Raw genomic sequence first — 1,137,312 nt, 5'->3', positions numbered from 1 at the left:
TTCGATTCCCCTTGGCCAAGTTGTGTGCTTTTATTGTTTTACGAGGCCTTGCAGCAGCTGCGTGGGCAACTTTAAACATGACTGCCTTGGTCTCCTTCGTCCTGGATCCTGTCTACTGGCTACTGGCTACTGACTACTGGGTGCTGGGTCTTCAGTCTTGGGTCCTTGGGGCATCTTCGTGTTGCAGCTGCAACAATTTCATAAACTGCTGATGATGCACAGCGCACAAAGTTTCGCCGAGCTGCTGGAGAAATGGCAATGGGGGGGCACTTGCCTTTCTTTCAGGGCTTATCAGCTGTTTTTTTCCGAACGCTTTTGACCCGGCCAAGATTTAAATAAACGGGTCAGAGTTGCGAGTGATGTTAGATTGAAAAGGTTAATAAACAATATATATGCGCGACTTGCTATCAATATTAAGATGGACAGCAGAAAGTGATCCTTAAATCAGGATAGCTCTTTCTCATTTAATATATATATCCTTGTATATCCTTGAAACCTGAAGACTGGAAAATCCATAGAACTCACCTCTACAATCCATTAGCTGATTAATGGCATTTTGTTATACTGCCACCGATGAAATTAATGAACTGAATTCTTTCCTTCGGCAAGTCGACACTTTGTGCAATGCTTTAATTGTTTATGCTGCTTTGAGGACGACGACGCATTATTCACAGCAATTAAGCACGGTGAATTAATTAACTACCAATAATATTGCTACTTAGTGTGTGGGTGTGGGTGGGCATAACTCGAGTTGTCCACGAGTTTCAATCGAAGGTCCAGTGGCCTTTGTGCACAAATTATTGCTTATTGGAATGGACAAAACTTTTGATTGCAATTGTAGTGCTTGCATCTCTGTCGCGTTATTTTTTCATTCGCATTTTTTGCATAATTTGATTTTGCTGTTTTTGCATGATTTCAAAATAAACATGGAGAATTCGACGGCATCGCATCTTGCTGGCAGCCAAAAGGGAGCAAAAATTTCAAAATACTGCGATGGAACAAGAGAAAAAAAAAAAACAAACAAAAAATGCGCAAAAGTTCCTTTTTCGTGCAGAAAACTTTTCACTAGTTGAACTTCTTTGGATGAAAAGTTTCGCCGTATTTTGTTGTGTTTTTGCTGTCGTCGTCTCCTTTTCGCATTTCCCATTTCCCATTTTCCGTTCTACGTTCTCCCAAAGAAAATATCGCCGGAGACTTTGAGCCGTGAACTGGGGGGCGTGGCACAAAGGGGCCGCTCTAGCGTTGTTGTAAAATAAATATTTGCATGTGTTGTGCATATTGTTTTTTCGCATCCTTCTCCATCGAACTGAAAACTTTCCCTATTTTTGCCCGCCTCCTTTTGCCGCATAGTTTATAGAACACAGGGATATAGAGGGTCGGCATTTCAAGGGGTTTGGTGGAGGGGGGGGGCGTTAGTTGCCGGATGGGCTAAGGGGTCAAGTGTGCTCTGAAGGTGCATCTCGTGTAAAGTGCAATTGATTGCTGTTTAAGTGCGTTTTCATGTTTCATCCATTCAATTTATGCCCTGTCATATTTGCTGTTTGTCCGCTTCCTTCCCTATTTTATCCGTTTTCCATTCGTCCACCCAGCGCCCCACCCCCCCCGCCCCCCACCAATATTCCAGATGGTTAATCAGTCAAGTGACGTAAGCGAAATTATGTTTAATGCACGCCATCGACGCAACTCATCTCCTTTGTTCGGATTATGGGTATTGTTGCATGCACCACGTTGCAATTGTTGCAATGCGTCAATCTAACAAATTGCCCATCCAGCCAAAATAAATTGTGTGCATCTGATTACAAAGTGAAAAAATATACTGATGCACTTTTGAGCTTTCCAACAAAATTAATATAAAAATAGAAAGGTGAATTGTATAAGCCATAGGTAGGCGATTTTATATATTACAAAGGTTTTTTTTTTGGTGAGGGAACTATGCGTTTCTGACAGATGTTAAACATTTTCAAAATTAAATTAATTAAGAAAAAATATTATTAACAACTTAAATTCTGCCTAATCGTTTTGTAAACGACTTTAAATAATCGCAGACGAATCGAAGGAGCAAACTCAGCTCGTGAATTTGAGTTGGCTCGTTGATTTCCATCAAACTCTGTTCAACTATCGTCGCATGAAATTGTCTCGTTATCTTTGGCTTTTGTGGCAAAGCGCTTTCCGTCCATTCGAACGTATTTTCCAAAGAATTTGCGTTTGCATTTTTGTGCGGCATTTGCAATTTGTCTGCTCCTGAGCCATCCGAGTATCCTACAATATCCTCCTTGGCCCCAAGTTGCAATCTTTTGCTGCTGCTTCTGCTGCTGCTGCTGCTGCTGCTGCTGCTGCCTTCTGCCGCATCAGCAGAAATTCACAATAAGGCTGCATAATGCACAAAACTCTTAGCCACGCCCTCCTAGCAACACCGCCGCCCATCCGCCATTTTTGCTCAAGTGGGCGTGGCAAACTTTAGTGGCGACGGCCTACAAAAACTTTGCCGAGTCAAGCTGTTTTCCCCCGGATTTTGGATTTCCCTTGGCGGTGGGAAAAAACCCCAAAAGAAGCTCAAGAACCTTTTGGCAATGGCATAAAGTACACAAATCCATTTTCAGCTTAATCGCTTCCACTTCAATTTGCATTCGTTTGATTGTCTTTCGGCTTGATGGCAGCTGGCGGGGAAAGTGGAGAAAGTGGGCGGCCATGGTGCTCGGAAAAACCCAATCTGCATCGGCCATCAGTCGGGAGAGCATTGATGAATTCGCAGTTGTCAAAACAAAATGTTAAAGTGCAATGTGCAGACAGATTTTCCTGCTCGTCGATGAGGAAGAAAGCCACGAGTGTGTTTTTGTTGCAACGTAGTCACGTACTTGCAATTTCTACACACACACACACACACACAGAGAAAGACTGTCACGACGAACACAAAAAGGACCTGCCCCACCTACTGGAAAAATCCACACGAACTGCTGAGTGTGTGGGTGTGTGAATCTCCATCTCTGACTGCCACTTGATGACAGCTACTGCGACAACCACCCACTTTTGGCCACCCCACTTTCTCCTTGCGACGAGTGATAGCTTCATTAGCAGTTCAAATGTCAATCACGATGCCGTCTCGCAAAATTTGCATTTTGTTTTTCCCCAACTGTGCTTGTGTGTGGTCTCGCATGTTCGGCGGTGTTGGTGGTGGCTCCACCTACCGAGTACCTAGTTTTGATCGTACATGCGAATGGGTACTCTTCAGAAATCTATACAAAAATCTATCTTATAGATGTTTAAAAGTATGCTACATATAACCGAAATGCACTGTAATCATATGTTTGATTTTTTCCTATAATTTTGTATGATTGTATGTTGTATGTACACATTGCAACTGGCTGTACCTAGATGTTTTTGTGAAAGAATCCACCTGCATCACTGATTGCAGTCAAGTTGTGTGTGAGTTGAGTTTTCGGGTTGGCGCTGGGTGGTGGTAGGTGGCTTTTTTGGGGTTGGCCGCTGGGCCAAGGGAAGTGTGCACATTACGTAACCGTTACGTAAGCAGCCGCCGGGAACGGCAGGCGAGCTCCCGATGTTGTTACCTGGGCGTCAAGCCAGAAGGAAAGGCGCCTGGGGCGCGAATTCCATATCAAGTGGCAATGTAAATGAGAATCGAGAATCATTAAATCGTTATACGGCAGTTCCGTGCACATGTGTTTGTGCATACACACATGCATGTATGTGCAGCCTCGAGTGTTTGCCCGTCGCAGATGGAGAAATTGCATTGGCCAAGTGCTCGTGTTTTGCCAAGAAAGTGTTTCCCCATCCTTAATTTGCTACCTTGGTCCTGCGTTTAAGTTACTGTTATATTTCAAATCAGTCAAAGTCACTTTCGAATTCCACTGAGTGTTCGTTTCCCGCCCTTTTAGGCAATTTTTTATGCATCTAAGAAGCAAATTAGAATATATATGCATAATTACTATCGAACTAAAGCTCTCATCTACTATTTTCCATTAATAATACAAGGTAATTCCCTTTCACGATCTGATAAATTCACTTATACCATAACTCTCTCTCCTGGTCATTTATATTAATTTTCTGTAATCAGCGTAATTCTCGTGCATTTATGAGCCTATTGAAGACAATTTAAACAACCCAATAAATTATTTCTTGTAACGAGCCCAACGAAAATATATGGTTGGCGAAAAAAAAAACAGCAATTATCGATTTATGAATACCCAATTCATGCGGATTTAAAAAACAAAAAAGTTGTAGAGTCCAAATAAGAAGGATGGCAAAAATCTCGACTTCAAACATTTATCGATTTAATTTGCAAGGCATTTAAATGTTTACGAGTACAAACTGTGCCATCGACGCCTGTTGTTCGGTTATTTGCGGCCCATGGGCCGTTGTATATAAATACATATATATATATATATATATATAAGTTAAGAACCCTCTTCTTGCGCTCTTCGTCAGGACTCACCAGCGCTCGGCTCTCGTGTTTTCGGGCCCCGTCAGCAGGCGACTCGGGGCCTGTCTAGTAACATGTTCGTGTAAGTTACGAACCCTCTTCTTGCGATCTTCGTCAGGACTCACCAGCGCTCGGCTCTCGTGTTTTCGGGCCCCGTCAGCAGGCGACTCGGGGCCTGTCTAGGAACATGTTTGTGTATGTGTGCATTCGGAACAAGTGCCGTTGGTCGCACTCAGGGTGAGGGGTCAACGGGGGAAGCGGATATAAAAGCAGCGGGGCGGGAGAAGAGGCCCAGTCTCGAACGGACACATAACGGAACCGCTAGCAGATCGCGAACTGAATCTTAAAATAAAGCTAATCGTAAACTCGAACCCTCTTAACTATCTTGACTATTATTTGGAGAACCACAGCATGTTGGTTGTCATATCAAGGTGAGGTATGCGGCAGCGAGTGCCGAGAACCCTGATGCAAGTGCAACTTGCGTTAACTGGCGCCCGAACAGGGACGGCAATGTCCGGCCGATAAAAGTGATACGAAAAAATTGTGGAAATTTGTGCGTAAAAATAGTGGTGGTGTGCATAAGTCAGATTAAGATCTGAAATCCATAAATGAAAAAGAAGTGCTGCGTGAGCTGTGTATAAAATGATAAAATAGCAATTACCCGCTGCCGGGGGGAACTACGCCCATCCCGGGGCGCAACAAATATTGCATAATTCAATAAAAGGTGTAAAATTTCTAAAATAAAAATGTAAACCTATGTTGCGCCAAGACCTAATTTAAATTAATAAAACAACGACCCGCTACCGGAGGACGCCACGTCGCCCATGCCGAGCGCAAAAGTTGTACGATACCTATAACATAATTAAAACACGATCAACCCACTGCGGCGGTACGGCTTGTGGGAAAATTTTTTTTTTCTCTCCTTGCCAATTCGCGAGTGCAAAAGATTGTGTATAATAAACCAATAATTAACCATTGCAGCAGTTTACCTGCGGCAGTACGAGTAATATGAGCGCCCAGAGTGATAAGGTGGTGTGTGGCAGCTTGTTGGATACGTTAAGTGGTGTGGAATGCACCCAAAAAAAACCGCCCAACAAGTTGTGTGGCGGCCGTACCTTAGTAGGCAACCAGCCAAAAGGGATACTACGGAACCACCGTGCCCAGTGCCGAAATAAATTAGAGGTCATCAATAAAAAACTGTAACAGCACGCACGCAAGGAAAAAATATTGCAAAATGGAATAGCGCACAAAAATTGTATAAACACATGCACAACACCACAATTCAAAGGAAAACAAGTATAGTACAATTTCCCCAATTTCCCGAAACGAAATGAATAAAAATTCTCTACAATACACTAATTCACCTTTTTTTACTTATCCCAATAGAATATTCATGCTGTAGGGGTACAACCTAAACGACGAAAACTAATAAAGAGCATACAAGGGTGAGTGAAATATTTCATTAAACTTTATTGCCATATTTGCTAAATTTAGAGAAATAAAGAAAAAGCAAAGAAGAACAGATATTCTTTTTTATCGGGTTAAAACCGTTGTCTCACATTTCCGTAAAGTAATAACGAATTCTGTTGCCTTGAAAGCTTCCTGCATCTTTCCAACGCAAACTAAAAATCAAAATGGAAGAGACCCTGCGTGCTCTTAGCGAGTCCCTCAATGCCCTGACCAACGTGGTGACAGGCATTAAGGAAGATATTAAGAAAAATAATGATAGGTTGGCTATTTTAGAACAGGAGCGCGGGAACGCTGACCCTACGGTCGACCAACCGCAACCCCTGGTGCGCGCACGCACCGAGTATGAGCTGAGAGAGATATCGGTCCTCCCTGACTGCGTCAAAGAACTGCAGGCGTTCGAAGGACGGCAGGAGGCTTACCTGTCTTGGATAAACAGGGCACAGTCAATACTGACCGAATATGACTTGATTAAAACCAGACCCCTGTATAGGGCAATTGTCTTGCATATTAGACAGAAAATAAGGGGACACGCCGACATGGCCTTGGCGGCCTATGGCGTCCAAGACGACGATTGGGACGACATAAAACGAGTCTTGGCGCTGCATTACGCAGACAAACGAGACTTACGTACGCTTGAGCATGAGCTTGGCGCTATGTGCCAAGGTTCTAGACCACTAGATAGGTTCTATATGGACGTTAATGGCCATCTCTCGTTGATCTTAAATAACTTGAAGGCCAGAAACCACCCTCGTGAAGTAGTCAACGCTTTGATAGAAACCTATAGAGACAAGGCTTTGGATGTTTTTATCCGAGGAGTGGGGAGAGATTGTTCCAAACACTTACTTGTCCGCAGCCCGAAGAATCTACCAGAGGCTTACTCTTTTTGTATGGGATTGCAGAATGTAATGTCAAGAAATTTCACAGCTCAGAACTATCAACCGTCAGGTGCCCCAAGATTCGCAGGCCCATATCAACATCAGGCCAGGCCACCGTTCCGAACCCCTTTTTCTCCTGGTTCAGGCAGATTTTCGCAAAACTCCTACAGAACTCAGGGTCCTAGACAGGCCATAAAAATGGAATCCAATCGGTCGGGTCAATCTTACCAATCAGGATACAGTGGTCGCCAGGAAGAAGGCTCCGGTATTAAGAGAATGTCCGAAGGAAACAACCCATTCCAAAAGGCACAAAGATTGTACCACATGGAATTGGCACCACCCCCGCTAGCCCCGGCGGCTAGTGGAGATAACCAAGGACGTTCACACGAGGGTTACTATGATGACGAGTCTCAAGCTGTCGAGAGAAGCAACAATTATCCTCCGCAGAAAAACGTGGAAGGAGTTACAGATGCTCCACATAACCTTGAGACTGAGGGAGGGGCAAATTTTATGACCAACGCCTCTCCAGTGTACCGTACTTAGAGTATGCTACGGAGAGGGGAGAAAGGCTGAAGTTTTTGATCGACACGGGGGCGAACAAAAACTTTATTAGCCGAAGACTTGCAGCCGGGTGTACCACAGTCCGTAAACCCTTCTCCGTACTGTCCGCTGCGGGTAACATCATGATAACGCACCGCCTAGTTGGTAAATTCTTCAAACCACTAGGGAACGACTCGGATATTACCTTTTTCGTACTACCGAATTTACATTCCTTTGATGGTATCATTGGCGACGATACTCTCAAAGACTTAAAAGCCATAGTGGATAGGAAAAACAATTGTTTGATAATAACCCCAGGAATTAAAATCCCTCTTTTGGCGAGAGCTTCAATAAACGTTAACCCGCTACTCGCCGCCGAACACCCAGATGGTACACAAGAAATTTTGAATTCCCTTCTCGGGGAATTTCCCCGCATCTTCGAGCCCCCCTTATCTGGAATGTCCGTGGAGACGGCCGTCAAGGCTGAAATCCGGACAAACACACAAGACCCGATCTATGCTAAAAGTTATCCTTACCCAGTCAACATGCACGGAGAAGTCGAACGTCAAATCGATGAACTGCTGCAGGACGGTATAATTCGACCCTCTAATAGCCCTTACAATTCCCCTATCTGGATAGTCCCGAAGAAACCTAAACCAAACGGAGAAAAACAATATCGCATGGTAGTCGATTTCAAGCGGTTAAATACCGTCACCATACCCGACACTTACCCCATCCCAGATATAAACGCTACGCTAGCCAGCCTTGGCAATGCCAAATACTTTACCACCCTAGATTTGACTTCTGGATTCCATCAAATCCACATGAAGGAAAGCGACATTCCAAAGACAGCTTTCTCTACTCTAAATGGAAAGTACGAGTTCCTCCGTCTACCATTCGGTTTGAAGAATGCACCTGCAATCTTCCAAAGAATGATCGATGATATTTTGCGCGAGCATATTGGCAAGGTCTGCTACGTTTATATTGACGATATCATCGTCTTCAGTGAAGATTATGACACACACTGGAAAAATCTCCGATTGGTATTAGCGAGTTTATCAAAAGCTAACCTCCAAGTGAACCTTGAGAAGTCGCATTTTTTAGACACGCAGGTAGAATTTTTAGGATATATCGTCACGGCCGATGGCATTAAGGCAGATCCGAAAAAGGTCAGAGCGATTAGCGAAATGCCTCCTCCGACCTCTGTTAAGGAGTTAAAAAGATTTCTAGGCATGACCTCGTACTACAGGAAGTTCATTCAGGACTATGCGAAGGTAGCAAAGCCCCTTACAAACTTGACGCGTGGATTGTACGCTAATATAAAGTCTTCACAATCAAGCAAAGTGCCAATTACATTAGACGAGACGGCCCTACAGTCTTTTAATGATTTAAAATCAATTCTCTGTTCTTCTGAAATACTGGCGTTCCCATGTTTCACTAAACCTTTCCATCTAACCACGGACGCTTCTAACTGGGCCATCGGAGCTGTCCTCTCACAGGACGACCAGGGTAGAGATAGGCCGATAGCGTACATTTCCCGTTCATTAAATAAGACGGAGGAAAACTACGCTACTATCGAAAAGGAAATGCTCGCGATAATTTGGTCATTGGACAATCTTCGGGCTTACTTATATGGCGCTGGTACTATTAAAGTATATACTGACCATCAACCTCTAACGTTTGCCCTAGGCAACAGAAATTTCAATGCGAAGCTAAAACGCTGGAAGGCTCGTATAGAGGAATACAACTGCGAACTCATCTACAAGCCTGGGAAATCTAATGTGGTGGCTGACGCGCTTTCACGCATTCCGCCTCAGCTTAACCAGTTGAGCACCGATTTAGATGCTAATCCCGAGGATGACATGCAGTCTTTGGCTACTGCCCATAGCGCTTTACATGACAGTTCACGATTGATTCCCCACGTTGAATCTCCAATCAACGTTTTCAAGAATCAACTCATTTTTGACACAACCAGGTCAAAATACTTATGCGAGCACCCGTTCCCAGGTTATACTCGCCATCTGATTCCTCTCAAAGACGGATCACTTGCCGATTTAACCAACTCGTTACAATCGTGTCTACGACCTGTAATAATTAACGGCGTCAAAATCCCGGAAGCACATTTGCAACGCTTTCAGTCCATCTGCTTAGCGAATTTTCTTTTATACAAAATTCGGATAACGCAGCGCCTAGTGGCGGACGTGTCTGGCGCAGAGGAAATTTGTGAAATAATTGAAAAAGAACACCGTAGAGCACATAGGGGCCCTACGGAGATTCGTCTCCAACTTTTAGAAAAATATTATTTCCCGCGAATGTCCAGTACGATCCGTCTGCAAACTTCCTCATGTCAGTGTTGCAAACTCTACAAGTACGAGAGACACCCTAACAAACCAAACCTACAACCTACGCCAATTCCTAACTACCCATGTGAAATACTTCACATCGACATTTTTGCGCTCGAAAAAAGGTTATACCTAAGTTGTATTGACAAATTTAGCAAGTTTGCCAAACTTTTCCATCTGCAGTCAAAAGCATCTGTGCATTTGCGAGAAACTTTGGTGGAGGCCCTACATTACTTCACCGCCCCTAAGGTCTTGGTTTCGGATAACGAGCGAGGGTTGTTATGCCCCACAGTGCTCAACTATCTTCGGTCTCTAGATATCGATCTGTATTATGCTCCAACCCAGAAGAGCGAAGTAAATGGTCAAGTCGAGAGATTCCACTCTACGTTCCTAGAAATTTATCGTTGCCTTAAAGATGAGCTCCCTACCTTCAAACCCGTTGAGCTGGTACACATAGCAGTGGACCGCTACAACACTTCCGTTCACTCGGTAACGAATCGAAAACCAGCAGACGTTTTTTTCGACCGCTCGTCAAGGGTAAACTATCAGGGTCTGACAGATTTCCGGCGGCAGACTTTAGAGGACATCAAGGGCTTAATTGAGTATAAGCAAATTAGAGGTAATATGGCTCGGAATAAAAATAGGGACGAGCCAAAGTCTTATGGGCCGGGAGATGAAGTTTTTGTTGCAAATAAGCAAATAAAAACAAAGGAAAAAGCGAGGTTCAGATGCGAAAAGGTACAGGAAGACAACAAGGTAACAGTTAAAACCAGATCAGGAAAAATTTTCCACAAATCTGATCTAAGAAATTGAGACGTGGCTTTCACATTTAAAAAAGAAACGCGAAAAAGAATAACGAAAGTAATAAAAGTACGTTGTGGCAGCTAATGAAATATTCCACCCATGCATACCCTATATAAAAAAAACATTAATAAAAAAAAAAAAAAAAAAAAAAAAAAAAAAAAATGAGTTAAGAAATACAAAAAGAAATACAAAAAAAACTATAAAAAAAATAATATAAAAAAATACAGATTATAAGAAATAAGAAATAAGAAATATAAAAAAATAAAAATATAAGTACACAAAATGTACCGTACCCCCACACACTACGTAGTCTTAGAACAACTTAAACGACCAGATATTTACGAATTGTCTTTTTGTAAGCGCGATTTCTGCATGCGGCGCAAATCCCGCTCACTGGACTGGCTGGGGTCGGCTTGGAAATGGGTAGCTGGATCTCCAGATGCTGCTGATTGGAACGCCGTCTTGGCCGCGCAAGCGACGGCTTCGAGGAACTGCAAAAACTGGAGGAGGCTAGCTGTATCCCTCGGCTACTGAAGTAACCAACGAGTGGTTAAGCAAGTCGACGATGGAATGCTCCTCCTGACCAACTTCAACGGAACTCTAAGAACGGCTGCAGAGAACTACGACCTGATCGGCTCCTTTATCATCCAATTCGACAATGAGACGATAATGGTCAACGGTCAAAACTATTCCAGTTACTCGGTCAGTCATCTAATGGCGATGCCGGCCGTGTTGAGCCACATAACGGCCAGCAACTTTCAACTTTCTCTGGAATACGTCCACGACGTGAGCATGAAGAATTTGGAAAAGATGTCCAACATGGCGAGTGAGCTACTAGCCTCTCTTCTCACCGAGGCGGCACTCGCAATCTGCATATTCCTAGGCTTTTATTTCCTATGGAAGAAGCTGATGTCCACCAAAGGCATGCCCGATGTCCGCGAGATTGCCGCAAACTTAGAAGCATTGGGCCAAACCGAGCTGAACAAGGCTCACTAATCTGCGGGACGCAGATCTTGAGGGGGGAGGAGTTAAGAACCCTCTTCTTGCGCTCTTCGTCAGGACTCACCAGCGCTCGGCTCTCGTGTTTTCGGGCCCCGTCAGCAGGCGACTCGGGGCCTGTCTAGTAACATGTTCGTGTAAGTTACGAACCCTCTTCTTGCGATCTTCGTCAGGACTCACCAGCGCTCGGCTCTCGTGTTTTCGGGCCCCGTCAGCAGGCGACTCGGGGCCTGTCTAGGAACATGTTTGTGTATGTGTGCATTCGGAACAAGTGCCGTTGGTCGCACTCAGGGTGAGGGGTCAACGGGGGAAGCGGATATAAAAGCAGCGGGGCGGGAGAAGAGGCCCAGTCTCGAACGGACACATAACGGAACCGCTAGCAGATCGCGAACTGAATCTTAAAATAAAGCTAATCGTAAACTCGAACCCTCTTAACTATCTTGACTATTATTTGGAGAACCACAGCATGTTGGTTGTCATATCAAGGTGAGGTATGCGGCAGCGAGTGCCGAGAACCCTGATGCAAGTGCAACTTGCGTTAACTTATATAATATATAATGTATCCCCAAGACCCCGGAAAATTCAGGACCCTCGAGCCGATTCAATGGCCACTTGACGCGCACCGCATGTTTAAAATTTTCAACGCTCCAAACACACAAATTGTTGGTAAATTAAACGCAAATATTGCGGCGCCTGGCATTTGATTGAAGTGGCTGAGGGGAGTGGGGAGGTGGGTGCAAGGGCGGACGGAATGGGGTGGGGCCGAGTGGGCGGAAGGGTGCCTTTTTCGGACAAAGGCGTCGCGTTTTTTGGGTGGCAGCTTGTCGCTTCATTTTCTGATTGCTCAAAGTAGCCGCACTCCGCTGTGGAAAGTGCTTTTCCCCCTCTAATTTTCCTCGCAGCACTTCCTGTTTCTTTGGCCAAAACTGATTGCTGTTTTGGCCGCCATAAATTTTTCAGCAATATCGTCTCGTTTTCTCTTTAATTCCCTCTCAATACTAATTACAACATTTATGTGCCTCATGCTAATGAAGTCGTCAATTAAAATTGAATTAAAGACATTGAACATTAAAGTTGATTGGATATCTGCTCAGAAAACGGAACCAATTATAATGGCTGGTTGTATTTAATATAATATTTTTTTTTTAGCTTCGATACCTAACAACGATGTAAAGTATAAGTAAGTAAGCAATCAAGTTAAGGAACACAAAATATATATTAACACCATCACAACTTTTGCCACCTTTCCAAGTTAACCAGAAACTCAAAAGCTAGCTGTTGCTTTTCCCGTTTTTCTGAGAATGCATATTTACGTCTCTATTAGTTTTTCAATCCCCTGCTCGTTTTCCGCTTTTTCATGGGGCATACTTATGGTTGCCCTTCTGTTGGCTTAATCGGAATGGCAATACGGCAGCAATAATAATAATAACAATAATAATAATAAGGGGCCTTGGTGGCAATGGTAGAATGGTTGGTGCTTTGGTGCTTCGGTGCTTTGTGGTGTGTGGGTGGTGTTTTGCCACTAGTTGGGCGCTTAGATGGGGTGATGCTGCTGTTTAGCTCGTGCGTGGGTGGTTGCAAGTTGCACATTTACGCTATTTGCGCTAATTGCGCGCCACATGCACTTAACAACGCCTTCGCCATTGCCATCAGATGGCCGAAACGGAGCGAACCACAGCCTGCCAAGGATGCAGGATGCGGGATGCAGGATGCAGGATGCAGGATGTTGGATGTGGGCTGTAGGATGCAGAATAGAGAACCCAGAACCCAGAACGCAGAACGCAGAACTCAAATCGAGCTTATTTGCCATAATAAATTTCTCATTAACATTTCATGTTACATGAAATGGGCGGCGCAACCACAAGCAGCCGGTTGGCTGGTAGATGGGTGGCAATGGCAACTATGGCTGCCACATGAACAACACCACTGCTTACTACCAAACCAAGCAGCCAGCCAAACGGCTACACAAACTTTGAATTTGATGACTTGAAACTGTTTTTGGGCCTTCGAAGAGTGCAAGACTTTTGGCTTCCAGTGTCAAGTGGCAAGTTGCAAGTGGAAAGTGGCATGTGGCAAGTGGCAAGTAGCAAGTAGCATGTTGCAAGTGTAAGTGTTTGTGCACGTGAGTATGCTGACATCTAAGTGCATCATCAATGTCGACTAAAGTGGCTGAGGAGCTGTTCCTTGCGCTCCATCAAGTGGATTTATGTGTAATTACTTAGTTCTGGCCCACGAGCCCTCCAAAACGCACCGACATTTTCCAATTTCTGGCTTAAATCACATTCTTTACCCATTTTAGCCACAACATTCAGATGATCAGCCTCGGGCATTTTGATTGAATGGCACTTTGTTTAAAGAGTCTAGGTAGCATTTTTCATTTCTCGTTTGCTTTCATAATCAAAAATCTCTGCTGGCCAAAAATGTAAATCTACACATGCCTCTTAGTTTGCTTAAGTAAATAGAAACTGACAGAAATCGTTTTTGGGACATATTTTCCGTGCCCTTAATCAAAAATTAGTTCCATCATCTATGGTAAACTGTTTCTGGTTCTGGATTAAACGCGACAAACGGCGAGCAATCAAATCCAGATTTAGGCCCACATGTGGACGCGGTGTGTGTTTTATGAAGATTGAGACACAATCGACTCGTCCTGAAGTGTGACAAATTTGCCAATTTCCGAGTGGTCACTCCGCACGCCCTACTGCCCTACAGCCCAACCGTCGCACCGCCACGCCCCCACCTGCCAATTGCATCAACGTAAAGCGACGACTCATCATCGCCATCATCAGCTTGGCCATCATGGTCATCACGGCCATCGTCGTCGTCTTTTTTGGCCAGGACTCGCTGCTGTTGTCCTCGTCATGTTAATTTCTTGTTCGGCTTTCAGCTCACGTTCCCACCGACAAGAGGCAGTCAAATTGAGCCGAAAATGGTGGGGGACACTGAAGCGCTAAGGAAACAGCGATGACTTTTATCCATCCCAGATATCGCCAAAGTTTGTAAGCTCTCTTAGTATCTAACAGATGCACTGCAATCAAATTGTATATATCCTATGCCAAGTTTAATCAGCTTTAAATAATAGAATTTCATATTTTTTATAAATAAATTATCACTTGCATTAATCTGAAACATATGAATAAATAAAAATATATTTAAATGTATAATACGCTGCTGTTCGCAAAAAAATTGCTTAAAAAAGTATCTAATTATTTACATAAGGTCATAAAAAACTACAATTTTCAAATAAAGAATAAGCGAACAACAAATATATAAACAAATGCATTTTAATATTAATATGCAAGTTCATGCAAAATATGAATAAATAATATTAAGGTCTAAGAGAAAAGCAAATAAATTTTAAGCCAAGTAAAAAAAAATTTACCAAATTAGCCTTCTTTGGCTGGCCATAAAATTCTGCTCAATTTGCATGGCCAACTTGGCCAGCGAACTGAAGTGGCCAAGTAAACAAAAACTTGGCTAACGTCCGCAAATGGTGGCAATCAATCAAGTGTGGAGTGCACTGATCAGCCAAGGAGATCGATCGCATCCCCTGGCGGACAAGGAATCTCTACATCGATGCGAAAACTTTACTGGAAAATCCCAGGCCCCTCAAGAAAAGTCGTGGAAAAAAGTGAAACTTTTCACGAAGGAAATTTGGTGAAAACGTTTTGCATGTAGCTGGCTCGCATGGATTCTCTCTTATTCTTTGTGCGCGGAGACTACTTTTTGCCTTCTTGGGTTGGCTGTGCCAAATAACTTTCTAACTTTCGCCAGTTTCTAACCGAATCTCCTTGTCTTCCGCTTTCTCTGGATTTTGTAGATACTGGCGCTGCGGAGGCGGCAAGTTTATTAGCCACATCAGCGTTGCTAATGCCAGGTGAGCTACACGCAATTAACCCGAATGCACACACACACACACACACACACACAAACGCACAAAGCCAGGCAGAAAGGGGGCGGGACGAGACAGACAATGGGGCGTGGCAGGCGGCTTTTGGGGGTACAGTGAAAACCAAGCAGCAAGAGATAATATTCTAATTGTTTCTTTAACATTTTTGAAATTTGTAAAGACAAAATTCAATTTGACATAAATTTGTTATTAAATTCTTGTTAATTTATTAAAAAAAAAAACAAAGACAAACTAAATGACAATCTGTACAAGGTTGTGCTTAGATATATAGTTCCAAAACAAACTTAACTGAGTACAGATATTCGAAGTGTGCTAATAGTAAGTCGGGAAAAAACTTTAACTTTGACCTAGTCTGCGACTGAAAAGAAAAGTAATAAAGCTCCTGATTTAAAAGATTGGATCGAGAGCCCTTCAGAGGCTTCACTGTGCATCCGTTCGGCTTTCCTTTGCCACTTGTTAGGTGTCCGTTAGTGGGAGTCCTTCTGCTCTTCCATTCCCCGCTTGCCACGCAGGATTCTGTGTGACTCTGGTGCAGCTACTCGGCTCCTTGGCTGCTCGAAGGACTCGCCGTTGCTCCTGTTCTCGTAGCTAATTAGAAAAGCAGTCACGCTGCGCTTCGCACACACTAACAGCTTCAGTTGCCACATCATATTGTTATTAATTCGCAGCGGAGAGTTTCTGGATTTCGGCTGGCTCTCGCAGGAAAGCCGGTCAAAAGTATTGCTGGCCAAAACCATGTCTTCCATAATTGCTTTCATTCATTTTACAGAGAACGTCTTAAGACAAAGTCGCGACTTTAAGCCAGCAATTAATGTGCATTTGTCCTGTGGCATGGACCATGCTTTGTTTTCATTGTTGCAACCATTGCAACAAATCGGCTTTTGGCAGCAGAAATCTGGGCGAAGATATTTTATCTTTAAGAAATGAATTTAGATTAAATTAAAAGGTTTTTTCTAATAAAGTTTGGTTCGCTCTGATGTTTGATCTCTAATTTCGATTAAGGACTATTTATTGTAGTATATTTTTTAGTCTAGAATTTTCCTCTTTATTAGTTAAGATAAGTCGTTGCTAAATTTAAATTTATTTATTTTTTTTTGTGTACCGTTTTGGATGAGTTGAGTTGGCGATTTTGGACCGCAAGTAAACTGGAAGCTGGTGCGCGTCTCAGCTTATGCAACGCTTTCGCCAATAAAACAAACTGGATGAGGGGCATAAGGGGTGTATAAGTATCTGGGTGGCACCATAAAGGGGGCGGTGGGTGGTGTATAGTAGGCGTGGCTCGCCGCATGCGGTTGGCTTCCCGCGTCGACTTCGCCGTCGTTGCTGCCAGCAAACTAATTAAGTTTAGCAGCCAAAGACATTGCTGTAGTATCAACCGGATAAGGAAACTGAAGCTGAGCGAATGGTGAGCGGGGAGGGGAGCGGGGAAATTGCTGTGGAAACGCGGGGAAAAGGGGGGCGCAATTTGCTCATTCTGGCAGTGTGCATCATCAAGAGCGGCAGCATGGCTGCTCGAATTTACTTGCCAGCATTCACAACTAAATTAGATGCATAAACTTTTGTTTATTGTTTGGTTTATGTCTAGCTGACGTGAGCCAACTCACTCACACAGATCCATTCACATACATATATGCATCGTCGCAGGACGAGAATATGCGTGCATGTGTGCGTGTAAGAGAAAAACTTTAAGGTGCACGGCGAAAATTGGCTAAGAAGTTTCTACGTATGAAATCTGTACTTATCTTCGAAAAATATAAACTTTTGTCAATTCTATCCAAGTAAATTAAGTATTTTTATATCTGTTATTTAGTGTTATATTCTATATAATGATATAAGGACTAGATTCTATTATGCTGAATATTTACATATTACTTATGCGCCCAGTTGGTTACGTACAATACGCACATTACTGCTTTAATAAACACCATAATCTTGTTTAGACAAGTCCCACTTTTTTCTTTCTGTGTGCCATCCATTCCACTTTCTTGGCAGCCTCTCAATTAGTCTGCGTGGCATATTGTTTTCGCATTAAAAACTGTCAGCGTACGTCGTCCTTAAACAGTTTCGCCAAATTGGGAAAGTGGTGAAATGGGTGTGCAGTGGGGGGTTGGGCGTGCACGGTGCGTGCCTGCGGTTTACAGTGCGTGCCATGAACATAATTCAAAGCCGAAATCTGCCGCTGACACGACAGCAACAACACTGGAGCGCGAAAAATGTGCAACTTGCAATAGTTTAAACAACAAACTTGGCAGGACGCACATGGGAGTTTTGTGTGCGCGCTCGTGTGTAAGTGTGTGTGTGTGTTTGTTGCAAGTCATTTTGATTGCAAGTTGCAACAGTGTTAACCGCAAACTTGCTATTGCGTTTTCGCGGAAAAACACAGTGGCAACTTGGCCGACTGCCACAATGTTGCCGATCACAAGGTGGACCTACGGAGTCTTCAATGCTCTGATTTCTCCATCTGATTTAGCAGTACCACATTCCCATGGTGATTTTCTAGTTTATCTACGATTTTATTATGGGGTATTGAAAATTTCGCCTCCAGTTCACTTCGTACAGTTGCCACAGTTGCTGCAACAAACTGCTGCTTTGGCCGAGTGCTCGGCCATTTGAGAAATGGCGCCCAGTGTTCTCGAAACGGTGGGCGTGGCAAAAAACGGGCAAACTGACGTGAGCTGACAGGCGCCAAAAAAGAAACGACGGCCGTCTATTGAAAGCGACTGCTGACTGCGCCGCAAGTGTGAAATATTTCCCCAAAGCGAGAAAAGCAAACGTGCTCGAAAGGATTGACCCCGCACCGTCCCATTTCTAACCCGCTTTGATAACACCCCATCTCCAATAATCCACTGGCAACCGCAGCAGGTTGGGGCATAACTAAACTGAGGGAAAACTACACATCAACATCAACACACATCAGGCCTATAATTAAATATTATGTTGCTAGACTTGCGCTTGAATTACATTCAGATATCAAATTATCTAATTGTATACAATTATGAGCCTATGAGCGAGTATACAAAATGAATGTAAATGAAGTTTCGTAACGCCTACATTTTAACAACTTTTTTTGGTACAATTTTGTACACCATTGTGGCGAATATCCGATTATGACCACACTTTTTGCCCAGTGCAGTTCGCATTGCAGCTGCAACTGAAGCCGAAACTGAAACTGCAGCGGCGGTTGTGACAAGCGCCCCAATGGCTGCCGAATCACGGAAATTGTTTTGCCCATGCCACCGCCTCCGCTGCCCACCAACTGAACGCTCGTGTGGCACGTTTTTGCACCCGCTGTGCCATGTGGCATGTTTAAAGTCCTCCCACTGTCCCTTTTGCGACACTTCAACTTTCAGCTTGCCAGGACCTGGCCAGCGTCAATTGCAGCCCGAATCGCAAACAGTTGCGAAGACACAAACAGAAACACAAACCCCTTTTGACAGGACCCATGCCGGGATATACGTGATAGTGTGTGTGTGTGTGTGTGTGTGTTCGTATGCGTGTGTGTGTGTGTCATTGTTTGTGTCACACTGCCAAGGACAGGAAAATACAGGGAAAGACCGCTTTCATTGACTTGATTTTGAAGAGGGGTTTCCTGGTTGCATTGGCAACATTGTTGAGATAATTACAAGATTCCGCCATCACCAACACAACGCTCCACCGCTGGACGCCATTCGAAATCGGTGCAATCCCCTCGGCCAGCATGCCAAGTTAATTAAAAAATCTTTTGCCGCAACTGAGACGAGTTGCAAGCTGTTTACTATTCTAAGGTAGGGGGAAAGTTCAAAATGCATACATACAAATGCTTAAAGATAGTGTAATTCAGCATTTTCAAGTTGTAACCAATTAACATAAGCATTATAAACTTAAAACAAATAGTTATAAGCATATGGCATTTTCAATGCGGCTAATAGTTACCGCATTATACCATTAAACAAATGAGTTAAAAGTATCATTTATTTTGAAATGTCTAAGATTGCTGAATTTACTTTTATTTGGTAGCCATTCGAGTTCGATCAGACATTTACACAGCGTGGCCAACTTGCAACCGCTTGTTGCACAAACTGATTGATTGAACTTGCCCCATTCACTTGGCCATTTCCCATTGCCTTTCAGTGCTAAATTGTCGGCCATCAATGAGAACGGCATTTGGCACCTTATTGGCCCGGCTTAACCCCTCGGATGTGTGTGTATGTGTCTGTAGGTCCTTCTATTTGAACCACCCCACCCCTCTGGTAGCCAACAGGAAATGCCCTTTGACCTGCTCTAAGCATTCCAATTACTTTCAATTTGTTTAGCGCGCTTTGCGCTGAACTTGAACTTGCTAGACTCTCGAGCAAAATGACTGAACTGCGCAGCTCAGTTGAGTTAAGTTAAGTTTCCTGTTCGCCAAGAAGCTGCCACTTGTGGTGCACAGTGAGAAAATAGTGATTCTTAACTGGTATATTAGTACTTTCAAAGTCAATTCCAATCGTTAGATTCATCACAGTTCTTATGAGAAAAAAACACCTCAATGGAGGGGGAAAATTACAACTATTACCCATATGTGGATGCAACTGGGAATTTATCTCAGTGCGGATCCTGCCACTGGTTGCGGCTGCTGATAATATGGCGTCTAACAAAGTTATGGGCCAAGCCGAGCAGATGCGGACGAGAATGGAAAGCCAAGTCAAAAACTTGGCCACAGTTGAGTGGAAGCCGAAGGGTAAGGGGTGTGGCGGAGGGTGGAGGGCGGTAAACGGAGCTAACTAAATTCATTTAGCTGCCAGTCTGCTGCCATGGGCCACAAACAAGGACGAGTGCGAGGATATGTGAGATGGCTTCGTTTTGGTCGGTGCTCGGCCACATCCAGTGAGTCTGTTGTGGCGAATTTATTTTCGTGGCTAAAGGTGCAACCGAGCTGTCCTGGCCTGCATCGATGTCGTTGCCACATCATTATTTCACCCGGTGAGCAATTGTTGTTTTGCCCAAGGACACATGGGACAGGATACAGGTCCTTCGAGCACCCGACACATACACACAACACACATTGGCAGCAGAAGGAGCAAATTTATTTGTTCTGATCTCATTTTTATTGCCACCAACTAAGCAATGACTACAAATCGCTCATTTCTAATGGACTCGCATTTATTCCGGCCACATGGCGAACGGCTGTCTGCTTATTGCATGTGATTCATCTTCTGCAGCCAAGGACGATTAATTGAAACTTAAATTGATCAGGCCTATACCTTCAAGTCGAAATCAATCGCAAGATTCTCTTTGAAACGGATCGAATTTCAAATGCATTCTAAAGATGCTTTTTTTAGCGTCTTAAAATAAATTGCATTCAAGTAATAAACATGGGTCAACTAGAATACCAGATTTTGTAAGAAAGGAAATCCTATACAAACTAAAAATCTTCAGAAGTTAATAAACTCATTCCGCCTAATTAGTATTATATATCCAAGGGCTGGCTATTCAGAGTGCTCCTCTTGATTGATGTCGGCTAGTAGGTATCCGGTTTTATAGACCGTTCAATCTCTGTGGAAGTTGAATTCGGGAGTCCTGTGCGTTGGTGGTCATTCGATTTCGAGTGCTTTGTGTTGTTGCCTTAATTGAAAGCAATTAATAATATCGATACTGGGCCACGTGGATACATCTATACATCTGCACATCCGAGTGCCGAGTCACCTACAAAACAATACATAAAAAAGGAGAAAGCTCACACAGATACTTACATCCGCGATGCTTATGTGTGTGCGTGGGTGGTTGGTTCCATTGACAAATGGCGTTTTTAATTAAAGGTAATAAATATGTTTGAGTCGTGGCGAAAGAAAGAAATAATGAAAAAAGTACCAGAAAGAAATCCAAAGCGATATACATGGCCCCACAGGCATAAATCATAGCAGCCAGCGACATGTATAAATATGTAGGTAGAATACTATATATCTGGCAGCACATCTGTGCGAAAAAAAAAACACATGTAGAGAAATCAATGTGGCATGGATATGGAAATGGAAATGGGAATGGGAGTGGGTATGGGATTGGGAATGGGGGCTCCAACGTTGACGGCAAACGAGTGCAAAACTTCAAACAATTTCCATTAAAAATGAAATTTCCTTTGCATAATTTAATAAACTTGTACCACACACACACACCGACAGTTTGAGAAGGCTAAAGATGCTTAATGCTTCAAAGGGTTAATTTGTGTGCTGTGCGGGGGGCGAAAATCTAATAAAATATGTGGAACAGATAAAAAGAGAAAATGAGACATCTAGCAGGTTGTCGATAATCTAACTCAACATTGAAAATACATTCGTTTAAATAATAAACATACATTATTATATTATAATTCACATTAGCCTCGTTAAGCAGATATAAGAAATTACACTCAAAGTCATCTTTGGAGGCAATCATTTGGCCACTGCGATCAAGTTTTTGGTAACGACTTCCGGATTTGATGCGCCCAATTGCAGGAACTGTACCGCCATCGTCCGCTGTTTTGAAGGACCCTCTGCCACGCCCCTATCCACCATTTCCCGGCTTACGCCCTTAAGTCTGCAAAATTCTGATGCACAGCGGAGTGGAAGCCACTTTGAGTGACGACAAGTGGGGACAAGTCAACAATGTCGAGATGCCAAGTGGGAGGGTTTCTCCTGCCACCTTTGTCATTGCCTTCCTTCTCATTTTGGTCGTTGTGGTGAAGGAATGGGGATCCCCGACAGACCGATGGAGTCATTGCACTTCGTTTCCGTTGCACGAAATGTTTCAATTTGCTGGCGCAGCGCGCAAATTAGAAACGAAATAAAACCGAGAATCCTTTTGCAGAATGCCCCGTGCCCTTATGAACTCTCATCCGAGTGTCAGAGTACCAGGCATAACGCGGTGCAAATGTCTCGTCTCGTTGCAAATGGATTCGGATGGCCTCTCCTCTGGAAGTACTCTTTTCGGACCGAAAACTTTGCCGGTCTCACGGGAACTGAAACGAGCTAAACAGTACTGAACTGAACAGGACAGTACAGATATTTCCATCCGGCCCCATAAGTCCAGCTCTCGTTGTCAGAACTCATTCGATGGCACTTTCCGAGTGCAACTTTCAAATGCGTTTAATATTTAAATGGCGCAACGAGAATGGCAATGGCCGAATTTGAGTTAGCCCTCTTCCTTTGCGTCGTCATCGGGTTTTCTGGAGGAGATGCCCGGCGGCCAGGACGGACGAGCTATCCAACAGAAGGCCCAGAGCCAGAGCCACCACCACACATGCAAATTTGCTTTGAAATTTCGCTTGAGGAGTGCACTGCGAAAGAACTGTAGTCAAAGCGTAACTAAAAGCTATAAAAATCTAAAAATCTTTCCAACAAAATATTGCTATCCATACTAATAATAGCAGGCAATAATGTTAAATTTCGTGGTTAGGAATAACGATGCGTATGAGTATGATTTATATGCGTTCTTTCAGTACCCGAAATTGTTTAACTTAAACGTGACAAATGCATATTTTAAAATTTAATATAAGTTCAATTTTATGAAAGTTCTACGATTTGGTTTAGTCTAGGTTGTTTAGGATGTTTAGAGTAACGGAAACATTACTCATACGCATCGTTGGACTGGCTAAGTTTTCATCTTATATTTTTGCTATAATTTCTTTAAATATATTCAAGATACGTTTTTTTTGATATATTACTATTTTTTCTTTAACTGCAGTCGGAGGCCACAAAGTTCGTACTTTGAAGCTGGGTTCAGCGCTGCACGGCGATGGCCGCAACCTGCTGCCTTCCGCCTTCCGCCTCCTGCATGCCAAGTTGAGCGGAGTGGCAGTTGCCGCCCCTTCACTTGTCGACGCCCCTGGAAAACCACTTTCCGCCCCCGCCCTCTTTGGCCGCATATCTAGTGTGGCATTCAGTTGGCGTGCTTAAGCTGCTTAGCGGCAACTGCTCATCGTCATTTCCGGTACAGTGGTGCATATTGCCTTCGGCAATGGCTGAAATTTCCCCTGCCCAACCCTACACCATTCTACCCCATCCTACCCGCCTCTTCACGATCCACCGCAACTTCGCCGAAATGCAACTGATGACCACATTTACTCAATTAAGTTGCAAATTCATACGCACAGAGCGCCATACCGTAAAACCCGAGTATTCACAGGGCTCTGGTCGAAATGGAGAAAAGAGCAGTTCAAGCCTGACCAAAGTTCTGGACCGAAGTTCTGTATCCAGAATCCTGTATTCTGTATCCCGAATCCTGGGTTGACAGGGCAGGGATTACGCTTAATATGGTGTGAACATTTATTTAAATGCTTTAAAAGCACTGCCATTGGAGCAACTAATTGAAGGTGAAGCTGCCGCCCCAAAAAGCGAGCGTATTAAAATGGGAAAAACTTTAAAGGCCACTAATCCCAGAAACGAAAGTTCCACCAGCTCATATATCATTGGTGTGATGTTCGGGATTAGAAAACTCTGAATAAGTGTATTCATTAAAAGGCCTAAGTATTTTCAATTTGGGATTGTATTATTTAAAACTAAAATATAATACATTATTCCTGCTCGGCATTCATTCTGATAAACTTATTTCCAGTAGGGGGAGTATATAAATTTATATGAGGAATATTGTGAAAGTCAAGCTTTTAATTTGGGAAGTGCTAGAAATTTATAATAATGAAACACATACCGTGTAAATGCAGATTTCTGTTCACTTGTTTGGCGTAGCACAAAGTGAGCAGCCATGAAAGTTTCTGCGTCCATTCATAGAACATTTCCCTGCAATAATTATTTTGTGGCCGCAAGTTGGCAGGCGCATGCATAGGGCAGCTGAATGGACTGTGGTCTGTTCTGGGACACGGAAAAAAATATTTCGATCTACCGCCATAAATCTGCAAAACAACAGAGGAAATATGTATTTTTTCATATTTTCCTAAGCCTTGGAAAACGGCCGTCGCTGCGTAAAATGTATACATTAAATAATGAGGCATGTAATATTTAAGTTTAATATAGGTAATACAAATTCTACTCATTGGTATTACTTATTGAAAAAAATCGCCTTCGATATTATTCGATGATTTTCGCTAGATGAAAAACTTGAAGTAATTGATTTTAAGGCGAAGAACAATGACTTACATGGATTTTTCTCAGTGCAGAGCCCTAAGTTCGGACCGTGGCCGACTCGTTTATGTGCTTTTAATTAAAATAACCAACACAACACGGAGGAGGTACAAAGGATTGGCATCGGAGAAGGCCAAGATGGTAGGGTGTGCTAGGGAAATGGGCAAAGGAGCAAAGTGGAGGAGTGGAAACCATCTTTGTCTTACTCTAATGAACTTTTTGGCAAATTTAGAGGCCCACAATGGGCGGGACGCTGTGGCAAGGACACGTTGAAGGACCATTTCGAGTTGGACTTGCGGCGAACGTCTTCATTGCCACATTGCCACATTTCGAGAATTTCATTAATTTTTCGTATTCTTTGCGGCAATTGTTCATTTGTGGTGTTGGTCAGCCGTCCGAAAGGAGCGTTTCTTGCTCGAATCCCTGGCATTGCAAGTTAATGTGCTGCATTCGTTTGGCATTTTATATGCGGTCGGCGTCTCTATTTCAAACTCACAATGAAATCATTTATTCCGCTCGAAGGGTCTCCAAGGATCCAACGTATACTATACTTTAGCCCCAATCCCAATCCCACTCCCAATCCCAATCCCAGTGCCACCTCCACTCGACTCGACTTGGTCGAAATTAATTTGCATAAATACATTTCATAAATGAATTGGACAACATTGTCGCAATATCATTTAGCATGTTCCAAGTAATCTGTAATTTCGGCAATGGCAAACAAATTACGACTTTAATTTCAAATGACCAAATGTGCAACTGATTTATGCAATAATTTGAAATTTATTTGCCACCGATTGGGATCTAACATGGAAATACAATTTCAATAAATGAATCCTATGGCCGCCTTATTAAAGAATTCGCATTTGCATTCACATACGGACTTAGCTACTAATTGTAATTAATATTGTTGCTGTGGACTAGGACATCATAACGACTAAATTAACTCGGCACCAAAGAAATTGCGTTGTGGCATTTGTCAATCATTTCCTGCACAGTGGAGCATGTCCTTTTATTGTAAATGTAAAAATGATCGAGTATTTTACCCGAACATACATGTTTTCATAACCTTATAATGTTATAAATGGTTGATAATATTTATAAGAAATGATTATAAAATTGGAAGATTCTCCTTTATGATAGAATTGTATATTAGATATATATTTTTAAAATGTCTTTTAAATACTCGTACCACCACCACCGTGGCAATGTGACTCTCGAATTTTAGATTTCTACTATTTTGCACGTAGATATCAAAGTCATATCAGCCTTAGATTTGCGTTTTCAAAGCATTTCATAAATACGCTAACGAGTTTCGAAGGGTCAAAAGTGCAACATAAATGAGTGCACATTTTCTTTGTGTCATGTGCATGTCATTCAAGGATATTGCTTTACATGAAAAGAAGATTTCATGGAAACAATAATGTTTTTGTTTCTTAAATGCGTGTTTTCTTGGTAGCTAAAAAGTTACTAAAATCTGAAATTCTAAATGTATTACTCAATTTATTCTCAGATATAGCGTGCACCTATAAAGTTTATTTAAAAATCCCATCAATATTGTGGCCATAAATCGTGTTTAAAATCGCCAAAAAAAAAAAAGCGTCCAATTATGTCTGCTTTACGCGGGCACTCGCCAAAATTTAAATGATTTCGTTTTGAGTGCGTTTTGGGATTTGTCATGACTTCTGTCATAATATACATTTTTTGCTGAGCACTCGCCGAATTTGTCCGGATATACATATATATATTTTCAAAAGCCCATTCGTTATGGCTGCCTATTTGCGGCAGTTGAGTTGCCTAAATCACATCGTGTCATAAACAACTTTTACCGCATCGCATCAAATTCGAGCCACAAACGGTATGCCCCCATGCAAAGGCCGCTTCACCATTTTCCGTGACCTATGACCTGTGTACCATATCCTTAACCCCTGGCGGCGCCATAAAACATGCGACATGTTTGGCTGCTGTAAACAGTTACAATTACTGGGAGGGAAACAGTCAGTTAGTCGAGTGGACGATTAATTGCCGAGCTTGTGGGGTTTGTTGTGTTTATAGGTTGTGGGGTTTGTGGAGTTTGCTGGGCCTCTAAGCGCATGATGTTGCAGACGGAATCCCCTCTTGAAAAATCCGAAAATCCAAAAGCGCCACAGACACTACACCACACACACACACACACACTGGCGCACTAAAAATGCTGTTAAGTTTTCAATTTGCATAAATGGCAGTGGAAAAAGCAGCCGGCATTTTGTTTGGTCGTGGCACACGGCAAAATTTATTACCCAAACCATAGAAACCAAGTCCATGGATAACACTAGACGGAGCGGAAATAGTTTGGCGAACGGAGAATAGAGGCTAAAAATCTGACTAAGCCTGTTTTATGACGCACACATGGCACTCCCTTAATTTCAGTCATAATTACCTGGCCTAATGATGGATTAGAACGGCAAAAATCTGGCATCTGAATCTCTTTTCAGGCCCATCACGTATTTGCATTGTTATCGTTTTTATTATTGCCACCTTTACGTGTCTGGACCATTGAACCTCCCGAACTGCTGAACTGCTGAACTGCTGAACTCATGAACCCACCAGCCACCTAACCCCAATTGTCTGGTTTCGTTTCTATATATCTTTTTATGCTGCTGCTGTGTCTGCGGCACCTAAATCTTTCCTGTTTTTGTTGATGGCACCATTTTCCATGCTTCATAATCCAAAGTTGCAAAGTCAATTTTTTGCATAATTCCTGGCCGGGTTCGCTGGGGAAACGAGCAACATGTGAATGACAAATCCCCAACAAACCCACGCACAGTCTGGACCAAAAAAAAAAAAAAAAAAAAGAGAAGATTAAAGAAGGAAAAAATTGAAACACTCTTTTGGCTGGCTCACTTTTTGGGCATGTCACTTAAACGTCAACAATCTTGACAGGTTGACTTCAAAATTAAAAACCAAATCATGGGAAAGATTTTGAAAGGAAATTTGCCTTAGGAATTTCAATGCTATAAATCTACTTATATATACAATCAATTTAAAACAGTATCTACGCACTTTCGAAGCCCAGCATTAAATGGGATTACAAAAATTAGTCAGTTTTATATGTGGGAATTGGTTTTTGATTCTATTAAGTATCAAAGGTGTGTTCAAAGGTTATTCATAAATCACAAGCAAATGGGACTTTCTTTGAACAGTTTCTACTCAAATGCCGCAAGCCAGTGGCTCAAATGCTAATACCCCAAAGGAAAGGGCTGAAAAATAAATTTGATATGGGGGTTAATCGCATGTGGAGCCTTCGAGGAGGAGGTGGGTCGATGGAATGAACTTGCGGCGTATTGGGATTACCAATCGATGAAACTCAGACGATGCCGGCGGTGATGAAAAGTGTTTATGAAATACGTAAACTAGACATTAAAGGGGAAAAGCGCAAATTTTTGGGGCATCGCCGGATAAAACGGTTTTAGGTTGGGAAATTTTAAAAGATTCATACTTCGGTTCGATTAGCTGATAATTAACATAATTCTAAACACATTTGCATTCTAAAAGTTTGGCTCATTTTACTCGTTTTTATATATTCAATTATAAATGCTCAAATATGTGCAGCTTATTGTGTTACGAAATCTATTCACACAATCTCTCTGTTCAAATGAATTTAGCCAAGTTGAAATGAGAGTTAATTACGGTGGCTAATCTGATTTATTTGAAAAAGTAGGAAATTGTAATGAGTTTACATGTTATTTGTGAAGCAGACATAAATGGTAAAGGACATAGGGTTAAATATTGGTTTTGATAGGTTTCGAGAAATAAATACATATGATCTTCTAATCTTCTTAACTATTTTATATTCATACTGGCTTTAAAGGCAATTAAGTATGTTTTTATTAGTTATTCTTCACTTATTTAACATAAATCCGATGATTAATCTCTTTGCTTGCAAATTCCCAAATATCTTGACTATATTTCAATTTTTTTTTTTTTACTGTTCTGCACTAAAACCCTTCGATTTCCGCTTCCATTCCGGATATCTTTCTATAGCCGTGCTCCATCAGCATTCAGACAACTTGGCTAAAGAAATGAACTTAAAAAGTTACTTTGGCTTAGGGCGGCTTAAATGGGGGCCATGTGTGTGGAAGGATGTGACTGCGACTCCTTCTGCTCGACTGCCTCACTTTAATATTTTAATAAGATATTTATTAGAAAGTTTTCCCCAGCTGCTGGTGTAGGCTTGTTTTCCCTGCGCATTTCAGGCCAAAGTTTTCATCTGCCAGTTGTCAACACTTGGGGCTTATCACCAGCTGGCCCCCATTCCCCCGCTTTTCCGCTTTTCCGCGTTTCCCGCATTTTCCCACACTTTCCATCGCCTCATTACAGCCCTTTTGTGTTCCACAGCCATTGGAGCGTTGGAATTTTAGCCCCAATTTCTTTTTTATTTTGTTCTATCTACTTGTTTTTTGCTACATATTTTCTTGTTGATTTTGCACAGTGTCAGAAGTTATTGACTGGGTGGCTAAGCTGATTTTCAAATGATTTGCCGGGCGTGGCATAAATTACCGCTGCCGCGGACCAACTGAAATGTGCGAAATGCAAAAGTGAAATGTAAAATGTAAATGCAACTTTGAAAGCTTGGCTCTAATAAATTTAAATTAATCCGCAAGCACAAAAACTACAAAGTATCTCTGGCTCTCAAGTGCTGCTTAATTTCAATTAAAGCTGAGCAATTTTCACAGTTTGTTAATCTTAACTAGAAGTCCGCGCTTATAATTAATTTTCCTTTTGCCATCCAAAGTGTGGACAGTCGTTTTCCAAGAGGGGCACTTTTTATTGGTGGAGCTGTGGATGGAGCTGGAGCTGGAGCTGGAGCTGGAGCTGGAGGACCCATTCCCCCACTCACCATTTACCATCTTTCATTTGGCTTAAGGTACTGGGGGGGAGCTCCTTGAAACTCTTAGCACTTTATAACGAATGTTTTTTCACAGCATCAAGCGTTGTTGTTGGTGCGGCTTGAGTTATTAGAGTGCATAAAACGCACTTTTCGACTCTGAAAATTTATTGGTGCGCATTAGAAAATTCACCACGACACACAAAGGATCCCATCTTTCGAGTCCTGGAATCCTGTGATCCCTGTGCAAAACACTTAAGACCTCGGCCCACACATCATGTGTTGGGTTGGTAGCCAGTTTTGGTCATTTGGGAGTTGTAATTAAATGGGTGTAATGGCGGGAGAACCACAATTCTGCTGGCAGACTCTGGAAAATTTGGATAAATTATCAGAATTAAGAGCACATCCTGGGGATTACATATCTGTGCTGCTCACAGCGCTTACAACAATGGCTTGTGAAATCCGCATAAAATTATAAGGCAATAAAGATGTTGTTGCATTAGATTGTTCATTTCATTTATAGTTTGTTAAATTTGTAAAGATAGTCTTTGATTTTTATGGAAAAAATTGACTTGAATGGCAAATTATCTGAATGAAAAGGGGTGTTTTTGCCCGGACTTTTTTCTTCTTCTTCCAATTTTCACTTTTACCTGAGCTCTTTTTTTTTAATTTTCACCTTTGGCAAAGTGTTGACCATGCCAAGTTTGACACCAAATATCTGCGTGCCAGTGTGTGTGTCTGTGTTTGTGTGTGTGTGTGAGCGACGTCTGCCCCAAATCCTCTTAAATGTCAAGGCATTTGCCGTTGGCTGCTCTCGGCCGAATCGTCCTGGCTTAGTCCTGGCTCTTTAGCAGTCAATAATAAACTAGGATATGCCGGTGTGACTGTGACTTGCTGAGTGTGTGTGTGTGTGTGTATGTTTGTGTGTCGGTGTGTTTTAATGCATCATTTAAGCTGTAATCTGTCTTGAAGCTAAGCTCTACTATCAACGCACTTGGCAGGGAAATAGATACGGTAAGCGATTGTGGACACCCGGACACCTGTCCAACCCATCCACTTTTAAAAACTTTATCAGTTTATAAAATTTTAATTTTTGTAGCTCTGAAAAATCACAAACTATTGTTAATTGCATTTAAACAGTCGTAGAACAGAAAAATACTCTTTTAATATTTAGAGCATTTGCAAAAGTGCACCGTGATTAAGTGTGCACTGTTTCACTAATCAATACATATTGTGGCTTATTTTTAGACACCTGCAGAAATGATTTCAAAACGTTTGTGTCATTTTCTGTGGTTTCTGATGATTTTTATTCCGAGTGCAAAACTCAGTACAACATTAAACGCCTCAAGTGCTGACAGCCCTTAAAGCATTATAATTACCCACTGCTGCTTCTTGGTCAATAAATTAAGTCATGCATTTTGGAAATTTCACAAATTGCAGCCGTCCTAATTGGATGCATAAAGTAATCAATAAGTTCTGATGAAAGAAGTGCAACAAAACAGGCAACAATTATGCCTGATTGCCATTAGTGTGTAATTAAAGTGTGGCAAACTTATCCAATTATGGTTGTCGCACTTTCAGAGACCCTCCCCCCCGTCCCCACCCCTCACCAAACTTCTTCACCCAAAAAATAGGAGAAATTCTAATTTAAACAGCAATCACCGCTCATGGCACTTGTGGGCGATTAAAGCTTGCCAATTATTATTTAACCAATTACGGCCAGCACTCAGCATTTTCGATTCATCTTGGCTTTAAGAGCGGGCCGTGCTAATTGCCGCTTTTGCCGCAAATGCGATCTCTGCAAATAAATGCCCCGAAAGTATGCTGCACATATATTGGCATCCAGGACCTTCTCGAAAAACCAAACAAACTGGCTCGCTGCCTGGCTGGTTGGCTATAGAAAATTATTTGTTTGCGGCAAATCACGTTTCAGTTGGCTAAAAGTTAGCAAACCGACAACAGCCGCCTCTCATCTCATCCGCCTGAAAGCGACATTATTTGCGTACGTGAGCGGCCCTTAAACGGACCAAAAAATTCCGAGGGGCGCTGGGCGGGGGGAGGCGTGGCAGCGGCCATTAACGGGCAGCGCGTGCGCCATTGTACTCCTCCACGGGCGTCATCATCAGCACCACTACTCCCATCACCATCAAAATCCTGAGAAGCATACTCGTCCTCATCCCCATCCCCAATCCCATTCCCATCGGCAGCCACGGAATTAGCCTCGTCCTGACAGTGGATTACTTCCACTCGTTTTGATGACAAAAATCAATTGCATCGCTCCACTTTAAAATGGCTATATAATTTGATCTTTACGCCACAGCGGAAATCTCACTAATCCCAAAAAATTAATACATAGCATAAAGCCAAGCGATTTTTCTTCATGCCGCGCACAGTGGGCTAAAAAAAAAATGTCACAGATTGTGAGTAAAATCGAATAATCTATTTTGATTCCTACGAGAATTATTTCATAAAAATTTCAAATTTGACTAAAGATAATTGCATTTACTTTATTAAATTGTTGGTAGACTAATGCATTTTACAAGCTGGGCATTAATTATTTCCAGTGATTGTTTAATTCGCAAAAGTCACTCCACTGTGCAGTGGGATAAAAAACGATTATGTTGTTGTGGAAATTGGTAGGTATACAAGCCATCGCAAATTATCCGATCTGAATCAACCGCTGTTTGGTGGAATATTAAGTCAATTTTTCAATTAAGTTTGCATCCTGGTTGCCGCAGGATTATCGCTGCCGCTCCTTAAAAATAAGACCATTTCGATTACGAGAAATACTTTCATATGTATTTTTAAATACACATCTTTGTGCTTAGCTCTAATGCCACTTGATTTTTAACAAGTTCTATTATTAAGTAAACTTAGTAGCATTCAATAGTAGCATCAGTTTGGAACTTATAATGATTTTATTTTCATTTGAGACGGATCTTAAAATCTGCGCCTGTTTGATAGTTTAATTTGCTACAGAATGCTTCGTCTCAATATATTTTAGTGCCATTTTCATATCCTTTGGATAGAGTTGTAGGTGGAAGTAACTTTCGTAGCCCACTGTATAAGTCAAATGCCTGCAGCTTCTGTGGTGCGTGCAGACAACTAATGCATGCCTCAATTTTGTTTGATTAGCGGCTAAATGAATGAGCGAATGAGCACGACTGTTGGAATGGGGAAAAGCCCCTGCCTTTCTGTTTTCCAACCACTCGCATCCCATTTGCAATCCAACTGAACGAATGACTGACTGAACAACGGAATGACTGACCGAATGGCTGACTGACTCTGACTGCTCAAATCGGTGGACGAAGGCAGTAAATTCAAATTTGAAAAACGAGGCAACTTTTCGCCGGGCGGGATAAATGGGAGGAGTATTGGTGGATTGCAAGGACCAAGGACGAAGGACTAAGCCTGGCCGTAACCATTTCAGCTACCCGCACACACGACTGGCATACTAAAGAGCTAGTGGCTCTGGTTTCTGGGAAAACCGAGGAAAACAGAGCACCACTCGCCATCTGGAGGTCAGTCAATCAGTCAGTCAGTTAGTCCACAAACAGCTGAAGTTTCATTCTTCGGCACTTCGAGGCGGGCAGGCGAGCTTTTCACTATTGATAAGAATGGCAAACGTGCAAATTGAAATGGGCCAAATGGGGGCGTGGTTGTGTAGGGATGTGTGTGTGTGTGTGTGTGTGTGTTTGTGTGTGTGCACAGTACGACTCAATTTAACATGGAAATTCAAAACTTTAAAGGCTTAAACGGTAATGCAATTATTTAAATTCGCTAATATTTCATAGTTTTTTATAAAGTAAGATAAATAATGAAAATTCCATTTAAAATCTATGGTATTACAACTTTGAAAGCAGTTTTATTTGATTCGAATACGAATGTATAAATAATATGGAGATTTTCTTATTAACCATCTTTGGCTCTACTTAGTTGACCCCATCTGTACAATTTACCTCCTTCAGCTGCCTGCTTTTGAGGGCGTGGCAATGGGAGCGAGGCGAACACTATAAAAATCTTGTAGCTCAAGGGATAGAGAAAGCCAACGGGTTTGCACATCTAACTATTCGGAATTTACTTAGGGAAATTACTTTGACTTTGTTGCCATGCCCGACGGTCATTGTTGATGTTGTTTCTGTTGCCATACTGGGCACACCGATATGCAATATAAATGTGCCCGAATGCAAATAGGCATTGTTTGATGAACAACTCGATTTGGTGGCCTGCCAGCATAACACTTGAGTGAAAATCAATTTCTAATTTACTGCGATGCAGGGCGTCAGGTTTTGAAAACGGCCCCATGGGCGCATTCGTAAGTCCATTACATACATATAATATGCGATTTTGGTTACTAGCATTCACTCACAGGAGCTGGAAACCAACCAGCCTATACGAGTATGTATGAAAAGCATTGTTTATTTGTGACGTTGCCGAACTGCTGAAATTGTAAAATCGGATATACTGAAGGGGGATTGGATATTTCAACTGGTTTGTGGCAGGTACAAAATATACAAAAATCGTTTGAAGGCTCTCAAATCTATCAGTACATTTACCAAAAAATCATTTAATCCACATGTTTGCCTGTTAATTAGTAAATCAATAACATAATACCATAGAATTGCTTATATATGGCATTCTATTTGATTTCAAGTATTATTCTTAAAGCACAACTTATTAACCGCTTCGTTGGCAGCCAAATGGAACTGCTAATTCAATTTTGGCCCCCTTAGAAAATGTTCTCTACTCTCAAGTCCTTTGATGTGGCCAATGTTACAACGCTGATTTGGGCGTGAAAAGTGGGTGGTGTAAAACTAATTAATAAAATTGTCACTTGTTGCGTGGTAACAACGAGCAAGTCAAAATCATCCAGCGATGATCATCATCATTGCCAACTGGCCGAAAGCGAGAACTCTAAAAATGTTATGAGCCCGAAAATATTGCCATAAAATACAAAACGCCTCGTTTTCGCACACTTCACTCTTCGGCGAACAAATGCTGTTAATTTTTATTCGAGCCTTTTGTTTAGTCTATTAAAATGGCATTCTGCGGCTGCTGTTGTTGTTGTTGTTGTTGCCTGTCAGCCAGCTGTCATCGCCACACACAAATGAAGTCATTAAACGGCACGAAGACTCCGCATCCAACATGGCGTATGTGTGATTTTTGATGTTTGCTTAAACTCTTTATTTTCAATTAAAAATTCTCTGGCGGCATAAACATGGCTCATCAAGGCAAATGGTTGGTTTGTTGGTTTTGGGGTGATGGCGTATGGGTGGCATTTTCCGGCCACTGGAAAAATAACATAAGACAGGGGGCGGTGGGCGTGGCTGTGCGTTGCTTGTGTATTTGCTTTTTAATGAAATCGCGTCTAGACGTCGACGAAAACGACGGCATTGACATCGCTTAATGGACGAAAAACAAACAGCTAAAAATGTGATTTATGCATTCATAATACCAAGTTTATCAAATTCAAGTTATAGCCGCTTTATTGTTAAAAGAGTCAATCCCAGGAGAATCTAAAATAATATTTATTAGATCGTAATAAGCTAAAAATCTAGTCACCTAATGCTAATCTGAAGTTATACAGTGTGTAGTATAAATCATAAACTTATTTAGGCTTATTATTAAAGCTAACAAAAAAGATTGGCTTTCTGAGCTCACTGAATAGAGATCCTTGCTGCGTGGCAATTAGCTTTAATGCTGTTGACTGCCTAATACGAAGATGAAAATGCCAGGGAGTTTTCACAGTTTTCATTCCGCCCAACCCGTGGAAAACACCGACATTTTCTCTAGCTTCCCATAGTTTCATGTTGGGCAATGAATATGAAACTATGAAAGTTTTGCGCCAGTGAAACGCGAGCAACTTTTATGCAACTATTTATTTTACTCATTATTTGCGCATTTAACGTGGGCGCCCCAAAGGGGGCGTGCCAGGCCATTAGGCGCCGCTTAAGTGAGTTGTGCAGCTGCCAAAACAAAAAAAAAAAACAGGCCAAAAACAAAGTAAGCAGGTTTCAAGACACGACGAAAATTCCAGGATGAGCGGTCCAAACAAATAGACCAACTGAGGCATCAAATTCAAAGCATTTAAGAATGCAAAATGAGGGGATTTGGGCGAAACAAGGAGAGATGCAAATGTGAAAAGTCACCAAGGTGCCGGAAAAGGATAATGCCGGAGAAAGGACTCCGGATGAGGCGGCCAAAGTTTGGCTAAGTGTGGACAAACCTGATCTGCGATGCAAACGATTTGTAGATAAAGTTTGTCCCCTGTAATCCCCTATATATCCTCTATATACTGCGAGTCCAGTGGAAAGTGTAATTACAGTAGAAAATTGGGGAAAAAGGCAGAAACGAGTGGAAAATACAAGGCGCAGAGTTCAGGTTCTTAATAAACTAAAATAGTGATGGAGATGACGTTGCTTAATTGACGCAAAATTCTTAGACATTTCCAATTTATTATGTTTGGATGACAGATCATGTGGCACCTAACTGCACAATTTACCGCAGGAAAATAGTAGAAAACACGATACAAATGTACCGAATTCGAACTTGATTGCGGGCTTAACTGGGCCACAAGCAAAAATTGGAAAGCTTAGCTGAGTAAGCCAACCTCTGGCGGTTTTCCCAGCATCCTCACCCCAAACACATCCTTGTGGTCCAGGAGCTTTCTGCTCTCGACACGTACGCACAGTGATATTTACAACTTTTGGCTCGATTTTTATTGTGTTTTGCTTTTAACCCGCACTTATTTGTTGGGGATAAAACTCGCCCAGCTTAATGGCGGAACTAAAGAATACTAAACTCGCACTTTTAATTAAATTGTTTTGCATTAAACGCTCGACTTTGGGCGTTTGAAAGGGGGCTGGTTGGACACTTAACGGAAGCACATTAATATTTCAGAGGACCAAACAGTCCAAAAAATAAGGAGAAACACTCAAATGCGTAAGCTGCTAAACAAGTCTCATCCTTGGGTCTTTTGTTACCCAAAGAACCCGTGTCCAAAACTATTCTTATGCCCATCCCGAATCCCAAATGTTTTGCTTATTTTAATGCCGCCTCGGCTTCCTTCTAGCAGAAAATGGGCCAAATGCCTTTGTTTTCTTTTATGGGGCGGATTTTCTTGACTATTGAATTGAAAAGTTTATTTACTTTACTTTGTCTACCCAACTGGCCATCCCACTCCCAAGTCAGGCATCCCAAGTCAGGCCCTCGCCCAACGCACCTTTCCACCTTTTCTTCTTACCTTGACCATGATAGTCAATGTCCGATTGTGGGCATATATTTTCCCTGCCCCCCCCCCCCCCCTTTCTCGGGGGAAGTTCGCCCGGCTCACGACATTGTAAAATTTTTTGGCATAAAGTTAATAGCATTTTTGATTACTATCTAAATAGGTTTTTGTCCCATTGACCGCAAAAATGTTTTGCCATGCTCTGCTTAGTGGTGGTTGCTTTGGTCCTTCGACCGACCAGGCTCTAGTTGATGTTGTTGTTGTAGTTACGGATCCATGCATGTCCTGCGTCCTTCATCCTGTGTCCCGAATTCCGAATCCCATATCCAGAGTCCTCTGCACAGGCATGGCCAGTGAGCCGAGCCAAATTACGATTCTTCTTGTTTGCAAAAAAAAAAAAGTAGAGAAACAAACATACAGCGGGGGAAAAAATGAAAAATCTGCAATAGTATTTAAAGGGGATGAACTGGAGATACCCTTACTGGGGCTTCATATTGCATTGAATGCAAAGGCTGCACAACTTTCACTTTCTTAGTCCCATTCAGAACGAAGTTTTCTATTATTCTATTGCTTTTGTGCATTCCTCAAACACTTAAAAGCAGACAATATCTGTAGATAAACTTATTCGGTAAGAAATATTTTCATAAATACATTTGATATAAGCAGAAGTGCTTTTAGGACCCTTTTCTTCGGTTAGAGCATTTCGATACCAAAGGACCGAAAATATATATTCCGGATAAAACTGAAAGGAGGACAAAATCTGTGCCTAAGCCTAATTTTGACTCTGTTTTGGGACAAAGGTTGGGCGATTGTTGGAAAGAAGGACACTATTGCTGGTTCAACAATGCCAGGATTGCCGCTACATCCTGTGGCTCTGCCTCCCCCTCTACCCCCCTCACCAACAGCCTGCCGTGGAGATTTTTAAAAATATTTTCCCACATTCTGCTACTTTTCCCTTCACAGTTTGTGTTTCATGTTTTTTTTTTTTTTTCGAGATATGTTTGCCTTGGGTATTTTTGAGCGAATGACTGAAGCGGATTGGCTGCAGCTGCAGTTTGGTGGCCAGCCAGCGGGATGGGGCTGACTTATTTATGGCATTGCTGAAATTTTTATGTTTTTTAAATTGCCGTCAATTGGCGCCGATGAAGTTTGCAAAATTGGCTTAAATCTTTGACAAACGATCGACAGGGCATGCGAAAAAAAAGTGCAACTATCTGCGGGGCACGTTAAACTTTTTTGTTAAATCTTGCGGTTTATTTAATGGTTGTTTTCAAGTAACGATAATAGGGGAGAAATATAGTTGTTTTTAAAACTAATCGCTAAAAATATCAACATAGTATTCAAAGAGTTTATATTGCACACAAATGGTATTAAATGTTCACTTTACAAAGCCATATCATATTGTGGCACACGTAAAGTGAAAAATTTGTATAAGCACTCAGATTTCTTTACGCATAAAAATAGCAGTTAAAAAGTTCTGCATCTTTTTGCTTTAAATCTTATTTTCGGACTGTTCAATCCTGAAAAGTGTAAGGATCGTTATTGCCGAGGGCCAATCTACCTTGCTTCAGTAGCATTCTCATTTCCCATTTCGATTCCCGTTCGCTCCTTTGGTTCCTGATTTTCCATGGCACTTAAGTGGAACTGATGAAGACCCTTGCCGAAGGTGTGTGTGTGTGTGTGTGCGAGCAGATTCGTGTCAGTGTGTGGGAAGAGGCGCACGTTTGTGAAAAAGGCATAAATCTTATGTGTTTAAGTCGGTTTAACATACGAGATCCTAAAGTGTTGATAGCGCCAGACTATAAACTATACGAGTATATGTGTTTGAATGGTTGTGCGAGTGTGTGTGTGGTGTGAGTGGTGTGAGCCTGTCTCAAACTTTTCCAGCTCCTGTGTCTGTGTCCATGTGTGTGCATTTATAACAGACATTTCATTGCCTCACTAACGAAAGGGAAATATTCAATGAAGCATGCAGCAAATAAAGGTGAAAACCTTTTTCTCTCCGTCAAACAAGGCAGCAGAAAAGTATGTTCGGGATGCGGAAAACGGCACGTCAGTGCGAGGTGAGATTGAGGAGTTTATTGGAAGTGCAAGTGATCGAAGCACTTTGAAATTGGCGCAAATTGGCCATAAATTGAGCACGGAAATGGTCAATGTGGATGGAGTGTAGTTTTGCTTACTGGAACACTCAGGGTAAAAAATACTGTACAAGCCGATTTCATTCAGTATTAGACAACAAACTTGTGATGAGTAGTTAGTTAAAGGATTGAATTCTCTTTCATTTGGATTTGATATGGAAACGAAATGCCGAAACTGCACAAAGTACAATAATTACTTGTTAATAAGCTGGCAAAAGATTTAAGAAAATTTCTAATCGAAAGTCACTGAAAGTCCTCGAACGTCCCAGAAGTCCTGGCATAGAATCTGCAACTATTTGGCACAAGAGCTGCTGCCCCTTCGCAACTCGTTTGCCCTGCCGGCATCTACAATGCGTATTGGGCCATATTATTCACACCCATAATGAATAAAGGAAGTTCGTGTAGGTGTGTGCGGTGGGTTGGGTGGCTTGGCGTGGCAGGTCAGGGATTCCGGCGAGGATGACACAATGAAAGCTGTCCCGACTTCCTCCTTCGCAGTCGCACTCAAACTAGCACTCTCGTTCGCCAGATGGTAGATATAGGCTTATTGTACGGGGCCCAAAGCTAAAAATGCAGCCACAGAAACATGTCCTTCGTCCCTGTCTCCATATTCCACCCATTCCCAGCCCACTTAACTCCGTCCAGTCCCAGCGGCTCACTCACACAGAATGCGCTCAAGCGTTATTTAAGACACTTTGAAATCCTCTTATATCGAAGCTTATCAGTTGCTCGAAATAAAAATGCGAGACAGGGGGCAAGGGGCAAAGGATTCACAGGACTCACACAGGACTCGCCGGGCGACTAAGAGTAACCTCAAAGAATCGGGCGGGCACAGATGAGTGGATGAGTTCGGTTCGCTTCTGTTTGGTTCGGTTGAGATGCGACGAAGGTAAAGACAAAGGGCCGAATCAACGGGAAGCGAACAATGAAATAAGTAAAAAGCCGGAAACGGGCGAAACGGAAGTGTTAATCTGTGAGTGTGAGTGTGAGTGTGAGTGTGTGGGTGACGCCCGCTCTCTCTCTTCATTTTCTAGTCTTTTGTGTGTGTGGATGACCCTTGGCATGCTTCCACTCAGTGGAAAGTTGAGGCTACAGGACTTGAGACGTGGTTGACAAAGGGCCCACACACTCACTCGCACACAATGAAAATTCGACTGTGAACCACCCAAAGGTCAATAGCTCCATAGAAACACCAACTATTTGGGTCCACTCACAAAAGGGTTTGCAATAAGCAATCAATCAATGATTCTCGATGCATCTAACTACTTCAATAATATTTGAAGAAATATGTTATTAATAAATACTAAGTAACATCAGAAGTGCCATCTAGGTACGTCCCTTGATTTGACCAAAAATATTTTCGAGACATTTATTCTCGCGGTGCACTTTTCAGTTTGGCTAGGCCAAGCAAACAAACTGCTGCCAAAGCTGCCCCTTCAACCGTCGCCCCGCAACCCTTTTTTTTCGCTCGAGGCACAATATTTATACGGCCCCCTTCGGAGGTCCCCGAACCCCTGCGACGCCCCTGGACGCTTTTTGCATTGCATTGCCAATAAATAGCTGACCAAGTGAATGGAAAGCAAGCAAAAAATGTTCCGCTGCGCTTTCATTGTGGGTTAAGTGTGGGTGGATTGGTGGAGCAATGGATCCATGGATCGGTGAAAAGTCCGCTATAAATCCAAATTACTTGTGGCCTGCCAAGCGCTGGCTTTGATTTAATAACATTAAAGACTCAGCCACTCCAATGGGGGGTGTCTTTTCTTAACTTGCCGTCCCATCTCACATCCTTTTTTTTGGCAGCTTTTCCGCAGATAAATGAACTGTGCGTGTCTTAACTGTGGCAATAAAGGCACCACAACAACGCCTTCGGTTCTTTCAACTTAATTTAAAATCAATATTTTATTTTTTCATTATTATACAACATTTTCCTATACTAATATTTTTACCACAATAATTAATTTCATTACGGCTTGGGGTGGGAAAACTAATTGATAATTTTTATTTTTGTGAAAAGTGTAAGCGTATCCAGACTTCACCCTCTGGAATATACCACTTCGTAACCCCATCTAAATTTTCACTCACTCACTTGCCTCTTTGGCATTTGTATGCAAACTTGAGTAAATAGACAGACAACAGCCTAAATAAAGCAAACAAAGCTAGAAAATACACATGCCCATAAAGTGGAGATGGGAAATGGGTAAAAATGATAAAGGAAGGGCAAGTACGCTCCTTGTGTCTCAGTTGTTTCTGTTGCCCTGGCAAATTGACGCTGAAAATTGATGCCATTGGCAATGTTTTTGTTTTGCACGCTTTGCCATTTTTCTAGCTCGCTGACTGCCGAGGACAACCAGCCCAACCCACTGCCCATTTTCCAACAATTGCTCACGAGCACTTGGAGAAATATTTTCACCATTTTTTAATGCTATGAAAGTAGTAGTGAATTCAATATTATAACATAACATAAGCTTAATTTAATTTGATAATATATTGTTTTAATTGATATTTCTTATATTTTAAATGCGTTTATTATTACTTTTACTAGCTGTGCACTGTCCCAGGATCTCAGGATCCTCGCGAGTGTGCCATTTCGCGAAGGCTGCCTGTGGGCAAACAGACAGTGCTCATTGACAGTTTAACACAAAAAGTTCACTGCATGGCACACTTGACACGTGCAGGGGTGTAGAACACGAAAAAGGTGGTCTGGAAAAAAGGGGGGCAATGCAGTGATAGAATCCGGAGCGCTGTAGCCGAGAAATTTACTCGGCCCAATTTTACAATTAGAAAAGTTCACGCTACGCTTTTGACTCGTTTAAGCCGCAAATTGTTGTACTTCTTGTCTGTCTGACTGTCTGAAATTTTCTCTTTTTGGGCGAGTGACTTTTACAAGGGGATGGGAAATGAAACTTACGCTTAACATGCAGCACTCGTGTGTCTAGAAAGTTTTGCATTTGCAATTCACTTGACACAGCAAATAAATCAAACTGCTATGCGTCTGTGCCCAAAATGCAGTCACCCATACAGCCAATGTCAAAGCATTCGGTCTTTAACTATCTGCAATTTGACGGAAACTTTAATTAAATCAATTTTAATGTCTGCATTAGCCCCATAATGGGGATTTAATTATGGCATTTTTTTTTCGAAAAGTACATTTGTGAAGAACTTATTTTCCAATTAATAAGCTAATTAAAACGAAATGGCCAAAGCTTTAATCGAGCAGAAATAAAGTTTTCCTATGCAAATTGTACTTTTTTGTCAGGAACTTGATATTTTGATGTATTGCACATCACTTTCAACTAAGTAATAAAATTGTTTTTGAAAATTTATTATAAAATTATTACATTTAATATAAGCGTGCAAAACGTGATCCAGATTAAGGAGATTATTTTGTAGTTTTCTAGATTTCAAAAATTGCTTAAAAAACATAGATTCAACTGAAACTGAGTTTCCATTTTCCAACTGCCAATAAAATCCTGTATGATTACAAAATTTAAATTGAGTGCTTAACCGACCCTAATGTTTATGCAGTATTTACAAAAATGGCATATTTGCCAAGCTGGTAAATAATTGATAAATAATTGTCAATATTTGTATTGAGTTAGTTTACCATGTAATTAGGCAACCTGTTGTACATTTTTATCATAGCTTAAACCTAAATTTATTTAAATTTAACAGATTATTTAAGGTCAAAAAGCTAAAGGCTTAATTAGGCAACTGATAAAGGCTAATAGATGGAAATTGCGAGGGGCATAGATACGTATCCTTGAAGGGAATAAAAGTAAAGCAAAGGCAGCTAAATTTATGCAACTTTGCCGCTGCATCAGCTTAGCCAACAATTACTGTTCGCAGTTGTGTTCGCCATGCAAATCGCCAGGATCTGGGATCTGGGATCTGCTCGGCTGCCCTCATAAGTATGCAATGCTTTTTACTCCGCTGCCTTTTTTCCGCTGCTTCCGTATAAATCATTCGCATTTGAACTTTTGGTCATTTGCACAATTTTCTTACCGCACAAGCTCTCGTTTTTTTTTATTTTTTTGTTAATTCTTCTATTATTTTTTTTGTGGTTTTCCCGCATATTTCGCGCTCTTTTGGCTCAATGGGAATCAAGAGCAGCATGGCATAGCGTAGGTAACCGTAGGTAAGCCTTCAGCGTTGCCGTGTAACGTTAACTAATGTAAAAAGTTGCCGGAGTGTCGGGACGGACTCATTAAGAGTTTGTGGCATTTTAATTAAATGCAAATTTAATACGCAAAGAAAATGCAACACACAAAACTTGCAACTTGCAAAACCTGCAAGTGGCAGCGAAGTGACGGCGCCAAGGGTCAACGAGTGGTCGGCGGTCAAAAGTCATGGTTCAGGGGGTCGGCGGAGATAACTCCTATCAGAGCTGATTTCAGTGCCAGAAATCACCAGGTGTACTCACTTGGGCAACAAATCGCTTCGTCCATTTAGCTCACTTAGTTAATGTGCAAAAGGGCTCTTAATTTCTGTGCTCATATTTAATTCGCACGAGGGCAGAGTTCATGGCGAGTATGAGCAACGTTACATTTATATGTTTTACTTTTGAACTCAGGCAATAGCTTCTTGAACAGTTAAGTTTTCTCTTTGATATCGAAACCCAAAATTACTGACCAAACATTGCGTATACGCAATGTATCATTTATATCATACAAAGACTAATGTAAAAAAAAAAAAGAGTTTGAAGTGCACTTGACATAGTAATTGAAATTATGCCGAGACTCATAAAAACATAAGTGGCATCGCTTGAACAGTTTCAGTTCTTTTATTCACACATTGATTTATCTATTGCATTTTATAATGGCTTGCAAGGAATTCGTTTGGAAAAAGTATAAATACTTTTTTTAACAGCAGGCGGCTGCAGCATTTTTTCTCCACTTAATTTTTAATTTAGATGCCGGACAGCGTCAAAATATTAATTAAAAAATTATTTCCGGGTTAATTACAATTATTTACTCACAATGACATCGATGATTATGATGTCGATTGTTATGGCTTTATTAACAGCAGCAGCGCGCAAATGACAACGATATCGAAAATGGCAGGGAGCCATGCAACAAAAGCATGAGAGTAGCAATAATAATAATAATAATATTTACAAAAATGACACAGGCTAAATGAATGTCGAGCTGGAAATCAACCACATCTGCTCGTCTGACAATAGCCTCATTACAGAAGGACAACCTCCGTGATCTCGGCGAGCAGCAGCATAAAATGTTTTTTTTTTTTTTTTTTGAAAGAGCATTAAAAATTTAATTGCATTTAAAGTGAATTAACATGGCCAGAAAAGGCTTACATAACAAAATTGGTTGAGTTTTAATAATATTTTGAGCAATTGTGCGCTGAGGAATACAAATAATAAATAGCAGGCTTTAATAATATTAACCAATCAAATCAATAAGCTCTCTTGTAAAACTCTTTTAGAGGTATTTGCATTTAAAATGCAATTAAAATTGTGCAAACCAATATTGAAACAGACTTTTTGGTTCTTTGGATGGGTTTTGTATTGATCAACCAAAATCAATATCAATCAATCATCAACCATTTTTCATATTTACTGGCTAAATCGCTTGTTAATATAGTTACACATGAAAGGTGCTGTCTCTTTCTTATAGTTCCTCGACATAATTAAGTGAATCGTTTTCCATTCTGAACACGCCATTCGTAAATTCCTTCTTTTGTATTTAAACCCACTTCTATTCTTTCTTCTCACATTTTTTTTTGCTCAGCTTGGTCCATTTCCATGCATACTGATTCTGATTCTATGCATACACATGCCATTTCCCAATCGATTTCCACTTGTACTCCTCATTCCGATTAACTCACATCATTCATTCACTCCGCATGCTGGAATTCGTGGATGAGTCCTTAGCGGTTGCACTCCATAAAATACACCTAGAAAAAAAGGGGCAAAACCAATTTACTAATAACAAACAACCGCATGGCAAACAGAAGCTGCAACGCAAAAGGGCGTAATGGAAAAAATAGGAAAACAATAAATGAGTAAACATAAAGCGCGTAAAGCAAAAATCCATGTAATTGTAAACAAATTAATGGCCATTGTGGGAACTGTGCGTCAATGAGCACGCCACAACATCAACATTAATTTCAACAATAACAATGGAGAGTTGCGAATAAAAAATGAGAAAAGGTTTCAGCACTTTGACCCTGCCCCCCCATGGCATTTGTGAAATATTTGCGGCAATTTGCTTTATGCAATATTTGCATTATGATTATTGCGATTATCATTACTACGCTTCGAATCGAATAAATTTTAAGCTTGCCCTCTAAAGTGGCAGCATTTTTCTACCCCAGATATTCCCCATTTCTCTCCTTTGGTTTTTTTTTTTTATTTTTTTTTATTATTTTTCTCCCAGCAACGACAGCTGCACAAAAAGGAAACCGATAAAAAGTCCAGCAAGGATCTGACCCACAAGATATTAACTGAAGGTGTAAGCCCCATGCCGCTGGGGCTGCTTTTGAATTATGGCTGCCCGACTCTGCTCCTGAATCTGCGGAAACTGTGGAACTGCTACGAGTGCTACTACTGCTGAGCTAAGCTGACTGCATCGACTTGAGCGCATCCTTTGCAGGACGAGGCAAAGACATTTTTAAGGAGCTTCGCCAGACTCCAAAGGAGTATCCTTGCCCCTGGCGGACAACTAGAGGGTTGGGGACTGAGAGATGAAGTACTGAGTGCAACTTTCGCCAAACTTGATTATTTATTGGCCGCGGTCAACAAAATTAGATTGCTATAAAATGGATTCCTGTTTGTTACGATAAGGTGTCGAAACTGCTGAGCAAAATGCCATGAATTATAAATAAATGCTCAAGTTTTTAAACGATTCGAGCGAAGTTCTTTTTAATTAGTTGAGGATGCAATTTTAGAAGCGATTCTCTACGACTTGATTTTATGTGAATTGAGTCGTTTTGCGCGAGTTAACTGGGAAGTAAAAATAAAGATTGCAGTGCTCAAAAATAAAGTGCTAATCAGCTTGGATAGCGATTTAACAAAGCAAAAAATAATGTGTGCGGATATTGGAAAAATCCATCTATACTATATTCTTAAATACTTTAAATGAATTCCACAGTTTAAATATAATATAGGGATCTTGGATATTGAATACTTGTAGTAGTCAAGTGCATACTTCTTTGTTTTTTTTTTCGTTTTTTTTTTCTTAGCCCTTTCCAGCTGTTTTTCATGCCACTTCGTTTCTGGCCATGTCGGTGGAGAACCATTATTTATGAACTGAGCGCGCCTGCAAGTATGCAACGATTATAATAATTTTAGCTTATAATGTGTTTTTCCACGTCTTCACTCCGCTTCTGCTTTCCCCCCCACTACCACTCCACTTCATCGTCGTCTCGTCTGCAATTTGCTGATTTATTCGCACTTAGGTGACTTAAAGTATCCTGTCTAGGGGCTATATCTTGCCATCCTGGAGCTGCTCTTTGAGTGTGTGTGTGTGTGTGTGTGTGTGTCATAACTTTAGTGCTTACCTTGTTGTGGAAGCCGGAATTCGCCACAAAAGAGCGCCTGCATTTAAAAATGCATTAGCGTAAATCAATGAAAGCCATGCCCTTATGATTGGCACTAAATCTCTTCGAGTGCACAGAGGCTAGAGCTCTGGCCAGCAGACTTGTGTCAAAGATCCTTGTGTCCATGGCCCAAGGACTCACATTGGCAACTGACCATGCACTCAGGAAAAATTCGATTTTAGATCCGAAATTAATTAGTTAAATGTTACAAATTCATCCGCCGATATTTAGTCAAAAGGTATATGATCTGATGCTAATAGCATCATCACTTTAATATTTATTTAATATATATACATATATGATGTAAACAATAAAGTTAAAATCCAAATTTTTGAATTTTTATGGCTGACTTTGAAACATATTTCGAGTGTGCCTGTGTTTGTTCTGGCTAATGCATTTCTTGGCTAAATTTATGTATATATCCATTTCTCCAACTGGCTTTTCGAGTGCAGCGAAAACAATTTCGGTCGCAAATTCTGTCGGCGGTCAAGTGAAAAATAACCAAGCGGTGAGAAGGCCAAAAGCAGCTGGCCTGAGTGTGAAAAGGCCCATTTACACGAAAGTTGAACAATGGGCCAGGTCAACAAAGGGATGTCCTTTGACCCCCAAAAAAAAGCAGGGCAGTTGGCCGGTTTTCGCTTTCTGCGATCGGGGACTTTTCGATTCGATCAACTTTCTCCGCCGCTTTCCCGGACATTTTCCACCTTGGACTTTTGCCGGCTAGACAGGAATTCTGCCACTGGCATTTAAGGGCGTTTAAAGTCCTGGCGTTTTGGGCTCCAGCAGATGAAGGCGACAATGCAATAAAGTTGTTAATTTTATTATACAACACGAACACGCCACATGCCTTCACACACACACACACACACACACGTGAAAGTGTTAATGATGCTTTAAATTTGGTGCTTCAAGTTTTCATAAGCTTAATTGAATTGAGTAGAAAACGTGGAGGAAACCGGATGGAAAGGGGCTGAGGCGAAATTAATTGAAAATGAGCGTGTGTAAAGCTGCTACAGTGCGTTTCGGGACAGGCAATTCACCGGCGAGCCGCAACCACTTGGAAAAACCCGTCCGACCGCACCAGAATATGCTGGGTAATTTCTGGAGATCGACGAAAAAGAGCCGGGGAAATCATCAAAGGCAAAGCAGGTTGCGCAATTTATAAAATCATTAAAGAGAACTCAAATGGGAGACTAGGTGGTGCTCTATAGCTCTTTTTGTAGCTTGAGAAAATCATAGTTTGCTAAATTGTTGCAACTACTACTAGCTTATTCAATCTCTAAATTCACTAAGCACCAAGTCGCACTGTATGCAGTACAAACAGAGCGTAATAAAATCTATATATATATTTTTTTTTGTTATAATCCAATTCGTTAAAATGTATATCGAAGTATATGCCTGTTGGGCAACGCCTTGAATACGATTTACAAATGGCACGTAGCCGGAGAAATGCAATTGAAAAAGTTTTTAATTTATTTCGAATATCGAAAGATAACAACCCCAACCAAACACATTCCCATCCTCATCCGCATTCTGCCCTCATTCGATACGAATTCCAGGACTAGGCCTGTTGGCGCATCATTTATTTATCACTCATACGCCGCGTGTGCCGCACGTTCATACGGTGTAAGTTAATAGCCAGCACTCAACATAATATAACAAAGTATGTATACGTATGCCCGTATGTATGGCCACCCCGTCGAATCTGTATGCCATAAAGAACACGCTTATTATGCATTCAAGCCGAGTTTTGGCAACTGAAAAACAAAACCAAACTTAAGTGATTCCAGACACATACACACACACACACACGGGGAGAAAGGTGAAAAGGAGACAGGAGATACGTATAGTAATAAAGCCAATTGAGACATTAAAACTTATGCTTATCTGCTCAAGCTCAGGCTAAATCCCAAGAATCTGAGGATAAGCAGGTGACCCGAGCAATCCCAAAAAGGGGACAATATTCGCCAACATATGCCCAGCATTTAACTCTCTCGCTCAAGAGCATTGAGAAAAAGAATTGCTTGCAATTAAAAGTTTCCATTTTGAATTCGCAAAAGTGTCTTCTATAGTCTGCATTTCTTAACATATTCTTCATTATTAATATTAGCTACTTGCATTTATTGAGCAGTCATGAAAACTACAAATTTGACAATTTGCAGAAACAGAAAACAGAAATTCTAATATAACATTGAAAACCTTTTCTCTCTGTATAGTGTTTCTGCGTTTCTTCCTATTTGGACGTTGGGGATCCTGACTCATATCCTTGGACTCGCATTCTGGTTTCGGGCAGCCAGCTCCGTGGCTTCCAGTGTCCCAGGAAGTTGGCATAATTTATGAACTTGCACAGCACACCCACCCACACACACAGAGACGCAGGTATACGGAAATACACCCACACTGGAACAGGTACCGAAACACGTAGCACGACAACAATAATAATTCAAATATTCATTTATACGCACGACAATTCTGACATGAATCATATTTTTGCCTCAACGCCTCCGGTTGCACGTTCGTGGTAATGGTGGTTCAGCTGGTTCTGGTGGGTTTTGGAAAAGGGCGAATTCGGGGTCACCTTTTCGCAGATAAAAAGGTTCGCAGGCCAAATGAATGATCATTAGGAACGAGGTTCGAGTCGCCAATGAATCAACTGCGGCCAAAAACTGAAGAGAAACTTGGTGGTGGCTTCTAGCTCTATTAATGATTTTCTTCGACTCCGGGCAAAGTTGACACCTGAGCTATCTAAGCCATGTCTTTATTGCCGGTTTCTTTCAAGTTTGTAAATGCACTCTACAAAATATCGTTATAAGAACGAACTTATATATATGTATATCTATATCTTATAAATGATACACATGATTGAAGCACTTAATTAACGTATACCGGATAAAATTGCCCTAAGAACTGGCATTTAAAATTCAATCATGAAACTTTTCGTCATGTCAAAGCTGATTTTTTTCCGTGAGCCGTTAGGGATTTTCTCTGGTTTTTTGCCGAGATTGCATGCAGTTAGCGTCTCCAAATTCTAGGTGACTGCAATTGCTTGGGTCAGGTCACGCCAAGGCAAATTGCCGAAACTTCGTCCTTCGTCCTGGCCCGCACAAATGAGCACAATTTATGTAGCCCACTTATTTGCGCACAGCTTCTATTTGAGTTTGAATGTGTGCTGGTGTGTGCGAGCATAAATTTGCAAGGAAGCTTACGATGTTTCTGCGAAAAAATCCCGCAACCAGATATGCCAGCCAAGTCCCGATCCGGCGCTACATAAATGCCCACAGTCATGAACCCAATCGCACCTTCCGTGACAGGAGGCCCGATAATTGCTCGCTTACACTTGTCTCCGTTTCGGGTGGCAGTTAATAAAAACCAAAAGCAACTGTCATTCTGCCATCCTGCCATCAATTTCCAGCCTCCTTCGCATGACGCGTTGTAATGCCAACTATTACCAGGATATGCCACATATGTGTGCCTTCGTTCTTGTGCGAATGGGTGTGCGTGAGTGTGTTTGTGTGTGTGTGTGCTTCCTTCGACTGTGTGTCCTGTTTGTTGTTGTTGCCGCCGTTCGTGCCTGTTATGTTATTGTACGCAGCTACGTGCTGCAAACTGTCAATTGCGTATTTGTCAATAGACCAAGTTCCCAGTTAGAGCCTCAAAACAGCACGATGATAGCTAGTGATGCGAAGGATGCAAAGGATATTTACATCGCATTGATACTGACATATCAACATCTAATATTATTGCAGATTTGCATCTTCAGTGCTTATTGAGTAAATACGAAATGAGGTAACTTAGTGTGCCAATTTACCAAAAGAATCATTTAATTGAAAATTGGCAAACTCATTGTAGTAAAAATCCACCTGAAAAATGGCGAAAATATGTTTGCATAGCAGTAAAGGACTTACCATCACTGATGATAACGAGGAGCGAGGAGTCGCTTTGTTTTCCAAGGATCCTGCTTTTGTAACTGAGTGTGTGAAGAGCCTGCTAGTTAAGTAGACAACGCCTCCACGAACAACAACAGCTGCGAATATGACAATCGTGTGAGATGCGGAAGCCACAGAAAGCATCCTTTGGAGCTTGGTGACATTTTTCAGTCGGTATGCCTTAGTCCTTTGAGAAGGGTACGATAACTTCCTTATCAGGTTATGAGTCCAATCCAGTCCCATGCTCATTAATTAGGAATTTCGAATAGTAATTATTGTGGAAATTTTTCAGTAATAACTTTAATAAGGGTCGATTTTTTAACATTTTCATTTTTTGTGGTTGTTTGCGAAATAAGAGCATGTTTCCTTTATAAAAAATGTCAAAAATTAACAAAAAATTGTTTTACCCTGGGGTGACAACAAATTTTAATTTTTAATAAGATGCACACCAATATTATTCTTTTATCTTTATAACCATTTTAGTCAAGTTGTGATTAAAGAAGCCATCTTAGAATTAAAATTTTGGTAATAGTCTTTTTTGTCATTTTCCGTCTAAAAATAATAAGTTTTTTCTTCATAAAATTGGAATAAATAGTCCCAAAATGGAATGTCATACCTCGTTGAGCTCGGTATTCAATTTCTAATCTATGTGGATTCTAACTTTAAAATTTAAATTTTTTACCATTTTTTGAAAAATTTAATGATGTTACCCCTTATAAAAAATGCGAAAAATGACCAAAAAATTATTTTACTCTATGTTCCCAAAAAATGAAAGGGATCATTAGCATTGGTAATTACCTGCACAAAAATGTTATTCTTTTAGCTGTATCTCCATTTTTACTCAAGTTGTGATTAAATAAGGCACCATAGAAATCAACATTTTGGTAAAAGTCTAATTTCTCATTTTCCGTCTAAAAATAACCAGTATTTTCTCCATAAAATTGGAAAAAATTCTAAAAAAAATATTCTTTTAGCTGTATGACCATTTTTAGTCTAGTTGTGCTTAAAGAATACATTTTTTGCCACATTTGATGACCCTTTATAAAAGATTACAAAATTTACCTATTTTATAAGCGCGCCAAAAAGCATTCAGCATTAGCTACTTACAAATTGTTTTAATTAAGCTAATTCTTTAAAGCAACGTCTATTAAAGCTTTTATAAAAATCGTCAGTTGAGGAATAATTACCCATTATTAATAGTGTTATGCCATACAAGCCATATTGCCCAGTCAGATCTATATGTTTTCTAAAAGCGGGAAAGCGCAATTTTTACTGCAGGCGGAAGGAAAACATATTGTTGGTGCATGCCCCGCCACGCCCCCTCCTTTCACCGACTCTTCCTTGACATATGTCTGTCGTCCTTTGCCTCCAATATGGCCGGCAAACAACTTCAGACTGGAGCAGCAATCTTACGCTCGCCTTGCCCAGCTCAACCATATCCCAGCTCTGCTAACCAGAGGCGTACCGAAATATAACTAGATAATACCGATCAGTATAGTTTCAATTACTATAGTTACCATATTGTTAAATGTTAGAAGTAGGAACTGCTAATAGTGTTTATACAATGATACTATGATCCTTAGCAGCCCCCTCGATCAAATTTCTACACTACGCCCCTGATCCTGCCCCACACAGTCTTTGTCTTCGTCACTGCGCTGCATGAATAAATGGCGCATGTTATTGTTGCTCTAAGTGTTAGTGTCAATTTCGAGCGAAATGAATAATATGTCATGTCTGTCTGTATGTAGTCGATGTTGTCGGCCTTTGTCTTCGTTATTTCCACAACCGGAGTCCTGCTGCTCGGATCCGATCCGAGGCCAAGTGTGGGTATGGGTCATGTTTGACAATCCTTTTGGCCACAGTGAGCACTCGCTCAAGTGGACTTGGCCGGACTCGGGCACCTTCTATTCGGGCAGCATTTAATTAATTGGCATTTTGACATTTTCTTGCTGAATTTTCCGTGGCCACTCGGCCGTTCTGTCGATGATTAATTGGTCGCTTTTGGCCTGACCTCGGCTCGATAACTTATCGGCCATAGTCCAGCTTTGACCAGCTGCCCATTGTTGTTGTCCGGGTTGTCTAAGATGTCCTGGTTGTCCTGGCTTGGTCCTGGCTCCTATTGTTGCTGTTGTTGTTGTTGCCCATGCACTTGAGTTGGCTGCTCCGATGAATCGCTAGCCGCCTTGTTTGACTTAGCTTTTGAGCAACTTAAGCATACTTTTCATTACGTTCCATTTGCTGTGAAAATATTTATCTAATTCATTGATTGGCAGCCCACAAGCGAGTCCTTGACGACCCGATCGGGCCAAGGCACGGGCAGGAGGCGCTTCTATTGACATAGATGGGTTGTAGCTGAATCGCGGTGATTTGATACCACTACCCAGTTAATAATGACTTACAAATTTTTGAGTACGCTGACTGGGAATGCAACTTCCGTTGTTCCGCTGTTATGGCATTGAGATGCCAGATAGCATTCACGTACAGGTACAGGCTAATCACTCGAAGGATGATATGAGCAAATGGTGGAAATGGAAAAGATATACTCCTGTCCAATATTCAACAACTTTTGCCATATGGACGGTCATTTGTTGCTCTGCCCGGAAGAGCTAGGATGTGGATGTGAAAGGCAAAATGGAAGTCGAGGCAGATTTATAGCATTCAATATGTTTTCAATACTTCCGCGAAAACGTCAACGGCAGCAGAGAGAGCTAAATAACCACTTGAGATGAGACACACAGAGCAAGAGACAAGGTACACTGAAAGAAATAAGCAAGTAACTTACAGAAAAAATTAATAAAAGGCATATAAATAAATATTTGACCTTATATTTAGAAAAGGAGAACATTGGCTGCATTTTTACATATCGATACATTTAAAGCATATTGATTTTAAATGATATTTATAAATTATTTCAAAGATAATTATGTAGGCATTGAATGTGAAACTGAAATAAAAGCACTAAATCTTAAAAAAATAAGTAAATAATACAAATTGTAATTATTAATTCCATTCGTCGATTTCTCTCTGTGTATGGAACGGGGTGCATTTGGACTTCCTAATATATTTCTAAGCGCCTCGTATTGCAACGCATCCTTCATGGAATGCTGCCAATGGCAACAAGACAGAGGACCGCGGCCGCCAGGACACGGACATGAGAGACATGAGTTGGTGGAAAGGGTCCTTCGGTAGTCGGGCCGTCGGATCCTCGGATCCTGGCCAGAGACGGATGTGTGGATGAGCTTCGCCGGATGCGACTTCGACACATGTAAGCACACAATGTGCCGTGTGTGTTGCAGTGCAGGCTCCATCGGATTCACTGCTCGATGCACATGAATGCATTTTTCCACAAAATTTAACTTTTATGGTGGGGACTAGCCAGGATGTTCGTTGTGCATGAAGGGGGCTTTTGTCCTAGTCGTCGCGGTAGTGCTAGGCATCCTGACTGGCAACCTTTTCACTCTGCACCGCCCTTTGTATTCCCCATTTCGGTTCCGCTCGTTGCCATGGACTCTGCGGCGGCTGTCAGGTGGCCGACATTTCCCAGACCCCGAATTCCTTGTCAACGCGTTTATATTGCAATTGCTGGTTGATTGGATTTGCCAGAAGCCAGACAGGGCTCCCTCTGAGTCTCCCAATCCCTGAATCGCCCAATCTGTATACCCCTCCGATTTCCCTTTCATTTCGCTTATGAATTCTGGACGAATCTGTGTAGAACTTAAAGCCTTCGTTCGTAGAAGGGACGAGAAACTATTTCTGGTCTTGCAAACGATGTGTTAACAAGCATGAAATCTAAATCAAACCGCAAACACGCAGCCCATACCGTTGGGTCTGCAGAATCCCCTCTGGTCTTGCCATTGCAAAATGCTACAATTCATGATTGAAATTTAAATTGAATCTGTAATCTGAAACAAAATCTAATCGAATTATAGCAACAAGAACGCCACTCCCGGGCCGAGAGTTCGGATTCAGGAGGAGGTCTTCCAAATGCCAAATGTCTGGCAGGCTGGGCGGATGGGGCGGGGGCATGGTGGATTCAGGGTTCGCTGGATAGGGAAAGGAGCAGTCGACGAGGGAGCAACGCCACGCAGAAATCAGCAAAAGTTAAACCAATGCAAAAAGCAATGGCAATCAACTAGAGCCGGACAAAAACAAACCCATACACATGTGCGACAGGCGGATGCCCTTGATAAATTGGCAACACATGGAGTTGGAATATGGGAAACCCTAAACCAGAGCTTATTAAGTTCTGTACTTCTAGAATCAAGGTGTGTTTTCACATAAATCAGTAATAGTTGTTAAGCACAGATTCAAATTTGGAACGTTAATACGACTTAAATGAATTAATTTCTTAATATTAATACGCATCAATAATTGTTGGTATACAAATCACCGATTGGTTATGAGCTGGCCATTAAATATGATAAGTGTTGTTCGGCAATAATAAATCGGTTAAGAAGCGGTTACAACATAATTTAAATCAATTTAAAATCGTTTTTATGGTACTACTACTATTGTGATAATTGCCTCTGAGTGTTTTTCAGTGTTTCAGTAATGATGTTAAAGGGTTAAAGCAAATAAGAAAGCAAAGGGCGTTCGTGCTTTTAAACGTGTTTTTTTTTAAGTTGAAAAGTGAAAATAGTTATTTTTTAGTTCCTGTTTTTGAAGTGTAACTTACATAACCCGCTTTAATGCGATCACAGGCCTAAATCTATGCATTTCCAAAACACCAAAGTAGCTGGCAAACTTTTTTCACTTGCCGAGGGTCGAGGAACCTTAAAATTCGATGGCCAAATCCTTATGGAGGACAAAAAACACCAGTCAGAAGGTTGCCTGCCCCCAACCTCAAAAATTGCCCCTAAACCGCTGCCCTTTGGCCAATTTAAGCAGACAAACCCGAAATGGCAACATCATCAATGCCAACTACCAGCAGATAGAATCTTCCATCCGAACGGCTGTGCGTGTGTACTACTTCTGTGGGCAACGTTGAGTTCCCAAGCCATATTTAAGTCAATTTACATGCAACAATCAATATTTTTTGTGCAAATAGTCAACCCATGCCCCCGAAAACCGAAAACCCAAAACGAAAAGCAAGTCTAAGCCCCGAAAGCCCAGGCAGCCAGCAGTCAAACAAAAACCCAAAAATTTGTACACAATTTTCAATCTCGGCATCATGGGGGCCGGTCGACAAAATATATAAGCGGGTTGCGGCGGTACGGGTGCAGTGCGTCCGCTTTGATGGCCGGTCCATGTTTGAAGCCAAAAACTTAACTAATAACTCCTCGGTGTATCAGGAGACTAGAGGGAACCATCCCCAGTGCGCCCGTAATTCTCGGAATGGGATGGCGAAGACACTGTAAGAAAGAGTAGTGTAAACATATTGTATATATATTTGATTTAATTGAGCTTAATAAATCCAAAGCAATATGAAATATATTCTCATATTAAGAAATAGATTTAATTGCACCAATTTAAGCAAGGTGCCATCTAAATGTGGTCACTACCGCTTTGAATGCAACTTTATTCTTTCTAATGTTTTAAATTATTCTTTCATGAGTAAGTCGGTTTGATTAATGTGTAGCCATTTGTCTTTGTGACTTCCAAGTGATGTTTTTCTGTCAGTGCAAGCTAGAAACTCAAAGCTCCTGTTCCATGCGAGGGTTGCCACAGCAATGTCAATTCAAATAGGCAGCAATGCGAGATGAGCTCTGAACTTTTCAATGTTCACCTCGCCGGCCAATTGTTTTCCTTGTGGCACTGCAGCACCTCACCCCGGAGATCTTCGCCTGTGTCGGCTGGGCTGGCCAAATGTGATTTATCTGCTGGGCAAATTTATTTGGCCAGAATACACGAGGCTAAAAAGCCGAAATGAAATGAGAACTACCAGGCAATGTACTCGTTGCTGCTGTGGTCTCGTTGTCTGTGTTTTGCCTTTGCCTTCACGTTTGCTGGCCAAGAAAACAACTGGCCAGCAAGCTGGCTAGGACAGGGGAAGAAATGAGCCTTGTACAACGTTTATCGTGGCCCAAAAGTAACACTAACCCAAATGCAATTCACCAATCTCCGGACTGAGAGGACAATGACTGAGGAGCAGTCAAGGGGATGGTCACAGGAAGTACCGAGCTGTATAGGTAAAGTAACAATTTAATTAAAGTGTTTTATATAACTTTCTGGAATATATCTTAAAGCAATCCATGTAAAATGTTGCCTTATTACTAAATGAGATTAATTTTCTAATCGCTAAGTGATCACACTCGAAGATATTATTTTACCACGGAGATATTCGCCTTAAAAGTGGGGCACCCGTGGGATTCTTGAACGTGGCCAAATGTTTAGGCACACGCTTAACAAATAAGCAATCTTGTAGCAGCTTTCACGTGGCACACTTAATGGACACTTGCTACCCTTCCCACTTTTCCATTGCCCGCCTCTCGACACATTCTCCCACCTGCCCGACACATGCCTTTGTATGTTGTGCATTGTAAAATCCGCTTAAATTGTAGCATTTAACATCCGCCCGCGGCAATGGAAGCTCGGTAGTCCGCTCCAGGATTCTCCCAGATTGGTGGCACTTCGGAATGCCTTGTGTGCGGTTATTTTACGGTCAGCGGAGGGGAAATTCCGTGATGATAAGTGCGGAGTGCGCTTGTCGGCGGTCGAGTGTATCGTTATTTCCCCCCGCTGTTAAGCCGCTTACCCCGGCTCCAAAGGTCCGAAATTCATGAACCCAGAAGTCTGAAAATCCCACAGTCGAATTTCGGGAAACTTTTTTCTCCGATTCTCAAATTTTGTACAATAGTTCTATAAAACGAGCTCAACTAACACACTTTTTAAATATTTGTATCCATAATAATAAATAAAACTAAACCATATCTTTCAACACTTTTCTCTGCCAAAACTTGCCATTTGCCGGCCTCACAAATGAAGCCTTTCGGCATTAATCCTGCCGAGAATCCAAAGCAGTGTCCTTTATCCTTTATCCCTTAGCCCAGAACTGCTGCAATTAATCGGCGGAGCACAAAAGTGCAACGCATGCATTGCATGCACACGCTGCAGCGAATATATTTCCATGTCGATCGCTGTGGGGAATTGCAATTTATGCTCGGCCCCCCTTCCGCTGAATTCTGAATCTTGCAGAATTCGGTAGCTGTATCTGTATCTGTATCTCTGGCTCCTGTTTTGGCCAGGTAGCGGGCAATGACGTTCGGCTGCAATAAAACTGTCAATAGTGTCAAAGCGAGCGGGTTTCCCCGAAAAAGCGACCAAAATGCCAGACCCGTTGCCTACGCCATCTTACCACGCGGGGCATACAAAAGTTGGTAAGGAAAATGCAACGATTTATTGTGGCCTGGCTGCCGACGGCCGATTGCCTTGCAAGGACCTAGCCGCACAAAGGAATCCGCCCGGAAGATTCATGGCCATGTGAATTTAACAGGCATTCGCCATTTCCCAACCCTCGAATCCGCCATCTTTCACCTCCAGGGATTCGCAAAAAGGACGAAATACACGCGCCAATTGCACACATTCAATTCTTTTAGGCGCCACGCAAACTTGGCATACAAATTATATTTAAAATTGGAAATATTTTATTAAGCATTTTATAAATGAAATCTTAAATATTAAAAAAAAATCTTAGATTTCACCGAAAATTGCATAAGCAGACATAGTATTTAAGGCTACATAATCATATTTATCGAACTAAAAACCTGGCTTTTCTCGATTTTTCAACTTACTAAGCCGCAAATTTGCACGTATCCCAGTTGATATATGCAAATTAAAATCAAATAAATGTGAAATTCCCTAGCTCACGTATGTTTAATATTCTTTAAGAGTCCTTTCACAGCTAAATTATTTTCTCATAACGATAAATTTAAATATCAATTTTGCTTGGCAAAAATGGAGTTGGCCAAAGAGTTTACTGGAAAGCAATGAAAACAATACGATTACCTTTATCAGTTTCAGGTTTTTGTTTCGCCATGAAAATTCTTCAATTCCATTTTTTTTTTTATATTTTTGCAAATTTGTTTCGAATGTTTGAGATTTTTATCTGCGCCCCGTGTGTGTGTGTGTGTGTGGACACTCACACTCAGAGCGAGCGAAACGCACACACACGCGCAGGGGGCTCAAGTTTGCCGTTTTGAATGTTGTTGCATACTTGTAGGCGAGGAAAAGTTTTATGTAACTTTGCCTGATTCAATGATATGAAAGAAAGTTTGACATGTGTAGCAACCGTCAACGACAACGATGCCTTCCATCGAATGCAGCGGCAGCGAAAAAATTGTATTCCATTTGAAAAACGAAAGAAATAAGAACGTAGAAAGGGAGGAAAATGCGAAGCGGAAACTTTTTTCGTAATTTTCCTGGGGGAGGCGGAGCAGCAGCAGGCAATTGTCTCGTGTTCCGCCTGATAAAACACAACAAGAACATAATTTATTTCCACAAAACTTGAAAATAACATGAACGCACAAAATGTATAAAAAAATAATAAAAACGAAGGGGAGCCAAGGCAATGAAATTTATGGCCGAGTTTGAGGCACTCCCATTCCAATCGACCAAAGCACAGGCAAAAATATGTTCAAATGTGATCGTAACTTACATATATACTGAAATATTACACTTGAATTTTGTCAAAAATAAAAAGATAATATTTAAATAATGATTTTATTTTAATAATATTATTCATAATGTGCTAATAGCAACATAACAACTTATAATATATATGATTATATTCTAGTAGATTTTTGATAAGATATATGATAATTGATTCGAAAATGGTTTTCTAGTTGCAATGCCTATTTAAATATATGTCAGCCTACAGATGTGGTAATCATAATAAAACAGTATCACCCGTATTAAAAATTTCTAGAATAATCATATGTTTTTTTTTCTTTAATTTAAAAACGAAAATCGTTCAGTGCCTTTTTCGTCGTCGCCGATTTTAGCCGTTTGATTTTGGGCGCTAGTCGCCAAGGAAGAAACTCACGCAATTCACGCACTGCGGGCAATTAGTGCGGTATGGCCAAAAGTATCTGATGCAGTGGGTTGTTGGCGGTGGGCGGTGGACGGAGGGGCGTGGCTAGGCGGCTTGGTGCTTTGGCAAACGGTGCTGACAACTTTCGACAATTAAGTGCAACAACGTGACCAGCAAACACAAAATGGCAGCCGTTGCCCACAAAAATGGCGGCCGAGGCAGAAACAATAAAAATAGAGACAGCAACAGTCACAGCGAGACAGAGAGAGAGAGGGAGAGAGTGAAAGAGAGGGGGGTAGAAAATGGCTGAAGAAACGGGTTAAACAGAAGCTGGAAATGCAATTTTCGAAAGGCTGCAAAAAAGGGGCGCGGCAGGATCCAGTGGCCGTTGCAAATGATGCGAGAACGGAGGAAGCCAAGGCAACCGCATCATAACTGCCAATGCGAAACGCGTGCTGAAGGCAGCCGAAAATGCGAAAATTTTGGGCATGCATCAGTCAACCGGGCGGAGAAAGAGACGGACAGATGGCGAGAGAGAGAGAGAGAGAGAGAGAGAGAGCGATGGAGACTGTGAGTTGGTCATGGGCTTAATAAACTATGGCAACTGACTAACGATGCCAGCCAGCATCTGGCTGTTGTCGAGAGTCCTCTGATATTTCCGCCATAAATCCCAGTACGATCGCACTGGAAAACGACGAGGAATTCAAATTACCAGAAATGACACCACACCACTTTTGCGGAATTTTTCGATTCTGCACCTGCTGGCATCCGAAAACTGCCATTTCGTGGCAAGCGGTGAATTTTCAATCATTTATAATTGAGTCTAATAGTATGCAGTAACTCGCATTTCCGGGCTTTCGATTAAATTGTTGCATTCATGATGTTCTTTCACTTTCCAGTCCTATAAAAACGTACTTAAAAAGTTGCTTCTCACCAAGAATGTTTTGAAAAACACACACTGTGGCGCGAATATTTTAATTTTTCAAGGTGAACACTATGCTTTTACATTTTAATGGAAATATGCAGCCACTGACAGTTTCTTGAGAATTTTCGCAGGATATCTTCCACAAGAACTATTTGACAACAGTTGACAGGGAGCCAAAGCCGAGCTTAGGTCCACTTTTGATTCTGCCTTCTACGCCGGGTGTCCTTTTCTCGTCGTCCCCTTGTCCTTTCGGTTACAGTCGCCTGTCATTCTTATTGTTTATGAGTCGAAACAAATTTTATTTTATTTGTGTAACTTTAGACGCGTGAAAAAGAAATGGGGAAAATAAACAAACTTTCTGCGAAACTCTCTGGGCCATATGACTAAAGAACAAAAAAAATAAAAAAATAAAAAAGCACAAGACGCGGAGACAAAAAGCCGAAAAAAAAATGTAACATAAACTGATTTGTCCTGGACAGCGAAATTGAGGGGAACAGGGGCAAGATAGTCGTTGCAGGACTTCAAACTAGCGGTGAAAAATGTTTGCAGCTGGCAACTCGCAGGACATGACAAAGGACATGGAAAAATACACCGTCCGAACGAAACAAAACATAATAGAAAAATGAAATAATAATAATGCCTTGGCACACAGCCCCGGCAAACATGGAAAGAAAAAAAAAATGTGGGAAGGCAGAAAGGATGTGCAGCCAGCGAGAGGAGACAGCTAAACCCACTGGCTGGTATTTGCTTAGTTGATGTCCTTAGGAGAAATTACATTCAGTCCGTCTGACTGTTGTTGTCTTTGTTTGCATTGCTAAGCTCTTTCGAAAAACGCAGGGGAACGGCGCAGCAACAACAAAAATTGCAAGCAGCACTGCGAGAAAATTTATTAAAAATAAAAAAAATTATAAAAATAGGGATTACCTATTAATATTCAATTACTGTCTGTATTTAGCAATTACAAAATGTTAGTTGTTATATTACCTAGGTAATACCTTTATAACGACTATATGTCAATAATATGTATATATTTTAAAATGATTTTCCCTTTCAGTTAGTTACACTTGCATAACTTTTTCAACTCTGTGTGGCAAATTGTCCTTGTTAGGACCCTCAACCCAACCTCGACTCCCGTATGCACAAAGAAACAGTCCTAGAAGAAGGGCCAAAGAACAGACAAACGGCTAGAAAATGAGTGCGCAGCCAGGAAAAACTTCCACCAACGCCCCCACCCTCACCCATTAGCCCTGTTCCGAAAAAAAAAAAATGAAAGAAGAATTGCAAAAAACAGACAATGAACGTAGCGAAAAAGTATCTACAACTCGGATCTTTTGTTGTTGTTTTGTTTGGGTCAAAACAATTGCAGCTAACAAAGCCAACGGAATTCTGGAGATACTCTCTTCAGCAGGAAAACAAAGTATTTTAGACTGCTGCAAAAGTATTTAAGCCATATACTGCAACATTTAATTGAACCGATTAATGCAAAATGCAGGGATTCGGTGAGCTCTGCTTATAATTTGCAAGGTAAGAAAACAAGTGAGCTCTGTCTCTCTTCTGAGTATCTCAAAGTCCAGCAGATACTGAAAGGACCTCTTCGTTGCGAGATTTCCACTTCCGCACATGCTGCGAAAGAGACAGCGATATGTGCACCCACTTAGGCAGGACTTCCTCTCCAATACCCCTTCCATCCATCCATCCATCCATCTATACATCTGCCCATCTATCTGCGCCCCAGACAGTTGATCTGTCTTTCAGCTCATTGTTATTGGGAGTTTAATGCACCTCCGGACGGAGGTTGCCCTGTTTACCCAACCTTTCATTTGGTCACTGGCCATGTCCTGCATGGTGTCCTTTGTGCTTTTTGGCCTTTCGGCCATTGTGAATCATAATTGACCAAGGTTGATTTCTAAAAGCTAGCAGTTATATTGATAGGTGAATGAAGAGCACTTAATGGCGATTTATTAAAGCTTTAAAAGTATCTTTAAATTGTAAACGATTTGCACGTGAGTCAAAAGTATCGGAAAAAGGTTCGTAAAATTGTGCTTATTATTTTCATTTTAGTTGCGTCAGTTACATCTCTTCCGATTACTTTTCCGCGTGATTTGTATTCAATTGTTAGTTTTATGATTCATTCAAAAGTTTTTAGCATCATTACATTGTCGTTGCGGTGCTTGTATCTTTTCCAATTCAAGCCACTCGTGTCGTCAACTGTTTCGTCATCATTATCATCGTAGTCGCTGGCAAATTTTGATGACTCGGCGCGATTGAAAGTGGTTATGACCAGCTTTAAATGATCCCCCAAACTCACCAGCACCTAAAAGTTTTTTGCAGTTTTTCTTGCCATTTTAATGTGGTCTCATTTCTTTGTACACAGTGAGTAAAATCATATGTTATATAGTCTTTGCCAAACTGTTTGAAAGTCTATAAACAATTGCAATATAAGTTATTAAAAATGCAAAAAAATACTTGAAAATCTAAAAAGGAGTATTGAAATAAAGCATAATATATTTGAAGTGAATTTTTTTCCAGTGCTGGTAATTTTTCCACCGTCTCCCGACTTTTTTTTTTTTGTTGTCATGGGCCATTGGCAGCATTTTGGTTTGTTTTGCCCGTTTTGTTTCGGTTTCAGTTTCAGTTTCGTATCGTTTTTCTTGCTGATTTTGCTTATGCGAATTTAATTTACCGAAAGTGAGAAATGGTCACGGAACCGACCAGCAACATCGCCATTTCGTTGCCGCATCCTTCACGCGATCATTATAATGAGCTGCGTCGCTAATTATGTTTATATACGTCTAAATAATCCACCAGTTAATGGTAACTTATTGTCCAGCATTTCCCATCCGCCCCGTTGGCGTCTTCTATTGTCAATTTCGAGTGCCGACAGCATAATTTGTTTTCAAATATTTATTTACTTTTGCGCTGAGTGCGTGCGCCGTGGGATTGCATAACACCATTTGCGGTGATTACGATGTCTGATGTATTTCCCTTCAAATCGGCGGAGAAAGCATGGCGAAAAGTTAAGACTTCCTCGGAAATCGGGGAAATGGGACGGCAAGTCTTTGCAGTCTAACAAAATGCATAATGGACCGTGGTGTAGCTTTAAAATATGGCCTTTTACCATTCAAAATAGAGATATAATTGTTGAATATAAATTGAAAAATTATATTAATGGTTGCGTTGCATCAAATATTCAACTACAAATCATTGTATTCCAATTTGTACGTTTTACATTTGTTAATTCAAATTTATCGCATACTGATAAGCAACTTTGTCTGCTTAATATCAGTTACAATAGCTAATAAATTGTGAAACCCTATGAAGCCTACCAATTTTAATTTGTCTGTTTTAAAACCACAATCAATAAATACAGATTATAATTGCATTTTTTGTTAACAGCAGGCCTTTGGTTTATTATAGCGATTCAATCACTTTTATTTCTATTAAAGTAGTAGTATTTCTATTAAAGTATAACCAATTATTCATAACACATTGGAATATGTTATATTTAAAGTGCATTCCTAAGTTTAATGAATGTATTGAAATAAACTTTTGGAATGTGAGAAAATATTGTAGATTTCAATGCTACATGTTTAAATACAGTCGGTGGTGATTTCTATGTTTCGTATTTAAGAATACATTTATTTTTATCCAACAGCTAAATTAAAATCTGATCAAAAACAAATAAATTTGTATTTGTAACCAACAATTTTGCTTAGTTTAGCCAATCTCCTCGTTCGTCCATTTTGGGAAAACTCTTTTTCACAGCCTTTACGCACAGAACGTGGTTCATCAAATTTTCTGCATCAGAAGACTGCCCAAATATTGGCCTTACTGTTAAAATTTAGACGCCCTAGGATTTTGCTTCTCCAGTTCATTTGACACTTTTCAAAAATTTGTGCAATTTTTTCCGCTTGGCCAGAAAAGCAAAAGAGCTTTCACCTGCTTGGAAACGCCACACCCGTCATTTCCCCAGGTATCCACCTCACCCGTATCCACTGTCAGTTGGACATAGTTCAATGTCGAATCCGTTGCTTTTTTTTCGGGACTTCTTGCTGTTTTCCACCGAATGGTGGCGAATTCCCAAGCAGAGGCACATTCCGATGCTAATTCTAATTAAGCGCATTTGATGAAGTAAACGTGTCTCGAGTTTTTACTTCATAAAGACAAAGGCAACGCAGATCCGAAATGAAACCAAAGTGAAACTAAAGAGCGGTTGAGAAGGGGTGACGGGAAAGCGGAAAAGCCGGAAAAAAGGAAAATCGTAGAGGGTTGAGCTGGCAGATAAAATTTCAACGCGCGCTCATTAAAAACTTTTGGAAAGGCAATAAAAAAAATATAAAAAAAAAAAACAAAAACAAAATACAAAAAGCAACAACAAAAGGTCCTAAAGATGAATAAATAAAATGAAATGTGTAAGAGCGGCGAAAAGCAGAGAAAATTCATTGTCATTGTCAAAATAAATTTTTCTTTTGAAATCCATTAAAGGTTTCATTTGAAGCGAAATTGTTAGAAAAGTGCAAACGGCAAGCAAAATCCAGTTGACAAAAAAATAAGCAAGCCGAACCGAACCGCAGATAAAGGAGAAGAAGTGGCCGGAAAAAATTGAAATTATTACAAAACTTTTGTGATTATCTCGGTTGCCTTTGCCGCTGCCTTTGCCTGGGCCATGTCCTTCGTCTCGTCTCGGACCTCTCCAATCAGCCATCGTCCTGCGAAGAAAAAGTCAACTTTGTTTCGCCCAATAACTGTCAATGCGCCAAGTGTTTGGGCGTGGCCATTCGCTCGATTGCCCGGCCAATTGTTGCGCCAATCTGGCTAAGAGGCTCGAATCTGGTCAAAATGAAGCCGAAATCGTAAAACCCCTTCGTAAGCTTAAGAGGAATTGAATTCTAGGATTGAGATTCTTCGTTTCAAAGTTTTCAATTAAAGGGTAACCTTGAAGAGATTTTGAAAAATCTTAAAACTCAATCCAGGTGAAACCCGGATCAGACTCTTTTAGTCAGCGCTACACCAAATTGAAACAAATTGGGCGATGTATCACGGAAATAAACCGATTAGCAGCGACGCGGTATAAATCAGTTTTATAAATATTGAATAAACAGCTGGCCAGTTTAACCATTTCGTAATGTGCCATAATATGGTGTATAGGGTATGTAGCTTTCTCCATCCGCAAACGGCCTTGCCGCCTGTCAGTCGGATAGCCCCCACCCAAATCACCCAAAATCACAAAAAGCAAAAAATATTTATATGGAAGGGGGCAAGGCGAGCCACTTAATATAGAGATTTATGCTAATCAAGCAAAAAGTATTCGCCGAGAGGGGTCTCAACTCCGGTGACTTTGTCATCTCATCTGAACTCGGCTCGGCTCAAATGGAATGGAATCGAGGGGAGTGGATCCTACTCATACTAAATGAAAGTGAAAATTCTTATGTAATATGCTAATATTTCTTGGCGCGCCTTGGATTTGAATTTTTGCAGTTGTTGTTGCCAGATTACGAGAGATTTTTATAATTTAAGATTTATGGAAAGGGACTGAAGAAAGCGCGGAATCCAGAGAAGTTTGGACTCGTTGTTGTCATCTTCTCAGCGCTGTTATTTCTTCTTTCTGTCATCTAATAATCGCCAACGAAATTTTCAGATTTGTTTTTATTTTTTAGCAGGGGAGTTTGGGAAAAAGAGAAGAAATTATCGTATTTTATTTATTTGGCTCGGCATTCATTTCTTGGGCCTCATTTATTCACAATTGGACGCGTTTGTGCTCAAACTAATTAATTTAGATTTAAATGTGCGTGTAAATGGAAAGTTGTATACTTTATGGCCGCAGTCTCATTTAAAAATATACATGTGATCCTCTCGTAAATAATTTATTAAGCCACATAATTTGGGATTAGATAATGGAAAACACAAAAAAAAAAAAAGCCGTAGTAGATGCGTATTTGTGTGCCGATTATGGCTGCGTATTAAAAATCAATTAATGTGGAGAGAAAACATTCATTATGCTAATAACGCCGAGTGAGGCAAAACACGACAATTGATAAATGAGGCAGCGAATAGGTGAAATGAAAACAAAAGCCATGAATTAATTGAACACATTATTAATGCCGAATAATCCGGCGAACAACTCTGCGTCCAAATGGGCAAATGCAGTGCAGAATGTATTTAATTAAGGGCTTCGAAAAAGTTAAATCATATTTTTCCCAAAAACATGGCTCCCAATCTAATTTTTCTTTGGCAATTGCGGTTTAACAATATGCTGAGCTTATTAAAAATGGTTGCTATGATTATTCAAATTGTAACTAATGCGTTAATATATATAATATATATTATGGCTAAGTTCGCTGCTTAGCTTAAATTTAAGTTTCGCATAAAACCCTTCATTTTCCATCATTCAAAGAAAGCAGACACAAAAAACCTTGGGTTGTCAAATAAATTACTTAATTTAATTTAGCGCGCTTCAAGCAATCGCACGCAACTTAATTTTAAATCATAGCTGTACATGCATTTTAAATGTATTGAATAAATAAATGAAGCCGAAGTGCAAACAAATCACTTGGCGCTCCGCATTTCACATTTCCCATTTTCCATTTCCAATTTCCCGATACCTCACGATTTTTCCCGATAAATGGGCGCGTCAGTAGGGATTATTGCAGCAGCAGTTCTTGATGAGGGCGTGCTCGTAACAGGATTTGGCATAAAGCAGCGAGCAGTCGTAGTACAAACACTGGGGCGGTCTCAACTGCGGGGCACCGCCTGCGGGTTAAAGCGCATTACGGTCGGGCGTCAAATTGAATAAAATTAATAAATGCAGGCGATTAAAGAGCGTGCATAAATAATGTCGCCAAAAGGCATTCGCCACCAAGCCCTTGATTAATTACCTGGAAAATCGCAGCAACAGGCATCGTGTACCATCTTGTGCGAGCAGTACGAGTAAACCGACGAATCGCACAGCGGGCAGCCCGGCTGCTGCGCTGGTCCGTAGCCGCCTTGTCCCGGATATCCGGCTGCGGAACCGGGTCCAAACCCGGCCCCAGGCCCTAGACCACCAGCGCCCACGCCACCAAAGGAGGGGCCCAGGCCGTTGCCGAAGTTCTGGCCACCGCCGAATTGACGCGCTGAAAGAGCCACAAATCGGTTGTTTACTCGCCTAAGTCAAGCCTGGAGTTGGGTCACTTATATAATTGATTAATTTGAATGTGAGCAATTTGCTCTTCAAATTTAACTTAACACACACATACAAGAACAATTTGAAATGGCCAACTACTTAAATAGGAGTGAAAAGACGCAAATTACTAATTCATTGTTTAAGTATCTTTTTACTTACTTGAACTTTCCTGTTTTGCCGTCACCACCACAACGATTGCCATTAGAACGAGCAGCTGCACGTGGCTCACACGGCGTATGCGCAACATTTGGAATTGCCTGTAGAAAGAGATCCTCTGGGAGAAAAGTCGAGTATCGAGTCTCGAGCTTGGGTTGCCGAGTTATGATGCTGATGCTGGAACTGCCGTTTGTCGACTGCAACAAAGGAAACCTTTATAGAGTTGTTCGCCGGGCCGATCGACTGCGGCTTTCGCTTTCAACTTGTGACAAATTCATATATAATTTGATTTGATGGCTCTTCAGGCAGCACGACAACAAAGCATATGACACGACAGTTGATGCTCAGATCTCGGATTTCAGCTTTCCAGCTTCCCCAGCTGAAACCCCAAAAAAAAAAAAAAAAAAACATAACCAAAACCAAAGCCAAAAAAAGTCATCGAAAGTTACGGGGGCCGCCAATGTTGAACCAAATCGAAGCACGGGGTTTTATATTATTTTATTGTTCGGTTCGATTGGTCTGACAGCTTGATTGGCAAAACTCAGCTGAAAACTCCCACGCAGTCAGATTCAGATTCAGATTCAAAATTCAAATTTCGAATTTTAAAATTTCTGGCTGTTGTCACATTTCTTTCGTTTGGCAGCGAAATCAATTCGAATTCAGCCGCGGACTTTTGCCACCTGCAGCTGCAGCCTTTTTCAACTTTTACTTTTCCACTTCATCTCGGCCTGTTAATTGCTTCATCTGCCATGAAGCCATCCCATCCCAAAGTTATTTTCCCAGACTCACGGAAGCGGTCGCTTATGTAAAATTAATAAGACATAAAATAAATTTCGAATTATGCGCATAAAACAAAGATCAGAAAGGGTTTGAGTTCGTTTTTTTTTTTCGTTTCGAATTGTTAATCGTTTAAAGCGAAACGCGGAAAGCAAAGTAAAAGTGTTTCATTTTGATTGGATGCGAGTTGCTAATATACCTTTTGGATATTTGGCCATTATGCTAATGGATGGCGAGTGCAGAAAACACATTCTGGAAGATTAAACTATTTCAAAATCCCGATCTGTATCTTATACCATCCCCGACTACTTTCACCAGCGATAATCTCGGTGCAGCAGCGAAAGTCCCTTTGCATGTCGGTCGAAACTGCCGAAGTGGCTCCCAAATGTAATTTAATTTAATTAACTGGCAACTACAGCTGCTTTTGACCAGTGAATTGAGCCCGGTTTAAGTCTGGCCAAGAGCAATTTGAATGCAGCTGATGAAAGTGAGCATAAAATGGGAGCCCTTTAGAAAACAAAACAAATATGAATTGTACATTTCCACTGCCCTTTGCATTCATTTTCATTTTCGTTTTCATTTCAATGTTGATTTCCATTTGCACTTGCAACTGACTCGAGTATCTGAGTATCTGTCAGTACGTGTATCTCGTTATGTGCTTGTCGTCCGTCGCTCTGCGTTGATTATCTTGTAAATTTGTTGCACGTTTTTTGATGCAAATCCGCTTGTCATGTCTCTCCAAACACACACAAAAAATTACACAAGTGATGTCATCACCTGCTGCAGATGTTGATATGCTGATGCAGATACATCCCTATAGAGATACAAATGCGTACTTGTAGATAACAAGATGGATGGGCCTCCCTCTATTTAGATCTCACGCACGCAGTGTCACAATTTTCGGCGAGGGAAAGGTAAAATGTCCAATATGTAGGCCAGTCAGCTGAACAATTTGTATCTGTACCTGGAGATGTACATGGGCAAATTTTCAATTCGTTGGGCAAAAAGCTGTGAGATGGCTGTAAGCATATCAATTTTAATGGGCTAGATGATTAATATGTTAGTCTATGTTTTGAATATATATCTTAGATACTATATTTTACAATATTTTTCTATTCGCTTCCGCATATTCAGTGCATCTGCGGCCATGTATCTCAATTTGTGAGTTTAGCGCCGCACACCCAAAAAGAAAACCATAAAAACAAAAGAACAGTGCAACAACCGCTGCAAGCCACATTGGTTTTCAGATGGAAAAATAATCGAATTAAAAAGTTTTGAAGGTTTATAAATTTATTAGTTTAAATTATTGCAGATTATTTTTTAGTTGTACGATGTGTGTACGTGAGCTCTATAAAAAATGTTGACAATCAATTTTATCTTAGCACCAGATTTTTTTTTTAGGTCCAGTGTGCGCTGGCGATCGAGCGCGTATCTGACAGATACATATGACGTAACCGCAGACGAGGTCTTACTTTTACCACGCGCGCGTCATCGGCATTTCCCTCTCTCATCTCCCATCGGCTCACGGCATATTTATTGGTTTTCGTTTCGCTGGAATTTATCTCACTCTCTCCCCTTTTTTTCTGTGTTTTGAATGAGTATCTTGAAGTTCGTGTTCGTCTTGCAGGTAAACAGGTCACTTCTGCTTCTTACACGACGACCACTTTCCAGTCCGCGATGAGTGACCTCAATTAAACGCCCGCCACGCCCAGTTACCGCACCTCTGCCCCGCCAGCCCCCCCCTTCAACACGCCGTCCCGCCTCGTTTGCCTACCTGTTACCACCTGCGATTGCACGCCCATTGTCGACTGACCACAAAAATGGATGCCGCAACTGAAATTCCTTTCTGGCCAATTCAGAAATGGTGAAAGGGGCCACTTGTTGGGGGCATGGAAATGGGCATGGTCCACAAGGTATAAGCCAAATTAAACTCGTAAACAATGCACGGCGATGTAATGGCCATCGAAAAACCATTTTGTTTTGTATAAAATATTTATTTGTGGGCGCTTTGATTTATATGCCGGCTAAAAACCAATTGGCCACCGCCAAAATGCAATGGTAACAATCGTAACTTCCGCCGCACACTTCCATAATTGAACGTGTGAATGGCGATTAGTAATATAGTTCTAAAATTTCGAATTAATTTGTATGAAAATTACAAAGTTTTTAGAGAATTAAAGCATTAAATTTCGCACTTTAATAGCCAAATTGCAAAACGAAACTTTTGATAACCTTTCTGCTGGTCTACTTCAACTTATAGCATTTTAGTTACAAACTTCGGTATATAAACAGGCTAAAATCCATACACTTAGAGATATATCACTTTAAAATTAATTTTAATCTTAATTTTAATTTTTTGTCATTTTTTGCAAGACAAGAGAAACAAGGAAAAATGTGTAAATAATACATTTAATTGAATAGAATTAAACCACAAATAGTAGAAATGTTTCACTTTCAAAACGAAACACAATTAACAAAGTTACGGATTTCAGAAATATTGTTTTCGCGTACCTTTCCATAAAAACTACTAATTTAGAATGAACATAGTTTTTATAATAACATAAACAAACTTCTGTCAAAAAACTCAGTTCGCATTAATTATGTTATGTGTCGTCGTGGAAAATTTATTATTACAACGTGAATATTTTGTTTATTAGATATATTGTATGTTGCCGAACGAGTGCTGTGGCCGTTGTTATTCTTAATAATATTATTATTGTTATTTTTGTTGCTCTAGCTGCTTTTTGTTGTTGCTGCCTATGTTTTGTGGCACAAAACCAATATTTGCGCTCTGTGAAGTTCTTCTCGAATGTGTTGATGGTGCCACTGATGTGTTTGTTTATGTTTGTGCTATATTTGCCCAAGTTATTTGCAGACAAAATGTAAAAGTGCCAATATTTAAAGGAAATAATATGTTAACGGTTGTTGGGCTTTCGAACGAAATTATATTTTGAATAAAGCAGATGGCTCATAAATTCATTTAAAAATTTACGATAATCTAACAAGCGAAAAGAGCTGTAATTAAATTGTATCCCCAATAAATTGAATTCCATCTGCGCTCAGTGGGGTTCATTATTAAGGTCATGAAAAATAAGGCGAATCCGGAGCAATGCAGGGCATTCATTTAATATATACAGAATGCCTGCAGCTGTAGATAAGCTGTAAACTGAGAACTGGGAAATGCGACTCCACACTCACATAGTTTTTCCGAGAGCGGAGAAAAGAAAACGCCAACGCTTCTCTGCGGAAAATATGCAAATTAGCTTTATTATTTGACAGTTTCTATAAAATGCAAAAGCCACAAAAGGCAGAACAGCAGCTACAACTTCATCAACGTCAATGAAAACTTTTAGGAACGTTGGGGGAGTCGTTAGCTTGTCGTCCATCCAAGTGTTTTGCCGACCAGACCCGCTCCGCCACGCCCCATTTCCCTGCCCATTCCCATTCGCATTTTCCCGGAAAATGGCACCCACATCGCTCTGGCTTATATGACAAACTGAAATGCAATAAACAAGTTGACAACTCTGACAATTTGGACAAGAGAAACATGTTAAATGCTGGGAATTATGACAAGAGACGAGGAGTCGAATCCAGGATGAGCAGTCACAGTCAAAGTCAGGAGCAGGACCAGGACCAGGACCAGGACCAGGATCAACATTGAGCGGGGGATGGACGGCAGCCAGGGTAGCCTGGGGTTGAGGGGAAAATGGCCAAATGAGAGCAAACAAACAAACGGCATAAAGAATAAGTAATAAGCATGCAAATGCGTCAAGAGAGCAACTCTCCAGATGCAAAAGATACAAAAGCTCGGTTACTGCGGCATGAGCTTGCCATGGTATCTCATGGATACGATATACTTTTTCGGCTTAATTACTTTGAGGAAGGAAGCCAGTTAGTTGCCCGGCTCTGGGGACCCCTCTTCAAGTATCCAAGTATCTAAGTATCTGCCAAGGGAACTGCCCAACCATAAAGGGAATAGATACTAGATACTCGTTCTAGGTCACTGTTTGTTTCGACAAGCTTGCAGTGCACCAGTCTTAAGACTAATCAAATGTCAGTTTTTAGCTGAGTTCTGTTCGCAAATATGATTTGTTCTTGTCCTGGGCTCTGACAACTTCGCAGATAGACATAGACACTAACTAATAGTAATTATGTCAGAGAACGCCTTGGTTTAAATATTTGAAATATATTTAAATGCACTTTATATTATAGTCATGGACTATATAATTCTGTGATTTTATTATCGCTTTCGTTGAAATAGCCTGTGCTGCAACTTTTAATTTTCACTCACATCTCTGAAACTTCTTCTTTTTTCGAGTTCCTCAAGTTTCCTCGTTGATTGCCGTACAAAAATGTGGCAACAAACAGAAATTCGCTTCAGATACAAGATACTAGATACACATGGATATGACATCACATGGGTGCCTTTTACGGCCACCGATAACAAAGAAAGTTGTGCTAAATTTCGTTGCCTTTGGGTGCGGGAATTTATTTTCAACTTGGGTCAAATTGATTTGGCAAAATTTAGAGGAGCTCTCGAGTATCTGCGCGATTGCAGGGCCAACAAAAATTATTACGACCGGCGACTAAATAATTTTATTTGCCCACTATTGTTGCCTGATTTGTTTGTTGTTTATTGCGCTGCTGTTCACTGCTGCTGGCATTACAAAGTCAACAACAATGAAATTGACCAACGAGCGGTGTTGTCATTGTCATCAATGTTGTTGCCATGCTTCTGCCTGCCACCGCCATGGGCAATATTTTGTTAGGCTTTTAATTGTTTGCTCCCATTGTGGGGCGGCCAATAAAATGATGCAAAACTCTGTCGCACAATCGATAGGCGGGCAAAAAATCAGACGTTTCGATGGCAGTTGCATAAGCAACGCAGCGGGTTAAGCTGCGGGTTAAGAAACCCACTTAACGCTGCTGGCCAGAGAACAAATCAATCTTAAGATCTATCTATTTACGTATGCAACTTTTGAAAAACATAACATTGCATGGCGTTTTTTAAGCTTTTGAATTAATGTAGCCATTGAATTATGTGGAAGCGTCAGGTATTTTTTTTCATGCGTAGCCAGTTGTAACATCTTGCAGTTCACTTACTTAGGAATTATGAAACGCCGCACCCCAAACTCTTTTCCCCATTATCGTTAGGGAGCTGGTCCGCTGATTACCAGCGCTTTTCTCTTGACCAATTAAACAACAAACAAGCAAAATGAGGCGAGGTCCGATGGATAAACATCTAACAAGCGAATCTCTTTCGTTTTTCTTTCGGCTTAGCCTCTTTTCCCAGTTCAGTGTTTGTACATATTTTCAGGTCTAATCCCGGACATCATCAGATCAGCAGGGCCTCGTTTTATGCAACCCCTGGTTTTCTTGTTGATCCGATCACGCCCAAGTGTTAAGTGGCCCATTGTGGGTAAATTGCATCATGGGGTTCAGTTTTGAGTTAATTCGGATTGAGCAACCAGGGGAAACGAAAATATGAGCACTTGCACTTGAATTGCTGTTGTCTCCTGTTGAATTTTGCCGTAGTTTTTAGTATTTCTGATGTTGCAACTGCAGCCGGAACATCTCTCGGTATTTGCATTTCAATTATGCACTGTGGCCACGGCCAAGCACACGAGGGGATTGGGGGGGGGGGGGCTACGAAGACCCCGAGCAAGAGCAAGACCAAGACCAAGTCTAAACACACAACAGGTAGACAAACAAAACAGTTGCTGGGAAAGCGTGTCGAGATATCCGTGGGGTAATGGCGATGGCGATGGCGATGGGTACTGGGGATTTCGTATCTCGAATTTAGGGTTTGGAATGGGGAACTGGGGACCGAGATTGGGGCTACGATGCAGCATCCCAGAGTCAATAGATGTAGGCAATGCGAAATTTGCATACACTGACCTTGATGATTTCGAGATGGCCCCTCTTCCGAGTCGCATTTCCATACCGGTAAGTAGTAGTGGAGTTGGCCAAAAGTCAGGATTACTATGACTCGGACTTTCGCAAGTACCAAAGGAACCCTATATCAGGGCTTAAAGTATTCTGGACAAAGCGTTTGCTTATATGAAAGTTGTAAGCATCTTATAGACACCTTAAGGTACCAAACATTTTGCTCGTCATGGCTTTCTAAGTTTATCAAAGAGATAACAATATATATGCCAAGATGATCCGATAACTTACTTGAACCTTTAGCAAGGGCATTTGTTGGGCGAAAGGTGCGGAAGTGCCTTGAGATGATAAAATATTTGCGTACGCAAAAATGTGGCAAGGAAAGTGGGGACACGGGGCGTATTAGTGTTGGGATTGGGGTTTTCATAGTCGCAAGTCGTAAGTCCCAAGTCCATTGCTGATCCGAAGACATCGCCTGCAGCTTGTGTGTGCCAGTGTGTGTGTAAATAAATAAGCATAAATATAGTTGAGTACTTGTGTAATTACGGCAAATGTTATTTGATTTTGGCACCCCGTGCCACAACACACGCCCCACTTTACCGCTCTCCACGCCGCCGGAAAACCAACCATTGAAGACCGAAAAAACCGCAGTTGCGTGCTCCAAATGATAGTGGGAAATGCTGGATGTGGATGTCGGATGGAGGATGGGTGATTTTTGTGATGGTATATGGCACATGGTGGGGCAGAGGCGACCTGGGAGCCCACTGGCTGATATTTGCACATTTCGAGAGCGCTGTTGCTGCTGTTTGCACTTTCGCCCAAATGCCAACACAACCGAACAGCAACAGCGACAGAAAACGATGCGAAAACCGAGCAAAATAATAATAAAAGCAAAATAAAATTCGCATATGGCTGCCGCTTCTTGGGCAACTCACAATCTACTGCCCCATTATCCACCCAGCGCAGCACTCGGCCGACACAGAGAAAAAAAAAAAAAAAAAACGATACTGGCGATCATTGGGATCAGGCGAAAAATGCTTCTTCTAAGGAGGTTAAGTACATATGATTTTAAATGTCTTCTATATCTATCTATCGATTTCATAATGCTAATAACCGATCTCCTAACAATATTTCTTTAAAAGCTTATTGCATGTGATCTTAAATATGTTAGCATATATTTATATTGTCTCCTTATAAAATTTTTCTTCAAATTTATATATTTCATAATGGGATGTATTTAGGTTTTTAAACCACCAACTCTTTCCAATGACTCTCTTATTTTTGTTATTTATCTTATTGATTCCTATTTAATAGTCGCAAAAGAGGTATGGTGTATGCTTTCTTCTGACCTTCTCTCCTAAAAACATAAATGCGTGTTTTTTTTTAGTGATTCTGGTCTGAATGCGACAGCTTTCGTACTGCATGCATGCAGAGCAAACAAACAAGCTTATGACATATCAAACACAAAGCATACAGCGCATAATCAGCTGCTCGATGCTGGGCTCGATGCCAAGCTGGTGCGGCTCTCAAAACTTTCCATGACAGCCATGTTCCGCTGAAAAGGAGGCGGGGCACAGTGGGACCAGAAGATCATTTCAGCAAGCAAAAAAATCGACGTTTCAAGGGATTCTGCGGTATATACATACGCTGGAGCTGAATAACTATTCAAAGCGAACTTACTCTCTTATGAAATAACTTATTAAATATAGGCTGAATTATATTACTCCAATTTGCAAAAGTAATTTGAGGTACTTATATGATTTATATATAATATTATGATTAAGTTTACAATACACCTTCGACCTCACATTCCAGTGTGCCGAGGCTGGCTGTTTCGTGGATAAGAATGGATGGTGGTGCTGGGAGCAAACAGAATGCCGCACGTCCGGTGTGTGGCAACTGCAACTGCAACACCCCCACCACCGCCAGCGAAAGGAAGTCCTTGTTTGGGGCTATTTGTGTGATGCATTTGTTTTCGAATTTCTGCAAAGTTCACGGCGGAGCGGGAAAATGCGTGGCTAATTAACCAGACGTCGCAGCCAAAGGCAATCCGATTATGCCAATATGTAGGCCAAATGTTGTGTTGCCTTGGAAAATGTTCAATTAATTTACAGCATTGGTAGTAAGCAATGAAGAAGGGATTAGCCTTTCAAGAGAAACGTTAACCGAATATCAATGATTTCTTTGATTAAACTTAATTATAAATATTTGTTGTTTTCGTACAGTAAATAGATTAAATTATTAGAAAGTCATTAAATGTATTATTGTAAATGTTTAACTTATCTTTTGGCCAATTAAATAGATTTTTAACAGTCCAATCAAGCGACGTAATGATGTGAACAATATGGGAAACCCTTCCGATAATGAGTACATAATTGGCAATAATTATTTAAAACTTTCGATCCTCGCCGGCATTGTATTATCCCCGCTGACCCCTCCATGGGATACCGAACTCAGCCACGCCCCTGTTCAGCAGCTCGCCCCGGGGGATCATCTCGCATTGACGGCTTGATTGCCTCTTGAACTGCCGAGTGTCCATCAATGTGGCCAGACAACTACCTGTCTACCTGATTAGATAATAACCAACGACCCAACGAATGCGGACACTATCGGAGGTGTTGACCCCCAAAAGTATCCCCTCGATGCCCTAACGACTCCGCCCATGCTGTTGATTTTGGATAGCCGCTAATCGAAAGCAATGCGTGCAATGAAACCCATTTGAGCCATTTGAGAAGCTGAAAAGGGCGCCTCGAGGCGTTGGCCAGCTAACAGTGAAAGTTAATTGAACACACGGCCGAAATGAAATGAAAAACACGGCCAAAACAACTGGCTACCGTTGGATTTCACGTTGAAATCGAAATCGAAATTGAAGTTGAAGGCAAAGCACTTGAGTGATCAACGATGGCAGGTGACAGACTCCGCCGTAGGGAAAATCGCCGGATGACATAAGCGGGACAAGTGCGCGACTTCCACGAATTGCGAACCCGGAAAATGTATTATATACATACATCTTAGCCATCACTGAAGTGGCGACACTTTTTTTTTTTGTTTTGGGACCCTTTTTGCATTCAACAAGCCTTTATTTGTTTTGCGTTGATGGTGAACAGTGGTCCTAGTCCTAGTTTAAATACTTTTGAATATTAATTAAGAAATCAATTTGTAACTGCATGACTGATGATTTTGGCATACATTATTATACCTTTATTATATGAATTTCAATTAAATTGTTACCTGTCTAGTGCCGACCTACAGTGCAAGGTAAATAATGGTTGAAAATATCCGAAAAAGTGGTAAACAAAAATCACTGCTACTATCGCAGGTAAACACCATAATTTAAAAATCAGCTAAGCACTGTTAAAACATAAGTGTGCTCACAGGTAGTTACACAGTTTCGGGGAATTAAGTTTTGGCCATTGCGCAATTTTTAAATGCCCCTAAATTGTAAGGTACATCTGTGTCAAAAAATCTTGTGTAGGAAAAAAGAAGCAACTTTAAATAGTGTGCAATGATAACAATTTAATTAAGTGCTCAATGTAATAAAATATATTTTTTTGAACTTATAGACTTGATAATAAAGTTTATTTGTGAATTGAATTAAGAAATGTGATGGTTCACTTTTAAGCCAATAGTTAATGGCTTAATATGACTTAATGGGCTTACCGTGCTGCTATTTTCAAATACTTGAGCAAATTATGTTTACATAATTTGGAATATTATTTTAATTAAATAATTTGCATCTTAATAAATCCTAAATGCTTTCTCTGAACACTTTGGCGATCGATCGGTTGGCACTCCTCCATCTGAAGATCTCAATGGTTGGGCACATTTTGCGCAATGGGTGAAAGTCGAAGAGGGCCAAGACACTTGCTGTACGGCAGATGTGCGTTTCTTTTGGCCATTTCGAAGTCAGTCAAAAGCCGTACGCTTTGGATTTTCGGACATGGCCAGCTGCATAATGCGGTGTTCATATCTTCGACTTTTGGGGCTGAGATGGGATTTTCTTGGGGGCTGGTGCCGTCCGCTTCCGACTATAGCTTTAACACCTCTCGGCGATTAATATGGTAATTTATGGCCGTCGCGGCAACGCAACATAAATCTGCAGCCACCTCGAATTTTGGCTGGGAAATGTGCTTACGCCACATGAGCACGGAATTGGGAGTGGTTTCTACTACCATTTCCACATCGAAATCCACGCCCACTCCCACAACCACTTCGACTTACCCAATCGTTCTAAAAGGCGTACTCAAGTGTCATAATGAGGAATCCACGCAGTCCGCCCACTCCGCCCACTTTTTCCGGCCTGGAAAAGCTTTATTGCGAATGCAAATGAGATGCGTGCGCCCAAATTGAAATGGCAAATGTTGACAGCGCCAACACAGCGCCCGAAAATTCAAAGTTAATCAACGAGATATTTATGTAGGAAATGTTTGGCGAGGATGCGTTAACTATGCGAATGCCAAGGAATCACCATCCATGAATACTCGACTACACGCCAGGTTGGATCAATAGGCTGCAGGAGTCAAGTCAGTTAGTCACTAGCTTACGGCTTACATGCGGGGCCATCTCAATTATGGGGCTGATCAATAAGTTTGCCACTTGGCTTTCGGTTATGTGTTTTAAGCGAACAAAGATGGAGAAAAAATAAATAATCAATATAGGGCAAAGCTAAATTCTGAAGATTGTCAGATATAATATAATATTTAGACTATTTCCTAACCAAATATATATCTTAAAATATTCAAAAAGTGCTTTAGAGCTAACTACGAAGTAATTAGAAAGTTAAAATAAAATTCTAGTAAATTCCTTCCAAACACACTGCGTATGTACAATACTTTTCAAGCCCACCTCGTGCGATTTCTTTGCCAAAAAAGTGCCAACTGCTGGGCCCGGCATAAACATATTTATGAATTTTCTGTTCTGCATTGCGTTTTTTGATTGTCATAAGTACGAATATGAATGGGAATCCTGCAGAGGAGAAGGGCTATGGAATCCCCGAAGACGAGTCTCATTTGCATTGGCACTGGGAACAAAGATGGAGGCTGCAGAATGGATGGGGCTGGGGCTGATTAACATAAAATTAAGCGTTCGAAAGGCATGCGGCAAATGGGGTTTCGGAATCCGGAATGTGGGGAGTTGGGTTGAGTGGAAATGTAAGTTCCGGAATTGGGGGTGAGGATCCGGATTCAAATTGGAGTTGGAGTCGTTGTCGTAGTGCTGGGCACAGGCTGATAAGCCGAGGCGCGGCGATAAGCGCATTTAATTAGCATTAATTAAAGCGAATTGCGAGACTCTGGCTGGGGCACAAAACTAACTAACAGCAGCTAGAGAAATAAACAGAAATAAACTGGAATAAATAGGGCCCAAAAGCCGCGGGGCTTTGTAGAGGAGGAAGCATCAGAGAGTTGTGAAAGTGAGCCAATGGAAATGGAAATGGCAATTGTACTTGGCAATCAATGGTTTTTGGAGCACGGCACGCGGCATGACAAATTGCGAATCGCTTTAGCTTGGCCTCCATCTGTCTCCATCGCCATGTCCGTCTCCAATCTCCATCCCACTGGGTGTCGCCCTCGAGAAGCAAGCGGATGCCGCGTAGCCGAGATGCTGGGACACTGGGAAGCCGGAGCTCAAGTCGTCGATACACGGTAACGTCAAGTGTCATAGCAACAGGGCACAGTGGGTCTAGAGTGGTTGAAACTGTGTGGTAATGTCAAAGCCAATCTTCCATATTAAACGAAACATTTAAATTAAAAAAGACTGTAGATTTTGTATTACAAAATTACAAAAATACCGAAAGTTTTTTTTTTTTGCATATGATAATGATGATAATAAACTAACTTTCATATCTGTTATACATAAAGATATTTCTTTGTATGAACTGTGATATAGTATCTTATTATATTTCAATGATATTTTGGCAGGCACCTGCTAGATCGTTCGAACCTCGCTTTCCCATCGATTTCGTACCACTGTGCGTCTGTGGGAGAATGAAAGACAGCGAGAAGAAAGCGGATTGCGTAATACCTGCGTCATGACATAAAGCCGGTGGCCCCAGCGATGAATGAGATGCGGAGAAAGGGAAATGGGTGGCCGAAACGGGCGGCGAGGGGGAAGAATGAGGCAGCGGGAAGACTGGGACTGGACCCGCATAATTGTGCGGTTACACTTGAAGCCAAGTTAAGGGCTATCTCTCTCTCTCTCTCTCTCTCTCTCTATCTCTCTATCTCTCTTGTTTTGAGACTGTCTGAGAAACTGAAAACGAAACCGAAAATGTGGGCGAGGCCTAGGCGCAGCAGCTCCAAAAAATAAATATAAAAAAAAAAAACAACATAAAATCAACAACAGCATCAGCAGCGACGAATACACCTCATGCCGTTGGAATGCAATTTCACTTCTTTAAATATTTTACCAATTGTTTCAGTGCGTGCCTGTGGATCCGCGTCTCGGATCCGAGTCTTCGGCTTGGATTGGATATGGTTCGGAGGGATCAGGTTGGGGTTCGGATGCAGGTTCAGGTACAGGTACAGATACAGATACAAATACAGTTACTAGTGCAGTGGGAGGTGCGTTGGTTAATGATTTCAATTAAATTATAAACACACTATTCTTCACCATTTAATCCGGGAAAAGAATGGGCTTTGTGTTTGAGCAAACGTAATTAATGTTGTAAAAACGATACAGTTTCAATTTTGCATCCATTATTTAAAATGATTAAATTGTCAAGCAAATTATTGACGGTCGATAAGTTTGGTTAATGCCAAACTTGACAGCTCGTTTTTACAATGCAATCAACTGGAATGACCGTTTACTATAAAATAGTTTTACCATGGTTTATGGCAAATTGCGATGAACACGATTTATTGCAAAGGGTATATTTATTAGTTTCAAAAGAAATGCAAGAAATTTGAATCTCTTCGTAAGATTGATTCAACAGTTTGATATGGAAATGAAGTACCATGTAAGTTGACTAAATTTGGTAACCGAAAGATGCACCTACGTTGGTGCAAGACACTTAATAAAGAAAGTAATTTAGGCCACTTAGTAAAAAAAAAAATGTCAATAGAAAGTTATATTTCCTTTCCTAATTTTTAATTGGTAAGCACTCAAATAGATATGTATAAGTATATATTTTATTAAAATTTAAATATCCAACTATTTCATAGAGAATTGGCACTTCGGCTTAGGAGGCTCCTGTGGCAATAGCAGTTTGTCTTCGCTTTTTTGGACCCTTATCACCATCGAGCTGGAGGGCTCTTTCCAATGAACCCATTTAGAGCCCGAAACGAAAGTAGCCATCAACGCAAGACTCGAGGAAGTAAAAGCGCAAATAATTGCGACCGACCAAAAAACAAAAACTATACCTATGTACATTCATATATATATTTATATACCCACACAATCTTGCGGGCACCAATAGATATGTACATATATATTTATATTTTCGAGTATATACGTAAGGGGATATTTTAAATGTGTAATGACAAAAGCAACAGCGGGCAACAGATGCGGCCGAAAAATATTGCCACTTAGTTGAATGTTGCTGGTTGCAGTTGTTGTTGCTGCATGTTGCTGCTGTTTGCTGCTGTTGCTGTTGTTGCTGCTGCAACTGGTCACATGCTGGCCATGCGGCACCCGCAAGATGCAACAGCAGGAAGTCCAAACTTGGCAGCGGCAGCAACTGTGAAGTAACCTGGCTAGGAGGGAAGAGGGTCACCAGTCGCCAAATGGATGGCGTCTGGCGACTTGCGACTGGGTTGTGCGAATATTCGGATTTCATGCATACACTTACAGGGGGTATATTCAACTGAAGACAGCCTTGCTATTGCAGCGTCAATATAACTTGCCACCTTGGGATTTTTAGGGCGTTCTTCTAAGCGGAAGAACTGAAAGTCCGGAATCTGCAAGAGATAATACATTTTCAGCTTTTGTGGCAGGGTATTTTAAAGTTTGAAGTCTTCAGTTTAGAGCTCCTTTCTGGTTTTCAACTGCAGTCCGTCAATAAGGGAGAAAGAGTGGATTCCCATTTTCATTCCCCAATTCGAGAAAGCCAGCGCGTTTCTTTCCCGTTTTCTGGGTTTTTGTTTTGGCTGGAGAGTCTTGAGATAGCCATGACGATCATGGCGATGATGTTGATGATGCTGCTGGGATGCAGATGCCGATGAGGATGGGGATGACGACGATGCTGATGATGATGAAGATGGAGATGCTGACGATGGTGTGTCTGCCGCTGGGGCGAAATACAAAGTCAGAGAAAAGAGTGGCCCAAGAAATGCAAATGAAAGCGAAATCGAGTCACGCGAAGGCCGCACATCTCCAGCTCCATCTCCAGTTCCCCCAGAAGACGCTGAAATACCCCTTTGTTCGCCAAGATGAAAACTTGATCTCTCTGGCGGCTGCAACTTCTTCAACAAGTTGAGAGCCGTAGCACTTTTATGACTCAACTTTGTGGAAAGCAAAGGGGGCAAAACCTAATAAAAAACCAAAAAAAAAAAAAAAAAATCAGTTCCACTATCGGACATTGTGGCAAGTGTGTTGACATTGTTCTACTGCCGGTTGGCCCATTAAAGCGACTCATGAATACCGCAGAGCTCTTGATTTTGCAACCCAGAGAATCTGGCATGACTTTCGCAGACGACGCGACTATTAAGTAATATGAAATGGAAATTATGTAAATACCATACCATACATATTAATCGAAATAGAAATGGAATCGTATGAATTTCACATCCAATTTTGAATTGGATAGAAAACACAAGCCGCAGTTGTAAACGAAGTTAAAAATCTTATAAATATATTATAAATGCAGTGTGTCTTGGAAACATCTACATTTATTTTGTTAGGTAGACTTCATCATAGAGAGTTGATTTAAAAAACATTAAAGTGTAAAGAAAAATGTATAGGAAAATGCAACATTTTTCCAAACAAAAACCAATTGAAAAGCAAATAAATACAAGTATTGGTCCAACCCATTTGCAACTCATGATGAAACTCCCTTGTTTTCCTGACTAACACTTGGCGATCATGAGGAAGCGTTCGTTTGGGAAACCCATTAACTTAGTCATGTTTACATTGGTCAAGAGCCCCAGACTGAGCCACTCGAAAATCACCACTCAAGTCGGTGTTCAAGGCAAGGCTCTGAACTTTGACAAGGATCCTCAACTTCGACTTGCAAAAAATGACACTTGGCATCGCGGCACTGCGATGACGACGATTTCGATGATGATGGTGATGATGGGGCGGCGGTCTTGCCCCATGTAGCAAGGTTGCTCCCAGCGCTTCGATGCCAAGGTATCGATGTGAAAATGTTGCAAAACTGGTCGCGAGAGAGGGAAAAAGCTCTCAGCTTCAGTTCCAGCTTCTTCTGTCCCTTAAGACTCGGCACCTTGCTCTGGGTTTATGAAATTTCTTCACTTTCGGTTTCGATTCGAACTGGGGGACTCGGATATTCCGATTCCGATTCGGATTTGGATTCGGACTCGGAATGGGAATCGGTTTCGGTTTCGGTTTCGGTTTCTACAGCGGCTGCGCGGCGGCAGCGACGTCGACGTTTGGCCGGGCTATTACCTATATGAGCTGGCGTTATCATCTGAGCGGCAGCATTTTCAACTCGCGACTGACAAGCAGCGGTCGCCGTCGCCGATCCGTTGTCGAGAGATCAGATCCGAGATCTGAGTTTAAAGGAGATCCCCAAGCGATCCGTACCGATTCGAACCGTTCCGAACCGATCCCGTGATCCGTTTCGTGAGTGCCGCGATTTATTTGCATTTTTTTTCCAATTTTTTTTTTTTACGAGCTACGGATCCTTTTTGTGTGCAGTGCCTTCAACAATCGAATTGAAACAACAACATTTTTTGTTCGAGTGCTTTTGTGCCGAGAATAACCCACGAGGATAAGCAGCTGGCATGGTAAAGAATCGCTTTTCTAATTGGACTCGAGTGCAAAGGATTACGGAAGAAACTCAAACACAAGCCCAATTAGGAGTAGAGACTATGGGACTTGAGGGAAATGCCAGCGAAAGTAAAAGTTATCCGACCCCTTGGGTGCCAAATAGATTTCCCAAAACTTTGGAAAAAATCCAAGTGCACGGAAAACAATTTAGGATATTTAAATGGGCAGATTATTGTGATACAAACTTTGCCAAAGGAAATTGTAACTCTCACATTAAAAGAATAATGAAGAATAATAGTAAATGGTGCATGTAAATAGATTTAAGTATTGTTCGAAAATTAGATAAGCCGGTAAAATCGAAATCCTATAGCTTCGGTGCAAATAGACCTTTGTTTTTTTTTTTTTTTCGTTGGGCACGCCTGCGCCTTGGCCCTTTGACCTTGTGACACGACCTCTGCTAATTGATGAGGGTTACCCCGGGTTGGTCCAAACGAAAATTGATGCAGGACACGGATTGCCTGGCAAATCCTGGCCCAGATTATTCATTTGCTGGCAGAAGACGGTCGGAAGCTGGCCCTCCTGTCTCCGGACATAATTTATTCATTATCGAAATTGATTCATAAATAATTTCGCATTCACATTTGCCCGCTGTTGTGGGGCGCTGTGGTGGGGGAAATTTAATTAACGGAGATTACGATTCTCGACTTTTGGGAACAGAACAGGCAGCTGTGGCCAAAAACTTAGGTCCCCGTCCTCCCACCCGGCAACCCTTTTGGCATTCCGGAATCGCTTCCCGGCTGAACTTTTGCCTCGTTTTCTGGCCCCTTCATCTTCGAACTAAATTTACGTCTTCTCAGCGAGAGTGAAAGTTTTGCCGGCCCGTCTGTTTGTTTATATGTTGTTTTTTTTTTTTTGTTGCTGTTGCTGTTGCTATAGCCGGGGTTTTATTTGTTTGCCGTCTGCCGTTGTTGTCAATTGTTTAGCATCAATAACAAATATTTGTGGGCTATGCTAATGAACAGAAATCGAACACGCCGGCCAAAGAAAGCGGTGACTGAAGAAGTGACCGCTCGCAAAAACGGTGACCAGTGACAGGTGGTCGATTGTGGGTCACATATACATATGGTGATGAGATGGAAAAAAAATAGCCTTCTAGGCTTTAAAATTTTTTAAAACATTTACTCGCATTGCATTTAATATGATTGTGAAATAGTTTAAATGCCGAATTAAGCCATACTTAAATCGCTTAATACCCATTTGTCAAAATGGATAATTTTTCAATTTTTTGCTAAATGAATCCAATACTTTACATTCGAACTGCATTTCTAAGCCCAACTGTACATATGCGACCAAGTGGCTTAGTGACTCGAATACGGGACTGATGAAAAGCGATCCACAATGGAATTGAGTTGCAAGTGGTGGCCACATGCGGGTCACTTCACACGGTTCACAGACAATGGGCAACGGGGCAACTCCCCCGTCTCTCCCTCAACACCTTCGGCAAACAGACGCCCATGCCCAGCACACCATTACCAGCACCCCCTTTAATTGTTTGCCATTTCTTTTATAATGTATTTTCATTATGCGGCGCATAATTTCACTGCCAACATTTGTGACACCTACTCATCCCCACGAAGCGAACCTCACAGATACGCAGATACATGGAAAAAATAGAGATACACCCGGAGCCAAGTGAAAGTTACCTTTTCGGCGCGGCTCTTTTTTATTTGTATTTTTTTTTTTTTGTATCTTCTTCTCCGTTTCGACCGCTTATGACATTTTAACGCCGCCGCTGGCCAAAAAGTAAAAAAAAAAAAAAATAAAATAAAAAAACCCAAAAAGCGAAAAGAAGTAACAACACATTTTGTGGCTCATTGTGGTACTCGTATTCAATGCGCATCGCTGACCATTGAGGTGCACTTTTCCATTTCCAAAGATTGCTGATTGCCCGCATTATGCAATCCAGAAAGAGACGATGCGATCATGGCAAATGGCATAATAACTTGGCTATTACACTTGGCTAGTGGTTGGATGACGCTGGTTTGGTTCTTTTGAAGTCGGTTTTTTTCATCTTAAGCAGTTGAGCACGGTATTTGCATAAGAGAATTTCGTATATATGTGAGGTCAAGTGGAATTATCGAACTTAAATGAATAGCACATGTAATAGAATTTAAAAACTTCGACACTTAGGTTGCAAAAATTAAATAGATACATTTAAGATATTAGCGAAACAAATAATGTTATTAAACAAAAAGATAGTTATATAAATCCCAGAAATCTTTAACACAAACACAAACTTATCTAACTAAATCGTTAATAAAAAAGTCGTATTTACAAAATGCATGATTCATTCACTCATCTTCATGATACCTTCACCTCTTACGTAACGAAACCATCACTTTCTTATATAAGGGCATTCCAGCTTCGTCACCTTTTTGCGGTCGATCCGCGTGCCTTTTGCTACATTTATTGGCATTACAAGCGGCTAAATCGCGTGTTGTGCGTGGAATTTTGAAAGAAGCGCCGTTTTGATATCGTTTTTCTTTGGCCCGTTTTGATTGGCTTATTTGCTATTGTTGTTAAACATAAAACCAATTAAATACCCCTTTCCATTCCGACTTGGCCAATGGTTATTTTCGGTTATTTCGTTGATTCTGTTTTGGCTTTTCAGTTGTTTGTTATTTTGTTACATATTTAACTGACACAAAGTCGCCACTCGCCTGCTGAATTATTGATGATCACGTTGAGCGGCGACATCCATAAGGAAAGTAATGATGATGATGATGATCATAATGACGATGGTGGCAAGTCTGGCCGGGTTATGTTTTAATTAGAGCGTAATACGCCAACGTTTTCTGCGCAACCGCAATGCCAATTACACCACGCAACAAACTTGGCCTTAATGGATTAATTAGCGCCTCCGACGTTGGCCAAAAAATAATTCATGAGAAATGTTTTACGGCTCTCGAGTATTTAGCAATGTATTTGAAGTTTCGTTGGGATAATTATTATAAAGTTGTGTGCAATAATAATATTAATTATATGACACTCTATAGCATTTCTATGTGTCATGTCAAATTTGGCAATAAAATTGTTAAGCGATTGTCAAAGTTCAACTATTAAATTCAAATGTAAATGTTATATTACTACTTTAAATGTTATTATACAACCCAACCTTGCTGCACAGTGTTTTCCGAGAGTCAAGTAAATCGAGGCGGGTCGTAGGTTTGCAAATTAGCGCATATAATGGTTACATACTTGGGCATGGGGTTGGCATTAGGGTGACCCACACACACACACACAGAGACACACACACTGTCACCAGCTAACGGAAAACGACACCTGGCTGAAATGGCGAGCGAATTGAGGGGACCTGTGAGCCGCGGCCTGTGACCCATGACCTCTGACAAGCCTTGACAAGTTGCCGGCGGCCAAAAAGGTCACTGAGACAGCTAACAAATGGGTAGTGGTTAAAAGGGGTTGAGGCCGGATGATGGCTGAGATGGTTGAGATGGCCGAGATGGATGGCAACTGGAGACACTTTGTGCGGATGTCACTCAATGAATACTACGATGACTAACCCGTCATATTACAACTCTTTCTGTTGCAATCATTTGTTACATTTATGAAAAAAAATTGGCTGGACATAAAGTAACTTCAACAAGCTGAAGTTTAGATACCCTTGCAGTTATAAGATACTTTTAAGACTAGATAGAGACTTTATTCAGAATCACATTCAATTGCAATTTGTACGCTTACGATGGACCATCTTTTTTTTGCGAGTTTTGTAAACTTGATTTTCTGAGTTAAGTTTTTTATGGCTTGGCTCCCTCGAGGAGATTAACTTCCGGTCCAATCGCTCGGGGCTAGCTATTTTCCCGCCAGATGCTATCTTGACAAATGACTGACCCACATTTACCGCTACTTTCGCCCGCAGATGCTGCTCCGCCTGACTTTGCTGACCGCCTGCTGCCTCTGCGCCGCCCAGGCGGTGTTGCACGGCAAGGATGTGAAGCGCCGCGAGGCAGGATTCGACACATACGGTCCGCCGCCACGCCCAGCCCCCCAGTACGGCCCACCGCCACAGCAGCAGCACGTGCCCCACCGGGAATACGGCGTGCCGCAGCAGATTCCCTTCAGGGAGTACGGTCCGCCGTCCATCAAATACGGCCCACCCAAGCTGAACTTCCTGGGAGGCGGCGGAGGAGGCGGTGGTGGCGGTAGCTCGCTGCACGAGCAGATCAAGACCCACTTCGGAGTGCCCAAGCCCTTCTATGGACCCCCGCACATCCAGCACAAGCCGGCACAGCAGTACGGTCCACCACCACCGAAGCCTGCACCACAATACGGTCCACCCCCGCAGCCTGCCCCACAGTATGGTCCACCACCACCGAAGCCGGCGCCTCAGTATGGTCCACCACCAACACAGTACGGTCCACCGCCGCCATTGAAGATCCAGCACCGCCCGGCTCCACAATACGGACCACCGAAGCTTCAGTACGGTCCACCACCACCACCGCAGCTGTTGCCCTCGCCACATGCCGCACCACTCTTCAAGCCCGCCCACCAGCCAGCCACCTCGTACGGACCACCTGCCTCCGGACCGCTGAATCTGCCGCCCAAGCAGATCTTCGATGCCCCGCCACCGAACTACGGACCACCACCACTGCCTGTGTCCCTGCCCGGCAACGGAAACGGACCAGCCGCAACGATTATCCTGACGGGCGGACACTCCAGGCCAAGTGGACCCAGTGGTCCCGGACCAGTGAAGCAGGTGCAGATCCAGATCGACTCCTCGGGACACACACACAGTGTTAGCGGTTCACAGGCTCCATTCCACACGGCCTGCGATGGCTGGAAACCGATCCCGGCGCCAGTGGGAGCCTACGTGGAGCAGAACCACATCGAAACGCAGGGTGGCTATAGCCAGGTGGCCCAAGGACATGGCGGATCCTCCTTTGGAACGCAATACAGCTTGGGCGGTGGTACCACTGGTAGCGGCAGTGGTGGCAGCATCATCGACGGACTCACTGACGAACAGCTCGTGGCGGTGGCCCTTCAGGGTGGCGGCGATGGAGCCAATGTGATCACCGGACCAGGAGGCAACTCCATTGAAGCGGAAGCCTTGCAGGTGAGTTTGAGCCCAACTGGCTGGGCTGGCCCTTTAACTCTACCTTATCTCATTTTAACACCACTTTACTCACAGGCCGCCATTGGTTCCCTGGATGATTCGTATTCCAAGCCTCCTTCGGATTCCTTCGCTCCCGGATCTGTGCACGCCCAGAAGTACCAGACTATCGGACACTCTGGACCTCCACCACCACCACCAAGTGGTAACTATGGACCTCCACCACCACCACCCAGTGGTAACTATGGACCTCCTCCACCACCACCCAGTGGAAACTACGGACCTCCACCACCACCTAGTGGAAACTACGGACCTCCACCACCACCCAGTGGCAACTATGGACCGCCACCACCACCAAGTGGTAATTACGGACCTCCACCACCCCAGTTTGCAGCCCTCACCAGCAGCAGCAGCCATGCGCACTCGCAATCGCAATCCAATGTGAACATCCAGTATGGAGCACCATCTGGCAATCCCCAGCCCTTCCCGCAGCACGGCGCCGGTCAACCCAACAAGCCGGTGGCCTATCGTCCACCCGTGCCCGCCGGTCTCCTGGAGTCCATTGGAGCCACCGTCCAGCATCTGGATCAGTTCGGTGTAAAGCCACAGCAGCAACCGCAGACCTATATTCCCCCAGCGGCCAATGAGATTCCCGTTTCCGGATCAGCGACACAGCCACTGCCTTCTCCACAGGCCCTGTACCAGCCACCACCACCACCACCATCTGCGCCCCAATTGAGCCTGCAGCAGCAGCTGCCTGCCCCACAGCCTGGTCCCGCCTTTGTCCACCAGAAGCAGTTCGGACCACCGGGACCACCACCACCACCGGAGCCCCAGTATCTGCCACCACCACCACCACTGGCCAATGTGCGTCCCCTGGGACCACCACCACCACCAACTCAACAGTACTTGCCCGCCGCTCCATCCGGACCACTCTTCTACCAACAGCAACAGCAGCAGCAGCAGCATCACCACCACTCGGAGAACAGCTACAGCGCCTCACAGTTCCACTCCCAAGGACTTCCATTGCCGCAACAGGCTCCCCGCTTCAATTTGCAGCAGGTGCAGCAGCAGCAGCAGCCTATCATCGTGCACGATTGCGGTCACGGTCCGAATCTGGTGAGCAGCAATGGCTACCAGGTGCAGCAGCAACAGCAACTGCAGCAGCAACAGCAGTTTGTGCAGCAGCACTTTGGCAGCGTTTCCGCCGCATCCGCCGGTGCCTACAATGCCATCTCGCAGAGCATCCCAGTGGCGGAACAGCACACCCAGCAATTGGTCACCGGGCCGGCGGACAGCTATGGTCCACCGCCATCTGGAAATGACCTGGACTACGATCACACCGGATATGCATCGCAAAAGAACTCCGTGGCAGCACTGCCCGATGGCACCGATCCCCACCAGCTGCCCGGTTTGGATGGACTCGATGTTCTGTCCGCCCAGAAGTCGCAGAGCATCCAGCTGAATGGACAACAGCCGACGCAGAACTTCCAAGTGCAGTTCGGCGGTTCCCTGAACAATGCTCCTGGTGTCGCCCACGGCGATGCCAATCACGAGGAGATCCTGTCGCAGGGTTTGCTGCAGTCCATCCTCACGGCCATCGAGCAGCCCAACCAGCAGCAGCAGCAGCAGAACCTTCCCCAGAACCACAAGGCCCAAAGCCGCTCCGATGAGCACAATGATCACGAACACGATCTGGACCAGGAGCAGGCCAACGGCGAGGAAAAGGACGAGGAGCAGGAGCAGTCGATCAGCTCCTCGAATCGCGTGGAGGTGCGCGTCCTGCCGGACGAGGAGGAGACCCCCGCCGAAGTCAAGGAGATCGAACCGATCGTGGTCAACGAGGAGGAGGCCAAGCATTAGTCAGTCACTAGTTAGCATCGAACTCATCAGCGCCGCTTGAACCTATTTATTGCTGCCTCATCATCATCAACTAAGAGCTAAGAGCTGAGAGCTTAGAGCTCCATCTGTCCCCCAGTTGCCATAAAGTGAAAGTCCAGGGGACAGGGGGGCATCCATTAAAACAAACAAAGAAAGAAAACAAAATAAAAAAAAAGACAACAAACGCACACACACAAAGAGAACCAAGAAGCTAACATGCGGATCGACGAGGGTATGCCCCGCCGCGTGAAAAGTGCCTTTTCATGCTCGCAGCTCGTGTATAAAAGTTATTTAAAATAAATAATTAATTTATTATAGCATTGTATTGTATTTTATGCTTTAAACAATAAATAAATATGTATGTATTACAAAGAAAAAGCGCTGTGCTACTCGCAGAGAAAAGCCGCCGGCGACTGCAAGTCATCCAAAATCCAAAAGTTGAAGCGTCAGTCAATGGCATGCAAAAAGGCGAAAAACTGCATGACGACCCAAGGCAAATGAACTGGGTGGCCGGATAAGGGGGTGTGGCTGTCTTCGAAAAGCCGACAAAGAGCTAAGCAAAACAAACACTTACAAGTACAAGTACAAGTGTTACCAAAATAATTAAGTCGCAGTGATTTGGAAATTATTATAGTTTGCAGCTCATTTGCTTCTACTAAATATTGCATATTAACCAAAATGGTTTCGTGTCTATCTAATTTATTAAAGCATTCCATTCTCAAGCCAATAAATGTTAGCTTATTTACCAAACACAATAATCGGTTAGTGTATTTTATGAATATTTATTGTCTTCCCACAATTAAACCAAATTTATCGCTGCCTATTTTTCCATTTTCTTCCCCTATCAACGAAAGTTTATTTAATAATTTTTTTTTGACTTTTTGGCCAGAATTTCAAAGGGTTACGAACACAAGTTTTCTCAGGTTCAGTTCCGATTCCACTTCCAATTCCATTTCAATTCAATGGCATCCGCATCCGTATCCGTACCCGCATTCTCGTATCCGGATCCGCATTCGCATTCGTATTCGCAGATGGAATGGACTGCCCGCCAAAGAGCAACAAGAAACAATAAAAGACATTAAATTAATTAAATTAGCCATAAACAAAGCGAAAGGTGATTAATTAACTAGAAATTTATACCGTTATATAACCAAGGGAAAAGGGCATGAAAGACGTGCTCGGCTTCTGGGGCCGAGCTCCGCTCAGTGGGTGTGGTTGGGTGGTTGGGTGAAGCTGGGTGCCGCTGGATGGGTGAGTTAGGTGCTGAAGCTCTCGCCGCTTTATTTACCCATTCATTAATATTTGGTTCAGTTTGGGCCTCGACATGGACTCGCCTTGCTACTGATTTCGTTTCGTTCACCTACACTGAGCGAAAAAAAAACTCTCAAATTATACGGCAACGTTGCAGAAAACATCATTTGGATAAAAAATTATATACAAAGTTAGGCATTCAAAACAAAATGAATATAATATGAATAATTTTTTATACAAGATCAGTATTTCAAATTGTTATGTTTTATTTTTCCTCTGCATATTCCGACTTCTACTTCATTTTTGCCCCATTTGCGTTCCACGTAGCCGCTACCTTTGTTTGCCGAGGCGTCGAAGGGAACTGGCGGACGGAAGGCTCGTCAGACGGACAGAATGACGAACGGACGGACAAATGGAGGCCAATAGGTAGTTCATGGACGGAAAGGGCGGCGAAAATCGGAGGAAGGAGTTGGTGATGGTCCGCTGGCAGGGCTTTCATTCAGTTTGCGCACTTTTAATTAATGTTATTAAAAAGTCAAAATGAGCAGCACCTAGATGGGCTTTGTAGATGTGCGGAGGCCCTATTTTTCGTAGAATCGCAGAAGCAATTGCATGCAATTCAAACGAATAAAGTATTTTTGGCGAAAGGTAAGACTCGGATTTACAACCATTTTAATTACTCTATTCTACGGCCTACTACAATTTTGTGTGGCAATTAATATTATAAATAAGAAGAAATACTCTAGTCAACAGCATGATTACCAGGTGCATGCCTGCTAGCTATGCGCCCAAACAAACGCCATATATCGGTCTTAATTACAAAATACATAATGTTCATCTGTAGTTTGGTTTAATAACGAGCTCGACTAAGAATGCACATTTCCCAATTTGATGGAAAAAACAGATTACTTTGAGACGGAAAATGAGAAAAAAGACTTTTACCAATATGTTGAATTCTAAGATGGCTTCTTTAATCACAACTTGAGTAAAAATGGAGATACAGCTAAAAGAATAATATTTTTGTGCAGCTAATTACCAATGCTAATGATCCCTTTCATTTTTTGGGAACATAGAGTTAAATAATTTTTTGTCATTTTTCGCATTTTTTATAAGGGGTAACATCATTAAATTTTTCAAAAAATGGTAAAAAATTTAAATTTTAAAGTTAGAATTGAGATAAATTAGAAATTGAATACCGAGCTCAACGAGGTATGACATTCCATTTTAGGACCATTTTTTACAATTTTATGAAGAAAAAACTTATTATTTTTAGACGGAAAATGAGAAAAAATGCTTTTGCCAAAATGTTGATTTCTATGGCGACTTCTTTAATCATAACTTGAGTAAAAATGGAGAGAGAAGAATAATATTTTTGTGCAGCTAATAATGAATGCTAATGATCCGCATCATTTTTTGGGAGCATAGAGTAAAATAATTTTTTGGTCATTTTTCGCATTTTTTATAAGGGGTAACATCATTAAATTTTTCAAAAAATGTTAAAAAATTTAAATTTTAAAGTTAGAACCCAGATAGATTGGAAATTGAATACCAAGCTCAACGAGGTATGACATTCCATATTGGGACAATTTTTTCCAATTTTATGGAGAAAATACTGGTTATTTTTAGACGGAAAATGAGAAATTAGACTTTTACCAAAATGTTGAATTCTAAGATGGCTTCTTTAATCACAACTTGAGTAAAAATGGAGATACAGCTAAAAGAATAAAATTTTTGTGCAGCTAATTACCAATGCTAATGATCCCTTTCATTTTTTGGGAGCCTAGAGTAAAATAAATTTTAGGTCATTTTTCGCATTTTTTATAAGGGGTAACATCATTAAATTTTTCAAAAAATGGTAAAAAATTTAAATTTTAAAGTTAGAATCCGGATAGATTAGAAATTGAATACCGAGCTCAACGAGGTATGACATTCTATTTTCTGACCATTTATTCCAATTTGATGGATAAAAAACTGATTATTTTTAGGCGGAAAATGACAAAAAAGACTATTACCAAAATTTTGAATTCTAAGATGGCTTCCCTAAACACAATTTGTTTAATAATCAATATAGAACTAAAACAATAGCAATGCTAATGATCTATGTTAGGCTTGGAAGCCTATAGTAAATAAATGTTTTGATAAATTTTCGCATTTTTTTAATGGCAATCCATATTGGCAACAAAATATCTATTGTCATAGCCAAACTTTTGAGTGCATTTTGTATATACATTATTACGGATTGCAATACCAGTAACGTGCATTCCGACTGCCCAGAACCACAAATTAAGGCTGGTAGGCTCACCCATCCGAATGGCCAACGTCAAATAATTCTTTTAAGCCAGCAGGGAGGCTTTTCCGAAACACTATAAATCGAAATTCAGGAGGACCCAAGTGGACAAGTTGTTGCATGTATTTGCTGTGGCTTCGCTCGATTCTCACTTATTTCCATTAACTTTCGCAATTTGACTTTCGTCATGGTCATTGCCATTCGGTGGAGCCAATGCCTGATCGGCTGCCAATTGTGTAAATTTGTCATTTCAGTCAGCGAAAACGCGAAAAATGTAATTTCCAGCAACAATTGGGGGAAAGTGGTATTTTGATTAATCGTCGATTTGCATGCGAATGCGGAAATCCAACAAAAGTCCAGCCCAGAAAGTCCAGATTCATATAAAAAGGAGCAAATTAAATAAACATTTGGTTTTTAAACTATTTTTGAATGCCCTTTAAATATTCTTTCAAATAAAGTCAGAAAAAGCTTAAAATTTACTGTCATATTGAAAAAGAAAACAAAGAAAAGAAAAGAATTTTTTTTATATGTTTTGAGAAGCAAGACAAATCTTAAAACATATTTAAAAGCTCACCAAGGAATCTTATATTTTGTACCTGATTGAAAGTTTCAGTATGCTGTCACCAAGCCCTTAGTTTTAGGGTATATCAACAACTTCCTGCGAAATGAAACTATAAAGTGTTCGGGGAAAACCAGACTGAACGAGTGGTAAAATAAAAATAAATATATATATGTACATATATATAAAAAGAACTACAGCGGGCATAAAATGGAAGAGTCCTGAAAATGGTGTTGATTTTTCAGCATTTTATTGTTGTGTTTTTTGTACACTCTCCTTTACTCCTGATTCTTATTTACCATGCGGTGTTTTCGAAGTAACGTCCGTCCTGTTTACACGGCGTATACGTAATACGCATTACGTATACGCAGAACGTATATGAACGGTAGCTGCAAAATGCGGGTATCGGTGAGCGGAATCTTTTTGTTGTTGGTCCTGCACTTAGGTATTTACCCAGTGCCCATGCATTGGCCCCCTTTTACGCGTATCTGCAAGCCGCGGATCGGTTTCTTGGTCACTTTTTATTTTTTGGTAAGAGCGTCGTGAGGAGGGATGCCTATGGCAATCGGGCAAATGGCCCGCCTACTTTTTCGAGTGCTGGGTGCTTGTTTGCTCTGGTCACGCAGAAATGGGGCGACCCTAATTACAGTTAATTGGTGCCTGCTGAAGGGGTGGGGTGTCTCCAATGGTCGGTGGGCAGCGAGTTTCCCAAGCTGATGGGCCAAAGCTTATACGCACTGCGCGACAGGGCAAAAATACACAATTTTCCACTTTGTACTAATCAAGAACTCATTATCCTTCATTATGCTTTTCAAGTTGCCGTGTCGGCGTCGTCCTTCCGCCATCCTTACCCAGTTCTCCCCCATTCTAATGTCGCCGGCGCAGCTGCAATTGCAATGCGTCGACGCCGGAGACGTGAACCTTGCGCCACACACAGAGGAAAAAAAATTAGTCACCACAATCCGATCAGTTTCATTCAATTTGCTAAGTACCTTTGCAAATGAAATGGAAATGCTTACTGATATTTGACATAAGTATGTCCTACCATTCAATCACCATAGTGTTAAGAGCTATCAAAGAGGCTTTTATGCTGATTTTATAGATGTCTTCGTACATTTCTCCCTGTGCACCCTCTCCATATTATCCTTTAGCCGGCTCCACGGGAACCATCATTCATGTGGTCGGTCACTCTGGTTTGGCTTGGTTTGTTCTGCTCCGCTTGGCGAATGGGAGTCCGCAACTGCTGAGCTTAAATTATGCACAATTTTATAAATGCCACGGCAAATGTCGACACAAATACACCAGGCTGATGGCCAGAGCGAAAATGGTAGTTGAGGGGGGTCAAAGAACGCTGAACGAGGAGCACACATGAGCACTTAGCCAGGACGTGACTGCGGTCAGCATAAATAACAGGTCAAGGCGTTAGCTGCGCTAAAGAACAAGGAGCTTGCAGCTGAACAAGGAGACTCCAGCTCATGTGGACCCTTTGACCGATTACACCAGTTCTCCAGGGAAGTGGATGTGCCATATTTTCTGCCAGTCTCCAACACTTATAGAGAAAGAAATAGTTTAAAATGAACCAAGGCTGTTTAAAACTCAAATTTTCCTTCCAAATTCCATTATCTAAAATTGAACATAGATAGAAAGGACATATATAAATAAAATTATGATGCTTTACATGATTACAAATATAATCGGGTAGTCTGCTTTTAAGAACTGTAATAACAGTTTGTGATTCTTATAATTTATATTTTTCAAGGTTTGTCTCTCCGATGCACATTTTTCACCATCTTGCTTAAATGCTTATTAAAATATGTATTTTTGTATTAAAATTAATTAATGTAGGCGTTATTTCCTTACATGTTTCCCATATCAGCTACATAAAGGTATAGCTTTGTTAAACCCTTTTTAAAATATGCCACACAAAAGTCACATGACTACTTTAAGTACCTCGACCGCATAGCATCAATAACTAGGGTTACATGGCGTAAGTGCTGCCCGAGGCAAGGACCTCGACGAGTCCTTATGCTGACCCACTGCGGCGCCGTGTCAATGTGCCTTTAATGAACGCATTTATGCCAAATGGCTCTCGCCGAGGAGGGCAAAGAAAAAAAAGAAGGAAATATTCTCCACAGCAGGACACTGGGAGGCTTCGAAGGAGCGAAATGAAAAGCGCTAATAAAGTGCACTTGTCGCCGCGAAAAAGGCGAACAGCAACAACTAATGGCCATTGGCCAGCAACACCACCAACACCATCGGACAGGATGCCCATTCTTTTCTTTTTTTTTTTTTGTAAGGGAAGGTGGGCGTGGCACAGCCTTGTTTACTGCTGGCCAAAAAAAAAAAAAAAAACAAGGACACAGGGAGGGAAAGCGTTTCTAATTTCAGTCTGTGGCGCATAAATCTTGACTCCTGGCAAAAGGAAGCCAGTCAGGCAGCCAAGCAAACAGCCAGCCAGTATATCTCCCCATTGTCCACCCACTGCAGTTGGTTAAAATTATTGTTATTGCTGCGAGTGTTTGTTAAAATTTTTGCAATTAAGTTTCAATCCCGGCAGCCAAGGCGTCCATTACAAACCGTTTAGTTGGCCATTCGATGGAGCAGGTCGGGCAATCCTACCCAGCTTCACTCCACTGTGGCCAGCACCACCTCACCGATTCCCAAGATGAGTGGAGCTCATGCATTTATTCATTTCATTTTGCTTAAGTGACCTTTTGGCCCGGCTAGCGCGTGACCTTTGACCGGGGGGAGCCCAGGTGAGAATGGGTGGGGCGGTCGGGTGTGTGTGTGATGTTTAATGACTGCACGTAGTCGCATGTGTGAAATGTGTGTTTGTGAGCCTGGCACACTTCATTAAATGCGCATATAATTTGCAACTCGCACTGAACTTCGAACCCGCTTTTAATTGCCCACAGGTCAGAAGGGCACCGTGGAAAAAGAAGTGGGATCAGATTGCAAATGGCCAGAAGATTGGAATCACTACGCCAAAAATGATGTTTAAAATAGGAATTGTTGTCAAAATAATTATTCGTAACTGGATTCATTTAATAATACATTTTTCTTCGAGAAACGCATACTTTATCTCTTTTTGTTTTTAAATCATATTGGCCTTCTGTGAAGTGCGTCTGTTTTCTGCTTTCGCCTCTAATTTGATTTAGATTTTCGTATTTGCTTGCATTCACAGCTTCTTTGAGCAGATTTATCTTGGCAGCCTTTCTCAATTCCAAATCAATTTTACCTGACTTACTTTGACGACTGAGCACTGCAGCAAGGCTGTAATTACTTAAAGTTGTCCTTCGAAGAAAATCTCTCTGGACAAACAGACTTTCTGTCCCACGGTGCGAAAAGCCACCTTTCCTTGCTGCCATCATACCCAACCATTACTTTGATCCCCGGGGGCTTTCGCATTCGCACCGTTGGCCATTTTGTAGTTTGTTTTATTGCAATTGCATTACAAAGTCGCAGCTGCTGACAAGTTAGGTGAAGTGCGGGCCAAGGGGATTTGGCGCCAAAAATGTTATTCATAGCCGAAGCGGAACAAACGCTTATTACACCTTTTAATTGGGAATTTATGGCAGACTTGAGTGGATGAACGGATGGGCGAATGGGTGGGCAAGCGGTTAATTTACAGCTGGGGCGGACAATAAGTGGGTATCCCTTGTATGCCTTTGTTTACCAACCACCACCCACCGCCTGCCACGCCCACCTGCCGACTGTGAATTTATGTTGGCCGCCTTCCACCTCGAAGGATAAGCAAATAATCCCCTTATAATTAGCAGCAAGCAGGACACAAAAAAAAAACGTTGACAACAAGCCGAAAGCCCAAGGACAACAACAGGCCGCCAAGTGGTTAATGTTGAGCAAATTATTAAATTTTTTGGGGAGGGGGAGGGGACAACGACGGTTCAAGTGGGCGGCGGGGTCAGTAAAGGGGGGTGGGCGTGGCCTAGGCCATAAAAAGATTAAGCAGGCGAGCGGCGTGTTAATTTATGGCCAACAAATATGCTCGACAAAACGTTTAAGCAAGCCTCCTCCTTGTAGCGCTGCAAAAAAGGACTCGCCACCAAAAGCCAAGGCCGCATGTCCTTTGTGTGGGGTCAAAAGTGGGCGGTGGCTGGGTGGCTGCGAAGTTCAGTGGCAGGTGGCCGCAGTCGCTTAGACCCGCTTAAAAAGTTGTAAAATTTGTGAAAATACTTGAGCGCGTCGAATAAAGAAAGCATGCGAAAAATTAAACGAGCGTAAATAATATAAAAAGCAGCGACAAATGTACAATGTTCGGGAATGGCAGCATATTCCTAGGCTGGAAGGACTAAACAGATACCAGCTGCACGGGGCAAGTTTAGCGGGAATATTTGAAGGAAAGGACATCTTTGTTCCACTTGATCCAAAAGGGTTGGCTAAGAAACAAAAAGGAGACAAAGATGAGTGGAAGAAGTCAATGTACTTAATACAAATAATTGAGTAGACTGTTTTTGGAATGCATTGGTACCCTTTTCTGATTTATCCAATCTACAGCTTTATCGAGCTTGAAAGCTTTGTGTTATCCTCAAAAAAAAAAAAAAAAAACAAGAAGTTTTAATCCCTGTAACAGCTCTATAACATAGTATCCCATTTTTGTATTCGGCCAAGAGCCCCTCTGTAAAACCACAGGATTTTGCCTTTAGCTCGATTAATGGCCAATTAAGTTTTTGCAGGCCTCTTCGTAGCGAAGCCCTTTGCACTCTTTGCAGAACTTGACTTATCCCGAGTAATGGGACATTTTGCCGGTTACTGGCGCAATCTGATGGCTTTCAGCCGGCACGGCACAGAACAGAACAGAATCCAATCAAAATGAGCTGCACAAAGCCGGAGCTGCATTATCCAATGTCGCTGGCATTGTTTGGCCGGATGTCCAGTGCCCCTGCACTTTTAAAGGACGGACGTTAAGGTCCTTAATGAAAACTGTCAGACAATGACAACGATTTCAATCGCCGCTGCCAGTGCCGTGCCGGCATCCATTGATCTGGGATATAATTATTAATATTTCATATAGGAAACAGTCTCCGGTTCTGTCTCATTATAAAAACATTTAATAAAATTGCGATTAAATTCGCAAATAAAAGTGGCGAAGTGGGCGGGCGAATAACGTTCAACTAATTAAGTTAATATGCCGAGACAGTGGGGAGTCGTAATTTATGGCCATTTGCATTTACATCGATTTCTGGAGTATTGGTCGGGCTGCATTGGATTGGACGACGTGGTCATGGAGTTAAGGCTTCTTTCATGTCCACGTCCACGTTCATGATTCAAAAGTGTCGTGCATTATGCAAATTAATTTAACTATAAAAAACAAGGCAATATGCAAAAGTCCCGCAAAAATGTAAAGCGAAATGAATGAAAATAAAGGGAAAACCTCACCAGCGGCCGAAGTCAAATAAAATGGAAAAAAACTGCAGTGCAATCATATCTGACACTGCGAAATTAAATCAAATAAAACATTCAATGCGGCCACAGAAAGAGACAGATACAAACGGGTGAAACAGAAAGAAAGAGAGAGAGAGAGAGAGATGCAGAGCTGTTGGCAATCGAAGCCGTCTAGTAAATTAAATATTAATTACAATAAATTAAAATGGAGTGCACACAATCGGATTTCAACGAAAGAGTTTTCAAACAAAGCGGCGCGACTTTAAATGGAACGAAGAGTTTTCAACTAAAGGTAGACACAATTTAAGTATTTTTCATTGCAGACATCTGCTGAATTTGCATTTTCTAATCTGATATACTTTTCCAACCTATTACTTAAATACTTACTTCCTTTCTTCCTTAACCATTTCCATGAAAGCTTCCCTATTTACATTTTCCTCAAAGTTCACTGCTTTTGAACTGGCCATATTTTCAAATTTGTTTTCCATTTTCGTGCCGGGCGCTAATCGATTTGGTCGCAATTTTAACACCTGGCCCAGACGGCCATAACTTAATTGCCTAGTTGACATCATTTTATGCATGCACACACACACACACACACACACACACGTTGGCAAACACGATAGCCGTGTAGCTTTAATTGCACATCATCAACAGCTGGATGGAAAAAAAAAATGGCGTATGCATAAATTATATGCATTTTTCATATTATATTTTTTCCGCACTCTAATTCTGGGTGAATTCGTTTGGATGTGTCAACAAATTTGTGAGCTATCAAATTAAAGGCTGGCGAATGACGAATGAAATTCCGCTTCCCAATTCGACCGGAAATGGCCACAAAACGGTCACAAAGTGTTCACATCTGGGTGGCAGGACCATTGTTCTGAATTTCCAAATGAAAATACAACGTTAGAGTTTTTTTTTTTTTTGTTTTTTACACTTTTATTGAATTCATATTTGGTTTTTCTGATCGAATCTCTCGTCTTTCGGCTCAAATTGCATGGTTTTTACTTGGTTTGTCTATGTCTGTGTAAATGTGATGGTGTGTGTGTGTGTGTGTGCGTGTGGTGAGTGGGCATGTGTGAGTGTGGCCTGGTAATTAGCTACCTTAATTTGATCTTAGACCTATGCAATTTAATCCGTAACTCTTGTTCCACATGATGGTAGGATGCCATTCTCTTACCCTTTTTCGTAATTATAGTTATTATGAATTGTAATATTTCAAAGTGTCCCGTTTCAAATGGAACAACACACATATTTTCCATTGAATTCGGCATTTTTCTTATTTAACCACATTAAAATTGTTTGCTCTTGACGCCATTGTTTATGCTTAAAATTGTATTTAACATATTTACTTTAAAATTGTTTTTGCACTTCACGCACTTTCTGTTTACGTTTTCCTTTAATTAACTCCATCGCAAAAACAAAACACGCGGAAAAACAATAAAAATAAAAAAAAAACAAAAGCAAAAAAAAAAAAGAAGAAATAAAAAACATCACATAGAATGGTGGAACAACGATAAAAAGAGCTTCATAAAATTAATATACACATATCGAACAAACATAATACTAGTTACGGGGTCAACACATTTTTAATTATCGCTTATCATTTACATATTTATATCGGTTTCATTCAATTACAATATACCATATATTCATAGGTTTAGCATCTGCAACATGGACTTTATTTCACCTTATTTTATACATAGAAATTGTTGTCGTTTCGATTTGTTTCTTTTTTTTATTGCACTTTTGCTATGCGCTTTTTATCTATTTCGGTTTGATATTGAATTACATTCAATTTGCTTATAAACATTTAAACACTTGTTTTTTGTTTTATTGAGTTTAGCTTAGACTAGTGCATGCGGATAGATGGAGAGGAAAATCAAAATACTGACAGATACATTTACAAATACATTAACTTTAAATGCGCTTGCAGCTCCCTGCAAAGGGAATTGCATCTTGAATTCTGGTTGGGATGATGCTGATATTGATCCTTGGGCCTGTTGCCCTTTGGAAGGAGCTCTTTGAGTTTCGTCTGCCCAAATCTCGCATTTACATTCAACACTTTTATTCCGAAAATTTCCGGGACTTTTTCACGACTTTAATGGGATTTCTTGAATTTTTTGGTCTTTATTTGTGGGGGAGGGGGATCTTCCATTTACTTTTAATTTGCTAAACGTCATCACATTCATAAAATATATCCTTTTGGTTTTCGTTCTATTTCCCATCCGTCTCTTTATTATAGTTATGCATACTAAGTGGTACGATCATATTCAATATTCATATCCATATATTTACGCTTAGTATGAAGAGTATTCTGCATATTATCTTTCGTTTTTGTTTTTTTATCATTTGGAGCGAAAACGTATGAGAAATATCCAGTGCCTGGCTCACCAGATCTTTAGGGGCTGGGATTGGGATAGGGTTAGACCCTTTCTCTGGGGTGGGATCGCGGATCTGATGCAGTATGGATTTTTCTTCAGTGTATCTCTATCTTTCCACTAGCTTGGCTTAAAATTACAGTTACTGTGTGTCTGTGACTGGGTTTTTCTGCTTTTTCTGCATTTTCTTCATTTTCTTAATTTTCATCAATTTTCTGGAGAGAGTCAGTTAGAGAGTTTTAGAGAAATAGAGAGAGATAGAGATGGATAGAGAGAGACACTTAAATACTCGAGTTGAATTAGCAATACGCTTTACTGGATAGTTGGTTAGTTCTCTATGTCAATATCTGCTCTCAATGGCATTTGGTTTTATCCATTCGTTTCGTTTTTTTTTTTTCAACATACAACAATAATTAATATCGCTTAAGCCCTAAACACATCAAAATGCCCTATATATAGGTAGAGATTATTCTGATCTGAGTAGCCAAAAAAAAAAAACAAAAAAAATATCCATAGACTAATTATGCTGACTTGTTTAATATGTACACATTTAATTCAACAATCCATTGCTAATCTTAGCTAATCTGCCATCCGTTTTAGCTATTTTTCGGTTACTCCACTCAGTTTGCTTACATTTTACTATAGTCTTGAACTTATGCTAGTTATTTAAAAAAAATTCATTATCTTTATCGTACTTAGACACTCCGCAAATCGCACGGGGTTTTCCATCGAAACTTCCACTTGCAGTTTATTTATAATATGTTTAGACACCTATAGCTTATTCTTGTACTAGAGAATGTGGTTTGTATGTGTGTGTGTGTGTGTAAAAGTTGTTACCAACCGAAAGAAGTTAAGTAGATGAGAATTCATAAACTCGCCGTTTCCGTTTACCAGTTACTTATCAATGGAAGAGAAATCTCGTGTCAGTGGCTCTATTTACAACGTGTATTAGTTATTTTTACCTGCCCCCATGAACACGCCCATCTTCACCCATTACCATTACGAAAATCATCTGCTTACCTCTGCTATTTCGTTCTATCTCATACGTTCTAGCTCAATATTTCTTTTTGGAGCCCAATCTTGTTCCATTCTTACCCCGCTGCATTAGCTATCATCATTGGTTAGTTTTAGAAAAGTCTGATAAATATGTTGTATTTTTTTGTCGCGGACCAAGTCTGGCTACTTAATTTAGTGATAACAGGATAAGCTCCAGCCCGCTCACAAAGTCCGGTGGCGGTGGAGAAAGAGGCCCACAGGTGGGGCGAGAGAGCAGGATCAAATCGGACACTGGAAACCGGAAACCAAGGACCGGCAGCTGGAAAACCAGAGAATCAAGAAACAGGGGCGGGTGGTGTGCGCAAGAGAGGGCATCCTAAAATGCGATTCCTGTTGGCAATTCGTCAGCGCTTCCGGTTCTCGATCCGCTAAAGAGCTATGTCCCGGGCACCGCGCTCCTCTCGACTCCTCTGCGGCGAAGATCCTGCGACTCCTCCAACTCCTGCAGATCCTGGCAGTTCCGGTTGCTTCGTTGTCCCATTGCCTTTTCCTCGGCGAAGGTGCTTGCTTGTTGGACGGTCCTACAGCCGGGTGGCGTGGCCGGGACAAGGGTGGAGCAGCTGGCCACCAGCTGGAGGAGCATCAGTGTGCTGCAGGTGAGCAGGACCAGCGGCAGCAAGACCGGCGGCTGGGACGCCGTAGAGTTACCGTTGTTGCCCGTATGCATTGCCGCCGGATGCTCGCCTAGAACGAAACGGAAACGGAAATGATCAGTGGGCGGTACATGACGTTTAGTGGAACAGTGACACATACAACTAGAAGCGCTCATGCCCTTGTATAAGAAAATATTACACTCCGCTTATAATTAATTCTGCTAACTGACACTGAAACATTAAGTTCACATATCCTCAAAATGTATTATTTCTTCCCAAGAACTATTCTATCTTACTATAAATAAATATTTACTTTCTGTAAAAAATCTCACTGCCAAATGATTAACTCGCATGCAACCCAATCTGCTAGCCAAGTGAGCACATAAATCTCCACGAAAATGTTATTCAAATAGTTGGAAAACAATCAACAGACCGGATGCGATGAAAATCCGCCGCAGACCAATAAAGTCAGCACACAAGAAGTTAATTCGGAAGTGGACTTGCAGTGCAGTAAAGGCGAAAGCCCATTTCGCAGACTCAGATCCACTAAAATACATTGATTCGCAAGAAGACGAGCCGAGTGAAATGGAATGGAGTAAAATGGAATGTAGATGGGGGATTTTGGGCCTGCAGCTGTATCTGCATCTGCTGCTGGTGATGCTACTGCTGCTTCTGCTTTTGGAATTGCCAACCCCCCCTCCCCCTGGAAAATCCAGAAGCTTTATTGCCTATTAACTTAATTGCCGGCAATAAAAACGCCAAGACTGGCTAAAAAAAAAGGCGAGTGGCGGCAACAAAAAACAAGAGCCGCATTCAAAAACTGCCCAACTACTTGGCGGCACTCGACTAGATGGTTGTTCTTTTTCTGCCAGCTGAAAGGTGGTTCGGGTGGATTGGCTGGAGTGGGTGGCAGTGGGTGACTGGAGGCACAGATGGCAGATAGGGAGCCATAAATTTTGGCATGAAATGCGCGAGAGTCTTTCGTCGTGGCGGATACTATAGCATCATAGCTTCTGTAGCTTCTGCAGCTTCAATTATCATGCATCGTTCGTCCTTTACGAGTTCGTTGATGCCCATCATGAGCTGTTACTTAAGAGTCCGTCTGTGTCTGTGTCTGTGGCTGTCTCGGTATTTGTGTCTATATCTCCCACTGTCTTAGTGTGCGTGCAAGGGCGCAAGTGTGTGTGACTGGGCCGCACTGTGGGGCTAATAGACCTAGTAAAGGAACTTTCTCCCCCAACAGAAAACTGATTATGGCGCAGGCAATAAAACTCTAAAAATCAGTTTAAAAAATAAAATAACCAGCAGCATTTACCAGATATTAAATGGCATTCCTAATGAAGGCAAATAGAATTAGAGCTATCCACCCATTAAATAAGTAAAATAAAATAAATCATGAAATCATTACCTTCTATCATACTCTTAAATCATTTAATAAAACCAATAGTTTCTATGCTGTTGAATGGCAATACAGAACTTTTTTCTTATATTTTATTTTTCTTTTATGACAATAAGGACTGTACCACTGTTCATTACTCTACTCATTTCATCTGTGCAGCACCACGTGCCATACGCATTTCAAAAGTTTTCCATGCCGAATGCTAAACGACAACGCCAATAACTCCACACAGAGCGGATCGTCTAACGTCTCTAATTACTGACTGTGGCGGAAAGTGAAGGAGAGGAGGTCCTGGTTCCCCAGTTAATACGGTTTGACATAATTAAGCGTCCTGCGTCCTTAGTCCCCACCATCCATCCCAACCAGGACCAACTTGCAGAAGACAATGAATTGTCGTCGATTCGCCAGTAGCCAGTCGCCATTCGCCATTCGCCACTTATGACAGCCTCAGTCTCATTCGCAGTTTTTGGCATCAGAGTCGTCCTTTGAGTGCGTTAAAAAGCAAGCACTTGCAGATAAAAGCGCCATAGAAAGTACACTTAATTGGATTGGGGGTCGGATTGTGTGTGGTCCAGTGGTCCATGTTTGCCTCCACAGCTCTGTAACTTGGACTTCAACTTGACCATGGAGCTGAGACAGCAGTTCAATTAATGAAAACGACTTTGATGTCCTGCGGCCCACAGACTTCGACTTTTGTGTGTGGCTAGGTGTAATGATCGTCTTAAATGGCCAAGAAGTCCGGCAAACGGAAAACTCAGTATGGGAAAACAAATAGGCGTAAGCGGCTTTGTTTCAGCTTTGAAGCTAGTCGAAATTATCAATAATGCAACATACCGAAGGAGGTATGTACAGGGCGAAAAATAATCGTATATTATCTAAAACAATCAATTATAGATATAAAATTGCATAGAAAGTGTCATAAGAAAAAAGCTTTTTATTTTTAATTTGGTGAGAAATAAAAGTAGTAGTCTCATCACAAGATATCCCATTAATCTCTTTGTTTAACGAAACATTTTCCCAGTGTAATTCCAGTTGAAAGCGGGCAGCAAGGACGAGTTTGGTCCAAATGAGGTCCTGCAACTCTGAACTGAAGGTGAACTCTGGTTTCGAGAGTGGAAGTGGCAAGTGATGCCGAAAACGAAAACGAACGAATGAATTCGAGATGACAGTCGAGACAATGAAATGAAAGCACGCTTCTGTGGAAACTGTAGAATATTAAATTAAATGCTGAATGCATTTGTCCGTTAGCTGGCACTCACTTTCTGATTCGACCATTCACTCTGGACCCGCTATTGTTCACGGAAATAGCACGAAATCCAAAAGCTAACAACGAAAGGTTTTAGGTACATAGTTTAATGAGCACAACTCACGAGAACAGCAATTAATTTTGGGATGTCAATGAATGTAGTAAATTGAAGTAAGCGTGTTACCTAGATACTTTCACAAATAACTCATATGAAAGTGCTGGGAAAATTGTTGCAACATTTCATTGCACAGCTGCAGCTAAACATTTAATATTTCACTTTGCCCCAACGAACTTCAGTCGACGAAAGTAAGCTGAAATCGAATCTCTGACACAACATTGGAGCATGAAATGGAACTCAGTGCGACTTTCAGAACGAAATAAGATGCCAAAAACTTGCTCGACTTCGTGCTCTTGATTTCTTTACTCATTTGCAAAGATGCTGTCGAAAGCTCATTTACCGACTTAGGTATGCCTCGCCGCTCAAAGAGTTCGACTCCACCGGAAGGGGAAATAATCCCCGGCCACGCCCCCCCTCCTACGAGGCGCATTGGGGCGCATTGCCGGAAGGGGCGTGATCTCTCTATTCGCTGGCACTTGAACGCCTCTGTGTCGATTTCAATTTGGTTGCGCACTCCCAGCGGTTTTAGCACAGAAAAAAATGTAACAGTGCTGTGCAGAAATATTAAATTAAGCAAAATAATAGTGTACATCTGTCGTAACTTTTGAATAAAGTTATAGAAAACCACTTTCAATTATAGCCTGAAAACGTTTTAAATCAAAAAGTTTTTCTATGGGATTGTTTCAGTTGGATGTTGTGTGGGGATTAATGTACTTCTCGATATATTTATATCTATGTTTGTGCATGTTTTCACTTATTTATTTATATATTTTTTTTATTAACACTGTTTGTGCAAGTTCCATGATTGATGCAATCCACTTTGTTGCGGAAAATTGACCATTTCGTGATCGATCTGTTTGATTCTTTCTCCGCTATACAGTCTGTCAAAAAATTTTTTTTATCAAATAAACTACTTGAGAGGTATAGGTGTATGGGAGGGTGTTTCTGAATCAAACCCCCCCCCCCTTCGTTTTCCACCCCACTGGCATCAATACCCATGCCCTGCGGCGCTTTTGCCCGCAACGCTGAGCGCAAACAACTTGTGTTAATTACTTAAGTTTCAGCAGTTGTTCCACTTAACAAGTTGCTTCTTCTTCTTCTTCTTCCACTCTCTCAGATGCCTTAGCTACTACTATATACAGTGTTGCTGTTGTTGTTATTATTTTTGTTATTTTAGTCTAATTCCATGGCGTATTTGTTGTAGCGTGCCGCTTACACGCCAAAGTCATTTGCGCTCAAGTTGTTAAACTTTTTGCTTTGTAAGCGCTTTTTTCCGGCCTCAGCGGAAGCGGCGAACGTTGGGCGGAAGTTCGATGGGGGGGGAGGGGGGTGTAAATTCTGAAAAGGGGGAGTGGCAGCCAAAAGCCGGGGAAATCCTCCGGCGAAAAAGAGAAAGGCGTCTGCGGCATAAACGAGTCAAAACTTGCGCAAATGTTGATGCTCAAAGTTTTTCCTAACTAATTTTCTTTGACTTTACCATGTGCGTTTCAGTGTAGGTGTGTGTGTGTGGAAATTTGAGATATGGCAACAAATTGCGGAGATCTAACTTGCGTAGCCAATAGATTCAAGCATTTATGAATTCATAAATCACACAAATTAGCCATGGTGAAACCAATATACGTTGTATTATAAAATCAAGCGCTAAAATCTTTAGCATAATATATAAACAATTCTTTAAGTCGACATTGAAACGAATAAGTTTTCATATCGTTTAAACTTTGTGCTACATCGATTTTCATCCTTTCATTCATTTGGGGCACCAAACTAAAAAGCATATTGCTCATACGCAAAGTTGCCGGCTAATTGTTGGCAAGCACCCCCGGCGATTTTCCTTCCAAAAATCCATGCGATCATCCAGACTTTATCGGCTTTTAGAAAAAGTTGTCGTCAATCACTGGACGCGCTCGTCTGTCAAATAAAGCCAAACAAGCTTAGTTGACTTTTGGGGGCCGCACATTTGTCTTGCTGTGCTGTGCCCATTCGCAAAGTGACCCCTGACCCACAAGCCAGCTAAGCCCTGCACTGAGAGAAAAACTACTAGGATAAAGTGCAGAGAAAGCAAGCTACCACATAGCTCTTTTGCTCCTTACAGCCTAGCTATTTCCTGACTCACCTCTAGCTTTGATTCTGATCAGTAGCTTAGAGATTATCTATGATTTCACCCGGTTTCCTTTCTAAGTGCAAGGACATCCGGAGAGCAAGGACAACACTCATATTTAGGCAAGCCAAAGCGTTTTGCATACCGGGCTACTCACCATCGACGATATGCACGCGCACCGACGTCGGATTGGCATTGGAGGGTGTGCATGTGTAGAGTCCCGAGTCCTGGGTGATGGCCTTCTGCACCAGGAGCCGGCTGGTGGTCAGCACACCTTTCTCGGTGACTAATGATATGCCGCCGCGAGGTGAATCGAAATTTATGATCTGAAATAAATAACGCCGACGGAGGGGAAGGCAAACAGCTTAAGTGCCAGGACACACAACGTTCTTTTTTTTTTTTTTTTTGAATTCATTTTTCCCAGGTAGCTGGGCTAGATTGTTACCTTCGCAGTTGTTGTGGGTATAATATTTGGGTTTGCGTTTGTGTTCCTTTTCGGGATGCTGGGCGCAGAGCATGTTAGTTAAATTTTTATTAATGACAACGTGTTAGTCAAGCCGGTTGCGCTTTAGCTTCAAAGCTTCGTTATGCTAGGGGAAATTTCTTATTTCGCCAGCAACTCCCGAAAAATAACAGAAACATAAAAAATAGAAACCGGCAACAGAATTTCCTTGACATTTGCATAGCCAAAAAATGGAGAAAAAGTGGCCAACGAGATTGTGGTTGACCAAAGATTTTGTACCTTGTTAGTGATGCTGTACTTGGGAGGGTCTTATGGGACTTATGTAAATATTTCTTGGTCAACTTGGAACTTTTAGGCTTTTCTGAACCTAATGGTATCAGTACGAATTTTAAATTAAATAGTTGTCGTTACATTACTAGCATTAAGTACTATATACATACCAATTTAGTTCGGACGGACTCTTATGCAAAAGGCAAAAGTACTTTGAAAGTAGTTAGAGTGTTTAATTCAATATGACGAAGGCAAACAGAAGTTCCGAAAAGGTACTGTTAGTGTATCGTTTAAGAGTCTGTACTTTTGAAGAAAACATGGCCAGAACTGAAACTAATAATCGTAAAAATCCAAGAGACATCCTTCGCATGAAGAACCCTTATCAAACGTAATTATTGATGCGGCCCGTATTGTGGCCCGTATTATTATATAATATTATATGGTACTTGGGGTTAGCCATGAATATGTTAGCCTTGCAAAGACGTGCACATGTCAAGTGGTTTCGTTGCGGTTTCGCGGTATTTATACGTTTTTGTGACGGCTTTTTGTGGACTCACCTCGCGGTTGTGGGACCAAATGACGGTTGGCGGCGGTTCCGGTGCGAATTTCACAATGCAAGTCAGATTGATGGTGGATCCGCGGTTGATGTGCAGCTCGGGGCCGCCGATGATGTCGGTGACGGGTTCTGAAAGACAAAGGAGCAAAAAATGAGATATACGTATATACATTTAGCCAAGGATGGGGTAAAATCATTCCATAAGCTGCGGCGCACACACAAAATGGCGCATAAACCATTTTCAAAGCTCATTTCGGTTAAGCCCGAACAACAATAAAAGTAAAAAAAAAACAAAAAGTACACACACGCTCACGCACACAGAGATATGCCCAAGGCCATTAGGAGTCGTCCTGAGCCTGTTTAAGAAAAGTTTATCTACCGTTGCGTTAAATTGTTTTCTTTCCTGCTGCGTAACCAGAGCATATGTACTCCTAACCCTCTAAGAACTCGCACCACCCCACTAACCAGAATAAAAAAAAATAATACAAGACAAAAAAAAAAGAAAACCATGTGTATTTGACATCTACACGTTTGTTTACTTTCTTATTCATCGTAAAACAATTTCTGACTTTCGAGCAAGAGAACAGCGGTCAAAAAACTCAAGGATGGCTACAAAAACAGTTAGCTTGGATAAATGCAAAGTGACATCGGGAATGGAGGAGAATATACGAAAAAAAAAATGAGAAATGGGGAAGAACAGAAATCTCAAATTCAAATGCTGGCCAAAGTAAACAACAAATTGTGTCATTAGTTCAAGGACATTGATTGAAATCTCGGTTGGTCGTAACTAAAATTGGAAATTCCCAACTTGTCCCCCAGACACTTTCGGAAATTCTTACGTGCAGTGAGCGCAAAAACTTTCCTTTAAAATCATGGGTTTCATATTGAAAGACAGGATAGTTTCCTATTTAAAGTCTCAAACATCCAATTTAAGTGAATTCGGCATATTTAGAATTTTGGCTCAAAGAATTTGTTAAATAAACTCGTTATTTCGTTTAAAGTACTCTAAAAAGTATTTAATTATTTGTTGTATCATTTGTTTTTGTCTACACATTTCCAATTAATCTATCTTGTAATTTTTGTAGTGTATATCCTCCATTGAGCCTTTCCTGTTCTCTTCCCTTGTTCAATGCTAATAAATTGGGATTTCTTTGCTGCCTTCTCTCCTTCTCCATCTTCTTCCGCATCTCTCTCTCTCCGCCGTATTCTTCGCATTCCCCTTCGTCACCATTTTGGGAAGCAGCAAAATGGCTGCTTTAGCGCTTCCGGTTCTCAAAGAAGTTTCGTTAGTGTTTGTGTGCGTGTCAGTGTGTGTGTGTGTGTGAAAGTGCAGTTACTGTAGTCGCTAACGGTAATGTGCTCTCTTGGCTGAAAACGCCGCTAAAGGTTAGTGAAAGTTATGTACTGCCAAATGGCTGCCACTCGCCCAAAAGAAAGTGGGCGGCTGGATAGGTGGGCGTGGCGTGGTGCGGCGTGTGTCGGCGGTTTTCCTTCTCTTCACTGGATTTTTGTTTTTTTTTTTTCGTTTTGGGTTATGCCCCATTTTGCTATGCATCTCGTGCTCGTATCTCTCAATCTCCATTTGAAGTTCTTTATGCTCCGCAGTTATCTCTCGGCGGTACATTTCCCCCTCGACCCGCGTTAGTACCACATTTGCCAGAGATTTGATCTCCGGCTGAATGCTTGGATACTTAGATACTTAGATACTTGGATGCTCGGATGCTCGGATACTCGGTCAACCTGATGTGCAGTTAACTCTGCGAATAATCCGAGCTCTTCTCAGAAAAGTTTGCCTGCATATCCGTGCGCCACAAAAAGTAACTCAATGGGATTTCAGATGGGAAACGCCTCGCGAGTGCCATAAGCAAAAAGTTTGTAAAATGGAAGCATTTTGGAGCAAAATTCAGTAATCGAAAAATGCAAAGAAGCAAGAAGTCTTACATGGATATGGTTATTAGCTACAGACTTTGAAGTGGTCATGCTATTACAAACTGTGTAAGTGGCTTATTCTAATTTTATTTAAATATTTCAATTAAATAGTTGCTCAATGGAAAAAAAATCTGTAAATCTAATCACTTTGAGTATTTAAAACTGCACTTGCCCCTTAATAGCGAGCAAAATGAAGATCCTAGCACCTAAGGCAACTTGTTGAAGATAATTTTCGGCTGCACTTTGAAGTGTCACCTTAGTCTGAAAACTTTCACATGCCTGAAATATTCAGTCGGACGAACACTTGCCTTCACTACTATACACATATTCGCCTTGCATGTCCTTATTTATTCACTTTTTGGTTTCACCTACGTTGGCCGCCAGCTTTTATGGCAATTTAAACTTTGCCGTTCGCAACACATTAAACTTATTGATCCAAAACTCGGTTCGGCAACAAAAACCCTACGGAATTTGGCCGGAGCCTTTAAAAACAATGCCAAAAAGGACACGGCAGTTGGGAGAGGGAGTTGTGTAGGAAATTGCGGGTCATTCGGCACATGTGGGCGTTATGTGTGTGGGCCTGGGGGCGTGGCACATGTATATGTGCCAGTTAATATTAAACAAATATTACGCATACGACACAAGGGAGCAGCTGGAAATCATCAAACGCTTTCGCATTGTGTATGCGTTTGTGGTTGTGTGTGCTTTGACATTGTGAACGTGTGTGTGTGTGTGTGCGTGTGTGGCGCCAAGAAGTATGCAGCAGGTTTATTATTTATGCCATTCATGCGGTAGAACATTCAAATAACCCGCCATATCGGTCCGAACACCCCATGCCATCACACCCACATTCCATCCATCGAGTCCCAGCAGGAATTTATGACCTTTTTACTTTTAATTTGGACCAGATGCGGGGGCGATATCTGGTGGGGAATTCCATTCGATCCGGCGCTCGGTCATGCGCTCCTCTGAGCATTCCGAACGGATTATCTTTGCTGATTTTTAGTTTCCTTCGGTGCTCCAAGTGACCCTATCCCGTTCCCATCGCCACTCGCCGACTCAATTACCAACCGAATCCGGACTTTGAGAACTGTACAACGGGTGTCAACGTGGCAGAACCATTTAATAGATCAGCAATTAAGCCGACCAAAGATGTGCAAAGATATCACTTCAGTTTGGTAATCTGATGTTTTGAATTTAGATATACAAAAAGGGTCCAGCTTCCGCCATTACACAATGCGCTACCATATTTGCGATGCCACCATCTTGACCGCGACTGTACCTACCTTGGTCTGCGCCAAGTGCGTGACCAGACTGCAAACGGCGATGGGCGAGATATTAGGACAGTCCAAAGGGGCTGGGCACCAACTTCAACTCATTAATCAACGTAATTTGGAGTCCTTGGGAGTGTAAACGGCGCTTATGAATGATTCATGGCCCACTTTAGTATCTCTCGACCAATTCTTCCCCCTTTCGAATTGGGTAACTCCTATTTGGGCGCTCTTATCGAATTAGTTGCTGCATTTGCGCCTTGCACTTTGATTAATCGACATGTCAACATTTGAGCCTAATTTGCAACTTTTATGCCGGGGCTTTCGAATGTGATTTATGGCCTAAAGGCAAACACCAAATTCGCACACACACACACACACACATTTATTGGCAGATTGGCAAAACAACCCCCGGAATTTAAATGCCACAATGTGCTTCTGCGCCTCCGTTCGTCCCTGTCACTTAAAGGCATGTAAATCAAATAATAAATTTCAATAAAAAGACAAATAAAACCTATCAAACGTGTATGTGCCCAAAAATGATTCTAAAAAGGTCGCCATCACGACCCGCCCATTTGCGTTTTCTGGTTGTTTACAAGCTGATTTTTAATGCCTAGCGAAAAAGATTCGATATTTGATATGTGCCTCGATTTAAGATTCATTCTACGGAATGTCTAGGACCTCGTAAGTACATTCTAAGAACAAAATGACAAAGCTTACAAATGATTTTATTTCAGTAGCCGCCATCTCTTTAAATCACATAATTGAGGACAGACCATAAAATATATTTGTTAATGAATCAAGGTCTTTATGCTTATGTTAAATTATGAAATTTAAATTTAATATTTATTTTCAACTTTATATTAGTAGATCGTGCTTATCTCGTAACACTGAACCTATTGTTTATTAAAGTATTCCATATACTTGCCTTGCATGAACCAGCCTCAAAAACCCCTCGCACTCTTCGATGCGAACCATAAAAGTGTCAGCGTTTCGGTGCGGAATTTTATATGTTTTCTTTGCTGTCATAAAGGTTAACGTAATGCTGCCTATAACAACACACAAGCACCCACTTAGATAAAATCGGGGGCAGGGGCACGCCCAATTTTGCTGAAACTGAAACTCCGAGAAGGCAGCAAAGGCTTACACGCTCATAAACCTTTATGCGTTTTCAATTGAATTGTCCCAAAGTTTTGGGCGGATCCCGGACCTTCATTTTACCGTTGACTGTGGGTAATAAAATTTGTTGCCGTTGTCGCCATTGTTCTACGAGGCGCGATTTTATGATACCGTCAACATATTTCAACTTGGCAACGAGCATCAACGTTGAATGAGTCGACCGAGCGACACTCATTTTCAAGATTTCGTTCGGCAAAAGATTTATTTAGAGCAGATAATGGCGGTAAGTTATCATATTTTTGAGAAATCCTTGGCATAACCTTTTTTTTTTAAGATATTATATAACTCACTTGTTGACACCTTAAGCAGTGATTTAGTGCACCTTTCATCCTATATTAATATCATCTAACAATCTCGCTTGAACCTTCTTTTAAAATCCGCGTTCGCCTTGAACTTTTAGCCAATTGAAATGCTAAATGGCCAATGGCAAAGTGGTCCCTGGGCAAAGCGCAACAAGCTCTTTGGCGGGGAACAATGGGAACAAGGAGGACAATGAGTTGGCTGCCACGCTCTGTGGCACGTACACGATTCAACGGTTCAATAGATGATTGGGCAACGGCTTATGAACTTGCCCCGACACATGCATATATATATATATATATACATATTTATGCAAGATGCGAGCTGCGAATTGCAAATGGCGAATGGCTGTGGCTATGGCGAATTGCGAAATCAACTTTTGTCCGTTGATTGACTCCGCCTGTCCGAACAATCGGGACAAAAGGCAGTCCTGGCAAACAGCTTGCAGTTGACAGGATGCAAAGCCAGAATCTATCAACCGTGCATTATAAATTCAATATGCACCGCACACACGCACCCGAACTCCATGCATACACATTATACATACATGTATTTGAATGCACTGGATGTATAAGCGATGGATTCGATCCGAATCGAATGGAATCGAATCGAATCGATTTGGCCGAACGAGAAATCATTGCACATTTGATAATCATCGAGAGCTCTTGGCGCACGGAATTGTTGTGTGATTATGGAGTAGGACAAGTGTTGGCCCATATAAGCCCTTTTTTTCGAAGTAGCACGTTAATATTTCTGCACTCTACCTTGGAAAACCAATTAAAACCTTTTTTTTTAAGATTTCTGAAGGTATGCAAACCTACTGTTTGGTGTTCCATGTCCATTTTTACATACTTTGAGGTACATCCATTATTGTACCAATGACTGTCCACAATTTGTTTCAAGTGAATATACTGCAATGCTCTATTTCTATTTTCCCCCTTTAACTATATGTATGTATGCATATTCATTATATATCGCCTCTATTTGGCGACGTCTGTTGGTCGTACACTTCTGTCCCATAAACCTTCTGGCGTTGGGTTTGTCCAGGAAATTGACTTGAATTATTTGGCATTCGGCATATCGCATGTCGCACCCCACAAGCCAATAACTTAACCGGCGATTGCTCCATCGCCCCTCGTCGAATCGCCCAATTTCATGGCGTCTGTCGTCACTGACAAATGCTAAAAACTCACTTGCCCACTCTACATGTCGATTCGGTCGGGTTTCGTCACGAAGCCAATGACAGACGGACGCACTTTATTTGCTGGCATTTGGCATAACAAGAAGGACGAATGCCAACGTTTACCCCTCGACAAGGATACTCACAGCTACACTTGAAAGAACTGGCTCAAAGTTAAATGGATAATTAATATTTAATTTCGTTTCGTTACTAAACAAACTATAGTTGGGTACATTCTAGACGGTATAGTAGCAAGATAAAATGACCACAAGGATATATGAACTTTTCTCAGTGCATTAGACTCCATTTCAGGGTGTGATCTACAGTCAAAACCAGAATAATAGCTTAAGCTTGGGCAGAATAGCGCCGGTTCTCTGGCAAACAACCGCAAATGTGTTTGTGCGTGACTGCGGGCAGGGCCACGCCCCAGTTCGCAACGCCCCCCGTTCCAGTATCCGACCGAACCTGCAGCCCCTATCCACATCCGCTCCGCACAGACGTATGTACATACATGTATGTGTGTGTGTGTATATATGTATGTGCACAAACCACTCGAACCCCGAAGGCAAAGTGTTGAAAGTGGAATTATGTGTGTTTGTGTTGACATTATAATAATGGTTTGGTTTATGTTTATAGTCTGCTTCATGCAACCGTACACATGTTCGTCCTTTCGTCCTTTCCTCTGCTCCTACTCCGATTCCGATTCAGGTTCTGATTCCGATTCTGATTCTGATTCCGATTCCTATTCCTATTCCTATTCCTATTCCCATTTCAGTCCCTAACACCCCTTGCAACTTTTGCTGCCATGTCCGTGCGGCATGGCTGTTTGTGTGCTTTGATTACTATTCAAATATTGTGACAGTGTGAAAAATAAACAAATTTGCATTATTTATTTTCATATTTGTTTGCTTTCGGGCCTGACAGTGACTCCGAGTGTGAGTCCTGACTGAGTCCTGCCCAGAAATAAGCTTCATCTGCCACCTCTCCTGGAAAATCCCACCCCGCCACGTCCGGCGGCCGAAAGTGGAAACTTTTCGCACGCTTTGCCCGCCAGAAAAGTTAGCTCGTAATTTTTCCAACAATTAATAAAACAAATTATGCATTGAAAAGAGCCGGCGAGGGACATTTTGATTTAAATAAGATATGTATCTACAAAGAGCCTAATGTATGAGGGTGCAGCCGAAAAATGTTTGCCAAATGAGGAGCTAAGAAGGCGAAAGCGTGAAATATAAATATCTGGGGATGTTCGCTTTGGAGAAACATACTAATTGATTATAAATTTTAAATTTTAGAAACTAGAGAGCAGATGTATTTCTCTAGGGGTTTTTATTGTGTTTTTTGTTGTATTACTGACTCTGCTTTAATGCGGATTGTGAAACTTATCAATGGAAATTCGATATGTTTAGTTATCAGAGGAAAAAAAAGCAGTGGGCTTGTGAAAACTATATGACGGATCCCTTTCAGTCACCCAAAAGTAAGCACAGCTGCGGTCATGACAAAGTAAATCTAAAATACCCAAAATATTGTGTGTCGTGTCATTAGTTTGCGGCGCCTCAAAAAGAAGGCAACGTTTTCTTGGCATCGCCTTTTGTGCCGCATAAGTTGTGATTTATGAGCCGAGGCAGCCACACCGCAGCCCATCCCACTAGCACCAACTTTCAGCGGCCAGCAGCTCCTCTGGTATCCGCAGTATATGGTATCCACCATCTCAGATCATCACGCGCGTCCCCTGGTCGCTTGGGTGTTCATCGGATGGGCCAGGATGATTGTGGATGGGAGAAACTGGGTGGCGGCGGCCTGTGAAAAGCCATAAAGTGCAAATGGTGCCCAGGGGAATCATCAAACAGCAAAAAGCTGCCATAAAACGACACAAACATGTGCGCAACACCAACACCGCGCGCCAGAGTGGAAATGGAGGATGTGGATGGTGGACTCTGGGTGGCAGGATGACTGCGATGCGGGATGCAGGGCTACAGGGCAGCAGGGATACAGGGATGTCGGGATAAGGTAGCTGAAATGGAGACCCGGAAATAGATACCCCATCAAGTGGTCAACATTCGTTGGTGTGGCTGTATGTCGGTCTGTGTCTGCATGTGCCCACCATGCCAGATTGGATATCAGTGTAAACATCAAAGTAGTTGGCAAATCACTCATACGTAGCCAACTAAAAGCGCCGTGGAGCTGGCGGAGCAGGAGGGACTTGGTTAAGATGGTCGGGAGTGGGATGTGAGGTGTGGGAGTTGTGGAAGGAAATGTAGATGGAGGAGCCATGCCGTGCATGGCATACAAATTGGCGGCAGTTTTGGGGCCACACTGAGCGAAATAACGACGCCGCTTGATTAACTTGCCAAAGGAAGGGGAAAGTGGAAATGGGAATTAATAGAATAACAAGGGAGGGGGGGCACCTAAATGTAGTTGTTTTTCTAGTTTTGTATCGACCTATATATACATATTTTGTATATATATTTGTACGGCTGGCGTAAAGGTCTCGTACTTGGAGTAGCATTCGTAGAGTACACAAAACTCCAATTGAAACTATGTACACGCTGACATGCGGTTGCAGAGTATGAGTATAGGTATTGAATTGGTCACAGTCTTTCATAGTGTATTATTGAATTGTATTACAAAAATATGTGGAACTTGGTCCTCTATTGGTAACTTACAAATTATATTATTATCTCAGTTATATGAATATATTTGCGACTACTCACCAACAATGTTGAGGTAGACGGAGTGTCCAATTGGGGGCGTGGTCGATATCTGGCACTCGTAGATGCCGGAGTCCTTGCGCTGCGCGTAGCGTATACGCAATGTCCAATCCTCGGCGTGCGGCGAGTGCATTGCCTCGAATCTCTGGTCGGATGTGTATGTGTAGCGGCCGACGGTCAGCAGGTGTATATCCCTGTGGCGCACCCAGGACACCTGAAAGGACGAAAGAGGGGGTGGAAAGGTAGGCACTTAGTCCAGCGTCTGGCGATGGGTGAAATGGCGTCGCGTAGCCTCTAAAGTGCAGTGCCAAACTGCGCGCTTAGTCATCGATTTGACTTCTGTGCGTGTGCGTAAGCATGTGCGTGTGGTGTGTGTGTGTGTGTGGCTGACTGTACGAGTATGTGTTTATTGCACGATTACAGGACATCCTTTCCGCCACACTCACATACGCAAACACGCACAGAAGCCACTGGAGACCGTCGTACGATAAACAATTTAAATGCCAAATTGAAATCGAATGTGGCTGGGACCACTGCTTACACCGTAAGAAACTCTAAGTAGCTTCGTTGCAGTTGGAAGAACGTTGATTTGTATTGGCTAGTTTAAAAATTCTTCACATTCCAAATGAATTATAAAACAAACATGATGTTATACTAACTGAAAGATTTTCTACAAAGACTCAAAATAGGTTTCCCGCTTTGGTTACAGTGTCGGATTTGCTGAGCTTAGCGGCACGCTGCCTTTTGTGCGACTCTCAAAAAGTCCAGGACGAAAAGCGCAGGACTCGCCGCTCCTCTATGCTCTTTGAGTTTTATGGCGAATCAGCTGCCCCCTCGACGGCTCTTAACTGTTGGCCATAATTACGCGCCGCTTAACTCGCTGCCCAGGGGCGTGGGTAAATCGAATGGAATGGGAAGTGGGGCCTTTGGCTGGCATCGGTCCTGACAAATCAACAAACGCATAGAATTTTGGGTGCGGGAAAAAGGATTTTGGGCTGCGGAACGTTGACATCGCCTGTGGTCTGTGGCAATGGCGCGAAACAATCGCATGCCGAAGTGCGTGCCTGTGGATACGGGCCGCCATTGAGGATTTGGGATTTCGGATTGTGTTGACTTTGTCCCACTGCCCGCATTTACATACATGCATGCATACATACATACATACTCATAGTACATACATATATGTGCGTATTTATGTGTGTGCGGCTGACCAAGTTGCACCGCCACATGCACAAACGCCCAGCTTCTGCATGTTTAAATGCGAATTGGAATCGAAAATTTCGGATGATTGGCAAATGGAGCGGCAGCTGGAGCAGATGTCCCTCTGACAATCGTCCTTTTCCTCTTCCCTTGCAATTTTCATATTTCCTGTTCGGCCACACTCCAAATCAAAACGCTGGACGAAATTACTGCCACATGCATGTGATATAACCAATTATAAACTATTTCAATTGTCAAATTCTTATATTACATTTTATTGCCAATATGAATCACACAAACTCAATATCCTAGGTATTCTGCAAAGGTCTGCAGATTTATTCCGAAGGTACAAAAATTACTTTTAATTTTTTTTCTCTCTGCACATCGAACTGCACATTCGTTTTCTATGTCCTGGCAGTTGTAATTATTTTAAGGAACTCTCCCCGATTTACCCTCTTTCGATGCGGCATTTAATTGTACTTTTGTTTCAAAATTCAGTTTACTCGAATCCCACTCCCAAATGCACACTACAATGCATGTGTGTGGGTGGACATATATTAGTCTCTATGATTATTTGTTCCGAGCTGCTGGTTTTATGCATTACCCACTCACGATGGCCGTTTGAAGTTTGAATTTTGTTTTGCTCTGGGAATTGGAAATCCAACGAATGAGCAAAAAGGATCTAGCAGCATTAAAAAGGGGAAATTTGAATATGATTGATATCAGTTTGGACAACTGGGTTTGTGATGCTTAAAGACAGATGAATTTTAAAAGTTTGAATTGTGAAAGTAATTACTTTCAGAGTAGCCTATTTTCAAAATGCACTGCACTCGCAATCGCAGGAAAAAAGAACTAATGACCCCAAATTTGGCATGTTTAGAGCGTCATGTATTTTTTAGCTGTTTAAGTATGTTTGGTTTAGTCATTACGCACAGTTGGTAATTATTTTGTGCGGCTTTTGGGTCTGTTAATGAATTTGTTGTACAATTCGCACCACCAATCACCAAGTTGCATTCTGGGCATTCTATGTGAAGGCAATTAGATAATTACGACAACATTATTAGCAAATTAATTTTGATTTTATGCGGCGGATGCCACACGCCAAAAAGAGGATTGCACATTTTGCCCTGCCCTGCCCAGCCCCCCCCCCCTTGAATTTCCCCTTTCCCCGCACCCATATCCTTAGGCCCCCTTTACTGCCAACAATATAGAGATATTCCCTCTGTGTTTTCTCTGTGCAATTGCAAATTGCGCATTTTTGTTGCATTTACCAACGTTTTCGTTGTTGCCGATTGTGTTGGCGGCAGGCCAAATGATTTGGCAAGGAAATGTGTGAGAATGGAATTGGAAATCGGGGGATTTTGCGATTGCCTTGGCCCATTTAGCAGCGCCAACATAAATTTCCAGCAATATATAATGAAATAATATCCAGCCAGCTTACCTAATGAACACGTTACCCAGTATTCAGTTTAAGAGCGTACTTTTAGCTCATTTGGTAAGTCCCGAAGTCATATGGCAAAGGGAAAATTGTAAATCAATAGATAGTTTAAAAACCAGAGCTTGAACAAAGTGAAACATTGCTCCTAAAATGCTATTAAAATATCAAAGCAAAACGCTTAAGCTGCTAATAAAAATAACCAATTTTTATTCAATCCAAAAGAAAGGTTCAGAACGGAAATTGCATTAATCGTAAGAGGCAAAAAGCTACAAATATTTATGCGTAAGAGTGGAAAATTTTATGATGGCAACCTCAAAGTGAATTACACCAAATACAAGCCATTCAAGGCTTACATTTTCTCAAAATCTCTATCCTTTCAGTTGTTCTCCACTGTAATTGGCGAAAACTCACTCACATACTTTGCCAATCCTTGAGCTCGCCAAATATTGTTATGCATAAATTTGATTGCATTTTGAATTCAGCCGGATTTGGCCAAGTCCTCGCATCCCCGCCATCGAATTCCCCCTCATCCGAACTAGCAATGCAATTTATGGTGCTCCAAAAATGATTTCCGCTGCTCAGTACTTCAAAAATCGTAAGAGGGTCTATTTTTGTGCCCCACTTGTGTGTCTGGATGATGATCTGAAGCCATTATTGTCTGCTACAATATTTCCATTCAGTTTACGATTTGGATTTTGATTCTGATTCAAATTCAGATTCCGATTCATCTCAACTGCAACAGCAGTAGCATCTGTTTTTGCAGGCGCTCAAAATGAAGTGACCCACACGCCAAAAAACCTTAAAATCTGCAATCCAAGCCCAGATTCTCGACCCGTGGCATAAAAACAGTTGCCGGTTACAGTCATTTCAAATATGCCTCTGGCTTTTTTGGCATCCACGGGCATCCTACTGCTTTTCCGCCCACTTTCCCGCCACCTTCCGCCTGCTTTTGTGTGCCAAAAGGGGCGTGGCCCCTGGCAGGCGAACGACAGGAAGCGAAAATCCAGCAGCAGCAACAGCAGCAGCAGCAGAAATGAGCAAAATTATGAGTGCAGAATTTTCTAATTTAATGTGATTATTATTTGCACTATCTTGCCGGGCGAAAGCAGGGCTCAATTTATTTAGCAAAATTTTCTGGCCAACATCACGGAAGTGTCATTAGTCAGGTTTTCTGTGCCATCGGAAACGGATGAGCTGGAGAATCCTGGCGAGAATTGGGGGAATGGATCCATCGCCAGCAAAATTTTTGGCTTTAAACTTTCAATGCAATTACAGGACGGTAAACACGGTAAAATGAATTATATATATAATTAAATTTCATTCAAAATGGCTTTACTATATGCTTTAAGCCATCTCAACAGAATGCATTTGAAAACTACACCGAATTCAAACGATATTCAATAAACGGCAAATTTTACCAAATGAGCAAATTAAAATAAAAACTTTTTAAGAACCAGGCAGAGTATCTAGCATTTTTTTTAAACAAAAACCAAATGCTCACTTCAATTGCAGTAAATTCAAACCGAGTCGCATTAATTGTACTTCTCGGAAAGAGCAGACAATAATAAATTGTTAGTCCAAGAAGCTAGGAAATGTGTAACAAGATATAATAATAACAAAAATATGCTTTGTAAATGGCAATCATCAAATGTATCCCTCTGTGAGGCAACAACAATTCAGAGGATTGTTAGTCCCGGGAAATCTTAAGAGACTTTTTTCTTCCGTTTCCGTGAAGGAGATTGCCGAAATGACTTGTGAGTTTTGTCTGTTTTGTATGTGTGGGTGTCAGCCAGCGGGCGGAAGGTCGACCTGTGCCACCCCCTGTGCCGCAGTTGGGGGGTGTTTTGGCACTGATTGGCACTTCATTTCGACTGCAGTCGGACTCCCAGCTCAGTTGCCAGGTATCCAGGTATCGCCGGGTATTGCCAGGTAGTCCCAATCAGCAACCTCTCACGTGCAGCAACAATGGCAACAATAAACTAAGCAAACAACTTGGCAAAACAGCCGTACAGGTTGGGGAAAGTGAAAAATGTGCGCTGACGAGGGGGCAGGCGGGGGGTTGGGGGGTCTGAGAAAATACGCTGGAAATAGAGGAAATCGAGGAAATGGAGTCCACAGAGTGAGAGTGAAAAGAAACAGCTCCTTACATATTCAAAAGCAAGGACATCTCATAATTTGCGCTCGTTTCCATCGCCCAAGCTCGGTGCAATATAAACCAACTAAAAAGTTTCACGCAGCGCAAACTTTCAGCTTCCCAGCCACCTAAAAAATAAAAAAAAAAAAAGGAAAACCCACTGGATTCCCTAGTACATAAAAAATAAAAAAAAAGAACTAAAAGGAAAAATCGAGCAGCAGGACTGGGGTAACAAAGTGTCGCCGGAGCAAAGAAAAACAACCGCGCTGCAAAGCGTCGTGGAAAAAAACTTGTCAGCGCGGCTTTGGGGACATATGAAGCACATGCCGCAGTCCCGATTCGACTAAGGAATTCCCCCATTCCCCAAAAATAAAACACCAAAACAAAAAAAAACAAAAAACCCCACCTCGAAAATCCCCCTTGCCCAGGCAGCCAATCATCAGAAAGGCGGAATCCTGAAACCTCCTAATGTCCCTGTTGTCCGTGATATGTGTGCCAGCGAAAAACAAGAGGATGAGGATACATTTTAAGGAAGACGAATCTAAAAATACACTAACCAAGCCATATGCTAATATATATAGAACAGAACGGAGGATGCGGGAGAATGGCAACTAAAATGAATAAATTTTACTAAGTTTGTTTGTATTTATTTTCAAATCAAACATAGAACCTTTTATTTTCATTCCCTGCATATAATTATCACAGCTTGGTTGCTGTCCGTCTAAAAACTAAAGAGTTCTTTTTAACTAATTAACTTATTAATTATTAGTAAGAACTTTTGCAAATTTCAGTAGTTATGAAAGAGTATTTTTTGAGAAAAGGGCATGCGAACTCGACATCTTTTTGCCATAACAAAAAGCCCGGTTACAGACAGATCCTGTGTAGAAAGAAGATGAAGAAGGGGAAAAGCCATGCCCCGCATCCCGCCTTAGTTTCCCTTGTAATGCGATTTTCATTTCTTTATTCGCCGCTGTTATTGGCATTTTCCTTGTGCTGTTCTCGTTCCCCTTTCAGCGCCCACTTTTCATTCATTTCGCAAAATGCAGTGGGAATCAGCGCAGAGTTTCGGCTCCAATTCGTTGTCAAAGTTGAAAACTTTCCACTAGTTTTAAGTTGGCAAACAAAGCGATATATATTTTCTAAACTGCAATCAATCGAGAAACGAACTGCAAAGATCCTAAATGCGATCGTGAAATATTAAGAACTTCTGTGTAAATTTATGAAATAATTCTACAAGTGAAGGCTACTTTGAAAATAGAGCAACAAATCTGCAACGAATAGGATCGCTTTTTTAAGTAATTAAAAAACTAACTAGCATAATTCCGTATTCTATTTACCAATCTAATGGAGTAAAAAACCGTCACGAACTTGGTGATAAACCCTTATCAGTAACTGCTTGCTCAGCTCAAGTTTATTTGACTTTGGCAATTGAAACCTCCTCGTTTTTCTTTTTTTTGCGGCTGCTGTTTTCTTGTTTTTCTTTCCATTTTTTTTTTTTACTTGTTCTACGGGCGCCGCAACTGATGTTGGAAAATTTGCTACAACTGCTGAGCGCGGGGATAAAAAAAGGCAAACCAATTTGCAGCCACAAGGCAGTAGTACTCCGACTCCAAAGCCCACTAGCCCCCTTAAGATCCCCCCGCAATCCGCAATCGGTTTCCGTCTGGGTTTTCCCCGCTGCATGTTTATTTATTTACACTCTGGCTCGCATCGCTTTGTTTTATGCATGTCGCGCATCCTGTGCCCCCGTCGAAAAAGAAAAAAAAAAAAAAAAAAACGGCTAACGGGAGAAGTAACGATGGCGGGACGAAAGAAGAAAAACTGTGCAAAAAGCCACTTCCGGCACTTACAACGACACCTACGCATGGCTACCCCAACCGAAGGGCTTTCGCCGCTCACTTTTTTTCCCGCCGAAACCCACTTTCAGCTCACATTCTTCATTTACTTCAGGCACTCGGAGAAATCGAATAGTATTTTAGATTGACTAACTTTCATTTAAGGATATTAACTTATAACTTTAACTTTATAACTTTTTAACATGGCAGCACGATTTTAAATCTATATTTTCTATAACAATTTGCATGCATCAGCTCTTTTTCTCGCAGTGTACTAGCTCGAATTTTCAGCTGCTGCGGTAGCTGTCTCCTGTCACGGCAGCAACAAAACTACGGAGTCAAGTCGAAAGTTGGCACTCCACACCCAACCCACACTCTTCGCCCCCGCTGCCAACGCCCATTTAAGCTAAAAAGTAAACCAATTGTTAGTTTTAATGGAATTTATTGGGTAAATATTTGCTAAGCACAAGAAATTGCTTGTGAACATTTGTCGTCGTTTGGTTGATTTAAGATTAAAACTTTTGCAAGGACGACAGGGTGTTGGGTGTTTGGAGTGGGGAGGGGGGGTGGGCGGGTTGGTCAACCATCCCCATTCCATTGGATGCCAATCAAACCCAGTGCCTCAATGACATTATTGCTTTTAATTTATTTTGTATTTCCCCACGCTTCCAGTTCCCAGCCATACAGGCATCCAGTCCATCCAGAAATACCCATAACCATTCTCAATATCTATCCATCCATCCATCCGTTCATCCATCCCTTTGGTATCCCCCACACATTCATCCAGTGTTCTTTTCTCTCCATTTTCCTGTTGTCTGGGGGCTCTGTTAAAAGTTTTCATTACTGTTTGTTAGTTGACGACGTCGCTTTTAGTTAGTAAATGTCTTTCCAAGGCGATGGAGATGGGGGATTGCTTTTTATGAGTTATGCTCAACCAAGTTTTAAGACAGCTCCAGCAGCTCCACAAGCAGAGCAGCATGACAAAGCTATTGTTATGCATCTTTTAATTTGGTCAATAAATGTCGTCCCAGGAAGGACCTTGGGGACGAGGGTGGCTGGATGGGTTTGATTAGGCCATGGGTTTATGGTTCGGGATGAATGCCGTTAGGGCCAATTTGCTCGAACACGTTCACTCATTAGTTTGCCCCACGTTCCTCCTTCGCCGCCTTTAAAGAGAGATTGGCCTTGTCAAACAATGGCCTTGAGGGACCTGGTTTCGCCATTCAGTTCGGCTCGTCACTTGGTGGGTGGCCATCTGGCCATCTGGCTATCTGGTTATCTGGTTATCTGGCGGTCTGGGTCCTGGGTTCTAAGTTCCGGGAAGTCCTGCCTTTGTCTCAATCTCTCTGGGGGCAAGCCCTTTGCGTCACAACTTATTCCCAAAATCAAACAAGTAGCCAAATGATATATGATATTTGGCAAAAACAAAAAATGAACGCCCTAATTAAATGTGGGAAATGTGGGAAGCTATCTACTAAAACCGAAATGTGACTAACTCTTAAATATGGCACACCAACAAATTGAACTTTCACAAAATGTGCAAAAACGATTTTATATTAATTACATCCTACTGACCATTAAAAGTACCCAACATTTTGCCTTTGCCAGATTTCTCAATCATATAACAAATTGTCAAACTTTGACCGCACACCGTTGCCATTGCTGGCGCAGTTTAAAACAATTTTTCTAATTTTCGCCCAACCATGTCATAATCATTTCGAATAACAACTGAAATAAACTCAACTTCTGACCATGTTCCCGGCGTGTGGCATTTGTAAGTACGAGTACCTGAACCCGGGGCAACTCCCCCATTGTTCGCCAGTGGATTCACCGTCCAACATGTAATGCCACCCATCCGCAGCAATTGTCGTTGGGGCTCATGTGCCGCTGGCACTTTGCTCAGCCTGCTGTTCAATTATTTTACAATCAACTTCACTGAAAACATCAATAGGTATCACCCGGGGGTATCGGCACAGCATGAACGTGCCCCATTCCACCCATTAGTTGACAATCTTATTGTTGCTGACAGTGCTGCACTGGTACACTGTGAGAATCGGTGGTTTAAAATCAAAAGAACTTAACAACAAATAACTACCTCTTAATTGGAAATTTAATTCTATATATACTGAAGGGTGATATAGTGTTGCATCAATGTAATTTTGGAATTAGCATAGGTATACTATTGAAAGAATTGAACTTGAGAATCTATCAGTTTCTTTTACTCTTTCTCGCAGTGTACTCACTCATCTGGCTTGGTATCTTACAGAGGACTTTTTCTCGGGGCGCACCTTTTGTTCGCCTACAACGACAATGCTGATTATATCGAGTTGGAGCTGCCTCGCGCTGGCCACGCCCCTCTCGCCGCCAGCGTGGGCGCAAAGTCGCATTTGTTCCACTTATTCCACTTGAACGCTTCGTTAAGAGCAAACTTTCGCTCTAATGTTTTTCAGCGCTTTTCTTTGCTCGAAATGGGTGGGCACCCTGGAATTTCGCTGGGGGGAAAACTTCTTCGCGGCAATTGTCGAGGACAGCAGGACACGGGGACATGGCAACAGGGACATCGGTGCCAGGACATCGCGGACTAGGACACAAACACGTTCCACGTGAAGCCTATCAAGTGTAAGTACAACGAAACCGTACACGAGCGCAAAAACTTATCTTATTCTAAATTAATCTTGCGGAAGGGAAATCGATGGGATTTATTTGCATACTCGAAAAGAAATAATTTTAATCACTTAATGTAGAGATTTTTAAGATACAGTAGTCGCCTTAAGAGATATATACAATTAAATTAATAGCAAGAGTCAATTCTAAAATCATTAGATAGAATGATTGTTCAAAATGAACCAAAGAAGAGTAGTTACAAATTACGGAAACTTTTCAGAAATATTGTAATGTAACTGATAAATGGTAAAGATCTAATATAAATAAAGACAATGAACTACTGGTTTTGGAAATCCTTATAACGAACTCTTGGTTACTTAACTATTACCATAGAGCTGTCTCGACTAGCTTGAGTACTTTTTCTGCGAGTGTTTTTCGCTGAGAACTTGGATTTGTGTGAAAGGTGAGATGAGGCTGGATGGCGGAACTCCAACGGAATGACAACGAGCCGAGACCACCGAGAGGCGACCTTGCCCTGCGATGAGTGGGTCGGCGTACGTGTTTCGCTTAGCGCGCGTCGAATGTCCTGGGTGTCCTTTTATGGCACGCCCCTTTCGCCGGGACCAGCGTCCAGCGTCCGAATCCCCCATCGCCTGCTGGCCAAGATTAGCTTGATCCCAAGACCCGAGCCAAAAAGGCGACGCGCACTGCGGAGTGACATTGACAAAGTTTGCACAAAAACGATGTCTGAACTGACAGCTAAGTTGCCGCTGGCGACAAACGGAAATCACCTGCAAGGACTCGCCTTCGTTCTTTCTTTTCCTGCTTTCCTTTGCTACATTCTAGCCCCCTCTCGCCGAGAAATGCAACAAATACTCCCAACGCCGTGCTCAACTTTTATGACAGTTTTCATTTGCCGCCGCCGACAGTCGACAGAGCTCTCCTTTTTTTTCACTCCTGAATTTCCTTTTCTAGATATCCTGTGGCACATCCTTGCGGTTGTTTCGGTTTTTAGTTTCAAGCGCACTGCGTCTGCAGGTTCTTATACCGACCTACCTCTCATTTCATTTTTTGCCGTGTAAATGTTTTACGACAACATTGCCTTTGACTTGGCCAAGTTAAAAAGTGAAAAACAAAAAACAAAAAGGACTACGATTACGTGTGTGTGTATGTGTGTGTGTGCGTGCGTGTTTAAGGACGAGTGCCGCTGACAAGCTCGTCGTGTAATTTATGATTTATGCCATTCGGACTGACAGTTGCTGGCATTATAATTGCGACCCTCGCCCCTTTTTCGTCCTTTTTCGCCAGTTGTCGTGTGCAGTTGCTGTTTCAAATTCCACTTCGTTTCGTTTGACTTTCGCTCTTTGAATTGGAATTATACAATTAAGTAGCCACATTCTTGCGAATCAAAATTGCACGGGTCATTTGGGTGAATAGGCATCATCTGTCACATAGTTTAAACTGCATTTAAGCAGCAGATTTGATTATGATCACAACAATTTCTGGATTTATTTAAGCTGCTTGCATGTTTTCTCTATGATTTAAGACAATCCTATACGGAATTATGAATAATCCCTTACTTTGATTGTTGATATAATTTTTTTATTTTGGAACTTCCTCCAGCTTACTTCCGCCCTAATGAAGCTGAAGTTTGGGTTGTATTTTCATATTTGAAAACTTCTCAAGTGTAAGTAAATTAGAAAAGGGTAAAAACTAGAAGGGTACACTCTCTTTTGATTGAAGGCGTTAAAGTTCGCCCAAGCAAAGATAGTTTTCCAAAACACCCAGTTCAGTTGGGGGCCATTGTTTATTTGGGGGCTTATGCTTTGGTTTCCGGTTGCCATTGTTGTCTCTGTTTTTTTTTTCCGTCTGCCCTTTGCTGCTTAATAAAGCAATAAATAAGATGCACGACTGCTGTCGTATGAAAGTGGGAAAAGTGAAGGGGGAAAACACGTAGGGAAAATGCCGGAAAAGTCCCGGGGCCCGGAGATTTTGTTTGAGCCTGATTGGCAAGATGGCTGGCAGTCGATTGGACCTGAATCGAGAGATGTGTTTAAGGATGATTGATTGCGAGTCTTAACTCAATGGGCGGCTTGACATCGATAAATTTGCGATAGGTGGCGTTTTCCCCTATTGGCTTCTTGAGCACTTTGTACTGGAAATCAGAACTTTGTAAGCTGTTGATTTCAAACTATCAAAATAGTTAAAGGATTTATTGCTTAGGGGAATAACGAGAACTTACGAGAACTTAAGATGAAATTGAATAACATTAACATTTCAACATCATTGGCACAACCCGGCACAAGCAGCATTAAATACTAATTGGATATCAGTTATAGTAAGTAATTGGCAAGGAAATTGGAAATTAAAACCTTTATTTAGTTCCAAGTGTTCAAAAGCAGGAGATAATGATCACATGGAAATGGATAGATTTCATTCGATACCAATATACGTTTCAATTTCAAATCAGTTTCAAACACATTGCAATTGGATTTATTGACTTGGACGACAGGACTCAAATTTAATGTAAGAACGCACAGAAGAACACTCAATATTTAGGACCATTATCTCTTTGCACAGACCATTTAGAAAGTGGTCATTTGGGGCACTTTCCCCACATTCCACACTTTCCCCAATCGGTTACTCCCGCTGACCCTCGATCCAGTTTACCCATTTCGATTCGAAGCCAAGTATGCTAATAAAAAGTAAGCAAGACAAAGCTAACATAAAAGGAGGTGGTGCACATGGTATGCTGAAAGCCAATAAATATGCAAAGATATCGAAATAGCCTTCAAAGTGGGCGGATATAGATGGATGGGCGTGGCCTTCTTACCTGTTCAGAATATAGCTCATACATATCACATATGGTTACGCATTTTTCGATGCGAATATATTTGCGAATGTGTCTATGTAAGTGGATACATATACATATAGTATTTGTATTTGCCTTAAATCACTCATACGCAACGTTTTGCATTTTGAATAATTTATTATTCTGTTGCAAAAACGTTTTTCCATTGCCAGCCAGCTGGCTGCGAAGATGGAAATTTATATAGTATATATATATATAGCAAAAGAAAGGAGAAACGAGGTGAGCGATTGCAAGTCGCATGAATTTTTCATAGAGACACGCAAAATATTACTCATACGACTCATCGGTCACCCAAATTGTCTTTGTCTTTTGCGGCGCTGGCCCATAAAAAGTTTCCAACGAAATATAAATATGAAAATTTCACGGAAATTAGCATAAGAAGGCCATCAATGGCACATCGCTCAACGGGCTGGCTGAAAATTTATGGTTAACCAGAATAGCAGGATGCCAGAATTGTTTGATTTGCCGCGTGCTCTGCTAATGACACTCGCAGGACACGTTCCAGGATGCGCTGGCAACAGCTTTTCATAAACCGCAAGTGTCCGATCCTAACGAGCTAAACGATGGGCGGGTCTTCTGACTGTCCCCACACTGTTTCAGGTGATTGGAATGGGGCGTTCGGTTCTTTCCGGCAGGTGGTTGTTATCCCCTTGTTGTTTGCCCCTTTCCCCCTTTCGCTGACTTGTTTTCCGGCTTCAATTGCCGGGGGCGTCGAAAATTCGTAAGCGAAATTGAATGAAATTGCCTGGGCAACAACAACAGCAAGATGAAATAATAATAATAAGCTGGGGACCACTGCCCTTGCCCCATCATCCCTTCATCTCTTCAACATCCACGTGTCTTGGAACCTGGCACGTAACGCAATTTCGCTTATTTTATTTTTTTGTTTTCTTTTTTTTTTTGTTTAAGCTGCGGGGCAGGGAAATTGTATTTAAATGCCGGAATGGCCGCGTCTCAACCTTTGACCCGGCACATTAGCGGGGTGAAAGTGCCTAAAGGAAGAAATGGGATATACAGGATACATATACTCGCAAGGTGAAGCAATCGCCGGGCACATAAATCAGAAACCATTGACGAAGATAAACGATTCGGATGGGTGCTATATGTGTATCTGCATACATATGTCACCTGGCAACCCTGTCAAAAAAAAAAAAAAAGAGCCCAGCTCACAACCGAATCTAATTGCCGCAGCCGGAGCAATTTGTTATATTTTATTGGGTTTATTGTTTGCCGCTCTTTCTCGGGAAAAATACATTAGGAAAATGGGAAATGTATTGAACATTTGCATATTCATTAGTTGTTTTATTTATCTTGCTGTGTGCAGTGGGCTCAATATCAGAGAACTAGAGAAAAGCACAAGTTAAAATCATAGGTAAACATATTTTTCGTACAAATGCTTTTGTTGCCTTAGTTAAAGTTATATTATCAGAAATAAATAGAGTTTTGATAAGATTTTCCATGACTGACTTTCAAAATAAGTGATATTCATTTTATAATTGCAACTAATTGGAACAACACACCTAGGTATCTCCTCGTGTAAACCTTTCATTGAAGGCACAGAAATTTTCTGATGGGATAGGGTAAGCACACTTGTGATCATTAGCTGATTTTCCTTTGTACCCGCATGTGCAGAGACATTTTCCACGACATTTTCACCGCGTTGCCCCTGCCAGCTAAGTAAATGCTGGAAAATTGACAGCTGACACAAAGGCAGACAATTGTTGTTGCCGCCTGCGTTTTTCCCGACTTCTTTTTCGATTTTCCGGCTGCCATGATAGTCGCTCAGCTTTTCGACTTTCTCCTTTTGACTTTCCCAGTTCAGTTCAGTTCAGTTCAGTTCAGCCTTTCCCCTCAGATGTATTTTATGTCAACGCGCCCCGTGAAGCGGATAGCGAAAAATATTAAACATTTCCTTTGATTGATTTGCTTTTAGCCAGCAGGGTGCCACGCCTACTTTCGCCCACTGACGACTCCTTATATAATGCGATGACAACACACGCTTACAACGGAAGGAGAATGTGATTTCTTTTCGCTATGCAAACATACATTTTGATATCTGATTTAGGGGCGGCGACCCATCGGGCGTGGTCAAATGGGCGTGGCAATTGACGTGTTTAAAGCGATTTCCCCTTAGAAGAGCCGCCCCAAAACTTTCGCAACCCCAGAAAAGTGATTTTTTAATGAATGCCCGGTTTTTTTTTTCTTAGCGAAAATTAAAACTAATTTAATGAATGCACTACGAATTCTCCTTTTGGCACAAAGAGATGGGGGGATAGTGAATTTTTGGCGGGCAGAGTGAAAAGCGAGGTCATTCGGTTGACACTTTTTAATATATATTTTTTTTTCGCGCAAAGCAAAAAGTTCTCCTTTATTACTCTTTAGGATTCTGTGGCTCGTGGAGCTGCTTTTAGTCCTGAACCGTTAAACAAACAGACAGACAGTCAAGGCAAGCAAAAAGCGAGTGGGCGTGGCAATCGCACACACACACAAACACGCCCACAAATATACAGCTGCCTAAAAGAAAGAACGAAAAGTATAAACGCTATTTTTTAAATTTTTTCTTTGCGTGGAAAAAAGCTCTGACTTTGGCGAAAAAAATAGGAAAAAAAAGTGCAAAAACAAAGACAACTTTTTCACAGGGAACAGAAAAATATTTCAAAGCTATATCTTTGAAAATGCTAAAAACTTAAGAGTAGTTTGAAAGATTAATTTTGAGCCCGAAAAAACTCTAAAAAAAAATCGTATTATCTTATGATGTTTAATATACATTTATTATAGCCCGAAAGTTCCATTCTGTTTTCCTGTGTCCCCTGACCTGACCTACAGTTGGTCCTTTTTTCCCACATATGAAAGCGAAACGAAAACGCATCAAAATCGCTGTTCCTGCCACCTCAGAGGAAGGCAGGGGAAAATTGGAGGGCGCAGGTGATGGACCCGCTGCGGTGTCCATTCGGAAAACAAAAGGCCAAAGATTGGATATGGGGGTACCAAACGAGAAAAATCGAGAAAAAAGGATCGAAGGACCCAGCGGAACAACCAACAAACCAAACGGAAAAGGACGAGGCGCAGCGAAACCTCACACGCTAAATTGCATTTTCAATTGTTTCGGTGGCCAAAGGCTGAGTCCAGGGGGTTTTTGGGTTCGTGGAAAGTGGAAAGTGGAACTCGGTTGTGTTACAACTGGCAGTGACAATTTACTTGTAAAATCAACCGCAACAATTTCAATTGCAGTTGCACAGAAATGAACGAGGGCCACATCGCACCCACCAGCACCCAAAAAAGGAAACCCCTGTGCACAGTGGACTTTAAAGCCAATATATTGGAATTATCTTCTCCTATAGTACAACAACAAATGAAAAAGAAGGAGCAAGTAATTAATATAAAATGTAATTATAACAACATGGTTAGTTCTAAGGTTCATATTAGTATTATATCCTTGAGTATGAGAAAGGTTTCGGTGCTATAATTTTCCTTGTAATCTGTTTTTAATTGCTCTCTGCCTGTTTTAATTGCCATATTTCCATTCCGAAAAAAAACCAGCTGGTAACCAGAAGGAAACTTGGTAGTGCTGTGGTTTTGGTCACTGTAACCTGGCCACTGGGCTCCTCAGTCATCATGGTCACGATGTCGTTGTCGTTGTTCCTTCTGTGGCTGCGGTCATTGCTCAGGGCATTGACAATTCAATTGATGCAAATCGATGCGCATTCCATACACACACGTACGTACACTCACACACCCTCACAATTACACACTAATGAACTACATGCATTGAGAATTTGGAGCACCCATTAAAGACCCCGTCTTCACCTCCTCCAGCTGCTCCACCGTGTAATTCCCCATCTGCAGCCATTGGCATTCTGCGGTGTCGAAGAAGCCCTGACTTGCGGTCGCCGCCTCTCGAAGACCACAAATGACATGCTCCTTCAGTTGGCGCCACAAATCAAACCACCCAACCACCCAGCCAACCAGACACCACCCATCAAAAACCACCCACGCAAAGTTAAGTGGAGGCTTTGTTAATAAACACTCGGCAGCCGCCAAATCGCGTTTGCTAATGAATTGCAAAGAGAAATTTTAATGTCGCCCGTTTTCCGAGGCATTTCGAATACTGAGCCTCGCAGGAATTGGCCTACTACAAAGGATGCGTTGAAAATATGCCGATTTCCCTTGGTATTATGCGAGGTTTCTTAAATGATGGTGTACATATGTTAATTAGGACATCTTAGAGCGACAACTTCAGTTGTTGCTCAAAAGGAATTCAACTTTGTGAGCTCTGCATCTTAGATATTTTGTAGCGAATATGATAGAAGTATTTAACGACAATAATCGAACATATTCGATAAATTATTCTCTAAGAAGCTGTATAAATTATTTGATGCGAGAACCTTTCTCATCGGAAGGAAGCGAAAAAACTGCGCCGCATACTTGATGGCGCCATTTATTGTTTGGCATAAAAACGCTTTCGAAAATTGTTAAATCGCATGGAAAATTGTTGCCATTAAGGGACATGTGCAAGCTGCACGCCACAGGACCTCTCTGAAAATGGAAGTTGTACACTCTGTGGCGGGTATAATTCATGAACTAACATCTTCTGAGTAATTAGGCGTCTGGGAGGAAATCAACTGATATCCAAGGAATGGGCGACTGGCGAGTAATAAATGGCAGGCTGCTCGGCTAGTGATTAATTACACAGTATTTAGCCAGCTCATCAGCTTCGATGACCAACGCACAAATGCATACATCACGTTGGGATTTTGGCACATTATACGAGTACATATGTATGTATAACTATGTGAAAATTTGGGAAGAGAAAATATCAAGTCTCCCATGAAATCGGGATTTATGCCAGTCAGGTAGCATAAACTACTTGTAAGTGTAAATACTGCTAAGTAATGAAAAGGATATTTCGGCTTAATGAAGGAGTAATCGATTCAACTCTTTGTTGACCGTAATTCAAACCTTTGCTAATTTTTTGCATTTGGCAAGAAAAATGGAAATTTTAAAATTGACATCCAAGTAGATGAGGAATTTCATAAAGAGCTCGGCATTTCATTTTTGGACCACTATTTTGTATTCCAATTTTAAAAGCTTATTATTTTTAGACTCAAAATGCGACAAGCGCTTTGGCCAAAAAATTGATATACAATATTTATAAGATCAGTTGTTTGATCATAACTTGACTAAAAATTGATACATAGCTAAAAGAATAATATTTTTGTACTGCTAATTACCAATGCTAATGATGCTATAAGTTTTTTGGGAGCCTAAAGTAAAATAATTTTTGGGTAATTTTTCGCATTTTTTATAAGGGATAACATCATTAAATTTTTCAAAAAATGGCAAAAAATTTATATTTTAAAGTTAGAATCCAGATAGATTGGAAATTGAATACCGATCTCAACGAGGTATGACATTCCATTTTAGGACCATTTTTTCCAATTTTATGAAGAAAAAACTGATTATTTTTAGACGGAAAATGACAAAAAAGACTATTACCAAAATTTTGAATTCTAAGATGGCTTCTTTAATCATAACTTGAGTAAAAATGGACATACAGGCAAAAGAACAACTTTTTTTTGCAGCTTTTTGCCAATTCAAAGACCCTTATAATTTTTTGGTAGCCTAAAGTAAACTTTTTTGGCCATTTTACGCATTTTTATATAATAAAAAATTACAATTTCCCCAAAACTTGCAATAATTTAAAATCTTCAAATTGGTGTAAGCTTTTAGTTGTATTTGGGCTGACTGAAATTTGAATAAAATAAATGAAAGCGCTCGCACCAACTAATCATAATGCATCTCAGTGTGATTTGTAGTGAAAATAATATATAGCAAGTTTTGGCAACAACTAGAGGAGAAATGAGAAACACATTTGGACAGCAACCGAATCGGTTTTGATGTGATATCTTCCTAGGCTATACAATATTCTTTTCCAACGGTGCAATCCGATAGTTTCTCAGAGGAATAATTGATATTACGAGGAAAGTGTACTTAATTGGCGGTTGTTTGCTGAGGACTCGTAATTAGCTGGACGCGTTCATAACCGCCGTTTGACAGAATACCACACTCAGTCCGAGTTTTGCAACCGGGACCGCTTTTTCTACCCAAAATAGAAATAAAATAAGAGAGCTGTGAGCGAAACTCGAGCTTCAAGTCATTCATTCACTTTGTCAAACTGAAATTAAAACGGGAAGCGAGCGGCGAAAACTTTTTGTTTTTTGGTTTTTGTTTTCTTTTTTTTTTTTTGTATTTTTTTGCTTTTGAGGCTTTTAGGAGGTGAGCCGAGGGGCAGGGCAGGGCAGGACTCGAACTTGCTGGACTTACCACTCACCTAATAAGCCAGCGGAGCGTAAAAATTTTGAAAGTTTTATGGCCGCGCGACACTTGAGGAGGAAACTTGCTAAAAGGCGGGGGACTCGTTTGCGGCAACCACGGCATCCACGTCACTCATACGCAGCGTTGTACCAGCACCGACAAACTAAATTCAACTAAAATGAACTGAACGGAGCGAAACAGAAGAACATTCGCCACGGCTTTGTTACTCGCATTGTTTTTCCGATTTCGCTCGCCGGCTGCCAGAGTTGAAAGTTCAAAGTTTAATTTGCTAATTGTTTAACAGCTGCAACAGCAACAACAGCGCAGCAAATGCAACTGCATTTTCCAGCTGCATTTTCATAATGAAAAGCGGACGGCGGAGGGTGTTGCGTAGCAGCTTACAACTTTTCACTCAGAGCCCGGAGGGCCAGGCTAAAATCCGCAGCCAAAAACGACAGGCGACAGCTGCCTTCTACAGCCACGCCTCCTCCCAGAAAGGTGGCGTTGCGGGGGATGGTGCAAAGAGACGTTGGGGGGGGGGGGCGTGGCATGCTACAGCTGCAGCTGCCGCTGCAACAGCCACTGCAACAGCAGCAGCAGCACTCGCCGCCCTGTCAAGCGTAACGCCTTTTGACAAGTTTGCGCTGCGAAACTTTTACTTTTTTATTCTCTCATTCCTTTTTTGGTCAAGTACTTTGAAATTATTATGCACAGCTTCCACTTGCCGCATCCCCACGCTCCGCCTCCCTGCCCCCAACATTTTGGTGCGTACTCACCGTGCGATTGCCCAAATTCTTAACGCGGCAGGTCAGCTTCACCGTCTTGCCAACGAGTCCTGTGATGTTCGTGCCAATGGTCGTGTCGAAAGTGGGTCCTCCGGTTCCGGGCGTTGGCAGGTCCTGCAGGAAGTCTGTGAAGAAGCGCTTCGAGGCGCCGTCCGTGCAGCCTGAAAAATGATTGGGATAACAGCATTTAGTGTGGTCATAAAGTAGTTAAATGGTAAGAAGGAAAAGCCTTGAAGAGTATGCGCTAATATTGGCAGATCTAATATACTGATGTTATATATACATACATTCTAACAATTCTTTTGGCAGTGTAACGATTGCTGTGAATTGTTTTCTGACTTAATTCAATTCCATTTATTGGTCACAAAAGTTCGGTGCATCTTTTAGTCATTTTTCACATAATAAAAAAGGGATTTAGGCTTTACGGGCTTTGAAAAGATTGATAATGATAATGGTAGAACAGGAAAGAGTAAAATTATTTCTTGCTGCTTTGTTTTGCAAGTATCCACTTACTTATTTTCCGACTAACTGCTCCACAATTAACTACTAAACCAGCCATGGTTTTGAGTTACATAATAATACTAGTTACGACCTGCTAAATCACCTGACAGCCCTGTCAGGCTTATGTACAGAATTAGAAGGCAAGTCTCTCCCCCCCCCCCCACCATACAATTTCTCACCCCCAAAATCCCAGCCTTCTAATGACTCGAAATGACAGGTGGGCGTGGCTGTGGAAGGGGGTGGAAAATGGCTTTGTTATCGGATTTTATTCCTTTCCTAAGTTTTTTGCACCTGGGCGCACCTGTATGTTTTTCTGAGAAATGCATTCGTGTTGCTGTCGTGTCTCAGGTAATAATTTAAAAATTAGTACATTCGAGGCCCCCTGGCCGAACACCGTGAGCTCTCCTACCCTCAACTTATTTCTTGTACTCAAAAAAAAAAACAGCAAGGGGGGCATTGCAAAATGCACTTAACAAGTGTTGTAAGTGCTCCACATATCATCAATACGTGTGTGTGTGTATATGTGTGTGAGTGTGTGTGGGAGTGTTTGATGGTCTGCGTGCTTCGCTGTGGGTGGAGATGTGAATGTGAATGTGGGTGTGTAATGCCTAGCCAGGGCCATTTGTTGACAGCGTCATGTGGCGTTAATTGCCACTTTACAACGAGTGGCAATTTGGAGCCGATCGAAAGCCGGCTACCCTGCTCTACACACTCCCAACTTCCAAACACACTCACACTTAAGCAGGACTCTGCAGGACCTACACACACATGTATATATATGATATATGTATAAATATACACAAAAGAAATAATATATAAAAAAGCAATCGATGCCTTTGTTTTCATATTAATTTGTCAAAATCTTTTGTGTATATAAATCGAAATAACGAATATAGAATTCATGTTAGAAGCACTAGCACCGAAAAATGGATGTTATTGGATTCAAGAAAATGTGAATGTATTTCACAATAGTTTTTTGAAAATCTTTTGCATTGATAGCCTTTTAAAAGGCAACACATTTATCAGAGGCCATATTCTATATTCTATTCTGTAAAATAGAAACATTTTAAGATATATCAATTTGATAAACTATTTTTTTCCGTGCAACTCCAATAAGTACACATACAAGCTGGCTACATTCCACAGCTGTTGCCTCTCCGCTCTCGTGAATTTTCCCACAGCTTTTCCCTTCAAGGCAAGTGCAACAAAGAAAGAATAGACGAAAAAAAAAAAAAACAAAAGTAGAAGGGATGGAAGAATGGTGGGGAAGAGCAAACAACAGCGAAAGGCGAAAATTACTTAATGAAAATGGCTCCGAAAGGCAATTAATTAAATGATAAACGCCCATATTATATGCCCAGTAGCTTGTTTGTTGTTCTGTAAGCAGTTTATGTAACATGCTGTACTCTTTGGTGCGAATATTCGCTGGTTTGGTGGACTTGGGTGAGGGGGAATTGGTAACTGGTGTCTTCACCGATAAATGCCCCCAAGTAGCAAATTGGGGCTGGCCAGATACAGATAAGTTTCACAGTTTCAGCTGAAGCCACACACACACACATTTATACCGACTCCGCCATCCATGGACAAATAAGTGGTGCACATCCTGCCAACTGGACGTCTTCGAAACGCCACCGTGCCAGTTTCAATGTGCTGCCAACAGCCAGGTATCAGCAACCTGAAACCCAAGATCCGAACTCTGAGATCAGACACCTGCAACCTGCAATGTGCAATGTGCAATGTGCAACCTGCGACTTGCAACAGACATGACTGCGCACTGGCTGTCGGCAGATTAGCTTGAATCGGAAGCATTTTGCAAGCACCCAAGAAATGCGCAAAGAAGCTGAAATGATATCGCGAGCACTAAAAAAATTTCAAGTCAAGTGCCAGGCGGATAAATCTGCCTCTGTACGAATACAATCTGTGACTTCTAAGTTATAACTCGAAGAAAAGTGAAAAAATCAGCATTATGAAAACATTTTAGGAATATAACTGGTTAACCTTGGATAATTTTGACGTATTTATTATTAGAATAATAAGTTATTTGAAATCATAATAACAACTTGTACATACACTTTTCTAAGCACTCAAATCACGCAATTGCATTCAAAACTGAAAAACCCCAAGCTTAGTGGAAACGAGGGGAAATAAAAACGGAAACGGAAGCGAAACGGAACGGAATGAAACGAAGCGGAGGAAAATGGCCGCCCCAAAATGGCAGGGACATTTGCTAAGTGTTAAGTGCCATTTTTGGCATCCATGATTCGTGAGCCGTTGGCACTTTTCTATTTTGAAGCGTAGGTGTTGTAGGTGCGAGAACATTTTTGCGCCACGATTACACCGACGATTATGCTGATGAGCAGGGGCTTGGTGCTTGGTTTGGGTGGCTTGTGGCTGACTTGTGGGTGGGGTGGGCTGCCCAAGGCCCTTGGTGGCTGCCAGCCAATTAAAGGCGAAGCGTCAGTCCTCTGGGGTGACACACTCGCACACTCCCAGCCCCCTGATCCTGGCTACCCTTGGCTGTCGCCAGCTGATTTATGGCCACCATTCACATGCACGTCTCTACCGCGCACTCACACTCACACTCAACACTCACACTCTTCTTGGCACACTCACACCCTCAGAGATATAACCCAACAGCAGTGATGTGAAGGATCATCCAGTATTTCGCATTGTTCTTTACATAGGCTTATTAGTTTATTAAAAAAAAAGTTGTATATTTAGAATTTTTAAAATAGAATCTATTCATATGATAAAGTATTTAAAGTATTTGAATAGAATTGAATTACTCTCACAAATAATATCTCCATATAACTTGCCACATATAGTGGGTAACCCAAAGTGCCTTACACATTTTTTCACTTCCAGCTTGGTATTCTTTTGGCACAGCGTTGCTTACTTAGGTAAAAAGTGAGAGGACCCAGCTCATTCTCATTCCCGTCCTCGTGACACGTCCTCGTTTTGGGTTTATAGCTTTGCCAGAAAGAATTATGTTATGCAAACACATACACTTGCACACATGGCCCTCTTATCCTGGCTGCTGTTATTTGTTCAGCGTTTTATGCACTCGCTGCGGCGCCTCAAACTCAAACTGTCGGAGGAGCTCCTCTGCTCCGCTCCTGCGTAATTGAAGCTCATAATTTTTTTATTAAACACACATATTCAGACGGGGGCGAAAGGACACGGTGCGCCCAGCAATCACATGTCCTTTGTCTTTTGCATTTTTATGATTTTTTTACACACCATACACACCGACATATACCCGACATACCCACTCCTATGCCAACATTCTGGTATCCAACGACTTGTCCCGCTGTGCGTGATAATGTTTTGAGCATGCCATTCAAGGAGCAGAACAGCCGAGGCATCGTTAAGTTGTCAATTGCCAGGATAACAAAAGTGATGGCGGTGGACAGGGACAGGAACGAGGATGAAGTCAAGAATCCGGAGCAACTGCCTTAATGCCCGCTGACATTTGAGCAACTTGATTAAGCCCCCACTTGGCATATGAATTTTTCCAAACATACCATTGTAGAATTTCCACTAGCCGAAGGCTCTTCAAATGGAACGAATTTTCAACGAATCTAGTATAGCCTTTTACTCTACGAGTAATGTGTATAAAAATATGCCTTAAATATTCAATACATATTTTTGACTCTTGTTTATGTTTTATTAAAACTACAATCATGTTTTTACCGGTTTAATTTCCATTCGGTTAAAAACCTGCCGAATGGAATTGTAATTTGCACAGAATACTTAAAAATATCTGTCATATAAAACACAATTCGATCGCCGACGTGTGAAGACGTTTTTATCGTGCTCCGCACAAAATCGGTTGTTTTGAGTGAAGTGAACGCCAAATAAAATAAACTAAATAAAAAAATCTGAAAGCGAAAGAGACGCTCCATGCGATGCAAGATCGCTTAAATACATAGTGAATTGTTATCTTAAATAATAAAACTATGAGTCAGAATGACACTCGCGCCCAGCGTCAGCGCGAGCATGACGAACGCCGACTCTCAATTCAGCGCAACAACGCGTACTTCTCCTACGTCTCACCGACAATCCCAAACGCAGACATCGAGCGGTCAATAACCCATAGCCCAGGAAACCTTCTTCTACCAACAAATCAAGAAAGAGCGCGCTCCTGCTCTCCCGCTCTATTGGCTCCAACAGAAGCCCCGCTACCTCCAACAACAACAGCTGGAGAGGGACCGGCAGCCCGCTCTGCCTCGTCATCGGCTGCACCCGCTCACGGTCTGACTAAGTCAGCGAAAGCAAAACCGCTAGCAATAAACGGTACTGCTGCACTGCCAGCAAAACAAAACGAAAACGTAAACAAAAAAGCTGGGTCGACCTGGCAGACTGGAATGGACCGCTACATTACAATAAAGCGAAAGCTCAGCCCGGAAAATTCAGATTTGGGAAACAAGCCGAAAAATACACGCGACAACTCTACCTTGATCAAAAATGTAGCCCCTGCAAATACCAACAGATTTGCCTTGCTGGTAGATACCGCTGAGGACGTGCCGCTGGGATCCGTTGATATCGAACCGAAGAAAACAAAGCCTCCGCCAATATACATCCGCGAGAAGAGCACAAGCCGTCTTGTAAATACTTTGATTGGCCTTATTGGGAAAGATAGCTTTCATATAATTCCCCTCGTAAGAGGTACTATCAACGAAATCAAACTTCAGACGAAAACGGAGGACGACTACAGAAAAGTCACAAACTATTTTACCGCACAAAAAATAGGCTTCTACACCTACCAGCTTAAAAGCAGCAAGGGCCTGCAAGTAGTCCTGAAGGGCATTGAGTCTGATGTTACGCCCGAAGAGATAACTGAGGCGCTAAAGGAAAAGGGATTTTACGCCAAAAACGTGTTCAATATCAAAAACAGAAACAGGCAGCCCCAACCACTCTTCAAGATTGAGCTTGAACCAGAAAACAAGCCTCCTAGAAAAAACGAGGTTCACCCAATTTACAAACTCCAGCTCCTTTTGCACCGTAGGATCACGGTAGAAGAGCCGCACAAACGCAACGCTCCTGTACAATGTACAAACTGCCAAGAGTATGGCCACACGAGGTCATATTGTACACTTCGCCCGGTGTGCGTAGTCTGTGGAGATCTCCACGACTCCAAACAGTGTCAAATTAACAAAGAAAATGCATGCGAGAAAAAATGCAATAACTGTGGGGGCAATCACACAGCAAACTACAGAGGCTGTCCAATCTACAAAGAGCTGAAAATCCGTCTTCACAAAAGAATGAACACGGCGCGGGCACACCAAGGATCAGCTACCCTGATACCATCAGAGACAAATCCTGAAGTAATTTTCTCGAAAGCAGCTAGTTTCGCTCCCTGGCCTACATTCAACACTAACAAGACAACATTTGCTAACGTTTTAAAATCAGGTATGACGCCTCCAACCCAAAACTCCCGAACTCCACATGAAGTGCACACAAAATTAGACACACAACAAAACTATCACCCAGCTGCGCAGCAGGAAACAAAAACTGAAGCTATGATGCAAGCCTTACAACAGAGCATGATGGAATTTATGACATTTATGAAGACCACCATTCAAGACATGATGCGTAATCAAAACCTTTTGATACAAATGCTTGTAGCCCAACAATCAAATAAATAATGGCTACCTTACGCATAGCTACGTGGAACGCCAATGGCGTTTCACAGCGCAAACTTGAGCTAGCTCAATTCCTACATGAGAAGCATATCGACGTAATGCTTCTTTCGGAAACTCATCTCACAAGCAAATACAATTTTCAAATAAGAGACTACCATTTCTACGGTACAAATCATCCCGACGGAAAAGCACACGGTGGCACCGCCATACTCATAAGGAACCGTATGAAGCACCACTTTTACAAAGAATTTGCGGAAAATCATCTTCAGGCCACATCTATCAACATTCAGCTGGATGACAACACTCTCCTTACACTAGCGGCCGTATACTGCCCCCCCCGTTTCACAGTATTAGAAGCTCAATTCCTGGATTTCTTCCAAGCACTAGGGCCACACTTCATTGCAGCAGGCGACTACAACGCTAAACATACTCACTGGGGATCGCGACTTGTGAACCCAAAAGGAAAACAGCTTTATAAGACGATAATAAAAGCCACTAATAAACTTGACCATGTTTCCCCCGGGAGTCCTACATACTGGCCATCAGACCTCAATAAGCTGCCAGACCTGATCGACTTCGCAGTTACGAAAAATATTTCCCGCAGTTTGGTTAAAGCTGAATGTCTGCCGGATCTCTCATCTGATCACTCGCCTGTACTAATTCACCTCCGCCGATACGCAGAAAACGTGAAACCACCAACCAGATTGACCTCTAGCAAAACAAACTGGCTCAGGTATAAAAAATATATAAGTTCACACATTGAGCTAAGCCCAAAACTCAATACTGAATCTGATATAGAGAGCTCCACGTGTGCATTGCAATCCATCCTTACTGCAGCAGCTCTTACTGCAACACCCAAAATAACAAATAATACAATTAATTCAAAAAAGACCAACGTACAAATCGAGCAACTCGTCCACGTAAAACGTCGCTTACGCAGAGAATGGCAATCTTCCAGATCCCCAACTGCAAAACAAAAGCTAAAAGTAGCCACACGGAAACTGGCCAACGCTCTGAAACAAGAAGAGGACGACGATCAGCGCCGATACATAGAGCAACTCACACCAACAGGCACAAAACAAAAGTCACTGTGGCGAGCCCACACAACTCTTCGCCCACCGACTGAAACCGTTTTGCCGATAAGGAATTCATCAGGTGGCTGGGCCCGTAGTGATGAAGACAGAGCCAACACATTTGCCGCTCACCTACAAAATGTGTTCACGCCAAACCAGGCTACTAGCACATTCGCGCTACCGTCCTATCCCGTAAACCGCCATCAGCAACACACCCCAATTGTGTTTCGTCCTAAAGAAATAACTAAAATAATCAAAGACAATCTCAACCCGAAAAAATCCCCCGGCTACGACCTTATAACACCGGAAATGATCATCCAGCTGCCACATTCTGCAGTTCGCTACATAACCAAGCTCTTTAATGCCATCACCAAACTTGGTTACTTTCCACAACGATGGAAGATGATGAAGATCATAATGATTCCAAAGCCTGGTAAGAACCACACAGTCGCTTCATCTTACAGACCAATAAGTCTACTCTCATGCATTTCGAAACTATTCGAAAAATGCCTGCTGATCCGACTTAATCAACATCTGATATACCACAATATAATCCCAGCCCACCAATTTGGATTTCGCGAAAGCCACGGAACCATTGAACAGGTGAATCGTATTACAACGGAAATAAGAACTGCATTTGAATATCGCGAATACTGTACAGCAGTATTTTTAGACGTATCCCAAGCATTCGACAAAGTCTGGCTCGACGGCCTAATGTTTAAAATTAAAACATCCCTACCCGAAAGCACACACAAACTTCTAAAGTCTTACCTCTATGACAGAAAGTTTGCAGTGCGGTGCAACACTGCCACTTCCACTGTTCATACAATTGAGGCTGGAGTCCCCCAAGGCAGCGTTCTTGGGCCAACCTTATACCTCATCTATACAGCCGACATCCCTACAAATAGTCGCTTAACGGTATCCACATTTGCCGACGATACAGCTATCCTTAGCCGTTCAAGGTCCCCTATCCAAGCTACAGCACAGTTGGCACTGTACCTCATCGACATTGAGAAGTGGCTCTCTGACTGGCGAATAAAAGTAAACGAGCAAAAATGCAAGCACGTGACGTTTACGCTAAACAGACAAGACTGTCCTCCGCTCTTGTTGAACAGCATACCACTCCCGAAAGCAGACGAGGTAACGTACCTAGGAGTACACCTAGACAGAAGACTCACATGGCGCAGGCACATTGAAGCCAAAAAAACCCAACTTAAACTCAAAGCCAACAACTTACACTGGCTCATCAACTCTGGTTCTCCGCTCAGCCTAGATCACAAGGTCTTGCTCTACAATTCTATATTGAAACCAATCTGGACCTATGGCTCACAGTTATGGGGCAATGCCAGCAACAGCAATATTGACATCATTCAGCGAGCACAATCAAAGATTCTGAGAACCATCACTGGGGCACCGTGGTACGTTCGGAGTGAAAACATCCAAAGAGACTTAAATATCCCATCAGTTACCAACGCAATCACGGAACTTAAGGAAAAATACCATAGCAAGCTTCACACGCACCCCAACCACCTAGCGCGAGGTCTAATCCAGCTCAGCAGCCGTTCCCGTCTCCGGCGAAAGGACCTACCAACCCAGCGAATAAATTATTAGGGCCGTTTAAACATAGAACAGTTGGAAAAATAATACAACTGTTCAAAAAATACTTGTTATAGTTAAGATTTTTAAACTTATTGTTAGTTCTTATACAAGAAGATTCAATAAATAAAAGCAAAGTAAAATAAAAAAAAAAAAAAAAAAAAAAAAATATAAAACATTATAAATTGCTTCAAAAAAAATTTATTTTAAAAGTCCATAAATTTGAGAAACACGAATAAATGCAAAACGAATTAATAATAATATGCAATATGATTTAAGAAAAAAATCGCCATACTGCACCGACTTAATCCAATGTCATGGAAATATTTAAGCCGAAATGCGCAAAAAAGTCAACTGCAGCAAAGATCAGCACTTATTCGACCGTCAAACTCCCGATGGATAAGCCGAAAAAAATATGTTTTCAAGCAAAAAACTTTGGCCTCATCTGCATATGAAAAAGTGCAAAACTCGTCGATTACTTATAGTACCTATATCAGATTTATATATCAAATTAATAATTGTAATTTCTTTATTTACGCAGCCCGCGGTATATTTCGGTTTGCAAAAAAAAAAAATCTTGCGATGCGGCGCAAAAAACGCGCCAAATATATATGGCACATACTATTGATGGTATAATAAATTTGTGCAATTTTTTATTGAACTCTCTGGCGGAGCCATAAAAATGTGCGATTGAAGCATCAACTATGGACTTAATGCCCAAACACATTGTAGGCCCTCAATCGATGATTGTCTGCCGGCACTCAGCCCTCAGTTCTCAGCTCGCAACTCCCAATTCTCAACCCTTTTGCAATTCTAGGCCGATTGCATATGCATACACCTTTGGTGGGTTTTTTTTTTTTTTTTTTTTTGCTTTTCGCTTTTACCTCCGCATTTTTTCTGCCAAGCTCAATTTAACGGGCATTTTTATGTTACCGCCGTGCGATTTGAGCGCTTTTCCCCCATTTCCCCCTATCTCATTCATTTTTATTCCCATACCTGTTGCTGTCTGCCGTTGGAAAACTGCGAAACTGGGACATGGCAAATCCACTCCCAGTCTCAGATCAAAAACAACAACAAAAACAACAAAAAAAAAAAATCATGCTGCCGAAATGCGAGAACCGAAAAAGGCTGGCTCTGTGGTCCAGTGAACGCCGAGTTTTGCCGGCTCGGCCATTGCTTTTAACATTTATCATACGCAGTGTGGGCCGGACTAAGTGTGCACTTAAGCGCTGCCAGCGTAGGCGGATGCTCGGATAAAGGGGGGTGGTCATGTGGCATGCCAATTTTATGGTTTATAAAGCAAATAAAATAATTTATTAGCATACGTGGAGTGCTACGTGCGGCTGCACCGGTCGTCGGGATTACCAAAAGCACAGGACACAAAACACAGAACAGAACTTTGGCGTGGAGTTTGAGTTTCCACGAAAAGTCAGCGACTAAGCCAAGTCGACGACGCATCAAGTGCAGTGCGTTCGTGACTGTGGCAACTCTGGCGGGCATTTCCGGCCACTTCGAGAGGCATGTGGCATGTGGCGTATGGCGTATGGCGTATGGCATATGTGCCTGTGTGTGCGCATATATGCCAAACTGCCAAAAACTGCTACTACTCCGTGTCCGTGGGGACACTTTAATTGAGTTGGCAGCGCAACGAAAGCGTTTGCTCGCCAAAAAACACAAAAAAAAAAACAAAAACCAAATAAGAATAAATAAACCGAAACAGGGAGATGAAAAAAAAAACTAACACTGCGGCCGTAGTGAAATTTTTCCACCACCAGCGAACAAACAAAGGCCGGGAAAATGCTGAAGATCTGGCGGGAAGGGAAAAGTGTGGGGCACTCGAAGCGAGCGCAATCTTTCCGTCATGCGTCATAAGTCCCGTCGCCCTGTGCGCCAAGAAGTATGCAAATAAAATTGTCAACGGGGCTAGGCATCTGCCGCCGGCTCCTTTTCGTCCTTTTCAGCTGCTTCCTCTTCCGCATCGCATGTGCCTCTTCTTCAAAGATGTCTCTTTCTTATCGCAGCCAAAACCCTTGACGTCTATGTCGCGCCGCCTTAAATGTCTGCCCATCGAGATACATAGATCCGCGGCTTTTCCAGCTCTTTCATTTCCGATATGTGAGTTGCGCTGGCAGACAGGAAAATATATTTTTTAAATCGAGATTCGCACATAGAAATTGCAAGATTGAAATTAAAGTTTTCTCAGGGAACAGTAGTTTTATTTAAAATGTATTTAATGAGCAATAAAAATATTATTAGGATATACAATTATTTTAAAAGTAACATATATATGCATCATTAGTTTCAATTATATAAATATATAAGAATTTCCTATTCTACAACATTTTCCTCAGTGCACCTGAGGCACACATGAGTCAAGGCCTTGCCGCATAATTCGGAAAAAGGAGCAGCAGCAGGAGCAGTTGGAAAAGCGGAAAGCTCAAGGAGTCGGGCCAGCTGATAGGCATTTATGTAAAAGTTAATAGCATGATATGCTGATAAAATGCACAAAAACGAGCGCCCAAAGTAGCAGGAGATGAAATATATATCAATGGCAAAATGTGACTGCAAAAAACTTGTACGTAAACTTTTTAATGCTGAGCTTTAGCTTTCCCTTTGTATGCAAGAAAAGTGTGGGCGTTTGGGGTGTTGGGGGCGTGGTCCCAAAGATTAGCATTCAAACGGTACAGAAAGCAGTCGCTTTGCCTTGGCAATTGAAAGTTTGTCTTTGATTGAAATAGTTTTTGCAAAAAAAAAAAAAAAAAATATTAGTAAATTGGTACAGATAAATCAAATTTGAGCAAATCAGCTCGAAGGTGCACGACATAAGTTGACCAATTTACTGCTCGAATGCAGCTAGTAAATGGTCACTCAAAATTTTAATTCAATTAAAATTAAGAAATTATGCAACATTTTTTCACAGCTCTGAACTGGTGAACACACGAAAAAGAAGTATGTGTATTTTGCCAGCAAATTCCCATTTAATATTGGGTGAATGAAAGTTGGTCAGTCTAGCGTGCCGACGGGGAAGATTATTTTAGGGTTTCTTATGCAAATTTAAGCCACCCTATATGAAAAGCACACTCACACCCAAAAAAAAAAAAAAAAATGCTCAAATCCATACTGCTGGCGAGCAATTTGCTGCCCCTTTTTTGCCCTTTGCATAGATTTTCAATTTTTGCCGGGCATTTCCGCTCCTGCAGCTGCCTCTCAGCCGTTTTATAATTCACTAACTTGGCAATTTTCTTCAGCCACCAACACACCAATACCATCGTAAAAACTCCACCACCACCATCAAATATTCGCAGTCAAGTCCAGCAGTCCATAATGCTTTTTCGGTTGGTCAGAAATTGAACTCATTTGCATATAAGCGTGTAATATATTGTTGACCCGGTCTGAGAGGCTGTCGCCTAATGGCCCTGGCAGCCCATCAACCCATGACATTTATCAAAAAAAAAAAAGAAGAAAAAAAGGGAAGCAAAAAGTATGTATATGTGTGTAGGAAAAGTGGCCAACGGTCCGAACAAGAAACTAGCCAAAAGTCGCAGTTCGCCGTTAACTTTTTTGCGAAAATCGAGTGAGAATGCCACCCCCTCAATATCCTTTCAATGTGTTTCCCCCTCCCAGTTTTTCCCCGCGCCAACTGCCATTTGAATGTCAAATGAGTTTTGTGCCAAGTTCAGCAATTTTACATTTTCAATTGGCTCCTTTTCATAATTTCCGGGTCATTTTATTTTTGTTGGGGGCGAACAGCAAGATATTACCAAAATTGGCCATCAAAGTGAAAAAAAAAGCGAAGTTACGTTTGGGAAAACGAATATTAAATTAAATATATAAAGAATTTATGATAGATTTTAATTTAATAAGGTATTTACACACCCTCAAGTACAGAAAAGTGCATACGATTAGAATGCTAATAAATACTTGATTTTTTTATCTTGAAAAATAGTTATACAAATTGCCGCAAACAATATGAAACAAATATTGATATATTTTACACTGAAGCACATTGGTTCATTTTGAATATGTTACTTCAAGAATAATGACTGACACCCCGTTTGCATCTTTGCGTCTTTAACCATTCCAACAGTTTGTCTGCCTCAATTTTTCATTTCCTACCCGACACACACACATAACTCACAGTTTTCATGACTTTTGCCGACAGAAACAAACGATTCTTTGACTTGTTTTCAATGTTTTCGAAAAACTCCCATCAGCCGCAGCAGCAGCAAAAGCAGAAAAATGATGTATGGCCACGGCAGCAACAAATATCGGTTGAACAGCAACCAGGAATGGGAAGAACTATAATTGCAGTGTGGCAACAATGATGATGATGGAAATGGGAGCAAAGTCAGCGGCAACTCTGGATATTTAGCTATATAGAAGTGTTAAAAGTTTGTGTAACAAGAGGAACAGAAGTGGTAACAACATTGAAAACAGCTGCAACAGCAGCAACACGCAACATGCAACGAGGCACACGAGTGGCACGGAACCTATTGTATGTGGCAAATGTATCGACCCTTCTGCTGTCCATTTTATGCTCGCCTCGAGGACATCCTGTCAGCAACAGGACGAGTTCCGGGATCTCCTGATCCCTGACTAATGGACACGCCCGCAACGCATGCGCAACAAGCTAATCATGACGCCGTTATTCAGAACTCAAGTGGATGGTAGCGATGGTGGACATCGGATGCAGCAGCTTTGGCAGGATTCTCGAGATTCGGAATTTACGCATCCTGATGCCCGATTGCAGCCCGCCAAAGTTGTGGGACAATTGCTGCCACCCGATGCACGTTGCGCCTGCCTGATTTTCAATTTCAATTTGGACGATAAATGGGCACGGCTGGCTGCCTGAGCTCTCCACTGCATCCTCTCTCTCTCTCTCTCTCTTTCGGTGTCCTGTCCTGACAGCCCCTGAAATTCCTAACCGCCCTCCTCGCCGGACGAAAAACCCTATCCCAGCTCGTTTATCATGGACGCATATTGCTGACCGCAGCATGCAGCTAAATTTATGCTTAGACTGCCCACCCGCTGTCCACCCACTCGTGCAACGCCACCCACGGAGGCACTACACTGTGTTCAAATTTGATTTCTTTCTGAACACTTCGGAGGCATGGATACCTCAAATCGATGATCAATCACGCGAAATTATATGCAACATAGACCAGACGAAGTTGTAAATATTTGGCGTTTAATTCATTGCGTCGCATTTGTCTAAAATAAATTGGGAAATATATATACAATACATATGTACACAACAGCTTTGTTAGGTAAAAACAGAGAAAACTCATATTAAATACATTTTATGCCAGAAAATATGATGAACTTCAACGTCTTCGTGTAATTGATCGTTGAAAATTTAATACCTAGAGCAGTACACGGTTTTCTTTTTTCGGATACTTTAGGGTATTACAGCTTCTTTATGGCCAACTTGAAATGCCGCTCTTTTCGACATTTTATCGCTTTTTTTTTTGTGCGAGTTCTTGTCCCGGCATGTCATGTCAGCGTTGTCATTGTTGTCAGTGTCATCACAGCAGCTGGAGCTCTGGCTGGCAGGCAACACCCCACAGGACCTGCTGCTCCTCGCCCTCGTCCTTTTTCCTGGCGGTGGCTCTGCGGTCGCCGTTTGCCATTCGCCATTCGGCCATCGTCGTCATCGTCGTTCTGCTTGTCATTAGACTTATGTCATTGTTCAGCCAAGTGCGCCGGCGACGACGACGACAGACACAGAAGCAACATCAGCAGCAGCAGCAACAGCAACAGCGGCAACAGCAACAGCAACAGCGGCAACAGCAACAGCAAAATCAGCGATGTTGCTGCAACTATTGTGCTATATTTGCTGCACTTACACTCAAAAATGCATATAAGTATAAAAAAAATCAAAACTAATTTATAGAACTTAATTTTGTAGTTAACAACTTATATTAGATAATATTAAAAACTTGTAAACAAACTCTGATTTAATACTGCACAGATTGAAAAATATATTTGTGACACTTATGGTAAAAAAAAAACAATGAGTAGATGGTACATTTTTCTTCGTGTGTTTTCTGCAACATGTGCAGCTTGCCACGCCCCTCGCTGCGTGAAAGGGGCGGCAATGGATGTGTGTATGTGTCGCTTTGCGTTCGCATTTTACGTGCGCGCATCTAAACTGACATTCCAATTATTCTTATCGCATCAGAGGAACATGGCCCATGGCCCACGGAACCCCACCATCTAACCCAAGCCAAAACCCATCCCGGTTATAAATGGCCCGACGTCTTTTCAGTTCCACCAAGTCACTCATTCGGAGAGTCAGTAAGTCATTCATTCAGTCAGTCAGTCAGTCAGCCAGCGAGTCAGTCAGTCAGTTAGTCATTCGGTTAGTCAGTCAGTCGAGTTGGGAGTTCATTTCGCGGCATTTTGATGGCATTTTTCATATTTCACCCATATATCCCATATAATGGCCGTTCTCGAAACTATTTAACTTGCGGTTGGACAGTGCGGCGAGATGAGATTGTAATGTTGATAGAGTTGCGCTGGGAGGTGGTGGGAATGGCGGCGGTCCTGCCCTGATTTATGTCACTCGAGGAGTCTCCTCCAGATTCCGACAAGGGTTATGATGAGCGGCCTAGTTGGTGTGGGAAAATACTCGAACTTCTGGGACTTCTTGCTGGCATTCAAGGACTTACGACACTTGGAAATCACTGGCAATTTATGATGCTCAAAGTTGAGAGCTATTTGTTGAAGCTTTAAACTGCATTAGCGTCACCAGGTTTGCACCACTTTCATTTTAATTTACGAAATGTTTACTTTGCTTTCTAGTAACCATGTACTAATAACTAAGAGTTTATTATTTTGTGCTGCTAATAATAAGTAAATACTTTTCAAAGTAGCGCAAAAGTTTCATTTTCTTTGACAAAAGTTACACAAAAACAATAAAATGAAGCAACTTTCAGATAGTTTCCGTTTGTTTCACTATAATTTCATTTAGCTTATAATTGTCGGCATGATCAACCTGTTGACTTGGACTTATTTTATGAAATACACGCCATTCGGGGTCTCATATTTTTTATTAACGGGGTCACCAAAGCGATGACCCAATTCGTTTAATCTGAAAGCGTGGAAAACTCACGAACGAACTTTAATTGGTATTCAATTTACGTTTGCCATGCAACCACTACGATTACATTACGGCTTTTGTGTCCTTCCGAAATGCCTCACAAAATTATTGATTGCTTTCCATTTAGCGCTTGTCATTAGGCGCCTAGTATTTGCCTCACAAAAAAGTACGACCTTTGATCTTTTTTGAAAGGGGCGAAGCAGATAGAATTCCCCAAAAAGAACCAAATTAACTCGACACGGAAGTAGAAAGGCACGAATTTCCAGCTAAGCTGACTTTAATCAGACCAACAATTTCTTCTTGGTTGACATTTTATTGATTGCCATCCTCTGACTCGAACATTAATTTCCTCAAGGCGAAGGTGCTGTCTACCTCCAAAAGCCATTTAAAATGGCTGTAGCCACCAAAATTAAAAATACTATCGTATTTATTCAAATCTTATTTAGATTTAAATTAATGAAGAACTAAGAAAGGTTTCTGGTATGTAATTCTAATATAAATGCAATCAATCGCTATTGGAACCACTCATATTTTAACGAGCATTGTGTGTTGGCCTCCTATCTTCTGAATACTTGCACAAAAAACCGGGAATATAGCCTGTTGGCAATCCGAATCGCCTTCTTCTCCTGTAAATGTCGTCAGCTGAATGCTTTTCTGCTCAATTTGCAATTTGCGATGCGCTGAAATGCTGCTGCCTTTATTTTATCTCCATTTCTATTTCGAGTCCTGCTGCGATTCCTTCCTTCGTGCCACGCCCACAATAATCAAAGCACGCTTACAGCTTGTTATTTTAAATTTCAGCTTATAAAATAGATGGCGGAGTAGATGATTTAAAACAATTTCTGCACGGTATGCTGCTGATGAAGCTGCAGTCGCGGATGCCCGAGACGAAACGAAATTGTTTTTACGTGCCGCGCATGCAAACGAGATGTGTTCCGCTCGAAGGAGGGGGCGTGGCATCTGCCGTCTGCGTCTCGAAAACGCCCCTTCCAAAATCCTGAAACAGGTGTCCCTTTTCCTCATTGCCCTGCCCGAAGAATTGCCATCTCAATATATATTCAAGAGCCTAAAAAAAAAGGGCGGTGCGAACTAGAAATACTCGAACTCACCTGCCAGCAGACACAAAATGCCTAGAAAAATGATCCAATGTGTCGACATCGTGGTGTTTCTACACCTTATGTATGGCCAAGTCTGTTTGTGAGGAACGTGATTCGGTTTATGGTAGCTGCAAAATGAATGAAATAAATATTAAATACATTTACAAGCAATTATTCATATTGGTCGAATCAAGGTATAATATTCTTCCTATTTAAGTTAATACCAATTTAAAGCATTGTGACATTGCTAATTAGACTTCAGCATGGCATTTCGTATTCTTACAACCAAATTAGACGACCAAAGAACCCATTTCTTGGCATTTTGAACAAATTAGCCCTGCGGTGGAGTGCAATTAAAAGCAAATCATGAACTACCACCAACGGCCGAAAGTTCATAACCAGTTGAGACAGCAAAAACGGCAATATCCTGCAGTCGGCAAACAAACAAACTGACAAATGGACGAACAAGCAAACAAACATAACCGGGAAAACCGCAGACGAAAGTGTTGTTGCCCCGGAACTGCAAAACCGAAGCGCAACATAAAAATCCACTAAGGCAAATTGGTTTTGTTAACCAGCACAATGGACACATTAACATCGCCCAGGACACACGGCAGAGCAGATATCCTGCAGCTCCGGGCTCTGTAAAGTAAAGTGTGTGTGTGTGTGTGTGTGTCTGTGTGTAGATGCAAAGGATGTGTCGACAACAGCAGCAACAACAAGGGCATGCGACAATTAAAATTTTTGCGATTCTGTCGCAGCTCCCTGAATAATTTTGCCCACTTCACAAATGGAAGCGCAATGCGCGCAATTGTTTTTATTAAAATATAGTACATACAGTTGACGAAAAAGAGTCAAGCTTCTTCAAAAAAAAGTAATAATTTGCTGAAGACATAATTTTGACTACAAGTAACATTAATCTTCATTAGAATATATTACGAACGATTAGTTCAAAACTACGCATTTACAACAATGAAATGCTCGTATACAGAAAAACTAAATCAAAAATACTTTAAGCAATAAATATTGCTAATAATTGTAATAAATTGCAATAATGTAATGAAAATATATATTGGCATATTTTTGATAATGAGTTTACTCCATTTTCTTTTTCTAAGTGCAGCGAAGCTAGAGCAGCAGGGGAATTTTGGTGCTTTCGTTAACAAAAAATTATGGACTCCATCTTGCTCGGGGAGCATTGGCACATTTTAGAAAGTTTTTTGCTCATTACACGGCTTGATTTCATTTAGCCGAGCGACTGTCGAGCGGTCGAGAGGGAGGGGGGGGGGAAGCCCCGTAAATTAGATGAGATAATAAGCCGGGTCAGTCGCTTCAGCTGGGAAGCCACTGTGCAGTTTTTGGCTCAAAGGATGCAGCTGTGGAGCTGCAGGACCTGTCGTGTCCTGGCTGCTTGCATCGTCGTTGGTCATCTTAATTAGGCGCACAAAGGCAAGCTGCGAAATGCAAATAAAAAGGGGTTCACGAACCAGAGGGCCAGTAACCAGCACAGTCAAGGACCAAAACGGTGGAGCCGACCGACTCCTGTCAAAGGCAAACATTTGGGGTCAAATCTAATCTGTACATGCAGCAGATCATACATCCAGACGCACACATACAGATAATCATACTAGATACATACACGGACTGAACATTCTTCCTTTAAGACATTAACTAATAAATAATAATAAACTAATTGTCATCCAACAGATACAGATAGTCACAGGATCGCTTGACCTTCAAATTCGATTGCATTTACGAAGATATATCGTAGTTCAAATCGATGTAACCGATCCCGCTGGATGAGAGAATTGCATCGTTTTGGATACAAATGTCCTTGTCTATTCCTTCATACACAATTCATTTAACGCAAATTAGAAATCTGGGAGGTTGATCTGGGAGGTTGTGTTAATCCTGCACTTCTTGGGCTCTAAACCATCTAAACGTCGACGCAGATGAACAAACTTTGGCAAACAAGCCCTTTCCGTTTTAAAATATTTTTTGAGCCCTAGAAATCCTAATAAAACTAGCTGGTCCATATAAATTTCTTTGGAGCACTCGACAATTAGTCAGCCATGTAGTTCCAGAGGGAACCATTTGTAGTTCCAGAGGGAACCATCTGTCCCAATCCAAATGTAAATCCAAATCATGAGGATTTTTCTGCTTGACACCTCAAGAACTTGTATGGCCTTTGTATCCCGATCGCTTTGGACTTTCCCACCCGATTGGACCGACAATATTAATGATTGCAGCTATTTTTAGGCTTCTGTGTTACACTTTTTTTTACCTGAATTCTTGGCATCTTGATAATCATTTGAAGAACACCAAAGACTTGAGCCACCATATTATTCTATAACTTAATTGGCATGGTGAGCAAAGTGCTTGAGTTAGCAAGAAATTACAAAGAAGTGGTCATAAGTCATCAGGAGATTGGCATTGAGTAGCGGAGCTTTTCATCGTTTTCCCTTCGGACATTTCAGACTAAGCTGTATTTATGGGCGATCCAAGGGAGCAGAACCCCTTGTCAGAGTTATGTTAATACCATTTCGCATGAAAAAGATAAAGGCGAAAAAAGGTTGGGGAACGCGGATTGCTTCCATTTAATCAAAGTTAATTGAGAGCGTTTGGCAATTGGCGTTAACTTTACCGCTTTGACAGGCGAATATAAGTCGTGAAGAATGGTGGGATGAGGGGGGGGGGGGGAGACGGATGTGGATGAAAGGAGCTGAAGAACAGGGGATTATGTACGTACATATATATTGTACATACATAAGGATGGTCATCCCCAACAACTGACCACAGGATTTTTCACGCGAATCGACCCTGCACTGCGTGAATTCCTTTTTTTTTATTTTTTTTTTTTGTTGAAGTAAAACTTTGCAACGTTTTTCCTTTGTGGCCCCTCACATTTTTTGGGGCGAGAACATTGAAATTAGATTAAAATGTTGAGGCAAATACAAAATGGCTGCCACTTTAAGGTGTGGGAGTCAATTCGAATTTCATTAAAACAATATCAGTCGAATGCTTTGCTTTCCTCCTCGTTTTTTCCATACCTTCTACGTTTTTTTTTTTTTTTTGTTTTTTTCGAGTGAGAAAAGTTTGCCACGAATTTGAAAGTTCGATTAGGGGTTAGGGTTAGCCATTCGTGGAATTGGTTGAAATATATACATTTTGAGGGATTACCGTGGGCCGATGGCATTCCTCGCCGCACGCCAAATAATTGTACTTTGTTCTCGCCTCACTGAGAAAAAAAATAAAATAAAGTAAATAAAGAAAATTGAAATAAAGTCGCCTCAATTATTATGTAAATTACAATTAGCATTTTAGTAATAATAATAACTAAAACAAACACTTTTTTACGTTGTTTGAACTCATTAAAACATTTTAAAGCATAACAAAGCATACAATTAAGTGACATATATCATTAACTTCAGATTGCTACATAGTTTTAGAAACCTTTTTAATTAATAAATTCAATTGTTAACAGAAGTGATACATTTTCTAAGCTCTTATATGTTTATTTTAAATGTGTCATTTATAGAAGGTTATGAGCTATTTCAGAAAATTGAAATCCGCGTTAGTTATTAGTACCTAAAAGTACGTGCCCTTTTCGCTCAGTGCACATACTCGACTCTTTGTATTTACACAGTTCGTGTGAATGAACTTGGCTGCCTGGCTGACTGTACCGCAGTCCCCTTCGTCCTGCACCATCACTTTTCCACGGGGCTTGGCTTTGGCCGGCGCCATTTATCATGCGAATCCCAGGAGAGTGCTCAAAGCAATGAAATTAAAAGCTGAATTGTTATTTTTGCCCGCTTTTGCCTTTTTGCCTTATTTTTTTTTTTTTTCGTTCTCAAGTCCAAAGTTGGCGGTATGGGTACCGAAGGACGAGAAGAAAGCGCCTGGAGTCAGAGCTGAAGCCCTTTGGCCGGACTGCAATGATTGGCATTTATGGGCGCCCATTTCAGTTCGCCAGGAGCGGTTGCATTCAACGCGGGTGGGGCAACCGCGTGAGTTATGGGGAAAAAGGGGCAACCTTTGGGCTCTCGTCACCGCCTAATTGGCTTTTAATTTTGTGTGTGGGCGCATTACTTTTCATTACGATTAGAGGCATTAATTAAATTCCACGCTGGCAAATGGCAAATAAAATGCAAAATGGCTGGGTGAATTTTACAAGCCAATTTGGACATTTTAATGCCGTGCGACATGTGCGCGCGCATAAATAGCTTCTGGCAAAGTATTAATTCCCCCTTTGCCGAAAGGATTACAACAAGCGGCACACCCACGCGTCTTACGAGAAAATTGCTGGCTATAAATATCGAGTTACATTTTTGTGGCCCTCCTTAAATTCTTTTCCCCCACTCATATTCCGTTGATATCTCGGCGTCTCTGTGTGTGTATGATATTAAGAAAACATTAAAATCACATTTTTATTAGATTACGGTGCCAACAGAAGGGGTGTGGTGCACAAATCAGATGTAGATGGAAGATCGCCAACTCCATGCGTCTATGGTTGCACTTTTGACGGCGATACAATTAGACAATCAATCAGAAGAGCTCCAGCCAATTGGAGCGCAACGAGGCGTATACGTAACACGCCACTCGAGTTCCCGGGAAAACTGTTAGCACTCACACACCCACGGACAGATAGAGGAAAAGTTTTCCCCATTTCCCCGGTCGGATAAGTGAACAAAACTTAATTGAAATCAATACAAAATGCAATTTAATTCGCCCTTCTGAAGATCACAAAAACCCACGCCACGCCACACACACACACACGCAGACTTTTGCCCACTAGCATAGTTTTGCACATGCATTGCATACTTTGAGGCGCCGTTAGCTTATGATTATTCGAAGGGGGAAGAAGGATAAATGGCGGGGCCAAGGATGTGAAAGGATGGCCCCGGTGCTCGAGGAAGTTGTAAAGTGGGTTATAGCCAGAAAAAGCTGTGGAAAATAAAAACTCTGGATATGGCAGAACTGCAGCGAAAACGTTGAGTTTAAGGATGACAGTATGCTCATTGCCTCAAGAAGGATAAGAGCTTTATTATCTCCTTGCTGGCATTTTACGTTGCCTTGGCAAGGGTATACAGTTCGCTATTCCGACAGAAAGTGTCTTGATTCATGCTACATAAGGCATACAGTCAATTAAATATTTAAATATAATATTGACTGACATACTTCAATAAAAATTGCATTTTTTAAACACAATATTGAGCATAAGAAGGGCTTAGCTTGGAAGTTACTTATGTCTGCAGCCACAAGTAACTTCAAGTAAATCCTTATGTCCTATTTAATTGTAGTCCTTGTTTCTATCTGGTATCCTTTTACAGATGTCTGCATCTGGGGGTATGTAAGTCAAGTGCTTGTCGTTAAGCTGAATTTGATTGTTTCTGTTGCTCGGGGAGCTCGCTTGGCCAACTGAAGGCGAAATCACGTTGAAAACCCAGGTGTTTTCGTGGCTGTTGCGGGTGTTGTTGGGGGGGGGGGGGTTATATGTAATGCAAGCAACTTTCTTATTCTTCGCCTTTTGTTTTTACCTACTGTTGACCGGGACAAATATACAAAAAAAAAGTGGGTAAAAAATAATAGAGAAACCAAGTACACGCGACGCCTTTTGTGTGTTGAGTTTTCTTCTGCCAATTGCATGTGCGAGGAAAATGGAAAAGCGTTCTGGACGTTCAGGGGGCGGTGGCAGAGCTTGGGGGAGTGGCATGTCTACGACAGTTCAGTTTATTATGTCAGGGGAGCGACAAAATAGAAGGGAGTGCAATTGCGAGTGGGAGTGGCAGACTGAATAGTGTTTAGCTGTCGACTAAAAAAGACATTTTCCTGCTCACTTTGCGGTTAAGCACACAATACCCAAGCCCCTGTCCCCTCTCTATTTTTTTTTTTTTTTTTTTTTTTTGTAAGTTGATCCAAAAAACCACCCACAATCCCGTCACCCACACTTTCGAAACGAGAAAACGCATTTTATGGCATTCAAATCGTAATGATTTTGCGCTTTTCTCCATGTTCTTTCCCCAACAATTCTCCACAAATGTGCGGCCAAGTTGGCAGAAAATTGCACTCTCTGCATTTGTGTGTGTGCCAGTGTGCCAGGGTGTGCGTGTGTGTGTGTGTGTGTGTGACTGCGTGTCATTGGATTTTCATTTGGTGCGCGCCTGGAAAATCTCAAAGGCAGCTACAATGAGGATGGTAGCATGACGATGACTAGGATGCGGATGACGAGGACGTCAGCAGCTGCCTCATCATTGTGTTCGCAGCACACAAATGCTGGATGGATGGACAACTGGTTAACAGGGAGAAAAGGGAGCTGGTTAAGGAGCATAACATCGGGTCAGACATCCAGGGGTTCAAAGCGAGCTGGCTGGCATTCATGGCCCATTGATAAATAGACTGTTTAGCCGACTCCTGACCAGCACTCATTCCTCAGCCGATTCCGCAGAGAGACCCTTGCATCGTGTAATGCATATCCAATTAAAATGTTAAGCCCAATGGCTTCCAATTCGACTTCAAAGAAGGGCGAAGCCAGCAGAAATCGAGAAACATCCTAATGATGGACGTAGAAGACTACCAAAAATGGTTATTTGCCATTAGTTGGCAACTGACTAATGTATAACCATATGAAATAAGTGGCGAATGCACAAAATTGTTGATTTAATGTCCTGGGTCGCCTAAGCTTTAAAATTCTACAAAAATTTTTAAATTTTTAAAAAGTTTAAAAACTTTAAAATTCTACAAAATTCTATTCAATATATGTAGAAAGAAAAATAAACCATATTTTTTGAAAATCATTTACATCTTTTGCCCACACTCTCTTGCAGTTATTCATCCAGATGCTATATGCAAATTTAAATAAACGGGAAAATAACACGTTTCAACTCTAAACTGGGAAATTGGAAATTCAGTTCACGGCCACGCTGCGTATGCGCAATATTCATAATTGAGTAAACGTACCTCTTGCTATAAAACAGTTAAGCAAAAATGTGAATATCAAAGATATCAAAGAACTACTTTTAATTAATTATGATTATTAATTGGTATTTGAAAATCCTTAACCATTTCCCGGTATATTGTTCATCGAAGCAGTATCGATGACAATGGTGTCTTATATTCCGTTTGGGATAATTTGGCTAGTGATTATGAGCTGCCAATTTTCCGGCTAACTACATTTTGTTGAATTACTCAGAATCAATGTGACGTGGCCGGTAGGAAAGATAAGGCCCAGTTCATATTGTCTTAGACAATACCGCCTCGTACATATATAGTAGGATATACTATCCCATTCGCATATCGCCTATCTATCTCTTTGTATGCATATGCAAATTGCTCGCACATATTTATTCACACACACACACACACATACACACGTGTACCGTGGCATATAAAGTGGCATTTTTGCAAATGATGGAACCGGGCTTAATGTGGGGAAAAATCAAAATAGTCAGGCAAGCGAGAAGAATATAAGACAAGGACACAAAGCCTTTTGTGTGCCACAATAAACTATTTTTTATTGCCGTTGAAAGAGATGGGACAGCTGTGTAGTATGGGATTTTGAGGGGTTGGTGGTTTGGGTTGCACGGGGGGCTTGAGAGGGTCTGAAGGAAAGGTGCTGTCCGTTTGTCCGACTTTGCTGCCACTCCCCCTGTTCGTTACCTCACCCCAGAGTTCGTTTCTCTCGCTGCGTTGTCGACCGCATAAAAGTTTTTCAATTAAGTGCCATGCCCTACTTTGGACTTTTTGCTGAAGCCAACCCACACACACACACACACTCACTCACCCCTCACATATACACACACACACTCGGCGAAGAGGACTCTCCGACAGACGGACGAACATACACGCGCGGCATTGCTGCATGCATAATGCGACTGCTAAAAGCGTCGCCAGCATCGCCGTCGTTACCGTTACCGTCGCTGCGTAAGTGGAACGCACGTTCAGAAATCCACCCACCGCCAAGCCACCCACCCACCCACTTTCCAATTCCATTTCCATTCCCACATTTTCACCCACTCCGAATTCCAGGAAAGCAGCTCGCTCCGATTGCAGATTCAATTCCCATAAAAATATCCCCAAGGCGCTGTGAATGTATTAACAGAATCATAAACAATCGGGTTGCTCGCTTATAGCAAAAATAAACAATCAGAATGGACCGTACTGATAAAAAAAAAAACCTACCCAATTTGATTTTTAAAATGCACTCTCAACAAAGTAAATAAATTAATGTCTTATTTGGCTTGTCTAAATAAAAGTATATACTTAATAATATATATGGTAATATTCCAACACCTTTCCTCACCATCTGAACCCTTTTTTTTAGGAGGAAGGACATTTGCATCTTCTATTTTAATATGCGTAAAGCGAATGGCGACAAAGGAGGTGATGAAGAGCAAGGACTATAGCAAAACGAGTGAAGGAAACAGAAAAAAAAACGAGCAGTTTTTTGCTGCAGCTGAGCAATTTTCATTAAATACGGAGAAAAGCGTAGACAATGCGAAGAGTTACCAGTTGATGATGAAGTCGAAGAAGAACAAACGAGATGGGACAATTTTAAGCAACTGCAAAACAAATACGTGACATATTCGCAGCCCCAGCTCACTCACACACACACGCACACACACACGCTCACAGACACTCACGCACACGATCGCACATCAAACGCTTCTAATGAAGTAGCAACGCTTTGTTACACATTTCTGCATTATTTTTTTAACCCTGGTGTTCATGTGTTGGTTACATTTTTGGTTGGCTCGTCCCAAAACCCTATCCCTTCAACACGCCAGCTAACTCCAATATCTTAAATTTAATTAAAACTTCAATAAAAGAGATTTAGGCAACCTAACAAGAGTAAAGCCTCATTAATCATTATTTCATATGCCCGAAGGTTGAGAAACCTATAAAGATAGTTGAATATAAAATTCTAAATTTAAGTACTCAAGTTTCGGAATAGTTCCTCAACTGCAAACCACAACCATCTTGTTAAAATATTATAAAATAATTGTTTCCAAAAGCCGGCAGGCTTTCTTGATAATGAAAACATAAGTTTGGCAATGAAATAATTAAATTTCATATGAAAATACCATGTAAATTTATTCTATAATTTCCCAGAATTTTTCAGTTGCCCCCAGCAACTTTCCGGTTTGGTTTTTCGCTCAGGAGTCGTTTTTTCCTCCATTGCCCGAACTTTTTTTTTTGGTTTTGTTTTAGGGTTTTTGTCTTTGAATTTTCCTGATGCCACTCTTTTCTCTCTATCTTGGGTTATTTTGCTGTATTTAATTTGGCCAACGCTTGAACTTCAATCAGTAAACATAACGTGCACGCATTCTGTGGTCTACTCCGAGCACCCAGTAGTAGTACCAGCACCCCTTCGTATCTGGAGCCACATCCACATCCATGTATCCACATCCACATCCCCATCCTCCCATTGCTTCGCTGCAGGCAGTCAAACAAGGACAGCAGCCACAATCAACTTCAATAGCTTAGACACACACGCAGGAAGGAAGAATGGAAGCAGGGAGTGGGTCCTGTCGTGAGGAGGTTGGTTGGCGGAGGGGGGGGGAGGGGAGAGTGGCAGGACTAGGAGTAGGAGTTCCTGCCCCCTGGCATGCATGTTTATATTAGTTACGGGCCACAACAACTAAACGGGAGTGGAAAACTTTGCCCGGCAACTCCGGACGAAGACTTGATTTAAGTTCAGTCAAACACGGTGAAAACTGTTGCCGGCTCTTAGGCGCCTTCGTCTCTGATTGACTAACAACTGATTGGGAGGCGTAAAAAAAGAGGCTCCGTTTCCTGGCCAACTGGTACACACACACACACACACACGAAGAGTGTCCTTGAGCCTGCCACGTGAAATGATTAAAACACACGCACAAAGGATTGCGCCGCTTGAAACAGAAACATCTTCTTGGGCACCACAAGCACAGCACTTGGCTCTCTAACCGAAATCCATTCAGCAAACTAAACCAAACCAATTTGAAGTGAAAACCTCAATTCAGAACTCACACACCACACACACACACACTCGCACTTGCCAACATCCTTACATCTCAGCCCATCCTTTAGCCATTGATTATAATACGCGCCGGCTCTTAGTCTTTCATCAAGTTTTGCCAGCTCTTGCGGTCGGGAAGTGAATGTGAATGTGAATGTGTGGCAGTGGAATTGGGAGGTGGAAAGTGTTCGACGAATCCTGAAGCCGGCGTCTTATATGCAAATTTGATTTAACCCGCATAAAGTGGAATAATAAATACAAATCTCAAACACGATCTATTGGGGAAACTCTTTAGGAAAGCCAGCCGCACAGAAAACAACGCGGGCTTATCGTACACAAAGAAAAACTAGTGCTAATATTTTCTTTATGCTTTCGCATATCAATAAATAATGCAACAAATAAAGTGTATATAGATGGTTAGCTAAAACATCTTAAAAAAACTAAATAAATAAGATGTCAATGAATTTTACAAAACTCGAACTTTCTTTTTGTTATACAACCAACTTTGGTATATTTCTTTGAAATTTCAGATAAATTACGAGGATAAAATGTTTGCTCTGCACCCTTTTTACTTCCTGATATGTGTGTCCTAAAAATGATGGAAATTTTCACGTCAGTTTAATGCGAATACCTGTGACATTACTTTTTATTCCCCTCCTTTCTTTCGCTTCTGCGAAAGGAATATCCATCATTGGAGGGCATTGCAGAGTCGTGGCTGCAAACATTTATGCATATATATATATATAATATTCCAGTTTGTTTCTGTATAGAAATTTGATTTTCATAAGCTGACTCACGTGCCACGTCAAATGGCTTATGGATGTGTGCGGGCTTGTCGATTTTTGCCTTAGCATCCTGGCACGCACGCCCGCATATGCCGCGAGATTGAGTTGGATCCTGGATTCAGGACTCAGGACTCGGGACTCGGGATTCAGGACTCAGAAATCGGGATTCTGGGCTTGGTATTTTCGGGGTGGCCACGCATGAATTAAGCCAAAGATATGTTTGACAGGCAATATTTTCTATACCTAGACACGTCCTCGCACACACTCACATACACACACACACACACACTTTTACCGAGGGCACGTAATGCATTTGCATGGCGCCAGCACAGGAGCTTAAAATTATGCAGCATGCTTTTAGGGGCAACGGGATATGCTTTTAGTGCCGATGCTGGCCAAGAAGGGAACTGAAACAGGTGCGTAATAACACAGCAAATAAAGTATCCACACTCGAGATTCGAGAATGTGAATATGCCCGAACAGCAATAGATGGAGGAGCATGCATATGCGCATTCACAATACAGTTGGGGATTCAGTTGTCCGAGTGCCGGACTTATCACTCACTTAAACTCAACCCACACACACTATCCCATTCTTCCACCCGCCCATCCATTTTTACCACTTTTCCCCAAAAAGGTAAGCAACTAATCTATACACATATATGTACGTGCATGTATTTTCCACATTCAGGTGACAATTCCCGAGCTGAATGCATGCACACATGCGAATTTAAATGTAGAACGACTGCCTGCGGGCTGGCAATTTAATTAAGTCTCCAAAAATAACGCTGCGAGTACTGAAAATATGATAGATGATGATGAGTGCAATTTCAATTAAAAAAAACGGCATTTTCAGCCAGCCAGTACCGCCGCGAATGTATTCTATTTTCGCATGCATTTTCACATTTTTCGCATTTTCCACCCCCACCGAATTCGATTTTAATTTTCTTTTAGTTGCCGCCATGTTTGGTGGCATACTGCCAAAGGATATTTTAATCCTATGCAAAAAGCAAAAGGGGGGCGTTGCGATTTTATGCCATGGCAGGCAGCTCAATTAACTGACATTAAGTGAGTGGGCGGGGGAAATCTTTGTCGGCATTGAAATCCAATACGTGGCGCATAACGAAATACAGTCGAAAAAAGAGGATATTAATTAGAGAAATATTACGGCTTGTTTATGCCACCTAACACTTGTTTAGTATTGTGACGCCCTAGGTTGGACATTAATTATTATTAATATAAAATGTCCTAAAATAAAATATTTCTATCCCTATATAAATTTGTCAGGACAATTTAAGTAGCGACAGGACATCATCTAAATCAATAGCTCTTCCTTTTTTTTTTGCGTGGAATTTTGTTTACAGCTTAGTATTGCGCAGTAAAAAAATAGCAGCACTCATTGCAAAGAAATACACATTTTCCAGCGTGTAGCACCACCCGCACCACAGCACCACCCGCATCGCACCACCGCAAGGAAACCCAGCGAAAGTGACAGCACAAGTGACATTTCAATGATTTCGCTGTCAGTCAGTCAGTCAGTCAGTCAGTGAGTCTGTCGCTCTGTCCTTGCCGTCTGTCATTCAGGCACTCAGTGTCTGAAGAATTCGGGGTCGTGTGTCTGTATGGATGGGGGCGTGGCAGGAGGGGATGAGACAAACGGCTGTCACGCAATGGCGGCTCAAAACAACAACTAAACTGAAATTGGAGGGAGCTGCTGGAAAAGTGCTAACCACAGCAGAACTGCGGGGCAAGAAAACCATCAAACGGCTGTCGAAATGGCAAACGTTATTTTTATCAGTTTCGAAAAGGCAGCAGTGGCGAAAATAAAACACAAATATACATATATATATATATATATATATAGCTATCGCTTTTGGTTTTCTTATTCTGGCACAGCAGGCAAAAACTTTTCTGACATGGAAAAATGAAATCTGGGAAGTGGAATGACCAGATCAGCTTTGGCAATTAGTGTTTATTCGCAAGGTCTACATAAAATATTAAAATACACATTATTTATTTCTATTGATATATATATAAATATATATATATAGATACTATATAGATATTGATAATGCCGCAGCAGGTGGAGCTTTCTGCATATGCTAATTAGTCATTGAGTGGCTTTGATCCCATGTAAGCGGCTTGTATCGCTAGTGAGCTCGTGTATCACTCAGTGCTCTGTGTGTGGGGAAAATCTATGGGAAAATGTATGTAATGTATAGAAAATGTATTAAAAACTAATTAGAAAACAGCCACGGGGCGTGGCACTGGGTGTCTCATTACAGCCATCAGCCAGGTGAAAGTTTTAGTTCAGTTCAATAATTATGGCATGGAAACTGAAGGTGCGGGCAAGTTCGTCCTTTGCTCACCATTTTGCCATTCCCACATTGGTTGTATTTATCCGTTTGAGTCTCAATTAAAGCTATTTGCAATTAAAGCTTTTTAAAACTATCTACTTTTTTTGCACTTTTAATTGTTATATTTTATTAAAATCTATTTTTTTTTTTGAGCATACCATTTAATTAATGAAAATAGCAAAAAACCATTCAAGCATGCCCCATTGCATTATTTATTTTCATTGATTTCATAAACAAGTTTTGTATTTTTTAATCATTAAACAGTTCGAAAATGCCAAAAATTCTCTAGATTTTGTAGATACAAGTTTTCCCAACATTTTCAATACGTTTTGTTGCCTTTTAATGCGCTTTAAATAACTTTTCGCTAAAAGTCCTTTATAAATTGCTTATGCCACGGAATTTTAAAGAATTTTTTTTTCTTTAAGCTTCTTAAGAAAACTTAACAAACATCAAAATACAAATATAGGGCGTTTTACAATAACATATATTTTTATGAAGATTTAATAGTTCATTTTACGTGGCTGTCAACTATTTCTCTTATACTCTTATATATTTTCTTATATACTTGTAAAAATAAACAAGCTATATTTTTCCAATGGATGTGAATCGTAAAAGTTTTACAGCACCATTGAAATCTTCTAAGGTCCTTAATAAGTTGATTACTTTTGATTCAACTTGAGCATATAGTTAAGTGCAAAAAGTTTGGCCTCTGCTCCATGCACTCTCTCTTCATCTTGAGTCCTTTTGTTCTGTTTCTTAGTTTCCATTTCAATCATCTTTAGTTGACGCCTTCTGATTTGTCTAATGCAGAGTACACACACGCACACATTTTAAGGACAGCTTGGCTATTAGTCGACGGGCAAGAACGACACACATACGCCCCGTTGCCGAGTTTGTCTTTCGAGTTGTGCACTTTCGTTTAATAGACACTCTTCACTTGGTGCCATCCTCCATTCGGCTCGATCTCCTCCTTTTGGCAGTGCCTGGCCATATTTTAACTTAATTAACTTGCAACTATTTAAGTGAACAACACAAGTGGCTCGTTTTCGTGTCCTTCGCCCCCTTAGCTCGCCCAAGGATTTTTCTCATTTCTGGCTGTGTGAGAAATCTGGCTCTCCAGGTCGCCTGCTCCTTGGCACACTCAATGACTACAAATTGCGGTCATCAGAGAAAGCGGAGAAAGGTGTTGCAGGAGGCAGAGCAGAGCCGGCAGAATTAAAGGTAGAAATAGGAAATAGGAGATTTCGTTTGTCACGTTCCAATGGGGAGAACAGGAGAAAGTAGAAAGCCGAGATGGAGAACTGGAGAACTGGAGAAAGGAGGAGGTAAGACCATCAGTGTTCTATGTTCTATGAAGCCAAGGCACGTATGGCAGCGGTGCCACTCCCCCATTTACCCACCCCATCCACTTTTCCGCAAGTTTTCCGCCCGTCGGCTTCTCGTCTTGCCCTTTTCCGCCTGGCGATTGCCACTGCGATTTGTATAAAATTACAATTTCATTTGAAGCCAGAGCCCGTGAATTGAGGTCGATAGAAGGCCTCTATCTCTGACTGTTGGTCTCTCTCCCTCTTTCTATATATATATATATATACATATATATATATATATATATCTTGCTATTGCCATCACTTTCCTTTCCGAGTGGCTTTTGCTTCTGTAGTATTTATGCATGGCGAGTGAAGCACATAAGCTATGTGGGATCTTTAAGCTCTATGCCACTGAATCCTTGTACATCTAAAATGGCTAAGTATTATTGAATAAACCTCTTATACTGATAATTCATTATATTTTCTCAAAAATGCAATTATTTTACCATAAACGAGCATTTCGCAGTCGATCTTGAAGAAATGGCAAAATTAACAGATTTTCATTTCCTTAAGCGCTGTTTTTGCTCCGCGGGTGCAGATGCAGTGACTCAAGTCGAATCCACAGCTCATTATGCGACTGGCAACCACCCGACTTTACCCCCTGTCCAACCCTTACCATTGTCAATTGCAATTCTCTTAATTAGTTTCTGATGCTGGTGCGTTTCTCTGTTTTCCGTACTTGGCTGGGGTCCTTGAGCACCCCGGAATGCCAGGATCCCTGAATCTCGGTCCCCTGGCTGTCCTTCTGCTGTTTTTGGCATTTTCGTTCGACTTTCGGACAGTCGCTGATGTAATTTTCTGCTTGTTACGTTTCATTCGCTCTTTTTTTTTCTCATTTCATTTTATTTTATTTTATTTTGCCATTTTCTGCTACGAAGGCAGAAGGAAGATGGAGTTTGTTTTGGTTGCTAGGAATTTATTCAAATTGGAATTTAATTGAAATGTTTGTCATTTGGAAGCATTCCCACACACCCACAGTCCCACATGCACTAACATATATATTTGCCACATACATATATATAGATGTATATGTATCTATAGACATTTACATCTCTCGCTTTTGACTTTTTCCAATTCGTTGCGGTTCCCAATTTTTCCCCGTCTCCAATTGTTCTTGGCGGTCTGTTTATTTATTCTGCGGCTTACTTTTCCCACAGCTCGCACAGAGCAAGTAATTCTGGAATTTTAAGAATTTTCACTTGAAAATATCTCGGTAAAATACACAGTTTCCCTTACCCAACAGAAAACTTTTCCCACTTTTGCAGTGTGGCGTAAAAACGAAAGGATATTCCTTTGGGTTTTGCTTGTCAATGTTTTGCAACTAACCATTTGAAATAAAACGCACATATTTATCGAATGTAGCTATCTTGATCCTTGACAAGTAAATAACAGAATATCGAAATATATTTAAAATATATTTAAAATTACTATTAGTTCTTATTTTGTTTGTCTTTTAGTTCAGCTCAGTTTGGGACTACGATTTTACTCTACGGAAAAGGGCAATTTAATTGCACAATTAATTTTCAAGGGAATTTACGAATTTGTAATTTATATATATTTTTTTTCTGTTTTGTTGTCTCACATCCGTTCAGGACATGTGTTTCGTTTTGTAAGTAGGAAGTGCGAAAATCGTATGGTTAACAATGATTCGAAGCTAGGAAAATCGAATGGAAAATGGGGAATTGTGCTGGCGAAAGGGGGGGAAAATGTATAGATGCCGTAGAATGATGGTGAATCACAATATGCTATAACAGTTGCAAAAAAGGGGAGAATAAATATTTTGCCAGCAATCACAACAATAACAACTGCGTGCTCGACGCAGTTTTCTAGCCTAAGGATAGTAGTAGTAGTTGCTATTTTTGTTGTTTTAGTTCCTCTTTTTCGGCCTGTAAACCAATTTGCCAAAAACCCGAACAACAGCAGCAATGCAAAATGTTATAAACTGGCCAAAAAAGGAGCATGAGAAATGCAACAGCAACACAAATGCACAATGCACGCCAACACAAACGGCAACAAAAATTGGCATTTGCAAAATTTTTTGCCTACCAAATACAAATATAGGTACGTATATATATGCATATATATATGTGTACACACACATACAAGCCAAAGAAGAATCAGTAGTGAAAGCTGTGAGTATGAAACATTTTTATAGCGAGCTCGGCTAACGAAATTGAGCTGCCGCAATGCCCACAGAAATATAGAGTGGCATGGCCGAGTGAAAGCACCACCCAACGCCTACACCGCCCCACCTCCCCCCACCCACTCCCTCTCACTATGGCGATTTTGGGCCAACGGCTATGCACAACCCACTCGAAAAAAAACCACCCACTGCCAAGCTTCTGCAACATAAACCAAAAATGCAGTCAATACAAATATAAATAACTGGCAGGGGCAAACAATCAAAAGCATTTTAACCCTCCTCGCTGAAGAGCCACGCCCACCGCCCCCTTCGAGCACACACACACAAACAATATAAGCACACAAAATACAAACACTCTCACACACACACGCACTCACACATCGCTTGTGTAATATATGGAAACGAATTTTCGGCGTGATTGCATCGCGAATACACGGCGTATACGTAATGCATTTGCAAAATATAAAATGCATCATGTACCTTGCAATTTTGCAACCGGGCAGCCTTAATGAACATGCAAAGGAGCTGAAACCCTTAGATCAATGAAAATATTTTGTGGTGGCCAAATTGGATTCTTTTTTTTTTTTTTTCTTACGCTTTTGCATTTGGGCGCAACTTGATGAAAATGCAATCGTCCCAACGACGTAGCCCTTTCGTCCAGGAAAATAGAAATGAAAACGGATTCGGTTATCCAACCAACGGTTTCTGTTCATAAAAGTGTTTGCTCATTTCATCAGCAAATGCCTGGAAAAGGCTGGCATATTCTGGGCGCCGAGAAATCAAATCAGCGCAGTCAGGCACGTTTCTACGGGCCATTAGCCATTAGCCATCTCCGTTTGTCCAACCAGCCACGCCTTCGTTCGGCAGGCGAAGGGCAACCCAACAAATTTCGGGGAAAAACCCACGGCAAACCCATGGCAAAACCCATGGAAAACCGGGGAAAAACCCCATCCAACACGTTCGCCGGTTTGTTTAAATTTGCAGAAGCTGAGAGCGGCGCGATCATTTGACCATTTCGGTTTTGTGTACTTTATGCCTTCTCCACGTGCCCGAACCGCTTTTCCCAAAAATTGAAAAACTGGTAATAATATTGTGGTAATATCATTTCGCAATTTAGTTTTGCCCACAGACACGAATTCTCGCACAACAATGGTAGCTAACCGAAAAACTAATTTCATCTAAACGTACGTATTGTATACATATGTATTGTATGTATGTATGTACATACATATGTGTTCGATGAGTTTGCTGCAATATTCGGTGCGGAAATTCGGTCAGGATTGGGGAAATTGCAAATTAAATTATTGCGCACAGAGCGGTATCCACAGCTTAGTTGGCTCAGCACAAAAAAAAATATGAAAATAAATATTAGTACTGAGATGTTAAAATTTTCCACAGCATTAAATTTCACTTAGCATACAGAAGGTAAAGGCACAGTAAAAAAAATACAAAAAAAAAAAAACCGAAATGGAGACGAGAGCAAACGGCGAGTGGAAAAATAGTTTTCCCCATCGCGAAGTGCAGCTCGTTAAGCGTCTGAATCTCGACCAGCCCCTGACAGACGCTACAGATAGTGGGCCAGGATGAAGGAAAAAGGATAAAGGAAGCGGAATGCGGCGGGGGGGTGTAAAATTGGGCAAGAAGTTCATGAAGCGATACGAGCCTCGGGGCAAACACCCTTAGAAATTGTGGGGGGGGGTAAATACTCATTTATATAAAAACTACAGTCAATCACCTGTGCACTTTGCTTATATTGCTTTATTTAAAGCTGCACATAAAGTTCGTGATTTTTAATATTAGCTTAGAATTGGTTACGTTCTATCCAAATTCGAAAATGAGAAAAATGTTAGGGTATAGCCCCTTCGATCTGGCCCTACCAATTCTTGGCCAACTAAAATAAGTGGCTTAGCTGGAGCATCGCTGAAGTGCACGACAGTTTTGTGGGGCTTTAAGTGGTCGGATGGCCCAAGGTGGCCACACCACGAAAGTTTCGAGGCTGAATTTACCTTTTGTGTTAATTCCGGCTGCAGTTACCTTGGCGTCTTGCTCTCGTCCTCCGCTCGCTTTATTCTTTTTTTTTTCACCTGCAAATGGAAGATGGGAAAACAGAAATCAAATATTTGCCATATTAGCTTTTTTATTTTCAACCAAAGTGGGCGGCACTTTGAGTGGCCTTGCTGTTGGGTTGGGGGTGGCTGAAAACTCATTAGGAACGTGCACATTAAAGACATTGCAAATGATATTTACATATTTTATTTCACAGCGCCTTTATTTACGCAGCATTCAAAATAGAAACAGGGGCCTTTCATTAACATTCGGCTATTTGTGTGTCATCAGATGAACCGACCGGGGATGTAATTATTCTTTAGGCCCCAAGAAAAAGCCGTAAACAAATTTTTGGCGCTGTCGAAAGTCCCCGGGGATGAATTCATTTCAAGACGTTTTCTTTATCTTTATTTTTCTGACTTCTTTTGGGCAGGTGCTTTTTGTTTCTTGTCCCAGCTACATCAGGCACATAAACGCACCCTATAAATATATATGTATATATATATATATATATATGTATATATATGTATGTGGCCTTATAAAGTATGCTTGTACATTCAAAATATCTGTGCAGATCTGTTGTTGTTCCTGTTGGCTTTGTTGCTTGTTGGCTTGTTGCAGCCGAAAGATAACAACAGCTCATGGACGGAGTGAGGGTGGTGCGATGTCCTTGCCAGGATACCCAGTCACCTGGGAGCCGAGGACAATACAATACAGATCCTATCGCAGACTGAGGAGCGGAAAACGGCGAGGAGAGTTCATTGGGTGACGATGACAGCAAATTGCATTAAATGAACTAGAAGAATGCCTCCAGGCGAGACTGATTGGAGACCTGCCGAGCCATTCAAATGTAAAACAGTAAGTGAGCAGAAGAGGCTCCGTGCTCACTGCGATGCTCCTGGGACAAGGATAAAAGGAGTTTTGCGAGGGAAAACATCTACCAGGCAAAACGCAATCCCTTTCGGGGTGAATGCTAACTAGTTGGGACTACCTACTCAGCGAATAATTAGGGTCCTTCCGCTTTCCTCTTGTTGCAACATTTTTCGGGTTCGATTGGGAATTAAATTATATGCTCGACAAAGAAAAGCATTCCATATTTGGACTAATATATATAATGGTAAGGGAAGACAACTGTTTATTTTTAGGCGGACTTTCGGAAAACCTGCGTTGGCCCACAAATACGATACTACGAAGAATTCTGTTATCATTAATCGGCTAAAAATTGCCTAAAAGCTCTTAATATAACTGATTTACGCAGCTAATTAGCACTACTAACGATTCCTATAATTTTTTTAGAGCCACGGGTAATTTAATGTTTCGATCATTTTTCGCATTTTTTATAAGGGGTAACATCATCAAATTTTTTAAAAAAATGGCAAAAAAAATTAATTTTAATGTAAGAATCCAGATGGATTAGAAATTGAATGAGGTATGACATTCCATTTTAGGACAATTTTTTCCAATTTTATGAAGAAAATACTGGTTATTTTTAGACGGAAAATGAGAAAAAGCCTTTTGCCAAAATGTTGATTTCTATTGCGACTTCTTTAATCATAACTTGAGTAAAAATGGACATACAGCTAAAAGAATAATATTTTTGTGCAGCTAATTACCAATGCTAATGATCCCTTTCATTTTTTGTGAACATAGAGGAAAATAATTTTTTGGTCATTTTTCGCATTTTTTATAAGGGGTAACATCATTAAATTTTTCAAAAAAATGGTAAAAAATTTAAATTTTAAAGTTAGAATTCAGATAGATTAGAAATTGAATACCGAGCTCAACGAGGTATGCCATTCCTTTTTTGGACCATTTATTCCAATTTGATGGATAAAAAACTGATTATTTTTAGATGGAAAATGACAAAAAAGACTATTACCAAAATATTTTGAACTCTAAGATGGCTTCTTTAATCACAACTTGAGTAAAAATTGACATACAGCTAAAAGAATAATATTTTTGTGCAGCTAATAATGAATGCTAATGATCCCTTTCATTTTTTGGGAACCTAGAGTAAAATAAATTTTTGGCAATTTTTCGAATTTTTTATAAGGGGTAGCAATATTAAATTTTTCAAAAATGTCAAAAAATTAAAATTTTATTGTCGATATACAGATATATTGGACATTTAATAACAAGCTCAGCGAGGTATTGCTTTCCAATTTTGAACCATTATTATAAATTTTATGACAGAAAAGCTGATAATTTGTAGACCAAAAAAGCGAAAAACGCTTTTTCAAACACAACTTGCCTAATAATTGATGTGCAGCCAAGAGAATGACAGTTTAGTGCAGCTAATTACCTCTGCTTATGATACCTACCATTATTGGTAGCCCAGATTAAATAATTTTTTTCCAATTTTTCGCATTTTTTTTAAAAAAGGAACATTTTTGGAAAAATTTCAAAAAAATTTAGTTTTAAATCTAATCTATTTTTAAACCATTATTTCCAATTTTTTTGATAAAAAAAATGATGAAATGAAAAAAATGATTTAAAAATGACTCCTATTACTCCTATTAAAATATTAACTCCTTTGCGAGTTTATACCTAATATACAGGTTTTCAAAACTAATGTATTTCGCCACGCCACAGAAAACTAAATCAAATCGTCAAGCAGATGAAACCGATTTGATGAGCTTTCCCTGGGAAAGTGTCCCAGTTGGTGACTGTCGTTTTATTCGGCACTTGGCCACCAGGCAACCACAATGTTTCCCTGGCAACTAAGCAAGTGCTGGGCCAAGTAAATGTGCTCCGAAAACCATCCTTAATATCCATCTGCCATCTTTACTACCCACATATGAACCCAAGTCAACTCAACGAAATCCTATCTGAAGGACCCCCGCCCAGACATTAACCGCAACATTTTCGTCCTGTCAGCAAATTTCGGGAACAAACATCGTTTATACGATTCTGCATTGGTCATGTTCATATATGCCAACAGAATCCAGAATCCAGAATCCAGAATCGAGAAACCGAAAACCCATCCAGCCCGCAAATTGTCACTGCTGCTGGCTTATCAATTCTTGGGCTTCAGTTTCAGACTCCAGACTCTGACTGCTCTGATGTGACCAGTTTTTGGTGTTGGAGCTGAGCCTGTGGTTTTTCTTCGTATTTGATTTAGAAATTTGCAGGTAATGAAGCTGTTTAATGTCTTGGCCAGAAGCAGAGGAGGCTGCAGCGGCGAAAGTCCTGCGGCTAGCCACTCTCAACTAAGTTGGCCCATTCCGTTTCAGGCGGCGCAACTGTGTGGAACGCAGACATTGTGGCTTGGGGGAACCACTTCTCTGATCCTGACTGTGCTGCTCCTGGCCATTGATGTCATAAGTAGCAACGAAGGCCATAAACTAACGCGGCATACCATATCTGCCTGGGTTGGTTTCTGCGTTTCACAAATGCGGTTGCGTGTCACTCACATGCCAGAGTCCTTAGGACGTCGGGACGCCCTTCTTGTTGATTAAATTTTAAAGACAATTTTCCGATTGAGCGAGCCCAAAGCAATTATCCTTTTCCATTCGAAGGAATGGAAGGGAAAATCGACGAGTTGCTCGGATTACTTGCCGAAATTTGATACACCAATTGTCATTGGGTGTGCGCGTGAGTGTGTGAGAGTGTTGCAACTGGCAACTTTCGTCCCTCGAATTCATTTGCAATTAAACGCATAAACATTTTAATTATGCCAAAGCTTCGTCCGGGAAAGTTTTAACCCCCCCCCCCCACTTCACCGTACCCTACCACTTTCTTTGTTTGCCAAGTTTTTGGCGCACATGCATAATGAAAACTTTCCACGGCATTGTCAGTGCAAGGCAAAAGTCGACTCAGCAAAAGTCTGGCTATCAATTTGTTTGTTTGGCCTTTTGTCGGTGGGCGGCGAGTGGCGGCTTTGGTCGTGGAGGTAAGGAGGGGGGGGTGGGGGCGTGGCACAGGCGGTACAGGTGGGGCTACTAAGCCGCAGCAGCTTAGGCAGCAGCTTAATGAATTTACATAACGCACACACAAATCAAAAGCCAAAAAGGAAACGGGATGGTGGCCCCCCATCCACATTGAGAACTCAACTTTTGCCACCGCAAGCGGGCTAATCAGCTTGGGGCGAAAGTTTTGGGCGAAATTATGCGAGTTTTCTGTTATTAAAAGGCAACCTTAGAAGTGAAAGCCTTAGAAAAATGCGCAATAAATAAAAATCAAATGCAAACGTGAACAGGAAATAAATGAGAAACTTTTCTTTGCCCAAGAGCAAGGCATTCATCAATGACAAACTCGTGGCAGGATCAAGCTGCTGCATTCAATTGATGACAATGAGCAGCGAAATTGAATTGAAAATTAATGTTAAAATTAAAATGAAAAATGGTGGATATCGAGAAAGAGAGTACGCGCAGGCGGCATACATGCAGCCCCACTGAGTTGACATATTTTCATTAAGATACCCGAAATCAATTGAGGAACTCCTCCATATACTTATGCGGGCAGGCAATCATTTACAAGAATCAACTACATTTGGGCGCGCCAGTGATATATGAAGAGTCCGTCTACCAATTATTAGCTGACCCCAACAGCCAACAACAGACAATTGGCCAACATTTTAGTGAGCAAGAGGGGAAGATGTGTGTTTTCCAAACCATCGGACCTTGGCAATAAAATTAAAAGTCGCAACCGCCGAAAAGGACCTCTTTGCGATGGGAAATGGCAAAGGTTTTTCTTCCACTGCTATTTATGGTCATGTGTTTTTCGTGTGAGTGAGTGTGTGTGTGTGTGTGTGTGTGTTGGTGTGTCTACTCACTCACACATAGCCGGCTAAAAGTTAAATTTATTGCCCCAACCCCTCACCCTTTTTTCAGGATATATATCTCGTGTTTGTCTTGCGCTTTTGTTTTCGCCTCATTCCTTTTCTTGGTTTCTCGATTCTGTTTTTCCACTTCGGTACAGATTTTCCCAAATAAAAAAAAAAAACAGAAAAAAGGAGAAAACTCACCCCTTCAGCGCCTTACTTCTGCCACTGCATTTATTTCACTTGATTTTCAAACAAAATTTATAAGTTGCGCGTCGCGTCGTTTATTTTGTTTTAATAGCAAAGCAATTTCAAATATAAAGACATTACCCAGCGGAACGAGAACGTGTGCTTGCATTCGAGTGTATGTGTATGAGTGTGTGTGTGTGTGTGTGTGTGTGTGTGTGCCCAACAGAGAGTTGCCAAGGCCTGAAAGCATGCTGCAGTATAGTATTTTTGGGCCAGGTTACCTCGTTTCGCAGACACTGGTGGCGAAAGTTAAGCAAAGAATTTTTGGCAAGGACAAGGAATGTGAATTTGGCATGGAATAGGGGACTTGGAAAGGGAACGAGCGATGCAGAATAACTCTGCTAAGAACTCTTTCCGAAAACGAATCGAAAATATTGATATAAGAGCCTCTTAAAATAGATTACAATAATTGAAGAGCACTGAGGGCGAACTTTTCCCCTCCTTCCATTGCGAACTTCTCGCCAGCTGCTGACCCCATGACCTCTTTTGGAATTGTGAGAAGCGCGGCGGAGGGTGCAGTTCATAATTGCCGTTTCAAGAGCATCGCAGTTCGCAGTTCTCAGTTCGTAATTGTTCTTCGACCAGAATCGAATCGAATCGAAACGAATCGAACGGAATGGAATCCTGTGCTGTGTGCAAGGACTTCTTTTGAGTCCTTGCTGCGATACGTGCGTGTAGTGTGACCAGCTGTTGTCTTCGCCAAGCTCGATAACAATCACCAATGGCTTGTTACAATAACTACAGGCTGCGTCTTTTGGCGAATGGGACCTTATCAGTTACGGCAAAGTCAATTTAGGGGTCCAACACATGTCCGGGTTCGCACGATTCAATATTAATAAACACTTAAGCCGTGTGTTAGGGACAGGGATAGTCGACCGCAATACAATGTCCTCGAATCGGTTTGCCCGGGATGTGGCCATATGCCCGGGCGACACATGTGACTTAAAATGAATGGCATCGTTTGCGGATGACAGGCGAGGACCACGACCAAGGAGCCATCAGGAAGTAGAGAAGCGGGAACAGAAGCGATGTTTCCACATATTAAATTCACGCTGCCTGCCAGACAGTTGCCAAATAATGCGTATTTCATTAGAGTCCAAACAAAAGTGGCGACAATATAGCACAGGGCAGACCCACCCACAGCACTCTGGGATCGATACAAGTAGGTGTTGCGGATAGGTCTATTTTTCACTCAGCCTAATGAGATGTTCTTATGGCCCATTCATCTTCATCCATCAACCATTCGCCGCATCAACTGGATACGGCATTCTTTTATGAATTATTGTAGATAATGTTCGACAATAGTCATCAAATCGGAATGACAACTTTCATAAACGCCACTATTTCCAGAAATTTCCAGAGTTCATCATGGACGAAGAGGCAAAAGGCGAGCGACATAATCCAAATACCATTTGAACGTCTTTCCATTGCTTTTTTTTTTTTTTTCTTCAAAAGCACTCACATTACATTCCAAGGTAAAGTAAGCCACTTGGTGGAATGGCATCAGCTTAGACTTTTGGATACTTTTGATACTTTTTGAAATCCAACATTAAGCTCTTGGAAGCTTCAGTTCAGACCAACAGAAATTTTATATACCATAAAAATATCAAATAAAAATGCCTCAGAAGCATCGCCTTGACAATTTTAAGCTTTTATCATCTTCAATGGGTCTCTACTTTTTTATATTTATATTATTCTGGCATGTCTACGAGTATATGTGCTTTTAAAAACGCAACAAAAACGAGGAACTCCTATGCGAAATGTTTCATTTTGGTTCAAATGATTCAATTCTATTCTATATAAATATATAGGCAAATATCATACAACATTCCATGGGTATGTTTATATCTGCTTAAAATTTGTAAAATTTTCCACGTGCCAAAAGCGACGGGAAATACGAAAACAATAGGCAGATTTGCCACATGTAATTTCACCTTTTTGGTTCTTTGAGGCCCATATTTGGCTGTCGAACAATGTGCGGATTAATCAGTGTTAGCCACAGCCAATTTGGCTTTTAAGAATTGGAATGCGTATGCATTGTAGGGAATCTTGTGGGAAATTAAAGTGCAACACCCCATCCCCGTTCGGAAGAGCGATATCGTTGGTTTTCGTTGGTGTCTGTCGACAGACCATAAGTCCGCCCGATTTGGCCCCGATTCCATTGGGGAAACTCGCTACCAATTTTGCCAGAGTGCTGGCTCCCAGTTGGGATGAAGGCCATCCATTGTTGCCTCGAAAGCAAAAGGGGGAATAGCAAACGCAAAAGCAAAAGCTGGGACGAGAACAAGAGCTTGGGTGCTGATCATGGGGGATGTGGATACAAACAGGGGTGCAAAATTAATTATACACGCATGCATAGACAAAGGATACGGGGGAGAGCAAGAGCAGGAGCAGGAGCAGGAAAAGGAGCTGTGGCAGGACCTGGAGCAGAGGGAGGACACCTCATAATAATCACTGGTGGCATGTGCTAATACGATAATGGGCAACCAGTTGGCAGATTCCACATCCCCCCGGGATGTTTTTCCGTTTTTTCCTTTTTCGCTATCTGTTTTATTACCTTTTTGCTATTTATTTATTACCACTAAGAACACACACCATACACCATTCACCATACACCATACACCATACACTACACACTTATACATATACACACATTTCATGTTCCACATATACAGCACATCCGGTACGCCCACTCGTGTGCTCCGCCAGCTCCACCCTACCAACACCATCGCACTTTGAGGCTCCATAAACAAATATATTAAATTTTAATGCTTAATTTATGTGCAGATTAATTTCGTACATTTTTCGAGGCGCAGATTAGTTTTTGCCGCCCTTTCCACCTCCGCCACCGTGGAACGTAAATAGGGGCGTGGCATTTCCTCTTAAACGTTTACTAAATTAATTTTGCTCGGATTTCTTGTTTAATGCGTTCAAGAAATGCGGCACGAAAAAGCATTCAAGAGATCAAATGGATCTTTAAGCGACTCAATAGTTTATTAACTTTTCCAATCTTTAACTAAATGTGAACAGGAATTATGTTAATAAACATCACTTAATTTTAGAAGGATTTTCGGTTTTTGTGCCTTGTTTTGCGGCTTATAACAATGCAAGACGATTTTAGCAAATTAATCATTCGTTGGCCATTTCCCCAAATAATATTGACTAACTCTAAGAAATTCTAGAGAAAAAACATGTAAGGTATGCGAGGTATATGTACGTTAATAGTATGCGATTTATTTAGCAAATTGGTACAAATCTAGCAACATATGAATATGTCTAATCTTCGTCCTCGGAGACCTGAGCGCGTTAAGTCTTCGGATTGAGCTGCTCCGCCTAGGAATCATAGCCATCGGAGTAGAAAGATAGGTAAATCGACTCCTTACTGTCATCGTCCTCCTTGCCGTCGGAATCATCGCCGAAACTTCCCAGCGAATCTTTGTCGCAGACGACGGTCCGATCCACATCAGACTCATCCGATGGCACCTTCTCATTATCCGGATCGCTACCATCTTCAGAGGAGATCAAAATTGATTTACCATTGCTAAGCTTCGGCTCCGAATCCCCGCCAGCCATGGCTGCTTCCTCATTGTTTTTAGAGAGCATCATTTGGACCTTCTTGTTGCGAGGACGAACACGATTGCGCAGCTTCTTGGGCTTCTTGGCCACCACCTTAATGGTTTCCTCTGATTCTGGCTTTTTGACGGAAAAAGCTTCCGGCTTGGGTGTCATGGGTGCCATGGGTGCCATGGGTGCCATGGGTGCCATGGGTGTCTTGGGTGCCTTGGGTGCCTTGGGTGCCTTGGGTGCCTTGGCTGCTTTGGCCATTTTCGATGGGCCAGCTGTTGACGATTTGCGCACGAAATCGCCATTAACAACTAACAAACCATTGGCAGAGATGCCCTGAACCTTGGGCATGACTACCACAACCTCACTGGAATCGGTGAACTCGATGGTCAACTCATGGATTCCGCTGATATTCTTTAACGGTATCTTGGCCAATGTCGCCTGCACGCGCTTCTCATCGACCGCAGCTACTGATGGGATTCTCTTATGCTTGCGGCGCATAGATCCTTTGCCTCCGATGCGCACCACCTCCTCCATGTTCTGTCGCTTGTTGAAATCCATTGTTTTGTTAAGAAAACCTATTAACTTGTATGGGTAAAGTGCGTGGAAAAGAATTCTCTTGAAATGCTCACCTTGAAAATTCTGTGCTTTGCAAATTTATATTTTAATTTATATAATATTAAGTAATATCCGCTCCGAGATGTGAATCAACTGAAGTCCTCACGCCAAATCAGAAATGTGACTTGTAGACTGCAAAGTCATCGTCTTTTTTTTTAAAAAGGGTTGCCAGGGCTTTGTCATGTCCTTGCAAATGGGAACTCTAGACTCTAAAATTCTTATTATGTTCGGCTGGCATAATAAGTATTAGTGCTTTTTTTCATAATAAATTATACAATTTACAGCTCTGGTAGCATAAATATATTTTTTTTGAAATATATTCATTTTTTTATTTATAATAGATATGTATTTGGTTGTAAATTGTGATGATAGCTATTCCAATTATTTGTGGCCGATTAATTATTCTCTGGCCATTTCACCAAATAATTTTGACAACTCTAAGGTATTCCATGCGAAAGAGAACACGAAAGAGAACACGAAATAATGACTGGCAAAAACTTAACGCAGCGTAAGAAATCACGTTCTTGTGAGATAAACATTTAATGAAAATTTTACAATGATTAAACATGTTTTATAAGTATTTCCAAAAAATTTAGAGAAAATATATATGAAGTGCAGTATGTACGTATATAGTATGCGATTTATTTAGAAAATTGGTACAAATGTAGCAACAAATGAATATGTCTAATCTTCGTCCTCTGACACCTGAGCGCGATAAGTCTTCGGATTGAGCTGCTCATCCGCGGAATCATAGTAATCGGAGTAGGAAGATAGGTAAATCGACTCCTTACTGTCATCGTCCTCCTTGCCGTCGGAATCATCGCCGAAACTTCCCAGCGAATCTTTGGCGCAGACGACGGTCCGATCCACATCAGACTCATCCGATGGCACCTTCTCATTATTCGGATCGCTACCATCTTCAGAGGAGATCAAAATTGATTTACCATTGCTAAGCTTCGGCTCCGAATCCCCGCCAGCCATTGCTGCTTCCTCTTTGTTTTTGGAAAGCATCATTTGAACCTTCTTGTTGCGAGGACGAACACGATTGCGCGGCTTCTTGGGCTTCTTGGCCACCTTAATGGACTCCCCTGATTCTGGCTTTTTGTCGGAAAAAGCTTCCGGCTTGGGTGGCTTAGGTGGCATGGGTGCCTTGGGCGCATTGGCTGCCTTGGCCACTTTCGATGGGCCAGCTGTTGACGATTTGCGCACGAGATCGCCACTAACCACGAAGAAAGAATTGGGAGGGGTGCCCTGAACCTTTGGCATGGTTAACACAACCTCCCTGGAATTGGTGAACTCGATGGTCACCTCTTGAATTTCTCCAATATTCCTCAACGGTAACATGGCCAATTCGGCCTGCACTCGTTTCTCAACCACAGCCGGGGATGGATTTCTCTTGTGCTTGCGGCGCATAGATCCCTTGCCGCCGATGCGCACCGCCTCCTCCATTTTCTTCAGCTTCTTGAAATCCATTGTTTTGGTAAGAAAACCTATTAACTTGTACGGGTAAAGTGCGTGGAAAAGAATTTTCTTAATATGCTCACCTTGAAAACTCTGTGCTTTGCAAATGAATATATTAATTAATATAATATTAAGTAATATCCGCTCCGAGATGTGAATCAACTGAGGTCCTCACGCCAAATCAGATATGTGACTTTTAGACTGAAAAGTCATCGTATTTTTCTTTGCGTTTTTGACACGTGCTAAAAGGGTTGCCAGTGCTTTGTCATGTCTTTGCAGATGGGAACTCTAGTCTCGAAAATTCTTATTATGTTCGGCTGGCATAATAAGTATAACTTTTTTTTTTCATAATAAATTATGCAACGTACAGCACTGGAAATTTGTAGCTTCAGTAGAACATTGTCAAATATATTCATTTATTGTATTTAAAAAAGATATTTGGCTGTAAATTGTCAAGATAGCTCCTGCGATTAGTGCTTAAGGGTTACCACAATTACCAGAAAAAAATTCCATTCAACTATCGATATATTGTGAATGTCAGCGGTCTGCTGAGTTGGTCACACTATTCTCGAAATTCTAAGGAAAAGAACTTAACCTATGGGCTTTTAGTGATTGTGAGGATCCATTTGTTGCTGAGATTGGAAAAAGATTGGCCAATTTACAGCGAAGCAAGGGATGTACGACCAAAAAAATTACACTTAAAAAGCAGGTCAGTCAAAAGAAAAGAAGGGCAATGAAAAAATGAAAACACGTGGTTGACGCTTATGACAGTGGGCCACTTTTGGCGCCACTCCTGGCCAAAAATTCATGCCCAGTGTTAACCAAACAAAGTTGCTGTGGCCATTTGTCCATCATTTCGCTGCCGGGCTGATTAAATTGCCAGATTTTCACTACTATGGCTGTCATTTTGTTGTTACTCCCCCCCCCTCGAAATGACGTTGTTGTTTTTGTTGTGGCCTCGTAAACATTTCAGTGCAATAAACGTTTATTTGATTTTATTTGTTTTAATGCGGCGAGGCGACCTCAAGCCCAGGCCCAAACCCAAACCCAAACCTCAGCCCAGACGAAACCAAACCAAACCATTTCAGAACGCCTCTTAACTGGGCTCAGTTTTGGTTCAGACCGGCTCCTCGCTCAGCGCTTCAGCCAATTGCCAGTGGCTGTTTGCTTGGCACAGTGGAATGTTTTTTTCGCAGTCACTGTGGCCGCGTAAAGAGCTCGCGGCATTTTCCTCCTGCTGCTCATTTGTGACTGTGTGTGTGTGTGTGTGGGTGGGCGGGTGTTGCAAGGCGGAGATGGGGGCGTGTATCTGTGCAAGGATGCCCATTTCCTCCATTTCTTTTTGGCACCAAAGCCGCAGTTGTCAATAGAAAAAGGAAGAAACGGAGAGGGAGAGAGAGAGAGAGAGAGAGACAGTTGAGGAAAACTTTAACTTTGCTGCTGCACTTTTTGGTGAAATGAGAAAGTGCAAAAGTGGGCGGCGGTGGAGGTGCTGTGCTCAGTAGAAAAAACAAGAATGCGGTCATTGTTACGTTTATAAACAGAATAAAAGAGCGGGCCAAACTGAGATGCACACACACATACTACCAAACACATACTGACCGCATTACCAACTGCCAAACTGACCGGCAAAAAGGTGAATGGGCCAAAATGGAGGATGGGCCGCAGCTCAGCCTCAGCATTTTGGCCGATATATTTTCTGCAATGCTGCACATTTAAGCCAAGAGGAGAAGACTCCAGGCTCACCTGGCCCAAGCAACGTAGTATATATTTTGGTCTTTGGGTTTTTTCTTCCAATGCTCTCGCTCTCGCTCTTGAGTAGCATTTCGTTAGATAATTTTCGATTTTTTTTTTTTCTTTTACTTGTTTTGTGATTTATAACAAGTGCTGGGATGCCAGGTTGCCGTGTTGCCAGGTTGCCAGGTTGCCAGGATGCCTGGAGGAAAACAAGGATGAGGCTGTCCGAACTAGAGAATCCAGGCAGTGGCATAATCTACAGTTTGTGTTTTCAATGACTGTCAGCAAGTGCATTTGGAGTTATGTCAGCTGGAGCAGCTCTGTATGTGTGTGTGTGTGGGAATTTCAGAGAAATCCAGACAGTGAAGCAGGAAGTGAGAAAGAGAGAGAGAGAGAGAGAAGGAAAGGCGAGTGGGTGAGGAATGGAGTGCCAACTGGCGATGACTGCATCCTGATTGTGTTGACCACAGTGCCAAAGTGCCCTGGCATCCTGGGGAGCGGAACTCAATCGCCAGTCACAAATGACAAAAATTGTAGCACCAGATCTCTGCTCTGCCCAAAAAGCCAGCCAACGCAATTGGAAATCTAAATGCACGGAAGTGTTGATATGGGTTTTATTTCAATTTAATTGGTATCTTTCTAGTTCCTGTGAATTCCACTAGAGACAGAAGAAATGAATGCAGAACAACAAGAATATAAAGTTATGTTAGGATAACATTCTCAAATCGATAACCAACAAACGAACTACAAGCCAACAAATGTTGATTTGAAAACACGTAAATATATTTTTGTGTTTATTTAATTACTTAATGCATATATAATAACTTCATTTATTTTACAGATCGTTATCTATAATTCTACTTTATATAACTATTCATATAATACTAATGAGGCTTGCCGTTAAATCGTATAAATATGGGTTTGATTACAATTCCACTTGAAAATAGTATACAAAATGAGTGAGTATGTTACAACATAGATTACCTGTGTGTAAGTAGCCTGTCAGCAATTGAAATTTCGAAAAGAAAGCAGCCGTCATGTGCACGTACATATATATCCCCAGTTTTTCCATTCCCCCTTTTAATTTCCCATTTCCATTTGCTTTTGGTCCACAAAGCAGCAGAGCTGTCAACTGTTTGGCGATAAACAAAGGACCAAACAAATGAACAATTGTCACCTTCTTCTCTGTCTGTGGCCTTCAACTTTCGCAAGGAGTGGGTGGTGTCAGTGGGTTTAAGGGACATTTCCGCCCCTCGCCCCCTTCGATTATCACAGATGAGCAATGGATCTCACACATGTGCTCATCTGAAAGCTCACCAAGTGGAAGGTCCCTTTCTTCAATCAAAAATATCCAACCTGTTTGGCATTTCACATAAGAACATTTCAATCGAACTGAAACTTTGGTTTTGATTCCAATTTTCGATTTAATTTCATTTACTTGGCTTTCAAGCTCGCAGCTATGTGTAAATTACTATAACTTAATTGGTACATTTTATAATACTTTTGATAAAACTACAATCACGACTGAAATGATGGGTGAACCCAACTGTGTTGTGCTGTTGATTTTAGTCGAGTATATTTGCTCAGCGCCTGCAGGTCGAAGGCTTTTGGCGAGCTTAAAGAGCTCAGATGGATTCCCGGACTGGGGACGTTAAGTTGATTAATTGCAAAATTTTAAGAAAACAAACTGCAAGTCAAGACAGCCACTGGAGCGTACACCGAGAGAAATCTCCAAGGGCTTTTCCCCTGCCATTTGGGAGAGCTTAAAGTCCGTGGAAATTCGAAACAAAATGAAGTGAAAAGTGGGCAGAGGGAGAGAAGAGCTGAAACAGCAGCCGTTGAGGCAGGCAAAATTAAATTAAGCAAATGCCTGGCAAACTGTCTGCCACCCATACACTCACATACACACACAGACAGACACTCTGAAACAAAAGGAAAGTCGCCAGTGTGTGTATGTATGTATGTATGAGTGAGTGAGGGAAATGGATTTTGGGTTTTTCTGAGGCTGAGTGAACGATTTGCTGGCCGTTTTTTCATGTCACGCGCGCTTTGTTTGCCATTTTGAAAAATGCCCAATGCACACACACATGCAAAGCGAGTTGGCCAAGAAGCGTGCGGGTTGTGTGTGTAGGTGTGGCAGGATGTGCCAGCGTGTATGTGTGCATGCATGTGCATATGTGTGCGATAGACTCACGTTCTGCTCATAACTGAAATTCAGACTTTTAAAGCTCAACGACGGCAGAAGGCAGAAGGAGGCTTACAGGCAGCTGGATAAACCAGACAATGTCCGACAGGCAGGACACTCTGGCCAAGACTCAGGACACAGGCGATGTTGTTATTGCTGTTGTTCATATTTACGTCACCAAAATGCTTAACCCGTTTATGCCATTAAACGGATTTTACAGGCCGCTGAAGCCGAACCCAAATAGGAAATAGGAAAAGGAAGAGGCCCAAACCAGCAGGACAATGGCCAAGAAAAGTAAAAAGGCAAGGGACCCGAGTTAGTTAGAAAGAACCGAACACTTTTAGGGGGGGTTAATGAACGTGCCTAGCCACTGGCAGTGCCCAAAAACATTTCACCGAAAAACCAAACAAAAAATGAGATGATTGAGGAAAAATCTGGTATTTTTCCTTGCTAAACTCTGAGTGACACATAAAATCGCACGAAAATGTTGAAAGAAACGTGCCACTAGCAGTAGGCATTTATGTTGAACGCAAATTATCGATTTTACTTTAGTTTAGAAATTGAATTCTGCATTGTGACTTGAGACCCATGATGCTCATTCAATTATCACTTTCCCAGCTTGCATATTTCATAGCTGCAATTTCATCGAATGTTTTGGAAATTGTCATTAAAGTTCTGGAGACTTTAATGAATATTGCATTTTCTTTTAGTAATACGTACATATATTAATTCTACATATTAATTAGTATGTATTTTTTGAATTTACCAATATGTCAGATGTCTCTATTGTAGCTGCAATCGAAACAATAGTTTGCAAACTTTTTGCTAGATTTTGCTATACCAAAAATGTGGCTATCTTTCCTCTTTTTGAAAGATTTTAATTTAAAATCTCAGGCAGTGAAAATGTTGCACTTTGAATCATCCGCCCATTCGATCTGCAATTAGGGCAATGCAAAAACTGTTAATTGATTTTAAAATTCTGATTGCTGTTATTTTTGGCATATTTTCCTGACCTTCCCATAGCAAAGGGCATTCGTCAGCAAATTGAAAGGCTGGGCGTAACATTTTCCAAACCCCACTCTTTTTTTTTTTTTTGGGAAAAACCCCAACTGGCCCCTGCCGCTGTGTTGTTAGAAACTATTTTTAGTGCCCAAGTTTCTTAATAAATTTCCAGCGTCGTTCTTTTATGATTATTTGAAAGTGGGCGGCGAGTGGTGCGAGCAGGGGGGGCTTTTTCGATTGCCAGTGGTGCGGTGGTGCTGCTCATGAGTGTTTTTGTGGGTCTGTGGGTCTGTGGTTCCGTGTGCTGCAAATGCGGAATGTGGAAAAGTTCACCGACGAGGAGGCACACACAGCATGCACTTGGTACTTGGCCCTGGCGCGTGGCGAGTCAAATGAAAATGAAAATGAAATCGGCATAAAACACGACAAGTGGAGGCCATTAAAGCGGGAGCCAAATGGGGTGATCCGATGCCAAAGAGCTGGGCCAAAGTGCTTGGAAAAAGCTGGCCGTGCGTATAACCATATATATATATATACATACATACATATATTCGTAAAATGGATATGGTAACGGAAATGCAATCGAAGTTTTTGAAAGCGGAAGGAATATAATGAAGGGCGCGCTGAGTTGAATGATGGGGGCGGGGTGGAAACCTATTGGAGCTCCTTTTGCCATTCGTAATCGAAATTCTCTTTGATCAAAGAAAAGCGACTCAAGGCTGTTTAAGTTTCTCTCGCTCCTTTTCCATCATTTTTTTTTTTTTTGTTTTACTTTATTTGTACCTGCAATTACTTAACAATTTTAGAACTTATTTCTTGGGAGCGAAAAACTACACACGTGCACATGTCGCAGGACATTACTCATGAGCCCCATCTTGCCGCATTACTTATACGCCACATCGTCATTAGCTTTCTTGGCTACTTTCATCCTGCAGCATTTCTTTATCATTTCGGTATTCCCTTGTTGCCTGCACTTTTTATTTATGTATTTGTTTATCTATTTCTCTTGCTTTGCTGCTTCCAGGATAAACAAGTTTCCTTTCACTTCCTCTCTTTTCTTTTTTCCCTGTATGTGCGTGTGTGTGGGTGCGCTCGTGTGCCTGATGATATTTTTCGGTCAATATCAATATGTGGGCAAAGAGGCAGCCGCCCCACACACGAAAAACACCTGCCAATGGTGGATGGTGGGTGCCACCATTTTTATCCTGGGTGCCAGCGAAAATATTTTCGCATACCAAAAATCCCAGAAAAGGTATGGCAACTAAAGAGGAGGCGGGGCAGAACTAAAAGCGCATGAAGCATAAATTTCGCATTAACGTAAAGCGCGAGAAAAAAAATGGGGGAAAAAAAAGAGGAGGAGCGAGCGACACAAAATATGCAATAATAATGCCAAAAATAAATACCAAAAATACACCAGCACACACACACACACACACACACACTCACACAACATCATCACGGGTTGCTGAAATAAAAGTAAATAGAAAGGATGCAGAAGGGAATGAGTAAAGAGCGCAGGAAGAGCAGGGACAGAACGGAACGGAAATGCAAAGCACAAGCTGCCTAGATTACTCATGCGCCCCGTGTGCTCCGTCGCATAGGAGCAAGAAGCAGCAGCATCGCATAAAGGGAAGGGAGAAAGTCACCAGAGCGGGGCAAGTGAAGGTTGTGGGCGAAAAGAAAAAGCGGACAGCTTAGCGGCAGTGATGGCAGACCGGCGACACAGGGCTTTAACTTAACCAACTGAGGTATTACGAAAAGAATTTCGCATAAAACAGCTCAAAATGGCAACACAATGCGAATTTACTTAAACTTGACTTCTGCTTGATAGCGAATATCTTTTATAATATTAATATTTATTATTAACGAAAGAGATAATTTTCAAAAAAGTTACAATAAATAGGTGAAGAATAGGTGTCACAGGGAAAAATGTTTTTCAACTTTAAATTCTTCCTTCGACTGCTACTTTCTATTTCGTAATAATGCACTAAGTACTTATGTATTTAATAAAATTTCATTCATCCATTCTAGGGTATTGCCTCGTCCTGCCCAAACAGCACGACTTTTGCATCAGCCCATTGGCATGTGCACATATTATTCTTGCCTTTTTTTTTTTTGGGCTGCTGCTCTTGTTATTGTCTTGCCATCGCTGTTCTTGATAGTTTTTGGAGCGCATTGCATACACCCTGCCACACGGATATATTTATGCATATATACGCAGGTCTTTCGAGATCTAGGATATGCGGCTGTGTGAGTTTATGGACATGCATACATATAGACGGCGCTCAGGCAAATCCGAGGATGCATGTGAATATTTCCCGCCGCTTGTTGACGTTGCCACAGTTGCTCAGAACCTGATGCAGAAGCAGAACCATCAGCAGCTACAGAAGCTTCTGATGCTGATGATGTGGTCCCGTTTCGAGCTCGTTCTCCGCCACATCCTGCAGGATTCGCCCGACTTTGCCCCACTACTAACAACGTTTGACAAACAACAACAGAGGCAAGCCGCTACCGCTACGTATTTATAAGCTGTATTCCCGTAGAGGAACGAGCAAAATACTTTGCTCTGAAGCCTGATATGCTTATGTTTAAGTTGGCAAATAACACGATTTTTATGTGCTGATATCATTATAAATGTGCTGCAAATAATACACTTAAAGTGAAGGTGCGCTGGCATCAGCAAAATATTGTCATAGTCCTGCGACCAGGCATCCTGGATCTACAGCCATACTCCATTCATATACATATGTATGTACATAGGTGTGTGTGTTTTTGGGCTTTGCGTCGCTCGCAAACTGCAAACAATAATGGTCGCCAAAGATAACAATAGATAATGGGGCCAAAAGTCCTTACAACATTGCCTCATCTTATTTCAACATCTCGTTAGCAAGTGCTCAAAATTATTCGACTGCAGTCGAGGGAATTTAATTGATGCTCAATTGAAAAGTTCATTGTCAATTCAATTGTATTGCAAAAGGAGTAGGTTCAATAGTTTGAGTTTACATCAACTAGACCAGATTTACAGCCACCAATGCAAATACATTATTCCATCACTTAGACTCATTCATAAGTCAGTGCACTAGTCAATTGCCACTGTGGCCCACTTTATTCGCCTCGCGTTTCCTCATTTTCAAACGTTTTGCGCGTGTTTATTGCCACTGTCGCGTTTTTAAACGCGTCATTTGCCAAATTGCATGTGGCATGTGGCATATGGCACAAGCTGCTGCTTAATGCGCCAGCCGGCAGCCAACTAAATGCGACATGTACGAGGAGTAATGAGAGCGAACCATCTGCAGAGAAGGTTCACCCCTTTTTGTGTGCAAAAATTATTGCCTACTTTTGGGGCCAACTCTTGCGGTTGTGAGGACAACTTTAATCACTCTGCAGTCTGATTTGTGTGCTCCTGGCATCGTCACTTCGTTTGGCACTGCATATTGTCAACTGGCCACAGGTCACAAATAAACAAGGGGGGGGGGGTCAATGCCCCCCCCCCTTAAGCCCTCGCAGACCCCCATTAAACCCCCCCTTGGGCCATCCAAAATGCAAATGTAAAATGTAAGTGGTACTCTTGGTGCGAGCGTATTACATGTGCCTGTTAAGTAGTTAACGCTGTTATTGTTGTTGGCTCCTAATGCGTTCATTGGCATGGTGAAACGGGGGGGGGGGGGGGGCGTGCGGCATGTGGATAGAGGGGCGTGGCACGGAGCAAGGACCAAGAGGCATCCAAGCAGGGAACCAAGCAACCAGACAAACAGCAGTTTTGCATTAGTATGCGACTCATTTTGGCCTTGTCGCCTTTTGGCTTTGCCTTTGCCTTCGCTGCACTCGCATTTGCCACTATTATCCTTGTTATTGTTGCTGTTGGCCCAGACATTGTTGTTAATTTAATAGAAACGCGCCGGTCGACCCAAAAACAAACTAGACTGCTACCAAATAAACTAAAAGAACAGTGGAGAATTTGTAAATAGTTATACTCTTTCTGTCTGCGTTTATAAGAAGCATATTAATTTTAGTGATAATACAATATAATGAAACCAAATGGCAATTTTCAAAATACAAATAGTAGAAACTATCAGTACTTTCTGATAAAAAAAATGATTTGTTTTAATTTGTTCGTTTTACCATATTAAAAAGCCTTTTAAAATGTTTTTTTTTTCACAAAGTGCGAAGCCTGAGTCAAGCTCACTTCTGCTGAGCAAGAAGATCCTGACTTTGGACCCAAAGGAAGTCGCTTTTCTGGGACCTTATTACATATGCCTTTTGCTGACAGAACCCCAAAAACGAGTTGGTCTTGTTGCTCTTAAAACGCAATTTTAATTTTGCGCCAGTATTAAGCACACATCACAGCGCTTATATAATATATATGCGCATATATGTACACATGTGTATACCTTAAACGGCCTTGACTCTCTTTGTTGTGCCGCAGCCCGTGCCACGCCCTTTAGATTGGGGCGGAAAAAGGGGCAAATATGCCGCATTTATATGAAGAACATTTGAAAAATTTTATGGCATCAAAAATGAGAGCGAGAGAGAAATATGAAAGCGGCAGGAACATGGAAAGCGCAGATGGAAAATTATGCGGGGAAAACAGTGTTAAGCCCACGAAACTCTGACGGCGCAGGAAGATGTATGTTCATGTTAAGAAATATTTAAACCCTGCATTTTGACGCGTGCCACGGGAATAACGCACCAGAATGAAGGGCGCCAAAATGACGAAAAAAAGCAAAAACAAAAATGATACGAAAGAAAAACCAAGAACATGAACATTAATTAAGGTATATAAGTTGATTGTAAGACGAGTGGAGAATGGTAAAGGATTCGCCCAGAAAAAAAAGGACCTGGAACTGGAGACGAGTCGTAGAAGTTTTTGGTATGAAATGTGACAGCTCCATCACCATTGGAGCTTTGTGATGTTAGCGCCAGGACCGAGGTTAATTACATAATAACCTTTGAAATGTAATTAAGCGCAGACACCATGTGTGCGCATAAGTGTGCGTGTATGTTTGTGTGTGTGTGTGCGACAAGCGGCCCAAATGAGCAACAACAATGGAAAGCGCAAAACCCCAAGCGCCGCATGAATAATGCATCAATACATACATACATATATATATATAGATATATATACGTTTATATATAGACCTATATATGTGTCCATGCGATATATCGGTGACTGAGCTTATTGTCATAAGTGCTCATGTCATAATGCCAATGGCGGCATCGCAGCTTCTAACGGCCTTGAGAATCGCCCAACGCCCACGAGACGCCCAGTTTGAGGCCATGACCCCCATGATCCCACTTCAAGTTAATGACGAAAATTGATGAGCTGCGACTAATTTGGTTAGCCGGCAGCGGTTTTAGTTGCCTCAATGAATAACAAGCAAATGAGATTCCCAATTCACTTGCGAAATATCCCATTACTCAGACATTTGGGGCGGACTGGAGCAAGGAATCGGATGGCTAAGCACTGAGGGATCCAAATTACCGGATTCCGCACCAAAGTAATTTGCTTATTTTTTTAATTCATTCAATGAAGAGTTTTTAATATAAACCAATCAGTAATATAAATTGAACGTGACAGGAACTCTGCTTTGTGGTTGGGATGTATTTCAATTTGATTTCGATTTTTAGAGATTAAATTAATGATTAAAATGATTTAAGTATGGACCTTAAATAATAAATAGTATTTCAACTATTACCCACTAAAGCATAAGCTGTAGAAAGAAATGAGTTCGACTTTAATATAGGTGTAGCTTTGGTTTAAAAAGTTCAATTTACTAACACTTTTTGCCATCTAGTGAGAACTAAGACAGCCGGCAGCCCCATCCTATACATATATATATATATATATATATATATTAGTGTAAAAACCTAACTGCTATTATTGGAGCTACTATTAAATTCCGTGTTCCCTCCGTTGTAAACACGTACTAACAGCGAGGTAACTTAATCAGTTGCTATCCGTCGGCAGATTCAATTCACGAATAAAATACTTGCTGGCAACCGCAACTACTGGCATTCGCATTCACATTCGCATTCGCACATCGCTCATACGCCGTGTGGTACGCGCTGGCAATCAACCTGCAAGTTGCCAGCCTAATGTTTAATTAAACAGCTCACCGTCTGATTCGCAGGATAAGCGAGTTGTAGTCCTTGGCTCGCTGACTCCTCGCCTTGTTGCCTCTTTTGCCGCAACCCACACACACACACACACACTTACTAACACACACTCACGCATACACAATACGAATAAAAAGGCCGACTTGCTCTGAAGAGATAGTGGGTGGTTAAGGGGCTCTGGGCGTTGTACTGTGGATGGTAGTTGGTGGGTGGTGTGTGGGCTGGTCCTTCGTATCTCTTTCGCCGGCTTGTTTGCTGAGTTTGTTGTTGTCAGCACGTTTGTCGAGCACTGCGTTGTCACGGCTGCTGCACTTATCAGCAGCAGCTGCTGCGCCGACAGCGGCAGCAGCGTCCCGCCTCGCGTCGCGTAAATATGCCGCGCAAATATAGCGGAAGGAAGCAGATTAACACGGCAACCAGATACCAATAACTACAGCAACACCACGGTCGCGGAGTTGGAGGCGGTTTGGTGGCAGCGGCACGAGCTGCGAGAACAAAAGCAATCGATGGTGGCTACCAGCCAACACGCCCACACACCCGCCTTAAGCACTGAAACAAAATGACCCCCCGAATAGCAAGAGATTGCCTCACAATCACTAAAGCCTTTAAATAGCCAATAAGTAGTAGTATCGTCAATTGTTCGAAAACATATTTTGCACGTATGTGAAAATTCAAAAGTACTTAGTATGTTTTTTTCTGAAATTATTTAACATATCTATTAAATTTGCATATAAATATACTGATTTTCACAGTGCTTCCCTGCGCTTTTCCTCGCTCCTTGTTCATTCGAATTCTTCGCTTGGCTCACCGTTCTTTTTTTTCCATGTCTTCGTATGGCTGCACACACACACACCATCTCATGAACTCACTCGCACACATGGCCAGATAGCGCTGTATTTTTTGTCATTGATTTCAGTTTATCTCCGTGTGTCTGTGTGTGTGTGTGTGTGTGTGTGAGAGAGTGTGAGTATTGCGTGTGTTCGGTTTAAACTGTTCAGCACACTTTTGTGGGCGAGCGACTTTTGAGAAGGAAATTTCATTTCATTTAATTGCCGCCTGTGATTTAATTCGAACTCATTCCCATCACGCAAACGCCAAGGGGCGGCAGCTGTCCGACGGTGGGCGTGGCACGTCGCCACACGCAACTGCAACACACACACGAACACATGTGCTCTTAAGCCTCTTTGCAGCCCTCATGAGTATTACAACGATAAATACGATCGAGTAATTGTAGAATACCTTTTACATGGCTTTTATACATTAACGCGAATTCTTTGGTATAGCTTTTCAATTATTTATTTGAAATTTGGAGTTCATTTTTGTCATCTAAAACTCAGAAATCTGGAAATTTCAATGCATTTTAATTTCACAATCACAACCCGCTTTCAAAACTTCTGATTTTGCAGTACAGTGTATTCAGTTCAGGCTTTTGTAACACTTTCGGTAAATATTTGCAAAAAGTATATTTGTTTTTACTTTGAACTCTGGATTCGACAGCTTAATTTCAAGGAAACTTAATTAATTAAATGCAAAATGGCTGGAAAAACATTTTGAAAAGCGCGTAAATACTTAACATAATTTACACACTCTGAAATTGCATTTACTTCTTTTAACGCCAGACGACCCAAAATTGGACAGTAGACATGCTCTTTAGAAAGAGTAGTAATTCAACCATCCTACCCCCAAGATATTTGAAGTACCATGCTGTCACTAAATGGAAATGAAATGCACATTAGTGCGTCCTGTGAACAACATTAATCCGCGACTCCGTTAAGCTAGCAGAAGACCACACATAAAACTTGCAATAAATAAATGACGTATACGAAAGCCAGTTTTCATCGTGGTCATAATGACTGCAATGGATGCAATGGATCGGCTATATGCTGCTCTGATTTTGATTCTGATTCTGATTCCGAATCCGATGACGATGACGGCCCCAATGGAATTTCTCCACTGTCCCGCTGAACATGCAAATCAAATTGAAAATTGGCCCAGCATTGGATGACCATCGGTCGTTGCATCATTATTTTGCATTAAATTCCCCAGCAACTTGTTCGTTTGCATGTGTGTGTGTGTGTGTGTGCACTGGTGGCAATAATTTGCGAAAACAGCCAGGCTACAAATGCCATTAAATGAGCAAAAAGCGCAAAAATGTTGCACCAAGGGGGGGGGGGGGGTGTTTCAGAATCTGTGCTGCGTATCAATGTAATGAACGGTCACCGCAGAGTGAAAGCAAATTGAATGCATTCGGCTCACAGAGAAAATATTTAGTATTCAAAATATCAGAATTCGGCAGCCGCCAAATGAGAGAGCAGTTAGGTACTATTTTTTCGACCAGTGTACTTGCGCACACGGGCCAACAGAGCTTTAAACACCTGCCAAAGGATAAGCCAGTCCTGTCGATTAGGGATTACTTTAATTGTTTCAATCAATGTTGCATACTTTCGGGGGAATCAACTAACTGCAAAGTTTCCACTGCGCCACTGCCGCTGTGTTCACAACTTTCAGTTAAACTTCACTTAGCAATTACCCCACCATTTTGCCAGGCAACACTTGTTTCCTTTCCTTTTCTTCCCCTTCCCCTTCCGTTTCGTTTCGTTCCGTTTCGTTCCCCTCTCCGCCAGCCATTTCCCGCCGACAGTTGTCTTCGGCTGATGAGCAAACAAACATGGACCCATCCGCCTGCCATGAATATGCAAGGAAAAAATAACAAACAAAAAAAAAAAAAAAACAACAAGAAATAAAAAATATAAAAAAAACGGGGAAAAAAACGGAAGGACATCCACTCGCCCATCTGGTGGGCGGAGGGGGCGTGGCATGGCGCAGGCATAACTAGCGTTTAACATTAATACAAATTTGTAGTCAGCAGGTGGCAGTAGTGAGGGTTACAAAGATGGGACGGCAGGAAGGAAGGAAGGAAGGCAAGAAAAAAAGTGTCTCGCATTAAATGTAATTAAAATCAGTTGCAGCACAATGGGGGCGCTGGCGAAGGCAGTCTGTTAGGGGCGTGGCAGCTGCTAACGATGCCCGCGAAATGAAGTGAAAATGTTTGTTGAATATTTCGCTGCATAATGCCAGGCAGGCGCTTGCCTGACACGGAGAAGCGGAAATGGCGAAAAGGTAAAAGAACAAAAGCTCACACACACAAACACACACACACACCGCTAAACATCGGCACACACCAGTACAAAATACACGCATACATACATATATACATACATATGCAAATAGATTATACACCGCATTTGCCCTTTGCTAAGCTACCACTGATTGTGTATGCCGTCTCTATCATTCTTCTTCCTGCTTACTCTTTCGCTCTCCTCCTTCCATCTGGACTGCATTTTGTGCTGAGTTTAGAATTTAATTAAATATGCTGCTGGCGGCTGCCTCTGGCCTCCGGCAGCTTCCTTCTTTAATCGCCGTCTAACCACAGTGGCGGCCAACAAGTGTCAGGCGACCACCCGCCACCCGCCACCCACCACCCCCTCATTCCAGCAGCCGACCCCCCCCCCCCGCCACCATCCCTTTTCATTCGGGAAATTACAAGCCAAAACGTGAATAATTAAGCGGCAAGAGCATTTCCTGAGGCTTCCAACCTGGCCCAGAACGCCATAGAGACTGGAGAATGTGGAGAAAGCGGAGAAAGCGACGAAGGAGAGCGAAAGAGGACAAGAGAGAGACGCCCACTAATGCGTTGATAATTATTAAACGGCAAAAAGGGGGAGAAAAAAAAACAAAAAAAGCAGCAGAGTAGAAGGCTAACGAAGATTTTCATACCCATTTCCATTTTTTAAAGGGAAATTCAAGAATTATCATTCCTAATTAATGAATGTAAAACAACTATTATCTAGTTTCATAACAGATATTAAAATATATACAAACATAATTTCTCGACTTGAGTTGTTGATCATTGAAATTCATGCTTTTCTCTAAATTTCCGATTTTTATCTTGTATCTTTTATTCTTTGTTGAATGAAATATTGTACATAGTATCTCGCAACTCGATAATTCCAACCCCGGTCTAGAGAATTGCTCGTATCAAAATGAATAAACAAAAATAGGGGCGGCTGGCAGAAAATTGAAAGTAAAAATAAACACGAATGCGTCGGTTCTTTAACGTTGGCTCAATTCTTTTCCTGAACTCGTGTGGCCCTTTGTTCACACTAATATATATACGCTTTGAGCGGGTCTCGGAGAATCCCGAGAATTGTAAATATTTTATTAGTTGATTTACAGCAAAGGCCACGAGGCCCAAGAAATGAAAACAGACGCCAAAGCCGCCAAAGGCCGCAAACATCACGCACGGCATCCAATTGTAATGGGTATATGGGTTGTATCGAAAGAAAGTGGTAATCGCGTGGCTGAATTGTATTTCTTTCTTTTTTTTTAAATTTCCAGATATATATATGTATTTCCTAATTTCCCCTTACCACACTGCTGCCTAAACATTTCCGGAAAGCAATTTAAATTGAGTTGGTCTTAGCATGGCGCAATCGTTTTGTATCCTTTCATTTCCAAGAACTTCCCCTGCTTATTTGAGACTATTAAATCCTTGAGGAATCCCTCTACACATATCCATCGCTTCTTCAATGCATTTCACCGTATCTATGCGTTCGTGTATCTTTTTTTGTTGAGCTTCGCTTCGCTCAGTTTTGCTGCTGGTCAAGAGTTTGTTTTGCATTTTTTGTGCTTTTGTTTTTGTTTTTGGTTTTTTTTTTCTCGACAGCGATACATAATGTGTACATGTGTACATGCTCGTACACAAGACGATTTATTAAAACTGACAATGCAGAAAGTGTGTGTTCGATGTCGTGATGCCAGGGAGATGTTCTCTTGATGTTCTTGTTGCTGCCGCCTGCCAGCCGTTTGTTTTGATTGTTTAAAGCATGTTTAGGGTGACAACAGATCGAGGGACACAGGCGGCCATAGCACCAGAGTACCAAAGAGCCAAAGAACCAAAGAACCAGAGATTCCGAGAACTGTCAGTGCCGGTTGGCTGTGTGCCACAGCGGAAAGTGGAAATTGTCAAACATGCCATGGTCAACATCAACAACCAAAAAGAATGCGAAGCAAAAATGCTTCTGCTGTCTCCGATGCTTAAAATTGAACTATGGCCCAGGACACGCAGCACAGGACACAGGATGTAGGCAGTGAGGCAGTAAGGATGTTTGCAGGACATGACAGGTCCTAATCCTATCTCCGGCGACCTGCGAAGAACGAGAGCAACAAGTAAAAAGGTTAAACGTCTGCCCCATCTTGGAGCCACTGCTTCAAAGTTCGCCACTTTCTTGTGATGTTATTATGGAATTTTCACATTTCTTTGTTTTTTTTTTAATATTTTTTTTTTATTTCTATTTCCAATGGAATGACAACGAGCACAACTGAACTGGTGGCTAAATGCACTTACTACACCACTGCATCCATATTGCAACACCATACCATGGCCATATAGCATCATAATCCGCTCTGAAAATCTCTTGACATTTATGATGAACGATTTACCACGCCATTGCAAATTAAAGCAAAAAACAACGGAACCGGAGTGCCGGGGCTCCAAAATCGAATAAAGCACTCCCGACAATCATCGGCATGGCACTGCCACGCCCTTTTCGTCCCATTTCCTTTTTTTTTGGCTTTCTGCACAGCTTGTTTTTGGCCATCGCTCACACTCCCACATTATATGTACATCCAGTACTATTGCAGAATTGAGGGGCGTATTGCGATTGGGAAAATGCACATACACATACACAATATATATATTTATATAGATATATAGATATGTATTCTGTGTAAAGCAGGGGGAAATAAGTTCCAAGAAAAAGTTTATTTTGAGCTTTGACGGGACATTTACGTCTTTGCAATAGAAGTAAAATGTAAGAAAAACACAAAGCAAAAGAAGTCATATGAAAATACGATGTCAAATTATTTCATATCTCTGTATTCAAAATGTAATTTAATACAATTACATTAATTTACAATTCATTTAATTACAATACAATTTGTTTCATTTCAGAAGAATATTAATGCTTGCGAAGTATCTGCTAGTCGTGTCATTCGCCCTGGACTCTTAGCCTCTTCATCTTTTTTTTGTTTTTTTTTTTTTGACTGTTGCAACGTCAACAAGCGAACAAGCCAAAGCGAATCCCAAAGCTGCAAGTGAGGATGGATGTGGATGGTGGCCAGCACAAGTGCATCATCCGGAAAGCAAAGCAAATGCCCCATAAAACAAATGTGCAAATAAAAATGTTTATAAACAGCGTCGACGGCAGAGAGCACTTCACAGTTTTCGGGATGTGCGCGACAGCGATTCACTTCGAGGATTTGAAGGCGAAGATGGGTTAGAGTTTTGGCTGGATTGCGTTGGAGGACTCTCTCGGGAGAAGTGAGATTTCTAAAAGGGAAGGGGGAGCAACAGGATAAGCTGGTAATTCAAGCCAGAAGGTCACAAATTAAGTCAACAAAATCGGAGAAGCCCTAAAGATTTGGTTAAAGAGGAAGGAAACGAGCGTCAAGCTTTATAATTAAAAGTTGCGTGCCATAAACGATGGTTTGATTAAAGTTTTTGTCACTGAATCAAATTTAAATGATTTTCATATTAAATTTATGGAGTTTGGACTTACGATTGACACAATTGTAAAGTAATTATATCACTTATCATTTAAAAATCATCTCTGAGCAAGATATTTTGAAGTAAAATTATATACTGCTGCCATTTCATTTCGTACTCTTGCGCTGCACTGAGGGTCACGCATTTTAATTTGCCTGCCCTCCATTTACATTTTCGACCTCGCCGCAATTGAGGATACCGGAATAATTGCCTCATAGCCGCAGTGTGCCCAGAAATTGCTTTATTGACATTGCGGTCCTCCATCTTCTGGCCCGAAAAACTCAATCAGATTTCCGTTGACTGATAAAGTGACCAAAAAGTGTCTTTGATTTACATGGGATGGGAGGAGCGGAACCTTTGCCGTACGCCCGACCTTGCCACAAAATTCGGAGTGTGGTGTGTGTGGCATGTGGCGGCTGGGGGTTTGAGGTAGGCGTGGCAGGCCATGAGCTCTGCCGATTATAAATGACTCTGACTGTGAAGGGCTACCGCATACCCATTCGCATCCCTCATCCCTCATTCATCCTCCATCCTCGTTGTCCCTGTCTCGGCGATGGCCTTGAAGTATGCTACACAAAATGTTCGCACATAATTAAGTGCTTTCAACTATGGCAGCCGCAGCTGTTTCCATCCTAGCCTCCCAGAGTCCTGCAGTCCAAAAGTCCGAGCTGCCGGCCAGCCGAGTATCCCCCATCCTCATGCCAACAACAAGCATCCCATGCGATTCTTTTTTTTTTTTATTAAACAGCCGAACAGCCGAGCAGGCCGCATGTGGCATCTGGCAACTCATGGCTTTGAAGCTGCTCAAGTGGCCAGCAAAAATGAACTGGCCAAAAACCGAATTGGTCAGCGGCGGCATGACTGGCGATTTGATTGCCCTGCCGCATACGCTGAAATACACATCGAAAAAAGATCACAAAATACTAGTTTTAATGAGCCATTGAAAGTGCAACAATTTTGCGACGTAGAAAACAAAATACTTTCATTTAAAACTACTGTATACTTTGGTCAGCTTTTATAGCTAAGAAAGCCGGGTGCTTTTGTTTATTAAATTGTGTGAAAACCATTTACTTTGCATTTCCCAAGATCTTTTATTATCATAAGTAGCTCAGAGAGATAGAGAGTCCAGACTCATCTGGGCTTTCACAATAGATGCAATCCACATGATCGCTGCTTACATTTTGAGCAGCAAAATCATGACTTAATAATGCCATTTTCTCCATGTACTCGTGGATCCATGGTAGACCATGAAATCGGGTCCATGGAGCAACAACATTCGGAAGCGGAAATGAAGGCATCCATTATGTATACCCTAACAGAGGGCACAATAGCATTTGTCAACTGAACGCAACTGGACTGACTCACAAAGAGGAGCAGAGAACGATTCCGATTCCGATGCCTTGTCCGGAATTGAGGGTCAGAGGTCAAAAGTGGCTGCATTGTTGTCTTTTCACCTTTGAATATTCACTAAATTGCAAGGCATTTTGCAGTCGACAAAGTGAGGAAAATGCCATGGATCCAAATCGTTGATGCTATGCGGAATAACTGGAATTCCTTTGACTTCTAGGGTATGCTCGTCTTCGCCTTTGACTTTTACTCTACAGATTTCTTTAGTCACTTTTTTACGCTCTTTCTTCTGTTAATAATATTCAAATATAATGCAAACAATGTGCCAGAAAGTCGACGCAAAGTTGTCGCTTCAGTTGTAGGGGCAAGCGGAGGCGGAGCCACGCCCCCTTCCGACCGACATCGCTCATAGTTTTCACTCAACTGTTTGCATTAATTTGATTCCTTTTTGGTCCGTCGCCGTCGCCGCTCTTGTGGCTCGTTTTGTATTGTAATATCCGGCCGCTTTGGCCGCGCTTCCTGCCACAAAAAAAAAGTAGAAAAAAAAAACGTGGACAAAATAGAAAAAAAAAAATAAATATAGGAGGCGTTCATTTTTTATTCAGCGCCACTTTTGGCCACCAACAGTCGACTTTGCTTTGCGGCTGTGCGATTTCTGCCAACTTTATGCAGCTCTTTGTTTGCATTTTCCAACTCATTAAGAGTAATTCGCTTTGCTCTTCGTTATGTATTTTCTTTTTTTTTTTCGCTGCCAGAGTTTTTCCAATTTGGTTCAGTTTTTTTTGTTCAATTTGCTTTGCGTTTTTCAGCGGCGTGTTGAAGGTGCTCGAGTGGAAATTAAATACACCGCCAGTGCGCCCACTTTTCACCTAGGAAACCCCCGCCCACCCACTTCAGACCTGGCCTAAATATTTATGGGCGGCCTAAATAATGGCCAGAACTGTAGAGGATGGTCTGAGCGGACTGAACTGGACTGAAGCAGGACTTTAGTTAATTAATCATTGCATGAAAAATCACTGTATCAGTGGTCAGCAACAGAATCGCTGGTTGTGGATGTGGATGCGGATGCGGAAGTGGTTGTGGATGTGGATGTAGAGTGTCCAGAGTGTTCAGAGTGTGTGTAACTGAATGCGAAACTAAACCTGAACCACGACTGAAACTTGGGGCCTAAGCGAGCCCATAAATAAAGTGACAACAAACACACACACATTCTGTTGCGAAAATTACGCACGAGATTGTTGAACAAGCCAACAAACAACAAGGACGACGACGACGACAGCAAAATGTGGTCAAAACAGAGCTACAAAAAAAAAAAAAAAATGGAAAAAAAATAGAAAAAAATGCGGGAATGTGACATGAACAACAAGGCGACTGGCGGCTGCCCACTAAGTATGCGCAAGTAAGCGATAGCCTATGAAAAGTGTCCCAGGAACCCACAGATAGGCCAGATATATACATATATATATATATATGTATAGCGTACCGCACAGTGACCGAAATTCACATAATCCCATTGGCTCAAGTTTAATCCAAATGTAATTGAACGTTTAATCAATCGCCTTTGCACGCAGACACCAAACTCCACCTGGCTGTGCAAACTCAATTGGTCGTTAAATAAAATCACTTAAAATATCCGGAAAAATTTAACATAAAAAAAATTATTTTATGAGATATGTATATTTACACGTGTGGCCAGCAAAGATAGTAATGGCTGGAATAAAGAGCGATTTAATCATTCCCTTTTGCACATTCCAATGGCTAAAATACGTAGAATATCCATATATGCATTCAGTTTGTGTGCCAGACTTAAACTGACAGGGAAAAAAAATAATAATTGTTTAAAAAGCCACTTGCAAATATTATTTGTATGTCGAACCAATAAAGGCAATGTAAATGCTAAATTGAAAAGATGGTGCATGTGCATACAGTTTACACATAGTGCATTTATTGTACAATTTTAAACGTTAAACCCCAAGGCTTGAGTTTCTTTTCCTTTACCAATTTGCTCTTTCACGCGTATGTTCAATTTGCTGAATTGATTTCATAGCTAAGAGATAGAAACTAATATTTCTTCAATTGACTTTTGTTACACACAAATTTATATAAATTGAAATTTTCGGTTACTCAATATAATAAATTAAAAATATGTTGAACATTTAAAGTGAGCTTCTTTGGCACCGCGAAATATTTGATTTGTGCATAGCAATTAGTCAGTTGGCCCCACTGTGCCGAAGCCAGAGCAAAAAAGGACATCGTGAACGGACAGGCACCGCAAAGCATGCAACAATTTGTGGCACTTGAAAGGCAAGTCGCCCCCAACGCTTGACGGCTGACGGAAGTCCGTTAGCGTGGCCAAAAACTAATGCTAATGTATGTGTGAGCCAGTGTATAAGTCGCTGTCTCCCTTCGGTAGCAAATATCGTTGTGAAAGCATGGCCAGAACCAGAATAAAATAAATAATCATAAAATAGAAATAAAATGACAAATTATTTCCGTTTCCGTTGAGCGAACTTTGAGGCGTGGTGATGTGGGTGTGCCTGCCACTAGGCCACTGTAGCACAAACGGAGCTCTTTGCCATGTTTCTGATTCTGATTCGGATTCGGATTCGGATTCGGATTCCTAGTTCCTAGCTGCTCGTACATGTCAGGAAAAAGTGTAACGAACGGCGGCGTGGAGAAAACGTGAGCAGGGAGTCCTAGAGAGTCGGGCAAAACTTGGCTAATATATGCAGCTGCCAGTTGCCAGTTGCCAGTTACGTCCGCCCTCGCCAGGACCTCCGATGATCCTGGCAGCTTGTGTGACGGGAACAGAAGAACAGCAGCACCAAGTGCATTATGTACTTAATGCGCCCCTGGATTCCTTTACCACTAGCATAAGTAATTGGCCTTTCGGCTTTCCCTTAACCGCTCTCGTTTTGTCAGAAGAAAATGTGTGGTACAACGGGGCGTATACGTGATACTCATACGCACTGCTCTCAATGCCTTGTAGCCGGTTCTTTTTGATTCTGTTCTCCTCGGTGGGAACCGCTTTTAATCGACAAGCGAACATGTTCGGTGACCATTGCCAGGTCAGTTCTCACAATGGTTAAATTAAATATTTACACACGCCGCAAATAGAGCCTTCATGTATGTAAATGTGTGCTTATGCCAGTTCATAATTAATAATTATTTTATTACTTTTACAAACAAACGGAGAAAAATGGCAGAGCTAGGAGCCTAATGAATGCTCTATATATACTAATTAAATATTTGAAATACTTTCAAAGTTTCGTTGACAGCATATAATGGCATGTTAAATAGTTATTTAGATTTATTCAATCTATAAGTAGCACAGCAAATGTCAAAACTTTATTGCGATTTTCGATTGACAAACGCGCAGAGCGAATCAAGCAGACCCATTCACCACAAAGGGCAGGCCGTGAGCTACAAAATTATGACCGCAATTTGGGAAATGAAATGCATAAAGCAAAATAAGCAAATGGCACGCAAAGTGACCCGAGGCGGCGTCAAAACGCTCTAATTGGCCGCACAAAGCCAACGACAGGGGCTGCGGTAAGGGCTGAGATGTAGGTGGCGCGATGAGTTGGTTTTTTTTTTTTTTTTTTTGATTCCGAGAAGGGGATGCCGAGTGGGTGTGGCGATTTGTGGAATGAGCAAGGTAGTGGTACTTGGTTCCCTGCTCGGGCGCCATTGCGCATTTTGATTTTTGCACCACGTGCTTGGTTTTTGTGCTCAGATATCCCCTAGTCTGTGTTGCATAAATTTGTCTTAGCACAAAACTAAATCAGTTACATACATCGATACATAAATTTAAAAACCGTCTGCACTTTAAGCAAACTACAAACTAAGCAATCCAAAGAAAACAAATCTTTTACAATGTTGCTCGTTAACCGACCCCCATGACTTTTAGGATGAACCGCTTATTTGCGATTTCACGTGTGAGTGAAATGAGTGAGTTCAAGGACCAAGCCCCTCAGGTCGACTAAAGGCCCCACACACCTGCCGCTGAAGGCCTTCGGATAACTCACTCTGCACCCCCCTGATTCGCATTGAACTTGTTTTCAGACGACGCCCGCGACCAAAGTGTACACATAACCTCGTTTCGTATTTATCAACGACTCATCATTGTGATGGAGGGCGCCTGTCAGCGGGCCACGCCCCGCGTCGAATGTGTATTATGCCGCCACCCCGGGGAGCTGAGAACCTGGGACCTGGTAACTGGTAACTGGTAACTGGGAACACTGGTAGCTGGAAACGTGGACCGAGGCCGCTCCCGGCGGCCTCTTTTTTGGAAACGGGTCCCAAGAGCCCGACGCCACCGACAACGCCGCTGATGCGGCCAAAGGAATCTCAAAAATGGCGTGCCGAGCCAAAATTAAGCAAATAAACTTGTCAACACATTCAACTTCATTATCGAGCCAAAGGCCGCTCCCCGATGGTCGGAAACTTACCCGACTGCAAAACTCTTGTGTTTTTTTTTTGGTTTTTCCGTATGCTCGATTTTTTGGTCTCGGACCCGTCCTTGGGCGTCCTAAAAAGAGGCAAAACGAAAAATTAGAAAGGGAATTATTATGACCCGGCTCAAGCTGCGAGATCCCAAAAATGTCCGTCCAGGAATATTCATATGCGAAATATATTTTGTGGTTTAATTTAGAGTGCCTGCGGGCGACTCACGAGATGAACGAAGGGGTTCTCCCCAGCTAGCAAAAAGATTTGCAATCACGCACCCAACTTGGCAGCCGGCGGCAAGAAAACACACTCGAAAAATCCCTTAAATAATTCAAGAAATTCTCCTAAGCACGAACAATCGCTTGCACTGCGAAAATTTAATGTTTACTTAGCTTTAAGCCATTTTTATAATATTTCCAACATAAACCACAGTTTGTGGTTTGTGATAAATATTAAACATTTGAATAATATTTTGGCAACTGGTTAAGGCCAACAAATGATGCCACAAATTAATAATTAAACGCAAATTATTAGGGAATTAAATAATAATAGAAATTCAATTTGTTTCGAGCACTAAAAGTGTAATTATGGGTACATATTTGCAAATGAATTTCGGACACCTACATTTAAATGAGTGTATGGAATTGAAAGATGTCAAGATTATCAAATTTTTTTTTTTTTTTTTTTTGACAGTGAAGCCACTTCTGCTTCCACAGGGCTAAGCATTTTCCATGGCACTGGTGTCGAATTGAGATAAATCATGAAACTTTATAGTTTTACAAGCAGTTGGACACACAATGCCCAACATAATCAGGCGAAGCAACAGTGGGCATCAATTTTACAGCCCCCCAAGCGGGGATCCAAACAATTTGCGCAAATATTGTTGTTTGCATATCGAACCCTTCTCGCCATCGCCATCGTCATAGCCATAGACCATCGACCATCCACATCCACATCCACCATCGCCATGGCCATCGAATCCGACCATCGACATCGACATCCACCATCGCAGCACAATGAGCTGGGCGAGCAAACAAATTTATGACCATCATAACGGCCGGGCCTGGTCGAAGTGGAGTCGAGTCGATTCGAGTCCGGCAAACACGGGGCCGACAAAATGTCTATAGTGCTACATAATAATCATAATAATAAATAGCAATAAAAATGCTACAAAGGAAATTAAATTTCTGTATCCGTAAAGAATTTCAAAAGTGCACACAGGAAACGACAGCGAATCCTGCGTGGGCAGGAGCGAGGCCTGCGGAGTCCTTTCGTTCGTTTCGACACTTTGCGGCCCTTAAATTGGCCCATAAGCTGTTTAACTGAGTTATCAAGGAGGAGGCTTCGAAGACCTCAAGCCTCGGGCCCCGCATCCTCCGCCCCAGTTGCCAGTTGCCAGTTGCCAGGACTCAAGTGGCACTGCCCACACAGCGTGACAGGATGGCTATATTAATGTTAATTAATGTTAAATGCTTAGGCGTTTCAAAATCATCTACAAGGGAGTGAGTGTGTCCTGGAAGCCTTCGATTGCCAATCAACATCATTAATAATTGAGTAATTAGTTCGGGTTGTCAAGTTGATTTCACTATCTTTAATATCGATGTTTAAGTTATAGATCTAATATGAATAGTATCGATGTTTGATAGTCGTAGTAACGCTTTTCAAATAAAAAAGAGAATGCGTCTTTAGAAATGAAATCCAATAACGAAAACCAACCCAGCATTAATGGTTTTGCCACACCAATCGCATACATGTCCAGGTGATTTTTGTTTGAAAGGTCAGTTATGATGGACTTCCTCCAGTTTCACCTAAGTCCTCTTCCGTGGGAGGCGACGGATGGAATGTCCTTTGAACGAGCAGTGGCAAACCAATTCAGCAGTCGCATTTAACGGGCTGACAATGGCGCATATAAAGCGCTTTGTTCCACATCGCCGGCAATTGTGGGCGGTGGGGCGTTGTCCCGTGAAAGCAGGGGGCGTGGCCGGGCATATATGACGTGTGACAAATTTTTGCGGTTCCGAGGGTCCGAGAATTGGAGGTGGCAAATGGAAAACGGTGTGTGTGTGTGTGCAGCACGTCGGTTCCCTCTCGTCTATGGCCGGAAAATTGTCCAACATATCCGGGAGCGTTGAGGTTGGCTGCCCATTGTGGAAAATCGGTCGTCCGAGGAGGTGGAGAAAAAGGGGGGGGGGCAAAGGAGGCGGAAAAGAAGGAAGGGGCTGCCCGTTTTACTTGCAGTTAAATAGGGCGGAAAAATAATTGAACCATTATCAGGCGGTCTGACGTATCCATAACCGCACACACACACACACACACACAGACAGCCAGGTCAGTATATCCTTGCCTTGGTGAATAAATTTCGAGCTTGTTTTTGCCTTTGGTTTATTGTGCTTATTACAAAATATTTAACACCAGGCCATCCAACAGCCACGCCCACTGTCCACCGCTGCGGCACTTGGGCTCTCGCCGCTCCACCCGTCAGCAAATTGTTGCCTCATTGTAAAAATTTATGTTAATATTTTAAATTTTTATGCTGCGAGGCGGCGAGCTGGCTGAAGCGAAACTGAACGCCCCCAGTTGTTTGTTATTGGCCTGAATGGCCTCGGTGTCCCGGGCACAACGCCCCTTGTCGCTTGTAAAATGTAATGTAATTTCTACGCTGGCGGCTCTAGGCCACGGACGTTGCCAGGACAAACAGGACTCGGTACTCACTGTTCCGTATGCCATATTCAGTGTTCGGTGGCAAGGAGACCCCTTGCCTTTCACCACCTGCCGCCCACCTACTTTACTGAAACAGGAGAACCGCTTAAAGAGCGCTGCTGGTCATATTTAAAATACAAAAAAAAAAAAAAAAAAAAAGCCGCAAAACTGCAATGACAGTTAACGTTACTGGACACGCATGTGTAGTGGGATTTTATAAATATTTAACGCTCATATTTTATGCGCATTTTTCATGCGGACCAGCTTGAGCGGACAACGGACAAAAGGACAAAGGACAGCGGACGGCGGACGGCGGACATCAGGACGGCAGGACGTTCGGCATCATTAATTAATACCAAAACGTTGATCCTGATGGACCGCAGAAACCCAGAAAGCCCATGGCGTTTCGCACACACCGGTTGACAGGCTGCTCTGCTTTGGGCTTTAAGTGCTGGTGGTTCTGCTGTTGCTGCTGCTGGTAGGAAAATTCTTCACTGGAATTATGAAGGGAAAAATAAGCGGACACCAGCTGGAAAATGCTAAGGCTTCTGCTATTTTGCTCCTGCCTTCTGCATTGTGTGTGTGTGTGTGTGTGTAAGTGTTTTAACGTCACGTCCTTTTCGCCCAGCATATTGCGGCATGTTGTTGCGTTGAGCCTCATTAAGCGCACTTTGTCCTGCCGACTGTGTTCATTTAAAGGAAACTCCGTCGATCCAACCGCCAGCCGCCCAGCGTCGCCATCCTCCGCTGATTCATTCCTTCTCGTTTGCCATAAATTATTTTTAAATGCATACTTATGTGGAATTTTGCCACGCGCTGCCGCGACAACTTTTCATAATTTTTATTTACATGATGCGGTTGTGGGCGGCGGTGGCTACAGAGGTCCTGCCAGCAAGGACCAAGGATGGTCGCTGTATTGCGGAGGTGGGGCATTTTCAGTGGCGGCGTGTAACCGCATTAAAATGATTTGTAACGAGCGATGGCGTGCCCGTCTGAGGCCCGATGCCGTTGCAAAAAAAAAAAAAAATGAATAAACGAACAGTGCTGGAAAAGTGGCCAGGACGGCCAGGATGCATGCAGGATGTGCAGGGGTGTCCTGCGGCATTTACCACACGCATCACTTGCCACGGCGCCTGCATCTGAATCCCTGACATCCTCCGATGTCATCGCGTCCCTCGAATGCCATTGCATTTCAGCCGGAGGTCATTCGGGTCGGTCGATTGGGAGGTGGCGCTGGTTATCATGGTTCAAATGCACATTTAAGGACGTGAAGCGACGAAACAAGCCCCGCAGAACTTTAAAGTCTTTTCGTTAAAGATGTAAAAACTTCGAACTTTCAAGGCAAAGTTGAAGCATACATCAACATGTACATCCTTAACATAAAACAATGAACTGTTAAAGAAATTTAATGTTTAGGAAATTAATAGTTTCAATTTTGAGTTTTATGAAACTGGGAATATATTCGGAATAATAAGAAAAAGACAACAACTGGCAAAAATTTTATATTTTCCAAGGATTTTTTATTAGAAATTGACTAAAAATGGCCATACAGCTAAAAGAAAAACATTTTTGTGCAGCATAAAACCATTTTTAATAATCCCTATCATTTTTTTCGTAGCCACGAGTAAAATAATTTTTTCTTGGTAATTTTACGCATTTTTTAAAACATCACATTTTTCAAAAATAGGTAAAAAAATTAAAATTTAAAGTTAGAATCCAGATAGATTAGAAATTGAAAACCGAGCTCAACGAGATATGGCATTCCATTTTTGGACCATTTTTCCCATTTTTAATGAGAAAAAACTCATTATTTTTAGACGAAAAATGAGATAAAAGACTTTAACCAAAATGTTGATTTCTAAGATGGCTTATTTAACCACAACTTGACTAAAAATTGATATACAGCTAAAAGAATAATATTTTTGTGCAGCTAATTACAACTGCTAATCATGCATGTAATTTTTTTGGAGCCTAAAGTAAAATAATTTTTTGCTCATTTTTCGCATTTTTTATAAGGGGTAACATCATTAAATTTTTCAAAAAATTGTAAAAAATTTAAATTTTAAAGTTAGAATCCAGATAGTTGAAAAATTGAATACCGAGCTCAACGAGGTATGGCATTCCATTTTTGGACCATTTTTTCCAATTTTATGAAGAAAAATGTTCTATTTTTAGGCAGAAAAAGTGGAAAACGTGTGTTGTCAAATTACCAATACGAGTATTTACAAAGGGATTACAGGGATTTCTCATAATTTTTTGTCTTAAAGTGATCTTATGGTTTGCTGTAAATGGTGTCCATTTCACTCATATTTAATTTATACAAGTGAGCCAATTTTAATAATCTAATTGTTAGCTTACACATTCCTGGAAAAGCAATTTGCTTTACTTCAATTAAGCAATCCACTAACCAATCTGGCTTAGGGATAAATTTCTTTCCCACCCTGCACTTAAATAAAATAGTTACAAAAACAAAAGCTGCATATAAATTATTAACACAATTTCCAACAACAAACTTTACGAAAGGGGAACTGAACTTTTTGCTATGTCTGAAATTTAAGCTGAAGTAAGTATTGTGCAACTGGGCATAATCCCAAGTGCAGCTTAGTTGGTTCCTTCTTCAGCTGGTCGAGTGTACACCGAATAGTCCTCTTTGCTGCCCAGCAAATGGAAAGATAGACACCATGCCACACCATGCCACACCATCCCTATCCCTATCCGAACCCATCCCATTGTAATCAATCTAATTATTATCAACTTTGCATTCGCAAATCCGCTCACAGTAGCTTCCCCGCCTGGCCACTTCTACTTCCCCCTTTTGGATGCGAGGATTCAAGGACTCCACCATATGGTGAGAGCTTCGTCAATCTGCTCAGTTATAAATAATACCATCGAGCATATGTTCGGTTGGATGGTTGGTTGGTTGGTTGGTTGGTACCGCCCTCAATGGGTTGCCATCTTATACTACAATATATGTACTCACATAATATATTACGTAATATATATAAATGCAGGCATTTGCTGCTCCTTCTCGCTATCAATGGGTTTTTAATTGAGTTTACTTGGGTTTTTCCATTGCGACACTGGATATGCTTGCAAGTGTCTGCTGATTTCACCTTTCTGATGACATTTTAAGAGTCTTTCGTTCATAGACAAACTCGCACATCCAGGCAAAGGAATTACCTTAATTATTTATATTTAGGTTTTGCCCGGCCTTTGTGTGACGTGTGTGTGTGTGTGTGTGTTTGCCTCCCATAATTTTTCCCCACAAAAGTGGATATGATGAACTGGTAAAATATTCAGATTTGATGACAGCCAGGAGATATGGCCCCAAACCCCGCACTCTTTCGACCACTCAATCAACCGCATCGATCGATTTTCAATCTCAGCCCGAGTGGAAATTGTTATGAAGTTTGTTTATTTATTTATTTTCTGTGAAAACTGTTGCAGTTCATTTCGCCTCTTTCTCTTGGCATTTTTTTGTGAAATTTTTTTTATTTTCGTACTTTGAACTATTTATGCTTGACAGCTGACTTTTGCTTTTGGGTCTACAAATTCGTTGGATAAACAAATACAAATGCCGAATAAAAGATTCTGGATCAAATAGCCCCACCATTTAATTACTTAAGCTATCTAAGCGAGTATGTGCTTAGATATGTGGCAAAATTTGTGGCGATTTTCTGGCATTTCCAGCAAATCTGAGCGAATTCGAAATAAAAAAGAAATGCGTTAAATTCGAGAAAATGCACTGCTAATTCCAAAAACTTGAGAAGAAAAGTTGCCCATGAGTTTGTCTACAAAGGCCTGAAATGCCAGCAAGGGCTTTTATCTCTTTATTTTTTTTATTTTTTTGAGTAATTGCAAGAGTAAATTGAAATTGTTTTTATTTAGGTTACATTTAGACAGAAAAACTGATTTCAGTTAAGAACTCGATTATCGAACATGGCAAATACCCATTTATCCAAACAAAACCGGAATGTTTGAAGGCTTCAAGTGGTATGAAAATAGTTTTTTTTTTTCAACTTTCATATTTTTTGCACTTGTGAAAAGCTTAAAATTTCAATAGACTTGGAGTTTCTTTGAAAGCGTTTGTAGCAAAATAGCGCTCTGTAGCTGGATTTTCGATTGAATTAAAATTTAAACTGGGTTTTTCAATATTCTTTTCACTTGAATTTCTGGCTGGCTTTTGAAAATTATTTTAAATTTCTCTTTGACGGTCTATTAAACTTTCGCATGAAACAAGATGATTGAATTGTGGTGTGCTGGCCACCGAGAAATCACATGAATCATGGGGGCGTGGCAAGTAGGAGCACTCACCAACATTTCTACACAATTTCCTTTGACATTTTCGCCATTTGCGAAAGCATCAAGTTGTGCAAAAAACGAATACAAAAACATCAAATGGCGTTTAATGTTAACGCTTTGTTGCCGATGTTAGCCAACTCCTTTAGCCCCCAACTTGTTTTATTTTTTTCCTTCAGCTTGTTCACATAATTTAAATTCCATGCCTGTTTCGCTTTTTGGTCGCCAACCAAGCTGTTTTACTATGCGACGCACATACAAAGAGTGCCATAAACGAAAATGGCCGCCCCGTGACTATGTGTGTGAGTCTCTGTACTTGTGTGAGTGTGTGCGCGAGAGTGCATGTGTATGTGTTAGCCGCTGTGTGCGTGTTAGCCGCTGAAACTGGAACTTCAATTCAATCAATTACGCGCTAATGCACTTCAAAGTGTATTCCGTTATACAAAACAATATCGCGGGCCAGCAACAAAAATAAGAACCACTCCCGACCGCTGACCGAAACAAAGTCAAACGTCGAATTAAGCGGACACACTGAGCGAAAATGCTGGGCAGAATGGAAAGCACTATATACTGTGTCTAGATTTACAACATATATAATCCAGAACTAGCTTGTAAACGTATTAAGGTCATTAATTGGTTTTAATGCTTTAGTTGTATCTTAAATTCTTCTAAAGTTTTCCATTTCCATTTATACATTTTTTACTTAAATACAAAAATACTAAAATTCTTTTAGTTTGCAAATATTATACCAATCCTTCTGTCACTTCCTGCAGAAGTATAGAAGAAGTATTCCTATTTCATAAAGTATTTTTTAACATTTTCCAAATGTTTCCCATTTCCCCAAGTGCACTGAAACACCAGGTGAGCTCCAGATGAAAAAAGGGGCCGTTGCGTGAGATCTTTTTGTTTGCCGGCTCGGATGTCAGCTAAAGGGATGGGCTTTTTGGGGAGGGGTTAGAGCAGGATCAGGGGCAGGAGCAGACGTATTTGTGGGTGGCAGCTGCCTAACCCTTGTAACCCGTGACCTTTTCAACACCCATACACCCACCCAGAAAATGTGTGTGTGCTATTGTTTGCGTGCGTTGACAAGCGAAAGGAAAATCCATTGAAATTCAATTTAAAGAATGTTGACAAACGTTTGTCATGAAACTGCGACAATACGCCTGTCGACAGCTTAAAGAGAGTCTTGGCCAGGTGCTGATTTCCAGGTACTGCAATGTCATTGAAAAACTCACGGATCAACCTTGAAAATCATTTAATCTGATAAGAAAAGCCTGGCGGGATTTGAGCTGGGACTCATTACGGCTTGGTCTGTCATTTAAGCCAATACATTTTTATACAATGGGCTTGGTATTTCAGTTAAATAGGCGTTAAGTGTGCATTGAATGGGAAAAAAACTGATTCTCTAACATTTATTTTCTAAATGATATATAGATACAAGTACGTTTCACTATAATATAGATGGTGCCACTAATTCATGTTTCTGAAATCATTTCATTATGTACCACAAAGTATGAATTGAAATTAAATGAACATACATATCTTCAAAGGAATACATTTGGCTCCTGCATTGAACATCTATTGCTGCAAACGGTAAGCCACCTCAAAGCACCCTATAAAATTGCTGTTTGAGAACATAATTAAATGAAGTTTCATGTGTTGGGCAGCAATACACGTTCCCATTTATATATGATATCTGTTCAGTAAGAGCTATTTAATCGAAACACAACCCAATATCGATTACATATCAGTGGCAGGAGCACTTCAGTAAACTGCAGCACACAGGTCCTTAGCCATCAGAAGCAACAACAATCGGGTCTCACACTCGACTTGCCATGCACCGCACTTGTACCAATTGGTCATCACAATAACTTCAATACATTATATTACCTAATTACGGGCAACAGCTCTCCATTCCCTCCATTTTGCTGTCTTAAAGGACCACTGGACCCTCGAAAACATCCCATTCCATCGGCTCTGACGTGGTCAAATCATGTCGATGAAAATTTGAAGCTTTTAAACTACTTCAACTTCACAAAATACGCTAGACACTCGAGAAGAGGGCGATGGCATGGTAAGGAATGGTGGATGGAAGTGATGGAGCACTCGAAGAACCCGTCGGAACAAAAACGATGCGGGAAGTAGTGGGTCTTCGGGGTGTGAGTGTCCTGGCAAGCGAAGCGTTGACAGCATTTGAGCCAAAGGAATCAACTCTGTGCTCTAGTAGACTCAACTTCTTCGTTTCCTTTCTTTGTATGGCTTTCTTCTCTGCCTCCTTTTTCCATCCTTACAATGGAGGCACATATCGCACCTCCAAGGATGCGAATGTGTGTGTGTGCTGGTTATGGCACAGGGATGGGATCTCAAATTAACACTTGAAACGCAATGGGGCGAGGCAAAGGACGAGGTCCTGAGGTCCTAAGAACCTGAGAACCCATAAGGAGATTGGGTGGCTGAGTGGGCTTCCCCGGTTTTTCATCTTCTCCTTCTTTCCCCTCTTACTGCGGCTTGTTACGAGCGAATCGAGCGTATGACTTAACAAGTGTTCCAATCTGCGAGGACGCTCTAATACCCACACACTCGTACGCACGCACACATACGCAACTGGGGAAACTTTGTGGGTGGCATTCCTGGAAAGGCGCGTCCAGGCTTCTGTCCACTTTGGACAAGTCCAGGAGCCCACAGACGATCGCCTGGATAATCCAGTCTCCTTGTTTAGCCACTAACTTATTTAATCTTAGCAGGAGATATGACTAATCATACTAGCTGGCGAAACAGCCGTCCGCAAACTTTGAAGTTACAATTCCGACAAAAAAAAACGAATTAAAAAAAAACACACACACATACTGATACTGCAGCGGAATGTCCTTTACGAGTTGTCATCGGTTTTGCTTTTGGCCCAAAACATTCCCAAAACGAGATTGGCTTTGTTAGTGTGGCCTTTCCCTTGCAGCCCTCTTTGCGCTCATTCGTTTTAAAGCATTTTTTTTAACACTTTGCTAGCCATTAAGCGCGGGGGAGAAAGTGCCGGCGAAAAACATAGAGAAAAAGTACTAGGAGAAAGGGCAAAAACGGAAACGGCAACTGAGAGAAGGGCCTGCATGTGGTAATTGCCATAGGCCCTTAGCGATTTTCCTTCGTATTCGGAGCATCGTTTTCCATTCTTGTTTAACCAGCTGCCTTTCCCCGCTTTTATTATTTATTTTTACTACTTTATCAAACCCATTACTTGTAGAGAAAAAGTATAAAGTATATATATTCATGATCGGGATCACTTAAATTTATAAAACATTTTTTCGTTTAACATTCAGCGAAACAACTAAAGTCAACGGATACCGTAAAGCAGAGTGAAGGGTATTTGATAGTCGAAACATTCTGTTTTTTTTTTCTTTATTTCATTTTTATTTTCATTTTATTCTTATTCATTTGTGCGACGTCCCCTTTTTATTTTTATTTTGATGCAAGATTGTGTTTGTCTTTGCCACAAACAAACCGACGGCACAGCCAGTTTATCTACGAGTGTGTCTGTCGCATAATGCGATTATTTGCCGGATTTTCCGAGAGTTTTCCATTTCTGAAGAGCCCGCCTAACAAGCAAACCTATTTTTAATACGTTTTTGTGGCTCACAATTCCCTCATACAAGCGCTACATGGCAAAATTGATCTTTAGCATGCAACAAAATAAAATATAACCAACTATTTTAAAAATTTTAAAAATGTCGAAACTCTGATATAGTATATAATGAATGCCCTCCAAAAAAAAAGTTGTGTATTTTTACTGCACTTTTTTGTGGATTTCCCGAACATCTAATAATCATGCCATGTATACAGCAACAAATTAAGCTGTGTGCTCAAAAGTTAGAGACTAACCACTGCGCTGCCATATTTGGCTTCATTATCATGTGACTATGGGTTAAACCAGGATGTTAACCTTTTACTGAAAATATATATCGGATTACACATTGTCGGGTTAACTTTGTCCGCTTAACTCGGCGGAGTCTCGCGTCTCACGATTGTTGTTAACTGTTTGCTTGCCATTTTGGCCAAGTCTATTTGCCGTCGTGTCGGCCAAGAAAGGCAAAGAGGCAAAGACTGATTTGTGGGCCTTTTGCAGCGCAGCACTTAGCGGTGTTCAAACAATCGATTTGCCACCCTGCCTTTTGGTGCAACTCATTCACCTTGGGCTCAGTCAGCTGGCTTATGTGTCTAGACTCAAGACTCCTAGGACTTCTTCATTCCATTCAACTTGGACTTCGTCTTGGAGCCGAGCCCATTCTATGAATCCCACGCGACTTGTCAATCAAATTGGGCAGCAGCAGCGAATAGCAGCGGGCATCAATCAAGCTTGCCAATCATCCATCAATCAATCAAACCAGCTGCTTTTCGGCGGAGGCCCCTTTTCCTTTGCCTAGCCATGGTTGGAAATAAATATACAATATTTCCATTCCACTGATTGTCGCCATGCGTCTTAATCCCGAATGCCAAATTTCGCATTTTTGCTATTATTTCTCGTATCTCCGCTGTTTACGTAGATTTAATTTTGATGCTCTGCCCAAATGCAGGCACAATCAATTGAAATTCATCATTCATCCGGTTTTTGGCGACCCGGGGCCTGGGGCATGGTGTTTGGGGGGGGGGGGGGGGGGAAAAAGTTTGTAATCACAACACACCCTATCGCTCATCAAAGCTCATTAGAGTGCGGAAAAGTGCCCGCGGAAAAGTGCGGATGGAAAATGGTGTGTGTATATGTGTGTATTAGGGTGTGCAATCGTGGGGAAAGCGATGACTAAGTGCTTGAGGGGGTAAATGGGGGAAAATCGGGGGAAAATGTAAATTGATAAGACAAGTGCTAAAATGTGGCTAAGTCGATGTGTCGATGATTTTCACTAAATCCCATTGAAATTCAAAAATTCGCAAATTCAAGTGTTAAGTAAAGTAAATATATATCATCTCTAAAGCTAAGCAGCTCTCATGTGCACTCTGATCTTTAACCTAAACATCTACTATAAATTTATTATTTTTCGCTGTCAGTTGCATCCGGAGAACCCTCGTGTGGGCCGAACTAATAACTCAGAGCGTTAAGATGTCGCCTTTGATTATTTGTTTTCCATGTCATGCTATCGTCACTGTTCGTCGATTTGGCTTGGGATGTAATGGATCCTGGTGCCGCGAGCATTCCGAGCTCGTGACAGCTACTTGCTCGTCCGCTTGACTGGGCCAGAGCACCAGGACATCATAACAGCGCCTTGAAGGAGTCAGTCATTCAGGGCTGAAGAACAATGAGACAACAACGACGACAACAAGAGCGGCTGGGATTGGCGACGACAACGACGGCTACCTGACAACCCTGAGGTGTGTCCTGTCTGCTGATCTGCCCTGCTCCTTTGCATCCCTGTTGGGCACATCCTGCTCCTGTTTCTCGTCCTGCTCCCCATTGTCCTCCTCGTTCTCCACCCACTTTCCTCCTGCCAGTGTTGCCCCCCAGCGGACTGCTGTTCGTCTGTTTGTTTGCCAGCTTGTTTGCCTGCGCCATTGAGTTTTCCATTTCATATTCAAGGGCAAACAACACAGGACGAGTGCTGCCCAACAAGAACGACAGGCAGAACAAGTGAACACAAAGGTACTCAGAGTTCCGACCTCAAGATACCTGACTTTTTGCATCTCGAGATGGTGACCAGAAATTGCTATTGCCAAGGTGCTTAGTTGCTCAATTGATTGACTACTCTAAACTTTATAAGCCATTGGGAATTGTTTCGAAATTTGGATTATGCTCTGCAATCTGTGCTTTCATTCAAAATTGACTAATATATAGGCGTTTTTTGTTATATTCGAATAGTTTCAACATTCTATTGATAAAAAGCAACAGCAAACGATTCGGGCTTAATGGAAATCTCATAAACCAAACACTAACAAACTGAAAAGTTGATTAAAAATATATGTGTTTATATTTGGCATATTTGGGAAGTTTTATTAGCTGTTTTTAAATTTTTTTTCGCTTGATTTCAGCGCAGTACGATAAACATTTAGTTTTCATTTTAAGTAGTGTTGACTTTAAGGATATATTCAGGTTTTTATTGTTCCTTCTCAGTATAAAGCCTAACCCAGCACACCCAACTCTCGCATGAGTACTGGGTATGCGAAGACGTCGCCCCCGTGGCCAAAAATCGACCCAATCCCCAGCACCCAGCAGCCAACACCCAATTCCCAACCTGCGATCCCCAATGCTCCCCCTTCACCTGCAGTTGAGCCGCGGGCAGTGACTTGAGTTGAGTCGACTTGGCGACTCTTTCAATTGCGCTATTAAAAATCATTTAGAGTCTGACAAATAAACAGCTGCAGGGCGTCCTGTTTGGATAGCACCCTGCGCACAGCCACCCCATCCCCCTTCCCATTCCAAAAAAAAGAAAACACACACACACACAAAATTCTGCCCTTGGCTCAGGTGGGTTGAAGGTCCTTGGCCCATGTTTGCTTGCTATGTTTTCTTATTTTATTATATTTTTTTTTTTTTTTTGAGGGGGAATAGATTTCAAACAGCATTTAATTTTCAGTCGCACCGCAATTTAGAGATATTTTCCATTTCGCGCGAAGGGGGGAGCAAGACCAGCAGCAAATCAACAGTGATAATATTTTTTTAGCGCGGCGAATAGAAATATGGAAATTAAAATGGAATTAAAACATTTTTTTTTTTTTTTTATTTAAATAAAACACACAGCAAGAGAGATACTTCTATTTCGCGGCTGCACACGAAGAAAAGTTAATAAAATATGCAACTGTGAAATAAGAATAGAGCGAACAGGGCTGAAATAACAAACGCTGGCTACAATCAAAATACAATGCCACCCATCAAATGGGCCGAAAGTGGGTGGCTAAGGGTTATTTTCAACGGAGGGTGCCAAGTGGACACACACATACGCATCGTTGACTCAGCTGTGCGCCAAGTGAAATTTTCACACACATCTCAAAAACAGAGTCTCTGCGAAAATGGGCAAGGGTTGAGTTTTCCCACCATTACAAATTTGAAAACTAACTTCCATGTTTGGTTTACGCTCCACGTCCCGTAAGTAGGGTGCAAAAATTAGTTCGTCCTTTGTCTGAAAGTTGTGCTCAGTCTGAGTATGAGTATGAGTATGAGTATTTGGCTGCCTGGCAGGTATTAAGTGGGTAATGAAGTATCTATTGTTGCGCCGGATTGCGAGCTCATAAATAATTCACAACGCAACCGCTTTCTTTTTGGGCAACACGAATCCAAGACGCAAAATCAATAGATATTGACCTCGTTTACGGCACAACCCTCTAGGTTATGGTAACTATTTAAAGCGTAATATTAAACGAAAATAGCATATAATTAATGGGAATAAAGTCAGCCGGAATGCCTCGATTGCCGCACTTTTAGGGGTTGAAATGTGTTCTATTAATAACTAAACAAATACAGGAGAAGAAAAACCACGCACGAAAATTCTAAAAAAAAAAAAAAAATTACCCATTTAAAGGGGTAAAGGATTTGGGGTTTGCCCGCCCTTCAGAACATCAAATGTCTAATTATGGGCCAGACGTTTTAGAATTCTCACTCACTTTCGCTAGAAATTCATTTTTATATTTAACCAGCCAACACGGCGTATACGCAATGTCAAATGGCGAGAGCCAGTGTATGCATATATGTGTTGTGCATATGTGTGTGTGTGTGTGTGTGGCTGACAGGCTTGTGACTTGTGGACACTTTAGTTGGCATTTGCAACAACAAGAGGAGGGAAACTGAAACTGCAAATGAAACTGAAACCGAAACTTAAACAATAACAACGGAGACACAATTTTCGTCATTTGATTGTTTTAAATTTTGCATTAGGCTCTTGTCATACTGTTTGTTTATTTATTTGCCATTTGCCGCTCCCCATCTCATTTTTGCCTTTTGCTTTTCGCTTTGTTTCTATTTCTGTTTGGCAGCCCGCTAGTTTGTTTGTTTATTTGTTTGCCAGGAGTGTTTGCCCTGCGTTGGATGTGCATTAAATGCAATTGGAATTAGAATTTGGCTTTCGTTTGGTCGCCGAATGTCGCTCTTTTTTTTGGGGGGGAAACATCTGCATTCCGCTCGAATTTTTCATACCCGCGGCGTTCGGCGGCGATTGGCAGTTTAATTGGCCATTTTGTAGAACAATTTGTAGCAGTAGTCGCTATTTGCCGTCGGGTGCTGGCAATTTGTGGTTTGTTTTGCTTTGCCGCCTGTTATGGCCAGCTTTGGTTAAAAATTTAATGAAACTTTTATGGGTGCTGCATTTTGTGTTGTTTTTGCCGATATCGTTGCTGTTGTTGTTATGAATCAAAATTTTGGAAAGGCAATGAATTGGAAACATTACGGAATGAGATAACCACTGTCCGTGCAGAGAGAAAAATAAGTCCTTGATTATTATAAAATTAAATGTATTCAAAAAAATAGGGAGTGAATCATTATTGAAACCAGAACATAAACTAAATATCTCATAACCCAGTAGAAAATCTACTGATCAACTATTAACTCTAATTTTTCTTGTTTATCAAAGTGATCAATACATCAAAACAATCAATAATTTTCTTGTTTATCAGCTCGATATTTTTGCACATTTAAACATAGTTTTGTCCCAGTGTATGAAAGGCGGCTGAAAGTGAAAGCGAATTAAAAACTGGCAACTGGAATTGAATGAACAACGGATTCGGCCAAGGATTCATGGATCAGAGAGCCAGTCGAGCCGGATGATGATGATGATGATAATGCTTTTGGGCCAAGGCTGCCAGGCTATTAGAGATCCACGAGCATATTTTAATTAAATGCCTCGGCATAAAAATACTTTACGCATTTACCTCGGGCCCGCATTCGCTGACAGAGATGGATAGATATCTTCTCCTGCATTCCTATACTTGTATATATATATATATATATATATATATATATATATATGTATGTATTTATGTAGATGCCTGTCTGCGGACTATCACATTAATGCAGCTTAATTACGTGACATAATTTAGAAGGCGATGACAAAACGGCGACAGGCAACGACAATTCGCCTTTGTTTACGGCCAGCAAGCGTTCCGTTTCGCTCCGTTCTTTGGCATTGTAACTTCTTTTTATAGCACTACCTGGTCCAAACATAGATGGCATCCCTCTATCCCTCCCCCTAGAGAAACCACCCATTTCCCAGCTCATGTCCTGAGTTATGAGCCGCGCTTCACCGCTCCCTCATTCCGCTTTTCCACTTTTCCATTTCCCACTCACTCGCTGGCAGTTATGCTAAGCTCTGCAAATGAACATCATAAATAAGGGTCCTGGCAAAAGGAGGGCTATGATGGGGCAGGGTAGGCCAGGAGGAGGGTACCACCTACAGAATGGGTGGTGTTGGGTGGCAGCACCACCGAGACGCACGTGTCAAAGGGAGCCAAAAGACAATGTTGAGCAACACCAAAGAAAGTAAACTTTAACTCAAAAAACATGACACAACACTCTGGCATGACGAGTTATGGAATAGGTGGTACCCATTAAAATAAAATGGAGTGTATATCTACAATACATTTAAGTTTCAAATTAGGTGTAATTTTTTTATTGAGAAATAAAGGTTAAGCCAAAACGATTTGAACTATTAGTTAACACCATTTATATATAGCAATACAAAAATATATATGCATATATATTTTATCTGAATTATTTTCACCCGATTACAATGTTTTAATTAAGTTTTTAATTAGTTTTAACCAATTTCTTAACTGAAACCCCAAAATGCCTTATTCGTACCACGAGTTGTGACTAAAAAAGTTGGTTTCGAATTGCGCGCATGTTTAAATGTTGTTATGAATATGACAGCCGAGGAGGCGGAAATAGGAGGGGGGGGGTGTCTGTGGCGGTGGGCGTGGTGCTGCCAAATCAACCGCATGAGTCTTCAAGGAGGTAAAGTGCGAAATGCTCATGAGCAGTTTTTTGCCCATTTTTTTTGCCCGCGTTCTTCTCTCATTTCGTGAATTATTTTCGTAATATCCCCGAAGCCAGAGGAGAAAGACCAGAAATACCGCCTGTCGCTTGTAAGACAACTTCCGCTAATGCAAGCGCCCGCTTCCGTTTCCGCCTTCCTCGCAGACCCTCAACCCATCCCGTCCTCCCACTGAAAGCTCTTTAACGCTCGGGTTCTGGCTCCGGTTCCGTTTCGTTTCGTTCCGTTCCTTCCGCCCCCGAAGTTGCCACACATTTTGTTGGGTTTTTGTTTCACTTTCGGCTCATTTCTTATTTCACTGCCATCGCCAGTCCGCTGAATGTGTGTGTGTGTGTGTGTGCTTGTGTTTCTGTTTGTTTTGCTGCTTTTTAGAACCTATGAAAATGCAAATTGTGTTAAATGTTGATGTGTTTGTAATCAAAGCCCCACTGCTCCCGCATTTTCGAGGGTGGAAAAACAGGCCGGCGAAATATCAACAGCAATCCACTGACAAAAGACCGGCGACGGTGGCGTATACGCGATATGAGTGGTTTTCGTGTAGAAATAGCATTTCCAATTACCCGAATTTATTGCCAACGATATGAGTGGGTAGCGCCTTTTGGGGGATTTTATCCTGGCTCTAATCGCGCCGAAGCGGATTGCCTATTTTTGATTTCTTAAATTTCCCGAGCCTAAAAAAATGGCTCAAATCGTCACGGCTTTTTATTGATTTCTATTGTTATCAGATTCTTAAAGGTTTTTCTTGGCCTATTCGATAGATAATTATATCACATATATAACATTATATTACATTAATTATTAATTACAACAAATTAATGCAATTCTTTCGCTGACATATCCTATTTCATTACACTTTCTAGATCCTTCGACTTTGGCTATCAGAGAACTTATCTCACCCTGTCAACCTTTCGCTGTCCTCGAGATGTGTGAAGTCGTAATGCGCGTTCATTCACAATTTTAATATGCGCGATTTCGTTGATTATGTGCCATTGTCGGCATACCGTGGAGTTTGAGGACCAAAAGGAGCACAAGGACCTTGATGATGGGGCTGCTGAAGGCTACGGCAGAACGAGGAGGGGGGCGACGACAGGTGGCCAGGGTTGTCGGGGCAATCAAGTAAATTACGGAAATTTACAACTTGCTGGGGTCACATCTCTGGCACTTCCGCAACCACTTCGCATTCGCCTTTGCCGGCCTTATTTATTTTTTTTTTTTGGTTTATTTGTTTGATTGCGTTTCGCAAATTGGCATCGCCTCAGTCATAAAATTTTATGCTAGTGCGTAGGCCATGCGGCAAAAGTGTAGGGTGTTTTATTTTTGGGCAGGAGTGAGTATATATGATGTATGTGACTAAAAGAACCCCTTCCAATTTAATGCCACAGCAAAGCCATAAAACTGATGTCCTATTAAATTATTGAGCATAAATTCAAACAACCAGCCACAACAAAACAAAACACAAAAAAATGACGAAATAAGAGCGACGGGACAGGATAAAGCTGTAAGGCGAAATCGTTCGGCGAGTGAAAAAATCGAGTTGAACATATCAAATAAATAATAAATAAATGACAGTCGATAAAAAATGGCATCGTTTGTAGTTGTTCCCCAATCTCACAGTTGTGCGAATGCGTGCGTGTGTGTGTGTATGACAGGACATTGGGCAGGACATCACAGGATCACAGGACACAGCCATAATAGAGCGATTCATTTGCAGATTTCTCTCCCCCCACCCTGCCACATTTTATTTATTGTACATTCCAAAAAAACGGGCAAAAAAAAAATAAGAATAAAAACATAAAGCATAAATAAAACACCACAAAGAATAATGAAACGAATCATTGAGGCAAATATTTGAATGACGTTCAAACAACACGGACTACTGGCTGGGTGCGAGGCGGAATATTATAAAAATGTTATTGCTTTTCATTATGCTGAAAATGTCAAAAGTGTAAAATTTCGTCAGGCGACAAATATGGGCATGAAAAAAGAAAAGAAAAAAAAACAAACAAGAAAAGAGTGCGTCGAACTTAAAAAGTGGCAAGTGTTCATCGAATCTCTGGTAGCTCCAGCCTTAATGAGTTCTGTTCTGGCCAGAAAAACACCAAATTGTCGCTTTGTGCACATCGTTACAATTTTTTGCGCTTTTCTTTTTTTTTTTAAGAGACCCCATAATCGCAGTCGTCTTTGACAAATTGAGGCAAAATGCAGCCGAGCCATCGCAGAACTTCCAGGACTCACAGACTCCTTTTCACCATTCCCCAAGCCGAAATAGATTCATTAATCAAAAAAAAAAAAAAAACCAAAGGAGCAAGCTGGAATAAGCTGGCCAAATAAAAAAAATAAATAAAAGAACGGAATGTAAGCCAGTCAAAGAAGCCGTATTTAAAAGGAGTAATAGAAGATCTGTGCCGCAAAAGTAAATCTATGAATATGCAAGAGCAAAAGGAGCTCATGTTTTTATTATAGGTAAGCCGCAGATAAAGGATAAAGGGTTCTCTCTGTGCCAAAAGGATAATTCAAACAAAAGGCCCAGCAGTAAAGTCATCAAAAGGTTCTAAATAATTCAGAAGTTAGAAAAATATGTTGTACAAGACTTTGGCTTTGGCATTATAAAGTCGAAAAGTCCATAGCAGAACGATAGCTTTCCTATTTATGTATATTGCATAAATATCTTCACAAAACCATAAATATTCCCTGAATTTGAAAAAGCTTTGTCAATTTCAAACGAACCATCATCTGCTTGCAATTTCGTCGATAGTTATGAATAAATATTGAAATCATCGCTGAAAGTGTGGATAACTATTAAACCAAACACTACTCGCTTGTCATTAAACATTTGTATAACAAAACGTCATTCATCAACCAGCATTTACTCTCATTACGATGGCAAAATATGTAAACAAATATGCCAGCTAACAAATGTTGGGCTAATAGAAAAATGTTGTCGCAAAACGAAAGTTATTGACAAATGCGAATGCAACCACAGGGGACAGCCGGCAAAATGGGGAAAACAGGAAGAAATAAACATTTGAAGGGGGTGGGGAAACATGTCGAATTTCAATAGAGAGAGCCACCGACAGATGTAAAGGGATGCGGCAGGATCATCAGGACACAGGCAACTTTACAGGCAGCCACAAGTTGGCAACCCTGGCATAACCCTAAAACCGAAACCTTTAAAACCATTTAACGTAACTTTCAAAACCAGGCTTGCCAAATATGTGTGAGCGTGTCAGTGTGAGATGCTGTGTGTATTTCAGCATGTGTGTGTGTCTGTGTGTGTGTGGGCAAAGTTTTTAAAGTGTCAAAAAGTTTGGGCAACGTCACCCGGCATCATCAACAGCGCCACTTTCAGTGGCCATCGAGAGATATTTTGGGGCAAAAAGGGTTTGCACAATTTTGCATGTCGCACTTTGCATTCTGGCCCCTGGTCATATATATATATACGTATATATAAATGTACATATATATATATATATATATGTATATGTAGTACACCTGCCATCCGTTGTCCTTACGTCCCTCTGGCCCAAAAGCTCGAACATTGCAGGACGCAAATAGTTGCGGCCATAACTTTTAAATAGATTTGAAATCTGTTTCGAATTTTCTCTGCCCACCCTTCGTTTAGAGGTTTCATTTATTTTATTCCTTTGATATTAGAGGGTAGACAAGTTGGCTCTATATGCACCCATACATACATACATACGTATGTAACATATATTGACAGCAGAAGGAAATGGCCAGAAAATATATGAGCTCTTGGCAGGTGACTAGCCTAAAATCTGAACTCAATCCGTAAAATCCCAGCCACCAGCAGGCCTTCCATTTTTGTTTTTTGTTTTTCTTTTCTTTTTTTTTTTTCTAACTCCCCCTGTCAGTGCAATTATTTCGAAAGCAATTTGCATTCTGCCTTCGAAAGCTGGGGAAAGTTCAACGTTCAACGTTCAACGGAAGCGAATAGCATGCACCGAAAAATGGGCTTTGTTTACCCCGAAAATGGGGAAATGGGGATTTTCGGGCAATGATTTTGCGATAGGGCTAGATGGCTGACAAAAGGCCGTACTTTAGATATGGCCACGAGTTTGATCGACGGTGGGCCGGATGGCCAAGCTGGCTTAGATAAAGAAGCAGTCAAACTGGGGCATCTTTGGAAAACAAGTCATGCAACTGGATGAGTTTAGTTAGCCAGTAAAATAAGTATTAAAAGACATATACAAATGTTTGTATCATAATTGGGCGAAAAAAGGTCCTACAGCTAAACGAATAAATGTTTTGTCTAGGACATAAATTTCGAACATAACTTGGCCAAAAATGGCTTTATAGCCACAAGAAAATAACTGATTTGTGTTGCTAATTACCAATCCCATCCCATTTTTGACGTCTAGGAAAAAAATAATATTTTCCTATTTCCTGTAATTTTTAAGGCATCATCATCAAATTTTGCAAAAAATGAGGGAAAAAATTAAAATTAAAAAAATTGAAATCCAGATTGATTGAGAATTTAAAAACGAGCTCATTTTAAACCAATATTTCCAGTTTATAAAGGAAAAGGTGATTCTTTTTGAGACGGAAGAACACTACTTTTGCCAGAAAATTGTATATCTAAGATTTCTTCTATAATCATAATATGGCTAAAAATTGATATACATGCCATTGCCGGCCTAAGTGGCTCATCGAATCCACTCCTCCATCCAAAGCCACTTCTCTTGGCCACTGAGACAAAAGCCTAGGAAAATTGCCTGGCTTTCTTGGTTATCCAGCCTCTTTTAGCTGGCCACCGTGTGGAAAAGTGCGTGAAAAGCGCCATAATTTATGCAGCAACTACAACAATAAATCCATTTTGATATGGCCCAACAAATGGCATGTTAAATGAACTGAAAACGGGACTTCGGCGTGGCAAGAGGGAATAACTAAATGAAGTCAAGTTGGCGGGATGGATTTGGTTTGGTTAGGATGCCATGGTAAGAAAGATACCCCGACGGCCGGAAGTGAACGCAGTGCAGCGCTTCCGGTCTGCCACTGCCCCTTGTGGACTTCTGGTCCAGGACTCCTCTGCTCCTGATCCTGCGGCTTTTTCGGCTTCATTCTGGGAATGACAGGAGCCAACACAACAGCAGGAACAACAGTCCAAACCGCAAAACCATAGGCATCCCTTACCCCGACATCCTTTCGTCGACCGCAGTGGGGCGGCAACCGGAGCGGGGGCGTGGCCGCCTTGAGTAAGCAGACCAACCCAAAACATTTTTCCTTTGGAAAAAAAAATTTCAGCCCCCAAAAGGTGCGACAGCCTTAAATGCCCAAAAATCAAGGTATTAGAAGGATAAATACGAAACTGACGAACAAAAAAAAAAAAAACTTGGACACACATAGAAATTTAAGATCAGTAGGACCAAAAATTTATATTTGCCTTCCGACCCTTTCCACATATATTTGTATATATTATTGTTTCGTCAGAGAAAATGAACTTAAATGAAATGAAATTATCATTACTTGCAACACACATTTGTTTGCAGTGCATGCATGCCGTCTGAACAGTTTTGCAGCTTAGCGGCATGTTAAAAAATTAACTAACTCGGCCGTGTTTGTTTGTGTGACGCTCTTTTTTTTTATTGCGCCACCGCACCACTGCACCATGTGCACCACCCAACCACCCAGCAGCCCCCCCTGTTAACCACCGCCCTTGGAACCACTGGTGGCACCGCCAATTAGCACACATGGGGCCAAGAGGCTTTGGCTTTGGCTTCAGTTTCGGTTTCGGTTTTCGCTTGTTTTCCTCATATGGCGAATTAAATTTGCATGGCCACAGAAATATTTCAATATAAAGCGGCCAGGTGGTGGGTCGGGCAGGTGGTTAACATGGTATGTGGGAAAAAGGGTGGTTCAGTGGGTTAAGGGGTTAGTGGCGGGGAATGCTGCACGTTGCCGGCAATGAAATGTTGTTTATATACACTTTTTTAATCTTCTACCCGGCCCAGCCACCCAGTGCCCATTCCATTAGCTTTGCCCCTTTTTGGTTTGTGCTCCGTCAGCGGACAAGGCAAAAACATTTCCGCTGGCGCAGCACACTCGAATGCACTGTCAGAAATCGGTATATCAACCAAAATATTCTCACTTGCAATGTTGTGAATAAAAATAGTTTGTGTAACAAAAAGCAATCAAAAGAATATGAATTGATATCGTTATATATCGCATATACATTTGTATTAAGTATTTCTCTCAGTGCACCGCCGCTCACACACACACACACGCACACTCACGCGCACAGAGTCGGACACCGCTTAACCCTCATCAGGCTTTACACCTTTCGGCGCAGTTGGAAAATTCAAATTTAGTAAATTTTTTATTTTCATTTTCCTTGTTGTTTTTTCTATTTTCAAAGGGGGCGTCGGACGAGCGGAGGTGAGCGGGCTCCGGTTTAGACCCAAAAATGTCAGAGGCTTACACGCTTCTATGCAGTTAGCTTGTTTAAGTTCGGAGTGGTCGGTTGGGCAGGGATCTGGCTGGATTGGGAGGGGAATGGTGGAGAAGGGAAGCCCCGTTTGTATGAGAAGCTTATAATCAACATAACGGGCATAACAATGGCCATTAAAGTGCTGCGGGGGCGGGAAAAGTCATGAGGGAGGGTGGTGGAGCTACGGGGGGGGGGTGTGGCAGGGTGGCATAAAACCACTGGGGCAGGTTGAGTCGAGCAGCTGACGACCACCAACGGCAACTCATTTTTTATGGCCAACAGTTGGTGGGAAAATTGGGCGGGGAGACAGGCGGCATAAATCTGTGCACAATGCGTCTGGCATTTGCTTGATGGTCGCCTCTGTTTCACTCTCTATATCCTTACAGTGAAACAAAAAAAAAGGACTTTATGAAGTGAAGGGAAAATATTTTGGTTCCTCATGGTCAAAAAAAAGCCAAGATCCAAGTAAAGTTAAACATATTAATCAAAGTCTTGTTAGTAATGAATAATTTTCATTATACTGTATAAGTTGTTCCAACACAACTACAATTTTTTGCCGTGCATCTTTATCCGTGCTTGTATCTATACATCTGCAACTGTGTGAGTTAGTAATGGGCGAGTGTGCGTGTATAACTTGACCACAATAAAATTTATTTGTATTATTTTGCCGGCGTCGACATCGTTTGTATTGTCGCTCAAGTGCGAAAGCAACAACATGAAACTAGAACAAAAAAAAAAAACAAATAAAAATAAAAATAATAATAAACCCGAAATAAAAATTAAAAGAAACGACAAGACAAAGCAGCAAGGGCACACAGACACATTTTCAGCAGTTTTTTTTTTTCTTTCGTTTGTATTTTTTTGTTTTTTTTTTTTTTTTGGCAGGACCAAGACAAAACGAAACGATTTTCAAATGCACTTCAAAGGAAAAAAGTGTCTGTGACCCGCTTTAAAATGTCATCAACTAATGAGCAGAAAAGCCAAATGCTGAAGCAGGTTCATTTTAGCCATGTGTCCCGTGTCATTTGAGTTAATTAAATTCCAGACACAATCCTGGGAAAACGAACTGAATAGGATTGGCAATTGTATGTTCTATGTTCTTCTTTTTTCTTAAAGAAGCACATGAGTTGTTGGGTGCATTGGGGTTGTCAAACTTATCAGCTCCAATTTTCATTAGCACCTTACTTTCAAGGCCAACCTGAGATACATAAAATAAATATTAAATGCCTTGATAATTTCTTCCACATATTAAACAAAATAAAAAAAAAACAAGCGCCAAGAAATATTACGCATACGTCCTGTTGCACCGTTGTTTTTTTTTTTTTTTGTAACTACCTAGCTATTTTGCCAGTTAAATACTTTAATCATACACATATTAAATTTAAATAATTCGAGCTACATTTTATAGCACTCTCAAACCTTTTCGCTAGACTTTCTGGGGAGTGATCCAGAAAATATATCTCGGCACGAATGCAGCTGCCGTCTGTAAGACAATAGCTACCATTTCTCCTCATGGCCATATCCCTTGGCTTATTATACAAGGAGCCAACCAACCGTAACTCAGACACCGCTGAGACTGAGGTTGCAGCTCCTGCTCCTGCTCCATCGCCATCTCCAGTTCCATTCCCATTTCATGATTCCCTTTTGCCCGCCGGGTTTACTTTGCACGCAACATTTTTCACAGCGAGCGCTATTTTCGGTGTTTGGGTGTGTGTGAGTAATGCCATCCTCTTTCGCCCAGCAAAGGATAACCATTCCCATTGCTATACCCATACCCATGCCCATGCCCATGCCCATGCCCATACGAATGGTAACTTCTCATGTCCAGCGAGCTGGCATTCGCAGGACATGAGGAGTTGGTATTTGGTCAATGCGTCAGTTTTACGGCTCGTAATGCTTGTAATTGATTGTTAATGCCGCACTTAACCCAGACTCCAGCTGAGTTGGCCAAAAGGACAATCGTCCTGTAGCTCCGGCCATGTGCCCCTTTTCCCCCATCTTCACTCCATCTACTTTTCCCCACTGAGCCGTGTGCGTGGCTTGGCTTATTTATTATTTAAGGGCTGGATTGCGTGTGCAATTGTTGAAATTCCTTTTTAAAAATAACACACAGAAATCAGTTAAGAGTAACCAAATGAGGGGCAATATAAGCAGCGCTGAGCGGTGCAAAAGAAGCGGCAACAAATAAACAGGGCCAAGGATTGTTGGTTGGGCTTATCGGCCGGCTCAGGACCAGAAACAGAAACACAAATGGAATGAAAACCAGAATCTGAGCTGCAGCTTCGACAATGACATGCATATTTTATCTAAATGCACTGAGATAAACCATCGATGAGTTTATCATTTTGATAATTATGATAACAACATTTTATGTTTGTGAGTGCTATCCAAAAGTGCTAACAATTACCAACTATTATCTTATTTGTATTTTTGCACTGATATCGATAGAAAACTCCTTTTCTCACTGCACCACTGGACCAGGGCTCTTGTGGTGTCCTCCATGTGGCAGAAACAAACGGAAACGTTAATGCCGGCAATATAATAAAGGATAATGCAGCAGGAATTGCAACTCCGCGCCGGGATTCCTTGCTGCACACTAAACAGCCCGGCACAACTGAAATGACAATAAACAAAAATGCAGCAGCCACAACTGTTGAACTGGGCGAAAACAGAAATCCGAAGAGAAGAGTTGGAAAAACTGAAAGCTGGAAAAGTGAAAAACTGAAAGCTGGTAAGATGGTGCAATGGAAAGATGGACGCGTAGCTGGAATGGCCGAGAATGGCAATTTGGTATGGCTGAAATGCTCAAAATGCTGTTCTCGTTGCTTGGCCTTTTCATTTCTTCGTTTTGCTTGCGCTTTTCGTTTATTGAATTCGCAGCATGGCAACAATGGCAACAATTTCTGTTGCATACTTTTCAGAGCCACTCTGTGAGCTACCCACCCAATCACCACTGTGGATATCAGGATATCCTGGGCCAGCGAATTATAACAACAATGTGGTGAACAGCGGGCAACAGATTAGCCCTAGCAACAAATCATTATAAACTATGCAAGACAGCAAATAGATTACTGCAAACTATTAAAATATCATCGATGTGCAGTGCACGCCATTTACAATGCATTCGGATTCCGATGAAAATCGGTCAAGGTTCAAGGATTTTCAATTATTCGGATTTATTTTGCAATGTAATGAAATCCGTTGATTGGGCACTTCAAACCGAATACGAAACGGCCAATAATTTTGCACTAGAAATAGGCTTAATAGCTTGCAATGGAAACTTGACTCCTGTTCTGTATTTCAGTTAAATCACACCTTTTAATAATAAATCACTACTCGTGAAGTATTTTCTCAAAATCCCTATATAGATATTCAGTTGCATAACTGAACTACCATTCTCCACCAAGTGGCGATAGCAGTGACCCGAAAGAACCAAAAAACATTGCATACGATGAGATTACAAGCCACCAGGATGCCTAATCCTTTTAAATGACATTTCGTTATTCAATCCGTGTTCCAGTGCGGATCTGAAACAAGAATGTCCTGGCAGCATTTAGTCGGCTTGTTTTGTTGTTCCTGATTCCTGATTCCTGAATCCTGTAACCTGCAACTCGAATGCTGAATCCAGATGACTGGACCATTACGGCCCGGAATGGAAAGATAACCGATTTGCTTTCGTTGCTCTGGTCGCAGCAAAAACAATTACGGCAAATCAGATGACGATGACAATGGCCGGGGTCTAAAAATACAACCACGGCAACGAGATACGGAACGGAGCAGCTCGATTTCGTTGTATCCCGTATCTGTGAGATAGATGTGTTTTAAAGTAAGTAACTAGGCGAGCTTCCTTGCCGGTCGGCCATCCAGCTATCAGCCCATCAGTCCACAATCAAAATCACCCAAACACTCAAAACACCCCACCCTAAACAACAACAACAACAACAACAAACAACAGCAACTGGAATTCCTGGGCAAAAAAAAAAGTGGGCGAGCCAGTACCAACGCTATCAAAGTCGTTGAAATGAAAATGAAGATGAAATAAAATGGAAAGCACAAACAGTGAAAAAACTAAAATTTTCTATGCTGTAAACGAAATTGAAAATGAACAAGCGGAGCGAACACGGACATGGACATGGGAAGCGGACACCGACACAGAGACAACAGCACCAATACCAACACGGACAAGGACACGGACACGGACACGGACACGGACACGGATACGGACACGACCGGCACCCGGACGGAGACCCCGGACCCGAACCCAGACCTCCACCTGCACTGAGCAAAATGTAAACAGTCTTAAATGGATCAGGGTGGCAGAGCGATCAAAAGTAAACAAAAGGAACCACACCAATTAATACACAAACGAATTTCCTCTAATTGCCGGATTTCCAACAAGAAGCATCCGCTTTTTGATGGCTATACGGCCGGAAAATACACATCCATGCACTTATATCTTGTGAAAGATATATTGGCTGTACTTTAAGCGTCGTTTGCTTTTCGAATATATTGAGAAATCATTAAAGTCACAAATGACTTAAGGGATATTACTCTAAGTAAGGATATCCGAATTAAATCCGGTTTTCGATGACAAAGATACAAGTCAAAATTTTTAATATTTAAATTTATAATTACTGACACGATTGAAACATTCTTATTCTACTTTACTACGCCAAACGCAGTGGAATGTTTTTCCAGTGTGGATATGGTTTGCGAACCTAACATGGAATGTATGGGATTGTGTGCACTTCGAAGCGTTGGAGGCGTTGGCAAACAGCGCTGAGTGCCTGGATGTAAGAGTCAATGTGTTGGGGTGTGTGTGTGTTTGTCTGTGTGTGTGCAGATTGGAAAAGTCTGTGTGTGTGCGTGTGTGTGCTGCTGTACTTGTGCGTGGGGAAGGTGACTCAATGGTTTGAGTTTTTTCCGCTCTTACTTTCTTGTCTTGAAAACTATGCTCCTCGTGTAGTAATGAGCCGGCGAATGGAAAATGGAGAACGCTGATGAGCTGCGTCTTAACTAACCAAAATTGGGTGGTGAGTCGGTCATGAACAGGTGGGCGTTGAACTGGGGGCGGGGCAGAAAGGGGAAAAACCGACAGTCCTCACTAGGAATCGCTTAAAAGCAAATTGCGCTGAAAAGCAATCAGCGCATAAGTGCAATACAAATACAAACAAGTTTATTGCTTTTCCCGTTGTCCTCGCGGTCTTTCCGGTCAGGATGCCTTCTAAATGGATGCGGGGGCGGGCTTAGAGCCGGGGCGTGGCATGCCAGAGGGATTGCATAACGAAATGAGATGCCTGAATGGGAACAGCAGTATGTCCAAAGTGTCCGAGTGCCCCACTATTTACTGGCATGATATATGTCGGTTATTGGATCCGATGTGCAGCATCTTCAGTTCCGAAGATTTAGCGTGGCAAATTCAAATTTAATGCGGGTAGGTAGCTAGCTGGATAGAAGGCAAATTTATAGATTCCCCTTGACTAAAAGCCTGAAAGATGGCCAATGGATAAGACTCCCTGTAGTGTCAAAAAATGGGCAAGCATATTGATAGATGATACCACGCAGATGGAAGACAAATGGATAAAGTGCATGGAGCATAAACCCAATCACGCAGACATTCATTTAAGCAAATAAATTAACTTTTAATCTGCCTGAACTATTCCAACTTCTAACTACTAATGTTAAATATATATATATTATTTTTGAGGTGTTTCAAACTAGATTTTTTCAAATGGAACAGACCATCAATTTTATTTGAAGACATATGTATCAAATATATAATAACTTGCTAAAAACATACTTAATGCTAAAAATTTGCATTATTATGTTGTATAATTTCTATAATTATCACTTTAACATTGCTTTGCTGCTTGCGACAAATTACGCGGCTCAAATGCATTTGTAATGACCTATTATCCTGCAGAAGCGACCTCAAATCCAGCTGTGGCATGTATGTATATCCTTATACGTATACTTAATCCACCACCCATCCCAAAACCAAAACAAAGAGACCATCATAATCTGGGGCAATCAAATCGTGGATTGCAACGCATAACATAAAACATTACGGCGAATGACGACATGGCGAAATGAGGCGGGAGAAACCAGAACAGAACCAGAAACATTAAGTCCTCATCTTCATCACTCGAAGGACTCCAACCCAACGGCTGGCTCCTTGTTGTATGGCTGTCCAAAAACAAACTGTCGACACCTGCCATGAGTGATCACCGCTCCCGGCTCGCATTACAATGCAAATAAGTCGGCGAGTTCGGAGGTCGGAAGTGCGGGTTATTGCCCATATGGCCGCCGGAGTTGGCAACTCGTAACCCACTCGACGGTACGGAATACATACGGCAAACACATTTAGCCCGTAATGGACTCTTTTTTTTTATGGCATTTATAAGCGCGCCAAACAACGTTTCCCTGGGAGACAGACAGACAGCCAGACGGACAGAATGTTTAAAAGGTAAAGCTATATATATATATATATATATATATGTACAGACTTGTATTACCAAGTGGCTCGGCTGGAAATAAAATTGCGAAATAGCCCAGAGAACTATGGAAAATGCGTTCAGCTTTTTTTAAAGAGCTCATTCAATTGATAGGAAAAACGCACTTTCCCTGAATATTTCAGTGGAGTTCCCTTTCATGCGAAGTTCATTGTACCTTTTTCCGGATTTTAAAGCGCCTTCTATTGCCATTTCGTTCATTGAATATTTTATCATCGAATTGCACTGCTTCATTTAGTAATTTAAACGATAATTCAAAATCAATTCCCTAAATCTCAATAACCATAATTCCTTTGCAATTACATGCGCTTCTCGATTGAAGTTCGAACTTTAAGAGTTAACATGTGCAATTTCGAAACCCTCTATTAAAAATTCTGTTTACTATTCCCTTTCTAGGAGTTCTAGCACACTCCGCATTCTATAGCTCTCTATGGCACTGAGGATTTCCTGTTTATGCCCACACAGTAAAAAAAAATATATATATATATTTCAATACAATTTAGCAAGCATATACAAGCCATAATAATTGCCACTTCTTTTTAACTGATTTTTGCCCAACTTAAGCATCGCTAATATTCATTTTCAAGTAATGTTTTATATAAGCTTAACTTTTGTTTTAGCAACATAAGTTAGACATAAGTTATATAGATAGAAATCTTGCTGAAATCAATCTAGTTTTCGCTATGTGCACATTTTCGTGGCGTATCCAATAAAATGTGCGAAAAAGTTGATGCGCGGCTCGCGATTGCCATTTATTTTTATTGCCGCACTTACCTGCTACTTAGCGCCTGCCGCCTTCTTTTCGAGAGCACGTGGGCGTGCCCGCTCACTACGCGCGACACAGAAAACTTTTGAGTTTGAGTTTGAGTTTTGACTTTTGCTGGGTGCGTGGTGCCTGCTTTATGTATAAATATATATATGTACAATATATATATATATATATATTTACTCTAAGTGTGTGTGCGTGTGCGACTGGCACTTTAATCAGCAATGCCAGCTGCTTCTTTTGCCGATTTTCCAGCTTTTCCTGCGAGTGAAAAGTGGGCAGGTGTTGCTGCCGCTGCTTGGCCAGAAACCAGGAAAAAGGAAAATGTGAATGCGAATGCGAAAGGAAATTCGCACATAACACTTCCCAAAGGCCATAAAGTCGCGCATATTTATAAGCCTCGCCTGTCTCTCTCGATTTCCATCTAGGCGCTGCTTTATGCCACCTTTTTTATGACCCAGTCAGTAAATACACGCATACGTATATACGTATGTATATATATCATCCCAACTCACATGGATTGTATTGAGCCCCACCAAGCCATTTGCACTTCATGCGAAAAGCCCACTTCAATTGACATCTTGCAACCTTCGAATAGCCAAAAAGATCTTTTTCGGATCCGTCAGCTGCGTCACATTTGTTTCGCATTTGCCGTTTTATTGCGCAAAATTGAACGCGTACTTTATTGCCGACTGGATTTTTTTTCTTTTTGCATAAACACAATTTATGCATATACAATATACATGACTTGGAATACAAAATAAATTAAAAAAAAAAATGAAAAAAAACCGGGCCCAAAAAGACGTGACACAAAAAAAAAAAAAAAAGCAAAGGGAAATGTAGGGAGCAAAAGTTTTTAATTTGCTTAGACGCGACCAAAAGTCTGCTGCATAACAGCTTTACTCCTGGGAAAATCGAGCTATGTAGCTTTGGCCATAGCCTTCGCAGCTTTAACCAGATTAAATTATCGCATTTTTCTTTGTACACATCTATAAACATATATATTTTTATTTTGGCCCGCTGCTGTTGCTCCTGCCTCGCTGATTCGATTTTTGCTACCCAAAATGAAGAAAAGCAGCAAAAAAAAATATATATATATATATATATATAATATGTGTAGGCATAAAAAAATGAAAGCAAATCCGTAGGCAGGCGTGAAAAGTTCGAATAAATTGAGTAAAAGTTCGCAATTCGCCTTAAACATTTTTGCCTTCTTCGCTGGCGACGGCAACATGAAATTTTCTGCTCGCAGGTGTGGACTTTTTTTCGTCCTTTTCTTTTCAGGATCTGAAAATTTCTTGATACAAGTTTGCCACATTGGCAGCCCAAAAAAAAAAATATATGTAATATATGGAAGCATATTTATTAGTACAAGTTGGAGATCGCAGATCAAACTTTTTGCCACTTCTGGCGTTTTCTTTAAATTTTTCATTTTTCTTGCACTTCTGAGGACTTGAGAAGTTTTCGAACTTTGTAGCCCAATATATAGGCATATTTATGGTCCAAGAATTACGTACAAATAAGGCACATTCTCCAGAAATTAAAATTAAAGGTGAAGAGATTTTATATGTTAAAACACTTAAATAAAAATTTCTTTATAAGACTACGATGTTCTGTTTTGCCAGCGGCTTTTCAACACATGAAAGTTGTATAGTTAACAGTAATATTCTTCTAATACTCTGCTTCCGCTTCTTCAGCCAGCGGACTTTAAAAATTACGAAATTAGTTAAGTTAGGATTTTTAGTAAGTTTTTAGTTGTAATTGTAGTAAATTTCTTTTTGCCACATTTTTGGCGCTTTTTTGAGTGAATTTCCGTTTCAATTGGGCAGCAACAGCCTCGGGACTTTAAAAGGCTCATCCGCACACACAAACACGACAATACCAACGCACACCACCCGCACACGCACACACACACACACATCAGCAGTGCACACACACACAGGACACTTACGGCTTGAGTTATTGGGGCAGGCCCAAAAGTATGCTAAGCTTTTCGCTTTCGCTCTGCAGCTGCTGCCAACTGCAAACTGCAATCAACTGGATTTCACTTTTTCGCCAGCCGTCGTCTCACTTTTCATTGTTTACGTTTCACTTGTACGTCTCTCGCCTTCTTTGTTTTCGTGTTTTTCTTGTCAATTGAGGAAAACCCCAAAAAGAGAAACAACAACAATGCAATATAGATGGCACACTCTCACACACTCAACCGAAAAAAACAACAAACAACAGATGCAATTGGCGGCGGCACGCGTTTCCCGACGCGACGCGACGCGTTTTGAATTTCCCGGGGGTTAACGGGGGTTAATGTATTGGGCGGCGCGGTGAGGGGACAACGTTCCGTGTGGGGCGGGCGGGGGCGTGGGACGTGGGACGTTAGGCGGTTTAGGACGGGCCAGCCACAATTGCAATTTGATGATCGCGATCGCGACCGTTTCACCGCCTTTCCTGCAGCGTTTGAATTTCCCGAGATAAACAGTTTCGATGTCGGATGGAATTCAGTTGTCGAGGATTCGCTTTCGCATTCGAGTTCGAGTTGTGTGGCAAGACGATCCGAAACGAGACGAAACGAATCGAATCGAGAGTCGAGTCAAATGCAGTGAATATATCCGCCTTTAATCGCGCGGCACAAACCGTTGTGTTCGATAACCTAAACGAAACTGAACCGCCGAGCACTCGCGGCTCGAAACTCGGCCAAAGCTTCGTGTCGCCTCGTGTCGCGTCGTCAGTGTCTCGGCCCACGAGTTCCACACACACACACACACACGCGCGCGCGCCCACCTTTGGCAAAGCGCACACGAAGGATGCGTGTGGGTGAGGCCGTGTGTCCGCTGCTCCACTTCCGATTCCCGCTCCGCTTAACTGAAATCCACTTCGTGCGGCGCTTTTGGGCGATGCGCAGGCGCCATAGTGGCACTTGTGGAACGCGAGTGTGGACTGCATTCGCATGGGAGATGAGCAAAGGTTCGATAAATGCCGGGCCAGGGGTCGCCAGGGGTTAAACCACCCCAAAATAAATAAACACGTGTAATGTGGTTTTGCACTCGAAATTAACAAAAAAAAAAAAAAAATTGAAGGGGGGTTCTTTGAAAACAAGCACACCCACTTTATCAATGAAAAATACATATGCATATATGTATATGTAAATACTTACATATGTATGTATGTATGAAATATATATGCACCGCTCTGTTTGAATATTATTTGGATACAATGAACACAGCTACACTAATTCTTATTCATCATTCGCGTATTATCTTCCGTTATCCAAAGTAATTCATTCACAAACAGTTAGTTTTGCATGTTTCCTTCGATTTGCCCACTGATTCTTGCTGTCAACGAAAGCGATTTGAGACACATTTTTTACTTTGATCTCTCTCTTCTTTCAATTGCATCTCATTTCTTATTCTACAATACATACATACGGTTTCGGTGTGCTTTGTATGTTTGTACATACATATGGATGTGGTACTCATTTATTGAATATTTACTTAAATATAAAGATAAATAATCTATTATGGGTAAGTATTTAATAAATGAAAACAATTTTTCCTATTTCTTTTATATAATTTTAGATTTACAAATTGATAGGTTCGCCCACTTGTTATCGAAGGGGCGGGGCATCGCTGGCGGTGTCCGGTGTGGACTCTATTGGGCTACCTCAGCTCGTGTGGCGCCTCCGAGCGACAGTCGTGGCCGATAGGGCAGGCAGCGTTGCAATTGCAGCGGGCGGCACGAAGAGTCCTGCGTGTTGTCGGCAGACGCACGATGTGGCACAGACACAGGACGCAGGACACACGAGACGGACTGCTGACTGCTAACTGCTGCTCATGTTGCATGTTGCACGCTGCAAGTCCGCCTGCCGCTCCTACTGCCGCTCCTTACTGCTGGTTTTGATGGTGATGGTGATGCTGATGCCAGCGGACAAGTTCAAGGGAATTCCGCTCGCGCGACAAATAAATTACATACACACGCACCGCCAGCGAGTGCATGCAAATTAAGATGGCAGCCGCAGATCCTGCTTCCTGCACTCACACCCTCAACTTCAGCTTCAACTTCGCCATCTCGAGATACTCGAGTCATTTGAACTCGGCCAGTGTGTCACCCCGCCTGCGGATCCAATTGTGCCACCATTAACTTCCTTCCGCCGAGGGAAAAAGCGAATGAGCAATGATTATTACATATCAGCTGCATTTTCACAATATATGTACATGCATACAATATTCACGAATTTCTGAACTGCAGCTAAAAGTCCAGTCGTTTCTGATTCGATTATTAGCTCATTAAAATAAAATTATAATGACTGAATGGCTAAACAACCTAATTAACATTAAATTTGTTTCGAAATTATTGATTACGTATTCTATGCATGTATTACAGAAACATTCAATAGCGCAATTTTCAAAATTATTATTTCTGTATTGTGTATTTCTTGATTGAATTACTATCATAGAAGTCCTTCCTTCTAAGTCATTTTTCATTTAATTAAAATTTAAAGTGTATTCAATATATATTTTTCACACATTTCCTCGATTGATTACATATTCATGGCGTAGTTGTTTTTTTTTCCGGTGCATTCTGCTTTCAGGTTGTTTTCCCTGCGCGTTGCACTTTGCTGACTTTGCTTTACTTTTGCTCTGACTTGCCACTCGGATTCGAATTTCTTGGCTGGTGCGGCGGGGAAATCTCTTATGGCTGCTCACTTGAACGGTTTTCGCCGTTGTTGTTGCCATTGTCGTTGTTGTTGCTGTTGATGGTTTTCCCCTGATTTTTGCCATGTTTTTGCTGCTTTTGGCAGCAAGAGTCCTAAGCCCTTTGCACTCACTTCGCTCGGTTTGCGCATCGTCGAGCAGCATCAAGTTGATTTTCGACCATACCACCCACCCATCCACCCACTCACTCAGTCCCCGGCGAAAGTTGTCATTAAAAAATTGCACTCAGCGAGCCAAAAAGCGTTGCTGCAACTCTGTTGCATGCAGGTGGGCAAAAGTTGCGGGTTGGTTGGGCGTGGTGCGACGAGGCAAGGGGAATTTGCTGCGGCATGCGGCACAAAAAGTGCAGTGGCAACATCAAGGCTACCTTGGAGGAAACTTTCAGCATTTATGCAGCAGCAGCAGCTGCAATGAATTCATCCTTCCATCCTTTGCCACCTTGCCACAAAAGTCCTCTGTCTTGAGGGGTTTAAGATATGGCTAGGACGTAGAACACACACACCTCTGCGAAACTGAAAGTCTATGAGCCATTAAGGTCTCATTTAAATCAAGAGCAGTCTGCTAAGCGTTCGCCATCAAGTGTATTATATATAGACTACCCACGCATTTCTCCTTCCCTTTGAAAAGTACATTTCTTATATTATATTTATCTATTTTGCCCTTTCAGTGGGGTGCATGTCCATGAACTTTTGTATCCCCTGTGGAATCTGTTCTTCAATAAGCAAAATACTTGTATTTCGAGGCATTCACAAAAATGAAAACATTTATTTTAATATATATATATATCTATCCGAACGTATAGGCTGAACTTGTCCCTGAACTTTTGTCATTCCCATGGAGGCGATTTTTCAATAAGTTAAATTATTATTCATGCCAAAGAAAGTGAATGTTGCACGTTGGAATAAGACAAAAAAAGATGAATTGAATTGAATGTATATACATATATTACATAACTTGAATTGATTTGGAAATTCGGTTAGCTTATAGCTCTTTCATAAGTCCCTAAATACTATATAATCCCTCGGAATCACACAAATTAACAGATTTCCGATTTTGCCTTTAGCCATTAACCGGTTCTATAACTGCTTAATTTCCAAACGCAAACAGCTTATTAACTTAAAAATTGTAGCCAGACAAACATAGAAAATATGCCGCGAGCGTTTAGCAAAAGGAAGTCCATAATAATTCGCTTAAAATGTCGATTAATTATAAATGTGCAATTATACTTAGTTTCAGCATCGATTTTCTAATCGTCGAAGGCGACGCTGCACCCAACGGGTTAAGTGTATACCCCATTTTCAGGCGCCACTGCCTTTTGCACCCCTCGTGTTTTCGTCCTGGCTTTTGTGACGTTTCTGGTTGTTGCTTATCCTGCCGCCATTATCCTGGCAGCCTCCTTTGTTTTAGTGCAACAGCCACGAAATGCAACTACGACGACGAAGACGGGCCATTGTCAGTGGCGACGTTCACCTGAACGCCTCCTGTCGCCTCCTCAAGGTCCTTCTAGCCTCCCCACCACTTACCCTCCCTTCTAGTCCTTTGCATTTCAGAATCCTGCGAGTCCCAAGTCCCGCATTTGCAACATCTTCGTTTCGTCCCACTGCCGGCTTGTTCGACTACACTGAGCACAATTATTCATCATAGTTGCCACCAATTGAATAAAATGCTACACAATGTTTAGGACGAACAAAATTGTATGCAATATAATATATATATATATATATATATATATATATATATATATATATATATATACGATATGAGTAACAGCAAATACATCTGAAACTGGCATTTTAAAACAAAGCAACATACATCCATGGCAATCTGGACAGCTATCAACGATTTTTTTCCCAGTGCAGCTGCCAAAAGACGCGCAGCGCGTGGCTCCTTGCGATGCTGCCTTTCAACTTAAGTGAAATAAAATACAATTTATTTGTATATTGTTTTGCTGTTGACAATTGCGCGACTGCAGAGCGCAACTTCTTCGCGAAACGCGAAAAGGGGTTGTGGGTGTTTAAAAGTGGGTGTTCCTAATGGCTGCCAGCGGATGGGTGGCTGGTTGTGCGTGTGGCATGTGCCTCATTAGTGCTACATTTTCGGACGGGCGCCCATTGTCTTGGATTGCCTCCCAAGTGGCAACTGGACGACGTGACGATGTGCACATTTAATAGCGTTCCGGGTTTGATTAAAACAGAAAGCAGTAGTATTCGTGGCGAAAAGTAGGCCAAGATTTCCATGCATTGTCCAAACAAATGTCTGCACAAAAAAAAGTAGCTAATTATTCTGGCAGACTCTTAAATACGATAAAAAGCCAACATGGCCCTAGTATCAGACAAGAGATAATGCTCTAGTCGAGTTTCCCGACTACCCGTTACTCAGCAGGTGAGAATGCGAACGCGAACTTTAAAATTCTAAAAGATATTGAAATTGTCCAAAAATGGGGGCAATAGAATAGAAATCGAAAAAAAAAACAAAATTCAACCCATTATTTAAAAGTGTGGCCGTCGCAGTTTTGTGCAACAAACTTGCGGTGCAAGTTGAATCTCTAGCTCTTATAGTTCCTGAGATCTGATCTTTTCAACGAATCTAGTATAGCCTTTTACTCTACGAGTACCGCGTATAATTATAGAAAATAAACCGAGTTGTGTTTTATTTAAATTGTTAAGTGCTAACATAACTAAAGGATAAGTTTGTCAATGAATTTAGTGTTTAATGCCTTTACTCATCTTGTTATTCTAGGGTCTTTGCTCTTACTCTTCGAGTAACGGGTATAGAAATTAATATATTTGACAATATTCTCCTAAAGCTACCAAATTTCAGAGCTGTAAATTGTATAATTTATTATGAAATAAAAGAACTAAAACTTATTATGCCAGCCGAACATAATAAGAATTTTCGAGACTAGAGTTCCCATCTGCAAAGACATGACAAAGCACTGGCAACCCTTTTAGCACGTGTCAAAAACGCAAAGAAAAATACGATGACTTTTCAGTCTAAAAGTCACATATCTGATTTGGCGTGAGGACCTCAGTTGATTCACATCTCGGAGCGGATATTACTTAATATTATATTAATTAATATATTCATTTGCAAAGCACAGAGTTTTCAAGGTGAGCATATTAAGAAAATTCTTTTCCACGCACTTTACCCGTACAAGTTAATAGGTTTTCTTACCAAAACAATGGATTTCAAGAAGCTGAAGAAAATGGAGGAGGCGGTGCGCATCGGCGGCAAGGGATCTATGCGCCGCAAGCACAAGAGAAATCCATCCCCGGCTGTGGTTGAGAAACGAGTGCAGGCCGAATTGGCCATGTTACCGTTGAGGAATATCGGAGAAATTCAAGAGGTGACCATCGAGTTCACCAATTCCAGGGAGGTTGTGTTAACCATGCCAAAGGTTCAGGGCACCCCTCCCAATTCTTTCTTCGTGGTTAGTGGCGATCTCGTGCGCAAATCGTCAACAGCAGGCCCATCGAAAGTGGCCAAGGCAGCCAATGCGCCCAAGGCACCCATGCCACCTAAGCCACCCAAGCCGGAAGCTTTTTCCGACAAAAAGCCAGAATCAGGGGAGTCCATTAAGGTGGCCAAGAAGCCCAAGAAGCCGCGCAATCGTGTTCGTCCTCGCAACAAGAAGGTTCAAATGATGCTTTCCAAAAACAAAGAGGAAGCAGCAATGGCTGGCGGGGATTCGGAGCCGAAGCTTAGCAATGGTAAATCAATTTTGATCTCCTCTGAAGATGGTAGCGATCCGAATAATGGGAAGGTGCCATCGGATGAGTCTGATGTGGATCGGACCGTCGTCTGCGCCAAAGATTCGCTGAGAAGTTTCGGCGATTATTCCGACGGCAAGGAGGACGATGACAGTAAGGAGTCGATTTACCTATCTTCCTACTCCGATTACTATGATTCCGCGGATGAGCAGCTCAATCCGAAGACTTATCGCGCTCAGGTCTCCGAGGACGAAGATTAGACATATTCATTTGTTGCTACATTTGTACCAATTTTCTAAATAAATCGCATACTATATACGTACATACTGCACTTCATATATATTTTCTCTAAATTTTTTGGAAATACTTATAAAACATGTTTAATCATTGTAAAATTTTCATTAAATGTTTATCTCACAAGAACGTGATTTCTTACGCTGCGTTAAGTTTTTGCCAGTCATTATTTCGTGTTCTCTTTCGTGTTCTCTTTCGTGTTCTCTTTCGTGTTCTCTTTCGTGTTCTCTTTCGCATAGAACACCTTAGAGTTGTCAAAATTATTTGGTGAAATGGCCAGAGAATAATTAATCGGCCACAAATAATTGGAATAGCTATCATCACAATTTACAACCAAATACATATCTATTATAAATAAAAAAATGAATATATTTCAAAAAATATATATTTATGCTACCAGAGCTGTAAATTGTATAATTTATTATGAAAAAAAGCACTAATACTTATTATGCCAGCCGAACATAGTAAGAATTTTAGAGTCTAGAGTTCCCATTTGCAAGGACATGACAAAGCCCTGGCAACCCTTTTTAAAAAAAAAAGACGATGACTTTGCAGTCTACAAGTCACATTTCTGATTTGGCGTGAGGACTTCAGTTGATTCACATCTCGGAGGGGATATTACTTTATATTATATTAATTAATATATTAATTTGTAAAGCACAGCATTTTCAAGGTGAGCATTTCAAGAAAATTCTTTTCCACGCACTTTACCCATACAAGTTGATAGGTTTTCCTAACGAAACAATGGATTTCAAGACGCTGAAGAAAATGGAGGAGGCGGTGCGCATCGGCGGCAATGGATCTATGCGCCGCAAGCACAAGAAAATCCCATCCTTGAATGCGGACGATGAGAAGCGCGTGCGGGCCGCATTGGCCATGTTACCGTTGAAGAATCTCGGCGAAATTCAGGAAATGACCATCAAGTTCTCCGATTCCAGTGAGGTTGTGGTAATCATGCCCAGGATTCAGAAAACCAATCCCAGTTATTTCTTCGTGATGAGTGGCCATTTCGTGCGCAAGTCGTTAACAGCTGGCCCATCCAAAGCACCAAAGGCACCCAAGCCACACAAGCCGAAATCTTTTTCCGACAAAAAGGCGGAATCAGGGGAGTCCATTAAGATGGTGGCCAAGAAGCCCAAAAACAAAGAGGAAGCAGCAATGGCTGGCGGGGATTCGGAGCCGAAGCTTAGCAATGGTAAATCAATTTTGATCTCCTCTGAAGATGGTAGCGATCCGGATAATGAGAAGGTGCCATCGGATGAGTCTGATGTGGATCGGACCGTCGTCTGCGCCAAAGATTCGCTGCGAAGTTTCGGCGATGATTCCGACGGCAAGTAGGACGATGACAGTACGGAGTCGATCTTCCTATCCTCCTACTCCGATTACTATGATTCCGCGGATGAGCAGCTCAATCCGAAGACTTATCGCGCTCAGGTGTCAGAGGACGAAGATTAGACATATTCATTTGTTGCTACATTTGTACCAATTTTCTAAATAAATCGCATACTATATACGTGCATACTGCACATCATATATATTTTCTCTAAATTTTTTTGGGACTACTTCTAAAAGATGTTTATTCATTGTACCTAAAATTTTCATTAAATGTTTATGTTAAGTTTTTGCCAGTCATTATTTCGTGTTCTCTTTCGCATAGAATACTTTAGAGTTGTCAAAATTATTTTCAGGAGCTATCAACACAATTTAAAACCTTATGTTAATTATAAATAAAAACAAGAAAAAATGAATCTGCATGCTGAATCTCAATCTTCTCGCTTTTATAGTTCCTGAGATATCGACGTTCCTACGACGACAGACGGACATGGCCAGATCTACAGATCTATTAACAAGTTTGGTGCTAAGTTGCACAAATATTTCTTGTTTAACGAACACTCATTAAAATAGTTAGCAGAAAATCACAAGGCAAATTACACTAATTACAGCAATTGCATCGATAATGAAACTATTTCAATTTATGTGATTGTACAATTTCATTGCCAACACGAAAAGGGAAACAATTTTCGGAGAGTATTAAATATTATTATTATTATTATTAACTGCTGTGATTTTTCGACAGCCACTCGTTTTGCCACTAGGCTAATCAATAATTGCAAATGGTATGGAAAATGGTAAGTTCCGACTGAAATTAAAGTGTTTTATAGAGTCAAGAACAAAAAGCGTTTCGCCAGTATTCAAAAATCAATTCGACTCGACTATTACCTTAATCAATAAATTTCCAATAATGCATTGAACATCAGATACCATACCGAAATTCTTAGTTTATGGTGTGTGGAACAATGCAATTTCAAAGCTAACAAAACCAACAAAAGGACCTCGGCAGCAAAGTTAATTAAGCAGAAGACAAATGAGTATGAAGTGCACAATTGTTAAACAGTAGTAGTTGCAGCAAAGGCCATTACAATTAATATCCATCACTCGTGCGTGGCGATAACATGGTGAAAAACATATATACATATATGTATATATAAGTATACATATAAATATATATAGTTTTAGCACCCGTGTCCATTCAGTCGGTATAAGCCACAAAAGGGCTAAAACAATGACCGCAGAAACAATCCATCCACACACATCTGCCCATTCATCCATCCATCCATCTATCATAGTCAGAATCGTCTTCATCATCAATGCAATATTTTGTCCCATCCACTACTTATTATAAAATAATCAAAATTCGACAAATTTTGCATTGTTTGTTGCCTCCATTATTATTACGTGCCAAAAGCAGCAGCAGCAGCAGCCACCTCAACCTCAACCAAACCCAAAAAGTATGGGCGAAAATCCATTGAACACGTATCGACGACCACGCGGCGTATACGCGATGTTGCCTGCCTATTTTAATGCATCTCTAATGCGTTATGCAAAACTGTCCATTGTGGTACACCCTGGCCCATTGTTATTGTTGCTGGCGTTGGTGCTGGGCTGCTGTGTTGCTTGGTTGCAACAGACAAAACACACAAAACAGACAAAACAGTGGGACATCAGGTACACGTACCACACCACCATCACCTGAGTGTGAGCGTGTGGAGTACGCGGGAATATGTGAGCAAACAAAGAAATATGGTTGTTTAGGTGGCAGCCTACGAAAGTAGGCTACACTCGCAGTTCCAGTTTTTGGTTTTCCAAAAAAGGATATTGTTTAAGCAGATTCTCGGAGGTGTGAGGAAAGACTTCAACAAAAAAAAAAAAAAAAAACGAAGAAAATTTAATCAAGACATGCAGTTTTGGTCACCTTTTAGGGCAAGCAGTTAGTTAGCAATTTTGAGAAAGCTAAAATATATGAAAATGCAGAGTAAACTGGCAGCCAATGGATCAGGTTAAAAAATCTGGAAATATTATATTGTAACATATATGTATGTAAACATTTCGAATGCTGACTTGGCGGTAGTTCTATCGATATTTTCACATTTTTCTAATGGCCAGACAAGCAATATTGGTCGAGTGGCAATGCCCTCGGCCTACCAATTGCATTGGTCACAGAAATCTCAGAAATTCCTGCAGCCATTCATTCGACATGGCCCGCGAGTTAGTTACCCGCTTTGCGAGTAGAGGTATGGTGCAAATAGGAATAAAAAAAAAAAAAAATACCATTGCATATACACACACAGGCGGCGGCCACAGACGCCGCCAACGTCCTGCCATTTAACTGCCAACGGATGTTATGGTCGAGTGAGTGACCGGGGGCGTGGCCGGGCCGAGCCAAGCTGGGCGGGGACAGCGCCTAGTTTCATTTTTAATTTATTGATGATTTTATCAACGGCCAATAACAAACCACAATAGCAGAGCCAGCACCGTCGGCCAACAACAGCAACTAAACGGGTTGTTGGCCGACAATTGGAAACAAAATAGCATGGCCAAAATGCTAAACGAACAGAGAAAGCAGCATAAGAACACCAAATCACAGAATGTACACACACACTTCTTCTTATTTTTGTGAACATTAATCGCAAATTCCTTGGGTACACGGTATTCGATACAGAATCGCAGATATTTACATACTTGAAGATATTTTGTAGCTGCTCACGTAAACTACATATCTTCAAGGTCTGATCTTTTTTTTATTAATAACAATGCAATATATTTAAAAATTAATTAACTACAAGCAGTTTGATAAAAAAGGATCTTAAACGTGATAGATAAGATAGTCAAAACTCTAATAAGAAATCGATGATAGCCACAAACCGTTTTAGGCACAAGAACATGTTAGCAACATTACAATATGATACTTTACAGGGTATCAATCTGTCCAAGTTCTGCACAGTAAGCGCTCTAAATCTATTTTTTGTGTTTACTTTTTTTTGTGTGTGTGTGTGTGTTGAAACGTTTTTGAGAAATTTGCGTTGATTTGTAAAACGCGTCAGGTGCGGAAATGACGCCATTTTCGGTGTATATGTCCGTGGGGGAGTGGCAGGTGGGCGGTGAAAGCGGAAAGTGGCAGTGCAGGGAGGGGGGGGGTCTGGGTTTCGAGGGTAGCGCAAACGGTGTCGGCCATTTGCAATAAATGCCAAATGCCCGAAAAGCAGGCGAGAGAGCAGGGAACGTCATCAGCGGCAATCGGCTCAACGGCTCCATGCGAAACCTGAACTGAACTGCAGTGCTTACAAATGCAAATTGAAACATGATAATTGGTCTCACCTGTATGTGTGTGGCTGTCGCCGTGCGAGTGTGTGCGAAAAATCTCTGCACTGCAAATAAAACCGAAAAACAAAAAAAAGCTCAACAAAATTGTGCTGTTCTTAAAATGCCAAAAAAAAATTGAACAAATCCATCGAGTTCAGTACACTGCCCAGCAGAATTTTAACCATGATCGTTCATTATTTGAATTATTTTTTAGCGATTAATTATTGCAACACATTCGCCACTCGGCTGAAAAACAAAAAGTGATGTCAGAAAATGGTGTTTACAAATTCGGATGGACGTTAACTGATTCCTTTGAATTAAAATCTTCTAAGCATTAAAGTAAACAATATTTATTTGCACATTTTATGCACACTATGTTTATGCAAGCACTGCGAAAATAAGTTCTAAGATAAAACAAAAGAAAGTATTTTATGTTGAGTTCCAAATAGTTGGAAAGTTTCAACGGATAAATGAAAAAAACAACGCACGTTCAATTGCAAGTTCTACTGGTAGAACTTCAGGTAAAATTTTCTATAAAAATAATTTATATTTTAGGTAACATTTATGTATATCGAGTCGTTGGTAGAAACTTTTGCATTGACTTATTTTCTTTTATAATCTCCTTAAAACTGTATATTTATTAATTGTATTACTTTGATATAAAACAAGTTCTTGCCCGTTTTGTGCAGTGTAAAACGGGCTTGTATGCTTGCATGCCGCACATGCATATGTTTATGGGATTGTGAACGGTTGCGGGGCGTGTGAGCGCAGATTAATTCACTCAACTGTAAAACCGCTCATTGCTGTAACATTTACGCAGCGGCGCGTTCTGCGGTCAGCGGCGTTGACCAGGACATGCCACGCCCCATTCGACGTTGATAAGTGGGCGTACAGGCAAGTGGCAGTAGCACAGGACTCGCAGCAGATCGGATCGAATAGAATTGAATTGAATTGAATTGGATTGGACTTGGATTTGGATCCAAGTTGGAGCCAAGTCGAAGTTTAAGTTCTTAGAGTGCCATAATTATGGCTGCATTGCATTGTTAAATTCACAAAGGATTCGGAGTCCTGGGAACTCGGAGAGATTGAATTAGGATGGATTTTGAATTTAAATGTTGTACATACTATTTTATGATCAAATAATATATTTATTATATTTACTTAATACTTTTGATTCGTAATAACGTATTAGAACGCTAAAAAGTTTGCTAATATATATATATATAATTGCAAATAAATGGTTGCAATAAATAGTTTTGAGTCTATTAAATGGACCGTTCCGAATATGAACTAAGACCAACGCTGAAAATTGAGTTTTGCCAAAATAAAACGAATCAAAATTTCGGGATCGATTGTGTTGTTTATTGATTAACGTTCAGCTTAAGACTAAAAATCAAATGAAAGTGAAAATGAGGAGAAGCCTCTGTGCTTGCTTAAAGAATATGTTAGTGTTTTTGGGAGAGCATTGCTTTTGGATTCTTAAGTGGAGGAGAAGCCTCAGAGAGAGCAGGCAGACTTTAAGATTTGTTTACAAGAATGGCTAAGTGCCGCTGTCAAAGAATTTGTTTATTAGAATGCATACTGCGCAGATGGCATACAGTATGGGGGTGTCAAAATGCAGAGTGGATATTTTTGTTATTTGATCCACATTAGCATGGTGGTCACTTATTGTTTACGTATGCGGCTTTTCAATATGTTTACTCTACGTTATGTGGTTTTGTATGTGAATATGTCACTTCCCTTCCCTTAAAGAGAAGCCTATACTTGGGCTGGGATTGATGGATATAGTAGGGGTAATGGAACGTCTTCCATTTCTATTTGTTGTGCTGTGTTTTGATTTTGATTTTTTCTTAATTTTAGTTTTGCATACAGCATCATGAATGGGTTAAATGATACGTATCTTAAATATAAGTACAATAAAATAAGTATAATGATGACAGTAGTCATAAATATGTAAAGTGTAATATTATTTTGTGAAATCATTTCATTAATGTCGTTGTGTTTAACAGTTTTTATTTTTGTTATGTTAAGTGGTGTGTATAATGGTGTCAAATCTATTTCTGGTTTAAAGAGATTTTCACTTAAAATTATGCTATTGATTTCTATTTTACATTGGGTTACTTTTATCATTTTGTTTCCTTTTATTTTTATATTATTATTTGAATTTTGACAATTTTGTTTGAGACTTGTTTGGGTTAAATTCCAGGTTACAATTGTGTTTGGTTCTATGTATTTTATTATTTCATCTGTGTGGATTGACTCAAAATTACAAATTGGTTTTAAATGTTTAATAATGTTGGTGACACACTCATTGTTTATTTCTTTATTTTCGTTATTGTAAACTTTATTTTCTCTTTCAAAATATGATTGTGTGTCTGTGTATTCTAGCTGATAGCCGTTCGAGTCTGGGTAAGGGATTATTTTTACTGTATTTATTAATGAAAAGTTAATAGGTATGTGAGATATGATTAATAATTGGTTATCATTGTAATTAATCCAAGTGGATGTTTTAATGTTTAAAATATTTTGGCTGTTTACATTCTCAAGTTTATCGTAGTTTAGTAGTTTGGGATTACATGTCTGTATTTCGGTGCTCTGTTTTTGCCAGATTGCAAATACTGCACTCATTTATTATATTCTGAATAAGTAGCTGGCTATTAGGGAAATAGTAAGTTTCTCCGAAAAGTTTAGTAGTTTTCTGTATGCCTGGGTGTAGAAGTTTTTCATGAGCAGTCAAGATCAATTCCTTAAATTCCGCATAAGTGGTTATGTTTTTTAACAAAATCGTGCTACGCAGGATTTTTGTATATTTGGTGTTTATGGCTAATTTATGTGCGGCTTGAATGACTTCGAAATCAGCGTCACTCTCAATATACAACGCACTTTTCTTACCACAAAAATGGTCTATCAAATATTGTTCGGCTTTTTCCCTGGTCATAATGTCGTAAAATATTTGGGTGATGTGTTTTTTGAAATATTTCGTAACTTTAATGTCTGGTGGTCCTTTTGAAAATATAACTTGTCTGTTAAATGTATTTAGAGGTCTTTCTGTAATAAAAATTAAATCACTATTGTCCTCTTCTGCACTATGTTGGGTTTGTTCGCTCAAATATGTCTCCTCAAGTTTTATTCTGGACAGAGCATCCGCCACGCAATTTTCTTTTCCTTTTATATATTTTATATCAAAATCGAATTCGGATAATTTTACTCTCCATCGGGTCAGTTTTGAATTTGGGTCTTTCATACGGTACAACCAGCTCAATGGTTGATGGTCACTGGATATTTCAAAGTGTCTTCCAAGTAGGTAGTGTCGAAAAGTCTTTGTCGCCCATACAATTGCTAAGAGTTCTTTTTCAATTGTGCTGTAATTTATTTCGTGTTCATTAAGTGTTCGGCTAATGTAGCTAAGTGGGTGTCCATCTTGTGACAGTACTGCCCCCAAAGCGACATCACTTGCGTCTGTGGTTAAAGTGAATTTCTTTGTAAAGTCGGGTACTTTAAGAATTGGGTCTTCTGATATTAGATATTTTAATTTTTTAAATGCAGAGTCATATTCTGGGTTGGTAGTGTCAATTTTCATGTTCTTTTTTAAACACTTAGTCATGGGTTTGGCTATGTCTGCAAAGTTTGGAATAAATTTACGATAATATCCTGTCAGTCCAAGAAAAGCTTTTATTTCTTTTGGTTTAGTGGGAATTGGATATTTTTGAATGGCTTCAATTTTTTCAGGGTTTGGTTTTATTCCATCTGGTGTTAGAACATGTCCTAAAAATGTGGTTTCTTGCTTGAGAAACTCACATTTGTCAAGCTGTAATTTAAGGTTGGCTTTTGCTAATTTTTCGAAAACTAGTCCGAGCGATTGCAGGTGTTCATCAAGGGATGTCGAGAATACAATTATGTCGTCCAAATACACAAGACAGTGTTTGTTTAAGAGTGGTCTTAAAATATCATTCATGCACCGTTGAAAGGTGGCTGGCGCGTTTTTTAATCCGAATGGCATGCGCAAATATTCATAATGACCGTGCTTGGTAGAAAAGGCTGTCTTTGAAACTGATTCTGGATCCATTTCGATCTGGTGGAAACCCTTTGCCAAGTCTATAGTTGTGAAGTAATTACATCTGCCCAATTTTCCCAAGATTTCGTCCATGTTTGGGATTGGGTGTCTGTCTCCTACTGTTATTTCATTTAATTTTCGGTAGTCTATTACAATTCTAAATTTCTGTTTGCCTGATGCATCTTGTTTCTTTGGAACCACCCAGATGGGGCTATTGTAAGGTGAATTACTGGTACGTATAATACCTTGATTTAGCATATCTTGTATTTGGCTTTCGACCTCCTGTTCATAAGCCTGTGGGTAACTGTATTTAGAGTAAAGTGGTAGATTGTGCTTTGTATTGATAGTATGTTTGGTTTGATTAGTAAATGTCAACTTATCACCTTCATGGTACTGTATGTCATGGTATTGCTGCAGGAGTGCGCACAATCTTTGTTTTTCTTCATTATTTAAATGTTCCAATCTGTATAGGTCTGATTCTAAAATGGGTGAAATTTTATTTGGCTGTCTGAGCATGGTGTCAGGTATCATATTTACAATTTGAAAATGACTCTGTTCATGTGTTGCTATTCCTTCTATTAATTTGTATTTGTTGTTGTAAAGAGTTACCTCTTGATCGCGGTAACTTATTGTTGCTTTTGCTTCTGCTAAAAGTTTTCTTCCTAATAAAAGATCGTAATTCTCAGAGAAAGGGTGCAATAAAAATTCATTTGTTGTTGGGAACAAAATCTTTGAAGGTATGATTATACTTTTGTTGACAATGAGCGGTCCATTGCTGGTATGAATAAAAGTACTAGTATTCTGGATTGGTAAATCAAATATATTTTTAGATGTCATGTTAACTGTTGATCCGGTATCAATAAGGCATTTCAAATTATTTTCTTTGTATTTAATTGTTATATATTGGGGTTTTCCAAGGCTTGTGGCTGAAAATTTTCGGCCTGTTCAACATTGGGTTCTTGGTTGTCATTGTTTGTCTCGTCTGTATTAATCTGCTGTAACTGTTGTGTTCTTTGTAAATTTTGGTTGTTTTCGTCAATTTGATATTGATTTTCTGGATAATAGTCTGAATGGTCGTAAGTTGGATAATAAAAATAGTCATATGGAACACACTGCTGATAAAAAGCGTCCTCTTGATATAATGTTTCGTCAACACTCATCCCAGTCTGTCCACTATTAGCTGGTCTTAATCGTTTTATTGGTCGATTGGGTACATAGGAACTTGAATTTTGTGTTGATTGTTGATTTTGATATTGGGGTTGTTGTCCGAACCTATTCTGATCGAATGCATTGTTTCGATTGGTGTTAAAAATTGGTCGAGATGTAAAGTTTGTACGTTGATTTGGTTGAAAAGCATTGTTTTGTTGGCTTGGTTGGAAAACATTGTTTGGATTAGGGTGGTAGGGTATTGGATGACGATAAAGTGGGTTATTAGTTGGTGGTGTTTGATAAATTTGTGGAGCTTGATATGGTATTGGTGAATTATAATGTAGGAAAGGTGTTGGATATTTTCTGATATTGTTAGACTGATTAGTATTTTGATTAAAGGACTTTTGTGGCTTATCAGAGAAATTTTGTTTTTGGACATGTGTACTTGTATGATTTATTTGTTCGTACATGCCCTTCTCTTGTAAAAGGTTTATAAGTGATCGCAAATCTGGTATGTTGTGGTTATTTATTCTTAAATAAATGTGTGTAGGTAATTTTTCAATTAGTGATTCTATACTGGATTTTATTAATTTCAAATAAAAAGTCTTTTCTTCAAGATCTTGCTCTAATTCAAGCTTACTAGTAAGTGTTTGTCTGCGGCTTTCTGCTTCTTCCAGGAATGCTCGTACATTGCCTCGAAATGGGGTCTTTCGAAACTCTTCTAAAAGAACGTGGTTAGGGGTCTGGGGTTTATAGTTGAGTACCAATTGTCTTCTAAGCTGCTGCCAGGTGTACATGTCATAGGCTCCAATGCAGCGCATAACTTCTCCGCTGATGCTGCGTTCAATATGCCCAAATATGATCTGCTGTTGGCGTTCATCTCCGGTAGCATAAAGAGCCAGTATGTAATCAATTCGACTCACAAAGGTGTATAGTGAGCCTGGATCACCGTTGAATTTCTCCACATTGCCAATCTGGTAGGCAACCTGGGTCATGTTGCTGTCTGATAGTGGTGGCACAATTGCTGGTTCTTGAGCCATTTTTGATTTTTGGATTATTTATTTATTTTTTTTATTTATTTTTTTTTTTTATTATTATTATTATTTAGTTATTATATTATTATTATCGTGTATTTTTTTTTTGGTTTTTTTTTTTTTTTTTTTAATATAGTTTTTAATATTTTTATATTTTTTTAATATTGTTTAATTTAAAATGTTGTCTTTTTATTTATTATTCTTATTTTTAATTTTTATCATATAGAATTTTCACTTATTTATTTTTTATTCTTACTTTTAATACGTTTTAATTTTCGCTTATTAATTTATTATTTATATTTTTTTTTTTTTTTTTTTAAGATAGGTTTTGATTTTCACAAGGGTTGCACTATAGCTTTTTCGTGGGTCTTTGAGGTAACCAATTGGATTTACAGCCTCTCACAAATTCAATAGCGTCTTCCTGATAATAAATTCAGGTTTGTTTAGGCAAATTGTGATTTTTCGGTTTCACTTTATTGTCGAGGTTTAATTAAAAACTTAAAGCGATATTAACCGTCACGTGGGTGCCCGTTAGCGTGGTACTTTTGTCAGAGAACAAAAAGAACACAGGAATTGGCAAATCTGGTTACCGCATCAAGGAACTTTAACACTGATCACATCGACTGCGCCAATTGCAAATAAATGGTTGCAATAAATAGTTTTGAGTCTATTAAATGGACCGTTCCGAATATGAACTAAGACCAACGCTGAAAATTGAGTTTTGCCAAAATAAAACGAATCAAAATTTCGGGATCGATTGTGTTGTTTATTGATTAACGTTCAGCTTAAGACTAAAAATCAAATGAAAGTGAAAATGAGGAGAAGCCTCTGTGCTTGCTTAAAGAATATGTTAGTGTTTTTGGGAGAGCATTGCTTTTGGATTCTTAAGTGGAGGAGAAGCCTCAGAGAGAGCAGGCAGACTTTAAGATTTGTTTACAAGAATGGCTAAGTGCCGCTGTCAAAGAATTTGTTTATTAGAATGCATACTGCGCAGATGGCATACAGTATGGGGGTGTCAAAATGCAGAGTGGATATTTTTGTTATTTGATCCACATTAGCATGGTGGTCACTTATTGTTTACGTATGCGGCTTTTCAATATGTTTACTCTACGTTATGTGGTTTTGTATGTGAATATGTCACTATATATATATAATATTTATATATATATATAAACTACCTTTATAAAATAATATAAAATTAATTTTATTGCTGTGCAGCCTTTAACTTAAATATTGATTTCATTTTGTACATTTACCTTTTGGTGTATGTAATTATTAAGATGTTGCATGGCTCTTTTCTAGTTATCCAAAAATAATTAGCTCCCCGTCACCAAGGATGATACTCTCGTTTTGGTTTCTTGCCCGAGAGCCCCTGGTAGCATAATGGGTCTGCCAATTGATATTTCTGCTAATTGCCATTGCGTTGGTTCAATGTGAATCATCATCATCTGTTGGATGCAACATGCAACGTGCAACGTGCAATGTGCAACATGCAATGTGCAATATGCATTCAGCCATTCAGCCATTTGCAACTGGGTCCCGCAAAAGCAGGCTAAGTCCATGTGCGATGCGATTCTGCCGCCTGCTGACCAATTATGGTCACTTGGCCGCGCCACATGACCACCTCCGACCACCTTCATCCTCCTCCGACCACCACCATCCTGCCATTTTCGCCATCCGCGTTCCAATGCCTAAGCGCACAGGCTGAACTCTGACCTCTACGCTCGAGTGCGACTTTGCCACAGTTCACAGTTCATTTTAGCTCGGTTCAGTTCAGTTCAGGGCCAAATCCCAAAAACGCTCTAGTTGGCGAACACATTATGCAACAGCCGGTTTTGATTTTGAAAGCTGCAGTTTTGGGACGCAAGATATTCAATTTTTGCACGTATTAAAGCAGAACGAATTGAAAAAAGAAAAGATGAACAAATTTACTATATTCATTTCTTTTCATAGCCATTTACCTACCTAAACTTTTTGGTAAAAATACATTTTTAACAACACTGGCTATTAACATTACGTATACGCCATGCATGTTGCTACCACCGACTATGAATTTTGTTCAAAAAGTTGGAAAAGTCGAATAGTTATCGAATTCTTTTACTTTCGTGCAGCGTGCTTTAGTTGATGACTAATTTGTAATTGCTTAATCAAAATACACATTGTCATACAATTGTTGTTTGTGAAATAAAGTCCTGTGTCAATTTAGTCAGTTGCCGCAGTCGTCGCTGTTTTGCTTTTAATGAGCATGAGGCAGCGAGGCAAATGTTGAGAGCATTTTCATTCCATTCCATTCATTCATTACCCTCCCCGCCCCCGCCAGCCATTTAATTGTGATTAAAACCAGCAGCTATATTTCAATTCACAAATTTCGTGGGGGCGGCAAACGAGCTGACGAAAAACTTCTCCCGTGTCAAAGCGCGACATTCAGAGTTGCTACTTACCACTTTGCAATTGTTTTTCGGTATCACGTCGGAAGCTTCTTTAAAGATGATCCCACTTTTGTGTTCTCGACTTCCATGAAGACTTAAGCCGCCTGACTCCCAGTTCTCCGGCTTCCAGGTCACCCAAATCCACCCAGATCCCAGCCACATGCCAAAAAAAACCAAAAAAAAAATATGGAGGCACTGCCAAAAACATCAAAGATTCAACTACTAAACTATTACCTGAGATTTTGTTCAGTTTTACTTTAACAAATGTATATACAATTATACATGATAAATAAAATAAACTTATAAAAATCAAACAATAACTATCTTGTTGGATAAACTTTAAAGCCAGCGAACAAGTTGATTAGGCATTTAATTGAGCATCTTCTGCAATTTCTAGTTATTAGCCATAGTTTTTTCCTAACTTGTTTTTCAGTGGATTCCAGTGGATTCTCGCCACTGCTCACACAGCCTTTTCCTTTGCCAGTTGGTTATGTTGGCTTCGCGGCTCAGCCGTTCAAATGTTTGCCACCATATGCATAAAGTATACTTGCCGGAATCTAAGGGATCCAGAGAAGGGATATGGAGTCCTCTTTCTAATAAGCCGCCGTGCCAATTCCCTTAGCCAGTTTGCCGCTAATTGTTGCCACAGATTTAGGGGGGGGGGGGGGGGCCATCCCCCAGTTTGTCGACTCGCTTTTTAAACTGCCTTGGTAATTTTTAAACAAACTCTGCGACATTTGCGTGCGTTTTTCGTTTGAAGCGCCAACTCCGACCTTGTCGCTTGTAGGCGAACTAATTACATTTTCGTTTTCAATTAGAACACAGCGAAGTGAGTAGCGTTTCACGAGAGGATGGGCAAATTTTCATTGGGTGGAAAGTGGGGTCAATCACACCATCAGTCCAATTTTGATGCTCTTTTATTCGGATATCTGCAGATACTGCAAAGTATTCCGGAAACTTACATTTAATAAATCCAAGAAGATGGTACCAAACAGTAATGTATATGTATAAATCCATTTTATATACATATTTAAAATCTGGCTTTTAATATATTTAAAATCTTGCTATAATGCTCTTAGAATGGAAACACATATTTAATAGCCCAACATTCAAGTGAGCAAAATTTCCCCGAAAACAAAGGGAAAACACATTTATATTTTACATTTTTCTTTTTTTGCTTTAACAACCATGTTGTTTGCTTTAGTACCAAGCCCAAATAAAAATCCCATTTTGCAAAGTTCGACTACATTTGCTAATACGTTCGACTTCGACTTTGTCTGCCTGCAATTGTAATGCTCTTTCAAGAGTGAATAAATGAAACTTGTACTCACTTTTGCAACTTCCTCCATGGCAATTATAATTAAATTTCGTTCCAATCGTTGGATTATGCTGCTCCTGATGGACGACGACTGGTTGAGAATGGAGGTAACTTCGTTAGGCCAATGAATCCAATGTGGCCGACTCGGCTCCATCGACTGCCCCTAAATGTATGCATTAAAAATTTGTTAACCGACCGATTTTCCCAACGGGACCCGAATCAATTGTTTGCCTAATGCAATTTACTCTGCACCAGATGCAGATGCGGATGCGGATGCGGATGCCAATGCGAATAGAGATGCGGATGTGGAAGGAGATGGCGATGGCGATGGCGATGGAGATGCTACACTGCTGCTACTGTTTGAGCCAAGGTAATCAACAATCAAAATCCAAAGCCGTTGGCCGTGTGGGCGTGGCTGACCGCGCCCCTTTTCGAAAGGGGGCGGTGGTGGTGCGGGCAAGGGTAGGTGGGGTGATGTCGCCGCTCGTTTGGGTCACTCTTGATGACGACAATTTGCATGTCAAGTCCATTAGGAGCATGTTATCATCCATCCTAACACCCTCAGCACCCCCAGCACCCCTAGCAGCGCCATCCCTTTTGCAGGCACCGCAGGAGCTACGATTCTTCCCATTTCTTCATCTGCCTTTGGATTCTTTTCGTTTTTTTTTTTTTTTTTGCCCAGCTGCATTTTACACTACGTTCTTCGCTCGAGAGCTCCTTCTTTTTTGGCTTGTTAAGCGCAATTAGTCGGTATTGACCATTCCCTCACAAACACTCGCACGAACTCGCACACACACACACACACACACACACACACACACTCACAGTTGTGGTCAGGCAAATAGTAGCATCTAAAAAAGTATTTATTTATATATAAACTTAAAGTGGATTTTCAATGTGACTGATACACAGAAATATTTTGCGTTGAAACAAATTGAAACAAATTAGTTTCACAAACTTGGGCCGTCGAATCGATAAATAATAATAAATTTTAATATAATATCACAATTAAATAATAAATTAACATGACTTAATAACAATATATTTTGAAGACAGACTATTGAAGCTATTTAAATATGAGTTTTTCTAAAGTTTTTCAATGGAATTGTGAAATCTTTTTAGCCAAGCCTTAGTTTCTTAAAAACATAACTTTAATTTATTGTAGAAGAGCTTAGCTTTGAATATATTAATTTTTTAGAAATATTTATTTATATCTTGTATTTATTAAGTTCAAATGAAAGCTCTTCTACAATTCTGAGCCTCATTGTAAATGGAGTTTGTGGGTGCATCATTGATGTGGCATTGATGGTGGGTGTGGGCTGCCCTGATATTCTAGATGTTTCATTTTTGCCACTTTGCAATTTTTTTTTGCCCCACCTCTCGACCCCGCTCCCCTCACCACCCCTCATCACCCCTCGCCACCAACTGTTTTCAATCAACAAATTAAAACAACAACATGGACGAGCTTGTTGTTGCTGGCAGCACATACACTTTGTTTATTAAAATCCGCACAGTTTTTAACGAAAGTGTGCAAAGAATTAGGCAGCAAAAACAAAATGCTCTTTGCTCTCACAATATTTGACTTTGCATTTTTGTTTAACAGCATTGATGGAAACTGTAACATATATGTATTTCCTTTTTTGCCATGGCTAACTCAACTAAATCGGATAAAAAAAACGCACTGACATCGATTAAGAATGCGTTCCTTCTTTGTCTGCAGTGTTTTTTTTTTTACCTTTTAATTTCCTTTGCCAGCTGCCCTTTTGATTGAGTTGCTGCATTTAGTGAGGTGCAGCACTTGCGGTTCTATGCTCCTCCTGCCAGCATTTATCCAACGAACGGTTGCCTGTTGCGATGGCGACACTGTTGAATCCTTCTCTTCAATGGAGATTTCCACTGGAATGTCGCTGATAAGCACAAACGGTAGCCTTCGCCAGGTGCAGCATACTCGCATACACTGAGCGAAATCGATAGCTTTCTGTCCATATACAATACGTTTTACTCAATAAACATTACTTTCGCTCTTGAAGAAATACGTTTGTAATACCTTTTAGATAACATAACGTGAGTAAGTAATTTAAATTTAAAGCAAAATTATAATTTTATCGTTTGTTCATATCAATATACATACTTATATATATTTTCTTACCAAACGTTTGTCAACATATTTTGATATATTTTTTGCCGACAAGCGCCTTGATAATTTTGCATTTTGCCACAAAGATGCGGCTGCCGATTTCGGGTAAATTTTATCCTTGCCACGTTTTATGGCATCAAGACGAAGTTGCACTTAATTGCTTCGAGATAGATCGGTGGTAGGTGTAGATTTTTTGGCCGATTGCCAGTGGCAGGCATTGAATGTTTGGCGCCGTTGCATGCCACACTCTTCAGAATGTTGTATGCAATTTTCGGCTAAATATTTTATGATTTATTTCCGTGCTGCACTTAACAGCCGGGACATCAGGACACCGGGACACCGGGACACCGGGACACCAGGACATGACACAGGACGTACTGTCTGTCCACTTTTTGGTCTTTTGACCGATACGCCGGCTCGTCTGTGTATGCAAATATACTGATATTCAAAGATACAAATACATATACATACGTACATTTGGGTGTTGTTTCCTGTTTGTGTGTGCGTGTTGACGCATTTAACAAATTGGCTAAGCAAATTTCCCATTGATTTGTCCGGCACTCAAAATGCAAACCCCAAAGAACAGTTGTGAAGGAGAAATGGTCAAATGATTTAGGATAAAATATTTTACTGTCAAATTCAATCAAGCTGGCAATATGTGAAAACCCACCCAACTATGTATATCAAACAAACCCAAACATACAACCATGCGAATTGTGTGCCGGCGTATTAATGAGTAGCTCGAAGTGCATAAAATGTTCGCAATTTGCGGCACATTTGGGAAAACAATGCAAAAGGCATTTATTATTGAATCGTTTGGGGGATTGCCGAAACACTCGTATATTTGTAAATATCCGTATATACTATATATATATATACATATGTGTGTGTATGCTTGTTTGCTATAGTCCTTAATCTACAATGGAGCATTCCGTTGGAGGCGGCGGTCCAAATATAGGGGGTGTGGTCGAGAGCTGTGAAAGAGACAGATAAGTGAATTATATGGTCGGATTACAAAATCTGATTTACCCACTTTAAGGGCTGCTGAACAATCTGGACCAAATTTAGATCCTAATGCACATATTATGCATAAATTTCAATCATACTAAACACGTTTGAAATACTATGAAAAACTTCAGTTTTGAGGTAAGAATTAAATTACTATTAAGTTTATGAATAATAGAGATTTTGGTAATATTCTACATTATTTTTGAGCAGCAAAAAATGTTGGTAAAATGTTTGCAATATGCTTGAAAATTGTTTGTAAGAATGTAAAATAAAAAAGTAGTTTAAATTCGTTTATACAGAAGCACACCGTACTTTAAACCTATGACAACCATGACATTTATAAGTTCGCATGGATTAAAAGCAATTAAAAGTTGTATGAACTGAAAAAGCAAGAAGTTTCGATATATTAACATTAATCAGCCAGCTCGTTCGCCTTGCATATTGTAAAAAAAATAAAAAAATAAAAACAAAAATGTTAATGCATATAAAATACAATTAAACGGGCAATTTGAGAAGTGCCCACTTATATGAACGGCTTAATTTTCACTGATCTGACTTGATTTTCCAGCACCAGTGAGTAAAGACTTTCCACTTATCGAACCTTCGAAATATGACTCAACCTTGAAAGCTCTCCATTAAAATTGATTGTGACGGAAAGTAAGCCAACTTCTGAGTTCCGTTTCCAATTAGGGTTAATTACCCACTGCAGCCAATATATCAGTGCGTAATTTCACTTAATTATAATTCATTGGCTTATTGTTTACGGTGCTTAAGAAACTTTCGAGTTCGTCGCCATTAAGCAGAAATTGAATTGAATTGAATTGGTAGGACATTAAATAAGAGATATTTAAATAAGCCATTCGATTCGTATAAATCTAATTAATAGCAAAAAATATTTCCTTTTTTTTATAAGAGTTGCAATCCCATCACCTGGTAACTGAAAAGGGTGCATATTTTTTTTTTTTACATTTCATTTACTTTTTACTTAGCCATCAAACAGCCGTCAACAACTGCGACCAATCGCAGCTAATCAAAAACCAGTCGTGACCCAGAGCACCGTCTAGAAAAATAGAAAAAAAATAATAAGGTTTCACGGCCAAAGGGGATAGAAGAAGACAAGCGGGCCAAATGAACCGACTAAGTGATACCTTTTAATATATTCATAAAAGGAAAAAAAAAGAAAGTGGTTCCAAATGCAGATATTAATAGAATTTAATATACTACTCCATATCTACCAATTTCCTTAAATATCTATAATGTTCTGTAATATAGATATTTTTATGAAATCAATCTGATATTCTGCTTGTCATAATAAGCTCAAGTACTTAAATTGCAATTTGTTTTTTAAATTTTAAAATGATTTGATTTAGTATACCTTTTGGGACCTACGAGTATATACATACCATCACCGTGTATTCATGTGCTAGTCATAAATTCAACTTTTTTCGTTTTCTATGCGACATTTCATTAAAAATTTAGCTTTAGCCACCTTTAGCCAGGAGTTCGCCAATCGTCCCAGCCATATTCCCATATTCCAGACGGCACTTTTTGAAGGCTGTAAAGTGCGTTTGTTGGCGTTACTTTATGGCCGGAACGCATGTAAACACGTGGCCACGTGGCGATGGGGCTACTTGCCAATCCGGAATCCACGGATAAGGGATGAGGATTGGGGATTGGGGATGAGCGATGTAGACAAGAGGAGGTGGTCGGAAAGACGAAGACGGAGATAAAGATGGTGATGATGGAGGTGGAGGGGCAAACGGAGGACTGTGTGTTGTCCCAGCTGCTTCACAACACCAACGCATAATGACTGTCCTTGCCACATACACATGGAGAAAAGAGCAGCGAAAACTCAGTTTTAAATAAATGTTTTCGGCATAATTTAAAACATATTCTCAGTACTAAGCTTTCATCTCTTTTTTTTAAATGGCATAATAATTTCTAAAAATATTTACAAATACCTCAAGATTATTTCAAGATTAAAGCCAAATAGAATTATCTTTAAAATTTCAGATTAAAATAAATAAAAGTATATAAGTTAGTTTTTTGCTCAGTGCATTAAGAAACACACCAAGGCCCGCATAAAATTCATGCACTTCGACAACTGTGCCTCATACATTTTTATGACGCACAGTCATATTTATAAAGTCTCCGGGAATCGGGTGCCACTTAGCCAAGTCTCCTGTCGCAGAGGCAAGTCCGTATCAAGTCCGCCGGATAAAGGATAAATTAGGCAAAGGATGGCCAATATATACATACATATGTACAGATGGGTATCACCTACAGTCAAGGACAACGGAAAACTTGTCCAAGGACTGCATTAATTATGCTTATTTATTTGATGCCATTCGCTCATTGTCCTGTCCGGAACTTTCCCAACCGGTTCATTAACGTTAGTAGCCTGGCATTCGGGCACGTTGATGTCCTGGCATCCACGTCCTTATCGTCATCGGCTCAATTGAATTAATGCGCCCAATTGCATATGGAAATGCCGTAAGAATGAATGAGTGTTTGCCGTACGCATTACGCGGCAACGTAAAGTGATTACGTTATGATGTCCGCAGCTTAAGCAGGAGAGAAAAAAAAAAAACAGAGAATAAGAATGTCCAGGACATTTTCTCCTTGGCGCACTATTTACGCCATGCAATCAGGATGAGCTCAAATCAACGGACTTACGTTAAACACTCGACAATTGTGGGAAAATATGTAAAAGTCATGGGACGAGTAATGGGGCTGTGTGCCCAGTCCTCGGGCGATTAAGAATGGCTGCCCTGTCAAAACTCTGACACATAGATGTCATTAGTGGTCTGCCAGTCAACGGTGAAGATCTACTGCCCACGCTGTAAGGACGTCTTCCAGCCGCGATCTCGTCCAAAGCTGGACGGGGCTATGTTCGGTACCAGCTTCCCGCACATGCAGCTGCCGTAACGGGTATAAAAACGAAACAAGAATAAATAAATAATATGAAATACAAAATATCAGCGATATATATATAAAATAAAAAAAACCAAAAAACAACCAACCAGATACGTGAGAAACCGAGGGAAAAAATAAAAAAGTATCCAGACGGTTGAAAATATATGTATGTATATAAATCGAACAACGAAATCTCAGCCATTACTTGGCATTATTGAAGTAAACGAATTTCAAAATGCAAGCCATTCGAAGCAAGGCAAATGTCTTTAAAATCGAGCAATTTGAAAACGAGATTAAAAGCAAGTTGGCAGACAGAAGGCACAAAGTGGCGAGTGGAGAAGAAGGCTGGATGCCAGGATGCGGAGGGCATGACACTGGGCGCATTACACGGATACGTTGCACGTCCTTGGGCAGTGTCAATAAAGCGCAACAAAGAGCTTGGCCAAGAGCAAGTCGTGTCAATATTTTGACTGTGTTCTTAGCCTTGGCTTCAATGTCTCTGACCGAGTATTGTATCGAAATTGGTACACTGCCGGAAAAAAATATGCTTCAAAATGTTAAACTTTTCGCTATTACCAGACTTGTTTTTTCGCTAAGTGTGTTACATTCTATATTGCTTGTTAATTAATTAATTTGATTTTTAGATATTTACTATTCTACTTTACTTTACTTTACATGGGAATTTCTCGCGCAGTGCATCCGTGCGTCTTGGGAGCTTTGATGGCCCAACGACTGCCTTTCCTCGCCGAAGGTGGCCATCCGCGTCCAGCGTCGGGAATATTGATGCCCCTGGAGCGTGCCACTGGGAATGCCATGTGCCAGTTGACCATGTCGCAACCAAAAAAAAAAAAAAAAAAAAACAAAAACGGATAGAAGGCGCAGGGAGAAATGGTAACTAGAAGGGCGGCAGTCGGCGCCGTGGAGAAGGACTCCCTTTGGCCATCGGCCAGGATACATCTTCGGAGGACCGGGCAGAAGGACGAAGGATGACATAAATTAGAGGCAGGCCGGTCTCCTACACTCGCAACGCTTGGCCAAAAAGTTCTGCGGCTAGCTGCCTCATATTGCGGCACGCAGTTTATCATTGTGTCGGGTCAGCGTTGTGACCCCAGACTCCACACCCCTTAACCCTGAACCCTGACCCCTGACTCCCAACCCCCGATCACCAGATCCCCAGATCCTCTCTGCGGCATAACGTAACATAACCTACAAGCGGCTGCTGCTTCTGCTGCTGCTGTTGCACATCACGTGACTTGCCAGCCAAATGAAATCCTTGGCGGCGCCACATGGCGCAAAACGCTTCCGTAATTGAGTTGCCCTCACATTTGTGTTCATGCAATACACTTAATATTCGTGTCTTGAAGAAGGATACACCGCGCTTGTCAAAAACTCACTTCTATGTTTCAGGATTATAATTTTATGTCCAACAACAATCGTCTGTCAATCGTACAAAAATAAAAATAATAAAATATTAAACGCATAAATTGAGAGTAACAATACAATTATAAACTTTTGGCGAACTGCACGGAATGCATCCATTTTTTTTAATTTGAGTGTACAAATAATCCCATTTAGGCGCCATCACATCTAATTTAAGGAAAAACAGTTTAAAACCATTATTATTAGCTATTTCGCTAAATTAGCTAATCAATTGCCACTAATGATTACTTACCATAATCAATGCTTTTATGCACTCACTACATGAACATGGCGAGTATTCATTTAATCAAAATTCCACACTAGCAATCCAATTCAGAGAGATGTTGTTCTCATATATATGAATTCGCGTGCCAGTGTTCTGTAAACTATTCATATTTTACTTTCTTAGTTGGAATGCCATGTAATGCATCAATATTTGAATCGTTTTTGCGTTTAAGCCGCTTTCGCATTTTCGGAGATTCCATAATTGGAGAACCGGATCGTTTTTTATAGATAAGAGGTTTATCACGAGAATCAATAATAAAATTATTCATATCTTAAAGATATATCTTAGTTGTTTAGTGACTTGTTGAGAAGAGATATATAAGCTGAATGAAATTCAGAGGGCTAATGACAATGTGTAAATATCCATATAATCGACTAAATCAATGCCTGCTTATTTATTTACACGTAGTTGATAATCAACCGCAACACGGCCCCTGCATTTTCAACTCTCGCCCTCTCCATCAAACCACCCCACTTGATATTAGTTTTTAATTATGCCACATTTGATTGCATTAACTTGCCCCTGCAGTTGTTTACGCAAATACGTAAAAATACAAAATTAAATAAAACCAAAACAAAAACAAAAAAAAAGGCAGTCGGGCAGACGCAAGACGTGAAAGTGCAGTGAAATGCAATGAAATAAATAATAACCACAAAAATGCAATTTAATACAAATCTAATTCGAGCACATCAAAATGGCCAGCTGTCCGTGTGTAAAATTCCTTCCTATCTCAACCCCATAACCCCACAAAATCCGAACCGTTCATGGCGATTTTTAATTGAAAGCGCGACTTTTGGGCTTTCAACCAAACACACACACACACATGCACACACACACACACTCACCCACGCAGACAGCAGCATTGGCAACAGCAGCTGCATAAATTTCATTAGTAAACTTTTAATTAGAAAAATTTCAGCATGAATTTAATTAGTGCGGATACACACACACACACACACACACACGCACACATAGATGAATCGAGAGATAAAGCCGAAAATTAAATTTAATAAAACGAAATGAAAATGAAATGCAGCTAGCCCACTGCCAACACCTGACAACTGGCTGACAATAGTAATGGCAGCGAACAACATTTGTCGGCGGCAAAGTCAACAAACCACGTTTTGAAAAACACAATATTACTAGCTAAAGCCGAAATCCAAAAGCCGCGTTCCAAAATATATATCTAATAAATCAAATAATTTTCCAAAGTTAAAACATTGAACAACAAACCTTGTTCGCACTGAAAAGAATTTTACATTTGGTCCTTCGAACAAATAAAAATATCATAAATTTTTGATAATTTAGCTAGTGCAAAAACATAATCAAAGCGCTTACAGTTCGGTAGATTTAAGGGAACCTGCATCGTATAATTAAACTCTAGCAGATTCAACCAACTAATTGCCAAGGTAACAATCCAGGACACGATGTTGCCATCGCCATCGCGAACGCAAACGCAAACGTCACGTTTTGTTGCCAGCAATTATATGGCTCACAGAAGCACACGGACACAACGGGATCATCGCTAGCCAGGCCAAAATACACTGGACGAAATATGCTAATTATGATAAGAGCCTTCAACGCCGGCCATTAGAAAGCCAACTAGTTGTGCGGCCATGCCATTACCATGGCCAACTTGACCTGAGCTTTTTTAGCCAGATGGCTTCCATCGTACAGTTAGCTAACAGAAAAGGTTTAAACAATTAAACAAAACATTTAAGTTATTAAGAGCTTAGGTGTAGTTTGTTAAACTACTTAAATATTATCAGCCAAATATGAAAAGAGCCTCTATATATAGCATATTTTACTTTCTGAAGTAAAATAACATATGTAGATATGCAGCATATGCTTTCAAATTGCCAAACAATTGTTTATGCAACAAGAATGTTTGGTGACATCTCCATAGATCTGGCCTTCCAATATGATTATCGCCCGATTATCTGAAGGTCATTCGGCGTCACGCTTAACGTGATGTACTGCCGCAATTGGTGTAATTACAGAATGAGGAAGTGCAGCGATGGCGATATATGCTAATTATGCTGCCAATCATAACGCCAAGTGGGGTTACCCGGGCCCCAAATGTATTTTCGTACACATTTTTCAGAGTAATTTATGTTTAGTAGCTGCTAAATTTATTGTTTTTATTTAACAACTGCAGCGTTGACGTTGCTAACAACTAATCGCTGCGTGATTAATCATTTTCTATGCAAATTATATATACATATCTATATATATATTTATTCCTCTTTTTTTTCGAGACACACGCGAACTTCTCGAACTTCAGCATTCGCTTTCAATCCGAGTTTGACTAGCTGGCTGATCTATCTGATGACTGCTAAGAGATCTTTAATTACAACAGCAGTTAAGAGCCGTTGTCGACGAAATACGAGTACGAGGTCTGTATGGCCAGCGAATATCGTGGCTAAATAAATACTACTAAGCAACTATTGCGATTGCGACGCTATTGCCGCTCACAAATCATTCATAATCATAACTGGCTAATCATATACATATGCCGGAGAACTTCAATTGAGTCAGCCAATAAAACCCAAGACCTATTGAATAATTTTCTGCAATTTGAATGTGGCTTTAATTAATAAATAAATTTTTATCTGCGAGTGATGCATACATTTCTACATTCAATGAATAATGGGAAATTCATAGCCAATATATGGATCGAATAGTTTTTCAATCGATTTTAATGAATGGAAAATTCGCCTCTAACATTTATTCAGTTTCTAGTAATTTTCAAATAAAATAATATATATTTTTTTTTTGCAAAATTAAAAGTCAATGATCGCATCGTATGAGCCGAACTTCTTAAAGAAACTCAATGATGTGATAGGCCAATAAAAGCGAATCAACCAGCCGCATCGTAATTGGCCAATAAAAGAAGAAGCGAAAACTAGAGTTTATTACGGCCAACGGTCCGAAGAGTCCAATACCCTGCTAGATTCATGCGAAAATTATTTAAAAGCCATCTAAATTAAGTTATTTCCATTTACAATCCTACAACGTGGCACGTGCGAAGATATAATTTCTTATTCAGCCATAGATCACGTAACTTACAAGCTTTGTACATGCCAGACACATTTTTTAATGTTTGGCGCTTTCAAAACTGTGTAAATTGAATATTTTTCATGTACTCAAAACTGCTAGTGATGTAAAGTCGCATATGCAAAACCAATCAAGTTGAATTTTGATTTCGCCGAACCAAATACATTTTGACAACTGGGGATCTGGGGACCACAAAACCCATAAGATTATGAATAGAATTGACCCAGACTCGAATCCAGAATCAATAAACGTTTCGATCCATTCTTTCTTTCGCTTTATTTCGAGAATGGCCATTCGACGTCATAATTAGAAGAATTTTTTCGCTTATTTTTGGTCTTTTCGGTTTATTTTTTTTGCATATTTTGCATTTTGGTATTGTTGGTGTGTTTAGTGCGAAGCTTCAGCTGTCGAAGCATTGTTATTTTAATTAACGCCGATTAGGTGTGAGGCACGTTTCTGTCGACGTTTCATTAATTTCTGTATTTTTCTGCGTTCTTTACATTTGTTTTTTATTTTTACTATTTTTCCGTTTTTTTTTTCTTCTTATTTATTTTTTTTTTGGGTTTACGACGCTTGTCTCTGTTGTGTTAACGGCTTTTGGCCGGGCTAGTTGACTTGTAAAGCTGAACGAAAAGTCAATAATTCCCCGACTCAGCTACTTATCGGCAATTGCCTTGAAGCGAGCATTTTTCCCACACTGGCCGCCGGGTAACTGATTATACCACTTACACGGGGGCCAGTCCCAGACCCAGAGCCAGACGCATACCCACATCCAACATTAGAGCCCGGAGCGATGAGCCGACGCCAAACCGGTTCTCCACGGATCGGTGCAAATCGGTGGTGATATGGCGATGATATAGGGGTGATCTACTGGTGCAGCGAACGCGGTGCACTGCCGGAAGCTGGATGAGCACTGGGTGTCGAAAAGCCTAGCAGGCTACCAAGACTGCACTGCAAAAAAGATACTATGATACTATAGATACTATGTTTCAATGCAATTATTTCCAGAGTCTACGCCTTAATGGTTGTATTCTATAAATAGCTACAATAATTTCCATCTAATCAACTAATTTCCACGTAATAATAGCAAAGATTATAAACCAATGATTAAGATAATATTTTAAGAATGGCCCGATCCGATGTCCTCATATTAAAGCCCCACTAATTCCCATGGCTAATTTCTTTCTAAATAGAACCAGTTATGGACACCGCCGCGCTGCCCAGCCCAAAGAAGTGGGAAAAGCAGCGACGCCGGCGTAGGCAGCTATCCGATGGTTAGCCATAACCCATTCATAAACCCAAAGTGCCGCTCGACCTCAGTTCAGTAGCGTGTTGATCGTCGAGATGCCGAGATTGTTGAGCAAGTGCAGCGTGTTTGCCCTTTGGGCGCCTGCAGTGCTCCTCTTTGTTTTGGCTTGCGAAAAGGGATTAGCCGGAGCTCAGACCTTAATCGAAACTATAACCACCACTACTCCAGCGTCCTCTGGCGGCTACTGTGCGGCTGCACTTTGTGAGCTGTACAATGGAACGCATTTGGTGCATGTGCCGCATACCGCATGTGGCAACAATGGCAGCTTTTCACCCGCCTGTGGACCGGAACCCAAGCTCCTGGAAATGAGCGAGAGGCGACGTCAGCTCCTGTTGGACATGCACAATTTGGCCAGATCGAAGATCGCCAGCGGAAATCTGGATGGCTATAGAAGCGCCGCACATATGCCGCTTCTGCGTTGGGATACCGAACTGGAGCAAATGGCCGCCTTGCATGCCAAACGCTGCCAATTCGCGCACGACAAGTGCCGGAATACACCGCGTTTCAAGTTTAGTGGTCAAAATATTGGTTACTTTTGGATTGGAAGAGAGTTCAAATCGCATTCGCGACGCATGAAATCCTTCGTGATCAACTGGTTCCGCGAACATCAGGATGCCAATCAGAGCTTCATCGATAGATATCATCCACATCCGCAAGGGTAAGTCGCTAAAAACTAGAGAAAGAGTTCCCAAACTTTTTTATTAAAAATTGTTCCAGATTTTAAGAACTCTACAGGATTTCGAATTTAAGGCATTAAAAATGTCATGAAAACTCCATTCAATAATATTAAATATAATATTTTTTCCCCGCAGCAAGAAAATTGGTCACTTCACATTACTTGTTTCGGATCGAGTTAATCGCGTCGGCTGTGCCGGTGTCCGTTTCCTGGAGCCCAAATCCAATCGCTTCCAGTTCATGTTGACGTGCAACTATGACTATAACAACATTTTCAACGAACCCATCTACCAATCTGGTCCGGCGGGATCTAAATGCCCCCAGCATCGAATCAGCGAAAAGTTCCCCAGCTTGTGCGACTGGCGGGATGCTAACAATGATTTAGACAGCGAGGAAAGCGATGAAGATGGTAACACTTTGGACAACAATATACCCCTGTAAAATAAATAGGTCCCTAGCATATAAAACTAATACTCGTGGAGCCCCACCTGGAACCAGTTACAAAACAAACTTCTTTTTTTTTTGGTAATGTATAAGAAATCATTTTAAATGAGTTATTGTAAAATCTTTGGAATGTATCATTTTATTACTAAGTGGTTGTTGTTGATAGCTTACTAGAATTAAAATTTACATTAATTACGGATTCAATGGTTTATCACTACTGTAGTTCTGTTTGATGGTGCTTTATGAAATATTGAGCGTGCTTGGTAATGGTGTTCCAGTTATCACATCAAAGATATTAAACGGAGGAAGAGATTCGGTTGTCGTCTTCTCCGATGTTGGCTTCAAGGTTGTCGTCTTCTGAGAAGTCCGTTCTGGCGTTGTTCCGTCAGTTGGCTTCAGAGTTGTAGGCTTGGCCGTCGTTCCTTCCGTTGGTTTCAAAGTTGTTGGCTTGGCACTCGTTCCCTCAGTTGGCTTCAGAGTTGTAGGCTTCGCCGTAGTTCCTTCCGTTGGTTTCAAAGTTGTTGGCTTGGCACTCGTTCCCTCAGTTGGCTTCAGAGTTGTAGGCTTGGCCGTCGTTCCTTCCGTTGGTTTCAAAGTTGTTGGCTTGGCACTCGTTCCCTCAGTTGGTTTCAGAGTTGTAGGCTTCGCCGTAGTTCCCTCAGTTGGCTTCAGAGTTGTAGGCTTGGCCGTCGTTCCTTCCGTTGGTTTCAAAGTTGTTGGCTTGGCACTCGTTCCCTCAGTTGGTTTCAAAGTTGTAGGCTTCGCCGTAGTTCCATCAGTTGGCTTCAGAGTTGTTGGCTGGGCACTTGTTCCCTCAGTTGGCTTTAGAGTTGTAGGCTTCGCCGTAGTTCCCTCAGTTGGCTTCAGAGTTGTTGGCTTGGCACTCGTTCCCTCAGTTGGTTTTAAAGTTGTAGGCTTCGCCGTAGTTCCATCAGTTGGCTTCAGAGTTGTTGGCTGGGCACTTGTTCCCTCAGTTGGCTTTAGAGTTGTAGGCTTCGCCGTAGTTCCCTCAGTTGGTTTCAAAGTTGTTGGCTTGGCACTCGTTCCCTCAGTTGGTTTCAGAGTTGTAGGCTTCGCCGTAGTTCCCTCAGTTGGCTTCAAAGTTGTTGGCTTGGCACTCGTTCCCTCAGTTGGTTTCAAAGTTGTAGGCTTCGCCGTAGTTCCATCAGTTGGCTTCAGAGTTGTAGGCTTGGCCGTAGTTCCCTCAGTTGGTTTCAAAGTTGTTGGCTTGGCCGTAGTTCCCTCAGTTGGTTTCAAAGTTGTTGGCTTGGCACTCGTTCCCTCAGTTGGTTTCAAAGTTGTAGGCTTCGCCGTAGTTCCCTCAGTTGGCTTCAAAGTTGTTGGCTTGGCACTCGTTCCCTCAGTTGGTTTCAGAGTTGTAGGCTTGGCCGTCGTTCCTTCCGTTGGTTTCAAAGTTGTTGGCTTGGCACTCGTTCCCTCAGTTGGTTTCAGAGTTGTAGGCTTGGCCGTCGTTCCTTCCGTTGGTTTCAAAGTTGTTGGCTTGGCACTCGTTCCCTCAGTTGGCTTCAGAGTTGTAGGCTTGGCCGTCGTTCCTTCCGTTGGTTTCAAAGTTGTTGGCTTGGCACTCGTTCCCTCAGTTGGTTTCAGAGTTGTAGGCTTCGCCGTAGTTCCCTCAGTTGGCTTCAGAGTTGTAGGCTTGGCCGTCGTTCCTTCCGTTGGTTTCAAAGTTGTTGGCTTGGCACTCGTTCCCTCAGTTGGTTTCAGAGTTGTAGGCTTCGCCGTAGTTCCCTCAGTTGGCTTCAGAGTTGTAGGCTTGGCCGTCGTTCCTTCCGTTGGTTTCAAAGTTGTTGGCTTGGCACTCGTTCCCTCAGTTGGTTTCAAAGTTGTAGGCTTCGCCGTAGTTCCATCAGTTGGCTTCAGAGTTGTAGGCTTGGCCGTAGTTCCCTCAGTTGGTTTCAAAGTTGTTGGCTTGGCACTCGTTCCCTCAGTTGGTTTCAAAGTTGTAGGCTTCGCCGTAGTTCCCTCAGTTGGCTTCAAAGTTGTTGGCTTGGCACTCGTTCCCTCAGTTGGTTTCAGAGTTGTAGGCTTGGCCGTCGTTCCTTCCGTTGGTTTCAAAGTTGTTGGCTTGGCACTCGTTCCCTCAGTTGGTTTCAAAGTTGTAGGCTTCGCCGTAGTTCCATCAGTTGGCTTCAGAGTTGTAGGCTTGGCCGTAGTTCCCTCAGTTGGTTTCAAAGTTGTTGGCTTGGCACTCGTTCCCTCAGTTGGTTTCAAAGTTGTAGGTTTCGCCGTAGTTCCCTCAGTTGGCTTCAGAGTTGTAGGCTTGGCCGTCGTTCCTTCCGTTGGTTTCAAAGTTGTTGGCTTGGCACTCGTTCCCTTAGTTGGTTTCAGAGTTGTAGGCTTCGCCGTAGTTCCCTCAGTTGGCTTCAGAGTTGTTGGCTGGGCACTTGTTCTCTCAGTTGGCTTCAGAGTTGTTGGCTGGGCACTTGTTCCCTCAGTTGGCTTCAAAGTTGTAGGCTTCGCAGTAGTTCCCTCAGTTGGCTTCAGAGTTGTTGGCTGGGCACTTGTTCTCTCAGTTGGCTTCAGAGTTGTTGGCTGGGCACTCGTTCCCTCAGTTGGTTTCAGAGTTGTAGGCTTGGCCGTCGTTCCTTCCGTTGGTTTCAAAGTTGTTGGCTTGGCACTCGTTCCCTCAGTTGGTTTCAGAGTTGTAGGCTTGGCCGTAGTTCCTTCCGTTGGTTTCAAAGTTGTTGGCTTGGCACTCGTTCCCTCAGTTGGTTTCAAAGTTGTAGGCTTCGCCGTAGTTCCATCAGTTGGCTTCAGAGTTGTAGGCTTGGCCGTAGTTCCCTCAGTTGGTTTCAAAGTTGTTGGCTTGGCACTCGTTCCCTCAGTTGGCTTCAAAGTTGTAGGCTTCGCCGTAGTTCCCTCAGTTGGCTTCAAAGTTGTAGGCTTGGCACTCGTTCCCTCAGTTGGTTTCAAAGTTGTAGGCTTGGCACTCGTTCCCTCAGTTGGCTTCAAAGTTGTAGGCTTGGCAGTAGTTCCCTCAGTTGGTTTCAAAGTTGTAGGCTTGGCACTAGTTCCCTCAGTTGGTTTCAAAGTTGTAGGCTTCGCCGTAGTTCCATCAGTTGGTTTCAAAGTTGTTGGCTTGGCACTCGTTCCCTCAGTTGGTTTCAGAGTTGTAGGCTTCGCCGTAGTTCCCTCAGTTGGCTTCAAAGTTGTTGGCTTGGCACTCGTTCCCTCAGTTGGTTTCAAAGTTGTAGGCTTCGCCGTAGTTCCATCAGTTGGCTTCAGAGTTGTTGGCTTGGCACTCGTTCCCTCAGTTGGTTTCAGAGTTGTAGGCTTCGCCGTAGTTCCCTCAGTTGGCTTCAAAGTTGTTGGCTTGGCACTCGTTCCCTCAGTTGGCTTCAGAGTTGTAGGCTTGGCCGTAGTTCCCTCAGTTGGTTTCAAAGTTGTTGGCTTGGCACTCGTTCCCTCAGTTGGTTTCAAAGTTGTAGGCTTCGCCGTAGTTCCCTCAGTTGGCTTTAAAGTTGTTGGCTGGGCACTTGTTCCCTCAGTTGGCTTCAGAGTTGTAGGCTTCGCCGTAGTTCCCTCAGTTGGTTTCAAAGTTGTAGGCTTCGCCGTAGTTCCCTCAGTTGGCTTCAAAGTTGTTGGCTGGGCACTCGTTCCCTCAGTTGGTTTCAGAGTTGTAGGCTTGGCACTCGTTCCATCAGTTGGTTTCAAAGTTGTTGGCTTCGCCGTAGTTCCCTCAGTTGGTTTCAAAGTTGTAGGCTTCGCCGTAGTTCCCTCAGTTGGTTTCAAAGATGTTGGCTTGGCACTCGTTCCCTCAGTTGGTTTCAAAGTTGTAGGCTTCGCCGTAGTTCCCTCAGTTGGTTTCAAAGTTGTTGGCTTGGCACTCGTTCCCTCAGTTGGCTTCAGAGTTGTAGGCTTCGCCGTAGTTCCCTCAGTTGGCTTCAAAGTTGTTGGCTTGGCACTCGTTCCCTCAGTTGGTTTCAAAGTTGTAGGCTTTGCCGTAGTTCCCTCAGTTGGCTTTAAAGTTGTTGGCTGGGCACTCGTTCCCTCAGTTGGCTTCAGAGTTGTAGGCTTCGCCGTAGTTCCCTCAGTTGGTTTCAAAGTTGTTGGCTTGGCACTCGTTCCCTCAGTTGGTTTCAAAGTTGTAGGCTTGGCCGTAGTTCCCTCAGTTGGCTTCAGAGTTGTAGGCTTGGCCGTCGTTCCCTCAGTTGGTTTCAAAGTTGTTGGCTTGGCACTCGTTCCCTTAGTTGGTTTCAGAGTTGTAGGCTTCGCCGTAGTTCCCTCAGTTGGCTTCAGAGTTGTTGGCTGGGCACTTGTTCTCTCAGTTGGCTTCAGAGTTGTTGGCTGGGCACTTGTTCTCTCAGTTGGCTTCAAAGTTGTTTGGCTTGGCACTCGTTCCCTCAGTTGGTTTCAGAGTTGTAGGCTTGGCCGTCGTTCCTTCCGTTGGTTTCAAAGTTGTTGGCTTGGCACTCGTTCCCTCAGTTGGTTTCAGAGTTGTAGGCTTGGCCGTCGTTCCTTCCGTTGGTTTCAAAGTTGTTGGCTTGGCACTCGTTCCCTCAGTTGGTTTCAAAGTTGTAGGCTTCGCCGTAGTTCCATCAGTTGGCTTCAGAGTTGTAGGCTTGGCCGTAGTTCCCTCAGTTGGCTTCAGAGTTGTTGGCTTGGCACTCGTTCCCTCAGTTGGTTTCAAAGTTGTAGGCTTCGCCGTAGTTCCCTCAGTTGGCTTCAAAGTTGTTGGCTTGGCACTCGTTCCCTCAGTTGGCTTCAGAGTTGTAGGCTTCGCCGTAGTTCCCTCAGTTGGCTTCAGAGTTGTTGGCTGGGCACTTGTTCCCTCAGTTGGCTTCAGAGTTGTAGGCTTCGCCGTAGTTCCCTCAGTTGGCTTCAGAGTTGTTGGCTGGGCACTTGTTCTCTCAGTTGGCTTCAGAGTTGTTGGCTGGGCACTCGTTCCCTCAGTTGGTTTCAGAGTTGTAGGCTTGGCCGTCGTTCCTTCAGTTGGTTTCAAAGTTGTTGGCTTGGCACTCGTTCCCTCAGTTGGTTTCAGAGTTGTAGGCTTGGCCGTCGTTCCTTCCGTTGGTTTCAAAGTTGTAGGCTTGGCACTCGTTCCCTCAGTTGGTTTCAGAGTTGTAGGCTTCGCCGTAGTTCCATCAGTTGGCTTCAGAGTTGTAGGCTTGGCCGTAGTTCCCTCAGTTGGTTTCAAAGTTGTTGGCTTGGCACTCGTTCCCTCAGTTGGTTTCAAAGTTGTTGGCTGGGCACTTGTTCCCTCAGTTGGCTTCAAAGTTGTAGGCTTGGCACTCGTTCCCTCAGTTGGTTTCAGAGTTGTAGGCTTGGCACTCGTTCCCTCAGTTGGTTTCAAAGTTGTTGGCTTGGCACTCGTTCCCTCAGTTGGTTTCAAAGTTGTAGGCTTCGCCGTAGTTCCCTCAGTTGGCTTCAAAGTTGTAGGCTTGGCCGTAGTTCCCTCAGTTGGCTTCAAAGTTGTAGGCTTGGCACTCGTTCCCTCAGTTGGTTTCAAAGTTGTAGGCTTCGCCGTAGTTCCCTCAGTTGGCTTCAAAGTTGTTGGCTTGGCACTCGTTCCCTCAGTTGGCTTCAAAGTTGTAGGCTTCGCCGTAGTTCCCTCAGTTGGCTTCAAAGTTGTTGACTGGGCACTTGTTCCCTCAGTTGGCTTCAGAGTTGTTGGCTGGGCACTAGTTCCCTCAGTTGGCTTCAAAGTTGTAGGCTTGGCCGTAGTTCCCTCAGTTGGCTTCAGAGTTGTAGGCTTGGCACTCGTTCCCTCAGTTGGTTTCAAAGTTGTAGGCTTGGCCGTAGTTCCCTCAGTTGGCTTCAGAGTTGTTGGCTGGGCACTTGTTCCCTCAGTTGGCTTCAGAGTTGTAGGCTTCGCCGTAGTTCCCTCAGTTGGCTTCAAAGTTGTAGGCTGGGCAGTTGTTCCCTCAGTTGGTTTCAAAGTTGTAGGCTTCGCCGTAGTTCCCTCAGTTGGCTTCAAAGTTGTTGGCTTGGCACTCGTTCCCTCAGTTGGCTTCAGAGTTGTAGGCTTCGCCGTAGTTCCCTCAGTTGGTTTCAAAGTTGTTGGCTTGGCACTCGTTCCCTCAGTTGGTTTCAAAGTTGTATGGCTTCGCAGTAGTTCCATCAGTTGGCTTCAGAGTTGTAGGCTTCGCCGTAGTTCCCTCAGTTGGTTTCAAAGTTGTTGGCTTGGCACTTGTTCCCTCAGTTGGTTTCAAAGTTGTAGGCTTCGCCGTAGTTCCCTCAGTTGGCTTCAGAGTTGTAGGCTTCGCCGTAGTTCCTTCCGTTGGTTTCAGAGTTGTAGGCTTGGCAGTAGTTCCTTCAGTTGGTTTCAAAGTTGTTGGCTTGGCACTCGTTCCCTCAGTTGGCTTCAGAGTTGTAGGCTTCGCCGTAGTTCCTTCCGTTGGTTTCAAAGTTGTAGGCTTGGCACTCGTTCCCTCAGTTGGCTTCAAAGTTGTAGGCTTCGCCGTAGTTCCCTCAGTTGGCTTCAGAGTTGTAGGCTTCGCCGTAGTTCCCTCAGTTGGTTTCAAAGTTGTTGGCTTGGCACTCGTTCCCTCAGTTGGCTTCAGAGTTGTAGGCTTCGCCGTAGTTCCTTCCGTTGGTTTCAAAGTTGTTGGCTTGGCACTCGTTCCCTCAGTTGGCTTCAGAGTTGTAGACTTCGCCGTAGTTCCCTTAGTTGGTTTCAAAGTTGTAGGCTTCGCCGTAGTTCCCTCAGTTGGTTTCAAAGTTGTAGGCTTCGCCGTAGTTCCCTCAGTTGGTTCAAAGTGTTGGCTTGGCACTCGTTCCCTCAGTTGGCTTCAGAGTTGTAGGCTTGGCAGTAGTTCCCTCAGTTGGTTTCAAAGTTGTTGGCTGGCACTAGTCCCTCAGTTGGTTTCAAAGTTGTAGGCTTCGCAGTAGTTCCATCAGTGGCTTCAGAGTTGTAGGCTTCGCCGTAGTTCCCTCAGTTGGTTTCAAAGTTGTAGGCTTGGCACTAGTTCCCTCAGTTGGTTTCAAAGTTGTAGGCTTGGCCGTAGTTCCCTCAGTTGGCTTCAGAGTTGTAGGCTTCGCCGTAGTTCCTTCAGTTGGTTTCAAAGTTGTAGGCTTGGCACTAGTTCCCTCAGTTGGCTTCAGAGTTGTAGGCTTCGCCGTAGTTCCTTCAGTTGGTTTCAAAGTTGTAGGCTTCGCCGTAGTTCCCTCAGTTGGTTTCAAAGTTGTAGGCTTCGCCGTAGTTCCCTCAGTTGGCTTCAAAGTTGTTGGCTTGGCACTCGTTCCCTCTGTTGGCTTCAGAGTTGTAGGCTTCGCCGTAGTTCCCTCAGTTGGTTTCAAAGTTGTTGGCTTGGCACTCGTTCCCTCAGTTGGTTTCAAAGTTGTAGGCTTCGCCGTAGTTCCATCAGTTGGTTTCAAAGTTGTTGGCTTGGCACTCGTTCCCTCAGTTGGTTTCAAAGTTGTTGGCTGGGCACTCGTTCCCTCAGTTGGCTTCAGAGTTGTAGGCTTCGCCGTAGTTCCCTCAGTTGGTTTCAAAGTTGTTGGCTTGGCACTCGTTCCCTCAGTTGGTTTCAAAGTTGTAGGCTTCGCCGTAGTTCCCTCAGTTGGCTTCAGAGTTGTAGGCTTCGCCGTAGTTCCTTCCGTTGGTTTCAAAGTTGTTGGCTTGGCACTCGTTCCCTCAGTTGGTTTCAAAGTTGTAGACTTCGCCGTAGTTCCATCAGTTGGTTTCAAAGTTGTTGGCTTGGCACTCGTTCCCTCAGTTGGTTTCAAAGTTGTAGGCTTCGCCGTAGTTCCATCAGTTGGCTTCAGAGTTGTAGGCTTGGCCGTAGTTCCCTCAGTTGGTTTCAAAGTTGTAGGCTTCGCCGTAGTTCCCTCAGTTGGCTTCAAAGTTGTTGGCTTGGCACTCGTTCCCTCAGTTGGTTTCAAAGTTGTAGGCTTCGCCGTAGTTCCATCAGTTGGCTTCAGAGTTGTAGGCTTGGCCGTAGTTCCCTCAGTTGGTTTCAAAGTTGTAGGCTTCGCCGTAGTTCCCTCAGTTGGCTTCAAAGTTGTTGGCTTGGCACTCGTTCCCTCAGTTGGCTTCAGAGTTGTAGGCTTCGCCGTAGTTCCTTCCGTTGGTTTCAAAGTTGTTGGCTTGGCACTCGTTCCCTCAGTTGGTTTCAAAGTTGTAGGCTTCGCCGTAGTTCCCTTAGTTGGCTTTAAAGTTGTTGGCTGGGCACTTGTTCCCTCAGTTGGCTTCAGAGTTGTAGGCTTCGCCGTAGTTCCCTCAGTTGGCTTCAGAGTTGTTGGCTGGGCACTTGTTCCCTCAGTTGGTTTCAGAGTTGTAGGCTTGGCCGTCGTTCCTTCCGTTGGTTTCAAAGTTGTTGGCTTGGCACTCGTTCCCTCAGTTAGTTTCAAAGTTGTAGGCTTCGCCGTAGTTCCATCAGTTGGTTTCAAAGTTGTTGGCTTGGCACTCGTTCCCTCAGTTGGCTTCAGAGTTGTAGGCTTCGCCGTAGTTCCTTCCGTTGGTTTCAAAGTTGTTGGCTTGGCACTCGTTCCCTCAGTTGGTTTCAAAGTTGTAGGCTTCGCCGTAGTTCCATCAGTTGGTTTCAAAGTTGTTGGCTTGGCACTCGTTCCCTCAGTTGGTTTCAAAGTTGTAGGCTTCGCCGTAGTTCCCTTAGTTGGCTTTAAAGTTGTTGGCTGGGCACTTGTTCCCTCAGTTGGTTTCAGAGTTGTAGGCTTGGCCGTCGTTCCTTCCGTTGGTTTCAAAGTTGTTGGCTTGGCACTCGTTCCCTCAGTTGGTTTCAGAGTTGTAGGCTTCGCCGTAGTTCCCTCAGTTGGCTTCAAAGTTGTTGGCTTGGCACTCGTTCCCTCAGTTGGTTTCAAAGTTGTAGGCTTCGCCGTAGTTCCCTTAGTTGGCTTTAAAGTTGTTGGCTGGGCACTTGTTCCCTCAGTTGGCTTCAGAGTTGTAGGCTTCGCCGTAGTTCCCTCAGTTGGCTTCAGAGTTGTTGGCTGGGCACTTGTTCCCTCAGTTGGCTTCAGAGTTGTAGGCTTCGCCGTAGTTCCCTCAGTTGGCTTCAGAGTTGTTGGCTTGGCACTCGTTCCCTCAGTTGGCTTCAGAGTTGTAGGCTTCGCCGTAGTTCCCTCAGTTGGCTTCAGAGTTGTAGGCTTCGCCGTAGTTCCCTCAGTTGGTTTCAAAGTTGTTGGCTTGGCACTCGTTCCCTCAGTTGGCTTCAGAGTTGTAGGCTTCGCCGTAGTTCCCGCAGTTGGTTTCAAAGTTGTAGGCTTGGCACTCGTTCCCTCAGTTGGTTTCAAAGTTGTTGGCTTGGCACTCGTTCCCTCAGTTGGTTTCAAAGTTGTAGGCTTGGCACTCGTTCCCTCAGTTGGTTTCAAAGTTGTTGGCTTGGCACTCGTTCCCTCAGTTGGTTTCAAAGTTGTTGGCTTGGCACTCGTTCCCTCAGTTGGTTTCAGAGTTGTAGGCTTGGCCGTCGTTCCTTCCGTTGGTTTCAAAGTTGTTGGCTTGGCACTCGTTCCCTCAGTTGGTTTCAGAGTTGTAGGCTTGGCCGTCGTTCCTTCCGTTGGTTTCAAAGTTGTTGGCTTGGCACTCGTTCCCTCAGTTGGCTTCAGAGTTGTAGGCTTGGCCGTAGTTCCCTCAGTTGGTTTCAGAGTTGTAGGCTTCGCCGTAGTTCCTTCCGTTGGTTTCAAAGTTGTTGGCTTGGCACTCGTTCCCTCAGTTGGTTTCAGAGTTGTAGGCTTGGCCGTCGTTCCTTCCGTTGGTTTCAAAGTTGTTGGCTTGGCACTCGTTCCCTCAGTTGGCTTCAGAGTTGTAGGCTTCGCCGTAGTTCCCTCAGTTGGTTTCAAAGTTGTAGGCTTCGCCGTAGTTCCCTCAGTTGGTTTCAGAGTTGTAGGCTTCGCCGTAGTTCCTTCCGTTGGTTTCAAAGTTGTTGGCTTGGCACTCGTTCCCTCAGTTGGTTTCAGAGTTGTAGGCTTGGCCGTCGTTCCTTCCGTTGGTTTCAAAGTTGTTGGCTTGGCACTCGTTCCCTCAGTTGGTTTCAGAGTTGTTGGCTTCGCCGTAGTTCCCTCAGTTGGCTTCAGAGTTGTAGGCTTCGCCGTAGTTCCCTCGGTAGGTTTTAGAGTTGTTGGCTGGGCACTAGTTCCCTCAGTTGGTTTCTGAGTGGTTGGTCCTCGTGTTGTGATCTGAGTTGTTTTAAAAGTTGTCCCTATTGTTGTTTCCAGTGTGGGCTTTGGTGTGGTTGCCCTGCTGGAGCTCGTAGTGTCGTGACCACAATTATGCGGAGTAGCGGTGGCATGTGGACAATGCGGCTTCGTCGGAGCCGGACTGGTAATGCGGTGCTCACAAGCGGGCGTGGTGGGATGAGAAGGGCAAGGAGGCGGTGGCGGCTTCAGGGTGGTTGTGCTGGTTTTGTTGTTGCACGGATTGCGAAAGTGCAGGACTATCTCATTGGGTTTCTGGCCGGGCACGATGCGGATGTGGGGGCCAAACATCGTGAACGCGGCCGTGCTGGCCACCAGCAGGCAGATAACGAACAGTTGCATCTTGTCAACGTGGTGCTGCCTGAAACTGAACTGTCTGTCCTTGGAATATATGTCCTTGCTGAGCAGTTCAGTATGCTGTGTACACCCGAGCGACACCCTCGGTACTGAGCTTCCCAGCCAACCAAAGGGCATATTTAAGCCGTGGTTGCGGGGGCGGCATCAGGTCCCTAGTCTGTGCAAGAATTTGAATTCCGGACAGCGACCGAAAGCTCGATCGTTCCGGCAGCCGGAACGGATGCACTGCTCGCCCCCTGGCACGCACGCACCTGCTCCGTAAGGCGGGCACGGGTTTGCATAAGCTGCAGATTACGGTCAGTTCAATTCGTCTAATCCGAAGGGCGCACGTTCCCCCGAGACCCAGAGACCCATTCATTCATTGAGCAGCCAAGAGAGTGGTTTTTTTTAAAACGTTCTGCAATTTCAACGATTTTTATTACGCTCGCTTTTTTTGAACGTTGTTGTGTGTGTGTGTGTGTGGGGGGGGGGGGGGTAGGTCGCATTGAATGGGGAATTTGGCTATATATTCGTAGTAATAACTTTAATATTAATTTGTGCTGAGTTCTTTGGCTAATCTCAAAATATCTTAATAGGCATCTCTTTCGTTTCGGTGTCGGGAATTCTCTGTCTTTTTCTACAGCTACTACTTGTGGTATAAACTTGTTTGTTTAGTTCGAATCTGTACGATGGTTTTCTGTTTTTGACTTTCTTTAGCTACTTAATTGAGTTTTTGGGCAATTTACGAACTTCAATGCTCCGTTTTGGTGAGGCAGCGCGCTTATAAATTTGCACTATACGTAAGACATATGCAATTCATATGCGATGTACTCATTATACATATATATAATATATATTTCTTTATATATTTAAGCTATAACAAAGTTACCGACTTGACTGATCATATTTACCATCTAGCACGCAAACAACAACATAACATAAAACTAATGGTTGCCCTTTTTGTTTCCTAACTTCTGTTTCATTTTCATTTTTACCCAGTGCTAAACTATAGCTAAATCTCTCTATATATACTCGTTAAGAATTGTTAACCGTTAATTGTGAGGCCGATACATTTACACTTAATAGGCATATACAAAAAAGTTCTAGGCCACTAGTTGATGATAATGTTTAATAGGCTCCACCTCCTCTGCGGAACTTCCGGCTTCCGGTTTTCGTCCACCTACGAATGATGTTTGGCCATTGCTAGATCTCGTCATCGCTGGTCTGCGGACACAGGACCTGTTCCTGCCACCAGTCGTGTACCTCGTAGACGGCATTCGCTTGGTTATTGAACGGCAACAGCTTCCCACTGCCACCAATCATTTGGCTCATCATGGCCGACGGACTGCCCAGGGCGCCGCCATGATGATGATGCATCTGGTGCTCTCCATGTCCACCATGACCACCATGACCACCATGGCCATGGCCATGTCCATGTCCATAGCCATGCAGGGCAGCTGCGGCGGCTGCAGCGTTTATTGTCGGATAATGGAACTGACCAATCTCGCTGTTCAGCTGGGCAAAGAAACTGGACGATTTGGTGGCCTCACCACCACCGCCGCGTTGCTTGGCCAACTGACCCAGTTGACCGGCATGTGGCAATGTGGTCATCGAGTTCTTTTTCCGTTGCTGACTGGTGATATGCAACCGCTCCTTGTCGCTCAGCGTTGAACGCTGCTGGGGATCACTGGAGGTGGGTGCCAGGAATTTCCTGCCCGCCGAACTGCCCGTTGAATCGGATCGATTGAGGGCATAGCCCCGTTTGCCAACGGTCATCACATGGCGAGCGGTGGACTGAACAGTCGGTGGTCCTACGCCCAGTCCCGATGAAGTCCCCGTCGCTGTCGCTGCACCTGTCGCTGAACTTCCGGTTCCGGCTATCGATGTCTCCGAGTGGGGCAACTGAACCACCGCACTACTGCTGCCGTCCTTCTCCTCGTTTTCCGTTGAACTAAAGGTCGGCGAAAAGGCGTCACTGGTTGGCGGACAGGCGCCGGCCACTGCTCCACTGATCGTGCTGATCGCCGACTTGTCCACCGCACCCAGGGGAGCCTTGTCCTCCTGGATATTTGGCCGCATCACCGGCTGTTCGTTGGTTGCCCGCAGGCCAGCGATCAGCGAATTTTGCTGCTTCTGAAGGGTACATAACAAATTTAAATGTAATTCTTATATTATATTCACAATGAAGACCCATCGCTACTTACGCTGGCGTTTTGGGCCCTAATCTTTTTAAGGCACCCCTCCAGCCAGGTGCGAATGGTCATCTTGGCCACCTCCTCCTCAACCAGGTACTCGAACTCCTCGCGCGCCAGTAGCTCCTCCAGCTGCAGTGCCTTCCGGATGTCCACGGAGCGATAGCTCAGCATGCTTGAAAATAGTATGATGATAATGGGTATTACATCAAACTATGGATCACACAATCACCCACTTGATGACATCGTGAAAGGTAACATCCTCGCCGTTGTGCAGCTTGTCCAGCTCATAGCACATGTACTTGAACAGCAGGCGATCCTTTTGCGGATCGCACTCGAGTCGTCCCTTCAGCAACCGCAGGATGAACTTCACCCGGCGCACGGGTATCACTCCACGCTGATGGATGTCCACAATGTTCCAGGTGTTCTGGAAATTGCGTATATCCGCATACGAAAGCAGGGCATCCTCTTCGTTGGAGTAGAAGAGGGAAAAGTTCTCCATGATAATAGCTGCCGAAAGGGAAAGTCTTATATTAGTCTCAATTGTCGTTAATATATATATAAATAAATGTATACAGTTTGCAAGGATTTTTAATTATATTAAATAATTAGGAAGTTAGCTAACAATTTCACAAAAGATTTAAATGGTTAAGATTAATAGGAAGTTAGCTGACAATTTCACAAAAGATTTAAATGTTTAAGATTAATGTAAAAATTTCAAAGTTGATTAAAATGCTACTATGCATTTGGCCAAGTAAATAATTAGCAATATTAGAAAAGTGGATAATCACATATTCAACATACTAAACATGAGTGACCTACTAATTCCTAGGGAGACCTACCCACTAGCAAGTTGAGCACTATATATGTGATGATCACGTAGAAGGTGCAGAAGTATATCAGGCTGGCAGTGAAGTTGCCACAATCCGTCTCCCAGTAGTTGTTGCCCAAGGTGCAGTACGGCGGCTGGACCATGCAGTCGTGCATGATCTTATTCCAATCCTCGCCGGTGACGATCCGGAAGAGCATGGCCACACCGGTGACGGGTGAACCAAAATTGGCCCGTCGACCGATGCCCTCGCCGTATTTGACGGTGCCTGTAACGAGAATCAGCCGTGTGGAGTGGTCAGTAGGGATGGGGGGGGGGTTGGTTGTGGGGGTGGCCCAAGTTGGCCGACTCTGGCTCTAGCTCTTTATTCATGTATTTTCTAAATTAATTAACTTTTTATTTTTTTTTGGACACCCAGCTCACCGAAGAGAATCGTTCCGGCCAGCGCATAGAAGAAGACTAGCAGAAACATGCCAAAGATAATGAAGAAGGACTTGCATACAGACACGCCCACGGTCAACATGAGCATCTTCAGTGTGGTGTGCTTGCCGGTGATGGTGAAGAAGCGCAGGATGACCACCATGAAGCCGAAGAAGTAGGACAGATCGTTCTGTCAGAGATTAGAGGTCAAAGGTCAGAGGTCAGACTGGTCAGTGTTCATTGTTCATTGTTCAGCGGGGCATGTGTGGAATGTAAATGTTAATGTGAATCGTGTGTAGTGTGAATCGATTGGTTTTTGGTGTTGGTACTGAGTGGTGGTTTTGACAACAGCAGTTGTGGCAACATGAACAACTTACCCGCAGAATGGTCTGCAATATAATCCAAATCACACCGGCAACGGTGACGAGAAGGTCATAGCGATTGCGCCTAGATTGCCAATAGCCCCGCGGTGTAAAGGCAATGTTCTTCATCACCACCTCAACCACAAAGACAAAGGTCAATACCGCACTGACGATCACCAGGCGTTCCGTATGCACCTCTCCCTTGATCCACTGCAGCAGACAATTGAGACAAGAGACAAGACTAAGACTATGACGATAGAAGGTCAAGAGCTTTCGATTATAGCAACTGCTATAATCTCGAATCTCAAATCTTTAGAGCTATAAGCTCTAAACTCTAAACTCTAATCTGTAAACTCTAAACACTAAGCTAAGCAGTCGCATACTACAGTTTCAATTCATAACACCATACATTCATTATCTGGCTATGGTTTGCATTTCGGTTATTCGTAGTATTCGCTATCGTAAGTGGGTCACTCTAACCACCTTTGTTCTATATAGTATATATGCATTTGTACAAACGTGCTGGCATGCAGTTATTATGTATATATATATATATGACTTTGGCTCTCGAACTGCAAATTGTGAAAGTCAGAAGCATATTTTTTGGCGGCTCACTTATTATTGAAAATATATCTCTGGAAAATATGCGCAACTATAATAGTTATGTTATATGCTGGGATTTTTCTTCTAATTAATAATCTATTTAACCCTAAAGTTGTTGTAATGTGATGTACAAGAGATTAGTATATTTCCCTTCACTTTGCATCAATTGTTTTACTCAAATATATAAATAAATAGATTATTAGATGCAGAATCACAGAATAAATAGATTATTACGTACAGAATCACAGATGAAAGATGATTAGTTACTCTAATTTATGTTTGATCCATTTGGCTAAAGCTGGTGAGATTCAGGCATGCGGTATATATATCTCGTAAAATTATTATGTACGTATGTATATCCAACACATTAGCTATATTTCAGCATGGGCAAACAACTGAATATAACCAATCGAAATCTAGAAATTATTACACAACATTTCATATACATATGCATGCAGTTACTTCGTGATTCCTTTGACCACTGAAATGCCCAGGTACAAACCGTGATGCTGAGCAGCATACTATTGATCAGGACCACCACGGCGATGACCCTCTTAAAGATGATGTGCTGAGTGATGTCGTAGGTGAAGGCACGAATCTTTCGGCCATCGGGTCTGGGTGGCAGATGAAGCGGCTGAGCGATCTTCAGACGCTTCTTGAGGTCACACCAACGCCTCTGGTCGACGGTCAGCAGGGCAGTGCCCTTGTTCTCCGAATAATTGGCAATGACCACGCCGACGAACAAAGTCAGACCGATCATACAGCCCAAGAATATATAGATGTGAATATAGACGGCATGTACCTGTAAAGTAAAATATTTAGAATTACAAGATATTCTATTATAGCCATCATTTCGGATACATATGTATTGTCCAACTCACCGGACCCACGGCCTTGATCAGAACATCGCGCACGTCCAGCCATCCCTTGAATGAGAGCACCTCGAACAGCGTCAGCATGGCATCTCCAATGTTATCGAAGTTGAAACGCCTTGGATTGGCCCACACTCGCGGCACCAGCATTGCCGGATATGACTCATCCGGACCCGGGGTCAACTTCATTTTGGTCACAAAAACACGTCGCATAAACACACCGACACAATCCTCCCGCCGCGAGATCGTTGGATCATTGCAGCGGGCCAAGCGACCGCCGTACAACTGGACACCGTAGCTGGCGAAGATGAACATTAGGAGAATGAGCAGCGTGGATACGAGCAGGATCTCCTTGAAGCCGCGGCACAACTCGTACACCACCTTTCGCATATGGGGCACCAGGGTGAAGATTCGCAGCGGTCGCACGCAGCGCAGGATCATCAGGAGCTGGGCCGCCGAGTTGGTTGGTATATTCAGGGGCATCCAGCACAAGAACGACGTGGACACCACATAGATGAACACATCCAGTGCGGCGGCCACATCCTTGATATAAGCCTTTGGCGTAAAGAAAAGGCCATCGGCCAGAATCTTCAGCGCCAGCTCTAGGCTCATGAAAATAACGAACCCGTACTCGGCGATCTGCAGCGTCGGATGATCCATCACCCGATAATTGGGTGTCTCAAACATCATCGAGATGCAGGAAAGCGTTGTCGCGAATATCATCACCCAGTCCAGATAGGTGACCAGACCGAGAAAGTTGCTGTAAAGGATTAAAGTTTATATGCTTGCAAGCAATGTTTAAATAAGTCAATCCTCCAATTCGGAGATGGGTGCTCCACTTACTGCAGGCTTTTATACTGGACCTTGCGCTCCTTGCCGGTCAGCGGATCCTTGAGTCGGGCATCGTAGCGGGCATGCACGATCTTTTGGCAAATCTTCCGGAAGCGACTCTCGCGCGGCACCAGAAAGAGCGGTGTATCGAAGAATGGATGATTCTCGCGCAGATCCTCCTCCCGTTGATTGCGCCGCATCTCCGCCTGCTGCCGCTTCGCCTGCAGCAACTTGATGTCCAGATCGTGGGGACGTGCACGTCCAGAATTGGCACGTGGCGCGGCAGCAATGTCACCATTCTCCATAAGATGCTCGTACGTTTGCTTCAGCTTGATGGAACCGGAGCGCACGCTGCGACGGATGGAGCGGGAGCCAAACCTGCGAATTGGTAGTGGACACACATCAAACGGGTCGCGCCGCCTCGGTGGGGCAGGGCCCAGCTACTCACTTCTTTTGGTCAACGCGCCACGGTTTCGAGTGTGTGATGGTACCCTGCGACTTCAATCCACCGCCGCCCTTCGTCCCAACCACGGGCAACATGGCCGAATCGCCCAGCATCAGGCGTTGGTTGTTGCTGTCACTACGGGATTAGAGAAATTGATGCCATTAGTTTGCAGGGATCTCATGGATCAGCTAAATATGTCAAATCTTACTTAATGATATGCGTGATGGCCAATTTGCGCAGACTACTCCCGGCGGCCCGGACTTTGGCCGTCTTGTTCATGATCCGGACGGGCTTCTGCTTGCGAAAGACCACATTAGACTCCCAGCACTCGGACATGGGTCGCTTGCAGTTCTCGACCAGCGAGTCCTCCGTCTCAAGCTCGATGACGAAGTGCTTCATAAAGCTCTCGCGCACTTTGGGCAGCATAAAATCATTGGGGATGCGATGCAAAATGGTCATCTGTGGTGAATCGGGAAACTTTTCGAAGATGCGCAGGCGAAAGGGCAGCGTCTCCTTGATTTCGGCGCTCTGTTCTCGGAACTTAAGCTGCTTGAGCTTCTTGATATCCTCGTCCAGTTCCAAATTGTCCAAAATGACCGCCACGAACAGACTGAGCACGATGAGGGTGACGAACAGATGGTATAGTATAAAATAGACGGCCACCAGCGGCGTGAGAGTTTTGCTCGTACGGATCATTGTCTCATCCATCACCTCAACCCAGGCCTCCTGGGTGAGAATCTGAAACATGCTCATGAAGGCTTCGGGGAAGGATTCGAACTTAGTGAAATCGCAGAGGAAGCAAAACAGCTGCATTGAGATGCTCGAGCTGATGATCAGCAGGCACATGGTGAAGATGATCAGTGAGCCGAGTTTCTTGCCCGGTCCGAAAATCTTGTAAACGAATCCCTCCAGCATCGGTGAGGCCTTGATCAGTCGCACCACCCGTAGCACCTGGAAATAGGTCAGCCCGGAGGGATAGAACATCGGTACGATGTGCAACGTAGTTCCGGCGGCCAGGAGCAGTTCGAACTTATGAATGGAATGCTTGTAGTATCCACGCCAGCCCAAGCAATAGATCTTGAAAAGGGTCTCCAGGTCCAGCAGGCAGGTGAAGACCAGCTCGATGTAGTAGTACCGCTCGTAGAACACATCCCTCGGTCGTCCATCGTGCTTGAAGGTCATTGTGGCCGTCACAATGCCATTGGCCAGGATAACGCTCATCACTAGCATGCGAAAGTATGGTGATCTCAGGATCGCATGACACGTTTCCGGCGCCAATCCGCCGTGCTTGTTGTCATCGATGGTCACTAGTCGCCAGCCGGTATCGTTGCCACTCAGGATCTGCGATGCGGCCGTCTTCTGGATGTGACCTCGCGCCCCCCACATCTGTTGGAACTGCACACGGATCTCGTTGAAGGTCTCCGTGATCACCGCTATGAACACGTTCTTCACCAGCCACGCCAGGAAGAAGATCATCGTGCTGAAGTAGAAGGCGGCACGCCATGCCGGCAGTGAATCGATGGCCCGGTACATGATGAACACCCAACCCTCCTGTGAGGCTGCCTGATAAACCGTAAAGATACTAGTCGCAATATCCTCGAAACCATTGAATCCGATCACATAGCTGCTCAGAAAGTCCATTTTCATGCAAACCATGCCCGGCGAGCACTGGTAACCGGAGTCGGGATCCATCGAGCAGAACGTATCCGGAATGGCCAGTGAATTGATGGTCAGAATTCTGAAAATGAATTCTTATTAATTAACTGACCATGTTCTATTGGGATTTAACTGGGTTCTAACATTTCTCATTTGAATTTCTGTTAACTTACGGTCTTTTGTATAGATCGTACTCCGTATTATTCATTACACAATGGTTTTTTAGTTCGCCAAAGAACTGAACTCCTAGCAAACCATATAGGGACATGAAGAACAGGAAGAACAGTGTCACATTGTAAATTTGCTGGCTCGAACGTCTGTAAATCAAAGTTGATGATATAGTATAGCTGATGATGTTGTTAAAGTTTACAAGATACATACTTGAAGATTTGATTAATACGACTTTTTGGCATACTGAATTTAAGGAAGACGCGTAGGAAGCGGATCATGATCAAGGGTCTTGGTGCTCTCATAATGGATAAATAGGAAAACCTATATATTATATATTATATTGTTAGAATCGAATTATTATAACTATGGGGCGTCCACTTACTTTGGTACTATCTCCAGCACTTCGAAGATTTGCAGAATGATCGAAATCCACAGGAAGCTGACCATGGAAGCATCGAATTGGCACCAGTGATCTTTTAAATAAGGCACCTCACCCTGCAAAAGAGTATCGATGAAGTAGATGGCATTTCTCTCAGTGCACCAGACTCACATGCAACACGCCACGGATGTGCATCTTGGCGATCATCTCGGCGGTGAAGAGCAGCGTAACAGCCGTGTCCGATGCAAAGGTGATGAACTGCAGCGACGGATAACGCTCGAAGGTCTTGGGCGTGTTCAGTGATACGGAGGTCAGTGAGACGAGGGCACACAGTCGCATTAGGCGGCGCACCCACAGCTTGTTCACCCACTCGATGTCGGCGCTCTCGTTGAGCGATTCCTCCGGTCCGTAATCCGCGAGGAAAGGTTCGCCGCCCTTGAGGCTCTGCTTCCGGCCCAGCATGATCTTGTTGCCAATTCCGGTGGCAATGCCCAGCCCAATGGGCGGCACTCCGGTGATGGCTGCACTGCCCACGGTGCTGCTAATGCCGCCACATATGCCCATGCCGGCGGCAGCTGCTCCGCCGCCCATGCCACCCATGCCGCCCAGTCCGCCGAGCAGATTGAGACCACCTCCGCCGCCACCAACGACCGGTCCCAGCCCGGCACCATTGTTGTGGCCACCGCCCGAAGATGGAGCCGCCGTCGCCGATGAGCCACCGCCTCCTCCGCCGGCCAACGACTGCTGCTGCTGTTGCGGCTGCATTCCGAAGGCGACGCTGCTGCCGCCGCCGCTGCCGCTACCGGAGTTCACAATGGTCGTCGGACTGTTGAGCGCACTGGCCGCATCCTGGCGAGCGCCCAGTCCCAGTCCGTTGCCAGGACTGCTACCCGGCGATGGATTGAAGCTAAACTGGCTGGCGGACGCCGGCTGCGAGTGTCGCAGGTGTGGATACGAATGCGGATGCCCGTGCGGATGTGGATGCGGATGGTGCGAGTGCGGCGGCGCGTGATGATGCGTATGCTGCTGATGGTGTGCGTAGTGATGCCCGTGATGGGACTGATGGTGTGGATGCTGCTGCTGTTGCTGCTGCTGCGGCGTCAAGCTGTTGCCGCTGGAGGAACTGGTGCTGGCCGTCGCCGGCGTGTTGATGCCGCTCGTGGAATACGGATGCGAATGGTGGTGGTGCTGGTGGTGGCCACCACTGCCGCTGGATCCGCTGGCCGCTGTTGCTGACGCTCCAGTGATCGGTCCTGTTCCCGCCGCTCCAGCCGCTCCCGGTACCGCCCCTGCTCCTCCTCCTCCTCCTCCTCCGCCGGCGCCGCCGCTGCCTACTGCTCCGCCTCCAGCTCCGCCTCCGCCTCCTGCGCGTTTGTTTCTAGCAGCTGCACCCAAGCGACGAATCTGTAGGCGGTCAATCATTCAAGCGGCGCATCCTGACCCTGAAACGGTCGCTAAGTTATGCCTGCTGTGTGGAGAGGGGGCATATTAGTTAGTTACTTGACTAGATCAGTTAGAAGTAAACTTAACCGCCAAACTGCTGTCATATTTCAACATTACTAAGATTATTCTTAAGTTTTGAAGGGTAAATATATTGAATTATAAATTACATGTACAATATATATTATGTTTCATGTTCTCTACGTATTAGTATTTAGCACCTCCATGTTTCCAAGGATGCCCTCCACCAACTAGGCGGCAATTAGAGCCAAGACCTTTGTCAATATTTACATTCGAACAGCTGCCAAGGTGGGCTGAAGGTGCAGCACTCAAACCCACTCACACAGGCACTGAGTGCACTGCGTAAAAAAAATATTTAAAATAGCTCAAAGTGTTATATTATAAAGTAATAAAATATATATGCAAATGAATCAATCAATAGACAGACATTTCAATTCATTAGTTGCATATCCTGTGATATGTAATTTATAATCTTTAGCCTGTTTTACCCAATTTTTCAAATCCACAGGCCAAGTTTATTGATCTGCTTTTGTTTTGAGTGTATCGTTTGCATCAACTTTTTGTATAGGAATTTCAACAAAGATCTTCGAGAGCAACCAAAATTTGTTTCTGTGTGAATCAAGACAGTCAGCTCGGATGGCGGATGGCACTTGCAACCCCCGAATGAGCAACCACTTCTCGCCGTATATGCGTAGATATGTGTACTATACGACCCAGTCCCATCCCCACTGGCGAATCCATTGTCATTACCAAAGGAGCAGTAACCAAAAGCAGCCATGCCCACTCCAATTCAAAGCGAATTCAGTGGGCAAAACTCAAATCAGTACGATTTGTGTAAAGGTATTTTGCCTTTTTTTTTACCTTGTCTCTTTAACTAACACATTATCTACACATAGCCTACTCACTTTTCGCCTGATGGAGCGGCTGCTGGTGGATGGTTAACTTTTGATGGCGAAGATTCGCGCAATTTTTATCACAGAGTCCACATAAATGGATTGCACTGGGGAGACTATTGAAATCTAAGAATATATCCGGTTGCCGCACTTTCCGGTTTTCCAAATCTGTGCGGGAAGGAAAACGCGTTTTTTTTTCTTTCAACACCAAACACGCGCCGAGGTCCTCGTAAAAGAGTCCTTTTTCTTTGTTTTTTTTTTTTTTCTTGTATGTTTTTTTTTCGGACGCGGAGACTTGGAGTTACGGCCACTCAGTCTGTTTAGTCAGGCAGTGCTCCAGTCAGCCAACTGAACTGACAGCTCCACTGGGCCGTCACTTTGAATGGCTCTGGTTCCAAGTCGAGCAACCCCCAAAAATGGACGACGCCTGCGCACTTTCGCGGGTCGATTCGGTTACCAGTGTCGGAGTGGCAACTCCGCGCGGAGTGGCCAACAAGCGACCACGGCGATTTCAACAAATCCGAGCAGCAATCGCATCGAAATGGGTGCCACGGCCTCGTGCAAGAAAACCTCCGGCAGTGGCTATCCGGAGCACGATGATCCCAGCTATCGCAAGTGCCAGGAGCTCAAGGTGAGTCCACCGCTTTATATAATCCCCAAAACCCCGCATGACCAAAGCGACCGCACTCAGATGGAGCGCTGGATCCAGATGCACTACCAGATCAAGCAGCGGGAACAGGCACTGGCCATTGCCCACCATCGGGAGCTCTTCTACTGGCTGAGCGGATTCTACCTGAGTGCTGTGTACGGCTGCGCCAGTTACTACCAGAGGGTCAGGAGGGTATCCGCGCTGGCTCCGCTCCTGCCGCTCACCTTCGTCGTGGGTTACTATACGGACTGGGCGTACGGCAGCAAGATGCATCGCATTCAAGGTGGGTCTGGGATAGGATTGTTTGATTAAGTGCCATTAGAAGGATGATATCTTATACAAACCTATCCGATGATTACATCAATTGTAGCGGAGGCGAACATGATTATGGAACACGAGCAGGAGCTGCTCCACTGGCCAGGTGGTCTGCCCACTGTTGCCGGAATCGATGAGGCCCGCGTGGAGACCGAAATGGAGAAGAAAATGCATCCGCACCACATGTAGAGGCAAAAGGATGCCCCTCTCCCGGTTAGCCTGTAGGTGGGATTGGGTTCTCGTGCTCAGGTCCTCGTTCAAAAACACACACACACTCCACAATCAACAGGATTTGTCCCAGAGTTTCAGAAATTTGTAAGACCCCTTAGCTAGAATTTAATATATATTTTTTTTTTTTTGGCATTAACAGTGCTGTTGAATGCTGAAATGTGGGGACCATTCAATTACACTTCACAACACTCAACAGCATTCTAATTACGTTTCACAGCCCATTAAGCAACATTTTAAAATTTCTTACAACGAATATACATACAAATATCATTCATTACACACATCTAAATCCAATTTATGCGAAAATGTTCAGCATTTTTAAATTGAAATCACACGTTAGATAAAGGCTGCCAGAAAATTTATTTGAAACTAATAGAAATAATTGTAACTAGCAAGAAGGCATCATCATATCATATCCTGTTCCAAAGGAGCACTACTTTCACCAAGTTTAACATTTTTTGCACAGAACCCCAGCCAGCCTACAGCGCCAGATAGCTCAAATATAGGCCTATATATATATATATAAATTTATATTATATATATTTATATTCAGAAGTCCTCCATAATGACCATTTACTTAGCCGCAGTTTACTCGCTCTTTCTAAACTCTATCTATCTGTGTGTGACGCGCTTTACTTTTCCAGCAATTTTTTGAGACAATACTCCTTATATTGGATAGTTAAAATGATTGATATATATATATATATAGTATATATACATACATACACTTATGTACACTTGATAAAAATTGTAGTCTAGAATATCTAATAAATGTTTTGCTCCCAGCTCAAAAGGCCACATCATCGCAGTCGAGCAGTCCGTGCTCAATGAAATTGCGCGACTCCTTTTTGTAGTGGCGATCGCAGAACTCGGCAATCCTGGAGCACGCCTCCTCGATCATTGCCCCGGGCACAGTAAGTACGATCCGCACGTATCCCGGGTACTCAAAGCAGCTGCCCGGCAGACAGAAGACACTCTGCTCATTCACCATCTCCTGGACAAAGTGGGTGTCGTCCTTGAATTCCGGGAAGCGTTCGATGCTCACGCCTATCATCATGTACATGGCTCCATTGGGCATTACGGGATCGAGGCCACGCACCTGTTTCAGCATCTTGTAGGCCAGCATGGCATTCGACTGTGGGATAAAAATAATCATATAATAATTATCCATTAAGCTGATAATTACAAATGATAAACTTACGTGGAGCACATCAATCACGCCGTCAAAATAAGACTGCGGTGTCTTGGTCAGGATATCGGGCAGGGCACCCTGAATGATGGTATTGGAGCCCAGAATGCGACCACACATGTTCTTTAGACCGACAATGGCATCGCGCAAACGATTCTTGCGATCGTGCACTATGATCCAACCCATTCGCCAACCGGGAACCAGGAAGCGTTTGGTCAACCCGCCACAGGAGAGAACTGGAACCTCCGTGGTCAGGCTGCTCACGGCCAAGTGCTTGGAGCCGGGGAACACAAAGTGCTCATAGATCTGCAACGAAAGCAAAGGCAATTCAATTCAATTATTTCATGTGTGCTCGATTTAAGGGTCACTCACCTCATCGGCAATGATGGGCAGATAGTGGCGTTCGCAGATGGCTATCAACTCGCGCAGATGCTTCTCATCGAAGACGCTGCCACAGGGATTGCTCGGATTGTTGATCAAAAGGGCGGCGGTGTTCTCATCGATCAGGCTCTCTAGCTGAACGAGATCGGCGCGCCACTGCTGATCGGGCAGAAGATCGTAGTAGCGCACCTCGATATCCAAGCCCTGGGCCAGCGTATAGTACAAACAGAAACCCGGTCGCGGCACCAGAACATTCTGACCACGATCCGCCAGCGCCAGGATGCAGTACTCCAAGGCGGAGGAGCAGCCGCTGCACAGCACCACCTCGTTGGCATCGATCTCTCCGTCGGGACGCTGGTGGGCACTGTATTTGGCCACCGCTTTGCGGGCTATCTCGTGACCCTGGGTGCTGGCATACCCATTGTACTTGCCGCTCTCCAGGGAATGCAGCACCGCCTTCATTGTCTCATCGGCGGCTTTTAGATTGCCAAAGGTTGTGGGATCACCTGGTTGAGAAAAGCAAGTTTCAAAATGCATTTAAAATATATAATCTATAATATAAAATAACCTTTAAGCTAATAAAATAATACAGAAAATATTCCATCAGTGAATTGCCTAATTTATGGAATAAAGTGCATTTATTTTTGGAAACGGAATGCAAAATGGTGTTAAAAAAATAAAAATCAGGCGACTTCGCATCCGAATCTCTGATTGCATTGGGTCAATGGCTAACTCGTTCGTTTCCGGCTAACTTCGATTCCCGATTCCGATGGCTAAGCAAGCAGCAGCAGTATAATCTGGCTCAGATCCCGAGTTCGATTCCATTCCATTCGATTCGATTCGATTCGAATGGATTCTCGACTTTGTCAAACAGGTGGAACTACATTTTATGCAAATGCCCCACAAAACACAAATACAGTGCGCGTGCCTCGCTACAAAAATAATACGATATTACTAAAAACAAAACAAAAAAAAAACAATTAAATTATATACAAGAACAAGAACAACAACAATCGAAACAACAACAGCTTTACAGATTTTATATATCTGGTATCTGGCATATTTTAGCACAAATTTAGAAACTCGCGACAATCGGCAAAATTAGCTTCTCTGTAAATTTCCTAAGCCAGAAAGCCAGTAAGCCCGAATTCCCATTGAGCTCTAACATTTCAGGGAAGTCCAATGTCCCAACTTATATAACGACTTATAAGCATTATAGCCGAAGCACCGATCTCTGATTGGCCCGATTTTGTGGGTGTGTATGACCAATGGATCGCTTTAGTTCACAATGAAACCGAATTCATTGGGTTCATAAAGCTAGTTTTATCAAGTTTGGGACAACTCAGCTGCCAAAAATAAAAAAAAAACTAAGATATAAATATATATATATATATATTTATAAAACGGCAAGAGCAAAAGAGATCGCACATCAGAAATATTCAAATTTGGCCCAAAAACTTGTAGCAAAAACGTCAGAGGTGTTATGGGGATATGGTGAAATGAGGAGCAGGTTTCCCACGAAACTGGATAGTTAGCACTACCTGCTCAAATATTTTTCTATAATTTGCAAATTTTGGATATTTCAAATCATTGCTTTTAGCCACTATTAAAGGCGTACTTTTCAGATTAATGCATATATAGTAAATAGAAGGCGAAATCCTGATAATGTAAATATACATTATACATACATGCTAAATGCATAGCATACTTCTGAGAATTCTGAAGAGGAAAAGCTTTTAAGATAGATTTTTCAAACACATATGTAAGTTCTGCGTCAAAGGAAATTCAAGAATCAGTAATTTGCAGACAAACTAATAATAATTTATAAGGTTTATATAAAAAGCCCTATAAGTTTTAAGAACTTGAAAGTTTAAGATGTCAACTTTAAATATCTAAAATGAATCTATACAAGAAATATACTAAGTACCATATTTTAAAAGAAAACTGATTATATACGTACAGTTTTTAGAACTTTTACTCTTTAGATATATATTAGTTAATTTATATATTTATGGTGCTCACCAATGGACAGCGGTATCATGGGCTTCTCCGGATTCGGTTTGATCTTTAGCGACTCGACAATGTTCCGAATGCGATTGTGCGTGTTAAGGGATAGCTTGGAGCCCTTTATCTCCCATCCGGAACGCTTTCGGCTGCTGCTGCTCGTGGCTGTGGTGTCCACCAGGTCCTGTTGCTTGCGTATGTCCTGCGATTGGAGCTGCAGCTCGGCCAGCGCCTGATCGACTACATCGCAATTGGGCGTCACCGGCGCCGGGGATTCCGGCTCGCTGGGACTCCGGCTTGTGCAGCTGGCACGATTGCGGCTGCTCTGGTATCGGAACTGACTCTCGTTGGCAAAACTGCTGGGCATTATCACCAGGCCGGCCCTTTTCCCGATTCAACGAAAGAAAATCGAATAGCCAAACCAAACCAAACCAAATCGAATCAAAATAAACAAAAACAAAAAAAAAGCACAAACAAATATTGCTAATATTTTTGATTACGACGATGTCTCCGGTCCCGATTTCTGGCAAATGGAGCACTCTGCTCAAATGAATGAAAAATTTGTATCCTGTTTATCGTTCCAGACGAGCATTAGAGCTGTGATCTTTGGTCAATCACTGTGTTGGACAGACGATTCTTGTTTTCGTTGGATTCCCTTTGGATACACGGTATATGGTTGATATGGGCTAGTACTTTCAAGTCGTTTGCGAATTCTGTGCTAAACTGATCTACTTCGGCGATATCTTGGGGCTTTTATCGCCTCCGGCCGACTTCGTTTAGTCGATTGCTATATAGGCTCTCCATATAGACATCCATATACATATATACGCATATCTGGGTATATATAGCCCATACACTAACATCGCCGGTTATCACGCGCCTGACTTTGGCTTCGGTTCGAGCCGAGAGGGCCGATCGAAAGACTGAAATAACAACAACATAGGGGGCGTCGACTGATTTGAATACCCGCCGGTTCGAAATCATATTCATACTCGGAACCAGATTTTAGTTCGATACGATTCGTTTTGATTTGATTTGATATAAACAACAACAGGCGCCGCCGCCGCCGCATCGCATCGATATTCATTTAAATGCGCCAAAGTTGTCTATAATATAATATATAATCTTGGGCCAATTTGAAACACCAACCGAGCATCCAATCAACCAACCAACCAAAACCATTACCATTAATGCATATCGTGTGGTCGGTCGATCCACCGATCCAACCGACCACCACCTTTCCACCCACTAAACCACGTGCCAATCAACCCATAATATAGTTGGCTAGAGACACAATGTATCTGTAAGATTTTCCTGTTCTCCGATCTCAGCGGTCATCGATCCGAATCACTAATAAACTGGCTAAACTCGAGTATTGCTTTCGGAAAAATGTTGCTATTTGCTACCTATTATTGTATCAACTTCCCACAAAAATTATCAATAGAATACCAGAAAGTTACCACAACAATCCTGCACACATATTATAGATTCAATAATTTCATGCATTTTGTGATAATAAATAAATAAGTTATTTTCATTTGTTTCTGCAATATTTCTACTTTAAAACAAAAGAGAACGACTATCACATACCCGTTACTCAGCTAAATGATATTTAAATTTAAAAATATAAGTTACTTGTAAACAAATTGCAAATCTGGTTGATGGCAAACAAATCTATTTTTCCGCACAAGATAATTGCTACGTTTATAGAAATATTTACATGCCAAGTTGATATAATTTAAATATGAGTTTGTGCTCTTTTTGTAGTCTATTTAAGTTGATTTACTTTGTGAGGATTTTAAAAATCCTTGTTAAATTTAATAACAACTCAGACTTAACGATTAAATCTTTTGAAAGGTGAAAGTACAGAGTTCAAAACTAAAGTAACTCGGACAAAAAATCTGTTCAAGATCGTAGAACAATAAATTTAAAAAAAAAAAAATAGTGGGAAAATAAAAAAAAAACTCACGGCGCATTTAACAATTAATTCGAAAGTGTCCGCTAAATGCACATCTGGACAAACGTGGAATGCACTGCGATACCAAGTCCATAGATGTAATCCCATCGATTTGAATAATTGCATATGCATAAGCGACTATAGGATATATCTGTATCTGAACCCGATCAACTAGATCGGCTAGATAAACTGGCCAAGCACACCTGTTGACGATGACAACGCAATTTCTCAGAATCACGGAGCGGAGATTCCGGTCATTTTGACTCTGATCCCCGGACAGGAATAGGTTGCAAAATTCCAAACTGCGTTGCAAATATCTGTACATCTATATCTATAGATCTTAAGCCATCTGACGCAAGAACTCACAAAAAACAGACCCTGACAAAAGGAGATTCTTCGAAACAGAACAATGTGGTGTCGTATATAACGATTTATTTTGACTTGAAATTGGATTAGTGTCGCAAACACAAGGTGTTTCGAATTAAGGCATTCTTCTATTTTATATTTCAAGTGTCACTCTGGCTGCTTACATTTTTTTTTGAGCTGAAAACATATAAATATAGCATATATATTGCTCTAATCGGATTAGAATCTTAACTTAAATGTAGTTACCACGTCAATACAATTTATTTTCACCCTCGTGGAGTCACATATATATCTTGCTTATAATGAAATAAATGTTGGAATAAATACAATTAAAAATAATAAAAACCTCTAAATATTCACTGTATTCAATCTATTCAACTTTACAACGATTTTACATCTTTTTGAAACTTACAACCAAATCTTTTGAAGCCAACTAATTGTTATTTCAAATTCCTGGCTATTATGCAAATATTCTTCGTATTTTCACTATTCTAGATATTTGTTGTTTACTCAGCATTTACAATAAGTGGCCTTTTACTAAACGCGATAAACAAAAATATGTTTTTCGCTCTAACCTTGCCATTGCATCATAAACAGTCACCGATTTCTCGCAGGCTAGTCGGTCGTTTAGTCGGTTAGTCGGTGGATAAGTCAGCTGGTCAGTCGGTGGAGCGAGCCTCCTGCTCACCTCGTTTGGAGCAGGTTTTCTTGAACTTCTTTTTTCTGGCCACTCGCAGTCACACAGCTGGTCACGCCCCCTCTTCCAATGTGGATAACCAAGTTGCTGGCTGTGACAATTCCGATCATTGTGTAATTTCTTAAGCATCTTGGTGGATATCTCTTTTTATATTATATATATGAAATTCAAGCCAAAACCTTTCAGGTTTTTCTGCCTAACAATATAGAACAGAAAACCAAGATAAATCGAACGTTTCGCTGGCTGATCGAGTAAGCGATCAAATTACACTTTTTTTCGCTCAGTGATTTCTCGTAAGAGTATACGATAGAAAGAAAAAAAACAAAGTAAGCATTTCTAGAATATGTACAGACAATTTTATTTGCATTATTATGTTCGCCCACGATATTGTACCACTGCAACATATGCATACTTAAACTAAACTCTCTAAGTCCTGATGTACAAAAAAAAAAAAAATGGTTACATAAATAATAAGTCAAGAATTCAAGTTCCGATTGATGTACACGAATGGGGGAATATATGTATAATACTGCGACTGCGACCACGCCTACTTGCGCTTGAACATGTTGCTGAGGCGTCGCTTGGGCGGCGAGTTCTGTAAAGGAATAAGTGAACATGATTACACATAACGAACATACATATATCATCATCATAGATCATCAGCAAGATTTGTGCGTTTCCCATTGCTTTCGTTGCCGCTTCTAATTGCGTCCGGGGCACGAATAGGTGAGAAAGACGAGCCCCATTCCCGACAAGATGCCAGTGATCACCAGCACTAGCTTGTCCGCCAGATGCAAGGACAGCCCCACCATGACCAGCAATGCAAAGCCCATGACCAATCGCTGGCCAAGACTCAGATGGCGTAGGAACCGCCTGCACTGAGCCATTAACGAGCGGTGGCGCGTTGGCCTGCGCTGTTGCAAGTCCGATGGTTGCTGGACATAGGTGATATTGATCTGCGGCAGCGGCTGCATGTGCACACTGCCGATCGAATAGACTGTACAAGATGAGGCGCCGGTCATGTTGGTGGCACAGCTAGTCGTAGTGATATTACTGCAAGAGGCGGCCACCAGTTGTGTGAATTTCGGCTCAACTTGCTCCTCATCAAGCGGCTTGTAGTCCAGCGGCTGCAGCTGAAAGGGTGCCGTGGATTCCGTCTCCTTGCACAGCTGCTCGAAGTACCAGTCGTTCTGGGTCTCCTCCATCATCACACTTTCGCCACCATGCATTGCCCAGGTGACACAGTTTTCGTGCTCAAATTGTTGCTGCAGCAGCGAAGTCTCGCTGCGCTCCTCCACGTTGAATGTGGTGGACACGACCGGACTCAATCGCCTCTTGCCCACCAGCACTACCGTCTTGCCCATCACGTTATTCTCGCTGGGCAGGTGCTCCTCCTCGTTGCGATTGTGTAGACTGTAATTGTTATTTTCGGGCGACTTGGCCGCCTGAGCAGAGTGTGATAGGCGCATCTGATCCAGGTGACGGGCCTCATCGAAGCGTCCCATTATCCGATCACGGCGCAACTTCCGGCGTAGCTGCACCCTTTTCCCGGCTACGAACGACGCTGGCCGGCTCTTGGCAAAAATGTTGCCATGAAGGGACAGCGAAACGCGTCCTTTTTTCGACTTAGTTGTGCCAGTGAGACGCCGGGTATTGCCTTTGGTCAGGGCCAGCAATGCTGCAGTGGACAGATGCGGAGTGCCCTGTTGGTCGGCGTCTTCTAGAGGCTCCAACTCTGGCACAGCATCGGGCTCCACTTCGATCACTTCGTCTTCGGTTTCAACAGCCTCTGATTTGTCCGCATCACTGGCGCCGATCATACGCTGCTGATCGTAGTAGGAGCGGCTTTTGCGTGGCGTTGATGTACAAAATATGTCCACCGCATGGCGCAGCCTACGCCGGTGTATTCCGGTCAGAAGATTCGGCCGCTTGCGCCGCGGCAGCTGTGGGATAGGCTAGGCGTATTTGGTCAGTTGCCGGCTGCACTCGAGCCACAAGCGAAGACAACACGAGAACACCACGAGGACGAAGACACAAACATGGACGAAGCACGAAAGCAAGCAACTATGGCACATTTGACGTTCCCAATAAACTACAGCTTTTGACTACTCTATTGACCAATGACACTGAACTATGGCACGCACATCAAACATAACAATCTTCCCAATACTTACCTCGTCCCGGGGTAAACCGCTGCTGCCAACGCTGAATCGCTGCGTCAGGAACTTGAAGCGCGCCGGCGTCTTGGAGGTATTGTTATGGTCGCCGAATTCACGCAAAATCTCGCGTGGCGGCTCCGAGCTACCGAATGACAAACGGCCGCCGTTCTTGCTCGGCGTGGGCGGTCCAGGTCGTTTGTAGTGGGTGCCCATGGATTTCTTGCGCGTTCCGGTGCTCGAAGAGCTCAGCAAAGCACTCATGCTGTCATCCAGACTGTGGGGTCCGTCCTGCAAAGAATACAAACAGTATAAATAAGAATTGCAGAACTGAAGACAACGAAATTTTTGGACGGCAACTGGATTATTGTGACACAAAAATATATATACAACAAGGCACTGATAAGACGAGCACACAGCAATTTCTAGACACAACAGACACTTCTAACTACAAACGTAACGTGGACAAAAGCTCACTCGGTGTCTAGTTAGGGATTAAGATTAATGGTTCTATGGGCGACGCAAAATGCGTGCCCACTTAGCCTTCATGGCTGCCTGCTGTGCCTTTAACGGTGTGGTATTTGTGCCGTGTCTGTTGCTGTTGCTGCTGCTGCTGCTGCTGCCACTACTGCCGGCGTATCTGGCACTGGATGTCGGAGAACTGCTAACGCTTACTTTGAGATCTTCGTCCTGGCTGCCCAAATCATATTGGGCAGCATAAGTGCTCTTCAAATGCGGCGGTTGCAACGAATTCCGATAAATCAGCTCCTCGGCTCTGCATGGAGAAAAAAAGGGTACATTAATTTTGAGCATAGAAATCGGGAAGACCCAGTGCGCTTACGTCATGTCTGCCGGCACACGGCCCAATTTGAGATCCGTCAGGTAAGTGTTGTTAAATACCTCGCCCTCTTCATCTTCCATAGCCAGATTGGAGGACGGTACATTGGGCCGCTTGAAGGGCTGCCAGTCATCGTTCGGCGCCGACGAACTGGACGAAACGGTGAGCGTTGTGCTGGATGGTTTCGTTTCGCTGATGGGCTGCATCTGCAGGTGACGCAGATTGGTGCTAATGATCGCATGCTGCTTCTGCTGCTCCAGAATCTTCTCGTTCAACCGTACAATCTGATTGGATAGCTTGCGTGTATGCTCTTCGTATTTGGCATTCTGCAAGTAAATGGAATTAATAACGTAACTTCGCAAGCAGCGAGCATATCTATCTACCTGTGCGGTGAGTGCCTCCAGCTCCGACGCGCTTTTGGCCGCATCCCGTTCCTGCTTCTCCTTCATGCGCGTCACCTCCGCCGTATACAAGGAACGCTACAGATGGATGATGTTGTGTCAAGTGTCCGTGTGCGTGTGGGTGAACGTGGACGAGTTAGGGCAGTGTATATAGTCAAGTGAAGGTGCGCGTGTGGATTTCGGGCGGCACGCATTTTTAAAGGACGAAAATGAGCGAGAAACAGCAGTGAGGACATTGACGACAATACAAACAATAATAATAAAAAAACAACAAAAAAAACATTCTTGGAAATACAAATCGCTCATTTATCAAATATGACTTAGTACATATCACAAAATGTAAAAAACTTATAACAAAGTCTACCACGTCATGTGTGGCCCTAATACACGATAGGACTGCGCGACTTAAAGATTACATTGATGCCACTTATGTACAGGATGTAATACAAAAAAAAAACGATTAAAATAATTAGGCCAATAAAAAGCAGCATTAATTGCGGCCATCGCCGACGGCGTGACCCCTTCTTGGGTTATATATACAGTTTTCGGACCGACCGCAATTGTGATTTTAAATGGGTGATTTTCGTGGAAAGATATTGGGTGGAAATAGAAAGGAAAGATAAAGCATTTTTAGTTTTATTGATAAGGAAAAGTGAATTAAATAAATCTAGTTAGCTGCAATCGCTAAAGCAAATTTGGAAATCTAACTAGAATCTGCTTGGGTTCAGTAATTGATGATGCAGCACGATTATGGCTAATGTGATTGATGTGATTGATGCAATTGCTAAATGAAATTTTAATTAAACTTATGTATAACATCTCCTCCTTCTGAAACGTATGCATTTTCGCATTTTCAAACGGATAAGATTGAAAATTCACTATACATATAGTTTGAATACCTGATAATGCACTGTGAGTCATTTCGAGGAGCTTAAGTTTAATAGTTTACACTGAACATATAACATCAGCTACGTCCCATTTCAAAACTAGTTAGTAGTTAAACGAAACAATGACATAAACATGCAAAAGCAAAAGCAAAAAAAAAATGGCATGGTGCTAAAATAGGATGACATCTTTAGGTTTTGTCCTCCGCAGACAGCCAAGTAAAAAATGGAGACACCAATTTGTACTTGGTGGCACAAATCATGCGATTAAGGATAACAGTGACAACTCGCGACCATGCCATTTAATGGAAACCAGTAGTTTTCCGTTTTTGGAATCTCGTTCTAGTAGTTCGCAGCGACTTACCATCTTGTTTTTCATCTTCTCCAGCTTTCCCTCCATCTCAAGACGCTGGTCCTTTATCTTCTTCTCGCAGCGCTTAATCTCATCCTTGGCATCGCGATACTTGGCCTGCAATATCTTGCAGTCTAGCGCTAGCTTTTGGTATCTCTCCTTATCCTGATCCGACTCCGTTTGGCGTCCTTCAGCCGCGCTATATGTGTCGCCAAGATCTCTTACGCCCTCCGCCTGGTTAGACTGGATGGAATTTAGTTCTTCCAACTCTTGGTTGGAAGCGAGAAGCAGCCGTTCAAGAGCTTCCACGCGATTCCTATAGAATTCGATGAGTTCACACAACTCGGCATTTTTATTCCCAACTTCACGAGCCGTCTCCTCCATCCTTAGTATCTGGGCGCCATGCTCGAGCCGAGCGTTGTCCAACTCCCGGGTAATTTCGTCTAAACGTCCGGTGACCACAGCCAGTTTATTCTGGGCCTCTTCACGCTCGGCAGTCTCCGCTTCCAAGCGATGCTGCAGTTCGACTACCTTAGGTATATCGGTGATCTGGGCTAGTTGGTCCTTGACCTGGTTATGCTCGGCGATTTCAGTCATTAGGCGACTCTGAACGAAATCCAACTTACTGACTTTCTCTGCCAGCTTTCGGTTAAGATCTTCTACCAACGAGTTGTGGGTAGCCATCTCGGATTTTAGCTGATGATGCAAGCACTCGACCTTAAAAGTTTCCACTTGCAATTGACTTGACTTGACGTTGTCTTTTTCTTGGCAACGGTTCTCCAACTTATTGATCTGTTCGTAAGCAGTCGCACGCTCCTCTTCCATCTGAGTACAGCGCATCTCCAATGTTTCGATTATGTCTTCAAGGGTGGCCAATTTCACCTCGAACTCACGCTTTTCCTTCACCAATCGCTCCTTGACCAGGAAAACCTCTCGCTGTGCATCTTCCTTTTGAAGCTTCAAGTCATCTGATAGTTTGGTCTGTGCCTCGAAGGCCGAATTAACCTTAGCCAGTTCTTTCCGTTCCTTCTCCAGCTCCACTTTCAGGTTATCTACAAGCTGCTGGACGGATTCCTTTTGACACTCCAAATCATCTGATAGCTTGGTCTGTGCCCCAATGGCAGACTTAACCTGAGCCAGTTCTTTCCGCTCCTTGTCCAGCTCCATTTTCAGATTATCTACAAGCTGCTGGGCAGATTCCTTTTGACGCTGCAAATCATCTGATAGTTTGGTCTGTGCCTCAATGACAGACTTAACCTGAGCCAGTTCTTTCCGCTCCTTGTCCAACTCCACTTTCAGGTTATCTACAAGCTGCTGGGCAGATTCCTTTTGACGCTGCAAATCATCTGATAGTTTGGTCTGTGCCTCAAGCTGCTGGGCAGATTCCTTTTGACGCTGCAAATCATCTGATAGTTTGGTCTGTGCCTCAATGACAGACTTAACCTTAGCCAGTTCTTTCCGCTCCTTGTCCAGCTCCACTTTCAGGTTATCTACAAGCTGCTGGGCAGATTCCTTTTGACGCTGCAAATCATCTGATAGTTTGGTCTGTGCCTCAATGACAGACTTAACCTGAGCCAGTTCTTTCCGCTCCTTGTCCAACTCCACTTTCAGGTTATCTACAAGCTGCTGGGCAGATTCCTTTTCACGCTGCAAATCATCTGATAGTTTGGTCTGTGCCTCAAAGGCCGAATTAACCTGAGCCAGTTCTTTCCGCTCCTTGTCCAACTCCACTTTCAGGTTATCTACAAGCTGCTGGGCAGATTCCTTTTGACGCTGCAAATCATCTGATAGTTTGGTCTGTGCCTCAAAGGCCGAATTAACCTGAGCCAGTTCTTTCCGCTCCTTGTCCAACTCCACTTTCAGGTTATCTACAAGCTGCTGGGCAGATTCCTTTTCACGCTGCAAATCATCTGATAGTTTGGTCTGTGCCTCAATGACAGACTTAACCTGAGCCAGTTCTTTCCGTTCCTTCTCCAGCTCCACTTTCAGGTTATCTACAAGCTGCTGGCCGGATTCCTTTTGACACTCCAAATCATCTGATAGCTTGGTCTGTGCCCCAATGGCAGAGTTAACATGAGCCAGTTCTTTCCGCTCCTTCTCCAGCTCCACTTTCAGGTTATCTACAAGCTGCTGGCCGGATTCCTTTTGACGCTGCAAATCATCTGATAGCTTGGTCTGTGCCTCATAGGCAGACTTAACCAGAGCCAGTTCTTTCCGGTTCATGTCCAGCTCCAGCTTCTGGCTATCTACAAGCTGCTGTCCTTCCTGCAGCTTTGCCTGCAGTTCCTCTAGTTTTGTCGACATAAGTACACAATTTTCAAGTGCGTCCTCTTTGAGCTGTGTTAAGCTTTGATTTTGATTTCTCTCCAAGTGCTCGTTTTTCTTAGCCTCCATGTCACATTTAGCTTGAAGAGCTTTAATCTGTTCTTCATACGTTTCCTTTATCTGGGCAATTTTTTCATCAGATGACTTCAGTTTGTTTTTCAGATCTTTCAGCTCGCACAACTTCATGGAGAGGTTCCTTTCCGAAGCCTCCAGATTTTCGATTATTTTCGCACGAAGGTCTAACTCTTTTTGCGCTTTTAACAAACTCTCATTCAACTTTGAATGCACGGTATGCGATACAGTGTTGTCCTCGCTTAACTTTGCGTTGACCTTCTCTAGGTTTTGGATGGTGTCGTTTAGCTGTTTTATCAAGGCACCCGAATGCTGGTTGGTATCCTTATTTTCTAGCTCTACCTGTAGCTCAGCCACTTGCATCTCCAATTTTGCTTGAGATTCCGTGAGCTTTTCTACCAACGACGAGGACTCCTCGTATCGCACCTCCATCTGGTCATACATTTTTAAAAATTCGGTCATACAAGTGCCCAGCTGCTGTGGGGTGTTTACGCCATTGAAATCTTGCTGAAGGCGATCCCTAATGGTATTGATAAACCTAATGGCTTCCACATGGTAGTCCTTTATTTCCTGCTGTGCTATGTCTAACCTCTGTGCCATTTCTTTCGCATTGCTTTGCTCCTTGCTTAGAGTATTTTCCAGCTGGACTACCTTTTGCTTTCTCTTGAAAGCTTCTTCCTCTAGATCTGTTATGTATTGCTTCACTTTTTCGGTGTTGACCTCTAGAGAAGTGATGAATTTATTGCGTTTTATTATTCCATTGATGTTCTGCTTAGCGAGCTCCTCATTTTTCGACCGAAGATCATCCAACTCCCGCTTGAGATCATCAGCCGAAAGCAATTGCCCCTCAATTAACATTTCAATATTCTCAAACCGCTTTTCAATATGCATCGATTCCAGAAAGTTGGTCGCTGAGCCCATGGTCGTGGATTTCGGACAATTTCTACTTCTTAAGAGTGTAAAGATGCGGGTCAGAAAACGATCAAAATGATTGTTATGCTCATCGAATGCCATGATCTGTGCATTCTTCGTTTCCAATTCGATCTCCGTTCTCTTTACAAAGTCTAGATGGGAATGCGTCATGTTGTCATGTTTAGCGCTGAGTTCATTTAATTGCTTCAGCATCTGTGCATACATCTTGTTATGTTCATCATGCATCATCTCCAGATCGATCAGTTGGCGTACGCGCCCATTTAAGGTCTCCCCATCTGGCACCATCATCATCCGGACCAACTCATCTTGGGCCGCGTTCTTAGCAATTAGTTCATTTCGACACACTTCATACTTGGCTCTTAAAAGCTCACCGCACTGCTTCAAATGCTGTGCATGGCTTGCCGCACTGGCCTCTTTATCTGCAATTTGGCTGAGCATATTTTCAAGGTTTATATTCCTTTTGCGCAGCTCCTGAATTTCAGCGCCCACATCTTTTATCTGCTTTTCCTTCTCGATTAGCTGCAGATTGATATCGGCCAAATGTTGATCCCCGCGATCAATTATTGATTTAAGCTCAGCGCATTTATCATTAAGCCTTTCGTTGTCTAACTCCAGGTCGTTGTTTTTCGATGCTATATCGACTACCTTCATATGACAACAACTCAAAATGGTTTCACACTCACGGCTCGATTCGAAACCCGACTCCATTGCCTCCGGTATTGTGGCCTCGAATCCATCTAGCTCTTTTGGCTGGCATCCCAGCGATACAGATAACAGCTTGCATTTCTCCAGTAGTTTTTCGACGCACACAGACTGAACGTCGCATTCCTTCTTCATTTGCGTACTCTTCTCCAACGTGTTAACAAATTTACTTTCGATCGCAGAAATGGTGGACAACAGGGACGACGATGTCCATTCTACCGGAAACTCGTGATCGATATTGTGCTTCTGAAGGAAACTTGAAAGGGCCTGACATAGCTCCCGCTGGGAATTGTTCAGATTCAGCAGCTTCTCCTTTAGCTCGGCATTCTCATGCTCCTTCTCGCGCAACTGTTTGTCAATCACGGAACTGGCCAAATTCTCGGGCGTGGTGTTCGGCGACAGCGAACAGTCGAGTAAATCCGAGGATGCGTTTAAGACCTCGATTCGGTTGTGCAAGTCGTCGCGGGCTTCTTTAAGGCACTTATCCAATTCCTGTTTATCGGACTCCAGAGAGGAGATCATAACGTCCCTGGACGATACGATACGAGTCAAGTCGTCTACACGACTTTCAAGGAATCGAATGCGGTCCGTATACTCCAGCAATCGTTTTCCTGCCAGATTCAGCTATTTAATGAATGCAAGATATAACATATATTAGATTTCATTATGAATTGAATGTAAACGAATATAATCTATACAGTTGCTAGTTTTTCGCTAACATTCGCACAAGACCCGGTGGAATTTTCTTTATAGTATAGTCCCTATAAAATTGAACAGGTAGCTTACCTTCTCGGACAGCTCGGAATTTTCGACACGCAAATCATGCAGCTTATCGGTAATCTCAGCGATGAGACTCTCCTTTAGACCGATTTCCTTTAAAAGGCATCCCTTCATCTGAAATGAGGATTAAAAGTTTTATTAGTTTATAGCTCCCGCTCGCTACCTGTGACCATCTGCGCTAGTCTACCTACATGCTCAAACTCATATGGCATAATGTGGTGGCTCTCGTTATCGTGGTGCTCTTCGGTTAGCTTCACGTTTCTTAGTTTTTCTAGTTCCATCTTGGCCATCATTTTCTCTGAAATGCAAACGATTATGAAATTACTTGTAAAAAAATTATGAAAGTAATGCATTCGAAGCATTCTAACCTTTGTTGAGAACTTTAATGAGCTCGTCCTTCTCCATTTGCTGCTCCTCCAGCAAGGCCTTTTCGTAGCGCACCACCTCCAGCTGGGTACGAATACCGCGCAGCTCCTTGGTGCGTTGCTCCAGTAGCTCCGTTTTCGGGGTCGAAGGAGGTGGCATTTCGCAGCCATTCAGGCGAAGTTGTTCGCGATGATTGCGCAACTGTGGCGTGCTGCTCGACGGCTGTGACGATGACGATGAGGGCGTGGATGGGCATGGTGCATCATCGCTCCTCGGATCGGGACTCAGGCTGCTGCTGGGAAGACATGGGCTGACTGAGGTCGAAACCCCTTGTCGGTAAACAACTGCAACGTTGGCGATCGCCTGGCTAAGATATTCGCGCGTCAACAGCCTGTCCACGGTCTCTCGAAAGAAGGATGCGATGCATGTCTGTGTCAGCTCCGGCAGTTTATTGCAGATGTTGTGAAAGAACAAGCTGGGCTTCTTAACGCACGAGTAATGCAACAGGAGCGTGTAAACGTAAAGGCAATCCAAAGGCAGATCGACTTCCTTGTCATCCTGTTGTGCAATGAACTCGGGATAGTTATCTGCATGGGAAAATTTACAAGTTAGTGGGTTCATGAAGTTGGAAGTGCGCTAAATTCTCATACTAAGGCTTCACTATTTATTAATGTTTCCCTATACCCTATGAGAAACTAGGAAAATAGGTAAAAAAAAACTTACGTGCTAGGAATTCCTGCACAAGGGGGCTTTGTTCTGTGGGCTGATCCTGCAGCTCATTCTTCCCCTTAACATTTTCCGTCTCCTGGATCTTTTGAATGAAGACCGAAAAGAAGGAGTCCAGATCCGACTGCTCCAAGGTAATGTAGTTCGATTCGATGAAGTGGCACTCGCCAATCTGCCGCAGAATTGGGTTAATCTAAATGATTCCCAGTGCGTGATGCGCAATGCGAGATTTACATACCCACTGGAGTAGGACCTTGCGCCAGCTGCGCGTGTCCATTGCGAATTTTTGTGCGTTTTTATGGGTGTGTGTGCGCCCGTATATGTATGCTCAATGTCTGCGTAGACTAATCACACTATCATTGTTGGCATCCAGTAACGGATGTTTTCCAGAACACGGCACAGCACACAAAACAATGTACGCGAAACAAACGGGTTTCGATCGAAAACGCAATTAAACAAAAAATATATTTAGCACAAATGCTCACGAAAACCGAATATTTGTTTTTTTTTTTGTATTTTCCAACCAGAAGCACAACTGCTCCGAACGAGCAATGAAAATTTAATGACTAAACTGAAGTCCGCAGGGCAACAAACAATTTTGACAGTTCCACAAACGAAAACATAGGTAACTAGATACGAAAAAATGCAACAACTTCTCGTTTCGGCGGCGCGTCGTTTAATTCAAATGCCGCAGCGCGACGCCATGCGAGGTGCGCTCGGGTATTGTTATCGGGCGATCGATACTTTCCAGCTGCAAGCCAGGCCGCGTCCACTAGATGCGTTTCTGCTATCGATATCTGTGCGAAAGAAGTGGCTTGTGTTTCCACCATGGCATATTGCATAATTCAAGAAACAAATGTTTCACATGAAATTTGATAAATAATTCAATCTACTTTGTTACGAACTGCTTTCCTGCCTTAGTGGAACGGCTCCAACTGCAATAACCTGTTGCTTTAATACCAAAGTATCCAAAGTATATAGTGATATTTTCAATTGAAATTATCAATTAATATATTAATATGTAATTAATATATATTATCTAATGTAATTTTCCAAGTATGGAAAAACTAGTTGAATCCCGCTATGCTGAAAAACTAAGCAAATTCCATAATTGAAACCGCCTTTTGTGTTTACCCCAATCTCACACATAGATGGCGGCACTGGTCTACAATGCGAATTTCCTGCCAAGTAAACAAGCAACCAAGTGGCTTCTATTTTGGCGGGGAATTCCAAAATCCGATGGCCAATAGCGACCGAGTGTGGCCCACCACATGTAAACTATTAAATTGTAATAACAATAATCAATGACCGAAAACAATGTGCCCGGAATTGCCACCCACCCATCCTCGTTTCTGGGCACGCACACGAGCACAGGGTAGCCGAAAATCTAGTTATAGTGCTGATCGTTAAAAATAACGCCACCATTAATTCGGACAAACAATGGAAATGCACCGCTGATGTACATGTAAAGCAAAAAAAAAAAATCAGAGAAAAAACCAAACATTTTAACGTAAGGAAGTAGGCAGAATAAACAATATGGTGGTGCGAAAACGACAAGCGGTTCAAAAACTATTGTCTAAATTAAGCGTTACAAAAAGAAAGCCATCAGCTTGATCGAAAATCAATAATTACAATACTTGAATTTCAACTTGAAAACACCTCGCCAAAAAATCTCGAACTAAACTATTCCATAACTATTAGTTTTACAACTCACTTAAATCAAGTTGTAAACACACGATTTTGAAAATATTCAAAAGCCAGATGGGCTGAACTATGTGCACAATACAATTCTCACGTATTTAGCATTGATTTCGTTACGAAGATCGGAACATTTCCTTCCTTTTGATTGCCGTCTATTTATAAAGGCGAATTTCCTGTTTATATTTTTTATAATACATTTATTTAGTCGACACAATGGCGAGGTCGGGCCTCCGCCCCCCCCCCCCCAAAAAAAAAAAAAAAAGAAAGAACTACTCCACTTCCACATGCATATGTACATCCATCCAGATGGTTATATCTCACGGAATCGAGCTGACACGCACCACCTGCGCCAGTGGCAACGTGTCCAGGCGCTGTAGTCGCTGTCGTTTCTCGCCGGGATTGAGCTTGGCCGCAGCACTGGCCTGGCCACCTGGACTGGCGACCGTACTGCGACCTGATCTCGTACCCGGACCAGATGCGCCAGCTGAATCCGTGCTATCGCTCTGCGCCTCCACCAGTTTGACATGGGCGATGGTCTGACCGAAGAGCTTCTGCCGGAAACTGGGCCTCTTGGGCGCTCCACGATGCACGCCAATGTCCGGCGTATGCGAGCGCTGATGGCTACGTTGATGATGATCATCTCGCTCCACGGAGCGCTCCTTGTGACGATGGCGTCGCTGCTTCTTGCGGTGCTCACCGCCACCGTTGGGCAGCAGCTCGTTGACGTAGTGCAGCGAACTGGAGGCACTGCCCGTGGAATCGGTGCCGGAGTGACCATGATGCGATTGCGCCTTCTTCGCGTGGCGCGCATGCTTCTCCTCCAGCTCGATTTTGTTCTTTAGCGTCACCTCCTCGATGTGCCGCTCCTGGAAAATGAAAGAGCATCGCTGAGCATCATTCATTGGCTTTCCTCGTATTTGGTGTGTCCTACAAACATGGCACGCCTGTGCTTGTCCCTCTTGGCCAGGACGACCACCCAGGCGCCGTAAGAGAGCATGATGCCCGCCGGTACCAGGACGCCAGCCAGCGAGTTCTCCGACTTCCGGACGCAGGCATGGTAGACGGCCAGGAAGAGCACTGTGGAAATGGATTTGAGTTGAGTTCGTGGCTACAGTCGTGCTTCGCTAACAACGACCAATTCAAAATGAGCATGCGAAAGTCGGTGGCAATTCGATTTGCGTGCTCTAATTTAGTTTAGTTTTTAGTTTTGTTTACCAGTTAAGAATTCGAAAATGATTTTAATAATGGTTTTCTCAAAAATCTAAAAGATCTTTTCATGTAAGCATTATTAAAGAGATACTTATGAATTTATACCTATGTATGTGAATATTTTTCACTTGGCTGGTTTGTGTTAGGCAGGCCTGACTGTAGTATTACAAAAATCCCAAAAACTTACCCAGAAAACAGACGATCACAGCCACCAGACGTCCATTGGCTTTTCGCTCCTCCTGCAAAAGGACAACATGGATATATGGGAATATGAGAAACGGGGTCACCAATTCCAATCAATTTGCAAAGTTGCAAAATTGGATTGAGAATTTTTCAGGGCTTTTCAGGGTTGGCTCTCTTTTTGTTTTTGTGAGTGATGCCATAAAAACAATTGTTTACAATTTTCACGTTCCGTGCATATAGAGGCTTATACACGGCAAAAAAAAGTGCAAATAGGTAAAAGCAAAGAAATCTACGTGCATTTCTATGCTGGACAAAAAGAAAAAAGTGATAGTTTCTTGCAAATAACAAAAAGTTAAGTGCCTTGGATTTTGAAAATAAGATTTCAAAAATGCTTAAATCAACTTGGATGCCAATTAATTTGTTTTTAATTGCACAAAAGTTTCCGAAAGGGAAACTCAATACCGATTTGATTATCTTACACTTCATAAAATGGCGTGATTTACACAAAAACGCTTGGGCATTTTTTTTTTTTTTGTGTATATCTGGGACTTTTGTTGATTTCGCTTCGTTATTTGTTGATCGCAAAATGCGTGCCTGATTTTATACAATTTGTATTAAATAGGTTTGGAAATTTTCAAAAAATAATGCGTATGCATGTCAAACTCAAATCAATTAATTTGGAAACACGCTTCTTCCAGTGTCATTTTCTGCACTTGCTGTACATTTTCCAGTTAACTATTAAATGGCAAATGCATTCTTAACATCCACTGTATGTGCAAAAAGATCTAAGGCGAAAACTAAACGAACATTTCGGATTTTATGATCGGACACACATTCTATTCCAGTGATTCCCATCGATAATGATGGCGCCACAAACGATGGCGTCGTACAAACTTTGAGAGACGTCTGCAAATCTCGGAAAAGCTGAGGAAAATCTGAAAGTCACAGTGATCCATTCGTAAATGACGTGCACGTAAATCAAGGTGTTTCCAATGAATCACAACACGGTGAAAAAAAAAAAAAAAAACGAGAGCACTCATGGAATGTCCATATGGTTATTGTTCAAGTTTTGTTTAGTTTTAAGCGATTCAGTAATATATGTAGATGAATGAAAAAGATCACAGTCATTCGATTTTTAATTGAGTACTGAAAAGTTAATTATTAAGTTCAGGTTTCTAAACTTGCGAATTTGGCATATTTAAGATATTGTATCTTCATTTCGCTTCTTAAGATACTTTTCAAAAGCACCGCCTCAAATTCAAACTTACGCGCGACTTGAGGTCGAGGATCTCGTTGAGATTCTCCTGAATGATCTCCTCCTCCGACATGGACGTAATGCTCTTCCGGGCCACCAGGGAGGTGAGGGCATCCGGCGACTTGGGCACCGCCGGATTGGAGCACACTGTGCCCGTTCCACGCGGCATGGCGGCCGGAAATTTTGGCACCGGCTGGCGATTTGAGGCGGTCGCGGACATGGGCGTGGCTCTGCGACGGAATAAGTGGCTTACGTACTAGTTCGGTTTGAACGGACCGCAAAAAAACAATCGAGTTTCGGAACGGAGTGTATTCAAATTTTCGCAAAAATTTCACAATTTGTATGAAGTGAAGATCGCGTCCGGGCGGCGATCAAAAATCGAGTGAGAGGCGAAATTGTGTGGTTACGAGCCCAAACCTCCTCGTTCCTCTTTTTTTTCGCGACTTCGTTCGATTTCTGCGGGCGATTTGTTGTTATTTGTTGTTTATTTACATTGCAGTAAATAATTGTACGGCTGGCTGTGTGTGCCCCAAGTTCATATCGAAACTGATGCGTATATATATATATATAGGTATGTGCGTATGTGTGTATGCACACATCGACCGAAATATGCAGCAATTAAATTGTTTATTTTTATGCAAAAGATTCGCAGCTATTTTGAAAAACGATTATCGATACAAATGAGCGGCAGAAGGTAGGGGAAAAACATGTTTTTTTAATTCTGTTCTGTATATTTAAAAAAATTTTAATTTTTTTATTTAATTAATTTTAATTACACTAAAATTTATTATATATATTATTAAATACTTTTGTAAATACTTTCTCGTAATTTCCCCGTGAGAACAACTTTTTGACGAATTCCCCCAACAATATTTTCAAACAATCGATGCTATCGATGTAACGGACGCATCGATAATTTGGCTGGACAGTTCGATGATATATCATTTTTAATAAAATCATTAAAATGATAAAAGATATAAAGATTTAACTAGATTTGCTACAAACATTGCAGGTCGCGCTGTTGTCGATTATTCCAGAATAATAACTTCTGGCTGTGCTCATTTTATTTCCGTTTTATTATTAACGTCTTTCTTATTTGAATTCACTTGCATATTAGTGTGACCAATAAGAAATATGAAAAATATATTTAGCAAAAAACGCGATATCTTATATATATATATATCATTTATTTTTATAAAAAGGGAAACAAATAAGATATCGATATTTTTACATATATATTCCACATCTCTAGACAAATCCTACACAGAATTCCCAGGCCCGCGAGTTCTCGCTGCATCTGCATCCACCACAATCTGCACCAGCAATAAACCACCTAACACAAACGCAACGGCGTCGTCCCATCGCTGCGCCCGCCGTTTCCATCGTCGTCAGCAGTAGCAGCAGCAGCAGCAGCAGCAGCAGCAGGAGGAGGAGGAGGAGCAGGAGAGGCGGAGCCACTGTGGCACTATGGCCCTAACTAATCGGGATCGGGAACGGGGCTCTGGTCCATTGCCCAATCGCTGGCTATACTGTCCGCGCAAGAGCGATACCATCATTGCGGAACGCTTCCTGGCCTTTAAGACCCCGCTGAGCAATAACTTTCACGACAAGATGCCCATCGAGTGCACCTTTCAACCCGAGATGCTCTTCGAATACTGCAAAACGCTAAAGGTGAATGCAAACGCAACATCCCCCAATTTCCAACTCACTTATCCAATCCATCTTATGGTTTCAGGTGAAACTGGGCCTCTGGGTTGACCTGACCAATACGAAACGATTCTACGATCGATCCGCAGTGGAGGAGCTCGGCGCGAAATATATTAAGCTGCAGTGCCGTGGACATGGCGAGACGCCATCGCCGGAGCAGACGCACAGTTTCATCGAGATCGTGGACAACTTTATTAACGAACGTCCATTTGACGTTATAGCCGTGCACTGCACGCACGGTTTCAATCGCACTGGCTTCCTGATTGTCTGCTATTTGGTCGAGCGACTCGATTGCTCCGTTTCGGCAGCGCTCGCTATCTTTGCCAGCGCCCGGCCGCCGGGCATCTACAAGCAGGATTACATCAACGAGCTGTACAAACGCTACGAGGACACGAATGCCGCTCCAGCGGCACCAGAACAGCCCAATTGGTGCCTGGACTATGATGATGGCAACGGCGATGGTTTTGTGCAGGACAACTCCTCATCCACGTCACAGCAGGCCGGCGAGCAGGATGACGACGCCGAGGAGGTGGAGGGAGAGGATGCGGGCGGCGACTGTGACGCCTCCACGTCGGACGGTCAGCCGCGTAAGAAGCGACGGCGCGAAATGATCATCAAGAATGCCACCTTTATGGCGGGAGTGCCGGGCGTGCGACAGGTGAGCGATCAGCCGCGACTGGGCGATCTGCAGCGTAAGGTGCAGGACTGGTGCGACTGGAAGAAGAACGGCTTCCCTGGCGCACAGCCCGTCTCCATGGACAGGGAGAACATAAAGCGGCTAAGCGAGATACCGTATCGTGTGTCGTGGAAGGCGGACGGTACACGTTATATGATGCTCATCGATGGAAGGGACGAGGTATATTTCTTCGATCGCAATCACTCCTGTTTCCAGGTGGAGAATGTGACATTTGTGGAGAGCAGGAACCTAAACGAGCATCTCGACGGCACTCTCGTCGACGGGGTATGTGATTCTAGCTGGCACTCCTGATTGCAACTAAATTATCGTTCTATTTGTCCGTTTAGGAGATGGTGCTGGACAAGATCGGCGAGACCGTAACGCCGCGCTACCTCATCTACGACATTGTGCGATTATCGAATCGCGATGTGCGGGACGAGCCATTCTATCCAAATCGACTGGACTACATTAAGACGGAAGTTATAGGTGAGTAATTATTCGATGTTCGTTTATGAAGGACACATCCATATATCGCTGCAGGTCCCCGAATCCTGGGCATGAAGCATGGCATCATCAATCAGCGGCTGCAGGCGTTCAGTGTGCGCGGCAAGGACTTCTGGGACATTTGGATGTCTGCCCGGCTGCTGGGTGAGAAATTCTCGCGGACACTGGCACACGAACCGGATGGCCTCATCTTCCAGCCATCAAAGCAGCCCTACACGGCTGGCACATGCTCCGATGTCTTCAAATGGAAGCCACATGAGCTCAACTCGGTGGACTTTCGGCTGAAGATCATAACAGAGCGCGGCGAGGGGTGAGTTGTAGTGATCTATCCGTTCAACGGGCTCAATTCATACCATGCCATTCTCCGCCTCTGGCAGCTTGCTGACGAAAAAGGTGGGCTTCCTCTATGTCGGCGGACACGATGCACCCTATGGACGGATGCAAAGGTTAACGAAGGAGACCAGAGAATTGGACAACAGAATCGTTGAGTGCACCATGAATCAGTTTGGCAACTGGGACTTTATGCGCGAGCGAACGGACAAAAAGAATCCCAACAGTTATAATACAGCCCGCTGTGAGTAGTAATCTTCACCAGCAGTAGGAGGATCCCTATACTCATTCTCAACTCATCTTAATTTCAGCCGTTGTGGACAGCATAAAGCATCCAGTCACCAAGGAGTACCTACTAAACTTTATCGCAAGCTCTGGCTATCGGAATGATCATGTCATGATGCCGCCGCCGATCAATTCCCATAACCAAAACCACAACCATAACCACTTTTATCCCCATGGTCATGGCCAACACCAGCGTCGTCCCTGCGTGAACCCGACATTAGGAAATTAATCAGAGCGTAATAAAAAAAGAAAGAATAAAATTAATCGTGAGTTATGTACCGAAAAACTGTGTGAACTTGGGTTTTCTTGGATTAGCTGAACTACGAATTACTTAGTACTAGGAGCACTCCAACCAGCTGTACTCCTTATAAACTTAAAACAGCTCATATAATTTATTTATCTAAATACATACATATATTTAAAGCACTGCACACTTGCAGTTTTGTTTATTCAGATGCAAACTTTGTTAACCCAATGGAGGTAGTCCAGATACTGCTCCCAGCACCTAAGGCAGTTGCAACAGCCATTGCAATAATCAAAAAAAAAAAAAACAACTAAATAATGGTGTCCAAAACATAGCCAAAATGGATGACATTTACATAAAACAGGAGGAACTTTGCTGCTCAGTTGAGCAGGCTGCCATTGTCGCGCAGAACCTCCGCCTCCAGCTGGCCAAGATGGAGCAGGGCCACCAGAGCGGCGCCCTGCTCTGCCTGCTTCTTGTTCTTCTCCCAGAAGGAGCTACTAAAGCGCTGGCCATCGTACGTGCAGATGGAGCGAAACAATTTGTCACACTGCTGCGTTTCGTACGCTGGCGGGGATTTGCCAGTTTTGACAGCATGCACATATAGTTGCGTTTTCGGCAGATGATTATCTGTGGCATGAAAAATACCGAATGGGGATGATGGCTATCATGGCAAGAGATTGATCGAAACACTTACCACTGGGATAGGTGGAGCGCAGGAATGGCATGTGTCGGCAAATGATGCCGTCGTACTCGTCCGTTATGGCAATGGCCGCATCCTCCAGCTTCTGTCGCTTGGCCAGCGCCTCCGGTGGCTCCACCTCCGCCCGTCCCGAGTTGCCCATCGTCTTTAGCTCCCGCTGCTTGCGGCGGCAATAGTCGCCCAGCTCCCAGATCTCGCAGATCTGCTGCAGCGTCTGGCACTGAAGGAAACGCTTGCCACGCGGCGTCTCCTGCAGCTCCCTGAGTATGCTCTGCACACAGTACTTGGCGTTATGCGGCGCATTGTCGTAGTCGACGCACAGGCGCAGATACTTCTCGATTAGCTCGTCCATGGGCAGCAGGCCCTCCGGCCTGAAGATGCTAACATTGATCTGTGCCGCACGTGCGACCATCACGCTATCGGCGCCGCATTCCATTTGAAATTTGCGCAGATCATCGTAGCAGTGCATGTTTTTCGAACCACCGTTGGCGATAATCGGTATGTCAACCGCCTGGGCAACGGCACGCAGTACCTCGGGATGGGCAGGATGCTGCGGACGCTCGTCGCGCGTCCTCGCATGAATGCCAATGGCAGCGATGCCCGTGGCGGCCAGTTTCTGCACCAGATCGATTGTACCCTCCACGTCCGGCAGTATGCGTATTTTGCAGGTGACTGGAATGTCCAAGCCGGAGCACAGAGTGCGCAATATGTGTGCCGCCTTGTCGGGATCAGCGAGCAGGGCGGCGCCCATGCCGCCCTTGATGGAGAATTCCTTGGGACAGCCCATGTTTATGTCCAGACCGGAAATGTCGCGCTGCAGCAGCTTGCCCACGGCCAGAGCCCGTCCAGCGTCGCTGGTGCCCATTTGTAGTACCAGCCGTGAGGTTTCCTGGGCGCAGGTGCGGAACACAATCGTGCCATCCGACGGATCCACAAAGTCCACCGTGCCCAGAGCGGCTAAAAGGTATAATGCAAATAGATGAAGTATGCTGAGTTGGCTGGAGCTCTGTCCACTTACGGTTCGGCCTGCGTATGCTCTTGATCAGCTTGATGTCCACCAGCTCCTCGGTGTAAACGATGTCCGCACCCATTTCCAGGGCCAACAGTCGCATGGGCAGCGTGCCCACGCGCACCATTGGCGCCAGTATGAGCTTGTTGCGGTAGTCCAGCCTCTGGCGCGTCTTCATGCTGAAGGACTTCCTTAAAATCGTCGGCAGTCGCAACATGGATTGGAATCGCGGGAATCGAATTCAGCTGTTGCACGCCGTTCAATTTGGGGCCCTCTGCACGTCAGCGCATGGCGGACACTGCACGACACGTGGAGCCGTCATGCAAGGTACTATTTCTACGCCATATAAATATGATTGAATAATTATTGAAGAACTGCATATTCTATGCAGATATGATTTATTTGTGCTAGTGAATATTTTTGCATATTTTTGTTTGATTGTATTCCGCCTACTGAATATTGTTGATTATTATAATGTCTAAAAACAAAAATTTAAATCAGCTGCTTACAAGCTAAAATATAGGCATTGTTAATATTTATCCTGCATATATATACATACCTTTCCTTTGTTCTTATAGCAATTTCGCTTGGTGTGTTTTGGTATTTTCGAAAATATACTTCTGTATTCACGGTCTATTTTTCGATAGATTTTCTCGTTATCGATAGCAGTATTGTTTTTGTCATTTAAACCAAGCAAGCCAAAAGTTTTTTGTTTTTGTTTTGGCACAGAAATTTGCTGAATAACCGCGAATCCTCGAGAGAATTGCCACCCAAGCGCGACACACAGCACAAAGCAGCAGAGGTCAGAGGTCGGCGGACAGCGAACAGAGCAACAAGGCGAGGCGCGAATAAAGCTGCAAACCAAAGAGGACTCCGCAAGTGGCCATTAATTGGATTAGTTGCGCAGAAGAACTAGGAGAACATCGCTAGCCAGAGCCATTAAGGTCTGGCCCAGCAACGTGACCATAGCTAGGCGATCCACGTCGACGGCGCAGCCAAGCTCAATATCCGGATCATCTCGAGGAGCACAATTTGCCCGGACACAGCAGCGGCAATCCTTGGACAGCAGCGGCAGCGGCAGCAGCCAGGCGAGGACGAGCCGAGGAACCGGAGAAACAAGTGGCTCCCGCGACTCTGGCCCATCGGTTATGCCCAACGCGTGCCCTGGTACGCGGTTGGGGAACTGGGACTGGGGCGCAGCCTGCAGGCGGCGGTCGATACACTGAGGCTGACCTACGGCCAGCGCCCACGGCAGCTGGCGCTGGCCATGTCCCTGCTGGCCTACGGCGAACCAGCAGAGTCCAGCGAAACGGACAGCCCGGCGGCGGAGGCGGAGCCGGACGTACTGGTCGATTTTACGGCCATGCTGCAGCGGCAAAGGCAGAACGGCGATTACGGCGGTTGGTTCGGTTGCGACAGCAAAATGCAGACGACGCAATCCGATCAGGGCTACTATCTCGAGCAATATGTGCTGGGCGTGCTCGATTTCAGTTCACAGTATGGCATCGATTACAGCATCTCGTATACGGCGGCCAATGTGATTGGCAGGCCAACGAAATTTCCCGCCTATGGCGATTATCCGGAGACCTTTCCCATGGTGAGTCCATGCAGAAGCATCCGTACACGGTACCCATTCAACTCTCGCCCGCAGCGCACCTACGGCGACTGGTGGCAACGGGCACCGTCCGCCACGCGTGAGATTCAGCCCCAGAATCTGCCGAAGTTGGAAACACATGACTATGTTGGTAAGATGACTAGCTCAAGATAGCCGGATATCACATACCCTTGCACTTGCATCAGAATATCTAGCTCAATTTGCGCAAGGTTGTGATTGCTATAGAATTTCATCATCATAACATTTATTATCGATTTGCAGTTGTTTATTTCGAGGAGTTTGTAGTGCCCACCGAAGTGGCCATCTTTGAGACCTTCAATCCGGGCGCCGTTGTACGCATTTGGGCGTACGGCCTGACCAAAAACTGGACCTGCCTGTGGGAGGCAACGGAAAGCGATCTCTCCCGACCGCCGCCACTGGACTCGCGTCGCTTTGCGCCGTCACTGAAGAAGACCACGATGCTAACGAAGTAAGTAGTGGACAATGGTGGTATCATAACACTGGAATATATAGCACGCACTCTCTTCTTGGCAGAACGCTGCGCATCGATTTCAATCACAGCCGACTCAATTACTATACGGAAATCGATGCCATTATGCTGTGCGGTCGAACGGTCACCAAAACGCAAAACCTACTGGCCAAGCAGCAAATTACGCAGCACAGCCGGACGCTAGTGTCGCCGCCACCGGATGCTATTGGCTCAACGTCCGGCGACGGCAGTGGCGGATCAATTAGCCACAAGCTGCGCACCCTTAAGTTCCAGCCGAATTGCGGCGAAGACGGTGCCACCAAGCTGCACGAGTTCATCAACAACGATCTTAGTCAGTTTCTGGCGGACAATTGTGTGGATGGCGAGGCGGCGGCGCCACAAATCTGTCTAACGGATCTGCCATTCGAGATCCTATTGCGCATACTCAGCTACCTGGACCTGAAGTCGCTGTTCCGCGTGGGTCACGTGTCGCGCACCTTCTACGACATCTCCAGGCATCCGCTGCTCTATGCCGAGATCAGCCTGAAGCCCTACTGGGATGTGGCCAGCTCGGAGCTGTTGTGCACGTTGGCGCGTCGGGCCACCATGTTGCGCAAGTTGGATTTGTCCTGGTGCGGCGGCTTTGGCAATGTCTCGCCCACCGAGTTCAAGAAGTGGTTACATGCTAGCAAATCATACTGAGCTACTAGAACTAAAATTCGAACACTCGTTTCAGATTCCTGACCCAACGCGGCGATAATCTAACCCACCTGCGTCTGAACTCCTGCAAGTTTCTCAATGCCAGCTGCATTGAGAATGTGGGCATTGTCTGTGATAATCTGATAGGTGGGTTTTTCTCGCATCCTTATCGAAGGTTTAACTTAATATTTCGTCGCAGAGTTGAGCCTGCGCAACTGTGCCACTGAACCGCCGCTGTTGAACTTCTCCTGTCTGGCCAATCTCAAGAATCTGGAGCGTCTCGATCTCTTTCAAACGTACTTCGAAACGGAACTGCTGCTCAGCATGCTCGAGGGCAATCGCAAGCTAAAGCATCTGAATCTGGGTGAGCTTCTAGATAGCTTCAGTTTTGTTGCGTTTAACCAATTGCATTTGATGCCCATTGCTCAAGCATTTTGTGGTGTCTCGGTGAACATGGACAATGTGGCCGCCCATTTGGCCACGTACAATACGCAGCTGATCTCGCTGGATTTGTGGAAGGCGCACTTTCTGTCGTCCAGAGGATTGCAATCGCTGGCGCGTCTCCATCAGCTGGAGGAACTGGATCTGGGCTGGTGGTAGGTGTCATGCGCGATGGAATTGCATAATCCTTAAGTTAAACATGTTCTGTTCTTTTAGCATGAGGGAGGCATCGCTCGGAGATGGCCTGTTCCAGCTGCTGTCCAACTGTCCCAAGCTAAAGAAGCTCTTCTTGTCGGCGGTGCGCGGCACCACCGAACGCGATCTCATGCATATTGCCGCGCTGGGCAAGAATCTGGAGCAGCTTGACCTCATGGGCATTCTGAACATAACGCATGAGCGTGTTTATGAGTACGTCTCTCTTCCTTTTTAATCACTTTAAGATCATTAAGCATTCAATTCGATTCGATTTCAGCATTCTGGTCAACTGTCCCAAGCTGCAGTTGCTGGACTTGAGTTTCTGTGACAACATCATGGATCGGGATGTGAGTAGATGTTCGATGGAATTGCACCTTCTATTCCTTAGCTAATTCCATTTGTTACTCAGTTCGATTTGCTGGCGGAATGGTCGCGACAATTTAAAGTGGACATCAAGAGCAGTCGACGTCACTGAACCGGAAACGGAAATGGCGTAATTGAAACCGGAAATGGGACAATCCAGTCCTTGTAGCTACACTAATTATGCCTAGTACAATGCTAAGTGTACTTTTAGATCCCACATATTTGTATGTGACATTCTCCCTCTTCATTTATAGTAAAATGTTATATATATATATGCTGTTATGAATATGAAACATTTGATATTAAGCTGGGCGATTTTTTAATCACTTGAACTAATGCTAAGAATTAGAGAATTATAATACAAAAGTTGCGTATAAATGCACTTGTTTATTGATGAAAATTGGTTTGTTTTAATCTATATGGATATTTATTAATTTCATTTGCTTGCATTAACATTTTAAGCAAGAATTACAATTTCTTATTTTGATTATAAGTATACATCGATACTATCGGTAAATTCTGCCAACAGTGTGACCACACTCTTGCATTGCTCAGCGCTAATTTTCCAATTAGAATAATTTTTGTTATAAAGATGCCATCAAATATGAAATAAATAAATATATATATATTTAAATGAAATATTATATAGGTTGCATTACTAAATTTGCATTTCATCGTAACATTGGAAATCAAGAACTTCCATTCGATACTCACGACCGATTTTGCCACCTCCAGCTGTCATCTCCAACTTATTTTCCAATCAGAAACAGTAGCGCAGTGCGCTTATCAAAATTAGCTGTTAAATTCAATTAGTTGCTTGTATTAATTGCAATCGTGGGCAAGGGGATTCACTCGGAGCGACGGATGACCCAGCTCCTGGCCAGGAGTAGCCCGATTGTGAGTGCCAGCGGAGTGCGGGGCGTTTGGCAGCCAGCTGTGCAGCAGCAGCAGCAACAACAACAATAACAACAAAGTAACGAGGTCGCAGGACCAAAAAAAATAAAGGTGGAGAAGGAGGAGAGGGGGAGGAGCAGAAGGTATGTATGTGTGTGTGTGTGTGTGTACCCAGTTAGGGAGCCGCCTCCTCCACCGGCCACGCCCCCTAGCAGCACGTACACATCGTGTAATTGCCGTGAATTATTGATGTGGCCCGAGCATTCGACGCTTTGCGGGCGTGCCCGTCCATCTATGGAGTTGCTAAACGAGTGGTCCGGCCACCAATTGTGTGGCATTTGTGTATATCCATTAGATCCAGCGATAAGCAGCCATGCGCTTTAACAAGCCGGAACTGAACTCCCTGGCCAGCAATCCAGCAACGCGATTCGACAAGGAGGGCCTGCTCATCATCACCGATCGCCAGGAGGGCTTCCTGTGGCGCTCTAGCGAAGGTATTGATTGCACCACTACCATCTGATCACTCGCATCCATGCACATGCATTAGCAAACACACACACAACCGAACAAAACCAACCACCCACCCACCCACACACAACATCCAATCCTGTCCAGGCACTTGGCTTATGCACCTAATTCTACCGCCCACAGTCAGAGTTGAACGTTGGTGTAAACTGCGTGGAAATTTACTGTTCTACCTCAAGGATAAGGACCCCAAGTCAGCGGTGGCCGGCCTCCTGGTGCTGGAGAACTGTCGTGCGCGCATTCAGAATGAGGAGCGTGATTCCGAGGGCTACGTATTCGATTTAGGTAGGCAACAATGCACAATGATGCTATGCTATGATTACTACTACTAAATGCCTATGTGTTGCAGACTTCAAGGACAGCCCATCGGAACGTTTCATTACACGTTCGTCGGCCGAACGCCTGGCCTGGGTGCAGTGCATCGAGCACGCATCCAGCGAGAAGCTAAACGCGCTCATACGCCAGCTAAAGGAACAGATTGTTAGCCAGAGCCGCCAGCCCAGCAGCGGGGCGTCATCCTCCATGGGCAATCACATTGACCTCGGCATGCCGCTGGAGCAGCAAATGCAGGAGCAGCTACAGCTGCACGGCCAGCCGGCGGAGGAGTTGTCCGTGCCCGTGCCCACGGAGGTGGTGGCGCCGTTTGAAGGTGATCTTATACAGTTCTAACCCAAAAAACCAAATAAGAAAATCCAAAATGAAACGCAAACAATCGGAAAACGCGCGGCGGTCGTTGTTGTTTTTTTAGTTTTGTTAACCAAATATTTGGCCATGTCACTGTTCCACCCACTGCACCACATACCTCTCGCTCACTTCCATGCAACCACATCCGGTTTGAGTTCATTCGATTCCAACGCGTCCAACCAAAGACGTTTCAATCGCAAACATTCGGCTATCGAACTAATATTTCATTTTTCGTTTGTTGCATCGGTTGCATCCAATCGAAATCGATTGAACGCACTAAACCCATGATTTCCATTACTCCATTTTCGAATTTATATGTTGTAAACTTATGTGTAATCCCATCGGGAGCTGGTGTTGCATTGCGTTCCATGTGATTATGAATTTATTCTTGGAATAAACTTTGTTTTGCTAATGAATTTAAACGAAATTAACCAGTTGTTTGTTATTCAATCCCCTCCTGCTTTAGCTGTGCCACCTGCCGTTCTGTAACCATTGCATTCCCCCGCCTGCAATCTGACCTGGTCTGCTCTTACTTACAGAACTCGATCTCTCGGAGCTGCCCATTTGCGAGACGGCGCTCTCCTGTGATACCCTGCCCCTGGACACGCTGGGGCGACCGCCCAATCCGCAGGTGGTGTGCTCGCTGCTGCCGACAGCTGGAGAGGATTGCGTGTGGCGGGAGCACGCGCGCACCGAGCTGCAGGAGCGCACACGTACACCCCAGTTCCTGTGCACGATGCGCTTTCAGCGCAGCGCCGGATTGTCGGCCAGCACACGGCTGCGTTTCAGCGTCTTCGATGTCCGCGAACGGATGACGCTCACCGCCGTGCCGCTGGGCCATGCCGAGGTGGCCCTGGGCGTCATTCAGGACACCAGCCGGCTGCGCCTGCCACTGACATCGCCGCGCGGCGAGTGCGGCTTCATTACGCTGGCCTCCTGGTCACCCGACGCTGCCGTGGAGCCCGGCCAGTCGGGAAATGGTCCGCCGCGTTCCAGCACCCAGCTGTTCGATGGATCGGCTGGCGCCGGTGGAGCCACAACGAGCAGCAGACGAGGTGAGATTTGGGGCACTTATAGACCTTGTGCATAGCAGGGTTCCATTGAAATAGGTGCTTAGGATTCGGGTTTCTTGGAGTATCACTTCGAAAACGACAAGGAAAAGTATACAAAGTGGCACTTTGCGATCGTATTTAGGTTTTCCAGTTTCCAGATAAAGCATTCATTGGTTTTGGCTCGATAAAAGTTCCTAAAACTTAATGTATCTTGTATCTGTAAGCTTCAAAATCTCTCTTTCATTTAAATTGTATCTTGTATCTGTAGAGCTTGAAAATATGTACTGTGTATCTGAGAAGTACTGATAGATATTTCATCAAATATTTCATGACCAAAGTATTTGGCGTTACAAGTTGGTATCTCTTGGATGCCTCTAGCCTAGTGACTACCATATTCTTCCTCCATCCACAGCCCATCGTCGCACCCAGTCGCTGCCACCGAAGCTGGGCGTCCGCCTCTTTGTGCCGCAACAGTGTGGCCTGCAACGGGTGTGCTCCAATCCCCGCCTGCGCACATACCGACTGCACTCGTCGCTGGGTGCGGACATCAGTGTGCAGGAGACGCTGCTGGAGTCGCGCCTCTGCTGCCAGCTGCCCCAGCAGCTGCTCTCCATTTGGATACAGCGCGAGAAGGAGCTGCTGCAGGAGATCTCCGGCATGGGCGAGCTGAGCGGCGAGTGGCGTTGGCGACAGATGAATTTGCTGGAGGAGCATCTACGCCTGCTCAAGGACTACTCGCAGGCCAAGCAGAATATCCAGCAGCTTGCACGCGATGGTGTCTCCTTCAAGCGCTCATCCGCGAAGGCGGACGAGTCGCTGGAGTTTCTGCCGGTCAATCTGCACGTGCAGCGGATGTGGGCGCAGAATGACACGCTGCAGCGACGTGGCCTCCTGGACGTGGTCACCGTGGGCGCCTTCACGCGTCACGATCCCAAGGGACGCAAGTGTGGTGGTCTCATCAAGTAAGATGCACAATATATCAACATTTTGGAGCCAAGACTTCTAAATTCTTTTACTTTGGCCAGACTGCTGCAGGAGAGCAAATCGTGGAAACTGGAGCAGAGCAACGCGTGCAAGGTGCAGGCGGCCAACGATGCCGTCCAGGCCACCAAGCAGCTGCGCAAGGAGATCGTCGAGCTGATGTCACAGCTGTTGCAGTTGGCCAGTCGACGCAGTTCCATGGACATGATGCCGCTATGCAACCAAATGGTGGCACGCACACGCACGCTGCTGAATCTCTGGGAGCCGAGCATCGTCGAGGAGGCGGTGGCCTTTATCGAGCGCCATCGCATCATCGAGGAGCCGGAGAACGTGCTTATGGAGCCGATGTCGCCGTTCCGCAAGATAACCCAACAACTGACCGCGCTGGAACTAAAGTCACCGGAGCTGGAGGACTTTGCCACGCCGGTGGTAGCGCCACCGGATCTCTGGCCACGCGGTCAGCCGCCGCTGATGCGTTCGAACAGTTGGCATCCGAGCAATAGCTCGCCGTCCAGCTCGCTGGACATTCGGGCCATCGATTCGCTGCAGCATGTGGTTAAATGCTACAACGATCACTTGCGCAGCCTGGAGCAGGGCAGGCAACCAGGTCGCCAGGCCGATGATGAGGAGCAGGAGGAGGCCACATATCAGTCGCTGCCTGTTGCATGGCAAACGCAATCGGAGGTCAGCGCAGGCACGCAGATTCCGCCATCGGATAACCCAGCTGATTTATCTGTGCTGCAGCTAATCGATCTGGACGAGATCGGACGGCAGGCGCAGCGACAGCGGCACCATCAGCCACCGGCTGGCTTTCTGGACACCAAGTTGATGAGCTCCTCGCCGTCGGCCAACTATTATCGGCCCACGGAGGAGCCGGAGCCACTGGATCTCACCCAGCTGAATATCGAGGCGAGCGTTATGTGCCTGGTCAGCAAGCTGAAGTTCTTCTGCGGACGCTGCGACAGTCCGGCGATCCGGCTGCGTCATCCGAAGGCGCCCATCAAGCGGGAGGGATTCGCTGTGGCGCCACAACAGGCGCCGGACGTGATAGCGGCCTCGGCAGCCAGCGGCAAGCAGGCACCCAATCTCGCGCTGGATCTCAAGCCGCAGTCCGTGGATAGTGATGGAATCACCACAACCGGCTCTGTGGCCGTAAAGAAGGGCAACAAGTTCACCGACGGCCTGGATCTCTCGATGACCACGGACTGGGCGGCGGAACTGCGTCCCAGCATGCGAAAATTGCGCCACGCCATGGATCGCCTCCTGAAGACCGCACGACTGATGCACTCGGTGCAGCGGCTGCAGCAGGACATGCGCTGCAATCGCCTCCAGGCGAGCATCATGTACCGCAGGGACGTCTGCTTCTCCCAGGCGGTAAGCATAATGTCTTAGATATTCACGTGAAGTTTTCTAAAAATGATCGCTTTCCTATCAGCTAACTGCTCTGGTCAGCTCCTTGATGCTGCGTCTCTGGGGCAGTGAGTTGGACATGGGCTATCTGGTGATGCTGCGCGACCTGGGTCCATTGGCCTACTTCGAGGGCCTGCTAACGCTTTACGGCAACGAGGCGGACATGTGGAGCGACATGTGCATCGCCATTGAGGATCTGTCCGCCGTTAGCTTTCAGCTGGTGCGGGCACAGGGTGAGGTCGCCCAGACGCCCACGCCACGGATTACTGGATCGCGACAAGCGCTGGAGGTGCAACTGCCTGTGCCGGAGCACTCGCTGCCGGGCAATGGCAATTCCATTTCGTTCAAGATTACGCCCGTCTTCTTCAACATCGGCATCAACGAGAAGGCCAGCTTCGCCGAGACGCTGGGTCAGACCAAGGAGCAGCATCGGTCCAACTGGGACAACTACTTGCGGCTGAGCCAGTACTTTGGACGTTACCGGAAGCTGGGACTCGGTTCCGTCGACACTGGCGAATCGCTGCAATCTCTGCTCGGCTTCATGGAGCAGCAGCTGCGTGCCAATGTGTCCAAAAACGTAAAGATTCTGCATCTGGCCGAGGATGCGTGCCGTTTGATGGACGGTCTGCGATTCACCTCGTGCAAGAGCGCCAAGGATCGCACTGGCATGGCGGTCACGCTGGAGCAGTGTCGTGTCCTGGTGCGCGAGTTTCAGCTGCCGGCAAAGCATGTGCCCTACGCGCTCAGCACCATGCGAAGGTGAGTTCGGATTTTGAAATATGTGTATGATTTGGTGATTGCAATCGATGCTACTTGTTTTCAGCGAGGGCACGCGCATGGACAACGTGCTCAAGAACATCGGGAAGCGAAAGTATGCCTTCAATCGAACTCAGGTCTCTTTTCTGCCGGCCATGTACAGGCCGCCAGTTGGTAGTTACGGCAAGGCGCAGACTTAAGAACGCCACTGGGGATATCCGTTGCCGAGTGTTCCATTGGTGGAGATACCGATTTAGATATATCAGCGTAGCAAAGGATAACGTATAAAACTGTGCCAAAAATCCAAAAACAATTTAACCAATTTAGCGCTTGGCAAGCAGAGCGCGCATAACGAATAAGTTAATACGAATAGGTAACTAATTAAATTAGCACATTGAGATGGAGCGTCATTTTCCGGCGACAATTGTTAACGCATCACACGATTCCAATTTCGATTCCGTAGCATGGATCATATGTAATACGTCCTCTTCCCTAAACTTCCCATATTTATATTTAGGCTATATTCCGCGTAGTTATAGTTTGCAGATGAGGCAACCGTGTACTTTAGCAACTCATGTACTTCCAGTGAATAAAAAAACAAAACTTGTTAACCACTATTACACACAAAACTTAACAGCACCCCATTGAGTAGTTCTAGTAGTCCTGCACGCGACCAGTGCCCAGACGCTCCTTCCGAATCTCAGTGCGCAGCCACGAGGGCACATCGCGTATGGGATGGGCATTGGGGTAGCGCAGCGGCTTCTTTGGCCCCTCGAATGGATGCGTTTTGGCCAGCTTGCGCTCCAGATACTCCTTGTTCACCTGCTTCTGATCGCGGTGCTTGTCCATGTACAAATTGAAGGGCTGCTTCAGCGGGAAGAACTTCTGGTCGGTCAGGTACGGCTTGGGGAAGTCGTACTCATAAACGGGCTCTTTGATCTCTGCGCGACAGATGACCAGCATTAGTATGAGCTACGGATTGCTGGTAGAACTATGTACGTTTCTACTTACTCAAGACATCGTGGTAGAACTGCGTCAATGACTCGTCCCAGTTGGTCTGATAGAAGGCCAGGCCAGCCGGCGTCAGTTGCTCCTGGTGCTGACGATAGAAGTCCAGGGTGCTGAAGGTGCGCTTCTCCAGATTACCGTAGTCGGCAGCAGCCAACTGATAAGAGCCGAGATCAAGGCGCGCCTGCTGTTTGTAGAGCACAAAGACCATGCGTTGGTAACCAACGCCGCGCGGCGGGAACGGCGGTAGATACTCGGCGAGAACCTGACCCTCGCTCACCTTGCCGTTGGGTATGTTGGCACTGGAAGAATAGGGATGAATTAGCATAGGATGATGCGTAACAAAACGAAACTTACATGAACCAATGCAGACACTCGGCAGTTCCATTTGTGTAGTGCGCATCGGGATTGCTGGCCACCAGGGTCCAGTAAGTGTCCTGGCCGGCGGCTTGTCCCGTAATGGGATCCACTAGGCCATCGAAATCGATCTGAGGCGCCTTGGCTGCCTCCGTCGGCTTGATAACGTTGCCATTGTAGACGGGTGCCAGGCTATCGCCGTCCAGTTGGTAGCTTATGTTGAGCGGCACGCGGGGCACAAAGTAGGCGCTGCCAAAGAGGTGCTCGAAGATGCCGTAGTGGTCCGCCACCAGGCGAAGATCATGCTGGCCCGTGGTCTTCACATAGGTGCGCTGCACCTTGTCCAAATCGATGATCACTGTGGATAGACAAATAAACAGCAATGAGCACATATACATCAATAGTCCCCAGGATCGCTACTCACGCTTGTTGCTCCGCGCCAGCTGCTCCAGCTGCTTGTCACTGCGCTGGGACTTCAGGTGCTCCAGTCGCTTCTTTAGCTGCGCCGAGCGCGACTCCTTCAGCTGCGGGAAGCCAATGTTGATGCGGGCCACCACCTCCGGATCCTCAACGTTCTCCTCTGCGGAAAGACATCGATGATACGCTGGTTTGTGGGCCGAAAAGTGATCCCGAGTGGTTACATCAACTTACCACGAATCCGCTGCTCCAGAGAACGGGCCACGCCGGGCGGCTTGCCGCGTATGGTGTGTCCTTGCCGTGTGGCAGTCATCAGGACGGCGGCCTGCGCATCACGCACGGCCACAGTTAGGCCACTTTTCATTAACAAATTACTGAAAGACATGGTGTTTTGTAATTTGCCTTGCTTTTCAGGCGGCTCGCGTTTTTCTAGCGTTGCCGGATCGTCGACGAGGTGAAAGGTTGCCAGACTGTGAGCTTGTAGCGCTAAATGGTTTTGATGAGCTTTAAAACTATCGGAATTTAAAATTTTTTTAAAGTAGATAAGTAATTTGGAATAATTAAATAACTCATCGCTTGAATTTATCTTGGAGCAAAAAATCTCTTCATATTGAGCAGGTGAGCAAATGCTTATATCAGATGGTAACTTTTGTTTAGGCCCTGGTCAAAGTTTTTAAATATTATTTAATAGTTGGTCAAGTAACGAACACAAAATTGAATTTTAATGTTAACCATTAAGTAATTAAGGTACATTTTGACTGAGGTGTATAAAAAGAGATCTGTTGTCTTAAACAAAAAAGGATAAATTAGCAGCACTAACCAATGGACAGTTTTAAATTGAGCTTTTCTGGCAGTCCGCAAGTAACGGTACTGGTTTTCTCCAGTCGAACGAAGTGGAGCAACCCAAGTGAACTGAGAAACATGCTAGCGATGCACAGGTGGATCCTACTGCTGCTGGCCGGATTTCTAGCGACTGGTCGGGCGGAGGATCTGCTGGAGTTGTCCTGCAGCTCGGACGCACAGTGCGCCCAGTTTGAGCGCGGTCGCTGCGTGGACATGGCCTGCATCTGCACAGCACGTGGCTCCGGCGAACGGGTGCCGTGTACGCCGCTGGAGGAGCGCCTCAAGCTGACCAACATCATTGGTGGTGCCTGTCCATGTCCCATGCCGAATGCCATATGCCACACGCGATGGCAGCAGTGCCACTGCTCCGAGGGTCATGTGTCCAGTGACGACCGCAGACGCTGCCTGCCGGCGGTGGTCCCGGTGGGCGGAAGCTGTGAGTTTCAGCAACAGTGCCAGCGGGCGGATCGGTTTAGCTCCTGCATTGGCAACCAGTGCCTCTGCCTTAACCAATTCGAGTTCCACGAGGGACGTTGTCTTTCTGTTTTGCGTGAGTACACTGGCAGAAATAGCATAATTTACATGAAATTCCACCTCTGTATTTACCTTAGAATCAAGCTGTCTAGAGGACAAGGATTGCGGCAGCTGTGGAGCCTCGATTTGCCTGACAAAGACGAAGCGGTGCGGCTGCTCCAAAAACTTTGTGCACAACCACAACATGACCAAGTGCATCAAGGGCTCCGCTTACGGTGACACGTGCGAGCACAGTTCGCCGTGCAAGCTAAACCTGGGTGCCGATGGCAGGTGCCTGGATCACCTCTGCGTCTGCCGTTCGACCCACTACCCCAAAAGGGTAGCCAACGAGGTGGCCAAGGACGAAAACGACGATCTCGATGCGGTGAACAATCTGGAGCGGATCACTTGCGCACCCATCGTGCCGTTCGGGGCACTCTGTCGAAACGATAGCGAATGCCGGATGCAGCCCATGGACCAGGAGAATGCCACAGCATCCATTGGCCATCCCATGGTGTGCAATTGGGGCGAGTGCTCCTGCAGTAAGACCCATCGACTGGAGGACAACAAGTGCGTTTTTGTGGAGAACTCCGCAACGAATTATCAACTAAGAGGCTTTGTGGCCTTCCTTTGTATCCAGTTCACAATGATTCTTTATTAGGATGTAGCAAAAAAACTTGTTAAACTTAAATTAATACATTGAACACACGCTTCACACGGATATTTGTATCTGTATCTGCATCTGCTCAAAGGCCAATCCTGGCCGGCGTGCGTCGGGGCGTGGCATTGCCCGGTGTGGCGATCTCCTGCTTGGTGGCCAGCTGTTCCTCCCGTTCGGCGGCCTGCTGCTTGCGCTCCTCCATCTCGTGCTGCGCCTTCAGCATCTGCTCCTCCATCTCCTTGAGATGCTCGGCCGCCTGTTTCTTCTTCTCGCGCCCGCTGCGACCGGACTCCTTAACCGAAAAGAACATGGGACCCAATTCCGCCAGCCAGTAGCCATCGACAGCGGTGGCGCACTGCATATACTCCTTGGCGGTCATGATCAGCTCGTGATAGACGACATAGTCGGGCGTGGTGCCCAAGCCATACAGCGCGGACGTGGGATGCAGGTGGCATGGCATGCCAGTTCGCAGATTGACATACTCTCCGATACCCTTGAGCCTGGCCGCCTGGTAGAAGTATGCCGAGCAGATGCACTTCCTCACAATGTCCCAGTCGATGCCGCAGCTTATAACGCTCAGATTCTGTTGCGTCATGATGTCCTTAAGCTGCTGCCGCACCTCGCGCACCTTCCGCATCGCCTTGATGTGGATAAAATGTTCGTTGCACCAGGTCGAACTGTAACTGTGGGCGAAAGCAACGAGTTGTTCATTTCTGGCGGAGATTTGCCGCAATTGTAGGACTTACTTGTTCTGGCGCCACTGCTGATAAACGTTGAGGTAGGTCAGGTGATCGGACTCGGGCCTTTGGAACTTTTCGCGCACACCATCCGCCTCATCCTCGCGGCCCTTTGGCCGGTAGAAGATCGATGGCACGGACAACATGGAAACTATGATCAGCACCTCGGCACTGCAGCCCATGCGGCAGGCCACGATTAGCATCTGGCACTGGGGCGGATCCAACGGGAATTCGGCCATCTGGCGACCCAGTGTGGTCAGCGCACCAGTGTGGTCCAGTGCTCCCAGGATCCACAACTGGTACAGCGAGTTAAGAATGTTATCCTGCGGCGGTGGATCCATAAAGTGGAATTGCAGCAGATCGACGACGCCCAGTGACTTGAGCAACAGCACCGTATTGGCCAGATTGGTCCGCTGAATCTCGGGCACGGTTAGGGCCAACAGCTCGTCCTTGTACTGGCGCTGCGTATACAAGCGGTACGCCTGACCGGGTCCTGTGCGTCCGGCACGACCGCTGCGCTGATTGGCATTCGCCTGCGATATGGGATAGATCTGCAGGGCGTCCATGCCGATGCGCGGATTGTAGACCTTCAGTTTGCAGTAGCCGGAATCGATAACGTAGATGATGCCGTCGACGGTTAGCGATGTTTCCGCTATGTTCGTGGCCACCACACACTTGCGCAATCCATCGCTGGATTTCTGAAAGATCTTTGCTTGCAAATCGGACGGCAATTGCGAATAGATGGGCAGTATGCTTAGTGCCGGCGCATTATCGATCTCCGCCAGTCGCTCCTCGAGCACCTCGCACGTCACCTCGATGTCCTCCTGGCCGGGCATGAAGATGAGCATGTCGCCCTCGTTGGGCGTGAGGTGAACCTGCAACGCTTGCTTCACCGCCGATTCCACGTAATCCTCGCAGGTGTTCTTGCTGAACATCACGTCCACGGGAAAGGTGCGTCCCGGAATGGTGAACGTGGGCACGTTGCCGAAGAAGGTGGCAAACTTGCTCGAGTCCATCGTGGCGGAGGTCACGATCAGCTTCAGGTCATGTCGCCGGGCCACAATCTGAAAGGATAGCATTACAGATATGTATTTAGTACATAACACTATTTCCGTATGCCATTCGCATTTTAAGACAAAAATATAACCAACTGCCCATGGGATTTCTGTGCCGGAGTAGTGGGGGGGTTCACATAACATAACGCGGCTAACGGCTACAAATGTGACCCACATCCCGTCCAGCTTTGTGCTGCAGTCGTTGACCCTGCAGTGGGTCAAGGCGCCTCTCTGACAAGGCGCCCTATAAAACTGAATCTATTCGACTTAGACATACCCTCTGATAAAATTCCATTCATTGGAATAAGACTGAGCAACAAATAAGTAAATAAAATAATATTATTTATTATAAATAAAGCTATTTAAGGTATTAGGTAACATATATTATAGTAAACAAATCTATATACCTCCCAGCTCAATTTTCCACATGAATTATCTATTATATTTTTTGATAGCACATTTTTTCTTTTTTTTTAAATAAAAAAAAACAGTAAAATATAAAAACAATATGGCCCCTGAAGTAACAAGTAATGGATGGCAATTCTAGAGATTCTGCGAGTGGTTCTCGCAATTTCGCTTGGATAGGTCCTGGCTGGAGGTGGATATAGTGCAACTGAGCGTACTCACCACACCAAAAGGATACGCGAGTGCAAGAGAGAACCAGCGAGATGACCATTCGGGTCTTTCAGATTTTACTCGGCTCGTGGTGAACTTTCTTGTTCGTTGGTGGAGGGTTGATACGTTTGTCGGGCTTAAGGGCGGCGGGCGGTTTTATGAGGTGAGTTTGAGGCAGACGTGCCAACACACACGTAGGCATTTTCGAGAAACCCAACAAATCGAAGATAAAACATTTTGATTCAGAGCTATGGGGATTTTATGAAACAAATCGAGCGGAATGTCATTTTTAAATTATATTTTCCATTGTCCATATTTGAAAATAGTGCATAGCATTGTTCCAGGAAACTAAAAACATTTAAAGGAACTGTTTATATGCATGTACAATGTATAAGCATATCAAAGAAAAGTAGTTGGGCAAAATCAGTTGAACTCAAAATGAATCATTACTTGAAATAGGCCAAGGATTCTGAAGGTATTTCGAATCAAATTCCGAACAAGTAGCATCCAAACAATGTCCACAGAATCTCAACCACGCGATGACCTCATTCATTGTCCATTGACGATTACAATCGAATCCAAAATCCAATTCCAAGCAAACTGCGCATTAGAAGAACTTTCGCATACAATCGGAGCAACCCCAATTCACCACCGAACCAGCGAACCGCTAAACTACCCAACCCAACCATCACCCACAGGTTCACAATTTGCAACCCACTCGTAATGCGGTTTATTATGCAGCTTATCTGCTTGCATGTGGAACGCACAACGAAAGTGGTACGCATGTGGGTGCTATATGTGTGTACATACATACATGCATATTTATGATGCTGGCTGAAATGGCAGACATACATACACACATGCATGGACAGTTATCTACGGAAGAGAGAAGATGCGGAGAGAAGGTAACGGTGCCGCTATCGCTTCCGATGACGTCAGGTGGGCGTTAACGGTAATTACGATAGTCGGTGCATATATGCATGAGCGCTTATCGCTGATTTGGCAATATAAGCGAAATTCCTCAATAGATATTGCATGGATATAAATCACTATAAAATAAGCGAAAACGCAATACCAGTGGATGCTCGCTAAGTTGAAATCGCTATCAGGGAAATAAAGTCAAATGCAAACAATTATCATCATATTTGCTGATAGAATTTAGAAAACTTTAAATTTACCAGAAACAGCATTGGAATGAATAAAACACCATACAATCAATTGCATATGTATGTACTCCTTATAAATGGTTACAATCTCGAGATCATACTATTCAAGTACAAGGCAATTCAAGAGTTTACGATGTCATTTAACTGCAGTTCTATTTTTGCTCGCTTCACTATCTAAAAGTCCTAATTTCCGGACGACACGACGCTGTTTTAGTCTTTTATCTCACTTCCCAATCACAATCTCAAGGTCGCTGATAAAACTAACGTCTCTGTGGTCATGTGTTTTACGAACCCACCAGCTAATCAGGTTAAAATGTATAAAACATTGTAAACGTACACTATTCAGGCGAGTTAGACTATGACTAAAGATTGCACATAAGTTCTTTGGCGTGAATATGCGATTTAGGCCAGCTGATAGGAGTGCAAATAATATATAATACAAATGCACGTAGACCGCTAAAACTTTCCGTTTCTTTCGAGTTTTGTGGTAGACGAAGGATTTACGGATCGGTTTGCCCGATTCACAAAGCCCTATTTCATCAGTTTCGAATCGCATCAGCCGTGTGATTAATCTAACTGACTAAGATCACGAGCTTTATTCTATATCTGCACGAGTTATTCGCTACTGATATTGGGACTAATTCGATTGAAGTCGTAAAATAATATCAGCTAGAGCGCCACCTTATGTATAATTATTATTTTTTTTACGCATTGGTGTGGGTTGGACAATTTTAGATCCTGATAAGAGCCACTTATAAGTTCGGTTTTTTAGCTTTCCATTAAAAGAATCGAGTGCAGTGCCTTTGTTTTGTATATGGGGAAGGTGCAAAGCAATTTAATTTACAATTTCATATCTATGTTTGTGCATATGTACATATGTAAGTAGGGCTGGTCATTTGCACATGATCTTATTATAGAAACAGGAAACGAATATTAATTCGAGCAGATAATGCCCTTAAATATTCCCGATTGTCATTTAATCAACATGAAAACAAAAGCAACGGAAAGAACGCATCAATGTGGGGATTGAAAACATATGTACATACATACATACATATGTATATTATATATGTACTCACATGTGTGAGTTATTCGGGAGGAAATTGCATGCACTTTTGCCAATCAAAAATGCCACGAATTTAAATGAAATAATTTTATTTTTCATAGGCACTTTGCCAAAAAAGTTGCACCGATGACAACAATCCATTTGCATTTACAAAAACAACCGATCGTAAACAAGCATGTGAGCATAAACAAAACATATCTAAATTTATAGGAAATTGCAGGCATTTACTAAAGAAAGTTAGTTGCGAATGTAATGTAAGCACTATTCAATGAATCATAAAAATTTTCAATGGAAAGTATTCATATTTGAGAAAAGAAGCTCGATCAGTTTAGATAAGTTTACATCTTAAGGAAAGTGAATAACATAGAAGGACACTCTGTATGCCATTTAGTGAGGGTGCACTGTACAAGGCTTGGTCCTGTAACTTACACCTAAAAGGCAATGCACTCTTAGTTGCTAAGATTTTAGTTGATTATGAAGACTATTGATTATTATTTAGCCTCCATGGATGGGCGATAAGCATCAGAGAAGACCCGGCACTAGCCCCCAAAAACAGACTCATCAACCTTGTCGAGATTCGGGCAAACGTTTTCCTGGCGCCAAACGGAATTGTGTGTATATATGTATGTATATGTATGTACATATATCTCTATGCGTGGCGATATAGACAAACAAAAAAAAAGCGAGAAAAATACCATATAAATTGCAAATGTACGACCGTTTGTATGTTGGTAATTAAAAATGCCGCAGATGCAATTTACCGTGCGTTTGCATTGAGGCAAAAGCGTTTTGCTCGAGGTTGCTGGATGCGAATTTGAACATTGAATGGGTGGGGGGGATATGTAGGTGGATGGTGGGTGAGTTATGCGAGTCTGATGAACCGCGGTTCCACTGATCCCGGCGAGACTTCAAAAACATGAATGGATGTACAAAGTCCAAACATATGTATGTATATGCAGTTATTATTATCATTTCATAAAAATATGTACATATAATATCAGTAAATTGGTAAAAACATATACATTTAAGGGCGGAAACGATAAATATAAACCAATAGTTTCCATTTTCATGGTTTTTTTCACCTTGAAGTCCTACAATGAATAAATGGTTTCGAGTTGTAAAATTCCGAATTAGAAACGACGGCTGAAATGCAATGAAAATTACAGATTTTGAGCAAAGTATAAAAAAAGGAACTGGGAAAAGCGGGAGTGAATGAGGGAAGAGAGCGCAACCAGCGAGAGTGAGAACCGATTTTTGCAGTGTGGTGAGTTTTCAAGATGTTTGTGTTGTTGCTTCTGGCTTTTGGAGGTGTGGCGGCAACGTGTGTGTGTGTGTGCGGCGTAGTAGAGAGCAATTTATGGCATTTTGGCAAAAAACTACGAACAAAACAAATAAGCCGAAGCGAAGCGCACGATGTAAACAAAACAAGCAAAAATCCGCCAAAAAAAAAAACGCGAACGAATAAAGACAAATGCTCAATAGCTGCCAGACAGACGATCCATCCGAAACGACCAGTCAAAACATTTCAATGCAAAAATATCAAAACAGTCACGAACTGAATTTGCATTCTTTGTTTTTGGCACCAAGTCCCGCAAACAAGTTGTTGTGGGCGAAACTGAAAAATACAGCAAAAATGTAAAAAGGGAAATAAACAAACTTTTCTTTAATGTGCAGATGGCGAAGGTGAATACACTGTAACCAGTGGGAGAGAAGACAGAGAGAGAGAGATAACCAGCGAGAGAGAGTCTTCGAGAGGAGAGCAAAAGCCAACCGGCGAAACCAACTCAAGTTCTACACTGCTCAAAATTGAACTTGACTGCTAAATTTAAACAAATAGTTAAAAATTTCTTGATTTAGGTCATATCCAAATTAAATAAAAATTAAACTTATCAATCACTTGGATAAAAAAAGCTGAATCTTGGTTATATATATTTATTTTTTATGTGCACACATATTTGTCAGTGTAGTCGCTGTTTTTTTTATCATTGCATTGAGACTTGAACAGCTGTTTGGCAGGTCCTTCCGCCATATGAAAAACAACCAATAATACCCCCCCCCCCCACTCATGCACTACAGCAGGAAGCTGATCAGTTTAACCGGCGACTGTTAAAATAACCGAAAAAAAACTCATTGGCAGACAACTTTTTAGCATATTTTCATTTATCTGTTTGTATTGTATTGTGTATTATTTGGTTTTGTTTTGGTGCCTCGTGTCTCGTTTGCATGGCTATAAAATGTCTGAAAATAGCCATCAAAAAAGAAAAAAAATGCTGACTAATTATGATTAGGTGAAAAAGGGAAGGAGAGACGGGGGTTTTAACTTTGAAGCTCCAAAATCCGAAGAACGGATTAAAGTCGGAATTATGTACGATAGTTATAATGTTATTTATGTAAATACGCATCCAAAAAGCATGCTTAACTGTTTTTTTTTTCTATTCTCTCGGTTTAAGCTAAAAATAGATGCATTGCTTTTGTGCTCTTGCGTATTAGAATGTTGATTGATTTCATACTACCCATTTGAACCAATTAATATCGCTTATAAAAAAGTGGATAAATGGGTATTTAAACATATCTGTATATGTATATTTATAAGCCAGATATAAAAAGGATTTCTTCTTTTCCGCGAATTCCAATTTTATTTAACAAGTTATTGTTTAATCGAAATTCTGTAACATTTATATAAAAAAATAAGCTTTAAAGCTTTGAACTGTGAACATTGTGAATTCGTGTCGGCAAACAAACAAAACAACTGGACACCGAACAACACTCAATTGAATGTGTTCGCCCGTACCTTCCATCCTCGTCCTCCGGCGGCTCTTTTGTCACCTCCTGGTTATATTTCCCACTCCGGGTTGTTCTCCACTTCCATCTAGATCTATTAGAGGGTCGTAAGCTTGAACTTTAGATGGTCGCCCACAATCAGCAGTGGAAAACGTTTCACCCACCACAAAACTACACCGTACAAAAATTGCATACCAGTTGACGATTTTTTTTTCCTGCCTATAGAAATCTCTAGAAAATGCAGTAAGCTTTTTATAGTATATCTACCATTATTTACAGTATTTACTATTATAATAAGCTATGGTTAAAATTCGTAGTACATATAACATAGATCACGAATATGTCCCACTAACATTCCAATTAATTCTTTTGGATAAATTCATATTTACCAATCATTATATTCTCATATATGCATATTTTGTACTGTTATACATATTTTGTACTGTTATACATATTTTGTACAGTTATACACATTTTGTTCTGTTACACATATTTTGTACTGTTATACGAAAAGTTCATATCGGTGCGATTTTTAGTCCGTGTAAGGCGGCAGTGGCTTGAACACAATAGAAAGTGAACTAACTAATGTCGGAAATGAAAGAGGGTAGCAAATAGTGGAATATAATAGAGCCAAACGGATGTCTGAGGTCTGACTGAAGCTAAATGTCTGGATATTACCAGATTGCGAAGGCATTTGCCGGTAAAATGCGCAAAACGAAGCCTTTAAGTCCCCAAACGAAACGGGTTTCGTTGCCACAGATACTCCGCATGCAAATAAATGAAATGAATAAATAGATACATATGTACATACATATATTCATTATGTGTGTATTTAGATAGGTGAATGGTGGTAGATAGATAGTATGCCAGTTTGGCTGAATAAGCGAGTGGATTCCTATTTAGATGGATAGATTGGCGCACGTACGCGGTATTCATTTGTCACCGGACCTCAAAAGCCTCAACTAAGCCCAGATGACAGTATTATTTATTCGATTTTCATTCATTTCAATTTTTTTTTTTTTTTTAATAATTACTTATGCAACCCGAATCGAACGACCCGTGCATTTGCACCCACAAAAGGTAAACAAATACAGGTGGTTCGGGCAGCTCAGGTGGCTATTTCTTGTTCTCTCGTTTTGCGACCACATGCCAAGGCACATGCCAAAAATGAAAAAATGTCTAAGAGGAATTCTGAAAGCAGACACAAGAATGCTCTTTCCCAAAATATATACACACTTCTTTGCTCTTTCTTTTGGAAATTCCACGCAAAACACTGATTCAGTGTGGCGATGTGTGTGGGTCTTATCTTATCAAAAAGTACTCTGAATTATGTACTTAATACTCAAAATAAGTACTCGAAATCTCAAAACCAGAGCACACAAAATTCTTAAAATAAGTTCGAGGCGACAGGGAAAATATGCACATGACACAAGGAAAACGTGACGTCGCTTTAATACCCTTTAAAATGCATACATACGTATGTAAATATGTAGCGACTTTTCGTGGCGCGGAAAGGAAAAATGCCTAATTATCGTGATATATGCCCATTCTTATCAAATCTCACTCGAAATTAGTATATAAACCTAAAGATTCAGTTTAATAAATAATACGTGGCTGTGCTTTAATATTTTTTCAAGTTTAGCAGGGAATAAAAACAAAACTTTGTGCTGTTTAATTCCGAACACTTTGTGTAGGAAACTAAAATATGCACTCAAATTTATAATTTTTTTTTTGAGAAATAGCATCTTTTGTGAGGCACTGACCTACACACAAATGCGCTTTTAATTTGATTGCGCAACAAAAATGAGAGAACAGGTCTGCAGGTACATATGTTCATAAATAAAAGCAAATTGCAAAAACTGCAATTAGAGAAACTGCAGGTGGTTGAACGGGGGGGAGTACAGCAGCGGTCATAAAGGTAGCACCTAGCGAGTATTCGACATTTTAAGGAATATACTTAAGTAAATTATATGATTATTATAAAGTATATGTCAATAACATTCACTAAATTCACTTGTGCCGGTCGGTTTTGGACCAACCTTTAACCAAAAAGACGTTTTTGCATAATAAAATGTTTTTGAAAATCATGATTATTTGATAAATAAAATGTTTTTAACTTTTATGAATTTTATTTTTTCTCCCATCTAGTCCTATTATTGCGACCGCGAGTATATTTATGCTGCGTTAGTATGGGGAGGGGGGGGGGCTCTGGGGTTCTGGACCGGCTTCGCTAATTAGACGTTCAAAACGTTCCGTCAATAGACAATAACAATGTGGACCCCCCCATTCCCCTCCGCAAGCCAATCTCCTTTACGCTTCACTTGGCGATTCTCCACGACGTTTTCCGCCGACTGCCAAGGTTATAACTAAAAATAGATATGGAGAAAAATCAACAACAACAACAGCAGCGGACGGGCAACAACAAAAGCAGCGAGTTGCAAATTCTATTTTTAGCTGACGGCAACGAGACACCGACTAAAAAAAAAAAAGAGTAGAAAAAAACTGGATACGAAAACGAGACACGAAAAGTAACTAAACTTGCGCCAAAGCCGAACTCACAATGCTCTTAGATCAAAGTTATAGATTTGAAACGAAAGGTTAGCCATTTTACCTCCGCTTTTTTTACCACATTTGTATTTTGATTATTTTATGTAAATGTGTTTTTAAAATACTTTAAAGTTTGAAGCCTATCAAGCAACTAAGCGCTAACTTTCAATTTAATGAACTGCCATCTCGAGTAAACAACAACTAATGATAAGTTCTTTGGCAAACAATTTAAAGATAGCTGTGCTAAACATAGAAAAGTTTTCTTTCCTATTTTTGGCGGGCACAAACTGACCCATTATCATCAAATCTTTGATAGTTTGTTTGGAATGAATAATAAAGGTAGATATCCTTGGACAGAAAATACATACATATGTACATACATAGTTGTACTTGAGACCTAAACATTTTTGTAATTCGATTACAATGCTCAAGTTGTAATGCCTTGAATATAATTACCATTTACGTGCCAAATTTACCGTGCCACTAACAAATGAGATGGCCAAGCAAACTGGTTGCCCCAAAAGATAATGTACGAAATGGTGCTGACCCGCAGCATTTTCCCCATTCTGTTGCCTCAGCTGGCGGTTTTGGCCCAGTTTAAAGCTTTTGGCAGCAGCGGCAATGGGTCAAATTAGAGTGCCCCCCCCCCCCCCCCCTCTTCAGCTCCACTCACCGAACGAACACAACCAAAGTCGAATGGAACCGATTGTACCGATGTACGTGACAACGCACACACACGCACTCTCGAGAGAAAACGGGGGGAGAAAAAAAGCAAACAATAAAACACACACGCAACTCACGAGAAATCAAACTTGAGGACTACGTCACTACGAAAAGTTTCCAACTCGTCGTGTCTAACCCCGGTTTTCCCCACACCCCCGCCAAAATTTTCACCGCCCTCTATCGATCCATTGGATGCAGCGTTTTGTAGTATTGAAAATGGTTGTAGTACACAGCGAGAAACGTTTGATTTAAGTTTAGTCTACAATCTGAAACAGTAATAGCTGGCAAAGTTACGAATAATTTTGTAAAGAAAAAACATTTAAAAAAAACCAGCTTGCCTATCTTAAGGCGCGGCTCATGAAATGCAACCCTGTGTGGGGAGTAGAAAGAAGTTGAATATTCCAGAACCAAAATGTTTCTGGTTTACCGAATACGATATATCCCCCTTTACTCAACAAATAATCAATGTGAAAAAGACACATTTTCTCTTTTGTGTAATAGTTGAACTACTTAAGGCCAAGTTAGTTGGTATGAACACAAGGTCTTTGGCCATCTGATGATATGATTAGGCTGTGGCGATGCATTGCATTGTTCGTAAGTGCAAATAGAAGACGAATTGAAAGGGGTATGAATGGTGCAGAAACTTGTTAGCTTATGTGCGTGAGATATGTTGGCACTTTCATGGTAATTATGTATGTGTGTTGCTCGAGTTAATTAACGAATCAAATGCATTTCTCCAATTGCATTTTAAGGGTGCATTTCCCATTTGGGTTTCCTTTGGAAAGCAATACAATTGTTATACCAATTTCAATCGAGCGGAATTCCAATTGTAAATTGGGCATTGTTTGAGGCAATTTAATATGGCCCAGCTAGCAGCACGTCACTATCAAATATTTGCACAAGCGAAATATTCTAGCGCTGCTATAAATACAAATATCATCCGTGCTCCCATTTTCAAAGCGAGCTATTTTATTTTTAGGGGCTCCACCGAAACTTGCAATTTTTTGTATCAATCATTTAGATCGCATTGTTCTTTTTTTTTTTAGCTACCTCTGCGATTTCCGTAAGGCAATCAATTTATTGCACACAAGAATTTGCAACCAAATTTTCGAATGTCTTTGGATTAAAAGTGCGGAAGCAGGAAGATTAATTAATTATATATAATTAAGTGATTTTTTTTTTAGATTTTCATTTTAAGACTAGGACAATTTGTTCTTATTGCTATTTATCAATCGATAAGATAACCTATTGAATTGTAACAAGTTCTTCGAACGAAATGAGGGGGTTTGTTCGTTAATTTTGTCATTTCATACATACTATCGAGTGTTGCCCGTGCTCGATCACATGTTTCGTTTGAGATCGAACCGAATCGAAAACAAACCATTAAGCAATAAACCTCCATTCGCATCAATCAATTCACCTGGCCAGTGACGTTTTTGTCTACAATTGGGCTTCGTGACGAATAACTGCGACGTTGACGAAAGCCCAACAAATAATGCTCATAATTGGGGGGCCATAATCCAGTCGGTTCCACTCGAAGGATGTCGCCGCACGAGCCACACAAGGATCGAAATATTGGCCTTATAGCCGTAAAATAGATAATTATTTAGTTGGCGCGCCGTTTGCGGGGGAAGAGAATGGCGAAACAGCATAGCGGAATGCCATACTCACCACAGTTCACAGTTCGAAAGGCGGAGAGAGAGAGGGAAAGAGAGACAGACAGAGAGCCTCAGCGAGATTGAGATTCCTCTCTGAAATAAACCGGCTTCGGTTATAAATAATATCGCTCTCCGTTAAGTTATCTTTAGACTCAGTCCCTTGGGTGTTGGAATTCAATAACTATCTTAGTAGTTGCGGTTTGCATTTTCCTAAACTGCAATTTATAGTTTGCTTCAAAAAGCAGAAATTAGTATTTCCTATCCGATTAGTTGAAGACATATGAGCAACTTTACCATTTGATCTACTCTTGGTTTTTTTGCAACATGAATTTCATGACTGTAATATGAACAGTGGACTAGAAAAGCAGTTTTGGGCGCAAGACTTAAAGATTTAATACCAAGTTGTAATTGAATATCAATGATCCAGGTAAACATCATATAGCAAACAACAAGTTTTTTAAAAAACTTATTTTCTTATTGAGTTGCACACTAAAAAGTAATGCAAATGCACAGTCATATGCACAGAACAGTTATGGACATTGTTTGTGGATAGTTCAGATTTAATTTACTTTATGATTAATAAATTAACATATTGCTAGTCTTTCGCGCTCGAGCGGCAAGCTCGTTGTACTTTCGCAAGCACTTAATACATTTTTTAAAAACCTACATTGTTGGAGATAACAAATTTTGCATATTTAAATCCTGAATTCATTGCATATGTTGCTGCATTTCGGCCAATGTACTGTAAACAAATGCAACATTGAGAGCTGGCGCTCTCTTGCACTGTTAACGTTCGGTTAACAGTGCGTGAGCAGAGCGAAGAGCGCCGATGAGAGCAAAGTCGGCAGAGCTTGGGCAGAGCTCGAGCAGAGCCATATAAAGCGACGTGCCCGAAAACATTTGTATTTGTAAAAAGCAAACCGACGAGCGGATAAGGCGGAATATCTGAAGAGCAGCAGCGAAAAACACGAAAAGCCAGAAACAGAAACCAAAAACCCAAACCGAAACAACTCGAACTTCGTGTGCAGTGTGGCAAACTCAAAAAGAAACTGAAACAGATAACATAAGAAACCGAAAGAAGCAGCAGCAGCGAATCGAAGCGTAAAAAAAAAAAACAGAGCAAATTGAAAGAAGCACAGAACAAAACACAACACAACAAATTTAAATAAAATCCAACGCAAACAGCGAGAGAAAAGTTATTCCGGAAAACGCGCGGAAAAGTGCATTTCGAATTTCATTAATTTTTTTTCGAGTGAAAGTTGGGCGCTTCAGGCCCAACAACGCCCACAATGAACCGTTCGAACAGCTTTGTCAGCTCGCTGAAATGGTGGCCACTGCAGGGTCACAACAACCAACCGGTGGCGCCACCTGCCAGCGGTTACTCCCAATCGGCGCCCAGCTCGCCCACCTCCAATTGGCCACCGCCACTGCAGCAGCATCAGAATCCCACAACCGGCACCGCCCACCGCCTACTGCCGCCCAGCGGGCAAAAGAATGGAATTGCTGGCGGCACCGTGGGCGCCACATTCGGCAGCAGTGTGGCAGTGCAAAAGCTGCGCGAATCCAAGTGGTTCAAGCCCGAGGAGCAGCGCATCTTTTGCGCCGTCGTCGAGTGCGGTTTCGTGGTCGAGATCCGCAGCAGCGCCGCAGCCGAGGCGGCCGCAGCTAACGCAGCAGCAGCGGCCGCAGCAGCCGACACCGGTGACAACGACCTCGACGTGGACGCTCTGGAGGAGCTCGACTGCCCACTGACCAACCACCCATCGCCGCCGCATCGCAATCACAGCCATAGTCACAGCCAAATCCAAAACCAATCCCAGCGGCTGGTCATCCCGCGCAACGGTAGCAGTTTCCTGGAGACGCAGGACGAGAATGAGACGCCTGTCGCCTCTTGGTATGGAATCGTGCTCTGCAAGGTGGCCAAAGGTAAGTTCATTGCGAAAGACACAGAGAAAATGTTGCGACTTTTCAAGTGCAGACATTACGGAAATGCGAGTAAATCTATACATATTTATACTATTCTTATGAGATTTCATAGTGTGAAATTGTATGGATATAGATATAGAGTATAAACAAAATTAATAGTCCATTTTCATTTTGTTCATATCTATTTGATAAGTGGTAAAATTAAAACGACAAAAATGTGGCTCTTTATCACTTTAAGTGCGCAGATCAATTGAATGTTTACTCTGCTCATATCTTTGTGATAAGCGAATAATATTAAATAAGTATTAATATTTAAATTTGGTACTCGGTTTTTGCACTTGCAAGTTTTTATCTCCAAGAAAAGTCATCATAGTTTTCTTTTAGTGCACAAAGCAAAGTGATAATTTAAATTATATATTTTTTTTTATTTGAAGAGTGCTGAGTGATTAGGTGCATTTCCAAAGACACGATGCAAAAGTTTTGGGTTGAGGTAAGGGCAAGTTTAAAAGGTTTTATTAGTTGCGATAAGAGAAAAGGGGGTAGGGTAGAGCCACACACTCTTACGTCTTTTGACGAAATCGTACGGCGTCGTGAGGCTTATCTGTTATCTTAATAAAATGTACGATCCCCAAACACTTTTTATTACGTGCGAAAAAGTCGTGGTTCTTGATCACATGCACTTTTATATGCAGCCAGTTTTGCTGGGACTTTAAATATATGTAGCTCTTTGTGTTTTATCTTATTAATGTCTAATGCGCTCGTATCAAGTCGTGGAAAACAATGTTGATCCCCCACCAAAAGCTTTAATGAGGCTTTATTTACATTTTTTTAGAACTCCAATTCAAATTGATTCGGGTAATCCCCAACCACACACACACACATATATATATATATATATATATATATATATATATATATATATGTTCCTGTTGGGCTAACCTATTTAAATTTGTATTTCTTTTTATTATTATTCGATGGTCCTCTTCGGTCGAGGCTCCACTGTAGCTTCCTCTTCCTCATAAGACTGCAATTAAAGTGCAGAATTACCTGCTCAACTTTTCGGACTGATGATTAATCACAAAACTTCGGACGTCAGAGAGCCATTAAAAGTAATCTATGGTTTTTTTTTTGGTCGAGAATGTCTAAATTGTAGAATGTCATTCAATAAACAAACATTACACACATGCGCACTCTCTACAGCGTACACACAGACACACAGACACACACGCACTCAAGCCGAAGTACCGTGCTTTTATCTAATCGCAAAGAGAATCCAACAACAACAACAGCAACAAGAACAAGAACACGAAAGAGCTTATCATTTGAGACGCTGGCAGCGCAGTCGAAGTCAGCGTCGGCAGCGGCAGCGGTCATTCACAATGCTGCGCCGACAGCTGCTAGAACATTCCAAACTTTGAAGCCCGAAAAACCCTTAAAACAAAGCTGAAAACAAAAGAGCTGAAAATGGGACAGGGTAGAGGGGAAAATTGTAAATAATAAACACCTTTGCGCTCCCGTTTACCACAGTTCACTTTACTAATATTACGCTACAGTAAAACCGAGCTTGCAATGAATAGTAGTTAATCCGGCAAGAGAATGGTGGAAAACTAACTTATGTAGGAGGAAGAGAAAACTTGAAAAGATGTGAAAGATAATGGTTGCGCAGCCGGGTCTTCACTGTGTGTGAGTGTATGCGTGCGTGTGCGGGAGAGTTGGGTGGCAAGTGGTGAGTTTCGACTGCAGAGCACCACATACTCACCACGCCCACACGACTGTTGCATCTCGTGTGCCGGTCTAAAAATACACCACACTTTGCATATGCAGCACAGCAGAGGCCACAAAAATAGTGCTGCTCCATGATACTAAAATTTATGATTTTCCTAAGTTATAACTTATTGAGATATTTCAAGAAGAAATTTATTTTCAAAAAACTAAAAAAAATTTGAGAAATTGGAGTAATAAACACTGAATATAATTAATTTTTCAATAATGCACAAAAGAGAGCATGATGCATTAGTTTTTTTTTTTTTTTGATTGATTTCGACCTAATTGGGACTCTGAGAATCCGAATGTTTGCGAAACCAAGTTGCCAAGGGGCCCACTTTTGATTCACCTTGAAGATAATGCGTGACCGTGCTTCAGACCCATTACCTTAACCGTTATTTATACATACATATGTACGTTTGTATGTATGCATGTGGGAAGTGCAGGTACACAGTATGTGAAAATGTAAATATTCGTGATAATGAAAGCTGTTTTTTCTGGCCGGCCAAAGGGCTCAGCGCAGATCCAATCAATAAAACGCTGCACATTCTGGCGCTAATCGGTCTCCCTGCCACTTGGGGGCAGCCACTGATGGCTGTCCAAAGGCAAATTATCCGATTACTCTATGTACATACACATATGTAGGTAGTATATATATATATATGTGCAAATAGCGAAAGAAATGAAAATCGGGCCTTGCGCATGCGTGCTTATCAACGATATTTACAATGGAACCCATGACACGAAGAATAAACTTGCCCCATTAATTTTTTTTTTTTTATTTTATTTTCAAATCTGACGGGCAGTATCAAGTTTGATTGATTGTCTTGCATTAGAAAGTGTTATAGATAAGCAAATAGGCGGTAAACACATGAATATATTGAGCAGCTCTTGAGAAAGACAGGTGAAAGAAATTTGTGTGTTTCGCGTTACATTTTAATTGATATATCAAACCTATCGAAATTATCGAACAGTTATCGAAATGGCTTATATTCTTTCAATTACATTTTTTGCCCCTGTTCTGTTGCAAAACGAATGAAGCTCAATGAAAGTAAATATGGTTGGTCTACTCTGTTTGGCTTCAGTAATTTGCATATTTAAATATGCACTTAGTTTTAATTATGCACTAATTGGATTTTCGTTGAGGTAGCTCACTGAAAATGCATTTTTAAATCCATAGGAACTTTTGAAAAATGAGTCAAATGTTCGTTTCTAATGGAATGTAATTAGTAAGATAATGGGAATTATAGAGTTCGCTTTCGAAATTGCTGCCACAAGCGGGTAACAATGCAAATAACTCATTCGCACAGTCAGCCAACCCACCCACAAAGTGCTCTAAACAATTTAAAAGGCCTGCAAATTGGTTGAACATGGCAGCAAATGAACGTCAACAATATACACATATATATATATATGCATATATGTATTGTATTATATTGAAGTCGAAAAATACCATTAGAGCGGGAAGAAGCAGAGGCGGCCGAGTGTAAAAAAAAATCCAAAGGAGTGCTAATTATTGCATGGCACTTAATTCACAAATGCCATAACCAATTGTGCAATCAGCAATTCGAGCGGACAGCTAGAGGCCCATGATCATCCTGGTTGCCAGTGATCGTGACCAATTATGTCACCCGGTTAACCACAAAAGGAGCTGTTATATATTATTAGCATTATATTATATATAGATCTATCAAATCCCTGACTAAACTCGCAGTTTATCAATGAATGTTCTGTGCAAGATCTTTCGATTAGAAACCAATTGAATATTATTATTAACTGATTTGTTTTGCATTCCGGCATTGCAATGGGTTGCACCTGCTGTGGTAAATTGCTTGAATTGATATTAATTAAACTAACTAATTGTATTTAAACCTGATCTCCGATTCGTTTGCAGACAATAAACCCAAGCCGGAGACCATTGAGATATATTCGGTGAAAATCCGTGAGAATGGTACATACAAGTTGATCAAGATGCAATTGGCGGATATTTGGAGTCACGGATGGGAGCTGCGTATCAATAACTTTGCCGACAAGGAAAAGGTGCCGCACAACGAGAAGGATATTCGCAATCAGGTGAGCTAACGGATTGGTAATAGTTGGGGAAATATATGCAGATATAAGACCAAAATATCTATATATTGCTATATTCCTCAATTGAGGAGTTAATTGGAAAGTGTCTAATCTATTTCCATTTTTTGACTAGGTGTCGGTGGCGCGCAAAGCCAAACAGAGTCTGTGGAACAATAATAAGCATTTTGTGTACTGGTGCCGCTACGGAAGTCGTCAGCAGGATCTGCGAAAGCGACAGGTAACGACGAGTGCCAATCACGTGCTGCTGCACCTGATCAATTGATAAGTCGAGCCGAGTCAGCCGGAGTCCAATAAATGGACGTGGAGAAAATGAAATGAGAAATAGGAGCGTTTGAAGCGCCGACACTGAAACCCATCCTTTTTCCTGCTCCTGCTCCTGCTACTGCACCATACCACCACCTTAATCCGCCACCCAAAAACTGTGCATTGATTGCAGCAAAAAGACCGAAAAAAAACCCAAAGCAATGTAAAAACATGAAAAACCACACATCATACCGACCAAGTCATCATACATACTCAAAACTCTAGTACGCAACGTGGACTAAAAACGTCAAAAACGAACTGAGGGAACCGGAAAAAAAGAACCATTAACTTTTTCTAGGGCCCCGACCTATGCATCTATCTATGCACCCATCATTCAACTACCGATTCACGCTTGCTTTGCTCATACAAAAAATTCGCCCAAAAGAATGAAAAACCCCTGAGAATTTTCCGATCGTTCATCAGCTAATCAATCGAACTGAAGGCATTGCTAGATGCTAGACTCTAGATTCTAGACTCTTTTTCTGTGAGACTGCAAAAGTTGTCCATTCAATGTTGATGACATTTAGATTTACAATTTTCGTCAAGATTGCACTTCTTGATTTTCTCTCTCTCTCAATCAATTGCAGTTAGATTTTCCGGCTTCAAGGACCCAAGGACATTGAGTTCGCCTGCCTATCGTGGTGGTCTCAATGTCTGGGTAAATTGTACTGGATTATCTGGCGAGTGAAATGCGAGATTGGCAAGATCAGCGAAGTGGGCCATGGCTGCCACATTTATGGCATCTAAATAAGAAACATAAAACTTGCCATTCTTGCGGCATTTATATGTACAATATATATATATATATATTCCTGCCAGCTCATCGTTACCAGAGACGTACGTATTTTGTGTTTGTACACCGTGTCTTACAATCGAATCTATATTGCATTGCAGATGTCGGAGTGCGTGAAATGGGGCAGCGTGGGCATGAATGCGGGCATGCTGTTGGTGCTCAATAATCGGCAGAAATGCCATTCCCACTCCAAGTAGAACGAACGATACCGATACGATAATCAACCAACTTCACCTTGAGTTCCCATTTCGAAATCCGAACGCAAAGCATTGAAGAAATCGTGTGGCGTACAAGTCAAGTATTAGCGTATTTCAATTCGGATGATAAGATAATTTATGGTATGGCTTAAATGCAAATGGAGTGGAGTTGGCCAGGAAAATTCAAATCAGGGCGAGGGCTTACTTTTTTTTTTTTTTTTTTTTTTTGGCAGTATTAATTATAGTAATATTTAATAATGATAATGGCAATTTGGAGCAAAGTACGCGAATCATGCCTCACAATATACGTCATAGTCACAAGCAGCACACCCCCGCCAACAAATCTATATCCATATGTATGTATGTATATATGCATATATGTATGATGAACAAGCGGTTGCAAACTCCTGCATGAGTTGCAATTTTGCGATTTATAGAAAATACTTTTGTATTTGCTAAACAAACATTGTGTATATGATGACACACAGAACGAGAGAGAGAGACACACACACACACACACACTGTGAAATTCGAAAAGACTTATTAAATATTTGTTTGTTTTTTTTTTTTCGTCCTAACTTTTTGTTTTCCATGTGATTATATATATATATATATATATATGTATTTATATACATTGTGAAAATGGCACAAAGCATCTTATGCAAGGCAGCCACTTTTTTTGTTTTCTTTGTTATTTAAGCGTAATTAAGTAATACCCATTAAAAAAAAATAAAACAAAAAAACAATTATATTTATATATATATATCGAGCGACAGCTCCGCGTAGCCAGCTTAATAATTTAACAATCTAGCATTGTAAAACAATCAAAAACATTCGAAATGTTTCGTTATGTATTTAGCCTGCCCAAATGACCGACCGACCGACAAATTAATTAACACAGCAATTAAGACGACGACTCAAAAAAAAAAAAAACAGAAACAGAAATTTCCCCCAGAAATTCTAAACAAAAATACATATTTTTGTACATAAGGAACTGAAATGGACGCTCCACGGATTCTACAAATACGTAAAAATCGAAATCAAAGAGGAGCTCGCATCCCAAAACAAAAACAAAAACGATTTACACAAAAATAAAAAAAAAAAAAAAAAAAATGAAGCAAATCATCGCTAGTTTGTAAGCTATATATACATATATATACATTATTAATTATTTTGTTTAAGTTTTGTCTTTTTAAGCCATTTATAAAGTATTTATGGTAGTTCGTATATACATTTCGACAATGTGAGAAAATTTGAATATGAAACGTTTGTAAAATGCTTTATATTGATATTATTATTAAATGTTTACCAACGGATACAACAACAAAATTAAACGATTTTGCATTATTGTCTTGTTGAGGCAACAGTCGAATTAAAGGTAAAATATATTAAACTCAATGTGTTCCATTCACTAAAGATAGTAAACACCATTATCGTATAGATAAAAGTTATAACTTTCCATTTTGGGTTAAGATAAGCGAAAGTCAAGTTGAATGAGCCTAATAAGCGATTTGAAATGGTTAAAAAACAAAAGGATATGCACTTGGTTTTATATTAGCAATTTTTTGTTTTTGTTTTTTGAAGTTGAAGCGAGAAGAGCCCATGTGTAAGTTATTCGAAAGTATGGAGCACTTGGTGGCCAGCCACTCACCTCGCGCAGCAATCCAAAGAGCACGTCCGTCGAAAGGGATCGCTCGTGGGCCTCGTCCATAATGATGGCGGAGTAGCTGTCTAGTTCCGGATCACGCAGACTCTCGCGGAGCAGAATACCATCCGTCATGTACTTGATGACCGTGCGCTCCGACGTGCAGTCCTCGAAACGGATGGCATAGCCCACGTCCTCGCCTGCAAACAGAAAGGATGGCGTGGGATTAGGCTTAAGCTTAAGCAAAGATTGGAATTTCATGGTTGACTGTTTAGGAATCACTCTTTCACACAGATTGAGAAACATTGAGAAAGAAAGAGAGCGCTTCCTAAACACTTCTAGAGTAAATTGCCTACCCAGCTGGGTGTCCATCTCGTCGGAGACTCGCTTGGCCACCGACATGGCGGCCACACGACGCGGCTGCGTGCAACCGATCATGCCACGCTTGCTGTAGCCATCCTCGTGAAGATACTGGGTTAGCTGTGTCGTCTTGCCGCTGCCCGTCTCGCCCACGATAATGATCACCGAGTTCTCGCGAATAACGTTGAGCAACTCTTGACGCGATGCGAAAACGGGCAGGAAGCGGCGCTGCTCCGAGATGGTCTTTTTGCGCGAGAAATCGCTCTTGCCACCCGTATCCTGGTCGCGCATATGGTCGGCGAACTTCTGATCCTTGCGATAGTCGGCCTTGTCCTTCTCCTTGTCGAAACGCATATCGTCCTCGTCCTGCGGCCGCTGTACACCCATAATGTTGCCCAGCTTGGTGCCGCTCAGCTCCCAGTGCTTCTTTTGCGCCTTGCGCCGCTCCTTTTGCTCGCGATAGTTGCGCACCAGGGCGCTGCCCTTGCGCGCCAGCAGTGCCATATCCGAGGTGGGATCCTTGACGGGCACCACCGGCTCCGGTTGCTTGGTGAACACGATGCGGCCGTCGAGAAATGGCGGTATTATGTGATGCACCAGGAGATGCACTCGCTCCAGCGCCTCCTCATCGAAATCGTCGTTGACGCTGATCAATGTGACCACGCCCGAGGTGAGCATACGATTGCGCTCCCACAACTCGTTGTCACGGTTATTCTGGCGCTGCTGAGCGCTGATTCTCTTTGTTCTCTTCTGCTCCAGCTGCTCTTCGCGCTTGCGAAAGTACTCGGAGTTGGGGCCACCGAATGGATTGTTCTCATCGTCGTAGCCCTCGTCAATGTTGTACCACTCGCGGTCGAGGCGACGCTGCTCCTCCTCCCACAGATCCAGCGATTCGGGATCCTCGCCCCATGGCGTTGCGCCGCTTCGCTTGCGACCGTGTGCCCACTGATTGTAGCGATGCGCTGGCGTTGGCCGGACAGTGTCATCCTGGCGTCCGTGATTACGCCGACTGCCGCCGCTCCGCACTGACCAATCACCCGACTTGTTGCCATGGCGTCTGGGCGTTGGCATATCCCAGTCCGACTTGCGCTGTCCAAACTCGCCGTCCTCGTCGTCCCACGAGCTATTGGATATGCCACCGCTGCTGCCGCCTGGTGTTCCCGGCTCACGCGGCGTATGGACACTGCGCTCGGACATGGAGCGATCACGATCACGATCACGACCACGATCCCGATCCCAGCTGCGGTGCCGATCGCGCTCCCTTTCTCTGTGTTGGCGCCGGTCGCGGTCACGATCCCGATCTCTGTCCCGGTCCCTGCGTCGGTCACGATCCCAGTCGCGATCCCTGTCCCTGCCCTCTGCCGCTGTGCTGCTGACTGGGCCACGTTTTCTGTCCCGCTGGATGTGCTCGCGCAGACGCTCGCGTGCCTTCTCGGAAACGCCGCCGGTGTGCGAGGGTGTATCGTCTTTGTGCTCGCGCAGCTGGCCGCGCAGCTTTTCGAAGCTCTTGGTGTCCGGTTTCTTGAAGGCAAACTCACTGGAAGCGCCAGAGGCGTTGGCCTGCGGCGTGGAGCTCCCGCCGCCGGTGTCATCGAATTCGCTGTCCTTGAAGGAGATCAGTCGCTCGGATCGCTCCTTTTCGGCCCGTCGCTTGGCCGCCAGCTTGTCCAGGCCCAACATCGATCCCTGCGGCACCTTGAATCCACCGCCACCGCCAGCGCCGGCATCCTTGGGCTTCCGGATGACCAGGCCGCCGCGCGTCTCCTGGCCAGCGGTGCCCTCCAGCCGATGGACACCCGACTCGTCGTCGTCGGACATCCTGTTGTGCTGGTTAGTCTGTTGCTCCTTGGCTATTTCGCGAGTCTTGCTCGTTGTCGCAAAAACGATTCATTCGCGTTGGCGTTCTTGGGCACAGCTGATCGGCGGGGCTGCCATCCCGCTAAAAAAAAAAATGCTGGACAGCAGTAATGCCACTCTGGGTTAATTGTCGTTACGAATTTACATTTTATTCTAATGCAGAAAATTAGTTTTTAAATACTTACTTTTAAATATTATTTAGCTTGAAATATTTATGTGCATGTGCGCAACTGTAAAATTATATCTATTTCGTTTTTCCACTTATTATTTTCTTTGTTGCATTTTGTTTTGTTTAATTTATTGGTAGAACTTGTAACCGCATAATAAGATGGTAAGTTGTATTTGAAATGGAATAACTAAGCTTTATATATTGCAAGATACAATAATTATGATTATGTGATCAAATGTCCATTTCCATTTTCTCAAAACATTTAAATTACATTAAAAGTTTACAGCTAAACAAAGAGTGGCAATGCTAGAAAATAAAGCCCTTGTTAATTTTTAAAAAAATAAATTAATTTTCCAGATAACCGTTTTATTTCCATTAAATGGACTGCAAATTGAATTTAGTCTTTGCTCTCGGCCTTTGTGGGAACCGTCTGCGCGATCCAATCGAGATACGGCGGATTGCCATTCTGGATGGGCAGCGCGATGACCTCGGCGACGCTGTAGGGATGATTCTCGCGGATGAACTTGCTCAGATCGTCGATGCGGCTGGTGCGCGTCTTGATCATCAACAGATATTCGGAGTCCTCGCTAATCTCGCCTTCCCACTTGTAGATAGACTCGACTTGGGACACAATGTTCACGCATGCGGCCAATTTCAACTCAACGATGCTGCGGCCCAGCTTTCTGGCTGACTCCCGATCCGGAGTGGTCACAAATGCCACCGAGCTGCTGCCCGACTGATAGGCATTGCCTGTCGCCGCTGATTGTTGCTGGTCGCCCATTTTGGAGCATTCACTGGAATTGGAATTCGAATTCGAATTGGTACTGGAACTGGCGTTGGCGGCACTGGAAGAGAAGCAACAACTTTTGTGACTGCTCGCTGTGGCGAATGCCGGCGGGTTGGCGATGGCGGTGGTGACGCTGGCAGCGATCAACAGGTTGCGCACCAGCGACCAGCGAAGGGGCAAGCAACTGGCGGAGATGCGATATTGCATTCAGATGCACTTTGCACGGTGAAAAGCAAAACAATAATGAAACAAAAAACCAAGTGCCACAGTCGGCGGCGTTGCCAGACATTCCAGTCAAATGCGATGTTTAACATTAGGGCTCCTGCGCACGAGACAAGTGGGATTAACATAAAATGTAGTATTTTAGGTATCTATGTTAACGGTATTTTTTTTCTTGAAGAGAAAAGTAACGGTTCGTTTTTTAATAGATTTCAAAACTATAAAAAATAAACAAAAAAAAAAACTTTTTCGGGCCACAAGATGCCATTTAAAAAAAAAACGCATGTGTTCGATTTAGTTTTTAATATTTTGCTAGCTATATAAACTCCAATCACCGATTAACATTTAAATACAATATCATTTTAACGCTACAATAAATACATAGATATAATAAACAGCAAACAGCAGCAATAATAAAATAAATAAATAACCACTGCCACTCATTTACGACACAAATCGTGCATTCGCATCATTGCCTGCGTAATTTCCCCCGAACTGTCCGGCTGATTTGGCGGCATCGTCGTCCATGTCAGCCACCAGGATGTCCGGCACCTGCCGCCCAACTCCGCGTCCGCCATCGCCATCGCCTCCGGCCCCACCTCCGTCCAGCGCATGTAGTTTGCTTTCCTGTTGAGCAGACGATAGTAGTAAGGGGGCAATCGTCACATATCTTCCACGGCCATCTGACCCCCATCGCTACTCACTCTGCTGGGGCTCTCGAGAAGCAATTCCTGAGCCATCGGATCGCCGGACGCCGACTGTCGTGGACGGAGCAGTCGCTGGAGCGCATTCGGCACACTAAACTGCTGAGCCGCGAACGAGGACGTGGCGCTGGTGGTGGTGAATGTGTCGTTGCTGCCGCGGCTGGACACCGTTCCCGTTTCCGTGGTGAAGCCGACTCCCGCCTCGGCGCGTTCGTGCTCCAGGAACGCTTTGGTGCCGCCGAGCGTCGCCAGCGGATTCTGGAAATGCATGTTAATGTTGAGATCCGTGTGGCCGCGCTGCCGGTACTGATAGTACATGTACCCGAGTCCGGCGATCAGTGATCCGGCGGCTAGGACGAACAGTGCCATCAGCCAGTGAAAGTGACCGTTCTGCTCGTGTTCATGTTCCAATTCCAGGCTGTTGACCGCACCCAACACGGCCACCTCATTGCCAGAGCCATGGGGACACCGTTCGCCTTCGGCCACCAGACGATTGCCACACATGCATTCGTAACCGTAGTCCGCCTGCAGGCACAGTCCATGGCAGTGGGCATGGGCGCATGGATGCGACGCCTTCTGCGGCTGACGCGACCTGCCCGCCACCACAATGTCCTGGGCGTTCAGCACGTTAATGCTGATCTTGTGACAGATGCGGGATCCGTACAGTGCGCACTGCACCGCCTCCACGGAGCCCAGGTTCACGATGAACGCATTATTTTCGTACACACTCAGCCCAGATGGATGCATCAGAGCGTTGGACTTTTGCAGCATTATCTCCGGTCGACGCATGGGACCCGTTTTAAGCCTATAGCTAATCCTCTCCAGCGTGCGCATATGCTGGTCCACAAAGTACAATAGCTGCTGATGCGGATCGGTGGTCAGGGCGGTCATGAAGCTTTCGCTTCGCTGCAGCAGCATATCCCTGCGACTGCCGTCCAGTCGAGCCATGTGAATCTCCGAGCTCGTCTGGCCATAGCCCTCGGTGCGTATGACTATGTAGAAGATCCGGGCGTGATAGCCATCCACAGCCAAATGCTTAACGTGCCTGGGACTCTTCACGTGCACAATGCGGCCGCACATGCGTCCCACGAAACTGCACGCTTGGATCTCCTGCGCTCCACTGAGCACATAAACATTTCCGGTGACCCAATCCACGGAGAGTTTCGTCGGTGCGGGCAGACCCAGAGCCCGCACAATCACCTTCGTTTGCAGATCGATCTGATAGACGATGCCCTCGTCCTCGGCGGAAAAGTAACCCATTTGCCGGTGCATGGCCAGATCGAAACCGGTGATCCTCGAATCATTCGCCGACCAGGCCACATTGAGCATAACGGGCTGTTCGCTTAGGTTTCGCACTTCGTTGAAGCTGCTGAAGAGCAGAGTGGCGCCAGACTGCAGGCTCTTGCAGCTAACGCGATCCTGGCGCAGCATAAAGTCCGCATGGCACTGGCACTGATAGCCGCCGAGGGTATTCTCGCATAGCTGAGCGCATGGCTGCTGCTCCTGGCACTCGTCAATGTCTAAACAGCTCTTCTGATCCGCGTCCAGGCGATAGCCATCGAAGCAGGAGCACACGGCGCCGGCTGGTGTGGCGCGGCACTTGTGCTGGCACACCTGGCGACCCGATGCCGAACGGCAGGCGGTGGCGCACTTGGGTCCCTCGTCGTGGCCGTTGGTACAGTCCGGGAAATTGTTGCATACCCGCGACAAGTCCACGCACTCGCCGTCTTGACAATCGAAGAGATGTGGCCGACAGGATCGGCTCGAGGTGCTCCACGGCTGAATTTGGCTCTGATTGTGATGGCCCTTTTCCAGTTCGCAGCTCAACTCGTCACTGCCGTCGCCGCAGTCCTTCTGGCCATCGCAGCGGAACTCCCGCCGGATGCACTCTCGACCGGAGCGGCACTTGAACTCATATATGCTGCACACATCACCGCAATCGGCCTCATCCTCGCCGCGCGGACACTCGGTGGTGCCATTGCAGCGAACCGTAGACGGCAGACAGATCTTGAGATTGCTCGTGCATTGGTATTGATCTTCCGCGCAGGATATGTTCATCGTGGATGAGTCCGTGCCGCAATTCAGTTCGTCGGACTTATCGCCACAGTCGTTGTGGCCATCGCACACCAGACTCCGGTCCAGACACTGACCCAACAGACAGCGCTGCATGTCCGGCGGACAGCTGCGATGGACACACTTGTCGTGCTCGTCGGATCCGTCGCTACAATCGATCCGCCCGTCGCACTCCCAGCTGCCCGCTATGCAGGATCCGCTGCCGCACTGGAACATTCCCGGTTCGCATCGCGATGTCGCCTCGCACAGCAATTCGTCGGAATTATCGCCGCAATCATTGGTTCCATCGCACACCAGGCTCGAGTCCACGCACTTTCCATTGTCGCACCCGTGCTGATGGACATGGCACTTCTTGCTCTTGTCTGTGGAGTAGAGAGAGTATTCAAATTCAAATTATCCACCAAGTGCAGCTCGTTTCGCTTACCGAACTTCTCGCAGTGCTGCTCATCCGAATGGTCGTGGCAATCCTTGCGATTGTCGCATCGCCGCTCCTTGTCGACGCACTGCTCCCCGCTGTGGCAGGCGAATTGGTTGGGCGAGCACAGAACCTTTGGCTTGCGCCGATGCTCCTCGTCGCAGTTCATCTCATCCGAATTGTCCACGCAATCGCGTCGTCCGTTGCAACGGTGATTCATTGTGAGGCACTCGCCACTGTGGCAACGGAACTCACAGTCCAGAGCCTCCACGCAGGTGCGGTTACCCGCATCCCGGTAAACGAATCCGGCCGGACATAGACAGATCGAGTGGTAGGGTCCCTCGCCCACACAGATGTGCGAACAGCCGCCATTCTGCTGCTGGCAGGGATGCGATTCCTGGCCGACGGGTGAGCTGGCGGCCAGCGGAATTCCATTGGGCGTGGCCACAGGCACGTACGGCATAATGGCGGCCGGATCGTCCTTCTCCATTATATCGATCACCTTTCGCGGCCCCATATTGCTCTTGTGCGTCCAGTAAATCCTTGGCGTACCCAATTCATTCCAAAACAGATCGTGATGCACCATGGCCAGGCTATAGGGACGCCTAAGCTTGCCCCGAAAGATTTGGCTGTGCGGCACCCTGTAATTCGAGTAGCTAATCCTGCCCAGATCGCTGTCTGACCAAAAGATCGTTTGGGTCTCGTAATCGGTGACCAGCTTGATATCATCATCGCCCAGATCGTCCTCGAATACATGCACCTGTTCGCCCTTGCCGCTCAGCGGTATCTTGTCAATGTGGCTGTGCCGCTTGGCCTTGAGCACAACATACAGATAGCCCTCCGCGGGCATAACAGTGAGTCCAATTGGCACCTCCTGGCCCGGAAAGAAGCGGATCAGCGCACGATGGCGCGTCTGCAGTGAGAGCACCTCAATCACAGCCCGCTCCGTATCCGCCCAGTATAGATTCCTGCTCAAATGATCGAAGGCCAGGGCACTCACATTGCCCAAATTGGAGCGGACCAGGACGTTGCTCTCGTGCGACTCTGGCTGAAACTCCAGGATCAGTCGCTGGTCATTGTCCGCTATTATCAGGCTGCCATTGATGCGATTGTACACCATTTCGTTGATCAAGCAGGGCAGCGTGTATGACTTGCTCACCTGATGGCGCCCAAAGGCGGTGTGCTCGATCTCGAGCAGCACCTGACCGAGGCCAATGAACAATCGTTGGCGCTTCTCCATTAGCATGCAGCGCCGATGATCCGGCGCCAGCCGCATGCCATCCGGACAGGCGCAGCTGTGACCACCGATTTCGGGTTCGGCCAGCAGGCATAGGTGCGAGCATGTGGCATTTTCGCAACCATGCGGCGAGTTGGGCTGCTTGGCCGGATGATAGATGTGTACGGCGTAAATGGTACGATCCTTGGCCAGGATGCGATGATCCTTGCCGGAGAATTTGTGACACGCATGCACACTCTTCGTTGCCCAATCTGACCAGTACAGCTGATCCTCGAATATGGCCAGGCCATAGGGATGCTTCAGCATGCCGTCCAGCACCGTGCGCCGACCAGTGCCGTCGGGTCGAACCGTTTGCACGCTGCCCAACTTGGCATCCACCCAGTAGATCCTTTGCTGGTGCATGTCCAGCGCAATACCATTGGGCCATTCGATATTATCGCTGACAATCGGTCGCGACCGACTGCCGTCCATGGATGCGCGCCCTATCATGGGCTTCTCACCCCAATCCGTCCAGAACATCAAGCCCTTCTGGGGCCAAACAGCCAGTGATCGCGGCTGGTGAACATCCTGGGTGACCAGAACGGCACAGTTTAGTCCATCGTTCGAGCACACGGCTATGTGCCGCATTATGTTGTCCGAGAAGTAAATGTTCTGCGTCAGCCAATCGACAGCCAGGTCCTCTGGTGCATCCAGGCCGGAGGTCAGCAAAATTTCCGCATTCGAACCGTCTCCGTTAGCCTTCACAATGCTCTCCGCTTCGTTCTGGATGTTGGTCCAATAGATGTGGCTGCCATCGTAGGCCACGCCAATGACCTTGCTCAGATTCCCGGCCACCTGGTAGACATGATTTCGTACGTTATCCTCGCGCAGATGCATTCCCATAATCGTCATCTGGGTGGTGTACAGCAGAAGGGGCTGCTGTTCCTTAGAGCCGTAAACGACTGCGCGACACGTACGATTATCCTTGTCCAGCAGATAGCCCGCATCACAGACGCATCGATATCCGCCCGATGTGTTCTCGCATCCCTGGCTGCACAAATCATCTTGCTCCTTGCACTCGTCAACGTCCTCGCACTTGTCCTCGAATTTAGCCAGCCGGAATCCCTTTGGGCAGAAGCACTCGGCTCCGCTGGCAGGCATCATGTGGCATTTGGCTCCCAGCGCACACTTCTTCGCATCGCAGTCCGGCTTGGAGTGACAGAGGTCGGTCTCATCGCTGCCGTCGGAACAGTCGCTGTGCCCATCGCACACTTCGCTCAGGGTCAGACAGGTTTCTCGGTTCCGGCATAGGAATTTCCCCTTTTGTGGCTCACATAGATTTACTGAAATGATGCCGAGTCGCATGTTTCAAGAGCATCAGGCTTGGAGTATCCAACAAAGAATTTTAACTTACAGCATCCTCGTTCGTCGCTTCCATCGCCGCAATCGTCAACGCCATCGCAGACCCACTGCTTCCGGCGCAAGCACCGTCCGTTGGCGCACAGGTGACCCTCGCCGGGGCAGGTGATCTCCGCCTGCTTGCAGCCAGCCACCTCGTCCGACTTGTCCGTGCAATCCGGCCGGCCGTCGCACATGAAATCAATGGGAATGCAGGTGCGATCCTGCTGGCACATGAACTCGTACTTGCTGCAGCTGCGCATGCGATGAGCGGTGTCACCGAATCGGAATCCTGGCCGCACCGGGCAGTTGAGCTCATCCTCGCCGCCGGGACAGTTGTCGATGCCGTTGCACATTAGTTCCGCTGCCAGGCAGGCTCCGTGTGGCTGGGCACACGGGAACCAATGTGGCGGTCGGCACAGTCGGTAGTCTGGATATCCGGATTGGAATGAAGATTATATGTTATTCAACTACATATAAGATTGTCACAACACGTTTATATATTATTGGATATATTAGTCTCACTAGTAAATTCATTGGAATATGGGGATGTGGCATCTCTAGATAGGATTCCCTAACCATCAAAATTATAGCTAAAGAAATCTGGTTAATCCGACTCCATAGTAGCTATGCCCTCTCCATTTAAAGCCACCCCCTGCTGAACGACGGCATTGATTCCACCCATGCTCACCGCAGTCCAATTCATCCGAGCTGTCCTTGCAGTCTCCGCGTCCGTCGCACATCTTCGCCTGTAAGATGCAGCCGCCGTCTCTGCACTGGAATTGTCCCGCATCGCACCGCGTGTCCGCTGATCCCGGCGTGCCGGCAGCAGTACCACCGCAAAGTCCCACGAGCAGGAGCAGCGAGATTGCCACGTGGCGTCCATTGATGATCAGATGTGTTCGCTGGCAATTTCCGTATCGACTGGACGTTGAGCCACCACTGGATGGGTGAGCGCGTGTCTGCGAGGTTAGGTTGAATCCTCGCCGGCTGGCGGTCATCTTCGGGCTCTCTACCCGGATCCTTTGCTCGCTGGGGTGCACCTGGTGCTCGGCCTGGCACATTTAACACGAAACACACACAATTTGAACGATGATTAACACGCAGGACTGGTTAATTGAAATTAAAACGGGAATGGGAAACAGAAAGTATGGCTTGCAGCTTGGAAAGCTGAAAGCGAATTGAACGAGGAAAACCGTTCGGTTCCAACGGAACACGTCGATCAGGGCAGGGCTTTGGAAAAGCACCGTTATTTCGGAGTGACCAGATGCCAGATGGTTGTACACCGATATAAACCGTTTGGTAATAGTTTAATTGGTATTTAAAACTACATATTTTAAGGCGCCAAATTTGAAAACAGTTTCATCATAAAAGCTCACAGCAATTTATTCCAGTGCATGCCAAATACCGTACCTGGGTGGCAACGCCGTTCGACATCAATTTAAAAACTTGACCATCAAATATCGCAAAAGGATTGCACCAAATACAGCGTGATTAATTGCCCGTTCATGATGTCAGCGGTGTCTGGAAATTTACAAAAAAAAAAACCAAATTATTGCAGTGGGAAACGACGGGATCCGAAACAGAAACCGACACAGAAACATTTACCCATTTGGATGACCCATTGCAACAATTAATAACGGTTATGCCCGCAAGATTTATGAGCAACGACAGATAAACAAGACCGAAGCGTTTTGGCCGCCTCAACCGCCAAATGTCATAAAAAATCAGAGACAAAACCCGAATTGCTGAATTGCTTAGAAACCAGAAGAGCACTCAGAAATTTGTATAATTAAGGAAAAGAGCGAGTGCGAGTTCGAATTCACACGCGGTAGGGGGCGTGCCGCGCTCGTAAAAACAAAACTAACGCGAAGCCAAACCCAAATCTGGGAATACACTGGAAGAAATTAGCAGGTGCAGCTTATATTACATTTAATTTTCTTTACTAAGAATTCGAACATACATATATTTCTGAACAATTATGGAACTAGGGCAACTTACCCATATTACTTTAATGCAGTCGAAATTAAATATTTACAACTTCAATCAAATTTTACTTATTGTATTGTATCATTGTCTTGGTATATTTATTCCAATAAGAAAAAATACTGGCTTAGCACTAGATTTTCTCCGTGTGCATGGACTCCATAAGGCGAACGTGGTTTTTCCACGTCGAGACAATTTGTTGCTTCTATGCCGGATGAGTCGTGGGACATCGAACGAGCCGCGATGACAAGCGAACATGACGAACTTCTCGGAGCATCTGGGACTTCTATGGAGTCTATGGAGACCACTCTGCCGTCCGGTTGCCTGCCACCGCCTGGCCCGTTGAGTAATGGGCCCCGTCCGCCGTCGACATGTCCGTCGCGCCAAGGCGTTAAAATCATCAGTTGTAAAGTATCTGGGGTGCACATCGCGATTTGCGCTTGCCAGCGTATAAAAACTACACTCGGTCGATGGATCAGCAACAGTTGATCGCCAGCGTCCATCCGGTGCATACACAGCTACAGGAATTCCAATCCTCTCAAGCAACACACCGAGCTTACCCAAAAGTTCCCGCAATGGTAAGGGCTCAAGACGAGCGTGATTGAATGCTCCTCCTTGCAAGCAATTTTTTAAATTTTAACATATATTTAGAACAAAGCCTCTTTAAAGCACAACGTTGCATACTTTAAGTGACTCCCAGTGCTTTTTAATCCCACGATTCCTTGTCCGCAGAACTCCGTAACCGTACTCGCCATCTTCGCCGCCTCCTTGGCCTTCTGTGCCGGCGATGTGTCGCATTTGTCGCGCAGCTATCTGCCTCCTTTGAGCGGCGGCTACTCCGGCTACTCCTCCGGTTACTCCTCGTATCCATCGTACTCGAGCGGATCTGGTTATTACTCGGGTGGCGGCAGCTACGCCTCGCCAATCATCTCGTCCAGCTACAAGAACTACGCGGTGCCGCAGTACACAACCTATGCCACGCCATCGCGCACCTATTTGCCCGCGAATGCGGGCTACACCGGCTACTCCGGCTACTCGGGCTACTCCGGCTACAATGGATTGGACACCAAGTACGGCAGCAATGGTGGCTACGTCTACTAGGCGCTAATCAAGTTTTCGGGAGGCCAGCAACAATGGAGCCAGCAGACAAACTATATATTCCTCTAATCTTTTTTTTTTTTCTTGGCTAAGCAATTTTCTTTAATGGCTACTAAATATTTTCGAATACTTAATAACGAATAACGAATTTCATGGCGTATTTATTTGGAGAGGGAGTTGCTTATTTTCCAAACCACTCATTGAAGATCTTAATTTTTTGACATTTTTGGGGCGAAGCGAGTGGTTCTATAAATACAGGATACAGATCCTGAAGAAACTTTTTCGAAAATTTTGGTATTCTTACCTGAGTATTAAAAAAAATGTATTCAAAAGTGATTGAAAAGAATTGCTAATATCAAGTAACTGATAGTCGAGACTCTCGACTTCATCATTCCTGCTTGATTTTAGTTATGAAAATCTGTCAGATACTTGTAATACCCATTAGTGTTAAAGTATGCTAAGGTATGCTAGACTCGTTGATAAGTATGCAACTGAGCAGAGAAAATCGTTTCCAAGCGTAAGATCTAAATTTATATAGCGCTTCAATATCTAAGTAAAGGGTAGCTAATAGTCGCGACACTTGACTATAATACTCAAGTAATTCATTTCATGCCTTCCCAACTTTATTTTGATTAAATAAAAAAAAAATGCATACAATATAATCCGTTTTTTTTTCGAAATGATCCTCTCAATGCTTTAGGCGGTACTCGTAGCCACCATTGGCAGCGTAGGAACCCGATTTGTGTCCAGATCCGAAGCTAGATCCGTGGCCAGAACGCACTCCCGATCCATGGCTGGAGCCAGATCCGTATCCGTGGCCAGATCCTGAGCTGGAACCCGAGTAGCTGCCATGGGAGACAGCTGGGGCGGCATAGGTCTTGCTGGAAACCGATGGAGCGGCATACGATCCATGGGATAGCGATGAGGTGGAGTACGATGATCCGTGGGATACCGCTGGCGCGGAGTAGGATGAGACCGCTGGAGCGGAGTAGGATGATACCGCTGGTGCGGAGTAGGATGATACCGCTGGGGCGGAGTAGGATGAGGCAGCCGGAGCGAGATATTGCCTGGAAGGAGCGGCCACTGGTGCGGAATAGCTAGTGTGGGAGGCAGCTGGAGCGGAATAGGAGCTATATGATGCAACTGGAGCTGAGTAGGAGCCACTGGAACCTCCCGAGGAGGAGTACGATCCATGCGACACGGCTGGAGCGGAATAGCTCTTGCGGGAAACGACGGGTGCGGAGTAACTGCTGTGGGATACTGCAGCTGGAGCCAGGTACTTCCTGGATGGAGCAGCCACGGGAGCTGAGTAGCTGGTGCGGGAAGCAGAGGAGTACGATCCATGTGATACGGATGGGGCGGCATATGAGCTGTGGGCTGCAGCTGGCGCCGAGTACGAGACATGGGATGCTGATGCCGATGCAGCTGGTGCGGAATACGAGACATGGGACACAGATGGAGCGGCATAGGAGGAACCACCCGAGCTGTAGCTACCATGCGATGAAGCCGGAGCTAGGTACTGCCTGGAAGGAGCTGCCACGGAGTGGGACCTGCGGGCATAGGTGGCCGCTGGAGCTGCATACGATCCCGAGGAACTGGACGCCGCTGCACTGTATCCACTCTGGGCGCCCACTTTCGGCGGCAGATAGGTGTTACTCAATGGCGTCGCCAGGCCCACGGAGGCCAGGCTCAGAATCAGAATGGCAAAGGAGTGCTGCAATATAGAGTGTGAATACCAGATTCATTCGGGAATATAATTATATATATATATATATATATCTGTACCTACCATCTTTATTAACTTTTGGACTTCGAACGTTTTCTAGCTGCTGTTTCAGCGTTGTGGGAAGTGAAACTGATGGCACAACCGAAGTGAACCGACACTTTTATAGGAGACCTTAGGTGTGCAGGTGAGTACAAATCTTTCAATCCCCGAAAGACGCACATACCAAATAGTAACAAAAAAGAAAAAAAAAAAAAAAGATACTATAATGAAAGAAAAAGAAGTGAAGCGCAAAAAATAAAGCAATACCATTAGAACGCAATGGAATGGGGCGGCTAGAGTTAGTGGTTGGTGTTGATGATGATCAGAGTTTCGCTGACTGCTGTTGGTCCAACTAACACTGGACTACAGGGTATGGGTAAACACTTGACTTATCGCTAAAATGATATCTGAATAATTTAAGAATATTCTTAAAAATCTATATGTATGAATTCAAAGTAAATATATTTGTGTATTATGTCCTGGTGTGGAAAGCAACCTCAGGTTAAGCCTAGCTTTTTGCGTTTGTATCTGTTACTTTTATAGCAGTCCTGTATCTGCTGGGCCAAGTTACTTGTATCTAAAAGTTGATAGTTGTTAAGCATATTAAATTATGAAGTAATCTTTGAAGTTACAAGTATCTATAAGCAGAAATAACCTAGCGGTTAGTTGGTAGTATCCCTAAACTGAGCCATAGAAAGTCGGTATTATTATAATTATGTTTCTTAATCCCAAACCCGGTTGCTTAGTGCTTAGTGCCAGTAAAGAATGACGCGATTGGTGGATGGATGTCGTAGACTCTATTTATTTGATCGTTTATTTTTAGCCCTGTCCATTTCGGAAGTCGCCGAAAGTAATTAATGATTCGCTGTGCCGGCGGGTGAGAAGTTCAATCCCAGCTAAACCAAACCCCCCCGAAATGTTGGTTAAGTTTCACAGTTCAGCGACTGGGGATCATCGAATCGCAATGATTTGAATTCAATCTTATATTCTTATATCGATTGTTGGACCCTGCAATAATGTAAGCCCGCATTTTGAAGCCACGATTGCTCACCAACTCACATTAATTATAGTCCACAGATATCGGGCTTAATGTTGTTAGCTTGTACCCAAGTGTTTATATCTTTTGCGTGCGTTTATATAATTAAAACAAAATGCTAACTAAAGAGGAATTAACAACAAACAAAAAAGATAGCCGAACACAGAATATGATCATTGTGTGTGATTTTAAAAATACCCTTGTACATAGTATGTATGTGCATAGGTCTATATGGTCATGCAATTTGCATGCTCAAAAATTGTCAGAGTCATTTGGGGGAATTTCTTGTTGAACAATTTATTGCCATAGCAGCTATGATAAGCACTTAATTTACTACCTGTTTTGAGTTGTCAACAAAAGCTTGAATAATGCGATTATGAGAAATCATATAAGAGTATGAAAATAAGAGCCTAAACTATTTATTCTACGAAGATACATACATTTAAAGTTCTGCGTAATATACCAATTTTTGATTTATGAAAATGTGCTATACATTTTTTGAAGAGTACCTGAAATCACTATACCCGTTCGAATTAGAGTATATCGCTATAGTAAGAAAAAAAAAACATGGCTTGGCTTTGAGCTGCGTACTTGAATAAGGTGAATAGTTAATGTGGGTTGTTTTGCCAGTTCACTTTTGACTGAGGATCGGTTGGATGGAGTCACCTCGACGCAGAAAACAATTCTTCCTGTGCAGTGAATCACCCATTTTGTTTGGTATTTAAGAAAATGTGCTATATTATTTTATTTATGTTCCGTGAAAATGTATAACTAGTGAAGCTCAAGACATATGTATCTTAAGGTATCTTAAGATTTAAATCACTACGTATCTTGTGGTTTCAATTTGTCAAGATATGTTGATTCTATATCTTTCTTAAATTTCAAATATCATCGCAGCACAATTGAAGCATATTTTTCACTTCCGCTGTCTGGACTTTTGGGCCAGATCCTTGGCGTAGGCCACGAACAGGATGTTGTGCTTGCTGGCCACCGGTTTCCCGTCATCCTGATCGTATCGCACCTGCAGGGTATCCGAGTCCAGGGTAATACTGCCCACCGGCTGACCCGGTTTGATGTAATAGTTCTGGCCCAACGAAGTGGGTCTATGCTCGGTGACGAAGTGATAACGCATCGGTTCCATCTCCTCAATGACCAGCTTGGGTCTGCTTGTGGTCACATTGATGAGCATCGGTTCCATTTCCGTCTGGCTCACCGGTTGGGCGCCAGTTGAAGCTAACAGCGCCATTGCAACGATGACAACACTTGATTTGGTCCACATGACTGAAATCCGATTCCTGCTGCGAACGATGGCTCAATGCGTTCCCGAATCGAACTGCAGCATTCTTTTATATCCTGAGCCTGCAGGAAGAGCCCTCATTCGCTAAATGAATGAATGGCCTGATTCTTGGGGATCTCAGCGCCTTTCGATGGCTTCGCCTCACTGCCTCACTGCCTCTCGCTTTGCGCATAACAAGTTTTTGGACATTAACCCGATTTCGAGGTTTATATATATATATATTCGGTATATATGTGTTTATATCGAGTGTATATAATGCATACACGGCACTTTGGTCCATTCACAAGAGAAACCCCGATGAGGCAGTGGAAAGAGCAAACAGAAATGCAAATTCGGACATCCAATTCGCCATATGGGTATGTATATATTTATATATATATATATATATATATCCGTATAGGGAACATAAATTCACGTTGCCAGTTGCACGATATTTGTGTTTTGATTTGATTTTTTTTTTGGATTTTTTCTCCACCTCGATCCGTATAATTAATAAGCTCGACTTTTAATGGCAAATAAATGTTTGCTAGACGCGTTTATTTATCAATTTTGCTCGATATATGTATTTATGAGTGCTCGGGATGCGTTCCTTCCTCTATCGCAATGGTCTCAGATTTGTATAGCATTTGTCTAGCACATTTTCACGATTTTATAAACTCATAAATTGTATTGTCTTGGCACCGTTGACTGCTTAATTGGCTGTGATGTTGCGATTTAATGACAATTTTATAGGAGGATTTAAAGGAGAGACATGGTGAAATGAAAGTGGGTTGTTTCTCTTTTTTACTCATTGTTATGCTAAAAACATTGATTTGCAATTTTTGGAAGCTGTGCTATAAGCTGAATGGCCGTGATATTACCCAAAAAATAACAACTATCTATTCGATAAAAACCAGGTTCTAATTAAAAAAGAAATCGAATCTGTGATTGCCTTGTATTTTACGTTTCTTTAAGTGGCGATTTACATTTAAATTTTATGGACATTGTTTTCTAAATCAAAGGAATATATAAAATATTTTATTGTCTTCAAAGAACAAAAGGTGTAATTTTGTTTATTCCCGGATATATGAAAACGCGATTATGTCTGTTGGGAATTCTCCTTATGACCTAATAGCAACTTGGAACTTGACAAACCAGAAAAATTGTTTCTTTTATTGCAAAGAACCAGGATTAGGTCAGCAAATATGGAGCATTTAGGGTATATATTTTAAATAGTAGATAAAATATATAAGCATTTTATATATAAAAATGACAAATGTTAAGAATAATAATCGAGGTATTCCCATCAATTCAATAAATTAAGCTTCACATTAAAAAAATCCCCTACAGAACTTAATATTCAACCGCTAAATTCCAAGTATTTCCATTAATAAGAATGCGAGCTAATCGTCTAAAAAAAAATCCATTAAATTGCATAATTTTAAATCTAAAATTAAAGATTTCTCTGTTTTAAGCATATTCGATTTATTGTAAGAAAAAAAAAGGTTTTCGTCGTATGATTAGCTTCGTTTTGGGATGCAGTCTTTAGTAGACGTATCCGCCGTTGGAGCCGTACACGGTGCCGGAGGATCCGGAGTAGCTGCTGACCACAGCGGGAGCCGAGTAGCTGGACACAGCCGGAGCGGAATAGGTCTTGGTCACCACGGGAGCGGTGTAGGTGGACACAGCGGGGGCGGAGTAGGTCTTGGCCACAACTGGGGCGGTGTAGGTGGACACAGCTGGAGCGGTGTAGGTGGACACAGCTGGGGCGGAGTAGGTCTTGACCACGGCGGGGGCGGTGTAGGTCTTGGTCACCACAGGAGCGGTGTAGGTCTTGGTCACCACGGGGGCGGTGTAGGTGGACACAGCAGGAGCAGAGTAGGTGGACACAGCTGGGGCAGAGTAGGTCTTGACCACGGCGGGAGCGGTATAGGTCTTGGCCACAACGGGAGCGGTGTAGGTGGACACGGCGGGAGCAGTGTAGGTCTTGGCCACAACGGGAGCGGTGTAGGTCTTGGTCACCACTGGGGCGGTGTAGGTGGACACAGCTGGGGCGGAGTAGGTCTTGACCACAGCGGGAGCGGTGTAGGTCTGAGAGTATCCGGACACGGCAGGAGCAGAGTAGGTGGACACAGCAGGAGCCGAGTAGGTCTTCACAACAGCGGGAGCGGTGTAGGTCTTGGCCACCACAGCGGGAGCGGAGTAAGAGGAGTACGAGGAGACGGCTGGGGCGGAGTATGTGGTCTTGGTCACCACTGGAGCCACATAGCTGGCAGCGGGCTGCTCGTTGGTCTCCTCAGCGGCGGTCTCAACGGCGGCCTCGACGGCAGCAGGAGCGGCATAGGATTCGCTGGTGAAGGATGCAGCTGGGGCGGAGTAGGACTCGCTCTCGTAGGTGCTAGCAGCGGCAGCGGGAGCAACATAGGTCTCAGAGGCAGCGGCCTCGACGGGAGCAGCCTGGTAGGACTCGTAGCTGGTGGATGCAGCGGCCGATTTGGGAGGCAGGTAGGTGTTGGTCAGGTGGCTGACATCGGCGGAGGCCACAGCCAGAAGGGCGAGCGAGAGGATAGCGAAGAATTTCTAGAATCGATTGTAAGGAGCAATATTTAGTATCTCATTTGGCCAGCAGAATATCCTATATTATTCCGGGAATCGAGGATCACTCTGGGACACTGGAGCTTACCATGTTGCTGGGACCGAAGTTGTGAGAACACTAGTACCTTCTTCACAGCCAATCTGCCTATTTATAGTCACCGAAAATGTCTGGCCAACTTGATACACGAATGTCAAAAGGCGCTATACAAAACAAAAACAAAAAAAAAAAACCAGAACAAAACGCACACCGATGGCAATACAAACTATATCGTCTATACCCAAAAACCCGACATTAGAAAATAAAAGAGCCATAATAATGAAGCTTTTCGCCCGCGAAGCTCATTAGTCGCCCATAATATTCCGCAACTTTTCTCCGTTTCACTCTTCTGCTGATTTTGATTTTGATTTTGATTCCGATTCTCATTCTGAATCTAAATCCAATTCTGTTCGCTGATCGGAGATGCTGATGATGCTGTTGATATACTATATACTATACATGAGAAATGGCAAACACAGGCGGTATGAAACTCGTTATTGAACTCCATTCATAAGTCCGCGGTTCCGTCTTACTTACCCCATCATCCATCAAAGCGGAATCCAAAACGCTACATATATGTATCTACATATCCAAAAGCCCTCGATGAAGAGTAATATTAAGTCCGAGTTCTGAGCAGTTACTCCATTAATCATTGGCGGGGAATTACCCGGGAAAACAATGGCCTACAATGGGTGAAACTGGCATGGAAATTGACTAAAGTTGCACACTTGAGATCGCTTTGTTACCTCTTGTAACCTTGTAACATATTGGGTCATTCTTTCTGAAAAAATATATTATCTTAGTTCTAGTGAGTCCAGTAATTATACTCCATTAATTGGCAATAGAAACATCCATAAATATCAGCAGATTTGGTATTCGATTTGGCTATTAGATGATAATGTATCTACTTGATAATTTATTTTAATTTAAAACCGCTTTGGATTGATTTATAAATTGGTGGCTTAACGTTTAGCGAAGTGGTCATAATTTAAGTCACACATTGAAGATGAAGTTTAACGATAAGTACTGGACTGGAATTTCACGATTTATTGTAAATATATGGGATATATTTTAAACGGTATGCGTTGAGTTTCGAAATCAATGCCATCTGGTTACTGCTGTAGGTAATCCTGTGCCATCCTGTGAACTCTAAGAATTGTAATGGGTATCGGGTAGTCGAGCTACTTGACTATTATGTTTTTTGTGTTATTTTTTAAGCAATCTCGAATGAGCGGATATCTAAATGTCACCAAATTAGATAAACTTATCATACTGACAACAAATGTCTCACTTGCTCCTTTTTTCTGAAATATTAAGATGCAAAACTATTTTTTATAAAACAAAAACAATTTATTGATTAACAAAATTATAAGGTGCTAGAAATTGGCTACGTAACACTAAGTTCAGCTAAATCGTTGAACACCCAACTTGATGCGAGTTCGGACCTCCGCTGGGGTCCGTTCACAGGCATCCTAGTACAGGTAACCACCATTGGCGGCGTAGTTGGTTCCGATCTCTGCGGGAGCGGAAACCGCAACGGGAGCTGCAGCGGCAACTTGAATTGGAGCAGGAGCGGGCTGGGTGTAGGTCACCTGCTGTTGCACCACTGGTGGTGAGTACTGTACAATGGGTTGGGCTGGCTGTTGGATTTGGATGGGAGCTGGTGGTGCTGGCACAAAGGACTGCTGCAGTTGAACTGGAGCAGGAGCTGGAGCTGGAGCAGGAGCCGAGATCACCACGGGTGCTGGAGCAGGAAGGGACTGCTGAATCGGAGCTGGAGCTTGCTGAGGAGTCTGGTAGGAGTAACCACTGTACTGCGGCTGCTGCACAATCTGCTGCACGGGCTCAGGAATGGAAACGGGAGCAGGAGCGGTGTAACTCTGCTGAATCACAGGAGCCTGCTGAATGCTCTCTTGAACCACTGGAGCGGGAGCTGGAGCGGAGTAGCTCTGTTGAACCACAGGAGCGGGAGCCGGAGCGGAGTAGCTCTGCTGAACCACAGGAGCCTGCTGGATAACAGGGGCTTGCTGAATGGTCTCTTGAACCACAGGAGCTGGAGCGGAGTAGCTCTGCTGAACCACAGGAGCCTGCTGGATAACAGGGGCTTGCTGAATGGTCTCTTGAACCACAGGAGCTGGAGCTGAGTAGCTCTGCTGAACCACAGGAGCGGGAGCTGGAGCGGAGTAGCTCTGCTGAACCACAGGAGCCTGCTGGATAACAGGGGCTTGCTGAATGGTCTCTTGAACCACAGGGGCTGGAGCGGAGTATGTTTGCTGAACCACTGGAGCGGGAGCCGGAGCGGAGTAGCTCTGCTGAACCACAGGTGCTTGCTGAGCCACTGCCTGAACCACTGGCGCTTGCTGGACCACTGGAGCTGGATAGGAATAGGTCTGCTGAGCAACTGGAGCGGGAGCCGGAGCACTGTAGCTCTGAACCACCTGAGTTTGCTCCTGGACTGCTGGAGCTGGAGCGGAGTAAGTCTGCTGCGGTGCCGGAGCAGGGGCGGAGTAGGTCTGCTGAACGACAGGAGCAGGAGCTGGAGCAGAGTAAGTCTGCTGAATGGCTGGGGCAGGAGCACTATAGAATTGTTCCTGAACTGGTGCTGGAGCAGGAGCAGGAGCGGAGGAAGTCTGCTGAACCACAGAAGCCGGAGCGCTGTAGTATTGTTCCTGGGTCACTGGAGCGGGAGCTGAATAAGTCAGCTGCTGCACGGCCTGCACAGGAGCGGCAGCGGTGTAGGTCTGTTCCTGTACAACTGGTGCTGGTGCGGAGTATGTTTGCTGAACCACTGGAGCGGGAGCCGGAGCGGAGTAGCTCTGCTGGACCGCGGGAGCAGGAGCTGGAACGGAGTAGGTCTGCTGGATCACTTGGTGCTGTTCCTGCACTGCAGGAACTGGAATGGCAATTGGTGCGGGTGCTGGAACAGGAGCGGCAGCTGGGGCGTTGTAAGTGGTCGTGATGGTCTCCTGCTGTGGTGCAATGTTCGCAACCACTGGCTCCGGAGCGGGCACAAATTGCTGGACGGGAGCGGGTGGCAGATAGGCGTTCTTCGCCGCCGTCTGGGTGGCAATCACTGGCTTGGGTGCCTCATAGATCACCTGAGGAGCCGGCTGTTGAACCTCCACGGGAGCAGGGGCGGGAGCTGGAGCGGAGTTTACCACTGGAGCAGGTGCTGGAATGGAAACTGGAGCTGGAGCTGGGGCTGGGGCACTCTGATATTGCTGCTGTCCACTCGACTGGATGGTGAAGCTAGCCAGCGGAACCGAGGCCTGAATGGACTCCACTTGGGGATGGATTTGCGACTGGATGTGCTGCTGGAGCTGGGTCTGCACCAATTGCTGGAAGCTCTGCGCTGCGGACACCTCCTTAACCGGCAAAGGTGGCAGATACTGGGCACCCGGGCGTCCACTGACCACAACCAGGCTGAGAGCAGCCACAACGATAAATGCAAAGGGTTTCTGGACAAGAGAGCAAAAACGACACATATCACTTGGTAAATCAATCACTTTAAAAAAATATATACGAGAGGGATATGAGATGGCCACTTACCATCTTCACTGGGGGTCACTGAATCTGGGGAAGCTAGAGGTGCACCGAGCGAACGTAACCGATTAACTGATGACCATCTTGGAGGCCCCGTCTGCATTTATAGTTGGCAGCTCTCCCCTTAATTGGTGCGATATGCCTCCATACCATGAGGCATATGCCATCTGCCAGATGTTAAAACAACTCCATGGAGCGGGGGGAATGCTAATGCAGATGGCCAACAATGAAATCATGCAAAACACATCTCATTTCGGTGCGGATTATTAAATGGCCAAAAGCACGACTCACAGCGAACACTCGCCAAAGCCTCCGTGTGATAACAAACAGTTCACAATGGCCAAATATATGGTTACACATCCAAGTTTTTTTTTTATGGTGCATTTTTAATTTTGTTCACTGTGGAACTATAGAAATTTGCAACAGAAATTATATAAATCCTAATAGAAATTATTAGAAAATATTCGTTGTTAAAGAATAACGTTTTGTTGCAATATTGCTTTAGAATAAACCATATTTTTGATTAATACGTTCTTTTTGAACTTGTGGCATATCATTTTCGTATATGGTTGATTTGCTTGATTTTTGTGTACCATACCTCATTTTCTTTCGGTGCATCTATGTCAAAAACAAAGCTCAAATATTTATCAATCGCTTGTTGGCTTGGATTGTGTCCATTTGGTCAATTGACACCTTGGCCACTTTGACTTAAGTGCAATGCACTTATATTTTCAGCAGGTAATGCAAGTTACATTGCCTTACCAGATTATTACATTAGGTTTAAATACGTGAGGAAACCAAACTGAAAATTGCATTCTAAAATGATATTTATTGATAACATTTTTTTTTTTTGGAAAATTATAAATATTTATTTGCAACATTGGCATAATGAAATATAATTTATTTGTTCAGTGGCACCAACATTCTATGCACAAAAGCATCTGCGATTTTTTCCTGCGACTTTCGTCCATTGTCTTAGCTTTAGGTTTTGAATTTATGATAAAATGTTAATCGTTTAAGGGCCCGGGCCTACCAGGCCGATTTCCCAACAATATAGCATATCTACTGAGATCTCACTCGGTGGCAGAAACGTGTCCAACCTTCGGACATTTTCAATGGGCCATATATTATTGGTAATCAGGGGATCTCGATATGGATTCGATACGATTTCATATGCATCTCGTAGGCGTGTGTCGCGGTGATTATTATGATGGGCATGTCATGGGCTTACAAGATAATACAAAGACCATACTATGCGGATCTTCGGAGGCCATTCATTTGAATGCGAACTTCTTCTTCATCTTCATCATTGTCATCATCATTTTCTTCTTCTTTTGCACCTGGCGCCCCAAACACGCGCCCCGCACAAAAAAGTGAACAAAAACGCGCAGAAATGTGACAAATTGAAAACAAGTTAAGGTTCGAGTCCACAAAGGAAAATGTCAAGTTGAGGGCCTCTGACAACCGCGGGCACAGTCTGCCTTAATTATGACTAATTGCTGTGCGAACAGCCTCTATATATCCAAAAGCTATAGCTCACGATCGTGATGAATATTCAGCTGAGTTCGACTTTAGCGAAAATTGCAACAAAGCTGCTGAATTGATTTGGATTAGCCACTTTCGATTTGCATATACGACAAACGGAAGGGCTTGAGCTTGAGTGAAAGATAGAAAAACTCAGATGTATAAGATATAATATACATGTTCTAGTTACAATCTATATCTAAATAAGTAAGCAAATTGCAAAAAAGTTTGTTAAAAAGTGATATATTGCCTGAAGAGCAATACTGCTTTAATAAAATACTTTAAAATTAGTTCATTATTTTATATATTGTTTTACTTTATAAGGTTATTTTACTTGAAAGTGTAGTAAAACACTAAATACAAATGAATGTTAAGCAACCAGAAGTAAATAGCAGCACTAAACCGCCCAACTGATGTAAGTTGATAAACCACTTGATGTAAGTATATGAACCAACTAATGTAAGTTGATGAAGCGTGTCATAAAAGGTGACAAAAGCTCTCCCAAAAGACAAAAAGACATTTTTTACCATTTGGCAAAGCCATAAAAAAGTTGTTATAAAGACTTTTAATGTATTTACTGTATAACAACAACACAATCAAAAGCCACATATAAATAATTCAGTGGAGACATCAAAAAAAAAAAAAAAAGATGAATAAAAAATCAATTCGGGCTAGTTGAAGTCTATAGACTTTTGAAACCAAACATGGGAGTTGAATAAGTCTGGTTTTAAACTATGGAAAAATCCCCTTTTCGATAACCATCTTAAGTTCACGAAAAGAAGTTCATTATCATAAATGTATGTATGTTCTTTAGGGGAAACTCTTTGACGTCAGAAACTAGTTTGGCAAATTAAAAAAAAAAAAAAAAATATCGCGAAGCTAAAATTAACTCAGAAGGTTCTTTGAATTTCGCTGAAATTAACTTAAATCGATTAAGTTTGCCCTTTAGGTGGGCAGCTTCTTTCTCTACCTCTTTTCTGTGACGTCAATTCAAAATTTATACATGTAAGACAATCATTTGAATTTATTCGTTTTTAAGTTGGATTTATTTTAGAATATGAAATGATAAACATAAATCCATTTTTAATGATCCATTGTTGTTGCATGATAAACTATTACTGCTTTTAAGTTGTGGATGTTTTTTTTTTTAATTCTTGTACCATTTTGTTTAAACTTAATTCCATCCAGAAACATATCAGAGTTCAATAAACCTTGATGGTGAATGTGCATAATTATCGTAGGACTTCGGTTTTAGTCCACACCCAAACCACTAATCGTGTTTTTTATTTCAGCCTTTAATCGCCTTGTATTGACTTTTGAAGACAACATAGTTTATGAACACATATGTGTCTGGCCAGGGTATGCATAAAACATAGGTCTGTCTATATATATGTATCAATCACGACGATAGATTGTCTCGTTTATGGTTATCAGTCAGTTTTGGCAAAGATTTCGATTAGCATAGAGACAATCGTTTTGTCTGTCCGCATCTTTATGGCCAGCAGATCAAATAAATGAATAAAAACAAAGGCACAAAAAATACAAGAAAAAAAAAAAACAAAATATGGATCATAATTTATGGCGAACATGTTTGATGAACTCCCCAATTTGGGGCTTCGAAAGCCATCGCATTACTTGGCCCTCTTGTAGACATAGCCGCCATTGGATGCGTAAACCGTATCCGCCACACTCTTGGGATCGTCGGCCGATGGTGGTGCCACTACTGTCCTCTCACTGTCCTTTGGTTGCTCCTTCGCCGGCTCATCGGAGTAGCCCGGCGGAGCGGGTCCTCCGAAACCGGGTCCAAATTGTTGGTAGGGATTCTGGCCGGGCACAGGTCCGCCGAATCCTGCGGGCACATTGAATCCTGCTGGACTGGGTCCTTGGAAGGGACCCTGGGGATTTGTGAGGGGAAGTCCCTGGTTTGTCAAGAACTCCGGTGGATATGCGGATCCTGGGAAGGGCCCTCCCTGTGGCGGGAAGTTACCTCCTAGGAAACCATTGCCCGGTATTCCCTGTGGCCCGAAGGCACCTCCTTGTGATGGGAACACTCCCTGCTGTGGTGAGAAGGGAGCTCCTTGCGTTGGGAATCCATTGCCAGGGATGCCTTGTGGCTGGAAGCCAGCTCCTTGTGGGGGAAACCCACCTGCCTGCGGGAAACCACCTGGCTGGGCAAAATTACCAGCTTGCGGACCGAAAGGACCACCTGGTGGCAGTTGGAAGGCCGCATTCGTAGGACCCCCTGCGAATGCGCCTCCATTGGTAGGACCCGCCGGGAATGCACCTCCGTTGGGATAGGCCGAAGGCACTGGCCCAATACCATGTCCTCCTCCCTGCTCGACAGGACCTCCGCCGAAGCCGTAGAATGGTGGATAGATGGGCAGAGGGAAGTTTGGCGGCTGGACAGGCTGTGGCAAAACGTTGCTGCCCGTGGGAATGGCATAGCCCGGCGGCAGTGGCAGTCCAGTCGATGGATAGAATCCAGATGGATCCTTCTGCACCTCCTGGCCATCAGCAGCAGACCGTGTGGTTGGCTCCAGTTCCGCACTGGGCGGTATATATTCCCTGGGCAGGTGACTCACATCTCCGTTGATCAGGGGCAGAAGTAGGACCACAACGGCCCATGGCTGCATCATCTCGAGCTCCGGTTTGATCTCTGGGAACTTGCACGGCGACGGTGGCTATGCGGCCACGGGCCCCAAATCCGCCATATATAAGACGGCATATCAACATATTACATAAATTCGCGGCCGGCTCATTTCACTTTCGCATTCGGCGAACGGAAATTGCTTTGCATCATCACAAAGGTTCCATAAATAATCGCCAATCCAAAGGTGATCGAAGGTGCGAGGGGAGGTGCCAAAACTGAACTATAAAATTTAATTTAGCGGCCGGATTTTACATAAATAAACTAACGCCGAAATCGAATGTTAAATTCAGCATCGCACAAAGAAAAGAGGCGATAATGAAAAAGATTCAATAAACGAAAAGAAAGAACAATGAAAGGGTAACATTTTATTTGATTTAGATTCAAGTTCTTGCTCAGCTTTATGATGAATATTAAATTTTAAAAATTACTACCTGAAAGCAAAAGGGTGTTAATTAAAAACAGGAAAAACGTCGAGGAGGTTCGTTTTATTTACTGTAATATACTAAATAATGGTTTTGAATGATTTCAAAAAGTCTTGAGTAAATAATTTTTCAGAAATGCCAAGCACTCTCAGAAAATGTATCTGCAAGTCATAGTTTTGAAATACTCAAAAGCTTAGTGTTAAAACTAGGAAAACCATAAAGTTTCATGCTATATTTAAACTAAAAGCTCTTTGAAAATGCTTAAAATAGTCGCAGCTTCCAAGTTTAATCAAAGCTGCAAGCTGTTTATAAAAAGCCCAACTTAATTAAAGCTTTATATTATATTTTTTAACGCTAATACTTAGTTAAAACATTGATGTATGTTAAATGTTTATGTTCTTGTCCTACAGGTTTTAGTGTTAACTAGTCGAAGAATTAAGCTTTTTAATTTTGAAAATTACCATTATAGACTAATGCCAATAAATCTTCTTTACTTTGTATGGACATATCATTCGTATACTTTATTATATTTTTATTGGCTTATAAAGTGCCACCTTTTGTCTACTCTGAAGTATTAAGCACCAACAAGCACTTGCTTTTGACGTTCGATTTTGAAAACGAACCGCACTCAAACCGCATCAAAACCGCAACAAAACCGCACCTAAACCGCAACCAAACCGCACTCAAGTCGCGCGTGGTTTTTAGTACGCTATTTTGGTATCCTGGTCCGGAATTTTGATATAAAGTGAATAGGGATACACTTGTTAAAAATTTTATTAATATTAATATTAGACGCTTGTTTTTATAACTCTGAAACCCATTTTAAAAACAAAAGTATTTATTTGGATTATTGATGTTTCGGTTTATTTCGTTGTAAACAAAAGTTTACAAAACAAAAAAAAAAAATATATGGTTAATTTGGGCAGTATGTAGTTATGGACACTGTTTCGTGTTCAGTTGCAGGCCTCTTCGTTGAAGATCCCTACTTCCTGTAGACGTAGCCACCGTTGGAGGCGTACTGGGTGCCCACATCCACGGAGGGTGCAGAGTAGCTCACCGATGGGGCGGAGTAGCTGACGGCAGGAGCGGAGTACGACTGCTGGACAGCAGGGGCGGAGTAGCTGACCGATGGAGCGGAGTACGACTGCTGGACAGCAGGGGCGGAGTAGCTGACCGATGGAGCGGAGTACGACTGCTGGACAGCAGGAGCGGAGTAGCTGACCGATGGAGCCGAGTAGCTCACAGAGGGTGCCGAGTAGCTAACAGAGGGGGCGGAGTAGGTCCTCTGGACAGCTGGTGCGGAGTAGGTCCTCTGGACGGCCGGTGCGGAGTAGGTCTGCACAGGAGGCAGGTACTCGTTGCTGGGGGCGACATACGACTGCTGGATGGCTGGAGCGGCGTAGGTCTGCTGCACGGCTGGTGCGGAGTAGCTCACCGAGGGAGCGGCGTACGAGCTCTGGACGGGGGGCAGGTACTCGTTGCTCAGGTGGCTAACATCGGCGGCCACGCAGGCGAACAGGGCGAAGGCAATAAGGAATTTCTGCAAGTAGGACAACACACTTCACACATTACAAACACAGCAAATTTTTTAAGCACCGCAAAAAAAAAAAAAATTTTGTCAAATAATATTGTTAAATCGATGTATCCTTGTTTCAAGCTGAACTTGTAATCCTTCACTGACCATCTTGAGTTGAGGTTTCTGCGTTTTCAAGCGACTGTGCTGGATGAGCTAGAGGCTGCGACTGATGCCGGTCCCTACCAGCCGCCAGTCAATTTATAGCTGCCGGCCGTCTTCGAAGAAAAGCCCCGGTTTTGGAGAGCCCGTTCCAACTGCAGCGGTGGCACACCGGCACTAACGGCAGACGCCGGGCAAGAAGAAGAGCAGGCTTAAGCGGCCAGCGGACCAAGAAGAAGCCGCCGCAAAAGACGTCACCATGAAATCAAGACAAACAAACGGCTGACTGGTGCTGAGGGGCTGAGGGGACATAGCCACATAAGTTGGCAGCTAATTGTGAAAACTGTTAAAAAGTTTAAGTATTTTCAATTAAGAATATGCTTCACTTATAATTGTTTATGTACACCAGACCGTTTGCAATGTTCAATTAAGTAGTAGTGGTAGCACAATGCAAAATAAGTAATAATATAAAAGATTTAGATACTAACATTTGAGCTAATCACCTATTTACAACTTAAAACTGCCGACTTGTTAAATATTTACTTACTTCTTAAAAACTGAGTTTTGAAAAAAAAATGGTAACTTGAAACGTTAACTAGCATAGATCATTGGCAGAGCTTACTTAGTTAGATGGTTTTGGCAATAAAATGGCTAAAATGGCAACACTAATCAGGGCGGAGGTTAAAAAGCATATATAGGGAGGGGGCTGGCTAAACTACCAAACGGAAAATCACATTAAAATTAAATTCAACATAAAAATCGAACGAAATCGCACATGCAAACGGGTTTGGCTCATTTACGATATTATATTTTTTTCCATCCACGCAACGGGTTTGCGGCGGGTGAACTACTTTGGGACACCTTTTTGTGGTCTCTTCAATCTGGCTTATTAGCGTCGGACTCAAGGGGAATGGAGGGAGGGAGGGGGGGGGGGGGGGTTTGTGCCGCACAAAGCCCAAAAAAAAGGGGGAAAAAAACTAAGGGGGTTCCACTAATTAACATTCAATTTAACACATTATACACCGGAGCAACCATTTTTCTTGTTTCAACCGCAGAAATGGGCCGGCGCACAAAAAGAGATCCATTTGGCCTCGTTCGAGACACTCGCCCAGATTGATGGCCCCCACAGAACGTCGTGTTTCGAAAAACGGAGCCCCACTCGCACTTTCTAAAAACCCATAAACACACAAAACCCATCAGTGGAGACCGACAGAAGATGGCCTTGAGAACAGACGCCGGCCGCCAGAGTTACGAGTTCCCCAGCGGTCTTTACATAATAAGTAACAACTTTTACTTGCTGCCACATCTCGAGCGTCTTTCCACTGTCCGTGAACTTGAAATGCAGCACAGCCAGAAATTTACAATTCAATAAATTTTTAGCAAGACCTTTGCAATTTTTGAATTAATATTCAAATCCATCAAACGTATTGATTCTCTTGCAACATTGTAGCATAGAAACATAAAGAGTAATTTTTTAAGATTATCTATGTATCATATTCGCAAGGTGGGTAACCTATTGACGATTTATAGCCCGTTCACATATGATTCGCCTGTGATTCGCCTGTGTCAATAATTAAAATCCATTTTTATATCGATTTCATTTATGATCACGTTGATGAATTATCTTCAAGTGTAAAAAAGGCAGGAAATGTCAAGCATGACGATGCCAAGCAAAATGTGATGGAAATTTCAGAGTTCATTGGTGATAACTTAACTTAACCATGGCCATTCTGAGAACTGCAAACAGTTATCCTTTTCAACAAGAGGTAATTAATGTTGGAAAATAGTAATTAATATTTATATATTAAGTACATTCATATTTCAACTTATAAATAAAATAAAGTTTCGATCTGGAATTGTTAGTATTAATTTTTTAACTTAAAACATACATTTTCCGAAAAAAGAAAATATACACAATAAAAACTATATTTCATAAAAATGATAAAAAAACATGCATAGTTAAAAGTTAATATTTATATGTTTATGTTTAATGCAAAATTGATTACTTGAGGCACGACGTGCGGTCATCTGCACCTAAGAATCGATGTCGACAATATCTACTCTAGATATTTATATATTCGAGTCTAGAGTTCCCATCTGCAAGGACATGACAAAGCTCTGGCAACCCTTTTAGCACGTGTCAAAAACTCAAAAAAAAAAGACGATGACTTTGCAGTCTAAAAGTCACATTTCTGATTTGGCGTGAGGACCTCAGTTGATTCACATCTCCAAGCGAATATTACTTAATATTATATTAATTAATATATTAATTTGTAAAGCACAGCATTTTCAAGGTGAGCATTTCAAGAGAATTCTTTTCCACGCACTTTACCCATACAAGTTAATAGGTTTTCCTAACGAAACAATGGATTTCAAGAAGCTGAAGAAAATGGAGGAGGTGGTGCGCATCGGCGGCAAAGGATCTATGCGCCGCAAGCATAAGAGATTCCCATCCTCGGCTGCGGCCGAGAAGCGCGTGCAAGCCACATTGGCCATGTTGCCGTTGAAGAATATCGACGAAATCGAGGAGGTGACCATCGAGTTCACCAATTCCAGTAAGGTTGTGTTAACCATGCCCAGGGTTCAGAGCACCGCTGGCAATTCTTTCTTCGTGGTTAGTGGCGATTTCGTGCGCAAGTCGTCAACAGCTGGCCCATCGAAAGTGGCCAAGGCAGCCAATGCGCCCAAGGCACCCATGCCACCTAAGCCACCCAAGCCGGAAGCTTTTTCCGACAAAAAGCCAGAATCAGAGGAGTCCATTAAGGTGGCCAAGAAGCCCAAGAAGCCGCGCAATCGTGTTCGTCCTCGCAACAAGAAGGTCCAAATGATGCTCTCCAAAAACAAAGAGGACGCAGCCATGGCTGGCTGGGATTCGGAGCCGAAGCTTAGCAATGGTAAACCAATTTTGATCTCCTCTGAAGATGGCAGCGATCCGGATAATGAGAAGGTGCCATCGGATGAGTCTGATGTGGATCGGACCATAGTCTGCGACAAAGATTCGCTGGGAAGCTTCGGCGATGATTCCGACGGCAAGGAGGACGTTGACACTACGGAGTCGATCTACCTGTCCTCCTACTCCAATTACTATTATTTGACGGAGCAGCTCTATCCAAATACTTATCGCGTTCAGGTCTCAGAGGACGAAGATTAGGCATATTCATTTGTTGCTACATTTGTACCAATTTCAAAAATAAATCGTATGAATTGAGAAAGTTGAGACAGAAAAAGGTTCCATATTCTATAGATTTGTACTTTAATCTCTTGGTGTTTATTGAAAGCATTGGTTTTCTCTACACTTATGGAAATTTTAATGATCTATAGTTCCAAAATAAAAAAAAGTTATAAATTTAAGATTATATTAGACTCTGTGGCTCTCAGTTATTTGTCTTAGTAAATATAGCCGCCGTTCGACGCGTACTGGGTCTCCTGGACGGATTTGGAGTAGCTGGCCTGCAAATGGGCAGGAGTAATGGTGTCGGCACCAATGGCCACGGGCACATGGGTATCGGGATTGAACTCCTCGATGCCATTCGATGTGGGTTCCTCGTACAGATGGGCAGGTGTGATCGTGTTCGCTCCAATGACGACTGGGGTTTGTCCCTGGACATAGGCGGCGATGGGTTGGGCGCTCTGGTAGGAACTGCTAGACGATCCGGCCACGATTGTCTTGGCCTGGCTATTAACGTAGCTCGTCTGGGAAACGGCGGATTGATAGGAACTGGAATCTGCCCCAGAAATAGCAGAGGCAGCGGTTGAGGCTACAACCGACTTTTTGAGTTGAGCTGGAGTGTATTCAGCGGGCTGGTAAGAGCTCGAATCTCCTCCGGGAACAGCCGCTCCCTGCTCTTGCTCTTGCTCCTGAATGTACTTGTAGTGGGCCTCTTGAACGTCCTGGGGAATGAACTTTTCAGGGGTGTAGGTATCAGCACCAATAGCAGCCGGAACTGGGGCATAGGTATCAGCACCAATAGCCGCCGGAACAGAAGCCTTAAGATGAGCTGGAGTGTATTCAGCGGGTTGGTAGGAGCTGGAATCACCACCAGGAACCACCTCAGCGGCCTTCAAGTGCTCGGGAGTGTATTCAGCGGGCTGATAAGAGCTGGAATCTCCTCCGGGAACAGCAGCTCCCTGCTCCTGCTCCTGATTGTACTTGTAGTGGGCCTCTTGAACGTCCTGGGGAATGAACTTCTCAGGGGTGTAGGTATCAGCACCAATAGCAGCCGGAACTGGGGCATAGGTATCAGCACCAATAGCCGCCGGAACAGCAGCCTTAAGATGAGCTGGAGTGTATTCAGCGGGTTGGTAGGAGCTGGAATCGCCACCAGGAACCACTTTGGCATCGACAGTGGCAGAAGAGGTCTGCTTAAGATAAGCAGGAGTGTATTCAGCGGGCTGGTAAGAGCTGGAATCTCCTCCGGGAACAGCAGCTCCCTGCTCCTGCTCCTGATTGTACTTGTAGTGGGCCTCTTGAACGTCCTGGGGAATGAACTTCTCAGGGGTGTAGGTATCAGCACCAATAGCAGCCGGAACTGGGGCATAGGTATCAGCACCAATAGCCGCCGGAACAGCAGCCTTAAGATGAGCTGGAGTGTATTCAGCGGGTTGGTAGGAGCTGGAATCACCACCAGGAACCACCTCCGCGGCCTTCAAGTGCTCGGGAGTATATTCAGCGGGCTGGTAAGAGCTGGAATCGCCACCAGGAACCACCTCAGCGGCCTTCAAGTGCTCGGGAGTGTATTCAGCGGGCTGATAAGAGCTGGAATCGACACCAGGAGCTACATCGACTGTCCTCAAGTGCTCGGGGGTGTATTCAGCAGGTTGGTAGGAGCTGGAATCACCTCCAGGAACTACATCGGCTGACTTGAGATGAGCTGGAGTATATTCAGCAGGCTGGTAGGAACTAGCATCGCCTCCGGGCACGACTTCTGCGGACTTTGAGTACTGGTAGGAGCTGGAATCACCACCTTGTACCACTTCCGAAGAAGAGGAGGAGGAGGAGGAGGGAGCAGATGACAAGGCGGTGAGTCCATAGCCTCCATCGGCGGCCAGTCCCAACTTAAGATGACTGACATCGGCGGCGGCAAGGCCGACAAAGGCCAAGGCAATGACGTAGAACTTCTGCAATCGGATTAAGTGGGTGTGGACAAAAGGGTGAGCTTGAGATAGATCAGGGTGGTGGCTGTGTTGACCGCGGTGGTTCCCCCTAGAACCGAAACTTACCATGTTTGGGCCAAATCTGTTGTTCAAAAGAGGGACGTTTCCAGTTTTTATACCCACAAAAGATTATGGGCCTATGCTAATTGGAGTTCTGTTTTGATCATCGCTTGATTTGGTCTGCCCAACTGCTAGTTTTTACCTATTATTAATTTGGGTTGCAAATTTGCATAGGTAGCATAACAAAAGCGGCGATCTTATCAACTTGATTAGAACCTCTTGGCATCCAAGCGCCTTGGCCTTTCCGTCAATTAAATTGTCGTCTGGTTTATACACTGTAAGAAAACTGCTCACATACATGGTAATTTCAAATTATTGGGATTTGGAATCAAAAGATCAACCGACATTGTGCTTCTTAGAATGAACTGAACTGATCGTTGCATTGGTTTTAAACATTTAGTTTGACAATTTAATGTTAAATAATAATATATCCTTCATTCATTTTTGTCTGTGTACTACAGTTGTACATCCTACAGATAGTATGCTAAAGCGCTTTTTAGCGCCTGGCAAGTTCAGCTGGGTGTCATAATCGGCTTGGTCCGGCAACCAGTTCTCCAACTTTGGCCAACAGTCTTAGATATGCCAATAAGTCTGCTAATTGGGCTTGGGGAAATCAATCGATGGATGCCTAAACATAACTATTTTGGTTAATTCGTATGACACAAGAGCGAACATGCTGTATACCCCGTAAAAGTAAAGCAAATAAGGTATACTCTTAATTTAATTTAATTATAAGTAATTCAGTGTGCCAACAAGAAATATCCAGTTTTGAATTAGTTACGCAAACATTTTGGCTGAATGAATTATAAAGATAACCTTTATATAAAGTTTCGGCAAACATTTTATGGGTAAATTTATTCGCTTAAACACGGTTCAGCTGATTTTATGGATCTCATTCCGCAAAATTAGCTTATCTTATTAACTTACTGACTTTCATAATAACGGTTGAAAGTGTGCAAAATCTCCAAAATACTTTGAAGCCAAAAGTGGAGCAATATAATAAGAAGACAAAAACGAGGTATTATATGACTACCGGATTCAAAAGTTCTGGCACACAAAAATCTAGCATAATTAACGAACATTGAACTGGGAGGGAAAAATTCGAAACTCGTTTATACCAAATCGGATATTTGTTTAATGATTGATTTTGTCAAAAAGATGAAAATAGATGGTCCGTCAATGGAGCTTATAACTTAATTGTATAGAAAATGTCTGAATTACTAATGATTGTGGCGATATTCAAATAATCATTATAAAAATTTATTTTTTATTTAAATCGGTTTACTTTAAATTTATAGGAAATAAATTATAATGTATTTTTTTTTTAATATTTGCACATACATTTGGTTGATGATGGCAATCTATTGGGGGGCTAGAAATAAAATTAAATTAATTTATTCAAAAAATGGCCATTTGCATGCTAATATTAAAACTGTCTAATAAAATATTACTTTTGTTAATTTATGTATGCTATATGTATGTTATGCCTAATATAAAAATATATAATTGCTAATAAAGCTCTTTAGTTATAGTTCCTATTTGAATATGTATTAACATATTGTAACTTTCCTACCATTTCTTTTGTTATTCCTACAGATTCATTGTGTTAATTATGTACATTTTAGATTTGATCGGACCTATTTTTACAGCACTTTGTCGTCCCGAAAATTGACTAAGAAAAAACCAGGAATTATATTTTAAGACTATGCTAATTTGTAGACCTGGCCAATGTTTTTGGCTAACTCGATTCGAGTCGTGTCTAGTATGAACCACTCCGAATGACTGAGATTCTTCGGCGATTCGCTTCGAAGCATCCAAACTCGTTTCGATCATCAACTTTAGGCCTGAAAATGTTCAAACTTAATGTCTTGCCATGTCTCTGGACTCCAGTTTTATTTTTGTTAGCCCATTCTTTGTCTTAATTGCGAAAATTTATGCTTTGAGTGCTGTAATTAAAAAGCAAGAACACGATGAAATATAAGCTTTAAATACATGTATGGCCTTTATGTAAAACAAATGTCAAAGCCAGACCGAAAACGAAAATCAGGTTGAGCGACTCAAGATTTATACATACGTGTGTGGTTAGATCTAAAATGTATGTTTTTAAGTCAATAAATATTTGTTTTCGTTCTTTCTCTTTTGTTGCCAAACAATAGATCAAGTTTGAAGCAGTGTTTATTCATTTATTGATATTGATTATGCATTTGTGAGGCAAAACTCGTTGGTGACTTAATAGAGGTGTGTATTCCAGATGGGAGCTCAGCCCTCAAGTATTTTTGCTTCCTCTTGGACTTGTGATAAAAAACAGATAAAAAAAAAATATATATATATATATTATTATCGAAATTATTAATCTGGAGTTACACAGATCTGATGTTAAGAGAAATTAAAATTAATTTTGCAAATAAACAAACTATCATATTAAGTATTTTAAAAAATTGCAATTTAATGCAAAAGAAAAATATCTATAAAAATGTAATCTATACTTTTGGTTTTCTTTCAATCATTGCTTTTCTCACAGTTCGAGGTTCCTATACCAGACACTTTCGGTTTCGCCATTGATATAGTTGAGTATCTTCTGGTAGCCGGTGTGGTTGGCTCTTTAAATATTTGTGCAGTTCACTTGCTTGAGGATGATGGCAAATATTTGGCCGGGGTCTCGGCCCTCGCCAGTGGCCATAAAACAATTGCGGAACCAGCGAAAAGACGCGACAAATTGTTTGGCCCAACAGCAAATGCAATCGCAACTTGCGAACTGGAGGCTGGACCCCTTTTTGGAGCCCCACGGCCCACCATCGTCCCCTTTTTGAAGGCACACATGAATGTTGGGCACACATGGTTTACCATGTATTTCGGCCACGTCTGGAGTTCGAATCAGCGACGATCGTTATGAGAAAAACGATGCTTGAATAAGACAGGCACGGTGAGCTCTTAAATAACGTTTGCCGAATTGCATTTCAGTTAAACAATTTTGCAAAAGCCCACAAAACGTTGTTTACACGCTGCCTTTGGCCAATTCCCCAACTGGAAAACTTGAGATGTGGGTGTGTGCCTCCATGTCTGAATCATCGATCTGACCATTTATGAGTGGCAGAGACTATCAATCTTATAAGCAGTGCCGAAATTCGGTTTTTGATGTTAATTACTTGTAATTAGCCTATTTTGACGATGGATCCGTCAGCACTTCAGCACTTATGTGTGAAAAGCTAGTGGCTCTTGTACATTTCAATTTATTTTGATTTATTTAGCACAAAAACATTGATCGAGCTGATCGATTGTTAATGAATCTCTAGTGCTTTCCAAGGCATTGTAAATATAAATGTGTTTAAAACTCGATGCTAGATCGGTATGAATGCAAAACACATTGACTTTGGGTTATTTGTTTTGCAAATTCTGAGAGACTCGCCGAAAAGCAAATAGCTTCACAGCCTAATTCGTTAGGTATACACAATGAGAAGCGCATAGAACGGCGCTCGGAATTCGCGGTGCATTTTCCGATCGCGATGACCGACTTATTGTGCACCTGCCTGAGGTGCGTAAAATTAGCTGAAGCACACAGAATCGGAAGACAAGAAAAATCATTCACAGTGGAACTGCGTCATTTCAGATGCAACTCTTAATTAATTTTGAAAAAATCACGGTTGTACTATTTCGACATTTGCGTTAATTCGTCAAAAACGACGGAGATCAATAGAGATTCGAAGGCTTTTTTGGCTGGCAGCGATCTTATTACTTGTTTGATTACTCGACACAAAATAAGGTGGCTAAGTTCGGATCGCAAACCCTGACCTTCTCGCCAAGTGCGAAACGTGTCAGAGTCTGAAAAACGAAATGGAATTAAATTTAATCATTGTTTTACGACCATAATCCGCGAAAGTGAAGGGCAATCGAAGGAAGTCGTCTGCTGAGATCAAAAAAGACATTCGGTTGCTTGGTAGCTTTACGACCAAAGCTCGCTAATTAAAATCGTATTGAAAGCGAAATTAAGCCAACAATTGTTGTGCCTAGCGAACAAAGAGGCTTCTTTCTTTGCAGAATATCTATTTGTTTTGCACTCGCATAATAAACCCATCATGGTGACATCTTCCATAAACCATGGGAAACTGGACCCAAAAAAAAAAAAAAAATAAAAAACTAGTCTCGGGGGTAGCTACAAAAACCACTTTTGCGATCGCGTAACTCGGCCGCAATTACAAAATCAAGTTTACCAGAGCAGTAATACTGCCATGCGACACTTGAGCATCGAGATCGAAGTTATATTCCCGCTGATTGGCATAATTAGTGGCATTTCTGCTGTCATCGTTGTGTTTGTGATTGTGCCGCGAAATGCCATCCAATTTGTCAAATGATTTTACGATCGTACATTGAGCGATACCTGCGCAATTGGGTGAGACGGATTGGCACCTGTGGGAAATCGTGGCGAAATAGATTTAAAAGGCTTATTTCACTTGCGATTCTATGATCGGATTCACTTTCAACGAATTGTAGAAATAGCAGATGGGCTTATTGATTTTTTTTTTTGGCTTGATAATTGCGGGGATTTTTTTATGCTTCTTTGTTTTTTTTTTTCAAAAACCACAAAGAGCTGAGCTCTTCGTAATGCCACTAAAAATGCAAATGTAGTCATTGTTGCTCATCCATGGCAAAACCAAAATCTAAACTAATAGCTAAGCAAGCTAATAGGTTTATATACACATTATAATTATTAATATATATTTACTATTAAGCTAAGATTCCAATTTATTTCATATTTCTTATTATATTACATAAATATGTTTCTTATTTACAATTGAAAGAGCATTTGCACTTCGTTGAAACGATTATACATTAGTTTCCCTAACTTTTTCCGACACGTGTTCACACACTTGAAAATTCGTCAGACATATAGACATTATATACATATATAATGATTTATGAAGGCGATTTGCTCTTCGTTGGTCACTCGTTTTTTTTGGGGGGGAATCCCATGGATGTAGTAACCTCGAAACGCTCGTGTTCTTGTACCATCAGTTATTAACATAATTTTGCTTTAATTATATAAGTTTCGAGCAACTCACGCTGTTAATCAATTTGTATCTGAAGAATTTCTTGGAAAACCTGTGCGGCTAATGTCTAATTAATTTATGAGTGATTTATTGCTGTGGCGCTGATGAGAAAATTGGTTATGGATGTAGAGCGAATCCAATTTAAAGTCGTGTTGTTCCAGCTGAGTAATCTTTTTATTATAATTTCCCCACACTAAAAATGGCTTAATATTTTTATTTAATTGGTTATTAAGGAAATCACATATTAATGGTAAGTAATTAAATGCATTTTCTTTACACTCTTTAAAATTATTAGACTGTTTACGTTTTCTTTAAGTATTAGCAAGAACAAGTAATCAAAAAAAAAAAAAAAAACAACTAAATATATATATAGATTATTATAATTTCTTTTATTACTTCTTTGAGACTTTCATAAGATATAAAATATTGAACTTCAACAAAGCCAAACCAGTTATAAGCTAGAAAACAGCCTGTAAGTTGGCAAAATTACAGCGAGCTAATTCCCAAAAGGAGCCTAAAAGTAGGTAAGTTATTGCTGAGTACGTCTTTTCGGCACTTCACCAGCTATTAGCACTAAAATAAATTGTTAATCCTGAATTGGAAATCTTGGATGAAGCGCCGCCGCCTTTCAATTAAGCCAAGTGGCTCAGGTTGTAAAACAAAAATATGGTTGCCTACTTACAGGCGGATGCATTAAAAATTAAGCAAATAACAAGGGAACAATGCAAGGGGTAGAGGGGGGGGGTTGGAATGTAGTGACGGTGGCCATGGTTGTGGGTGGTGCATAAGTAAAAGGACACTAAAATATTATGTGCGCACATGTGGCCGCCCATACCACACCATGCCAGCCCATCTTATCGTAACTCAACTCATCCCCATCTCATCTGGAGACAAGACAAGCCCTAAGATGATGATGATGATGATGGCTGCAAAACGGCGACGGGCACAAATAAAAAAATCAACTTGGCAAGAGCCTCGAGCCCAAGGCAATCAACTGAAATGAGGTGCAGTTGCCACGCCCCCCCCCCCCCCCCCCACAAAGGACCGATGCGCCCACTTTTTCCAGCGAAACGCCGAAAATAATCACAAGGCGACAAAATGTTGCATATAATGCGGCTGCTTAGGAAGGACCATAAATAAATGCCTCATGGCAGAGGACCAGGATGACGCGACAGGATCAAAACAGTGCTGCCAAATTATGCGACAAATATATGGAATTAATATATAGCAGAATATGCATTCATAAACAAAGTTCCCTAAATAACAATAATAATAATATTTAGGCTCAATATAATGGTTTCCAAATGAATCTTAAAAACATATAAATATAGTGACGTATTTGGGTGGTCCAAACCAGCCACTTCCATTATTTCAAAGAAATCAGTAATGCACTCTAGTAATTTTCCATAACGTATCCCAGCTGCGCAGCATTCGTTTATCTTTGGCAGCGCAGCCGTTCTTGTAAACATCCTAAAGCCTGACCTAAGCAGATTTGACTGCCCTCTTTCAACGCTACCTAATCTTAAGAACCCAAGAGCGAGGCTCTCCCGAAATACAAATATTGTTCAAATACTGAGGCTTCTCCTCAATCCAATTTGCATTTGATTTTTAGTCTTAAGCTGAGATCCAAAGAATAAAGTCGTGAAACTATTTCTCCTAAAAATTATTTTTTATTTCTTGGCGTTGTCCTTAGTCAACTGACGGGACATTAGTTCGACTCATAAATAAAACAACAATTTTACTGGCGCAGTCGGTAGGATACAAAAGTATCCGAAAAAAAGAACCTTCGAGTGGAAAATAAGTTAAATTTTATAGTCCAGTGCTCGAAACATCTCCCAAAATAAATTCGTGAAAACTCTTCAACTTGGATTATAATTCCAATTCGGTTATCCAATAATAAGTGGAAGTGAAATACGAAACAAAAATATTAAGTCCAAAGGCAACTAAGTTTTAAAACCAACATATAAAAATAAAAAATTAAAACAATATAGAATTTTAATAATACAACACAAAAATTTACAAAACAAAAAAAACAAACAAGTGAAACTAGAAAGCTTAAAAATAATAATAACATTGAATCCGAAACAAAACAAAAAAATAAAACACAAAAGTTAAAAATTTTACAATAAAAATGTCACAACCAATTATTGCGCTGAGCGACATAAACCTTGCCGAAGCCCGTCGGCAGCTTAAAGACATTATGCCATTCAAGGGTGATCCAGAAACCCTTCACACCTTTATCAGCAGAGTGGATTACGTAATTTCGCTCTACCAAACAAATGATGTCCGACAACAGAGGATTCTACTGGGAGCCATCGAAAGGAACTTGGACGGACAAATTACACGATCTTTGGGACTTCCGAACATCGAAGATTGGCCTACCCTTAAAGCAAGACTCATCGCGGAATTTAAAATTCAAACACCAAACTACAAACTTCTGGAGAACTTCAGGGAGACACCATACAGAGGAAGCCTAAGAGCATTCTGCGAAGAAGCGGAGAGACGACGTCAATTACTAATTTCGAAACTACACCTGGAAGGTAACCAATCGGATTTTCTTATTTATATTCAGGGTATTAAAGAATCTATTAAGATACTGATAAGGAAACTACCAATACAATTATTCACTATTTTAGCCCATCACGATATTACAGACTTAAGATCCTTAATTACCATTGCACAAAATGAGGGAATTTATGAAGAACACATTAATTTTGAATTTTACGAAAAACCAGAATATCGTAATAAAAATTCAAATTCTAACCAGAATTCGAAAACACAAAAATTCAATACAAATGTTCAAACTCAAAATCGACCAAGTTACTCACAATATTCCCAACCCTTCCAACCTAATTTTAATCAATACATTCAACCATTTAGACCTAGCTATACACAGCAGATAACTAACAACCCACCCATGTGGCACGCACCTAATTATTTCAGACCCAACCAATACATAAACCCACAACCCATTATTCAAAAAAATCATTTCCAACAATATCCCAACAAAGCCCAATTTCCCCAAACAACGCATTTTAGAGGAAATACATACCCTCGACTACAACAACCCTCTACATATAAAAATACTAACTTCCCGATTACTAAACGACTAAGACCATCGGACAGTGAACAAACTAAAATGTCTATTGACGAAATTAGATTCCAAGACGCGCATGAATTCGAACAAGTCCAACCTAATTATTACGAGCAACAGTATTTTAACCAAAATCAATACAATCCGTATCAAAATCATAGCTTCATTAATGAAGGGCAACAACAAGTCCAATCTGTACAAATTAATAACAAACAAAACCAAAATAATTCTGAACTAAACGAAAATTTTCGGTTAACAGCCCCGGAAAATACGAATACATAAAAATAGTATACAAAGGGCGCTCATACAAATGCCTTCTAGACACAGGATCAACAATTAATATGATCAATGAAAATATATTTTGTCTTCCCATTCAAAATAGTAGATGTGAAGTTTTAACATCAAATGGCCCTATTACCTTGAACGACTTGATTATGTTACCCAGAAATAGTATTTTCAAAAAAACCGAACCATTTTATGTGCACAGATTTTCTAATAATTACGATATGCTAATTGGCAGAAAATTGTTGAAAAATGCTCAATCAGTTATTAATTACAAAAATGATACAGTTACCCTTTTTGATCAAACATACAAATTAATTACTTCAGAATCCGAAAGAAACCAAAATTTGTATATCCAAAGGACACCAGAATCAATTGCAAGCTCAGATCAGGAATCAATAAAAAAATTAGATTTTTCACAGTTTCGATTAGATCACCTAAATCAGGAGGAAACTTTTAAGTTAAAAGGCTTGTTAAATAAATTTAGAAATCTTGAATATAAGGAGGGAGAGAAATTAACATTTACAAATACAATTAAACACGTACTAAATACAACACATAACTCCCCAATTTATTCGAAACAATACCCACTTGCGCAAACACACGAAATCGAAGTAGAAAACCAAGTACAGGAAATGCTGAATCAGGGATTAATTAGGGAAAGTAATTCTCCATACAATAGTCCTACTTGGGTCGTACCAAAGAAACCGGATGCTTCTGGCGTAAATAAGTACAGGGTAGTAATTGATTATAGAAAGCTAAATGAAATAACCATACCTGACAGATATCCAATTCCAAATATGGACGAAATTCTTGGCAAACTGGGTAAATGCCAATATTTTACAACGATCGATCTGGCAAAGGGATTTCATCAAATAGAAATGGACGAAGAATCAATTTCTAAAACTGCATTCTCCACAAAAAGCGGTCATTACGAATACCTTCGAATGCCATTTGGCCTTAGGAATGCACCCGCTACTTTTCAAAGGTGCATGAATAATATCCTTCGACCGTTGCTTAACAAACACTGTTTGGTGTATCTGGATGATATTATAATTTTTTCAACATCCCTTACAGAACATTTAAATTCAATACAATTAGTTTTTACAAAGCTTGCAGATGCAAATTTAAAATTGCAACTAGATAAATGTGAGTTCTTAAAAAAGGAAGCTAACTTTCTTGGTCACATAGTTACCCCTGATGGTATTAAACCAAATCCTATTAAAGTTAAAGCCATAGTTTCATACCCAATTCCGACAAAAGTAAAAGAGATAAGAGCTTTCCTTGGATTAACAGGTTATTATCGCAAATTTATTCCAAATTACGCAGACATAGCAAAACCCATGACCAGCTGCTTAAAAAAAGGAGCAAAGATAGATACACAAAAACTTGAGTACATAGAGGCATTCGAAAAACTTAAGGCTTTGATAATTCGTGACCCAATTTTACAATTACCTGATTTTGAAAAGAAATTTGTTTTAACCACAGATGCAAGTAACTTGGCCCTCGGGGCTGTCCTTTCTCAAAACGGTCATCCTATATCTTTTATTAGTAGAACACTTAACGATCACGAATTAAATTACAGTGCTATCGAAAAAGAATTACTTGCCATAGTTTGGGCCACAAAAACTTTTCGACATTATTTACTAGGACGACAATTTCTCATTGCCAGTGACCATCAACCTCTTAGATGGCTTCATAACTTAAAGGAACCGAATGCTAAGTTAGAAAGATGGAGAGTTAGATTAAGTGAATACCAATTTAAAATAGATTATATTAAAGGGAAAGAAAATTCAGTTGCCGATGCATTATCAAGAATTAAAATTGAAGAAAATCATCATAGTGAAGCTACTCAACATAGTGCAGAAGAGGACAATAGCAACCTTATTCATTTAACAGAAAAACCAATAAATTATTTCAAAAAACAAATAATCTTTATTAAATCCGATAAAAATAAAGTAGAGCATTCAAAAATATTCGGTAACTCCATTACCACAATTCAATATGATGTAATGACACTTGAAAAGGCCAAACAAATTTTACTCGATCACTTTATCCATAGAAACATTACCATTTATATTGAGAGCGATGTAGATTTTGAAATTATTCAAAGAGCACACATAGAAATTGTTAATACCACCTACACAAAAGTAAGTCGCAGTCTTTTCCTATTAAAGAACGTTGGTTCATACGCCGAATTCAAAGAAATCATACTTCAATCACATGAAAAACTTTTACACCCTGGTATACAGAAAATGACAAAATTATTTAAAGAAAATCACTTCTTTCCAAATAGCCAACTATTAATTCAGAATATAATAAACGAATGCAACATATGCAATTTGGCCAAAACATTTTGAACATTAAAACATCCACTTGGATTAACTACAATGATAACCAAGTATTAATCATATCCCACATACCCATTTACCTTTCACTAATAAGCACAATTAAAATAATTCCTTACCCAGACTCCAACGGCTATCAGCTAGATTACACAGACACACAATCATATTTTGAAAAAGAAAATAAAGTTTATAATACCGAAAATAAAGAAGTAAAAAATGAATGTGTCACCAATATTATTAAACACTTAAATCCAATTTGTAATTTTAAGCCAGTACACACGAACGAAATAATAAAATACATAGAACCAAACACAATTGTAACCTGGAACTTAACCCAAACAATTCTTAACCAAAATTGCCAAAATTCAATTAATAAAATAAAAATAGAAGGAAACAAAATGATAAGAGTAACGCAATGCAAAATAGAAATCAATAATATAATTTTAAGTGAAAATCTGTTAGAACCAGAAATAGATTTGACACCACTATACACACCACTTAATATAACAAAAATAAAAATTGTAAAACACAACGACATTGTTGAGATGATTTCAGAGAACAATATTACACTTTACATACAAATGATCATTGTAATAATCGCACTAATTTTGTTGTACTCATATTTAAGATATGTATCATTTAAACCATTTATGATGCTGTATGCAAAACTTAAAATAAGAAAAAATCAAAATCAAAACACACCACAACAAACAGAAATAGAAGAAACTCCATTTCCCACACTATATCCATCAATCCCAGCCCAAGTATAGGCTTCTCTTTAAGGGAAGGGGAGTGACGTATTTGGGTGGTCCAAACCAGCCACTTCCATTATTTCAAAGAAATCAGTAATGCACTCTAGTAATTTTCCATAACGTATCCCAGCTGCGCAGCATTCGTTTATCTTTGGCAGCGCAGCCGTTCTTGTAAACATCCTAAAGCCTGACCTAAGCAGATTTGACTGCCCTCTTTCAACGCTACCTAATCTTAAGAACCCAAGAGCGAGGCTCTCCCGAAATACAAATATTGTTCAAATACTGAGGCTTCTCCTCAATCCAATTTGCATTTGATTTTTAGTCTTAAGCTGAGATCCAAAGAATAAAGTCGTGAAACTATTTCTCCTAAAAATTATTTTTTATTTCTTGGCGTTGTCCTTAGTCAACTGACGGGACATTAGTTCGACTCATAAATAAAACAACAATTTTACTATATGTATCTAATGCCTATTTCTATATTTATTAAGATGAACTAGTTTCTAAGCTAACCAAAGTTTTTGAGAACCAAGAAATAGAGATAATAGAGATTTATTCAAAAACTGACATCTCTGATTTGGACGAAGGACTAGGACCGGATAACCAGACTGACTGACTGACTGACTGATGGATGGATGGGTGGAAGGTTCGTGTTAATTATTTTGCTAAAATAATGCAAGAACAGCAACGAAAAATTTGACAAAATTTTATGCGCTCATATCCCCGAAACACGCCCCTGTTTTTCCCATTTTCTATTTTCGCCGAAAATAAAAAGCAAAACATTGAAATGAAAAATCGCAATTTCCTGGGCACCGATAACCGCCGGCTACGAACATTTTCTATATAGGAATATAAACAACAATAAAGAGCGGACGACAGCGACGGCTTAATGAGTGACGGGCGGTCATATTAGATGAGATGCGATGTCCTTGTGTTGTGCGAGTGTGTGTGTGTGTGGGAGTGTGTGTGTGTGCCCCTGTTAGTGTCACAGTGCCAGTGTATGGGTATATGGTGAGTTATGGCACATTAAGCCCAACTGCGACCACACTGAGAACAAATTTGCACAGAATAATGATATTTTATTAATCAAAAAATCAAATCAGATAATTAACTAAGCAGTAAGCATAAGAAAAATAGAAAAAAATAACATAAAATAATTATGAATAATTATTATGTATTCCGCATTGCTTTCCATACGCATTTATTAATTATTTACAAATTATACACTTTATTTTGCCCACTGTCTATGTGTGTGTGAAGGCTATATAGCTCCCTTTTTTTTTTTTTTTTTTTGGGGATGTCTGAACTGCTCTCGCATTCTCGGGCATTTGCATTATTCATGTGCTTGGCGGAGAAAGCTGGGGCGGCATGGGCGGTGAAATGTTTTGGGGGAAGAGTCGAGGAAAGTCGCGGTAGTTTTATTTTAAAGCCCAAGCGTTCATAAAAACCAAGCCCCAGACAAGTGCAGTTCGCTGTCGTGGGTGGCTCTGTGAATGGGAATATTAGGGATTGGGCCGATATGGGGACTATATACTTTATAATCAAGCGATAATCGGTTGATATAGCCTGGGTATATTTCGGGTATGTACTGTCTATTGCAAACTCGATATGAGGCACTCATTAAAAGTAATTATGCTTCATGATACTCAAATCTTATTAGCTTAGAAATAAACTCCTCTCATCTTATCATAAATGAATAACCTGTTGATGATTTGTGTTGTATTATTCTTATTATGTATAGAAATCAGAAAGCTCGGAATAGAGCATTTCGTTGGTATGGAGTGTTTTTCTATTTGGTTGAAAGCCTCATTCTCCGCCACATCACCTACGTCTTGTTGCATTTTAAGTTCGCTGGCTGAACGCTTTTGATGGCTTTTTTGGGTTCCTCGCGTCCATGGGACCACGAGTCCATCGTGTGTTGATGCTGATGACAGCATTCGAGGAGCTAAGAAGCTGAAGAGACCACGTCGACCCCATGATGAAGTTGTCGTTCATCGTTCATCAGGGGGGCTGCTCGTTAAGTTGCCTTTAAGTCAAGTTGTTTGACAATCTTCACAGGAAGAGGCAGCCGTCGCCGGGGGAGCAGCCAAGACGGGCTGGTCTGGACTGGGTTGGGTTGGGCTGCTGAAAAAAAGTGTTATAAATTGCATTTAGTGTCGGGGCACGTCATTGCTGATTTGTTACGGCTGCCATGGCTAACGGCGGACGGGGGGCCAAAAGGTCAACCTTCAGGCCATAACAATGGCTTCTGTCCGGATGCCACATATGTGTGTGTAGACCAGAACTCGAACCCGAAGCACAGATCGCACTGGCCCGATCTCTATGTTAGTATTCGCCCCCCCCCCCCCTGCACCATATGCAAATTGGCGCTGGCAATGATGCGTTCTGGAATTCCGAATTGTTTACAAATTTTCCAACAAAATGCTAGCGGGAGGGGCCTAGATATGCTAAAATAAAACTTCAAGTCATAAACTAAAGACTTTGTTTACAAATTAAATGCAGCATGCAACAAGCAACAAGCGACATCTTCATCGCGTCCAGTGGTACGTAGGAAACCACGGCTCTATATCCTCGCCCATCCAGATATGCGACTTCAGATACAGGCCTCTTGGTTTTGCTTATGAATTCGCTGGCTGGACCAACCCACCGCCATCCCGCCATCCCGCCTGTCCCCTTTCCACACCCTTTGGAGGGGGCACAACCGATCCCTCCTGGCGCTTGGGTGTGATGTGTCCGCTGCACTGTCCGCGGGTCCTTTTGTCCGTGCACTTGCAAAAAATATTATTATTAAATATATATTATTAAAGTTGATCTAAACAACATGTGTTAAATCAGAATTATACTTTAAGTTATGCCTGCATAGTTCATTAATTATTTAATTAAGTTAGTAGAAAAGTGGGCATGATAATATTATAGTTACTATTGTTCATATATTGATTTCATATCATTTTTGGAGACTTAAACTTATGGCTTATAGAAATGATATAAGTTATATTACTGATATGATGTACTTTTGTCCGTGTACCTGTCCGTTTGTCCGTTTTGTCCGCCGGCTCGTACTTTATGCCCACCGTATGCAAAGCAGCCCGCAGCCCAGCTACATGTGTTTTACATGAATTTTAAATGATATGTTAAATAAAAATGCGCAGCTAAACAGCCCAAGGCACCGCACCACAGTGAAGACAACGAAAACGGACACGGGAACGGGAACAAGAATAAAAACAAAAAAAAAAAAAAAGAAAAGAAAAACATTCACAGTGAGTGCAAAGAGTGCGTGGACAACTCACAGCACACGCAGTCATAAAAATGGTGGCTGCGTATGGGAAATCCCATCATTTCCTGATTTCCTGTCTTAAGTTATAATTTCTAAAGTTTATTACCTAATTATTTCAATCGGGTTTCTATTCTTTTTCTCTTTCAGTCCCTACAGCTAATTAAAATGTGTACTTTGGCTTAATAAACCCACTGTGCCTTCTCATCAAAAATCGGTGATACAGAAGCGGGGAGCTGGGTCCAAAACTATGCAAACTTTATGCGAATCTAAAATATTTGCACTGGCCAAGCGCATGCGCTGCACACTCAATTGTTCAAATACATTTATATATCTCACAGGCCGGACGAAGAGGAAAAATCCAACTTGAAGAGGGAAAACTGGGCAGCAGACGCCGTTGGCCGCAGTTTGCTGTTTGCAGTTTGCAGTTGGATACTGGATGTTGGATGTTGGATGCTGCCTGATGCTATCAATTCAAAGTCAAATGGGGGGACAACAAAACAAATCGGCGCTGCATCTATAATGAGCCCAGCCAACGTGGACGGCACTCCGAGATCCTGAGCTCAAAAAAAAAAAAAGCAGAAACAGGCTGGGGCCAAGGCCCCAAGTCGGAATTGATGAGAGCGGGGGCACCATATGGCCAACGGGCTCGGGTCTACCAAACGCAGACTTTGGTCCGATGTTTTGACTTGCATGTGCCTCATTGAGTTGTTCGGTGTGGAGGACCCTGCCTCCGTTAGCCTCCTTTGGCCACCATCTCGGCGAGCACGATCGGCTGCAGGGACACCCACCCAACGCACACACATCGGCCCACAGGTGGGGTCAACAAAATAACAGAGAGTTGCCCTTGGGGCGAACAAGAAAAATCCGAATGTTATGTTTGACAATTTAAAAAAAAAACACATACATTTAATATAATTTGTAATGCAAAAATTAAGAGGTGTTTCAATCAATGCACCCATTAAACTGTTATTAGTAATAAGTATATTTCCTTTTAAAAATAAAGATTTTCTTTAAAGATGGAAACCATTTTTCTAAACATTTTAAATACTTTCAAGAATAAAATGTAGTTAAATATTTTATATTGTTTTAAGTCCTTGTAAGCTTTCGCTATTATTTTGACCGCGAGTGTACACACAGATGCGCCCAATGCCCTGGGGCCATTGCATTATTCCCGTTCATAGTCCGATTCGCATTGATTGCAAAAATTGTTGAATGCCGCACAATTGAATCCGGTCGCGGGTCCATAAATGTCTTCATTATGATCTTGAGTAGTTTGGCCAATTTGCTGGCTCTCAACTGACCAACTGGTTATCGAGTGTATTGAGTAGATTTGAGCCCTAAGATTTCCAATATTTAATAAGTCAAGTTGAAAACAAATCGAAATATGTATAAATATGTTTATTATCCATCTGTTAAGTGTCTAATCTATTAACATGCAAAAACCAATTCAAGTTAATAAAACAATTAGTTGGCTGTTCCAGTTTGGCATACTCAATCATTTGCCGCCGCGAAAATTGGCAAGTGAAAAACTGTGCCAACACCCAAAAGAGGAATCACTTACATGGCTGGGCGAAAAGCATGCAAAATGCAGCAAAAACAAAGGCCAAGAACGAAGTTCCTTTTCGAAATGGCAAATGGTAGTTGGCAGTTGGGAGTTATAATCGCGCCAAGGAATGGCTAAGTCTAAGGCTAAGGCTAAGGCAAAGGCAAATCAGGCATTAAATTGCTCATGAGGCCGACAATTTCTTTAAACACAGAGCGCAGAGCAGCGGCTGAGTTGGTAATAGAAAAGGATTTGACTCGATTGAACACCCGAATTTGCAATTTTCGAGTTAAGCTCCGTTGCGCCCCCAAACGCCTCGCAAAAAACAAAAAAAAACAAAAAAAAAATTATACTAGTGGGCGGTGAGCCGAAATTATAGCCTAAGCCCAGGCAAGTGGAAGAGCAGACTGCAGTTTTGGCCGTCTTTTTGCCAATTGCTGGGTGTTTTTTTTTTTTTTTTTTTTTTCGGGGCCATCTCTTGGCCAAAGCACTTAACACGTCAACACGGTCGCCGGCGCTGTTTTCCCAAGCATTTGCCGGGCTTGGAATAGGATTTCGATGGGAGTTGCCATTCTAGCGGAGCCACGAAACGGAAATACGCTGCAGCGGAAGCGTAACAAATACGCAGTATAGTCAAATAATTGCAATTTTTTTTCTTTAATACATAATATTTTATTTCAAGCATGAACATTAAAGTAAAGGTTCATTAATTTATTTTTTTTTAGGCCTTATGCAGACATGAGTACCCAGCTAACCAAATGCCAAGTGAATGAAAGTTTGTAGCTGCAAGTTAAGTTGCACTGCAAGAATTCTAAAAAAAATTATAATAAAAAATATATTGCATATATATTATATGATTTTATATTATTAAAATTAATATTTCATATTATTTTTTGAATTTGAATTATAAAAAATTTAAGATTGACTGAAATTTCCTCTAAGTGCCAGCTAACTAGCATTGTAAATGGGATTGCGAATCGCGTGTTGCATGACCATATACCCACATAGATCGATCTTATCGACCAAAGATTGAGCCAGCGAGTGTGTTGCGATTATTATCTAGTTTTGGCAGAAATCGATCGTGATCGATTTATGCTGAGTTGGCTTGAACAAGGTGAAGTGGCTGCGGGCCATAAAAATGCCTATTTTGGCCAAAACTGAGCTGTTAAAAGTGGCAACAGGAGTTCTGGGTCAAAATGCCATGATCCCAGTGTGCTCTGATATTCTCGTACTAGTCAACAGCTTGTATGGTTTGCATTAGCCCTTTTCGATTCGGTTATTGTCGTAACATCTGGCAGCAAACAAAAAAAAAAAAAACGAAAAAATTAATAACAAATTATCTATTAGCAGCTGGCACTGGAGATTACTAAATATGTCGACTACTCCAGAGGATCGGCTGCGTGAGAACATCAATCGATGCCTCTCGGATTCCCTGGTGAAGGGAGTTGGTGGTCTGGTGATCGGATCCGTGGTCACCCTGCTCTTCTTCCGTAGGCGCATATGGCCCGTCTGGCTGGGCACTGGATTCGGCGTGGGCGTGGCATATCGTGGCTGTGAAAAGGAGCTCAACGATGTAAAGTTTGGCCAACGAAAGTGATCTTAAGCATTCGGACTTTGGATTTTACTGATGCTTACACGTCTTTGATTACATGGCTTGCGTTTATTTGGATTGTGCAACGAATTGAGTAAATAAACTCGAAGAAACAATAAAAAACAAAATGGAAATGTATGGTACAATTGCCATTAATTTTCTCTGTAATTTTTATAAAGCAAGAGAAAGCAGCTATGAACCGATTACCATTAGTTCCAAAATTAGTACCATTAGCCTTATCACGATCGGTGTGCGATCTGGTACACGTGATATATGCCAATCGGCGATGGCATACGACACCTATTTTTTTTTTTGGTCATCTTAGGATGCTCTTTCATGTTCACCGATGATGCTGATCGTCCAAGGGCCTCCATAAATCGTCCAGTCCCGTTGCTGGCTAGCTGGCTAGTTGGTTGGCTGGTGCTAATGCGACAAGTCCACCGGATTTCCCCACTGCCCACCAATCCGCGGCTCACTGAACTTGTACTCTTCTCGGAAAGATCGCCATTTGCGATCCATTTGCCAAGATACAGTCGAGGGCAGCGCTTTGAATCCAGTCTGCTTCCGAGGCAATCGGACGGACCATCGGTCGGCTGGGCAAAAAAAAAAAAAAAGCAGGAAAAAGAAATGAAGAAAAACGCAGTCGAAAACCAGAGGAGATTGTGTAGCACGGTCGGCAATTATAATATATACAAAATCCATTACGGTTCACAGGTCAAATGTAGAAATTGAGATAGATCCGCGGCCAGGGGCTGGATTTGGTTCATTGGCAGCTTTGCACGTTTCTCAGCCTTGTTTTAGTGCTGCCACAGTGAGTTGGGAAGCAATTCACAAAATATCAAAAATATGTGATGAAAACTTTAATATTTTAGTAATATATAAATTTTAACAAATATCTGGATTGTGAACAGTAAAGGTAAAGCTAATATACATATATTGTATATAAAGTTTAACTTATAAGAAGAGCACACACAATTGTTAATCTGTTGAGAGGCAGTTACTTTATTTAAATTAATACATTTATTAAGTATTAAATAATACTCTCTATTATTGCTAATCTATTAAGCTTTACGTTTCAACTTTGTTGACTTATTTTGGCCAACTTAATGTCCGAATTGGCAGCACTGATCCTGTCGACATCGTCATCGTCGATCAATGCTCAATTCAGCTCAGTTGAGCCTGTAGCGCCGCATCGCATCGCATCCCATGCCCATCAAGATAGTCGAAGACCCATTGCCTCCATCGGATCCCGGGTCCACCTATTGCCGATCCTCGATCACCAATCCTCGATTCGAGTGCAGTGGAGTGAAGTGAAGTAGAGAGGCAATCGTGATCGACTCGAACTCTGTATGCTGTATTCTGGATACTGGGATACTGGGTACTGGATTGTGGACTCTGTCGGTGGCTACCTGCTTGTGCCTCAGCTCAGAATTCGGCAGCAATTTTTATCCAGCGTTCCTCTTGCACCGTTTTCCACCATATATATATATATATATATACGATTTACACGATATCCGATGCGGCGACAGATTCGTTGTGGCAGCTACGCAGTCTTTCACAGAGATGATCTACTCGGTTCATAGTAACCTAGTTCATGTTTTGAGAACTACTTGGTTGTGGAAAATATACAATTATATAGTAGAACGCGAAATTGATAACAAATAAAGCTTATGAATCAGTTTACGAATGTGAATAAAATATGTTAGAATTTAATGAACTTTATGCGAATTAAAGTGGTTATTTCACATTAGATGACTGTAATTGGTTGATATACTTATATAGTAATATAAAATTAATTTTTATTTTTTTTTATAACAATTCCAGCACCAAACTGTTACGAAGAGACCTTCGAACTAGTTCCCAAGTCGCAGTCGGCCAGTTCTGACCACAACCAATTTTCAGCTACACACAATCCCACAAAAACTTAGGCCTAGACCAAGTGGCCAAAACCAAAAGCATTCCTCGAAGATTCGAAGCTCTCGCGCTCTCCACGTTTAATAAGCAATTTTGATTTGGAGCAGATTATGTGACGACCAAACGAGCTGCAAGTTCAGGTTGCATGCCACACTGCTGCACCGATGCACTGCACCCATCGCTGGCTGGCTACTGCTGCACTGAGATAAAATTCCCGTTTTAAAATAAATGGTAAATGAAAAAGATTTTTTTTTTTGTAACTTTTTGTTCAGCACAACTATCTGTGGAATATTTCTACAGTCATTTTATTTTTTGCCAGTGTAGCCCAGCCGAAGGAGCCGCCTGCTTGCAGCTTTTGACTGCGACTTGCACTTGACTTTGTCGCTGACCCGGCAAAGATTTTTAACTGGGACTTGTTGCCAGTTCCTCGGCTCCCTGATGCCGATACTGTTTACATGGAACTTGTACTGATTGCTCCTAGTCATGCCCCCGATTTGGAGATTCGCAATTTTGTGATAAGAGCTCACTGAGCGGGCCCGAGTTCATTTTCGCCGGAATTGCCTGAATTTTTATTGAATTTTAATTGGTCAACTGGTGACGAGCAGCAGCAACAGCTATTCTTTGGCCCTTTTCAGAGTCCTTAAAGATCGAGTAGCATATGCCTGATGACCGGGCCTTTATTATTATTTTTTTTTTTTTGTTCATCGTTGTTTTCGCTACGTTCGGGAATGGCAAAGGTTCCCAAGAAAATTTAGATCAATTTTCCTAATTTACCCGAGCCGCGGCGATTGCGTGTCGTGGCGTGAAAAACGGCACTTGAGGAAAACCCACAGATTTCGAGAAGTAGGAGGAGGAGCTGAAGGAGTTCGAGGAGCTGGTGGAGCTGGAGGAGCAGGCATTCCATTCAGCGGAGGAGGCCGAGGCAGCGGAAAATAAATCACGACTCAAGTTTCGAAAGCGCGAAACTGTTACCAAAGCACTTAAACTTAAATTGGCCAAAGCGAGCTGCGAGCTAATCCAGTCGAGGAGATCCCACAAAGCCTCCACTTTTTTTTTCTTTTTTTTTTTCAGGCCGGGCGGGGAGTCCCGAGTCCCAAGTCCCAAATTAGAAATAGTGTAGATAGATACGCCAATAGAATTTATAGCGAGCCTCTCGGACTGCGTTCCTTTTTCTGCTTTCCAACTGCCGCCGCTGCTGCTGCGGCTGCTGCTGCTCCTCATGATCATGCCCTGGTCAGGTTAATTTTGGGCACGACCATGACCAGGCGGCCATGTGGATGACGATGACGATGACGATGATGATGGCAACGCACGAAGGAAGCCGCGCTGCCTGCACTGCGAGAAACTGTGAGCTGCAGCGTATCGAGTGGAAAAGGCGATAATCGCAGGCAAGTAAAATTCTACCGATTTGCCAGGCCCATTCTAACGCCTTAAAAACGCTTAAATATTTATTATATTAATTTTTCATTTCTCACCATCTTTTCTTCGCAGTGTAGTGAGAAGGGATGAGCAGGGGCTTTGGGGTGTTGGTCATGAGGCTGCGGCAGAAACGTGCTCAGGGATCGCAGCTTAAGTTTAATGGAACCAATTGAAGATATTTTGTGGGCAAGTGATAAAGTTGTATGCTCAGTTGGTGGGTGCCTTCCTCTTCTTCTCGGGCCAGGCATACAAAAAAAAAAAAAAAAACTCGCTGGCTTTTCCATCAACAACTCTCGGCTGCAAGTTCACTTCACGAACCCATTAAATGATGCGTATGCCCAACGTGATCATGCGTCTCCGTGGGGCCAGATCACACGATCCTGATACGCAGAGTGGAAAACCTGAGGAGAAATCAGCGTGAAAATTGCCCACCTCCCCTTTGCCATCCAAACTTTGCTTCTATCTATCGGCAAACCCAGCCCCCGCGTTGAGTTATGTGAAAATTGCGGAAGAATTTCGTGAGGCGGCTTGTTAGTAGATGAAATGGAAGCAAAGCAAAGCAAAGCAAACCAAACTGAACTGAACCGTACCCCTTTACCAATGCAAACCGAAACCGAACTGAAGCCAAACCAAAGTAAACCCACATTCAGCCAGGTCCAAAGGCAATTGGCCTCCAATCAGTAGGGGGATGGGGGGGGAAGTGGGTGAAAGGTAATGCACAGGGGGTTTGTGAAGTAGGTTAAGGTAATTCGCAACATCACAAACATATGGCATGCAAACTTTTTGGCCCTCATTGAATTGAGAAAATCACCGTAGCTGAATTATTTCATAATCGGTTCGAAAATTGGGGCTAGTTTTTAAATGTATCATTCGAATTCCAAATGAAAGCAGAACAAATATGATAAAAGATATAACTCAGTAAAACATTTGATCAATTTTTAAGGTATACATTATATATGCTGTTTTCTTCTTCTACTTTGTGGTCTTGGGATTTCCTTATCTGCACGTGATGATATTCCATTTTCCGGATGGTGAAAAATCATGGTATGGGAAATGTGCCGCTTGTGACGTCACGCTTCCGCCGCCAACCAATCAATCAAAGGGCCGTCAACTCCACAGCCGTCGTCACTTTCTGCCGCCCCCTTGCCATCTCTTTCTGCGAGAAAAGTTCTTCAAGTTGTTGGTGTGGCTTCGTTTGCGGCTTTTCTTATTTATTTTGGCTCATTTTTACGCTTTATGCACTGCGCGTTTCCCGACACTCCCCGCCCCCCGCCCCACTTACCACTTTTCCAGATGGTTCTACTTTTCGCCAGTCTCATACCAAAAACCAAGAACCCCAAATCCTTCCTCTATTTCACTGCTCTGTTGTCCATTAAATTTGATACCCACTTATTTGGCCAATAAAATTAACCTACCTCAACTTGTTTGGCCTTCGTCATATACTCGTAGTAAAGGTGGGCGAGAGCGAGAGAGATGGTGAGAGGGTGCGTGAAAGAGACAGAAAGGGGGCGGAGGGAAAGAGACGCACAACAACACCCTCATTGCCATTTGCCTTAATGTCAGACATGCGAATGTTTACTCAAGTCTGGTCGGTCTGAAGATGGTTGCACTTTTCGAATAATTGGCAACCAAAAAAAATATCCCTCGATGGAAATACAAATGTAAAATTTGAAATTGTATGTAGTTTTGATAAAGTAAATATGTATATGTATAGTAAAAAATAATAGGCTAAATTCATTCTTATTGTCGTTAAAAATGGGTAGCACAGCAATGTTTTGAAGACCCTAATCTTCACTCAAACTATTTTTCCAGTAGTATTACCATCAATGCCATTCCAAATCGAGCGATTCGATGGACCGATGGTCCGATGCAATCGGTGACCCACCTCCTCCTGGGAAACCGCCACCTCATGTGGCGAACGCATCGGGCGCGCAAATAAATTAGCGGCCACCAAGTGTTGACATTTATTGTCAAGCCAAGCCCCAAAAAAAGGCAAACTGAGAGAACGCGAGTTCGAAACCGAAACCAAATTCCCGGCAGCAAAACAAAAAAAAAAAAACAAATAAAAAGAGGAAAACGAATCGAAACGAAACGAGCGACACTTGCAGCGGAGTTGCAACAAGATACGCGTCGCACGTTGCACGTTGCGAGTTGCAAGTTGCACATTGCACACTGCACATTGCCGCACGCTTTTGGTCAATTTCAATTTATTGCATCAAGTGACAATCGCGTTAAATGGGCGGGGAATGTGAATGGGAATTGGAAATGACAGTGGCAAGGACCCAAGTATCCTATTTAATTGGTGACCCCGACAACGTCTAAATTGTCGCACCTTTTTCAGACGCAATTTGCTGCGCTTCGGGCTTTCAATGCGAGTCCCTCGTTTTATGTTTTTTTTTTCTGTCTTGTGTAAACATAGTACGGCTTTTTTGTTTTATGTAAATGAAACTCATTGTTGATAATCAAAAATCCTATTTTATATTGGCCAATATTTAATATCGAAGTTAGCGAATGTAAACGAGAGAAAATTCTAGGCCTTGTTTTTTGTTGGGATAACAATTTTGTCATCCTAATTACGGAGCCCTAAATTTTAATTGCTATTTTAGAAGTACATTTGTACTTTTTTCTTTAGTTAGGCAGCCAAGCGCAGCGGCAAAACGCTTAAAACGAGCCGCTTTTTTATTGAGCAAAAAAAAAAAAAAAAAAGAAAAGGAGAGAAAAGCGAAGAGAGGTAACCAAATTTAGACCGAGCGCGTTGCAAGTTGCCAGTTTGCAGTTGCCGGTTGCCCCGTTGCAAGGCAATTAAAATTTTGCGCCAAACAAAAAGCGAACAGGGGTCCTCCTCCGAACCTTCGTCTCTTTCTCATTCTTGACGGCGTGTTGCCGTCTCTTTCTCGTTGTTTCGGTGCCAAAATAAGTCAAGTGTTGCACAGACAGCAACGCGAGGAACCTCAAAGTGGCAGCCAAATGGGCGTATGAAATGCAATTAAATTAAATTTGCAGTTTTCACGAGTCCAGTGGCGTGGTGTCCATCGAGGTGTTCAGCGTTGAGAGGGGGGTGGGCAATATGGGGGTATCAAAACTACCCGTAACCTGTCATAATGGTCAATGTCAATTTCGCATAATTAACATTTAATTGAAAAGTTTCAACCAAATGATGGTGCATCAATGGGAAATTAGAGGTAGAGCAATTTGAGGAGGGGCTTTCGGTTTTCTCTGGGGTCCGTGACAGTGCGTGTCCTTTGAGCAAAGGGGAAAATTAATATGACTGCGAACAGAGTTTAGGTAAAGTGTGAACATAAAGGTAGAGGGGATATTGCTTCTTCCTTATTATTAAGTAATACTATAGGTTATACTTTCGAAAATCCCGTTTTAATGATCGTAATAGATAGATCCGCTTGCCATTTAAGCAGATCTTTCTTATGGCCTTTAATCTACTAGTATTCGCTTTAGTATCTGCCGTTGTTTTTCCATTCCCCCAGATGGCATCATTTTTGGTTTCGTCGGTTAACTTTTTAGCCAGTTCTACTGTCTATTGAAATGTCAGTCAACGGCCCTCCGAAATGTTTTATAGCCAATTATAGTTGTCACAGTGTGTGTGCTAACAGCGTATGTATATATGTATATATGTATATGCGTGTGTGTATGCTTGTGGCAAAAGGCTTTTGGCCCCAACTTTGGGCCAAGTCTTACTTCCTGGCTATGTTTTGGCTGCGGATTTGGTTTCACCAGGCCTATCGATAACAGTTGATAAGAGGCTCAGCCCACAGAGCCACCCACTGACAGGCAATGTGTGTGCGTGCACTGAAAGAAATGTTCATGTTATATTGTTTAAAGCATATATCACCAGGACACTTTGAACATATCTTAAATATCTGTTATAAGTGAATTATATTCCTTGTTTATTTTTTTTATTAAAAGTATATATTGTACATATATAAATATTGAACATAAGGAAACTATTATTATTTTATGTATTACAAATATAACTTGTTTTAAGAACAACATTTTTTTTTCGAAAAAATTAGTTTTATGTATGAAATATTTCTCAGTGTGCTTTCCTATCGGCTGTGCATCCCCACGTCCCAAAAGCTCGCCTCCTTTCTCACAGTGTGTGATTTTAAAAGGTTTTCCATGTTGAAGCGATAAAATGGCAAAAATTGAATAACTGACAGAGTCAAGGGAGAGGGCCTCGTGGATTTTCAGTAACTGCGAGGGCGGGGTTCTTTTTTTTGTTTTTTTTTTTTTTTTTTGCCGATTGGTTAAATCGATAGCAAGACAAGAAGGAAGGCGAAGTGGGAGGGAAATTCAAGTGGCTAAAATCCAAATCAGCGAAGCCTAAACAAAGCAAAAGTCAGGCTGTGGATTAATTCGCATTTTCGCGCGTTTCTTGGCAGCTTTAGGTGATCCATCCCCTTTGGAAAATCCCTCAAGACCCCAAATCTCAAGCTTCGTCTTTGTTTTTCTTCGCTCTTGAGCCGCCACTTTGTTTACAAAAATTATGCAAAGCATGCAATTGTTTTAATTCCTCCTCTCGAGGGTCTTGCTTGTTTTTTTTGTTTATTTTTTTGTTATATTGTTGGTGGGTTTTTTTGTTTTCCGTTTTTGGGTCCCCTTTTTTTGTGTAATAAATTTAACGCCAGGCTGGGAAATCGGGAGGGGAAGTCCAGACTAACTGCTGGCCCCCAGGCCATTCGAAATGCATCACTGACCTAGCCCAGCCGAAAATATTCCATGGAAAGGGAATCTTCGTTCGGCGGTTCATATCTTCCATTCAAGTTGAAGTACTTGGTGGTCTATTAAGGTGCTTTGTACCAATTAAGTCAATTGTCTGATATTAGACTCAATGGATATAGAAACATATAGTGAAACAGGAAAAGTTATGATATTTATAACTTCATCAGCCATTTACTATAAATGCGTTTTAAACAAGACTTAACGGATTATATACCAATTAAAGTTCCCGACAATCAGGACTCGCACACAAGTGATGATTGCGGTGATTGTGGTGTAAGGGGGCGGGGCTTAAAGGGCGTTTTCTGATCCTGATTGAAAGACCGAAACACAAAATGCGGCATATTTTAGCGCGACTGTGTGCCACTTGACTCGATTGCACAAGAACAACAAAAGTTATGCTACAATTCATGCATGAAACATGACTTCTATACCCTGGTGCGTCCAAAACCCACCTTCCACTCAAAGCCACAGGCGTGGAAAGGGGTGGGGGGAGGGGGGAGGGGGGGTTTCCTAAACGCTTGATGGTGTTTAACTGAGGACTAAACAGCAGTGCGAGCTAATGCACGGTGAGAAATATTTGGCAAAATTACTAAAAGTTCCAAAAGTTATGTTATCAAACTTGAACATAAGTCAAGGTGTTTCCTGTATTCTAAAGTACTTATAAAGCTGCGTAAAAAAGCATTTATTATAAATTTTTTAGTTATGCTTTTTTTACAGATTTTTTTACTTATTTTCTTTAAAGATTTTTATATATTTTTACTCTATTTTCTGGCAGTGTTTGAAGCTCTATCGTCATCGTCTGCGGCTCGAAATCAAACGCACGCAGGCGAAAGCTTTTCAAGCTTTTCTAATGAGCATCGTTGCTGCGTTAACCCATCACACCGCACCTTGCACAGCCAGCCCCTTAACCCGCTTAACCCATTAACCCTATGGCGCCGATGGATGCCGACAACCGCCTTTCGCCGCAGGCGCAATTATTGCAACTTCAATAAATTTTCGACTTGATTACGCACAGAGCGAAATTAATCGCCAGCATACGTCATACGCCACCCGGTAATTCCAATTCCAATTAAGAACTGCGCCTCTGCCCATCGCCTATCGAGTGGTAGAAAATCGAGTGGCAGGAAATTCTAGGAAATTACTCACACTCATTAACATATTTACACCTAAAAACGAACGCTGACAAATGACAAAGAGGCGTAGCTGGCAGTTTGGTGTTTATCCAGTTCGCAATTAGACAAGGTGCCTCCATTCCAACTCCCATCGCCCCTTCTCACAATTTTGTCAACTGGCGATCCGAACAAGCTAAAAAAAAAAACACAGGCTTAAGATCAGCCAAGTCAAACTCAAACACTCCTTGTTCCCAATTCCACTCTCGGTGAATTCAAAGGCGAAATTAAATCTCAAGATAACTGAAGATAAGATTATATTATAAACCTAAAGAATTCGCGTATATGAGCAATGAGCGAATGTAATGTATCTGAGTAGAGTTATTCTACTACTGAAAATCCTGTAGAATTTGCGTTTCTTATATATAGCTATTTTCTGCGATTTCCAGAACACGTCGAATGCTAAACAGGAGCGGCAGGCGTCAAAGGAGCTGCACTGGAGCTCCAAGCAGATACACACGATGAGCAGAAGGGGTCAGGGCCTCAGACGATTACGATTAATGAGCAGGCACTTAAAAAAAAATTTTACACGGCACGCGCTCTACGCAGCTACCTTCTCCTGCCTCCTGCCGCCATCCTCCATTCTCCATTTCCCATCCTCGCCAGCCATTTCGCATTAAGTTGTCCAACACCTGCCCAGTGGGCAAAGCGATTGAAAGCGGCCTGATTGCCAATTTGTTGTTGGCCAAGTTTAGCATTCGCATTTGTCTCTGTAAATCCCGCACAGAGCAAAAATTATAAAACTTAACTTAAGATCAGGTGGATTTTCGAAAAACGAAAGAAAGATGCAATTCGATAGATATTTAAAAGCGACAACTTCAAAACTTTTCTTTAATTTTGAAGCTTGCAATAAACTTTGACAGGAAAAGGAAGTTTTGTCGAGAATATACTCACATACGATTGAATTTTTCCCAGTGCATTGGAAAGGCGAACATTTGCGATGGGCCAAAAGGGGGTGATGCAGTGCACCTTGCACCAATTAAGATGCACTCTCAGGATCTGAAACTAATACGCCTTAGCCATGGTTGAGCCCCCCCCCCCCCTCCAATTCGTGCGCTGTTGTGACAGATTTTCCCATTGACAGGGCCTTAATGGATTAACATTTGTCAGTGTCGTGTTAGGCCAGAAGTAACGAAAAAGAAAAAAAAAGGAAAAAAAGAGGGAAGCCACCATAACAATGCCCGCCAGGTGAAAATCGCAGGTGGGGAAGCTGTGGACAGTTTCTGATTTGCATAACCGACGATCGTCGCTTTATTCAAGTCTAGTGTGGCTGGAGGTATATGGCAAGCCAACCTGTACAACTTAAAATAAGCTAAAAAAAATATATATATATACATCAAGATGGACACTTAAATGATTAATTAGCAGTGGATTATAAAATTCGCAACTATTATGCCAAATGAAAGCACATCAAAAGCAATCGGAAAATATAAAGGCTAGTAGATTTGAAGTGACTCCTTTTTTTTGGACCAGTCCCATATTCATTTCGCTTTGAATAATTGGCGTGTTAATCCGATCGTTGTCCGTGTTGCAATCAGCGATTTAGACACAGTCACCTCCATTAGTTAGGCGACACGCAGTGGCAAAAATGAAAATGAAAATGAAAATGAAAATGGGGTTCTGTAGGCAGTCGTCGAATGGAATGGGAATGGGAATGGCAATGGATCGCATTGGTAGACGCACTTTGACAGCGGGCCCCAAAGTGAATAACTTGCGGCACGCTAAACTCGTATTAATTTTAATGATATAATATGAAGAGACACGCTAAATTGTTTACATCCCAGGCCCAGGCATATTGGGGATCTTGGGGATATGAGTGGAGAGAAGCGGTGCGTGTTCGGATCCACGGTGCTCTACCCATGATTATAGAGTTGAGGTGAGCCACTCTTCTCATCTTTTTTTTTTTTTTTTTTTGTTCCCCTTCTTGTGCCAGCTGAGCCGCAGCTCATTAACATTTTTAATTTTATTTTATTTAATTATACAGAAGTTTATTGCTTCCGTCGTGCCGATGCGTTATTTGATCCCCCCTCCCCTCAATTTTTTCGCGCTAAACTGCGAACTAAGCCGATGGGTGAATCGCGGGGGGGAGGGGTGGGGGGGGGGTGTACTGACGGGTGCAAGAAATGCAGTTTTATAAATTATAGTTAAGAGCTGATTACACGCACTATAAACGTTTACTCTTCGCACCACGCGAACCTCGAGGGGCAGTCGGGTGTTTAGGTCCTCTAATTGATTGGCCGACACACTGAAAACAAAAATATAATATACATTTTTTTGTAAATTTTGAATAGATTATTTACTTAAATTCGTATAAAATAGATACTCATTTGCCAGATGTTTTTATGCAAAATTAGTGACATTGAGCTTACATTTTCATATTTTATTATTACTTAGATTTTTATTATACGTTATATGTTATATATTATACATAGTTTGTATATAATAACAATATTTTAAATTACTTTAAATCGTTTCTTTATGTGTACTTCTGAACAGGTATGGCGATTGGTCAATGGCGGCGGGGCGAAGTGCAAAAAAGAGGATCTGAGCACATACTATTGTATATGTATGTAGATGCTTTCGTTACTATGTTTACGGCCACTTATCAGTGGTCGTCTCTCAGTCAGCACATTATACAAATTAATTAGCGCTGGCTCATTACAAGTTGAACACCCCACACAGAACATTGGATTCCAGACCATGTAACACATCGTACCCTCCACTAATTTACCAACTTTAACCATCTGAAAACACACACATATTTCACAATCAAGTTGGTAACAATTTGCCAAATGCCGTTGTTCAACAAGACAATGTCTCATAAATCCATCACTATGCTAAAATGTGTAAAGTGTGAGAATGGGTGGGGGGATTTTGCAGAGCATGTAAGGGTCTTATGGGGGGGTATTATAAATCAGGTGAGAACAATGGTTTCAAACGTTGAAACCACATCTAAATGCATTACCATAATATCGCTTCAAATATAGATTATTAATTACATTTTTAGTTAGTTAGATTTTCAACTAATGAATCCGTTTCCGTCCCATAAACTCAATAAGTGATAACTAATTGGATACATGACTGTCTCGATTTTAAATGGTAAAATTCATTTGCAAATTGCTTTAAGCCTGAATTTTGACCAACAAGAGAAGCAAGAAATTGGGCACAAAGGCGTAGATACATATGTATAAATGTAGATACATATATATCGAATGTGGGGATAGTATTCGAGACCCAATCTCGAACCCCCCATCAGCTCTCCACTGCCACTTGACTCCAGACAGACAGACCTACACTTGTGCGTGTGTGTGTGTGTGTGTGTGTGTGTGTATAGGGGATATGAATATATGGTCTGGAACAGGTCGGTCGGATGTGGGAACGGAGCAGAGTGGAGCGAATATCTATCAATGTGCTTTCGGTTATTCATCAACGAAAATGTCTAAATTATTCAAATGGAAATGTGGAAATGTCGTCCGTCCTCCATTTCCATCTCCATCTCCATGTCCACCTCCACCACCACCTTTATCTCGAATCTCCAATCTCCGATCCTTTTGGGCCACTCCTGTTTTGTTTCTGTTGGTCGGACATGGACTGAATTGATGAAGCGGCAGCAGACCGACAAACCGTTAGACGTAATGCGGACAGATGAGTGGGGGTGGGTGGTGCATGGTGGGTGTTTTACGGTGGGGCAACCGCTAACAATGGCCTCGTCTTACCCCACCACGGCGCCCACCCATTATTTCCCTTTTGGCAAGTGCCCGAAATGGTTTCGTTATTTGGTCCTGTCTGCCGCTCGCTCTATATACACATGTTGGCTGGATTTTATGTCTAGTCAGGGATTTCTATAAACGCACAGTCCCAAAGAAAATATCCTCCAACCCCTCTAAGCACTAAATGTTCCATGAAAATACACACACAGGCGTTCGTTGTGTATGTGTAATTACTATTTTTGAGCATTTTACTTCCGTTTTTAGAGGCTGCTTTTGGTATTTTATAAATTGGTTTTCACTATTTTCATTATTTTCTTTACCGGATCTTAGCCATCTTCAGTGTGTACTTTTCAAATATGGTCCTTCGCGACGGATTCCTGGCTTGTCTATCATATTAGGCTCACTCAAGAAGAAAACCACGATCATGTTGCAAGTTCTTCTGGAAATACACTTACATACAAGTCTTTGCATTTCTAAAGTCTCTGCTAATTTACTGTTATGACGTCAGAGAACGCCTTGCTTTTGGTTATTTTTTTTGTAATTTTCTACCCGAGGTTAAGTCGAAGGTTAAGGTGGAACTTGAATGGCTTGTAATTGTTTTTGTTGCCGGCCGCAGCGCCTGTTTAAATGTTTGTCAAAGGAAAAAGACGTGTCAACTGGCGCCGTTGTTGCTGTCTTCCCGTCCCCTTCCCGCTCCCCCCCTTTCCAACCCCTTCTCGCTCACCTTTTCTATCTCTTTGGACAGGTCCCAGGCCCAGGACAAAGAAAAATGGTCCACGTTTCATTGGAGCTTTGTTCATCTTGTTGTTGCACACATAACGACAGCACAGGTCGAGTAGTTGTTATTTCCTTGAGCTATTTGTTTATATTTGATTCGTAATAATTATTGATTGCTTACTTTAATTTACATTTATATCATATCGCTTTATATCGTATTATATCGCAGAAAAAGGAGCAATGGTGTTGCATAGAAATCTTTCAAATCATTATTACCATTCAAATTTAACCTTTTTTTGTTGTCATTTTATTTAATTGTTTAAGTATTTTTTTTTTGATAGTCCTGTAATATTGCCCTCTGCTGTGCATAAAAGTGTTGTTATTGGGGCTGCTGGTGTTGGCAAAGCAGCGAACAGGATAAAATTCGCTGTTTACATTCTCTAATTTCGCTTGTTCATTGTCCAGCGAAGCGTTTCGCGTGCATCGCCCGGGCCTCCCCCGACCACACCCCTTTTCCAGCGCCGCCCCCCTGACCCCCCTTTGAAGGCCAACAAATATAATAAAAAAAAAACGAAAAAAATAAGAAGCAAACTTTGTTTGGCCAGTTGACCAACAGAGCGCTGGTGAAATTAAGCCGAGTATCCATATCCGTTGTCTCAACTGCAGTCGCACCCCCTTGAAAAAAAAGCCACACTCAGTGGCCCCTCTTAACCCATTGAAGACCGTTCGTCGAAAATCGGATGAGGTACACACACTTAACTTACTTAAGCTAATAAGAACCTATTGACTTGCACTGCAATCAAATACACTTATTTCTTATTTTTGCACATGAATCTTTTTAATTTGGATACTAAAACGATAAAGGTGAGCGACAAACTAAGCTTTACTATTTTTTTTGTTTTCTATTAGGCATGCTCTTATTCCCTAATAAAAGAATTGGCTCTCAAGTTTATTTAGAAATCATCGGCTTGGAAGCCGCACTCAGTGGGTTAATCGCCTAGGAGCCCCCGTTTTTTTTAGCCGATCTGGGCTTTTGCTTCTCTTGGGCTGCGGCGAACATCTTCTCTTTGCTTTTCATTTGGCTGCCTGGCAAAAGATTTCAAAGTAATGTTACATCAAGTGGAAAACACTTGCACATACAGTAAAGCCTCGCCATCGCAATCACCTCTGAACCCCACCCATTTCAGCACCTGCCGACATCTCCTGACAGAATCCGCCTTTGTTCTTCTGCCTCAGTCAGCATTTTTGCAGACAGGACAGGACAGGCGCAAGGTTTCTAATTTTTTGTATCTTGTTTCCCATTTCACCTGCCTACCACTGTACAGTGTTCACATATCGATGTGCTGGCGGAAAAACCCATCTGATTTGGGTGCGAAGGTGGGCTCAGTTATGCCTTTCATTTCGGAAAACTCACTCAGGTGGGGGTAAAATATTTTTTCAAAAATATTACTTCGTCCTACACAGAAGTTGGAAATCGTTTAATAGACATGGGATTAAGTTAACCAATAATTAAAATTGCAAATAAATCAGTAAATATGGTCACACTAGGCCAAACAAATACAAATATATAAATATACTCATATATATATTTTAGCTATTTATTAATATAATAATTCCATTAGCAACTCTAGCATTTACACGTAAAACCCCTTTTCGGAGTTTCTTTACTACTGCTTCAATAATTCCTTTGGGCACACTGAACTAAAAAAAAAAAAGACTACAAATATCCAAAGAGGGAGATGTTGGCCACTAAAATTCCGTTGACAAGCGCAAGTTGTTCGGGTCGTTGTTGTAGCCACTGTTGTTTTCCAGTTAGTTGGCTGTTATAAAAGTGCAGAAGCTCAGTTGCCTTGTCGCCCTGTCTCTAATTCGCACAAATGGCAAAAATGTAAACGAATTTCCTATGTTCATTAACTCTGCCGGCGTCGACTGCGCTGCCCGGCACTTGTATCGTCGTGTCAAGTTGTTGTTGCAACTGCAGTTAGTGCAGCAGTTGCAGCAGCAGCACCATCAGCAACATTCACTGCAACTGCAACATGATGCTATTTTTATTAGCCTGACTTGACTGAATTCGGGACTTTGGGTTTTCTGTGTCAGCAAAAGGTTAAAGCCACCGGTCAAGTTCAAGGCGTGAGAAATAAGACAAAGTGCTGGGTGTTTTGAACTGGGAAACAAAGTTTCAGGAATCCAAGTTTATGTGAAATCTAAGCAATTCTTAAAGCTTAGAAACACCCATTTTGATTGGATGTATTGTATTGAATCAAGAGGATTTCAATTTGCAATGTAACTTTCTTTCTTAAAAATGCAATTTCAACATCTATCCATATTTTTGTTTCTCATTTGCTGAGACGTGTGCCAGGTTGGTGACCCCAAAAATACTCAACAGTTCAAATTACAGAACCAATTTGGTGGCTCTCGTTTTTGCTATTTCTGGTCTTTAAACTGTCAAAAGAGCCCAAAAGGTGGCAGTCCGGCGAAGGAGTGTGAATCGGGGGGTAAGTCGGGGATATATATGGGGGAACTGGAAGCCAGGGGGTTTTTGGGGGGGGAATCCGATGTGGGCCTAAAGCTGGTGCTGGGCAAACGGGTCGCAGCTGCATGGGCCAACTAAAGGACCCAAGTCGACTGCTGATCATGCTCTCAGCTCACGCAAAATAGTCGTGCACGATCCGCTTCGTGATTTTGTGTAACGAAGCGCCCAAAAAAATCTTTCTATATATTTACTATATATATATATACATATATATATATATATATATATATCTAGCTGGGTCCCATGACCGAAATGAAACCAAAAAGTAACAAAGCGAAATACGCTGGAAATTCATCTTGTCGCTGGCCAGTTGGCATCGCAATCGCAGCCAGTGCCAGTGCCCTTGACTGTGGATTGGACCGTCGTCTCCGTCTCCTGCTCCGGCAGCAGCTCCTCCAGCTCCAACCGAAATCCCGTCCTCTAAATCGGATTCCCCACTACCCCGGCTTACATAAGTACCATTCCCATAGCGCTGTGCCCTCGATCTTTCTCTGGGTTCTGGGGCGACACTTGCATCATCATCATTTTGGTGACTTTTGCTCTATGAGTTGTGGCAGAGGGTCACTGGAATAGCGCAGGAGTTTCGAACTATTGATTATCTAAGCTAATAAGCAGATATATGTCTAAGTAATACTTTAAATTAACATGGTTGATTTCTTTGAAAAATATTAATATAAACTGAAATAAACTTCATTTGTCCATAATTTGATTGTCTATTTATGCCGTACTAATTTCGTTTTGTGAACAGATTTTCCTTGACCAAAAAGGTAGCTGTCCATAATTCCCTCTTCAAGACACTTCCAGCCACTAGACTCGCACTCCTTGGGCGCAACTCAAGTGTATCCAGAGTTCGTGAGATTCGATTGATCGGGCTCCCCATTGCCGTTTTGGCCATGTCAAATCCCTGTCCCCTCGCCTGGTCGGTTGTCTTACCTTGAAAATCGCTGACTACTCGAAGCAACTGTTGCTGCTTCGGTGGTCGATGGATGTTGCTCCTCCGCTTCGTGTTTCATCGCTGGGAGACTCATCTGGAGACCATCTATGTCCATGTCTATGTCTACGTCTATGTTGTCTTCTTCGCCAGCGTTGCATCTACTTCGTCTCGGATTTGGATTTGGATGCGGAGTTGGATGGCGAGTGCAACTGCGACTGCGAAATGCCTGCCAGTTATTTGCTCCCATTGTTCGCAGTTCGTGGCTCAATATTGCGTTGTACACGCCCCCCTCCCGTTGCCCAGCGACCACTCTCACCTCGGGGAAGTGCACTGAGAGAAAATGGTGTCAAGAACTAGGTGTGCTCTTATGGATAATAATATCGTGTATATTATGATAGTTTTCAAATTCATTCAATCACATGTCACATATCATAGCCAATAAGAAATATTTTAAACGTTTTTTGGAAAGTTTTACCTCCTGCGTGGAATAACTCAACATTTTTGAACAGTTCCCCACTATTTCTCTCAGTGCAGGGGGAATGGGGGAGTGGCAGCGAGCGACGCACGCCAGCTTTCGTTTTTCGTGTCCTGCGTTCGCCTCGAGTCTTTTGTCTTATTTGATTTATGAGTTTTATTGTTGGCTCTTCGCAAGGCTCCGCTCTTCACGGATCTGCTCGTCTCTTCTCGCAGAGTCTTCTGTCTTCCCTCTTATACCCTCTCCCCCTATCGGCTACTCCACCTCCCCCCCCTCCACCCACTTCCACTTCGTTTTTCCCTGTTCATTTTGTCTAAAAAGTAGCGTGCTTTGATTTCCCCAGCAATTGGCTCGATGTTGATGTCTTTTCTCCCTTTTTTCCTCCAGCTGCCAAATTTGGTCCGACCATGTCCTATCCCCGTCCTTGTCTGCCGCCCGCTCGCCATCTCTTTCGCACAGCATTTGGTCCTCTCTTTCTGGCCATAGATCATTGCGATTTGTGGGAGACAAGTGCCTCGGTAGTTCGAGTTGCGTGGGCGTGGGAAAAATGTTGCCAACTAATTAGGCAATTGACAGGAGGGATGGCGATTTGGGTGGAAAGATGAGCAAGTGGGCAAAAAAAACTGGTAAAGGTAGGAAAAAAAAAAAACTGGTAAAGGTAGGACTTAAAGATCACTTGTCGATGATGACTTTGGCTGCCGTGCCTGAAAATGAGAATTACAGGCAATCTTTTTATTGCTTTATTGGTTGGTTGCTTAGGATTCCTTATAAACTTTTTTCGTTGATAAGAAAAGGAAAAAAAGACTACAGTTTAAAGACACGATTAGTTTAAACAGCTGTAAGGGCAGAGAGTTAAGTCTACAATTATTTCCAAACAAATTCGTTTAGTTTATGGGCATAAGATAGCTTGTTTTGGCCCAACTTCAATGAGGTTAGACAGCCAAAAGACTTTCTAAGTCAACTTGTCATTGTCCATCCGACTGGTCTGTCACCTATTCGAGAAGAGAGCACCCCATGTACTTCACTCAGTACGATGTCCCTGTCTCACCAATTCCACTGTTTCGCCGGAGAAAGAGGATGCGATTTGGGGATGCGACTTAGGTGTCACCTTGAGGAGCCGAGTATAATAAATAATTGTGTGCGTTTTTGGGGCTGGCAACTCGGATTTGTTTCGGCTCGCTGGGATTGCAGATTGGGATCGGACAACCGGGGCGACAACGACGCGTTTTCAAATACCCTTCCCAATCCCCATCCTCTCTCATATGTATGTATCTATGGCATGGAATGGACAAAGCCCATTCCCATTCCCATTCCCAATCCTATTCCCATTCCCATTCTCGATCCCAAGTCCATTTCGATGCCGAGACTTTTCTCTCGTCTCGCTGCGAATTAAGCTGTTGACACATAACATCATGTCGCACTTGTCTGCTGGCACAAATCTCGCCAGGTGAGTGGAAACGCGCGCGCAACATGAGCCCCATGATCGCAGGTTGTTGGTGGTACGTTGTGCTGGTGTTGCAGCTGGAGCTGCCCGCTTTGTCCCCGGAGCAACACGATGGCACCATGGCGAGTCCAGCAACAACATGCCACAGGACGAGGAACGACGGGCGGGCTCTGGAGTGGGAAATCGGACCGGCGAGCGAGTTGGCCAAAAAAGCTTTTGGCACATCTTGCCGCATGTTGTCGCTGTGCAGCGATTTTGCTATTGCTCTTGTGCTGTTGCGATGTTGCGTTGTTGCCGCTGCGATGTTGCGTTGTTGCTGTTGTGCCCATGACCACGACGACAACAACAACATTGAACGACGCTGGCAATTTGTGATTGGATTTTGTGGCCGGGCCAAAGTCTTGCTGTTCAGTTCAGTTTTGTGGCAGTCTAGGCGATCGTCAAATTGTTTTTCCTGGCCATAAAATTTGGCGCAGCTCTGTGTGAAGGCTTGGGATGGCTTCCATGATGACCCGGGCATGTCAACCTCATTTGACAGATTCTCAGCTCCTTTCAACGCTAGCATCTTGATGTTAAAGGGCCACATGGAGCCTTTCTAAAACGCTCTTGGGCATATTTTGCAATAAAACAGAATTCATAAAATGCAGTCAAATATTTCTCTTTTCATGGGTTTTCTACCATAAGGAAAAAGTTGTTATGAAATATGTTGGAATCTTTGGTAATTGGCATTCAAGGTGCTTGAACATTTAAGGTAGTTCAATATTATCTTTTAAATATACAGAATTCTTATGTTTCCTATTTTTTTTTTTTGAATCTCTAAAATATCTGATTTATATTAATGCCCTGTAATCCGTTAAGTACTTAAGCTTTACAAACATGATAACGATTAATTGAAACTCCTTCAATTTGGGATGTGGCAGTTGTGCAGTTGTGCATTTTCGCCCCGACTATCGGCTGTGGGTGACATCGTGGCCAGGAGGATTGGGATTGGGATTAGGATTGGGTGCCAGCGTTGCATCACTCATACGCCTCGTGGCCGAACCAGGGAGAATGTGGCGGAGGAGGAAATGCTCCTGCAGGAAGCGCCGCCATTTTTGTTTTCTGCCCAGCACCAGCATCATCAATTCCCACTGACACGTCATCCATCTTGGGCGGAAAGACGAAGGACGCAGGACGCAGGACGAAGCAGAGCCACGCACACACAGCGAATAGGATGGGGATGGGGAAAACGGGTTGGCGGGAGCAGAAGGCCTGCGGCAAAAGTCCTTTAAACGACCTCTGGCGCCAAAATGCTGCGACCCCCGAACCGAGAGCAACAAACAAGAGGAGCCACAAGGAGTTGCAGCAGGAGGAGCACAAGCAGGAGGAACAGGACGAGGCAGCAACTGGGGAGCCGTAGTCCGCACAAGATTAGAAAATTCGACGTTGTGCAGCAGGCAAAATTAAAATGGCGACGAGGAGCCAACACATGGAGAAACAACCGAAGCTATAAATATGTGAAACATACTAAAGAAATATATTGTACTGACACCTAGTCGTATACGCAACGTTTATATTCAATAATGAATATATGTATTTATATCGCTTAAATGGTAAAATTTCTATAAAATTATATGAAAGGGAAGAAAAGGATGAGCGAAAGTTGCCAAATAAATCCCTTTATATAATTTGTATGCATTATTAGCTTTTATTGTCATCTTCGAACTTTTTCGCTATCAAGAGCATATTGTTTTCAGTGCACTTAAGGAGATGTGGGACAAAGGGCACGAGGAGGCGATGGGCAAAGCCGGCCGCATCACGAATGCAAGGATGTGGATGCACTGCACACTGCGGGGACTCCCCGAGGGTTGCTGCAGCCATTAAAATCCACAGGCCAGTGGGTTCGGAGGGTGGGTGGGGGGTGGTTTGGGTTTGCATTCACGGGGTGGCACTAAAAGGGGCATGCCGGCAGAGGGGCGGCTTCAGTGGGGCCGGAGTCGTGGCACGTAAAATGGTCGTCGGCGTTTGCAACGCACGCAAGGACATTTGAAGGATAAAGTCGCGTGCAACAACAGCTGCACTGAGCTGCCGTTACTTGGCATACGAAATAAACTTGCGCCGCATCCACCCATCCTCTCAACTTGCCACCAGTGGAACCACCAGTAGCAGTACCATCCCCTTTCCCCCAAAGAGCAGCGCGACTAAAGTAGTAGAAAAATTGAGTAGTAAATAAATGATAAACGAAAATAAAATGCAAGGACTCCGCTCGCTTTTTTAGGGACCAAGTGGGCGGACTTGGGGGCGTGGTGAGCGGTTGAGGGTGTGAAGAGGGACACACACGTGCTCTGACAGGATTACAAGAATGCTCGAAGGACCAAAAATGCCTGCACACGGAAAAAATCATATGTCTTACCATTCATAGTTTTATTAAATAACATTATGGTTTTATGCAAAATTTCATCATCATTTAAGATATGTAGAAATTCTGATTTTAATCTGTTAACCTGTTAAATATGAACATCATGTTTTTTTTTGCTGTGCGCTGCAAAGCGGAAAAGTTGTGCGAGGTAAAGGCAACCGAATGACTGCAATGACGTTGTCCTGTTCCGAGTCCTATTGCCATCCCTCCTCACCCCTTCCCGCCGCCCAGCTTATTGCAGTTTTGGTGGCAACTAAATTCACATTTGCTGTACTGTCGTATAGCCCCTAGATACCGGCACTGAAACGGCCCATCCACACAGAATCCACCCACTGCACCCACTGTACCGCCCATTTCTTTTCACACACTCGCGCGCACCTGTCGCCCACCCAAAAAAAAAAAACAGATCCTAAACCTCCTTAGTTACTCTTCTTCCTGCGCGAGAAGATTTACGTGGAGTGAAGACTTACTGAGCACTCGATGTTCTTAGCTTTTGACCAGGATTATTATATTACAACTTTTACCAGAAATCTTTAAGCCTTTTATTGGTTAGATATAGATAGATTTTTATATAGATATTATATATATTAACATTTATATTCAGGGATAGGATAGAAGAACAGAGCATTAATACAAAAAAAAACCTCAAATAATATAAAATAATCAGCTTACAAAAGAGCATTGCTGCGTTGGTTTTCCAATACCTTTCATATCAATTCCTTTGCCTATACTTTTGTGCTGCTGTCGAATTTGTTAGAATAACAAGCAAATGTTACAAGGACCTGCCCCAAAAAAGGAACTCCTGCCAACCCACCCATACGGTTTGGTCACCAGGGGAATAAAAAAAAAAAAAAAAACAGTGGAGAACGTAAAACCAACCTGGTGACTGACCGACACCAACATAGTTTTTGCATTTGAAAATCGTAGAAAATGCGGGGAAAATGAGATGCAAACTGTGAGCTATAAGCAATTCGGTTAATTAAAGTCCCTCGATCCGCTGCCATCATCATAATCATTGTGCTGCCAGCGTTGACTGCGAAATAAATTAAATTCAATTTTCGAAGCGTTCGAAGCGATGCCCAGGCAGCATTTTCGTGGCCCAAACTGCGCTTTTTGCTGACCTTTTGCTAGCAAAACAGCCAACGGTAATCAGTGCCACATAACGCACATGGGCGGGGCGGCAGGGGGCTTCCCCGCCTATTTTTGTTTTTTGTTTTTGTTTTTTTCTTCCTTTTTTCGCGGCTTTAGCCAGGGCGAAACGATTCAGACTGCAACTGAGAACCAGGCCCATTGCCGCGGTGAAACGCGCCACGCAAAAATCACAAAAATCGTGCGTGCCCTTAAGACGCTCATAAAAAACGGAAAACAGCAAATCGCAGAGGGGGTGGTGCAGGGGGCAGGGGCAGGGCCAATGAGCGCGGATACAAGGGGCACACGGGGTACCATGGCCACTAAAAATGTTTTGCTTAGGCAACCGAAAAAAAAAAACGAAATGCAACAGCCAAGAGTGCATCATAGAAGAAATTCAAAAGAGAACAGAACGACTGCAAGTTACCCATTACCAGACTATCTAAATTTACTATTAATTTATATTAATAATATATACGGCAATTTTGTAAATTAAATTTATAATAAGAAAATATACAAAAAACATATATTTTATGTCAAGAAATCTATAGCATTTATAATTAAGACGTTGGCGAGTAGAATTCAAAAGAAGGCAGGAATCAATGCTACTTATACACCATGATATTAAAGTCGCGGTACCCCTGATACCCTGTACACCGACTGCAGTTCGCTGTGCGTGAGAGGGGGTTGGGCGTCGAGTGAAGTGGGAGCGGCGCTCAGGTGGGTGGAGCGGGGCTGTTGGTGGGCGCATTCGGGGGGGGGCTTTCCAACTGCTGCACGTAAGGCACGACTTTTTATTATGCTTTACGTTCTTGACTCTCGCGTTGGGGCCAACGGCGCCCACCCGCCTGCGCTTTTTGTTCGCCACCCCCCCCCCCCTCCCCCATCCAGACCAGAATTCCCCCTACCCCTCTGCCAACAACAAGAGCTGCTCTTCTGGACAAAAATCTGCGCAATTTTTCGACGATCCCCAGTGCCATCGGAATGCATAACAACAACGCGAAGAAGAGCAGCTACAAAAAAAAAAAAAAAAGAAAATATAATAAAATAAAATAAAAAATGGGGAAAAATAGTGCAACGAATGTCATTCGCATTGCACGCCGATCTTGAAGTTTATGGCGCCCGCAACTTGCTGAAAAGCGAATCAAAAATAGTACAGAAATATACAAACATACAATTATGATGCTGCGGAGTCTTTAATATCATGAATTGCATTTATTGCAATTTTTTGCAATAGAAAACTTATGCTAGTTGCATAAAACTTCAAGTTAACATCGTTTAAGCAAATATTTTGCACTTAGCTTTTGTTTTTTGAAACCGACATTTATACACATGTACAGGTCCATCCCGTGGATGGAAAATCTGAGCAATCTCTGACCTAGCGAAATCAAACAACGAAATCAACGAAATATGTAATTGGAATTAGCGTTAATTAAAAAGAACTCGACATGGACAAGAAACAAGGAAAATCCGTGAAAAATCCAAAAGAAGGTGGATTTCACCTGAATGCGGGCAGCGTTCAATCAATATGCCAGGGAAAGCTTGTCAAAGTGCTCCCCATTTTCCCGCTCCCCATTTTCCCGTTGCCCATTTTTCCTCTATGTAAATGTGTCCAGCATCGTCATCGGTAACCATTTCCCTCCTTTATTTTTAATTTTTTTCTTTTTTTTTCGCCATCGCATGTGACCAAATGGAACCCATCGAGTGGGTATAACATCTGCGGCACCTAAAGCTCGACATCGGCCCTGCATTGCCACGCCCCCGCGTGCGGCCGCCTCCGCCGATCTGATTGGCCGGCGATGAAGAGGAGCCCGCACACACTCGGAAAACGGAGCAACAAAAAAAAAAAAAAAAAAATAACTAAAAAATAAAATAAAAAAATAAAGGAAAAATGAAAACAAGGACAAAGAAAGGATGAAAATGAAAATGGAGGGAAAAAATGTTGCATTGCGAAAAAAGTGCAATTTTTATACCCTATATAGGGGCAGATGTGCAGGGTATGCGAATCGGGGTATACCAGTTACATTGGTAAGGATAATCAGGATAAATAATAATCAGGATAATCAGGAAATATTATATTCCAATTTTCGATGCTAGGATCCACCTTAAGACTTTTTTTATTCTTAGCAACAGCACTATAAAAATTATCCCTACTTATTGACTTGTAAATAATACATTTTATGAAATATTATTTGGTTCAATTTCGTTACCTGTATAAAATATTATATCGAGCATTGTTCTTTATTCCTTATTATCATTCTGTAGTAATATGTTTTAGAGAGCATTTTCCGATCGGTTGATTACATTTATCGCATATTTTTTACACTAAGGCACACACACACCCGCAACATACACGTTCTGGGAAATTTTAATTTTGCCTTCATCTCGTTCCTCATCTGCTTCGGATTCTTCTATTTCTTGTGCCATTCTTCTATATTTTTTTTTCTGTTCGCTGCTAATCAAAAAGCATAACAAGAAGCAGCTAAAACGCCCACAGCCACTCCCTCGATTTTGCGCCCCCTTCGCCATTTTGCCGGCCCCTTTTTGCTGCACATGCTGGTTATGTTTGCAGTCGAATAAACAGCACCAATTCATCACATGCTGCAACAACAACAACAAAAACAACAGCGACGACGGCGTCGGCGGCGGCAGGCAACAAAATGGCGCCACCAGTCTCAGCCACCCACACTGAGCCACCCTAAACCACCCTAAACCGGTGAAGAAAAAAACAAGGAGGTGCAACCTCCATTGGTGGCTGCCCCTTTTTGCCTCTTCTGTTCTGCATTTTGTGTGCTATCTTGTGTTTTTTTTTTTTTTTTTTTGCTGTTGCTGTATTTTTTTTTTTTTGGTGGCATCAGCTCGGGGCACTAAATCAACATTTCACTTTGATGAATGATGACCAATGTCCAGGCGCGGGTGTCCTCGCTTCGATAGAGTCCTGCAGCGCAGCATGCAACATCCTTGCCACGAGTTGCCTTGCCGGGCAACAAAGGCATACAAAAACAAACAAGAGCGCTGGCAAAATATGGGTGGAAAAATGGCAAAACAAGCAGAAAGCTGGAAAAACTGTTGGGCGCAGCAAGCAGCTCGCTCGCATATAGGAAAATAATACATGGGAAAAATGGGAGAAAAACGGCGGGGCAATAGTATGGGGTGGTAGGAAAAAAAAAAAATAAATAAAAAAAATGGACAGCACGAGGAGGCTGAAAATAGACACGAGCACTAATCGAATTATTGCCACTGCAGAGGAGCCGAAACCACCCAAAAACTAGCACTAACCTACCAAAAAAAAAAAAAAAAAATGAAAACAGCACCAAGCCGCCCACCGGAAAATATATGTGCACAAATAGCGAGCGAGAGGGATTTGGAAGGCGGCAAATAGCGCTGCATCCTTCTTGTTGCCTTTGTAATTAAAAAGGAAAAGGAAAATACGACAAAAATCGCCAGTTGGCGATGGTGGACAACGGGGCGTATGTGTGTATTCCCCAATGCATATGCATATGGATATGGATATGGATATAGATGCGTGTCGATGCGCTGACCAACCAAAATCGAACAGAACACGCCAGCTATAGGATATAGCCCGATACTTGCTGCTGCCTGTATGTGTACCGCAATAAACAAAAAAAGAAGAAAAAAAAAGGAACAAAAAAGCGAGCATAAATTAAATGTCCCCGACAGAGCCGAAACTCAGCGGAAAACCCGAACCCCACCCATATTGCAGTTTTCATCTGCATTGAATTGCTAATCAATGCACGTTGATGAAGGTGAACGGAAAAATTGTGCAGAGCTTTGAGCCAACTCTATCCTCTCTTTGCCAGCGATTTAAGCCTCTTTCGTTTTTCCGTGTATTTTCATATTTCCACTAATAGCAGATCAAAGCTCTTCGCTCTCATTTAATCCAAATATTCTGTGTAATGCACTGCTTTGTGTTTCCTTCTTATTCTCGGTAAGGATTACATACAGACGTGGTTCGTATTAAAAAGAAATGGAGTTCAACAGACACAGTTAAAGAAGCCATAGAATTATTTACACAGCAATATCCATACAAAATGCAGAATTATGTAACTGACAAAAAATTTTCTGTACATAGATTATCATGAATTCTTCAACTTGTTATTTTCGAATTTAAAAAAAATGCGAATATTTTGAAAAAACCAATCGTATATATTGAATTTTTGAAGATCATTTCCCTGATTTTCTGAAAAAAATCAGTTTTTTTTATCAGAATTTTTGTAATAAGGATCCAAATATGGAATGTTATGCCTCGTTGAGCTCGTAATTAAGATCCTAATCGAACTGTATGCAAAAAGGAAAATTCTAATATTTTGCCATTTTTTCCAAATTTTGATTATTAATTTAGTCCGTCAAAAAGTGATATTTATAGTTAATAATTAGGAATAAAAACGGTAATTCTTTTAACTGCTTGGCCATTTTTAGCGAAGTTATACAGAAACAAGAGTCAATGCTATAGTCAAGTTCCCCGACTATCAGATACCCATTACTCAGCTAGTGTGAATGTAAACGCGAAATTTCATAATATTTTTAAGATATCCATAGATATTGGAATATCAAAATGAGAAAAAATTTCTACACCAAGCACTTGCACTTGCAGTTGCACCAGAAGGCGTTCCGCCCACGTTTTTCGTATACTTTATTTAGTCCCCCTTCGAAGTGAGATGGAAAGTACTAACAATTGTCTTCTGTTAACTTAATTCGAATAAGGCTCAAGCAGAATGCAAAGCCACCAGCACACAAAAATCCCAATCAAAGACAACAAAAAGATGCCAAAGAACTGAGAACCATGTGCACATGAATGGTTGTTGTTGTTGTTGGCTGAAAATGCCAACGTTGTTGTTGCAGCCGCTGCTGTTGCAGTCAATTGCATTGCAACATTTCATTTTGTGATATGAAAGATTTAAAGTTTGCAACATAAAAATGTCACGTTTTTCATGGTCGCCACAAAGACCGACAAGCCATGTTGAACTTTTCTCGTTGACGTTGCAGATTCTGTTGTTGCAGTTTCTGTTGCAGTTGCGCATGTGCAGCAGCATTTGGAGGGGACCCCCCCCTCCACACCCCCTTTTCGGCTCATAGAGATTTCCCTTACCAACTCCCGCACACACGGCCCTGCCACTATTCCTCTCCCTAGAAGTGTGTATTTTTTGCACATAGAAAAAAGGAAGTGTATTTCTATTTACATACAAAGATATTCGATGATTTACTAGAAATCCTTCAAGCGCAGATAATAATTTTCAAAAAAAATGTTGTACAAAATATTCTTCTTGACTACTAAACACAACTTTTTCTTGCAGTGAACTACAACTGCACTAACTAACTTTTGCCAGTCTATTTATGTTACAATTTGGTGGCTGCCAAGCGAAAAAATGTTGCCAACTTTGCGTTTGTTTTTCAGCTTTTTGTGGGTTAGTGTTAGTTTGTGTGTGTGTGTGTGTGTGTGTGTTTGAGGTTCTTTACTTTCGTTGTATTTTTGAAGTCAGTTTGGTTTTGTTGCTCGCCTGGCTTGGATTTTTTTCGGGCTTGTTTGACAATGCGCGTCGTGACATCTGCCAAGGCTCACTCGAATCAGGCTCGAACCAGGGGCGCCGATCTGAACCCCTTTCGATTGCCATGGGCAGGGGGTGTGAGGGGATGTCCGGGCGTAGTTGAGAAACGAGTTTCGAATGCATGCGCCCGATCCTTATTAATTTAACAGCATCAGCAGTTGACGCAGTTGTACGCACCATCCGGTGAATTCCCAATAACACCCCCAACCAGAATTAACCCATTAGTTGTGGCAAGGAAGTAAATATATATATGTTTTTTTTTTAATATGATTATTTTAATAACAATTACATACAGAACCACAACCGAATTCTTATTTAAGATGTTGAAGATTATAATAATAAATAAATAAATCTTTATTGTTAAAATGAAGAAGTAACTGAATTGAAAACAAGACAAGTCCCTTTGTTAAGTGTTACACTTTTTTAACAGCATGTTCATTCTCATTGGTCATTAATGGGTTAAGCAGCTGAGACCCTGCCCCCGCCAGCATCCTCAGGCTTCATAAATTTTTATTGCCCCACCGTGGATAGAACCCACTGGAGGCTGGGTCTTCTCCACCGAGGTTGAGTCCAAGATGCCACCGATACTGATATGAGTCAGTAGCTCCGCGGGCCAACGTTGTTGGGAGATTTCTCTTCGGTTTGTCACAAATTAAACACGTTTTTCCGCAGAACCTAATGAATAAACAAGCTCGAGTTCTCCTTTTCTTTCAAAACGAAAGACTGTAAGTACGCCACCTGACGGTGAGTTGCTGAACTAGAAGTACTTCAGTTTTAAAACCAAATTAGTATGCATTTATAATCAAAAATATCATTCAATTTATAAATCTATAATTATTATACTATTAACTTGTTCTTAATCTTCAAGGTCATTAAAATTGCACGAATCGCTGTTAAACGATGCATTTTTACATCCTTTTACAAGAAAATTGCGATGGAAAGTATGGCCAACTGTTGGCTAGCAATCGCATTCCATTCGGTGGCGAATGTGGGCCACGCCCACTTGAAATGGTGTTGCAAAATAAACGCAATTACCAGGCTGTAAATATTGCGAAAATCCCACTTTAGAGCGATCCTGATGACATAAGTGTTAATTGGACAAGCAACTCGATGTAGTCAGGATCCATTTGGCGATACTCTCAATTTTTTTTTTTTTCGTTTCTGGCCCGGGAAATTACGCACATCTAATGCAATTCCAATAATTGGGCATCAAATTTATGGGGCGACATAGCCACAAATTACGAAGTGCGAACATCTCGACGCGATCATCGCAATATATTTGAGTACCTTGTACCCAACTGGCCAGGTGCGAATCTTGGCCACTTTCCACATGCGCTCCTTTTGCCTGCAATTATTTCTATTAAAAAAATATGTAGCTCAGCTGCCCAACTGCCCACCAGCCGCCCCTCGGTGAGCGCAAATATGAAAATGTTAAATTGTTGTCCATTAAAGTATTTCCTATTTGGCGCTGCCGCTTCGAATAATTGTTCGCAATTTGCATGCGGAGCGATGCACACATGGGATTCTATTAGGCAAAACATTTCGCAATTGCGTGCTGATTGCCGGTTGCCACCTGCAACTTGACCAACTCGCAACTTGCAACATTGTCAGAAGAATCGCGAAGAGAATCTTTGGCAGAGCTGAAGAGAAAGGTCTGAGGATGGGATCAGTGGCCAGTAAGTTAGAAGTTTGTACTGAAGCTGATCAAAAATGAATTGTATATATATTTTTGATTTGAGCTATTTTATAACCTTTCACAAAGTTTCACTTAGTGTAAAAAGCTTAAAATTGAACTCCATAACAGCTGGCTAGCTTGAATTCGAACTCTCTGTTCTGTGTGATCTTAAATGTAATGCTATAAATCTTTTTTTTTCAGTGCATCCATATAGCCGGTGGAAATTGGCCAAAGGGAACTACTAGTGGCCGTTTTTTGCATGCACGGCATTATTAGTTCCGGCCGCCTGAACGCATTTTCTGCGCCCGAACCAATCCACCCTTCCTTACCCCCCCCCCTCTTAGAACCCCCTTTGGCACGCCTCTGGTATTAATAATTTTAATTAAGTCTAGAACTGAGCTTTGCGCGTAATTATGCGAAACGCGACAACAAAGCAGGCAATGGCCTCTTGTGTGCGATTGTGTGTGTATGTATGCAAAGTGTATCCCCAACCCAACTGGAATTTACCAGAACCACAAACCCCCCCTCCACCCCCCCCCTAGGGCAATTACACCTTGCACGTGACCACGCCCACTTTCCTTTTCAAGCTGCCGCCTCTCGGATCGAAATCGGAATCCCTGTCTTTGCTTAGCCAAGCATAACTAATCTAATCGCTGGGTAATTTCAAAGATGTACATACACATATGCTGCGAAAAAATTAACTACCACGTAATCACACTTTTATACCGAACTTAATAGATGTCTCTGGGAAATAGTCATTGATTAGGAACACTGGGAAATGAGAAATTAAGAGCTTAGAGCATCGCTTCATTTTGAACTATCACATTGTGTTTGTGTTATGTTCTGTAGTAGCCTCTATGATTTTATGACCTTCACCCTTCTTCTTGTAAAAGCCCCCCACTATATTTAGCTTTCACCTCTTTTCAAGGACTTTAACATGTAATGACAGTGTAATTAAGCTGAAATCGTTTGGCATCAATGAAATGTGGCCCAGAAACCGTTTTAATTGCACTTACAGCAGCTGCAGAAGAACGAGGGAGGAAATCTTCGGAAGAATTGGAAAATAGAATGTTGCCAACTGTGCGAGATGTTGCCGCCCACGTTGTCAGTTGGCAATTCCATTCGCCGGCTCCTCACCTAGCACCACCCCCCCCCCCTCGAATCTACGTCCCTGTATAAAAGTGCGTAGAGAGCAGGCTGTGGAATGGTAACAGCAACAATCCAGTGAACAGTAATTGCTGGCGCGTCGTGTTTTTGGACCACCAATGGATTGATTAACTACGTGTTCGATATTTCAGCTGCCCCCTTCTCAAAGACCCGGCCGGCGCCCCGCGCTCCCCTCGTCACTCCAGCTGTGTCACTTGGCTATTGATGATGTGGCACAGGCTGCACTACACTGCGAGAAATGTGCACGAACATGGTGCTGAAGACGTGCAGGCATTGCTTTAAATGAATTCTACAAAAAAAAAAAATTGAATTGCATTTCAATAACGATAATAAAAAAAAAAGCGGATGATTTTTGTTCAGTGCTGATCCAGCCGGGCCAAGTGTTCAAAGTGTTCCAGCTTGAGCAAGGCAGCCAAGTCCAAATCAAATTTACTATAATGACCACTCAAATGGACAGCGTAATGGGCCATGCAGCGCGTGAACGAGACGGCTGATGGGGACAGAGAAAGAGACAGCGACAGGGAAGGATATACACATAGAGAAAGAGAAAGGCCGAATGAAGTTTGGCCAGCGAAAAGTGGGCGATACTCGCATAGAAGCTAATGGCATTTGGCTGGTGTTGCGTGCATTTGACATTCTGGCAGTCGATGCCTCCAATAAATAGATCGTCGTCAGCCGGGGGTAATGTGAAAAATCCAGAAAAAAAGGATTGAAAAGTGGTTGGAAAATGTTATCGCAACCTGTGGGCGAAGAATCTTGAAAGATGATTTGCTAGACCAGCAGGGTGATAAAATCAAGCACAAATTAAGCAAAAGATTAGATAAGCAAATGCAAATTAGATAAGACAGTGTGGTGGTTGCAAAGTAAGAAAGTTGAGCCAGTTAAAGGAGAAAGGATCAGTAAAAATAAAAAAAAGCATTAAGTATAAAAATATTTGCTAACAGGTGGCAAGCTAAATGTTTTATATTGTCAATGATAAATCATCATTTTATTTTATTCGTTATGAAGTAACCGACCGTATCAATATCAACAATTTTAATCGAAACGAGTTAACACAAATGAATGCTGAAAAGTCAACAATTTAGGGGCAAGAAGTGGAGCCCAATAAATCGATTTATGCTGACAAAAAACTGATGTAATAACGAGGGGAATGACCTGGTATGTGCCACGAATAATGATGATGATGATGATGATATCTGGAGGAGTGGGGGATTTTAAGAGCCCTACGAGATGGATAGTGCCGAGTTCAGGGGACGCATGTTTCCCCCATCGACCTAATCGCATCCATAAATTGCGTGCCCCCTGGGCGATATGGCGGTAATACGACTACCTCAGTGGCAAGGGGCAGCTGCCAGTTTTACAGTCCTGGATTTTAGGGCCAAAGTGCAGGAGGGCTCCCTCCTGGCGCTCCTCAATTTATGTGGATGTGGATATGGATGATGAGCAATCGGGTAACGGTTACGAAATTCGCAAGGGAGCCTCGCTGGCGAGCGTTTTTGGCAGTTTTCGGCTGCCGTGCGCCGTGGATTTCGCACCTCCTCCGGCCAGAAAAAAGGGGATTAGGGTTACCATATTGCACCTGCAGCACAGCAAGCGGCAACGGCAACAACTTAATTGAATGTTGAAGGGGCACCTGCTTATCGCCGGGCAATTAATTCCAGCGATTTGCTTAGCTGTACAATTTGTAATAGGGGGAAGCGCCATATCGTCCATAAACAGATACCCCATTCCCATTTTTTATCCCCAATCCACGTTCACATCCATATCCCACATCCAAATCCAGATCAAGGGGAACCGCAGTGTCTCCGCTTCGGGGCCTCGGGACTTTTGGTGTTTCTGGTGTTTTTGGGCTTCGCGTTGCCTGTCAACTGGCCACCACAAAACGTAAATCAAGAAATTTGCTTAACCCACGCGCCACCAACTCTCTACTCCCTAATACACGTGCCAAAAATGTGGTATAGAAATTTAATTAATGAAAATTACTAACCAATAAGTCTGATTGTGGCAAGTATGAAATATCTTGAAATTTTTGGAGAGTCTTAATATAGGAATACAGCTTCATCTAAAAATGTATCTCGTATTTCAATTATATTATATATATTTTCTACATTTATTTTATTATAATTTTTTCAGCTAGTGTATCAATCCCTATGGCTTAATCCCCTCAGGGCCCCGCAACAGGTGCTCTCTCTCTCTCTGCATATGCTGATTTGGGGCACATTTTTTTTTTTTGGGGAGCGGAGGAGCTTTGGCAGCGGAGGGCAGCGATCAAAAGTAAAAACAGGAACGGGGCGCATGCGCCGTGGTCTCCTTTCTGTCTTTGGGTCTGCCAAAGATCTGCCAGAGTTGCCAAAAGGCACAATGGGTGGTAAATTGAAGCTTTCAACTTGCCCGAGTTCGCTGAGGTTTGTTGTTTTTGCATTTTGCTGTTGTTGTTACTGTGGAGCCCCGTCTTGATTTCAATTCGTTGGCGGCTGTTTTGACAATGTGCGCCGCTTTAATTGGAGCCGTGTCATTAAGAGCACGCAATAAGAAAATCTGACAAAGCACCAGACATCGAATGGCAGCTGAAGGGATGGACAGAGGGGGGGCCTTGCGTTCCCACTTGAGTGGCAAACAAATAGATTAGAAATAGATTTCCCAAAGCGAGAAAGTTTATTTCAACAGCTGTGTGTGCTAAAGATAACATACTGCATTTCTAAAGGTGAGTCAATAAATCTGTCATAAATAGTTTAATTAACTGTGGCTTAACGGAAAGAAACCAACAAACTTCCAGTTAATAAAAAAAGCTGAACAAATAGCGTATTTAAATAGCTAACCAAAGTATCTATCAGATAGTATCTGCGACCCAACTATCTTGCACCTCTTGAGAACTCATTTTCGCCACCCACCCATCAAGCAGTCGTGGCCGAGCGGTTAAGGCGTCTGACTAGAAATCAGATTCCCTCTGGGAGCGTAGGTTCGAATCCTACCGACTGCGATATAAAGAGTATCTTTTTTATGTCAGTACTTTCATGTATCTATGGGATCAACGATCTTAAAGATATACACATAATTCAATAATTTTCTATGGCTTAAGTAGCCCATTGGTTAGGTTGTACGCATATGAAACCGCAGTTTCGAGTTCAATTCAATGCGTAGTAGTGCTTTATTTATAATGAACTGTTTGTTAGTAGTTCGTAATTTTTATTTATAGATCATATTCGGTTCTTTCCCTTTCTAATTCGTGACACTTCAGAAGAGTCTAAAATACGTATCTCTTTCTAATTCCTTAAAATAGGTGGTTTAAATTGGAGATACGAATACCTTCAGAAATCCTTCCGTTTGTTACTTACTGTGTGTTTCTTGCTTTTCAAATTGTTCGATTTTCCATAGCTTAAACGAGAATAAAATAAAAACAAGTCCCTGTACTGCCTGTGCCCGTTTTGACGACGATAAGCGAGGAGCAACCTCTTACCTTGGTGGCACCCACTCACAATTCCCGGCAAGTCGATGAAAAAGTTTTCGACAGGTCTCAGCATTTTAGGCCGTCTCGAATGCCACAAAAACAGGACAGAAATAAGCAAGGCAAAAAATTGGGTTGTCGCTGTCTTTTAAACTTCAACCAAATACACTAAGGACTAAGAACTGACTTTTTTCGAAGTTTAAACAAGTTAAATATTTATTGGCAATTACATTAAACATCGGTGGTAAAATAAAGAAGACTTAACCATTCATTTCTGCGTTACAAATGATTTAACGCTTAAGCTGAACTTACAGTGTTAAGTATACTAATTTAAAAAAAAACTTTACAAGCAGATTTAAGTCCATATTACAAAAACCTAGTTAAAAATATAATATATCAATGTTGAAATGCCCCTTTGTGATAGGGCATAAGAAGTCGGAGAAATTGTCGCCACAAAAGTTCTCGAGGACCCTCGTCCTCCGGTTTTATTTGGCCGGTCACGCCCCCTTTCTTTTTGCCGCCCACAATTGTGGCTTTTGGCCTGATGTTGCTGTTGTTGGACTGTGTCTGTTTCCTTTTTGGCAGACGCCGTTATGTCTCGCAAAGTTTCAAGAAACTGGTTCTGTCCCGTTCTCGTCCTGGCCGCTAACCCCCCGTCCCTTTTCCACCCACCGCCGATAACTTTCTGCGTCATATTTTCGTGGCTGTAGATGTGCCACTCGTTTTGATATAATTTATTGTAAAATTATTTCCGTTTCGCTGTTACTTTGTGGCTGCCTCGATTCCGGTTCTCGAAATAAAAGACAGAAAGATCAAAAACAGTTTTTTCTTTCAGTTTTACAAACCTGGGAAGACACACAATTCTTATTTAATTGACCAAACATAAATATATATATGTATACTAGTCGCCTTCGCTTTTCGCTCTCCTTGTGCGCTTCGTCACTACGTGGACTGCCGTCCACAGTGATTACAAAAACATTTTACCAAAACTTTCAAAGAACACTGAAGAATTCCAGACAGCTTTTCGCAAGTGTAAAGAGCGAATAAAACGTGTCCCATCAAAGGGCCCATTTAATTGGCGTCTATTTATGTCATCGCAGATAGTGCAGATCGCACCGATCGAGAACAGATCGTGAGTGACAAAGCCGAGGTAAGGATGTCTCTGGACCCTCGAAACAATGAAAATTGATATTGTGGAAAATCTTAAAGGCCGCAATCACCGCTATCGGTATACCGGCTCCTCTCATTACGCATATCGGTCGATGTGGCCAAACAGCAAGCGCCGACTCCCAGCTGCCAGTTCCCAACTCCCAGTTTTGGGCCTAAGGATTGCGACTGGACCAATCGAGTCCAAATCCAGCGGCCAGATCAAGCAACGCAGCCGGCGATCAGGTCTGTCCATCATTATGTCAACGCTCTCAATGCGCATGTCAATCAAGATGAAGTGCCGCTGATATGTTCGTCTCAGGACTTCGACTTCGCTCTGGCCTGGACGACTAGTTGATTGCCCCACCCTGAATCCCAGTTGGCCCCCAGAGTTATTGAGGAAGCATGTGCCAATATGGATGGGAACGAATTCCGGAATGTCCAAGCTGGCCAAAAAATATCAATATCAAGTTAATGAACATTCTACTTTATCCATCCAATAACACATTTATGTAACTTTCGAAGAAACTAGCAATATCCTTTAAGAACCCATCTTAAGCTTAGATATTTATGATTTTTACAACACATATCGTGGATTTATAACTTTGCTCCGAATAGCCGGCATCCTATGACGATGGCTCTCACTCATTTCAATTTATGAGAAGCGCCGAGAAGGGCTCCAGCTACTCCGGCCGGCAACTCCGTCCTCAGCCGCTATTTTATTATTTTGTGCAATCATTTTTTATTGTTTTGCTGGTCGGAGCTGATCCTGGCGGTGGCAGCAGGACGACAGCAGGATTCCCTCATCCGTTTCTCGTCGTTTTTCGTCCACTTTCAATTGTTTGGCAGCCCTTCCAGCGCCGCTGAACGCTTGATATTTATTTGTTGTGTGCCGGCTATAAACGTGAAATTTACTGCGGAATGTCATTTAAAGTACAAACATTCGGGCTCCCCACCCGTTGCTATACTTTATTCCTTCTTTTTTTTTTTGGATATATTTACTTGTATTTTGTCGAGGGCCGGACTAACGGTTTCTATGCACGCCAAATGACGCCGCTGTCGATGGCATCGTCCTGAGTCAAACGTTTTTTTTTTGGCTTATACTCTATCTGAGGGCACTGAAGGATCTGAAGAATAATATCAATATGTATTTGAAACATTACAGATTGTTGTAGATTAGGCACTTATAGTTTAATTTAGTTAGGTAAACATATACTTTCGATTTCAAGATAAACTTTCTAGGAATGCAAAATAAATTAAAAGGCCACTTATAATCGATTTATTTTCTACGGAATCTCCGAATTCGATGACAACTTCTGGCTTGTATATATTGCAAAATGTATTGAAAGTGTATTTGATTCTTCGGTGGACAGAGCTTACCAGCACTCTATTTTTTCTGCCGTATTTTATAATCCTTTTCCTCTTTACGGCTCGAGTTGGAACAAGGCATTTTGTCTGTCTCGTCCTGGATCTGCCCCCTCTCACTCGCCCACTGTTCTGCTCTCTCGCTTGCACACAGCGTTTGTCATTATGTGGCTGCTTCCGGATTATATTTTCGGTAGGAATTTCTGTTTATTTTGCACGTCTTAGCAGCTGTCGCCGTTACACATGACCGCCCGAGGACCTCTTTCGCAGGACAACGACGATAACGGCTTTGGCGACGACTGGAGTATCCCTTTAATTTCGTCAAGTGGCCTAATGCCGTTCCACTAAGTGCGGCTAATCAGCTACCAACAAAAACCGAAGCGGAGTGGAGCGGAGTGGACTGGCGCTGTGGAGATCCAAATCTGAAGCGGATGTCGCCGGTTGCGCTCAACAAGGCCTCTGCTCCTGCGAAAAGGACACGGCGCCAGAGGCTCGCCAAAAATTAATTATTAAGCCCGAATATATTCGCCGAGATATGAAATAAACTGTCTGTGTGTTTCGGCGACAAGGAGTTACGGTGGGTGTAAAATCCCAAATAAGAAGACTTTACTCGTTGAGTTTTTGTAAGAAACTGATTTTATTTGGAAATATCTTCGGTTTAAATAGGTGACATGAGAATCGCATCTTAAAGTAAATGGCCTACGCAGAGGCCTACGTAAATAGTCCCCGCCTTATCGAGGTCCCACGCTCGGGCACATCTGCCTATCTTGAGCGGCGAGGACCTTATCTGTGGTCTCCCACTAAGGGACTATTTTTAGGAGGCGGGGAACGATCTCAAGTGACTGACTCATGTAGTGTGCACTTAAATTACATGTTTTTGAGCAATGCACCCATGTCGCCTTAGATAACAAAATCCTAAATATAATTTATCGCTCTCGATTCATTTACATAAGATATGAACGGAGCCCAAAATTGTAAGTCTTTAAATATATTCGTGTTCATGTGTGAACATTCTGCCAAAGGGCCAGCAAAGCTGAGATGTACATTAGTATATTAGTTGCATTTATAACAGTAGTGGACTGTATTTATTTGATATATGTTCATTTATTTTGCAACTAAGATTTCAATGGGCCTAGTTTTTCTGGCTTTTAATTTTATTGGATTACAATTATGGTTTATATTATTTTTAATTCAACAATTTGTACTCAATTAACTTATTTTAAACATTTTGCTTTTTCTATGTAGAAGTACATTTTCTATTAGTGGACTGTATATTTTTATTTGTTATATTATTTTATTGTTTATTTACTATTGATATTTATAGTACTGGCAACGGACCTGCAAAGGTTATTGCTTGCATTCTTTGTTGCACAGCACATTTCCGTATGAAATATATTATTAATACTATCATTAGTATTAAAGCAATAATTAATCCAGCATGTCCGGAAATATGATGGAAATGTAAATCTTTCAATTTTTGATGGTTCTCTTTCATAAATTTAATTTCATTATTCAATCGTTCAAATTCCTCAGTATGATTTAATATTGATAGTTTCAGCGGATCCCAAATAATCTTCGGCACTCCACTAACTTCTCCTATATAAGGTGTTGATAATAATTCTTCACTTTCGGACTGAATGTTATGGTGGGCAACTAGAATTTTATCGTCGGTTCTTGCCGTACAATATGGCGCAATGCTTAAAACTCCTTGCTGAGGCAAATCAAACAATTCAATTTGAGAGCCAGTACATTGCAGACGGACTTTTGAATTCGCAGGAACCTTAAACAACCAACTACTTTTCTTTTCTAACTCTACCCAGTAACTTTTAGAGTCGACTACTGTTTTATAGATGCAGTTCGCCGCTTTATCTGGCTTTAGAGGCTGAATCTCACATGCATTATCATTCGCTGAATTCCAGGGCCAACTTCCTTTGCATATTCTCTTATTTAGTTGCCATTTCTGACATTGATTTAATGTGGCTTCCGTCATTATGTGATAGGAATCTATCTCAAAATTATAAATTAAATATTCGGACGTTGTATGCACCATTATTATCCGATCTTCATTTCGAATTGGCACCGGAATAAGCCTGAACAATTTGGATGGATGCCTGCTAAACAGAGGCACTTTTGCACTAATGATCAATTTATCGTCGATGAATAAACCCCTGGCTGTTAACAGTGTATACACCTCCTTAAGTTCCGTACCTGACCGTTTTCCTGGAATTACTAGGTTCTCCGAAAGACTCTGCTGAATTTTGGCAATTTCTTTTTTAAGCTGATTTGGCCTGAGAATATTTGTATTTAGCCTACCGTGATTAATATCAATCAACAGGCTTATAATGCCTGCTTGAATTTTTTCGCCTTCTTCAATCAATGAGTGTAGCTGTTTCGTAATCATAAAGAATTTTATTGATTCCTTATAAACATAATAATTTTCTTTAAGAACTTCTGTCATGTTCTCAATTCTTATTTGCATACTTCTAAAATTGGAGTTAACATCTTCTGTTGTTCTCTTTAATAGATTAGAAGTTGAATCAACCACAGATGTTTGTTTTTGAATTAGTTTATCAAGGTTGTTCTGGTTATCTAACAAATTCTTCATATTTTCTTCTAATTGCTCTCTATCATCTTCATCCATTATACCAAATAAAATATGATACAAGGAACCCATAAATTCGAAAGGAGCACGCTTGCTTCTAGATCTAGACTGCATCATAAACAATTTATTGTTTTCTTCAAGTTCCGATAACTGACTTTGCATATTATCTAAGACTAGACTACATTGCTCTTCAAAGCTATGAAGTCTTTCGCAAACTTTCCTCATACTTTGTATAAGCGCATTACCCTTTGTTAACATTTTAAAATATGGATCCATTTTATAATAGATAACCAAATTCCAAGAAGTACTCACAATCTCAACATCTCCTAGCGGGTCTAGATATATTGCTGAGGTTTTATTTATTTTGTCTATAGAATATCTTGGTGCTATATCTTTAGGTAATGCGCTAGAAACTTGACAACTTAACACAAACAACAACATTGCCATAATGATTCCGATCTTGGACATTCCCGATGTCGCTCTAGTTCGTCTTTTTGGCTCTTGGTCAGCCTCATTTTTGTCAACAGACTTTATTCCTTCCAAGGGACAAATTTTAGTAATGGGTCTAGTGATATATCCTTCCTGCATCTTTACTTTAGCCACTCGGACCTTATCATCATTCCCCTTATGCACCTTTTCCACCTTTCCTAAAGGCCATCTTGCAGGATGACAATTCTCATCCTTTAATAAAACTATTTGCCCTTCTTCTATATTAGGAATTTCCTTTTTCCATTTATTCCTTTGCTGGAGCGTATGCAAATATTCACTTTTTCACTTAACCCAGAAATCTTTCTTCATTTTTTGGATAAGTCTCCACCTATCCAAATTTCCGATTTTTTCATCTTCCATTGGTTCGACTATTTCTAAAGGTGGTCTTCCAATTAAAAAATGACCTGGTGTTAAAACTTCTTGTTGGTCCTTCTCACTAACTATAGTGTATAATGGCCTTGAATTTAAGCATGCTTCTATTTGACATAAAAGAGTTGACATTTCTTCATAAGTCAAAATAGTGTCGCCGATTATACGCTTTAAATGGTATTTCATTGACTTAACTCCAGCTTCCCAAATACCTCCGAAGTGAGGTCCTGCCGGGGGAATAAAATGCCAATCAATCCTGTCCTTTTCAAGCTGCGCTGCAATCGTTATATTTTCTTGTATTGCATTAAATAACTCTTGATCTAATTTTCTTGCAGCTCCTACAAAATTTGTTCCGTTGTCTGAATAGATATTGGAACATTTTCCCCGTCTAGCAATAAATCTTCTGAGTGCTGCTAAAAATGCGTCTGAAGTTAGATCGCTTACCATTTCTAAGTGTATGGCTTTGGTGGCCATGCAAACGAATACAGCAACGTATCCTTTAAATGTTTTTTGGCCACGATTTTTTGAACATTTAACATAATAAGGACCTGCGTAATCTATTCCAGTATTAAGAAACGGGAATGTCATCGTCACTCTATATTTTGGCAAGTTACCCATTATTTGCTGAGCTGTATTTTGTTTATACCTTGCACACGTTACACATTCTCTTAAATACTTTTTCAACGAATTTTTCAACCCGAAAATCCAATACTTTCTTTGGATATAGTTTCGCATTAGGTTTATCCCTCCATGCAATGTTTCCTTATGAGCATTTTTTATTAATAAGCTTGTTAGGTGGCATTTTTCTAAAATGATTGGATGTTTAACATTAAATTCTGCATTGGAATTTTGCAATCTTCCTCCAACTCTTAGAACCCCATCCTTGTCCAAAAATGGATTCAATGACAATATTTTATTATTTGTCTTGATTTCCTTTTTGATTTTAAGGCACTTTATCTCTTGCCTAAACTGGTATTCTTGTTGTTTCTTAATAACAACTGTTTCCGCTATTCTTATCTCCTTTACTGAAATAATTGATGAATAGGCTTTATTTCTTGTTTTCATCTGCACGAATCTATTTATGTATGCTATTATACGTATAAGTTTTTCTATACTGGAATACCTTTCTATTAATTCGTAAATAGGATCATCTATTTTGTCATTTAATACCGTATTTATTAAGACAGGTTCTTCTACAGACTGCTGCCGAGGCCAAAGTTCTTTTGGGTCTGCTAGCCATTTCGGACCTTTCCACCAAAAATCACAGTTGATCAACTGGTTAGAATCCACTCCCCTGGATGCTAAATCTGCTGGATTATCCTCTGACTTAACATGATTCCATTCAGTATTTTTTAATTTCCGAATGTCATCCGTTCTTCTTTTTATAAATTTGATCTTACTTTGACCACTGTTAATCCATGCTAAGGTAATCGTGGAATCACTCCAAGCATAGATCTCCATTATATTGTCAATTGATCCTTTTAGTCTTTGGATTAATTCACTAAGCAGGTGAGCTGCACACAGCTCGAGTTTGGGAATTGTCTTCCTATTTTTTATAGGGTTGACTCTACTTTTGCTAGCTATTATATTAACATGAGGTCCTACTTTAGCATAGACTACTGCAGCATATGCTTTTTCGGAGGCGTCCGCAAATCCGTGAATCTGAATGACTGAAGAACTGTTTGAATTAATCCACCTTGGGATTCGAATATTCTCTAACAATAATAAATTTTCTTTATATTTTTCCCAATAATTTTTATCTTCTATGGATAATTCCTGATCCCATTCACTTTTATTTATCCAAAGTTTTTGAATAAAAAGTTTTCCTGAAACCGTGACTGGTGCCAACCATCCTAACGGATCAAATATTTTTGCTAGCGTTGATAACACAACGCGCTTATTTATATTTTTTGATTCATCATTACAATTTACGCTGAACTTAAATAAATCCTTTTGAGGTTCCCATTTTAGTCCTAAAGTTTTAACACATTCATTTTCGATAATATTGAGAACCTTATTGTCCCCTGTGTCCTCCACAGTGGTTAATATTTTGGAATTGTTGGAAATCCATTTCCTTAAGTTGAATCCAACTTTCTGCAATTCATGGGGAATTAATGTTATTAATTTATTAGCTTCTTCTACCGAATCAGCTCCAGTCATTAGGTCATCCATATAGAAATCATTCCTAATTATTGCACTAATAACTTGGTTTTTACATTTATCTGCAATATCTACCAGAACCCTGGTAGCCAAATATGGTGCAGATGCAGTTCCGTAAGTGACTGTGGTTAATTTATATGTTTTAATTTTTTCTTTTGGAGAATTTCTCCATAAAATATATTGATATTTTTGATCATTATTATCTATTTTAATTTGTCGGTACATCTTTTCAATGTCTGCCGAAACAACAAATTCCCATTTTCTCCATTTAATAATAATGTCAAAAATATCTTTTTGAACTCGTGGCCCAACCCACATTATGTCGTTCAAACTTTTGTTATTCGTAGTTTTTGCTGAAGCATCAAAAACTACTCTCAATTTGGTCGTAAGGCTTGAATCTCTAATCACTGCCTGGTGCGGTAAAAAATATTTGCCTTCATCACTCACTTCAATCATGTGTCCTAAATCCATGTATTCATTCATGAATTTAGTGTAGTCAACCTTAAGTTTTTCATTTCTTTTTAGTTTTTTCTCCAGATTCATGTAACGAGCTATCGCTTGTTTCTTTGAATCTCCTAAGGTGACATCCTCCTTGAATGGAATTGACACAATGTATCGCCCATCTGAATCTTTTTTTGTCGTTTTGATAAATTTATTTTCACAGATTTCAGACTCGATATCATCTTTTTCTTCTTCTTCCACTTCCCAGTAGCGATCTAACTCTTTTATTTCTATTGTTGTGGCTACAATGGTTTCTTTTCCTTTGGATTTTTTACATCCAGAAACTATCCACCCGAAATCAGTTTTTTGCCCAAGGAGACCGTCTATTTTTATAACTCCATTTTGCAGAATGTGAGTATATACGTCTGCTCCAATGATTAAATCAATGCGACCCGGTTTATTAAAATCGGGGTCGGCTAATTTAAAGTTCTTCCATTTTTTCTGATCAACATTAATCGTGTTGACTGGAAGTGCCTTCATAAGTTTTGGGAGAATAATTGCTTCAATTTCTAAATTTTTCGGAGAATTTCTTATCGAAATAACCGCTTTGTGCTTGGAGATGCACGTTCCTGTGGAAGATACTCCACTTATTTCAGTATGAGACCGAAATTTTTTCAATTTTAGAATCTGTGCAGACTCTTCTGAAATAATTGTGCTTTGAGAGCCACTATCAATCAATGCTCTTAATTGTTCAAAGCCTCCATACCTCGACTTTACTTGAATCAAAGCCGTGGCCAACAAGGCTTGACCTGTTGTTCTACACGTATTCACTTTTTCTGGATTATGACCTGCAAAGTGAAGTAACGTGTGGTGAGGTTTACGACAAGTCGAACAAAGCTGCTCGCTTATACATTTTTTACCAAACGGATGCCTCAGACATCTTAGGCAAATCCCATTTTTTCTTACCCAGTCAGACCGTTCTGCTGGATTCATTATTTTAAATTTATGGCATTGAATTAAATAATGCCCTGGTAGTTTGCAATATGCACAATTGTCACTATAATTTTTATTCTTGTTATTATTAATCATTTTCTTTACAGGTTTTACTTCCTGTGAGAATGATGATATAGAATTGAGCCTTTGCTCTAAAAAGTCCATGACATCAGAAAGTGCCTGTATTTCTTTTGTCTTTTTAACATGGCTTTCATATAAATTGAGTGATTCTTTATTGAATTTCCGAAGAATTATGTGAGCGAAAATTGCATCCACATCTTCTGGTAATTGTGCCTTTAATTTTATAATATAAATTGACTCGTTAATCGTGTCAATAAATGTCTTTATTTGCTTATTGGATTCTAAATTTAAATTTGGCATATCCATAAGCCTATTCATATGATCTGAGAATATGTTTCTTTTATTCTCATATCGCTTGGTCAAAAACTCCCAAGTGGCTTCATAATTTTCTCCAGAGCCGAGCAGTAAATGAGTAACCACATTTCTGGCTTCTCCTTTTAATGCTGACTTTAGATAATTAAATTTGAGAGAAGGACTGAGATCCTCTCTCACATGTATGAGCTCTGTAAAGAGTTCATTAAAAAGATCCCATTCTTTGGAATCACCAAAGAAAGTGGGAATCTGTATTTTAGGCAGGGTTGGTAACTCCTCCGCCTTAACAACCGTCGACATTTCAGCTTTATTTATTGTGCCACTGAGTCGACTATTAATGGCTGTAAGAATATTTTGTTTGTCAAATTCAAGTTCGCTAATTTCTTCTTCGAATAGCGAACTCTCAAAATGACTATTCACCTGTTCAATCAGGTTATCTATTTTATGCCATAAAAATTCAATTTTATTTTTCCTTATTTTAAGGAAATCTGGACTACTGTCTATTAGTTTAGACGTATCTTCTAGATATACTCGAAATTGGCCAACATTATTACGAAATGCCTGCTCTACTTTTAAAGCGTTGTTTTGTGCTATACCCTCTTTTTCAGGGTGACCACGCATTTCAAGGTTTAATGTAGGGGGAGGGTTTGATTTAGGGACAGTGTTTGATTTAGGGAAAGTGTTTTCTACCGACTCGCCCTTAATTTTTTCATTTTTATTTTTAATTTTTTCTAACACCATCATTATTAAATCATACTGCTTCGCGTTAAAATATTCATGATCGACAACGCCGATCTTTAACAAATTGCTATGATTAGCAATGAAACATTTTTGAAGCTCATTTAATTTTAGAATTTCTACATCTGTTAATGTTGGTTTTACTTCCAACTTTCTAATTTCCAAAATAATTTCGGACTGCTTCTTAAGGAATTGAATAGTCTTTTCTGACATCATTTTGAAAATTTTTTGTAATTTCTTAATATATATAGTACGTGTATATGTATTTTATATGTATTTATATATATATGTGTGTTTGGATAAACAGAAAATTCTTGTTTTGACTTAGCTGATGTCGTTGTTGTTGCTGCTGCTGTTGCTGCTGTTGTTGCTGCTGTTGCTACTGCTGTTGCTGCTTCTGCTGCTGCTGTTGTTGCTGCTTCTGCTGCTGGTAGAGGCTCCTTTGAATTTGACTTCCTTCTCTTCTTTAAGGCTCCGTCGATGTTTAAAGATGATTTTTTTTTTTTTTTGGCACGTTTTATTATTTTTGTAGTCCAGTCAGATTTTTTGTTTTTTAGCCATTTATTTCGGCATTTATGCTCTTTTGGCATATACACTGCACTCTATTTATGAGCTGATTTAATGCTATTAGAGCATTTATAAGGCACTGTTTTCAGGCACTTTTTATTTAATTTATGCTCTTATGGCATATACACTGCACTCTCTTTATGAGCTGATTTAATGCTATTAGAGCATTTATAAGGCACTTTTGTTATGCACTTTTTAATTTCACAATTGCTGATGTATGGCCTCAAGCACGCCTTACCACAATTTATAATGGTACACAAAGCAACCTTTAGCTATAGACTATAAGGTGCTTGTTTTAAAACATAAAAGATTCTTTTGTATCTTTTTGCTTTTTATATTTATACTCTGTTCCTTACCTTTGGTAGGGGGAAACAAGAGTCACTTATTTTTGCTACCTTTAGCTGTAAGATGCTTAAAGGAGCTGGCCTTTCTCTGAGTTCCTTACCTTTGGTAGGGGGAAACTGCAGAGTCGATTAAAGGCTCGATTGACCAAATGTAAAATCCCAAATAAGAAGACTTTACTCGTTGAGTTTTTGTAAGAAACTGATTTTATTTGGAAATATCTTCGGTTTAAATAGGTGACATGAGAATCGCATCTTAAAGTAAATGGCCTACGCAGAGGCCTACGTAAATAGTCCCCGCCTTATCGAGGTCCCACGCTCGGGCACATCTGCCTATCTTGAGCGGCGAGGACCTTATCTGTGGTCTCCCACTAAGGGACTATTTTTAGGAGGCGGGGAACGATCTCAAGTGACTGACTCATGTAGTGTGCACTTAAATTACATGTTTTTGAGCAATGCACCCATGTCGCCTTAGATAACAAAATCCTAAATATAATTTATCGCTCTCGATTCATTTACATAAGATATGAACGGAGCCCAAAATTGTAAGTCTTTAAATATATTCGTGTTCATGTGTGAACAGTGGGGATACGGTAAGAGCTCTATCTGTCTGTCCCACAACCACCTGACCTCACCTTTGATTTAGTTGTTGTTGTGTGGGGCTGTGTTTTTGCGGTAATCTAGATTTGGCAGAAGTCCTAAGGACAACACTGACCCGTTGGATATTGCCAACAGGACGGTTAAGCTAACAGCGAAAAACATTGAAATGGCACCTCTAGATACCCTACAGATTAGCTGACTAAGATTAGTCTGATTTGTTGAAAAAATTAATTACTTTCTGTTTTATTTACTTATAAATGATATTCCATCATTGCGGTTTTTTTTTCTCAGTGTAAGTATCTAAATTAAGCTAAAATTATATCATTAAACGCAGCCGGTAGGATTCGAACCTACGCTCCCAGAGGGAATCTGATTTCTAGTCAGACGCCTTAACCGCTCGGCCACGACTGCTTGGCGAAGACATTTGCCATCCAGATCCAGAAATTCTTCTGTGCCCCCTTCCACACGTCAATTTATAGACCAAAATCGCAGTTCATTCGATTAATTCAAGTGATTTAAAGTCGTGACTCGGTTAATTTTTTCAGATTTTTCATTAATATTGAACGGTCAATGCAAAATGTATTAGTTAGGATAGCTAAATTATGATGTATAAATTTACTGACGCTTTACCCCATCAGACCAATCGAACAACCTCTCTCCCTCTATACCCTACAACTTCTCTCCCTTTCTCGCTCTTTTTCGAAGTCTTTACTCTTACGCATGTGTTATATATAATTTTATACATGGTAACCAACGTTGTAGAATCACAAAGATCACAACAGATAGTTTTAAATTATTATGATATTAAATTATTTTATGACAACTTAAGACTGGGTGCCATTTTTCAAAGTCACTGCTTAATGTTCGTACTCCGTTATTAAAGAGTCGAAATGTGGTTTTTAGCCACCAAATAAATACTTCCTTACTTCCCCTGATTTTCAGAATAATGTCACCACTTGACAGACTTAAATTTCCCCGCTTTCCCTGATTTTCAGAATAATATCACCATTTGACAGACTTAAATTATAATAGTATATCCCTCTCGCTCGAATTCATGATTTTACGCAGTGCGTGCGTGTTTAACGCATAATATTACGTGGCTCTTCTATTAGCGACGCACTAATGTTAAACTATTGACCATATAGCTGCCATTTGATTGGGGTGTCTTATGTGCGGTAATGACTTCTTTTCCTTTTGTATCCTTTTATGCTCGAGTCCCTGCTCAGCTAGTTGCTTTTCTTGGCAACTTAAGCCACGTTTAAACAACTGACCGTGTGGCCTAATGGATAAGGCGTCGGACTTCGGATCCGAAGATTGCAGGTTCGAATCCTGTCACGGTCGTACAAATCCCTTTTTGTTATCTTCCAAACTTTTTGGCTTTCATTTTTGAACAGTTTACAGCTAAATGCGGTGTGTATGTATATTTGGTTTTTCTAATTGCTTAGACATTTCTAGTATGTTAATCCTTTTATTATCCTTCAATGGATATTTCAATATTGGCAATAATTATTGTAGCATCATTTGATAGTTACAAATTATGTAAATTTTAGCGACAGTGGAAAAGTGAAAGTGCTCGACTTTCAAGTACGTAATTTAACACCAGCTATAACAAGAAGCAGTCGTGGCCGAGTGGTTAAGGCGTCTGACTCGAAATCAGATTCCCTCTGGGAGCGTAGGTTCGAATCCTACCGGCTGCGAATCGAATCCAATTTTTTACACTTCGCATGAGCTACCATATTTTTATGTGCGCCTCAATTAAACTTGATGACAAATTAAAGTCCGTCAGTACGGGTTTTGTTTCTCGAGCTGCTCCAGCGGTTTCCCAATTAGGAGACAACAAGTTTATTCAGCCATCACATCCAGCCACACACACCCACTCATAGATGGCCTGGACCTTTACCAACATCATATCCTGTTTAATTACAATTTTCCTGTGGTCGCGTAGCGTTAAACCAACCAACAGACCGCGTCCCCGTCCGCCCATTCGGTTTTTTCCAATTCAATTATTATGGATGAAAATGGTTGATGGGGTGGGGGCCCGATGGCATTTTCTGGGTGGTGATCAGGATCTGGTCTGGGAAATATATGGGATAACATAGTTGGGGAGGTGCAAAAACGGTGGCGAAAAAATACTAGTAAATGCCCACGACATTGGTGCATGTGAAACATATTGTTGGTGGGGCGACACTCTCGCCCTCTCTCACTCACTCCGCGCTGTTGCTGGCCCGCTCTATTTTTAGTTTCCGACTAGGCTGACCGGGGAAAGCATATATATAATACCATATAGGGTTCGATCTGAGATTGGTGTATGTCCTCCATGCGGAACTCTTTTTGGGGAGCATTTGAGCACTAAGCAATATGTCCACCTAAATAAACGATGGAAGTTTCCAAATTTGATTAATTTTATATACAGAATGGTCTTTCTTATTCTCCTGCATCGTACAAATTACTTTTAAAAATTTTTGGAATATTTAATAAAAAAGATAAAAATCTAGCTTGAAGAATTTTGTTTTTTCAAAATCGATATTCAATAAATCAGTAGAAATATTTAAGTGCGTCTGAAAGAGACATTTTTATTAATCGACAGGGTATTTGCTGGTTTTATTATCTGTCATGCTGAATTTTTTTAGCTGCTGCTTTTGCCACTGATTGAGACTTCACTTTTTGCAATCGATGGCAAATTGATGAACACAACACATCCGCACACACACGCACACACAGTATATAGTGGAAGAGCGTGATGGCTGTCGGTGAGGGGGGGGGGGGGTGTGTGTGTGTGTGTGTGTGTGTGTGTTTCTAGAGAGGGAGAGAGAACGAGAACACTGCGGAGTAATTAACGTGCACACGCGGCAAGGCAACGGCACATAAGCCACCCCCTGCACCGGCGAAGGGTTAAAGGGGGTGGCTGGACGATTGCGACGGCGACGCATGCAAATCGCAGGCGGGCACATGGGCGTAGCCTTTTGGTCAGCACTGTAGCTGCGTTTTTTTGCATTTGCTGCATTCGCGCTGCGATTGGTTGCGGCCAGCAGCGCCTCATATCGATGAGCCGCTAACACCCACCAACTCACCCATCCACCAACTCAGCCCACTCGCCCCAAAAAGGAAGCCCAACCACACACATATGGCAACTGGATCAGGACCGAAACGAGACCAAGCACCAAAAGGACCAAAAGGACCAAAGGACCAAGGAACGACATCCATCAAGCACTCTGGGCCTTTGTTATTCCCGTGCGTTGCATTGGGGTTGCAGTTTGCATCAAAACGCGAGGTGGATAGCACACCCATAGCCCATAACCCCTGTGCACAATTCCGGCCACAACCCAATCGGATTCCAGAGCAATCGCTGATAGGCCCACGACCTGCAAATTCCCCCCGGAACTTGGTGACTTTACTGGGTTTCGCAATTAAAGTGAAACAGTAACGATGCCACCACCCCCCATTCAAATTTCTGGAGGAACGAGACCAGACATCAGACATGCAAAATTCAAAACACAAAACAGAAATCCCAGAAAGAGCCACTCGTAGTAGGCACACGTTCATGTCCGGAATTTAATTTTGATAAAGGTACAAAATATTGACGATACATCACAGAGGTAATGGCCAAAATGGGCTGGGTACGCGGAGGTTGCCGTGGGGCTGTCTGAGTCCCCGAAAAGGACGAACAACAGCCAAAAGTGCGGAACTACTGAAAGATGTGGTAAGTGGGCCAAAGCAACTTGGAAAATACTCTAAAAGGATCAAAGCAGATTAAGGGAGTGATTTTGAAATTATATAAATAACATATATATTCATCTGAATTTCTTCCGATTTTATAATGGCCTTGTTGTGTTTATACCAAAAATGTATATAGCATATTTATATTTTTAATAACTTAAATTAATATGTTTTAAGTTCGACTTGAATTGGACTTTGGTTTGTGCGATTCATCTATTCCGATATGTTTTATATTTCTGACAATAGACAGAGAGTACCAAATCGAACAGATCAATGTAGGGAATTAACTTTTTGTCAAGAGATTTGGGGGCAAAGAAAAAAGCGCAAGCACATGGCTAGCATATTTTTATGGAATACTACCAACCCTACCCAGCACAACCACCCACACCATTTGCACCTTCTCCCGTTTACCAAAACAAGAACAAAGAGACTTTTTTACGTTAACAAAATTTTTGCAAAGTTTCTCGTTTTTTTTTTTCTCGTGTTATCCTCTGTATTTTTGAGGAGGAGCCGCATATAGCAGCCAAAAAAAAAAAAGAAAATGAAAAGGAGTGGTGAGGAGAGGAGTGGAGAGTAGAGTAGAGGATAGGAAACGCAAATACGGGAATACATAAAACGAGGCACAAACCGGCGCAGGATGGTCTGGGCAATGGGGTCGAAAAGCAAAGTCCGCATTCGCGAACCCCCAAACCCAGGCTCCAACGCCCTCCCCCACCCCCCCTCACTCCGCTTGGATCGTCCCCTATGTGAGTAATCGACTGTCCATGTACATATATCCGTAAATGTCAGACGACATCACGCTCCACTGGACACACTGACGACGACGGCACTGGCACTGGCGACCGATGGAGGCGCCTCCCCACGCTGACCAGGCCAGACCGTCGAAACCAAAGTCCCCCCCCTCCCCGCCCAACACGCCCCTCAATGGTTAGCCACCTCCATGGAAATCCCCTCCAGCTCCCAGTGACCACCTGCCCGCAAAATATTGGCGCAAACATTAACTAAGGTAGAGAGTGAGCCAATTCTGCACTAAACGAAATTATTTTCAAATAAATGAAGGACAACTTTTAGGCACAGTCTTCATGCTAGATAAATGTTTCTCAAATGGGAAAATAAAATAAATATAAAAGGTTTTGAAAAAATCTATAGTTGCTTGTAAAAGCCACATTGCCAGCTTCAATTCCAAGTCGTGCTATGCAATTTGATGAATTTTCTGAATTGATTGATCTGGCATTTAGAAATCGATTTATACAAAACAATTCTTTTAGCATATAAACTGAAATTCCTTTGAAGTGCATGGGATTTTTTTTATTTTTTGCGAAGTGTGCTTACAGTTTGAATTATTTGAAACAATATCCTTTAAAAAAATGCGATACGATTTGAAACGATGATGACAAAAAATCAGAACAGCACAGGCTTGGTCGCAGTAGCCACGAGCAGGAACAGAAACAGGATAGTAACTGGGATGATATTGAGGATGACGATGAGGATCAGGATGAGGACGAGAACGAGGAGCTTGGGCCAGACAGGTGTTTGTCAGGTGGCCGGTATGGGCAGCGTCTGTCGGCCTTATCAAGTCGAGGGAAAAAAAGCCGAGCCGAAATAAGAATGACAGAAGAAAAAGTGGCCCACGGATGACAGGGCATGTGTGTGGGCTGTTGTAATAACAAAAGCAATAACCAAAAAAAAAACTTTTGGCCAAGTCATTGACCCACGCTTCGCCAGTTACCAAAAAAAAAAAAAAAAAAAAAGGGGAAGTTGGAGGCGCTTTAAAAGAGCCATCGTTCGATACGTGTATATTATATGGGCAGACGGAAGTCCTGCCTTTTGAATAAAGATAAGCTTCAATCACTTTCAAATAATGGCTTGCATTTGGGTATTGATAGCATGCTGTTAGGCACTTGCATGACTTAAAATACATATGGTGATATTTAAATGGGGTTTTTGGACTTAGCTCTAGAAAGTATATTGAACCTTGAAGCTTTTGGTCGGAATAGTTAGTTTTCCTAGACATACTCCCACCTAATCTGTGGACCCGATACCTTGATCGATAGCCAGTTCTGGTGATAATGGCTCACTGGGGGAGCTGCTCGACTCGATGGCTGACCGCAGGACGTGGCTCCTGGCTGGGTATTCTTGGCTTGGCTCTTGGTAGTTGGCACTTGCTCCTGGCCAACTGTAATGGCGCTCCATTTGTCTTGGCCAACTCCGCCAGCTGTGCAATCTGTGTGCGGACGGTTGACAAACGACGGGGCCCCCTAAAGAAAGTTGCAGCAGGGTCCCCATCTTTGGGATGCAAAATTTTCGGGGCAGCAGTGAAATGGCTCAATCAATTAGGCGGCTGTCATAATGTCTCCCCCGGGATCTCCTTGCGGATCTCCTTGGGAAACAGCTGCCACAACCGCTCTGCATGTTGCTGCAACATCAATAAAAACAAAAGCAAAAAAAGCAAACGCAGACAACAAGTAAAGTAAAGGAATAAAAAATAAGGCACCACTGCGTGCCCCTTTTAACTGCATCTCGTATCTTATGTGATGAAATTTATGCTTAATTAAAAGCGACACAAGGCGTCACAAGCAACGCACAACGCGTTCGCCCAGATAAGATGCGAAAGAACCAAGCGGGCCATCGGCGGGTTAAGGGGCTCAGAATCAGAATCGCGCGGCAATCGCGTTCAAGTTCGAGAACTCGCGCACAATTAATGCGATTTTGAAACGCACAGATCGCCGAGAGCTGTGGACCAGCTTACACGGAGAGGAAATCGATTCATTTCATTTTCAAAAATTAATTTAGTTGCCTGCGAAGTTATTTTATTCTATTCTTTACAAATACTCATCGATTTTAATATTTGAAGTTTTTCTAAAATTGTAAACTTAAGAGCCAATTTACTTTTACATATGTAGTTTTTTTTTAATGCCTTTTCAATTAGCGCTTTTTGTGAGACAGTTCGTGCAAGTTTTCTCTCAGTGTGGGGCGCGGGAACGCGGCTTGGCTGACTGGTCCCACTAATTCAATTAAAGACGCAGCTTCCACAAGACATTCGAGTACAACTGCACCACTCAAAACCAGCGAACGCACGCATGTTGAAGTGGCACAGCCACGATGGATGAACGTCCGTCCGAATGGATGTGAATGTGGATGTGGATCCCCAAGCTGGCTCTGAAATCGGAATCCAAATCCAAGCTTAAGCCCACGGCCAAAATGAGTGGAGTCTGAGATTGAGAGAAAGGCCTCACGTTTGTTTTCGCTGGCTGTGGATGTGAATGTGGATGTGGATATTCTCCCACTTCCTCGACGGTTTGCACTCATTAGTCTCCCACAACGTGAATTAAGATAATCTGCCAGTTGGACTTGGTCGGGGTTTTGGGGTACTGCATATATATATATATATATATGTATACTGTATCCTGGATAGACGGAGTTCTGGACCCCTTTCGGATTCTGAAAATGGAACTAAAGGCTGGGCGCTTGTTGTGCAAATGAATTGTTGCTGATTTCGTTTGAACGATTAGCGCCAGTTTGTGCCTGCTGCCTCTTCGATCTGTCTTGGCCAGATTCGGTTGGCGAATGGATGGGGGATGGATGCAAATGGAAATAGTCCGGCTGGCATGCTTAGCAATTAGACTAATTGCATGGCCCCAGCCCCCAGATTCAGGTTCACAACTAGCTTCAAATATCTGTCTCCACTGCCTCACTTCACACAGTGGAAAAAAAAATGGGCATTAGAAGTAGTGGTCAAGTGAAATCGTTCTAAGTGAAGTGGCATAGAAAAAGTCACGATAAAATATTGCACGTTTTGAAAAGGGAAATGTTTTTATTTGAATTTTGACTATATGCTATAAAAACAAAAAACTTAATACAGTTTAAATCAAGCCTATTATAATCATGAAACTTAAGCTTAACAAAATCTAAATGTATTTATGGCATGCTCGTGCAGATAACACTCACTTTGTTTTTGTGCGTCGATTTTTCCATCATCCAGCTTCAACTTTTGGTGCTCCTTCACCTGAAGGTATTGCGCATACGCACTGTGCGCCCTGTGCACCCTGCAGCTTGCGCCTATTGCAATATATGCCTGCAGATTGGTCAGTTCAAACACTGACATCCGGCGGAACTCCCCCTCTCCATCCCCTGCTGAGATCACCACCCATGACACTTGCCACACATGCCACTCCAACGATGGCTCTGTGCATGCGTCGTATGGGCTGAATCCGGATGGCTTGGAGTCGCCAGTGGAGTTGCTGACTCTCGTGGCAACGTGGCAGGGTGGTCAGCGAGGGGCAGTTTAGGCGAGCCCAGGCCAGGCCACCCAGTTGTGCAGCGGATGCAGAGAGGCAGAGGGTGGCGGAGGTGGTGCTGCGTCAGTAGCAACGCCTTCGCATCAACCAGGACACCAGGACAAGAATTCGAAAAAAAAGGGAATTGCTGCAGCAAAGGGGTAGCAACAATTGGACATCAAATTGGTGTACGCAGAAATCAGCAAGTAAAATATGTACTCTATGCTATAGTCTAAAAAAAACTAGTAATCTAAATAAAAAAAAATGATAATTAACCTAATTACTATTATTATTATTTTTATTATTATTATTATGACTTTTCGTTTAATCTTTCGGGTAAGAGTATTTTCGGCGCTTCATCGATGCGACTTCCTGTGTCTCTGATTGCTGTCCACCCAAAGCCCATCTTCAATTTTTCGACTCCCTTCATTTTTTTTTTCGGCTTGTCGAGAATCGGGCAAAGGAGTGAATGTGGACGTGGATGTGGGTGGTTGGGTGTTATTGCAGCAACAATCGTCGTTCAGCTGCAGTGGGCTGCAAGTATCTGTGAGTATCTGTTGGTATCTCTGTGTGCGTTGAGTCCTGGGTCCATTCCATTTAGTTTTCCTTATTTTTTCCCTCAGCCTTTCGTGTTGTTGTCTGACTGGCAGGACCTGGCAGGATGCCTTTTGCCTGCTGCTGCTTTTGCTGTTGCCTTTTGGCCTGATGATTAATCGAATTAGTTTCTTTCTTTTTGTTTCGTGTGTTTCACTCGGTTCGTCCCCCCTCCACAGCAACACACGCTCTTTTCATTTACATTTTCTTTTGCACTTTTCCGGCGTGCATACATTTTTCAGTGTGTGTGTGTGTGTGTGTGGGGTTAGGGGGTGGCAGAAGCGGGGGATTTAGCTGACCAACTGCGTCCGGTTGGAAATTTTTTGGCAATGCTGGCTGGTTGGGGGAAAAAAGAAAGCAGAGAGATTCACATTTCCATCCTGACGAAATGAAAGCCTCTGCCAAAGGGGGGGTCCCTTTTTTTTGGTGCTATGCTTTGGGGCAATAACTGCAAATTGCATGGGCGGCACTCAATTTCTTTCCGCTTTTCCGGCTCCACCGCCCTTTTGCCTTGTCTGTGTTTTGGTGTTTCATTTGATTTGCTGTGTGTGTGTGTGTGTATGGGTGCATGGGTATGGCAAACGCAATAAGAGCATCAAAGTGCACACACACACACACACACACCCACACAAAAGCATCCACTTGCAGCTCTTGGTAGGTTTTCATTTTCATGCCATATCCAGCGACTTTTTTCCTCCCTTCCAATTTTTTTTCCCACCCATTTTTCCCCTATTCTTTGTGTTGTTTTCTCCCTGGCCTGCCATTTTCAGCGAATGACTGTTGCATAAACGTCGTCTTTGTGTTGTCCTTGTTGCATATTGTTGTATTGGTGTGTGTGTGTGTGTGTGTCGATGTGTGTGCAGCTAGTGCAGCCTCTCATCGATTGCCATTGGCGTCCCCGGTCCACATGTGGTATGAGCGATATTCTTTTGAGGTCCTCTTCAAAATGAACAAATGGCCAGCGTCCCGGAAGTCATAATGGAACTAATTGCCAGCGGGTAACTTGGCTTCCCCAACAGCAGCGCTAAGTGTATTTTCTCAGCCATCCAAATGAAATAATGTGATTTTCGCAAATAAGGAATATACAATAAATGATAGCATAACCATATTATAATATTATAGAAGTGTTTGTTTATTGACATGCGAACCAGCCAGCTAGTACTAATTTTTAAAAATATTATTACGAGACCATATTAATGCAACATTTTAATCTAACTAGGTCGCGTCAATTTGATAGCTCTGTGCATATAGGTTACTTACATTACCAATAGTTCTGATGGTGTTTTAAAATAAATGTGCCACACAATCAAATCTGAAAATGTCTTTGAATAGCTTTAATAAATCCAAGGCCTCCCTTTGGGAGTGCAGAACAAAGAAGAAAATAAGAAACTCCTGCAGCTTCTTTGGACCACACCATACAAAAGGACGGAACCCCCTCCCTCCCCCCTTCACCTATACAAGTGACAGGGTCGGAAAATGCGAGGGGGATGGGGGGAGGTTAGGTTTGGCGATGGAAAGTGTGGAAACGTGCTAAGCACATTTCATGCAGCTAAGTAAGGATATTAATATGCGTCCTTGCATTGCACACGCACCGAAGGACACAGGGGTGGCGAAAAGGGGGCTTGCGATGTGGTTGTAAGGGGGCAGGGGGCGGATGGAGGTGTGGAAATGGTGAGAGGGAGGCGCATAACTGCGAAGGGTCCTGGCCACTTTGCGTTGCGTTTCGTGCGGCAACCAAATGAAATTGCAATGAAAATGAAAATCTAACGACGACACCGAAGACGAAAATGTGGGGTAAAAAATGAAACGATATCCTTGAAACATAAACCGGTCGAAAAGCAAGATGGGCGGCGAGGCGAGGCGAGGCGTGGCAGCTCAAGGAATGCAGGCCGCTGACACCAAAAACAACAACGAGGGTCCTGGGATCTCCATCTCCATTCGCCAACCGTGTAACATCATTCATTTTGCCCCTCGCGCTGCGGATTAAGGTTATTTCAAGGATGCCGCTGCAGCTACAAAACTCCTTTAAAAAAAAAAAAAGGAATACATAGAATATAGGGGAGCTTGTGGGGCCAATCAGAGGGATGCGGAAGACCCACAAATGCAGCCAAAGAAAAATTCTCCTTTTGCGCGTAAACATCATCAAAATTCATCAATCTCTGCCAAAACTTGGGAAAAACTTTACGTTCGCCCTCAAAAAAAAAGAAAAAAGCTACGGCTTGTAGAAATAAATGCACAACCTGCTGATTGCCTACTCATATTTCACCTATTACCTAGTGTTGTCTAAAAATGTAAATGTTTTTCATGAATATATTATTCAGAAGGGTAAAACGTTTATGTTTAAAATGCAAAATGATCACTTGTGGATTTCGTTATTGTTTATTTATGAGAATATTGATTCAAGAAGTCTCTTAACTTCAAAATAAAATACATTTTTTTTTTGCCTAATGCTAATAATAATTTAAACTATTTTTGTGTTCCCTTTTAGCAGGCTAACACAAAATGTTGATACCCCGGCCATACCATCTGAAAATGTCACTCGTTTTGCGTTGCAAGATGTGTGTATGGCAGAGGGGATTCCGGGTATGGAGTGGGTATGCCTGGAAAAACGGCAATCAGTGGGGTTTTGGGGCGCCAGAAATGAGGAAAAATTGGGATGGCAATGGTGGCGGCTGGGCGGAGGTGGCTGGGTGCCGCATTTTGGCATTTAAGCGCAACGACGCGTGCAGCACGCAGGACTCTGGTATGATGGCATAGTATACAGAGAGCTCACCAGACGAGGACGAGGACGACGACGAGAGTACCGTTGCAGCTGCCCCCGTTCGTCCCTTCGTCCCACCGTTCGCCATGTCCTGATGAGCCTTATGAAGGACATGCCGACCCACGCGCCTTGGCATTTGTGTTCCGTATGCGAGGGAAGATGGGTGCCACTTCCTGTGGCACAGCAAAAAAAAAAATGCGTAATAGTGCTTACTATAGTTAAGAAACAAAACTATTTTTTGCTTACATTTTTATATATTTAGCTTAAAAAAAAAAAACTAATCAATATATTTTTTAAGGTTGACCTAAGTACCATTACACAATTTGAAGTAAGTTATGGACATATTATATTTTGACATTCAACTCCAGTTTTCGCCAGTGAGCTGCTTGTTCTCGTCCTTAACGTCCTGCCTTTGCTCCAGCGATAACCTCAATTTTTGGCACCCTGGCCAACAAAACATCCTGCCCGGCAACGTCTTCGCCCGCCCCTTGATCCTACAGAGATTTTATGCCAGCTCCTTGCAGTTTTCCTCCATTTTCATTTTTTTTTTTTTTTTCGGCATTTCTTTGCTTATTTTTCAACGTCGCCTTTTTCTGGCTGTTTTCCTTTTATTTTGCCTGATAAAACTCTTTTCATTTTGTTGTTTGTTGGGTTCGCTACGTCCTTTGCCTTAACGCTTTTAACAGTAATGACGAAAAAGTGTCAGCGTCCTCGACTCGAAGGATAATAACAAGTATGGACAGGCATAGACGCCATTTTCCACCCCATACCAAGCCATTTCTGGTCTTATTTCTTGGCTTGTTTTTCCACTCTTTGTTCTGGTTCGATGCTGCTGCATTTCCCACCGCCCTTTTCCCTCCCGTCAACTCGTTGATGTTCTTAATTGATGAAGAAATTTGGGTTGTGATACAAAAAAAAAAAAGAATAAAAAAAATAGGAAGAAAAAAATGACAGTCGAAAAAAAGATATAACATCGAAATAAAAGAATGCCAAAGCGAAATGCACAAGAAAGTAGCATCGTGAAAAAATGCACTAAAGACCAAAAAGTGGTACTGATAGGACTTGAGTAGTTGCACAGACGGAAAGTGGTACAAATAGATGTATTTTTGTGCCAAAAAACTATGCAGATTGGTTAAAATTTTAATGATTAAGCACAGGAAATATATAAAATCTACCAAATGTATATGTAGTTATAGTGCCAGAATTCTATTGAGTCAAACTTGTTAGTTTACAGCATTTAGATTAGCCCCACAATGAAAGCGAAATATATGGATAAAATATCAGCATTAAGCTCAAATTAAAACTTGCCAACCTAAACTTGCCAACTTATTTAGTTTATTATACAATTTCGGGCTCATAGCCCTTTTCCAGTTAACTGCGTTTGCTCGTCACTAAGGTGTTCGTCAGTCTATCTGAAATTACCTGGGTTCCTGTAATCTTCGCACTTTGCACGCCTTTTATTTATTTATTTCTTTCGCTTCTTCACATTTTCCTGTTTTATTTTATTTTTATTTTCCTCTTTGATTGTTGTTGTTGCTGTTGTTGTTGTTGCATTCGCTCAGTTTCAATTTCACACAAATTCTGCCTAATCTATGTAAATGCGATTAAACGCTTTCCGAAAAGCACTGGAGTTGGGTGAATGAAGCGGGGGGATGACTAAAAGACGTGGCGACTGCAGGGGCAGAAGGGGTCAGGAACCAGTCCTCAAGTTTAATGGGCAAAGCGTTAATGAACACGAAGTTGAACGCGACGATGACGACGGCTCAGTGAGCAGCGAATAGCCAGCAAGGTGGCCCAAGAAACTCAGCTCCTTCTGACCACCTCGCCCCATTAACCATCGGCCAGGGTCACCCTCTCCTGGACACTGAAAGAAAAAATTAGCTGGCAATGACCCTAAGCTGGGACCTTAAATACAGATTCTAGTAGCTATAGTTCGTTTTGAAGAGTGTTGATAGTTTAAGTTTCCCTAAAAATAAGCTGAATGAACTTATTTCCAATTTAAATATTATTACATAGAAATAAATCCAAACTACATACATAATTTATTAAATATCAAAGAATTCTTATACTTATAAATATACCTATCAAAGCGAGAAGATGCCAAGCTTTTCGCTCAGTGTAGCGGCAGGACTTGCGTGGCAGTGTTGCCGTGGTGCAGATGCCAGTGGACAATGCGCATGCGCAACGCATGTGTCTTGTTTGATTTGGAGATTTCACGGAAATTGTGGCCAAAACCCGGCCACAGACGAGCAAAAAGAACAAAAAAAAAACAAAAAAAAAATGAAAAACGCCTGGCAGTTTGCAGTCTTCAGTTTTGCAGTTTGCATTTCTGCGAGATCTGTTGAGCTGGAGCTGCATTCAATTTATGAACTGGCACACAACTTAATTACACATTCATCCAATTAAAGTGTGCAAAATGCAATTCATCATCATTGGGGGGATCCAGCGAAAGAGGGGGGTTGGGAAAGGGGGAGCGGTTCGGGTAGCGGGGGAATCGAGTTCCGAGGGGCAGATCAGCCGTTATGGCCAAGTTCTGTGGCCAAGTTCTAACAGCAATTAAATGCATTGCAGGTGCAGCTGGAGGTCCCACTAGCAACTTGTTCGTTTCACATGCAAGCGGCGCGTTAAATGCTCATCTACATACGGACAAACGGACATACAGACATGCGGACATATATCCAGAAATAAACATAAAGATATATGTATATACAAACACATATGTATATATGTGGCTATTGGAAGTGCATTTCTTCGCTTTCAACTTGCGTTACCTGGAAGTGCCAGTGGTCGCGGGGCATTTAATTTCACCGATATAATTCCCATCAATCGGGGGAATTTGCTGGAGACAGCTGCCTGCCACATCGCACTTCATATTTGTGGCAGCTCCTCAAGAGCTAATTTAAATGCATTATAATACTTTCTGCAATTGTATTTTAACTTGGAGGTTTATTCTCACACCTGATGTCAAATAAATACATTAATCCACAATTAAACAATTAAATGACTTGATGCATGATTATTATAAAAGGGATTCAGAAATACACCTGTATTAATTAGCATTATATTAAATGGGATTATATAATAAATAAACATATAGTATAGTTCTTGTTACAAAAAATTCATTATCCAGATACTCAAGATACTATAATATAGAAGTGTTGCTGTTATTCCTATATATCAATTAATTTATTATTTCGACATTCTTAATATTTAAACCTTGCATATGCATCTAGTATTTCATTAAAGTCATCATCGTGTCCCTCAATGAACAGCCTACTTGGAACTTACGTACAGTACGTATCATTCGTGCATTTTTCTATTCATATGGCCTGCGGTTAGGTCCATTATAAAACCATCCATTGGCCGTTTATCATGATCAGCCCCCGCCAAATGGACCCACTTAAGATCCCAATAATCTGCACTATATCTACGTTTGCCAAAGTGCGGGGAATTCTGGCTAATTGCCAAGGCAAACAGAGCGGTTGGTAGCACTGTGATTATGGCCAGCCGCTTATGATTGAACAATCAAACACGCCTCCCCGAAAACGCCCACGGCCCAGGGGCGATCAAAACGAGTGCCCACTGTACTTGGCATAAGGAGTGTAGCGTATGCCTCTCCGTTAGACGCACTCACTATCTACCAGTGTTAATTACAGTGGCGGGGGTTTTGCCTTTTTCTTTTTATTTTTCACCAAGATATAGGGCCTGGATCATAATCACGGGTTCGGGCCGCAATGAGTGCGTCAAGAACGGCGACGCTTCCGCCTTTTCAAGCTGTCTTGCCACATTTAATTGCCACCTCGGCGTGTGCGTGGGTCTCGTATCCATTATCTAGTGACCGCTCACGAGGATTACACTGGTCTCTCCCCCCATCCCCCAACGCCCAGTCGATCACGCACTTCATAAACGCAGAGTGCGAACATCCATAGAACTTAGCTACGAAATACGCTGCACCGTAATCAAAACTACACATTATCCTATTAATTCATTAGTTCAATTATAATAATTAATTTGGAATTTATAAAACAGTATAATAGTTGAATAAATACATACAATCCTTTAGATAATTTACCAACAGATTTTAAATATATTTTATCTATTAATTGACATCATATAATTGCATAGTCTATTCATAACTCAATTGAAGGCATTGAATGAACATAGCTTGGTGATAGTCTCCCAAAGAATATTCCCTCATTTCATTAACCTTTTCACATACATTTTTCTGATATCTCAGAACGAACCTTTCCCACTTTCAATAATCTAATCAAATTCATACAATTTTTTCTCAGTACTTAAGCCAGTGAATCAAGTGCAACTCCAACTCCACTGAGCTGAACTAAACTGCACTGAATGCCTGTCTTAGGGTTTCCGCTTGGATTGAGTTATTAATTATGTTCCGCACCTTCCCACATCGCAGCACCGCCCTCCACTCCTTGCCCCACTCCCCCTTTCATTCACCATCCAAAATAGCAGAGAAGAAAAGAAGAACGCCCCTGACTTTACTGCCATTCCGTTCTATTCACTCCTATTTTGTTTTTATTCCGTGTCCAAAGTTGCTGCGAGTTGAAATGAATGTGGTAAGCAAAACATTAACTTGGCCGTCATTATTGTTGGCTCGGAGCGAATTACGTTCTTTAAGTGAGAAAAATTGCAATTTAATCGCGATTATGATGATGATGATGGGTCTGCAGATGAACATGCCATTGCACAGTTGGGGATGATGATGAAGGTTTTTCTTCATTTTTTTTTTTTTTTTGTATTTTTGCTGGGAGGAGAAGTCAAAAGCGCGGCTAGATGGTTTTTATTTAAGGAAGATGAAGAATGCACTCGATGACGTAATGAGTGACGTAACAAATGATGGAAATGAAGGATAGCCGCCGGTCCAAAGATGTACACTTGTTTAACATTTTGATTTTCTAAAATCATGATTTTTTCACACTCGCACCTTGTACTTGTCATATACATAAATGGCTTTTAAGCTACGCGAATCTGCTGATGAATAATAAAAAAAAAAAAAACTGTGGCGAGATCTGAAAATTGGGTCATCGAAGTTTGACGCACTTTGCAGAGGACTCCCCATTGTCGCAAATCACCATGCGAGCCCAAACCCGAACGACATTCTGTCAGATACAATCCGAAATGCCGCAGAAATATATTTGAGATAGTTGAGAATGTCAAAATTGCGATTTACATAATTATAATATTATTTTCTCCAAGTAACAAAACTAATACTCTTAAAGCTAAAAAAATGTTTTTGGATTAAAAAAAATACAAGGATGTTTGTAGAGTTTTTTCACGATTTCAGCTTTATTAACTTATACACACAATTATTTGGCCAACTTTAATGATGGTGCCAATTTGAGCTAAAACTATCGGTTAGTTCGCTTCAAATCCGAGCAGCGAAAACCCATGTCAGTGCGTCTAATTTAACTTTTTCTATTACATTGCCCATTGGCCCCATGCATTTGTCACGCCAAAGTCAAAAGCAGAAAAAGGGGGAGATATTCCCCGGATGGAAGTGGCGGATCCTGGGAGCGTGGGGCCAACGACGAATCCTTGAAAGACACTGACATTCTTTCCGCAAAAACCCGCCCACCACCCCCACCCCCTCCTTTCCAGTCCACCATTTTTTTGCATTTACTGCGACTGCCATTTTAGCGCTGCGTCATTGTGTGACATTTTGCGTGGGGGTCAGAAGAGAGAAGAGGGCGAAGGATGCGGAGCCGGTTAAGTTTGCCTTACTTAACTTAACCCCAGTCAGCCAGCCAGCCCGAAAGCTACAAGAACACACACACACACACACACACACACACACACACACATACAAACGTACAGAGTGGGGTAAAAGTTTTAACCCATTTTGCGCAAACAATCGGACAGACAAACAAACGACAGAGGGTTAAAAAATTAGGTCAACATGGCTGCATGGAGATGGAGCTGAAGATGGCCAGTGGGATATGGATTCAAATGCGGGGGGGGTGGCGTCCATAACTGCCACGTTTATTTATATTATATTATTTTATTTATTTCTAGTTTATTCTATTCTTCCACTTCATCTGCCCGACCCTAAAGTGATGAAGTTTGACAACGTCACTGAAAGTGGGTACAAAAAGTTGAGAAATCTGTGGTCAAATGGCCAAGAAGATGGGAAAAATAATCGGGCGAAGGGAAAACTGCTCGGGGAAAACGCGAAGGGTTGCGGAAATTGTGGCAAGTTACTATACTTTAAAATATAACGAAAAATGTAAGAAAGCTTTCATTGCGTAGTTGTTATTCAAAAAAGTTATCAAAGTATATATACTTAATGTTTTATATGTGGGATGCGACTAACTATAAGGTCTAGTCTTCATTTTCTTGGTGTGCCAAGGGAATAAAAAGTAATTATAAAAAATGTAGCGGCATGCCAAACAATATGATTTGTATCTTCCGCAAAAACACAACTGAATCGAGTCAAGTTCGAATGGGAGCCTTGAATTAAGTCCGTAAGTTTGGCGCTATTTTGCTGTATTACGCTATTACCACCACATACTTCCCTAGCCATATTTACCCCCCCTTGTACTTTCCCTCCTGCCAACCAGCCAAATGCCAACCGACTTGAGGCCAAAACGCGAAGACGAAGTGAAGAAGATGATGTTGGCCCGAATGGAGCCAAGCGAGAAAATGGAGCTGCAGTTGGCCCCCGTCAACGTGGCTCAGATTGCTTGGCCCAAGGGCGCTAAGTTGGTAGCTTCCTCCCATGTCATTTGCACACTGACAAGTTATTAATTAAAGTAACCACCTACCCCCCACACACCCCCCCCTGGCGACCAACGCCTTCTATAACCACTATAGCTGCTGTTTTATTGGTTAAAATCAATCTTTTCTGGTGCTAGTCGGGCTGCCTGTGGGGATCGGATCTTGCCGATGATGATCCGAATTTAGTTGAAAAACTATCTGCAGTTTTCTTAGCCATGTGAATGGGATACTTTGATAATGGAATTGGCCAAAGCCGAACGCATTCAAAATAAACTGAGCGCCCGCATGGCGCATTTCTAAACGGAAATAAAATCTCATTTACCTGTTTCATATGGCCACATTTTCTGCAATTCGGTTAGCTATATACACATATACATATGTGCACTGTAAAAGTTTCCGTTTCTGAATATACCAAAGATAAATTGTATCAGTTCGTGCATTTTCATAGTATCACTAATTTCTGAAGAAAATCAGGGAATTGCCATGCCAACGCCTTGAAGTATGCAACACATTTTGTAGTTTATCAAAGGTCAGCTAAATGTTTACATAGGCAATAAATAAATAAACAATAATTCGAATTCTGAGTCTCATATACATACATATATGTGCAAATTGTATTGAAACTGATATGACTTATTTAGTCCTTGTGGAAAACGTGTAATTTTTGTTTTCGGTGTGCGTATTTTCGTGCTCATCCTGGCGTGTCCTGGCCAAAAGTTCAAATACGACAACGGTGCGGTCTGAGGGCTTTCGCAAAACAAACGAAACTTAATTAACAAAAGGAAAAAACCGGGGGGGGCAGAGGGCCGGCGATTCCACAAACCTTTTTTGGGCTCGTCTCGGACCTGAACTGGTACTCGGATTGGGATTCGGAGGCGGATTCGGGTTTCTCTGCTGCGGGTTGGCTAGGTTGCCGTGGCCACTACGCCCAGTCCCGATTCGTCTGGGATTCCCGGGACGGAACTGAACGGAATGGAACTATATCAATGCGTATATCTATTGGCCCCGTCTCAGTGTGTGTGTGTGTGTGTGTGTGTGTCTGAGTCTGGGCCACACATGCAAAGCATGTGGAGATCCTGCTCCTTTTTTGCTCCTTTGTCCGTCTGCGAATGCGGATTTTTGGGCCCATAATCGATAGCTACTCACACCTGGACGGGCGTTTCGGAATTTATTGCATTTTGTGTTTGTTTAGAGCGATTGCCGTGTCGCGACGAGCGCGCCGAAGGATTCAATTCGATTCGATACAGACGTGCCCAGGTACAGTTGTGCTCGGCCAGGTGAGTTTCGCCAGCCGGGCGAAAATTGATTCGTCCTGCCAATGAATGCGTGACGGGCGTGATGGGGTCAGAAGGAAATCGAGGAGCCTGGCCAAGAATATTTTCATTTATTTTGAAAGTCCACATTTCGCAACCGATATGTGTACTTAAGACTAGAAAAGGAATAGGACACCATTTTATTGCAAATTTGTTAAGTGAATGGGAATGGAAAGTATTTGTATTGCGATTGGAATCATTTGTGAAGCTCACAATGTAATTTTTCTATTTTAACTTGTAGTTTATTTTTTGAATACGACAAAGGAAAGTTCATCGTGTATTAATTTGTCTAACTTAATTCACGTTTACCACCATAATATTTATGTTGATTCTAAATAAATCCCTTCTAAATGTTATGTGCAACTTTCATATTAATAAATTTCCGTGCTTACCTTTGCTATCAATCCCCGCATTTTAGTCCAAACAGCCACAAAAAAGCTCGGAGTAATTAACCCGCAAAATATGTGAATGGGGAAATGGTCGCGAAAAATTGCATATTAACTTTGGTGGGGTCATCATCACCCCTCTGTCCCTCTCGCACTCGCTCACCCTCTCGCTCCCACACACGATTAGTTTTCGTAACTTATACTAAAAACTTTTTCGACTGCGACGTCGGCTGCGCCGCCTGCGTTGGCTGTTAACAGGCTTAAAGCCTCATTTATGCCGTTATGTCCACCCGCACACACACTTTCACACACACACACACACACACAGACACACGCATGCATGCCATCTCTCTCCGGCTCTCAATGGCCCTCTCTTTCTGGCCCGGTATTTGCCTCTCTTTCGAATGTGCTTCATCAATAGTTTTTAATATTTTTCATTTGCTTTTTGCGCTTGCCCACGGACAAAGAGGAGAGAAGACAAAAAAAAAAATTGCGAATGGTCGTGCGGGGAGGCAACGAAAAATAACAGTAGTTTTGCACCCCACAGTTGCTTACTCCCGCTTTGTGCTTTCTTTCTACCCCTCTGCTATTTGCCCCCTCTTTCGGTCACGTTTTATTTTGTGTTCCCTGTCTTCTGCTACCCTCCCGTTACTTTGCACCCTTTCACTCTTCCAACTCCCCCGCTAATAACCCCCGCACTCTTCTAACTCTCTTTCTTGCCTGCCCCGGACTTGCCTTTCTTCCCGCTCTCTCTTCTCTCCCAACTCTCTGGCACCCCTCTTTCGCCCAGAAACGCTCTCTCTCTCCAACACCTCTCTTCTAACCCTATTTCCACCCCCTACTCCTATTCTTAGTCTTCATTTCGGTGCGCCTCGCATCAATAATCCCCAAAAAATTTTACAGGAAAGGTCGACGCCAACGTCGACGGCAGCAGCGCCTTTTTACGCGCCATGTCCGAAAAAGCCCGAAGAAGAAGCAGAAGAAGAGGTTAGGGGAGACGGAAGGGCTGTAGAATTCGGGGGTAGAAGAGCCGACGGGGCGCGGGGGTAGTAGTATTTCTGTGGCAGTGTCCAGTTCGGCGCACCAATCCCAACCAGCGCCTCCACCGCCTCCGCTGCGTAGGCGTGGCCAGTGGGCTCAACTGCGGCTGCGAATGCGTGAGGGGGGGGGTTGGGGTTAGTCGGGGGTGTGGACAGGCTGCAGGGGCGCAGAATAGGTGAGGGGGCAGTGGTGGCAGTCGGGCTCTAACACCCATTGCAACGTCGAACGTTGTCGAAGTTTCGTGGCCACGTGCGCCGGCTCAATGCCTCTGCCGCTCGGCCGGCGTCGCAGTCAGCGCCGCTGCCAAAAATCGCACACTCAACAACTTTACAACCCCCACCCAAGCCCACCCACGCCCCCCTCTTCTACGCCCACAAACAAACAGCTGGTCAGCCAGTGCACTCGGAAAGCGGAGAGACTCTCTTTGAACACGCAATGCACTCAGTTTTCATATTGCACTCGGCCATCTCTTACTTTTCAAAAGGGACTCGTATTTAGACTCAATTCTTCACGGGCCTCTTTCTTCAAACGCTTAACAAAGACTTTCTCTTCGGGACAAGAGCTCGTAGTTTTGGCTAGTCCCGCTATTTATCTAAGCCTAAAACATATCTTGTATTTGTAATAATAGCATATCTAAATATGCTAATTCTTCGCCGCCTGGATTCTTCTGCATACTGTTATATTCTTCCACCCCGTACATTTCAATATATTTTCATTACAATCCCTCTGGTTCTAGCTCATACTTTTAAATATATAATCTATTATAATAAAGTTATTGTTCAAGGCAAGTATATCATAATCATAACTATTAATAACCATCATAACTATATCATAACTATTAAAAACCGTCTTCTAAATACAAAGTGTATTTTTAGATAATCTTAGTCTTACGGATTTTATTAAGAACTTAAATCTTAAATTGAAAGATGGAAAAAAGGAGCTTTAGCCTCTAATCGCACACGCACTACAAGTTGAGCTTGCTTTCTTTTAAACTTGTTGCTCATTAATTCCTGAACATCTTATCCTGAAGTTTCCTTTAACTTGGACAATCTTACCCTCCAAATAGGATTAACGCATACTTCTTGCAGATTTTTTCCAACACCCATTTTTAACTCACATTCTCTTCTAATAGTTTCGACTCACGTTTTTCCGGCAACATGCACTCACTTCCCATTTCCCGTTGCACTCGAACTGCACATTTTGCTCGCTTTTCCTAACCACTTGCCATTCTGATCTCTCTCTCTCTCTCTCTCTTTTGCGACACAGTTCTCTTTGAGCTGCAACGCCGACTGCGCTGCCTGCTGCGACGCTTGAGTGAAACTTCGATTGCATTTTAAGCTCCCGCTCTCGCATCGTGCCAGATTGCTCTCTCAATCAGTGCCTAAGTGGCGCTCTCTTTGGCAGCGCTCTTGAGCTGCAGTTAGCTAGCTCTTGGATTTGTTGATGCAACACGAAATGTTGCAAGAAAAAAAACCAGGAAATAGCCAAGACAATGATTTAAAATGTCACTAAATATATAAATTTCAATAAATATTTACACAAATTTCAAGTTACCAACCAAATTAAATGTGCAAGAAATAAAAAATGAGTTAAATAAAAATATTTTTAATATATATTAAAACTTCCAATTAGATTATATTAAACTAATAAAATTTTTTTGCATTTTTAATGGGGTAGTTTTATACCAACGAAAATTGTTGCATACCCAAAAGGCGCTTAAACGGGGAAGTATTGACCATATGTTTTCCATTCCATTGAACATGCCGATTTACAGTAATTTGCTCTCCATTGCAATTCTGTAATTGTTTCGAAAGCAGTTTGTTTCCAATGCATCATCCCCTTGAAATGGAAGTCAACCCCTTGCCAGTCAAATTACATGCACGTAACTACACTTGGAATCAATTTGGCGCCTCATCGATAATGCAACCAAACAAAATGGCGCCCATTGGCAAAACAAAAGTCTACGGTCCCCGAAAACTTATCTTTAATTCATTTTTAATGGCACAACAACGGTTGGGAATTTCTTGTTTGCTTTCAAGTGGTTTTCGATTCGATTTCGATTCGTCCTGTGTCTGCACTACGAGAAAAAAAAAATATACGATATGTATAAAGGAAAAACATTCGACTGCCAACTCACCTGCCATGTTAAATGTCGAATTATTTTGATGGCAGCTAGCAGCAAGCAAAAAATAAATAGACAATTAATTTGCCCTAATAGACATGAAGAGTCGGCAAATAAACATTTTTCCCCCAGCGAATGGAAGGCCGGTGGAAAATCGGAAAATCGCCTGCCACAGCAAAATTGTAAAACAGTCCGTGGATGTTGCATCCATTGCTGCGGCGGGGGGAAAATATGCATGAAAGCGAATAAAATAAATAAATTATGGAAAAATCGAACATTGAATGCCCGGTTAAAGGACACGAAAAAGGTGGAAAATTAAGTGAACTTTACGTTTGGCCTTTCTGTTGACTTTTAAAAAGTGAACAACGTAAATACGAAGTCAAGAAGTCCATCAACTAAATCAAACGTAACTTACATTATATAACATCGTATTGAAAAATTATGTATGATAATCCCTTTTATGACCTAGAGAACTATTAAACTCTAAAACTGAAATCGAAATTTCCTATGTACAACACGGCGGATGAGCAATATTTTATATATCTGTTTTATTTAACATACGATTAAACATAAGCATTAGCGAAGTTAAAGTTACAAATATTGTAAAATAAATGGTTAATGTTACTTTATATAATTTAAAATATTGCTAATTCGTTATTATTGGTATTTTCCCAATAAAATATTTGCAGTTTTTTTTGTAATCTTATCTTATAGAAAAAAATGCTTTATAGCTTTTGTCATATCTAAACTGATTTATTTATCAATAGATCAATAAATAAGCATTGATTGAGCATAAGTCGTGGCCGTATATTACCTTAATCTGTACTTTTAACTTGGTTTTAATTATTTTTCACTTCTGTGCTAGGTATTAATAGTTCGTATTATTGTATCTTTGGATACGTATTCTTTAGTTCTCAAAGGTTGCTTTCACAATTCTTATTCGTTCCGTACTTTTGTCCAGCTTTTCTATTTTCCTATCTCTGCTGGCATTGTTCGGGCAACTAATTAAATGGAATTACACAGTCGTAATGCAGTTTTCGTGTATTGACCAACAGCTGGACAAGTGTACACTTGAGTGAAAACCACTCGATGGGTGGGTATGCAGTGGCGTTGGTCAGGGGTCATGCAAAAGAGCATTTCATCACCTGCCAAGTGATGATGAGAGGGAGTGCGCGGGTGGGGAGGGGGGGCGCCGATTGGTAGCAATGGAAAATCGGAGTGATTTTGGGGGAAAACTAAACTGAGTCTCCGAAGGCAGCAACTTAACGCTTCAATAAATTTTCGCAGCCATGTCGCTGCTGCCATCAATAAGGCCCTTGAGCACGCCCCTTACCGCCGACGCTGCCGCCTCTTTTCTGCTGGGTGGTTGAGTGGTTTTTGGATGGCATGATGTGGTGGCTGGGTGCCTTTGGTGGGTGGTGCGGCTCCTTGGGCACGGAAATGCGTTAAGTTTGCGCTGCAGCACGTGACGCTACTAAGCCAAAGCTGCAGCACAGCGGCACGCAGGGAACCCTGAAAACGAAAGATTGCAGTGGACGGAAAGTGGGGGGGAAAATGCGGAAAAATCGCTAGGGCAGACGGGCAGACGGCGTTCTCATCTCCTCATCTGCCGCACACCCCGCCACCCTCATCCTCTTCTTCATCGGCGATCCCGTGAGCCAGCAAGCGATAAGAAGGACAAAAATTAATGGAATTTCTGCCTGTTTTTCTGTGTGTGTACGCTACCCTAAAAGTCACGCAGGCCATAAAGGGTTAATGTGGCTAATAAAGAAACTCGGTTTCGAAAGTGGAATAAATCTTTAAGATGACAAATATACATATTTTTTGGCTTTATGTAAATTGGCTTTATTTGATTAAAGTGTATAATATTCAGTTATGTAAATACCTAGCTGCTTTTAAATATAAATAATTAAATTATAACGAAACTATAAGCCGCTTTATTATATGCTGGTTTTAAAAAAAACTGTGCATAAATTATTTACATTTCGAAGGCTATACGTTATATATTTTTGTTCAATCTCTCAACTTTTCATCGGGTATTTGTCCGTTTTCTAACGCCGAAAGAAAATCGAACGCAATGAAAAGCGAGGGCATGGAAAAGTCTCGCTGTGAAACACTTAATTCCGTTGCTTCCTTGGCCTTTCGTTGGAGGAGCTCCTTGGGCCTCAGCCTGCCTGCCCCTGCCCCGCCCCTTCCGCTCTTCCCCCCTCCCTCGGAATTTCCCAGGAGATGCAACTGCAGGGCGACGGATTGGGGGAGGGGCCTGCTTTCCTTTTGGCTGCTTCCTTGGGCTGCTTTTCAGTTCAGTTTGTTTTTACGACGGGCTTGGCGCAAAAAACAACACACACACAAAAAAAAATTCCAAGGGAAGTAAAAACGCAGTCAGTGTGGTGCGAGGGGAAATGGGACGTGGTGGCGGTGGAAGGGGCGGCCAAATAGGGGCAACAAGGGGGTGGGACAAACATCGTTTTTGGCTCCTGACTCCATCAGCGTCAGGCTTCTCCAAACGCTTGTTGGATGTACGTGTCCTGGCAGCTGCTGGCTGCAGTTTTCCTTCGCTTTTCACCTCCCGCCTTTCGACTTTTCTTGGTCCTTGCCAGTTTCGATTTTTTCACCCACCCCCTGTCGACCCGTCGCTCACCCTCTCCCTCGGCGATATAAAATTTTTTTTTGTTGTATTTTTCCTTTTTTGGCCATCGTTTACGTCGGCAATTTTGCAGTTGATTGCAATTTTTCGGGGGCTGCGCCATTTTACTATTTTTTTTTTTTTTTTTTTTTGTATTTACCACCACGTTCCTGCCTCCCCCCAAACAACGCCACCCCCTCCGATGGCTGTCTCTTTTTCTGGGCCCGCCCACCGCCTACGTGACATTGCGTATACGTCCAGTGCGCCTACAGCCTCTTTTGGCTCCTGCTTGGCCAAAAGTTTTCGCAATCACACGGCAAAAATGCATACATAACTGCTTGCGTAATGAGTAATATTGTGAAAATTGTTTAGAATATTCCGAATTATATTACCTAATGGCCTAATTTCCATATATAAACTTTTATTACGTTTTTTTTTTTTTGTTAATACTTAAGTACAACTTTCCATTTATGCATCCAACCGTTTTGCAACATAACAAGCAAATGCCTTGTGATAGAAACTAAAAAAATAATATTTTAAGTGCATTTTTGAATGGGCGTGAGAAATGGAGAGAGGCCGATGGGTGGGACGTTGGGCGATGGGCAGACTAACATTATTTTCAATTAGGACGCCGCGGCAAACATAGTTTATCATCAAGTTGACGCGACGCTGTCAGTGCTTATAAATAATCGACTTGGAGCGGCCATTTTGGCCAAGACCTGCAACGCCTAACCACCCAAAGACCCCACACACACACCCACCACTCCCATTAGCCGCCCATCCACACACACACACACACACATACACACAACATAAATTTTGGATGCAATCTACAAAAAAAAAAAGGAAGAAGAGGCAAAAGACAAACTCAGACTAAGGCGCATGAAAATAAAAGACCAGGAAAGAGTGAAGAACACAGGAAAAAAATTGCGAGTAAATGGGTAAAATAAAAAATATAAAAAACCAATGCAGTGTGTGTGTGTGTGTGTGTGTGTGCCACGCCCCCTTCCGCACGCCCACTGCGTGTTGCTGGCGAACCAAAAGTTTTTCGCCATGTCACGTCATTCGCTGGGCTTGGCTTTGGCTTTTGGCCGACTGCCACTCCCACACCGCCCAATGCACTGAGAAAAATGCGAACATCGATTTTCTATTTTTATTCCAAAAGTTTTTGGATAACTTAAATTACTTGAATTACTATATTTATCATAAAAATCGATCACTATTATAGCCAGATTTTTTAGCATCTAAGCTCCTTGCTGGATCGTATTGTTTTGGATAGAAAATTTTTCCGTGTGTACACTACGATCCTGGCACTGCTCCTTTTTTCGGCACTATTACGCCCGAAGAGGAGGAAAAAGCAGAAATGGAGAAAGAGAGCTCGGTGGAGGGACATTTGTCACGTGATGGATTGCAATGGGAGTGACATTTTTATTTCACTGATGGACGACAGCGCACGAAATGAAGCGCAGGATGAGTGGGCGTTGGGCGGTGGGCGCTGCAGCAGGTCGTGGGCGGGGTCGCCGGAGGGGCGTGGCAGGGGTCACTAGGAGATGGCCAAGTCCAGCTTAAAACGAGATGCACGCAACTGGAAGTTAAAAAGTGAAGAATTTTAAAACATGAACGTAATTCACTCTGCTTAAAATCGGAGAATTTAATATGATAGATATTTATATGAGATATATAATTTATTAAATAAAAAAAATCGAATTAAACTAAAACTAAAGTAATTTTAAAGAGCAGTTCGATTTTAAATTACACATTTTACCTTGCATACATTTTTATACCTTGCACAAAGCACACAAAAAACACAACCCCACCATCAAAAGTTTTCGTTCACAGCAAATCGGCTGATAAATGCCAAAGACGAGTTCACTTCAAGCAGAAAATCATACACAAATGAGGCAGGCGGTATGGTTTCAAATGAAAATGGGTTGCGAAGGTGGGGCAACCGTAACAGTTGCACTGCAATTGTCATTGTGTCGCATCCAAAATGACGGCAAGATACGATGGCGATGTCATCGGGGGAAGCGGGAAAAGCAATGAAAAACTGAGGCAGCTGCCAGCGGCTGTTTGCCAAAATGAGCAGCATGATTCCCCATTCTACATCACTCCTTCTTTTATTCCACTCTTTTTGTTCTACTAATTTTCATTTCGCAATCGGGTTGGGCAAATGGTTAGAAAATATTTAAATTGCAACGTACAGGGGGGACAAGATTAAATTGCACCGAGCCGAATCGAAATGAACTGAAATGGGTATCTTTTGTATTTGGGCTCAATTGAAGTCATTCAGCAGGACAAGCGACGGGCGAAATGGCGTTCACATGTACGAAAATAAGTATACGACCGGAGGGCCAACTTCCCTAGTGGTCGCAAAACAAAGATTCTCCCTACGAAATTTGGTGTGGGTCGAATAAATTAATGTTTCAAGAAATAAATCCCAAAAAAAAAATTACGAAATGGTATTTTATTTAAAAGGGAATTGTTTCCATAACCCTTCTACATTTTTTTTTTATAAATCCCTTCCTTCAGTTAGATACCTGCTAAAACACCCGAAAATTAAATAAACGTTCTGGCAAAGGTAATGAATACACAAGAACATGTCCGCCATTAAATCGAGTTGAGTTGGCGACACCGGAATAAACGTATCTGCATCTTTATCGGTATCTGTATCCGTATCCGTATCCGTCGCTGTGACTGCATTATATTCCGCTGCTCCGGCGAAAAGCGAAAGTGTTCCACAGAGTAAGCAGCTAAAACCGCAGACAACTGCAATATATATTTTGTTATTCCCCCCGACTCGCACAAGTTACCCATATTTATATGGGATATATATATATATATTTAAACATGTACATGTACGCATGTACGTTTATGTGCGGTGTCTTTGGCTGCATCAGCTTTCTACCTACATTTTATTTGATTTCATTATGTTAAAAAGTTGTTCAAGAGTGAATCATGCGGCGAAATGGGGGCGTGCCACCGACCGTTGATGGTGGAGTGGCGGAGGGGGGCGGTGGTTGGTGGGAGTGGCAATGGCAAGGTTGCTGGCAAAAGTCCTTGTTCTTCATTCTCCGGCACTGGTTCTTGTTGTTGTTGCTTCGCAGGAATAGCAGACAGCGAGCAGACAAACCCAAGGACGTTGGCTTAGGGAGGTGGTGGGGTACTGGGATGTCGAAAGTGGGTGGTGGGCGGCGGGTACCTAAGCGAACAAATGAGACATCCACACACACACACACACACACACACATAAAGAGAGAGAGTCACAGGAAGCTGCTGCAGTCGACAGCATTTTATTATCCTTATTTAAGTTTGAAACTTATTGCAAAGTGGGAAACTGGGAAACTCTATCTGTCTGTCTCGCTCGCGCTCACTCCCCTCCCCACCATCTGCCCTCTCGCTCACACTCCCGCTCGCTGGCACTAAAAATATGGAAAACTTTTCAGACAACGCCAGACAAGCGAACAACAATAACAACAGCAACAGCGGCTGTAGCAGCAGGAAAAAGAGGAAAAGTTGGGCGGCGGATGTGGATAGTGGTGGAGAGGTGGGCGTGGCGGGAGAGGCGGGAGATTTGTGGGGCGGCAAGAGAAAGGCTTAAGTGCAAGCAGGAGAATGGCCAAGGACGTTGCTCAAGTTGCTCGCGAAAACAGCTGCGACGTCGCTGCGGAACATTGGCTAAAATACCTTTAAAATATGATTGAAAACTGGAAGACAAATACAGTAGACTCCAATAACAAAACGAAATTTACAATAATTATCATATCCAGTAAACAAAACATGGGTTTTACTTATTTTATTGCAGCGCTTTCAAGTGAATGCATTTTCGATTCTACAGTTTGTATATTCGTTCTGTATGCATATTGTACAAATCCAACTAATCCAATCCAAATATAAGGTAATTTGAAGCCTTTAACACCTGACAGTGAACCACTGTGCGATGCCTGGCATTGCGCTGGCATTCAAATAAAAAAGAGTTATATACACACTCCGACTCCAGACCGAGTGCATGCTTTATACTATGTACCCCCTGCGAATGCACATAGGTATCTATGTGCTTTGCCATTGAGATCTGAGATGGAGGAATGCATTGTGGCCGCCGCATTTGGGGCAAATAGTTTTTGCTCCAGTTTGAACTTTAAGACAAAGTTTTCCCACCCACACAGACACCGGGCTGGATGAAAGATGTTTGGGGGTTTGGCGTTGGGCGAAGGGGGATTTTGGATTTTCCGCAACTTCAACCGAAGGTCGTTGTGCTGGTTAAAAGTTTTCGGGGCAAGTTCAGCTAGCGAGATCTATATTCGTATATATGTATGTATATGTATATAAAGTTTATATAAACATCTTGCGGCACATTCAAGGTTGCTTAAAGCGCACCGACAGCACTTCCTACTTGTCAATCGAACTGAGGAGTCAGATAAACCAGAAATAAGCCATCGATATGAACGCAGTTGAGTTTCCTGCCCGACTCATAACTTTGCGACAATTTAACAAGACATCCAAAGCCGCAAAGGCCTCGGCCTCTAAGTGGTCAGTGTGGCAATGTGGCAATAGTGCACTGCAACAATATAAGTGCAACAAATATTTTATAAATATTTCTATATATTTTTTTACCAATTTTATTGGTATTTAACCGATACATAAATATATATGCCGCTGTTGGTTTCTATGTATTTATTTCCATATATTTCTTTCATTAAATTTCTAGAATTTATATTTCATTTTTATTATTCATTCGTAATCTTATATTTCTTTATTTTTAAACGAACCTTATTGCCTGGGCCTGCAGAATTGTGACATTTTGCGGCAGGTTAGTGCGGCTCAGTTCTGCAATTCTTGAATCGCCGTCACCTCCATCTGAGGAGTTGCAAACCGCACAGCAATTGCCGCAGCAGCAACAGCAGAAGCAACGCAACAGCAGCAGCAGCAGCAGGAACATCAGCAGCAACTGCAGCAGATAAAATTGCTGAAGGAGCAGCAGTAGTCAAAGCAGCAGCAGTGAAAGAAACGGTCGCGAAACCTGCGAAATAACCTGGACAAGAAGTACAGTGATCACTCGATATGAACATCGTTATGCTACTCATTCGATTTTAATGTTATATTAATTTTTAAGATCTGAATGCTGCGCTTAGAAAGTAATCAATTATTGTAGAAAGATAATATAGATTACTTTTTATTACCTCGTACACCTTCATATAGCTATCACCAAAATTAAAGAAAAATACATAAATAAATGACACAATACAATAAATACATGCCTTTCGTGTATATATTTACTATATATCGAGTGCTCACTGTAATTACAACAGCAGCAACAGTTGAGTGAAATGCCTTGACATTGCGTGTGGAAATTGTTGTTGTTTATATGGCTGTTGTTGTTGCAGGTAATTGGTGTGCGGTGCCCAAAGAAGAAGAAGAAGAAGCAAAAGAAGAGTGTAGAAAGACGCTCCAACAGATGATGTCGCTTGCAAGAGGAAGCGAGAGGGCGACAGATGGGTGAGCGAGAGGGGGGGACGCAACAAACGCGTTAGCAATGCAATTTATGTGCGTTTAGACGCATATTTTGCCAATTAAATATTGCGATAAAGCATGCAGCCTATACGAAAAACACACGCACACAGCAGTGCACTGCGAACAATTTTAGGAGCTAGAAAATGTATTTAAATTTTTCGTTGAAACTTTAATACATCATTACAAAAATAAGATTTAAAGAAAAAAAACGTGTATCTTTTATGCGAACATGTATGTACTACATATGTATGTTGAATAGTGTTAAGGTGCTTTCAAATTGCTACCGACATTTTCTTTTGAATTTAGTGCATGGTCTGCATTTCTCGCAGTGCATTTGAGCTCATCTGTGTACTTGAGAGTTTAAAGCCAACTGATAAATGCCGCTGATAGCGTCGCTGACGTTGGCAATTTGGCTGAAATTTATTTGGAGCCCGCAGATCGCCTCGTTTGTTGTTTTCCCAGCTCGTTGTTTGTGTCCCACTGCAGTTGTTATGTGCAGTTGTTTTGGCTGTTTTTGTTGTCTTGGTTGCTGCAGTTGTTGTAGCGGATTCTGGCCGTTGTTGCTGTTGCGCAACGCACTTTGTGCGTTTGCAAATTGACATCTTTCAATTAAAGCGAGCTGCGGAATTGAGCAGAGTGGGGATTTTTTCTTTTTTGTATTGCTTCTTTTTATATTTATTTTTGCTTTTTGGTCAAGCACGCACATCGATGTCCGCATTGCAGTTGCAGTTGCAGCAGTTGATGTTGCTGCTGCTGCTGCGTTGTCATCGTCTCCATTGTTCGAATTCTCAACTTTTTTATCTGCCTGTCAAGTGGCGCAATTGGAAATCGTTGTGTGCATACACTAAGCGTAATAAAATGACAATGCGAATCATTAAGCAATTAATCGCAAATTTATTGGGCTCTTCTTCTTTTTATTTACTATACGTATCAATTATTGATACCAAGAAATTATATTATTTTAGCCAATATAAAGTAACATCTTAATGGGTGATACATTTTAGAATTTTTAAAGAACACTTTTTTGAAAAATTAATATTAAAAAATATTTTTGTTTTAATCTTCAAACCCTTTTTTAATATATTCTTCGTCAAAGAATCAAACAATCTCTTTGTTTTTACTATTAGTTTTTTAGTTGTCAGAACTTTGGACAAGCGATCGCCGGCAACATGTTGCAGCAACATTTTGGCGGTCGCTCGAAAAGTGGGAAAACCTAGGCCAAAATAAGAAAACAAATCTTTTCATTGGCTATGACAAAAAATGTTGCGATATTCAAATCTTTGACACAACTTTGCCGTCAGAGTGGAAGTCGCCGTTGAAGTTGAAGTTGCGGCTAAAGACGTTGAAATGTTGCACATTTTGATGTTTGATGTTTGATGTTTGATATGCGCATTTGGGCAACAACACGTCAGGCTGACCAAATGCATAAAGCGCACACACGGCTTTTCCTAATTGTGGTTTTCCATCGCAGGTTCAAAGGAAAACGTCGAGTTCATAAATGGACACAGCTGTTTCACGGCATATGCAAACTAGCCGCGACTTTGACAACTCTCAAAGTGGAAATCCATCTAAAAAAAAAAATTATATTGCAAATTGCGTAATTAACTGAATGCGATATTAAATTTTAAATAGGCCTTTAATGAATCATAGAATATATATATACATATATATATCAATTTAAATAATATTTATATTATAATAATATTCTAATATTATGTTAAAAACATTTAATGTTTATTTCATCATTGTCATTAAGATGTAGTTATTTAATTTTGTAACAAGTATTCCACCCTAACCCAATCCTTACTTACTATTACTACGATTACTATTTCAATCTCAGAATCATTATAGATTTTATATTTTACCATTAGTTAGTAAATATATTAATGAGCTAGTGAAATTTAATGGCCAAATGTAATAACTTAATTATTTTCGTGTAAAATACACATTTTTTTTATATTCCAAAAATGATTTCAGGCAAACCAGTTGCGATTCGCAATCCCAAGACTTTTTTCCACCTGTCCGTCAAAGTTTCTCTTGTTCATTCCGCCTTGTATCATTCGGTTATTAAGAATTTTTCATAATTAGAATGTAATCGCAGTCAGTTAAAAGACTCCGGCTCTCCAACTCCAAATCCAATTAAATGCATGAAAACGAGCAAAAGCCGAAAGGGGAAAAATATGAAAATTAGCCGGGCCAACAATGACGATTTGCGTATAATCCGCGGCGGTTGGCGAAAAAGAAAATATTATGCAAAACTTGGTCTTCGCCAAGAGCAACTTCTATTTATCATAATTGAGCTGGTGGCAATTAAAATGGTAGGGGTTACTTTAACTTCCAAAGGGGCTGCAGATCCACAGATCCGACGACCCATCCACTTGCACTTAATCCAAATCGAAAGCGTTCCATACGGCCATATTGAAACTAATTTTAATGGATTCGTTGCCGCGATGTTCTCGTTTTTTTGTTGTTTTATTTATTTTTTTTTTTTTTTTGCGAGCCAGAGTAAATAATTCAATTTAATTTCCTTTCCCTCGTGAAATTAAATTAAAAATGCATTTTGGGCGATCCGGGCGAGCAAATGAATTAAGCCATCATTCGGTCGTCGTTTTCAGTCGTCACGCAGAAGTTGCAACAACAGCAGAAGTAGGAGCGGCAGCAGAAATGGCCAAAAACGTGTTGAAAGCCATGTGTGGCACGAAAAGAAGAGGAGCCCCCTTAACCCGCTTAGTCCCCACAACACGCACACACACACTCATGCACAGATACACACTCACACTCATTGGCGTGTCAGTTTCACGTGCAGTGGCAAAAGGTAATTCATCTTGTTCTCATAGCCATATCCCATATCCCATATCCCCATATACCATATACCATATTTCCCTTAACCCTACCCCTGCCCATTTGGGGATGTTCAATTTGGCTCATTCAGCTTGCCTCTGGTTAATTAAATAGCCGGGCGAGGCATTTTAATGCCTCTGATATTCCCCACAATTATACGCAAAAGGGTACAAATAATGAACATCACTTTAGCAAATGTTATGCTTATTATTATAAGAAAGGATTTTTTTGAGCAACATTTAGATGTATAGATTAAAATAGCTCAGCGGTAGGATGATGGCCATTTAATTGTATTTATTTTCGTGCGGTAAACAACACTGGAATGCACTTACATATACAATTTCCGCGGTGAGGCTACTATAATTATAATAGTATTTTTTTTTGTTTGTAAAAATACAAATTAAGCTTACAAACGCAGCCGGTAGGATTCGAACCTACGCTCCCAGAGGGAATCTGATTTCTAGTCAGACGCCTTAACCACTCGGCCACGACTGCCTTGATATATGCGCAAAAAATATCAATAAAATTTAAGAAACTAATATAAAGTTAAGAGTATTATATTAATTTACAAAAACAAAAAATATTTTCCATATCTTGTGCAAAATCTAAGCTGATAATATAAATTGGAATTTCAGAACTGATAACTAAATATAAATACTTTGGAATGCGCCTAAAAGAAATACTTAATAGATAAGAATTGGACTAATCTCATGCGTTATCTATCTTTGTCCAATTTAATTTGCGTAACTTAAGGTCCTTAATCCATAAGTAAACCATCTAAATACCTATACACGGAGCAAACCGATTAGAGTCCTAAACAATCGGACTCCATTGATCATTGCACCATTCTCTAGATTTAATGATTAATCCCGATGGGAAGCCTCCTTCAATACTGCAACACCATCACCACCACCCCTCTCCCCGCACTCGGCGATTTCCATCTCCTCCATTTCGATGCCAATGCCGATCCCAATTGCGATACCCATTGAAGATCGCAGCGTAATCAATTACATGACCACGCACATTGGCTTTGATCATTGCTGGAGGGGAGCTTGGGTTGATAGGAGAGGGGGGGGGGCGGCGGCGGCATGCCCCTTAACACTTTAAAACCACCGACTTTGCTGGTGACAATGCGTTCGCCGTACCCCAACTGCACCCGCCGCTTCGCCCTTGTTGTTGGCCATGATCAATGCAATCTCGATATCGAAACAGTTTTTAATGTGCACCTTTTGTTCTGTGGCAATTGCAGTTCGAATTGCCGAAAGGGGCGGCGTCGCAAACGGGGCAACATACGATACTATACTATAGTACACTATGCTATATTATACTACAACCGATCCGAACGATCCGACCGATGCGACCGACTACTACTGCCTGCCGAAATGTCAAATGCCAGGCCATATTTCTTAAACGCCAAATACTTTTTGACATAATAGTCCAATTACCTTATCGCGCGATCTGAGATGCGGTCGCCGTTGCAGTTGCTCGTTGTTCATGTTGTTGTTGTTGCTGTTGCTGCTGCTGTTGTTGCACCAATGTTGCTGCTGCTGCTGCTGCTGCTGTTGTTGCAGTTGTTGCTGCGACACCGCCACCATTGATGCTGCCTGGCCCGGCTGAAGTCCAAAGTTGAGGCAGGAACTGAAGCTGCGGCCACAGCGCGATTATTTATGGCGATCAGCGTTCGTGGGCCCAGTAGCAGAAATTCCATTTAAATTGCGTACCAACAAAAACAGCAGCATCACCACCACCACCACCAACAGCAGCAACAACAACAGCAATTGTTTTTATGGTAGCAGCGTTGGCGGCGGTTTCCTCTGAAGCGGCAGCAAACACAGCCAACAAACCAAAAAAAAAAAAAAATAATAAACAAAATAAAACCAAGCTCAGTAAACAAAAAAAAAAAAAAAACAACGATCCCAAGCCACTGAGTTTACATCTTAAGAAAGTACCGATCTTTTGGGGGCTTTCAAGCCAAATGCTGCATTGAATATATAATTTAAATATGAAAAGTAAGTGCCGCTTATAAATCTAAATGTACGATAATAAAAATTAATAAAAAAAAAAAAAACAATACATAATTAGAAAATTTATAGAGCTTAGAAGTTATATTTTGGTCTACCTATTTAGTTGATTTTTGAAGAATTGAAATCGATGTTCAACACTTAATGTCGCAATTCTATAACAGCTGTTTGGGGTCATATGTTATTTGGGTAATTTCTCTAAAAATAACATGTTGCCTTAAACTTACAGTAGAATTCCAGTGCAGATACTTTTGGCCCTAATTTAGCCACATTTAAAGACCGCAACATTGCTGGAAAATGGGCGGAAGGAACACCTCGTGCAGATCCCATGCTCAACATCTGTTCCCGGCAGGACAATCGATTTGGCGCAAAGTGTTGGACACACACAGATACACACACACACACACCGGCGGGGGATAGATACTTAGATACTCGGCCACTAAGATGCTGGGATACTGAGATACTTGAGCGCCTTCATTCGGTCAGTTGTAAATGAGTCTCGAGGGTCGATGTCTGGGCCAAGTTCTCTGCCCGCGCCCGTAATATGTCTTGTTGCTTGTTTGACAGTTGTTGCTGCTGCCGCCGCTGGTGTTGCTGTTGCAAGTTGCTGTTGCTGCTGCTGCTGCTGCGAGTTGCTGTTGCTGGCAGGAACAATCGTAGTTATATTTTTAAACGCAACTACGCGCTGCTCACCGCGATATTGATCTTATTTCAATATGCCAACCCATCGCCCCGCGCATCGCTTTTAATTTGCTGCTGCACATTGCGAGATGCAAGTTGCGAGTTGCGAGTTACGAGTTGCTAGTTGCAAGTTGCAAGTCGCCAGTTGCCAGTTGCAATTTCCTTGTGGCAGTTGACGTGCCCACTAGTTTGGGGTATCGCACCTTGGAACACAGTGTACCTTGTGTACCCCGAACGGCGGCATTTGGTCCATTGATCTTTGGCTTCTTGCCTTTTATTTTTAGTTATTTTCGATTGTCAACCCGATCGGTGGGGGGATCACTTTGATTTAGTAAAGTGTAATTACAGTTGAGCTGCCACCGTGCAGTAAACCCCATTTCGATGGGTGGATCGGCCACTTGGCAGCCTCGAAAGGATTTCTCCGCCCAGAACTGCATTTACATTTTAGTTGCCTGGGTCTGCGTTCAAGGTACTTTTGATTAATTGCTCTATTCAACTTTTATTGAACTTTGCCTACAGTTATTCAGGTGGTTTAATTATTGCATGTATTATCTACACCATACATATATGTAAATTGCTATTGTATATAGCAATAAACATACTTGTTGGCATTATAATTTTGATACAAAATTTTCTATAAATCTAAATAAGTCTAAATCTCCTACAAATAATATATAGAGTTTCTAAACAGTAGTTCATATCCCTTTTAACACCTTACAATGAAGTTTGAGGCATTTTTTTTTCGGCCGGAAAACTCTGTATATCTCGTAAAAATCCATGGAGTTGCATTTGGAATACCAAAGACTTTACCTTTGACTCCGACAAACTAGTTACACCAATAACCATAACAATAACAAATTAGCATCGCATGCTCCTCGGCGATTAATTTGGCCATATACACCGGCTTTTGGGCTCGACGTTTTTTACGAGCATTGTTTGTAGCTCATTAAGAAAATTTTGCGCGCTTCAACGACGACAAACGCCATGCCGACAAAGGGAAAAATAGGCAAAAAAAAAAAATAAATAAAAAAAAGTAAGAAAAACTACAAAAAAATACAGAAGGGGTAGGCATAATTTGAGTCCAAAATCGCACAGTTTATGCAAATCGCGAAAATTACGAAACGGAAAAAGGCATTTTGGCATGCGAGTGTAATTTTCAATTGGCAACAAGTGGCTGGCTTCTTCTTTTATATATATATATATATATCGTTTTTTTTTTTAAGTCCCGACCATGACGTCATCGGTCTGCAATTGGAGCAGCAGTTTTCAATTTTCGCCCAATTTTTGTTTTGCCACTTCTTGTTACGTTTTTCCCACTCAGCTGACACGTTGCACATTTCGCTGGAAAATTGGTCTGCGACTCCAGCTCTTCTCGACTCGGATTCTGTTCGGCTTTTGTGAGTTCTCAGCAATCTTTTGTGTAATTGGAAGCGGAATCTTGGCCGTGCACAAAACGCTTTGAACTCGCCCATTTGGCAGTTGGCGTGGGAAATGCGAACGCCTCGAACGGGGCACAGTGGTCAAAAGTGGCAAATGCGTATATAAAAAAAAAAAAAATGTAACATCAAAATAAAGGCTTGCAAATGTTATAAAAACAGTATTATTCTAAACACAAATATTTACAATTAAGACAGACAACAAATAAGGAATATTCGTATATCGCATGAGCTAGAAAATCATCTATCTAGTTAAAAAAAAGAGGGGGTTTAAAAACTAAATAAAAATACTTGCATGCTAATCATCTGATTAACAAACCTCAAACATTTATATTAAGCTGTTTGGATAAATACCTCAAGTTTCTTGATAATAATATAATTCTTTCGGCTCACTGTTCTGAATGTGCTAAGCATGTTAAATGAAATGAAATAAATTTTAGCCGAATTGCCGCTTTGGGCTCTCTCCTCGACCATTTTTTGAATCCATTCCCTTCATTTTTCCCGACTGTTAAACACCCGCAATGCAACTGGCATTTTGCTTCTGGACCGAAAAAGCCAACCCAAGTTGAGTTTGAGCATGTGGCAGCTGCGCATTTGCATCAACTGCCCAACTGCTCCCCTTTTTGGTCAGCACCCCCCCTTCCCCCTTCCCCCTTCACCCCTTCACCCTTCCATATCCCACTGGGCTAATCTCCCCCAGGATTAAGGCCAGCAGCCGGCCCAGCTGCGTTTTATTTTTGTATATTTGAGCATACCCTGCCAAAAGGTATTTCGAAATCACATTGATTTCAGCCTATAACCCAGATTCTGTATATAGCTTTTTTCATAGACAATCTTTCAGTTTTATAAAGAATTGATAGCATCCAGTTTAACCAATTAAATGCTATATTTAACATTAAGATTCACACTTAAATATCATATTATTATTTATATTTCTTAAAGTGCGTACTATATTTTCAAGAAATCTCCAAAGCTAAAGTATTTTGTTTGCTATAAATTATGCTTTCAACTATATTTCCTTTTAATAGTGTTATATAATTATTTGTAAGCTTGTAGGGTATTCCACAGTGTGATTTCCTTGCCATTCAGATGTTGCCCCATGGAACGTGAGCCTGTGCCACACACTCCATAATTTGCCTGCTGTTTGGTGTTTGTTGTTGTTGTTACCGCATTTGTTGTTGCAGTTGGTGTGGCACTCAGTGTTGTTGTTGTTGTTGTTGTCGATGGTGGTGTCTTAGTGTCTGGTTGTTGTGACTCGAGTTCGCATTTCATTCGCGCTTATCTCGCACTCGGCTCGTTTTCATGTCTTTATTTATAATTTTATTGATAAAATTGACATTAATCGCGCGTTTAAGATGATTTTTATCGCCTCGCGTGCAAATTGCTTACAATTTCTTTTACAGCCACCAAGTAACTCGACACACATTTGTTGTAACTCCTTTTCCGGTTTTAACTGTTTTATTGCCATCGGTGTTGAGGTGCGAGCTATTATTCAATGTGACAAGCGGTCAGTAAAAGGAGAAGGTAAGCTGTCAAATGTCAAATAATGAGCTGCAATGCGGTTTTGATAAAAAGGTCCTAAAAGCGGGTATAAATCGACCCCAAAAACAGAAAAACTTAAGAATGCACCTACCACAAATGATTATAGAGCAAATTTTAATGCCAAAAATTGTAGTGGTATGTCAGAAAAACATATGCAAATATACGTGTGTTCAATTTTAAAGATAAGTTAATATCTAAAGAGTGTCTGCTGAATACGATGTTATATATCGTAATTATAACTTAATTTTTGACGAAATTAAATCTAAAAAAAAACACTTTCATTGTTAGTTTTAGCTCCATATAACACTTAAACAAGAAACTGCTGGTCAGCCGTTATTCCCAGCAGAGGAAAAAAAAAACAGGAATTTCGATTGGAAAATATTCTTCCTGTTATTTCTTGTTACCATTTCCGCCTTCACGCTGCGAATATGATAATAACACAGCCATAAATATGAGCCCAGATAAAAAAAAAAAAAAAAAACGCACACACACAAAAAAGAACGGGGCAGAATTTATGATTTTATTTGGCTTCCTTTCGGCAAATTTCAATAAAAGAAATAGCTCAGCGGAAAATCAATGCGAGAAATGAATTCCCCACAGCCGCTATCCGTTTTTCGCTGCATGATATATGAAATGCGTTTGTTGCCTCGCTCGCTTCACTTCGGGGGAACAGCATTTTCCCACATTAATTTTCCTAATTTCGAAAAGCCAACCCACACATAGCGCGGCCTGGCAAAATTCGGATGGCAGAGGAGCAAAACGGAAAAGCTGTGATGCTGACTGCATCCCCGCAGGACAGCGCAAAACTATTTATCAATGCTGAAACATTTCAAATACATTCCGCGTTTTTAGAGCAGCGGCCAGGGGCGTGGCAGCGGGGGCAAGATTATGATGTAGATCCCATTGCACTCACATTTTCCGTCTACCCACCAACCAACCCACCAATTCCCCCCTGAGTTGCCCTGTCAAATGAAGCGGCAAAAAAGTAGCTGGAAAATGAAATATGCCAGTGACGTCTCCGGCTCCCCTTGATATCAGTCCGCCGCCCCTGGCCGAAAGGACCCCCCCCCCCCATCTTAACCCACTAAAGCCGGCTGCTAAGACAACTGGCGGCGCATTAAATGATGCTCCAGCGACATCTTAAGGAATGGACGAATAACCGATAGTTGGGCATAATAATGTCGATTGGGATGACATCATTATTATTCGAGAAGGATATAATTTTTTTTAGCTGTTCTCTTTGGTGTCTTATGTGCCACCTGATTGCAAATTTTCAATAAGCCTTTTTTTTTCAATAATTATATGTTATTTTATCCTTGTTTTAATATGATTATATCGTTTATCTGTATTACTTAATACTTTTTTAGATTGCCGTATTAAATTAAAATACAGATATAACGAAAATTGGCAAAATTATGTAATTAAGTGCGATTCTGTTAAATTGGTATAATATTATGTTCCGATAAATATCGAATATTTCGTGTCACGCCTGCAGTTCTCGCATTTTCCGCTTTTCCCGCCATCGATGCAAGGGAGAGGGGGGGGGTGGTGGTGGTGGATGTGGGGTTTTTTGTCCAAGTTGTGTCCGCACAACACATAGAAAATTGCATTTCGCCTGCTGCAAAATATTTCACTTTAGAGGACAAACAGGTCACAGGCTGACTTTTGCACACACGCACACGACAGCCCTGGCTGTCGAAATGCAAGGCGGCAGGGTTGCCATCTTCCACCATTTCGTATGCAGCTGGCGTTCGGGAAAAGCGAAGGGAAAACTTTTTGGCGCGTCTCGGCCAACAAACGCATGCATTTATCCGCCGCCCACCCCTTCAAGAAACGAGTGTCGAGGGGGGAGGGGTTGGGGTTGGGGTTGGAACACTCCCCGAAGCACGTAAATAAATCTTAAAATTGTAAAACCCGCAAAGGCGAAAAGGGATCCCAAAGGGGGCGTGGCAGTGCGAGGGGGGGAGTAGACTGTAGACTCCCTTTTTGGATCTGTCGCCATTTTGCGATGTGTTTTGCCGCCATTGCCGCAGCAAATTACGCAAGGCGCCTCCCCCACCGGCCCGCACCACCCATCTTCCCTACCATCTTTTCCAACCGGTTCAACTAACGTTTGTCCTTGGCATGTCCTTTGGCGCGCTTTTGTGCATTTAAACCGACAACATCGTTCTCGGGTGGTGCCTTTCCAGGGGACGGGAGTGTGTGTGTGTTGGGGGGGCTTGGCTGTGGAAAAGCTGAGACGACGGCAAAATGCAGTCATTACTGAAAATTGGTTTTGGGGCTAACGCACTTGCACATTTCATGGCTATGATGAGCATCAAACCCCTCACAAAATGCGGCGGGGAAAAGCGGTGAAGCGGAGGGGATTGGGAGCGCGGGCGTCGGAAAAGCTGGAAAAATGCGTCGTTTCAAAAGTTTACTTCTCGCATATTTTTCTTCAAATTGCATGCGATTTTTACTTGTTTGCCCGCCGTCATCTTATTTTATTTAGTTTTTTGTGCCAGAGGCGCCTTGTGTCAGGATTTTTTTTTTTTAGAAGGGATATTAAACGTATAGATGGGGTACATATGTACAGTGAATATATGTTAAAATATATTTGCAATACAACTTTAAGCAATATATATGCGAATATGGGCGAACAATTTTATAGATTTAAGCAATTTATTTAATATCTACGTTAAAAGTTGAAGTTGTTGTTCATTTTGATTTTTATGTGTTTCATTACCACAACTTTACTAAAGTAGTGTCTACTGTGCCGTTTTTTGGGTATGCATTACCTTTGCGCTTGTTGCAGTTACGAGCTCTATTTTCCACAACCAACGACACACGCATCGCATATTTTTAGCGATTTGTTAGCCCACCCCATGGACCATACCACCCACCCACTCTGCCCACCTTGTCAGGGTAATCGCATGTGGTTTGTCACCCCCTGCCATTCACTTTTCCACCCCCTCGCTTGGCTCGTGAAGGTAATTTGCTAAGTCCAAAAAAAAAAAAGAAAGAAGGAAAACCAAAAAATACCGCCAGCCAAAATAGAAAAAGAAAACCGCGAAGAGAGCATAAGATGCTGGTGGAAAGGATGGTGAAAAGGTTGGAAATCGGGAAGAGGGGAGACTAATGTGGGGATTACAAGGATTTACTTGTGCAATTGCGTTTTCGCGATGGGCACCCTGTGCGCCACGGATGCCCAGCCATAAATACAAATTAATTGTTATTAATGGTGGTTAGGGAAGTGCAGGAAAGTAAAACGGTTGCATAGCCTTCGCGGAATCATGTAAATACTAGAATTGAAGAAACACAAATATTTATTATTACCTTTGTACATGCATTAAAGAATGCCTTGTGCTAAGTTATTTTGTTTTATTTAAATAAAAATCTGTTTACCATTAGTTTAGCAGTTTATGCAGAGTACAAATTATATTGTACTTTTGTTTTTTTTAATTACCTAAATCCATAATTATGCTTCGTAATAAAGTTATGGTATATTCTATTCTACACTGTATAAACTTTCTGGGCATTACGTGATATCCGCGTCTAATGATATCGACAGCCATGCCCAAATAGCATTTTCTATCCCATAATTAAATCAGTTTCAGCTTGGCCGCATCAAGTCATTATGAGCCACTGCACTTACTGACAGCCACCTTTTTTCCTGATCGCTTTCAGGTTTGGCTTGCGTTGAGTCCTCTGCCTCTTGGTTTCGAGTAGCTGGTTAAATTTCACACTTAAGGAGCCATAGGGTACGGCGAAAAGGAACATAAACGCTGGCCATGCCAGCTTTTAAAATGCGATTTGTAGCCCCTTCAGCTCTAAGCCATTTGTACTCTGCCAAAAGGTTGTACAGATTACTAGAGTGACTTGGCCACTCAAATACAATATATAGATACAATTTAATTAGTATTAGGACAGACGGACATGACCAGCTCGACTCTAGAGTTCCCATCTGGAAGGGCATGACAGAGTCCTGGCAGGCCTTTTAGCACGTGTCAAAAACTCAAAGAAGAAGACTATGACTTTGAAGTCTACAAATCATATTTCTCTGAACAAGTGAACTGGCAACATGTCGAGCTCGTAAGTAACTAGGTTTTTCCTATAGAAATTATAGCAAGTCACAGTAAAATCTTGTAGCCAGAACAACAACAGCAGCTGGATCGATTGGTTCCTCGGGATCAAGGGCAACCAGTTCCTCTGCCGCGTGCCCACCGACTACGTGCAGGATACGTTCAACCAGATGGGCTTGGAGTATTTCAGCGAGATACTGGACGTGATCCTGAAGCCGGTGATCGATAGTTCCTCTGGCTTGTTGTACGGCGATGAAAAGAAGTGGTACGGCATGATTCACGCCCGATACATCAGGTCAGAGCGTGGCCTGATTGCTATGCACCGAAAATATTTGCGAGGAGATTTTGGATCGTGTCCCAATATCTCCTGTGATAGGCAGAACACCCTGCCAGTGGGCCTCAGCGCTGTATGGGGCAAGTCAACCGTCAAGATCCACTGCCCACGGTGTAAAAGCAACTTTCATCCGAAGTCTGATACACAGCTGGACGGAGCGATGTTCGGGCCCAGCTTCCCGGACATCTTCTTCTCGATGCTGCCGAACTTGACATCGCCCCTGGACGACCCACGGTATGTAATTCTCCGAATATAGTCCTGGTTGTTTTCTAAACAAAGCGCTTGCACTTGCAGTACCTAGGCTTTCGGTTGCACCAAAGAGCTTTGATGCAACTCAAATCGCCCAAGCCAAAGAATATCGGAATATTGGTCAGGCGCATCAATGTATTTTTGTATGTATATTGTTGTTGTTGTAATCAATACGAAAAATCAAGAACATATTCAATTCAGTTTTCTTTAATTTTAATTAATTTTTTTCTAAGAAAAATAAATAAAAACGAAAAATTCAAATAAAAATTATAAAAATAAACCGAGTTGTGTTTTATTTAAATAGTTAAGTGGTAATATAACTGAATGGTAAGTTTATTAATTAATTTAAGTGTTAAAAAATTACTGAATTTATAGGATTTTGATTTGGATACTATTTATAAAATCATATAAAAGGGCATCGAGTCCTCAGCCGATGCTGCCTTGTCGAAACAATGACATTTGATTTGTTTTTGGCCCAACTGACACATAAAATATCGTATGCATAACATATTATGAAATAAAAGAACTAATACTTATTATGCCAGCCGAACATAAAACGAATTTTCGAGTCTAGAGTTCCCATCTGGAAGGGCAGGCCTTTTAGCACGTGTCAAAAACTCAAAGAAGAAGACGATGACTTTGAAGTCTACAAGTCATATTTCTGTGATCAAGTGAACTGGCAACATGTCGAGCTCGTAAGTAACTAGGTTTTTCCTATAGAAATTATAGCAAGTCACAGTAAAATCTTGTAGCCAGAACAACAACAGCAGCTGGATCGATTGGTTCCTCGGGATCAAGGGCAACCAGTTCCTCTGCCGCGTGCCCACCGACTACGTGCAGGATACGTTCAACCAGATGGGCTTGGAGTATTTCAGCGAGATACTGGACGTGATCCTGAAGCCGGTGATCGATAGTTCCTCTGGCTTGTTGTACGGCGATGAAAAGAAGTGGTACGGCATGATTCACGCCCGATACATCAGGTCAGAGCGTGGCCTGATTGCTATGCACCGAAAATATATGCGAGGAGATTTTGGATCGTGTCCCAATATCTCCTGTGATAGGCAGAACACCCTGCCAGTGGGCCTCAGCGCTGTATGGGGCAAGTCAACCGTCAAGATCCACTGCCCACGGTGTAAAAGCAACTTTCATCCGAAGTCTGATACACAGCTGGACGGAGCGATGTTCGGGCCCAGCTTCCCGGACATCTTCTTCTCGCTGCTGCCGAACTTGACATCGCCCCTGGACGACCCACGGTAAGTAATTCTCCGAATATAGTCCTGGTTGTTTTCTAAACAAAGCGCTTGCACTTGCAGTACCTAGGCTTTCGGTTGCACCAAAGAGCTTTGATGCAACTCAAATCGCCCAAGCCAAAGAATATCGGAATATTGGTCAGGCGCATCAATGTATTTTTGTATGTATATTGTTGTTGTTGTAATCAATACGAAAAATCAAGAACATATTCAATTCAGTTTTCTTTAATTTTAATTAATTTTTTTCTAAGAAAAATAAATAAAAACGAAAAATTCAAATAAAAATTATAAAAATAAACCGAGTTGTGTTTTATTTAAATAGTTAAGTGGTAATATAACTGAATGGTAAGTTTATTAATTAATTTAAGTGTTAAAAAATTACTGAATTTATAGGATTTTGATTTGGATACTATTTATAAAATCATATAAAAGGGCATCGAGTCCTCAGCCGATGCTGCCTTGTCGAAACAATGACATTTGATTTGTTTTTGGCCCAACTGACACATAAAATATCGTATGCATAACATATTATGAAATAAAAGAACTAATACTTATTATGCCAGCCGAACATAAAACGAATTTTCGAGTCTAGAGTTCCCATCTGGAAGGGCAAGCCTTTTAGCACGTGTCAAAAACTCAAAGAAGAAGACGATGACTTTGAAGTCTTACAGTCATATTTCTGGGATCAAGTGAACTTGGCAACATGTCGAGCTTGGAAGTAACTTGGTTTTTCCTATAGAAATTATAGCAAGTCACAGTAAAATCTTTGTAGCCAGAACAACAACAGCAGCTGGATCGATTGGTTCCTCGGGATCAAGGGCAACCAGTTCCTCTGCCGCGTGCCCACCGACTACGTGCAGGATACGTTCAACCAGATGGGCTTGGAGTATTTCAGCGAGATACTGGACGTGATCCTGAAGCCGGTGATCGATAGTTCCTCTGGCTTGTTGTACGGCGATGAAAAGAAGTGGTACGGCATGATTCACGCCCGATACATCAGGTCAGAGCGTGGCCTGATTGCTATGCACCGAAAATATTTGCGAGGAGATTTTGGATCGTGTCCCAATATCTCCTGTTATAGGCAGAACACCCTGCCAGTGGGCCTCAGCGCTGTATGGGGCAAGTCAACCGTCAAGATCCACTGCCCACGGTGTAAAAGCAACTTTCATCCGAAGTCTGATACACAGCTGGACGGAGCGATGTTCGGGCCCAGCTTCCCGGACATCTTCTTCTCGATGCTGCCGAACTTGACATCGCCCCTGGACGACCCACGGTAAGTAATTCTCCGAATATAGTCCTGGTTGTTTTCTAAACAAAGCGCTTGCACTTGCAGTACCTAGGCTTTCGGTTGCACCAAAGAGCATTGATGCAACTAAAATCGCCCAAGCCAAAGAATATCGGAATATTGGTCAGGCGCATCAATGTATTTTTGTATGTATATTGTTGTTGTTGTAATCAATACGAAAAATCAAGAACATATTCAATTCAGTTTTCTTTAATTTTAATTAATTTTTTTCTAAGAAAAATAAATAAAAACGAAAAATTCAAATAAAAATTATAAAAAATAAACCGAGTTGTGTTTTATTTAAATAGTTAAGTGGTAATATAACTGAATGGTAAGTTTATTAATTAATTTAAGTGTTAAAAAATTACTGAATTTATAGGATTTTGATTTGGATACTATTTATAAAATCATATAAAAGGGCATCGAGTCCTCAGCCGATGCTGCCTTGTCGAAACAATGACATTTGATTTGTTTTTGGCCCAACTGACACATAAAATATCGTATGCATAACATATTATGAAATAAAAGAACTAATACTTATTATGCCAGCCGAACATAAAACGAATTTTCGAGTCTAGAGTTCCCATCTGGAAGGGCAAGCCTTTTAGCACGTGTCAAAAACTCAAAGAAGAAGACGATGACTTTGAAGTCTACAAGTCATATTTCTGTGATCAAGTGAACTGGCAACATGTCGAGCTCGTAAGTAACTAGGTTTTTCCTATAGAAATTATAGCAAGTCACAGTAAAATCTTGTAGCCAGAACAACAACAGCAGCTGGATCGATTGGTTCCTCGGGATCAAGGGCAACCAGTTCCTCTGCCGCGTGCCCACCGACTACGTGCAGGATACGTTCAACCAGATGGGCTTGGAGTATTTCAGCGAGATACTGGACGTGATCCTGAAGCCGGTGATCGATAGTTCCTCTGGCTTGTTGTACGGCGATGAAAAGAAGTGGTACGGCATGATTCACGCCCGATACATCAGGTCAGAGCGTGGCCTGATTGCTATGCACCGAAAATATATGCGAGGAGATTTTGGATCGTGTCCCAATATCTCCTGTGATAGGCAGAACACCCTGCCAGTGGGCCTCAGCGCTGTATGGGGCAAGTCAACCGTCAAGATCCACTGCCCACGGTGTAAAAGCAACTTTCATCCGAAGTCTGATACACAGCTGGACGGAGCGATGTTCGGGCCCAGCTTCCCGGACATCTTCTTCTCGATGCTGCCGAACTTGACATCGCCCCTGGACGACCCACGGTAAGTAATTCTCCGAATATAGTCCTGGTTGTTTTCTAAACAAAGCGCTTGCACTTGCAGTACCTAGGCTTTCGGTTGCACCAAAGAGCTTTGATGCAACTCAAATCGCCCAAGCCAAAGAATATCGGAATATTGGTCAGGCGCATCAATGTATTTTTGTATGTATATTGTTGTTGTTGTAATCAATACGAAAAATCAAGAACATATTCAATTCAGTTTTCTTTAATTTTAATTAATTTTTTTCTAAGAAAAATAAATAAAAACGAAAAATTCAAATAAAAATTATAAAAAATAAACCGAGTTGTGTTTTATTTAAATAGTTAAGTGGTAATATAACTGAATGGTAAGTTTATTAATTAATTTAAGTGTTAAAAAATTACTGAATTTATAGGATTTTGATTTGGATACTATTTATAAAATCATATAAAAGGGCATCGAGTCCTCAGCCGATGCTGCCTTGTCGACACAATGACATTTGATTTGTTTTTGGCCCAACTGACACATAAAATATCGTATGCATAACATATTATGAAATAAAAGAACTAATACTTATTATGCCAGCCGAACATAAAACGAATTTTCGAGTCTAGAGTTCCCATCTGGAAGGGCAGGCCTTTTAGCACGTGTCAAAAACTCAAAGAAGAAGACGATGACTTTGAAGTCTACAAGTCATATTTCTGTGATCAAGTGAACTGGCAACATGTCGAGCTCGTAAGTAACTAGGTTTTTCCTATAGAAATTATAGCAAGTCACAGTAAAATCTTGTAGCCAGAACAACAACAGCAGCTGGATCGATTGGTTCCTCGGGATCAAGGGCAACCAGTTCCTCTGCCGCGTGCCCACCGACTACGTGCAGGATACGTTCAACCAGATGGGCTTGGAGTATTTCAGCGAGATACTGGACGTGATCCTGAAGCCGGTGATCGATAGTTCCTCTGGCTTGTTGTACGGCGATGAAAAGAAGTGGTACGGCATGATTCACGCCCGATACATCAGGTCAGAGCGTGGCCTGATTGCTATGCACCGAAAATATTTGCGAGGAGATTTTGGATCGTGCCCCAATATCTCCTGTGATAGGCAGAACACCCTGCCAGTGGGCCTCAGCGCTGTATGGGGCAAGTCAACCGTCAAGATCCACTGCCCACGGTGTAAAAGCAACTTTCATCCGAAGTCTGATACACAGCTGGACGGAGCGATGTTCGGGCCCAGCTTCCCGGACATCTTCTTCTCGATGCTGCCGAACTTGACATCGCCCCTGGACGACCCACGGTAAGTAATTCTCCGAATATAGTCCTGGTTGTTTTCTAAACAAAGCGCTTGCACTTGCAGTACCTAGGCTTTCGGTTGCACCAAAGAGCTTTGATGCAACTCAAATCGCCCAAGCCAAAGAATATCGGAATATTGGTCAGGCGCATCAATGTATTTTTGTATGTATATTGTTGTTGTTGTAATCAATACGAAAAATCAAGAACATATTCAATTCAGTTTTCTTTAATTTTAATTAATTTTTTTCTAAGAAAAATAAATAAAAACGAAAAATTCAAATAAAAATTATAAAAAATAAACCGAGTTGTGTTTTATTTAAATAGTTAAGTGGTAATATAACTGAATGGTAAGTTTATTAATTAATTTAAGTGTTAAAAAATTACTGAATTTATAGGATTTTGATTTGGATACTATTTATAAAATCATATAAAAGGGCATCGAGTCCTCAGCCGATGCTGCCTTGTCGAAACAATGACATTTGATTTGTTTTTGGCCCAACTGACAAATAAAATATCGTATGCATAACATATTATGAAATAAAAGAACTAATACTTATTATGCCAGCCGAACATAAAACGAATTTTCGAGTCTAGAGTTCCCATCTGGAAGGGCAAGCCTTTTAGCACGTGTCAAAAACTCAAAGAAGAAGACGATGACTTTGAAGTCTACAAGTCATATTTCTGTGATCAAGTGAACTGGCAACATGTCGAGCTCGTAAGTAACTAGGTTTTTCCTATAGAAATTATAGCAAGTCACAGTAAAATCTTGTAGCCAGAACAACAACAGCAGCTGGATCGATTGGTTCCTCGGGATCAAGGGCAACCAGTTCCTCTGCCGCGTGCCCACCGACTACGTGCAGGATACGTTCAACCAGATGGGCTTGGAGTATTTCAGCGAGATACTGGACGTGATCCTGAAGCCGGTGATCGATAGTTCCTCTGGCTTGTTGTACGGCGATGAAAAGAAGTGGTACGGCATGATTCACGCCCGATACATCAGGTCAGAGCGTGGCCTGATTGCTATGCACCGAAAATATATGCGAGGAGATTTTGGATCGTGTCCCAATATCTCCTGTGATAGGCAGAACACCCTGCCAGTGGGCCTCAGCGCTGTATGGGGCAAGTCAACCGTCAAGATCCACTGCCCACGGTGTAAAAGCAACTTTCATCCGAAGTCTGATACACAGCTGGACGGAGCGATGTTCGGGCCCAGCTTCCCGGACATCTTCTTCTCGATGCTGCCGAACTTGACATCGCCCCTGGACGACCCACGGTAAGTAATTCTCCGAATATAGTCCTGGTTGTTTTCTAAACAAAGCGCTTGCACTTGCAGTACCTAGGCTTTCGGTTGCACCAAAGAGCATTGATGCAACTCAAATCGCCCAAGCCAAAGAATATCGGAATATTGGTCAGGCGCATCAATGTATTTTTGTATGTATATTGTTGTTGTTGTAATCAATACGAAAAATCAAGAACATATTCAATTCAGTTTTCTTTAATTTTAATTAATTTTTTTCTAAGAAAAATAAATAAAAACGAAAAATTCAAATAAAAATTATAAAAAATAAACCGAGTTGTGTTTTATTTAAATAGTTAAGTGGTAATATAACTGAATGGTAAGTTTATTAATTAATTTAAGTGTTAAAAAATTACTGAATTTATAGGATTTTGATTTGGATACTATTTATAAAATCATATAAAAGGGCATCGAGTCCTCAGCCGATGCTGCCTTGTCGAAACAATGACATTTGATTTGTTTTTGGCCCAACTGACACATAAAATATCGTATGCATAACATATTATGAAATAAAAGAACTAATACTTATTATGCCAGCCGAACATAAAACGAATTTTCGAGTCTAGAGTTCCCATCTGGAAGGGCAGGCCTTTTAGCACGTGTCAAAAACTCAAAGAAGAAGACGATGACTTTGAAGTCTACAAGTCATATTTCTGTGATCAAGTGAACTGGCAACATGTCGAGCTCGTAAGTAACTAGGTTTTTCCTATAGAAATTATAGCAAGTCACAGTAAAATCTTGTAGCCAGAACAACAACAGCAGCTGGATCGATTGGTTCCTCGGGATCAAGGGCAACCAGTTCCTCTTGCCGCGTGCCCACCGACTACGTGCAGGATACGTTCAACCAGATGGGCTTGGAGTATTTCAGCGAGATACTGGACGTGATCCTGAAGCCGGTGATCGATAGTTCCTCTGGCTTGTTGTACGGCGATGAAAAGAAGTGGTACGGCATGATTCACGCCCGATACATCAGGTCAGAGCGTGGCCTGATTGCTATGCACCGAAAATATATGCGAGGAGATTTTGGATCGTGTCCCAATATCTCCTGTGATAGGCAGAACACCCTGCCAGTGGGCCTCAGCGCTGTATGGGGCAAGTCAACCGTCAAGATCCACTGCCCACGGTGTAAAAGCAACTTTCATCCGAAGTCTGATACACAGCTGGACGGAGCGATGTTCGGGCCCAGCTTCCCGGACATCTTCTTCTCGATGCTGCCGAACTTGACATCGCCCCTGGACGACCCACGGTAAGTAATTCTCCGAATATAGTCCTGGTTGTTTTCTAAACAAAGCGCTTGCACTTGCAGTACCTAGGCTTTCGGTTGCACCAAAGAGCTTTGATGCAACTCAAATCGCCCAAGCCAAAGAATATCGGAATATTGGTCAGGCGCATCAATGTATTTTTGTATGTATATTGTTGTTGTTGTAATCAATACGAAAAATCAAGAACATATTCAATTCAGTTTTCTTTAATTTTAATTAATTTTTTTCTAAGAAAAATAAATAAAAACGAAAAATTCAAATAAAAATTATAAAAAATAAACCGAGTTGTGTTTTATTTAAATAGTTAAGTGGTAATATAACTGAATGGTAAGTTTATTAATTAATTTAAGTGTTAAAAAATTACTGAATTTATAGGATTTTGATTTGGATACTATTTATAAAATCATATAAAAGGGCATCGAGTCCTCAGCCGATGCTGCCTTGTCGACACAATGACATTTGATTTGTTTTTGGCCCAACTGACACATAAAATATCGTATGCATAACATATTATGAAATAAAAGAACTAATACTTATTATGCCAGCCGAACATAAAACGAATTTTCGAGTCTAGAGTTCCCATCTGGAAGGGCAGGCCTTTTAGCACGTGTCAAAAACTCAAAGAAGAAGACGATGACTTTGAAGTCTACAAGTCATATTTCTGTGATCAAGTGAACTGGCAACATGTCGAGCTCGTAAGTAACTAGGTTTTTCCTATAGAAATTATAGCAAGTCACAGTAAAATCTTGTAGCCAGAACAACAACAGCAGCTGGATCGATTGGTTCCTCGGGATCAAGGGCAACCAGTTCCTCTGCCGCGTGCCCACCGACTACGTGCAGGATACGTTCAACCAGATGGGCTTGGAGTATTTCAGCGAGATACTGGACGTGATCCTGAAGCCGGTGATCGATAGTTCCTCTGGCTTGTTGTACGGCGATGAAAAGAAGTGGTACGGCATGATTCACGCCCGATACATCAGGTCAGAGCGTGGCCTGATTGCTATGCACCGAAAATATTTGCGAGGAGATTTTGGATCGTGCCCCAATATCTCCTGTTATAGGCAGAACACCCTGCCAGTGGGCCTCAGCGCTGTATGGGGCAAGTCAACCGTCAAGATCCACTGCCCACGGTGTAAAAGCAACTTTCATCCGAAGTCTGATACACAGCTGGACGGAGCGATGTTCGGGCCCAGCTTCCCGGACATCTTCTTCTCGATGCTGCCGAACTTGACATCGCCCCTGGACGACCCACGGTAAGTAATTCTCCGAATATAGTCCTGGTTGTTTTCTAAACAAAGCGCTTGCACTTGCAGTACCTAGGCTTTCGGTTGCACCAAAGAGCATTGATGCAACTAAAATCGCCCAAGCCAAAGAATATCGGAATATTGGTCAGGCGCATCAATGTATTTTTGTATGTATATTGTTGTTGTTGTAATCAATACGAAAAATCAAGAACATATTCAATTCAGTTTTCTTTAATTTTAATTAATTTTTTTCTAAGAAAAATAAATAAAAACGAAAAATTCAAATAAAAATTATAAAAAATAAACCGAGTTGTGTTTTATTTAAATAGTTAAGTGGTAATATAACTGAATGGTAAGTTTATTAATTAATTTAAGTGTTAAAAAATTACTGAATTTATAGGATTTTGATTTGGATACTATTTATAAAATCATATAAAAGGGCATCGAGTCCTCAGCCGATGCTGCCTTGTCGACACAATGACATTTGATTTGTTTTTGGCCCAACTGACACATAAAATATCGTATGCATAACATATTATGAAATAAAAGAACTAATACTTATTATGCCAGCCGAACATAAAACGAATTTTCGAGTCTAGAGTTCCCATCTGGAAGGGCAAGCCTTTTAGCACGTGTCAAAAACTCAAAGAAGAAGACGATGACTTTGAAGTCTACAAGTCATATTTCTGTGATCAAGTGAACTGGCAACATGTCGAGCTCGTAAGTAACTAGGTTTTTCCTATAGAAATTATAGCAAGTCACAGTAAAATCTTGTAGCCAGAACAACAACAGCAGCTGGATCGATTGGTTCCTCGGGATCAAGGGCAACCAGTTCCTCTGCCGCGTGCCCACCGACTACGTGCAGGATACGTTCAACCAGATGGGCTTGGAGTATTTCAGCGAGATACTGGACGTGATCCTGAAGCCGGTGATCGATAGTTCCTCTGGCTTGTTGTACGGCGATGAAAAGAAGTGGTACGGCATGATTCACGCCCGATACATCAGGTCAGAGCGTGGCCTGATTGCTATGCACCGAAAATATTTGCGAGGAGATTTTGGATCGTGTCCCAATATCTCCTGTGATAGGCAGAACACCCTGCCAGTGGGCCTCAGCGCTGTATGGGGCAAGTCAACCGTCAAGATCCACTGCCCACGGTGTAAAAGCAACTTTCATCCGAAGTCTGATACACAGCTGGACGGAGCGATGTTCGGGCCCAGCTTCCCGGACATCTTCTTCTCGATGCTGCCGAACTTGACATCGCCCCTGGACGACCCACGGTATGTAATTCTCCGAATATAGTCCTGGTTGTTTTCTAAACAAAGCGCTTGCACTTGCAGTACCTAGGCTTTCGGTTGCACCAAAGAGCTTTGATGCAACTCAAATCGCCCAAGCCAAAGAATATCGGAATATTGGTCAGGCGCATCAATGTATTTTTGTATGTATATTGTTGTTGTTGTAATCAATACGAAAAATCAAGAACATATTCAATTCAGTTTTCTTTAATTTTAATTAATTTTTTTCTAAGAAAAATAAATAAAAACGAAAAATTCAAATAAAAATTATAAAAAATAAACCGAGTTGTGTTTTATTTAAATAGTTAAGTGGTAATATAACTGAATGGTAAGTTTATTAATTAATTTAAGTGTTAAAAAATTACTGAATTTATAGGATTTTGATTTGGATACTATTTATAAAATCATATAAAAGGGCATCGAGTCCTCAGCCGATGCTGCCTTGTCGAAACAATGACATTTGATTTGTTTTTGGCCCAACTGACACATAAAATATCGTATGCATAACATATTATGAAATAAAAGAACTAATACTTATTATGCCAGCCGAACATAAAACGAATTTTCGAGTCTAGAGTTCCCATCTGGAAGGGCAGGCCTTTTAGCACGTGTCAAAAACTCAAAGAAGAAGACGATGACTTTGAAGTCTACAAGTCATATTTCTGTGATCAAGTGAACTGGCAACATGTCGAGCTCGTAAGTAACTAGGTTTTTCCTATAGAAATTATAGCAAGTCACAGTAAAATCTTGTAGCCAGAACAACAACAGCAGCTGGATCGATTGGTTCCTCGGGATCAAGGGCAACCAGTTCCTCTGCCGCGTGCCCACCGACTACGTGCAGGATACGTTCAACCAGATGGGCTTGGAGTATTTCAGCGAGATACTGGACGTGATCCTGAAGCCGGTGATCGATAGTTCCTCTGGCTTGTTGTACGGCGATGAAAAGAAGTGGTACGGCATGATTCACGCCCGATACATCAGGTCAGAGCGTGGCCTGATTGCTATGCACCGAAAATATTTGCGAGGAGATTTTGGATCGTGTCCCAATATCTCCTGTGATAGGCAGAACACCCTGCCAGTGGGCCTCAGCGCTGTATGGGGCAAGTCAACCGTCAAGATCCACTGCCCACGGTGTAAAAGCAACTTTCATCCGAAGTCTGATACACAGCTGGACGGAGCGATGTTCGGGCCCAGCTTCCCGGACATCTTCTTCTCGATGCTGCCGAACTTGACATCGCCCCTGGACGACCCACGGTAAGTAATTCTCCGAATATAGTCCTGGTTGTTTTCTAAACAAAGCGCTTGCACTTGCAGTACCTAGGCTTTCGGTTGCACCAAAGAGCTTTGATGCAACTCAAATCGCCCAAGCCAAAGAATATCGGAATATTGGTCAGGCGCATCAATGTATTTTTGTATGTATATTGTTGTTGTTGTAATCAATACGAAAAATCAAGAACATATTCAATTCAGTTTTCTTTAATTTTAATTAATTTTTTTCTAAGAAAAATAAATAAAAACGAAAAATTCAAATAAAAATTATAAAAAATAAACCGAGTTGTGTTTTATTTAAATAGTTAAGTGGTAATATAACTGAATGGTAAGTTTATTAATTAATTTAAGTGTTAAAAAATTACTGAATTTATAGGATTTTGATTTGGATACTATTTATAAAATCATATAAAAGGGCATCGAGTCCTCAGCCGATGCTGCCTTGTCGAAACAATGACATTTGATTTGTTTTTGGCCCAACTGACACATAAAATATCGTATGCATAACATATTATGAAATAAAAGAACTAATACTTATTATGCCAGCCGAACATAAAACGAATTTTCGAGTCTAGAGTTCCCATCTGGAAGGGCAGGCCTTTTAGCACGTGTCAAAAACTCAAAGAAGAAGACGATGACTTTGAAGTCTACAAGTCATATTTCTGTGATCAAGTGAACTGGCAACATGTCGAGCTCGTAAGTAACTAGGTTTTTCCTATAGAAATTATAGCAAGTCACAGTAAAATCTTGTAGCCAGAACAACAACAGCAGCTGGATCGATTGGTTCCTCGGGATCAAGGGCAACCAGTTCCTCTGCCGCGTGCCCACCGACTACGTGCAGGATACGTTCAACCAGATGGGCTTGGAGTATTTCAGCGAGATACTGGATGTGATCCTGAAGCCGGTGATCGATAGTTCCTCTGGCTTGTTGTACGGCGATGGAAAGAAGTGGTACGGCATGATTCACGCCCGATACATCAGGTCAGAGCGTGGCCTGATTGCTATGCACCGAAAATATATGCGAGGAGATTTTGGATCGTGTCCCAATATCTCCTGTGATAGGCAGAACACCCTGCCAGTGGGCCTCAGCGCTGTATGGGGCAAGTCAACCGTCAAGATCCACTGCCCACGGTGTAAAAGCAACTTTTATCCGAAGTCTGATACACAGCTGGACGGAGCGATGTTCGGGCCCAGCTTCCCGGACATCTTCTTCTCGCTGCTGCCGAACTTGACATCGCCCCTGGACGACCCACGGTAAGTAATTCTCCGAATATAGTCCTGGTTGTTTTCTAAACAAAGCGCTTGCACTTGCAGTACCTAGGCTTTCGGTTGCACCAAAGAGCTTTGATGCAACTCAAATCGCCCAAGCCAAAGAATATCGGAATATTGGTCAGGCGCATCAATGTATTTTTGTATGTATATTGTTGTTGTTGTAATCAATACGAAAAATCAAGAACATATTCAATTCAGTTTTCTTTAATTTTAATTAATTTTTTCAAATAAAAATTATAAAAAATAAACCGAGTTGTGTTTTATTTAAATAGTTAAGTGGTAATATAACTGAATGGTAAGTTTATTAATTAATTTAAGTGTTAAAAAATTACTGAATTTATAGGATTTTGATTTGGATACTATTTATAAAATCATATAAAAGGGCATCGAGTCCTCAGCCGATGCTGCCTTGTCGAAACAATGACATTTGATTTGTTTTTGGCCCAACTGACACATAAAATATCGTATGCATAACATATTATGAAATAAAAGAACTAATACTTATTATGCCAGCCGAACATAAAACGAATTTTCGAGTCTAGAGTTCCCATCTGGAAGGGCAGGCCTTTTAGCACGTGTCAAAAACTCAAAGAAGAAGACGATGACTTTGAAGTCTACAAGTCATATTTCTGTGATCAAGTGAACTGGCAACATGTCGAGCTCGTAAGTAACTAGGTTTTTCCTATAGAAATTATAGCAAGTCACAGTAAAATCTTGTAGCCAGAACAACAACAGCAGCTGGATCGATTGGTTCCTCGGGATCAAGGGCAACCAGTTCCTCTGCCGCGTGCCCACCGACTACGTGCAGGATACGTTCAACCAGATGGGCTTGGAGTATTTCAGCGAGATACTGGACGTGATCCTGAAGCCGGTGATCGATAGTTCCTCTGGCTTGTTGTACGGCGATGAAAAGAAGTGGTACGGCATGATTCACGCCCGATACATCAGGGCAGAGCGTGGCCTGATTGCTATGCACCGAAAATATATGCGAGGAGATTTTGGATCGTGTCCCAATATCTCCTGTGATAGGCAGAACACCCTGCCAGTGGGCCTCAGCGCTGTATGGGGCAAGTCAACCGTCAAGATCCACTGCCCACGGTGTAAAAGCAACTTTCATCCGAAGTCTGATACACAGCTGGACGGAGCGATGTTCGGGCCCAGCTTCCCGGACATCTTCTTCTCGCTGCTGCCGAACTTGACATCGCCCCTGGACGACCCACGGTAAGTAATTCTCCGAATATAGTCCTGGTTGTTTTCTAAACAAAGCGCTTGCACTTGCAGTACCTAGGCTTTCGGTTGCACCAAAGAGCTTTGATGCAACTCAAATCGCCCAAGCCAAAGAATATCGGAATATTGGTCAGGCGCTTCAATGTAATTTTTGTATGTATATTGTTGTTGTTGTAATCAATACGAAAAATCAAGAACATATTCAATTCAGTTTTTTTTTAATTTTAATTAATTTGTTTCTAAAAAAAATAAATAAAAACGAATGATTCAAATAAAAATTAAAGATAAATCGAGTTGACTTTTATTTAAATGGTTAATTGGTGGTATAACTGAATGGTTAGTTTATAAATGAATTGAATGTTAAACAAGAGAGAATGCTATAGTCGAGTTCCCCGACTATCAGATACCCTTTAATGCGAACGCGAAATTTCATCATTTTTCTGTCGATATGGATAGATATTGGGGAATATCATGAGAAAAAAATAATAAATTTATGTTAAAAGAGTTTCCAAAAGTGTTTTCCTGACTTTACCTAAAATTTTTTTTGATAATTTAATTTCAAATTTAATATTATTCTTTAAATATACAAATTCTGGTTTAATGTATTATAAGAGTAGAAGGTTAAAATATTATTTTCAATTTAAAATAAAATTATAATTTTGATTCATCATCATTTTTATGTAATTCTTTTTGTAGGGTATTCAAAACTGGCAACTTTGTATTTTAGTTTGATTTCCCATGCTGTTTTTGGTTAATTTCCAACATACCAGATTGATTTCGCGCGTAAATTTAAACGCACTTTATTGCCTTTTTGGAAGAACGTTGCTTCAAAACGGAAAATCGAAGGAAAACCTGACCGGACCTAAGGGACAGCCTTGGGGGGAAAACTGGCAGTGCATTTTCCCAGCCCCAAAGATTTTCCCCGGCACGTCGGCAGTCGGCTAAAAAGATAAGCCTCCCGGACTTCGTACTCCGTTTCGGATGGGCAGTTGCAAGTTGCAACTTGAGGCCGGGCACTTGCAACTTGGGACTGGTACCTTTGGGCATTGCATTTTATTTGGAGCACTTGGCATCCGCGTTGAAAGGGGGCTGGTGGGGAGCGGGAGGGGGCGTGGCAGGGGCACACTGGGCAATGCGAAAGGTCAATTAATGGTACCGGCCGATAGGCAGTTGCTGTAGTTGTTAACTTAAAACGTGTAAGCTGCAGTACACTTAAAGAAATATTTTTTTAAATATTTTACTTTAGTTACTAGACACTAACAAGACCTTGCATTAACACTAAATTCCCTAAATTTGTAGATGTCGACTCATTTTATGATACTTAAAATCGCCGCAAAGACTGTAAATCTTTCCAAAGAATAATCTGTTTATAACTATGTAAATATTATGGCTACATTATTGTTATGTTGCCTTAAACGATTTAAATATAATATTAAAGTAATGTTCAATTTGACAAGCTGACAAACAGTGCATATTAAAGTGCCGAAAGTTTCGCACTGCATTTTCCAGTCGACTTCAACGCTCGCCTTCAATTAAGATCATCTGCGAATTTGCAGCTAGTTGAAGGTAATTAACTTTTTCTAAATTTTCTAAAAAAAAAAGACTTTTAAAGTTGCTACGACACTAAGTACTTTACATTTATGGCATATAAATTAGCAGGGGTTTTTTTTTCTATATACAAATATCACTTAAAACAGTTAATGTTGAAAATGTATAGATACCATGGAACAATGGAATCTGCCTCTCTAAATCCGTTTCCCATTAAATTGATCTCTTCAGCTGCCTCGTAATGTAAGTTACTCATTTTAATAGAATTTATATATTTTCGAAAGATGTACCTGAAGTATGTTATTTTTTATTACCCAACCATGAAAGCACTCACATCTCGTGTATTCATTCACATCTGCTTGCCACCATTTGCAGCATATTTTCGCACCTGCCATCTCAAAAGCCCCTACGCCCACCACTCCGCCCACTTTTAGAGGGTAAAATGCCAGTCCGTCATCGGGACAACATGGATAAAATAAATATTAAACGGCCTTCCTGTGCACCTCGTTCTCGTTTTGTTCTATTCGCCGAGTATATACATGTGTATGGATATTTGCACATACATATCCACATATATCCTGCACATCCTGTGTACCCAAATTGCAACCACAACAACAACAAACAAACAAACAAGGACCTCGAATTACAGGAAAGGGGGGCTTAAGGGAAAGGGGCTCTTGCATGGTGAGGATTGTGTGGGGGAAGGGGTAGGGGGTGGCGCCTTAAAAGTCAAAAGTAAAAACAAGTCAATTTACGTCAAGCACTTTTGCTATAAAGGATATTAGAGCAGAAATACAACAACGACATGCCAACATTTCCGACATGTAGGCGTCGACTGCCGGCGCCGTTAGAAGCACGTGGTGCGACTATGGGTGGTTAGGTGGTGCTTCAATGGATGGTGGGTGGTGGGTGATGGGTCGATGGGTGGCTGGGTAGTTTGTGGGGCGGCTATGTTTCTACGTTGATTCGGAATGCAACTGCCATTTGCGAGGCGACCATTTTGGGCGCGGGGCTATGGGAATGCGAATGGGAATGGGAATGAGCATTGCATGCATGTCATTTGTACCCCGACAACGGCGAGGGGAGGGTGGCGTGGTGGTGTACATATTACACATTGTGGGTGGTTGGGTGGTGCTCTTCGGTGGGCTTTTGCGGGTCGCAGGGCGTTTTTGTGCGCCGTGCATCTTGCAACTTGTCGGGGCTGCAGTGCCAGAAGCAAAATGGCGCCGACTGCACTGAACTAAAAAAATATCAGTAGTTTTCTGGTCTGAATATATGCCAATTTGAAAGAAATGAATTAAATGTTATGAGCCGCAAAATGAAAGTATGCAGAATTAGCAGAACATAGATTTTCTCAAATTACACCCAGCACAAAGGACTACAAATATTTTATTGCTGAAGTAGCAACTGAATTTCGAGATATTAGTTTTTCAATTACCAACGCGTTTCTTAAAAGCATGTACAATTTTTTTTTCAGTGCCAAGCGCTACGTGTTCGTAGGCGTAGAAGAGTTTTTAAACAGTTTCGGGCGGAAATTGCGTTGCCATTAGGCGAAGGGCTAAAAGCGATGGCCACCCCGCCGCGCGACCTACCCCAAAGAAAAAAAAAAAGAAAAAAAAAAAAAGAGAAGAAAACACTGTAACGTACATAAAAATTGTGTCGAAAAGAAAATGGGAAATAAGGTAAAGTAAGAGCACGAAAATGAGAAATAACGGCGAAGGAGCCACAGCATTTTCCCGAGTTGCCCTGACCTACCGCAACGCATTTTGGCCTGGCTAAGGGTAGTTCATCCCTTATTTTAACCCGTGTGTGCGTGTGAATGTGTGCGTGTCTCTGGCCCTCTCGCCCATCTCATATTTATGCTTTGGTTTCAGCCAAAACAATTTAATACATTACATTTTACTGGCATTTCCTTTTACTTTTTCCCCAATAGCTGCACGCACCCCAAGACGTTGAAAGTCTTGACAAAAAAAAAAAAAAAAAAAGAAAGAAAAAAACAACCAAGAAGTGGGTGGTAAAAGCGGGCGGCAAGTGGGTGAATGCCGCATCCGGACTGTGGCGCAGTTTTCGCCATAAATAATACCATAATGCCCTCGTTTCGTCTTTATTTTCCTGCACCGCGCAAGAAAGCAAAAAAAAAAAAAAAATATATATATATATATATAACCCCAAGGCGAAGAGGTCGAGATGGTTCGGGATGCCGTCGACGGGTTAAGATGGGCGAGGGCGGATGCCTCTTAACCGCTCATCCTGATTATGCGACAGATCATTGAGGTGAGCACATGAATCGCTTTATGCGAAAGGGCATAAAATGAATTAAACACGACCAGCTCAAGGTCAAATCGACAAAGGCGCTTTGCGAAAATTGGCTAAGAAAACGCAACAGAAAGGTGCAATTGCAGTTTCACCAAGTTTTAAGCACAAGAAAATAAGGAATTCAAAAGGATTTCCTCATGAATAAAATGAATTCTCTGTGTGTGATTCTCGATAAGAAAGAGCCACTTGCACAGGAAATTTGAGAAATATGAAAATGCACAAGTGTGTCATTGCTATTGTGATTGTTGAAAATAAACAGATTTTTTTTTTATGTCTGTTACTTTAGGTTTTGTAATATTTTTTAGAGCTCCTATCGCAATAAGTGTATAAATTGGAGTGAAATTGCTGTAAAGTCGAGATTAGTTTTTTTTTTGTTTTACCATGTGCCTGTTTCCTAGGATATTCGCTGAAAACTATTAATTACTTTAAACAACTGGAAATCATTTGGCAAGCAAACAAATAAATTTCTCTTGTTTGCACACAAGCACGCAACACTGGCTGAGGAAAGGTATTGGGGAAAAGTCAGAGCCAGCAATCAATGATGGTAAAAGCGCATGGTTTAGCTGGATTTTGGGTGGGTTAGTCGGGTGGGTGGTTGGGTGGTTGGGTGGTTGGGTGCCGGCGGAGTCGACTGACTCTTCAAAATGAATGCCGTGAGCAGATGTCCTGCCAATCAATGGCTACGCTTCAATAAACACATACATCGCATCCAAGGGGGTGTTGTATCGCAGGGGATTGGCCTGCACCCACACACACACACATATGCAAAATGGGGGGCTGGGGCAAAAAATTTGCAGCACGAACAAATCGTAAAAATTATTGAAAAAAAAAAATGGATCAGAAGAAAAGGAATAGCACCAGCAGCAGAAACTATCCAAAAAAAACAGAAGGAGTGAGATGGATGGCATGTTCCATAGAGAAAGAGAGGCGACGATTCCAAAGAAAGAGAGAAAAACAAATTAAAAATTGCTGAAAGAGGCAGCCAAGCTCCAAAAAAAAAAAAAAAATGGAAAATAAAACTGTAGAGTTCGGAACTTGGCTCCTTCATTTATTGATGTGTATCCCTATGATTGCCTTTGCAGAAACTATAAGCCCCACCCCCAGGAAAATCAACCTCCCCCCTCCCCTCCCCTCGCCAAACACTTTTTCCTCATATGCTTCTGCACTGATTGCTTCATTTTTTATACTTCGTCCTCTACAAGCACTCAACATTTTGTTTCGCTTATTTACTCACACACAGTCAAAAAGATAGTGGAGAAAGCAAAAGAGTTGGGAAAAGAAAGATGTTGGGAGTCATTTCTTCATAGATTTTACCAACCTCCCTGATTTTTGCAGAATATTTTTGCAATTTTTAATTAGAAACGTTTACACATGACTTGGTCCCTTAATGAATGCAAAACCAAACGATGTTCAGCGACAAAAAAAAATCCATGCAAAATATGGTCAGTGTTCAATGGCAAATTGAATCTGGTGCAGGAAAACTGTTCCAACTCGTTCCTATTTTTAATTGCATGTATCTCAAAGTTATCAAGCGCACTCCACTAGAATATATCAGCATATGCAAAAGAAGATGTCATAACCTACTTCTTCTACTAATTAAGTAGCATCATATATAAAATTAGCTGCCTGGGGGCAATATTTTTCCCTGTCTGGAAAATACGGCTCTTAAACTTGCTAAAAACTTTATAAAAGTCCTCAAAAGTATACCCATGTAAATCGAATTTCATATCTTGGTTTTGTGCAAGTCTGCAGTTTTATTTCGCTTTAACTACCAAAAAAGCCAAACTGAGAGATGGAGATATGCTATCATAACAAATCGCAGATATATATAGGGAAATGTATATATATATATATATATCTTGGTGTGTGTGTGTGTAGACAAAAGGCAGCCAACTAAACTGACGCACCAAAAAGTCATTTGAAAGTCGCACAAACTTCGGGTGAAAAAGCTTTCGTTTTGTGGATGGCAGTGCAGGGAGTGGAAATGTGGAAATGAAGAAAATGCATTGCAAGAAAACGCACTTGTCAAAGTGCGAATGAGCTAAAAAACAAAGGGGGCTTAGTGAATTGTCGCCCTTACATATTCTTGTCAGCTTCATGATGTTGGGAAAATTCTAAAAAATACATACGCATTACCTTCAGAACCGCAGAACTATTTTAATTTTAAGCATACAATTTTTAAGTTTATTTATTCATTTCCCTATAACATATAATCGCCTTTAAAATTAATATAATAAATAATAGTTTCTTGGCACTTGATTTTTAGATACCCACATACTATAACCCCAATAACATTTAGCAGCTTGTATATGGAAATTTTCCCTGTCACATTTTCCAAGCTAATCACTTGCACAGGGTCACATCGCCCGGAAAAATGCAGCAGGGAAAACTTCGTGTCAATAATGAAAGCAGGCCGTTGGGGTGACATCACACACACACACACACACACATTTGCAAACACACATAGTTATGTACTTGGAAAAAAAAAACAGAAAAAGCGCAACTAAAGTGGCAACAAAGGACATGCACACAAGCACACACACATTCCAACACACTCACAGGTCTTAAGGACACACAAACAAACTGGCGTGAAAACTAAAATGTCAAAAGTGTTTACGTTGTCTCCTACTCTATTGCCATCTCGCTTCCACTCGCACTGTCTGCTATCTGTGGCGAAAAAAAAAGGCAGACAAAAAGTAGTACAAAAAGAAGAAAAAATTACTGAAGTGGGCGGCAAGTAGGGCCCAAAGCGCAGCATTCATTATGGCCAACAACATCAGCGCCTGTCGACGTGGCAAAAGACGCAATGCAACGCGATGCAAGGCGATGCAAGGCGACGGCAATAACACTGAAAAGCGACAACAACAGCAACCAAAAGCCCGCCAACAACAATTGGCAGAAATCACCAAAGTTGGCAAGACGCTCTGCCAAAAAAATAAGTTACACTGCTGAAAAATGGGGCTCATAGCCCCCAACTCAAGAGTATGATATTTCATCAACTAAATGTATGAAAATAATAAGTTAAGCAATTTTCTTACAATTATGTTCAATTATAACATTAATTAATTGGACATTTACAATATTTTAAAATTTACTTGTCTGACACCTTAATATGGCTTTGATACTAACATAGTTTTTACACTAATACAAATTTCATATTTCGTATAAAATGCCATGCCCATTATTTTGAGTGTATCTACGTCACGTGTACAACAAATGATGCCGCCAAAACAACAACAACTGCAAAGCATTTTCCGAACAAACAAAAACATCAAAAGCATAGGAAATACAACAACAATGACAACAAAGATCGAGCGCATTTTTTTTTTTTTTTTTTGCAAGCAAATAAAAATATTTTTCACCGAGCAACCGTAAAAGATGAACAAATTTCCCCGTCCATAAAACAAAACAAGTAACAAAAGAAATTTAAGTGAAAGGAGATAACCGACCGCAAGTAGCTAAAAAAGTCCGTCAGAAAGAAAATCACAACAGATATTTAGATACCCTGATCGGAAAATGCGAAACTACAATTTGCAGTTTCGGTCTGATATCAGTTATATTTATATTATACATATTCTATAAGTTATGATGAAAAACCCATTTTTTTCGTACCAATAAAAATAATTTCTTTGCTTAGTTTTTGATAATAACGGCCCAAATACGGAGTACCACGCCTCGTTGCGCTTGTAATTAAATTTTGGTATTCCAAAATGAAGATTTAAAATTTTTCTAATTTCTTGCAAAATTTGATGATGTTACCCCTTAAAAAAAAATACAAAAACTGACTAAAAAATCATTATGTCTAAATCCTCAGAAAAGTGATCCAGATCGTTAGAAATTGTAATTAGCTACACAGAAAATGTATTATTTTACCAATGTGAGCATTTTCAGGCAAGTTATAAAGTAAATGGCAATAGTAAAAATCGAATTTTTGTTTTTTTTGATTTTTCGGCCAAAACTAAACAGTTTTCTGGCCAGAACATTCAAAATATTCGTTCAAATATAGAGTAGCATATCTCGTTAGGATCGGAATAAAATTCGTAATCAAAAAGCATTTCAATTTCAATAACTAAATTTTTTGAAATTTTTTTGCAATTTTGTGCAAAATTTTATGATGGCCAAAAAGTAATTTAACAAAGTCCGTCAAAAAGTGATAAGGATGGTTTGTATTGGTAACGAGGAGTAATTTTTTTAGCTTTCAGACTATTTTGAGCAAAGTTGTAAAGAAAATACCAATCGTACATTTCGCATTTTCGAAAAAAAAAAAACTGGTCTGATAATAACAATAAAAATGCAATTTTATAGGTAAGATACACAATACTTATTGATATTTTAAGAAAACTAAATATTCCATTATATTACTATATTGTTCATTAAGCAAAATATTAAGTGACCTTATAACCCCACATTATTACAAACTGAACTGTCGTAGGTGTTAATGCACGGTAAGAAAAGCTTGGTGACTTCTGATTGTAGCGGTGATGGCGGAAGTGACTGCGATTGTGACTGCGACACGTGAGCGAATAGAAGGGCCATCATAGCGGGTAAGGGGGCGTGGTGGGTGGTGGGTGGCAGTGGGCTGCAAAGGGACGCATAAAACGCAGCAAAACGTAACGCAAAGGACGCCGACTGCGCTGCCCAATGCGCTCCAACTCTTGCTCTCTCTTGCTTGCTCGCTCGCTCGCGCTCTCTCTCTCTCTCCCTCTCTCGCGTTCGCTTTGCTGCTGCACTCGTCGCATGTTTGTTATTGTTGCCGCCTTGCCTGTCTTTGTGTGTGTTTTTGTTTTTGCTTGCTCTGTGTTTTTCTTTCTTTCTTTTACTGCTTGTGTGTGTGTGTGTTTGGCCTTTTTTTTTTTGTTTGACTTTTTTTTTGCCCATTTCCTTTCCTGCGTTTTTTGCTAAAAGGGGCGATTTTTGCTCCGTTGGTGACGTTGTTGTTGCTTTTGTTTGTCTCGCTGCCGAACGCAACACGAAACAACAACTGCAGCAACAACAATGCGAGTTTGGCATTTTTTTCCTCCGCTTTTTCGCCCAATGCCTTGTTGTTGCTGCTGTTGTTGTATTTCTGCAGCTGACTGCCAATTGTTTTTGGGCCAATCACAACGGAGTGCAAGCGTCGCATTTCGCATGTGGGTGTGGCCTAAAAATGCAACCCCCTGCAGGTGGACGCGGGCAGCGCAGTCGCAGCGCTGCCGGTAATCGTACACGTTTGTTGCTCCTGTTCTTGTTCTTGTTGTTGTTGCTCTGGCCGAGCACCAAACAAAAAAGTGTGTGTATCGTATGTGTGTGTGTGTGTGTGTTTGACCCACGAAAGCAACAACAGCGGCAACAACGAAAAAGGACAATTGACCAAAAGGACACACACGAAATTACATACGCAAATGCACAAACACACACACACAAAACGGCAGAGTGGGGAGAAAGCTCAATCGAAGATTAGCCTCACAAAGAAATAAATAGGTAACAGTAACATCACTTGTCGCAATTATTTAACCCTTATCGTGTACATTAACTATTTCTCTGGTAATAACTTCATAATAACTACGGAAGTCCAGATAAAAATCTATAAAATTATAATTGCTCATTTTTTTTTTAAATAATACAATTCCATTGCTTGATTTAGTTCTAAGAATTGTGATATTATGATGAGTTTGAAATATTCTATGAACGTCTTCTTCGCTAATAAACCAACTACCGTTTAAATTTGTATAATAATTTATTCAATTCAATAATTTACGATTAATTTTCAATCATAGTATTATTACTATTATAGCTTTATATAAAGATTATTTGAAGAGTATCTCAAAAGAAATCGCTCAAATTGAACAAATCTTGAAGTTTGTTTACTTCCGTTTATTTGAATTTTCCTGTTTTCACTGGTTTTAAATTTCATCCGCGACTTTTTCGCTAGCGAAAAGTTTTCACTTTCCTTTCGAGAAGTGGGCGGTGGGTGGGGAAAACAACAGGAAAGCACACAATAAATACTTGACGCCATACTGTACGAGTGTGAGTGTTTGCCTTGGAAGTTTAAAGTCAAAGAAAAGCGCCAACAACAACGGGAACAATCTGTGAAAAGCGAGGAAAATCGTCTGCGGGAAAACACTTTCAACTTTTCCGCCGAACATGAAAGAAGTCAACCCAATTGAGAAATTCAGATTATGAGTGGCAAACTACTTCGCCAACAAGCGGGTAATTCATTTAGTTAATCTTCCAAAATTCTGGACGATTAAATTTAAGTATCCTGAATTAGCATAAGGAATTTCGGTTGAAAAAAATATTATACAATCCACAAAAATGTATGCTTATTTCATATATCAAACTCGATATTGATTTCTTTTATTTGTATGACCAAAAATCACAGAAAATATTTATTTCGATACCCAATACTAAACTTCTTGTTAAAAAACAAAACTGCATAGATAAATATTAAATATATGTGCCACAGTTACACCAGCAATATTTACATTTGAAGAATATCCGAATGGTAAAAATAGTAATGCGGATTTCTAATGCCACATATTGCATACATTTGTGCGCCAGACGAGAAAAGCAGCGCAAAAAAGTCGCAGTAAAATTTTATTTGCCGCTATTTTGCGCACAATTTAATGTCATTTTTATGCACTTAATGTTTGCCCAGATGTCTATATAAACACAAAGACATATGTATATAGATATGTAGATGTAAGTATATATTATATATTCATGCATGCATATAAAAAGGCAGCGTAAGTTTGCAGCCAGCGAGCGGAGAGTGAAAGTTGCCCCTTTTCTTTCATTCGGTGCCATTTGTTGTATGTATCCGTTAGATACATTATATATATCTAGTAATGTATATATATATGTTTGTGTGAGTGTGTGTGGGGCTGCATATATCGGTGGTAAAGTTTTCAATTTCGCTTTCAGCATAAATATGCCAGAGAGAAGTTTGCTGGCGCTCTTGCTCCTTTTGGCCCGCTGGCTGTTTGTCTGCATTATGACCCACTTAAGTGGCTTTATGGCGAAGGTTACGAAACTTTGACTAGACTCCATAACCCCCAACGCTCAGCCCCCTTGGCCCACCAGATATCAGTCGAAAAAGTTTTTAACTTGATTTAATGGGTTTTAATTGCCGGCGCTTGGCAACTTCTCAAGTGTGTTAATTAATTTGCCTGTTTCCGGACACTTCCGCAAATACCGCCTCCTTAAACCTACGCCGCGTGCCCCGCAAAAAAAAAAAGACACACACACACACACACCCCCCTCGAATTGTAGTGCCCCCACTATCGTAGCACATGTATCTGGCAGATACATCAACTATCTTTGCATGCCATGTCATCACCAGCAGCAGAAGCCTGTCAGTCATACCCACACAAATTGTTATTTTTGTCTATACGAATCGTCCCTCTACTGGCAGGTAAATACCAAATATATATTCACCGGATCGTATATTTATGTATGTATGTATGTGTGCATTTACTATATGTATGTACGTATTTATGTACCGGCATGCATATCTATGGGTACATAGTCTTAATAAAACTGTCAATCAAGCGGCACAGCAAGCCGATCAGGCCGAAATGCCAACTAGAACGACATTTAGATAGAGCCAACAAGACTGTCAAACGTTTTTCAGCTGGCACCGAATCCAAGCGAACCATTCCGCGCCCAATTGCCAAAAGTCCTGCCAAGCTAAAGCTCCACAAATTATGTCAATGTTGTAATTTATAATTTATATTTCCTTTCTTAATAAATAAATAAATAGTCAAGTTTATGTTTGAGTTTTATGATTTATATTTTAAGTTATTTCAACTGCAACACCAGCACCACGACCTACTCACAGCAAAAAACGTACAAGAAGGAAAGAAGGAATAAAAAGAGTGGTATTCTCTTACAATATGTTTTATGGCATAAAAGGTGTGGCCATTCATATCAAATATAAAGTAGTGTTGTTTAACGTTATTTTTGTAGGTTGAATAGTATATTCCAACACGCCCCCTCAAAAATAACGTCTATAATTAAAAACATAACAATAATATTCATTAGTAACTATCAAATGTGGGTGGTGTGCATTCTGGGAAGTGTTAACTGATCCAGCATTTGCTGCGAGGATACGGGGAAAACCCAGAAAAACCCGATCAGATCATTGTAACAAAATATGTTTACAGGAATTTAAATTTGAAAAATATATATAAAAATTTCATTCAGCATTCGATTGGTCGTCTTGCAGCAAACCCAATTTGTCTCGTAACTCCACAAATCTCGCAGCAGGCAACGGTTTTGTAAATATGTCAGCCAGTTGATTCTCTGTAGGAATATACTCAAGACAAATCACATTATTCTGAACTTGCTCTCTGGCAAAATGATATTTAATATCAATATGTTTAGCTCGTTTATGACATGAGGGGTTGTTTGCTATGCTAATACAGCCTTGATTGTCTTCGTAAATTTTAATGGGGTTTTCTAGTTTAATGTTAATACTAGTTAATAAAAATTTAAGCCATAGAGCTTCTCTCACGGCTTCAAATAGGGCCATATACTCAGCTTCAGTTGATGAGGCTGCTACTGAGTTCTGTCTCTTTGTATTCCAACAAATTAGATTAAAATCAAACATTTTGAATAAATACCCTGTTGTACTTTTTCTATCAATTTCACTACCAGCCCAATCAGAATCCACATAACCAATAATTTTATTTTCAAATGCCAAGTTCTTTTTAAAAATCAATTTCATATCGATAGTGCCCTTCAAATATCTAAGAACTCTTTTTAAGTTCTGCCATAATTCGGAGTTATTTTTGCTACTATATCTGCTCAAGATATTTACTGCAGTAGTTAAATCTGGGCGTGTACAAAGCATTATGTACATTAAACATCCTATGAGGCTACGGCATGGGGTATTGCAGTCTTCATCTGAATTAAGTAATTCATAATTTATTTTACTAGGTAAAGGAGTACTAACTGCATTACAATTTTCCATGTTAAATTTACTTAAAATTTTTTTAACATATGCAGATTGGCTTAAATAGATTTTATCTTCCTGCATCTCTATCCTAATTCCAATAAAATGTTTTATTTCATTTAGGTCAGTCATCCTAAACTTTTCCATTAAATACCTTTTGAAGTTATTCATTCTTGTCATATCTCCTGTAGCTATAACCACATCATCTACATATAATAATACATATATGTTTTCATTGATGTTACCTTTGTCTAAAATATATATACAGCGATCAACTGAAGAGTTTACAAACTCACACTCTTTCAATGCTTGCTCAAATACTTCAAACCAGCATCTAGCCGCTTGCTTGAGTCCGTAAATTGCCTTATTCAATTTACACACATTGTCACTATTACACGATATACCTTGAGGAAGTCTCATATAAATTTCCTCTTTTAACGTGCCATTTAAGAAAGCTGTTTTTACATCCATTTGATGGACTTTCAAGTTATACTGTATTACTAATGACAATATAAATCGGAAACTTGAAATTCTAGCTACAGGAGCAAATGTCTCTTCATAGTCTATTTGGTATTTTTGAGTGAATCCTCGTGCAACCAATCTAGCTTTGTATCTAATTGGATTTCCAAGTTCATTATATTTAACAGAAAATACCCATCTGCTATCTACAATATTTTTGTTTTCAGGCCTTTTTGTAATTGTCCAAGTATTATTAATTTTATGAGCATTTAACTCTGTATTGATGGCTTCTTCCCAAGAAGATTTATCATCCCTATATTGAATTTCATCAAATGAATTTGGGACATCGTTAAATATAGTGTGAGCATTTAGAACAACTTTATTTAGACTATTATCCTCTTCATTATAGGATATCTGAGGCTTAGTCTTTAATCTCTCACTTCTTCTATTAATAATTTCTATGCCATCATTTTTAGTTGGATTATCAATTCCAATTTCTTTTAAGTGCTCTGCTGTTTCACTTTCCCTACTCTCATTCGGGTTGCCTGATCCCTTACTTTCATTCAGGTGATCATCTCGCTTTCTTTTCTTACTCTCATTCAGAAAATATTTATTACTTTCCTTACTATCTTTCAGGAATTGTATGTTGTCGCATTCCTTACTCTCATTCGGGAATTCTGTTTGTATTATTTTCCTACTGTCATTCGGAAAATTTTTATTTTCACTTTCCTTACTATCTTTCAGGAATTGTATGTTGTCGCATTCCTTACTCTCATTCGGGAACTCTGTTTGTATTATTTTCCTACTGTCATTCGGAAAATTTTTATTTTCACTTTCCTTACTATCTTTCAGGAACACTGTTTCAAATTTAACAGCTCTAGAATTAACCATATTGGTTTCATCGACAACAACATCTCTTGCGACAATAAATTTTTCATTTACAGCATCCCACAACTTAAAACCATTGGGTTCATAGCCCACAAAAATACTTTTAAATGATTTATCATCAAACTTTCCTTGTTTGTTTTTAATATGCACATAAACAGTTGCACCAAACACTCTCAAATGTTTTAAGTATGGCTTCTTATTGTGCCACATCTCATATGGGGTCTTTGAACTATCAACAAGTGCTCTACTAGGAATTCTGTTGATTAAATAAGTAGCAGTTAATACTGCTTCGCCCCAAAAGCTTTTATCTAGCTTTGCACCACTAACCATGGTTCGAGCTTTTTCCGTAATGGTTCTTATCATTCTCTCAGAAACACCATTTAACTGAGGTGTATGTGGCACTGTTAAGTGATAAGAAATTCCTTTCTTAACACAAAATTGTCTCATCTCATTTGACAAGTATTCTCTACCATTGTCAATGTATAAGTACACAACCTTTAAATTAAAATGAGCTTCACTCTTGGCTACAAAATCTTGAAACATGCTAAACACATCAGATTTATATTTAATTAAATAAGTTACACAATAATGTGTAAACTGATCAACAAAGATCACAAAATAATTTTTATCATCTAAAGTAACTGGAGTAATAGGCCCACAGACATCTGAGTGTACTACAAAAAGTGGTCTTTTAATATGGGTCTTATCTTTCAATTGTTTAAAAGGAAGTCTTGCCTGTTTACCATTTAAACAGGGTTCACAAATTTCACATGATAACTCTAAGTTGTTTAGAAGACTTTGATCACTAAACATATTCTTTCGTTTTATTTCTAATAATTTGCCATCGCTTATATGGCCAAACCTCTCATGCCATAAACGAAAATTATTTTTATGCTTAGCATTTATAGAATATGCTTGAAAATTGATCACAGGTACATTGTTTAACATACCTGAATTTTTGACAACCATTAACCCATTTTTCGAAATGGTTACACCGCTTTTGTCAAATTCGATCGACATTCCTGCCTCTTGGAGACGCTTTACGGACATCAAATTACCAGCAGCTTCCTTACAAAAGAGTACATCCTCCAGTGTAATCTCATGGTCATTCCGTAGTCGGACAATACCACGCTTAGTGGCATAAATAAATTCGCCTTGCTTGGCCACTGCAATCTTAAGTGGAGGCACAACCTCCACACTGTCGGTATACAGCGACTCATCATTTATAAGATGGTCACTAGCACCAGAATCAAGGACAAACCCGCAGTTGTCCATCACTGAAGTATTATTCACTTCTTTTACCATAAACGCAATGCCGTGTGATGTTGCAGTTTGAACTTGTTTTTCATTTTCTTTATTTTTATTATTTAATATTCTTTTATAATGGAAACAATCTTTTTTAATGTGGCCTTCTCTGCCACAGTGGTGACACTTGACTTTATACTTTGAATTTCCCTTGAATATTTTCTTTGGTTTAGTTACCCGATTTTTAAACAAATTATTTTTATAAGTGTTATTATTGTTGTGCACGATCGCGTTCATAACTTTCTTGCTTGTATCGTTGTGGTCATTTTTAATTTTAATTTCTTGATCCAGCAATCTATTTTCACAATCTTTAATTCACAATTTAATTGTTTATTAGGCATGGACTGGGCCCATAACCTGTTGTAATTTATAATTTATATTTCCTTTCTTAATAAATAAATAAATAGTCAAGTTTATGTTTGAGTTTTATGATTTATATTTTAAGTTATTTCAACTGCAACACCAGCACCACGACCTACTCACAGCAAAAAACGTACAAGAAGGAAAGAAGGAATAAAAAGAGTGGTATTCTCTTACAATATGTTTTATGGCATAAAAGGTGTGGCCATTCATATCAAATATAAAGTAGTGTTGTTTAACGTTATTTTTGTAGGTTGAATAGTATATTCCAACAGTCAATAAGGAAAATAATGGAAAATATTTGGTAAAAAACAAAAAAAAAACAAAAACAAATCATTTGCCAAAGTCCTGGGTGTTTTATTAAGCTAATTTGTTTGTTTTAGTGAAGTAAACAGATGCATAATTGAAGATACATATTCGTATATATTTCTGTTGCTTTTATAATTTTTAAATATACATGATTCAACATCCCTATTTTTGATACTTTTCATTTTGAATTTTTGTCTTTAGTCGGTTTTTAAGTTTTTTTTTTTATCGTGAGTTCTCATCGATTATCCTTAAGAAATAGATAACGTTATGCTGCTTTGAACTTTAATCTTATCCCTTAAAATATGATTACTTTATATGTTATATACAAGATATCAATATTTTTTGATACCTATTCGAACCGCCTGCCGATCAATAGGTAACTAAAATCCACCTGTCACAAGGTCCAATGGGGTTTCAATGGCGGGAGGGAGGAGGTGAGGTTGGTGCCGCCCTTTGATTTGTTGTTTATGTCATTTGGCAAATTGATTTCATTTGAGGACACCTGACAGGAATGCACGCCTCCCCGTTTCTAGATGTTTGTTTAGCGTCAAGTGAAAGTTTTCTTTGTATTCTTTTGCCATTCAATTTTCCTGATGACCGGGGTCGGGGTAAATGGGTTTTATTCAAATCTTTTCCTTTGCCATTCGGGTCTTTCAGTTGTCAGCAACATGTTGGCAGCAGGCAGCCTGACGCTAATTAGACACCCAGGATGTGTGTGTGTGTGTGTGTGTGTTTGTATGATTCCACCGATTCCACCGGCTTATTGATGGCTAATAGCGATGACAAGGCGGGGATCGATAAGTATCGTTGAGAATCGAATCAACCAATTCAGTGAATCAATAAATTGATGTTGATTTACTGCTAGCAAAAAAAAAACATCCTTATAAAATAACAATTCAACTGCATATAAAACATAGTACTCCTTATCCATTTACTTCAATGAATCAACAATAAATTGAACAAATTCGATATATTTAAGTACGATATACTCGATCACTGCGCCGATATCATCTCTAATTTTTGTAGTGATGCCGCGGCGGTGGAATTGTTCACTTGGCAGATGTCGGCAAATAACAAAAGGCTACATTTTTGTACACCGGCAACATGTTGCCGGCAGGTTGTTGCCGCTGTTGCAATTGCTGCAGTTGCTGCTGCTGCTGCTGCTGCTGCAGCTCCTTTTTGTCGTCTTCATCTGGTTTTGTTGCCCTGCAGCGGCGGCATGTGAACAACACAATGTGTCATGTTGTTATTGTCCCTGTTGTTGTTGTTGTTGTTGTTGTTGTTCGCGCAATCGATTTGTTGTTGGTGTTCAATTAATTGTACTCAAACTCAATGCCAATGTTGCCGGCTACTGTTGCTGTTGCTGTTGCTTTTGCTGTAGATGTTGCATGTTGCATGTTGAGCATGTTGCTGGCGCCAATCGCGAGGATCGTTGAAGCGAATTGAAACCGACGGCGGCATTTTAGATAGAAAAAGAGATCCGTCTCCCCTGCCGGGCAAAATCCTCCTTCTGATTATCATCGGCAGCAACAACAAATTGCAATTTATATAGAAAAATAAATTTGTACTATTGCCGGATTCCAATGCCCATTGTTGCCGGGTGGTCTTCGAAATGTTTGACCAATTTTCTCGATATTCTGTCATTGAGTATTTCACCTTTTGTGTTGAGAGATCTATGAGTAAGAATATATATATATATATTATATTATATTAAGCAAGAAAATAAAACTAAATCAGAGTAAAGTGAAGCAAATATTTACTCCAGTTTTGTACAAGAAATTTTCAACTTGAAGTGTTATCTCTATAAATAAATAAATTTAAAATTCAACCTTTGATCTTTGCTGACCGGAATGTAAGATTTTCCCTCACGAAATCATCTTAAGAACCCCTCAAACCCCAAATATTCAAACTGAAGGCAGTCCGCAAATGGAAGATGCTTTTTAATTAGCCACCAACAAGAGGCGTCAGACAAAGAAAATCACGAAAAGGATGTCCAAAATCAAACAACAACCAAAACGGCGGGGCATAATTGTAAGGGGGGGGCTTGCACTTTCGACAGAAGGGGGAGGGTGAAGGGAAGTGCCCCAAAATGCTGGCGGCAAAATGAGGCAACAAAAAACACGAAGGAAGGCAAAATGCGCGGATTTCTGGAAGCGTCCTGGTTGAAAAAGGACTCAAACCGAAGACCTCAGACCTCAGACTTTGCAGCCAAAGGACAACTTCATTTTTGTTGTTGTTATTCCACAGTGTCTGCCGCAAGCAGGGGCGTCGGTGGGTTAACGGGTAGGGGTGTGTTGTGTTGTAAGGGGGTGGAAGGGGGGGGGGTCATGCAAAAGTGTTAATGGCGGCTAATAAGGCGAGGCAAAAAGGACGAGAAATGTCGCCGAATGACATTAACAAGCGTGATAACAAAAAACAAAACCAGTGGCAACAAAAAAAAAACAACAAAAACACAACAAGAAACAAGATAAAGACGTTGCAAAAGGGCGTTATAAAAAAATGCAAGAGAAAGAAAGAAAGCTTCAAGGAGGGTGACCAAAAAGAAAGCAGCGCCGGTAGAAGAAGGTGTCAAACAACAAAATCCAGACATAACTATGAACCGCCAAAGGACACAAGGTGCAAAATTTTTAATGCATCGGCACGCACATGACCTACTAAAAGTTAAAATTATAAAAAAAAAAACATATATTAAATCGTGTCTATTAATAGATTTTTTAAAGTTATATTTAAGTCCGATTTCAATTTATTATTACAACTACAACACTTAACTGCTATGCTTCTTTTCGATTCTTTAAAGGATATTATACATAGATTTAAAAACTTCCCCTCGTTGGGCTCATTACAGAAAATTTGGCTTATTAAAACCATAAAATCAGCCAAAAATTTCCGCCAAGCAACTGTCCGTTTGCCGCGAGTCCTTCCGGCTCCGGATTAAGGCAGAAGATGTTATCCTGGCAAGGGGACGGCAAGGAGATTTCGGTGGCGGATGAGTGAAGTGTGGCAGCTTTAGACAGCTTCGGCTGCATAGTTTCAGTTGCCTCTAATTTAACGGCAGAGCAAGCCGAATAATACGGCCAAGACGTAGCGAAGGCAGACAACAGAAACATTTGGCAGCTGCCAGGACATCCACAACACAGCCATCCAAGGATGCAAGAATCCAAGGATCCAGGGATCCAGGGATGCACGAGTCCTAGCCCGAGCCGACAAGCAGCGATTAAGAAGATAAATGATTATTTTGAGCAATGCCAAAATAATAGACACCGAAAGCTGCCAACGAGGCCTCCGACTTACATTTTTAATTAGATGCGATGCGAAACCTTTTGCCGCTCCGTCTGCCACTAGCAGTATACACTTATTGATTATTTTACCCTTAGTTCCCTTTGGCGCGAGGCCCTTTGCACCACATCCAAGTGTTTTTGAACCCGAAAAAGAGCGACGCACTTCAGGGGAGTCAAAGACAAAATTCAGAGGCCGTAGACCTGAAACCGGCTGCCCTTTTTTCTTGTTTTGGGTACGTATATATCTGGTTAACAAATATACATACATATATATAGCGAACATTTTCATTGTCAAGGCTAAAAGCAAAATGACGCCCTCAACACGCATTTGTGCGTTTGTAGCTGGCGGATACAAACGCACAACTTTTGAGACACATTTGCTGAAAGTCAAATGCCCTGCTGAAACAAGCTCTAGTACAATAACAATTTATAATAAAATATTTGAAATATGAACTACAGAGATAAATAAAATAAAATAAAATACAATAAAACTTCAATTAAAATCGCTCTTCATACAAGCATGAAATATATACAAGTTTACAACATAAATGTTCATAGAACTCAACAAAAAATTAAAATTTAAATGACATAAATATTCAGAAATATATTTGTCCTAATCTGTGATTCTATTGAAATCAGCATACCCCCCAATCACAGCTTTGTTCCGGCAGTGTATTATCAAACTCACATAAGAGTGCGTAGAGCATTGAACTTGGCCGAAGTTGAGTCAACTTTGTGCGTGTATATCCAACGGATACATTGAACCTGCGCAGCCCCCAATGCCACCCCACTCCACCCCCTCCCCCCTGTGGGAAGCCAGAATAGTAAGACACTGGCCGCTAACGGCGCTTTCTTTCTTTTATGATTTTTAATTAATTTTTATGTGCCAACACATTGAGAGCGAAAATTAAAATAAAATAAAACCGAAAATCTTGTTAGCCAAAAATTAAAATTTAAGCAAATTTGATAGATAGTTAGATGGTTAGATACGTTTATATAGACAAGCGCAGATGTTGGCAAAAGAAAAAAAAATACAAACAAAAAACCGAAAAAGAGTAGAGCAGGCAAGTCAATGAACCAAAAAAGGTCAAGATGTTTGCAAAAATCTTTTTTGCCCATCGTCAGCTTAATTTGTATTTGGCAGGTTTTTAATTTCGGCTTGTCTTGCTTTCTAATTCCCTGCGTAGCATATTAGATCTAATGTTTCTGGGCCCGATATCTGCTGAAAACTGCTTAAAACATTCCCGTGATAAATTATGAACAAACTATTTCTCCATTTCGGTATGTTTTAACGATTGTCGTATCAATTAAGATCTAAATGCTATTGGCCAAACCCAAAGTTTTCTTGTAATCATATCGGTTGATATATTTTTGGGACAATCCGGGGAATTGTGAAAGTCTGCTGATCGTGCGATAATTGCACAAATATGGTTGTTTAACTCGTGTGAAAATTGTTGGAGCTAACAGTCAAACTAATAAAAAGCATAGACAAAAGGGGAGCAATCTTTATGTTTTTCATCTTTATTCATAAGTAATTTGATACTTTTTTGACTTACTTGAAGCAACAAATTTTATTTAATATAATAATGTAACGATCACTTATTCAACAGGAAGCTACAACTTGGCGTAATAAAATCAAATTAGTGGAAACAGAAAATATTTCGAGTTTATGAAGATAAAAAAATTCATTGAACAAACGTCAACTATTTTCACCTTCATAGCCATTATCATCGACCACTCATTGCTTACTCAGCTTTTTATGCCTATATCTTACAATAGACGCCCCGATCCTCAAAAGCGATCCAATCTTCTTTTCATGCCAACTTGACGATCCGCGATCATTAAGCAGTCGTGGCCGAGCGGTTAAGGCGTCTGACTAGAAATCAGATTCCCTCTGGGAGCGTAGGTTCGAATCCTACCGACTGCGAATAGTAATCTGTTTTTTGGAAGTCCAGAAAATAGATCGACAGAAGATCAGAAAAAGTATTAAGAAGCTGCTCTCTTATAATGCTTAAAAAATATTTCGTAGTAAAAGAGTGAAGTGTGTGGCAAATAAAATCATGCACCTTTGTAAAGTTACTGATATAAAGAAAGAATTTAATGATTTAAAAAATAGCCCAACAACAACTTGGGTGATCTCTTGAAAATACAGCGCTGAAACCAATTTAACTTTTTTGAATTTAATCATCATCTATTGTTAAAAAAGTGATATTAATAGTTATATGATCCTCTTTACGCTATAAAAAGATCAGTGATATTAATGTAGCTAGAGCCGGGTAATAAAGCCACTGGAGTCATCAAAGCAGTCGTGGCCGAGCGGTTAAGGCGTCTGACTAGAAATCAGATTCCCTCTGGGAGCGTAGGTTCGAATCCTACCGGCTGCGGTTTATAAGTGCCAATTTTTTTTAAATAATTAAGCCAAACTAATAAATTCAAAAGGTAACATCATTAGGAATATATATAAAACACAATTTTTTAGTATTAAATTAGTTATACAATAGTTTTTTTGCAATCCTTGTGTTATGCAATCTGTAAGAATATTTTACAGAAATAATTGCCATGACCAATTTACACTAAGAAATTATTTATATGCTGAAATATATGTTGAATACATTTTTACATACAAATATATGTTTACGTTATATATACATATGCAAAATATATGTTGAATAGTCTTTGTAATTTCAATGGTTATGTATAATAGAATTTTTTGTGTCTCTTCTATAAATGCGTTCTTTTTGGGACAACCCAAGCAAATCGAGAAAGCATCGAGCTGGCATTGTAATTAACCCCATATTGATTGAATTTTAAAGGCTTTTAAGCCAGTGCCACCCGCAGAGGCTTGAACCCAACTAAAATCGCCAAAAATGTAGGTAGAGTTGAAGCTACATGATTGGCTTCAACTTGAAGAGGGGCAAGGAACTTTTGAGACCATTGAACCCGCCCCAAGAGGGCAAAAAAAAAAATATATATATATATATAAAATGAAATAAATGAAGAAGAAAAAGGCCCCAGAAAACGCGCCGGGCATTTGCTAGATGCTAAGTGAGTGATAGACAAGCAACAAGCGACGACAACTTGCGCAAATCGACGACAGAAATCAGAGCAACGCATGAAGTCGAAAAAAGTTGCAAAAATTGAAGCACTAAACTGAGAATACGTTTTTAATGCCCTAACATAAGACAATAAAAATCGATTTTATAAATATTTGAGTATATACCCTTTTGAACAGTTTTTTTTTCTTTCTAAATTCAACGAACTCAAACTAAACCATCTATATTATATATATTATTTTATTTCAAATAAATTCCTTAACAACCTTTTCACACAATTCCAGATTGAATTCAGGTTGTTGAAATCAAAACATTCTAAACTTTACATAATCAATGCCAATTTTAAGTACCCTGTACAAGAGTATTAAAATCGCTAGAAGGAAGGCAAATTTAAGATACGCGTATATCTTGGACTGATTTGAGTTTTTCGCCATTCCGAGCGAGATAAACGACCGCACAAACTAGAGACTTTGACCTAAATTTGGCCAAAAGCCTGCGTTGATTAATCGACTTTTAGCGCTGCTCATCGCACAGATACAGCGCGCGAAATCAACCGAATGCGCAATATAAAAACAAAAAAAAAAAAACTATAACAGAATTTGCACAGCTGCTCCTGAGCCGGCTAATTGAGGAAATCGAATGTAAAATTATGTGAGCGGCGAGCAGGGAACAAACAAAAGTAAAACAAAAAATTCGCAAACGGCCGGCGAACGGTGACGCATGCATCTAATTTATGTATCTGATAGATACACCGCGATACTTCACACGAACTCCCAAAGTTTTGTTGACCTTCTTCGATCGCTTTTGGCCGCAGATTTTCACTTTTGGCCACGCCATTTATTTCTTTGTGCCCGCCCACCAACAAAGCGGTTAATATGTCGAAATTGTTTCAGCTCCAAATCTCTGTTTTCCATTAATTCGATTGTATTTCTGCAACTCGCCGATTCATCTTTCGATGCCATTGCGATACCTGGAAATTGTCGCAATTGTTCGAGCGGAGTTTTGTATTTGTAATTATGCCGCAATCGCCAGTTGACAAATGTGTGCCAAACGATATTTAGTTGGAGAACCCTGGGAAGTTGGCTCAGATATCGGGGAATATATCTAAGTCCATTTGAAACACCGATCGAGTTCAAATTGTATTGAACTTCTTTGCCTGCCCTTGGCAATTTCTGATTTAAAGCGATGACCGGGTAAATTTGTTATTATTACTGTATGATGCATAATAATAAGAAAATCACTCCAGATTATTTTTGGAATATTTCGAAAGATGTTGCAATTATCAAATAAACATTAAAAACACCACGGTGTTTTTTTTATTTTTTTATTTATTTAGCCATGCCTGCGAACAAAATGCGGAATATAGGCATTGTGGTGCCCATTCATTCAATGGAGTCGGATGTTACCCTTTTGACCACGCTCCGTGGGTTAAGAATTAAACGCCTGCCCTCTGGCCACGCCCCCAAATGGCAGACTACAAAACTGACAAGTCCGGGGGGTTATGGCAATTATTGGGAAGGGGACTTGAGTCAAGGGATCGGGATCGGAGGAGGATATGGCGTATATGGTTAGCTGACTCAACTCGGCAAGTGAAAACGTTGAGAAATCATTTGCATAAAATAATTTTGCGTGTTTTGAGTAAATAAATTACCGAACAAGGAGGAAAAAAAAAAGAGAACAACGGCGCGGAAGAAACCGATATGGCAGCAGAGTATATATCTATATATATTTGTATATAAATATATATACATATATATATGTAAGTACTAGCTGGCAGATACATTCACACACAAACACACTGGTCGATGCAGTTGCAAAACTTTTTCTGGAGCTGTCTGAATGAAGTTGTGCAGACAAAAGATACAAATATGTTTGCACGAAGAAAAATTATGATTTCCTTTTAAAATGCTATTTATATTTTAAGGGAGCCAAAAATTATATAGTATGAATATAGTAAGCACTCTTTTTTTATCACAAAACCATATCACTTTCTAATTTGCTTAAGCCAACCGTTTGTTTTATTTTTTTATGCACATTAATATAACAATATAAATATATAGAATACTGAACCGATCTCAAGACTTTTCTCTATGTCTACTGCGGTTATCTATCGAGTGGCCAAGCCCCTGGATAACTTGGCCCGATTCCCTTGCTTCTGTGCTTTTGGCCCTGGTAACATGTCGTTGGGCAATTAATAACGGATTATGAGGCGACGACTCCCAAAGCGTTGACAATGCGGAAAAAAAAATAAAATAAACACAACGAGAGAAGGGGGTGTGGTGAATGGGTGGGCCAGGGGTCGGCATCTTTGAGATGCACATTCAGAAGAGGAGTGTACACAACAAAAAGTACAAGTAACGCGTATCTGTGCGCTACAAATGTATCTTTCATCATCATTGGGTCTGGCCCCCTCCGCTCGGTTTGCCTCTTATAATTCTTCTCCTTTTGGCCCCGGCTTTGTCACGCCCCCCCCGCCCCCTCGCTACTCGTCCATGCACCAGGCTTTTAAGCTGATGAAAAGGAAAATTCCCGAGCATTCAAAGTCCAAAGTTTTCTTTCTTTTGAGACACACCATCACCCCAAACGCCGCCCAATTTCGTCTTTATTTTTTCACTCGTTTTTTTTTTTCTTTCTTTCTTTTTTTGGTTGCGGATTGCTTGTGAAAAGCGTAAAAATTGCTGTAGATTAGCCAGGCGACGACATTGTTGGCTCTGTTTGAGTTTATAGACATCTCATATATGAGAGTCGGGCATTATTCGGTCAGGTCCTTGAAGGAGTCCCTTTTTCCTGGAAACGAGATGGCTCAGATGGCTGAAGAAATTTGGATGCATCTTAATGCTGAGGTTCACTTGAATTCGATTGAATTTTTGTGGAAAAGAAAAACAGAATTTTATAAAACACCTATTAAAGGCAAAATGTAAATTAAGTATATTTCTGAATCTTAAATTAATACAATTATACTAGCCTTAAAATATAAATCGAAAATACAATATTTTGTAAATATTTCTTAAGCAAATTTTAAATAGAAATAGATATTGAATACACTATACTCGTAGGTGATTTACCCAAAACCTTTGCTCATGTAGTCTATCCAATATAATTTGAACTCCTGGTCGGATTTTGCAGAGCCAACCTGAGATGTTCTGCCAAAAAACCTTTTGCATAATTCTATAAATTATAAAATACAACAAGCGAATGACAACAACAACAGCGAAGGGAAATGCCTGAGCTTGGGGCTCTCCTTTCCCTTGGAAAATTCTATTACACTTTTCGTTTTTTTTTTTATTTTTGTTTTTGTTTTGCCCATCTCCTGGTCCCTCATTTTTTTTTTCACTCACATTTTTATGTGCGTCTTGTGATTTTTTCACAATTTTCCGTTGTTACTCTTGGTTGTCGCTATTTTTTCGTTTTTCTTTGTTTTTCGTATTTTTTATTTTTGTTACTTGGTTGTTGTTGCTGCTGGGCTCTCAAGTGCAATATGCAGGCCTCCCTTGGTCGAAAAACCCCCCACGTCCCGCCCATGCTCATCTGTTTTTTAGTATCCTTTGGCTTGACTTTGGCTCCTTCATGTATTTTTTATCTAAATGCCCCAAAGGCATTCTTTTGCAGCATAGACAAAGTCGCCTGCAACTCCTCCAAAAAAAAAGTCATGCAAAAAATAAAAAGGTACAAAATAATAATAATAAAAAAAAGGAGAAAATAAGGAGAAAATAACGCAGCACATTTTTGTCTCGTTTTTTGTTTTGTATTTTTGTGACTTGCAACAGAAGTTGGCAGCAGAAGAAGGCAAAAGTCATGCGCCAGAGAGCTCCTGAAGGACGCATCAAGGAGACAGTTGCCAGTTGTTCCAAAACACCCGCTACCCCTTTTTTCCGCCCGCCCCTGGCCGCTTCATCATCATTAGCGCTATCCCAAAAAAAAAAAAAAAATTAAATAAAATACACACACAAAAAAGCGTAATAAGTGTAAAAGAAAAAAAGAATTCAGCGCACACAAAAGAAAAGAAACGCCGAAAATATGCTTAGGGTTAAGTGTTCCCGTTAGAGGAAGCCAGCTGCTTTCGACCCTGATCCCTTAACCCTTAACATTGCTCGCCCTCGCAATTGTCAAGGCCCTAATCCGCAAAAAGTCCTGGATAACGGTGCATCGGGATATATATGCGGATATTCGGCGCTACCCATTGTTTGGCAAAAAAAAAAAGAAAACTGCCGCGCACACAAAAACCTTTGACAGTTCATCGCAGATCGAAAATCGAATTGGGCATACCCTGTGAAAATAAAAGCCTTAACGCTGGAACTAACTTATGTCATAAGAAAACGATAATACTGATTTCAAAATTCAAACAAAGCAATAGTGGTTAGAACTATGAACAAACACTGCTCAAATAATCTTAGTTTATTTTCATTTAATTTTCTTTATCTTTGGGTAACTAAACCTTAATTTTTAAAATAAAAATGATAATTCTTCGATTTTGACTTGAAATCTCCTCAAAATCGTTAAATATTTTGAAAACAATGTGCCAGTAAAAAAATATATAATTAATGACCATGCCGTGGAGAGGGTATATAAAACTACGTTCCGCCAAATTCAAACACAAATTGCCCCCAAAAAAGCGTCAAGAAGGCGGCCTGCAGTTCAATGCACCCACAACATCTAAACCCAAAAAGGACACAAATAACAGGCAGCCGAAGAAAACAAAAATAAGCAGGGAAGGCCCACACAAACACTCGAACACACACACACACTAACACACTGATGTGTGTGTTATTTATTGCGACACAAAGGACTCGCGCAGGGAGACAGACGTTCAATGTCCTGCAGCCTGCAAACTGGCTAATAAAATGTGACGAGCGTAACGCAGAACGCAGCGCGAATAGAGGACTTTTTCTTTTCGTTTGGTAAGTTTTTTTTTTTTGCTCGCTCTCCGCTGCAGGACACATGCCACACACTAACACGCACACACACACACACACAGATACCAGCACAGGACGCAGGACATTGACACCCGAAAATGGAATGGCATAAAATAAAAGCCGGCGAGCCGAAAAGTCCGAAGCCCTACGAAGACGCCGAAACTGCCGACGCGCCGGCGAAGACCAAAAAGCCAATGGCCCTCAGCAGGATGCGCCCAGGATCCGGGATCCTGCACTGCAAAAAAAAAAAAAAACATTGACCTAAGTCGAACAAAATGAAATGAATGAAATAATAATTTATTCAAATAAATAACAATGAACTTCATTCCGACAATACAATCTTTACCAAAAATGTTGAACTTGAATAAAAAAATTTTGTTTCTACTACTTAAACGAGTGAAAGTTAAAAGTTTAAGTTAGTTGGACTCTAGAATTACCAATGAAACTCTGCATTATTAGGTTAAAGCATCGATAAGCCAATGCTTTTGCACAAAGTAACATTTCATTTTTCTCTGTGCACAGGCACGTGTGCGTGTCCATACACACTGACTAACGCACACACAGCAAGACAAGTCCTGGAGGCCTGCCGTCCTGCTGGATTATCCCTAACGTCATCGGAGTGCATTGAACTCCATTCAACCTTTTGCCGCTCGTCTTCGGCTTTCGCTCCTCGGCTTCTTTTGCCACTGGGCGTAAATCAAAATGAGCCGAGTCCTGAGTCTTTAGACCCGGGGTCCTTAGTCCTGTAGCGCCAACAGCTGATGTCCTGACATCCCGAACATTGCGTATACGCAGTGGTGTGCACCCAGTCCACTTTTTTCAGCCTGCGACCAAAGTTCGTTGAACGTTTTCGTGTGTCGCCTTTGGTCTTGCTGTTTTTGTTGATTCCCCTCGTTTCATTTTTTTTTTTTTTTTTTTGTCTCGACGTTGCTAAAGCTGGAATTTAGCAACATGTTGCTGGCAACAAACAAGGATCAAGGCGGTAGAAAGGCTAATTGTAAAAAAATTACTAATGAAAGAATTTAAATTTTTGAAATGACACTTAATGAACCAAAAATATATATATTTAAAATATTTCGCACTGTAAAGTTTTACTGCAGCAAGTTCATTCTATTTGTATAATATTTATTTAGTTTCTACTAATATGCGATCTGTTTTGTGATGAAGAATGCCGAACCGTTTCATCCAATCAAAGATGGGCAATTGGCGGCATCAAGGTACCTTTTTCTTTTTTTGTGGCATCGAAACTGGGATCGTAGCTGGAGTTGGAGTTGGAGTTGTGGTTTTAAGTCCAGATGGAGCTGGAGTTGGACAAACGACCACCAGAACGGAGACATGCAAATAATCTTCATATGTGTACTGTGTGTCGCTTGGTTGAGCATTGTTAAGATCGGTATCGGTCCAAAAGGGGGGCTTAAAGGGGAATGGGGCTACCATTCATGGCTGAAGTCGGCTGAATAAAGCAGTCAGCTACGAGTTGGCAATACATTTTCCGCCAAAACACCGCCCACCGCCACAGCCACTGCCTGGCCGACAATCTAGTTTTGCTGCACTTAATTTCAGCGCTTAACAGACAATTAAAATCCAATTAATTCTGACGTTTATTATGCTAAGCCGACTCTGTGGGCCCTCGGATCTCTTTTGGACCGCGGACTGTGGACAGCCGGACCTCCACATAAATTGCAGCCTCGTCCTCCACTTTGTAGACCAGCTTGTTCCTCCGCGTGTCGTTCTTGTTGCTTAAAACTTGCTCCTCAGTCTGCTTGCTGACAAAAGAGAATAAAAAATATATAGCTATTCAAGCTAGCAACAATTGCAGCAACGACACCAGCAGATACACAGAAACATAACAAAATACACGAAAGTATCGGACACATAGACACATTGATTTAATTGATACGCTAAATATTAAAATTATAAACCAAATGTACGACAATACATACTTTAGAAAAAATATCTTTTTATTTTTTGCTGACGTTAAAGAGATTTGTTTCAGTGCAAGCCCAGGCAGCAAGAGCCAACGAACAAAGTTGGGCTTCTTGCGGTGGCAGCCACATGTTGATTCGTCCATGGACGACCCATGTAAAAGTCCAATAAATCTTTCAATTCGGTATGCCAATTGGTTACGATTGCTGCTTACCGCACTCAGGTTACACAAATGAGTGGGGCTAGGGAATCTCCCATATTAATATATTATAGGACGAACGAAAAATAAGTTCAAAAAAAATTAAATACTGAGGTACGACCGTGACAGGACTCGAACCTGCAATCTTCGGATCCGAAGTCCGACGCCTTATCCATTGGGCCACACGGTCGGTTACGTAACCCCCGTCCCAAATTCCCAATTTCTCAGGTTACACAAATGGGTTGGGCTAGGGAATCTCCCATATAAATATATTCTAGGACGAACAAAATATAATTTAAAAAAAATATAGCCTGAGCTTCGACCGTGACAGGACTCGAACCTGCAATCTTCGGATCCGAAGTCCGACGCCTTATCCATTGGGCCACACGGTCAGTTACGCAACCGCCGTCCCAAATTCCCAATTTCTCAGGTTACACAAATGGGTTGGGCTAGGGAATCTCCCATATTAATATATTCTAGGACGAACAAAATATAATTTAAAAAAAATGTAGCCTGAGCTTCGACCGTGACAGGACTCGAACCTGCAATCTTCGGATCCGAAGTCCGACGCCTTATCCATTGGGCCACACGGTCAGTTACGCAACCGGCGTCCCAAATTCCCAAGATCAATGATACAAAACGGTCTATTATAGTTTATAATATTGCAAATGAACCTTGCTTAAAACGATTGATTGAAAATTGTATTTACATTCTTTTTTCATAATTATTTATTCATTTTATCTATACTTAGACATTAATAATAGAAAGATCATTATCAAAGATTCCTGCGGGCTCTGACCTGCGGAAACAACAACGTCAATGGTGCAAAAGGACCAAAGACATTTTGAGGCTTTTTGTGGACGGCGATATACGCCCACAGACGAAAGAGCAAAACGAAAGTAAAGGAAAGAAAGACGAAAAATTTAGTATATAGAGAAATAAAATTGCCGAGGAGCAGACCAAAAAGGTTATCAAAGGTTCAACGAACTCGTCAGCAGCAAATGTAAATAATTTTGTACGTGTCTGGTGGGTGGTGTTGGTGTGTTTGGGTTGGGCTAGGGAATCTCCCATATTAATATATTCTAGGACGAACAAAATATAATTTAAAAAAATATAGCCTGAGCTTCGACCGTGACAGGACTCGAACCTGCAATCTTCGGATCCGAAGTCCGACGCCTTATCCATTGGGCCACACGGTCAGTTACGCAACCGGCGTCCCAAATTCCCAAGATCAATGATACAAAACGGTCTATCATAGTTTATAATATTGCAAATGAACCTTGCTTAAAACGATTGATTGAAAATTGTATTTACATTCTTATTTCATAATTATTTATTCATTTTATCTATACTTAGACATTGATAATATAAAGATCTTTATCAAAGATTCCTGCGGGCTCGGACCTGCGGAAACAACAACGTCAATGGTGCAAAAGGACCAAAGACATTTTGAGGCTTTTTGTGGACGGCGATATACGCCCACAGACGGAAGAGCAAAACGAAAGTAAAGGAAAGACAGCCGAAAAATTTAGTATATAGAGAAATAAAATTGCCGAGGAGCAGACCAAAAAGGTTATCAAAGGTTCAACGAACTCGTCAGCAGCAAATGTAAATAATTTTGTGCGTGTCTGGTGGGTGGTGTTGTTGTGTTTGGGCTACACAATGCGAGACAAATAGGCAAGGTAAAAAAATTAGAGATGTGGTTCCTTGAATACGAAATATGATCAAAATGCGGATTATAATTGAATTAAGAAATTCATTAGACAGAAAGTAATTGCCAAACAAAGGCACAGTGTGTAATATAATAAACATATTCAAAACTGAAAGAATGCTCCTTTTAAAAATTAAAACATAAAAAATATAGGACTACCCTTCCGCAGCCGGTAGGATTCGAACCTACGCTCCCAGAGGGAATCTGATTTCGAGTCAGACGCCTTAACCACTCGGCCACGACTGCTTATTTTTGATCAAATCCCAACAATCTTCCGGAGTTTATGCATATTACAGGGCCAAAGGTTAATTTCCTACGTTTCCTACTATTTTTTATACTTTTAAATATAGTTTGATCGTTAAATAGGATAATTCTATAAGACAATTAAAAAAAAGGTTAATTCTCTACCTTATAAATATAAATTGATCGTTAAATAGGATAATTCCGTATGGCAATAAAATAATGTATTTTTAAACACCTAGCACTCATTTGTTTTGCTATGCAGAACGTTTTTATTTAATTTCAGAAAATAAAAACATATGAAATAAAATATACATTCTCATTCGCAGCCGGTAGGATTCGAACCTACGCTCCCAGAGGGAATCTGATTTCGAGTCAGACGCCTTAACCACTCGGCCACGACTGCTACTTGTCCTTACGCAAGCCCAATACACTATTTAAGCTTCTAGTTCCTTAAAGAACTAATAAATATTTTTTTCAGCAATTGACTTGGCCAATTAATGAAAGCTGTAATATTCATAGCTCAAGGAAAAATATGAATATTAAAAAAAAGCATAGAACGGTCGACCGTGACAGGACTCGAACCTGCAATCTTCGGATCCGAAGTCCGACGCCTTATCCATTAGGCCACACGGTCAGTTGGTTTACCAGGCCGTAACAACAAATATAAAGAGGGAGAGGCGAGAGAAACTGGAGTGAGAACATTTGCTAGTGAGAACAGAACGAAAACTATAATAAGTGGGAAGGGTTGAATTGCAAAAAATTCAGTTTCAACGCGAAACGAAGCTTTGTGATTATTATTTTAAAAAATGTAAGGGATTGAGATTAATCACAATTTTTAAGCAAATACCTTCATCTTTTCTAACACCTCTAAATACTAACAAAAAACAATATATCAGGTACATTTCAGGGCCAATGGCCTTATTTTGTTACACAGGCTTATTTACGGACATATTGTGTTAGGTCATGACTTTTTTATCAAGAACAACTTAAAGAAGTTGCCGCAACAAAAAAAAGTGCCCTTGCCACCCCCACTCAGCTCCAACCATTTTTGGGGGTTTACCCAAGTGTTTTACTTTGCGGTGCTGCTTAATTCTGTCCGTGTGCGTGTTTGTGTAATGTTCGGATCGATAATTTGTGTCTGCGGCAAACGCATTTTTTGCCTTTTTTGTTGGCTACGTTTTTCCTACTGTCTGCGTTTCCATACTAAAAAAAAAATTACAGACACATTTGGGAAAATGTAAATATATGTATGTACATATGTGCATGTTGATTAGGGGACCAAATTGCCCATATTTTAAATTTTTATTATAAATGACTAATCATCGTAACAAAAAAATATTCCATTTAATGGCAACTTACTTATTTTTCGCCCTAAAAGTAAGTACTTTATTTTCGCCCAAAATGCTTTCGGAATTGAATGATAAAATTTATACGTATAAGGTAATGAATATAATGGCATCGCTAATTTTCTGTGGGCTTGGGAAAGGTCGAAAGTATTTATTCCTTTTCGTTTTTTCTTTCGATTTTCTGTGCTGTGTCGTGTTGTTTCTATTTCGTTTTCGTTTCGGTGGGGATCTTGGCTAGTGTGGAAGCGAAGCCGGTTACAATTAAAATTAATTACAAACTATCTAATTACATGGTAATATGCTAATCAGCCTCGCCTCTCTCGCGCCCCCCTCCCTCGCACGTCGCCATCCTCTCGCTCTTTCTTGCCACGCACTTGGCAACCGGAGTTGGCCCTCGGGGGGAAGCTTCCTGCCCTGTTTCAAATGCAGTTTGCATGTCAGTTGTTCGTTGCATGTAAAACTTAATGAGATTTCTGCCATGGCCATGACAAACCCAAAAAAAAAAAAAAATGGACACACTAAAAACAATTTATTTAGATTTCAAAGATCGCAGAGAATAGCCATGTTTATATCAAAATCTATGATTGCCACATTCTAAATTGTAAAAAAATAAAAAAAAATAATTTAAAAATCAGCCAAAGACATCATTTGTTATGGAAAAATGTTCCTTTGTGCATTCATTTTTTTTCTTAGCGCAGGTCGCTTTGGGATGGAGACAAAAGTTCTCGCTGCCGCTTCTTTGGCCAATTATTGGCAGCACTATCGGGGCGCCATAAATCAGCACAGGTGGGCGGGGAGGGGGATAAACCTGAAGAGGGGGCGGCTGGCGGCGGGCGTAAGCTAACAATGCCCGGCCAACAAAGAGTCATAAATAAATTTTTGCAACTAATTCTGTCAGCTCCCGGTGCCTTGCCCATTGCCACATTGCGTTATTATTGATGGTTAAGGTAACAATGCTGCTCGTTTTCGGCCTGGTCAAAATACCCGTAGCCAACTGCGGTAGGTGGACCTCCACCCATTCGTCCTTCCCCTTCTAAAAAAAAAAACCCCACCCCCCACTAATTCCCCGAATCCATGATTAATGTTCGCCTGCATTTTCCCCGTCTGAAACTTAGTTTTTAAAGTAGAAAGAAAAACAAGAAAGCTGTGGCTCAAGGCATAAAAGCCACAGAACTTTATATTAGCCGTAATATATATAAACTAATGCTGGAAAAATACTACTGTGTACTATTATTTAGTATGCGTAGCGAAAAGTTACTAATTACAGTTAATAACTATAGATTCGTTTCAACTGTTATATTTGTAATGGCAATAGTTAATTTCAATAATGTATAATATGTATATCTTATAAGCTCTTCTCTCCCTCAAAGAAACAATTATTGAACTTTTTTGGTGCGCTTCACAAGCCTGGTAAATTATGTAAGAAATTGAAGAATATTCCGCTTCAATTGATCTCTGAATATTTGATGGAAACAGTCGAGTAAACAATATGGTAAATGTTGTTTGTATGTAGCGCTCAAGTTTCGAGGGTGGCAGCCCTGGCTCCGTACTGGGCTTTGTCCTGAGTATTCCCAATGTTCCCAATGCTCCATCGCCGCACCAGCACGCCCCCGTCCTCTGTGTCCAGTGGCACAAAACCGAAATAAATAATTGATGAAACAGCAAAGCGCACGTAGGGATTTCCAACTAGCAGTAGACCCTCCATTCCCCCCACCACCGTGGCCATTTTTCCAGCTGCACTATCGCTCCGCCCCCACTGCCCCCTTTCACTGTTTTCCCCGCCGAAACGCTCTCTTTCGACTGTTTCTCATCCATTTGCAGTTGGGGAAAACTGAAAACCATCTCTGGCCTACGACGCATGATGTTGTGTTGCCCACACACACATGGTGTATATGCCATGTGCAATGGGATATATATGTATATATATATATATATATATATATGTATCTGTGTGCTGTATGCTATATATGTTCCTGTACGTGCGCACTTATCGATTTTCTGCTTGAAAAACGTTAAGCGAAATGCGCCCAAAGCGTCGTTGTCGGTTAAGTTGGGTCCGGCCGGACCGAAAAAAGCAGGACTCCCATTCCCAAACAAATACCGCAACCCTACACGGATAAAATATCAAAGAACTTATTTGGAAAAAATGGCGACCAACTGCTTGCATATATAAAACTGGACCAGGGTTCTCACTCTCTTTTAAATACTACGTATCCTACACAAATAAAATGTATAAGCTATAAATAAAAATAAATGGCGCCCAACTATTTTCTTAGTAAAATATCTTAAAAATATTTGTATTTCATTTGCATTAATATGTGTCTTCCATCTAAGTAGTTATTTAATCATAGTCTTAAGATATTTGGGAGTGTTTAAAATATCTTGCTATGGTATTGCTTTGTTTCTTACTGTGTGACAACACACACTGAGTCCTATTTTTTAAAGGGTTGCCACGGCCACATGCGAAGCAAATGTTCGAGTGCTTTTCGTCTGTGTGGCTGCATCAATATTTGTATATATGTGTGGGAGGTGGCAACAATAGGCGTGTTTTGTAGGCGGTCGTCCTCGTTCACTTTTTTGGTCTCCGTCGTCATCGTCAACGTCAAGCTAAGTTAAAAAAAAAAAAACAAGAAGGGGGCGTAGAGCAAAATACCAACAGAATAATAAAAGATATACACAAAAATTATAGAAAATAGCAAACAAAAAATGTCGAGTATCGCCCAAAATATACAAAAAAGCTGAAAAACAGTAACACATTCTTAAAAACTTAGACTTTACCTAAACATATTTACCTATGCTTTAAGACACTTCAAGGAGCTTTTTATAAGACCTGTGTAAATCATACTACTTATATACATATTTGATAACTCATTCAAAGTAACATTTACTTTAATCAGAACACAAATACTGTATTAAAGTATTTATTAATTAAATGTTAGTGATAGAGAATTGCATTTGTGCAATTCACGAGAGCAACATGCAGTTGGATATGTATTTATATAAATAGATATATTTAAATAAATACTCACGTGTGCTTTGTTAACTTAATTCCCGGAAAACTTTCCATAGGCTGCCACCGGGAAAAAAAACGAACATGAGAGGATGGACAGGACAGGGCACTGCGGCTATTCATTGACTATGTGCGCACATATCCGTAAATGCAACCTCGTGTACATGCGTACAGTGCGAGTCAGTTGTGTCAGGCGCTTACTAGTTATCCACTATTTAGTATGAAATGTTTTTGAAGTTGATTAGAAGATGGTTTATGAGTACCATTCCTAGACTCATTTCTGTTAAGTGTTTTATAAATTATGATTTTATCTATCATACCTTAACTATTTCAACAGTACGCACTGTCACTATCTATCTGTCCATATTTATGTGTACTGCATATGTGTGTGTGTGTGTCTGGACAGACATGCAACGCACCAAAACACCCACCCGAAACACCAAAACACACACACACACACACACTCGAATAGAGACAGACATCCCTAGACCTAAGTTGCATGAACTTCAATTTTGCCTCACAATTCGGTGCATGGGTGGGTTTCCAGCGGCGGGGGTTTCCGAGAGGGTTGGTGCCTACCAAGGCGAGCCAAAACAAAAGGGTGGCATGTGGGTGGCAAAAATGGCAAAATGGAAACGCACACACAGACACAAAGGCATGCAGAGGTGGTGCACGGGGGGCATCTAGGGGTTCTAGACACGCACACAAGCGCACACATGGACTTTGGCCAAGCCCAAAGGCCTGGGATGCCGCCATTTTACTGCGTCCTGCACACAACCCTCAGAATTGCTCCCCCACCCCACCCTGCCACAGCCCCCCTTGCACATTTGTGTTGCAGGTGCGCCGCCACGAAAAGTTAGGTGGGTTAAGGTTGGCTGTGTGTGGGATATATCTCCTAGTCCTAGTCCAAAGAGTTGATTGCGAGCTCGGCAGAAAATTTCCGACCTATCACATGCAGTATCCTCGTTGCGTTTGCAATGCCACCCAAATACCCCCAAAAAACCACCCGTTCCCATCGCATGCGTGTGTGTTTAAGCCCCCCCCCTTTCTATACACCCGGCTAAAAACCCGACGAGATAGATATGTATGACCAGTGCTGGGAAAGGTAATGATTGCTTGACCTTTGAGAGGTGCAAGCAAAATCAGATTTTAACAAAATTTCTTTATATAATAGTTATAAACTAGATTATACATAGTTATTATTTTGGTAGACCTAGTTCACTTATAAAATTTTCAAATTCTTTTTAGGACAATCATGAAATCATGCAGCACGTTTTGGAACTAACTGTACTTATGTAACAAGGTAATGAATAGGAAACTTAAAAAGAACTCAGTAAATAAACGATAATTTTAAGTAATGAATAGTAATTGTGGAACCACTGTACCACTAACTAGATACTTCACATCACTGGACATGGCGCACAGAGCTCATCCTGTCCGAAGCCGGGTGTTTTCCTTTTGTATTTTCCCTTTTATTCCTGAGTGGGTGGCAGAGAAATTCCTTGCTGCGATATCAATTAAGGATACAGCTCACTCACAGCCCCGCTCCTTTGTCCCCTTGCTATCCTTTATTTTTGAGGATTTTTCGGTGGCTATAGGCAGACTCAGAGACCAAAGTCCAGTAACTCCCACACACACACACACACACACACACACAAATAAAAAAATAGAAAAAAAAAGAGAAAAACACCATCTAAGCCCGAAACTTTGTTCAATGCTGCAATGGACAGGCCAAAAAGGGAAGCAGAAAGAGAGAGGGCTAGCGTGACCGAGTGGGACAGCACTAGTGCACACACAGAGCTGCATATGCGTGTATGCGTCGTGTGTGTTGGACTTAATGGAAATTGGTTTTATGCATGTTGGCTTTTGTTTATTTTTACAATTTTGATGATGTTTTGCTGAATGCGATGCGAGTGGCAGTTCCCTCTCACTCCCACACTCCCATTGTCCATCTCTCCCTTTCGCTCGCTCGTTTATGTTTGTGTTTGCTGGTCTTTTTGGGTGTTGACTGTACTTCCGGACATTGCATTACATTACGTACCACGTGGGTGTGCTAGTGTGTGTGCTGGTATTTTTCGGGGCTAGGCTGTACGCCCTTTTTCGATTAGCTTTCAAACAAAAATGGCGCATTCGGTGTGCGAGTGAGAGGGCAAGCTGCACGAGGTGCACTCAATGCCCTTTGGGGTGGACTGTACCCAGGAAAAAAGTTTCACAAAAAAGTGCATAGCACAGTAGGAAGATGAAAGAATGTGTGGAGAGTCGGCTACTACTGTAATTAGGTTAATTTAGCTGTGTCAGTTTCTAGATACGAATCTATAAAAAAAAACTTCGGTTCTCAGAAAGAATCCTACAGATACCCGGCAGAAGAAATCAAATATATCACAGTTAAATTAAGGGCGTGAAATGTTCAAAACAAAAACTATAGTTATTTATGGTTAATTAATTTCATAACCCTTAATTGTTAATATTAATGATACTTTTCAGAATGTTTTTTTATCCCTTGTGATGTAAGTATTATAAGTTATTCTATAAGTTTCAATCATTTGGGGTTCTCATTATTATGACTACCAATTTCATTTCCTTTTAGATATTTCTTTGAGTTCTTCCATGACTTTTATCTATCCAAAGATGAAAGTAAGGTAAACTATTTATTAAAATAGGGTGAAGCAGTGAGATCGAAATGGAGGCGAGTGTAAAAGACAGTTGATAGCCGGCAAATAAAAAGGTGGAGAGGTGAACCACTTGTAACGATTAATGGCCATAGTTATGGTCTTGGCCACTGGCCCACACTTCACCCGAAAATATCCTTAAAGCCCACACCACCACCCCTCACCAGACGCTTTTCCATTTTCCATGCATTTCCTTGGCCCAGAACAGCACAAAATGAAGCTACCGATAAAAATTCTCGAGCACACAGACCATGGAATACCGCATTTTGCATATGCGTTTGCCTCCGTACCGAAAAAACCAAACCTTTTTTCCCACCCACCGCCGCCCATTTACCGGAAAAACAAAATCGACACAGACTAAAAAAACAGAGAACACAACATCGGCAGCAAAAATACAAAAAAAAAAAAAAAAAAATGCAACAAAAAATATATGAAAAATAATAAAGACTAGAGGGAAAAAATTGCTTTAGGTTCGACATTTGACTGCCCTGTGTTGTTGGTCAGGGGCCTCGAAATCGCCAGAACCAAATATATATACGTACATACATATATATGTATGCCCGCGAAGAGCATCCAATCAGAGGCGGGAAAAGCGTTTTCGGGGGGAGTGGCCAGCACACACACTCTCGCACGCTGCGACGACCATAAAAAATAGACAAGACCTGAACGTCGCTTTTCCCCATCGCCGGACCTCCGAAGGTCCCACAGTGGACGGGGACCCAGTGAAGGGTTAAGCCGGACTTAGTGGGAGGCCTGCCGACAGGTTAATTCCAATCCCAAAGTCCCAAGTTGAGCAGCTGATTGACAACTGTAGTCGTGAAATATAAAAACAAATTTGACATTTTATTGGAAATTTTTGCTACGAGTTTTCAATGTTTAAGATAAATAACTAAAATAAATTATAAAACGAACTATATGTACTTGTAAATATTTTATATTATTTTATAAACAGTATCCAAAGCAAAATGTTGCAAATTCAGGAATTTTTATAACCGTTAGAGTAAAACGGTTATAAGTTTGAAGGTTATAGAGTTTGTTGACCCATGTTGCTACGCCCACTAGAACGCCCTAAAACCGCCAAAAACTGCCACGCCCACATCTTTTAAACCAATTTTGGAGATTTTTTCATAATTTAATTAGCCTTGTAAATTTCTATCAATTTGCCAAAAAAACTTTTTGCCACGCCCACTAGAACGCCCTAAAACCGCCAAACCCGTCACGCCCACACTTTTTAACAATTCTTAAATTTTTTCCGATTTTATTCCCCAATCTATCTATCGATATCCCAGAAAAATGATGAATTTTCGCAATTCACACTATGAATAGTTGTGATGCCTCACTGCTTTGACATCATTGTAATGGGGTTCGCAAATAAGAATCATATATACACTATTTAACTTCATTTATTTTTTCATATACAAAAATCACGTCTGATCGCTATGACCGCAAAATTACAAGAGAGAAAGAAAGAATACAGTTCAGTTCAATTAGCATCGATATATAAAATGTTAATCCGCTGTTAAGACAGCTGAAGCACCGGGTGACTCCGCTCATAATCCGTACATGCCGCCCGCCAATGCGTCGTCCAGCATGAAGGCTCCTTGTGATTCTTGATCCGTGTGTTGATCATAATTATGTTGAAATCGGAAGTGGACAAAGCTTTGTGATTGACCTCTTTTGAATGCCAGATTTCGTCTTTAATGTAACCACTCTGACTAGCGAGTCCGATCCAGGGTGCAGTTCGACGACTCGGCCTATAGTCCATTTAGCTGGTGGTAGATTATCATCCTTTATAATGACTAAGTCGTTGATGCTAAGATTATCTTTGATTTGGCACCACTTTGGCCGAGTTTGCAAGTGTGATAACCAATCACGAGACCATTGAGACCAGAATTGTCGCGTCATGTGTTGTTGTGCGAGAAATAGTTCACGCAAAGGCTTATTATTCGGCCGACCTTGTGGCGGTGCCAGTAGTGCGTCACCAATTAAGAAATGTGCTGGAGTTAGTACTTCTAAATCGTCAGGGTCGGCGGTTAGCGGGCAAAGTGGACGTGAGTTCAAACATGCTTCAATCCTGATCAAAACTGTAGTAAGCTCCTCATACGTCTGCTTGTGGCTGCCGACGATCCGTTTAAGATGATGCTTCATTGCTTTCACGTTTGCCTCCCAGATGCCACCAAAATTGGGAGAATATGGAGGTGTGAAATGCCACCTTGTCCCATGTTGACATGTCGATTCGTTTAGGGCTGCCTTGCAAGTGATGGGCTGGTTAAGCGATGTACTCGCGCCAACAAAATTTGTGCCGTTATCACTATACATATGTTGAACTTGTCCTCGACGTCCGGTGAATCGCGTAAATGCTTGCAGGAAGTGCTCTGTTGAAAGTCCAGTGACGGCTTCCAAGTGGACCGCCTTGGTTGCTAAGCATATAAAAATGGCTACATAGCCTTTGTAGGTGGTTGATCCTCGTACACGCGCGGCTTGAAGTTCAATCGCACCAGTGTAGTCAACTCCTGTTGTAATGAACGGACGAGTTGGGGGGTTGACTCGATGTAATGGCAAGTCACCCATCAATTGCTTCGCTACGACTGGAGCTACCTTAAAACATGTGACGCATTTCCGGATGATTCGCCTGACTGCTTGTCTGCCTCTGGGAATCCAGAATTTGTAGCGTATGTGAGCCAGTGTTAATTGAGCGCCGCCATGTAGAGTGAGCTGATGAGAGTGTTGAATTACCAAATCTGTAAATAGGTGACAATGAGGTAATATAATTGGATGTTTTCGAGAAAAAGAGAGATTTGAATGCTTGAGACGGCCACGAATCCTCAAGATATTGTTGTCAAGAAACGGTGTAAGATTTGAAAGTGTGCTACGGGGTGGTAACGGCTTGTTCCTTTTAAGCGCTTGGATGTCGGCGTGAAATGTATCGGATTGTGCAAGGCGAGCTATGCAGCACAGGGCCTCATCCAGCTCGTCAGGAGAGAGTGATCCGTGACTTCGTTGTGCTCGAGCATGAGCATTGTGGCAGAATCGTAACATGTATGCCGTGACACGTAGCAGTTTTGTATACGACGAGAATCGGTCAATAATAGAATCCTTTGTGTCTGACAAGGTAGTGAAGGCTCTAATTTTTATGGATTTGGCCTCCAGATCCCGTTCTTCTGGATTGAGCAATTGTGATTGCGTGTTTGGCCAAATATTGTGTGGTTTGCATAGCCAGGATGGGCCATGCCACCAAATATCAGGTATTTGGCTCGGTGGTAAGCCTCTGGTTGCGCAATCTGCTGGGTTTTCCGATGTGTCTATGTGGTGCCACTGAGCCGCTGAGGTGTGGTCGAGAATGTAAGACACTCGGTTGGCTACAAACGTTTTCCACCTAGTAATGTCTCCTTTAATCCAGTGCAGAACAATGGTAGCATCGGTCCAGTAAAAGGTAGATATATGTGCATTGGTCCATCGGGTATTCTCCAGCACCCATTTGGTGAGTTTGGTAGCTAATACTGCACCGCATAGCTCAGTGCGCGGTATTGTTAACGGCTTGGTTGGCGAAATTTTTGATTTTGCGACGATGAGCGTTGTATAGAAAGTCCCATCAGACTGTTGGGTGCGTGCATACACTGCTGCTGCGTAAGCACTGGAGGATCCATCGCAAAAGGTGTGCAGTTGTATCTCACTACTAAATAGTGGCGTAAATTTGAAGCTGCGTGGTATTTTGATCGTCTTAACCTTCATTAGTTGCTGTCGAAATTGTTGCCATTTGACGGCAATGGTGTTGGGAACTGGCTCATCCCAATCCAGTGATGTACTCGATCCGTCCTCGCGATATTGCTTCGCTAGTGTGATTTCTTTCAATATAATCTTTGCCAGTGTTTTGATGGTGTCCGCATTGTCCCAACTGAGGGATGTCTGCTTGCATCGATGCTCGAGAGGTATCGTTGCCATCAGATCCTGGTCATTACTAGCCCATTTTCGTAGCTCCATGCCAGAGGATTTTAAAGCTAGCATAGTTTGCAAACTTTTCCGTATTGCTGCCTCTTGTGAATGATCGCCTGAGAGAATGTCGTCGACATATATCTCATTTTTGAGAACGTTGGATGCCATAGGATATTTTGTCTGTGTGTCTTCAGCTATTTGATGGATGACTCTTATAGCTGTATAAGGTGCAGACGCTGTTCCAAACGTGACGGTAGTTAAGCAATGCTGTTTGATGACTCCATCCGCCGCCCGCCATAAAATCCTCTGGTACTGCGTGTCATCAGGGTGGACATTGATACAGCGATACATTCGTTGTATATCGGCAGTGAAAACAAACTGATATTGTCTCCAATTCAAGAGAACGGCTGGCAGATCATTTTGCAGCGTGGGACCTACACATAGTACATCGTTTAACGATCTGCCATTTGAGGTCCGGGCCGATGCGTCAAAAACGATACGTTGTTTTGTGGTGAGGCTTTCTTCTTTGAAAACTGCATGATGTGGTAGCACGCATGATGCAACATGCCGACCGTAGGAATCCGTGGTTATGGTTGAGTTTTCGCTCGTCTCTGCCAACGTGATTTGACCTAGTTGAAAATATTCTTCAATTCCTTTGCAGTATCTGATCCATTTGTCTGGGTCCCTTTGAAGGCGCCTTTCGAGTTGAAGATATCTGTTCAGGGCGATCTGATGAGATTTTCCGAGCGTCATACTGGGGTCAAAGTTCCTCTTGAATGGCAAACGGACTTGATAACTGCCGTCTGGTTGACGTTGATGGGTCTGCTTAAAGAAAGACTCGCACCATTGATCTTCTTTGGAGAGCTTTGGGCGTTCTGGAACTGATTCTACCTCGCAAAATACCTTAAGCAGCTCTTCGGAGTTTATTATGGCATGATTACATCGAATGTGGCGTGTAATATGCGTGTTGCCAACATTGCCTAACAGAACCCATCCGAGTTGAGTATTCTGCGCTATGGGTTCGTTTGGCAAGCCAATCTTAGTTCCAGGTAACAAGAGTTGTGCCATAAGGTCGGCTCCAAAAATGATATCGATTCGCTTGGATCTATAATAATAGGGGTCTGCGAGCATGAGACCATGGATATGACTCCAGTTTCCTGCTGGAAAACTTTGACTTGGCATGTGTGATGTCAACGTGTTCAAAACATAAGCATCGTCGACCTTTAACGAGAAATTTGGGTTAGTTGCTGTTTGCACCGAACAACTTACGATGAATTTGCAGCGTCGTCCTGAATCTTGACCGACTCCGGTGATTGAAGTGCGAGTTGTGCTTCGGGAGAGCTGGAGAGACTGTACAGCATGCTCCGAAATGATAGTTGCTTCCGATCCTTGGTCAAGAAGCGCGTTTACCGTGGCCTGGCATCCTGTCTGTGGGTTACTGAGTACAACCCGAGCTGTTGCTAGTAGTACCTTTCGATGAGTCATAGATGAAGTTGTAGTTGACATGCACTGTAGAGTCGGCTTGGCATCTGAACTGGCTGCTGAACTTTGGCATGATGTCGAGGAGGGTATCAGCGTTGGCTGTGTTGCTGGAAAATGTAACATCGTGTGATGACGTTGACCACAATGAAGACAATTCTTGTTGCTGGGGCAGCTTGCTTGTGTGTGCGATTTTCCCAGGCAATTGAGACACAATTTTGCCTTGCTGGCCACTTCCTTCCGTTGGTAGCAATCCATTGAAAGAAATTGCGGACATCTTCGAAGTATGTGTAAGTTGCCACAATGATAGCAAGCGGACGCGGAAGCACCCGACCTGGTGTGGGCGCTGTGCACACGCACGCGTTTAGTACCGTCTGAAGTTTCATTTGACTGTTTCATGCCGCTGCACGCGTTACGGCTTTCAATAGCGTCTAACGTAACAAGTCGATCATTTAGGAACTGTTGCAGATCTTTGTATGAAGGAACGTCAATCTTGCTGCCCAGATGATGCTCCCAAGCTGTGTGAGTGTCTTTGGGTAGTTTGGTTGTTAGATAATGAGTCAACCAAAAATCTCCTCCCTGTAGTGGCGCCTTGACGGTATTGCAAGCGGCAATGCAGACGTTGACTGTACTAACCATAGACCGTATGTCAGCAGATTTTTCTTTCGAAAGATTCGGTAAGTTGTAGAGCATGTTCATGTGGCTGGCGAACACAATTCGTGGGTTGTTATATCGTTGTAGAAGTGTGGTCCAAGCGACTTCATAGTTTGCTTCAGTTAAAGCGATTTGGCGAATGTCGTTGTCCAGGCCTACTGGTAATGCTTCCTTTAAAAAATGGAACCTTTGAATCTTATCCAGACGCTCATTATTGTGAATTAAGCGTAAAAATGCATCATGAAAACTTGGCCAGTCCGCGCAGTTGCCAGAGAATTTCGGAACTGGTAATTTTGGCAGTGGTATCCGTACTTCCTCTACATGTGTTGTTATTGTAGAGTTAGCTGATTCGTTGTGCGTCACTGTGCCTGGATAAATTCGTTTCTTTTCTTCGGCCACGAAACAGTAAACTTCCATGCCCAGGTCTTCGAATTGGCTGATTGTATTTTGTTGCTTATACACACTTTCTTCGTAGTCTGCCATGCATATAAGTGTGTGATGCGCCTGATGAAATTCTTTGTTAAACTCGTCGATTTGATTCAAACGTTTTTCGAAATATATTTCCGTTTTCCGCGCACTCGAGTCTTTTTTCACATTACTGAACAAGCGCTTCAAAGACTCAATGCGGTCAGTTTGAACTCGCACCAGTTGATCAAATTTCGACATTGTTTATACTGACGTTGCTCCACTGTATGTAATGCACAAATGCTCGTATGTTATCGGTGTTCTTCTTTGACGTCTTGTTTTTTGAGTTGGCAGAGATTCCGGCAAATCTAACGGAATCGAAGGGCAACGGGACTTAGCTCTGTCGTGATGAGAGCGAGCGCGAATGTTTGCGTATACTGCTCTGTCGTGATGAGAGCGAGCGCGATAGAAAACGTAGGCACGGTGATTTATCTGGATGAAGCCGACCACGAAGATAAAATTGCCAAACAGCTTTTAGCAATTATTAATTATGATTCTTATGAGCAAGGTTCCCCTCATGGGCCACCAATGAATAGTTGTGATGCCTCACTGCTTTGACATCATTGTAATGGGGTTCGCAAATAAGAATCATATATACACTATTTAACTTCATTTATTTTTTCATATACAAAAATCACGTCTGATCGCTATGACCGCAAAATTACAAGAGAGAAAGAAAGAATACAGTTCAGTTCAATTAGCATCGATATATAAAATGTTAATCCGCTGTTAAGACAGCTGAAGCACCGGGTGACTCCGCTCATAATCCGTACACACTAGATGAGTACCGGGTATCTGATAGTCGCGGAATTCCATATACGACTATATCTGTACGACTATAGCATTCTCTCTTGTTAAACATAAAATTGAATAAACTTACCAATCAGTTACACTACCAATTTAAATAAAAGTCAACTCGATTTATCTTTAATTTTAATTTGAATCATTCGTTTTTATTTATTTTTTTTAGAAAAAAATTAATTATATTATATTCTTTGGCTTGGGCGATTTGAGTTGCGTCAAAGCTCTTTGGTGCAACCGAAAGCCTAGGTACTGCAAGTGCAAGCGCTTTGTTTAGAAAACAACCAGGACTATATTCGGAGAATTACTTACCGTGGGTCGTCCAGGGGCGATGTCAAGTTCGGCAGCATCGAGAAGAAGATGTCCGGGAAGCTGGGCCCGAACATCGCTCCGTCCAGCTGTGTATCAGACTTCGGATGAAAGTTGCTTTTACACCGTGGGCAGTGGATCTTGACGGTTGACTTGCCCCATACAGCGCTGACGCCCACTGGCAGGGTGTTCTGCCTATCACAGGAGATATTGGGACACGATCCAAAATCTCCTCGCATATATTTTCGGTGCATAGCAATCAGGCCACGCTCTGACCTGATGTATCGGGCGTGAATCATGCCGTACCACTTCTTTTCATCGCCGTACAACAAGCCAGAGGAACTATCGATCACCGGCTTCAGGATCACGTCCAGTATCTCGCTGAAATACTCCAAGCCCATCTGGTTGAACGTATCCTGCACGTAGTCGGTGGGCACGCGGCAGAGGAACTGGTTGCCCTTGATCCCGAGGAACCAATCGATCCAGCTGCTGTTGTTGTTCTGGCTACAAGATTTTACTGTGACTTGCTATAATTTCTATAGGAAAAACCTAGTTACTTACGAGCTCGACATGTTGCCAGTTCACTTGTTCAGAGAAATATGATTTGTAGACTTCAAAGTCATCGTCTTCTTCTTTGAGTTTTTGACACGTGCTAAAAGGCCTGCCAGGACTCTGTCATGCCCTTCCAGATGGGAACTCTAGACTCGAAAATTCGTTTTATGTTCGGCTGGCATAATAAGTATTAGTTCTTTTATTTCATAATATGTTATGCATACGATATTTTATGTGTCAGTTGGGCCAAAAACAAATCAAATGTCATTGTTTCGACAAGGCAGCATCGGCTGATACTATTTATAAATAGTATCCAAATCAAAATCCTATAAATTCAGTAATTTTTTAACACTTAAATTAATTAATAAACTTACCATTCAGTTATATTACCACTTAACTATTTAAATAAAACACAACTCGGTTTATTTTTTATAATTTTTATTTGAATTTTTCGTTTTTATTTATTTTTCTTAGAAAAAAATTAATTAAAATTAAAGAAAACTGAATTTTTATTTTCGCTTACTCTTTGATTTATGGTTGCTTTTCGGTTGCTATTGTTTTTTGGATTATCCTTTAGTGATTTCGGTGACAAACATTTAATTACTGTACACAATTTTTGTTGAGAACTGCACTTGAAATTTTCACGCAATCAAGCCACTACTTTTGTTTTTCTTTTTGTATTTTTTTTGTATAAATATATAGTGTATGCATTCATTGTATTTTGATCATGTATCATATTTTTGTATATTTTTTATATATATATTTTTTATTTTTTTTTTTTTCAAAAATTACTAATAGCTTAAAGGCTTCATTGTTTGGTTAAAAAAAATTGTTTTCGAGTAAAAACTATTTATCGTTTATCAAAGGGACTCTGACACAACCCAGGCAAAGCTCAAGTATCAATCGAAATGGTGAACTCTTAGTTAAGAAAAGTAAAGTCTACAAGTTGGACGATCACATCTTAAATTTTCTGAAACACTGAAAATGATACAATCAAAATTCTCTATTTTGAATTGACATTTAAGCCGAGTTTTCAAATGACGAGTTAAAGGAAATCAAAATCCCTTCTTGTTTGCCTTTCCAATTGATTTATCATATCTGATGCTACATGTGTTAATGGTTATGGGTTGGTTATTTCAGTTACACATAGAATTATATACGGCTATATGTATATAGACACCAGAACCCTCGAACAAATCAATAGAAACGACTAAAACCAATTACTGTTTTTTTTTTTTTTTTTTTTTTTCGTTTTTAGTTTGTTTCGGATACATGTATACGTCTTACATAAAGAATGCTTTCGCTATCTCTCCTCCATTTCGCCGATCGCCCCGATCGATTGGTTGAAAAAAATATATATATTAATATTTTATATGTATATCCCGCCCCAGAAGGTTCGAAAAAAAAATGTGTTCTTAAATCGTTTTTTTTTATGTTTGCTTCCTTACTTTTTTCTTATTTTATGTTTTCTTTCGTATGTTTTAGGTTTTTCTGGTTGCTTTTAAAGTATTCAATTTACCCACCCGCCCGTTCATGTCACGCACCCACTTTCTGGAAAAACGCCGATACAACTGACGGATCCGCTTTCTGACTTTCCTCCTGACCTCGGGCGTTCAGTCTTCGACGGCATATTTCTGGGTCCACTCGCGGGCATTGCGAATGGCCTCCGCCTCGTTGACCTTCCACAACTCAGCCACATCGTTGGCCAGCGGATCGTCGGGATTGGGTGCACTGAGCAGTGCCTGAATGGATAGCAATATGGTCCGGATCTGCAGGGCTGGACTCCACTTGTCCTTCAGCACGTCGAGGCAAATGCGGCCCAAACGATCGATGTTCGGATGGTAGATCTTCGTGATGAAGCGCACTTTGGGCGCTGACATTGGATAGTCCTCCGGTAGGAACAGCTCCAGCTTGAACACGCCGCCCTCGAAGGGCGAATCGTTCGGTCCGGTCACGATCACATGGAAGTAACGGGCATTGTTCTCATCGGGAATGGCATTGATCCCAGGCACTGGCTCCTGCATCAAACGTTGAGTCTCCTTGATGATGCGACGTGGCAGGCTGGACATCGTTTAGCTGGTTCCTTTTACGCGGTGAACTGGAAACGCGGGTTGAGTCTGGACCTTCTCGTTGAGCTGCAAACGAGATCGGAGTGAAGTTAACCAATTAAGTAGTTCCTCGGTATCATCCACTATCCACTCAACGTTAATTAAGACTATAAATTAGTATCCCTAATGTTTACAGTCGTGGTTTCAACTGTGAAATTAAACTAATTACTAATTTAAATAAGGGCTCAACTACATGTATCGGTGAAATAGTAGCATTAGTAAATTGGAGTTTCACTTGGTTTTCTTGGGGAAGAGCGTGGCAAGTCAAAGAGAATTTTCCTTTTTGCAGCTCAAGGTCGTTCTTTATGGGGATGCGTGTGTGCAGGGTTGGGTGGATTTTGGTCTGATACGTGGCTTTCACTTTCCCCAAGAAAGTTTTACTACAGAATTTAGCATGCCACAAAGATGTCTCTATGTGGCTAAAAAAAAAAATAAACTAATTCAAAATATGTTGTATATTTAAAGATGTTTTCAAATTGTAGTACTTAATAATATTTATATTGAAGTATATGAACGGAATTCAAAGTTATTAACTTGATTCTGGATATCTAGACTATATTGTAAACCAATATTTTCAATATTTTCTGGATTTATTTCCGTTACACTTTTTGCGAAGTTCAAAATAAATTTCTGCTTGTGTAAGTCAAAGCCCACCCACTATTGCCAACTCCTTTAGCGTGACCTTGCGGCTCCTTTAACTGTTTACATTTCCCAGACACACGGAAAATCAAGTAAAATAAAGAGGAGAAGGGGAAAGAAAGACGCAGATAAACCAGAAACAAAAGGCAATAAATGAATGCCCCAAAATTTCCAGAAATTGTATTGCGAAAGCAACAACAACAGCAACGAAAAACACTCGAAGCAAACAAAAGAAATTGCGTTATTAACGCGAAAACAGCAATAATTTAACCATAATGTGCGGCGTTTCGCTGTTTTACCAACTTATTGATTTCCCTTTTGGGTGACAAATGCACGTAGTTCCGCAGAGGAAGAAGAAGCAGATTGGACAGGAGGAATGCGGAGGGGGAGAAACGGGGTGAACCGCTTGAAAAATCAATAATGTTGGCAATTAAACTACAAAAAAAAAACCAAATAAGATTTTTCTTTTTTACAAGCAACAATTTCGCTTGCATACGCACACACACAGACACAGCGAGTCACGCACCCACGCACACAGACAAAATGCAGACAACGCGCACGAAAAAGACAAAGGCGAAAAGAGAATATGCGGATGGGTGAGACAAAGAGGGCGAGTCAAGAAAAGAAGAAAAGCAAACGCCGCTTTTTTGGCGAATTTAAGTTAATAGAAAAAAACGGCGAATACTTGGTGCGAACGCCGCAATTATTATTTTTCACACACACACACATATATATTCGATTTATCAACTTTTACGGCTTTTTTCTTGCTCTTCTTCGATATTATATTAAATTTTATCTGCTGCCTCTGCTTCTTCTGCTGCTGCTGCTCCTGCTTTTTTTTTGCTGCTGTTGTTGTTGTTGTTCTCACTTTGGTATTTTTTCGGGCATTTACAACATTTTTGGACAAAAACAATGGTTTTTAGATAAAGTATGCAACTTTCGATAAAACACAAACTCACATCGTAACAGCGCCAAGTTATTGCTGAACTTTATTTGCAGTTATGGCCGATAACTTCGTTGGCAAACTGATAAAATTCGATTTTGCAGGCAGCTCCACCACAAAAATTATGAATGTCGAACACACTCGAAAAAAAATGTAGCCGTTTGGTAGTGTGTGTGTGCGTTGCTGTGACTAACGTGCGTCTGTGTGGCGTGCGTGTGAGCGGCAATGTCAAAATGACAGGGTTGCTAGGGTGCCTAGATGTGAATTCAATTTTTTTGCAACACGTTTGCACCTCCTTCTCAGTTTAATTTCAGTACAAATATATCTTTAAATATTTTCTTTGCTACTCATCTTGTTTTTTATCCCATTTTTCCATTTTTGCGCAGGTAATTTTATTGTTCGCACTAGTAAAAACGCATTTTCGGTGACAACTCTAGCGCTTAGCGGCTGTCAAATAGGACAGTGTTTCATAGCAATCAGCTCTTCGGCACGCTACAACCCAAGGTTTTGGAGCGCTTAGCTTTTTTCTGTCAGAAATTTTGATTGGAAAATTGGCGGGACAAATCCAGTTGAAAGAAACACGAAAGAGAAGTAACAAAAAGTGTAAGTTCCCGGGAATAAGCAATAAATTTAGTCGGGATTTATTTAATCGACGACTTTGATCTTTGTTTTCGTTGCTTAAAACCAATGCTTTGCATTTTTAATATTCATCAGATGTAACCTAACTTCATACCTAAGGTAAATACATCTAAAATTCTCGAGAAATTTGGTCATTTATGTCAGCACTTTATAAAGCGATATTTGAACTGCATATTAGCACTTATTAATATGGTTTTATGTTCTTTTTAACATCATAACCATGTGTTTCCCAAAAACTTTTATCACAATAAGACTTATAATAAAAAAAAATTGCATGCAAATTAAAATAAATTTTATTTCTTTAGTATTATTCGATAGCAAATTAATGATTAAAAAAATGATTGTACATAGGTTTCGTTATTTAACAAGTCTAAAAGGAGCCGGTACAGGATTCCAATCAGACACGTGCAAAAACATAAACCCAAAAAGCGAGATAGCAACAACAACAAATTGTCAATTTACTGTAATCAACATTTATGCGTTTTTAAAAAGAGAGGCTGTCCGAACACACACACACAACTGCGCACTTGCACTCACACCCACACACCTCGAATGCAATGCCCAATGGACGCACAAGAAGCCGAAATGAGCAACAACAAAAACCACAAGGCGGAAGGCAGAAAACTAAAATACAAAAAAAAACAAGCGAAACCTCTCGCTCGCACACACACATGCTATTTACCATTCGTATTCGTTCGATTGCATAGGCCGGTTGCATGTGTGTGTGCGAGTGTGAGATAAAAACAAACACCAACTGCAAAAGGGCAACAAAACCAACAACAGCAAGACAGCCATAAGCATTACACACACCGCACACAAACACACACACACACGTGCGATCTCCGTTTTTAGGCTGGCCAAACCAACAACAACGACTGTAGTCCAGCCCACAAGTGAGAGCGAGAGAGAGCAACCTGCCTCTTTTCTGCTTTGCTGTTTATCTGTTTTTCTGCTGCAACTGCGCTGCTTTTCCCTACGCAGTGCACGTGTGTGTGTGTGTGTGTGAAAGTGTGTGGGTTGGTGCGAGAGGGGATGAAAGAGCAAGAGAGGGCGGAACGGGGGCGACCTTTATTCGCTCTTGAGCTGCAGCTGTTTTTAGTGCCTTCCTCTATGTATTTTTACGCTCGATATGGCCAAATTCTAACCGCTACAGCTGATCTTCAAAGGAATGTGATAGAAAGTGAGGGGGGAAAGGGGAGAAGAAATTGATAGAGAAGACGAGGTGAAGAGTGTAAGAAGACATTCAAATCGAAGGACGTTTTAAAGTTCTGCTACAAAGTGAAGATTTAGTCGAAAAAGAAAGACTAGTATAGCCACTTCTTTAGTGGTAGAATATAATGAAATTCTCTTGGTTTTCGTACAATAAGTCATTGAAATAATAGATGTATCTATGTACATATGTACATACATATATCGGAATAGAAAACCTCAATGCATTTTTTCCTCTTTCAGAACACCGAGAAATGATAGAAAAATTAACTAAAATGGAGAGCGATTGCTTTACTATGAAAATGTTGCAAAATCGACAAGTCTATAACTTAATTTTGCAATTGAATGGGATTTTATCATAATCATATCAGAGAGGAAATATAATTTGGTAAGTAGTATTATTACTTAAACAACTCACTGCTCCTTCAGTACTATTCGTATTCAATGTTTTCCCATTTTAATGGCCGACGATTTTCTATCATAGTTACAAAAACATGGCGTAGTTCACTAGCTCTTTTTCCTGACCTGTAATTCCCGGTGGTGGGTTGCGTTTTATAAAATTCGCATGGTCGCTTGGTTATGGTTTATCCATTTCTTACATTAATTTAAAAAGAAAATATTTAACATGAACACAATATCTTTTTATATAAGCTTTAAGTTAGTTGAAGTCCAACAAAATAGTTTTAGGATGTATTCGCTTTTATTCAATCGTAAATAACCATTTATTAAGCTTACAGTTTATTCCATATATCAAAACAATATTAATATTATTAAATTTGATTATGTTAAAAAAATGCAAGTTAACAACTAATTAAATCAAAAACGATGTAAAGAAAGACTTTTATTTAAAAATAAGTCATTTGTTTTAAATGCTGCAAAAGTTAAATTGATTGCAAAAATAATCAAGAGCTTAAAGTACCGAGTAAGTTGGGGAACGTAAAAAATGGTATTTATTTGTGTTGGGATTTTTTGTTTGTAATATTCAAAACGCAAAACTTTGACAGCACTTCAGCTGGGGGGAAATAAATCTCAGTATTGTTTGGTAATTAGCACCTGAGTTCCCCGCCTCCCCCCCCCCTCATTTCCTTCGAAACTTTCTTAGAATTTCTTATTAGCAATTTTTTTTTCATCCTGACAGAGAAACGCGCAACATTCGCTTTAGCAGCATGTTGCCAAAGGAAGGAACTTTAGCAACATCTCCAATCAGAATTTGTTCTGCTTCTCTTTCGCCTGCACTTGCAAACAAATGCATTTTAAAAGAGCGTAGTGCTCTTGCTTTCGAGTCGAGAGGCCTACTCTTGAGTCCAAAAACGCAACGAACAAAACGAGCAAAACAAATAATGCGAAAACACAAACAAAAAGAAGCGGCGCTTTCCTTTTGCCTTCTTTTTGCCATTTTTCTTGTTCTGTTTTGTTTGTTGCTGTCGAAGGGCAGCTAAGCAAAAGTGGGCGGCGGGCTGGGCGAAAGGGGGCGGCACGCATAAATAAAAACAACAGCAAAACTGAGGCAAAAGTGTCCATTAGACTCGTTGTTGTTGTTGTTGTTGTTGTTGTTGTAATTTACAAGTGTCCATTCGCAAAAAATCAGAATACCTTGAGGTTCAAAATATATCATATGGCTTCCGCTTGTTTTTAGCCAGAAACGTGAAAATATTTCATTTGCTTCTCCAGGAAGTAATTTAAAAGTATAAACATCAAAACTATTTACAGTAAATAATTTACCATTCTATGGATTCATCGCTTCTAAATAAATAAATAAAAGTAAATAATTTACACAGGTTTTTGAGTTTTTCGAATTTTGTTGCATGCTTTGCGGCGCTAATACGTGACATTTGAAAATCCTGCAGATTTCTCATAGAAAATGTTCAATTTTCTAAGAACTACATTATTCTGATTCTGTTCTGTAATTGTTGGTGTCATATAAGCTTATATAAGCAGATCAAATCTCTTGATGTTTCTCAGCCAGATGTTGAAGGGTATTCGAGACTCCAATGAATGTCCTGCCAAATCCGTGCGCCTCGTGTTATTCTTGTTGCTTCTGTTGCTGTTTTTTTGTTTGGGGTCGCGTTCGTCGTTTTTGTGAGTGCAACAGACTTGGCTTAGAGTGGATGGGTGGTTGGTTGGTTGGGTGGCCTAGTGCGGTGGCGGGGTGTTGGATGGGCTGCAATGTGGGCGGCTGGGCGGCCGACGGGAACAAAGGAAACCCTTGGCAACGCAGGGCCAACAAAAAAGAAGCAGACACAAAAAAATATCAAGAAGAAGATGTGGCAGCAGCTACATAGATGAACAAGAAGAAGCAGCATACGAAGCCGCCGAGGTCGAACGAAAAAGGACGAAGTCCTGTTTGTGTGGGTGCAAAATTGCGTCCTGTGGGCCGTTTGTTTTGCTTTTATCCCCCTCCTTTCGGCTTTTTTTCTTGTTGTTTTTTTTTTTTTTTTGGCTGGTGGGTTGGTGCAACATAGGCTGAGTTGTTGTCGCCTTTTTTGCACGTGGTTTTTCGTTGTTTTTTTTTTTTTTTTTTTGGAGTCAATGTCTGGCACCAGTTTATTTGAGTGTTTCTCTCCACGTTCCACTGTCAGTGTGCGTTGGTGTTTGTGTGGCGACTGCGTGCAGACGGAAAGGTCCTGGAACCCAGCCCCCAACCCGCAAAAGCCGCCCCCTCCATCCCCGCAGCGACCATTCGCCGAATGCGTTCTTTGCGACCGAGAGTCGTCGCATTTTCGATTTTATTGAGCAAACAACGAATTTCTAAATAAAAACAAAAGCAACGATAAAAGTGCAAAAAAATATAAAAAAAAAAACAAGAAACAAACAAGAAAACCGAAACAAAACAAAGCAATGAAAGTGTGGTGGTCGTGGATTTTTGGCAACTAGCAGATTTCGGCGAAATTTATACATATGTATATTTATGTACATAGCTGTTGGGCAGCCAAAAGTAAGATCATTGCGGGGGGTTGCAGTGAAAAAGGGTTTATTTTAGGGGTCCTAAAAACAGCAAAGATCACTATGCTAAATTCGAAATGTTAAAAGTTGTCACAACAAAGATTTTGGGCATTATTATGCATTTTTCCAAACTAAAAAGGTTGTACAATTGGTTGCCACATTTGGGAAATTGAATGAATATCATTTCCAATAGATTCCTAACATTATTTCTTAAAATAAAACAACTAATTCGTTTTTAACAAGAACTGGAATATTGAAATAGTGCAATTATTTGCCTATAATTTCTATGTACAACTTCTAAAAGTTGCAGATCGCCACTTTGCTTGGTTTTTTTTTTTTTTAATAGGTGATCCAGAACCGAAATAAGTTATATTTCAAAATTTAGTGGCTGCAAGTGCGATGGTAGTTAAATATACACAAATGTGATTAATTACAATAATCGGCAGAACCTTTTCATCTATTTTCCCAAAAAAGCGCGCACATTTTTTTCGCAAATTAATTCTTGTTCCACCCAATTCGTTTCTAATTTTTGTTTTTGTTATTTTTTTATTTGTTGTTTTTTTTTTTTTGCAAACCCAATGCTTGCTGAGTTATCTTCTTGTGCTGCTTCTTCCTCTTAATTTTTTTGCTCACTTAATTTATGTATTTTTTTTTGCGCCGAGCTTCCATGTGTGCGAATTCTGGGCAGCAAAAAGTTGAAATAAAATAAAGCGGATCTCTCGATGAGTGAAAGGGCAGGAAGAGGGGAGCGAAAGAGAGAGCGGCGAAGCAGGTGTATGTGTATTTGTGTGCGGGAGCGCTGATAAAAGCGAGCGAAAAAGAAGCTACAAAAAATTCGCAACAAAAGAGAATTTGCAAAAACGAAGAATTCGCATTCGCGAGAGAGCAACTCTCTTTTCCTTTGCATGTCATCTAGTGTGTGTGTGTGTGTGTTTGCTTCGTTGCGTGGCCATTTCGCTTTTGGCAACATGTTGCGCGCAACATTTATTCGCAAAAAATTCGCGATCTCTCTTCCACTCTCTCTCTCTCTCTCTCTTTTGGCGAAACTCTGACCAATGCAGCTCGGATTTGTATGTGTGCGTGTGAGTGTGTAGTTTCTTCGTTGCCAATTTTTTATTTTCCTTTTTCGCAAATTTTTTTTTATTTTGTTTGCCTTTGTTTGGAGCGTTCTGCCGGCGTCGCTGCCGACGTCGCCGCCGTTGTTGTCGTTGTTGCCCCGCCGCAGTCGCCAGTTGGTCCGTTCATTCGGTTGTGTCGTTTGCTCCTCGTCGCTTGGTGTGTGAGTGCAAAAAGCGATGAAAAATCGCAAAAAAGTCGCGAAAAAAGCGCTGAAATTCAAACAAAAAATAAACTCTGAAATATATTTCAAATTAACTACGAAAATCGTTATAACATAAAGCTAAAACCTATTTTTTTTTACTGTGCCAAAGTTGATCAAGAATTTATTGTGAATTTTATTTTAGTGCGATCTTTCCACACAAAACTCTACATACCCCTTTCTCTTTCTCTCTTCGTTCTGCCAAAAAAAAAAAATATATATATATATATGTATATATATATAAATAAAATTAAAATTGTCTTAATTTTGCGGCTAAGTGCTGGAGAAAATTTGCTTGTGAAGAGCATATAAAATAGTTCCCGTTCTTTCATAGAATTGTGCAGTTTAAAATTTTTTCTTAATTAAGACTGTTGCCAGCGGAATATATTTCTTATCTGTGTGCAATATTTTACACCTTAGATCATCCAGTTGGGGCCTAAATATTATATATATATTTTAACAACAATTCTACTTCAATGCCCATCAAAATTTGGCTAGATGTGTAGATCAAATGACTGCAAGGCAAAACGAATCTTGAATCTTTTTGGATTATTTTGTATTTTTTATAAACTTCTTTCTTAAACAAATATTTGTTGGCATCATTGTAAATTAATATATATATGTAACACTATTATTTTAATAGAGTTTTTCAATTTGTGATATTGAACCGAAAGTTACTAAATAGAACTTAAAATGTATGCATACTTGGAAATTAATTTTTCCAAATTTAATACATTTAAAACATTTCGCATGCTCTTGATAAGCAAAATGCTCGATTAAAAATTTAAATTTAAATATGGCAAGAATGCTTCAAAGAGTAATTTTTCAAAGTAAAAAGCTTGAAAAGTTCTTAAGCTCTATATAACCTTTAAAAAGACGGAAAAACGATGCTATATATGATATTTTTTTTAGGTATATAAAAAAATCCTTTTTAACTACATTTTTAAAATTTATAAAAAAAAAAACTCTTGTAAAATTGCGAAACTAAATTCTTTAAAATATTCAAGATCAAATTTCCGCAACTTGTGTTAAACCAAAAATCACATATAATTTTGCCCGAAAAAATCCTGGAAAATGTGTGCTAGAAGATTTCCTACCTTACTTGCCGTTAAACACATTGATCTTGAAATAGTTGACAGCGTGGCGGATTTCCACTCAATCTTGGCCAGAGTTTGAGTTCTATTCCTCTTCCTTTTCCTTTTGGCGGCACGGCTCTCTTTTGGGCCGAAAAGTAGCGGCCTCTTTGAAGGCCGAGTGCGAGAGAGTTTCGCGAACTGCAACGTCGACGTCGACGCTGGCAGACACACACATGCAATGCGTTTTTCGCTTTTTGCTCCACTCTTTTCGGCCTTTTCGCTCTTTCGGAGCGAGGTTTTCACTCGCGAATTCGAGTGAAGTTGCGACCACTATATTTTTGCGTTCTGCTACTTCTTCTCCTTTTTTTTTTTTTTGCATTCTATGAGTGTGCGGGTGTGTGTGTGTGTGCTGCTGCTGCCGCTGCTGCTGCTGCTGCTGCTGCTGTTGCTGCTGCTGCTGTTGCTGTTGTCGTCATCGGCGGTCCGGCAACGTAAACGAAACGTATCGAAAACGTATTGAATCATAACAGATCCGCACGTTGTCGCGCACGTACGCAGTCCGCGGAAGAAAAGCTACAGCTCTCTCTCTGTCTCGGCTAACAAACACACCAAACACACATTCACACACACCTATTCCAACTGCAACGGCAACTGCAACACAACTGCAACACAAAACAACAACCTGCGGCAACAGCAGCAACAACAACAACAACAACACAACAATTCAAAACATCAATCACGAATAAAAAAAAAAGTCAAATATTATCAATCATCCATCGACAAAAAATCGCATTTTTTCCTGTGTCGAAAGTAATTTCTAAATAAAATTCTTCCCTTTACAAAAATACCCGCAAAATATATATTTATATTAGCAGTAAAAAATCCAACATCGCGCCGCGTAACTTCATTATTTTTTTCAAGTGTTTTTAAGAATTTTTTTTTTTTTGAATATAAAATATTGCAAGTGAAAGCAGCAGCAACTATTTTTGATTTTAGCAAATTGTGCTGTTTCTCAAAAAGTGTTTATGACAAAGTGCTAGAAAAACCGGAAGGACCACATATATATAATATACAAAAAATTACAGAATTTTCGTATTTTGTGTTTGTTGAGGATCACTTAAGTGCCCCAAAAGGTCATGTGTTTTTCTAAGGATTTTAATCATGCATAGCCAAGTTAAAAGTCTTAAGAGGGAAACTAGTGATGTTGCGTTTTCCAAGGACAACTAAAGTCATTCAAAGGATATTGTTTATCATTTCGAAAATGCATAATGTTTCATGTTTCATTTGTACACCATTTTATGTTTGAATTTGTGTGCTTACTCATTCTTATTTACAAGTGTTGACAAGTTCTAATAATAACATTTCGAAACCACGAAAGGAAAGATTCAAATATCCAGTGTTTTGAAGGATTGAAACTATGTTTTTAAGAAGTTAGTTGCAGTTATAAAGAATGTCAATTCCGAATTAAGTGTATAAATATTTTAGGCAAATTTTTAGTAGCTAGGTAGTGGCTATTTATTGCAACAGGCCCTCAAAAAATAATATGTAACTAATATTGTAATGTGTTTTCTTAAATTGTCACTTGTCCTGAATTTGTGAATTGATTAACAAGTGCCAAAAAAAAAACCCAAAAAAAAAAAAAAAAAAAAAAACTGCAGCTTAGACATCAGATTAGAAATTGCCGACGGAATATCGCAGAGCTCTGTTGAAAATATTCTGAGCGGAATTTTTAGTGCATATTAGAACTCTAAATATTAAATGATATTTCAATGATTTTTTTACTGTTTCTTTTTTATGTCAATTTGGCAATTGCATTGTATTATTTAAAGTTTAAATATTTCCATACTTCAATTTTAAATGTATTTGTATTATACTCAACTAAAACTTTTAAGGTTTTAGTGTGAAAGTAATTGTAATTAAAGATTACAATTTTCGATTTTAAATTTTGTATGAAAATGAATTAAAACGAATTGCCACATTTTTCATTTAGCCTTATTCATGTGCTTTACTACTAATTTTGTGGCATGCACATAAAATCGCACTTTTTTTTAAACCAGTGAATAAACATAATTATTTAAAAATGATAAGTTCATCATTTTTGTTGGAAAATGTATTAAAACTTGTTAGATTTATTAAAGCAAATTTATTGAATTTAATAAAAAATTTAAAAGAATAGTTTCGAACCTTGTTTTTTTTGTTTTGTTGAATTTATCAGTTTTTAATATTTTTCTTGCAAACCATTAAAATCGATCAGATTGCATTCCGTTTTAAGATTGATAAAAATGATAGTTTCAATTTTATTTGAGTGATTTGAGGGCATATATGGCATTATTAAAAATAATGCACATTCAACTAGAGTTCTTGTCCTGCGTATTAATTTGTTGGACCTTTCTTTGTCCTTTTATTTGAACCCCAAAAACTTTCGGGAAACATATGGCAGACGGTTGTGTGAGTGTTTGTGGGTTTTATTTTCTGAATGATATGTTGCTGCACTCGTACAGATTACGCATACGCTGCGTTGTCCACTGCGAAGAGAGAGAGAGAGCGAGCGAGCGAAAAGAGAGAGCGCCGCACCGTGCACTTTCTGCGATTGAGTGAAAGAGAAAAAGTGACTCGCGGTGGGAAACGAGGTGCATTTTGGCTCAGCTTTGCTGCGTTTTTCACCGACGCTGCTCTTTTACGAAGCGCGTGCGGCGCTCTTAGTACAAGCACACACCACTCACACACACACACACACACACACACACATACGTATGGACTACGATGTGCAGGGGCACCCACACATAGGCGAACGGGAATCACTCGGCAATACGAAGCAACGCAGTCGCAGTCGCAGCGCTGCCGCCGCGCTGCCAACGCCAATGCTCTTTGGGTTTTGGGCTTTTGGCCAGGCTTTTTGGTTTTGCAGCTCTGTCGGCTTTGGACTTTCGCAGAGATTTCACACGCGATGCGATTGCAGTTCTTGCAGACACTTTCATACGTTCGTTCGTGTTTATTTTCGTTAGCCTTAGCCGCAAACAGCAAATAAATTACATTTTGCCAAGCGACAAAATATTCAAATATTTTACGAATATTTGTACGGAAAATATTTTGGATTCTTTATCGTTTATTTTTTTTTTCTTCTTTATTTTTGTGCGCGGTTTTTGGAAACACGAATTTCGAGTAATAGGTCCTTTTGCATTCATTTCTGTCCTTCATTCATGAAATTAATTTTTTTTTGAATTTTTTTCAAGTGCTCTGCGTCGGTTTCTAACACTAGTTTTTGTATACTTTTTCCCAGGCATAAACTTAAACACAACAAAAATGTTTTATAAATATATTATTATAAAATAAAAAATTACAAATAAATGAAGTAACAGCGAAAGTTTTTAACAAAGTCAACAACAACAACAACCACACAAAAGAAGCAAGAAAATCCTTAAGCGTAATTTTTTTGTATTTCAACAATGCAACAACCACAACAACTACATCTACAACAGGGGCAACAACTGCAGCAGCAACAACAACCGCAAGAACAACAACATCAACAACAACCACAACAACCAAATGAAACAACAACTCAAGGCGGCTTTGCACGTGTGTGTGTGTGAACAACAACAACAACAACAACAACAACAACAAAAGCGACAACAAGCTAAAAACTTTAGAAAAACTTACAACAACTTTTTTGGACTTGGAGCATTTTTCGAAATCTAAACAGCCTAAAGTAAATACCGAAAAATATCCCGCAATTATTTTGTGTTTTTTTCCCCATCTCAAAAACTACAATTTCATTTCAAATAGAAAAACGCAAACAATTTAAACAAAAAACATGCTCTAAGGTTGTGTTAAAGGAAATTAAACCTATTTTGCACCTTAATTCTTTGATTTCAACAAAATTACAACAATTTTTTCCAAGTGAAAAATTTGTGCGAACCGCAGAAAACAGAAAAGTGGAAATAAACAAAAATCAAGTCAAATTTAATTCAATGCAAACAGCAAGTGCAACAACAACATCAACAACAACAACAACCACAAGAAATTCACCCAAAACATCAACAACAACAAAACCAACAACTGCGGCAAAGGCATCAACAACAACACCAACAACAAGAAGAAGAACGAGAACAAAGTTTTGAAACTGCGGTGTTTGGCGTTTATGGTGAGTTTTTTTTTACTTTTCAAACAATTTTTCAAATCATCGAATCATTTATTTGGCACTTCGTTTGCGATATTATTTTATCAAGTGTTTGCGTGGGTCAAAAATCGAACACGAAGTGCTACTCGATAAGAAAAGTGTTAGGTTTGGATGAATTTTGGCCATAAATGGATTAATAGCAAAAGTGTGAAGTGAGAGGAATGGAAAGTGTTGGACAAAAACTTGTTTGCGATTAATTTTGTCCATAGAAGCCTTGAATAAACTATAACTTTGAATTGCAAAAAAAAAACGGCGTTAATTAAATAAAATATTTGCAAAATTACTAGCCATTGGTGACTTAACTAAAATAAGGTGCTAAACAATTTAACTTTGATAAGAAATACACTTTAGGGTCATTGCTACTATAAATGTATGCTAGATATAATATTTTTGATTATATATATATAATATTTGTATATTATTATTCAGACAGACTTCAGTTATTGCTGATTATAAAGAACTTAATCGTAATGCCTATAGTTAAGTGTGAAGATAAACATAAGTTAGTTGATATAAAAAATGGCAATAAAACACCCAGACGTATACATAACTCTATTCACGAATCAGTTTTGTTACCCTTTCCATATATATATATATATATATATATATATATATTTTTTTTTTATCAACCGCTCTTTTGGCGACGACTGTAGCACTTCCCGTTTGAACCGGATGCGCTTTTGGAAAAATTTGCTGAATGTTATCAAATATGTAAAATGGAAATGCACTTTTCTGGGCCACAACAACTGGCAAAAAATAAAATGCATATATCGACAAAGCAAAAAGAGACAAAAAAAAAAAAATAAAGAAATAAATAGTAAGCCAATCAATAAATTGGCAAAAAGAAAAGTAAGTTAACTAAATGCTTGGTCAGTTTTAGAAGTCGCCAGCGAATAGAATCGGCAAGAAGAAAATTCTCGAACTTCCGGCGCCACCAGAGGCGCCAACTAATCATCGCTTTTTTTTTTTGTTTAGCTTAGTTAATCAGGAAATTGGGCAAAAAAAAAAAAACGCTAAAGAAATTGGAAAACTTTAAGATTCAACTTGAATAGATGACATGTTTTGTTAGCACTATAGAATGTTATAAACGTAGTGTAAGTTATGTTAGATTTTATTTTAAGTATTATAAGCAATATATCTCCTTTATATAGCTACGATTTGAAACGAATATAATTTATTAAGCTTATATAAGTGTTTTGTTCTAAAATTAAAGTGGATTTTTTTTTTTAAGAGAAGTCTGCACTTCATGTAATTAAAAACCCACAACACAAGACCTTAACAAGACGAAACGCACTGTCTAGCTTCTTAGCGCGCCTTATCCTCATTCCCATCGCTGTCTCTCGACTTTATCGCAATTATAAATATTTATAAGAAATGAGTCCATACAAACGAATATCATTCCCATTGCACTTGGTGGGGGGTTTTTGAGCGCCGTTTTAATGGCTTCTTTCGTGTTTTTTTTTTTTTTGTTTCTGTTTTGTTTTTCAAATAGTATTATTTTTTATTATTTTTTGCCATACTGCGCAGACGCAACAAGATTTGCAAAATATTCTAATATCATATAGTATATCATGTTTTATTTTTTGACATTTCCATTTCGTTTAATTTCAGTTACATTTTCGTTTGCAAAAATTCATTACAATTCGCGTAATTGCGTTGCCTTTGTGTGGATATTGTTCGTGTGTTTTTCTTCTCTTTTTTTATGTGCAACAGTTTTCGCTCGTGTGTTTTTTTCTAATTATTTTCCGCGAGTGTGATTGTGTGTGTGTGTGTGTGAGTGTGCCTGTGAGTGCAACTAATGAGCAACTGCCGGTCGACTTGCCAGCGGTTGAAATTATTAACTCATTATGGGGTCTCGGGTGTTTTAAGTGCCTCAAGTCAGCCTGTTTTGTTTCGTTTCGTATTTTTTCTCCTCTTTTTTTGTTGTTGTTTTTTTTTTTAATGGCTTGCGTGCGTTTTTTTTTGTTTGTTTGTGCATCTCTTAATATTTTTTTTTTTTTTTTTTTGTGTGCAGTTGGCGGCAATTGAATAAGGTGCAACATTGTTGGCAGACGGATTCTCCTCGTATAAATGAGCAGAATTAATTGAAATGGCCGAAAAGGTAAAGAGAGGCGAGTACAGGGTAGCTCTGAGCCCAAATGCTTAAGTGCTGGTAATTGTTTTGTGGCTTGAGCAACCATTGATTAATGGCGGTTAATGTGCTGAAAAATTGCAAATGTGCTACACAGTTTCACCTGTTGTGCTGAACACGTTTTTCAATAAAAGCTAGTGCAAAAAATTAAGTATTAAGTTAACATAGCATAAGAACCTTAAGTACATATTTGCTGAACAAATATATTGCTTAAAAATCAAATTAAGTACATAGTACATATATAAAACGAATAGCAGAAAACATGTATAAATATATATTGTACATTGAATTATGTTTAAATTGACATAAACTAATTACATTAATTTTTATAGACATGAGAGAGAGAGAGTGAGGGCAAAAAATCGTCACAAACCCAAGGGATGTGTAAAAAAAATTGCCAATGGCCTTTTTTGCTAGTGCCGAAAGCGCCATAAAAAAACATGGGATATTCTACGTACAATACCCAAGCCGTAACAGTCATTCCCCAAACCGATTTTTGGCGCTTGGCTTGCCGTTGTCTAGACAAATCAATATAATCCAGACGGCAAATGGCCAATATAAAAAGAACTACATATAACAAAAATATTACGCATACGCCCGGCTGGATTCGTCGGGCGAAAAAAAAAGTGCAGCAAATTAAACAAAATTTTTAGATTTCCTCAACAAGTTCGCTTTTATGTTTTGTTTTGTATTTCATGGAGCCTTCTTTTTCTGTCTGTCTGGAGTATGTAAATATATATGTGTATATGCCTACAAATATATATATATATATATATATATATATTACGTATATATATATATATAAACGTCTATATTTGCATTTGACAAAATAAGTGCATGGGCGCAAGCAAGAAAAAGAAAGCAACGAAAGGCAAATAAAAAAAAAAAATAGAAAGAAAGAATTCCGTTAAATGTTTCAGGACACCGGAGCAGACAGAGAGGGGTATAGGCACGGGAACGAGACGGGCATAGGGGCAGGAGAAAGAGAGAGGGAAAGTAAAAACAACAAGAAGCAACTTTGCGGTTGCAAGAGGAGGCAAAACAATGATGGCGGGAGGGAGGCGTGGGTTGGGCTGGCGGGGTTTTTGAAATCGTTTGGAAAAAAAAAGGGGGTTAGATGGGGTGCGAGGGATCTGAAAAATAGGTTGGTGAGATGGGGAAAATGTAATTTGGCGGCGCTTTCGTTTTTCGTTTCTTTTCGTTTTCGCATTTCGCCGAAACTCGCACTTCAATTAATCAGACTCTGCAGTCGCCGTCGACGTCACTGTATGCCAACACCACCTCACCCTCTGCGCCTGCCCACCCACTCTTAACCCTTGTCCTGCTTCTGGACTTTTTCCCTTTGTGTGTGTGTGTGTGTGTGTGTGTTTTGTGCAAGGACCTCTCGATGCACACTCCCAGCTAAATATATATATATATATATAAAGATATGTGCGAGGAACATTTATATATATATATATATATAAAAAGGGGTTCAAATTTTCAGCTTCTTCTATGTCGGGCTTGTGTTTGTTTTTGTTTTATTATAATTTTTTTGGTAGCCTGATGCAGCTTTTGTTGGTTTCTTTGCTTGTCCTGAGTTCCTTTCTTTTCCATTTTTGTGTATTTTTTTTTTTTTTTTGGCAATTTAGCCTCTAAGCTAGCTGCGTGCGTGCATGTGTGTGTGTGTGTGTGTGGTACAGTTGCGTTTTCCATATGATTAAGGGTATGCATGTTGGCCCCTGATTTTTATGTAGCACACTTAAACGGTTAGAACAGGCAAGGATTTTTTTGATGATTAATCGTTGTTTCGACACGAAAGAAGCATATCAATATTGCAAATCTTATATGAAATTACCAAACTTTTACATTAGGTATTTACTTCAATAATTCTGGTATGGTAAGACATTTTAATGTGGCAAGTGCAGAGTCGCTCCCGCAATTGATCTTACATTTCAGAGTTGCCAAGTGTCAAGTGTTTGTGCGCAGACCTGCATCCATCTTCTCGCTGGTAACCCTGTTCCCCATTTAACTCAAGCTTTTAAGCCAGCTCGATCTCGTGGTCTATGCAGTTGGCTACCGGTTTTCCATTTCCCCCCACAGATCAATTATGATATAATTATCTTCTGCACTATTGACAGCCACCAAAGGGGCGCTCTCAGTCCGTCTCTGTCGCACCGTGTGCGTCTCAGTCCATCTCTTTCAGCGGGTTATAAAGTGAAATGCGCGCATGCGCACAAGTGTTGCTTGTCATTATGTTAATTGCATTTAAGCGCCAACAACAACCGAAGGCCCCAAAAGAGGAAACGAATATGAAGAATATGGGGGAATCTCCGGCGAGAAGTTTTTATTATATTAACTTGCTGCTGCATATAATTGATGATGATTAAATCAATGCTACCGCAATGCGCCAGCATCATATTCCATCTTCTGGCTCTGCCGAAGACCCCTCTTCACATCTTTAGAGCGTGCTCTTCTCGTTCTTCTGGGCCCCAATTCCCTTTCATCCTTCCCATACACTTCCCTCCACATTTTGCCTTTATTTTTGCCCAGTTTCAGGTTTTGTCATCATCCACACGTTTTTTTTACTCGTGCGTTTTTTTTTTGGGTTTTTTTTTTTTGGTTTTTTCTGCATCTGCTCTTTTATTACGCAACGGTGTGTGGGGGAAACCTCAAGGAATTGGAATTATGCTAAAAGAGCTTATCAAGGAGTGACTACAAAACGTTTCATGAGGTTCTAAGCGAGGTGCGTTTCTTCAGGAAATATTAAATATTCCCGAAAAAACATCGACTCCTTCGTTGGATGAGGCCAAAATATATTCATATTTCTTGAGTAGATCGCTTCGTTGTTTTTTTCTTTTTTTTTTTTTTTTGTAATTTTATGTAACCCTTCGAGACGATTTTGGACCCTAAAAACAACAAACAGACGCAACAGAGAACCAACCCCAAAACAGCCGAAAAGCCAAAAAACGCGAGTGCAAGAAATGGGAAAAAACGTCAGTGAAGCCAACGAGCCATGGAGTTCCCTTCTTCCTTGCGAACATATATGTACATATATTTTGATATATGTTGAGATATGTGAGCGCATATATGGTCATATGCATGTGTGTGTATTTTTGTGCAATTTATACACCTGACCCTGTCGCCGTTCCCTGCTCCGTCTGTTTGTTTTCGCTGATTATCTTTGGCGTATTTAGAGCGTAAAGCGTAGTCAGACAAACAGTCAACAGACACTCACAAACACACATACACACGCGCACAGTTGACCGAAAATTATAATGATGGCCAAGGAGCAAGGAACCACGAATATGGTCAAAAAAAAAAAAACTGGGTTCAAGGATCGACGATCTTCGCTCAAGGGGTTCCCATTGCCTCTGAAGAAGTGCCGCGCCGAAATTCAAAGTGAAATGGAATTTATATTTCGACAAATTTCCATTGCCACCTGCAACATTTTGGGGCAAAAAAAAAAATAATAAATAAAAATGAGAAGGAAGAACTTTAGAAGTTGGCGATCGAAAGAAACAGGAAGATCGAAATAATGAAGTCGGAAAGTTCGAGGGAACTAAAAAGAATTGTAATAAATATGGAAATTGGAAGTGATGGTTTTGTTTATTACATTATAGATATTCAGCTAAATATATTTATAATATTTAAATTGAAGAATTTGAATATGTACATAGAATGTATATATTACGTAAGTTTCGTATCTGTTACAATGTTTTAATTTTGCCACAAGTACAGATACTACCAAAACCATCGATAGCAGACGTTGGCTCATTAGGAATTCTTTTAAAGTTGACCACCCAGCAGCATCAAATGCACCGCCTCAAAGTTAAGCCATAAAATAGAAAAGAGCCCAAAAAATGGGAAAAAGTCCAAAAATAAAAAGTATAAAAAGTAAGTCGCAAATGCGAATGAGGGTAAAAATTGCATAGCCCCCTTTCACGTGCATCGAACACTTATGCAAATACAACCCTGCGGCATTTGGCGAAAAAAAGCTTATTGCCAAAAAAAGAAGGCGTATAACGTTTGGGGTGGGAATACACGGCTAGGAAAAAGAGGGCGCAAATGAGGGAAAAACTCTTTATTAGGGGGTGGCGGTAGGTCTGCGAATTATATTGCATAAAAACAAAACGAAGATGCCGCCGCCAGCAAATGCAGAAAGTAAAAGCAGCCACAAAAAGGAAATCAGTACAAAAAAAAAAAAAAAAACAGGGTTGCATGGGCGGAGGCTAAGGGGGTTTTGGAAATTCGTGAGTTGGCAACCCTTTGCAACGCCGAAATGATGATGGTGATGACGCTGATGGTGGCACCAGGAGAATTATCAATTCCAATTTCGAATCGCTCCAATTTTTTTTTGTGCGTTTTGCCCCAATTTAAAAAAAGACCCCCCTTAATGTGCTGCAGTGGAGTGCATTTGTTACACTCACCCAAAAAAGAGCTACCCAAAAACGTATTCATATAAATTGCTCTAATTAAATGACAAAGGTTGATGGTATCCCTTTAATATTAAGTATTCGCTGCAATATTTAAAGGATTTTTGCTACATTTTGTTGTAATTCCAATGAAACCCATATGTTTTTGATCAAATCAATTTGAAATGGATTTCTACACACGTCAACTGCATTCCAGACTTTGGAATCCACTTGAAACATAACCGAAATCTGATTGACCCCTCCCATTCACTGGCACCACCCACTTTCATGAACGCAACAGAAAATTCAGCAAAACTCAGGCAACACATCAAGTTAAAACCAATATAATAACATATATAAAAAGAGCACAGTCTGTCTGGTTGCCCCATCCCGAAAAAGAAGGTAAATGCCCCCATCCCGCCCAGAAACGGAATGCCCCATGGTTTGTAACACATTTTCGTGTTTCGCTCGTGTAGCGTTTTTCGGTGTGCAAAAAAGGGTTAAACAGGATGAAACAGGACGAAATGTAGACCCCCTCCTTTTGACCGTCCTGCGTCGCAACCGCCACTTCACATTTTATTTATATATTTCACTTCTTTCGTTTCTGCTTCTTTTGCCAGGTTTTTTTTTCGGGTATTTTGTATATCTCTTGCAGTTTTTCGTCCTGTTTTTCACTTTTTTTTTCCGAGTCCTTTACCAGGGTATTTGCATTTTTTCGTTGCAGTTAGAAATTTTTTTTAAAGTGGATTAGTGTAACTGAATGCTATTGTATTATGTTTAATTAAGTTAGATAGATTTTTCGAATATGTAGATACTTAAGATACTTAGATACTTTTGAAAGTTGAATGGCCTAAAGTGCGTAACTTACAACACTCTATGTTCAATTTCTTTCTATGTAAGCGTATCATCGCATTCGACTTTTTACTTTTCTCCCTCGATTTTAGTTTCTTTTTTTTTTGGTAATTTTTGGCAATTTGGTCGCCTCTTCTTCTTGCCGCTCGTTGAGTTTTTCGGGGTTGACTGCAATTGCATCCTGACCCCTCTTCTTCTTGCTCCTGTGCGTTGTGAAGTGGAACGCGCTGGCCAGCTTTCGCCGAGAAGGGATCGAAAGGGGGGGGGGGGGTAGTGGGTTTGCGCGGGGTTTACGGGGGTCCCTGCTCATCAGCCATCATCATCAACATCATCAGAGGGGAAGAAGCGCCTTTTTTTTTTTTGGCACTTTTTCGCGCTCGTTTTCCGTGTTGCTGCATTCTGGTCTGCTGTTTTTTGGGACATTTTATTTGTTATTTGCTGCACACAAACTCGAACACACACACAGAGGCGCACGCACTTCCGGAAGGAAAAAAAAATGTATTAAGAAAGGATATAATCGGGTTGGGAAGTTTGAAATACTCTTGCAGGCGGTAGTTTAGCAGTTATGCGAATGTATATATTTATATTACTTAAATAAGTAAAGAATAAATATAATTTGAAACATCTGGATTGGATTGGATCATAATCCTAAAGTGATTTGGATACCAAAATTTAAAGACACATTTAGAGAACTTAAAAATCGTTGATGAATATTTCCTGTAGCTTAATAGTACTTAACATATAATCTTTAAATGTGCATATATTCTAGTTATACTGAGTATGCAATAGTTCGTAGACTTGCATTCGACGTCTTGGGTAAACAGTAATTATAGGCTTCAGTTGGAATTGGTATTGATTCTGACACTGATGTGAACAGTGACTTATCCTGACTTATTTTGTTAACCGCTGGCTTAAGTGCGCCGAGATACCCAGCATATAGGGTATGCGACAGCCTAAACGGGAGAGTTTATTAGCCCCCGACGATGACGACAACGTTGACACAGGCGGAGAGCAGCCGGCGTCGTTTTTGCCGTTATCGCGTCCATCGGACATAACCGAGGACAACATGGCAGTGCCGAAAAGGGGGCACATATATGTACATATATTTATATATATATATATGTATATATAAATATATATATATATATATATATATATATATGTGTGTATATATCCAAAAAAGGGGATGAGGCGACACATGTTCTGTCCGTTTTTCGTTGCGTTTTCGGGACTTTTTCGCGCACTTGTCGCCGATGCGAAATGAGTTCTTTTTTGCAGTCCTTCGATTTGCATCTGCCAACTTTTGAGGGGGGGGGGGTGGAAAGGGGGTAGGCCAAAAGCGAGGAGAGAGTGTATCCCCACATTCAGCACACGCCTTTAGGAAATTTGAATCTGTCAATTTCAGTTGCAAGTTTATTTCAAAAAAAGAGATAAGGTAAAGCCAATAATTAATTACGAAACAAATTAGGATCAAAAAGAGAACTGCAATTAAAGTTTACAAAAATTGACATAAAATACTTAAAATTTAACAGCTTTTAACTGCTTTTGCAAACTTAAATAAAGTAGGAAACGTATATATTTCCCGTTCCTTTTTTTCGTTTAAAGTATAACTATGCTAATATTCCCTATATTATTTTTTTCGTTGTGGATGGGCATAGCTGTTGATGTGACAGTTGAGACAAATCGACTTGGACAGGCGGCAGTGCGCCAATGGGGAGCAAGAACAACAAAGCTGGCTCATTATGTGGTTTAAGCGTTATGACGATGGTGATTATGATGTTGCCCTGCTGGCGATGAGCAACTGCATTTTGCACCTTGCGCAAATTGCTTGAAAGCGAAAGTTAAAAAAAAAAAAAAAATAGAGCCACTGCAGCAGCTTGCTTAAAAACTGAAATAACAAATTTAAACTTAGTGCACAAAACAAAAGAGTATTTTTTGTTTATTGAGGAAACACTACAGAATTTTTTTAAATAATCAGAAAAAACTTACCTATCTTATCTTTTTTATTTGAAACAAATTATTTAAGATATATATTTTTATTTACATTTTTCTTCGTGTTCAAACTCTACATTTCTTGCTTTCCCATAATCAGACAGTCAAAGGACAGCAATTGTTGGTGTTATCCCCCCCCATCTAATGCCATTTTTTTTCCTTGCAAGGACTTTATCCCTTACGCATTTTGGTTGCCTTAGCTACTTTTTTTTTTTGCCCCATCTGTCACCTCTAGGAAAAGTGACCGCAGCGAAGGCTTTTGGACTGGTTAACACTTGATTAGTTGTGTCACCGACAGCAGTCGAGTTCCTTTCATGCGCCACCCTTTCCTTCCTGCCAAGGACGAGATCCTTGCGAACCAAAAGCCCCACTCCCCACCACTTCACACCCCCTCGGGCTGGCGTCTGTCTCATTCGGTTGCGCCTCTGTTTTTCATGTTACTGTCGGCATCATCTGCTCTCGGGGGCAGCGACATGAATGCGACGCACTTCGACGACCTTTCATTATCTGTGCAGCCACCCAGTCGCCCAGCCGCCAAAGCAGCTCGAAACCAGCCCAAAACCAAGCCACCCCCCAACCACCCCCTTACGTTTTTAACCAAGTTTTGTTATTGTTGTTTCTGAGCCTTTGTCAACAGAAGGATGGTGTTGTTGTTGCTGTCGGTGGTGCTGGCGCTGTCAGCAAAGAGAAACCTTTTTTGAAAATTGCGTGAGTTAGTTGCAATAGCAGGAGGAGCGCTGCATCAGCGACAGGATCAAAGGAGCCTGCATTTTTTATTTCGCATTTCTTCGTTTCCGCGCTCATTTTATTAGATACCCTTTCAATTAGAAGGGGAAAATGTGACAAGCCGAACTGCAAGTAGTTAAATACGAATATATCTAATGGTAAATATTATTTGCTTATATATATATATATTTCAGTTTATATTTGAATACATTTTTACTATATCTTTAGAACATTAATAGTTTATATACAAATATTTGTATGAGAAGTATCAAAGGCAATCAACGGAATGAGTATACTTTTATAATTTGCCGACATTTTATTCAATGGATTAAAGGGCATTGCAATCTTGGTTCCTTTGCGAATCTTTCGCTTTTGGTTTCATTTTTTTTTTTTTGTGTGCGTTGTAAGTTTCTTTCTTTTTGTTTTAGCAAACTCTTATATTTTCTCTCGTTTTTTTTTTTATTTGTTAGAATGAACTTCCCTGCGGGTCGCAAAAGGAGAAGTGCGTCAGAAGTGCACTTCAGTTGGCAGAGGGAACGCAATGTGCAACAAAAGTGTCCCGACCCACTGCCCCCCCCCCCCTCCTCCGCCTCCGCCTCTTTCCGTCCGCCTGCCCCTTTGACGTCATCGTCTTGGGCTTTGAGGTCCTTTGTAGTTTCGCCGACTCGCTCGGCGACTCGGTTGCTTTGGCATTGCCTACTTGTAGGCGCACTAAAATGCGTTTATGCATAATTTTGTAGAGGGTCGAGACTCAAATCCCCCCTCCGTCACCCCTGCCTCACCACTTTGCGCCTTTCTTACTATTTTTGCCATCGCTTTGACATTTTCTAATTGCAGTGGCACAAGAAGGCAGTGCGTCATAAATTATTATTAATTATTTCACGAAACCAGCTCGAAAACAAACCCCCATTTGGTACACAACAAAAATCGGGCAGACACTTAAATATTCGATAGGCATTGATTCTATTGGCTAAAATATTAATTGGTTATCAAATTGATTAAATAAACTATACTAGGGTTGTTCTTGCGGAAGATGCATAGATATATTTGCCAAAATGCAGTAGTTTTTATAGTTTTTACTAATTTTTACTTAAAATACCTATTTTACTTATTTAAATACCTATTGCATTTTGTGCTGTACATGGGCCTCCATGCCATCACCCCACTGGCTTTGTGTGTGTGTGTATTCCACATATCGATTGCATTTGGGTAAATGCCCAAGTGGCAAACCAAACACGAGACGTCAAAGGGTTATGGTATGGGTGTGTGTTAAGAGCGGGCTAGGATGTCGCCTAAAATGCGTGCTTAAGTGTGTGCGAAAAGAAGGAATCAAACGCAAACACACACACACACACACACACACGCCCACAAACACGTTGTGGCATATGCACACACGCACGGGGAAAAACTCGAACCGCAAGTGAGACAAAACTCAAGCAGGTCTAGAGGGGCGGAAAAGCCGGGAAAAGATTATGATGAGGCGTCCACGCAAGTTTCTTTTGTAAGCCTCTGGATACCACTCAACTTTATTCCTCTCACTTCACTCGAACTCGGTTATCAACCGAGTTGACTGGGGTTCAACACTTGGCGGCAATCGGTATACGGAAATGCAATTTAAAACTAAGAATGCCATCATAATTGAATGCCGAATATAAAATAATATATATTTCGATATTATATCCATGATTGATTTCAATAGGGCAATTGGGTAAAATCACTGCTCTGCAAAAACTTGACTTAACAAAAATTGTGCCCCCCTTGTTTGTATTACATATTTACAAGAAGTAACGACATGGCCAAAAAGTTCAACGACATGTATATCTCATTTATTTTATTAACCAGAATCACGACAGCAAAACGTAAAGTAAAAGAATGATGTTGAAGTCGAATTTTTGTGGAAACGAATGTGTAAATAAATAAATACGATTGCAAAATTTCAGGGTTCTTAATATTTAAATCGAACTAAACAAAACTAGTTCTTAGTAAAAAGTTGCTTAACATTTCATATCGAAATCATATTAAGCATATGAGATCACCATTTTTAAGAACTGTTTAAAAGTATCCCTGATGACCAGTGTTGGTTAATTTGATCCATTGGGCCCACACATCATTTTGTCGCATTTTTGCCCCCATCTCCGGTTCGAAATTCTTGTGAAGACAAATTTGTTGATGATTCCCGTTGCATTTGTTTGATATTCGCTGACACTGAGATTTCAGTTCGCTTAAGGAGTAGGCGGTTCAACCGAAAAGGGGGCGGGGCAGAGGGGCATGGTGTCGGTTTCATATTCATACTCATATTCGCATTCATATTCACTGTCCACTGCCCCGCTGACGTTGACGTTTTGCTGTTGTTGCTGCAGCTGCACTTGCTGCACAGTAAAAAAAAAACGTAAGCTAAATTGAAATAATAACTTACATCTTATTTAAATTTTCTTACAAATATTCTAATTCCCCTTAATCATTAAAGACTTTAAGCCTTAAAGCCCATGAAAGCCTTTAATATATTAATTTTGGAAAATTTAAAATTTTTTTTCGGTGTAATGCACCCGCTGTAATTGCCGCGCCCCCTTCTTCATCATATTTATCTTCGGTTTTCTTTTTATATTTTATTTTGTTTCGCTCTTTTTGCCTATGTGTTTTTCCAGGAATTCCGTCACTGATATTGCCATATGCAAAAAAAAAGAAATAATACAATAAAAAAAAACTATACAAAATAAGTTCGTAAAAAATGATTGCTGCATTTTTCACAACGTCATTTTCTGGAAAATGAATGCAGAAAGAAAAAAACTGTTTTGTTTGTTGTACAATAATTTATGCAGACGCGCTCAAGAAAAGAACTTTATAATTATGAAGAGGGGGTTGCCGGCCAAAAAGAATGGGTGCTTTTCACCAAAAGTGGGGGTTGAGGGATTACTGACCATTCTGCTGCCTGTCATTCAATCATTCCGTCCGCCAGACAGTCGGTCATTCTGGCCAGTCGGTGTGTCTCACAGAATGAGCCATGTACAACATATATTCACTTGGTTTTAACAATTGCATTATGAACTTCTACGCTAGACACTCGGCAAATGAAAAACCAACACAAAATATTTAAGATAATACAGATTATTTAGAAATGAATATTACCATTTTTTATCATTTCGTTAACTCTCAGTTTAATTCCTTAAACAATTATTGCCTTGTTTATGACTTGATTCCAGATGACAGCTTTCAAAGTGCAGGCTTGACTACCACTTTTCATTGCGGTTGTTGCATTGTGAAAACTTTGTTTACCTCTTCGACTTCTTCCTTAACTTGTTTGGCATATTTTATATTTGTCTCGTTATGGCATTTCCCCTGACCCTTTCCACTCCCCCCCCCTCCCCCTCCCCAGTCCATATAAAAAACTCTCGAAATGGAGAGATGCCGTGACATTTGTCCGTTTATCCCTCGGTTTCGCCTCGTCGTCAGTCGATTGCCGTCTAAAGTTTCATAAATTCAACGAATTCTGTCGCCCAGGCTGAAAACCAAACCAAAACCAAACCAAACCACAGCACTAATAGATGCACACAAATTCCACGAGTTCTAATAAAATATCGTCACTTTTGTGGAGAAAACATTTTGCAGGCAGAAGAATTGACAGAGGATTTATATTTGACTTCTTTGGAAATGAATCTTTAAAATGCATATTAAAAAAAATGTTTAAATGGAAGAAGCATTTTAAAAATCCCTCCTTGCTTAACTTTAAAAGTAGATTACCTTTTTTTTTTAATTTTTTTTTTTGGTATTTCTGTGCTATAGAACGCTTCCCTATTTTAAATTTATGATGTACTTATTCCGTCGTACCTATTGCTTCTTCCCCTTCTTCATTCGATTATTACTATTGCATAAATTTATTGTCAACATTTTTGCCCATGTTATTTTCTATATGTGTTTATTATGCACGTTACTCGTATAGTAACAGGGTATATTGTTTCTGACACCATGAGGTATATATGTGTACATAGTATAGCTTTTATTACTCAAGTCGGTGTTTGGGTTTCTGCATGTTGCGGCACTCGTAAATGCAGTAAAATTTGTATCTCAATCTATCGAGCACTTCACTATCTAAGTAGTGGGTATCCAATAGTCGCGACACTCGACGATGGCGATCTCTCTTAGTTTTTTTTTTTTTTATGTCACGCAGAGCGACAATTGCACACAAGTGGATGGAATTTCGTCGGTGTCCTTTCGGTATGTCCTTGCCCGTGTTTAGTTGTCCATATCGTCCTGAGGAAGCGAGGGAGCGGGACGGAGGATGGCCGTAGAGAAAGGGACTGGGACAGGCACAGAGGAACAGACAGACAGACGAGACAGATAAAATAAATGGAAAATGCGCACAAAGAAAACGAAATTAAAAACGCAAGACGCCAACCAAGGGCTGAGTTTTATGTACCACCAGACTTCGGAGCCCTTATTCCCTGCAATTTTTATGTACCCTCTGCCATTCCCATTCAAAAAACATCATTCTCCTTCATTGCCTTCGCCATTTCCCCCCCCCCCCCCCCGAACATTTCCTTTTTTTCCCCTGCATTTCCCCTTGCACTTGCCCCCTCCCCCCCCCCATTTTTCCCATTCAACGAGAACAGCGCGTTTCACCTGCAACACGGAATATGCAACATGCCACTGTCGAGGGTTTTTCAGTTGTTGTGTTTTGTTGCGTTTTATTTTCATTTATATTTTTGTGTGTCTTCTTCACTCCTGAAGTCCTGGGCCACGAGTTTAACCCCATTGGTGTTTCAGGGAGTCGAAAATCGCCCATTTGCGGTAAATTTTCGACCAATTTGGCGTGCACTTATCTAAGGAATTTTTTAGGCAATTGTAAAATTGTGAGTTACCAACAATATTTTTTACAATATTTTAGACACGTATCTTTCCATCGAATCTTTTTTTAAATTTAATATATATCTTATATATACAGCTTCTTGAATAAGCCCTTTGTAATGTTCAAAGCTTTAATTAACAGCATAAATCATGACACTTCTCCGCACAAGGGTTAATAAATATGTGTCGATTGTGCGGCCAGCGGTGTGGGGGTGTTGGCGGTGCAAGGCGGTCGGTTTCACGTGGATTTTCAGGTGTATAAAGGGGGCGTGGGGTGTATCTTCAACTGTCTGCAGTTGCCTCAACTGTTGATGCAACACACTCACACATCAAACAGCTGTGCAGACATTTTAAGCAGCCTGTCGTCATTGTTTATGGGAATTACATATGTATTTGCCACACATAAACACACTAAATATATGTACATATACGCAGATGTAGAACCCCTAGACATTTTCTAGACTCGCTTCCAGTACGAGTATCTATCAACAATGCGTCTCGCCGTCTGACTTCAGTCTGACTCCCCGTCTGGATGTCTGGCATTGGTTTAACTGTCTGTCCGTCCGTCTGTCTGTCTGTCCGTATGTCTGTCCGTCCGTATGCCTGACTTCTGTCTATATCCGTGGCCCGTTCGGATTTCCCCCGGCTTAGAGCCTCCTTTCTGTCTGTTTGCTGTCCTCCAAGTGAGGCTTATCAGTGCGTGCTGCCCCATTCGATTTCGCAGCAATTGAACTGATCGTTTCCTTCAAATAAGCAATAACTTTATTGCCTAAAAACTCATTAAGATTGAGCTTAAATGTTCATTTAATTGGATTCATTTATATTTTTTCCATTGGAAAGACATAGTAATAATAAAGCCACAAGAGGTTTTCCTCTTTAATCAGGAAGCTATGGCTAATTTTCTGCCATTTTCTGCATGCGCTTGAACTTGAACTTTGAACCTACTTATGCTTGGCAAAACCAACAACAGCAGCTCAGCAAGAACGACAAGTTAAAAGTCGAGGCAAAAATGGAAACTTTTTCAATGCCACAACCACAGACACAACTGCCAGATGCTGCTCGGCGTTTTCTTACTCTGCCATTAGCTTTTCTTTCTTGTTTTCCCATTTTCCACTTGCGGCTGATTAAAATATGCAAAAGAGCAGACCGAGTAAGATGGAGCGATGACGTCAAACGGCCGAAAAGTTGTGGGAAAATCCAACCCTTTTCATGGCAAAAAAAAAGTTTGGGAAAGGGTGGTTAAAACTATTGGTTGGTTTTTTTTTTTCATTTTAATAGATTATTTAAATGGCTGAAGTAATTCACGAAAGCGTGAATTTAAAACTTCATTTGTTATTTTTATGATGATATTTAAGATTGTTTATTTATAATTTTTTTTGTGACTTTGGTTTTACTATCCAAAATCCCCTTTTGTAAGCCCCATTTGCATGAAGACATAATTTAAATGTTGACTTTTGTCGCTCACTGTGAGCAACGTCATAATTAAGCGCGCCTGCCACATGTTGCAGTCGAAAACTTTTCTCTTTATGACTGTGTGTGTTCATCACTGCATATGTGTTAATTTCACCAAAACATTCTACCCGAGATTGAATGAGTGTGTGTGTATGTGTGTATGTATGCCTGTGTGTGTGTGTGGCACTTGAGGCAACAACGCAGACAGTTAACAGACTTTTCGAGACAACAACGACAACATGTACAAGAAGAAGAACAACTATAACAGTCGACTATGTGGCATTGCCATTCAACTTTTAACCCACGAAAAACCACCCATTTCTCTTCCGCCTCTTGGCCAAACAAGAATAACATTCATTTTGGGGTAATTAAAGTAGTGAAAGTTTTCACCAACACACACACACACACACACACACACATTTGTGACATTTGCCATAGCCTACATTTAAGGTAAATACTCAAATTAGACGTTTAATTAAGTAAATTCGAAAAGTGCTCGGGGCAATAAACTCGGTTGAAAGTAAGCTTCAACTTCAATTTGCCAAACATGATTAAAAATTCCTGCAACTGTAGAAAAGGAATTAAGTAAAAACTTTGTGGGCTATTTCTTGTGTTTTTGTTTTTTTTTTTGCTTTTGAAATGATTGTGTAGTAATATCATTTTAATCATATTTAAATAACATATAACTAGTTTAGTATTTTTCTTATCCTTTCAGCATATTCTTCAAAATTCCAAATTTCAACGAAGAAGAAAGCGTGTAAAACTCAAAGAGAAACCAGCAAAAAGAAACCAAAAAGCTAAAGGCAAACAAATTCACACAATACGCAATCTCGGCAAATCGAAAGGCAACTCTATTACGATCAACTCTACCAACAAGATAAACACGCTACAACTCTGGCAGCGCTCTCTGGCTAATAAAGAAAAAAGATACAAAGGAATTAACTAGAACATTCTCTCTATCCCGCTCTAATCACACACACACACACACACACACACACACGTACGCACCATCTGTCTCCCTCACACACACACCCACAAATTCGACCAACTGGACCAATTAAATGTTTATGGATACAACAACAAAAAGGAGGAAAGCATACCAATTAAACCAAATCTAAATAAAACATTTTTCGTTTCTTGAGGCAAAAAAAAAAAAATATAATAATAATAATAAAGGAAAAACTCTCGAACTTGGAAATAATTTCAAATTTTCGGAAAGCCCCAAAAAATATATGACAGTGTTGCAAAACAGCCCAAAATCAAATATTTCGGTGTGCAAAAAGTAAAATTTTTGAAAAAGACGCAAGCGAAAAGTCACAGATCAGTCAACAAACAACAAGAACAACCAGCAACAAACAAAAACAACAGCAAGCTAAAAACAACAACAAGAACAGCAACTGCAACAAACAACAATCCAAAATCGACGAAGACGACGGCCCCCGACAAAAATCAATTGGAAAATTGAAACTTATGGATTGCTGGACGGGTAACGCCCGACTGGCGAGTGTTTTAGTTTAAGGTAAGTTATTTTTAAAAAATTTTTATATCTTTATATTCTAATTACTGCAAAGCGGTCGCAAAGAATAATGTATATTTGCTAAATACGAAAACATTTCCTACTGTTAGGATGTCTTACTATATACCATTTTAGCATTCAAGCAAGCTAGCTTTCATAAATATGACCAGAAATTCTAAAATTCTAGTTTTCATGCAATTAACGACACAGGGTGTCTTAACCCCTTGGTGCCCCCTGCAATTCCCTCTTTGGCCCGAAAAAAAAATATATCAAACAAAGGCGAGCCAAACCACAATCAGGAAAAAAAGAGACTGCAAAAATGATTTGCGAATTTTTTTTCCATTTTTTTTTTGTGTTTTATTTTTGAAGGCCAAGGTCGCTGCGCATATGGGATCATAATGTGAAGAGAAGGGAAGAGGGAAGAAGAGAGGTGAAGCCCAGCAGAATTCGGGGGGGAAAGGCACCAAAAAATCTTAATGCATGACAAAAGTTTTATTTTATTTCATTTGGTTTTTGGCTTTTGATTTTATTATTTTTGTTTGCATGCTTCTTTTTTACTTTGTGTGTTTGGCTCGAGTTGATCGAAGCGGAAGTGAGCGACGTCGTCTGCGCTTTTTGACAATGGGAAGTGAATGCTAAAAGATCGTACCAACCAAAAAAGAAAAAAAAAAGAGGTTTTAAGTACGGGTGTGTGTTTGCTGTCAAACAATTGTGTGGCCAAACATGGCGCTTTGGCTTGGCTCAACTGAAGGTTTCTCTGCTTAAATTGAATTTTTTTTGCACAATTGCGAAATTGTTTTAATTAGCCAAACGCTCGCTTGTGTGTGTGTGTGTGTGTGTGCATGCGTTAATTGCAGTTTCCAAAATTAGCAAAAATACACACACACACAGACAGACAGACAGTCGTCATGTTCATGGCTGTCAAATTTTTTTTTTCCTCTTTGATTGACAGCAGCTGCCCTGTTGTGAATGGCCGCGCGTGTATTGGTGGGCATCTGTGTGCGTGTGAGCGACAACCCTGCCTTTCAGCACATCTAATGGTTTTGTCCATTATATACAAGGTATTCTGAACTACATATTATATTCTTCTGTCTGCGCCACTCCAAAGGTAAAATGTGTTTTGGTCTGCCTCTAATTTCAAATCGGAAATACCATTTTTCACAATCGTCCAGGGTTACAACCCCCATAATGAACCCTTTTTCTATAACAAATACATGTACTTAATGACTCCGCCATGTGTTTTCATGCTCTTAGCATTTTTAAAAACATTAAAAAAAATTCTTTAGAATTTATGATTTGTTTTTTTTTCCATTATTTACTATTAAACAAGGTCAAATGTGCCGTTAAAAAGAAAAAGGCGGATATATTGAGAGCTGTACAAGTTCTGAGCAACTCGAAAGGTCTGTCATGGTGGAAAACAGTTTTCCTAGTTTTCCTCTAGCATTTTCCTAGTTCCCAGGTTCGCGAATCGAGGGAAATGCCTTTTCCCATTAATAAAACGTTAGCACCCGTTCGGGCCAAGTGCAAGTTGGCCAGACTATGACAAAATTAAGGCCTAATTGATGAGACGGCAAAACAAAAGTTATTCCTATTGATTGAGCGGCGAAAGAGTTGGGTTGCCAAGTGAAAATGCAGCGACGGAGAAACGGTTGCTTACATAATTATGTGCAATTTATGCGCAACGTGACAAATCAATTTTCCTCTGTCTGGATGCCGTTTTTTCATTCGCTTTTCTCGTCTTTTTGCGCTTTTCTCAAACTCAAAGCGTTGACAGCCCACAGATCTCTCTGGATTTTTCGCACGCTCAATTGGAGAACCGTTATCATGACTTGGCCTAAACAAAAAAAAAAAAATATATATATATATATATAAACGGAATTCGAGAAGCAGAATTTAAATGCAAGAAAGAGGGGATCGAATTTAAAATAAAATATTATTCGTTTTTATATTTAATTTGGCCTATAAGATTTCTTGTAATACGCGCTCAGTGGTTTTTAATCTCGCTTTTAAAGCATTTCCGCATTGTGCTCTATTTTTTTATTACGCATACGCCGCGTGTTTGCGTGTTAAATTTTTATTTAGTTTTCTTACTGTTCAAATATCAAAACACACGCGGCTGCATTCATGAGTTATTTTTTTATGTAATGCACACTATATATCGCTAAGGCTACATATACATTCTTTTTCTCTTTTTATTTTATTTTTTTTTTATCGAAAATGCGTGCTCAGCTAAGCATTCGAGGAAAAAATAAAATAAACAGAAATGCTCACGATGCAACAACGTGCAATTTGTAATTGTTATTATTGCTGTTGCCACGCCCCGCAACTCCCACTCGCTTTTGTGGCGCCAGTCGCAGGTTTTCTGTTTACGGAAAACGAAATACTGAACACTAAACACTGAAAGCCGAACTCGAAACACACCAACTCACACGTCAGAAAAGAAAAAAGATTACAGCACCACTTCAAGCCAAAGATACGCACTTTGGATATGCCGTTAATTATTATTAATGCAAACCGATCGGCCCAGGTGTTTTGTTCAGGTACTCAGACCGTGGGCTTTACTGATAATGCTCTACTCGTATGCCTATGTGCGACTAATATTGACAGACTCTTCCTACTCAAAAACTTCAGGCAATCGGCATGCAAATCGCTTCAAATAATACCAGCTAAAAGTTTGGAAAAGGGTTGGCTAACAAGTTCTACGTTTGCATATAATTACAATTGAAATGGGACTATAAATAGTTAATTTACTGAATGCAATCGATATTGGAGTTTCCCTAATTATAATTTCAAGTTGCAGAGCCTTTAAAAACTTAAGGCATCTTAAAAGTCCTAAATTTTGAAGGTATCATTCCAAGAAAAGGTCACACTAATCATGTTATAAAAGCATTTAAGAATAGGGTAACACCAATCAGAGGGGAAATGAAATTAAATTTCACGCAAAATAGGAAGTGATTAATAGGCGACCTTAAGCAGACAACAAAGGAGCTTAAGAGAAATGTGCAGTGTGCAGTTGGCATTGTGCAAGGGAGAGAGGGCGACAGTGGGAGAGAGAAAGAGACGCAGTGAGCGAGTGCGCATGCAATAGGAGCATGGTCACCCTAAAATGCAATTCCATGCGTGAATTTGTGTGCCTATGTGTGTGCGTGTGCGTGTGTGTGTGTGTGTGTGGGCTGGCGTGTGTGTTATCGCTGTGGCATTGCAACAGCTACAAACTATAACGCAATTATATGCAATGCCCCAACCTCAAACCCAAATACCACCCACACAACACCACCCGACCCTCCGCCCACCGCCCCCTCATGCCTAGCGCCGTCTCGCTCGCACCCATTTGGGGCGGTAAAATCGCATTTTGCGTGCATCAATTATTGCGCATTTCTCAGTTGCGTTGTTCAATTTTGCCTTTTTTTTTCGTAGTTTTTCTTTACATTTTTTTCCCTGTAGTTGCTGTTTTTATCTGACAGCCGCCTTCTAATTTACACAGCAACAACAATTACTATTGTACAATTATAATGCATAACATTGGCCGAACAAGTAATGCACAAGTGGGGGAAAAAAAAAACCAAGAAGGAAGCATAGACAACTCTACTATTTTTTAGGGCTGCAGAAAATTAATTTTTAAGCCAAGTAAAGATCACCTAAATAAAAGTTTAGAAGCTGCTATAGTTATGAAGCTAGTATCATATGTATGCACATTTTTCCTTTATACACAATATAATATATGATTTATGTACAATAGAATCATGTAGAAGAAAGAATTATTTTTAGTATATTTAAAGCAATTAAATATGGAACTCCACATGAGCTAGAAACCTTGAAAATCCGTGTGATTCCGCAGTGATTTCCCACTGATTTAAAACTCTGACTGCGCTTTCAAATTTCGCTCCGACCGCCCGGAACACATTGCGTATGCGTGTTTTTTTTTCACCTTATTTATTTAGTTTTCTTATGTTTTTTTTTTTTTACCAGTTTGAGAAGCGATGGGAAAAGCGTATGTGTTAGTGGAGTTGCACTTTGCTGCGTGACACATTGTGTGACTGACTTTTCAACTAATAGCAGCAGGAACAACGCGACATGCAAGCCGGGGGGGTCTGACCCATTGGCAATTAGCATTTCGGACGGAGCTGAATTTTTCAGTTTGGTTTGGCCAAAAAAAAAAAAAAAATAGCAAATAAAATACAGCAAAAAAAAGAGGAAAAAAAATGCCATATCTGATCGTGGCTGGGGCCCCGTTTGCGTGTTCTCCTTCTGTGTATGTGTAATTGTGGATTAATTATAGCCAAGGACCCCACAAGATACAAATAAAGATACAAAGTGTATCTCTATCGCTCCATGTGTCTGTGCAATTTCCGTCCACAGAACAAGGTTAATTCAGTTAGCCATTGTTGGTGTAGCAGCACAGTCGCTTGTTTTTTTTTTCGCTATTTTTTTTTTTTTTGTTTTGTTTTAATTGCGCTCAGAGTTACATAATCATTGCAGCTGATGAACACGCACACAGAGCTGTAAATTATTATTATATTTATTTTTTTTTTTTTTTATGGCCAGTTAGAAACACTTTCGACAGCCTAGATGACTAGAAACCCGTTAGACTCTTCGCTTCTTCTGGGTGACAGTTTCTGCAGCCTTTTGTTTTGCCGGTCTTGATTTCTCACTTGCGATTCGCGTGGAAGACGCTAGCAAATTAAAACAACAACCGGTTTTTTGCACACTTTTTTAGAAATTGGGGGAACATCAAATGGCCCGCAGAACAGACACTTTCGTAGTTCTACGATTTTTAAAATGATTAAAATATATAAATTTTAAGCATCTATGCGCTCAATTATTATACGATAATCAAACATTTATTAACATTTTTAATAGTTATTATTTTAACAAACCACTTAGCACAAAAGGTAATTTATTTATTGCATAAAATCATTCAAGCTCACACATTTCTTTGTCGTTTAAATGGGAACTATCATAAATTTATATAAATTAATAAGTTAATGCCTGACCTTTTCGCAGTTGTCAGCGGACATTAGAAACGAAATTTCACCAAACGGGCAGAATCGACACGCGTTTTGACCATTGCAAAATGTTTCCCATGGCTTTGGCCAAAATGGCAGGCCGAATAAAGTGAAATAAAAGAGAACTTTCGAAAGTTGAGGCAAAAAGACGAGGTAAAAGCAAAGAAGCGGCAGCAAAAAAATGCATAAATTTGGCATAAATTATGCTCTCACCTAGGCAGCTCAACCCTTTTTTTATATGTATTTATTTGTGTATATTTTTTTTTAAGTTTTGTTTGCATCTATTTTTTTTTGCACTCCACCCCCTCACGACTGTGAAGCGTTGAAAAATGATGGCAGCCTGCAAATTGCGCGGAAAATAAAGTGAAGGCTGGGGCAGGCGTGAAAGATCGATTGTTGGATCGCGTTGTTGAATTCGTTACTAAATGCGGGCGGGTTTTCATCTTTGAAGGCAAAAGGAGTTCAACTAATGGAAGTAAAAATAAAATTACAACTAATGGGCGCTAGAGAAAGGAAAAGTTAAAATAAGAAGAATTAGCTGCAATTTAGTAATGGAAACATCTTAATTTGATTAAAGGGTGAAATAGGTTAACATTTGTGAAAGTTCAGAAAGGTCAACATAAATCATATAATATATCTACAAAATGTTGCTGATTTTTCACTACTTTGAATTCATATCATTTAAAACTTCGCTATCATACTTTAAGTCCCATATAGCCCACATAAATTAGCCAAAGAGCCATTCTTTATCAACCCTTTAATCAGATTCTGTCCATGATTAATAACTGCCTGTTTCTATGCCTAAATCGAAGCGACAGCGCAGAATATAAGCTAGGCGAACCATAAAAAAAATTCGCGAGTCTATTGAACTTTCCTACGCCCCATAAGCCCCAAATCAAGGGGTTCAATGAACCCCGCACAATTTTTTTTTTTTCGGCCTGAAAGAGATCAACGACACGCACAAAAATTACAGACGGCCAAACAACAACACTTTGTAGGCCTCAAATCACCAAAAAAAAAAAGAGAGGCACGCACAGAACGCACAAAAGTCAATGAACTCACACGCACAATGACAAGAAAATGCGAAAAAAGGCAGAGAAATTCGCAATCGCAAAAAAGTGCGTAGCCGAAATTCGGCGAGATCAACGCACGCACCCAAAAAAAAAAAAAACGAGCTGAAAAGAAAAAAAAATGGCAAAAACAATACAATCCGCAATACAGGAAAAAATGTTGCCGAAAATCGCGAGCGCTACCTCTCTTTTTTTTTTGCGCTCTGTCAACATTTTTCAAAGTCAAGTTGAAGAGCGTGCGAATGTGTAGATTTGCATTGGTATTGGTATCTGTATCCGTGTGCTTGCGATTCTTTTTTTTTTTGTTGTCTTTCGCATTTTTGCCAATTCTCTCGCTCTCGTGCTTTTCTAATCTCTCTCTCTCTCTAGTTTCGCCTATTGCTGCTTACGCAATTTTGCATGTTTGGCAAACACAAAAAATCATTAAAAAATACAAAAAAAAAAAAAAAGAAGAGGCATAAAATATCACCAAGATAGAAACGAACTTTTATCAGTCACACTTTGCTGACTAGAATTTTTGGGCGAACTACAATATATGTGTGTGATGAGATGTACCGCCCTACTGAAAACTATATATTATATAGAGGCATTTGTATATAATATTAGCAATATTTTGTTATCGCACAAAAATAAAATACTGAAAAACGGCAGAAGGCACGTTCTTAGCACCTCAACGCATGACATTAAGCAAAAATTTAGAAATATACCTGCAAAATTATTGTAAGAAAAAATGTTGTAGAAAAGATAGAGAAATATACACATATTAGATATAGAAAGAATTTGTAAATTTTTTTATCTATGAATATTTTGATTAATGCTGTTTATTAATTCAAAAAGCAAAACATAGGTTTTTATAATATACCGGAAGTTATACTAAACCAATTGTTTTAAACAATTTTCAAATCATTTCATTATCCCTTTCTAACTTTAGAGCTTACATGTACAGATATTTCCATATTATTTTTATACATTTTAATAGCAAAGTCTAAATGCCATATTTTGGTGCTAACTTTTGGCATTTTCTGACCATTGAAAATATATGAATCGCCATTCCTCCACTGGCAGCTGTCAATTGCTGCGACTCTTGCGATGCGTTTTTGCGACCTTCTGACCTCGCAGCGGGGAATATAAATGCACAAACGATGGTTCCATTAATCAATGACATAGTGGGAGAAATACGAAATTTACCCGCTTGCCAAACAATATTTTCTCAACTATGCAAATTTGTCTTCCGCAAAAAAAAAAAAAATAGTGTATGCAAAAATTCCTAGGCATATAAAGGAAAACATATGTTATCTGTATCTGTTTGATTTCATATGTGGGTCACACACAAATGCGAAATTGCGAAAAAAGAGGGGAACTAGAAACAAAAAAAAAAAAAAAATCGCACGCACTCATAAACGAAATCAGCTTTGCGTAGCCGGCTGCGTAGATTGCGTATACGCAATGTGTGTCAAGGACAGAAATGTGCGAATTTTTTATGGGCCCAGCCACGCTGCCCCTCTCCCTCTCTCCCTCTCTCCCTCTCTCTCACTATCTCTCTTTCTCGCTGGCACTTCGCACTGAGAAATGTTTAATTTTTCCACAGCCATCTAAAATTAAACCCCAACGTCAGGAACAACAAAAACAATAACATCGAAGCACCTACTGAACTAATTTGTGTTTGTAGATGTGCGTAGATAGCATTGAATTTCAGCTGTGCGACAAGCAGCCCGCTAGAAACAGTTTTGTCTGCCATTTCGAGCTTCTTTTTTTTCCAGCTCTTTGGTTTTGCAAAGTACGCTCTTTTCTTTTTTTTTTGTGTGTTTTGTATTTTCGCAACTATTCGCAATTCACGCCCACGGTCAAGCCAAAGGTCAGGCCAGTTGCCAGTTACTCTAAGCCCACGAAACAAATGAGCAATGAGTGCAAACACACACAAATCCGCAGATGTGTGTTTCCCCCACACACACTTTTTTTTTATAATTTTCTCTTTTAAATTTCGCCATGAAAAACGCTGGCGAAGAAGGTGTGCAAAAAATGCCCTGCATATATTAATATAATTAAAATTATGAAAGAACAAAATCAATTGCTCATAATATTGTCATTTTGGGAAAAAAAAAACAACGAATTTTAAGAAATTCTTTCAATTCTATTAAATTTATTAAATATTCTTTATTGTATATAAAACAATCAGATATCACGCAACTTATGTTTTAATTTTAATTTTAGTATCTTGTAAATGTTGCTTGTGTTTGGAAACCTTCTCTTTGGTGAGTGTATCATTTCGCACACATTTCGTTCACAGTAGATACATGTGAACTTGTATCCGCGCTTCTTGTGGATGTGTATCTTTGTATCTGAGCAGCTGCTTCTGGGCTTCGTCACTCCCTGATCCCCTCGACATCCCTGCCCTTCTCCTCCTCCTCTCCGTGCCGCACACTATTTTTTTTTTCGCCTATCTACGCTGTCAATGTGTGTCAAATTTCCAATTGGGTCGCACGCACAAGCTACTTTGTTGTTATATGCGAATTTTTTTCGGTGTATGCTTGTGTGAGTTTTCGCAAGCGCGTTGATCGCGGAAACGAAACAAAAACCTTGCCTGTGTGTGTCTATTTTTTGTTTGCATGTGCGTTTGTGTGTGTTTCCCGAACGCATTGCGTAATCAGCGTTGTACTCTTGCTCTTGCTGAATTTGTTGCTATTTTTTTTTTTTTTTTGGATTTTGGACACCAGCTTGACAACAAAACAAAGCCAAATAGACAGCAGCGCCCAATAGAAAAAAAATATATATATGTATAAGAAGAGGGGCGAGGGACGCCTAGTTGGGTTAACTTGGTGGCTTTTGCCTAGTTAGCGACTTAAAAAATAGCAGATTCATATGTAGATGTACCATGTAGGTCTGTAGATATGTTTGAAGCCACAAAAGCGGTTAGAAGTCAAATGGCGCAAGAGCAAAGCAACAAGCAAAAAAGAAAGAAAACTAAAACAAAAAGTGCAGAGAAATCGGGGAAGCCAAGATTAGGCAGATATATAATTTAGGCAAATGATCTTGGTAAAACACAACTTAGTGATAAAAAAGCGATTTATTTTTGTTTATATTGAATTTCATATCTTTTAAACTATACCTTAAAAGGTATATATTTTTCAAAATTAAAATAGAATTTGTTGCTGTTTGTAAAATGCCATTGAAAGTCGTTAAATAAATCATTATACCCTTGAATAATGTACTTATGCCATATGTGTCTTTTTGGAGCGTCATCAAAGCTTTTGCCAAGCAAAAGCGTCTATAAATTGTTATGGGCCAAAAAGAAGAAAGAATGGCAATGAAATCGGATGATTCAAATTAATCTTAGATGCAGACGAGTAGGGTGGTTAAGTTGGTTAGTTCTGGCTAAAAAGTATATACGCTTGTTGAAAGTTTCGTCGAAAAAGTAAATTAAAGGCGTCGATAAGACATCCTTGAAAATAACCAGGCATTAGCAAAGAACGCAATAACTTTCTCCACAATTTAAGCTTAAGAATTAAGAAAGTTTAAGTTAATAGAATTTTCCCAGATTTTATTTGGAATTTAAACTTGTTTTAAAACCGCGATAGGCTATGTCTGCATGTTTAATATTTGAAAAACTACTTCAAACCCACCATTTTATAACGCATTTCTCTGTGTGATATCTATTGTACAAATCTTCTGCCAAACAGGTAGAATACAAATTCTCCTGAAAAAGTTATCCCCGCAAAACTGAAAATTGCCAAAAGGTAAAACGCAAAAAAATTTTCGTGACATAGGCAATCAAAAAACAATACAAAAATCCCCAAAAAATAAATAAATAAATAAAATAAAATAAACTGACTTTTGTACAGTTGTTTCGGTCTTGTTTCTTAACCAACTCTTCGCTTCTCTTTCTCTATGCGGAATTGAAATGTTTTTTGTTTGCCTTTGCGAAATTAGCAGTCGCACAAAAAAGTTTGCGAATTTTTTGCGTTTCTCTCGTTTTTTCGGTTTTTTTTTTTGTTTTTGGGTAACGCACAAAAGCGCGTTGAGAACGCAAAAAAAAAAAAAAAAAAATAGTAGAAAACGTAGAAGAAGAGCTGTCCTCGAATTTAGGTCAAATGCTCAACGTCGTTTCTGCGTGCCGATTGGCAAAAAAAAGTGAAATAAAACTTTTGCGAATTTTTTTTTCTCTGCCTCTGCTGATTTTATTTATCTTCTTTTTTTTGGGCTTCTATATGCCAGTGTGTGCGTTAATGTTTTATTAGCTATTGTTGCTGTTGTTGGTGCTTAACTAACGGTTCATCAAAATGATTGCGACCGCTTGGAAACCAGAAAAATAAAACTAATAGGAAAAGAAGTTGAGGAATAACGAGACACAAGCGGCCATAGAATTGCCTAGAAAATTGTTAGTGTTTTCTCATGTTTCCCTCGAACGAAATGTTAAGATCTCAATGCTTTTAATTATAGTATTTATTGGACACTTTTTATGTTGTTATGTTAATCTGGGTGAATCAATTCAACACAAAGGTTTGCCGAAATGGTTGCCATCAAATTGATGAATCACCTTTCTGTTTTTATTTTTTTTACTTTTCTTGTGATCATAATACCCCATAAGATTTGCCAAATAAAATGCTTTAGATTGTTTAGATCTTGAGTTATAAGCACATACTTTTAATTTAACATCTTGGGGCTTGCGTTGTCTTAAAGAAGAGCACGACTAACAATCAGCCTTTCAATTGAGGACAATGATGTAATTCTTTAACAAGTAAAAACTACACTTACTGACACCATTTTGTGGGGTATATACATATATATATGTAGTATATATAGTTAGGATTTAGGACTTTAAGGGCTTGTACATCATGAGACGCCGACGAACACATCCGATGGCCTCTTCCCAGCTGTTCGAGGACAGCAGATCCTCATCCTTGGCCAAACGCTTTGCCTTGGAGGCGATGCCTTTGCGTTTGATCGTCTTCTTTTTCGTCAGCTTGGAAATTCCGGTTGGCAGTTTATCCGGTTGCGATTTGCCGGCTTCAACCGTTTCGGGTTTCTTGGTTCGATTGCATTTACCCGGATTCCGTAACCGTAAGCTCTTCTTCATGTCCACACTGGCCATTGACAGAATCTGCTGAATGGATCGAACACGCGTAACGGCCGGTGGCGTAAAACTACGTATCCGTCGACCGGATGATGGTGATACCCTGGAAAATTTACGATTCGGCTCCGGTGGCACGCGCATAGCTGCCTCCTTGGGCGGCAGATCCAATAGATTGTCGTACTTGGGACGACGCTCATTCAGCTGCGTCTTTAGACGGGACAACTTGGGCGGCGGCTTGTAGGACTCCAGGGTGTAGCGGGTGCTCTGCTTGTTGCCACCCACCGAGGAGCGGCCCAGGGACCACAGACCCTTGCTCTCCTTCTGGAATGCTCGGTAGATCAGGTGACGTGGAACAGGTATCGGTAGTTCTGCGTGACGTTGCTGTTATAGTTGAAGACAGTTCGATTTGCCGCTTTAAAAAGGAAGTTCTAATCTATGGCTTTCACTTACCGAATCGTATAGCTCACGCTGTCGCATGCTAAGTCCTGGCCAAGTTAATGCCGCTCGTTCCAGACCCTCGTCGATGCTGCAATTGTGCATGATGCACAATTCGCGAACGCAGTTGTAGAACTGAAGCGGACTGGCATCGCGGGGCTTGAAGCGGCTCAATGCTTTGATGAGGCGGGCACGCTGCTCCCGTTTTTGGTCCTCCGTGGACTCCGGGACGGTTGGTTGATATGTGTTTCCCTCTTGATCCTTGGCCATTGTGAAAATCACACTTTATTCTTTGGGTTGGGGCAGGCAAACAAATGAATAACACTACGAATTTTCTTGTTTTTTTCGTTCAGCGTCTGTTTTCTTATCGACACATTGAGAATTTTAACTGATACAATAAAAAATAAGAAAGTCAGTCGACAATGTCTATTCCGGACCAGCGCTCTGATTAAAGTGATTTCGGGAAAGCAGATACTACAGACATGGGGAAACTTAAAAGTCAGAGCCTGCTATGTATTGTAGGTAGAAGAAATTGTAAAACACTATTACTATTATTGTATTATAGCAATGCATGGTCATGAAAAACATCATAAAAGAAGTGATGTAAATATTTGGATAGGATATCAATAATAAAAAAAAAAACGAAAGATTGAAGTTAACAGCTGGACACAATGGATCTGCATACATTGCATCGATCGATTCACATATAAAAATGATATAACAATAAGAACAGCAAATCAATAGGGTAAATGGTATTACACAAAAAGCTCGATTGATCTAAAATTGAAGTAGAAATTATCGCGCTCTTAAATTTAAAGAGGTTCTGAGAAAAATGCACACTTCCTGGCGATAAGAAAGTACACTCTTGTTAAAACTTAAAAGTTATTGGGTTACATTTTTATGATATAAATTGTCGCGAATTGTGATTTATATAATATATATAATGAAGCAAAATTTAATAGATTTTGCTGATCGACGTAACCTTTTTTTCCATGAAAAGTTACTTGGATTTGTGGTGGCCAAAACTAAAAATGGCTGCCAATTGGTTAAATGTGCCAGTTGCGCACCTTCTCTTTCTTTCGCACTCTAGGGGCACTAGTTTTCATCCCGCACACACACACATATATGTATATATATACATACGCACGGGAGGGTTAGCAACCCTTACCGCTTGCACGTGTGTGTGTGAGTTCTCACCCTCAAAAAATACAACAGGAAAAAAAATAGAGGCATTTGTTCGACCATTAAATGCGTTCAGCCAAGAACTACAACAACGGAAGGGTTAAAAGGTGGAAGAGTAGCTGAAGGCATAGGAACAGGAAGAATAGTGTGTATTTCTCTAGTTTTGCTCTTTGTGTATGTGTGCTTCAGTGTGTGCGTTTGTGTGTGTTTGTGGATGTCCTTAGCTGAAATCGAGCTAACCCTACCCATAAAAATAAATAGGGGAAGGGCGAAGAAGCAGCCAGCACACACACCACGCCTCCTCTTTGACCTACACTGCGCCAAATAGTTCGTTTGCTCTTAAATTCGTACAGTACGCAGTGAAAGAAGAAAATTAAAGTTTAGCCAATTAACTTTAGAGCATACATAACTACATTTACTATTTCAAAATAGTAGTAATGGCAAGCTAGATTGATTCATTTTTTTTTCGCTTATTTAATTTACAACAATTTTCGGGCAGTGTACATTTTAGAGCCTTGTCTTTGGGCTTTGCGTGTTCCGATTGTTGTTTCTGTTTTTGGGGGTTCTCTGTAGCGATTTTCCAACAAATATTTGGACTATTCGTAGACATCCAATATGCATGGGCTTTTCTTGTTTCTGTTTTTTTTTTTTGTATTTTATGTTTTTTTTTTCGTAGCTCAGGGAACGCCAGAAAGAGAGGGCCATAGGCCGTAGGAAGTGCAGGGCGGCCATTGGAATGAAGTTATAGTACAGGTAAACATATATGCATATATAAATGCACTTGTCCGTGTGTACATATTTGTATATATCTGTAATATATATGTACATATATCTCTCTTTTGGCCCAACGAATCGCTGGAGCGTGCAGTGTGCGAGCGAGATGGGCTGATTGCCAGCGGTGGCGGAGGGGGAGGGGGGTTTAGTCATGTCTCGTGTGAAAATATGTTTCTTTCATCTTTTTTTTTTTCAATATATATATATTTTTTTTATTTTCTCTTTACACAATTTGCATTTGCGCAAAAAGTGCAAAAGTTGACACACGCAAAACTCGGCAGCTTATTAGTGTCAATGTATGCGTTTGTCTGTGCGTGTGTGTGTGTGTGGATGCACACACATATGCGTCGCCATTTTGCCGGCCAGTTTACCCATTTTTTTTTTGTTTGCACTAGCCATTTATAATTTTATTTGTATTTTCCCTTTGACCCTACTGAGTCGAACCCCCATTGCACTTAATGAAATTCTTTTTTAACGTATTTTTCCCTCTCTCTTTCTCTCGTTGCAGGTGAGTGGCGCTTTTTTATTTATTAATGGATTTTCCATTTACCCTTAAGAACGGTTTGACACAAGGATTGGCGGCCAAGGGAACAGCTTGACGTCATGCCAAAAAAAACCAAAAAAAAAAAACGAAATAAAGCAAATATAATAACGAAAGCCTGAAGTTCCATCGAAAAACTGTTGTAAAAAAGTGAGCTAATTGGGGTAGGTAAGGCAAAATAAAAAAAAAACTTGATGTACAAATCAATTGGAAATAATATGTTAATGAAAGTGGAATTGAACTTAGTTAATGGACGTTAAGGTAATGGTGTTTTTTCATGTTCAGTTGATCAAAAAGGCTCTTATTTGATTAAAGGTCAAAATTATTCCCGAATTAATCATACTTTAATTTCGAAGCACTGCTGCGCTGTTTAAGCTTTGAAAATATTTACTCATAATATTGCTGCCTCATCTGGGGAATCCTGTTCGCATTTTCCACACTCATTTTTTGTGTGGGCTGCGAAAAAGTTGCGAGTGTCAACAAACACATCCAACGGCGGCAGAAGTGTGCAGATTTTTTTATTTTTTTTTTTTTTTTGCTTCTTCTGGCAATCGAAAGACCCGAAAAGTAAACAACAACAAAGTAGCAGAGTAGTGGTAGTGGGGAAAAATCAACAAGAAATAACCATTGAATATGACAATGTTGTGAGGAGATGGATGTGAAAGTCGCAGATGATTTCAGTCCGATGCCATTTGAAATGAAGCCTCATAATTAAATAATATCCATATGAAAGGTAGTAAATATGTGATCAAACTTCACCAAGAGCATGCATTGCTGCATTTTCTGTTTGCACTGATATCAAAGGAATATTTTTCCTGTGCTGGTCTGCAAGTGCTGTGCTTTTGGCATTTTTCAGCTTGAAGGAATGAGCCCAGCTGCAACCCACAATTCCCTTGCAGCACCTACACTTTGGATGCGAATGCTACTCGGCAGCCTCCCACTGATCTTCACTGCTCAACTGGAACTCTTAACTGCAGTTACTCTTTCTTGCAAACTATTTAAAATATTTGAAAATTAGGATTGGAAATTGTAGAACAACTATTGTTTGCTTGTTATCAAAGAGGTAGCACTAAAATAAGTTGCCATACTGAAAGTTAGTTCTTTGCTAGTTTTAATTATCTGTCATTAAATGGAAAATTATGCTACAGTTCTGGCAAATATTTTCCTTCGAATTTTCCTATTATCTAATTTAGCAAATTTTGATAGTGCATCAAGAGCTTGTCTTCTCACAGTATCACAGGCGTTTTGTCTTTCTTCTGACTGCGAATGCAGTTCTAGATGTGTTTGTTGTAGTTGTTGTTGCAGCAGCAATGATTGTGGCTGTTGCAGTTGCAATTTTTTTTTGTTTTTTTTTTGTTGCTATTGCACTTTGGTTTTGGCTTTTGCTGCACGCAGAGCACGCATTTCCAGCGTGAAATGCAATTTCTGCGCTAGAGGAATTTCAATTGTGTTGGTGTGGCCCGAAGGGGGATGAGTGGTGCGGGAGGTGTTCTTCCCAGTCTTCCACTCGGACTTGGGTACACTTGAAAAAATAATCGAAAATAATATTACCTAATATGGTGTACTTCGATTTGAAGAGAGTCTTGCAAAGATTTTGGATTTGATTGACAACTAATGAATCGATAAATTAGAAAAGTATAGGCACTTACTAAGAATTTCTCTCAGTGCATGCATGTGTATAATTTGGTTTTCCGTTTGCCGTTGCAACTCCCGCAACTGCAGCTCAGAAACTCTGAAATAAATGGATGGATGATGGGCCAAGTCAGTCTCCAAGTCTTCAGTCTGCAGTCTTCGGGCCGCAGTCTTCAGTCTTCAGTCTTCGCTATGGCTTAGACCCGGTTCAGTTTTGGCGTTCGTCAGTTTGTCAGTCATTCAGTCAGTCAAACGCACGACGCTCACGCAGAGCACGCAACTTGAATTGTCTTCGCTTGATTCTTCGCCCCGTTTCTTCAGTCTTCGAACGTGCATCCTTCTCTTCAGCGGCATTTCTTCCGCCGCCACATAGCTTCCATTTTTCTTCTCCTGTTTCTTGTTTCTGTGCACTTCTTTTAATGTTAGTTGAACTTGGAGGCCACAGCAAATTGCAGCTCTTCTAAACAACATCCAAGACGTCAAAATCTGTGGTTCTTCTGGAAGATTTGGATTTGCGCGGGTGTGGTTTTTCGCTATGCTGCAGTCCGTTCTTCCTGTTCGTCTGCCTGTTTCAAATCGAAATAGGTGGTATATGTATGTGTGGAAACAAGAAGAGCAGCGATCTCTTTGATCTTGATAAGCAAATCAAAGTGGAGCACAAGAAGAATTGCCAGCGTAGAATTGCGGGGTAAAAATATTTGTGTCATGCTATGCATATCAGAAAATGCTAAGATATCAAATCTAAATATATAACTTCTTTTTGAGTTTTAAAATGATTGTTATTCTATTTCTATGTCACACAATATTTGTAAAATATATATATATATATATGGATGTTTAAGTTTTTTGCTTTCATAAAAGTATGCTTTAGTTTTCTGTCATATTTTAAACTGATCTCTATACAGTTTAAGATTATGTGTGTTAAATTTTAAAATATTGATTTGTAGAAAATTAGTTTCCTTAATTGTTTGGGGACTTGATTACTCCAAAGTACATTTAACCATTAAAGGTTGGATAAAAGTGATTTTATCAATAAAATTGCCTAAATGCCAGGTTGTTTCATACCTTTAGTTCCCTTAAACGAACTCATCCCCAACGGAATTATTGAAATTACCATTTTAACTGATGGATGTGGATAACCCGAGGCGGCAGATGCCGATAAAGGTGAATACAAACAGGCAACAAGCAGTCAACACGAAACGAATCAAAGGATCAAGGAAAAACCAAAAAAAAAAAAAAATATATCGTAATTTATTCATCTCCAAAAATTGTGAATATGTATAAGGGGATATATTGGGGCATATATGTACATATATGTATATATGCATATGTATATATCGACACTTTTCGAGACGCGTGCCCGCAAATGCAGAGCGGCAAAATTGGCTCCTTTTTGGGCACGTTCCAGCTGGCCTCGGGTCTTTTGGTCCTTGGTCCTTGGTCCTTGGTCCTGCCCCTCACTTATGTTAATTATTCGCCATGGCTAATTATGTGACCAAAAGACCCTCCTTAGAGGGTTAAGGACCCGCCAGAATAAGGGCCATGGGGGTAAATCGAGTAATTTTCATGGCAATTTCTGCGTAATTCGCTCGCCCAGTTGTCGCATGTCTGGCGACAAATGCCGGAATCTATAAAATAAATAATAAAATAATGTGCGCACCCTCCAAGGAAAAGGGAGAGGGAGTGTCCTTCCGCACTGGCTACTGTCGCTACTGTAACTATATAATTATCGTAATTATTTTAATTGTACCTCGAAGAAGGCAAACAAAAAAAAAAAGAAAAAAAAAGCGAAAAACGCAAGCCAGAGTGAAAAAATAAAATATGTAAACAAGGATCGAAAGCGACGGAATAGACACGAGATAATGCATAATGAATTTTAATTGAAATAATGCAAAAGGTCATTGGGTTCGTTTAAAACAGAGTGTTCTGAGAATTGTAGGGAATGAATGAATAAATGTGGTTTTTTATAAAAACTATTAAGCTGTGAATATATTATAGTTTGTATTTAGTAAGTTGGTTAAGGTTGTTAAAACTTAAAACCATTCCTTGATTTTAGCTCTAAATATCTAACCATATTTGCTTAAAACACCTTGTGATTCCGTATAATATTTTACCTATATAATGTTTGCACATTAATCAAAGCATTCCCCAATATGCCAACTGGATTTGAGCATTGATACGAGACCCGATAATTTTGCATTGGCTTCCCGACAGATTCTCCTCGGCAGGCCGGCCAAGTTCTATATCTTGTGGCTGCCCCACTCCTGCACTCCTTTGTGGTTGTGGCCAACTGAGTTGTGCCCTGCAACTGGTCAAACCACAATAACTGCAGGTCCAAGACCTTCCCAAAAACAAAAATAAAATGAAAATAAAGAACGAAGCAGGAAAAAAGGCAGGCAGCAGATAAAGGAAAAGGGCCATAAAAACTGCTGTTCCAACTGCTGTCCGTAGGTCCGGTTGTCCAGTTGTCCAGTTGTCCAGTTGTCCGTATGTCCGTTTATCCGTATGTCCGTTTGTCCGTCCGTGGAGTGTCCGTTGCTGCTGGCCACTCTTTTTGGTGCTCGTTTTTTGTCGGTGGTCCTGCCACTCGCGCCTCTTTTTGTTCTCGACTTCTCGACTCCTTTTTGGACCGCAATCAATGTGAAGTTGGCTGCGTTTTTTCTTCTTTGCCCCCTTCTTTTTTCCTTCCTTTATTATTTTTTTTTTTTTTTTACCATTGTTGCCTTTACTGGCCCCGTTTTGTTGTGTGTGGTCAGTTTTGGTTTGCTGCCTGCTGCCACTGCTGTTTTGGGTCCCCGAGTTGATTACTTAATTCTATTGATGACGTTTTGACTGATTGCCTTATGAGCTTTCACTTTTTGTGCTGCAGACTGCGGAGTGCGGCTCAGTTATTAACTGGTGCCGCTGCTATGAATTATTCATGCAACAACCACACAGGCGCACACTTTGTTGCCGCCTTGCTGAACTTTTTTCCTTCGCTTGGCTCGATGTCCGCTGCTCTGGGACTTCATCAGGCGATTCGATCCGATGCGATCCGATCGGATCCAAACGGACGGCCATGGTCTTGGGTATCAGCTGGGTCTCTGCTCTCGTTAAACGTTTCAATTGACATTGCTGATTACACTGGCCAACAGGGATAGGGATATATCAATTGCACAAATGGATAAATGTTTTGACTACTTAAACACGCTATTGGTCACTCTGATTCAACAGTTCAACGGTCACACTGTGCGTATTAGTAAGCTGAGCATCTGTTGACTGTACCCTATGAAACGCATTTCAAATCAGGCCAGAACTTGTTACCTCCAATTTTCTCAGTGGATCGCGACTCGGTTTTGTTGGGAAGTGTTTACCGCTAGATGACTTTATTAACGCCACTGGTGGCAACATCATCATCATCGTCATCACGACGACCAGCGGACTTGCAATCAAAGTCGCCGACAAAAGTTCCGCGCTCATGGACATATAATACAGTCGCACTCATACGTATATGGCGGGCATGATTTAGTGTCAGGCACGGCGAATTCCTTCACACCTGCTAAAGTCTCGCTGTCATGTCAATAATGTCGAAAATGCAGCTTCCCTCTCTCTCTCTCCCACTCCTTCTCTTTTCCTCCGCCAGCTGACTATCTCGTTCACTCCCGAGCGGAGTGATACCTGATAATGATGTGACAAAACAGCGGTCGAGATTTTTTTTTTTTTTTAGCCCGCAGGCGAATTGATGTGCATCTGAAAGGAGTTTGTGGAAAAAAGAAGCCACCGCCTGAGGAGAAGTAGCTAGAAAAAAAAAAGAGTTACTGGACGGGGGCTACCCCCCCTTTGGCTGTCATTAACGTGATTTTGTTGCTGTTGCTGTTATGCGTTATTACGCGTGCGCAGCGACTAAAAAGGGGAGGAAGAAAGGAAAATATCAGAAGGTGTGGTGGAGTGGCTTTGGAGTCTGCTACTAGTAGTACTACCTGTGTCCCTCTCCTTTTCAGATATCGCCTGCCAACGCTAAGCTAAAGTGACATTTTGACAGCGATGCGTGATAAACGACGAAAAAAACGGTCACATGGCCTTTGTTGTGGGTTATTTTCGTGGTGCTTGGCTTATTTTGGCCTTTAGCAAAAGTTACTTTTATTTTTTTGGCAGGAGGCTTACGGAGAAAGGAAAATTTGAAAGCACTTAAATTTAAAACAGTTTATGGGTTATTTCAAGAATTTTGAATATGCGAAAATAGCCATATTATTAATTTAATTCGTAAAAGGTTCCTCCATTGTCTTACTTTGATTAAAAGTTTCTAAGAATATTAGGTTTTGGTATACGTTTAGTAGTTTTTTCTTTTTTTTAGTATTTTATAGAGATCTATGCGAGTTATTCATCTGTTAAAGGCTTAATGTTAAGTGTGTTTTACCTGATTTAATTTCTTGTATAGCAGCCGCACCCGCACGATCATGAGTTGTGCTCCATAAGATCCACGGACTCCCCACCCACATTTAACCCCCGCGCCACCCGATTTTAACCCCTGTGCGCCTGACAATGCGTCCGCTGGAGTCGCATAAAAATGTTCGATGCCAGGCAAATAAAAAACTATGAAAACCTCCGGAGCACAAACATGCTGAGACAACTAGTGAGTCGGGGTGGGGTGGGGTGGTGTGCTTTCCAGGAGGGGGCATTAGGGGGTTAAAGGGGGCTTGACACAAGCACCACACAGTGGTCGCGTTTTTTAAAACGCGAACAAAACGCGTGGGCGCACAATAGAGTTGTTGCTGTTACTGTTACTGTATTTCTCCTTTTTTTTTGTGATGTTGTAGTTGCCGTTGATTGTTGTTGCTGTGCGGCTGACTTGAGAGTTTGACTGCGCCGCTGGATTTTGACATTTTCTAACACGCGCCTGCCAAGCGGCATAAAAATTGACATATTATAATGTCATGGCGTCCCCGATTTGCGCCACTGCGTCCAACAAACATGCCAGCCCAAAGGCAGCCAAAATAAACTGCAGGAAAATCTCTCAATCCGTCAACGGATTCTGCGTGGGTGGGCGGCAATGGAAATCCCGCTGCTAACGGGGCGTGGCAGTGCGGAAAATCGAAGGCGCAGGCGCGCACACACAGATAGCCAAGTTTTGTTCGTGTTTTGTTTGTTGTCGTTTTGTTTTGACACAGTTGTCGTTCAGCTGGAGTTTCCTCTGCGGAAAACCCATTTTTCAGTCCTTGAACGCATTTTCATGAACTCTTTAATGATTCTTTAAATACAGCTATACAACTGAAAAGAACACCACTTGTAACTATTTATTTTTTAAGATGTTGATTACATATTTTCAAAGGCATATATATTTTTCATGGATTTTTTTTTAGACATACCATGTATTAAAGTTAATTTTTTTTTAATATTTTTCATTTTTAATAAGAACCAGTAAGCTTTGTTTCATATTTTTTTGAGCTAAGGAAACACATTGGACTTTCCGCAACGACTGTCATGTCAGTATTTCCGAGATAATTTCCGTGACAAAACAGTCTTGAACAACTCGCAACCCACAAGTTTCTGGAGGCCCCAGCTCACGCACTTTTTCGCAGCAGTTTTTCTTTTTTGCGAGGTTTTTTTTTGCTTTTTGTTTTTTTTTTTCGTGGTCGGGACACAAATCGCAATTGAGTCTCTCAGTTGAGTTCAGTTGTTGTCTTTATCAGATTGTTGCAATTTTCTGTTGTTCAATGTTTTGCTGTTGTTGTAACTGCGATTCGTTGTTGTTGTTGCACAGCCCGCACTCTCTATGGAAAGATCTTTATCAGGCTTTATAGGTACGCTTTGGTTTTACCCCCAACGAAAGCAACAAACATGGCAGAAAAACATGTAATGAAAATTATGACAAGCCAAAATCGACAGTGAGCGAAAAAGAGAGCGCGATAGTTGCACGAAAAGAAATCAGGAATCAAATTTCCACAATTTAAATCGGATCATCGCATTTTTTTCTTAAGCTGACATTAAGTTTCAATGTGACCATGCGCTCCGCCAACAACTAAATTTGTGTGACCTTTCTTTGGTGTTTGCTTAAAGTTCTTCTACTATTCACTACCAATGATTTGATATTGACATTAAGTTTTTGAAAAATGCAACATTTTTTTCTGTGTAAAGTTGGAGAAGAAAAATTGTAATGCGAAAAAATTATAATTCAATGGAAAATTGCGCCCACACACGCCTCACCAACAATTGTTTTTGGTTGTTTGGTTTTTAGCCTTATCGCGCAGCGGAAAGCGTTGTTGTTCAATGTTGTCAACGTTGTTGCTCTGATTATTGTAACTGGTGTGCCTGTACTGAATTCTTTTCATATTTGATTTTCTCTTTCCTGCCGATGGTGATGGATTTGCAATTGCAATTTGATGTTCGACCAGATCTGGATAGGGGTTTTTTTTTCTGTTCGGCCGAAGAGTTCCCATTTTTTTTTTTACTAATCCAATTCTTTTTGTTTGCACCAAAAGGCTAGATTTAATCATCATTTGATTTACCAGCATATGTGAAGTGCTTTGTATGCATTTAATAAATTTAGAGATTTGCTGCTTTGCAGTGACATAAATGATTGTTAAACGATCGATCTAGTTTAGTTTGCAACATGCCAGATCGGTTACCGATCACGACATTAAAATTGGATTAAGTACGCACATTTCTTTTCCCTCTTTCTTTCACCTGGATCGTGTGATTCGATTAATGATCATTACAAATTACACTTGCCATTTGCCGGCGAACACGATTGCCATTCTTTTGCTTTCCTGTAAACATAATTACCATGATTTCTAACCGTCTTTTAATTGAATTAAATACGAACAAGCGTTCGCTGCATAATAATAAATTGCCGTCGATTGACGATCGTTAGCAGTCGGCTGCAAAAGCGAAAGTTGCGTTCGCCAAATTGGCCAAGATCGCATCGCAGAGAGCTCCTTCCTTTAGTTTCATATCGCAATGGCTATATCGCCACATACCGCCGTCTCTTTCTAGTTTCAAATGATCTCTCTGTCGCCGGTAGTCGTCCTGCTCCATTGCTGTTGCTGTAAATTAAGATCGTGCGATTAGCGCTGACAGCGAGCGAGCGATCGGGCAATCGGCCGATGGGTCGGGTAATCGCAAAAATCGGTCTATCGATCGCAGGTCTTTGGGTGAGGAGGAGCTAGCTTTCTACATTTTTAATGAGCATTTCAGCTGCACCATCGATCGTGAGCCAGCGGCATCTCCCCCCCCCCCCCCCTCTCCCACTCTCTCACTGTACAATCCATCTTTCTTTCAGTGGATCGGAGTTCATCCATTATCGAAATCGGAAAAGCACAATACCTGTTCCGATTGTCGTGTGGGTGGCCTCGTCTGTTGTCTCTGTTATCGGGAAATTGCAAAACCGCCAACGAAATGAAAATGCTGAGCATCAAACTGAAGAAAAGTTATGCTACAGATATAGTTAACTTTAAAGGATTTTTCAAATGGTGTATTTACGATCAACTTGTTTAAATTATTCCTTTCATTCTTAGGGCTTTCAGGTTTTTCCATCTTTTATGTGCCTGCAGTCCATCGTTACTATTCGAAAAATATTAAAACAATTTATAGAATACTTCTGATGGCGTAAGAGTAGCCTTTTAACCTTTTTTTTCACTATTCAAAAGCACTGCCAATTTTGTGTTGGCCAGCATCTTCTTGGGCAGCCCGAGGTTGTTGTTTCTGTTGTTACTGCTGTTGTTCGTGTTGTTGACTGTGTTGTTCACTGTGTTGTTCTTGTTGGTTTTGTGCGGGTGCGGATACCTTGGCCAGGTCGCCTTGTTGTTGCTGTTTTGTTTTTCGCTGTGTTTTTCGAACGATCGTTGTCGTCGTCATCGTCGTTTGTAGTCCCCAGTTCCAAGTGCCCAAACCCCAAGTCCCCAATCCTCAGACCTTGTCCTCCCAGACTCCCAAACATCTCGGGACTCCTTTGGGCCTGTCCGTGAGTGAGTACGTATGTATGTTTGTATGTTGGTCCGTTGTTAATTTGCGTTTTGTTGCATTTGTTGTTGCTGTTGTTGCATTGGTTGTTGTTGGCTGGCTGGCAAATTGTTACACGCGTTGCCTGCTTTGATGTCTTTATGGGTTTTGAATTTAGTGTTGGCCTGCCCCGCACAATCGTGACTGCCAGTTGTTAGATGGGGGAGGAACGGGGTTGCCACGAGGAAGAGTTCACGGTACACAGGAAAAAATGCAATACACTTGCAGGCCAACTTAAAAAATCTCTTGGAATTATGTTGTGGTATGTAAAGGCATACTCGCATTTCTAAAAACACATGTAATGTAATAATATTTTATTTATTTGGTAACTATCACTATCATAAAATTTAACTGATACAGAACATTCCCTTCCTTAAATACGTTTTTTCTTTCAATTTCGACACAAATTGTTTTCAGTGTTCCTTTGGCCTATCTACCTCAGCCACCAACTCCCCCTCAGAAGACATAATCAAATGTGGACAAAATTATTGAGCAATTTAGTTTTACTTTATGGAGCAATTGCTTTGGTTCAGCGGGAACTTACAGGAGGTTTTTGGATGGGGGTTTTTCGGATCTGGGATCCCAAATTTTGCCGTTGGTGCTGATGCCCCGAAAAGTCTGCGGCATCACCATCCTCATCATCATGGTTAGATGATCATCCTGGGCCGCGTTTACTTTATGTTTATGCGGTAAATGGCATTAATGGATTTATAGATTCACGTTCCAGAGGTGGTGCCTCCATTTTATACCCACTTCGTTTCCCTGGATGCAGCTTGTTTGCGCTTAGTTTTGATTAGGATTTATGGCGATTTATGGCAGGCCTGTGGATGAAAGGGGTGACTGCGGGTGGACTCCTTTTCAAGGCGCACTTTCTGCACTGGCAGGGCCTCGAAAACGGCATCAATCATGATGGAAGATGCGCACTAAATGTTGGTAATTATGTTGCGAGCAAAAATAAGCGCAGCAAAAAGGTGATCTCAATGGGGGCATTAATCATGAAGATTGAAAGTAAACCTGGATATTCATGGCAAATCGCTACGCATGTTTGTACTTACAATGCACTACAATATTCTAAAAATATTCTAAATATTCTAAAAATTCTAAAATTATTGATCAATCAATCAATCAACCGGTTCAAATGCGTTAAGTGTCAGTCATAAATTGTCCAATCGAACAACCTTTTCCAGCTTACATAAAACTCACAAATACTATACATAAATAAATAATAGGTCTTTCCTAGCCGCAAGTCAATCAATCAGGCGAGTTTACAATTTTTTTTTTTATATAAAATCCGTCAGGTCCTTGGGGTCAATAAAGCTCATTAGCAAAGTTCAATCATCGTGGGCCACGATCAAAATGAATGCATCCATTTATGTCAATCAGGGATTGCTTGACCTTTTGTAGCAGCAAATGGTCACCCACACAAGTGATTTGATTGATAGTTGCATTGAGATGGCCAATCCCAAAGAACCAAGAGCATGACAAAGTAGTTTTTCCATTACTGCGTCCCTCCGATTGAAGATTCCTTGACTCGTTCAAGGAACGTTCCCTTTTTTTCCAATGGTTCGTGCGACTTTCTTGGTATTTTTACCATTTTGACTAACCTATTTTAGGATAATACGATACTTTTGGAATTGAGAGAAAACTTGTTATGAAAAACTTCCCACAGAATGATATTTATGAAATTAGCAGAGCATTAAAGATGTCGGTCTTAAGTTAGTACATCGTGTTCTCTTCCTTTCTTTTTTTTTTTTTTTTTTTGAGATTGTATGCTGTGCGCTGGGTGATTTTGCCCTTTGGCCAAAAACTGTCGCAACTCATCAATTTTCATTCACCGGCCAAGACGCGTCTTTGCTGCAACTATTATTCACGCCTTGGCAACGGGTTCCTATCCAACTGCAACTCACAGATGGCTCCACATCCTCTGTCCAGGGCTTACCAACCAACCACCGCCCCCTCCTCCCCATTTTCAGCCCCGTCACCCCCCTCTTGAGCCACTTTGACGTTAAGCCAGAGCAATGAATGCTTTTAGCTGAAAACTGAGTAATTGAGTGACAATTAAGTTATTTCTAGACGAACAAGCCGCGATCGCCGTCGTCGGTCCTTGGCTATCCAACTGGCTGACCAGTCTTCTCGCCTTTTTTTCTTTCGTTCCCTCCGCCGACTGGATATTTTTTTATATATATTTTCATTTTATGAAATATTGCCAAGTTCATATCTCAATTATGAGTGCCGACGCTGCTGGGCACAGTGGTTCGAAAGCGATTGGAAAGGTAGAAAAACTATTGATAAAAATATTTACTAAGACGAAATGGAAGTTATTGAAAGCCAGAATTATAAATAACAACACTATTCCCAACAACCAATCCACAAAAATTCTACAGACCCTTTTTTAAACTCAAAGAAGCCAACTGGGAACAGTTCAACGCTCTTACCCACCAAACCAACAAGAAATACCCCACCTCCCACAACGTAAACAAAGAAGCCGCTCTAATCAATAGAATCATCCTTTATAGCGCAAACCTCTCCATCCCACAAACCTCACCTAACACACATCCATACAGGGTTCCATGGTGGAATAAACACCTCGACCAATTACGTAAAGAAAAACAACTTGCCTGGAAAAAATTAAACCGCACAATTACTGTTGACAACATTCTAGACTATAGACGCAAAAACGCAATATTTAGATACGAACTAAAAAAGAGGAAAAAAGAAGCTTCCAGCTCTTTCACCTCAACCATCCATCCCACTACTCCCTCATCCAAAATATGGGCCAATATAAGACGCTTCTGCGGACTTAACCCAGCAAAACAAATTCATGCCATCACAAACCCAGTAAATAACGAGACTACATTGGCTAGCAACGAAATTGCTAACATATTCGCACAACATTTCTCTGACCTCTCCGGCGACTGGAACTTTTCAGAGGAGTTCCGGAACAATAAATATAGAAATAACATACATCTCTACACCCCCTCTCCAATAGCCCAAACCATAGAAGAGAACATAACGTATCTAGAACTTAGCTCAGCACTACAAACATTAAAAGGATGTGCTCCAGGACTAAATAGAATCTCGTATCAAATGATCAAAAATAGCTCCCACACAACAAAAAACCGAATAACGAAACTATTTAATGAAATATTCAATAGCCACATACCTCAAGCCTACAAAACAAGCCTAATCATCCCAATCCTTAAGCCAAACACCGACAAAACGAAAACTTCCTCATACCGACCCATCTCCCTCAACTGCTGTATAGCAAAGATACTTGATAAAATAATTGCGAAAAGACTCTGGTGGCTAGTGACATACAACAACCTAATTAACGACAAACAATTCGGGTTCAAAAAAGGCAAATCGACTTCGGACTGTCTACTCTATGTAGACTATCTCATAACGAAGTCAAAAATGCACACCTCCCTCGTCACTCTTGATTTTTCAAGAGCCTTCGATCGAGTAGGTGTGCACTCCATAATCCAGCAATTGCAGGAATGGAAAACGGGTCCCAAAATAATAAAATACATTAAAAACTTCATGAGCAACAGAAAAATAACTGTCCGCGTCGGTCCGCATACATCAAGCCCGTTACCCCTATTCAACGGAATCCCCCAAGGTTCACCCATATCCGTAATACTTTTCCTCATAGCATTCAACAAATTATCCAACATCATATCCCTACATAAAGAAATTAAATTCAACGCATATGCCGACGACTTCTTCCTTATAATAAATTTCAACAAAAACACAAATACAAATTTCAACTTAGACAATCTATTCGACGATATAGAAAATTGGTGCTCCTACTCAGGGGCATCGCTTTCCCTATCCAAATGTCAACACCTCCACATATGCAGAAAACGTCACTGCACATGCAAGATAAGCTGCAACAACTTCCAAATTCCTAGCGTTACGTCCTTAAAAATTCTAGGAATAACCTTAAACAACAAATACAAATGGAACACACACATAAACCTACTTCTACCCAAACTACACAACAAGCTAAATATAATAAAATGCCTATCTAGTCTTAAATTTAACTGCAACACGCATACACTACTTAATGTCGCAAAAGCAACAATTATAGCCAAACTAGAGTATGGTTTGTTTCTGTACGGCCATGCTCCCAAAAGCATTTTAAACAAAATAAAAACACCGTTTAACTCCGCTATCCGTCTAGCTCTCGGCGCATATCGCTCTACCCCAATAAATAACTTACTTTACGAATCGAATACTCCCCCCTTAGAAATGAAACGAGACCTTCAAATAGCCAAACTATCCCAAAACCTAATCCTCTCCAAAAACACACCAATACATAAGTTCTTAAAGCCTAAAAAAGCTAATAAGAAAAAAACATCAACAATAGACCGAACAATCAAACTTAGCCTAGAACTTAATCTACCCTACAAACCAATAAAACTCCATAAAAACAAACCACCATGGACCCTCCCCAATCTAATAGACACGTCACTTAGAATCCATAAGAAAGAACAAACATCTCCAGACCAATACAGAAAATTATACGAACACACAAAGAATAACCTCAAAACACACAATTTCATATTCACTGACGGTTCAAAAATTAATTACACAATATCATTCGCCATTACAACGGAGACAGACGTCTTGAAATACGGCATACTGCCCCCATATTCATCCGTCCTCACCTCCGAAACAATCGCCATCCTAGAAGCAATAGAACTTACTAAAAACCGAAGAGGCAAATTTATTATCTGCTCCGACTCCCTATCAGCAGTAGATTCAATTCAAAACACAAATAATAACAGCTTTTACCCAAGCAGAATACGATCGCTAATAACGCAACACGCACCTAAAATTAAAATAATGTGGATTCCTGGCCATTCAGGAATAAAAGGAAATGAATTAGCCGATCAAGCTGCAAAATCAGCAAGCAGTATGCCACTTATCCTCACCCCAAACATAAATACCACAGATATAAAAAAACACCTTAAAGCCGACCTTGCGACAAAACAGAAAGAACACATAATAAACTGCAGTCCATGGTACCAATCTATTAACACGAACACCTCACACCCATGCGATTACCTTAAACAATCCCACCCAAATTGGACCAGACTCGACCAAATAAAAATAATACGACTTCGACTAGGACACACAAACATAACCCACCAACACTACCTAAATCCCAATTCAATACCAACTTGCCCGTTTTGCCAAGGTGATATTTCTTTAAACCACATATTTAACTCATGCCCATCCCTCCTACAAACCAAGCAAGATATATTTAACAACACCAACCCTCTAGACCTTCTTAGCAAACCCAATCCAGATAACATACAAAAACTCATACTTTTCCTCAAAAAAACTAAATTATACCACAAAATCTAAAAACAAAACAGGCATTTGTACATAACAAGCCAGCAATTAGTTACCAAATTAGATATTAACTAAATTAAGATATAATAACATTGTAAATAAATATAGCTGTAAGCCCCGTAGCTAATGCTATACTATCTAAGTTAGTCTAGTTTTGTAAACTATTCTATCTATCATAATAATAATAATAATAATAAATAACTGAATGGTTTATTTCCAATAGGCTGCCTCATTAAATTTCCTATTTAAATACTTTTCTGCTTATTTTCGTGTATTTTTAACCACTGTGCGCAGTGCCGCAGTGGCTGCTGCACTTTATGCCCCTCATCCTGCTTTTCCTTGAGTGAGATTAATCGCAGCTTTGACAGGCGCTGCATTTGCTGCTGCATTTCGGTTTTCTTGCCGTTTGCATGATTAAGCATTGCGCAGGGGGGGGGGGGGGTGTGAGGGTTGGTGTCTAAAGAGGGGGCGGTCGGGCAGCGGGGGCGTGGCAGACCGCTGGCTGCCTTTGACATTATCACCAAAAGTGCCGACCGCGCAGGCGCGGAGCCATCAACCAGTTGAGTCGAGTCAATCACCGGCGGACCCCATTTACTCCTCCTGCCCCACATCATTAACAGTCAAATGCCTAGTTTTTTTCTCAGATTCACAACTACTTTTTTTAATACTCTATTTTACGGGGTATTGTGCTATATACAATATAAATATATATATAAAATCGTGAACTATAAAATGACATGCCTGTGTTTAGTTTTGTAAATGTTTAGAGAACTTAGATTCAACTCAATATTTACCAGGTTAGGGCATTAAAACGTCGGTTGCTGAGCGCTTGTTTTTGCATCGCAGTTTTTTACTAGACTTTTTGTGTGTTCGCTTGGACGCTGCCTTTTGATGTTCGAGGGCTGGGATTTGGTGAACTTTAACATCGCTTATGTCAAATTATGTCTTCATTTGCCCGGCAGAGGGCGTGGCGCCTGCGGGTCTTTAACCATCCTCGATATTCCCGCACCTCCCCTCCACGCATCCACTGTCCCTTTGCCAGCTGATTTTTCCATTCTCTTCGCTGATTTATGGCCAAAAGTGCATTTGGCGGCGGCTTGTTTTTGTTTACGTTTTAACGCTGACAAAACGCTGCAATTTTTTTTGTCGGCACTTCTCTTGAAATATTACGCATACGCCGCGTGCGCGGGTGGGTGGGAATGGCAATGGTAATGGTATAGTGGGTTAGCGTGGATAGCACCGGGGCGGTATTATGACAAATTGCACAATAGCTGCGCGCGAACTTGAGAAAACAAATGCGATAGGAAAACATGCAAAAAGCACAAAAGGCGCTAAAAAAAGAAAAAAAAAAATATATCAAAAAAGTCAGGGGAAAAAAATAAGAGTACACACAGAGAAAAATAGACACCGAGCGATATGAAAAGCGTAGCAACAATGTGCAGGAAGCGTTTAGCGAAGGGTGGCGATGAAGAGGGGGTGGTGCTGGGGTTGTGTCGTGCGGGGGGGGGGGGGTGTGGGGTGTGGGTGTGCAGTGGGGCGCTTGGCGAAGGGGTTTGGCGGGCGGCGGGCGGTGGAGGCGTGTGCGTATGCACTCGACGCTGCCAACGCGTCGCCGCTGATTGTTGTTGTCGCTGTCGCATTACATAAGCCGCATATCGTTTCCGCCACAGCGCCCACACACAAACACATATACATGTGTACGTACCGATACACCCGCACAGTGGGTCAAGAGGTGATCGATCGAAGAAAATGAATGAAACGAACGGTAATGGAATTGGGCGGAACACCAACGAACGAAATGGAAATTCAATTAAGAGCGCATTCAGAAGTTGATAACTATTCAGATCAGTTACTTTGAAATCTTGCAATATAAGAATATATTTTATTTATTATTCGCTATTTGATGATCACGCCCACTGTGCGCCTTGTGCGCAGAGGAAGCACAGACCGTGTGCATTCTCCATTCCCACATTCTCGTTCTCGTGTGTTTCCATACCCCCCCACCCCCACCCCCTGTTCCTTCTTTTCGCATTTTAGCATTCTCCCACAGCTTTTGTGCACTCATTCTCCTTCTCCGCTGTGTTCTCGTTTTCGTTCGCACATATCGGCCCTCTCCCTCGGCGCGATCCAACCTCACCCCGCTTGCCCGCCCACTCGCACACCCACTCGCGGCGATCGCATTGCGCATTGCGTTGCGCATCAGAACAACGTTCGACCTTGACAGTGAAAATTCAATGGCAGCGACGCCGCAGTCGCGGTCGACGTCGACAGCGACGCGCTTGCAATTGACGAGCGCAAATTGTTGTTCTATATACACACACACATATGTATATAAATAAATATATATATATATGTATACACACCAATAGATACGCGAGTGCGTACAGTAAAAGATCGGATATTATTTAAGGACTTTCAGTCGATTTTCTAGAGAAGATCAAATATTACGTATACGTCAAATTTACTTTAATAATGTTTATGCCGACAGCTATAAGCACCATTTTGCACCATTTCGCGAGTGCCCACTGTACTTTTCATGGGTGTGTGTCGCCATTTGGTTCCTGCACTAGTTTTTACAATTTGTAGAACTCAAACATTTTGCGTATGTTATCGTCTGAATGACCGATTGTTTGTTATTTTTGTTGCTCCTGCTGTTCTTGCTGTTGTTGTTGTTGCTTTAGGTGCATTCGCCGCACGACCTTGAACATTGCAGTTTTTTTTTTCTCGCAATTGGCAGCGTGCGCACATAAAACAAACAAACAAACACACAAACCGCACATGTGTGCAGATCGGCACAGATATGTAAATCAGCCTGCGGATATCTACACTTAGAAAGTCTTGGCCATTTACACTCTTCTCGATCGCTGAAAAATGCATCTCTTTAAGATATAATGCTAAAAAATATCTTGTAGTTAAACTACTTATGTGAATATAATATTTATTGAAAAGGAATAGATTTTTCATTGAGTTTTACAGCCATCTCTCTTTAAAATATATCTTATTTTTCTATACTTTAGACAAACCTTAACCCTTTGTCGCCATACCCGCACTTTCTACCCTTTTCCCATTCCTTGCGTACTTCAGATCCTACGCCTTATACCTTGTGATTTGTGTTGAGTTTTTGTCGAATTATTTTCGTTCTTTTTGCGCAACTTGGCGAAAAATAGCGATGCAAAAAAAAAAAAGAAAATCAAAGAAAAAAAAAGAGGGAGGAAGAAAGAAAAACCTTACCGCATTTGTATAAAAACTGTGGCAATGAAAACCATTGGCCATTGGCACTTAGCAACATTTTACGTGCGATATTCGAATTCGTTTGTTGCTGATTTCGCTAAGAAAATTTCAACAATTTGTGCACTTCCTTTTGTTTGCCAGCAAACAGTTTGAAAGTGCCCGCGGAAAGGGGGTGGGGCGTTGGTGGGGCTTATCAATGTGTGGGTGCGGGGTATGGGTGGACTGGTGGGTGGTCTTGGCAACAACTGCCTTGGCTCGATTGCTGGGTTAAGTTTTCAAGGGCACGCGCGTGCAGTTTGCAAATGGATGGTAGAAGACATCCATACACAGAAAATAAAAAAAATGGAACTCAATTAAAAAAGTATTTAAGTAATGTAATTAAAGCCCATTAGAACCGCCCTCAAACTAAGAAATTTTGAATTTCTTGAATATTTCAATGCTCAAGGCATTTTTCAATGAGTAGGGGGCATGCTAGATTTCTTTCAGTGCATTGGCCTGCATGATTGTGAATGTAAACTGAGCTAAGAGTGGGTGGCGACTTTGGAGAAATTCAATTGCGTAAATCGCAATTTAACACCGATCAATTTCCAATTAACTTTAAATATAATAAAATTAGAAAAAAAATTTTATTAATTACAGTATAAAGAAAAAAGCCAATTAAAAAAAATATTGAGCTGAAGTGAAATATTGAGTGAAATAAAACAATTAAATTATAAAAAAAAGGAAATTAGAAAAACCTGTTTCTGTCCCACACTATGCGCTCCCTGTCTCTCTCCCACCATCACTGCCTCTCTTTCGCACGCGCTTGGCCTTGCACTTACGCCGCTGCGTTCCGCTGCCGACGCTACCGCCTCTGCCGGCGTCGTCGCCAACGCCACGCTCTGCACTTCCGCACACACGACAAATAAAAACAAAAAGGAAAAAAAAACCGACTAACGAACAGCTGACGAAGCGTGGCAGCAAAGTGCCGCCGCCCGATCTCGCCACCCCCCCTCTCTCTCTCTCTGTCGCACTGGCCGCACCGCTCGGCTCCGTCCCGCTCGCCGCGCCGCGCCGCCAGCCTCTCGCTCGCACTGCATCTCGACGGTGAGTGCAGCGAAAAGTGAAAAGTTTGCAAAAAGAATGTTAGAATCAGTGCTGATCTGGGTTGAAACTAAGAAAAAAAAACGAATATATATTATATTATTATGTTTAAAAATATTTAAAAACAACTTTAGTGCGTGAAAAAAAATATTGGAGCTTAAGATGTGGGATGCTCTTTGTTAGCAGTTTATTTCTTTCAACATAATCAGGATAGCATAATCAGGATATCCTACGGATACCGTATTTTCAAGGTCCTTTGCGATAAAAAAAAATAATAATTTAGAAAGGGTTACGTAACGCGAGTGCAAGCCAAGTGGGCGCTGCTGATTTTCCGGCCAAATCACCAGCGTTTTTGGCATCTCTGACCCGTAGAACCAGCCAACTGCAGCTGCGTTTGCCGTCGTCGTTGCCGCCGCTGCCCATCGTCAGTTTTTATTTTATTTATTTTGCCCGTGGCTTGTGTGTGTGCCTTGTAATTTTTTTTTTCTTCTATTTTATTTTCTTTTTTTTTATTTTTTTTTTTTTGCTCTATCGTTACTCGTTTTCATTTCGCCTGCTGCGGTTTCAGTTGTCATTTTACTACAGCCGCTGTTAGTTAGTTATTTGTATGCGTCGTCGCGCGCTTTTCCACTGAGGCAACTGCAACGAGAAGAAGTTGCAGCAACAGCAGAGGCAGCAGCAGCAGCAGCAGCAGCAACTGTTGCAGCCACAACACAGCAGCAGCAACAACGCAGCAGCAACACATCAGCAACATAGCAGCAACACATCCTTTAGAAGCGTGCGCGCGCGCGTTTTAAAACGCGCGCAAAAATCACCTGGCGTTTCGGTGATTCTATTCTATTTCTCATCTGTGTATATATTGTTTTTTTTTTGTTTTTTGCCGCTTGAGATTTGTGCATGTTCTTGGTGAATTTGCTGCTGTTTCAGTCGCTATCGCGATCTTCTCAAGGCTGCACGCGTTTTCTGCTGACGCCGCCGTTTGCGTCGCTGTCGCGTCGTCATCGCGTCTGCGTCGCGTCTACGTGTTCAAAGGCAGAAATTCCTTTCAGTTCGTGCCGTTCGCCTTCATAATTCCCCCTAATTATCCGCCGCACTCTTAATATTTGCAACGTTTTTCTACATTTTTTTTTCGGTTTTTTTTTTTTTTTGTGTAATGTGCACAAAAAGTGCACAAGAAATAAACGCCACGTTTGAAAATGCATGCATAACGCATATGAAGTTCAAGGAAGTCCAAAAGGCCAACACACATGATATAAATTAAGGAAATTGGTCAACAAAAAGAAAAGAAGAAGAATAAGAAGAAGAAGAAAGGGAAATCGAAAATTTCACCTAGAGACTGATATTCGGTTTTTGTGCAATATTTATCTTTGCCAGAGCGGTGTTATATTTGTGTTCTATTTGCCGCTGCCTGCTGCATAAGCAAACAGGGTGAGTCAAGTCGCGTGAAATCGCATATAGTGCACGATCACACACACACACACACACACACACACACACACGCACGCACACAAGCGCACACATGGCGTATACGCGATGCGTCAAGCATACGCAGTGTGGGCCGTGCAAATGTGGTAGTTACGTAAAGATTTTCTACAGCTTAAGATTTTTTAGGCTTAAATCTTCTGGCAGCAAACATACTCAGAGTGTTTTAAGAAATTATTTTATAAATTAGGAAATATTAAAAAAGAAAGTATTTAGTAAGGATATCTTCTAAAATACAAAATAATAGCTAAAGTGTACTGTAAAGCACATATAATATTCCATATTTTGTATGGTATTTTATTTTTACGACATAGAAAATCCTATTTTGCTATCCTTAATTTAATTTTATAGCATAACAATTGCTTTCTTGCAATATTTTATTGAATGGCAGACTTTCTGTCGTGATGCTAAATCGCAAATGTCTTCAACTGCTGTAAAAATTATATTCGACCATTTTTGTTGTTGTACTTCGCACAAGTATCATTATTTGTTGTTTCTATTATTATTATTGCCGGCTTTGGGCTTTATCAGTCATTTGCTTGTGTATTATCAGTCTAACGAGCCGTAAAAGCAAAGCAAGCTGACAAAAAAAAAAGAAATTGAAAACGCCTGAAATTCAATTAGAAACAAAACTCGCACAGCGGAGAAATTGTTTGGAATTGCATATATGCAAGTGCTCAGCCGTTTTGGCGATAAACGCTGCCGCTTACATTTTTTTTCTTTTTTTTTTTTTTCGCCGCTGATAAGGAGCGGCGAAGGCAAAGTGCGCTCGTGTGGGCGGTGGATTTGGTCGGTGGGCGACAGTTGGCGGCAGGGGGGAGGTCCAAGGGCACGGCATGCGTGTGCGATAAGCAAAGAAACCGACTGGAAGATCAGGTGAATGTTATATTCGGCGCTGCGTTTTGTTGTTCGTATTTATGGCTATATAATCTGCACACAAGTACCTAAATGTCCGCAATTTTCTGGTTTGTTTTAATTTAGTTAGTATACGGGTCTTTTAGTTAACAAACTGAATACATAGATACAAACTTTCCGTTGGTTTCTTCTATATTTTCCCAAAAAAAACTCACACACTTCGGTTGGCAATGCAACTAAAAATCCTTAGAGCATATATATAAGTTGGAGCCTTAGTTTTTTGTATATATTTTAAGCGACTTTTCTATGTTTTTGCCCTGCTTAATGCAGCGCAACGAATTGCGGCGAGCGGCAAAAAAGCTTTTCATCAGCCCACAGTCAGACAAACAACTAGCAACAACAATGCCAACAACACACCCGTAGATACTGAGCAACGTGGCAACAACTACAACAGCACTGCAGTACAGAGCCAAAGAAACAACAGCAACAACAACAGCAACAGGAGCGTGAAAAACATTTTCCCACGATTTGAGTGCGGCGACGATGACGTTCGTCACCTAGAGAGGAAAACCGCCCTCCTTCCCGCCCCACGAAATTGCCTCTCCTCCCACTCTGTCTCATCTAAATGCAGACGCCTTTCAATTCTTCTGGTGCCGCTACCCTTTTCTTCCCTCCACCGCCGGCTACAATCTCTTTCTTATTTTTCTGTTTTTTTTTTTTTTTTGTTTTTTACGGGAAAAAGGGTAGATTGATTTGCGTTTCCTTTTTCGGTATGCAAAAATTATGAGAAGTTTGGCAAAGAGAAAGAGCTTTAAAACTGGGAAGTGAATTTATTGTTATTACAGCGATTGAAGTGGAAGTGGAAGTGCTGTTGATTTTAATGTGAGACAGGTTTATATTTATAAATGTTTAATATTTATAAATTATTTACTATATTTCGCGAGTAGTGTGACCAAATGCAAATTGAGAAGCTCTAAGGTGACCATATATTCATGCAAATTCTTTAATTGCAATTAATTGATTAAGTTAAGAGCTTAAACAATTTCGTAGTGGCTCGATTTTCCATTCCCCTAATTTCCCCCATTCGCGTTTATTCGTCATTCGTTGCGATGGGTGTGGGAAAGTGGGCGGAGCAAAACAGAAAAAAAAAAAAAATAATTGTATCCGCTGTTTTCCCCCACCCCGATTTGTCCACCTTCTCGTTGGTGGTGTGTATGTATGATGGCTCTTCGTGTTTCGTTTACTGGCTAGCCCTTCCCCATGTTTTCCACCGTTTCCCCCCACATTTTCCTCGTGTTTTTCGCCTGCTGTGTGTTTTAGTTGTAATTGCATTTGTACAACACACCAAGCAGGAACAACAACAACACTGGCAGCTGGGTCATTGCAAATACAAATATATGCATTGAAATTGTTGTTACCTTCGCCATGAGACACGCGCTTAAATTGAATTGGATCATATCTTTTTTCCCCCATTTGTGCGGCCTGTGTAAATTGCTGGCCACGCCTTTCCTTTCTCCCTATTTTTCGCCACTCCCCCACTCTCCACCACAACAAAAACCGAGCCTGGTCACACTTTTTAGGCCACAAGCAAAAAGAGAAAGAGAAGTGATTTTTACTCGGCTTGCTTTTGGCCATGAAGTGTCCATTAGTTCATTAGCCACAATTGACTGTTGACAGGAGATACTCTCTGCTTCGAGTATAACAGCTTGAAAGTGAGCTGGGAAATGAAAAACCATATATATATTTTGGTCAAAAAATGGAAATATATTCCTTCACAAACTTAAATCTTAAACTTTAATTTGATTATTACTTGGTTTGTTTATAATTTAATACCCTAATAAAAGGCAAACCTATGTATATGCGATTTTTATGATTCTGGCTGAAAAGGGAAACAAATCAAATGTTAGAGTTCTAGAACTCGTTATTGAACCTGCTGCCGTTGTCATTATGAATGAGTTTAATCAATTTCGCAGAGCGGAAAAGCAAGAAGGCCATTGTTGCTAGCCGCTGGACGCTGACAGGTCGCAAGTGTTTGCACTTGACTCCGCACCATGGGCCTTTGGTGCCCATGTCTGGCCGGCCACTTCCATTGGCCATTTGCCATTGCCCATTGCCATTCCCATTGCAATTCCAATTTCGATTCTGAACTGAATTGCCGCTTAATTGCAGAGCAGGGGCCATACAGTGGCCATTATCTTGGTGTTCGGTGTATAGACTCTATACATGGTCCATGGATGAATTGCTGGCCAAGATCGGCTTGCTACCACACCACAATGGCTGTCGGCCTTTTGTCGGAACCCGCTGATTGATTGTCTATTAATAAGAGTTGCCATTTTCATCTTCATTTTTCCTGCAAACTGATATTAATTTTCTCTCTTCATTGCCTTTTCGTTGCAGGTGAGTTCTATGCGGAAATCTGAGCGCGGAGGTTGTTCTTTTTTTTCTAATCTAATATGTAATTTGGGTAAGCCTGGGAATCATGATTTCCATCAAGTCAGAAAAGCACAGATATTATAAAATGCAACTAGTGATATTTACTGAGAGCTAAAATTATATTTATTTTTTAGAGAGCTTCAAGCTCTATTTTATATTTGAATTTATATATTTGAATGAGTACAACGAAACTCGTGGAAACATCTGTTGCATTCGCCCCACACAAACCGCTTAAAAAATTAACTTTCTCCAGACGGTATCACACGATTAGGCTATTATAGGGAAACAAATAATCATCACCATCTTTCATTTCCTCTGTTGATCGATTGATCTTGCAATAATGCGAAGGGACAACTTTCTCCGGGGGGGAGGTTAAGAACCTAACGGTATATTTACAGTTAGCCAAACAGCTGGCCAGGAACTCACTTTCTTTACCCTTTTTCTTTCGTCTACCCTACGCTCAAGTAGTCACGCGCCAAGAAACTTTCACTAGACTTAAAACATAAGGGGGTAACCCGGCGGCCAAAAGGGTTTCAATTTAAATGCACTTCTGGCCAGGCTCGTCTGATAGAAATCTTCGGTTAAGAAATTTGGGTCAACAAAACGAAACGACATACAGCTGCCAACGGCAATGAAATGAACAGAACGCATTTAAGACAAGGGTTCCGCCGGAGCCATAAAAATTAAAACGAGACAGAAACCGAAACAGAAGTCAGCAGGTAACATCCTCGGGAAAATAAAACAGTGGCCCCTCTTCCTACGTTTTCTTTTGTTTTTTTTTTTCGCTTTAAAGCTGAAATTTATTTTTGGCACGCGCGAATTTCAAAGAACACTTTGCAGCTGGCTGATAAAAAAAATAAGTAAATAAAAAAAAAAACGCAACGCAATAAAACAAAATTTTGGTCGGAAGCGGATCCTTCGAAATGAGAATTAATGAGCCAACGGTTTCGGCTTTTACAATTAAGTTTCGTTTTACATATGTTGCCAGTCAAAAGTATCTTTTAATTATGTTCCAATACCGAGATATTGTTGATTGGGAATTATACGCAATTGTGGAACTGTTTCATTTCACTATTCCTGATGACAACACCTCCTTTATTCCCGATGATTAACAATGGCACATTTGTAAAAAGATTAAACACGCGAAATATCATTAGTTTAAAATCGAGGTGGAAATTGTTCTCCGTAGACCGTTAGCTCGACTTTTCCCGCCTATCGCCGGCACATTCCAATGCCATTCCGTTCCATTCCATTCCAATTTGCTGCGGACATGTTAAAAGCATTAATCAATCATACATACTGGTACATACATACATACATACGTGCCTTATTGCCGGTCAGCCAATGTATTTGTTGGATATATGTTCCAGCCTTGATCTGGGGCGTTATCTGGCCTAATGAAGCATAATTTGTATTCGAACTTCAGCCTGTCTGAGAGAGAGAGAGAGAGAGAGCGAGAGGGGAGATAAGCTAGTGTGCGAGTGAGACGGGCATAGAGGTTGTGAGGACCACGAGGACGATTCATCTTTTAATTACCGCGTTGAAAGCCAGTATTTTTCATCGCCACATCGATATGCTGCCCCTCCTGGTTCGCAATGGGATCGCCTTGCTCGAGTCTCCTGTGGACTCCAAAGCCACAGAGATGGTTAACCCACGCATGCCTGAGCAATTTAGTGTGTTAAGGCTTTTGCACTAAAATAAATCTACGGCGATTTGTTTGTTTGCACAAGCTGCCGGCTGTTTGCCGCTCCCCACCGTTTTAACCAACCAACCCCGTCCCCCCGCCCATCCTTTTGCTTGCCGTTAACTGCCCGGGGGCCTACACTAAATATAACAGTCTCTGCCTAGTTGTATGTATGTTTGTATGTATGTATGTATGTTTTTATGTACGTAAACCCCGACCCACCTCCAACTGCATCTCCCCCATCTATTTACCCCTCAGCCGGGTGTTATTTATCATAAAAAATTGCTCAGATTTGTTTTGCGACGGGCAAAGACATGACGCTCATTTGTTAGAGCAACGGCAAAAGTGCAGCGGACCCCAAGCTTTCTCTCAGCTGCAACATGGAGTATGCTTCTTTTTGTGTTGCAAATACCCTTGCCAAAAGGCAGGCAGTATTCAAGCTATAAATGTTCTCGCAGAGGGCAGCCAAAAAATGAAATTTCCTCAATAGCAATAAAATAACTTCGCACACAAACTTTACGATGAAAGAATTTGTGAGAAATTTAATTTTTTTTTAATTTTTATTTATGTAGAACAAGTTTTATTTTATGTATTTGCTGTATGGCTGCAAATTATTATCTAATTTAAATTATTTTATTCCTCTGAAGCAAATGGTGAGGGTATTTAAATTTTCCCTTTCTTCTGATCACATTTTTTGGTTCTTTCTGCGTTTGCCTCATCAACTTGTGGCTGCACTTGTGCCTTGCAACCACCCCCACCCCCCCTGTGAAACGCCCCCTCTTTTTTGCCCACCTGAGATATGCCGTCAGCATGTGTTCTCGTTTTTATTAATGTTGCCGCCGTCTTTCTTACCACGGCCCAAAGTTCAACGCAAATATAATCTGTCAAATAATTTATCAGTGTTTGCTGATGATGATGCTCAGCACTCATTTCTCTATACATAATAGCTCCTGAAGAGCCTTCTGTGAAGAAGAAGTTGCTGATCGAGCAACAGGAAATCCACTTCTGTATTGAACTCCCTTCTGTTTGCACAAATCTCGTGGCCAAGAAGGGGGAGGAGGTGGCAAAATGTGGGAAAACATTCGAAAACATTGGGGGAGAAATGCGTGCTGAACATTCGAGATCTTTCTAAATAAAACAATAGATGGTAAACTTTGGCGCTTAAGTGAGCAGAAAATAAGTAAGAAAATAAGACAATTATATTAGGAAATAAAATGAATATAGAAGAATTCTTTTCAAAAGATAAAACCTTTAGTTTAGTCATATAGAATTTTCTTGTGTCAAATTGATATTTTAAACTATCATTTAATTTTTTGGAACTTGTATTTTGTGCGGATCTCCATAGCGGACAGCATTTTTCATAAAATGCATGCTTTATCAAATTATGTGTTATTAATGTTAAAAACGACATTTTTTCTCTGTGTGTACCGAATTTCACAACGCATTGTTTTCTCGCCACTATTGTCAACGCTTTCGCTCTTGTTCTGCAATTGCGTTTTTGCGAAAATGCTTTCAATTGTTTGCGGCTGCATTTTGGCTCGATCGGCATCATCGACGTGCATTTTGCCGCTCGCAGTTGTGTGTGGTTTAGTTTTCCTTTTATTTATATGCACATAGATATGTACATATATATACATATATATATATATATTGCATTATTTTCTTCTTAATTTAGTGTGTGTCTGCCTGTGTTTGCTCTCAAACAGAACCGATTAAATTATCTCAAGGTTGCACGCGCGCCTTTTGCGCTTCCTTTTTATTTTGCCTTCCTTTGTTTTAAGATCTTTGAAATTTCAGCAGGGCTTTGATCTTATTTATTCGCGGTTTTAACTGTTTCCTTTTTCGTTTGGCCTACAGACCCAGTTTGCTTTTGTATTTTTGACTGCTCCTTGCCTTGCGAAAACCAGTTGATTTTTAGCCCTTGCCCTTGGTTTTGTGCCTTAGCTTTTTTTCTTGCAACTTTTTTTCTTCTTTTCTTTAAACAAGGAGCGTTATTTTGTGGCCACCTGTTGCCCCTTTGGCCCAATCGATTTATCGCTGTTAACCCGCCGGCAATCGCAGCCTCACAATCGGAATCGTGCTGCTCGTCCGCCCGCGTGCCACACCCCTTTTTTTTGGTTTTTTAGTCGGACAGCGTGTGAATTATGTTATTACAAGGCGAATGCTGCTGTTTTCGGATTTGTTAAATTTTTTTTTTATTTTTAATATGTATTTCTCCTGTTGACCGCTCGACACGGCAAGAACAAAAACATGTTGCCGTTGTGGCAGCGATGATGTTGCAGCTTGGTCACGTGCTCTTTTGATATTGAGCGGCGAACAGGTGTCGGTTGTTTGGAGATCCTCGATTTTTCGTTTGTATATATGCGAATTTATAATATATATGCGTTTATTGGCCGAGAGTTGTGTTTCAGAGCGGTAGCCGTCACAATTTCAATGCCTTTCCAGTTAAGCCAAGTGTCAACAACAATCGTTGGCGGATTTGGTTCAAATCAACAGCATTCCTAGCGGTAAGCTATCATATAACTAATTGCATTTGCGTCTGCAAAACACAAACGGCAGCTGCAAATGTTGCTGCTTGCAACAATTGATAAGAATAACATAAATAGCAGGCAGCAACATAGCAAAGATCATCAGCTAAGAGCAGCGAAATATTTCAAGTGCAGCAATACCAGAAATTCCCAAGTAGCAATACCAACAATGACGGCGAAAAACTCTCAGGAAATACACTATACATAATGTCTAAGGCATTCCAAGCGGAGCCCACGCATAAAACACTGCGAGAAAATCTCAAGTGTTCGTTCGCATTGCTAACGATGAGCGCGTGTCGGCAACATGTTGCTGCTGCCGTGCAATGTGGTTGTTGCTGCTGCTCTTACTGTGTTACTGTTGTTGCTGTTGTCGTTTGTATCATTAGTCAAAGAAACCAAGTCAGGGGCTGGCAATCAGCAGCCCGTATGTTGGCCAAATCAATTGCTGTTGCTCCTCATGTTGCTGCTTCAGTTGCTGCTGTTGCTGCTGTTGCTGCTGTTGCTGCTGCTGCTGCTTCTGTTGATTGTGTCAACGACAACAGCGGCAGCAGCAACAATAGACTTAAGTCTGGGCATGATTCATGGACATGCTGCAGTTTTCTATTTAGCTGCTTGCAGGAGGATGGCGCAGAGGCGAAAAAGGAGGGCGAAGGTGCAACACCCACACAAAGATGCAACATACGCTAATTGTGTGTGAAAGCAGCAACAGCAGCAACTTGAGCCACATTGCTCATACGCCCACGTGGACAGTAGAAGGATGCGGCTGCTGTGGGGGCAGGGACATTTGGCATTTCCATTTTTCCACCATTTTCCATGGCATATTTAGCATTCGCAGCGGCAGCAGCAGACACAACGCAATCATAACCATAAAAAGTTGCTCATTTTCTTGGCATTTTTTGGCTCTATTCGCTAGTTTTGCTATTTTCGGGGCTTTTTGGTGACTATTTTGAATGAGAAAAGCGCCAACTGCTTTTGCCCGCTTTTGGTCAGCAGTCAGGCGGCCGTAAAAGGAGCTTGTAAGTGCTACTGTTTTCCACCGGCAACGGTAAAAATGCCGCATAATTTACGCAAAAAAGCGGCAGCAGCAGCAGCAACAGCAATGGCAGCGATTCGCGGCGGCCAAGAAAATAAGGCAAAAATGAAACAAAAACTTTTCACTTTTTTCACAAATGGCCATGCAAATTACAAGACACATTAGCCCGGCTCTCCTGCGGCAATCCTACGCCTGCCAGCCGCCTAACCCCAAAAATGGGAGCAACAGCAGCGGCAGTAGCAGCAGCAAAACGGAAATGCGACAACAGCAGCAACAATCACAACCAACAACCACTAGAAACGAGCAGAAATGTGTTTACGGCAGCTGCCAAGCCGCCGCCGAAATGGATTGTATTAGGCCAGGGTTGCCACCTGTTGTTTCAATTGCAAAATGTTAGCTAATTTCCAATTTGCAAAACTGTGTAAAGGGATCGAAAGTACCAAGCAATCGAATAAATAATTTTGCACTTTATGCTTTAATGACCAGAATTCGTGTAGGATGGTGACAACTCTGCCATTTAGCATGGCTACTTATTGGTGTTCACCAGCGGAGACCTGAGACCCAAAAATCGAGACTTAGTCCCGAAAAACTGCGGCTGAAACTTAATGCCGGGCCTGGAAAACGGCCGCCATGGCGTTTGCATCCAGCGTTTGTTTGCTCGTATTGGAGCGTTTGGAATGTTTAGTTAACCGTAAGCAGTCGCAATGCGCCCGCGCCATTTTGGCATTGATTGCTGACCAAGGAAACTCTCACACACACACACACACATACACCATTAAAAAACTCGAGAGACATTGGAAGACACTTTTGAAAAGGCTTCAGTATTTGAAACAAATATAAGAAGGATACACTTTTAAAAAGCATATCCAAATGAAAGGGGCTTGAATTAGCTTATAAAGTAGCAAATAAGTTAAAGCCCTAAAATTATTTCATTAATCGTATTGATATTGATCCTACAATTCAATCTCATATTTCTTTCTGTGTACGAACACAAACACATCCCAGGCGAGTCAGTGGAGCGTGAATAACATTTGGTAATCATGGCACAAACACGAAAATGCATTAACCAAAATTGTGATCATAAATTTTCAATCGACACGCGGCGGGTGCTGTTCCTCCCCTTAACCCCCGCCTTTGGCCCCTTTAACCCTCTCCTTTCAATTGCCATGAATGACTTGAGTGGACCAAAAGCTTTGAACTGGACTAGAAGACGGAAGACTTGGGACTATCTGGCCGCGTATTTCTGTCTTTTATTTTATTTTTTTTCATTTTTCCATTTTTTTTTTTTTCTCATTTGGGCCTCAAGCATTTCTTTATCCCCACATGCGAGGATTGTTGCTGTTGCTGCTGTTGCAACTGCGGCAACTGTTGCTGCAGCTGCGCACATTCTTGGCCAGAGAAAGTTTTGTTGTTGCTGCTGCTGGCGTTGCACAAGTGGCAGTAGTTGCATTTTGCATTTTGCAGTTGGCGGTTTGGGTCAGTTAAATGGCAAATGCTGCCCAAATGTTGGTAAAAGAAAAGGGGGACGTGTGTTGTGCAGTTGGGCTATCAAAAACCATGCGTGGGTGCCGCGAATATGATGAAGCTAAAGAGCTGGATCCGGTAAATATTTGGCCAACTTTGACCACGTTAAATGGTGGCAAAGAAATTGTGAAGAAAACAGTAGTAACATTAAGTCTACGGTATATTTAAATATAAACATTTTTATTAAATCATTTCTATAAATGCATTCTCTGCAAAAGTTTACATGCCCCACGTTGGGCGCCAATAGTGTTGGCTATAATCATTCCGTATCTTTTCTTTCTCCGAATTACTTGGGAAATTGTGAAAAAGATAAAGCTATTTTTTTTTTTTTGCAATGATATATGCCAGTAAACTTGCACAAGTAGACTTTTCCACACAATTATCCCCACCATCAGTTTAGTGCTTCCTCTAAGCTGCAACATTTCTTCCCCTTTAGCAGGAGATTAAGTCCATAAAGTCCTGGCAACATCACGCTTCCATATTCCTCTTTGCCATCTAGTCAGTGAGTCAGTCACTCACTTATTCAGTTGAGCTCTCACAGCTTAATCAAAGCAATTTGCAAGAGGTTAACCCTAAAAGCGCTGAAAAAATCCAGATAGTTACTGTTGCTGGCATATGAGTCATGTGCGGCTCCTTGTTGTTGTGACCCTTTTTTTGGTAACCCTTTAACTTTTTTTGGTTTTTTTTGGCTGAATTCTCAAAAATTTGTAGTGTTGCTGCTGTGGCTGTTGATGTTGCTGTTGTTGTTGCTGTTGTTGTTGCTGTTTTTGTTGCTGCTGTTGTTGTTATGTATGTGTTTGTACAACGCCTTGAATGCGGCTTCTGTTGTTGGCTGTCGGTTGTCGTTAGCCTGTTGCTGCTGTTGCCGCTGCTGCCGTTGCTCTTGTTTCACTATCAACGCATTCCTTTTGGCCCACACGGACACACACTCGCTTGCTGCGATAAAAATTTATTGAACCGAGGCCTCTGGGTCTCCATTTCAGCTTCCATTTCAGTTTGGATTTTTTTCCCCTCCTTTTTCGTTGGTTGTTTATTTTTATTGTTGCCGAGGTGTTGTGGCTGCCGCTGCTGTTGCTATTGCTGTTGCTGTTGCTGTTGCTGTTGCTGCTGCTCCTCTTACTGTTGCTGCTGCGTCTCGAAATCAATTGAGTTTAACTGCTTTTAATTTACTTGGAATTTGTGCGGCTTTAATGGATTTATGTCGGCTTATGTTGCCCCAGCTACAGGTGGCTGAATGCTGTTGTTGATGTTGCTGCTGCTGCCGCTGTTGCTGCTGCATCAGTGGCTCTTTTTTGTGTCAGAGTAGCAAGTTCCTCTGCCACACAATATTAAAATTTATCATGTGCTAAAAACTTATCAATTAAATATATGCATAACATTGTTCGGGCGACTGAAACGCTGTTGGTGTTTGCTGCTGCTGCTGGCCCGGTAGCAACATCAATCAAAATGCATGCATCAAAATGCAGCCGCTTGCAATTTGATGTCGCGACTGCAATTTAGACATGCCTTGCCATGTTATTAACTAATTACAGGCGACTAATCTAAAACGCCGCCATGCAACAGGTGCCCATGCATCATCCCAAACAGCAGCCGCAACCAACTAGCAACATTGCAGGATACACGGCAGCAGCCAGCCGGGCTGTCCAGCTGCCTAATGAAAAGTGACATCTTGGCCACGACCAGGCCCAAACTGTCAACGTCTCCTTGTCTCGTTGTCTCCTTTTCTCCTTTGTCTCCTTTATCTGCCCCATGCCATTCCCTTCTGGCCATCTTGACTCGTTTGCATGTCTTGTCATTCGTCATTCTCGTGGCTCAGGTGCATGTTGCCAGCAGCTAGAAGATGTCGCAGACGAGCTTACATAACATTGCAGCGGGGCCACCCGCTAAACGCATCGGACACATGTTGCTCATGTTGCCCATGTCGCTCATGTCGCTCATGTCGCTCATGTCGCAGGTAGCTGCTGTTGATGTTGCTGCTGCCGGCACGCACGCACACAATTGCGGGGCAGAATAATAGGAATGTTTTGTAGCAAGGATCTTGAGTTATGAAGTTTTAAGTTATATATATATATATGTAATATCTTAAAGATTTATTTCATGAAACACTTCCTTACTTGTCCTGAAAATGCAAGATTTTGAGCACCATCGTAGAAGTTGGTTCTATCATATTTTTTTATAGAATATATTATGGCTATTCAACACATTTTTTTCTTGACTGTATTATATGTTGGCTGTTGCCGGAAGCGGATTCTGTGTTAATTACAAAAGAACTGCCCCCCCACTCTGCGCTCACTCGATGATTATGATGTTGTTGTTGCTGTTGCGTTGACATGCGTTGCTAAACGTGCCGCCTGTGGTTGCAAGCAGCCCACCGCCCCACTGGCCACCCCCTTTTGGCCAGTGGTAAAATGGCCCCTTCCCCCCCCCTTTTTTTTTATATCCATGGCACGCATTCAAATGAGGCCTCTGAGCCAGCGAGACTTGATTTCCTTTCCTTCAACCAGAGACAGAAACAACTTGCGGCTTGTGGCATGGCGAATGTGGCCATTCATGTTGCTGTTGCTGCTGCTGGGAGATTATGAAAATTAGATATACAAATCAGCAGACGAACGGATGCTCGACCAGCATCCACGGCATCACATGAGGCATCAACATTTGATGCGTACAAGATCAAACGACGAAGAGATGGCAAGTCAGATCAACACAGGCTGAAAACTGACTGTGGATGCCCTTTAGATAAAGTGGTTTAAAGGTTTTAGGAAATTAATAATAACCAACTCATATATGTCAAAATAGTAAACAAACTTTGTTGGTTTCTAAAGTTGTTCAACAATCAATTTACAAATATTTAATGCATTTTCAGGCATTCTAACGTCGAAGGCATAACCCTTGTTTAATATCTAAATTATTGCTTGATATTTAAGTTCATATATCAAAAGGCTTGTTTCGAAAGATTTACGACTTCTGAAAATATTTACAGCCCAATAAATCATTTTTCTTGTCTGCTGCACTTGTGTCAACCGATTAGCTGTAAAGATACTTCCAAATGCTTTTATAAAAAGTTCAAAATTCAAATTTTAAGCAGTTAGAGTATCTTTTTTGTTTTGGCGTGATCTGTTGCTGGCGTACGCTCAACATGCAACATGTTGTTGCGGGTCAGGGTCGCGAGATGTTGCAGCAAAGTTTTCATACATCCTCCTTTTTTGGTTTCTGGTCTTCAGAGCTCCTTTGGCCCCTTTCTCCTGGTTTTCTCCGCTTTTGGCCCGATGTTGCTGCTGCTGCTGCTGTCGCCTGCCTGCCTAAATTGCTTACCAATCAAATGGCACTCGAGTGCTGGAGAGACTCTCGCGGAAATTGCTTGAAACGGAAATGTGCTCCTTTTGCCCATGTTGCTGCTGGAGTGTTGCTGCTGCTGTTGCCAATTTCATGTCATTTGTTGACAACGCACAACGGATATTGTTTAGTATTTTGCATAAAAGTCGTTTTGCATCTCACTTTGCGTATCATTTTTTTTTCTGTTTTGTCCGCCCCTCTTGTCCAGCTTTTTTTTAGTTTTGGTTTTTAGGTTAGAAGGAAGTTGTCGCTTGTCGGGCCACCCCTCCCTTTTGCCGCATTTTCCTTTCGGCCAGGCTGAGTTGGCCTCTGGCATGGCTTAATTATAGTCTTTTGGCCTTGTGCATTTGCCAGGCGCCGCCGCCGCCGCCAACAGCAACATCAGCAGCAACAACAGCGACTTGCGACTTGCGACTTGCAACTAGCAACTCGCATCGCTCCAACTGGCCACGCCCACTCCACACACTATTTGCTTTGGCCTGCGGTTGCACTTTGTTTTTTTTTTTTCACTATTTCTGCTTCTGCCGCTTTTTTTTCGGGGCGGTTTCTTTTGGAATTTTTTTAGTGTTGCCGGTCGAGTTGTGACTTTGAAACTGGCCCCGTGTAACTGCAATTTCGGGGGCGTGGCTTAAAACAAAACGCCAAAAGATAGGAGAGAGAGACTCAGAGCGGCGCTGCAAATAAATCGTAAAGTATATTTGAAGCTTTGCGAGGGATTTAACAAAACATAAATATTTTTTAAATGAGCACTTGGAAAATAATTAGTAAGGCATATTTTCGTGAAAAGCCAATTTAGCCAAAGACATATACTATCGTAATGGACATGGCTTTTGTTGGAAAGCCATCTATTTAAACACAAAACGGCAATTTCAAATCCTTGATACCCATATTATTAGTAAGATATAGGAATCTTAAAGATAAATGTTTTTTTTTTTGGAATCGTTATTAATATTCTAATGATCCGATATGTGCGATTGAGTGAAGAGCTGGCCAATTTCAAATCTCATAACATCGACGATCTTACTCATATTTTTAGTTACCCACTTAACACTTAAGCAGCGAAGAGGAGGGCCAGTTGGTCGATTTTAATATGCACTTACCTGTCAGGTCATTAAAGTAAAAATTGATTTTCTAACTTGCAACGATTTTTGCATTAACAATTAGTCGCCGTTGCGATCTGCGAACGGCGAGGGTTCCGTGTTATTAATTAACAATGCCACACCAGGCAGGCGCATTTAAGGCATTAATTGCTCAAACCGGTTCACATGATCGCATCCCGGTAGCCAGGAACTCTCTGAAACCCTGAAAATCTAGGGGAATTGCGGAAAAAGGGGAAACCTGGGGGACGACGCCTCAATCAATCTAGCAAATTGTCGCCCAGTTTTCTGTTCGCCTCTGCAGTTTTCATATTCGCCCGGCAATATTGAACACCAGGCGAATGGAATAGAGTGTCTCATCCGCTGGCCCATTATGCGGCAGCCCATCTAGATCTCGGATATGCAATATATATATATATTGGCTATAGAGTAGTCTCTAATTATGACAACTACGCAGCTGTGCGTGCTCACGTGTTTTTCCAATTAGACATCGGAGGTACCCACTCGGAAAATATATACATATATACATATATATATATATATAGATGGAGATGACAATGAGCGATAAAGCCGTCGCCATCATCAACGCAACCATCGGTGGCAAATTGACAATCGTAGAGGTGGCTCACTCTGGTGTGCTGTCCACTTGCTGTGGAGAACAATTGTGCATTAATATCAATCAAAAAGTGATTTTTTTACAATTTTATTTTCAGTCGGAATTCGCACTCGTACTTTAAATCTTTTAAAGAACGATTATGTATATGCTATGTAGTATATGCAGTACATATCTCATATATCTCGCACTTTCCCAACTCAAAATGCCAGCTTTCCCCATTGCTTTTGAGCGCGCGATTAAAAGTATATGCCAAAATTAATCAAGGAATTAGAGGGGAGCAGATGGGGCAGGAGGCAGCGCAAAACGAGTTGGCAGCGCCGTTTGCCATCTACGGCACACCCACTGCTGCCGCCCGCCACGCCCCCAGCCCCCTCATAGCGCACCCCATCCCCTCCCCCCCCCCCCCCTTTTTATTTGCTGCCCCTCGCACAGCCGCAACACGCCCACTGAAAACGCTCGCCGAGCTTTAATGCGTTTTCATTTAACACAAGTCTTGGCCCGGCTTGTTAGCCCCTCTATCCGTGTGCACTCACTGCCCGTGTGTGTGTGTGTGTGTGTGTGTGTGTTTGTGTGTTTGAGTGTGTGCGTGAACACCTCCCACTTGGCAATCTAATATAAAGTCAGGCCCCGCAACTTGGACTGCAGCGCCTTGGCTACCGATTTTCGTTTGGTCTGCTCCTTTTGCTAAGATACAACTAGACTCAACTACTTTGATATGATACTTTGAAATATGTCCTCAAAATTATGCATTTTTTAGTAGAAGATACATTATTGAGCTACTTTCTATGTATGCTAGTGTCAGATGCAGTAGGTATTTAATATTGTAATCGATTAGCGATCAATGGTATATTAATACATACTATCCAATTTAGCATGAATCATTCAGTGCGTAATCCTTTTGATTAGACTTTAGTATATATATATAATATATATAACTAATATTACATTTGAAGGGTACTTTAGTCTGCGGTTCGTGGCCTTGGTTTCATGTAGCAGCGTTTTCATCTCTCAGTTTTTTCGCACATTTTTCGCTGGCTTTTGGCGCTTTTTCGCTTCCGCATGCCTAGACCGAGTTTATATATATATATATATATATATATATATATATATATGTTATATGTGCATCTGTTGTGGATGGTGGGAGGAGGAGTGGGAGTGGGCAGAGGGGATTGGGGCACATATGTGGCATATGTATATCAATATTTTGCAGCTCGTTTGGCTGCCAGAGCTCGCGCTCCACATTAATAACGCATCCCACCCTCTAATTGCATTTTACCTGGTCGCCTTTAATCGAATTTTCCAGCCTTTTTTCCTCCTGCCAGAACGATGCGCAATTTCGATTACGCTCAACTATTTTCCAGATTATATATACATACATACACACTGCAGGATATATACGTACATATACATACATATATATATATAAATTGCAATTTTTGGGGGCGCCCGATAAGTGGCTCCATCATTGGAGGAGTTGTCTGCATCTTTGGAAAGTGCTTCCGCATTTGTTGTGCACACCGCACTCGAAATCGCCGACGAAACTGGAGTTATGTGCCCAGATTAGCGGGTGTGTGCTAATGCCACATCGTTCAGCTTGCAACCGAAGGAGTTGCAAGTCGTTCGAAGGTTTGCAGTTAGTCCGCCTGGGTCACTCGTTATCTGCCTATCGAATGCGGCCTAATGAAACCCATAACTTTTGACTTTTCCGAAGCGAACGGAGCGGCCAAAAGGTGTTAGCTATTGTTTCGCGAAAACCTTTAAAAAAATAAAATAATTTTCTTTTTATATTATTAATATTTTTAAGGGGATTTTTTAGCCTATTTTATAGAATGTTTGTTTATAACATAAAAATATTCGACATTCCAATAAGACATTTCCCCTATCCAAATACTTGAAACTTTTAAGAAATATTCACAATACGAATCCGTACTAAATACTTGTCTTCCTTTCTCTTTTTTTTTTTTTTGTCTTGCAGGTGAGTTATTTCGAACGACTTCAATTAGCAATTGAGATTACTCGACTCGGAGAAGCAGGTAAAAATGCCTTAAATAGCAAGTGCCTACCAAAAAAAGTATAGGCTATGTGCGCATATAGATGCTCAGAGCCATATGGATATATAGATGCATATTCAGTTGGCTGATTTGGCTAAAGGCTGTCACATTTTCCTCTGGCCGGGCAACTAAGAGAAATGACCACAAAATGCGAACATAAATCAACACAATGGCCAAAACGCTGCTGCCGCCGCTGCTCCTGCTGCTGCCAAAAGGTGTGGAGACCACGCAGCAGCAACAGCAACAGCAGCAGCAGCAGCAACATCAGCATCAGCAACAATTGCTGCAGTTGCAGCAACAGCAACAGCCAAGCACTTCGGCATATGAAAATGCAAATTTCACATGGGAAAAACAAGCCGCGGGGGATGACAATTTGCTGTTGCTTTGGCCGTTGCTGACTCAAAACAGTTGCAAAGTTGTTGCTGAATTAATAAACTTGCAACTGGCGGCGGTTGCTTTTGTAAAAATGCCGCCAAATGCCTATTTTGATGTTGTTGCTGGTGCTGCTGCTGCTGCTGCCGCTGTGGTTGCCTTAAAGCAAACGATACGCATTGGAAATGAACGAAACAAAATTGAAATCTGACACCAAAAGAATTGACAGAAAACACACCAACGCACCGAAAGAAATGCCTTCGAATAGTTTGGTAATCAATTAAGTAATTTTGCAAAAATTCCAATTTAAATGGGGTTTACTTTAAGACTCATAATTAGGATGAAATGAAGAAAAGCATCGAAAAGCATCTTATTAAATATAAATTTAAATTATTTCGTTGTGACTTACTTGCATAGCCATACAATTAAGATTATTAATGCATTTCGGCCTACTATTTTTTCGCCAAGTGCCCGAGAAACTTTGGCTAACAATTGCAACGGCTTTTCGGGTGACTTCCAGACTTGGTTCGACCAACGAAAATGCAAATTCAATGAATGCCCATTCAGTATCCGTATCTCCCCGCGCCCACGTCTCGACTCACGAACGTGACTCAAATTGCTTTTAAATTGTTTTAGCAAGCAATAAACGAGCCAAACGGCAGCGAGAGTTCATTCTTGTTTTTTACATATTTTTTTTTGGTGTTTTTTATTTTATTTTTCGTTATCCCTGCCAACAGCTGCTGGTCCAAATATTTCGCTCTTTTTCCAAATTTTTTTTGTTTATTTCTGTTTTTTGTTGCCAGTTTTGCGATTTTTTCCCTAGTTTCAGTCGACCAGCAATTGAAATGTCCCAGTGTTCAGTGGAAAATGTTTCGGTTTTTTGGCCAGGTATGGCCTGATCTTAATTTCCATTGAAGTCCGGCAGCATGCAACGAGGCCAAAAAGAATATGCATAACTGTTAATTGTACAAATATGCTGGGGTCCATTACAAAGATTTGAGATTTCCTTTAGTTGATCTGTTTCTATATTTTTTTTTATTATTTTCTATGTTAGCCTGGCTTAATTGCCCTGCGGGGGCGGCTGTGAGTAATTTGTCTTTAGTTTGTGCGTTTGCGTTTCCGTTTTGAATTGGGTTCGGTTTTTTTTTTTTAGATTATTGGCGGTGATTATTATTATGCAAATTTGTACAACTACGCGGAGCATTGCTGCAAATGGCAAACAATATTGTAATTTGGGCGAACTTGCGGTTTATCAACGCCCTGTGGGTTACACAGCTTGGCTTGTTGCTAATTCCAATGGATTCTTGGGCAACGAAAAACTTGAAATACAAAAATTACAAAGGTTGATTTATCAGTAATTTCAGTTCCATTATATTAACTATTATCCCAGTATCTAAGGTAAGGTAAGGTAAGGTAAGGTGTTTCAAGTTCTTCATTCGGATTGCAATTTTCCCATTGCATAAGCCATCTATCCATCCATGTAGAGCTTCGTTCATGTTTTTCATGGGTGGCACTGGATGTCCCGTATTTTGTCTGCTTTGCACGGAGATTTATGAACAGAAGTCGTGGCACTTGGAGTCCCGATCCCGGGGTATTTTTTCATTTGTTATGTTTTTGGTCTTACCACGGCATTTCTCTCATGTTGGCCTGTCACTAATGACAACGGTAGCAGCTACTGGTTACCGGTTACTATGTGATTACTGCTCACTGCTTACTGGCTGCCAGTTACTTGCAGCTCCTGCCGACCGACAATTACTTAATTTACACTTGACTACTATTGTTGCCGGTTCCTGTCGACCGATCGTAGGATATACAATTGGACCCAAAAGCCATCGCTTTTTCCACACCTTTTCCTTACGGGGTGTAAATCAAGTTGCGGCCCTGACGCTGACTAAAAGTTGGCGCGGCGTTCGCCACTGAAGCAGAAAATTACTTTCATCATAATTTAAAGTTACTTATGACCACAGCGGAACGGGTTGCAACCGCAGCAGTGTGTTTGGTTTTTTCATCTATTTTTTTTTTATTCAGACCGATTGTCTTAGGCACACGGGGCACACACAAATTGAAAAATCATCCGAAAACCAGGATGTGCCGGACCCAAGAAGCCAAGAACCAAGAAGCCAAGCTAAGCCGGGCCAAGCTAAACATTTGCACGTCAAACAAAGTGGCAGTGAAATAACAAAATTATGTTGGCAGATTTGTGGCGACGACCGGCGATGGAAATTATGGCAGCAGCCTAAGCCTGGCAAATTCAAAAAGGGGAATCACTTGCCACAAAAGCAGAGTGCAGAATACAGAAGATATATATATATATATACATATAATTGCTATCTGGTGGTCCAACTGGTGGTGCAGTTTAAGTTACTGCCGCAGTGGTTGCTGCATGTGCCCCATGCTCCAAGTTCCATGTTCCTGGTTCCTGGTGACGTTGTGGCATGAATGATGTGGCGTGGGCTTCCTTCTCAGCCTTCTTGGCTACTGGGCGGGTTTTTTTTTTTTTTTTTGCTACTCCTCTCTTACAAAATGCTTAAAAGGTAGACCCTTTTTGGTAACCACGCTTTTGAAATGTTCAAAAAACACAGGCTATAAGTCAATATTATGTCGGTACTACTGATGTTCGTTTTCAAGGTTAAGTTTGGCGTTAAATAGTAGTAATTAGCCAGGTTGATCATCTAACCAGTTAACTGGATTGCAGAACTACTACAGAACTACAGAATTCTAATATTTCAAAAAAATGTTGCTCATCTGCAGTTGATGCACTTGGCCTTTTGTGCGGCGCATAAATTAAACATAATTTGATTTGCTGATGCAGTTGCAGTTTCAGTTCAGTGCAACGCCTCATCCATAACAATGCGGCACGACTGGGCTCCTAGCTCCTGCTCCCGATAACGCCCCCGATCCGATCCGAAGCGATCCTCTGCCATCCCATACCAACCGATCCGATTCGTGGTAGCTTTGGTCTCTGAACCAAGTCGCGTCCACAATCAAGTCAAGTGTTTATTTGTTTATGGGAATTTTTCTCCTCTTTCCTTCTACTATTTTTGTTTTATTTCGCATCCCATTTTTTTTTTTCCTTTGCGGTATCTGTCTGGGTGAGTGGCATGTTGCATGTGGCAGCAACGGTTGCAACTTGCTGCTGCTGCTGCTGCTGCTGCTGCATTGGTGGTCCGATCTGGTGCCTTCTCGATGGCGTTCCGTTCGTGCGTTTTTGTTTGCCGCAATTAGCGTGTGGGCAGTTGGTTTCGGGATCTGCGAGACGCTGGTGGCAGGATGGATTTAGTGTACGGGGGTGTGGCAGCTTGGATGAGTGAAAGTCGGCACGAGGCTCGGAGGCTCCACGGATGCACTGAAGCGATAGGGAACACATCCTAAATCAGACATCAAATTACATTCAAATACAACTAATTTTGGTATATATAAAAAACTGTTTACCCAAAACTCTTTGAAAGTAAAATTATATGTTTAAAAACAACTTTCTTCTCGAAATGGTTAAAGCAATTGATGTGTTTTCAGTTATTTCAATATCAATGTGTATAATTAAAGATTCGTTTGTTTGAGTGAAAGTTTCTAGTGCCGCTCACTTCACACTCCATTAACAAAATGTCATAAATTTTAAAAAACCTTTTTTTTTTTTTTTTTGAGTGCAACGGATTCCAAAACGTTCCAACCTGTTCCGTATAGTTCCATGCGTTCCGCGTCGCGTTCGCTGAACACCTGTTGCTGTTGTTGGCGCTGCAACCGGTTCGCTTTTTTTTTTTTGAGCTCGTTAGTTAATTCAAAGCTGTAAATATTATAACAGACCGCGTTCCATTATTGTATTAACAACAACAGAGTGCGAGTGAGAGAGCAAGCGCGATAGATGCTGATTTGCTTTTCCAAATGCTTATATTTTTTTTTGCTATTTTCCTGTTCAATTTTATTTTTAGCTATGAAAATTGGCTTAAAAATAACTGACACAACTCCTTAAAGTTGCGTTCAAATTAAAATGGAAATTTTTTGCATTGTGATTGATGTGGGTTAATTTGGCCGCTCAGCGGGAATGACAGTGGGCGGAGGGGTGGGGGGGGGGCTTTATTGGGTTAAGGCGGTTGCAAGCGGTGGGGGGGCGGTGCGGTAATTGGCGGGCAAGGCGGGCGATGAAAAGTGGCAAATGAAAAATTGCTGAATGATGGAGAGATAAAAGTGAATGGTGAAATGAAGGAATAATTAACAGCAATAGGAAAAGGATTTTCATTTTGCAGTAAATGTATTTAAATAGGAGTTTTTTTTATTACAAAAGTAAACTTAACTATGCTAAGTAATAAATAAAATAAAAAGTAATGTTGAAAAAACAACAGCCACTTTAAAAGTGCGCAATTAAATATCGTGAAAGAAAGCTACATGGTTTCAAAAAAAAAAAAAAATTAAAATTGCAAAGTAAAATATAATGACTAAAAGTCAAGGGTTTTTTTTTCCTAAGAAACTATATATAAATATTTATATATACCTTTGTTCTAAACTCTTCGCCCAGCCCACTTTGTTCGCCCCGCTCGCCATGGATTTATTGTGTTCCGTTTTTTTTTTGTTCACATTACTCATACGCCGTGTGTTGCACATACGAGGCGAGTATAAAATAACAGATTTATGCCTGCGTTCCAGCCAATGACACGCCAATTAGCCGCCACCGTACCAACAACAATGGCAACAGCAACAACAGAGGCGACAACTGCAACTGCAACTGCAACACAAGCAGCAGCAGCAGCAACAGCAACATCAGCAACAAGAAGCGGGGAAATAAAGCTTTGACATTTTTATGATGCTAAGCGGACGAGAAAAAAAAAATTGCATAGGGGGTGTGTGTGTTTGTGTGGCAAGTTAATGTCGAAAATCTTGTGGCAGCTGCAGCGACTGACCTTTGCATGTGGCAAAGTCGAGCTGCGAATTGAGTTTGACAGCTGCTGGGGCGACACGATCCGATTGCGATTGCGATCGCTCTTTGACCTTAATACGCGCCAGCTGCGCGTCAACACCCCCCGAAAAAAAAAAAAAATATATGAAAAATTCCCCAAAGCACCAAACCTGCCCCTGCCACGCCGCCGCCCCGCCCCCGCTCCCAGCTAGCCCAACAGCAAACTACAACGCACACTCACACACCCATCCATTGTCATTTGACACCTAATTTGGTGTGGGTCGATTGCGGGGCGGTGCACGCACGATGGAGTCTCTAATAAGCGCTCAATAAATGTGCAACACCCGCTGGCAACGGCAACATGTTGCTGCTGCTGCTGCTGCTGCGTGCGACAACAACAGCGGGAGCAGCGGCAACAACAACGCTCTTTGCCTTTTTGTAATCAACCGGGCAATCTCATTAATAAATTGCACTGCATGCAACATGTTGCTGTTGTTGCTGCAACGGCAGCAACATTAATTGGCTGCTTAGAGAGCTGACAAGCCAGCGCTGCCCCTTGTACAGTGAAAGCTGCCTAATGGCAACATACATACATGGGGATTTGAGCCGTAATATTTGAGAAAAATACCATTTTGCTAAATGTTTTCCGAGAAACAAAGAATTGAATTTTTTTTTGTATACTTGATTTTATGCGATTTAAATATTTTCTTACCTACTTAACTGCTTAATAACCTTACCACACATATCCAGTGTCTACTGTAACGCTTTGTTAATCTTCCTGCCGCTGGGAAATAAAAAAAATTAAGGCTGCCGATAGGTGGCGCTGCAGCAGCCATCAACGTGCAACATTAATTGTTTATGCACTCAAGGCAACTGTTGTTGTTGTTGCTGTTATTGTTGTTGCTGCGATGTTGGTGGTGGCCGAGCTTCTTTGATTTCGGGTCTGCTAATTGATTTTTATGCAGCCAGCATTGCCGCAAAGGCAACAACAAGGCGGCGCATATTTTAAACACAAATTACAAAGCAATAATCATAAATCTTTTTTGCGGCTCAGCAAGCATTTATCAAAAAATAAGTGTGTGTGTGTGTGTATGGCAGATGGCGGACAAATGAGCATTGCGTGTGCCATATCAAAATGTTGCTGCTACTGATGCTGCTGCTGCTGCTGCTGCTGTTGCAAGCTGCAGTTTGCAAGTTGCAAGTTGCTGTTGTCATCGTGGCTGAAAATGTTGATAAAATGGAGCACGTGGCCAGTACAACATGGCAGCAATTATGGCCGATGTTGCTGCTGCTGATTGCTCTTGATTAAATGCTAGTCACTCACTCACTCGAGCTAAAAAGGAAATTGTTTATGCCACGAGCTGTTGCTGATGCTGATGCTGTTGCTGCAGCATTTTACGCACATTCTGAGCCGCATTTGCCACTTCCTGGCCGAAAGATCTTGGCCAGGTGTTGCTGCCGTCAACTTTTGACTAGAGTTGATTAGTTTTGGATGGAGAAATTGAGAACATTTCCGCCTGGCGCACTGCTGCTTGCATATTGCACATTGCAGGTGACCCAAACGCATCAGCAGTGCGACTGTGACAGGCGCAGCAGCAGCAGCAGCAGCAACAACATTCCGCAGCTGCAATAGCAACAGCAACAAATGCAACTCAGAGCCCTAGCTTATTAAACTTTAATGACTATTGGGGTGGTCTTGGCACGTTGTTGTCGTTTGCCGCTGTCGCAATGCCAGGAATAATTGCAATGGCAACGTGCAACGATTTGCGGCAACGAGGTGAAGGCAACGGCAACGGCCACAAAAACGAAAACAAAATGTTTATATGAAAATTGAAAATGATTATTGCGCAATGACGACGGCAACAACGGCAGAAAGAACCCGACAAATAGTCAAATTCGACACGCAAAAAGCAGCAAAAAGCAGCAACACCAAGCAGCAACTGTTGTTTGCCGTTTCATCATGGCCTGCACCGCAGCAACAATTGGCTAATAATATAAATTTTGTGGCCAAAGTAACGACAGCAGCAGCAGCAGCAATCGTCTTGTTTCAAGGCTGTTTGTGCAACAGCAGCAACACTCCACTCAGCTCAACTCAACTCTGACTCGGCGGCTGATCTCGTTTTGTCTTGTGTGTATGGGCATCTAATTTAATTGCCTTTCAATTGCCGCTGACCTGCGCCTGCCAGCAATATGTCATTGCAGTTGCGAGCAGCAGCGGCACTTGTTGCTGCTGTTGCTGCGGCTTATCGTCCCACAAATAACTGCAAATTGTGCGGCAGCAACTGTATTGTTTGTCTGCGCTTATCTTTGGCCAAAAACGAAACAACAGCAACGGCAATGGCCAGTAAATCAGTGGAACAACAGCAGCAACAGCAGCAAGAGCAGCAACAACAACGGCAACTGGCAACAAACTGCCAGGCAACACGCATGCGCCGCCAAAAGTCATGTTCGTGCCACAAAGGCGACACCTAAGTCATACATATTGTAGGTGGCAGAGCAGCAACTGCAACAGAAAGAGCAACTGCAGCAACAACTGCAAATGCAACTGCAGCGACAGCAGCAACACAAAGCAATCTGTGGTCACACTGCACGAAAAATTAACGCGAAAATTATGCTAATGCGGTCCAGAGAGCACGCAATATTTGGCCAACATCAAATGATGCATCTTTCAAATATTCGCTTGCCACACGAGGTCTCCCATAAAAAGCGACTCGTTTGGCTAACTTTAACATGCAACATGAAGTTTGAATATAAAGAAAAAATCACCAAAGTCTCTTAAATAAAATTAAAGAATAGGGATATACTGCTAGTATTTGCAGATACATATTTTTTTAGCAGTGTAGCAACCCAGCGCTCTGGAACACACTCCTTAAGCCTAATCATTTTTCGGTAATAATTTTGCATATATTTCTTTCATTTTTCGCGGCGCCTTTTTGTTGTTTTTATTATTTTTTTACGCAACACGAGGCAGCAATCCCTTTTTATTTTCTTGCCCGTTGTGGATGTGTGTGTGCGTGTGTGTGAGTTTTTCGCATTTTCATTTTGGGTAGTGGGCGTGGGTCAGCATTTAAAGTGGGAGCTGCAGAGAGCAGCTGGCCAAAAGCGTTTGCCACTTTGAACTTGCCAAGGCAACAATAGAAAGCTGTTGGCAGGAAACTGAAAAACGAAAGGGGTGAGGTGGCGGGAAAAGCGAGAAAGAGAGAGAGAGAGAGAGAGAGATCTGCTTTAAACGCTTTGGAAATTTATGAGATAAGGCCCAGAGCGAAATCCTTTCACCAGCGAGCAGACAACGATTAATAAATCAATAAAAAGCATTTATAATCATAGTTGTTGCTCGCGTTATTGCTGCTGCTGCAGTTGCTGCAACTTCCGCACAGTGACAAGCGGCAATTTGAGGCAGGCAACACCTTGGCAACAATGTTGCCGCCGCTCGGTCGGCGGCAGCGGAACAATTAAGATGCCATTGAGGAGAGATGCACATCTGAAGTTTGAAGTGGAAAGGAAACCAAGGCAGCAAGGCGGTGCGGCAGCAACATGTTGCGCAACTTATCAAAATAATCATCATTCACATCGACAACAGCAACAGCAGCAACGACTGCAACATGAGCTGCGCAGGCAGCATTATGATAATCGCAAACTGTGTCGGCAATGTTCAAACAACGCGAACAACAGCAAAATTGCAACTGTTTTGCAGCTCAAACACCCCTGCACTGAACAAAATTTCGCGCCATTTAGCACCTGTTGCAGCTGTTGCAACATTAAGATAGAAAATGAAGATATAGAAGCAGACGAACTTAAATGGAATACACCAAGATTTAAGTTAAAACAAAGACATAAATTTCAACTTAACTTAAGAAAATATCTTAGAGTCTGCATCATTTTGAGCAGACCTAATTCAAAATGAATGAAAATCGAGTTTTTCTCGCTGTGCACAGTGGCTGTCACCCCGCGTTTCCCTCAGCCACCCTTCCTGATATCGCAATTAATAATCGAGTAGAGAGAAAAAAAAACGAGGCGCGGCATAACTGCAACTCAACTCAACTGCAACTCAGCCAAACTGAACTGAACTGAACTGCATCGTGCGCCCTTCTTTTTGATTTAAAATGTGCCGCCATCGCACGTAGGCGTACTCACACGCAGTTCACCTATCCCCATTCCCATTCTCAGTCTTCAGTCTTCAGTCCTCAGTCTCAGTCCCATTCCTAATCCCATTCCGCTGCCGTGAAAACAAGTGGCCAAACCGGGGACTCTGCTCTGCCTTCATCAGTCAAGTGTGTTGTCTGTTGGCCTGGACCACAAAAGGTTCGCCCGCTGCCAGTTGCCAGTTGCAGCTGTTTTGGCCGCAAGAACTGGACGCATCGCACCGAACATTGCAAGGATGCAGCAACTTGCAACCGACGGCCAGCGACTTGCAACATTCAACGGTAACTGCAACATCCAGCATTTGTGGGTTGTTGGCGTGTGCGTGGGCTTCTGAACCTGGACTTCTTCGACTGGGTGGATGGATCATCGGGTGGATACGGTTCGGGTGGTGCTGGGGGAGATCATCATTGATCATTGTCCGATCTCGTGACCAGTGACCAGACTTTGACTTTGATTGCCATCTGAAACTGGGCTGGTAGTCAGTCGCTGCCTAGAAATAAAGTTGATGGTATGCTAAGAATTTAAAAAAAAAAATAATAATAATAATATTCAAAATCATATTTAGTTCATTGGTAATCTTATATGGTGAATTTATTTAACAGGTAATTTAATTGTATTTGTTATCTGATACAAGGTAAAATTATATTCAGTCATGAATAAAGTAGAACTTCTAAACAGTTTACTGGAAAACTAACGTGCTATTATTTATTTTATTTTATTTAACTGAAATATTCATTTGTACGAAATGATTTATTGCATTTTCCCACAAAAGGAGGCTTCAAACTCCACTCAATTGTGATCCTCTTATCTGCTAGAATTTGTTATAAATTTCGACATTAACTAACCGCTCACACTCTGCCGCATCTGCCAGTCCCGCCCACTTTTAAAAGCACTCGGCAATTAAGTTTATAAATAAATAAATCAAATGCAAATTTCTCCGCCAGCTGAGAAAAAAACAAAAACGCTTCTCATAAAACAAAAAGAAAAAAATTGGAAAAGCGGGAAAAGCGGGAAAAACAAAACATGAAAGGCAAAACGGCGGCGGCCTTCTTGTGGGTGTGACATTGAGGGGGCTGGGGGCAGGCGCCTCAGGTGAGCGGCCAAGCATGAGGAGGGAATGGCGTGGCAGAGGGGCAAAGGGGCAGAGATGAGCGGCTGGCCAAGAATCGTTGGCGGCTCGTCAGGGAGCCTTAATTAGAAAATTGCTAATAACTCATGCACACGAACAAATTTCAATATTAATGAGTTTTAGGCCAGCCAGCGGCTGCAACAGTAGCAGCAGCAGCAGTAGATGCAGCAGCAGCAACAGTAGCAGCAGCAGCAGCAGCAACATATGCTTACCGAGTTTAGAAACCTACAGCGACGGGGGTCTTTAATTGAAAAAACAGAGCCAACCAACTAAGAGCCTGGATGAGTAACCGCAACAGCATCTTGACCAGAACTGTGCACTGTGGGAGATCAGTTGCTCAAACGGATGATGGGGGAAGGGAGTGGTGAAAGGGGGAGGGCCCCTTTTTTTGTTGCCCGTTGCTGCCTGTCTTACGCTGCTCATTAACTTGGCTAAAAACTCTATAGGTAGCCGCCGCCAGTCATCATCATTTGACTGATTTAGTTGTCAGTAATGGTGGTGAACCGCCTGTCCTCGTCGCCCGCCACGTTCTCGTGCTTTCCCTCTCACCCACCCATTTTGGCCGTCTTTTGAGCCGATACCCCCGCCTTCCCCCTTCCCCTTGACCATAATTAGCATGCAAGCGGCATAAATCGCAGCAGCAGCAGCAGCAACAACAATTAACAGACCCAAATTGCATGCAACACAGCAGATTTTTCTCCATTCTTTTGCTATTTTTTAGCGGCTTTCTCTGGGCTTGGTTTTTTTTAGTTAGCTTTTTGTCTATATTTCCCCTACTTAGCATGCATTGCAGCCAGTCATTGACGTCTGCAACAGAACACGTAGGCAAAGCAGCGACAACAGCAACAGCAGCAACAGCAGCAGCAACAACTGTCAATTATATTAGTTGTTGTTACTACACACAGCGCTAATTCAAAAATCATGCGTGGGCAGCAGCAACACGCCAGCAGCAGCAGCAGCAAATGCAACAGCAGCAACATGGCCACTAGCAACTTCTCTTAATTAAGTGTCGACCTGCCGTTGCATGCAAATGGAAATAAAACAGCAAGAAGTTTTCCCTCTGCTGCTGCTGTTGCTCTTGCTGCTGCCGATGTGGCGACCTTTAGCCATTGCGTGTTGCCTGCCACTTGGGCCATAATTTCCAGGCCAACATTTTGGCTTTTCTCTACTCGGTGTGTGTGTGTGTCTGTGTGTGTGAGTGTGCGATCTTTAGCTGAATGGGAAATACTGCGAAAAGGTTAAGGAAACACAGTCATACGAAAAAGTGCTAAACAATTTTCAAATGTCTTGAGAACCAGTCGCGAAATAAGGAGTGGAAAAGCGTGGAAAACAATTTAGATTCAGTTGGAAATTTGTTGCTTAACTCAGACATTTGTAGACTTATTTAAATTTGAAGAAAAGCGGCAAACGAAAGCTATGAAACTGAGCTCTTATATGTTTCTATATATATATATATGTATATATATGTATTAATATCGCTAAATAAAAGATATAGCCTCGTGCTAACGGTAACTCATCAGCATAAACTCCAATTTTTAATGGCGTTTTTTATATGGCCAGCATATTTTTCTCAGTGCCAAGCTCCTATTTTTTTGTGCCCCACTGAAAGTTCGCACGAATTTTCCAACGGCAGGAAAATCCAAAAGAGAGAGAGAGAGAAAGAGAGTGAGAGAGTTAGAGAGAGACGTACATACAGGGAAATAACAAAATGCATGCGTAATTTACGCTTTACGATCGCATTGGCCTCAGATACAGATTCTAACTCCTCTATAATATCGTTATCGGTCTGCGAAATCGCTTCGAGGGGCTCCATTTCCAGGGGCTCACGAAAAGGGGTGTGCGGGGTGGGGGGGTGGTGCTCGTAGGGGGGACAGGGGGGGGGGGGTAGCCAGGGGCGCTGGGACCGAGATCCGTTGCATGCTGTGTGCCCGGTGCGTAGTGCAATAAATCAAAGTTTTATTTGTTGAAATAAATTCAGAGTTTATTGCTTCGTTATTATTTCTGTATTTTCCTTTTTTTTTACCTTATTTCTTTTTTTTTTTTGCGACTGAGATTTGCAGCACAACAACAGCAGCGACAGTTAGCCATCAAAACAGCGTTGTTTTGGCCGGAAATGTTTGCTGTTACCATTGGGGATTGGGGATTGGGGATTGGTGTTGGGTGCTCGCTGCTCGCTGCTCGCCTGGCAATTGCCAATTTCTTTGCGAGGTGGGGGCTTGCCTAATTTCAGATCGTTTCGTTGATTGGCCAAATGCTGGTCGTCGTTGGCTGCTCGATTAATTATTTAGCCATCAAACTAATGCAAACTGATGGCGCGATGTGGATGGACTGTTAAGCCGATTGAAATTGACTGCCAATTAAAGTAAAAGGATGAAAGTGCCTGGTTTTTTTTTTTATCTTAATGTACGTACAGAATATTTGAATGCATGCTGCATTAATCTAATCAAAGATATACAGTTGTAGAGTAAAGTGTTTAAACGGGAGCTGTATTAAACTATATACTTAAACTGTGGTTTCGAAAAATGTGAATCGAGGGGTTTTATAATCCGAAATATTGATTTTAGATCCAAAATATTTGTTGCCAGCAAAGTACTGTGCATGTTATAGCAAAAAAAAAAAACACTTGGATAAAATTGCTAAGTCAGCATTTTGTTATGGAAATAACGCAGTGACACGCCTAGTCACGCCCTCCGTGGCCCCCAATCCCCGCAGATAACCCCTAAATATATATATATATATTCTTTTTTTTTTTTGTTGGGTGGCAGTGACATTTGTGAACTCTGGGCAAGATTTCGCAATTTGTTTGGCATTTGTGCAAGCGCTGTGGCATTAATTGCATCTAAAGATACCGATACAAAGATACACCTATCTGAATGCATGTATCTGCCGTGCGGTGCGATTGATTACGCAATTTCAATTAGCGGCAATAGCTGCAACCGCAAAACACCAAATTAAGAAATTACTACCACTTTTGATCGCGAGTCGAGTCATTCCCTGCTGCATTCCATACGCTCGCTCTTCGCTCATTTATTTCATTCATTTATTAATGTTAATGCTAATATTATTATTATTATTATTATTATTATTATTCTTTGCAGCAGCGTAAGCTGTCACCGACATGGGCAGTGAGCACTACTGCTTGAGGTGGAACAATTACCAATCCAACCTGTTAGGGGTGTTTAGTCAATTACTACAAGACGGGAGCCTGGTGGACGTCACACTAGTTTGTTCAGAGGGCACATCCATCAGAGCCCATAAGGTGAGTACTCATATATGTATGTACATCTAAGTAGTATATATATTTTTGAGTGAAAGAATATATAAGATGTCCGAGATTATAGGTACGATTTTTTGTACATAAAACAGAAAATATCTTTAGCCAATAATGCAATATCACCGAAAAGAGGGTTTTTTTTTATTAAAACTTGACTGAATTAATTCAAACAACTTAAATAACTACTGTATTGTGAAGCCAATTACCATTTCTAAATATCTGGATAACTTTTTGGTGGATTTTGGAAAAATAAATTTTTGGTCAATTTTTGCATTTTCGGCAAGGGGTAACATCATCAAAATTTGCAAAAAATGGCAAAAAATTAAATTTCTTTTTTTTTAATACAGTTCGAATAGGAATTGAAATACAAACTCAGCAAGGTATGGCATTCTATATTTGGATTATTATTACTAATGCTCTGGCCAAAAAACGGATTATTTTTGATCAAAAAATCAGAAAAGCCAAAAACTTGATTTTTACTTTTCGCTTTTTTATCATAATTCTGTTAAAAATGGTCACATTGGTAAAATTATAACTGTTTTGTGCAGCTAATTACCATTTCTAAATATCTGGATTAATTTTTGGTGGATTTTGGGAAAATAAATTTTTTGTCAATTTTTGCACTTTCGGCAAGGGGTAACATCATCAAAATTTGCAAAAAATGGCAAAAAATTAAAACTTGGAATTTTAAATGCAATTTAATTGGGAATTTAATCACGAGCTCAACGAGCTATAACATTATATATTTGGACCATTATTTCCGATTTTCTGGCCAAGAAACCTTTAATTTTGGGCCAAAAAATCATAACGAACGACTTTGTGCATAAATTGGATTTTTCAGAGGCGTTTTTTTTTCAACCTAACTTGGTCAAAAATGTTGCGAAAAGTTGATTTTCACTTGGAACCTTTTTCGACGTTCACTCGAAGAAAATGCCGCAAAGGCCTGGGAAAATCGAGAACGAGAACGCGTCAATTGTAACTGTAAAATGCGGAAGTTGGCGATCAAGGTCGATGCTGCAGTCGTCGCGTTTATTGCGTCTGTGTTTGTGCAGCGCCCCCCCGCTGCCCTCTTTTGCGAGCTGTGTGTGTGTTATTGTTGCACCTCCGTCCCTCTGTTTTTTGTTTTTTTTTTATTGTATTTTTTCCTTGAAAATGCCAGGCGCATAAATTAACGCAGCGGCAATGGCAGCAACAACAAGATCAAATGCAATTTACACATTTGTCAGTAAATTGTCAACTTAACGCGAGCCAAAGCAGCGACGCCGGCAGCGAATGTTGCTACTGCAACGGCAGCAATAGCAACAACTATTGCAATTGCTGCCTGCTTGGCTGGCAACATGTTGACAAGGTCAGCGTCTAATGGAAATTGACGGCAGTGCAACCGCAGCCATCTAGCTCTTCCACTTCCTCCTCTCGCCAAGTGTGAGTGCATAAATCATGCGTTGCCCAGACGACAACAACAACAACTGCAGCAACAGCAACAGCAACAACTGCAGCAACAGCAACAACTGCAGCAGCAACAGCAACAGCAGCAACAACAACAACTTCGTGCTCACGTCTGTCAATTGAAATTCCTGTTAAATTAAGCGGAAAATATTTAACTGCGTTAACTGCGGCCAATGTGGCCAGTGTTTTCCTACACAAAACTCGACTTGCGTCCAACAGAAGAAGCAGTGATGAAGTAGTGTAGTAAGTAGTAGTGGCCCGGCCTTTTGATAAAGTTATTTCTGAATCTGGCCGAGGAAAACTGGTAAATTGTTCAATTATAAATGTGCATCTCGGACACTCGGAAAACATTTTCATTAGCCGCGAGTAAGGGGGAAGCGACGTTGATTAGAATTGAAAATGAGAATGGGCATGAAAATTATCCGAAGACAGGGCGCTGCAAACTGGAAATGCCAGCGGTGAAAAGTATCTTAACAAATACTAATTGACACTTTAGTTAATAATGTTCAATTTGGACATTATTGCAAAAATGCCTGCAACTAATAGGATAAGCATAGACATTTCGAAGTAGCTAGCTAAAATAGCAACCAAAGTATATAATTATTTATAAAAATTTAACAAATGGAACTTAGTAAAACATATTGTTGTTAATTGGAAATGAGCAGCACTTCAATCTTAATGAGTTTTGCTGCTTTTCGAAGCACAAACAATATCTAAATCTTTTCTCTGGTTTGAGCATTCAAACTCCCGAAAAAATGGCAAAAACAAAAAAAAAATGTAAAACTGCTCGATTAACTCATTTCCAGTTCAATGCAAAGGACATTCGGGTGGGTTCTTGCGACTTTCTGTTTACTGGCAAATCAACTTCATTAGGCATGGATGGCAGAAGAATGAAGAAAAGGCAAACAAACAAACAAACTGATGAGTTCATTTCCTTTTTAGACACATACGAAAAGGGGGCGGAAGGACGAGTGGGTGGAAAAGGCTGGGGGAAAACAGAAAGAATTTCAATTCAAGTAGGCGAAGGAAAGGGGGACAGTGCGCACACATGACACAGAACACAGGACATAGGACATAGGACATAGGACACAGGACACATGTCCTGATGCCTGGGCAAACTAATTAGCAAATGCACATACAGACCGGAGAAACAACTGTTGACGTTTTAGCTGAGGGCGGCAGTTGGATCGGCCAAGGAGGCCTCCAAGGATCCCAAGGATGCGTCGTGTGTGAGTGCCAGGACCCAGAGACCTCAACTGCCAATTACTTTTGCATATACATATATGCACATGCACAGACACATACGTATGTATATTGCAATATCGAGCTGCTTTCGAATGCCAAAACGAGTCCGCAGGCGCCTTGGAAATCGGCCGCCGAAACAAGGACACCACCAAAGGATGTTGGGGCCGAACAAAAAATTGTTAAATTGATTAAAAAGCAAAGTGTCGATGAACGAGGCAATGATGACAGCAGGCACTCAGCCACTCAGGCGGCGAGGAGTCGGCACAGGATCAGTGGCCAGGACATTCAGCCAGGCCAAAGTCAATTCAATGAAAAAGAAGCCGGCAGGGGCACAAAAAATAAAAAACAAAAAAAAAAATAAAAACGAACCAAAAACAAAAAAGGACGATAGCATCGTGCGGAAGGGAGGGTGGCATAAGTTGGGCGACAACCAAGTGATGGTCCTGCATCCTGGTCGTGCGTCCTGAAATGGAGCCAAGCCAAATATGCTCTCACGTGCGTGGAGTGCAGCTCACCGAGGGTGGCTCATAAACTTGTGGTAGCTTAGAAAAAATGTAGAATGAAAAGTTACTTATTTATATATCTATATCTACCATTTAATAAACAATTTAAATTGATTTTTTTTTTAATATTATATTGTAAGATTGGAGTTTGAATAGAACTATCAAATCGAATAAACTGGCTTGTAACAAAACGCAAGTACGCAAATGTTTAAAACTTTGAAGCGATTGTTTTCTAGTTTCGGTTGACAAAGTCCTTGATCTGCTCATTTTCGGTCGATTCCTGGGCATCATCGTGTGGAAGTGATTTTTTTTACCCACCATTTGCAGTTGTAGTTTGCCTTTTTCCTCCAGTGCTTCAGTGTGTTTTTGCCACAGGCTTTTGTCCTGTCGAGTGTGCGAGTTGTGTGTGTGTTGTGTGGAAGCGAGACAGGAAACGGGTGGAAGAGGGACGGATAGAGACGGGCGTCGGCACTTTAACTCAATTTGAGGCATTTAACGTATGCTCGGTTGATATTTGATGCGATTTGAGAATCGTTCGCAGCTGCCTCACATTCCCCACGAACTTTTTGCCCGTTTAGTGTGGCGTTTTTTTCCCCCGTATTTCCTTTTTGCGAACTAGCCGACAACGAAGCAGCCGAAAGGCAAACAAAGTGTAACAAATGTCGTTGCGGACAGGTCAAAAGGGGGCGTGGCGGTGGCAAGGGGGAGTAGGGGATATGGTTTGTCATCGCCTAACGTTGGCAAATGACTTTCAATGACTTTTCCCTAGCTGGCAAATTTCTGTTCAAATATTTGCAGCACCCAAAAAAAAAAATGTAATATTTTTTCCCAGTTTCGTTTCCTATTCTTTTGGAGGAGAAGTGTGTGTGTGTGTGTGTGTTGTCTTAAGCTGATTTGTTGGTCAGCTAAGAGTCTGATTGAGTTGCCCAGCCCCTCACCCTTTCACTCTCTTTGGCAAATTTGCATGGACATGGCTTCGATTGGGTATAACAGGGTGTTAAACAACATGCCAGACATGCCACAAATATGCTAAGCCGAAACACTTAACAACGGGCACCGACAACAACACATTTTTGACAAGACAACGGCAACGGCAACAGCAATGCAGCAACGCAGCAACAATTGCCGCAGCAATGCTGCAACTGCAGCAACTGCATTGGCAACAACAGCAACATGACGTGACCGCCTCTATTGACAGCTGCAACAACTTGCAACATATGTTGCAGGCCGGCAAACAATATGTGCCCCGCCAATTTGCTGGCCTGGCCCGTTAACATTAAAATCAAATGTCAATAAATTTGATATTTAGTCATTTTTTTTTTAATATTTGCGAGTAGCACGAATTTATAGTGGCTTAAGTTCATAAACAATTCAGAGCAAATGCCTTTAAATTTCATTTAAAAATCCATTAAAAAAGCCATAATTGTGCTTAATTTATGTGGGATTCGCACAGTGTTTAAATACAATTGAAATTTAATTGACATGTTTTATTTGAAAGGCAATTGACAACAAATTATTCTGATTTTGTATTTTTCAATTTAAGTTATAATTATGATAAAAAGATAAATATATAAATATTTAATGCTCGTTTTTTTTTTAAGTACCCACTTTATTATTATTTCATTCATTTAACTTGACATCAATGGAATTTTGATATAAAACCTTACAAAAACTGATTAAGAAAATGCCCAAAGAATGTACATAAATGCAAATCTTTTGGCACAGCCACGCCTTCAGCAAAAACCAGCGGAGAGCAAACACAATGGCAAACAGCCTCCCAGAAACAAATTTGTGATAAATTGTTTTGCATAATTTTGTAACAAGAGATTATTAATAAAACAGAACAGCATACACACGTAGTATAGCAGCTGCCGTTGCCCCACACACAAAATGCCAACTAATTGCGATTTTATGTTAACAACGCGAATCGAACAAATCGTGGAAAACCTAAAAACCGAAAGCCGAAAATTCAAAATCCAAAAAGCTGAGCCAACATTTATCTTTCATCGCTCATAATGTGGAGCAGCAAGGCGTGGGTTGATTTCATTTTTTTTTTCTGGTTTTATTATTATTTTTTTTTTTTTTTGGGGTGGGTGGGGCAAGTGCAATTATCATTTCAATTTTCATACAACCACCGCCCCCGCCCCCCTTCAATATGCCCATCGTGTTGCACATTGGCAACTGAAAATTGTCTTGCGGTTTTCACTTGGCCAACGTGGCGTATGCGTAATGTGTCGAGCACCGCCTGGCCATTGCGCATACGCCGCGTGGTCACGTACGCGACTCAAATGCGCTAATCCATCGAGACAGGCCAAACTACAATATAATTTGATAATTAACCACATAAAATATGTAATAACTACGAATGTGAATGCGAACAACGATCAGGTGGTGAATGGGTACAGCAAAACACGAATGGCAAAATGTCAAATATAATGGCAAAAGGCTGTGCAATTGGAGTGCGCCTGAGTTGCAAAGTGAGAACTTCAATTTCCTTTTAAAAAAAATGCCTTAAATTAAAACTGTAACTTATACAAAATCCTATGGCTAGCTGTATTCGTGCAGCTTATAGGAATATTGAGTTTCGCCTTAAAACCATAAAATGTAGGATCAGCACCACCATTCTAGCCGATGAAGCAATTGGCTTAGAACACGACTCGCATTACGTATGCCATAATTATCAATTAGTAATCAATTGATTACATTACAAACACACACACAAAAAGTGCTCGGGGGGAGGAAAAGCGCCGATACTAAGACAATGGACACCAGTAACAATAGCAAAAAAAAAAAAAAAAAAATGGCATAGAAGCAACAGCAGCAAGCCATAACTCGTATTTTTCGCTGCCGACGGCAATATTTATTATTTCTCCCTCTCTTTTTTTTCGGCCTGGGAAAAATCCAGCAACAGCAGCAGCGGCAACAGCAAAACTGTTAATTTAAATTGGAAAATTATACAAAAATATTCAAAACGCTTGTTGTTGCAGCGAGATTTTACATTCGAATCTGCCTGTTAATCTGAGTCGCTCTCAAACGTCACGTTTTCACGCGGCCAACTATGCAACAACACGGCAGCAGCATCAACAAGTTGCTGCTGTTGTTGCAGTTGCTGTTGCTGCTGCTGCTGCTGCTGCTGCAGTGGCTGTTGCTGCTTCAGTCGCTGCCTCAGTCAACGTCAGTGCAATCAACAAAAGCAATTCACGCATTCAATTAAAAGCCTTCAAATGTGACTTGCCGACATTTCTTTATGTTGCTCGCATTGCTGTTGTTGCCGTTGTTGTTGCCGCTGCTGCGGCCGAGGCATACATTAAAATCGTATAAAATTGTCATGTTAATAACCAATAATTGTTAATTTACAACACACACACGGACATGGATAAATACACGCTGCGATGCCAGCCAAAATGAAAAGCAAAATCGAATCAAATCGAACTCGTAATACACTGGCTATCGATGAATTTGTTTTAGGTGGCAAATGAAATTGAAAACATTGTAGAGTTTAATTAAAATCGAATTAACCATTCTAAAATGTATGGATTTTTTTTTTTACAAATCAGTTGATGTACTGCACTTACATGCATATCGATTGTTAGGGTATTCGAAAAGTGTGACCAGACGCGTATGTGCATGTGCAGTGTGCACTTGCATGTGTGCGTTTGGTTTAGTTTTTTGAGTTATTTGCTTTTTGCCTCGTTTTGGCATTTTCAGCATGTCCATTAACATTTTTGCCACATTTTCGGCTCCATTTATTCACTTTTTGTTATGCCTAAGTATGCGATTGTTGGCCAAAAGTATTTGAAAAATGTTGACAGGACAGACTGTGAAGAGATAGCTGCTGCAAATACATTTTTGTTTTTTTTTTTAACATATTAAACTATTTGTGTACATTTAAGTGGGACTTGACATTTCGTGCCCCAAGAAAAAAAGTCGTATTTAAAATTATTGAAATTGTGCTATATGATATCTAAGTGGGTTCCCTGTCATCTTTTCCTCATTTTAATTACACATATCGGCTCAAAAGTTGACGCAATTTCACTACACTTGTTAGCCTAACATGCAACAGATCTTTAAATACCAAGCAAGCAAAATAGCAATAGCAAAAAGCAGCGACAGCAAGCAAACTCAAATAAAACGTGCAAAAAAAAGAGTAAAATAAAATTTTTTATAATTAAAATTAACAACTTTTCTTGTCACGACTGGAAACAACGACGACGACGCTCGAAGCCAACTTGTTGCCTGTTGCTGTTGCTGCCTGCTATAATTATGCGCATTTTCAACAGATTTATATCTGGCTATCGCCTCTCTCTCTCCCTCCCTCCCTCTTCCCACTCCACCCCCCTCACTCAAGTCGAGCTGGAAACGCATACGGCAAAAAAAGAAAAAAAAATAGAAAAAGATAGCGTATCTCATTAGAATTGCCAGCTGTGTATGGGCTTTATAGATAGATATAGAAACCCAACTCTGTGTATAGTATATAATTAGTAATTGTTGCACAAGCCGCCTGCCAAAGCCATCCGCCAGCCCCTAATCCCCCCTCCCCTTCCCACACCACCCTTTGGGCCATCGTTCTAGCATTTAGACAGAAAGAGATGGAGAGAACGAGACAGAGAGAGAGAGAGAGATGACAGAAACGCAGGCCAGGCTAAATTAAAACCCAGTTTGAAGGTCAACAGCGACACGAGCTGCGTGGCCCGGCAACAGCATCAGCAATACAGCAGCAGCAGCAGCAACAACACCAACAGCTATAACTACAACAAATAGCAACAATATCAGGCAGTAAAACTATGCACAAATGTCTCGGCTCAAAATCTGACGTCAGCAACAGGAACTGAATCTGAAACTGAAACTGAAAATAATCGCGTTGCGCATGCGTTGGCGCTGATATTCGCATTCGCATTCGCATTCTCAATCCCTCGGATCATTTATTTTTTTTTTTTTTCATTTTTTCTGCTTATTGAAATCTTAGTGCTTTTTTTTGCAATTTTTTCGGGTGTTGGTGTTGCATAAAATAAGATTAATCACCGCCAAACAAAAAGTGCGGCCAAATGTGTCCCATTAATCAGCGAGTTTGTAGGAAACCCAAATTAAGTTGATGAGGGAACAAATTCAAAAGGAGAGTCAAAAGGAGAATGGCTTAACGGGGGATTTTATGTGTAGAAATCGTGGGCGATAATATGCAAACTAATGTTATAATTATTATCTTTGAATTATTTCATTCGCCAGTTTTAAAAAGCTTTTTTCTATTAATTTACCAAAGAATATCTATGTAAACTAAAATTGCCTTAATAAAATATAAAAAAAAAAAACGAATGGCACACGCCCGCTATCTCTGTCTTTCTCCAATCAATTCCCTCTCTCCGGTTATTTGTTGCATGCCACAAGGAACTCGTTACCAACTGATCGAATCGTATTTAATGTTACTGCTGCTCTTGTTGTTGCAACGCCAGTTGCATTGCCGTTGTTGCTATTGCCGTGCCCATAACGGTGTCAATTAAATTATGTTGCAGGCAACATTTTACAATTTGCAACAAATTGTTAACAGCACAAATCAATATTACTTTTTGTGTGTGTGTGTGTGTGTCTGTGTGTGTTAGTGCTGCGGCTCGGATTCTTTGATTTGATTGCGAAGCAACGGGACTTTCAGTTTGCAGTTGGGGCAACAATGCGTTGCGAGTTGCCATACATAATTTCTGCATGCCGCTTTTGTTGCTTAGCGTGGGATAATCCTTCGGCCAGCGAATGGCCTTCAAAATCACTCTTCATCACCTCTAAGCAGACCAAAGCACAGTCCCAAAAAAAAAACCTGCGTGTTTCTACAGGTATTCTTGTTCTCATATTCGGCAGGTCAAGTGCTGTCCTTTTTTGTTTATAAAGCATACTCTTTAACGGGGGTATATCGAAAAAATTCAGCTGTTGGCAGGTACAAAATGAACATATACTTATATTCTTAGAGTAAATGTATTTTGGAACATTTCAAAGGGTATCTTGAATGTCGCTATACCTTTGCCCCACCATCCTTTCTTCACTTCATTGGATCCGTGCTTTGTCCTTCCCTTCTTGTGGTCGTCTTGTTAGCTTCCGGTCCCGAAAAACAACCAACTCAGGTGACCACAAAGGCTGACCAGCAGCGATATACATATTTTCGTCTCACGCAATTGTTAGGCAATGACAAAGGACTCCCACCTGAGTGCTGGGCAGGATCTGGGCTCTGACCGGGGGTCAGAGGATCCGAAGGGACTGCGGAACCTGCCAGACGGACCTTCCGGGGCAACAACGGCGTCAGCTTTTGTGCGTGCGCCTTTGCTCCACACTTACTCGAGAATCAAGAATATGGAGTGATATACAAATTCTATATGCTGACCATTGGGCGGATATTATTTAGACGCTATTGTGTGGCGCCGTCCGTCGTTTTGCCAGCAGGGCTACCTGTCTCTACCTGCAATTAGCTCGGCCACAGCTGCTCAACCTGATCCGATATCCAATCTGATCGATGTGTGGACACACATCGTGGTCGAAAGAATAAGACAGCCGAAGTGAAGGCTTTAGGTTGGCAGAGTAATTAATAAAAAACCCTCGAATCAGTTATTATCTCTGATAAGTACATACGTAGCATATAGCGTAAAAGAAAAGTGCCGGTATTAAGTAGCTCCACCTTATCAATGCTAAACATACGCAAATCTGGTGTTGAATTGCGCGATAAATAACACGATTTCAGTTATTGACGAACATTTAGTGCTACCATTTTGACCTTATCTGTATTTAATGCGCCTGTGTTTGAGTAGCCATAAATTAATTACGAACAGTGTTAACAATGCAATCCAAACTGTAAGAAGAGAAAAAAAAAACCGCATAAATCTTTGAGAATGCGCATAAATTTGCATTGGCGACCTTGGAATCGAGTTGCTACGTAATGTCCCCCTCAATCCGCCCCACACAACGGCCGATTTCATTACTTAACTCATATACACACACACACACGCACGCGCACACACAGATACACAAACGAACCCGTTTATTATCAGATAACGGCACCGGTTGATAAAAGCTCACACACACTGACACCCAAAACTTTGTGCGTAAGACGCTTTTAAAGCAAGTGAGTTTTACAGCGGGCAACGAAGTCTTTAATATCCTGCAGTTAGTTAAACAAAAATAATAACTAAAATATATTTTATAAAAAGGTTGTTACAGACTTGGCGCTCGAACAGGGACTTTTGAGTTACTCCTTACGAATCCTTTTAACAAATAGTTGCGAGTAATAGCAAATGTGTACGAAATTAAAACCCGATTGTAAATAAGTATTGTATTGAATAGAGTCATATTGGTTTTTAATCGATCATACCCGTCATACTTTTTTGATATGCAGTATAAACATTTCCCACCCAAGTTCAAGTTCAATGTCATTCGGATTTATGTTCGAACGCTTGTATGCGTATGTGTATGTATGTACGTATCTATGTATGGGGTATGATAAACACCAAAACCCGTTCAATCAAAGTCCCAACACAACACACACGCACGCATGGCAGCACGCAGCGACGCACACTTACGCAGTGTTTTTCTCAAGTGTGTGCGTTTTTGTGCGTTCGTTCGCATCGTTCGCTTCGTTTTATTTCGTCTCGTTTCGCGTGACTTTGTCGTTGCTGTAGTTGTTGTTGCTCTCTCGCGTAAGGCAACAAGTGGGCTGAGTTGCCAACGGCCTCTGCCCAATCCCCCCACACCCTCCTGCTGCGCGTGGTCCCCCCTCCCCCTCGCCAGGCCAACTGGTTTAGTGACGTCATTGTCGTGTGCGTAGCCTTACGCACGTTTTACGCACATTTTCTGCGTTTCTGGGGGCGCGTCTCGTTGAACTTGAAAAGCAGAGAGCAAAGCAAAAGCAGAAATAAGAGCACAGTGGAAAACAGCTGATTTATGTGCGTAGTTGGGGTTATGGGTGGTTAAAGTGGGTGTGTATTGTAACCTTGTAACAGTTGGATACTTTTTAGTTGGCTTATCAAACTAAATGGGCTTATGTACATATGTACAATACATATGTATGTTCTTAACTTGAAATTCTAGCTTGCGTGTTCGAAATATTTTATTTACGTATTCCACTTTGTTGCGTTTTTGGTTTCAAATTCGGTTTGGGGTCTGCCCGTTCCTTTTTAGTGTTAGTGGTGTTCGCAAATATTGTTTGGACTTCAAATCCCAAGGTCAACGTCAACGCATTAGCGACGTCTCGCTCCATCCCTTTCGCTTCCTCTCCCTCTCTCTCTATCGGCGTCTATGCAATCACTCATTCGTACAGAAATCCGAAAATGAAGATGAATAAAAGCAGGGCAAGATGAAGCCAGTTCCAAAGACGAGGCAAAACATATATTAAATTTATTTAATATCAAGAGAGATTTATGGCACATAGAGAGAGGGGGATAGAAATAGCCGGAAATTAACGCACCCAACTGCAGCCGCAATTAGAAAGAGACGGCGACAGCGGCTCACTTTGATGAGATAATTTTTTGAAATTATTTATTTTCATATTGTGTGTAGGTGCCTTGCCCGTTCGCATTATTTATTTATTTATACCCAAAGTGTTCCCTTGCGTTTTTGCAATTCGCAATCTGCGAATGCTTATCGCCCACTCTGTCTCGCTCTGGCGCCCGCGGTCGCCGCTCTTGCCTCTCTTTCCCTCCTCCCTCGTGCATTGAAATGGCAATAGCAACAACCACAACTAAGCTTTAAAAGCTGCGTTGCGTGTGCCCCTCTCTCTCTCTATCTCACTCCCTTTGCCTGCTCTTCTTGTCGACGATTCTACTTAATGCTTTGGATATGTATGTGTGTGGGGATCCACGTACATAGCTACACTTGGGGGCATTTCGATAGAAATAGGCAAATAAATACACTAAATACTAAAAGACTATTAAATAGTGCGATTTAAAAAATTAAAAAATATTGGTACCATTGAATGCGACTGCGTGCATTGGCATGACAAACCGTTTTCTGACTGTTACATCGCCTTGGCATCATTGGCAGAGTTGCATTTTTCAACACAAAGTAATGATACAGGAAATGTAACGTTTTTGTGCAGTAATAAAAAACAATATTTAAAGAACACTTTCAAATCTCCACCCCTGCTGTTTCTATGTTCCTTTTCCATGGTGTGTGCAAGTTGTGTGCGCTGCGAATGCGAATATCAAGGTCAACGTGTGATGTGTTTCTGCCGCCGTCTGCGTCTCCTCTCCGTCTCCCCCGCCCGCCACACTCTACTCCATCAGCTCAGGCACTCCCCCTTCACCCGTAAAAATGAGCTCTAAGAAAATAATTAAATGGCAGGCATGCGAAAGAAAGACAGCCCCGCACAGTGACGGTATAAAAAAAAAACGCAATTTTTGAAGCGCAGTTGTTAAATTAGAAATGCCATATTTTGAAATAAAATTGTGTTCTTTTGTTGTTTCTTCTCCCATTTTGCCCCTTCCATTGCTACTTGTCTACCGGGTCTTGGCCATTAATCAGTTGCTGAAATGCTTTGAGCAGCTACAGAAATGGCAAGCAGATGATGCGGCATAATTGTTATTAATATTATGATAAATATACAATGCACAGTGTGCGAAAAAAAAGTGACGGGCAAAGATTGTTGTGGGAAACAATACTCTATTTTGGATTTGTTTAGTACGAAACTCTTATTGGTGAATACTAATATTAAATACCAAATGCTTTCCTATTTATTTATCAATTAAATGTACCTTAATAGATGTAATCAAACGATAATCCATCGATAATCACAGTTTAGCGATCCTCTCTGCGCCTGTCATCGAAAAAATCAATAAAATTAAATTGCCCACACACACAATTATCGGCAGGGGAAAGCAATCGATAACGATAATCCATCTGGCTAAATTATATAAATTTGCACACATTATGCGAAATTGACGTACAAAAAAGCTAATCACAATGTTGGAAAGTCGGATCGAGGATCCGATGGGATCATCATCCATCATCAGGCACAAGTAGTAGTAGTAGTAGTACTCCGTGGATTGCATTCCTAGCGAATCATCTCCTGCGCAAATTGTATTAAGACATAAATGCGAGTGAAAATCGATGAGGAAGAAGCTGCAGAAGAATCGAAATCTATATATATATATGTATGTACGTATATAGTGAGAGAGGAGGTAGAACGGCAATAAAAAGAGCCGCAAGCGCCAGCCACACAAACACACAGCAAAATTGCTGGCTAAAAAAAAAAAAAAAAAGAGGAACAAAAAATGAGACCCGGCAAGGCGGCGATATGCAAACATAATAATTTGCATATTTCGCCGCAGTGTTCAGCAATTGTTGCTGTTGTATTTCTCTGATGGTGGTCAAGCAACAAAAACAAAAACAAAAAACATCTATAAAAGGGAGTGGTGCCCCCATAATAGAAATGTTAACCTTTCCGCAGAACAGCGAAGCCAGCAGATTCAGCCGTCACACCCAAGTTTGGCAACTAGCGAAGAGCCAACGCAGCGCAAAAAGGTTAGCCAAACTCTGGGATCTGCCGAAATATAGTGGTCATATGAAAACTGCACTAACTTAAGAACCTAGCGTAAGAAATAAATTGAAAAGGGGTGGAGATTGAAATCGGCACAGGTGCGTGCTGCAGAAGAAGACATAAGACATAAAACCCAGTTCATAGTGGCGCTATCTGAGAGAATCGAACGCGGAAAACAGGATCATCGCGAAAACCGGACGAGGGAGCAGAAGATTTTCGATCGCGATAAGAACGCCAAGATAACGCCCTGCTTTTGTAGGCCTGCAAAGTTAATTCACTGGCGCCCACTCGTTTTCCTTTAACCACTTGATTTATACGCACATGTAATTGGAATAGGAATTTCTAAGCCAATCGCTAAACCAAAATGGGGAGATATTTCTGCGTTCATTTAGTTTAATTTTGTTTCTATGCTAAAGCTGCTGTTTAAATTTCGGTTGGCAAGGTGGACGCCCACTTGGGACATGCGATCGGTTTAGACTGCCGCCCACCGCTTGCCACCTCTTTTCGGGCGATCTCTGTCTGCCCCTCTCTTTCGCACTGGCAATTTATGTTGTTGACTATTTTGCCGCAAATTACATGCAACTCCATGGATTTGCCCCTTTTTCTTATATATATATATATATATATGCACATATATAAATATATAGAAGAGAGCTGAAAATGTTTACTAACTGGGCCGTGGCGTTAGAAATCAAAGCCTTTGGCGTTCATTAGCTTTGGGGGCGTTATTCGCCTGCTGCTGCTGCTTCTTTCCTTTTCCTCACCGGCAGCGACGTTCAATTAAAAGTGTTGCCAATTTGCGACGCCTTATGCCCCACCCGGCCCCTTTCGCGGCCAAGCCCCTCGTGTAATCAGGAAATTCGATTTTCTTAATGCCACTGAAAGAGTTTCGAAGAGTGCGCAGACTGGACCCAAGGTATACCCTCCCAACCGCCCAAACCCCACGACAACATAGCCCCACGCCTGTGACTTCTAATATGCGCGTGAATTTATTAACGCTCATTTTACGCTGTTGTTGCGATTCGGGGGCGTGTGCAGGCCGATTGCATTTTTTTAAATAAATTCTGGCGCAAACGGCGCGTGACAGGAGGCTCTAAGGAGAGCGGATGGAGCGTGGCAGGAGGGGAGGGGGCCGGGGGCGGGGGGCGGACTGGGTGGCAGGAGGAAAAAGGAGCAAGTGCTAGAGATGGCAATGATTTTCCAAGAGCGTTTGCTACCTTTAAGCACGTTTATAACTAACTAATTGCTAAAGATTTGGAGCAACATTTTCAAATGCATATTTAAATGAAGCAAAATAAATTATCGTACCCAATATAGATGCGATATATTTGTCGTGAGTTGACTCACGCGCACATCGCCAGAAGCGAGGTTACTGCAGTCTTAGGCCAAAACCTCATTAGGCTATAGCGAAATCTATATGCGAAATGGAGGCCGACGCCTTTTCAATTTGCCAGCAATGAAAATTTACAACATGGCTGTATGGTCGCTCCTCGACTCCCCCCTTCGAAAAAATAAGAGAAAAAAAAACCCCCCAAACGATTGCGCCGATCTGCTGGGGATATATATGTATATATATATATATATCGGTCGTTCATTGCATACCCCAAGGCGTGCATGCGCACATAAAAATCGACAGCAATGTTGAAACACGGATCGGAACTGGTTGCCAGTTGCAAGTTGCTGATGTTGCTGCTGCTGCTGCTGCTGCTGCAGTTGGTGTTGCCGCTGTTGCAGTTGCTGTGGCATTGTCATTCGTGGCATGTTCACGCCTTGACGCCCGCAGCCAACTGGCAAAAAAAAAAAAGGAATGAAAGAAAAAAAGAGAACTGCACTCCAAATTGAACTCCAACTGAATCGTCCATCGCAGCGCTCCTTTTTTTCCGCCCGCCGCACAGCGATTTTCCCCGCTGCTCCAGCATTTTCTGGATCGCTCGTTTGTGGCATCTTCAAAAGCGGCATTTGTGGCTGCGTTTGCGAGGCAGATCGTAAATCTAATAAATGCTTGCCGCACCATCGCGCTGCTCAAGGGGGAAAAGCGTGGAAAATGCGCCTTTTTCCTTGGGCGCAGTGCATAGATGATGGACTGATAAAACGGAAAAATTAAAAAGGAGCATTTTTTTTTTTTTTAAATACTTAACACTCGCATGCTCTGGTATTTGAAAGATTTCGCAAGAAAGATGTGGCACTATTAGTTAGTCTTGGGTTGATTCAATATTCTGGCTTACTTTTTTTTTTTGACTAATCAGTTGGGTTTTCTATGCTTTTTCAGGTGGTCCTCTCGGCTTGTTCCTCGTACTTCCAGAGCCTGTTCCTGGAGCACCCCGAAGGACATCTAATTGTGATATTGAAGGACGTCCGTTTTGCCGAGCTGCAAACCTTAGTTGAATTCATGTACAAGGGCGAGGTGAACGTGCAATATTGTCAGTTGTCCGCGCTGCTCAAGACAGCCGAATCCCTCAAGGTGGGTGGTCCTTTTGTTCAGATCAGTCATCGCTTATTTAATACGAACGTAATACCAATCCAATTGATCTACATATGTTGCAGGTCAAGGGCCTGGCCGAGATGACGAACCAGAATACGACGCTGCGCGAACCGGAACGGGAACCGGATCGCTTGCGTCCGCAGGGCGGCGGCGGTAGCGGCGGATCCGCCCACAAGGCGGCCGACAGTCCGGCGGCCGCGCTTGATGCCACAGCGGCCACACAGGCGGCGACTGCCACGGCAACGGCAACTGCCGCGGCGGCAACATCGACCTCAACCTCAGCAACATCTGCGGCGGCGACGGCAGCAGCGACAGCAGCAACATCTGCGTCCACAACGGCAACGGCGGCGGCGGGGAGTAGTAATACAACAACTACAACGGCGGCAACCACAACAGCAACCTGTGCCACAGCAGCAACATCTACGGCAGCAACATCCTCATCTTCGTCCGTGACATCAGCAGCAGCAGCCGCAGCAGCAGCCGCATCAGCATCTGGTGTTGCGCACTCGGAGGAGGCGACCTCGTCATCATCGTCAACTGGCGGGCAGAAGCGGGAGGCTAGCGATCGCAGCAGTCCCACGCCCGCCAAACGATCGTCGCGAATGCATCCGGCGGACAAGGTGGATGTGGCAGAGGATCGGGAACAGGAGCAAAACCAGGCGGACGAGCTGCTAAGCGAGGAGCTGCTCGGTCGCAACTTAAAGGACGAGGAGGATGACGATGTGGATGAGCTAGATGAGAACGAGGAGACGAAGCTGAGGGGTCGCGATGAGGACGATGACGACGAGGATGAGGAGGAGGACACGCCCATGCCATTGGATCTCTATCAAAGACCAAATGTCGAGCCAAAAAGCGCCGCAGCAGCAACAGCAGCGCAGCAGGGCGGCAGCAACAGTCTCAGCGGTAGCAGCAACGCTTGCCACACCAACAGCAGCAGCAACAGCAATAATAACAATAACAACAACAACAACTCCAGCAGCAACAACAACAACAACACTAGTAGTGGGAAAACCTCAGCGTCCAGCAATGGCGGCACAGCATCATCGGGCGGCACAGCGGACTCCGTGGTTGCGGTAGATGACGATGACGACGACGACGATGGTGGCCATCATCATCAGCGACAGGTGATGGACGATCGATTGGAGCAGGATGTGGACGAAGAGGATCTGGACGATGATGTCGTGGTGGTGGGACCTGCCACCGCGATGGCCAGGGGCATTGCCCAGCGGCTGGCCCACCAGAACCTGCAGCGTCTCCATCACACGCACCACCATGCCCAGCACCAGCATTCGCAGCACCACCACCCACATTCGCAGCACCACCATACGCCGCACCACCAGCAGCACCATACGCACTCGGATGACGAGGATGCCATGCCCGTGATTGCCAAGAGCGAGATCCTCGACGATGACTACGACGATGAGATGGATCTGGAGGATGACGATGAGGCGGACAACAGCAGCAACGATTTGGGTCTCAACATGAAAATGGGCAGCGGCGGTGCGGGCGGCGGCGGTGGCGTAGATCTGTCCACCGGCTCCACATTGATACCCTCGCCATTGATCACCCTGCCATCCTCATCGGCGGCGGCGGCGGCAGCTGCAGCGGCAGCAATGGAATCGCAGCGCTCCACGCCGGCCATGTCGGCGGCCCAGGCAGCTGGAGCGGGCGCCTCGGACCTCAGTATTGGTGGCTGCGGCGGTCGACCGGCGTCCAGGAGCTCACGCGACGGCGGCGGTAACGATGGCGGCAGGGGAGGAGCATCCTCCTCCAGCCTGCTTAGCCCGGGAACCGTGGCCAATCTCCTGCCCGTGCAATCGGTGCCATTGGTGAGTTATGATTGCCACATAGGCTATTATTAGCTGCAGTTTGTAGGGCATTCCAAAGTAACACTAACGTATGCCATTTCCATTTCCATTGCAGAGTCTCAAGAAGGAGATCGATTGCAGCGAGGACGACAATAGCAGTCACAGCAGACACATGCAACAGCGTTCGGCATCAGCTGGCGGCGGCCTGGGCGGCGACCTTGACTACCGCGCCTCCCACGAGTCGGTAAGTCTGCGATTTGGCGATAACTTTGACCCTGGCCCAAGCCCTGACCCCGCCCCTGAATTCCCACCTCTGAAAATACGATTCGAAACGAACCCCTGCCAAAATTCGAAAAGAAACTCCAGTCCCAGGAGATGCCTTTCAGTGAATGCTTTTGCTGCTTCGATAGGTTAAAAAAAAAAAAAAAAAATTAAAGATAAAATATCTAACGAATTCCGAGATGCGTCTCGCAAAAATAGATCTATCTGATCCCAATCTGGCTCGATCCGACTCCATTTCTACATATGTATATGTATATCTTTATCTTAAGTATTGCTCTCTCTCTCTGTCTGTTCTTATATATATATATACATCAATATGCCATATTTATATATATTTAATTACCAAAAACAAAATACAAAATCCAAAAAACAAATGCAAAAAGAAAACAAAATCAAAACTCAACATATATTTTTGCTCTTCGTCGTGTTCTTTGTCTATGAATTTTTTATACATATATATATATACCCATACATATATATCTACTTAATATATATATATATATAACTTATCCATCTATATCTACTATGCCCTATATATACATATCAAGTTTTTCCCAACCTAAGAAAGTAAAGTTTTTCTTTTTTCTATTCAGTTGAAGATAATCCTTAAAAGTAATTTGAGATTAAAAAAAACCAAATATCAAATGTTAGTTGTTCAGTTTCCTAGCTCTATATAGTTAATCATGTTTTGTTCAATGTGTAGCGCTCTATCTCTCTCTCTCTATCTGTCTCTCTCTACCTCTAGCTAGCTATCTCTCTCTCTCTCTATCAATGTCTATCGATAAGTGTCTGTGTAATTTTGTTAGTTAATCCAATCTATGTGTATGTAATCTATGTTGTTGTTGTCGTATATATCTATGTGTATATATCTCTCTGTAAATTTCCCACACACACTTACACACCTAAAACACCATATGCCATAAGTTTTCGCACAGTTGATAGAATTTTGTGTTTGGTTTTATTTCGATGGTAGTTGAGTTTTTATCGCTTCGTTTTGTGGGCCACTTCCACTTTTCACTTGCCACACATTGTTGGCAATTTCCGTTTGCAATTTTGTCCACCACCCGCTGCCCAAAACCCCACCTTCAACTTCAGCACCCCTGGAATTTTTTTGTTTGTATTATTTATTTACTGGCCATGTTCTGTCCTCCGAGGTCCTTCTTCCTTCCGCAGCCCTCTATTTCATTCCCTGCCCTTCTATTTTAATTTAATTTTTTATTTGCCACCAATGCTGTTGCTGTTGTTGCAGTTGCATGTTTACGACACTATAATTTTCAATATGGCTGTCAAGCGAGGCGCCATTGTCCAGGCCTTTGCGATGAAAATATTTAAAAAATCAAAAATCATTCGACGAGGCGATTCTCTAGAATTAAGTCAGGAGGAAAAGTAATTCGGGCAAGCGAAAATCAAATATTTGGAAAGCAAGCATTAAACATAGAAGAATTCTCACGATTTAACATAGATTTAACATATCTTGTGATTTGGATATATTCACTCGCTTATAACAAATGAAAATACAAATAGAGTATACGCAGTGTGTACCGATGGCCGCCTTTAATCCAGCTCGGCAGCCTTTCCATGTCCGTACATTTATTATTTGAGACTGCTATATAAATAAAATAAAAACCAAATCAAATATTCAAATCAAACAATAAGACAAATTGTCGCATGTTGCAACAGGACAAACAAAGGGGAGTACAAACCCAAAAAAAAAGAAAAAAAAAAAGTAAAACTAAGGAATTGCTTGCACTGTGTGTGGCTCGATATTCAATTTATTTTTTTTTTTCGCCCCAAGTGCGAACAAGGCATTTCGCGTCGCTTCCTTTTGGGCGGCGGTTGTCTCCACTAATTTTGGCTCGCATACAAAGTGAATGTAATGCATACTTTTGGGTGCACGGCAAGCACAACTGTACTCGCCTGGTAAAACATTTAGCTTCCGGCAAATATATTTTCACATTACATTTTCCCCCGCCTCCCGCGCCATCAACTCATTCTTTTTAAGCGAAATTTTTCGTCAACAAGGATAAACGCGAAAAATGTTGGGCTGTAACATAAAAAAAAAAAAAAAAGAAAGTTGAATGAAAGCAAAAGGAACACGAGTAGCCACTGTCGTTTTTCTTATGTTTTCTAGCCTCTTCTGCCCGCTTTTCCTACTTCAGTGCAGTGGCAAAAGGCAGCAAAAAAAGATATATATATATATGCATAACGCACTTTGTTGCAACGCTTGACGAGTTTAAGGGCGAATTTCGGGGTGGCAAAAGCTGGATGACAGGCCCCAGATGGGCCAAGCCAGCGGAAATGTTGTCAAAAATGCAAGAGCACCTAAAAAAAAAATGCTTGAAAATTAAAATGTAAGGCTGGCAGTGTTGACTCAACCGCAAGGTTACGGTCTTCCAATGCATTCTAGATGAAAGTTTTCCGATAAAAGATATTTTATGTGACGAAATATGTTTATCAAGCATGTATTTAATTTAAAATAAAAATTTAAAATAGGCGCATTTATTTTCCAAAGATTTTTTTCCTTATATCGCGAAGCATATTGTAATTGTTGTTCAATGAAGACAAAGGTTCGCATTTTTCGATAGCGTAACTGGATAAATTTTTAAGAAAGTTTTGTGCATTACGTGGTGCTTATCGTATATGTATATACATCTTCAACAAATACCCCCCCCCCCTGCCTCCGTTCTTTGCCCCACCGTCGGCCCCTTTCTCTTGCATAGACGCACATGCATAAATTCAAATAAAAATTTATCTAAAAAAGAAAGCTTGGGAAAATGAAAGCCCAAAAGAAGGCAACAAAAAAGTGGCAGCCGCCTCGAGTTGCGGACGTTGACGCCGAATGCGCTAGTGTGTGTGTGTACGGGTGTGTGTGTGTGTGTGTGTCAGCGAGTATCTGTGTGAGGGTCGGTTGTGTGTTGCACCGTAGAAATTTTAATATAACTTAGGAAAATCAAACCAAACGCAATGCGAACTATTTCATTGAAGAAATACCAGCGATAAGATGAATTCAGCATTCAATCCTGATTCCTTTAATACTATTCTAATATAAGTTCAAAAGATGATTAAAATATACATAAAAAGCGTATATATTTAGTTCTTATATTTTAACAAATTCAAACATTTTCTAAAAATGTTAATTAGAGCTGTTGCATCAAAAATGTTAAATTCCATTATCTAATGATTTTCAAGCAAGTATAAAATATGAATATTTTAAAGAATCTTCTAACTATATATCGAAATTTACACCAACATTTAAAATGGTTTCATTTTCGTTGTGTGTGTGTGTGCGCGCATGTAGATATGCGACTTGTGTGCGCTGCAATTCGTTGACTCTGATGTTGTGCAGGCCTCTTGTAGGCCTCTCCAAGCCATTGCCGCATAATAAATACTTTTGCTTTTACACTTTCTTTTTTTTTCTGGCCTGCGCTGCACTCCTTTCTCCGTTCTCCTTGCCGTTCGCTGTGGCCCTTTCTTCGCGGTGGCGGGAAAGGGGAAGAAATGATTATAAGGAGGGGAGCTGCAGTGGAACAAAGGCAAAAGCAAAAGCAAAACAAAAACAAAAATCAACGCATAGAACCAACAACTTTTGCTTTCTTTTACTTTTTGCTTTCTTTTCTACACGGACACACACTGCCACACACACATGAGTATTTAATTTTGAAACAAATGCGTTCCTCCTATATTTTTTTTTTTTTTGCCTCTCGTTTTTCGAGCTGCTGCTGCTGCTCTTATGCAATTTTTTCATAGCATACCTTTAGGCTGGCCCTCTCAACTGTCGCCGCCACCGCTGCTGTGCTTGCATTTTATGAGTCGTCCCCCCTTTTTGTGCGAGGTTACCCCCCGCCCCCCCCCCTCTGTATGGGGCTCCAGCTTCACCATCACCTGCCCTTGTCAGCGTTTGCGTTGTTTGTTTGCCGTCCACATTGCGTATGCGTAATATGAACGCTGGAACAGAGACAAACAAGGCGGAAATATTAGGAATGCGAAGACACAAATGTCAATAGTTGCTTGAAATATATTAAAAAGCGAGTTATTGGCGGACTTTCAACCAAGAATAAAATTATATATAACTTTTATTTAATATATAAATTGAGCTTACCGAAATAAACGAAGTTACTGGATACTTTTTGACAAATATATAAAAATCTTTAGGCGCAGATTTTAATCGAATCGAAAGCGCAGCTTAGACATTTAATAAGAAGCAATGTACTAAAAGTACTAACTTTTTGCTCAAAATAGAAGAGTTCGAGTTTGTGGGCCTATTATTTGTGCCGCCACTGTTCGCATCCACATGGATTTGTTTATGTTTGTTTATATAAATGCCGCGGATATCCATATATTTTTTAATATTTTTATTCGGAGGCTTTCGCACAACTTTTGACTGAATGCATTTAGGTATTGTCGGTGGGTTTGGTTCTTGAGGGGAGCGCGTTCCCCTTTCACCCGGAACCCCATTCACCCCATCACTCTAAGCCTCCATCAATGCCTGGCAACTGTCAATCATGCAATGCACAAAATAAAAAACAAAAAAAAAAACAACCGCAAAAAAAAAAAGATTTTTGTGAGGCAGCGGAAATCCAAACAAATATACGAAAAGAGCGAACAAAAACAAAAAAATAAGAGTCAACAATAATACAAAAAAAATGCTGCCAAAACGCAACAAATGCCAAAGCGAAAATATATTGCATTGTGTGGGGCAGCAGAAGCCCCAAACGCCACTTCTCCCCCCCCCTTCAGTTGGCTCCCCTTTTTGTGCCCCACCCCCGCACGCACATTGCACATTTGGCGCTGCAACGACGACGGCAACTTCTCTGCCGCGGCATTGTAATCAGCGCTCGATGCCCCGCGCTGCGTTGATTGCAAAGTTTTTCAAGTGCTTTTTGGCCCACCCATCTGCCTGGCCACGCCCCCTGGCTCGGTGCGCCCCTTGCCGATTTACCCGTTTTTTATTTTGGCTTAAATAAGGGGGAATGAAGCTACAAAACTGCTAATAGCCTCGCCAACTTTAAGCCTTTTCAATAAAAATTTACAAATAGCCTTGAAGGTAAGCAAATCGGATTTTTAGAAACAAAATTCGATTTCAGCAACTACATATGTAAGAGTGTAAATATTGGGATTCGATAGTGTTACATGGGGCAGAAAGACTGTATGATATTAATAATGTGATTCAGTGAGTTAGGCATTAAGTATACTTTATATTTTTATCAATGCTGCAACTTATGGCCCATCGGGGTCATCATTTTCCCGGCCCAGTTGCTCTTGAACTTCAAACTGCAACTGCACCAAACCGAAAACTCTTTGAGGTCTGACTTCTGTCTCGTTTGGAGTGGGTTCGTCATCGGGTTGCCTACTTGGACTGTTTGCTTTGTTCGCACACACACACACACACACAAGCATCTATTTTATACATATTTGTTGTAATACAAAAAATCTGCGAAACGCGCAGAGATTGCCACTTCCGCGAAAAACACGAAAAAAATGGAAAATAGACACCAAATGCAAGAACGCAAATAAAAATATATACATCTATATGCAGACGGCAAAATGCCATATTTATATATATATATATGTGTATATATCAATGCAAACGCTCCAAAGGGCTCACAAAAATGCGAAATAAAAAAGGAATTATAACAATACATAATAATTTGTGCAAAAATATTACGGAAAAAGGGGAGTTGTGGAATATTTGAAATAGTCGCTTCCGCTTTTCGCCCGCCCAGCAGACGAAAGTTCTATGAGTTTCCGCAATATTTGCCAGATGCGTTATATGCGTCATCTATTGCGTCTATTTTTTGATTGCAATGAAAAGGGACCTTCAAAAAAATAAAAATAAAAAACATAAAAAAGGAAAATAATTAAGCGCACCAAATGCAAACAAACCAGCTGAAATATATATATATATATATATACGTCTATATATGGTTGGGTGTATGGCTCTCATGGCTGCATAAAAAAGGCAAGGCAAACCCAAGAGAGTTTTCATTAAAAATTTGCTTTTATTAAAATGTGACGGGCTGGGGCAAAAAGTGGGGAGGTCGAGGTTGAGGACGATGGGCAGGTTGAGGAGGTTGAGGCTGATGGCTTAAAGCTCCGCAATACGGCATCAAAATGAACAAGAAAAGGCCGACGACCGTCGAAAATTTTTCGTAGAAAAAGAAGCAAGCCAAAGGGGCAGCCGAAACCAGACGCACATCGATCGATATTTGATTATTATTGCGGCGACGACACGACTATGACGACGATGAAACTGATGACGATGACGATGATGATGACGAAGTCGGTCCTCAAGACGACCAAAGCGTTGCAGACGTTGTTGATGACTTCGATGCACATTGGAAAATGGAATTCCCCGTAACTCCATAAGTTTCATACTACCGAAAATCACCTGTGACCTTCAGTTAAGTAGCAGTAGTTCGTGGGCTTAGAAATACTTAGAAATCAACTGAATTTTAGATTGCTTAGCTTTGGCAAAGTTCAAACAATTTCACAAACATTTTCTTCAAGTGTACGACGCAGGACATTAACTGCAATGTGGCAAAAGCAGAGCAGCCAGATGTGCAGTGTGTCTGGCGCTTTTGGGAAAATCTGAGAAAATCGAGGAGAATCGGTGAAAATCGGAGTAGTTCGAAAGGATGTGGAGGTGTAGTGGTGCAGAGGACCAGATAATCACTCCATTTGGCCTACGCCTAGGCTCGTTGAACTCGTCTCCCGAATCGAAGCGGTTCATCGACTTAGGGCCGCTACTTCTTGGTCATTTCCCCATTTCGCTGCCATCCTAATCCCCTTTACCATTTCGCATTTCGAAATTTTTTTGCGCTCTACTACTATGGCATTTGTGCTTGTGGTGGTGACCCAGATTTGGTGGACCCTGCACTGGGGTTATTCAATAATCCGCTGCTGCCATGAGCGGGAGAGGCCAAAACTGCAATTTGGCTAATGGAAAGTTTGTTTATTTGGTGGCCTGTTTGCTGCCTGCTGCCTGTCTTTTGCCGGCAGAAATCACGCAACATCAGTGGATGTAAGTTACTGGTGCATCGGTCGAGTAATCTTCGTTAAAGCAACAAAAACAAAAATAAAAAAAAGAAAACCCATCCTGCAAGCAGCTGAGCTCAATTAAATTTATGGGGAAACTTTTGAGAATCGCCGAAGGCTGCAGGCAATTGGTATTCATGCATAGCACTGGGCACTTTATGCTAAAAACGCAATTTAATTTTGTAAATAGTGTTAAAAGAAACATTAACATAGGTAACTGCAACAACAGCCTTACTAACCTTTCAGTTTACATAGCTTTAAGATCGCTATTTCATCCACACTAATGCACACTCATCTATTGTTTTTTTTTTTAGAATCCTTAATTTTTTCTTTTTTTTTTTTGTATATACTGCATGTGTTATAAAGCCCATCAAATGGAAATCATACACCCTACAAACATTTTGGCCAAGCTAAGCTAAAAAGAAAAAACAGAAACATAAATAACAAAAGATTATATTTTAATTTTGCGCTTTGTGAGAAAATTGAACTAAAATCCCCTTATAACCGAAAAATTTGACAAACTAAAAATTGTAAATGACAACGAAATTCGCTGCACAAAATTTGGACCGTACCCACTTATATATATATATATATTCGATTCCCCGATTTCCAGCCTTATAAATCGATTTATTTCCTTTCTTTGCATTACAATTACAATTAGCTGAAACAATGAAGTCCTTTGTTGTAAGCCCTTTTTATTTGATTTCACTTGAAACGAAACTTGTAAATGTAATATTTTGCTATAACTTGTTATCTCTGTCTCAAACTTACTCTCTCTCTCTCTGTCTCGCTCTCGCTCTGTGTGTCACTTTATCTGTATCTCTCGATCTATTTGTCTCTCTGTCTCTATCTATATCGATATTATCAATGTGTCAAACTGTGTGTTGTGCTTTTAATATTATTAATCAATACGAATACGGTACAGCAATATAAAAGAAACCACAAATTCTCCATCAAATAAAACAAGAGAGGGGTCCAGATCTGAACGTTGTGCAATTGATAACCAAAATATATATATCCCTAAATATATATATATATAATGCATTAATTTATCAACCAAAACAAAGAATCGTACTAAAGCGCTTTTGGTGTTTTTTGAACTACATAACCGCAAAAAAAAAAGTATAAACAAAACCACAAGAAAAGAAATCACTGTCAAGAAATGCAACCAAAAAAAAAAAAAAAAAAATAGAGAAATAAAGAAATCTGAATGAAATTATAGAAAACTAAATCGAACTAACTCACACATACACACCAACACCAACATGCCACGCTCACACACACCCACAAATCACACTCGACCAACATACTATATAATACTATTTTTTCAACGATATATATGTATTATCTAAATGTGGAACGCTTTTACCATAAATCGTTCGTTCGTTGTTCGTTTATGTAAATGGTAAATGTGTGTGTTCTATTTTTCCATAAGCTAAATGTCTTTCATTTTTCTCTCTATAAACGTATATTTTCGTTTTGGTTATCGTTCATTTTCCTAATTAATCATTACTACGTGTTTTACTTAGCCAATGTGTGTGTGATTTTGTTTTTTTTTTTTTTTTTTGAAAATCTATTGTTGATAATTCGATTTTTGAACTGCTCGTTGGGCATTAAATAGTATGTGTGTCCTTTGACGATTTTTTGCAACTTCCTCACTTGAATCAAATAATTAAGGTGAATATAATATTTCAAGGAAAATCTATTTAAATGCAGTCAAAGAAATGATTTAAATTTTGCCCCATCAACAATTCGAAATAAAATAATCGATGCCCGAGTTCTATATGTTTTTTAAATGAAACTGTTAGCGAAAAAAAAATTAAATTTCAAATTAATGGTTCAAATCAAAAAAAGCTGAAATTATGAAAGTTATTATTTATTGTTAATCCTTTTTGTTAAAATTTTAACTTTTGGCTGATGGACTTTAAACTTATTCAATGTGTGTACTTTTATGTTCCTAGATATATTTTATGTTTTTTACCTATTGTGCTCTATGCTCTTATTGTCTGTCTCTCTCTCTCTCTCTCTATCTCTCTGTCTCTTTTTGGAATTGATGTTGTGTACTTTTATTTCATTTCTCTGGTTTCTTCAATTCTCAGCTCTATTTCTTACTCTATCTCTTTCTAATTATTAACCCAATCGCTCTGTCTGTCTCTCTTTCTGTCTGTCGTTACATTTTTGTGTTTACTATATAAAACCTACTCGTATGTATACATAATATATGCCTCTGTTTCCTTCCATATCATTTATCGTGTTGTTGTTGTGATCTACTGAAGTAAAGACATATCGGATATCGAATATCGAATATCGAATATCGATAATCGAAAGGATTACGTATGTGTGTGTTTTAAATGTGTGTTTGGTTGTTCCGTTGGTCGATTTTTTTGGTTAACTGAATTTTTGAACTAAATGTTGTGACTCCTGATGATACCATACCATATACCATACGTATAAGTCTGAAGATCTGTCTCTTTCTCTAGGTATATATACATACCACACGTACTGTACATGCGTACGCCTAAGTTAATGTATGTAATACCTGACTCAACTGCAACTGTGCCACCTATAATTAAGATATGGTAACTCGATCGTTCCCCTTTTGTCCAACCACAAGGATATAGAACTTTGTGCGCAGGTTTCTTAGCTTCTGGGCTAAATGGATCTTCGAATCCGCATCCGAAATTCCGTTCTCACTTGTTTTCATTTTCCGTCCTTACTTTTTTTTTCATTTCCATTACCTTTATCCCCTACTTTCTTGCCTTTTGTTGCACTTTTTTTTTTTGTTTTTCGTTGTGCCATATATTTGCAAAGAAAAAAAAAAGAAAATAACTGAAGACACTGAAAAGAAAAAAAATTAAGTATAAAAAAAAAGTGATAAGAAAAAAGAAAAATGTTGATTGTTTTTTAACATTTATTTTGATTTGATAATATTGACATTGTCAAGAAGTTGATCTGCGTTTTTTGAACATGGCTGTGCTGAATGAACATTTCCCATGACTTGTATAACCATTCGTTAGAGTCAATGTGCCTTTTATTTTTGTGTTTTTTTTTTTCTGTAAAATCCGACCATTTGAGTTTAATGCGATCAAAGAGTGCGGCATATGGAAAAACTTCTTGAAAATAGTTAAGTGAAGCCACTGATTTGATTTAACTTATCTCAATTGCATATTTTGTTTGTTTTGATTTGAGACTTTTTGAACCACACGAAATTTGAAAAACACAAAAAACACGATTTGGCCCCCCGAGTTTGTTTTCTCCAATAACCCAAAATTTTATATGTTTTTTTTTTCGTTTTGTTTTTTATTCCAAATTGTATTCTTTTTGTTTAAGCATTTATGGACATTTATGTACAGATTAACCATTTTAATTTGTATTGATTTTTTTCGTGCGCTAAATTGTCAAATCAGGCAAAAATTATACCAGTTTTTTCCAAATTTTCAAAAGAAACCAATAAAAAATGAATTAGATGATGTATGCAAGGTGTGCGTGGTGAATAGCTCTTTTTTTTTATTTAGTTAAGTACAATTTTTTACTTGAATAAGCCCAAACCTCAAAGTTTTTGTTTTTGATTTGACAATCCAATTGAAGTACGAAAAAAATCACTGTTCAACCAAATTTAAACTTTTAAATCGATAAAGCGTACCGCGTTCCAAATTTGATCAAAATCTTGGTCAAAACGTCAAATTTAAGCAAAAAAAAAACCACAAAACAAAACAAAACAAATTTTAACAATAAGTTTACACAAACAAAAACTATATTTAAAAAGAAAAAAAAAACACAAAAAGCTAAATGTAAAACCGAAATCAAAAAAGAAAGCAATGAAAAAGCTTTATCAATATCTAACGTACGATTATGCGACGTTTTTCGAACAACGCCCAAACAAAAATCGAAATTCAACTTCTTGAAAACAAAAAAAAAAAAAAACAAAAAAGTACCAAAAATATCGAAAATTATATAAATACCAGATACTTTGTTAATGCAATTCTTGTAAAGCAATAACTATGAAAATGAAAAAACAACAAGCGAAATACACAACGATAGTCAAATGCTGAAACCCCCTCTTGTTTTTTTGGCATCCATCCAACGGTTTGAGACACGTTTGAAGCACTCGGCCAAGGTTTTGGCCTGGTCCACGGCCCAAGAACTGGTCCAGACCCAAATCTGGCGGAGTAGGGAGAGGCGCAGAGCCGGAGGAGAGCATTGCAGGGCCTGCGAGGCCCCTAAGTTTTCCATTCTTCTTCTCTGATGACATTGATTCATTGATTTCGTTTTCAGTTCCTTGCCTTAATTTTCTGTATTTTTTTTTTCTCGACAATTGTAAAGTTTGTAATTTGTTTTTTTTTTTCCTAATTTTCCTTTTACCTATCTCTCCCACGCTCATGTACAACTAAAATACTAGAGTTCCAACGCTGATTTATTTTACCGACAGTGAAGTAAGGAGAGCAAGTTGCTGAAGTAAATACTCTACTTGATTATCTTCTTTTAAAATGCATAATTTACGTTGTCTTAGTTTGGAACATCCTATATATAACTCTCTCTCTCTCTCTCTCTCTTACTCTCTCTCTCTCTCTCTCTCACTCACTCCAAGTAAACAAATAATTGTATGATTATTTTTTTGGTTTCCGTTAGAAAAATACTAGTTTTGCCAAAGACAAAGAAAACGAAGAAAAGCAAAAATTCAAGACCAGCAGAGAGGCGTTGCTAAAACTAGAGATTCAAATCGATTGCCAGCAAAAACTGAAACTGAAAAAAATCCAAAGCGAAAATATATCGAAACCATAGAAAAAATACCAAACCAAAACAAAAAAAAAAATATATAAAAACTAAAAAAAAAAATCGAAAGAAAAGCAAGTAAAGAAGTTGATGTTGGATTTTTGTTTGGTGTCTGTTCCAGGAAACGTCCGAATCGCCCCACCAACAACAACAGCCCCCACCACACGCTGTGGGCGTTGGGGCGGGCGGTGGCTCAGCGGCCGCAGCAGCTGCCGCAGCAGCCGCCCTGCTGCATCAGCAGCAACAGCAGCAGCCCCCACACAGCCCCCCGCCGCCGCCACTGCACATGTTTCCGTGCATCTACTGCCGCTCGGCCTTCCCCAACCAATCGAAACTCACCCGCCACCTGCTGACGCACTCGCTGAAGACGCTCGAGTATCGCGAACCAACCACCACGGCTCTGCTCCATTCGCATCTGCTGGGCGATCTCAACATGGCCGCCGCCGGCCTACCATCGCCATTCGCCTTTCAGATGAACGCCGCCGCAATGGCGGCCACTTCCGGTAGCGATACACAGGAGCAGGTGGCGGCATTGGCCGCCGCCTTTGGCATCGATATGGAGGCGGCCCTCTCGTTGGCCAGCACCGGCTGTACGTTCCAGAGTTTGACTGCCAGCTGCCTGGAGGCAAGCTCCGGCGGCGGAAGCGGTGGCGGCGGCCAGGGTTCGTTGTCCCGCTCGGCAACTTCAGCCGGAAACGGTGGTGGCCTAATGCTCGGCAGCGGAAGTGGCAGTGGCTCGGGGGCTGCAGCGGCAACGGGTGGCAGCGGCAGCAGCGGCTGTGGTGGCGGTGGCGGTACCGCCACATCCGGCTCCTTGTCGCCATCCACATCCGCCGCAGCAGCAGCGGCGGCCGCTGCACAATCGCAGTCAGCGGCGCTGCTGGGCGCCGCGTCCAGTGATCCGAATAGTGTTGTCATGTGTAAGTTCTGTGCTAAAAGTTTTCCCGATGTTACATCACTGATCACGCATTTGTCGGTACATACAGGTGATCGACCATTTAAATGTGAGTTTTGTGGCAAAGCATTTAAGCTGCGCCACCACATGAAAGATCATTGTCGCGTGCACACCGGTAAGTCTATAGTTCTAAAAGTTGTCACTGAAATGCATATATCATATATCTCGCCCAAAAGTCCCTTTTCACAATGTTTTTTTTTTTTTTGATCAGTCAATTTTTAGTGTTGCCATCGAAAAGTTGAGTGCATTAAAATAACGTATACGTAATATAAATTCAAAATCACGTATACGACATGTTGCCTCTGTTCATATGTTAAGATACTTCAATATAAAAAAAAAAAACTCACATGTTCCAATTAATAATGTTCCATAATTCCAATGTAGTAATTATTTCAAACACCGGGCAATTTCGAAACAAATTATTTGCCTAAAATTTAGAGCCCATAAAGGTAACACTAGTATTGTAATATTATCTGTTCCAAAAATGTTTTCTGATTTAAAACAAAAATAAAGCTTATTAAAGTAAAAACATAGACCAAAATTATTTAATAAGTGAATAATCATTTAAATCTTTTTTTTTTACAAAAAAAACAAGACATGTTATTAGATTAGGCCCCATCATGATCATCCATCCTCCATCTGAAATTTGTGTGTACATTAGCAATTTTATCTATATCTATATATATTTCCTCGATTTCCTTCCATTTTTTTTGGGAAATCGCATTTTAGGCGAACGGCCGTTCAGATGTAATATGTGCGGGAAAACTTTCTCGCGCTCAACGATACTCAAGGCGCACGAGAAAACGCATTTTCCCAAGTACGTGCGCAAGTTTTTGTCACCCAGCAGCCCGGTCGATACAAAGGATGAGTTGCCGCAATAGTGAAACGACTTTAGTTTGTTATTAAATTATTATTATTACTACTATTACTACTATAATAATAACAACAATAACAACAACAACAACAACAACCACAATAACAACGCAAACTATTTGCAACACACCAACAACAACATCAACAACACCAACAATTTCAACTACAACAACAATTGATGAGGACGATCCAACAAGAACTTTGACTTACTTAAGGATGAAAATGAAGAAGAAGATGCAGGAGGAGAAGGAGAGACCAACACAACAATACACCAATGCACACACACCCACATATATGTATATACCGTTGAATCCATGTATATACATATGTATATATTTTATTAATTATGTAAACGAGGCATCAATTCTGAAAGTTTTGGGCAAGCAGAAACTCTAGCAAATAGGAAAGAGACAGCAACATACCAACACGAACACAACAAAACACATACACAGACACAATAGAGCAGGCAGGCTATAATCGTATATATATATCCCAATATATATACAAATCATCTATATTAATATATACATTATATACAATAATTATATAGCAGCATATTGTCGAATTGTTGAAGTTTATACCAAGAAGCGAACTTGTTTTTTTTTTTTTGATGATACAGGATCTGTCCTTGAAGACAGATGAGATGAAATGATAGGGAAAGATTTATCCCTTCTTTTTGGATGGCAAGAAAAGAGAGAGAAACGTTTTTTCTACCCAGAAAAACAGCTAAAGCGCAGGGTGAGAGTTGTAGCAGGAATCTAATAAAAAGATAAAGAAAATGAAAACAAAAATATATATATATATATATATGATATATATATTTTTCAAAGTATATGTTAGAGAATGTAAGACATATAGGCAAGAATGAAAAAGCGCAAAAAAAAATTGAAAAGAAATTTACAAAAATATTAAAAACATAAAAAATTGCTAACTATAAATGATAAAATTGATCTAATTGAATACGATTTAGTAATGCTAACGATAGCGATTAACGATAACGATAAACATAAACGTAAACGTAATGAAAAGAACAGTGAACACACGTGATGTAACTTTTTAAGTAGCAGCCGAAGCCGAAGGATCCGATAACGTAGAATGTTGATGATGATAATAATGCGTTAAAGTAGCTTAAAGTAAACATAATCCCTGTCCCCCGATCGAAACTAGAACACACTCAAAATCAGTAAAAGCAAAGTGAACTGGTGAGCACGCCACAATCCAAAACACCAACTTAAATTTTCAATTCAATTAAAAGCAAAGTGAACTCGGGTATCCCAAAAACATCAATCCAACCAACACACCGATTCAACAATTCACCAATGCATTAAGTGTAGCATACTTTTGTGCGTCTTCGGTTTTTACTTTTGCGCAAGTGAACGCATTAGAACATACATATCCCAAAAAAAAACAAACTAAGACACAAGAATGAAGCTAACACAGACAAGTTGATCGGCTACAGATCGAATCGCTATATAGAGGACTCTTTTCGATAGTGAGTTAGTGCAACTTAGTCCCCCGATCCCCTCGCTCACACACACGTATATTATACACTCACAGAACTTATTATACAGTAACATATACATATATCTATATACAATATTTATATATCTATATAAACCAGATGCAGAAAGCGATAAAAGTGACATTTTTTGGAATTCAGATAAAATTTGAGGAAAATGAATAAATGAGTAAATGAAAAGCAGCAGCAGCAGAATTACATAGAATATCTGTGATCTTAACGATATTTATAAAAAACCTTATACATAAACCAAAAAAAATATATATATATATGTATATGAGTAGTAGAGGGAAAAACACACTAGGAATACCAACTAAGGGTAGCTGTAGCGATGAAAACAACATTTGGCTTAAAGATGACCCATTAAAGTTCTTGACGCAAAAAACTCACATAATTTCGATGGTTTTTTTTTTTGTACCACTCACCCAACCAAGTTTACTTTGCTTTGAAAAACCACACCCCTTAGGCTTTACGATAATGAATTTGTGCTAGAAACTAAAGCAAATGGAAAAGCTTAGATATACCCAAGCGTTAAATAAGTAATTATAGATTTTTTGTGTTATCACGTTATCACGAATTCTCCACTTTGGCTTAATCGAAACCCGAAGCTCCGCAGATCCTCGCTAAAAAAAAAAGTCCTTTTCCACCCACTTAGGTGATTAGCCCGGCAACAACAGCAAACGAAACAACAAGAAATGCAAATCGATCTCAAAATTATAAACAAATGAAAACAAAAAATTATCTATAAAAACCAAGGAAGCTTGTGAATATCTTTTGTCGCTGGGGCTAAGCGTGAAAATCGAGGGGGAAATCATTAACTCGTTTCTGCGGTTGGGGCAAACATTTTTTTTTTTCGATTTTTGGCAACGGATTGGGAACAGCAAGCTGCAAAAACAAACAACAACAAAAAAGAAAATGAATAAAAAATTTAAAAACATTTTTAAATATAAAAATATTATGAAAAAGAGGCAACAACAAACGCACACAAAGCACGCTAGACAAAATTCAAAATTCTAAATTTAAAACCAAAAAATAAAAAACTTTTGGCAAGAAACAAAAAATGAAAAAAAAACTGAAACAAACACAAAAACTTTTGGATTAAACAATTTGGCTGTGATAGCATTACAAGAATAGTAAATAATTAATGGATAACAAAATATTTAACCAAAAACATAAAAAAAAAAACAAAAAAACCGAGGAGAGGAGAATTATTTGCTTTGCATTTTGGAAAAGCGAGGAAAAGCGTTGCCATTTTTCACCTTTGTTGTTGGCTTACTTTTCTCATGCAGTATTAGAGGACTTTAGGAGAGTAGAAGCAACCGGCATCAATTCAATAATTGTGATGTTCAAACGAAAGCAAACACAACGGATATCTGCATTAACAATTATCCAACATAAACAAGCGTAAAGAAAACAAAATTTAACCTTTAGGAACAAATGAAGAAAAAGAAAGCAAAACAAAATTGTGATTTTCGGCCTTTTAGAAACAAAATTATAAAACAATTAATATCGATACAAGTAATGGATAAATAATTATTATAAAAACCAAAAGCTTTCTCGATAATTTTAATTGCATTTCAGTAGGGGAAATTAGAAACCAAAAATGGGGAAACAATTGATATTATTTTTTGGCACAGCCAGACCAAAAAATCTTTGCACAGCCGCCGCAGAAAACCAAACAGGGAAAATCGAAATGAGATGAAAACCAAAACATTCCAAGGAAATATGAGTAGACAAAGGGTGGTGAAGGACGGGCGGGGTTTGGGCGCTTCGATTTCAATGGAAACAATTTTTTTCGCTATTTTTTTTTTTCGTTAATTAAATAATGCACTGAAAACAACCCCCACAAAAACACTCTCACACATACATACACACAATGTTTCATGCTCTGTGTCTCTTATTAATTTTTTTTTTAAATACATATAAACCTACGTGAATATATATGAATATATATATATACATTTAGTTCTAAATGTTTAAGCGAAATGTTATTATTATTATACCAACTTATATGAAATTTATTTAGCTTTAGCAACAAAACAAACCATTTTAACTAAAAAAAAAAAACGTGGCAACAAATTGATATATTTTTGTTTATTTCATTGATAAGTTCGAACTACTTTCTGTTCTGTAATGTATTACCCAAACGCATATTATTTTGTTAAATGATTTTCAGCCAGGACACAATGAATTTGTAAGCTATATGAGAAAAGTAACTTAGCCAACCAACCAGAGAAACAAAATAACCTAAACACAAATGTCAAAGATTAAATTTAAATTCAAAATCAACAGACTAAAAACTAAACAGTGACAGCAGCTTAAGTGGAAAAACAAATGAAATGAAAATAAAAAAAAATCATAAAACTTTTGGCCTTTTTTTCTTCGTTCAACTTTCATTTTCTCATGATTATACTCATCCAAAACTTTTCACATATCATTGAAAAATTCATTGTGTATGCATTTTCATTTGCCCTCATTTTAAATGGTTTTACTACACACTAAGTTTAGTTGATAAGATTTGATTTGCTTAGCGCTTAAGTTGTGATCAAAAGTTCCTTAGTTTGGTTCCCCCATAAACGTTAATTTGTGTTTCAATTATATTTTTAATTTTTAATATTTCAACAAGCCATCAAACAGCAGCAACAAGAATAAAAATTTCTAACAAGTTCCTTGACAACAGCAAAACAAAATAATTAATAAACATATAGCAAAATATACAAATTTGCCAATTGACCCCAAGCAAACGCAAAAAATCGACACACAGTTTGTTTTTAATTTAGTTTCTTTGTTAATCCCTCCTTTCTGTTCGTTTTCTTTTGATGTTTTAGTTTTCCAAATGTTGCCAGTTTTTTTTCTTTTGTAACTATATAAAAAAAAAAAGAGAGAAGAAAGAACTTTTGGATCAAATCAATGCTAACACAAATTTTTAGTGGAAATTTTACGAGTAAAGAACTTTTAGGCCTAAATAGAAATCGAGAGACTCAAAATTAATTTAGCTTCTTTTAGTTTCCAAAAGATTTAGTTTCAAAATTTTTGGAAAACCCTAATGTTAATGAAAGGATATCGATACATTAAATATATCTTTAAAGGCACCTAAAGCACCCACATAGAAGCAGCGTACATATATAAACATATATATTGAGATATTCAGCTTCTGTTTAAAGAATTCTGCTTTAGGTTCTACCTTGAGTTCCCAGCACAGAAGAAGCCCTTCAAATAAATGGATAAATGAAAAAGAAAAATATCATTAGGCGTAACTGCAAAAATGCATTTTAAAGGAAACAGGAATTTAAAATTATATATACAAGAACGAGAAACACAATAGCAACAAGAAAACAAAAACAATACAAAATTATATATGTATACAAGGTATTTGGAAAAGCGAAAAGTAAGGATATTTATATATGAACCTATATAAATAGCGACACACCCACACACACACACACAGACACGGAATCAACACAGTCACACACACACACACCCAAATCCCTAGGATATATATACATATGCCTAAATGGAAGCTTCAACTTGTACAGCAATAGCAGTTGAGAGGAGAAAAACATGATGGTATCGAGGGAGAATAAAGTTAATTAACAATTACGCTAGAATTGCATACAAGTCGAATTTATATAAATCTATATACATACAATGCATACTAGCAACATTTACATACTCAACCTACTGTAATACAAATGTTTTCAGTTCGTTTTGATAACGATTCCAAGCGAAATTCGATCGACAAACTTAGACCTAGAGAGAAGCTTTGGCACACAAAAACCAAAAAAAAAAAAAAACAAAAATACGAAGAACGGAATCAATAAATAATTAAAGAAAAACAACCAAAACAGTTATGCAAAATTACCTAACAAAATTCCCAAAAACCAAATTCCAACTCAATATATATAAAATCAAATGAACAAAAATTGCAAGTTTCGGCAAGAGAACCTTTTAAAAAGTTCGTTTCGGTTTTCATTTTTGGCATAGACATTTTTTGCAATCATATTTTCGTTTTCAATTTTTCATTTTCAATTTGTTCTAGCAGAAAAAGTGCTCAGGGTAAACACAGATTCTTCCAATACAATATAACTAATGAATGAACAGAACAGCAGAACAGAAACAGAAACAAGCAACAAACAATATTTATATATGCATATAACGCTCAGTATATATCTAGATATATATATTATATACAACCAAATATATACAACAACTGCAACAGCAAACAACAATAGTACCAATATTTAAACACAAATCTAATTTACAAAAAAGTGTTGAAAAAGTTGATATACATAGAAATATGGAAAACAGACAACATAATGGCTGCGGAGGAAATGCTTTACAAATGCATTACGTACACACATAGAAAATGTTTACAATCGACTTATATTTTTTAATTGAAACGTATTTTTTTAAATTAATTAACTAACTGTAATCAACAAGAACAAACAGCAACTATAACGACAAATGAATAATAAGCTAAACAGCAATGAACAGTAATGATTTTACACAATCAAACAATAGATGAAAATATATTAACGTGAAGCGAACTGAGTCAATGCTTTGACCTTTTCTTTTTGTATCCACATTTCTGTTGGTTAACACAGGATAGTTGAAAGTGTAAAGTCTGGGTTTTTATACAATAAATAGACCCTCGCTTAGTACCTTCCTGCTCCAAATGCAATAAATGCCTTTTTTAAATGACAAAATAGTGCTAGATTACGCTCAGAAGTATGCCACGATTTCGAAGTTCATGGGTCCGGTACGAACTAGTTCCGAAACATATACCTACGCATTTAACAATAGAACTCTATCTCTCTCTCTCTCTCTCTCTCAAGTGACAATAAACCAGGAAAAAAATCAATTTGAGAACTAGTTCTCAAAATCGAACCAAATCGCACCCAAATACAATCAGCGAACTTCAGTTGTTTAGCAATAGTCAATAGAACACAACTGTACTTAAATGAATCTGCAGAACTAAGTTCAGGGTTACTAGTTCCGGACCCCAAAAGAATTGCGGCATATGCAAAACGTAAGACGACATATGATTGATTGATTGATTGATTGATTGATTGATTGATTGAGCCACACACATACCTACACACATGTACCCTGTTGACGAATTGCCTTCTTCATTGATTTACATAATCACCTACAATACAAATAATTTAAGTACCCACAGTGAAGCGATCGATAGACCGATAATTAGAAACAATTATTAAATAAACAAAGACAGACAAGACAAGAAGTAACCAATTGATATTTACACCCAGCTCATAGATGTTTTCCACGTTTTTTACAGTGTTACAGATAAAACCCAAAACCACAAAACATAGAAAAAAGCTACAAAAACAAAAAATATTTAACAATAATAGAGTGAAATAACAAAATGACAAAGGAAATGAATTGTAACGAATGCAACTTGAGTTGTAGTCCAAGTATATAAAGATTGTTTGTTCGTAGTATTCGTAGTATATTTTTTGTATACCGCATGTGTTTCTGTTTAACAAATCCTTACTTTCAATATGCCTTTTTCTGTTCGTTAAGCGAAACTTGTAAGCGCAGCAAGCGGGACAGTGAAACGCAATAAACTAAACATAATGATAACTAGCAATTGGTTTCATCGGCGTATAAAATCAACCACAACAACAACAACCCCAATAAGAATAACAACCACAAAGCTATAATTAAACAAAAGAATAACTAAATATGTTTGAGTGCCAAGCTAACAATTCGAGGACATACTGTACATAGATAAAAAAAAATAAAGAAATGGAAAACGAACCAAAAACAAACACGAATAACTTTTAAAAATATACTCAAAAACTAGGCGTCTGTGTGGGTTCAGGAAAATCAGGTAAACTAATTTCCAAATTTTCCAAAGCCTTCATAAGAAATTTGACATTATATCGAAAACATTTCGAAAATTCAACAAATTAGTTTCCTGATTGCTCTTAAAAGCACGCAATGCTCTTTCAACAGAACTCGTAATAAAACAATGGTCAATTCGATATTTGACTTTTAAAATGCTGAAAGATGTACATGAAATGCGTTCCATAGAATCACAGCAGAAAAACAAGCGAACCTTTTAATGCAAGTCTAAAATGTAAGGCTAAACAGGAGACAAACCTAGAACCAATTTTTAAAGAATATCCCCCCCCCCCCCTTTCCAAGATGTACATTTCCACACACACACACACACAAAACACAACGTACACACTTTTTGATACGCTAAAGTCAAGTTAATGAATATGATATCTACACACATTTATATATAGTAATGTATGAGGTAAACAAATAGCAGGACATTGAAAACCTAAAAGAAAGCTTCAAAAGTTGTAAACAATTTTTTTCGGTATAAGCTCAAGACACACATAACACACACACACACACACACACATACACAAGCAAAGGAGGAACTCACACATATACAGAGAGGCAGAGAAGCGAGTGGAAAATTTAGGCTGAACCAGCGAGAAAAATTGTTAATACTAGCTTGTGGGGCTTATTTTATATTGGTCGAAAACGGAGGCTGAAAGCTGATCAATTTTTTGGAAATTAGCATGGAAAAACCAAAAGAAACGACAGAAAGGTTAAACGAGAGGAAAGAGAGAGAAAAAAAAAACAACACTGTAGTGCCTAATCCCCTTTAAACAAGAGAAAAAAAAACAACAAAAAAACAAAACTAAAAACAGAATAAAAATAAAATAAAAAGTCGAAAACCAAAAAAAAATATATATATATACAATACATATATACATTATACATACTAAAGTAATATTTTATAAAAACGCGCAGAGCAAAAACCTAAAAAAAAAAGACAACAAAAAAAAACAACAAGAACAAGGAAGTCAAAAATGGAAATTGCAGTTTTTTTGATAGTTATTTTTTTAGCGAGCAATGGGTGGCATTGAGATCTATATATACATATATATATAAAACTAAATATACATACACACCTATACATTAGTATATCTCACACACACATACAACCCACATACACATTTATACAAAAAGTACTTACGGCATGTAAAAAAGAAATTAGTTTCTAAAGAATGGCGAAAAAAAAATGAACATGAAAATGAAAAACTATTAGACAACTGCAAGGCAAATTTGCGAATTTTAGGCAGTTAGCTATACTACACTCGCCCACACACACACAAAAAACACACACACACACACTCAACCAAATCGAGAAAACAAAGTAGAAACAACAACAAAGTAGTTTTGCATATCCCCAAAAACAAAAACAAAAACAAAAAGAATGAAAAGCAAAGGTTTGGAATGATAAGAAGTGAATGGAAAAGAAGCCACACAAGCACAGAACACACAAGAAACCAATTTATCAAAAAAAAAAAATTAAACTAGTTTTTAGTAATGAAAGAGAATACTACTATTTTCACTGAGAAAAAGAAAAACACCAGAACAAAACAATGTAAACATATTTAATAAATTTAAAGAAACCCAAAAAGAAAAAACCATATTTTCGACATAAGCAAAATGAATGAAATACATTTTTAACCTTCCTCGATCATTTTTCAAGCATATGGAAAAGCAAAAGAATTATTTTCAACGTAGTTGTTTTCGTTCCAATTGATCTTGAATTAAGAATTCAAGCCAAGCATCCAAAATAATTATATGAAATATAATACAAAATAGCAGCAGAGCACACACGAAGTAAGTTGAAAAGTTAAAAAAAAAAAATGGGTAGCAAATTCATAGTTTTAGTAAACGACGGTTGAGAAAATTTTTGTAAGTTCCCTATTGAGGCTCATTCATAAATAATTTTACGAATAATTTTTAACACTTATTATTTGTTTGTTTTTAGACTTTTTTTTAACAAATATTTTCTCTTAAGTTATTGAACATAAATCAATAAACGCAGGGGAAAACAGCTCTCGACTTGAAAGCATTCCAAAAGGGGGATTGTCCACCGAAAATATCTGGAATCCATGAGCTGTTTTTCCAAATGCAAATGGAACTGCCTAACATGAGGGTTAATAAACAGAGTAGGGCGGTTTAAAAACCACACTGACAAGAAAAAAAAAACAAAACAGAAAACATATGAAGTTCACAACAAACCGATATCCGAAGAAAAGTTTAAACAATAAACAATAACCGAATTAAGAGGATGAACAAATAGCTGCAATACGTTATGATTACGTCAATATGTTCCTACAATATAGACATACAAGATACATAAATAATTTATATAAATATATATTCTTAACTAACTGTAAACACACCACACAGAAAAAACCAACAAAACAACAAAAAAAAACGAAGAGATTGCGATGGAAGAATTATACAATAATTAATTTAAGGCCGCGGCCGAAAAAAAAATTCACTAAGAGCAGCAGCGACTAACTAAAACTAAAACTAAACCTTAAATAATCACCCGCTTAAGTTTTATTCAACCATTTTCATCAACATTATCCTAAGTTAAGCAATTTCCCATTATTTATTGAGCGAACGTAAACTTAAAATGACTCTAAAAATAATGCAAATTATATATACACACATATAGAACTATAAACTGCAATTTAAGTTCCAATCGATACAATTTAGTTTTCATTTATTTTTTTTTTTATAATTCGACATAAGTTTTTGATATTTTGTGGCTAATAAAAGCAAATGAAAGAAACCATCAAAAGCGAAATAAAAATATATTAAAACCATTTCACTCTCATGTACATTCCTTATCGTTTTACACACATTAAACACCTACACACACACACACATACGCAGCACCCATACCAACACACCCGAGCTGGAACTATATACACATACATATGTAGTTCCATATGGTACTTTGTACTCTACATGCAAGAGAGCTTGATGGGAACTCAACAGATATATATATATGGAAAATACCCGAAAAAAAAAGAAAACGAAAAATAATTATTACTAATGAAAAGAGGGAAGGTTAAAAATATACGCTAACTATATATTTTTTTCGTAGTCGAAACAAGAACTAAAAAACCAAAAGCACTGAGCAAGAATAATTACTTACAAGAACTCTCCACTCAAATTTCGATTTCGATTCGATTCGATTCGACTCGACTCATTTTTCGAGTTGACCCAATGCTGAATAAAAACCTAAAATAAAAAAACACTCGAGAATTAAAAACTAATGAGAGCAGCTTTTCAGGCACCAAACAAAAAAAAGCAAGCAAGAAATAAGAAAAAGAAAACAAATAGAAGCAATCAAGAAGAATATTTTAGAACGAAATTGAATTCAATTACTTACACACAGTCGAGGCAAAAACCATATTTTAGGCAAACCAAAAACAAAACAAAAAAATTCCACACACTCGTACCCAGAACAACAAATTTATATGAAAATTATTACAAGCATAGAAGAAGAAGGAAAAAAAAAAATAAGAAAAATATTTAAGCAAAGCAAGGCATATCATAGTTTATAACAAGAAACCGAAATACAAATATGAAGATTGCAAAAGAACACAAAAAACAGGCAGAGAAGATTCTGAAAGTTTCCAGAGAACGGCCTCCAAGCAGCAGTTTTAATTTCAATCCGCAGCCCCGAAATTCCAAAAAAAAAATTTCCCAACTCCCCAGAGAATGTCAAAAAAAAAATTGAAGAAAGGCTAACGAGAGGGAATCAAGACAGCAAGTTAAAAAAAAAAAAACTAGATTGAAAAAACAAGAGAAAGTGAAGATAAATGCATGCAGAACATGAAAACCTATAAGATCAGCAGATGGATCAGTCATATATAGCTAGCTATATAGTCTATAGTCTATGCCTAACAACATTTCTAATAGTCGAGCGATTGAAAAGATATTAAGTAAATGGAACTCGAGAACTTGTTCACACACACACGCGACACTCACACACTCTTACACACAAATACAAGCAGAGTAAAGAATGACAAAAAAAAAAAAAAAGAAAACAAAGAATGAAAGATGCAAGTGGCGGAGCTAAAAAATGGAAAACAGACAAAAAAAAAAGAAGAGATGAAGAAAATGAAATAAAATTCTAAATAAATAAAAATATTGAAAAATATTTGCGCCATCGCGAGTTTTTATTAATTAACAAACGTGGCGATGCCATGGTCAAAATCTATTTTCATAATTTTATAATAGTAAAGAGGCAATACTATTGTAAAAAAATAGATATTTCATTTGTCATTTTTGGAATTACATTTCATTTGAGTTGGGTTTTGGAAGTTATTGGGTTATGCTCAACGTTTTCTTATTTATAAGGTTATAAACATTTTTATATGAATTACTTTAAAATCTATCATTTTGAATAGAAATGATAATATATTATTATTTTTATTCTTTGGGTGAGCTTAAGCACTCATTTTTTTGTTGGGGTATTCCTAAATGTTAAGTCTCAAGTCTTGATCGTAGCCTAAGTAATCCTTTGTTTCCAAAACGTACTCATGACCGAACGCAAATAGCAGTCACCTATGTAAGTATATGTTATCCACTACTCTACAGCTTTTTCAACAATCTATCTATCTAACTATCGAATTATCGTTTCGTCTCCTCCGTACTTTGATTTGCCCACCAAATGCCAGATTGTTCTCTTCACATCTAGATGTCTTTTTGTGTGAGCTTCTAAGTGTTTGCTTGCCTTGTCTTCAGTTGCCTTGCATGAGTTGATAATGTAGCCGAAACCCCACCCCACCCCCCCTCTCCTCCTGCAGCATATAGATTTCGATCCCTAGGACAGGTGGACTAGCAGCTCCTCCTATTCGTCAGCTTAGAGTTCTAAGGATAACTCCACTTCTGCCCCATACTCTTCTGACCCCCTAGTCCCCTTCAAACAAAAGAAAGCATATAAAGCAGTAAAATATAGGCACTGCACTCCAACAGCATATAGATTGTACTGCCAGAACCCGACTATATATACCGATTTCTGATCCCACAGCTGCTACGCAACTTCAGCTCCCCAATGAGCGCCATGGCCGCCAGTCGCTGCCCCACACCCTTCGCCTTCCCCTTCTCGCCCCTCGGCCTGAGCCTCTTCGACATCGATCCGTCCAGAATTCTCAGCCTGCTGCATCATCAGACCTGGTTGGCAGAGGAGGCCCTCAGGTGAGTCAATGAAATGGTTAGAGGAGTGAAAAAGAAAGATTAATCGAAAGATTAATCGAACGATTAATCAAAAGATTAATCCAAAGATAGATCGAAAGATTAATCGAAAAATTGAGTTACTGCTTTGACAGCAACATTGCGATTTGAAAAGGAAACTGAATACATTCGGAATAAATCACATAAACTAAAAAGTGTTAACCATAAAAATTTGCTAATTCGCAGGACACGTGGACTACTGACGGCGCCCAAGGACTTTCCGCACCGCTTCACGACGCTCAGCGATCTGCTGACCAAGGACTACCAACCGGGTGCTGGTCAACCGATGGTAACGGCCACAGCGACGGCGACCACAGCCTCCTCGACCAGTCAGGTGAGTGCCAGCCGATCCGGCGACACTCAGTACAACAAGCACGCACAGCAACCGCAGCAACCTCAAACCGGCGGAGCAACAGGATCTGGCGTAGGTGGTCTGGGTGGAAGTCCTACGGCAGGAGCGTCATTCAACCTGCGTTACCCCACGCCCACCGCCTTCTACCAGCAGCAGCAGCAGCAGGGTAAGGGTGCCAAATCGTCGCCTTCGCCCCAGCAAATGGCCACCAGCTCCACCACAGTCATGTCCAATGATTCTGGGGAGGATAGCTGCAAGCGCAGTTCGGCGGACAGCGATGAGGTGACCATTATGGAGCTGCCCAGCGAACGCAGTGCCCAGCTGTACAAGGAGTCGCTGGAGCAGCTGCTGCAGCGCCAGCGTCGCACTCCCATCCTGGCGGGCTCGGGATCAGGCTCTGGTTCGGGTACGGGATCGGGCAGTGTTATTGTTGATGCCGCCGGTCTTAGGCAGTATACCCAACTTTTGTTAGCCGGAGCCGGCTCTGGTGGTGCTTCCGATCTGAAGGAGAAGAGCTCCTCGTCGTCCACCTCGTCCACGCCACCGCTACTCACCCAGCAGCTCAGCCAGATGCTGAAGAGTCCCTCGGACACGTGCTCCTCGCTTTTCAGCTCGTCGGGCGGCGGCACAGGATCGACCGGCCCGGGAATCACCGGCGAGACCATCGAGGAGGAGACCCGTTGCGTGGTCTGCAATGCCCACTTTCCGAACGTGTGGCTGCTGGAGCAGCACGCGGCCCTCCAACATCCCCATGTGGGTCCCGGCGAGGAGAAACCGTTCATTTGCGAGCAGTGCGGCCAGTCGTATCGCTATCGCAGCGCCTACGCCAAGCACAAGGAGCAAAATCACCGTGCTCGTCTGCCGGCCGACAAGCTCTTCACCTGCGACGTGTGCGGCATGCAGTTTCGCTACCTGAAGAGCTTCAAGAAGCATCGCTTGAACCATGCCCTCGAGCGACTCCATGGCAAGAAGAGCGTGGGCGTGATCGGACGACTGGGCGGATCTGGTTCGGGACCCAGTTCATCGGCGATTTCCGTCTCGGTGGCGGCACCTACTTCCGTTTCCGCCTCTGGATCGGTGACCTCGGTGGACCAGGATGTGGTCACCAGCTCGCAGGAGCCCATGCTGGCCGACGAGGGTGAGGATCTGCGCGTGAATGTGAAACGCGAGGGTACCGCCGATGAGCAGAGCGCCGAGTCGCGGGCCAACGACCTCGAGGAGCACGAACAGGACAACACCGTCGACTCCGCGGGCATCACGATGCTCTACCAGGACAACAACTCCTCGGCCTCGGCCTCCACCAGCGCCACCGAGCCGAACATAAGCAGCTCCGACGGCATTCATAGTACAAACAAGCGGGTAAGTAGTTCTCGATATCGTCATCAAAAGTTACCTTCTTTTTGTAGAGAATCTTAAGAGATGTGAAATTAATTTACAATTTTTTTTACTTACCTTCTATTCCACGTATGATGCAGTCGCGCCTGCACCACTTGGAAACGGATCCCTCCTATCCACACCATCATCACCACCACCACCACCATCACCATCAACAGCAGCACCACCAGGCGCAGCATCAGCACCACAATCCGCAGTCGCAGCTGCCGACCCACTTGGGCCACGTTTCACTGCCACTGGTGGCCACCTCGGCCGCCGGCTCCTCATCTTCGGCGGCTGCCGCTGCCGTTGTGGCCGCTGCCCAGGCACAGGTCAGTTCTGGCGCCACCGGAAGCGGCGCAACCGGAAGTGGTGCACCCGGCAGCGGCAACGTTGGCTCAGCAGGCAGCTCCGGTGCGGGCGGCGGCATAAGTTCCCTCAGCTCGCTCACATCCCTGATCAACGCCGAGCGCATTCCGAACGAGCAGTTCCTGGGACTCAATCCGCAGGAGGCATCCATCCTCAATTTCTTGCGCGTGGATGCCGCCGAGCGACAGAGGGACAAGCGGTGAGTCTTTTGATCCCTTAAGACCACACGGCGTATAAGTAATATTGTTAAATTGCAATTTTGGAATGAGTGGTATGATTTAACTTAACGGATATTAGTTAAGCATATTATGGGGGCGAGACCAGTTTGATCGTATTATGTCTAAAAGATTAGTAAAATATTGATCTAAAAGAGATGTATAAAATGTATTCGATTTACCCATTCTTATGCGCAATATGAAATGACCCACAAACAAATTTCTAAATAGCTCGACTAATGTTCTGTTTCGTTCGATTTCAGACCGGCCACCTCGCGATTCGCGTGCCCCTTTTGCGGCAAGTGTGTGCGCTCCAAGGAGAATCTGAAGTTGCATGTGCGCAAGCACACCGGCGAAAGGCCGTTCGTGTGCCTCTTCTGCGGACGTGCCTTCGGTGGCAAGTCGGATCTGACCCGCCACCTGCGGATCCACACCGGCGAGCGGCCTTACCACTGCGAGTCCTGCGGCAAGTGCTTCGCACGGGCGGACTATCTATCGAAGCACCTGACCACACACATTCACAATGCGCCGCGCTGAGATGAGGCGCGTAGGAGACGGCTCCTACGCAGATAAGGAACCAGCTCCATGATCAGACACGCTCACACACCAACACACACACTAAATACAGGATATAACAAAGCCGTTGTGTATAAATCCTATTATTACCAGAAGCTCTACGATTAGATCGATGTAAGACACATTTTTTCGCTAGAGTTTTTTGTTTTTTTTTTCTTTTTTTTTGGTGCAAGCTAGAGAAAAACAAAATGACGGGCAACTAATTAGCACGGGTATTAAAGTGTTTAAGATTCTGAATATACACCTATCTCTCTAAAATATAAATATTATGTGTGGAGTAAGGTTTACGATTATAATTACGGATTATAATTATTATCGTAGCACAAGATTAAGTTTTTCTACAACTATGATTAAGTGCAGATGGTAACGAAATGCGACTTGGTTCTGTGAGACAAATTATTTCTAATTTCTAATAACAATAACATTAACGAAACAGCCACAAACAAAAAATAGCATCAGACGACACTGCAATACCAATTAAACAAAATAGTCTGTATTTTCTACCGAAACAAATGAAGTACCGCAGATCTGCCGTTGATATACACAATAGATAAAATATATTTAATTTTACACCGATCTATAGAAGCTAACTAGCAACAATTTGTACAAAACAAACAAAAGCCGAGCAAACGAGAGGAAACTAACTTTGCAAGGATCAATGCAATAACTGAGTAAACTCTGTTACCTACCACAGAAAACAATAAGCGATATGGGATTTTAGTTAATTCTAGTACAGCAACTGTACTGGAACTAGGCCAACCACTAAATACTACATGTAAAAAACAATGTTTCAACGATGCAAGTGCAAGCATTATTTATTCTTCGGTTGACCGATAATATACACATATGTTCAGTATGGAGGCGTAGTTGGTTTATAGGATTATTGTAAAGCTAGGAGATACGAATGGGATCTACCACCGTCAATAGTTTAATTTATATACATACAAAGCAAAGCAAAGCGAAGCAAGGCAAATCAAAGCAAAACAAAACTAAATAAAAAACAAACATAGCAACAATTAACAATTACCAATAGCAATTACAATTAAAACTGCAACTGCATACATGCAACTACAACAACACAAAACTAACTGTGATCACAACAAGAGAAGAACATTGAAGTTTTAACTAACCTACAAACAAGCTAAACAGGCAAGAATAGTTTATAGCGATGGCAACCATGGCAAGCAATAGAGAAATTGGACGGTGCTGGCAATCCTGCAGCTGCTGCATCGTCCATCCGCTGGAAACGAAATGTGCAATTAAACAATAAAAACAATAAACTAGAGAAAGCCCAAAATGATTTCTCAACCGATATTTGCTTCATTTTTAACTTAGTTTAGCAGACACATACATACAACCAAACAGGAAAATCAAAAAATAAAACAACAAGCAACCTTGAACCAAGAACATCGAATTAAAGTGTAAAAAAAAAAAAGTGAAGAAATGAATCCGAAAAACTCAAATGCGTAGAAGGGTAGAATTCGAAGTTTTTTGTATTTAATAAATGTCTAACGCAATAAGGAGAGTAATGAGAATTGCCGTACCAAAAAAAGTGGAAAGTAAAAAAAACAAACACTGAGAACAAATCAAAGTAAAGTGGTAGAAGTAAAGTAAATGAAAACTTTCACTGTGCCAAAAAGTTTCAAGTACCTCATAATTTAACTAAATATTAAAGAGAAGCAACTAACCACACCGAAAACAGCCCACACAATCCACAAGCAGTCCACACACGATCCACACGCCCCCAAATAATAATTATACAAACATACATACATATATCCCGTAACGAAATGAGTCTAGACAGGAATTGTCAAAGCGTATGATTACATAGAAGCTGAAAGCTGAAAGCGAAGCGTTAACTAATCCTAATTTACCAATCGGAGAGGGCTAGAAAATAGTTAGTTAGATAGAGATAGCGATAGACCTAGAGATAGGGACGGATATAGAATAGAGACAGAGACAGAGAGAGATGGCGCTGGCGATAGCGATAGCAAGAGAGAAAAACAGATAGAAACCGATTCAGCGCATGTGGAGATCTACCATCCAAAGGGGATCCACATGCATCGTATATCGTATATATCGAGCATGATGTGGGATCCCCGATTTTCGATTATTTTTTGTAATTTATTTATTCTCCAGCAACACAGTTCTGCCTACATTTTCTCTCTCCAAACTTAAGTGTTCAATCTTAGCGAATATATATTTTTGCCTTGGAATATATATGTTATGTGATAGTTTAACTAATTAACCGCACACCTTGAGTTATGCCTTTTTAGCAACAACATACTTTGCCTAATTATTATAACTTGATTGTAGCGAAAAGACAACAAATCACTTTATTTTCTCGATATATATGATATAAGTTCTTTCAATTTCGATTGTGTCAGTATGTGAACCGTCAAAGATCAGGGCCTCTAGCAAATGTTATAGTTTTAGTTCATTATTATTATTATTATTATTATTACTGATAATCTGATGTGAATTTTTGAGCGGAACTTATTATAGAATTACCTTTCTTTGGTTCTCGATTTCTACTTGAATTACTATTTATTTTCCAACAACAACTACACTGCAACTGCAACCACAAACAGAAATCAAACACTGCCTTTTGTAAAAAAAAAAAAACACAAAAACCAGCAAGTATAATGCAAAATTTGTAATCTTACTATCTTAAGTTACTCTTTTTTTTAAATCGTAATATTAATTTTTTTATGTTCACATCACAAATGCCGAAATCAATTTGAAAAACTCTGTTTTACTTTATTTTTACTTTTATTTTTTTCCAAGCTCTACATTAAGTTTTTAAGCACAATAACAATAACAACAACAACAACAACAACAACAAGCTGTGAGCTGTGTATGTGAATGAATTATTTGTATGAATATTATTACAGTTATGACACTCTTATTATTATCAATTTTTTTGGAAACACTTATTATTTTGGAATTATTATTTGATAGTATTTATTAATAAAGTTTTTTGCAACGAACACATTATTGTTTAACCATCTCGGGCACATCCGTCGATATGAAACCATCCGTCGATTTTCACTTCCTTGGTTAACCCACTATTTTGTATGTTTATAGTTGAAAATGCGCCTTAAAAGAATTTTAGGAAACTAAGGTAAGAATAGTGGAGGGGCAAAACAAATTGTGTCATAAATACTCCATTTCGGTAAGATACAAAAACGTTTAATGTATTTAAGGAACCCAAAAAAAAAGGAAAGCAATATTAACTGAACTAAAGAAACCAGTAAAGCTAAAGTAATTTTTTCTTAGGTGTGCGTGTGCAAATAAATGTTAATGAAAAATAAAGAGAAAAAAAAAAGAAAGGAAACCTATTAAAACCATAAAATGCAAAAATAATCACCATCAAAATTAAGGCGAAATTTAATTGAATAGCGAGTACTGGAATTTTTTTTGTGAATGTTCAGAGCGGAAGGAGAAAAAAAATTGATTTTAAGCCAAAAATTGGAGGGATTTAAGACTCTTATTTCGTATATACATACATATACCTATATTACAAATTTACCACGTAGGCAGTTTTTTTAAGGCATTGACAACATGCAGGAAAATACGTGTAACAGAAAATTACATTACAAAATTCAACAACGAAAACTTTTGGCATTACAAATTAATGCATTTTTAAATACAATATTTATTGATATACCTAGATTTAAAGTGCAGCAACAACAACCAGGCGAAAGCGATGCGAAAATTCCAAATAAGACGGAAATGGATAGAAAAAAAAAAGCATAACAAAGAAATCCAAATATTATACATAGAATATATCTATATACAGATACATAAATGTACACGTGGTTTTCGGTGTCTATTACTTATATAAATAGATATATATACATACATTATATACAAACATCATATTATACACATGACGTGCATATTTTGAAACAAAACCTAAAAACCCCCAAAAAGCCCAAAAAAAAATCAAATATAAATGTTGTTCATTTGACTAATACGCGGAAGCAACTCAACCAAACAAAAATATATATTCTAGCATATATATAAAAAAAAACTAATGGTATTCCACTCCCACACGTACACTCACCACCAGGGACACCCAAAATAGGGATATTTATTCCATTTATTTCATATTTTCATACATACATATGTATTGTAGTTTACTTAATATGGATTTCGCGAAATGCATTACACATAATGTTTATCTTGTCGCAATTCCTAGTATAATTAAAGAGAAAGTCCTACCGCAAGCTTTATTATCCTGATTCAAACCACATCAGTTACTTTAGTGCTTGGGTGTCCCCAGATCATTTAGCAAAATACATGAAAGTTTTAAACGTAATAATACAATTTAACAAAAATAAAACTACGATTTCATGAAATTAAGACAATTTCAAGGTTTCACTTGCAAAAAAAAAAAAAAGAAAAGGAAAATGGAAAATGGAAAAGTCATACCCATATAACAATGTTCTATATTGTAGTCAAAATCATTTTAATCAGTTTTGGATACACTTTGATTTTAGTGTTGAGCAAAATGGAAAGAAATGAAACGACGATTTCGTTACGATGGAAAACAATTTTAACTTGTCTAAAACCAATTAAATTGTTAACAGCAACTAACTCATGTATGTAAATACATTAAATGGATACCATCTTCAAAAAGAAAACCACAAAATATACAAAAAAAAAAAAAAACGAAGGCGATTGCAAAAACGAAAATGAAAGATGGATAGCAGAAGCATAATAAACATAAAATGTAGTACATGCAATATATTTTTCGGTGTTAGGCGTCTTTTTGAGATTTTTACAGAATACCAGACAAAAGTCCCTCAAACAAAATCTATAAAGTATAATATTTCATTGTTGATGTTGTGAGCAAACTAAAGGAAACTAAACCAAACCAAACCAAAACTAAAGTAAATTGTATTTATTTCTCCTACTCTCTCAACAGTCTCTCTCACCTAAGCTCTAAACTTTAGCTGTCGTGTCTCTTTAAATATTTATAGGGGTTTATAAGGTTTATGAACAATGGAAACAATGGAAAATGTTTCAAAACATATTTTTTTTTTTTTTGATATATACATAAACAAGAGATTCGGTGTCTACAAATTATACGAAACCTAAGATGCAACTAAGGAAAACATTTTTAGATCAAATTCGAGTTGTTAAGCGATTGAATGGCATCGGAGTTGAATGGCTGGAGTTGAAAAGCTGGTGTGGCAATTTGGGCAAATGGGAGGAAATACTTAGCAATAATTCTGAAATGACCTCAATCAAATATTTTTTAAATTTTATATATTTTAGTCGTGCAAAGGAAAACCTAAATGTGTAAATAAAACTTTAAAAATACATACAAATCGAAATAGCAAAATAAACAAAGAGTGTAAAACAAAAACAAACAAAAAAAAAAAAAAAGCACATAAAAATGTCTCTCGAACGAACGAAGAAAGAATGTGATATTTTTCTAAGGTGTACTACAAAACAAAATGATGAAAACAAATATGAAAACTAAAATCAAAGATGCAACAATTCGAATAAAATATTTAACACTTTTACTGAGAACCAGAAATAGAGCAAGCCCACATAAAATAGAACAAATTGCAATAGAGACTGATTTTTGACATCATCATCTCATCGACATTCTCACCACCAATTACAATACGAACATTTTTCATCAAACCCAACAACAACTTTTACTACAGTTACAGTTTTGAATAGGAAAAAAAAAACTGGTTAAATGGTTGGTTCAGATGCGAAATCTCCTTTGATTTTCCAGTCTGCAAGGACGAAGTGAAGGATTTCCACGCATAGTTTTAGGTGCCTCTTTGGGTTGCTTTAAATCGGCGGGGAATTGCAATCAACATTATATTTTTCACTTCAAAGTATGGACTATAGATTCATTTGAGTTCTTCGAGTGCACAGTGGACGAGGGAAGGGGAGAGAGTAGGGGAAAATATGAAAATATGGGTGCGAAAGGTGGAAAGGGAATTAATGGAACCAATTCGAGACGCATCGCGTCAAGTTTAAGGTTTACAGATGGGACTTAGAAGCAATGTTAGTTTAGGCGTGGCAGGGCGTAGAGTTTGGTGCATTCGCACAGAGTTGTAATTATTTTTGTGATAAAATCCGAAGCGCAATTTTTTTCTCCAACTGTATGGTAGGTTAGAGGTCTGTACATAGGCGGGGTGGAACGGGAGAGAAAGAGAGAGAGAGGGGGTCTGGGGTCATGGGTTAGGGGTCAGGTGGGTTGAGTGTATGTTTATGAAGGTGCTACGAACAAAGACGTAATTGAAAATGTGATACAGTTTTTTCCTTAACCTATTTATTGAACGGTACGCAGAGCAGGGGACGGAAACGAAGGCGGAGGAAACGGAAATGGTACGGGAACGGAAGCGGAAACAGAAACAGAAACAGAAAAACGGAACGATAACGGAAGCGGAAGGAGCTTAGCAATATGCTTTACAAGCAAACAGATTTCTATTCTACAGTTTTAACGGTTTTTTACGGGAAATGTGAACGGAAAGCGTAGTGGGTTATTTTATTCGGTTCAATTCAACCTTACTTCGTTGACACAGAAAATCGAGACACCACAGATAAAAAAAAAAAACGAAACAAACCGCAACCACAACAAAAACAGAAATCAAACAGCAGAAAACGGTCAGAGATGTATTGGGGAAAATTGTAAAAAATTTACACTTTAGGAAAATCTCTAAATTTTAAGCTTTCGGTGTTTTTAAACCAAAAATAAAATTAACAAAAAAAGCAAAAACGGAAAAGGAAATGCAAAAAAAAAAATACAATAAAACAATGGCAAAACGTATAAAATTAACAAGAACAAGAAAAATTAGCGAAAACACACGAAAAATTTATATATATACATATATATTTCGATATTTAAAACTTCATTCGGAAAGAAAAGCAAAAAACATTAACAATTTTGAGCAAACTCTCGGTGTTTTAAAATTAAGCGCATGCAAAGCCACATTACACTAAAAAATTAACTAAACCCAGAGTAAACAAAATAATAAGTTAAGCAAACAGACGTAAACCAAAAACAAAAACCTCTTTCACTTTCGTGTCTTTGACTTAAAACCAAAAAACTAAGGCGACAAAATAAGCAGAAAAAAAAACCAAAAAACAAAAAATATTAAGCATATTTTTAAAATGTAATTTAGCACAAAAACAAAACAAGACAAAATCAAAAAAAAAAACCAAAAACAAAGCGAAAACGCAAAAAAGAAAACACAATTTTTAAACTACCAACGTATTGATGTGTATTTGATAACAAAATCAAAATTGTAATGAATTGAACAGGACATAAATGGAAAACCAAAATATTTGAAATGGAACTAATCAAATTAAATGAACCATTTTTTTTCACATCTCTCAGATATTTCGAATCTTACGTTTTTCGGTTTCGAATTCGAATCTTGCGTTGAGAACGATTTAGAAGGAAAACTTTTACAAAACTACGAAATGCAATGCCTGCCAAAGAATTAATGTTTTTAATGCGAAATGCAAAGGGAAACGATAAACAAATATTACTTATATGCAACCAAACAACAACAACAACAACAACAAAAGTTCAATAAAGCCGTTCCAATAAAATGAAACCAAGTAAAAACTGAGAACTAAAACAAGCAACAAAAATCAAACTTGTTCGGAGATCTTTTGCGTTTCCTTATACAAAGACATTTACGACGACTAAACCAAAGAAAACCAAAAAAAAAAAAAGAAAAGAAGGAGAAACACGAACATTTTTTTTTTTTGCCACTCAATTAATGAATGCAAAAATTAAATGTGAAAATCAAGAAAAAACTATTTGTCGTGTACAAGTAAACTTATTTGTATTCCACTAGTAAAGTGAAATGTTTATTGGTTTTATTTTATGAAACAAAACAAAACAAAACACCACCATTTTTATGCATTACATTATAAAAAGAAACAACAAGCAAATAAAATACATTTAAAAAAAAAAAACAAAATTTGTTTTAGCTAACACAAAGTAGGGGGAGTACTGCAAAGTTCAATTGAGTTGAACAAATTCAAATTTAAGCGCGCACTTAACCAGTGCTGTCGGATGTGTTTAGTTGCACATATAAATAATGCTGGTTCATGTCCTCGCTTTCCGTAGCGAAACGTAAGCTTACGCTGTAACATTTGCAAGCTCAATCGCTCGTGCTCTGGTCACACTGCGAGCTGGCTCACAAATTTTAGTCGCAAAAAAAAATTCGCACTGAACAGAAGTTATTCGCCAATTTAATTACAATCGCACACGAAATAGCAGTATTATTGTTCTTACCACCGTTTGTTGTGGTTGTTGTTTGCATTTTATTCTTTTTTTTTATAGTGTTTTACCATCGAGTGTGCGTAAGAGTATCAAAAAAAAAAACAAAAAACTTATACAGATAGCGCGATAGGCAATTAGTTTGTGGAGTGCAAAACTCGAAAGTTTCTGCGCGTATTTAGCCTGCGTTTTCGAGTCGCAACATCTGCGTGGATCCATCCGGAAGGTTCCGCAGGCTCCGAAAGAGGCTCGTTTTCGAATTCCAGCCGTAGTTGGAATCGAACCCGGTACAAAGGACATCGCAAGCGCCGGGCTATGCAGAGCTACGCGGACGCACTGAGTGCCAAGGGCTATCGCAGCTTCGGATTCGATACGGACATGGAGATGGACATGGACATGGGCTGCACTACGATGCGGCGCATCGAGAAGCGCAAAGGCGGTAAGTGTCTCACTGTGGGCGTGGTTGTTTAGGTGTAGAGGGGGGGGGGGGGGGTGTTGGTTGCAAGCAAGATGATCGAATTTGTAAATGTCGTGCAACAATTTTTGAGTAACTTCCCTTTTCTACTTTTAGTTGGTTTATCTTGAAATTGATCTAAAATTACACTAGTTAAAAGCATATTTAGTTCAAATTATTGTAGTTTAAATTGCAATAGCAATATCTTCGAACAATGGAGCATTTGTTCGTCAATATATATTGCCAACTCATCTGCATATTTATTGCATTTTGTGTGCAATTTAATTTGTGGCATGCAGTGTACATTTAAATTGCATACTGCACTATTGCGAAGCCAAAACAATTTGATTGGTTTCAAAAGAAACCAATTTTCGCCGTTCTCATTTTGCATTTATTTTGCATTACAAATGATTAACGAAAACAGTGGCGTAGTGGCAGTCATGTTTTTAGCGGTTATGTTGTATTTTAGTTTCGCTTTTGTGTTTTTAAAAATACGCGCTAATTTCTAAAATAATGATGATTGCATTTATTGTGTAGTTGAACTGTGTTCCTCGTACGTGAATGTTTACAGGTTACAGGGTGCATTTAGATGAGGGACAGCTTCTGACCCCCGACCACGCCCCTTTTCCATTGCGCCCCTGCGAACGTGTGTGTGAAATGTATGCCTATGTGTGTGTGTGTGTGTGTGTGTGTCGGATGCATTGACTTTTGCGCCTTCGTTTACCTCGTTTACTGGTCATCGCCGTGAAATATTTCCACTTCCATGTCCAAAGAAACTCACTCTCACCCACACACAGCGTGCATGCGTGTGTGTGTGTGTGTGTGTGTGTGTGTGTGTGTGAGTCAGTGTGTGTGTGTGTGTGTTCGCAGTGACATGCAATTATTTTAATCAGTCGGCAAGAAAAAGGCGTGCTGGTAACTGTGCATAAATTATCTGGCTAAAGTACACTATGCATACTATAGTTTGTCCATTGATGGCGATGATAATGCTGATGATAATGATAATGTCCATGTGGATGATGATGGGGTGTTCCTTTTGACGACGAATCCCTTTTGCTGTTTTTCAATTATCTTTGTCTTTCTTTTCCATTGCACAGAGTTGCATGTCAAGCTGTACGTGTGTGTGTGTGTGTGTGTTGCGTGCGTGTATGTGTGTGTGTTGGTTGGTGGTCCACCGCTGACGTCATTCTAGTTTCGATTTTCCGCATTCTGTTGGATCAAAATGTTCTCGGCCAAGAAAAGTTGGTAATAAATCTTAGTAAATTGCAAGAAACATTGGTTCTCCATATAAATCTCATTCATTCTATCTTTTGATTATTGCGATTACTCTTTTTTCTTGCAGTGCAGTTAAGTTTTATCGCCGCAATAAGGGTATTTAAGTAAGCAAAAGCATCTCGGATTTTAACCTAAATATTCCAAGTAAAAATTCTAATCAAATTGATGCAAAAACTCCTTCACTTTTCACTCATATTATTCAATATTCCTCAAGCAAACCTTATTTATCTCACATTCTCGTGTCTTAACTTGAGTTTTTTTTCCCAGTTTCCATGTTTGCATACCTTTTTATTGTTTCCATACAGTGTAAGTGCTGCATTTTACTTACTTTCCGCTTGTTCGGTTCGCATTTTTTGCGTTTTTGTTGATGCAGCAAACAAACGCAATGGGCAAAACCAACGGCAAATACGAAGCCATTTAGAAAATTGGTTAAACATGAGGCGAGCTCATGCGACGGCAGAGCGACAGACAGACACATTTATATTTATGGGCCAGACTGTATGTGGGCCAATTAGCCGCTTCTATTTGCACTGACTCATCGCAGCGAATTGGAGGTGATGATCCACTCGAAACCCACCAGGGAAAAAATAACAGCCCAAGACCCTGAAACCCAACTCCGTTTGAATTGTGCAGTCCAACGCCTTTAATCTAATCTAGTGCATGGCATGAAGGGTTTATTGTTTGTCCAGCTAAATTTATGGATGCCCCGAACACCACGTGGCCATTCGGTGGGCAGAAATTGGTATTCTTTCAAACTCAAATGGCAAGGTATTTATTAAAAATAAAACACGTGCATATATCACAAAACTCAGATGATCATAACTAATAATCTGCATAATATAAACGATAATAGCTTTAATGCTATTATAGAAAACAGCAAATTCTTTTATTTTTTCCACTTCTCTACGTTTCCTCTTCTTGTTTATGTTCCCTTATCAGCAACTCAGATATGCCAGCTACTTTTGCACAGTAAAAAATAATAATCTTATTGCAAGTTTATTCATACTTGATTCAAACCTATTTGTAACTACTCACATATCAAATCGCAGCGACCCAATTTTGTATTCCATTGAATCATTGATATACGATAGTGATAGAAATATGAAATAAAATTGTACGCGGAATTACTTCTCTTATCGGTCTATATAAATACACTTGGTGAATAACAACAACCAAAATTTGAGTGCTATTCGCATTCAAACACACAGATGTATGCATATACATACATATGTACATATGTATGTACATAAGAACGTGCGCGTTCATAATTCGTGGGAATCGGTACCGGGTTTATTATCTACTATCTGCCCATCTAGTGCTCATATCCCATTCTAATACTTATATCATCATCCACTCAATTAGGGCAGTCATTGTGTGTACTGTGTTATGTTCAATCAACGCGGAAAACTAAGGAACCGAATGGCAAAAGTCTCGATCCATTCACATAATTACAACTTAAGCTACAATGTACCTTAGTGGGGCTCTAAAATGTGATTTTAACAACAAGAAAGCACATTCAATAAACATATTATTAATAATTTAACTTATCCTTTGTTTCAAATCAAGATCACCTGGTTGTATATTGTTAGCCAGCACTGTGCCCACGGCAGCTGGCTTCTGTCCATCGTAGGCCAGGGTCAGGGTTTTCCAATTAGAAACAAATAATAATAATAACAAAAAAGGCGAGCGGCAAATAGAAAACAATACTGCATTTCCCACCCCTTTGGATACAATCATATATATGTATATGTACATATGTACCTGTATCGTTCTAAGCCCCTAAATGATTTATTTGTGACAAAACAAATGCCGACTCTCTTGGCTTTTCTTACGCTCAGCCTTCTCTTTTCCGACTGGCTTTTCTCTTACTTTTCCGACGGCGGAAATCAAGACTAAATGCAGATAGTCATGCCAAATAAAACTGTTTATTATAACATATACGTGTGGCAGATTTTCCAATCAAACCGACCAAAACTGAGTGGAAAATCAGAATCAGTTGTCGGCGCGAAGTCGAATCGAACGGAAAGTCGAAAGTAAAGCCGCGGCTAAAGTCGTTCTTTTGCCGACTTTTCCTGGCTGCCATTACGCAAGTCACGGCCATATTTTCATGTGAAAATCAATAGTGGCCATCTCAGCGGGCACTTTGCCCAAGAAAAATTTAAAAAAAAACACGAAAATCCCGAACGCAGCAATTAATAAGTTCGCAATTCGGTCAATAAACACAAAACAAAGAGCGTTGCCAAAAATATAACGAGATAAAATGAAATGAGCTTAAGCACAATCGAATAATAAATTGAAACGTACAACAGATAAACAAACGCATATATGCACGTCTATAAGAATGCCCATCTTTCAATATATACATATGAATATATATATCTATATATACATAAACATATATATTTGCATAGTATATGTATGAATGTTTGCATATCGCACACTCGGCAAATAAGGCAAATGAACTGACAATGACTTGCAGACATGGCGAAAAGCGCACAATACCACCAGGTTGAACAAACCAATTGGCCTATGAAGCTATCAAAGAAAAAAGAAAAAAAGCTGAAAAAACTTCACATGGGTTATTAACAACCCACCGCTAACCACCGATACCGATACTCCATTGCCAATTCCAATTCCAATTCCAATTTTGGCTCCCATCTGGGGGCTATTGATAAGCCACTTCTGACAGGGCGTTAAACAAATCGAGCCGAGCCCTCCTAATAGAGGAAAGTTACCAGACTAGAATACGGAATAGCAAACTACGAATTTGAAGTGGTGTGTCAAGGAGGCAGCCTTATCGTACTTATCACTTGTCGATCGATTCGATCGAAACATCGCCAAAATGGATCATTAATTTGGTGGTCTACAAGTATTATGCAGAAATTATGTATTTGACAATGATAAATGAGCATATAGGTGGTTTCAAGTTGAGAAATAACCAATTCCATAATCAATTTAAAGAGTGGCACAGTATAATGCATTTTTGACCAATAAGGTCCGCCTTTTGGCCAAATTATTTATACAAATTTACCTAAAATGATGTATCGTACCTCGCTGAGTTTGAAAAGTAGTTTTTCATTTAGTATTTCAATATAAAAATTCTAAATTGTTGCCATTTTCGCAAATTTTGGGTTACAAAAATGGTAAAATTTTGAATTTGGGTATAAAAATAATCCATTTTTTGACCAAAACTTGAAAATTAGTGCTCCAAATATGGAATGTCATATATCGTTGAGTTCGTAATTAAATTTCCAATCAAACTGTATTTAAAAGTTAGAATTCCATTTTTTTGCAATTTTTTGCAAATTTTGATGATGGTACCCCTTACAAAAAATGCAAAAATTTACGAAAAAATTTTTTTTCCAAAATTCGTCAAAAAGTGATAGAATTAGTTAGCATTGGTAATTAGCTGCTCAAAACAGGTATTCTTTTATCTATATGACCATTTTTACCAAAGTTATGACGAAAATTCGGTTTGTAAATATCAAATTTTTGGTAAAAGTCGTTTTTCCGAATTTCAATAAATGGAAAAACTGTTAGTCCTTTAAATCACATGCCCATTCTTAGCTAATCAGAAGAGGTTAAAGTTAGAGACGATGCCATATTGTTAATCGTCTAATTTGTACATATGTATATATCTATTTTTTTTACTGGGTTCGAAGAGCTTTGATCTTGAAAACCCCCTTTGGCGTTCCACCCATTCGGCGTGGCTATATGCAGTTTGTTTATCCAAAATATTGTTTATAATTAGCAAACATTGTGGGCTTTCCGAGCTTTGTGCCGCAGCCGTGTTTGCTAGTGACTAGAAAGCTCCCTACCAACTTTACCCGATATATAAACTTTGGATCCGCTGGGATCGGGAGAGGTGTGAAACTATATAAAGAGTGAGAGAGGAGAGAAAGCAGAGGAAAATACTGAGGCGTAGACAAAGAAAAAAGCGAAAGACAGACGCGTAGGAGATGCGCGAATTGCGTCGAACGGAATTCAAACTAAATTAAGTGCAGTCGATCGCGGGCGGTATATATATTCCACCGATCCGAACCGACAGTTGCCCAAAGACATTGCCCCAGAGCAGAATATCGAGCAGAGCGGCGACACCTGTCACCGGGGGAATTACATAAAAAACAAAACAAAAATAAAAAAAACACAAACACTCAAGATTTTCACAACACACAAATCAGTAAACATCGGAGAAAAATCGAAACAAATCAACACGAAACACTCATTTGGATTAGCCGTTAGCCAATATAGACCGTTCAGGATCCCAGGATCCAGGATCTCAATTGCCGAGATGTCGTACCGCGGAATGCTGAGCACCTCGGACGGTTCGCCCGTCGAGCTGCGCGTCCAGGATGTGGACTCCTTTGACGGATCGATGATGTCCCATGCGGCCACCAATGCGGCCGGTCCGCTGGGCAGCAAGGCCAGCGGCAAGTCCCTCAACGCCTGCACCTCCATGTCCATGCCCCAAAAGCCGAGTTCCCTAAGGGCGACATGTAAGTCGCCAGTTCCCCAGCCGCTGCCCATGTAAGTGAATGCATCGCGACGACACAAGCCACACGAGCCACACGAACCACCCAACCGCCACCCACTGACCTCGTGCACTGCGCGAAAACACAGCAGTCCAGTTGGTAGCAAAACGTATGGCCTTAAATCAATGAAGATGGGCTAACTTATTTCTTGCAAATCATCGCTTACCTATTACAATATTATACCAAGTTGAATGTTTCTTTGTACATCTCTTTCTTTCGATGTCTTTGTCTTTGTCTTTCTCTCTCTCTCTATTTTCTCTGCTGCAAAAAGAAAGCAAATGACATTCACTCTCCCACGCACACAGCAAAGCACTCTCACTCAAAACAAAAAAAAAACCTGTAGCAATAACTCACACGGTTCGCTACACTCGAAGAAATGCCTTGTGTGGATGCAGATATGATCTTTGGTTACAAGCTGTATTTAAGAACTTCTTAACTTGTTAACAATGCTTGTTTTATTAAGCAAATATTGCCCACAAGCCGCATCAGTTGCCTGAAAATTGTTTAATTCATTTATTATTGTATGTACCACTGCATTGTTTCAGTGTAGCGCTAATCCTCTGTCGCTGCGCTGCCAATCAGTCGCAACATCTCTTGAGTCGCACTAACCCATATAGAAATATAGGAAAGTTATAATACCCTGTAAAGTGGTATAGCACTTGGGTTTCTTAAGATACATACTTCAAAATATACAAAAATAAAATGATAATAAATCAGTTTAGATTGCGTCAATCAAGTTTCTGCGAATATATCCCGGTGCCTTGTGGAATAATAAGCTTTTTAGTTAAGATAATTAGCCCACTTAAATATGATTCTTTGCGGCGGGTTTATTCCTTTGATGATAGGAGATTATTGTTGTTTTTGTGACCTTGAAGTGTATTCCAACTTCGGATCGTTTTAATCAGTCTCCTCATCTAGTTTGTTGTGTTTTGAGTGCGTGTTTTGATTTTGCCAGTATTTTTGCTATCTCCGCTAATCCCTCTCTCCTCCATTTCCGTCTCTTTCGTGCTGTTTTACACTGCAAAAAAAATATAAAAGAACAATTAAAATAAATAATATTAGCTATTATAATCTATATTTGAATTATTACCAAACATCCAAGTGATCTATTCAAATGATCTTGAATATCAGTTAGTTCGGATTAATAATTTCACAGTGAATCTAAGCTTATATGTAAATATTTTTCAGTGCCCTTCTTTTTTGTAAAACTTTGTTGTTCGCCCAATTTGTAGTCGCCAATCAATTCCGTGTGGTTGTTTTCTTGGAAGTCAATGTTTTAGTTCGTTTAATTTTATTTTTTTTATTATTTATTTGTGCCTCCAAAGATGATGCGCCTCTGCTGCAGTCGCAGTCGCAGTCTCAGTCGCTGTCGCTGTCGACGTCGGTAGATCTCGGCCTGGAATTCTCCGATCTTCGACGTTTTCCAATTTCATTCAGGCGACAACTCTCGAACAAGTTACTTCACAACACAACCTTGTCTACGATCCTCCGATTTCCCGGGTTTTCTCTGCATTTTCTGTACACTTTTTCATTTTTTTTTTTGCCATGAACTTCAATCGCATGGATACCGCCCATCGGTTGCGCGTCGATGTTCGACTTTATGGGGGATCGATGGGAAATCAGCTAAATGACAAAGGCACCGCCTCCTCCACGCCCACCATTTCATCGGACGATCTCAGTAGGTGTTTTGCACCACAATGGGATCTATAACTTAATAACTTTACCTGTTTAATTTGAATCCCTATAAATATGATTGTTTTCTAATTTCTTAGGTGATCTCGCCGATTCACCGGTGGATGAGAAGGCCGAAGCTGATGTGGAGGTGACCAACGAGATCTCGGCGCCCTATGAAGTGCCCCAATTTCCCATTGAACAGATCGAGAAGAAGCTGCAAATCCAGCGCCATCTCAATGAAAAGTGAGTGTTAGAAACCAATATACATATATCATAAAGATGCTCCCATAATGATTAAAATTAAATGGTAATTTAGCTTTGAGAGATTATACTTTTAAATTGTTGGATTTTGAGAAAGACCTGATTATTTTTCACTTATCAGCAAAACTTTAGTGATTTGCTATTGGAAACTGTAACATATTACAGTTTAATCAGTTATTAATAGGACTTACAACCTGTCTTACGTGCTACATTTAATAAAATATAATACGTTTTAGAGAAGCTCTACACTTTCAAAATGTAAGTTTCACACAATATATAGAAAAGCAAACTTTCATTTTTAAAATAACAAACGACAGTTGAAGTTTACTATGTACTTTTTGTTTGTAAATATATCTTCATAATTTACATAGATATATATATAGATTAAATTATATGTCTTCAAATCCCCATTATTCGGTTATAGTAATCAGATCCAAACCTAAATCGGTTCTGCTTCGCTTTAGATTTGTTTACTTTACATGCAAAGCAGACAAAAAACACGGCGAGTTCACAGATCTCGTGATTGAGTCCTTATCAGCTTTTCTATATTAAGGTTAGATTTTTTTCAAGGCTAAAATCTCTATTAAACAAACAAAGAAATTTTAAAGAGGACAAAAATAAAAACAAATCTTATCTGGGAAACATATGAAAATATGTTTTTACATCTCAAAATAAATGATAATATTTTCTTTGAATATTTTGTAATTCGAACATATCTTAGGATCTTACATCTCATAATAGATGGAAATATATTTTTTTTATATTTGAACATATTCTTAGGATTTGCACGCATTTCAGTCTGCTTGGCTCTCAATCATGAGCAGTTTCTATAGCCCCGTAATGAGGCAGCCACAAAATGTGTAGGCGTTGCAATTATCAGTCTGCCAGGTGGGCGGTGAATGTATGTATGTAGATTCCCGGGCGTAATCCAAAGTGGGTTTATGTCTGCCGCCAGAGTCCGGATCTCGGTTGCTGTTTGGATTTTCATTTTTGGCCGGGGAAAGTGTGGACCGATGCAGAACACGTTTTGATTTTGAATGGAAGTGCATTAGACAGACAGCCATGACGGAGGTGATGGACTTTCGCCCAAGCCGCCTAAAATCGAGCCGGTAGTGGTGGTTATGGTGGTGGTGCTAGGGCTTATGGCGTAATGAACCACCACCACCACCATCAGCACCGCCGCCAGGAGAACCACTGCAAGCGACGGTTGAGTTCTGGCGCGGATGCCGTCACTTTCAGTACGCTCCGATCCAATAAACGGGCAGCTCAACGTCGCGAAACGCGGCCCAAAGTTACCCACCTGGCACTACACTGTACTACACTACCTGTGCGACCTCCGCTGACATTGAGCCCGCCTAATAGGCAAAACCAGCCATCGAACTGCCATCTAGCCCATCTATAGCCACCCACTGTCCCACTAAAATTCACCAACCATTGTTGTTCGTGTCGCACGCCAGGCGTCGCTCAAAAAAAAAATAATAAAATAAAAAAAAAAGTGGCAAAGAAGCCAAGAAGCGGCGTTGGCAAAAACTTTCCAACTCGCACGGACACTTCAAGTTTTTTTTTTTTTTTTTTGGCATAAACTTAGAATTCCGACAGGTTTCGCACGCCAGTTAACAAAAGCAAAAGGGGAAATCCCCAAGTGACGGGTTTTTATATACATATATATACAAATGTTGCAGAAGACTTGACAATTTTGGAGTGGCATTATCTGCCAATCTAGTGATATTGCAACTAAGTCTTAGTTTTAAGTTCTAGAGAGTTGTTCTTAGAGTGTGTACCCTTTAAAGATTACACGCAGATATACTTTCTGAAGAGTTCAGTAATTATTTTTAAAGTAGCAGTTATCTTAGATATAAAGTTCAAGAGCTTATTCACCAGACAAAGGACAATCGAAGCATAGCAATTTAGCTTAGATACTGTGTTAAGGCACGCAATTTGTGGCAACTTTGAATTGGGTTTTTTTTTTTGGGTGTTGCAAGAGGTATCTTAAATAGCGTGCTGGATTGCAAATTAGCGACAATCGGTAGCTTTGCGTTGCCATAAATCAACTCACCAATCGATCATTACCCTATCTCCATCGCCATCAAAGTGAAGAGAGACCCGTGGCGAAGTGCTCCATTTGGCGGTGGTCACCAGTCCAGGCAGGATGTCCTTCGCGGATGATAGCTATAGCTTTGGTCGCTGCTACGAGTATCAGCCCGATGATTGCAAATGGTCAGCCTAGCAGGAGATCCCTTATATATTGCATATACGTAGTACCAAAGTTGTCAGTGACTAAATCCGTAACAGATTGTTGTAAGATCTAAAGAAATCTAAAGCGAGCTTTATGTCTCAAGGCTATTTTATCTCCTATTTACACTAGGAGGGTCAGTGATTAGTTAAATGCATTTGATTGTGTTTATTTAACCTTCATCATTTTGGTACTTGTCTCAATTATTTCAGGCAGGCTACAGGACCTAGACCAGTGGCCACAGCCGCCGTATTGGCCACAAACAGGGAATCATCCAGCAGCACCGAGGGCCGCGAGTCCGCCGTTACTATGGAGAGAAACGATGCGGACATTAACTTTCAACGGGTCTCAATTTCGGGTGAGGACACCAGTGGCGTACCGCTCGAGGATTTGGAGCGGGCCTCGACCCTGCTGATCGAGGCACTGCGCCTGCGTAGCCACTACATGGCCATGTCGGATCAATCGTTTCCCTCGACCACGGCTCGATTCCTCAAGACAGTGAAGCTCAAGGATCGCATCAACAATCTGCCCGTCAAGGAGGTGTCGGGTGAGTTCTTGTATTCCATCAATCCAATCCCGTATTCCCATAAGGAAGAGTGCAAAGCTATCTTCTGGTCTTCCCTTGTACAGTGGTATCTTCAACTTATGCATGGACTGGGTTGGTTTTGTGGTCTAAACTTAAACGCTACTTTGGTGTATTTAATTCGCTGTATTTTATAAAATCGACCCAGCCCATCGCAAATTTGTAAATATGTATGAAATAATGTGCAATAATGTACAATTGCCCCTAAGTGTTGTGATGCACCCAATTATGAATATTATTAATATATGGCAATTAATTCACTTGCGAGTGAATAATGTATAATACAAGTTCGTATTAGCGGGTGTTTTGTGTGAACTGTACTTGCCGGCGTTGCCAACTCATTTAATTGCAGAGGTTAGCTCGTGTGTCCGTCTCTTTCTCGCCTCCGCCTTAGCCGCCTCGCTCCGTTTCGTTTTCATGTCCTCCGTTTTTTTATTTAGAGCCTTTAACGAGCAACTGTGTACATACTGTGTATATGTTTGAGCCTTTTTAGCCCCCTTTTTTTATTTCAATTTGTTGATTTATTATCGACTATTTATTTCTCTTCTCGTATTTTTCATTATTTCTTATAGACATCATTCGCAAAATGAGTGTAGCGAACATACAAGGTAATTCGTGTGCACACCCGATTTTCCTGCCTTCCCGCTTTCCGCCTATCCAACTATTCCACCACGATCAACAAGAACAACTCCTCCTTCTGTTTTTCTGCCTGAAATTTGATTTCCGTTGAGCACTGCTTTATCTTGTTTTGTGTTCTTAATGGTTACTTCACGCTCCTAACCTCAAAATAGAGATAGAAACGCTGCTTTCAACGCATAGAGTGTGGCCAGCTTTTGGTTATTCAGTGTGATTGTAATTAAAAAACAAATACATATGTTTTCTGAATGTGTTAATGACCAAGCTTAAATCTATAATAATAATTTATGTTACCTGTTCCCCAGTTCGCATAATAGTTTATAAGATTAATTGCTGCATCCGATTTGTACAATCGTGCAAAGGTTACTAAATTGGCCGTCCTAACCTTCAGTTGTCTGCCTCTCCCGCTGCATTAAACACAATGCTGGCCACACTAATCTCTAGCTATTTCGCCCGCTATAAAAACTACACTTTGCAGAATTGAACTTTCTGTCAAACACTCGCATGTACATATGTATTCATTGACCGTTTATTTTTTCACTTCCACTGTGTTTCTGCATATGTTACTTGCGTGTTCTATATATTTGCCACCACAAAAGAACAACAACAACACGCCCCAGCTAAAATCATAAACGATATAAAAGCTTAAACTCTCACCGTTCCTCACTTACTTTTTGGTCCTTTGAAAGGGAAAAGCCTTGTACAAAAGGAAAGACTCAACTACTCCACTTTGAAAGCTTTTGTAGCGCACGAGTGGAACTCAGATGTATTTTCTAGTATCCTGTTGTCCTTTAAATTAATAGGGATTAATTTAAGATATCAAATCGTAATTTAATTTTGCTTCAAAAACTAAAAAGAAAATTCGAAGCTAGAATATTTAAAAAGGTGTACTGATACTGTACGGAGGTCCACTCTAAAGCACGTCGTACACACCAAATACTTACTGACAATAACACTCGCACAAACACCTGAGTGTAGAGTGTTGTCTTTGCCACTAACTGTACCAATTACCATTGCTGCTGCGATCGCCTTAAAAACTAAAACAATTTCTATTTTTGAATTTGAATTTAACACAAACACACACGTCTCAACTTGCTTCGAAACTGTTAAGAATCTGCAGATGTCCATTTGAGACATTCGCCAATGAAGATTACGAATCCGTGGAACGTCGAGTTTCCCAATGACGAAGATTTCAAGATTAAGCCCCTCAACGGAGTGTTTCACATTTACGAGAATGATGTAAGTATCTAGCTAATACATAAGAATACCACGAATCCTTACACACTCATGATAATATTCCAGGACGAAAGCAGTGAGATCAAATACGAATATCCAGATATGAGCCAATTCGTAAACGACATGCAGGTCATGTGCAATATGATTGCCGATGGGCCATTGTAAGTATATTTTCAGCAATGTATCAAATCGATTAAGATATAGAAATAATGTCCAATGCTCGACTTTAATAGGAAATCCTTCTGCTATCGACGTCTCTGTTATCTGTCGTCCAAGTATCAGATGCACGTGCTCCTCAACGAGCTGCGTGAGCTGGCTGCCCAGAAGGCGGTGCCGCATCGCGATTTCTACAACACCCGCAAGGTGGACACCCACATCCATGCCGCATCGTGCATGAACCAAAAGCATCTGCTGCGCTTCATTAAAAAGACGCTGAAGAACAACGCCAACGAGGTGGTCACCGTCACCAATGGCCAGCAAATGACACTGGCCCAGGTGTTCCAGTCGATGAACCTGACCACCTACGACCTGACCGTCGACATGTTGGACGTCCATGCCGATCGCAACACGTTCCATCGCTTCGACAAGTTTAACTCCAAGTACAATCCCATCGGGGAGTCGCGGCTCAGGGAAGTCTTCCTGAAGACGGACAACTATCTGAATGGCAAATACTTTGCACAGATCATAAAGGTGGTTATCAATTCACAACTGAATACGATTATAAACTAATTCTTCCGTTTTTCTTGCCAGGAAGTGGCCTTCGATCTGGAGGAGTCCAAGTACCAGAACGCCGAGCTGCGTCTCTCCATCTATGGCAAGTCGCCGGATGAGTGGTACAAACTGGCCAAGTGGGCCATCGACAATGATGTGTACAGCTCGAACATTCGCTGGCTGATCCAGATACCCCGTCTCTTCGACATCTTCAAGTCGAACAAGATGATGAAGTCATTCCAGGAGATCTTGAACAACATATTCCTGCCGCTCTTCGAGGCGACAGCCCGACCCAGTAAGCATCCCGAGTTGCATCGCTTTCTGCAGTACGTGATCGGATTCGATTCGGTGGACGATGAGTCCAAGCCGGAGAATCCGCTCTTCGACAACGATGTGCCACGTCCGGAGGAGTGGACCTACGAGGAGAATCCGCCCTATGCCTACTATATCTACTATATGTACGCCAACATGACGGTGCTGAACAAGTTTAGACAGTGCGTAGAAGTATATTGATATGTATATATATCATTGATTAACCCACTGTTACCTTTGATACATCAGATCTCGCAATATGAACACCTTTGTGCTGCGGCCCCATTGCGGCGAGGCTGGACCCGTGCAGCATCTGGTTTGCGGCTTCCTCATGGCCGAGAACATCTCCCACGGCCTCCTGTTGCGCAAAGTGCCCGTGCTGCAGTATCTGTATTATCTGACCCAGATTGGCATCGCCATGTCGCCGCTGTCGAACAACTCCCTGTTCCTCAACTATCATCGCAATCCGCTGCCAGAGTATTTGGCCCGTGGCCTCATCATTTCCCTCTCCACGGATGATCCCTTGCAATTCCACTTCACCAAGGTGGGCTAGACAATATATGCTTTAATATTCAGCATTAAATTAACCCATGTCCGCTTTTCAGGAACCCCTCATGGAGGAGTACAGCATTGCGGCACAGGTGTGGAAGCTCAGCTCATGCGACATGTGCGAGCTGGCCAGGAACAGTGTGATGATGAGCGGATTCCCACATGCCGTGAGTTCCAAGCATGCTTTCTGCTTTATGTTCGGACAAATGATTCCAATTCCGATTTCATCCACAGATCAAACAGCAGTGGCTGGGACCCATCTATTACGAGGACGGTATCATGGGCAACGACATCACGCGCACCAATGTGCCAGAGATCCGTGTGGCCTATCGCTATGAGACACTGCTGGACGAGCTGTCCAACATCTTCAAGGTGAACCAGACGTGCTCCATTGCAGACATGAACGCCACATAGTCTGGTCCATGCGGTACATCTGCTCCATCGCGTTGTTGTGGCTTCCTATGCTAACTTAATGCAAATTACGCAGATATATACGCTAGTTATATACATAATTTAAATGTTTCTGTACTAACCAAAATGTAAACGCGGCAGACCAAAACCTTTAAATATACAAAACTTGTACACGAAACTTCCATTCATTCAACTTTTATTTAAAAATAATCATAAGGTAAATAATATATAAATATAAATAATAATATATTTCGAGCTATGGGATCTAAAATTGTAGTTTTGGCTAACCTTTTGGGTTCAAAAGTAAAAATAGTGGATATAAGTTAAAAACTCAAGAAGAGTAATATTAAAATTTCAATGTTTGAAATTTAGACCTCAAATATTTCAAAATCCCGACTTTAAATGGATTAAAATTATTGCAAGCTAAAAAAATAACTAAGTGGAATTGTAATTAAATTTACAATTTTAAATAATAACGTTGCTAGATTAAAAAAAAAAAAACAATGTAATGCAATGCAATATGTATTTGATATTTTAGAGTGGCCCTTTTGAGCTGCAGTATATTTTGTGGTATATTCGCCTGCCTGCCGGACAGTATATTATAAACGTAACCCGCGGCGGTCACACTTAACTGTACGAATTTTTTGATATTCCAATGCAGGCGCACAAAGAAAATGCAGAAAAGCTGATAGAATAAAGGAAAAGCCGACTGACTGATTGCCAACTAGCCGAGCACAGTTAGCTAAGGTCTTTTCCGACCGGGAAAAGCGAGCCAATCGTTGATTTCGGGGCGGCGTCCCCCCCGCAGAGCGAGACAGCAAGTGTGGCGAGGGAGTAGGAGAGACGGAAGAAGAAGACGATAAGGAGGAGGAGCAGGATCTGGTGGATAAATATACATATATCAAAAGACAGAATGACCACCCAGCGGACGCAGACGCAGGCGAGGAATCCCGGCAACTCCGATTCCGACTATGAGACACTGATGCAGCGTCTTCACATCGGTGGGGGAGGTGGTGCTGGTGTTGGAGGAGGGGGCGGCAGTGGTGGCCCTGGAGACGGGGGCGTGGCCATGCGAAGCTACCAGCGCTCACCGGGCGCCATTGAGAACTACCTGCAGGAAAGTCAGCAGCAACAGCAGCAACATCAGATGCAGCAAATGCAGCAACTCCATCACAATCAGGACTATAAGCTGTACGAGCGCGGCAACATCATTGCCGCCTCCAAATACGCCACGCCCCGTCCGGTGGAGCAGATACAGCACACGCACAACGGAAGTGCACAAATCTATGCACCGACCGCACAGATTCTGGGCCAGCGGATTGCACCGCAGAAGCATTCGCCGGTATATGAGAACTTGGAGTTCTACGGTCAATTCGATTCAAACCACAAGAGGGCTCAGCCTCAAAGTCCCGGGAGCAGGCAGAGCGCCATATTGAACGGCTATCTGCTGATGCAGCCCATTCGGGCTGGGCGCTTTGCACACACGCCGGTGCCAGAGAATCAAGGATCTGCATCGTTGGGAACGACCAGAGCAGCAGGAGGACCACCACCACCATCGGGACGTTCTGCTGCTTTGGGTCCAACTGGCGATCTGGAGGAGCATGCTGCGCCCATATACGAGAACATCATTCCACACTCTGGCCAGCGGGCACAGCCACAGGCCTCGCCGGCCACCGCCACCATGTATCAGGAGATGCAGCCCACGTCCAACTCCTCAGGCAGTTCGTCCACCGCCGGTCTGGATCTCAATGCGCTGCTGGCCTCGCCCATGCACCAGCGAAGCATTAGCAGCAACACGGCCAGTTCTAGCTCCTTGGGATCGCCAACGCAACGATATAGGAATCTATCGTTACCTAGCCACCTAAGTCCCGTACCCACCGCGCAGTCGGTGGCCAAACTGCAGCAGCACACGCCCGTTAAGTCGCCCGGCGGCGCCATTAATGTCTCCGTTAATCCTAACTATATAGAGGACATCAATAGCTCTGACTACGTTTGCATGACGGCGAATCTGCACAGGAATACGGCAGCAGGATTGGCTACCGGCAGGGCGGCTGCAACGGGAGCCCCTGCCCAGCGAACTGTCCAGGAACCACCAATAATAACGTCATCACTGGCCATGGGCATGGCCACGGCAGCTCCACCAACCACATCCAATGCACCGACATCAGCAGCAGCGGCACCAGCAGCACCAACATCCACCGCTTCCTTGCGGGCGACGCCCATTGCGATGACGGCTCCTCTGGCGGTGGCCACATCACCCACTCCCTCGCAGGGCAGCACAGGTAAGCGACTGACGATCGTCTGTCCCCAAAATGGCGAATTACTTTAAGTGATGGAATAGATACTGCATCGCTTAGGTGGAGTACATGCTATATATAGTAAAGTGAACAAAAATTCTATCGATCCATTTAAAGATGCATGGTTACTTTACTAAACTAAAGCTATCATTTAAATATGGAATAATAATAAAAAGCACCTTCAACGTACTTTTTATTATACATAAACATGTATTTCGCCTAGCATGCAACATATTATAATATTTCAGTATCTATGTATGCATACTTTTGCCTACATGGATACATTCCATCACTAAACAACCATCAATTCGAGATTGTATTAATCAAACTAATGAATCCAAATGCTTCCCCCATCAAAAATGCTTGCACGCAGCCGTTAATGCTGCCTTGAAACCCAGGAGAGGTATGACGGGCTGAGCTTGGTTTCTCCAAAGGGGTTGGGTTCCGTTCGTGTCATCACTCATCGCTCAATCATAAACCGGTTGGCGGGGCGACAAACTTTGGTCAAACGGTTGCCGCTAACCGGTTTAATTTTAAGTCCTTTACCTGAACCGATTCAATGACAACCGAAACCGATTCGAATGCAATATCGTTCATTTTCATTTCACCATGATTGAAATTGCGATTTTATCGTTTAAACAAACAAATTTTTTATGTTTTGTCGATGGGAATTATAATTAGAAAAATATTATTATAATTTGATTTCATTTTTCATTCAAGAATTTGGCTTACACCGCGAATTTTTCAGCTTTTTTCCTGATTTATTTATTTCAATTATTTTCGTTTGTCCCAACAATGCGCCCGCATATTTATTTTTGTTTTTTCCTAACTAAGCTGACTAATCTTCACTTGGCCTTGCAAGCCAAGTCAATAGCATGACCTAATATCTACTCTGTACCGCCATCAGGTCTCACCAAGAATCTGCTACCGTATAGCGTCACCCCGCCGCGTCCGGCTGGCCCGACGGAGGCGCAGCGCAAGATCGAAGAGCTCACACGCCAGCTGGAGGAGGAGATCGAACAGAGCGAGGAGCACGGCGAATACTTTGGTGTGTATTTATTGTTAGCACTTAACCATAATATCTCTGACTCACAATAATATCGGTTACAATCACTAGGCATTTGTCACACATGCGGCGAGAAGGTGAAGGGTGCCGGGCAGGCTTGCCAGGCGATGGGCAATCTGTATCACACCAACTGCTTCATCTGCTGCTCCTGCGGACGGGCGCTGCGAGGCAAGGCGTTCTACAATGTGCATGGTCGGGTCTATTGCGAGGAGGATTACATGGTGAGAAGATAGTTGTAGTTGTAGTTTAGTCAGGACTGAAAAATATTGATATTCCCCGTAAAAACTCCTTTTCATTTTGAGAAAACACTTTCCCAACTGTATTGTGTTGTTTGAATTTTATTATATTTATGATTATAAATCGTTATTTTTGGTTACTGACGCAATTACCTTTTCATTTGCTTTGTTATGATTTCAACGCCATTAATTAATAATAATAAGAATTCACTCTTGCAGTACTCGGGCTTCCAGCAGACGGCGGAAAAGTGCGCCATCTGTGGCCATCTGATCATGGAAATGGTTCGTACTGCACCCCATTCGTTTCTATCCCACTCTAATTGGGCAACTTGTACTCACATTGACGTCGCTCTCGCTCTTTCCCTCTTGCAGATCTTGCAGGCCATGGGCAAGTCGTATCATCCGGGCTGCTTCCGGTGCTGTGTGTGCAATGAGTGCTTAGACGGGGTGCCCTTCACCGTGGACGTGGACCACAAGATCTACTGCGTCAACGACTACCATCGAATGTTTGCGCCCAAGTGCGCTAGCTGCGGCAAAGGTGGGTTCACAACTTCATTCCGAATAATACGTCAATGCTAATCTCGCAATCGTCGGCAATTCTCGGCAGGCATCACACCCGTCGAGGGCACCGACGAAACTGTGCGCGTCGTCTCGATGGACAAGGACTTCCACGTGGACTGCTACATCTGCGAGGAGTGCGGCATGCAGCTGACCGATGAGCCGGACAAACGCTGTTACCCGCTGGACGGGCGCCTGCTCTGCCGCGGTTGCCACCTGCAACGTCTGGCGCTGCAATCCTCGCCACACGCTCGTCATCAGGAGCCCGTCTGCGCTTCGTACCAGTATATGGGATAAGCGGAACGGAGTGTGGCTGGGAGAGGCGGCGCGGCGCAGACCGACCTTCCGACCTTCGACTGAGTGGCGCACAAAACCAGAACAAACTATCGCAATCAACTTATTCCAATTAACAATATTATCTTAAATAGACAGAAGTGAAAACAAATGCATTTATACGAAACGAGGGCCAAGCTAATGGCTTTTTTTTTTCTTCATTTTTATGGCAGTGTACTAGGATCTCGAAACGGATCTGTTAGAAACTATGTAATGGATTCCTAAAATCTCCGACAGTTGGCAGCCATTGTTGGCAATACTATTTTGATACAAGTATATTGATGTGTTCTTCATATGTATGTCCTGGGGTGTTCCTGAGACCTCTTGAGGTTTCAATGCAATAGCAAACGGTGTCTCAAATTATGCAATAAAATACTTAATACTTCTTATCTGAAAGTCTTTTGTGGATATTCCAGTGGGTTAGTGGCTTGTTGTGATACATACCATACATTCGGTTATTAAGTAGCGAAAATGCAAAATTTTAATTGTTTGCCTAAACCGTGAGTAATTAACATATACGTGTGACATTTTGAATTTTGTTTAGTTTTCTTATAACACATACATACAAAATATTTTCTTTTAAATTTTTCGAATGCTTAATGCTTTAAATGCGTTGCGCTTAACAGAAAAATTCCAATAAAATTATTGGAAAGAAAAAAATATAATCATCAATAAAATTTTAAACGAACTGAATGAAATGCATATAAACGATAACTAGGTATTAATCTGGCTAATGTTAGTGCATAAGGATCTCCAGCTGGACGAGCCGCTGGTTGGTGGTCGATGGCATTCGGTATGGAACGCTGGCAGCCATGTTGGTGAATGCCTTGGCCCTGTCTCGCAAATGTTTCACGGCGGGCTCCTTATTGACGCACTTGCTTTCATCAAAGAAACCGGAAGCTGTTTCATTCGAGTCCATTAGCTTCACATACTCCTGGTATACAATGTCCATGGACGCCAGCAGGATATCGGGCAGCACTTTAATGACCTCGGGACCCATCCGCTTTATGTTCGTCACACACTCGTCCACTTCCAATGAGCTGGCGGGTATCAGATGATTGTTGGTCAGGATTTCTAATGCCGAACGCAATGCGCCTTCGTGATAGTGGTCAAAGAACTTCATGACCTTTGTCAGCACCGTATATGTGACAACAACTTGAACCTCTACGTCCGATTTACGCACGACCAGCGCCGCATCTAGTCGATTGATAATATCGCCCAGCCGGTTACGCACGCTTCCATTCTGCGTTGGTTGGTGGACCACCTGTGCCAGTAGCGAGTTCACCAAACGCAGTGCCTTGTCCAGCTGGCCACCAATAAAGTAGAGCTCGATGGCCAATTCGTAGTCGCCGCGTTTCGACAACTCATCGCCCACCATTTCGGCCAGAGAGTACTTATCGCATTCATGAATTTGAAATTCCGCATATATGCCGCTAAATAAAGGGGAATGAATAAACCATTAGCTATTTGCCAAAAGGATTTTGAAATCTTTTAAGAGTACCAAAAACGTAACATACCCATAGCGCAAGCCGTTTTTCTTATCCTCCGTCCCGAAAATCAGCTCTAGCATTTCGTCGTCGCATTTCTCAACTAGCAGATCGCAGACGCAGGTGAGCATCACGTTGCCGCGTCCGTTCTCGGATTTAAAGTTGCGCAACAGGTAATAGTAATGCAGCGCCTGCGTGGTGTCCGTTCTCTCAAAGCACTTGGTGTACATGACGATCAGACGCACAAGATTGAGTCGTTTCATTGGTTTTGGGTCGTCAGGGTCGGAGCTCAGAAGGGATTGTTCCACGGAACGTGGTGTTCCCAGCATGGATATCTCGTTTAGGGCAATGGCCATGTGGATAGCGTGCGTTCGATTTTTCTCGGTGCGGGCGAGGAATTCAATGGCGGCCTCAAATTGGCCGGTAAGCGTCAGCACCTGGAAGTATAGCGCCGCCTTCTCGCGCGCATTGAAGTAGTTCTCGCCGTACTTTTCTAAAATGAGCGATTGCAGGCCGCTGAACGTTAGCTGCTCCGTGTTGCTGTCGCTTTGGTCCGACCTGCGCAGAATGGACAGTTGCATCCACAGGAAGTCGTCGATGCTGCGCATTAGTTCTACGTGAGTGAAGTGCGGATCACACGCCAACAATACGACGTATACCTAATGGAAAAGAGAAAAACATATGATTAGCACGAATATACGCAACAAGTTGTAGCAAAAGATGAGCACTCACCGCCTTTTTGTAGGGATCCGTACAGGCGCGCAGTCTACTGTTGTACTCCAACTTTAGCTGACCCTCAAGCTTTACCATCAAGTTGTCCCTATCGCCGTTCTTTCGCAACGTCAATAGCGTAAGCAGGTCGGGGCAGGTTCCCGATTCCTTGAGATACAACGCAGCCGCGTCCATATCGCCACTCCGCAAGCTATAGTAAACATGTGGCCACAATGGCTGGCCATTGTTCACGTCATGCAGCCCGTAGAGGGCTCGCTGCCCCTGGAGAGTAACGCCCACATAGGAGCGGACCATATGGTACACGCTGGGGATTCCTCCCCGCCGCGCTTTGGCCAAATTCGCGACGATAAACTTTCTCATATACGTCCTATATCTGCGCTCCAAGTACGTGCGGGCCTGCTCAACGAATTGCGGTGATGTCTGACGATTCTTGATTGGATCGATGGTGCTCGAGACTGGCGGCAACGCGGTCATAAACTGCAATACATTCCACATCTCGGCTACGGACTCATCGTTGAAGGAGTCTTGGACCACGTGGGCAAGGGTCGACAGCAAGTTAGGGCGTCTGCCCAGGATGATCGACTGGTTGTGGATGGCGATCTGTTCAGCGTACATCTGCTCATGGCCATTCAGTTGGGAGTACGGAGTGGGCTCATCAGCCATGGCCGTGGGCACTATCTGAAACTGGACGTCGGGGAAGTCCTGTTGGTTTGGTCCGACCAGAGCGTTTAGCAGCGCTTCCTTCTCCTCGCCCCACTCCGAGTAGATGCAACGCCACTTCTGTCGCTCCACAGATTTAAATATCTGCAATGGATTGGTTAATGGAGATAGAAAGTTCAGAATTTTGGGTGTCTGCCTGAAGCATGTCATTTGGCGCACTCACACTGCGATTCGTCTCATCGATAACTGAGAGTATGGCGTTCTCCCGCTCGTTCTTCAGATAGGCCTGCACATTGGTCTCCGTCACCGGATCAATCGGCTCGAAGGTTTGGCGGGCGCTGAGCGACTCCAGCTTCTGTGTAAGCTTGGGCAGGTCCACGCCCTTAGAGCCGAGCAGTATGTGGCTGCATTTGAATGACCGGTTAATATGACAATTTTTGGCGCCTGGCCTATAGCGAACTACTCACGCCTGCAGATCATTGGTGCCCATTTGGGTGACACGCGAGTGAAACTCCTTGGTTGCCTGCAGAACCTGGGACATGGTCCGTTCCACGCCCGGCACCTCCGTGTCCGTATTGGTCTCGTTCGTCAGGCGCTGGGCCTGCTTCAGCAGTTCCATCAGATCCATGTCGTGATATTGGGATGGAAAAGCCGGTGCCAATAAAATGATATTTCCAACGAAGCGCACACCAAGCTGCTAGTGCTGCCACCTGGTCGCAGTCCGGATTATTTCGGCGCCATAAAATGTTTGCAATCGGTGGTATTCTTTTTGGTATATTTAATAGTACAACTGTTATATGTTAGAATAACTATAATAATGTCTACAGATGGTATATAATTTAAAAGGAATATTTGATAATTAAAATCATTAAATTGAAAAATTTATATAGATAGCAGACTAAGAAATTATTTCTCAATACCTAAAAGTTGTTATAAAAACAAAGAAAATAGTCGATTTCCCCGAACGCGAAATTTCAAAATTTTTATGGAATATCGATATATTGGGGAATAAATTGAGAACAAATGGGAGTTTTGTAGGTATAAGGTATTTTTGGTATTACGCAATCTGTTATTGAAATGTCCCAATAACAACTGTTATTGAGAGGGAGTTGTAAGTACAACTTTAAAAACATTTGGTATTAGCTTGGTATTTATAGGCCGGCCGAAAGGCAGGACCGTCTGGTAACACTGAACAGCAGGCGTTAGTGTATTTCGCGCAGTGCAGATTGGTTTATTCAGCGGCTAACCAATTCAATCGTGAATAGACTTTAGCAGCGCGCAAATCGTAGAACAGAACGGCATATTTTTTTTAAACACTGCGAGGCGAGCTTCTTCTTCCCTCCGTCTCTCTGTGTGTGTGTGAGTGTGCTGCCTGTGTGTGTTACAGCTTGTGTACGTGAGTGTGTGTATTGGCAAAGGAAATTAGCACAACAAAAGCGAAAAGGAAACGAACACGCACGCACCTCGTCACGCGGATAAAGAAAAAAACTCTTCGATCTGATCAGAGATATCGAGAATAAACGATAAAAATAATAACAATATCGCAATGTCGGAAGTTGAATCGCAGCAGAGCCAGGAGACGAACGGCAGCAGTAAATTCGATGTGCCCGAGATAGAATTGATCATAAAGGTGAGCGAACAGCGACATTTGCATACCCCTGCAGTTTTCCATTTCGCTCTGCGCAAATTTCCGTGCAGAGTGAAAATGCAGCCGGGGCAAAAGCAGAAGCAAATGCAAACAAAGGCAAAAACAAGAAGCGACTGGGAAAACGCGAACTGCCGTTTGTTTCTCCTCCTCCTCCCTCTTTTCGGCTTCTTACCCCTGTTCGTTCTTCGTTGTCTTCTTCTTCTTCTTCTCACTGTGGCACTTTGCAGTGTGTCACATTTGGTTAAAACGAACAGAATACGTTTAGCACACACCGCCCCCTCCCCTCTCGCCGACGTTCCCCTTTCGCCTTGCGGTTCCTAAGCATCGCCAAAACCGGTTTTCTCCTTTTCTCCCTATCGCACATTCACACACACATACACACACACATACACACACACGCACGCACACTATCGCATACACATGCATTCGGGCACATCTGCACAGAACGAAATTGTTGATTGAGTTATGATTTTCAGAACTCCATGATTACCATTATAAAGCATCCAAATTAAATATTACAGCATACCTTTTTGGTGCAATACTCTAAAGCCGCCCTTTTTCCAAATTATCCGAGCATACCAAGCTGTTCATATGAAATATCTTTTTAATATTTTATAATTAACAATTAATCATGATATTGCTGTGTGCGCACAGTCTGAAATTTGTGGAACGTAACATATTACTTCGGTTCTTATCTGCTAAAAAATTTAATCACATTTCATTGCGCCAATTGCTCAACAAATGCTCCTTCATCATAGTTCTCCTAAGCCCCCCGCATCGCCCCCCTTCGCAACCATCAGCATGTTTCTCTCTGTGTGTGTGTGTGTGAATTAGAGGTTCTTTTTTATCTTTTAGTGATTTCTAAATTTCTTGACACATACGTCATGCTCCTCCAAAGAATCGAAGAAAACAAAAAGCTAGCACTCCGCACATTTGCGGTCAAGATAATAGCATTGAGAAGCCAAGATTCCTAAAGTGTGATTAATTAAATGAATTTAAATCATAGAACTTAACTTTAGATTGCTCAATATGTAGTGTTTTATTTCTTTATGTATTACAAATAATCGATAATAAAAACTTGTTCGATTTTTTCTCCTCGAATACAACGCTTTTCTTATCAGTTCTGTTCTTCGATAGTGGAAAAAAAAACATGTGATAAAACAATTGTTCATTGGCATCTTTCTTAAAGGTGATATTATTGCAAAATGAGTCAAAGAAAGATTACGAACCCTTTGGTTTTTTTTTTTGTATTATAGTAGAGGCCGCAATCTATTTCTTTCCCCGGAATTGTAAGTCGAGCATGAGTCCACTTAATTTTGTTTCTTTTGTTGGTTCCCACTGTTTGCCGAAGTAATTGTAATTGTTTTCGGAACACTTTGGAGCCCTGCTGTTGTTGATTCTATTGGCAAACTCGACTCGACTCAACTTGGCCACTCATCCAGCCCACGCAAATGGAGACCGCACCTCGAGTCGTCTGCCCATGAGTAATTTCCCTCACCTTTGCATTGCCTAAACCCAAACAGTACAATATACCATGTGTTATACCATTCGATTCCCGAAAGAAAAAGAAAAAAAAAACCCCACTCGACGCTAAACAACTGACATGAGCAATCGTGTACTTCGAATAGGGTTTCGTAACCAGTTTTGTTTCCAAATTAAACAGCAATACGATATGTAATGGCTGAAATTAGTAGCTATATTCTATTCATATCGTATGATCGTAAGTTTTTGGTCCTAACACTTTCGAAACCCATCCCCCATTTCCCCCTTAAACCCAATGATCCATGGCCCGCTCCCTTTTCCTGTTTTCGTGGGAGAAAGTGCTTGGGAGCACCTGTTTCCTTTCATTTCTTTTTTTTTTTTCTCTAATTTTTGCCTGAATTTTTGGCCAGTTAAAAGCAATAGTTAAACTGCAGCAGAAGAGTGACAGAAGCATCTTTGACATAACAACGCACTCCATGTAAGGCCCAACGTTTCCATTTCCATAGCAATTTCCCAGCGAAAAAGTGAAAGTTCAATTTGCCGCCGCCGAGGAAAGCTGTGTTGTTGGTATTGTTCAGTTTGTGGGGTTCAAGAAGAGCGAGTGTGGCAGTGGATCCAGCTATATATGTATGTAAGCTGGGGATCGTGGCATGCCTCTCTGTTCCGCGCGTGCAGGCAACAAACAAATACAAATGTGTTTTCTTGTTTCTTCGTTTGCTGCAAAACAAAACAATCATTGAACGCTAAACAGGTTTTTCTCGTGCGCGCTTTTCCGCCTCCTTGACTTGGCTTGGCTTTGGCTTTGGCTGCGGCTCCAAGTTCGGTTTTTGGTTTTTGGTTTTGGTGTTGGTTTCAGTTTCGGTTTCGGCTTGGAAAACAAGCAAAAACCCAAAGCCAAAGCCAAAGCCAATGCCTTACCCTCGGAGTCATCGCCCACGCGAGATTTCCAGAAATTGGCCAAGCCATCGAATCGAATCAAAACAAAGCGCCGATCAAAACAAAAGGCGATCGCCAATGCACTCGAAGAAAATTAGCTACCTAATTTTGACACATCCATCAAATGCTTGAGCACAGTGAGCATTATAAAATAAGATTTTTGGTGTTATTGCAAATACTTAGTACTCGTTTCTTTGCCACACACAATGGCCTTCTATGGGGCAACCTTTCCACCCAAGGATGAATCTCATGCAAACTTGAGCTAAATTAGCGCCTTTTGTTGCAACTGAACGCCAAGCGATTGTTGCGGCTTCAGTTGTGCTAAGTTGAGGAAAATGCGCTTCTTTGTTGTCACTTCAACGGCAGCAAAGAGTCAAGATGAAAAGCTGCACTTAGTAAGGCGCTTTTTACACACTGCAATTAAATAAGTGGGCATGCAATATAAAGCTGGCTTAAAAACTTAAATACAATGAAATACTTTGAAGCACTAATAGGAATTTCATAATGCTTTGTCTAATTTATTGTTTATTACTGCTTTATATAGGTTATTTTTAGAGTAATAGACATGCCTGAAATTAGTGCTGATAAGTTCGAACAATATATATATATGGATTATAGTAAGGAAGTACATCCAATCTAAGTACCACTGTACGTGTCTTCCTTGCCTCTTCTATGGTTTGTGTTTTTGTGCAAAAGTGACAGTTGAGTTGTTGATTTCTTGTTTTATTCACGCCCCCACGTTCTCTCTCCGTGTGTGTGTGTGTGTGCATTGCTGTGTGACTGGCTTTTTAGCCAAGAAAAACACGCAAAGGCTTGACATCCTCCGCCCACAATTTCCCGCCCCCACAATTTTCCCCAGCTTTACTCCAAAACTGAAGTGCATTCGTTCTAATTGACAATCAGTGGTATTTTTTGTTGTTGTTCCCTATCTTAATGTTTATAACTTCCTTTCGTAACTCACATCGTATATTTTTTATGACTTTTACTTGCCCAACGTTTTTTCTATTCTTTTGATTTACCTGAATTAAGTGCAATATGCTTCTTAATAATCCATAGCTTATGCTTTTATAAGATTTAAACGTAATTCTTGAATACACCTTGGCATAGGTTTTTGGGGGGGAAATGCGAATAGGCATTGGAAAACCCATTAGCCCATTAAAAATTTGTGGCCCAAGATATGCCGGCTGACTTCACCTGCCATGCGACCACTTGGCCTGATTATATTTCTATTATTTTGGCTATTACTTCATCAGGCCCCATCATCATCACCAACAAACTGCGGCGATAACTTCCGCCGCCCAACTTTTGATAAGATATGGCACATACATACATACATACATATATGTATCTGTGTTTTTATGTGGCCCAATAGAAAGAACTCCGGCATTCAAGAATCGAATCGACGCTCTTCTCAAGGTTGACATCTGCCCCCAACATCATGATCATGATTAAAATTAAATTATTGCGCTGCAGCTGTCAGCGAACTGGTTCCCAAAATAAAAACAACCCATCCCCAACCCATAGAAACAAAAAGAACAAAAATATAAATAAAATAAAACATGACTGTGGCATTCACTATTTCCAACAATTTCATTTTCGTTTACATTTACGATTTCTGTTCGCTGGCGCAAAAAGCTTACGAATTTCATTTTATTTGACTTAACTTAACTTTTCCGCCCTCCTATCTTATCGCGCCACGAATTTACAATTAAAAGGAAAACAAATCGAAGTTGTTGAGTGTGCGTACATATAAATATATCCATGTACGATTGCGTACAAAATAATAGGGCTTAAAATTACGAACTTTGAAATACCATAAAATTGTTTAAGCATTTTTACCAACACACGAATAGTTAGTTAGTATGCAAAAATCATGGTCGATAAGATGGGTAGATTAATCAACTTTAAAAGTTAAATAAATGAAAAATCTATGATTTTCACCGCCTCTGTGGCTAGTCAAAAAAAAAGCAAAAACCACAACTTATTTTTCTAAAACGAAAACGTATTCAAAGACGAACGTTTATATTGGCTAGGTATTTATTTAGCCGGCAGTTTTTATTAGCCAGATGTGGCCATATAAAGTATATATATGTACATATATTTGAAGCATATGTACGTGAATGGCACTTGACATTTGCTAACTGCTTTTTGGTCTGCCTGCTCTCGTCATTTCTATTTTGAAAAAGTCAATTGCAACCGCCGTCTATGTGTCTGTATCTCTATCTGTAAATGTATCTGTATCCATAGTTTTGCCATATACTTTGTATCTGTATATGTGTCTGTAGCTCAAGATGATTGCCTGACTGACTGACTTCGACTGACCTTTCGACGTTGCCACACGTCTTAGTCTTGCATTTTGCAATTCCCATTTTCAATTTGTGCAACTCATATTGCAAACTACAATGCTCGCTAGAGATGGCAAAAATATTGTAATGCGATATTATTAGCAATTAATGGCAAAAGCAATAGTTTTATGTAAAAATTTCGTACTTGTATTCGCCAACGAAAACCGATTGCGCTTAGCTGTAGAATGTATTGCCAACAATTAGTGCGGCCTTAAAAAATCGAGTCAACAAAATGCGGGCCAAGAAAATATGATACAAATACGAGCGGAACGAATATGTGCGACGGACTGAAAGTAATCCGGGTCAGTTGGGAATTTATGGAGCTTGGAGCTATGGGCTATGGATGGATGTGCGTAGACCAGGTAAACGAACGTGCACAGTTAATAATGTGCGAAAGAATACAAATGAACCGTTTAAGCACCGCGGCGGAATGAAAAAAGATACAAAATTATACGAATACCGCTCCCACAATCATTGTAGTTTATTTTTTGTTGTTGTTGTTGCCTTTCATAGTTTGATTATGCTGCGACCATGTGGGCTGGAAAATGGGTTGGGTTTTTTTTTGGTTTGGTTTGGCTGGGTTTCGTTATTAAGCCATTAACACACAGGGCAATGCTAATTAACTTCGCATTCGAAATAATATTTTAATTGCCTGCAATTGGTGCGTTAAATTGAATTTACAAACCGAAGTTAACTGTGGTTAATTATTGCGTACGCCTCGTTATCATATTTATCACTTATTTCAAATGTGTATTTGGCAAGTGTTGAACCGTAACCATATTTAACTCATAACCCCATAACGATGTGGTTGTATAAAAATAGATATAACCATATACTTATAGATACATACGTATCCGTGTAGTCACAAACAATTTAGCTAAATTCATGGATTCGCTGTGGAGTTTGGAGAATGCCCCAGCTCCACGACAACCTCGTTCTTGAGCAGCCAGTAGATTTGCTAACTCTCTTCAGTTTCTGTGCTGTAGTGGCAAAATGTGTGAAAACAGCAGTGCAGGCTGGCTTATCTAACGAATACAAATATGCACAGTGCCATATAAACGCACATTGATTGCCGCCTGGCGTTGGAGCTTATTTGAAGTTAAGCCGGCTGTCGACGCCAGCAGAAATGGTTTTGCGGGGGGGGGGGGGAGGGGGTTAAATATGGGCAGCAAATACAAAAAAGGCTGGCAACGGCAATCAACAAGTAAACTTCACACACCGCACGCCTGATGACATCATCGTCATCATTTGTGTGATGTGTTGTTAGGCTTTAGCTGCTTCTCAGCTGCAGCAATGCCATCGATCTACAGTGGATATTGGCTAAGTAGAACCGCCAGGTTGCAGTGCGAAATTCAAATTAATATATGTACAAATCATGCTCATATAAATTCCATTTAAATTTACTAAACTTCTTCATCATATCCACAATCGCATAAAAAGATTAAAGTATTTCCGCCTTTTGTTTTGTTTAAAACCACTGGCAGCTTTAAATAATCACGTAAATAGTCAGGGTGTGCTAAATATGCTTAATCTGTAAATACTTGTGATATCGGCGGCTGATATTGCTGGAATGCAAATGCAGAGACTTGACTCAACTTAGTCAGTGCTCACTGTAGCCTGTGGCGCTGGCATTGCCTTGCCGTCTCACTATTTATCTTCCCATCTGTGTAGCTACAAATGTATCTGCCTATCCTCCACTGGCCTTGGCAGTGCAGCGATGCAGAATTCTCGTCGGGCTTGGCTAGTATCGTCGTCGTCCACTCGACGTCGCTTGTCTTGCCTTTGGATCGCTTCCGGTCCCCCAAAAAAAAAAAAAAAAAAAAAAATGGCGAGCAAACAAACCTCGATGGCTCATCACGCCACGCTGGGCTGTTGAACAACGCAGAACGTTTATGGTTATGATGATTATGATGATGATGATGATGATGATGATGTCACATGATCATAATGGAAAACTATGTTGTCTTATTTTGTTAAATTTCTGTTTGATTTGCGTTTATCAGTAATTGCCGGCACGCGATGTGCCATTATGTGTCCATTAAGTGGACTGGAGGCAATGTCCAATCGCTGGAAAAATGCCCAGTCCCCGGAATGTGACCCACATTAACACTTGATGGTATCGCCGCAAAGCCAACTTATCGAAATGGCCAAGTAAACATTTTCGCACCCCTCTCACTTTTTGATTAAAAAAAAACGCTTGCTTTCCCCGAATCCCCGAGACACTAAATTGGTTAACATTTTCCGCTTCGATTTGCAGGCCTCGACCATCGACGGCAGGCGGAAGGGCGCCTGTTTGTTCTGCCAGGAGTACTTCATGGACCTATATCTACTGGCCGAACTGAAGACGATCAGCCTGAAGGTGACGACGGTGGATATGCAGAAGCCGCCGCCCGATTTCCGTACCAATTTTGAGGCCACACACCCGCCCATCCTCATTGACAATGGGCTGGCCATTTTGGAGAACGAAAAGATCGAGCGGCACATCATGAAGAACATACCGGGCGGCTACAATCTGTTTGTCCAGGACAAGGAGGTGGCCACCCTGATCGAGAACCTGTATGTCAAGTTGAAGCTGATGCTGGTAAAGAAGGACGAGGCCAAGAACAACGCCCTGCTCTCGCATCTGCGCAAGATCAACGATCATCTGTCCGCGCGCAACACGCGCTTCCTCACCGGCGACACCATGTGCTGCTTCGACTGTGAGCTGATGCCGCGCCTGCAGCACATCCGTGTGGCGGGCAAGTACTTTGTCGACTTTGAAATCCCGGTAAGCAGTGGGGGTGTTCCAGGGTATCACAGCCACAGCAGGAGTAACTGCATTATCGTATTTGCCAATGGATTAGTCAGGAAAACTTTTGCTGATAAAGACTTTATTTGCGAATAGAAAGCAGTGGGCAAATATTGACTTAGTGGCTTTGTGACTTTTTGCCTAAATGATTAATAGCGCAAGAATGAATGTGATAAGTTGTATTGCAATATAGATTTAATAGCAATCTAAGGCTAATACATTGTATAACTTTGATTGTGAATGGGCTTTAAATCATTTTCGTTATTGCCGCTCGAAGTCCAATTATAGCCATCAGCTACAGAATCGAATGAATAAGCCAACCCGACCAGGTATCAATGACTCAACGTTCTCACTATCCGACTCCTTGCAGACGCACTTGACGGCCCTGTGGCGCTACATGTATCACATGTACCAGCTGGACGCCTTCACACAATCGTGCCCGGCCGACCAGGACATTATCAATCACTACAAGCTGCAACAGGTGCGTAACTTGCCATTGTGCCAATTTTACTGGGCTCCAATCTCTAGAATCTCCATTTGCCGCTTGCAGAGTCTCAAAATGAAGAAGCACGAGGAGCTGGAGACGCCCACGTTTACCACATACATTCCAATTGATATTTCGGAGTAGGTTTCCTATGGAGCAGATCCATGCAGCCACACCACACATCAACTAATAGTATACAGCAATCGCAACCACAATATTTTGGACAATTTTACAACAGCAGCAACTCTGAGGACTATACATAGATGTATACTTAACGGATATAACTACCCATGCATATATTATATATAAATATATATATAAACCTACTATATATAACAAGCATAACAACAAGTGTTCTTTAAGCAGCCGCGTTGCCTTTCTTCAGCTATGCTTAATTTAAACCCCATTTGGAAAAAAAAAAAAAGAAACACCAGCCACAATCTATCGAGAAGGCTTTGACTTACTTGGCCCGCCTGCATGTTTGTTTGCTTAATTAATATTAAAACATTTGTGTTTGACATACAGATGTCCACAGGCAAACGCATGAATATAATTACGTAGCTCGCTGTCAATTAAAATGTATCGATCGCCTGAAGGAGCGCTTCCCGTTCCTTTAAAATGTTTATTTTAATTTATAATTTTTTATTCTGCAAGGAGCTTTTTTGTTGTATTCGAAGACAAATCTTTTTTTTCTATTGCAAAATTATGATTTTGAATTTTTTTTTGCTCCCTGGCGAAAGTTTTCCATTTTGTTCGCTTTTAATTTTTATTTAAATATTTTATTTTATCATAACAAGAAAAACAAAACAAAAAAAAAAAAAAAGAAAATTAGAGGAGGAAATGAAGAGTATTTTTTGTATTTAAGTGAAAATTACAAATAAAAAAAAAACACAAAAAGACAATTATTGCCTTTTACTTAACATGTTCATTTCATGATAAGCCTTATCAAAGATATAAATCATTAAATGGCATCGTCTTAGCTCGAATAAAGAGCTCCTCTTCGATTTCAACATAATGGTCAACAGTTTTATTATAAATCTCTCCGAGAATTAACAATTAACGCGTACACTAAAACAAAGAACACCATCAGAATTGGCCAATTGTTCGGTTCGAGCGAAGCACATTTGGCCCAATCACAGTACCAGATTGTTGCTAGCCTGAGTAGGATTACGGTCGGCGGATCGCGGATGTCTCGTCAGGTGCGCATCGAGGGATCCCCGGCGGAGTGCTCGCGATGATGCGGCAGCTTGGGCGGTAGCTTAAAGGGCCGAATGAACTTGATGTTCGTCTTGAGGCAATCGGGCAGCAAATTGGGTGGCAGCAGGCAGTGCAGGAAGAGGTGCGTCAGATAGCCGGTGATGCCCCAGATGCGATAATGGTCTACAACAAATACTGGACCGCTGTAGCCGCTACGAAACTGTGTGTGCCTGGTGGCCTTGGGCAGCATTAGCGAAGTGAGCGGCACACTAAACGCCTCCTCCACCTCCTCCCAGTTGAGACGCAGCTCGGAGAGGCTAAAGTCCGGCACCACGCCCACCACTGGCACAATCGACGAGGTCCTCGGCAGCTGTAGCTGCTTGGCCTCGCCCCACACCTGGATGCGATGGCGCGGTAGGCCGATCTCCTCCTCTGTTTCGCGCAGCGCACAGTCCACGTAGCTCGAGTCGTGATCATCGCGCCTTCCGCCCGGAAAGGAGATCTGAAAGCTGTGGCTGCGCAGGTGTCGCGATCGTCGGGTGTATAGTAGGGATATTTCATTCCTGAAAGAGCAAAGCGATGCAGCTTATTCAAATGGTCGCATTCCTAGTTTAACTGGCTATACTGACGTGCCGCGCTCCTGGCAGAGGGCGATAAGAACCGCGGATGTCTGCTTTTCCCGGCGACTGGGCGTGAGCGCCTTGGGACGCGGGAATGCCGGCAGGCTGCGCATCTTCTCCATGCACCTGCGCTGCGATTCCGGTCCGAGGAGCTGGTCGGCAGTGATCGACTGGTCGACATCCGGCGGTTTCGAGGACGTGGCGGATGCGGCGCTTGAGCAGGAGGTGACCAGATGGCGGTTCAAGTGCAACAGTAGCTGCGGCACTGTGCGACTCGCCTGGGCAATCAGGGACATCGTTTTTGGCTATAGAACACCGAATCGAGCAATGATGTAAACAAATGCGAACGCAACGAACTTTGGAATTGGACAAAAAACCAAAACAGAGCCGTTAACAGCCGATAGTGTACTGTTGTGCGCCACAGTGAGCTGTTAGCGGTTAACAGTGCGGTGAACTCAACCACTTTCAAAATACCATATTCCAACTAAGCAAAAAACCGTTACACTTTAAAGTTTGAAGTTTTTTGTGCCATTTTCCTAATCAACGACATTACAGAGTATTCATTTTTTAAAACGTTTTATTAAAATTTCTCGTCGCTTGGGGCTTGGCTGCACAAAAAAATATATATTTATATATCTGTATATAAATATACATATTGCATTTAGTTAATAGTAAACGCTTGTGTGTTAATGCTAAATGTTGTTCCTTAGGTAATCGGTATGCAAAATGTTAGATTCCTTGTGAGTTCCTTTAATTTGTAATCAACTGGTTTTGTGTATGTATCGCTTGTGTGAAAGCAATGGCAACGGCATAATTGTCGACTTTGGGCTGAAATCGCATCTGTGTGTCCAGGTGAAGGTACTGCTTGCAACTTACAACTATTAAACGTTACTTTCGTTATTGCCGGCAGCCTGTTTGGCTGCCAATCCTCCGGCGGCCACGCGCGTGCGGGTAAATTTACTAATGGACGTGGGCGATGCGGAAGCGGAGGCGACAGCGGCAGCAGCGTCCAAACGGAGACTATTCCCGGCCGGATAGACGCAGCCCTTGGCCCGACGTCGTCCCGCCGGAGAGCCGGTACACCTATCACCGATTTGTACTAGGCTAGGCAGATCCTCGCTCCGGGAGAAGACGAACTCCTCGGACGAGAGCCGTTTCCTCACCCGGCCACCAACCACATCCGGTCGTTTGCCATTGCTGAGCGGCGATGGTGAGGCTGGGGCCACCAAAGCCGGTGTCTCTATCGCGCTGCCACCGCCAAGAACGGGAAAATGCGATTCCAACACGCCGGGCCGTATGAGTATCTCCTCCAGGTGGTTGCCAGACGCCCCAGTGCCACCGTTCTGCCGAGCCGGTGTGGCAAACTGTTCCAGCGATGAGCTGGCACTGTAGAAACTAGTATCTGTGGAGCCCAATCCCATGGCGGCACCACCACAACCCCCGGAAATCTCTGTGCCGCACTTCCCGTGCTCCGAGCGAGTACAGCAGCCACGCTGGACATCCCGATCGCAGGGACAGTGTGGACACAGTCGCAGGCAGTCCGCGTCCGTCAGGATATCGCTATCGCTGAATGTCAACTTCTTGGCGGGCTGCGTTTGCCTCGTCGCATCGGGATCCCCGTCCAGCGGATCGGCGGACTTGGAACTCTGCACCGCATTGGCACCGTGCGGCAGCTGCAATCTCTGTAGGCTGTGGGCCGACGCAGACTCAAAGCTATCGTCGCTGGAGTCCAGACTATGCGCCGCTGGCGATTGATCCGGAAAGATGCGCGGAAAGGTGATGAACACACGACCCAGCCGTTTGTACTGATCCAGATTTCTGGTGTCCTCTGCACAGCCAGCAAGATTCTCGCTGAACTTGGGCGCCCGCCTCATAACCTTGGGCGTATGCAGCTGCGACTCGAAGATGTCCTCGAGTGGCACCTTCGGACCGCCAACGCCCACGCCCATGTGCTGCAGATAGCGCTCAATGCTGTTGGCCAGGCTAATGGGTACGCTGGTTCGCGAGGAGACGCTCGAGATCTCGGACAGCGTTTCGGGACTGGCCAGTGGGGCCAGGCCATACCAGTCGTCGTGCAGTAAATCCACTCCAGGTACCGCACCAGCATCCGAAGCTCTACGAAGGGCCTGGACTTGGGCCAGCGGCAGAGAACGTGGCTTTTTCTCGGAGTGTTGACGACCGAGCATGGACCTCTCCGGCAGCGTTGGCGGCGGAGTGAGCGCCATATCGAAGGCCACCGCCTTGAGCCGTTGTGGTATGGCAATCTCCTCAGCATCCGGTTCCGGATTAACAATCACTGTAGCCGTCGTCTCAGCGCTAATCAGCGAGGGGCTTTGCCGCAGCGCCACTGTGGCCAGGCTGTCGTCCAGAGCACTTGATATGTCATACGGCGTGGTTGCCGAGCTCAGGAGCGACGAGGCCGCCGACGTGAGCCGCGGATTTGGCTGTACACCGGACTGGTGTGGTGTCGATCCGTTGGTGAATGACGTCTCCAAACAAAGCTTGTGCTGGGCGGTCGGCGTCAGGACGAGGCAGTTGCTCAGGTTCGTGTAGGAACTTTGCGAGAGTCGCTTGCAGTGTTGCGACTGCGACATCGAGTTCTGCATCTGGCCGGGATCGGTTCGCGTCTCGAATCTCATGGCATCCGTCGGCGCACTGTGGCCGCTACAATGCGGCGGTTCAAGGTCCATATCGTGCGCTGCTTCGTTCGATCCGGTGGAGAATGCATTCGAGGTCTGGCGCTGCGGCTTGCGTGGCCCACTCGTTGTTACAACCTAAAGGCGAGTAGCGAGAGTGGTGGGGATCAGTGTTTGATTGTACTTGATCATTTAACTTAGATCTATGTTGTGGTCCTACTGAAATGTTAAACCGATTGATTGATTGATAGGTCTGATTTCGTAATATATATATATTTTGTTTTCTTCTTGGTTGGCATTTATACCCTTTTTTTTCGACTGCAGTTATTTTCTCTAATCTATAATCGAAACAGATCAAGCAATCAATTAATCCTGATCTTCACAACTGGTGGTTACATATAAATGCAGAAAGAGACGAGTAGATGTTGCGAGCGAGAGTGGGATGCATGTATGTACAGTTTCACAGATGAGCGAGAGTGGAAAGAGACAGTAGCAGATGCAGTTAGCGAGTGAAGTGGAGTGACTAAGTACAGTTACGTCAAAGTTAAGCGAGTAGGATGTGGGTAGAATTGCTAATGGTTCGATAGTTCGCTGTGGTGAGGTGTGGTTTGAGGGTGGGTGGGAGCTTACGGGTGCGAGACACAATATCGATATTGGTTTTCGTTGTACATACACAGCGAGTACGATTACATTTAGAGAGTTTAGTTTACAAAATTGGATAGGTTGTTGGTTTTTTTTTTTATTGTTTGAGGTTAGGTTGAGAGCGGGAGAGAGAAATATACATAGAGAGAGATAGAGAGAGAGACTTGTAATTCGGTTGACATATTTAAAAATTTTGTTTGGTTTTAACGAGAGCAAAATGGAAAGTTGGTTTAGTCTTTTGTTTAATGATAACAAATTTATATAGAAGGCGGGCGGCTGTACCTGGTATCTGTATTTTGTGTTGTCGTAGTTGTTGTTGTAACTGTTGTAGTTGTAGTTATTGTCGTGTTATCATTACGTCTACGAGTGGTACATGCCTTTACGGTTCGATCTCTACAAGACACGACCTGTGCACATCATCGGATGATCGGGTCACATACAAATCGGTTAAATCGGTATTCGTTTATCAGTTATCGATAATCGTTAAGTTCCATAAAAGAAGCAAAACAAAAGCATAATTAAATACATCAGTGGTTTACAAAAGTTCGTCGCATATACTAACTGTGATCTGAATCAGATCATCAAGGATGGGGTCGGGGTGGAAAAATCGCTCAAGGGATTATCCTATAGCCTGATCCACTACTCTCTCATTGCAACTAGCAGACATACGGGATCGGGTCTCCTCCCAGCTCAGCGCAAAATAGGCAATACGTTTCATCTACCATACTATATGTATTTGTTTTGCCATTCCTTAAGCTTTACAACAACCATTCCCATGCAGCAGATATTTTTAAAGGAGTTGTGTATGGTATATAGTATGATAGGTTATGTTGTGTATTTGTAGTCAAAGCATAAAAGTTGAACTTAAAAAACTTACCAAATCAAATCTTCGCAAAAAGAACTTAAATAAAATCATAATCGATCGTGTGGATATATTGGCTTTTCAAAAACCAAATAATATACTGTTTTCCATCTAGCGGAGCAATTTCTTAAACATCTTCAATCCAACAAGACCGGGATTAACTGGACATTCTGGTGTAGTAATCAAAGCAACTTACAAGAACATGATGTGCAAATACTTAAATATTCACCATTACCGATTTCAAATGTATTTAAAAGCAAGAAATAAATTAAAGAATTAATCATATTCATGTACTTGTACGTAGTACAAGTGTGTATATTCGTCATATAAAAAACAAACAGTTTACGCTTTAAAGTGAAAATATATAAGAGATATTTGGAGAGCGTGATTTAAACACGGAGATTTTGAAAACGAAATGCAAATTACATCTGTTCAACTTAAACAATAAATGGACAAAGCCACATAAACAAAATACAAGTATATAAATATAAATTTAACTTAGGCATATGTGTAAACATTCAAAGTCCATTGTCAATGCCTAACACAGCGATAAATACAATAGAGTTACTGGATTTTGGTTATACGTGTGTAGTGCTGGCTAAGTATCGGTTCCATTCTCTGGACAAACATATCAAAGCAAATTGTTGTTATATATCAAAAACAAAAAGGGCAATAAATAAATATAAACAAATCAATGTCGAACAATTTAGCATTATTGAAATTATAAGCGATAGTTGGCCTTAGACTAGATAACGTTTAACATAATTGAGTTTACATATATAGATAAATAGGCATCATCGGTGTAAATATGCTTGTCATGACTGTGTGGGTGGTAATCGCGTTCGCGTGGCTCTTGTGTTTGTGAGTTTTGGTTGCTTTGTGGCTTGTGGTCATAAGTTTGGCGAACTGCGGATTGCGGTTCACCGTTCGTGACCTCTGACCTTAAGGCTAGACTAAGGGCACGGTATAGTACAGTACAGAACAGCACAGTACAGTAGACGAATCAACTAACTAGATCGGTGCTGCGTACTCTAGATATGTATGCTATAGGGCTATAGTTAAACTATATACGGTTCTAGGACAACGACGAAGACGACGTGGGGGAGGGTGTAGGGGTGTCAACGATCAGTCATTCCATATTCAAATCGATTCCATTGCCGTCCGTCCGTCCATTCGACCGGATCTGATCAACTGGCTGTGGAATAGCTGTGCACCGAGAAGCCGCGCTCGTCGTCGAACTCGGCAATTACCTTCTTGAGGGCGGCGAGAACCTTGTCGGGCATGTGATCCTGCAGCATCACCGGCGAGATGAGCACCTCATCGAAGTCCGTGGAATCGGCCCAGATTGCCTGATATACGGGCTCCCGATTTTTCAGAACATTTCTGCAAAATACACAAGAGCTTTATTGCAATAGTTTACTTTTGGGCTATTTAAACTAACTAAATATCTACGAACTAAGGTATTACACAAATTCCGGCCAACTAAATATCCAATTTAGTTGTCACAGAAAACTCTTTCAATTTGATTTGTTTCAATAACACGTAATCTCTACTTGTCTAATAAATATTAATTGTGTAATCGATATTGGATATCTAATTGATTTATTAGAGAATGATAGGGAAATAAAACTCAACGCTACATATCTATCAGGAATAAATATTTTCATAACATATATAGAGTTCATTAATGAAAGAATTTCCATGACTCCGGCCATTAGAAGAATTGTCTTCATGAACTTTCGGGTCTAATATCATGCACGATCTATCTATCCAAACACAAAAAATTTAAGGATAATAGTCCAGCTCATATGCGAGAGCGAGAGAGAGCGACACCGAGAGAGGGATATAAGGACCTCTTTACAAAGGCAGAATTCTCATCTGAACTCATGATCTTTTTTTTTTGTTCAACCTTCTTTAGCGAAACTGATCTATTTGAGATGAGAGTTCAGCTCGTGTAGAGAGCTTCATTTGAGGCAATGGGACGATGCATGCTTCGGTGATTGTATTGTCTCATGCAACAAAGATTAACCAAAATGGGATGTGAAGAAAGTGTTCTAACAGAATAAATAGATCTATAAAATTCTCAGTCGTTCACTAGTCAACACACAAACCAAACAAGCTAAGACACAAAGAACGTGTGCGTAAGAGAGAGAGAGAGAGAGAGAGAGAGACAGAGGGCGAGCATAAACACGGGCAGAGTGGAATAGACATATGTAGACAGAGAGAGGCAGGAGAGATAGATAGATAGAGACAGAGATTGAGTTGAGTTACGGCAGCGCTGCTCAAGCTCTTCATCTTTCAATCTTTTGGATGCGTGTGCTCGGTTGTATCTTGCATCTGTGCGCGATGCGCTTTGTAGGTGTGTGCGTGTGTAAATGTGTTTCGATGTGGGTGTAGTTTTGAGTGTTGATGGGCTGGTGGGTCTGTGTGTGTGCCTACCTCCAACCACTGTCGTATTTTTGCCTGAAAAACATTTTGGTAACATTATTTTCTATTCTCATTGACTGGATTTCGGGATGGGGTGGGGCAAACAGAAATCGATCAAACACGTTCAGCAACACAAAACATAATGAAACAAGACAAAACCGAACCAAACCAATTGAAACGATAACAAGTGAAAGTAGTCGATGATCGAGAACTCCGCCGACAGCAGGGTACCATTCATACATACATACATGTGTACATACAACATCGTTAACTATCACCCAGCATATATAAATACCTAGATCTTCCGAGTTTTTTTTTTTTGTACTAAATCTCAATGCATTGAAAGATATATTAAAGTAAAATATCTTATAGTCTTGTTCGATTATTTAGTCTAAGAAAAACGTTATAATTTCGCTATCATACTTTTATAATACTTTTCCTGTCTGCGAGTTATGGGCTTTCTCATTTAACTAATATATTTATTAAAGCATGTCTGCGTTTGGAAATTCAATATGGCCCTACATTCTGTTAGTAATCCGCGTTACGGCCAACGAAATCCCCAAATCTCCACTTGTGAACATAATAATTGAAGCAGCACGTTTCGGCCATAAGTCACGTGGGTATGTCAAATCGTAGGCGAATATTAGAGTCAGCCACCGAATAGCAAAGGGCGCGAACTGAATAGAGAGTTCAGTGCCCGTTCCCGATGACGAGATCATCAGCTGTATCTCCACGGATGGGCAAGGCGATAGATTAACACACAAGACATTGCCAAGCGACGACAACACAACTCTGACGTCATTGCGAATGAGTCAGTTGCGGATCAGCTTGACATTTCACTCCATCACTCTCACTTCGTCGATAAGCATTGTTGGCTATCGCACATCAATTAGCACAGACCTTGGACCAGAGGCGCATCTCGTATCGCGAATCAAACAAAAAAACATCAACAAATAAATCAAGGTATGTGGGTCAGGAGGTCGGGTTGCGAGATCGAGAAGGAAACAAATGCGGATGCGGCCAGCTGCGGCACTTATTTCCAGCTCGTCGGACTCAGGCTACTCACTCGTCGGGCTTGGGATGATGTCGCACTATGTGAATGATGCGACCGGGCGGATATAAGGGCTGGTGCAGAGTTAAAGCTATCGAGCTGTCCGTCGGATGAGCGCTGGTCGAACGGGCAGTGCCACGCTCCTGGAATATACAGATAAATACATTTTAGTACGCAGCACAAATGGAATGAGATGTGATCCTAAATACCTCCTGGTACTGATTGATGTGCGTGTCCTGGCCGGACATGTTGACCACGGAAGTGGGTTCGGGTCCACAGCCACAGCAGATGACCGAGCAGGAAATGGTCTTCCACTAAAATAAAAATATGACAAAAATAAAACGTATTAAATATATATTAGAGAGTATGTTGTAATTGTTAATCACCTTGGGATCCACGCTGCGCTGAATGGCATTGATAAGGTCCGCTCGCAGGGCCTCCATTTGATTGAGACCGATGCGCGGCACTACATCCTTGCCCAGCACCACCGAGGTGATGAACGACTTTGAGTACTCCACGGCTGGCATACTGAAATGTAAGCATACGTTTCAATTTGAACCAATACGCAAGCTCAATCATAACCCACCTGAGCAGACCTCCTGGCGGAGAGTAACTGAAGCACTGGAGCGTTGGATGCTCGGGCTTAAGGAGAATGGCGAGTATGGCCGCTGTTCCGGCGCCCAGCGAATGGCCCACCAGCACCAGATCAAAGGTGTGCGTCTGACGGTCCGGATTCCGTTGCAGTGCCCTCTCGATGAGATTCTCCTCCTGCAGCTTGTTGCGTATGTAGATCGCCGCTTGCACCATTCCCTTGTGGCCCAGCCAATCGTCACGCGGCGGCTGCAGCGGCAGAACTTCGCCCTCGGCGTTCAGATCCGTAAGTATGTCCTTCATGCTAAGGGTACCACGTATGCTGATCACAACCGCCCGATGTGTATAGTCGATGGCCACAAAGAAGGGCGTCTCGCCCACATCCACGTGATAGGTGGCGTAAACGATATCGATGTCGCCCAGCTGGAGCGTCTTCTTCAGCGCTGCATAGTTGCACAGGCAGCAATTGTCCTGGATAACCTCTGTATCATCACTTGTACCGCAACAGCAGCCAAAGCATCTGAGAATAATGATATATTTACAATTTTTTTGCTATATGCCACAAGCTTCATACTCACTTCAGTTCCGGCACCAAATGCCACATCTTGCTGCGATTGATGATGACGTACATGGGCCAACCGTAGGCTCCCTGGGCAAAGTACATATAGTGGATGACCGTTTGAAAGAAGTCATAGTTTTTGGCATCGTTGAGTGCTAGGAACTGGGTTCGCTCCGTAATCGGTACGCCGCTGAGGAACTCATAGGTGCCATTTTTGCGCTGCCTCACAATGGCCTCGCGTTCGAGACGCTGAAACTTGCGAAGCAGAACTAATCCGGCCACCACATCCGACGGCACCACGTCCAACTCCCGAAAGAAGTCGCTCAGCAGACGGGCGATGTCCGTGAATGAGTTTCGGTTGCGCTCCGAGGAGCCCATGCAGCAGAATAGCAGGCGGCAGCGATGATCCCAACTATCCTGGTAGGCTCGCATCACTTTCCTGTGCGTTTGTGCGAAGACAATTATTAAATTATTAAATGATCGTTCCCATCATTTGGATGCAAATTGACAGACTCACCTTTGTCGCCAGTTGCGGTTCATACTGTTGCTCCGCTTGTAGTTAAACCGAGACTCTGTTTCGCGCATTGATCGCTGGTACTTCTTCATCTTTACCCAGGATCTTCCGGCAGCATCGAAGGTGCACCATATCGTGATTAGGGTGATCACCACCAGAGCCCAATTGCAGATGATAATTGCTGTGAGGAAGGAAGGAGGAAATTAACTTGAATTAACTTGATAGTCTGGATCAATGGGAAAAACCAAACAAGGCACGGTATTTGCATAAAACCGCATAGTAACACCTGCAAGCTATAAAAATATTGATACTATATACCGATGATTTATAATGATTACTCTAAGCTACGTTGATAAAGTGGTAATTATTGTTATTTAAGCCTTCAAAATGCATAAATCAGCACAATCACTAGCTAAATCTACGATTTGACTCACCTATGTAGACCTTTTTGGGATCATCGATCGGTGCAGTGGTGTAGTAATGCCCCAGCCAAACGGATCCCACCGCCAGCCAGGCAATATCGAACAGGATAACCACTGCAATGAAGATAAGAATGTGTATACTACATACATATAGGATTATTCTATTAGTGCTAACTTACAGCTCTTGAGATATATCCAAATGTTGATTGAGGTGCGCGCCTCGGCATCCAGAATACTGCCACGCATCGAGATCACACATATACCTATTTCTACACATATTGAAACTGCAAAATAGGATCAATATCAATACAGAATCCACAGAAAGTGATTCAGTATACTTACAAAATAGTATCAACAAGTAGCCTATTAGATGATAGAACAATAATTTTACGCTTAAAATTCGTGTATTATACTCAAAGATAACCAACGAGACGCTAACAATCACAAAACTGTCATAGAAATCACATCGTTTTTTTGTTTTTATTTTGTTGTTGAAGAAAAAGAAGAAGAAAAAAAACACGAAATAGAATTATGAACAATAATCGATGACTAAGTAAAATGGTACGTGGCTACTTACCATATAAAATGAATCGTCAGGAGAAATGCGCCCGGCACCACGAGATCATCAGAGCCCACAGACCAGCGACGTCTGAAGACCACAAGTCCAGGCATCTGAAATCGAAAGAAGCGAGAGTAATTAGTTTTAAACTAAAGAGCATGTACAAATCTAAATAACCAAAAAGTACAAGATTTATAAATAAATTATTGATAAATAATCAGTAGTAGATTAGGTTCGCAACAAAAAAAAAGAAACCTAATTTCATAACCCACAGAAATGTGATTATTATGCACTTCAACGAGGTGCAACACTGCGTATGAGTGATAATCTTAAACTATATCACTCATACGCAGTGCATACGATATGATCCGGGAAAGATCCTGACACCAAAAGCAATCATGATTATTTTATGAACTTATTTATTTATTTACTTATTTACTTTGGTCGCAGCTGTTCAAAAATTGCACCGCATAAGGTTGCAAGCTGCCGCTCCAAATTGTAATCCCGTTGGAAATTAAGGGGCAACCCTTGCAGCATTCAAATGCTCAATGGTGGTACAGTACAGTCATGCTTGCATGCATATATGCAAAGCGAACGACTTTGGAGCAGCTTAAGGTTCCGCCCACGACCACGCCCGCCACCCACTTCAACCCACTTGGCCGATGTCAACCAATAGTGCCATGTAAAGCAAAGCATAATCAGGGTCAAACATGAGCAGGGCGTGCCAAAAAGGGGTGACCAATAAAACTGCACCGAAAGAAATGCAGCAACATTGGTTAAATGGTACACAAAGAAAAAACAAACAGGTTTAATAACCAGTTATTTCAATCATTAATACAACATCATTGCTAGAGAGTTGTTCTTAAAGTAGACGTTCTTCTATTCTGTCTTCCGAAACATTTTGATTGGAAACCCTCCAAGCAAAGCAAATATCAGGGATATTTTCTCTGTGTGTAACAACTTGTTGGGCGGTGTGGTATGGGTCATCATGTTTGGGTAAGCCCACCATAATCGCTGGCTTGACATTGCATCGGGTTGCGATAAGGCGCTCCTGACATGGCAATCGTAGAACGGAATGTATGCTCACATATTTGCATATCCGGAAACTTGGGTATTAACAAGACTAACTAACAAAATAACCTAGCTAAGTCATGGCGCTAAGTTATGCATAGTGTTCTTATCGACTTATCGGTCACGAGAGTGCCAGCTGTGGCAAATGATTCACCGTCTTTATCGGCGGCATAATCAATACGTTAAATCAATTGCGATTGCAAAGTTCATTTGTGCCGAATCAGCATTTGATATTACAATGCCAAAGATTTCGCCAGTCGCTTATTTATAGACTAAATGCGTTTACGATCTCAGTCAATATAAACATAAACAAGCACATAATAAACATGCTGAGTGCCTCGACTAGAACTGAATATCTAAAGTTCTATATACTAACGACCTTGATCATTCGAACGATTTGAAATGCAAATTTCAATAATGCTAACCATATAATAATACAAATTATTATTTGCTATCTACCCATGGTTTTCTAATCAATTTGTGTTTATATAAACATTAGTAGTAGACTTTCATTATTTCGAATTATTATTTGTGTTGTTCAACAGTCATCGAGTTATCATTAATTAAATAAAATGAGCTTATCCATTAAAATGTTATTAGCTATATTATTTTAACAAATCAACCAGTGATTCTTATTATTACACAGTGATTATTGTTATAATTATTTACATAGCCAGCAAAAGTAATATTGACTGTATATAAAAGAATATCTATACCTATGTATAAACAAACTATAATATCGACATGGAAAATTTCAAAAGGAATTTTAAAATGCTGTATATTATAGGCTTTAACGGTGTTGTAAATGCGAAATTGTTTTGGCAATAAGAAATGCTTTTGTCCGTTTTATGGATAAGGTAAACATCGAAAAGATAATAAATTTAAAAACTACTTAAAAATGTCCAAATATTTAACAATGAAATTAAACGAAACTTGGATGCTTTAAGGAGAACGACTAAATGGTAAATAATAAAAATTACCGTCATTGAATCTTGACAACTAAAACAAAAACGACTGGATATTACATTCTAAATTAACTTCCGCATAGAAACCCTATTTTATTTAATTTCCAGAATGTTTCTTCAGTTTTAACCCTTGTGTTCTGCCATCAAATATTAAGTACCAAGTCGAGAACCTTTCGATCTTAATTATAACTTTGGCCTTCTTCAGCTAGAAAGCCAATTTAAAATGCTGACCTTTGCAAAGATATGGAGCTGTGTCTCTCGAGTCTCTCCTTTTAAATGGAACGGATTTCGGTGACAGATTTCATTGCTGCAATATTTATCACCTACCTACCTGTCGAAAGCTTAAAGTTCGAGCTGCGTAATTTCAAGGCTATTGATCCAACTGGCTGTTCTTATCGGCAAACATTTAACTTTCGCCAGCGAATCCGGTGGCAGACCAGGCCAAATATCAAAGGTGAAGCAACCAAAGCTGCAATCTAAAGGCCCAGTAACTTTGACATTGGCATTACCATTGCCATTGGCCTCACTGAACTGAACTTTAAGCGACAATGGACGAGGATGACTGACTCTGTGACTGTGACGACGATGCGGTGTCGATGTGAATGACGAGCGATGATTTTGCATTTATTTGCACACCATCCTTATATTTTCTGTGGGGTGGCGCCAATGAGGCATGATATGGAACCAGCGGCACGGACAGAAAGAACAATGCGGAGGCTTCCTCGCAGGCAACTCGAAAACCCATTACAACAACTGCAGGTATGAATGCACCCCACTGTTTTCTCTATGTACACTTGCAAAAAAAAATGGTTCTTTTCTAAGGATTTCTGTTCTCTAAACTACACTTCATGTTATCAAGGTGTTAAAGGGTTCATCGAAGAGATATGTTTATGTTTGAAGCCCAAACACATTTATTCCTATTTTCATTCCAATTTGCATTGCTTTTCCGAGACTACACACGATTTGTGCGAGTGTAGTGTGAAAAACCACGCAGCTGTCGAAGAAGCCGTAATGGGGCAAGGGCAAAGTAATTGATGGCAATCATTATTTTGTTCTGTCTCCGTCATATATCGCAGCATATTCAATTATTCAGTTATTGCCATTATAAATGATGATAATTCCTGTCACTGTTATTGGCTGAATAATCATCCGTAGCTAGCACATTTCGTACCAATTTTTCGATTACGTTCCCTGTGTGATAGTTGTACACCGTGGTCCTATAGTAAATCACACACCTCTATCGATCTTTTACCGAATGAATCGCGGATGTGATGACCTGCGTTCTGGGTACTGCCAACAGGCAACGCACGATAAGATAGTCGCGATGCAAGAAATTTATCTATGCCTCGGCAAGAGTGCGATGTACGAACAGGTGGCATGCCCTCGAATCAACAAATTGCCCCGATATTACCGCCATCGCATCGCGAAACTGAAGTTGAGTGGTGAATCCGTAGTAAACAGCCTTGATGGGTGCAATTAACAACTGGATTTATGATAAGCCATTAAGTCAATTTACTAAGAGTGTGTGTATTGCAGTTAACTTCAAGTTGCATTTGTGGAATCACAAGTGTGACAACTCGCTTGAACTGATGATGACTAAGGTCGCAAAATCATAGTTCTTTTATTGGAATCTACTTGAAAGTGTAAAGGAAAGAATTCGATATAAAAATGTTAGCTTTATACACATCACACATCAAATTAAATCATCAAATCGTTTGAAATGAAGTTAAATTGTCAGCATTGCCTCTTAAAATTAAGTTCCCATCGCTGTGCACTTCCAAGTTAGAAAACGTTGGTAACTTTTACACTTTATGACAGATTAATTGCAATTCAGTTCAATCTAAGACTGAAATGCCAGCTTGTGTAAGGAAATAATTGAAATTGACATGGCTGAGAACTGTTAGCAATCTGCTGGTTTCCGTGATTAAAGTGCATTTGAAACACACACTAGTCTCTCTCTAGTCGGATTTATCGGCAGATGAATTTTTTATTTTATTTTTATTTTATAAAATATATTTTTTATATGTATCTACCCACTTTTTTGTTCAACAACTTTGAGTAAACTTTCAAAAAGAAATTCACACAGAAGGAAAATTTAAAGTAAATTCAAAATTCAAAAAAGGTTTATCCCTAATTATGGTTAAGGTTGTGGAGGACATCTTTGGTATTGCGACCAATCCGTTTACCAAACAGGCCCAAGTGATTCGTCGCTACACGATGACCAACACCAATCGCCTGTCCGTGGCCATCATCCAGCTGGGCGCAACAATCCAGAGCATTCAAGTGCCAGATGCCTATCACCAGTTGTCCGATGTGGTCCTCGGATTCGATGATGTTGCCGGGTATACGAAATATAGAAATTATCATTTTGGTTGCACGATTGGCAGAGTCTCGGATGTGGTGGGCAACGGCGAGTTCATCATGGACGAGCGACGTGTCGTTGTATCCAAAAATCTCGGCCAGAAACACCAAACTAATGGTGGCTTTGTGGGCTTCGATCAGGTCATTTGGGATCTGGAAATGAAACGACCGGATGGCGTCACCTTGCGTCATATATCCCCGGATGGACACGAAGGTTATCCTGGGACCTTGAAAGTATTACTTCACTTCACCATAAATGACGACAATCGGTTTTTTATACAAATTGAAGCTACCACTAATCAAACGACGCCGGTAAATATATCCAATCATATCATCTTTAATCTGGCTGGCCAGTCTACCGGAATCAAGGGCATTTTTGACCATCAAATCAATATTGAGGCAATAGAAACGATGGAAACATCAAATGGCGACGGACTTCCCACGGGTCGATTTAAGAACGTTAATGATTCCGTATACGATATCCGATTGCCAGTATTCATGGGCGACCGAGTGCGTCAGTTTGAAAAGAAACCGGTAAAGGGTTACGATGTTTGCTTTGCTCTCGACAAGGAGTTTGATGCAATTAGAACGCGTTATGTGGGCAGATTTTTGCATCCGGATTCGGGCAGATTTATGGAAATATTCAGCAATCAGCCGTGTGTTAAATTCACCACCGGCAATTGTTTTCCCCAGGAACCGCTTGGTGAGCCACCAATATTGGGTAAAAAGTGCACCCGCTATTGGCAACATTGTGGCTTTAGTCTTCAGCTACTTAACTATCCGGATGCCGTAAATCAGCCGGATTTTCCACGCATCTTCATCAATCCGGGCGAGCATTATTTCCATGAAACCATCTACCATTTTGGCGTTCAGGAATCGTGGAAATGCTGTGCCGATCCGGAGGAACTGGAAGCCCTGGGCGAAGAACCACTGCGGAAACCAAAGGCCGTTTGAAAAGCGCAGAGAAGGGCCCTTGAATGGCCGCTACTTATGTAGGCCGTTTGAGAATCGCAGAGAAGGGCGCTTCCATTAAACTGTGCGTTCTATGGTAGCAACTTTGTGTCCTCAACGTAATAAAAATTTTCTAAGTCGAGTAATCATTGAATAAATAAAATTTGCTTCTCTATTAAAATGCCATTTGTATATATTATCGCACAAAGGAATTTTAAAATGCTGTACATTATTAAATAGGTCAAAATATTTAATAATGAAATTAAATGAAACTTGGATTCTTTAAGGAGAACGACTAAAAAGTAAATAATAAATGACCGCCATTGTATCTTCACAAATAAAACAAAAACGACTGGATATTACATTCTAAATCTATTTTCATACAGAAACCCTATTTTATTTCAAGAATGTTTCTTTGGCCTTCTTCTGCTAGAAAGCCAATTTAAAATGCTAACCTTTGCAAAGATGTGTCTCTCGAGTCTCTCCTTTTAAATGGAACACATTTCGGTGACAGATTTTATTGAAGCAACCAAAGCCGCAATCCAAAGGCCCAGTAACTTTGACATTGGCATTACCATTGCCATTGGCCTCACTGAACTGAACTTTAAGCGACAATGGACGAGGATGACTGACTCTGTGACTGTGACGACGATGCGGTGTCGATGTGAATGACGAGCCATGATTTTGCATTTATTTGCACACCATCCTTATATTTTCAGTGGGGTGGCGCCAATGAGGCATGATATGGAACCAGCGGCACGGACGGAAAGAACAATGCCGAGGCTTCCTCGCAGGCAACTCGAAAGCCCATTACAACAACTGCAGGTATGAATGGTCATTATACCCCACTGTTTTCTCTATATACACTTGCAAAAAAAAAAATTGTTCTTTTCTATGGATTTCTGTTCTCTAAACTACACTTCATGTTATTAAGGATTTCTCGAAGAGATATGTTTCAATTAATGCGTGCGTTTGATGTCTTCTTATGTATACCCTTTGAGAAGCGCAGAGAAGGACGTTTCGAAAAATCGGTGCGTATTAAAGATGTTTGCCATTTTTGTTCGGTAATGCTTGATATGGAAAGGGAGTTTCAAGGCTAGTCTAGTATAATGAAAAAGTTGGCTATGCTGTATAAAATTAAACATATATTCACATTATACGTATATTTGAGTTATTTATTATATCAAATAGAATAAACATATATTCTATAAATGATTGTTAAAGGCATTTCTGTATTATTAAGTCGTTATACAAAATAACACACAATAAAGAACTTACAAAGCTTACTAGGGAAATGGGCAGGATGTTGCGCTAGTTAATAGAACAGTAGTTTGTTTGTTTCCCATTTCCTGGAAACTCGTGGCGTAACAAGTGCTTACAAAGGATAAATGAAACTACACTGATTTTCCAGCACATTACATTTATGTCTGCTGGCTGCAAACAAATAAATGAATTCCAAGAACTGCAACAACAATTAAGGCATTTCGAAAACGTATCACAGTTTTCAGCTCTTCAGTTAAGCTAATGAATTAGCGGAAATGCCAAAGAAATAACGCAATCAACCTGCAGGAAAATCGTTTGTAAAGCTCATGGAACTACCCTCGAACATGAATATGCGGCTAATGGGGCATCTGGCACGTTTTGGATCGATTGGAAATGTAACCTGATGTTTTGTGTACCCCAGATTGTTGACTGTTTGCTTTTGGTAATACTAAATTTAGCGAACATTGCCTGCGAATACATTTTCTTAAAGTCTATAAAAAGCGAAAGCGAAGGCCAGCGGGACGGGACGAAACGGGGAATATCGATCTAAATTTAGCTGGACCCCTGTGGCGATACCATTGGTGTTTAGTGGCGTTATGGGACCGCTTTTCCGCATTTCGCAATTGAATTTCCACCTCGCAGCTTATGGTTGTCCTGCAATTTGGTATATATTATTCCGATTTTAAACCATTTCGGGTACGCGACAAAGGTAAATGGCGCACACACTCGCCGCTCCACGGAAACTGCAGTTTGCCCTCTGGGGTTTAATTGCACTGCACCCGCTTCCGTCCATTTTGCATTTTACTCTTTACCATCTACCTACCATCTATTCAGCGCCTCTTTTCCCCTCGTCGACGTTTATGAATAACTTTATAAAACCAGACCGCACACTCTGATTGCGGTTTCCACTTCCTTTTCTGCCATATTATATAGTTTCAGCATTCGCGTGACGCACTCCCTCTCTTTCAAGCAATTAAAAAAAAATAGGACCCAAAAAAAAAAAAAAAAAAAAAACCAAATTAACAAAGGGACATGCACTTCGAGAAAATAATACTAAGATTGATTTTTTAAATTTACTGTTTTTTTATATGTATAAATATAAAACATATCAGCTTGAAATTCATCAAAATATATAGCAATTAAGATACAAACATTTTACGCCATAATTTGGCCGCTATTAAAGTTGCGTATTTTGGTGAAACAATTTTGGTTATACTTGTCAAGGGTGTCGACCAGGTCGACTGGGCGGAAGGACAACGAGGGAGTGGGTGGGTCGTGGGTGGCTCATGGGTGGGTCATGGGTGGTTTGGGTGGCATGGAGAAAAGCGAGCCAGCGCTTTGAGAAAGGTAAACACACGTAGGAACTCGGCATGTTGGGGATCTAATGAGGGGGTTTGGCTTGGCAGCATTTTCGCCAACGAGCCGCTAATGTTGCGCCCAGCCCCTCGAAATGGGATTCCTGCCTTTTTTCCTGACAGAGCGTTTGTTTCTTGGCACACTCACCGTCGCCAGTTTAGTGGCCAACGAATTGAATCACTATAAACTGCATATCTCATTATATTCATGAATCTGTGTGAAATTATGCTGGCCAGTAAGATCAAAGATTGCATTTTTTTAAAAACATATTTATTTGCTTCACATTTTAATGTATATTTTTATATTATCAACTAACTAAGCGATGATTCATTACGAAATATTCTATTTTTGTCTCGCATCGTTATCTCTTCCAAAAACAAATTAACATTCAATATGCTCTCAGCTGATTAATCTCTGATTTGATTTTAAATTAACACATCATTTTCGTACACGTTATTTTTGACAGTTCAATGAAATGGCTTTGAAACTGATTGACAACCTACCGCAACACTTTTTTCACATCCAGTTTAGTAAATTTTTTAAGAGCGTTGATTATATCAAAATTTGATTTTATATTGTACAATTAGAACATCTGTGAATGCATAAAAATTTTCTGCACTTTTTCCTAGTAACGATGGCAATATTTGCGTGACCCAAATTCTGGACTTGTGTAACCGGCAATCACGTCGTAGATCTATGACACCGATGTCTATGTCTCTGTCAATATGGCACATCGGTGGCTGATTGACAGGCCCATCACTAACACCATTATCCATCACTTCACTTGGCGCAAAGCCTTTGTGTTATTTGTTGCAATTGGATCAGAATCGAGCGAAAGCCCAGGGCCCGACAAACTCATGCACGATATATGTACGCACATCTAGCAGATATCTACATATATATATTTATATATGTACATATATGTCTACATATATATCGCGGGCATATCCTTTGTCTGTAGGTAAAATGTGTCGGCGGTGGAGCCAAAGGAAAAGCGGCAGGGAAACTGAGGAATCGGAGGGGTCGCGTCATAAAAACAATGTCATCACAAGGCAGCGTATCGGGCGGAAATGAACTAAAAGGCCAATGCCAGCAGCACTCGGAGACAGTGCGAAAGGGATGGAACGTGAGCGGCAGAGAGAGAGAGAGAGATGGCAACTATAGGAAAGACCAAGATGGAGATACGACATCCAAACGGCAAGCGGCAGTGGCAGTGGCAAAAGTTGCGCCAGGAACCAAACAAGAGCAAGAACAAGAACAAAATGAAAGTTTTATGGCAATAATGACGAGCCCCGTTTAATGACGATAGAGATAAAGACGATGATGTCGGTTGTGGATATGAATAGGATGAGCCATAGCGAATATATCGGGCATTAACGCGGCGGCACATACATATAAAATAGAAGCGCTGCATATGTCAAGGATATACTTCAAATCGAAGCTAGTTTGTGCTGACATAACATATAAAGACATTTGGTTAAGCAATTTGTTAATGCATCTACCAATGAAAATTATACATATGTATACATATATTCTAAGCCAGAGATAACGAACATCTATGCGTACACAATTTAGTTTTAGCAACTTGAATTTTGTGAAAATGATGACGAAGCCTTATCGAAACACTTTAAGTACATTTTGATAAAATATATACCAAGCAGTGGAGTGTTTATTGTTATCTAGAACAATTATTGACAAGCTTTTTAGTTAAAATTCCAAAGTTCTGACAGTGTTGGGAAACTAACTATAAACAAGAGCATAGATTGCTATCCTTCGCTCTGGCTTTTCAGTTTAGTTTGGCTTGGTTTTCAGTTTTCATGACAGGACCAAAATAGGAAAAGGGAGGCAAGAATGCTGTTCATTTGACATTTTTAAGCAATTTCCAGTTTGAGTGTGTTTTTTGTTTTTTGTTGTTTTTTTTTTTTGGTATATTTGTATATGTGCTGTGGGAAAATGTTCTGAGAGCTTTTCATTGCTTTGCATCTTTAATTTCCTTAGTCCGCTATTTCTTTTATTTTATCGCATTTTGGTATTTATTATATCCAATGGAATGTGGCAAGGCACGAAGGAAATGGGCGAAAAGGAAGGACAATGATAAAGGGCAAGCAGGAAACACGCAAAGAATGCTGCTGCCAGCTCTGGATTTTTGACCCAAAAAGAACGAGTTACAACATATATATGTACATAGATAAATTTAAACAAATTCCGCCCAAGCGTCCTAAATTTAATTAGGGGCTTCTAACACTTATTTACAGCACCAAAATGAAATAATTACTAATTAACATTCAAGCGCTTCTTTTTATACTATTTTAAGAAATATTCGTAATAATTTTACAATTGCGATTTTAAATCGAAAAATCGGTGTTCTCGTTTTCGAAATTGTAAGAATTTTTCGATTTGTAAACGGGTAATTTTGTCTGGCCGAAATGTAAAGTAAATTGATTTTCTTTTTAATATAAAATCTGATCTTATTTACTAAGGCAAAAAATAGTTTACTCCGTGGTCTATTGATGTTAATGTCAAAAAGAATGGTTAAGATTCTTGTAACGCACGATTTCTTTATTCAAATAGAACTGAATAAATCAAATGGTCTATTACAAAGTGCTTTTAAGCGTTATGCTTTCCTAATTAAAGGGCAGCAACACATCGATAGCTCTTCGATAAAAACGTAGACTGACATCACCTGTCAACTGTCGTCCCTATAGCGTGCACTACTAAAATTATTTTTGCCCCACGAGAACGTAAACTACAATGAAGGAAATAAAAAAGAAATCAAAGCCAAAACGCAAGCCCACTCGCATGGAAGTGGAGGAGAGTGAGCCTGAGATGCCGTTCTCTTATAAGACGCAGCCAGATGAAGGTGAGTCTGTGAATGGGGAGGCACATACCTCGGATGACGGCGATGAAATGGAGCTGGCCACCTTCAAAGCCGCCAGCAAGAAGGGTGTCATCTACATATCCAACCTACCCAAGCACATGACCTTGACCCGCCTGCGTGAAATCTTGGGCGAGTACGGTGCCATCGGCAGAGCTTTCCTGCGGTCGCAGAAGCTGTCAAGTGAGTGGACCAAGTGGCATACACATGTATAAGACCCACTAATTACCCAATTACTTTAGGAAAGCCTCATAATTTCCTCTTCGCCGAGGGTTGGGTGGAATTCAAATCGAAACGTGTGGCCAAACAGATCGTTCCACTGCTCAACTACAAGCAGATATCCACGCACAAGAAGTCCCCATTTTATTACTCACTGTGGATCATGGAGTACCTGCCGCGCTTCAAGTGGGCCCGTCTAAACGAACTCATGAACATCGTGCCGGTCACCAACTCTCAGAACCATCTCAAGTTCCTCAATAAGAAGGCGAAGAAGGCCAAGAAAGTTAAGAAAGCCAAGAAGGCTCTGGCTGACAGACTTCTTGAGTTAGTGCTAGCCTCTAGCATCTAATGTTAACTAGATTGCAAATATACTTAAATAAAGTAGATCAAATGAAAATCTTTTATTATTTAGTCGCCCAAAATTATTTGAAATTTACTTCAAAAAGTTTTTTGGCCCCTTTTACGTTGGTTTTCCGGCTTCATTGTTTGGAGATGAAAAATGGATAGGAAAATCCACAGTGAAAAACTATATATATAAGCAATATTTACCATAAGAAAATATTTTTAAAATAGCTATCTTGACTTTGTCGTATATATTAAAGAACATATTTGAAGATTCACGAGTATAAACATAAGACACTCCTGACAAAGAGATGCGAAAATTGGAATGGGTGAGAGGAGTTGAAGGAGACGACGTGTTGAGTGCCACAATTTTCATCTTTCTGTCTTCCTTACTGCGGCATCATTTTCTCCGCAGGCTGCACCAAGAGAAAACAAAACAATGAAGAACGTTATAGATGGCAAGTTTCCCGACTTTGAGACACCCACTACACACAGTATTTTGCTGCAAGCTTTCTTACTCCTCCTGCTATACAAACTTTCCAAGCCACACAATCTACCCCTTTCCTTAACACCAATTTACCAGGTATGAAAATCGCAACGAATGCAGGAAGAATGCTCCAAATGTCTAGAGCCTGCACAAGTATGCAATTGTTTGTGGCAAACAAAATGCCAAACAGAAAAAAGAAGCGACAACAAACAAGAGCACCGACAAACTTTTAATACATAAAAAAGAATACAATGTGTAGCTTTAAAAATAACTGATACCGGAAATATATTTGAAAAACTTAAGAACCTTGAAAGGAATTATGTACAATAAGTTAGAATTTTGGCATTATTTTTAGGCCCAGACTCATAAACGGCTTTACAATCCTGACTTATTTTTCCAGAGTGTGAAAAGATAGTAAGAAACAAGAAGAGGAAGACTGTCGACTGTGACCGGTTTGGCAAAAGACGGTGGTGAGTTTTTCAAACTTCACACACCGTACACATACTACATACATATATACACACATATACCTACATACCTACCCACCCATCCACTTGGGCGTTTCTTCAACAACCCTCCTCGAATTTTACTGGAGCATGGAGAAAATGCGTGGATGACACACACAATAGCAGCAATAGCAAAAGCAACAATAAACAATACAGTGCACTCCAAAGAAGCGGAACATTTCCTACACTTTTTAAGTTCACTGTACGGTATGGAAATAAAACAAGTTCGAAAGAAGTCGTTATTTTCCCTACAAAGTGACTCAAAGTGACTCTACCAGAGTATGGCAGAGTATTTTGCTTATTTTAAAGATTTTAAATTCGCTATGAAAGTATATGATCAATACCTTGAGTGATTCGAGGGTATACTGTGATACAAGGAAGACGAAGATTTTCATTCCGGCACAAACAAAATCCGCTAAAACTCGCCGATGGCCGTCGTGGTGGATGATGATGGGTGCTAAGGTGGGTGGTTGAATGGGTGGTAAGGTGGCACAAGTGACGCTTTCGCTTATGGCGACAGCCTGGCAGCTTTGACATTTGCATGTGTATTATGCGTGGCCCTGTGGGCATGTGTTTGTGTATGGCGAGTTTTCCACACCCTCGCGAATGCCAGAGCATCCTTCTAGATGGGCAAAAATCCTTCAAAGTTCAGAAACAGAACAACAGGCAACAAAATCATCGCCACATCGCCTTTTTTTTAAAACTTTTTTGCTCCATTTTTGTTCGCTTTGAGAGCTAGACATATGGACAGATGGTCAGAAGGACAGCAGAGCAGCTGCACAGACAACAGACAGCACCCTTGACATTTTCCAATCAAGCTTTTGGACACAGAGATTGGCTATTGGAGGATGGCCATCTGATCCAGATATAAACTGATCAATTACCGACTGAGCTTGCTAGCATAATTGGCCTTCAAAAGTCATTAGACTCGATGCACATGAACAAAAAAAAGGTATCTTGGAAATTGAACTTAGTAACTAAAAACTATCACCATAAATTCCAAATCATATAGTTTCTTCCTTGGTGAAAGATGAAAGCAACCATGATATCAATATCTTATAGTTTGGTTATACCTTAAGAAACCCTCCAAATGTTCGATTTATGGAAGAGCAAAGCTATTATTAGACCCTGGATTACATGTAATATAACATATTTTTGAAGTTATTTATCGCAACCCGAACTCCGCTAAACAGGACTTTGTGGTTCAGCCAAGATTTATCGGCTCATTCCGTTCGCTTTCTGGTTGTCGTCGCATCCGCGGGATACCATCCTCAGTACAGCCAACTCCATGGCCAGTGCGGTGTGGCCCAGAAAGCTAAAACTGAAACTGAGACTGAGAGACCGAAACTGAAACAAAACACACACACAGCTCCTCCACAACATGGCACATGGTCCATCCGCAATCCTTCGTCGCGAATCCTCCTCCGCAGTTGAGAGGAGAAGTTTGGAGGGCTGCTCTGCTGTACTGCTGCTCCTGCGGTTTTCGTCCCCAAAAATAACTAACCCCCGATGTGAGAGCATGGGCCACACGCCAGTTTTGTGTGTGTGTGTGTGTGTGTGGAGGGGAGGGAGGGAGGGGGTTGTCTAAAGTAAATGGCAAAATGGAATGCTTGGACATGGACAGAACGGAGCAGCGAAGCAGCCAGGGTAACACGGCTAAGCCGGCTACGGAAAAATCAGCAAATACGCCTGTATTTTTTGGCTGGCGTCTGTCGCACTCCCTGCCCTTTCCCATTTCCCTTTTGCATCCTCCGCCTTCCCCCCTCTTCAACGCTCACTTTTCCATTTTCCCGCTGGCAGGCGACAGCCACCACCGAAAATTGCCACCCACCTTGCATACACGCAGGAAAATGATTAACCAATGTTGCGACCATAGGCATTTGCAATGGCAATGCAAGACAGATCGCCTCGACTATAAGATACCTATTACTCAAAGCAAATGAAGCGAGAAAAAATTACAATTGCAGCAAAGCAAGTTTCTTTTCAAAGAACTTTCAATTCACTTTTTATATACGAGTTCTTCGATGATGTAGTTCAAATTGCCAAAAACAAAAATATGCTCATTTATTTATTTTTGTGTAATTTAGAGAAACAGCCATTGGGCGTCTACAAGTTTTTTCTTTATTTTTAGCCCGTTTGTTTAATTTGATTGTTTTTATTTTCAATTTCTACGTCGACTGTCTGCTTGTTGATATTCCTCTATTTCTATATATTGTACATAAACATATATTCCTTGCAATCTCATTCTGTTAAACGATAATTGTAATCATTTCGAAATGGGGATGACTTTATCTGGCCAGAAATCGTTATCATCCGTAAAATGTGGGGGTTGGTCGCATTCAACGAGATTTTAAACTTATAAAGTCTAATACCTCTAATACGGGGGATGACATTTATCTAGCTTTTTATCAAAACATGGTGCGATAGAAAATCGAAAAATTGATTCAAGCGTCCTTTTTTAATTCAATTAGATGTACTTCATTTTTGAAATGCAATTAAATTAGAAAGTACATCCTAATGCGTTCTACACACGCTTGGGTTACTAAAAAAAATTGATTTTCACTGAAAATATTTGGTTTAATTGGTTGGGCTGTCCATGTTTGCCAGCTTTCAAAATTGAAATATTCGATCTCAGCTGCCTTAACTTACATGTATAAGCATGTACAAAAGGCTAATTAAGCTACAAATTCATTGATTTATTCCATTCGATGATATAATGGACCCATGGTCCAATAAATGTGATTGAAATGCTAACAAACGAACCAATGCATCCATTAAAATTAATTTCACTAATCGGTCGGTGGATTCGCCTTTCCATTATGCAATTGAAGTGAATTATTTTGTGGAACGAGGCTCGTTCCAATTTCCCGTCGACTGTCAAACTTTGAAGTACATATGTAGTTTCGTTTCTTTTTGTGTGCTTATTATGCTGTGTCTACAATTTGGCAAAATTACAAACCAAACAGTAAAATCAGCAGTCTGTGAATGTGTGAATGTGTGTGTGCGGCAGAAAGAATCAGTAAATATATATATTTATATATATAATATAAACTTATATAGATGGATGAGTGTAGCCAGATGGAAGACAAGTGTGTACACCGAGAAAATAATATTTGTGAGTTTATCCTACTTCGAATTGCCTTCAAAGTTTTAAATTTTAAGTTTTTGAAATTACAAATTTTTCTTTTCAATCGGAACTTGGAAGTTGCGCATTAAAGTGATGTGCTTTAATTATCTTGATATGTAATAGTATAAGGTTTTAAGTTTGTTTTTTTTTTTTAAATTATAAAAATTGTTTTAGGAAAAATGATACGAATGGTTAGAAATAAATACCAGTTTTGAAATCAAATCAAATCACTTCTTTGTGTAAGGAATGCAATTGTATAGGGCTTCCCTTTTTTTAATTTTTTCAGACAATGGAAAAGTGTGCAAAAAATGCTTACCGCAATTTGTTGTTGCCAGCGCGACGCTGGCTGCAGTCGGGCGTCGCTGCTGACGCCGCTGCTTCTTCGGATGCTGCGGTCGCAAGAGAAAAAAGTTGGCAACTTTTGATGTTTGTTGTTTTGGCTGTTTGTTTTTGTTTTTTTTTTACTTTTTTCCTTGGCTTCGGTTAACGCTTTTCACCGATCCGCTGCTTTTTGCAATATTTTATGGCTTTTATTTTCCACTGCTTTGCTACTTCGCTTGCACTTTAACACACAAAATTCCAAAACATTAAAAAAAAAAATATAGAGAAAAAACATTTCACGCTTGGCTTCATTAGCATTATTGTTCGTTTATTTGTTATTCGTGTTGTTTTCCTTTAACACTTTCTCGTTCGCGAAAGTAAAATTATACGGAGTTAGATGGAAAGAAGGAGAGATAATAGGAGCAACTAAACTAGCTGGATTCCATAGAATTTTGTTGTTTGTGGATAGCTATCATTTACGCGATTTCTACTAATTGTTGTTGATTGCGTTTTTAGAACGAAACCATAATTATCAACTTAAACTTGCAAATTACATTGTATAGCTAAACTTTTAGCAAAACTTAGCGACTAAATTGTCTTTTGGCCACTCGAAATTCAAACACGTTCAAGGAAATAAAGCACAGCTGTCATTACAAATGGACTTTCCCTCTAACTTTAGTGTACCAAGTACATTGGGTTAATGGCTCTATAAGAACATTTTTCATTCAGCGTTTAATGTGCCCATAAAAGTTAAGCTATGCTGTAATTTAAGCAGAATTAATTCAGTTTCTTAGCGTCTGGAAAACCGCGAAGCTATTTCATTGATCGACTTCAAAATTTAAAACCTATTACTAAGTGCTCTAAAAACTAGGCACCATTTAGGAGCCAACATGTTTGCCATTTATCTGATAGACTTGAGTGTTTCCTTTAGATTAAGGGGAACTCCGATTCAGGATGCTGCTAATTATTAAGGAAGCTACTGGATTCGCTTAATCTCGTTTTCATCGTCGTCGTTAGCCGAGTACCGAGTAACGGTATCGGATGGTATCGAGTACCGGTACCGAATGCCGAGCACCGTTAGGCAGCTGCTTTTAATGAGCCTGAACTTTCACACCGCTGCAGCAGAATGTAAAACTATTATGCACACTGCAAAAAACAAGCGCTGGTCATTCGCTACAATTACTAAAAAAAAAATAATACTATTTCCTTGAGAATAGCATTTTAATAAATTAGAAATTGGATCTGTGAAATAAGAAATGAACTATTAACCAAAAGCTATGTTTAAGAGCATTTTAGAAAACTTGAGAGAAATGCTCGATCGATTTGCAACTTTGTATTGATCAAATGGCACTATAGAGACCAATTCTACCTTTACATTTCTTTCTGTGTAGCGCCGACGGCCTTGGCGGCTAATTACCGGCGACCGGTAATGCGGTCGCTGCGCCGTCGACCCTGCGTGGGCGGCGCAGCCTTAATCCCGCTCGAACGGATTAAGTCGATGATGCTGGTATGGAATGGAATGGCTTCGGCTGCAGGTGAATCGATAAATGGAAATCGCTACTCCTCTCGCTCCCTCTCTCTCTCTCTCTGTCACTCTCTCTCTTTCTCCCACCCTATCTCCGCTACTCTTTGGCTTCTTCTTTCTTTTGCTTTCTGTTTACACTTATTTACCATTCAGTTTTTGCTGCTTTTCCGCTTTACACACAAACACACACATACACACATAGACGCGGTTATGTAGAACAACCACTAAAGCACCGTTAGTCTAACAGCATCCAAAGATATTCGAATTGTCTTGCCGCTACCGCTGCCGGCGTCGCAGTCGCTGTCTGCTTCGACGTCGGCGTCCTCATGTTGTTGTTCTTGTACTTCTTGTACACTGCTGCTTCCTCTTCCTTCCTTAGCTTTTTCCCCATGGAATTTGCACACACGACTTTGTGTTTACGTTCTTGTGCCGCGATTTAAGTACTGTTATAACTTTTGCCTGTCATCACTAGTTTGCTTTTTTTGTCTTGTTTATTTTTGTGTATTTTGCATAAATTCCCGGCTAACAATTATATATTTTCGTTTGTTTTATTTATGCACCGCGCAGTGCTTATTGTTGTTGCCGTTTCTTGCGGGAGAGATGCGACGCGCACGCAGCGTCGTCAATGGAGAAAAATAAAAGAGAAAGCGCCCGCTCAGCTCAGCCAGTCTCCGTTGACCGCGCGGTTGGCGAGCTTTCTTGCAACTGACTTTCGAGTTTGAACGCGAAACTTTCGATTTCCATTTCCCGATGGCGAAGGACGATAGCCATCATACGATAACGATAGCCCAATGGAAAGCAGCTGTCGGAAATGCAATGGATCCACTGAACAAATTTTGGAACAGCTGTGGCGCTACATTCGAATTGAACAAAATATACTTTAAAATTAAAAATAAAAACGATTGTGCAAAGTCAAAACGTCCCTTTTGATGCTATGCGGGCATTTTTGCACGGATCAAAGCTGTAGTTTTGGTGTAAGCTAAAAAAACAATTGGTTTAAGAGGCAGTCATTTGATTGTCTTAGGCATATAAAAACTATTTAACTGTACTTCTAAATATTTATTTATCCTTACTTTACATCTAATAGATATGTATGAAATTATTAATTTCAATGATTTTATAACAAAGGTATTTATAATGAAATAAGGGGCAAGTTAATTTAATTTCCTAACACTACGAATTAATCAGTGAACAAGATTAATCTTATTTAACTACTTAAAGCTATGACACAGAGGCATATCACACACGTCTAGACATAGGGATTCCAATTGCTGCCGTCCTCGGGCAGCAAATTGTTGGTGATCAGGAGGATGACGTCGATGATCCACCAAACGCCCACGCCGCCCATGGTAAGCAGTTTGCCCACAGCCGTGCCCGTTTGACCGAGACAGAAGCGATCCATACCGAGGAAACCCAGCAGCATGCTGTAGATCAGTGTGGTCACAAAGTAGTGATCCGTGTAGCGGACACAGGGCACTCCGGCGCGCAGAAAGGTGCGATTACCGTAGCACTCGATGTCGGCAAACACGGTGCACCAGACCATGGCGTGCTCCACCTCTTCGTACGTGGAACCACCGAACTTCAGGCATCCGTATTTCTTTTCCTGCTGCGCCGTGGCGTTCTCCCGATGATCGACGGGATCCTTGCAATCGAGAAAGTCGCGCGGCAGAAACGAGCACATCACATTCGGTCCCAGTGGATAGAAGGCCGAGTTTCCAGCTCCGCCCGAGGCGGAAGATGCCGAAGATGACGATGAGGAGGGTCCCATGCCGGAGCCCAGTTGCGCCTGAACGGGCACCACCGATTGCACCGCCGTGCCGGAGACCACAGTCTGCGGCTGCTCCTTGTCGCTGCGTGCCTGTATCGCTTGGGCATCGTGTTGTCTGGCCACCAGGAACGCCAGTAGTCCGTAGAAAATCCGCATCTTTGCGAGCTCCTTATCAAAATATAGCTAGCCAGTGTGGCCACACCTTAGCACAGCTAACAGAGCTCTGTTATCTGCGATGGCCTACCGATAGTTCTGATTTTAAGCACCACGACAACGAATGGAAATAAATAAATGCAAATAAACCACCTTTCAAGTAACAGTGCTCCTTAGCATATTTATTGGCATTAGTGTGATCGTAGTCTTTAGTTAAGTACATTTAGTGAAGTGCTATTTAGTATAATGCGTTTATTTATTTCAGACTAGTTACCAATCACGCGCCCATCTCTACATTCGATAGGCAACGGCCCTGTTGCATTGGTGTGCACACACTGGCCGCGTAATCAGCGGGCGCGAACCATTTTTTTTTTTTTTTGTGCGACAGAACAAAAACAAGAGAATAATAGACGCTTAAAGAGCATTACCCGTCCGAATTTCACGGGCAGTACGAAAACAAGAACGGAGCAGAGAGCCCGCTTAATACGACGCGTCATTTTCCACCATTTTACTGCTGTGATTTGTTTGAATTTTGCTGTGTCAGCGCATTGGAAATTCGTTGGACAAGAATAATGAATCTATTGCTCCTGGTGGCCACCGCGGCCTCCGTGGCGGCACTCACGTCCGGTGAGCCGTCACTGCTCTCGGATGAGTTCATCGAGGTGGTGCGCAGTAAGGCCAAAACCTGGACGGTAAATTCCTTTGTTTCCAACCCTTTTCTTGCTGACGTGACAAGAAAATTGCATTTTCCCGTTTCCTATCCGCCAGGTGGGTCGCAATTTCGATGCATCCGTAACGGAGGGACATATTCGCCGCCTGATGGGCGTCCATCCGGATGCGCACAAGTTCGCACTGCCCGACAAGCGTGAAGTTCTTGGCGATCTATACGTGAATAGCGTTGACGAACTTCCCGAAGAGTTCGATTCCCGCAAGCAATGGCCAAACTGCCCAACCATTGGCGAGATTCGCGACCAGGGTTCATGCGGCTCCTGCTGGGCCTTTGGTGCCGTGGAAGCCATGTCCGATCGCGTACGTAGCTTACCTTATCGATATTATAACCCCTTCCATTCTTTGTTTGTCCAGCTGATAAATTTCCCCATTTTTTTTTATTATTATTTTCTTTTTGTATTTGTTATCAATGATTTTTTTTTTTTTACTGATTTCGCAATGGGCAGGTGTGCATCCATTCCGGCGGCAAGGTGAATTTCCACTTTTCGGCCGATGATCTCGTCTCCTGCTGCCACACCTGCGGATTTGGCTGCAATGGCGGTTTCCCCGGCGCCGCCTGGAGCTACTGGACGCGCAAGGGAATCGTCAGCGGAGGACCCTACGGATCTAATCAGGTTGGTGATCTTCTCCTGCTTTAATGGGATTTTGCAAATCATATTTAGTTTGGTTTAAAAGGGCTTGCAATTTGGTTTTGCTTGCAGATGAGTTTCCAATAAAAAAAAGGGTTTGTTTTCTAACGAAGAAAAACATACTTTATGTGCAAAAATAACCTGTATTTGTACATATTGTATTTCTACGCCGAAATAGTTAGAAAGCAACTTGATTTTGTTCTTTGTTTACTTGAAGTGAACTGAAGACTCAGTTTACGACGCCATAAAAAATTGTATACCACAGATATCGCTAGAAAGCGGCTTAGTATATCATATACAAACATCCATATACACAAAGCTATATGTATATATATCATATACGAACATCTATAGATATACATGCATATATTGTGAATGCACTCCAGATTCGCGTACATCCTCAACGATAAGTTTTAGCTGCTACTAACTCATTTCCCAGATATAGTAAGGCAAACAGAAGAAAAAACGATTCTAATATGCACTTATTTTGCAGGGCTGCCGTCCTTACGAGATTTCTCCCTGTGAGCACCATGTGAATGGAACCCGACCACCATGTGCCCATGGCGGTAGAACGCCCAAGTGTTCGCACGTCTGCCAGAGCGGTTACACCGTCGATTATGCCAAGGACAAGCACTTCGGCTCCAAGTCGTACTCGGTGAGGCGTAATGTGCGTGAAATTCAGGAGGAGATCATGACCAATGGACCGGTTGAGGGCGCCTTCACCGTTTATGAGGATCTCATTCTGTACAAGGACGGTGTCTATCAGCACGAGCATGGCAAGGAGCTGGGCGGTCATGCCATTCGCATTTTGGGCTGGGGCGTTTGGGGCGAGGAGAAGATTCCGTACTGGCTAATTGGTAACTCGTGGAACACCGATTGGGGCGATCATGGTTTCTTCCGCATCCTGCGTGGCCAGGATCATTGCGGCATCGAGAGCTCCATTTCGGCGGGTCTGCCCAAGCTGTAAATGTTATATGTATTCCGGCATCAAGCTGATATATCAAAACCCCTCTATTTTCTATCATCCCTCCTTTTATTTTCATTCCGATTCGCAACTGACGTTTGTAGTTAATGTAAACAACCTAAACCTGATTGATAATAAAGTATTGTATATGACTGTGGAACTGTACTTTGCTCGTATACAGTGGGACCTCTCTAACTAGAAACAAGGCAAACAAAAAAAAGAAAATGATTATCAAACTGGAACTCAGATATAATTAAAAGCGAATAATACTATTTGTGAAACAATGCTATAACTATCCAACTATAAACTATTGTTTAGCGTAGCTATGCCTTTTTTATTTAATAGTAGAGATTAATAGTAGAGAGTATCTGATCCTCTATACTATGTACACACATTTAAATGGAACGCCGTCAATCGTTCAATCGTTAAACTGGCTAGCTGTATGTTTTGCGAGTTATAAATGTGATTAGCATCGCATTTGATTAATCAAACAAAGAGTACAGCTTGCAATCGCATTCGTCATTTGGTGCGATTTTGTTGAGTTAATTTATTATTACATTAGTTAGCTTGGCCATACATACATACATACATACATATATGTACATACATATGTAAAACTTATCTCGTTGAAGCTGCCCACAATTTGCAGCACCAAATGTCCATTCAAATTGTACACATATTTATTCACATAACATGTTTTATTTATTTTTCTCATTTGCAACATCAAATAGAACATTTGTTTTGTATTTTCAGTTTTTTTTTTGTTATCTTGTCATGAACCAACCGCTTCTCTTATCGATTTTCTGTGAATTGATTGACTGGTTTTGTAGCCACTCTTCTATTCACCGAAACTCGATATTTTTCTAACAAACAGCTTACATCGAAAAATATTTGTTACTGCCACATTTCAATTGGTTTACTCTTGTTATTTGTCATATTTCAATTTCAACTGTTGGCTTAAAAATCTCTTAATTTTGGGTAGGTTTACATTATATATCTATATATATATATATCCATTTTCGTGGAATCAGCTCAGCTTAATTTGTTTTGGTTTGTAATTCTTGCTTTGCTTTTATTTTTAGGATTTTGTAAATAGATTGCATTTGGCTTGCTCCTCATCTTTTTTATTTGTTTTGTTCATCGGTTTGTAGATTTTTTTTGTCAATAAATAATTTCATAGTTTGTTCGCTCTTCTTAGAATTTTTTACATACTGAATGCGTGTATTCGTTATTCCTGGACTTTTGCACTTAAGACTCGTAATTAAAATACATAACCATATGTATGTATTTTCTTATGTACGTTAATATTGTTTTCAATGTTTTATTCTTTGATTATTATTTTCTGCATTAGTCATCGTCGTTTTGTATTTCGGGGTTTTTAGCTTATCATCTAAATGGTGGGTTCTCAAAATATCAATGCAATTTCGCTCGACGCTTTATTGGCTTTGGGGATTTCTTATTGCGATAAAGGAGTGAAAAGGTCTAGTTACATAGATGTCTATAAATTGCAAAGATAAATCAAGATATGAAATATTAGAAACACTTAGAGCAAGCACTAAAATGCCATTGTGTGTGAAATTTGAATACGTTTTAGTTTTCCAGTTCTATTTCCGCAGCATATTTCTGCTTTAGGTGGGGAGTTTATATTAAACACAACACGAAACTAACAGATAATTCCAATTTTCGAAACAAATAACGATTATCTCTCGCAAAACTAAAAGTGATATGGAGCAGTTTGAAACACATAAGATAAGCTCAATTTTGCTATTCTGAGAAGTTGAACGCATTATTCATTTACAATTAGATCTAAGTTGGAAAGGAAAGTCGGCGTGGACTTATAGAAAATGTATAGCAAAAATGCCCTTAATGTACCAGCTACGTAGACAGACATAAACCCTTTTTGACCTCTATGAGTATCTGGTGTGTTATTTAATAGGAGACTTGCGTCTAAATATCGTTTTACCTCATCCTTAAATCTTGAACTACTCACTTATATAGGATAAACATTTCATAGGTCGAGATTCATCTTAAACTCTATAAGATCTTCCATCAGTTTAAAGTTTAATACTTGCTACAAAGGATAATTAAAATTGAAATACAGCTAAAAATCGACTGAAGTGGAGAATAGAGGAACGTATAGCCGGACAATACTTTAATCGGAACACTTTTTCAGTTAGCAAGCTTCAAAAAGACCTTAATTGGTAGTTGCGCTATATAAATATACAGTATATGCTTTAGGTATATATATATATATATTACTCGACTCTCATTACAACTATCGGTTTAAACTCTTTAACTTGCATTTACTTTTCAGTTTAGGAAGTATCTTAATCGCTTAACTCAACTAACTTTGGCTTAGGTAAACCTAAACGGATCGAACAGATTACAGCTGACATATACATATATATATATATTATATATATTATGTATATATTACATATATACATCTATATATCTTTTTTATTCTTAAGGTCCCAAGTGTACCTTCAATTTTGGTTAGCGTTTTCTTTAGCTTACAAGATGTGTGAGAGTTTTGTAGTTAACTTGCGTGGACAGCCCATAATTTGGGGTTTTTGCATACATAGTGGTATTATATATACCCTAGAGATGTATATATATATTATATATGTATTACTATATGGGTCAGATTCAATGCCCGTTAATCTTCAGGTCGCCTTGAGTTGTTTGTATAGGTTTTTAAGTTTTCGGCTTGATCGCGCCTCAATTCGAACTCAACTTTGGTTTTTTTGGTTTCCTTTTTTAGTTTTGGTATCACAAAATCGGGTTTTACGTTTACACAATATCCAATAGTTTCGGTTTTTTTTTTTTGTTTCATTCCGAAATGTCTTTTCTTTTCGAATAACAATTTTAGTAGAGATAAATATATATTTTTTGCTGTTTCATCATCTTTTTAAATAACTTTTGGTAGCGAAAGACTATCACAATTATGGAGATTTGAAATTTCTGGGGCCAGTTAAGAGATTGTATTCAATTTCATGAAGTTTTTGCCTTTTCGTTTGTTTTTTTTTTCTTAAGAACCGATTATTTGTATTTTTGTCAATTTTACACGCACATACACATAGATACATATATCTACTTTTAGGTTTTAATTCGGTTTACGGAAGCCGTTAATTTATACTTTTGTAGTGGTTGTTTCTCGAGAAATGCATTAAATTTGCCTTTTTTTGATTTGCAACTCCATTCGCGCTCCTCGCTCCTCATCAAGTTGTATCTATAATCATTGGGAGATCTTCGGTTTCAGTAGAGTTTGTCCTTCGTTTGTTGTACCTCTCACTTGGTTGGTTGAACTTGGTTCGCTTGCATATGTTAAACGGTTCTATATTTCGAATATATCTCTGTATATATCATTTATAATTGTATTTAGTATATAGCTTTGCGATCGGCTGTTGTTTCGTGTAGTTTCAATGTTTTTTTTTTTGTTTGTTTTAAGTGGTTTGGAAAACCATCAAACAACAGGAGGAAACAGTCTTTCTTTCCAGGTACCTAAGGATTAAATATGATACGAACGAATTAATATATCAATTGTTAGTGAGAAATGCAGATATATCATAGATAAGCGCGGCTACTAACTAAATTCCCTGGCAACTTCGAATCCTTTAAAAGTAGTCTGCATAAAGTATAAAATATTTCATACTTTTAGACACCCATTTTGAAGTCACCAGAAATTTCTAGCACCGCTGCTCGTAATTTCTATCTACTTCATAGTTTAGTAACTATAACTAGTTAATTTTCAAATATAGATATGCAATTAGAATCTGTGCTTTATATGCATACTCACCGCGTGACACATTTGACTTTTGTTAAATGTTGTACAATTGTTTTTTTTTTTCTCATTTGCAAATTTTGGTATTTGATATATATATATGTATATATTACACCATTAAACTTTCAATATATCGCGCATAGTATATAAATATATATTTATATGGTATATACACAGATGTGGCATATGGAGGCATCGGTCTTGTTGTCCATTGGCTCTAATATATATGTTTTTTTTTTCGCTATGTCGAAAGGAGTTCTATTTTGGGGTTCTGAGGACTGTGGTTTCACTTCTATCTGATGGATCGATCTATATAGCTGCATAGCTGTATCTGCATCTCTGCTGCTGCTCTAGTGGTGGCTCAGGTAGGTCTTGCGCTTCAGGTAACCACTGCGTATGGGTGATGAGAGTCCTGTCTCGTTGCTGTGTTTATCGAGTATCGATTATCGATGACAGACACGGTCGATGGCAGTGTGTGCGTGGTGTGAGGTGTGTGTGTTGGTGTGGTGTTGGATTTGTTTTTGTTTTGTTTTTTTCAGGCAAATTTTGGATATTTTTTGTTTGGAAAAAGAAAGACAGAGTTAACGTTGAGAAAGAGTTGAATTTTGGCTCTAAGATGGAAACGTTTCTAAGATCGATAATTATCGTATTTTTTTTTACCCACCTCTAGTGTGTGGGGCTTATCAATTTTGTTTCTTTTTTCACAACACCAATTAATCAATCAATAAAATGCTCAGCTAGGTATGCTTCAAAATACATAACAAAGAAACTGAAAAATTGTGTGGGGAGTGTGGGGTATATTCTAGAACACTAATTCTAACATCAATTGTCTGTAATGTTTTGTTTTTGGTTTTAACGCTTCTATCTGTTTACAAGATGCTTTAATTGTTGTTTTTCATTGCTCTAAACAATTGGTTTGCTTGAGTTGCAATTCAATTTTCATTCGTTGCTTGTTCATGCAGCCTGATGATGGTGTGTATTTGGCGTGAGGTGTATTTGTCGGCGTGGTGGGTTTTGAACAGCGTGGTGGGTTTTGAAGGCCGTGAAGCATTAAGCGATTTTTTTTTGTTTGTATTATTATTATTATTTGTTCGTATCGGTTATCCGTAAATCAAGGAACAAACAAAGAAAAGATAAAAATCGTAATCGAAACATTATAAATCATATATATACTATGTAAGATATATATTTCCAACAGGCCCATTTAACTGTACGTTTTTTTTTATTCGGCACTAAATACTGGCGCACATATTTTTTATGTTTTGTTGCATTTTGGCTTTTGTTCGCAATCAAAATAATATCATACAAATACAAATTAAGATAGTACATGAATGCAATCATAATATTAATAATAATAATAATAATCATAATAGTATATAGCTTATAGCATAAATAATACGGCATTTGTTCTACAACAAAACTTAAGAATGTAAAATAAAGTACAATACGATTCGTGAAGGACTAGTTTTGAGAAGATTGGTGAGACACAAGAAGATTGCTTCTGTTACTTTTACGCTGGTGATAAACTTAAAAACATACAAAAAAAATATGTATTTCCATCTACACATATAAGTTTCCTAGCCAGCTGGCGTGTCCTTTTCAATGGCATTCTCAATCAGTTGGGCCAGTAGGATGTGGTTGCCGCTGCTGGGACTGTTGATGTTGCTGCTGCTGGGACTGATGTTGGCCAATTGCAGCTCGAAAGCATTGCTGCAGATTGTCATGGCAAGGGAAAAGGGCATGATTAGGTAGGTTGGAACTGGAGGTTCGCGCATTGGCAAGAGATTACTCGTTCCGAAGAAGGCGCACACAACAAACATTTTAGTGGGTATGGGAATGCTGGATGGGTTACCACTGCCTCGACTCGATGGCGGAAGCGGAAAACACGGCTGGCGGACAAAATAAACGGTCATGCGACCCAGAACACAAAAACAAAAAAAAAAAACAGAGAACAACAGAAAGTCACAGAAAAATGTCTAAACACCAACAAAGCAGTTTCCAATGGAATACAGATATAATGCCTTCAGCTGAATCAATTTCACTCTATTTACAACTTTGAATATTCCATAATTTGGAAAAAAAAAACATCCTATTGTCAACAAACAGTAGCAAATATCAAGATAAATTCAATTATAAACTAACCCTGATACATTCCTTTGGTCAATATATTCTTATACAAGTTTACAAAAGCTACAACCTGCTATATGCATGTTTGCATCCTTATTTCGAATCAGCTAAAGGCAGTACACTGTGCACAAAACACATAACATTAACACACACGAATGCTTGTTGACCTATTTACACTAAACACAAACACAGGATACATATATACACAGCGAGGATCGGGCGTTACAGTGGGTGCGCTCTGTACAGTGGATCGTCTCTAGCAGCGCCAGCCAGTGGCATCAGCGTCTTACCTTCTGCGCCGCGGATTTGCGGTCTGGCCGGGAAGATTGAAGCATCCGCGTGGAATGACCATGCGGGCATTGCCCTTCGCCGGACGCGAACCACCCACAGCCTGCAAACCGGCCAAGTGGGCGGCATAGCCATCGCTAAGCACGGTGGCATTCGACTGCAGCTTCTTGCCAACCTGTGAAAGGAACGTTTAATGGCTTATAAAATAGCTGATTGTAACTGATTACCTTGCCCACGATGAAGATTTGATCGGTTCGCATGCCAACATTCGTGTAGACACTAATGTCCTTGCTGCTGCCGTAGGCGGCAGTAATTGAGATTCCATGGTTCTGAACCAAATTGTTGAGATAGGCCGTCTTGTGGCCCAATGGATCGGTGGACAGGCCGTCGGCGAACGAGATCAGGCCGTGCGGGAAGTTGTGCTGGCTCAGCCAGGACACCACGCGTTGCTGCTGCATATCCGGTCGTCCGGTGATGTAGATGAGCAGGTAGCCCAGCTCCTGCCAGTGGCGGCAAACATCGACAGCTCCGGCACGCACCTTGGGATCCCTACCCGTCACCGACATCGAAGCGGTGAAGGAGCCATCAATGCTGAAGACCACGCATTCGGTTAACGGCGGCACCACCGCCATATAGCAATCCACCGAGGTGTGATCGCCACGGACCACCATCTTAACCGGATATATACCATAGCCAAGGGATACCTGATCCGGAATGCTGTACGAAATGCGTCCATTCTTGTCCGTCACCTCGGTGCTGAGGAATGTCCACTCGCCCGCCGGCGGATCCTTCATAATGTGCACATCCACCTTTTCACCGTGCAGCGTGATCATGTCCAGGGGTCCGTACATAAATCTCGCATTCAATCGCTGCTCCCTGCCCTCCTGCACGATTACATCGTTGGCCCGATGATTGGCGGCTACATTTTTCAGCTTAACCGAGGTCCGTTTCTTAATCCACTTCTCCCTCGGCTGTCCGGGATGGAAGGAGGCATTGTCCTTGTCATCGTTTGAGCCCACAAAGGGTATGCCCTCGAATTTGCCAATCTGCCGTAGAATAAAGGCAATCACATCCGGACTCTCCCAGTAGCTGGCATGGAAGAGGTGCGGCAAGGCGTGAGCAGGGAAATTACTCAATCCCTCCGGGCAATATAATGCGTAATCCAAGCGCTTTGTGCCCCACCATTTGTTTTGCACTGCGAATAGAAATGTTTAATCAGTTAGTTGGCAATACGAATTTAATCAATTAAAGCTGCTTTCTTAGCGGGCAACTACGAGCTTCTTACGGGCATGGATCGTACTAAGCGAGACATTCTCAATCAGACCCGATATCGTGCTCTGCATGGATGCGTCCGACAAACGGCGACCAGCCAATAGGTTATTGCCATCGTTAAAGTGCTGCGGATGCGATTGAATGACCTCCACTGAAAAGGATAACAAACAGTTTCAATCAAAACTATTACAAATCCATGTGTAACTAGTACAGGAGGACTCACATAAATGCAATGGCTGTCCATTACCCAGCGGATACTTGGCGTACCGTGGGACATTGACTGGCGCCAATATAGAAAACCGGGCGCTCAGAAGCGGCTCCAGGCGCGAGGCGATCGGATCGGTTGGATGGAACAGATTGTAGACCTGGTGGCAGTTGGGCCGCGGCAGGGCGGCCTTGGCATCGTGAAGTTTCCTTGCAGCCAGCACCACAGATAGCGGCGATCCGAACATGAAGAAGTCACAGACCTCAAAGTCCAATTTGGTGGCACGCGAATCGCTGGATGAGCTGGAACGGCGTCTACGTGGCGATGGGGCAACCAGCAAACGCTTGGCATCCAGATCGGCTTCGATGAAACGCTCGTCATCGTCCAATCGCGAATTACGTGGGCTCAACGGATTGTGGGTATTTATATTTGTGGCCGCATCTCCGCCGGAATTCGAGGCACCCGAAGCCGTGCCCGGCTGGCTGCCATTCGATCGGCAGAGAGCCTCGTACGCCAGCAGCGAACCCATCGAATCGCCCAGCATGACAATCTGGCCGGAGAATCCGTGACCCTCCTCCGATTTCAAAAACTCATGGTAGACAATATTGGCAGCGGCAACCGTCTTGTTGACCGTCTCGTGGAATTCTGGCGATGCCACAGATAGTAGTGGTATAGCTCCAATGGGGACATCGGCTATATTCGGTATATCCGCCGCCGAGGGCGACGCATCAAAGGAGTACGGACTCAGGCTGGAGAGAATGCCCAGGGCGTCGGTGCATATTGAGGGGCACGGCACCATCTTGATGGTCACATGGGTGAGGAGGCTGGGATAGTGCTGTCGCATAACCGCCTCGAAGGAGCCACGGAATGTGGTCACATCGGATTTCTTGGCGGTCAGCTCGCTGGCCGCATCCAAAACGCTGCCCGCATGGACAACCAGGATCAGAATGGTTGTGGGACACGACGGTGTACTCGGCGATCCCGGCGGCGATGAATCGTGACTGCGATCCACGCTGGCCGAGGAACGTAACTGCCGCTTGTTGCCGCGCTCCGAGGCCACGCGCATCAGAAAGTCCTGATTGAATATGCTGTCCTCTTGCCGCGAGTTGCCACGCCCACCCACCGATGCTGCACTAGAGGGTCCGCCATGTGGCGGCGGACTGTCGTCGCCCTCGCCAAGCAGCTCCAGCGAGCTCCACTTGGCCAGCGAGTTCGTCTCATTGGTGTCTATGAAATGAAAATACATATTAGTTTCTCTATTATTTTAGTTTCTCTAGAATATTCATAATGCAATGCTTACCCAGGCAATCAAAGAATTCCTCATCCGAATTGGATTTGGAGTCCACTTCCAATCGCTCCATACGCCAGTTAGCCACCTGAGGTGTGCGTAAATTGAATTAATACTTGCATATAGACACAATTGTTTATTTATAGGCATGGATATATGTATATTTCTTCGAATCTGTTCTACAAAAAACGGCATCGAATGGCTAAGCTAAGCTAATGGAACTTGGCTAATCAAAAACTGCGACTAAGCAAATTACTAAGGGAATGGATGAGGGGTAGGAGGCTTTAATATGGGTCATTGGAGGTTTTATACTATCTATAATGACGCGCTATTAGCTGGGCAATTGCTAGTAATGAAAAAGAAAGAGAGAGGGCGTAAAAGGGAGCGACAGAGAGGGCGAGAGGAACTTACATGTCTGCGTGGCGCTGTCTTTGCATGCGGCTTTTTGGACTGATTTTGGATTGTTTTCGATTTAATTGAGCGAGTAATTTGGTTTATAATTTTTATATATATTTAATTTATTCGGTTTTTTTTTTATCGATTTGTGTCGTTTGTGTTGTAGTTGTTGTCGTTGGATCGTGTTGGATGGAAGGTAAATTAAAGATTATTTGGTAAGACGCAGCACATTTAAAGGACATAGCGACACACATAACACACAGAAAATTGAACACAGAGACAGAATAAAGGTGTTTTTGAATGAAAATATTGAAAACTAGATTAAAATTGAAGTTTAAGTGCAACAAAAAATTGCACATCAAACTTGAAACGCTTTGAAATTCGAATTAAACTAGTTTTGTCAAAGTTAAAGACATATTTTTCTTGCTGGATTCAGTAAGCAATTAAGTAAGATTGTTATTCTTATTCTATAGAAAACTCTAGTAGATATCTTTTAAAGTAGCCCTTTTAAATGGGAAATTTCCCTGACTTTTCAGTCATGTTAATAACAAACACACAATAGTAATTTGCATTAAGGAACACCGAACTTGTTTAAACATTCATTTGCAGAATTAACACACGAAATCCACCAAAGGACACAGGACAAAGATAATAGATAATCATCTGGCCGTGCTCACCTGGAGATCGAAGCTATGGGCAGATCCCACCGGCGAGTGAAGGGCACCCTTTGACCCGAACTTGCCCTTCTGGGCCATCTGAATACTTTGGGAGCGCGAGCGCTGCGCGGATCCGCCTTGGTTGGCTGACAGATCCACGCCCGTGCCAATGGCATCGTTCTCGTCCTCGTCGTCATCCTCCTCCTCCTCGCCCTCCTCATCCGAACTGGCCTCGGCGCTCGGCGGCTGCTGGGTGACAATAGGCGGCACAGCCGGAGCGGACTTCTTTCGCTCGCTGCCCGTTGTGGAGGCGGCGGTGGCCGCCGTGCTGACGTACGGCTCCGAGACGCTGTCTGAAATGGATGAATACGAATAATAAATACATTGATTACATTGGTTCATTTTCCAGTCGATGGATTGATGTCCGAATGAATACGAAAGGTTTCACTGCCTTTCTCAACTACATATCCTTCAAATTCAATATGTGAATGACATCATTCATTTTTTGCTTTATCTTTATGCAAACTTATACTTTTTACAATTTAGCAAGTGTATGTGGTGAGGCTGAAGTGGATGATAGGATAGTGGAGGTGGCCAAAGCGGACTGACCGTCGCTGCACTCCTCGCCGCCGCCCATTTTCTTGGCCAGCGCCAGTTGCGTCTGTCGCTCCAGCTCGCGTATATCCTCGATGGTCAAGCCGAACCACTCGTCCTGCCATGCCCACGCCTGCCGATGGGCCCGCAGCATCATCTTGCGCAGCGCCACATCGTGGATGAACTTCTCCAGCTTTGTCTGCATGCCCCAGTAGCGGAACTCCACGCGGCAGATCTTGTAGGCGGTCATCAGGGACATGTTGCGCGGTGTCGGTTGCTTTTTGCCCTTCACTTCGCGCCAATACTCCTCCAGCCAATCCTCGGCCAAGGGTCCACGGCCCGTCTTGTCCGACACAAAGTGCTTGGGATCCTCCTCCTTCACATAGTCACCGCCCCACAGCTGATCCTTGACAATGTCAATTACGTCTGCAAGAACAAAATGTGCTGATTAGATAAAATCCCCAAACAAGTAGCTAATATTATTCATTATTCGCAAAACAACAACTCACCTACGATACGATTACGCAAATCGCTTCCGGACAGCTGGAAGACATTGTCCTGATAGCCATTGTCCGGATAATAGTATGTCTCAATATCCAGCGAGAATTTCTCCACAAACGGACAGGTGTAGCGAGTCCTGGTATACGGATAGGCATTCCATGCCTCCTCCTCCACGGTTAAAGCGCTTTTCGGCAAGAGACCTGTGGCGGGCACATACGATTCATTATAGCATACAAACGTTATTAACACAAGATATTCAACTCACTTTTAATCCAGCCAGGCAGATGATTGCCCACGTGATAGATCTTCTTTGTGTATTGACCATTACCGCCGGGTCCATCCTTGTACGGCTCATTGATGATTATCTCAACGCCACTGCCCTCGCCATGGCTCTCCTCGCGACTCTTTTTCTGTGGATCGGAAATCAGTTTGGCACGATTATTATTATGGTTCTAATCAAAATAAACTGCAGTTCGTTCGATTGAGCAACATTGCGTGAATTTCCGGTGTAAACGTTTCATATATTATTGCCATTGTAAACAATTTGTAAATATGTCCAATGTGCAAAGACGAATAAACAATTCCGGGCGCATTGTACATTTTGTGACGATCAAAGATTGTATTTGAAAACTATTGAACTTTTACACCGGAAATGGCCAACGTTAAATTTGTATTTATTTTTGTTGCGAAAGTGCTTAATTTTTTTTTTAACTACTTTACACAACTATTTCCAAACCAATCAAGCGTAAGTCGAACTGCCTTTGAAAAACTATTTTTAAATCAAAGATTTAGGCTGCATATAATTTTAGATGGCTGTTTATCGATTAGGGAATTACCGAAAGTATTTAGAAGATGACTAGGCGAACTGATATTTACATATGTATAATAGGAATTGGAATAGGATTCCTCACCGCAATCATGTAGAGCTGGGCGATGCGGTACTCCTCGACGGTGAGGGGCAGCGGAATGCGGTACTCCTTGATCAGCATGTTGACACCGCGTGACTTGGGTCCTTGTCGTTGAAATGGCGGACTCCCCTCCGGCTATTGACGTTCTGCGAATGGCGCACTCTTCCGACGGTACCGACTGACTATTCCGGCGTCCTCCTTTCCGGCTGCCTCTATTGGCTCTCGTTGGCTGAGGGAATGGCAATCATCGATTGCCGCCGCTGGTCATGGCTGGATGATGTGAAGGCGCGACGCGGCTGTCGTCCGACGTTTTTTTTTTGTTTTTTGTGGCGAGGGGGGTGATTGGCGTGGGGTGGCGGCACGTCGTCTATGACCTGGTCGGAATGATGGAATTGGAAAAAACGAAGCGGGGTCAGTCAGCGGTTGTTCTATGGATAATTTTCCGGGGCCGTAGGTGTACAGGTCCAGATGTGTGTCCGTGTGTTTGTTTGTTTGTGTGTGTGTAGGTGTGCTAGAACAGTTGCTATGGCTTCTGCCTGGTGCCTATCTGACATTTAAGTGAATGGGCTCCCAGCAAACTAAAATTGCACAGCCCTATGCGAAGTTGAAATGTTCACTTCAAGGTAGGGCGAAATTTTAGAATTTTCATCTCAGTGAAGAATGAATATGTGTATTTTATATTTTGTTGTGCGATTATCTAAAAGTATATACATTTTAAGCTATTTACTGCTGCGTACTTTCAGAAATACGCGCAGCCAAATGAAAAATTAACTAATAATCCCGAAAGTTATTAGCTAATAAACACGCTGAAAAAGATTTGAAGAGCACGCAAAATGTTTTGCAAATGTAATTTAAACAGGATATAAACATTCTACTCCCCATATTCACAATCATTGGCTTTAAACAAAGGGCAAATAAAGGCCATCATTTTTAAAATAGACCACATGAGCTATATAGTGAGTTCTCAAATGCAAATTAACATTTTCTTTATTGATTTCGAATGACAGCAGCGAAATGGAATGGGCAAGTCTTTGACAAGCACTTTGGATAATCGGATGTGACCTGCGGGTGAGGGCTCTCGGGGGTTCCTTCCTTCTTTATTTTTTTTTTTTTTTCGATGCGAATCGGTGGTCAATGTCAGCGAAATGCCAACAAAAAGAAGTGATTCTCCCCCCTGATAAGGTCAAGTAAGGTACATATCGGTACATTTCACAAGGAACAGCCAAAGAACTACTAGTTCAACCTTCTTCACTCGCATGTCCCTTTGCCCATTTCGCTTTCAGTTGCATAAATAATCAATTTGTTACTTGAATGGTTGTATATTATGATAGTGATTAGAAGTTATTACCAAACTTTTGGCTCGCTTGCAATTGAAACTGGCCAAAATTCCGTTTATTGTGCATAATTGGGTTGCTCTTCTTACCTTGAACCATTTCTACTTTTCCTATCTTTTTGCTAATTGGATTTATTGTTGACTGCTGACAACAGCAATACCAACCAACCAAGCTCAGGTGGCCTGAGGGGCAGGTGGTGTGGGTATGTGTGTGTATATATATATATCTATCTATATACATAGCTATGTAGGATGTCGTCTGACGCATTTGCATCGCATTTTGACCTATAGGAATGTAGCTAAGGAGAGTGGAGGGAGTGTGGGTGAGTGGGTGGTGGGCTAATTTAGGGGGTGGAGAAATGGGCGGGCCAACACGTGTTTAAGACGAGTTCAAACGGCGATAGGGGAATTATCGTTATGACTGATAATAAAGTGATGAATTCCCGTGCAGAAATATTAATTAGTTTCGTATCAAGTAATTACAGTGGGTATTGCTTAAAGGGAACTTAACTGATCATTTTTATTAAGTGAAGAATATTTCCGCACAGAACGTTAAGTTAAAATCTAAGCTACTTGAAATTTGTCAGTATATCTATATATCTATATATTTATATTATCAAATATAATAGAATATTCTTGGGCATATAGCATATATATATTCTTAAACTACAATTAAACCTCTTAACTACGTAGCCCCACTGTGCTTACAAGCTGTGAACTTCCATTGCTAATGACCTTCATTAGACTCCTAATCTGTTTAGATCTTATCGCGTATTTATCTCGACCACAAATTTGTCCAGCTCCTCATTAAGTGCTATTGTATTCCCCCATCCAATTTATGGATCCCAAAGGAGCTTACTTTTTAATTGGAGCTTTTGTGTTGGTCGAAAAGGGGGGAATGGGGATTTTGTAAATTGATGTAAGTGGCACTTAGCATGCAAACTCAACACTCAACCATGTTGCGCAAAAGTTTAGATTTCCCTATTTACTATGAGATTAAGAAAAACAAGCTACAGAATATCTAATACATAATACAATACATTCATTCTATATGAAATTACTAAAAAGAAGCTTTTGATATATGTAATTATATTATGGCATAGTTTCATTAGTTTGTAGTTATATATGGTTTGATCCTAATAAGATCTGGATAGACATTGTTGGGGAAATGGGGGAGGGGGCGGGATGTTCTAGATGCTAAAATAAGAGGCACAATAAAGGAGGGCCGTCAATCAATAATTATTGGGCACAGCGGGCAGTGGGGGAAGGGGAAACGAACACAGACATGCACATGTTTATGTCATGGCAGTTACATGGCAGGCCGTAACGAATCGTAAGCCCCAACAATATGGCCACCGCTTTAGGCCCCCTTCCCCCTGCCATGCCACGCCCCCTTTTCGCCTAGCACTCTCCACCCCCCGTTAGCCTCCACACATCACCATTTTTCTGTTTTTTTTTTTTGCCTCCTTAGCATAATTACATTTTGTGACACAGAAAATGCGCCAACAGATTTTCTTTGCTACACTGGGTCAAAGGTTATCGAAAGTGTGTCCTATATATAAGAAAAACAGATAATTTCATAACGAAAACATGTATCTTCCACTGTTTTAAAGTTGTGAAACAACTTTTTTGGTGTAAAAAATTTCTGTTAAGCTAGCGAAAGTAACAATGTGCAGTTAGCACTATATGAAGAATGCTAGGTTTTGTTTACAACTGCAATTACTTTTCCCAATTTAATATTCATATGTATGTACATTTTTACGACTTTTAGAGAACACAAGTAAAGTTCATATAAGAAGAAAGCACCTGCAGTTAAAAGTGATAAGAAATGTTAATATTCACGATGAGAAAAAACTTTGCAGCGATAAGATTTATTACAATGGAGCTTCCTTTATGGGGCTTATAAAAAAATGGACATTATTTACGATTCGCTTAAAGTCTTCTTATTTGGCGGGGGGCATTCGAGAAATCTAGACTAGAAAACACCTTTTTTTTTAAATGATATAGCAGCCCGGAGATGAAAAAGCGGCCCACTGTGCATCAATAAACAAATTACAAACGCACACATGTGCTGGCTATAAAAGATCCGGCCAAAGTGCACGTAGCCTTCAATGTGGTTGTTTATGATGTATTTTGTCATTTAAAAAATTTTTGTTTATGATGTGACCAAAGGGTAAAGCAAGGGTATGCACACGGAGAAAAGTAAGAGCAATATCACAAATATTTTCATTCATTAATATTATTAAAATATATTAACACAATGCACATTTTATCCATGTCCACTCTGATATTTAAATTATTTTTAAGATTGCTTGATATACTTTTCTCTCCGTGTAAAATCATAAGATGAAGATGGGTAAAATTCCACGCTTTTATGCACAAAACCATTTTTGTTATTAAGTCTGCCAGACAGAAGCTCAAATAGTGAAAATAGAGGAAATAAATTTGCGCAATTGTTGCAACATCAAAAACGCCAAACTGATAAATAAATTGCCATGGTAATTGACCAAGCAATACAATAAAAAAAAAGGTGTAGAAAAATGTGCAAAAAAAGGTAATAAAACGAAGAAAAGCAACAACAACAGAAAACGCACTCAAGCGGAAATAAATGAACGCGAGACAGAGACAGAAATAGACGGGTTGGGATGCAAAGAAAGCAAAGGTTGAAAGAAAGCCTATTAAATCCGAGTCTCAAGTTTAGTGAGCTAAATTAGACGGAAAAGAGCAAGAAAAAAAGGTCACGTACTCTCTCTTTGGCTCTCACCCACTCTCCCCGTCTCGCTCACTCCTTCGTGCACACCTGTGGCACGCTTTGTGCTTATTAATAATTTATAAATACAATAAGCAGCAAAAATAAGAACACAACAAACGTATTTCTTGGGTTCATCTCAAAAAGGGCCTATATAATAATATTTATTTTGTACAAAGATATCTTTTATAGACTCATTTATGAAAAATGTACATTCCTAAAAATATTAATCATAGGAAATTCATAATTTCTAAGATTAAAGACTTTTTTTCAAAAACCAATGGTTATAAATTCCAGAGCAGTGCTTTCGAATAAATATTTTTATTTTTCATCTGAGTTAAGTTCCTATTTTTTTAGTATAATGAAATGTGTAAAAAATTATTTATGGAACATTAACCAAAAAAAGTTATTTTTTATGAACTCATAATGAAAACATTTCTAACAATATTATTCTTAAGAAATTTATCATTTTTAGATTAAAGCATTTTTTTAAAGAAATAGTTATAAATTAATATTTTTATTTTTAATTTGACTTAAATTCCTTAAAAAATACTTTAAAAAATCAATCATTAAGATGGCTATAAAAGACTTTTTAAAACGCTGAACTGTAATAAACTTTATCCGATTTATAAAAGTGCAAAAGTACCAAACATAACAAAACAAAGCTTTACGTGAAAATTACGCATGGAAAATTCTTATCACAGACTTGTTGTTGTTTGTAAAAGAGAGCAAAAGCGTGAAACAGGAAGAGCGGTGGGAGAGAGCTAACGGGACCTTGAGACCTGGCCACAGCCAACACACACACACTTACACAAACGCGACGCAGCTTACGCATTTACGCAGCTGCCACCCACACACACACACACACGACAACCGAAGTATCCTTAACTAATTTTACGAATTTTGTTGTAAACTATTCCATTTGTTACAAACAAAGGTGAAAAAAGAGCAGCAGTGGAAAACGTACCAACTTTCGGCGGGCCAACTCACATTATTATCATTGCGGGCAGCTGGACAATTAACAACAAAAGAGTAAGGTCCAAAGCGCAAAGGAGAAAAAAAAACAACGAACAACGCACAACAAAATATAAATATACAGTGGATATATGCTGACTCGATTGGGCGATTAATACAATTTATCTATTCATTTTCTTCGGGGCGCTTTTCCAGGCCGCAGATGAAAAATGTTTTCAGCGTTGTTGCTGCTTGCCTTGCGTTTGCTTATTTCTTTTTGCAATCAAAACGTACACACTGAAAAAAAAACAGCGTGCGCTGCGCGGCGGCAAAGTTGCGATTGCGACTCGGCTCGCGTTTGATTCCGAACTGAAGTAAGATGAACCAAACCGAAATGAACTGAACGGAACGCCGAACGCTGAACTGAACGAACGCCGAAAAGCAAACGAAGCTAAAGCAAAAGCAAAGCCAAGAGAAATGAGCGGAGAGAGCGAGGCGTTCCGAAAATGAGTATCACCGCAAAATCGCCAGACTCATAAAAAGTATACTAGTATATACATAAATACATATGTATGTATGTACATATTTGCAATCTGGATAATTTTTGCTTAGATATTAAAAAACTATTTCTACATTACATATACATACATGTTTTAAGTACATTTTAGAAAAGGACTATTTAAGGACTAATTAAATAACAAAAAAGTTAAAACGCCACCGTTTCTGAAAACGGTCAGTTCAGTTCTCAATTCTCAACTGACGATTCGCGGAAAACCCCTTACTTTATTTGTGCGCAACAAAAGCGCGCGAGAAAGCGTCACTCTCACTCTCTTTGCCTTTCTCTCCTTTTGCGGGGACACTCAGCTGGCTAGGCTGAAAAGGGGGGGTTTCGTAAATTGGATTTATGCATATCGGCCAATGAATAATATACAGTAATTTCTGCAAGAAACTCGGATGGCCAGAACCCCACAAAATGCCAACGTCCCGGCGTCCTTGTGCGCTCTCTTCTGGAGAAAAGCAGCGAGAGCAAGAGCTTGCCAAGCCCAAAAAGAAGAACAAACGCTGAAGGGCAAATAGTGAGAGAGAGAGAGAGAGAAGACGCTCTAAGTGTACGGTAAGAAGATAAGCTTAACGGCGCATTCCGTTCGGTCAGAGTCAAAGCAAACATGTCACGACATGCACAAACAAAAGACGCCAACTGTTGTCATTCCGCTCCTGTCACTCCAGCTCCCTATCTCGCTCTATTTTCGACTCTGCTGTTTTCGCTGCCCTTTCTAGTTTGTCTATTGCATTTGATAAAGTTCAACTTTGACATTTACACCGCGCATGTCCCAAAACTGTAAGGAACAATTGAGTTTACACAGGTTGCCCAGTGATTTTTGAACGAGTAGTCACTAACGATAAACCGAATGCAAATTTTAATTGAGTGCACATCAAATGGCAACGGACACTAGTTGCCTCACTCTCACTTCCGCCCACTCAATGCATCCATCTCCTTGTGCGTATTTCCATCCCAACTTCGCAATCCTGTTAAGCATCTAGGGTGCTAGTAAATACCAAGCTGCACAGTTTTCTAAATTTTGATTTTTATGAGTTATTCCTAATTTCTTTTCAGTTTATTTATTATCTACATTTTCTTTCGTGTACCTTTCATTAGGTATCATAATTGTATTTTAGGCACTTTTTGTTTGCTTTATTTATCGTGTTGTTTTTTGGTTAAGCATCTGCTTAAGATCACCTGTGATATATGCATTTATCTTTTTATTATTAGCTCATTTAAGTTGTTTGGCCGATTTACTATGTTAAATATGTATATTTTCGGAAATTTTTCTATTTACTTCAGAAGGGGTGCCTAAAAATGTGCCCAGCAAATTCTTGTGTGTGTTTTTTAATACCATAAAAGTTAGAATCCAATCCAGAATAACCATTGCTATTGCTATTAAAAAACTTGACTTTTCGAAAATTTGCAGCTTTTATTTTTATGGGATTTTATAGATTTTTCTTTTTTGATTGTTTGATGAAACTTCTAAGCTAAACTACGCATTCCGGGTTTTTATTTTCTGATTATCAGAAAGTGCGTGACGATCGAACGTCCCTGGTAACCAGGGGGCGTGGCCATGGGCGCTCTAGTTCTGGGCGTGGTGCATGCCATGGTAGGCGGCCTGCTTGTGGGCAGGGCTGCGCTGACCGAAGGGGCTCTTGGCGTTGACCTCCAAGATGTAGTCACCGCGCAGATCGTAGTCGATCTGGAGACCCATGTAGGCGCGCTTGCCAAAGCCATCCTGCTCCTTGTACTGCTTCAGCGAGTTGGCCGGAACGGCGGGGAAATTGCGCTCGCTACCGGGACGCACAGACTCGGCAAAGTAACGGGTGGCACGGGCCACAGCCTCGATCACATTCTCGGAGCCGGGAACACCGGTGGACGGTCCGTTGGGGTAGAAGTCAACATCGCCGCAACGGATGGGCGTGCCCATGGCGAAGGTCGATGTGTGAATGGCATCAACGAAGTCAGCATCGCCGCGGGACAGACCACCCAGGATCTGGGGACGCTTGGACAGCACCTTGGCGGGATCCAGACCGGTGATGCGGCGCAGCTTGTGTCCGGTTTGGGCGGTGTACTTGTTGCCAGCAGCTCCGGCCACATGGGCGCTGATTCCCTGGCCGATCAGATGGATGATCTCCTGGGGCACACCCTTGTTGGTCAGATCGATCAGGGTCTGGCCGATCATGGCGCCGGTGTTCAGAACATCCAGCATCGCGTAGCGTTTGAAGTTGGTCAGGGTGGAGCCGAGGTCAATGATCTGCAATTTGAATTTCATAAATATCCATATGTACACGTTTAATTATGAAATATAGGAATGCGACCAACTTACGATCAAATCGCCGCTGGCAGCCTTGGCGGATTTCCATTGGTCAGCGGCCTCCTCGCTGCTGGTGTAGTCGTAGTCGCTGCTCTTGAGCTGCTGCTGCTGCTCCTGGGCGTTCTTCTGCAGCTGCTGGAGGTTGTACTTCTGGACGTAGGCCTGGATCAACCTGCGCATGGCCTTCTGCTGAGCGGGGCTGGTCTTGGGCAGACCAGTCAGGACAATGGTGACCTCATCCTCGCCGAATCCGGGCTGTGCCTTGGCCGTCTCCACATAGTTGTTCAACTTGCACTCAACCTTCTGTCCATTGGACTTGATAATCCAGACGGGCACATTGCTCGGGCTGGGCACAAAGCTGGGGGTCAGATCGTGCTTGATTTGGCCAACGTGGTCTAGGTGTGATTCACAAGGAGGTTATCTCTGGAGATTTCCAGCAACATCGGTTTCTACTCACAGATCTTCTCGATCACCTTGGCGCCCTGCTCCAGCGGCTGATTCTCCAAACGCTCCCAGGTGATGTCGTTGAGGGAGGGCACGTTCTCCAGCTCGGTGGCGGTCAGCCACTTGGTCGGCTTCAGTCGGTCATTGGAGGCATCCTTGGAGGCATGGGCCGCCACCAGGAGGCAGGTGGCCAGCAGGCAAATCCTTAGACTCATCATTTTGGTGCAAATCCGGAATTGAATCAGATCAGGCCAAACGCTAAACGACGTTTGATGGCTTCCTTCAGCCCCATCTCTGGCTTATATAGCTCAGATTCCAGATAGCGCACTGCCAGCGATTTTCTGCTGACCACCAGGAAGTCGTCGTCGTCGTCGTCGTTGTCGTCGTTGTCGGCTGTCTAGGCTTCCAGTTTTTTCCCCACCCCTTTCGTTCTGCTGATCTGTCGCCGGTGTATAAAGTGCAAGTCAAGGGAAAATTGATTGCAAATAGCCGGATTTATTTCACATGTGTGTGTGTTTGCCAACCATTTAGTTCTCTTATCGCACTAAGGTTTTTGAACCTCTTCACACTTGGCAAAAAATGGGCAAAAAAAAATCCATTCATAAAGTGTTAAGATTTAGATTATTGGAAAATCGTTGACCACTAGTAGTATTGCATCGTGATATATTTGTATCATCACTATCATTTGGTTTTAACGACACTTACAGATTTATGCATATAATTCCCAAAGTAATGCAAATTTTTGTTCTCTGCACTTAAAATGTATTCTAGTACGGATTGATTGAAACAACTTGTGCAGATCCCTTGATTAGAATTGAACTAGCAACAAACTTGCAACACCTGCGTCAAGTGAGGAACTGGTGTGACCCGGCATTGACCTCCAGCGATTGGAAGCCGGCCAAATTGGAATCAATGACCAGCCGCCAGGTGAATGCATTATATTTATATATGCAAAAGCATAGCAACTGCTAAAATGATGAGCTCAATCAAAACATAGGCAGCAACATCACCAAAAAGATTAATATATATTATGTTTGTGTCTGCATCAATAACAATAATGCTCCTGCTTAAGTTGCATAAAATTGCATTGCATAAAAAGGAAGGAATTGTATGGTAAAAAAAAAGGTAAACATAATATTTAGGCTATTAATCACACACACTTTACTCTACATTTGATTACTATACGTTACATAGTAAAATAAATGTAATATTTAATATGTTATACAAAAAAAATATATAATGTTTATTCTTACAAGTTTTAGCCTAGAGAACCGTTTATATAACGCGCTTATTTATATTTGTGTAGCCAATTCCAACACATGCCATAAGAACCTTCTGGGCACCGCGCACATTCTCCGCTTCGTCCTCGTCCTCCGCCTCGGGATTCTCCAGCTTGAAGGTGATCGAGAAGAAGTCGCGCAAATGTTGCAGAAAGTGAACGGTGTAATTGGACAGGGCACCTGTAATCAACATTATAATCAAACATGATTCAATTACATTCTTCAGCACATACCGGTGAGGAATTTGGAGACATGCTTTTGCCCCAGTGCTATATAGAGTGCCGCCAGCCATTGATAGCTGGAGTCTACACAGCCACCGCGATAAATCTCGTCTAGCAAACGCAGTGCCACCTCCTTGCCCAGATTCTCGGGTATGGATGGTGTATCCTCCTGTAAAGAAATTACAAGATAATACTATAAAACTAACTACTCCATAATGGCTTTCAGGCTACTCACCGACTCCTCTCTTGTGTTGGAACAGCAATCGGCGGCGAAGCACACACCGTCCGTAGTCTCGGCAATCAGACAGATGCCAAATCCGGGCGAATTACCCGACATCTTGCCTTTGTTCTGATCTGTGTAAATATAGACATCCGGCAGGAACTTTAGCATGCATCCCTTAGCCGCCTCCACGGTGCGATTGGCCATCGCCGGAGAGACTTTGCAGGCATAAACAGTGCCCCGAATGCGTTTAACCATGCCCTGTGACTGAAATTGTATGGCACGCAGGCTCTTTCGCACCGGACACCTGAAGATGATCTCTCCGCCGCCCAGCGGAGCAACTCCTCGGCGCACAACCTTGAGTTCGAGGCCCTCGTCGACTAGAAGGAATCGCTTGAGCAGGGATAGAGCTGCACCCTTGATGTGGTCCACGGATGGCGAGTCCTTGCTATTGGTCACACCGCGCAGGGTGCACTGTAGCGGACTCTTGCAAAATGGACCCAAGGCTATTAGGGCGTCCAGATAGTAGCCAATGCCACGCTGGACACAGCAATCATGATTTAGCTGACCGCCATGCAGTAATCCTGGTGAGAACATGACACTCGTGCCGGCGGGATTCAATTCGATCTTGGTTCCATTGGTGATTTTATCAAGCAGGCGAATTAAACTTATCTCGTACTCCCGCAGACCGGGTGCCGTTTCGTCCTCCGAACGGATTTGGCTGATCTTCACCGGTTTGCCGGACAGGCAGGCGAGGATTAGGCGCTGCTTGAGGAAGTTGCTGCCGCGGTAAATCAGGCAATTGCCCTCCTGGGCAATGGGCGGCATTTTATAGGCTCTAAACGCACCAATAAATCAAAGAATTTAGCAAATTGATCGGCGCACGTGCGTTAAAAGAGGTAAACAACGTCTATCGCCGGACTATCGGTTATCGATATAGAACACAGTATGGCAGCGCTCCTTAGGGCTGTCAAGTGTTGGAATTATCGCATTTAGTAAATAACATAATAAATTATTTACAAATGAATATATTTCAGAATGCATTTTTATAATTTACACAAGCACTGCAAACAATCGAACGTTTGTATTTTTATATTATTATTTTAAGAAAAAAAAATACTGCAAGCTTCTATTAAAAATACCAAACGCTGTAGGAGATTTGAATAGAATTGTTGTTGCGAAATTCTCTGCTCATTTTGAAAAAAATACTGCAAGCTTCTATTAAAAATACCAAACGCTGTAGGAGATTTGAATAGAATTGTTGTTGCGAAATTCTATGCTCACTTTGAAGTTGACGAAGGGGAAGTTCGCAGAAGGCGAACAAAACTAGTTGTAAAAATGTCTGCGGATCCAAAACTTTATGAATATGTCAATTGTCCCAACTCTAGCTCGCATTTGGTAATGCTGTTTAAAATGCCCTACCATTTGCCGCTTTGTGCCAAGAAATTTCCATCGGACGAATTAGCTCGCTGTCCATATAACAGAACCCATATGTACCCTATTGCCGATATATATGTAGGTTATGAATATATATTATATGTATGTAAGCAAATATTAAATTCAATTGTTTATCCCATTTGCAGGAACATATCATCAAGTGCCCGAGCTACTTACGCGAGGAGAGCCACAGCGACGCAAAAGAAGATGCCAAGGACTGTGATGCCAAGGAAAGTGATGCCAAGGACTGGGATGCCGACCCGCCGGTTTCGACATATGATCCGAATATCCACTGTGAGAAGAACCCTATCATTCGTCGTCTGCACGGAGCTACGCGCTCCTCTCGCCGGGCATTCCGCGAAAAGGAACGCAAGCGATTAATGGATTTGAATACTTTTCCTTAATCTATGAACATACTTACTTACTTACATACATCATATGAATACATACATATACATATACAACATACATACAAATAAACATATTTCATACATTTCGAAAAAGGAGCGTTTTATGTTAGCATAGATCAGCGTTTATTTAAAAATGTATTCAAATTAAAAATTAATAAGAGTTAATTCAAGGAATCTTCAACATATAATTTCATAAATATTCATATGGTAATTAAAATTACAAATAAGAGAGCCACAATTGGCGGCAATTTTGTTTTTTTTTTTTGCTTTCTGCCGCCACTTGGAAATGTACAGCAATTCCTGTTCAATATTTACTTCGTTTTCTTTTGCATCGCTTTCTGCCGCCAATTGGAAATGTGCTGCAATTTGGGTTATGTAGCTGCCCGCCCTGTTCAAAAATTCCTGGAAAATAAGATTTTACTGAATTGAATGTTTTTAAATCTTGATAAAAAGGTAAGATCATTGGGCGAGTATATATATACATCCAGTGAGTGTGTAAATAAAGTAATGTTTCATTGTTTTTACTAAATATGCATATGTTTGCTTGTATGCATTTCTTTCCTTTTTCTTTTAAAAACTACTTCTCTGAGATGCCACTCTGTTGGACCATTCCCAGAAGCCATCAAAATTCAATAAGTTTCGTTTATCTTAGTTTTCCTCATAGGCAGGCTTACTACATAGGATTGAATTTGTATTTACATATATTTGCAAACTTTTTAATAAACTTCCCCGTTTTAAGGGGAAGCTTCGCCAAGTGCGCTTTTATAACCCACCACCTTACCAGAATCGAACAGTCTGGCAGCACGGTCTCGCCGAAAAAGTATAAAAACCCACGTCTCGTCGCTCTCTGGTTCAGTCGAGTTGAGTTTTCACGGCGTGAACAACAGTGTGCGTTATTGGTTCCTTATTCTGCGGTTCTTCAATCCTTTTTGTTCCAATCCTACTGAAAAAGAAATCAAAAGTTCACATCGTTAAGCGGCAAAAACAACAAAAGCGAAGGTGAATAAGGCATAAAAAACAGCACACGCAACTGAATAGTTGTGGGTGTGCGAGTGTGTGTATGCGCGTGTGAAGGAGCCTTTTAGTAAACACTCACACACTTGTGTATTTTTTTTCTGTGAGACACAAGATATTTGAGTGCATTTTTTGCCATTTGCCTTGCCAACCCCTCTCCCCCGCACGCATATAAGAAGAGAAAGAGAGGCAGGGAAAAAATAAAGGAGCCCACGAAGAAAAGCAACAACTATTAAACAGGCTCCTCATCGTATAAAAGCAGCGCAGCCGCCGTCAACGTCAACTGCAGTGGGCCAACGTCGTTGCAGTCGTGTCGTTAGTTTTTGTTCTTGTTGCAGCAGCAGCATCAAAGACAGAAGTAGAGAGAGCGAGCGAAACAGCCGGAGAGACAAAACAAAAAGCACTTAGGTAAGTGGCAAAATAAAAAAAAACGCAGAAACAGCAGCAGCAGCAACAACAACATCGATCTTGACGAAGACCAATTCAAAGAAGCAAGCGAAAAAAACTGCCGGCGAATGCGAATATAAAAGCAAAAACGAAATTACAGTCGCGGTCACAAAATTATGCCATATTAGATGATTTCAATAAAAATAGGTGAAATTTAAGAATTTGTTGATGCGCGTTATTTGCTCCAATTGGAAAACGTTGGTCTACGTGATAAAATCAACCGGCACACACGCACGCACCCGAAAATTCGAGAAAAACTGAAACGAGGAAAGCCGAAACCGAAAAAAAAAACAGCTGCCCACATTGGATGGGGGGTGAATTTGTTTGTTTTTTTTTCTGCCTGCCAAACTTGTTCCTTAGGCTTTTTGATTTTATTTTCGTTGTCTCGAGGTTTATTTGCATTCGGCGCCCCGTCCAATGTTTCCATGTCATCCGATTTTGTTTTCCCATATTATCTACCAGAATTGCTGGCTCACAGTGGTGGTACAATTCACTCTGCATAATTAACGATTATTTAAGTATTTAACAAAATCAGATGCAAATGCAATATGACCTAAAGTATAATATGACTCCAAACCCGAGATGTGTTATTAGAAGGGTTCTGGACGGGGAATTTTGCAAACAATTCCAGGCAAAATACAAAAAAATTTCAATTTTTCTGGTTACTGGATGCCAAACAAATACAGTTCTCAGTTTATAAAAGGCATAACAAAACCATCAAATTTATTCTGTAGTTTCAAAAAGAGTGGGTGACACAAATTGGTTTTTAATTTCTTTTATATCTATTTATGCAATTCATGTGCGCCTAATAGTTCGATCTCTTCTGTTAAAAAAAACAAACAACAGCATTCAATGGTGAGAACGTCTCTGCTTCTTTTTCTTGTTCTTTTTATTGGACATTGCTTATGTATTTTATTTTTTGCGAAATGTTTGCGACGCAATTTCGACAGCGTCACTTTATTTTTATGCTCTTTTCCATCGCTCCTCTTTATCTCTCTCTCCACTTCTTACAAACTCAACCTTTTCCTGATTTCGGGGTTAAAAAATAATTTCGGACACGCATCAATAAAAAGCGCGAAGGTGGAAAAGAGATTCGAAAAAAATGCTGAAAAGCGTTCATTTTGTTATTTCTGTTGTTGTTGTTATCCGAAAAAGGGGGCACAACAAGTGCGAAAGAAGGAGATGAAGAATCAGATGAGAAAGAGACCGGAAGGAGACGGCAATAAAAACATAGAAATTCGTGAGGCGCACAAAATTTTCAAGGTTATACCGGGCAAAACAAACATAAGACCGGTAACAGCATATGTATATGTATGTACATCCATATTACAGAGGGGGAAATACATAAGAATCCGCGTTTAAAGAAGAGGAGAAAGCACAAGCGGCGCAATATAAAAAGCACTCAAAAAACAAAAACAACACATGAAAACACAAAAAAAAAAACAACACATGCGGCTCTTTTTTGCACGTTATCTTTGTTTTCATTTGTATTATGCTGACATCTATATGTACATGGATGAAAGAATTGTATGAGAAGAGTGCCAAATCGACAATTTTACAACCGAAAATTGCGATAATTAATCAGAAAAGTTTATCAAACGAATGTACATAATTTAAATAAATCATATTATGTATTCGTGTTGGTTTGTTTGATTTGATTTTATACATATTTATGTTTGTGCTATATAGCATTTAAATTAAAAGTGCAAAACAGCATAAAAACATTTCAAATAAATAGGGAAAACAAAAGCAGCTGGAAAAGTAAAACATGTGTATGTATGTAGGCACTTATGTACACCAAAAGCAATTACATAGGCATGGAAATACAAGCAACTTTCAATTTAGAGTTAGTGCGAAGGAGACGGCTATATTGCTTGTGGGGGTTGCAAAGCTTTAACGGTAACAAAATTATGTAGTAGCTTTGGTGTTGTTGTTGTTGCGTGACCTTGAATTTCGTCTATAGGGGAGTTTCGATACATGTCCCTATCGCTATCCCTGTCACACCCACGCCCATTGACAAACATTTGCAATTTCCAAGACGCAGTACCGTTATTATATACAGATGCGGTCAAAAAAATGGCGCGAAAGCTGAACATATTATTATGGGTATATCTTAAAAATGAAAACCTAGAAACTTTTTGCAAAATTGTTAGCACTTACAAAAAAAAATCCGTAAAATAGCGACCCCAGTCATTTGTACATAGTATATATTGACTTCTGATCTTGTCATTACAATTACTTTGTATTATTGTGAGCATTAAATTTATGGGCATGCCAAAGAGCTTGTTCTATATTTAGGCAAAAACTATTAGATTTGAATAGCCCGAAAAAGAAACCTAACTGAACTTGGAAAGAAGGGGTTTCTGAGGGGCCATTGTCGGCTACGTGCCAGACATCATGTGTATTTATTTTAGTTCCATGTTTTTCACAGCCGCGACGCGCACAATAAACAAGTAAAACTTTCGCTGACTAACATCCCGTCTTTAAGGCGAGACATGTAAAATATACAAACGAAGGCGTTTCCTAAGAACAGTGACACCAAACCACGCCATCAACGTTCTCTATCTCTTCTATATGTACATATGTTTTCCTAAAGTTTCAAGTTTCATAATTGCACCGAAGACCCGACCCATTGCTTTAAACGATTAAATTGCATATTCGTAATCAAATTTGTTGTAGTTTTGCTTATTTTTCTGTTGATGCTTGATGCTTTAATGTTAACCAATAACCAAAAATCCTTTACAATTGCAATTTTATTTTTAGAAAAGAAAAGAAGCCACGCACCTGGTGCCAGAGTACAAAACCCAAACATCTACAATATCCGAGCTGTGCATTCCAAGGAGATAACGAGGAACGTATATATCGAAGAGTTTGAGAACATCGTCAGGATGGAAGTGGAATCGAATAACAAACGCGCCACCAACGGCGGCCGTCACTTCACTCCACCGTCGGACTCCGATTCCAAGGAGAGTTCCGTCGAGCGGGAGCTGAACGAAGAGATCGAGGCGGTGGAGCTAAATGGGAGTGGTGGTGGCGGCCACTCGAACGGCCATGTTAAGAAGCTGATGGCTGTCGAGGATGGCAGGATTAAGCGTAAGGCCAAGCGGTTAATCCAAAGACAGAATAGTGGTTCTGGCGGCAGTGCCAATCAAACTAATGGCAATGGAGCTGCTGGCGCTGGTGGAGCACATGGAGCAAGTGTAATGCCGCTGGGAATCAACAGAATTATGCCGTCGCCCGGTGGCTATGTGGTGCCACATCGACGCTGGAAGAATAGCCGGCGTTCGCGAACCATCAATCGTGGTCGAGGACTGCCCAAAAAGGGTGGTGGCGGCGGCAAGGGCGTCTGGGGATTGCCCGGTTCCGAGGCTCTGGCCGAGGTCTATGAGGACGAGAATGATCCTAACTACGATAGTGAGTGCAACGATCGTAATGTGGAGCTGCGCGAGGTGATCACTGAGATAACACGCGAGGAGTTCTTTAAGCTGGCGGAGCCCATTGTCTTGGAGTACTACGAGCACGGGGATCCGCATGAGGTGGCACTGAGCTTTGATGAGATACTGCAGGCACCGATGCGCGAGCACGTCACCAGCATTCTCGTGGAGATCGCCATGGATCACAAGGATTCGCAGCGCGAGATGACCTCGGTGCTGATCTCCGATCTCTACGGACGCGTTATTACCGGCAAGGATATTGAGAAGGGATTCAATATGCTGTTGGCCAATCTGCCGGATCTCGTCCTGGACACTCCAGAGGCGCCAATCATGCTCGGCAATTTTATGGCCCGCGCCGTGGCCGATGACTGCATTCCGCCCAAGTTTGTGGCCAAGTCGGGGGAGGAGCTAAGACATTTGGGACTGGGCGAACATGCCGAACAGGCCCTTCGCCGTGCTGACTCGCTTATCTACAAGCATGTGTGGGCCCATTTGGACAATGTCTGGGGCATGGGTGGGCCACTGCGTCCAGTGAAGACAATCACCATGCAGATGGAGCTGCTGCTCAAGGAGTACTTATCATCGCGTGACGTAGCCGAGGCACAGCGCTGTCTGCGTGCCCTCGAGGTGCCACACTATCATCACGAGCTTGTCTACGAGGCGATTGTCATGACACTGGAGTCACTTAGCCAGACCACCGAGGAGGCCATGTGCGAGCTGCTCAAGCAGCTAGATCTCACCTGCCTGGTGCTGCCCGCGGGCATGGAGCAGGTGGGTCATATATATATGCATATACATATATTTAATACATGTAGTTATAAATAGTTGGACTAGTCTAGTAATTTCATTGATAACCGAAATCCTTTCAATCCACGACAATTAACTATCTCTAATCCTTTAGGGTTTCTTGCGCGCCTTCGACGACATGGCCGACATCGTTTTGGATGTGCCCCTGGCCTATATAATACTCGATCGCTTCGTCGAGCGCTGCAATCGCGCCGGATTCCTAACCGACAAGATTATAAACAATGTGCCATCGCGGTAAGTTTTGGTGTTTAGTCCTTAAGGATATGGGGAAACCCTTTTTAAGGTTGGGATGTGTGGAATGGATTTCAAGTGCTGTTTGTTTGATTTAATCATATGATCAGAAATAAGATTATCAACTGGTACTGAAACGATGAGCAGGCTCACCTTTGTATACAAACACACAAATCCCACTACCTGCAAGAAAAGTATACTTAGTAATGAGAGCGAGACGTGTTTACGTAATCGTAGCAGCTATAAAGACAACACGCCCCCAAAGTAGTAGTGTACCCCCTATAAACTGGGGCTATACGTACATACATACATTGTTGTTTACAATCTTAAAACTCAATATACTTATAGTCTCCATAAAAAGCGGCGGGTCTATCGATCAGATCGTCAGCTATGTTTGTACTTACATACATGTACATATATACATACATAATTAAAGGTGTGGATTAATTGTTAATAAGACCTTGGCATTCGGTTTGATAGCAAAATGAACTAATTGTCGATTTTGTTATGATTTTGCTTGATTATTCTATTTTTGGCGAAGGGTAGACTTACATAGCTAAAGATTTATGGAGGCCATTCGTTTGTTCTAATTTTCGCCTATGAGTGTAAACAGTATTGGACACATACATATGTAAATATGTAATGATCAAATAAATATGATATGATGACATTGAGATATATAAATAATTAGGATTACACTTTAAAGTACATATTTTTTATCGTTTTTAAAAACTAGTTAATATATTTCGTTCTTTATAGAATGAAGTTGAATTGCTATTATTTTAACCGCTGCTGTGCTGAAATGTGCATGCATGTATGTACATACATACATACGTGTTTATTTTGTGTTTTTGCCGGCTTCGACTTGTTTATTGTTCTCCTATTTTTTTTTTGGCGTCTTCGTTTTTTTTGTGCTTTTGGCTGATTTTCTTATACATACATAGGCGACGGCTATTACATACATGCAGACGTGTTTTGTTTGGGTGTATATGTATTTGTATGTTTGTTTATGAATTTTCTATTGCGCAGTTTAGTTTCGCATTTTGGAATTAACTTAACATTTGTGTATGTACATACTTCGCGTCATCCGTTGAGGCAGTCGCCGATTGCTTTTGGTTCTTTTTCGTTTTTTTTTTTTTTTGTATATTTGTGTTGCGTATTTTCTTATTGTTTATGCTGTTGTGCCGGTTTATCAGGTGCCGGCTAGTTATGTATATTTATTCTTTATTCCGAGTTCTTGCTTGCCTCCACTTTTTCTGCGATCAGCTTTATTATTTTCCCACTTTCTGTTTCTTTATGGTTTATGGTTGTGTTTTTGCTATGAGTTGATGGGAAATCGTAACTGTGTGACTGGTTATGCATACATATGTATGTATGTATATACATAAGTATACGGGTATGCACAGATGCAGATGCAAACATAAGAGGACTTCTGTTTTCAATTGGTAATTTCTAATACGACGTTCTAAAGTTGCGTTGGATTTTCGGGATCCTGAATCCCTTTGGTATTATCGTAATTATTACTATTTAACAGATTTACTTGGTATAATGCTAGCATGCGGGTTATTATTATTACGTTATTTCAACAATACTTTTATTTAATGCATAGGCCTGGCAAAAGGGTAATTAAAAATCCATATTCTTCCATCGTGTGAACATGTGCAACGTAGGGATTGTTTGGGAGGGGTTTGGTGGGGTGAATGTGGCTGGACGTCTCTTATCGATTGGTTTTTTATCACGGCAAACTTTGCATTGCTGAATTGTTGTTGTTTTGCTTGGACTTTATTATGAATTCTGTTGTTGTTTGTTGGTGCAACAACCTGCATGTGGCTCAAGATCGTCTTGGCGTGTTGTTGTTGCTTTTTGTTTTGTTTTGTTTTTAGTGTTTGTGCGAAGGTAAACATGGCTGCCAAGTTGCTGTTATCGACCTGCTCTGCCACTCCCACTTTAGTAGTGCTGCTGTTGTTGCTGCTGTCGTTGTTGTTACTGCCACTACTATAACTGCATTTGCATTTGCATTTCGCCTTGACAGCGGCTATTGCACTTTGCCACAGCGCGCGACAGCCACAAATGCAATAACAACAACTGCAACAGCGACTAGAATAGCAACAAACTGCAGCAGCCGCAAAGGCACAACAGCACAAACACCGCTCATTTTACACCCAACAACAACTGCATTTGACGCCAACGCAACTACAACTGCAAAAGTTGTTTTTTTCATTCTGTTTTGGTTTTTTTTTAAAGCTGAACTCAATGCCAAGAGACTCAGACATAACGGTTCATGAGGCCCAGTGCTGGCTGTTTTCCAGCTATATTCTAATAACTCCAATATATTCGCTTTAAGAATATATGTGAAATAAATTAATAAAGTATGGTATAGAATCAAGTTCTTGATCATTTTTAGTTAGTTAGCTTAAAGAAATCGTAGTTGTAATAAAATGGCAAATGCTTCATCTATAAAGTAGCCAAACTGCCAGCACAGCGCTACAACTGGCTGTGGTTTTTTTCTGAGGTCTCCGCTCTTTTATGCTTTTGCTTTATTATTTTTGATTTATTTTTATATATTTTGTTATTTGTTTAACTCTTGTATTTACTTGCTTTGCTGATCGCGCGCTTATCTTGCCTCAATTTTAACTGACTCTTCTACACCAGTGCACTTGTGTGTGTGTTTGTGTTTATAAATAGATATGTATGTATATTTCTGCATTTAGTACCCCACTTGGTCACATATTTATAGTAGCAACAATTAAGGCTCCAGCTGGTTTTTGCCATTGTTGTTGTTTGTTTTGTTTCTAGGCCAGAATCCTTTGATTGGCCAGCTTGGTGGTGTCCCCCTTTAAATATATAAAACTAGTTTTAATTTACCTCGCTCTCCCCACCTTCTCACCACCCCACTGCATTTGGTTCACCCGCTACTTTTGCACAGCTGTTGCAGTAAAGAGAGCAGTGGAGAGAGAGAACCTCAACGGGAGAGAGAGACTCCCAACGGGAGAGATAGAGAGAGAGAGAGCGAAAAAGGGTCAACGGTTGAATGAACTTTTGTGCAAATTCGTTGTTGTTCTTGTTATTGTTGTTACCAAATTTGCGCCAAGCATTTCGCAACTTGTTTTTTGTTTTCTCCTCTTTGTTTTCTTGTTCTTTGTATTATATTTGTTTTTTTTTTGTTTTGTTTTAGCGGCAATGCATTGCATAATTGTAATTGCTTAGTGCGTAAGGCAGCGCGAGAGAGAGAAAGAGAACGAGATAGTATTATGCAGTTGCATTTCACATGCATTTATTTCTTTGTTTAAGAAAAGCTACACCACTGCAAAGTCTTTTAAAAATAAGAAAAAAAACATTGTTTAACAATAGCAAATGTGTATCAGGCTAAAATGATGATTTGTTTACCGAACTTCAAGGGCCATTATATTTACTACTACTCGAATTGTGTTACCGATTTCTGATCAATTTTCCCCGTTTTATATTTGCAGCGGACGCAAGCGTTTCGTTTCGGAGGGCGACGGCGGCCACGTGAAGCCGACTACCTTCACCATGCGTGATTAAATCATAGGGACAACGGGGACGTTATATGCTGCACATGCTTATATGACCACTGCCCCCAGCCACCCAATGACAACTAGAGGAGCAACAAGAGAGAAGCAAACATTAAACAAAAACAAAAAAAAAAACACCAAATTACAAAAAAAAAAAACGAAAATTCATACGAACGCAAAGAATAAATACACCATTTATAAGAAACAAAAGACGATATGAAGAATTTGTCGCAAACTTGATAAAAAGAACTTATCCTCAGAATCCAGATAAGGACACAAACGAAAAACAAAAACAAGCAAAAAAAAAAAACCACAAAAAAACAAACAATCAATCGGAATTTGATCTCCGTTTAAACTATATTCATTATTATACTACATAAACACCTACAACGTATATCTTACCTACATGTAACTACCAGCGTAATTCGAAAGTATATTTTAAATATTTGTTAAAAAAGGAGATATGAGTGAAACGATCACAAAAAAAAGAAAAAGAAAGAAGAATCCAGCCAAAAGTATGCGGGGAACCACGAGCAGGAGCAACAGGAACAGAGATGGGTCGCTTTTTGTGGCTAGGATCTCACATAAAGGATGCGAGTGGGCGTACTTAGCACGACCGTCATTATGCCACATGAAATCAAAGCATATTATTTACATGAAACTGTTATAGGCACTCGTACACACACACTCACACACACCTCTTGGGTTGATTGAATTGATTGAATAACTTGTATTTGGAACGAACCAATGATGATGATTTATGCTATCAACGCAATCAAAACTCTGATGATTACACAAAACAAATTCCATTGACTTGAAATTGAGAAAAACATTTATAATATTCCTATGCGCATCGAAAACATGATTTTCCTTAATTTTTTTGTAACTTTGTGTGTCAGAAGACTAACATAATTAAGCTTAATTTTACTTTATACGTATATTTACCCACGGATTCATCTTATTCTGCTTGCTTTTTTTTTTTTTTGATTGAATAAAAGCTGCATTTTATATGATAAGAAAAAGACTTTGTTTTCGCCGCACTTATATTTTAAAATGTTCACACTTCATGAAGAAACAAAATTCGACATATTCTTAAAAATGCGCGCCCACACATCTATATATATTTAATATATATATCTACATATATATATATATAAACTAATGTGTTAAAAGCAGAAAATATACATCAAAAATAAAAATTAAAAACATATTTTAATGCGTTTTCAATGGGCAAATTCGTTTATTTAGTTGGAAATAATTTAGGATCGGGCCAACATTTATTTTGCTTTTTTTTCGTTACAGAAATCTCCGGATATTAAATGCAATTACGTATAGAAGTGAGTAAGGTAAACCGGATGAGAGTTTAACTATGTTCTAAATTAAATACCGGAGGTTTCTGTTTCAATACACATTATATACATTATATATTATTTCACATATTATTTCGCGTTCAAATCTGGTGGCGAAGAATCCTTCTTGGTCACCGGTTCACTCGGTGGTTCCAGCTTGATTTCTGGGGCTCAGGATTAGCCCACATATTGCTAGGTAGTTGGGTTGGCTGCTCCAGGTACTGCTCCACCGCATCCAGCTGCTGATGGCCCATTGCGACGAAGGAAAGTCCTTGTCCATTGGAATTCCAAGACATCCTTGCAGCACCTTAAGCTTTAACTCCCCCAGCAGTAGGTATCAAACACGACTTGTAGCCAATTACAGCCGTTGGTGTGCTCCATGGCGAAACGCAGTTGGTCAGTCTCATCTATGTCTTCAGCCTTTATATTAAATATTAACAATTTTAAAGTTTACCATTTTTGCTTACAAGCAATTGCAAATGCAAAACGGACAGTGTGACCAGGCGAGTGAGAGTTGGAAACGTTTGCGGCCCCAGAGCTGTCAGATGTTTGCAATGGAATTAACATAAAAGCTGAAAGCTGCACTTCTAAACATAACTGTTATACAAAAATGCTACATTCAGTAACATTCCGACAGAAATACATTTTTATAGTAAAATGTAGAACGATAATCAAAATGGCATAGCCTATTGCAGACGAGCGCTGCCAGATCGCTGCACCTTCGGCCAGTGTGTGCCCGCCAGCGGCTAGGACTTTGCCTTGTCAAGTTTCCCAGATTCGGTAACACTGCACTAAATAATTTTAATAAATTATTTGTATGAAGTACGCGCCAATTGGATGCGTTTTTGTCCTATCTGTCGAAGATTTCACGCATCCCGAACAATTGCCAGTGACTGCACGCCGTATTATAGCCAGGGAACAGCTGTGCGTTTGCCATTGGCCAACAGTTGTTGTCCACTTCGCAATTACCAAGCCATCCAAAATCGGCTGTTTAACGCGCGCTTGATTGGATATTTATGAACAATTCAGTGCACCAGGATGTCGCAGGACAGGATCGCCGGCATCGATGTGGCAACCAATTCCACTGATATATCGAATATCATTAACGAGATGATCATCTGCATCAAGGGCAAGCAGATGCCCGAAGTTCACGGTGAGATTTGGGAATGTGCAATCACTCACTGGCTGTCCAGGCACGCAAGGCATACGGACTGCTCTGGCATTCCGGGAAGAAGGCCTCCACCCTTGGGAATCGACCACGTGCTTCAGGATTATAGTTAATCCCAGAAACTCAACATATTTCATGGCATTTTCAAACAGAGAGTCCTTGAGATATGCAACTAACAATACATATACTTATATTTTTATAGTTCTAGATTAAATGTAGCAATAACCATTGCCAAAGTGTGTTGCATAGTCGTAAATGTTCAAAATTAATGTATATATCCCACAAACAATTCAAAGTATTCAAAGATATTTATCCGAAAGTAGATAGTTTTGAATTGTTTTTAAATGACTATTGATCACATATACTTAACTATAAAAGTATGAGCAAGTTTCTTAGATCCTCAAGGTCCTCAATACGTACAATTTCCAAATCAATGAATCTAAGGATACGTAATGCAACACATACACTAGACACTATACATAATTGTAGGCTTCATTGCCCTTGTTTTAATGCACTTTGTTCAATCTTTTGCAGAAAAAGCAATGGATCATTTAAGCAAAATGATTGCCGCCAATAGTCGGGTCATTCGGGACTCAAATATGTTGACTGAGCGCGAATGTGTCCAGAAGATAATGAAACTGCTGAGCGCCCGGAATAAGAAGGAGGAGGGCAAAACTGTGTCGGATCACTTCAATGAGCTGTACAGGAAACTCACGTTGACCAAGTGCGATCCGCACATGAGGCACTCGCTAATGACCCATCTACTTACGATGACCGACAATTCGGATGCCGAAAAGGCAGTTGCCAGCGAAGATCCACGTACTCAGTGCGATAATCTCACTCAGATTCTGGTCAGTCGTCTTAACTCAATAAGTTCCTCCATAGCCAGTCTGAATGAGATGGGAGTGGTCAACGGAAATGGAGTAGGAGCAGCAGCGGTAACAGGAGCAGCAGCGGTAACAGGAGCAGCAGCGGTAACAGGAGCAGCAGCGGTAACAGGAGCAGCAGCAAGCCACAGTTATGATGCCACACAGTCCAGCATCGGATTGAGAAAACAGTCCTTGCCCAACTACCTGGATGCAACAAAGATGTTGCCCGAGTCTCGACATGATATAGTGATGAGTGCCATTTACTCCTTCACCGGCGTTCAAGGGAAGTATTTGAAGAAGGATGTGGTAACGGGCCGTTTCAAGCTGGATCAGCAGAACATCAAGTTCCTGACCACCGGCCAAGCGGGCATGTTGCTGCGGCTCTCCGAACTTGGCTACTACCACGATCGAGTGGTCAAGTTTTCGGATGTATCGACCGGTTTCAATGCCATTGGCAGCATGGGCCAGGCCCTGATTTCCAAACTCAAGGAGGAGCTGGCGAATTTTCACGGGCAAGTGGCAATGCTTCACGATGAAATGCAGCGTTTTCGGCAGGCCTCGGTGAATGGAATTGCAAACAAGGGGAAAAAGGATAGTGGGCCCGATGCTGGCGATGAAATGACGCTATTCAAGCTGCTCGCCTGGTATATAAAGCCACTGCACCGGATGCAGTGGTTAACCAAGATTGCCGACGCCTGCCAGGTAAAGAAGGGCGGTGATTTGGCATCGACCGTTTATGATTTCCTTGACAACGGTAACGATATGGTCAATAAATTGGTGGAGGATCTCCTAACTGCCATTTGTGGCCCACTGGTGCGCATGATCTCCAAATGGATTCTGGAGGGCGGCATTAGCGATATGCATAGAGAGTTCTTTGTGAAGTCCATTAAAGATGTGGGCGTTGATCGGCTATGGCACGATAAATTCCGCCTACGATTGCCAATGCTGCCCAAGTTTGTGCCCATGGATATGGCCAATAAGATACTCATGACGGGCAAATCCATTAATTTTCTAAGAGAAATCTGCGAGGAGCAGGGTATGATGAAGGAGCGCGACGAACTAATGAAGGTCATGGAATCTAGTGGTGAGTTAAGGCATGCTCTTCAAATTGGATTAGCGAAATCGAATGATTTAAATGCTCCATGCTCTTATCTACAGCCTCTCAAATCTTTTCGTACACACCGGACACCAGTTGGCATGCGGCCGTGGAAACGTGCTACCAGCAGACCTCCAAACATGTCCTCGACATTATGGTGGGCCCACACAAGCTGCTGGATCATTTGCACGGAATGCGGCGCTACTTGCTGTTGGGCCAGGGCGATTTTATTAGCATTCTGATTGAAAACATGAAGTTAGTTTTCTTGATGAATGTAATTGAAACTTTTCAATTTCTAATGTAACACTTGAAAATCGCCTTTTCAGGAACGAACTGGAGCGACCGGGCCTTGATATATATGCTAACGATCTCACCTCCATGTTGGATTCCGCTCTGCGCTGTACGAATGCCCAGTACGATGATCCTGATATTCTAAACCATCTCGATGTGATTGTTCAACGACCGTTCAACGGTGATATTGGCTGGAACATCATCTCGCTGCAGTACATTGTCCACGGACCACTGGCCGCCATGCTGGAGTCGACCATGCCAACGTACAAGGTGCTCTTCAAGCCACTCTGGCGCATGAAGCACATGGAGTTTGTGCTCTCGATGAAGATCTGGAAGGAGCAGATGGGCAACGCAAAGGTAAGTGGCTGGCTATTAGACTTCTTATCGGTTGTTTCGAGTGCATGCACATATTTTAGATTGCCAAGTGCCACTCAGAGTGCACATGGTGATTCCAGTGGTCAGCGAACTGCTAGCAAGCGGACTCTGCTTTCAATACACAAGTTTGGCTTTTGTTCCCAAGGTAAATTGGGTCAAACTTTTGACTGATTGGCTAGGAGGCAATTAGGGAAATTATAAATATATAGGGAATATCTTGACTTGTTTGAGTTCTTTGACTGCCTGATTTATGAACTTACCAAACCTAAAATCAAGCTTATCTGGTTGAGAAAGCTACTATACGGATTTTTAGAGGTTTTCAAAGATTACAAACAATTTATAGGCTAATCTGGCAACAGGCAGTTGTGGGGGAATCTATTTTTGTGGTTCGAAGTGAAGTCGAAGTTCGAAAGGTTTTAGCCAAGAAATCGACTACAAGAGCTTGATAAGATTGCCCGCTCTTGTAATCTAATCCGCAGCGATTACCCACTTACCGATAAAACCCATTTGTAGTATCAAAGTGCACAGGAATTTGTCGTTTTCGCCTTATGTATTATTTTCTAGTTTTGTAGACGGGTTTTTCCGTACAAAAATAACATTAATTATGTGGTGAAACAAAAACACGAATACAGATTACAAATTACACACACGAAAAAAAAAAAAAATTGTGTAAAAGGGAACACACACACACTGTCTCGTTGAGGAATGTGCTAACTGGGCTGGGTTATTGTTGATCACTCCTTTTTTACAACTTGGCGTCGGTCTTCAGGAGCGGCGCCAGCTTCTGGGTGAGCATGATGTTGCCGGCGATCTTCAGCTTGCCCTTCATGAAGGCAGCCTGGGGGTTCAGCTTGCCCAGGGCGATGTCAACCATGTCCTCGTCGGCGACCGTCAAGGTGGTGTCCACCTTGATGCCCTGGGCAGGTCCCTCGTAGGCCTTGGCGTTCTTGCAGTCCAGAGCTGAAAGTGGTATTCGTTAATAGGTTGTTCATTTGCTCATTGGACTTGGAATATGCTACCAAAGTAGACATTCGATTCTTAAAACTAGCAGATAACTTAGCGGATTTAACTTAGCACGATTTAATGTATGTATATATGACAACGTTTTAAAGTGACTTCTTGTGCAACAAGTGGCATACATACATGCATATATGGCAAGTATGTTGTTCTGTTGCTGTAATATATATTCTCTAAATCGTGCAAATAGGCAATTCAGTGGCTTTTGTTAATGCCAACAGCTGGTGCCGAAGTACAAACGCCGTGCACTTTGAACTGTGACTATTACAAAATGCAAAACACACACACACGCAAAGACGACGTACTAGTATTCTCCACTGGCCAGGAGCGCCAACAGAAGGGGGCTTAGCAACTGGGGGGTAGGAAAATCACCAACTCAGAGTCCGAAAGTCCCCTTCGGATTGAGCCCATCTATGTACATACGCCCCTGTGCTGCGCGTTGGGAGTGTGTGTGTGTGTGGTGCGTGTTTTTATGGGCTCCATTGGGCGATGGATAACTGATACTTACTCCACTCCTTGGCCACCTTGCCGTCCTTGGTGATTTTGTACAGGAACACACCGTTGACCGCCTTGGCCTTGGCCTCGTTCTCCTTCAGTCCATCGATGATCTTTTGGAAAACGGCGTCCGACTGCAGAGACATGGTTGTTGTTGTTGTTGTTGTGGGGGTATTTCTGTGTGTATGCGGTTTTGTTTTTCCGGAAGAATAAAGAAAATATTCAGTGGGCTTGTGCGTCGTAGAAATAAAAGAAAAGTGCTTACGCTTTGAGAGCGGAACGCGAAGTAATGAGCAGAAGGCGTGCAATCGGCGATTTTATTGTCGCTTTTTTCACTACACTGCCCCTGTTGTGTGGGAGCGGGATGGTCGTATAGCAAGTTGCCGGTCGCGATATGTCGCCCTCACTCGCACCTGTTGCATTCGCATAAGCCTTGTTGTGCTGTTATTGTCGCGCTCCCTCTCTCTCTCGCTCTCTTCCAAATGTTAGCCAGCTGATGCACAGTGGGCATGAACTCAAAATAAAGTGGCTGCACGAAAACCTTTTGCATATCAGATATAGCTTTTATTTATATCGTTTATGCGATATTTCTTTCATTAAGCTGAATTGAAATTCTGATATTTGATGATATCAGAATGAAAAAGTAAATAACTGTATCGATATCATTTGGTTTTCACCGCTTGTTAGCCCACTGTTACAGGTGTGGAGTTTAGACTTTAACATTAACATGAAACGCCTAACATGAAGCCGTAACAGCGGTTATCAGCTGTTGTCCACGATTTAGTGCAAAGTGCGCACCCAGTTTGAAATGCCCATAAAACGGCGATAAGGCTTGAAGACTCTTCAGATTATTTCGACAAAATATGTCACCTAACGAGCCCATTGAGAAAATATTTTTAACCCCCCAAATGCCATATATCGTGATTCGATTCATAAAACGCAAGCATTATTCAGTACTATTATTTTGCATTGACCAATGGATTTCAGTTAGTAAATGCATCAATTTATAGGGTTAAACGACAAGTAGAATGTGCGTTCGTATCAGCTTCACTTCCTTATGAGCTCTCGAACTTTTCCGGATCGATTCCGGCCTTCTTCATTTCCACGGCAATGGAGAAGAGATAGTCATAGCATTCCGACCTGGTTGTAAAAAGAGAGATAAACGATTAGGTCTATAAAAGTGCTCGGTGTCTGAGAATAAGTGAGGCAACCCACATGGTTTTGGCCTTCTCCCAGTTCTGTCCCCAAACGTAGACGCCGTGTCGTCGAACCAGGATCGCACTGCAGCCCGGATACTCCATCATGGCGGCGTACATACTGTCGGCCAGGTCGCGTTCAAAGGGTGTGTTCTCGATGATCGGTACGACGAGCTCCTCGTCGTAGCGCAAATATCGCTTGTCCGCCTCATCGTAGACGCCCTTGATCATCTCCAAGTGGGTGCAGCGGAAGGTTTTCCCTGGCCACAGGAGCGTGGCCATTACGGCGTGCTGCGAATGGGTGTGGATGACGGCTCCCGCCTGCCGATGCTGATAGGCCAGCATAAAGAGCGGCGTACATTGGCTCTTCTTCAGGCCCTTGATCTCAGGCGGCAGTTGCAGATCCTTGCCGGTTATATCCTGCACGAAGAGATCCTCCGGCTGCATTCGCTCCTTCTGGACGCCCGACGGTGCTATGTAGATCTCATCGCTGAAACGGATTAACCGGCTTATATGGCTGTCTGGATAGATGTATAGTATCACTTGTACTCACTTGTACTTAATGCTCATGCCACCTCCTGTGCCGGTCACCCATCCCAAATGATAGAATTGCCTGCATAGCGAGGGAATCAAGTGGCGAGGATGCTCCGCCGGCAAGTCTTTGAAGATCGAGAGGGCCATCTCGCTGACAATGTGACTTTCGTGGGACGTAATCTTCGTCGCCGTGCGACACTGATAACGGGAGATAAAGGGATTCTGAAAGCGACAAATCACGAATGTAAACAATGCTGCCGTCGATAGACGATTGCAATCGGTGTATCGCTGTTAACACACAGCGTTGCCGTTACGATAAACATTGTCCAATTAGAAATGGTTTTTTGAAAATTGAATAATGTGCAATAGTTCATTAAGAGAACAAGATATTATTATCACCGTATTACCTCAAAAATGTTTCATAGCGCTGTTGAAAACGTTTTTTACAAGTATAAATATAATAAGCTTGCTACATTTGAACTTTTTTCAATTTTCTTGAGTAGTCCTATTCTGTAAGTCTTATTATAAACTTTTTTGTTTTTATGTGGCTCACCTTTGGAATTATATTGTTTATTAAACATCTTTTCAGGCCCTTCGTACAATGAAGTCCGAAATCGGCAAGGCGTCACACCGCCTCAACCTTTTCACTTCCGAGATCATGCACTTTATCCACCAAATGCAGTACTATGTGCTATTTGAGGTCATCGAGTGCAACTGGGTGGAGCTACAGAAGAAGATGCAGAAGGCTACTACGTTGGACGAAATCCTGGAAGCTCACGAGAAGTTTCTGCAAACGATTTTGGTGGGCTGTTTTGTCAGCAACAAAGCGAGTGTGGAGCATTCGCTGGAGGTGGTGTACGAGAACATTATCGAATTGGAGAAGTGGCAGTCGAGCTTTTACAAGGACTGCTTTAAGGAGCTAAATGCCCGCAAGGAACTGTCCAAAATTGTGGAGAAATCGGAAAAGAAGGGTGTCTACGGACTGACCAACAAGATGATCCTGCAGCGCGACCAGGAGGCGAAGATATTTGCCGAAAAGATGGACATCGCCTGCCGCGGCTTAGAAGTCATAGCAACCGATTACGAAAAGGCTGTCAGCACTTTCCTAATGTCTCTCAACTCTAGCGACGATCCGAATTTGCAGCTCTTTGGCACTCGGCTGGACTTCAACGAGTACTACAAGAAGAGGGACACCAATTTGAGCAAACCCCTGACCTTCGAGCACATGCGCATGAGCAATGTGTTCGCCGTGAACAGTCGCTTCGTGATATGTACGCCGTCCACTCAGGAATAGCGACCAATGTCCATGCAATCGGTTTATCCCAGTGTCCATACATCATACCAAATCCCAAATCCCATACAGCATCAGCACTCCATTCAGTTCAATTGCTGCTAAATATTTGAGATATCTCGATATCATTGGAGCCAATCCAACCAAACAAACTAATCCAATTATTAACTAAGCCTTCGAATCGAAAACAACCTCTATACATATATATCTCAAGCTTTGCCGTCAATCGCCTGGCTGCAAGCCATCAACTTAAGATATCTCCAATACAAAATTATTGAGTAGTTGTAACGAAAGTATTAAGCGACAATTTGTTTGTCGAAAAACGCAACGTTCTATTTTGTTTGCGAATCCCATAATTTTTTTTACATCGAAGCTTAGTTGAAATAGATTTTCGTAAGTGCATTTGCCAATTGCCATGTTGTAATTAAAGAGAATAAGAGAATGTTACGTACTTTAAAAGAATGTTTTAAAAAAGTTAATGTTTTGAACAGTTTTAAACCGTAATGCGAGCTCGAAATAAACGCAACTTGCATTGAAAGTTTCCGTCTCTATTTAATTATTATAAATTACAAAAATTTGGGTTATAAGAGTGTAATAGTTATTTATTCAATTATTGTAAATGCGTATAAAAAGAAAGCCGAAATATTCAGTTATTTATATTATTTCCTTCTCACTCTCACTCAAACTTTCTGATCTCAAAACGGTTTTGTAATCGAATGCGCAGCGAGTTATCGACAGTCCACGAAGCGGTTAACATTTCACCGCTAGCGAGTGCAGCCACCTACTATTCAGCGTAGCCAACCACCAACGTGCAGCAAACATCGATAGTATCGATTAAACACAAATTTGCGTACCACCTCTAGTTTGCGAGCGTATTAAAGTTAAAAAAAAAACGAAAACAAATCGGAAAAAGACGGAAGTGAGTGCTTTGTGCTGCCGCCGGTGATGTGCTGAAATCGCTTCGCCAAAATAGCCCAATTTCCCAATCGAGACACCGATTGCAAATCAAAGTAACGCCACGGAGTGCAGCAAAAAGAAAAACAAAAACAACAGCAACTGCAAACATGGCACTGAAAAAAGTGAAGGGTAACTTTTTCGAGCGTATGTTTGATAAAAACCTCACCGATTTGGTGCGCGGCATTAGGAACAACAAGGATAATGAGGTAAGCGTGCAGCCCCGCCTCCACCGCCCACCAAAACAGCTGTCCTCCAACTGCCACGCCCCCCCCAAGCGGCCCAGCTGTGCGTCCAATTAGAACTCGCTAATTGGCTGACAAATTTCGTTTGCATTAAGGGAATCTTATTAGAGTTTGGTGTGCTTGCATGTGTGCGTGTGTGTGTGTGTGGGTGAAAGTGGCTGTGTGTTTGTGTGTGTGAATGTTTTGGCATCTGCCAACAGTGCAAAAGGAAAAGCAGGAAAAGCTTGAAAAGAACCACAAAACCGAACGCAGAAACTCCCAACGCACCAAATTAATTAGCAAGTGGCTTTTATCAAATATTTACCCACGTTAATTCCCCCGCCGTTGGTCTTTTTATTCGGTCCTTATCAGAATGCTTGGCAGGATCGGCTAACGGTACTTGAGTTTTCACACGGAGAGAAAATTGCGTGTGATTTGCAAAAATAAAATTGTAGCTTCATTTGCTTCGATTGTTAGTAATTGCAAATATTAATGCAATAAAAATAATAATAAATAAATTGCCAAAAAATCAGTTTCCATCCAGTTATGGTTTGCATATCGTGCAACAAGAACAATTGAGAAATAAGAATATATGCAAGAATAACTAAGTTTGTCTACGTAAACAAAAAAATAAGTGGCTCTTGATTGAATTCGATTTCTATATCTTCCACTGCGCATTTCGATTGTTATTTTTGCTCTTGTGTGGTCCACTGTAAGCGCTGATTTACAAATGTGCTTAAAATTATAGCATTCATTCGTTTCAGTAAGATAAAAAAATAAATATTAATTGAAAATTGTGCATTTTTAATCTCAACTAAATGTTACTCATCAGCTAGCGCAGTTTCCATATAACTTTTCATGTAAACAACTTAAGGCGGCCATTATATTTCCATTTTGTACAGCACAAATGAAGAGTAAACAATCAAACTTTGTATATTTACATTCGATTTTATTAACAACTGCATCGGAATTAATGCAACAACACTATTATTCTACCCGCCACTGTATGATTTGGAATTTGTGTTTTTCTTTATTTTTGTTCTATTGCTGTGGGCATAAAACTGATAGCCCCACGACGATTCTCAGATATGTTTGTTGTTTTACTCTGCGCTGCCATTGCACATTTCGCATTTTCACATACTATATTTCGAATATAAACATATTGATTGACAATAACTTTCTCCGCAGGCCAAATACATATCGACGTGCATTGAGGAGATCAAACAGGAGCTGCGACAGGACAATATAAGTGTCAAGTGTAATGCAGTGGCCAAGTTGACCTACGTAAGTTGAATCTTGGAATCCTTAAACCAAAGACGCACCACAGATGATTAACTCACTATTTGCGAACAATGATGAGGGACTTTTAAAATTTATAGGGGTGTTTTAAAATGGTTAATTAGACAATCGCAAATGTGCTGTTCAAAAATAAGCTGATTATACGCACCGACAGCCCAAAGAGGATTCAGGATTCCCCTTCATTAGAATCATCAGTGCAGATGATTGCGTGTGCATGGATGTGCACCGGATTCTGGTGGCAGCCATTCAAAGTCGACCAAGTGCATGGCTGCACTTGATGCAAATTGCCTGGCGGCCGGTCGGTATATATGGGGGGTCCTTGTAGGCAAGTGCGACAATAAGGACTAAAACAGCAACAGCCGTTAAGCTAACAACTGAATCGGCGGAAACAAGGCGAACGAAGGAGCAACCTTTGTTCCACGCCCACACCGCTGGGTGTGGTGGTGGTGGTGGTGGTGGTGGTGTGCCCACCACTAACAAGCGATCCAAAAGATGCCATCAAAAGTTGGCACAGTTGTGTTGGCCAAAATAGCACTGCTATCCTGCAAAACCTAAAACCAGTTGGCTGAAACTGAAATCTAGTGCATAAGCTAAATGGTTTTTATCATTTATAGTTCGATTGCCAAGTCTAGGTAACTAGTGACTTACCCTCGAGTGTTAGGTGCAACTAAGGCGATTTTAATGCTAACGAGAGTCCTTGGGCCTATCCTCTGCACATATTTCACAGGCATACATTTGCACAAAATCAGCAGAAAATGTTAATATTTATTGATTCGATTTCGCTTGCGACAGATACAAATGCTGGGCTACGACATCTCCTGGGCGGGCTTCAATATCATCGAGGTGATGAGCTCATCCAGATTTACCTGCAAGCGAATTGGCTATCTGGCGGCTAGCCAATGTTTCCATCCGGACAGCGAGGTAATATTCACATTACTTACTGCATTAAAGAAAGCATTTAATTTCGATTTCTATTTTCCGCACATTGCAGCTGCTCATGCTGACCACGAATATGATACGCAAGGATCTCAACTCACAGAATCAATACGATGCGGGTGTGGCGCTCAGTGGACTGAGCTGCTTTATATCGCCCGATCTGTCCCGCGACTTGGCCAATGATATTATGACACTGGTATGGATATTATGACACTTTGATTGATTTGTACCTATCGCAACTAATCTGCAGATGAGTTCAACAAAACCGTATCTGCGCATGAAAGCCGTCCTTATGATGTATAAAGTATTTCTACGCTATCCCGAGGCATTGAGACCGGCATTTCCCAAACTCAAAGAGAAACTTGAGGATCCTGATCCAGGTTTAAACAACATACATATATATATCATCCTGCTGATATTTCCATGCAATTCATATATCTAATGCACTACTATTTTGGGTTTTACAGGTGTTCAATCAGCTGCCGTGAATGTGATTTGTGAACTAGCACGTAAGAATCCAAAAAACTACCTGCCCTTGGCGCCGATCTTCTTCAAGCTAATGACCACATCGACCAACAATTGGATGCTGATCAAGATCATCAAGCTGGTGAGTGCGGATCCACTGATCACTGGCCACCATATAGATTCACAATGATTACTTTATTTTGACTTTTAAGTTTTGTTTTAAGTACGTATCTGTTTATCTTTTGATTTTCGTTTGTTCGTTTGTGAACAAATGGTGATTTTGTTTTTAGCTGTATACTATGTATGTATATAACATACGTATGTATACCTCTTTTATATATGACAATTGAATTTTTGTCTAACAAAAAGTTAATTAACACTACAACTACTCCTCCCCCTCTCCTCCCTCTGCTCCCGCCTCCAAACAAACCAACAAAAAAAAATAATTAATAATATATACAAACCACTCCAAACAAATACTAATGAAAACTGAATGAAATGCCAAATGAAAATCGAATGAATTTTAGTTCGCGAGCCTCACGACAATTGAACCGGCGCTGGGACGCAAATTGACTCAGCCCCTAATTGAAATTATTTCCAGGTTTTTATCGGCGCGCTTTTCTTTAATCAGACCAACGAAAAATCCAATTCAGAAAACTTAATTAAAAACCAGCACGCGCTTTGATTTACTCTAAAGCATTTTACTATTTACAATTTAGTTATTGAACAAATCCTTATTGTTTCGTTGGTATATATTTTCGTATCCTAATTGTTTAAATGGAATCAACACACAGACATTGTTGTATTCTTTAGTAATTATTTCCATGTCTTCTTTTGATTTAATCGGGGCGAAATCGTATAGCTACTTTTTTTACGATTTTTCTCGGATTTATCTACATCACATATTTCACAGCCACTCCTTCACAAACCCCCCTCCCAAAAAAAAAAACACATGAGCGTCGTAATTGATTATTATAAATGTATTGAAATTACCCGAATGGACAATGCAATTTCAATGACACACAACTTTTGTACACCCATGTTGATGCACATGATGATGTTCCATGTTCCCCAAAATGAACAAAGCTTATCGAACAAGTTATAAATTGATATACGTTTTCAATATTTGAAACCATCTATGTCTATAAGCTTTGCTTCATCTGATCACATCCTCAATTCACACCGAGTCGTTATCCTTTGGCTTCATTGTGTTGAAAACTGCTTAATTCGCTTGATTCAAAATAAGAACAAACTTCAAACGATGAAATGTATACCAATACCAACTATTATTTCGCTATAAAAAATAAAAAAACATATATATGTACAACCAAGACCCTGAGATACACAAAAATATATAGACATATCATCAAGAGATTCGATCCGAATGGAAAAGGACCAGGACCAGTTTAAGAGAAAGTTAAATTACTTCTTAGAGTATTCCAGTTCCAGTTTACCATTTTCTTGAACACTTCATTTTCTAGTTTCGTTTTCGGTTTTAGCTTTAGTTTTAGTTCTAGTTTTAGTTGTGGATAAGGACGTTGATGATTTCGATTGTATGTAATTTATAATTTCTTGCTTGTTTCTTTTTCTCTTTGCATTTGCAGTTTGGCGCTTTAACCCCCTTAGAACCCCGGCTAGGAAAGAAATTAATAGAACCACTCACAAATCTAATTCATAGGCAAGTCTTAAAATCATTGCAAAACAAACAAACAAAACAAAACAAAACAAAAATACAAATACAAATCAACTGAACTGAACTGAAAATGTAAAATACGATACGATTTCCCAAGAATGTGTGGAAAACGATTGCAACAAAGCAAGGCGAAAGCAAAAGAAAAAATTCGAAATCAAATCGAAAGTGACCGATTAAAGGTCGATATCAATTGATCGATAATTGAAGCTGCTCGATGATTGTGCGTCTGAACGTTATATATTCGTTTATTATCATTTAACTGTACAAATCTTCTAGCTTCTTATGTCCGTTACCTCTTTCTCTCTCTCTCTCTCTCTGTCTATCTCTTTCTCTCTCCCACTCGCTCAACTTATGACTGTCGCCATACTGCTTAAGTTTGTATTTGTTTCTATAATTTCATCGTTTGCCTATCGATTTTTTGCTTATCGAGCACACTCATTGAGATCCAAAGTTCTAAACTAGTCAAATCGGATGAAGCGAAAGAAAAACAAATGATCGAGCCGTTGCAGTTGTTGTTGTTGCTGTTGTTAGTTTTTCTTTTTGGTTGCCATTGCTGCGTTGCTTTGCAATGTTGTGTTTCCCCAATGTCTATCGCAATAATCGCTAATTGTTATCGCTACCACAATATATTTATATATATATGCTATCGATATTGCTACCGTTGTTGTTGCCATTGCCAATTGCTATTTGCTATTGTTGTAGTGCAATGTTTGTCGCTTTACCGCTGCTTACTCTTAATACAAGTTCCTACTTTTTTTTTTTCTCAAACTAATACAAACCACAAAAAAAAAACAAAAAAAATTATCAAAACTAACCGAAACACCAACAAAAAATGAAAACAAAACAAAACAAAAAACGAACCAAAAACCAAACCCAACTCACTCAACAGCACCTCGGCGATGAGTCTCCTGTATGAGTGCATCAACACGGTGATCGCGGTGCTCATCAGCATTAGCAGCGGCATGCCCAACCACAGTGCCTCCATTCAGCTCTGCGTGCAGAAGCTGCGCATCCTCATCGAGGACTCGGACCAGAACTGTGAGTATAAATAACCCAGCTAAGAAGCTAACGATTATATTTTCAATTTTCCCATTCAGTGAAATATCTGGGACTGTTGGCCATGTCGAAAATCCTAAAGACGCACCCGAAGAGTGTGCAGGCGCACAAGGATCTCATACTCGCCTGCCTGGACGACAAGGACGAATCGATACGTCTGCGCGCCCTGGACCTGCTCTACGGCATGGTCTCGAAGAAGAACCTTATGGAGATTGTTAAGCGATTGCTGGGCCACATGGAGCGGGCAGAGGGTTCGGCCTATCGGGACGAATTGCTTTACAAGGTGATCGAGATATGCGCGCAGAGTTCGTATCTGTATGTGACCAACTTCGAGTGGTATCTAACTGTGCTCGTCGAGCTCATTCAACTTGAGGCTGGCTCACGGCACGGTCGCCTTATAGCAGAGCAACTACTTGACGTGGCCATTCGAGTGCCTGTTGTTCGGCAATTTGCCGTCAACGAGATGACCAATCTGCTGGACACGTTCACCGTTTCGGCGCAAAGTAATTCCATGTACGAGGTGCTCTACGCCGCCGCCTGGATCGTTGGCGAGTTTGCTGGCGAACTGGAGGATGCGGAGAAGACGCTCAACATCCTGCTCCGTCCGAGGCTATTGCCCGGTCACATCCAGGGTGTCTATGTGCAGAACGTGATTAAGCTGTTCGCTCGCCTGGCCACCACGTGTTTAGAGCTTCAGGATCTGCCTGGCTTGGTGACAGTAAGTGCTCTCTCTATACGTATTTTCAAATGATTGTATTCTGAGTATTACCATTATCATTGGTAGCTCTGCGACCATGTGTTGGACAAGCTTCAGCACTTCAATGGTTCCAGCGACATTGAGGTGCAAGAGCGAGCCAATTCCGCTTGCATGCTGATCGAGATGCTGCGCAACCAGCTGTCCACGTCGACCGATGCCATGGCCATGGACACGACGACGGAGGGCGGCATTCCGCCGCTGGCCATTGAGATTGTCCAGGAGATGACGCTGCTGTTCACAGGCGAGCTAATACCGGTGGCGCCCAAGGCGCAACGGAAGGTGCCCCTGCCAGATGGTCTCGATCTGGACGAGTGGATTAATGCACCGCCACCGGAAGATGCGGCAAGCAGTTCATCCTCGGAGCACGACAAGGACGAGCTATTCGTTAGTGCCACGCAGGCAGGAACGGGAGCTGATGGCGGCGAAAAGCGGCGACAGAGTCTCGAGCTCACGCCTGAGCAACTGGAGCGGCAGCGAATGGCTCGTCTCATTGAGCAGTCGAACAATCCTCACTACCTCAAGTCCACGCCCACGGCGAGTGGTGCCTCGAATGCGGATCAGTATGACAATATTGATGACATACCCATTACGGAGCTGCCACTGGACATGGAGGGCGTGGCCGCACTGCGCGTGGGCAGTAAGTTATGCGCAGTGATTATACACAAACAGCGATGTATCAAGTTATCTGTTTTTGTAGTCACCAAGCGGTCGGATAAGTACCTGCAGGAACAGCAGGCGGCGCAGGGCAGCAAGGATGGCAAGAAGAAGCATAAAAAGGGTAAAAAGAGCAAAAAGGCCAAAAATAAAGTGGCATACAACAGCAGCTCCGAATCGGAAGGTGGTAAGCCGGAGTTAACAATGTTGTGTCGCATTACAATGACTTCTAACTTCAACACTTTGCAGAACCGAAACCCTTGCACATTGTGAACACCACGCTAGACATGCCCGAAGGTGTCTCCATGTCGGACAGCGAGGACAAGGATGGCAAATACGATCCAAATGATCCGCATCGAGCCCTGGACATTGAATTGGACATGTAATCAACGAGCTGAAAGCTGCGCAGAATTAAAAAAAGGCTAATTGTATTTTTATAAATCTCCTTACAGTACGGAGTTCGAGGCGCCCGCGGTGAGGTCAGCGTCCAAAAAGTCAGCGGCGGACAAAGAGAATCTCAAGACGCCGGCGGATTCGGCCGGCGGTGGTAACGCCGCCAAGAAGGATAGGAAAAAGGACAAGGACAAGGACAAGGAGAGGAAGGTGAAGCGGGAGCATCGGGAGAGCAAGCGGGAACGCAAGGAGGCTGCTGTTCAGTCGGTGATCGATCTCATTGACGCCGACACGCCCACTCCCAGTCCCAGCCACATCTCCGCCACCAGCAACAACAACAACACTTCAACTGTCCTTCCAGATGCGCCCAAGCATCACAAAAAGAAGAAGAACAAGGAGAAGACGACGGATGAAGCGCCTGATGCACTGGCCACCGCCACCGGGAGCAGCATCATCGATGTGGGCGGCGAGGAGGCATCCGAGGTGGCGTCCAAGGTGCACAAGAAGAAGCATAAAAAGGAGAAGTCACAGCGCAAGGAGAAGAAGAAGGCTTCAGAATCTGCATCCGTATCCGCCATCGTTTCGATTGGCGACTACGAACAGCCACTGGGAATCTCAACGCCCAGCAAAGAGATTTTGTAATTGCTAAGCTCCAAGTTCCACTAATCTAATTAATCATTATTACGATTGTTTTTTGTGTCGATTGATTATTAAGCCTTTATTCGGAAATTTTGTGAGAGGCGAAGCTAGCTTCAGAATCTCTCCATTTTCGTTAAGTTGAAACAATTGCCTCCTAAGAGAATGAAAAAAACCTAAAAAAATTATCGCTGCGATATAAAAAACAAACAAAACCAACATTGAACAAATTGATATGCTAAAAAATAAATCCACATAAACCGTATATATATATATATATATATATATATGCATACATATATAAATAATTATTAATATATAGAAGTGTAATTTTAAAATGTAAAATGCCGCCAGTCTGCCAATTGCGGCTTAAAACATGAAGAAAGCTGCAAAAAATCGAAAATGAATATGAGAAACAGATCAACTGGCAACCAGAATGCCATGCGATGCAGATCGATTCCTGGATACTATCTATTTTTGATGAATTTGTTGCCTAGAGCATGAGATTCCACTAATAAACAAAAACAAAAAAAAACACACCCACAAACACAGACAATTATATAGCTATAGTTATATAAAATGGAATTTTATAATGAATCCCACACAGAGAATAGAACAAACAGCATGGATTGTAAAAACAAATTATATATGTATACATGTGAAGCCGTATGAATCAAATATAAAGTACTGCTATACAACATAATTACTAAAAAAAACAAAAACAAAAACTGAAGCTAAGTGAAATTATACATACATACATGCATATTATATACAAACACACACACAAGCCCACATACAAATATATAAACGTTAAATAAATGAAAAGTACAATACACTTGCATATTGATTTATTGTTTAATTTGGCTGCGGAAAATAAATAATGTAATTGATCGAAATCGGGATGAAAAAAATAGAATTTCTTTAGGTTTTTAATATTACATTTTGTTTATTAAATTGAAGTTGGAATGAAATTAATAATGGAAATAAACTTAATAAGGTAGCTTCAATAAAAAAATAGATAATCGTCAAATTTCATTCTAAAATAATTTGCGCTTTGACTTAGAATTAATTTTCAACAACACCTTTAGAAATAAATCACTAAATACAATTATCAAATGGACTTCAATTTCAGTTCGTTTATTTTGAAGTTAATTAACGATATTAATTTATTAGTAATTCATTACGCTAAAGGCTTCCAAATATTATGATTTTTTTCAGTAACCAAAAGAAAAGGACACAAATCAAAAATTCAAAATTACACTTACAACTGATTAAACTAGACCTATTTTAAATTAAACCTTTGAAGGCTTTAATTCAATAACTTTTATATAACCACAAAATATCAAAATATAGAACAGGAACAAAAAAAAAAATCCAATGCATGTACAAAGAATCTAATGATTCGTTCAAAGGAGCTGGTACTTTCCCAGATCGGCATCCCTGCCGTTCATCAAATATGCGTTGATGGCAATCTGGCTGAGCACCTGCACACCACATTTGTGAAGATACTCCATGTCCTGGGTCGACAGCGGCGCCTTCTTCACATCGACAAAACAATGGCTGGCACTTTTGGCCACAGGATCTTTGGAGAACGGAGTTGTTGGCTCCAGGATGCAAGCGCCGCCGGCACGCAGCACATTCCTGATGGGCGCCCCGCTCCTCTCGTTCATGCTGAGTATAACCCGGTGATCGGAGAAGGCGCCACCGCCGCACGCACTCAACTCCGTGCGCCAACGGTGGACGGCGGCAGCGATGGGCTCCTCCTCCGGTGCCAGGGTGGGCAAGTTAATGGCCTTCGGGTTGCCCCATTCGTACAGCGTTTCGTCCAGAAAGTCGCCACGCGCATGCGACTGTTCGATATACTGGATATTTAGTATCCATTTCCCGGCCGCAATGCAGGCCAGCATCTTCTCGCCGCGATTCGGACGCTCGCACAGCAGATGGGTGCAGCTATCGTCATAGTTCACCAGATTCTCGCACACTTTTCCGCCCAGTTGGGTGATCCGCGCGATTAGTTCCGCCCGCTTTTCGTCATCATCACCGCACGAGATGCTGAAGCACGGTATGCCAGCATACTGCATCTTGGGCGAACCGCCAGAGGATCTTCTCTTTGCCGCATTGAACTCCGCCGGATCGCGCCAGTCGACCATGTCCTCGGTGCCCAGGGCGAAGCCCTCGGACTCGAAGGGCTGCACATACTGCACCTCGCTCTCGCCGCAATCCATGTCGTTGTCGTGGCTACGCTTCAGACTGTTCCTTCGCGATTCGCAGTTCTTTAGATAGTCGGTGATTTGCTTGACATCTGGCGCCACTGTGGGAACATCTGGGGCCAATACGGGCACGGCCGACTCCTCGAAGCTAATCTTGTCAAAGTTAATAGTGCTCTGACCTTCCTCGCTTAACGTTGGACCATCTGAACGCCGTGGCGGCGCTGCTTCGATTGGACTCTGTGTGTTCGGTACGAAGGGTGATTGCGTTCCGCTGCGGGGTGAACCCATGGACACCCGGAGTGGCGTCTTTTTACCTAGCGATAGCTTCGGTGTTTTCGGTGATCTATCAAAGTTGAGTTTGGTGGCCTGCGTCGTCCTGGTTGGCGGCTTCTTCTTTACCGTTGATGGCGATTCCGATAGCGTTGGCGTCTTAGCATTACTTTCTTCATATTCGATGCCCAGAGTTTCGCATGTGATCCGCATCACGCGCTGCCTGATGACGGCCAACGGTGTGTCTGGTTTGATTTTCATGGTGGGTAGGCGCCAGCGCCGCTCAAAATCATCGGCCATCCGCTGCTGGAACTCGGGAGTGAGACAAAAATCTGGAATTCCCGGTGCTGGTCGTTGATGCTTACGACTGACGGGCGTGCAGGCCTGCCGTCGAATGCGTTCCAATTCCGGCGTTTGATTCTCGCGCATTTCACGGATAATCTCGCGCACACAATCCTTGCCCTCTTCTGTATCCAGGCGTTGAACGAATTGCTCTAGGAAGTCCAGATTGTACTGCTGGGCACCCACCTGGCTAAGTGGCGTGCATGGTGAGTCCGGAGAAGATGTGGAGTTGCTGCCACGATGAAGAGCACTGCCTCCTGGTATTCCAGCTAGCTCGGAAACTCTCTTGTTGCGCAGGGGCGTCAGTTCAGGAGCTCCTGGACTGCCAGCAGTAACTGGTGTGACAGATCCCGCCGGTTGGTTCTCGGCCTCCTCCATGGTTACATCCGGTTGAGCCACCAATGTGGATTCATTCGGTCTTCTTGCTGTCCGGCTATTGCTGTCCCGCAAGCGTGGCGATATGGGGAAATCCTCGGGACTCTTGCCCACCAAATATCCAACGAAGGGCAGCTTCTGACCAGTGCGGGCGCACTGCACCAGCCAATCGGATGTGACTACGGGATAGTTCCATTTGATGGCACCTTCATACTTGGAGCCCTCGGCACTGGGACACACCAGCAGCGGTTTCTCCTTCTTGATGAATGTCTTATTGACGGAGGCGCCAAGTAGTTCTGCTGTCGCATTAATAAAGTCCCGCTCCAATCCTGCATAAATGGATACGACAATAGTCATTCCCTTAAGCGGCTGACGCAGTGCGGTAGCCGGCACATGTTTGTGGTAATATTCGATGGGCAGCAGTTGATTCTTTTTCATACAGCTTTCCAGGAACAGTTCGGTGACCACATGGCGGGCCTTGACGGGTAATTGCTTCACATCGAAGGCTACCTCAAAGCTGACAATGGCGAAATCCACTTCATCGGAGAAACTCGATGGCACCAATAAGCCTTGGGCAGCTTCGCATTCGGTTAGCATTTGGTTGAAGAACTCCTCGTTGAAACACTCCCTGTGCACATAAACAGAGACACCGGCGAAGTAGTCCAGCTTATCGAAATCAATGGATAGAGTGCTGGCACTGAGATCCGGCAATTGCAAACCCTCAGCGGGTGGTTTTGGATTGGCTACCGAGACTCGCTGGCGTATATCCATTTGGGTGGAACTTGCCGCTGGTTGAAGGAGACTAACATCTGCCGGTGGCAGTTGTGCCACTGCTCCTTGATCCTGTGAGTACTGATCCAGCAGCGTATGATCCGGCTCCTCGTGCTCCTGTTCCTGCACGGGATCCGGTTCCTGATCGAAAAGCTTCTTCTTGATGGGCAATGTTGGCTGCTTGAAGCTGTGGTTCATGGAGCGCAGTGTTCGCTTGCTGGCAGGAGAGGCAACGTCTGGTTCTCGATTCTGTGGCATCGACACACGATGCACCAACTCACTGACCACGCGACCAGCTCGAATGCTCTCCAGCAGCCAATCTAGGCGCACCACATGAACTGAACCCATGAGACCATCGCGCTGCCACTGTCGGTATTCGGCGTCATCCAGTTGGCCCACAATGATGTGTGAGATGCCCTCATTGGCCTCATCGTAGCGGGTCGCTCCGCCCGTATTCAGCACTCTGTTTAGCTTCTCACGCTCCTCTGAGCGGAAGCCACTCAAATACACACAGCAGCCATCCAGAAAGGCGCCCGCTTTTTTCGCCTGACGCGGTTCAATCTCGGCCAGCACCTGCTGGTAGTTGCGGCCACTGCTAGTCGCCTGCTTGAGCAGCTGCTTGGCGGGCGAACTGCTGCCCACACTGCTGACGGATTCGTTGACGGTACTAAGATCGCTGCACATGCGACGCGAGCCGGAGACGAAGCTGATACGTGAGAGATCCGAGAGGTGCGTTTGATCTGCACCGGGAGCTGCGCCCGGACGAGTGGTCTTGGTGGGTGTGGACGACGTCTTGCCAGGCCGCACCTCATAGTCCTTTGTGGGCAGAGCGTAGCCGCGATTGCAGCTATCGAAGATCCATTCCGGCAGCAAGACATCCTTCTTGTAGCGTATGGCTGCCTTATACTTCTCGGTGTCCGTTTTTGTTTGCTCGGTGATGACGATGTCCACCACCTGGGAGCGAAAGGCACGATGATAGATGCCTCCATTATCGTTGACCAGCCGCATAACTTGATCCTTGCGCGCCACATCCAATCCACTGCACGTGATATTCGCACCAAAGAAAATGGGCAGGCGATACTTATCGAAATCAGGATCCGTGGCCATGATGCCCTCGCGCTGGCTGCGACGACTCTGATCCCAGACGTACTGCACCCAGTCGACGTGCATTACGGGTACTCCGTTCAGCGTTGCCTGCTCGTACTTGCTGGACTTGATGGTGTTCGAAATGAGGTGGGTGGTGCGATGCCCGAAGCTTTGAAAGTATATGCCGCCCATCCAGTTTATGAGCCTGCTCAATTCCTCTTTCTTCTGTGGTGTTATGCCCGTGGCCGAGACCTGCAGATCCCGCATGGCCGTGCTGTAGATGGCACTGCTGCCCTCGGGAATGGGTTCATTGCGCCGCAGGCAGGTGATGAGGCACGGTGGCCCCAGAATTAGTGCTCGCGTCTGCTGCAATTGCTCGAAGAATTCGCCCTCGAACTGGGTCAGCACAAAGACGTCCTTCTTGGTAAGGTTACCGGCTGCGATCAGGGGATATCCTTCGCTTGGCTTTATTTGCCGGATCTGCGTTTCCGCCAACTGTTGGCCCAGTAGCTCCCGCGCCGCCTCGAATTGCTGCAGTGTGTCGGCCTCCTGGACGCCACCGTCGCCCGGCTTCAGATTGTTCACGAAGTACGCGCAGATGGTCTCGTCCATGCTCATGCTTATGCTCATGATGGCGGTTGCGAGTGTGTTCTCTGCTCCGTGATGCGCTGCAAAATTGCCGTGATTTTCGCACTGCACTTTTTTTCGCGTACGCTATTTTGGCGCCGTTTGTTATTGCCTTCAAACCGTTGGCAACGCTGGCTTGTGATTAGTTGGCAACTACGAGTTGAGCTATGTGGCAACGCCGACGGCGAATTAAAAAATAATGTGTATGGGTAATTTTAATTATTTATCTCTAAGATGTAAGGATTTTTTATTTACTTTTTATCAAATAAATAAAATATTTCGAAAATAAGCAGTTATTTATCAGTTTTGGTTTAAGCTATCGATATATTTCATTAAGCGAAATATCGATATCCACGTCGTCGACGGCAGCTCAGCCCTAAAAGAAAGGAAGAAAGAAGAAAGGAAAGGCAAATCAGAAATAATCAAGACATTGACCAACTTGTACTATTGCTAGTTTTGTGGACACAGGATCCAACACTTGAAGGCGACCACAGCTTTCGCACACTCACACACACACAGCGGCCATTTTCCGCCGAACAAGTGAAATGCCAACATGCCATTGTATGTGTGGTGGTGACCAACTGAAATAGAATAATAAACTAAACCAAAGCGAAGAGAAAACGTAGGCCAAGAGCTATATTGGATCTGTGTCACAGTTTTCCATAGCACCAACCTATCAAATGGGCAACTTTGTGAGCAGACAGAACGCGGCGGTGGAGGAGGCCGATCCGAGCACGAACAATGCCTACAAGTATCCACCGAGAATGGGTAACTTCTTTGGCACCCACTTCATCATGGGCGGCGAGCGCTTCGACACGCCCCAACCGGAATCGTACTTGTTTGGCGAGAATGCGGATCTCAATTTCCTGGGCAATCGACCCACAGCCTTTCCGTATCCCCCGCCGCAGGCCAATGAACCGACGAAGACCCTGAAGAGTCTGGTCAACATTCGCAAGGAGTCGGTGCGTTTCGTCAAGACGATGAACGACAAGAAGCTGGGCGGTGTACTCGAGAAGCCCAAGATGAAGGAGATTGATCGGGACTTGGATCTGGACAAGGAGAAGTCCAACGTGACCATCGAGGATGTGGATGGAAATGTGCTCTGCTCGATGGGTTTGGGTGGCGGTGATGCCGATATGACGCCCCCACCGCCGCCCTGCTCTTACAACATCGAGTTTACCTTTGACTCGGACGCCAAGTGCGCCATTACCATTTACTATTTCTGCTCGGAGGATGTCAGTCCCAGCGGCGTGACACTGGTGCCGCGCGAGGGTCTCACCTCGGAGACGTACCACTACGAGAAGGGCATCAATCAGTGCTTCTCGCAGCCGAGCCATGTCTTCAATCCGCAGCAGATGCCCGAGGATGAACTGGGCTATAGTCCCGGCCGTGAACAGTATCCCGTGGCCATTCACTGTGTGGTGGAGGAGGGCAGCGACGAGTGTCGGCAATCGCACACCACCATCTGTGTGATCGATCATCATCCGGAAAACGGCAGCTATGTGCTGCGTGCATTGAAGCAAAAGATCTTTGTGGATGGCTTGTGCTACCTGCTACAGGAGATCTATGGCATCGAGAACAAGGCCGTGAACAAAACGTCTCTGGACGAGGAGATCGACGATCATGGCAGCGAGTGTGTTATTTGCATGAGTGAGACGAGGGATACGCTCATCCTGCCCTGCCGCCATCTCTGTTTGTGCAATTCATGCGCGGATTCGCTGCGCTATCAGGCCAACAATTGTCCCATTTGTCGCGCTCCGTTTCGGGCGTTGCTTCAGATCCGTGCTGTCCAGAAGGGAATTAGCACGCATGTACTGCACCAGAACACGCCCACATCGGCGGCCGGGGAGCCGGCGCCAGTGGATGTTCCGCCAGGCTATATTCCAGTCTCACTAATTGAGGCACTCAACGGACCGCCACAGTATGTGGCCAGGGCTAGGTGAGTTATGGAATGGAATTAACCGATAAATCTTACGTAGCTGATGCCTTTTTTTCCAAAATTCAGGAACAGCGAACACGATGTCACGGACTCAGCTGCCACCGTGGCCGCTTCGACAATGACCAGTGCTGACATCAAGGCCACATCGCCGATCAAGTCCAGCAGCCAGCGTCGACCGAAGATCAAGAAAAACGCTTCGACGTGCACGTCGACCAGTGAGGTGGGCACCATTACCAATCAATCGGGCGGCGGCAATGGGTCATCCACACACTCTGTGGAGATTGAAAGCGATCCGAAGAAGTCCAGCACGGCCACCTGTACTTCGCCAACATTGGGGGCATCCACTTCGCCGGAACCGAAACAGGACAAGCTGCAGATTGTTAACGAACGAAAGTATCCCAGATCCACAGCCGGTTCCGGTGGCGATGGCTCCGCGGGTACCGATGACGATGTGGACAGTGAGAACGAGAAGCTATCGCCTCTGCTATCACCCGGCAGCAAGAGCAAGAACGTTTCTAGCAAATCGCTGAAGCAGGTGGTGGCCTGCCTGGAAGCGGATGATGATGTCGATAATAAGAGCAGCACTGGTGATGGGCCGACCGAGGAGTCCAGCCTAAAGAAGGGTTCGTCGATAAAGCGCACCAAACCGAGACCAGAACTTAGCGGAAGCGGTGCACCCTCACCCGCCGAGGCCACGGCCGAGGATTCGGATTACTACACGCCGGAGGATACTCAGAATTCGATATTAAGCCCACTGTGCCCCACGGAGCGAGCCAAAAGCGGTGATCCCCTTGGCGCCGGCAGTCTGGGCAATGGCGGTCTCAGCGTGGGCAGGAGCGCAGGATCAGTGGGCGGACAAGCTGGAGTGGGACCCGTCGTTGTGGGTTTCAGTAGTGCAGTTAAGAAGAACCTGCACAAAAAGTCCACATCGGTGGGCAACATGGTGGGCTCCGGATCGGTGACAACGGTTGTGGACTTGAAGTCCAACAACGTAAGCTCCCTGCCAGGTTGGTGTTTCTGATTCGGTTTCCAATTGTCACATGATTAAAACATATATCTTACTGCCATCCAGACATGTTGGACAGCCCAATCAGCGGCAACTCGGCCTCGACGCGCAGCTCCAGTGATAGCTACTCCTCCAGTTCGTCCACCAAGCAGCTGCTCAGCTCCAATCCGACCACTACGGCGGCCAATATTATCGTAGATGACAAGACAGCTCTGCAGAATGCCGTCAATGTTTAGAGCCGGTCTCGGTTGAATTTCGCGGAAATTCGTTTTCTCGTTTTAGCTTTGCGTTTATACTATTTATTCGGAGTTCACCTAGATTTAGTTAAATCAATGCTGCTTCCCCGCTCGCAGGAACAAATATTTTGAGGATTATATTAATATTAATATTAATGGTAATGCTAATGATGATGATGATGATGATGATGATAATGATAATACGGATAAGGATGGAACGGAGGAGGAGCAAGGAATAAGGCTACCAGGACGCAACACTTAACCAGTATACACAGTATATACATACATACAAACACTAACACCACAGACACGAAAAGACACACGTCCCACATGCATGTGTGTGTATGTAGTTTAATCTAGTATAATGGCTTGGGTATATAACAAATAAAATAAATCCAATAAACAACGGCGCCTAGGGCGCTACATTCCACAGTATAATTCGAACTAAATTAGTTACACTATCAATGGGCGGCAGTGTGGTATATACATATATTACTCCTTGAATATCAAGAGTAACTTGTGAATATTAATTAGCAAGAATGAAGTAATTTAGCAACAAATATATTAATCTAAAGCCATTAAATACATGTGGCAGTACGCAGTAACAAAATAATAGTAAATTGTGGTCTTAAAACCATAAATCCAACACATTTTTGTATTAAATAGTTAATTCAAACATACATATTTTCAAATTCGAATTTTAATATTACGTTATGCGTTAAAGTGAAATTATAAACTTTTACTTATACGTAAAAGAAAAATGTCATTTCCAATTTTCATATTAAATATCAACTTTAAATGCATTATTTAAATAAAAAACTTTTGCAAATCGCTATCGATAACAGCGCCCACACTATCGAAAGGCGTCGATAGGCCGCTAGGAGCTGCCATCACTAGAGATCACCCTTGGAATTGTCCAATTGGATTTGTTTACCTTTCGCCCGTTTAAGAATTTCTTTTCGGTGGTTTTTCGCGTGGTAAAGTGGCTGTTTTGATTGAATTGATTGTGCGAAGGATTGAGACGGAGCGACCGTAGTTTTGCCGGAGGTACGTAAGCAGGACCTTCTCGTCCTGCTCCCACTTGGTGCCCAATCCCCGCCCCCCGCCATAGTTTTCGACCTCCACCGCGATTGCCGGACATGTGCGTAGTGTAATTGATTTTTCGGTCAGCGGTCAAGCATTATTTATTTACCAAATTTGCCAACCCAGCCCACCCCCATCCCCCTTCCATATCTCACCCTTGAGTGGCACACATTTTCTCATTTTGTTTGTTTTATTGCAAATCTCAATAGAAAACGTTTCGGCGACCAAAAAAAAAAAAAAAAAAAAACACACACACTAGGACTTTCAACATTACATATTTTAGGGATTAACTGTAGGTACAGAGATCGGGTTTACATATGCATAAAATACGCCTATAGGTGTTATCAATTATTTAGTTAATTTTGCTAATCATTTTCTTATCGCTTTTTTACGTAACAAAAACGGACGGGTCTAAAACGGATTAAATTTGACTAAAATTTTGAATGAAAAAACTCGGTGATGCACCTGGCGGAGATTCTGGGTCAATTATTTCGGTGCTCCGGTTGACAAAGTGCGGGATTTGCGCTTCTTCAGTTTGGTCTTCACCTTCCGCACCAGACTTACGGCGTCCATGGAGATTTCTGTTGCGGATTTGTTGGCCTGGACACTGGCATTGCTGCGCTGGTATTGCATTTGACCGGTGGATGAACCCAAGGCGCCATTGCTGCCCTTGGCCTGCAATCCGGCTGCATTTCTCATCCGCCTGGAGCCTCCACCGGTCATATTGGTCGGTTGCTGCACGGCGGTGATCACAAGTCCGCCGGTCTTGAATTTGTTGGGCGCACGTCCTCCGCCGTTGCCCTGCATGTTACCCATCACGCCGGCAGAGTGCATTCGAGAGCCCATTGCCCCCACTCCGCCTTGGCCCTTGAACAACAACCGCTTATGCTGGTGGTGCATATGTTGTGGTGGCTGCTGCTGCTGCTGCTGCTGTGCTGCGGATCCTCCGGCGCTGTTGCGATTCCGGGCGAATCGAGTCACCAGCTGCGTGGTCTCTGCTATCTTCATCATGCTGCTGGACTTGCGTTTCACCTTACCGCCGGATTCGGCTGCCACCAAAGCCTGAATGACTTTGGCCTGGCTGGTCGTTCCCGTTGACTTTCTGACCACGTGCATGGGCTTGAAGGGCTGCTGCTCCCGGTCCCTTGAATGTTGCGGATGATCCTCAACCTTCAGTAGGCGCTGCGCCTGTTGCGGATGGGAGCGCCGTTGCTCCTCTTGTTGCTGCCACATCATCAGCTTCTGAGAACAAGCACTGGAATATAAAAGGACGTTAGATTTAATAGAGGAATAACCAGGGAATAATCGCCCGACTTACTTGAACAGATCAACTTGCTCCAGTTTTCTGACTCTTCGTGGTGCTCCCACAAAGGCGGGTGGCACACCCATGGCGATGCCACCAGACGCAGCTGTCTGCTCCCTGCCATTGGAGGGGAACATGTTTCGGTTCTGACCACCGCCACCTCCACCCGCTCCAGCTCCAGCTCCAGCTCCTCCTCCTCCTGCAGCACCACCGCCTGCACTTCGTATGGTCGTCGTAGTGTTGGCCATTTGGGATGCTGTTATCGAGTGACCCTTGTACCAGGCCAGAGGGCGACCATCCGCATCCCCGTTCGCACCAGTCCAGACTTTCTTCTTCAGCGAAAGCTTAAGCTGCAGGTCATCGGCCGTTTGCACATTTCCATGTCTCTGGGGAATGAAGTTGCTCGGGACACTCCTTGAAAGAGGTAAACCAATCGAATTAGATTTCGCAAAATCATTCGTAAAAATACCCACCTTCTGGGGAGCGGTTTTGCCATCGTCTTTATTCCTGGCTTGGTATCGCCTATGTAAAAGTTGGCCTTGCCCTGACCACCGCCGTTGCCATTGGGAATCTCCTGCTGATCGAGATTGTGCCACGAATAGGTGCGTCTGGCGGATGTGCCAGTTCCGCCGGCCTGCCGTTGCATCATGCCAATACCCGTGTCCAATTCTGGAGCAGTTCGAGGCGTCAGCTTGTAGACATCCAGTTTTTTCCCACCGCCCGGAGTGCCGCTCTTCGAAGGTGTGGTCACAATCAGTTCCGGCGGCATGTGCGACGCCTTTGGTTTCTGCACCACCGTATCGCCAATTTCCTCGATGTACCGCCTCTGCAGATCGCTCTGGAGCAGCGTATGCCGGAGCGGAGGCACTGCACCGTAACCATTATGTCCGGACGTCGGCGAGTGCTCCTCGTCGTCGGTGGAGAAGTGCAGATCCGAGCCGGGATCCGTTGTGGGCAGGTCCAGGGTGGTGCGCACCACCTCGCCACGTTTCTTTGAAGGCTTATTCCTTACCTTAGTGCGACGCGCCTGCGTGGACTAAGCCGATTAGATGCGGGAGATTTGAGGCGAGATCGGGGAATTATTAAATTAGTTGTGCTTGTGTGCTTATAAGTATGTATCAAACATATGTTAGGTATATATATTAAACTTTTTACCGTTTTACCTTTACGATAGATACCTTCTTACGACGATAGATGTAGATGCGCCTATTGGCCAGCCACAGGCGGAAATTGCGATCAACGTGAAGTTTCTGATTGACCACCGGCTTCTTCTTCTCCGTGGGCATGAACTTCTTCTTTTTGGCCGTCTTCTTTGTGCCAGCACCACTAGTCTTCACCTTCTTTGTGACCTCTTTACTCGCTGCGGTGCTACCACTTGAACCATCCGGTTCCAGTAGCGATTCCGATTGCGATGAATCCATGCTTTCCGAACTGTCGGAACTCTGGCCTCCAGTCGGTTGATCACTATTGGATGGCAAACTTCTGGCCAATTGTCTCGGCGTATGCAATTTCTGGACATCGTTTGTCTCTACAACTGGAGCTGCCGCTTGGACGGCCGGTGCTGGCGTGGGTGTGGCAGCACTAACGGCAGGACCACCGCCTCCACGAAGGCGTTTTCCACTTGGAGCCGCCTTGACACCCATTTTCTGACGCCTCCTCTTCAAGGTCGTTAATGTTTTGAATTTGCGCTGGAACAGGGGCGTAAAATAGATCCTATCCAGCTCGTGCATCACCTTGCGCATGCGTCGCATGCGAAACTGTAGTTCGGATTGGGGTAGAAATAGGGTGCAGGTGCAGTGCAGTAAAACTAGTGGGATAAACCCCACTTACCTTGCGGATTTCGTGTATGACCTCAGGCGAACTGGGCGGTGCTCGGGTGGGAGCACAACATGGTCCCTCCAGATCGGATGTCGTTATCGAGTGTTTACCCTCATTATCCGAACTGGAGCTGCAGTTGCCCTCGTCGCTAATGATGGTTGGAATGCATATGATGGTGGTAGTAGTAGTAGTAGTAGATTAGTTAAGGTTAGTAGAGGATTGACTGATGGACCCACCTTGAGTAATCTGACAGGGGAATATTCAATGGTTCGTCGGCACTAGAGCCTTCTCGCATCAGTCTTTCGATAATTTTTGATCGTAGCCTGTCCTGTTGTTTGAGTAAATTTAAAATCTATTGTAAATGTTAATGCATTAGGATTAGTCAGAAATCATACATTTGCTAAAAAAAAAGAATAGGAAAATAAATGGTAATCAATTAAAAACAATGTAAGTGTGCGGAAAAATCAAGCGAATCACTAAAAGCATGTGTGAAAAGCAGTAAAGTCTAATGCTAAGCAAAAGTCAAAAACGTAAATCATATGAATAGATATGGTATTTATTTCAAAAAATAATATTTTCCGGTTATAATAATACGGTTACGCTTACGACTAGCAACATCGAAAGAAACGCGAATTATAGTTAGAGCGACTAGGATAAGATAAAAGACCTATTGTGCCTGGCGATGCTGTGCTGTGTGTCACTATATAGTTAGGATTGTGCGGATTCAGGTGGGTGTATGTATATATGAAATTATATATAAATAGATCTACAGAAGTAATCTAAGAACCCATTGCGTGGATAGAGATATACTAGCCACGCAACTGAGTGCTCAAAAACATTAGAAAAACTGCGATACGCGCAAATAGAGAGCATTAAAATTCATACAATTCAATGCCTCATATACATGTAATGTTAATTGGATAACATATGCATATGGTGTATATGACCAGATATACGTTTAGCTACATGTATATCTGTTATATACCTCTGGCCGACGTGTATTTGTTGTGTGTTGAATTGTATTTACGATAATGTCGATGGCTTTGGATTTGGGATTTGAATTCTGGGTCAGCACAGCAGCGCTTTAGGGACAAAACGCAGGCAGCGACGAGTTGGTAACAATAATTGCGATTACAATTACTCTATGCGATAAACGATATACGATTGACAATTGACGATTAACGATTTACGAGTATAGTTCAAGAACGATAAAAAAAAAAAGAAACGGCACAAGTCGATGTGTGGTTTTTGTTGTTTGGATTTCGAGCTGTGTGTGTCGATAGTTATATTGTGGGCTAGTATTGATGGGATAAAACCTTCCTAGGAGACACTTTTCTCCACAGAACGTTTCACTTTCAATTTGTCGTTCATTATACATCCCTGATCGGCCATTTTCTGTAATTTCAATGCTTTCTGTTCGCGTTTCTCGCGTTTTCTTATCTTTTTGATTTGTTTAAACAACTTTGCGTGCCGCTTTACTTTGTTCGGATTCTCATCGCAGTAGTCCAGAAGTGTCTCACAAAATGCTCGTCCCATGTGCTCGTAATCCTGAAAGATTCGATAATTATCTAGATAGGTATTCGAGTGTGAAGTGAATGTCTATGCAATTTACCTGCGTGTTGAAGTGCGTACCCTTGCGCGATCCCAGCGAGGAGCCGCCAAAGGAGGCTTCGATCGTATAGCTGTTGGTGATGCCCAGCATCCAGACCACGATACGTCCGGTGCCCTCCTTGCTGCGCTGAATTTTGAACTTGCAGCTCTCGAAGGAGAACTGCAATGGGTTGGGGTTAGTATATAGTATATAGTATCTGATTGCACATCATAACCCACCCGATCCGCACTGTTCTTGTGCAGCATCAGCGGAAAGACCTGCTCGGTTAACTTCTTCTCCGGGTTGCGTTTGTTCTCACAGCCATATATGAATATGTTGTGCTTGCGTGAGTGAGCGTGCATATCACAGTACATGGCCACGCCGCATTCCTCAATCAGTCTGTGATAAATAAATGATAGCAGTGAATATAGTTAACCAAAGATGGGCCTCTGTCTGCTGCTTGAAACTCACCTTCTAATCATGGCTTTGGTATACCAAATGGATGGATATGTCTCGCGTATTACCGTTCGGTACTGGCGGTTCAGGTCCTTGCCGGTCAGCGAGTTACGTGTATTGCCCACAATGACTCCGTCCGGATTTAGCATGGGCACCAATTTAAAAATGAACTTGTGCCGCAACCGCTTGGCCACTGTTGTGTCCCCGGTGATGAAGTCCATCAGACCCTTCATCATCCACGAGGCTGGCGTCTCGCTGGGATGGACACGTGCCGATACCACAATCGATTTCTTCCGCTAAATTTGTATGGAAACATTGAGAAATTTAATATACACCTTGGTAGAAGATTGTTAAACAACATATGTACATATGTAGCTCTTTGAAACATAATATCAATTGCTAATTATAACTTTAACGACCTATGCTGCTATCAACTTTTTGTTCGCATATAATGAATGAGTTTATCTAAGCACACTGCTGTTTGTGCAGGAGTTTCAAAAGTTTGTCTACAGATTAATTGCCATGAGATAGATGAGTTTGTTTGCCCAACTCACCCGCATGTTCTCCTCGTTGGATGAGGGCGCCGTCACCGTCAGATAGTAGACATTATTGCCAGCCAAGGTGCGGCAGAGCAGGCGCAGCTTGCAGAACTTTGACTTGACCGGATGGCGTTGGATCTCCATGAGGTAGTCCTGCAGGTCGCTATAGGTGTACGGATAGCTGTGCGCAAAGAACACCGTGTCGTCGTCGTGCTCGAACTCAATGGTAAAGGTCAGCGTGTATGTGGAGTTGTCCTCGTCATCCTCGTTGGCGCTACTGCTGGCACTTCTGGTGGGGAATAAGGGAATAAACCAATTGAAAATTCGGCTCAACAGTGGCCAATTTCATATGCAACCCAATTAGATTTCTCTAGAGACTTGATGTCACTTAAATAAAAAGGGTCTAATAAAATGCTAATAAATATCAAAGTATCCGAAAGTTCTACGGTATTTATGACATTTAAGACTCAATTGGGTTTAACCCATACTTACTCATCATCGTTCCGATAGTAGCAGATGTTGTCGCCGCATCTGCGCCAGCCTTCGCTCTTCTCCTTGGCGCCCAGCGTGGAGTACATGACCGGCTGCATACCATCGTTGTAAAGACTGTCCGACTTCACCAGATTGACAATGGAGAAGCGGTAGAGCATCTTGCGCCTGGTGCGTCGCACACGGAAGTAGAACCATTGCTTGGACCGGCTGGTATAGAGATCGGGTCGCAGGTAGAGCTCGTAGTAGGTGGGCGTAATTTGGACCGCCTTGGCCAGGTTGCCGCTCTCGAAGCGCGATTCAAACTCCAGTCCATCGTACTCCTCCGGATTCATGGGATGGCAATTGGTCATGAAGCGGGCACCACCGACGGCCGAACGGCTAAACTGCGCTTGGGGTAAATCGGAGCAAAGAAACGATTGCGACGAGTTGGTGGTCGTCGTCGTTTGGTTAGTACTTGTCGACGAGATTAAAGTGCCGGTCGTCTCCTGGCTGGTCATCGAATTCAGCAATATGTGCTGATCCTTACTCAGCCGGAAGACGTTATTGCGAACGGGAGAGGAGGTGCGAGTGCCCATCGAGCTTGTGCCAGTTGTTCCCACTCCCATGCCCATATTCTTTTCATCCTTGCCACCCAGACAACCGTCCTTGTCGCGGTTGCGCCCCCTGGCGAGCGCCGCTGCCGCCGCCGCCACAGTGGCCGCATGGGTGTGGGGTACCGATCGTAATGGGGATCGCGATTGCGCCTGCCGATTCCTAGAGCATACAACATCTTGCTGATGCAGGCCATTAGCTGGGGGATGGTGGGTTTTATTGTGGGGATTTTAGTAGTGCAAATAGGTTTCCCTGCAGTGAAAGCTCTTTCTAGGGAATCTTAGGAATCTTCAATTTTCCTTACTTAGTTGCATGATATGAAGTAATATTTCCTCAAACTGTCCCTTCAAAAAAGCTTACACTTTCTGAAACTGGAAAAAACCTCTTGTTCATTAAGTTGAAGCGACTTTGAATCTACAATCTTTGATTCCGTTTAAAAAGCAACCCATTTATTTTACTGGTACCCCAAAAGATAAGCTAAAATCGCTCCAACTAGTGACCCAACATTTGCCATATGCTTACAGCCAGCCAGCCTGCTCCTGCTCTCGTCTCCCACCAAAGTTTCCGTATCCGAAACGGATCCGGAACCGGGACAAGGACACTTTTCGGCGCCACCAGCGAGACGGGCCGAATAGCTTCCCAAGATTCTGCGCAAGCCAATGCCACTTCCTGTATTCTCTGCGTCCGAATCGGAATCATCCACCTCTTCATCTTCTTCATTACCCAAACTAGAGCTACTGGAGTCCTCGTCAGAGGTGCTTTCCCTACGCCGACGACTGCTACTCATTTTCTTTTTCAAACGCGATTTGGATCGATCTTGGCAGGCACTTCGCTCAAAGGCCACCTCTAAGCGGGCTATATTTGTTTTGGGCAACTTGACGGGGCCTACGGCGAACTGGTTCGATACCTTTTGGGATCCCGATGGCGGGACGAGATCTTCGTGATCCACGATCCGATCGATCACCGCCTTGGTCACATTCTTTCCAAACTGGCTGAGGACGTAGCGCGGCGAGGCTGGCTTATATTCGCTGGTATTGTTCTTCCAGATATCGTCGATATCGCTGGCATCCTTGCTGGCCTCCGAACGGCTGGCGGCTCTCGAATTTCGGGCTGTGCCACCACCTACGGGTGTGACCTCTGCCTCCTCCTGGTAGCGTTTCTTCTTCGCCTCGATGAGATCCTTAATGATGGCCTTCTCTTTGGCCTCACCGCTTCCACCACAATAACCGCCGGACGTATCGTACTCATCATCGTAGTAGTCATCGTTGTCGTCTAGGGACGCACTGGTTGACCGATTGTCCACATTGTTGATCATCTTGGACACGCTGTTCAGTTTGCCAGGTGCACATTCACCGCCGCCGGCCAGGCGCATGGGCGTGGATCGGCTCGGCGGCGTCGAATCCTGGCGAGAGTCCGAGGAATAGTCCGATTCGTCGCTGGACTCATCGTCCTCCTTCTTCGCCTTGGGCTTTTCCTGTGTGGTTTTTGTCGTTGCCTTTTTAGTTTTTACATTCTCACATAGTCGCAAAAGTGTGTTAGTTTCAAAATTCCCCATTTTTTATTTATTGAATGAATACACGATTTTCCCCATTACTGGTTAGTGCAGGTGCAAGGTGCATTATGTTATACTGCCATTTTTTTGATTTGAAAATACATTGAAAATGAATTTCAATTGGATTTACAAATCGAAATCGAGCAGTTCTTTCGAATGTAATGCTTAAAAATGATATTCTGAAGATACTCACATAGTTGACGGCACTAATTGGACTGTAGCTGAACACCACAATGCCGTTCTCCTCGCCAACGGGACGCGGTTTCAGCTCGTTTCCCGTCGGAGCATTGAGCGGCTCCGGCACAGCGGGCACGTACGGAATGTGTATGATGCGCTCCTCGATGACCTGAATGGAAGTGGAAGAGCAAGAGCAATATAATAGGTACAAAAACAAAAAAAAAAAGCTTAAATAACCACCAGAAATTCTATAATACGCGAATTCTTCAGTGCTCAATAATTCAAACCATCAAACTTAACCCTGTTCAGTTTATTGCGAGAGCATTTGTTCTTCAATTAGTAAAGCAATGAAATGAAATGTCCTTGCTTATCGCTTTTAATTAGTGTAATTAATACAGTTTCCACCATTACGGCGACACCTGTTGTTTTTTCAAAGTCTCGTTAATTAAAGGCAGTGATATTTGGTTTTCATGGCACAGATGTTACTAGCCATGGCAGTTCCCATCGTTTTGCATTTGTTGTCCTTGGCAAGGAAATTGGCGAACGTCAGTGAGAGTTATTATTACATTTAAACTTCATGTCACCAACGACGATTTGCTTTGTGCCCGATCCCAGCTGCCCAACTGATTGCCAAAAGCCCCACGCGAAGCCCCATATATATCCATTCCATTTCCTTTTTGAGTGTCCTCAGTTGAGGCTTTGATGTCATTCTACTGTTCTACTGATTTTCCCGTCGTTGTAATTCTGCCCACAAGCTTGAGCAGCTTATTTGCTTAGCCTTCTGGATATGCTTACACATGTAAGACGTGCACAGTGGGGCAATAACTATTCGCAAAATGGGCAATAGTTACTAATGAAATTGATTTTCATTGATAAATTTGATTTAAGCTTACTAGTCGAGTTTACCTGCTGCACGGATCTATTATCTGAATATCACTCATACGCAATGTTGTCTCATAAACATGCAATTGGCATAGAATTGCATTTTTCATATTTGAACTATAAATATCAAGAATATATATATACTGAATAAGCGAATAAACATTATTTATCATCATTTTGCATACATGGCGTATGAGTACTTTCTACTTTGCTTTTGGTTTGTCTATAAAATCTTCAATTTAGGAAAGCATCAGGCATTTTAGAAATATTTTTGCCAAAATATTTGCCACGTTTTTCCTGTTACGCTTACTGTGCAAAAAAACAGGACGATAAAGCATGCAAATCTGATACTCAAACTCACATACACACACACAAACAGCGATTTGCAGACATTTGTGTCTGTGTGATGGCTTAATTGAAACATATCAACGTCAGTTTTTGCAACAATCCCCCTCTCTCTTTCTGCGGCTGCTACAGCCGTCTCTTTCCCACACTCCCCCTTGGGTTCTCTATTTATTTTGTTCACATTTTTTGGCTTTATTTATTTATGCTGCGATTTTGTATGTACGATATGTACGATGATATCAAACTAATTAGCTTGTTTATTTTACCCAACGAATTTCGTCTGCCTTCTGTCGCTTTCAGTTAATATGACCCTCTCGTTTTCCTGGTATTGAAAATTCGCAAAAAGAAAATAACGAAGAAAGCTGAAAAAGAAGCAAACTTTTTCATGCCCATTGCCAATGCCAGTGTCATTGTGGCAACAACTACAACAATAACAACAAAGCGTATCAAGTCGACACCGAAGGCGCTTTACGAATTTCACTTTTTATTTGAGTTTGCATTTTGGACGTCATGGCCAAAAGGCCAAAAAAAAAAAAAAAACGATGAAGGCACACGAAAGACGTTTGCCTCGAAAAAACTTTCTTGACTTATTATTTATGTGTGTATTTTTGCTCTTTTAATTGCATTTACAGTTTGCCGAGTGTGCGTGTGTGTATGTGTGCGTGTGTGCCTGGAGCCTAAAAAAAAAGGCAGCGACTTAACGGCAAAGCGACGAAGGTGAAGTGCGAGCAGGACAGCGACAGCAAATGTGGTGAGTTTGTATTTTTAAATGTATGGATTACAAAAATTTAAGGATTCACCGCAAAAACTAATCATTGGTTATTTCTAACTGCTACTTTTTATGCGTTTTAAATTTGAAATTTAGTTCTTTTCACTGTTACAATATTCCATTTTTTTTTTGCGTTTGCATTTGAAGCCATGTTAATTGACAAGGAAACGTTGGTCTTCCTTTGTTTTTTCGATTCATTCGAATTGCGCCACAAATTGCTCAGCAATTGACCTCCAATTGATTCATTTGCCACCCGCCTCCCCCTTGTGGCCGTCTGTTTAATCAATCAGTTGGCCAATTTTCTGTTTGACCCTTGAAAAAAAAAACCCTTCCTCCCACTGAAAACCCCCGCGAAACCTAACCAAAATCCCACCTCCTAACAGTTCGCATAAATCGCGTTCATTGAGCGACCGACGGGGCGTATGGGTAATGTGTAATATTTGCCCAACACAATTTGGCAGCGCATCGAATGCAAATCGAGTACAAATAAATAAAAATCGATTGTTAACAATGCTAACGACTTGGCCAACAATTAGGAAAAGCACGAGAAAAAAAAATACAACAAAGGAAAAACAAATAAATAAAATCTCAAAGCGGAAACGAAAGGATTTTCATTGCACTTGGCGAGCGTTTACCGCATGGGTATGCCATGGGTTAAGCGGGGGCGGCTGTGGGCGTGGCCTAGTGTGTGCACCTTTTATTGCAAGTTGACCTACATAGAGGCAAGATGGTTGAGGGACACTACAGTCCCGCTCGCCTAAGTCGAACTTTAGTAGCGCGTCAAATTTATAATTAATTACGTAGAAGAAGTTTGTTGATTGCCAATGTGCTTAAAACTTTCATGATCTTCTTCATATAACATACATAAAAATAACTGAACCCAAAGTTCGACTTAGGCAAGTTGGCCTGTAATATCTTCGGATTTGCGGCGGCTCCTTTAAAGGTCTTCACCCCATTAACCCTCCGTCAGCCGGATTTTTATATGCATTAATATTTATGGGGCTCGGCACGCATGTCCTGCGATTTCCTGCCAGCAGACGAGGTGCGTGTCAAAGGCATTGAGGCTCATCCCCCATCCTGGTTAGAAATCTAGGACACCTTTTGCCTGAGCCACGTCCTCGTCTACGTCTATGTCCTTCAACGGCTCCTCGACGGATGCATTGATTGGGCTTGGTGCTTGGGATTGCGTTTGAGGTTGGCCGCTAAGGATTACCCTGGCCAACTGCCACTCCACTACATTCACTCACTCACCTGGCATTCCACCGGCCATCTGGGGGCCTGCTGTGAGCAGTCATTGTCCTTGTCCTTCGGCAGGGCGAAGAGATCGCGCGGTTCCTTCAGACGTGCAACTGGTCGCAGGGTCTTCTCATCCGTATTCACAACCAGCTGATTGGTCTTTAGGCCCTTCGATAGGAAACTGCCAAGGAAGCCTGCAAGACAGGATAACAGGGAAATGGCTTAGTAAAGGGAAACGGACGATGCGGAAGGCGGATGCCTTCACAAATAGTTGAGGAACTTGGTTATGTACTATGGTAAAATACTTGTGAATTTGAAATAAAAATAGTCAGGATAATAAGTGCCTATGTAAATGTAAGCTATGCATAGCAGCTATTGCAACCCATTAAAATGTATTATTTATGTTTATATTATCTTTAATTTCTCACGAATATGAATGGTTTATTCATACCTTTCAATCGCTTTAATTGCTTTTCATCAGAGTTTTGAACTAGTTTGGAAACTTCTTGATTTTGCTAAACTATGTATAATGACCTTAAGCTATATTGCGTAATTTTGTTAAATGGGAAAACCCAAACTCGATTTGCTCCCGAATTAAAAAACGAATTGCTTACAGCACTGAAAAATATAGAAACTCGACCGATATGATGTTCAACTCAAAGCCTGTGTGTTTATGAGGGAATGCGATGGGATACAGTGGGTCAGCAATTATATAAACATTTGTCGTGCCAAAACAAAAAAAAAAGTTTGCCCCTCTATCTTCCAGTTTTTAAAAGTTTACTTTTGCATAGGCGCAGCAGCAAATCGCCATTAAAATTGGCCTAAATGAGCGACATTTCGGGTGACTTTTGTTAACAACAATTAATTGCCATATGTGCGGAGGGTGGGGGTGTATTTTCTACTAAAGTTTTGTGTGTGCAAAAGATATTTCGTTTTCATTTCGCACTCTTTGGAACGTTCTCTTTATTTCTCTTGTAGTTTTATGTTTTTTGTTTCTTTTCTTTTCCCGCCACTGCAACATATTTTGTTAATTAATTTTTGGTTTCTTTCTTGGCTTTGTGCTTTCTTTGTGTGTCTGCTTAGTCGGTTTTTATTAGCACATAAAAGCCGATTTTGTTATCGTTTTTGTTTTGTGCGCTTTTTCCTTTTTTTTTTTGCCATGCTTTGTGCTCCTTGTTGGCTTCTTTTATTGCAATTTTTCGCTGGAAAAGCGAAAAAAAAGGGGGGGGGGGGGCTGGTCTGGGCTAATGCCTGGCAAGCAACTGTAAATCTTTGGGGGCTTCCAGCGAAAAAGTTTTTCCGCAGCAGCCAACCATTTAGATCCTGTCAAGTCGATTAATATCGCTAATAATTTTCGGCTTTTTTACTTTTTATGTTTATGACCCACTGCAGGTTTCATGGATTTCGATGTGGCTTATGCTCTCCCTCAATGCAAGCCCATAAAATTTGTGTTGGCTGTATGGCTTCAACAAATTTGTTTTACATCAGAATTGAGAAAAGCGCGTAAACGTAAAATATATATATTATTCACAAAAGAAATGCAGCAAAAGAAAATACAATATTACAACGAAATGTCAAGCAGTCGGATTCGAAACAAAGAAAATATGATTTAATAGGTTGCAAATTCGTGTAATGGGAATCGTTGTAAAGTAGAAATATTGTTATTTGATTGTTTGAAATGGTGTTTTGATATTCTATTAATCCAAATACAAAATACAAAATATGTTATTATTATTATTATTATTGAGAGTTCTGTGGGGGATCTTCTGGCAATTATTTTGGGAACCTGTCGAGGGGATTATTCAGTTGATTTTTCAGTGGAAGCAGTTGAGCACAAGTATGTCAAATTGTTCATGGCTCATTTTGAATGGTTCTATGTGAATGCACTGCAAAAAGTGTTTATTTACAAAAAAAAAAAAAAAAAAAAACTGCGAGTGCTTCATATTTATCGAAAACATTTTGACTAGAACTGTATTAAAAAGACGCCGTTTGTTTTGCTTTGCGTTGATATACGTCTTTAGAAATATGTAAAATTATATAGATAAGATTTATTTGATTTCTTCAGAACAAGATGACCAAGATACACAATTGTAAGATATAGATAGGTATAGTATATATATAAAGATACATTTATGAAACTCGCTGTTGCAGTTCAACCCAATGTTAATTAATTTGTCAATTAGCATGTATGTACAAAAATCGTTAATAATTAAATTGAATATTTGCTTTTGTGTTATATTCGTATAATCTAGTCCTCAGATTATGCTACTAATGATCGGATTATTTTTCGCTCAGTGTAACCCCAAGAAATGTTCTTACCGGCAAAGAATTTAGAACTCGCTCCTCCAAACGATCTCGAAAACGCGAAAAGGAACACGGGCGATAAAAGCGAAACGAAAACAGAAGAAGACGCTAAATGTGGTGGGTGGCGGAGGCGGTGAGAAAACGGGGGGCAGCACTCACACAGCTGTTCGTATAAGCTGATATTTTGTTATTCTTTCGAACAGCGATGTTCAAAATTTGTGACACTCGAACAAACAGAAAACAATAAAACAAAACTGAAAGGTGACAATAGAAAACCGATTTATGGCGGCACACTTTTTAGGTATTTGGATCTTATTTGTTTCTAATGCTCAGTTTTCGAATTTCCAATTTCATGTGTCTTTTATTTGGAGTCTTTGATTTTTTTTTTTTTAATTATGAATTCGGTTCGATTATATTGCAATTTTGTTTTGAGATTTCGAATGGTGTTTTCTTTGTATTTTTTTGTTTTGTCGTTTGCCGTTGCGCGTTTTGTTGTTGACTAAAACAGAAAACCCAAGCGAATGTGAAATGCTCAGCTCTGTCGCCGCGCTGCCGACGTCACTGTCGGCGTCGCTGCCTGCGAATATTATTTAATGCGAAAGAGCAGGCGAAATCGCACAGGAGAGAGTGGGAGAGAGCTTTTGCACTTTCGCTTTGCAAGTTTCGCGCTCAGCTGTTCTCGCCTTAACCGTTATCCTGCGCGCGTGTGTGTGTGGGTATTTGTCTGGCTGCCATTGTTATTGTTTGGCTGAGCTTTCGCTAAAACTACAGCTGTTCTTGCTGTTTCTGTGTGTGTGTGCGTGCAAGAGTGAGCAAAGGACTTATGTCGCTGGTGATCTTCAGTTCAGATTTGCAAATGTACTTTGTACAACACTGGACTTTTTTTGCGATTTCTTTTTTTTTTTTGGCAAGTAGGAATAGTTTGCATTGGTAATAATTTTCTTTCATCTTTATGACCACAGTTAGCAAAGTTGTTAACATTTTGCTAAAAGTCAATTTCCAGATTCTGTGTCAAAAACTAAAAGGATTAAGGCAAAGGATGTTAAAACTAAATCATTACTCTGTATTTCGAATCGCCCTCATCCTTAAGCTGTTTCCACAAAACCATATCCAGCACTCAACTACTTCAGCTGCACTTTTAAATGGAATGACAAAGCTCAATCAGCGACCTTGACCTTTCACCCCACGCAACACCCTACCTCCCCCTCTCCCAGCACATGTGGTTTTTGTGGCTCCTTGTTATTGTTGGTTTTGGACTGCAATTTGGCGAGCTTTTAAATGTCATTTGTCGCCAGCAATTGCACACATGAAATTTCTTTTGGAAAAAAAGATAAAGAAAGTAAATACAGTATACAGTAATTTTTGTTGTTGGTAAAATGTCATGAAACCTTTTTCAAGCAATGCATTTTTCATGGGAATTCATTTGGACCACATGGGCGATTCGGTGGTTTGGCCAAATGGACAAGGGCAAACATTTCGCGTTCATTCATGGGAAAAGCGAAAAGAGAAATGGGGAAATTTCGGAGGAGAAAGGGCTAGCGAAATAGAAAGCTCGCGCTCCTCTTCTCTGTGCTTTCAATTTTCAATTGTTGCGCCAAGGCGGTTGTCGTTTGCCGCAAAACGACAGCAGGAATTTGGCGTTAATTAAATGTTTATGCTCAAATGCAAAGCGAGAGATCTGCGCCCGATCGCCTCTAATTGCCGACTTTTGCATATTATTTACTTACATTAAATTGTATTATTATTCGTAATATTTATGGCATTTTGTTTATCCCAATCGCAGGCATTCGGCCAATGCCTTTGAGGCCGGACCGCAAAAATCTCAGCCGATCCGCAAAAGCGCAATATTATTGCCATCCCACAATATTTCACAATTTTTATTCGACATTTTTTTTTTTGCTTTTTTTTCGCCTTTTTATTCCCCGCGTTTATGAGTTTGCAATTTTCATTCTCGTGAAATTTGTTTAATACATTTCGTTGTTACATTTTCTTTGTTTGCCATTTTTCCAGACGCTTTTATGGTATTGCCCCCTCAGATCGTTCTACATATAAAAATACCCCTGGATTTGGGGAATATACGTTCTTAGTGAAAGCTAGTAACTAACTTGTAGTTTGCTTAAAAAAAAATATGCATAATTATGCAAGACCTGATAATTGCAAATTAATTAAACTCTCATCCTTAGGATGTTTAGCCAGGCAACTACAATAACCTAGATCCATGTAATTGCGCCCCTTTTGGCTAAGGGATTTTCCGAATTTTCTAATTAACCTGCAGCGATTTGATTTGTATGGAATTGATATGCACCGAATTGTCGCAGCCAAGCGAAAATTTCACGCTAGACGTATTCAAATAGTCTTGAGGGCTCAAGTCAATGAACATTAATGGGTTTACTGTCTCTGAGTTTTGGGGTCTCTGGCTCTGTGATTTATGCAGGTGAAATATCGTTAATCGCAATTCAATGAACTGAAATGAGTTCGAATACCCCCCTATTATACATAGTATAGACTCTTTCTTGGTTGACAACAGGCAACGACTTGACTTTGATTTCCCAATTGCGATTCCGGAATTTCTGTGTTAATGATTTTGTGTTGCCGTTGCCATGACAGCAGCAAGTGGCAGCTAAAATCAAACAGTTTTGCGGCTAATTCTAATTCCATTTTATCCGCACTTTATCCGATTTCAGGTGGACCCGGAAGTGAGGTAGAGGGAAGGAAGAACGAAGGAAGGAAAGGTTGAAAACGAACAACGATTCACAACGATATTTTCCTACGGGCGAAGGCGGTGATAAAAGCGCAACATTCAACAAATTCCCCATGCTGGCCATGTAGTACAGTGAACTATCCATAACAGCAACGACCTAACGAACAGCAACACCGAGGTGCCCTTAGACAATCTATTCGTACAAGAGAAACACCAAACTCAACTAACAACAAATTGAAAGTGAGTATTTGCATTATTTACTGTTATATACTTAATAAATTATTTGCTAGACATTGATTGAACTCGATATTTTGAAATAAAATATTGGGTTTCAGTTGCAGATGTCCTAGTACTTATACCTTGTTCGATGAGCCTCAAATTGATTTGACAAATGTTCTTATGCTAATGGTGAAAAGTAAAACGCCATTTAGACAGACAAGTTCAAACACAAACAATATATAAAATGTAAGCAATAACAATACACAAATAATATAATCAATGAGAAATCTTCCTACGATTTACATGTTTTAACATATTGAATTCAATTTTTAACTGCGCTACATTGAATTATGAGCAACTTAGAGCACTTAAGACTAGCAAAAGATATAAGCACAAAAGATTTTTTGTAAATGAATGCTATATATGGTATATTCCCTTGGAATATGACCCATTACCTCCACTGGATGTGGTCAGCGTGCAGACGGGAAATAGCTGCGCCTGCAGGAACTGCACGCGACCGCCTCCAAAGTCCATGGTATATATAGTATCTCGATTCCTACGGCATTATGATGAGGAAGATGGGCCAGAGTTAGTTAGCTATGCGGTATTTGGGATGAGACTCAAATGGGAACACAGACTGTTGATTGATTTCACTACCGTCGTGCTTCACTTGCTTTTGGCACACATTGAAAAAATGCAAACCACTTGGTTATATCCTTTAAACTAGGACCTTATGCAATCGCAGTTGATAGCGACTATAGGCGGCATTATTGTTGGTATTCACACACCGATTCCGATCCCGATTTCGATTTCGATTCCGATCCTACGACACTATGACACTATGCAGTTTTGTTGTGGCTCTTTGTACGGCTCGTTTCGCATTGCGTCGTCAAATGATAACCACCGATTTGGCCAAACTGAGCCGCAGTCGATGATTCGAGTCGTTGTGAGCCAACTCGAATTTCCACTGCGACTGTTATAAACAAATAAACAAAGCCTCGCCAGTTCTCATTCGCTTTCTCTCTCGCTCTCTCTCTCGCTCTTTTGTCCAATCCTCGTTGTCTAATGTTCCAAGGAAGTGCAAGGCAGTAGAGTCCTGGCACTATACACATACCCATACACTTCATATCTATGGCTCATAGTACGCCATCCTAACCATCCCATGGAACCTATCCATCCATGGCATGCCGTGAACATGAATTCGATTCGATGGCTCAAACAAAGCCAAAGCCAAAGGCAACCAGCCTTGGATACGCCAAAAAAAAAAAAAAAATAGAAAAAAATGAGAAAAACTAACGAGCACAGTTCGTGGAATTTTTGTGCATATTCTAACGAGCAACAAATGTTTGCCGAAGGTGGAACGCGATTCACGGATACGAATATCTCCAGGTCACGTTTACACCTAACACTGTATAGATTGTTTGCTAAACAACGAGATGATTCCAGTTAACAGCATATGAAGTGTATTATTAAGCGGTTTGATGGACGACCAATTCGAATTTCTTGGCTTACTTAATCTCTGTAGTTCGTACTTCTTTTCAAAATATTACCAAATACTATTTTCGTAATTGTTGGAAAACGATTTAGAAGATCAGCTGCTGTCGGTTCTAATAATTTTCTAATAGCTAGAAAAGCTAGACATAAAAATAAAAACGTCGCAGCTAAATAGAAAATGTAAAAGGAAAGAGATAAAGGAAAAAATCAAAGCACAGCCTCGATGCCAAAACCAATTTGTCAAAGTCGCTCCTCGGCGGCAACGGAAAAGCGTTGGTTGGGGGGAGGTGGGGGTGGAGAATCTATGGTGTTGCAAGAGGGGTGCAGCACCGTGGGAAACTTTTACTAAAAGTGAGCGGCGGAAGGGAGGGGGGTGCGTACGCGGGGAAGAAGCAGCAGCTGTCAGCTGCCTACGCGGACACAAAACGAGGAGGTGTCAAAGAGCGAGAGGAGAGAGAGCCAAGCGAGAAGAACAAACTTTTAATCACTCGCTCCCTATCGTCCTCCCTTCATGTTCTCTTTCTCCTCCTTCTCGTTTCTCCTACATTTTTTCTATTTGCTTCTGCCTATGAGATTAAGATTATGTCATCGAAGTGGCTGAGCAGCGAGAAGAAGCAGATAAACCATATAAGGTGAAGAAAGCCGAATGCGATATACCCTTCTTTCTAAAGGTCTTTCTTTCTTATGTTCAAACCCCAAAAGAAAAAAGTGAAAAACTTGTTCTACTACGTTTTTTTTTTGTTTTTGTGAATCAATATATTATTTTTGCTTATCAATTAGATACAGGTTCTTTGCAAAGTGCAATAATAACCCGCACAAGAGTATTGTTGAAAGAAAAAGCTGCAGCAACGATAGAAGCAACAGCAATGATCTTGATCGTGCAATTTATGTGTTTTCTATTTTGGCAAAACGCCGTGACTGCCAAGGCGAAAATAAGACTCTCTAACCGAACCGTAAACGCATGCCGTCCTCCTCCTGACCCCGCGCACCTGCTCCTTTGTCCATTTTACACGCTTTTCGCCGATTTAGCCTCCCCTTACCGACCACCGATTTTCAAGCCCCTGCGCCGCTTGGCCCTCGTCAATCATCGAATTGTGCCAGCGATTAGCTTTCGCCACCCCATCCTCCGATTTGTCCGCCAAGAACTTTTCCCACTTTCCGATTCTACAGTGAATAACGCACTAAAAACTTTCGATCTCAAAGCTTTTGTAAAGATACATATGTATATACGTATGATATATGATATATAATAAGCTCAATAATCAGTTGTATTAAGTACAGTTCTTATAAGTATAAAATGATTGATCTTGGATTCTTCAAATTTTATATTTTGGAACAAAATTATTGATATATCAAGATATTGAAATAATTAAATCTTAAACTTGTTCACTAGTTTCCTCTCTAGCCAATATGCACTGTGTCTCTACTTTTTCAGCTATCTGGCCGCTTTGGGCAAATTAACAAATTGCAATTAAAAATTTCCGTTGGCAGCGGTCAACATGTGTGTTTTTGTTCACACAAAAAATAAAATCATCCGAATCCGAATTTCGATGCTGTATAATAATTGTGACAGAGATAAACGATGTACACGAATTGGAAGTGAAAAGCGAATTATGGGATTGCTGAATAATATTCCCGATGGATATGTGCAGATTGTGCATGCTTCTTTTGATGTTTAAGCCTCTAGAGGGAGTGAGTCAGTGCTCTTTTTTTATTCGACATAATCGTATTTCTGAAGGAGACATCTACTACCCTTTAATAAATATACTCATAAAAATTACGTATACGACATGGGGACTAATGCTTCATTTGCCTTGCTCACCAGATAGATAATTGCTAGTAATAAGAAATACATTTCGGAGTGCTTAAATTATTTTAAAAGAATTTACTGCTAGCCTCTTTAAAACGACACACTTTACGAGATGCCAACACGGCGTATGCGTAATAAACTGAAACGTTATTGAGCAACAGAGGATAATCGCTTGCATATTAGGTTGCCTTTTGTCTTTGAACATTTCTTATCATAAATATTTGAGAGATACTTTTTAAGGGTAACCCGAAATCCGTTTCTTGTGTAACCTTCTTGAGTGGATATCCTTTGTTCCGTTTTTATTTTTGCTTACACACCAAATTGAATCTTCATTATCCGTCGACAGCGCTTGAGTGAACATCTTGAGTGGCACGCGGGTGGAAAAACTAAGTGCACCGGAAAAAACGCTCTATGTGAAAGTGTTTGTATCAATTATGTACAATTATTTTGCATCTTAGCAATTGCTCTGTATCATAACATATCGCATGAAAGTGACATTCAATTGCATAGTTTAGCATATCGTTTTTATTTTTTCTCGGTGTTGGGGATGGAGCATCTAACGGCACTCACCATTCACATAGTCGCCCAGGACTAGAGAACATTCCATGTCATTGCATTTGAAGTTGGCTCTCACCACATTGACGTTAACGGTACTGCTATCTCTCTTGAGCTCCAGCTCATCTTGCTCTCCCTCGACGGCATCCTCCTTGGATTCCAGCTCGACCTCCTCCCTTCCTTCCTCGCCCACCTCATCTGCTGCTGTCCCTCTCTCAGCGCTCTTACAGCGTTCATTGTTGTTGCTATCATCGCTGCAACTGCTGCAGCATCTCTCTGCACTCCCCCCGCTACTCGCGCTCCCCAGCGCTATCTCGCTCTGATGCAAGGGGATGGGCTGAAGGAGAGCGAGGGGGCAGTGACGTCTGCTCATCGAAGCCGAGCTCAAGGTTCTCAGCAGACGGCTCAGAGAGGCTGACATTGCCTCCCTCTCTCGCTCCGCCATCTTGGATGGATGCACGTAAAACCAAAAAAAAGACACACACACAGCACTCAAGAACACAGATCAAGGCGCGCGCGTGCCTGTCCAGCCCAACTAACGGTTTATCTCGGAGTCGCTCTCCTCTTCTTCGGCCAGCTAAGCTCAGCTCAGCTGCTAGCGCAACTGCTGACTGAGCTGCAAAACCAACGCGGACGACAATGGTGGCCTCTGCCTCTGCCGACGTCGCTGTCGCTGCCTTTGGCGAAATTGCGAATCACAGTAAACCACGGCATTAAAATTGTTGCTGCCACGGCGTTGCCTTTGTGCAAGGCACCGACGAAAAGCAACCGTACAACAAAAACAAACTGAAGGCCCGTACAAAAGGCCGAATCGGATATACCCTCAAACAAGGGCTCCTGCAGCGGCTAAAAACATGATAGTTCAGTAGCAGATAATACACAAAATTACCAAATTGCATATCAGTCATTTATCTTTACTAATTGATAGAATATGTAGAATATTTCATATATAACTACAGCTTTCTAGTTGTGCATTATTATCCATTTTATATGTAGATGCCATGCGTTTTCAGACTTGGGCGCAAAATGCACGTGTGCTCTCCCGCGTTAGAGTATTAAACAAAAACACAGAAAAACAACATAAAAAAAGTAGTTTTTTGTTGTTTTGTTGTAGGCCTACTACACGTGGCAATGCAGGCGGTGGGCGGGTCACTGGGTGGGTGGTGGCACTGTAACCCCCCCCCCTTTCCATCCCCCCTTTGAAACTCCGCCGTGATTAACATAAATTGCGCACGACATGGACTATATAAACAGCACAGAAAAATCCCAGCACTCATCCCTGTATCGCCGTATGCAGCCACCCACTGGCGAAGCATTTGTTTTGCGATTTTAAAATGTACATACATATGTACATATAATAAAAATATGCTCACTAAATGCCATTGCTTATATGATCCTCCTCCTTTCGCGCCACCCACTCCACGGAAGTCTAGCCCTTTTTGTTTGCCTACTTTTTGGCGCGTGAGCGATTTCCATCAGTGATGATGAAATTTTCGCATAATGGCATGTATTTATAATCTGTAAATCTGTTAAATGAAAAACAGATATTTGAAACTTTTAAGTGCTTGTTTTTATACCCATTGGCAATATTTGCACATTATTGCAGCCATTTGACATTTGTGTTTTAGTTGAGTTGTGCCAAAATGTTGGCGATGACAGATTGCCGCATTTTCAAAATAAGCAATTTGCAAGTGCAATTAACCATCTCAAGCGTATGCATATGATTTTTTATTATTGGGAATAAATATTTGGTAGAAAAATTCAATACATTATCAGATAGTAATGATAATAATAATCTTCTTTACCGAAATCCATATTAAAAAAGCCAAAAAGGATGATAAAATAGCTGATTTGGCCATACCGATTCCCACTGATTGCTGCCCCCCAATCCGAAAGCTCGCTCCACCGTTCTTTGTGTGTTTTGCATGGCCCGCTTGGCACCAATTCTTTTATATTTTTTTTTTAGTAGCTTCAAACTTGGTTGTTTTTGGCGGAGATGGAGACGATGTCGGCTTATTGGCATTTGACAGCGCCCTGGCAGCGGCGGGACGTCCTTAGAGAAGAGGTCCTTACGGGCGGCTCAATCTCAATGACTTGGCGGTGGCGCCACGCAAATGAAACGCTCGCCTTAAAACTGTGCCACAGATGCCAGTCGCTTGATTAACACACAACCATATCCCGGTGCTTAAAAAAAAAAACAGCCCATTAAATTAACCCCATATAGTCGAAATACCCGTACTACCGAATGTCACAAGTATCATACTCGTAATACCATCGCGCCCCAGCAATCACTAATCGTAAAAGATAATCTGCGATTGCCAAGTATCGATTAATATAATCATCGAATCACCGAGGTAATCTGCGTAGTTTGCTTACTGCCACCACCACACTCAAGGATCCATTTCCGCCGGATATTGCCACGAGGCGTCATATCGTTTTTGTCTGCAATGCGTCATTAGGCCCACGGGGGGCAAGCTAAGATAACCCAAACCCGGCTACCAACACTAGCTGCAGCAACAACACGCCCGAGATACCGTCAGCCCCCAAAAGCCCTACCTTCCCCTACAGATATAGACCCCCCTCCATATTATAGCCTTGCGTCGCTTGCATGTCATTTTGCTTCACCAATTGGTTGCGTCTCCTTTGTTCCTTTTGATATACATTTTTTGTTGTGTTTGCTCAATGGTTTCGTGTAGCATTTTTTTCATTTTCAGTTTTTTTTTTTTTTTGTTTAGTTTCGTATTTTTGGCTGCGGCCGCCCGCAGCACAGTGAAGCCCATCCGCCCGTTCGTAATCCCCATTGGTATTTACCCACTTCCGGTTGAAGCGGGGGCATGATGGCGTTTTTGGGGGATAACCAAAGTAAAAGACAGTGACAGGAGCCGAAACAGAGCGGCAAGTGCTCCGTTTCGCCATTTCTCCAATTTCTCCAGTTCTCTGCTATTTTCTCCGTTATTGATATGCATTTGGAGCCAAGACGAAAATAGACGCCGGCACCAAAAAAAGAAACATATTGCAACTATTTACGGTGGACGTCAGGCGTCAGGTACGTCAAATGCCAGCTAAAAAGCCAAAACTACAGCGGCGAACTGGAAGTTTTTCCTGCTTTTCTTTTTTTTTTTTTTTGTATTCCGGCGAGCGGAAAATGTATGGCGGTCTTTGATTTATCAAGCGATTTTCCAAGCTTAATTGATTACGCCAGGACTGCAGGGTTTAGTAACAAACGAAAACGAGTTGAATAATTAATTATATTAATCCCTTTACTGCCTATCAATTACTCTTACTGATCACGCAGATAGTTGAACTTTAGTTCTAACAAATTTGATTGTGAAAAATGTCCTATTTGTATTACCCAAAAAAGTTTCTAGGATTTTTAAATTTTTCGCAAATCTTTTTTTTTGTGATAAAATATTCGGTATTTTGATCAAAACATGGGAAATAATGGCCCAAATATGGAATGCCATACCTCGTTGAGTTTGTTTTTTGAATCCCAATCGATTTGCATTCAAGTTTGGGAATTCTAGGATTTTTCAATTTTTCGCAAATTTTTATGATAGTACCCCTTACAAAAAATGAGAAAATTTGGCCAAAAATTAATTTTACAAAATCAGTTAAAAAGTGAAAGGAGTTGTTAGTATTGGTTTTAAGGAGTATAAAATGGTACCTTTTTTTGCTGTGTGAGCATTTTTAGTCAAGTTATAGCCAAAAGCGCCAACATGAAAATTGAGTTTTTTGCCAAAAATAGTTTACCAGATTTTTTGTAAAAAAATATTCGGTATTTTGATAAAAACATGGGAAATAATGACCCAAATATGGATTGTTATACCTCGTTGAGTTTGTTTTTTAAAGCCCAATCCATTTGCATTCAAGTTTGGGAATTCTAGGATTTTTCAATTTTTTGCAAATTTTGATGATGTTACCCCTTACAGAAAATGAGAAAATTTGGCCAAAAATTAATTTTACAAAATCAGTTAAAAAGTGAAAGGAGTTGTTAGTATTGGTAATAAGGAGTATAAAATGGTACTTCTTTTTGCTGTGTGAGCATTTTTAGTCAAGTTATAGCCAAAAGAGCCAACATGAAAATTGAGTTTTATGCCAATTACATAGTTTTCCAGAATTTCGGTGGAAAAATAATCGGTATTTTGATCAACACATTGAAAATAATAATCCAAATATGTAAAGTCATACCTCGTTGAGTTTGTTTTTAAAATTCCAATCAATATGCATTCAAATTTGTTTTCTAGGTTATTTCAATTTTTCGCAAATGTTGATGAATTACAAAATATGCAAAATTTTGGCCAATAATTAATTTTACAAAGTCCGTCGAAACGTGATGGGCATAGTGAGTATTGGTAATTAAGCACAAATTGATTGGCATTAAAAAAACACAAAATCAGATTGTATTAATATAACTTAATATAACTTTCATTGTTTTAAAAAGAGAAGTTGAAAAAGTTTGGATACAAAAAATATAAAAGAAAATGAACAGAAATGACTAAAAATTGTTTCTTCAAGGAGATATTTTTGATATCGACTGATATTCTAAAGTATATTTCTTACTGTGTATATATATATACTATATACGATATATATTATATGACTCACCATCGTTTTGCTTAGATGGATGCTGTTGGACCTCACAGATCTCCGGACCCATCGCCGAATTCCGGTTCTCCTTGTCCTTGACGCCCTTCTGCATTTCGGGTGCGCTGTTCCTTCTGATCCTTCTTTTTCCGTCTGGCCCTTTAATCCACGTCCTCGGGATCTTCTTGGGGTAACGTGACTTTACTTGATGTGGAGGGGGTGGTTACCACCAATACGTGGATGCGATTGATGGACGAGCCTTGTGCTGAATTTGTCTCCCGATTAGGAATGCGATTTTTCCATTCGTGCGTTCATGTGTGTTAAATGAGTGACAAAAGGGTGAATATAAATTAAAAAAAACAAATGCTACGGATGGGTTTTTGTGTATGTGTCTAGTGTGTATATTGTTGGCCGAATTGAACTCAATTAACAGGGCCTACTTCGGTACATTTTTTTACTTCCGGGCATCGAGAATTCACTCGGCACACTGTGACTATCTAGCACACTCGTTTTCACGTTTTCACACCTCAAGTTAACCGTACACTTGGAGAAAATTATCTGGTCATAGTGGGCATAAAATCATCTTTATGGCCAAGCAACATGTTTTAGTTGAAAACCTAAAAAAAAATGAAAAAAAATCAATAAAAAGTTTGACTGCATAAACTTTGTATTTATATGTTTTATAACAATTAATAGCGAAGTTTTCATGATGTTTTGTTCTTTTAAGTACCGTATATTTTCATTTTGAGTATGCACACAGTGTATATGACATATTTTTTTCCCAGTGTACGTTCCCACCGTAACGGTATTATCACCTTGAAGCGAGCGGTAAATGTTAACGGTGAACGGCGCCCAACGCCGGATACCGGGTAACTGGCTACTGGCCACCGGATGGGTTCCGATGCCGCCGGAAAAGTCGGAAAATTCGAAAGGGTCGGAAAAATCGGAAAGGAAACGGGAAACACTTCGTGACAATGCGACGCGGGCTGGCAAACAAATCAAAGCGAATTAGTTGCATTAGTGGCAGCTATCAGCGGCAATGGTAGCAACACGGCTCCAGGATGCGGCGCCGCTGCCAATGACTCTCCTGCCACACTCCCTGTCTCTGTCTCTGGGCTCTGTTCCTATCTCCGTCCCTGTTCCACATCCACTTCCGTCTCCCATATTCGTTTCCGTTTCCAGCTGCAACTCCAGCTGCAGTTCCTCCTCTGCCAAGTCGAGAGAGCTGGTCGCATGGCGTGCCAGCACCTGGCGCCCATAATGCACATGCGAGTCCATCGGGAAACAGGGTGTTCGTCGTTCATAACCAGGATGCATTGAAGTTAACAATGCTTAACGGTGTATGTTGTGAGTCCTAATAACTAGTTGCATATATTATCATGATTATTGATTTAGAGCTAATCAAATAACGTAAGATTTACACGAACAATTAATATTTAAAAAATACAACACAAATTCCAGCATGTATAATTAATTAAATAATAAATTAAATATGGATTTTGTAGCTTTGAAATCAGCAGGAATTTGTTCGAGAAACTGAGTTTGCAAAATCAGTAAGTCTTTTAGTTAATACATGTCAGTTTGAAATGGTTATATGCATATATATATTTAAAAGTTACAATTAATCCGCACCGATGACACCCCTTATCGCAGATAATTGTATGTACTGGCATATTTATCGGATTTGCCACCCCCCTCCCCCCAAATTCCCACATTCAAACCATCCATTTCGCTGCCACTGCTGATTATGTGCCATTAAAATTGGCTGCCAATTGGCAAAAGTTTTTTTGTTTGCGCTCCGCATTCTGCATTCTCCATTCTCCATTCCCCATTCTCCGTTCTCCATTCTGCATTCTCCATCCGCTTTCTCTCCACACTAGTTTTCATTCACTGCATGGGCATGGCGGCCTTTTGTTCTTAGTAGTCCTGAGGCTTTGCCCTTTGCCTGCGGTTCAAAGTTCAATGCATTTCGCTTGCGGCACGCATACTCGCACACAAATACACTCGCATGTCAATGTGCCACGCCCACTTTACCAGTGAGCACCTGACCAGTGTTGCTATTGTGGCCATTTTAAAGCTGAACCTTGAGTTTTATAACTGGTTTCAAGCCAATTTAAAAACACAATGTGTAGTTCATTTTACAAACTCCGAAATCAAATGCCAGCTATTTCATTTCAAAATTAATAGTTAATAGTTAATAATTAAATAATGCTCTAGCCCAAAATCTTCAGAGACTCAAAAAAGTTTTTCAAAAGAGTGCTTTGATATATTTAAAAGATTTGCTGCATACTTTTTTGCATAGATATCTTTAGCATTTAATCATTAACACAATCAATTTATTGCTTACACATTAAACTTAATATAAACCAACCCAACAAATGACTCCCCAATATTGTATTGAATAGCTATTTCAAATAACTATTTCCCAACTTTCTCTTCCATCCCGATTTTCGTTTTATTTCACCAAAATTGACAGCTCTGCTGCACCTGACAGTCCATCTTTACACATATCCACAGAAAACGCCGAGGCGTCGAAAAATCCTAAACGCAACTTTGTCAGACTTTTATGGGCAACTTGGGCAACTTGGGCAACTTGGTGGTGCTGCTGGGGTTGGGGCATTGGACTCTTCTGGTTCTCCAGTTTGGATTTGAATTTGAATTTGAGTTTTAGCTCGACTTCGGGCTTCGGTTTAGGGGAGAATGTTCCTGTCAGCCATCAAGCGGGAGAAATGAAATATGCGCGACTTCTACGGGCAAAACTAAATGAACTCTGAACTTTATGCGAAATTTCACCTCATGCATGCATGCATGTGTGTGTGTGTATGAGTGCATGTGTGTGTGTGTGTGTGTATGCGTGCTTTAAACTTTTGTTGCCTGGCAAAGTAAATTTGGATAAGGTTTTTTTCGGTTAAGTGAGGTACAAGGATGGTGCTGCGGAAAAGCACTGCACAAAATTATGTATGAAAATTGAAATGATTTCAAGTGAACAATTTAAGTTGCATTTGTTTCTAAAAAAATGATCACCGCCCAATTGAAAACATAGTCACTGTATTTAATGCTTATTTTTAATTTTTCAAATTTTTATCTTTGCACTGAAGCTTGGCTTCTGCTAAAACAAAACTACTTACATCGAATAGTAAATAGTAGTTTATTTTAATAATATTTAAATCGACCTTGCAGATTCTTACTGTGCAAACATTATTCGTCTGGCTTTCAATTTTTCAGCTTGAAATGCCAAAAGTGCGTCATGAATGATGATATATGGGGTGGTGTGGTAAGCGGAGGGAAAAAGTGGAGCTAATGGTGGATGTTTTAGGTAGGTTTTGCTAGTTTTTTTTACGTGGAAAAGTGGGCCATGGGTGTGAAAGGAAGTGGCCAAAGCAGCGGAAATTCCTTAACTTCATGCGGAATTTTCAATGTGCAACACACTAGCAAGGGTTAAATTTAACCCGAAAGCACTTCATAAATTCTTGAGTAAAATATTACACAAATACGATGCAAAATATACATATTGTCTCAGCATTATTTTCAATTCAAATTCAAGCGAAGATTGATCTTAACCTAAAATGATTTAAATATATATGGAAATGCTATTTTGCTATATGTACCATCAATTTAAAATATTCCCATCCATTTAGAATTTTCCAATGAAATCTAGCATATGTTTTTCCATTTGAGTTTTATTGCTGCCAAATCGCTTGGGTTTATAGCCACTTTTGGTGCAATACGAAAAGTTCGAGGGTTAATCGAGCGATTTGCGATTTGGGCTCTGTGTCGCATTATCCATTATCCTGCCACTGCCATTGGCTTGGTCCTTAGCTCTAATTTTAGATGCCGGCTACGTCAGCGGGCCAATTTGCGATTTTAACGCTGCCACCGGCGACTCCTGCGGCTGTTTGATCAATAACCCAGATATATGGCCCATAACAACAAACAACAACAGCGAAATCAACAATGCCACACAGACAGAGCCAAAAGCCTTTAGAGTCGACCAAGTCCATCGAATTGAATCGCTGCCATCAAATTAATTGCAGCTGCATTGTGAATCACCAACAGGCCTTATTAAGACACCTCTCCATACGTTTTCGATTCTTCATTTTCAGTTGATAACTGCCGATTTTTGAACTGACAATAAAACTAAGCGAAACAGCAACAACAAGGAACCAAAACCACATACCAAAAAAAAAACAAAGATAACAACCAACCAATCACGGGATTTGAACGTAGTGAAAGATACATCAACACAGGAAACACAGAAAAACAAAGAAAAAATGGGACGCAAGGTGACCGTAGCGGTGTCCACATTGAATCAATGGGCATTGGACTTTGAGGGTAACATGGTGAGGATACTGCAGTCCATTCTGGAGGCCAAGGACATGGGCGCCAGCTATCGCACGGGACCGGAGCTGGAAGTTTGGTAAGTCGCAGAATCTCAGCTCTAATCCTAATCCTAATCTAATCCTGTAGCAAACTAAAACCAATAAAATTTCAATCCATTTGTTTTTGAACACAGTGGCTACAGCTGCGAGGACCACTTTCGTGAGCCGGACACATTCCTGCACTCGTGGGAAGTGCTGCTGGAGGTGATGATGTCGCCCATGTGGTAAGACCCATCAAGTGCTAGTATTTTATCTCATGGATTAACCAACCTAACCCACTGAACGAATCGTAGTGAAAATATGCTGGTGGACGTGGGCATGCCGGTGATGCATCGCAATGTGGCCTACAATTGTCGGGTGGCGTTCTTTAATCGCCAGATTCTGCTCATCCGGCCCAAGATGGCCATGTGCGACGATGGCAATTATAGGGAGTCGCGATGGTTTACCGCCTGGACGAAAGCCCTACAAACGGAGGAGTATGTGCTGCCGCGAATGATTGCCCAGCATACGGGTCAGCAGACGGTTCCCTTTGGCGATGCAGTGATAGCCACGAGGGATACCTGTTTGGGCTACGAGATCTGCGAAGAGCTGTGGAATGTGCGCAGCAAGCACATCGAGATGTCGTTGGCCGGTGTGGAGCTGATAGTGAACAGCTCCGGCAGCTATATGGAATTGCGAAAGGCGCATATCACCAGCGATCTCATTCGGAATGCCAGCTTCAAGGCCGGCGGAGCCTATCTCTTTAGCAATCTTCGAGGTTGCGATGGTCAGCGAGTGTACTTCAATGGTTGCTCGGCCATAGCCTTGAATGGTGAGATCCTGGCGCGCAGTCAGCAGTTCGCACTGCAGGATGTGGAGGTCACGCTGGCCACCATCGATCTGGAGGAGATACGTGCCTATCGTGTTAGCCTGAGATCACGCTGCACGGCTGCTGCATCGGCAGCGGAGTATCCAAGGATCCATTGTGACTTTGAGATGTCCACGCACAGTGACATATTCAAGACGTCGACGCCTCCTCTGAATTGGCCAATGCACACGCCTGAGGAGGAGATTGCCCTGGGACCGGCCTGTTGGCTATGGGATTATCTGAGGAGATCCGGTCAAGGGGGATTTTTCCTGCCCCTAAGCGGTGGTGTCGATTCGAGTAGCTCGGCCACAATAGTGCACTCCATGTGCCGGCAAATCGTGCAGGCTGTCCAGCAAGGCGACGCCCAGGTGCTTCACGATATCCGACAGCTTCTGGCCGACTCGGACTATACACCGGATAATGCCGCCGGATTGTGCAATCGATTGCTGGTCACCTGCTATATGGGCAGTGTTAATAGCAGCAAGGAAACCCGTCGACGGGCAGCCCAATTGGCCAATCAACTGGGCAGTTACCACATCGAGATTAGCATTGATTCGGCGGTGAATGCACTATTGAGCATATTCAATGCCGTCACTGGTTTAACGCCACGTTTCCGTACCCAGGGTGGATGTGCTCGACAGAATCTGGCATTGCAGAATATGCAATCGAGGATACGCATGGTCCTGGCCTACATCTTTGCCCAGTTGACGTTGTGGGTAAGAAACAGGCCCGGTGGCTTGCTCGTCCTGGGCTCGGCCAATGTGGATGAATCGCTGCGCGGTTATCTCACCAAATATGACTGCTCCTCGGCGGACATTAATCCTATTGGTGGGATCTCCAAAATGGATCTACGCAGGTTTCTGACCTATGCCAAGGATAAGTAAGCTAATATTTGTTTTATATGAAGGGGGAATATATAAAGAATTCACACATTTGCATTTGCCAGATTCAACCTGCCCGTGTTGGAGTCCATTATCGATGCCCCGCCCACCGCCGAGCTGGAACCGCTGCAGGAGAACGGGGAGCTGCAGCAGACGGACGAGGCGGACATGGGAATGACCTATGCGGAGCTCTCCCAGTTCGGTCGCCTGCGCAAACAGTCATTTTGCGGACCCTACAGCATGTTTTGCCACCTTGTTGCCACCTGGAAGAGCGACCTTAGTCCCAAGGAGGTGGCCGAAAAGGTGAAGCACTTCTTCCTTTGCTACGCCATTAATCGGCACAAGATGACCGTACTGACGCCGTCAGTGCACGCGGAGAGCTACAGTCCCGATGATAATCGGTTCGATCATCGCCCCTTCTTGTATCGACCCAACTGGAGCTGGCAGTTCAAGGCCATTGACGACGAGGCGGAGAAACTGCAACCGATCTACACACCATCTTCGGCTCAATTGCGCCCCAGCAGCGAGGACCTGTTGATCTCCACACAGAGATCCTCCCACCTGGACGACTCCAAGCATTCGTCTCCGTTGTCCTCGGCCTCGGCGTCCGCATCGATTGACGTGGGCATTTCAACGGCAGCGGTTCCGTTGCCCGGTGCAGCTGCCCCAGGCGGTCTCTCCAAGAAGCCCAGTGGTTACTCAAAGGTGCACGTCAATGTGCTTGGCAAGATCAAGGATCGCACCGGTATTCCCGTCTAGGAACGCGATACTCGCAACGCACTGGATTTATATATATTATATACAGCATTTTTTTTTAGCACAGCTTAATGACCTTTTGCTGCCACTTGAAATTTGTTGCAATTAGGTATCGGCTATCTTTTGCAACTATGTGCCTTCTATTGCTCGTAAAAGTGTTTCCTTAAAAATATCAGTCCTGTTCTAGTTACATATATGGTCATTAAATAAATTTACCTACAAAGAAAATCCTAAACTTAATTAGTATGTGCTTATCCGTTTAATTGTTGATAGTTTTATACAAACCTTTGTAATTTACATGATATTTCTGTTTAATCTGTTTAAAATGCAATCTATAACTGCTATTAAGACTACTATTACAAATTTGTCATATCTAGCAATTGGGAGTATGAATAGTAGCTTTACTATGCGGCAGCAAAAGGCATTATCCTGTACGTATACAGAATTGGAATGAATACATATGCGTAGGCCTAGGCGTAGAGATTCATATTTTGTTCAGATCCTTTTCTAGGTAGTCAGCCTTTGTAGAGTCCTTTGCAGTTTGCCTTATCTAAAAGTGATTAATCTTGTCTAATGCTCAAGCTAAACTAACTGGACAAACAGTTCGTCCGCCTGTCCAAACAATTTGTACAACAATCTTATTAAAGTATCAATTAGGCGATCCTTCATCCACACATATAATCGTATAAATCATCTGAATTTACATATTAAAGATATTACTTGTTGTGTTATTGGTTGTGTACGGTGCGGCTTAAACTGACATTAATAAACTGATTGTTTTACCTGATTTTTTAAGACATCAAATTATTTATAATGATCAAATATATACACACCGTATTTAAAAATTATCAATTATATGTAACCCAATTGGGGGAAAAAATACTTTAATGTTTTAATGTTCCAAAAGTTGCACTTTTAAAAACGCACTGTATGTTTATTAATAAGATGAATTTGTTGATCATAAGACAATTTCTCAATCCTAATGCAAACCATATTATACAAAACCAATTAGGAAGGTCAATTATACACATATGTTGTGGGCAATTTAAGCCCGAGAAAAACATTACAACTATTCGCTTAAAATTTCCTATAAGCATCTAAACCATTTGAAAAAAAATTCTAGCAAAAACTTACTATAGCTAAACTTTTGTTGATTTAACATATTGCACCCATAAGAGCAATTCAAATTGTATTTCCTTTCTGAATTGTAAATTATATTTTATGTATGAACGTAAGACCAATGTAGCTAATGCTAATTCCCAATCTTTGAAAACACTTCCTTGGGAAATGGGCATTACTTTTTTTTTTTGTTCTTTTTTGTTGGTAGTCAAGCATGTAGATTTATAGCACATTGTGAATTTGAACACTCGCATCAGATCGATTTAATGGAACACTGATTATACACTTCTGTAGAAGGAAATATATATACACCAGACATTTTTGTAGTTTCAAATGGACGTGGGCGGGACACACGATGGTTCCATCTAGAATCTATAGTGATGCAAGAGATCATTTGGCCAATCACTCGTATGACAGGTGATTGCTATTAACTTACATATCTCGGTAATTGGGCTATCATCATGCTCGACTCTCTACTAACCCCCCTATCTACAACCATATTCTTTCGCAGTCCATTTAATATAATCTGTGGCCAAGTCATAGATCACCTGATGCCTTATCAGGCCATAAATCGTATGAAAGGGTTTTGGAAATTGCGGTAAACGTGATATGTATATTTAAGATGCTAAGCGCATAGTTGTGCGATATCGGCATTGGGAAGGAATCCCGTCCAGGCGATGATCGTGCGGAAGGTCGCTCCACTAGTGAGGCGCCTAATGATGTGCACATTTATCTTCTTGCCATGAATGTCGTCCACTTTCCGGCCGCGCAGGTGATCCAGCACCATCTGGCCACGGGTGTGGATGCCACTCAGCTCCACGGTGGCGTAGTACTGCCGCTGTTCGGCGATCATCGCATCCGGGAAGAGATAGGCGGCGGTGAGTAGGGAATCACAACTGATCCACTTCACGAATCCTCGCGGCTCCAGCATGGAGCGTTCCACGCGTGTGAGTAGCTCTATAAAGGGATGATCAACCGCTCCGAGGACATTCAGTCGCCAGTCGAGGGTGGTGTCGAACTCTCCATCGATGCAGGGCTCCCAGGGCAGGATGATCGCCGGTTCCAGCAGACGCTCCAGGGTAATGTGCGCCGCCTCGGGATCCATCATGAAATTGAATTCGGCACTTTTCGTGACATTACCCTTGCCGAATATGTTGCCACCCATTATATAGACTCGACCAATGTTCGTCAGAAATGAGTTTCCATACAAATTGATGCAGTTGGCAAAGTTGGTAAGTGGTCCGCACAGCAGAAAGTCCACTTGGCCGGGATTAGCTCTGGCCAGGCGGTACATGGCATTGACAGCGTGCTCCGGTTGCAGTTCCTGCTCCACATCGACCACAGGATAGTTGCCCACATCGTTTAGGCCATCCTGGCCATGGAAACAGTTGGTATACTCCCAAGTGCGTGGCACTATGGATTCGTAACAGCCCCTAAAGACCGGAACCTGTGTAGATCAGATTGTTAGCACGTTTTGGAAATCCGATTGCACAAAGCATTTCACATCGCGCCTGTTCAACGTGTGCAGCACCCGCAGGGCATTCAGTGTTCCATTGTCCGCATCCGTGTTGCCATGCACCGTTGTTATGGCCAACACTTTGCAGGTCCTTCCTTCGCGCAGAGTTAGCTCCTCCGCGCGCAGCAACATGGCCAATCCCCAGGCATCATCGGTCCCAATGTCGCAGTCGTAGACCACGAGGCGATGCTTCTTGTCCATGTCGAATGCTATTCCAAACTGGTTTGCTGCCGCTTCTATCGATTACGGAACGAACTATCGCGCCCAATGGTGGGCCCCATGAATGAAAATACTATATTTAACTAAATTCGGATGGTTTTTTTTTAGGCTCGCAAAGCAGGGGGCTTTCCATTTCGTTTTGCTCGTGATTATTACTGACTGAATATATGGAAATATATATATATTGCAGCAAATATTATTATTATTTAGTAACATTTTCATTTCAACTAAATAAGTTTTACTTGCTAAAATTTCAATGAAACTAATCATCTGCAATAACGTAAAATAAACAGCTGTAACCAGCAGGTTTACAATATGTAACATATGATATGATACTATAGTTAGGGTATTCAGCTGGTAAATGTAACTAAATATTTAATAAAGAAAATAGTATGAAATATATAAAAAAAAATATGTAATAAATAAAAAAACATTGAATATATATAAACAAAAAGCTGAAGTTCAATGATTTATCATTAGTATTAACTTATGTATAGTTTATAGTTTTTTATTTTTCAATTTGATTTAAGCTGATTTTAAGCTGAGTATTTCGAGTTTTGAGATCTTGCTAAATTTGGAAGAAAACAATTAAATTCACATTAAAATCCCATTTAATCGCATTTATTTAGGGCTTAAGCATAATAACCTTCGGTCTTAAAAATGTTCATTATTTCAACACTCGCGAATAAGAAAATAGACTAACCAAATAGAGCATAGTCGTTTAATGACTTAAGTGGGTGGGTGTTCCACGTTCATTTCCAACTACTTACTTATATGGGATGTACTCTCGTCGCGACATTCTAGATTCTATAGTCTAGATTACCTCAAGTGTCGCAAGTGGGCGCTTCTCACCATGTGACGACCTGCCGCAACTTGATTACCATTGTTGCAACCATAGTGATTCCAGTTGCCCTTCGGATCCCGTCTCTTGTATTCATTGAATTAAATTGTAAATTGAATTCTTCCCTTCTTATTCAGCAGATTGCCATAGAAAGATTTCTGGGGGAAAGTCTTGTTGATAGGGAAAAATAATTCGGACAAAACTATTATAGCTTATCTTGTATGTACATATGTACTTAAGATATACCTATGTACTCTTTATTGGGATTATTATTTGTTATTATTTTATTATAGTTATCGTTGGCAAACAGCTGTATAAGCAATAATTTCCTTAGCTATATCACAATATTTCACGAAGTTATGATGAAAGTTATGATCAGTTGGAATATCTGTTTTTGAACTGATTATTATTTGTTATTATTTTATTGAAGGTATATATTGGCAAATAGCTGTATAGGCCATAATTTCATTAGATATCTGTTCAATCTGTTCAAATATCTATTTTTGACAAAAGTTAGTTTCCCGTTTTTTTTTTTAGCAAAAAAACACATGTTTTGCCATAACATAAATGGGAAAATTTAGAAATTTTAATTTTTTGCAATTTTTGTTACCTCTTACAAAAAACAAACAAAAACTTACCAAAAAATCAATACATGAAAATCCTGAAAAAAGTGATCCAAATCTTTAGAAGTGGTAATTAGCTACATAAAACAGTTATTTATTAACCAATGTGCGCATTTTAAGCCAAGTTATGAAGAAAATAGCAGTAGTAAAAATCGAATTCTTGGCTTTTCGGATTTTTTGGCCAAAACTAATCAGTTTTTTAGCCATAACATTCAAAATATTCGTCCAAATATGGAGTGGCATACCTCGTTGAGTTCGCAATTCAATTCCCTATCGAATTGCATTCAAATTTGGGAATTTTAATTTTTTCCAATTTTTAGCAATTTTTTATGATGATACCCCTTACAAAAAATGGAAAAATTCACCAAAAAATAAATTTTTCCAAACTTTTCAAAAAATGATAGGGATGATTAGAATGGCCAAAAAGGAGCATAAAATGGTAATCTTTTTTGCTGTGTGACCATTTTTAGTCAAGTTATACTCAAAAAAGTGAACTTTAATATTGAATTTTTTGCCTAAAATCGTTTCTCTGATTTTTGTGAAAGACATAATCGTTGTTTTGATAAAAAATATTTAAGATAATAGCCCAAATATGAAATGTAATACCTCGTTGAGTTCGTATTTCCAATCGAACTGCATTCAAAAACAGGAATTGTAATTTTTAGCCAATTTTTGGCAAATTTTGATGAAATCTACCCCTTAAAAAAATGTAAAAAAATTACCCAAAGTGTTTATTTTCTAAATCTAAAGCATTGGTAAAAATCTATATAAAACTGTCATTATTTTCGTCGTATGATCATTATTAGCCAATTTATGATAAATAAAACACCATATATCCCATCGATTTATATTTCCTTTTAACGGTAATCAAGGAAACTCCGACCGCCCAACGGGTAACATCTGCTTAAGGAAAGGGCATTCGATGGCCGACCAGATGGGTGACAGTATTCCCACACATCTTATCCGTTTGTCCCGTTCTCGCTGGGCGCGAACGTGAAATACAGCACAGATATGAATTGAATTGCACACATGGTGACATACCACCGAGTATCGCTATCGCCCACCGCACATGTCAGCTGCTCAGTTTAGTTTAGTTTAGTTGAGTTTAGTTGAGTTGAGTCGGAGAACGAGCGTTATGAAATTCCGTGATATGGTGCTCTGGTAATACCCATGCCCATACCCATGCCCCAGAACCATAACCAGAGCCAGAGGCACACTCATAACCGAGGCGAGCCGATAGACGAAGTCCGGCGGCGGAGGCGACCAGATGATTGCCGTATGTGCATACTATATGGGTAGTCCGTAGTCCGCTGTTCGGGCACATTCAACAATTGCCGGCGATGGCGGACGGACGCATAGTGGAAAACGGCAGAGGAGGAGGCGGTGAAGGAGTAGCAGCAGCACCATCGCCCAGATACGCGATCCTCGACTGTGATGGGGGTAGCGACGATGCCTGGGCACTGCTCCTGCTTCTGCATGCGGCTAAGAGCCATGGGATTCATCTGCTGGCCATCACCACAATGGGATGCGGCAATACCAGCAGGGAGAATGCGGCACGCAATATGCGACGGATTCTGGATGCCTGCAAGCGCACAGATGTAAATATAAATAAACTCAAGTGCACAGAGAGAAAAATTCGATATTCGATTCGCAAGTGATTTGTGGTTTTTATTTTAAAATAACATAATATTGCCTAGAAATCTCAATATCAGGTGTGTAAATGTTTTTTTTTTTTGAATTCTTTGTGACAAACCACATATTAGTTCTTGCCTACTTAATATATTTAAAACTTTACAATCAAAAACGCAAGCCAATACAATGTGAACATCTTTTGTTTAAGTGTCGTGTGTGCAAATATTTAAACAAATCAGTATTGTACAAATATTTATTTATGAACATGTGCGAATTGGATTATATATTTTTTTTTTAAGAATTAAAAACAACGCCACATTAGCTTATATAAAAATAATAATTAGCATTGCTTGGCGTTTAATATTACGTGACATTTTTAACGTTTTTCTTGTTCCGATTGCTTAAAATGTTGATTTCACACCGTTGGGAAATTCCAAAACGCCATTCATTGTCGCAAAAACTATTCGAATATTTGAATAGAAATATTTTTGAATTTTTCTTTCTTTTTGAAATTATTTCGCTTTTTGCATTTGCATTTGACCATTGTTTATCAATTCCAGATTCCCATATACCTGGGCGCCGTAGATGCCCTCATTCCCTCTCTGGAGGATGAAAAAAAGTATTTCCATGGCCGCGACGGATTCGGTGACTGTCTCACCGACGACTGCGCTCTTCAGTTGGAGGACATCGTGCAGGCGGAGCACGCAGTGACAGCCATCCATGATCTCTGCCGTTCCAGGCCCAAACAGATCACCATATTTGCCGTGGGCCCGCTGACGAATCTTGCCCTGGGCTATACGATGTACGGTCCGGAGTTTGGGAATAACTTTCGTGATCTGTTCATTATGGGCGGCAACTATCAGGGCGTGGGCAACTCCTCGCGTTCGGCGGAGTTCAACTTTCACTCGGATCCGGAGGCGGCGCACACGGTGCTGCTGAGGACACGCTGTCCCATCACCATACTGCCGTGGGAGGCCTGCCTCCCGGAGAGATTCAATATACACATTGTGAGTTAAACATATCCTGGGTTCTGTTTCGGGCTCTAGCATTTCCCCAGCAGTTGAAATACTCTATGGTATTCCCGAACCTAATCCCTCTTCTTCTGCAGAACTGGCGCCTGAAGGATTTCGCCGCAAGGGCCAAGGAAGCCGGACATCCAGCAATTACCATGCTCAACCAGGTGGAAGCCGCCCAGTGGCTGCCAATGATCGAGCAGTACGGGATCGATACGTGGAATCCATGCGATGCCATTGCCGTGGCCGTTTGGCTATTCGAGGATCACTTGATCCGGAGGCACAACACCTGGCACGCCACCGTGGATCTGCGGGGCACCCACACTCGCGGCCAGATGGTTCTCGATCATTTGCGGGAGCGCGAAAAGTATCCGGAGAACGTGCGCATTATCGAGCTGGTGGATGTCGAGTTCTTTAAACGGATCTGCGAATGGATCGCCGGCTTGGATGACGGCGCCCTACTCCGCGACACTCAATAAATCCATATCTCTAGTAATTCCCGCCTTTTTCTTCGGCGCTATCATTTGATTCCCCCATTTATCAACGGTTCACAATGGTTATGGGGGGGGGGGGGGGGTCTTGGCGATAAGAGTGCTTTTGGAACAGGTGCACAACACGATCCATAGAGCAGTTCCGAGATGGCACCAACCTAATCGGAATTTAAGCTTTAAACACTTAATCGGTGATTAAGCGTAAGGTTGCAAAATTGGCTAGCTACCCAAATGGGTTTGGAAGAGCTTTTATTGTTAATTGAATTAAAATGTTGTAATATTTTTAAGGCTTTAGTTTGTGCTATTTCATTTTTAAGTGTATTTTGTATAAGTCAAATACAAGTCAAGAATGTGCTCAATCACTATGGCTTATGATAGTAACTTTCAATTAATGAACAATTAGAAGTAATACAATTTCTATGTAAGATTATACACAATAAAAATTCCTTTTTTTATCCCAAAAATATAATAATTTCTTGTTATATTTAAGCAATAAAAAACTAGTATAAAAAGAACGAGTTATTGAATCAATTGAGCTACTTGGACTTCTTTTTGATCTTCTTAATCCTTTGCGAAGGAGCCTTTTGTTCTGCGGGAGCGCGATATGTGCCATGCAGCTTGTCCAGAAAACCGAGCACACCGTAATTGTAGTTGAACCTGGAAGGATGAGGAGGAGGAGATTCGCTATGAAGGTACAACGGATGGCAAGGATAGGCAGGATACCCACTTGGCATGGTGATAGTCGTGGAACCGCACCGAACCCGCCGACCATGGGAAACTGTAGCCCGTATGATCGCTCATCGAATTGATGATGGCCAGGGCAAAGATCACGTAGGCCAGGGCGACATGGGTGCCCAGGATGGCAATGGACGTGGCCACCGGCAACAGATTGGCCAACACATGCTCCACCGGATGGGCATACAGTGTAATGGCCGCAATGGGAGCCGTCCACTCGTGATGCTTCTTGTGAACATACTTATACACCGATCTGTGATGCAGCAGTCGGTGGGCATAGTAGAACATGATCTCCTCCAGCACCACAAACACGACCAAATCGCGCAGGGATCGCTTAAATGTGGGCAGCACCCGGATATCCTGGCTATTCTCCGATTTGTAAACGAACTCGTACACCACCCAGCTGACCAGAAAGTTAACCACCGTCAGATTGAACAGCACCACCTTGACGGCATGCCACAACTTGGCCAGATTCACTGGCTCATTCTGACCCGGCTGGATCTTGTATTTGCGCAGGAAACGCGGACGATTCGTAATGTCCATCAGGGTGAAGATGCCCGCATAGAGCCAGTATACGATGAAAATGACCACTGTGCTGCCCACCACCCACAGGCGCCACGACTCCTCACCAACGGTGTCCAGCAGCAATGTCCATTTATCCTGCAGATAATCCCCGGACTGCGTCCAGCCAGCCAGCAAGGTGTCCATTTTGGTCGAGGTCTGGGCGCAAACTACTTGCGGATCTCACTAGCCGCTCTTTGAAGTTGACTACTTAGGCCGCCTGGTGCCCTACACCCAGTGGGTTACATTGGTGGTCTGATGAGGCTAGTGGAATATGCAATATATAATATACTAATCCCTAAAAGAAACTACTTTCATAGCAAGATGCTTCCGTTCGTTAGTAAGAATATTAACTTACAGAAAATTCTCATATTAAAAAATATTGTTTGATCATTATGATTTTTTGTAGTTAAGATCTGGGATAATCCAAGAATGTTATATGACATCTTTCCATAACCATGGAGTAGCTCATTTAAAGGATCAGTGTGCTGCAACTGTAATTTTCCGGTTTTGGTCCCTAAGCACTCTTTACGATTTTATATATGACTGTCCAAGCTGATTAATATTGCGTACGAATTTAGAAATCTAGTCAGCTTATCATTTCTTTCGCAGTCGATGGCAGATTATGGTCAAGCATTACTATTGTATTTAGATTAGGATTCCATCTATATATAGTACCCATACCGTTTGTTGTTTGCAGCTTTGCTAAATCTCATCGATTTCAAGTTCAAAGTTCAAGCCCTGGGGGAGATATAATTATTGATATGATATATTGATATTGTTAATGATGATAATAACTCGAATCATAGAGAAACACACACACACGTTTAGTTGAATTTTTTCATTTATTGTTTTTATTTCTCATCTTTGTATATTTGACTTAAATTGATTTCTTAGTTCTCTTTCGGTTTTCGTTTCATTTGTTTGGTTTTCGTTAACCGACTTTTAAAACAATTCACTTGCTTTTTTTTTTTTAAGATTTATTGGAGATTGAACGCCATCAGTTTTGCTATGCTAGTTTATTAATTAATTGTTTAATTATATAGTTATATGTAATGAAGCACAGATACTCGAACTGGATCGTGTCGAAATAAGCAAAAAAAAAAAAGAAGAGACCCAACGAAACCATCTAGGATAAATCTCAATGAATTGTAAAATTCACATAAAGTAATTGTCACGCACACATTTATGGGTATATATACATACATATATACTCGCATATAGTATCATTATATCTAACGCTTAAGCAGATTTATAAATATTGCCGTGTTCATTGGATTGTTTTAATTAATCGGTTTGTCTGTTTCTGTATGGTTGGGGATGCATTAGAGCATTAGCTTTTTAACTTCTGGTTCCATTTTATCAGTGATTTCGATTTGCGTATCTCTGCGCTTTTTTTTTTTTGGTTGTGGTTTAATTAGTTGAAAAGGCACTGCTGCATTCAAACTATTCCATTTTTTTTTTTATTTTGTTTAGCCCCCGGATCTTGACCCCTTAGTCTCATTTGGTAAATTTATGTTTAGAATACACAATTAATTTTAGATTTCCTTCTAGTGCACCTGACCTAATTTCCAAACCGAATGCCCGCGCACTTTGCATATTTGCATATCGCATATCTGTAAGCTGTTTAAAAGTATCTCCTCGAACTGAAGTATCCTATATCTGTACGTGATCCGTTTGCATTGTTTGTGTGTGAACGTATTCCTTATTCGCTACTTTACTTACAAAAACTCGACAAAATCTCGTTTCCTTCAATCTTTTTAATTTTGCTCTTTTTGGTTTTTATGCGTTTTTTTGTTTCAATTTTTTTTACCACATTAGCCTAAATTGATTTAAATCTTTTGTGCAATCGTTCTTCGTTCTTTTCAAAGTTCCTAAGCAAACCTTAAATGAAAATAATATAAAATTCGTTTCGTTTTGAATTGATTGCTAAAACACTGGGGCAAACAATTGAATATTGGAATGTGTAGGTGTGTAATTCAAATGGTATGAAACCTTCGCAACTTTTACAAAACTTAAATGTTAAATCTCGCAATTGCTAGACTATTTGAACCTAAGGACAGCTATATGTATATTTAAATTGTTTATCTATTCACGGAAGCTCAACGAACAGACATTTCAAATCCTCAATTGAAATTAGATATCTTGTGGGCATAAACAATTATAAACTTTTGCTATGGTTTGTTAATAATACTGTTTGAAGAACATATTGTGGTTAGTTTTATTGAACTATTGTTTAAAAACTCTTGGAGATAATGCAAAACGATCTGTCTTCTATGCCGTTCTTTCAGTTTAAAATTTCACAAAACATTTTTAGCCTTAGTTTTAAATTCTTACAATTACTATACTCGACTGCCTAAGTTTTCGTTTTTCAAATATTATTACGAAAATAATAGATTACCTCAAATAATACACATATTTCCAATCAGAACAATAAATAGTAAACAATACACTCTATTAAAATCATAAAAAATTATATTCTATCCTCTAAATAAGATTATTTCTTCAAGGACCTGCGTTTTTATGTAAGCAGACTTATAAATTAAATAAAATTTCCCTGCCTTGTACAAAAAAAAAACACACGATAATGATGCATACTCGTATTATTCCAATGACCAGAAAGGATAAATTTCATCCACAGTTATTAAGTGTGTCGCACTATAGAAATCTTACAGAACTTGTTAATACTACAAACGGAACTTATCTACTATCGTTTCTTTTCTTCAGGATTCTTCAGACTAAGAAGCGTGCCGCCGGCTCCCAAACATTTCTCCATTTTCGTTTAAAAGCTTATTTCTAAAGGAGAACCTTGAGCTACAACAACAACTACTAAATGACACTGGCGATTCCAACGACCACGCCCACTATTATTCAAGTTGTCCGCGCCGATGGCCACGATGACCACGATGATGGCGATGCTGGCGACGATGATTCCTGGCCTCCGCCTCTGTTTCGCTGTCGGTATCCTCATGACCCCGCTGGGTCTCCTGATGATTCCGCTGGCGATCGACCACCTCCTGTTCCTCATCTTCATCATCGTCAATGGCATCCTCATCGTGCTCGTTAAGCAGCAGCGGACTATCATCCCCGAGGCGATTGGGCGGCAGGGCACTGCCCGGCGTTGTGGGTGCCGATCGGGTGATCCAACCCTTGCGTGCAACTCGTCCACGATTCACAAAGAAGCTGGCACCGCTGACGACACTGCTCACCGGGCTCTTGAGCACACAACGCTGTGCGCCCGATCCGGAACCTCCGATGGCGGCCATGGGTATGTACAGAGCCTTATTGGGTTGCGTTTTGCTGCCGGAGGTGAAGAACTTTTTACTCCGCCCACTGGTGCCGCCCGAAATGGATGCGGATGTGGTTAGGATGGGCTGCAACACCTGCTGGGAGTTCGAGGGCGTCGATAGCGTATGCTGCAGCCGGGGCTTGGCGCCAGTTCCGTTCAGCAGTAGCTGCTCGTAGCTAACGCCCGCCTGCAGCTGGCGGATCTGGTCGAGAATCTCACGCACCTCGCCCGTCGGACTGGTGGCCTGAGGCGGCGAGCCCGGTGTTCCAATGTTGGCCAGACTACTCACGCCGGACACCTGAGCCGATGGCTGGCAGCAGTTCTCCAGACTATGCAGCGGGTTCGGTTGGATGCAGCCATTGCTGTATATCACCGGTGTGCCAGATCCTCCCGATGTGCCTGCGGCACCCGTTACCGATCCTCCCAAGCCGCCCATTGCCAGGCTATTCAGGGAGGCAGCCTGTGTTGCCGATCCACTTTCCGCGCCATGGAAGGCACCACCAGCTCCTCCGCTTTCGGGTAGCATTCCTGCAAGAAATCATATAACAATAAATAAGTATTTTAATAGGAAATTCCTTATCACAATACCCACCTGCCACACAGCTGTTGTTCACAAAGATGTCGCTGAGACTGCTGCTGCTATTCGCCATATACCGGAAGTGCTGATCACTCTGGGACTGAAGGTAGCCCACACCAACGCCCACGCCAACTCCCTCCTCGTGAGATGCATGCAGCCGCGTGCTGTAGAGCGCTGCTCCGCCCGGTGCACTGCCCAGTGCCACGGTGGCATAATGCTGGGCCTGCGTCTGGGCGGGCATCAGTCTCGGCTGATAGGCATCCGTTTCCACCAGCTGGGATGCCGATCTCGGCATGGCGTAGTGCACAGATGCCAGCGGAGCATTTGGCACCTGATGCGATGGCGCCTGTTGTTCCACAGATCTCAGATGGCCATTCCCGTGTCCATGGGCATTTGCATTGGCATTGACATTAGCATTGGCATGCGCATGGGCATGGGCCACATAATGATGCAGTCCTAACTCCGGACTGGCTGCCCGTGAGTATGGTGGTGGCACCAGGGTATTCGCCTCATTCGCATTGCAAATGAAGCTGGAGCTTAGGGAGTCGACGGTGCTGGCCGCACTCAGGGATCCCCCGGCAGCCGGACGGACGATGTAGTTCCGGAAGTACTGCACCATCAGGTAGCTGGAGCTGCCGTTGCCCTTGCCATTGCCCGAATCGCTGTTGCAGGTGAAGACAAGTGGATACAGATCCGGCTTGGAGGTCACCTGAGAAGATGGAAATTGTTAAGCGAATCGATTCCGGTCATGTATATGATTACATTACCTCCGTATATGGCGGCGGCGGATGGTGAAACGAGTTGCAGCGACTATATTGTGGTGGTGCATAGCAGGAGCCGGCGGAATCGCCCTCGGATTGGGTGTGGTGCTCATTGAATCCCCAGCCGCATAGTGTCCGCCGCTTCTTCCATAGTGAGTAGGCACACAGGATGGCCAAGATGATGGCCACAACCACGCACCTGCAATAAGAATATAGATTTTCAATCAATCTTTGTAATATCAAAGTGAGGATCGTTATTCACTGCTCGGTTTGCAGCTGGCGCGACTGAATGAAGAAGCCCATTGGAGTAGTGGATGCGGATGTGGGTGCGGATACGGATCCGGATCCGTGTCCTGCTGTTCCCGTAATCGAATTCCGACTGAAATTTGTTTGCCTTTTCGATGGCCAAGAGATGGGATTATATGAGCTGGGTGGCGGTGTGCGGGTTCCGTTTGTGTCTCATTAGTTGGCATTGCCATTTCCACAGCCCCCAAGGGAGGTGGTCGGTACTATGTGCTGGTCGCACTGATGGTAGTGGTGGCATAGCACGGGGGTACAGCTTGCATAAGCCTCTCGACTTGACTCGACATTTGACTTGACGCAACCCCGTCGCTGGGCGCCACCTTTTCTGCCAATAATAATAATATCTCTCGCATGGCACACAATGCCAATCAGCTGGAAGTCCGGCCAGAGCACACTGAAAACCCACGCCATCCAATCCATCCCACCATTCCAACGCCCCAAAAACCCGCCTCATTGAACGGCCTTGCAGACGACCTCCGGGGAATCCCCAAACACAAAAACAAAAACAGTGCAATTCATGATGACCGTGACCATCGCAGTAGCTAAATAAATCACTTCTACTTTGCGCAATTAAAAGAATCACTGTCTCCGAAAGATTCCTATTATTTTACAATTTCGAATAGATAAGTTAGATAGACAGAGAAGTTTCCAAAAGGAGGAGTTTCTCCGGGTCAACACTACTCACCAGAAAAACCAGTGGGTGGCGAAGAACAGATTGAGAACATGCGAGTCCGAGGAGGGCGGAAGGGGGCGTGGCCCGCCCTGGTACGGCGGACAGCAGCCCTGGGTGCAACAGCCCTGAGTGCAGCCCTCGCAAAATCTGGCAGACACCTGGGAAAATGGAACAAGACATTGCATATATTATTCGTTTAATCATGAGAAATATTTGCACATTTTTTATGATAAAAAATAATGTATTCCACTTTTTGTCGATACACCTTTGAAATTGTCATTGCCAATAAATAAAGAATATAAACAACAGCTTGTTATTTTTGTGGTGTTTTTGTATAGCGAGCGACCACTGTACTGCGCCCTTGTTCTTGTGCTCATATTTATGTTTGTGTGCTATGCATTTATTACCGTTGGGAAAGCAATCGCAATCAATTTAAAATTCAAATGTGCATGCAACATGGATGCGCTTGCGTTTATTTAAAAAACTTTTTACAAAGATTAGCTGTTATCTTTTTTTAAGGCGTTTCGTGGGCCCAAATTGCAACAAGCGCACAATAATTGTATTTAATCAAAATATTACAGTGTTGAAAACCAAAGTTTAAATTGCTCGCACATACAAAGGTTCCCAAAAGCATGCAGTGAAACGTATAGTGTCTTGTTTTAAATGAATTCACAAGCGATTTTTATCACCTTGACAATTTACATGTGTAAAATGCGCTTAAAAATTAACTACAGCATAACATTTCGTTGTTTTTCGGTTATTATGCTAGTTTGAGTGCTTGCAACATTGATGAAATGAAGGGCACTTACGTTCGCTGGCAGCAGCCCCAAAAGGAGGAACAAGGAGAGCAGGAGACACTGCAGCGCGTTTGTGTGCGAGGGAGAGGGACGGAGCCACATCTTTCTCAGCCGCTGACGCTGCCTCAGTCGACGCCGCTGTCGCAGTTGCTGCTCGGACTGGCGCCAAATGTCCTACGGGGCTGGTGAGGGGAGGAGGTGCGGGGAGTGTGTGCCTCTCCCTTATTTTCTTCGATTCTTCGCTTTCTTCTTGTCGCAGCCTCCGTTTTGTGTCCGTTTTGGCCCTCGTGTGCGATTTGTTCCTGTCTTTTGTTTTGCTTTCCTATCTGGCTTTCTACTTGCTTCTTTTGCTGTTGATACTTTGCAGTTCCGTTATTTGTACCACATGCTGTTGTTGCTATTGTTGTTGTGGTCGGACTCACACAAACAGCGCTTTGTTTTGTCCTTGACAGACGCCAAATGCAATTTACCGTAGCATGCTTTTGTGCGTTGCGTTGCGATTGTTGGTGTTGCTGCCGTTGTTGTTGCTGCTGCTGCAGAGAAGAGAGAATTTGTTGCTAACTGAGTGCTGCATTGTATTATTTATCTTATGCCACACCAACCACAACACATTCGCACACACACATACACACACACTAAGGCACAAACACCTCGACGACGCCAAAGAAAATTTTCTTTCGTGTGACGCCACTCTTTTCCTTTCTCTGCCTTTCACAATTTAAACTTGAGCACTGGCTTTGGGACACACGGCTAACGGGAAAATTCACTAATGTAACCCCTGTAATTGTTGTTCCGAAAATTCAAGGCATATAGAAAACAACAACAACAACAAGAGCAGGAGTAGCAGGATATTCGGTTGCGGGCGAATGGGTAACGGGGGTGGCGAAATGCGAATCAAGGCGCAAAGCGGAATTCACCGTTAGCCTCGAACGTGGGAGCGCGCACAGCAACAACTGAGCGACAAAAACGGAAACAAAGGAGCCAGCAGCTTTGTAACTGACGGCCAGGATTGCCACCCCGCGCAATGAACTAAGGATTGAAATCATATGTGTTGCATGAATCCCCAAAAATTAATTTCGTTTCTAGTTAGTTTTATTAGTATACTCTGATTTCATATGTTTAATTAGCATTACTTAATATGCTTATATGGTATACCTAAAAAAATATGTCGACTAAGAAACTCTTTATTCGCAACATTTGGCACTGAAGCCTCTAAGTAAACCAATTCCTTAGAAGCCTGGCAACGCCAACAGCTGATGGGGATTTACCAAACGGAATCAAGAGAGATGATCAAACAGCGCATGCGCCAAAAAGGCGCACTTTCAAAATACCAAATTTATGAATACAAATCTTAAAATAACAAAAGTAATTCTTTAAAGTACTATATTCATTGTAAAAAAAAGTGTACATTTGTATTAAATAGAGTATATATATAAAATAAGGAGTTAAAACCTATTCTTAAGATCTGTGAAACGTTAATCTACTTCGCTTTGAAAAACGATGCGATGCTTTTAGTGCCCTTGGCTCCTTTGGCCAGGGCCTTCTCCTTGGCGGTCAGCGAGCGCTCCTTCAGAGGCGCCGCTGTGGGCGATGTGATGGTGGCATTGGGATCGCCATCGCTGTCCACTAGACCGCTGGACTTTAGCTTGGCAGCAGCATCGCTCTCATTTAGCTTGATCTTCTTGGAGTCGCTGCCCTCGTTCTTGCCCGCCACCGACTTGCGCTTCTGAGAAGCTGCTTTCTCCTCAACAATCGCCTGAATCTCGCTAGGAATGTGCAGGTAACTGGTGAGCAAGCCGTGCAGATCCGCATCCAAATACCGTCCCACATAATCGCAAGCCATGCGCGTGTAGTCCATTTCGTTGCTAACGTTCTCAGCTACCAGTTTCTCGCTTCGCACGAAATTCTGCGACTGCGCACTGTGGCCGCAGTGGACTTGCTTCTCCTTCAGGATCTTCGCCACCTGGCGCGTCTTCAGAGCCAACCAAGCCAATGTGCGCTCTTGGTTGTACTTGTAGAACTTCTGTTCGCCAGAGCTCTTCACATCTGCCACGCATTTAAGGTTCCCTGGGTCGAGGATCTCGTTAAGCAGACGACTGGTGCTGGCCTCCTCCACGGCAATGTTGTCCAGCGATATTGCTCCTGATTGTGGTTAAAGATTTTCAAGAATACAATAGTATAGTATACCATCGAAAGCGAATGATAATATCTTACTTTGCGCACAATGTTTTCGGAGGTGATGAAGAGCCAGGAACGTGGGATCCACGGGCGCGGTCATGTAGATTCTGCCGTTGGAGCAGACCTCGCTGTCCACGAACCAACTGCGTCGGGGTTCCGTGAACGCCACCAGCTCCATCATTCTGCCATCGGGATGGGTTATGAACAGTGCCTCCTTGCCATGTCCGGGATGGAAAAACATCTCCAGCCGAAGGTGTCCGTCGTCCGCATCTTTGGGCAGCAGTTCCTCCGACATGAAGAACACCTTCTTCAGTGCCGAGGCCTTGCACATCTTGGCAGATCCCTCCGCATCCGGATCAGCTTTTGGTTTTCTCGCTCGCGTTTCCTTTTTGCCCATTTTCTCGAATAACTTGCCAAGCGTGAAGCAAAAGTCAATAACTGTGGACCGAACCAAAACAAACGATTTGCCGCCTTTTTGGTTATTGATAGAAGTCTATCGATTAATTTTGGTATTTTATATAGTCTGCTAATTTTAACTTGTTCCTATAAACTATTTTATCTATTTTATGCCAAATAGAAGAGCTTAAAAATTAAATAATCTCTGCCACTAACGTCCGCATCTTAATATTGCAACTAGTCTAAAATGGGTATTAACTTTGATTGAGAAGCGCGGTCACATTGCTTGAACAGATGTTCACAGTGATGAAATTGTTTACAACAGTATATTGTTTTTAAACAACAAAATGAGCGTAGATATAGCCAGCACGATCAAGTTCCGGGATATTTGCAGCCTGTTCGAGAAGATTAAGGCCACGCAAAAGGTGGCTAACAAGGAGGAGGTCCTCAAGAGCTACTACGAGTCCTTCTGTCGCCACCGCGAATCCTTTCGCCGGCAAACCGGATTAAACAACGACCAGCCGGAGGACGGTGCCAGTAGCTTCTATTCCGTGCTGCGACTGCTGCTTCCGGGTGCGGACACTGGTCGGGATACCTATGGATTGCAGATCACCGCGCTGGGCAGGCTCTACATCAGGGTGCTCCAGCTACCCACGGACTGTGAGTGCAGAAACGTATTGGCAATGGCATTTAGGCTTATTTAGAATCTCTTTGTTGTCTCTACTAGCCAGCGATGCCATCAGGCTGCAGCACCGCAACGGAAACATGTACCGGGACTACGGTGATGTTGTTTATTCCGTGCTTAAGCCAAGGTGCTTTAATCCGCCCAGCAATTTGAGACTGAAAGAAATCCATCAGATGCTGGACACCATTGCCAACGAGGACACAGAAGGTGGGCGCTTTTAAACTGATCTGAACGACTGAACGTCTTAATGAGACCGCTCTTTGCAGTTAAGCAGCAGCAACTCATCCGGTTTACGGAGCAGGCCTCGCCTGAGGAACAGAAGTGGCTAATTCGGTTGCTGCTTAAGAGCCTCGGGCTGGGGATCGGTGAGCAAAAGATTTTCGGTGTGCTGCACCCCAAGGCGCAGGATATCTACCAGCGCTGCTCCGATCTGGGACATGTGTGCAATCTGCTGGCAGACCGAACCACCGACCTAGACGCCAGCAGCAGCAAGGACAGCAAGGCGGCGGTCAAGTTTGTAAACCTGAATTCCGTCATACGGCCATTCCACCAGATACGTCCCATGCTGTGCGAACGATTCCCCGGTGACATCCAGGAGCTGATGCAGTCGGATGTGCTCTATCTGGAGACCAAAATGGATGGCGAACGCTTTCAGCTGCACATCGATCGGGGTCGTTTCATGTACATTTCCCGCAATGGAGTGGACTACACCAGAAACTTTGGTCACAGCTACGATCACGGCACCTTAACGCCAAAGCTGAGGGGACTTCTGCCGCTGGGTCTGGAGTCTATCATACTCGACGGCGAGATGATGGTGTGGGATACCAACAAACTGCGCTTTCGGGAAAAAGGCGAGAATACGGACGTGAAGAGCCTGAAGCCGGAGGGCAGCTGGCAGCCATGTTTCGTGGTGTACGATCTGCTATATTTTAATGGCCAGAGTCTGCTGGACCATACCTACATTCAGCGGGCGTACAAATTGCAGAAACTCATAGTTGAACAGTCGGGTGTGCTGCAGTTGATGCGTGCACGCAAAATCGGTTCCGTTCAAGAGTTCAACGAGCTGTTCCAGCAGGCACTCGACTCCCACGCCGAGGGCATTGTGCTAAAGAAGCAGGGATCAAGATATCAGCCTGGCGTTAGACTGGGCGGTGGGTGGTACAAGGACAAGGCTGATGTGAGTAGAGTCATTTTTAAGTAGAGTGCTTTAATATGAACTCACTTCAATTTTCCAACCAGTACATCAAAGGGCTGATCACCGAGTTCGATGTGCTGATCATCGGGGCATTCTACAATCGCAAGCGCACCTTTGTGGACTCATTTTTACTGGGCGTTCTCCAGCCGGCGCCGCCAGGCAGCTCTAATCGTCCCGAAGTCTTCAGTATTGGAGTGGTTGCCAACAATACGAAACAGCGCGGAGTGCTAAATCACACACTGAAACCACATTGGCATGATGTAGTCAATGAGCCACCGCCATTGTGGTTTCACTACAAGCCCAAGGAGAGGTCCGGATGCCCCGATCTGTGGATTGAACCGCAGAACTCGGTAATTTTGCAGGTGAAAGCTGCTGATCTGGCGCCCAATGGAGCATTTTTCACCCGAAAATCGTTGCACTTTCCGCGCACTGAGATGAAACGGGATGATAAGACCTGGAGCGAGTGTATGACACTTAAGGAGTTTAACGATCTCTGCGGAGGTCCTTTGGCCATCAAGAAGTTAAACAAGCGGCAACTGCGACTAGAGGATGTGACCACCAAGCGGAAACAGATGCGTATGACGCCCTCGGAGCGAAGCCGACTGGGATTGGCCGTCTATGAGAAGCGCTATGACGCTAGCACCTCCGCTAGCACTTCCAAACTTTTCGACGGTCTGAGCTTTTGCATTCTGAGCGGATCTGCCGGACGACACAGCAAGCATCAGCTGCAGGAGCTGGCTGTTAAAAACGGTGGCTGCATCGTGGAAAATCCCCTGCCCAATGATCCAAAGTGTTTTTGCATCGCAGGCGATGAGACGTTTTTAGTTAAGCGGCTCATCCTTCAACAGCCACGCACCTGTGACATTGTGCGCATGGAGTGGCTACTTAGGGTCTGTCAGAAGCAGGAGCTTGAACTAAAGCCTAGAGATCTTATTGCGGCCACTGAACCACTGCAGCAGGATCTGGCTGAATGTTTTGATCGGCACGGTGATAGCTACACCAAAGACATTGCCAACGTGGAGGAGCTGCAGGATCTGCTTCAAGGCATTGAGTTGACAGCTGATAATGTGGCTGGCATAACCGCATCTAATCTCAATGCTCTGGAGGATCAGCTTCTGGATGGGAAAAAGAATCTGAACATGTTCCGCAACCTTAATGCGTTCTTCTACAGTCCGCATGGTGATGAAGTGGCTAAGCTTCTGTTTCTTCAAAACGGCGGCCGGATAGTCGACGATTCCGATCCGCAACTAAATCTGGGATTTATCTGTATGTCTTCTGACATCGATAACGACCACTTCGAGCACTGGCTGCACAATCATTCCAAGTTGACCACTGACAAGGTCTTAAACTCGGCGTGGATACATCAGTGCCATCGCGAAGGCATCCTACTTCCTATGCATTCTTTCGTCTAACTCAATGAGTTTTTCACGCTTTATAGTTTTGTACAAAAATTACCTGTTATCCTTGTTATAAAATTGTTGTTTCATTGACATTTTTCTTACCATAAAAAGCTTTAAACAGAAGTCATTCCGAATTTAATGTTATATCAAAAAGATTTTCATGGATAATTTGCTTCAATAAAGTGAAACATAGAATAACAATAGTAGAATGACAATAAGTACGCAAAAAAGTTATTTTTCAATGATTTCGTTTTTATTCACATAAAAAGAGATAACGAGCAGAATAGTATTGTTTCCGTTGGGAGGATTTTGGACAAGTTTTGGGGTAGTGTGGATATGGATATTAGGATCGTTATTTCGCCAATTGATACGTTTGACAGTTCGGTTACAAAGTTCAGGGAGTTCTCTTCGGGATTTTCATTGGTTTATCGGTTCTGCACTTTGGGCAATAAGAACATCAAAAATACATTTATTTTATTCATTGTAAAGTTAGATATATGTTTGTATATATATAACATAAATAATGTATATATAGGTGTATAACATTTAACACTAACAATTCTTAAGCGCGAGCTCTTCGCTCTCTCTCTCTCTCTCTCTCTCTATTTCTTTCTCTGTCTCTCTCCATCTCACTTGCACCTACTAACGCTATCTCTGTCGTTCATTGACTTGACTTTAACATTTAATTTAATGAGGAATATGCAATCTCTGAGATTGTTTAACACATTTATCGACTCTATGAACATATAGATTACGTATGTCAATCAAATTGTTTAAAATTTACCAAGCTAATATCAACAAAAAAAAAAAAACTTTATAGTTTAAGTTTCTCAGTTAGTTCGATTCATGGGAGTGGGCAAAATTCGTGGTTGGAATATTTGTTGATGTTTATACATAAATAGTTGGGCTTGGGCATACAAATGCAGAGTACTCTCGATCTTGATCTTTATTTGTGGGTATAACAATCGGTATACTAAACTTAGTCGTTACTTTTCAATGTTGTTTGGTTGTGGGTTTGTTCTCTTATATTTTCACTTTTGTGTTTCTTATTCCGGCATGGTAAATAGGTTACAACGCTACACATAACAACTATCAACATTTAGGGTATGCATAATAATAGCGATATCATAATAATAATAATAATAATAATAATAGTAATAACATCAGTTACAACTTTATTTGTGTGTGTTCGTCGTTCCTTCAATATAATTGAAAATAAAAATGATTAAACCATAAACAAAATAATAATTGCATTTTCTTTAAATCAAAAGTCTTTTGGAATTTCTCGCATATTCATTATATTCGTAGCTACACATAATATGTATTTTTTTTTTATAAATTATTAACTGTATAATAATAATTTCTTTTCGTGGTTTTCTTTTGACCCAAAATTAAATAAGCTTAATTTTACTGCCAAAACATTTAGTTAGGCTTTAATTGTAAAATATACCTAAAATTCTCAAACAAATAAAAAGGAAGTTTTCAAATCAGACTTAATTATAAAAATAGGTCTTCCAGCAAAGAGCGTAATCAACATTTGTTTTATGAAAGTTGGTTCTTTCTATAATTATCGATTTTCAAGGTTGATAACTGAATTTTTCATTTTCGGTTTTCATTCTTCACTTTCGGGATTTCACTTCATATTTCATAGGTATATGGCAGTCGTTATCATTGTTTTAATTTAACCTTTTGAGATAAGTTCATCATTTGTTTTTTAAATCAATATTAAAATAGCAAAAAAAATCAAAAAAAAAAAAAACATTAAATTTAGGTAATTATATTAAATAGGGTTTATGCCTAAACGTAAGCAAATCTAAAGCTACAAATCTGTTTGTGTTTGTGGTTTTTATTCTCTGATCCCGTTTTTACTCCTTTCTCTTGGTCAAAAAGTTGGTCCACATGAAACCTTTATTCCGTCTTATCGTTTGTTTGTGTATGTCTCTATATACTACATATATACTTAAGCCTAAGCCTGTGTAGGAGTGACATTTATAGTTGATAAAAAAAAAAGCAAGTCCACATAGTTTAATTTGTTGATCTGAAGCCGTTTAAACTGTAATCAATAGAAAATCAATTAGTATGTAAGCAATACACATAAGATATCATATGTACAAAACTCACGCTGATCAAAGGTGCTCGGGTTGATGTAGCTGATCAGATCCTGATCCGACATCGTGGTCAGCTCCTGGGGAATGGGCGGCTGCACCGCCACGGCGGCCGCCGCAGCTACCGCTCCAACCGCTGCCGGAAGTATGCTACCCGCTGTGTTCGGGGCAGATGCCTGTTGCGTCATCACTGCTCCATTGGTGGTCACTGCGGCGGTGGCCACCGACTTTTGCAGAGCATTCTCGCTGGCCAGCGCAACGATCAGAGATTCTTGTGGTGTCGGCGGCACCACCGGCAAGTGGTGACCACGATGGTGGCTGGTCACATGCCCGGATACGTGTCCTGTGACGCGACTATGGCCGTGGCCGTGACTGTGACCATGATGACCATGATGGCTGTGGTGACTGTGATTCATCGACTGGAAGTTGGCTGCTTCTACAGCTACTGCGGCAGCGGCAGCAGCCGCTGTTTCTGGTGTGTTTGAGTGGTTCAATAGCAGGTCAACCAATGGATCCGATGCCGTCTCGGCAGGATTACCGCTCACTCCGACAGCTGCCTGTGGCGAATGGGAGTGGATGCGACCGTGGTGATGGTAGTGGTGTTGCTCCTGCTCCTGGGTGGTTATAAAGTCCGCCGCCGCCTTAATAATCATGTTGCTGACCGCAGTGGATGTGGCAGTGGCTGCGACCTCTGGCTGCATAGTAGCTGGTGTTGGTGGCAGTGTGTCACCAACTCCCACACCCGATGCCGCGGTGGGTGGACTCATCATGATGTTGCTCAACGCCAAGGCTGCTACTGCTGCATCCTGCTGTGTTGGTTCCGGCTGCATGGCAATATCGTTCAAAATGGAGTTGGCCATGGTCACTTGGTGAGGTGCGAGTATATTCGGCACTACGGCAGTGGCCGCTCCATTTGCGGAGCACAAAATAGTCGATGGTGAAACGGCGGGATTCATAATGATATCGGTGGACAGACCACCGGTGACATCGACAGGCGCCGGGCCACCCAAGGCAGCAGCTCCGGCCAGAGCTGCTGCCGGTTCTGAATTGAGTATGATATCCTGCGTCAAAGGTGAACTATTCGGCGAACTCTCACTGCCGCTCATGGAGCTGCTGGAATTTGTGGAGCTTAGGGACAAACTCCTTTCCAGCACCACATTGGGCGGCGCAATGCCAACTTTGGCCTGCAGAATATCGGTCAGGGCATGATCGATCACCGCCGAGGTGGTGAACAGAGCTGGTTCGGTGGTACCATTGCTGGAAACCACCGATGTGGATTTGGTCAGCTCGTCAATAAACTTGTGCACCTGTTGCTGCTGCTGCTGTTGGGGTTGTTGTTGTTGCTGCTGTTGTTGTTGTTGTTGCTGCTGCTGTTGCTGCTGCTGCTGCTCGTGCATTTGCTCCTGCATCTGCTGGTGCTGCTGTACGACATGCTTGACAATCTCATTTTTTACGGCCAGTTCCACCGCCACGGCCACCGCCGTCGGATCAATATCAACTGCAGCGGCCACGGCGGCAGCTGTAGCCGGCGCCACAACGGTCGGGAAACCGGGCAGACTGTTCGACTGATCGTACATAATGGTGTCCAGGCTGGGCTTTCGTGCAAAGCGATGATACTGCAAGGCTGCGTTGGGGCTATCCGGTGTGGATTCACCGGTCAGTGGGCTATGCGAGTTGCTGTCGTCGAGTTCCGTCTTCAGGGCCTCGGCACTGGCCGCCACTGCGTTGAGATGGACCAGCTGTTGGTCCGTGATCATGGGTGTGACACTGGGCAGCGAGGAGCGTCGAACGCCCATCGGTATTTGGGTGGTAATGGGCGGAGGCATCATGCCCGAATCGATCTCGTGTTTGGCCTCCACATTATCGCCTGTAGATGTATTGTTGCCGGAACCGCCTGCCGCACTCCAACCACTGGAGCCACTCGCATTGGACGCTGATGTGGTGTCCATGAAACCGCTCACATCTACAAGAGGAACAATGGACAGAAAAGAGTCATCTTAGTAATCTCATTTTGGTGGTATGTCATGCAAGAATCACGGGGTCATAATATAAGAAATCATAAAAGAAAAAACAAAGATATAATAAACGGCAGGGTATTTTCTTTTTGTTTTGGTGGGTTGGGGTCCTCTTAATCCTAGGTCAGGTTTCTGAGAATAAGTCTTGGAAGGGGATTGCTAAGGGAGAGGTCCGTAAAATCCGAGTGCCTTTCACTTTATTCCGGGTCTACTACAACTTACAAACTAAAAAAAAACTTAAACTATAGCGATAGCAATAGAAAAGCACTCGAATTCTTTGGATCTGCCATCTCCGCAGGGACGTTGGTATCTAATTCTAATACTTAACCACTAATTAAGACTAGATTTATTTTATATATATATTAGGTTCTTAAGAGTATTTAAGCTTGGCTACGAAATTTCACTGGCAACTCCTTTCACACGGCAATTACAAAAGGGAATGGAACAACAAGATAGCTACGAAAGAGGTCATCAAAGAATTCTTAGAACATTTCATCTTTCAACTGAACACAAAATGAAAGAACTGACTGACTGACTGACTAAATCAAACCACACCAAGCTGAACAGATCGATAATAAAAGGCAATCATTGAACACTACAAATGACAAGACGAACCCGACCCGAAAATGGATCAGACAGACTCCTCTAAGTAAGCCTTAAGTCTTCATCAAGCACACAGCTAAAGACAAGATTTGTTTAACAAATAATCGCAAAGGATCACACTTTACGAAACTACATAAACCATTCAACTAATTACTCAATCGGCAATCGCACAAATCAAACAAACAGTCATTCACCAATCGTAAAGTTTATACACTCAATCATTCATTCAATCAAACACATCAAAGCACACTCCAAGCTTTTTCGTTGCTCTAATTAATAGACTTAATAGTTACTTCTAATTGCTGAACTTAAGTACTAGTGCTTAGATTTAAAGTGTTTATGGATTAGTATATTAGGAGCCAGAAAACCCAAATATCTCAGTTCTCGTTTCCTAAGCGGGATCGCAATGATCTAAACCTGATGTCGTTCTCTAGGCGTAATGTTGAGGCTCTGAAGTCGAGCGATGCTTTGAATTTCCACTCATTCTAGACGAGTCCCATCACTACCACCTCTTATTTGGGGTCTTTCAGACCAAGTTCCCGCTTATGGTTTCTTATTGTTATAATCATGTCTTTTCATTAAGACATTTTTAAGTAAAGAACTTTTAATTGAACCCTGACACTGTCTGCATATTGAAAATTTCCATTCAACTGAAGTTCAGTCTTCACATAGAACTGCAATTTCTGTATCATGAATTGTATGGTTAGACAGGAGAGCACAGAAACTGATCTTTAAAGGGTATGCAATGAATGTTATAGGGAAGAAATGTCACTATATAGATTACCATACATTTTCATAATTTACACACCTCTATTTTATGAAATTTCTGGAAAAGAAGTTATAAGAAATTATTGTATAAGTAGGAGAATAAAGATGTAATTACATCTTGCAATTTTCATATGAATTGATTGAAATATTACGGTATTTATGAAGGATTGCGAAATATTAAAAAATATGTCAATGATTCTGAATGAATAAAATTAGCAACAATTTTCGTACCCTGTTGAAAATCGAAGCAATTTCTTAGCTAATCTAGCCAAATGAACTGATCCCTAACATATGACAACTCCTGAACGATCGCAAGGATTCGCAAACAGGACAGGACAAAAAATCTTTGAATGGTGTTAGCTTTATGTGAGTACGTAAAATATATGGTATATATATATATAGACGCTTAAAGGTAATGCTCTAAGGTTATATGTGAAATCGGTTTCCCTTATAGTTAATAGTAATGGTATATGTGGTGTGTGTGTGTGTGTGTTTTAAGGGCAGGGTTTTGTGTGTGTGTGTGTGTGTGTATGTGTGTATTCATTAATAGACATATAGAAAATGGATTACGAAATGGCAAAAAAGAATTTGTACGTTGGTCAATCGGTAATTATTGTTTGGTAATTGGTTTCTGTAAGAGTTGAATGGTTTTTTTTTTTTTTAACCAGTACCCTAAAATTATCCTTGATGCTGTTGTTGTTGAACGTTAGAGATGGGGCTAGAGATGAGCAGATGTGGCTGTTGAAGTCTCGTTGGGGCTGAAAATCCGTCGCCGATCATCATTTCACATGCGGTTGGATAGGATATTGCTGCCTCGGTGCCATAGGTCCTTCAAATAATTTATATTTTGTTTTTTTTTGATTTCTGTGTGTCTGTGTGACGTGTGTGGGTGTGTGAGTATCTATCGCCATCGAACGCAAGCGATTGTCAGTCACTTATCGAGCGATTGCTGCGATTCATTCGATTACATCGCTTTTTTATCCAGCGTTGCTTTCCAGGCAAGCTTTCGATTTATTTCGTTGGCCACTTTGCTATGGTTGCTGTTCGTGTTTGTATATATAGAGAGATACAGGATATATCGGTGTCTATATACTTGTTTATATTGACTGTCGATTAATGACTTAATTTTGATTTAATTTTGGCCTTGCATTTTATAGCACTCAAAAATTTACATATTTGACTATATAGTTAGATTGAGCACCTAAATTGCTAAGAGAAGGGGAAGGAGGAAGAATATAAAGTAAAAATATATATATGCATATTTTTTTTTTTTTGGGAGGGAGAGGTAGTTTTTTATTTTTTTGATTTTTTTTTATTTTTGTTTTTTATGGTGGGGGAGGGAGTTTTTCTCGGTTGTTTTCATATTTTTTTTTTTTAAAGACATCCTGATCTTTAATGTTATTTATCATTTTTCCTGACATGAAAAACAGATTTTATGGGGGGATCTGCCTTGCTGTTCTTCTTGTCTGGTTTATAGGTATATATCCTCCCGATATTTCTGCTGCTTCTGCTGCTGCTGAATCATCGTGTGTCGGTTTATGTTCGGTTTCTTTTATGTTATCGCTTTGGTTTTTGCTTTCCTTCATCTGTTACTGGGTATTTTTCTCGGCTGAACATGATCAAGAAAACTCTGCAATTCATTCAAAATACCCCCGGCACAAACACACACGTATTCAAATAAGCAAACACACATCCAAACACTCGACCAAACAAACAAGCAAACAAACACAGGCACACGCATAACATAAGCAAGAAGAAAAGTCCCCAGGAAAAGCGAAACTTTTGTTTTGTTTAAGCGCTTATTTTTAAAAAAGCAAGGAAAATCGACTCAGGCATGGTTGAAAATATTCTACACAGAAAATTATATTAAAATAGAATAGAAAAAACTATTCTTCATCATCGCAAAGGAACGGTTTGGAGGGAAAAATCAAGTTCATTCATTCGGCAGAGTTGTTTCGATCAGTTTCCGGTTCCGCTCCTGATTTTATTTTTTTTTTCTTTTTTTGGCGGAGGGTTGGAGCAGAGACGAAGAGAGAGAGAGAGAGAGAGGAGCAGAGAGTAAGAGTGAGAGACGGGAGGTGGGGGAAGACTGCAGGAGTTGGTTCTCCGAAGATTTGCACAATCCTGTGCCTTAATCATTTATGGTTATTAATTTAATTTAGGGTTTTCTTTTTGTTTTATCATTCTGTTGTTGTGCTTATAGATTAAGTTATATTTTATGTTATACTTTTCGTTGGATTTGTTCTTTTTTTTTCCTACTTAATTATATAAGGTATTGATATTTCCATGCGTTATTCGGTGCTAAACAAAGAGTAGTAGGTAGGTAGAGTAGTATGAAGGAAAGAGGAGCAGAAAAGGTAGCAGGCAAGAAATGAGCATCAAATCAAACCCTTCTTAGTGACCCATGTGTATGCATGAATATTCATTAATTTAGTAGAATTTTATGATTTGCCAATGAATTCGACGTCTTTTAGTTTAGTTTATCAGTCAAAATGGATGGGAATAATGACAGAAGCTATTAAAATTATTCCTTTTAAGCCTTAAACTAACTATTCTTAAACACATTTCGTACTTTAAATATATTTTTGCCCTATTCGGCTTATTGTTTTAAATATAAAGAAATGGTTTTAAAAGTCCTCGAATTTGTTTAATTTACCTTCTGCATTTTATCTCAGTTCAAAAGCATATTAATTTGGCAATTTGACAATTTCGTATAGTCTGCTTTGTTCTGTTAGCTACACACAGACTTGCTAATTGTTAAATATATATTTAATAATGAATGCAAATATTTTTAGCCAAACCGCAAACAAAGAGCCACCAAGGGAAGAAGAGAAGAGCAAATAAAAAGGTAGAAGAAAGATAAATAGAATGGGAAAGGGAAGAGCAGAATAACGCATGAAGAGATCAGATTGTTTTTACCTATCGCTTATCAGTTTATACGATTCGAATTATTTTTATTTGAGTAATCGCAAACGGTTCTAGTTTAGCTAATTTATATTCGATTCTTGGATCTGAACAATATAAGAACTAAAAAAAAAAAAAAATTGCAGCTTCAACATGGTTGAGGCACAATAAAAAATGTCACTAAACATACACTTTAAATAACTGCCTAAACCTGAGTACCTCAAGTATGTATCTTAATATCGTTTTTTAACGTATTTCGATTTGTTCGATTTCTTTCGATTTCTATACAGCTAACGATTCGCGATCTCCGGCTGGGAGTTTGTGATTGGTAATTTGGTTGGTTGGGTGCAATCGAACGCTTAGTCAACAAATAGATACCTTGGGCGTGGATTGTGTTACTTAACGTGCTGGCCGCCGCCAGCGTCGTGTACTGTCCCTTGGCCGTGTAGGTGAACGTATGCGGTTCGCTCTTCTTGCCGCTGGAGACGATCGACACTTGAACCTGGACCGGTTTCAGGATGTTCTGGTGCAGATACGGTGGCACCGTGCATATCAGATGAGTCTGCGGGCAGAATTGCAGTCAGTCGTTAGTTAAACACATTCACATACACAATCAATGCTAACAATAGACACGCACCTGGTGAAGGTACTCCTTATCCGGCAGAACACTCTGTTCCCAAAGAGCGGCTGTACCGCCGATGAGCTGCTGGCGCACTGCAATTTCCGTGGCCGGATCGTCACCGTTGACGCTGTCGTATGTCTCCTGAAACACCACGTGTGTGTCCTTCAGAAAGTTCTTGCCGATAATGAAAAGCTCGAGGCCGCCATCAACGGGACATGAGTTTAAGGATTTCTTGCATATTTCCGGCACGCCAGGTGGTTGAGCTAAAAGGCACGAACATCAATTTTATTATACAGATACAATTAAAAAGCTAAATGTGTTGAGCACTCACTGCAGATGATTGGATTCGAGCAGACCTGGAGGGTCTCGGTGGTGCCATCGTCACGGGTCAGCTGGGTGCGGAACACCATCCGGCAGCGAGTCGATTTCTTCTTGTTCTTTTGCGCCAGATGCTCGGGAAATCGGTGCTCCACATCCACATTGCGTTCCTGCAAGAAAAAAAAAATGAAAGGTTATTAGAATCTATCAATCTATCTAAATTGTCATCATGAAGGACTTGTGCTCCTGTGTAGTTTCGTGCACCCACCTTCAAGATTCCAACGCAATCGCATGTGATGGTCATGTCCGTTTCGGGCTTGAAATCGATCTCAATGACCATGGTGCCGTCGACCTTCTTCTCGTTGCACTGCGTCGAGTTCTTGCCGGCAACCTTGCAGGCCTGATAGAACATGTGCGGTGCCACGCGTCCAATGTCCGTGCCGATGAAGACCTGGAGGACGGCAACCTTATCGTATCCGGTCAGTCGGACGATCGGGAATCCATTGCCGCTGCGATCCTTGACGGCACCGCGGCTGCCCTCCGTTTGATAGCGTGCCCGGTGCTGTTGCTCCGGCTGCGACAAAATCTCCAGCTGCACCTGGCCATCGTTGGAGCTGGCGACGCTGTTCAGCGGTGTAGTGGGTTGACGTTTGTTCGCCACACGCGTGACATTCCTGGCCGATATGAATCTGTGGGTTGGAGAACAAGTAGAGACGTTCGAATTGTATTAGTCTGTTCACTGGCGCACAACTTTTCCATTCGATCGTTAAAAATCGAAGGCTGAGTTTATTTGTCTAAGGATCGTTAAAAGAAAATTCGGAACTTGTACTTGAACTTTGGCCGATGAGGAAAATCTAGATTCGATTCGTTTCGATTCGATTTGGGTTAAATGATTTATGTATTATTTTTCACATGTGCTGGCCAAAAAACAAAAAAAAAAGGGATGTTGGGTCGGCATGAGATTGCATGAGTTCTTTTTTAGATACAAATAGAAAAAAGGCAGCTGGGCTGCGAGTACACACAGATACGGATTTAGTTAAATGTATGTATAGCTAAATAATGAATGATATATGAGTTTTTTAAATGCTGTTAATTACTCACAAACATACACACACGCACATGAAACATAAAAAGGCCGAAAAGGAATTTTCGCAAATTTTCATTGCTGCACTTTGCATTCTGTTCGGTTCGTATCGTTTCAATTTGTTTTGTTTTATTTTGTTTTGTTTAACACAAATCTTAGCTTTGACCAATTGTTTACAATTGTTTCGAATTTATACGCCTTTGTTTACAAACGGACACACATAGGCACATGTATATATGTGTAAATAATACATACGGAAAGATGGGTACAAACGCACATTTGGAAATTATTAAAGAACAAAAGTCAAAGCCATCAAAGTAAATAATCTGGGAATAACAAACGTGTTCTTTTTTTTTTTTTGCGCAGAGTCAATTATTCTGGCAGCGAAATAATTTATTTGGCGGCTTCTAATTGTTTTGCGTGTTTCTGGCACTTGTTGTTTAAATTTTGAAAGGTAATCTAGTAATTTGTCATTGCTTAAACATTTCTGGGTCATTAAAATATTATCGGTACTACTTCTTTCCTAGTCGTTTGTTTTATAAATTTATTTTAAGTACCAATTTTTTTTTTTTTTGCATATATAAACTTTAACAATATAATCTCAATATTTTCTGTTTGGTTAACGAAAGTTTTGCTACAAATTTTGTGTCCGTCTAAATTATTTGGTTATTAAAATCAGATGTAAATCAATTGGCAATGCTTTTGCCAATATTATGTGCTCCTAAGGTGCATCTATCTCTGCACTTTGGTTACACAATTTGTGGTTTTAAAATATAGAATTGAATTAAACTATTGAAAATGTACCAAGAAACGTAGTATTAGTTATTTAGTGTGGCAAACACTGTTTTCTTTTTAACGCTGCAAAAGAAAACACGCCGCTTACTTTGTCTCAATGTTGTTGTTGTTGTTGTTGTTGTTGCTGTTGCCGCTGCTGATGAGCGGCAGAAGGCTAACAATGGTCGTGGCAGGTGCAACGGAGGCGACAATGGGCGGCGGCGAGGGCGTGGCCTCAAGCGTGGGTGACATCGTTACCGAACTGGCAATCTTGCGAATGAACTCATCCTCGCTGCAGGCATCATCGTTGTCCAGTTCCACTTGGTTGCACTCGAGCTTCTTGCGTTTGATATGCTTGCCATGGCGGTGATGCTGTTGCTGTTGTTGTTGTTGTTGGTGATGCGACTGTTGCTGCTGCAATTGCTGCTGCGGCTGCAACAGCAATCCGTTGTACTGAAAGAGTTGATGCTGTTGCTGTTGCACCGAATGCTGCTGCTGTTGCAAGTTGAAGGCATTAACGGCTGCTGCCACGGCTGCCTCGGTTGCCTGAAAGACGCCTCCAAATGGATCCGAACTACTATTGCCACCGGTTGTCGTCGTTTTGGTGTCGTTCACAAAGCCCGTGTCCTCGTCCAAACCGGCCGGCGTTGCGATGGTCGAGCTGTCCTCCGAGGACGCCGATATTAGGTCCAGATCCTCCAGACAGTGAGCCATCACTTTCGTGTTGTTCCGCGATCTATACGTTAACATATATATACAGACATTCATGTACATGGATACACAACAGCAACACACGCACGCATTACATAATGTTTATAATACATATATCGATTCATGGATCGTGTTTTTTTTTCTTTTTTATCTATTGTAAAGTATATGCCTGAATAGATTAAATTTCTGCATATAGAATCACCTATCTACAAACATAACTGACAGGATGCCATTTAATCATCTAGGTAGAATCATAATTGGCATAAAATAGACGAGGGCACAGTATTGTTTGTCTTGAAAGAGATTACAAATAAATAGATTTCGAATTCCAATGCGCCAATCAATGTCCGATTGCATTTCGAATGCATTCAACGAACCCAAATCGATGCTCAGCTCAATAGAAAATAGCTAAACCGAATATAACTGAACGGATCTCGGCGGAACTCAACGGAACTGATCGGAACTAACGGCCTGAACTCAATCGAGGACTGAATTCATTTAAATGGACAGGAAAATACAAAACAATATCACGCTTCAAGGTTGCAAGAATAAGGGAAAAACTATAATCATTTACACGCTAAAAGCTAAACAATTTTTCGAAAGAAAAGAAAAGAAAATTAAAAGTAATTTCAATATATTTTGCTCACAACGTACAATTGGTTCAAATCGAAACACAAACGATTGGCTGACAATCAATCAAAAATAACTAGTTTCATGTCAATGGACTCGGTTCTTTGCACCTTTTTCCAGTTTGGATATGCGCTTGTTCAAGTTACTCATGAGAAAGTCCACATGATACTTGTTGAGTTGTGAAACTAGGTTCGCCCATTAGCTAATAAAACTGATAAAGTCGCATGCCATAATTTCCCTGCATCCATAACGGGCATACGTAATCTTCGCGCAGATACTGCGCTTCAATCCTAACCCAAATCGGGCGAATGGAGCACTGAGAGTGCAGCTGATTGATAATAAACGGAGCAAAGCAAAGCAAAGCAACGCAAAGCGAAATCACGAATCGCAAGGCGGTCGGCAGCAACAGTGCGTATAAGTAATCGCGTCCATATACTAATAACAGCAACAACCAGCAAGAAAACAATCCGCATCTAAAAGTCATTGGCCAAAGTGCGACAGAGAAAAATTGCGTATTTTCATGCATGCTAATTAAATTAAGCCAAGCCAAAGAATGTGCAAATCTGCAAGAGGAACAAAAGCTGGCAAACAAACTGAAAAACGATTAAATGGACCACAGAATATTCAAATATTTGAAAACTCATTTTTTGAACATTAGAAAATATTAGAAAATATACAAACAAAAAAAAAAGAAATGCGCTTCTTGTAGAAAACCTCTGCTAGTTGTATGTCAATGTCAATGATAGATATATATATATAAAAAGAAAACAGGCAAGCACTTAACAATTAACCGATCGTTCCTGTAATTACCGAAAGCCCTAAATAAAGCCCCAATAAAAATCACAACACTTCCATTGTTTTCCCAGTGGATTTCTCAGAGATAAGCGGTTGGGGTTGCCCCCAAGAGCCGAGCACCTACTGAATTAGCCCACCTAGTTTTGCCTTTTGCCCACTTTTCAGATTCCCAACTGCAATTTGCAATAACTGATAAGCCGATAAGATAATGCGGCGATTTACACAGATAGCAGTCATGCAATTACAATACCTACAACTACAAAATGGCTACAAAATGACAACAACAGCACAAACAGCAACGAAAGAAAACACATTGGGATCGCGCACACAGACAGACCATCATCATATTTAAATTGAATCCGAAATCTCTTAATCCGCGCATCGAGTCAAACTAAATTATAATAAACAAATTCACCATGACCTACAAAGCGCTAAAACCTGTCCAGCGAGCGTCTTCAAAAGACTATAGAGTGTGGAGAAATGGAAGCTAATTTGTGCAAGAAGAAGGCTCAAGGATTGAAAGGATTCACTTTCAACTAAATACTCGTACATATAACTCAATTGTATGCGGTAGTATAGATGTGTTCATATACCTTTGAGTTTCCCATAGATATCTTTGCATTTTTTTTTTTTTTTAAATCCGATCAGCGCACGAGCACACGCGTTCCTATCGAAACGAAATTCCAAACTGAACTAATAAAGTTGTTATAGTTATTGGCGAGCCTCAGTTGCCAATGTTCTTCCTGAAATGAGTTTTCAGCTTTTTGAGCCCGACCATTCCCAACAAACAAACAAAACAAATATTAACAAATGCGAACCAGTATTTCCCCGAAGTTCAATTAATGCAAATTCTGGATTTTTATTATTGTTAGAAGTGTAGCAGCAGAAAGTCAGTCTCAAAATGCATTGTCTCATCATCATCATAATCATCATCATCATCATGATCATAAAGAAAGCAGGGTTCCGAATCTATAAACAAGTTCAACATATTATAAACAAGACCTAAAGGTTTTAGTTTATATTGTATGATGCGGCCCCATCGCGTCTAGGCTATGAAATCTGTTACCTTTATTTACGAACATGCAGACACATGCGGACCAATGAAATACCTTAGTCTGGTAAATAAAAGTAAAATATCTTCGAGTCCAAACATTTAACCAAGATTCCCTTCGATGTGTGCGCGCATGTGTAAGTTTGTGCATCTGAGTTGTGCGATGTATTTGCGGTGGGGCAATATTCAATCAATATTCATTCACTCGAAACCATGAATCGAACGCAAAACGAAATGAAATCATGAGCTGGCAAATTATCTCGAGTTGCGCCTGCGCATGAACTCGCATGAAGATCGTTTGGGACATATCTACATATATGGCTGGATTTTGGGTGGGACAGGTGGTGGCCAGTGACTCACCTTGATACAGGTATCGCTCTGATTAAATGCTGCTGCGGTGAATGTTGTTGCTGCTGCTGCTGTTGTTGTTGTTGCTGCTGCTGCTGCTGTTGTTGCTGCTGTTGCTGCTGCTGCTGTTGATGGTGCTGCTGATGCTGCTGCAACGTGTTGCTGGCCACCGCGGCAGCTGCTGCGGCTGCTGCAGCAGCCACTGTGTTGGTTAAAGCGCTATTGACCAGCAAACTGGATCGCTGGCCAGAGTTGGAGCCACTGCCTCCATTGGCCGCCGGATCAGTAACGCCCCCAGCTCCTGCCGAGGATCTCAGCTCCGTGTGCTGATCGAAACCCAGCCCACTGTCGTTCGAGTTGTCGCAGGGCGGCGGATGGGGTCGCTGTGGTATTCGCTTCCCAGGAACCATTTTGCCAGGACCCGTCTAGAAAAATGCCACGGATATGGAACGCATCAGTACAATAACTTTGCCATTTTCAAGTCACCAGCCAAGTGAAGTTTCCCAATGTTTGTGCTTATCTTTTATGCTTATCTCATGTTTTTAAGTATGCTAGTTTAATTATTAATTAAGACTCACCCTGGTTATGGTGTGCAACTTGCCGGGCAATCCCTTACCCGGCTGTCTTTTCGATGGTATGCGAAATCCTTTTCGATGTATACGCGCACTCATTGTGGAATTGGTGGACATGGTCATTCTCATGCCTGGAATGTAAATAAAACAAGATATGTGATTAGTACTTATATCGCATGTCTTTTGTTTCATCCATTGGATGAGGCCGAGTCAAATGGAAGTGAAAACTCCTATACGCGTACAACGATCGCCTCATTCCCAGTTCTACATAGCGCCTATGGTACTGGCCTTTATTGGAGCACAAAAGAATTAAAATCCCGATAGAGGCGAACCAAGAAAACATTGTCTGATTTGTGGTGCCCGTTCGCAAGTTGCAAGTTATATGCCAGGGGAAACTGATAATGCTGCGACGTCTATGGGGTGCATTGAACTCCGCCGGAGAGTGCAAACCCGGAGACCTAAAGTCCGTGTAGTAGTAGTCGCCTTCGCCTGAGTCTGAGCCCGAGTTCGAGCATAGAATCTGTTGCAGCTGCACTATCCGCCTTCATTGTAACAATGATGGTGATGGTGATGCTACTGTCGCATTCATTGTTGATCTCAATTGAAGCTCAATTTCCATTTGCATTCGCATTCGCATTTCCATTTCAATTTCAACAGCAGTTAAGCGTTATTTCACTTCATTTCATTTCATTTCACTTCATTTTATTTTATTTCATTTCATTTCATTTTATTTTCTGCTGCTCTACATGGAGTTGTTGCCTACAAGTAAAGCTACACATGTACGAACATACATATCTCATCTGGCTGCGAGCTGTTTGTACATTATCATGGGCACCGAGAGAAGGAGCAGCAGCAGCAGCAGCAGCAGCACAGCCAGCGGAACAATGAGCCGGAGTGCGCTGATAAGGAAGCCAGACAAACCCGACCAAACTAAGCGAACCCAACCCATTAACAAGCCGCCACTTGGGTCCAGGTCCACACTCCTCTGGCAGCCTTATTTTCTTTATTATTATTATTTCAATACCATAGTCGATCGTATATTTGGCTTTCGCTGTTTCCCTTTGTGAACTTACATGTGTATTTCACAGAGCATTTAATTAAAACGCGAATCAATTGCAAACATAATTTGATAATTTCTTTGGGGACGCGAAGGCGAGTGGAATACGATTGGGTTTATATCTGCCATATGAGGGGGCGTTGGGTATTCTGGGTTCTGAAATATTTGTTGGGATAGGCCAAAGTCGAGGCAAAAGTAAATTAAACGGAAAAAAAAATAAAACGATACAAAAAACAAAGGAAATGAGAAAAAGGAAAAAAAGGATTTTTGGCTCAACTGCCTAAGCTTAATATGCATTTACAGATAAAATAGCTCCTTTCGCTTCCAATGGGAAAACATAGATAAATGCAAACAATCAAATATAAAAAAGTGTCAAATGCAGTAAATGATGACAAATAAAAGGCGTAATTCTAAAAAGAAACCTTCCATAAAAATAAGCTCACAACTATTAAATTACTTTGTCAAATTCGAACGCCCAATTCCCAACGAAATCCATTTAATTCTGTAGAAATCTCCCATGAAACTATGTTCCGTTCCTTAATTCCGGTAAAATCGTTAAACAATTACGAGCTAATTTATGAGATAAGAATCGAGCAAACAATAGCGCCTTTGATAGCAGCAACGAAAGCAAACAAACTTTGATCTTCAATTACGAATATCCCTCGGTGACGTGCGTTGCGCTCCCAAAAAAAACAAATTCGGAAAAAGATGGAAATTATGTAGACATACATGGGTGGTACACAAATTAGGAAGGTGAGAAAATCTGTTCGACTCTTGGCTCTTGTCAAGAGGGCATAGGTACAAAAAAAAATAAATAAATAAATAAATAACACCCACGCGATCCGCACCCTTTTGGCCTAACCTTGGCTGGCAATCAAACAAAGAGGCAAACATTTATTGTTGGGCTTGCGGAACGCGCCCAACTACCTGCACACAAAAGCGGGAACCCGCAGAACGGATCCCGCCAAATGGGCTTTACCTGGCACGGCTGCAGATAAGGCAGATACACGGGTTGGGATCCGTGGCGGGGTGGGTGGTGGTAGATGATACGCGGCGATATGCGCCCATTGTTTCCAAGCAGCTAAACTGTCGTCTTATTACAGAGCAGATACAGATACAGATGCAGATACAGATGCAGATACAGATATATATGCAGATACAGATACAGATACAGATGCAGATACAGATACATATGCAGATATAGATACTAAAGATACTGCGGTTAAATGGATACGTTAACGATATGACAATCGGAGCTAGCCTAAAGCCACTTTCGTCTATCTAGGATGATACACCAGAAGCAGACTCAGGCTTTGCACTCAATTGGCTGACAAAACGAATAAGGTGACTTTAATTCAATTCACAGCGGAGATCAGGGCGAGGTTGGTGTAAAGAATCAACCTGAATAGTTAAACACAGATGTTGGTTGTCTCGGGAATTTGCAATTTCTATAATTAAACGCAGACTCCTCCGGACGAAATAACAGCTTCGTAGAGGTGAATCCAAAACAGATTGTCAATAAAAACAATAAATTAAGTGTATTGAACCCAGCCCACTGTGACCCACTGTGCTCCACCCCCCTAACACCCCCCCTCCCGGTACGCTATTGTACATCCTTCACTACGGTGAAAGATGAGCCCCTACCGGTCAAGTGGATCGAAAACCATGTCATAGCGGAAATGAAAACCTAAGAAGTCGGGCCAATTTGTTCAATTGAAAGTAGATGGTTGTAGGTACTTTAAAATGTTCCACATCTTTAATAGAAATATTCAATTACTTTTCCATGCATATTTTGTTTAGATCGCTCAACAATCACTTCTTCTCCATGCTGATCTCATTTTTGTTACCATCTCCCCACAATCCAATTAGCGGACTGGTCAAGTGGTTCGGGCGTTTGATTGAAATGCCTGCGTCTTGGCTATAGTTTTACTGTTTTGCCAGTAATCTTATCGCTCGGCCAAACTTGGCAACTGGCGAAAAGCGTTAAACAAGAACCGACAACCGACCAAGAAGTAAAACCGATATGAAGGAGCATGGAATTGAATCACCGGAGACAACTGGCGCCTCTCGCGTAATCGGAGATTGGGGACCTCGACATTTTGTGCTTGAATGTTTGGATCTTTTGCTGGGCTGGCTGGCTAGGAAATATCGGCCTGGAACACCCATCCATATCGATTATGACATGTTATCAGAGAGCGGAGGCGCAACAAGAGATTTGTTTTTCTTTTTTGATTCGCCTAAACAACTGTGGCGTGTTTGCCGATAAGCCAGCCCATTAGCATTTGATGTTGGGATAGTACAATTAAGGCGATGTCTGGATTTCGAATGTATGTTTGTACATACATACAAATACAAATTGGTGAATAAAAAACGTTTAACTCTTGTTGTCAGCTGGCATTCCAGCGAGGTCTAACTATCGAAAAACCGTAGCAAGATATTAGAAACTCATAATTTTCGAGAAACGAAGGGGTATATATCTTTATGGGGCACCTATAAAATTGATACAATAACAGAATGTTGGGCACTAATCAAACATTCATGAGTACTCAGAGTGTAAGTACAAGATTTGAACGAACTTTTCTTATGCAAATATCTTAAGGATACTTTCTATTGTATTTCATACTACATCTCGTAACACATTCTTACCGAAATTACTTTTGTAATGATGCTGATAGGCTTGGAAATTTGTGTTGTTATTGCCGCCATTGTTGCTATTATTGTGATGGGCATAGTGATGGCCACTATTGTTGCCATTGTTGTTGTTGTTGGTGTGGCCACCCCCATTATTATTATTATTACTATTATTGTTGTTATTATGGCTCAGATTATGCATTTTAGATGGAATCCGATAACCGGACTCATAATGTTTATACTGATTGTAGGTGAATCGCATTTTGATTGATTTTCACTGGACTCTTTAAATAACTTTAATTAACTCTTATGGCTATTTGTGGTGCAATTAATTTATTTTCGATTAGTGATTGTTCTTTCCACTCTTTCTACTCTCTCCTCGAGTTTCTCGTTCTCTTTTTGGGATAAGTGCTTTTAGTATATTTTATAATTATGTTTACAGGCATCGATTTTGTTGTCTTCCCTCTGACTTGTATTGTTTTTGTTGATTTGGTAAATATTGTTGGCACATTTAATTGTTTCTTTGTGTTTTAAATTAATATTTGTAATTTTGGATTGACTTTGTACATTTGTTTTGTGTGTTGTTGCTTTGTTTGTTGGTAAATTTGCTCTGCAGTTGCTTTAATTGTTTGTATCTACCAGCTATTTAAATAAAAAAAGAAATACAACTTAGTATAATGCATGAGACGCGTGAAAATCGACAGAAAAACGCCCAAACGTAACGTTTTTAAGCATTTTGCAACGCTTAGAAAACGCTCGTAAAACGCACTCGAAACGCTTCGAAAACAGGTTGAAAAATTCGTTGTTTCGTTTTGTTTTGTTTCGGCACTTCGCTTATTTATTTATTCATATGGCCGTTTGGTTTTTTTTTTTTTCTTTTTTGGATTTTTGTTTTGTTTTTGTATTTCGTTTTTACAGCTCGATGCGAAAAACCGAATCCGACTGAGCGATGTAAAAATGTTGCTTTTATACTTTTATACACACATCATCTTTAATAGCCGGCGCGGTTCAAAGTCCAAGCGACAAGAGCAGGCAGAAAATAAGAAGATCGCATTGGTTTAATGATCATTTTGTTGCATATTGATAATGATTATGATAATCGGGGGAGAAGTTGCATTGGGCGGGGGACCTTAAGTGCATTCTTTTTCCCTTTCCCCAAACTGGTTTCGTTGTCCAAGGCGCCTTGAAAAAGTTGAACTCGTTTCTGTTTTCCATTTTTCATCTTTTTTTTTTTTTTGATCCTTCAATAGCTTCCTGGTATCTGTCTTATTATTATTTTGTTTTTGCTACATGATCTTCGTACCCGTTTACAGTTAGAGTTCGGAATCGGAAAACGAGTTCCACACGATCTCGAGATTCTTCCCTGTTCTACTTGTTTGGATGCCCTTTTACTTTTCGGAGAGGAATGTAAAGCCCTTTTCAGTGGCAAGTTCCACAAGGTCTCAAAGAACTACACATTACACGCTTCAATACCATAATGATTTAGGCACTCAGAACTACAATTTATGCTGAGAATAATAAAATTACAGAAATCTTCAACTATGAATGCCGTGATAAGAACTAGTCTCAAAAGTATTGAATACCATTTTACATATTCTATACCGTAATTTACCGACTTTAACAACCGCTTTTCGCTCAGTGCATTTCAGATTTTTTTTTTTTGTACACGAATTTAACGACTAATCGAGGTGACACAGATAAGTGTGTTAGCACCGACGACCCCGCCCCTTCTTCTGTAAGCCCCACCACACCACCGCCTCCTTTGGGCATTGCCTTCAATGGCCTGTGGTTTCGGCATGGATTGGTCTGTACTCTGGTATTATTTTTTTTCGTTTTTTGACAATCAAATGCCAAGGCAAGTTCTTGGCTTGATTAAATGCTCATTGAAATTGTACGGTGTATTTATCAGCAATCGGTTTTTTTTTTTTAATATATATATGTGTGTATGTGCTGTGTCGTGTGTAATGTGTGTAGCGACTATGTAGCCGTTGGTTTTGTGAAAAATCATGATCTTGTTTCATTGACCCACATTGAACGTGTAATAAACGAGCCTCGAAGTGAGCAGAACAAACTAAGCTGATCTTATCTGATCTGCGCGCAGCTCAGATTATTATTCGCTTTTAATTTACGATCAGGAAGCGTTGGGAAATCTGTGAGGATGCTCAGAAATTTCACGGATTAAGGAAACTAGTCTGGAAATTCGAGTTGCCATTGTTTTCCGACAGCAACCAGCTAAATCCCTTCAAAAATCTTCTCGCTGACTTTAATTTAAACATCTTAAATCTTACACAAAAAAAAATCTCTTTGGAAATATGCATTAAAATAAACTATTCAGCGAAATGCATTAAAAAAAGTCCCACGAAAATCGAATCGATTTGCATTAAATGACAAAACTACTTTGTTTTTAACTTTAAAAAAAAAAAAATAGGTATTTTAATATATTTTTTATTAAACCGTCCCAAGTCTAGAGATCATATTTTAACAATCGATTTCGATAAGTTAATATTTTTGCCAGCTCTGAAGAAAACACTTCTTTCACCGACTTCTACGATCACTTATTATAATCATTTCTTATTTATTCTTATTTCTGCTTTGCTTGTTTGCTCATTGGCCGCATTTAAATTTGTTATAAACAAAAGTTTTTAACGCGATATTCGGTATGCGGGGACTCACAGACAGAAAGTGAATTAATTGTGTATAGAATTGTGTTGTATTTAATTTCTTTTTTTTTTGGCGCTTGGGAGATTCTAGACGGGTTCCGGTTGCCTTCGTTGTGGTCTGCGGCTCTGGGGATTTGCGACTGGAACCGACTTACATACATATAGGCACAGGGACTGTCCGCTTGTCGAATTCTGCCCCTCGGCCCAAAATCCGATAAGATAAACCCCGAGCAACCGAAAGAATCTATTTGGGCCTCACTCAAAAAACAAGAACCAAAAAAAAAAATGACACTACTTATAGTTTAAATCAAGATTTTCAGTAAAAAAAAGAGAACTTGCATTAAGGAATAAACAGGGATCTTTAGAGAATAAAGCTTAATTTAAGGCAGTTCAAAATTATTCCTCTATTTACATGAACGACTTAAGAAAATAAAAAGAAAGTAGATAATTTTTTTAAATTTATATATAAATTTTCTTTTTAAATTAAAAAAAAACTGAAATACTTTTAAGTTCAGTTGCAACGTGCTAATATTAAAATTCCTATGCCCAAGCACCAATAAATACAACCCAATGTAAACAGGTTTAGTATAAATATATAGTTTCTTTATCTAAATTTCTTCGATTTACGGTCGATATTATATCTTGATCGTTTTTCTCCTATAATTGTAGTTATGTGTTTTTTTTTTCGAATTCCGCGATCAGGTCATTATTATTCGGCTGGTAATAAAAGGGCGCACCAGTTTTAACATTTCAAATAACGAACGTTAATTGAGCACATCACACCAGAAAAAAAAGCGGGTAGCACAAAGTGCGAATTTTTAGCACGAGTTCGTAGCCGTAATTGTAACCGTAAGCCGTAGACCGTAGTTCGTAAGTCGCGAAACGCAAGACCGTAACCCGCAAACCGTGACCCGTAATCGGAAGAGGAAGAGCGGCGACGAGTGGCGATGCGAACACTTACGCTGAGATCGATGGACTGCGGCGGAAAAAGGTGGGCGCGCTATATAACTTTAGCGCAGACTCGAACCCGAATCCGAAACCGAGCCGGAGAATTCTCTCTCTCTCAAGTGTCCGGTCCGGGCGAAAAGAACGAATCGAATCGAATGATGCTGAATGAAGACGTGGTGAGCGAGAGAGCGAGCAGAGGGGCATGTATTAAAGAGGAGGATGAGGAGCAGAGCTGCCCAAGAGAGAGAGCAAGAGCCGACTGAGATGGAGCAACAAGTGTACGCGTGGCCGAATGACGACAACGGGTTTAATTGATTTCGATGTGTGTGTGAGCAAGCAGATCGCGCGCCTAGTTTCTGTTTGTTGTTGTTGCTTTCCTTGTCCGCACTGATTGCAAACGCAAATTGATAAAGCAGCCACAAAGAGAGAGGACCGCAAAAGAGCGAGAGGGAGAGAGATGGAGCCGCGATATCAATATTAAAATCAAAAGATCGATCTGCAACCTGCACATTCCATCTTCATCTCTTTTCGCTCTATTTTATGCATCGGGCCGCCGCTGCGTATGCGCACTATATTAGGGTGAACCTTATATGCATAAATGAAAATCTAGGAAAAACTCATATCAGATATCAGAACAGATAATATCTGTATGTATAACTTGATTATTTAGAACTATGGGACATCATGTCGTATGTGTACTTTCGTTTGACAAAATATTCATTTGAGACTTTTGTTTTCCCAAATTTTACCTAGAGCGGTCCATCCCATTTCATGTTTGGCTTGATGCGTGGCTGTTAATTAACACTAGACAGCACACGTTCGCTTTGCGGTCACTTGCAGACAGTCAGGGCCACTCTACAGAACGGAGTGCCAACATAGGTCCGCACATATAAACACTGATAAGTGGACAAACAAACGAATGCCAGGGATTGTGCACTGGAAGAAAAAAACACTATGCCCTATGTTTTATATTGTTGCGAATAAATGATACTCTTCCGAACGATTTCAATCAACTAAGAATCCCCTATTATTTCCGGATAAAGATAAAATTTGTAAGCAGTTTCTTTTTTTCCCAGTGCATTTGTGTAAATTTTTCGCTTGGGCGCGAACAACTATTTGGCAAGTGTGACCAAAAAAAAGGCAAAGCTTAACACCAACAAATTTGAGTTCATTTATGGTTAATTTAATCTCATCCATTAGATGTTGTTAATTTGATTGCTATTTGAAAAATAGAAAAATAATCTGCTGTCCCATTTTGACGCACATTTTCCTCTATGTTTCTCGTCATCTCCGGGCCTTAAATGCTATTAAAATCTTGTGTGCAGCTATAACGGTGAATTTTTTCTTTTCGAAATTCGTTTGCCCCAAATTTAGTCACACCACAGTCACGCGTAACGAGGGGGGTTGGTGGGGCGTCGCTTTGGCCCCACATGTCAAGTGGCCCAGCTGAGCGTGAGCTTAAGCGTAGCGGACACTTGTAAAGAGAGCGAGCGCTCCCATTTTCCGAATGTATGCGAAGCACTCCCGAAGCGATACGACAAGCGATCGTGCCAACAACTATAAAAGTATCAGCAATGGCGTTAATTTCTTATTGGTTGACGATGGACGAACAGTGGTACGAAATAAAACAGAAAGGCACGGTTTTTTGATAAAAACTGTTAGTGGTATAATTAAGCACTAAGTTATAACTTTAGAAATTGTGTTATTGTGTACGAAATTCCTAATCGTCTGGAATGTTTCTGCTACATTATGGTTTTAGCACGCTCTAGCCCACTGTGGCAAAGCAACAACTATAACAGTAACAAAACAAACACAGCATACAACACATGTAAATTGTTAACGCCGACGTCACCATGAAAGGCAGCGCAGTCGCAGTCGCCAGCGGCAGAGGCTCTCGGCAGAGCAAAGAGAGCACGCGCACACCTCAGGCCGTGTTATCAAAACAAGAACAACAACAACTATTGATGATAGTTTTTTTTTAATTTTGACATTTTTCGGTTTAGCATTGAAAATGATCGAGGGGATGGGGACCAGCCAGAGAAGGCGGGGTAGGGGGAAATGTGGGAGCGTGTATGCGAAGGTAACATGAAAATAAAGGCACACACACACTCACGCATACGCACCTAATAATGCGCATACGCAGCGTTGACGCCCATTTTTTTATGCGCGTTATCAAAGAAAATACATAATAAAAACCTGAATATTTACTTTTGGCGCTTCCTTTTCACTGGGAGGGATAAGGCAAATGTAGACGATCAAAACAAAACAATTAATATGTAATTAAGTAATGGCAATAAAGCAATTTGTTCACTTTGCAAACGAACCAATTCGAAAGAAACTCAAAGCAATATAATGGATGGGACTAGGCAATATCAGAAAATCTATTCCACACCATGTTTTCACACCTCCAAAATGAATTCTAGATTCTGTTTGATTCGATTGGGGATGGTAGCTAGCACTAATCGATCCCAAATCGCAGCGCAGTGCGTAAGCTTAGCTCGATTCGCGATTAAATTGAATTAATAACTAACATATTTAATGGCCATCGTGCACATTTGTCACTCGGCGATGTATAATTTATAACATTTTGTTCGTTGACAGTATAGCTCCCCTCGAAAACCCCCGATGGTCCCGAAAAAATGATGATTACATCTCGTGTATTTGCTGATTGTTGTGTTCGCTGATTGTTGTTGCTGTTCCGATGAATGTATTATATTATACCCTACTTTTAGTGCGTGGCGACCTTAGCAATGAACACAGCCAGGCACCAACAACAAGAACAACGATAATAAACCAACAACCACATACAATAAATATACTTGGGTATTTGTCAAGGTTCAAGGTTACAACCTGCACTTATTAATACGGTTTATTGTACTTTTGTTTCATCACCTGCATCAGTAGTTTCAGTAGTACAACCAACAAAAACAACTACGCGGCAGCAACAACGACAAAACAAAACAACTACAACATTAGCTACTTGACCTGCAGGAGCAATTGGCTTCTATAATTATTTATACGATGTTTCATTTGTTTCGGAATTTTACCAGTTACCGAAGTTGCAACGACAAAAAATATACATATAGGCAAAATAAAGTACCAGGGGTACAGTAATAGGCGGAAAACTGTACTTTAACTCTTGAAGGAGTTTGCAGTTTATCTACAAAGTAGAATTCTAAATACTTCCGTTAAATATATGAAAATAATTAAGAAAAATTACATACAAACATTTATTATTTTGCGTTGTACTATAAAAGCAACTATTAAATACTCCAACTGTCTGGGCATTTTTCCCCACGACCTTACAACCACGAACCGCACTGTCTGGGCCGGCACATATTTAATTTGATTTGACGCGCTTCGATTTGTTTCGATTGGCACTCTAATTAGTATAGCTACAAAAATTGCCAAATTATTTCCAATCATTTGTCTCCGCATTCTTGTTTTTTGCGTCTCGTTTCAAATTCTGAATTAGCCAATGGGAAATCGGCCAGAAGAGATCTCGATATAAGACATTTACTTTCCGCCGGAGGCGGCAGAACGAAAAAAATAAAAAAAAATATTTTCATATCCAACGGATGCTGTACATTATGTGATATATCGCTCTATACATACGTAGCCCAATATCTTAATCATGTTAAATGCCTAATCACGATCTCGGACGATTTATTTCGTATCGATTAACGCGATTCCTCCTCTCCATTTCCCTTTTTTCTCCACCTATCCAAATCCCTTCTGACTGGCGACGCCACGAATAAATGCTAACCACAAAGGTAAACAAAAGAAGAGGAAAAAGCGTACAAAAAGCGTTCGAACCTTTTTTTGGTCAAGTTTTTTGGTTAAAGAATTTTTTCTACAGCGCTACGATGTTGTTTTCAAGCAAAAAGTTTAGCTATTAGTTGTATTATATTATCACAATTAAACTAAATAAAAGTGTGTGTTTTTTTGTTTTTTTTGACTAAAATGAAGGAACATGCTGGATAAAACCTACAATTGTTAACAAATCTTTTTTACATTTTCGGTAAACAATTTTAGTGTTTTGTACAGCAATAAAAAAAAAACGAAACACCAGACACGAAATGTTATTGAAAACGTTTTGCGTATGGCGCTTTTTTACGGCGGCTGCTGATCGTAAAAAAAGTTAAATCAACAGACAGAAAAACTCGCAAAAATCAAATTGTTATTCCCCTGTTGCACGTACAACAAATGGTAAAAACAATAACAACGCAACTGAACTTCAAAAGACACACAAAAACAACAATCAAGGAAAAAGAGTTTTTAGTGCTTCTTTTTTTCATCGCGTCGTTTCATTGTTGTATTGTTTAATTAATTTGCTTAAATTTGTTGTAATTGCCTTGCTGACGCTACATTTTGATTTAATTATAGCACTGGCAAAAGCAGTAGAAAATATCACGCATACGCCGCATTGGCCGCCCGTCCATCTCAGCTGTTAAACGCATGCTCACTTAACAGCGCCCGCAGGGCAGTAACAGCCACGTACGTTAACGTTAACAGTAGCCGGCTGTTTATATAATTGATACATGATGATAAATGACAAATGCTCCTAAGTACTAATAACCGCATATCGCAGTCTTATAATCCGATTAGATCCGTTCCGTATTGATGGGCAATTTCAATACTTCAATAGCAAGCAAATCATTTTCGGAAATCCTTCGGAAACACTTAAAACATCAACAGGCTGCATAATCAAAGGTTTAAACTATTGATAACAGTACAATTTGAGTTGATTACTTCAGTTCAATGGCAAAAACAACAAAGCATATTTAGATCGCAGACATACACTTGTGTACTTGTGTAATTCCCGAAAAACTAAAACCTTAACACCTGCTTCAAAGAATAGATTTGAATTGAAATAAGATTGTCGAAATTGTATTTAAAGACAAGTGATCTCGTTTGTTTCGTATGCCTATAAAAAAAAAAAAAACGAATATTAATAGAAACTGAGCACATATTAAAAGGCCATGAAGGATCAGCACTTGAGAGCCCCTGATCTTTAGTTCCTTCCATGTTCGATCTTCGCATTCGAATTAATCTCTTCTGCTTCTTCTTGCACTTAATGGGAATTATTGCGCGTGTCTTCTAATCGCCAGTTTCTTTTCATAGATTATGCAAACGCGCTTGGACACAGGCAGCGTGATAAGGCGCGGAATTATGGCGAACGGGGAGGGGGGGGGGGGGGGTAATTGGGGGAAACACCATATCATATCATATCAGCATACTATCATCATAGCGAAAACTGAGAGATCGCCGACTAATTCCCAATGCCGTACCCCCAACAATGAAGGCGCCCGAGAAAGAGAGAGAGAGAAAGAGAGAGATTGGAGAATTTGATAAGCGCTCTGCTCGAGTTTCGCTCATAATTTAATTTTTACTCGTATTCTAACGAACTTCCGGGGGATCTATGTTTATTTTCGGCGACCATACCAATGTACCTGCGTCGTCTCTATGGATGTTGTGGGTGGCTGGTTGTTGAGTGGTTTGGCAAGTGCTTGTTTTTTGGCATCACGTGGATGGATGGGGATTTGATAACACGGCCATGACAACACCTTGTCCCTGGTTTGGTATTTTGGCCACAGCAGCAGCGGGAGAAATGGTTGTTTGTCGTGTGGCCTTTCCACTTTTAAGCATATGTAAATGGGCCACGCCCACTAGACTTCAAAGAGATTGAGGTGAAAAGCGAACGGTAATATATATAATTTGCATTTACGCGTTAAATTGATTAGCATACCGTCTAGTTGCGGGGGGATTCACTAAAGATCAATTAAAGATAGCCGTTGTAAGGGTTCGATTTTAATTTATTATGTAATTTATCATATTGTCAAGTTGAGAAGTTTGGAAACATTAGCTTAAAGGCAAAGCACTTCATTCGAAATATAATATTATATAATAAATTGTATAAAGTGTTCAATAAGCTGATTGGTCAGCATGTTTTTCTACAATATTTCAATGCAGTAAAAACGATTGTGTTAGCAAAAGAACACATGTTACATATATAATTAATAATACATACACTGGCTTGCGGGAAAAAAAAGAGGGTACGGCATAAATGCAAAAACTAACTTGATTCGACTGAAGTTTAGATCTTATATCTTACGTAGGGAGTGAGTTCTCTTATCGGCGATAGAAAAATGAAAAATAAAGAGAATGGCTCGAGAAAAATGTCTCTAAAACGAAGAGTAAATTAATCAAGAACTGAATAAATTGCTGTTAATTGATGTATTTGTGTTTGGTTTGCTTGTCGTGCGTTTTCATCAATTCATAGGATCGAATGGATGACTAAACTGCCCAGCAATGTCACGAAATGCGCTAAATAATAATACATTTCTCCAGCCCCTCTTTTTTTGCCCTATCTTTTGTTTTTAATCTCATTCTAGATCTTTTTCTTCTTCTATTCACACAGCCTTCAAATCTTTCATCAACATTTTCATATTCGTACATTGTTCTGCTAATTTTTTTTTTTACCAGGCTTTTTTACTTTTGAACGCTGGGCGATTTATTATTGTTTTTGTTTACACACATCACCATATAATTCTCAACTTTAGTTCGCTCGCAACAATAATGGAATATAAATCGATGCGAATTGCAGGGTAATGAGAGTAGCCATCATAATTTGTGGAGCACATATTTCTTTCATTCTTTCAAAAAAAATATTAAAAACAATACCAAAATACATATGTACGTATGTACATATGCGCCGGCGTTTTATGAATATTCAAATTATGGATTGTATAAGACAGCAGGAACAATAAAGGAAGCTCTAATTTGTTTATGAATGGCCGTTTTATTTGATTCCATGAATGAAAAACCAGCGCAGTTTCTAAAACATTCAAGAGATGAACCCGGGCGCAGATAGATTGTCGAAAACAATTACGGAACAATCAAAGCCGAAGAAAGTAAAGAAACAAACCGTTGAAATGAGAAGAAAGGAGCCCGAAGAATTGGCGAGGGAAGAAATGGTGAGCAGATAGCGGGCAGCGAGCGCGTCAGAAAACGCGGACAACTGAGGCACGCGCACGTCACGTGACTTGGGCCAAAACAAAAAGCCAGCAATCGGAATCAGCAAAAACAAAAAAAATACAATATAATATAATAAACAACAACAGTAGCCAGCGGCCAGCCAGGCACTCACAAACGACCTAAACATATATACACGTATCTACATATGTATGTATGTACATTAGTGTAAGTGTAGACTTTTCAAGATGCTGAAATGTGCGCTCAATCGCGATCCTCAATCAAAAACCGACATCATCGAAGCGCCCAAGCAAATCGCAGTGTTCGTCATAGCTGCTGTATCGCATGTACATACATATGCATGTATGTACATATTCGTTTTCTCACTTCTCGACAGCAATTTTCATAGAATTCGTAATCGTACCTCGTAAGTGTTGTACATACAAACAAACATACATATACATATGTATATTTGGTAGTGCCGAAAAATCGAGAGAATCGCGAGACAGCCGCCAAGCGAAAAGTAAACAAAATCTTATCAGACACCGCTCACGCCCAGCTCATAAAAGATACAGATACATTCGGCGGTGATCACATATGTACATATGTACAAATGTGTACATTAGACGTCTGCGCTCGCGAATTTCACAATACAAAGCGAAAAAGCAACAAAAACACGCTCAGCCCACAAAGTAGTATGTATGCCAACGACCTGTGAATGCCCTGCGGTTTCAAAGATCATCCACTGGACTCGTAGAGCATGCGAAAAGCCAGCCAACAGCGTATTTCCTTATATAAACGTGATCAGAGCTGTATGGAATCTTCTAAGCTAAGCTTACAACATGAAAGTATATTTAGTCTGTATTGAATTTGAATTGCATTTTTTTTAAAAGGCCTTATATTAACATGATATACCCCATAAGTAAGTAACGCCAATAGTCTTACCCTTATAGCAGGGTATTCTCAAGTCAACCTTGACCACTTACATTACCGAAAACGACTAGACCGACGGCAATCGCTAAGCTGTGCGTCTGCGATTTGCCTTGCCAAAAAAAAAAAGAAAAAATAAAATAAAGTAATTGCAAGACTTTTGTCTGATCGCTTCGAGTATGCTATGGTATATGGTGTGGTCTGGTCTTGATGGGTTTTGGGTTTTGGGTTTTGGGTTCTCTGATCGTTAAAAAACCCGCCGCAGACTGCGTGGAAGAGGAAGCAGAAATCGTCATCAAAATGCGAACGCGAATACTCGTACGAATGCGAACTACTTTTGCGATCTGATGTGATCTGGTTTGATTCGGATTTGTTTGCCCCGTCGAGTCGGGATCCCTATTATTATCTCGCAGACAGACTAAATAGTAATAGTATTGCGGCTGTAAGTGAAGCCTTAGCCCTACTCTATCTAACTCTATCTAGCATACCCCCACCCCCCCGCGTGGATTTTTCGATTCGAAACGGGTGCTACACGTGTCGCGTAGCCGCCAGAGTTCGCCAGCACAAAGCCCCCACTCAAGGTAGAGCATAAATTCTAATAATCTCTTACATAAAACGATAAATACAAAAGGCAAATATTTACGCAATAGGGGAACACAACGGTCAGGGGAATTCGAACATACGAAATACAAGAAATACAAAATACAAAATACGAATACGAAAAATAGTTCAGTTCAAACAGGTAAGTTTCGTTTGGGTCTCTCGCTATTTGTTCTTTATCTCTGCGATTCTGTTTTTCTGCTGACCCCGGATGATAAGATCTTTTTTGGGTGTTCTATTTGCTACCGGTATGTACATACATAATGTCTCGGGATTTATGGGATAGTAAAAGTTATATTCGGCAATCTTCACACTTTAATCAGTTGTCAGTAAAATCAAGAAAAGGTTATACGGTATATTACATTTCAACTATCAATCTGTACGTTTTCCAACACTTTTCGCGCAAAGCCATTCACTGCAATTCGATAAATCCCCGTATTGAGCGGCATTAACTTTACTTGAGTTTTTCATAACCAGCTATGCAAATGTTATGATAGTGTTATTTAGACAGTTTGAGTCCATTCATATTCAAATTAAGCCATTTTCGGCTCATGTGAGGATCTCTATAGGGCTGGAAAACTCGTCTGAAGCGGCTCTAAGTTGTTTTTCAATTGTGTTACTTTTTTACAGACCCCTTTTCATTGTTATTGTTATTATTATTATTATTAGTTTCTTCTTTTTTTTTAATTGTGTTACCCTTTTCTGTTGAATGGGTATGAAAAAAACGTTCGTTTAGCACTTAAATAATAAAAGTAAATAGGCAAACAAAGATTTCAAATGCGTTTCTGGCTCAGTGTCGCCACCCGCACAACAAGGCAAACACCCCATCTACACCCATTTACAGCCATCTTGCTCTAACTTCAATTAGAGTCGATGGACCAAGACCGCCCCCACACTCACACACACACACACACACACTCGGGCTAGCTAAATAACATAAAATACAAACCCATCTCACACACACCCCCACTTGATATTTGCCGAAGGCTGTGCGTTGGGACCCCTCCCCAATTTTCTATTATATTTGGTGGGGCTCGTCAACCAAAACAGAAAAACGCCAAGACAACAAGCCGCACAGCCAATGTACACAAATAATTTGGATGATTTGTGTCTGGGTGTCCAAAGTGCAAAAAACGTCCGAAACGCAGGAGAAAATAAAAGATTCGTACGCGAAATTCAGGTATATTATCAGGTATATACGAGTATCTGGCAGGTGAGAATCGGCAATGTCTGCGACATTTCCGTATTTTCTCTTTTTTTGTTAACAAAACACTAGTTTATTGTGATGTTGTTGTTTTCTTTTCGTAGGCAAACAAAAACAATCAAGTGTTAAAAATTACAAAAAAAAAACGCTCTTTTGGTTAAATAAAATCGTAGGCTTAACTTGAATATATTAGTTATTAAGGATATACTCATTTGTAATTACATTTTTATCTCAAACTATAATAGAAACAAAATTCTAAAAATAATACGTAACCTGCAAGTAAAATTCCGTGTTCAATTGAACAATTTTTGTGTTTTTCATTTTGTTTTGGTGAAACAACGAGAATGCCGTTTAGTCACGTTCAAGATACTGATTTTACAAAAGTCGAGAGAGATAAACAAACATTAGGCAAATGGTACAATATACATACAACACCGAGCCGGGCCTTTTTTTGATTATAACGAGCGCTGCAAGTTATCATTTCTACTTCATTTCGCATTTTTTCTTGCCGAGTATTAATTCGGTTTTTTTTTGTTTTCACCCATTTTGGTATGGCAATGTGAATGACACACGGGAAGGGTTCAAGGCCAAGTCATTTTGGATAGACAACAACAGCAGAATATTACAGATATTGACAATAAAACAATGATGGAGATATATGTATGTTTGCATTTCCAATGCAAGAAAGTAGTAGATATTATTATTATTATTATTACTACAACCTACGAAAGTTAACTTTAAAGTGACATTGGGCTTTTCTAAAAATATTAAATAAAAAGAAATCTACGATGATCGTCAAATTGTAACTTTTAATCGAAATTACTCAATTTAGCAAATAGAAACTTGGTGAAATTCAAGACCTACATTGCGAAGTAATAAATGGCTTGAATCGCTTGAATCGAATCCCGGTTTACATCTCGATGCGTTCCATCGGCTCCATTGGCGTTGATTATAATAATTCATAAATTAATAAATTAATAAACGTTCGCGTCGCAGTGTCGATTGGTGCCAGTTGCTGACGTCACGGCCAAGACAATTGATTTGGGGCTGATATATCCGTGCCTTCGCATGGAGTGCCAGAAAAATCGCAGTGAAAATAAAACCGCAACTCAAATATCGACAGTCGGGGTCTTTAGCCTGACAGCGTTTTATCAAAGGGTTAAACTGCTCAAAATGCGGTCAATATAAATTGAAAAATAAAAATAAAAATTCCCTCAACTATGCGGACTTTTAAATGCCCTGAACGGAAATAGCGCATTTTTAGTTATGAAACTATAGGTGTATACGGTGATTAACTATTAAGTTTTAGTAAAATATATATTCAATTATGGAATATTCTAGTCAGCGAGGGAATTCATATTTGTTATTACACAAATAATTATACCCGTGTTACTTTTTATTATGATTCACATTTCAAGTTAGTTAGCTAGTTAGTGGAATCAAGCACGAACTTTTCCAAATAATGAATGATCAGGTGGCTATTTTCGTTCCTCTGGCTATTGAGTCATTCATGAATAACGATATGAATAAGAAGTGTTGGAAGATCATTTATCATGACTGGTATTTCCACAGATCAGCATCGAATCGATATGATCGCGAAACGCACTGTATCAGCGCTAGACTTCCAATTTACAATTACCGGACCTGCATAACAAATAAATTGCTAACGCTAATTTCCATTCCGGCGGGGCGGCCCACTCTCTGCTTGCGAAACTCCCCACCTCATCTCACCTGGATGCCCGACTCCACGTCCAGTTCACCTGCCCCGTCCTCATCTTTATATCACCCTCACCCTCGGATGCATTTCGAAACCGGCTGTCGGACGAGGGGACTCACCTGAATGACGACAGCAGAACCACGTTGTCGTGTACGTCACAACAAAAGCCGGAGAAAAGTTTTTCACTCCACGGCATTTCCGGACAACCCCAATGCACTCGAAAAAAAAAAACAAGTACAGTGTTCAGAACAAAAAAGGAGTACACGAGTATCTAGTATCTAGTATCTAGTATCTAGTATCTAATAGTTGGGTTCTAATTTTCTTCTAAGGCCTCAAAACCACAAATATTTTAATCAGTCTAACCTCTTATTTAGCAAATATTTCTTTCAGTGATCTTCTGAGCCAATTGCGTTTTGTAATAGTCGATGGCGATTGCGGGTCACTGAAGGGCCGACGAAAGGGCTATATGAAATCAAATGGGAAGACGGCTTCTGGACTAGATCAATTTTCCAAGAAACGCTTGCCAGCGTTGCGTTTTGACCTTAGACAATTGTTGGCTCGCGTTTTCCTGCTGCTTATTGCAGTGGAATAATCTAGCAACGTAATGGAATTTAATGCCATATCGAATGACAACAATGGAGCGGAGAATTCTAGATGAATGATCATGGAGTAGGTTGGTTATCTAATCCGCACGAACGAATGCATGAATGAAAACATCCAAAGAAGATACATTCGGTTAAATAGCTGATCGTGCATAGAATAATGCGTATCTTTTAAGTTCTCAAATATATGTACATATATATTATACATATCTAGAAAACTACAAATATTTCAAATAAAATATGGTAGTGGTAGGATTTATTTTCGATTGTTTGACTCCTCATATGAAAATAACAAAATGTTCCCTCCTCCTCCTCCTCCTCCCCAGTGAGCAATTATTAATGCAGAATGCAAATTCAAACACACTCATTTAATTACTGCATATCGCATATGCGCATATGTACACACATATATTCTGTGAATTGGGCCAATCATCAGCTGCATTAATATTGTTCTCACGGCCGTTCGTTCAGTTGTTTCACTTATTTATTACATTTACTGAGAATTAATTGTGAAATGCAGCTGGCGAGGGAAGTACATTTTCGAGCGTCAAATGTCCTGTAGATGACGCATTCTTTGAGAAATTTCAATCAATATCCGGCCACACAATACGGTCTCACTAATTTCGATTTGCTTTGGATCAAAAATTATGCCCCCATAAACGCTCTGATTGCATTTTATTGTCTCCTGTTTGTCGCCGTGCTTTAATGAAAGCACCGAGCACACACACAAGCACACACAAAAGCAAACAGAAAGTCCCAAAAAAAAAAAAAAAAAAACTTGGCAAAAAAGTCATTTAATGGGGGCATATATAAATTTCGGAGCGGACTTATCGGCCGACAGGCATTACAATATCTTTATTTCGATTTTTCACTTGGCTGGCAAAGGTTGGTTATTTTTATGTTGTTGTCAGGTAATCATAAAAGCCAAACCGAAGAAATTCAGGTGGAGCCATAAAAGAGGTTGGTGAGATTTGGCAATCAATAATGATAGTAATTGAACTTAATAGTTTTGGCGCCCTCTGTCTATCAAATTCTAGATCGTGTTTTTGAAAAAAGAGCAAAGAAACTTATTTGGAATCTTGTAGAAAAGCAAATTGTAACTTAAAAATCGATGCAAAAAGTTTAAATTTCAGAGACAGCAGATTTTATTCAAAATGTTGTTAACAAATTCCTAATAAATACGCATGAAAGGAATGTTGTTTTTACTTCCTGCTCTGCTTAGTCAACAAACCATTTCTTTAATAACATCAATCAACAAAACGTGATGCTGCCGCCAAAAAAAAAAAAATTTTTAATCATTTTGTTTTGAACGAAAAGTTTATTTGAATGATGCATCGACATCGGGCAAATGATGAACTTGCTCCACCTGCTCCCACCCATTCCTATAGATATGTATCTTATATCTCCTACCTCTCATATATATGAATACATACGTATGTATATAAATATATGTATTTATGTACATATATGCGTGTTGGCGTCGCAATAAGAAAATAATTGAGGTGGGTTCGCAAAAAATGATCAAATGATTCATATTCATCGACTTGGATTTACCCTTATGGTTAGAATATTTGATGTTAATACAATGAATTTGATTACTAATAATGTTGAATAATAGTTGATCAAGAAATGGCTATAGTCGAACAAAATATAGCATTTCATTAACTTGAAAATTAAGTTATACCAATGAAATACTATGTAGAGATATTTAACAAATATTTCTGAATTGCCAATCGAAATATGTATAATAAAGTTAGCTGCTACAAGTTGCAAACAACTGAGTAAATAGAAAAACCCTTGAACTTTTTCAGCTATTGGACATCCAAACGAAAAATAAGAGAAACAAGAAAGCAACTTGAAAAGTGATTGCCATTGAAAATTTTTGGGTGAAAGCCGCAGAGAATTAGAAAGAGAAAAAAAAATTGAGAAGAACTGGTAACATAAAATGGGTAAAAACATAAAAATTGGAGAAAATTGGTGGAAAAAAAAGTGCGGAAAGAGAGCTCGTGTTAGGTATTTGGTATTTTTTTTTTTTTTTTGTGGATTCAATCCCAGACAAACAACGAAGTTGAGGGCAAAGCGGAATGCGAGCAAACTATAATAGTGTCGCATTGGCAACAACAACAACAACAAACGAAACGATTTTCATACATAATTAAATTGATTAACTAAGTTGAAATTATTCAAGTCGCTGTTGTCGCCGCCGTAGCTTTGCATACTAAAATGAAAAAATAAACAAATTCGAAAAACAACCTGTAGCCAGACGACGACGGCGACTAGCAAAACAAAACAAAACAACAACAATAGCCAAAGCAATAGCAATGGCAATAGCAACGAGAGTGGCCGCCCCAGCGACGACGATCATTAACTAATCTAGAGAGCAGAAAATTGTATTAAATTAACCAATAAACAATTGCTGACTAAGTCAAGTCACGAGACTTGCGATGCAATTAACAGACAAGCAGACAGACAGACAGACAAATAATGGACAAATGTCGCAGGAGGCACAAAGTCCACTTAATTTACAGTCAGCATCCTAGGGCTTCCCAGCTGGACGAAAATAAACGAAATGCATCATGGACAGCTGGGATACAGTGGTCGTTCGCTAAGCGGAATCACTGCTCCAGCGATGTTCTTTTTTAAGATCTTATTGCTAGCTACTACATTTATATCACTTTAAGTAAGTTAATACAACAGATGGAATTGTTTATAACATTATTTAGATGCCAAAATATCCATAGAAAGTTCAAAACTTGTTGAATAATTTCTATTTGATATATGCAAATTACTGACCACTGTACTTGCTGCTCAACAAGTGCAACCACACACTTTGTTAATTCCTTGTCCTGCCACTTTCAATTGTCTCCATTTCCATTTCGCTTTCGAGTGGGTTTTCCCATCTAAAACAGACACACCCTCGCAAAAGGAAACTATATACATTAACTGAGTTTTCCAGCAGGTTGCCAAGGAGCCGCGACCTTGTTGGAAAAACATCCCATTCAATTCAATTCAATTCAATTTGATTATATGGGCATTAAGCGGAGCAAACAAATGGCTCAAGAGAGCGGAATGAAATGAGACAGTTGAGCGGGGCGGGGGCAGGGGCCAGGGGCTCAGGGCGTGCTGGTAAGCCGGAAAAATGGGTTGGGAAATTGAATAGCGAGCAAACAGTTGAAGGAAAAACTTGAAAAGGATTCGCAAGGTGTTTCCTAGGAGTTGGATCTCCAGAAAAACACTTTTCACTTGTCTTGGTCGCAGAGAAACGATTATGAAAAGAATGTCAAAAAAAAAAAATATAAAGCACATGTACAATTACAGTGATAACTCATACGGTGAAACTTGAAGCCAACAAAAACAGAAGCAGAGGAAATTTGAAGTTAGAAAGTGATGTGTTTATAACTGGAAATACAGACATGCTTACACTTTCTTGCGCCAGAACTTACTGGAAATTATAGAGCCGCAATAAACAATAAACAATAAAAGCTCAATTCCTCAACACAACTGTGAACCAGTCTGTCGGTATCAATTACCCTCAGCTGGTGCCACATATTGAGGAAGCCCTGTAGTCGCCCGTGTCAGCATTGTACACACATAATGCGTGCTTGTGTGCGTGCGTGTAAGCATAAATGCACGTGTGTGTTGGTACACGTGCGTGGCTTTCAATGTCGCAAAGTTTGTGGGGGCCAAATAGTATTTTCCTTATTGTTTTTGTTTGTGTTTTTCTTTTAACGTGGCTGATGATATCGTTAGAGTATAATCGAGAGTGGGCGACGAAACGTGGGCGGCAGAAGGGGCGGAAATCAATCAAGAATTATTTGTGGGGGAGCAATATTTTTACCCAAAATATGTGTACACCTTCGGACGGTCTATTTTTGTTTGCCATCTATTTGCGTCAAGTGCCCACAAACCGTACGAAAGATACAAATAACAAATGAACTCTCTCAAAGATCTATTGAACGACACCTTCTACATAAACTAACTGGATAACAAGTAGTGGTATTTATCAGTCATACTATTTTCGTTGTTATTAACATTTTTCAGTTCAAATAAGAGCTAAGCCCTTATCTTATGTACACAAATGTACATATGTACATACATGTGTATATATACAAAGGTTCACCACCACCCATTTTTTGCAAGTAAACAAAAACAGGTTCTAATAGAGCCGAAAGAAATGCGTAGCAAAATTCCAATGCCCAATAGAAACAGTTAACAATAAGAACATTTTGACCAAGTGTTTGATTATATTAACAAGCTGACTATTGAATTGAACGAAAAATTCGTAGGAAATGTATAATATCATTTAGGATAAGTTCTAAGTATGGTTTGAATATATATCTTAATTATTTCAATATAACTTTGAGTGACTTAAATTAAAATGTGATAATCTGAGACCCAAGCCTCGATTAGCCATAATTTCAATTACTGAAATTCGGACGTCAATGTGGGCAAGGTGTATTATTTATACTGTTTGGCGTACCTTAAACTTAACAAATCAAAACAAAAAGAGAGCAAAGAGAAGTGGAAAGCAATGAGTTAGAGGGCACAGGGAGAGGGAGAGGGGGTAAGGGGCGATAGAGAGTGGGGTACAAACCTGTTCCACGGGCCGCGTAACTTGTTGTTGTTGCCTGCATGGACGCCGAACTGGTGACTGTCGCGGGGGCGGTGGTCAGTAGCGGTACGGCCGAGGGTCCAGCGCCACTGGTTTTTGTGAATTTCAAAAGCATAGTTTTGGTCCGTCGTCGTACTTGTTGTTGTTGTTTTTGTTTTGTTTTGTGTTGATGATGCTGATCTCGTATTCCTTGATATCGTTATTGTTATTGCTGCTATCGATGTTTGTTGTTGTTGTTGTTGCTCGCCGGGAGAGCGTTAGCTGGCTAACGGGACAAAGTAAGAGTCCAAGTGGCCAACAAGGCTGCGACTTTTGCCTGCGTCAACGCTTCTTCTTCTTGCTCTTATTTGCCGTCGTCTTCTTCTTCTTCGTGCCCTGTCTATTTGTTGCTATTTTTAGCAACAACAATTCCTCCTCCTTTTTCAGCTCTTTTTCGCTGTCCTCTTACTCGCTCTCTCTCTCTCTCTCTCTCTTTCCCTCAGCCACAGCCGCTCTTTCACTGGATTCCTGCTCCTGACGTTTTTTGTTTTATCAATTATATTACAGTTACAGTTCTTGCCTCTCGCTCACTCACACACTCGCGCTATCTCTTTTTTTCTCTTACACGAGTGGGTGCCTGCACATGTGTGTGTGTGTGCGCCTTGCTCAATTGTTATTGTTGCGTGGCCAAGTGTTTTGCATTGTTTTTCTGGTCCCACTGTCACTTGCATTCAATGGCTTAACAATGTCACTGTTGCACGTTAACAAAAAAACACTATTTTGCGCACTATTTGCGGACGCTGTTTCTATTTGCTTCTTCTATTTTTCAACTTGTTGCACAGAGCTGCCAGACCGGCCACGTACGTTATCGACATTCCTAAGGGGAATATCGATAACAGGTTGGTGTGTTAGCTAATTTGATATCGTGTGGTGTATAGCTTGGGTGGAAATTCACCTTGAAATAATCAACACACCCCCACTAGTATTTTTAAATCTTTTAATCAAAAAATATATTTTTTATATTTGGGAAACAGATATTTATGCTTATTCAAAAGCACACAACTAGTTTGTGGTAGGTAGCAGAGCAGAACTAGCCAGGACTGCAATTCAAAGTGGGGAACTTGATTAGAAATTTACAACGGTACGTCATCGAGTTTTGATCAGCCATTCGATAGCAGTTTCGATTGTCAGTTCTATCGGTCGAGCGGGGACACTGGTTCGCACGTGTTGCGATTTGCGTGCATTGAGTATTTCTGTTTCTTTCGAGCATTTCTCGCGTGGGGGATCATGGGCAAATTCCGATCGAAGCTAAAGCGCAATGGCAAGGGAAAGACATGGAGCAGAGGCGAATCGGCCACCTCCAATCCCACCCAGATGAAGCACCGCATGAAGGCCAAATCGCGATTCTTTCAGCCCAATTTAAGTTTGGGTGAGTTCTTCCTTACTTGCCATCTTATGTTAGCACCTGTAACCAAATTCCTTACAGCTGCAGCCACGACCACCGGCCTCACCATGGAGGCGGTCCACAAGCATGAGCAGAGTCAGGCCTTTAATGCGGAAACCACAACGGTTAACGATGTGGCCGGCAGTTTGAGAAGTTTCAAACTGGATGACGATGATGACGGAATGTCCGGTTCCGGCACCGCTCCCACCGGCACCGCCCCCACCGGCACCATCAAAACCTTCCAGACCTTCGCCTCCAACTACAGCGGTTGCAGCAACACATGCTTCCAGAAACTGGTCACCAGCTTCCGGTCCTCGTCCGCTCTTCACAAGGAGATGCTGGCCATTCTGAGCGCCCTCACCGAAATAATCCGCGAGAACGGCGGTGGCGAGTCGTCTACAGAGTATTTCCTGCTGCTCATGGAGCAGATCGAGGCCGCTACCGAGGAACGGGACATTGTGGCCGGCGTAACACTGCTTGCCATGGGCATTAATTCGGTGCCGGCTCCGGTTCTCAAAAAGCGATTCGCCCAGACCGCTGACACCATGCAGAGACTGCTCCAGCGCTTTATGGAGTCCACTAACCAGTCGGTCATCCGACATGTAAGTGCAAAATGTGTTTACCAGAAAGCTGTTAAATACGTATTTAACGTCGATGTTCGTGTTTTTCCATTTACAGGTAATCGGCTGCCTTTCTGTCATTCTGCGCGCCCAGGATTACGCGGCATGGTCATACAGCTCGACGTTCCAATACTTTGATGCCATTCTGGCGTTCAGCATTCACTCACAGCCGAAGATCCGCAAGGCAGCCCAGCATGCAATTGCCTTAATTATTCACGGCAGCTGTTTCATGCTGCCGGCTATCAAATCAGATGACAATGAAATGGATGAAGCGGTTGAGCAGCCAAAGGTTAAGCATCATCCGGCTAGCAGTCGCGTGGCCAAGTTCTGTTTGGCTCAGTTCAAGCCGGAGGTACTGGCCAATGCACAGACGACAGTGCTGCACACTTTGGAGCTTCTCAAGGACACGTTATACGGTTTCAAGACGGAGGACATACGCAGTGTCTGCGAGCATCTGCTTTCCATTATGACGGCGGCCAATGTGCTGGTTAGGACGAACTGTTTCCAGACACTGTACTCCCTTTTCCTCAAAAAAAGCCCCAATTTAAATGCCTCACTCTGCGCCAAACTGCTGGCAGCGATACACGAGTACCGGCCAGACAAAAGCGACATCCGGCAGACGATCGCCTGGGTGACGGTCTTAAAGGAGGGCCACCTCCATTTGGCGACCATGCAGCTGGATCTTTGTATGCAGGCCTTGCCGCGTCTGATCGATGTCTGCACCACGGATCTTTGGCTCTCGGACCAAAAGGAGCTGGTTGCCGGTGTCTCAAATTGTATCAAGGAGCTGCTGCAAGACTGTGTTTCGCGCGCTTGTGCTACAGCGGAGGATGCACAGTGCAACAGGCAAAGTGTGTCCAGGATAATTGCTTCACTGCACAAGATGCTAAACGCTCCATTCGGAGAGATCTCCAGATTCGTGATCCTCATCTTCTCGTTCGTCTTTGAGGCCTGTGGAAAGCTATTCGGGTTGGTCTGCAATGTGTGCCATAATATTTAAATGCTTAATAATATTATAATGCTTTCAGTTCGGAACTCACACCCCCGCTGATGACAATCTGCAAGCGCTACGACACCCAGAGTGCACATCGTCTGCAGATCGAGCACACTGTGATCAGTGCCATCAAGGCTTTGGGACCCGAATTGGTACTAACAGCTATACCGCTTGCCGATGGCAAGGGCGTCATGCAGCTTGAGCGATCCTGGCTGCTGCCCCTCCTCCGTGAGGGAGCCAACGGTGCCAGCCTGCAGTTCTTCAAGGAGAAGATTGTAGCACTGGCCATGGACTGCCAACTGAAGTGGAAGGAGTTCGCCGAGGCGAAGAACAATTCTTCATCACACATTTACGAGCTATTGTGCTGCCAGTTGTGGGGCTTGTTCCCTGGCTTCTGTCGTCAGCCAAGGGATCCTGAATACTTGCGGTACCTAGCTCCCACTTTGGGTGCGGCTGTGGAAAAGAACCCGGAATTTAGGCCTCCCATTTACGATGGTCTGATGGAGCTGCTCGGTGACAACCAAAGTGCGGAATGCCATCAGGCAATTGGCCAGTATGCCAAGAACTTTTTGCCTCGCCTCTTCAATATCTATACGCAGAAACCGAATGGAACCTACGAGGCCGATCAGCGCAAGCGTGTTCTGGAAGTCATTCGTTTGTATATTTCCCGGGCGCCGGCTGATGTCCAACTGGAGCTCTTTGAGAACGCCCAAGAGCAATTGGCTGCCAGTGCCTTGGCCAGTTTCGAATACGACGCTTTCTTTGACATTAATGCTGCCATAGTGCGCGTGCAAACATGCAAGGGAATCAAAGCATATTTCGATAAGTACATGGCTCCCATTCTGAGGAACGATAAATCGAAATTGGTCGCCAAAGATGAGCAGAAACTGAAAAAGCAGCAAAGGAAGACCTACGAGTATGTACACTTGTTGTTAGTCATAGTCACACTGCAGTGTACTTATGAGCCCTTCTTATTTATAGACTACTTCGCGAACTGATGACCTCGGAGCTGCCATCATGCCAGAAGTTTACCCGCAAGAACAGCATTGTCCTGCAGCAAATCCTTCTCGATTCATTTAACACCAGCTGCAACGTTTGTCAGGCATCGCGTTTGCAGTAAGTTAAAGTGCTAAATGATCGCTAAAGTGTAGGCTAAACTATTATTTTTCAATCATCAGCTGCCTGAAGTCCCTGATAGACTGCCACAGCAATCTGGCGTACAACGATCAACTTGTGATGAAGGCCATTCCGGAGGCAGTGCTCAACTATAAGGAATTCTCCAATTACAAGGAACAGGTGGCCGAGCAGCTAATCAAATCTATTACTCAACTTTATCACGATGCCGGCAAGATTAACGACTTTGTTGATATACTGACGGCAGGATTTGCCGGCGATGAAATGCTGGTGACGAACACAATTTTGGCCTTTAGGGCTGTGCTCCAGCAGCAGGGTGAGCACTTGACAGTGGCCACTCTGGAGTTTGTCCTGCAGCAGGTCTCTGTTTTCCTCGTCCAGAAGTCACGCAAGCAAGCGGAGGCAGCCATTGCCTTTCTGATTACATTCATCAAAGTGATGCCCATACCACTGGTGGCCAATCACCTGGAGGCAATTGTGAGCACATCCGCCGACATTTAAATTAGGCACTTGAACCGAATAATTAGTTCTTTCCCCTCCTTTAGATGCGTTCCTTGTCGGCCATGACCAAGGATACGAAGCGATACTGCCGCATCCAGATCGGTTATTTGCTTAAGAAGCTCTGCATTCGTTTTAGCCCCGGGGAGCTGGCCGGCTTCGTTCCCGGCGATGACGATGTAATCCATCGCCGGCTGAAGATGATCCGCAAGCGTACGCGCAGGGATTTGCGCAAGAAACAGAACTTGGAAGCGCAGGAGGATAGCTCCGATGATGAGCTGGTCAGCGGTCTGCAGGAAAAGAGCTACACGTAAGCGTTTTTCATACACAGTAATTACCCAAATAACTAAAAAAAATCCCTTCCACAGCATTGATGATATGCTAGCTGACTCCGATTCGGATCTGCCCGAAGATATGGACGCTAAGGATGAGGCCGGAGCTGCAGCCGCAGCTAGCAAGCGTAGCAAGAATGCTAAGCAACAGAAGAGCACTTACATTCGCGAGGATCCCGATGAGATAGTCGATTTGGCCGATCTCAAGTCCATTGGCAATGTGCTGAGTAAGTTGAAGTCGTTTGAAAATCGCACAAATCATCACTTTTTTTGTTTCTTTGCCTTTGCCCCACTCCAGCCAGTGGCTCCGCTCAAACGGCCACCCCTGCCCAGAGTCAAAAGACGAAAGCTCAGCTGCCGAACGGTGGCTTCAAGACTGCCGACGATGGACGCCTGATCATCAGCGACAAGGCACTTCGTGGCCAGGGCGGTAACGATCAGTCCGATGACGACTCGGATTCCGATGCATCCATGGCGTATGGCACTGTAGCCAAGCAGCCCAAGGTTAAGCGTGGCATGGAAGACGATTCGAGCGACGAAGATAAACTGCAGCAGAAGCTAGTACCCAAGCGTGTACGCAAGGGTGATGATGCGATGAGCATGAAATCGGGCAAAACCACTGCCAGTAGTCGCTACACTGCCGGTGGCAAGGGCATTCATCGACAGCTGACAGCTGGAAACTCGGATGCCATGTCCGTGAAGTCAGGCAAATCCACCAGCCGCCCAGCGGGCAGTGAGTACGGCAGCAAGAAGGCCAAGGGTGATATGAAGAAGAGCGGAAAACTGGATCCATATGCGTATATACCACTCACTAGGAATAACCTGAACAAGAGGTGTGTATCCAAAATGTTTAATATTATTAATATACCCGTCCCTATCTAATACTCCATCTCTTTCGCCCCCAGAAAACGTTCAATGAATTCGCGAAAATTCAAGAGCGTATTGCGAGGAGCTGGCGCTGAAAATGGAGGAGCCGGCGGTGGCCGGGTGTCCAAGAAATACAAATAGGGCAGACGATTCAAGCCAACTGGCTAACAGGCTCGTAAAGCTATAGAGATATAGAGATGTATAATAACACTGGGATAGTGCGGTCTGTTGATAAGGAAGCTAAGACGTTGATGATTATTTCCCCTGTTACTTTGCTTAAATATATAAATATAACTTAATATATATATATGAACATGTGGAGACGTTGTAAATGCCACAGATAAAGAAAAACAGAAACAGAATAGTTATGTATTTTTTTTTTTTTTTGTTTTGATCTGCAAAGACTTTGAATAAAGAATTTTGAAAGCAACATAGTTCGATGCGTGGCAGAAAGAAGAGCAGTAACGTTAGATTAAATCCACACAAGCTTTATGTTCTTTAAAGATATAGTAAATATGACTATTTATTATCGCAAATGCCAGAGTCAAAATACAGATTGGTAGAATATTAGCCAATTAGGTTATTCTACAAAAGAGGAAAGTCTTCGAACGAGATAGTTGCGTCAAGAAGTTGCGTCATCCTGTCCGTGGTCAAACGCCGTTTTGAAAATCCTTTTCAATGTGGGTCTTGTTCCATTCGCCGTGCGGATCCAATCCAGTCATTGTCTCCTCAATGAAGTGCATCTTATTCTCGCTGTCCACCAGGACAACGGAGTGTGTACGGCTGCCATAGGCATGCTCTTCGATATGGACGTTTAGGGAACTCAATCCCTCGCCCCAGTTGGGCGCACGTGTCTTTAGCTCGTCGTCCGGCCAGAATTTGTGCTTGTTGCGGAGCAACTGCATCAGCTGGGCGGACAGAGTCTCCACGCTGGCTTCCCCATGAGCCTTAACGATCGCCTCGAACTCCTGTTTGCCATGACGCACCTTCTCGAACGGAGAGTGCGGCAGACTGTTGCCAAATCCGTAGCACTCGCCGTTCTGGAAATCCTCCAGCGTGGGCGGCACATTGCTCAGCAGCTTCACGCGAGCGGGCTGGGATGCAGATCTGTTGAGAACGAAGGCGTGCAGTAGATGGTATCAATGTTTCGCTAATGGTTCCCTAATGTTATTGCATATTATTCAGAATTTATACGTATAATTCGGAGATAAAGACAGCATAAAGCAATATATGTACATACTAATATGCATATAATTAGAATATATAATAATTCAGGTTAACCTGAATGGGCGCAGACTCACCCAATTTCGATGGACACAAAGTTGAAGGCAGAATACTTGGTGCAATCTTTGAGCAGCCTTTCGTTGTAGTTCAGGATGCTGTGCTCCTCGTCCGCCCGGGTAACATAGTCCGCCACAATCATGCCGCGCCCTAGTAAGAAATGTTCGTTATTCGATTGCCCCCTACTCGGATTCGTATTCGGGTTCTGAATTGGATTCGGATTCGGATGACGGTAGCTGTTGGAGGTGGTGGTCTTGGGGCAAAGGTTAATGCCGGTGCTGTTGCTGTTGTGATTATGCGGTTGCAAAATGTTTTTGTGCGCTTCAAACAGAAAACAGAAACGAAGAAAGTTTGTTTTTGCTTTGCTTTTTCTTTGGTCGCGGTTGTGAAAGTTTTAGTTCGGGCCAAGTGTTAGGTGTATGGATGAGTGTGTGTGCGTGTGTGTGCGCGTCAATTTGGATTAGTAAGTAGCTCAAATGGGTTTACCAACTGCATCGCGTGGCTTGGGCTCGCCGGTCAGATTGAGCAGGGCGCCCACCTTAAAGAAGCCAGCGGAGTGGCCGATCGCCAGCCAGGTGCCGCCCTCGCGTCCCGGCTCCAGATCGATCCCTGAAATGGGGGAATACATAAATATTTACTCAAGTTGATCCCGCACTCATGGGTAAGATGGCTTGAAATCCAATTAGGTTGCTGGGAAACAGATCTTGTGAGAGGTGTTCATTCTAACAAACTGCTATCAAATCATCTTAGTGACTAAACTATAGGTAACATCTTGATGAATACAAGCTCTCAAGGATTATACTCCATCTAAGCATAGGCATTCAAGGGCATAAGCCCCACCACTTACCTCCGTAAACATGATCGGCATTCGCCCACTTGGCTGCCGATAGGGTGGCGCGGGCAAAGAACTCGTCCCGATTGGAGGCCAGGATGAGCTTGTAGCCACCCGGTTGCGGATTCGAGTCCGCACAAAAGAATATCACGCACATCGTCGGAATCCTATACTTATTTGGCTATTGTTGCGATTTGTAGTGCCTTGAGGTTGTGGGACAACTGCGAATGGGATCCGGAAAAGTGGGCTTTAATCTCGGTGGGGCGTCGGTATCAAAATGGCAGGTTGTTCGGCTCAGTCTTCTCTTTGTTACTTTGTGGCAGTGGAACTATAGCGCCGGTTTTATCACCAAATAGCCGTACGTACGTACAGCTGATATACAGTCTTATCCGTTGTTTGCGAGACCAGCTAATCTAAGTGGTAAATGTAAATGGTTTGGATTGGTGGGTGTTCTCTGTGAGCCGTGCCTCTATGTGATATATACATATCTACGGGGCAAAAAGCATTCCCGTTAACGCAAACAAAGCAGTATTTTCTGAAATTTCAATGACCGGGTTGCCTTGTTTTGATTTCTCTTTTAATTTTGTTTTTGTTTTGTTTTGGCGTTGCCAGCTGACAGGAGAATCGATAAGAAAATCGTTAACACTCTGCTGCCCTGTGCAATATTCTTTTAGCTATTTTATTAATTGCTAATTATTTATTTGTGCAGTCTATGACTTATCTTAATTTGTACTTTTAAATTTGAAGATTTTAGTTCCTCATCGTGCGCTGAAACAATGATTGACCAATATGATTGTGTAATTTATTTCCAAAGCCATATATAACGTATATATAAACATATTAGTTTTTTTTGTCGCCTGTGCCGATCCAGATAACAAACTACTATTTTGAAATTGGCGTAACAGGTAGGTAGGCATTATCGCCAGTTGCCCATCTCTATTGTATGACCGTGGGCCCGGCAATCGATTGGCTTACAACTTATCGATGTTTGAAAACTAACCAAAAACCCTGTAACATAGGCTTGTAATTAAAACTAGAAAATACCATTACATAGCTATGCACTGCAATGCATAAATTAACTAACAGACCTATACAGGCCCTTAAATTGGTAAGAAAACTGATCGCTAAAATTAAAGCGAAAGAGTGGATTTTTTAGGACAAAAATACCGGTCGGTCGAGAACATTTGGGGGGAAAATCATGTCGCCATCTGGTAACACTGGCATTCAGCAGAGCAGTGAAAACGACGTTAATATTTCTGATCAATTAAACAATTGGAAAATCCGGCCGCAGATCGCGATCTAAACGTATCGCCCTCGCCACGCCCACTGCCGCCCACGCCCCCTGGCGCGGGGTCACATCGATAGAGAGCTTTGCGTGTGTGTGTGTGTGCGTGCGTGTATGTGTCGGTCGAGAGGAGAGGTGGAAGACGAAGAAGAATAAAAAAAACAGGCAGCGAAAAGCGATAAGAAACGGAACACAACACACTGGAAAAAAATTGCGATAAGAAACGGGGCGGAGCGGAGCGGAAATTGCCAAGACTCTGGGATGGATTAGCGGCACAGCCGGACTCTGAGGTTAGCCAACAGTGGGATTAGGACCAGGAACAGCCATGTCCTCCGCCGTTAACATCCAGATCGTCTCTATGCCGAATCTGGCCAAGATCGAGAGCTTCCTGAAGGATGTCAGCTACCGGGAGACGATCGAGTACAGTGCCAACTTCAACACGCGCCTGTGCAGCGAACGGCGCCACCGGCTGCCCTTCCTCGATCCGCAGACAGGCGTCGCCCAGAACCACTCGCAGCTCTTCCTGGACAAGCGACAGCGGATGCCCGGCTTCCGGCAGGGCCAGATCTACACGTATCCGGCGGCCCGCTGGCGGAAGAGCCGTCGTCAGTACTTGAGCAAGATGTACAGGTGAGGAATCGTAACCAATCGGTGCGGGATTTGAGTGACTGGCACATGCACAAGGAAAAGTTAGGTATAACTCTGGCGAAGCAAATTAGAGCTTGGAAATCTAGGAGTCTGTTACCTATGGTAATCTTATTTAAAACGAGTTAGGTTAGAAGAATATCATCTGTGTATATGCCATTCAATCTCATCAAATCCTACATTTTTCGTTGGGTGAGCTCCATATTTATCCCTGCTAATAACGAACTTTCCACTTATACAGCCGCTTTCCCGAGCGTCCCTTCCAGGCGCTACGCAAGGAGCACGAAGCTCTGGTGGCCAGCGGCGTCAATCTGGGACTGAGCAGCCTGACCAGCGGTGTGGGCTCCATGCCCGGCAGCAATAGCCTGGCCAGCAGCTCCTCCCTAACGCTCAATATGCTTACGGGCGGCGGAGCCGCGCCGGCCGTACTTGGTTCCCTGCACAGTGACACTGCCCACGATTTTAATGGAGCCTTCAGCCTGGAGGAGTCCAGCTCGCTGGGTGCCGCCGGCGGTGATACATCCGACAGCAAGGACAGTCAACAGCAACAACATCAGCAGCACCAGCACCAGCAGCAGGCCGTCAAAGAGGAGCTTTTGCCCAAGGAGTGGTTCTACGATGACATGGATATGAACGATGTGGACTCGCTGGAGGAGCCCAAATCGCCGGCGGATGATGAGTACGATTATGATCCGCGCTATGGTAACAAAAAAAGGCGCAAGCGGCGACCAGGCAAGCGAGGTGGAGATTCCGGCGGCGGTGGTGGTGGAGGAGGCGCCGGCGGTGGCGGCAATTCCGGCGGTAGCTCCAGCTCGCGGAGACGCAGTGCAGCGGCCAGGTCGCGTATCACAACGACGGATGCGGCGCTGGACGCATCGCTGGAGGCCATTGAATCTGGCGAGAGTGTGCCAGGCAGCAATGGAGGACCAATCTCCAGCGGAGGCATCCTAAGCGGCAGCCTGGGAGCAGGCTTAGCGGGAGTTTCGGGATCCGGCGGCGGAGGAGGAGCATCGGGAGCTTCGGCCAACAGCCGCAGATCGCGGGGAGCGGGAACACGTGGCAGGCGACGAGCCAAGGGGCCAAATAGCGCCGTTGGAGCGTCTTGCGATCCGACAAGTCCCGGCATGGTCATCGAGCCACCATCCTTCGAGAGTGCCGCTGCTGCGGTGGGCGTGGTCGAGGACGCGAACGCCCATCTGCGCAACTATCGGAAGTATCTGTAACCGCTCTATCAGCAACTAACTGGACGTGTAATCAATCAAAGCCTTGTTTTTCGCAATGTTTTCTCGCCTATTGAATCGACCTACTTTTTCGCACATAATTTAAATATAGTTTTTAAGCCTTAGTTGATCACTGTTTGTTGCCCCCCTCCGACAAAAGGATAAAAGCCAAGCAAGAAATGAAAGAAAGGAAACAAATACATTGTGGACCAGGGACAGAAACAGGATTAGAATCAGGATAACGATCAGAACCGCGCACCAGGCCGTAGCCAATACAATTCCAATGTTTCGCCTCTCTTAACTTTACGTTCCCATAGCCAATTGATTGTTGTTTTTTAAACTAGCAATGGACTGGTGAACTTCTACTATAGGATAACTTGAGCGGAAACTTATGGATGTAGCAAATATTCTTCGAGCAATTTTGTAATGTAGGAAACCCTTTAGGCCATCAATTATTAACGTTGTATAAGTTAGACAATGAATTTAAAAAGAACCTTTTTCGTCATCGTTAGGCAATTCGTAATCAATTATTTTCGGGCATCATCTATGCCATAAGTGAAACAGCACAATTTGAACTATGTATAGTTTTGCAATACACGACTATATTTCACATCTGGTTTCCGAAGTTTTGCTTAGAGCAGTTCGCCAGACCATTGCATTATATTGTACATTATATATATGGGTGTACAGACATTATATACATATATATATATATACATACTTGCATGCATTGTATTTGCGACTCTACTTAAGGCAAGTCCACCTTTTGGACTGGCTCTCCACCTAATCGCAATCTCTCGGTTTCTGTTGCTGCATGTTCTTAATACTATTTCACCTAGCTCCCCACCCCTCCCCACATATTATATTCAATTTTTTTTATTTAACCAAAATTTTAGTTAAAAAAGAGACAATTCAGATTGTAATCTATTTAGGCAAGTGGTAGGGTATCTCTAGCATTAGAAGAAGCTAAAAGTAAAAACAATTTCGTAAAACCAAAATTTTTTCTCTAGGATCATAATTATTAAGCTGAGCTAAAAACGAAAACAAATTTTAACTAACTAAGAAGGGACAAAATTGAAATAAGATCAAAAAAGGAAAACATGTACATTTTGGAAGAAAAATCAAAGTCCACAAAATTTTAACGAATGAGAGGCAAAAAATCAGACAAAAATGAACCACAAGAGAATGAAAAAAAAAAACAAAAATGGAAATAGGTTTCTAAGATGTTTTAATATATTTTGTAATAACAATGCTCGAGTATTTTTCATGTATGTAGTTTTTGATCCAAAATTGAGCGATCAACAAAGGCAAAGGGGTTCTCAACGATCGGTTCCTCGAGAGGATTTGCCAATCATCGATCATAGGGCTCTATTGCTGAACGCTTTGTTTTGGGCACAACTACCTCCTCCGCTTGGCACCGGCAGTAGCCTCGTCTGTGGAGGATCTGGTGGTCCGCTTCCGTTTCTGGCTGCTAGGGGGCTTATCTTCGGCAACTTCTTCTTGGGATTCGGATGCCTTTGCCTGCTTCTTTTGGGCTTTCGGTTGTCTCTTCGTTTTGACCAACTCTTTGGATTGCTTCGCTTCCTTTGAATCGACTTGAGTTGGCTCTTCCTCGGATTTCTGTTCCTTTTTGGATTTACGCGAAGTTGAAGTTGAAGTTGGTGCCTTCGTTTTTGATAAAAACAATATTTAGTTAATTTTTTCTGGACTTATTGGGCCTTCCCTACCTCGTTTTCCTGTGCTTCCTCTGTGGACTCCGACTTCTTTGGCGATGCTAGAGCCTCGGACCCCGGTAAATCAATTTTAGATAACTTCTGCGTGTTGATCTGTTCCTTGGACTCCTGCTGGTCACCTAGAATCCCTACAATCCGATCGTATACCTCCTCCACAGTGGGAAACTTGCGAGCACGTGGTGGACCCCGCTTTAGACCCGACCAAAGTGCCACCTGCTCCTGCTTTCCCATTCCGCCGGCGCTCAAACTTAACTCGAAGGCTCCTCGCCGTGGTGCTCCAAGTGCATTCAGCTGGAGCTGAAGCTGTTGGAGACCACGCTCCCGGAGAGCGGAGTGCAGCTCCTCCGCTCGACGACGAAAGACTCGTCAGGATCGGCAGTGCTCTACGTAGAGCACCGGCGCATTGGGATCCAGCTCTTCGCCTGCATCCCGCTCAGCGATTGGCGCCTGTAGAATCGTTTGGAAATGCATTTAGCTATTGAAATAATGTAGTATTTCAATCGTACCTCTGCTTTTTTGTTCCGTTTTGGTGGCATGATCCTAAAGTAATCAGAATTTTTAAGTAAATGGCGCACTTTTTATTTGGCAGTGCTGCCAGATGGTTTAGTAACACTAGGGTGTCAATCGCGACTGCATCCCTGGAAACTATCGATTTGCCGATAACAGGCGTTAAACGACGCGCGATTCCCAATCAAACTGAGTAAACATTTAATTTAATCAACGTAGTTTCAATAACGCCAAGATGTCGCACCTGATGCCCCGGCGGACCAGCGAGTTCCGTGGCGATGTACTGGAGGAGCGAGGCACTGCCGATAAGCGGCAAACCAGGTGAGCATCGAAATCCAACTGATCAAATCTTGTCAACGATGCAAATGCGTATCCTTTTCCAGGGCAACAAAGCGGAGCGCAGCCACGCACACTCCGTCCTCCAGCCAGGCGGCACCCAGAAGGTATGCACAACCATTTGATTATCGAAGGCACAACCAGTAATGTTTGAATCCAATCCGCATAGGCCGTCCGCATCGCGTCTGCCGCAGCCGCTGAACTTGGAGCGCGATCGGGCCAGTCAAATGGGCGTGACGCCCAAGCGAGGCCACCGGTTTGTGCCCTCCACTGCGGAGCGCGCCATTGCGCCACACTCCGACAAGAAATGGGTGGCGGAGAGGGCACAGCAGATCCTGGAATACCTACATGGCATTCAGAACAGCGAGGCGCCCACTGGACTTATTGCGGATCTATTCAGTCGGCCCGGGGGTTTGCGACACATGACCATCAAGCAATTTGTTTCCATTCTCAACTTTATGTTCCACCACATCTGGCGAAATCGCGTGACAGTGGGCCAGAACCATGTCGAGGATATTACCAGCGCAATGCAAAAGCTACAGTATCCTTATCAGGTAAGCAACTCGGATGCTCTTAGGTTTCCAGTGTTCGTTTAATTCTTAAATCCACTTGTGACTTGCAGGTGAACAAATCATGGCTTGTATCGCCAACAACACAGCATTCATTCGGCCATGTGATCGTTCTGCTGGACTTTCTCATGGACTTTTTACCGCCTCTGCCCTCGTCGGATGTGGTGGAGGAGGAGTTTCCGTTTATGGAAACCATGGAGCAGCCCAGCTCGTATCTGAATAGCATGCACTGCGAGTCGACGACCATCATGTCCACCACACAGGCGCACGCCATTCAGCTAGATGAAGACGTCAATGGTCTGCTCTTCGAAGAGGCTAGCAAATGCATTGCCTTGTGGGATCAGGAGCTTACCAATGAGGAGGCCAAGCTGCAGGCGGAGACCAGGGATCAGGTGATCAGCAAGAAGTGTGATTTGCCCGATCGCAAAGCCTTAGACCAGCTAATCGGCGATCTGAAGACGAAACTACAGCAACTGGAGAATAAGTTGCATGATCCCAGTGAAGACAATAAACTGAACAAACTGGAACGTCTTACCAAAGAGCACGATCAGCTTGCCCAACAGCTAGCTGCCAGTGAAGAGGAGCTGATCAAGAAACTGAAGTTATACGAACAGCTGTCTGCCCAGGTAGAAGAAAAACAGTCTAATCTCCGCCAGCAAATGAAGTATGAAAAGCGTCTGGAGCAGGCGGTTAACAGGCAGAAGTTCTCCGCCCAGCAGCTAAAGGAGCTTCAAATGAAGTGCGACGATATGGAAAACTACTCCAAGGCTTATGAGCGCCAGGTGAAGGAGGTGTCCGAGCTGGAGCTGCATCAGCAGGTGATGCTGTCGCGCGCCAAGCAAAAGCAACTGGATTCCGTTGAGGTCTTTAACTCGCACGTGCGCCACCTGAGCATGGACCCGGTGATTTGTGGCCTGATAAAGAGCGGCATTGGCCAGCAATCGGACCTTACTCTGCCACTAAATCCCAATCAAGAGGACATCTCGGAGAGGGTGCAGTGCCTGGAGTTGCTGGGCAAACTTCTGCAACAGCACCGCCAGCAGAATATCGATCGGCGTCAGATGTTGGACAAGCAGGTGGCCAAGGTAAAGTCTGATTCCATCGAGTTAGACACCGAAATCGCCACCATGGACTCTCAGTTGCGGGCGCAGAAACAGCGTCTGACCAAAATGGAGGCCAGTTATCGGACCAAGCGCGACATGCAGGCGCAGCACAGGCAACAGCTGCTCGAGGATCAGTACGACCAGACCGCCCGTCTGGATGAGTTGGAGAAGAGGGAGAAGCAGGCGCTGGAAAAGCTGGAAGCCAGCAAGCAACGGAACGAGGATCTACTCACCGCTGCTGAGCAGTTTCAGGAGCAGGATCTCAAGGCCCGCCAAGATCGCCTGGAAAAATGCGAGCAGAAGCTGGCCAAAGCGGAGGACCAGCTGCTCGCCGTGGAATCAAAGGTCAACGCGACTCAGGCCAAGCTGAACGAGGTGGAGCAAAAGGTGTACTCCGCCAAGCTGCCATCCTTTCAGCCCGTGCTAGATGCCATCAAGAATCATTGATTTGATCCGGATGTTTTGTTGTAGTCCAGTTGATCTGTAAGGAATTTATTAAAGAGTATTCTTTGTTTTCAAATTAAAAAAGACAATGAAGCTGTCTGCAATGTTCAATGTTTTATGTTTTATGAAATGCATTTATTTTTGATTACATTTGAATTAGGTAAATTGAGTTGAACACAGCGGTTCCTGGACAAAGGAGGGGATGATACTCCATAATATCAGATTTCTTAAGTTCTTTATTGCCACACGTATTACGGATTTCATTACGGATCTCCGCTGCCTTTTTTGGGATTACAAATTGCACTTGGAACGGTTTAGCTTTACATGGTTATACATATGTATACACTGAGTGGTGGGTAAATACGGCAAGGGTAACTTAAGCGTAGGTATCTATAAATATTAAATAATATTATCATTTGGCCAATTTTGTGTAGTTTAGCGTGCGATTGACTTGTGCCACAAAAAAGTTGCAGGGAAACGTTTGCATTTATTGCTATTAAATTAATTAATTTGGATATTTCATTTGTGTGCGCTTTTTTCGTATTCGTAGATATATATTTTGTCATTTTTGGGCTTAAAATAAACGAAAATGAGGTATTATTTCAATTAGTAGTGATGTATCTCATAGTATATTGTCGCTCGATCATAAATCCTAGGTTTCTGTGTACCACAAGTCAACCAACTACAGAATATGTATGGGTATACAAAAAAATAGGGGGGAAGTTCGAGTAGTAGTTATAAATTCAACATTGAGACTGAGACAATATGTTGTGTAATAAATAAATATCATTTAGCTTAGTTCAATTCTATACAATGACCCCGATAGTGCTAACGTCCTCAGACAATGAAGACATCGCCACTGCTGCGCTCCACGGCCGAGGTGGCCACATCGCCGCCACATCCTGGCCGACCGGCTTGGCTTGCAGCCGCAATCTTGGGCTCCTCCGATTGCGCAGTTTTGTCCAACAGCTCCGCCTCGCGTCCAATCTCGACGATGCCTTGCGGCTTGTCGCAGCTGACGCTCTGTGACTCGTGCGACTCGTGTGCCTCTTCCTGGCCAGCCAGGTGGATGCTGACTCCCGCCACGTCAAGGTCTTCGACGTCCTTATGATTCTGGAATGTAACTGAGATCTCTTGGGCTGCAGCTCCTTCGCTTACATCCCCTTCCTGCCCATTCGAGCTGCTGGTCGCAGGCCCTGCATTTGTTGCATTGGGCGGGGCCGTCGTGATGGATGACCACCAGCTGGAGAAGGCGCCCTTGGCCTGGGATATGGCACCGCCCACTGCACGACTCGTCGTGTTTACCGCCTGGTTGATTTTTCGCCCACTCTCGCTATTTTGCATGGTTCTGCAAATTTCAAGTGTTTAGAAACTTAGTTCCCCTTCGGTATGGATTTCAGGATTTTAACCGCTTACTGTGCTAGTTTTAGTTTCATGTCCGCCACGGACAAGGTGCCGGCGAAGGGATGACCAGCGGGCAGGGCCTCAAAGAACTCGGGTTCGGGCCTAACGTCGTACCATTCCTGAAAGCATTGGGTGCGCTTGAAGGCGCCCATGAAGTGCGCATTGAAATGATCGTTGTCCTTTGGCGTGGCATCTGTAAACAAACAAATTTACATTTACATTTGATGGTTCAACTAAAAGCTAACAAAGATTGCACACACCTGGAGCCACAGCAGTTCGCAAGAGTGCGAGAATATAGCCCTGAAACTGCTCCCGTATCCAGTACTCGCTGCCCTCGGCATCCTCCTTTGGCGATTGCACATGCTTCATGATGTAGTCCATGTAGCGCAGATCCTCGGTGCTCAGCACCAGCTGACGCCTGAGCTCCGGATCGTGGGCATCCAGATTGGCCGCCTCGATGTCCACCAGGACGTCAGCCAGCTGACGTTTCTGCTGGAAAAGCACGTTGGAGGTGCCGATGACATAGGAGAGCACCATGGGATCGCTGAGCAGGTCCATGTACGGTAGCGACAGATACGGCAGGCAGAGGTTGCCGCTGGCGAAGATGCTGACCGGTGCCCGATACTCATCCGGATTGACAGCGCACAAGGCGGCGAGGTTGGCTATGGACGAAACATTTACACGGATCAGTTAACTGCGTCATACGTAATATTTAATGTCTGCACGCTCCTATCTCCTATCTAGAATGATTCACTTATATGGCATGATATGTATAAGAATAAACGCAATAACAAAGGTTACAATTGACTAAAATGTGCCTAAATCTGCTAGTTACGCCAAACACGGGGATAGACTTCTTGGGCTACTCACACGCTAGTGTGTCCACGCTGGCCTCTCTGGTCAGCGAGCTGTTCCTGCCGTTCGATGAGTCCTGCGACTGTGAGTTGGGCGTGGAACGCGTCGACGTGTCATCGCCACTGACCTGCTCCTCGCCCGCCGACGCTGCGGATGAGACGAGGGCCAGCTCTTCGGCCTCGCCCTCCACCGCTGTGGCGCTCTCGGGCGTCAGTTTCTGCTCATCGGTGGCAGCTGCTACGGAAGCCACTGCCTCCAGTTCCGCTTCGGCTTCGGCCTGCGCCTCCCGCTGCAGGGAGTCAGTGAAATCCGGCATGGGCGACAGGGGACGCGACGTGCGCACACAGGCCACCTCCTGGAAGCCCTTCTCCAGCAGCCGCGGCACCAGCGATGCCATGCCCAGGATCAGCACACACATTTGGCGTACGGGCGAACCGAAACACACCACTCGTCGCTGCAGCAGCATTAGTTTGAAGAGCATTAGCGTCTTGTGGCGCCAGTGGAGTACGATCTCGCGCAGCGACAGCCCCACGTGAAAGTGGCGCAACGGGCGGCGCGACTCGTCGTCCTGGAGGCAGGCATTTAGCTGCTGATAGGCCTTGGCCAGCAGTTCCGTGCCGGAGAAGTCGCCCTGATCGAAAAAGGCATCGGCAATGAGGGCTAGCTTCACCTCGATGTACCCGTAGATGGGCAGGCGGGCCAATATGCAAACGGACTTCTGAACGGTGCTGCGCGTGAGGTCCGCTGTCCGGATCTTTAGCTTCTCCACGCGTATCTGGCGATAGCAGGACACGCCGTAGATACTCTCAGCCGGCTCATACAAACTGGGCAGGTTGAAGAACACCGTGTCCTCGGCAAAGTTATGCGAGCCGTCGGGCAGAGCCAGAGTGGGCAGGTACTTCCAGCCGGAGGGGCATTCGTTGCGTCCCGTGGAGCCCGAGATTAGCGGCGGATGCGAGAACTCCACCTGGCAGCCCAGCTTGTGGTGGAAGCCCACCACGAGGATGTGCAGGATCGGTGGCTTGTTCTCCGGCTCGCTGGCCATCGTTGGTCGTTATCCTTGTACCAAGGAGCAAGCGGTGTCCACAAAAAATGCGTTTTTTGCCTGCAAAATGAATATCCAATTGGATTGGCCACTACCACATCGGCCCTCTCGCTCGCACTCGTGTAACCACGCCACGCAATTGTTGTTCTATTCGGACCACGGCGCACTTATTTTGTGTTGCAATTATCTATCTGTCGTATTTAACTTTCTTTCTTTACGATTTCCAAGCGATTTTGTTTTTATTCTATTTTCTTGTTTGTGATAGCGTATCGATATCAGGAGGCGTTATTTTGTACTCCAATTAGATGTGCATTTGCCGGTTATCGATATGTTTCGCTTCGACCAACGGCATTATCGACTACACCAGTACGAAAATTGGCGGTTACTTTTGAATTTGAAATAACCATTGAAGAATTAGAATCACGCTAATATGAACGAAAATAAAACTTCACAGTGTAATTTGTTTTTGTATCTCATTAATCTTTATTAAGAAACAATACAAGAAATATATTTACTTTAAATACAAGATAAAATACTATTCAGAAAAAAAGGATAATTAAATTTTTTGATTTTAATGAGTGAAGTTACAAGTTTCACGAGATCAGAATTAATGCATGGTAAAAAAATGTATTTACTTTTATACAAAAATACCCGTAAGCATCATCCAACTTACCAAAATCGAAACTATCATTACGAGTATGTTGAAATAGTTGTAACATTTTGGTTTTAGTCGCGATTTTGTTGGCTTGACTACTGATACACATTTCCAAGTGTCAACAAGCCGAAAATTAAGTCAAAAACAAATTCTGAAAATAAACGTGTAATACTATACATATAGTAGACGGAGCATTAGGTACTATATAGCCAGACTGTGTATGATGGCTCTGTTCTTAAACGTTTTTATATTTTCTGCTGTTTTCATCTTGGGGTTTCTTCTATGTGTCTTTTTTCTTATGGATTTTTCCGTTGTTTCCTTTTCCCCAATTTTTTTTTGCTTTTTTTAATTGGTCTGTTTTCATTTCATTTAATTTAGTTAGAGCGTATTTTTAAATCGAACATCCAACATATAGATTCTAAAATTGGCACACATCGCTTGTTTGTTCTTTACAAAATATGTTTGCTTGACCTGATCTTATTCATTGAAAAGTTTATGAATTATATATTTTAACTTTAAACTGGAAAGTGCATTGATTTAATGTGTTAAATACATTTAAGTTTATAATAGGAAGCTCTTACTATTCTGGTCACTAAAATCTAAAATTGAAAAGAACATATTTCAGAATTTTAACTGTTTTCTTGCATCATACACAGTAGAAAAAAAATGCAAGTGACACAGCCAACAATAGCTTATTATTTAAGATTGCACCGATTGCAATCAATTCAAATTATTCGACACTTTGGATACGCTGTTCATTCATATAATCCCAGGGCCATCGTTCTTGTCTGAAATCAAATATTTTTCCAGATCTTGGATAATGTTTATGTTATTCCTGATCTATGCAGATATTAGCCACAGTTCCCCGTAAACATCGCCCCAGAAAGCTAACCTATAGATAGACATATAGAAGATATTTAAACAAATACATATACATACTTTAATATATATATATATATATATATATTTTTTATATCGGGCATCTTCGTGCATACGATCGGCACTAAAAACCGAAGGCTACAGACGAATAGCGCCCACACAAAACGTCCAAAAATAGAACAACAAAAATTCGAAACTGTGCTATTTGTTATTCCCTGATTTTCGAATATTCTGACTTGCCTTTCTAACATTCTGATATTCGGACATTCAGAAGATGATGCGAATTGAAATTTACTTGAATACGGCATACGGCATACCCGACTTTCCACCCACTTTCACGCCCACATATGTATATATCTGCACATGTCCGTACTTCTGGTCTACGGATCACTGAGCTATTTGGCCCGATGTTTGCAATAGGTTCGTAGTTGTTTATTGAACGGAGGATGTTATGTGAATCCAGCCAGATGGCAGGCAAAAATTGGAAGCAGCTAAAAAAGCGCTTACAGATGTCGTTTATATCTGGACAGAACACGCCCGTACCATTTCATGCACTAAATCCCAGATAACTCGAACTGCCCACCTGTGTCCCATTGCGATTCTGTAGTTTTGTGGTTTTTGGCAAGCCATGCATAATACCTAGACCCATACATATCACATACACATACATATCTAATTATCTATGCATACATATCTATCTATCTGCGTATCTGGTGTGTGCATTTTGCATTTCGCAGAGGTGCAGATACAAAAATGTTCTAAATTTAAGATACTTGGTAACCAAAAACGAAATCAAAACAAATGCCGAAACTTTGCGACTATATAGTAATTTTACTATTGGAGAATATTGTAATATATATAATTTTAAAATAATATTCATCGCATGTTTTTAATTTACACAGAAGTCTATTTATTTGAACAACTTGTTTATGCAAGGAATTAAGAGAAGTCTTAAATTAATTTTTCTATAATCATATATAATGTAATGTAATCATAATATAATGTAATGTAATCATATATAATGTAATCATGTATGTATAAAAATTTTTACCCAGATTTTGAGGAACTTTGAGATAGCCCAAATATTTTTTTTTGCAGTATTAATAATTTAAGAAGATACAAGTGCAAGCGAAAAACTAAAAATTTTTTTTTTTTTTTATATTCTTCTAGAATTTATATCTAATTTTATGAAAAATTTGGCAAAAAAAAAAACAACGGAAATCGATGTTGATGAAAGTACATTTTTAAAATATTGTAAGTTTTTGCTTTATTTTAATTTTATTAATACTAGAATACAGAAACAAAATTAAATACAGAACAAAATATGTTTCACTACCCTTACTTAATACAAATATTTCTTATGTGTTATGATGTTTATTAAACGATATGAAAAAATTAATTTTTTTGGCAAAATTTACATATAGGAAAAAGAGATTTTGTCAAATTCTTCAAATTGATTTTGTATGCTTCGAAAAAATAACCCAATAAAGAATGAATTAAATTCGATAGCTTAAAGTGCTGCAAGGCGCGTAAGTGTATCTGAAACTATTTGCCAAAAGTATCTGTTAGAAAGTAAAATAAAAAAAATAGCATAGAAAAAGGAGAGAAATAAAAAAAGAAAATCGGAACAATGACGAATAGATTCAAGTGTTAGACAAATGGCAATGCGATGGGGCCACCTAAGGCCGTTCGACGTCAGCAGTTCGATCGCGATATAGATATAGGTAAATAAATATATATATATATATATATATATATAGGGGGTGATCGGTGATCGCGGCGGACTGGGTTGGAGATTTTGTAGGGCGTGCACTCTGGGGTTCAAATGCTGCAACGATCCGCTGAGGAATCCAAACTATATGTGCTATATATCGGCACGAACATCTGTACGTATATATTATAGAGCAATATATGCAGGCCGACTTTTTAATGGCTGTGAAATTTATGCTCTACGATATTTGATTCCAAAAACAAATGTGTAAAATGCCGCCAACGCACCGAACGTCCGTATGCGCTATATACTTATTGTATGATCTAGTTATGTGCGTGCGCCATTATGGTCTAATGTATAGTATATACTAATATCGTATGCCTCATCTCGCTCTGGCCAAAATGGAAAATTGGAAAACTCGACGGCGGCTGTGTGCGTGTACAAGTTTATGTTTCAGCTGCAGCCCACCTGAAAAATTCACCCAAAACACATCGAACACAGCCAACACAGGCAGGCGCACCCACCACCACCCACTTGTTGCCACATCGGCCAGCGATATGTGGCATATAGCGCTGGCCTGCTCGCACACATGGCCAGCTATTGGCTATATAGAAAGGCGATCGGTGTGTGCGTGGAAATGGCTTTTCCGCGAACGCGACGAAAAATTCTTTAACATAACGTGTAGCAGCGCTTTTCATCGTCAGTTTGGTTAGTCGAACCGCAGCATTCGCTCCTACGACGTCAGCTGCTCGGACTTCAATTCAATTTGTTTTTCTCCCTAAGTAAGTTTTTTTTTTTCTGTTTCTGCTCTACTGCTGCTTCACATCTCCTTCAAATGCTGCATCACCAAAAAAATAAAAAGAAAATATAAAATAAACTTGTGTGCCTAAAAACGAAAAGAAAGTTATCGAAAACGAGAAAACCGAATCCTTTGCGAATAAACCACGAACCACGAACATCAACAAAAGAAAGTTACGAATTGGAAAATCCTAGTGTTATATAACATTTTATTTTTTTTTTTGAAATTTTTTTAAAGTGCAATCTACGAACAAATAGTGCGAATAAATGACTTGAAAGCCACCAAAAAAACGAACTCTGAAGCCAACTTTTTCAAAAAATTTTTTTTTTTTAAACTTTTTTTTTTTATTATGGCTAAAGGCTAAAAATAATTTGAAAAAATTCGCCCAGGCATTGGCGGCGCCAAAAACAATATTCAACGGCAACTACAACAACAGGATTAGCCGCAGCAGCAACAACAACAACAAAATCAAAAGCAACAACAATGCCAGACAGGAATCTATACATATAAATATACATATACATATATGTATATCTTTTTGCTTTCTGAAAGTGTTATATGATCTGAGAGGAAAAGTTCTCAAATTTTTTTCGACGAATTTTAAAAATAAATTCGATTCGTATGTGTGCGCGAGCGAGTGTGTTTTTACCTTGGCAAAATGTCCAAGATACACACACACACACACACAGAGAAACACACACACACAGATACGTAGAGTGAAAACTTTTTTCAATAGCTTTCCGCGCAGGCGCCGATCAGATATGTTAAAGATATAGTAGGCGAAAACGAGACGGAACTATAGCCACCCACACAAGATCGATGGCGAATAGAGATCTGGAGATTTTTGGAGGATATATATAGGACTATAAATGGAAACAGGGCACAGATAGATTGAATTAAAGAAAGGGAAATTTGTAGAGTAAATTCGATAAGGATATAATGACAGGATATAAAAACAGCATATGACAGTTTTATGTTGCTAGGCAGGAAGTAGCTAACACTTACTCAAACTTTGAACTTGAAAAGACAAAAAGTAAGATTCAAAACCATGTTTTTGAAACTAACATGTATGATCAGTAACATTTTTGTATATGTAAGTGTGAAAAGACGATAGACGTATATTTCTGATAGTCTGTCGGATGATATTTAGATCATTACCAGTTTCAATTGAAAAGTTTGTTCAATTTTTCCAGAACTTTTCTCAATACATTTCACATCATTTCCAAGCACTTGCCCCAAAACTGACCCAGTTTATCTAAGGCTAAAAATACAAGCTCAGCAATTGCACTTCCACGCAAAAGTGCAAAGATTATAGAAATAGAATATTCATAATCATAGAAATTTCAAATAGCATATTAAATATATAAATTCGTGGCATAATAACTGGCATAGATATATACAGGCGATCTATGAATGGCATTTGATTTGATTTTCTTTTCATTACACACAAGTACGCCCAAATATATATCAATACATATACATATATAAATTGAAAAGCTTCTTTAGATTTTCCGATTTAGTGCCAAGGTAAAAAAAAAAACGAAAATTTTCAAAAAAGGCTTTGTCCGAAGCTTTTTGATGTTTTCGGAAGCTTTCGGCTCTCGGGAAATTCAATACTGCCCCAAAGTCTATTTTTAATTGAGAAAAAATCGGAGGAAAATGAAAAAACACACATACATAGATTGGACTACGACTCTCTCCTTCGCACACACACAGTTATAGATTGTGGATATAGATAGCATGGGAAATTAAATAATTTTAGAGCAGAGCGTACGGAATTTATCGTTTATTTTTTTCTTCTTGAATTTGAAAGATTATGATGTGAGGACGAGACATTGTTGCCGGCTATAAAAAGACAGGTCGCCCTGCCTACATATACACAGCGGAATCGCATATACATATATATTATATACATATATATAGGGGGAAAGATCCGTCTAAATATAGAGTTATCGCAGGGCGATCAAAGGCTGCTTCAAGTACAGTGAAACCCTGAATAGAAAATAGACAAGGGGTTATCAAAAAGGGCAATCATTTGTTGACTTGTTTGCACACCTGTATTTCGCTGTTCTATTGTTGTTGCTGCTTTGGCTAAAAAAGGGGTTATATTTAATAAGCATTATTTTTAATATCAATTGAATTCAAAAAGAAATATAATAATGGAACACATTCACGTTTTTGGTGTCTTTCCTATTCTATTACAATGGCTTCCTAATTTAATCTTAAATATATGCATTTGAAGACTAAACTAAACTTTTTATTTTCTATATATTGTTATTGCAGGTTTTTTCAACCCTAAACCGTAGCCATGTCCGACGATGAAGAGTACACGTAAGTAGAACCCATGGAATATGTAGGACAAGATGCAAATATTAAGTATACGACGCGTATGACCGCGAACAAGATTTAAAAGTGTGTAAAGTAAACAGATAACTTAAGTAAAGTAGCAAAGTTGAAGAGAAGTATTCGATGGTCTCGTTTGAACCCTTGTTGTTATACGTACTAACTAATTCAACGATCAGATTTTTGTGGATTCTTGTAAGAGAACTTTTTGTAATCACATTTACCAGTGGCACCTATTTTGATCTGTACTCCTTTCTATCTATTTCCACGCATTGTCATCCCTGAACCCGAACCGAAAAACCGACCACGATCCCAAAAACCTCCACAACCACAACCCATGAATCTGTTCGAACAACCGCTAATGTTGTCGTTTCGTTTCTTTTGAAATCAACAACTAATAACAATCAACAACTATTCAACAACAACCACACGACAATTCAACAACAAATCAACAATATCACCTCTGCACCCGTGTGCCGTGTGTAACCCTGCACTTTCACTCCAAAATATATATATAAAAAAAAACACCTTATTCAAAAATCTTAAACCAAAAAATATAAAAAAAAACCAAAATTCGTTTAATTACGAACTCGAAAGCAGCTCCGAGGAGGAGGAGGTTGTCGAGGAAACCCGCGAGGAGACGTAAGTACATTTTTGTTGCCGATTTTTGTCGACATCTTTTGTTGGTTTTGGTGCAGCAGCCTAAAGAACTCGATTGGTGTTCACTTATGTCTATCTTTTTTTTTTTTTTGTTTTTGCCCTAACTATAACAAATTTTTTGATTTTTTTCGAAACCGAACCTTGCCCACCATTTTGTATTCCAAATTTTCTATATGTGTTGTATTTTGTCAATGTCTGCAATATAAAAAACCACCCTTTTTTTAAAATTGGTAGAAATATGTATTCCCCAAAAAAGATTTGAAAAAAAAAAAACACCCAGAAACCCGAAACCAACCCAACATTTTTGTTTTGTGTACTCGTCTGTAAATAATTTTATTTGTTTATTAATTTATCTTTAGTTTTTATTTTTTATTCTGTTTTGTGTACATTTTTGTTATTTCTTTTGGTTTTTGTTTTCAATGTGTTGTTGTGTGTCTATAAAAACCAAAATTGAATTTAGAATTAAAAGTATACGATCACAAAATCAATATCCGATAATTGTACAAAATTTACTAATGGAACCCGAGAGCAAACCCCACCCACCCACTGTTCACCCCACACCCACTCAAGCAGCGAGTTCATAGTTCATACCCCCTCCCGAAAAAAAAAACCTAGCGAAAAATTGGCAAATTGTGTATATAAAAGCTGTGTGTATCCCCACCACCACCACCCACCACATGTGTATGAAACTGTGTTCAAAATAATGGTAGTAGTAATTTTCTATAAAAATAGAACAAATATTGCGTATACGTAGCTCGGAAAAGTCATCGATTTTAATAAGATTGATACAAAATAGACAAAAATTGATTAATTTATTAATATTAATACCAATTTTATGTTAAAAACAACTAAACATCCACTTATCCATTGCGTATATTTGATTATCATTTAATAATTGAACTATTATTTTGAACCCAGTCGGATTTTTACTGTGTATTTTTGTATCACTTGTAACACGTCTTTTGTCTATCTGTCTATCTATTTTTTTACCATCGTATCTCCCGACTCTCCCCACAAGATAATACATTTCCAAAGCCGTAAAACGCAATTTCCAAATTCTAAAAAAAAAAAGACTTTTGACCAAAAGTTAACTTTCTGCCTATCGCTGGCCTGGCTTAGCAAAAGTGTTGTTGCCTATAAGACTTGGAAATCATTGATATCAATTCTGTTTATCTCTCTCTTTCTCTCTTCCATCTCTTTTTGATCTCGTTCTTGTTGCAGGAAGTAAGTAAATTGTGTGAGAAACCAATGAAACGAAGAAAGAAAGACCTATAAAGATCCCACATATCTGTATAAAAGTTTTTTTTTCTCCCCAAATTACTCTTTGCCTGGCCCCAAAATTACGTATATGCTCGTTTGCCAATTTCTGAAAAAAATTGAAAACAAAAATTCAAGTTTTTGTGTGTGCATTTCTGCTCCATATGCATCAGAGAACCAGTTCCAGTTCCAGAACCAGCTCCAGTACCAGTTCCAGTTCATACTGTACAAAGATTCGTTGCTTGGAATCATTTTTGAGTTTTCTTTAGAACAACAACCAACCAGAAAACAACAAACAAAACCAAACCAAAAACAATTACGTACCAACCATTACAAAATTAATTATTCTTTTCAACCTTTTATGCAAATATCTCTCTATATATATTCTCCATCTTATCTTCTTCTTTCATTTCGTTTACCAAAAAAAAAAAAAAAAATAATAATGAAAAATAAAAAAACAACAAACAAACCAATATATTTTGCAAATGAATTTTTTAAAACAACCAACCGTTTTTCTCTTTCTTTTCAACGTTCCTTTTTGTTTGAAAACTGAAATAACGAAAACAATCGCATTTTGTATGAACTTTTCGAACCGAAACCCACAACAAATATCAATCAATCAATCGAAACCATCGTGAATTTGTCAATTTTTGAAACACAAAACCAATATATATATATATAAATAAAAAATATCACCACCTCCATGTTTGTTGCCACCTCAATGCCTCACGTATAGAAAACCACCTCAGACACCAGCCGAGTAAGTCTATGTACAAAAAACAAATGTGAACAACAAATGAAACCAGAACGCTAACCAAGACTAAACCCTTAGAGTTATCTTAAGATCGTCCCCGATTAATCCGCCTGTGCGTGTCCTGTAAAACACTCAAAACCAAATAAAATATAAAAATTAAAAAAAAAAAATAAAATAGTTTCTAAGGTGTAAACTGTACCTCTGTAGCAAGCACTACTCAACACAAACTCTTACTCACCACAACTCACCACTCCAGTGCCATCGAAGCAATCCCCCTATCTTTTTTGGTGTGTTTCTGTTCTGTTTCTGTTTTTTTTTTTATAACTAGAGTAGTAATATTGCCATACGTAGAATGTAGTTATCTAATGCTTTCTCACATCAGCACTTTGGTGGATACTAATTGTAAAAACAACTCTTTGACTTTCGGAACCAAATCGAAAAAAAAATAATCTAAATATAATCACCAAACAAATAAACAGGCTGTTAGAAATTCCGTCAAAATTCTGTAATTAATTTAAATGCCTAGACATTACTCGTAGTACTAGTGGCTATCGAAGAAAGCGATCGCGATCCGACAGATTAAACTAATCGAGTTCTTTCTCATTCCCGAACCCGTCCCTTACCGTAACGATCATCAGAGGAGAGGGCGATCCAGAGTTCATCAAGCGTCAGGACCAGAAGCGCTCCGACCTCGATGATCAGCTGAAAGAATACATCACCGAGTGGCGCAAACAGAGATCCAAGGAGGAGGATGAGCTGAAGAAGCTGAAGGAGAAGCAGGCCAAGCGCAAGGTCACCCGCGCCGAGGAGGAGCAAAAGATGGCCCAGCGCAAGAAGGAGGAGGAGGAGCGCCGTGTCCGTGAGGCTGAGGAGAAGAAGCAGCGCGAGATCGAGGAGAAGCGCATGCGTCTCGAGGAGGCCGAGAAGAAGCGCCAGGCTATGCTGCAGGCCATGAAGGACAAGGACAAGAAGGGCCCCAACTTCACCATTGCCAAGAAGGATGCAGGCGTGGTAATTATATGAGATTTCATCAATGCCGGTTGCTGATACGCCTCCGTCTTCCCACCTCCCCCCATTTGTCTCTCTCTCTCTCTCTTCCTGTTTTCGTTTTCTTCTTTTTCGTTCTTTTTATTTTATATTTGATTCCAAATCAATTCCATTTTAAACACCTCATTTGCCACCCGTCGTGTCCATCGATCATCATCAATCGCCTTAATCGTCGGTTTTTGAATTCATCGATCATTTGTAATCCTTAATCGTTTGTGTTGCGCCCGAATCGATCATCCACAATCGTTAATCGTTTGTGTTTTTTGGCTCCCATCAATCATTCGCAATCGTTTATCCTGTGTATTTGATTCAAAAATCGATCATTCCGACATTTCTCAATCGTTAATCGTCTGTGTTCATATCGATCGCTTAAAAATATGCCTTTAAAACACTACACTGTAATGTGAAACTGAAACAACAAAACATATTTTTTTGTTTTCTTTTTTCTTTTACACAACAAACAAAACAAAAAAAAAAAAAAAACAAACACACGCATGTACACACACCAAACACGAACAAACAAAATATCACTTTGTTTTGCGCTCTTTTCTCTGTGTGTGTCTATCTCTCTCACTGTTTGTCTCTCACCACGTTTGTACCGCACGTACCAAAAATCAAATCTCAAAAATCCGAAAAATCAAAAAAAAAAATATATATATAACTACATATATATAAAAACACAACGAAATGTGTCTGCTATGCAAAACAAAACTAAAAACAAATATTAAAACGCATCCTGCGCGAAATTCGAATCGAACCAAAAAAAAAAAAAAAAAACTCGCCACATGAAACAAAAAATAGTTGGGACTCTCGTCCGCCGCCATGGAACGCAACAAGACTAAGGAACAGTTGGAGGAGGAGAAGAAGATCTCGCTGTCGTTCCGCATCAAGCCCTTGGCCATCGAAGGATTCGGCGAGGCTAAGCTGCGCGAGAAGGCCCAGGAGCTGTGGGAGCTCATTGTCAAATTGGAAACTGAGAAGTATGACTTGGAAGAAAGGCAGAAACGTCAGGACTACGATGTGAGTACCACTTGGCTTAGGCCTATAAATCCGCAAGGGAACACATTTATGCTGACACCCATGTCGTCCATTGACAGTTGAAAGAGTTGAAGGAAAGACAGAAGCAACAGCTCAGGCACAAAGCCTTGAAGAAGGGTCTCGACCCGGAAGCTTTGACTGGCAAATACCCGGTAAGTTAGCCTTACAATTTGGAGATGCCTGGCTCACATAGCTAACGTGACACATTTCCCCACAGCCCAAGATCCAAGTCGCCTCCAAGTATGAGCGACGTGTGGACACCCGCTCTTATGACGACAAGAAGAAGCTCTTCGAGGGTGTAAGTATTCGGGTTTCCTCACTAAAGCTAACTATACTTGGGTATTTTTTTGGGTTGCCTCTTTGTAAAACTGTATCAATATTACGCACATTTAGGGCTATAATACGGTCTATGCGGAAACCTTAGAAAAGACCTGGCAAGAAAGACAGGAAAGATTCACTCAGCGCACAAAATGTAAGCGTCCGCTGAAGCATTCACGTCTACGTGGCTCTCTTCTTCTGTATCCTATCTATCTATTGTTTTATGTTTACATCATAAACTATGTTTTTTGTTCGTATCACTGCCACCGAAAGTACAGTCATGTCAAAAGGTTGAGGCGGTTCCAACACTACTAAAAGTACAGTCACGGAAAAAGTAAGGGCTACCAAAAGTAGAGTCATGTTTGAAACACAATCAAAAGTACAGTAACGTCAAAAGGTTGGGTCGTTAATGGTCAATTACGTGATAGATTTGACAAGTAACTAGGGGTATTTTTTGGTCTTTCTGGGCGGCTGGCAACCAATAACGCACCTAACGTCTACTCTCTTTTTATCTCTTTCTATGTTTTATGTACCATATTTCATAATTGTCAACTGTATGTTGTACTGTGCTCATAAAATCACACACCAAAACACGAACACAACACTGTTACTACACACAGGGCTGGGATGAGATCTCCAAGGACTCGAACGAGAAGATCTGGAACGAGAAGAAGGAGCAATACACCGGCCGTCAAAAATGTATGTACTTTAGATCAGATGCGAGTTATGTAGCTAGGGTAAATGGGGATCAACTGTACCCCTTTCAAAGGGACGACAACAACAGAACAACATTCATTAATTTGTTCATTGTCGTGCTGTGTTTTATTTTATTTTAATTTTTTTTCTGTTTCCTGTCGATTTGTTTCGATTATCTAACTATTTCGATTTGTGGTAGCAATATGCTAATTGTAATCCGATACTTTTAATCCATAGCCAAACTGCCAAAGTGGTTCGGCGAGCGACCAGGCAAGAAGGCCGGTGAGCCCGAGACACCCGAGGGCGAGGAGGACGCCAAGGCCGATGAGGACATCGTCGAGGATGATGAGGAGGTCGAGGAGGAGGTCGTCGAGGAGGAAGATGAGGAGGCCGAGGAGGATGAGGAGGAGGAGGAGGAGGAAGAGGAGGAAGAAGAGGAAGAGGAGGAGGAAGAGGAGGAGGAGGAAGAAGAGGAAGAGGAGGAGGAGGAATAGACCAATCCACACTCTGGGCCCGCCCTCGCGCACCACTTTCCTTCACCACTTTTCGTAAAAACAAACACTACATTTAAATACCAAAGCCAAACAATTTTAATAAAAGTAAATGAATGAACTAAGTAGTTAACAACTTGCTATTCAAAATCAAAAACTCAACATCTTTTTTATTGAATCGAGAAATGTAAGATTTCTTTTAAAATAAAACATCAAAACCAACACCAACTAAGTCAAATACTAGCAAAACCAAAAACAAGCAACCAAAAAAAAAAAAGATAAGCAATCAAGATATTAAAGTGTGTTATGGCATCATATCTATGAAAACTTTCTGTTGTTTGTGTGCATGTCTGTGTGTATCGATAGTGGGGATAGTGGATACCTACCTATTCATCCAACGATGGACCGGATTCCCAGCGTTCTTTGTAAACTTCCAGCCGAAGATGGTGTTTTCTGGATTGATCTCTTTTCAATAATTTTCTGAAAGATTCCATTTAAGTATCGGAACGAAAACAATATGAAATTGCAAGCCTAAACGATCTCCCACTCAAATAAAATAAATACTACTTTTTCGGTTGCATGATTTTACATTTATGTTTAACTTTTATTGTTTCCTCAGTTGATTTTATTTTTCTTGTACAGTATAATTTCGTAGATATATATATATATATATTTTTTTTTTTGTTTGATTCATCGTTTATCTTTTGCCGGGATGTCGTTATCAATACAATATTGTACAATTTTCTTAGGCTACAAACTGCGCACAGAAAATGTGTTGTAATTAGAATTAATTCGTTTCCATATCGGATCTTTGCAGCGTACAGTTAACCTATTTTCGCGAATTACAATTGGCTAAATATGTTTAATTATGGTTTGATGGATTTTTCGGGGTCAACGGGTTGGGTTAATAATATTGGGATTACGGAGCGGAGTGCAATATAGTGTAATTTTAAGTTCATTTCAACTCTGATTGTCTGTCAGCTGCAAGTAGATCGTTAGTTTCTCAACATTGGTGTCTGGGATTCCTGTCCTAACTGCAGCAATTCCACACACAAAAAAAAAATGTACAATATAATATATATATAATACATGGGTATTAAGATCGTTATGCATATTACATACATACAGGCGTAATTTTGAGAAAAAAATGCATCTTAAAAGCTAGCAAAAATAGTTTACGTTTCACATTTATATATATATATTTTTTTTATGATAGTTCACAAATTCGATACGGTTTTAATCACAAAACTGAATAGTTTTATGGTTGCGACACGCACTGTGACTACAAAAAAAAAAAACACACACATTTATATGAACTTTTCTCCTTTATATTATGTTTGACTTTTGTTTCCTTCAACTCTCTCTTAGCTTTTAGCGAGCTAGCGGTATTTTCCATCGCCGCCATCAACTAAACTTCAATTTCCTCTAAGCAATCATTTTTCCTTATTTATTGTCAGCAATTCTCATTTTATTTCTTCAAATTAAATATAACAAACAATCATTAATAGTTTTCTTTGAGCACAAAGCTAACGGCAAGTAAGTACATAATATAGCCATCCCGTTCGCCCACACACACAGCAGTTAGGACGGACAAGGCTCGTGTGTCTGTGTGAGTGTCTGTCTGTGTGCAAGGATATTCACCTTGCCACAACAAAAAAAAAAAAAAAAAAATGGATACAAAAAAACCACCTTCAAATTCAAATGACTGAGGAAGATGGAAAGATTTATAGTTGAAAATACAGTTAGCCCAGACGCTGTCATTCTGTCAAAATCCAAATATACAGTCGTTAATAACTGTCAAACTTCGAGTCTTTGAGTACAGTCTGTCCCAAAGACGTCATCTCTCCTTTTGCAAATAAAACATTGAATGTAAGTCCGACCGCTTTTTCGGTGTCCTCGTTCTTTTGCTGATCTATGTCAGCCATTTGAGTTTGAAGTACATTTCCTAGACCAAATAATTTAGCTTAGCTACCTTCGATTCCTCTCACTAACTGCACGCACACATATACATTTAAAATCTATTACAACTTTCATTTACATTTAGACACTCAGTTTAAGGTATACATTTATATAGATATATATATATATATATATATGGTTTTATTAAATTGGTTTTCTTTACATTCAGTCAATTTATTGCAACACAAAAAAAAAAGTTTACAAAACTGTAGTATTTCTATACTAGTTCACGTCTTTTTTTCTTTGTCATCAGCAACAAATATTTTATATACGATTACAGTTATTAAACTAAACACCTTAAAAGCTCTTTTCGTTAAAAATGTAACACTTCGTTTTGCTTTGTCCTACCGTTTGCAAACTATAAACAGTGCTTAATTTTATATTGTAATGGATTCCTTATAAAAACCTATAAAGATTCCGCGAGCCCATAGACGAATTTCAGGTAGAGATTCATTCGATTAGTGGGAAACATAATTCAGATATTTATATTTTATGTACACAATTACAGATACAAAAAAAAGGGGGGGGGGGGGGTTCTAAGTGATAAACCGACACGAGTCTCTCAAAAAACATTCGTACAAAAAAGGCTTAAAAAGAGTTCTAAACTAAATTAAAATGTTTTGTTATTTTTTTTTTCATATTGTAAACGAGGTCGGTGAGAGTATGCAATGGATTTCCTGCATCTTCTTCATTGCAAAAACTTCTCGTTTTTTTCTTCAGCTTCTTTTGGTGGTTATCATTTTATCTTGCAACACATTTATTAATATTTAGGCATACAGTGCGTTTCTTGACTGTGAGACGACATGGGAAGGAAGGGGTAAATGCCAACCGTACGATTAAACAAAAGACGTATCATATTTTAGTCGCCTTTAAATTATTTAAAAAATCGCATTCAATCGAAAGTTCGAACTAAATTATATGAATGCAATTTTTCATTAAATTAAGTAGCTTATCAATTGAACACGATTAGCTGGTAATCAAGGTAATAGTAATTGTACTGACCATTTCAATGGACCAAATTAAGCAATTCATTGCACAATAAATTTAATAATTCAACGCCCAGCCCGCATTAAGGTAAATCCAGTTATGAGATATTAATTAAGGCATAAATTAAATTACTACGAATTAAAGGGCGTAGGGCGAGGTTGGCTTTTAAATTGGCATTTCTCCCTGCAACTTTAAGTCTTTTCGTCACGAAACGTTCTTTAGAGTGTAACTACTTATTCTGTTGTTTGTTTGTTAATTGTTTTTTTTTTCTTTTTTTTTTGTAACTTCACGAAGCATTAATACACGTACATATATGTATCAAGCATGTAAAGGTCTCGGCTAATACAATTTAAAATTGGTTTCTTGCAACAGCAGCAGCAGCAACAGTTATCATTATCGTTGTCCTTATCGGCAGCCAAGAGAGTTAGCCAGATTCAATGCTTGCCACGCGGCAGTCTTATGGGTATGTGCGGATATCATGTATCCGCCATGGGGTCCTCCATGATGTTGTTGTTGTTGTTGTTGTTGTTGATGTTATTGTTGATGTTGTTATTGTTGCTCCCAGCTAATGGCAGCTGCTTTATCGTAATGACATCCTTTGGCTTTTGATGCAACAATTGTTGTTCTCGATCCGGTTCCGCTTCCCTTTCCGACTCGCTCTCCTCCTCACGTTGCTGCTGTTGCTGCTGCCGCTGATGTTGCTGCTGTTGCAGATGCTGCTGCTGCTGCTGCTGCAGATGTTGCTGCTGTACATGTTGCCGCTGTCTGCTGTGTTGTTCTGGTATAATTTTATTGATTGTGTACTGATTATTGTTGTTATCCTTATTGTTGCTATTGTTGATGATGGTGTTCGTGTTGTCATCCTCGCTGGATGACATCTGCAGCACTTGCTTCGCCTTACTCTCCCACAGCATTCGATTGGCCTTTAACTGAAAGTAGAGACAGAACCGAAATGCGTATTCAAATTAAGCCACTCATAATGGGCGCACTTGTGCGTGAATAAGCCACCCACTCCCGCCCCACCAAAAGCCCAGCAAATCGTGTATTTCCCGTGCAATTGCAGCTGCTGCCGATGGCCTCCTCATTACGACTAATGTTGCTGCTGCTGCTGCTGCTGCTGCAACTGCGGCACTATGTGGCATATAGCATATGCATACATGTGCCCCCTCTTTTTTGACTGCCAAAACGTTTGAGTGCCTGTCAAAGCGAAAACTTTGGTAGCACAACAATTTCGTGTTCAACTTTGCGACGTCGCAGTTGTGCAAATTAAAGCGCAAGAAAAACAGTTATGGAAATTCCTTAGCTGCCTTGGGTTCTTATTTCAGTTTCTATGTACTTTTGTCAGTCCCACATAAAATGTGGAAAAAAAATCGACATATTTACTTTAGCATAAGTTCTTCAAAGCGAACTCAAAATGGCAAGTTCTCGTCAGAAGATTCGTAGAACATTAATTTTTGATATAAGAACAGAATTTTAAATGTGTTTCGTAATTTAACTGTATGCTGTATATTCTCCTATTTTTAGATTCTATCACCGCATCTCATTAGTTTTAATGACTTTTCTACGCACCCTTCAAGTTTAGCGCAAATTCAGCATGAAAACAATTCAAATTCATTTAATTCGCGCATTCAGTTCGTTGTTAAATATTTTAGATTTCCATTTGATTGCTGTTTATCTTTCGCTGTACAAATGCAGCTGAACGCAAACTCTTGTTTTTACAACGTGAACGTAATTTTCACAACATTTTCTTTCTTTGTGCGGTTTTTCCTTTCGACTCAGTTGCTATTTTTTTTGCCTTTCGCCCATCCACCTCCTCATCCACCCACCTCAGGGTATTAACGTTTCGTTATTTGATTTTAATTTCACCGCTGCAATGCAAGGCAAGGCAACTGCCGCCGCTCGCTTTTTAATTTTTGCATATATATTAAATATGCAAATTTGCTTAAAATATTTAAATGTTTGCAGACACCTCTCTTCCAATAAACGGTATGGGGACATAGCCGTCAATTAATTAAAATATTTGCCATTAACATAAATTAAGGAATATAATGAAATTGCCGGACTCTCAATTGATATTAATTGCGTGGCACGTTGCGTGGCATCGGCGAGGGGGCAAAAGGGATAACTGACCGGTGAGGCATCATCAGTACTGAGAAAAAAAAGGGGGTTTGGAAACGGTATGGGTTGCGATGCGATGCGATGCGATGGGTTGGGGTGGCATGGGATCGGATGGCTGTCAAGCTGGCGGGGATTGCAAAAGTTGACTTAACTTTGTCCGGCTCCCGTGAACATTTATCCACCTCCATCTTCTTGCTGCCCATTCTTTCCATCCTTCATCCATGCCGTCTGCCGGTGGCGTGCATGTATAAATTGCCACTTATGCCATCAAGCCACGGCCACGCCCACTCCACAGCTGCCGCCCACCGACAGACCACTGGCAGCAGCGCGGAAACATTGCAATTGCAACTGTCAAACAGAAAGTGCCCCTGTGACAGGCCAATAAAAACGCACAAAAATCGGGGACATCATAAAAAAAGAAAACACTGGCACCGCAAAAAAAAATCAAAAAAAAAAAAAAAGCCTAGGTGCAGCAAATCGAGTGAAAATTTTCATTTTTATCGTTGCGTTGAAATATCACCCACATTACACCGAATTACACCGAAAATCAAGAAGGAACGATCAATTCGGCACGCCGAAGTTTAAGTTTCTGCACTTTGACAACTTTACAAGTTATTGCAAGTACTTTAAGTTGATTCTTATAAAGAATCTTGGAATTCACAATTTGTGATTAACTATAGTGCTGCAGAACAAATAGATATATGCTGGAGAAAAAAAAGGGAGGCGTAAATCAGCGCGCAGATAGCTGAACTTGAGTTAACTCAACGCCACTCGAGTCGAGTGGTCCGGAGTAACGAGGAGTGGACTAATTAATTAGCAGCTAATTTAACGCCTCGCTGCTCCGGACATAACTCAGCAGGATGCACTTGCAAACAGAGATACCAGTTGCCAACGGGTGGGACAAAAAAAAAAAAAAAAAGGGAGAGGAGACGAGCCAGCTTGGTAGACAGGGGGTGAGAGGTCGGTCAAAATGGCCAAGTTAACCGAAAATTTCAATTAAACGTTAGTTGGAAATTCCGTTGGCCGGCCGGGGGCGACAGCTGTTAGCTCTGTAATCACTAACTTAAAAGGAAAGTGTCTGCGCAAAGCTTTGAATCCCTGGCCAAATCATAAAAACCAATTATAGTCTAATTAAAATCAATAGGCAGCCATGAACTTAATTGTACTCCTCATATATCTGATAATCAATGGTTATTTCCAAGTAAAATACTACCATTTCTGGTTAAATGTTTAACTACCTCGGCGGAAATGTGCTCAAATAAAAAAAACAAATTATTTCATTGAATTTATTCAATTTGTTCTTGAATGCTGCAATGTCACTTGGGATCTTGATAAATTATTCTGGAAATAAACTCTTGCAACTATTGATGGCATAAACGAACGCATATGAATGTCAAATTTGATAAAAATGCGTGGAAAAAAGCATTCGATTGGTGAAATATATAGCAGCAGAAAGTGCTAAATAAATAATGAAATTACATTTATATGCCGAAAGTTTGCACCTTTGAGGTAAGAAAAAACTGCACAATTTTTTCGCTTAAATTCATATGTACTCCATATATATTCCAGGAGCTAAAAAAAAAAACAACAGAACTTTATAGTTTTTCCCATTTTTAACCGCACAATGTGCACGCCATCAACCATACATAGATGGCGCCACCAAGCGACCATCAAACCCACATCATCATTGTGATCAATGATATTCCTTTCAGTTTCATGGCTTCGTAACCCCAGCCAATGCATATACATATATATGAATCAAAGTAGCTGGAAAAAGAACAATACAAAAAAGGCGAAAAAAGAAACCAAATATAAAGTAAAATCGCTAGGTGCAACCAACAAACGAGAAGGCGAAGTGCAAAACACAAAACAAACAAGCAAAACACAAATCGCGCACATACAGAACGAAATCGAGTAGAAGGATAAAAAAAAAACAAAAAAAAAAATAAAAACGAGTTGCACAATGTGTGTGATGTAAGTGGGTGGGTTTTTGATGGTTGGAAGTGGTAAGGTATGGTATGGCATGGTATACGGTGCGTATGGGTTATATGCTTGGGCTATGCAGAGAAGTGCAAAATATGCCAATGACACAGGCAGCGGCAGCGGCAACGGCAACGGCCCAGAGCCAAAGTGAAAGGTGAAAGATAACAAGAGCCTGGGAAAATGACAAGCAACAAAAACAAAGGACACGAAAAGGGATTCCAGTGGGTGGTGCTGGTGGAATAGGGATAGAGTGAAATTGCCTGTGTTTGACAGTGGTGATGCCAATGGAAGTAGCTTAAGAGCCCTAAATTGGAAGGAATGCGTACTTAAGCTCTGTACTCTATTTAAATATTTGTGCAGTACTTTATTATTTTAAAGTTGATAAACGCATAGCCAGAGAGTTTGTAGTAAATGCCATTAAAGTTAACGTTTTGCATTTTGGTGTAAAAGTGAAAACAAAATCAAATAATAAACACTATGCAGAGAATAATAAGTGTTATAGAATCAACATTATGGAAACTTTGAAATTAAACATGGCATATTGGCATCACTGTTGTGCTGGTATGTTTGCGTGTAGTGGTAACATGAAAAAGTGGCTGTTTGGCAGTGTTTTGAGTGTTTGTTTTGCATTCGATAACCGACAGGGTTGCACCTTACCTTCGACGTGTTGTCCTGCACCCATGCATCTGGCTTACCATAGTCCGGCGGATTCGCGTACGGATCGTAGCCGAGCACGGACAGCATGGGCGCTATGTCGGCCATGTCGCGCACCACGTCGCCGGGTATTTGGCCAACCCATTTGGACATCGCCTCCAGATTAACCGGCTTGATAACCTGGTCCGACGAACGTTCCACCCTGCAATTCGGTTCAATGTTGAATTAATGGACACAGTCCTTTCGCAATTCTACGATTTTCACTTACTTGGACAGAGGCACACCGTTCGGTTTATTTATGAACTCCTCGTGGTGCAGCACCGCATCGTTCCATGGCACGTCCAGGAATTTCAGTATCTTTCGCATCCACTCCTCGGGATGCAGTACCAGCTGCTCATAGTAAACCTGGCAGAGAGAAAGAAATACAAATGATAAGTATACATAATACTAAAAAACATGGTTTTTTTAAATCACAGTTTAAGAGTTTTGACTGTTTTGTGCAGCTAACTTTCCCTATCACTGCTTAGATGATTTCCAAAAAATGTTGCATTTTTTCTAATTGGTAACATCATAAAAAGTTGCAAAAAAATGCTAAAAAAAACACGATGATATCCAAATTTGAATGCCAGTCGATTGGAAATTAAGTTACGAGCTTAACGAGGTATAATATTCCCCATTCAGACTATTATTTTCATTGTTACGGCTAAAATACTCCAATTTTATTGCGGAAAATAAAAAAGGCACTTTAGGCGAATAATGCTTACATAAATGGCTTTAAAATGCACTACAAATACTTAACACTTTAAATGCCGCCCGAACACATTTAAATATACACTGTTTTTTTTTTTTAAGACCCCGCCATCAGCGGAATTTAAAAGTCAGCTCGCTTAATTTCCTGTGCCAGACTGCAGCACCCCGACCAAGTTAATCATCGTTGATTGCGATGGGTGGATGGCGTGGTGGCCAAATGGCATGGTGGCCAGGTGGGCATGTGAGCATCTGACTACTGGGTGACTGGGTGACTGGGTGGCTGGGTGGCCAGGGGACTCACTCACCATCATGCAGCGGTCCTTGCCGATGTCCCGGCACTGCTCGTGCATCACCTCGATGGCGTGGTTCCACTTCTGCATGCACTGCCGGTAGCTGCTCAAATCGAAGCCGGTGATTGTCACCTTGCGCGATATAATCGAATGAACTGTCGCCCGGCCGTCGCGCACCATGAATAGGAATTTAGCCTGTAACGAGCAGAAAAACAGGTAACAGGTGCACCCGGAAAAAAATATGATTAACACTTTGAATACAAATACAAAAAAAAAAAAAACATAGTCAAGTGTATATGCATTTCATTTAAATGTTACATTTCTACTTTGATGGTAAATATAAATACTACGTTTTAATCACATTATAACACAGCAAAGATGAGATTTTAAATCGCTTGTCGCGACAGCTTAATATGTTTAATGAAATATTTGTTGCTATCTCTACCCAGCATTCTTTTGGTCCACCCCAGTTAATTTCGATTAAAAGGGATATTTCTGTGACAACAGCCGCGGATGGCTTAAATGCTCAGACTCAGATATGCTAAATGAAAATGGTATTGCATTACTGATATGGTTATGTTTTTTATGCTCCGCGTGTGGATGCTTGTTCCAGGATGCGGCGGGAGGATGGGGAAATTGTATCGCCGCGGGTGCTTACGTTCGGAAATAGCTCGATGACATAGGAGCCCATTTTCAGCGTCAGCGGATCCTTGTTGCATAAGCGCGGCGCCGGCTCGCCGTGTTTGGCGATGATTTCCAGACAGAACTGCGCGATGGCACTGTTCATGACCTCTTTGGTGATGCCGGCCTCCTGCAGGCGGAGCGACTCCTTCTCGGACTTCAGCCAGTGCGAGCGCAGCTGCAGGATGCGCGGAATGACACGGGTTTCCTGCCCGCAGCTGCAAGGATTCCAAAAAGCAAAAAAACAAAATATACAGATGAGAATATATACACACAAAGCGGCGGAATAGTAGTGACTGCGGGGCAGCCTCTGTTCACGTGGGGATAGGGTGCATTGTTGGCCATGTTGGATCTATGGATTTTGAAATCTAAGCTTTCAGCAGTTGGGGCAAAAAGTGCAGCACAAATGGATAACACTATTGTAATCATTTCAATGTTGCATTTGTTTGTACTTGGTAGTTTGGTAGCTTTTTAGTATGTGTATATTATCTTACTATATTGATGATTACAACTCGTCAGCAGAATTAACTAACATAAAGTTTACTAGTAACCCGTTCTAATGAAAATCCAACTCAAGCTCCACTTCAAAAGAGTGACGCCCCAATATTGTAGTTTCGTATCGCCTGGCAACATGTGATGGTGCTTCCACCTCCATTGTGCAATCCTGCTCCTCCACCTCCACCTCCGCCACTGACTCCTCCTCTTCCTTCTGCTCTTCTAATGCAATCGACAAAACGAAATGGTATGCCATCCGCTGTTAGCTCTTTGGGTTACCCTCCAGCGGATGTGGATGTGGAATCTCCCGTCGCGTTTCCATGTCTGGTGCATAACTCCCATTTGAATCCCCTTTCTCTTCTCTCTGGGTCCCGTTCCGATTTCCAGGACTGCAAAAACCACTGAACTATAAAGGGCTTCAAACGATTCGTTTGCCGCTCTAGAATTTTCCACCGGCAGTGCTCCGTAATCAAGTTCAGAGCACACACAAAAAATGACTGCCTGATTGCGTAAATTATCATAAATATCCCACACTGCAGCGCCAGTCAAACGGCAATGGAAAAAAAAACGAAGGAGAGCGACTCGAACTTATGACCCCAAAGGAAAGTAATCAAAGTCGATCAAAGCCTTGTTTATTCAACTATTTTTGTAGCCCACTGAAATGCGTCAGATTTCATACGAAATTATTTAATCAACGTTGAATAAAAAACAGTAGCGGGCGGTAATAAACTAATTACTACATGTTTATCCATTGCTCCTAAATGTCAAAGATACAAATCAAATATTTGATTTCATTTGTGTGACCGCACAATTTTGAGAGCAATTAAATCAAAGTTAATTGCCTTTTTTAATTGAATGAAATTGAGCAATAGTTTAAGCAATTACGATATACGCTTGAGTTAATAACAAATAATTTGTGTTGGATTCTAATTAACATATTCTATATTAAAAATGTTTTAACACACTAATACACCATTTTTTTTTTTTACATTCGACTTATTGTGCAGAATTTCAGTGAGCACTTAAAGTTATCGCCCACTTTCCTTGTCAACTTATCATTTTAATTATATGCACTTTTAAGTTGTAAGTCAACTGGTATTATCTATTTGTTAATTAAAGTTGTTATCTGTAAACTTATGTGCTTGCAATTACTAAGAAAACTATTACTACTAGTTGCCTGTTGAATAATCCAGAAACTTAACAAGATAAACATACAAGTTATCAATCCCAAAATTACCCTACATTATTTACCGGCTAAATTTTCAAAAGTTTTCCATTAAAACCGCAATTTTATAGCCCGAAAACATGGAGTCACCTATTTTGCACCATCTAAATCGGGGTCACAACTTTATCTGGCCCCAACCAATTACATTTGTTCGCACCTCACCAAGGGAGTCCACCATCTCGTCGGGTATCCCTCTATCCTCAATCCTCTATCCCCATTCCCATTCCCATTCCCATTTCAGTGCCAACGCCATGCAAATCCCACAAAATTGTTTCGGGGCTTACACCAGACTCAATTAGTTGATGCCAAGTCTAAATGCTAAATGCTACAAATACTAAAACCAGATTTAATCTAAAAACCAGTAGGGTATGTGGAGCGGCACTGGGCGAGGAGACGCGGAAACGAGGATGACCTACTCCACATACGCTTAGGCAAGTTTTACACTTTGCACCGCCCACGTTTTTGGAGTCCTGCAAAGGCGAACAAAGGACGAGGACCCATTCTGTAACTAAAATCCGTGAGATCCTTGAGGGAAAGGGAAGTCGGTTTTTAAATAGCGGAAATTGCGCTGTGCAGCCATCAGAAAAAGCGAACCCAACTGCCTGCCAGCCAGCTAGCAAGTCAACCAGCCAAGGCATCCCAGCATCCTGATGTCAGGATCCAGGACGCAGGATAGGCCACGGACGACAGGATGGAGAGAAATGGTCTGGAAATGGGCCGGGCTCAAAGGCAAATTGTTAATAAAATAAGGGGCTAACAAAAAAAAAGAAAAACCCCTTTTGCTACTTGACCATTTCTCATTTTCAGATTGCGCCAAATTCCATGGTTAATTACTCATGCGTAAGGGAGACTTAAGAAATTATTATATTAATATATCGCAGCAGCCAGAAGGTAGGTATGCCCGTAAAGATAAAACCCGGACCAGATACAGATACGCAAATGGAGGCCAGGCCAGGATGAGGAGTAAAAAAAAAAAAAGAAGAGAAAATATTAAAATTGCCAAAGGGCAGAAACGGAATATATCGAATTGGTTTGCCTGCCTGATACTGGCTGCTGGAGATTGAAGGGAGAGTCAAATTGGGTAGTTGAACCGAACCGAACCAAACCGAACCGAACCGACCGAGAGGAACGCCCCAAAAAATGTACACATTAAAATTTACAACATTTTCCCCATAGAGAGCGGTGTGGAAATACACTTTATGGCAGTGCAAAAAGCCGAAGCTGAAGCTGAAAAGGTCCCCCAAAAACGGAAGAGGAAATTATTTGGAATTCGAATGTTTTTCCAAGGCATCGTTGGCAAATGTTTGATTCTGCTCAGAGTAGGTGTGAAATTTGGTTAGCAGATTTCATGGCTTAAAGGATTTGGAAAATATGGTAAACAAACTTTTGATGAGATGTCAAGGTGGCGGAAATTGCCATCTGAGATGAGTATATATTACCCATTGAATCACTTCTAAATGAACGTAATGGAATTCGCATTGAATTGAAAGCCCTCATTTTAAAAGCATGAGCATTATTAAAATGTAAGTTGAAGTATTTCTTTTGTATTCAAAATCAAAAGAAAGCTAAGAAATAAACGACATCAGCTTAAACACAAATAAATTGATTGTGCTATGCGATACGTGTGAAATATCTGAACTACTAAAGTGAAAGTAGTTTTCTTCGAACTACTTCTCGCAATTTAGTGAAATGAAAATTCCAACTAAAATTTCGGCAGTCATTGCCTTGGAATGCATTTCGCATGAAAATTCAATTTTAAATTGGGCGTTTCGTTGCAAAGGCGAGAAATACAAGCCATGCTCAAAGCAAATATAACAAAAAATACACATTTGAATAATAAAGATTTGTGATAAGTCAAAGTTCTCAACAACTCGAGGCAAAGAAGTGGACTTCTCCCACGCAAAAGTGACACAAACTTTAAATTGAGTTTGCCCTTTGATAAAAATTAATTGTTAATTGAATTGACAGCATTGATTTCGAGTCATTTAAGAAAACATCGCCACGGGGATACATTTATGAATGAAATTCAACGATTTCGATTTCCATGGAAAATGTTATTCAATACGAGTATTTGACTAACAAGTAATGTGGAAGAACAACTGATCAAGTTATTAATTATGACTTAACATCTTGAAACCCTCAACGTATCACTATACAACCCTTTCCGTGTTCAATGGCAAACCAATAAATCGCTTTTGATATCCGATATGTGCAAGACTCCTCCGTCTTCACCCGGGATTGGGAGGAGGGAAGGAAGGAAGAAAGGAAGGAAGGAAGTGAAGCATTCGCCCCCGAGACCGCGGCATTGTGGCAAACAATCAAATCGAACAGGCGACGCGCCAAGGGAAAGGGTATTATCCGGTTACCGGGCGAGCCCAGTAGCCAGGCTTCGGGGGACTCAGGATGCAGGATTCTGGAGCTGGTGAGCAGGGCAACAGGGCAGCTGGGGTTTCCGGGCAGCTTACTTACCGCACATCGGGATGGGCATCCAGCATGGCGCGCATCAAAGTCGTCCCAGATCTCGGCACGCCGCCTATGAATATTAATGGCATCTCACGGTTGTATGAATAAACGCGTTGATTGTCATCTGTGAGGTATTTCTGAACGTGTCCGTATTCCGTATCCGCAGCATCCGCATCCGTATCCGTAACCGTAACCGTGTCCGGGTTTTCGCATCCGCGACAGCAATGGGAGTTGGTGAAGGCAAAACATAAAAAAGAAAAGAGAAGAGGAATGAAAATAGAGAAAAGTTGCAGGCGTAAAATAAATGGCATGGCTCCTGCTGACGGCCATGATGATTATTATTATGATTATTATTATTTGTATTATAATAATGATGATGCGAACTAGAGTCGAGAGGATTGTGGGTGATGGCTTCTGTGGCTGAATGAGCGCAGGTGTCAACGCCATCGTGGGCATTAGCGTCAGAAGACATACAAAATGGAGGCGACAGGTGATGGGCATTACTAAAAATAGATGCGAGCTATCCATATGGAGCCCCAAATGGGGACGAAGCCTTATCTTTCTCTAGCCCAAAAGCCAGTGATAAATTGGTACCTTACCTTATCAATGCAAAGGTAAATACGGCAACCGCCTAATGGAAAATCGATCGACTTTCATACATCATAAGCATTCAATTAGAAAGGTGATAAAACTGGCATAGCACTATTTCGTATCTAATCAAAGTGTTTTGTAAGATAAATTAAATTGTGAACTAACACAGATTTAATATTGTTCGTGATAACAATAATTAAACGAACTCAAAAGTTCGTACTCATTCCTCATATCAGTTTCTTACTTGTTTGTTTTCCCCAAATTAAGCTACAAAATTGATTTTTGCTTCTGCAAAATAAAGATGGATTAAATTATCAATCACTTTTGCTGCTCATTTGCATGCTGAACTGAAGTCTATGAAATTTAAGCCCATTGTTCGTAGTGCTTTGTTTATAAATATACTACTTGGTCATCGCCCAACCAATTTAATCCCTGGATTACAATTAATTTGCCTTTCTGTGTTGCACGTCAGCCAATTTGAGAGGGTTAATTAAGTCACGTTTTGATTTCGCATTTCCAAAGAGGCTGTCTGGCCTTCCAAATTTTCCATATTTCGCAGCACAAATGTCCGGAATTTAAGCCTATTTTTAATTATATCCTTCGTTCCTTAATTACCCGAATGCAGGGGCATTTGCATTAATTTATACTATTTGTTTTGGCTGAACACTGTGATTTCCATTAAATAAGATGAATTTCTGTTGCCATTTGCTATTGCTGTGTGGCATTGCATTAAATTTAATGCAATGCCATATAAATCGATGGGTTCAAATAATTATAATTATGCATGCAGCATGCAGCATGCAGCATGATAGCCGAATTAAGCCATGTCTACACATCCCCACATAATTGGACCCACAAAATCCCCGGAATTAAAGCCCCTTTCATGTGTAAAACCAAGGAACCAAGGATGTGGGATGTGTTAATGCTCTGTGGAAATGATTTGGCCATTTCGGACGCATTGCATTGTCTTCCATTTTGTGGAGTCGTCATCTTCATCTGATGGGCCCATCCCCTCCAGCTTTGCTACCCATTTCGAAAGCTGCTTATGACCTCCGCCTTCGATATTCCCAATGCTAATCAATGGATATAACCCCCCAACACCATCGACCATTTCAATTCCAACGAGACCATTTTGGTCTCGACTAATGTTTACAAAATCGTGTTCGGTCATCCGATAACCAGTTAAATTCCCTGAATGACTTTTGCTTTGGTTTTGCGTGTGCGGTTGGTGTTTTTCCGGGATGGGGGCGGCTGGATTTTCATGGCTGTGCTCAGCCAACATGAAATTAGTTATCCAGCTAAGGTTCTACTCCCATGCATTTTTTTCCTTTGATTTATCATTGCAAATGTTTTGTGTTTGGCTTGGTCAGCACGAGGGGCAGTGGACGTCACAGTGCGTCACAAAAATGTAGAGCTCTATGGGCTAAGAGAGTAGAACAAAGCTGGTTTCGGGGAATCACTCCTAAATGAAGATATTTGGATATACCAATAGTAGTAGCTCCCTTTCAAAGCTCAAAGTCCCATTCATTTGTTCAAACTTAAAATCATCATCTCTGTTTAACAATGTCCTGGAATCAGCATCCTGCTCAGCATCCCATTGATTTCGGAATCAAAAATGGATTATCAAATCAGGCAAGCCTAGAATCTGTAAGGAACTGATTGCTGCTTGCCGCCCCAGGTATATCAGCCCTTTTACCATTTGATTCAATTTAAATATTTCGTATTTCGTAATTCGTATTATTCACATCCTTACATTTTTGCGACGCAACTTGAAGCAAAGGAAGTAGATGTTGCGGGGGGGTGTGACTATGTGTGCTTTTCCAATTTTTTTCTTTTTGTTCCGGAACGGAAAGGATGGAATGATGTGAGAATGGGAGGATGGATATGCTGGTTGGGTGTGGGGCAAACAGATTGTGTTCGATTTGGGGGTACATACCTCAACGCGAACCATTTGGGAGGAGAGCTCGTTGGCGGCGTCCACCTTGAAGAGGCATGTGGGCCGCAGTTCGGTGAATTTGAATAGGAACATGGTGATGACGATGATGCCGAAGAGCACCCACAGGGTGACCTTCTTATTTCGATATGGCAGTCGCATTCTGGCGATGGTCTAGGTGTCGCAGATAACTGGCCTTTGATTCGGATGACGGCGAATGACGATGATGTGGTCTACTCCTGGCCTTCTCCAATCTGATCTGATCTGGTGTGTGGGGTGGAGTGGTGTGGAGTGCTGCTCTCTTCTTCCCGGAGGCGCCCACTCGTCGGTATTTTTTCTTATCCCAGCTCCTATTGATTGCGTCTAGTTGCTACTCCGCATCTACGTTTGCCCAAAGCTTAAATATGTAAATTGGTTTTCTTGAGGTCCTCAAAGCGAGAGTTTTGCTTTGGCTTTTGCTTTTGCTATAGCAAGGCAGTTGCTGTTGCTGTTGCTAGTGCCCCGTTTGCCGTGTTGCTCCTTGTGATGCCAGCTCCTCTTGTTTGCCAAGGATGCGGAGGGTGGGAATATCGGGAGGATGCGGTATGTTGGGTGTTGGACGGGCTGGCGGTGATGTGCCTATAGTGCAGGATACTGCTGATGCTGATGCTGATGCGGCGGCGGCTTGGCGGTGCCACCACAATAACTCCGTCCACGGTCTTGGTGGTCCTGTTCCGGTCTGTGTTCTGGTCTCTGTTCCTGTTTCTGGTGCTGGTTCTGGTCCTGCTGCTGCTCCTGCTTATGACGTTGATTGCTTTGCATCGCCTCGCCTTTTGTTTGCTCCTTTTTGGCCAGCCAGAAGCAGCAACAACAACGGTTGGCTTGGCCAACAACAACGCAGCATAACACAACAGAACACGATCCTGGCAATCCTGGCAGTGTCCCGACTGTCCAACTGGCAATCCTAGCAGCTGCCGCAGGTTCCCCTATTTATCACTCCTCTTGTTCTGCCGCCTTCTAGTCCTGGCTTTCCATTTATTGCATTCTTACAAAATATATATACACATTGATAACACGCTGCAACGGAAAGAGCAAAGACTACGTTAAGCATATTTAAATGGTTTGCCACGAGTTATTGTTTGCCGCCAAGATATACGATACTCTGATGTCTACGAGAAAAACATCGCTATGGCAAACAGATTGCAACATGGATGTGGATTTTTTTCTATTTAAATGATATACGCTACTTTATGAGCACAATTTGTGTGCTAGTTAATATATAACTAGCATAGCTAAATAATTTTAAGCGTACTGTTTTAACTGTTTTTTTTTTATACCAATCGCAGGGCATTTCCACATCGGTTTACACAAGTACACAACCCAGCGTATCACGTTGCCTTCTTTTTCGCTGGTATCGTGCAACTTTGAATGTTTGCCACTCGACTATCGACACTCGACTTTCGGCACTCGACCGCTTCTGACTGGCAACCTCAAGTGACTACGCACCTCATCGACTTTGGCCGCGCTCGTCTTTTTCCTTTTTTCCGCGACGACGGATTCCCCTGATGACGGCTGCAACTTCAGTTTCAGTTTGTGCCACAGATATATGTTGCTTCAGCTTCAGCTTCAGCTTGAGCTACAGTTTCGGGTCCAGATGTTTGCTCAGTTGTTGACGAAGAGCTGCCAGCCCAGCGACTTAATGAGCCGAAATGCCAAATAGACTGGAACCAACGTCAGCGATATATACACGTAGTAGCTCCAATCGCCGGTTATTTCCTCCGTCATACCTGCAGATGGAAACATGGCAAACATGGAAATATTATTAATCACCTTGCAATGCAAACAAAACAAACGAATAAAAAATACGAAAACGAAAACGTAAAGAACTGATGAGAAGAAGCCCAGAGGAAAGAAAAGTGTAAACACAATTTCCCTGGCATGGCGATGGAACACATGATATATTTGATTAGAAATCATCTACGATACATTTGTTCTTTTCCTTTTCAATATGACATATGAACGTGACTCCCTAGGGGGACAAGGGGCAGGAGCATGAGTCGGGGGCGTGGCACCTAAGAGGGGGCGAAGGGAGTGGAGTAAGCGGCTTACACACAAGACATTTACCAGATGTTTTCCCAGCGACTCTGAGTGCTCCGAAGTACAGCAGAATTCCATATCCATTATTAAACCGAGTAAACCAATAAGACAGTGCCCGCAAATCGTGCACTCTGCACTTTATTTCGAAATTTCAGTAATAAAGAACTTAAGTCAAATTATTGATTTAAAGTTGCTTTGTGGGATAATAAAAAAGATTTAAGTATAGAATACATTTTTGTACTCTTAAAAGCACAATATATATTCTATGTCAAAACTAAAGAGAATCTTTGTTACATTTTAAGTAAAATCGTTACCTAAGATCCCTTGTGATTTTGCATAATTCTCATCACAACTGAAATTCATATTTAACAACTTCCCAGTTATCAATTTTCCAACCCAAGCTAGTTTGACTGTAATTGCCCACACACTGTGGTTGCAAATCCCTTCAACTATTCGCCCTTAAGGAGGAGCTGGAGTGCATATGAGTTTCAGGCGACATTCGTCACTGGGTTTTCTGCCCGTTCGAAGGAGAAACGGGCTGGCAAGAGAGGATTGAGAGCGAGTGGAAAGGATTGAGTGAGTGAGTGGGTGGGTGGTTGGGTGGATGAGTGAGGAGGAATAGTGAGTGGCCGGAGCACACTTGACAACTGCCAACTGCCAAGTCCCGGTGCCGGCAAGTCTCCCAAGTGCGGCCGACGTGTCAGATGCTCGAGTACTTATAATTCCTTTAAATTCTCAACTTTCCTTTACCAACTCCGACATACATATGAAGCGGAAGCGAGGTGGCCCAGGCCAGGATGATGATAGACACAGAAAAGCGAAGCGATACCAACCAACTGGCAAGCAGATAGGAGACTAAAGTGCCACAAAGTGAAAAATTTACTATGTATAGAGTCGGGCTGGTTGAACTTAAACAAGCTTAAAGGCCACCGAGTGCTTTATAAACTTTTGGATAAATTCACTAAGCGATTGTCTCTCAAAACAATTGCAGACATTACAGATTAAAGCCAATTTACGGCTGCATGACAGTGGATTTTTAGTTTTAGCATAGATATTATATACTATAATAGTATAACAAATTAACGAAAGTCATCGTTCTTCAACTTTTATGCTCTTTGCCTTCTTGTAATACTTTTCAATACAAATTACTATACAAACGAGCGATTTTGCCGTACGCCTTTTGAATTCGAAATCCGATTCTCATTAATTATCTTTTATTTGCTACGCACAAGCTCTGGCAGTAAACTTTTACAATTCCGCAAAACTTTAATTAATTTAAAATTCGAATTATTTGTTGGCAAAAGAAAACTCACACACACACACACACGCGCGTTTACGCACAGTTTTCCGCCCACGCAGAGCGTAAGTTTTCAGAAATGATTTTCGTTTGGATGGTTGTGTGCAGCTTTCGTCACTCGTTGAACCTTAGAAACTATTTTTCTTTTTGGTTTGGCCAAAACTTTCAAAAAGCTGGCAATTTGTCGTCGTCGCAGAAGTTCGCCTACTTCCATTTCCCATTTTCCCTTGGCCTTGCCAATTCCTTTTCCTTTTCCCTTTCCCTTGCCTTTCCTTTCCCTTTTTCTCTTTCACATTTCACCTTTGGCGTTTGCTGCAAACATATATCTCGTTATTCCCAATTACACATGCACATTTGCAGCGCGTGTTCCCGTGTGCTTCCTGCCATCTGATCCTGCCAACTTGTTGGTCACTCCCCATTCCAAGGACCCCCAAAAACCAGGAGCAAAACAAGCAAGGACACGGGCGCAAAGAGGGCGTGACTACACTGGGGCAAAAGCAAAATATACTTGACACATATTTAACATTCTGGCAATAGTAATATCTTATATGCTCTTTTAAAATAATAAATTTAAAAAATTTCTATGATTTCTATTTAATATTATGTTGTTTTAATTTACATATCTATATATCATTTTAGAGCTCACTTGAGAAGTGGACTAGTTTTGTAGTATTGTTAGAATGTTTAGATAGAGTGTTTACTTGAAAAACATCTGTAGAATTTAGCTCAGCATACTTATTGTAGTTTTGCCAACCAAAGTTTACAAAAGAGTACTGCTGCCACATCTTGCAGTGCATTTTCTTGCAGTGCATGAGCACCGAAAATATATATATTTCCACATATGACAGAAAGCCCTGAAGGGCCTTGCTTGTTCTTTGGCTTGCCACATACTCCGCTTTGCTGCTGCTTTTCGTGTGTCGAAAAGTTGTGATATTAAAAAATAAATAAAAATATAAATTCCTTTTGGCCATATTTTGCATGCTAAAATTGTGGCTTATATATATATTTTTTTTTATCCCAAAACTTCCACGCTCGCAATGGGTGCCAAAAACTTTTTAGACCAAAATTGCTACGGCAACAGAGAAAAGAACCCTTTTCTACGCTTATTCCCGCTGCTCCCACGCAAATACAGAAAACAAAAAACGAAAAACAAAAAAACAAAATACAGAGAAAGAATAATAATAATAGCCCGAAAACCAAGTTGAATTTTTGTTTGAAGAGGTGCGCTGCCAGCGTGTGTGTGTGTGTGTGTGTGTAATGTTGGCAAACATTCACACACATTCGAAAACATTCGTTCCAGTTTTTTTTTGCCTTTGTTGTCGGTTGTTTGCTGTTTGGCTCAAGTGTCGGTTAAAGTCTTGTAAAAATTAATAAGCGTGTAAATTGTATTGTATCGCAGCACACACACACAATCACCGAGAACGCATTAAATTGTTTATGCATACGAAGAGTTTTTCCTACTTTATTTTATGGGACTTTGAGTTCTTTATTTCCACCAACAGTTCTCAGATGCTTTTGTTCTTATGTTATGCTCAACTTAAGCTTAATGGCATTTTGTTTTCGGCTCCGTTGCACAGTGGTGTGAAATCGAAGTAGGCGATTAGCTAAATCTAATACAATCATGAAATCATAATCTAATAAAAAAAAGGAACTAACTTGAATTATTGGTTTTTAAACGAATCTGTTATATAAATGCATCACCACTAATGTTAAATGTGCATCCTAAAAAACTCAATTACTCATTTAATTACTCCTGTTTTTCAGAGTTCTTCTTTGGCTTTCGCTTTTTTCATTTTTTGGTTGCCAACTTTTTATCACAATTTTTTGCCATTTTGTCCCACTGTACTTTGGGGAAACACATACCCTGGCGCTAGTTCACACGCTTGTTGCGCCCACTATCTCCTGCCTTTTGTTTCCCGGCGAAAGGCGGGCAAAAAGTGGAAAGAAAATCTGCATAAATAATGTTGAGCCACGCTTTTCTGCGGGAAGTGTTGATGATTTGATGGAAAATTCCGAAACTAAAGCGCGCAAAGTGCGAAAACAAAACGCTGCGGCTTAAGCGCAGTTAGAAAGGCGAAAGAAAATGGATTCTTCTTCCAGCTGGGGGGTTGGGACGATGATGCTACGATGGGCTGGAAATGTGGGTTGGAAATGTGGGCTGATACCAGCCGGTGAAGCGTGGCCATTCCATTATTTTTTTTTTCCAACGTGGCTCTCTACGTATTTTGTATCCCGCATTTTCATTTCCCGCTGACTCTGAGCGGCGAGAGTTTATTATTTAGCAAACTGACTCCGTGGCGACATTCGGCTCATTTATCAGGCGAAAGCACGTCACGTCGTGATATTATAAATTACTTCAGACAATATGCAGCAGCGCCACGTTCTTTTGAGTTGTCTAACTTGGCTATAATCCCGTCAGTGTTGGCCAACGTTGGCCAAAGAAGGCCAAATAAATACACAGGGGCGTCAGTTGAGTTAAGTTGAGTGGAGTGGAGCAGCAATGCCAAAACATCAATCACTAATCCCAGGTAAATGAGCCGAACGATGGCATTTTTAATTCAATTAAAACGATAAACTGTTCAAAATAAAAAAAAAAAAAAAATTGATTGGAAACCCAAAATAAACAAGCTTTTTTGCGGTTCACAGCTTTTGGTTGGTTTATTGTTGCCATTTAATTTCCATATGAAACGAATATCTGCCAAATATTTCGAAACCGAAATGAAATGTGGCTATTAAAATGAAATTAGATCTTTGTGTAGCTGAATTATGTGTGCGTTTAGGCCAAGACTGGTAGTTTGTTTCGATTTATAAATATTTGAAAGGCTTTAAGTTCTTTCGCATTGGCAAACATTCTTTCATTCGCACACTTTGTTTGGCATTCGAACTATTTGATAAATGGCAAACAAAATGTGTCTGTGAGCAAATTTCTCTGATTTCCCGAGACAGTTTTGTTTGACATTAGGCAAATAGAACGATTGCAACATATGTCTCTCTAAACACTGGCCACTGCTAATCAAATGGTTTTGGTAAACAGTAAGGAATAGCTTTTTATTTGCCCCAAAAGTTCCAAATTGCAGTAATTTAATAATCTATATTTGTATATCAACTGAATAATTTAGTGTGCGTTGTCTTTCGAAACTCCAACGCATAACAGGCACTCTGTTTAATACATAGTTCAGTTATATATTTATTAAATAAGCGTAATCTGAAAGAAATTTCAAAAGTTATTCACGCAAACACGTACATATAAAACTTTCATGTAATCGGCCAGTGTTTTGTAATTAAAAGTTTGCTGAATGTTGGTAATCAAATAATGTATTTGCCATCACTGGTTGGCATCATTACCAGGATGCGGGTGTGTTCCATACCGGGGGCGTTATCAAAACCCGGGACAGTTGACAGGGCTAAAACCCACCACCCCCTCGCCACCCCCCCCCCCCCCCCCTCACGCGAATGCAATGGAGCGAATATTCTGGGAATATTTGCACGCTGAAGCGCAGCGTCGTTAGATTTAACGTGACTAGCGGATAGTGAATAACGCCCTGCTTAACCCCCTAAAGCCCCTTAACGAACGATCCAAGTGGAGCGCGTTGGCTGCCTGGAAAATGTGTTAATTAAAACTTAACGTCTGATCGCGTTACACACGAAACGTCACCGGAACACGGACTAACAAAAAAAAAAAAATAAAAAAAATAAATAAAAAAAAAATGGAAAAAAAAAAAACCAAAAACCGATGGTTGATGCCAATGGCCGAGAAAGCGGAGACGGTAAAAATGTTATAATTCAATTTGTGTTATGTCAACTGCTGTATAAATATAGCGTCGAATCCGGGGGATATACGTTGAGTATACAGATATAGTACATATATACATTTGTACATATGGTGGGCACACGAATTCATTTTGAGGAATGGGCTAAGCGACGTTCCCGACTTTATTCAGCTGTGAAATCGACAAGTGCATTGAACCCAACCGGGCATAGATTATGAGTCCGGCTGGAAGTGAAATGAAGATTTTGCGATGCCAGCGATGCCATGGCGATAAGCCAACCGATATACCACTTTAGTGAATATAATTTCCGATGGCCAACGCACCAGTGAGCATTCTTCGGTTTGTTTGTAATTAACAGTTGAGGGGCTTAGGGCCATAAGCTCCTCGGGAACACCGTCAGGCATCAACACAGTGGGCAATCGAAAAACCCTGGCCAACCTCTGTGGTTGAAAACTAGCTTAAATTGGCAACGCAAACGAACCAGTCAGTTAGCAGGGATTTTTGGTCCATGTGCGTGTGTGCCAAGTGCATAAATATGCAATCACGTTGCCAGTTGCCTACCGAAATGAATGAAGCAACCGAAATAAACCGACAAACGTTTCACTCAAAATTCCATTCAGATTCGCATCGAATGGTAAGGTGCTTTACTGCTTTATGTAATTCACGTGCAGTTCTGAATTTTGCCACTTTTCAACCATTTCATAACTCTGCTAGCAAACTGTATCAAAGGAAATTTGTTTTTAGTTTGCACACATCGTTATGCATTTGATAGTTAACATTTGCAAATCCATTATCACAAATGAGCATTTGAGCCTGTGGTGCTTATCGAGTTATCACTGTACTTATTTAGTTGTAAGCGCCTGTCATTTGCCGAGCAGCACAAGCAAAATCCTTGAGCAAATGCCCTTCAAAGTGGCTTTGCCCGCAAATTGGTGCGTTCGATATGGCGCCAATAAATTGACAATTAAAACAAAAAGTAATTAACACCCCAGATGGCGAGCGAAAGAAATGCTCATACACACATATGTATATATATATATATATATATATATAATACCAAATGCGGCGAGTCAATGAACCCGCAACTCTGCTGATGACAAAAAAAAAATAAAACAAATACAAAAAAAAAAAATAATAATTATAAAAAGAGGAAAGCCAAAAGCGTTTATCGTTAAATCGATTGAAAGGCGAGCCCATATAGTTTATGCAACACGTACGTACACACATATCAGCTTTTAAATGACTTTGACATTGTGCGGCAGCCAAGCAAAATAAATAGAGTAAACTCACTGCAAATAATGCAAACAAAGTGATCAAAATGTAACAATCGGCCCAGTGAATTGTGAATTGTGAATGGCGGACTGCAAAATCGCCAGATGATAACTGCAAGCTGCAAACTGAAAAAGGGAAAACTGAAAACTGTAAAATGCAAAATGCAAACTGCAAATTGCAAATTGCAAACTGCAAACTGCATTGTATGCAAATTGGCAACAAAGTTTCCGCTGAAGAGGCGTTGCGACGTTTTATTATATTATTCTCAGCTAAAAACTGATAAGCATGCCTCTGATTTTATTTTATTTCATTTCATTTTAATTCCATTTCACTGGCACTTTTGAACTCGCTTCCACAAAAAAAAAAAAAAACTTTTGGTTTTTCCAAAATCCTTGAGATACTTTCTAGTTTCGTGGGCTTTATTCAGAAGCATTAAACGAATAATAAACGCCAGGCATTTAATATATTCATCGAAATATTGATTAAACATTTTTTCTAGTTAGAGCAACATTTTAAATTCGCTGAAAATGAAATACGAATTTTTTTTTGCTGATTATAAATTATCATTTACTATGTACAGATTTGTAAGTGCTTTTGAAACGCAATGAGTCAGGTACTTTGCATAAAAATACCAAATTCATATGCATAAACTGGTGTTTATCAAATAATGTGATTAAATGAAGCTTGAAACTTATCATTGTTTCTGTGAACGCGTATTTTCAGACTTTTTTTTTTATTGATTCGAAATGGCATACTATTAACCCCATTTACTACATTATTATTGCATGACTTTCTTGGCGTTTCGTCTGGTGTTTCTACACTGAACGAAAAGCTGTGAACTCTTCTCTTCCGAGTGTTTTAATACAGTAAAAGTTTATTGTTTTTTGCAGTGAATATTAATACCTAAGCTTATTTGTGGCATTTCTGTTTGTGGTATTTCTTTGGCCAAATTTGGTTTGTCATTTTTTTTTTGTAAGTGCCCTCTGACGTCACTCGTTTGGCGTGCTTTCTTTTTGATATTTGCGCTAAAGAGAAGCTTGACAAAAGGGCTTACGTGTCCCACCGAGAAGATTTCGTGGAAAGGCCATTAAAACTTCTCTTCTTTTTTTTTTCGGCGGCAAAAGGGGGTTGTCAAATGGCCCAACTTTTAATGGAGCCAAGGAGTTTCCTTTTCCCTTCGCGATGGGCGGCAAGAATTTTCTCTCACTTCGCCGGGGCAATTTGTGCAATTGCAGAGACCCTACCCTTCTCCTTCTCCATGTTCGAAAAAGTGGAAAACTCGCCGCCAAAAAATGAGGATTGAAAAAAAAAAAGGAAAACAGAAACGACAACGGCCGACCTTCCTCCTCTTCGGTGGCCATCATCAAAAATTTTTGTTGGCCAGCTGAGAACAAACAGTCAAGTCAACGTTGCGTGTCGCCCCCTTTGCATATTTGCCTTAATTTTCATTATTCTCATATTCATTTCGTTTTTATTTCTTTCCGGCCTTTAATGGGCCGCGATTTGAGGGAATGATGAGAAATGCTGATGGGCCAAGTTAATATGAATGAATGATGATAAATGCGCAATGTTTTTGTTCATAATTAATTTGTACTGTTCCCCTCATTTTTTTTATTTTTATTTTTCATTCTTTTGCTCGAGCCTAAATTGCCCATTAATGGCACGAGTGTCACGTTTCTGTTGCTGTTTTTTCTTTTTTTTTGCAGGGTAACTCAGTAGGCCACTTGCATGTTGGCCAAAACGGTATCAACAGGTGTGCAGATTTCATCGTTCGATTCCGGATAAAAGCACATCAACTCGCATCGTAAATTTATCGTAAAGACAACGCTTAAAATATTTATGGCATATATGCTATTTTTAGGTGCAGCAGTTATTTTATTTATTATTTTTCCATTCCAGTTTGATAAGCATCGAAATGAGCAATATAGTCTGCTTTACTTTTGATTTTATAATCTCTGATAAAAAAACGAACTTATGAGTATGTAGGTGAACACATGACTTTTTGATATCATTTAGCTGGACAACTGGATCGAATGAATTGTAAATATGTCAATGTACAGCAAATAAATGAAATGCCACGTAGAACAGAGTACTTCTTTCAGACCCATAAAGTTGTTTGAGTTCCCCGCCAACTGAAATATATTTTTCAATATTTTATATCGACAAAATGCAGCCCAACTTTTCTAGATCCACCAACATTTTCCATTGCCCAAAATGGATTCACACCATCGGCTGTCATAGCCAGTGGTTTCCCCTTGAGAACTTCCACTTCAACTTCAACTTCCAAATGCAAAAGACCAGGTGAGTGTGACAGAGTTATAGAGTTGTATGCAAACACATCTACCTGGCCACTCAAGTGCGGCAATCTGAGCGTGACGAATAATGATTTTACGCCGCTCCAAAGAATTACGAACGATGGTAATGGCGATGGTAATGGTGATGGTATATATGACTCTATCCTATGGCTCGGTATCTGAACGGATTTGCTGAACTTTGCTGTTACGGAGGAGGAGGAGGAGGAGGAGGAGGAGGGTTTCTTCTCTTTAAGAATTGAATCTGGCGAAAAGTGTGCAAATTGTGCGCGAGTTTCTGTGCCCGAGCGGATAAATTTGAATTCTGCATTTAGTTGGCTTATTGAGTTTGCATCCGTATATCTGTCGTGCTCGCTGGCAGCTCCTTTTAAGCCAACTATTCCAATGACTAATTTCATTTGGCTGCAGTTTGCCCGAAAGCCAAAGAGGCGTCATGCGAAGACAGCAAAAGGGGGTGGGGGAATACACAGGGAATATTTGCTTACTATTCAGATATTTATTAGATTAGTCTTCGATTTGTTGTCAGGTTATAGATACATCTTTATTAAAAAGAATGCTAAAAGATAGATAGAATATTTAATTCTTTTATGTTTCGATTTAAGCCAAATCTTTTATGGACTTATTCTGTTAAATATCTATAAGATAGTTCAGAAATAAAACTAGAAGCTGAACATTGATTTCCTGCAGAATATGACTTTATTTAGTTCAGTTATATGTAAAACTGCTTAGATCCATGCATTTGAAATTAAATAACTTCTTGCAAAGTCGCGCATAAACGTTTCTTTATTTTCAGGCCTTATTGTCTTAGTGTCTTATAAATGGCTAATTTCTTGAGTTTTTTTTTCTGTGTGTAGATGTAATATGGGCACTTGGGCAGCAGCACTTTTGGGCCACTTGTTTCTCGAAATTGAAAACCATGAGGCGCATTTAAAAAGATGAAGTGACAACTGGCATACTGATGACGACACACAGGAGAAGGGCTTGGGGGGTGCACGGGTAGGGGGAAGGGTGAGGGGAGGAGCTGTAAGTGTGTGTGTGGAGCGTATAAATATAACAAGTGCCAAGTGAAATATGTACATAAATAAGCCAGCGCAGAGATACTATGCGACGTAGACACAGATACAGTGCTCACTGGCCCTAAAAGATACATTTTGAAATAGTATCTGTTATGTTTGTGAAAGTCAACTGAGTGCATTTTCTATTAGTTAAGATGTTTTTAGTGGTTCTCATAAGAACTTTTGAAGGATTATAAAAAGTCCATTGAATTGCACCTTTTTTGCAACTTTAAATGGTTTTCTAGATTTCAAAATACATCTTTTCAACGAATTTGTTCTCCTGTTTTTTTTTAATGTTTTTCTTATTGGTTCTTCACTGTACCGCTTTTGTCTATTATCGCCGTTTTATGTGTCTGTTTCTACCGCTGCATTTGTGCATTTTTGCATTTCTGCCCTCTTCCAGCAGCTGCGACTAATTGTTGAAAGAAAAAAATGTATTAAACGAAAAAACAAAAAACAAGAGGAATGGAAAAAATGTTGGCGGATAAAAAAAAGGACTAGGGGACAAAAGGAGGCAGGATGCAAAGGACTTGTTCGCGCTGCTGACTGCGAAAAGTGCAACAAACTTTGACAAAATAAAACGAAAATTCCGCCCAAAGGTACAAACGGGGCGTGGCAATGGGGGCGGCGAACCGATGAAGCGCCCCTTCTTGCAACTTCAAATCGCAAGCACACACACAACCACACACACAACCACACACACACAGACAGTCAGCCGCAGCTGGAGATTCTCACACACATGTGAAAAAATCGCGAGTTGCATGAAAAAAAAGAAACTGCATTGAAATTGAAGCACTCTCATTAGGAGGAAGAAGCAGAAGAAGTTGCAGCAGGAACCAGAAGAAGAAGAAGAAGAGGACGCAGAAGAAGAAGGTGATGAAGACCAGGAGACGAGAAAGCGCAAAAAGTGGTAACCGCAGCAAAAATAATTCCCATTTTTCGAAAGCGATGGCAAAAGCAAAGATAACAGCTTAACTGTTGATGGAAAATGCATTAAAATAAGTACATAAGCTGCATACAAATTTCAGGCACTAAACTGAATAAATATTAATGGGATTTCAAAATGTTGAACAAATATTACGGGTAAATCATAATAATAATATATTCACTGGCAGCTTTTTGTTGTTCACGCTTAAATGTGCAAGCTGTAGTGTTAATAAAAACGTTACTTAAACTTAAACATAAACTTAAACTACAATATGATTAACATTGCTTTCCAGTTCGAAAACGTAACAAGCTGCAATATCTCAATATTTTACGAAAGGGCCACGTAGGTGACGAAAAAAGTACAAAGTTGAAAATCAAATTGAATGACACGAAACAACTCATCAAAAACTTTTAAGATAAGCCTCTTACTAGTTCAATCTAGATTTTTACTTGCAACAGCGGCTAAAATATCAATAAATTAACTGATTAGGCAAAACATATATAGAACGAGGAATTTATATTAGTTAAAAGGTAAATAGTAAACCAATTTAGGGACGAATGCAACAAAGTAAACAGCGCAGATAAATAATGCTTCAGAATGTAATTGGCTAAGCGGCATATTTACCTGATTTGTTGTTGTTTTGGCGGCAGGTTTCCCATTAAACATTGTAAAGCAACAACAACAACAATAACAGCTGTCTCTCTTTCTCTCCCGCTTTCGCACTCCTGTTGTTATTGCTGTCTCGTTCTGGCAAGGAGTTTCGGTGCTGTTGTTGTTGCTGCCGCTAACTATTGTTGCTTGCACTTGTTGTATTTTTGTCACACAAACAAACAAACACGCACACACGCTCGCACACAATGTTGCACGTTGCGTGTGCCCTGCTGCTGCTGCTTCTTCTTCTTTCGTTACTTGCCGCGCCGCACGCTCTTCCTCTTACACTTCCCAAAGCCCCTTACCAATTGACCAATGGCATCGGAATCGGAATCGTAAACAAATGCAGCGCGCTCGCACTCTTCGTCACTCGAATGCTTTCGTCACGTCACCGTGTTCTCGCTTCTTTTTGCAGCAAATATGCACTCGATTCGCACTTTTCGCGACGACAACCGATTTTGGAGCTGTTTGGGGGCAGAGTGTGACCGTCGGGCGCAGCGGGCTGCACGTCGACTGCGGCGTCGCTGAAATTACCTAAAATATCTGTATGGCGCAATGGTGTGGCGTGGTGTTTGGTTACTACGCTGGAACGGTCACACTGGAAAAGAAAGCTCAATGCATTTAGCCAAGACAGGAACCAGTCGAAAGCTTAAATCGCCAGCTGTCGGCGGTTAGGCAAACTGCTACGGCTCGACTTTCTCCAGCTCGTCATAGGTGGCGCCACGGTTAGTGCAGATAATCATCTCATAGGTGGCGCCAATGATAGTGTTAAGATTAAGGCCTTTTAGCAACTTTCCTATAAAATAAATTGCGAAAAAAAGTATTTCCATGGGAAACTTTGTGCTGTCAAATAAGTGCTTAAAACATGTATTGATTACAACGTGTGCACATTAATAAGCTATGAAATAAAACGCTACGCCCGCCACTAATGAATTGACTTTAACTTTATGAAACGTTTTAATAAACTTTTCAATATACAAAGAAAGTTACAAAGAGTTTCGATACCTATAACTTTTTACCTCGGCAGACGAAAGGTCGAGTTATAAAGCATCGAGTGCATATATGTACACATTCTGATAACTGCGATATCTGTCTGAGTTTTACGATGCAGTGTTTGTTAAGTCAGTGGGCGAAGGCAAATGGTTAATTATGTTACAAGTTGACGCAAATTTATGGCCAACTAATCAATTGATTGTTGCTAATTGATAACCGATGTGATAACATAAGGCCCGCATATAGAAGAAATTCCTCACATCCGCAATACCTCGAAATTTCTATGACAACCACTTTGAACTATTATCACCAAAACTCTATGAAAGGGGTACTTTTTTTTTAGAATTACTGGGTGCATTACCATAAATTTTATCAGTTACGTTGCTCGATGTCGATCGAATTAAACTTAAATTTATACTTTAATCTGTATACTTCTGTTGTGTGTGTAAAAAATAGATTTATTAAAAAAAAAATGGAATAAAGGCAAAGCTGTCCGTCTAGATCCTCACCAGAACCTCGTAATTCTCCAGACGCACCTCCTCGCCACCGAATGGGATGTAGATGCAGCCGTGCGAGGGATGGATCTTGCCCACACTCAAGCTGTCGCAGTAGATGGCCCTGCCGACGTAGAGGGGCTCCCCGTCGACATTCGGACCGGAGGACAGGGCTCCGGGAGCCACATTTCCGTGCGAGGCCGGAACCCAACGGAATCCGGATCCCGTCAGCACCTGGACGTCGGTGAGCTCGTGCTCCGCCTGGGCATAGGCGGCATAGGCTTTCCCCTTCGCCGGCACCACTTTGGCTGGCAGCAGATCACCATTGCGGAACACCCTGCCCACGTAGATGGTGTCCCCGTTGGAATCGTGCCCAGCAACCAGAGCTCCATCCGGAATATTTGTTGCGGTGGTGTCGATCCAACGTTCCGGCTGGCACAGCACCTCGTAGGCAAAGATCTTAACCTCATCGGAATCGTAGGGAATATACAGGCAGCCGTGGGATGGATGCACCTTGCCCATGGTTAAGCTGCCGGCATGATAACCCCTGCCCGCATACAAATACTCGCCGTCCACATTCCGACCAACTTTGACGGCGCCCGGCGGCACCTCCCCGTTCTCCGCCGACAGCCACTCGTAGTTGTAGCCGGAAAGCACCTCGTAGTTCTCCAGCTCGTGCTCCTCGCGCGCATACGCCACGTAGGCCTTGCCCTTGTTGGGAATCACCTTCGCCGGCAGCATGTCGTTGGAGAAGAAGGCACGGCCCACGTAGATGGTGTCCCCGTCCGAATCGTGACCAGCCACCACGGCATTCGGCGGCACGCTGCCGTTGCTGAAGTGCATCCATCTGTGGTCTGGGGGATAATGGAAAAATGAAACGATTATTTAACAGCACACCGAATGGTATAACTCTTTAATTCTGTTGTTCATGGCAAGTAAACTAGTTTATTTGGCTAGGCCAAGTTAGTTTCCAAAATTGAATTAATTTATTTTGAGTTTCAACTGATTAAGTACTTTAAAGATTGGTAACTGTTTTATATCATCCACCTAGTTAAATGTTTTCATTTTTTGTTATGGCATCTTGGCCTTACGACCTATTTACCTGCCATTTTCTTGTCCGTTCTTCAGCAGCTCTGACTTTCAACTGTGAAAGTGGTCGATTTGATGGTCTTTTTGTGTTTCCGCCTCGATGTCGCTGATAGGGCTTATCGGGAATATACCTACATGGCCAGATAAGAAGCCCGACCTCAAGTGACTCAGATCTTGGCAAACTCTTGTTGAATTTCTAATCGATTGGCCAATTGGAAGTAATGGGGTTTAACATCGAGAAACAGGCAAGTTTATTTTATTAACCCATATAGTGAAAGTAAATATTGCACTAGAAATGTTATAAATGTTAAGTAAATTTGATTTATATTTTATTTTTTTATCTCGTTATAATTTATACATTTAAAATTCTTTCGAGTCGTCAAGAATGTAATTGCATTCATAATATCATAATGGTTATTACTTTTTTTTTTGTTGCCGACAAACTTTCTCGCTTATTGTTTGTTACATATAGCATATACATATTTCATGGAGCTGTAGTTAAACACAAAAAGTTTATTCCGCTTTTTAACATACTAATAACAATAGCTTGCGCGTTTACAACTCGTGGTTAACCAGTTATCTCGTTCATTTGTTGTGCCACCTTTTCGAGTTGCCTTACATCCGTGCATGTATCTCCATTTAACCGCCCAATATTCGCCAATTTGAATGGGGGAATCGCTTGATCCTTTATTTATTCGCCACATTGCAAATTTCTTGCGCGCGCTTTTCCGCTTTCCCACTTTTCCGCATTTCCACTCGTCCAGTCGTCCACGCACTTCACTTATTTAGTGGTCGCTGTCTTTGCAGTTCGTTTTCGTTCGTTTTCCTTTTGTTTTCCCAGCATTGTTGCCTCTTTGAATGATTTTTCTTGTTTTGCCTTTCAAGTGGATCACTGTTTTTTGTTTGCATTTTCGCCCATTTACAACTATTTGAACAAGGGAAAACGTGGAAAGCTGGGCGCAAAAGTTAAGAGGGGTTGCTGAAATTGCTGTGCAACGCAACGTTTGCACCTGTTTACAGTGGCTTGTGAATTCCCAATGCTGGACTGGTGGTAGGGGCTGTGTGGGGAGTGTCATTATTAAGCTTTACGATTTTTCCACGATTTCCCAGCAGCTTTGCGCGCCCTGCTCTCGAGCAAACCAATTAACCAGAGATAAGTCTAACTTGACTTCAAACTGGGTAAACAAGCTGCATTCTCGAAATACGCAAAAATGTTGCAGATTATAATACTTTAAATCAACTTTGTTCGGTTTTCGTTGTGCATCTTCTTTTTGTGGGTATGATGTTTTTATGCCACTGCAGCCTAATGAATTTGTTTTCGCCCAGCCAGGCTCCATTTGGCTTTGTGCAACGTTTTAACCTCATTTTGGCCTCTTTATTTAAACCCCCCCCCCCCATTTCTCTGTTTGGCCAACTTAATTTCACCTAATACATTTTAATCATTTCCACAGTACCACGAACTAAATGCCCTCCTTCATTAACCCCTTGCTGCTCCAACCCATCTATCTGTCACGCTTTCCGCTCTCGATTCGCATCCGTTCTCCATGGGTCCATCTTTGCTGGTTATACTTTTCTGGTCGCTTTGCTTATCCTTGCCACACTGTGAAAAATAAAGTTGGCCACACCTGGTTCAAGATTAACATAGCTCCTTAGTTCTCATCTTGATAAGAATACTACTTCTCTATTAATATTAAATTTAATTGTGTTATTTAATAATCCAACTTTATCAAGTACTTTAAATACATACTCCCAGTTTTTTTGCAGTGCATTTTCTATTGCAGGGCCAGTTGCAGTCGCGGTTTCGCTTTCTGGCCACACAATGCGGCAGTTTTTCGAGGGTAGCCAGGGGCGGCGAACGCAGGAGGGTTGCTTCTGGGCTAGGTGCATCCTGGTTTCAGGGGCCATCGCCGTGGGTCACATCCAGACGCACACATACATATGTATGTATGTATGTATGCATCCAAGCATGGACTCGCACTGTCTAGTCGTCGCCGGTCACTCACGTGGGTCTGCGGTTGCGACTGGTCTGGCTTTGGCTTTGGGCTTGGGTTTGGATTCCTCCTCCCTCGCGCTGATCCGCCGTATCAGCTAATGGGTGCAGAAGCAGCGCCAACGCTTATATAACCCGCAGGAATCAGCCCCCCAACCCTTGGGCCATGCCCACCCAACACTGGCAACATCAACAAACCAAAGCCAACCGAAATGTGGAGCATTCAGTGGATTTAATGGTGCGTCCTTGTTGTCCAGCACTTTAAGATGATTCAGCTTTAAAAGAGGGGCTGTGGTCAGGGGAAGGGGTGCGGAGTGAGGGGCGGGGGGTTGTGGAACACTTAATGGCAGTCATCTGGTAATACGTAATTAGGGGCGGGGTTTCAACTGCAGCCAGAGCTTAAAGTCTCATCAACGAGTCCGGCAATTTCAATTGTTGCCCAGGACTTTTTGCAATTGGCATAACCAATGAGGCGGTTGGTTGAGAGGGGCTCCCTCAAAGGTGGAGTGGGGGGGGGGGGGGAGGTGGTCATTCTGAAATGGGGGACTTTTTAAATACAGGGGGGAAACGGGTGGCTGAAAAGCTGGGTAGTCACTGAACTAAACTGCAATGTGTGTGTTTGTGTGTGTGTCCTGGGACCATTTATGATTTGTGAAAAGTTTCGTGTGCACCGAGCAATGCGGTTTCATTGCCAGTCACGCCCCCTTCCATGCCCCGGTTAAAAGGCCCCAGCAGAAGCAACTTTTATGCACAAACTGTGTAAATTATTTACCGAAAGTGCTTTAAGCACCCCACAAATCGGGCCCCATAATCGAAAATCACGCAATTTCACAATTTAAACACCAAAACTTAGCTTCTTTTCAAAAGCAATCTGAAAAGCTAAATAATAAACTAAATAATAGTTCTTGGTTTCTTTTATGTTTACAATTTAATTTTAATGTGCAGTTTAAAATGTAATCTATTTTTTTTTCTTACAACTTAACCTTTACTTAATATTAAACTTCCAGTTAACCTCCAGTTAACAAAAAAAAAGGAAGACTACTTTACTATATTTGAGAACTCCTGCTGTTCACTGACTAATCACAGCTGGCAAGGATCAAAATGTAGCTGCCTTTTGGGAGGATCCACCAATCTCGGCACAAAAGGGAACTTTTAATTATACAACACACCGCACCGCAACCCGCCCCCCTCTACCACCATGCACTCGACTTCGCTTTTCCGGGCATATCCTGCCAGTTTCCATTTCCCGGCTCATTGCGAAACTTCTGAGCGCAACTTGAAAGGCAAAATGGGGAAAAGTGAAGTGCGGAAAAGCGCAGATGTGAGGGGGGGGGGGGCGGTGGAGAGGGGGATAGGGATATGGCATTTTACAGCTTGATTTCCATTTGCCCATTGGCTCTTTGTTTGTTTGCTGGCCTCTTTCTCTGTGGGTTTTTCCATGACCAGCAGATTCAACTGGTGTCGGCTTGCTGCAACTAATAAACAAACAAAATTATAACTATTTATGCCATATATACAAACTTGAGCACTTAATAGTTATAAAATACAAAGACTTCTATATCCATTGTTAAAACTTTTATTCACGAATAATTATCAGTTGATACTGAAAAATGATAATAATAAGCGAACAATTATTGCTTAAATATTGCCTGAGTAAATATTTATTTATCTCTTTTCCAAGTGGCTTCAGTAATTAGGAAAGTTCCTTTTTTGGAAATTGGGCTAAGGGCTAAGAAACAACCTCCCCCCCGTTGCCACCTTGTTAACCCTTTAACAACATTTTCGGCAATAAAAACAAGTTTATTGCCGCACCCCCATGAATATTTGTCTTTGTAGCTAAACTTTTTGTCCCCAAGGAGCAATCGTCAGAAAATGTGTTTCATTGTAGTTTATTTCTTTCGCAGCTAGTTTGTAGTTGTTTAAGTTCAAAAAAAAAGTTGCGAATAAAAAAGGGATTAATGGAGTTTACGAAGAATTTCGGCGGCTTGGTTCAAATCGGGCACGCTTAACATATAAGCATAAATATGTTTAAATGCTTATTCAAATACATATGTTTAAGTGCATTTCATATAAAAAATGGCTAGTTAAGTATTAAGTATAGAAAAAAAAACTGTAGGTAAGTAAAGGGAAATCCCTTTGACCAATTTTTAGAACTGACCACTCAGCTCGTCGTCAAAATCGGAGGTGGGTGGCGTGTCCTTGACATCCGCCCGCACCGTGTACTCCTTCTCGTTGACACTGTAGTAGATGTTGAAGTACCTGCCCGACTGAATTCTCATGGCAAGGTAGCCACTCTGGCCGCGATCCTTGGCCGTCCGCTGGTAGATCACATGTCCGCTGCTCAGGATTACGCGCACCTCCTGCGAACCGTCCTCGTTCTTCCGCGCATTCTGCCGCATGATCTGCACCAGCTGCGTCCTCAGTGGATTGGAACTGGGCTTCAGGCCCGGCAGCTGAACGAGCGGCTCACAGCGGCAGTTGAGCTTCTGGGTGAGTGGGCATGTGGTCTGGGGATTGGGTGACGAGCCGAGCAGTTGGCCCGGCACCGCGGCCACCGGCGCCACTGCACCCAGTCCCAGGTTGCCCAGATTCAGGCCGCCCAGAGTGCCGAAGCCGCCGTTTAGCGAACCGAGTCCCAGGCCGTTGATCAAATTGGGCAGGCCACCCACCCAGGTTCCGATAAGTGGAAGATTCTGGCTAAACTGAGGCAGCCAGCCGGACTGCGGCTGCTGGCTCTGGGCATTCGAACTGGAGGCCACAGGAGTCACCACCGTAATCGGCTGCAATGGCTGCAGAGGCTGAAGTTGCTGCAGTGGCGGCAGTGGCTGCAGCGGGGGATTCACATTAAGGCCATCGAAGAAAACGGGATAGTTGCCGCTGGAACCAGCCAGGCTGCTCTGGCCACCATTGGCGGTCTGGGAATACGATTAAGAGGAAAGGTAAATGTTTAAAAATTGATTGATTTAACCTAAAATCTACACCTAAGTTTGCCACGACTAGTTTGCTTCAATAATCACTTACCAATTGGCGTTTGTCACGGCGTTCCAAGGACTCCATGGGATCGTCCTTTTCCATGGATTTTTCAGTGGAAGTGGGCATGGGTGTCCTTGTACTTGCTGTCGTTGTTGTGGCTAAAGCCAGTCCAATAGCAATGGCAGCCATAAAGATGGTAAAACTTAGAATGTTGGCCATGTTTGGTTGCTCAATTGTATTTTTTAAATATATATATTTTTTTGTATTTTGTAAGGATTGTTCTTTATCAGACTTCGCTTTCAGTCGCTTTGCTGTGGTGACCAGGCTCGCCACTTCTTATATATGATTTTTGTGGTCATATCGCGATATTAAATGATATTTTGGGCTGCAGTTAATTGAACCAGATTTGCCAAGAATCAAAATGGTTTTTAACAACCAACAAAAAAAAAACTGGCTTTGCCAGTACACAAAATGTGGGTCAGCATTTAATAACGGCCATATACTTATTTATATATTCCTGCAAAATTACAGCATCTTCATTTGAATGCTTATGGAACTTAAATTCAATAACCACACAATGGCCAACATACAATGCCACTGGTGGATCTGCAGGTGTCCATTAATTTTCCAAACCTGTGCAATTAATTTACCAAGCGAATTCAAACAAATTGCTTACCTTTACTCGGCCCATCTCCTCCATTGTTTGCCAATTTTACACAAATTAATTCCTCATACATTGCACACGCCTAAGCTAGAAATCTTTGCCCACAGATATACTTACTCAACAAATGGCACATCACTTGCATGGCCATCAAAAACTTCAAGAATTGGGCATTGCTCATGGATTTTAGAAGATATTGTATTTTGTATTTTTTGAAAATTCAAAAAAAAAAAGTCGCAATGAGGAAAATGTCATTAAATATGCCGGCACATAAAAATACACAGTAGCTATATAACTTTTTGACAAATTGCCTGGGGCTTGCCATGTCCAGCGGCCAAAATCAAATCAAATTAAATTTGTGCCAAAAAAACAGGAAGAAAAAGAAGAGGAAACGCAAAATGCGGCATGGCTGGCGGAAAATGTTTCGTTTGCATGGAAATTTCGTAGTAAGATTTTAAATTTTCCCGAAGGCAAGAGAGGGAAACTAAGAAAGAAGTGGAGTGAAATGAACAAGTTGCTTGACAGCCGCTTGCTGTTGCGGACTCATAAATCAAAAAGTTGCACATTAAAGACGCCTTTGGTTCAATTAAATAGAAATTGAATTAAATTACAAAGCTGCCTGCCCTTGAAAACGTGCAAAACATCGATGCAGAACCAGGATTATGAACGAAATAAGCGGCCAAAATGATTCAAAGTGTTAACCGGTTTGTCGAGCAACAAGCCCTAAAAATAATACTTTAAAACGTTGAAAACGCTTTTATGACACAAAGGTTACGAAGACAAAGAAGTCCAGGTAAAAAATTAAAAAGAAAAAAAAAAACATAGTTAAACATATTAAAATATCACTTCAAGCAGTGCAAGTAACATTTGAATTTTAATTATGTTAATGAAACACATGTTCTAAATAAAAACACAGACGGTAACTGAACCAATGAACTTCGATCACCCCTGGAACAAACAAACTCCGAACCAAATACCCTTTAGCACATTTACGAGCTTACACACAATGTGGCGATTATAAAGATTTTTACAATCCTGCATCTGAGCTCCCCCTCTCACCCCCCCTCCCCCATCATTCATTCAGTACATATGCTTATTTACTGATTTTCATCATTTTTCGGTTTTAAATGATTATATAGTGATGCATTTTAACCCTTGGCTGCTGAACGGGGTGATAAGAGTATTTAACATTCCTGGTAATTGAAAATTAGAAATACAAACAGTAGGCAACGCTGCGTATACGTAATGTGAGGAACTATAAATGTAAATTAATTATTGCTTGAAAATTATAAATTATTATGCATTATTCTAAATAATATTCCTGGTTAAAAAAAAAAAAAAAATAAAAATCATTGCCAGCTTAAACGTAGCAGTTTGAAACAAATTAAAGTCATACACTGCGTATGAGTAATATTCTTTTTCAAGAATTTAATATAATAGCATTCTCTACTTTTATAGAACAAATTAAATAATGCGATTATAATGAATACTAAAAAGCCATTATTTTAGTGACAAAATATTTTTTGTTCAACATTATTTACTTCACGGGTTAAGGCCACTTTGGCTGGTTCATTGTGGGCTCTTCTCCAAAGTGGTTCAAAGCCAGCTTATTTGCCGTTCTGGCGTATAACGGTATTGTACATATATAATGCATATATATATATTCCCGATGTTTAGAGTGCAGCCGACGATAATGGTGATGATGATGATGATGATGATGCTGATGATGATGATGATGATGATTCAGTCAACTTGAATTCAGCTGCAGCCTGCAGCGACTGACTGCCTTTGATTCGTATAAATACAAGTCCGGGCCTTTTGGCAGCGTGCAAAAGGCAAGGAAAAGCGCCCGCAGACATGTCATCAAACAGAATCCGGCCGGAGTTGGTACTCCTGCAGCTGCTGCTACTGGCGGCCACATTAATCCCTTTGCTGCAGGCCGGGATAGTTACAGCTCCGTACTCCGAATCGGATTCGGATTTGGATTCGAATCCGGACACCACCGCCACCACCATCGCCACCATCGCCACCATCACCACCGACAACTACAACCCGCATGCGGAGGAGCTGCAACTGGAATCGGAGACGGAGGCCACTGCTGCTCAAGTGGATGGCCAACGCATCGACTGCAAATTGACTTTCGATGCGGCGACAATGGACTCGTTAGGCTGCCACAATGAGGGGGCGTTGCCGGAGAGGGGGGCGTTACCAGGCAGTGGTAATAAGCCGGTGGAGGAGATGCCTGAGGCAAATCCAGACTGGCGGCGCCACTTGAAGTCACCGGACAGCCAGCCCATCTATGAATTACAATTGGTTGTTTGGCCCAGTGACATCGAGGACGGTGATGACTTCAGTCCACCGCTGTCCACTACAACAACAACAGAAGCAACAACAACGACAGCTAGGACCACTAGAGCCACCAGTAGCACCACTAGCATCACCCCCAAGCCCACCCAAATTGGGACACCTATTGAGCAAATATGGCCATTGTACGAGGATCAATTGGTTGTATTTCCGCAAATGGACTTTGAAGAGGAGAATCTTGATTATTTCTTCGACGAAGTGCCACCATCCACATCGTCGACCACCGGTCGCCCGTTGACCACCAGTCATCCCACCGGCACGCCCACTCCCACGCCCATTTATGTTGTGCAAAACTATCACGTTATACACCCCAATGGCACCGAGGAGTACAAGTGAGTGGATTGTCATTAATTAATCAAAACAAAACAAATATTCAAACTAAATGCAAACTACGGTTTTTGAATATATGTACATATATGTAAAATTTTTAAACACAAGTAAAATACCCTAATCAATCATGTTACCAAATCCCCCCTAGATTGGTGATGAGCAACGGCCTGGTGAACTACAAGAAGCTGTACTCCAAGAAAGTGGGTGACCGGTTGATCAACGTTCAGGAGGGCTACAATTCAGTGCCCATTCCAGGACCTAAAAACCAAATCCAGACACAGTACTATATTGCCGACGAGCGGGGCTACAATGTCTATAGAAGTGAGTGTGTCCAGAGTTGCCATCAATAGTGATTGTATATTCCATTTTCCTTTCTTCCATTTTCCCACGCCCCCTCCTGCCGCCCGCTCAGTCGAGCTCCACTATCACCAGCCAGGGTTGTTGCCCAAACATTTGCATTACAAAGCCACAAAAGCGACCAATATGTGAATGAGGATGGGCAGGATTTCCAGTTGGCGGCACAGTGGTGCTAACCACTAAGTAAACATATATATATTTTTTTTGCATTTTTTTTTTATAACTTATTTTAGCTGAAGAGTTTCCAATAAATTGTAAAGAAAACTTGTATTTTTATTTAGTGTTTGCATGTGAAATTAAACAAGATTTTTTAAATAGTTTAAACTGGCATATATACGCAGATATATTTGTATCTTTTGCTTGTGAGTTAAGTTTTTAATTTCAGCTGTGCTTGCATATAGTTATAAAATGTATAAGTATTTGTTTATTATAATTTTTCGACCCAAGGTTCACTTTGTTGGGTGCAAAAAAATGGCGAAATAAAATGTAGAGCCCACAAAATGATTTGCAGTGTTTTTATTTTGTTTGTCTGTCGCTTTTGGTGTTACGTAGTATATGTTTTTTGTTTTTGCGTTTTTTGTCCATTGCTGGCATTTTGTTTTTTTCACTATTTTTATTTCACCAGATTTTGCAAGCACCCAATGTTGTTGTTGTTGTTGTTGTTCAGTCCGATTTCTATTCTATTTGCTGTTGCTTTCTCAATCGCAGTGCTACTGATTGCCATCTTCGGTGGCTGCTGTGCAGCTGCTGCACTGGGAGAAAGGATATGATATAGATAGATATAGATATAGATATATAGATATAGATATCTATCTATCTATCTATAGATATTAGATATGATATGATATATATAAGATAATATTGCTGAGATATTTTGGTACATCTGATGTGTTTTTTAATAGGTACAGAATAATGAAAGTATGTTATGATAACAGGTTTCAGTATTTAGCCAAATAAATTAATTTAAAAATATATGTTTTTAGTTTTAGCATTAGTTTTAGTTTAACTAATGTGCATAGCTCTATATTATATTATATTATATTTTATTCCTTTAATTGAATCATTTTTATTGAGTTTTATTATCTATATTTAACATTATTCTTACAATCAGTTTGAGCTTCTCTGAGTGCACGTTGTTTTCTCACTTAAAAAACCCGTGGGCAGTCGAGGGTTAAGGGCAGGGGCAAGGATGATGCTGATGATGCCATTTAGATGCATATCAAAGTATTTCACTTTTGCCCAATCCTTTTGGCATTTCTGCATACATATGTACGTATTTATTTATTTATTTATTTACTTTTTGCCTTCTGCTGTAGCTGCTGGCAATGTCTTTGTTGTTTCTTTCAATTGTAGTTTATGGCTTTTCCTTGCCTCGATTTTCCAACCGTTAGACCCACCGCCCCCCCCCCCCCTCCCCTCACTCGCCGCATTTTCCCTGTTTGTTGTTTATGCCGCAAAGTTTTCTTGGTCCTTGGGCGTCAGCCTGTTGGCAGCTGTGCAAAGTTACTTTTTGGGTCTCGGCTTATGATTATTTAAATTCATGTCCGACCTTACTTTATCGGTTTGCCCCGATTTCCATGATTTTCCCAGAATATGTAGTTAAATATTTTTATTTGGGTTTTTATTGGGTCTGGCAATTAAATTCTTATGGAATTATTTTGCAATGTATTCACAGTAAGTATGAATATTATTCATATATCCCCGGAATATCTACCTGTTTATAAAGTGATAACTACTAAAACTGGTTTGGAAGCACTCGCTTTTCCTCGGCTCACGATCTCTACCCCCACCCCCCCACCTGTTTTTCCCCCTCTCAAACCTTTGGCAGAGCTCTCATTGTCTTCCATTGTTTATTTTGGGTTATTTTTCAGTTTGCAGCTCGTATATCCGTATATCCGTTCCTTGTCGTCTTGGCCGTACGTCGTTCCTTTTACGGCCTTTGTAATTATCACTTTAATGAACTTTGCTAGTTTGATAGCGCACCTCGCCAAAGGTAGCATCACCCCATTCCCCATTCCCCCTCCCCCAGAGCTCCGCAATGGGGCCAATGAGTGAGATGGCAGCACCCGGGGGAAAAGAGAGAGACGACCGCTGAGGCGGCGGAAAGAGAGGATGCTATTGCTACGTGCACGAACGGCTCTCGCTTTCTCCTTCCAGCGCGTGGTGTGCCTGTAGTTTTTATTAAGGAATAAAATTAGTGAGCGCGTGCCGGGAACGCCAAAAATGCCAGTTGCAGTTCGTCCTTTTGCTCTCCTTCGTCCTTTGCAGCCCCATTCTTTCGTTCTAAAGGAAACGGAAGCACTGGCAAAAGCCTCGGGAGCACTGAAAGAAATGGTCTTAAATGGGCGTTTTAATAGGCAACTAATGGACACCATTATAGGTATTCATATCCGTTGCACCTTAGCATAGAAGGGTATATTTGAGATGTGGGTAGGTATGTAACAGCTAGGTGTGGCATTTATACAAAAATATTAAAGCAGAAGTTGCAAAAAAAAATATATATATTTCGTAGCAGTTAGAATACTTTATTCTCTATAGTTCTACATTTCTATACTTAGATATTTTATGCAACTACATGTGGTTAAATTTTCCCAAAAATATCACTTTATATTAAATTTCTTATTTTGTGTTGCACTACCCCTTTTCGTTCAGTGCATTTCAAACGGACTGAGTTCAAGTTGAGCCAACGAAACACTGACTGCAACAGAGGCCGAAAGTTATGCGAAGCGAATGTGCGCAAAATAATGCAAGATAAACGCGCCAATTTCCATGAGAAGCAAACGAACAACAAATTCGAAGGCGAATGAATCGTGGAGCCAAGTGGGATTTAATGGGGAAAACCAAGTGGTGGAGCAGCAAAAAAAGAAAAAAAAAAAAAACTTCGCAATAAAAACTGAAGTGCTAGAAACAAAACAATTGCACTTGGTATTGAAAAACAATTTAGGCTTTTCAAGTGCAATTTGCTGCTAAAATGCAACATAAAACTTGAACTGAAATTAGCTGAATGCCCAAATATGTTGGCAAGCCAATTATGAAATATATATCATTTAGCAATTATTGCAATTGCTAAAATTTCGCTGGGTGCCGGTGAACTGTGCGAGAAATGAATGCGAGGATTAATTAACGAGCGATTACACAAGGATCATGCTTAAATCAGCCGAATGCCGAATTACATACATCGTGCCCAGCGAAATAAAACCCCAAAAGTGTGAATGTGCCAAATGGAAAATGCCCGGAAAAGTGGTCGAGCAATGAAAATGGCTGCGAAGCGAAACGAAAAATGAAAATACAAATTGAAATGCAGCAAGTCGCCTTCGTTGTCGTGGTTTATTTTCCAGCGCAACGGCAATTAATCATAAAAGCAGATTTTAACACGAGCTGACTTTATGCCATATAGTATATATATCATATGCACACATACAATACATATGGGTATAAGTTCCCTACTTCAGCTCGAACAATCCATGAAGTGAGCAAAATATCTTGTAATGTGTTTATCAATATGTGCGTATGGCCATGGAACATGGATCGTCGTCCTGTGTTCCGGAGTTGGGAACTCAATTCCAGAGGACTCCTTGCCGCAGCCAGCGAATAAATTCATTGATTTAACAAATAGCTTCGTGTTCATTTAAAGCCAAAGAGGCAGAGCAACAAAAAAAATTTTTAACTGAAATTACGCCTTTTTGCGGCCAACAAAAGAGCGTGCATTTATATGTATATACGTTATATGTTAAATGTTTTTTATATGCATTATTATGCTGCTACTAACCTGGTCGAAATTCTGCTCGTTCGCAATGCTCTTAGTGGATTTTCGTTAAAAATTTAAATTAAATCCACCGTTGTTGTGCGGCTCGCAATTCCCTTTGTCCTGCTGTTTTTTTTTTCTTTTTTTGTATTCTTGTCGCCCGATTTTTTGGTAAGCACATTTTTTATTGGCTAAAGCGAAAATAATTGCTGGGACTTCACTTAATGTATGCCCACAAAACAACTGGCTCGAATCGAGTATCTCTCCTGTTCAAGTTGATGAGCCGCAATTTGTGGTGATTTTTAAATATTTATAAGGGCACTTATTTGCTGATTTAGTTTAGTCTGGTTTTTATTTTTTCAGCTTCGATGAGCATTAATTATTTAATTAGCACTCGTGGTGGAGTAAAGAATGTTGCACAAATGTTTTTAATTCGCATTTTATTCATTTGGCTGTTTATCGGTTGGTTTTTTTTTTATTACAAAAATTATGGTTAAGACATCCAAACCAGCAGTTAGCCCAAAATTCCTCAGATATTTAAAACATAAATTGCTGGGCCCCTCAATTCAATTTGGAATGTTAATTCTCTGTGAGGAAATTCGGTCGCAATGTCAGTTGAATTTAATCCGCTGCCAATAAAGTAATTCCAACAAAAAAAAATGTGCGAACTTTGTGCAAATTCAAAAGGAAGAAGGTGCACACGAGTTCATAGCATAATTTGCGGCGTGCATGCTAAAATAATGAATTTCCGCTTGCATAAACAAAGGAGTGTGGCCAAAGGAGTTAGTTAGACAGGATCTTGGCGGACAACTTGTGCCGCCTGGCAATTCCATTAGAGCAGCAGCAAAAACAAAAAAAAAAAATAATAATAATAGTTGCGAAAAAAGAACGCAGCGAAGGAATGCAATTAGCTTGCACTTCATAATTGACTCAGGGCTGCAGTTGAGGTGGCTCCACAAAGTGCTCGCCTCACAAATGATCACATCACATGACATTCGTTGTGTGAGCCCAGCTTGATTTCTCAGCGCCTTGCCATATTTTCGTTTTTAATGAACCATTTTCTCGTTCATTTGACTGCGCTAAGCCCAGCCCTATGATAATTTCATTTGCTTGCTTTTCTCGCTCGTTTTTGTGATGGTTAACTGCCAGGATGCGGTGTCCTGTGTCCGCTGTCCGCTGTCCTTTTCCCTGCTTTCTTTTTTTGGTGTGTTTGCAGGATCTCGCAGCCTTTTGCTGCGGTCGCTGATGAACTGCACACATCAGCCGGCACGGCACCCACCGGCAACAACAAACAACAGCAATGTCCTCTTGCCACACCCTGTCCACCCACAACACCAGCCATGTGTCCTGCGTCCTTTGGGAGGTGGCACCCCGCTAAACGCGACTTTCGCTGCTTAAAAGCCATTTTTGCATTTTATATTTAATTTTTTTCGCCATCCTTTTTCGACACCCACCACACCTGCCCCCTCAACGGGTGTGCCGCAATGCTTATCCCTTTTTTCGCATACCCTTTAGAAGGGGTAGCCTGCATTCTATGTTAAGTTCAAGCAGCTAGTGAAAACAATCGAAAATATTTGTAAAATTATATTTGCAATAGTACTTTAATGTGTTTCTATGTTGAAAATAGTAAATAAATAGTTTTATGGAAATCAATATGGATTAAATGTAGCATTAACAATAAAAATTGTAGTAAATTATAAAATTAAATCGTAATATTTTTTTAGATTTGTCCATAGTTTACTTAACTTAATGCGGCATCGTTTTAGTGTGTTTTCCTCTATGGTCAGGCCAAGTTAATTTTGGTCCTTGCTCATTTTTTTTTTGAGTCCTTTCCACCTCTGTTTATTCTTCATCCTTTGGCTTTGGCTTACTTATTTTTGTTCGTCACTGTTTTGGTTTTTTTTGCCTTTTTCGCTGTTTGTTGTCGTTGCCGCAGCATGCAAACATTTTGTAGCCGTTTCCTGGGCAACTGGGGGCGTGGCAAAAAGGAGGCCCATGTCCTAGTTAAACTTTGCCTGCTTTGTCACATTTGCAATATTTATTGCCTTTTGATTATATTTCAGGCGAGCGAGGAAAAATATTTATATATTTTTTTGGGCTGGCATTTACGATTCGGCTGATGTGAATTTAATGGAAAAAAAAAACCAAGAATGGGTTATGGCATTGACATTGAACTGATGGGCAGGGGTATGGGAAACTTTTCATGGTTTCCCTTTAATCAAGTCAAAGTTTTTCAGGAATTTATACTTATACTCCCTTTTTATGCTGTCTTTTTTTCCTGTTACTCAGTTGCTGGATTGTTCATCTCTTTAATAAGCGTCAAAGTTAACAAAGTTGCAACTTAACTTTTTTTTCCTTGTATTTGGCTTTATTCCATTCTTATTTTCCGTTCCATTGCCCCTCGCCTCAATCCATTTTGCCGGCTTTTTCTTCCCGGACAAGATTTGTAAAGTTTCATTGATAATTTTAACGACTCCCGGCTACATGTGTTCGTCCTGCAGGAAGTCGGAAAGTGGAAAAGCGAGAAAAGCGGCAAAGCCTTAGTTCTGGAGGGGATTTCGAAAGGGGATTGCCGGTCCGTGTTGAACTGCAAAGGCACTTTAAGTACTTGGCCAAAGTTGGTTTTATTGTGTTTTTCGTAATATAAAACACGAACTGTGCCGTCCACACTTAACCAAAACTGAGCAAGAGACACTCTAATTACTGATGATTTCAAATACACTTTGTATTTAAATTGCATATATACTATACTATACATTTTATTTTAAATTTCACTACCTTCCGCCTTTTGTGAACCCAAATTGTTTTAATCGAAATGCCAATTTACCATGACATTCGGCACTTTTCATTAATATCAAAATTGAGTGTAAATAGTTGAAGTTTGCTTGCACAAAATAAATTAAAATATATTATAGCGAAATGCCTGGCATCAGCAAAGCCGTCGCATTCAATTACGCATAACGATGGCAGAGTTAATTTTTTTTTTTATAAAATGTTCGTAAATAGAGAGCTGGCCAAGAGCATCTAGCTATTTGCCTAACCAAACCATTTTGCCTCCTTTCATTTTTATTTTCTTAAGTTTCGTGGCTTTTCCATTGGATTTATCTTGGGGTCTGTGGAGCCGAGCTTCTCAATGGGAACAGTGGCAAGCCATCGAGTCAAGTGTCGAAGGCCACGAACCTGCCTGCCCCAATCCCTTTTCCATCCGTTTTTCACCCATTTTCCAACCGCGTGCCACCCACTTTGGCCTCCACTTTCCATCGCCTTTTCTTCGGCTTAGCAAAGCAGCGATGCAAGTATTGCTTTCATTGCAGCCAAAAGCTTGCGCTTCTGCAATTTCCTTTTTAATCCAATTTATTTTTGTTTGTCTTGATTAGCAAAATATTCTGCGATTCAAGTCCTTAATGTTCGTTTTCTCTTTGGCAAAACAGGCGCGTATTTCATCTTCAGTTATTTAATCATTATTCTTATGCAACACTTGGCTTAATCTGATTTGAAATCAATTTCAATTTTACGAGCACACAAATCAATGCTTTATTTTTTTCGAGGATCCAGCAATTAAGCTGGCCCATTGCAATCCGATCTCAAGATGATTTTTTATGGCCTTTTATGTTTTATGGCTTAATAGTCGGGCCCACAATCAAAAATGCAAAAAAAAAAAAAAAAAAATGGAGCTGCCAGTTGAATTCATTCCGCAAGTCAGCCGAGCGTTGAACTCGTTTCCCAGGTATCCTGTCGGCACTTAATAAATTTATGATGAACCTTCGCACACTCGAGAGCTGCGAATCGGAGATTCCATTCCCATTTCGTTTCAAATCGCTGCTGTCTTACACTCCAAATGAAATGTATTTTGTAATTTCATAAATACATAGATATATACATATACATATAAAGTCAGATACTTAGATTTATACATTAATTCTACTGCACAGAATAAAATTGATCAATGAAATTATTATGTAGGCAATAAGTGCGGTAATTATTTATTAAGTCAACTTGTTTTTTTTTTTGCTGAAAATACCTTATAGTTTTTCTCTGTGCACTGGACATTTTCTTGTTTGGTTTCGTTTTCGTTTCTTAATTGCCCTCGGCTCGAGAACCTCGCCAAAAATGTGTTAAAAATGCAAAAATATGTCCAGATCCAATATGTATATATATTTATATATATATAACCCCAGGGTGGCGAGGGGCCGCCCTGCACTTGTATGTTTTATTGCCCGAAACGCTTTGTGGTAAATTTATTGCCAAATTGTCGGCGACTTTCGAAAAATCGCGAAATCTTCGCAACGAACTCTGGTAAGGGGGGCTGGAGGCGCGAAGGGGCGTGGACAGCAATAAAAAACAGATCCACAAAACAGCTACAAACAACTGGAAACATCTTCAATAATAAATTCATAATTTTTCGCTGCTTTGCCTTAATAAATTTTTATTATTTTTTAATCCCATTTCATTGAACACAACAAAAATGTGGACAGAAATTAAATTCATAATAATATAATACGAGTAGTCGGGGGCACAAAATTAAAAAAAAAAAATAATAAAATAAGGTATAAAAAACGATGTAGGGAGCCAATAATAATAATGGGCATGGTGTGCAATTACGAACTCTCAGTAGCGGCCCCTACGATTTGTCCCCGCCCCCCTGGGCGTGGTCGTCGTGATGGAGGGGTTACCATGGGCATCCAGACGGGATTGAAACTGAGATTGGAACTGGGAACTGGAGACGCCATCAGATGCCGCGGATGCCGCAGATGCCTCGCTGACCATGGGCACCTCGATGGAACGCGGCAGATTGGGATATTCCTGCGGCGTGATCGCTGTGGGCGTAGCAAAATAATATAATTTAATATAAACCAGATTCGAGTGGAGGGCTATCTGTGCTCTTGGGCTGAAAATAATCGACGGGTGTTTGCGTGTCTTATTAATTTTCGCTGAAAGAGTTGCGATAATGGTTGGCTCGTTTACATTAATCATTTCACTCGTGTTCAAAAAGAGCCGTCATTCGTGTGCTCTCACTCGAAATAATCGATCTAGTGTATCAAATTATATAAAAAAAAGGGTAACAAAGTACACAAATCATATCCTTCCTATGAAAATAATTTGCTTATTTATGAATATTTTAGTGTTTAATACATAAAATATTTCTAAGAATGAAAGCCCCTTGTCATCACTTTGAAATTCTTTGTGATCACTTCACACCGAAAACCGCAATTCCGATACTTACACTGATTCTGTCGATAGCCAAACTGATCGGCATTGTAGAAGACGGTGATGTAACGCCCGTCGGTCATCCGATAGGCATAGTAGCCCACAACCATCAGGGTCTTTACATCGTTGATCTTAACGAAATATCCACGTTCATAGCGAGCGGTTCCATCGTCCAACTCGAATCGATACTCGTAGCTGCCGTCGGGATATCGGTTATCGAATCGATCTAGTAATCGCGCACTGGGCGCCGACTCTTTGATCTGCTGGGCGGAAATGAGGGTGGCGCTCAGCAGGAAGATGGCGAACAGGATCGAACCGGAAGTGGCCATTTTAACTCGGATCGGTGTGAATGTGTGTGTGGATATGTGGATGTAATGTGATTTATGGGTGGTGGTGGGATGGATGTGTGGGATGTTTGGGCTACGCAGGTGGATGGTGTGTGTGCTGTCGCGCGATGTTTTCTTAGCGGTTTAATTCGGAAACAGTGTAACATTGGCTTTTTATAGTCGACATCGAGAAGGCAGCGAGGCGAGCAGCGCAGTCGGCGGCGACCGAGGCAGCGAAGATCTTTAGCCTGAGCTGAAGCGGGATATCCGAAAGGGTGACTGAGAGCCGAGTACACGGCTAGAAAAGGAGTTGCGCCATTTAACCATTAAAAATCCTAGCAATAAGCCAGCTAACTGCATTACAAAATAATTAGAAGCTTAAGACTTATGAGGCTCGTTTATATTTTATTTGTATCTATCAGAAGTCATGAAATATTTTGATAAAATCTATATATATATATTTGTAGAATATAATGCAGAAATCGTACCTTTTTCGCTCAGTGCACGCACATCTCTCTGAGCCATTGCCGTCAAAAATTCTCGACGCTTAATCATATAAAAAAAATCTTAATTTCATCTACTTACACACATGCTTATCGGTGTGCCCAGCTCAATGGGTTAAAGGGGGCGGTTGGGGCGGGGCAGGGGCTGGACAGGTTGCTAACTGGGCAATTTGGTTGCGCCTCTTTTGTGTGTTTGCTTTTGGCGCTGTTCGCACGGCCGCCAAATTGCTCACAATGGGTTAACCAGTGGGTTTCGATAATGTTGGCATTCCGGGGGTTAAGGTGGAAAGGGGGCGGATGTGGCGGAAAGGGCGTGGGGCTAAGCAATCACAGTTCGAAACTGATACGGCAGACATAATCGATTTGCAGCCAATTGATGGATGGCCAGGGAATCGCTATAAAGTGCCTTTTGTGCTAACCGTTGAGAATGGCTGTTCAACAACTAATAGGCAATTAAATTCATGTCTTTATTAGGCTGTAGAAAATATGGTTGTTTTAATTTGTGAAAACACTTTAGATATATGTATATAAAGACTGAAGTGAGTAGTAGGTATCTTTATCCGTCGAATCTATATTGCTGGTTTCTATGCTAAATATACTATTATATTAAAGCTAATAAGCTGGTGTAATGATTTATAAAAATTGTATAACATTAAGCTAAATATATTTATGGTTTAAGACATAAAGATATAAGGGAAGCGGATCCTTAGATTGCAGCCCACGGTGCTGGGCAGCAGCTAAAAATACTACAATTCTTGCACCCTACAATTTGGCCAGCCAGTACGTGCCGCCTGTCATCGTTAAGCTGAAAGGCAGCGTATTCCGAGCGGTGGAGATGCAACACCAGGGGCGGCACATGATCGGTGGGGGGGGGGGGGGGTGCGTAGGGGAAGGAAGATATGGAGCAGCAGGAGCATCAGGAGGAGCGAACGAGGCGAGCGTCCTGTGGCCAATTAGGGCTAATTTATGATTTCAATCATTTCTTAATTGCATTTAATGTGCAGCGATTTAGCGAACACAGGCCTGGAATCTGGCCAGCTGAATGCCAGGGGCGCACAGGGGGTTGGGGAAATGGACCCACTTGGTCAGTCGGCCAAAGTTAATGATGTGCAATTGAGCCGGGGGGTTCGGGCAGCCGAGAAAGCCCATGAAGCCCAGGAAACGCAGGAGCTCAGGGACAGCGAAACTTATTGGTTAGTGTTGCTCGGGGGCAGCTGTCAATATGTCGACACGGACTTATCGCCGTTTAATTAATTTGCGCACACCTCAAAGGTCACGCCGGTGCATTAAGGCCCAGTCACCTCTTAAGCAGATAGCATTTATGAAATAATTTAATATTTTTTGCTTCTTATTTTTAGCCACATTGTTTTGCATTTTTCGCGGCATCCGGCGCAGATTTATGGCCAAGTCGCAGTGACAAGCGCAGTCACAGTCGCTCAGTCAGTCGGGCAGTCAAGCTGGCAGTCAGTTTGTCACTGTGGCAGTTTGCCACTCTGTCAGTTAGTCACTCTGTCAGCTTGTCACTTTGTCAGTGCGTCAGTTGGGCGGGCAGAAGAGGCGCGCTAAACTTGCCAAAGTGGCAACAGATACATCAGGCACTTCCTTCATCCTGGCGCAAACTGATTTATTTATAAACGTATTTTATCTCTGGCTGTGACAAAGCATTCATTTCGCATTCCGGCCAGGCGAGGAACAAAAGGCGATGCTCGGCAGCAGAAATTAAAATACAAAAGTGCAAAATGTTTGCCAAACTTGTTGCGCCCATCGAGACAGAGAAACAAAATTTGCGTGCTTATTCATAATTCAACAAAATGATTTCGTTTATCTCACTTAGCAGTACGAATTGCTGCAATACTTGTATAGATTATATAGAAATCACTTGCATTGTGCGAGCCAAAAAATATGCCACATTTTTTCTACGTGTAGCTGTAGCAAAAAGAGCAGTGGTGGCCTCCAAGGGGGCGGTGTAGTTGAGGTGCCTCATCAGCAAGGTCATTTGTTTTGTCTGTCGATGGACAAAGACAGCATCCAAAAAAGAGTCAACAGGAGAAGAATGAAGATCTGGCTGCTCTGCAGTCGTGACAGGAAGCGATTCCTGGTAGTGTTGCCGCTGCACAGCGAGAAATAGTCGAGTATTTGGAGTATAGTATATTTTATTTATATAACTTAAATATGAATCATTTTTAATTTTTTAGTTATTAGTAGTATTGCTTACTATCTTTCAGCTTATACTGAGTTGATAATGATCAACTGGCTTACGTTGTTTCTGCAAGTGTAGCTGTCTGTGATGCTAAATGGTTGAGACAACAACGCTGTTTGTCATTACCGTGCGTTGGTTATTTTTGGGCAGGATGCAGTTTTCCCCCGGCAGCAGAGCAACATCAATGGGCACGGAGCAGCAGGAGGTGCTGCCCGCCCGGTTTGTCTTGCTCCGTGGGTGTCAGTTGGTGGGGATCCTCAACATTCTGTTGACGACGTGCCGCAGCTTTCAGCACGCAACGAAATGGTGGCACCGTGGGCAAAACTGAAAGAAACTACAACAATTTAGTTATATATATGTAGCTTCTGAAAGAAAGAAATGGCTCTTAAGATAACATAGTACGGGTAATTGGTTTAAACACTTGCAGTTAAGTAGTTAATAGATTCAGTAACTTGTAACTTATTCAGTCAGTATGAGATTCCCTAGTTGATACTGCTCTTTCTGGCTTATTTGTGTGACAAATGCACTTAGCACACGAATACTTTTCACAAACTTCTGTCAAACTTCATAGCCTTACCCCACGGTAACATCACGGCAATTGCTCGCAAGTGAATCTACAGCTGCGGCAATGAAATGGCCCAAAAAAGTAAGCCCAGCTAAGATACAGATACAGATAAACACACGGCGTTCAGGCGCAGCTCCGAACCGTCTGAATCGGACAAAGTTACACACAAATAACGTATAAAAGTGGCTTATAAAACAAAATTTGTATGAATGGTCCATGTAGCGCTGCCTGCTACGTGACATGACATCTCCGAGATACAACTTGTTGTGGACCCTCTTGCTTACACCTCCCACCACCGACCTCACACTTACCCACACCCCCCCTCCCAAAAAAAAAAAAAAACTTTGGACTCCTCTGGAATAGCTACCTTTTGGTCTGGCCTGGTCTGGTCTGGAGCACTTTGCCCACTTTTTTGCGGCTTTGAGTCTGCTGCCTGTTGCCGGCAATGGAATAATTCCCATCAAATCACGTCCCGCCCTCTCCCCTTTTTATTTTTTCTGTTTTATTCCTCTTTTTTTTTCTTATGCGGTGCTCTTCAAAACTCAGATACAGATTTCTGCTGCTTTTCCTTCTGGCTTGTGCGTTGTTTTCTTTTTTTTTTATGTGATATGCCGAGCATCTCAAAACAATTTGTAAGACTTAAGCTGAGTTTGTTTGGTGTCTTGCATAAATTATAAAATCCGCAAGCTGAGTGCCTGTGCAAAATAAAAAACAGCAATGATAAACAAATACCGGGAAAAGGGAGCAGGGAAAGGGGCGTACTAACAACGAAACTTGCTGCAAATACACAGAAAAAAAAAATGCAATTAGTCAATGATTATTTTCTAGAAATTGATACAAAGAAGGATAATCTCTGTTCTTGGTCTATTATCAAGTGTTGCCTATTTTTGAAGCAGGATTAAGTTTGTGTCATTGTTTTTCCATACAAATCTACCATTTTCCTAAATATATAGAACTCATTTCTCTCTGTGCATAGAAGAGATTCCCGGCAGACACATTTGTATCTCTCTATCTCGGTTAGCATAAATTTATTAAGCGGCTAAGCCGGGCCGAAATTCACAATTCTCAATTACCGAAAATATGGCAGAAAATCTGGTCAAAACGTTGCAATCGTGCGCTTTATCCTTCTAATGTGTATCTTACGGATGCGAGATGCGGACTCTCGACTAATCCGAGTCAATAAAATTCTAACCATAAAAAGGGGCCATTCCTTCCAGGCCAGTCACATCCCTCCCCCCTCATTTTGTGGTCCCCCTTTGCTCCCTTTGCTAACCCACTTGCCCGACTTCCTGCCGGAATTTGCTGACCGTGGTCGAAATTGCAGCTGAGGTCCTCCCATTAAATCTACATTTTTGCGGACACCATGTGTGTGTCTGTGTGTGTGTGTGTGTGTAGTTATGTATGTGTATGTGCCGTTGGTCACAATTGAAATTTACGCAGAGCCGCATTATTAATCTCAAGATTAGATGGAGTCTTGTTTTTGATAAACTGGAATACGAAATACCTAACCGTATGCATAAATAGAAATACATTAGTGGGATAGAGAGTTCAGTGCTTGTCGTACAGTGGAAAAAATAAGTGGAATGAATAAATTGCATATAAATTTAACAGTAAATGTAACAAAGAAATGGAATATTTGAGTACAGATCATTAACGATGGTAATTTTTTAAAATATTGTAATATGCATTAAGAAAACGATGTGATGAGTTGGCAGTTGAGTAAACAATATTAGGATGATTAAATTTCATTTCGTAGATGTATAAAACATGTGTGCGTTTCTTGTGGCATTAAATATTTAAGCCCACTGTCTGAGAATGTTCCTATGTAGAATATTTGCGGAACAAGCTCAGATATTATCCAATGAGTCCCCCCTCAGCCCTTAGCAGTCGTCTGGTTCGATGGTATGTGCCTCGTTTACTAAAAACCAACAAATATCTTAGCCGTTTTTTAGAGCCAAACTCCGTTTGATTTCATTCTTTCCCTTTTTTTTTTTTTTTTGGCATTTCGTGTGTGCACTATGTGTGTGTGAGTGTGATCTCATTGTGCTTGGAGGTTTGATAACCCCGATATAAATCTGGAAAATGCCGCAGTCACTCACACACGCAGTTTCTGGACTGCTTTGGCTTCGTTTCGGCCAGGCTTTTTAGACTTGGCCGAATGAGTTTGGACGGACCTGGGGCTGATGGTTCAATGGCTGGCATACGGATTCACATTTGGATTCACATTTGGATTCGCATGCTCATTCAATTTGTGTGTTGGCGCTTTGAATTTTTCATGCGACACGTCAATTATGGCCATTACTCAATTTATTTACTTATTTTCCTATTTATTTATTTACAATACGGCGGCCGAACTCGATTTGGACATGGGTCAGGTCCCTGGAGGACCTCTATGAGTTATACACTTCGTTGTTTTTCGTTGTTGTTTTGGCCGTATGGAGAGTGCTCATGAAGATAAATTAATTGTGCCAAATGGGAAAATGATGGAGTTAAGGGTTAAGGGTCCGTGTGGATATTTACATATATTTAATCGGGGACAAGGGTCATCGATGACCCATGGCACCTTATAAATAGCCACAAGTGCGTCAATTCAATTTGTGCACAGGAAACAAAAATGCATAGCTAAATTATAGCTCATTATTTGATGTATAAAGAAATATATTAATTATCGACAACTTAAGTTCTACGAACTTAATTTCTTTCTGTGCCGCTCTCTAAGTATTACAATTGAAATTGTGAAACATATTTTTTGGGAGGGGTGTGCGTAATCCATCATATTGTGCGGATCCTGTCTGGAAAATGCTAATGTGCTTCTTCGCGCTGTTCTGAGACATTTCTGGGCGGGATGAGCTGCGAATCCGTTGCAAAGTCCATTCAATCTTCATTCCCAATGCCGCTGCTTTTATGAAGCTTCACGTGGCAGAGTGTGGTAAATGTGTAAACTTTGATTCAGGCGACGCACATAAAATTAAGAAAAGAACTGGGCGAAATGGAATTGGGTGGATTGTTCGGATTGCAGCCAAGGTTATGCCTTTTGCCCGGAGATGGTGCCGTGACTCACGCTGGCCCATCGATCCGCCCCCCAATCAGGCTACAAAAAAACATTACCCGCCCGCATTCACATTCGCATTCGCATTGGTTCATCCATTCATTCATTCAGCCATTTGCACACTCAATTCATTCACACGCCCGAGGAGCTGGAGGTCCTGCCATTCATTACGTGGGCATGGCTGAATCGTAAATACAAAACGGACCAAGGACAGTGAAGGGAAACAGGAGAGGGTGCGAGAGAGATAGAGCGAGGGGGGGGGGGGCAGAGCTAAAGGAGCAGCTAAAAGGACCAAGCCGAATCCCGGGCCCGCATTGGATTAGTAGCGAAATGAATAGCTGCAGTTATCCTGCCACAAAACCCTGTCCCGATTCACTTGACACTCAAAGAATATATATAAAAATATGAATATATTGCAATATTTTTAATCTATTAAAGGGGCAGTGGATTAATCATCCGTAAGTATATCCATATTGATATCACATACTAATTAATTGAATTTTACAATGTGTGCCCTTTGTCCAACATTTTCTCGCAGTGCACTCTGCATTTTACGAGCATATGTGCACCTGGTTGTGGGCGAGTGGCGCAGAAGGCGAAGGTAAGCAGTCGAGTTGAGTCGAGTCTTACAGGAACATGCAGTTGGTGGGGGTAATGGCAGGTCCAGAGATGGTGAAGTTTTATGAATGCTCACCGATTTGCCGCCAACAAATCTCCGCCTGGCATCGCCTTTTCACCAGTACGGCCACCCAATTTGGGGCGTTTTTCCAGAAACCATTTAAATTGAAACCGGGCAAAGGCAGCAGCGCACCAAAGGCATCACAAAAGACAGCCGGCAGGCAGCTGGCAAATTGAGGCTCGAATGTGTTTTTGTCAGACGCCTCATAATGTCTCATCTTTTGGCCATCATCACACACACACACACACACACACACGGTGCTTTTGGTCTTTGGCCCCTTTGGGCCATTGAAAATGGCTATGACACCTCTCTAAACTATTTGAAATTGCTTCAATGTACCTCGTTTCGGTGTCTGAACACGATGTAATTTCGTAGCAATACACTAGCAAGACAATTCTCGCTTTTTAAAAATAACTTTTTATGAGTCATTTACATTGGTAAAGGACTAAATATGTTCAATGTTAAAGAGAGAATTAAAGATATTAATCCGTTGAATAGCAGTATGCCACTCTTTCTCCTCTTTGAAAGTGCGTCTATGTTATTAGTTGCAAGCTTGATTTAAAAGCCACTTCAAGTTTATATCCTACATTTATTATTTATTTTTATTAAATATTGAAAAAAAAAAGAATACCATCTCACACACAGAGTGAGGCAAACAGAAAACATAGAAAGCGACCTAAAAGGAGCTGTCAAGCGAGCAATTGAGACACATTCCCCTTAGAATTCCAAGATGAAGATGACGATGGAGTTAAGTGGAGTCGACTTGACTTCTCCTCCAGCTCCTGCTCATCCTGCTGCATGGTATATGGGGACTACTGGCCAACTCAACTGTGTCGGACTGGTGACTGCAACAATTGTTTTCAATTTGATTTGCAGCAAGTAGAGCGAGCTGCGAGGCAGCCAAGTGTGTGCCAGTTCCCCTGCCAGTCTCAATCTCCATTCTCTGTATGCCGAAATGTCCTCTAATGTTCGGGCTTTCAGTTTGAGGCGCCTTCATCATCATCAACATCGTCATCCCCATCCTCATCGCCATCGTCATCGTGATCATCATCATGGCTGTCGGCTGGTGCTCCAGTTGCCAAAATGTCGTTGGCCAAAGTTGATGGTTCGGTTTCGGTTTCGACTTGGTTTACAGCCTGCAGCAAAGGGGGCAAATGCACAGTGGAAAATTGAATTAAGCATGGCCTACATGAGTTGTATAAGTAAATCACGATTTATCATGATTATTCGACAATTTTAAAATGTGTAGCTGACAGTTCCCATTAAATACATGTAGTTGTAAAACTGTTACCAGTTTAATTTTAAATATTAAGGTTAGTTTCAAAGTATTTAAGGTTATACTTTAGTTTCGTTAGGTTATCCCCTTTGAAACATTTTCCCTGTGTACTCATATGATGGGGGCCCTGAAAATCGCCGAGGAAAGCTAACCCCCGGTGGCACTTACATTAGGAACCAGCTCGGTGCCAGCATCACTTGCGTCCACATCCACATCCACATCCTCAGCCTCATTCACTTCCACTTCCACAGGCAGCTCGTTACGCTCCGGGTCGCTTATTGAATTTCGCTTAGTCCCCGTACCCGTGGCTATTCCGGTGCCCATTCCCATTCCCGATCCCACATCCCTTTCCACTCCGGGCACTTCCAGGCTGCGCGGCAATAGCGGCTGCTCTACGGATAATGTCTCTGCATTTTGGATAAATTCATTAGCGGTTTTGAATGTGAATGGACCTTGGGGCAATGGAACTCACGCATGTCCACATGGTAGCCACGATGATCGGCGGTGTAGAACACCGTGGAGTACTTGTCGTTTGGCAGTGGCACCGAATAGTATCCCTTCTTGGCCAGAACGAGATCCTTGCCCACGGGCAGCCAGTAGGCGCGCTCATATCGCGTGTTGCCATTATCCAGCTGATATCTGTGTGATAAATATATATATATAAGCACTCGAAGTTCTATAGAGTTCTAATATACCTTACCTGAACTCGTACTGCCCGTCCAGTGATCTCTGATCGAAGCTATCGACGAGACGGGGACTGGTCTCCGTGTGACTTGGCTTCTGCACCACAACCACTGGTGGCTGTGGTTGAGGCTGTGGCGGTGGTGCCACCAATGGTGGCCAGTGGTGCACATGCTGATGACGATCCGGATTCGCGGTGGTTATGCTTGTGGTGCTCCTTGGCGTGGTGGTACGCCTGGGTCTGCGAGTCCAGCGTGCATCCACGGGCTGAAGGAGCAGTAGGATGGCCAGGGTGACCATCAGAGAACTGACACCCAGCCCAGCATAGATCTGCTTGAAATGTTGGAACATGTTGCACACAGAATTCAATAATTGATTATGTGGCATTGGGGCGAAACGCTGGCTTTTATATACCCGTGGCCAGCGAAAGAGACGCAGACCACTCGAGTGAAGTCTTTCGGCACTAAAGATGAAAAATGTCCATGCGAAAAGCAGGAACAAGAAAGTGGCAAATGAAGAAAGGCCGACAACAGGCTGGTTCTGAAGTATAATAAACCCCTCTTTTGCCCAAATGATTTGGCAATGGCTTTGGTGGTCAACACCCACACTCCTTTATTTTTCTTCCTTATCAGACGGCTCTTCAGAACCAGAGCTGCCCGATGTGGCTACACTTTCTTGCCACCAAAACTGGCTGTATTTCATATAAATATGAAGTGTTTATCAAGACAGTACTATACCATATACTAAATTTAAAATATATCAGTAGTTGCCCATATATAGCATACATATATATATATAACTAGAGTTTTGAAGCCAAAATTCGAGAATAGATTGCCATATATTTTCTAGCTATATTGAGAAAATCCATATTCTGGAACTTGGCCACAGCACTAACAAGGGCAATACAGAAAATTCATTCATAATAATTACTCTGGCGTTTGTTCTGCCTTTGTGCTCTGTGGTTAACCCTTTAGAGGCGTCTCTTTATTCCCCTCGAGAAACATACATCTCTGACCACCAATCTCTTCCCCCCCCTCGAGAACGAGAACGATTCTTTTGTCGGGCTTTTTGGGTTTTTGTGAGGCGTCACGGTGGCTTTTGTGATTTTGACAGCGTTTTTGGGCCGACGCGTCAGATCCTTCGGCCTGTTTACTCCGTTTGTTTGTTTGATTATTTGTTTGTTGCGCCGGCCGCCGACCGAAGTGTGTCAGGCCCAGATGCAGGACGACTCATACCGATCCCGATTCCGATTCCGATTCTGATCCCCAACTGACTTCCATCGACATGGTTCATTGACCAGTCGCGTCATCGTCCCACATTGCTATCGACTTGGCCCATCTTTCCGATACCCCCTTTTTGGATCCGGGAGGCTTTTTTTTCCATTTGGTCATCGATTTGGTTGCCCAGTGTGGGCGTCTCCATCTGCCCCTAATTGCTTAACCCTTGGGTACGAGTGATGTGATAAATGCCAGACTTCAGACTCCAGACTCCGGGCTCCGGACTCCGGACATCAGCTGGTATTCATCGCATCCGCTGGGTTGGATATTTATGTCTTTCTCGGCTTTTGTTTGTGATGACATTAATTTGACAGAGATATGAGGCAGATTGTTTAATAGTGCCTAGTATGTGCTAAATTTTCCATATCATCTTTATAGTATATATACAAAATAACATTGCTTTATTTATTTTAGCATTTATGTATATCTATACAGTCCGGTTTGGTAGGAAACTCTTTTTTTTATTTTTTAATAAAAGTAACAAACAAAACAAACACTTCAAATCGCGTAGATTTGGTTTGCTTGTGATGATTAATGTTTTGCCAAATGACATTTAATTGATAAATGAAACAAAATGAATCTGTTAATAAATTGCGGCATAATTAATGATCAAACTAATAAAGCAAATTTTTGCAATATAGAAATCTTTGATCGATCGTTGGCACATCATATATTGGACTAAGTCAGATTACTCCCGGCGTATGGAAGGAGGTGGCAAAAAGCACAGCAGTCAACCAAGGGTTAAGACCATCAATTTGGCTGATTAAATTCTCGAGAGTCCGTCAAACCGCATGCGTAATTAATAAATGTAAGAATTTATGAGGAAACACTTCCCCCACTTTTCGCACCCTTTATTATCTTCATTTTGTTTTTTACTCATTTCTTGACATCTGAGACTATCAAGGTGTATTAAGGTGCCGGACTAACGGACGCCGATCTTATCGCATTCGTTTGAGTTTTAATGGCAGGGACTTAAGATATTTCGCATGTAAATGCCAAAGGCATCGTAAAAAGGAGTTCGAATGTGCAGTTGAAATTCGGAGCGATGCGCACAACAAACTAATAAATATCTCCAGCCGTATATAAGTATAAAATATTGTTTAGAGCCAAACCGAAAAATGGCAAACTCAGCTTTGGCTCGGTCGCTCCATCTCTGTCCCTTTGTCGTTTGCCCTCTCTTTCGGCATGTGTTCACGATATTTCATTTCCCATTTCCCCATTTCCCAGCGGGGAAAGCCACCAATCCAACCACCCATATACACCCACCCCCCCCCTCACCCAGCCCCTTCATTTCTTATAGCCATGGGCCAAGAAGTGTCCCACCCATCGTTGGCATTTTCAAGTGTCTAAGCCATGAATTTATATTGCTCGATTTCGATTTAAAAGTATTTCGGTTACATAATCTCGGCATTTTTATCACATTCCAGCACTGTTTGATGCTCCGGGGCAAACTTTCCCCGATTCGTCTTGCAAACTGACCTTCTAGACACCCAAAAGACACGCAAAAAATGAAACGAAATGAAATGAAAATCCGCCCAGAAACCACCCACTGTCCTTGTTGTGGTGTAAATTGCTCAATTATAGCCAAGTTTGTAGCTCAGGCCCATTTATCTGTGTATCTGATTGTGTGTATCGTGGTATCTGCAAAAGTTTGGCCAACAAAGTTTCGCTTTAAGTTGATTACTTCATGATTTTCAGTTGACCAAAATGACATTTTTCTGTGGGTTGCGTTGAAAAATGTGTGGAAAACGGATTCGAAAATGTATGTAAATGTATATGATGATTTATTTTAATTTTTTTTTAGGCTTCTATTTATGGGGAATCAATCTAAAATACAGTTGTTACCATTACAAGTATCAACTGGCTTGTAAATATAACAACACATAAATATAATAGAACAAACATTAAGATGGCATAGAATTTAATAGAATTTATTTGTTTAGAAATTGTCTCTTTTCACTCGTGGTTGACTCATGCAAATGACAGCAAACAGAAACAGAAACCACAATAAAAATCACGATCAATCCCTGAAAGTTCAAAACGTGAGCTAAATGAACCTGTTTTTGTTTTTTATTTCTGTTGCTCGTCTGCCCCTGCCCCTTCGTTTGGCATGACTATATAATGCAAAAGGTCGGCATATACAGATATATATATATATAAATGTATATATCTATTTACGCCGTGTATAGCGCTATAAAGCCACGCGCAAGATATGCAAATAGACGGGACAATATGAGCCACAATGAAATCTTGTTACTTTTTACTTTTCAAATGCAAAGAAGACTCACAAAATGTTCTGTTCTCGCCGTTTGTTGATTTAGGCAAATTCGTATTTAAGCCAGAGTCAAGCAAACTTTGGGGACCCGCGGATGTGGCTCCAGATTCGGTTGGGGGTTTATGGTGGATGCGGATGCGGATGTGGACGTGGACGTGGATGCGGGCAACCCCTTTTGGCGACTTGGACCAAACAATTTACCCAGAATTTGCGCGTCCGTCTTGGGATAGTCGCGAAAAGAAAAACACAGGAGCAGCCATCACAGAATATACAGGCAGACCTCCTTAACTTGAACATTAAAAAAAAAAAACTGATTATTTTATGGTCGAAATTCGGAAAAACGGCCTTTGGTAAAAATTTAATATTGTTTGAATTGCATTATTGTCATAACTTGGCTAAAAATTATCATAAAAATGAAAGAATTACTGTTTTGAGCAGCTAATTACTAATGCTAACCAACCCTATTTCTGTTTTGACGGATTTGGGAAAAAAAATTTTTGGGTCAGTTTTGGCATTTTCGGTAAGGGGTAACATCGTCAAAATTTGCAAAAAATTGCGAAAAAATGGAATTCCCATTTTTGGACACAGTTCGATTGCGGATTTAATTACAAGCTCGACGAGATATGACATTCCATATTCCGACAAATATTTTTAAAGTTGTGGCAAAAAAACTGATTATTTGATGACCAAAATTCGGAAAAACAGCTTTTGCCAAAAATTTGATATTTACAAACGGAATTTTCGTCATAACTTCGTTAAAATTGGTCATACAGATGAAGGAATAACTGTTTTGAGCAGCTAATTACAAGTGCTAACGATCCATATCACTTTTTGAAGAATTTAGGGAAATAAATTTTTTGGTCAATTTTGGCATTTTCGGTAAGGGGTAACATCATCAAAATTTGCAAAAAATGGCGAAAAAATAAAATGCCACATTTTAAATGCCAATCGATTGGAAATGAAATTACGAGCTCAGCAAGTTATGACATTCTACATTAAACCGAATTTTTTGCCTTTTTCTCATACAGAAACTGTGGCTTAATAGAAATTCATCAGGTCTACAATCCGTTGTGGCGAAGTCGACCTGTAGCGGTGGGCAGAACGCTGCAGAAAGAGCAGGAGATACGGCGGGAAGTTGAGACAAAAGGCGCTTCATCAGCAACAACAATGACAGCTAACAAACAACCGTTAAGTGCCGCAACAAATCGCCAAAAATTGAAAACTGTGGGAATACTGCTGCACGTCAGGGACGCCGCAAAAGCCGCGCCAAGCTCACACATAGCTACAAATCTCGTTTGCCCACGGTGGGACGCGTACACAGAGAGAAAATGTGGGGTAAAACAAAAATTAGGAGTATTAGAATGGCAAATTCGGGCTGCAAGTACCAAATCATATAATATATATATATATCTTTTGATGTTATCTAATATTGTTAAAGATTTAATGAAACTGTGATTAGTGATCTACAGTTTCTCTCTGTGTAGTAGAGCGAACTGGAGTACCGAGGAGGCGAGCGAAAATAAAAGACAATAAAAACAAATAAAAAGTATTTTAAAATGCCATTTGAATTAAACTTGAAACCGAGAACCAACCGAAGGCAACTGAAACACAGTGGCAAAAATAAAGGCGAATAAAATGAATGAAACAAAAAGCGGCGCCAAAGCAAACAAGGAAGTGATGACTGTACGGGTAAGCCCCGAGAAGTCGGTTAAGCGATTGTTATGCTTCTTATGCGCTCAAGTTCTTTATGGACCACGGTTTCCTGTTTTTATTCCCAAACAATCGTGCTTAAAGGAATTTGGCCATAAAGTATACCAAAATACGGTCGGACTCTCCTAATTTCAAGCAAATAAATTTTCAGCCATTTATGTGGCGGATAGCTTAATATTTTGAAATTTATGTGTGGAACTTATGTCTTTATTCTTAGAAAACTAGAGCGCCAACTTTATCAGTCTTACCAGTTTAGATCGAAATTATTCACACATTGCGGACATTTTCCATACATATATTTACATTCGTGCACAAAAAAATTAGGGCAGTTACCACTTTCTTTAGTTAAGATTTGTGTTATTTGATTTTAAAGTCACACATTCAACGTTTGGTTTCTGATTATTTACGGATTATTTTCGTCTATTATTTTTAAGCATTTTGGAAGCAATTAACACGCGGTATGGCATCGCGCCTCACAATTGGCGGCGTCCTCAGAAACTCAACTGCAATAATATGTGCACATATGTATTTAAACATATTTTATCTATATAAGGACTAAGGAAAATTCGTTACCTGGACGCGGCTGATAGCCCTCGGAATCGGCTCTGTAGCATCGAAGCTCATATCTCAGGCCCTGGGAATCGTGACGGGGCTGGACATAGAAGCCCTCAACCACCCGGCCATGCTGCTCCTCCGAATAGTAGCCCTTCTCCCAGCGACGAATGCCATGGGGAATGGAGTAGCTGGCCAAATAATAATATCAATTAAATGTCCTAAATATATAGTTATTAAGATAAACGTTCTGAAATTCGAGTTAAGTGAATGGTTATGTTTTCCCCACTCTACTTGCCAAAGATGAGAAGAAGGCTTAGTTCACAGCCAAATCTATAGTTTCCAATTCGCCTTTTTAATAGTCATGGTAACGGCTTTTCGGCCAGCAAACTCACCCAAAGATATAGCTTCCGTCTTCGTTGAGTTCATAGAAATTGTCGCGCCAGGCATTATAATCCTCCAGCTCCTCGTCCACCTGACCACCAGCCAGCTCCTCCAAGACGCCTCCTGGTTGCGGTAGAGCTGGTGGCAGTGGCTGAGGTTGCGGAGTGGCCTCCTCCTGCTCCTCTTCGTCTTCCTCCTCCTCTTCTGCCTCTTCCGCCTCGCCGTCCTGGTCCGGGGACTCTTCTTCCTGGCCCTGATCCGGATCGGTGGCGAACTGGGAACGGGCAGCCGCCCCCGAGCTGGGTGATGCAATGGCCGGCTGTCGCCTGGTGAATGGCGTGGTGGCCAAGGGGGCAAAGGCGGTGGCCAGCTGGTCGCCCAGAAGTTGCTTCAGTTGCTCCCGCATCTCATCGCTGGTCTCCTGGCTCTCGCTGCTTCCGCTGCTCGACGTCGATGCCGATCGGGTGTCGAATCTCTCGAAGCTCTCGCCCCCAATGTTGGGCACCTGCAGATTTCGCGGCGGAACGCGAACCGGTGTCCTTTGGCCAGAGGTCAGGAGCAAGGCGCAGAGCAGCAGGTGCAGCTGCAGCAGATGATACTGATTGGATGGCATCTTGGGCGCTGACTACCGACCCCTCCGGCGCGATTCACTTTTATATGGGACTCCAAACCGACTCCGATGAGCTGGCCACTCACACGACTGACCACAAATTAGCCGCAGCATCGACCGAGTGCATAAATCTATGGAAAACAATAGCAAAGCGCGCGACAATTTGCATTTCGCACAGCGAGCTCCAGATTCAGATACACGCCCGATTATCCGCCAGATACAAGATAGAACGTTAGTGACTCGTAAATACTGCACTTCTCCCAAAATAAAAAACCATCAATCACGAATACAAAAAATAATAGTCCACTTTGGGAAAATAAATAATATTCATCCCTTTCTTCCTATTAAATAAGTACAATACGATATCCTATTTGGTATTTCTATCATAAAAAAAAGTTTAAAAAATCTGTAAAGCATCCCTGCTACTTACATACCCTTTAAAAAGCCCATCACAACCTGTTTATTCGCGATACCACGTACTTTATTCGTTTCAGCCATGATTGTGGATTGTGATACCTCCGGGCGGTGCGGTCCAGCTGAATGTGAATACGAATACGGGTGTTTCCCTCTAATTGGGCCATCCGATTGCCTCCGGTTCCGTGTTTACCAACAGATCCACACTCAAGTGTCATCTACTTTCGGGCCGGTTCTGCCGGCTAATGGCATATTTTCGGGCTGAGTTTGGAGCGATTGAAGCGCGGCCACCCGGGAATTAAGACAACAACTGCGTTCACATTTCCACAAAATTAATTTTTATTCGATCGCTTTGGGCTTATTTTACACACATTCAGATATTCAGATACTCACAAATCCTCACACACAATACCCTTCGGTATAAAGTCCTAAGGATTCCTTTAGGAATGCCTAGATGGGAATACAAACACTCGCAAGGAAAATTTTTGGCGAGAAGGGTATATTCTATGCTCTTATCTCTTTCGCCATATCCATTTAATCCATACATTTTGAAGCATTTTTTCAAGTATTTATTTGGATGCTCGTATGTGTATACATTTTTTGTCGCTCGACAATTTACAATTACAATTACAATGCTTGCAGTCATTTTGAAAAAAAAGACAAGGTTTTAAATATTCTTTTTTGCTGGGTTTCTCTGTAGTTCATTTTGATACTTTCAGTATTTATGTATATGTTTTTATAAAAAAAAATATTATACATTTAACTTAATCCTAGGCATAGCTGACTTATAGTACACATTGTTATCGATTTCCTTTTTTTTTAGCTTTAGTGTTTTATACTTTAATATAGTTTCTTGATGCTTGTATCTGTTTTTTTTTTTAGTAAAATCGCTAAATTTCATCTTAAATTTTACCTAGAAAAAGTTCACTACGGGTTTCAGGGTTACAACAAATTAATAAAAATTCATTTAACAATTATAAGTGGGTCTTGCTTAAGCCTAAAAAAACGTAAATTTTCTCTTTAGTTTTATGTACAAACAGATCTTTACATACGTATTTTCTAAAATGATGTGTTTAGGGAAAGTGTTAATTTTTCTAAGTTGGAACCTTTGGTCCTAAATTAGTTTATTTTTTTTTTTAGAAAAGCTAACAAAATATAATAGTGAATGTTTCCTAAAAATAAATGTACATTTTGCATGTATATTCATTAGTTTTTTTGCATTTTTAGTTCGTTTTGCGTGTCTTAAAAATAAATTTTATGTTGAAAAATGTTTTGGATTTTGTAGAAAATTTAAACAAATGTTAGCAGTGTAAAATTGTCTCACAAAAAATACACAATTGGCAACATTTTCTTTGCTGACTTATCGTGTTTAGTATATTTGCATAAACTTGATGCTGAAAGCTATATCCTTGGCTGATTTGAGAGACAAGATGATAAGGGTCAAGATGCTTAAAATACGTAGTAAGCTTAATAGAAGTGTGAAAGAAATTTACCAGTATAAGTACAAACTTTCATCGGGGGGGAAAAAAAACATTACAATTGGCTGAATTCATTTTGACAGAATTTAGAGCTTAAGAATTCTCCATGACTGATTTGAGAGAGCTCAAGTTGATGAGGGTCCGAGTCAAGTCAAAGGAACTCTTGTCAAGTCAGCTCGACCTTTAATCACTCTAATGATTTGAGCTTTCCCTAGAGCAATATAAAAATCGTGCAGCACTGCACCATCATCATCATCACCACCATTATCATTATCAGACATCGGTCTTGTAATTTTCCCCCGTTTTCCCGCGTGACTGTCGCTGCTCTTTAAATTCAATCAATCAAATGGATTTGCCACACCCTCGCTTCCTCATTGTCATTGTCATCTTTATTTTTGCAGAAGCCATTCCACCACTTTTTTTTTTGGCCAGCTGCGACAATATTTACACCATCGAAACCACTCAGACCACTCAAATTGTCGGTCGGGATGATCCTGGCCAACTGAATACCAGAAATCCGAATACCCAAAACCGAAAACCGAAAACCCAAAAGCAACCGCATTACGGTGACCACGCTAATTGCGGACCAACGAATTCCAGATTGTGAGTGGGGAAACTTTTTACAGGTGCGGAGATATCTGTGGCCACAGCTAATTTATCTAATTGAAAGGGATTTAGATGCAAGATGAACTAAATAGATTACCTAGGTCCTTCGTTAACCCATCGAGTGCTGCACGAATGTCAACATTAGTTAGGGAAATACTTCGGTTTTCACTTTAAGGCCTTTGAGCTTTCAACTTATATTTTAAATATATTTGAATAAAATTTAAGATAGATAAAATAAAATTTCAAGCTAAATGATTTCAATATGATTTGTGCTATTTCACAAAGAACTTATATAGAAAAACACACATGAAGAGCACTAAAGAATTTCCCAACATATTTTTGTTGCCGAAAACACAAATAAACCCGCCACTGTTGCTGGCCAAATTTTCGGTCATTATTAATTAACGGATTCAAATGGAGGACTTGATGTGGTTTTTTAATAGAGGAGAGAATGAATTTCATAAAACTAGCGCAGTGGACCACTCCGATTTCAATTAAAAAAAAAAACCATTTTCACGCAAATAGCTTGTTGGAAGTTGCAGGGGGCGCGGCAAGAGAGCCATATCCCGTTGCAAAACCCCAAACCCCTACCCCAAATGTCGCCGGAGCCAAGACCGAAATGGAGCCACGAGCACGTGCCCGTGATGGATGGACTCTGGCCGCGACATCGTCGTGAAATGGACCACGTCCGCAATGCATGTAAATGAAGAAGTTCCTGTCGAGCATTTTTCCAAGCTGCAAACCGGCTTTTGGGGGAAAAGTGAAAATGTGGAAAGGTGTGTATGCTTGCTAGAATGCTAGAATGGAGTCCGATAACAATGTTCTGGAACATGTTGCTCATACGCCACGTTGTCAGCGGTCTGCTTAGTGTCTGTCCGGCCCACATTCATTCCCACTCCCACTACCACGTATTTGTATCTGCATTCGCATCCGCATCCGGATCCGCATCCCCATCCGTATCTGTGTCCTGCGTTCGCATTGTTTTCTGAGCAGAAAATGCCGCTGTCGCAGCCGTAGAATGTCCGGCAAATGTCGCCAGCAATTGCGGTCCGCCGGCTACAACAACTGGAACAGCTCTCTCTCTCTCTCTCTCTTAGAGTTTTCTCCTGGCCAGGACCCTTCGCTCCTCCTATTACCCAGATGGCTATTGCAAAGGGGCTGGCCGAGGCCAATGGACCGACACACATCTTCCATTTGTCTCGCCCAGTCAGCCCCAGTTGCTGTCCAGCTATTAGTGGGCTTATGTCGTCTTAAAGGCCCTTCAATTGGCTGTTACACCATTTATTTTGCCCAACCATTTCGGCCATTTGACATCCTGCACTTGGTGTGGAAATTTCGAATAAAAATGTACATAGGTCGAACCAAAAGTAATTGCAGATGCAATCGTCCTGCATTCTAAATATATTCATATATACTCAGTTGCGGCGAATATATGTTTGAATATTTAACAAAGTTATCAATTGAAATAAATATGTACAATTAAGTGTTTTTCAAGGAGCTTATGAGCTGAAGGTGACCCATTAAATATTAAATAACATAAATAAATTAAACGCAACTGTATGTACATTCTGCGCTCATAAGCAAGTTCCCAAATACTATATAGTGAGTTTAAAAACTTTTTTAAAACAATAGTTACTGATAAAGTTTCGAAGTCTTCATTACGAAAAAACTTGTGACTGCAGCAGTTTAAAAAAGAACGCATTCACCTTGCTTTAAGAACCAAACGAGTGCAACGGAATGCGAACCGGATGCGGATGTGTGGGCGATGGTGGGTGGTTGTGGGTGCGGGTGTGGGCGTGGACGTGGGTGGGCGTAGCGAAAAAACACCAGCAGCACCACCGCCCCTTTGTCTGATTGCAACGCGCCTCCTCGGTGTCCTTGTTGTGTCATCAGCGACGCTGCGGCTGCGGTTAATATGTTGGCCGATGTCCAGTTGCTGCAACGCATCCTCTTTGCGCCGATGTTGCTGCTGCTCCTCCTGCTGCAGCTGCTGCTGCTGCTGCTGCTCCTCCTGCTCCTCGTGCTCTCTACCGTCGTTGTTGTTGTTGCTGATTGGCGGGCCATCCTTAAATGTCAATGGGACGTCATGATAATCACGTCTGGCGCTGAATTCCGTATGTCGATAAACACTTTGGACTCCTCGTTCTTTTGCTGATGTTGCTGCTGCTGCTTGTTGCCGCCGGGCAGGATCGTAGTCTGTCCCATGACTGTTCCATGCCCCTTCATCGCAGGCAAACGTGCAGCAATACTCGGCGGATGCGGATGTGCATGGTGCATGCGCTGCTGCTGTTGCTGTTGCTGCTGCTGCTGCTGCTGCTGCTGCTGATGCTGCTGCTGATGCTGCTGCTGATGCTGGTGATGATGGTGACAGATCTCCTGCGGCTGCTTGGCCGTCGAGGTCACCAGCAGGCCGCCGTAGTGCGAGCGGCCGCTGTGTCGCTCCTCCATCTCCATGGACTCTTGGCGCGGCATCTGCGGATGTTGCTGCTGCTGGTGCATGCTGCGCCTTGTCAGCGTTGCCACCGCCGGCGATCCCGATGGCTCATAGCCAAAGGTGGAGAAGAATCGCGGTGGCGGGGGCGGCATCATCATGGCCCCGCCCCCAGCGCCACCACCAACGCCCAGCGATGAGGAGCTGGACTTTTGTCTCATTAGCGTGGCAACACCGCCGCCGGGAGCGACGGCGATACCGATGCCAACAGCAACACCAACACCAGGACCCGCCGACGGTCCAATTCCGGGACTGTTGACAAACAGCGATTCCCTGAGGTGGGCGCCAATGGAGCGGAGGAGCAGGCGTAGATTGGTGAGAGAAGAGAAGAGAAAGTGGAGAGAAAGCAAAGTGAAAGGTTTTAATATTTGTCAGTCACACACGACGGCAATTGGTTGCGAGGACACTGCAAGAAATCAGGTTTTAGTGACACAGTTCAAATAATTCTAACGAGATCCTATCTAAAGAAATCAGAGCAATAACTTGGTTAAGTACCCGCAAAAGTATGCAACAGTTTGCAAGCCATCAGAATTTTTGTATACCCTATTACGAACGAATTACTAGTGTTTTTTTTTTTTTAGTGTGACTTAGAGGAACGATGCGGACAAGAGGCACTGGTTAGCACAAAGGTGATTGTGTAGCCGCGGGACAGGGATTGTGGAACAATGGTGAGCGCCAATCAGTTGAATTGAATCCGTCAGATGGCTATCAGAGCCATATGCTCTAAAATGGGGATCCCGTTGACACTTCTAACACTTCGGCAGTGCTGACCAGTGACCGTCCGTATAAAGAAAATTAAATTAAATGTTCAATAAATATAATTTAGTTGCAAATATGTCAGTATTGTTATGAAAACTAATAGAATATAAGAAGAAGTTACTAAATCAAAAACAAATCACTTTTATTTACATACTCATTTACAATGCTTGTGTCTTAATCTATATATTAGTAGCTTACATTCGTACAGATGAAATTGGAAAACAAAACCATACAGCAATTACATAAATTAAAATAAGTTAGTTATGGTACAACAATTGTGGACATAAATACAAGTGAAATTAGAAAAAAATCACAAAGCAATTGCGTATTAAAAAACAAGTTAGATTCAAAACGTAAAGCAATCGTTTAAATTCATTGTTCTGGTTTCCTTGTATCTTAATAAAAATCTCTCTAATCCGTGGCATTTAAATCTTTGTGCGCGCTCATGTGTACACTGTCAACCAGTGATAAATGCCAACCCACTAATAAATCACCCCGAACAACCTGTAGCAGTTTGGCTGTGACAGTGACTTGTTCCCATCACTATTTGGTGGCATGAATCATCTTCATCTGGGCACGTCGGCATTGTGTCACTGCATTCCGCCTGTCGGCCCGACACTGCCATTGCCTATGTATATGTATGTCTGTCTGCCTTCCCGCCTGCCTGGCTGTCAACCCATCCCATCAGCCCACCAAACCATCACCCTACTGGCATCGTGGCATCGTGGCATCCTGGCATCCTGCCATTCCTCCATCCTGCTAACCCACATTCCCGAATCCTACAAACTCCAACATTGCAGGACCTGTCGCTATATCCAATAAAGACGCATGCAAATACAAATATTTGCATCGATTTGTGCTGTTCGAGCAACGTACATATATGTATATGTATAGACCCCCGCCCGGGTTGTAACTTCCTGAATTCCAGGACTTAAGCCCGGCTCCGCATTGTCATTGTTTTTAGTGTTTGCCCGCCGTTGACTTTGCAATTTTCTGGCATCTATTTGACTGCACACACAGGGTCGATTAGAATGGGAACTGTCGGTGCTGGGTGCTGGGAACTGGGAATGGGTCTGGAACTCACCTCGTCTGACAGCCCATGTCGCATGCATTGGAGGGCACCGCCGACATGGCCGCCTTAGTCATCATCTCGTGTGTGGCCGTCGTCGTCGATGAGGATTCGCCATCATCCTCGCCAACGCCGCAGAGACTTGTTTGCGTCATATCGGCATGGCGGCGCAGAATGCTGTGCTCCTTCTCCTTGAAGTCCGCCTTGCTGGACTGCGACGATAGTGGAACCGCCTCGCGATAGTATCGATTGGATACATCATCCAGGATCTGCAGCGATGTTTGCGAGTGCTTTTGCCTGCAGACGGTTGGAAAATTATATAATTAAATTGAGGGATTTTCAGTCATCTTTCAGGGATAACATAAGGCATTTTACAGGCATTTGCTTCACATAATAAAATAATTAATCTTTATTACATTATTTACGCCAAGTTAATATCTAATTACTTCTAGCGGACCATAATGGGTATTAGTTTAATATGAGTCAACACGACTGCACAATGCACAATGCACACTGCGTATACGTAATGCGATTAAGTATCGTCTATTCAAGATTTCGACATTTTGAATGATAATCCAGATGAATGGGGAAGACTCACCTGGATATATTCTCCCGCGAGCGTCCCTTGGAGTTGCGGCCCATCTCGTCCAGCTTGCTCTCCTTCGACTCTCGGATGTGCTCCTGCGGTGATTCCATGGTGAACCGATTCAATGATGGCGAAGAGAGAGAGGTAGAGAGAGAGAGAGGGAGAGAGAGAGAGGGAAGAGACCGATGTAATAAGCATAACAATAAATATTTTCAATTAATTTGGTAAGGAAGGGAGGCGACCGAGCGGGCTTAAGCTCGATTCTCGCTATCGAGAGTGTCTGTAATATAATATCCTTAAAGCCCACTGCACTGTGGATTATGGGAGTGGGCTGGCAAAGGGGCGTGGCGGAGTAATTAAGCCAGCTGCCACCTGATGCCGCCTCCCTTTGTTGCCCACCTTCTCCCTTTCCCTTTCTCTCTCTCTCTCTCTCTCTCTCTCTCTTTCTCTTTTACTTATGCATTCATTAATACTTCGATTTTGGAAATGTGTATGTGTGTCGATGGGGAAGGGGAAAATGGGAAAGGGGAAGAAGGTCAGGAGAGTTAAATCCTGCCGGGGAAGAGACACTTGATGGCCTGCATAAAGGGAAGCGTTAATACGTAAATACAGAATAATGAAGGACCAACTGCATCCGCCAGGCAGCAGGCAACACAGCGAACAGCCATTGGAAATCTCGATGGCCACCAACCCAACCCAACTGAAACCACCTCAAATTGCATTCATAATGAAATGCAAGGCAAACATTGCGTGCACCTTTCAGTCTCCCTTGCCAATTATTTCTTTTTATTGTACAATATTCCCTCATTCAAATGGAATATAATGGAAAAATGAGGGAAAATTCGATGCAAATCGCTAAGGAAATTCAAGCCAAATAAATCAGGAGAGTATCTTTATCTCCGTTCTGGTTTCATTTCCTCTGACCAAATGCCAAGAAGTAATTGGTTTCAAAAGTTAACAGTCAAATGATCTCACGGTACACATTTAATTTTGTAAGATATTTATTTTTCATTTATATATATATTTATATATATATATAGTTATATACTCGTATATAGCCCTTGTGCGGTATTAGTTTTGGCAGCCATTCGTTTAGCCAACAGTTAACTATTTACTTAGCTTTGCATTGCACGATTGTCCGTCCAATGAGAACATTAAATTATTAAAATTTCAATAGCTACTTAGGGTTAAGAAACGTGGATCACAGGGCTCTGTAAAATTATTCAATTGCGCCAAGACTCAATGCATAAATCGTTTTATTTATATTTGATCCACCTTGGTTGCCATCATTTTTCGCATAATACTTTCTATAAACTGTAAGCCTTTTAATGAGGTTATATCCATAATACTGTTAACTGTATTCCTACCTAAGGGGGCGTATATCTAGGATATAGCCCGCCACACAATTAGCAGCTTAACTAATGAGGGGAAAATGACGTCGAACTGCAAATCCCCCCAAGGATCAAGGATTTGATTTTGTTCTGATTTCTGGTTTGCGGTGAACTCAGCACGAACTACGTGGGCAAAGCGAAGGTCGGGTCACAATGGTATGGGTTCGATATCGCATTTCTCTTTCTTTTTTCTTTTTTTTGCGCAATTTCGGCCAGCCTGATTTTAATGATGTCGATGCAGATTTGCATGCAGCAGCAGCAGGTGGTCACTGAACCACCTTCACCACCGCAGAACGTGAGCGAATGAATTTCGAATGAGTTTCTTTTCTAGATGATTTTGTGCAGGAACTTGAGGGGATGTACACCGGACTTGGGCTTGCCCAGTGTTGGTGGCGGTGGCGGTGTTAGAACCATGTCCAGTTCCATGGAGTTTGAGGAGCTAGTAGCCACCTCTCTGCCACTAGAACCGCTGCTGCATTGCATCGAACTGCTGCACGAGTGACTGGAGTTGCTGGGCAGACACTGTCCGGTGACCAGTACAAACTCATCATCGTCCTCGGGCAGTGTGAGTCCGCTGTCGCTGTCACAACTGAAACCAATGCCATCGTCGTACTCCTGATCCTCCACATGATGGTCCTGCTCCTGCTCTTCCTCCAGCTCCTCTTCATCGTCTTCCTCCATTTGTTCGCCATCGTTCACATCCAACTCGAAATCACAGTCACACGTCTGCTTCGGCGAGTCCATCTGCGAATCAAAGTCGGAATCGCCACCAACTGCGGCCTCCTCATCTCGGGTCTCATGCCCCAAGTTGGGCGCCATTTGCCCGTCCGATGAGTAGGAGAAATCGCACATGAAATCATTCTGTAATCCCACGAAAATCGCGCTCTTGGGCGCTTCCAGTATAAAGGAATCAATGTGATAGATTCCGTCACTCAACGCGGGCACGTCCTGTGGATGAAGCACAAACAGAAAGAGAAGACAGGCAGAAGAGAGAGAGAGAGAGAGAGAAAGGGAGAGATAAAGATAGAGTAGAGAGAGAGAGAAAGAAAGAGGGAGAAATAGATAGAGAGAGAGAGAGAGAAGTTGATTTAAAGACAGAGAAAGAGTGTGAGCTTTTCACATCACCGATTTAACCAAGAGAAGATTGAGAGGAGACAACTCTAGAGCGAGACAACTCTACTGATGCATGTGGCAATGGGTGTGTGAGCGAGCGAGAGCGAGATAGATAGAGGAGGGTGTGCGTCACTTGCTACATGCATTATGATGGCAACTCTGGCTACTTAATAAGTATAATCAAATGATAATATGCATTTATTAAATGCCATTCAGATTTTGGAACGTATAAAATGTTTTCTTAAGGAGCAAGTTAACAATTAAATAATTTTAAATGTATTAGTTTTGTAAATTGTAGTTGCAAGAGCTTTTCTCAAACGTAGGTTGACATTTTAAGGTAATCCCCTGGATGTGTTGACGATAGCAAACATTAACACATATGGAAGCAAACAGTAAACTTCAGTAACTGTCAAATTGTCGAGCTTCGCTTTGAATTTAAGGAATTTCCAACAGATGAAGCAGATAATTTCAAAAGTTTTGCAACAGCTTCTGAATTCACATAAGCCATTGAGTTCGTAAATCGTTTGCTAGAAAAATGTAAATTGCTTAACTTCAATTTGTATACGAAAAACAACAATAAAGGTATAACGACTCAATTCCAATGTAATTTTCTCAATAAAGATTGCGAATGACGTATATAAAAGTGCAGAAATCTCAGTTATCCGTTGAGTAATTCCCTGTATAAATCGCATTGAAAACTATCAAAAATATAAATGCAATTCTGATCATTTTTTAATACCAAAATTGTAGCCAAGGCAATCGGCTCAGCACAAAAGTATATTTGCAATATGCACACAATAAGTCCCCGAGGAGTCCCAGCAACTAATCTGATTTAGCCGAGGGGAGCAACTCCATGCCAAGTGACTGACTTGATATGTACGTATATATACACCCGATTCCCACTCGACTTGTCTTCGATTCGATTGCTGGCAGCTGGGGGTGGTGGGGGGGGTGGTTTGGTGCAACAAAAGTCAACGATAATTTAATCATGTCTCTCACTGGATTTCCTGGTAACCAAGACAAAGACCGAATGGACACAAAGCCTGAAGGCTAAGCCGGTGCGAGAACTCAATCCGGTGGATGGAAGTGGGTTGTAGGAATAGTTTATTCCATTTGGATTGTATTGTCAACGATTTGCCACTTGCAGCAGCTCGGCCAATTTGTGGCTTGGCACTGCGCACTTGGCGTATGAGTGATATGCAAATGAATATCCACTTCAATGGAAATAAAACTCAATTTGCGAGAGTTTGTGCCATAATTCATAGATATCATTGCAACAGATTGCAGCTGTCCTGTCATTAAACACACACATAGTCAGCGGGCGGGAAAGAGACGTAAAGAGACAGTTGTGGGAAAAGAGACGGGGATAGGTGTTTCGAAAGAGAAGGAATTGGAGATGGGGCCACAAAGACGTGACAAGTCGTGCCTTCTGGGCCTGCTGATGACGGCCATCAAGTGAGTTTGTCTGGCTCTGATTCTGTCTGCTTTTGTTTGGCCTTGTTCTTTTCCCATGACCCCAGTCCATTTTCCGCCACCCCGTTTTCCAAGTCCCCCCGCTTTTCCGGCCTTCAAGTTTGCGGCCTACAGCTAAATTACTTTGGTGGTCAGTCCATTCGTGCCCTTTGTGGCTGCATTTTTTCACCACTCTCTCAAACACTTTCAAAGTTTGGAGAAAAGCATTTAAGACTCATTAAATCATTCTGCGACTCAACAAATCAGAACTTTATATTCCCAAGTGCCCATTAGACCTAATTTTCAAAAAACTACGAGAAATTCTGTGTGTAATTAGTTATGCAAAAAAAAAATGACTATGATAAAATAATTATATGAAATTAGTAAATTATTTATGTCCCATTATTCGTAATTTCTAAACCAAAACTGGCACTTGTTTAATTGAGGTTCCTTAAGGCTTTAATGAACGAACATATGTAAGCTGTGAAACTGAATGTCTGCAAGGATATTTGCAGCCTAGAGCATTTGCCCCATCGCCCTGACCCATAAATCCAATTGTCTCCTGCCTTCTCAATTTCCCCCCAAACACGTAGACTCCAGTATTTGATTAGTGGTTTTCTTCAGAGGAAACTGTGCCAGAAGTGATTTCTACTAGGAAACTGGGCTTATGATACATAATCAAACCGCAGGGCAGATTTCCATTTCGCTCGATTCTGCGGTCACAAGCTGTCCATATTCATATGTACGTTTTGAATTGCATTGGTTTGAGTTGAGTTTGGTTTGGTTTGGTTTGATTTAGTTTAGTTTAGTTGAGCTTAGTTAATTTCTTTGCGATAAATTCCTGGTTGTTTGCTGATTTGGTTTTAATGCCAAATCCTTTGTGCCAATTAGGGGGCAAATCAATCGTGTTCGCATTCGTTTGTCTTGGCCTCACTTTAATTGGCCGAACTAATTGCATAACTATGAATTTCCAGTTGAATCGTTATGATCGTGCGTAATAGCATTGCCCAAATATTGCCTTCGTTATTTAATAAAAATCTGCGGAATATTTTTACCTAAATGTTGTTCGCCAACATATATGTGCCAGTATATATATGAATATATGTATATGTACAGATGTATGAAAGTTTTTGGTTTGCGCTCTGATGACTCCAGCCTTTTTGGCAGGCCCCAAAAATCTGACGAGCGACAGACGAATGGAGTGGGCGCAAAGTTTGGCATTTGTTTAATTGGAATTTTTGGGGTTTCGAGGAGTGTTCACCTTTTGCGCTGGATGCTCGAGGGCAATTTGGAAAATTAACTTCGAACAACTTGCCTCTAATCAGCACCCATCCACAAAGATATAGACGTAGATGTAGATGTATGCGTAGATATTGGGGTATGGTGTATATGTCTATTGACTTCCTGTGAGCATCCTGTCCACATCCTGTCGGCATCTCAAACCGGCGGCGAATCTGCATTTGATGCTCACAGCTTTCATTGTTTGATTGGCAACCATTTGTGAAATATTCTGCTCCGTTCGATTGCTTTTAATGGCCAAATCATATTTTATGATTATTGACAACCGTTGCCAGTATGCAAATGGGCAGCAAGGAAATGGAAATAAATTTCCACGAAATTTGATTGCCGGCCCATAAAGCGTGACGAGCATCTATATCGAAATTTTCCGCACAAAAAACCATAAAGCCTTAATTTTGAACTGAACTGTATGTGTGTGCAGTCTTTGGTGTCTTTTACTTGGAATTTGCACTTATGATTTCGCCCAACTGGTGCTTAATTATGATTTTTCCAGCTTAATTGGAGTCTGGCTCTTTACTTGCAGCACAAACCGCAAATGGAATGGGGTGGCAAAAATCAATCGGATTGAAAAAAAAAGGCTTCCTGGGGGCCATTGGCGGAGTTGTGCCTACCAAAAATGTTGCGGTTTGCCGGTTGATTGAGTGGCTGATTGAATGCCTGATTGACTCGCAGATCGATCGACTGAATGCCTGGCTGCCACCGAGACGTGCATCATTAAGTGCCACGCCATGCCACGCCCACGTGTTAAGGCCCCAAGCGAAGGCATTTCATTTCGTATTAAGACCCACGCTTTTCACTTAGCCCCATCTTGTCTGGCCCGGGAATTCAGCATCGCAACTCTCAACTCCTTGGCATTATTTTATGGCTACGGTCTGAGTGTTTCTTCGGCGAATTGCATTTCAGCTTGATTTATTTCATTTCATTTCATTTCGCCAATGCAGCCAGTGTCCAGCGGCAGCGAAGGAGGCTAAGGAAAATTGATGGCAGCGAAAGAAATACGGTTAGCAACATAAGTTGGTTATTACTTGCTGCTTAAAGCCAGGACCATTGGCCAGGACTCCAAAACGCAGCCCACTGCAGCACTCAAAGAAAACTCCATCGCATCCTTGCCACATAATTAGCAGCGAAATGTCAAAGAGAAATTGCAGCTGCAGAGGGGCTATTTGTTCTGAAGAAAATGTGGGAAATATTTCCTGAGCAAGGTGGCAAAGAATTGGAAAGGAAACTAGAGACATTTTTATGTTATAAAATTTGAGCTTCAAACCTTATTTATAAAAAAAAGGGAAGATTGACATAATCGACCAGGTGCACCTCTTGCTAACCCAGATTTTTCTAAAGATTCTAAAGTACGCCAGAATAACAAAAAGTTGCCTTTGAAACCGGGCAAAGCTTATAAATGGTCCTTCAGCAGGCAAGCTGCGGAAATGTACTCAACTTGGAAAAGTGTGTTCTTTTCACACCTACCCAGCGAAACGAGCTTCGATATATTTTTCGAGTGTACTCCACTCGTCACTCCGTCCGGGAATCTATCTGTGCGCCAGTGTGTGCCGACTGGTGAGAATTCGCTCAGTTTCGAATAAAATATTGCATTTCCCCAATGCATGACATGGCTTCAGCTTCAGCAGCAGCAGCAGCAGCATCAGCTTTAGCCTCGGTTTCAACTCCACCAACTGGGTACTGGTACTGGTGCTGGTACTGGTACTGGTTGTGTTTCTGGTCCAGGTCCTGTGTCCTGTTCCTACTCCAGCCTTGGATCTCCCGGAGCCTGGCAGGCTCTGCCTTAGACTTTAGCCCCCAGCTGAGGGCCAGATAAGCCAGGCCAAGTCCCCCTTAGTTTGCCGCCATTCCCGGGGCAAACACAGCAGCTCCGCTCCACCCTGGTATCACGCATGAGCTGCGACTGGCGGAAATGGCAGTTTTTCCATTACGACTGCCAGGCCACGCTCTTGGGGGCCTCTTCAACTGGCCGACACTTGGCGGACTCCTCCGGCATTGGGGCCTTTGGCCCGACTGCCTTACTGCCCCCTCTTACGTCTCTGTCTGCGCTCGATTGCCCTGTCTCGCTCGCGTATTACTTAATTTTTATGAAATATGAAATACACAACAGCACCACGACGGCAGCAACAATCTCATTTCGAGCAGCGACAGTTGCACTTGGAAACAATGAGAAGTGCCATCAAATTTAGCTAAAATGCATTCTCAACGGAGCTTAAAATAATAAAACAAGGCACTGGGTACTCGCCTGTGTGGTACCGAACATTGGCTACCCTATAAAAGTTATGGCACAAATAATAAATTTAAATGTTACAACATTTCTTATTTGAAGATTACTTTTCACTTGTATGATTTAAATTGCCAGGTATTTTAGAATGTTTTTTTTTTTTCTCTTATGGTCTTATTGTTATTTCGTATGAACAATTATTTGTACGGAATATGAACTCAAGGAAATGAATATGCCACCGTTGGGCGTTGCTGATACCCATGCGGATTCCAACATTTTAAGGATGCTCTGCGGTCGGAAGCAGCCGCAATTGCCGTAAAAACTATGGATATGCATGTGCTGGCTGTCATTGCAATGCAGTTTATCTTGAGGTGGGAGCGCGAGTGGAAGGATATCAGGATATCACTACAATGATTCGCTTCGTTTGCCTTTCGCCATGCAATCGCTGGCCCAGCATCAGCATCAGCGAAAAACGGAGAACTCCAAGCTAGCGCACTTGCACTTTGGCCCAGTGGCGAACTTGCACTGGCAGAAAACACTAGCGATTTCAAAGAAGTATTGCTATAGGTAACAACAGGACACTTAAATTGACCTACTGTTAGCGAATTATGTATTTTCAGAACGGGTAGATATGATATTAACCTTTGAAATAATTTAAATATCTGTATTTAAATAAAATAAATCATAAATACTTACAAAATGTAAGCTGAATTTGTTCTAAGTGCTGGAGCAGGAGCACCCAAGTCGTTGCTATTGCTTAAATGGCAACACTAAAATGCCACTCAAGGCATTTGGCCCTGCATCTGTGACTGTATGGGTGCAGGACGAGTGTGCTGGTGTGTATGTGTGTGTGTGTGTGTGCGGTGGCAGGGTAAATATGCATTGCGGTTGTTACCAAATTGCATGCAGTTATGGCAAGCGCCTTGCGAAGGATGCGGCCAAAACGCAGACTTTCTTCGCGGGAAGGGCAAACTAGGAGCCAGGATACGAATGCATCTTCCCCTCAGTCGCCTTCGGTTGCCATGGGCGGAGGGGAAGGAAAAGGCGATTGGGGGCCGGTGAAGGACTTCTGCGGTGCGAGGTGCGCTTGAGGATGAATTGCAATGATGAGATTTTCACCGAGTTTTCGCTAAAATCCCATTGGGGAATCTCTGGCAAATTGCAGCTTAGCACATATATTACGAAAAATGGGAATAAGAAAAGTGTGGGCTCGTTATAAAAAGTACATTTAAAGCTAAAACAGTCCGTGTAGAAAAATGTTACATTTCCAGCTCATCACTTAATGTGTGGTTTTTGGAAATAAAATATTTTATAAACAGAATTAGTTCGATTGCAAGCTCGATGTGAAATAAAGTAGCGCACAAAATGACGGAATCATAAAGAATGACCTCAGTTATATATCGCTACCCATTACATTTGTCACTTTAAAGTGCTTCAAACGGAAATGAAGAAATATATAAAATGAACTAATTTCCCCACTCGAAAGCTGTGCGCTTAAATCACCTAAATTAGCCCTCGTAATTTCCCATTTGAATTCACCAAATCTGAGCACCTTTATCAACTCGTAGTGAGACATCTATTATGATGAATTATGGGCATCATCAGGGCGTCATCACCCTCGTTTTTAGCGCAGTAGCGACCCTCGTCTGCTGGGGATTCTCCCGAAAAAAAAGGATAAAAATAAAGGCCAAAGGAGTTGAGAGCGGGCAAAAGAAATTGCATCCTCTTCGCTGATTTCAAGTGTGCACGAGTGAGCGGAAATACTTTTTCTGCTTATCTACATGCTAAAATCTAAGTGGCAACAGAAAATGCTGCGAACACGAAAGAATGAAAAGGAGAGGAAAGTTGGCGGCGGAGGTGCTGGTGGAGTATGCCATGGCCAAAAGCCAGGGAGCAGAACCTGGGGGGCGCCAAAGGATTTAGCTGGAATATGGAAATAAGTTTTATTATATGTGCGAATGTTGCCATCGGTTTCCTTTCGGATACTCTCTATATGGACGCCATTTGGTGGCCAGAATGGGATATTAAAGTGCTGGCCATCTCGCCATCGCCATCGCCATCTTTGCCGCACCGAATGATTTTATCAAATCTGCTGACGCTGAATTGATTCGGTTGGATTCGATTTGATTTGATGTGCGCTGTGTGCAAATTTATGTTTGCCCTGGCTGTCCGAGGTCTAGTGTCCGAGGTCTGGAGTCCGTGGTCTGGTGTCCATGGTCTGGTTATCTGGTTGCCCATGGTATGTGAAAAATCAAGAAGAGGGAAAAAAATCAAAAAAAAAAAAAAGCGCCCAACCCATTTGCCATTGATTCAGTCGCCCATTCGGCTTTATTGATGGCATAATTTGCAACGCGACGAAAATCCTTTGAAGTAGGCTGAAGGTAGCGGCGGTTTGCGGGTTTCTGCCGCCCGCCGTCAGCCACCATTCAACACTCGAGGCGATAATCAGATTGAAGCCCTTCTGCATCTGCCGAGGCACAAGTGTCGCTCACTGTGGGCAGATCACACGATATATCGAGCAGAAGTGATAAGAACCGAAACAAGTTGGCAGTGAAGAAAAAGTTGCAAGTTAATAACTATAAATGACAAAAATATGCACAAATATTCATGGCAGAGTTAGTGCTCATGCTCAAATTGGATTTTGCGTTGGAAATTTCCCCAGTCACCTCTTAAAACTTCAATATGGAGTTTTATGGAACTTTTGCCGGTCGCAACCACAAAGAATACCTTGCAAATTGGGTTCCTATTATGAGGTGGATTCCATGTCCTGGACCCATTGTTTCTCCGTTTCGCGGTTCCATATGCGCAGGGCCTGCAATGTGGTTCAGAATCACCAGGGGTTCCGTGGGGGGGGGGGGGGGGGGGCATTGTGGAAAGTCAACGCACGACGGTGTTTTACAATTTAGCCGGGACATGACTGCATTGTCTTCCGCCGACAGCATCAAAGGCATCTAAAATCCAGCTAAACCCCCAAAAAACAGGCACACTCCTATCGACAACTATGCTCAAAGGGCTCGTATGAGCAATATTGCTCATACGCCGTGTATGCAGCTGAGAAATGATGGGCACAAGTCGACTACATGCACAGCCCTTATATGCATATACAGCTATTTACTTTTTACGATTTTATGCATTAATAAACATATTAGTTGTTATATATATTTTTTTTTTATTCGAATTTAATCCTCCTGAATGAATTCCCCTCGTTAAGCTTTATTGCCATTGAATTGCATAAATCACAGAGCACTACAATGCAGTATGATCAACAATAAACGTTTAAAAAAAACGTGTCATTTAATTGTCATGGACGTGGTGAAAGCCGGCGGTAATTGAATTAATTGAATAATCCACACCTTCTTCGCTTAAATTAAAATTGCAAAAATCAAGTTTGCTTTTTTATTTTTGCACTGCAATGTTGTTGGCCTGTGAAAAGTTCGCGCACTAGTAATTATGACTATTAACGACACGAGTTACACTTGAGGGCTTTCAATCGACCGCTGAAGTTAACCTAGTGGATGGTTAATTTCTGATTATATTACGTAAAACCATATCGCCGCAAAGTTATTTGTTTTGTTTTGCTACGTGCTTTTGTTTTTTATATCTCATAATGAAATTATTTATTGGCTGGCCGAGTTTTGCGATTGGCTTTTTGCGGGGGCATAAAGTTTCCCGTGCTGTCGATATCAATATCGGAAAGCAGCCATCACCCGGTTGTCAAGGGTCCACCACCGGTTGTCCTGGCAAAAGTCATCTCATCACATTTCATTTCATTTCAGTTCGCTTCATTTCTGCTGCTATTTTGCTATCTTCCCCGGGGGTCAAGCCCGCAATGGAGCTTCAATTTGACATCGCCTTCGGTTTGTGGGGTAGCGTATGCCATTCGATGGAGATTCGCTGGTAGGCTAGAGTTCTGGCCAAATTGAATGCCATCGAGCAGTCGGTCGTCCTAAAGTGCCGGCAAGTGGAACGGACAAAAAGAAGTGCTAGGCGTCTTCGATTCCCCGCCAGCGAGTTAATTAAGTGTGTTTGCGTGTCAGTTTGCGTGTGTTTTTGTGCGGTGGCCACATATTTATAGACGCGGTCTGCTGCTTGATTAAACCGACACTCGACTCGCACTGGGTTTTGTGTATTTTGTATTTTCGGATGTTCCTGTTTCCTTACACTCGGAGAAATTCGCAGGCATACCTAAATTGCGGCTTTAGGGGAACCTCTTACTTTGATTATGCAAATATCTAAAGCAAAATCTATTAAAAATTAAATCATAATTTGAAGCATTTGAAAGCATATGTATCGAGAAGAGAAGTAAAATATTACATTACTATTATTAATAATAGACTTCCATCAAGTTGTCTCTTCCAATGCCAAGGCAACTGAACATAAGATGAGTGAAACGGCTCCAGTAACACTGTATTCTTGCTCATTCAACTGACAAATTTCATTTGTATTGATTAGTCAACACGAGTTTATGTGGGTTGGTATTCTTGGGTTACATCGAATCGAATGGGCCTGTATAGCCCACAACCACCTCGGGCTCAGAGTCAAAGTCTATTTTACATTTCAAAGTGTCAGACGCCATTAGAATTGTCGAGATCCGCTCCTTTTGCTGCCAGAGAAGTTGGAGAAAGTGGTGAGCGGAGGGGAGAAAGCGAATAAGGGGCCGCTGCATGTCTATTAAATTCCAGGCAGCCAGACAGTGCGTGAGAAAAGTGCTCGCCCACACCAGCAGCCGGCGCACATTTTCGCATCAGACAAGGCGACAAGATTCCTATCACGCTGCGTGTTATTGTTTTACTAATGTCGTTCGACTTCGCCATTCACTATCCCCGCCCCCCCCCCCCTTCCCATCCTGTATTGGCCATCCCCCCCCCACGAAGTTGGCTTTAATGCACTCGCGACATTTGCATAGCCAACGATTTAAGTTCGCCACACTTTCAATTCGCTAATTAAAATCAAAATCGTGCAGTTTGAGTGCCCCAGTTAGATATGATTGAAAGGGGGGCCAACAAGCTGCTGTTCGGCAACAATTACCATTAATAATTAATGACAATCGGTTGTTGAGTGACATGCGTTACTTCATTGACCTGCTGTGCTAATCTATAGAAATCTATGGAAATTTGTAAGCAACTTGAATGAGTGCATTAACCATCCATTTCCATTGAGAGTTCATAAGTGATTGCAAAAATATGTCGTTTTTAAAGAATTCAACGCTTTGGTCTAAACCGCAGTTATTCAATTGCGCACAATATTTAATCAGCCCTTTTTCAAATATTATTTATTAACAAATATTTAATTACGAGCAAGACTATGCAAATTCTGTGGTCAGGCCACATGAATCATGTCAGCCGTGCTCGTCACTCCTTTCAGTTCGACGACCTCGCGGTTTGCACACCTTTAATTAGGCCCAAAATGTAATCTAAACGCGGTCTAGTTTAATCGACTAATTGTCAGTTATGCCAATTGCCAGTCGTGGAGTCGTTATGGCGGGCGATTTCAGTTCGAGATCCTTGTTGTACCCTCTATATTTGCTGCCAATTCTCATTCCCATTCCGATTTCCGTTTCGATGGCAATGCCAAAGCCAAATCAGATTCAGTTGTCAAACAGTCAGCGCAGTCAATGCAAATTATGTTTACATATGCAAAACGAGTTTGTCATATACTCGTACGCAGGCACTACGCAGGCACCTCGTATATATAATTACACATACGCCCTGTCGGCCAGTGGATGTTAAATCGAGTGTAAGCCCATCGACTTTACACTGTTCCGGTGAATTATTTAACAATCGCGCCCACTTCGCTGAATGGGTTCTTTAAACGAGTGCAAATGATTGTTGAAATATTTGCCGCTGACCCGAAACAAAACAAAAACAAAAAAAAGAAAAAAAAAGGAAAATAAACACATCAGAGCGTCACGGACAGATTTGATTTTACATTACTTTTACGGTTACATGTGCTTTCGTCACACAGCTGTGATCAACGCGAAAATGCTCACTACATATTTCAGTTCAGTTACTATGTTTTAGTAGAATTAATTTAATTTAATTTCATTTTTTTAGAATTTATGGCTTAGTTGCTAAACATGAGAGTTATTAATGAAGTGCTCAAAAATTCCTGTTCATTACACTATACACTGTAGTTTAAGCCATTTCCTTAGCATTCAGGCTGAAAACGAAAACATTTTGGCCCTGTTAAACAATTTGTTATTCTATTTGGGTTTAGATGCATATCGTAAAAAATGCTTTTTACTAATAGTCTCAAATTTACAATTTGCATCCAGGAACTTTTACAATTTTACGCTTGACTGCAACACCATTGAAATTATAAAATGTATTGATGGATAAAAAATATTTTCGTTGGCTTTTTGATAAACATGCAGATGCTGCGCCCTATTATTTCGATCAATATTGTTCGTTTTTGTGTTGCAATTCCTGTGTGAGAGGGTTCGGTTAGCGTGCATCTGAAATGCAGTCGAATATTTTTGGCAACGTATCTAATAGAACCAAAACCAAAAGAGTGGATATACATATGTGTGGAAATAAATTCTTGCTGTCCTGCGGTGGCCACATTTAGGAGACTATTCTAGGGGGTTTTTGAGTGGTGGTATTGGGTGGGTGGTGGTTCAAGCACACATCGAGCGAGACGGAGACAGATATTTCTATATATATATATGATGAGTGAGGCAGAGGGGGAGAGAAAGAGATAGAGAGGGAGAGAGAGAGAGAGAGAGAGAGCGGCAGGCGGGTTTGTTGGTGGGTGGCTTTCTGGCGGTTTCTGGTGGTTTCTGGTGGTTTCTGGTGGTTTCTGGGGATAAGATGGTGGCAGTATTTTATGGAGGGACACGCGCGAGCACAGACTAAAGTTTCATGGTGAGACGAATCGTGGAGGGGCGTAAAAGTTGGCAATACTTACGCGTATTATCTTCTGATCACGTATTATCTTGCGTATGCAATTGACGATGAACGTAATGACCATTCCGCCGAGTATCAGGCCAAACACAATCACGATGATGACCACGTGCTCCGATTGGCCGGCCGCCTCGCTCTGCAAAAAGAATCGGTATGCTGGATTTAATTGCCATTTTAATTACATTATCGAATCAGCAAGCCATTGGCCAAGGCCCAAATCAAAATAATCAGAGTTTAGCTTTCCTTTCGCCACTTAATTGAGAGTTCGTGTACGTTCGGAATGGCCAGCTAATGGCTAATGGAGTGGTAAAGGGACTGTGGTAGATGAAATTAGCCTACAGTTCTGACTTCATTAGGTTGTTTTTCGTAAACTCTAAATATCCGTTTTATTATAAAAGTAGCTTAAATCTATTAAAAGGGATTAATTTACACTAATATACTTTCCCAAACATTCTGACTCCATTTTCATGGAGTTTGTCGGGTATCCATTGGCCGCCTTCAGAGATGGCCATTCTGTCATCATGGAACACCAAATATGGCATATTAAATAAACATAACATGTGCATGCGCTTGATTGAGCACTTGATTGAAGCCGGCCTCCACATGCACAATCATTCGTTTAATATCGTTTGAGCAAATTAGTAACCATAAACCGAAAACAGCCAATTGGGTACCGAAACGAAAAACTACAAATTAGATTCCTGGCCAATGCAAATGGCCACCAATGGGCGTCAGAATCGAAATTATGCACATATGTATGTATAAAATAACGTATAATTATGGAAACGTTTTGGCAAGCCCAAATATCAATTCGCTTTAATTGGTCCAATGTGGTGCGAAAATGAATTGAAGATTTTCAACGCAGATCCATTTTAAATACTTAATGCAATAGTTTATTTAAGAGCGGCGGTTTTAATGGAGTGCTATTCTCGATATTCCGGCTAACAATTTAATAAGAGTTACATTCTGTAACCATTTCAGAACGCTTATTAGATTTTTCGTTTAATTAAATTGGTAAATCATCAGCGAATTAATTTTGAATGTTTATTTTTTGAAGTATTCAATATATTCAAAACCATAATTTGCAATAAATTTGTAAAACTATATAATCTGCAAACAATTTGTAATGCATGTAATTCCAGAGTGCCACAAGTACGGAGTTTTCCACCCACAGCTTTTTTATGTTTGGCCATTTTTATAAGGGACTTACAACCTCATTTGGTGGTAAATAGAAAGTAGCAAGTATAGCAAGTAGCGTGTGGAAAGTGGCAAGTTGAAAGTGGCTTAGATGGCGCTGCATGAATCATTCCCTCTGATGTCGGCGGTGGCGGCTAGCAACTTGATCCCGCTGACTTTATCAAATCTAATGATATAATGCGCTGATGTTCAACTTCTCCGCTGCTTGGGGGGATGTCCTGCAAATAACTGTTATTTACGGCTAACGAACAAGCCCCACAAAAAGCAACAACTATAGCCACAACAACAGCAAGGCCTTCCTGTAACACAAACCTCAAACTTTGCCAAACAAAACTTATTTGACCAACTTTTTGTGTGTGTGTGTGTGTGTGTGTGTTTGTTTGGTGTGTGCTTGTGCTTGTGCCGGTGCAGAAGTGTGTGTGTGTGTACGTGAGTGTTTTTGGGTGTTGCCGTCATCGGCGTGTCGAGCATACTTATAATGAGCGGGCTGGAGGCAGGAGGTGGCATTGGGTCAGGGGTCACGAGGTCAGGGGGTGGGATGCGGGCTTGAACGAGTCAACGGGCTGGCTGGCCTATAATTAGATGCACGTACAAACGGCCCGGAATTGTGTGCGGATGCACTGAGGAAAAAGCATTGCAGATGCTTCCAGATTTTACATGCCAAAATTGTCAAAAGTGAAGTTAAAGGTTGAGAAAAACCCAAATGTGTAGACTTAACTTTCAGCTAACTTGAAAAGAGATTATAAAATGTTCTTAACTAAAAAGTTTTTTTTTTAACTGCTTAGTGATAGGGTATTAAAAATAGCACAAAATCAGTTAAACTCTTTACATCGATTTTCATGGCACACAACTGATTGTCAGTTTGGTTTTCTCTGTATAGGCGTGTCACTTACCGTGCAGCCCTCCTCGTCCCATCGAAATTTACAATTGTCTAGGTTATTACATTTCAAATCCTTTGATATGCAGGTCGCGTCCTCGCAATCGTACTCGTCCTCGGTGCAGGCTGCCAAAAAGAGATGGTGCGACAGTTTGAGAGTTAGAGAAAGTTATAAAAAATTTGGCACAAAATGGCAGTTAAAGTGAGCGGACGAGAGAAGCGGCTAAAATGGGTAAAATGGCTAAAACGCCAATCAAAGCACAAATCGCACAGTGGAATGCGATGACAATTGACGACAATTGAAAGTGCTCTCCACTGGATTTGAGTGTGAAGCGACTGCATAAAAACATATAAATATATTGTCATTCGAAGGACACTCAACAGTCAATTCAATATGGTTTTTATTCACGAAGCACGATGACTGAATAGAGAGTTTTTATTGCTTTCAAAATATTGCCAAGCCGCAGAGATAACTTTTTAAATAAAAAGAAGTTTTGTTTTTACGAAAATTGATATAAATATAATAGCTAATTACACGTTTTACTAAAATATACATGAAATTTGATTATTTGATTCCAAGTGCAAATACTCCATAAATATTCCATTTATATAAGGTAGCAAAGAGCTAGTCTTTAAATTCATTTTAAGCATGCATTAAATTTTATGTTATACGCAATTGAATTGTCAGCTTATGGTGGACCGAATTCAATTCGGCATTAAGTGGAATGCCAATTCAATTTGACTTAAAGCATCGATCAATTGTGAGCTTTAAATTGATGGACTTTCCACAGTGCAGCCATTGAAAGGCGACGATGGGCGAGACCACAAGGCAAATGCACGTAATCTCCGACATAAATCGCTCAACCAACAACAATAATTGCCGATGCTGGCGGTCCAAGTAGATGGCGCACAAGGAGTTGGAGGAGCTAAAGGAGCTGAAGGAGGAGGGGAGGAGGAGCAGCAGGAGCCGAATCAGGAGCAGGAGTGGTTTCTGGAGCAGAAGGAGCTGGTGTCGAAGGTCCTGGACGAGGACTTTGGCTGCCTAAAAGTAAACAATGCTGGCCCGGGGACAAAGGACAATCGTTGAATGACAAAAGAGTGCTTAGCCTTTTGCCTCTGGCAACTGGCGGCAATCACGCAGGACCTCCGCCTCCTGTTTTTTCCTTTAGACATTCAGACAGTCGGACAGACCAAAATACAGACAGACAGTTAGATGGGATATGGTGGCCTGGTGAAGATAGTTGGTTAGACAAACGACTGCTCCTCCATCTCCAGCCCATCTCCCATTCCTTGTGATTCTCCAACTGTCAGCCAAATGAGCAGCTGAAATGGATGGGGGTATGGTTGGTAGCTCGCCGGGATTTGGGGCAAGCTTAGCACCGGATTGCCCCCAGGATTTTTGGGCATTCCTTTGTACTTTGGCGCTCCGGCCATTTGTTGCCAATTCAAGGGATTTGCCAGCGCCATCAAAGGGGGCCCCATCACTTGGAACTGGTTTCGAACTCCTGGATTCGGGGGTTCGTCTTCCGATTCCGATACGGAGTTGTGCGAATTGAACTTACCAGCTCCACGTTCCCGGAACGCCGTGAACAGAATGCCAAATGTCGAGTTAATCGCGGTTTGATCTGCGTAGAAGCGCAAGTGCAGGATATTTGACTCCGCCGTAATACTCTCGCCAGCTGAACCGCAAAAGTTCTTAACCCTGAAATGAAAACATGTATAAAATTGATCAAAAAACGCTTGCTACCCGGTCGAATTGGTTCTGGTAATATAGATGAAACTATCTACAAACAAATTTAATAATTCATTTGGTTAAGTGCAGTATGGGGATGTCACAGAACTGTTTAGTGAACATCATCCCCTTCACTTCCTAAGTGACTTGCCTCTTCATCGAGCTTAAATTGCTATACCATTAGTGTCAATGGTGAAAGTTGTGCAATATCAAAATTAAATTGAATATGTATCGGTGAGCGGTTGGCGTAATTTCATATATGCAACAGATGGGTAGGAGATGGTTAGCTGGTAAAATCATTTATACATACATTGGTCAGATGACTGGATAATTAATAATCGAGTGATTGATATAATCTATTTATTGTTGCAAATGCTATTACTTTGCCAAGGCATTTCTGCCACAATATAAGTCCTTGACGTGCAGTCAACGAGTGAGTATCAGGATTCCTCGGGCCATATATTTGCCATTCGTTAAATATTTGGCCAACGATAGCACACACACACACACACACATAATCGATAAATAAATAATTTATAATATGGCTTAAATGATGACGTTCACTGAATATTGTATTTATGTTCATTTGGTCTGTCTGTATGGCTTCGGGTATTTTCTTTACGATATTTCAACGCATTATGCGCCGACTGGCATTTTGGGGAAAATCTGCTCGTACCACCCGTCGTGTGCGATAAATTGTTGCGAAAAATGAATTTAAATGAAAGCGACAAAGGCATCAAATCAGTGGCTAAAAAAGACAGGGAACACTTTGTCCCCGGCCATGCGGAGCACACACTGAAGAATTTCCCGCCTTCCATTTGGCATTTTCTTCAAACCGAGCTGAAAACGCCAGTCAATCAATTTGAGTGTTGTCCCGAGCAGCGGCAACAAGTGGAAATCTATTGGCGCGTTAAAAGCGGATGTCAATGCGTGTCGAAGATGCCGTGGCGAGTCCTTCAGTCCGTCAATCAGTCATTCAGTCGGTCAGTCAGTCAGTCAGTCAGTCAGTCAGTCATTCAGTAAGTCATCCAGCCAGTCAGTGAGTGAGTGAGTCAGGAGATGGTAAAATACTCGTTGCGACCGGTGCAAAGGGACGAAGGACGAGGAGATTGGTTGTGCGAGTCAAAGGCGACGCCACTTCCGCTCGCGTACAATTTACTTTTGGCCGGTAATAAATTGAAATTTTACCCGGGTCCCCGGCGAGGGCTTTGATCTCACCATTTCGGCAATGCGGAAATTGGTTTGCGGCATTGCGTATACGCCACCGATATTACGTATACGCCACCGACTGCATTCTGCCAGCCAAGCGATGGCAATTTTATCACTGCCGCGCTGAAGTTCAATGAAATGTGATTAAGCGGCACTGTAAAAGGACCTCACCTCAGTGGCATCACCGTCTGCTCCGGGAATATATCCAGGAAGTTGGTTTGACAATCGTTCGGCTTGCTCAGCTTGAAGTCCAGAAACTTGAGAAATATCTATTTAAGTGAATGGGAGAGATAGATATCAATTGCTTTATCTTAAAGTATTTAAAGCCCTATGTATTTCTTATATGAATTTAGATTTATATTCTATAATTTATAATTTCTAGCAAACAAATATTACCTTCCAATTCTCCTTGACCTGAATGCGCCAGATGCAGTCCAGCGCGATCTTATTGCGATTGACCTGCTCCCAGATCTCGGCCGGAACATCCGTGGAGTTGATGAAGCCCTCGAAGCCGCCCTTATCGATGGTGCAGTTGAGATCGGTGCTGGGCGCATCCCGACTCCTGTCCAGATACTCATAGACCGCACTGAATCCGGTGTACTCGATGGTCTCGTCGGAGTGGAAATGAAGCCACAAATACCGCTCCTTCGAGGTGATCTCCGGCGGAAAGTCGGTGCCGCAGAACTTGCCAATCAGCGTAGAGAAACCGTACTGGCCATCTCGTATCTACAAGGATACAGCTAGTTAGTTACAGAGATTTTGGCGTCATTCTCGCCGTCCTAAGCCGAGACTGGCAGTTCGTCTTTGGGGTCTAAACCGCTTTCGCTCGAGCAGCGCATTCAAATCAGGCTTAAGACTTGCAGCACAGAGACAACATTCAATTAAAACTTGTCATTTTTCGGTGAAACAAAAAAAAGGGGGGGCACCTTCAGCAGCAACACAGGCCAAGTAACAGGGAAAAGTCGTAAAGGAAACAAATCGAAAACTTTGCAAGTCCGGCCAAGACCGAGAAAAGCCGAGCAACTAAGCAAGTTTTTGTTTTGCCTCCGTTTTTTTTTTTATACCCCGGCTTCAGCATGCAGCAAAGTTTGTCTTTTTTATGCGCTGACCCTTTTTAAGTTGGTTATGTCGGGTTTTGTTACACGGCAAGAAAATATTTGATATGCCAAAAAATTCTATTATTTCCTTTTTTACGTAGATGTTTCGATACTTTTGCAAAAGTAATAGAGAGATATATAAATAGTTAAAAATGTTTTTATACCTAGAATAGGCATTCTTTAAACGTATCTTAAACGCTGTGTTGCCTCTGTGCATTTTGCCAGCTACTAGTACTTACTTCGAGAAAATCAAATTTGCACCCCTCCTTGGCCTCGATATTAAACGAGTTGCGAAAGTCCAGGCGTATGATTTGTCCCTTTGGCGCTGTAATTAGATGCCGGAGCGAAGGGACAAAGCCAACACGTTAGTCGGCAAATATATACTTTATCATTCCATGGTAGTCATGGCACTTGACCCCACTCCTACCTCGCAACACCCTCCGCCACTTCTACATCCACTTTCACATCCATCCGTTGGCCCAGGTGGATAGATCCCCTCCAAGAGCCCAAGCTTACTTGAAGTCAAATGGCCCCGAGCCGAGAAACTGATTAACAACAGCTCACCTCAGTGCCTAGGACTTTAAGGGGAATTTTATGGCTAGTCTCGTTTGGTCTTGGGTAAACGAAGCTGCGATGCTCTTCAATGCATTGCGGTAGTGTGTTAAACTATTTAACTAATTTGGGTCTTTAATTATTGAAACGACGAGAGATTTTTATATTCCGCAGAGTGCTTTTACATTGTCGTTTAAGCTGTTTTTGCTGAGGCACATATATTGTTATTGTTACACTTGTTGAATTCAATTCAATCATATCAATCAATGCAATCTACGTAAGGAGATTATATCTACAAAAAATCATTTCAGGGCTTACTTAACATCACAACACCAAATTCGTCCCGTAATTTGGTTACCTAACCATTCGGGAGCCAAATAAAAATATTTGTGGAAATTTCCGCATCTCAATGATCCGACCATAACTAGACCCTTTTGACACAAAGTAGGGACAGCATTTAGGGGCATGGGAAAAGTGAGAAGGCAGGACCCAATCTGGTATCTATGGCCAAAATGAAAGCGTCTGGGGACTCATTTAGTGGCCGTATAAAAAGAATAAGGCATCAAGATCACACCCACACTCGTTCACTCGCTCACTCACTCACTCACTCACTCACTCACTCACTCACTCATTCATTCATTCATTCATTCATTCACACTCGTATTGCAAGCCATACATATTCAACCATCGAGTCCTTGGCATGAATCAATGGCAATGGGCTGGCTCTGGCATTTGAAACTACATTTTTCCCCGGCTTTTCTCAAATGGAACCTTTGTGGCCAATGTGGCATAACAACACACGCAAACACACATACAACAGCAATTGCCCGGGTGTTAACACCCACACAAGCATGCACACACAGATTACATAATGGAGATGGACAAGTAATGAAAGTTGGAATCACAGACAGAGGGAACAAAAAAAAAAAGAAGCTTGAAAGGAAATAGAATTGATTGGCCTTGGAAAAAGTAGAAAAAGAGTCCTGGCCAAACGCATGTGGAACTGAAAGCGTATAGTTAACAAATTACAAAGTCCTCAGGCAAACGAGAATTCTGGGACAGCACTTGCTTAACTTCCCATATCCAATTTTAAAAAAGGTAATTACTAAGGGGTAATTACTAAGCCCTACTGTGAAATCTGGCTGCACCAAAAATGGGTCCATCGTAATTACACAATGAATAGCATTTTTGGGCAGATTTTTTGCACACAAATTGCTGGGCACTGAGACCATAAAGTGATTGGTTTTCGGCAACACTGGGTTTTATCTAGCTTTGTACCGATGCAGACCAAATTTTCATTGCGTATACGCAACGTTGGCAACTGATGCCAGCTGGGTATTTCAACTGAAAGAATGGAACAAGCTATAGGGAATAATCGACAGAGTCAATTAAAGTATCATGGTATTGAATGAACGATTAAAATTTGCTTAATAAATAATTAATACATATTTTAATTGATCTTTGTTTTAACATATAACCCGCTAACTCGAGTCAGCTTACTTTCCCTGATTAAGCCCCGCTATATATCAGTTATAATCCTATATTGCGTATACGCCTCAGTGGTTCGCGGCACTGTCAAAAGATTTGTATTATAGTTATAATGCAAAGTGCATGCGAAAATAAGCCCTATAGAAGTCTGTTGTTTTTTTTTTTTTGCAATAATTTTGAACTTTTGGAATCTCCCCGACCGCAATTCTTGCGGCATTTGTTTGCCCTGCGGGACGCCCATCTTGGCCATAAAGAGAGAACCTCAGCTGGCTGCTTTCGTTGGCCCGCTTAGTCCAACATTAACATGAAGTCTTTTCTGGAGGGTCTTGTACATAAGCACACACACACATACACACACTCACACACATTGATATGCAAATAAGCCGATGTACTCGTACTCGAACTCGTAATTCCAAACTCACACACACACACACACACAGATGCACACATATATGTTTGGTTGTATGGACTAAGGACTACATGTGCCACACATATGCTGACATACTCGTAGATACAGATACAGATACTGCGACCGCTGATGCGTGCTTATGGAAAGTCAATCATTCGCTTTCAGGTTTTATCTGTCAGCTCTTGACTTTTGCAGTGACATTATTTTGTCTTAACTGACAAATGATTTGGCCTCCAACCGACTTTAGATAAGCATTCGAGGAGAGTTGACTGAGAGTTTCCCAGCTCTCCCAGCTTTCGAGGCACAGTTTCTGCGGCGGTGAAGGCAGTGAAGCGAGTGCAGCTCAAATATGATGACAACCCATCGTTGCCCGCCCCTTTCCATACCAATTCCCCAATCGAGGCATCGTATTATGGAGCCCAGGGAAATGGAAACTGGGAAGCTGGGAGTTGGGATGTTGGGTAGCTGGTTAGCTGGGTAGCTGGGATATGGCAACTGGTGACTGCCAACTGGTGGCTCTGGGCAACTGGGGTAAATGCGAATGGAATACGGGGAGCCAACGCGCTAACGCTTTTAAATGGGCCACACAAAACGGCCCTGCCATGTGGAATCTGTGTGGAGCATCTTACGCATCAGCGCCATCTAATGCCTCCGGTTTACTGGTTCACTTCGCTCCCCTCCAGCTTTTCCAAATCCCATCCCCCTCTCCCCCTCCCCATCCTTGTCTTACCCAAAACCAAATGACTGACTGACTCACTGGCTCACTGACTGACATCTGGTAATGTCAACAGCAGCAGTGGCTGCCAAGACTTGGCCAAAGACTTTGCAATTATTTGCAGTAGCTCGCTCGTCGCCAAGTGCTTGCCATATAAACTTTTACGAGGCCTGCACTCCACTCCACTCACACGTGAAGAAAAGAGTGTTGGTCCGATTGATTTCGCATTCTAACTAAGCACATTTGTTCAAATATCCCACTTCTCATAGAATAGCTTCATGCCGAATATATAGTTTTGTTGATTTTACAGAAGATGAGTGTATGTTTAGTGCGGTACCCTTTTAGATAAAGGACCTCGTATTTCTCTAAGTGCACACTCACACCCACATTCGCTAAGAAGGAAGCCGACTGCCAATTGGCTTCCATCAAAGTTCGTATTTGTCTTTCCAACTGTGGCATACAGATACAGATACAGATAATGCCACTGATACTGCTCGGATTCTCTGCCAGACTGATTGTTAATTGCTTAGCCGTAGATAAGCCAAGGGATGAAGTTTCAGTTTCAGATCCTGTCATGAATACAACCTGCCAGCAGATATGTGTATCACGAATCGTTCACATACCTGTATAAATGATTCATTGGCATTGACTTTGCTAAATATTCTCTGTAGATACCCATGAATAATAAATAGCCCAGCTTAGATACCTACTAAAGTTGCATAAAGTAATAGTGAATAGTGAATAGCACTCACCTGTTATCACCCGGGTGCAGTTGATGTTCTTCGGATACAAGTTGGGATACTCGGGGCTGTACAGCTCATTCTTGGTGGGATCCCCCTCGACAAAGAGACGACAGCGGTCCACCTGATCCTCTTCTGCCTGCCGCTCGCTGCGTCCTGCTCTTGGCGGTCGGGAAATGGTCAGCGGATGCTGCTCGTCCAACCAATCGACCTGCCCTCCACCCGCCAACTCCTCCCCCTCAGCCACATCCTGCTCCCGAAAGGGACTGGTGAATCTTGGGGCGGGAGGCGGCGTGGCAACGGTGAAATTCGACAGCATTATCAACGATTCGCCAGCTGAAGCCGAACGATTTGCGATTATCTCACTGCCGGCAGAAGCTAGAAGGAAATTAAGGGGAAATGGAAAACACTGAGTATGCACTTTCAAGTGGCTATATTCGTATATATATACATAGATATTTCTATATTTTATATGTGCGCGCTGTCATTTTTGGATGGCAGCATTACATTTTAGTATGATAATAATAATCATGAGCATTAAAATTTATGCGCCCAGCGGACTTGTTGGTGCTCTTTTTTTTTTTGTCTACATAATAATGTGCATAATTTTTCGGGGGTAGTAAAACTAAAAACGAGGAAAAGCACAACAAGAGCGCACAGGTAAGCATACATTTTTTAAAGTGAATATATATGCCGGCATGTTGTAGTTGCATATTTGTTGCATATACGTACACTTTTGTATGTTTGCATGCAGACCTATGAACGCCTTCTCACTTCACTTTTGGGAATATTATATTTTGAATAATATTCTGTTTAGAAAGTTTTATAGAAGAAGAAGAGGTGTTGTGAGTATTCATTACTTGATTTTAACTTGTTTTTAAACGAAACGATCATTAACGCTTTAATTTGTATTGAAACTAGACCGATTTTAACCTTCAACCCAGCAAAAGGATTAAAAAAAACTAGAGAACACCACGGCTTGTAACTGCTAAAAGGCCACACTTTCAAAAGGTATGCAATGCAAATTTTGTATTAAAGCGCCAGCCCGCGACTTTCCCGCGCTTTCACCCTCTAGAATTTTATATATTTTTTTTTCTTGGTTTTTCTGTTTGAGCAACTGTGACTGTAACTGCAGCTGGAACAGTAACTGTAACTGCGATTGTAATGGCAACGGCAACAGTAACTGAAACTGCACATAAACAACAATCGTTAAGCCCATGCAAAGTAGCCCAGAGCACCGCACAAACACATCGCCACAAGTCTTTGTGTGGGTAAGTATCTGTGTGTATGTGCGTGTGTGTGTGTGTGCAGGGCATTGGCATGGCGAACAAGAACCTAGTGTTTCATAACTACGAACTTCAGATGCCCTTGAAATAAGCAATAAATCCCAAAGATTACCGAATGCAATTCTACTTTAAACTTAATATGAGAATTTATTATAATTGCGCTAAGGAACTTACTTGGAATCTGTACACTACGACCTATCGATTCCTTTGTCAATCTCTTGCTGGGCATGCTTTCAATTCAAAGTCAATTAGCTAAACTTTGGTTTATGCCAGTAAATAGAAGGTGGTGTCCCGAAAACCGCAACTGATTGGTAAACGGGCTAAATTATACCAAACAGACACCAAATTCATTAGCGTAAATCAGTGAAGTAAATTCAATTGGCATTCATTTAGTTGGTAGCGATATCACTCATTGAAGATTAATTAACTAATAGTGTGAGCTGCAGTTCAATTGAAATTCGACATTTAAATGGGACAAAGGATATAGGTACATCACCACATTGTGCTCTCATTTACAGCGTTTTTAAATACTTATAAATATTAAAATGTGATTTTAAAAGTTCTCCACATATTCGGCATATATGCCCAGCTATTCAAGTCGAGTTTATGGGTCATAGGGTATTTAGTTCAGTTGTAACAGCAACACAAACACGGTCTGAGCAAACACACATACACTCATACAAGCACTGGAGTACAGAATCACACTACACACACACACACACACACGCACACGCACACACAAACAGAAGTACACAGAGTGAGTGGCAAGGAGACATGGGCACATGTGAAGTGTTTGCCTCACATTACATGGCTGCTAGTGCCTAATGATGTAGCAACAAATTTAATAAACATATTAAGTGTTGATGTTTTTGTAATCGCACAGGGCAACGCCAGATGTTACTCCACTTCTCCATCGCCATCGCACTCAGCGCCATCTATCCCTCGCCCTCTTTCTCTGTTTGCACTGCCTTGCTTTTTTAGACACACACACACAGACACACACACATGCATGGCTATGGCCTCCATTTTGCCGTTAGTCAAAAGCTGCTTATTTCCGTTCTGCCTCTGTTTCTGTTGCTGTTTCTGTTGCTGTTTCCGTTGCTGTTTCAGTTTCAGTCTGTTTGCGCTCCGTGCAACTATTTGTCACATCAATTAAACGGAATAAACATTAAAATTAATTTAAATGCGAATATTAAATGGATTGCCATCTAATGAAGCGTTTAAAGCACACCTCTTGGTACGGCTCTAATTAAAATTGCCATAATTTATGGCTTAGTTGGGGAATTTAAGCTAAGTAATTTTTGCAGCTGTCTCTGTTAAATTGTCATAATTGATTGGTTGGCAATTTTGACTGCATTGCAATCGAGCCTTATTGGCATAGTTTCGCTCGTCTTCTGTCGGTTTTTTGTCTTTGCCACAAGTTTAACTTACCAGCCACAAACTTTTCTGCGAAAACTCTGCTTAGCTAGGGCCCTTTTTAGCCCTCTACTTTGGTGCACAGGAATAAAAGAAGCAAGTTTCGTAGAATACATAAATTCCCTTGCTTAGGGGTGCAGAATATAAGCCAATTTAAATATGTTATAGTAATTAATTAAGGGCTTAATAATTTAGTTGACTTTTCCCTTTTGGGTTTCCAATTAGTAGTAAGCACCTTTAAGCCTATAGAAATGTGTTTTGCTTTAAGTCTTGCGCGATTCTTTGGCTCACATAATTTATAAGAAATTATTTATTTTCAAACAATTTCCACATTTTTTTTCTAGTTCTTCTGCAGCTGCCACAGAGCAAGTTTCTCAGTATGTGTATATCCCCTGCTAAGTCATTGGATCTCAGACTTCATCGCGCTGTTCATTTATATTCATATTTGCATATGTCTGAGTCGCTGCTGCTGTCAGTGAGTCTTGTTGCGAATATATATATATGTGTGTGTGTGTGTGTGTTTGTGTGTATAAAGTATCTGTGCCACGCCTTCCACCCCTGCACCGCCCACCTCGATCCGAGTGCCTTTGGCTTCTTGGATTCCTCGCTACCGTCGTCTCGTATGTATTTTATTCGTCGACGCAGTTATTTGCTTTAATACACTCAATAGACTTAACACATTTTCCACGCCCCCGCCAAACCACTCAGCCCAACCGCCGCCCACTTTTCACCCACTCGGTGTGTGTTTTGTAGTTTTCTGCAATAAATTTTGCATTTTGCTGGCTCTGCCAGAGACAACCAGCCAAAGGAGAAGCTAAAATAAAATAGCGCAAAAACTAAATAATAATTCATTGCAAAGGGCGACTTGTGAATGAGCGGTAACAGTGCCAAAAAAAAAAATCATTTGCTTTCAGATACAAAGGGATTCGAGTACTTAAAATCAATTAATGTGCAGCTTTTGCATATATTTGACAAATAAATGGAAAGGAAAAGTGAAAGAAAGAAAATTGAATTTCTATTAAATTGATGAAAAAGAAGCCTTGCTTTCCATAATCACATTAGATATTTATGCTCATCAGTAATTATTCATCTCTTTTTCGATATGCAGTGCCACTGTGCACCGTGTGTTCATTCTGTTCTGTGACTGTAATTGCAACAGTGACTGCGACTGTGACTCGCTCGGTGACTGTGTATATTTATAGTTTTGTATTGTCTGGCAGCCAACCCAGAAACGACTAAAACTGTCTTTTGAGCGCCATTTAAAAGGGGCGAATGGGCGAATGGGCGGGGCTTTTGGCCAGGATGTCTTCGGCTGGCAGAGAGGAACTGCAGCCAGCAGCTGCAATCGGGCGAAAAGTAAGCGCGTATATAATAATTTACAGTTTGCATTAAAATTTTCGTCTGGCAACTGGGTTCCGTCGACTGGAACGGAGCTCCTTCACAAAGTATATAATTTTCTCATGATTTACTAATTGCTGAATGCTGCCGCTTGTTGCTCGCCTGCAACTTTTACAATTTACAAATTTCTATTGAATAAATTAAACGCTTTCGCAACTGGCGAACTCAACTGACTTCTCGCTAAAGTGCTGTTCCAAATCAATGTAAATACACATCAAATGACCCATTCCACGGCATTTTCAAAAAGGGACTTTGATGTCAATTCATAATTGAGTGGGCAAACATTTAATCATTGATTTCCTATTGAATTTCAGAGCCCTGGGCTAAACGCATGAAGCTTCTCGCGGCTCCAATTTAGATATTAAATAATCTTTTTCAATAAAATACAAATACAATTAAAATTACAAGCTTAACAATTGATTGAGCCGAAAAGCGCATTATTTGTTCGAACTAAAATTAAACTAATACAATAATTTCAATGTAAACACAGGCTTAACAATTGACAAAGCTTAAAAAGCAATTGATTGAGGTAAAATTAAGCCAAAGCAATAATTCATTATGGGTTATTGTATGGACACAAGTAATAATTTAAAATAACAATTCACTTCTTCACCGTTCACTTTATTTATTTAAAAGTATTTGACTTAAAGCCTCTAAATTCGTGGAAATGTTATATTCAACAACTTATTTCAACTTTCTTTTCGTTTAATAAAATAAAGGCAGAAGATCTTAGTCCAAATTCATTGTGATTTCATTGTGAATAAATTTTTGGCTGGTAAGAGTATCGTTATTCTGTGCAAAGTTCTACATGCCACATATTCGCATTCCGCAAGACTTGGGCGTCAAGTGAAAAGTGGGCGAGGCCAAATGGCAATGTGCAACTAGATACTTGCGTCATAATTCGCAATTAACATGGAAAATGAGGCACTTAGCAGATGCGTAGCAAAGAATAGGGAAATTAGTGTACACTGGCAATAAAATGGCGAAAGAAAGGCAACTAAATATTGTGCATTTAATAGAAACAAATATGGTATTTTTGATTACATAAGATGTTCTTTATTATGAACATCATTATGAACTTCTGCACTTCGTGACTATACCAATTTGTAAGTGTTAAATAGAAATACATGCTAAATTAATGATTAATGGATACATTTTGTGGGCTGCATTTGGCGAAAAAGTATCTGTGTGAAGCTGTGCGCCTGTCAGATAAATATGGAACAGCGATAATAATTTATATAAACTTTTCGCACGTATGCCATTAATTGTGAGCCGTAAGCGAAAAACATCGACAACATTATCGAGGGGAAAAAACCAATCGTCGTCGTGCGATGAAGATGGAGTGGATATGGTAACAATAACTAAGACACGCGATGGGATTTTCTTTCCATTCCTATGTATGTATGTATATATGTATGTGTATACTCGTACTTTTGGCAGGATTCCCGTCGTCTGGTGTCCTGCATCTCAAGTTGCTGCTCGTGTTGCAGAATTTCAATTTTTGGGTCTGGCGCAGCACATAAATAAAATCAGTTTTATTATTTTTCGTGGCGCAAACATCGAACGAAGATGGCACGATATGGCTGCCCAGAGGGCGACATATATACTGGAAATATCAGGCGAGGACGGGGGGCGGTTGTAGATTGCCAAAGTGGGCGTGGCAAACGCTGTCGAAGAAGCCACAATGCAACCTGAAGTTGCAATTAGCAATAAAACATGGCAGCCGGGCAACAAAAGATGCACATCTCGTGCTGGCTCTCGAAATTTATGGTACATAATACCCATCCAAATGGGCCCTGCCTGCCACGCCCCTCAGTAAGCTAAGCTCATTACACCTAGAAAAGCCCCAAATTGGCAGGAATCACCTGCAAAGCAGTGGGGGTTCAGTTAATAAAACCTGATATTTCTAATTGGTAGATGGCAGTGTTGCGAAAATGGGTAGCGCAAGTGGAAATAGATGCTCGAAACCATAATCATCAATTATGCATTTATCCGGTGGCAGGGGAAAGGAGGTGAAACCGCCTTCTCCAGCCGCCCACCGCCCACCGCCCACCGCCTACCGCCCACATCCACGCAGCCTGTCATTCTGGCTTATTAATGCATTTTTGGGGCCAGCAGTTTAAAATTAACGGCAGACAATGGTATATTTCGGCAACCAAAAGCCCAGATCATAATCTGCTGGCCATAATGGCGAAAGGATTTTAGTTTCGACTTTAAGTTGCGGCTAAGTTGCATTTTCTTAATGTTGCAAAATGGTTTTATTTAAATTATGTGTAAGAAATTTTTCATACAGAAAATCCGAACTTAAAGCGTTGATTATTGAGAATGAAAACTACATTTTTATACGATGTTATTTATGAATGAAAATAAAAATCCTCATTACATATGTACATTCGCTCGAGCTTCTAATTTTCACCATTCAAAATTCAATAAAAGCTCTTCACAAATATGGTTAAAAAACTGTGTATTTATACAATTCTCCATATAAATATATCAATATGTGTTGATCGTGTCAAAGTGTTTTTATCGTTTTAGTTATTGGCAATTATTTCGCTGGTCCCATTTTTTTTTTTTTTTGTGTTCATTTTCTGTGAATTTTTTACCCATATTTGCTGTCTCTGTTTGCAATTCAACAGTTTTTTTTTTCGTGTTTATCGCGCGCTTTCAAATGATTTTATGCAATTGCTGGGATTTTGTTTCCCCGTTTCCCCGCTGGAATTCGAATGGCATTTGCATGTCACGGAATCATTGGAAACGTCAAATTTGACAAATGCAAACAAAATATCTGCTGCGCTGGCCAACATAATCCTGCTGGAGTCGGCAGGAACCGGAAGTCGGAGACAATAAGTACAAACGCAAACGTCAAACGCAACTAACTAAAGCAGCGACATGCCGCAGATTAATTTGCAACATCCACGGCAACTTGCAGTTCGCTTCCGTTGGATGGGAGGGATTTCAAAATTGTTAAATTGAAATGAAATGCCCGACAATTGGATTGCGACAGGCAAATTGAGAGCAAGTCTCCGGCAAAACCCAACCTGCTCTCCCCACCCTGCTCGCGTCCTTTTCCTCCTCGACGGATCTATGTAGTACGTATACGTAATATCGCAGCGAAACGGGCGTATCTTTGGCAACCTGAAACCCCGAGCCTTGACGTCGTTTTAATTTTGAGTGAGGGCACAGAGATTTAAAATTAAATCAGCGTGCGGCTATGTCAGATGATAAAGGGGGATGTTATTTTAACCCCACTTTGGGCGCCAGGGGCGAACGTCGAACCAGAAGCGGAACGAAATGAGAGGCACAAAAGGCGGGGAAAATGAAAGGAAACAAAAAGCCAGCGTACTTCGACTATCGAGTACCTATTAAGCGCTGGGTATGCGTGTGATTATATTTCTTTGGGAATTTATTTGCACTTCCATTTAGATGTATGTTTCGTGCACTAAATTAAGTTATTAAAATCCTTTTTACATTAAATAAACTGTAAAGTATTACTTATATACTAATAGCTACAACTGACACCTAATATTAATATTTAATGTATGCACACTCTTCAGCTTCTGAAATACCCGGTATGCAAATTATAGCCAGCGGAATCCGAGCACGAACGGAACTTTTTAACCGAGGCTTGCAACCACACCGCCCACCACCCCACTTACATCCCCCCCCCCCAACTAAACCACCCACAACATTCCCCCCTCCACTCCCCTCACCCACACAGTGCGTGTTTAGTGGGTGGAATGAAAACGCGAAATGAAAATCTGCAGGCAAACTGTCAATTTGCAGCGAAAATTTGATTAGGGTTGACTGCATTTTCACTCAGATCTGCTATAGAAAATGCCATTGGGGGGGGGGGGGGGATGAGGTTGGTGGTGGTGCTTACCTGGCGCACCTGGCTGCGGGAAATCGAGAATGCGAATGAAGGAGATTGGTGGAAACATGCTTGCAGTGTAATAAAAATGAAATTACACTTGGCTGAATAGTTTCTTGTAAATTGTAGTGGTATTTAAAAGGGGTCGCTAAAAGTCATTCACGGAATTTAGTAAACAGTTCAAGCAATTCATCGTTTGGTTCCTTCAAAATACCCTTCAAATACCATTCCAACATTCATGCGTATCAATGTCGTTTGCCCTTTTAAATTCATGTCGGGATTTATCAAAATTGATAAATAAAAAGATTTGGACAGGAATAATAGACGCTGGGATTACCGGGAAAAAGAAATGCTCAAAAATATAAGAAAAAAACCGAGAAGGGTTCTTCCCAAGCAACAGCATTTGGGGTGAAAAAATAACAATAAAGAATTCTAGAATATGTAAGAGAAAAACAGCAAATTAGAGACAGACATGAACTAAGTGGCACAACAAAGGATATACATTTTACACAAGGAGTTTAAGCCACATGGGTTTCTTTTTTTTTTTGTGACTGGTCCGAAATAGTTGCACAATTTAATTAAACATTATTTAAGTATTCTTTTGTAGAATTAAAAGTAAGATTTCGAAAAATAAATGTTTCCAAGTTTCCTGGAAATTTGTGCATATTGTTGTTGCTTGTATTTTTTTGTAGGTTTTTTTTTTTTTTTTTTTTTTGGTTCCGCAGAAACTTTTCGCAAGTATTGCAAACATTTTCATTCAGCTTGTGAAAATATTTGCAGAATATAATTTTGTGCAGTATGTTTACCAAACCACAAAGCCAGAGACATAAGCTTATAGCTCTTGAAAGGGAAATAAAAGGACACCGAGCAGAGCTCACATCCTGGCTGAAAGGCAGAAAGGCAGCAAGACGGCTAGCTAGGTAGACAACATGGGTTAAGGGGGCTGTGGACGAATATGGAGGCGTGGCTCTTGGGCCGGAGCATTGTTACCAACTTAGATTAAAAGTGATAGCCAGACAAACGCTCCTAGCAGCGGAACCAATTGAGAAAGCAATCGCAGCTCGGGACAATCAAAAAAAAAAAAGAAAAGAATAAAAACTGAAGACACCAAAAGCAAAGAAAATGTGAAGAAAAAAGCCAACAGGAACCGGGGAAAGTTAGGGAAATGGGTACGAGACAAGCAGACAAAACAAAAACAAATTTATAATTGAAATCAGTGTCAAGACAACCGTAGCAACAGCAGGAGCAGCAGGATCTGGAACAGGAGCAGCCAGGACAATTCAGGATGGCACTTAAGTCGAACGGCCAAAACAAGCAGAAGGCACTGAAAAACGGCGGAAGAGCCAAGTGCAAGATGCAGAAATTAGAGGCAATAAAAGCAGGGCAAAAAAAAATGTGAATCCCCCCCGACTAAGGAAGCGCACACAAATTAGCTAATGTTGAATAAGGCCCAAAGCCCAGCTCCGAGTCAAAACCAATTTTATTCCCTCAACTTTTGCAAGTTCTTGCCCAGCAAAAGACAGGAGCATGAAAAGGTTTTTAAACAAACATTGCCCTGATCTCCTTAAATTTGGCCAAGAAAGTGAACAGAAAAGTGTTAAGTTAACAAACACTTGCAAGTGAGATTTTAGCACGAGCTAAGAGTCACAAGTTCGAAAAGAGAAAAAACTTATTTAAAACCAAATAAAAAAACTAAGTAAACTATAAAATAACTAAGTCTAAGCTAATCTAAATAGAAGTGAATTGTGTAGAAATACATTTTGCACACCGATTTACCCTAAATTAATTGAGCGTAGCAATAAAAGAAAGCTTATCCCTGGAACCATATTTCATTGGCTGATTTGGGAAATGACACGGAAAAGCTCGCTACCGACGCGCAAATTGATTGTCCTTTGTGTCGGGGAAAAGGTGAGACAATTACTTACAAATCCAGTACCCATTTGTCCCACTCAGTCAGACAGTGAATCCCCCCTGCAGTCGGCGCTCCCGTTAAGATGGCTACTCAAAACTGGCAACTGGCTATTTGTTAGCATTTTGCAGTCATTACGCAATCCCCAGTAGCTGCTGCCCCACAGCGGGCAGACCATAGCCCTTAATTAATGGCCACTTTTGGGAACAGTTGGCAGTTTCTAATTTCAAATAAATAAAGGCAATCCCCACTGGCAAGCCGGAGGATCTATTCCCATTCTCCATTCTCCATTCCCCATACCCAATTCCATTGCCACACTAGCAACAGCATTTTTGCAGGCAGACAGACGGACACAAGTAGGAAATTCAACTACTCGATTTACCGGAATCAAATGGAAATTCTACACTCGCCAGGCATTTTATCAACATTTCGATCTGGTTTTTGTTTATTTATATTTTTTGCTTTTGATTTTCGCATTTGGTTGCAAACATTCCATAGCCGAATATTTCCGCTTGATTGCCACGTGTGGTAATTTCCTCGCCCCGATAAATTTGGGGCTTATCCCCATACCCCTCCCCACCCGCCACACGATTTGCCGCCCAGCCGCATCGCATCCTTTGTGCCATTTTTCATGTCAAAATTATTCAATTATTGGCGAAGCGAAGTAAAATAAACGAAATCTAAGAAAAAGGCAGACTTCCATATTAGCATAGACCGGTTGATTCCTTTTTTTTCCAATTCTTGAATATATTGATTTAGATTGCGGCAATCAAGTAGTATACATTCTTCAATAAATATTGGTAATATGTATAGAAAAAACTCTACATTTCGTTAGCTTAAAATGTGCTTTGAAAACATAACTTTTGGTGGTCTAACCCCTGACGCATATACCCCATTTTATCCTGGACTCGTTGGGCGTAAAGTCAACAATATGGTTAGTGCTTGTATGTGTGTGTGTGCGTGTGTGCGGGTGCGAGAGCTGACTTCCGGTCGCCGCCATCTTGTGGGGGTCACATTTTCTGCATGCATTAATTTACAATTACGATAGACTGCCGACAGCTGCCTCCCCCATCCCTTTCCCTTGGCACCGCCATCCTGATCGGAATCTGAATCCATCCTTCTGGCCGGGTTACGCAAATTATTATGCGAGCAAAGGAATTAGGCAAAATTATATGCGGCTTCGTCTCTGTGTTTGTTCTGACCTTTTTTGCCTTGTGTTTTTGTGCTACATAACGATTTCGGGTTACAAAAAAACGACCCCGTTGGCATCTTGGCAGCTTCAGTTACTAAAAGCCGAATAATGTCCTTCTGCCGGACCCTGACAGGTGGGCGAATCTGTCAGCTCAAAGTTCCTGCAACGACGTCCAGACAGCTTGGGCAATTAAATGAATCCCTATCAAAGGATAAATGTGCCCCTGCCCAAGTCTGCAGTCCTGGGCACCGAGTCTAAAGTCCAGAAACCACACGACAGCTGGTAAATGCTCGACCATTGGCGTCAATCAATTACTCTAGTTGAGAAAAACGCATCTGCGGTGCTACACAAGGATATCAAGCGAACAGGGGGCGTGGCCCTGGTATCTTGGCCGGACAATTGAGTGTGTTGTTCTTCCAGTGAACTTGGGAATTTCATTATTTAACAATTTTAAGAGCAAGCTTTAAAGTTGATTTGTTTGGATTTTTATTAAATAGAAATCTCAGACCCATTTATGTGGGTTTGTTTTTTAAAGAACTTCCATTTCGAGTAATCATTTACACATTTACTTGCTTTGCAAAATGAATCGCTGAAAATCCACAGACAAATCGATTGAAATCGCGACTCTTTGAGCCCTTTAACGATTTCCAAGGCACTTAAAGTTAAGCAGACAAAAAATCGGCCAATTAAGCTCGACTCGACTCGACACAAAGGACACACTTGTGCATATTGGTAAATAAGCTGGCAGGTACAAGCCAACTCTATATATGTAAATAGGATGGCATTATGGAAGATTCTCCAACTTTGTGCATTTATGCCATGTTGACCAACTTGGCCGACTGCCACAAATGTGCGACAAACAAAATAAAAAACAAAAAAACAAATATATGCAAAAGAAGGGTAAGAGTAATGCCGCGTAACTGTCGTCCCTTTCACACGACCTTGACTGCACTGCAATATATATGTGCACATATACGTATGTATGTATGTGCAAAAGTGGAAAAAAAGCACCGTCTAGGCGAAAAGTTTGTGACTTGTTTTTGTGCTCGATGCGAAAAATGTGCGAGTTCGAGTCAATTAATTACAGGCAGGCGAACACAGAATTCTACCCAGGCCCAAGCACATACACACGCACATGTACATCCCATGCGTGCATACATACATACACATGCGTACATCATCTTTGTGCGCGGCTTTTTGTAGCATACAATTTGGGGCATACTCTCACACACACTCACATTTTTTCATGCTCGTACATTCAGGATTCGAATTTTTATGGACAAAAGCGAAAATGTATGCATTCGACTTGTGTGCGGAATTGGTAACACAAAGGACCGCAAATGCCATATGGCCATATAGATGATGATCCAACATACCAGCCGATATATCTTCCAGCCTCCCAGTCCATGTGAGTGCGTATGTATGTATGTGTGTGCGTACGCATTCGCATAAATAAGCAAACAAATGAACGTCTAATGAGGTCAGAGAACGGGGCAATGGCCATGTCCCGCCCAATAAAAGTTACACTGCACATGTGTGAAGATGCTTACAACATTACACTGGCAGAAAATGTTTATCTTTAGCAAAATATTACTTATTAGATTTAACTAATATCTAAATACTAAAATGCTCAGAATATTATAAAATACTATCAATATTCCTTAATTTGATGTTTAGTTTTATAAAGAATACAAGAATTATCAATTATGATGTAAGAGAAGCGTAATTATTTAAATGTTTTTTTTGTACGTTGCATATATGGCACTTAGTTTCGAGAGTAGCTCGAACTTTTTTCCAGTGCAGACACGCACTTCATTCCTCCTTCCCCATCACGCATGCCTTTGGCTATGTTGTGGCACTTACCGTAAACTGCTTGGCCAACAATTAGCAACATTAGCAGCGAACAGCGTTGGCCGGGGATTAACCTTTGATTTTGCTGCTGCTGCTGCTGCTGCTGTTTGTGTGGCCGCTGCTGTGGTTGTTGTGCGCTGCAAGTGCTTCCTCTTCTTCGCATTTTGTGTGAGGTTTGCCAGCTTCAGTCTTATAGTCTCCGCCTCGCTCTAGCCTACTTGCACCCTCTCTTTCTGCTGCTCCGCTCGCAGTAAGAGTCCCTCACACGTAACTGTAAAATATAGTGAAGAAGAAGAACGGCAGGGATAAGACACGGATCGGAGAGAATGAACAAGATACAGTAAGGATACAGCCATGACCATAATAATAGTAGCTGAACAAAATTTAAATTATGGAACTTACATTAAAAATATTATGCAATATACACTTTGTTATGATGTAATTGTTAAATTAATTCTTGCTAAAATGTTTCATACGTCGTTTTCCCCAATTCAATGGTTTCATAAACTTGCCCCCCGCTGTACCAGAAGCTTCATAACGGAAATCCAATTGGAGCGAGTGTAAGACAATTGCTCGATTTTCTTCAAACAATTTTGCGCTCCTTTTTCGTCGCGCCAACAAATGAGTTTTTCCCCAAATTGAGTTTTCGCCGCTGGCGAAATGTCAGCACCAAAATAAATGATAATCCCATCAAGTGTTGGCAAATTGCAGACAAATGTATTGCAATTTGTTTGGAATTTGGTGAAGGATTATCAAAAATGCTAAAGGGTGCTTTCACTGGGGCGCTGATAGGGAATTTGAAAATTTAATTAATTTGCTCAGTTTGTTTTGAAAAAACAATATATAACAATATAATATAATTAAAATCAAAGGTATGGTTTATTGTGCTGTCTTGAAAATTCGATGCCCTGTATTATTGATAATTATTTTCTTTAAGTGTTCGTACCTAAGCTCCTTTGAAACTATCCTTTTTGCGACAAATATCGTCCTTTGTCGCTGACATCATTTGATGAAAGTGAAATCTTGGAGAACATAAAAACATAAAAAGAGAGCACACGCTGCACACGTACACCTCATTTTTTCGATTTTTCCGGGCCTTCGACTGCACCTGGATGACCCAAATGTGCTGGCATTTTTCTTTTTTTTTGAGTGGGAAGGGGGTTGCAGTTCAGCCCCCGAAAAGCGTCCCCTCGCCGCCCCTGCGGCGCCATAAAGCATGACCCAATTGAATTGTTACGCTCGTGCTAATAAAATTTTATGTGCGGCTATTATTAGGCTCTTGTGTCTGTTCGTGTCCTGCGGCTCCACAACAAACAATGTCACTGAGGGTCCTTTGGCCAGCCTATTTACACACGCAAAGTTGTCAAAAAAAAATAAAAAAAAATAGTCACGGTAAATATCCAACTTAAAACGGCTTCAATTCGCTTCAGCTCGCTATGTTTTTAAGCTGTGTTATCGTAACTGAAGTACCAATCCAAAATGTATTACTTAAAATTTCTCGTGCGTACTTTTTTTTATAACGTTATTAAAAACTATTTAGAAATAAAAATGTTTTTAATTCTCCCTTCTCTCCTTACAACACGAACTACCAACATTTATTCTCAGTGCCGTCTTATGTGACTTAAGTGTGTACTTTTCCTTGTTTTTGCGGTATTATTTTGTTCACGAGACTGTTGGAAATTTTATTTTGATACTGTGCTGATGCTGCTGCTGCTGCTGCTTTTAAGACGAAACTAATTTGTTTCCTTTATTGATTTTGGCGGTTCTGGATGAGGCACCGCTTTTCCGCATTTCCACAAATCGCCCGTCGCGACGGCGTCCAAAATTTATGCATAACTTTGCTCTTTCCGAATCTTTGATATCCAAACGCTTTGATTACACGCCCCGCCACCCAATCGTCCATTTAGCCATTCTTTACCCTCCGATTTTCCACTTTATTCTCTGCATGTTTTTCGCATTTTTTGCGCTTCAGTTGTCTTAGGCGATTCCTCGTGGCGTTAAGTACTCGAAAGAAAAAAGAACGCAGAAAAAACATGCCATCTAACAATGGGTAAGAATGGGGCGAAAACTGAGGCTACTTGAGAGCGGGAAAAATGCTGCCCCGCCCACACGATTTGCATGGTGGCGTCGAGACAAAAGGGCGCTAAAATTCCGTATAGGGATCATGGCCAAAAATGGGACATTGCCTTGGACTTTCATTAGGCCAAAAAAAAAAAAACGGGCAAAACATGGGAAAAGTGTGCGTTTGACGCAAATTTCTGGTGTCGTTTGTGGGCATGAAAAGGGTTTTCAGGATTTCGCCTGGCAATCGGTGGAATTTTTATTGCGGGCTCTAATTTCCTCAATAAAAGAAAGCTGCTCTTACGCCATGATTGAACCTAAAATTGAATAAAAATTTCTCAGTAAATACTATCGCATTACCATTGCATACAATTTACCCTTTATTTCACTTAAATATCGTAAACGACCTAATTCGAGTATATATATACAATAGAACCAAAATCAAAATATTGAAATGAAAATTCCGATTGTACTTTCAATGGCAAAGCGAACAAAAACTTTCGCACCAGCGCGGAGCCAAGTCACATATGTATATTCTCATCAATTTGCCATAATTTCTGCCCCCCGGCAAACTGCCATAAAGTGTCGTAAAGTGCATTAGAGCACACTTGGCATAACGCAGCCAACAATAAGGAAACACCAAGGAGCCAGGACATCCAGGACTACAGGACTTCAGCAGACTGACAGGAAGAGAGCAACAACAAGTCCAAATGTGCGGGTGTGCGCATGTGTGTGTGTGTGTTTTTGCATAAATATTAATGGTAGGCGGGGAGAAAATGTTGGGCGGGGCGGTGTGTTTGGCCGCAAGAACTGCGCCAGCGGGGCGACTAACACCTTCTGGCAAAGCAAAAAAAAAAAAACATGGGAAAAAAAGAGGAAAATGGAAGTGGGGGGGGAAAGACAAAAAGCGAGGAAAAACACAGAAGGGAAATTCCCCGCTGTCGTTTGCCGTTTTGCCATTCCTGCCCGATTCCCCATACTTTATGCCCATTTCTGATTGTTTATTAGTGCGGCAAAGTCCAACGGGTGCACCGCCCCCCCTCAAAAAGGGGGCGTGGCCATTGGGGAAAGGCATTTTTAATGCCCTGGTACATTTATTGGCGTGTTTTACGCGCCATAAACTGAAATTCATAAACATTTTTTATGCACTTACATGTGTAAATGTGTTCGCTTCGCTTTTGGTTTCCAGGAATGCATCCTGGGGGCTGAGTGTGTAGGGTTAAGGGCTCTACCAAAGGTAACATACACATATTTTTTGTCGAGGTGACGGCCCTGCTCTCTACGTGTGTGTGTGTGTGTGTATGGATATGTGTGTGTTTTTGTATGGGTGTTATCCTGCATTGCGAAAATGCGGCATAAAAATTCATTTTATTGCTTACGTTTTTGTATTGTGCTGCTACCCCGGCTTTGGACAACTGGGGGCATCTGGGGTTAAGGGGTCGTCTGTCTTAGGTGCAGTTCGGAATTATATATGAGCACGTAGGAGCAACAGTTTTTAGCCCAGTTACGGCTTTGAAATATGTAAACGAGCATAAGCATAACAAAGCATTTGAATACACTCTGCAGGAATATAAAACATCGCCATAAGAAAGCGGCATTTCAAATTACTCTAATAAGCAAACTAATAAAAAATGTTATGTATAGAACTTAAGTGCTTGTCTCAATCATATCCTTTCTATTTAAAACTAAGCCATTTGTAGACACTTATCTATGTATAATAGCTGTCTACAACATCTCCTTTATTTAAATCCAATTAATATCATGTTAACGAGCTAATAATACAATAATAAAATCACTTCATATCATTGCCATGATACACATTTATGGACCAAAGCTGTTGAAGTATTTTTCCACTTCACTGCCTCGGAAAATGCGGGATATGATCGAGAGGAACTGGATTTTTTTTTTTTAAACCTTTCCCTAATCGTTTCTCCGGCATACGGGCCGGGACGTCGCCCAGGTTGCCAACTGACGACAGGCCACTTGCCAAAAATGGCGACAAACCAGAGCGACACATTACGCATACGCATACGTACATTACGCATACGCAGCGTGGGTCGCCATGGGGAGTTCATGCATATGCAAAGGATGCGGATGCGGATGAGAACGAGGATGAGTTCGAAAGCGTGTGGGTGACACTGATAAGGGCATTAAGGACTCCACTGACTCTGCGCAGCGCATTCGAAATTGGCAGCACACTCGATTTGGTGTGCCATCTTGGGGTGATAATTGCGCCCGACCAAGAGAGTCGATAAGGTCAAAGGTTGCTCAGCGATCCAAAGAAATAGCCAAACAATGGGCAAAAGAAAATTGGCAAGAGCCAAAGTTCAGAGGCCAGCACCTGCACACAATTGGAGCCAAAGTTATGACCGAGACAAACAAGGCAGCACTCAGCGAAAAGTTCTTCCAAATACCACATTGATTTCAATATAATTAAACAGTTATTCACCATTGAATAATATGTATTCTTAGTAGTACTTATCATTTTCTTTGAAAGCTTACTCCCTCGCTTATTCTTGAATCATTTTTAATAATCCAAAGTGTATATTTTCTCAGTGAACAGATGGTCTGGGGGGAAAAGTGCCTTACTTGGAACGCTTTGCGCCGACTCATGTGCCATGAAAATTGTTTTCATTTCCAATTCCATTTCCAATTATTATTTTTATGTGCATTCATTGTCTGCCGGCCACGCATGATTTTATAGCCAAAGTGCTGAGTCAGCGGCGAGGGTAAAGGAAAATAGAAACACGCTCCAAGTCCACTGTACTTGATTAATTTGAACAAGTTCGTTTGAAAAGGGGGCCACCAGCAGCTTTCCCCCGCTTTCCCTCGCTTTCCATCTCAATTACCTACTTTATATTAACAGCGCTGTTTCACTCTTGACTGGCCACCAAAGGCGTCGTCTACCCAGACCCCAGCTCTCTCGTTGCCCGAAAAATCGGTTTTCCAGGATGCCATGACTTCATGCCTCGTACGTGTCGCTGGCGAGGAGATGATGACTGAGTCCTTGGAATTGAAACAAATTCGAACATGGCCCTGGCAAAATGGCAAAAACCTGCCCCGTCACATCTACATAAAGTAACAACGGCAACAACAATTACTGCCCATGAAAGCCAAGCGAAGAATCTGTTGACATGCCCATGGAACCGAAATTGAGTGCACCGTGTGGCGAATCTTCAGTAACTTGAACTTCAGTTCAAATGTCATTTAATTAGAATGGTAATTATATTAAAAATATACTCTACGAGCATCCTTTGTTTTGGTAGACAGCACATTGTGACAATTGTAAATAATTTTTTTTAAACAGGAATTTTTGTAAGCATACACACTAAATGTACAAATATTTAAATTGAGCTGTCCACTAATCGCTTAAGTATACAATAAGCTGGGCTCACACAATTTAAAGCTTACTGTTGGTTAGGCTAAGCCCAGCTAAATCTTCTTAAGGCCCCATCAACAAATGTGTGACACTTTCCAATTGGCAAGGACCAAAGTTCACCTTGAGCTATTCTCGCCGGCGGCAGTGTTAAAGTTTTATTTGCTGGTCCCACTTCAGGCACTCCTTGACTTTTGGGGCGCACTCGAGGGCTGGGCTTCGCAACCACTGTGCGCTTAAGAGGCGTTGAAATTAGCCCGAACCCACCGTCAGGTCACCACCACCCAACCACAGGGACACCAGCCCCCCCCCCCCCCTTTGCCAGCCATAGCCACCCACTGTGCTGTGGCAACACCCACAAATTTTGCGCCGCCATCATCATCTTCATTGTCGTCGTGCGACGACGGCGTTGTTCAAGTGGCGCTAGATAAATGCTAAATTCATGTCTGGCGGGCGCCCAACATTATTAGATGGGTGGTTAGGCAATGGACGCCCACTCCACGGCCTTGGGAACACACGCTTTAGTGCACATTAAGACTTGTTTACGAATTTGCTTCAAACACGAAATTAATTTGTAAAATTTCGAAATTCTCCCCTGGCAAACAGAATGATGCTGCGCGTGGAGGGGCCAAAACCAGTTTGGATGGGCCGGGGGACGCACTTTAATTAGTGCCCAGTCCATGGCTTCGCCGCTTTACATCTGCCCAGGATTGTTCAGGACAACCGAGTGATTTTGTTGTTATTTAGCCAGCTTGCAGAAATTCCCAACCTCAATGGACCCAAAGGACGACAGCATGTTGGCCACGTTTCACATTCCAGTGTCTTAATCTGATCTCTATTTTTTTGTTTTTTTTTTTTTTTGGTGTTTCTTTCTTTTTTTTTGGGAGGCGGGTCCTTTATTTTTTGGCACGCACTGCAGTTTTATCCAATTTGTATTTATAGCAGACGGGCTGGATGAAAAGGACGAAAAGGACGCAAGGAATGCTCCCGGGGCCCAAACCTCAAAATCATGATTGATTTGATTTCATTAGAGCGAAAATATTCCCGGCATTTCATGTGTCATTTTTTCAATATTTCGTTTGTCACTCGTAAAGCAGGAAATGCGAGGAGCCTCGTTGATAAATTTTTCAAAAAGCCGCACAAATTCAAGATTGTCGATCGGAGACAATCAATTTGTGACTGACAAATGCAGTATGATTAAATGAATCAGTTCATATATCAAGCTCCTTTTAGGCAGTGTAATAAATATGTCAGTCGCTGTGGCAAACTGATTTCTGCATATACATATATTTTCCCTTCTGTCTGTTGCCTTGGCTCCTGCTGAATTCGTGATTTCCTTCGACGTTGCCTTGTTTTATATTCCACTTTACTTTACTTTACTTGATTTTGTTTTATTTTTGCCACCACGGGCGAGAGCTTTCTTCGCTTTGATTTGCTGGCTTGCCAGCTGACTTAAGCTAAATTTTCTATAAGAGACAACAAACGCCCTGAATAACAACAACCAAAAACCCAGTCGAGTTGTAAAGCTCAAACAGCAACATCCAAGATACCAAGTTTGCCAAAAATTTTGGACGGATAATCGCAATATGTGGAAAACGTTTCCCACGAGATTATAAGTTAGCAAATAAGTTTAAGCGCTTTCGATCGACAGGACATTGTTGCAACTATTGTAGTGTGTGCGGATCAAATTTATATTCTAGGATATAAAACTAACAAGTTTGAAAAACATTTAGCTGGTTTATCTGTGGGGCACCACTTTAAAAAAATATGTGAAATATTTCTGGCTTTTTAAATAAACTAATAGGGCATTCAATTAAACTGCTTTGCAAACAAATGTTAGTAAATCACTTGATGCAAACTTAACGTTGACTTTGTACATTTTTCCATTCTACTTCGCATTTCAAAGCGAAGCTAGCAAAATTGATGAATTGGTTAGTAATTCCCCCGGGCGGATACTTAAGTCAAGACCAATTATATTTGCTCTATGTTAAGCAAACATTTATGCCAGAAAATAATGGCGCAAAGAGAAGGAAAAGCATTTCATAAAAAAAAAAATGTTCGTTTCTGCACACTTGTTTTTGAATATATATTTTCATAAATACATACCATACCAGTTGGTCGAAACTTTTTGCTTATTATGCTTGGCATAAAGAGTTCGTATATATTCATGTTATGTGCTGGGGGTGCATGTGTACATAATGATATTAAGTATATGAAAAGTATATGATACAGTGGCTGACAATATTTTAGAAACGCGAGTTATATATGAGACCTTCCATCAAGTGATACCCATTTTTATTTTACCTTTTTTTATTTTTATTATTTTATCATTATTTTCGTTATTTTCATTTAAGGGTATCATATAATGTTTTCTTTTTTTTTGCCAAGAGTGTTATAACACAATGTCATTGCCACATTTGGTGGCTTACCACTTGGTTCGAGTTTTTGGCTAATTCAGGCGCCTTGGCACCCCGAAAGCTTCATTAAAACGAAAAGAATGCAGAAGAGGGGAACTTGGTGGGGGGGGGGGAGCTTAGGATTGAAGAAATGAGCGGGTTTTCGGTGGATAGAATCTTTAAAGCCTCGCCAGCCATTTATCAACTGATAGCCAAGTTCTGCGTGTGCCAAGCATAAAAACTAACTTTTAGCTACTTAAAGTGAACTTAAAAACATGAAACAACTCCCTAGTGAACTGCTTCATTTCCCAAAGCAGCGACAAGGCGACAGGACGCGAAAGAGACGGGCGATGGGGCTGCGAAAGAGATAGTAGTAGCAGTGGCGAAGGGGACTGGTTTTTGGGCGGCAAAGTTTTCGTTTAAGTAAATACTACCAGACAGCAATCTACACTAGAAGAAAACTTTGCTTCGATACTACAGCAAAAAATATTTGTAATCAAATATAATTAATATATATATATACATATAAATTTATCATTTTATTTATCATTTAAATATAAATAAAAATTGAAAACTCCTAGAATTCCCAAGCTTGAATGCAAATCGATTGGGATTCAAAAAACAAACTCAACGAGGTATGACATTCCATTTTTGGGTCATTATTTCTAATGTTTTGATCAAAACTCCAAATATTTTTTCACAAAAAATCTGGGAAACTATTTTTGGCAAAGAAATCAATTTTCAAGTGGGGTTTTTTTGCTATAACTTGACTAAAAATAGTCACAGAACAAAAAGAAGTACCATTTTATACTCCTTACAACCAATACTAACAACCCCTTTCACTTTTAAACTGATTTTGTAAAATTAATTTTTGGCCAAATTTTCGCATTTTTTGTAAGGGGTAACATCATTAAAATTTGCGAAAAATTGAAAAATCCTAGAATTCCCAAACTTGAATGCGAATCGATTGGAATTTAAAAAACAAACTCAACGAGGTATGACATTCCATATTTGGGCCATTATTTCCCATTTTTTGATCAAAATACCGATTATTTTTACCAAAATCATTATCCTATTTTTTGTGAAAATAATATTCGATATATTGATCAAAACATAAGAAATAATGGCCCAAATATGGAATGTCTCTGGACAAATGCAAGTTCCTCTTTTCAAAACAAGACAGTTGGTAAGCTCTTCTCCCAGTGAAGAACGAGTTCTGGAAGTGGAGAGGGATGGATTGGGAGACAGGCTATGGTGTTGGGAATTGTCAGTTCGGGCTGCTCTCGTGGACACGTTGAACGTTTCTAAATTCAATTTGCAAAAGTTGAAAGCTAATGACGACGCCCGAAACTAAGTGGCCACTTGATTTGACTGAAATTGGAGCAAAAAATCCTGGCGTTCTACCCGACCGTTTTCGGAAAACCCTTTCGCTTTCCCGGAAAATGTTCAATGCTGCGCGGCTAAGTGCAAGTTTAAACTTGTCAAACGGCTGCGCTCCAAGTGTCAGTCGTGGGTGGAAAACGAACCCTTAACCCCGCACGTTCGGTATATTTTCCGCCCCTCTTCAATACCAACTGGCTAACATTTTCCATTTCCACACCTACCACCCGCCGTCAATTTCTTATTCGCTGCCTTTTAATAAATGATTGCGATTCGAGTAGCGAGCGGTCCACTGAGTTGTTGGCCACTCAACTATCCATTTTGCCCCACTTCGCCCCACACACCATCGCCGCCAACCCCTTGCCACAATCACCTGCATGACATTTGCAAAAGTTCTTTACCTCTCGCTTTTTCCGCTCGACTGAAATATGAAGTTCTGCCAATAATTTTTGGCTGTAAGCGAAAAATGCACTCGGTGACACAGCAGAAGCTCAAGGGATACTGTCCAGTAATGGCCATAATGGAAACGGTTATAAACGAAATAATAGCCGAAACAATAGTTGAAAATATAGTGGCTGTGAAGTCGTAATTATTTATTTCAATAATAATAATTGTAACAGCATTTTGGGGGTTTTTTTTTTCAAAACGAAATGTCTGAAGTCTGGATCTGCGTATAACTTTTAAAATGAAAGCTAGTTTGAAATGCTCTTCACTAATTTACAAATTTTCCTCTTTACCAAGTAGCAGTGGTCAGTGGTAGTCGAAGGAAAAGCTTATAATTATCACATCAAATGGCTTTCCCCTTTGCCACTTTTCCAGTTCTCCGCATTTTTTCCCGATTTCCCTTGAATGCCTCGAAAATGATTCGAACATGGTAAAATTACCCATAATTGTCACTGCCTTTTTGCAGCCTTTATTATGAAGCCTCGGTTTTTTCTTACTTGCCCGCTTCGTTCATCATGTCGTTGGGGGATCTTCATAACCACTTTGGGTGACTTTTGTTCCGAGTCAACAGCATGGAATGGTTGCAGTGTGAAAAATTCATTTAAGCAGTCGCTAAACTCCGGCATCATATATCATCCTGGACAGAGGAGAAACCAGGACCGCAAAGCAAAGGGGGCGACAGGATGAGCACGCGGTGAAGGGACGAAGAGCAGTGCAAGGCAAAGGAATGGTGAAATTGGCAAGGAGCCCGGTGGTTCCGAGGAGGAAAGGACCTGGTCCTGTCCTAGCTATATACTTGCGGCCACGCTCGGCGCGCCTAGTTCATAAATCATTAGGCTCGATTGTCTGGCTAACACGCTCAGGTCCCACTTCTCTCCCACAACACTGGGAGAAAAGTAGGCAGACAACGCCAAATTTACATGAAATAAATATATATACCGATACAGAAACCAAAAACAAAATATGTGGTAATACTATAATTGCATATAATATATATATATAAAGATAACATGCAAATGTTTGAAGCTTATCTTTGCCACCACAAAGTTTCTATCAATTTTTCTATGTGTTATTTTTCCGTGCTTGCCTGGCACACACTAAATTAATAAAGCATTTTGCTATCTCCCACAGTCCCATCCTCGACCCCAAAAATAGCGACAGAAAAAATAACCAAGGAAGCAAAATCCAAAGTAATAAGAAAGGTAAGCCCCAAAAATTGCAGCCTCAAAAAAAGATAATAAGCAATGAATTATCCTACACGCAACGAATTTCAAAATCAACCTGAACTACTACACCCATACCAACGTACAGCTACAGCTATATCGCCATATCGTGCTACATATGTAGATGGGTGGTGTGTGTCCTTTTGGAATTTATCGCACGTTACGCCTGATGCTGAGAGTTGTAATTTTTCATGAACAACCCGGGGAAACACGCAAGTGGAAAACGCTGAGCGAGATGAGAGTGGCGGGTGGTGGGATCAGGCGAAGGACCAGCCCGGGATGGATATGGACAGGGACCTGGAACTGCAGATGGAGCTGGAGATGAAGATGGAGCGACAGTGCCTCACATGACTGACAAACGATCCAAAGGCAAAGTGATGCCAGCCAGCCACCAGACAAATATATTTCATTTGAAATATCATTATATGATTGAAGATTTGATCTGTGATTTTATACGAATATTTTACACATCAGCTACTGATGAACGATTCCATTTCATATTTTTATAATGAATATACAATGGTATTTTATATATAAATCAATCGAGTGGTGTTTTTAAGAAAGAGGTAGCTTAAATGCATTTCAAACAAACTTTATGACTAGTGACAATATAGCATATCACCACTGACACTTTTGTCGCCCTTTCGCATATGTAAGCAAAACAGGTGCGTTAGTGAGTGTTAGCACGTGTCTGTGTGCGGCAGTGTGTGGTGTGTGACGACGACAACAAACTTCATGAAAAGGATAAGCTGAGCGAACAACTCCACACGCGCGCACATAATGCAAGATTAATTTCTGATGTCGTTATAAATAAAAGCCCGAGTATTTTATAGCCACCCCATGCAAAGTAAAGAGAGAAGAAAAATGCAAAAGGCCACTCCACAAAGTCCAAAGGAATTTGCCAGCAGTGGACAAAACACTCAGTCTCACACACGCACACACGCGCACACACACACATGCATAGAAGAGTTAGGTAATACGGGGCGTATACGCAATGTCAATGGACAGCATGCAAAATGGGGCGGCAAACCGAAACCAAAGTCAACGACCACAAGAATAATGTTGCATTTTATTTCTCCCGACAGTAATTCGCGGACGGAACGGTTTTTGTTCACATAATCGGATTTGCGCACAGGCAGACACAACCGAACACCCACCCACCCACACACACACACAGACGCACACATACATTTAGCAATTTGGCCAAGAGACCATCATAAATTCCGCCAAATGACAAAACACATTTAAATGCGTTTTCTTCCATTCTCTGTGTCACTTGTCGGTCGTTCTGGGCCAACTTTCGAAATGGTTAACTAAGGAATGCATAATTGGTTCATTAAGGGCCAACGGGCATGACTCTGACCACTTAAAAAACCCATTTGAGCACAAATTGAATGCTATATAATTCAGTTGAATTAGCGGTCTAGAAAATGAAATTGTTAACAAAAAAAAAAAGGTAACAAAATGTATTGAATATAAAATCTATCAACATTATACAATCCTTTTAATAAGCTAGGACATTACCTCTAGATATTTATTAACTCAAATGATGCACACGTTTTAGATGGCTGTGTCACACCATCAAAATGTGATAATCTTCAAATTCAGAAACAATTTGCTAATCAAATAGATACCGGCAAAGTTAAACCCATTAAATTGATGCAGTTTTGGTCGAGTTATGAGCGAGCAAATGTTCGTGGATTTGAGTGTAGCGTATTTGCCAGCAATCTACACCTCTCTCTCTATATACTCCGATTGCAATCCATTGGCCAAAACAATTTTAACATCCGCTCGGCGAGCATTAAAAATTAATAACTACACACAGAATATAATTCCCACGAACGGCGGCCGGGAAATCCAATGAATTTTCAAATATATTGAAATGTGCGGTCAGTTTATGGAGGGAATGCCGAGGTATGGCATCTGTACATACACACTCGCTGGTTGATAAACCGTTTTGTCTGGGCAATTATAAATGCATAAATGAATATGGCGTTGCGAGTAACAAGCAACAATTTTTCATGCCACATTTACGAATTATTATACCAGACACACCCACATCCACACTCGTACACACGCAAACAGACACACACACACACACACACACACCTAGGCTAATCAAATTTTCCAGGTGCTAACTGAATTTTGCGATAGAGGGAAAGCGAGCGGTGTAGTAGAGCAGGTATTCATTCAATTAGCCAGAGTGAGGATATACATCAATGTTCCACAGCTGCGGGCCCAACTTTCTCCGCCTTTCTCCCGCCCTGTCTCCACCGCACTTACCCCTCCATCGCCGCACTCTTTTCAGTCCCTTAAGTGGAAGGTTGATGAACTGAAATGAGCCAGTAAACGAGAAGAATGAACAGTGAGCACAACTTTGGATCGCCAAAGGAGCTGGGTTAATTTAGGGAATTCTATCGGATGGCATTAATCAATAATGCAATATGTAAGTATGGCTATCAATTAAGTCCAGTAACAATTCATCAGTATTAACCGAGTGCAAACCGAATTCCTAACCCATAGTTTTTTGCAGTGTTCTGGAGCAAAGAAGAAAAAGGAGGCTAAGCGATGGCCGGCTCACCTGATGACCTGTAAGGCATATTCAGCACTTTTGGCCCATTGTCCGTTTTCCTACCTCATTCGCTCTCCCTTATAAGCCTGTCCGCTTGTCTGGCTGGCAGGACAATGTATTTAGCTTCTACTTGGGTCCTCGGCTAGCCATTCATTTTAATGTCCTTGTTGGTGTTGCCTATCCTGTTGTTGTTCTTGCCGGACGACCAGCCTCTAAGTCCTTCTAATTGTTGCCATTTTTGTTGCATTTCTCAATTTGTTTGCACACTTATCACATGGAGTTCCTAACGTCCGGACATTGCCATCTAAAAATTTGGTCCAAGCCTAGTTTTCATTAGCTCACCAAGCGGGTGCAAGATCCTCATGGAGCCACTTCAATTGAATGAGTCTAATGAATAACTCACGAAAATCATTGACTCGAATTTGTAGTAGAGTTGTGTACTCGAGACAAATGTAAATTTAGATAACTTAAATATACAAACAATTTTATTACTTCGATGATTTTAGCAAATGTGTGTGCCACTTTATGTTTTATATATAAGCAATTTATAATGGGCCATATTTGAGAAAGGAAAAACCGAAACATTCATATTAATGATGCAATATTAATCAAATTTAATTACCACATTTTAGCCGCCGTTTACAGAAGTTAATATTCTAATACAATTTCACGTGTCTCTTTTATTTTTGATCTGTCCTTTAGCTTGGTTCAACAGCGACTGACTGCCGCGCTCTCTGCAGAGTGGCGAGTCGATTAGTCGATAAGTTTCTCGATAATATTTGTATGTTAAGGATGGGTGTATGAGTGTATAAGCTTATGACTAGATTGGCTATGTATAATTAGGTATGTATGACTAAGAGTAAAGGAAGAGGGTAGAAGGAGCAGCCTACTACAACTCGGCCGTCCTGACAACTAGATCTCCCGATCGTAGGATTTTATAACAATTAACGTTTCTTAAAGCTAAGGGTCCTGTTTCTTATTTTATTCTTCTTAGTGGAGATACTTTTGAACGGTCTTAAACATTTTTTTGGTTTTCTTTTCTTCTTGTTTGTTTTCTTTGTTTTACAATTGCTTCTTAAATTATACTTTCGATTTCGTACAGAGTTTCTTAAATTATACTTTCTATTTTGTACAGAGTTTCTCAAATTATACTTTCTATTTTGTACAGAGTTTCTCAAATTATACTTTCTATTTTGTAGACTCTTAATTTTTCTTTGCCAGTGTTTTATATTCTGTATGCTCCATACACCCCGGTAAGGATTGCGAGAAATTTGAAATCCATCAACATCTTCCAGAAGGAAGCGATCATTTTTGAGAACTTTGCTTATGACATAGGGTCCTTTATGCTTTGGAATTAACTTCTTAGCTATGCCTGTTGTTGAGTCAAAATTTTTAACCATGACGTAGTCGCCTTTTGTGAACACTCCTGATCGTTTTCGTTTTTTGTCAACATATTCTTTATTGTATGCTTGTGCTATTTTCTGACTTGCCTCGCCTTTATTTCTAATACTTTCTAAATCTCTTTCTTCAATCGTTTCTCCAATTTCCTCAATTTTTTCTTTTAACTCATCCATAATTTGTCCTTTTTGTTGTAACCCAAATAACATTATGCTAGGATACTGTTTAATGCTGCGGTGTAGTGTATTGTTCAGGGTATATTCGACCTTTTCTAAGACTAAGTCCCAGTGTAGACCTTGATCAGGTTCAATTAACTTGCTAATCATTGGACCAAGACTTCGGTTTATACGTTCAACTTGACCGTTGGCTTGTGGCGATCCTGTTGCAATTTTTATGTGTTTAACATTGCATTCTTTCAAAAATGAGTCAAAATCGCCAGACGTGAAACATGCTCCTCTATCTGATATGATACACTTAGGCCTACTGTATGCTCTGAAGTAGTCATTTAACGATTGTATGACTTCTTTTGTGTTCGTAGTTTTTGTTGCGTATAGTCTGACAAACTTTGTGAATGCATCTACTATCACTAGAATATGTTTCTTCGGTCTAGCCAAGTCTACTGGACCATAATGGTCAATATGGATTATTTCAAAAGGTTTGTTTCCCTTAGGTATGTTGTGTAGAAATCCTTCTGTTTTTCCTGTTTTGGGACTGAATGAAATACATTTTAAACAGTTGCTGATATGTGTGCTACACTTCTGTTTTAAATTTGGAAACCAATAGTTTTTCATTATAGCTTCTATCATTTTGTCTCTTCCTACGTGTCCAAGTTCGTTGTGATATTTGTATAACACTTGTTCTTCCATTTCTATCGGAACGTAGAACAGCAATCTATTTTCATTTGTCTTTTTGTAAACTATACCATTTCTCATCTCATACAATTTATTTTCTGTGTTTTCTAACAATTGCCTGATTTCTTTTAATTTTGTATCTTTCCCTTGACATATAACTAGATTATCTTCGAAACTGTTTGTTTGTATTACCATAATATTTGTACACCTACTCAGTGCGTCAACATGTTGCATGCGGCTACCTGCCCTATGCACAATTTCAAAATCATAACCTTGGAATTCTAAAGCCCACCTGGCTATCCTAGGGTTTAGCTCTTTTTTGCTTAGGGTCAAAATTAATGAGTTGCAGTCGGTGACTATTTTAAATGTCCTCCAATGAAGATAAACTCTAAATCTACGTAACGAATAAACAATGGCTAAAGTTTCTAACTCGAAACTGTGGTATTTTGATTCAATATCTGTTGTCCGTTTTGAAAAGAATGAAACTGGGTGCCATTTCTGGTCCTCCTTCTTTTGCATAAGTACAGCACCGAATCCAGAAGAACTTGCATCACAATGCAATTCTGTTTCGTGTTTATGGTTGTATATAGCTAAGACCGGTGACTGTATTAATTTATCTTTTAACATATTAAAACAAATCATTTCTTCACTACCAAATTTGAACGGTTTATCTTTTTTTAGAATGTCATGCAATGGTTTAGCTAGTCTAGAAAAATCTTTTATAAACCGTCGAAAATATGAGCATAATCCCAAAAAACTTTGTACTGTATGAACATTATTAGGTATTGGGAAATTTTTTATTGCCTCGATTCCTTTGTCATTGGGCATTATGCCGTCTTTATTTATTATGAACCCAAGATATTTTATACTTGATTGCATAAACTCACATTTGTCTATTCTTAATTCAAGTTTATTTTCAACTAATCTTTTAAAAATTTCTTTCAACGTTTCTAAGTGTTCGTTTATATTTTCGGTTGCCAATAGAATGTCGTCCATATATACTACTACTTTGTTTTCTCTAATCATATCAGCAAAAATTTTGTTAACAAATCTTTGGAACACAGACGGGGCGTTTTTGAGGCCAAATGGCATTCGCAGCCACTCGTATTGGCCTAATGGTGTAACGAAAGAGGTGTATTTTATTGATTCTTTTTTAACATGCACGTGGAAAAAACCGTTTTTAAGATCGAGTTTGGTGAAAACAGTTTTCTCATTCATTCTATCTAACAAGTCATCTATAAGAGGTAGAGGATAGTTGTCTTTCATTGTCATTTTATTAAGTTTTCTAAAGTCGACGCACATACGTAAGTCTCCAGTTTTCTTTTTCACTAAAACAATAGGCGATGCATATTCCGAGTCGCTTGGTCGTATAAATCCGTTTTCCAAATATTCGTCTAATAGTTTTTGTAACCTGTCTTTTTCTGTGTATGAAAGCCTCCTAGGAGAACAGCTAAACGGTTTCGGGTTTTTCAAACACAATTGTATTTCACTTCTAACTGTCGGTTCATTTGGCCTTTTTGCATTTATATAAAAATTTCTAAACAACCTATCGAATTCTAGTTGTAACCTATTGCTAACATTTTCTCCTATTTTGTATTCTAACTCACTTTCAGTTACATGACATATTCTTAGTACTTCCTTATCAAAGTTGTGATTTAATTGTTCGTAAACGTTTTTATCTTTTGGCAATTTAAAACTAACGATTTCTTTTGAAGTGTTAACAATTTCATCTTCTGATAATTTTGATTTACTGACATTCTTTTGTTGATTAACTATTTCATCTCTTAACGATATTGGACCAGTTTCTTTATGCTGTTGATTAACGATTTTATTTTCTAACGATTTCGGACTAATAGTTGCATTTTTAAACGATTTTGGACTAACAATTTCATTCTCTAACGATTTGGGGCTAACAATTTCATTTTCTAACGATTGTGAACTAACAATTTCATTCTCTAACGATTTTGGACTAACAATTTCATTTTCTAAAGATTTCTCAGGACTATCATTTTCAGTAAACATTGATATTTTGTTTATTTCCATGGGTTTTCTCAACGCAATCATTCCCAAGGTGTACGGGTCTAAATTTAAATTGCATGCAGTTAAAAAATCTCTGCCGAGAATAACATTATACCTCATAGACTGGTCGCAAACAATGATTAAACGAAAATATATTTTTATTGATCCTTTCAATACATAACATGTGGTTTGTCCATGTGTTTTGAGAATACAGTTGTTTAAACCAAAATAGCAAGTATTAACTAGGGCTAACTTCATTGTCTCGTTAATAAGTGACTTTTTAATGATAGATATAGGACTGCCAGAGTCTATGAGGCATTCTGAAATTATGGGCTTATAAGCATTTTCAAAAAAATTAATTTTAAACCATCTTACATAATTATTAGATGAAACGCTCTTCCTTGTGGGACATTGTGCCACCAGGTGTCCAAGTTGTCCACAGGCGTAGCACGAACCTGGTTCACGTTTGGGCTTCTTGCAGATGTCAGCTTTGTGTCCTCTTGAATTACAGTTTGCGCATCGTATGGCATCTTTGTAGTCGGTTGGCTGTACAGGTGGCTCCCTCCGAGCTGGCAAACGGATGTTCGAAAATGCGCGTAGCATCTCCGATGGAGTAGAGAAGCATTGAATCCGTGCTTGGGTACGGAAATTTTGTAGCGGTATGCCCTCTATCATCTGGTCCAGTAGTTCGTCGTCGTCGATGTTTATCCCGTTTGAGAGAGCCATCTTCTCGTCGTAATAACTGCAGAAATTCTCCTCGGTTTTCCACTTGCGACTCTCGAATTTTCGCCGGATCTCAGCCTTGGATGATTGCTCGCCAAAAGTCAATGACAATTGATCAAGCAAATTGTCAATTGGTTCGATCAATCGAGCAGGGTGCGCATGTAACCAGACTTGCGCGTTTCCTTTAAGTTTAGTGATGAGTAAGATGCGTAAATGGTTGTCATCGATGTTGAAAGTGCGTGCGATATTTTTGACCACTGTTATCCAGGCACGCGCGCAAGTTTTCCCATCGTAATCGGTTATCGTCTCTTTGGCGAGAGCGAGAGCATCAACTGGAAAACGCTGGCTCTCCGCTCTCTCGTTGGATCGCTGCGGCGAGTGAAATGTTGTGTTCTCTTTTGTGGCGCCAGCCTGCGTAAACTGCGCCGTCTGGATAACGGAACTAACTGTAGCCTTGCTTTGCTCTGGTTGTTGTTGTTCTTGGAACTGCAAGCTCGATCGTGTTCCGTTAAGCATTGCCTTCGCTTCTGCTAGCTCTGCGCGTAGTTGCTGTAGCTCGAACATGTTTGTCTCCCTCTCACTGCCAGTTTCGGTTGATTCTTTTCTGTTCATCGCATTCACACTTACGTGATCGGTGTTAATTTCACAATTCTGAAAATCCAGTGAAGAAAAAATGTCGTTTCCTGGTGGAGCGTTTTTCTGGGGGTGCTCCGGTGGACAATCGCCCCGAACTGCCGTTGGGATGTCTTGCAGCCTCGCGATTAATTCGGTTTTTGTGCCCTCCGTATTTTGGCCCAGAATACGTAGCCAATCTTTTAGGGTTGTCAGCGAAAAGTCGTTCAGGATGATTTTATCGTCCATTTTGGATTATTAATCCCACTTCTGAGATTTTAGCCGCCGTTTACAGAAGTTAATATTCTAATACAATTTCACGTGTCTCTTTTATTTTTGATCTGTCCTTTAGCTTGGTTCAACAGCGACTGACTGCCGCGCTCTCTGCAGAGTGGCGAGTCGATTAGTCGATAAGTTTCTCGATAATATTTGTATGTTAAGGATGGGTGTATGAGTGTATAAGCTTATGACTAGATTGGCTATGTATAATTAGGTATGTATGACTAAGAGTAAAGGAAGAGGGTAGAAGGAGCAGCCTACTACAACATGTTCATGGCTTTAAACACTACAGATGTTTTGCTGTTTGCACAGTTTTTCAACACTTTTTAACTCCCATAAATTTGTACACATCCAAGAAAACATATATCAAATAAAACCAGCAACATATTAAGCAGCAACGAAAACTTCGACCAAACCAAGCTCCTCGAACTAGTCAAAAAAAAAAAAAAAAATACGTAAACAGAGCGAGAAGTGCTCAGGACACAACATTTTCAGCGCTTAGTCACGCACAAAACTTTTTCGAATAATATTATCTGAAGAGGGGAAAAATAAAATAAAATAAAACTAAGAAAAACAGATACTCAAAACGCCCACGCGCCACGCCCACACGCTTAACAATTCAATTTGGGCGCCATAAAAAATGGCAAATGCGGCGGGACGAGATGTAGATAAACTTGGTACAAAGAAACCAACAGATAAAAACTGAATGGACTCCAAATTTGTTTTGGGTTTTCCCCAAAAACTTGCCGACATGTGAGTGTGTGTGTACTCCTTCATTTTTTTTTTTTTTTTTTTTTTTGAGTGTTCGAAAGTGCAGCAAACCGTTGCAAGTACCGCCAATCCAGTTCGCTTAAGTTGAATCCCCATTTCTGTCCGCGCGCCCGAAAAAGTTTAATTGTTCGCCTTGGACTCACAAAAGTCCCTAAAGCACCCGAAAGCCACCCCAATCCTACCAAATCCAGCCCAAAAGCCACCCACATCACACATTTCATTCGAGCGCTTTGTTGTTGCGTTTGCAACATTTGAAGAAATAAGTAAAGCCCGAAAACAAATTTCAAACAAAACGTGCAATACGAATAAATAAAATTGAGCCAAGCCAAAGCAAAGGCAACCGAATCAAATAACATAAAATGAAATAAAATAAAGTAGGAGCGCACCACACAACAATAGGTACATATATAAATATAAAAATAAGAACGGAAACAAATGCGAAATACAACTTCAAGGTTGAGTTGTTCGCGTGATCGGCTGAAAGTTCAACTCACTCACGATAATAAAGAAATATTTTGTCGTACAATAAAACGCAAGTTCAAGTGCATATTATCTTATCTATTAAATGCTTGCTTCGTTTGCAAACATGGTCACATTGGTTACGATAATGCGTTATCGTTACACGGTATTCATTACACTAACGATGTTTGCATTGTGCAATGCTAGAACAACTATAGCAGCGAATATATCACATTGATATAATAGTAGTAATTAATGAAACTTTAGCTTTACACAACATAATGAAATAAATAAATTTAAATTTAGAAACGGTCACATAAATTATCCTGAGGGTCAGTTTCATTTGTAACGAAATGAATTCGCATATGAAGTAAATAGGTAAATAGATTCGTGACACGAATTCAGCACTTTTAAAATGTTGCGAAATTTGCATGCAAAATCGCGATGCCGACGTGGAAAAATGGAAAAGCTGCCACACGACAGCAGCAACAACAATTGAGGCAAAGGAACAACTGCAATTATTCAACAATTTGCAAGGCTTGCTGGTGGGAAAAAGGGGCGTGGCCGGGGCAGCGGCTGCAGGTGGGCGGCAATGCTAGGGAGTGGGAGTGGCCGGCCTGGAAGAAAAGTTCTTCAAACTTTGGCCATGCAAAAGTGCGCTTGAATATGTATGTATGTATGTATGTGTAGATATTGTACATACCTTTATGTATGGTTAGGAAATATAATATTTTCTTTATGCTTTTTATTGCTATTGTTGCGTTTGTTTTCATGGCAATTTTCAGCGAAACTTTGGTCGAAAGTCTTTGTTGCCAATAATAAATAGCATAGAAAAATTGCGTATGAAAACAAAATGAAGTACAACAATAGAGTATTTTTAGAAGTTGAACGAGCTGCTATTTAATAATTACAACTTCAAGCCACTGCATTTTTTCAGTGCAATTGTATCGGCACTTTGTCAACTAATTGTTAGAGCTTAGTAGAAAAAAAAACCATGATTTGCATAATAGATTCAAAACAAATTGTTGGGCCAAATAAAACAAAATTAAATTTTCATACGATTTAAATGAAAATTTCGTAGCCTGTTAATATTTCAGTATGATTAAATCCAAAGCGGATTATTAAATAAATGTTTCATGTCATTTCTTTCTAGTCTGCCATTGTTATTTTTTTTTTTTTTTGTTGCATATCACTGTTTAAAGGTCTTTGTTGTTAGTTTTGCTATTGATATTTATTGTTACTCAAGATAAATCGTCTAACATTCATTTTGTAAATGTTCTTAACCCACTACAGCTCATTCGGCTCAGTCATCGCCCGATTTTAACCCATACCCGTGGCGCACGTAGTTCCCACACAGTTTGTTTCCTGTCCAGGTCTGTCTTGTTTACAGGTTTTTTTTCGGATCTTTACCATTTTTTGTTTTTTTTTGTTTTTGCAGCTTTCATAGTTTTATTTTTTCTGTACCGCTGTCTGTTGGTCTATTTTGCTGTCTTGGCAGAAAACCGTGTAGTCCGATGCAGTGATTCTGCTGCTGTTATAAAATATGAGCAGGAATTAGGCTACCATAGACACACCCATACACTGACAGCGGCACGCACACACACACACACACACACACACACACGTACGGGATAGACAGGACATATTTGTGCAAAGTTTTCATATATTTTCGTGCCTGAAGTTTGGCCCGCTCCGAGCGGCAGCTGATAAAAAAGCATGTAAAGTGGATATGGTACGGGGGACAGGAGACAGGGGAAACAAGGAACAAGGGACTGGGAACTGGGAACAGGACATATGTCCTGCAGGGATTCGCCTTCTGGCTCCAGGGCTCACCGAAAGGTGTGAGCGAGTGTGTGTTTTGTCAAATGTGCACTCATTTCTGCTGAAAAATTGAAGTACATGCATGACTGCTCCAACCTGTCACAGGCCACCACCCACTCGACCATCCTGAAGAGTTCTCGTCCACACGGAGAGAAAAACATAGCATAAACTATTCCCAAAACACTTTACACGAGTAAGAACCCTAAAAAAAAAATTTCACAAAATTTCATTGATTAATATTCTACACATTTTAAAAAATAATTGCGATATATGATTAGGTTTTCGCTTAATTTAGCTTTGTATAATGATATCTAAAATGATCGTTACTATATATATATATGTATTTGTATTTTGTATATATTTTTCCCATAGTGATCGTAAGACTTTTAGCTTGTATTTTATTTTCGGTTTCGTTGTTACTTTGGTTCTTACTTTTTCTTGTAGATTTCATAAGATTTCCGGTCACTTCACTAATGAGTTTTACAATGCCCCGTAGCACAGAGTCTCGAGCCCTGGAAATTGTTGATACAATGTCCTTGCACAAACAGTCCTTAAATCCAATCCTTCCTTGGACAAACAGTCATGTGTGTGTGTGTGAGTGTGTGCTTAATTTAATTTCCCATTCTTCATCTCGGTCTGGTGGTTGGGCAAGTGTGTGTGAGAAGAAAGAAGGGCATTTCCATTGAGCCGTGTCTCTGTTTGTCTTCTGTTGGGCGAGGTCATCTTTTACGAAGGAAGCTGCCTCCGCTTAAGGAAAAACTTTACAACAGCTAAGTGCTTAATTTATGTTGCTCGACTAATTCATTGAGATGGTCAGAGATAAGTTGAAAAGTCTCCACTCGAAAACCTGACAAAAGGCCGAGGTGAGGCTGCCACTTTTAGCAGCAGGGTAAATAATTCGGTTGTCGTGTGTGTGTGAGCTGCCGGAAAAATGCATGAATGCTTAAAATATATATTTTTAATTCAATTTGCAACGTAACTCGATAAGATATGCAGTAGTAGAGGCAGAAAATGCACTCTTTTCGGGGACTAATGGATTATAAAAAACGATACAATGGTGAAACTTTTTGAGCCAATGCCATTCGCTTTATTTTGTACATTTTACTTAACTTATCGAGAACTCGCCGCTTGTCCCCAGAGTTTTTAATGGGAAAGAAAGCTGGGAAACTTTTACTTCTGCTCCAGCAGCTTTTAAGTGAACGTATAATTATTATAGATGCTTCAAAACCAATCTGAAGTTTATGGGCGAACAAAAGAGTGAAATAATCTTAAGACCCTGGTAATGATTAAACTCCTTAAAGTTTCGGGCCACTTTCTCGTCTGGAAAGTTTGCTCGACTATCGCCTAAATCACAGCGAACTTTTTAGCCGCAAAGTGATTCATTCATAATCTAGAAGAAACTCAACTATTTTGTGCATATCTCCGCCTAAACCAAACTGGCCAAAGTTCATTCATAATCTGAGATTGTTTCGCCAACTATTCGCATATACTTCATATATTTAGATATATATGTATGTATGTATATATATCTTTATATAAATATATAAAAGCGTACATAAACACTTTAGCACACTGGCAGATGAAGAAAGGCGGATTTATCATAAACTTGGCTGCTTTTTAATATTCACATCACACGCTGCGTATGAGTAATTTTTGCCCGGCAAATGGCCAAGTCGTGTTTGTTGGCGAGGGTGTAGCTTTACGAGTGCTAAGTGAATGAAACAAAGTGAATTTAACTCAATCCAATTGAACCATAACGATTGAAAGTTTTCGGGGCTTATGCGGGCTGTAAAGCACTCCCCACACTTTGAATATAAATTAAAATCCAATGCACATCATTTCGCAGCTTCAACAATACCCAACTCAAAAATTGTAAAACAAAAAAAGGAGTCTGAAAAGGGCACCTCCGAAATCCGAAAACAGATGTCGGAATATAAATGCGTGCATAAATATTCGCCATGCGACAACAATTGATTCTGTTTGCTTATGCCGTTTGGAAATATTCTACTGTTTAAATAAATAATTATTTACGATCGCAGTGCAAGGGTTCAAAGGGCACGATTGGGTGGTGAAATCAAGGATATCACGTGATGGAGCTGAATGTGGACAGATTTGAAACCATGTCATATTGCTATGCTTTGATTCAATTGTGAATAAATAAGAGAAAGCTCAATAGCAGATTTTTAAAATAAATAATTAAAATATGTATAGATATACTAAACAAAAATAGGTGCTACATTTGAATTTGTTTTAAAATGAATCGCTGTTCGCTTGGCCCAGTAAACTTCTCTATCACTGGGTGATTGGTATAAAAATCGCTCATAAATCTTAACTGCAACAACCATATTTAATTACAAAACTTTTGCCAACTGTCCAGCGCTTTTCAACGCCCCCCCTACACCACCAGCTGTCCAGGATATGCGGGACACACGGGGATATGGTGGTCCTTTTTGTTTTTTGTTTTCACAACCGCGCTGCAGGCAAGGTGGACTTTCCGAGGGGCGGAAGTGGCAATGCGGAGGTTTTCATGCCGAAATTATTACGCATACCCACACACAGATGCCCCCTTAGGCTCTTTGCCATTTTTATCGACTGCCAAATGGCCAACACTTGTCCACTCATCCGCTCTTGGCCACATGGCCTCTTGGCCACATGGCCACTTGGCCTAACACTTCCGGTCCGGGGCCATAAACCGAAATCTCTTGTTTGCACTGGCCCGGAGTCAAGAAGCAATTGCCAAAAAAAAAAAAAGGAACAGAAAGCAAATGGGGGGCCGGGCCTGCGAAATCAGTTAACAGGCAATTTCAACTATTTTACAGATTGCGTACGGAATGGCCAAATGAACCGGGCCAAATGTCAATGCCATCAGTGTATGTTCGAATGGAGATCACTGTGGGAAAACTCTTTCAAAAAAACACAGTATTAAGTCTAAAAAATGACATATGTAACAATATATATTTGAAAACGAACATTAAGCATGATTGTTTTCCCCTCAAAGAATAAGTATTATATTACAGCAAAAAATAAAACAACTGCGAAGTAAAAAACAAAACATTTTGCTTACATGAACAAAACACGATACCCCAAAACCTACAACCAGACCAATTTTGGTTAATTAGCAGAGTGCCGAGAACCTCGGGGATCATGGACCATGTACCACTCAACAGATCTCAAGTGCTTTCCCTGTTCCACAGCCAGATAAAATCTGCAACTGGGCGATATAAAAAGAGCCCCGAGTGCAGCTAACATCATTCGCTAACCAGCAGAGAAGTTGAAACTGCAGAGGCATTATCGAACGCAACATGAGAGTTTGTGGGTAGCTCCGATCCAAGATCCTCCATAAAAAAAAAAAAAAACAAGGAGTTTCTTCTTATTTTTATTTTTTTTTTTTTTGTGCTTTATCCTAGACCACTTGCTGCTGATTGGATTAGTTTTGGCGACTATCGCCGGCGGTCATGAGGCTTTGGCACATCCGCCTAGAGCCGATACCCCACCGTGTACTCCTCCCCCGGATCCGTGCACAACAACAACATGCCCACCACCACCGCCGTGCACCACAACAACATGTCCACCACCAGAACCACCACCGTGCACCACAACAACATGCCCACCACCAGAACCACCACCGTGCACCACAACAACATGCCCACCACCACCACCTCCGTGCATTACTACAACGTGCCCACCACCACCACCACCTCCACCACCACCACCACCACCACCGTGCACCAGGACACCACCTCCATGCACCAGGACACCACCTCCATGCACCAGGACACCACCTCCATGCACCAGGACACCTCCTCCATGCACCAGGACACCACCCCCCTGCACCAGGACACCTCCATGCACCACCACTCCTCCCTGCACCCCACCGTGCACCACCACCAAGCCCTGCACCACAACCGTTTGCACAACACCCAAGAGCGACAACGCTGGGCCAATTGTCGACGGAAATGAAGAACAGCCCGATATAGACAATCCAGTTGCTATTGCCCAGGTGCTGATCTCGCGCCACGATTGCCGTGGCCAGGAGGACGGAACCTTCCTCGCCGACGTGCGTCACTGTCGCCGCTACTACGTGTGCAACCGTCAGAGGTCGAAGCGCCAGAACTGCCCCAACGGCTACTGGTTCGATCGCGAGCTGAAGGCCTGCCGACTGGCCAGTACCGTCAACAACTGTGACGCCAGGCGCAACTGATGTTGCTGCTGCCAATGTGGCCATGCGCACAAGCAAAGCAAATTGGCTTTAAAGAATTTTTTTTTTTTTCACTATTTCAAAGAACATAGAAGCAAAGCAAGTGTGAATTAATTGTAAACTATGCCAAAGCAATAAAGTAAATATTTCACCGATTATACAATAAATAAGAGTGAGCATTCATATTTGAGTTGAACATTAGTTGCGTGCAAAACAGTGTGACCGAATATTGCCAGCACAGGGTTACTTTGATCAATTTGAACTATGCAGCTGTGTCGGCCCTTTGATTTACTTTCGAAATCAATCAAAGCCTTTATTAATATATAGCTAAATATAGAACACGAACGATTAAGCTGTCTGGCCCGCTCTCCAATTGTCATCAATTTGCCCGGAGGCAAAATAAAGAAAACTTTCAATCAGCCGAACAAAAATTGCGAAAAAGCAAAACAAGCTCATAAATTTGTCAACACTTTTGGAGCGACATCGACTGCGAGTGGAAGTGGTAGTGGATGGTGGTAGTGCCACTCGGTCGGGTGGGGGTCAGAAAAGTATGCCACAGTTTGGTGCACATCCATATCCGTTTTATAGGCGTCAACTTTTCGGTCGAGGACTGGAAGGGCCAACAACAACAGCAATAACAGTGCGACATTTGTGAGTTAGTGTCTGTGTGGCATTACTATGTCAGGCTATTTATTATATCCTGCCACATACCACCGCCGAGCCTGTGCCACCCACATTGACTGTGAACTGTGGCCTGTGGACCATGGTGCTGGTGATGGTGCAGGGCATTTGACAGGGCAAAGAATTTATTTGTCGATAAGCATCCTTGATATTTTACGTTGGCGGTTCCCAAGTGGGCCCGGAAAATCTCGCGGAAATCTCCCCAAGTCACTAAATCAGCCAGGGAAAAATAGTCCTTGATGGTTATTCATGGCTTGTTGTAGCTTTTCCTTCAAATTGTTACTATACGCTGATGTATATCTCGCATTTCCGTAAATGTGAATTGCGCAAATGTCTTCATAAATGTATGGCTTACGAAAATATGCTGCGAACGATTCGAAAGAACTTTAACTTTACTTAAATCCCACATAAAAAAATACTTACTGCAAAAAAAAAAAAACGAGACGCGAGTCTGCCCTTACATTTCATATAATTAGTGTGAACAAATGCGTTATATGTAAAGGCATGCCAGTGTGGCAAGTAGTTAAATATTTCACAAAAACGCTTTGTCTTTCCAGCGTTCGTATGCAATGTTTCACGTGTTTTTACCCTGAAAATGATTTTCTCTTTTTTCTTTTTTGCTAATATCTGCAGGTATTTTTCCCCCACAAACCAACAAAGGCGTAGGAAAATACTAAAAATAATAACTATAAAAGTGCTCAAGTTCATTGTATTCTTAGAAGAGAAAGGTGCATCTTAAAATGAAAAGTAATGAACCCATTTACTGCATAACCATGAAACAAACTATTTCCTTTAGTTATATGGACATGCTCTAGGGAAAATATGTTTAAGGTTCAAGAAATATAAGCAGTGCACTTAAAAACTGCATTTTTTTCGTCGCTGCGTTCGGTGTTTTTTATGTATTACATTCTTGCTCCTTTGTACGTATAATATTATTATTATTTTTGGTTTTTTTCTTTTTTTTTTTTCTTTTGGGTCAGCAACACAAATCAAAACGCAAAGCGCCGCAGCCGAGAACCACGTGGCGTCGCGTCTGACTTTTATCATATTTCACTGGGGCATTCGACGAACGCCGCAAAAGGAAGGAAAATAAGGCTCAAAAAAAAAAAAAAAAAAACAGGCGACGGAAAAAATTCGAGAGACGAAATTGAAACAACATGGCAGGACCTCGGCTAAGGATACTTTTTGCCATTACCCGCAAAACGGGCCGTGGCAATAAAATGCCCAAAACTTTAAATGCAAAAATGGGTTTTTGGTTGCGTTGCGCTCAGCTTTCGCCATTTACGTGCATATATCTATGTCACCCAGTGTATATGTATTAAATATCTCCGCGCTTTTTTATGGCGCAAAGTGGCGCGCGAATTGTTTTTGCCCAGTTGGGCGCATATAACGCATTCGTATTCAGACTCACGCCACCCCCTCACTCACGCACACACACACACACACACGCATTGAAAAAAAAACAAAACAAAACAAAAAACACGCATACGTCCATGGGGACAAACATAGATACCCCGGGTGTCCATCCACAGATACAAAACCGCCACACGGGGCAAGTTCTCACAGATGCATTGGCATTCTGGCCAAGAAAAATCCAGCAAATTTCGCCATTTATTCAGATTCAAAAATCGTCAACTGACAAAAGCTGTAAATTGATATTGAAACCAAGAATTCACAAATAAATGAAAATAACTTGAAAAAGAAGGCAGTAAAAAAATATCCACAAAGGTATAACAAATAGTGATACAAAAGACTTAATTTGAAGCAATGCATGAAGCAAATATTCAAACGATTTTACTTGTAGTTGAAATTTATGAAATCAAATACAACAGTATTTTAAGCTGAAATGTGAATTTGAATAAAAATCAAAGCTGAAAAAAAATGTAAACAAATATAAAATCAAATCTGTTGTGTAAATTGTGTAAGATCTATCTTCTTAAAGATGATTAATAAAGAAAATTCAAAATGAAATGCAGTACGAGGAAGGCAATGAGTGGAAATCAAATGACCAGAAACCGATTTTAAATTGAAACTAAATATGAAATGAATAATTTCCATTTGTCAGCATTTTTGCAAAGCAAAACTATTGAAGCGCTTTAGGCACAGTTTAGAAAATAAAGAATATATATATATATATATATATATGTATATTTTAAATTGAATTATTAAAAACATAATATGTCTGCAAATATAGTGAATTAATTGGGAAATAGTCAAAAAGCACCCTTTCCTTTCAAAATGTAAATATAAATACAAAATTACTAAATGATTTCAATTTAAATACAAATCATACGAACAAAACGTAAATGCATTTCATTCATTTGCTTAAATTCCATTTAAGCTAGTTCGCCTAGGCGAATTCAAAACGAACACATACATACGTATGGTTTGTGTATTTAAGTTGTTCGTATTTTTTTTCCCAGTAATTGCATATTTTTTTTTAGATAATTTATTTCATTAATAATTGCGCATTAAATGTGAAGCTAACAAGGGCAATTGTTTGTGGCCGCTTAATTTATGGTTTACAAGCAAACATCAAACACCCTTGCGATTCAAATTTTTGCGGCTTTAGGCGCTTAATTTTGTTGGATTTTTGCGGATATTTTGCGGCATTAATTAATAAGCATATTTAACACTTACCGCAAAAATTCCGACAACGAACAGCAGAGCGTTTGTTAATCATGCGTCATTTAGTTTTTAATTTGCCAGTCCTTAGATTTGCGAATTCCAACGACCATACACTTCAGAGTGTCCTGCAAATAATTAAGCGGAAAACGTTCATCATTTATTTGTGTGGTGCGAATTAAGACAGATCCTATAAATAAATAAATAAAATAGAGAGTCCTGGAGAGCTGCCAAATGACTCCTCCAGGCTGGAACAAAAAATTTTTCACATTTTTTCCGCCGCCGTCGCCGTTTTTCTTTTTCTGTTCATGTTTTTTTTTTTTTGTTTTGCATTTTTTCTTCCATTTTTGCTTACGGCTCGTTTGGGGGGTTCATTTTGTAGATTGCGCGTTGAATTTTTAATTGCCCGCGCAACGAAAAATGTTCAAAATTACAACTAAACTTTAAATTAAACTTGAAACTGCACACACTCACGGATGCCCCCAGGGCGTGGTTACGGGGTAAGGAGTCCTTTTGCGCCAGGATATTTGGGGCCCGAAAGTGCCGCGCTTTGTAACGAGCTCCGCTTTTTCAATTATTAATTAATATCTCGCAGTATCTCGGGCAGACACATAGACGTAGTTAGAACAGCTGTGCTCAAAATAATAGAGCGTAAAATGAATACAATTCGAATTGAATTTTAAAGCCAACCTATGTACAATCCTGGAGCATAAAAATTACAAATATGTTTTATTTTTATTTCTATTATTAAGTGCTTTAAACTGCAGATAATGTATAAATGATTTTTGAAGAATTCCCTAGTAGTACTACTATTCTGAGCTCTATGGCATTATATATGGCGCCCAACGTCCCCTTGCTGGCATACAGTTACTGTGTGAAAGTTTTCCACCATTGGTAAGTGCAAGTTGGGAGTAAGTAAAATAGTTTTCGAAGCAATTGAAAAACGCTCAACGGAAGGGAAAAACTTTCTGCAGCTCAGTTCATTTTCCCACCGTTGTCCTCCGCTGCAATAACAACAACAATTAGGCCAAAAACAGCAACAAACACGTACAACTTGCACAATTTGCGAATGCGATTTTCAAATATTATTTTATTTTACTTTACCCACATACATACATACATACATATATATTTCGTCGGTGCAGGCAAACGAATTCAATTAAGAGCATTCGCGATCAAGAGGATGACGAAAACTTTTTGGCGGCACAAATTTCCAAGAATTTCCACAGTCAGCCGCAAAAGTATACGGACGGAAATCAAAGTGATAATATTTAAAAGAAAAATTCAAGAGGTGCCGCATTGCACTTTCTTCAATTATTCAAATTATTAATAAAAGCCCACACATATATATTTTTTTGGGTAATTGAAACGCTTTTGAATGCATAACGAACACAAATGTGAAAATGCATGCAAGTTTAGTAATTCTGACAAAAGGTGTTGGCTGAAATCAAAATTCGAAATTCAACAAACAAATGAATGAAATGCAATTTATGCAAAAAGGCCCTTTCATTGTGATGAAATTCAGCCAAAGGAAAATCCATGTGTTTATTTCGGAAGTAAATAAAACCAAGATTAAACTGAAAACAATTCCCATCAAAAGCCACATTTTTCATTTGACCAAAACATTCAGCAAAAACTTCTTAAAGTTCGAAATTGGCTTACAAAGCGGTTACACACTGTAAGAGTACGTTGATAACCTTGGCGTCTTTAATGCGCCATGTATGCAAGTTTATAGCCAACCGAGAATTCCCCGAGTGCTCGGAAATTCACATTATGTTAAAGCTGATTATCGTTAACAACAAAAGCAGAAACAACAGCAAAGGTCGGGAAAATTACATAAATACGTACATACATATACATATACATATACATATATATATGTGTATGTACGTGCGGCTAAAAAGCGAAAGTGAAAAATGACTTGGATGTTGCACCTTTAAGACAAAATAAAATGAAAAAGCAGACATGTTTGCCGCCGCTGCAGGCAAACAGCACGAATTCTTTGGCAATTTATTATTAGAAAGAGGCAGACGCCACGAGGCCGACGAAAAGAGACGGCGAGAGCGCGTGCGAGAGAGATGGCGAAACGCTTTCAAAACGCTGAGGAGCCGACAAAGCAGAGGCGAGTCTGCAGCGGTCGCAGGGCCATGACAGCTGTTTATGTAGTTGTCGCAACTACAGCATCAGCAACAGCATCACGCAGCAGCATCACGCAGCAGCAGCAGACGCAACAACACCAGGCGCAGCAGCAGCAGACGTTGCTCTCGCAGGCGGAACACGCGACGAACTTGGAAAATGCATAGAAACGACCACTTTGATACCCTCTTCATAATAATAAAAAATAAAAATAAATTATATAAAATATATATATTTGCCTACAAATGTGATTTATTAACAGCAATAATTATACTTCATGCAGCTAGCTGTATACATCTTTAAAGCGTTTTTTATAATATCAATTGATTGATTTTACTTTAAACCATTTAAAATTTAAGCACTCCCATCATTTAAATAATTTCTTTTTGCAAAAGATGAGAACCAAGATGAATCAGCTTCGCCTTGGAAGTAATCATAAAACATTGCGAATAATAACCGCAGCAGACACCTTAATTATATTTATGTAACCATTAAATGCAAATGACGAGGAACGTATAGAACATATACACCCGCCCGCTACCGTGTAGTCTATAAGGCATAAATATTAGCCATGTGTATTATTATTATTTTAGAGCATCCACGAGATGCGTCGGCTATTGGGTTGATTTGGGTGGCATGGGCAAACTGGCTGGCTGGTAACACACGCGCCGATATATGTATGCCTAGATTCTTCGATTCTCAGTTTCTCAGAGTCTCAAAGTCTCCCAGTCTCCGCTTCTCATCCTCGCAGTCCTCCGTTGCCTAGTCAATATTTCATTTGGCACTTGAACCAAATTCTTTTAGTTTGCTGCGAAGGTTGACGTCAAAGTCGCCGTCGACGGCGCTGTCCACCTTTAGTAATGGATTTTCATTTGTGTGGCATCGATATTGCCGTATGTTTAGTAATTCTCGCTAATTTAACCCACATGCATATACATATATACACCTGATAACAACAAAGAGAATAGCATTTTGTTTTAAAACGCAAAAGATTAGACACAATTTCAACTATTTTCCGTTGACAATGCACTCTGGCAATTTCATAGTCGAATTTTTGCGCACACAAAGCAGGCAAATAATAGCCATTTTGCGTACGGAAAAACAAGTGCATTTTAATACCGAACATGATATGAAATCATAGAGCGCATATATTTAGCAAATTTGCCAAAAATTAAATACATAGCTACCCAGCGTAACAGATGTCGAATTAATTGTCGAACGATTTACCTTGGGGAACTTGCTGCAAAAAAAAAACTTTAATTGATCATAACTTTTCGGCTATCAAAATAACAGTTTGCTGCCTTGGGCTTTTATCCTATCAATATTACATTTCACTTCTGTAATATTGCTATATATTACAAAGAAATATAAATAAAACAATATGTTTTATATAGCATCTAATCATTTCTCCAATTGTTCTTCAAACATTTATTTCTGCAGTTTTGAGGGAGCAAAGAACTAGGTAAACCTAAAGTACTTTATTCCATATTTTGCTCTTGACATTCTAAGCTATTCCTCGGATTTTGAATACCATTTCAAAACGACATTGCTGATGATTTTGTGCACCATTGTTTTTCATTTCCTGAAACATTCACTTTTCACTTAAGATCTGAAGGCACAACCGCAATCAGGTCATATAGCCGACAGCTCCCATGACAATGTGCAGATACACACAACATTTACCTATATATAAATGAGATTTTTCACTTTACATCTTTGGCTTTGTTGTGGCCCAAATTTCTGCAGTGGCCGCAATGTAAAAAAAAAATAAATAAATAAATAACATATACACAAAAGATAAGAAATATCCCAACGAAACCGCTGTAAAGTGGTTAAGATATTCTTGAAAGATCTATTATTTGCAGGACAGCAGTTTAAATGCATCATTATAAATAAAAATAAAAAAAATGCGAAAAAAATAATCAAATAAATTACTGCCAACGAGTAGAAGCCAAAAAGTGAAAGCAGTACTTTATCTGGCCGTCTCTTTCCTTGTGGAAATGGCCATGTTGGTTTTCCATTTTCATGGCATTTTGCATTTCGCTACTGCCTGGGTCTGGATTTTCATTCTTTTCTTTTCTTTTATTTTTTTTTTTATTTTTATTATATTTGGTCAGTTTTCTTTTTCTCCCTTTTTCTGCTGTAATGAAAGCGATTACAAGCCGACAGCAAAGCAGACGATAATCAGGGGGAGAGGCGGCGGGTTGGTTTGTGGAAAAGCCATTTCCTTTGCTTTTCCACTTCCTCCGCCCCTTTTGTAAAGTTGTCGGGCAAATTTATGACATTTATTGAAATCGTTTTTCTTTTGGCTTTTCCAGCAGCCCGAAAAAAAATGGCCCATTCCCATTCCCATTCGCATGCCCATTTCCAGGCTTTTCTGCTCTTTTTCCGTTCTGATTAGTTGTATGCCATTGCGTTTTCCAACCACCCAAGTCCAGCTGCAATTAGTTTCACATTCCACGGGAAATTGCTGCGAAAATCGCCGCACAATGCAAAAAGGCTTTAAGATCAGACTTTTTTGCGGCCAAAAATAATACGGGGAAAGAAATGAAAACACTGTGGACAGACACAAATAATAAATAAGAAGAAATCCCAGCAAATGAGAGAGGACCTGTTGCTCGGGACACAAAGGAAATGGGTGGTCAAAGGAGGCGGAAAGCAGTTAAGCTAACCGAAATCGCCAAAGGAAGTTTGGGCTTAACTGTAAAAACTTTTGGCTTAATTTTATTGAAATAAATGGTTACAAAAATTGAACAAAATTTAATCTCAGCACAGCTGCAGAGAGATAAAACTAAATGGAGTCCAATGTGGAAAAACTAGAAGGGAAATTACAACATGGCTAAGAAAATTAAAAGGATCACAAAAACGAAATGGTTGAATTAAAATCAATGGAGAAAATCTGAACAACAATATAATCACACTCAGAAAATACGGAGTACAAATAAATATTGCTATTAAACATTGATTTGTAATTGTTGAATGCTGGATACATTCTTCTTGAACAAAATAAGAATACACAGAAGAAGAAAATAATATGATTTAAGCTTTCTTTTGGAGTAAGAACTCATCCTTTACTTTAGTCCTTAAAAGGCAGGAATAATCCTTTTCCCTATTTGACCAGCTGGTCAACATGCCATTAATTACCATCGAAGTTTCCCTTCAAAAATAAAAAAAACCCTCGTGAATAAAAGTTTACCACAAAAATTTTGTTTGCCTCGCCCAAATTTATGAGGGCAACATGCTGAAAAAATTTAAGAAAACCGAAATGGGAGCAGCAAAAATGAATGGAAAATGAGAAGAAAAACTAAGAAATCGACGAGGGCGCTGAAAGTGCGTGTATAAGATAGCCTTGAGCCACATATGTGGGAATGGGATATAGAAGAGCGACAGACGAGATGAACATAATGCAAAACTTTGTCAGCCACCGATAGAGAGAGATGGCTGCACAGCATGCGAAAGAGATGGGACGATTGGAAGTCTAGTGAATTCATTGAGACGGCAACAAAACAGAGAAAACACTGGGAAATTAAGTTAATGGACAATTAACAACCAACACAATACCCCGTAAACAATTAATTTATTCAATCTACTAATGCAATAAATAAAGATTGCATTCAGTTTTGCAAGCCCAAATGATTATTATTGTTTTGCGGAGTATATTTTTATTTAACCTAATAGCATAGTTCATCAATCCCTAATCCATACACTGCGTATTCGCGAGGGTATTTAAAGAAAAGCCGATGGAAAACCTTCGTCAAAGTTGGCGCTAACGGAATTGTTGTAGTTGTAGCTTGGAAAATCTTCTTCAATAACAGCAGCAACAACACAAAATACCCATTACGCATATGTAATAATTTTTATTTTCATTTTTTTCCGAATTTTCTTCTGTTTTTTCTTTCTCTTCGTGTGATCACAGCTGTGCCGTGGACAAGGAAAAGCGGGAAAACGAAAGGGAAAATTGGTGAGAGAAGTGGGAAAGCCTGATGGCAGCCGTTTAATTTTTGCTCTTGTTTTTGTTGCTGTCTTTTATTAATGAATTTCTCTCATTTTTCACCAATTCTCTATAGCCTCTGCGTTCGTGTCTTTGGTTTTTATACAATTTTCCCCTCTTCGCTTACTCGTTCTGCTCTTGTTTTTTTACTATTTGGGCTATGTCTAAAAATATGTCCGCCAATTCGCTAAGTGGCCCCAAACTTATCTATACGGGATACATAGAAAATACGGTCGAAGTTTCCAAACGAATGCGACAAAATAGTTTAAATTAAACATTCATTCGAAATCTTTCAACATATATTGTAGCTTATATGAGATAAATAATAAAAACAACAAAAAATCGAACACTTTTCAAAATGTTTAGAAATGTTTAATCGCAAGTATATTCGATCTAAAACTGCTGAACAAATTAACAATTAATAATATGTATAAATATATCCCAAGACGCATTAAAATAAAATCAAAGACTTAAAGCGCACTAATAAAAAAGAAAAACTCATTTAAGTGGGCACTTACTAGGAAATTACTAGAGATTATTTTAATATTGCTTTAGAATCCGCATAATGGACGCCTTCTGTGCAAAAGGAATTTTTATGACACATCCACTTTTTGCCTTTTCATTTCCATTTTGTTGGCTAAAACCGAACAACTTTTACAACTACAGGCTAAAAGAGACTAATGTGCCCTCTGGATCATTGAAGCTTGATTTATGCAAATTTCATTCAGCTACCACAGCCATAATGCCTTGATTTGATTAATATATTCGCAAACATATTTATTGCCTATTATGCGGAATGCAGCAGTATACGTATTTATTTTATAATTGTTATCCTTTGCAACTTAATATTGTCACTAGCCCACTAATTAATTGGTAAATATCGGCAAATAGATTTGTTATTTTAAGAAAACACGGAAATATAATTTGTTTACATTGCAAAGCTGCCATCTAATATATATATGTATATGTGCATATGTTTAATTTATATATATATGTATATATTACTATTTGCGTGTTGTCGCCTCCTTTGGCTGCGTTGCGAAATGTTGTTTTTATTTGTTTTTGTTGCCGCTGCGCTCCGCGAAAATATCTCAATTTTTGGCGCGCATTTTTCAAGCCGGCAAGCTTTTCACACACACACACTTTCACACTGGCACTGTCACTGTCACACAAACAACCAAACAAAAAAATTTGTATTTCTTTTGAACAAAAGCAAAACCTTAAGATTTTAAAATCGTATCTCTGGTGCTTGTCTATTAGCAACCAATCGCGATGTTTTTTTTTTTTTGGTAGTGAAACGTTAATATCGAATGTGCTGTCACCGGAGAAAGCGAACCGCGCCGCGTGTCCGTACACGTGGCCAACTCGACGTAGACTGGGCGTATACGTAATGCCGGAATTTGTGGCTCTGCTGCATCGAGTCTGCCGCTCGACTGTTGCCGCTGCCACGGCGGATGCTGCCACTGCTGTTGTCGACCCGCCAGTGCTGCTTACTTAGCCGGCTTTCCCGACAACTCTGGCTAGTTTTTCCAGCCGCTCACTGTCTTATTCTTTTCTATCAACCAAAAAGAATTGTATTCGTATTTATTACTTTATTATGTTACTACCTAAAATTGATTGAGTTGTTTGCCCAATATCTATAGAAGTTTTTTTTTTAATACTAACAATCATTAACATAATAAAACAAACTAATTGGATTCCACTTGTTAAAAAAAAAAATACGTATTAATAAAAATATCTAATTTTAGAAGAATATCACACCATAAAATAAAATACTTGCGAGAATCTAGCAATTTTTGTCCATTTCCCACGCTTAAAAATTAATTTCCCGAAAAGAAATTTAAAAATTATAAGCTGATATGTATTATCTTATTTTTCTAGCCTCTCAAATTGACAGTACTATTTATGACGGATCTTAGCTTTTAATTATTTCTTTTAAACAAAAATTGTTTCCTATTAGATTTACGGATGTGAATATGAAAACTGACAGTGATCTATAATATCTTGCTTTTCTATAGAGATTAAGAAATAAAAACTTAATAAAAATAAATTATGGGAAACGTCTGCTCGATATCCAGATGCATTTCTTAACATCAACATATTTTCGCCGCCCACTTTCAAGCTCATTTTAGTATATACATTTTGATATGGTAAAGAGCCAAAAAATAGTGCGATTTATTTTAAAACTTAAACTCATTTTATCACAACATTTCACCAAAACGTTAAACAATGATGCAAGTATACGGGTTTCATGCGAACCTTAAGAAATTGGAAAATAATTATTTTCAGCTTTTTTTCCCCCCCAAAATATTTGGCATCTCTGAGGATGCTCCACAAACGCTCAATGTCGAGTGAGTGGGAATACGAGGCGATGGCCGAAAGCAGCCGAAGTGCGTTCGTTTGTGGCACAAAATTTCACTCGAAACGGAATTTCCCATTGTTCGAGTGCGAGTGAGATGGGAGTGAGCGGGAATTTTGAGTGAGTTGTAGGTTTTTTACTCATTTCCGCTGGCACTTCCGACGTCGTCCTGGGCCAAGGAAGTTGTAGCCACGCTGACAAGGACAACAAAGTCTGTCTTCATTTTTTGTTCGGCTTCTTCGCAAAATATTTTATTTTATTTGCTTTGGTTATATTTTGCTTTCTTTGTGTTTTTGTTGTTATTCTCTTCTTTTTTTTCGTTTTTTTTTTTTTGGTGAAATGTCAAATGACATGCCTGGATCACAGACTGTGGAAACTGTTGTGAATGTGGTTTTCTTAAAGCCTCAAGCGATTTGATATTTCCTTTGCGATTCGTTTGCATACATTGTACGAAATGTGTGCGAAATAAAAAAAAAAAACGACTTCTGTGGTCTCTTAAAAACTACATTCCCTTCATTACAACATATTTTTAATAACTTGAGATCCCGCAGATTACGTGAAGTTTCTCCAGACACTCTTAATTGCCTTTATATTAGCTTTCGAAGCGTTGCTATGACAGAACGCGTTAAACACCTCAAATAAAAGTAGAAGCCTATCATCTAATACTCTCTCAAATTAACCAATTTTAAAATCTATGTCATTGCTCGAGCTGCTTAAATTAAATTGATTATTAAGCTGATGGAAACCTTAAAGTATAACCAACAATCTGATGTTTATTATTGCAAAAACATATAAAATTTCCAATTGTAGGTTGTAGTTACGCTTACTTGATAACCTGATTAAGTTTTAAACGAAAGGCAAACCAAAAGAGAAGTTGTCATTATTTTCATTACCTCTCCCAAGCTTAGCACGTTTGCAAAATAATATAAAATAAACTGATGTTTCGAATGCAAACTATAACAAGCCGTCAGCTGTGACTTAAAATCGATGTAATCACATTAATACCCAATTAACCTTAACCAAAGAGTATCCTTTGAGTCTGCCAGCTTGAAATTCCAGCGTAAAAAAGTGTTGCCTGCGAAGCAAAGGGACAAAAAGCAGCGCCATGGCTGCGTTTTTGCAGCAGGATCTGGGACTAAGGGCAACGGAGAATGGAGAATGGAGAAAGCTGAAAGGAGAAGGACCTAGGACAACTGAGACCAAAAGCCGCATTGTGCGAGGCCACAGGATATGGGTAGGATGGGCAGGATGCGCTGGATGGAAGGGACGCGGGGTCGAGACGTTCCTTTGCTTCAATTTGCTGTTCTATTTTGCTATTTTGCCGCTTCCACAGGCCACAGGGCAGCAACAACAACAGCGAAAGGCGGTCAAAGGTTGCCAGAGTTACAACCAAATGAGTAAGATGCGAACAAGAACAGGCGAACAAGTGTAGCACCAACACCCACACACACACACACACACACACACACACACACACACACAGCGACACCCACAGAAGGAACAACAACAATACCGGCAGCAGCTGCCTGTTGCCTCAGTAAGGAATAATTTGGCCCAGTATTTGCCACCCACTCACCCGCCCCAACTTCTGTGCGTTATTATTTGCCTTTCGAATCCAATGTGTGTAATGCCTTCGAGTGTGATTAGCAGCAATGTACGAGTCATGACCGTAATAACAAGGATATGCGTAAGGTCCCAGGAACCGCACCCAAAGGACACGTTGCTTGCAAAAGAATTTCACTTGCCCGCCTGGCCCGCAAATTTATTCGCAATCAACGCTATTAAGTGTCAATCGACCACTGCAATTATTAATCAGACGTCTCCAAGGATCAACTGGGACACTGGGAAACGCAAATGTAAACGCAATAGCCCGAGCACAAACAAACTCAAAGGCCTTAATTACATAATCAACGAGTTGGTCCATAGTTATGCAAGCCCAAGCCCAATGATATCCAAGTATATAACTCGTTCCATAGTCCATAATAATTGTGGGTGTCTGCACACATATCCATGGCGATAAACGAGTATATTTGCCAGATTCCAAGATTGTATTTATGGGGTCGATGGTTTCCTCCATGCTCTTTGTTTTAATATTTGCACTTAAATTTGCTACATCCCATTTGATTTTGCCAATTTATGGCACTGTTGCCTTTTACATGAATTATGAACATGATGTACTTAACAAATCGAAAGATCAATTAGTTCATAGTCCATGTGGTACGTTACGTCTTGAATGTGAATTGCCATGAGTAATAAATGTTACCATATACTATAGTTATGTGAAGTTGAGATAAACGCATTATTCTGGCTTGTTCATACAACATTTACATACTATAATTATCTTGTAGAAATTCAATAATTCGCAGAAATTTTAATATTTCTCATTCAACCGATTTCAATTCCATTATTACACCAATTTGTAATTTAATTGTAGACATGGTAAAAGTCACTCAGTATCAATGTCACAAGCTCCATGGCTGTTAGCAAGTTTTCTATAAGAATTTAAGTACTCCAAAGTCCACAAACCGATTGAATCACTCACTGGCTTCAATCGAAGCTAGGCAAACAAACAAACAAAAATTTTGCAACGATTTAGCCGGCGAAAGTTTTTCTTATTTAAAGGGAAATTCTCTCGGGGCGAAGAAAGTTTCCAATTTCATGGATCCACACAAATTCAGAATGTATAATTAAAATTATATTTTTGATAATTGGTAAACTCGACTCGGTCTATCCTATGCAAAAGTTTGTCGGATGAAAAACGAAGGCCGCAAAGCCGAAAAAGGACAATACTGACTGCAATCCTGCCCACACACAGACACGCATACACACACACACACACACACACACACACACGCCATTACACACTCCTTAGCACATTCAGGACAATGACTGCTTTACGGAAAGCTGTGCAATGAATGCAATGGGCACCTGTCGATGGCAATTCAAACAGGGCAGCCAGGAATTCGAGATACAAGTACACTGGAAAAAAAGCGCATCAAAATGGCTGAGTATATATTGCATAAACATAGAAGAGGTAAACGACATATGTGTAAAACTTAATTAAGCTTATACTTTCGTATTAATTACTAAGTGATTATTATATCATATCCGTTGCTACATACAACTTACTTTCGATTTATTACTTTTGTAACATTATTTTCTTGCAGTGCATTGATGAGCTGGTGAACCGCGCAGCCACATGGCCAGCGGCCTATTAAAGAAACAATGCCAGCTCCCGTCCTGAATTTCCAATTATTCACTTGGCTTGCCGCCCGCCACGCCCCTAATGCACCCGCCCACCGCCAACCATTTCCCCATCCGGCTGGCATATTGCAAATGAACTCGACAACTATTAAACACCTGAAAATGCTGTTGCACGGCGGCAATTGTAAAACCAGTGTGTCCAACAGCAAAGCGAATTGCAGCTACAATATGAGCAGCAACATCAGCGATAACACAGCCATCAGTTGCACTGGAAAAACAACAGCAAGAGCAGCAGTCGCAGCAGCAAAAAGCCATTGGATTTGAGCAAAATAAACCAACGAATCAAAAACAAGTAGAATGTGCATCAATTTAACATCAAAGTCGGTTTTAAATTTTGAGCAAGTTTGAAAAGCATTTAAGTTGTATGCTGAATTCGATTAAAGCAAATAGCAAATATGCCAAAAGCGATGGATGGATTCCTTGCTGTCTGGCAACGAAATTTATTGAATGTGGAAATGAATGTAAACTTGTGGCAGCGCAACAGCTGCCACACCAGCAACCTCGGCCTAAACGAAAGCGGGAGCAACAGTTGCAACATTGGTGCCAAGAGCAACATCAAATGCAGCAGCAAATGCTGCAATTGCAACTGCAAACGAACAACTGCAAGGGCAACATCAGCGACCATAACAAAGTTAACAGCGGCAAAAGCAATAGCAACTTGCAACGATAGCAACAACTGGCAACAGCCACATTTTGGGGCAACAAAAATGGCAGAAAATTGAAAAATTCATAACGACCCGAGCTGTGAACATCAAAAAAAAAAAAAAGGACATAACCATTTTAAGCCAGTGACCAAAACCAAACCAAAACCAGAACCAGAACGAGATCCCGAAAGCAACAGACAACAGAAAACAGAAAACAAGCAACAGACAGTGGACAACACGGTGTTTGGAACCGCAGCGGCAGCAGGTGGCATAAAACATGTCTGCGAAAGGTGCTCAGCGGCAAGGACTTTGCCATGTGTCCTGCACTCGGTTGGATGGGTTCGAGGGGGATTGGTGTGTTGTGGGCGGAATGAGGGTTAAACGGCGGGAGAGCAGCGACAAAAGCAAAATGAAGCGACTTACAAAGGGCTTACACACCGCCGCCAACATGAGCAGGTGAGCCAAAATGGTAACAAAAAGTAACCGGAACTGCACCCAAACAAACACAAAAATATATACAATATATATATATATATATATGTATACATATATATAGAACAGAGGGAAAATTGTAAACAATAACGGGAGAGAGTGGCGCGAAACAAAAGTTGTTTTACAGGGGATTTGGCGAAACGAAAAGCAGGATTAGCAAGCGAATAGCATAAAAATGGACATTTTTCCATGCACATTTCAAAATTTATGAACACACAACAGCAACATCTGCTTAAATCTGTTTTGTTATGCATTCCGTTTTTAAGAACTTTATCATTATGTCATGGCAATTTTGTCATTTGGTTTAGGTGGCGGTAACATGATCAACAAATCACCAAAAACTCACCGGCACCCAATTTACCAATTAATATTTAGAAAAGCGTTTCAGAGCGGAAACTAAACGTAAACCAAAACCTCTTTTTCCCCATTTTATTATTATCATTATTTTTTTATTTTAACTTCGAACTCGAAACTATTCCGACCGGCAATAAATCTAATTGCCAAATGCCAGCCGAATTTCGCAAAAGCCAAGGGAAAATATCAACTCAAATGAAATAAATAAACTGAACAAATCTCACCTGTGGTTTTGTGTTTTTGCTTCTCCTGCAGATGCTACAAACTGCTACGAAAAATTCACTTCACCACGCACAGTGGGGTTTTTGAAACTAAAGTATAGCCGGCACAAGTTACACCAAATTCTAAACAAGAGATATGTGGATATGGTGCAAACAAACAATAGAGTTTACTTTAGATTGCCTCAATTAAATTGGTATATTGTTTTATTGCTATTTCTTATATTCAATAAATGAATGAATCAAATCAAATGTGCCAACAATTAATGGGAAATTATTGCTACATTATAGGAACCATAATTAATTAGAACATTCGAAAACGTTAATGGAATGAAACTGCCTAAATAAATTGTACTTTAAATCATTAAATATGCGGAATAATAATAATTCATCATATTTAAATAGAAATGCACATATATTTGAAGTACTTTTAAGTTGTTTTGTAGTTTTTGGTAAAGTTTGAACAGTACACTGTGCGGTGCATACCCTAGCAACTTGGATGGATTACAGGGTATTGGGAAAACAAATCCAAAGTAACTGAGGAGGAAACGTGTAGCGGACAATCCAAGCAACCGCATCGGTCGACAACGACAACGAACCTGCTCAGACATCAGACATCAGACTTCAGACACAGTGTCAACAATGTCTGACGAATTGTCGAAAAACCGCAAAATGCGGTGCTCGTTGTTGTCGCTGGAAATGCGAACGAGCAGCAAGGACGAACAGGATGCAAAACACACACACAACCGCACACAGATGTACGTGTGTATATGTAGAACGGAACTTGCGACAGGATAGTGTGCGGACAACTTGCGGGCGAAAATTTGTACGTGTTTTTTTTTTCGGCGATATTTTATTGTTATCATTTCTATGTACGCATCGCCAGACAGCGACAATAAAGCATGCATTTTTGCGACGATGCGTTTTTCCGACGCCGGATATGCTGCTCTGGAAAATTTGTCAACGAGCTTAAGGCCAGCGAGCACTTGAGCACTTGACCACTTGACAATACACCCCCCATCCATCACCATCACCATACCACACACACACACACACAGAGTACTCACCTGTATTGGCCGAGTTGGGGAGCTCACCTGCTGATCGTCTTGCTCCAATTTGCTTCAATTTCTCTGCAGCAATTCGTTTCACCTCTCTTTTGGTGCACTCTCTTTCTCTGAGTTGCGCGATCTAGGAAGACAGAAATTGTAGCATACTTTTTTGGGCACTCGAGTATAAGGATTATTTTGGCTCAACAGCAGTAAGTGCTTGGGTGTTGACTAAAATATGCATATGTACGCACATAAAAAGCGCTTTTCGAAACTAACCGCATTATTATACGCTTATATCCCTTACCGTTTTCGTCACTTTTCGCCAATCTGCAGGACTTCCGTTGAAAAACGTGCGAAGATGAAACCTTGCAGGTGCGGTTTGCTGCCAATTGAGCGTTAATTGCTTGCAACTCACTTCCGCCGACCCGAGGGCTTTGCCAACTTTATTCACTTTATTCCCATTTTGTGTGAACTTTGCACCGCATAAACTGGTCAAGGGAATCAACCGAAAAAAAAAAATAAATATAAAAAGGAAACGAAGGAATTGGCCGAACAAGCGAGCAAATGCAATTGTCATTCAATCATTCACTTCCTACCCCGATATGGGTTGCGGTTTGATTGTTTGTTTCGCTCTCACTCACTGGGGATGGTTGGCAGTGTGGGCGGTTTTCACCACCACCACCACCCCCATGAGCTTTACGCCCACAGGCTTTTCATGCTTTTGCGGCTACTCAAGCGGCTTTTTGCAAGCGTTGAAAATTTATGCAGAAATATTTTAATTGAATTGTCACCGCGATTTTATTGTTGCCACCGAGCGTTGCCATTTGATGTGTTTTTTGCTTGTTGTCCTTCCTGCTGCACTCAAGAAAAATATAAATAAATGCAGAACTATAGATCAACGCTTACAAATTTGGAAAAATATGTTTCGGACTTGTGAAAATTATTTTGATTCAAATACATTTCAGCATTTCAAATTCCAGCATATATACATAAATGTTTTCTTTTATGCTTTTCATTCGGAAAAACTATCTTTGTTGAGCACAGTTCTTAAATGTAATACATGGCTATTTGAGGTATGTAATTGCAATCCTTTTTCGCACAGTGCCCATTGTGACCACTGTAATCGCCATTTGTTGTTGCCACACTGACACAGCCATGTTTTAACCACTTTGTGTGAGTACTTTGCTCATTTCGCTCATTTCATTATTTTGTGAGCTTTTAACTTTAATTTAATTTTTAAACACCTTTTGTGTGTTGTATTTGATGTTTAACGTTGTCATTGTCGGCGACACTCGGCTGCTGTCAGGAGGGCTGATGAAATATTCAGGAGATTGCGGACCCATTCCGCACAAAGTCACACAGCCCCAAAGCGGCGCAGTCTGGGACATTGCCAATAATGACAGGCATGTTAATGACACCGACAATTGGCCAATTATGGCGGAATGGGAATGTGGCCAGGGCCGAAACCAGAAATTCAAACCACACAAAATAACCCACCACCCAACTTCCCACTTACCAAACTGAAAGTGGCGCCTGAGCCTCTGAGGAATGTTTTGCGGAATCCTGAATGCTTCCTGAAATTGGTTAAACTGCTGCCCATGATTTTCACTTTTCAGCTACATTTTTCAACAACAAAACCGAAATGAAGCAAAGAATGGAAAAACCTATGGCATCATTCGGCGCACAATGGCCAGAAAATCTCAATGAGCTGAGAAGAAGAGGCGGCAAAGCTGAAACCAAAACAATTTCCTCAGATGCAAATGAATATTTCAGGCGAAGCAGAACAGCAGAGGCCAAAAACACCTGCTAAACGCACGCACACGTGTGCAGTAATGTGTGCACTGAGAGAAAGAAGGCTGTTATTGAGTTTTTTTTTTTTCAATATATCTTTCCAGGCTTGAAAAAAAAAATGATATAGAAATTACTTTGGATTATGATGATATATATGATGACCGCCCACAATTGGACCAAGTTTTTTGCAGTGCATATTTTTGTGGCTGTGTAAGCACACATCCCTATATCCCTTTTTGCGAATTTCGATTACCAGACGGATATGGCGGCATTGCCATGATAAGTAAACTTTGCTCCGCTTTGCTTTCTTACTTTCCCTCACTTTCCTTAGCCGCTTTCTCCTGCGCCCCCTTTCACTTTGCCCCAACCCTCTCCTTTTCTAACTTGAGCAGTGCAGAATTCCCAGCCGCTCAGCGCTTTTCAATTACACGGAATTGCCAAAAAAAAAAAAAACGAGAAGTAAAAAGGTTTATGAATGCGCCCAGCTTATCCGATGTTATCCCAGGGTATGTGATAGGGGATTACATTTAGAATTTGCCAAATAAAACATAAATCAATTTCGAATACAACCCTTTTGCATCTAGCTCCTTACAATTTGCTATCCCATTTGAAACAAAGGAATATTTAATATTATATTAGTTTAAGCAATTTAGTTAATCTACTTGCCTACTTACTTTATGATTAAAAGCTTTATTGGATTCCCAAATAGGATACCCAAAATGTCGGTCAGTTGAAACTTTCGCATTTCTACGGGTAGTTAAACAGCATAACAAACACTCGAATTGGTAAAGCAACTCCCAGCATTTCCATATAATTGCAGTGAATTATTTTTGCTGGCGCAATATTTCTAGAAACTCTCCTCCATCCTCCGTCCCGCATGTCCTTTGTGCCACCGAATCCTGCTGTTTTTTCCGCCCAGCGTGTGCTCATCAAATCTTTGTGCTAATCTGCAGGCAGCCAGGTGGCAGGCTAAATAAACAAGCAAACAATTAAAGCGCAAATGCAAAATGCGGCAACAAAAGGAGCAGTGTGAGCCAAGCCAAATGGAAGTGCGGCAAGTGCAGTGAGCGAAAAACGTATGCTGTTTCTGATTATACAGATAATCCTGAAGAAATTAGCTTACATATATAATTTAATTTAATTTAATTAAATGCATATGATAACTACTGATTAAGCAAGCTATTGTTAAATTGAAAGTGCAAGTATTGAAGTATGCAATTGCAGTTGAAATGTTTTTTTTTTCGGTGCTGACAAAAAAGGAAAATTTAGAACGGCGGAAAATTGAGGGTTTGTGTGGAAAGGTGGGAAGTTGGGCAGGTTCGAGCGTTGTCATCATTTTGCAAGGCAGCCACAATGCGCCGCCTTAAGATGTTAACCCTTGTTTTTGCTTCAATTTCACTTGGATGAGTTTGCGGTTGACGGCAAATAAAAATAACATTCACAATAATAATAATCTCTCCCGCTCGCACACATGTGTAATTACATCGGCGGGAAAATCGTGTGGCGGCGGGAAAACTCAGTCATGCCTTTGGCTGACAATGTTTGGCGTGCTAAGCCGAGGCGAGCTGCTTGCGAAGCCTTTCGGATTATCCCTATTGCTTAGCACTTTCCCTCACACTTTCACCCACTTTCTTTGCGCGGCGGCAGCGAGTGGTTGTGTAATTAAATTTCCCTGCTGAAAGGACCCGAAAAGTTCGCTTTCATTGCGATTAAATGGCAATTGTTTTGTTTCATGCTTATGCAAAGATAACAATTAAGTGCGGAAAATCCTCGTTTGTTCATTTCATAATGGTTGACGAAAAAAGGGAAAACTCTCGTTGGCACCCCGTGGGTGAAAAAGGATATCCCCACTGTTTGTTTCAGCAAATCCATTTTATTGGGAATGGTGATGGCAGGACATGGGCACGATATTTCAAATATAATTATTTCTTTTTTCTTTACTTCATTATTTGCCAAATTGTGTTATATAATTAGAAATATAATATTGTAGTATACTTTAAGCTCTTCACTTTGTCATGCAATATTCTGCTAAAACACACTTTCCCAGCTGCAATCAGAATATTTTACGTTTATCTTTTTACAAAGACAGATTTTATGTATGTCACATAATAGTCACTACTTTAATAACAATCATAGTCATATTTTACAAAAGTACTGAAATATTTGTCCATGAAAATAAATTAACACAATGTACAACCTCACGGTTTTTATATCAAGAGAAACTCCTGACTTATTTATTTTCGTACCCAACACGCTTATTATTCTTTGGCACATATAAAGTGCTGAAATGAAGTTGCCAAATTGTTCACTTATTAATATTGACTTCGTTGTGCTTGAACAATAATTTAAAATTGTTTGCTCTTTCCGCTTGACTCCGTTGGCAAGTCCTTACCCCATCCCCTTCACTTCCGTTCCCCCAAATTCAGTGACTCATTTCCACCTCGATTCCTCATAAAACGACACACAGACAAACATTTGCAATATATGTATACATTTAAATGTGTGTATGTATGCATATATTCCAAACGGGGCCGCAAAAACTGTTAACTCCGAGCGGAACTGATGTGCTGGTGTGTGTGCGTGGGTGTATGTGTGGTGTGTGTTTGAGTTGTGTTCGTGCAATTTTAAATATTGAATCTTTGATTCAATATAATCAGACTTGTAATGGCCTTCACGCTCCGATTCGCAGTCAATGGCATAGTAACAGAAATACAAACAAACCAAGGACATGTACGTCTGTCTTTGTGCGAGTGTGCGTAGCTGCACAGAGAGAAACTAGAACACATTACTTAAGATTAAAAAGTAGCAAGCAATGCTTAGGAATCTGAAATATATTGGCTTAAGATCAAGCTAACCTAATGCCACAAAATCTATGCTTGCTATGCTCTTAACCAACTAGTTTTCTCTCAGTGTCCGTATGTGAGCATGTGTGCGTATGTGAGAATGCGCCTCGCAGTGCGTGTGTGCGTATGTGTGTGCGTTAAGTATGTGCAAACAGCTGTCGCGTGTCACCGGCTGCCGTTCGCTGAAACGGAAACGGAAATTACGTGCACGATGGCAGCAACAAACTGGAACGTGTGCAGTGCGAGAGTGGGCGGGATGTACAGCAATCGGTCGGCATCATCGGCTATTAAATGGCAACGCCAATTCATCGATGATTCGTCGATGATGCCATCTTCCCCGCACCCCCTCTAGCCATCCATGGTCCCCGTGTTCGACATGCCAAGCAGTCACCTCCAATCTCCAGTGCCTCCGGTTCCCAACTCACACCTTTTCGCCATCAGGCTTTAATTAAATCGCAAAAGACGCGCCGCACATAATGAACATCATCATTTATCGATGTGCCCAGTTGTAGAATATACACAGACCCATATACATTTGTTTATTTCCAACAGATTCACAATCCATCGCAACCACGGATCATTGTTTTAATCATAAGCCCACTGTGAATTAAATTAATTGAATTTGTTCGCTTTGTGCGAAGCATAGTTGCAAATAGAGAAGTGATTTCGAAATGTAAGGGTTTTAGGTTTCACAAAAAAAACAGTTAAGGAAACATTTTCATTTTCTATAATGATATATAATCTATAATTTCTATGTCATAAGCTTCAATTTCTTTATATGTTATGTGAAAAATAATAATGCTAATGAAACCCGATTAATTGCCTTAAATCCAACATTTCTCACGTTTAATTACATCCGCTACATCTGCTGAGCACAACTATTCAGCGCTGGCAAAAGCAAAAGGAAGTGAAGTTCTTCGGTTGCTTAAAATAATTAAAATTCCATTTAAACCTGAGCAGATTATCTCCTTCAGAAAAGAAACACCTACGAAGGGGCCAAGAACAATGGGGTAAATATTGTTATTTTGCATTATTCAGGTAATTTACGAGCACTCGCTTCCGGCAGGATCTCCAAAAGGACTTGCCGAAAGGAGCTTGGGCCGTAACTGAAACGGTTAATGTAAATGACACAGGCCAACGGGAGTTGCTCGCCGTAAGCAGGTGAACAAAAGCGAGCGGGCCGACGGGTCGTATGAGTAATTTGAAGATAGCAAGCAATTAATTTCAGCCCGACCTGAACTGAACTGAGCCGAAGTGATCTGAGTCCCGCTCCATGGCCATTTAATAGTCGCATAAAACACGCAATGCCTGCATAAAGCACCCAGGGTCAAATAGTCGACTATAAAGTACCCATTACTTGCAAGTAAATGTTCATTATTACAGCGATTAATATTACAGCTTGTATGATATTTAGTTTTTCATTTTGATTCTGCCTGCTAGTTTGTGGTTTTAAGAAATATATATCATGATGAGAGGTAACTTACCTTTTCAGTTCAAATAGTCGCTGTTATTCTCCTGCAGTTTATAGTACTATTTAAATAGGAACTACAGGATACTATCAGTTGTTTTCAATCACTCCGGGCCATTTCAATTCAAGAGCTGCAGAGGAGCGCGTTAATGCGGAAAAACAATCGAAGGAAAATAAGGGAAAATTCAGCAGCAAAAAATAAGCAGGGCAATGGCAAACGAACCGCACCCACTGCTCGGCATTAAATTCAAGGCTGAGCCACGCCCCCCGATAGTCCATTAATTTATGTATAAATTGTATTTCACGTTCGTTTTTTTTTTTTTTTTTTTTTTGCTTGATTCTCCGCACAATGGTCAACAATGGAATTTTATGCGCAGCGTGTAAATTTGATTGGAAAAACTACCGACATTTGAACAATGAAATTTGTTCGCACATTCCCCACATTAAAACAGACAAACAGCGAAATAAGCTTAATAATTCATGTTCGAGCGAGAAGCACTTAGTGTAAAATGAATTAAACAAATTGAATTGAAGTAAATTAATTGTCGCACGAATGAAATTTGCAGAACGCCATAGGGGATTACCAAAGATCCGCAAAGAATTGCAATTTAAATTCAGATTAGAGCCCACTGTCAGCGAGTTCAGTTTTATGGATTGTCTTCGGACAAACGACACCAAATAAATTGGTAAGAGCATAAGCTTCTAATAGTGTTAACAGCATCAATAAATGTTTTATCCCCATTTCGATATTGTCTTTTTTTTTTTTTTTTGGCTTCTGCGAGCTCAATGCAGGCCACTTCAATGTCTTGTAATTTATGTTTAACTTTCTGGCTCGTTTTTACTTTGCTCTTGGACATTTGCAGGTCCGTACTTCTGTCATCGTTCGTTGACCAGTTCCATTTGGTTGGCTCTTGGCCGAAACTAATTAACCGACTTGAAAAAGTAATTAAGTCATTTGTCTGCAACCCCAGACGATTTCCCATCTCTTTTCACCCGCTTTTCACTTGAGTTAATTGTGGTCCCAAAATAGGAAAATTACCAGAAGTCATTCGCAATGAAAGGCTGGGACAATCGAATACAAAAGTATTTTTAGCTCAGCTGATTAGTGGTTGCTGAATGTTTGCACATCAACTTGGAATCTGCTCTACGTTTAGTAAATATACTAGTTAATATATGTAGGTAACTAGGAAATAAAAATAATGTACTATTTTCTAAAAAGCATGATTCTTGAAAGCTGATTCTTAGCTGGGATTTATACGATTCGATATTATTGTAGCAACTCAATTAATTTTCCAGTAAGTGGGAAGGTATAAGCTTCAAGCTAGGAACTCATTAATTAAATTGCGATCAATCTAATCAGGCTGGATGGGAGAATTTCGCTCGAAAATGTTCACTTTTCATATCAATGTCACCGTCTTCTTGTTGTCCTGTCACGTTTGTCAGACACTTTTCGTCAACAACAATGAGAAATACTCAAATTTTCGGGCACGAAAAAGTTCAAACTGGAAGTGGAAACTTTTCGGGGTCGACGTGGAAAAGTTATTAGAGTGAGTGTGAGTGAGTGTGTAAGTGTAAGTAGAAGTAAAAGTGTTAAGTTCGTGCGCTTTTCCTTTTGCCACACTAATTGATCTCAACGGGCGGATTAGGAGAGCAAACTAAATTGATAGGTTTAAAACTGAAACTTTGATGTATTTGTACACCGAAATGATGCACAAACAAACACTAACACCATCGCACACACACACACACACACACAAACAGGAGCCCCGTTTGAGTTTGGTTGAAAGTTTGTGCTGTGGAAAATGGCCGACTTCATTCCTGTGCCTTAGTGTCTGTCTTAGGAAAATTGTAGTAGTAGTAGATGCCTGCACTCGGGAATTTCCCACTTTTCCACTTTCCACACTCCTTTGTTTGGGCCCAAATAGGCCAAGCATTTACCTGAATAAGTGGCCCAGAACTTTGCTGTTTTCGTCTATTAAATGGCTTTGCCTGCGATGATTAACTTTTGCCACAGTTAGTAACAGGTTGAAGTTTCAATAGTTGCCAGTTAGTTAGTAGTCCTTTTACTTATACAAATTTGCGTTATTTGATTTTACATTCTGGTGCTGGCTGTGAAGAACTTCGGCAACAGTTTGCTAATTAATACCTGCCCTTATAAGTAGGCTATGGTTTTGAAGGACGCATTGTTAAGACGCTTTTTTTTTTTTTTTTTTTATTTTTTTTTTTTTTTTTATGATGTTTTTATTATTTGATCAACGCACTGTTACCCATGCGGCAACTTAATTTGATCTGCTTAAATTATTTTATTTTACAATGTGTCTTGGTTACTTAAGACTAACAGATTTTTAATCCTAAAAATGATAGGGAGAATTATAATAGTTGATATAACATAGTAATTATTATTTATTTGATTATTCTAATGAATTTTAAAACTAAGACTTTCTAGGTCAAAACCAGGTTAGGGAGGTCATGAGGGTGGTGTCGCTTGAGTCTTCTTTTGACTCTAGTCCGAGGGTCAGCATTGACCACAGCTGCAGTTCCTAGCTTCCTTGCTAGGCTGTTGGGGTGTACATTAAGCCTTTCCATATATTTTTGGGCAATGTTCTGGAGCTTGTCTCCTAATTTGGGCACCTTGAGGTCGCGTTCGATGTCTCTTGTTCTCATATACCAAGGAGCCCCCGAAATTCTTCTTAAGGTCTTCGCCTGTAAGATCCGGATCTTATTAAGGTGACTCTTCGCAGCAATGCCGTATACCTGCAGGCCGTAGAACAGGCAGGGGGCCAATATGGACTTGTAAATATTGACCTTGCAGCCAAGCGACAGTTTGTTGCGTGGTGCAATGAGCCAAGACATCCGAGCAACCTTGGTCCTGAACGCTTGCTGAATATTTGTGATGTGCCTGCTGAAGGTGAGCTTCCTATCGAGGGTAATACCAAGGTATTTATAAGCCTGATGGTGTCTGATCAGTCTCCCATTCAGACTGACACCCGGACAGCTACCTGTTCGGTTGGCGAACGTCACATTGGCACACTTCTCAGCGTTGATGCGCACATTCCAGTTCTCAGCCCATTGCTGGAATGCATCCAGGTATTCCTGTAGACCAGAAGTGGCAGCCAGGATACTTTTACTTTTCGTGAGCACAGCAGTATCGTCAGCGTAGGTGGCTATGAGCACATCTTCTTCGTCTACCTCTGTGACTGGTGTGTGAGTAGGCATGTCCGAAGCAAAAACTGAGTATAGGGTTGGGCCAAGAACGCTTCCTTGAGGAACTCCAGCTGATTGTTAAGACGCAGATTTCTTTGGCAATGACTCTCGTCAAGTTTCAGCCGCATGAAACGATAACAAATTATTAAAAGTAGTGACTTTAAAATTGACTGTAGTACTGCCTACTTTGATTTCCATACAAATTCGAATATATTTATAATAATATAGCCGAAAATAGCACTGAAATTATGCTGAAAGAAACCCTCACTAAAGTCGCTGCAAAAAGTAATTCGTCGTATAAAAACCTTTACTTCCTTGGGCCACCTGTCACAATTTCTTTTCTTTCTTTATGAGAGTAGGCCATAAAAATTTGGCCTGCTGATGATGCTGATGAGGGTTGGACTAACTCAATCTCAGTTTAAATTTAAGCGCCGGCAATTATTAGCGCTGTCAAGCGGAGCATTTTGGCCCTTTTCATGCATCTTTCATACGCTTAGCGTGTTAATTATCCAGAAATTCGGTCTATTAAAGTTTCAGTAGCCGCAGAAGATACGAGTGCCAACCTCTACTGTCCCCCCCCCCCCCGCCCCCTTCCACTGCCACCCACCTCAAAACGTAATTAATGGAAGCGCACTTAAATCATTTTCGTGTGCGTGGGTCCCGAAAATTCCCAACAGCTCCCATCAAAAAAAAAACCAAAAAAAAAACATAAAAATCAAGAGAAAAAATACAATTAGTTAACAAGCGAGCAGAAAAAATCCGGGAGCGCTAAAACGTTTCAATTTTTCATAAATATTCAAAAAGGTAACCAAAACCGGGCTGTCGGGCGGTGGATAACAACAGCTGCCCCCGTTTTTCAGCATTTTTGTGTATTTCTTTTTTGTTAATTTTTTCCACTTCTTTATTATTTTTTTTGTTTATTTTTTGTTTCTGTGTTTTTTTTTTTTTGGTAGGTTTACAAGGAGCCGGATTCGCCATTCAACGGTCAGCTCGGAGTTTCGGCTTCGTTATCGCCTTTGTATTTTTTTGTAGGTGTTGTTGTCGCCCCCGCCGGTAACCCCACGCCCGTTCAGGATCCTCAGCCTTCCTTCCGCCCCCCCCCCGCCCCCCTCAGCGCTCCCCTACCAGCAGCCACCTCGCAGGACCCTCTTCGCGCGGCAGGAGTGGACACCAAATAAGATATAAGGACTGCCTATAAGATTTATGATGAATTTTAAATGCTCTAAAACTTAGTTCAATTTCATTAAATAAAATGGGTATAACAAACAAGTTTTGACATCTAAAAACATGAGAATTTAATTAAGTATCAAAAGAAATATTATGTATAATAATTATTGTCTTATAAATATTATGTGTTGTTGGGTAAATTTTTTTTAAATATTTTTTAAGTTGCCTTTTGCAATAAATATACCCCAAGAAAGGGTATTTGAATAAACAACAGCAGCAGCAACAGCAGCCAAAGCTCGCAAAAAAATAAGGAAAACTTTTTCGATTTAAGCATTTTTTATGCTCGCTGTGCTTACTGGGTAGTATTAGTGATAAATTGGGCAGAATGGCTATTATTAAATTAGGAAATGGAAGGCTGACAAAAAAGCCTATTCCAGAATTTAATTTGTCCAAAAAATGGTTCTTATATTTTAAATTTAGCATATTCACTAGCGGGGTATGCAACTATTCGACTACTTTTTGCAGGCTCGCGTCCTTTTTTGGTTATGTATGTGTCCATGTCCTTATGTATATATATATATATATGTGCTGTATGCATATAGAATGGTCTTTTTCTGGAGAAGAGCGCTAGGCTAAGGCGGCCAAAGAGCGTCCGAAAATTAATGCAAATTTATATCGTGGAAAACTTTTCAATTTGTTTCCACTTTTTTCCCTGCCCCAAACCGCCACATCTGTGTCATTTGTTGCAGCATCACAGCCACGCCCACTTTAGCGACTGCCCCAATTCGCCTGCCAACGGTTTATCGCAGTCTGGTAAGTATTTTGTATTTTATATTTAACATGCACAATTTGGCCATTTTCGTGCCATAATTAACGTGCCGCCAATGCATAAAGATCTGCGTCCAAGGACGAGGTCACCGAGGTCCGGGAATTCGGAGCAGGAGGATAGGCAGGTTGGAAAGGACACGACGACGATGGTGTCTACCAAGTTGGGCATTCAGCCATTACGGTCACCTTGAATTATTCCGGCGGGGTTTGGGGGTTTCCTTCGGATGCTTGGACTATTAGCGCCCTGCGAGCACTGCAAGAAATGGGATGCAAGTTGATAAAGATATAAAGATATAATTATAAAGATTTATACTGTATTTAAGTACACTTTAATTCAATAATAAGTTGAGTGTTTTCAGATTAACCCTCTGTTTTGAGACACACATAACAATAGGCCTTTAAACGTATTTTCCTTCCAAAAAGTAATAAGTTTTCCCTCGGTGTATTTAATATCGCCTTCAGCCATTGCCGCAAGACGCAAGAAAAGCGGATCCGGCGATAAGTTGGCCTGGTAATTGGAAGGGAGAAGGGAGTCTCGGGTTGCAGACAGGCCGCCAAATGCCGCAATCAAGTTATTATTAAGTTTTTCTATTTATCCAGCATAATTCATAATTTGTTTACAAAGCGTATAATAATATTAACGTCTTGTACCCCCCCCCCCCCCTGCTACTGTGCCACCACCAGCTCCACCGTTTTGGCCTGGCCATAAACTGCTCCCACTTGCCACTTGCCACTTGCCACATTCCACTTGCCACTGGCCAGTAAGTCCGCTGTCAGCGCGGCAAGATAATCAGCTCCGAACTCGACGTGGACTTTCCTCATTTTATCTCTGGCCGGTCGGTCGGTGACTTCTTTTCATTTTAGTGAAAATATTTCCCATTTTTTCTTGGTTTACCAGCGTGCAAATCACATTACAGCTAAAAAAAAAAAAAACGGAGGCTGGAAGGGTCAGTCCTTTACGGAAAGTTACTTTTTTGCGATTAGAGATGGTTATTAAAATTGAGAAAAAGTTGGAGTCTATTATGATGAGTTTTGTAACTTATAACTGGCACTGAAATTCAAATAATCTGTGAAATTGAGTTTGCATATGCACTTGCTATTCTTGAAACTATATATAGATTTTTTATTTGAATTATTGAATTATTATAAATAGTTATTTACGAATATTTGTAATATTTTTCCCATGACACCATATCTTGTTTA

General features: G+C 41.4%; 99 protein-coding genes, 9 long non-coding RNA genes and 19 other non-coding genes across 252 annotated transcripts, besides 17 other annotated features; 56 read left to right on the top strand and 71 right to left on the bottom strand.

Annotated features, from left to right (window-relative positions):
- The first annotated feature begins 4,408 nt into the window (after window positions 1-4,408).
- Window positions 4,409-12,012: a mobile genetic element.
- A 9,701-nt stretch (window positions 12,013-21,713) lies between these two features.
- On the top strand, window positions 21,714-22,964 carry lncRNA:CR45521 (long non-coding RNA:CR45521). The gene has a single exon (NR_123905.1). It is a non-coding gene; the product is annotated as a long non-coding RNA:CR45521 (long non-coding RNA).
- A 21,230-nt stretch (window positions 22,965-44,194) lies between these two features.
- Window positions 44,195-46,421, bottom strand: lncRNA:CR44110 (long non-coding RNA:CR44110). Its single transcript, NR_073656.1, has 2 exons — window positions 46,198-46,421; window positions 44,195-44,592 (listed from the first exon to the last, which is right to left on the bottom strand). It is a non-coding gene; the product is annotated as a long non-coding RNA:CR44110 (long non-coding RNA).
- A 20,049-nt stretch (window positions 46,422-66,470) lies between these two features.
- Window positions 66,471-67,576, bottom strand: CG12540 (uncharacterized protein). The gene is made up of 3 exons (NM_132735.3): window positions 67,377-67,576; window positions 66,931-67,167; window positions 66,471-66,805 (listed from the first exon to the last, which is right to left on the bottom strand). The coding sequence occupies exons 1-3, from the start codon at window positions 67,462-67,464 to the stop codon at window positions 66,687-66,689; spliced, it is 444 nt and encodes a 147-aa protein (NP_572963.1). The 5' UTR covers window positions 67,465-67,576; the 3' UTR covers window positions 66,471-66,686.
- Window positions 67,577-83,624: 16,048 nt separating this feature from the next.
- CG9411 (uncharacterized protein) lies at window positions 83,625-91,303 on the top strand. Its single transcript, NM_132734.3, has 3 exons — window positions 83,625-83,938; window positions 87,859-89,052; window positions 89,128-91,303. The coding sequence occupies exons 1-3, from the start codon at window positions 83,936-83,938 to the stop codon at window positions 90,910-90,912; spliced, it is 2,982 nt and encodes a 993-aa protein (NP_572962.1). The 5' UTR covers window positions 83,625-83,935; the 3' UTR covers window positions 90,913-91,303.
- A 10,056-nt stretch (window positions 91,304-101,359) lies between these two features.
- Window positions 101,360-241,485, bottom strand: dpr8 (defective proboscis extension response 8). 2 transcript variants are annotated; one of them, NM_167408.2, is made up of 10 exons: window positions 240,796-241,485; window positions 238,853-238,973; window positions 208,169-208,248; window positions 174,029-174,106; window positions 155,390-155,505; window positions 138,355-138,524; window positions 119,184-119,394; window positions 110,615-110,742; window positions 109,482-109,650; window positions 101,360-104,554 (listed from the first exon to the last, which is right to left on the bottom strand). In NM_167408.2, exons 5-10 carry the CDS (start codon window positions 155,436-155,438, stop codon window positions 104,247-104,249), a joined length of 1,035 nt encoding a protein of 344 aa, NP_727781.1. In that variant the 5' UTR covers window positions 155,439-155,505; window positions 174,029-174,106; window positions 208,169-208,248; window positions 238,853-238,973; window positions 240,796-241,485; the 3' UTR covers window positions 101,360-104,246. The 2 variants fall into 2 exon arrangements, with proteins under 2 accessions (NP_727781.1, NP_001285239.1); NM_001298310.1 differs by lacking the exon at window positions 238,853-238,973.
- Window positions 142,643-147,340: a mobile genetic element.
- betaNACtes4 (Nascent-associated complex beta-subunit-like, testis 4) lies at window positions 182,295-183,360 on the bottom strand. Its single transcript, NM_132732.2, has 2 exons — window positions 183,276-183,360; window positions 182,295-183,221 (listed from the first exon to the last, which is right to left on the bottom strand). Exon 2 carries the CDS (start codon window positions 183,202-183,204, stop codon window positions 182,413-182,415), a length of 792 nt encoding a protein of 263 aa, NP_572960.1. The 5' UTR covers window positions 183,205-183,221; window positions 183,276-183,360; the 3' UTR covers window positions 182,295-182,412.
- betaNACtes3 (Nascent-associated complex beta-subunit-like, testis 3) lies at window positions 183,885-184,905 on the bottom strand. The gene is made up of 2 exons (NM_167407.2): window positions 184,806-184,905; window positions 183,885-184,751 (listed from the first exon to the last, which is right to left on the bottom strand). Exon 2 carries the CDS (start codon window positions 184,732-184,734, stop codon window positions 183,946-183,948), a length of 789 nt encoding a protein of 262 aa, NP_727779.1. The 5' UTR covers window positions 184,735-184,751; window positions 184,806-184,905; the 3' UTR covers window positions 183,885-183,945.
- A 4,399-nt stretch (window positions 241,486-245,884) lies between the features above and the next one.
- Window positions 245,885-245,945: a mobile genetic element.
- A 615-nt stretch (window positions 245,946-246,560) lies between these two features.
- Window positions 246,561-247,581, top strand: betaNACtes6 (Nascent-associated complex beta-subunit-like, testis 6). The gene is made up of 2 exons (NM_167406.4): window positions 246,561-246,660; window positions 246,715-247,581. Exon 2 carries the CDS (start codon window positions 246,732-246,734, stop codon window positions 247,518-247,520), a length of 789 nt encoding a protein of 262 aa, NP_727778.1. The 5' UTR covers window positions 246,561-246,660; window positions 246,715-246,731; the 3' UTR covers window positions 247,521-247,581.
- Window positions 247,582-248,127: 546 nt separating this feature from the next.
- On the top strand, window positions 248,128-249,088 carry betaNACtes2 (Nascent-associated complex beta-subunit-like, testis 2). Its single transcript, NM_167405.2, has 2 exons — window positions 248,128-248,227; window positions 248,282-249,088. Exon 2 carries the CDS (start codon window positions 248,299-248,301, stop codon window positions 248,890-248,892), a length of 594 nt encoding a protein of 197 aa, NP_727777.1. The 5' UTR covers window positions 248,128-248,227; window positions 248,282-248,298; the 3' UTR covers window positions 248,893-249,088.
- A 214-nt stretch (window positions 249,089-249,302) lies between these two features.
- Window positions 249,303-249,390: a mobile genetic element.
- Window positions 249,391-253,420: 4,030 nt separating this feature from the next.
- Window positions 253,421-259,574: a mobile genetic element.
- Window positions 259,575-269,666: 10,092 nt separating this feature from the next.
- lncRNA:CR44963 (long non-coding RNA:CR44963) lies at window positions 269,667-270,246 on the bottom strand. The gene is made up of 2 exons (NR_123904.1): window positions 269,913-270,246; window positions 269,667-269,827 (listed from the first exon to the last, which is right to left on the bottom strand). It is a non-coding gene; the product is annotated as a long non-coding RNA:CR44963 (long non-coding RNA).
- A 4,071-nt stretch (window positions 270,247-274,317) lies between these two features.
- Window positions 274,318-275,627, top strand: CG9400 (uncharacterized protein). The gene is made up of 2 exons (NM_132729.2): window positions 274,318-274,969; window positions 275,124-275,627. Exons 1-2 carry the CDS (start codon window positions 274,347-274,349, stop codon window positions 275,425-275,427), a joined length of 927 nt encoding a protein of 308 aa, NP_572957.1. The 5' UTR covers window positions 274,318-274,346; the 3' UTR covers window positions 275,428-275,627.
- On the bottom strand, window positions 275,550-285,976 carry Muc12Ea (Mucin 12Ea). The gene is made up of 4 exons (NM_001382061.1): window positions 282,296-285,976; window positions 281,521-282,180; window positions 279,780-281,462; window positions 275,550-279,706 (listed from the first exon to the last, which is right to left on the bottom strand). Exons 1-4 carry the CDS (start codon window positions 285,880-285,882, stop codon window positions 275,671-275,673), a joined length of 9,966 nt encoding a protein of 3,321 aa, NP_001368944.1. The 5' UTR covers window positions 285,883-285,976; the 3' UTR covers window positions 275,550-275,670.
- Window positions 285,977-286,294: 318 nt separating this feature from the next.
- On the bottom strand, window positions 286,295-297,344 carry na (narrow abdomen). 2 transcript variants are annotated; one of them, NM_001103511.3, is made up of 16 exons: window positions 297,003-297,344; window positions 294,808-296,104; window positions 294,640-294,752; window positions 294,468-294,578; window positions 294,260-294,403; window positions 292,639-294,168; window positions 292,434-292,565; window positions 291,998-292,363; window positions 291,164-291,914; window positions 290,785-291,084; window positions 289,695-289,889; window positions 289,321-289,507; window positions 288,911-289,165; window positions 288,305-288,578; window positions 288,081-288,243; window positions 286,295-288,009 (listed from the first exon to the last, which is right to left on the bottom strand). In NM_001103511.3, the coding sequence occupies exons 2-16, from the start codon at window positions 296,056-296,058 to the stop codon at window positions 287,080-287,082; spliced, it is 6,702 nt and encodes a 2,233-aa protein (NP_001096981.2). In that variant the 5' UTR covers window positions 296,059-296,104; window positions 297,003-297,344; the 3' UTR covers window positions 286,295-287,079. The 2 variants fall into 2 exon arrangements, with proteins under 2 accessions (NP_001096981.2, NP_727772.3); NM_167401.3 differs by having other exon boundaries at window positions 286,537-288,009; window positions 291,998-292,336.
- Window positions 297,345-297,460: 116 nt separating this feature from the next.
- On the top strand, window positions 297,461-298,974 carry CG13404 (uncharacterized protein). The gene is made up of 3 exons (NM_132726.3): window positions 297,461-297,621; window positions 297,682-297,922; window positions 298,010-298,974. Exons 1-3 carry the CDS (start codon window positions 297,532-297,534, stop codon window positions 298,141-298,143), a joined length of 465 nt encoding a protein of 154 aa, NP_572954.2. The 5' UTR covers window positions 297,461-297,531; the 3' UTR covers window positions 298,144-298,974.
- On the bottom strand, window positions 298,332-302,488 carry Tat (Tyrosine aminotransferase). 2 transcript variants are annotated; one of them, NM_001298309.1, is made up of 4 exons: window positions 301,778-302,488; window positions 299,747-300,261; window positions 299,387-299,680; window positions 298,332-299,320 (listed from the first exon to the last, which is right to left on the bottom strand). In NM_001298309.1, the coding sequence occupies exons 1-4, from the start codon at window positions 302,124-302,126 to the stop codon at window positions 298,973-298,975; spliced, it is 1,506 nt and encodes a 501-aa protein (NP_001285238.1). In that variant the 5' UTR covers window positions 302,127-302,488; the 3' UTR covers window positions 298,332-298,972. The 2 variants fall into 2 exon arrangements, with proteins under 2 accessions (NP_001285238.1, NP_572953.1); NM_132725.3 differs by having other exon boundaries at window positions 298,867-299,320.
- On the bottom strand, window positions 298,867-302,488 carry CG46317 (uncharacterized protein). Its single transcript, NM_001347796.1, has 4 exons — window positions 301,778-302,488; window positions 299,747-300,261; window positions 299,387-299,680; window positions 298,867-299,320 (listed from the first exon to the last, which is right to left on the bottom strand). The coding sequence occupies exon 1, from the start codon at window positions 302,349-302,351 to the stop codon at window positions 302,304-302,306; it is 48 nt and encodes a 15-aa protein (NP_001334678.1). The 5' UTR covers window positions 302,352-302,488; the 3' UTR covers window positions 298,867-299,320; window positions 299,387-299,680; window positions 299,747-300,261; window positions 301,778-302,303.
- Window positions 302,489-303,335: 847 nt separating this feature from the next.
- Window positions 303,336-303,363: a mobile genetic element.
- Window positions 303,364-304,474: 1,111 nt separating this feature from the next.
- Window positions 304,475-320,409, top strand: asRNA:CR46473 (antisense RNA:CR46473). Of its 4 annotated transcripts, none has more exons than NR_167853.1 (2): window positions 304,475-310,530; window positions 311,599-320,409. The 4 variants fall into 4 exon arrangements; NR_167856.1 differs by having other exon boundaries at window positions 304,475-311,021; window positions 311,400-320,409; NR_167855.1 differs by having other exon boundaries at window positions 304,475-311,273; window positions 311,400-320,409.
- Window positions 305,116-315,979, bottom strand: mud (mushroom body defect). 7 transcript variants are annotated; one of them, NM_001272616.1, is made up of 12 exons: window positions 315,553-315,979; window positions 315,312-315,486; window positions 314,591-315,175; window positions 314,414-314,520; window positions 314,229-314,336; window positions 310,836-314,066; window positions 309,423-310,649; window positions 308,157-308,252; window positions 307,777-308,099; window positions 307,611-307,710; window positions 306,954-307,226; window positions 305,116-306,722 (listed from the first exon to the last, which is right to left on the bottom strand). In NM_001272616.1, exons 1-12 carry the CDS (start codon window positions 315,589-315,591, stop codon window positions 305,481-305,483), a joined length of 7,506 nt encoding a protein of 2,501 aa, NP_001259545.1. In that variant the 5' UTR covers window positions 315,592-315,979; the 3' UTR covers window positions 305,116-305,480. The 7 variants fall into 7 exon arrangements, with proteins under 7 accessions (NP_001259545.1, NP_001245665.1, NP_727769.3 ...); NM_001258736.2 differs by having other exon boundaries at window positions 307,413-307,710; window positions 309,423-314,066; NM_167399.6 differs by having other exon boundaries at window positions 305,116-306,734; window positions 309,423-314,066.
- CG32599 (uncharacterized protein) lies at window positions 317,197-320,025 on the bottom strand. The gene is made up of 4 exons (NM_167398.2): window positions 319,676-320,025; window positions 318,412-318,463; window positions 317,947-318,092; window positions 317,197-317,881 (listed from the first exon to the last, which is right to left on the bottom strand). The coding sequence occupies exons 1-4, from the start codon at window positions 319,880-319,882 to the stop codon at window positions 317,333-317,335; spliced, it is 954 nt and encodes a 317-aa protein (NP_727768.1). The 5' UTR covers window positions 319,883-320,025; the 3' UTR covers window positions 317,197-317,332.
- Window positions 320,410-320,888: 479 nt separating the features above from the next.
- Window positions 320,889-323,445, top strand: mRNA-cap (mRNA-capping-enzyme). Its single transcript, NM_132724.3, has 6 exons — window positions 320,889-321,333; window positions 321,398-322,330; window positions 322,393-322,531; window positions 322,586-322,859; window positions 322,927-323,123; window positions 323,191-323,445. Exons 1-6 carry the CDS (start codon window positions 321,130-321,132, stop codon window positions 323,391-323,393), a joined length of 1,950 nt encoding a protein of 649 aa, NP_572952.1. The 5' UTR covers window positions 320,889-321,129; the 3' UTR covers window positions 323,394-323,445.
- Window positions 323,446-323,558: 113 nt separating this feature from the next.
- Dus2 (Dihydrouridine synthase 2) lies at window positions 323,559-325,723 on the bottom strand. 2 transcript variants are annotated; one of them, NM_001298308.1, is made up of 3 exons: window positions 325,130-325,723; window positions 324,106-325,068; window positions 323,559-324,038 (listed from the first exon to the last, which is right to left on the bottom strand). In NM_001298308.1, exons 1-3 carry the CDS (start codon window positions 325,335-325,337, stop codon window positions 323,788-323,790), a joined length of 1,422 nt encoding a protein of 473 aa, NP_001285237.1. In that variant the 5' UTR covers window positions 325,338-325,723; the 3' UTR covers window positions 323,559-323,787. The 2 variants fall into 2 exon arrangements, with proteins under 2 accessions (NP_001285237.1, NP_572950.2); NM_132722.3 differs by having other exon boundaries at window positions 325,130-325,396.
- Window positions 325,724-325,787: 64 nt separating this feature from the next.
- Fbxl4 (F box and leucine-rich-repeat gene 4) lies at window positions 325,788-329,298 on the top strand. The gene is made up of 10 exons (NM_132723.3): window positions 325,788-326,717; window positions 326,772-326,865; window positions 326,997-327,204; window positions 327,270-327,878; window positions 327,941-328,050; window positions 328,103-328,267; window positions 328,334-328,499; window positions 328,561-328,752; window positions 328,817-328,886; window positions 328,949-329,298. The coding sequence occupies exons 1-10, from the start codon at window positions 326,388-326,390 to the stop codon at window positions 329,012-329,014; spliced, it is 2,010 nt and encodes a 669-aa protein (NP_572951.1). The 5' UTR covers window positions 325,788-326,387; the 3' UTR covers window positions 329,015-329,298.
- A 346-nt stretch (window positions 329,299-329,644) lies between these two features.
- On the top strand, window positions 329,645-335,651 carry CG42271 (uncharacterized protein). 2 transcript variants are annotated; one of them, NM_206711.3, is made up of 9 exons: window positions 329,645-329,939; window positions 330,152-330,290; window positions 330,448-330,606; window positions 330,671-330,970; window positions 331,545-332,060; window positions 332,470-333,019; window positions 333,083-334,412; window positions 334,474-335,207; window positions 335,272-335,651. In NM_206711.3, the coding sequence occupies exons 2-9, from the start codon at window positions 330,170-330,172 to the stop codon at window positions 335,402-335,404; spliced, it is 3,843 nt and encodes a 1,280-aa protein (NP_996434.2). In that variant the 5' UTR covers window positions 329,645-329,939; window positions 330,152-330,169; the 3' UTR covers window positions 335,405-335,651. The 2 variants fall into 2 exon arrangements, with proteins under 2 accessions (NP_996434.2, NP_996435.1); NM_206712.2 differs by lacking the exons at window positions 331,545-332,060; window positions 332,470-333,019; window positions 333,083-334,412; window positions 334,474-335,207; window positions 335,272-335,651 and having other exon boundaries at window positions 330,671-331,429.
- Window positions 335,652-335,761: 110 nt separating this feature from the next.
- Window positions 335,762-337,422, bottom strand: mRpL38 (mitochondrial ribosomal protein L38). Its single transcript, NM_078597.3, has 5 exons — window positions 337,221-337,422; window positions 336,994-337,149; window positions 336,570-336,927; window positions 336,216-336,514; window positions 335,762-336,145 (listed from the first exon to the last, which is right to left on the bottom strand). Exons 1-5 carry the CDS (start codon window positions 337,369-337,371, stop codon window positions 335,859-335,861), a joined length of 1,251 nt encoding a protein of 416 aa, NP_511152.2. The 5' UTR covers window positions 337,372-337,422; the 3' UTR covers window positions 335,762-335,858.
- A 409-nt stretch (window positions 337,423-337,831) lies between these two features.
- On the top strand, window positions 337,832-339,064 carry CG11674 (uncharacterized protein). Its single transcript, NM_132720.2, has 2 exons — window positions 337,832-338,379; window positions 338,441-339,064. Exons 1-2 carry the CDS (start codon window positions 337,908-337,910, stop codon window positions 339,001-339,003), a joined length of 1,035 nt encoding a protein of 344 aa, NP_572948.1. The 5' UTR covers window positions 337,832-337,907; the 3' UTR covers window positions 339,004-339,064.
- On the bottom strand, window positions 338,979-362,349 carry Prp16 (pre-mRNA processing factor 16). 2 transcript variants are annotated; one of them, NM_132719.3, is made up of 4 exons: window positions 360,427-362,349; window positions 360,077-360,270; window positions 339,750-340,804; window positions 338,979-339,686 (listed from the first exon to the last, which is right to left on the bottom strand). In NM_132719.3, the coding sequence occupies exons 1-4, from the start codon at window positions 362,246-362,248 to the stop codon at window positions 339,089-339,091; spliced, it is 3,669 nt and encodes a 1,222-aa protein (NP_572947.1). In that variant the 5' UTR covers window positions 362,249-362,349; the 3' UTR covers window positions 338,979-339,088. The 2 variants fall into 2 exon arrangements, with proteins under 2 accessions (NP_572947.1, NP_727764.1); NM_167396.2 differs by lacking the exons at window positions 360,077-360,270; window positions 360,427-362,349 and adding an exon at window positions 351,114-351,296.
- l(1)G0469 (lethal (1) G0469) lies at window positions 352,254-359,750 on the top strand. 3 transcript variants are annotated; one of them, NM_001103510.2, is made up of 4 exons: window positions 352,254-353,277; window positions 356,936-357,114; window positions 357,245-357,349; window positions 358,330-359,750. In NM_001103510.2, the coding sequence occupies exons 1-4, from the start codon at window positions 352,641-352,643 to the stop codon at window positions 358,423-358,425; spliced, it is 1,017 nt and encodes a 338-aa protein (NP_001096980.2). In that variant the 5' UTR covers window positions 352,254-352,640; the 3' UTR covers window positions 358,426-359,750. The 3 variants fall into 3 exon arrangements, with proteins under 3 accessions (NP_001096980.2, NP_001259543.1, NP_727763.1); NM_001272614.1 differs by having other exon boundaries at window positions 357,245-359,750; NM_167395.2 differs by lacking the exon at window positions 358,330-359,750 and having other exon boundaries at window positions 357,245-357,802.
- A 454-nt stretch (window positions 362,350-362,803) lies between the features above and the next one.
- Window positions 362,804-363,533, bottom strand: CG11590 (uncharacterized protein). The gene has a single exon (NM_132717.2). The coding sequence runs from the start codon at window positions 363,448-363,450 to the stop codon at window positions 362,854-362,856; it is 597 nt and encodes a 198-aa protein (NP_572945.1). The 5' UTR covers window positions 363,451-363,533; the 3' UTR covers window positions 362,804-362,853.
- A 219-nt stretch (window positions 363,534-363,752) lies between these two features.
- Window positions 363,753-370,497, bottom strand: yl (yolkless). Of its 2 annotated transcripts, NM_206710.2 has the most exons (5): window positions 369,960-370,497; window positions 369,285-369,698; window positions 366,664-369,213; window positions 364,167-366,601; window positions 363,753-364,089 (listed from the first exon to the last, which is right to left on the bottom strand). In NM_206710.2, exons 1-5 carry the CDS (start codon window positions 370,330-370,332, stop codon window positions 363,907-363,909), a joined length of 5,955 nt encoding a protein of 1,984 aa, NP_996433.1. In that variant the 5' UTR covers window positions 370,333-370,497; the 3' UTR covers window positions 363,753-363,906. The 2 variants fall into 2 exon arrangements, with proteins under 2 accessions (NP_996433.1, NP_511151.2); NM_078596.3 differs by having other exon boundaries at window positions 363,753-366,601.
- On the bottom strand, window positions 364,090-364,166 carry mir-4917 (mir-4917 stem loop). The gene has a single exon (NR_047804.1). It is a non-coding gene; the product is annotated as a mir-4917 precursor RNA (primary transcript).
- A 1,195-nt stretch (window positions 370,498-371,692) lies between the features above and the next one.
- Window positions 371,693-372,491, top strand: CG13403 (uncharacterized protein). 2 transcript variants are annotated; one of them, NM_132716.3, is made up of 2 exons: window positions 371,693-371,832; window positions 371,987-372,491. In NM_132716.3, the coding sequence occupies exons 1-2, from the start codon at window positions 371,725-371,727 to the stop codon at window positions 372,353-372,355; spliced, it is 477 nt and encodes a 158-aa protein (NP_572944.1). In that variant the 5' UTR covers window positions 371,693-371,724; the 3' UTR covers window positions 372,356-372,491. The 2 variants fall into 2 exon arrangements, with proteins under 2 accessions (NP_572944.1, NP_001285236.1); NM_001298307.1 differs by having other exon boundaries at window positions 371,749-371,832.
- A 464-nt stretch (window positions 372,492-372,955) lies between these two features.
- Window positions 372,956-374,195, bottom strand: CG11585 (uncharacterized protein). Its single transcript, NM_132715.3, has 2 exons — window positions 374,142-374,195; window positions 372,956-374,066 (listed from the first exon to the last, which is right to left on the bottom strand). Exons 1-2 carry the CDS (start codon window positions 374,142-374,144, stop codon window positions 373,041-373,043), a joined length of 1,029 nt encoding a protein of 342 aa, NP_572943.2. The 5' UTR covers window positions 374,145-374,195; the 3' UTR covers window positions 372,956-373,040.
- A 1,674-nt stretch (window positions 374,196-375,869) lies between these two features.
- Window positions 375,870-376,458, bottom strand: CG12481 (uncharacterized protein). Its single transcript, NM_001038754.2, has one exon. The coding sequence runs from the start codon at window positions 376,430-376,432 to the stop codon at window positions 376,070-376,072; it is 363 nt and encodes a 120-aa protein (NP_001033843.1). The 5' UTR covers window positions 376,433-376,458; the 3' UTR covers window positions 375,870-376,069.
- A 1,445-nt stretch (window positions 376,459-377,903) lies between these two features.
- On the bottom strand, window positions 377,904-379,150 carry CG32603 (uncharacterized protein). Its single transcript, NM_167394.3, has 2 exons — window positions 379,113-379,150; window positions 377,904-379,009 (listed from the first exon to the last, which is right to left on the bottom strand). Exons 1-2 carry the CDS (start codon window positions 379,113-379,115, stop codon window positions 377,975-377,977), a joined length of 1,038 nt encoding a protein of 345 aa, NP_727758.1. The 5' UTR covers window positions 379,116-379,150; the 3' UTR covers window positions 377,904-377,974.
- A 1,245-nt stretch (window positions 379,151-380,395) lies between these two features.
- Window positions 380,396-382,683, bottom strand: CG11584 (uncharacterized protein). The gene is made up of 2 exons (NM_132713.3): window positions 382,611-382,683; window positions 380,396-382,519 (listed from the first exon to the last, which is right to left on the bottom strand). The coding sequence occupies exons 1-2, from the start codon at window positions 382,611-382,613 to the stop codon at window positions 380,534-380,536; spliced, it is 1,989 nt and encodes a 662-aa protein (NP_572941.1). The 5' UTR covers window positions 382,614-382,683; the 3' UTR covers window positions 380,396-380,533.
- asRNA:CR45995 (antisense RNA:CR45995) lies at window positions 380,995-382,598 on the top strand. Its single transcript, NR_133524.1, has one exon.
- Window positions 382,684-385,254: 2,571 nt separating the features above from the next.
- Window positions 385,255-386,788, bottom strand: CG11581 (uncharacterized protein). 2 transcript variants are annotated; one of them, NM_001298306.1, is made up of 1 exon: window positions 385,255-386,788. In NM_001298306.1, exon 1 carries the CDS (start codon window positions 386,762-386,764, stop codon window positions 385,760-385,762), a length of 1,005 nt encoding a protein of 334 aa, NP_001285235.1. In that variant the 5' UTR covers window positions 386,765-386,788; the 3' UTR covers window positions 385,255-385,759. The 2 variants fall into 2 exon arrangements, with proteins under 2 accessions (NP_001285235.1, NP_572940.1); NM_132712.2 differs by having other exon boundaries at window positions 385,693-386,788.
- A 1,252-nt stretch (window positions 386,789-388,040) lies between these two features.
- On the bottom strand, window positions 388,041-388,955 carry CG1368 (uncharacterized protein). The gene is made up of 2 exons (NM_132711.2): window positions 388,882-388,955; window positions 388,041-388,740 (listed from the first exon to the last, which is right to left on the bottom strand). Exons 1-2 carry the CDS (start codon window positions 388,882-388,884, stop codon window positions 388,183-388,185), a joined length of 561 nt encoding a protein of 186 aa, NP_572939.1. The 5' UTR covers window positions 388,885-388,955; the 3' UTR covers window positions 388,041-388,182.
- Window positions 388,956-391,086: 2,131 nt separating this feature from the next.
- betaNACtes1 (Nascent-associated complex beta-subunit-like, testis 1) lies at window positions 391,087-392,224 on the top strand. Its single transcript, NM_132710.3, has 2 exons — window positions 391,087-391,169; window positions 391,224-392,224. The coding sequence occupies exon 2, from the start codon at window positions 391,241-391,243 to the stop codon at window positions 392,024-392,026; it is 786 nt and encodes a 261-aa protein (NP_572938.2). The 5' UTR covers window positions 391,087-391,169; window positions 391,224-391,240; the 3' UTR covers window positions 392,027-392,224.
- Window positions 392,166-394,119, bottom strand: CG12480 (uncharacterized protein). 2 transcript variants are annotated; one of them, NM_001258735.2, is made up of 2 exons: window positions 394,096-394,119; window positions 392,166-393,993 (listed from the first exon to the last, which is right to left on the bottom strand). In NM_001258735.2, the coding sequence occupies exons 1-2, from the start codon at window positions 394,096-394,098 to the stop codon at window positions 392,263-392,265; spliced, it is 1,734 nt and encodes a 577-aa protein (NP_001245664.1). In that variant the 5' UTR covers window positions 394,099-394,119; the 3' UTR covers window positions 392,166-392,262. The 2 variants fall into 2 exon arrangements, with proteins under 2 accessions (NP_001245664.1, NP_572937.1); NM_132709.3 differs by having other exon boundaries at window positions 392,166-394,119.
- A 6,344-nt stretch (window positions 394,120-400,463) lies between these two features.
- Window positions 400,464-406,063: a mobile genetic element.
- Window positions 406,064-411,704: 5,641 nt separating this feature from the next.
- CG12479 (uncharacterized protein) lies at window positions 411,705-412,132 on the top strand. Its single transcript, NM_144227.2, has one exon. It carries the CDS (start codon window positions 411,797-411,799, stop codon window positions 412,019-412,021), a length of 225 nt encoding a protein of 74 aa, NP_652484.1. The 5' UTR covers window positions 411,705-411,796; the 3' UTR covers window positions 412,022-412,132.
- Window positions 412,133-421,599: 9,467 nt separating this feature from the next.
- lncRNA:CR44658 (long non-coding RNA:CR44658) lies at window positions 421,600-421,982 on the bottom strand. The gene has a single exon (NR_123903.1). It is a non-coding gene; the product is annotated as a long non-coding RNA:CR44658 (long non-coding RNA).
- A 17,068-nt stretch (window positions 421,983-439,050) lies between these two features.
- Window positions 439,051-439,180: a mobile genetic element.
- A 6,720-nt stretch (window positions 439,181-445,900) lies between these two features.
- Window positions 445,901-445,982, top strand: tRNA:Ser-AGA-2-2 (transfer RNA:Serine-AGA 2-2). The gene has a single exon. It is a non-coding gene; the product is annotated as a tRNA-Ser (tRNA).
- An 839-nt stretch (window positions 445,983-446,821) lies between these two features.
- lncRNA:CR44657 (long non-coding RNA:CR44657) lies at window positions 446,822-449,570 on the bottom strand. Its single transcript, NR_123902.1, has 2 exons — window positions 448,974-449,570; window positions 446,822-448,720 (listed from the first exon to the last, which is right to left on the bottom strand). It is a non-coding gene; the product is annotated as a long non-coding RNA:CR44657 (long non-coding RNA).
- Window positions 449,541-458,633: a mobile genetic element.
- Window positions 458,634-458,980: 347 nt separating this feature from the next.
- tRNA:Ser-AGA-3-2 (transfer RNA:Serine-AGA 3-2) lies at window positions 458,981-459,062 on the bottom strand. Its single transcript has one exon. It is a non-coding gene; the product is annotated as a tRNA-Ser (tRNA).
- An 857-nt stretch (window positions 459,063-459,919) lies between these two features.
- tRNA:Arg-TCG-1-1 (transfer RNA:Arginine-TCG 1-1) lies at window positions 459,920-459,992 on the top strand. The gene has a single exon. It is a non-coding gene; the product is annotated as a tRNA-Arg (tRNA).
- A 274-nt stretch (window positions 459,993-460,266) lies between these two features.
- tRNA:Ser-CGA-1-3 (transfer RNA:Serine-CGA 1-3) lies at window positions 460,267-460,348 on the top strand. Its single transcript has one exon. It is a non-coding gene; the product is annotated as a tRNA-Ser (tRNA).
- A 5,397-nt stretch (window positions 460,349-465,745) lies between these two features.
- lncRNA:CR46242 (long non-coding RNA:CR46242) lies at window positions 465,746-466,112 on the bottom strand. The gene has a single exon (NR_133523.1). It is a non-coding gene; the product is annotated as a long non-coding RNA:CR46242 (long non-coding RNA).
- A 26,876-nt stretch (window positions 466,113-492,988) lies between these two features.
- On the bottom strand, window positions 492,989-493,070 carry tRNA:Ser-AGA-1-1 (transfer RNA:Serine-AGA 1-1). The gene has a single exon. It is a non-coding gene; the product is annotated as a tRNA-Ser (tRNA).
- An 8,823-nt stretch (window positions 493,071-501,893) lies between these two features.
- Window positions 501,894-503,009, top strand: Ste:CG33236. Its single transcript, NM_206709.3, has 3 exons — window positions 501,894-502,326; window positions 502,384-502,884; window positions 502,945-503,009. The coding sequence occupies exons 1-3, from the start codon at window positions 502,316-502,318 to the stop codon at window positions 502,949-502,951; spliced, it is 519 nt and encodes a 172-aa protein (NP_996432.2). The 5' UTR covers window positions 501,894-502,315; the 3' UTR covers window positions 502,952-503,009.
- Window positions 503,010-503,553: 544 nt separating this feature from the next.
- Window positions 503,554-504,277, top strand: Ste:CG33237. Its single transcript, NM_206708.2, has 3 exons — window positions 503,554-503,594; window positions 503,652-504,152; window positions 504,213-504,277. The coding sequence occupies exons 1-3, from the start codon at window positions 503,584-503,586 to the stop codon at window positions 504,217-504,219; spliced, it is 519 nt and encodes a 172-aa protein (NP_996431.2). The 5' UTR covers window positions 503,554-503,583; the 3' UTR covers window positions 504,220-504,277.
- Window positions 504,278-504,821: 544 nt separating this feature from the next.
- Ste:CG33238 lies at window positions 504,822-505,547 on the top strand. Its single transcript, NM_206707.3, has 3 exons — window positions 504,822-504,867; window positions 504,926-505,422; window positions 505,483-505,547. Exons 1-3 carry the CDS (start codon window positions 504,853-504,855, stop codon window positions 505,487-505,489), a joined length of 519 nt encoding a protein of 172 aa, NP_996430.3. The 5' UTR covers window positions 504,822-504,852; the 3' UTR covers window positions 505,490-505,547.
- A 545-nt stretch (window positions 505,548-506,092) lies between these two features.
- On the top strand, window positions 506,093-506,816 carry Ste:CG33239. The gene is made up of 3 exons (NM_206706.3): window positions 506,093-506,133; window positions 506,191-506,691; window positions 506,752-506,816. The coding sequence occupies exons 1-3, from the start codon at window positions 506,123-506,125 to the stop codon at window positions 506,756-506,758; spliced, it is 519 nt and encodes a 172-aa protein (NP_996429.2). The 5' UTR covers window positions 506,093-506,122; the 3' UTR covers window positions 506,759-506,816.
- A 545-nt stretch (window positions 506,817-507,361) lies between these two features.
- On the top strand, window positions 507,362-508,085 carry Ste:CG33240. Its single transcript, NM_206705.2, has 3 exons — window positions 507,362-507,402; window positions 507,460-507,960; window positions 508,021-508,085. The coding sequence occupies exons 1-3, from the start codon at window positions 507,392-507,394 to the stop codon at window positions 508,025-508,027; spliced, it is 519 nt and encodes a 172-aa protein (NP_996428.2). The 5' UTR covers window positions 507,362-507,391; the 3' UTR covers window positions 508,028-508,085.
- A 545-nt stretch (window positions 508,086-508,630) lies between these two features.
- On the top strand, window positions 508,631-509,354 carry Ste:CG33241. Its single transcript, NM_206704.2, has 3 exons — window positions 508,631-508,671; window positions 508,729-509,229; window positions 509,290-509,354. Exons 1-3 carry the CDS (start codon window positions 508,661-508,663, stop codon window positions 509,294-509,296), a joined length of 519 nt encoding a protein of 172 aa, NP_996427.2. The 5' UTR covers window positions 508,631-508,660; the 3' UTR covers window positions 509,297-509,354.
- A 545-nt stretch (window positions 509,355-509,899) lies between these two features.
- Ste:CG33242 lies at window positions 509,900-510,624 on the top strand. Its single transcript, NM_206703.2, has 3 exons — window positions 509,900-509,940; window positions 510,002-510,499; window positions 510,560-510,624. The coding sequence occupies exons 1-3, from the start codon at window positions 509,930-509,932 to the stop codon at window positions 510,564-510,566; spliced, it is 516 nt and encodes a 171-aa protein (NP_996426.2). The 5' UTR covers window positions 509,900-509,929; the 3' UTR covers window positions 510,567-510,624.
- A 545-nt stretch (window positions 510,625-511,169) lies between these two features.
- On the top strand, window positions 511,170-511,893 carry Ste:CG33243. The gene is made up of 3 exons (NM_206702.2): window positions 511,170-511,210; window positions 511,268-511,768; window positions 511,829-511,893. The coding sequence occupies exons 1-3, from the start codon at window positions 511,200-511,202 to the stop codon at window positions 511,833-511,835; spliced, it is 519 nt and encodes a 172-aa protein (NP_996425.2). The 5' UTR covers window positions 511,170-511,199; the 3' UTR covers window positions 511,836-511,893.
- A 545-nt stretch (window positions 511,894-512,438) lies between these two features.
- On the top strand, window positions 512,439-513,162 carry Ste:CG33244. The gene is made up of 3 exons (NM_206701.2): window positions 512,439-512,479; window positions 512,537-513,037; window positions 513,098-513,162. The coding sequence occupies exons 1-3, from the start codon at window positions 512,469-512,471 to the stop codon at window positions 513,102-513,104; spliced, it is 519 nt and encodes a 172-aa protein (NP_996424.2). The 5' UTR covers window positions 512,439-512,468; the 3' UTR covers window positions 513,105-513,162.
- Window positions 513,163-513,707: 545 nt separating this feature from the next.
- On the top strand, window positions 513,708-514,431 carry Ste:CG33245. Its single transcript, NM_206700.2, has 3 exons — window positions 513,708-513,748; window positions 513,806-514,306; window positions 514,367-514,431. The coding sequence occupies exons 1-3, from the start codon at window positions 513,738-513,740 to the stop codon at window positions 514,371-514,373; spliced, it is 519 nt and encodes a 172-aa protein (NP_996423.2). The 5' UTR covers window positions 513,708-513,737; the 3' UTR covers window positions 514,374-514,431.
- Window positions 514,432-514,976: 545 nt separating this feature from the next.
- Window positions 514,977-515,700, top strand: Ste:CG33246. The gene is made up of 3 exons (NM_206699.2): window positions 514,977-515,017; window positions 515,075-515,575; window positions 515,636-515,700. Exons 1-3 carry the CDS (start codon window positions 515,007-515,009, stop codon window positions 515,640-515,642), a joined length of 519 nt encoding a protein of 172 aa, NP_996422.2. The 5' UTR covers window positions 514,977-515,006; the 3' UTR covers window positions 515,643-515,700.
- A 515-nt stretch (window positions 515,701-516,215) lies between these two features.
- Window positions 516,216-516,939, top strand: Ste:CG33247. Its single transcript, NM_206698.2, has 3 exons — window positions 516,216-516,256; window positions 516,314-516,814; window positions 516,875-516,939. The coding sequence occupies exons 1-3, from the start codon at window positions 516,246-516,248 to the stop codon at window positions 516,879-516,881; spliced, it is 519 nt and encodes a 172-aa protein (NP_996421.2). The 5' UTR covers window positions 516,216-516,245; the 3' UTR covers window positions 516,882-516,939.
- A 237-nt stretch (window positions 516,940-517,176) lies between these two features.
- Window positions 517,177-517,303: a mobile genetic element.
- Window positions 517,304-528,376: 11,073 nt separating this feature from the next.
- Window positions 528,377-532,905: a mobile genetic element.
- A 5,158-nt stretch (window positions 532,906-538,063) lies between these two features.
- tRNA:Ser-AGA-2-1 (transfer RNA:Serine-AGA 2-1) lies at window positions 538,064-538,145 on the top strand. Its single transcript has one exon. It is a non-coding gene; the product is annotated as a tRNA-Ser (tRNA).
- Window positions 538,146-538,520: 375 nt separating this feature from the next.
- Window positions 538,521-538,602, top strand: tRNA:Ser-AGA-3-1 (transfer RNA:Serine-AGA 3-1). Its single transcript has one exon. It is a non-coding gene; the product is annotated as a tRNA-Ser (tRNA).
- Window positions 538,603-546,426: 7,824 nt separating this feature from the next.
- On the bottom strand, window positions 546,427-546,499 carry tRNA:Arg-TCG-3-4 (transfer RNA:Arginine-TCG 3-4). The gene has a single exon. It is a non-coding gene; the product is annotated as a tRNA-Arg (tRNA).
- A 129-nt stretch (window positions 546,500-546,628) lies between these two features.
- On the bottom strand, window positions 546,629-546,701 carry tRNA:Arg-TCG-3-3 (transfer RNA:Arginine-TCG 3-3). The gene has a single exon. It is a non-coding gene; the product is annotated as a tRNA-Arg (tRNA).
- Window positions 546,702-546,830: 129 nt separating this feature from the next.
- On the bottom strand, window positions 546,831-546,903 carry tRNA:Arg-TCG-3-2 (transfer RNA:Arginine-TCG 3-2). Its single transcript has one exon. It is a non-coding gene; the product is annotated as a tRNA-Arg (tRNA).
- A 532-nt stretch (window positions 546,904-547,435) lies between these two features.
- On the bottom strand, window positions 547,436-547,508 carry tRNA:Arg-TCG-3-1 (transfer RNA:Arginine-TCG 3-1). Its single transcript has one exon. It is a non-coding gene; the product is annotated as a tRNA-Arg (tRNA).
- Window positions 547,509-548,184: 676 nt separating this feature from the next.
- tRNA:Ser-CGA-1-2 (transfer RNA:Serine-CGA 1-2) lies at window positions 548,185-548,266 on the bottom strand. Its single transcript has one exon. It is a non-coding gene; the product is annotated as a tRNA-Ser (tRNA).
- Window positions 548,267-548,584: 318 nt separating this feature from the next.
- On the bottom strand, window positions 548,585-548,666 carry tRNA:Ser-CGA-1-1 (transfer RNA:Serine-CGA 1-1). Its single transcript has one exon. It is a non-coding gene; the product is annotated as a tRNA-Ser (tRNA).
- A 158-nt stretch (window positions 548,667-548,824) lies between these two features.
- On the bottom strand, window positions 548,825-548,897 carry tRNA:Arg-TCG-2-1 (transfer RNA:Arginine-TCG 2-1). Its single transcript has one exon. It is a non-coding gene; the product is annotated as a tRNA-Arg (tRNA).
- A 7,654-nt stretch (window positions 548,898-556,551) lies between these two features.
- Window positions 556,552-562,678: a mobile genetic element.
- Window positions 556,629-562,593: a mobile genetic element.
- Window positions 562,679-562,821: 143 nt separating the features above from the next.
- Ste12DOR (Stellate 12D orphon) lies at window positions 562,822-563,501 on the bottom strand (the record flags this gene model as incomplete). The annotated part of the gene is made up of 3 exons (NM_167390.3): window positions 562,822-562,872; window positions 562,933-563,433; window positions 563,491-563,501. The coding sequence occupies 3 exons, from the start codon at window positions 563,499-563,501 to the stop codon at window positions 562,866-562,868; spliced, it is 519 nt and encodes a 172-aa protein (NP_727747.3). The 3' UTR covers window positions 562,822-562,865.
- A 404-nt stretch (window positions 563,502-563,905) lies between these two features.
- Window positions 563,906-567,366, bottom strand: ben (bendless). Of its 5 annotated transcripts, NM_001258734.2 has the most exons (3): window positions 567,188-567,366; window positions 566,983-567,095; window positions 563,906-565,616 (listed from the first exon to the last, which is right to left on the bottom strand). In NM_001258734.2, exon 3 carries the CDS (start codon window positions 565,548-565,550, stop codon window positions 565,095-565,097), a length of 456 nt encoding a protein of 151 aa, NP_001245663.1. In that variant the 5' UTR covers window positions 565,551-565,616; window positions 566,983-567,095; window positions 567,188-567,366; the 3' UTR covers window positions 563,906-565,094. The 5 variants fall into 5 exon arrangements, with proteins under 5 accessions (NP_001245663.1, NP_511150.1, NP_001259540.1 ...); NM_078595.3 differs by lacking the exon at window positions 566,983-567,095; NM_001272611.2 differs by lacking the exon at window positions 567,188-567,366 and having other exon boundaries at window positions 566,914-567,054.
- A 3,375-nt stretch (window positions 567,367-570,741) lies between these two features.
- Window positions 570,742-570,780: a mobile genetic element.
- Window positions 570,781-572,290: 1,510 nt separating this feature from the next.
- lncRNA:CR44655 (long non-coding RNA:CR44655) lies at window positions 572,291-572,978 on the bottom strand. The gene has a single exon (NR_123901.1). It is a non-coding gene; the product is annotated as a long non-coding RNA:CR44655 (long non-coding RNA).
- A 205-nt stretch (window positions 572,979-573,183) lies between these two features.
- On the top strand, window positions 573,184-717,595 carry mamo (maternal gene required for meiosis). 7 transcript variants are annotated; one of them, NM_167387.5, is made up of 11 exons: window positions 574,880-575,166; window positions 577,637-578,497; window positions 595,638-596,441; window positions 662,068-662,228; window positions 678,211-678,402; window positions 678,486-680,252; window positions 680,347-680,475; window positions 706,563-706,729; window positions 706,952-708,476; window positions 708,593-709,059; window positions 709,339-712,863. In NM_167387.5, exons 4-11 carry the CDS (start codon window positions 662,088-662,090, stop codon window positions 709,610-709,612), a joined length of 4,662 nt encoding a protein of 1,553 aa, NP_727743.3. In that variant the 5' UTR covers window positions 574,880-575,166; window positions 577,637-578,497; window positions 595,638-596,441; window positions 662,068-662,087; the 3' UTR covers window positions 709,613-712,863. The 7 variants fall into 7 exon arrangements, with proteins under 7 accessions (NP_001245661.1, NP_727743.3, NP_001096978.1 ...); NM_132704.4 differs by lacking the exon at window positions 574,880-575,166 and adding an exon at window positions 577,269-577,340 and having other exon boundaries at window positions 709,339-717,595; NM_001272610.2 differs by lacking the exons at window positions 574,880-575,166; window positions 706,563-706,729; window positions 706,952-708,476; window positions 708,593-709,059; window positions 709,339-712,863 and adding exons at window positions 577,269-577,340; window positions 692,443-693,241; window positions 693,308-693,391; window positions 694,006-694,495.
- Window positions 607,137-608,475, bottom strand: CG11068 (uncharacterized protein). Its single transcript, NM_132708.4, has 2 exons — window positions 608,036-608,475; window positions 607,137-607,966 (listed from the first exon to the last, which is right to left on the bottom strand). The coding sequence occupies exons 1-2, from the start codon at window positions 608,288-608,290 to the stop codon at window positions 607,322-607,324; spliced, it is 900 nt and encodes a 299-aa protein (NP_572936.1). The 5' UTR covers window positions 608,291-608,475; the 3' UTR covers window positions 607,137-607,321.
- Window positions 622,470-625,675: a mobile genetic element.
- Window positions 717,596-717,844: 249 nt separating the features above from the next.
- Window positions 717,845-732,970, top strand: AMPdeam (AMP deaminase). 9 transcript variants are annotated; one of them, NM_001298305.1, is made up of 11 exons: window positions 725,613-725,859; window positions 725,954-726,098; window positions 728,562-728,896; window positions 729,505-729,540; window positions 730,689-730,807; window positions 730,871-730,965; window positions 731,038-731,494; window positions 731,555-732,009; window positions 732,077-732,371; window positions 732,433-732,543; window positions 732,611-732,962. In NM_001298305.1, the coding sequence occupies exons 1-11, from the start codon at window positions 725,727-725,729 to the stop codon at window positions 732,788-732,790; spliced, it is 2,361 nt and encodes a 786-aa protein (NP_001285234.1). In that variant the 5' UTR covers window positions 725,613-725,726; the 3' UTR covers window positions 732,791-732,962. The 9 variants fall into 9 exon arrangements, with proteins under 9 accessions (NP_727739.3, NP_001245659.1, NP_001285233.1 ...); NM_001201659.1 differs by having other exon boundaries at window positions 730,680-730,807; NM_167384.3 differs by lacking the exons at window positions 725,613-725,859; window positions 729,505-729,540 and adding an exon at window positions 717,845-718,359.
- A 423-nt stretch (window positions 732,971-733,393) lies between these two features.
- On the top strand, window positions 733,394-737,670 carry jub (Ajuba LIM protein). 4 transcript variants are annotated; one of them, NM_132702.5, is made up of 7 exons: window positions 733,394-735,069; window positions 735,458-735,487; window positions 735,992-736,132; window positions 736,202-736,371; window positions 736,606-736,668; window positions 736,759-736,924; window positions 736,994-737,381. In NM_132702.5, the coding sequence occupies exons 1-7, from the start codon at window positions 733,701-733,703 to the stop codon at window positions 737,239-737,241; spliced, it is 2,187 nt and encodes a 728-aa protein (NP_572930.3). In that variant the 5' UTR covers window positions 733,394-733,700; the 3' UTR covers window positions 737,242-737,381. The 4 variants fall into 4 exon arrangements, with proteins under 4 accessions (NP_572930.3, NP_001285232.1, NP_001188586.1 ...); NM_001298303.1 differs by lacking the exon at window positions 735,458-735,487 and having other exon boundaries at window positions 736,994-737,670; NM_001201657.2 differs by lacking the exon at window positions 735,458-735,487.
- A 130-nt stretch (window positions 737,671-737,800) lies between these two features.
- Nup93-1 (Nucleoporin 93kD-1) lies at window positions 737,801-740,885 on the bottom strand. The gene is made up of 5 exons (NM_132701.4): window positions 740,624-740,885; window positions 740,380-740,560; window positions 739,497-740,300; window positions 738,795-739,423; window positions 737,801-738,710 (listed from the first exon to the last, which is right to left on the bottom strand). Exons 1-5 carry the CDS (start codon window positions 740,782-740,784, stop codon window positions 738,014-738,016), a joined length of 2,472 nt encoding a protein of 823 aa, NP_572929.1. The 5' UTR covers window positions 740,785-740,885; the 3' UTR covers window positions 737,801-738,013.
- A 518-nt stretch (window positions 740,886-741,403) lies between these two features.
- Clic (Chloride intracellular channel) lies at window positions 741,404-750,740 on the top strand. 2 transcript variants are annotated; one of them, NM_132700.4, is made up of 4 exons: window positions 741,404-741,786; window positions 748,825-749,334; window positions 749,726-749,836; window positions 749,906-750,740. In NM_132700.4, the coding sequence occupies exons 1-4, from the start codon at window positions 741,703-741,705 to the stop codon at window positions 749,981-749,983; spliced, it is 783 nt and encodes a 260-aa protein (NP_572928.1). In that variant the 5' UTR covers window positions 741,404-741,702; the 3' UTR covers window positions 749,984-750,740. The 2 variants fall into 2 exon arrangements, with proteins under 2 accessions (NP_572928.1, NP_001259537.2); NM_001272608.2 differs by having other exon boundaries at window positions 749,906-750,250.
- A 100-nt stretch (window positions 750,741-750,840) lies between these two features.
- On the bottom strand, window positions 750,841-752,027 carry CG11095 (uncharacterized protein). Its single transcript, NM_132699.3, has 2 exons — window positions 751,666-752,027; window positions 750,841-751,599 (listed from the first exon to the last, which is right to left on the bottom strand). The coding sequence occupies exons 1-2, from the start codon at window positions 751,950-751,952 to the stop codon at window positions 751,035-751,037; spliced, it is 852 nt and encodes a 283-aa protein (NP_572927.1). The 5' UTR covers window positions 751,953-752,027; the 3' UTR covers window positions 750,841-751,034.
- A 190-nt stretch (window positions 752,028-752,217) lies between these two features.
- On the bottom strand, window positions 752,218-779,997 carry inaE (inactivation no afterpotential E). Of its 7 annotated transcripts, NM_001144724.2 has the most exons (16): window positions 779,435-779,997; window positions 777,759-778,004; window positions 761,938-762,032; window positions 761,703-761,809; window positions 761,540-761,644; window positions 761,373-761,474; window positions 760,942-761,119; window positions 760,444-760,863; window positions 759,861-760,385; window positions 759,661-759,802; window positions 759,484-759,588; window positions 759,290-759,417; window positions 758,236-758,259; window positions 757,047-757,179; window positions 755,217-755,341; window positions 752,218-754,917 (listed from the first exon to the last, which is right to left on the bottom strand). In NM_001144724.2, the coding sequence occupies exons 3-16, from the start codon at window positions 762,030-762,032 to the stop codon at window positions 754,659-754,661; spliced, it is 2,448 nt and encodes an 815-aa protein (NP_001138196.1). In that variant the 5' UTR covers window positions 777,759-778,004; window positions 779,435-779,997; the 3' UTR covers window positions 752,218-754,658. The 7 variants fall into 7 exon arrangements, with proteins under 7 accessions (NP_001138196.1, NP_001138195.1, NP_788900.1 ...); NM_001144723.2 differs by lacking the exon at window positions 755,217-755,341 and having other exon boundaries at window positions 752,218-754,430; NM_176727.3 differs by having other exon boundaries at window positions 752,218-755,341; window positions 779,522-779,997.
- On the top strand, window positions 766,073-767,322 carry CG10996 (uncharacterized protein). Its single transcript, NM_132696.2, has one exon. The coding sequence runs from the start codon at window positions 766,092-766,094 to the stop codon at window positions 767,268-767,270; it is 1,179 nt and encodes a 392-aa protein (NP_572924.1). The 5' UTR covers window positions 766,073-766,091; the 3' UTR covers window positions 767,271-767,322.
- Window positions 772,600-773,373, top strand: CG10993 (uncharacterized protein). The gene is made up of 2 exons (NM_132695.2): window positions 772,600-772,944; window positions 773,004-773,373. Exons 1-2 carry the CDS (start codon window positions 772,638-772,640, stop codon window positions 773,327-773,329), a joined length of 633 nt encoding a protein of 210 aa, NP_572923.1. The 5' UTR covers window positions 772,600-772,637; the 3' UTR covers window positions 773,330-773,373.
- A 332-nt stretch (window positions 779,998-780,329) lies between the features above and the next one.
- Window positions 780,330-781,252, bottom strand: amrt (amaretto). The gene has a single exon (NM_001038753.2). The coding sequence runs from the start codon at window positions 781,210-781,212 to the stop codon at window positions 780,538-780,540; it is 675 nt and encodes a 224-aa protein (NP_001033842.2). The 5' UTR covers window positions 781,213-781,252; the 3' UTR covers window positions 780,330-780,537.
- A 288-nt stretch (window positions 781,253-781,540) lies between these two features.
- CtsB (Cathepsin B) lies at window positions 781,541-783,864 on the top strand. 2 transcript variants are annotated; one of them, NM_001272607.2, is made up of 4 exons: window positions 781,541-781,901; window positions 781,978-782,238; window positions 782,385-782,552; window positions 783,061-783,864. In NM_001272607.2, exons 1-4 carry the CDS (start codon window positions 781,782-781,784, stop codon window positions 783,532-783,534), a joined length of 1,023 nt encoding a protein of 340 aa, NP_001259536.2. In that variant the 5' UTR covers window positions 781,541-781,781; the 3' UTR covers window positions 783,535-783,864. The 2 variants fall into 2 exon arrangements, with proteins under 2 accessions (NP_001259536.2, NP_572920.1); NM_132692.3 differs by having other exon boundaries at window positions 783,061-783,695.
- A 358-nt stretch (window positions 783,865-784,222) lies between these two features.
- On the bottom strand, window positions 784,223-800,959 carry rdgB (retinal degeneration B). 11 transcript variants are annotated; one of them, NM_001272605.2, is made up of 15 exons: window positions 800,843-800,959; window positions 800,600-800,642; window positions 795,554-795,924; window positions 794,908-795,052; window positions 794,651-794,842; window positions 794,157-794,567; window positions 793,569-793,900; window positions 792,907-792,945; window positions 792,508-792,583; window positions 791,226-792,434; window positions 791,016-791,153; window positions 789,958-790,925; window positions 789,733-789,905; window positions 787,331-787,738; window positions 784,223-787,035 (listed from the first exon to the last, which is right to left on the bottom strand). In NM_001272605.2, exons 3-14 carry the CDS (start codon window positions 795,629-795,631, stop codon window positions 787,666-787,668), a joined length of 3,834 nt encoding a protein of 1,277 aa, NP_001259534.1. In that variant the 5' UTR covers window positions 795,632-795,924; window positions 800,600-800,642; window positions 800,843-800,959; the 3' UTR covers window positions 784,223-787,035; window positions 787,331-787,665. The 11 variants fall into 11 exon arrangements, with proteins under 11 accessions (NP_001259534.1, NP_001014741.1, NP_727733.1 ...); NM_001014741.3 differs by lacking the exons at window positions 787,331-787,738; window positions 792,907-792,945 and having other exon boundaries at window positions 800,623-800,642; NM_001169280.3 differs by lacking the exons at window positions 784,223-787,035; window positions 787,331-787,738; window positions 800,600-800,642 and adding an exon at window positions 787,844-788,278 and having other exon boundaries at window positions 800,881-800,959.
- Window positions 800,960-802,163: 1,204 nt separating this feature from the next.
- On the bottom strand, window positions 802,164-804,165 carry Yp3 (Yolk protein 3). Of its 2 annotated transcripts, none has more exons than NM_001298299.1 (3): window positions 803,905-804,165; window positions 803,460-803,842; window positions 802,164-803,387 (listed from the first exon to the last, which is right to left on the bottom strand). In NM_001298299.1, the coding sequence occupies exons 1-3, from the start codon at window positions 804,107-804,109 to the stop codon at window positions 802,713-802,715; spliced, it is 1,263 nt and encodes a 420-aa protein (NP_001285228.1). In that variant the 5' UTR covers window positions 804,110-804,165; the 3' UTR covers window positions 802,164-802,712. The 2 variants fall into 2 exon arrangements, with proteins under 2 accessions (NP_001285228.1, NP_511148.2); NM_078593.4 differs by having other exon boundaries at window positions 802,544-803,387.
- Window positions 804,166-805,112: 947 nt separating this feature from the next.
- Rtc1 lies at window positions 805,113-806,532 on the bottom strand. Its single transcript, NM_132691.4, has 3 exons — window positions 805,628-806,532; window positions 805,405-805,561; window positions 805,113-805,351 (listed from the first exon to the last, which is right to left on the bottom strand). Exons 1-3 carry the CDS (start codon window positions 806,438-806,440, stop codon window positions 805,167-805,169), a joined length of 1,155 nt encoding a protein of 384 aa, NP_572919.1. The 5' UTR covers window positions 806,441-806,532; the 3' UTR covers window positions 805,113-805,166.
- A 352-nt stretch (window positions 806,533-806,884) lies between these two features.
- On the top strand, window positions 806,885-807,547 carry CG32625 (uncharacterized protein). Its single transcript, NM_167381.3, has 2 exons — window positions 806,885-807,127; window positions 807,196-807,547. The coding sequence occupies exons 1-2, from the start codon at window positions 806,951-806,953 to the stop codon at window positions 807,451-807,453; spliced, it is 435 nt and encodes a 144-aa protein (NP_727732.1). The 5' UTR covers window positions 806,885-806,950; the 3' UTR covers window positions 807,454-807,547.
- A 150-nt stretch (window positions 807,548-807,697) lies between these two features.
- Window positions 807,698-808,389, bottom strand: asRNA:CR43833 (antisense RNA:CR43833). Its single transcript, NR_073655.1, has 2 exons — window positions 808,241-808,389; window positions 807,698-807,861 (listed from the first exon to the last, which is right to left on the bottom strand).
- Pdcd4 (Programmed cell death 4) lies at window positions 808,305-818,134 on the top strand. Of its 4 annotated transcripts, NM_001103507.3 has the most exons (5): window positions 808,305-808,458; window positions 808,650-808,881; window positions 811,684-813,125; window positions 813,256-813,395; window positions 816,863-818,134. In NM_001103507.3, the coding sequence occupies exons 3-5, from the start codon at window positions 811,809-811,811 to the stop codon at window positions 816,933-816,935; spliced, it is 1,530 nt and encodes a 509-aa protein (NP_001096977.1). In that variant the 5' UTR covers window positions 808,305-808,458; window positions 808,650-808,881; window positions 811,684-811,808; the 3' UTR covers window positions 816,936-818,134. The 4 variants fall into 4 exon arrangements, with proteins under 4 accessions (NP_001096977.1, NP_001259533.1, NP_001259532.1 ...); NM_001272604.1 differs by lacking the exon at window positions 808,650-808,881; NM_001272603.1 differs by having other exon boundaries at window positions 808,305-808,881; window positions 811,689-813,125.
- A 100-nt stretch (window positions 818,135-818,234) lies between these two features.
- lncRNA:CR42861 (long non-coding RNA:CR42861) lies at window positions 818,235-818,783 on the bottom strand. 3 transcript variants are annotated; one of them, NR_037726.1, is made up of 2 exons: window positions 818,767-818,783; window positions 818,235-818,694 (listed from the first exon to the last, which is right to left on the bottom strand). It is a non-coding gene; the product is annotated as a long non-coding RNA:CR42861 (long non-coding RNA). The 3 variants fall into 3 exon arrangements; NR_123900.1 differs by having other exon boundaries at window positions 818,235-818,687; window positions 818,742-818,771; NR_037727.2 differs by having other exon boundaries at window positions 818,235-818,771.
- Window positions 818,784-819,027: 244 nt separating this feature from the next.
- Window positions 819,028-827,141, top strand: Grip91 (Gamma-tubulin ring protein 91). The gene is made up of 5 exons (NM_080180.4): window positions 819,028-819,427; window positions 819,977-821,395; window positions 821,470-821,662; window positions 821,734-822,055; window positions 825,905-827,141. Exons 1-5 carry the CDS (start codon window positions 819,313-819,315, stop codon window positions 826,607-826,609), a joined length of 2,754 nt encoding a protein of 917 aa, NP_524919.2. The 5' UTR covers window positions 819,028-819,312; the 3' UTR covers window positions 826,610-827,141.
- Window positions 821,759-823,967, bottom strand: CG11151 (uncharacterized protein). Of its 2 annotated transcripts, none has more exons than NM_001272602.1 (3): window positions 823,599-823,929; window positions 822,568-823,033; window positions 821,759-822,027 (listed from the first exon to the last, which is right to left on the bottom strand). In NM_001272602.1, the coding sequence occupies exons 1-2, from the start codon at window positions 823,729-823,731 to the stop codon at window positions 822,819-822,821; spliced, it is 348 nt and encodes a 115-aa protein (NP_001259531.1). In that variant the 5' UTR covers window positions 823,732-823,929; the 3' UTR covers window positions 821,759-822,027; window positions 822,568-822,818. The 2 variants fall into 2 exon arrangements, with proteins under 2 accessions (NP_001259531.1, NP_572917.1); NM_132689.3 differs by lacking the exon at window positions 821,759-822,027 and having other exon boundaries at window positions 822,610-823,033; window positions 823,599-823,762; window positions 823,851-823,967.
- CG11134 (uncharacterized protein) lies at window positions 824,534-825,769 on the bottom strand. Of its 2 annotated transcripts, NM_001272601.1 has the most exons (4): window positions 825,723-825,769; window positions 825,335-825,537; window positions 824,801-825,271; window positions 824,534-824,725 (listed from the first exon to the last, which is right to left on the bottom strand). In NM_001272601.1, exons 2-4 carry the CDS (start codon window positions 825,460-825,462, stop codon window positions 824,641-824,643), a joined length of 684 nt encoding a protein of 227 aa, NP_001259530.1. In that variant the 5' UTR covers window positions 825,463-825,537; window positions 825,723-825,769; the 3' UTR covers window positions 824,534-824,640. The 2 variants fall into 2 exon arrangements, with proteins under 2 accessions (NP_001259530.1, NP_572916.1); NM_132688.4 differs by lacking the exon at window positions 825,723-825,769 and having other exon boundaries at window positions 825,335-825,572.
- Window positions 827,142-827,432: 291 nt separating the features above from the next.
- On the top strand, window positions 827,433-836,507 carry g (garnet). 3 transcript variants are annotated; one of them, NM_080046.3, is made up of 13 exons: window positions 827,433-827,769; window positions 828,973-829,068; window positions 829,876-830,004; window positions 830,075-830,215; window positions 830,270-830,399; window positions 830,487-830,626; window positions 832,089-832,162; window positions 833,067-833,215; window positions 833,275-833,951; window positions 834,018-834,627; window positions 834,688-834,831; window positions 834,894-835,026; window positions 835,097-836,189. In NM_080046.3, exons 1-13 carry the CDS (start codon window positions 827,671-827,673, stop codon window positions 835,677-835,679), a joined length of 3,105 nt encoding a protein of 1,034 aa, NP_524785.2. In that variant the 5' UTR covers window positions 827,433-827,670; the 3' UTR covers window positions 835,680-836,189. The 3 variants fall into 3 exon arrangements, with proteins under 3 accessions (NP_524785.2, NP_001259528.1, NP_001259529.1); NM_001272599.1 differs by lacking the exon at window positions 832,089-832,162 and adding an exon at window positions 831,012-831,085 and having other exon boundaries at window positions 827,454-827,769; window positions 834,688-834,828; window positions 835,097-836,507; NM_001272600.1 differs by lacking the exon at window positions 827,433-827,769 and adding an exon at window positions 828,022-828,180 and having other exon boundaries at window positions 835,097-836,507.
- A 90-nt stretch (window positions 836,508-836,597) lies between these two features.
- mus101 (mutagen-sensitive 101) lies at window positions 836,598-841,465 on the bottom strand. Its single transcript, NM_080170.4, has one exon. The coding sequence runs from the start codon at window positions 841,355-841,357 to the stop codon at window positions 837,080-837,082; it is 4,278 nt and encodes a 1,425-aa protein (NP_524909.1). The 5' UTR covers window positions 841,358-841,465; the 3' UTR covers window positions 836,598-837,079.
- A 268-nt stretch (window positions 841,466-841,733) lies between these two features.
- Mrgn1 (Mahogunin ring finger 1) lies at window positions 841,734-844,977 on the top strand. The gene is made up of 3 exons (NM_132687.2): window positions 841,734-843,293; window positions 843,360-844,300; window positions 844,366-844,977. The coding sequence occupies exons 1-3, from the start codon at window positions 842,035-842,037 to the stop codon at window positions 844,533-844,535; spliced, it is 2,370 nt and encodes a 789-aa protein (NP_572915.1). The 5' UTR covers window positions 841,734-842,034; the 3' UTR covers window positions 844,536-844,977.
- A 448-nt stretch (window positions 844,978-845,425) lies between these two features.
- Nadsyn (NAD synthetase) lies at window positions 845,426-879,331 on the top strand. 3 transcript variants are annotated; one of them, NM_132685.2, is made up of 7 exons: window positions 845,426-845,582; window positions 855,997-856,115; window positions 862,358-862,614; window positions 875,140-875,453; window positions 875,550-875,639; window positions 875,709-877,142; window positions 877,209-879,158. In NM_132685.2, the coding sequence occupies exons 4-7, from the start codon at window positions 875,308-875,310 to the stop codon at window positions 877,900-877,902; spliced, it is 2,364 nt and encodes a 787-aa protein (NP_572913.1). In that variant the 5' UTR covers window positions 845,426-845,582; window positions 855,997-856,115; window positions 862,358-862,614; window positions 875,140-875,307; the 3' UTR covers window positions 877,903-879,158. The 3 variants fall into 3 exon arrangements, with proteins under 3 accessions (NP_572913.1, NP_727727.1, NP_001285224.1); NM_167378.2 differs by lacking the exon at window positions 855,997-856,115 and having other exon boundaries at window positions 877,209-879,331; NM_001298295.1 differs by lacking the exon at window positions 855,997-856,115 and having other exon boundaries at window positions 845,426-845,700.
- Window positions 845,876-871,419, bottom strand: Nna1 (Nna1 carboxypeptidase). 10 transcript variants are annotated; one of them, NM_001298296.1, is made up of 16 exons: window positions 871,058-871,419; window positions 857,385-857,563; window positions 854,154-854,306; window positions 852,931-853,882; window positions 851,818-852,607; window positions 851,341-851,614; window positions 850,802-851,082; window positions 850,570-850,729; window positions 850,352-850,510; window positions 850,219-850,287; window positions 848,976-849,091; window positions 848,752-848,887; window positions 848,100-848,678; window positions 847,395-847,957; window positions 846,937-847,335; window positions 845,876-846,873 (listed from the first exon to the last, which is right to left on the bottom strand). In NM_001298296.1, the coding sequence occupies exons 1-16, from the start codon at window positions 871,149-871,151 to the stop codon at window positions 846,105-846,107; spliced, it is 5,673 nt and encodes a 1,890-aa protein (NP_001285225.1). In that variant the 5' UTR covers window positions 871,152-871,419; the 3' UTR covers window positions 845,876-846,104. The 10 variants fall into 10 exon arrangements, with proteins under 10 accessions (NP_001285225.1, NP_001285226.1, NP_001285227.1 ...); NM_001298297.1 differs by having other exon boundaries at window positions 846,937-847,332; NM_001298298.1 differs by lacking the exon at window positions 848,100-848,678 and having other exon boundaries at window positions 847,395-847,948.
- Window positions 879,095-880,759, bottom strand: CG11158 (uncharacterized protein). The gene is made up of 2 exons (NM_132684.3): window positions 880,523-880,759; window positions 879,095-880,465 (listed from the first exon to the last, which is right to left on the bottom strand). The coding sequence occupies exons 1-2, from the start codon at window positions 880,733-880,735 to the stop codon at window positions 879,644-879,646; spliced, it is 1,035 nt and encodes a 344-aa protein (NP_572912.1). The 5' UTR covers window positions 880,736-880,759; the 3' UTR covers window positions 879,095-879,643.
- A 2,451-nt stretch (window positions 880,760-883,210) lies between these two features.
- On the top strand, window positions 883,211-885,812 carry CG12177 (uncharacterized protein). 3 transcript variants are annotated; one of them, NM_001298294.1, is made up of 3 exons: window positions 883,211-883,815; window positions 884,410-884,856; window positions 884,958-885,414. In NM_001298294.1, the coding sequence occupies exons 1-3, from the start codon at window positions 883,558-883,560 to the stop codon at window positions 885,339-885,341; spliced, it is 1,089 nt and encodes a 362-aa protein (NP_001285223.1). In that variant the 5' UTR covers window positions 883,211-883,557; the 3' UTR covers window positions 885,342-885,414. The 3 variants fall into 3 exon arrangements, with proteins under 3 accessions (NP_001285223.1, NP_572911.1, NP_001285222.1); NM_132683.2 differs by having other exon boundaries at window positions 883,313-883,815; window positions 884,958-885,812; NM_001298293.1 differs by having other exon boundaries at window positions 883,510-883,815.
- A 16-nt stretch (window positions 885,813-885,828) lies between these two features.
- Window positions 885,829-886,817, bottom strand: CG11162 (uncharacterized protein). The gene is made up of 2 exons (NM_132682.2): window positions 886,081-886,817; window positions 885,829-886,010 (listed from the first exon to the last, which is right to left on the bottom strand). Exons 1-2 carry the CDS (start codon window positions 886,794-886,796, stop codon window positions 885,890-885,892), a joined length of 837 nt encoding a protein of 278 aa, NP_572910.1. The 5' UTR covers window positions 886,797-886,817; the 3' UTR covers window positions 885,829-885,889.
- A 661-nt stretch (window positions 886,818-887,478) lies between these two features.
- CG15760 (uncharacterized protein) lies at window positions 887,479-894,012 on the bottom strand. Of its 3 annotated transcripts, NM_132681.2 has the most exons (7): window positions 893,967-894,012; window positions 893,062-893,579; window positions 892,265-892,410; window positions 891,283-891,475; window positions 891,132-891,224; window positions 890,531-890,615; window positions 889,236-890,466 (listed from the first exon to the last, which is right to left on the bottom strand). In NM_132681.2, exons 2-7 carry the CDS (start codon window positions 893,149-893,151, stop codon window positions 889,517-889,519), a joined length of 1,557 nt encoding a protein of 518 aa, NP_572909.1. In that variant the 5' UTR covers window positions 893,152-893,579; window positions 893,967-894,012; the 3' UTR covers window positions 889,236-889,516. The 3 variants fall into 3 exon arrangements, with proteins under 3 accessions (NP_001259527.1, NP_572909.1, NP_001285221.1); NM_001272598.1 differs by having other exon boundaries at window positions 887,479-890,466; window positions 890,531-891,224; window positions 893,062-893,582; NM_001298292.1 differs by having other exon boundaries at window positions 890,531-891,224; window positions 893,062-893,582.
- Window positions 894,013-894,137: 125 nt separating this feature from the next.
- Window positions 894,138-895,697, bottom strand: CG11164 (uncharacterized protein). Of its 2 annotated transcripts, none has more exons than NM_001298291.1 (2): window positions 895,264-895,697; window positions 894,138-895,191 (listed from the first exon to the last, which is right to left on the bottom strand). In NM_001298291.1, the coding sequence occupies exons 1-2, from the start codon at window positions 895,622-895,624 to the stop codon at window positions 894,530-894,532; spliced, it is 1,023 nt and encodes a 340-aa protein (NP_001285220.1). In that variant the 5' UTR covers window positions 895,625-895,697; the 3' UTR covers window positions 894,138-894,529. The 2 variants fall into 2 exon arrangements, with proteins under 2 accessions (NP_001285220.1, NP_572908.2); NM_132680.3 differs by having other exon boundaries at window positions 894,417-895,191.
- Window positions 895,698-895,899: 202 nt separating this feature from the next.
- On the top strand, window positions 895,900-899,127 carry DNAlig4 (DNA ligase 4). Its single transcript, NM_132679.3, has 4 exons — window positions 895,900-896,283; window positions 896,351-896,515; window positions 896,575-897,485; window positions 897,548-899,127. Exons 1-4 carry the CDS (start codon window positions 895,971-895,973, stop codon window positions 898,913-898,915), a joined length of 2,757 nt encoding a protein of 918 aa, NP_572907.1. The 5' UTR covers window positions 895,900-895,970; the 3' UTR covers window positions 898,916-899,127.
- Window positions 899,128-899,142: 15 nt separating this feature from the next.
- NFAT (NFAT nuclear factor) lies at window positions 899,143-938,966 on the bottom strand. Of its 7 annotated transcripts, none has more exons than NM_078592.3 (10): window positions 938,122-938,966; window positions 914,210-914,334; window positions 913,644-914,056; window positions 910,206-910,832; window positions 908,507-908,927; window positions 908,252-908,408; window positions 907,936-908,183; window positions 907,677-907,860; window positions 901,025-902,971; window positions 900,054-900,956 (listed from the first exon to the last, which is right to left on the bottom strand). In NM_078592.3, the coding sequence occupies exons 1-10, from the start codon at window positions 938,252-938,254 to the stop codon at window positions 900,952-900,954; spliced, it is 4,260 nt and encodes a 1,419-aa protein (NP_511147.2). In that variant the 5' UTR covers window positions 938,255-938,966; the 3' UTR covers window positions 900,054-900,951. The 7 variants fall into 7 exon arrangements, with proteins under 7 accessions (NP_001162745.1, NP_511147.2, NP_001259526.2 ...); NM_001272597.2 differs by lacking the exon at window positions 910,206-910,832 and adding an exon at window positions 905,066-905,603; NM_001298290.1 differs by lacking the exons at window positions 910,206-910,832; window positions 938,122-938,966 and adding exons at window positions 917,907-918,533; window positions 921,513-921,536.
- A 336-nt stretch (window positions 938,967-939,302) lies between these two features.
- On the top strand, window positions 939,303-944,435 carry CG2691 (uncharacterized protein). 2 transcript variants are annotated; one of them, NM_001298289.1, is made up of 10 exons: window positions 939,303-939,547; window positions 939,605-940,164; window positions 940,241-941,151; window positions 941,211-942,092; window positions 942,158-942,292; window positions 942,355-942,787; window positions 942,856-943,118; window positions 943,177-943,367; window positions 943,439-943,973; window positions 944,046-944,435. In NM_001298289.1, exons 1-10 carry the CDS (start codon window positions 939,406-939,408, stop codon window positions 944,146-944,148), a joined length of 4,155 nt encoding a protein of 1,384 aa, NP_001285218.1. In that variant the 5' UTR covers window positions 939,303-939,405; the 3' UTR covers window positions 944,149-944,435. The 2 variants fall into 2 exon arrangements, with proteins under 2 accessions (NP_001285218.1, NP_572906.2); NM_132678.3 differs by having other exon boundaries at window positions 944,046-944,367.
- Window positions 944,436-944,503: 68 nt separating this feature from the next.
- Window positions 944,504-946,722, bottom strand: Tango2 (Transport and Golgi organization 2). Of its 4 annotated transcripts, none has more exons than NM_001272596.1 (5): window positions 946,491-946,722; window positions 946,136-946,341; window positions 945,775-945,897; window positions 945,309-945,438; window positions 944,504-945,114 (listed from the first exon to the last, which is right to left on the bottom strand). In NM_001272596.1, the coding sequence occupies exons 2-5, from the start codon at window positions 946,275-946,277 to the stop codon at window positions 944,658-944,660; spliced, it is 852 nt and encodes a 283-aa protein (NP_001259525.1). In that variant the 5' UTR covers window positions 946,278-946,341; window positions 946,491-946,722; the 3' UTR covers window positions 944,504-944,657. The 4 variants fall into 4 exon arrangements, with proteins under 4 accessions (NP_001259525.1, NP_001285217.1, NP_572905.1 ...); NM_001258725.2 differs by having other exon boundaries at window positions 944,508-945,114; window positions 945,309-945,609; window positions 946,136-946,533; window positions 946,605-946,722; NM_001298288.1 differs by having other exon boundaries at window positions 945,309-945,609; window positions 946,136-946,722.
- A 402-nt stretch (window positions 946,723-947,124) lies between these two features.
- On the top strand, window positions 947,125-950,518 carry tth (toothrin). Of its 2 annotated transcripts, none has more exons than NM_001298287.1 (2): window positions 947,125-948,035; window positions 948,292-950,518. In NM_001298287.1, exons 1-2 carry the CDS (start codon window positions 947,731-947,733, stop codon window positions 949,271-949,273), a joined length of 1,287 nt encoding a protein of 428 aa, NP_001285216.1. In that variant the 5' UTR covers window positions 947,125-947,730; the 3' UTR covers window positions 949,274-950,518. The 2 variants fall into 2 exon arrangements, with proteins under 2 accessions (NP_001285216.1, NP_572904.1); NM_132676.4 differs by having other exon boundaries at window positions 947,308-948,035.
- Window positions 950,483-951,580, bottom strand: BthD (BthD selenoprotein). The gene is made up of 3 exons (NM_132675.3): window positions 951,510-951,580; window positions 950,998-951,450; window positions 950,483-950,935 (listed from the first exon to the last, which is right to left on the bottom strand). The coding sequence occupies exons 1-3, from the start codon at window positions 951,537-951,539 to the stop codon at window positions 950,669-950,671; spliced, it is 750 nt and encodes a 249-aa protein (NP_572903.3). The 5' UTR covers window positions 951,540-951,580; the 3' UTR covers window positions 950,483-950,668.
- Window positions 951,581-951,648: 68 nt separating this feature from the next.
- Ndc80 lies at window positions 951,649-954,040 on the top strand. Its single transcript, NM_132674.3, has 4 exons — window positions 951,649-951,831; window positions 951,894-951,953; window positions 952,016-952,400; window positions 952,469-954,040. The coding sequence occupies exons 1-4, from the start codon at window positions 951,746-951,748 to the stop codon at window positions 953,963-953,965; spliced, it is 2,028 nt and encodes a 675-aa protein (NP_572902.1). The 5' UTR covers window positions 951,649-951,745; the 3' UTR covers window positions 953,966-954,040.
- A 141-nt stretch (window positions 954,041-954,181) lies between these two features.
- Window positions 954,182-958,030, bottom strand: CG11178 (uncharacterized protein). Of its 2 annotated transcripts, NM_167377.2 has the most exons (5): window positions 957,940-958,030; window positions 956,237-957,712; window positions 955,627-956,028; window positions 955,379-955,559; window positions 954,182-955,310 (listed from the first exon to the last, which is right to left on the bottom strand). In NM_167377.2, the coding sequence occupies exons 2-5, from the start codon at window positions 957,264-957,266 to the stop codon at window positions 954,800-954,802; spliced, it is 2,124 nt and encodes a 707-aa protein (NP_727720.1). In that variant the 5' UTR covers window positions 957,267-957,712; window positions 957,940-958,030; the 3' UTR covers window positions 954,182-954,799. The 2 variants fall into 2 exon arrangements, with proteins under 2 accessions (NP_727720.1, NP_572901.1); NM_132673.3 differs by lacking the exon at window positions 957,940-958,030 and having other exon boundaries at window positions 956,237-957,567.
- A 29-nt stretch (window positions 958,031-958,059) lies between these two features.
- Window positions 958,060-959,352, bottom strand: lncRNA:CR44654 (long non-coding RNA:CR44654). The gene is made up of 3 exons (NR_123899.1): window positions 959,041-959,352; window positions 958,599-958,813; window positions 958,060-958,216 (listed from the first exon to the last, which is right to left on the bottom strand). It is a non-coding gene; the product is annotated as a long non-coding RNA:CR44654 (long non-coding RNA).
- Window positions 959,353-961,132: 1,780 nt separating this feature from the next.
- Window positions 961,133-970,237, top strand: up (upheld). 18 transcript variants are annotated; one of them, NM_001272593.2, is made up of 11 exons: window positions 961,133-961,293; window positions 963,594-963,641; window positions 964,254-964,295; window positions 965,535-965,537; window positions 966,307-966,330; window positions 966,963-967,335; window positions 968,173-968,391; window positions 968,469-968,561; window positions 968,627-968,707; window positions 969,348-969,426; window positions 969,661-970,134. In NM_001272593.2, exons 2-11 carry the CDS (start codon window positions 963,619-963,621, stop codon window positions 969,915-969,917), a joined length of 1,194 nt encoding a protein of 397 aa, NP_001259522.1. In that variant the 5' UTR covers window positions 961,133-961,293; window positions 963,594-963,618; the 3' UTR covers window positions 969,918-970,134. The 18 variants fall into 18 exon arrangements, with proteins under 18 accessions (NP_001259522.1, NP_001162744.1, NP_727718.1 ...); NM_001014738.3 differs by having other exon boundaries at window positions 961,205-961,293; window positions 966,963-967,332; NM_001169273.2 differs by lacking the exon at window positions 966,307-966,330 and having other exon boundaries at window positions 966,963-967,332.
- Window positions 970,238-970,486: 249 nt separating this feature from the next.
- Window positions 970,487-999,888, bottom strand: Tpst (Tyrosylprotein sulfotransferase). Of its 6 annotated transcripts, none has more exons than NM_001272591.1 (9): window positions 999,378-999,888; window positions 987,529-987,809; window positions 986,047-987,099; window positions 983,526-983,656; window positions 979,314-979,554; window positions 978,671-978,850; window positions 977,884-978,020; window positions 977,619-977,817; window positions 970,487-973,789 (listed from the first exon to the last, which is right to left on the bottom strand). In NM_001272591.1, the coding sequence occupies exons 3-9, from the start codon at window positions 986,203-986,205 to the stop codon at window positions 973,337-973,339; spliced, it is 1,500 nt and encodes a 499-aa protein (NP_001259520.1). In that variant the 5' UTR covers window positions 986,206-987,099; window positions 987,529-987,809; window positions 999,378-999,888; the 3' UTR covers window positions 970,487-973,336. The 6 variants fall into 5 exon arrangements, with proteins under 6 accessions (NP_001259520.1, NP_001259521.1, NP_001259519.1 ...); NM_001272592.1 differs by having other exon boundaries at window positions 971,951-973,789; window positions 977,657-977,817; window positions 987,335-987,809; NM_001272590.1 differs by having other exon boundaries at window positions 971,951-973,789; window positions 977,657-977,817.
- Window positions 973,141-999,888, bottom strand: CG46311 (uncharacterized protein). Its single transcript, NM_001347789.1, has 9 exons — window positions 999,378-999,888; window positions 987,529-987,809; window positions 986,047-987,099; window positions 983,526-983,656; window positions 979,314-979,554; window positions 978,671-978,850; window positions 977,884-978,020; window positions 977,657-977,817; window positions 973,141-973,789 (listed from the first exon to the last, which is right to left on the bottom strand). Exon 2 carries the CDS (start codon window positions 987,805-987,807, stop codon window positions 987,685-987,687), a length of 123 nt encoding a protein of 40 aa, NP_001334677.1. The 5' UTR covers window positions 987,808-987,809; window positions 999,378-999,888; the 3' UTR covers window positions 973,141-973,789; window positions 977,657-977,817; window positions 977,884-978,020; window positions 978,671-978,850; window positions 979,314-979,554; window positions 983,526-983,656; window positions 986,047-987,099; window positions 987,529-987,684.
- Window positions 999,889-1,000,351: 463 nt separating this feature from the next.
- On the bottom strand, window positions 1,000,352-1,002,040 carry CG32633 (uncharacterized protein). 2 transcript variants are annotated; one of them, NM_132670.4, is made up of 2 exons: window positions 1,001,994-1,002,040; window positions 1,000,352-1,001,745 (listed from the first exon to the last, which is right to left on the bottom strand). In NM_132670.4, exons 1-2 carry the CDS (start codon window positions 1,001,998-1,002,000, stop codon window positions 1,000,895-1,000,897), a joined length of 858 nt encoding a protein of 285 aa, NP_572898.1. In that variant the 5' UTR covers window positions 1,002,001-1,002,040; the 3' UTR covers window positions 1,000,352-1,000,894. The 2 variants fall into 2 exon arrangements, with proteins under 2 accessions (NP_572898.1, NP_001259517.1); NM_001272588.1 differs by having other exon boundaries at window positions 1,000,837-1,001,745.
- Window positions 1,002,041-1,005,844: 3,804 nt separating this feature from the next.
- CG32631 (uncharacterized protein) lies at window positions 1,005,845-1,007,239 on the bottom strand. Its single transcript, NM_167372.2, has 2 exons — window positions 1,006,992-1,007,239; window positions 1,005,845-1,006,885 (listed from the first exon to the last, which is right to left on the bottom strand). The coding sequence occupies exons 1-2, from the start codon at window positions 1,007,160-1,007,162 to the stop codon at window positions 1,006,118-1,006,120; spliced, it is 939 nt and encodes a 312-aa protein (NP_727714.1). The 5' UTR covers window positions 1,007,163-1,007,239; the 3' UTR covers window positions 1,005,845-1,006,117.
- A 671-nt stretch (window positions 1,007,240-1,007,910) lies between these two features.
- On the top strand, window positions 1,007,911-1,011,152 carry CG11816 (uncharacterized protein). 4 transcript variants are annotated; one of them, NM_001272586.1, is made up of 4 exons: window positions 1,007,911-1,008,397; window positions 1,009,445-1,010,300; window positions 1,010,447-1,010,619; window positions 1,010,711-1,011,152. In NM_001272586.1, the coding sequence occupies exons 2-4, from the start codon at window positions 1,009,462-1,009,464 to the stop codon at window positions 1,010,785-1,010,787; spliced, it is 1,089 nt and encodes a 362-aa protein (NP_001259515.1). In that variant the 5' UTR covers window positions 1,007,911-1,008,397; window positions 1,009,445-1,009,461; the 3' UTR covers window positions 1,010,788-1,011,152. The 4 variants fall into 4 exon arrangements, with proteins under 4 accessions (NP_001259515.1, NP_001259514.1, NP_001259516.1 ...); NM_001272585.1 differs by having other exon boundaries at window positions 1,010,447-1,010,911; NM_001272587.1 differs by lacking the exon at window positions 1,007,911-1,008,397 and having other exon boundaries at window positions 1,009,446-1,010,300.
- A 7,651-nt stretch (window positions 1,011,153-1,018,803) lies between these two features.
- On the bottom strand, window positions 1,018,804-1,020,068 carry Cpr12A (Cuticular protein 12A). Its single transcript, NM_132668.2, has 2 exons — window positions 1,019,625-1,020,068; window positions 1,018,804-1,019,217 (listed from the first exon to the last, which is right to left on the bottom strand). The coding sequence occupies exons 1-2, from the start codon at window positions 1,019,935-1,019,937 to the stop codon at window positions 1,019,009-1,019,011; spliced, it is 522 nt and encodes a 173-aa protein (NP_572896.1). The 5' UTR covers window positions 1,019,938-1,020,068; the 3' UTR covers window positions 1,018,804-1,019,008.
- A 7,440-nt stretch (window positions 1,020,069-1,027,508) lies between these two features.
- On the bottom strand, window positions 1,027,509-1,029,311 carry CG15756 (uncharacterized protein). The gene is made up of 4 exons (NM_132667.2): window positions 1,028,907-1,029,311; window positions 1,028,679-1,028,845; window positions 1,028,375-1,028,613; window positions 1,027,509-1,028,066 (listed from the first exon to the last, which is right to left on the bottom strand). Exons 1-4 carry the CDS (start codon window positions 1,029,236-1,029,238, stop codon window positions 1,027,908-1,027,910), a joined length of 897 nt encoding a protein of 298 aa, NP_572895.1. The 5' UTR covers window positions 1,029,239-1,029,311; the 3' UTR covers window positions 1,027,509-1,027,907.
- Window positions 1,029,312-1,033,461: 4,150 nt separating this feature from the next.
- On the top strand, window positions 1,033,462-1,034,055 carry CG44428 (uncharacterized protein). The gene has a single exon (NM_001298283.1). It carries the CDS (start codon window positions 1,033,607-1,033,609, stop codon window positions 1,033,892-1,033,894), a length of 288 nt encoding a protein of 95 aa, NP_001285212.1. The 5' UTR covers window positions 1,033,462-1,033,606; the 3' UTR covers window positions 1,033,895-1,034,055.
- A 375-nt stretch (window positions 1,034,056-1,034,430) lies between these two features.
- CG15754 (uncharacterized protein) lies at window positions 1,034,431-1,035,705 on the bottom strand. Its single transcript, NM_132666.3, has 3 exons — window positions 1,035,097-1,035,705; window positions 1,034,723-1,034,892; window positions 1,034,431-1,034,652 (listed from the first exon to the last, which is right to left on the bottom strand). Exons 1-3 carry the CDS (start codon window positions 1,035,696-1,035,698, stop codon window positions 1,034,579-1,034,581), a joined length of 846 nt encoding a protein of 281 aa, NP_572894.1. The 5' UTR covers window positions 1,035,699-1,035,705; the 3' UTR covers window positions 1,034,431-1,034,578.
- On the top strand, window positions 1,034,562-1,034,954 carry asRNA:CR44427 (antisense RNA:CR44427). The gene has a single exon (NR_123898.1).
- Window positions 1,035,706-1,036,428: 723 nt separating the features above from the next.
- On the bottom strand, window positions 1,036,429-1,117,808 carry Neto (Neuropilin and tolloid-like). 2 transcript variants are annotated; one of them, NM_001298282.1, is made up of 13 exons: window positions 1,117,434-1,117,808; window positions 1,110,317-1,110,429; window positions 1,080,425-1,080,683; window positions 1,067,505-1,067,870; window positions 1,063,828-1,063,913; window positions 1,062,888-1,063,217; window positions 1,062,663-1,062,760; window positions 1,061,113-1,061,252; window positions 1,059,567-1,059,676; window positions 1,057,481-1,057,612; window positions 1,043,111-1,043,193; window positions 1,042,528-1,042,809; window positions 1,036,429-1,040,957 (listed from the first exon to the last, which is right to left on the bottom strand). In NM_001298282.1, exons 3-13 carry the CDS (start codon window positions 1,080,573-1,080,575, stop codon window positions 1,040,267-1,040,269), a joined length of 2,469 nt encoding a protein of 822 aa, NP_001285211.1. In that variant the 5' UTR covers window positions 1,080,576-1,080,683; window positions 1,110,317-1,110,429; window positions 1,117,434-1,117,808; the 3' UTR covers window positions 1,036,429-1,040,266. The 2 variants fall into 2 exon arrangements, with proteins under 2 accessions (NP_001285211.1, NP_727708.1); NM_167371.2 differs by lacking the exons at window positions 1,036,429-1,040,957; window positions 1,042,528-1,042,809; window positions 1,043,111-1,043,193 and adding an exon at window positions 1,044,085-1,045,437.
- Window positions 1,094,492-1,100,011: a mobile genetic element.
- On the top strand, window positions 1,106,048-1,107,177 carry CG34324 (uncharacterized protein). Its single transcript, NM_001103502.2, has 2 exons — window positions 1,106,048-1,106,109; window positions 1,106,205-1,107,177. Exons 1-2 carry the CDS (start codon window positions 1,106,100-1,106,102, stop codon window positions 1,106,996-1,106,998), a joined length of 804 nt encoding a protein of 267 aa, NP_001096972.1. The 5' UTR covers window positions 1,106,048-1,106,099; the 3' UTR covers window positions 1,106,999-1,107,177.
- A 15,296-nt stretch (window positions 1,117,809-1,133,104) lies between the features above and the next one.
- Window positions 1,133,105-1,134,192: a mobile genetic element.
- Between the last annotated feature and the right edge of the window lie 3,120 nt (window positions 1,134,193-1,137,312).

Source organism: Drosophila melanogaster, chromosome X, assembly GCF_000001215.4.
Source record: "Drosophila melanogaster chromosome X".
NCBI classification, from domain to species: Eukaryota; Metazoa; Arthropoda; class Insecta; order Diptera; family Drosophilidae; genus Drosophila; species Drosophila melanogaster.
Note: the sequence above shows the minus strand (reverse complement) of the source record. Positions and strands in the feature narration are given on the sequence as shown.

Bases quoted from the DNA above. Each gene is read 5' to 3' on its own strand.
- CG15756 (NM_132667.2), bottom strand. From the start codon at position 1,029,238: ATGTTCCAACATTTCAAGCAGATCTATGCTGGGCTGGGTGTCAGTTCT. The intron at 1,028,846-1,028,906 runs GTAAGGTATATT...TTTATCACACAG, and splicing joins GACGGGCAGTACGAGTTCAG to ATATCAGCTGGATAATGGCA. The intron at 1,028,067-1,028,374 runs GTAAGTGCCACC...CCTTTGCTGCAG, and splicing joins GCACCGAGCTGGTTCCTAAT to GCTGTAAACCAAGTCGAAAC.
- CG12177 (NM_132683.2), top strand. From the start codon at position 883,558: ATGGCGGACGGACGCATAGTGGAAAACGGCAGAGGAGGAGGCGGTGAA. The intron at 883,816-884,409 runs GTAAATATAAAT...TATCAATTCCAG, and splicing joins ATGCCTGCAAGCGCACAGAT to ATTCCCATATACCTGGGCGC. The intron at 884,857-884,957 runs GTGAGTTAAACA...CTTCTTCTGCAG, and splicing joins AGAGATTCAATATACACATT to AACTGGCGCCTGAAGGATTT.
- CG10996 (NM_132696.2), top strand. From the start codon at position 766,092: ATGGTTAAGGTTGTGGAGGACATCTTTGGTATTGCGACCAATCCGTTT.
- CG12540 (NM_132735.3), bottom strand. From the start codon at position 67,464: ATGTTGCGCATACGCCGTGTGAGCCACGTGCAGCTGCTCGTTCTAATG. The intron at 67,168-67,376 runs GTAAGTAAAAAG...TGGCTCTTTCAG, and splicing joins GGCAAAACAGGAAAGTTCAA to CGCGTCAATTCGGCGGTGGC. The intron at 66,806-66,930 runs GTAATTAATCAA...TTTAACCCGCAG, and splicing joins CTGTTGCTGCGATTTTCCAG to GCGGTGCCCCGCAGTTGAGA.
- inaE (NM_001144723.2), bottom strand. From the start codon at position 762,032: ATGCCTGGACTTGTGGTCTTCAGACGTCGCTGGTCTGTGGGCTCTGAT. The intron at 761,645-761,702 runs GTAAGTATACTG...CCTATTTTGCAG, and splicing joins CTACTTGTTGATACTATTTT to TTTCAATATGTGTAGAAATA. The intron at 761,120-761,372 runs GTGAGTCAAATC...CCTTCCTCACAG, and splicing joins TCCCAAAAAGGTCTACATAG to CAATTATCATCTGCAATTGG.
- Muc12Ea (NM_001382061.1), bottom strand. From the start codon at position 285,882: ATGCAACTGTTCGTTATCTGCCTGCTGGTGGCCAGCACGGCCGCGTTC. The intron at 281,463-281,520 runs GCCAACTGATGG...TGAGGGAACGAG, and splicing joins GCGAAGCCTACAACTCTGAA to TGCCAAGCCAACAACTTTGA. The intron at 279,707-279,779 runs GCCAAACAACTT...TGAGAGAACAAG, and splicing joins ACTGAGGGAACGAGTGCCAA to TGCCCAGCCAACAACTCTGA.
- CG44428 (NM_001298283.1), top strand. From the start codon at position 1,033,607: ATGACAGCTAACAAACAACCGTTAAGTGCCGCAACAAATCGCCAAAAA.
- NFAT (NM_001103504.2), bottom strand. From the start codon at position 918,153: ATGCGATTCACCTACAATCAGTATAAACATTATGAGTCCGGTTATCGG. The intron at 908,409-908,506 runs GTGGGTGCACGA...TTTTTCTTGCAG, and splicing joins ATTGCGTTGGAATCTTGAAG to GAACGCAATGTGGATGTGGA. The intron at 902,972-907,676 runs GTATCTATTTGT...TTCCTCTTGTAG, and splicing joins TAACACAATCCACGCCCAAG to ATGTGAGCGGTTTCATGGAC.
- jub (NM_132702.5), top strand. From the start codon at position 733,701: ATGACCACCCAGCGGACGCAGACGCAGGCGAGGAATCCCGGCAACTCC. The intron at 736,669-736,758 runs GTTCGTACTGCA...TCCCTCTTGCAG, and splicing joins GCCATCTGATCATGGAAATG to ATCTTGCAGGCCATGGGCAA. The intron at 736,925-736,993 runs GTGGGTTCACAA...AATTCTCGGCAG, and splicing joins GTGCGCTAGCTGCGGCAAAG to GCATCACACCCGTCGAGGGC.
- CG42271 (NM_206711.3), top strand. From the start codon at position 330,170: ATGCGCTTTAACAAGCCGGAACTGAACTCCCTGGCCAGCAATCCAGCA. The intron at 330,971-331,544 runs GTGATCTTATAC...TCTTACTTACAG, and splicing joins GGTGGTGGCGCCGTTTGAAG to AACTCGATCTCTCGGAGCTG. The intron at 332,061-332,469 runs GTGAGATTTGGG...CTCCATCCACAG, and splicing joins CACAACGAGCAGCAGACGAG to CCCATCGTCGCACCCAGTCG.
- betaNACtes6 (NM_167406.4), top strand. From the start codon at position 246,732: ATGGATTTCAAGAAGCTGAAGAAAATGGAGGAGGCGGTGCGCATCGGC.
- CG11164 (NM_001298291.1), bottom strand. From the start codon at position 895,624: ATGGGCAAAAAGGAAACGCGAGCGAGAAAACCAAAAGCTGATCCGGAT. The intron at 895,192-895,263 runs GTAAGATATTAT...AACCACAATCAG, and splicing joins CCGAAAACATTGTGCGCAAA to GAGCAATATCGCTGGACAAC.
- Cpr12A (NM_132668.2), bottom strand. From the start codon at position 1,019,937: ATGGCCACTTCCGGTTCGATCCTGTTCGCCATCTTCCTGCTGAGCGCC. The intron at 1,019,218-1,019,624 runs GTAAGTATCGGA...CTACGCCCACAG, and splicing joins TGGCTATCGACAGAATCAGT to CGATCACGCCGCAGGAATAT.
- mus101 (NM_080170.4), bottom strand. From the start codon at position 841,357: ATGAGCATAAGCATGAGCATGGACGAGACCATCTGCGCGTACTTCGTG.
- CG10993 (NM_132695.2), top strand. From the start codon at position 772,638: ATGAAGGAAATAAAAAAGAAATCAAAGCCAAAACGCAAGCCCACTCGC. The intron at 772,945-773,003 runs GTGAGTGGACCA...CAATTACTTTAG, and splicing joins GCGGTCGCAGAAGCTGTCAA to GAAAGCCTCATAATTTCCTC.
- na (NM_001103511.3), bottom strand. From the start codon at position 296,058: ATGATTGACCGCCTACAGATTCGTCGCTTGGGTGCAGCTGCTAGAAAC. The intron at 289,508-289,694 runs GTAAGTTGTTCA...AATCTCTGACAG, and splicing joins TATTGCAGACCATTCTGCGG to AACGATCTGTCCTACTTCTT. The intron at 288,010-288,080 runs GTAAGTAGCGAT...TGTACCCTTCAG, and splicing joins TTAGGGCCCAAAACGCCAGC to AAGCAGCAAAATTCGCTGAT.
- mRpL38 (NM_078597.3), bottom strand. From the start codon at position 337,371: ATGTCTTTCAGTAATTTGTTAATGAAAAGTGGCCTAACTGTGGCCGTG. The intron at 337,150-337,220 runs GTAAGTTGATGT...GTCTTTCCGCAG, and splicing joins TCTGGAGCAGCGGATTCGTG to AGGAGAACGTTGAGGATCCG. The intron at 336,515-336,569 runs GTAAGTTTCGTT...CTATTCTTCCAG, and splicing joins GAGTGTCTGCATTGGTTCAT to TGCCAACATACCCAACGGCA.
- Clic (NM_132700.4), top strand. From the start codon at position 741,703: ATGTCGGAAGTTGAATCGCAGCAGAGCCAGGAGACGAACGGCAGCAGT. The intron at 741,787-748,824 runs GTGAGCGAACAG...TTCGATTTGCAG, and splicing joins AGATAGAATTGATCATAAAG to GCCTCGACCATCGACGGCAG. The intron at 749,335-749,725 runs GTAAGCAGTGGG...GACTCCTTGCAG, and splicing joins TTGTCGACTTTGAAATCCCG to ACGCACTTGACGGCCCTGTG.
- up (NM_001272593.2), top strand. From the start codon at position 963,619: ATGTCCGACGATGAAGAGTACAC. The intron at 963,642-964,253 runs GTAAGTAGAACC...ACTCGAAAGCAG, and splicing joins TCCGACGATGAAGAGTACAC to CTCCGAGGAGGAGGAGGTTG. The intron at 968,562-968,626 runs GTAAGTTAGCCT...ATTTCCCCACAG, and splicing joins CTTTGACTGGCAAATACCCG to CCCAAGATCCAAGTCGCCTC.
- betaNACtes3 (NM_167407.2), bottom strand. From the start codon at position 184,734: ATGGATTTCAAGAAGCTGAAGAAAATGGAGGAGGCGGTGCGCATCGGC.
- Pdcd4 (NM_001272604.1), top strand. From the start codon at position 811,809: ATGGAAGTGGAATCGAATAACAAACGCGCCACCAACGGCGGCCGTCAC. The intron at 813,126-813,255 runs GTGGGTCATATA...CTAATCCTTTAG, and splicing joins TGCCCGCGGGCATGGAGCAG to GGTTTCTTGCGCGCCTTCGA. The intron at 813,396-816,862 runs GTAAGTTTTGGT...TTATATTTGCAG, and splicing joins ATAAACAATGTGCCATCGCG to CGGACGCAAGCGTTTCGTTT.
- CG11068 (NM_132708.4), bottom strand. From the start codon at position 608,290: ATGGCCAAGGATCAAGAGGGAAACACATATCAACCAACCGTCCCGGAG. The intron at 607,967-608,035 runs GTAAGTGAAAGC...CAACTATAACAG, and splicing joins AGCGTGAGCTATACGATTCG to CAACGTCACGCAGAACTACC.
- Nadsyn (NM_167378.2), top strand. From the start codon at position 875,308: ATGGGACGCAAGGTGACCGTAGCGGTGTCCACATTGAATCAATGGGCA. The intron at 875,454-875,549 runs GTAAGTCGCAGA...TTTTGAACACAG, and splicing joins GGACCGGAGCTGGAAGTTTG to TGGCTACAGCTGCGAGGACC. The intron at 875,640-875,708 runs GTAAGACCCATC...AACGAATCGTAG, and splicing joins GTGATGATGTCGCCCATGTG to TGAAAATATGCTGGTGGACG.
- CG11095 (NM_132699.3), bottom strand. From the start codon at position 751,952: ATGTCCCTGATTGCCCAGGCGAGTCGCACAGTGCCGCAGCTACTGTTG. The intron at 751,600-751,665 runs GTCAGTATAGCC...TTGCTCTTTCAG, and splicing joins CTCTGCCAGGAGCGCGGCAC to GAATGAAATATCCCTACTAT.
- CtsB (NM_001272607.2), top strand. From the start codon at position 781,782: ATGAATCTATTGCTCCTGGTGGCCACCGCGGCCTCCGTGGCGGCACTC. The intron at 781,902-781,977 runs GTAAATTCCTTT...CCTATCCGCCAG, and splicing joins GTAAGGCCAAAACCTGGACG to GTGGGTCGCAATTTCGATGC. The intron at 782,239-782,384 runs GTACGTAGCTTA...CGCAATGGGCAG, and splicing joins TGGAAGCCATGTCCGATCGC to GTGTGCATCCATTCCGGCGG.
- CG2691 (NM_001298289.1), top strand. From the start codon at position 939,406: ATGGGCAAATTCCGATCGAAGCTAAAGCGCAATGGCAAGGGAAAGACA. The intron at 943,119-943,176 runs GTAAGCGTTTTT...TCCCTTCCACAG, and splicing joins CTGCAGGAAAAGAGCTACAC to CATTGATGATATGCTAGCTG. The intron at 943,368-943,438 runs GTAAGTTGAAGT...GCCCCACTCCAG, and splicing joins GTCCATTGGCAATGTGCTGA to CCAGTGGCTCCGCTCAAACG.
- rdgB (NM_001272606.1), bottom strand. From the start codon at position 795,631: ATGCTGATCAAGGAGTACCGCATTCCGCTGCCCCTCACCGTCGAGGAG. The intron at 791,154-791,225 runs GTGAGTCCTCCT...TATCCTTTTCAG, and splicing joins TGGACAGCCATTGCATTTAT to TGGAGGTCATTCAATCGCAT. The intron at 789,026-789,732 runs GTAAGACGCTGA...GACAATCTGCAG, and splicing joins GCAAATCCGCGGCGCAGAAG to CAATGCTTTCGAGCTGCAAT.
- Grip91 (NM_080180.4), top strand. From the start codon at position 819,313: ATGTCGCAGGACAGGATCGCCGGCATCGATGTGGCAACCAATTCCACT. The intron at 821,396-821,469 runs GTGAGTTAAGGC...TCTTATCTACAG, and splicing joins GAAGGTCATGGAATCTAGTG to CCTCTCAAATCTTTTCGTAC. The intron at 821,663-821,733 runs GTTAGTTTTCTT...TCGCCTTTTCAG, and splicing joins ATTCTGATTGAAAACATGAA to GAACGAACTGGAGCGACCGG.
- Yp3 (NM_001298299.1), bottom strand. From the start codon at position 804,109: ATGATGAGTCTAAGGATTTGCCTGCTGGCCACCTGCCTCCTGGTGGCG. The intron at 803,843-803,904 runs GTGAGTAGAAAC...AATCACACCTAG, and splicing joins CAAGGTGATCGAGAAGATCT to ACCACGTTGGCCAAATCAAG. The intron at 803,388-803,459 runs GTAAGTTGGTCG...TTCAAATTGCAG, and splicing joins CTGCCAGCGGCGATTTGATC to ATCATTGACCTCGGCTCCAC.
- Nna1 (NM_001298296.1), bottom strand. From the start codon at position 871,151: ATGCAGAAGGGCGTCAAGGACAAGGAGAACCGGAATTCGGCGATGGGT. The intron at 857,564-871,057 runs GTGAGTCATATA...CCTGTCTTGCAG, and splicing joins TCCATCTAAGCAAAACGATG to GCTTCCTTGGCAGTTTCCTA. The intron at 850,730-850,801 runs GTGAGTTTCAAG...TATTTATCACAG, and splicing joins ACCAAAGCCATGATTAGAAG to ACTGATTGAGGAATGCGGCG.
- Ndc80 (NM_132674.3), top strand. From the start codon at position 951,746: ATGTCGCACCTGATGCCCCGGCGGACCAGCGAGTTCCGTGGCGATGTA. The intron at 951,832-951,893 runs GTGAGCATCGAA...ATCCTTTTCCAG, and splicing joins GCCGATAAGCGGCAAACCAG to GGCAACAAAGCGGAGCGCAG. The intron at 951,954-952,015 runs GTATGCACAACC...CAATCCGCATAG, and splicing joins AGCCAGGCGGCACCCAGAAG to GCCGTCCGCATCGCGTCTGC.
- CG32625 (NM_167381.3), top strand. From the start codon at position 806,951: ATGTCTGCGGATCCAAAACTTTATGAATATGTCAATTGTCCCAACTCT. The intron at 807,128-807,195 runs GTAGGTTATGAA...TCCCATTTGCAG, and splicing joins ACCCTATTGCCGATATATAT to GAACATATCATCAAGTGCCC.
- dpr8 (NM_167408.2), bottom strand. From the start codon at position 155,438: ATGTCGACACATTGGATCATTTTTCTAGGCATTTTGTGTCTGCTGGCA. The intron at 138,525-155,389 runs GTGAGTTCGAGT...ATCATTTTTCAG, and splicing joins CATTTTGTGTCTGCTGGCAG to GCTGCACGGACGGCGCCTCG. The intron at 119,395-138,354 runs GTGAGTACGCAC...TCGTCCTTTCAG, and splicing joins AGAATTTGGGCAATCGCACG to GTGTCCTGGGTGCGCCACAG.
- Neto (NM_001298282.1), bottom strand. From the start codon at position 1,080,575: ATGCGAAGAAGAGGAAGCACTTGCAGCGCACAACAACCACAGCAGCGG. The intron at 1,059,677-1,061,112 runs GTAAGTTCAATT...TCTTTTTGGCAG, and splicing joins GTTCCGGGAACGTGGAGCTG to CCTGCACCGAGGACGAGTAC. The intron at 1,042,810-1,043,110 runs GTGAGTCTTCCC...AACCGTCTGCAG, and splicing joins TCGCGGGAGAATATATCCAG to GCAAAAGCACTCGCAAACAT.
- CG11151 (NM_132689.3), bottom strand. From the start codon at position 823,731: ATGTCTCTGCAGTCGGACGCCGTTTTCCAAAAGATCATCGATGGACTG. The intron at 823,034-823,598 runs GTAAGTATCAGT...TACCACTTTCAG, and splicing joins CAAGGTGGCCAAGGAGTGGA to CTCTGGACTGCAAGAACGCC.
- CG32631 (NM_167372.2), bottom strand. From the start codon at position 1,007,162: ATGGCCAACATTCTAAGTTTTACCATCTTTATGGCTGCCATTGCTATT. The intron at 1,006,886-1,006,991 runs GTAAGTGATTAT...TCGTATTCCCAG, and splicing joins GCCGTGACAAACGCCAATTG to ACCGCCAATGGTGGCCAGAG.
- CG11134 (NM_001272601.1), bottom strand. From the start codon at position 825,462: ATGGCCCTCTCGATCTTCAAAGACTTGCCGGCGGAGCATCCTCGCCAC. The intron at 825,272-825,334 runs GTGAGTACAAGT...AATCCGTTTCAG, and splicing joins GGCATGAGCATTAAGTACAA to CGATGAGATCTACATAGCAC. The intron at 824,726-824,800 runs GTGGGTTGCCTC...TTTTACAACCAG, and splicing joins TGGGAGAAGGCCAAAACCAT to GTCGGAATGCTATGACTATC.
- amrt (NM_001038753.2), bottom strand. From the start codon at position 781,212: ATGCGGATTTTCTACGGACTACTGGCGTTCCTGGTGGCCAGACAACAC.
- betaNACtes1 (NM_132710.3), top strand. From the start codon at position 391,241: ATGGATTTCAAGAAGCTGAAGAAAATGGAGGAGGTGGTGCGCATCGGC.
- betaNACtes2 (NM_167405.2), top strand. From the start codon at position 248,299: ATGGATTTCAAGACGCTGAAGAAAATGGAGGAGGCGGTGCGCATCGGC.
- mamo (NM_132704.4), top strand. From the start codon at position 662,088: ATGGGCAGTGAGCACTACTGCTTGAGGTGGAACAATTACCAATCCAAC. The intron at 662,229-678,210 runs GTGAGTACTCAT...ATGCTTTTTCAG, and splicing joins CATCCATCAGAGCCCATAAG to GTGGTCCTCTCGGCTTGTTC. The intron at 709,060-709,338 runs GTGAGTCTTTTG...GTTCGATTTCAG, and splicing joins GAGCGACAGAGGGACAAGCG to ACCGGCCACCTCGCGATTCG.
- CG11162 (NM_132682.2), bottom strand. From the start codon at position 886,796: ATGGACACCTTGCTGGCTGGCTGGACGCAGTCCGGGGATTATCTGCAG. The intron at 886,011-886,080 runs GTGGGTATCCTG...TCATCCTTCCAG, and splicing joins CACGACTATCACCATGCCAA to GTTCAACTACAATTACGGTG.
- yl (NM_206710.2), bottom strand. From the start codon at position 370,332: ATGTGCCAGGCCGAGCACCAGGTGCACCCCAGCGAGCAAAGGATCCGG. The intron at 369,699-369,959 runs GTGAGCATGGGT...CCGGATATCCAG, and splicing joins CTCGGATGAATTGGACTGCG to ACTACCGACTGTGCCGACCG. The intron at 366,602-366,663 runs GTAAGCGAAACG...TCTACTCCACAG, and splicing joins GCAGCACTGCGAGAAGTTCG to ACAAGAGCAAGAAGTGCCAT.
- mud (NM_167399.6), bottom strand. From the start codon at position 315,591: ATGGACACGCGCAGCTGGCGCAAGGTCCTACTCCAGTGG. The intron at 314,337-314,413 runs GTAGGTAGACTA...TCCTCATTTCAG, and splicing joins TGCCATATGAGTTTGAGCAT to ATGAAGGGATGCCTTTTAAA. The intron at 307,711-307,776 runs GTAAGCGCACTG...TTCTCCATGCAG, and splicing joins CGTGTGCCGGCAGACATGAC to AGCCGAGGAGCTGATTTATC.
- mRNA-cap (NM_132724.3), top strand. From the start codon at position 321,130: ATGGCCCTAACTAATCGGGATCGGGAACGGGGCTCTGGTCCATTGCCC. The intron at 322,331-322,392 runs GTATGTGATTCT...TTGTCCGTTTAG, and splicing joins ACGGCACTCTCGTCGACGGG to GAGATGGTGCTGGACAAGAT. The intron at 322,532-322,585 runs GTGAGTAATTAT...ATATCGCTGCAG, and splicing joins CATTAAGACGGAAGTTATAG to GTCCCCGAATCCTGGGCATG.
- CG11590 (NM_132717.2), bottom strand. From the start codon at position 363,450: ATGCAATATCGCATCTCCGCCAGTTGCTTGCCCCTTCGCTGGTCGCTG.
- CG9400 (NM_132729.2), top strand. From the start codon at position 274,347: ATGCCGAGATTGTTGAGCAAGTGCAGCGTGTTTGCCCTTTGGGCGCCT. The intron at 274,970-275,123 runs GTAAGTCGCTAA...TTTTCCCCGCAG, and splicing joins TATCATCCACATCCGCAAGG to CAAGAAAATTGGTCACTTCA.
- CG11158 (NM_132684.3), bottom strand. From the start codon at position 880,735: ATGGACAAGAAGCATCGCCTCGTGGTCTACGACTGCGACATTGGGACC. The intron at 880,466-880,522 runs GTGAAATGCTTT...TGATCTACACAG, and splicing joins ACACGTTGAACAGGCGCGAT to GTTCCGGTCTTTAGGGGCTG.
- CG11674 (NM_132720.2), top strand. From the start codon at position 337,908: ATGCTAGCGATGCACAGGTGGATCCTACTGCTGCTGGCCGGATTTCTA. The intron at 338,380-338,440 runs GTGAGTACACTG...TATTTACCTTAG, and splicing joins ACGTTGTCTTTCTGTTTTGC to AATCAAGCTGTCTAGAGGAC.
- AMPdeam (NM_001298304.1), top strand. From the start codon at position 723,941: ATGTCGTACCGCGGAATGCTGAGCACCTCGGACGGTTCGCCCGTCGAG. The intron at 730,808-730,870 runs GTAAGTATCTAG...ATAATATTCCAG, and splicing joins TTCACATTTACGAGAATGAT to GACGAAAGCAGTGAGATCAA. The intron at 732,010-732,076 runs GTGCGTAGAAGT...TTGATACATCAG, and splicing joins GTGCTGAACAAGTTTAGACA to ATCTCGCAATATGAACACCT.
- CG12481 (NM_001038754.2), bottom strand. From the start codon at position 376,432: ATGTGGACCAAATCAAGTGTTGTCATCGTTGCAATGGCGCTGTTAGCT.
- CG11816 (NM_001272586.1), top strand. From the start codon at position 1,009,462: ATGTCATCAAACAGAATCCGGCCGGAGTTGGTACTCCTGCAGCTGCTG. The intron at 1,010,301-1,010,446 runs GTGAGTGGATTG...AATCCCCCCTAG, and splicing joins AATGGCACCGAGGAGTACAA to ATTGGTGATGAGCAACGGCC. The intron at 1,010,620-1,010,710 runs GTGAGTGTGTCC...CCGCCCGCTCAG, and splicing joins GGGCTACAATGTCTATAGAA to TCGAGCTCCACTATCACCAG.
- CG11178 (NM_167377.2), bottom strand. From the start codon at position 957,266: ATGGCCAGCGAGCCGGAGAACAAGCCACCGATCCTGCACATCCTCGTG. The intron at 955,560-955,626 runs GTGTGTGCAATC...GTTTGTTTACAG, and splicing joins GCGAACTGCTGTGGCTCCAG to ATGCCACGCCAAAGGACAAC. The intron at 955,311-955,378 runs GTAAGCGGTTAA...TGAAATTTGCAG, and splicing joins ATGAAACTAAAACTAGCACA to AACCATGCAAAATAGCGAGA.
- DNAlig4 (NM_132679.3), top strand. From the start codon at position 895,971: ATGAGCGTAGATATAGCCAGCACGATCAAGTTCCGGGATATTTGCAGC. The intron at 896,284-896,350 runs GTGAGTGCAGAA...TGTCTCTACTAG, and splicing joins GCTCCAGCTACCCACGGACT to CCAGCGATGCCATCAGGCTG. The intron at 897,486-897,547 runs GTGAGTAGAGTC...TTTTCCAACCAG, and splicing joins GGTACAAGGACAAGGCTGAT to TACATCAAAGGGCTGATCAC.
- tth (NM_001298287.1), top strand. From the start codon at position 947,731: ATGTCCTCCGCCGTTAACATCCAGATCGTCTCTATGCCGAATCTGGCC. The intron at 948,036-948,291 runs GTGAGGAATCGT...CCACTTATACAG, and splicing joins TACTTGAGCAAGATGTACAG to CCGCTTTCCCGAGCGTCCCT.
- Mrgn1 (NM_132687.2), top strand. From the start codon at position 842,035: ATGGGCAACTTTGTGAGCAGACAGAACGCGGCGGTGGAGGAGGCCGAT. The intron at 843,294-843,359 runs GTGAGTTATGGA...TCCAAAATTCAG, and splicing joins CAGTATGTGGCCAGGGCTAG to GAACAGCGAACACGATGTCA. The intron at 844,301-844,365 runs GTTGGTGTTTCT...ACTGCCATCCAG, and splicing joins CAACGTAAGCTCCCTGCCAG to ACATGTTGGACAGCCCAATC.
- ben (NM_001258734.2), bottom strand. From the start codon at position 565,550: ATGTCCAGCCTGCCACGTCGCATCATCAAGGAGACTCAACGTTTGATG.
- CG12480 (NM_132709.3), bottom strand. From the start codon at position 394,098: ATGGTAAGTTTCGGTTCTAGGGGGAACCACCGCGGTCAACACAGCCAC.
- Tango2 (NM_001298288.1), bottom strand. From the start codon at position 946,277: ATGTGCGTGATATTCTTTTGTGCGGACTCGAATCCGCAACCGGGTGGC. The intron at 945,898-946,135 runs GTAAGTGGTGGG...CCCCCATTTCAG, and splicing joins TGCCGATCATGTTTACGGAG to GGATCGATCTGGAGCCGGGA. The intron at 945,115-945,308 runs GTGAGTCTGCGC...CGTTCTCAACAG, and splicing joins TTTGTGTCCATCGAAATTGG to ATCTGCATCCCAGCCCGCTC.
- betaNACtes4 (NM_132732.2), bottom strand. From the start codon at position 183,204: ATGGATTTCAACAAGCGACAGAACATGGAGGAGGTGGTGCGCATCGGA.
- CG11581 (NM_001298306.1), bottom strand. From the start codon at position 386,764: ATGATGCAGCCATGGGCCGTTGTGGTCCTACTTCTGCCCCTGATCAAC.
- CG9411 (NM_132734.3), top strand. The intron at 89,053-89,127 runs GTGAGTTTGAGC...CTTTACTCACAG, and splicing joins TTGAAGCGGAAGCCTTGCAG to GCCGCCATTGGTTCCCTGGA.
- Prp16 (NM_132719.3), bottom strand. From the start codon at position 362,248: ATGTCCGACGACGACGAGTCGGGTGTCCATCGGCTGGAGGGCACCGCT. The intron at 340,805-360,076 runs GTGAGTGGCTGG...CTATCCTTTCAG, and splicing joins TCTTTGGATTGCTGCGCGAG to ATTGTGGCCCGGCGACATGA. The intron at 339,687-339,749 runs GTAAGTCCTACA...TTTCGCCCACAG, and splicing joins CAGCAGTGGCGCCAGAACAA to TTACAGTTCGACCTGGTGCA.
- g (NM_080046.3), top strand. From the start codon at position 827,671: ATGGCACTGAAAAAAGTGAAGGGTAACTTTTTCGAGCGTATGTTTGAT. The intron at 830,005-830,074 runs GTAATATTCACA...CGCACATTGCAG, and splicing joins GTTTCCATCCGGACAGCGAG to CTGCTCATGCTGACCACGAA. The intron at 835,027-835,096 runs GTAATCAACGAG...ATCTCCTTACAG, and splicing joins CTGGACATTGAATTGGACAT to TACGGAGTTCGAGGCGCCCG.
- Dus2 (NM_001298308.1), bottom strand. From the start codon at position 325,337: ATGTTGCGACTGCCGACGATTTTAAGGAAGTCCTTCAGCATGAAGACG. The intron at 325,069-325,129 runs GTAAGTGGACAG...TATACCTTTTAG, and splicing joins GAGCATACGCAGGCCGAACC to CCGCTCTGGGCACGGTGGAC. The intron at 324,039-324,105 runs GTAAGTGTTTCG...TTCATGCCACAG, and splicing joins GCGCTCCACCTATCCCAGTG to ATAATCATCTGCCGAAAACG.
- CG13404 (NM_132726.3), top strand. From the start codon at position 297,532: ATGGGTGCCACGGCCTCGTGCAAGAAAACCTCCGGCAGTGGCTATCCG. The intron at 297,622-297,681 runs GTGAGTCCACCG...GACCGCACTCAG, and splicing joins GCAAGTGCCAGGAGCTCAAG to ATGGAGCGCTGGATCCAGAT. The intron at 297,923-298,009 runs GTGGGTCTGGGA...CATCAATTGTAG, and splicing joins CAAGATGCATCGCATTCAAG to CGGAGGCGAACATGATTATG.
- Fbxl4 (NM_132723.3), top strand. From the start codon at position 326,388: ATGTCCCTGCTGGCCTACGGCGAACCAGCAGAGTCCAGCGAAACGGAC. The intron at 326,718-326,771 runs GTGAGTCCATGC...TCTCGCCCGCAG, and splicing joins ATCCGGAGACCTTTCCCATG to CGCACCTACGGCGACTGGTG. The intron at 328,051-328,102 runs GTGGGTTTTTCT...ATTTCGTCGCAG, and splicing joins TGTCTGTGATAATCTGATAG to AGTTGAGCCTGCGCAACTGT.
- CG15754 (NM_132666.3), bottom strand. From the start codon at position 1,035,698: ATGCCATCCAATCAGTATCATCTGCTGCAGCTGCACCTGCTGCTCTGC. The intron at 1,034,893-1,035,096 runs GTGAGTTTGCTG...TTATTTGGCCAG, and splicing joins GACGGAAGCTATATCTTTGG to CTACTCCATTCCCCATGGCA. The intron at 1,034,653-1,034,722 runs GTAACGAATTTT...ATATTATTGCAG, and splicing joins GGGCTATCAGCCGCGTCCAG to TTGAGTTTCTGAGGACGCCG.
- CG32599 (NM_167398.2), bottom strand. From the start codon at position 319,882: ATGTCCGCGACCGCCTCAAATCGCCAGCCGGTGCCAAAATTTCCGGCC. The intron at 318,464-319,675 runs GTAAGTTTGAAT...GTCCTTTTGCAG, and splicing joins TCCTCGACCTCAAGTCGCGC to GAGGAGCGAAAAGCCAATGG. The intron at 317,882-317,946 runs GTAGGACACACC...TTCATTTTCCAG, and splicing joins AGCACAGGCGTGCCATGTTT to GAGCGGCACATCGAGGAGGT.
- Nup93-1 (NM_132701.4), bottom strand. From the start codon at position 740,784: ATGGATCTGATGGAACTGCTGAAGCAGGCCCAGCGCCTGACGAACGAG. The intron at 740,301-740,379 runs GTGAGTGCGCCA...AATCCATTGCAG, and splicing joins TCGATGAGACGAATCGCAGT to ATATTTAAATCTGTGGAGCG. The intron at 739,424-739,496 runs GTGAGTGCTCAT...CTTTTCCATTAG, and splicing joins CGGATCCCTACAAAAAGGCG to GTATACGTCGTATTGTTGGC.
- CG13403 (NM_132716.3), top strand. From the start codon at position 371,725: ATGGATCAGCAACAGTTGATCGCCAGCGTCCATCCGGTGCATACACAG. The intron at 371,833-371,986 runs GTAAGGGCTCAA...CCTTGTCCGCAG, and splicing joins ACCCAAAAGTTCCCGCAATG to AACTCCGTAACCGTACTCGC.
- CG15760 (NM_001272598.1), bottom strand. From the start codon at position 893,151: ATGTGGCTCCGTCCCTCTCCCTCGCACACAAACGCGCTGCAGTGTCTC. The intron at 891,225-891,282 runs GTAATGTAATCA...CCATCTTCTCAG, and splicing joins CGCCGCCGCCATATACGGAG to GTGACCTCCAAGCCGGATCT. The intron at 890,467-890,530 runs GTGGGTATTGTG...GATTTCTTGCAG, and splicing joins GAACAACAGCTGTGTGGCAG to GAATGCTACCCGAAAGCGGA.
- Rtc1 (NM_132691.4), bottom strand. From the start codon at position 806,440: ATGCCGCCCATTGCCCAGGAGGGCAATTGCCTGATTTACCGCGGCAGC. The intron at 805,562-805,627 runs GTGAGTAGCCTG...ATTTCTTTACAG, and splicing joins CCAACACAAGAGAGGAGTCG to GAGGATACACCATCCATACC. The intron at 805,352-805,404 runs GTATGTGCTGAA...TGTTGATTACAG, and splicing joins TGTCTCCAAATTCCTCACCG to GTGCCCTGTCCAATTACACC.
- CG12479 (NM_144227.2), top strand. From the start codon at position 411,797: ATGTCGACTACTCCAGAGGATCGGCTGCGTGAGAACATCAATCGATGC.